This window comes from Orcinus orca, chromosome X, assembly GCF_937001465.1.
Source record: "Orcinus orca chromosome X, mOrcOrc1.1, whole genome shotgun sequence".
Lineage (NCBI taxonomy): Eukaryota > Metazoa > Chordata > Mammalia > Artiodactyla > Delphinidae > Orcinus > Orcinus orca.
In genome coordinates this window covers 9,499,351-10,652,783 of record NC_064580.1, presented here as the reverse complement: position 1 = coordinate 10,652,783, position 1,153,433 = coordinate 9,499,351, and the positions used below count along the sequence as shown (strand labels likewise).

The 1,153,433-nt window shown below is 42.3% G+C and overlaps 5 protein-coding genes, 1 long non-coding RNA gene and 1 pseudogene across 17 annotated transcripts; 1 reads left to right on the top strand and 6 right to left on the bottom strand.

Moving 5' to 3' along the window:
- Positions 1 to 45,943: 45,943 nt before the first annotated feature.
- On the bottom strand, positions 45,944 to 58,316 carry LOC125963161 (uncharacterized). Its single transcript, XR_007474990.1, has 3 exons — positions 51,095 to 58,316; positions 50,299 to 50,486; positions 45,944 to 46,414 (listed from the first exon to the last, which is right to left on the bottom strand). It is a non-coding gene; the product is annotated as an uncharacterized LOC125963161 (long non-coding RNA).
- A 310,370-nt stretch (positions 58,317 to 368,686) lies between these two features.
- Positions 368,687 to 370,628, bottom strand: TMSB4X (thymosin beta 4 X-linked). The gene is made up of 3 exons (XM_049705262.1): positions 370,610 to 370,628; positions 369,568 to 369,681; positions 368,687 to 369,127 (listed from the first exon to the last, which is right to left on the bottom strand). The coding sequence occupies exons 1-3, from the start codon at positions 370,614 to 370,616 to the stop codon at positions 369,093 to 369,095; spliced, it is 156 nt and encodes a 51-aa protein (XP_049561219.1). The 5' UTR covers positions 370,617 to 370,628; the 3' UTR covers positions 368,687 to 369,092.
- On the bottom strand, positions 369,084 to 467,748 carry TLR7 (toll like receptor 7). Of its 5 annotated transcripts, none has more exons than XM_049705256.1 (6): positions 467,631 to 467,748; positions 435,330 to 442,121; positions 433,666 to 433,889; positions 418,747 to 418,925; positions 369,568 to 369,681; positions 369,084 to 369,252 (listed from the first exon to the last, which is right to left on the bottom strand). In XM_049705256.1, the coding sequence occupies exons 1-2, from the start codon at positions 467,643 to 467,645 to the stop codon at positions 438,972 to 438,974; spliced, it is 3,165 nt and encodes a 1,054-aa protein (XP_049561213.1). In that variant the 5' UTR covers positions 467,646 to 467,748; the 3' UTR covers positions 369,084 to 369,252; positions 369,568 to 369,681; positions 418,747 to 418,925; positions 433,666 to 433,889; positions 435,330 to 438,971. The 5 variants fall into 5 exon arrangements, with proteins under 5 accessions (XP_049561213.1, XP_049561212.1, XP_049561215.1 ...); XM_049705255.1 differs by having other exon boundaries at positions 433,666 to 435,437; positions 436,443 to 442,121; XM_049705258.1 differs by lacking the exon at positions 467,631 to 467,748 and adding exons at positions 457,451 to 457,551; positions 457,912 to 457,944 and having other exon boundaries at positions 433,666 to 442,121.
- On the bottom strand, positions 399,222 to 416,374 carry TLR8 (toll like receptor 8). The gene is made up of 2 exons (XM_004284915.4): positions 416,237 to 416,374; positions 399,222 to 405,791 (listed from the first exon to the last, which is right to left on the bottom strand). The coding sequence occupies exon 2, from the start codon at positions 405,783 to 405,785 to the stop codon at positions 402,678 to 402,680; it is 3,108 nt and encodes a 1,035-aa protein (XP_004284963.1). The 5' UTR covers positions 405,786 to 405,791; positions 416,237 to 416,374; the 3' UTR covers positions 399,222 to 402,677.
- Positions 467,749 to 474,448: 6,700 nt separating the features above from the next.
- On the bottom strand, positions 474,449 to 501,869 carry PRPS2 (phosphoribosyl pyrophosphate synthetase 2). 5 transcript variants are annotated; one of them, XM_033415087.2, is made up of 9 exons: positions 500,503 to 500,994; positions 499,859 to 499,939; positions 499,327 to 499,427; positions 496,011 to 496,194; positions 488,232 to 488,330; positions 487,100 to 487,224; positions 479,811 to 479,984; positions 478,729 to 478,888; positions 474,449 to 477,051 (listed from the first exon to the last, which is right to left on the bottom strand). In XM_033415087.2, the coding sequence occupies exons 4-9, from the start codon at positions 496,113 to 496,115 to the stop codon at positions 476,959 to 476,961; spliced, it is 756 nt and encodes a 251-aa protein (XP_033270978.1). In that variant the 5' UTR covers positions 496,116 to 496,194; positions 499,327 to 499,427; positions 499,859 to 499,939; positions 500,503 to 500,994; the 3' UTR covers positions 474,449 to 476,958. The 5 variants fall into 5 exon arrangements, with proteins under 5 accessions (XP_033270978.1, XP_049561216.1, XP_049561217.1 ...); XM_049705259.1 differs by adding an exon at positions 501,608 to 501,736 and having other exon boundaries at positions 499,327 to 501,000; XM_049705260.1 differs by having other exon boundaries at positions 499,327 to 499,939; positions 500,503 to 501,000.
- A 51,192-nt stretch (positions 501,870 to 553,061) lies between these two features.
- On the bottom strand, positions 553,062 to 1,095,141 carry FRMPD4 (FERM and PDZ domain containing 4). Of its 4 annotated transcripts, none has more exons than XM_033415080.2 (17): positions 1,094,809 to 1,095,141; positions 735,803 to 735,919; positions 653,314 to 653,474; positions 648,718 to 648,820; positions 602,718 to 602,763; positions 593,939 to 594,043; positions 591,298 to 591,405; positions 586,050 to 586,181; positions 580,899 to 581,018; positions 574,824 to 574,960; positions 571,378 to 571,504; positions 568,828 to 568,917; positions 567,943 to 568,125; positions 565,742 to 565,880; positions 560,220 to 561,287; positions 558,566 to 559,855; positions 553,062 to 556,944 (listed from the first exon to the last, which is right to left on the bottom strand). In XM_033415080.2, exons 1-17 carry the CDS (start codon positions 1,094,838 to 1,094,840, stop codon positions 555,620 to 555,622), a joined length of 5,283 nt encoding a protein of 1,760 aa, XP_033270971.1. In that variant the 5' UTR covers positions 1,094,841 to 1,095,141; the 3' UTR covers positions 553,062 to 555,619. The 4 variants fall into 4 exon arrangements, with proteins under 4 accessions (XP_033270971.1, XP_049560868.1, XP_049560866.1 ...); XM_049704911.1 differs by lacking the exon at positions 1,094,809 to 1,095,141 and adding an exon at positions 1,093,619 to 1,093,963 and having other exon boundaries at positions 553,062 to 556,949; XM_049704909.1 differs by lacking the exon at positions 1,094,809 to 1,095,141 and adding an exon at positions 1,093,619 to 1,093,927.
- A 33,005-nt stretch (positions 1,095,142 to 1,128,146) lies between these two features.
- Positions 1,128,147 to 1,128,234, top strand: LOC117198445 (uncharacterized; annotated as a pseudogene).
- Positions 1,128,235 to 1,153,433: the final 25,199 nt, after the last annotated feature.

Here is a 1,153,433-nt window from a genome sequence, read left to right as displayed (position 1 = left end):
AGGTGATATCATATGATATTTGTCTTTGTCTTCATTGAAAGATTATCATATTACTTCACTTAATATGATAATCTCTAGGTCCATGCAGGTTGCTGCAAATGGCATTATTTCACTCTTTTTTGTGGCTAATATTCCATTATATATATATATATACACACACACACACATATACACACTGCATCTTCTTTATCCTTTCATCGATTGACTAAACTATAATTTTAACATTTATAAAAATACTGATTCTTAACACTGCATGGAATGCCTGAAGAGCATATCTTATAGAATGCTGAAGAATTTAAAGGAGAAATGTCTTTAAAATTTGCAGACTGATCTTTATTAGAACATCGTGTGGAAAGAATAGTGGTGAACAAGGCACACTAGTTGTTATTAACACATTTCTAATTAGGAACCAATGTGATGAACCCCACTTAGAAATACACACTGCATTTGCCCATGTTTACTAAATTCTTGTGTCTGGTTTCCCAGGTAATTCAACAAGAGGATGACAAAGTAAGATGAGAAAGTAAGAATCCTAGGGAGACTTGAGATGTTTTAGAAACCACCGAAAGGATTTGCATAAAATGTGGGAGGCTATCAGGTTTTAAAGGTAGGTGGCAATATAGTGGGAAGAGCATGGCTGGGCCCAGTCGTGGAGGAACTAGAGAGCTAGAAAGAGGGAATGAAGAAAGGAATGAAATCACAGGAAAGAGCAGATGTCCAGTTACTGGGACTGGAATAAGGCAGCAAAGCAAAGCAGAGTCTCTGTACTCTAACTAGGGACTTGATTTTTTCAGAAGATGGAGTAATGCTGCATGTACACATGGATGCCGATGATTCTAAGTTAGCTTTGGGGAGGCTATGAACAGCTAATATTTGTGTGTGTTTTTCACCTCACTAACCACGTGGAGTAGGCACTGTCTGCCTATTTTATAAATGAGGACGAGGCCACGGACTTACAGAAGTTCACAGCTTTAAACGTCACTCTGACTGAGACTGCCTGTTGCCTAGCTAATATTCATTCTTCTCTCCCTTCATCAAAGAGTCCTGATATTTTTCAGGGCAGCAACTCCACTAAAAGAGTGTATTTCTCAGCGAGGTGTGGCCATATGACTGAGTTCTGGCCAATCTGAAAGCTGTTGGGCAGCACTTTCGGAAAGATTCCTTAAAAATGAACGGCCTTTATTACATTGAGGTAAGTTCCCTCTATGCCTACTTTCTGGAGAGTTTTTATCATAAATGGGTGTTGAATTTTTTCAAAAGCTTTTTCTGCATCTACTGAGATTATTATATGGTTTTTATCCTTCAAAGTATTAATATGGTGTATCACATTGATTGATTTGTGTATATTGAAGAATCCTTGCATTCCTGGGATAAACCCCACTTGATCATGGTGTATGATCCGTTTAACGTGCTGTTGGATTCTGTTTGCTAGTATTCTGTTGAGGTTTTTTGCATCTATGTTCATCAGTGATATTGGCCTGTAGTTTTCTTTCTTTGTGACATCTTTTTCTGGTTTTGGTATCGGGGTGATGGTGGCCTCGTTGAATGAGTTTGGGAGTGTTCCTCCCTCTCTTATATTTTGGAAGAGTTTGAGAAGGATGGGTGTTAGCTCTTCTCTAAATGTTTGATAGAGTTCGCTTCTGAAGCCATCTGGTCCTGGGCTTTTGTTTGTTGGAAGATTTTTCATCACAGTCTCAATTTCAGTGCTTGTGATTGGTCTGTTTATATTTTCTATTTCTTCCTGGTTCAGTCTCGGAAGGTTGTGCTTTTCTAAGGGTTTGTCCATTTCTTCCAGGTTGTCCATTTTATTGGCATATAGTTGCTTGTAGTAATCTCTCATGATCCTTTGTATTTCTGCAGTGTCACTTGTTACTGCTCCTTTTTCATTTCTAATTCTGTTGATTTGAGTCTTCTCCCTTTTTTTCTTGATGAGTCTGGCTAATGGTTTATCAATTTTATCTTCTCAAAGAACCAGCTTTTAGTTTTATTGATCTTTGTGATTTTTCCTTCATTTCTTTTTACTTCTGATCTGATCTTTTTTTTCGGTACGCGGGCCTCTCACTGTTGTGGCCTCTCCCGTTGCGGAGCACAGGCTCCGGACACGCAGGCTCAGCGGCCATGGCTCACGGGCCTAGCCGCTCTGCGGCATGTGGGATCCTCCCGGACCGGGGCACGAACCCGTGTCCCCTGCATCGGCAGGCGGACTCTCAACCACTGCGCCACCAGGGAAGCCCCTGATCTGATTTTTATGATTTCTTTCCTTCTGCTAACTTTGGGGTTTTTTTGTTCTTCTTTCTCTAATTGCTTTATGTGTATGGTTAGATTATTTGAGATGTTTCTTGTTTCTTGAGGTAGGATTGTATTGCTATAAACTTCCCTCTTAGAACTGCTTTTGCTGCATCCCATAGGTTTCTGTTTGTCGGGCTGTCATTGTTACTTTTTTCTAGGTATTTTTTGATTTCCTCTTTGATTTCTTCAGTTAGCACTTGGTTATTAAGTAATGTATTGTTTAGCCTCCATGTGTTTGTATTTTTTACCATTTTTTTCCTGTAACTGATATCTAGTCTCATAGTGCTGTGGTCGGAAAAGATACTTCATATGATTTCAATTTTCTTAAATTTACCAAGGCTTGATTTGTGACCCAAGATATGATCTATCCTGGAGAAGGTTCCATGAGCAGTTGAGAAGAAAGTGTATTCTGTTGTTTTTGGATGGAATGTCCTATAGATACCAATTAAGTCCATCTTGTTTAATGTATCATTTAAAGCTTGTGCTTCCTTATTTATTTTCATTTTGGTTGATCTGTCCATTGATAAAAGTGGGGCATTAAAGTCCCCTACTATTACTGTGTTACTATCAATTCCCCTTTTATGGCTGTTAGCATTTGCCTTATGTATTGAGGTGCTTCTATGTTGGGTGCATAAATATTTACAACTGTTATATCTTCTTCTTGGATTGATCCCTTGATCATTATGTAGTGTCCTTCTTTGTCTCTGGTAATAGTCTTTATTTTATAGTCTATTTTGTCTGATATGAGAATTGCCACTCCAGCTTTCTTGTGATTTCCATTTGCATGGAATATCTTCTTCCATCCCCTCACTTTCAGTCTGTATGTGTCCCTAGGTCTGAAGTGGGTCTCTTGTAGACAGCATATATAAGTGTCCATCAACAGATAAATGGATAAAAAAGATGTGGCACGTATATACAATGGAATATTACTCAGCCATAAAAAGAAATGAAATTGAGTTATTTGTAGTGAGGTGGATGGACCTAGAGTCTGTCATACAGAGTGAAGTCAGTCAGAAAGAGAAAAACAAATACCGTATGCTAACACATATATATGGAGTCTAAAAAAAAAAAGGTTCTGAAGAACCTAGGGGCAGGACAGGAATAAAGACACAGACGTAGAGGATGGACTTGAGGACACGGGGAGGGGGAAGGGTAAGCTGGGACGAAGTGAGAGAGTGGCATGGACATATATACACTACCAAATGTAGAATAGATAGCTAGTGGGAAGGAGCCACATAGCACAGGGAAATCAGCTCAGTGCTTTGTGACCACCTAGAGGGGTAGGATAGGGAGGGTGGGAGGGAGATGCAACAGGGAGGGGATATGGGGATATAAGTATACGTATAGCTGATTCACTCTGTTATACAGCAGAAACTAACACAACATTGTAAAGCAATTATATTCCAATAAAGATGTTTAAAAAATCAAATCAGGGGTTTTCCCTGGTGGCGCAGTGGTTGGGAGTCGGCCTGCCAATGCAGGGAATGCGGGTTCATGCCCCGGTCCGGGAGGATCCCACGTGCCACGGATTGGCTGGGCCCGTGAGCCATGGCCGCTAAGCCTGCGCATCCGGAGCCTGTGCTCCGCGGCGGGAAAGGCCGCAGCGGTGAGAGGCCAGCGTACCGCAAAAAAAAAAAATCAAATCAAATCACAATACATTTAAGAGCAACAACAAAAAAACTACTATGTATAAAATAAATAAGCAGCAAGGATATATTGTACAGCAGGTGGAAATATAGTCACTACTTTGTAATAACTTTAAATGGAGTTTAATCTATAAAAATACTAAATCACTATGTTGTTCACCTGAAACTAATATAATATTTTAAATCAACTACACTTCAATTAAAAGAATGATTGACATTAAAACAAAACAATGGGATGTGTCTCTTTTTGCCTTCCTCCCTTTACCTTCCTGTTTCCCGTAATGTGGATGTGATGGCTGCAGCTGGAGCAGGCATCTTGTGACAGTGAGGATAAAAGCCATATATGTATGAGAATACTGAAGCAGAGAGGACTCTGATTGCCCAGTGACTTTTTTTTTTTTTTTTTTTGCGGTACGCAGGCCTCTCACTGTTGCGGCTTCTCCCGTTGCGGAGCACAGGCTTCGGACGCGCAGGCTCAGCGGCCATGGCTCACGGGCCCAGCCGCTCCGCGGCATGTGGGATCTTCCCGGACCGGGGCACGAACCCGTGTCCCCTGCATCGGCAGGCGGACTCTCAACCACTGCGCCACCTGGGAAGCCCTGCCCCGTTATCTTCTTAAGCCACCATACCAGCCTGGACTGCCTACCTCTGGACTTGTCAATATGAGAAGATAAACCCGGGGTACTATCTTAAATCAACTGCCTTAATTGTAACCGACAGTCACATAGCTAGGACTTCCAGAGCTAGAACTGTGAAGTATTCAAGACATCTGACTTGTTCTTTGCACTCTAGACAGTCAGCAAGGCAGGTCTTCTAAAGACAGTATTTAAACAGGGTAATAATCAAGATTTAACACCACTCAAATAGTTTCTTAAATACTTTTTGGGGAGCAATAGAAGCTACTGGTCTTATAAAAGTTCTGTGGTAGAAAATTGTTTCATATTTCAGTTCTTGGTTTGGAGGTTTAAAAACGTTCAGACTTTCTCTTCTCTGCTTGAACACTGAAATAATATCTTCTTATCTGCTTGTGAGTCTTGTCAGAATTTTGGTCAGGTGGCCTGGATTATGTGAAACAGAAGACTACAGGCGACCAGTACGGTCTCCTCACCCAGCTGACTAACACATGGCTCATAGCATTCCAGTAAAAGTGGAGCCATCCTGGCCCCCAAAACCTGACCCTGAGTCATTTCCGGCAAGCCTGAGAGCCCACTGTTGCCGGGTGCATCTGTAAAGCGTTCATGCTAATCCATTCTAGAATAAATATTGAATCATCCATGCCTGTAGTACCTGTGGTCTCTGAACTCTACTTGTAGAATGGGCTTGTGGGTATCAAGTTCGTGGGCTTGAGACCCTGCCATGATGGCATCTTGCTTCTTTCCGTGGCCTTGTTTAATCCTTTGTTACCTTTTCTGTATCACAGGGAGGGCATTCACTTACACTATCTTGGATAATAAAAAGGTTCTTGAACAGTGAACCTGAGTCACAAGGCACAAACCAATGGTCACCTCTTCCCTTCACAACGGGAAATTCTTGACCCTTCTAGATTATCTCCAACATGAATGAAGGAGGCTAATAAGAACAGTCTCAATAATCTTAGGTGATGTGCTGTCTGCTTTTCTCTTTTTATGAGACTGTTTACTCCTTCCGTCATGTCTTTACAAGCCACATTCATATCTGCGTCATTAAGCCTTTAACTTGATTCAACACACATCCAGGAATAATTCAGTGAGTGTTTCAATTTACAGTTTTGCAAGACTGTTTCTTCCTATATAGCCATAGCCATAATTAACCATCCTTTCCTATTAATCTGTACGAATAATATTGAATACATTGTAGTTCATGGGACATAATAAGGATCATGCAAGTTTCTGCCTATTTATTTATTTTTTGTCTCCAAGGTCTACATAAAAGGAAAGGCTTTTATTTTCTGACGTCCCCTTTAAGAATTCCGTCCTCTTTTTCTGCAGCTTTAACTCTGTATCCATTACCATCTTTGTTTCATACAATAGCTGTTCTCACAGATACTTACAATTTTTTCACAAGGTAAAATCAGAGTTTCCTGCAAGGCGTAAAGGTGAAAGAGTGTATAAGCAGGCACTTCTGGTCATGAATAAGTTACTTGCTTCCTTGAAAATTCCAACTATCTTTTGTGTACGTGTTTTGAATTGCAGTTATGGAGATGGATGGAGATACCAAATTCACTGGAGAAGGAAACCAAGGGTTGGATTTAGTCTCACCAAGATTTCTGTCACAGGCTCTTAAATTTGAGCACTTCCCTCACCAGGTAGAGAGGCTACTTTAGCTTCTTAAATAATCATTTTCACCAGACAGACATAATGTACCATGAATTTCACTATTTTAATAAGCTAGTTAGTATGCAGCTTGTTTTTTTTCTTTTTTTACAAGTTTAGAAAAGAAACCATTCACCACCTTACTTTTATCAAAATAATTGGATTGAAAATCAAATGAAACTTTTTGAGCCAATCAGTTATAACAACTGCCGTATGATCTACGAAATATGAGCGGGCTATTGAAAAATAAGCTCTTTGGTTGATGAACCGTATATTGTGCTGGCTGTTTCTAAAGGCTGCTGTTTTGAAAAGAAATCTATTGCTGAAAGAAGTACACTGAAATGGGGAACAAATTGTGCATCGGAAGGCACTAGAATTATGAATGTCAGTCTGCAACGGAAAACGTATAATTTAGAAACATGCTTATTGGGAGGGCAGACAAAGCATGAAGTCATAGGAAGGAAGGAAGGGGAGAGATGGAGAGAATCATTTACAAAGAGCCTCTGAATACGATGTTCAACAACACTGAGGTTTTTCAAAAATCAATTTTACTGCCAGAGAGGATGTGGAGAAAAGGGAAGCCTCCTACACTGTTGGTGGGAATGTAAACTGGTGCAGCCACTATGGAAAACAGCATGGAGGTTCCTTAAAAAACTGAAAATAGAACTACCATATGATCCGGCAATCCCACTCCTGGGGATATATCCAGACAAAACTCTAATTCAAAAACACACATTCACCCCTATGTTCATAGCAGCACTATTTACAATAGCCAAGACATGGAAACAACCTAAATATCCATCGACAGATGAATGGATAAAGAAGATGTGGTACATATATACCATGGAATATTACTCAGCCATGAAAAAGAATGAGGTAATGCCAATTGCAGCAACAAGGATGGACCTAGAGATGATCATACTAAGTGAAGTACGTCAGACAGAGAAAGACAGATATCATATGATATCACTTATACGTGGAATCTAAAATACAACACAAGTGTACATATCTATGAAACAGAAAGACTCACAGACATAGGGAACAGACTTGTAGTTGCCACAGCGGAGGGGGAGTAGGGAGAGGGAAGGATTGCGAGTTTGGTATTAGCAGATGCAAACTATTATATAGAGAATGGATAAACAACAAGGTTCTACTGTAGAGCACAGGGAACTATATTCAATATCCTGTAATAAACCATAATGGAAAAGAAAAGAAAATTAAAAGTATGTCCACAAATTCTTTGAAACTTCCCTTCAAAAGGTGGAGACTAATTCCCCTCCCCTTGAGTATAGGCTAAACTTAATGGCTCACTTCTCAATAATAGAATATGGCAGAAGTGACCCTGTGTGACTTCTGAGACTAGATGGTGTCAGCATGGTGGCTTCCTCCTTCCTCTCACTCTCATGGCTTAGCTGCCAAGCCATCAGGACACTCAAGCAGTCCTATAGAGAGTCCACTGGTGAGGACCTGAGGCCTCCTGCCCACCACCTTTTGAGTACACCATCTTGGAAGTGGATCTACCAGCCCCAGTTCAGCCTTCAGATGACGGCAACCCCATGAGAGACCCTGAGACAGAACCACCTGGATTCCTGACCCCTAGAAACTGTGAGCTAATAAATGTTTATTATTTCGAGCCACAACATTTCTGGGTAATTTGTTACAAGGCAATAGCTAACTAAGGCAAGCCCTCAGAGTGTCATTATTTGGGACCAGTCACCATATTTCAGGGTCTGGGGAGTTGTCTCCTCTCATCCTCTTATCCAACAGCAATATAAGGCTTCACACAAGAAAAGGCACTGAAGAGACCTCCCTGGACTCCTGGTATTGGTGGGTATCACATATGACTCTTTACTTCTTCTTTGCTGAGTTGAAAGGGTTTTTGCTGAAGCAATTTTCCATTTGGGGGAGGAACACCACTCGGCTAGTGTGTATTCTAGTGGCAGAAAGTCCTTTAGGAAATTCATAAACCCAGAATCCCCAACTCACTTAATAAAGGATTGCATTGAATCCTGCAACAATCCTGTGATGTAGGTACTAGTTGCCTGACCTCAAAGTCAAGGGAGTTGAAATGTTATGCTTTAGGGATGTACACAAATTTGGGGGAATACTAGAAAGTCTTGCAGGTTTTCCTCATAAATATCCAATGACTTCTGCATTGTAGAAAAGACAAAGCAAGGCATTAAGAAGGGAACAGATAGAAGGCACTGAGCGCAGGGAGACAGGTACTCTCCTGGCTCTCGAATGAGACCCTCTCAAGGATTACTTCATGAAAGGCTGTTTGAAGGCCTAATCAACTTGACATGGTCCTCAACACCCAATTCCCTTGAGGCCTTGGAAACCCAGCCAGCTTGTGCCTAAACAATGGGCCTCCACATGACTACTTTCCTTTGAACTTCTGCCTCCTTTGAAGGAAGCAGCCGAGGGTCTTGCAGGGCTTAAGGGGCTGATCCCTATGTTCTCAAAGACACTGCGAGCTGGGGAATGGAAAGGGCTGTTTGGAACTTTATGTTGTGTCACGGCTTTGACAATCACCAACTGGGGAAGTTACATGACACGGTTGGACCTGATATGGGATATAACAGACACCCCATACCTGCTGGTCTGTTCTTAGTACTACAGCAAAGGGCATTTACTGCTCTGGCCAGGCTTCAAAAAGCAAAGCACCAGTGGTCTGAAGCCAAAGAGATCCTTGTCCCTCCCTTAGTCTTGGTGCTACTAACAGGGTGTGTCCCTTCACTTTCAACGTCGGTCTCTTTATCTGCAAATGTAGGTAAACTGTTTGCTCAGATCTTTTCTGGCTCCAACAACTTAGGATTCCACGATTCCTCTAGAAAGTTGTAAGAGGCCCTAATCCATGAAGTGAACTGACCCACATTGTTTTCCTTGGGTATTTCCACAAGTTAAGCGTTCTCCTTGGTAAACAGCTACAGTTTTTCTCGATTAGCATTGGGTTTGTGAATACAAACTCTTCAGCTGTGAAAGATGGAATACACTTGGTTTGCCTTTGCTCTGCCTGGAAACAACCAGAGAAAATGATGGAAGGCTGTTTATAAATCATTCCCTTTTGGTTAATGTTGTGGAAGATCTTGGAGTTATTTTACTTTACTTATTTGGGTAATGCATATGTTATTTCTTTTTTTTTAATTGAAGTATAGTTGATTTACAATGTTTTAGTGTCATTTAAAAAATATATACAAGTACTTATTTGAGGAAAATGTGACAATTCTGAGTAGGGCATTTCTCAAATAATTTCTCTTTGAAAACAGACTGAGCAGTAACAGAGTATTGGAAAAAGGAATATTTTATTTGTGTCTCATTATTAATTTAATGAGGAGTCAATACAGGTACAGGGAATATTTTACTTTTTAATTTCTTCTCTGGTGTGTTTCCTCAAAGTGACAAAAAATAAAAGACCATTTACAGTGAGCAAATATGGCTTTGCCCCACAAATTCCTAATGTATGTCTTAATTTTAGTTTAACATAGTCATACTAAAAATGACAGACACAATGAGCTAGGCTTCTGTGGTGATTTAAAATGCACAATGCATGCAGCAACACGGATGGACCTAGAGATTATCATACTAAGTGAAGTAAGCCAGAGAGAGAAAGACAAATACCATATGATATCACTTACATGTGGAATCCAAAAAAAAAGAAAGATACAAATGAACTTATTAACAAAACAGAAAGAGACACACAGACATAGAAAACAAACTTATGGTTACCAAAGGGGAAGGGGTGTGGGATAAATTAGGAGGATGGAGTTAACATAAACACACTACTATATATAAAATAGGTAACAAGGACCTACTGTATAGCACAGGGAACTATACTCAGTATTTTGTAGTAATCTATAAGGGAAAAGAATCTGAAAAAGAATATATATATATACATATATATGTGTGTGTGTGTATATACATATATAAATAACTCAATCACTGTACTATACATATATACGTGTGTGTGTGTGTATATATATATGTATAACTGAATCACTGTACTACACACCTGAAACTAACACAACATTGTAGCGATAAATCAACTGTACTTCAATTAAAAATAAATGCACAATGCATATGATCCAGCAATCCCACTTCTGGGCATATATCTGGAAAAGACGAAAACTTTAATTCTAAAAGATACACACGCCCCAATGTTCATAGCAGCACTATTTACAATAGCCGAGACATGAAAGCAACCTAAATGTCCATCAACAGATGAATGGACAAAGAAGATGTGGTATATATATACAATATTACTCAGCCATGAAAAAGAATGAAATAATGGAAAAGAACCTGAAAAAGGATATATATATTTATACATATAGATATAAAACTGAATCACTTTGCTGTACACCTGTATTTTAAATTAACTAATCGACTATACTTCAACAAAAAAAGAATCTCACTCCTCCTTAGAACTTTAACATGGGGTAGCAGAAAGGGTCAATTTTTAAATCCTTGGTTCTACTGTTTACTATCTATGTGAACTTGGGCAAATCCCTTCCCACTGTGACTGTGAATTTCTTCATCTGTAAAATGGAAAATACTTAGAATTTGTGTAAGGATACCTGAAAATGGATGTAAAGCACATGCTAAGAGTTCAATAAACGACATTGCTAAAAATTATTTTTAAAATGCACAATGCTTTCCAATAGAATTTTCTGCAACGATAGAAATGTTCTGTATCTGTGCCATCCAATACAGTAGTCCCTCACCGTGTGAAATGTAGCTAGTGTGCCCAAAGAACTGACCTTTCATTTAGTTTTAATTAGTACACATTTACATTTAGATAGCTCCACATGGCAAGGGACCGCTGGACTGGACAGTGCTGGTCTGAAGCCCTGATATGTCACTGCTACTTTGACATGTTTCTCACTTACAGTTTTGAAAGCATATACCCTAGTCAGACTGACTAGGTCCGGATCCCTGCTTTCCCCTTTGCTAGCTGTGTGACACTGGCCAAGACACTTAACCTTTCTGAGCAACATAACAGTAACCGCTGCACCTGCAAGGGGGGTGGAGTGGGTGGATGAGCCTAGCTCATTCCTGTTCATTCCTACATCTTGATTGTGTGAAAGGTCATATGATGTCACAGGGGAGAGCAGGGCACCTGGTCTGTAAGGTTATCACCCCAGAAGTTCTGTGATTGTTTCTGTTTAATCTCTGCTCCCTGGGGCTATGGGTGATCCCTTGCAATGGAGGCAGCAGGAAGGAGGGAGTCTCAGCTCTTCGACCCAAGGGGGCTGGAGTAGCAGCTGTCCTCCAAGGGCAGGGCTGGCAGCCCACCACCAGGAACAGTTCAAGGCATTGGACCTTTTGAAGCCAGGGCTGGCTCATCAGTCCATGCTCCCAGGCTCTTGCACTTCTACCTTCTGAGTGTGCCTGGCTTGGGTTAGGATAACAAGGCATTACCAAGATAAATAAGGCCTACACTCTTGTCCACCCCTCAGTTACAGCATCTCATTTAATCCTCGCGTCATGATTTTCACCCCCAGTTGGTCGATGTCGAATCTCAAGTTCACCGAGGTTGAACTGCCAAAGTCTCACTGTTACCAACAGGCTGGGATCAAGCCAGGATCTTCCTAGCTCTGTGTACTTCCCCAGCCCTCAGGCGCACATTCAGATGCCGATTTCTGCCCCCAGCCCAGAGTCTATTTGCACTTTTTGTCAGCACTCTGGTGGATCCTCCTTTTTTGATTCGACTTCAGATCATGCTTTGAGAAACATGACCAAAACTCCCCTCTTTCTGAAAAGAACTCCATAGTGGAGTTCCCTAAAATCAGAGGTTCTCAGCTAGAGGTGACTTTGCCCCTAGGGGACACGTGGCAATGTCTGGAGACATTTCTGGTTGTCACAAGTTGGGGGGAGGCTGCTCCTGGCATCCGGTGGGTAGAGGCCAGGGACGCTGCTAAACATCCTCCAGGGCACAGGACAGTTCCTCATCACCACCCCAACACACCCCAGGAATTATCCAGCCCAAGTTGTCAACAGTTGTGGGGCTGAGAAAGTTTGCCTTAAATAAAGCAAAGCTGGGACCTCCAATATCCCTGGGAAAGGAATCCACAGCCCGAAATGCAAAATGAAAAAAATAACAAATTTCACTCTTGATTCGGCTTCAAGCAGCCCAGGTTCCAGTGATTTACAGAAATTTAAGGCAATAATTCTCAACTTTCTCAGACCCGGTGGGCCTTTTTTGTAACATATATTTTGTAACTGTTCCTTTTCTATCCTGAAATGAAATTCAGAGATAATAAAGCTAATTATACAAATAATTTAAAAATATCAATATAATGTTATCATTATAATGTATCAGGGAGAAATAAAAAGATAATCTATAATGAAATAAAATGCATTTTGATTTGTATAAAAGCTGCACTAGTAGATAAAGTCCTCAGATGCCTGTGCCTATTAGTAGGATCACCAAAAATGCAACTGCTATACGTGCCCATAGATACAAGTGTGCACGACAGAAGATGGGTGGTGTCACGATTTTCCAGAACAGCAAACGGCTTGTGCTAAAGTTCCATCTCAAAGAAAACACAATCTTCCGATTTACGTGGCAATTTACTTCCAGAAGAACTCAACGTTCATTAAAACTGGCCTAAAAATGCTTTTTGTTTATTTGTAAAATGACGTAATGTCTGTCTTCAGATAATCCTGAGTGGGTTTTCACACACATGAATGTGTCCTTCTAGCAGGACCCGGGAGGATCCTTCGTTGTCCTGGGCTTTATGAGCAGCAAATGATGCCTAAAATCCCCAACTGCGGCTCATCAGTGTCTAAGGCAACTTCTCCTACCTCCCTACCGGTGGGAACACCAAAAACACACAGCGAAATTCCCCAAATTCCCCTTAGGGGTGTACCTTCTCTGCAAAACCACTAATTTAAGGGATTTTAGAGAGTCGTTCTAATTATAAACCATTTTTGCCTTATATGCTGATTTTAATACTTAACCTCATCTCTGAGCCCTGCCTTTCCTCCCTCAAGGATGAATCCCCATGTATATGGAAAGCTGAATAGAGTTAGTACCTTAAAAATCACCCAAATGTACCCTCAACGCTGGTCATCTCTGCCGTGAAAGATCAGGATGGTGAATCTTTGCAACACCCCACTCTGTTGGGATGAAAGTGGTCCTTTTTTTCTCTCTGTACTAAATCTAATGATTTCGGCACAGAATCATATCATTTAATGGACAGAAAGCCATGCTGGAAAATATTATTTTGGTAGCTGCTATGAGAACTGATGAACCATGCCAACTTTTAAGTAGTCTGGATGTTTCTCAGTATTCACAATGGCTCAAATTATGGGAATCTTCCTGTTTGGCTTACTGTCTCCACCTTCATCCTTACTGCGCAAAGCCCTCGGGATCTCCAATAGTGGGCTCCACACCCTGCCTTCCTGGGGGCCGGGGGCAGCACAGAGATCTCCACCATATGCCATATGCCTGTGACCTGGTCGCCCAGTGACTGAAACACTCATAACCAGCAGGCTTTTTCAGAGAAAGGAGGAGCTGGCTTCCACAGATGCCAGTTTCTCTTCTCCCTCACACTTTTGGCCTCTCATATTTATCAATATCTTTCCATTCTTCAGGCAGAGAGAGTAATGTCTGGCTGCTTTGCGATGCTGATAAATGTTTATGACGTTTATCAACTGCCATGGTGTAAATACCCCAAGTTGTCCGATATCAAAGCACAAAGTAGGGATCACTGAACGTGGAGTTGGGAGAGATGCCCAGTAGCACACCACTGTATGGTATTTCCACTAGTCAGATATAATAGACATAAGTAACATCAAGAACACAGGTAATGGTAACATTTTGAAATGATTTTAGATTTGCAGAAAAGTTGCACAGATAGTACAGAGAGGTCCCACGTATTTTTCACCCAGCTTCCCCTAATATAACATCTTCTACAGTTAAAATACCATAGTCCACTTATCAAAACTAAGACATTACTGTTGGTACCAACACATATCCTTTGGTGACAGGAAGGTGATGTGTTATGCCTAGCACAAAGACAAATGTGCACGTTGCCTAGCGCATGTAATATACACCATACCTTGTGATGAGACACCGTGACTCACTGTGCTGAGCTTTATTTCCCTGAAAAAAATTAAAAAAGGAAGAGTTTGGTCAGAATCTGACTTTGCCTGTAGGATTCCATTGGTCTGATGAATGGCATCTGTACTGGGTCTGTCAGGGCAAAAAAGAAGTTGAAAAACCTTTGAGAATGGGCAGTCATACAAGAGTTGTAAGTAGGAAAATAATATGAACAGATTTGCGTTTTTAAAAGATTATTCTGGAAGCTAATGGAAAGAATGCATTGAAGCAAAGAGGCCAGCTAGAAGAAACAATTGTAACAGCCCATGTAGGACTCAATGAAGGTCGGAATTAAGACAATTGAAATGTGGATGGAGAAGCGAAGATGGTTTCAAGAGATGCTAAGAAGACAGAATCTCCAAGACTCGATAACTGATTGACAATATAAGTGGGCACCTGGAGTTCAGTTTCTGACTTGAAGAGAATGCTGGAGAGGGGACATGTGTCAAGTTCAGCTTCCGGTAGGTTGTTGGAAGTGCTTATGGGCACACTAAGAAGCATAAGTGGATCAAATCTATCCTCAGAAACATTACCCACCCCCCCCGACCCCCGACATGTTGGACTCTGGGATCAGTTTGTTGGGTTGAATTTCCTACGTTAAAGTTCCTTATCTTTCCCTCTGTAACGTAACTTAGAGAGGAAGCAGAGAACAAAGGCAGAGGGGAACAAGGTTCTTTAAAAGCCCAATTTCTCTCCTTTTCTACTCCCTTTTAACCTGAGAAGGAAAAAGAATAAAGAAGGGGTGGGAAGGGCCTATATGTCTTCCTCCTACTCTTTCCATACAGGACACAAGACAGGGCTGGGCAGTGTTTCCATCCCTCCTGGAATTCCAAGATGGACACTGGGAAGGGCCTCCATGTTGGCCTGAACTTGCTTGGAACGCTGTGTCACTTGGGTGTAACCTGACACATGATGTCATCGTCAGCCATCTGGAGTCATCAGCTCCAGCTGTTGGACCCTCTGCTCTGTGTCGGGGTTCAAGCCTCCCTATCTGTTCCTGGGGCCTCCCCACTTTTCTCTGCTTGAGCCTCCACCTACACCAGCTGGCTCCTTCTCGGTGTTACAGATCACTTTTCTCTGATCAGTGTCTCAGTCCCAATATGTGCTGAACACTTTAAACTGCCCCATCACTTTCACTGCCTTAGGCATTTCTAGAGATTGATTTATTTGACATATGTATATGTATGTGCATGTATGTAATGACCACAATGCACACGTGTACAGAACTTCATTCTTTTTAACTTTCACACACAACAATCCAGGCTCAGAAGGAGCATTTTCTTCAATACTCCTGAACTTGGGGTGGATTCTCTACAATGGCTGTGGGTAAAAAAATGCCAGGGCCTCTGACATGTTGAGGATCATCTCCAAAACCCTTCTCCACCACACTTAGGAGTACTTGGAAACCACAAAAATTAAAATTTACAGCCCCAAGGGTCTATTCTATATCCTGCTGCTCTGGCCAAGCAGCTTCATTTTTGGCTCTGAGAATCTCGTCTGTAATTACAGTACTCAAGTTCAAACAATGTGGGGATTTTCAGGAGTGGTTGAGAAAGGCCGGCAGCTCACAGACTCTGCCCGGCAGCTGTCGCCCCGAGCCAGGAACTATTCTCACCAGCAAACCACAGGTTGAGCTTCTGAATAATGTCTTTCACCACACCTGCGATCAAAGTCATCTTCATGGGTGAAAGGGCGGAATTGACACAAATACTTCACTTCCTTGAGGGAATATTTTAAAGCAATAGTACTTTTCATTTATTATTTTATGTCTAATCATTTAGCACTGTTTTTTTTTTTCCAATGATGATGAAAGTAGTTCCCTTTAAGACGATATCTAAAATAGTCTACTTTGTATCCCTTGGCAATCTTTATGCTTCATGCAGTTGCTAAAATATCACTTCTGTTGCAGGGATTCTCAAACAGGGGTGATTCTGCACCTCGCCCCACCCCAGGGGAGGGCGCTCCTGGCATCCTGTGGGTGGAGGCCAGGGAAGCTGCTCAGCAGCCTGGAGTGCTCAGTTAGCCTCCCCTGAACCAACAGCAAAGAACTGCCTGGCCCAAATGACAATAGTGCCCAGGCCGAGAAGCCCAGCTCTACTGGATTATACATTAATTATACCACTGCCATACGGAGGAGTACATCTGATGAAGACCTGCTCCTTGAAAAGGAGCACCTAAGAGTGTAGAATTTCAGGTGTCAGGCCATCCTCCTTACAGAATGTTTTGAGCTGGGTGAAGGCTCACCCCAGAAGCCCAAAACTGTACCTTTATCTTGGCTAAATTCTGGTTGCCAGCAAGAATTTAGGGGCTGGCATAAGGTGATGGGATTGTCTGTTCTACCAGACGATTTCAATTTAATTTTGGTGGGGGTCTGGGGCCTGAGGCCTTCCTCTTCCTCTGCAGTGTTTTTCCCAAGACTAAGGATTTTCTTAGCCTATAGTCCCCGGTACAGCTTAATCATACTCCTTAAGAAGCAAACAGAATTGTAAAAAAAACTAATAAACAGAAACCTTGATTAAATAGAGTCAGGACACCAGAAGGGGTGCTTTCATGCCATTTGATGACAGCAGAGTCCAACAGGAAGAAGAAAGACTCCTCTTCTTTCCTGGCAAGGGCTCAGCCAAAGAAGAGCCATGGACCCTGTTTACTATAACCCTTTCCCCTCTATAAAAGTGTTCTTCCCTTGACAGGCGGAGACTTGCCTGTGGCTTGCCGAGGTTGCAGACCCTGAATTGCAATTCTCTGCTGATCCCAAATAAACACATCTTTCCTGGAGAAATATCCGGCAGTCTATTTATTTCAGGTCAGCAAGATCCAGAAAGCAAATGCAAGATCTTTTAAGATTGATTTCTCTGGTCTAAAAAAATAATAGTGGTACCAGCTGGGCTTGGGAGGAACTCGTGACCTTGTGAAGGTCTTCACAGGTCAGCTTGCCTTCTTTTCATTCTAAGCCATGAAACTTCTAGAAAGCCAGTCTCATCCACAAAGTTCCATTTACTTTAATCCGCAGAGCCAATGTTCAAGGGAGGGTTTTTGTTGTTGTAAGCTCCCATTCTCATTAAAAAAAAATGATCAGTGTATATTCTCTTAAAAACTAAGAGAACAGTAACCTCAAAACCCACCTTCTGCGGTCAGCATTTCCAGACTACAGCATTATAGAGTGATGACGACGTTTCAGTTTTTGCCTTTCATTCCCATATATCATGCTGCTCCTACTGGTGGAATAGACAGGGCCAGGCCCTCTTTGGTGGACATGGGATTCTTTGCAAGGAAACGTTCAAGAAAAGAATGAGATGATGTTTCTCTCTGGCCAGTTTCTAGTATAGTTTCTAGTTCTCAGTAAGAAATAGACTGTTAAAGATGCTAATATTTTTAGGTTGGATGATGGTATTATGGTTATGTTTTTTAAAATGATCTTTATTTTTAGAGATAAATTCTTAACTATTTATGGATTAAAACAGTATAATGTCTGGAAAGTGCTTCAAAATAATTCAGGGGAAAGGGCATGGATGAAATAAAGTTCGCCATGAGTGGATAATTGTTTTAAACTGGTGATGAATACATGAAGGTGTATGTATGCTAATTGAAATGGTCCAGTGCAGTTGGAGCAATTGATGACCAAGAAGAGAGAAGAAACAGTCTAAGAAGCAAACATTCAAGACATAATGGACTACAATGAGGTATCACCTCACACCAGTCAGAATGGCCACCATCAAAAATCTACAAACAATAAATGCTGGAGAGGATGTGGAGGAAAGGGAACCCTCTTGCACTGTTGGTGGGAATCTAAATTGATACAGCCACTATGGAGAACAGTATGGAGGTTCCTCAAAAAACTAACAATTGAGCTACATATGACCCAGCAATCCCACTCCTGGGCATATATCCAGAGAAAACATACTGTGAAAAGATACATGTACCCCAGTGCTCATTGCAGCACTATTTACAATAGCCAAGACATGGAAGCAACCTAAATGCCCATCAACGAATGAATGGATAAAGAAGATTCCACTATATATATATATATATATATATATATATATATATATATATATAGTGGAATATTACACAGCCATAAAAAGAACGAAATAATGCCATTTGCAGCAATATGGATGGACCTAGAAATTATCATACTAAGTGAAGTAAGTCAAATATATGATATCACTTATATGTGGAATCTAAAAAAATGATACAAATGAACTTATTTACAAAAGAGAAAAAGACTCACAGACTCAGAAAACAAGCTTATGGTTACCAAAGTGGAAAGAGGGGGGAGGGATAAATTAGGAGGTTAGGATTAACATACACACACTACTATATATAAAATAGATAACTAATAAGTACCTACTGTATAGCACACGGAACTCTACTCAATTCTCTCTAACAACCTATATGGGAAAAGAATCTGAAAAAGAATACATATGTGTATATGTATAACTGAATCACTTTGCTGTACACCTGAAACTAACACAACGTTGTAAATCAACTATACTCCAATATAAAATAAAAATTAAATTAAAAAAAAGACATGATGGGACAGGAGGTAGATTTCAGAGACTAGAGTCTCTCAAGTCATCACTATAAATTCAGCCTGAATCTTGAGCATACTGAAAACATCTCCCTCCACCCTGGTCATTTTGCCAGATGTGGAGATATTTAGAAGATGAGGAAAGATGTTTCTAAGCCATATTAATTTATACTTTGGCTAGATTTTTCTCTTGATGTACTTAACATATTGGGAGCCACACTGAACAAATTTTGCTCTTTTAAATGTCAAGGGTTTATTGAAATTGTGAACCAATTTGCATTTCTAAAATCTTGACCTTGTAAGGCTGATATCTGGGCTAGTATGGTCAGTGATTTTATGATAACATTTTGGTTGATGTCACTTTCTTACTCCCCCTCAAAATAACGAGTTGCATGGAACCGTAATGTTTCTTCCGGCATGAGGTCACAAGCGGGGGAAGCTTTCAAGCTGCTATCACTTTTTCCAAATAATCTCACTCATTCTGACTCCTAATTAATCTACAGTATTATGTAGCAACCAAATAAATAATCTCCTAAAGAAAGCATCCTCGCCTCGGCTATTCCACAAAACTCTGCTGACTCATTTGGCGTTGGACTAGAATTTTTCAGGCACATAATGCCAAAGAAGCCACACTTTCCCTGAGCCACTCCCCTGCCTCCCTGCCCCTACCAAACAGGGGAAGCTCACGAGAAGCTTTGCTTTGGGTTTTCAGTATCCTGGTGAGTGAGGGGGTTTAACATGGCTTTCGGAACCACTTCTAAAAAATATATTCTACCAGTTAAAGACTCCTTTGCTAAGTTTGTTTTTTCCACCATCACCCGCCCCCGGAATTCCTTTAAATGTGTATCAGATAACCTTTTATGCTCAGGTCCTGGGCTCACAAGGACTGGATAACGGCCACCTCGGTTGCCCCTTCATCGCTGGGTGTTTCTTTTAGAGAATCTATTTAGATGATCTAACTCACCAGCAAGGGCTGATATGGAGGCTACCCAGTTGGGTAAAAGCGTGATTGGAAATAAGAGTCCCAGCATCCAACAATAATAGATACAACAGTGGTAGCAACAACACTACGATATTCCAAAACTACACATCCACCCCAAGAATACAAATAATAACAGTAAGATGGAATTCGATTTGCAGGAGAACCCTTCTGATGAAATCTTGCTAACTTGAAATTCGAATGCAAATGAGTCCAACTTAATTCAGTTGCAAGTGATATCTTCTATTATTTTTATTCTAGATATGATGGTTTTCATAATTCAAAAAGAGTCATGTATCAAAATGTTCATTGCAGCTCTATTTACAATAGCCAGGAGATGGAAGCAACCTAAGTGTCCATCATCAGATGAACGGATAAAGAAGATGTGGCACATACATAAAACAGAATATTACTCAGCCATAAAACAAAACGAAATTGAGTTATTTGTAGTGAGGTGGATGGACCTAGAGTCTGTCATACGGAGTGAAGTTAAGTCAGAAAGAGAAAGACAAATACCGTATGCTAACACATATATATGGAATCTAAGAAAAAAAAAAATGTCCTGAAGAACCTAGGGGTAAGATGGGAATAAAGATACAGACCTGCTAGAGAATGGACTTGAGGACACGGGGAGGGGGAAGGGTAAGCTGTGACAAAGTTAGAGAGTGGCATGGACATATATACACTACCAAACGTAACATAGATAGCTAGTGGGAAGCAGCCACATAGCACAGGGAGATCAGCTCGGTGCTTTGTGACCACCTAGAGGGGTGGGATAGGGAGGGTGGGAGGGAGACGCAAGAGGGCGGAGATATGGGGATATATGTATTTGTATAGCTGATTCACTTTGTTATAAAGCAGAAACTAACACACCATTGTAAAGCAATTATATTCCAATAAAGATGTTAAAAAAAAAAACTAACACACCATTGTAAAGCAATTACACTCCAATAAAGATGTAAAAAAAAAAAGTGTCTGATCTAGATATGACGGTTTTAACTGATATGAGGTCAGGTATTTGAGCCTGGCCTCACTTGTGCTTATACTTTCATAGTTGATTGCCTAATGTATTCAAATCTACCCGAGGTTGGTGTGGCCTACAAGTGGCTGCTCATTTAAAATCATGCATAGTAGAGTACACTGAAGTCAGTCTTCAGCTTATTGCCTATGGCATTTCCCTGTTTGCTTGATGGGAAATTCCAGCCTTCAGAAGACATGTCTTTCAAGGGTTCGGTGGTAGAGATTTACTTTGGTTTCCTAGCTCCATTTCCAGGAACTCTATCAATCAACTCCATTCAATCAACAGAGGGCACATAGAATAAGCAAAAGGAGCCCAGGGAATAGGGTAGCCTGACTAGTTTGAAACCTGTTTTTATCTGAGTGAATCACTTCAATTCTCTTGGCCTCAGTTTCTTCATCTGTAAAATGAGGGTTTAGAATGCTTAGTCTTTTTTTTTTTTTTTACTTTTTGAAAACTTTAAAAATCTTGAAGGTTACTTTCCATTTACAGTTATTACAAAATATTGGCTATATTCCCTGTGTTGTACAATACATCCTTGAGCCTATCTTACCCCCAGTAGTTTGTACCTCCCACCCTATCTTGCTGGCCCCCCACCCCACTGGTAACCACTAGTTTGTTCTCTATATCTGTGAGCCTACTTCTTTTTTGTTATTAGATTTCTTAGTCTTTAATTACTCTTTTTCCATTCTGATGGTCTATTTACTGAGGACTGTTTACTAGGTACAGTCCCTATAGGAAATGTAAAATTTTCTGAAACCTAACACCCACCTTCAGAATGCTTCAAATCTCAATGGGAAAAATTTTTCAACTAAAAAATACAGATATTATATGCCACGTCATGTGGTAGTGATACGCAGATTACAAATGCTCGGACTTGAAGGGACCTTCATTTTGGTTGCTGTTTGGTAGGAAATGTGTGCAGAGGAAGATAATGAGGACTTGTCCCAAGTGCTGGTTCTAACTGAAATGGATTCATTCCCAGTACTGGGGTTGGAAGACAAACATAAGAGTAAGGGGCTCTACAATCTAAAAGCTCCCAAAAGGGATACTACTATATATGACTAGCAAAGCAATGCAATATGGTCCAAAGCCCAAGGGGCCTTATAAACTCTGAGGGATATCTGTTAAATTAAGTTGCATGGATGAGGAAAAGCTTCCCAAAGAGGTAACAACTGAGATAGGCCTGGACTGTTGGAAGGAAGCCATTCCAACGAAAATCAACATGGTAACAGTTCCATGTTTCCCATACATGGCTGTGTGGAACTCAGGAATCTACAGTTAAAAAAAAATATGATTCTGATGTTCAGCCAGATTTAAGATCCAATGCATTAATAGTCATATCTCCATGGAAGCACTGTGTTCAGATCAGGAACCTTCAGTTCAAAAGAGAGCTGGAGAGAGTTCAGAGAAAAGCAAGCAAAGCCATTAAAAGTTTGGATGGTGGAATTCTAGAAAAAATGATAAATGAAATAAAGAATGTTGAGGGGGAAATAAGACTTCAAATATGCAAATCACTATTCTATGGGTGGTAGCTGACACTTGTTCTCTGGGTGCATCCAGAAAGAGAAAGTTGGAGTGAGCAAAACTGGGAGCAGTTGGGATTTAAAACAGGCTGCAGGCAAAGTCCTGACAAGACCAGTGACATGCTGGTATCCATGTAGACTTTTTTAAGGTATAATTTGCATTGATTTTAAAGGACAGGACTTAGAGAAGGCAAAATATTATTGCTTCATATATATTCAGATTACTCAGGGCTAACCCCTTATCTACATCTACCAAGGAACCACAAACAAGGGTACATTTGCAAATTTTAGATTCACATGTGCCTGGTGATCGTAGACACTTTGCATGTGCTTGGAGGATGGAGAATACATAGGGAGAGATCTTTTTTGTCCCTATAAGTGTTGGAGGACAGAAAAAACTGCATTGAGTTTTAAAAAATTCTCAAGCTTTCCAGCAGTTGGCCATGATGGAGGTCCACTGCCATTGGTCCACCAAGTGGAGACAGCCTAGAATCAGAACACAGAATATTAGGTCTGGAAGGGAGCCTGTCCAGGGCTTCTCCAAGAGTAGTTGAGAAACAAGCAGAGTGGGGATGTCCTGAGTCTTCTTCTAAAAAAAGAAGGAATTCTGTGGTTTTATAAATTTATATAATCCTGAGTTAAAAAGTTAAACAGATTCACTTATTGCAGGGATTCCCAGAGGCTTCATTCTTACAGAAGGGCATAGTAACAAGCATTGTTGTATCTCATCAGATCATTTCTCTATGAAATACACTTTGAGACAAAGGGAATCATCTGGACCAGCTCCTTCCTCTATCCTTAAACAATAGCATCTGAAGTTCAGAGAGGTAAAGAGAGTTACCTGACGTTATATACAGGCAATAATAGATTGAAGAGTAGAAGCAAGTCTCCCAACTTTTTGGAGAGTGCCCTTTTCAGGACCCCATTCTGCGATAGCTATACACCCACGTTAGCCAAATAGTCACCAGGTCCAATGTACATTTGGGACAACCCAGTGTGTACAGTTGGTATACACCCAGTGGAGCAATGTTGAGAACCCAAAAGCCAAAGGGATCAACTGCTAAGCTCACAATGCCATGAGGACATGATGTGATACTGACCAATAAAAAAGTTGTGGCTGGAACTGACCTTGTACAGGGGAGAAAACTTTGCCACCCCAAACTGTGTCTCTTTGGCATGACGATTAATTTAGGCTGATTCTTTTTAAGAAACAGAAGACTCAGGAAGTTTTCTTTTTACTTCCCTCTTAGCTGCTTAAAGACTTTAGATAAAGGGCCTGTGCCCAGAATAGAGCAGTCGCCAGAAATATCTTCAAAGAATATGGGGCTAGGTGTAGTTGGGGTACTGGACAGGCCCAGAGATCAGAGTCCACTCTGTGTCCCATTGTCTCTGCAGGACCCAGCAAACATTTGTTTACCAAACACGTGCTTTTCCATCTCCATGTCAATTGCCTTCCTCCCCTTTGAAGTCCCAAACTTCTGCCCCAACATCCTCTTTTGTCTTTAGCTGAAGATGCTGTTTAAGGTGAGGGCTTTGGCCATTTTGGCGAGTAACTCAGTTTTCCTGGGTCTCTCCCATGTATACATGTTATTAAACTTTTGATTTTCTCCTGTTAATCCGTCTCATGTCAATTTAATTCTTAGACCAGCTGGAAGAACTAGAAGGGTACAACATTTCTTCCTCCCTGACATTTATAACCATTATATTTGTAGATTGTCTCGGGTCAGCGTTTTAACATACCCTGTATTATACCGCAACACAAAGTTCTGTACAAAGGTCTCGATTTTTTTTATAGAGACTTCCTTTCTGAATGCTATTCTAGGATTTGGACATGTGGTTTATGTGTTTATACACATTTATCTCAAGCTACCTAGAGGGTAGCAAAGAGAACGGTTTGCAGAGGGGTGTTGGGAGTAAACTGCCTGATGACGCCACCCATTAGGTGGTTTCTGATAAAGTGATTCCTTATGATAGTGAGATATATACACATATACCTATGCCACTTATACCCAAGAATAGAAAGTATTAATCTATGTATCTGAGTAGCAGCCACATATCACTATTTAAGTATAAATTCCTTATTATAATCTTTATTTTGGACCATTTTATACAAAATGGAATGAATTTACTTTTGAACAAAATATCCAGAGTAGTAAAAAGAAGTGAAACCAAATAATTGCTGTTTTCTAAAAATAAGTATTTAAGAGATGTTTAGAGTCTCTGTTTTGGATGGAGTTTTTCAAAGCCTGCTGTATTGGTGCCTGTTGGTAGAAGCTGACTCTTGCTGTCTATTGCTTGTGTGCAGAGGCAGAATATTCTGCGGGTGTATTTTAGCCGTTTTTATGCTGAGATGAATAGGCTATTTGAAGTGAAGGGAGGACTGGTAGTTCCTGTTGAAATAAAAGGATCACAAGTCCGTTCACGCCAAACTGTGAACACAGTTAGACAATGCACTGAAGGCAATTTTTATTTGGTAATTACTGTCGTTCAGAAGCTTTGCCAATGCTGACTGAAAAGCTCCCAGAACCAAACAGTGAAAGGATACAGTCCCCTCATTAGCCTAAACTGCATTTGAATTATTCCTGCCTTTTGTGACATTCTGGTTTTCTTTTTAAACAAAGGATTAATGTGCTTTTTAATTTGTGTATTTAAAATCAAGGGTGATGGGAGAGGATCTTTATCTCCTATCTTTCTAATCTTGACTAAAGGGAGCCTTTGGAATGAGACCAACAGACTTTCTCCTTTGAGAGCTTTGCATTTATGGCTGTTTCCTGAAAGGGCAAGAGTCACCAAGTAAGTCAAATGGCTACAAAATCTCCTGAAGATGGGAGGAATGAATAAGCGTACTGAAACATCTTTCCACTAAAAGCGAGTACACACAATGCCCATATTAGCAAATACTCTTTCTTTGGGGGCATCTTGAATCTCTGTTATATGATCATCAACATAGAGATATTTGGCTCTTATAAGCCATTCCCTTAGTCCTTCAGGATGTCAATGCTGAGAGAGAGAGAGAAAGAGAAAGAGAAAGAGAGACAGAGACAGAGACAGACTAGGAATGACTATATGACTATTATGGTCACTCAAGACTTCCATGCAAGGTTGTAGGTAAAATAAAGTCTTCTCTATCTTGTTTAAAGATCCATTATTCAATTCAAAGAACATTTATGGATAGAGGGAGGAGACAAGATGGCGGAGTAGAAGGACTTGAGCTCACCTCCTCTCATGAAAACACCAAAATCACAACTAACTGCTGAACGACTGTCGACAAAAAAGACTGGAACCTACCAAAAAAGATATGCTACAACCAAAGAAGTCACAACAAGATGGTAGAAGGGGCATGTTCACGATATAATCAAATCCCATACTCACCGAGTGGGCAACCCACAAACTGGAAATAATTATATCACAGAGATTCTCCCACAGGAGTGAGAGTTCTGAACCCCCCTTAAGGCTCCCCAGCCTGGGGGTCTGGCATTGGGAGGAGGAGCCCCCAGAGCATTTGGCTTTGAAGGTCAGTGGGGCTCGAGTGCAGGAGCTCCACAGGACTGGGGGAAAGAGGGACTCCACTCTTGCAGGGCATGCACAAGTTTTCACATGCACTGGGACACAGGGCAAAGCAGTGACTCCCATAGGAGAATAAGCCAGAACTACCTGCGGGTCTTTGAAGGTCTCCTGGGGAGGCGGGGGTTGGCTGTGGCTCACCGTGGGGGAAAGGACACTGGTGGCAGAGGCCCCAGGGAAAACTCATTGGTGTGAGCTCTCCTGGAGGTCGCCATTTTGGCACCGAGACCTGGCCCCACCCAGCAGCCTACAGGCTCCAGTGCTGGGATGCCTCAGGCCAAGCAACCAACAGGGTGGGAACACAGCCCCACCCATCAGCAGACAGCCCCTCCAAACACACCCCTTGACACGGCCCTGCCCAACAAAGGAACAAGACCCAGCTCCAACGACCAGTGCACAGGCACCAGTCCCTCTCACCAGGAAACCTGCACAAGCCCCTGGACCAACCTTACCCACCAGGAGGCAGACACCAGAAGCAAGAGAAACTACAAACCTGAAGCCTGAGAAACGACCAGAAACACAGAAAGTTAGACAGAATGAGACGGCAGAGGAATATGTCCCAGATGAAGGAACAAGATAAAATCCGAGAAGAACAATTAAGTGAAATGGAGATAGGCAATCTGCCTGAAAAAGAATTCAGAATAATGATAGTAAAGATGATACAAGATCTCGGAAAAAGAATGGAAGCACAGACAGAGAAGATACAAGAAATGTTCAACAGCTAGAAGATTTAATGAACAGAGATGAACAATACAATAACTGAAATGAAAAATACACTAGAAGGAATCAATAGCAGAATAACTGAGGCAGAAGGACGAATAAGTGACCTGGAAGACAGACTGGTGGAAATCACTGCTGCAGAACAAAGAAAAAAGAATGAAAAGAAATGAGGACAGTCTAAGAGACCTCTGAGACAACATTAAACACACCAACAATCACATCACAGGGGTCCCAGAAGGAGAAGAAAAAGGGCCTGAGAAAATATTTGAAGAGATAATAGCCAAAAACTTCCCTAACATGGGAAAGGAAACATTCAAGTCCAGGAAGTGCAGAGAGTCCCATACAGGATAAACTGAAGGAGGGACATGCCAAGACACATATTAATCAAACTGACAAAAATTAAAGACAAAGAGAAAATATTAAAAGCAACAAGGGAAAAGCAACAAATAACATACAAGGGAATCCCCATAAGGTTATCAGCTGATTTTTCAGCAGAAACTCTGCAGGCCAGAGTGATGAAAGGGAAAAACGTACAACTAAGAATACTCTACCCAGCAAGGCTCTCATTCAGATTCAATGGAAAAATCAAAAGCTCTATAGACAAGCAAATGCTAAGAGAATCCAGCACCATCAAACCAGCTTTACAATAAATGCTAAAAGAACTTCTCTAGGTGGAAAAGAAAAGTCCACAACTAGAAACAAGAAAATTATGAATGGGAAAGCTCACCAGTAAAGCCAAACATACAATAAAACTAGGAAATCATCCACACACAAATAAGATATCAAACCCAGCAATCATGAGAATACAGAGGCAGGATATTGGAAATGCATTTGAAATTAAGAGACCAGCAACTGCTATATCAAAACCTCATGGTAACCCAAACCAAAAATCTACAACAGATACACATACACAAAAGAAAAAGGAAGCCAAACACAACACTAAAGAGAAGAGAACAAAAGAGGAAGGGAAGAAAAAAGACCTACAAAAACAAATCCTAGGACGTCCCTGGTGGCACAGTGGTTAAGAATCCACCTGCCAATGCAGGGGACACGGGTTCAAGCCCTGCTCCAGGAAGATCCCACAACTACTGAGCCTGTGCTCTAGAGCCCATGAGCCACAACTACAGAGCCTGCGTGCCGTAACTACTGAAGCCTGTGTGCCTAGAGCCCATGCTCCACAACAAGAGAAGCCACTGCAATCAGGAGCCTGAGCACCGCAACAAAGAGTAGCCCCCTTCCGCTGCAACTAGAGAAAGCCCACGCTCAGCAACGAAGACCCCACGCAGCCAAAAATAAATAAATATATAAAGAAATTTATTAAAAAAACAATCAACAAAATGGCAATAAGAACATACATATCGATAATTACCTTAAATGTAGATGGATTAAATGCCCCAACCAAAAGACATAGATTGGCTGAATGGATACAAAAACAAAACGCGTCAATAAAAAATAATAAAAACAAAACAAAACCCGTATATATGCTGTCTATAAGAGACCCATTTCAGATCTAGGGACACATACAGACTGAAAGTGAGGGGACGGAAAAGGTACAAAGGGGAAAGGTAGGGGGGAGGGATAAATTAGGAGGTGGGGATTAGCATATACACACTACTATATACAAAACAATCAACAAGGACCTACTGTATAACACAGGGAACTCTACTCAACACTCTGTAATAACCTATATGGGAAAAGAATCTGAAAAAGAATGGATATATATATATATATATATGTATAACTGATTCACTTTGCTGTACACCTGAAACGAACTCAACATTACAAATCAACTATACTCCAATGTAAAATAAAAATTAAATTAAAAAATGAAAACAAAAAAACCCAGCAACAACAAAGAACACTTATGGAACACATTGCATGTGCTCAAAGTTACTTCCGGATTGTCTTTCTAACACTGCCAATAATCTAACTGGGTGACATGCTGCTTATTATGTGGTTCTCTTTGGCCTGGAACTAGTGGAAGATGAAGATATTACGTGAAAAGACATTCAATTCAACTACTGTTAATTGATACCGACTTTATGGTAGTTATTGGAGGTAGAAGATGAATAAGTCACAGCCCCTCCATTAAGAAGGCTGATAATTAAACAGTATCAGTGGTGCTTGTGTCCAAATATTTATTATTCAAATATTCACAGATTGTTCAGGGAAGCAAAAGTCAATGTAACATTTAAAAATATACTAAGGAACTGACTACTTAGTAAAATTTGTCCCCAGCCAAGCATTCCTCTTTGACACTAAGACATATCCCTGCCTACTGTGTCAGCGTCTTTGGTAACATCGACCAAAAAAATGCAGAAGGCTGCAAGTAAGAGTTTATTTGGGGTCTTAAGAATTGCAATTTGGGAGACACAGATTTGGGTAAAGCCAAAAGTGTTCTGGGTAAGCAAGAATCAGGAGCTTATCAAGGTGAAAGACACAAGGCTGTACTCTGACACAAGAAATATTTGTACTGAAGGGATAGACTGTCATAAGTTATTTTAGGGTAAGGGCCCAATAAGTGTCTTGAGTTTCTGGAACATTGTCCAGATGTTGTGGATGGCTGTGTTAAGACAATGAGTGGTCAAAAGGTCAGATTCCATCCGGGCTGAGATGTACATAAGTCATACTTCCTCAGTGGTCTCCTGGCTCCATTTCAGAGAGCTCTCTTAGCAATACTGACTCCATTTTTATTTTCCTTTCACACTCGTGAGTATTTGAAGATGAAGATCTTAAATGAAAAGCCATTAAATTCAGCTAATGTTAATTGGTGCCTACTTTATGCCAGTCATTGGCGGTACAAGATAAGTCACATCCTCTCCATTAAAGAGTTCTTAATCTAGTGAAGGAGGCTGGTAAATAACTGTGTCATTGAACGTAGGTATTGTAAAATCTAACAAAGTAATGCAAATAGTTTTTAACTGAAGTCACACAGCTTGCTAACATGAAGGATTTCACAAAGCTGATGATCAGGAGAATGGCTCAAATGGTTGGCAAAGCCAAGATAAGCATCTGCTGGAGTTAACACTGGAAGAAGCGAAAATGAACAAGGATGGAATACTGTCCAGGATGAGAGTTATTCAGAGCAGCTGTCTTGTGTCCATTTCTCACTCTGAAGCAGCAATCCCATCCTCCCCTCCAAATGAAGGCTAACGGAAGGCGGCACCCCAAAATGTGCCTCTTTGGCATAAAGAATATTTTGAGCTGATTATTTTTGAGAAAAAGCAGACACGAAAGAAACTCTAAAAAGAGTAGAACTTACTCTTTTGTAAGGGAAATTTACATTTATAAAGGAAATCTCCGCTTGTGAGGGTGTCTCCCTCTGTATCAGGAAGAGAAATTCTTATCAATGGAGAAGGCAACCTTATCCCTGTTTACCGCGCTGAAGACAATATTTAAGGTGGTTATGGCTTAGACCATGTTTACTCAGTTTCCCTGGGTCTCTCCTATGTATATAGGAGGTACACATGTTATGAAACTTCTCTTTGTCTTTCTCTTGTTAATCTGTCTTTTATTACACGGGGTAGGAGTCTCAGTCAAGAACCTAGAAGGGTACAGGGAAAATTATTTTTCCTCCCCTACAATGTCAGAGTATGGGGTTTGAAAAAAAAAAAGATTTGAATATCAAGGGCTTTAGCGAGGTCTCTGTGGGAAACTGAGGAAACCTTCAAATGTTTTTATAAGATGACATTTGCGACTGTGCCTGAAAGCCAACTGTGAAGAGAGGGCCACACAAAACCATCATACAGTTTTTCCAGAACAATTATGGCCGAAGACAAATCAACATGTGTCATTGTTGTTCATTTTAAGAATATATGGCAATTGTATTGACTCTTTAATATGTGAGAGTGTATAAAATTATTTTCCTTTTTTTTTAAGAGTAAATTTTTTTTTTCAGAATGAAATTATGGTCCAATCTTTTTTTCCAGTACTTACTAATGACAATTGGTTCCTATTTTAGGTGGATTTTTTTAAAATGGCCTTTTTCAGATACATATTATCCTTGGATAACGAAGCCTTCCAATATTTATGAAACAATATGATAAGCATGTATAGAGAGATAAGCATAGACAGAAATGGGAGAAGGGCTGAAACTGAAGGATTCTACTTTTGAAATATACCGTAGGCAGGCACATTTCCTATGGATATTTTATTTCAATACTCTTTTGAGTTAGATGCTCTCAGGGTTCAGCCTGTAGGAGTATGATAATGATGATGATGAATATGATAGGATGATGATGAATAAATGATAATAATGATGATTGGTTTCTGAATTAGAGATAAACACCCAGCTCGTGTTGGTTGTCCAAGATGCTGGAAGCCCAGATTTGCTTCCTGCCTCTGCCATCTGACCTGATCCCTTGCTCTAAGGCTGACAACCCCGTGATTCACATTATCCTAGGTCACCTCCATATGTGCCCGATCATTCAGGGTCTTGAGGAATGCAGGTTCCTAAGCCATTTCTCTCTTGTTGGGAGAACTGACAAACCAGGGAAAGAGTGGAGTGTTTGCTGGTAATTCTAGGAAGCCTTCTCCAGGGGCAAAAGCATTTGTATTCATTCCAATTCCTGTCCTCCACCTTTTAAAAGCCTTGATTCTGAGTGACAGAAATCTAAGATCTAAAAGAGGATGACTTTGGTGATAATGTTGGTTTGGACAATCACTTAAAGTGCTGGTGTCCCATTCCTCACAGTAAATTGGAGATGGATGAATAAAATGGTCTTGGATTCCAGTGACCAGGAGCAGAGCAGATGCTCCTTTACATGTGTCCTATCACACTTACTTAGAGCTCAGAGTTGGGAAAACTGACCCAGTGATGTTACATTGCTCTTCTGCAAGCTTTTACCTCTCCCATCTTACTCCTTCTTTACTTTCCTGCTGGTGACTCTAGATGTTCTATTCCGACTGCTACAAGGCTGTTGAAGATGGATGGTTTTAAGACACATTCATCCTGTGACACAAATACTTCTGGCTTCCATTGGGACCAGTCATAGTACAGACTCATATTGCAAAACAACCAAAACTAACATTTTAAAAAGCATGGAAGCATAACTGATTCACTTTGTTATAAAGCAGAAACTAACATACCATTGTAAAGCAATTATACTCCAATGAAGATGTTTAAAAAAAAAAGCATGAAAAACATATATCTTTATAGAAGTCTCTCAGCCTAAGGGCATTATGATTCAGAGCACACAGCCAAATTTCTAAAGATCACCAGAGACGTCCACCTCTGCAGTGCCACTCGTACAGGGTGACAGCTTCAGCTCCACCTCCGACCCCCACTCTCCACCCTCAAAACCTTTTAAACTCTTACCTGAAGCTCCCTGGCTCGTCTCTGCCTCACAGCCTTTTCCTTTCAGGATTGTTTCTTCCTAAAAACAGCTCCTGCTTCTGCAGCATAAACCTGCCTGGCCTTTCCTTCTTCCTGACCTCCATCTTGCCGCTCCAGGCCAAGGAAAACAGGCACAGCTGTGAAGGCTCATTTGCCTTTGTCGTACCTTAATATTTATGTCCTCTGAATATTTTGTCTCTGTCAGAATCCCCTTAATGGAATTCTGCCATTACCTTGAGCAAAAATCCCTCTAAAATGGCTTTTCACATGATACTCAATGTCCTTCTGAAGTTTCTCTTCAAAGCGGCTCTGCAGACGTTTTCTGTAAAGGACCAAGTAGTAAATACGTTTGTCATTGCAGGTTTTAAGGCCTCTGTTGCACGTACTCAACTCTGCCATCGTGGCAGGAAAGCAGCCACAGGGGCTATATACATGAAGGGTGGCTATGTTCCCAAAAAATCTTTATTTGTAAAAACAGCCTGGCGAGCTCCGCTCTAAACACTGCTTCTCAACTGTAGCTGTGCATCACAATCACCTGGGGAGCTTTTTAAACTCTTGGCACTCTGGCCACACCCCAGACCAATTAAATTACGATCTCTGGGGGCGGGACCCCAGCGTCAGTATTTTAAAATTCCTCAGGTGAGCCCAATTGTTACCGAGTCCAAGCTCGCTCGGCTCCCAGCAAGACAGGCCAATAAATCGGAGACGAGGTGTTGATGCAAGGAAGACGACTTTATTCGGAAAGCCGGCAGACCGAGAAGATGGCAGACTAGTCTCTGAAAAACCATCTTATCGGGGTCTGGATGCCAGTTTGTTTTATAGCACACAGAGCGGGAGGAGATGAGGAAGTAGAGTAAAAATGCCATAAGTTTTGAGAATATCACCTGGAACGGCCAGCCTCGGGGAGGGGATGTGTTAATTTCTTCTTGCCTGTAGCCATTCACAGGTGGACAGGGTCTGGATGTTTCCCTGAACAAAGGCACTTTGGTTGAACTTTCAGGCAGAAGGGAAGAGTTCCCCGAGGCAGGCCACTATGTCCAGACAGTATCCTTTTAGTGAACAAAAGCAGCGGAAAGCAAAGGTTAAAGTAAAAGAAACAGATCCAACATGTAGGCAGATTTGGCTCTTCCCTGTTACACAATGTGCAGCCAAGGTTGAAAACATCTGTTCTAAAATCTCTCATCAGTCCTGTATCCCACCTGGAGGATCGCATAGATATTAACCACCCCTGCCCCGACGATGGCCACGTGGGGTCTCCTGTGAGTAGCCTCACTGCTTGACCCTATGTTAGAGTTATTGAAATTCCTTGAACAAGAATAGGTGGGGCATTTTTGGGTTTTTTGGATAAGCTAAATTTAACTATTCACTCTTTTCTAAACTGAGAAATATCAATGCATTCAACTGACACTTCTTGGTTCTACAGGCTACATTTAAAACTGCGATTTTAACAGAATTGTCTCTCTCGAGTGAGATTAAAAAGAACTTGGTGTTTTCTGCCACTAAATCAGAAATTCACGCCCGAGTCCACAGCTGTGCTTCTTTTCAAATCTTCCAGAGCACGTCTGAGCTGGCCCCAGTGGAGGACTGGATTAGGCTAATACTCCCCTATTTTCATTAGAAGCCAGGTTCAAGCAGATGAAAATGCTGTTTAAGTCATTCTGAAAGTTCACTTGTCCACGACCATTTTACTTGAAGTACAACACTTTCTAGAGACAAACGCTTCGTGGATAGGACTTCATAGTACCTGATGTATTGCTTCCCTGCCGTCATTGAGGAAAGCCTTGCAGCTGGCCATCGCCCAGGAGACAGATCAGCTGCTTTCCCCTTCCTCGGAAGCCTTGGACTGTCATGAACTTTCAGTGTATTCGGAATATTGACCTAACAAGAAGGCACTTCCGTCCGATTTTAGAGCTAGTAAAAACACTTGGTCCAGTATGGAGCTAGGATTATGAGGGTTAGGGGAGAATAAATGCCTGTGCACGTCCCTTTCCCCTCCTCTTACTTCGTGGAACACATGTTGGCTCATAGACTTTGGGCTGAGTCCCTGCAAAGCCCGCTCATGGCCTCACATACGATTAGCTCACGGCACACGCCCTCCTTGGTCCCACTGGGTTGACTCCAAAAACGCTATATGAGTTATTAATGCAGGCTCAAGTGCGGCTAAGGATCCTTGCAAGAAAAAAGGGCAAATTCAAGGTCTTTTGGCGTCTCAAGAGACTTTCTGGAAAATTTCTCATAAGGGCAATGACTCAAGGTGGTCCTCTCCAAATTTTCAGTTCTTTCCACGGCAGCTCTGGGAGGAACTTAAGAACAGTGACCTATTTGGAAGGTTGGCAGGGTCTCAGAGATATGTCGGCAAAGGAATTCATATTATCTTGAGAAAATATTGTTGGTGCACATAAAAAAGGTGGAGGGGATCTGATGGAGATTGGGGAGTGAAATAAAGCCCCCTGACTTGTGAGCGTTCCACTCCCCACCTCCACACCCGCCCCTGCCCTTGGCACTGCTATCGAGTCCTTTGGATTCCCAACTTGAGTCATCTTGTGTAGACTTAGAATCGGACTGGGCATTTTACAATGACTAGCTCTGACTTGAATGAAGAACTGTAATGCGAGTAGGAAAAAGTATGCTGCAGAGGGTAACAGGTGCCATTAGTATCTTTGCACAGAATTTTCTAGAAGACCCACTTTCTGTTCTTTGTTTAGTCAAGGCCTTCTTGTGGCTTGTGGGAGGGCAGAAGTGTCTAGACACATGGCCACATCCAGAGAGAAGCAGCCCCAGTCTGTTATTGCCTCCCCAGAACCCAGCATAAGACAGATTCTTTCTGGCCCTGACCAAGTTCCTTGCTCAGTGCCCGGGGATGCTGAGGCCAGATCCAGAGCGTTAGATGTGTTGGCACAGGATGGCCTGTCTTCACAAGGAGCTTACCAGCTGCCTAGAGAATCCACACAAAACATGAATGACGTCATTTAATAAGCACCACCATTACTGGACGAATAACAAAACTAGGAGGCAGGATCCCATTAAAATCAGAAAGAGAACAAGGAGTTCTCCACCATTGTATCAGTTAATACAATTCTAGTACACATATAGGAACATTATTATTGAAAATGAGAAAACAAAAAGTATTATTTGGAGATGATATAATTGCCTATCGAGAAACCCCAAGATAATTAAAAACTGGTTATCTTTATGGATGTTTAGTAAAATGGCTGGTTAAAGATACGTGTATTAAAGTAACAAGCTTTCCCGCCCTCCCCAAAGTAACAAAAAAATATTGAATACGTGAGGTTTTGCCCCACCTCAAAATATCCAGATATAACCTTAATGTTAAAAATGAATATATAAGGAACGTTGCAAAATTTACTGAGAGTTCAAAGAAAAAAATATGTAAAATCATAAAAGTAAATGAATATATACCCCCATATAATCAGGTGAGAAGAATGAATATTATAGAAGCATGTTTTGTCCAAGTTAGCTTATTGATTTAACACAATTCCAAGAGTAATTACTTGAGCTGCACTGCTAGACATTAAAGCATAATATAAACTAAAAAAAATTATGTCAGTGGATCCTGGTTCAATACTACCTTTAGAAGAAGATGCATTATTTTATTGCTCTACTTTTTGTGTGTACGTACACACACACACACACACACACACACACACACACACACACACACACATTTTAAAAAACCTGTAGAAATGGAAACATCATGACCCTAGCATGAAAATGGATATATTCATCAATGGAAACAAAGCAAATGTAGAGAAAGAATCCTGATATATATGGGAAGATAACATATAATAAAGGAAGCATCACAAACCAGTGGTCAAGAGATAATTCATCAAAGAGTGAAAAATAATTGACTGGAGGAAAAGTGTTAGATGTCACATCATACAAAGAACAAAATGCAAATGCTTTTAACAATTGCAAACAATAGTGAGAAGTGTTGATAGTTGACTGAAGTGGGGAAGGACCTTTAAAGTATAAGTCAGAGAGAGAAGTAAAAAGGAATAAGATTATTATAGAATAAGGAAATAGGATTATTTCCTTAATAAAATAAGAAAAGGAATAAAATTATTATATTTGACTATATAAAAGATATAATTTATTTATGTCAAAAGATTATGGCTTTATAATATATGTCTATAATCTCAAGTACGGTTTTTCCCAGCACTGAATGAATATTTTAACTTTTAGAATTCAATTAATGTTTTACATCATAAGATTAGAGCATAAAAACTATATTTTTCTCAATTAATAAAAGAATTCCACAGAAGTAATTGTGATAAAAGCTTCTAGCAGACCAGGAATAGAAGAGAATTTCCTTTACCTGACAAGATATATCTGTTATCAACCTTTTTAGCAGGTATCATACTTCATCAGAAACTTTGGAATCATTCCCATTTACATCAGGATTGAAAGAATAAACTCATTGGTCAATTTTGCATTGGAGGTTCTAGATAAGCAAAGAAATAAGAGGTCTAAGAATATTTTAAAAGGAGATAAAACAGTCCTTATTTATAAACAATATGATTATCTCCATAGAAAATTCAAGAGAATTTCCAAAAATCTTTTAGACTGATAACAAAGTTTGGCAATGTGCTGGGTACAAAACCAACATACTAACATTTTTTGCATTCTTACACATAGTAATAACCACTTAGAAAATGTTTTCAAACAGTGTTCTCATTTTTCATAGCTACAAAAAGTATGTTTCATAGTTACAATACCTAAGAATAAATTTATACAAGATATGCAAAACCTTTTATGGGGAAAATTACAAAACAGTACTGAAGAGTGTAAAATTTGATCTGAATATATGCAGAGATATAGCGGGTTCATGAAGAAAATACAAGATTAGGAAGACGACACTTGTCCCCATATTAATCTATAAATGCCATGGAATTAAAATTAAAATCCCAACAGAGTTTTCTATAGAAGTTGACAAGCTGACCCTAGCATTTGTATAGGAGAGAAAGGAGACCATAATAGGATTCTCCAGAGAAACAAAGCAATGGGACACAAAAGAAGATTTATCATGTGGAATCGGGAACTGGCTCATGCAATCATGGAGGCTGAGAAGTCACGTGATCTTCTGTCTGCAAGCTGGAGGCCCAGAAGCGCTGATGGTTTAATTCCAGTCCTGGGAACTAGGGGAACCGATGGCATAAATCCCAGTCCAAGGGCAGGAGAAGACCGAAGTCTTGACTCAAACACGCAGGCAGGAAGGAAAAAAATCCTCCCTTCCTTTGCTTTTTTGTTCTATTTAGGCCCTCAGTAGACTAGATGATGACTGTCCACATTGGGGAGAGCAATCTACTTTATTGAGTTCACCAATTCAAATGCTGATCTTATCCAGAAACACCCTCATGGACATACCCAGGAATAATGTTTAATCTGGGCACCCCATGGCCCAGTCAAGTTGACACATAAAATTAACCATCACAAAAGCCAAGACACAGCCAGAGAGCTTGCTCTACCAGATACCAAGACTTATTAATTAACTACTTATTAATCGTAATGTAGACAGCATGCTATTTGAGTTGGACAAAATAGGCCCCAGGCACATACAGAGACTTGATGCTAGACAGAGAGGACCCTACAAATCAGGATGGAATGTATGAACTAGTCAAGAAATGAGTCTGGGAAAATTAATTATCCTTCTGGGAAGAAAATTAAGTCACTATCTTACACCTTGCAAAGACAAATTCCAGGCAGATTAAATATCTAAATGTACAAAAGAAACCACAAAAACACCTGGAAGAGAATAAAGGAAAATCTCTGTATGACCCTGAATAAATCTTGAGGATTCCATAGACAAGCACAAGAAAAAAAAACCCTTAATTAAGGAAAAGGTAGCCAAATATAACTACACTAAAATTATAAACTTAAATACAATGAAAAACCATCTTAAACAAAATTTAAAAGACAAGTCATAGGAAGAAGATATTGAGTGCATATAATCGGCAAATGTTAGTATCTAAAATATGTAAAAATATTTTTATAATTCAGCAAGAAAAAGACAAATGCCCCCCAATGGGCAAAATATATCAAGAAGCAAATTCACAGAGGAGGAAATCTGAATATCAAATAAATCAAAAGTTGCTCTATCTCTTTAGCTATGAGGAAAATGCTATCTCATAGCCAACAGATTGGCAAAGTGAAGAAAAAGGAGGTTTCATATACATTGTTGGTGTAGATGTTACTTGATAAATCAGGATGGAGAAGAATTTCTCACTCCACCTTTGCGGATCTGTAACCTCGAAAAGGTCTCTGACCTGTGCATGAGGAAGCACACATCAGATTGTTCTTTGCAGCACTGTTTATGATGGTGAAAAATGGAAATAGCTTAAGTGTTCATCAGCAGAAGAACAGGCAAGTACATTGTACTATATTCAGTAACAGAATATTATAGAGCAGTTCAAAAGAGGGAACTAGAACAAGGGTAAAACTCATCAAAACAATGAAAGAACGGGCGAGCTGCTGAATAACATCCCATACGATGCCACTTTCAAAACTATGGTCTTATTATGGATACATGCACATATGGTAATAGTATAAAATATGCAGAAGCTTGATACCAGATGGGGTAATCACTACAGAAAGAAAGGGAATACATCAAAAGGTGGAAACGGAGAACGTCAAAATGTGAACATCTGATAGACCCGAGTGTTGAGCATGTGGCTGGATGTCTGTTATACCACTCTCCAGATTAATATACGTTTGAAGCATTTTATAACAAAATGGGGAAATTGTTGCCTGTACTTTATAAATTTCTTCCTGCTTGTAGAAAGTTTATGGTAAGAATCTTATTTCCCCTAAAACATTTGCCATCACCTTTGCTCCAAAACAACAGCTATTACTTGACTTCTTATTCTATGACCTGTACAACTGATAGTTTCTCAATTTTATATACAGTAAAAATAAAAACATCTTTAGAAAACTTTACTATTCTTATTTACCACGATATAAATTCTAAGCTAAAAACTGTGTCTTTGCTGTGCAAACACAATTTCAAATATGTGTGCCTTTCCCTTTCCAGCCCTCAGCTCTACAAATTGTAGCTTCTAAGTCTGTCCTGCATAGAAATTCCACGGCCACCAGTTCATGTGGCCCTCCAAACACCATGGCAACATAAGTGTTTAGGAAGCTCTGGAGTTGTCCTTATCCATCAATGGCCAGAATTACAACTGGAGAATTATGCGCTCAACAGTCTATGGAACAAAACTAATTCCTTCTATTCCGTGTATGTTGTGTGAGCATAAAACATCTTGGACATAGTTAATGCGTAGCTTCCATCTGGCATTTTTCATATTATGTAAAATTGTTATGTCAGCAACAGATGGTAGAGCTAAGTGTTAGGAGATCTTACTTATGCCCAACTATCAGGTTTGCAAATCTGAACATTAAACAGTTCACAGGTCTGTGGAAATGCACGAGGTGCTAGATTTTCTCCTGTTGCACTGTCTTGCAAAATATTAGTTTCTTGTCTGTTTCTCCTTCCCTCCTTCCTAACAATCCTTGATTTTCTTTTGATATCCTCATCTGAGCTCCTGAGCTGACTCCTCCACTATTAGTTCAGCAAGTCCTTGGCACATGTTTTTGGTAAATTGAAGGACTTACAAGCTTGTACGAGTGAAGTGTTCATATCTCTGTCTCTCACCTGATGTGACCAAAGAAGATGCTAGACATGATTTCTTCCAGCAGCCATTTAGTCACCATGAGGAAACCTCAGATTTAGGATGAAGCTGGTGTTGAGGACAGTGGAAAGGAGACTCAGAGAAAGCGTGAGTCTTCAACAATATCAAGTTGTCAATTACCTATCACCTGCCCAACCTCTGGACATGGTTTTGGTCAGATGAAATATTCTCTTGTTCAAGTCTGTGTGAGTTGGGGTTTCTTTTACTTACTTAGAGCCCAAAGCACCTTGATAAAAGATGGAGAAACTTTAATATTCATTCATTTAGAAGGCTCTTGCTATAAAATTCATGAAATACAGTTGATCCTTGAACAAAGCAGGGGTTAAGGGCATCAATCCTCTACACAGTTTAAAATACACACATAACTTATAGTTTGCCCTCCATATGCACAGTTCCTCTGTATTTGCCATTCCGTATCTGAGAATTCACCCAACTGCTCACAGATCGTGCAGTACTGTAGTATTTAGTATTGAAAAACATCTAGGGAATTCTCTGGCGGTCCAGTGGTTAAGACTTGGTGCTTTCACTGCCCTGGGCCCGGGTTCGATCCCTGGTCAGGGAACTAAGATCCCACAAGCCGTGAGGCGTGGCCAAAAAAAAAAAGAAAAAAAACTCTGTGTGTAAGTAGACTCACAGGGTTCAAACCCATGTTGTTCAAGGGTTAACTGTACAAAGAAACGGAACCGTAGACCTGGATCAAGAGCATTTAACTTCCTGTTTCCCCACTTGGACGCTACTGTGTTCACTGTCATTCATTTGCAAAGCCGGAGCTCTGAAATCCAGCCTAGGACAGAAGGCTGGATTTACAGGTCTTACAATTGTTTAGCACTTCACAGCTCTTAAAATACTCCCATATATATGATCACCTCATCAACCATGTGAACACAGCTATGTAGGCATTTTTTAAAAGTAGAAGTTCAGGGGAGCTCAGTGAAATTATCAAGGGCAAACAAGTTAGAAACACATCTAAATTCAGGACCACTGAATTTTCTGCTGAGTCTTAATGACTCTTCAAATATTACATATAAATAAGACTTTGTGGAAGAAAAAACCCTATCAATACTTAATTATGTGATAAGTGTTTTGGAAATTGTAATGGTCAGGATGGGATAGGTTATGCTGCAGTAATAAATGCCCCCAAATGTTAGTCGCTTACAACAGCAAAGGATTATTTCTCATTGTTGGGAACAGTTGGGTTGGTCAACACCTCTGCTCCATGGGGTCCTCACTCCAGGCCCCAGGCTGATGGAACTATCTCTATCTGAATCATGGCTGGTCATCATGGCAGAGAAAAAGATGCATAGCAAATCACATGCTGGCTCTAGAACCTCTGCCTGTAAGTCACACGAGGTGGGTCCACTCTCATTTCATTGGCCAAAGTAACTTATACAACCAAATGTGACATTAATGGGGTAGAGAAGGATGATCCTTCCCTGGAGAGTGCTAGTGACTATGAACACAGAAGACTTTCCATATTTCCAATGAACTTCTTTTCTAATTCTGTGTCCCTAGACCCAATAACATACAGACTTAAGAATGAACATTTCACAGGGCTGTGATGTCACTCAGGGTTGGATGTAACTCATGATTGATGTAGGAAAATGTTTCTCAAAGTGCATCCTCAAGAACACTAGTTGTGTGAGACATTGCTAAAGAATGGCTTGCATGGTCTTACGATTTGGGAAAACACTATATACCAAATTCTCCATTATAACTTGGCAATTGATGGTAGTATGTTCAAGTCTCTGAGAAGTCTTGCAAAATGCTGGACTTTGTTTAATCTCAAACCTTCCAAATCTATTTCATCATGGAGCTTTTAATTTTTCTTAACTTTGTTTTGTGTAATACCTATTGACATCCCATAGCACTATGTTCCCTGGCTACACTTTGGGCTAGCTTGCTACAGTAAAACTGGGCTTGTGGTCAGGTCCAGGGTTTTAGCTCCACCTCTTTCACCAAATAGCCATGTGAACTTGGCACACCATTCATAATTCTTTAATTTCCACATTTGTTAAATGGAAATAACATTTCCTGTGAGCCTCTAGTTAGATCATTAATGTGAAGACTCCTTGAATGATATAGTGTTTTACACATGCCAGGAACCAGCCTTGGACAAATATTTCAAGAAGATCTGTCTCTCCTCTTTGCACTGCCCATGAAGCCATGTCTTCGAGCCTGTGTCAGAATGGAGATAAACCATCAAACGGGCTTGATGTGAGCTGTAGCTCATATGCTTATTTTTACAGCTCAGCTGTAAGCATCAAGCCCTCCTCTCCCTGATGGCTCCCAGATATGAACCATATATAAGATAGTATCTGGGAACATGCCTTGTAAAGTGTGAAGTACGATACAGATTCCTTAATTTATGAATGAGACGTTTTCCCTTTATTATGTATTAGTTCTTTTCAAGATTTTGTTAAACGGTAAGTTGCCTTTCAAATGCTACATTTATTTCTGAATTCAGTAAAGAGTCCTCTTTGGACATTTTGAGAATACACATATACATACAAGCACATTTTCATTCATTCATTCATTCATTCTTGCAGCAAGCAGATATTGAGGGTGTATATTTATATATGTGTATACATATACACACACACATACACATATATGTACACACATACATATACCTAATTTTATCTTCCCCTAAATTTGAAGTGGATTATAAATGCAAGGTGCAACAAAAGATAAATAATTTGATGAAAAGGGTGAGAAAAACTTAACTAGGGGTGGAAGAAATAAAATGAGTCCAGAAGCAATCCGGCTCCACCCCCCCATAGATTCCATAAGGTCCTGCCCTGATGTTTTAGCCATTGGACACAAGCTAGACTTGGAGCTATCAATGCCAATACAAAGACTAAAACACAATCCACTGCAGATTTCCATCAAGAAAAGCTGGGAATGCAAATGATGATTTGCTATGTTCCAAGTTTTAACTGTTGACAGCTAATTTAAATTCGTTTAAAAACTGTGCACTGAACAAAGTATTTGTGAAAGCTGAAATCTAACGCATGGGTCTCAAGTTTACAATCTCAAGTGCCTGGGTTGGGGGAGGGTGGCTTTCACACGGGGAGAGTCACGGATGCCGATGCCGGGGCCCACTCTATCAAATGGATGCAGCACTGAATCTGGAGGAGGGGGAGTGCTATGATCTGAATTGCATCCCCCTTGAATTCATACATTGAAGCCCTAATTCCCTATGTAATTGTATTTGGAGATGGGGCTTTAGGAGGTAATTTAGGTTAAAGGAGGTCATAAGGGTGGAGTCCTAATCCAATAGGATTGGTGGCTTTATAAGAGGGCGACCATCTCTCTCCCTGCGCATGCACTGAAGGAAGGCCCTGTGAGGACACCGTCTATAAGCCGGAAGAATGCTCTCACCAGAACCTGACCCTGTTGGCATTCTGATCTAGGACTGCCAGGTTCCAGAACTGTGAGGAAATCAAGTCCTCATGTTTGAGCCAGGCAGCCTGTGGTATCTTGTCATGGCAGCCGGGCAGACCAACACCGGGAGCTTAGTCTGCTTTGCTGGCCCCTGTGAGGGATGAGCTCCTGAGTCCCTCAAGGCAGCCCCCGCAATGGCTCATTCATCTCTTCAGGATTCTGGAGACATGCTTGGCAGGAAATGAAGAGGAGAGAAAAAGACTTGGGGAGAGTCTTCTATTTGCAGGCTGGGCTCCCAGAGGAAGTGACACAGGCCAGCCAAGATGAGCAGCAATAAATTCCTGGATTTGGGAAGACATGCGACAGGAGGCTCCTGTCCCCAACACAGCTGCTGCTCGAGGTGTATTTCGTAGTTGGTATAAACTTTAAGAACCTTCCTAGCCTGCTTTGTGGTTTAATAGCATTTGATAGCCCAATTACCAGTCATACCCTCCTCAGGGTTTTAGACAAGCAAAGGAGATTTTGTAAGAGAGCAGAGTTAAAGCCAGAGAGAAAAGCAAAAGCCGTGGTGTCATTGCTCATGGGGAGGCTGCCTTTCTCTTCTATTTGCATCTCCCCAAGCGGGTACCAAGGGAAGCCTCCAAATGCCCGCTCCAAAAGGGAGCAGCTCTTTTTGTGAGTAATGTCACCTTAAGCTACCAGGGGAGCATAATACATTATCTCATCAATTTGTGCATCTGGGACTAAGTCCTTTATAAGAGTGATGGAAAAGTTACTTTCAGATGAGTTCCACTGAGGATATAATTAGTATTTGATGATAAATGAAAATTAGTCCATGCAAAATACAGATACCATTCAGAAGCCTTCCAATACATCTTCACGTTATATGACTGTGCTTTTCAGACTGAAATAAACTGACCCCAACCTACATTTCCAAGGTCTTCTGCTTCTTCTTTTCTCCATTCACGTTTGGTTACAGACACCTGGCTCTTCAAATATACCCGTGAATACTACCAGATATGTTCCTGGAAGGCAGCTTGTCATCAGATTTCAAGCAGGATTCTAAATCTAGGTTTGCAGATGCAAAGCCCAGCTATGACCATTACTCCGTGACTTTGGCCAAGTTATTTAACATCTTTGCACCTTAATTTCTTTTATCTGCAAGGTGGGGATGACATTAATAGTACTTACCTCCCAGGGAGGCTGTGAGGAGAAAATGAGTTAATATTTGTAAAACTTTTGCAACATTGCCTAGGAGATGGTAAGTTTTATGTGCTTAGTAAATAAAATGCCTCTTTGCCTTATACGTGCTTTTCCTGCTGCCCAGATGCTTATCCTCCACTTTGTCAGACCCCACCCTACTCCTATGACTTTTTTAACAGCTTTACTGAGGTGTGACTGACATGCAATAAACCACGCATACTTAAACTTTTGACATACGCAAATTCATACTTACCAAAGGGGAAAGGTGGTAAGGGGGAGGGATAAATTGAGAGTTCGGGACTGACATATACACACTACTGTATTTAAAATAGATAACCAACAAGGACCTAGTGTAGAGCACAGGAATAACCTAAATGGGAAAAGAATTTGAAAAAGGATAGTATATGTGTGTGTATAACTGAACCACTTTGCTGTACACCTGAAAGTAACACAACAGTGTAAATCAACTATACTCCAATATAAAATAAAAAAAAATTTTTTTTAAGTTTTGACATGTATACATTCATGACCACATTACCCCAATCAAGATAATAAACATATCCACCCCCCCAAAGGTTTCTCATGCCCCTTATAATTCCTTTCTTCCCTCCCTGTCCCGTCCTCTCCCACACCTGTTAGTCTGCTTCCTGTCACTATAGATTTGTTTGAATCATCTAGAGTTTTATAACAATGCAATCATAACATAGAGCCTTTGGTGTCTGGCTCTTTTCACTCAGCATGTTTCTGAGGTTCCTCCACGTTGCAGCCCCTATCAGTAGTTAGCTCTTTCTTATTGCTGAGTAGTCGTGCACTGTATGGATACGCTATGATTTCTTTATTGGCCACCTGTTGACAGACACTGCGGCTTTGTCTCTTTGTAACAATTGTTTTCCTAGTACCTTGAACACTGCCTGGCACATAGTAAGTACTCAATAAATAATTTTATACAAATGAATGGAAGAATGTCCTTCTGATGTGCTTCAACTTGTCCTTGAAGCTCATTAATGCTGCCATGAATATAATGCAACCATTACAAACTATGTTTTCAAAGAATATTTGATATATATAAGAATGCAGATTGGGACTTCCCTGGTGGCACAGTGGTTAAGGATCCACCTGCCAATGTAGGGCACACAGGTTCGAGCCCTGGTCCGGGAAGATCCCACATGCCACGGAGCAACTAAGCCCGTGTGCCACAACTACTGAGCCTGTGCTCTAGAGCCCGTGAGCCACAGCTACTGAGCCCGTGTGCCACAACTACTGAAGCTTGCATGCCTAGAGCCCATGCTCCACAACGAGAGAAGCCATAGCAATGAGAAGCCTGCACACCACAACAAAGAGGAGCCCCTGCTCGCCGCAACTAGAGGAAGCCCGCGTGCAGCAACGAAGACCCAATGCAGCCAAAAATATAAATAAATAAGAATGCAGATTGATGATGATAGTAGGTTAGGTCATAAAAGGCAAAGCCCCAGAGTGTATAAAGGCATAGTATGCAAGGAGAAGGACTCTAATATAAAAAATATCAACAGATGTAATCTCTTTGACTTTCCTTTTAATACTTGCCATATTTTCCAAAATTTTGACAATGAAAATAGATAAACCTTCTTTCAAAACTGGAATTAAAAATGGAATTTTATTATTTTTAAGAATAATCTGGGGCTTCCCTGGTGGCGCAGTGGTTGAGAGTCCGCCTGCTGATGCAGGGGACACGGGTTCGTGCCCCGGTCTGGGAAGATCCCACATGCCCGGAGCGGCTGGGCCCGTGAGCCATGGCCGCTGAGCCTGCGCATCCGGAGCCTGTGCTCCGCAACAGGAGAGGCCACAGCAGTGAGAGGTCTGCGTACCGCAAAAAAGAATAATCTGCTTAATTGTTACTTCCTCCATGAAGTCTTTACCATCTCCCTCAGGCAGCATCAATTACTCCTTCTGTTGGCAACATGATATGTATCAGTCAGCTCTTGCCAAAGTAATACTGCCTAAGAAATCACCCAAATCTCAATGATGTACAACTACAAGCCTTTATTGCTCACTTTTGGATCTGCAGGGTGGCTAGGTGAGGGGTACAGTGCTTTGCTTCAGGCAGGGTTTGACTGGGCGTCTGATCTTCTCCTGATATGGCTTCTCCTAGAAGAGATGAGAGCAAACACATGATGCCTCTCAAAGCTGAGGCTCACAACTGGCTCATAGTCCTTTATACCCACATTCCATGGCCCAAACAAGACACATGCCAAGGTCACGTCAATGGGGCAGAATGAGCCCTCCCATGGAGATTGGTGGGGGTAGGAGGCTACATACTTGCTGAACAATAATTTAATCTACCACATGAGAGAAGAAAAAACACGGTTTGGGGGTCTTTAAAACTTGGCTTTGGAAGCTGGCTGGACCACTTCAGGGCCAAGTGCTTTGGGGCAATTTATTTAAGCCCTGTTTCCCCTTTTGTTAACTGGAGATTATAAAATGCTTGGAAGAGGGGTTGTGACCTTTGAACACGATAGCTGTGTGGTGACCATGGACATGCACCAGCCAGAGCTCCTTCTAGAGAATCTGCTGCTGGGAGCCTAAGTGTTTCACAGCCTCAGCTCTGGATCCTCCCGTGGGTTTGCACTGAGGCTGTGCTTCCCCTAGGCTGCAAGCGGGCGACAATGAAGCACAGCAGAGACACCCTTTCAGGCCCACTGCTGGGGGACAAGAGACTCCTCTGACGGGAGATGAGCTTGAAGATGACCCATTGATATGGCCCAAGACTTCATAGACTGCACCTCAGTCTCCCCAGCGCGCCTGCTCCCTTCCCTGCCTCCTCTCACCGGCATCAGACCTGTACCGCAGCCGGAAGACCCCCCTGGCCTGCTACTCTTTCCTCCACTCCGTCCTGCACGGGGGTTTCCCCAATATGCCTCTAGCACTCTTAACTGATCATTTCCTCTTGGCTTCCGCTCCGTGGAGGACCTCGACTGACACAGACTATCAAGTACCTAGAAAACGGCCTAAGAAAAACTATGAACTCAATATATCTTTTTTTTTTTTTTTTTTTGCGGTACGCAGGCCTCTCACTGTTGAGGCCTCTCCCGTTGCGGAGCACAGGCCCCGGACGCGCAGGCTCAGCGGCCATGACTCACGGGCCCAGCCGCTCCGCAGCATGTGGGATCCTCCTGGACCGGGGCACGAACCCGTGTCCCCTGCATTGGCAGGTGGGCTCTCAACCACTGCACCACCAGGGAAGCCCAATATATCCTGTTTTTCAAAAAAAATTTTTAACATCTTTATTGGAGTATAATTGCTTTACAACGGTGTGTTAGTTTCTGCTTTATAACAAACTAGATCAGCTATACATATACACATATCCCCATATCTCCTCCCTCTTGCATCTTCCTCCCACCCTCCCTAACTCACCCCTCTAGGTGGTCACAAAGCACAGAGCTGATCTCCCTGTGCTATGAGGCTGCTTCCCACTAGCTACCTATTTTACATTTGGTAGTATATATAAGTCCACGCCACTCTCTCATCTCGTTCCAGCTTACCCTTCCCCCTCCCCATGTCCTCAAGTCCATTCTCTACATCTGCGTCTTTATTCCTGTCCTGCCCATAGGTTCCTCAGAACCTTTTTTTTTCTTAGATTCCATATATATGTGCTAACACACGGTATTTGTTTTTCTCTTTCTGACTTACTTCACTCTGTATGACAGACTCTAGGTCCATCCACCTCACTACAAACAACTCAATTTTGTTTCTTTTTATGGCTGAGTAATATGCCATTGTATATATGTGCCACATCTTCTTTATCCATTCATCTGTTGATGGACACTTAGGTTGCTTCCATGTCCTGGCTATTGTAAATAGAGCTGCAATGAACATTGTGGTACATGACTCTTTTTGGATTATAGTTTTCTCAGGGTATATGCCCAGTAGTGGGATTGCTGGGTCCTATGGTAGTTCTATTTTTAGTTTTTTAAGGAACCTCCATACTGTTCTCCATAGTGGCTGTATCAATTTACATTCCCACCAACAGTGCAAGAGGGTTCCCTTTTCTCCACACCCTCTCCAGCATTTATCGTTTGTAGGTTTTTTGATGATGGCCATTCTGACAGGTGTGAGGTGATACCTCATTGTAGTTTTGACTTGCATTTCTCTAATGATTAGTGATGTTGAACATCCTTTCCTGTGTTTGTTGGCAATCTGTATATCTCCTTTGGAGAAATGGCTATTTAGGTCTTCTGCCCATTTTTGGATTGGGTTGTTTGTTTTTTAGATATTGAGCTGCATGAGCTGCTTGTAAATTTTGGAGATTAACCCTTTGTCAGGTGCTTCATTTGCAAATATTTTCTCCCATTCTGAGGGCTGTCTTTTCATCTTGTTTATGGTTGCCTTTGCTGTGCAAAAGCTTTGAAGTTTCATTAGGTCCCATTTGTTTGTTTTTATTTCCATTTCTCTAGGAGGTGGGTCAAAAAGAATCTTGCTGTGATTTATGTCATAGAGTATTCTGCCTATGCTTTCCTCTAAGACTTTGACAGTGTCTGGACTTACATTTAGGTTTTTAATCCATTTGGAGTTTATTTTTGTGTATGGTGTTAGGGAGTGTTCTAATTTCATTCTTTTACATGTAGCTGTCTGGTTTGCCCAGCACCAATTGCTGAAGAGGCTGTCTTTTCTCCATTGTATATTCTTGCCTCCTTTATCAAAAATAAGGGGACGATATGTGTGTGGGCTTACCTCTGGGCTTTCTATCCTGTTCCATTGATCTATATTTCTGTTTTTGTGCCAGTACCATACTGTCTTGATTACTGTAGCTTTGTAGTACAGTATGAAGTCTGGGAGCCTAATTCCTCCAGCTCCGTTTTTCTTTCTCAAGATTGCTTTGGCTATTCGGGGTCTTTTGTGTTTCCATACAAATTGTGAAATTTTTTGTTCTAGTTCTGTGAAAAATGCCTTTAGTAGTTTGATAGGGATTGCACTGAATATGTAGATTGCTTTGGGTAGTAGAGTCATTTTCACAATGTTGATTCTTCCAATCCAAGAACATGGTATATCTCTCCATCTGTTTGTATCATCTTTAATTTATGTCATCAGTGTCTTATAGTTTTATTCATACAGGTCTTTTGTCTCCCTAGGTAGGTTTATTCCTAGGTATTTTATTCTTTTTGTTGCAATGGTAAATGGGACTGTTTCCTTAATTCTCTCTCAGATTTTTCATCATTAGTGTATAGGGATTCAAGAGATTTCTGGGGCTTCCCTGTTGGCGCAGTGGTTGAGAGTCTGCCTGCCGATGCAGGGGACGTGGGTTCGTGCCCCGGTCTGGGAAGATCCACATGCCGTGGAGCTGCTGGGCCCGTGAGCCATGGCTGCTGAACCTGCGCATCCAGAGCCTGCGCATCCGGAGCCTGTGCTCCGCAACGGGAGAGGCCACAACAGTGAGAGGCCCGCACACCGCAAAAAAAAAAAAAAGAGAGAGAGATTTCTGTGCATTAATTTTGTATCCTGCTACTTGACCAAATTCATTGATTAGCTCTAGTAGTTTTCTGGTGGCATCGTTAGGATTCTCTATGTATAGTATCATGTCATCTGCAAACAGTGACAGTTTTACTTCTTCGTTTCCAATTTTAATTCTTTTTCTTCTCTGATTGCCATGCCTAGGACTTCCGAAACTATGTTGAATAATAGTGGTGAGAGTGGACATCCTTTGTCTCATTCCTGATCTTAGAGGAAATGCTTTCAGTTTTTCACCATTGAGAATAAAGTTTGCTGTGGGTTTGTCATATATGGCCTTTATTATGTTGAGGTAGGTTCCCTCTATGCCCACTTTCTGGAGAGATTTTACCATAAAAGCATCTCCTCTTGAGTAAACGTCTGCAAAAATACCAATCAAGAGATGATGGCCCAACTAATAATAAGATTCAATTCTGCATTTTGCTAGTGTCCAGTTAAGAGATGATGTGAGTAAGGCCCACCATCACCTCTTCATTTGATATTATAAAGACTGGTGATAAATAATGAATTAGAAATACATGTATTACCTGAATCCCCAGGAAAATTCCATCAAATTTATGAGGCCCAGGCTTCCCTGGTGGCGCAGTGGTTGAGAGTCTGCCTGCCGATGCAGGGGACACGGGTTTGTGCCCCGGTCTGGGAAGATCCCACATGCCGCAGAGTGGCTGGGCCCGTGAGCCATGGCTGCTGAGCCTGCGCGTCTGGAGCCTGTGCTCTGCAACGGGAGAGGCCACAACAGTGAGAGGCCCGCGTACCCCCCCCCCCCAAAAAAAAAATGAGGCCCATCAAATCTACCCAGAAACTTGTAAGAGTTCAATGTCAACACCCTAGTTAGAGACACAATCCTGTCTTTGACAAGATAACCGCACAAAGCCATCGTAAACAAAAAAGTGATGAACAAAATGAAAACCGACCTGGATACCTACATATCCTTCTGTCATTACTAAGGAAAAACACACGTTATATTTAATCTCTAAAATCATAAGGGCTAATGCTTACTAGCATTGGTTGGGACAACATTTCTTACCTGAACACCTGCAAAAAAGGATGGCAACACAACAGTTAGGAACAATATCCACACTTCCCTAGATATCTGAAGATCAGATCATCTGTTGTGTGCAAAAGGCCCACCTTATCACTTATCTGGATGCAAGCCATGTCCCTTTAATATCATTATGAGGTTCATCATGACCTCTCAACAGGAAACTGGAAAACACATTGTGACAAATGTGTCTATGGACCCACCTTTACTACCTGGACCCTGAAGATAACCCTGTCACCACCCCCTGTCACCACCACTTTTGCAGGATTCATCAAATCTACCTGGAATCTTGCAGTAACTCCAAGGTCTAGGCCATTGCTAGGCACAGCATTACCTCTTGGATGCTCACCTGCAAGAGAAAACCACGATTACTACTGTGACACGCAGCTATATGAGAATTACCTGGATATCTGCAAGTCTCTCAACAATTACACAAACATAAATTTTTTATAAAATATAAAACAGGAGGATAACATGGTTTCCAGAATTGGTGAGACACTATCAATTCTTACCTGAAAACCTAACCCCCAAAATGCCCTGGCAAAACAGGAACAAATATCACTTACTTAAGCATATGAAGACTGGACGGTCTCTGATGGGGTGAAAGTGCCTATCATCACTTACCTGGATAACAGAAATGTCTCTGAAAACAACCATTGTCATGTTCACCACAATCTCTTGACATGAACCTGAAAAAGGTATTATGATATATGTGTAAAAGGACACAACTTGTTCTAACATGACACCTGCAAAGAACGTTCACTACTTTCATCATTATGAGAACATCAGCTCTAACTGAATACTGGCAGTAAGCCAAGTTAGGAATATTCTCAGGTAAGCTGACATTTCTTAAGGGAACACAGGCAAAATTTCCATGGTCACTACCATGGCTGCGGCCATCATGCTAATTACATGGTTATGTGAAATTACTCAACATTCACAGAGAAAGACAAAAAGTTTCTTTAAAATATAATAAATGAAAACTCCTGGTTTCTAGAACTGGTAAGGGATCCATCATTTCCTATCTGAACGCCTGCAAGGAAATCATGGTAACAAGCGTGAGGGATATCATCATCACTTACCTGGCTACCTGGAGATCAGAAAGCCTGTGCTGTGGTTGAGGCCCATACCGTCACTTACCTGCATCCCAGCCATGTCCCCCATCCACGACCAATGTTAGTTCATTGTGATCTCTTGAAGGAAATCTGAAAGACATGTTTTGAAACATTTGTTAGGGGCACAGTTTTTTCTACCAGGACACCTGCAAATAATCTTGGTCACTTAATCGTTAGGAGATATATCAACTTTACCTGGATACTTACAGTAATCCAAGGTCAACGCCAAGGTTGGAAAACTGTCATTTCTTGACTGGACACCTGTACAAATCCTATGGGTAGTACTGTGGTGGGGAAAATCATGATAAACACCTGTATACCTGTAACCCTTGAGCATTCCTAGTGTTAAACATAAATTTTCCCTAACATATAAAAAGTGAAAACTCATAGTCTCTAGATTTGCTAAAGACTACCTGTTCATTTCTTACCTGAACACCTGCAACAAAGTCACGGTGACAAGCAGCACTGACACCCTTCATCACTTACCTACATACAGGAAGACTGGATGGTTTAGGCCCACGCCATCACTTATCTCAACACCAGCGATGTCCCGCCATCAACTGCCATAGAGAGGCTTGCGGCCTGATCTCTTGACAAGCCCTGAAAAACACAGTGTGAAAAATGTGCTTGGTACAGTGTCTCGTTCTACCTGTGCACCTGCAAATTCCCTCATCATCTGTATCACTTTGGGACCATTCAACATTACTTGGATACTTGGAGAACTCTGAGGTCAAACCCTAGTAACACACACCTTCCTCCCATGAACAGCTACTTGCAAATATCCCATGGTTAATGACGCAGTTAGAACAATATGACAAACTACCTGGATGCTTGCAATCTGTCTACCACTACAAGTGAGAAATACACGTTATCTCTGTACAAGAATACAGTAAAAATTACCACTTGCTAGTATTACTAGGGACAAATTAATTTAGCTTATACTTGCCAAAAAACAAGGTAAATATCAGATAATTACATAGATATCTGAAAATAAGCAGCCCTCTAATAAGTTCATGTCACATCTCATACCTATGTACCACCAAAGACCTGAACAGAATACCTGCAAAAAAAAAAATAGGGGAGCACAAGTATTAGGGACACCATCATCACTTACTCATATGTGTGAAGATCACATGATCGGCTGTGGTTTAGGCCCAAATTATCACTTACCTCAATACCTGCTATGTGCCTTGTTACCTGCTGTTGATAGATTCACTGTGATGTCTTTACATGAAGCTGAAAAAATTGTGTAAATTGTGTTTGGTATACATCTTATTCCACTGGGACACCCGCAAATTCCTTGTTCAATTCTATCATATCAAGACACATCAGCCTTCCATGGATAACTGGATATCCGAGATTAAACGTTAATAAGAGATACTTTCCTCTCTTGAAGGGAGGCCGGGAAAAATCCCAGGGTGAATAACTACCACTGATGGGCAGTATGAGAAACCACCTGGACATCCACTGATCCATCTAGCACTCTGTGTATATAAAACCCATAACCCCAGACTTCCCTGGTGGCACAGTGGTTGAGAGTCCGCCTGCCGATGCAGGGGACATGGGTTTGTGCCCCGGTCCGGGAGGATCCCACATGCCGCAGAGCGGCTGGGCCCGTGAGCCATGGTTCTGAGCCTGTGCGTCCAGAGCCTGTGCTCCGCAACGGGAGAGGCCACAACAGTGAGAGGCCCGCGTACCGCAAAAAAAAAAAAAAAAACCCATAACCCCTAAACAAGAATACAGTCAAATATCCTGCTTACTGGTATTGTTGGGGTGAATTTAATTTCTGAACTGCATACGTGCCAAAGCCACACTTAAAGTACAGTCTTGAAAGCACCACCATTCACACATATGAAAATAAGAAGCTTTCTAATGAGCTAAAGTCACATAACCTAATACCTGCATATTAGGAAAGGACTTAAGAGAACACTTGCAAAACGACAGGGTAACACTGTGTTAGGGAAATCATATTCATTTACCCAGATATCTGAAGATCACATGGCCTGTCGCCTGCAAAAGGCCCACACTATCACTTACTTGGATAAAAGCCATGTCCCTTTAATGATCATTAAGAAGTTCACCATGATCCCTACACAGGAACCTGGAAAACACATTGTGACAAATGTGCCTATGGACACAAGTTTATTTACTACCTGGACCCTGAAGATAACCCTGTCATGACCATCACTGCAGGACTCAGCAAATCTACTTGGAATCTTGCTATACTCCAAGGCCTAGGCCACTGTTACACAGACCATTATCTCCTGCATTTACACCTGCATGGAACCTTGGTTAGTACTTGTAGCTCTATGAGGATTACATGGATATCTGTCACTCAACAATCAGATGGTTAAATATCAAGTTTTCTAAAATATAAAACTATAGGATAACATGGTTGCTAGATTTGTAAGGTGTCTACAATTTCTTACCTGAATACCTGCAAAAAAAGTCATGATAACAAGAAGCGTGAAGACACATCAGCATTACCTAGATATGTGAATGTTGATCGTCTGTGTTGTGGTTTATACCCACATCATCCCTTACCTCCACAGCAACACGCTGCAACGTTCACTACCACTGATGCACTTACTGTGATGTGTTATCCTGAATCTGCAAAACAAATTGCAGTAAATGTATTTGGTACACATGTCATTCTACCTCTACACCCCCAGACTCCCTTGGTCACTTCTGGTATGATTTTGGTACCCATCAACACTACCTGGACACTTGCCTGCAGACACTGGGGTCAAACCCCAGGAAGAGACGCCTTCTTCTCAGAAGGGCTCCCTGCAATAATCCCTGAGCTAGTAATGCTGTGATGCCAACATGATAAATTACAAGAATCCCTGCACATGCATCTTTCAGCAGTAGTTAAGTACATGTTACCTCTAAAGAAGAACATAAAAATCTTACGAGTATTATTAGGGACATATTAACTTCGCAACCACATATATGACAAAAACTAGGTAAATTTAAGAGTCTCAAAAACATTAATTTTGTAAATACTGATATTGGGAATGTCTCTGAGTTATTGTCACGTCATCTCATACCTGTTCACCATCAAAGACCTTAACAGGATCCCTGCAGAAAACCATGGTAACACTGTGTGAAGGGACCGCATGCTCACTTACCTAGGTGTCTGAGGTCAAATGACCTGTACTGGGGTAAAATCCACTTTATCAAATACCTGTCAACTAGCAAGGTCCCATTCATGAGCACTGTTACGTCCACTGTGGTTTCAGAACTGCTGGAACATGTAAAATCATACATGTCAAGTGTGTTTAAGGACTGAAGGACAACACTTATTTGACACGAAAAAGAAAAAACCCAAAGAAAACAACAAAACCAAACAAATAAATGCAAGAAAAAACAGCACCAGCAAATAATCTTAGTCACTTACATCATTCAGGGAACCATCAACCCTATCTGAACCTTTCAGAACTTCAATGTCAACATCAGTGCTAGAGACATATTTCTCTGAGCACCTGAAGGAATCTCATGGTCAATACTGTGAATCCAAACCAGGATAACTTAGCTGCCACCTGCAGATGCCTCTGTCACAACTGAGGTTAAGCACACATTATATGTACACTCTAAAAAAAGTGGCTAATGCTACTATCACTGATTGGGAAACATAATTTCTTAATTGCATACCTGCATAAAAACACAGGAACAGAAAAACTAGGAACACCATCCACACTTTCCCACATATCTGAAGATCAGATGGTTTGAAGTGGGCTAAAGGCCCACGTCATCACTTACCTCAATACAATCAAGGCATGTTATCGATCATTATGATCTCTACCAGGATGTCTTTGCAGGAACCTGAAAATCACACTGTAAAATATGTCTATGGACACGCCTTTTCTACTAGGACCCTACAGATAACCTCATTCACTGCCTTCCGTGCAGGACCTGCCATCAGCTCTCCCTGGGTTCATGCAGTCCTCCAAGGTCTATGCCACTGTTAGAAACTCCATCCTCTTTTCCCTGCTCACCTGCAGAAACGCCACGGTCACTACCGTGCCACACGCTCGGTCATCATTGCGTTCATACCCGGGAATCGCTCAACACTCACAGGGTTCAAATTAAATTCTCAAAAATATAAAACAGTAGGATAATATGACTGCTAGGATTGATAAAACACTATTATTTCTTACCTGAAGACCTGAAATGAATCACATGAGAAAACAAGTTTAGCCAATCAACACCGCTTACCTAGAGATGTGAACGCAGGATGCTCTGATGTGGCGAAGGTGCACATCATCACTTACCTGGACACCAGAAAGGACCCCCTATAACAACCGTTCACTTCATCTTGATCTCTTGATGGGAACCTGAAAAACACATGTTACAGGTTCAAAAGGACAGAACTCGTAGCAGGACACCTTCAAACGACCTTAGACATTTCCTTCACCATGAGAATATCAACTCTGCCTGAATACTTGTAGTACGCCAAGGTCGAGGGCATTGTCAAATATGACAGCATTTCATCATGGGGCACCTGCAAAGTCTCATGGTTACGAGCATCATGACAATCACCCGAATATGGCAAGTGCTCATCACTCACATGGCTCATTAAAAATTTTCTCTAAAGTAAGATAAATGAAAACTCATGGTTTCTAGAATTGGTAAGAACAATCATTTCCTACCTGAATACCTGCAAAGAAAAATGGTAACAGCAATTGTTAGGGAAACTATCATAACTTACCCAGCTATGTAAATATCAAATGACCTGTGCTCTGGTTTACTCCATATCTGGTTTAGTCCATATCGTCACCTACCTGTATACAAGCAACATCCACCATTAATGAGCATTGTTAGTTTAATCATGATCTCTTCACGCAAACCTAGAAAGATAATATGAAATGCCTGTTAAAGGACACAACGTTTTCTACCACGACACCCACAAATAATGGTGGTCACTTCATCATTAGGAGACACATCCATCTACCCGCATACTTGCAGCAATCCAAGGTCAACACCAACATCAGATAAAATGTCCTTCTTTGACTGGACACCTGTACAAATCCTATGACTAGTACTGTGATGGGGAACGCCATGATAAATACCTGTATTCACATAATACCTCAGCATTCACACGGGTAAAAGTGAACATTTCCAAAAACAGAACAAATGAAAACGCATGATATCTAGAAGAGGTAAAGACTATCATTCCCTACCTCAATACCTTCAAAAATCATGGTAACAAGACATACGAAGACACAGCATTACTTACTTAGGTATATGAAGGTCAGATGGAATGTGCTGTGGTGTAGCCCCACACCAGCACCTATCTCCATACCAGCAATGACCCACAATAACTACCATTAATAGGCTCACCCAGGATGTCTTGACATGAATCTGAAAAACACAGTGTGGAATATGTTTGGGGCACATAAATCATCCTACCTCTAAAGCTGTAAATTTCCTTGGTCACTTGTACCATTGTGGTACCCATCCACACTACCTGGCTAGTCGCAGGAGTTCAAGGTCAATTCCTGAGAAGAAACACCATCTTCTCATGAAGGGATACCTGAAAAAATTCCCAAGGTCAGTAACTCAATGATGGCAATATGATAAATTACCTGGATCACCTGCATATCTGTTCATCACTACAAGTATTAAATACATGTCATCTCTAAACAGAATACAAAAAAATCTCATTTGTACTAATATAATAAGGGTCAAATTAATTTCTTAACTACACACATGCCAACAACAAGGTAAATATAAGAGTCTCAAAAATTAATTACATAGATATCTAAAAATCAGAATGTCTTTAATGAGTTAACATCACAACATCTCATACTTGTATACTAGTAAAGACCTTGACAGGATACTGCAAACAAACATGGTAACACAAATGTTTGGGACACCATACTTACTTACCTTCATATTGAAGATCAGATGGTCTTCATTGTAGTAGGATCCACTTTATCCCTTACCTGGTTGAAAGCAAGGTTCTGTTAGCAACCACTGTTAGGTTCACAGGGATCTCGTGACAGGAACCTGAAAAACACATTCAACAAATGTGTTTAAAGATACCATTTGTGGGACTTCCCGGGTGGGGCAGTGGTTAGGAATCAACATGCCAATGCAGGGGGACACGGGTTCGAGCCCTGGTCCGGGAAGATCTCGCAAGCCACAGAACAACTAAGCCCGTGCGCCACAACTACTAAGCCTCCGCTCTAGAGCCCAAGAGCCACAACTACTGAAGCCCACGTGCCTAGAGCCCGTGCTCCACACAAGAAAAGCCACCACAATGAGAAGCCTGATCAACACAACGAAGAGTAGACCCCACTTGCCGCAACTAGACAAAGCCCACATGCAGCAACAAAGACCCAACGCAGCCAAAATTAAATAACTGAATTAATTTTAAAAAAAAAGGATACAATTTGTTCTACCAGGACACCTGCACCTAACCTGGTTTACTTCCATTACTATGGAACACATCAACTCTACCTGGGTACGTGCGTTCATTGAGGTCAACACCAACATCAGGTGAGACTTTCACTTCTTAACCGGACACGTGCAAAAAACCGATGGTTACTACTGTGGTGGCAACTCCATAACACTTACAAGGTATGATCAACCTACAACACTCACAGGGTTAAATATAAGTAGCCTCTAAAACGTAAAAAATGTAAACTCATGGTTACTACAATTAGTAAGAAATTTTAGCATTTCTTACCTCAATACCTGCAACAAAATCACGATAACAAGAAGTGTTAGGAACGCCATCAACACTTAACTATGTACATGAAAACCACATGGTCTGATCTTCATGTACGTAGGTATATGAAAACTGAAAGCTCATGGTTTCAAGAATTGGAAAGGAATCTGCCCTCACCTGAATACCTGCAAAGAAATCATGGTAACAAGTGTCAGGCTCACAGTCATAACTTGCCTACGTATGCGCAGGTCAGATGGCCTGTGCTGTGGGTGAGGCCTACGTCGCCACATGACTGCCCCCCAACAGTGTCACCCGTTGACACTAACCCGAGGTTCAGAGGGATGTCTGGACAGGAACCTGGAAAAGACATGAGATGTGGCCTTGCTACCAGGACACCTTGGTTATGTTATCATTATAAGACACATCAAAACTACCTGGATACTTGCAGTACTCCAAGGTCAACACCAAGGTTGGAAAGCCCTAGTTTCTTGACTGGACACCTGTAAAAACTCTACGGGAAGTAGTGTGGTGGGAAAACCATAATAAATATCTGCATATGTCCAATCCCTCGACACTTAAGAGAGTGAAATTTTCTCTAAAACATAAAAAGTGAAAACTATTGTTTTCCAGATTGGCAAGGACACTATTATTTCTAACCCTGATCCCTGAAAAAGAAACCATGGTAACAGGAAGTGTTAGGCCACATCCTTACTTACTCAGATATCTGGAGGTCAGAAGGCCTGTGCTGTGCTTTACGCTCACAGCATCACTGACCTGGACACCAGCAAGGTCCCACGTGCAAATCCATCTATCACTACTGTGTTAAATACATATCTTCGCTAAAGAAGACTACTAAAAATCTCATTCCCACTAGTATTATTAGGGACACATTAAATTCCTAACTGATCACATGCCAAAAACAAAGTCAATATGAGACACTGAAATCAGGAATTATGTAGATGTCTGAATATAAGAACGTGTTGAATCAGTGAATATCACATGATCTCATATTGGCATAACAAGCAAAGAACTTAACAAGATACTTGCAAAAAAAAAGACATAAAAAAATATTAGGGACAGCATCCTCACTTACCTAGATATTGAGGTTCACACGGTCTGCACTGTGGTAAGACGCACTTTAACACTTACCTGGTTAAGTGTTACGCTAGTAACCATTAGGTTCACCCTGTTCTCCTAACAGGAACCTGATGAAATACACGCAACAAATGTGTTCAAGACACAACTTGTTCTACCAGGATGCCTGCACCTAACCTTGTTCACCTCTATTTTTAAGGAACACATCAACCCTACCTGGATCCTTGCATCCACTCAAGGTCAACACTGTTGTCAGGAGAGACCAGTGGTACCTACCTGGATACCTGCAAAAATCTCATGCATATGACAGCGGAGACACGTCACAACAACTACCTGGATATGAACGACTCCTCAATACTTAGACGATTAAACAAATTTTAACTAAAATACAGAAAGTGTAAACTCGTGTTTACTAGAATTAGTAAGGACTCTTAGCAGTTCTTACCCGAACACCTGCAACAAAATCACGCTAACGAGAAGCGTTAGGAACGCCATCATCACTTACCTACGTACATGAAGAACAGATGGTCTGTGATGTGCTTTTGGCCCACATCATCACTTACCTAGCTACCAGCAACGTCCCATGTTATCTACCACTGGAGCTCACCATCATGTCCTGACAGGAGCCTGAAAACACATTTAGCGAATGTGTGTGATATCCCTATCATTCTAGGGTACACCTTCAGATACCCTTGCTCAGTTGCATACTTTTGAGACTCATCACCATTACCTGGAAACTTGCAGAAGTCTAGGACTAAACCCTAGTAAGAGATGCCTTCTTCTCTTGAAGAGGTATTTCAAATTGCATGCTCACTACTGCGGTGATGAACAATAGGATAAATTACCTGGACACCTGCATATCCTCTTATCAGCAGGAGGGTATAACATGGTATTTTGGAACGTGAATATAGTAAAACATCATGTTCACTAGTGTTGTTAGGGACAGATTAATATCTTTATGGCGTACAAGCCAAAGATAAAGCTAATATAGTAAGTTAAAATATAAAGAGCCTTCAAAGTATCATTGATTACATACATATCTGAAAATAAGAAGGTCTAACGAATTAATGTGACATCTCGTACCTTTACACTAGCAAACACCGTAACAGGATATCTGCAGGGAAAAAATATGGCAACACTGTGTTCAGGGTTTGGGACATCATCCTCACTTATGTAGACATCTGAAGACAGTTGGTCTGTACTCTGCTGTAAGGTCCTCAGCATCACTCACCTGGTTACTCGCAGGGTCCCATTAACGACCATCACTAGGTTCACTGCAACGTCACCACTAATATAACATGAAAAAACACACTTGACAAGGGAGTTTAGGGCAAAAAAATCGCTTTACCTAAAAAAAAAAAAAAAAAGACTACGTGTAACTAATTCTGATTATTTGCATCATTAGGGGAATCATCAACACTATGTGGGTCCTGGAGGCGCTTCAAGGTTAACACCACTGCTGGGCACATGATCATCTCTTGTCTGAGGACCTGTAAAATTTCATGGTCAACATGGTGGTGTGGAACAGCAGGATAACTTACCTGGATACCTGCATATCCCTCCATCACGGCTAAGGTGAAACATACATTATACCTAAACTCTAAACTGATTAGTAGCATTGGTTGGGACAATATCATTTCTTAACTGACCTCTTTAAGAAAAAACATAGTACCAGAAAAGTTAGAAAACCATCCACACTTAACCTACCTGTCAGATGGGCAGATTATTTGAAGGGTCCTAAAGATCTACATCGTTCCATACCCAGATAAAAGCAAAGTCCCGTCATTGCACATTATGAGGTTTATCATGGTTTCTTGACAGAAACCTGAAAAACAAATTGTGACAAATGTGTCTACAGAGTATCTTTTCTCCCAGGACACTTCAAATAACCTTGCCCACTTCCATCACTGCAGGACCCATCAACTCTACTTGAAATCTTGTACTACTGCAGGATCTATGCCACTGTGAGACACCGTCACGTTTTGACTACTTACCTGCAAAAATACTAGGGTAACTTGTGTGACCTACAACTCCATTTTTATTACATGAATACCCATGGACTGCTCAACACTCACATGCTTAAACACAAATTTCCTCTTAAATATGAAAAAGTCAAATGTTTGCTAGCATTGGTAAAAAACACTATTATCATTTCGACCTGAATATCTGAAAAGAAACCACATGGTAAAACAAGTTCAAGCAATCAACATCAATTAACTAGATACATGAAGACCGGCGGGTGTCATGTAGCGAAGCTGCACCTCATGACATACCTGGATACCAGAAATGTCCCCCCTTAATGACCACTGTCAGGTTCACTGAGGTCACTTGACAGGAACCTGAAAAATACATTATGATGTACGTGTAAAAGGATGCAATTATTCTTCCAGGACACCTGCGGGAACCTTGGTCACTGCATCATTATGAGACCTTCAACTGTATCTGAATTCTTGCAGTATTCCAAGGTCTAGACCACTTCCAGGTAAGACCGTGTTTCTTTATGGGACACCTGCAAAATTTCCACGGTTACTGCTGTGGTTGAGGACATAATGTTAATTCCCTGGATATCGCAATCCCTCAACACTCACAGGGTTCAACAAAAATGTTCTCTAAGTTATAAAAGGTGAAAACTAATGGTTTTTAGAATCAGTAAGGACTCTATGATTTTCTTCCTGAATACCAGCTAAGAGGTTGCTGTGACAACAACCCTGAGAGATGCCATCATCCTTTAGCTGGCTATCTGGAGATCAGATGGCCTGTGCCGTGATTTAGGCCCACATCATCACTTACCTGCACCCTTACAGTGTCCCCATTAACATCAATGCTAGGTTCAAAGGGATGCCTTGACAGGAACCTGAAAAAGACATTCGGAAAGCTGTGTTAAAGGACACAACTTTTTCTACCAGGATATCTGCAAATATCCTTATGGAGTACACCAACCCTGCCTGCATGCTTTCATTCATGAAAGATCAGTACTGATGTCAAATAAAATCATCACTACTTCACTGGATACCTGCAAAAACTCTGTGGGTACTACTGGGGCTGGGGACACCATGATAAATACCTAGATATGTGTCATCCTTCAACACGCACAGGGTTAAATACAAACTTTTTCTAATATAAAAGTGAAAACATGTTTTCTAGAATTGGTAAAGCTCTATCATTTCTTACCTGAATACCTGCGTGAAAGAAAGAAATCATGTTAATCTGAGTGTGAGAACACATCATCACTTACCAAGATGTAGGAAGGCCAGATGGCCTGTGCTGTGGTTTAGGCCCAGGCCATCACTTACCTCGATACCAGCGATGTCACATGTTAACTACCACTGAGAAGCCCACCTAGTTATCTTGACATGTATCTGAAAAACACATCACGCAAAATGTGTTCGGTACACATCTCATTCTACCTGTGCACCTGCAAATTCCATTGATCAATTATATCATTTACGGATGCATAAACATTATCTGCGTAACTGCAGAAACCTGAGGTCAAACCGTAGTAAGAGAACCTTCCTCTTTTGAAGGGATACCTGCAAAAATCCCATGGTCAGTATTCTGGGTATGGAAAATACAACAAATTACCTGGAAACCATCACAACAGTGTAAAAAAATGATCTCTGAACAAGAATACAGAGTAATTTCTCATGCTGACTAATACTATTAGGGACAAACTCATTTCTGAAGTACTACATGCCAAAACAAGGTTAATTTAAGAATCTTCAAAATATCATTAATTACCTACAGATCTGAAAATAAGAAGGTATCTAATGAATTAACGTCACATCGTCTCCTACCTGTACACGAGGCATAGAACTTAACGGGAAACCTATAAAAAAGCATGGTACACTATGTTAGAGACACCATTCTCATTCGCCTAGATATCTGAAAATCTAATCATCTGTATTGGGGTAAGACTTACTTTATCACATACCTGGTTACTAGCAAGGTCCCACTGACAACTCTTATTTCGATCATTATGATGTCACAAGGAGTGCTAGAAACTTGAGAAATGCATTCCACAGTTGTGTAAAGGACATGCTTGTTTATATGCAAAATCAGTAGCCTTGCAAATAATCTTGGTCACTTCCATCATTAGGGGAAGCATATACACTACCTGGATTTTGGAAGAACTTTAAGGTCAACACCACTGTTGGGCGCACTATCATCTCTTCTATGAGTACCTGTAGAAACCTCATGCTTAATATTTCAACAGTAGAATAAGTTACCTGGACCTGCACTACCCTCTATCACTATTTAAACATGCGTTATATTAAACACACGTTATATCAAAATTCTAATAAAAAAGGCACATACTTACTAGCACTGGTTGAGACAAGGTCATTTCTTAACTGAATACCTGCTAAAAAAAAAAAACCCAAAACGAAACCATGGTAATAGAACAGTTAGGAACACCATCCACACTAGCCTACGTATGTGACGATCAGACTGTTTGAGGCAGCGAAAGGCCCACGTCATCACTTACCTGGATACAAGCCAAGTCCCATTAATGGTCATTTCGAGACTCACCATGACTTCTTGACAAGAATGTAAACAACGCTTTGAGACAAATATGTCTATGGACACACCTTTTCTTCTAGGACACTGCAAATCACCTTGCTCACTGCCATCACTGCAGGCCCCATCAGTTTTCCCTGGATTCATGCCGTACGCCAAGGTCTATACCAAAGTTAGACACACCGTCATCAATTCCCAGCTCACTTGCAAAAACACCGTGCCACACAATTCCATCATCATGACGTGGATACCCACAACCTGCTCAACACTCCCACAACTAAACGGAAATTTTCTCTAAAATGGCAAATAGTAGCATATCATGATTGCTATAATTGGTAAAATACTATCATTTCTTACCTGATTCCTCGGAAGAAAAACACACATGGTAAGTAACTGACCTAGGTATGTGAAGAGCACATGGTCTGACATGGTGAAGGTGCACATCATTACACATCATGACTTACCTGGATACCAGAAATGTCCCCAGAGAATGACCATTGTAAGCTTCATCCCTTGACAGGAACCTGGAAAGCACATTCTGATATATGTGTAAAAGGACACAACTTGCTCTAGCAGGACACCTGCAAACAACCTTGGTCATTTCCATCATTATGAAATCAACTCTACCTCAATACTTCCAGGACACTCGGAGGCCAAGGACACTGTCAGGCAATAACGCTTCTTTACAGGATACCTGCAAAATTTCCGTGGTCACTACTGTGGTTGGGATACCATGATAAATACCTGATATGTGGAATCCCTCATGACTCACAGAGTTCAAGGTTTGCTCTAAAAAATGAAAACTGAAAGCTAATGGTTTCAAGAATTGGAAAGGAATCTGTCCTTACCTGAATATCTGCAAAGCAGTCATGGTAACAAGTGTCAGGCTCACAGTCATCACTTACCTACGTATGCGCAGGTCAGGTGGCCTGTGCTGTGGGTGAGGCCCACGTCGTCACATACCTGCCCCCCAACAGTGTCCCCCGTTAACACCAGTGCTAGGTTCAGAGTGATGCCTGGACAGGAACCTGGAAAAGACATGAGATGTGGCCTTGCTACCAGGACACCTTGGTTATGTTATCATTATAAGACACATCAACTCTACCTGGATACTTGCAGTACTCCAAGGTCAACACCAAGGTTGGAAAGCCACAGTTTCTTGGCAGGACATCTGAAAAACCCTAGGGGAAGTAGTGTGGTGGGAAAACCATAATAAATATCTGCATATGTGCAGTCCCTTGACACTTAAGAGTGTTAAACTTTTTCTAAAATATAAAAAGTGAAAACTATTGTTTTCTAGATCGGCAAGGACACTATTATTTCTTACCCTGATCCCTGAAAAAAAAAACCATGGTAACAGGAAGTGTTAGGCCACATCCTTACTCAGATATCTGGAGATCAGAAGGCCTGTGCTGTGCTTTACGCTCACATCATCACTTACCTGGACAACATCAAGGTCCCATGTGCAAATCCATCTATCACTACTGTCTTAAATACATATTATCGCTAAAGAAGTCTACTAAAAATCTCACTCCCACTAGTATTTGTAGGGACACATTAAAGTCCTAACTGATCACATGCCAAAAACAAAGTCAATATGAGACACTGAAATCAGGAATTATGTAGATGTCTGAATATAAGAACGTGTTGAATCAGTGAATATCACATGATCTCATATTGGCATAACAAGCAAGGATCTTAACATGATACCTGCAACAAAAAAAAAAGACATTAACACAAATGTTAGGGACAGCATCCTCACTTACCTAGATATTGAGGTTCACACGGTCTGCACTGTGGTAAGACGCACTTTAACACTTACCTGGTTAAGTGTTACGCTAGTAACCATTAGGTTCACCCTGTTCTCCTAACAGGAACCTGATGAAATACACGCAACAAATGTGTTCAAGACACAACTTGTTCTACCAGGATGCCTGCACCTAACCTTGTTCACCTCTATTTTTAAGGAACACATCAACCCTACCTGGATCCTTGCATCCACTCAAGGTCAACACTGTTGTCAGGAGAGACCAGTGGTACCTACCTGGATACCTGCAAAAATCTCATGCATATGACAGCGGAGACACGTCACAACAACTACCTGGATATGAACGACTCCTCAATACTTAGACGATTAAACAAATTTTAACTAAAATACAGAAAGTGTAAACTCGTGTTTACTAGAATTAGTAAGGACTCTTAGCAGTTCTTACCCGAACACCTGCAACAAAATCACGCTAACGAGAAGCGTTAGGAACGCCATCATCACTTACCTACGTACATGAAGAACAGATGGTCTGTGATGTGCTTTTGGCCCACATCATCACTTACCTAGCTACCAGCAACGTCCCATGTTATCTACCACTGGTAGCTCACCATCATGTCCTGACAGGAGCCTGAAAACACATTTAGAGAATGTGTGTGATATCCCTATTATTCTAGGGTAAACCTTCAGATTTCCTCAGTCAACTGTATCATTTTGTATCCCATCAACGTTACCTGTGTACTTGCAGAACTGCAAGGTCACACCCTAGAAAGAGACTCCTTCCTCTCCTGAAGGGATAACTGCAAAAATACCAGAGTCAATAAAGCAGTGGTCGACTATATGACAGATCACCTGGATACATATATGTTGCTGGATCATTCCAAGTGTTAAATACACACTAGTTCCAAATAAATAATAAAATCTTATTCTTAGTAATATTACTGGGAACATGTTAATTTCTGAACTGCATACATGCCAAAAACAAGGTAAATTTTTTTTTTTTTTTTGCGGTACGCGGGCCTCTCACTGTTGTGGCCTCTCCGGTTGCGGAGCACAGGCTCCGGACACGCAGGCTCAGCGGCCATGGCTCACGGGCCCAGCTGCTCCGCGGCATATGGGATCTTCCCGAACCGGGGCACGAACTCGTGTCCCCTGCATCGGCAGGCGGACTCTCAACCACTGCGCCACCAGGGAAGCCCACAAGGTAAATTTAAGAGCCTTGAAAACATTAATTATGTAGAGATCTGAATATAAGAAAGTCTCTAATAAGTGAATGCCACGTCATCTCGTATCTGTATACTAGCAAAGACCTTAACAGGATACCTGCAAAAAAAAAACCAAAAACAAAACAAAAGTATGGTATCACAAGTGTTAGGACACCAACAACACTTACCTGGATATTGAAAATTAGATAGTCTACATTGTGGTTAGACCTACTTTTCAGTTACTTGGTTATGAGCAAGCTTCCATTAACAACCATTCTTAGGTTCACTGTGTTCTCTTCACAGGAACTTGAAAAAACACATGGATAAAATGTGTTTAAGGACCCAACTTGTTCTACCAGTACACCTGCACATCACCCTGTTCACTACTATTATTACCTAAGACATCACCTCTACCTGTATACTAGCATTAAATCAAGGTTAATACCACTGTCATGAGAGACCATCATTTCTTGACTGGACACCTGCAAAAATCCTATCCTTACCAGTGTGGTGAGAAACTCCAATTACCAACACGATCAATCCCTGAACACTTACACTGGTAAACATAACTTTTCTGTAAAATATGAAAGTATGAACACATGGTTACTAGAATTGGTAAGAACTCTATCATTTCTTACCTGAATATCTGCAAAGAAATCATTCTAACAAGAAGTGTCAGAGACACTTCCTATCACTTACCTAAATATATGTAGATCACATGATCTATGCTGTTGTTTAGGCCCAAATCATCACTTACCTCCATAACTGCTATGTGCCTTGTTAACTACCATTGAAAAACCTGACAAACGTGTTGTGGGAAATGTTCATTACATGTCCTGTTCTACCTGTACACCGACAACATTCCCTTGGTCAGTTGTATCATTTTGTAGCTCATCAGTGTTAGCTGGGTAACTGCAGAACTCCAAGGTTCAACCCTAGTAAGAGGTACCTTCTTTTTTTGAAGGGATACCTGTAGAAATTCTATGGTCAATATCGTTGTGATGGACAATGTCATAAATTACTTGGATACTTGCATATATATTATCACGAGTACAAAAAACATTATTTCTAAATAAGAATACAGTTAATGCTCTTGCTTACTAGTGTTGTTCAGGAAGAATTAATTTCTTAACTGTATACATGCCAAAAGCAAGGTTATTTTAAGAATCATGGGAACATCATTAATTACCTAGATGTGTGGAAACAACTAAAGTCTCTAATGAGTTAATATCCCATAATATCATACGTCCTTACTAGCAAAGACCTTAATGAGATACCGGCAATAAACATGATAACACATGTGTTAGGGACATCATCCTCACTTACTAGATATTGAAGATCAGACAGTCTGCATTGTAGTAAGACCCACTGTATCACTCACCTGGTTACTAGCAATGTCCTGGTAATGACCACCGTTAGATTCACCATGATTCCTTGACTGGAATCTCAAAAAAATACACATGACAAATACATTTAAGGAAACAACTTGCTCTACAATGACACCTGCAAATAATCTTGGTCACTTTCATCAATGAGGGAACCATCAACCTGGCAGTACTTCAAGGCCAATAACGTTCTTAGAGACACCATCACCTCTCTGCAGGGCACATGTAAAAATCTCCCGATCAGTACTGTGGTATGGAACTGTAGGGTCCCTTACCTGCATATACCTCTAGCACTACCTAGGTTCAACATACATTATATTTAAATTCTTATCCTGTAAGGTCTAATGCTTACTAGATTTGGTTGAGACAGTGTCACTTCTTACCTGAATATCTTAATAAAAAAACATGGTGCACAAATGTTAGACACACCATCCTCACTTACCAAGAAATCTGAAGATCAGATATTTGAAGGCGGCTTAAAGACATATCATCACTTACCTGGATATAAGCAAAGTCTCTGTTAACAATCACTTATGAAGTCACCATGGTTTCTTGATTGGACCCTGAAAAATATATTGCGACAAATGTGTCCAGGGAAACACATTTTCACCTGGATACCTTAAATGACCTTCCTCATCCATCACTGTAGGACCTATCGACCTACCTGATATTTGCAGTAGTCCAATTTCTACACCACTGTTAGAGACGCCGTCAACTCTTCACTGCACACCTGCAAATATCCCATGGTTACTACTGTGACATCATCCGCATTTACCTAAATCTGAAGATCACATGATCTGTAAGGTGCTTAAGGCTCACATCATCACTTACTGGGATTCATGCAAAGTCTCTTGATGATGATGATGAGGTTCACTATGATCTCTTGACTGGAACCTGAAAAACACATAGTGACAAATGTTTTACCTACAGACACACATTTCCCACAAGAATTCCTGCAAATAACCTTCTTCACTTCCACCACTGCAGGACCCATCAACTAGATTTTTGCAGTATTCAAGGTCTAGCCATATTTAGAGACACCATCATCTCTTGACTTTACATCTACAAAACCCCATGGTTACTATTATGAAGCAGAATTCCAGGATAGTTACCTGAGTAAATGCAGATTACTCAATACTCGCAGGGTTAAACATACATTTTCTGTAAAATATAAAACAGCAGGATAAAAAAAAAAAAAAAAACAGCAGGATAACACGGTCACTAGAACTGGCAAAACATTATCATTTCTTACCTGACTACCTGCTAAGAACTCACACGTAAAACCCATGTAAGTGATCCAACATCATTTACACAGATATATGAAGATCAGATGGTCTCTCATATGAAGATCATCACTTACCTAGATATCAGAAATGTCCCCCTGTTAATGACCACTGTTTAATTTATCATGGTATCTTGATAGGAACCTGACAACCACCTTGTGAAATATATGTTAAAGGACACAACTTTTTTTTACCAGAACATATGCAAACAACCATGGTGACTCCATCATTATAGAGCATATCAAGTCTATCTAGACACTTGGATTAATTCAAGGTCAATACCATTATCAGATAACATCATAATTTCTTACAAAAACCCTATAAAAACCCCATGATTACTACCTGGGGGCGGGGATGGGGAAGACCATGATAATTACCTGAATACGTACAATCCCTCAGCACTCACAGAGCTAAACATAATTTTTCTCTAAAATGTAAGATGTGGAAACCAATGGTTATAAGAATTGGTTAGGAATCTATCATTTATTACTTGAATACCTGTAAAAATCATGGTAACAAGAAGTGTTAGGGATATATCACCTCTTACCTATATATATGAAGACCAGATGGTCTGTGCTGTGGTTTAGGACGAAATCATCACTTACCTTGATATCCCATGTTCACTATCATTGATAAGCTCACCATGACATCTTGACATGAATCTGAAAAACACATCGTGAAAAATATGTTTGGTACACATCTTATTCTGCCTGAACACCTGCAAATTTCCTTTGTCACTTATACGATTTTAGGACCCATGAATGTTACCTGGATACTTGCAGAAGTCCAGAGTCAAACCTTAGAAAAAGACATCATCCTTTCTTGGGTGGATGCCTGCAAAAATCCCATGGTCGAGGACTTCCCTGGTGGTCCAGTGGTTAAGACCCCATGTTTCCACTGCAGTGGGTATGGGTTCGATCCCTGGTCGGGGAACTAAGATCCTGCATGCTGCATGGCGCGGCCAAAAATAAATAAATAAATAAATAAATCCCATGGTCAACTAGGTGTGATGGAGAATAAGATAAATTACTTGGATGCCTGCAAACCTATCACTACGAATGTTAAATACACATTAGTTCTAAACAAGAAGATAGTAAAATCTCATGCTTACTAGTGTTGTTATGAACCAATTAACTTCTTAACAGCATACATGCCAAATAAGAGGTTAATAAAAGAGATTCTATAACATCATTAATTTCTAGATATCTGAAATAAAGAAGGTCTCCCATGGGTTAATGTAACATAATTCCGTATTTGTATACTAGCAAAGACGGTAATGAGATACCAGCAAAAAAATATGGTAACACAAGTGTTAGGGACACTATCCTCACTTACCTAGATATTTGAGGATCAGATTTGAGGTCTGTATTGTGGTAAGACCCACATTATCTTTACCTGATTAAGAGCAAAATCCCACTGATGTCCACTGAGCGCTTAACTGTGACCTCTTGACTGGTACCTAAAAAAATGTAACAAATGTGTTCAAGGACACAACCTCTTCTACCAGGGTATGTGTAAATAACCTTGGTTATTTCTATCATTATGGGACGCATCAACTAGACATGGATACTTCCAGTATTCCAAGGTTAATACCATTGTCACGAGGCCATCATTTGGTGAATGTACACCTACAAAATCCCCACGTTACCTCTGTGTTGTGGAACACCATGATTGTTACCTGAATACATGCTCACTCAGCACTCTAATGGTTAAATATAAATTTTCTCTAAAATATAAAAAATGAAAACTCATGGTTTCTAGAATGGTAAGGACTCTACATTTTCATACCTCAATAGCATGCAATAAAATTATCTTAAGTATTATTGATACCATCATCACTTACCTATCTATCTGAAGATCAGATGGTCTGGGCTGTTGTTTAGGCCCTCATTATCATATACCTTGATACCAGCCATGTCTCACATTAAGTACCAATTACAGGCTACCCCCGATCATGGTTACTAGAATTGGTGAGGACTGTATTGTTCTAAATGGAATAGCTGTACCAAATACACGGTCAGAAAGTGTTAGGGACGCCATCACCACTTACCTACATTTCTGAAGGTCAGATGGCCTGTGCTCTGGTTTAGGCCCACATCATCACTTACCTGGACATTAGCAGTGTCCCCATTAATGAGCACTGTTAGGTTTACCATTATGTCTTGACAGGAGCCTGAAAAACATATTATGAAATACGTGTCAAAGGACACAATTTATTCTACCAGGGTACCTGGAAATAACCTTGTTTACTTCTATTATTATGGGACACATCAACTCTACCTGCATATTAGCAGCATTCCAAGGTCAGCATCATTTTGGGGGTAAGACCATCATTTCCTAACTGTATACCTGCAAAAATCCCATGGTTACTACTGTAGGAAGGAACACCATAATTACCTGTAGACTTGTAATCTCTGGACACTTGGAAGGTAAAACAAATTTTCTCTCAAAATATAAAATGTAAACACTCATGGGCTCTAGAATTGGTAAGGACTCTATCATTTCTTACTTAAATAGCTATAATAAAAACATGTTAAGTGTTAGGGACACTATTGTCACTTACTTAGATATCTGAAAATCAGATGGCCTGTGCTATGGTTTAGGCCTACATCATCACTTACCTGGACACCAGCAAAATCCCTGTCAATGAACACGGTAAAGTTCATCATGCTTTCCTGACTGAAACCTGACAAACACATTGTTAAAAATGTTTCTACTTATACATCTTTTTTCTCCTGGATACTTGTATTCCACTGTTTGCACCTTTGTTAGTAACAATATCCTTTGTTGACTGGACACTTGTAAAAAACCTAGTAAACGGTAAGGGCTAATTCTTAGTACTGTTTATGAGAGCACTAACTTTTCTTACCTGATATCTGCAAAAACAAAGCAAAACATGGTGACACAGATGTTCGGGACACCATCATCATTTACCTAGATTTCTGAAGGTCAGAAGGGCTATAGTGTGGTAAGACTCACATAGTCACTTACTGCATCCAGCAAAGTCTCATTAACCACCATTGTTAGGGTCACTGTGATCCCCTGGCTGGAACCTAAAAAAAACACACTGTGACAGATGTAGTTAAGGACGTAACTTTTCCTAGCAGGACACTGGCAAAGAACTTTTGTCACTTCCAACTTTATGGGCACATCAATGCTACCTGAACACTGGCAGAACTTCAAGGTTAACACTGTTGTTACAGGTACCATCATCTCTTGACCTTGTACCTGTAAAAATCTCATGGTCAACACTGTGATGGAGAACGTTATGCATACTTACCTGGATACCTTCAAATCTCTCATTCATTCCTAAAGTTAAACACACATTATCTCTAAACTAGAAAAGCGGCTAAACTAGATCTCACAGTTATCAGTGTTTGTAAGCCCCGTATCATTCTTTTACCTGAATATTTGCAAAAAACATGGTACTAACACGTGTTGGGGACACCATCATTGCTTACCTAGACTTCTGAAAATCAGATGGTCTATATAATGTTTAAGGTCCACGTCATCACTTGCCTGGATTCCATGATCTTCACCATTATCTCATGATTTGGAGCCTACAAAAACACATGATGGCAACTATGATTAGGGGTACGTCTCCTACATGGACCTCAAAAAATCCTATGATCACTACTATCATTAGGGGAATCATGATCTCAACCTGGATCCTTTAGTTCTAAGGTCAACATTGTAGGTAGAGACACCATCATCTCTTGACTGGGACCTGAAAAAAATACATGGTGGCAACCCTGGTTAGGAAAACATGTTCTTCCATCTGGGCCTCTGCTAATTCCATCTGTCAATTCCATTATGGCAACCACCAACTCTACCTGGATATCTAGAGAATTCTAAGGTCAACACCGTAGTTTTGGACACCATCTGCTATTCACTGGATACCTCAAAAATCCCATGGTCACTACTACAGTGAGGGCGCTGTGATATATTATCTGGATACTTGCAAGTATCTTTGTCACTACTAAGTTTTAAGACAAAATCAGCCCTGAACTAGAAAACAGTAAAATCTGATGGTTGCTATTTTTGTTAGGGACATTAAAATTTCTTACCTGGATACCTACAAAAACACATGGTTATGATAAGAGTTTGGGACAGCATCATCACTCTTCTAGATATCTGAAAATCATACGTTCTCTAATGTGTTTAAGGCCCACATCATCTTTTACCTGGATATTAGCAAAGTCTCACATTTACTCCATTAGGTTCACCATCATCTACTGATTGGAACCTGAAAAATTCCATGGTCTGTACTGTGGTGAGTGACACCATGATAACTTATCTGGACAGTTACAAAATACTATGAAGACCACTTGGTTAAAGCCCACATTCTTTCCTTGTCATCTATTAAATCCCATGGTTACTACTGTGGTAAATTTCAACTTCATTTCTTTACTGGAACCTGCAAAAAATCATGGTGACAATCTTAGAGATATATCATCTCTTACCAGGACGCCTGAAAATCCCATGGTCATTGCCATGATTTAAGTCACCATCATTACTTAATGGATACTGAAGGGTAGCAGAGTATGCAACCACAAAATAGGCTTCCTTGGCTCAAGGATTATTTTGAGCTTGTTATTTTGAGAAACTGAAGACATAGAAGCTCTGAAAGCAGGGTAGAAGTTACCCTTTTGTAAGGGAAATTTACATTAGAAAGGGGGCTTGCACCAGAAAGAGAGCTATTACTGGAGATCACTTTTTCACCTGAGAGACTTATCTTCATGGCAGGGCAAACTTTGTTTACCATCTATTTCTTCTTCTCGGCTTCCTGTAAATTGCCTTCCTCCCCTTGGAAACCCCAGACCCCTGTCTCTTCCCTTAGCTCAGGATGGTAGGTATATAAGCCTCAGTTGCCTGGCTGCCTTTTCATATATCTTTGTGGGGCTCCCATATGTACATATGTGCATATGTAATTAAAATCATTTGTTTTTCCCCTGTTAATCTGTCTTTTATTACAGGAGGGTTTCAGCCAAGAACCTAGAACACTAGAGGGAAAATGTGTTTCCTTCCCCTACAATACCTTCATAGTCCCATATTCACTCTAGGTTTACCATCAGTTCTTGACTAGATACTTGCAAAATACCTTGGTTACCATAGTGGTTTACGACACATCATCTTTACCTGGATAAATACAGAAGCCTGTAGTCTTTATTACGTTTAGAAAAACATATCTTACACGGAGACCTACCAATTATCCAGATAAATGCCATTGTTAGGGACACATCATCTCTAACCTGGGTAACTATAAAGTATCTTGGTACTACCATTGTCAGTTATACATCATGTCTTACCTGGACACCTTCAACCCATGGTCATCACATTTTTAGGGACACCAGCATCTCTAACCTGAATACTTACAAAATCCCTTGTTCAGTACTGAGGTTAGGATCACTAACATGTCTTGACTGCATATACCTGCAAAATCCCATCATCAATTTCATGGTTAAGGACGCCATCATCTCTTCACTAACCCCCTGAAAAATCCCATGGTTGCTTTTGTGGTTAGGTTCACCATCATACCGGGACTACCACAAAACACCATGTTCACTAATGTGGTAAGGGACACGATCAGCTTCTACCTGCCTACATGAGAAATCCCGATTTCAGTACTGTATTCATAGTTAAGGCCACTAGTGTCTCTTAACTGGATATCTACAAAATACCATGGTCACTCCCATGGTTAAATCGATCATAATTTTGTAGGAACATGTTCCTAGGTAGGAACATCCTCATTTCCCACCTTGATATTTACAAAGTCCCATGGATATAAACATAGTCAGGGTCTCTGCTGTCTTTTTACTCTCCATCTACAAAATCCCATGGCACTAACATAGTTAAGGATACCACCATTTCTTCCCAGGATTCCTTCAAAATACTATGGTCACTACAATGGTGACAGCCACTGTCATCTCTTACCTGAACCTCTGCCAAGTCCGATGGTCACTGAATCTCTTGACTAGATATTCAAGGCTCTTCACGTCTGACTCTGCCTGCCTCACCAGCCTCAGCCCGTCATCCCCTCTCATCCTTTATGTGAACGTTCTAAACCGTTGAATTTCCCTGGTTACGGGCAGTAGAATGCTCAAGCCAGCCCTTACCATCTAACAGGAGCTGATAATTGCCATCTCTTGGCAACTCAGCGTTCAGCGGCCTTGAAATAGGCCATGGTGGAGTATTTACACCACAGAAACTGGCAGACGCTACACATCAGGCCCTTTCTTCTAGGCATTCACCAGGATGTACTGATGAATAAAGTAATAAATGAACAGACGGAGGCACTACTTAATATGACAACTCAATCTTGCTTTCTCATGAATCTGATGTGACTTTTGTGGATGAAGGAATGTGTCAGTTTATTCTACATATGCCTCAAAATTTATTATTTTTCCAAATTTGTATACTTAATGAAAAAAATGGATAAACACTTACATTACAAATTACTTAGTTTATACTAATGTTGAACTTAGTTTATACAACATTAATGTATATTAATGTTGATCAGGGACTTACAGGATTTCAATATGTCCAAAGTTGACAGATTTGCAAAAACAAAAACAAAAAACCCAATAGTTAAATATTATTAGACCTAGCCAAAAAATTATATATATATATATATATATATATATATATAGTCACCCCATTTACCAGAGCAAATCTTTTACTTCCCTTACCACATAAATTTCTTATTGGGCTTTTCATGACAATCTAGATTTCTATCAGTAACCATATTTGAATTTCATAAAGTTCTTAGTCACCTTTCCTTTGAAAATCAAGTAAAAAGTCAAGAGGGAGAAGCAGCAATCCACAACCCCTCGTTTTAGGTCCACAGTGTGGGAACAATTTTATGGTGATTCTTGGGGGAAAGAAGCTCCACATGATGGCTGCAGTTTTGACGGCTGTGTCCTTCAGATTGCCCAGAGGCTAAAAGAAGCAGAATGCAATTAGTAAAGGCTCCACTTCTCATGTTGAGGTTGGTTTCAGCTTCAAACTTCTTTATTTCTCCTTGCACCCTCACTTTTCTTCAACCCTTCCTGATAACAGAAAACTGATAAGTTAAATGAACCACGGAGATGATAAACACTATGTAAAACTGATAGACCACCAGGCAATTTTCCTTTTATAAAGAAAACCTTCTATTTCTTAATGATTATTCTTAGCTACTAGCCATTTCTACTCAACAAGATCAGCCATCACCCGTGAGAAACAATACTGGTGACAAATTAATGCAGCAACCGGGGCACGAAGGGTCCCTGAGACCACCGTTCTGTCTACTAAACCTACATCCCACCTACTTCACTCTTTCCTTTTTCAAAGTGAAAAAGATGATCTTCTTTGCTAGTACTGTAATGATCTTGTTACATGCACGGGTTGAATTCATATGGAATTATTTCCTGCCTTGTAGGAAATTAAATGTGCTTTAAAATTATAATGTGCTACCAACTGGGTTTTTATGTTCAAAACTCCTGGGGTCAGATTCATGTGGGGCTCTCCCTTTATTTTATTTTTTTTTTTTTATTTTTTTTTTTTCTCCCTTTATATTTTGACACTAGGAGAGAAAATGCTTTACAGTCAGATCTATTACCAGTATGAAAGAGCAACTGAAGAACTTGCCTCTCTGTGTTTATCAGCATCTACTGGGCAACAAGAGACAGCTGAGCCCTGCTGTAGGCAGAACAGAGGGCAAAGTCTGGCATTTGGGCTTCCAGCTATGGCACTTCCTGACTCAGCAAGGACCCTTGTCTTTCCAGCCTTGCACCCTCTCAGGCCATGACTGAGATGACTTCCAAAGTTAATTCTGTATTTTATATATCTCATGTCTTGACTATTATCTCTGAATACAATCACAATACTATATAGCTGTTATTATACACATGATATATATTATATCATACATATTAGTATAAATCCTAATAATAACTTTATTTTATGTAAGCTTGGAACTCCAGGGGTTGATACTAAAATTACTATTACTTAAATTACTATTTTGGTTCTTAAGGTGCTAAGAACAATGATAACATGTATGGGGGGATTCCCCACACCAGCTGGGTGTCCCACAAATTTAATTCAATTCTGACCCTAACTACCAGGAGAGAGCATCAGATCCCACAGGTTAGGGATTCAGTCTCACAACACTGTTCCCCACCACCACTTCAGATGCCAATTGCAAGTCCAGACTGTTCTCTGTACTTCTGACTGACGGCCTATAAATCAGAGGTTCCCACAACCCCCTCCTTGTGTTTGATTAATTTGCTGGAATGGCTCACAGAACTCAGAAAAACATTTTACTTATTAGACCATTGGTTTATTATAAAAGAATATAACTCAGGAACAACCAAATTGGATGAGAGGCAGAGGGCAAGGTATGGGGAAGTGGCACAGAACTCCAAAGCCCTCTCCGAGCGCCCCACTCTCCCAGCACCTCTACAGGTTCACCAACCCAGAAGCCCCCCAAATCCCATCCTTCTGGGTTTCTATGGACGCTTCATTATACAAGCATAATTGACTGACTCACTGGCCACTGGTGGTTGATTCACCCTCCAGCCCCTCTCCCCTCTCCCTTCCCCGGAAATCAGGGGGTGGGACTGAAAGTTCCAACCCCCTAATCAAGGTTGGTTCCCCTGGCAACCGGCCCCCCTCCCTAGGAGCTTTCCAAAAGTCACCTCAAGAACACAAACCCGGTTGTGGTGGAAAGGGCCTGTTTTGAATAACAATACACCCATTTCACCTTTATGGCTCTGAAGGGATTTCAGGAACTGAGGACAGGAGACCAGATATTATAACAAAAGACGCTCTCTTTTACTCTTTTCACTCAGGAAATTCCAAGGGTTTGGGGAAGCTGTAAGCCAGAAACCATGAATGAAGACCAAATCTATATAAATCTCATAAATCACAATACCAGAGTACTTTTTTAAAAATCAAGAGAAACCAAATAGATACACAAACAGAACAGGTTGCCACTTCTAAGCATACTATTTATCTTAAAAATGAAACTCTATTTATGAATTCTGATTACTTAACTTCATTATCCTCTCCCTTTTTTTTAAGCAGACACCAAACAATTAGATGTTCTGGGCCCAGTAAAAAATATCAACATCACTGTACATGGATTTGTATATCATTTAACAGATATTTATAAAACCCAGCATTGTTAGTGTCAAATGACAAAACTAAATTTAGTAATGAATTTGATGCCCTTTATTCAAGGGAAAACAATCCATGGAGTAGGGGTACAGTGCCTCACAAGCAGCAGACTGCTCTTCTTGAGGGATTATGGGCAAGAAAGAGTTTTAGAGAATATTGGAAGAGGCAACGTGCAAACAGCACACAGCTGGCTAGGAGGCTGTGGATTTCCTTACAAGACAGGCAAATCCTATTGTTACCGAATCCAAGCTCGCTCTGCTCACCGCACGACAGGTCAATGAATCGGACACGGACACGAGGTGCTGATGCAAGGAAGACGGCAGAGTCTCCGAAAAACCATCGTATCGGGGTCTGGATGCGGGTTTCTTTTATGGAATCAGAGAGGGAGAGGCAGTGAGGAAGTAAAGTAAAAGGGCCATCAGTCTTGCATTCTCCTGGAATGACAAGCCTCAGAGGGGATCTGTTAGTTTCTTGTAGCCATTCACAGGCAGCAGGGTCAGATTATCTCCCAGAGAGCTGAACAGCAGAGGGGCAGGGTTCCCTGAGGCAGACCATTATGTATGATTATAATAACAAAAGCAACGAAAAGCAAGGGCTAAAGTCAAAGAAACAGATCCAACATGGAGTCCCATTTAGCTCTTCCCTGTTACACTATTTTCTAGGGTAAGGTGAGCAACCTAAAGCTGAGTTGGAGGGCTGTGACTGGTGTGTGTCAGGTTCCCTTGAGGGGTATTTCTCCTAAGTGCAGGCTGACTTAGGTTTAGAATTGTGATGTGGGCCGTGCCGCTGGCGGGGCCTCCATTTTATGGGCTCCGATATACGCATTGACCTTATCATTAGATGTAACAGAAAGTCAAAGATGTGGTAGTATTTCTTTTTTGTTGTAGAAGTTCGGTGTTCGGTGCTATTCAAGAGAACAAAGTACTCTTTTCTGTTTTTTTCTTTTTTCGGTACCCGGGCCTCTCACTGTTGCAGCCTCTCCCGGTGCGGAGCACAGGCTCCGGACGGACAGGCTCAGCGGCCATGGCTCACGGGCCCAGCTGCTCCGCGGCATGTGGTAATCTTCCCGGACCGGGGCAAGAACCCGTGTCCCCTGCATCGGCAGGCGGACTCTCAACCACTGCGCCACCAGGGAAGCCCTCTTTTCTGTTTTTGTTTTTGTTTTGTTTTGTACAGAAAATTGTCACACATCAAAGAGAATGGTTAAACATGAAATAGTCATATGATGAAGTGTTACACAACCATAAAAACATACTTTAGTTGGCACAATACTGTAAATCAACTATACTTCAATAAAAAACCAAAAATCAAAGAAAAACATACTTTAGAAAATATTGGCTAACCTACAAAAATGCCCATGAAATAATATTGTACGGAAAGGAAAAGATATGCAATATACATATTATAAACTCAATCATATTTAAAATGCATTATACAGGCAAGAAATAAGGTACGAAGTAATACACTAAACAGTTCACTCTGAGAGTGGAATAATGAGCGATTTTTATGTTCCTCTGTAGACATTTTGTAGCTTATAAATTTCTGTTTGAGTTATTAACAGGAAGGGGAAGAAACTCCTCATGGTATCACTCTGTTCTCTTCTTGACTGCTTTCTTCGATGAGAACAAGGTTAGACTTATGAGGATTAAGCAGGAGACCATCTCTAAACAGCATCTGCAGCTCAGGAGCTCAAAGATGCTGGTTCTCCTCCCTCCACCAAGGCTGCTTCCACAATTTTATCTGTAGCTCTAATTTGGAGTTACTTTGTGTTATTAATCTTTACTTGTATAACCTGCATGCTAAGCAGACTGTAATTTTTGCAAGACCTAGTAGACCTCCAGTAAGAAAATGATGCTATAAATCACTGACCTGTAGGCTTTGCAGAGCAGGATTTTAAGACTTACTTCCTGGGCCTTACGAAAAAATAATCCAAAGAGAAGCATTATTGTTATAAGATAAAAATCAGTACAGAGATCAGAAGAACGAGATCATCACGATTTCGGTTTAGCGAAGGAGATAGGCCATGGTGGTTAATTTCTTAGGTTACATCAGAGTTTCTACACCTCAGCACTATTAATACTTTGGACCAGAGAATGTGTGGATAATTCCTTGTTGTGGGAAACTTTCCTGTGCACTGTAGGATGTTTAACAGCATCCTCGACCCACAATCACCCCTCCCCAGTTGTGACAACCAGAAATGTCTCCAGACATTATCAAATGTCCCCTTGGGGATGAAACTGCCCCCAGTTGAGAACCATTGGATTATAGGAAGAAGAAAAATCAAAAGCACGATGTTCTTTTATTTTCTCGAAATCTTCTGACCAACAAGACTGCTAATGGAAGTCTACAGACAAGTCATAACAAAACAGATTTAATTTAGAAAGAGGTAGCTGTGGATTTAACCACTTGAACAAAAAGTTGTAATTCTTTTCTTTAGTCCACTGCCTGTTCATCCTAATAAGAGTGCCTTATCAAGCAGTAGGTCTCTTGGGCTGAAACCTACCAATGTGTTTCAGGTTCAAGGGAAAAGAGCTGGAAACTCATAAGGTGGAGCAACGGTCTGCTTGTAACTCAGAGAAAGTATATTCTGGAGCAACTTTACTTAAGAATTAACTGCAATGCACAGAACTTGCTAGAAACCCATTCTGCCACTGAAAAGGCCACTGGGATTTGATACAGTGGAAGTGAAGTCTGGTTCAAACCACAAAACCAAATATCACTAAAAGATCTTGCTTTTGAAAAGTACATTTAATTTGACCAATCGTTCAGCAAAATATTGTGCTTGTAGAATGCAATTTTAGCTGTAAAGTTGGTTGCCCATTTTAGGGGGCCTCCCACACTTTTGTGGGTTTTAACTCCACGTGTACTACCAGGAGTGACTATCATATGGGAGAAGTATCTCCCCTGCTTTGGGTAGGGGGAAGGAAAAGCAACCATTTAAAAATAAGCCCAGGGACTTCCCTGGTGGTCCAGTGGTTAAGACTCCATGCTTCCAATGCAGGGGGCCCGGGTTTGATCCCTGGTCAGGGAACTAGATCCCACATGCCGCAACTAAAGATCCCGCAGGCTGCAACAAAGACCTGGCACAGCCAAATAAATAAATAAATATTATAAAAAACAAAACAAAACTACTAGAGCCTTATCTGACAAACGAGAAGGGCAATTAGACAACTGCAGTCCTTTTTAGCCTTCCTGCTTCACAAAATATGAAGGTGGTAAAAGGGTAAGAAGTGCTTCTGAAGGTCACAGCTCAATGAGTCTGGCCCACTAAAAAAACTGAGATTTAATTATAAGATAATAGAGTGCTCTCCCTCCTTAATATCTTAGCACCACATTGGCAGGACTCCAGGATAATAACACTGATTTCAACCGAGAGACCTATAAGATACAGACTCTATTTAAGACGGTGTTCTTAAGGAAACCTAAAGATAATACAGAAACAGAAAATAAATAAATAAAAAGAAACTAGAGAAAGCCAATGGCATATACAGCTATAGTAAACATTAAATAGAGCCCAGCTCCTATCCAGATTTACATAAAATTTCGCACTAAAAGGCTGATTACCTTAGTTCCTATTACCAGATACACCATGACCACTTTTAACAAAAAATTAGGAGGTATGTTAAAGGGCAAGAAAAAAATACATTCTGAAGACATAAAGCAAACATTGGTACCAGATTCAGATATGACACAGATTTCTGGAACTATCAGATAAAAACTTTAAAATAACTATGATTAGTGTATTAAGGGCTCTGTGGTGTAATAAGGAATTTATCTTTGTCCCTGGTTCCTGGCAAAGAGCTCCAAAAACCCTCGGAATTTCCTGAGTGATAGGAATGTCTCGCTATGCTGCTGAGGCAACTCATGGTAGGCCCTTTGTTAGCTTCAGGATGGGAGCTGATCACTAGGAAAGACCAACCATTTGATAAGAAGGCTGGAACTCTGGGCCAGTCTGACCTCCAGAAAGGGGAAGGGAGCTGGAGACTGAGCTCAATCATGTGACCATCATTTCTTCAATCATGCCTATGTAATGGTACCCCATATAAAAACTCTGGACACTTAAGATCCACAAAGTTTCCTGGTTGGTGAACACACTGATGTGCTGGGAGGGTGATATACCCTGACTAACAGGAGAGGGCATGGAAGCTCTGCATCCAGGGCCTTTCTAGACCTTGTCTTTTGTGTGTCCTGTATAATAAAATGTACTTGTAAGTGTAGCAGTTTCAGTGAATTCAGTGAGTTATTCTAAAGAATTATTAAAACTGAAGGGGTTGTGAGAAACCCTCAAATTTATACCCTGTTGGTGAGAAGCACAGGGAGTCTGGGGACTCCACTTGTGGCTGGTGTCTGGACTAAGGGCAGTCTTGTGGAAGATCGAGCTCTTAAATTGTGAGATCTGATGCTAATTCAGGTAGTTAACCCCAGAACTGAAGTGCAGTATCCCAAGTGATGCTGAATCAGAACAGGATGTAATGGGGAAAGTACAATGGGCAAGAACAGATGGTAATGTAATATAAGCATAGAGATGGAAACTAAGAAAGAATCAAAAAGACAGGCTAAAAGTCAAAAACACTGTGAGAGGAATGAAGAATGCCTTGGAGGGCTCATCAGTAAGTTGGAAACGGCTGAGGAAAGGCACGATGAGCTTGATGATACTTCAATAGAAACTTCCTAAGTTGAAAGGCAAAGTGAAAAAAAGGATGGCAAAACAGAACACAATATCCAAGAACTGTGGGACAATTACAAAAGGTATAACATACACATAACAACATAATAGGAATACCAGAAGGAAAAGAAAAAGAAAAAAAACCCAGAAGAAATACGTGAAGTAATAATAGCTCAGAATTTTCCAAAATTAATGATACACACCAAAGCACAGATCCAGAAGCTCAGAAACACCAAGCATAGTGAAAAAAAAAAAAATACACACACACACACACACACACACACACACACACACACACACATTCTCTCTCCCTCTTTCCCTCTCTCTCTCTATGTGTATCATATTCAAACTGCCAAAAAAAAAAACAAAGAGAAAATCTTTAAAGAAATCAAAGGAAGGGGGAGAACCTTACCTATACAGGAGCAAGGAAAAGAATTACTTCGGACTGTTCATCAGAAACCATGCAAACAAGAAGAGAATGCAGTGAAATATTTAAAGCTGTTGAAAGAAAAAAAAATGTTCAAAATTCTTTATCCAGCAAAATTATCCTTCTAAAATGAAGGAGAAAAAAAGACTTTCTCAGACAAAAACTGAAGGAATTCGTTGCCAATAGATCTGCCTTGCAAGAAATGTTCAAATAGGGGCTTCCCTGGTGGCATAGTGGTTAAGAATCCACCTGCCAGTGCAGGGGACATAGGTTCAAGCCCTGGTCCGGGAAGATCCCACATGCTGCAGAGCAACTAAGCCCGTGCGCCACAACTACTGAGCCTGCGCTCCAGAGCCCACGAGCCACAACTACTGAGCCCGTGTGCCACAACTACTGAAGCCCACACACCTAGAGCCTGTGCTCCACAACAAGAGAAGCCACTGCAATGAGAAGCCCGCGCACCGCAACGAAGAGTAGCCCCCGCTCACCGCAACTAGAGAAAAACCCGCATGCAGCAACAAAGACCCAACGCAGCCAAAAATACATTAAAAAAAAAAAAGAAAGAAAGTTTAAAAAAAAAAAGAAATGTTCAAATAGGTTCTTCAGAAAGAAGGAAAACGATATAGGTCAGAATCTCAGTTCTGACTTGAAAGCAAGAAGAGTGTTAGAGAGGATTAAATGAAGGTAAAATAAAATCTTTTTTTTTCTTATTTTTAATTGATCTAATAGATAACTGTTCAAAGTAACAATAACAGTAACAATGTATTGGGTATTATAGCTTATGGATGAGTGAAATGAATGACAGCAATGGTATAAGGGACAGAAAGAAGGAACTGGAAATACTCTGTTATAAGGTACCTTAGCTACCTGCAAAAAAGTATAGTGTTATTTGAAAGTGCACTTAAATTAGTTGTAAACATATATCTCAAACTCTAGGGCAAGTACTAAAAACATTTTTTTAAGGAAGTATAATTGATATGCTAACAGAAGAGGAAAAATGGATTTATATAAAATGGTCAGTTAAAAGCAGAGAAGATAGAATAAAAGAGAGGAAGATAAAAAAGAATCAAAGAACAAGTTCAATGAGTAGAAAATAGTTATAAACATAGAGATATTAATCCAATTGTATCAACAATTACTTTAAATGTGAATGATCTAAGTACACCAATTAAAAGGCCGGGACTGTCAAGGTACATTAAAAAAAATAAGAACCCAAGATATGTTTTCTATTATATTTAAAGAAGCTCCTTTTAAATATAAAGACACTGACAGATTAAAAGTCAAGGAATAAAGAGAAATATACCATGCTAACACTAATCCAAAGGAAGCTGGAGTAGCAGTATCAGTTGCAGCAATATCAAAGTAGCAACATCAAAGCAAACTTCAGAAAATTTTCTGGGATATAGAAGGGCATTACATAATGATAAAAGGGTCAGTTCTTCAAGAAGACATAATAATCTTTATTATGTCTGCACCTAACAACAGAGCATCAAAATGTGTGAGGCAAAACTGATAGAACTGCAAGGAGAAATAGACAAATCCATTATTATAGTTGGAGATTTCAACACTGTTCTATCAGTAACTGACAGACCCAGCAGGCAGAAAATCATTAAGGACATAGTTGAACTGAAGAGCACCACAAATTAATTGGATCTAATTGACATTTATAGAATACTTCATCCAACAAAGCAGAATATAAATTCTTCTCAAGCTCCCATGGAACATTAGCCAAGATAGGCCACATTCTGGGCCATAAAACACACCTTAACAAATTAAAAAGAATAGAAATCATACAATGCCTGCTCTCGGATCACAGTGGAACTAAACTAGGAATTAATTATGGAATGATAACTAGAAAAATCCCAAAATATTTGGAGATTAAACATACACTTCTAAATAATACATGAGTCAAAGAATTATCAAGAGAAATTTTAAGATATTTTGAACTAAATGAAGATACAACTTATCAAAATATGTAGGATGCAGCAAAAGCAGTGCTCAGAAAAATTTATAGCATTGAATGCATATATTAGAAAGGAAGAAAGATTTAGAATCTGTAATCCAAGCTTCCACTTAAGGAAACTAGAGAAAGAAGAGCAATATAAACTTAAAGCAAGCAGAAGACAAGAAATAGTAAAAATTACAACAGAAATCAATGATATTGAAAACAGGAGAACAACTGAAAAAAATTAACAAAACCAGAAAGTGGTTCTTTGAAAAGATGAATAAAATTGATAAACCTCCCTAGCCAGGCTAATCAAGACAAAAAGCGAGAAGAAACAAATTAGTAATAAAAGACATGAAAGAGGAGCCATTGTTACTGATCTCGTGGACATTAAGAGGACAATGAAGGAATATTATAAACAACTTTACGCCCACAAATTTGATAACTCAGATGAAATGGACCAATTCCTTGAAAGAAACAATCTATCGAAATTCACATAAGGAGGAATAGATACTTTAATTGCCAAAAACTGGAAGCAAACAAGATACCTTTCAGTAGGTGAATGGGTAAACACAATTTAGCACAACTATACAACGTAATATAATTCTTTCATTAAAAAATGAGCTATCAAGCCATAACAAGACATGGAGGAGCCTTAAGTGTATACTGCTAAGTGAAAAAAGCCAATCTGAAAAGGCTATACATTGGGGGGACCAAAAGATTTGTTCGTTTTTTTCCGTAAGATGGCTCTAGTAGCACTTAATTGTCTTTAACTTCATTCAAAACAATTTTGTTAAGATTGTATGTGACAACTGTCATATCAGCGCGCATTTAAAAAAAGACTTATCAAAATTGGTGAATTTTTGTGTAGCCATTTTAATATTCAAGATTAAAAAAAAGCAACATTTTTGGCATATTATACTTTATTATTTCAAGAAAGGTAAAAACGCAACAGAAACGCACCAAAAGATTTGTGCAGTGTATATATAGAGAAGGTGCTGTGGCTGACCGAACGTGTCACAAGTGTTTTGCAAAGTTTCGTGCTGGAGATTTCTCACTGGACGATGCTCCACTGTCCGGTAGACCACATGAAGCTGACAGCAATCAAATCGAAACAATAATTGAGAACAATCAACATTATACCACGCGGGAGATAGCTGACATACTCAAAATATCCAAATCAAGTGTTGAAAATCATTTGCACCAGTTTGGTTATGTTCATCGCTTTGATGTTTGGGTTCCACATAAGTGAAAAAAAACCTTCTTGACCATATTTCTGCATGCGATTCTCTGTTGAAATGTAATGAAAATGTTCTGTTTTTAAAACAAATTGTGACGGGCGATGAAAAGTGGATACTGCACAACAATGTGGAATGGAAGAGATCGTGGGGCAAGCGAAATGAACCACCGCCAACCACACCAAAGGCCGGTCTTCATCCAAAGATGGTGATGTTGTGTATATGGTGGGATTGGAAGGGAGTCCTCTATTATGAGATCCTTCCGGAAGACCAAACGATTAATTCCAACCAGTACTGTTCCCAATTAGACCAACTGAAAGCGGCACAAGACGAAAAGCATCCAGAATTAGTCAACAGAAAACACATACTCTTCCATCAGGATAAGCCAAGACCACATGTTTCTTTGATGACCAGGCAAAAACTGTTACAGCTTGGTTGGGAAGTTCTGATTCATCCGCCGTATTCACCAGACACTGCACCTTCGGATTTCCATTTATTTCGGTCTTTGCAAAATTCTCTTAATGGAAAAAATTTCAATCCCCTGGAAGACTGTAAAAGGCACCTGGAACAGTTCTTTGTTCAAAAAGATAAAAAGCTTTGGGAAGATGGAATTATGAAGTTGCCTGAAAAATGGCAGAAGGTAGCGGAACAGAAGGGTGAATACGTTGTTCAATAAAGTTCTTGGTGAAAATGAAAAATATGTCTTTTGTTTTTACTTAAAAAACTGAAGGCACTTTTTGGCCCACCCAATACTATATGATTCCAACTCTGACATTCTGGAAAAGGCAAAATTATAGTCAGTCAAAGGATCAATGGTTGTCAGGGGATCAGACTGGGGGTGGGGATGGAAGGGGAAGTGTTAGCATGGGGAAATTTTAGGGTTCGTAGGATTCATAGGACTTAACGGATATTTGTGAAAATGCTATGTAGGCTGTAAATGTAAGACATCCTATGGACACATCCATAGAAAGGTGTTGCAGCAGATATTTGGGGGGCTCTGCCCATACCCTCCCAGCACTCAGACTTCTAGCACATGCCAACAGCACCCATTTACAGGTATTTACATCTGAGGGCTTCTGCTTGACCCCAGAGTGGGAAGGTCAGAAGTGACGGAAAGCTCTCATCCCTGGGAGCAGCCCTCAGTCCAATAACAGTTGGGAGTCAGAGGCAAAATAACCCACGTCTTGCTTCTCAGTAGGGAGAGATGTGTTTACGCTGATTCTCAAAATGCCCCAGCAGGAATTTAGCCTCCATTGCCCTCAACTGTTAACTGCTCTATAATGTGCCATTTATCAGCTTCCTGCCCTTCCCTGTCACTTCTTCTACGCATGCTTCCAGGGGTCACCTCCCAAATAGGATCCTTGTCTCAGAATTGGTTTCTGGGGTAACACAAACTAAAGTAGTTGCCAAAGTAAAGGCTTTCATGGAAGCCTTTTTAATACATTTCCATAGTGAACACAGTCAAGACTAAGATTGATGGTGGTAGAAGTTGTGAATATGAAATGAGAAGATAGATGTAAGAGTACTGGTAAAAGATAAGGCACTCCACAAATACAAGGTGAGAGCATTAGTACTATGGTTGTCATTAGAGTCTGAGCCGGGAAACTGTGCTATAAAACCCTCCCACCAAAAAAAACAAAAACAAAAACAAAAACCCTCCCACCTCATGGCAACCTATGATGGTGGAGGCTAGCAGCAGTATGAATAACACAAAACAGTAGATGATTGAAAAATTAATAACACACAGCTTCAAAGAACATTATGTGAAATTTAAGCCGTAGTTTTCATATTTTATTATGAATTTTTTCCAAAAATAAAGTTTGTAGAGCAACACGATATCCATATATGCACTAGCTGGAATAGAAAAGATAAGATTTTGCAGTATTTGTTTTCAATCTCTTTTTAAAAATAAGCAAAACATTATAGATACAGTCGAATTTTCTTTTTAGTCCTAGCCTGTCCTAATTGCCTCTTTCTTTTCCCATTGACAACCATTCTCACTAAATTGGTGTGTACTCTTCGTATCCGTGGTGTAGGGGAGCAGAATTTGACACCCTGAAATATGTCTGTGGCATATTCATTGTTTTAAGCTGGTTATTTGCTGAGAAACAGCTGACACTGGAAGGGCACTGAAAGCCCAGTAGGAGCTGCCCTTTGGTAGAAACATCTACATCTGTAAGGGAAATCTCCATTTGTAAGGGTGTCTCCCTGGCTGTACTTGGAAGGGGAGGATGACCGAGCCTCTAAGAAACTCTTATCAAAGGAGAAGGCAGGGACTTAAGTCTCCATCACAATCATCCTTGTTTACTTGGGTTTTGCTGCTAACTTCGCGAAACTGACTGCCCACGCTCAACATTCTCCTTTGTCTTTAGCTGAGGCTGGTATTTAAGGTAGGGCTTTGGCCATTTTGGCGAGTTACTCAGTTTTCCTGTGTCTCTCCCATGTATACGTGTTATTAAATTTTTGTCTGATTTTCTCCTGTTAATCTGTCTCATGTCAATTTAATTCTTAGACCAGCCAGAAGAACCTAGAAGGGTAGAGGAAAGTTTCTTTCTCGTGACAGTGGTTTTTATGCTTTTACTCCATATGCATGTTTCTATAAGCAATGCATATTGTAAGGCTTTGTGATTTTATGATTTACATAAATAGTATCGCGCTGTGCAAAGCATTCTGCAACGTTCTGTATTCACCCCACACTATTACCTACACCCATCCATACAGATACATACTGGTTAACTACATTTACTTATCTTTGGAAAGATCCTCCCTTCACTCTGTAAGGAACCATTGTGGGATACTTCTAATAAAATAGACCAGTGGTTCTCAACTGGGAGTGATTCTGGCACCCCACTCCCTCCCCCGTGAAATTCCGCGATGTCTGGAGATATTTTAGGTTGTCATGCGTGGAGGTGGGGTGCTACTGAGCCAGGGACGCTGCTAAACATCCTGCAATGCACAGGATAGTCCCCACAGCAAAGAATTATCCGGTCTAAGCTGACAACAGTGCTGAGGCTGACAAACCCTGATGTAGGTGAAAGCCAAGATTGCTACATTCTTGAAGAATTTCTGGATATGGGGGAAAAAAACCCAAATTCGGACCTTTCAAGCTGAGACAGCACATGTTCTGCTTGCTGAATCATCAGAACTGTCTCTCTATTGCATTGAAGTATTTGCTTCTTGAATGTGGATTTTAGACTGTTTTATGGCTAAAAATTATTGCTTATATTGGGGAGTTGTGTGCATGTGCATGTGTATTATGTGTGTGTCTATATACTATGTTGAAGGTGGGGAAGCGGGCCCACAGACTTGATCTCTAGCACTCATGCTGATAGAAAAACATAACAAGGAACGGAACTAGATTTGATTTAATGAGAACTAACTGTAAGCAGATAGGGTAGGGGGTCCCTGGAGAAAGAGAAGCAGGCATGGCTTTCTTGACATAAGAGAAGCCATTTTCGGCCTAAGCCATTTTGTGATCCAACCCTGGCCGCAGTGCTTGCCCTTGAACAGGTCTTAGTAATTAATGATCTTAAGGGAAAAAAGAAGGCAGGAACAAAGCACTGTTAGTAGGCAAGAGAAGTAACAATAGTAAAGATAATAAATCAGCTGTAAAGACTCCCAATTCTGTTTCAGTGGCAAAGATTAGCCTGAAGCAGTTTCTTGAGCTGTTCTGCAGAATTCAACCCCCCTTCTAGGGCTCAACCACCAGATCACCTGAAGAATAATGATGTTGACCTTTTCTGACCCTTGTGACTTCAATACACCAAAGCCTGGACTCTGTCAACCTTTGCCCCAATTCTATGCTGAATTCTGCTCTGCTCAAGCCCCTTCATGAATATGCATGTACCCTTAGCTTAAAACTTCCCCAGTTTTGCTGTTTGGGGAGACACTGCTTTGGGAAAGATCCCCGCTGTTCTCCTTACTTGCTGCAAGTAACAAATCCTTCCTTCTCCCACTCGTTGGCTTAGTTATATCTTTTGGCTTGACAACCACCAAGAGGCAAACCCAAAACCATCGTTTAAGGTCCCATACATGGTGTTAAAAGAAACAAAATTTTAAATGGTAGAATCATGACTCTCATACAGATACAAAAATGAACTTGTGTTAAAGATCTTATTCAACACATTAACAAGAATGCTAAGGTTTTACAGACAGTTCAAACAGTCCAAAGAACAGACACACTTGTTCTGATATTTTGATTTATAATAAGAAATATATAATTGGTCTTCATCCATTTCTGGCACAGAGCTCCTATAACCCTTGGAATTCCCAAAGTGATAAGAGCTTACAAAGGTGTCCTGATATTCATAACTAATCCCTTTCAACCACACCTAAGTTTATGTTAATGTGGTCCATTCTGGAAAGCACCTATAGATTGGGGCTAGCTGTCAGGGGAACCAACCATGTGACTGGATGGTTGTACTTTCAGTCCCACCCCACTGACTTCCAGGGAGGGGAGAGGGGCTAGAGGCTGAATTGATTCCTAATGGCCAATGATTTAATCGATCATGACTATGTAATGAAGCCTCCATAAAAACCCAAAAGGACAGGGTTTAGAGAGCTTCCGGGTTGGTGAACATGTGGCAACTCAGGCAGAAGGGTACACCTGGAGAGGGCATGGAAGCTCTGTACCCTTTGCCCTATGCATCCTAGTAAGTAAAATGTTTCTCTGAGGTCTGTGAGCCACTCTAGCAAATTAATGGAATCCAAGGAGTGGGTCTATGGAACCTCTGATCTATAGCCAGTCCACCAGAAGTACAGGTGACAACCTGAACTTGCAATTGGTGTCTAAAATGGGGTAGGGGGCAATCTTACAGAACTTAGCCCTTAACTTGGGGGATCTGATGCTACCTCTCAGTAAAGAGTGTTCAGAATTGAGTTGAATTGTAGGACATCCAGCTGGTGTCAGAAAATTGCTCGGTGCTATGTGGGAACCCTCTCCCTCCTCCCCCTGCCACCAGACACACATCAGAATTAGAATTGTTAGTTGGTGATCAGAAGTGCAATCAGTGCAGGATGTTACTTAGAGAAGAGAAATAGTGAAATAAATATGCAAATTGAGATAAAACTGTCTTCTTCCACAGAAGGAGAGAGAAGTCAACTGAGGCTCTACTCCTCTGCTGGACAGGGTATAATTTGATGTCTACAAACAACAAGTATTTTGCATTGATCAGTTGTCAATTTACAGAGTAGTAAGATAGCTTTCTTAGAACTGGATGACCCAGAGAGGTGTCCTGTACTCTAGAAAATCCAGTTTCCCACTGAAGCACAAATGTTTCCCCACAATGAGGCTAATTTTAAGACTGTATAAACCAGGCTTTGGAAAATATACTGCCCTACTATTACGATTATCTTATTTAAGCTATGAAGCCCAGATACCCAGGCCAATCCTTAGGGCAGTATAGGATTTCCACCAGCTACCTTCCATCCTCCTACCATCACCACCTGTCTGCCAAAGGGTATTGGTATTCCCCTTGTCAATCATTCTAAGAAGAGAAAAATTCCAGGGCAGGAAAATAAAGCCAGGCTAGGGCTTGAGAAAGTGGGGAGGATTTCTTCTTTCTCTAAACTGGGGGGATAATGGGACTTGAATTCCAAGGTAGGGCAATACCTAGAGTTGCCTGTTTCCTTTTGAGCTGCCTGCTTGCCACGTGAGGGACTGCTGAGAATTACGCAGAGGTTCGGTTGGGTTTAGGCTTGTCATCTCTGAAGATATCTACTTCTCCTGGATGTTGTAAGTTATTCTGTTTTCAGTTTCCTTTTTTCAGAGCCTTCAAGACATAGTCTTTTTTTTAAAAGCACAATTTCATCACAATTTAGACAGGGGGGATTTGGAGGAGGACTAACCTTGCTTTGAGACCAAAATAGGGATGGATCAATAGGGGTCACCAAGGGAGAACAGTGGTACCCAGCAGCATTACTGTCCAGAAGAAAGATAAAGCAGCAGGGATGAAAGATGGTGGCCAGTTCTGGTTATTTATGAGGCATTACCCTTGGGGACCTCAGAAATCGTTGGGGAAACAGTTTGAACAGTGCCTGTTTCCATCAGTTTTGCTGATGCGAGCTCATGACACAGCAGTCTGGGTTTGAGATAGTAATAAGTGTGACAATATTGTTGTGGCAGACTGATAAAGCCTGAGACTTGGGTTAACAGTTGTTAGAACATTTTATAAAATCATGAAATATTGGAAATAACAATGATAAAGATGATGCGATAAAAAGATGCCCTTCTTTAGATGTAAAATTTGAGTGCTAATTTGGTTTGGAAAAGGTAAGCACAGCACCAATATTTAACAGCAATGAGACTGAATCTACTGTGAGAAAAATTCAAGAGCACGGTGATTCAGTTCCCCAGAGGGCTTAATCACCTACAAATCTGAATTAGTAAACTTACGACACCTTACTCAGAATTCATCACATAAGCCAATTACAGGAAGCGCCTGCAACATATTCAGATACAAATATTTTCATGTTTGGCTCTGTAATCTTAAATCTGAGATCATAAGAATTCACTTTCTTGACTAATGTATTTAACAAGAATTAGTAATATCCTAAGCCCAAATTTTATACTGCCCAGACTAAACGTCAGGGACTGGTAGATGTGTCATCAGCCTTCGAATGAAATTTGCACCAGAGAGGCAGTGTGCCTGGTGGAAAGGTCTCAAATTTCGGCCCTGCCACTTCCTAGCTGCAAAATCTTGAACAACTTGAATCTCACTGGGTTTTCATTTAATCATTTGTAAAATGAGGGCTCTGACCAGATGATTCCTAAGGCTTCATCTAGCTCCAAAACTCTATGAGTCTATAAAGCAATCACTGCCCTCTTCCAGTTTTGCATATGGCAGCATAACACACATATAACAACATGGAAGGGGAAGAGACAAGAAGTAGAATGGTACCTCTTACTTTTTCCTTTCTAAATTACTGACTAAACAACAAGGCCTTTTCTTCTGAATGGTTTCTGAGATGTCTTCAAATTTTTCCTTTTGTTCTCTTTATACCCATAGCTCCTTCACACAAAGAGTAGAACAACTAAATATATTAAAAATTAAAATAATAATGAGGAAACCATTTGCATCTATTAAGACTATTTAAAATCAAAAGGAAAGTCGAATCTCACATGCTGGCCAAGCTGTAGGAAAACAGTAACACATATACATTCCTGATGTTGTTACCGGTAAAATCCTTTCTGAAGACATTTTGATACACATATCAAGTATCATAACATATTTTGACTCAGTAAACCCCCATTCTGAATATATGTTATAGAATTATTATATTTCTCCAATTCTAAGACTATCAATTTTAAGATGCAACATCTTTAATACTAACTTTCTGAAGAGAAAGAATATTGCCACCTTATACCAAAATGTACCCTGATATATAATAAAGGAAGAAAAATGTGTATCTTCGAATTGAGGAAATATGTAAATTCAAAAGGAGAAAAATCCATATGTATTAAGACATTTACAGCAGAGTTATTAATAATTTTAAAAAACCAGCATTTGCATCCAATAATAAGGAAATGATTAAATAAAGTATATATATATTATATATAAATACAATGGAATGTAACATGGTTATCAAAAAATTTATGATAAAAGTGAAAATCAATGGAAAGTGTTTCTAAAATAATGTTACATAACGCATAAAATTTATAAATGTATAATATATATATAGTTTGATGAACTTAGAAGCAATATATCCATATGGATAAAAGTTTGAAAGAACTCCAAACAAATGCAAATCATTATGTTGTTGAGATATTGGAATTATGTACATTTTTAAAATGTCCTTCATATATTTTTAAAACACTTTAATCACAAATAGAGGTTTTACAAACATTCCCATCTTAATAGTCATTCTCTTCCCTATTTTTCCTTGGGTCCAGTTTTCTCCCCTCCTTGGCAGAGTGGGTCATTTAGATATTTAGCTGGGCAGCCAGGAAGAAGCCATGTTGTGATTTTTGGTAATGACATGTAATGTGTTTACACAACCACTTCCATTTTGTTTCATGAGTAAAGAGTATAATTATGTAGCCACTGAGGGCCAGAGCCAATCAAGCAATCACTGGTCTGTACCCAAGAATCCTGCCTTCACTTTCCAGGAAGGGGAGGGGCTGGTGAGAATGCAGCACCCTGGTCACTGGTAACAAACCTCAGCATCTCTGCTGGTATTTCTCTTTCCTCACCTGGTGCTGCACCTTGGCCAGAATTCTAATCTCCGTCTAAAAATTAATTGGAATTTCCTGTTTAGAATAATAAGAGCCCTGAAGAATTTATGTCTTGTTACATTAGAGCATGGAATAAATCTATATGGGTACATCAATCAGTGAGTTTACATATGTGATCTGCCTATGAAAACTCAAACTATGAACATCCAAGACTTAAGCAGGCACAATATCTATGTTTTAGGGCCAAGAGGCCCCTCTCATTTTCTCTACTTTTTCCATCTCTTGCTCCGTAAGCCCACCCAAACTGGCTTTGACTCCAACCACTGCATGGAAATGTCTCTCGCCAGAATATTAATAACCTCCTGATTCTACATTAAAAATAAAAAAACTATTATTAAACATTTTATTTTGAAATGATTTCAAGTGTACAGAAGATGTGCAAAAATAACACAAAGCTCCAGTACACACCCTTTACCCAGCTTCACCAGTTAACGTTTAACTACACTTGCTTTCTCTCTCTCCCTCTTGTGTGTGTATATAGCCGTTTCCCCAGTGACACTTCAGTATTTCCTAAGAACAATGCCATCCTGTAACGTAACCAACAGTGCAATTCTCAAATTTAGAAAATTTAATGGTGATACACAGTACTATTATCTAGTAGGTACTTCTAATTCAAACTTTCCTAAGTCTCAATAATTTTTCAACTGAACCAAATTATTCTTATCAATAGATTTTTTAAAAGAAACAAAACGGGTTAAAATTTGAACTTTTAAAAACATGTGCAGTGGGCTTCCCTAGTGGCGCAGTGGTTAAGAATCCGCCTGCCAATGCAGGGAACACGGGTTCAAGCCCTGGGCTGGGAAGATTCCACACGCTGCGGAGCAACTGAGCCCGTGCGCCACAACTACTGAGGCCCTGGTGCCTAGAGCCCGTGCTCCACAACGAGAGAAGCCACCGCAATGAGAAGCCCGCGCACCGCAATGAAGACCCAATATAGCCAAAAATATATATATATATTTGCAGTGCTTTTAGACCATATTTACAATAATTATACTGACTTCCCAATTTAATTGACTTTTACACTCACCATCAGGACTTCTACCATGCAGTTTTACTTCAAAAGTCTTCATTTTGATTAATCTTTCAGTCATTTACAGTACACACGTGAGTGAATTTTTTCAGAGAGGGTTGAATCTTCAGAGCCCGTATATAAATGAGAATTATTTCTGTGGCTTTCACCCATGACTTGATATATTATTGAGTCACAAACAGCCTCCCCTTTCAAAATATTATATATGCTGTCTTGTGTATCCTGTTACTCTGACACGCAGGAGAAGCCAGATTTTGTATTTTGTGGATAATCTTTTTTTCTGAAAAACGATGACATTCTTCATCTTTGAAATTTAAAACGTTAGCTCTTCACATCCAGGTACTGAACAATTTTCGTCGATTTTGTGTTGACTGTGGTAGGGACTTCTCATATGAAGATGAAACATTTTTCTTCGGCTCAAGAAAACTGTATTCTCTTCTCCAAATATTGCTTTTCTTCTATTGGTTCTCGAATTTTCTTTTAGACACTGGATCTCTAGTCTCTGGGTCTCGTATCTGTTTTTCTTAGGCTGCTACCTAAGATTGGTCTTAAGAAAAATGTGTTTATATTTTGAATTTGAATCTTCCAAATACAGTTCATCTCCTGGTCAAAGCTGGAGTGCCCCATTAGCAGTCAATAATGAGAACAGCAGCTATCTTTCCCTCCCTTTCTGTGCAAGTCACAGCGGGCGGTAAAGTTTTTGAGGTTCTTTATTTTGTAAAACTGGGTGCTGGGCGGGGAGGTGGGGGTGCTGACCAAATTTCTTTGGAAATGGAACTTTTGGTTGCTTTTTTTTTTTTCTCGGTACGCGGGCCTCTCACTGCCGTGGCTTCTCCCGTTGCGGAGCACAGGCTCCGGACGCGCAGGCTCAGCGGCCATGGCTCACGGGCCCAGCCGCTCCGCGGCACGTGGGATCTTCCCGGACCGGGGTACAAACCCGTGTCCCCTGCACCGGCAGGCGGACTCTCAACCACTGCGCCACCAGGGAAGCCCCCAGTAATGTTTTTTAATAGCAGTTCCCCTCTCTCCCAATCCAAGACCCTATCCAGGATCACACATTGTATTTTATTGTCATCTCTCTTTAGTTACCTTTAATCTGGAAGAGTTCCTTACCTTTTTTGGTCATTTGTGGCATTGACATGGTTGAAGAATACAGGGCAGTTGTTTGTAACATAATGGGGGCTGTCTGATATTTTCTCATGATTAGGATCAGGTTATGGATTTCTGGCAGAAGAATTTCTTAAGTAATGCGGCATCCTTATCAGTGTATGGTATCGGGAGACATTTTGGTGTTGACTCATCATTCGGTTAAGGTGGTGACTTCCTGGTTTCTCCACTGTAAAAGTATCTTTTTCTCATTTGCAATTAATATGAACTATTAATAAGGAGACACTTTGAGACTGTAAACTACAGTGTACTTTTAGTTTCTGTGCCACCTGGACACTCCACAGTTACTTTTATCACATGTCCAGAACCAACCTCTTTAGCTACACCTCTGCTTTGCTCTCCTTTCTAAATTTCCTTTTAGCTTTTGGTATCATCGTCCACCTAGATACCGCAGCTGGGAATCTCAGGCATCTTTAACTTCTTCTCCCGTACACCCAAACAGCTAACAAATAAAATACTGATTTCTGTCTCAGAAACCTCTCCCAAATCAAGTGCCTCCTCTACTTCAATATTTCAACAGCCTCCTAATTGGCCTCTGTGCTTCCAGGGTTATCTCTGTTCTAGGCCATCCTCCGTGCTATGCCTAGAATTATTTCCCCTAAACCTAACACGATCAGGTCACTCACTGCTCTGCTTAAAATCTATCATCTATGATTATCTATTTGTTGGCCTCCCTTTTACACAGAAAATAAATGTTCAAGATTTATAGACTATCATCCAAGGCCCTATAACTTGGCCCCCAGTCTGCCTCTCCAGTCTCCTATTTTGGTACTCCCCAGTTTCCCCCTGAAGTCTAGCCCAAACGAACTCGTCATTCCCCAGATATTTCAGGTTCATTAAGAATCTTACGCCTTGTCCCTGTTGTTCTCTCAACTTGAGATGCCCTTCCTTGGTCTACTCCTATCACACTCTCACTCCTCCTTTCTAGACCTCTATCAGATATAATCTTGTATGTGAAGATTTTCCTGTCTTTTTCCTCATGAGAATTAGTCCCCCTCTGCCCAGACCTATAAGCTCCTCAGTTATCAAGACTGTTTCACATTCAGTCTTGTGCCCCAAGCACCTAGACAATTCATAGTCAGTATTTAATAAATGTCTCACTGAGTAAACAAAAGAAGAGTGAAGCAGACAGCAAGCCTAAACACTTATCTGAAGGAATGTGACACTGAATATAAAGCTTTGCATATAACTTGTGAAAGTTAGATATATTTGTGTCCCAGAAACAATAAGGTACTGTATCAAGCCTCAACTGCATGACAGTTTCCATTTCCACATGTACTGAGGTATGCTGAGAAAATTTCGAGCAGAGCCCAGATTGTATCCTAGTTGTAAAATAGAAATGCTGTCATTGCAACTGACTGCGTCACGTCTTGGGGGCCTGAGAAAGTTACAATTCCAAAATTGCTTAATACTCTGCATTTAGTTATTAGAATAACCTCTGCCGTTCCTAAAACATTAATTAGAATAATGCATTTCAGTTGAGGGGGTCTTTTTTTTTTTAACCTTCCGTGTTCACGAAAAAGGAAGGATGTTATCATTAACAAAGTTCTTATCAGAGATTTATTTCTACAAGCATTTTTCAGGTGACATTAACGCGCCAGTGTGGAGTATTTTATACATAGTAAACAATGAAAATATAATACCGTTATTGGAGGAAAATAGCAATTTAGTTTTAAAAGTACAGTATAAATCTTCATGAGTTAATGTAAAACTATGCTATAACATATAAGTCCAAAGCCTCGGTGGCTTAAAAAAATAGAAATTTCTTTCTTTCTCATGTAAGGTCCAAGAAAGGTATTCCTGATAGGTGGGTGACATTTCTCCAAGTGGGGATTCTGGTACCCAGGCTGTATCCATCAGGTAGCTCTGCCATTTTCAACATATGGCCTCCAAGGTCATGAGACAGTGGGAAAGAGTATGGAGGACGGTGCTTAGAGAGTTTTAATGGGCCAGGCCTGGAATTCACCCGCATTACTTCTGTCTGCATTTCATTGGCCGGGATGCAGTCACATGGCCACACCTAACTGCAAGGGCAGCTGGGAAATGTGGGTGCCCAGGAGGAAGAGGAGAGGGGTTTGTTCAACAGCTAGCTAGTCTATGCCAAGAAGGTCTGGTCTTCTGTGTGTAGCTTAATCAACTCCTGAAGGCCTAGTCAGTGAAAAGCTACAGTCATAATTATGAACCCACACTGCAAGACTTAACTGTCGAAAGAAAAACCTTGGGCTTCCCTGGTGGCGCAGTGGTTGAGAGTCCGCCTGCCAATGCAGGGGACACGGGTTCGTGCCCTGGTCCGGGAAGATCCCACATGCCGCGGAGTGGCTGGGCCGGTGAGCCATGGCCGCTGGGCCTGCGTGTCTGGAGCCTGTGCTCCGCAGTGGGAGAGGCCACAACAGTGAGAGGCCCACGTACCACAAAAAAAAAAAAAAAGAAAAAAAAAGAAAAACCTTATTGAATTCATGCATGGCACTTACTAGAGCATGAAACCAAGGGATGAAAACAGAATGATTTTTTAAAGTTCATCCTGAGTTGGATAAAAATTAAATTAAATAAAAACATACTTGTTTATTGAGACTTGTAGCTAACTCAAATTTTGCTGTCAGTCTAACATGGAGAGCTGTCTCTTTAATTCATGCCTGAAAAGCCTGCAGGGTTGATCTGTACCTTGGATACTAAGAAATGCTATGGCATAAATAAATGTTGCCACTTAATGCTTGACAAAGGCAGCCTGCCCAAAGAAAGTCACTCAGGTGGAGGCAAAAAACGTGATTGTGACTGAATGACTCAGCTTGTGTGGTGGTGAATCACAACCCCAAGGAAAGAAGGGCCTGTGTAGGAGCGGAGTTGTGTGATTAAGCTAAGAAGTAGCTGGCTAGCCCTGGAACAATCTGAAGGCTTTTTGAGTAAACGTAGAGCCAGTGTTCTGAGGAAAAAAAGAAGGGTCTAGAAAAGCAGGCCTTATATAGCGGTAGCCAAATGGAGTGAGAAAAGGTGGAACAGAACTGGGTCTTTTTTGCCTGTGTGTCGTGCGGAGCATAGCCATTGAATTTCTAAAGCTGCAACCACCTCTCTGTTTATGATGAATGAAGTCAGGAAATCTCATGGGCTGTACATTAATGAGAGGAAGCATTTGGAAAGTCATCTTATTTCCTCTTCTAGTGTCATCTCCAGATGCCTTTGTGTGAGGCAAGTTAATACGGCAGCCTTTCCGGGAAGAGGGAGCCATAATACCAGCGGCCATTACTGAGCAGACAGCGTGGACCAGGGACTCTACTAGGTAATACCCCCTTTCTCCACTGCAGATGATGATTGTTTTTGAAGGGAATTTGCTAATTTTACTTATTTTTATATTTTTTTCTGATTGTGCTAAATGAATAACATACATTGAACCCCATTAAAAATTAGCAATTTTGCAGGGATAGTCTCCTTCCTTCTCTGAAAGTGATGGGAGGTGGTTTGAAAAAGATTTGGATTAAGCAGTTTTTGCTATTCCCTGGAGTTATATTCTAAAGAATTCAGCAGTGACAAACACATTTTGAAGAATGTTACTGCCCAGGCTCTATGTATTTATTGATTTTGGACTAGGCACTAAGTTTATAAGAGTAATTTGCATGGTCACTGCTTGCCTGGAGTCTTCATTTTGGGGAGGAAAAAAAAGTGGTCCTCACTTTTTTTGGAATCACTAGGGGAGTTTTTAAAAATGCTGATGCCTGTGTCTCATCTTTAGAGATTCTGATGTAATGAACTCAGGATGTGCAGGTCTCTCTCCTGCTGAGACCCCTTGCAGATGGACATGTGCGAAGTGTCTGGAGCACAGGGCAGCAGGATTCATTGGCTGGGGGGGTGATAGGACGTGACAGCTTTGAGCTAAGATTTGAAGGATGAATAGGAGTTTCCCAGGCACACAAATCAGGTAAGTTATTTTGAGAAAAGTTACGTGTGAAGGTCCAAAGAGAGGAGAGAGCGTGACATTTTGAGGGTGTTGCTCTTAATGAGTATTGCTGGCAGGTAACATGTGATGGGGAAGGGTCGAGGGAGATGAGTCAGAAGGCAAATCACAGAGACTTCCCTGGTGCTCCAGTGGCTAAGACTCCTGACTCCCAATGCAGGGGGCCCGGGTTCGATCCCTGGTCAGGGAACTAGATCCCACATGCCGCAACGAAGAGCCTGCATGCTGCAACTAAAGATCCCGCACACAGCAAGGAAGGTCCCACATGCCGCAACTAAGACCCGGCGCAGCCAAATAAATAAATAAATATTTTTTAAAAAACGTAAGGTAAATCACAGATGCTGTGAGTCCAGGCTAATAAGGTTAAGTTTTATTTCATAGGCAGTGGAGAGCTATTCTTCAAAAGCCCTTGAGCAGCAGCTTTTGAGCAAGATGAGATCTGAGAAAATGGGGAGACCGTTGGTCGAAATAATCCAATCCCCTGCAGGCTTTTATACCATGTTTCATTCTCAAATGAAGGAGAGAAAGTCCTTTAAAAACTGTGTCTTGTACAGAAATGAAGGACAGTAGAGTGAGTTTGTTTCTGTATTAGTTAAGTTCATCCAGTTTCAAATGTGCCAATTATATGGGCACAAGTCTCATGAGATCCCAGAGATCTGTGGGATACATGGAGTGTAGGCTTAAAATACAACAGGTGGAGGAAGTAGTAGAAAACTTCTTGTCTGTTCTTTGATAAAACTGTTTAAATGCCTGCTCTGGAGTCATGAACTTCTCAAGGGAACACTAAAAGGCTTTTTAATCCTTAGCCCCAAGTGGGGACCATTTTAAAGGGTTTGAAGGTCATCCTATGCCTTTGCTGGCTGGCTAGGGTGGACATTCAGATCCACAAGTTGTAAGGACCTGACTTTGATGATTACCCAAAAAACCCATTATAAATGATTCATGTAGCTCCTGCTTCAAATGTAGAGGCAGAAGAATGAAGAGAACAATTAAGGATGGTTTTACCTCTAAGGAGGAGTCATGTACTGTCACTGTCTCTTTCACAGAGGCAGAAGAATGGAGAATGCATTTAAGGATGGCCTTGCCTCTAAATTGGAGTCATCCATTGTCATGGTCACTCTCAAGCTGAAGAGTGAAGAAAATGACAGCCATAGCATTTGCTAAAGAAGGGCAAAGAAAATTATCACACAATTCATCTATCTTCTCTCTCGGCTGCCATGTGAGGCCCTTTTCCAGTCCAGCAAATAGATTTGTTATGTATCATGCAGGCAGTACAGTGAATTTAATCAATCAGAATAAGACTTTTTTCTGTCCCTCTAACATCTTTAAAAATAATGAATAAATTACTCTTCTGATTTTTCTCCCTAAGCCTAGAGTTGTAAAATTGAAGTCAGTATAAGAAAAAGAATCACATTTAAATGGGGGTGGGAAGATTAGAACATGAGAGGAAATTTGCCATTGCCTAGAGATCAGTCCTGGTTCACCCTCTGACATCGCCTTCAGTGACAGGACATGGGCGTGGACTCCTCCAGCATAGCAAATGGAATTCTGCATTTGCCTGTTTTTCAAAGGCAATTCCTGTCTGCTGGAGACCAGCCTCTCCCATGGGACTATAAATCCATACTCAACTGCAGTACAAGCTAGTTCTAAATCTTACGCTTGTTATTTGCCAGAGTTTTCAAATATTTGGAAATACGACATTCACAAAGAGGATTTTTCCTTCCTCCAACCTTAAGGTAAACTCTTATTCCTGATCGTAAATTTCTTTCAGAATGTTCAGATCCTGGAATAATCCAATTTGTGGGGTGTGTTTGTGTGTGTATTTGAAGGAGGTTGAATCGGTGGAGGAAAATGAACTGGGGCTGGGGATGGGATTATCCACATGAAATTTTCAATCTCAAGAATGTTCCACAGGGAATAGAGAAGCTCATTGGTGCTCTCTTGAGCAGGGTAGACAGTCTTTCCTAACCTAGCCTTCAGAATACTTCAGAATTTTCACAAGGCACCTGGGAATCTTCATGCGATGGACGGATGACATAAAAGCCAAACTGGTATACCGAGACACCATCCCGCCCTTTCTTTAGCATGGAGGGCATAAATGAGATTTTCCTCCCATGGTCTGACAAACATGTTATCCTTAGCAGATTGTATTCCTTCCACCTGCCTGCTCCTGTGGGCTTTTATCTCTGAACTTCCTGAAAATATGTCATTTTCATTTGTTTACAGAAATAAGACCTTTTACTCTTGCTTTTCCAGGATTAAATATCTAATCTATTGGTTAGTTTTGCCAGCAAACAGTGAAACAGGAAGCAGGTATTGGGGTCTAGGAAAGATCACATGGTCTGTAAACTAGACCCCCAGATCCTCCAGGTGGCTCTGCAGCCCCAAGTGTGACAGGACGACGGCTCTTATTTATATATTTATACCACACCGTTTAAAACACACACACACACACACAAGATGGCTTAGAATATAAACACACATAAAACTGGGTTCATGCACCAGCCGTAGAAAACTAAAATTGTGAAAAGGCAGAAAGCCTGATAAGCAAGCCACAAAGGTTAATACAGTTACTGTCAATAAACGGAAAATTTAACGTGGGCAAAAATGTAACCAAGGCAGTCACATATAACCCTTCTGAGTTTACAGAGTTGGTTTCTCTTAATGCCAAAATCTAAACCCTTTATTCAGGAGACCTTGAACTACACATTACACAAGGATTTAAACCATTTTATTAAGAAATCAAGAATGTTAGGGTCAAATGGCTAGTAAGCGCAAATACAGGTCAACAGTTGGAGACTGTTAACCTGGGATTTGCAAATCCCAAGTCTGTGTGGAGAATGCATGGGACCTGTGGGCTTGGATGGAAGAGAACTGTATCCTTACCTTCATCAACTTTTTTTTATTATTATTTTTTTAACTTAATTTTTTTATATACCAGGTTCTTATTATCTATTTTATACATATTCGTGTATCCATGTCAATCCCAATCTCCCAATTCATCCCACCACCACCACCACCCCACCCACTTTCCCCCCGTGGTGTCCATACGTTTTTTCTCTACATCTGTGTCTCTATCTCTGCCTTGCAAACCGGTTCATCTGTACTACTTTTCTAGATCCCACATATATGCGTTAATATACGATATTTGTTTTTCTCTTTCTGACTTACTTCACTCTGTATGACAGTCCCTAGGTCCATCCGCATCTCTACAAATGACCCAATTTCGTTCCTTTTTATGGCTGAGTAATATTCCATTGTATATTTGTACCACATCCTCTTTATCCATTCATCTGTCGATGGACATTTAGGTTGCTTCCATGACCTGGCTATTGTAAATAGTGCTGCACTGAACACTGGGGTGCATGTGTCTTTTTGAATTATGGTTTTCTCTGGGCATATGCCCAGTAGTGGGATTGCTGGATCATATGGTAATTCTATTTTTAGTTTTTTAAGGAACCTCCATACTGTTCTCCATAGTGGCTGTATCAATTTACATTCCCACCAACAGTGCAAGAGGTTTCCCTTTTCTCCACACCCTCTCCAACATTTGTTGTTTGTAGATTTTCTGATGGTGCCCATTCTAACCAGTGTGAGGTGATACCTCACTGTAGTTTTGATTTGCATTTCTCTAATAATTAGTGATGTTGAGCAGCTTTTCATGTGCCTCTTGGCCATCTGTATGTCTTCTTTGGAAAAATGTCTATTTAGGGCTTCTGCCCATTTTTGGATTTGGTTGCTTGTTTTTTTAATATTGAGCTGCATGAGCTGTTTATACATTTTGGAGATTAACCTTCTGTCCACTGATTCGTTTGCAAATATTTTCTCCCACTCTGAGGGCTGTTGTTTCGTCTTGTTTATGGTTTCCTTTGCTGTGCAAAAGCTTTGAAGTTTCCTTAGGGCCTGTTTGTTTATTTTTGTTTTTATTTCCATTACTCTAGGAGGTGGGTCAAAAAAGATCTTGCTGTGATTTATGTCAAAGAGTATTCTTCGTATGTTTTCCTCTAAGAGTTTTATAGTGTCCAGTCTTACATTTAGGTCTTTAATCCATTTTGAGTTTATTTTTGTGTATGGTGTTAGGGAGTGTTCTAATTCCATTCTTTTACATATAGCTGTCCAGTTTTCCCAGCACCACTTATTGAAGAGACTGTCTTTTCCCCATTGTATATCCTTGCCTCCTTTGACATAGATTAGTTGACCACAGGTGTGTGGGTCAATCTCTGGCCTTCCTTTCCTGTTCCATTGATCTATATTTTTGTTTTTGTACCAGTACCGTATTGTCTTGATTACTATAGCTTTGTAGTATAGTCTGAAGTCAGGGAGTCTGATTCCTCCAGCTCCATTTTTTCCCCTCAAGATTGCTTTGGCTATGCAGGGTCTTTTGTGTCTCCATACAAATTTTAAGATTTTTTGTTCTAGTTTTGTAAAAAATGCCATTGGTAATTTGATAGGGATTGCACTGAATCTGTAGATTGCTTTGGCTATTATAGTGATTTTCACAACATTGATTCTTCCAATCCAAAAACATGGTATATCTCTCCATCTGTTTGTGTCATCTTTGATTTCTTTCATCAGTGTCTTACAGTTTTCTGAGTACATGTCTTTTACCTCCTTAGGTAGGTTTATTCCTAGGTATTTTATTCTTTTTGTTGCAATGGTGAATGGGACTGTTTCCTTAATTTCTCTTTCTGATCCTTTGTTGTTAGTGTATAGGAGTGCAAGAGATTTCTGTGCATTAATTTTGTATCCTGCAACGTTACCAAATTCATTGTTTAATCTACTAGTTTTCTGGTAGCATCCTTAGGATTACCTATGTATAGTATCATGTCATCTGCAAACAGTGACAGTTTTATTTCTTCTTTTCCAATTTGAATTCCTTTTATTTCTTCTTCTTCTCTGACTGCCATGTCTAGGACTTCCAAAACGATGTTGAATAATAGTGGTGAGAGTGGACATCCTTGTCTTGTTCCTGATATTAGAGGAAATGCTTTCAGTTTTTCACCATTGAGAATGATGTTTGCTGTGCGTTTGTAGTATAAGGCCTTTATTATGTTGAGGTAGGTTCCCTCTATGCCCACTTTCTGGAGAGTTTTTATCATGTCAAAAGCTCTTTCTGCATCTACTGAGATGATCATATGGTTTTTATTCTTCAATTTGTTAATATGGTGTACCACAATGATTGATTTACGTATACTGAAGAATCCTTGCATCCCTGGGATAAATCCCACTTGATCATGGTGTATGATCCTTTTAATGTGTTGTTGGATTCTGTTTGCTAGTAGTTTGTTAAGAATTTTTGCATCTATATTCATCAGTGATATTGGCCTGTAGTTTTCTTTTTTTGTAGTATCTTTGTCTGGTTTTGGGATCAGGGTGATGGTGGCCTCATAGAATGAGTTAGGGAGTGCTCCTTCCTCTGCAATTTTTTGGAAGAGTTTGAGAAGGATGGGTGTTAGCTCTTCTCTAAATGTTTGGTAGAATTCGCCTGTGAAGCCATCTGGTCCTGGACTTCAGTTTGTGGGAAGATTTTTAATCACAGTTTCAATTTCATTACTTGTGATTGGTTTGTTCATATTTTCTATTTCTTCCTGGTTCAGTCTTGGAAGGTTATACTTTTCTATTGTCCATTTCTTCCAGGTTGTCCATTTTATTGGCATAGAGTTGCTTGTAGTAGTCTCTTAGGATGCCTTGTATTTCTGCAGTGTCTGTTGTAACTTCTCCTTTTTCATTTCTAATTTTATTGATTTGAGTCCTCTCCCTCTTTTTCTTGATGAGTCTGGCTAAAGATTTATCAATTTTGTTTATCTTCCCAAAGAACCAGCTTTTAGTTTTATTGATCTTAGCTATTGTTTTCTTTGTTTCTATTTCATTTATTTCTGCTCTGCTCTTTATGATTTCTTTCATTCTACTAACTTTGGGTTTTGTTTGTTCTTCTTTCTCTAGTTCGTTTAGGTGTGAGGTTAGATTGTTTATCTGAGATTTTTCTTGTTTCTTCAGGTAGGATTGTATTGCTATAAACTTCCCTCTTAGAACTGCTTTTGCTCCATCCCATAGGTTTTGGATCATTGTGCTTTCGTTGTTATTCGTCTCTAGGTATTCTTTGATTTCCTCTTTGATTTCTTCAGTGATCTCTTGGTTATTTAGTAACATATTGTTTAGCCTCCATGTGTTTCTGCTTTTTATGTCTTTTTTCCCTGTAATTTATTTCTAATCTCATACTGCTGTGGTCAGAAATGATGGTTGATATGATCTCAATTTTCTTAAATTTACTGAGGCTTGATTTGTGACTCCAGATGTGACCTACCCTGGAGAAATATCCGTGTGCACTTAAGAAGAAAATATTATCTGCTGTTTTCGGATGGAAGGTCTTATAAATATCAATTAAATCTATCTGGTCTGCTGTGTCATTTAAAGCTTGTGTTTCCTTATTAATTTTCTGTCTGGATGATCTGTCCATTGGTGTGAGGTGTTAAACTCCCCCCCCCCACTATTATTGTGTTACTGTCGATTTCCTCCTTTATAGCTGTTAGTATTTGCCTTATGTATTGAGGTGCTCCTATGTTGGGTGCATATATGATTGTTATATCTTCTTCTTGGACTGATCCCTTGATCATTATGTAGTGTCCTTCCTTGTCTCTTGTAACATTCTTTATTTTAAAGTCTGTTTTATCTGATATGAGTATTGCTACTACAGATTTCTTTTCATTTCCATTTGCATGGAGTATCTTTTTCCATCCCCTCACTTTCAGTCTGTATGTGTCCCTAGGTCTGAAGTGGGTCTCTTGTAGATAGCATATATACGGGTCTTGTTTTTGTATCCATTCAATGAGCCTGTGTCTTTTAGTTGGAGCATTTAATCCATTCACATTAAACGTAATTATCTATATGTATGTTCCTATTACCATTTTCTTAGTTGTTTTGGGTTTGTTTTTGGAGGTCCTTTTCTTCTCTTGTGTTTCCCACTTAGAGAAGTTCCTTTAGCATTTGTTGTAGAGCTGGTTTGGTGGTGCTGAATTCTCTTACCTTTCGCTTGTCTGTAAATCTTTTGATTTCTGTGTTGAATCTGAATGAGATCCTTGCCGGGTAGAGTAATTTTGGTTGTAGCTTCTTCCCTTTCATCACTTTAAATATATCGTACCACTCCCTTCTGGCTTGTAGAGTTTCTGCTGAGAAATCAGTGTTAACCTTATGGGAGTTCCCTTGTATGTTACTTGTCATTTTTCCCTTGTTGCTTTTAATAATTTTCCTTTGTCTTTAGTTTTTGTCAATTTGATTACTATGTGTCTCAGCATGTTTCTCCTTGGGTTTATCCTGCCTGGGACTCTCTGTGATTCCTGGACTTGGGTGGCTATCTCCTTTCCCATGTTAGGGGCCTTTTCCACTATAATCTCTTCAAATATTTTCTTGGGTCCTTTCTCTCTATATTCTCCTTCTGGGATGCCTATAATATGAATGTTGGTGCATTTAATGTTGTCCCAGAGGTCTCTTAGACTGTCTTCATTTTTTTTCATTCTTTTTTCTTTATTCTGTTCTGCAGCAGTGAATTCCACCATTCCCTCTTCCAGGTCACTTATCCGTTCTTCTGCCTCAGTTATTCTGCTATTGATTCCTTCTAGTGTATTTTTCATTTCAGTTATTGCATTGTTCATCTCTGTTTGTTTGTTCTTTAATTCTTCTAGGTGTTTGTTCTTTAATTCTTCTAGATCTTTTTAAACATTTCTTGCGTCTTCTCCATCTTTGCCTCCATTCTTTTTCAGAGGTCCTGGATCATCTTCACTGTCATTATTCTGAATTCTTTTTCTGGAAGGTTGCCTAGCTCCACTTCATTTACTTGTTTTTCTGGGGTTTTATCGTGTTCCTTCATCTGGTACATAGCCCTCTGCCTTTTCATTTTGTCTGTCTTTCTGTGAATGTGGTTTTCTTTCCAGGCTGCAGAACTGTAGTTCTTCTTGCCTCTGCTGTCTGCCCTCTGGTGGATGAGGCTATCTAAGAGGCTTGTGCAAGCTTCCTGATGGGAGGGACTGGTGGTGGGTAGAGCTGGGTGTTGCTCTGGTGGGCAGAGCTCAGTAAAACTTTAATCCGTTTGTTTGCTGATGGGTGGGGCTGAGTTCCCTCCCTGTTGGTTGTTTGGCCTGCGGCAACCCAGCACTGAAGACTACAGGCTCTTTGGTGCAGCTAATGGCAGACTCTGGAAGGGTTCACGCCAAGGTGTACTTCCCAGAACTTCTACTGCCAGTGTCCTTGTCCCTGCGGTGAGCCACAGCCACCCCCCACCCCTGCAGGATACCCTCCAACACTAGCAGGTAGGTCTGGTTCAGTCTCCTGTGGGGTCACTGCTCCTTCCCCTGGGTCGTGATGGGCACACTACTTTGTGTGTGCCCTCCAAGAGTGGAGTCTCTGTTTCCCCCAGACCTGCTGAAGTCATGCAATGAAATCCTGCTAGCCTTCAAAATCTGATTCTCTGGGAATTCCTCCTCCCATTGCCAGACCCCCAGGTTGGGAAACCTGACACGGGGCTTAGGACCTTCACTCCAGGAGGTGGAGTTCTGTGGTACAACTGTTCTCCACTTTGTGAGCCACCCACCTAGCGGTTATGGGATTTGATTTTATTGTGATTGCGCCCCTCCTACTGTCTCATTAGGTCTTCTCCTTTGTCTCTGGATGTGGGGTATCTTTTTTGGTGAGTTCCAGTGTCTTCCTATCGATGATCGTTCAGCAGTTAGTTGTGATTCCGGTGCTCTCACAAGAGGGACTGAGCGCACATCCTTCTACTCCGCAATCTTGAACCAATCTCATCAACTTCTAACTGATATTTCTGAGCACTTTCTTCCACTGTGCATGAAGCCAGCACAGAGTTTTACCATTAGCCGTAACTTTGCCATCAACAGAAATCACAGATATTTTGTTATCATGATAGAATTGTTGCAGATATCTCAAAATTTCATTCATTCTCCTTGCTACTTTGAAATTACAGTTACATTAGATCTCAGGCAGGTCTTGTCTGTGCTGTTTTAGTTAAGAAGCACGTATGTTGCTATACTGAGATATTTGCTAACTGAATTTTAGTGTAAGTGGTTTTTCCAAGCCCCTGCGTTTTCTTTATGCATTGAAATAGTTATTCTAAGAAGGGTCCTATGGGCTTCATCAGACCACCAGTGGGCTCTGTAGCACAGTAAAAGATCAGACTCCTGCTCCAAGGAGGTAAGAGACAAACCTAACATGATCCAGAACTTTCTGATGATCTAACTTGATGTAAGTATAGGCTCAGAAAACCTAGAAGGGAGATAAGATAGCATGTTTCTTAAATTGCACACCTCTTTCTGCTCAAAAATCCTATGATTCTGAATATCTGCTAAAATTATAAAGAGTAAACAGTGAGTGAAATTCAAGGGGCCCTATAATTGTATCCTCTTTGTTGAGTGACTAAAGATTGAACATTTTACTTTGCATGTATGAGCATAGCCTTTGCCATCTTTATCTAAAATCATTTCCTTCTGAATTAAGACCTCAGAGGGCAGCCAATCAGCTGAATTTTGGGAAAGTGGCCCCAAGAGTGGGCCAGATCCTGATATTATCTCTTGTAGTCGTATATATCATATGCCACCTTGGGCTGCCTACTGCATCTGATCCTCTCAAGCATCCCTCAGCTCCACTCTGGGGCCCATTTGGAGGGCTGGGCTGTACCAGCACTCCTGTGTACATGGCCTTCGTCCTGTCCCACCTCCTAAGATGGCTCCGTTCCAACATCTGCTGGAGCCAGACTTCTAATACTTCACTCTCTTATTGTCGAGCATTTTTCCCACATCAAACAGTCTTTGCCTCTTAAAGAATTGTAATTCTGCCTCTATCTTGCTTAAGGATCCAGGAAATATTTAAGCACTGTTGAAAAATCAAAGTATGACAGACATAAGGAAAAATGTACAAGCTATGTATGTAGAAGCTGGACGAGATTTTATAGAATGAATATACCTGTGAAAATAGCATCTGGATGGAGAAACAGAACATTACTATGCCCAGAGGCTCTCTGGCGACCCCTTCCTGTCCCCATTTCTCCCACCCCACCAAGGGTAACCACAGGGCTGGCTTCCGACTGCACAGTTTAGTTTTGCCTGGTTTTTCCTACTTTAGAGACATAAAATCCTAAGTACTGTATTTGTGTCTGGCTTTTTTCGCTCAACACTGTGTTTGTGAGATTCAAGTTTCTGGAAAATTTTAAACTCAAAAGTTCAGTTCTTGTTTATCCCTCTTGAGGGTTAGTATGGGGAGAAGAACAAAAACATTTCTTTTAGAAAAGCTGACTTTCAGGGGACCTAGGAATCCAGCCCTCGTAGTTTAGATAGCACTGTTTTTCTATTTGCTCTGTGTTTTCTTTTTCTTAGAAATCAAGCTCTGGTTCTAATTCTGTTTCCTGTCAAGAGTTAGGGTTGAATACAACAAAGCTATGGGCGCCTTGCAGAGAAATCGTGTCTGAACTCTTGAAAGCAATGATACTTAGAAGTTAGGCTTTACTGCCATTCAGAGCCACCAGAACATCATATCTTCACATTTAAAGTATACCGGGGTGTGTTAAATATATTACTTGTTTAAAATTCTTTTTCATTGCTGCTTTTCTGTGTCACTTGCTGTACAATGTTAGATGAGCAGAGTCACCACGGTACAGTGGGAAGAATGCTGAACACGGCCCAAAGACAAACATTTCGTTCTGAACACAGGCCCACGCAGCTGCCTCGCACCAGTTCTCTGTGCCTCAGTTGCCCTGTCCCTCAGGCTTGCTTTGAAGATCAGAATGAGATGATGTATTGATACAAGAAAGGCTTCACAAACTGTGCTGTCCCACAGTTGCTGTCCCCACATCACCCCTCTCCTTCCACGCTTGCTTGGCGTATTCACAGGAGACTATACTCCTCTGTCTGCTTCCCGCTTCTTCTCCATGACCTTCTCTCTGCTCGATTGCCCATTTTCCTTTCCTACCTATCCTTCAAAGCCCGGCTCAAAGTCTAACATTTTCATGACGTCTCTGCCTTACGTGTGCCCACTCCTTTCTCTCTCTTTGGACTCCTTTTGTCCTCGTGGTTCATGTCATACTCTTTTGCTTGATGGTCCCTGTTTGTTTGTTTGTTTTTCCCCTCAAGTAGGTTACAAATTCCATGGAAAAAATGGTGTCTTTCTTTGCGGGGTGGGGTAGTCCACCATCTTAAAAAGGACATGGTAGGCATTTCATGCATAATGTTGATTTGCTTGGGAGTTTTTTAAACAGAAGGGACAAAAATCAGTGGTGTGCTGGTAGAAGTCCTGATCGTTTGCTGATTCCCTTGGTGTAAATACTTCCATCGTGGCTGATTTCAGGTTACCAATATGATGTCAATTAACTCACAAAATTCCTGAATATTTTAACAGTTAGTTCTTATGGGCCAGCGTGAGCTGGCTCTGGTACCTCACTAGACAAAATGTTATAAATAAGAAGTCCTTTTTAGGTGCTTTCACTGCCGAGGGCCCGGGTTCAATCCCTGGTCGGGGAACTAAGATCCCACAAGCCGCATGGCATGACCAAAAAAAGAAGTCTCCTTTAGAAAAGAAAATGTATTTTATACTTTCATCCTTCTGTCCCCGAGCACCCAGTACAATGCTAGAAAATAACAAATACTTAATAAACGTTTGTTGGCTTAAAAAAAAAGTAGTCCTTTTAAAATAAACATTATAACCTTCTTCCTGATTCATAAGAAAATACGATACTTGACTGTGGAAAAGTCATTCTGTTATTTCCTAATCTCCCAAAAGAAGGTTGGATGTGAGCATTTTTCAAGAAATAGATTCATGTGGACAGATGCTAGAAGCCAGTGCCTAATTTTTCTGAAGCATCTTGCTCTGTCTGTCAAGTATGGCAAACACCATAAAGTGATTCATCTGTATCATGTGTGACATGATGTCACCTTAGTTAAAAATACTACTCTTCTAACCAGAGCTGTGCTGCAATTTTAATTTTAAATATGAAGAATGTTCCTGCAGTGGAAACTTTATTTCCAACCTGTTGAAGCTTTGGGTAGAAGGCGCTTAATCAGTGAGGTGCATGAGAATGGTCTTGAAGCTGTAGGACATTGGTCGGAGCTTGAGGGTGATGTGGGAGGGCGGTCAGGGCACCAGGGAGATTTCCAAAAGTGAAGCGTGCCATAAAGCAACCAAAGATCCTATATATCCCTTGAATGTTTTGAGAGATTATGTACTAAACTCTCAACAATATGCTTAAAATCTTACAGGAATCATCTGGCTGGCAGAAAAACACATTCTCTTAAATAACCATATGAAGTTCATTTTAAAATAATTATGCCTATGCAGAGAAAGCAAGCTGGTTGAGCGAGGTCAGAAGAAGCTTCTCAAAAGCCTCAAATAAGATTCATCTAAGATGTAATAAATTGGGACTTTTTAACCTAGCCTCAATAGCCAGGTCTTTGGAGGCTTACTATCTCTAGGTCACAAAGAAAGAGCAGGGTGAAATGCACACAAGCATCTGTACAAAGGCCATATTAAGAAATAGATGAACTATGCAAGTTCTAGCTGAGTCCTGATCCTTTGTTTTCTAACCAAGGCAGAACTAGGAACTGACCTACATACCAACCATTTATTTTCTTTAGTTTCCTGAATTAAAAGTGAGCTCGCTGTACAAAAGTGGCTAGTTTCCACAGGAGGGAAAAATCAGGGGAATGATACAAGTGGCTTGCGTGCAAAGGACCTCTGGAACCAATGAAAAGCAATTCTCTGGGACTGCAGAACTCAAAATAAATAAAGTATGTGGGTACTTTTGCTGGAAATCACAAGGGTTTGAGATGTTGAAGTCCTAACAGTTATTTCAGAATGTGACCTTATTTAGAAATAGGATCACTGCAGATGTAATTAGCTAAGATGAGGTCATACTCAAAAATCTTCAACAAAATACTGGCAAACCCAATTCAACAGCACATTAAAGGATTATACACCATGACCAAGTGGGATTTATTCCTGGAATGTAAGAGTGGTTCAACATATGAAAATCAATGTAAGTATAACACGTTAATAGAATGAAGGACCAAAGGGGAAAAAAAAAACCCACATGACCATCTCAAATGATGCAGAAAAAGCATTTGACAAGATCCAACACCCTTTCATGATGAAAACAACATACTAGGAATAGAAAGAAACTACCTCCACATAATAAAGCCCATATATGAAAATCCCACTGCTAACATCATACTCATTGGTGAAAGGCTGAAAGCTTTTCCTCTAAGATCACAAACAAGATAAGAAAACGTGCTCTCACCACTTCTTTTTCTTTTTACTTTAAATTTATTTATTTATTTATTTTTGGCTGCATTGGGTCTTCATTGCTGCATGCGGGCTTTCTCTAGTTGCGGCGTGTAGGGACTACTCTTCCTTGCGGTGCACAGGCTTCTCATTGCAGTGGCTTCTCTTGCTGTGGAGCACGGGCTCTAGGCGCGCAGGCTTCAGTAGTTGTGGCACGAGGTCTCAGTAGTTGTGGCTCACGGGCTCTAGAGCATAGGCTCAGTAGTTGTGGCGCACGGGCCTAGTTGCTCCGCGGCATGTGGGGTCTTCCCGGACCAGGGCTCGAACCCGTGTCCCCTGCTTTGGCAGACGGATTCTTAACCACTGCGCCACCAGGGGTGTGCCACAACTACTGAGCCTGCTCTCTAGAGTCCGCGAGCCACAACTACTGAGCCTGCGTGCCACAACTACTGAAGCCTGTGCGCCTAGAGCCCGTGCTCCACAGCAAGAGAAGCCACTGCAATGAGAAGCCTGCGCACTGCAATGAAGAGTAGCCCTGGCTCGCCACAGCTAGAGAAAGCCCGTGCACAGCAACGAAGACCCAATGCAGCCAATAAATAAATACATAAATAAATAAATTTAAGAAAAAAGGTTTAAAAACAAACAAACAAAAAACCCAAATAGTATTGGAAGTCCCAGCCAGAGCAGTCAGGTAAGAAAAAGAAATGCAAGGCATCCAAATTGGAAAGGAAAAAGTAAAATGATCTCTGTTTGCCGATGACATGATCTTATATGAGAAAACTCCAAAGATTCCATGCCAAATAATATTAGAATAAATGATTTAGCAAAGTTGCAGGATACAAAATCAACACACTAAAGTCAGTTGTGTTTCTATACACTGACAGTGAACAATCTGAAAAGGAAATTGAGGAAAAAATTCCATAGAAAATGGCATCAAAAATAATAAAATATTTACGAATAAACTTAACCAAGGAGGTGAAAGGCTTTTACCACTGAAAACTAGAAGACATTGCTGAAAGAAATTAAAGACACAAATAAATGGAAAGACATTCTGTGTTCATGGGCTGAAAGACTTAATATTGTTCAGATGTCAATACTGTCCAAAGTGATCTACAAAGTCAATGTAAGCCCTAACAAAATCTCAAGGGCACTTCTTGCACAAATAGAAAAATTCATCTCAGACTTCATGTGGAATTTCAAGGGACTCAGACTAGCCAAAACAATCTTGAAAAAGAAGCGTAAAGTTGGAAGTCTCAAACTTTCTGATTTCAAAATGTATTTTAAAGCCATAGTAATCAAAACAGTGTGGTACTAGCATAAAGACTGATGTATAAGCCAATGGAATAGAATAGAGAGTCCATAAATAAACCCTCATATATACAGTCAAATGATTTTTGACATGAGTGCCAAGACCAATTGATGAGGAAAGGACAGTCTCTTCAACTAATGGTATTGGGAAAACTGGATATGCATATCCAAAAAATGAAGCCGAACCCTTATCTTACACCATATACAAAAGTTAACTCAAAGTAGAAATCAAAACTACAATGAGGTATCACCTCACACCAGTCAGAATGGCCATCATCAAAAAATCTACAAACAATAAATGCTGGAGAGGGTGTGGAGAAAAGGGAACCCTCTTGCACTGTTGGTGGGAATGTAAATTGATACAGCCACTATGGAGAACAGTATGGAGGTTCCTTAAAAAACTAAAAACAGAACTACCATACGACCCAGCAATCCCACTACTGGGCATATACCCTGAGAAAACCATAATTCAAAAAGAGTCATGTACCACAATGTTCATTGCAGCTCTATTTACAATAGCCAGGACATGGAAGCAACCTAAGTGTCCATCGACAGATAAATGGATAAAGAAGATGTGGCACATATATACAATGGAATATTACTCAGCCATAAGAAGTAATGAAATTGAGTTATTTATAGTGAGGTGGATGGACCTAGAGTCTGTCATACAGAGTGAAGTAAGTCAGAAAGAGAAAAACAAATCCCATATGCTAACACATATATATGGTTTCTAAATAAAAAAAAAAAATAGTTCTGAAGAATCTAAGGGCAGGACAGGAATAAAGACGGAGACGTAGAGAATGGACTTGAGGACATGGGGAGGGAGAAGGGTAAGCTGGGATGAAGTGAGAGAGTGGCAAGGACATATATACACTACCAAATGTAAAATAGATAGCTAGTGGGAAGCAGCCGCATAGCACAGGGAGATCAGCTCAGTGCTTTGTGACCACCTAGAGGGGTGGGATACGGAGGGTGGGAGGGAGACGCAAGAGGGAGGAGATATGGGGATGTATTTATATGTATAACTGATTCACTTTGTTATAAAGCAGAAACTAACACACCATTGTAAAGCAATTATACTCCAATAAAGATGTTAAAAAAAAAAAAACTACAAAGAGGTACCACCTCACACTGAAAACAGTATGGAGGTTCCTCAAAAAACTAAAAATAGAGTTACCATATGATCCAGCAATCCCACTCCTGGGCATATACCCAGACAAAACTATAATTTGAAAAGATACACGCACCCCTGTTTTCATAGCAGCACTATTTATAATAGCCAAGACATGGAAACAACCTAAATTCTGATCAACAGATGAATGGATAAAGAAGATGTGGTACATATATACAATGGAATATGACTCAGCCATAAAAAAGAATGAAATAATGCCATTTGCAGCAACATGGATGGATCTAGAGATTATTAAGCAAAGTAAGTCAGAAATAGAACGACAAATACCATATGATATCACTTATAGGTGGAATCTAAAATACAACACAAATGAACAAATCTATGAAACAGAAACAGACTTCCAGACATAGAGAACAGACTTGTGGTTGCCAAGGGGGAGAGAGGGTAGGGGAGGGAGGGATTGGGAGTTTGGGGTTAGCAGATGCAAGCTATTATATATAGGATGGATAAACACAAGGTCCTACTGTAGAGCCCAGGGAACTATATTCAATATCCTGTGATAAACCATAATGGAAAGGAATATGAAGAAGAATATATATATGTATAGCTGAATCACTTTGCTGTACAGCAGAAATTAAATGCAACTTCATAAATCAGTTATACTTCAATAAAATTCTAAAAAATTAAGTCAAAATAGATTAAAGACCTAAACTTAAGACTTAAAACTATGAAATTCTCAGAAGAAAACAGAGGGAAGAGCTTCAGGACTTCATATTTGACAATGATTTCTTGGACATGACACCAAAAGTACAGCAAACAAAAACAATAATACACAAATGGAACTATATCCAACTTAAAAACTTCTGTGCATTAAAGGACACAGTCAACAGAGTGAAAAGGCAATCTATGGAGTGGGAGAAAATATTTGCAAATCATATATCTGATAAGGAATAAACATCTAAAATATATAAAGAACTCCTACAACTCGACAACAACAAAAAACTGAAATAACACGATTAAAAAATGGTCAAAGGACTTGAAGAGACATTTCTCCGAAGAAGACAAATGGTCAACAAGCATAGGAAAAGATGCTCCACATCACTAATCATTAGAGAAACGCAAATCAAAAACACAATGAGATACCACCTCATACCCATTATGATGGCTAATGTAAACAAACAAACCAACCAGAAAATAACAAGTATTGGCAAGGATGTGGAGTAACTGGAACCCTTGTGCACTGTTGATGGGACTGTAAAATGGTGCAGCCACTATGGAAAAGAATGTGACAATTCCTCAAAAAATTAAATATAGGACTAGCATATGAGCCAGTAATCTCAGTTCTGGGTATATATATTCAAAAGAATTGAAAGCAGGGTCTCAGAGATTGCTTGCTTCTGAGGGAAGCAAACTGCTATATTCTGAGTAGGCCCATGGGAGACCTGAAGCTTCTGGCCAAAAGTCCACGAGGAGTTGAGGCATGCCAATAACTACCTGGGTGAGCCTGTAAACCAATCTTCCAGCCCCAGGGAAATCTTCAGATGACTGCAGCCCTGGTCAACAGCTTGACTGCAACCTCAGGCAAGTCTGTGAGCCACCACCCAGCTAAGGTGCTCTTGAATTCCTGATCCACAGAAATGGTGGAATAATAAATGTTTGCTGGTTTAAACTAAGATTTTGGGTAGTTTGTTACGTAGCAATAGAAAACCAGCAGATAACTCTAACATTCTGAATGGAATTCAGGACATTCAAACATAACTACAGAGAACATTCAAACATAACTACAGAGAACATTCAAACATAACTACAGAGAACCACCCCTGCTTTTCAGCTCTAGCTGCTGTTTTACATTTATGGGGAAAAGAAGGAGTTCATTGTTTAAAGTGCTTTTTAAACGTACATAAGCATGGCTGTTTTTTATAGTGGTGAGGATGACATACATAGTCAAATATCAGAACTAGAACACACAGAGGATTATATGCAATCACTTCAGAATGTGACCATTGGTACACGAGGGATCAAAATAATGTAAAGTATTTTGAATAATTGAAAAATGTTGACCTCATATACCCTAGCGGTATTTTCATTTCATATTCGAGCTATTCAGATTATATGCTGCATTCACTGGCATCGCATGCTCCAGATCACAGAACATCGCCTCCCCTCATGATTGGGAAAATTCGATTCGATATTTCACTGCAATTACAATTTTCAGGAATGACAGGTGCTGAATAATTATGAGAAAATTGCTTTAATACTCTTCCATAAAATGTACATGTTCCCAAACCTGGCCCTTGTTGAGACTGTAAGCCCCATGCTTGAAGATGTGTAGACACATGTTAAAGATCAAAAAAAATCTAAATGTATTTTATAAGATTTCCTTTGAATACTTTGGCTGCTTTACAGCGTCAGGCAGAGGGAAATGAGAGTTCTGTGAATCATCTAGTCAACCAATTTTTTTTTGTTTTATTTGTCCCAAATTGTCATTTTAAAAAACATGGAATGTATGGCTCCTCCCTAAGATGAAAGGTTGGAATAGATGCTAGATAATTTTTAAGGTCCATTTTATCTGTCAGAATGTAAGTGTATCTAAGAAGTGACTTGTGGGGCTAAAACGAGGAATCTTAGGGCTAGTCTAGGAGCCCTCTGACCAGCTAGTGTATGGCCCTCTGGGGAGGGGTCAGCTCTCTCTGAGTAGTCAGAATGGAAAGCAGACAGACCCGAAGTAAGATACAAGTTATCCTGATAAGGATGGAATCAATGATAGGAATGTCCTAGAGTCTAGGCTCTTTGTTGGGGTTCCACAGCAGGGAGGCTGGTTTTTCTGAGCAAAGATCAAAGGGAACCCTTGGGCAGAACCCTTGGTGTGTGGCCAATCCATGCAGGAGTCACAAAGCAGCAATAGAAATGTGTGTGTGTGTGTGTGTGTGTGTGTGTGTGTATGTGTGTGTGTCTGCACATGCATAGGAGGGCCTTTAGGGGCCACTTTATATAAGCACACAGATCTCAATGAGGGGACAGTAAACCCTGGACAAGTTGGAAGGGATGTTTCCAGGCTCCCTTGTACTGATATGTGGCATGCTTGAGGAATCATAACAGAGAAATGCCTGTCAAGATGCAGCTGAAAAAAAAAAAAAAAAAAAGATGTAGCTGAGACCATTGTAAAGCAATTATACCCCAATAAAGATGTTAAAAAAAAAAAAAAAAAAAGATGCAGCTGAGAAAGGAGGAAACACACCAGTTATTTTAGCAGAGATAATTTAATATAGGGACTCGGGGAAAAAGGACTGAGAAGAGAAGGAGGCAAGACTGAGGTAACACAGAGGTAGTCACTGCTACTCGGAAGCAAGGCCCACTCCTAGGCCTGCAGGAACAAATGGAAGAAAGTGACATTATCAGAACCTAAAGTCTATGAGCAGAGGCTTGCAGAGCTGGGACCAAGGCCTGCGGGGAGGCAGCTACCAGTTGGCTGGGGCTAATACCTTTAAAGAGGTGGAGAATAATACTGGAAATTGGAACCAGTTGTTACTGGAAGCAACTGCTGCCGTGGCAAGGCAGCGTGGCTGGGATGACACTGACAGGACCAGCAAGCAAAGAGGAAGAATTCCTGGCCTGGCCTCCATCTAGCACCCCTTCCTGGCAGAGCCCAACAGGGAGACAGACGGCAAACGGGCAGTGACGTTTGCAGAGTTCCAGCCCCAGCATCAGCGCGCAGAGTCTAGAAGGGAGGGCTCGAGACAGTACAAAAAAGAGGGGGCTGTGGTCCTAAGTGAACCTAGGAGGAAAGAACAGCAGGATTGGCACTGCTAACAGAGAGTAGCAGGAAGCCATGGAATAGACCCTCATGGGAAAAACATGTAAGCCATGGATTGGACCCCTGGGGGCTGCAGAAGGCACGGGGGCCAGGGACAGTAGGGCCATTTGGTTCAGGCCTCAAGTTTGGGTTTGGACGGGGCTCAATTTCAGCCACTGTTCAGTGAAAAATTTTGTGAGAGAGCAGGGTAAGGCTTCATCCATTTACCTAGGCCATTAAGAAAAAGAAATTGCTGCATTTAGGTTTAGCTCAGAAAATAATTCAGAAAAATTTAACTTGCATACATCCAGTGGTGTTGGAATTTAGGTGTTAAAATGCTGTGAAAAATGATTAAGAGTTTCCTGACTTGTCACTAGATGAAATCGGAAGTTGATGTCTACTTGTATTCTGGATTTGAGTGAATGGGGTTGGGTGAGTAGGAACTAATAGAACCTCGGACACATGTATTACACCTGTATTTGTATTTGTGTGGTCGTACATATTCACATACACTGGGAGAGAGTTGGTGAAGCAACACTTTAATGCTTCCTTAAAATTTCACTGTGTGAACCATCCGCGGCCGTGCTCTGTGCGCTCAAGTGGCCCCTGATCCTTCTCTCCTTATCTATGATCACTTGGACCATTGTGAACTTTCCTAGTTGGAGGTCCTAAGGCCCCTCCCCACTCCCCTTATAGCAAAGGAAAGTTTGTTTCCACTTAGGCAAAGACACTCATTGCTGGGTTTCCTGTAGAACCAAAACATCAAGCCACCACCTAAATGGGGCTTCCCTCTCTCCCCTTGATTTTATACCACGGAAGGGGAAGGAAGATCTGCTTAGAGAAATGCGTGATTATTTTCCAGCCTCACTGAGTCTGCTGAAATAGATTCTAAAGAGAACTACCTGCAGCCACAGCTTCAGAGGAAACAAGAGCTTTTGATGCCAAGCTGACCTGAAGCTCAGAAAAAAAGATGCTTTTATGTCCCAGAGAGGATGAGTCATAAAGACACAACCATAGTTCCGAACGTAGGATTAGAACTGGAATAAATTGATAACCAAAGAGTATTGCAAAATGTTCTAAATTATATCTTTATATCCTCGATTTTGTTTTACGCCACGGCATCCTCTTTCAAGCTGTCATATCTGCTTTTTAATATTCATGTTTTAACAGGGGCTCCTGTTTTTATAAAGTACAACCGGAAAACCATGTGGTCATAACAAAGCTCCCCTGGTGACAGTATACCTAATTTCAGGGCACGTTCCTAAGAGAAAACAGCCTTTTGAGCTTTGAGCTTGCAGTTTCAAGATTCAAGTGAATGATAGTAATGCACATAACAAAAGCATGTTGAGAAACTTTTTTCCTCTTTTATTCCTGGCCCTTTCCAAAGCAGTCCCTACTACTAATCTTTCTATTCATAGTTGGACTCATGGCTAGTTTCACGCTTCGTGTCCTCTTCAGAAAAACCCAGGAAGTAATTCTAAACTCTGTCATTTCTGAGTAATAAGATTGGGCTGTGTTTCATCATAATGTCCAGCATTGATCACATCCAGAGAATGTATAAACTTGTACTACAGAACGAGGGACACGTCTGTGAGTAAGCGGTTTCTCATCTTCGGTCTGTTGCACTGGGACTGTTAACGGAAAGGTGGATTTAGGCTCCACGGAGCTTAATCCAAAAAAAGACTACAAAATATTCTCTCGCAATTTTCCCTTTAAAGTTTTCCAACTGCGGTCCTTTGCCGGTTGTTTATATGTTAAAGCTCCTAAAAGTATTTCCATTTCAGGCTTTTTACCTTTCAATTTGATCTTAGATTTCCCTTGAGAGAAACCTAGCCAAGAGTTCTAGATGCAGTTCCCGGGACTCTGGCCTTCCGTGCTAAAACCAGGCACGTGCCAGACAAGTGCCAGGCAAACCAGGACAAGTTGCTCACCCTGTGGACGGATGGCTGTGTCCCCAGTAGGCTTCTTCGTTGCCCAGATTCAATCTCTCCATGTAACAACGTGTACCAATAGCTTCTAGCAGGTTTGGGGGATTGTTATTGTTATGTAAAAACAAGCAATTTTGTTTTTATGCAAATATACATCTTAATTGTTTAAGGCAGAGGTCAGCAAATCCTGCCCTTCACCTGTTTTTCACATTTTTAAATGATTTTAAAAAAATGATGCAACAAAGATTTTCTGTAGCCTGCTTCTCAAAGCCTAAAACATTTATCAATACTGTTTGCTCCTTTACAGAAAAATTTGCTGATCTCCAGTTTACGATGTATTTAGTTATAGAAATATAGCCCAAACAGTAGGCCCATTTTTTGATATGATGAAATCTGTGTCTTACTTATAAACTGCCAAAAATTCCTTTATAAATTCTACATTATTTTGCCATAGAAGGCTTTATAAATTTATGAAAAATATAAAATGTTAAAATTGTTTAATTTTTTTCTAAATTCCTAGTTATCGCCCATAGTTGCTTTTTTCTCTAAATTGAACGAAACACTAGAAGTCACATAATCAAACCCCTTCATTGTGTAGGTGAGTAAACCAAGGCTAGAGAGAATGATGGGGCTTCACAGAGCTCACTCACAGCTGGTTGGGGAAAGAGCCAGAACTAAGAATACCCCCTGCACTCCAGCATTCCTTGCAGTATATACCATGTCGCTGTTCTCAGTTCCCCCAGAGAGATCTCACTCATCAGTCAGGATGGCAGTTTAAAAATGAATCACTGCAAAATCATTACACACCAGTGTATTCTCCTGGACAATTCCCACCCCCCCACCCCCATTAGACTAAGACAGAGAAATGTCCCTACTGTCTCTATGGGGCAGTATTTTCCCAATTTACCCGCCGATTCGGTTGCCTGTGGCAGTCTGTGCTTTAGACCAGGCTTTCCAGCCAGCCTTCTTGCCATGGCAACATGTTAGAATCGCCTGACATGTGTGCGTGTTTGTGTGTATGTGTGTGTTGTCTGTTTTGGTTTTGTTTTAATACCATCCTCGGATATTCTGATTCAACCAGTCTGAGCGGAGCCTAAGAAATGAGTATACCTTTAAGGTTCAAATTGATTCTAATATGAACCACTGTGTTGGAATATATGACAACACTATGTTTTACAGAAAGTAAAACTATTTTCACACATGGTGAAATATCTTCACCAGAGAGCATAACTCTGATTTTGGAAGTATCCCAGGCATGACTGATCCCTAAACAAGAGAGTAATTTTAATTAAGAACTTTAAAGGAAAAAGCTGCATATTTTGCAGACTATAACATAAGATAACTGAAGATGGATGAGGGCAACTCAATTTGGTCTCTATTTTATGCTCCTCTTTATAAAGTCCATTATAATCATCTGCAGTTTTTTTTTCTAGCATCTAAAAACCATTGTACCCCACGAAGAAGGCAGTTATCTAAATTGTATACCAATGGATATCATAACCAGTGACAACAGTCTTCAGAATCTTATTCTGGAGTGGCTTGGTCAACATGGAGCTACTTGGAAGGAACAACTGGCATCTCAGGAAAACAATATATGTTTTTCTTTACATCTGTACCTATTTATATATGCATATGTACATGTATATATAGGATTACAAACATTCTGATTTGTAAATATTGAACTGAAAATATTTTGATCCAGGAAAACATGATATTAAATAACACAAACCTACTACAGCATGTGATCTTAAATGTAAACTTGATTTTATATGTGTATATGTTTGAACAATGTATATTATACCCCAATGTGTCATTTTCTAAGAGGTTACAAATATCTCCAAGTGAGGAGAAAGAATTCTTCAAATTTTATGCCATTTGGAGTATATTTAAGACTCAGCTGAGCGTGAAGTAAAAGACATGCTGTTGGCTGTAAGAAAGTCAGATTACTGTGTGCAGGAAAATGTTCACCCCTCTGTGCTACAATTTTCTAAAATTTTACACCCACTGCTTAGATCAGATCTTTCGATGATGCAGTCAAAGATGAGAAATTATAATTTGGGCCCTACTTCTTTGTCAAAAACTGTTCAATGTTCTTAATTAATAGAGCAAGCACGGGGATATAAACTTCTCGAGGTGTCCATTTCTCAACAGCAATTTATCTTGATAAGAATTTGTAAATTATATTCATAAAAAAGGCTAAAGAGCAGTTTCTCAGCCTTGGCGCTATTGACATTTTGAGCCAAATAATTCTTTGTTCTGGGGAGGCTGTGCCGTGTTGCAGGATATTTACAGCATCCCTGGCCTCGACCCACTAGATGCCAGCAGCACACACACCCCTTGGTTGTGACAACCACAAATGTCTGCAGATACTGCCCAGTGTCCAGTGGGCAGTATCCCCCCTGGTTGAGAATCCTGCTATAGAACACAGAACACTGGCGTCAACCTGCAGAGAAGGGAAAGCACTTAGGACAACAAAGATGTGAAGTTACTTCTCCGATGAGCGTCTTTTGTCCCTTTCAGTGTAAAATAATAAGACAGCTGATTCCTGAGAGGTCTTGAGCTTCATGATGATATTAGGAACAGGCAACTGACTCTCCTAATTCTCATCAACTTATGTTTCCAATAAGGCTTTCAAGTCTGAAAAAAAGTGTCAAATCCCTTCCAGTCCTGATTGAAGTTAAAGCTGCAACTCTGTCCTCATTTTAGCTAGAGAGAGCTTTTGACTGGCGTGTGGCTTTTCCTTGTGTCCTGGTCCAGGCCCTGTGCCTTTGGACGGGGGGTGAGCAGGCTTGAGTCCAGATCAGGTTGAGGGGGTGTGGGGAGAAGACGCCAGTCACCCAAGAAAAGATGTTAACATCTGTCCGTCACTGTAGGCCTGGCCCGCTGATCATTTTTTCTGCTTCTGTAAGCACCAATGAGGTCATGCCGCTGAGCTGTGTCCTCTGTCGCCTGCAGCCTTCCCCACCACTGTGCCACCTCTGATATGCTAATGCAGAAACCCAGGGTTTTGTGGGCTGAAAAGGCTTTCAGGCCCAGTCAGTGGGTCACCAGTCCCATCTTCTATACAGCAGCTCAGCCTGCGCCAAGAGAGGCTCCTCTTTCCAGGGTCCTTCCTCACACCTTTTCTGTGAGTGTGTGCGTGTGCTTAAGAAGGGCAATTAACCATCTGGACGCTAGAGAAATGGATAGATTATATATAAATTTATTTATTTATTATTTTTGGGTGTGTTGGGTCTTCGTTGCCGCACGCGGGCTTTTTCTAGTTGTGGCGAGTGAGGGCTACTCTGTTGTGGTGTGCGGGCTTCTCATTGCGGTGGTTTCTCTTGTTGTGGAGCACAGGCTCTAGGCGTGCGGGCTTCAGTAGTTGTGACGCACGGGCTTAGCTGCTCCGCGGCAGGTGGGATCTTCCCAAACCAGGGCTCAAACCCATGTCCCCTGCATTGGTAGGCAGATTCTTAACCACTGCGCCACCAGGGAAGCCCTGGATAGATTATAAAACAGAAGGGACGGGCACCTTGAAAACTGCCAGGTGGCGCGTGATCGTCCAGTCCACTCCAGGAAGAAGCCATAAATCAATGGCCTGAATATTCAAATGACCCAATGGTACCGGTTTGTATGGAAACTTGGATGAAAGAAATCTATGCAAGTTCTGACTCCATAATGCCTGGTTCTTCATGGAAATCTACCCGTGATTGCCAAGGTTTAAAAATACCTTATGTAGGTGTTCAGAATCATAAGGTCATAGAATTATGAAATGTTAACTGGCGGAGCATCTTCTTTTTCCTTTCTCGCTTGGCACACTTATTTGCTTATTACTAAGTCTTCAATATTTATTCACTGGATTAAAATCAACAGATGTAAAAGGAATCTTGTAAGGATTCTTTTTCTAGAACTGTCTCTACTTTCTAGAATTATTTAATGATTACGGTGTCTTTATTCAGGCCACACCAAAGGTTTCTTTTTTTATCCAAATAAATTCATACTTAGAAACATTTCCCCACTTTTCATTCCAAATTCTAAAAGTTGCCACTAATACTGTTTACCATTGCAAAGAAATGCTGTTGTTCTCCATTAAAGTCTGGACTGCCTGCTGCCCAAGGTTTATTTATAGGCCATGAAGATGCAAAGAAGAACAACACATAGTTTCTGACCTCAGGAAAAACACGGTGACATTGAAGAGACAGTATGTAATACAACGTGGTAAATGCATTATGAAACAGTGCGCGTGGTGCTGAGGGATCACAAAAGGGGGGTAAAACCAGCCGGCGGGAGTCAAGGAAGGCTTCCTAGAGGAGGTGGGTGATCTGAGCACCAGCTCTGCGCTGCACATTATGTTCTGAGCGGAAGTGCAAGCTACAACCCTGGCTTTGGTAATGCAGACAAACTACCCTTTAGAAAGAGTCAAGAATATGCCGAGGAAGAAACACTGTGTAGCTGTAATGCTAAGCCGGTCCTTTCCCTTTTTTTCTCTATTTAAATGTTCTTTCTCTTGAGATATTTCTGTTTAACTGACATAAGAGATGAAATCCATATGGGAGAACAATACATTTCCTCCGTATTTTCTTCCTTATTCTTTGTGACTATCAGCCCATCAGATAGAACCTTTAAATGAATTTATCTTTGATCCCAGTAAAGAGCCCTCTAGTCACCAGATATGCTCATTCTCCTCCACAAATAAAAGGCAGATGTTCTTACCCCAAGGAGAAGCCATTGATTTCATGGACGTGTGGGTTGTTGGAATTCCGTGGTGTGAAATGTGTCTAATCACGTTACTTCATTCATTAGCTAGTTGATGAATTGTTTCACATGAAGTGGCAGTGCCCACACTGTGCCAGCCTCTGGTGATGCAAAGAGGAATAAAGCCACTCCTTGACCTTGAGGAGCTCTGAGTTAGGCACAGGAGACACACATGGAAACAGCCATTTGTGATCAAAAGTGGCAAGTATGTGAGAGACAGGTAATCACTGTTGTAGGGCAACAGGGAATGAAGCAGTTGTTTGGGATCCAGAGGGCTGGAGTGGGAAGGGGGGTTGGAGGGACGTTTGAACTGAACCCAAGGATCAAGTATGAGTTTTCCAAGTGAAGAAGTTAGAGAAAGGACATTCATGGCAAAGAAGACAACATGGGCAAAGGTTTGGATGTAGAGGAGTGCAGTGGTCTCTCCTATGAAGTGATGAGCTGTATGTACAAAGGAGGCTGAGCGGGAAGAGGGGTTCGGCAGAGACAGCTGGGCTTGGAGAGTGAAGCACCTCCAGCTAACGGGGTAAACAGCTTTCTGCAATGATGAAAATGTCTCTATCTGCAACCGAGCGGGACCCTTGGGGCCTTCCCGGGACAGACCCCTCCCGATATCCTGTGCTTTAGCTCCTCTCGGAAGTACCTAGATAACAGTACCTGATGCACATTTCCTGAGTTGTTTTACAGATGTGTAAACCCCCCACCAAACGGAAGATGTTAGCTGCTTGATGCCCATGAGCACAAGCCCCATGCCTCCTGGAGCCTAAGGATGGATAATATTAACCACTGTGACACTGCCCTGTTCCCTCACCATCAATCAGAGAACTGTGCACGAGCTGATCACACACCCTGGGACTCCCCTCCCTCACCTGGCCTCTAAAAATCCTTTGCTGAAACCCTTCAGGGAGTTCAGGCTTTTTGAGCACCAGCTGTCCCGGACTCCTTGCAATAAATGCTGCACTTGCCTTCACCGCACCTTGGTGTCAGTAGATTGACTTTACTGTGCACAGGTGAGCAGACCTGAGTTTGGTGCGATAACATACCTGCATTAAAATCGTGTAGCCGCTAGCCATATGTGACTACTGAGCAACTGAAACGTGGCTAGTATGACTGAGGAACCGATTTTTTACTTTTATTTAATTTAAATGAATTTCAGTTTAAATTTAATAACGCACATGTGACAAGTGACTAGTGATGGCCGTAGCAGGGTGCCTAAAGGTAGAAAGTTATCCTGGGAGTAGCACGGACAGGAGGGGTGGAGGCGGCCTACGGGGGAAATGACCCAAGTAGAGAGAGAATAATTCATCTGCTTTTTCAAAATTAGATCTTTAACATCATATAAATTATTTTGACCATGGATTTGTGTATTCAGATATCGCCGATAAATAATATATGGCCAAGTTAGTCAGGATGCCTGCAATGGAGAGGCAAGCCATTTCAGTGTAGAGCTGCGGAACACAGCACTAATCCCACCGTCTCAGAGTTACCAGTGAACTACGTTCTGCAGCCGAGGCCTCGACTGTGCTTCTCTGTAGTGCTTGAAGCGGGGCAGCAATACCTGGAGACATTTTTGGTTGTCACCACTGGGGGGGGCGCTACCGGCATCTAGTGGATAGAGGCCAGCGGTGCTGCTCAACTTCCCGCAATGCACAGGACAGCCCCCATGGCAAAGAGTGACTCGGCCTGAAATAACACCAGCGCCGAGGTGATAAATCCGGGTCTAGGACAGTGGTTCTCAACCCTCAATGTCCATTAGAGTCGCTGGGAAACATTTACAAAATCTCGTTGCCCTGGGCCTTCCCCAGGCCAACTAAATCTGAAACTCTGAGGATGGGGCCCAGCCCAGGCATCGTGCCTCGTAAAAAGTTCTCCACCCTAACCTGCCCCCCGCCCCATGTGACTCCATTCTGTGTCTCTCATGGAGTCTTCTGCCAAAACTCTGCCCCCCTCTTCGCCCTGTGCCCTGCCTCCTGGCTTAGTCTATTTCTCACTGGGGCTCCTAAAACCTGCCGGACAAAGATAAGGTTTGCGCTTTGCCTATCAAGTGACCGGGGATTACAGAGGGCCTCTCTGGTCAGCCACGCCATACAGTGTTTCCTACCCACCAGGGGAAACCCAAGTTAAAAATGGTTAACAGGAAAGCTAGTTGAGGGAGATAATCAGCAACTATTAGTCCTTTGGCGGCTGTATTCGTATTACATGGGATTACTCAGTAGCAGGAAAGGCCCGCCTTCTGTCAAGTCTGTTTAGACTAATGAAGCAGAACAGTTGTTTTTGCATCTTTTTAAAGTGGAAAAAACACACATTCTGCAGTTGCCCTTGTTAATTTGTTGAAATGTCGTTTGAAAAGATATTTCGACAGAAGAAAAAACATTTCATAGTTTTGCTGAGAGATCAAAACACATTGCCTACATCATCCTTCAATTGTCTGGAGACACAAAAGGGAAACTTCTTATCCTGGTTCCACTTAAAGCTAACAGCTTGGGGGAAAAAAATCAGAGGCCTTTATTGTCTGCAAATTCTCTGGGCAGCCATGTACAGCCCGGCAGTGCAAGGCTTTCATCGGCTCTCCCCCGGGACCTTTGGAAATACAAGTCCTCAGCGCACATGGCTTTGGTTCTTAGCTGTTTTATTCCTTACTAGGGGTCTGACTTGCTCAAGGTTATGTAAACCCGAAGCACCCAGTTATGCTTGCTTACTTGGTAGCAGCACACAGGCTCTCAGCCCAGCTTCTCTTTGCTGCATCTGTCTGTCCAGATGGAGGCGGTAGCTGGTCCTCCCCCGGGGCAGCTGAATGAAGGTGTTCATTAACGCGGAGGAGGTGGCTGTCAGCTCCAGAACTTTCCTGTGGAGCTGGAGACAGCGTCCCTGACGTTTTCATCTTAAATACCGTGATACTTTAGGCCAGGGTTTCTCAGCCTCCTCAGTACTGACATTTGGGACTGGACTCTCTCGGCGTCGGTGGGCTGTCCTGTGCATTGCAATATATTTAGCAGCGTCCCTGGTCTCCACCTACTAGATGCCAGTACTGCCCCTCAGTGGTGACAACCAACAATGTCTCCAAACACTGCCAATTTGGGGGGAGCAGGGAGAAATCGCCCCAGTTCAGAGCCTCTATTGCCCACCTCCCAGCTTCTAGCCAATAATTCCACCAGGGAACTACTGGAAGACTTCGAGCGTGTGCACCAAGGAGGGAGAGGGTGCGTGATGCGATCTGATTGCTGCCGTGAGAGGGTCCTCGGCTGCTGTGTGGGAAGTGGGGAGAAAAGAAAGAAGAGATTCTACAGCAGCTAAGTCCACAAGAGGGGATGATGGCCTAGATAGGAATTTTAGCAGTGGGGGTGAGAGGGAAGGATGGATTCGAGAAATGTTGGGACAGAAAGCCCCCAGGACCAGTGGATGGACTGGAAAGGGGGTGTGTGGGAAAGATCAGCCCCCAAATGGCTCTTGGGTTGTTGGCCTCAGTGCCCTGAACTGAGACGTAGGACTTTGGAGGAGAAATTGGTGGAACAGAGGGAGAGATGGGAGAGGGTGGGTCAGGACTCCTGCTCTGAGCATGTTGGTTTTGCGATCCCTCCCGATAGACAGTCCCGCAGAGATGCGGAGGAGGCCACCGTGTCTCAGTCTCAGAACTCGGGGGCAAGAAGCTGGGTTTGGTCAGAATAGAGATAGTATTTGAGGCTCGCGGGAAGCAAGTGTAGGTAGAAAAGAACTGAGGACTTATTACTCTTGGCAGCTCTGTAATTTCAAGTTGTTTTCAACCCTCCCTCCCACAAGAGATTAGAGGAAGCAAACTAGAAGCGGGAAGAGGCTCGTGGGGCCTTAGAGTGGCCAGATTTAGCCAGAAGCCCAGTTACATTTGACTTTCAGATAAACAAGGAATCATTTCTAGCCAAGTATGTTTGGGACACACACATCTCATCTGGCAACCCTAAACAGATGCCAGCACACCAGGCAAAGATGGCCGAGTTTAAAGGCTATGAGGTGTGCTCCTGCGACAGAGCAAACAGAACAATGCTTGATACCTTCTTTAGAGAAGCAGCTTCAGAATCATCTGGGATGCTAACAGAAATGCACAATCTCAGGCCCTGCCCAGACCTACTGAAGTCACAATCTACATTTTAATTAAGCCCTGGGCGACTGGCATGCTCATTAGAGTTTGAGAAACCGTGTACTATGCTAGATAGAAAATGGCCCCAGAAACTCCCAACATGGAGCGGTGTTAAAGACGTGTAGGAGTATGGTATGCATGGCAACATAGGACTGTTATCACCATTACATCTTCCTTTGTATAATGCTTGAGTAACTGAAGCGTCTTTACATACACCAGTTTAATTATAACCAGGAAGGCTCTACTCTGTCATATTACAGTTATATCGGAACCCTTCATACCCAGAGGGGTCTGGGCTTCCCTAACCCTGCCGCTTAGCCCAAGGCTGTGGGTCCCTCGCCAGGGTCCGACACAGTCATGCCAGAATTCAATAGGCAACAGTGGTTCGCCGCACACTTGCTACTCTTCCCATTTCTGTAAGTTTTCTCTATGGAACGCTGCTTTAGCAGCACCCCTGCAAATTCATTAGCTGTGTGTCCCGCAGGACCGCCGCAAAAATAGCTCCTTGTCACTCAACAGCCACCGTGTAAAATAGAGACCATTCTCCCTTCTAGGATGATAAAACTGAGGCATTGAGAAGTTACCTCATTAATTTTCCCTTTGAACGCAAACAGGGGATTCAACACAGAGAGCCAAGTCACAGAGAAAAAAACCGCAATTCCCTCTGTGCAGAGGGGAAAAGTTAGGCTAATACTTGAGTGGCTGACTGGGAAAATGAACTGGGTTAATCTGATCATCTCCTCAACACAACCAGTAAGTGGCAAAACCGGAACTCCACCCTAGCTGTGGTCCCTGGAGAGGTCCTGCCATGCCCCTAGATCAGTGAGTCCTACCCTGGGCCACGAGGTGCAATCCTGGGGGAGCTCTTAATCCCATTGCGGCGCCACATCCCAGACCAGTCCTCAGAGCCCCTGGAGGGTGACTCAAGGACTGTGAAGCACTCCGCTGTATATTTTACCCAGCCTTCTCCCCCAGCCTGAGGCCACACGTCCGCCTTCCTTCCTCAGATCTGCGCTCAACATAAATTAACCAGCTGGGCCAGAGAACGACGGCTATATGACCATTTCACGTTTACGTCCTAATCATGCAATTTCACATGAAACAATGAGACCAGCTTTTCCCTGAACAGCCAAATCCCACCCCCACGCCCACCCCCTTTTCAAAAGGCAAGACAGGAGCTTGAGTTACTCTTTCTAGAAGGACCTCTGGCCAGCACTTGCTGTTCCCAGGCAGCTGTCAAAATCCCACACGTGAGCTTCTATGTGAAATTTGTCTGTCTGCAAAAACGCTGGAGGGGGCATGCAATCTGGTTTCGCCTTCACTTGTAGTAAGTTTGTGCTAGAAATAAACTCCCGTGTTTTATCTGACAAGCGGAGGCAGAAAGGAGGCCCTGGAGAAGAGGGGTCATTAATAAAGGCCACACTCGGCCTGCGTGCACCAGGTCAGGGGAGTTACATAGTGAACTACAGAACTTCAGTGCCCGGCAGAAAACGAGCACTGCCCCGACCTCCCGGGTCACTGTGCCCACCTCCCGAGACCCAGTCTGCGTGGCCCAGCGCAGCTACGCAGGACGGCCCGGCTCCAGGGCCATCGTGTGTTGATTGCTCTCACCTTGTGCTGTGCGGCTGTTCAATCTTCTGAATATTAGCCCTGGGTCGAATGTATGCTTAGGGGTCAAATGACCGGGGTTTCATCTTGCTCCACCATTTACATACCTTGTCACGAGGTCTTAGGCTCCGTACCTGCAAAACATGAAGTTTTAAAGAAACTGTAATGTATGCATGTGGCTGATTCACTCTGCTATACAGCGGAAACTCACACAACATTGTAAAGCAATTATACTCCAATATAAATAAATAAATAAATAAATAAATAAATAAATAAACAAACTGGAGTACAGGATCAGTTACCAAAAGGCAGTAACTGCACCACATTCCACTTTCCTTTAATTAAAAACAAGAGTGAAGGGCTTCCCTGGTGGCGCAGTGGTTGAGAGTCCCCCTGCCGAGGCAGGGGACACGGGTTCATGCCCCAGTCCGGGAAGATCCCATGTGCCACGGAGCGGCTAGGACCGTGAGCCACGGCCACTGAGCCTGCGCGTCCGGAGGCTGTGCTCCGCAACGGGAGAGGCCACAACAGTGAGAGGCCCGCGTACCACAAAAAAAAAAAAAAAAAAAAAAAAAAAAAAAAAAGACATTCCTGTGGATTTAAGCAGCAAAGTGTTTCAAGATCACTGCTCTTTGCCAGTTTATTCCCAAACATCACCACCACACAGAAAATCAGAGAAATCCAGGCTAGAACTGTATATAAGAGGTAACAACTCCACCAAAATGCTTAAAATGACTACTATTTTCTGGGATAAAAAAAGCTTTACACGGTGCCTTTATAAGACTACAGTGAAAAACCTCAGAGTGAAAAAGGGCATCATTCAATAAAATATCGTATCTTACGTTGGGCAAAGACATTTTTAGGCTGGGAAAGCTTTCATGGTGTGAGAACACAAAGAAAATTTTGATTCCCTTTGGCTTTATGCATCGAACATTGTTTTAAGCATAATTCAATTTCATCTGACTTATTAAATCAGTGAATACATACCCACTTCTACCATATATATTGTTTATATGGAGTAAGGCAGTTTATGGTCCCAGACTCCCTCCATCGAAGGCCAAAATTTTCCTCCGCCTGCTGATCCAGTGGCTCTTTACAGAGGAACCTTTGTGTCCATGTTGCCTTACTAGGTACGTTACTTCCCTTGATTTCCTCTCTGGGATGTAGTAATCTGGTCTGGTTTTCTTCCCCCAGATATTTTTCTAGTAAAACAGGCTATTTAAGGCCTCCTCCTGGGTCTGCCTCATTTTACAGCAGTGGTTCTCAGCGGGAGTGATTTTGTCCCCTGGGGATATGTGCCAATATTTGGAGACATTTTTGGTTGCTACAATTTGGCAGGAGAGTGCTATTGGCATCTAGAGGGTCGAGGCTAGGGATGCTACTAAACGTTTTACAATGTCACAGGACAGCTCCCCACGTCAAAGAGCTATCTAGCCCCAGATCTCAGTGGTGCCAAGGTTGAGAAACTCTGAGCTAGGGTCAGCGATTACTTCTTTTCCCACCCAGGGGGAATTTAACATCTCTTGTTCGGTAGGGAAGTTAATAAAACCTCAAGTTAACCTGGGTGCTGACCTTGCTCTTACTTCTCCCTGATTCTAATGGCTGGGGTTCCTGTACTCAACTCTCTATCTTGGTATCCCAGGGATCTCACACCTTGGATACCAGGTATCTTGCTCCGGGGTGGTTCCTGCATGCCCAAACCTTACCCGAGATACCAACTGAGAACCTAAGCTCTGAGATGTCAGATCAGGATCGTGCCGCTGATTCATAGGCAGTGTGAGCTCAAGCTGATATCCTTTCTGCCCTTTCTAGCCACGCTCCTCGTCACCACCTGCTGGCTCCTGCATACCACCCAGCTCTTTCTGGACTCACTGCCAGTCCATCTTCCGGCCCACCATTCCCGACCCACCCCCATGCTCCTGCTATTTGCTCTACTTTCTCATGGCTCCTGTCTGGGGTCTACCAGATGTTCCATAGCACCACTTTCTGAACTTCCCTGCATACAGTTAAGTGTGGTCTGGTCCAAACTTCTGTTTTTTCCCCGCCTGGAAGTCTAGTTTCTAAGACCTCGCTTCTCCTATTCTGGTCCTTCCTATTGCCTGATAACCTCTTGTTCTCACCTGTGAGATAGATCCAGCTGTATGTTGTTATGCCAGAACAACAAATAACATCACAGAAAATAAATTCATTAAATGGATGACGACTGGTTTTATGTAGATAAAAATGACAGCCAGGAGAGCCTTTTGGATGAATTTCTCAATTTTCCAGAATTTTTTGATCGGGTTTTTTGTTTGTTTTTTGAGCTACAGTGTAGGGGATCAGAATATGCCACCTCAAAAATATGCCACTTTGGCTTAAGACTTATTTTGAGCTGAAGAAAACTGAGAAACAGCCGATACGAAAAAAAGCTTTCTGCCCTCCCCACCATTTGCCTAAAAGTGGGACATAAAATTCTACTTGTAAAGGTGTCTCCCTCTCTCATACCAGGAAGAGAAGGACAAATCTTAGATTCTTAATCACTGGAGACGACTCTAGACCCTTATCAGCCCAGACTCAGCAATGAGAGTAATCTACATAACAAACTTTACTAAATAACTGTTATCGTCCATTAATTTTCCCCTCTATATTTACTTTCCCATAGTTTGCCACTCCTAAAAGCCTAAACCCCTTTTCTTTTTGCCTTGTTCCTTTTCTACATATTTACTGTTCTGGGTTTTTTGTTTGTTTGTTTGTTTGTTTTGCAGTACGCGGGCCTCTCACTGCTACGGCCTCTCCCGTTGCGGAGCACAGGCTCCGGACATGCAGGCTCAGCGGCCATGGCCCACGGGCCCAGTCGCTCCGCTGCATGTGGGATCTTCCCGGACCGGGGCATGAACCCGTGTCCCCTGCATCGGCAGGCGGACTCTCAACCACCGCGCCACCAGGGAAGCCTACTGTTCTGTTAAGATGCTATATAACCCCGAAGTCCTAACCACGCCACTGAGTTACTCATCACTGAGTTTCTCCCACGTTTATGCAATGTGCTTGTGCTAATAAATTTTTTTCTCTTGTTAATCTGTCTTTTGTCAGTTTAATTTCCAGGGCCCCAACTGCAGAACCTAGAAGGGTAGAGGAAAAGGTTTTTTTCTCTACCCTACAATAGACACAACTGACAAGTTGGCTCTGATATGTTTAGGAAGGCTTCTTAAGAGCCCATTTTGAAGTTCACTATCTCAGTCAAAAAGAAGAGAGGAGGGTTATCAAAAAGCAAGAAGGGAGACTAGGAGAAATGATGACTACATGCAGTGTCTTCGATGGGATCCTGGAACAGAAAAAGGACATTAGTGGAGAAACTGGTGAAACCCAAATAAAGTCTGGGGTTTCGTTAAGTATAATGCACCAGTGTCAGTTTCTTCATTTTGACAAATATGCCACGGTCATGAAGATGTTAACCCTGGGGAAACTGGGTGAGGGGTTAAAAACTAAACACAAAGGGGAAATTCGGGGAATTTTTATGCTCTGAAAAAAACCTTTCAAAAAGGTGTCAGGACATAGTTTACGTTTTGTTTCGAAAAGGATGTGACTCCAAGACCACTTTCGTTTCCTCCCCTGTCCAGATTCCATCTCTTAGGTCAAGACTGTGAGGCAAGCATTTTCTACGAGAACCACATACTCGGTCCCCACATCCTTCCTAACTCAGAGTGGTTTGAAACAGATGTTTCCAGGCAACCATTTTGGGACATGATCCACTTCCAGGCTGAGAAGCACACACACCTTCATGTGCATTTGTTAATGTCTTCCAAATACATCACTTTCTATTGTAGTAACAGTGTTCCATCACAAACATATGAAGTCCTGGCTTCAGTGGCCTCACAGAAGGATGCACTGTTATCGGAAAGGGTTGGCCAAACCCCTAGATGAAGATGTGAATTTCACTTCGTGGCATTTTCAGTGTGCGTGAATCCACGTAATCAAATACCCCCGTCTTCAAACATGATTTTTCCTTTCATTCTGGATGGCTACTGCTAGGAAGTTTACCACTGCAGGGGCAGGTACAGATGCATTTGGCAAACTCATTATAGAGCAACTATAATGAAACCCTCCCCTTTGCGAACACCAGATTGTCAAACAATGTGTTGAACATGCTGTCTCCTCACTGTGACATTTTCCTGCAGCTAGGGAGAGACCAAGCATAATTTTTCAGGGAGTAAACTTTCCAGCAAGTAAATAAGTACCGAGGGGCTTCCCTGGTGGCACAGTGGTTGAGAATCTGCCTGCCAATGCAGGGGACACGGATTCGATCCCTGGTCTGGGAGGATCCCACATGCCGCAGAGCAACTAAGCCCGTGGGCCACTACTACTGAGCCTGCGCTCTAGAGCCCACGAGCCACAACTACTGAGCCCGTGTGCCACAACTACTGAAGCCCGCATGCCTGGAGCCCGTGCTCTGCAACAAGAGAAGCCACCGCAATGAGAAGCCCGCGCACCGCAACGAAGATTAGCCCCTGCTCACCGCAACTAGAGAGAAGCCCGCGCGCATCAACAAAGACCCAAGGCAGCCAAATAAATAAAAATTTAAAAAAAGAATATCCACAACTATCTGAAAAAGCTATTAATATACTCTTCCCATTTCCAACTACATATCTGTGTGAAACTGGGTTTTTTCCATATTTTTCAACCAAAACAGTGTTTCACAATGTATTGAATATAAAAGCAAATATGAGAATCAGCTGATTCTATTGAGGCAGACATTAAAGAGATTGCGAAGATGTATGACAATGCCCTTCTTCTTAATAAGTTTTTTATTTTAGAAAACAGTTATTTTCATAAAAATGTGTTAACACATAATGCGTTTGTTATTGTTTTTTGTTGTTGTTGTTGTTTTGCGGCACACGGGCCTCTCACTGTTGTGGCCTCTCCTGTCGCAGAGCACAGGCTCTGGACGCGCAGGCTCAGCGGCCATGGCTCACGGGCCCAGCTGCTCCGCGGCACGTGGGATCTTCCCGGACCGGGGCACAAACCCGTGTCCCCTGCATCGGCAGGCGGACTCTCAACCACTGCGCCACCAGGGAAGCCCTGTTATTGTTATTTTAAATGACAATTACCATGTCCAAATGCCTATTTCCCAGTATGCATGACATATAAGTGAGGAAAAAGTCAAAGGGTAAATGTCAATAGAAGGACAACTCTGATTTATTTGAACGATTTACTTACTAATAATTTACTAATCACAAATTAAAACACATTTTCAATCTTGAAAAAGAAGTAATCTGACAAGACTGGATCATGGATGGACTGCTCTTTGTTACATCATCCTCTATATTTTCTATGCTTGAAATATTTCATGATAAAATAAAAGAAGCAAACTACATTGGTAATTGGGGAAATCGAGTGATATTCAAAGTGGGAACCAAAGGGTGAAGACTCCCAAACAATACAATTTTAATAAAATTTATTCTTTACCCACGTGCTTTCATAATTTTTCCCAAACCCGTAATGGAATGGACTTTTCTCTGGAAGCCAGGCCTCTCCTCCTCCCTGCCGGTTTTGTCTTTCCCCTGTCTACATTTACTCAGGGGAGGACAGCAGAGACCCCGAGATGTCCAGTCCCCACCACCCTGCCTGGGGGGGTCCTCCAGGGCATTCATGACAGAGCTGCCTCAAGTCTTCAGCTACGCCACCTAGCACACACACTCACAGCCCTAGCGATTATTTTTACTGAAGGATTGACTGCTAACAAAAGCCTGCTCGGTTCAGGGGCAAAGATCTGGTTTCCTGGTAGTGCCGGCAGAAAGACAGCAGCGCCAGAGCATACACCCTCTACTGCGGACGTTTCAGCTTCTGAGAACTTCCACCTGCTCCCCTCCACAGAAGTGGTCAAAGACATTTGTATTTTGTGCTTGGTGAAGATGATGACAGAGCTGATAAAAATGCAACTCCGACACTTTCAGCTCTTAAGCCTATCACTGTCCCAAATATTTTCTTAGGGAGTTTGTTCTATTATACATGCAGGGCTTTATTTTAGGTAAAGTTAACGTATAACGAAACACACAGATCCTCAACGTACCATTCCATAAGTCTTGACAAATGAGCAGCGCACCACCTAACCCAAACCCCTGTGAAATAGGTCATTACTTTCACTCCAGAAAGTTCCCCCTTGCCCCTTCCTTCCCAGCTCCAAATCACTACCCTCTCCTCCTTAGAGGCAATTGCTGCTTTTCCCATCTTGTTGAGTTTTGCAGTGTATCTGGGAATTGGGGAGGGAGGAAGCAAACTTCTGAGAGTCCTTATTCATTAGACGAGCTGTGGGTTTATCCTAAGGGGCTCTGCCCAGTCTCGAACTGGAGGCCAAATTCTCACAAGTGGGCTTTTGATCAAGGCCTAACTGAAATCCATTTTCCCCCAAGTTGCTTCTGTTTCCATGGACATAACCCTGGCACTATATCCAGGAGATGTCAGTGCTTAAGGGCCAGAGAGGAAAATATACAGCTAAGTAAGGAAATCAAGACTCAAAGCTTAAAACCTAGCTCTTTTTTGAAACTTATCGTTTTTATGTCTATGTTTTATAACAAGAGGCTACAGACAGGGGATCTAAATTTTAAGCCTATCGCCAACCTGGACCAGCTACGACCTTGGATAAATTGCTTCCCATCCCTGAACTTCTTCCAGCTATAAAGTGAACATCGCTCTATTGATTTCCACTATGATGGGTAGCATAAATCTTGCAGCCACAGAATTGGGGCAATGGCTTGTTTATGTGCATACTCCAGCCTTCCTCAGCTTCAAGGAAAGAAAAAGGGGTCCTGGTCCATGATGTCAAATGAAAGCAAACTCCTTCAATCATAGTACAAGAAGTACTGAAGAGCATGTTCAATGACAAAACTACCCTTGAACTTAAGGGCCACTTCACGGGGGATGACAGAGTTCCCAGAATTGTTTTCATTATCAAATAAATCTGGTTATTTTATATTTCCTGCCAGACTACCTTTCAGATGTCATTAGTCAGACATGGAAAAAAGCAGTGCTGCCTTCCCAACTCTGCTGAAGTCACTTCTGTATTCTGTTCATTAGAATGCTCAGGAAGGATTCATTTTTATTTGGTTTACAAAATAAAATAGCTACAAATGGTAATGATTCCCAAACAGTACTTTGTTCCCAAAGAATCACACACCAGAACCCTGAGGGGGCTGACTTCTGTGGTGGGAACTCAGCTGGGCCCTTTTTTCTAACAGAAACCAGTTCTGCCTGGGAGGGAGCCATTCTCCTTGGCAGCCCGGGAACGAAAGCCTCCGTTCTCTCCCTGTCGGAACCTGTATCCCCTGTGTGCCCTTTGCTTCCATCCCCTCTTCCCTACTCCTCTCCAGCCCTACTTGAATCCTCGTAGAACCTCAATGTGAATATCCAAAATAAAAAAGGGCAATCAAAAAGTCAAATAAGGGCTTCCCTGGTGGCGCAGTGGTTAAGAGTCCGCCTGCCGATGCAGGGGATGCGTGTTCGTGCCCCGGTCCGGGAGGATCCCACATGCCGTGGAGCGTCTGGGCCCGTGAGCCGTGGCCACTGAGCCTGTGCGTCCGGAGCCTGTGCTCCGCAACGGGAGAGGCCACAACAGTGAGAGGCCCGTGTACCGCAAAAAAAAAAAAAAAAGTCAATTAAGCAAAAAGGTATAGAAATCCTTTCTCTCCTCTCAGGCCATATCTGTTTCTGGGTGAACTCCAGACTAGGAGACAAAAAGGCACGTGAACGCATATTTTATGCTTTTGGTGCCTCCCAGTATTGTGCAAACCTGCAGGGGTTCGTGGAGAGTGTCCCGGCCTGAGATGGGGAATCAAACCCTCAGTGCACGGCTGCAACTGGAGAGTAGGAACGCTGAAGAGAGATTTAGGGGTTCGAGCTTCCAGTGCCTGATCTGGGGCTAGTAACCCCCATTCCCTGAGCTTCAGTATCCTCGGCTGGAACTGGGAAATGAGGACCCGCGTGCTTACAGAACTCATCTTAGACTTTAACACGCATAATTCTTACCTGAGGGTCTTGTGAAAACGCAGATTCTAATACACAGGGCCCTGCATCTCTCCCAAGCTCGCAGGCTACCGGTCTGCAGAGCACACTTTGAAGGGTATGTTCTCTGGTCAGGCGTGTGGGAGGTGCTTGGCTTTAAAAAAAATCTCTTAAAAAAAATAATCTCTTGAAATCCTCCCAAAGTGCAATGAAGTTGGTGTTACTCCACTTAACATGGAAAGAAACTTGGGCTCAGAGAAGTCAGGAGGACGGCCGGCGTCACGCAGCTGGTGAGCCTCAGAGCTGAAAGCTGAACCCAGAAGTATCTGGCTCCCCAGCAAATGAGGAGCATGAATTAGAGCGGTGCTTCTCAGAGCGGGCTCCTCAATCCATTAGCAACATCACCTGGGAACCTGCCGGAAATGTAAATTCTTGGGCCCCAGCTCAGACCTACTCAATCAGAATTAGATCACTGCTTCTCAGACTTTACTGTGTACACGAATCCCTGGGGATCCTGTTAAAAGGCAGATTCTGATTCTGCAAGTCCAGGGAATGGCATGAAATCATGCGTTTTCCGCACGCTCCCAGGCTCTGCTGATTCTGCGGGGCCCAGGACCACATTTTAAGCAGCAAGGAAGTGGATGATCTTTCCCTCCAGCGGGAATAATGTTGTCTGTGGGTTTTATACTTCACATGCAGATGGGGCCTGGAGAAAGAAGCACAGAGTATATTCCTGAATTGAACTGCAGAACCGGCTCCAACCAGAAAGCTTTGGATTCAGTCTAAAAATTCAAACACCAAAGTAAAACTCCAAAGACAAGATGAGCAGTTCCTTCAAACAGGAAATTCCTCTGCTGCCTTCAGCACTGCCCTCAGAGAATGGACATCTCTCTCTTGCAAAGAGCCTGTTCCCTGGGATTCACAGCCTTGCTCCATCTTTTCTCTGGCTGGCTGGGGGAGGGGACACGCTACCAGTCCATCTTTGTGAAAACAGCACATCCAACCAGCCAGTTGACTCTTACGGAAGAATACCCGGGCCCCAAAGAGCATGCACTTTCCTGGCGTTCCAAGTTCAGGTTCAGTAGAGAGGAGTAATGGTCAATCTCGCAGTTTGTCACTTGAGTGATACCCAGCTCTGCTGACACGTATGCTTGGCTTGGTGTGACCCGGCTTGACTTGTCCTCAGCGCGCCACGAACTCCACCTCACCGGAATCGGTGTGACACTTTCCCCCAGGAAAGGCCTTTCTCCATCACTGGGATGAGGTGCCTTATTCCATCCACCTCAGCTGAGCCTCTAATCCTTCCCCAGCTAACACTGGATTTTCCTTCTGAACTTACCGCGTCTCTCAACACTGTTTCCTTTGTAACCCCAAGCCACAGACTTTGCAAAACCAGATCCATCAAATAATAAAAACCTGCTTTTACTACGACCTCCCTCTTTGGGACATTCATCACTTCTTAACTTGAATACCTTGAATGTTCTCTTTGCTCTTATGGCTGGCTGCCCATTGACTTGTGTCTACTGATGATTCTGGGAGGTCACAGGGAAGGGGAGAAATCATTTTATATTGGGTTGGCCAAAAGGTTCGTTCGGTTAGTGAATACGTTGTTCAATACAGTTCTTGGTGAAGATGAAAAATGGCTACTTTTATTTAAAACCGAACGAACTTTTTGGCCAACCCAATATTTGTGTACATTTTCTATTGTGGAAACATGGCTAATCAGATGTGCTCGCCTGCCAGGGAGGGCATCAGCGGGGGACAGTTAGTAGGTGACACTCTCAGCAGCTGCGCAGTGAGTGCCCCATTCCCAAGGCCTGTGCCATACTGATGGATCCTATCGCTGCCTCTGCCTCTATTTCTTTGAACTTTAGAATACACTGTGAGGCTAGGACATACTTCTCTTTATTTATTTAAAGAATTAAGTCCAGGGACTTCCCTGGTGGTCCAGTGGTAAAAAAAAATCCACCTTCCAATGCAGGGGACGCGGGTTTGAGTCCTGATAGGGGAAGTAAGAGCCCATGTGCCACAGGGCAACTAAGCCCACGCGCGCTCTAGAGCCCGCGGGCCACAACTAGAGAGAAGCCTGCGCATCACAAGGAAGAGCCCACATGCCGCAACAAAAAACAGATCCCGTGTGCCACAACTAAGACCCAATGCAGCCAAAAAGAAAAAAAAAAGAAAAAGAAGTCCAGACCCTTTATTTATTTATTTATTTTGGCCACGCGGCATGTGGCATCTTAGTTCCCCAACCAGGGATCGAACCCACACCCCTTGCAGTGGAAGCTCAGAGGCTTAACCACTGGACCGCCAGGGAAGTCCCAATACTCTTCTTTATTTTTGCATCCATACCTAGCACAGAATCTGGTATGGGGAAGAGTCACACTTTTTTTTTTTTTTTTTTTTGCGGTACGCGGGCCTCTCACTGTTGTGGCCTCTCCCGTTGCGGAGCACAGGCTCCGGACGCGCAGGCTCAGCGGCCATGGCTCACGGGCCCAGCCGCTCCGCGGCATGTGGGATCTTCCCGGACTGGGGCACGAACCCGTGTCCCCTGCATCGGCAGGCGGACTCTCAACCACTGCGCCACCAGGGAAGCCCCACACATTTTTATTGAATAAATTTTTAAAACTTGAAAAATATTCTATAACTTCTTACTACTATTGGATGCTGCCTTCATTTCCTTATTTTCCCTTAGCCACCAAAACATGTTGATGTTTCATTTCTAAGACGCTGTAAAATGGAAAGCATTCAAAGCTTGTATGTTATTTCAAGAAATATCTCTACAACCATACCCTTAATCTTGATTAATTTTTATCACTTGCTCTGCATCTAAAACAGTCCTGTCCAGTGGAACTTTGGGCTGTGATGCAAATGTTCTAATAGACACAGTGCAGCGTGGGCCTCAGTCTGCTGTGACTTGGCATCACGGCTGGGTGCCCTGCTACCAAGAGCACAGTCCCTGGTTTAATAGACTGAGTAGGAATGCAGAACCTCTTTAATCAGGAACTTGACTGATGTGATTCCTCAAGAGGAAAGTCAGATTCTACTTGTCTAGGTATAGGGCAATTTTCTTTGACTACACTGCAGATCCATATATAGTAGTTTGTACAGTAAGTCCCCTACGAGCGAGCAAGTTCCGTTCTGAGAGCGCATTCGTTAAGTCCAATTTGTTCTAAGCCCAACAAAGTTAGCCTAGGTACCCAACTAACACAATCAGCTATATAGTACTGTACTGTAATAGGTTTATAATACATTGGCATCTTTTAAAGTTCACAACTTGCAACTTGGAAGTTTATATGTAGGGGACTTTACTGTATCTGTTAATCCCAAACTCCTAATTCATCCCTCCCTGTCTCTCAAGCTGTATTCTAACAAGATTGCCCAGTTGATTGGAATGGCCTTTCCATGAAAAAAGAATAATAATAAAGCAAGGATGTTGTAACCAGCGAAGTCTCTCCAACATTGAAAAAGCAGATTTAAAGTTCTTCACAGATTCTTAATAATATATTCTAGTCTTGGCAATGAATATTATCATAATATTAATATTGGAAAAAACTGTTAGATTTGCAACTAAGAAATGTTTGCAAAAATTCATACCAGGTCAGCAAGGTACTCTCCAACACGGCGTTTCTGTGGCCTACTTCCATTTGTTATGATATTTCCGGTTATATAATCTTTCCCTAGAGAAAGAGGAGTAAGGTTGTGAATTAGTGTCAGGTAAATGGATGTGGGTCTTTCCCTTGATATGAACACTTCATGCAAAATTCTTTCCAGGAGGCATCCTTGGGAGTTCCTGAATTAGGTTACTGTATTGAAAGTTTTATTTTAAATCAGTTTTAATGTTCCATATTTAACTATAAGCTGCAGCCTTATCTCCATTATCTGAACACCAGCAATTCTGATAATGAGAACAGTGTGTCTCATCAAAGTGCAAAATGCTACTAGCTGCTCTAAGAAGAGGGGAGGGGCAACCAGTCTTGAATCAAGAAGTCCCCAACGTTACCGTATGCATTAAACACAGAGTAGCACGTGAATTTCAACATTTACCTATTTCTTGTGGAATTGGAGCAAAAATGCCACCCTCCATTTGAAATCTCCCCACATTCTCACAGGCTGATTCTGCTTAAACCAGGGAGCAAGTGATGCACGTGAGCTCCACAGAGGACCGCTGAGAGCAACCCCTCTCTCCTCTTTGAAAGAGAGTCTGATGGTTTGCAGTGTACTAACTCCGTTTGATGGTGAATTGCTATTTCAGTCACAGAAGCTGGTTTTCAATCTCAAAGGGGGAGAATATGTCTTTATGATTTTTTCGGCTCAAATCAGTGTTTCATGTTGGACTGCTACATGAAACCATGGAAAAAATGAACTTGGAAAAATATGAAAAATGTATGCTTCATGCTCCTAGTACATTTCACTGCCAGATTTTACGGTGATATACAGTGATGGTTGCCATAACAACAGAGCAATCCAGGAACCACAATTATGCATATAAAGAAACTGACAGTGAGGGAGAGCTGGTCTGGTCAGAAATAACTGGCTTGTTCCTAGCCGTCTAGTTATTTCACCTTGTACATCAATTATCTAGATCTGGACTCTTAAAATTGCTGCTCATCTACCTAAACTTCAGGTTCTGAGCTTTTTCTCGTGATTATTCCTAGAATATTTGCGCAGAAGAAGATCAACAAAGTGGGTATGTGTCAGGCTCCTTGATTTCAATGGCTTAAGAAATCGACATAATTGATGAGACAGCGTCGAAGCAAACCACATAATTAAGGAAAGGGGGAACCTATGTAATTTTGAATTAAATGTCACGAAAGACATGTATCTAAATGATAAGAGGATTGCTTTGGAATAAAATATGACACACATGGTCCACTGTAAGAAATATTACCCTGTCTTTCAACAAAATGGCTGATGGCATTTAGTATGTTAGCACATCAGTGTGAGAACCTAGCTTATTTATTACTCTAAATGATTAGCAATAAAAATACATATTCACAGCCAGCTTACGGTAGGCACTGAGTCAAATCTAAACCATGGCACCACCATTTTCTTAAGAGGTTTTCAAACCAACAGGATGGTTTTTAAAAATTTTTTATTAAAGTATAGTTGATTTACAATGTTGTGTTAGTTACTGGTGTATAACAAGGTGATTCAGGAATATATATATATTCGGGAATATATATATATATATTCTTCCTTGTTGTTTTTCTATTTTGTATAGACTAGTGTGTATCTCTTAACCCCAAACTGCTAATTTATCCCTCCCTCCCCCCACTTTCCCCTTTGATAACCATAAGTTTGTTTTCTATGTGTGGTATAAATATACAATGGAATACTACTCAGCCATAAAAAAGAATGAAATAATACCATTTGCAGCAACATGGATGGACGTAGAGATTACCATACTAAGTGAAGTACGTCATACAGAGAAAGACAACTACCGTATGATATCACTTGTATGTGAAATCTAAAAAAAGATACAAATGAACTTATTTAGAAAACAGAAGTAGATTCATAGATTCAAATCAACAGTTTTGAGAAAGACAGTGGAGTGCTTTTTCTAGTAAAGTTTCTAACTTTTCAAACCTATTAGTGAAAATGCTGCCTTCCACACACATGCAATGATTACACATTTTAGGCATTATGCAGCAGCTCTAACTTGAAGGCTGAAAAAGAAAAAGCTGTTGGTGAAAATTCACCTCTCTAATAATAGCAAGCATTTATGAGGGACAACTCTGTGAGGATTCTGGGTTTTCCTCACCATTATATACCTACCGTGTAGTTCAGACCCTGTCTTATGGTAGGCACTACATGGTCAAGATAAACAACCTTTCAAGATAGTTTTCCAGCAGTAGAGTTCTGTGATAAGCTGTGTTATTTATCTATTGCTGCGTAACAAATTACCCCAAAACTTGTTGGCTCAAAGCAATAAGCATTTATCATCTCACAGTTTCTGTGGGTTAGGAATTTGGAAGCAGCTTAGCTGGGTGATTCTGGTTCAGGGTCCCTTATGAGGTTGTAGTTAGGACACCAGCAGGGCTGCACTCATCAGAAAGCTTGACTGGGGCTGGTAGATGTGCTTCCAAGATGGCGCATTCACGTGGCTGTTGGCAGGAGTCCTCTGTGCCTTGCCATGTGGGCCTCTCCATAGAGCTGCTTGAGTGTCCCCACAACATGGCAACTGGCTTCACTGAGAATGAGTGATTAAAGAAAGAGAGCAAGGAGGAGACCACAATGCCTTTTTATGACCTAGTCTTAGAAGTCACACACCATCACTTTAGTCACGTTCTATTTGTTAGAAGTGAGTCACCAGGTACAGCCCACACTCAAGCGGAGAGGAATTAGACTCCACCTTGTAAAGGACGCAATACCAAAGAATTTATGGACATATTTTTCAAGCAACCACATAAGCAAACTTTGGATTTCAGAAAGTAGTGGAGCTCTGGAAATCCAAGATCATAGAAAAACACAATTCAATTTAATTTACCAAAGGAGCTAAAAACGTGCCCACATTCAACCTGCCTACACTCTGATGAGTAATGTTAGGAAAGATTGCATCATTCAAAGACTTTGCGTCCTGGTAATATTACAATATATCTGAATAATGTTGCGTTGCCTATTCAAATAATATTGTGTCTCTAAAGTATAATTATAGAAGTGTAACATTTTTCTAAAAGGATCAGGCTCACAATCAGTACCATTATTCATAGGGACTCAAGAAAAAGACAAATACTTAAAACAGAAAAAGAATGTAAGGATAACTGATTAATATCTATAAATATCTCCCTTGCTCTTACCAGGTCTTCAGACAAATGGTGTTATTTTACCTGCAGTTGTCATCTTCTTGCATTCTTAAGCTTACAGCACCCCCAGCCCCTGTTGTGTATTTTTCCAATCATGAAAAGCACCTTATTTAACCTTTGAAATAATCCAAAGCCAGATGTAAGAGGAAAGAAACTGGATCTTTGAAACAATCAAGCTAATTATATTGTTCCCTAATAAGAAGATGAAAAAACAATCATAGAGCTTAAAAATTACCCCAAAACACAAGACAAAGAGCTACCGGTGGAATCAGCTACTCCTATTCTGGGCCCAAACCCTATATCTCTTTTTGTTTTTAACAATGGTTTTTAAACTCACTGTTATTAGAGAAAAATACACATTATTATAGAAAACCGGGAAATATAGAAAAATAGAAAGAAGAAAACAATCACCTCCCAGAATCAGCCACTTTAATGATTGGTATATTTCCTTTACTTTTTTTTTTTTTTTTTTTTCTTTTTGCGGTACGCGGGCCTCTCACTGCCGTGGCCTCTCCCGTTGCAGAGCACAGGCTCCGGACGCGCAGGCTCAGCGGCCATGGCTCACAGGCCCAGCCGCTCCACGGCATATGGGATCTTCCCGGACCGGGGCACGAACCCATGTCCCCTGCATTGGCAGGCGGACTCTCAACCACTGTGCCACCAGGGAAGCCCCATAACTGTTTTTGATGGCTGCATAATGGTCCAAGGTATTCATAGCCTTAACCTCTCCCTCTTATTGGATGATTGGCGTATGACAACAACAACAATAACAGCAAACGTTATTTACTAAGCTTGCGTGGGGGGGGGGGGGTGCGCACGCGTGTGTGTGCCAGGCTCTAAGTGCTTTAATTCTTACAACTCTGGAAGGTAGAGGTTTTTGGTTTTGCTGTGTTTTATTTTACAAATGGGGAAATCAAGTCACAGGTTAAAAATGGTCAGTGTGGAAGACTGGATTATTGTCGTTAACTCTTCCCTCCCTCTGCTCTGTGACCTAGCATTGCAATAGTAGAGACGGAGCCTGCATCCCCGTGCCTTGACTTTGAGCTTAGCCAATGGAAAGACTGCAAACTTAATTGGAGCTTGAAAGCTTTAAGGGTACCTGAGTGGTGGGGCTTGACCTCTGAGGCTCCTGTGATTCACCATGAGAAAAATGTGCCTCAGTAGCTGCTGGTCCAAGGAGAATGAAGAAATACATGGAGCAGACCGAAAACCAGCCTGCAGCCTGGAACCAAGCCCTCCTAACCTCAGGGGAATCCAACCAAGCCAGAGCTGACCCACAGACCTGTGCATGAAGAAAACAGATGTTTACTGCTGCAGGCTCCTGAGAATTGGGGGGTTGTTATGTGGCAATAACTAACACTATCAGTAATAACACATCCTTAGTCTGGAGTCCACAAATATCTGTAGTAAGCAGTCTTCATGAATATTCATTTTACCAACAAGCTTTTCATAAGAATTGTGCAATTATTAGAATTCCAAAACTAGTCTTCACTGCGGTATTTATAAGCAACATGAATCAAATTGGAAAAGTTAATTTTGCATGGTTGAAGGTGGTAAGAAAGCAAATCACTCATATCTATCACAAAATACATACAAGAGAGGACATTTTAATTCAGTTATACAAAAATTTAAAATCTAAAGCAGGTGACTTGGGAAGAAAACAAGAAGGAAATAACTTTGCCTTAGGCTTACCTTTTGCCTAGAGCCTACCTAGTTTCTTACTCCTAGATTTAGGATTTTTGATTACGACTGGTTGAGAAGGGGTTAAGCACGGGGCTAGAGCCAGTCCCAGCTGATGTTAAAGTAGTGCAGAATAAAAGACAGCAAGACACAAGGTAAACAGAGGCTGAAGAAGAAAGAAAGGAGAGGCTCCTAGCAAGCCTCTCATATCATTCATTAACACTAGGATTTTATCCTTTGGCTATTATAGAAGTTGATTTTAATCAGGTTTAGTTATCCCAATTTCCAAAGCATTGTCCATGTTTCCATCATATTGAGTCTTTTATAATATTTCAAAATGGATCTAATGTGAAATCCCACTGTTTGTGCAGCCATAACTAAAAACACCCTGACTCCATAGAATTGAAATTATTTTTAGAATGCTAAAAATTCCCCTGGTGCAAGAGATAAGGATGATCATGATATTTTGAAAAGGAAGTGTTTGGTTGGGTTATGTGTAAAAGAAAGACAGACAGACAGACACACACACACGGATCAGAAAGAATTCATCAAGAACCAGGAGGACACAGGTTTATTTTTTCCCAGTATGAATCCACACAAAGAGTCATTATTCTTGCGATGCATCAACTAATGTCAGTAGAGTCTTTATTAAGATTTTTCAGGCCACTGATGAAAGATACAGAAATGATACATTTAGATTCATTTTATAAAGCTTTCTAGATGAGATTTAAAAAAGCTAATCTTATTCAAACTAGCAAGCATTGTTATTCAGAAGAATAAACCCTTTGCAAACAACTTTCTGGTAGCTTCTTTTTTTTTTTTTTTTTTTTTTTTTTTTTTGTGGTACGCGGGCCTCTCACTGTTGCGGCCTCTCCCGTTGCGGAGCACAGGCTCCGGACGCGCAGGCTCAGCGGCCATGGCTCACGGGCCCAGCCGCTCCGCGGCACGTGGGATCCTCCCAGACCGGGGCACGAACCCGTGTCTCTTGCATCGGCAGGCGGACTCTCTACCACTGCGCCACCAGGGAAGCCCCTGGTGGCTTCTTTTACACTTTATTTGAACTCTTGTTTTTATAACTAGCGGAAACTTTTATTACCGTGGTATCGTAGAAGTAAGTTTATTTCCTTTAAAGTCTCCTGTATTCCTGGCAAAGCATTAGCTTTATTGAAGTTGTCAGATAAAAATTCTTTGCCAGCTTGAAAAGTCAAACTCTTGTTTCATTTGGGAAAAAAATAACTCTTTGCTAAAAAATTTCTTTCTGTTTGTAACAGATAGCTTTAAACTATGGTTCTAGCATAGCTGTTGCAATTGGAAATGTTGGAGCAATGAGTGAAAGAGACATGCCATGTATGAGTGTGGACAAGAAAATATGAGTATGCAAAAACATAGGTGGATTCAGTCACAGAGCTAGAGAAAGTGCTAGTACAGTGCATCATCCGGTTACCTACTCTTGCCTCCTGAGGCAAGGAAGCTTAAGGGCCCCATGGCCTACGTGGCCCCTTCCAAGGCAATGTGTTCACATGGTGGTGTGTTTTCGTAAAATTTGCAAAAGTAATATATTTCTCCCACAACTAGTTAAGACCACTGTCACTTTCCACTATGACTTCCCTTTCTTGTATCGGGTGGCACTAGAGACGGCCATGGCATTTTTGAAATCTGACTAAGGTGGAGCTGAAGAGGGAGAGTTTGATTTCAGTGGCATATATCTGTATCTCATATTTAAGTTATTACTAGCCATCCTGATGTAGGAATGGCTTTCAAGACTACTTCTACCATCTACTGGGATGACTCCCTTGAAATTATGACAGTGAGGGCCACAGGCAAAAAATATTAATGCGTGCTGTCACACCTAGAAGCACCAGAAGTATGGAGTAGTGGAGGAGAAAGAAGGCTTGAAATACAGAAAGCCGGAAGGTACTCTGTGGAACCCTAACCTTCCAGTCCTGAGACACGCAGAACTATAAGTAGAGGATTTAGTTCTCAATAACCCTAAGTCACAATGGAAGTTCTTTCCCATCAGGAAGAGACTGACAGCCCAGTGTACATAATTATAAAGGCATTATATCATATGAAATATGTTTCATGTGCTATATATTTTCAAATATATGAAATACATTTTAATAGGCTATAGATGTATTTCATTATAAATATAAATTTCATATATATCATTTCACTGTATAATTAAACATACATAAGAAATATATGTGATATATATGAACTCAGTAGAAATATATCATACATAGGATATAGATTTGAAATCAAGAGAAATTATACTGATAGGGAGAAATAAGTTATAACTGAAAGATTCTTTGAGATAATAACAAAATCAATAATACACGAAGAGGTAGAAATAAACTTTGAATAGAAGTGATGTGCAGACTCTTGGATTGTTTGCTAATCCAGTTAATGAAAAGAAGTAAATCATGTAAGCACGTTTGAAGAAAATTAAATTTCTTGCCAATTTGACAAGAAATACTAATACTGACAGTGATTAACACAAAAATCATAATATAGCGGTAAATAAGGACATCAGTGACAAATTGCTAAATGAGTGTCATTAGTTCAAAGAATGTTTCAGATTAGTCACTGTGTAAAGAAACTTGAAATGCCCTGTATCTGAGAGCTTATACATGAAAGAAATGTGATAGGTTTTCCAAACTTGAAAACAGATTCTAAAAATTTACAGGACAGCTTTGGCAGTGAATGTCATTTCAACTTGAAAATGAATTAGGAAGCTGAAAATCAATTTCTAAACTGTCGATTTTTAAAAAATTTAATCAATCATGCTAGATAGAGGAAAGACTTGCAATTTCCGCTACAGAAAAGAATTACAAAATCATAGTCATTTGAAGAGTTGATTAAAGAAAATACAGCTAAAATATGTAAGAAAAAAATTATAGAGCTGTGTCAGGGAGTTAATTAAGATATGTCATTTTTCTAGATTTTGTGATGCTTTTGGTATTTGCTAACTTTTTAATGTTTGTAATTTTTCTCATTCTAAATACATATTTGAATTTTTGTACCTAATTTTGAACTTGTAGTGTTTTTTTCTTAAAAGGAGACCCCCAAAATCATATAGGTTTCCTGCCCATCTAACAGGCATAAGTAGGCACAAGTGTACACCTGTGCATGAACACACACACACACACACACACACACACACACACAGGCTAACATCATTACTGCTATGCCCCCATATTCTTGGTGACAGGTTTTGCTACCCACTGCAGACATTAGACCTCTGGGATATCACCCGACCCCAAGGGAGTTCTGGTTCACTGAGCCCTCAAAACAGGACGGGAGAAAACCTAAGAAGCTATTGCCACTAGAGAGACCACTGTGAACAAGGTTGGATTTGGCCCAAAGTATCTCTAGGAAGACTCGTTTTCAATCATGGGCACCTCAGGAGTTCCGAGCTCTTTCTGCAGTGTCTGGGGGAGTTAAGTTTGCTCAGATCTCGAGGCCACCCTGGAGGCTGTAGAATCCCCAATGGATCGGCTAACAAACTTCCCCCCCCCGGCATCTTCTGGGCCTTGGAGGGCAGCCCAAGTGCCACAAGTCCCCTGAAAACCTGCAGGCCGCCAGCTCTGAGATCATCTCACACTGGAGAATGGGTAGCTGCTCAGTCCCTGGGGACCATCAGTGGTGGGGAACCTTCACTGGTTCTCAGGGGATTTGTTAATGCTTGCTTTGCAACAAGTTGGCATAAATCCCAGGTAATCCAAGGGCTAGCTTCTGAGGTTGTCTTGTACATGAAATGCAACGCCAGGGAGTAAAAGAGCTCTGCAACCACTTGCTATTTGGCGATGCACCATGCAGCGCATGAGAGCAGGGAGTTATCCTAGGAAGGGGAGATGGTGAGCAGGGCAGTAAACACGCAGGCAGGGGCACTGGTGACTGAGCAAAGTTGAAGGCACAGGGGAGGCACGGCACCCGTGGATGTCGCCCGTTCTGTGAAGGGACGTGCGATTCAGACCTCAGCGCTCTCTCCCCACCTACACAGGCCGGCCCAGTTTCAACCCCAAGTCAACCTTGACACCAATCTCGCCTCCTTCATTAGTTATGAAATCCAATCAAACATGGATAAGTTACAGTTTTGCTGAAAACTGGGGGTAACGAGAAGCCTACAACACACTGAATTCTTTGCAAACATGCTGTAGGGACATGCTTTCCTTCAAATGTCTTCTTCCCACCCCACCTTTTCCTGACTCCGGCCCCAAGCAGCCTCCGTCCCCTTGCTCCCCCGTCTCCCTTCTCTAATATGAAATCTCATCACCAGCTTAACACTCAGGCCTGAGGACTTCCTCCTCCCCAGTGGACTGATAAAGTCTTTTCAACGAACGTCTCCGTTAAGACAGGTCTCTCTCTCTACAGAGGAATTCTGGTCTCCGCTGCTAAAACGATAACTTGTTTCTCCATATGGCTACCCAGATAAAATAGGAAAGAATACTGTTGCTTGACCACAGATGTAATGACTGATGGTGTCCTGCCTGAGCAACATATATCATTATGACTCTCTGAATGGGATTTTGACTTTCGTAAATCAATTTCAAACTTCAAATTTAGTATTTTCTCCACACAGGCCCATTAAAGGAAATTCAGAAAATGCAGGCAAGTTGCAAGAAAAGAAAACTGAATCAGCATCAGTCCACCTCTCGTATGACTCATCGTTCACATTTTTGTGAATTTTCTCCCAGATTTTATATCCACTGAACTGAGGTTTTGGTTTCTTTGTTTTTCTAACATAGTTTTAACCACACTGCATATACATGCCTACATACTGCTTTGTAAATGTCGATCCTAAATATTTTCCACATTATCACATAGACCTCACAAATATCACTTAAATGTTTGCATGACAGACCCTCAAGTACATAGTCCATGCTATAGAGAACTTCGTTGGCTCTCTATAGCTACTGTAACAAATCACCATAAACTTAACAGCTTACAATAACACACGTTTATTATCTGACAATTCCGGAGGTCGGAAGTCCAGCCTGGATCTCACTGGGCTAAATCCAGTCGCGGGCAGGGCTGCATTCCCTTCTGGAGGCTCTAGGGGAGAATGTTCCCTTGCTTTTTCTAGCTTCTAGAGGCCGCCTGCATTCCTCAGCTGAGACCCCTTCCTTCATTTTCAAAGCCAGCAACACTGTATCTGTCACTTTGCTCCTCTACTACTTTTAAGGTCCCTTGTGATTACAGCGAGCCCACTCAGTAATCTCCCTGATTAGCAATCTTAATTCTATCTGCAACCTCAATCCCCCTTTGCCGGGTAGGTGACATATTCACAGGTTCCAGGAATTAGACATCTTTGGGGGGCCATTATACTCCCTACCATACTTATCCATTTCTCATTCTTGGACTTTCAGGTTGTTTCTCATTTTTCGCTATGATATATAACATTGTAATAAATGTCATCATTCGATCTACTTTTCCCTTGTTAGGTCAACCAATCTTTTCCAGCTACAGAAGGGAGAAACTGTAGAGAGTAGAGATGTTGGGAGCAGGTATATGGGATGCTTCTGGCATTGAAGAAGTGTGATTCAGCAAAAATAATACTGGGATTCTAGTCTATAGCCCACCAGCATTGACTAGCTGAGCAATTTTAGGCAAGTCACATAACGCATCTGAAAAATTTCCCTGTCTGCAAAATGGGAAAATGACACTTATCCAGGCATTACCACAGGGTCAAATGAGATGATGTAAACGGTGGAGCCACTGCATTACTGGTGTTCATGGTGGTGATGACCATGATTTTGATAATAATCAATGTAATAATTAAAAGTAGATGCAATAACATGGCATTATTATTTTTAACATGTTTACTAATAAGACACCTGGGCCCTCAAATCGTTTATCTTATCTAGATGGAGAAGGAAAAGTCAGAAAAATAATTTTGGTAAGAATCGAGTTGAGAAAGCACACTGTGTTTTGAAGTTTTAATTACTATTTCAAAGGACGCTTCACCTCCTCCCTGATTCCCTGCAGTGCTCCTAGGGTCCATGCAGCTCTGCCATTGCACCAGGGCAGGCTTTCACTCTACAGTCTTGGCACTTGCTATTTCACCTTCCAAGAATGCTCTCCCCCCAGCACCTACTTGGCTCCCATCTCCTTCTTCAGTTCTTTGCTCAAACATCGCTGCCAACACCACCTCCATGGACCAAACTCAATAAAACTGCACTACCACCATGACCCCTGCCATTCTCTATCCTCTTCCTTTCTTTCCTTTTTTTCCCCCAGTATCACTACTAGAATGTACGTTTCAGGAGGGCAGGGATTTACATCTACTTCATTTCCTGCCTTGTGTCCAGCGCCTAGAATGGTGTCCAGTATATATTCTGGACTCAATACTTTCATTAAATGATTGAACAGATTTTAACGCAGTCCGAGCATTTGATCCACTGGGTTGTGAAAAAGAATTTACCAAAGGACTCTCTTTAGTAGTAATTTTCCCCATTAAGGCGTTCTCTTCACACTATGATTTGGACAACAATGGGCCCAGGCTGGGGGGAGAGGGGGAGGGGAAGCAAGCAAACACAACAGAGCATATACACTTAGGAAGTCTATGTTGAATAAACCAATGTCTAAGAGGACTGTTTCCCTGACTCTGATTTGAAAAAGTGAAGTATAAACAGAGAGCCATGTTGTGTAGGTGGCTGTGTTTGGAGCAGGACTTTTGCATAAAGATTAACCCAGGTGAATGCGTCACTCAGGCCTGAAAAGCTGTCCCGTGGCCTTTGATTTGGAGCTGTTGTCATCGTGAAGCGACAACTTGGTTTAATGTTGAAAAGCAGAAATGAAAAGAAATGGTATTTGGTCTGTTAGTTGAGTGGAAATCAATTGAGACGCAGGACGGGCTGAACATCGGCAAAGCTTTTCACACACCCGCAGCCGGAAAAGTCTGGGTTGGGGAGAGATCAAGACCCCGCTGAGCACATTCACTCTACTCCTCTGCATGAACTTTTCATGAACTGATTTTCATTGTCCTTTACCCACAGGCAAATGGACTGCCGCCACCACCACACCCCATTCAAACGTGCTGTTACTTTACACTTGTGCATTCGTAACTCTTTTCTAATTTTATTCCCCCTGCTCAGAAAAACAGAACAGCTGCTAGTCCCAGCTTCCTGGCTGTTCTCTCAGCCTCCCCTTCCTTCCTGTCCTTCTCCTGCAGGCCTATGTTATTTCTCTTAAAGCAAGTTTTCAAAACATCAGGATAGATAAAGATCTGAGGGCCATAATTCTTGTATACTCCTTAAGGACTTTTTTTTTTTTTTTGTCTTGGATCCTGTATCCCAAACAATGAAACCGTGCCAAGAATTTATTTCAAAACTAAAGCCAAGATGTATCCCTGTGCAACTAGCAGCAGATAAACAGCTTTCAGCTTAATCCTAACAAGAACGGGCAAATGGACACTGATACTTGGTTTAGTATTTCACTAACATAATCCCTTTCCCATGCAGTGATACTCTTCTGTGACTTATTTGTGTGTGTGTGTGTGTGTGTAGATTTATTTATTCTCCTGGGACATGAGGCTTTTACGACTTTTAGAAAATCCATGTGAATGTTCAAGTGAAAGAAATCATATGTCATGCTTATCTTCGGTGAAAGCACCTGTGCACTGAATGATTTTCACTAACAAAGGTGATCTCCTTCAACCAAAATGGTAAGACAACCTCCAGGAAAATGGGGATGGAACTTATTCACTCGAATCTTACATACTGACTCAGTAATGACCGAGCTTCAGTACTGGAGTTAAGAGCAGACACAAAGGGTCAACCTGAGTTCAGTGGCAGCTCAGGACATCCATTTGGGGCCTGGGTAAATCACTGATGGGGAGAAGTTGGCCAGTTCCAAGAGAGTTCTGGAACTAAGTATGAATCTGTGTGTTGGGCAGTTTATGTGGAGAACAGAATATGGAGCTGGGAATTAGGATCACAACTGTTCAGTTGGAAGATTCTAGATGTGAAGCTCCTTCAGCAGATCCACACCAAGGTTGCTCTTGGGACAATCCATGGGACAGCTAGCTAATTCAGTTTGGGGAAAGAATTAAAAAGCCTCACAACTCCAGATAGCTGGAAAATGGGTTTGATTCCCTTCTGAATGTTTAAATTAGCTCAAAGGGAGAATGAGTGAAGGTGAATGATTCCAAGAAATACCAGGAATTCACCAGCAAAAGGGACTTTGGCAAATGAGGGCCATAAGTTACTGATGAATTACCAGAAATACTAGAAAGTTTATGTGGACAACCAAGGAAATAACATTTCTTAATTCAGGGCCTACATCTCTCCCCAGGTTCCTGGCATGTGGGCAAAGCTGTGATGGCTGAATAGGGGTGGTTTCGGCAGTAAAGGATTCACAGGAAGTAAAAACTGTCCACATAAATTCTGAGAGGAAGAACTGAGTTGAGCAGCTTTCTAGTCAGTATAGGCCAGAGAGGGACCCAGGAATCCTGAAAACTCTAAAGAATAAGATACAATGAATCAGGGCCATAAAGTAGATGAGGAATTACCCTTCTCTTCTCGAGTTAGCCTGACTCCTGTTGGCTTCTCATTAAGAAGCAGCAAATCTTAGTTAGTAGCATTTTCCAGAAGATGGACATTTTTTTCCATTGAACACTTTGATGTTATCCAAAAGTCCCTAGGAAAGCAAGATGATATACAATCATGAGCTTTATATGAAAGATTTCAGAAAGTCCAGTAAAAATGTTTCCAGATCTCAAAGCTTTCGATAACATTCCAGTTTTACCTCAGATCTACAGGGCTGTAACTTTTATGTATAGAAAAAGTTACAGGAGTTGCCCAATGATTGGCAATTTTTAAAAGGCTTCATTCACTTGGCTTCCTTTTATTTTAAAATTTATTTATTTATTTATTTATTTTTGGCTGCATTGGGTTTTCTTTGCTGCGCGTGGGCTTTCTCTAGTTGTGGCGAGCGGGGGCTACTCTTCTTGCGGTGCGCGGGCTTCTCATTGCAGTGGCCTCTCTTGTTGCGGAGCATGGGCTCTAGGCGCATGGGCTTCAGTAGTTGCGGCACGCGGGCTCAGTAGTTGCGGCTCACGGGCTCTAGAGCGCAGGCTCTGTAGTTGTGGCGCGAGGGCTTAGTTGCTCCGCGGCATGTGGGATCTCCCAAGACCAGGGCTCGAACCCGTGTCCCCTGCTCTGGCAGACGGATTCTTAACCACTGCACCACCTGGGAAGCCCTCACTTGGCTTCTTTTATCGTAAGAAAACTTAGTTTGAATTTACTCAGGCTGTGCATAGGATGGTGCTAAAATGGAAACAGGAGAGAAAAGCTCTAGGGATGTCCCCAGATCTGCCAAGGGGCAAGCCCACCAGTGGCAGGAGTTGTTAACAAAAAGAACAGGGAACTCTGCTCAATATTCTGTAATAACCTAAATGGGAAAAGACTTTGAAAAGAATAGGTACATGTATATGTGTAACTGAATCACTTTGCTGTACACCCAAAACTAACACAAGGTTGTAAACCAACTATACTCCAACAGAAAATAAAAATTAAAAAAAAAGAACCCTTGTTGATCCATAAGGCTGACCCAGTTCTAGGGCTTCAGACATCTTGTTGGCATGAAGATCATTTGCAGCAATTAGCATGGGTGCTGTTGACTGGGTTTCCTCCAGTTGGCCCTTTTGGCCACCAAACCAGGGAGCTTCCTCCAATTGCTCAAACTCCTTCAGTTTCATGGCTGGCTTGAAGGATCCTGATACAATGGAAGGTTTGGGTTCTTTTCATATCCTCCTTCACTCCTATCCTGTGATTGTGCTGTCATTTGAGGAAGTTGGAAGTGGCAGAGTTAGGGAACTGGTCTCAAGACGGATTTCAAATTGTGGCCCCAAACCCACATGGGACCCCAATACAAATAATTTTAAAAACAAACTAAACAATTCTAGTGAATTCTTACCCGTGTCTTGCAGCACCTGCCCCAGGTAAGCAAGAGCTTCTGTCTTGTCTCTTCCCGCAGATGTCTGTCTGTCCTTCCATTCTGGGTTAGTTCTTTGCCCTGTGACCTCACTGTCTTATGAATTCATGGAAAGTTTGAACTTGCAGTTTGGCTTTTTGCTATTTTAAGAGTAGGAGCCATACTCTTTCTAGCCCTGTGTATCTCCAAGAAGCAAATGGAGGTCCCTTCCACGGAACCTACCAAAATATAATTGTTTGTCCATGGGTCTCTGTCTCTGGACGGCCAAGTCATGGAGGGCCCAGCTGTGGCTTCTCCTCCGGATCCACAGGTCTGGCCTAGGACCAGGCACAGAGTAGCTGCTCAGTGAAAATGCCTGCTACTCTCTGCTGCATTTTCATTTTAAGTAATCCTCTTCTCCCTCGCCTTCCAGCAGTAGCACCTGGGAGCTTGTTAGATATGCAAATTTTCTGGCCCTACCCCAGCTACCGAACCTGAAGTTCTGGGGAGGGGATCTTGCAATCTGTCTTAACAAGCCCCCCGGGTGATCTACTTTAGAACCACGGCCTTAGAGAAATAAGAGATATGCAACTGCTTCTTTCTGACCCTTTCAGGACAATTGCTATGGCTTTTGCTGAGCAACAAAGCAGCTGAGTACGTGAGGAACCGGCCCTAAGGGAGGTTTCCAGCTGCAGCCCTGATTTCTCACCCTGGGACACACTGCAGACTCTCATACTCAGCTGCTCTGCACTTGCCCATTGGGTTTCCCAAACCTTGAGTCAGTAACCTCAATTTCAACTTTGGCTGTACATTGGAATCACCTGGGGAGCTCTCAAAAAAAAAAATTCAGACCAATTAAATCAGAATCTCCAGGGGTGCGGCTCCTTCCTGTTCTTGTTGTTGTTTTAAGCTCCCCGGGTAATCCCCTGCAGCGAAAATCTAGTAGGGAATCAGTGCTGTGGCCTTGGCTTGGTAGTGATTTCTTTATAAGATAAACTTAACCCCAGTGTTGATTTTTTTGGAGTAAGACGGTTCTCCTCTCTGAGCACCCTCCACCCCAAATCACACTGCACTATCCACATGTGACAATGAGGCCAGCAAGAATGGGAGTGTTAGTTCTGGGCACACAGACTGCCTACTATTTGGGGTCCAGTCCTGGGTGCACCAGACAACACCCCTTAGCAGAGAGGGTCGTGCAACATTGTGTCTTTGGGTTTCAAGAGCAAAGAAAATACACATGCTCTGTAATTCCTCGTTACCCTGGATTTGGTGTCCCAGAGAGACAAAAAGGTTCTGACAAGTAAGGTGTTTAACTGGAGAATGCGTTTTCACTTCGAATAAATGTCCAGCATTCTGGCTGTGCCAGCCAGCCTTGAGGCAGGTGAAATAGGTCACTGTTTCTGCTAAACTCTTCCGTGCAGAAGCAGCTCTACCATCCAAGAGCAGACTTGCAAACCTTTGCAGAAGCTGTGACCCATGAGCAAGCTCTCCGCCCCCTGCTCCCTGGTGGTGCCCAGTGGGTGCGCCCAAAGAGACACGTGACCAGGGTCAGGACTGATGTAGCGCGGGGCTGAGACCCTAAGTACTCCACCCTTCCTGTAACAGCCTCTGTGCCCTGCCCTGCTCCGGTGTCACGACCAAAACTCCCCTCTCCTGCCTCTGTGGTTGGCAGGACTGCGGCCTTATCTCCCCCGGCCCCATGTAGCACCGTCATCTGTGCATTCTCATCTCCCACCATCATCTGGTCCTCTGAAGATGGACCATCCAGTGCCCCAGCCAGACCTGTCAACTGGTTCCATCACACCTGTGCAGTCTTACCTCCCGTGGACTCACGTAGCTCTATCATCTGGTCATGAAAGCCATTTTCCACCTCCTCCTCCTTTGGACTTGGACTCCCTTGGACTTGGACTCTTTCACCCATGGCTTCCTCTTGATGCTTCCTCTGATAATCACAAGCAGAATTGATTGTACTCTTGATGGTTCCAATAGTGCTGTATACATATATCTGTTCTAGCACTTTTCTCATTTTTATCATGATTGTTTATAATCCCTTCTCCCTCAATAGACTATATGCTCTTGGCAGTCTATTTCTTACTCCTAAAAATATATAGATCCAGGGACTTCCCTGGTGGCACAGTGGTTAAGAATCCGTGCACCCAATGCAGGGGGCCTGGGTTCGATCCCTGGTCAGGGAGCTAGATCCCACATGCAGGCCACAACTAAGAGTTCGCATGCGACAACTAAGGAACCAGCAAGCTGCAACTAAGGAGCCCACAAACCACAAGTAAGGAGCCCACTGGCCACAACTATGGAACCCGCCAGCTGCAACTCAGACCTGGCGCAACCAAATAAATTTAAAAAAAAAGAATACATTGAAAATAGCAAATTCAGATAAAACAAGTTAAAATTTAAAAAGTATATATATATATATACATCCAGAACCTCAAAATACCTGACAACAGTAAGTGCCTAATTAATACTTGTTGGCTCTGCCCAATGGGAACAGAATGTGAGCCACAAATGCAGGCCACATATGGAATTTGAAATGTCTAGTGGCCACATTTTTCAAAAAAGTAAAAAGAAACTGGTGCGGTTAATTTTTTCTTGGATTGGCATCATTTTATTATATTTTCTTTTTCAGTGTTTTTTTAAATTGACGTATAGTTGATTTACAATGCTTCAGGTGTACAGCAGTGATTCAGTTATACATATACCTGTCTCTTCTTTTTCAGATTCTTTTCCATTATAGGTTATTACAAGATATTGAATATAGTTCCTTGTGCTATATAGTAGGTCCTTGTTGTTGATCTATTTTATATAGAAGTTAATGTTAATAATACATTTTATATAACCCAATATATGCAAAATATTATCATTTCAACATATAATCAATGTAAAAAGTATTGAGGTATTTGATGTTCTTTGTTTATTTTGCATGAGGTTTTTGGAATGTGGGATGAAGTTTACACTTCCTGCACATCTCATTTGGACTGGCCACATTTCAAATGCTCAATAAGGCTCGTGGCTACCACAGTGGACGGCACGGTCTAGAAGCTGAAGTAGTACACTGGAAGTTGAAGGTCAACCTTTCTTCTAGGCCTCCTGGCCAGTGAGAGAAGCCAGGTCTCCCCTGAAAGTCTCAGAGACCTGTGAGAAGGGAGGGCGCATCAGAGGAAAAGACAGCCACCAACCCCGGCAAGGACCTAGGGGGCCCCCAGGGCACAGCAGCCCGGACTGGGAGAGGGGACAGGTGTGGGCCAGGGCAGGGGCGCCTCAGAACCAGAAGGGGCAGAGCAGCGATTCCAGGGTTCAAGACAAATGCAACAAAGCGAGCTGTTCCAACGAACAGACCCACTTGATGCTAACTTGCTCCCACTCACTTTCATTTTGTGTGTTACGGGGTCAGAACTGACAGGTATGGCAGATAAAGGAACAGACCATTTATGAGAGGCCATTAATCTTAGCCTCACGGCAGGGCTAAAGGAGAAGGCAGACAAGTTCCTCCTCTTCAATAAATCCACCATTTACAAATCCAATGAGAAGCAGTAAGTGAAGGAAGGTCTTCCTGCGGTAGAACAAGTAATTTTGAGTGTCAGAGGCAGCACGAGAGCCAGAGGAGGTAAGGCCAGCGCCAAAGCTTTTGGGTGGAGCAAGACTGTTTAGCTCTTTGAAGATGGAATGTTCTGGAAAATGCAAGGGGAAGGGCTGAGCTAATACCTGCAAAAGGGAGCAGCAATTTTTCAGGGAGATTTTCTCTATCTATTGCAAAATAACCAGCAGTAAAGCCATTTAAGGAAAATACTGTACATTTAGTTTCTTTATATTCCTCTCTGGGCTTCTTTCCTGACAAATAGCACTGGTATATAGGAGGAGGGGGGAGCCAGAGAAAGCCAGGGCAAGCAGACTGTTTTCTAGCCTGTCACTGGCTCAGCAAGCAGCCAGTGTCTGGCGAACGCATCTGTGATCTGGGGACTGACCACAGGGGTGGGGAGACCCCTGCTCAGGAAACCTTTTTCGGGTGAAAGGGGGAAGGCAGTATTATTTAGCCCTCTACCGCTGTAATAGTAAAACCCTGACCTGCTCGATTCCTCAGCTCTGCTTTCTAGATTTATTTTGGGACAGATAGATAAATTCTTAGACTAAGGCAAAACGAAATATATACAGATTGACCACTTGGGCTGTTTTCATTATTTAAGAAAATTCATCCAAAATTACAACGGCGCTTTTCCAGGCCCTGGAAGATCCTTTTGCATTTCTGCAAAACAACTGCAAAATAGCTTTGTTAAAGAGCTATCAAAATATGGAATGACTCTGGGTATTTTTAGCAAAGGAGACATTTTAAAATAAGATTTTCACTTAATTTATGTTCTCACTCAGTCACCTTCATGTTTCAAACCAAAACAAAATGAAAAATCCTCCATAAGGTTTGAGATCTTAATGATTTAGATCAACGCTATCAGTCTATACCTTCTCAGTAGTTATTTTTTTGATAGATTCAACACTTCAGAGCTGGTTAAATATGAAACAGCACATAAAATAGTGGACCGTAGTGCAAACAGCAGCCTGAATGCCAATACTATATTGAAGAGACAAACATGCCTTATAATATGTTCAAAAAATGAAATACCTTTTAAATTAGGAAAAGCCACTTAAATACATGCTAGGTGATTGAAAACACATAGTTAATGATAAGGAACTTTGTTAAATGCAAAGCCAGAAAACAAGCAGACTGACTGACCTAGTAGGATTAATGATGACTTTTAAAATAAAAACATGAAAATACCTTTCCCCTTTTTTGAGTGGGGAAAACAAAAAGACTCCTTTGTATGAAACACCCAACGTCAGAACTATACCCAGCGCCCCAGCTGTTCAAATACTTTACTGCCAACAAATTTCACAAGCAAGTATGCTCCCCTTCCTGGAGGCTAAGGTTTCTCCTGGGTTTGATATTAGAACTTGCTGGGTATCTAGACCTTTCCAGATTGTTATGAAATAACTACTACTCCAACTTGTGTCTTTGAGGCTGACATCGAGACTTGAATCAGTCTGCTTTATTATTCCCTTATCAGTTTGGAAAAGCCTACATTGCGCTCTGGGAAATGGTGGTGGGAAGTGGTGGACCGGTCCCACGGACACACCCCTGTCCTCGGGGGCTGCTTTCATTGTGTGCAGGTTACTGTTGTAACCCCCAGGCCTCCCACCAGTGCTTTACCAGGTAGGTTGGAGGCCACAAATGTAATTTACATGTTCAGATTCCTCTTTTAAGGAACTGTTGTGGAAAAGCTTTTCCATGACTATGGTTCCTGAAGGGAAGTTAACAGTGTAGGTTGGGAGAAAAAGAAAACAAAAAAACCCGAACTCTGGGGCTTCCCTGGTGGCGCAGTGCTTGAGAGTCCGCCTGCTGATGCAGGGGACACGGGTTCGTGGCCCGGTCTGGGAAGATCCCACATGCCGCGGAGCGGCTGGGCCCATGAGCCATGGCCGCTGAGCCTGCGCGTCCGGAGCCTGTGCTCCGTAACGGGAGAGGCCACAGCAATAAGAGGCCCGCGTACGGAGTTGGGGGGGGGGGATCGAACTCTGCAAGGGGGAAACCTATGAAAGGATTAGAATAGCTGTGCTAATCTGACAAACCTAGATCTCTCATTCACCACATCTGCCACGACTGGCCTTCTATGCTGAATTTTCTGAACTCTTTTCAAAGTGTAAGTTCCAAACAGTTGAAAACATGGCTCATGTCAAAGATTTTAGCCAATTACATTAATGATGGAATCAATGAGACGGTAAAGATATTTCAAGGAGACTTGGAGGAGCTATGTACTTACAGGCATTAAAGAAGAAGAATGTTCGAATGAGATTACTAGGTTAGATATGAAACCGCTCAATGCCCTCCAGGACAATAAAACTCTAATCTTTAGGGTTATCTTTCCCACCCATCAGGAATGATTAGCATCTCAACCAGGCAACATATACATGTTAACGTGTAACTTCCCATAGTCTGGGATCTTATTTAATAAAGAGTAAAGAGCAAGCAAGCAAAGGTAACCTCCCACAGCCTTGTAGGTAGTCCTGGGGTGGGCTTGTTAAGCAGCTCAGTGTTAATGACATTGAAGGGAGAGCCTGAACACTCCTGGCCTTATTTCCAAGATTTAGATCATTTTTCTTAACACTTTACTTATTATCCCTTTCCCGCTCTATTGTGATTCATAATCAAGATGGTAGGAAGAATATGCTAGCAAACAGACTTCAGAACGTGCAAGTTTTCCGTACGCCCCAGAAACGTGAAGAATGCAGATGGGTGCATTTTGCGGCTGAGGGTAGGTGGCGTTGGGCAAGGAGACAGGCAAAACTGAACAACCGAAGTAAGTGCCTTTCTCAAAAAACTAACTATAACTGTAGGCTTAATGTGCCCTATCAGAAACTGATACTCTGGTTTGGAAGCAGCTTGTTAACCGTATTTTGACTTTAAATAGCACACTTTGCTAATGGAGAATGCACATGCACTTTTCTTTCATAGAAAAGAGCCTCTTAGTTAATCCCATGTTAATTATACAATGCTATAAATGTGAATTTTCAGTGGGCCAGGGATCAATTGGCAGGAAACTGACACCAAAGTGAAAAGTTGAGCTGGGGTGGGGAGAGGGGGAGCTGCTGGGAAGAAAGGAGGGGAGTGAGTCACAGGTCGTGACCTCCCAGAAAAAGAGGTGATCTTGAACACTTAGAACTGAAGCTGAAGAAGGCTTCTAGAAGTGGAGGAGCCCCTGCCGTGGAGACAGGAGGCCTGAGGAGCAGCCAGTTCAGGGAGAGGAGAGCTGTCCAGAGTCCCAGGGCAGCCCGGATACCAAGCTGGGTTTCGAAAACTAGCAGGAAAAGTGTCTAAAAAGCAGGGACATCATCAGAGGGCCTGGGCGATGGGAACAGTCCATCCTTGCCTAGGAGTACTATTCCACTGAAATTATTTAGAATTGCTGGTGCATGGTGATAATAAAAAGCAGACTGACTCTTGGCTTTATTACTGTGTGGACCTCAATGAAGACCACCCAAAAGAGAACAGACGAAGGCTCTTTATTCAGAGCAAGGGAGTCGGCCACCATCGCTTACAGAGATTCAAAGACAGGCAGAGGAGTGGGAAAGCTTTACAGTGGAAAATAAGGAAGGCTCCAGGTATACCCTGATGGGAGCTTGGTGACATGGGGAAACCGGAGGAGAATGATAAGAAGTGGGGCAGCTTATGTGATTGGTTTGGGGAGCATACTTGGCTTTCTCTGGTCGGTCCTGAGTTGGAAGTCAGGGCAAAAAAACAGAGAAATTGGCATTCATTGACCAAGAAGTCCTGATGTTCTGCGATGATGGCTGTAGAGGTTATGGTTTGGCTTCCTGAGCTGGTTGCTGCAGAAGTCGTGGATCAAAATTCTTTTGTTACATATGGTCTGGCCACTGTCCATTTATATATTCAGTCTCTCAATTGTTTGTGAACATTCTACTTATCCCTTTATTGCCTGCACCCTAGTAGATGACTCTGTTGGCAGGCCCTGCCTATAAAGATATATGGCTGCAGTTGTACTAAAGTTGAACTGAATAGGGATTGATGTAAAAAAAGAGAAATCAGATTTACCTGGTAGCCATGGGCAGGACATGCTAGCCAGGAAGAGGCTCAATGATGGAACAATACTGACTTGGGTTTTGGTGATGCACAAACTGAGCCAAGATATTCCTGGCTTGACCACAGTCTCTTGCACTCTTGACTTGTAATTCCCAGTAATTCTCAAACCTGACTGCACACGACTACCACAGTCACAATCAATCAAATGAGAACCTTTGAACATGGACCCCAGGTAACAGAAATTTTTTAAAACCCCCCAGGTGATTACAATGTACAGGAAGTTTAAGAATGAGTGCCCTAGCAGCCCTTGCTACTCAAAGTGTGGTCCCCCAACCACGAGTAACATCTGCATCACATGGGAGCTCATCAGAGCTGCAGATTCCCAGGCTGCACCCTCCATCTACTGAGTCAGAATCTGCATTGTAACTAAGCTCCAGGTAATTAGCACGCACATGAAAAGTTCCAGAAGCATTGCTAAACTGTTGGCTCAGTGTGGCCTCTCTATGGGGAGAAACACTAGGATTATTTCCCATTTTGCTGCCCAGGGAAGACATGCCTTCTCCCCTCCCCCACCTCTTCATCTAATTGCAAACAATGCTAGAGGTGGAAGCACAGACCTTATTTTAGAAAAACTGAAAAATGTGTCACCAGCGCTAGAGTTTTTGACATTAAAATGCATGGTTTGCTAGTAGACAGTGTAATTGCTTATCAAAATTCCCAGAAACTTAAGGGGAAAAAAAGACCAAAAGCAGAAGCCTCTAAAAAACTAATTTTGTCTTTTCCCAGGAAAATCTTTTCTGTTGATGAGTCAAAGAATATTCTATTAGGCTAGCCAAACTCTTGAAGTCTGCCCAAATAAACCAGTGTCCACAAAAAGACCTCTGATTTTTTCATGTTTTAAATGTATGTTTTTGGGAGAAAGGATTTAGAGTCAGATTAAGTAAGAATAATGAAATATTTGTATCTGTCTTCCTGTGTGTGGAAGAGCTAACATCCAGATATTCTTATTTTGGATGTGAGGAAATGAGGTTAAAATTTACTGACAAAGATCTTAAACTAAATCAGAGAAGTCATGGTTATTTCTCTAGAACTTTACAAAAAAACAGAGGATAAGACTATAAACTCTACTTTTAATAAAGAAGTTAAATTGTGAGGGTATGGAGTAAGGAAATAACACCAAACACAAACTCATATCCACAGGAAGAAATGAAGAGAACCAAAAAATGGTAAATAAGAAGGTTAATATAACAAACTATAAATATATACTTGCTTTCCTTTTTTCTCTCACCTTTTAAAAAAGATTATATAAAGCAATAATTATAACAAACTGCTTTTTGGTTTCCAAGGTATATGGACATAATATGTATAGCAGTAATAGCACAAAAGAGGGGCACGGAATGGAACTATATAGGAATAAAGTTTTTATATCTTACTGGAATTAAGTTAGTACATAAGAAGTGGATTATGATAAATTAAGATGTATTTTGTAAGCCTGGGAGCCATTAATGACTTAAAGTAAGCCATTAAGAAAAAAACTAAAATAAAAAAATTTTAAATATCATTAAAGAAATGAAAACAATACACTAGAAAGTATCCACTTACTACAATAAAATGTAGTAAAGAAGGAAGAGAGAAACAAGATACCTGAGACACATGGAAAACAAACAAAACAAAATGGCAGATATAAATCCAACCATATCAATAATAACTACAAATATAAATGGATTAGGCAATACAATCCAAAGGCAGTGACTGTCAGACAGATAAAGAAAACAAGATCCAACTGTATGCTGTCCATAGGAGACACACTTTAGATTCAAATTTTGAAGGTATGCTAATGTTTAAGGATGGGAGTGGGTGTTGGGGGTGGGTACGTTTAATCTACTATGTGTTAGGCACTGAAGTACAGTGACTTTTTGCCTTAGCTATAGCTCTTTTGTTATGGAAGACCCTAGCCCTCTAATATGAGGACAACTTCAGTTCCTCCAATGAGCATCCTAGAAGATTCAAACACCCTCCTCTCCTAATCAGTTCAAAGAGGAGAGAAAAAAGATGAGGCTAAAAACTATCAAATTATAATTTTCAAAAAGGTAAAAACAGGGCTTCCCTGGTGGCACAGTGGTTGAGAGTCCGCCTGCCGATGCAGGGGACACGGGTTCGTGCCCCGGTCCGGGAAGATCCCACATGCCGCGAAGCGGCTGGGCCCGTGAGCCATGGCCACTGAGCCTGCGCGTCCGGAGCCTGTGCTCCACAACGGGAGAGGCCGCAACAGTGAGAGGCCTGCGTACCGCAAAAAAAAAAAAAAAAAAAAGAGTGGTTGTAGCAGATTTTCCAGAAAGCAGCCACAGCAATATTTCTCATCCTTTCCAGAATTTTGCCATTCCCCTACTAAAAGAAGGACTCGATATACACGCTACTATATATAAAATAGGTAAACAACAAGGACCTACTGTAGAGCACAGGGAACTCTACTCAATACATTGTAATAACCTATAATGGAAAATAATTTGAAAAAGAATGTATATATGTGTATGTACAACAATCACTTTGCTGTATACTTGAAACTAACATAACATTGTAAATTAACTATACTTCAATAAAAAATAAATTAATTAAAAAGAAGGATCGATTTCCTTTCTTTGGGAAGGACTGTGAGACAACCCGAAGGAAAGAATGTAGCAGAAGTGGCCTCCAAGGGTCGGTCATAAAGGGCAATATAGCCTTTGCTGAGCTCATCCTTACCTCGGGAGGCTCAGCCTTGGCTCTCAGCCACCACGTTGGCCATATGGAGAGATAACATGGAGGTGTTCCATCCATAGTCCCAGCTGTCTTTGTCTTTTGGTCTAACAGCTAGCATTAACTTCCACACATATGAGTGAGCAAACGTTTGGATGATTCCAGCCCACAGCCTTTCAGCAGCCCCAGCTGATGCCAGGTGCAACAGAAACCAGATATCCTGTCAAGCGGTGCCCAAAGCTCTTATCTGTGAGTGAAATAAATGTGGATGTTGTCTTATGCCACCAAGATTGGAGATGGCTTGATACATGGCACTAGGTAACTGAAACACGACTATAATCTCATTCCACAGTTAGGACAATTAGGTGAAAGGAAAACTCGATTAGAAAAATAATAAGCCAAAGAATGAGAAGAGTGTAGAGGGAACCAAAGCTTTATTAGGTTCTGAAATACGAGGGTTTTGTTGCTACTATTTTTGCCTAAGCTTTCTGGCAAAAAAGGAATATAGTTTAAGGCAGTGCTTATCAGTCTTGAATGTGCTCACAAATCACCTGAGAGTCTTGTTAGGATGCAGATTCTACACTTTGCTGTATCCCTGAAACTAACACAATATTGTAAATCAACTATACCTCAGTTTAAAAAAAAATGCAGATTCTGATTCAACAGGTCTGGTGGGAGCCCAAGATTCTTTATTTCTAACAAATTCCCACGTGATGTCAAAACTCCTGTTCCCGGGACCACACCTTGAAAATTCAGTAGGTGAGGCATCTTTGACGTTTCTGCAACACATACAAATGAGCTTCATAAACTGCTTCTTAAAAGGGTCCTTCGTTGTATAATAAACGCATAAGGGAGAAGGAAATTTACTAAGCGATCCATGCAGGGTACAAGCAATGAAGGTCAAATACAAAGCTTGCTAGGATTGCCTTGGTCCAGGGGTAGGTTTTAGAATATCTGAGGTTGGATTTCATTTCTTTTAAGCAATCCTCCAACAATACTATTTCTTGTAAATGTACTTTTGATAAGGTTCGCAGAGCAGATTGTTTAAGGTTAATATCCCTGATGTGAACACAGCGCCAGACATTTTCTGTTGCCGATTAAAGGACGATCCATATGTTTCAACCATCAAAAAGAGGGTAGAGGGCTTCCCTGGTGGCGCAGTGGTTGAGAGTCCGCCTGCCGTTGCAGGGGGCGCGGGTTTGTGCCCCGGTCCGGGAAGATCCCACATGCCGCGGAGCGGCTGGGCCCGTGAGCCATGGCCGCTGAGCCTGCGCGTCCGGAGCCTGTGCTCCGCAACGGGAGAGGCCACAGCAGTGAGAGGCCCGCGTACCGCAAAAAAAAAATAAAAAAAGAGGGTAGAGTTTAGGTCACCTTATGAAATGGAAAAATGCCAACTCAAAACAGGTATTTGGATGAATGTCCACACAGCCATCACGTGGGGAAGACAAATCAAGAACATATCGCGGAAAGGGTCAATATCTCCCTCAGCAAACCGCTCTGGACTATTCTAACCCACAGATAAATGAATGGCCAAAACCTCAAATGTGGGCCACTCAGCACTCAGAGGAACCCCACAAAGTAAGTGTTATCTGCTCTGTTAGGGGATATTTTATACTGAGCTTGACCTTCAAGGTTATAAAAATATAGGCTTTGCCTGACCAGTCAGTATAGCTTAGCCCTTCACCTCTCTCCATTCATAGAGGCAAGGGCTGAGAAAGGAGCAAAAGAAGGTACAAATGACCGAATGCTTTTCTTCACACATTTCACTAAAAGTGTTTGGGTTCTAACAACTGTCAATTATAGACAGAAATTCCTAAAGCCTGCCTGTTCCTCATGGAGAATACTGAATTGAGAAACTGAGGCTTCTACTCCAAAGGAGGAAATAGGTAAAGAATGAAAAAGGGTTATCTAATGAATGAGGTTGGATCCATAATTTGGGGAGAAATAGAATTTAGGTTTCTAAAAACAGAATGGACTATGGTCTGGGCCCAACCAGATGGCAAATACCTAGAATGTAGCCTGGATACAGCACTTCCTGATGGAATTTATATGACAGTAGCTCTAAATCCACACCTAGCTTATAGATAATTCAAAAATTGAAAAGGATGGGGAATCCAGTTGGGGTAAAGTGGTTGAAGAGAGAGGAAACCATCAGAAGGAAGCAGACCATGACCAACATTTTTGGTACAAGCAGAATTAGCTTCTTAGCATTGAAAAGAGTTTTCTCTGTCATTATTTTAAACTCAGTGCTTCAGAAAACCATGACAAATGTTTAGCATAATGAAATAATGGTTTTACTATCAAAATGAGAGACTGTCCATGTTTAGGCAATGAAAGAAAATATAGTTTATAAGTTTAATCTAAGGATCAAAGTGATCTCTAAAGGAATGGGCAGCTTCACCAAATAACGAGATATCTCTTTCTGGAAGAATCCAAGGCTGCATGGACATTTGCTGGAGAGAACGTGCTTGCATTGGGTAGGAATAGGAGCTACATGACATGCAAGGTATAGGTGGAGTCTAAGTTTCTAGGGATTCCCTGTCATCTTCAGTCTGCCACTTGGCATCTGTTTATACCCCAAGAGGAGAATTTTCATACTGAAGTAAATATATTAGGTGGAGCCCTCTGAACCTGGAGCAGAAAAGGCCCCAAAGATCATTTTGTCCATTCTCCTTGTTTTACAGTTGAGGAGACCAGGTTCAGTTTTATTCCCGATGACGCAGTCACATACTGTAGTTATGTAGTTATGTAGTTTTGTGGTGGCAAAGCTGAGATTAAGAGCTTAAATTTCAGTATTTCCAGTCCGTGTGTGTGTGCGTGTGTGGTTTTAGGCAATAAACGTATCTAACTGACATTATGTTTTCCACATCACAGTCAACCCTCACAACTCTAAACTTTATTGGTGAGCTTTTGTTGAATGTGGTTCTACTGAGACCCTATTAAGAGACACTTAACTTTAGGAAAAATTTCAAAGATCCACAAAAGTAGAGAATTCAGGTACCCTACACCCAGATTCAACAATTCTCAAATCTTGCCACATTTGCTTTATATGTCCTTTATATGTCCCTTTTAATCTTTGCTGAAGTATTTTAGACGAATCCTAAATGCTGTATCTTATTACCTCTAAATATTTCCATACTCATCTCTAGAAAATAGACCTTTTCTTACATAGAACCACAGTGCCATTCATGCTGAACCAAATGAATACCCAAGACCTAGTCTACAGTCGAATTTTCCCCAATTGGCTTAGAAATCTCAACTTCACCCCCTCAGCAAAAAAATAAAAACCAAACCAAGAAAAGAAGGTAATTATTAACTCTAGAAATAACCATTATAGAAAGGAAATGAAATCATATCTATGAATAATATTTACATAGCCATATAAATACTAAATACTGATGGATAAAAAAATTATCATGTAATTACATTAGGAGGATGAGGAAGGAACAGAGAATATCCTTATTCGGAAATGAAGAGATAATACCTAAAACTGAATATTTAAGAAATAGCAAAATAATCAGGGTTTTGTTTTGTTTTGTTATTCTTGTTTTGTTGGCGACGTGGAATTAAAATACCAGAAGAAACAGCTGAAAGATTTGAAAATGGCTGCCGCTGGGAAGACAGACTATGCAGGACGAGTGAGGACAGAGGAGTAATATTTTTTAATGAAGTAGAGTTGATTTACAATATTGTGTTAGTTTCAGGGGAACAGCAAAGTGATTCACATAGAGATGTATATTCTTTTTTTCATTCTACTCCATTATAGGTTATTACAAGATATTGAATATAGTTCCCTGTGCTATACAGTAAATCCTTGTTGCTTATCTGTTTTATGTATAGTAGTTTGTATCTGTTAATCCCATACTCCTCATTTATCCTCCCTACTCCCTTTCTCCTTTGGTAACCATAAATTTGTTTTCTGTGTCTGTGAGTCTGTTTCTGTTTTGTATATAGATTCATTTGTATTTTTTAGATTCCACATAGAAGGGATATCATATAATATTTTTCTTTGCCTGACTTACTTCACTTAGTAGGTCCATTCGTGTTGCTGCACATGGCAATATTTCATTCTTTTTTGTGGCTGAGTAATATTCCATTGTACACATATACGTATATATATATATACACACACACACACTCATCACACCTTCTTAAGCTAGTTGTGTGTTGATGAGTGCGTGGGTTCATTTTATGTCTTGGCTATTGTAAATAGTGCTGCTATGAACTTTGGGGTACACGTATCTTTTCGGATTAGAGTTTTCGTCTTTGCAGATACATGCCCAGGAGTGGGATTGCTGGATCATATGGTCACTCTGTTTTTAGTTTTTTAAGGAACCTCCAAACTGTCCTCCATAGTGGCTGTACCGATTTACATTCCCACCAACAGTGTAAGAGGATTCCCTTTTCTCCACACCCTAGGAGAGATGTTTTTAATTGGGTTCCCTTTTCTTCACACCCTAGGAGTCACGTTTTTAACTAACTATTCATGTGTAGCTTTGTGCATATGTAACTTTGACAAAAACAAAAGTAGCATATCTGTGTCTGCCACTGATTGGTCCCCTCAGATCACTGCTAGAAGGCAACTCTTCTCTCAATATATCCAAACACAAAATATCAGCCATCGGTCTGGACTGGTTGTACTGTGGTTCTGGGGCACATCAGCCATCCTAGACTCTACCTCCACCATCATATTGCATCTTGGGGACTGCCTTTGCATCCCTCCTGTGTAGAGTCAGTGGTTTCTAAAGCCTCAAACTTCCTCTTTCTTGGTTTAGTACCTCATTTCGGTGGAGCCCCTCCCCTAGTAACTTTCAAAGAAAAAAAGAGGGGATGAAAAGTTCAAAATCTTTCAGGTCTAAATATATCATTCTTATCCTCACACTTGATTGCCTGACTGTAGGGTAGAACATAGCCAAGGATTCCCATGCAGGATTTTAAAGCTACAACTCCCTGAGTCTTTCAGGTTGCTATTGAGAAGACTGATGTCTTGTTTATTCTCTGTGCCATTATATGATCTATTGCATAATTTTGTTTGTGTGGAAATGTTGAGGATCTTCTCTTTACCCGTGGTGTTCTAAAATTTCCTATTGATATGCATTGGTTTGGGTTGATTTTCTTTCACTATGCTGCTCACTTAGGGGAGCCTTTTCAATCTGAAGGCCCATGTTCTTCAGTTCTGGGAGAAATTTTCTAATATTTTCTTTAAGATTTCTTCCCTTATATTTTCTCTGTCCTTTGTTTCTGGGATGGCTGTTGTTTACATGCTGATCTCCTGGCCTGCTGGTCTGATTTTCTTTTTTTATCTGTTCTCTCCTCCGTTCCATCTCTTTACGTTTTTATTCTACTTACTGAAAGATTTCCTCAATTGTATTTTCCAGAATTCTACTATTATTTTAAATTTGTTTTTATGCTTTTAACTTCTAAGCATTTAGTGAATGTTTCTTTTTTGTAGTGTTCTGTTCTTGCTTCGTGGGTACAATATGTTCTCTTCTACCTTTGAGAATATTAATTATAGCTTTGTTATTATTTTTATTTTCTGCTTCCTGCACTGTCTCTGTTCTTCCAAATTCCTTGCTTGTTTTGGTCTCTGCCTTTTCTGTTGCTAGCTTCCCTCAAACACCTGATGACCTTTGCCCGCCGGCTCATATTTAAGAATGAGGCAGATTGGAAGATCCATGTGTGAATAAGTTTTTTTGTTCTTGGCAGACTTGAATACAGGCTGCTCAGTTTGAGCCACTCAATGGTGGGATCCCTGGCTCTCAGTTTCTTTAGGTATTTTTCTTGGGCTGATCAGTGATTCCTGAGAAGAAATCTTTGATTTCTTGCCTGGGGTATATAAGACTGCCCACAGAGCTCTGGGCTCAAAGTAGGGAAGGGAGTTGGGCATGTCACTGTTAACTGCATAGATGTTCACTTAACCTTTTCCCCTTTATAAATGAATGAATGAATGAATGAATGAATGAATGAATGTATGTATTCATTCATTCATTCATTCCAATTCTTTTCTCAGCTCTGTTTGAAATCTCAAGTTCAAAGTCCCCCTGCTTCTTACCCACAGTCTTCTGCCATGATGGGGAGGGATTCTGGATCCTAACTCCTTCCTTATGAGTCCTGCTCTCTTAAGCCCCACTGCATCTTCACTTGTGGAGGTAGCTGGTAACCCAGGTCCTGCGCCTGGCTGGGGTTGCACACAGCAATCGTGTTCTACCACCGCTAGCTCAGGTTTCAGTTTTCAGGTGTTTTAGGGCAGTTTCTACTCATATAACCACTGTCCACCTTCTAAAATGTAATTTCCTGCCATCTCTCATCCCATTGTCTTTCTTACATGTTTTCACCTTTAAAAAATAGTCTTCTAATTTCCATTTTAGTAGGATTTCGTGAGGAGTAGAGGTAACTGCGAGTGTTCAATTTACTGTGTTTAACCAGAAGGCCAGTATATCTATTGAGTTTATATTTTTATTTCCTAATTTTTACTGTGTGTCTGGGGGGTGGCTGGTGTGCGCATTTGTATCTGTTAATTGCAGTTGTCTCCGTATCTGTTACTAGCCGTTTACACTTTGGTGGGAAAATGACATGGTTTATTCACATTCTACTTCCTACACTTTCTACTGTTTTAATATTTTGTTTTGTATTGTTTAATAAACATGTATTATTTTTATAATCTGAAAAAAAAATTTATTTTGAAAAAGACATTAGTTCATCAGTGACATTTACTTCCTGTGGTTATTCAGAAAAAAAAAAACAAACAAAACAGAAAAGAAAAGAATACAGGTAGGAGAAATAAAATGAAATCTTCAGAATGTCAGCAATGGAATTTAAAGTGTCATGAAACAGAAAGACAGTGGTGTCTTTTGTTAGTATTTTGTTCCTTTTACTAGATGAGATTCTGTATATGAATTCATTAACAATTCATTGACATTTGATTAAGTGCCAGGCACCCAGCTACATCCTAACATTACAAAGCCATAAGAAACCCAGTCCAGCAGAGGAGAGAGACATATAGACCAATGATTGCATTAGAGACTTATGAGTGCCAGAGTACAGACACGAACAAAGCTTTGCTGATGCAGAGACACAAAATATTAGTTCTTCTGGGGTAAGAGCGGGTGGGGGATGGGTTAAGAAAGTCTTCACAAAATGACATTTGAAGTCAATCTTTTTACCAAGTTCCCCTTGCCATCTAGTGGCTTCTGCTAATATGTCGGAAATAACCAAACAGGTTTGTTTGTTTTTCTTATTTCTGGGTTTCTCTTTTTTTCGCATTTTTAAATTTAGAAAAATGGAAACATATGTATTTTTAAAGCATACAACCAGGGCTTCCCTGGTGGCACAGTGGTTAAGAATCCGCCTGCCAATGCAGGGGACACAGGTTCGAGTCCTGGTCCGGGACGATCCCACAGGCCGCAGAGCACCTAAGCCCGTGCGCCACAACTACTGAGCCTATGCTCTAGAGCCGCAAGCCACAACTACTGAGCCCACGTGCTACAACTACTGAAGCCCGTGCGCCTAGAGCCCGTGCTCCACAACAAGAGAAGCCACCACAATGAGAAGCCCGTGCACCGCAACAAAGAGTAGTCCCCGCTCGCTGCAACTAGAGAAAGCCCGCGCGCAGCAACGAAGACCCAACGCAGCTAAAAATAAATAAATAAATGAAATAAATAAATTTTAAAAAAAGCATACCACCAAACAGAGTAATGAGAGTTATTTTAGGGAAAGATTTACTTCTCCATTCTGACTAGAAAATCTACTATTCACCCACCAGGAGTTCAAATTATTATCAATAGGAAAGAGGAGGGATATTCGATATTAAACAAAACACTTTCATTTTACATATTAGGCAACTAGGGTAACAAACAGAAAGATAGCAGGTACATTGTTTATGGCTTTGGGGAACAAAGCCAGTTTGATTTGCCAGTTTGGCCATAATAATATTGAACATTTATGTTACTTCTTCTAAGGTTTAGCATCGCCAGAATTTACTGGTAAATTCAATGTTCTGAGGAGGAAATACATTTGCACAATACAAAACCAAGAATGTATGATTGTCATGCAGGGGAAAGCTCCCTGGCATTCCTGCCTGCCACATCCCAGTTCCTACCACCCCTGGGGTAAATACTGTTCTTTCATATGCCTTTTTCCCCCCAGAATTTCCACCAAAAAAACAAACCAAAACACTGAATGTTGATCCTTATTTCCCAGTTTTTATGCAAGAGTTGCTTCTGACAAACACTAAAGTTTGGCCCAACAATATTAATAGCATCTAGAGTTTAAATTAACAGCAGTCTTTTAGTTAAACTTTAAAGACTGAACACCAACATTTATCTCTGATCCTCCCACAAACCCATTAAAATGATAACAAAAGATAAAAACACTAAAACTTCACAAAGATACCGAGAACGGGAACAGTGAAACCAGGCAGCATGAGATACCCTGATAGCTTTTATTATTTGTTCACTATTATTTGTTCCCTGCCTGTACTTGCTCCGCTTTCCTAAAGATAGAAATACTTCTCCATCCCGTGTACTCTGGACACGGCCATTTGACTTGCTTTGGCCAAAGTACCGTAAGCAAATAATACAGAAGACGTGTCTGAGCAGAGCTTTCGTGCCCTTCTGTAGTTCAGTTCTCTTCTGTCTTTCGCTGGGAGAACTAAATTCCCCAGATGGTGTCTGCTCTTAAGCTTGAATCCCAGATTTCAAAAACACACAGAGCCAAGCCCAGCAGAGCTAGCAGAGAAACAGCCCCTCCCGGGACTTAGACCAAAACAAAAAACAAAAAAAACCCAAGAACAAAAAAAGTAAGCCATTGAGATTTGGTGGGTGTCTGTGGCTACAACAACAGCTCACTAATGCAGATGCCAACATTTTTGGGAAGTCGAATAATGAATTATGGAGTGGTACCAGGAGAAAGCAAATATCTCACAGATCTATAAATACAAATATCTATAGACATGTATCTATAGATACTAAATAATAAATGTATTGATACTAATATCTAGAGAGCTACCAATATTAAATCTAACTCAACAGAAAATCACTCCACACCCCACAGTGAAAGTCAACTGTCATTGAGCCCCACCTCTGCTCACAAAGCTAATTTTATTTGCCATGCTTTAGCCTTAAATCTGAACACACAGCCAAGGAAAGCCTGCAACATGAAAGACAGAAACTGAAACACACACAAATGAAGGAACTTGTAGGAGACAAAGATGAATCAGGAAGAAGAAAAAGCTTAAAGAAACTAAAATTAATTTTCTCGGAACCATAAGCGACAGTAAACGTGAAACAAGATTATACATGAAACAAGATTAGGATGTGTTAAAAGGAACAGAAGAATGTTCCTATAGCCCAAATGACAAAATTCAGTAAAAGGTATAGATGATAAAGTCCAGGCTATCTCCCAGCCATACTGTCCTAATGAACCACCTCATGGAAAACCACTGACATTATCCATAGCTTCATGAAGTTATGCAACTAAATGGCCCAAAGGAGAAGAAAACACAAACAAATGGAAGATGTGAGAGGATAAGAAATAATCTGTCTAGCAGGTCCACTGTCTAATAAATAGAACTTCCAGAAATAGAGAACAGGGAAAGCAGAGAAGGAAAATCATAAAATATGAATATATTCGAAAACAGTAGGCTCTCCAGATGAAAACTCACTGAGAGCAAAATAAATAAATAAATGCAGTAAAAATAAATAAGAAACATGAGTGACATCCAGGCATTGTGAATTTTCATACCACCAGGAATTTTTTTTTAAAGTATGAAAGCTTCCTGGTAGGAGGTATGGATGTGGGTGGGCAACATACAAAGGATTAGGAGTTGGATTGACCTTGCTCTTCTTAATAAAGACAAAGGATGCTAGAGGTTGAAGGAGCTATGTCTTAAAATGTTAAATGAAAACTCTATACCCAGCCGAAGTACAGGCAAACAGTTTCAGACAGAAAAATGCTAAAAAATGTACCTTCCATATATTCTTTCTCAGAAAAACACTGGTGGATATGCTCCACCAAAATAAAATAAACAAGCCAACAAAAACGGTGAAGGAAGGAAGGGAGGAAGGAAGGAAGAAAAATATAGCATACTGGTTATATTTTGCTATGCAATAAATCACCCAAATATGTAGTGGCATAAAAAAATTTATGATGTGGTCAGGAATTCAAGAAGGACCCAGCAAGGATGGCTGTTTTCCATGATATCTAAGGTCTCAGGTGGGATGACTCAGATGGCTGGGAGTAACTCAGATAACTGGATTTGAGGCTCATTAACAGCTTAATCATATTTCTATTACTTTGCGGTAAACAATTAAAAACACCCCATACTACCCAAACCAGATGGGAATTTAAATAGGGTTTAAGGACAACTAGTCCTTAAATTGATAAATCCTTGTGGATGTTGACAGAAAATGCCTTAGTTATTCTCAATTTGTTGCTCCCCATCTCGAATTACTTATTCTAGAAGAAGGCCTGATAGACGCACCTCCCAAACCAGGCTCCTTATCTGCCACCCTGCACCCACCATACCCGAATGCTCTCCTCCCATCCTATTTCCAATCTTCTTGTGGAACTGGCACCACGACTACCCAGGTGTCCAACCTGAAAGCTTAAAGTACTGTTAGACACCTTCCTCTTCCCCTTTTCAATGGAATAACCAAATCCTGCCAGAATTATTGCTTCAATTAGCCCCATTCTCTCCAAGCTCTCCCTTCAGCGTCTTGTCCTCTGCCCCTTGCACTACTGTAATAGTCATGCACTGGTCAACTAGCCCCCAGGCTTCTGTAACCCCAAGTCCATTTTCCACATGACGGACGGAGTTAGCTTCCTATAACCTAACGTCGACTGTATGACTTCTCATTTAAATCATGTACTCAAAAAGCGTAAACTAAGGCTAACAAGTTGCCGTACAAATCAAATTTCCTAGCATTTTTACAAGTAGCAGCACAATAGAGGCAACGCAGCTTAGAAACCTGAAATCTGAATCTTGGTTTTGATTCCTGCCCTCAACACTCTCTAGCCTGGGTGCTGGGCACTACGTTATCTGTGCTATAGTTTCCTCACCTGTAACAACAATAACAACAAAAATACTGATTATAAGGATTCAATGAGATACAAAGGAAAACATCTAGAATTGCATTTTCCAAGAAGGAAGCATTTGAGAAATGCTAGATGGTATTACTGTTAATATTATTATTGTATAAAGATCTCTTATCATAGACACTCTGTAATGTGCCAGTCACTGTGCCAAATCTTATTCAGCTTTAATTCCGTTATATAACCGCAAAGCTCCCAGCACATATTAGAGATAAAGCACATATTTTAAAATTAAAATATCTATTGTTTCAGTCTCTGAAACCAAACAATATTAAATGCAAATGTCACAAATTCTACAGAAGTTAAAAGAAAATATTACAGTTCATGCTTCTCAGATTCCTACAATCCCACCTAAAGCCCTAAAATGAATTTTCCAGAACATGCTGGATAACATATATTTTTTCCTAGTCTAAGTAAGTAGCCTTCTTTGATCTGGGTTTAAAAATGAACTAGATCCAAATGCCGCTAAAACTTTCAGTCTCCTGTTTTCACATTCTTTAGAGCCAAAGCTTATTATTTCCTGACGTTTTTAGTAGCTGGGATATACATCATCTACTTTAGCCTAAAGAGTACAGTAGAGTTGAAAAGGAATCATAAAGTACTGCAGAGGAATTTTGTTAAGCAATTGGTAGATAAAAAGATAAAACAGCAAAGGGAGAGATCTTATTAGCTAAGTGATTAACATATCAAAACAGCTGTTTTCTCAGGGCTCGGAGATAAGGTTTGGATTTGGGCCAGCAGCTCTTTACGATTTAAATTAGGTTTGTCAAGTGGTTTCCGACTCTTCCAACAGGGCCCTGAAGCTCACCTGGAGGCACCCGAGTGCAGGCCACCATTTCAAAGAGGTTTTTACTTGGGTCATTTGCACCCGTATTGATGAAAACCAAATGGCAGCAGCGGGCCTTGGATTCCTTTGACTGAATCTAAAGGAAAGTGAAGCAGTGGGTTGGTCATTGTGTCATCTGCAGCAAGTCAAAGTCTCCAAAAGGCTCAGAGAAGGGTTTCAGTCCAGGGGATTCAATCTTAGATGTGGGCTGGACTTCAGTTGAGAGGGATTTCTTAAGAACTCCATGTGGCTGAGATATGACAGAATTGCTGGGAAAGGCAGTTGGAAACTTCCAGGGGTTTGTGTCTGTCATTGTCAATCAGCCAGTTTAACAAATTGCATTTATTATTACATCGCTGTTGTTGTTGTTTACTGATTATAAGAAAACACGGGAATTTGTAAAATACAGAGAAGAGAAAGAAAAGTAAAATTGCCTGCCACCCAGAGATCTACTACAACCAATATTTTGGCTTATTTTCTTCCTTCCTTCCTCCCTCTCTTTCCTTTTTCTCTCCTTCCCTCCTTCCTTCCTTCCTTCACATCCACCCATCCATCCATCATCCACATGGCTCTTTTTATCCATCTATTTATCTATCTCTTTATATAGTTACATATAGTTCTATATCTCTGTAGTTTGTTACATAAGTTTTGCATTGTCACTGATTTTCAGATGTTTTGACTCTTATCCTCTAATTTGCAACCTTTCATCTGGGGGATCTTCTGGCTTTGCTAGGCAGAGTGCCCCTTGGGAATTTGTGGCCGTTTATTCTCTGTTAAAAATTCCTTGCAATCAAGAATTTGGTGTTTTTCTTAGTGTAACTAAAACAAAAACAGAAGATCACCCAGAACCAGAGGAGTTTGCGCTAGATATTTTTTTAGGTTTCTGCCCACAGAATTATTGCCATGTCCCACAGCCTGGCCTCTGCTCACTCTTGTCACATCCATCCAGACACGGGCCTCTGGTGGCTCCTTGGTCTCTAGAGACTGTCTCTTAGGGCAGGATTGGAAATGTCTCTGCCAAGATGCCCACAGAAGCACCTTGAAGGGTAATTTATAATTAGTAACAACAAATAATGGTGGTTAACATCTTGATAGGTGTTATAATTTTTTTTTTACAAATTTTTTTTCCATTTGTGAACACAGCACATAGATGGTTTGCATTGTGAATCAAGGTGCCTTGAGTTCTATTCCAAATTTGGTCTCAACCATTGCCTTTCACTAGCACTTGAATTCTCTGGGCCTCAGTTTCCCTACCTATGAAAGGGAAGGGGAGGCAGTGGACGCTTAGGGGACCAGACGCTCGCTGAGATCATTCCCAGATCAGCAGTTACACTGTACTCTGAAGATTTTGATGGCCCTGTATTGGCTGGGCATTGAGGCATTCTTTCCATCAACCACCAGTCAACAGTGAACCTGCCACGGGCGCACACGCAGAAGGAACCTGGGGGTCGGCGGGTGGACGGAGAATCCAGGGTCTGTTTTCCCCAAGCAAAGTTGTAAAGTCTGGTTATGTTGGTCCTCTGTATCTCTCCTCGTCCCTTGGGTGAGGTAAGCTAGGCAAGTAGAGGGGTGTGTGTGTGTGTGTGTGTGTGTGTGTGTGTGTGTAGACAGATATGAAGGATAATTTATTACACACATACCTCATGGGACACTGGCACTGGTCGGTACTTCGTGAATAACCCCAGAAACAAACATAAGATGGAGCAATGGCTGGAAAGAGCAGACGCCACTGAATGGGCCCACGAAGGCCTCGTACAAGAGCTGCGGTGTTTGCTCCCACAGGCCAGAAGCCATGAAAACAATGTGTTTCCTGCTTTCAAGGGCACACAGGTTAGTCCTCGTGGCTCCAGGCCTGGCATTCAGCCACAGCTGTCACCCTGCCACGTACTCAGGGGTGGGAGGGGAAGGCAGCTCCTGGGAATGGCTTCCTGTCCCCGCAAAACAATTTCACCCCCAACCCTCATGGAGGTGGGCTCCTCCAAACTCCCTTGTTATTGACACAGCCAGCCTGCTGTGATGCATTCAGCAAATACTGGGCACTCGAAGGCTTTTGTGCTTCTTGTTTAACAACGACTGAGAGTTGATTCCCTACTTCTACAGGACTTACAAAACAATGTGGAAAGAACAAATCCAAGGCCACTTGGCAAGCAGGTGGGGGTCAAGCCCCGCATACTTTAGCACACACCCTGGCCCGGTTGGAGCCACAGTGCCAGGATTGCTAGCCCACCCCCTATTCTTACACTACTCCCTGTCTGCCCCTTTGCAAGTGCCTGAAATTTCCAGAGTTGAGAGTCATTCTTTATATGTATGTATTGGGGCGTCCCCTAATTAAGATTCAAATCTTAGGGCAGGAATAGCACTTTGGGCTTTTATCAAACATTTACCTTAGTGGAATATTCCTCCTCATACCCCTCTCTGAGAGAATTAGCTAAAGCCAGGCGTTCCTGGAATGAGGCAGGAATGACACACCTCGCCAGGCTGTCAGAAAAGGAGGGAAAAGACTGGTGGGGGGGGAGGGGAGGGGAGGGGAGGGGAGGGGGCGGGATTTGCGGAAGACAAACTTCTCCTTATGGTTGGTCCCGCTTTCAGCTGACTAGCCAGCCCAGGTTGCGACTTTATTCGTTCATCTTCTTGGGAGTGTGTTTGAAATACTAAGCAATAAAGAGTCTGGGGGTTGACCTGTTTAATTAAGTGGAGGTTTACGCAAACTTATTTACCTGCTGTCTTCACTGATTCTTCTGCCTCCCTCCATTCCCTAAACAGAAGTAGCCCCAGGGACTCACCGGCTCCCTTCTTCCTCTACCCTCTTCCTCCATTTGGGAAAATCTCACTTTTTCAGCTTTAAGTATCACAATCAGTAGCCTGCACCTCCCAAATGTCTCTCTAACCCAAGGGTCGGCAAACATTTTCTGCGAAGAGCCAGAGAGAGTATTTTAGGCTTCTCGGGGCGTCCATCTCTGTTGAAACCCCATCTTCACAGCATGAAAGCAGCCAGAGACAACATGTAGGTGAATGGGGATGGCTGTGCTCCAATAAAACTTTATTTATGAACACTGAAATTTGAATTGCATGTAATTTTCACTTGTCACATATCTTTTCCCCCAACCACTTAAATATGTAAAACCTATTCATGGGCCTTACAAAAGGCAGACTGCGATCCACTGTGATCTGGATTTGGCCTGAGGGTGGGAGTTAGTTAACCTCTCCCCAAATTCCACTCCTCCCGCTGTCCAAAACACCCTCAGCCTTGACATTTATAATATGAAAATCACCCTGTCCTTTATCCACCCCACACAATAACTGCTCTTCCTAACTTCCTTATTTCTCTGAGGATGCCAGAATTTTCCAGGGACCCAGGCTGGAACTCTGAGGGTCACCATAGTTCCCGTATGTCATCTCTTATGCAAAACCAGCGTCCCAATCCAATGGGTGACCCAAACGCACCGCTTGTAGCATCTTGCCTTCTCTCCTGTGCAAGATGTCCTGTGCATCCAAACTACTGATACTTCTCCTAGAGCAAGACTTTCATCATCGAATTCCCTTCAGTGTCTCTACCTTTTCCCGCACACATTGAGCCAGCCTGCGGGACCCTCTGCTTGTCTACATGCAGTTTCCCCTCTGCTGGAGTTTCCTAGTTTCCTCCCTTGCTATTTCCCTACAAGGATCCTCTGTGCGAACCAAAAATGACCAGACTTCAGCAGGTGAAATCAACATGCAGGGGGAGGGGGATTCCTACCGCTGTGCCTTTACTCCTGGTCTCCTCCTCTCTCCCCCCACCCGAGCTCCTTTCCCTAAACCCATGGACCTAACAAAAGCCACACGACAAGATACCACTTCACACACACTAGGGTGGCGAGCACAGAAAGGCTGACAATAAGTAGCCTTGGCGAGAATGTGGGAAAACTGGAACTCTCATATAGGGCTGCTGGGATGTAAAACAGTGCAGTCACTTAGGAAAATAACCTGGCAGTTCCTCAAAAGGTTAAACATATAGTTATCGTATCACCCAGCAATTCCACACCCAAGAGAAATGAAAACATAGGTCCACACATTACAGCAGAAACTAACACAACACTGTAAATCAACTCTATTCCGATAAAAATTAATTAAAAAAAAAACATAGGTCCACCCAAAAACCTGTCCACGAATGTTCATAGCGGCATTATTCATAGTAGCTAAAAAGTAGAAACAACCCAAAGGACCACTAACTCATGAATGGATAAACAGGAAAGGTCACATATTGTATAATTCCATTCATACGAAATGCTCGGAATAGGCAAATTTATAGAGCTAGAAGGTAGATTAGTGGTTGCCTAGGACTGGGGTGGGATTGAAGGAATGGAGAAGGTAACGGGTCACTGCTAATGGGTATAGGGTTTCTTTTAGGATTGATGAAAATGTTCTAAAATTGATGGTAGTGATTGCTGCACAACCCTGTGAGTACACGAAAACCCACTGAACTATACACTTTTAAATGGGTGAACCATATGGTATGTGAATTATATCTCCATAAAGGTGTTTTTTTTTAAAAAAAGGCTCGGGCTTCCCTGGTGGCGCAGTGGTTGAGAGTCTGCCTGCCAATGCCGGGGACACGGGTTCGTGCCCTGGTCCGGGAAGATCCCACATGCCGCGGAGCGGCTGGGCCCGTGAGCCATGGCCGCTGAGCCAGCGTGTCCTGAGCCTGTGCTCCGCAACAGGAGAGGCCACAACAGTGAGAGGCCTGCGTACTGCAAAAAAAAAAAGGCTCATGACCAAAGCAGATCACTGTAATCTGTTAAAGATTATCTTCATTTTGTAGCTACATTATCATCTGTTCCACTCATTTGATATTATACACTATCTTATGATTTTTTTCTGCTTACGTTTTAATTTCCCAACTACTTTGAAATTCTCATACTTTTGCATATCAATGCCTGTGTCTGTTGATTTAATTCAGAAGAGAATTCCAAGTAGTTAAAATAACTTAAATCGAACCAGAGCTGGAGATGATAGCTTATAGAGTATGGGATAGCACACAGAGTATGTGTCAAACACAACTCACAAGGACCATACTGATATGAAATGATGAAGTGGGGAAGAAAACAATCTTCGCTTTCACTCGTGAATTGACGTGTCTTGCTTTTACTATTGTGCATGCCTTGGACATGGTTAACTGGGCACGGGCTGTCTCTCTGATCCACTGCAGAGTGCCTGGAAATTAGGATATTTAGTTATGCTTACGTTGCAGTTTCCCCATTCATAAAGCCAAAGTATGATGGAATTATATATATTTTGTAAGTTACTAATTCACGACTACTATGAACCTACCATGTGCATAGTGTTGGATCCAAAGACTAAGCAAATTCAGTAAGTAATAAATGACCATAGCCGTCAGCTTTCTATATACTAAGCATGAGGTACTCTAAACCCTGTTTGCTAACAATTTGTTTTTTCCAAAAGGTTTATATTTGGGACATGGTTTCTGGGAATATATCAATTAGTAAAACATTAAAGTGTGTATCATAGGTCTATATTCAACATACACTGACTAGGTCAGCAAGAAGTTAAGGATATGGGAAAAAATAGAATCCTATTTGTGTATAGCATTCTCTAGAGAGTATACATGATCCATTCCATAAATTATATCCAAGGAAATGCTCTCAACACAAGGGTTAAGGTACCTTAGTAGTATTCAAGGGTCCCAAAAGAACCTTCTATCTTAGGATACTACTCAGAGTAAAGATGCAGCAATCTAGTAAATTATAAGTTTTAATATGAGGGAAGTATTTTAGGGAAGGTCAGAAATCATTTGCCTCTCAAGTATCTTGAACTGAATCATCTAATTCTCAGCAAGTGAAAATGCAAAGTCAAAGCTGTAGGTGTAGCAGAACCCCTGGAAGACCAGCTTCCCACAGATTGTCTTACAGCCTCATTTTCAAGATTCCTCAAATCCTTGAGGACCACCCAGGGCCTGGGCAAGCTTGCCAAAGCTAGAGTTCCTACCCAGAGGTGTGGGGTCTGGGTAGTTAGTAGTTAGTAGAAAACTTAGTTAGTAGAAAACTTAGTTAGTAGAAAACTTCATCTACTTGTGTGGAATGTCCTTTCTATGTATCTGCCCTGGGAACCCATTAATGGTGGTGACCAAGGATTCAGGAATTGGAATCTTCACTAATCACAGTGGCTTTACCTTAAAGACTGAATGAGTTTCCTACGGCTACTGTAATGAATTACCACAAACTTAGTGGCCTAAAATAGCACACATTTGTTCTCTTCCGATTCTGGAGGTCCAAAGCCGGACTTGGCCCTCACTGGGCTAAAATCAAGGTGTCAGCAAGGATGGTCTCCTCTGGAGGTCTAGAGGAGGCTCCATCTCCTTGCCTTCTCGAGTTTCTAGAGGCCACCGGCATTCCTTGGCTCATGGCCCCTTCTTCGTTCTTCAAACCATCACATCTTCCAATCTCTCTCTGCCTCCCTTTTATAAGAAGCCTTTGATTACAATGAGCCCACGAGGGTAATCCAGGACAATCTCCCCACCTCAAGATCCTTAATTTAAGCAATCTGCAAAAGCCCTTTTGTCATGTGAAGTGACATATTCACAGGGTGCAGGGATTAAGACATGGACGTCTTTGGGGGCCATTATCCAACCACAGAAACACAACAAAAAGGAGGCCTCCTTGAAATATTAGCATCACCATCGTCACTGCCTCTAAACACCTACAATAGTCTGGGCATGGGCAGTCAGCACTCTACACCCACCGTTTCGTGTTGTTCTTAAGCAACACTGGAGTTGAGCACTGGTTCACCCATTTCACACATGCTAACACTGAAGCTCTGGGAGGCTTAATGACTTGTCGTCAAGAGTCCCACAGCCGTGAGTCCCGTCACCTCTTACTGCAAAGGCTGTGATTTCAAATGCTATCAGAGAATTCTGGTTGGCCTCTCACGGTCACTACAACCATTTCCTTCAGGGGTGGTGGGAACACCTCGTTCTCATCATCCCACCTTCTGCTGTTCAGTCTGATGCAGCCCCCAGGTCTCGTTGCCAACCCAGTGCCCAACAAAGACCTAGACGGGTAAGGGTGACACAGCATCTAGCCCACCTGTCTGCCTCATTGTGGAAGGGGCTCAGTCCTTCAACATTTGTTTAGTGTCCTCTATGCACTAGTCATGGTACCAGGTCCTGGCGGTTCAATTTTATCACAAACCATTCTGTACAGGCATAACTCGTCTTATTGTACTTTGCACTTTTTTTTTATTGCTTTATCACACTTCGCAGACATTGCATTTTTTTTTAAATTGAAGGTATGGGACAACCCTGCATTGGGCAAGTCTATTGGCACCATTTTTCCAACAGTATTTGCCCACTTTGTGTCTGTGTTACATGTTGGGAATTTTCACACTATTTCACACTTTTTCATTATGATTATATTTGTTCTGGTGATCTGTGATCTTTGATGTCACTATTGCAAAAAGATTACGACTCTCTGAAGGCTGAGATTGATGTTATTTTTTAATTAAGGTATATACACTCTATTTGAGATGTAATACTATTGCCACTTAATAGACCACAGTATTGTATAAACATAACTTTTATATGGACTGGGAAACCATAAAAATTGTGTGACTTGCTTGATTGTGATATTTACTTTACTGCAGTGATCTGGAACCGAACCCACAATATCTGAGACATGTGCCTGTATATTGCTGATGCCACACCTACAGCACTTACAGTTTTAATAGTACAACTTGTCTTGTACTTTATGATTTAAAACAAGTAGTTATCATTGACTCTAATTACGGGTATATTTAAAATGCCCAAGAAGACGAGATATAGATACTTAAGATTTAGTCATTGTCTTTTCCCTACCAAGCCAATATTCTTTGACTTTTACTTAGTTCACTAATTTTACGTAATTATAAGTAAAGGTTCTTCCTTATTTCCAAAGGGGAAACTGGGGCACAGAATGGTTATTTGGTCCATAAGCAGGAAGAAAAATAACCCAGGGGGATCCCAGTCTAAGGCAGCCACTTGTAGAGACGGTGAGCCAGCCCTGAGAAGGGTCCAGATTGGATAAACCATGTCTGCAAAGGATGGCTTGCCCGGGACTGTGACAGGCCACTCGAATTTGCCTGCCTGGTTTATTTGGACTATGCCTAAAAATCCTCAGAATACCCCAGAAAAGCCCAACTCATCCCTTTTTTTTTTTTTTTTTGGTTTGCCCACACATCACAACTTGAGGGATCTTAGTTCCCCGACCAGGGATTGAACCCAGGCCCACGGCAGTGAAAGCACCGAGTCTTAACCACTGGACCACCAGGGAAGTCTCCATCCCTGTTCTGAGACTGGGCATATAAGGTTGCTGGGGCCAGAGAGTGTTTTGTTTTGTTTTTTTAAGATTGATTGATTGATTGATTTGATTTATTTATTTTTGGCTGCCTCAGGTCTTAGTTTCGGCATGCGGGATCTTCGTTGAGGCATGCGGGATCTTTCGTTGTGGTGCATGGGCTTCTCTCTAGTTGCGGCGTGTGGGTTTCCTCTTCTCTAGTTGAGGCGTGCGAGCTCAGTAGTTGTGGAGCACGGGCTTAGTTGCCCCACAGCATGTGGGATCTTAGTTCCCTGACCAGGGATTGAGCCTGCGTCGAACCCTACATTGGAAGGTAGATTCTTTACCACTGGACCACCAGGGAAGTCCCCAGAGAGTATTTTTTAAAGATGGAAGAGACTTGAGCATCTCTCTATGTTAAGGGGGGTAGAGGAAGCAATTAAAGATAGAAACGAAACAAGAGCCACAAACTAGAAACAACCCATCCACCAGGAAAATGGATAAACAAAAAGTAGTGCATCCATACAACAAAATACAACCCAGTAATCAAAAGGCACCACCGACTGCTACACGCAACAATGTGGATGAATCGCAAAATCATTATCCTGAGTGAAAATGGCCGGACACCAAAGAGTATGTGCTGCCTGATCCCATTTACATGAAATTCTAGAAAATGCAAACTAACTTAGAGGGACAGAAGGTAGATCAGTGGATGCCTAAGGTCAGAAGCAGGAATGAAGAGCAGAGAGGTACAAGGGAAGTTTGGGAGGTAATAGAGATATTTTGTATCTTGTTTGTGGAGGTGATTTCATGATATCAAAACTCAACAAGTTGTACACTTTAAATGGATGCCATTTACTGTGTATAAGTTATACTTCAATAAAACTGATTTACAAAGAGACAGGGAGGTTCCTTGGGGTCCTGTGGACTGGAAGGGGAACCCCTCTTCCACAGAGAAGTAAGGGAAAGAGGCCAAGGCAGAGATTGTTCCAGGTCCATCCATAGATGGGGAAAGAAGAGGGTGGTTAGCCACCGTTTATTTGTCCGAAAGCTTCTGCAAAAGCTCCCTGCATTCCTCTCCCCAGCAAAGAGCCTCCTTTGAATATGCGCATTCATGTCAATCACCGTGAGGTCAATTCAAACCTGAAGAGGGAGACTCCTACGGCCACATCTTAGCCTGCCCCGTGTGCTATCCAGGTAGAAGATTTGCAAGGTCTAACTTTAGACCTCTAAATTCAGCCCACCTTCAGTTTGGCATTCCCATCACATGGAGCCCCTGGGAGCCGCAGCACGAACTGGCTAATGTGTTCCTAGTGGCGTTTTCTTTGATTTCTTCCTGTGCTGCTTTAATCACTGGCAGCTCCAGAAGCCAGAGAAGGTGGGTGTAAAGGCTTAATCAGAAAGCTTGGGGCTGGGAGGGGAGCCTGAAAGATAGGGATCTGTAAGTGCCTCCCTGGTTATCAACTCTCTCATTGAACCACTTACTGGAGTCTATCTGACAGCATTTTGCAATACTGAAGACAGAGCCACAGCAATCAGACTATAAAGAGAAGCACAGGCTTCTGGAAAAGGGCTCCAAGTCTCTGAAGAGATATTAGCTTTTGGCGGTTTCCATTTCTTTTTGTGCTTGTTTCCTTTCGGTAGCTACTGGAGATAGACTGTGTTTTCTCTACACACCACTAGGCAAGGGCCAAATTAGGCAAATTTTGATTTTCCATATAGCTGGGGGCATGGGCCTAAGGCTGGAATGCTTCAGTGAGGAGAAATACTCGATTGCAATTGTTTTTCTCAGTCGTTGAATAATATCATCCTCATGCACTTGAAAAGAACGTGTATTCCCGTTTCTCTGGATGTACTGTCCCAGTATAAACCATAATGGAAAAGAAAATTAAAATGAACGTATATAGTATGTGTATAGTTGAGTCACTTTGCTGTACAGCAGAAATTAGCACAACATTGTAAATCAAGTATACTTCAATTAAAAAAATAAAATTCAAAAAAAAATATCATCCTCAGAACACGTTTTCTTAGTTGCTATCTAATATCTGGTGTCTTCTGATATTAACAATAATCTTTTTATCCTACTGGAAAATAACAGGAAGTGGTGATTAAGTAGAGAAACCAAAAAGTCCTTCCCCTCGACACTGCGCTAAACTGAAAGTCCCTCACAGGCACAAGTTTCTCACGTAGTTGGAAAGCCAGGCAGGGTCTCCACCCCTGGGTTACAGGAGATGAGTTGGGTCGTGCAGCTTCTCCACTGTAGCCATTTGGGCTTTTACAAAAGAGTAATGATGTGAGACCCCCAAAGAGGACCCAAAAAATGTGACAATGCCTGGGAGGATAAGCATGGCATGAAGTTGCCATTTGGGACTCACCGCTGTGGTGAAATGGAGCCTATTGTCTCTCACCACCCACCAAAGCACATGCCTGCCCTCCATGTAAAAGTGAACAGGCTCCCAAGCAGATTGAAAATAGACACTCAAAAAACACTTGTTTTGTTTTTCAGTTCATACAGCGTTATTCACAATAGCTGAAAGGTGGAAACCACGTGAGTGTCCATCAATGGATGAAGGGATAAACAAACCGTGGCCTAGCCACACAATGGGATGTGATTCTGCCATAACAGGGAATGAAGTACTGACACGCTACAACAGGCACGACCCTCAAGACTTAAAGCTAAAGGACAGAAGCCCGACACAAAAGGTCACATATTGTACGATTCCATTTGTATGAAATGTCTAGACTAGGCAAGTCCACAGAGACAGAAAGCAGATTGATGGTTGCCAGAGGCTGCAGGTAAAGAGAAATTGGGAGTGCCTGCTAAATGGGTATGGGGTTCTGTGACGAAAAGGATGAAACTACTTCTGGAACTAGATAGAAGTGGTGGTTGCACAACATTGGGAATGTATAAAATGCCACTGAATTGTACACTTTTGAGTGGTCAGTTTTTTGTTATGTGAATTTTACCTCAGATTAAAAAATTCCCAAGTCAAAAGAGATTGTCATGACGTCACATAAAAACCTTTTTAATGTGAATAATGCACTCAACAGTGAAATACCAAAGAAAAAGTTACTATTAAAAAATAATACTGGCAGGCAGATGTATTCAATTCAGTTAATACTAAGTGAGCCTTCTATGCCTCAACTAGAGGAGGAAAGACATGGAAATAAAGCACACCAGGCTGTGACGGGGATGGGAACAGGGGGACCGAAGTAGGGGTAGATGGGAGGGGAAGTAGGGGTAGTCGGGCGAGCTACTTTGCCCAAAGGGCTACCAGCACGATGAGGGAAAGACGCTGACAGCATGCCTTGCACCTGGAGGCCACACCCTGCCTCATCTGGAATCTCATGGAAAAGGGAATTAGTAAGGCAAGGAGCTCAAAGGCTCAACAAAGAGTACATGTTTACGGAGTTTAGAGGTGGAAAAGCTGTCCTAGGCCAACTCCACACAGGCTGAAGGTGGGCACAGAGTAAGCACGAGTTCTAACTGAGAATCAGGAGTCAGGGCTTCTCGTCCCTGATTGGGTCACTGCATGACTATGAACTTGGTCAAGCCATCTAACTTTCTGGGTCTTGGTATTCTTTGCTAAGCGCTTCCCAGACTGAGCTGACATCACCCATGTCTGTGGAACATTTAAAACATAAAAACATCCTTAGGGTTGGAGAAAAGGCCCCCTACAGATTAACCAGTTCCCCTCACAGAGAACCAGTGGTTCTCAGCCTTGAATCCCCTGGGGCTTGTTAATACTCAGATTGCTGGTCTCCATTTCCAGAGTTTCTGATCCAATGGGTCTGGGGTGGAGACGTGAAAATGTGCAGGTCTAACAGGCTCCTGGTGGGGCCGATACCTCACCACACTTTGGAAACCACTGAGATAAACTAAACTAGCTGTTACCAACCCTGGCTGGTCATTAGAATCACCCGGAGAATGTTTTAATAAAAAAATACCAGGGCCTCACTCCATATGTAGTGAGCCAGGGATCCTGCAGAGTCTAGACCCTTCTGTCCAGCTCTAGATCCCGTGCTGCTTCTGAGGGGTGGGCCTGGGGCTGGGCTCTTACGGTGAGTGGGATTCAGAAGGTGGGACAAGAGAGAGAGTCATTCTCACTTGAGCCAGAATGAGCAGGAAAAAAGCTCCAGGTCAGGAATCATGGAACCATGACCCAACCCAGCTTAGACCCATCACTGCATATATTTAGCACCTTAAGAAGTGAGGGAGGGAGATACAATAGGAAAAGAAAAGTGCCTTTTGCACAGAGACACTTGGGAAAGGCCTGAGGAAACTTCACACAATGTTCCAGACACTCAGTGCTGGTCTGCCAATATTTATTCCTGCATGCTTTTTATTTTTCCCAGAACTAAGTCTAAATAACAATAACAGCTTTCACATAAAAATACTGTAGCATAAATTCTAAGGAATGAAATCCAATTTACTGACGTCTTAACATAAAGCACGTCCTGAGAGGCCGTTTCATGGAGTACCTGGGAGAATGATTGTTCACTGCGTATTTCGTTGGTGAAAGGGAGGGAAGGAGGCTTTCTGTTTCCCTGGTTATTACTTCCTAACTCAGACATCTCACAGTGCAAGTGCCGACCTGCATCTCTGACCTTGCTTAGAGCAACTCCTGCTGATTATTCAGATATTTGACCTGGACTTGCCAGTTCAACCTTAAATCATCTGCTAGAACAAAAACAATAGGCAAGAAGGTCCTGTTGCTTGAGAATAAAACAGGATATGTTTGCTGGCAGGCAGGCACGTAAAACATGGGTGTCAAGTGGTAAACTTCTACGACGTGTCATTTAAAAATTCTCACGAGTTAACTTGGACCAAATGACAACCCCCCTTCTTGCCCCCAACCTTGCAATAGGACTAAACCACCCAGATTGTCTTCTATACAAATGTGAGTGGTGTGATAATAGAGCTAATGGCCTGGCTTGGGGGAATTCTCCCCGGTAACTACCATGTTTCATAAAAGTGCTCTTCCAGAAAAGTGTACATTCCTTGAAGTCACGCCATTATAAACTTTAGCTCCCCATGGCACTCAGCACAAGGCAGAACACAGCACATTCACAATTTACTTCTCTTTTTCACTCAAAGGAGTACACAACAGAGTCCTTGGATGGTCGAATCGGTTTACTCACTAATGAGAAGGTGCTGCCTTAAATCTACATCTTTAATAGTTCCATGGCAACCATGTTCTAGATCACCACGTCACCCCTGGATTTTCCTTGTGACCCTGACTCTCTCTCATCTTAATCCACTTTACTCTACAGCCATAGAATACAGCCATTCTACGCCTCATGAACCGAGGCAGTTGGGGGAGTGGAACGAGGGCTGCCCAGGAGTCAGATATGGGTTTGAGTCTCGGCTCAGTGTTGGGTAGCTGGGTGACCCCAGCCCTACCAGTTAAGCTCTTCCAGTCTCCGTTTCTTTATCTGAGAAATGTACGTAACAATATCCAACTGAGCCATGTCTCATCTCTCCAACTTGACTGTTAGCAACATAAAAGCAAAGACAGGGTCACCTGTCCCTTTGGTCTGCTCCATGTTACCTGCTGAGCACCCCAATAAGCTAATACTTGCAGAACTAGTGTTTGGAGGAAGAAAGGGGAGAAGGAAGAAATGAAGAAATGAGTCTAGGGTTCAGGAGGAAAGGAAAACTCAGAATGATTTTTTCCCATTTTCTTCTAGTCTGTGTTTTCTTGGCCTAAGGACAGAGGATTGCAGCAATGTTTGTGAATGTCAGCAGGGAGGGTGATGTCTGTGCAAGCCTGCGGACCTCAAGAGAAGCTCAGAGATTTTGGAAATCCATCAGCCTGATGGCCAGCGAGGGAGGCTGCTAGCTGCACAGCCTTACAGTGTCCGTCTTTGAATGCAAAAAGGAGTGCTTGCTGGCGAACGATGTTTGCTAGGTATTAACAAGTCCTCAGCAGAATGTGATGTGCTAACATATCAGATATGATTGTTGTGTTTGTCATCGGCCCCTGTGAGGGAATTATGGGAAGACTTCTCTTAAATGCCAGAGACCAGACCATTTTCCTGCCTTCCCCGGTAGATAGGTCCCACGTGAAAGTTACTACGGGAAACACTCCCTACTGAACCAGGAGTCATGTCCGTAGCCTGGAAGGTTCCAGCAGCAATGCTATTATGCTCAGGGACATGGCCCTCTGGGATTTCATCCAAGCTGGAGAAAGACAGCCTGGGGGCTGGGGTGGGGAAGAACATTTTATAAGCAAGACTAAAAGAACTGGGTGTTGATTCATTTACATTGCTGGAAAAAAATCCCAACAAGGTTATGACTTAGTCAGATGAGCAAAACCAACTACCTTTTAAGCTCCAATATGCTCAGGAATAATTGTGTTACGTCTATAGAGAATTCATTTTCAAGTCATTTCTTGGGGCCAGTGTGCATGAAAAGCAGGCTGTCATTGTGGTGCAGGTAACATGAGAAGTACCAAGGACGTTGGAAAGAGCACCATTTTGTGTCAAAATGAATGTTTAACCGGCAGACTGATGACACACGTACAGGAATCACAGAGCACGTTGGTGACCAGAAGTTTCAGGTAACTCTTTGGACTGAGAAATCGCTGCGGAACAAAACTATGGTAATAAGTGGGAGAAAGATCAAGTAAATGTCTTCAGTGGATTTTCTAGAAGCAGAATTTATGACTGGGATTTAGGTCATGGGAATTATGGAAGTACTGCTCTCAGAAGAAAAGGGGCGAGGGAAGCGAAAAGAGAGGAGGGCAAGGGTTCCACCTCAGCTCGGCGCCAGGCTGATCCCACGGGGAGCTCTGGCACAGGAAGGGCATCACCTAGTGGCACCTGGAGGCAAGGGGCCCGCTTTTGGGATTCCGCCTGGCTGCGGGCTTCACAGGGGTAGGCAGGTACATAATCTCCCAGACAAGGCACCTCCCTTTGGCCAGGAGCAATTTTCTGGAGGAGGGTCAGCTGGGGGCACGCAGCAGCTGGCAGAGGATGCGCAAGCCCAACGAAGGGGATGTGAGTGGGCCACTCGACTCTAGTCGTTTACCCAAAGCCACATCCTGGCTAGCGGCACGGTCAAGACTAAAACGCGTCTCTCAGCCTTGCCACGGACTCATCAGGTCCATTTTTTATAATGGCAATACCTACCGCTACACCACCCTTTATAAAGCATTTTCAGATCTATGATCTCATATCATGACCACCATAATCCTGGGAGACAGACAAGGGCAGACATCCGTGTGCCCTTGACATGGAGGCTAAGAAAGTGATCTGGCCCAAGGCCACATACCTGGAAGTAACAGAGTTGAGACTAAACCTTATTCCGAGGGTACCACCTCTTTTACGGGTCAGAAGAGGTATAGTAAGAGGTAAGGCACCATTTAGCCCTTTATGTCTACTGACCACAGGGTTGCTGTCATCGATTTGGTTTTGTCCTATGCCCCTTGTATGAGGACCTCCATTTGAGCAGTGGCTTACTCAAGGAATATGTAAGTTCCTTGTCATGCATCGCCAGCCCTGGTGTGGGGTTTCTGGTTTCTATTTGTAACTTTTGATACCAACCCTTAGTAATAAGAGAAAAATAGTCTATTTTTATAAAATGACTCAGATGTGTCAGGAAGCATTTATAAAGCTTGGAATGTTTTAATACTTTCCTGATCTGTATGCAGTAAGGCATCTGAATGCAATAGCTAATATGAAATTCCTCCTCATTGTGGGGTTTAAATTGTGCTTTATACTTTCCTTGCATTTCTATTTAATCTCAGTCGATCCTCACGTGAGCTGAATTTGTGATCACTTCCTCCGCTGTTGGCAGATTTATGGGGAGCTCTCTCGGCTTTTCATCTTACTTTCCTCCTCCATTCCCTAAGCCTCAGAACTTTTCTAATTATCTAATGGTGCCCTACACTGGCATCTGGATATCCAGAGCCTGCTCCAAACTCTCCCGTGGAATGTTCCTATCTTTGATGAGGTCACCTGCACAAGGACACCGTGGAGTTTTACAGAGGGAAGACATTGGTTCCAGACCACGGTCCATCTCACACTGACCTTATGAGCTTGTAGCAAAAAAGAGCATGGGTGTTTACAACTGTGCATATCCTTTAACCTAGCAATTGTTACTTCTTACATCTATTCTAGCGAAATAATTATAGATATGCCCAAAGCTTGGATTATAAGCGTGTTTACTCGCGCAATTTTTACAAGAAAAAAAAAGATTGTTCAGGGACTCCTAAGTCTCCAATAAAAGAGGAATGGTAATATAAAATCTATTAGATCCAGAGGATAAAATAAGACTCATCTCTCAAACTGTGTATCAGAATCCCCGAGAGGGCTTGTTAGATCAAACACAAATTGCTGTGCATCACCCCCAGAGGTGCCGATCAAGGAAATCTAGGATGGGGTCTGGGATTTTGCATCTTTACCAAGTTCCAAGGTGATGTTGACACTGCTGGTCCAGAGACCACATTTTGGGAACCACTGCTGTACAGGAACGTGCCGTGGTATGTAGTCTCTATTAGTCTGCAAAGGCAAGTTATGTGACAAAAAGCGCTTTAAACCTATTTTGGTAAATCAATCCAATACTTTAAAAGTTGAAAGGCGGTTAACTCTGAGTTACATTTGAGTGGTAGGATGGATTGCGGCGCGCGGGTGGGGCAGTATCTCCCCACTTCCTCATTTTTCGCACTGACTCAGAACTCATAGACCTGGGCTCAAATCCCTCTCCAGCTGTCATCTGCTGCGTATGATACTGAGCAAATTAGCTAACCCAAAACAGCCCCAACTTCCTCACCCAGAAACAGACAGCAGCACTACTTACTTCGAAGAGATATTTTAGCTATTAAGGGAAATAATGTAACACTCATGTGTACACTCATTTAACAAATATCTGTGCAATTCCTACTGTGCCCTGAGCACCGCACTGGGGAAAGAAGGTGAAATGACGAAGAAGACTTAGTATCTTGACTTCATTCGCCCACTCCCCTTCATCTCTTCCCCTGTGCAGAGATACTTCGGTGAAAGCACATCTCAAAATAATCCCAAGTTTCCAAACCTCTGATGTATGGGGTCTCGATGTTTTTTCCATTTCCATTTGCTGCATGAAGTGAGTCAAGCTGCACTCACATGAGACCCGTCCCGGACCTGTAGGCGTGGCCCTGTCTCAACCTGGGTGAAGGGTTCCTGCTGCTTTACGGAGGGCCTGGAAGAATTAACACGTCCAAACCCCCGCAGGCAAAGTGAGTCTGGATCCTTATCAAGCTCCTCCGAGCACAGCCTCGGAGGGAGAAAAGTGCCCTCCAAGAGAAACATGCTTAAGAACCCAGACGTAAAGGTTCCTCGTTCCATCAGTGAAGGCGAGCAGGCAGAATTCTTGCTATGACCCAACACTAAACAAGGGTTTGAGATCCTGGGGCCATGTTGTCTAAAACCCACACAGCGCAAGGCCGCACAGACCTCCAGGGTTGGGATTCACCCCAGAGATATTCTGCTAATAGAGAGGCTTGGACCTGTGGTTCTGAAGAAACTGGCTTGCCCTGTGCCCAGCGGGAGAGGCCCCAAGGAAACTGTTTACGGCCACAGAGCCTGGCCTTCCTGGCCTCCCTCTTGGCCAAACTGCTGGCCTTATCTCTTGATAGCTCAGTATGTTTACTCAACCTGCACTGCACCTGGAGGTGCTGCGGGCGGTGGGTGTGTCTTAGTGCCCTCACTCCAACCTCTGGGCCTCCAACTATTAAAAGAAAAACAGGAGGGGGAGGAAGCTGGATCAAACCTTTGGAATGACAAACCCCATAAAACTCAAGAGGAAAAAAAAAGGGAAATAATTACTCTATTTTAGAAGACCATTTTTTCCCAGGTATCTTAGGCTTTATGTTTCCTGGCATATTTCTTAAACTTCCAGAATAAAGTTGTAAAAATGCTCACCAAATGTCACCACGGAAGGAAGGAAACACAAGTCACAAGACAGGGGTCAATAAAATCCAAGGTGGATATAAGTTCTACAGCATTTCCATTTAAGGGACTATTAATATCTAAGTGAAAACTACAGCACAAAAGGAACCTCCATCATGCAATTTTATGAAAGCCAGAATCTACTCTGCAAGTCCTCTAGAAAACAATGAAAAAGATAACCAATCTAAGAATCCTTTTTTAAAAAAATTTTGAGATATAATTCACATACCACAAAATTTACTTTTTTTTTTTTTTTTTTTTTGCGGTACGCGGGCCTTTCACTGTTGTGGCGTCTCCCGTTGCAGAGCACAGGCTCCGGACGCGCAGGCTCAGAGGCCATGGCTCACGGGCCCAGCCGCTCCGCGGCATGTGGGATCTTCCCGGACCGGGGCACGAACCCGTGTCCCCTTCATCGGCAGGCGGACTCTCAACCAGTGCGCCACCAGGGAAGCCCCAATTTACTTTTTTAAAGTATAAAATTCAGTGGTTTTTGGCATGTTTACAAAGTTGTACCACCATCACCACTTTCTAATACCAGAACATTTTCATCACCCCAAAAAGACACTCGTACTTCTTAGCAGTCACTTCCCATCCCCTCCCCCCCAGCCCCCCAGCCCCCCAGCGCCTGGCAATGACTGATCTGTTTTCTGTCTCCATGCCCTTGCCTCTTCTGGACGATTCAAGTAAGTGGAATCATGCAATATGTATTCTTTTGTGACTAGTTTCCTTCACTTAGCGTAATGTTTTCAAAGTTCATCCACGTTGTAGTATTTCACGTCCATATCGTTATTTGACGCCTTTTCATGGCTGACAATAGTCCACTGTATGGACATACTACATTTTATTTATTCAGGATGAGATAAGCCACAGGTGGCTTTTTAATCTGCATTTCCTGATGATTCACCTGCCTGGGTGGTCAGTGGTGTTTACAATGTAATGTAAAAAAGTTATTATATTGCGGGAGATATTAGGAATTTGGGATTAACAGATACACACTACTATATATAAAACAGATAAATAACAAGGACCTACTGTATAGCACGGGGAACTATATTCAATATCTTGTAATAACCTATAATGGAAAAGAATCTGAAAAAGAATAGATATGTCTATATCTATCTATCTACCTATCTATTCAACTGCATTGCTTTGCTGTATACCTGAAACATTGTAAATCAACTATACTTCAATAAAAAAATAAATAAAAGTAAATTAAAAAAATTTTTTTTAATATATAAAGAGGTATGTTTAAACAATACAGCCTGCTTTGGGCCAGGCCTCCAGGTACCCACCTAGTTATCTAGTAAGTGTCCGTTTAATCACCTCTATACTAAACACACCGTTTAATCTATCATACTACTCTGTATGATACAGGAACAGCTGAAAGAATGTCCTTGATAGAAGGCATGTGATGCGCTGTATCTATGAAGCTCTTTATTTTCAAACTCAGCAAATTGCTGAACTGGGAGGTAAACAGCCAACTTTCAAGTGCAAAATGTCACTCAACGTATATTCAGATGTTGAGATATTCGGGGAATTGAATGTTAAATGTCCTAGTAGAACCAGAGAAGATATACAGATGGCAGATAAGCATATGAACAGATGTTCCACACCATATGTCATCAGGGAAATGCAGATTAAAACAACGAGATACCACCACGCACCTATTAGAATGGCCACAATCTGGAACACTGATACCACCAAATGCTGGTGAGGATGGGGAGCAACGGGAACTCTCATTCATTGCTGGTGGGAAAGCAAAATGGTTCAGCCACTTTGGAAGACAGTCTAGCAGCTTCTCACAAAACTAAACATAGTTTTACCATACAACCCAGCAATTGTGCTGCTTGGTATTTACCCAAAAGAATTTGAATACTTATGTCTACACAAAACCCTGCACACAGATGTTTATAGCAGGTTCGTCCATAGTTACCAAAATTTGGAAGCAACCAAGTGTTCTTCAGTAGGTGAATGTCTAAACTGTGATACATCTGGACAATGGAATATTATTCAGCACCACAAAGAAACGAGCCATCAAGCCATGAAAAGACATGGAGGGTACTTAAATGCCTATTATTAAGTGAAAGAAGCCATTCTGAAAAGGCTACAAACTTGAAGATTCCAACTACATGATGTTCTGAAAAAGGCAAAGGTATGGAGACAGTCAAAAGGTCAGTGGTTGCCAGGGTTTGGGAAGGGGGTGGTGTTGGTTAGGAAATGATGAATAGGTGGAGCACAGTGGATTTTCAGGGCAGTGAGGCCACTCTGTATGATACTGTAATGGTGGATACATGCCATTATACATTTGTCCAGACCCACAGAATGGCCAAAACCAAGAGTCAACCCTAATGTAACAGATGGACTCTGGGTGACAATGTGTCAGTGCTGTTTCATCAACTGTAACCAGTGTAGCACTCTGGAGGGGGATGTTGACAGTGGAGGAGGGTGTACATGTGGGGAGACAGGGGGTGTATGGGAGATCTCTGTACCTTCCCCTCAGTTTTGCTCTGAACCTACAAGTGCTCAAAAAATAACATCTATTTAGAAAAAAATTCTAGCAGAATCCTTGGCACTGAGCATGCCCTTGTGAATACTTGCTGATAAGCAGGCCATTTTTCCTCCAACACTTTGGTCTCCTCCCAGCAAGACCTTTAACTCTAAAATACTGTGTCCACGTGTGAGGAGTCTGAGGGTTTCGGGACCACTAGTTTTAGTCCAGCGCGCTGGGTTCAAGTTCTCATTTGCCATACACCTGTTTGGGACTCAGTTTCCTCACCTGAGAATTGCAGAGTTGCCTTAGGCTATCTCTAAGGTCTGTGAGCTGGGTAGGGTCTAGACAAAAGTCAGTGTATAACGCTGGCTTCCATGACCTTTACCGATCTCTCTCCACCAAAGGGATATTTCAAACCCAGTAACCACATTTTTCAAATCAAAATGCAAGGTTTATTATCCAACAAAGGATTTTTTTATGTTTGAGGAGTTGTCTGAGCTCCCTGCTTCCATGTGTGTTCGATACAGAAAAATTGGAATGTTTAGAAATACATAAATAAGTAAAATTTCTCATCTTTTCACTCAGAGTAATCACGAAGATATTTTTCTCCTGGCCTTTTGGAAATTATCTATTTCCAAGTCTACCTTCTAACCTAGACTGTGAATACCACGTGTTTTCTCTTATCTTCCCAAAGCCTGGAACTTAGTAGCTATCCATTAATTTTTTTTTTTTTTTTTTTTTTTTTTTGGCCACGTTGCACAGCTTGTGGGATCTTAGTTCCCCAACCAGGGATTGAACCTGGGCCCACGGCAGTGAAAGTGACAAGTCCTAACCACTGGACCACCAGGGAATCCCCACATTAAATTTTTGACTTAATGACTCAATTAAGTTTGCATGGCAAAATATTTTAAATTCCATGCCATTTCTATAATTTATGGAAATAACAGGGAAAACTGATTGAAAACAGTTGCTCCATGTCAAGGACCAACCTTCGTTTGGGGCACCAATTAAAAGCTTAATTTTGAAGAGTTGGCCATTGAAGATCATTTTTATAAAGATTTTTTGGGGAGAGAGGGGCAGAGGGAGGGTTACAGAGGCCACTCTATAAGGAAAGCCAAGGCCCCAGAATTCAGGGCCTCTGTACTTTAACAGAGAAGGTGGCATTAGTTGCGTAATCAAACTTCAATCTCCTGCAGACACAGCTCTTTTTTCTTTTTGAAAAAGACTTGAATTTTTTAAAGCAGTTTTAGGTTCACAACGAAATTGAGAGGAAGTACAAAGATTTCCCATCTACTCCCCCCTCCCCTACACAGGCATGGCCTCCCCTATAATCAACATTACTCACCGGCGTGGTACATTTGTAACCACTGATAAACCCACACTGACACATCGTCATCGCTCAAAGTCCGCAGTTTACCTTAGAGACTCAACTCTGACTGTTTCACGTACGTGGCATTGCTTCGTGTTGTGTTCAGTTGCAAATAATCGAAAACCCAACTTGAGTGGCTTAAACCTAGAAGAATTCATTTTCTCATATAACAGGAAGTTTGGAGCTTAGCAGTTGTCAATATTCAGATCAAAGAGTCCCCGCTCACTCACCACCATCCCAGCTGGGGCCGCGTCCCTGCAGTTCTCTTGGCCTTTCCCTCACTTTCCAGGTTCCAAGCATTACTTGTGCATTCAAGGCAGGAGGAAAATGGGGAGAGAAGAGGGAAGGGCCACACTGGCCAGCTCAGTCTCTTTTCATCACAGAAGCAAAAGCTTTCCAGAGTTTACTCCTGTCCCAAGAAGACTTCTTAGGTCTCTCTGCCTGAATCAGGTCACATGGCTATTCATAGTTATAACAGGGTCTGGGGAACAGAGCAGGGCATACTGCTACTTCAAACACAGGTGAGGTTATATCAGCCCGGAACAGGGGGATGGATGGATATTGGCATGCAAGTAATGGTACTTGTCATATACACTCCTAACAACCAATGGCTGTGTGGCTCCTTCCAGGATTTGAATGACCGGATGTGTATAAGGCACCCACTTCAGTTAGCATCCAGTGTAGGGTAGCTTTCATAATAGTGATAACTACATTTGATTATAACAAGCCGTTTTAACACACAGTTTTTGTTCATCGTTCAACAATTCTGCAGAGTAGGTACATTAAGTCTTCTCATCCCCACTGTAGATGAGAAAACCGAGACAGAGCGGTGACAGCTACATGGCAGACACAGAATTGGAATCGAACTCTTGTGCCTCCAAAGCTTGTGTCAAGAACTGCAGTTCTGGGGCTTCCCTGGTGGCGCAGTGGTTGAGAGTCCGCCTGCCGATGCAGGGGACGTGGGTTCGTGCCCCGGTCCGGGAGGATCCCACATGCCGCGGAGCGGCTGGGCCCGTGAGCCATGGCCACTGAGCCTGTGCGTCCGGAGCCTGTGCTCCGCAGCGGGAGAGGCCACAGCAGTGGGGGGCCCGTGTACCGCAAAAAAAAAAAAAAAAAAAAAACACACAAAAAAAAGAACTGCAGTTCTGTGCCTGCCTGCTTAGTCAGCACTGCGTGTTGAACCTTTGCTAAGGTCACAGGACTTCAAATACACAGAAATGAATGGGGTCAACTCGAGTTGGGAGCCTGGGGAAGGCAGAGTCTGTCTGTGGTTTCCTCTGCCTGAGATGGCCTGTGGCCTTTTGGTTTTGTTCATTGCAACATTCCAAAGGACTTTCTGACTGCCACCCTGGGCTAGCAAAATGTTGACTGAGGAGCTGTGGCCAGTCACACCCCTCAAAACCTCAGATTACGATAGGATATTAACACACAGTGCCCTGCAGATTGCTGGTCTACAATCTAGCGAGCTGCTGGGCGAAGAGGGAGCCACCTCTGCCTTGGGTACGTGGCCCAAGCTTGCTGTTAGAAAGACAAACCCTTGGAGATCTCTTATTTGAAATACTGGGGTTTTCCTTTGGTTGCCGAAGCTTTTCATGACATAGGGCTTTTGGGGAATTATGAGGGGATTTCAGACACCAAGACACATAAAATCCCCTTCAACTGGACTTTAGGCAGAAAGCCTTACGTGTGGCCCTGTGAAGAATATTTATACAACGCTTGGAAATAAGCAAAAGGATGACAGCAAGTCCTTTCAAAGTCATACTGAGCCAAGAGTATTGAATTCCCTCTGGAAATGCATCTTTGTTTGACTTACTATTTACCATCGATTAGGACCAGACTCTACCAAGTTAGATATTAACACGTGGAGTGATAAGTTACAAATGATTTTTGTCCAGTAGAGTTGCAAATGATTTCTCTTTGCGAAAAAAGATAACCTCAAAGGTTACAGTTGTATTGCCTTGTACGACATAAAGCAGTTTTGTATTTATCTTTGCAATCATATTTTAACATTCTTTTTTCCACTGACTATATAGCCATCCGTCTCTCCCATACGCCATTTCCTCATTAGTGAATTTAATATGGCTTTGATACATGTTCTCCATATATTTGTATAAAGATCCTATTTCTAGCTTTTGGACGCTTGCGTTGGCAGTGCCTCGACAATTCTTATGGAGAGAAGCAACTGTAGTATAAGGAATTTAGCAATGTGAAGATTATAAAGTGCGAGGAGGAAAATCCCACTGGGAGTATATATGCTATTTGACTTTATCCTTGCCTACAGCTGTCCATAAACACTGTGTAGAAGCTACTCCTCACAGCGTGTTGGTACTGGATTCCAGAACAAAATCAAAATAAACAAAACAATGCATAATGAGAAAGCCCTATGCAAACACATGGAGGAACAGAGAAATTACAATTTTAGAAATGAAATGGAATCTGCTGGTGGCGGCCACCCAGAGAGCACCCTTCTTGCTTCTGAAATCTGTCTCTCTACAGGTACTTGCTTTCTTTCCAAGCCCAGAGCCTATTTTCAAGGCCATGTGCGTTGGATGGAATTTCTTGTGCAAAGAAAAACAAACTGCCTCAAGTATATTTTACCCTAATCTCCACAGTAATCACTGCAAAGATCCAGAAGCCAGTGCCTTCTCGAACGGATACCAACCTCACACAGCCTTTACTTGTTCCATTTGAGGCCTCTGGTCCACCAACAGGGACTCGCTGACATCCAGGTTCTAGAAACAATTGCTTGCAATCTAGTGATAAAAGATTACAAGTGTATTTCTGTCCTCATTTTAACATCTTGGTAGTGCAGCTGAGGGAGTATGGGCAGAGAGAGGAGTATCTGAGAAATAAACAAATATGTCCTGCTATTTATGGTACGCGTAAATGTGCGTGTGTATATGTGTGTAAAAGAGGGCTCCTGTTTGAGGCTACCCTTCAGTTTTGGCATTTCTCCTGAAACTTAAACAGAGACTGTGCTTTGTTGATAAATTTGTTACAAAAATAGTAAACACCTAGACCACATGATTGCATGAGTTCCTGCAGTCTGACCACACGTTCCCACTAAGGCAGTTTCATGTGGGGAGGTTGGGAGTATCCAAACAATCGGTTTAACCCCAACAGTAATATTCCACCGAGAAAAACGCCTAACCCCTGAGATTCCCAGGATATTTTCCGTCAAATTGGTCACAGGAAAGGGCTCTGGGATAATCCATGTCAGAGTTCTGTTATGCAGGCTGTATGCAACTTACAAATGCCTGTAAATAGTAAGCCCACGTGATAACATTGTCGTTTATGTCTGCAATCCACTGACTGTCTCTGTCACATTCTAGACTCTCAAACATTTTGCCTCTCACTCAACGAAAAACACTACGAACTATATATATAAGCACATTTCTTTAAACAATTGGTGTTGCTTAGTACAGGGCCTTCATCTCTCTCACTAAAAAAAAATTTATGTATTATGTTATATCCCTACATGTTAACTGGTAGGAAGTCACATATATGGCAGAGAAGCTTTGATTGTGTCTGTTCTAAGGCAATGGATTCGTTGTCTTCTCCCTGATATTCTCAGATCACTGTCCCACCAATGTAGCAACTTTATTTTAAAAACATACTATAAAAATGTTTTAAATACATAAATTTGAAAAATAAAAAAACAACAACAAAAGAAATTACTACACTGTTGGGGGGAATGTAAATTGGTACAACCACTATGGAGAACAGTATGGAGGTTCCTTAAAAAACTAAAAATAGAGCTACCATATGCAATCCCACTCCCGGTCATATATCCGGAGAAAACCATAATTCGAAAAGATACGTGCACCCCAGTGTTCACTGCACCACTATTAACAACAGCCAGGACATGGAAGCAACCTAAGTGTCCACTGACAGAGAAATGGATAAAGAAGATGTGGTACATATATACAATGGAATATTACTCAGCCGTAAAAAAGAATGAAATAATGCCATTTGCAGCAACATGGATGGACCTAGAGATGATCAAACTAAGTGAAGTAAGTCAGACAGAGAAAGACAAATATCACATGATATCACTTATATGCAGAATCTAAAGAAAAGAGATACAAATGAATTTATTTACAAAACAGAAACAGATTCACAGGCTTAGAAAACAAACTTATGGTTACCAAAGGGGAAAGGTGGGGGGAAGGGATAAATGAGGAGGTTGGAATTGACATATACACACTACTATATATAAAATAGATAACCAACAAGGACCTACTGTATAGCACCAGGAACTCTACTCAACACTCTGTAATAACCTATATGGGAAAAGAATCTGAAAAAGAATGGATATATGTATATGTATACCTGAATGGCTTTGCTGTACACCTGAAACTAACACAACGTTGTAAATCAACTGTACTCCAATATAAAATAGAAATTAAATTTAAAAAATTTTAATAAATAAAATAAAAATAAAAAACAAAAAAAGAAATTTAAAATTAAAGATAAATTAAAATTTTTTTTAATTAAAAAAAGGATGTTAGATTGACCTGACATTACTCCTTCCAGAGGGCCATCACTTGATGCTGATGACTGGTTTTTCTATTAAGAGCTCAGAAATCAAACGTGCGATAATTATGTTAGGCTCTCATCCATTGGTTAATGGTATTCAGAATCCAAATTCCGACCTTCAGTTTTCTGGTGCTTACTCCCTTCTGAGTCCTCAGTGGTGAGTTAGAGGGCTCAGGCTAAGTTTTCTCAGTTCCTTAAGATACCTCTTGTACCAATAAGGAGATTCAAAAATCTTTACAAATACTATCATTCATAAATTTTGGCAATACCTGGAAAATCAAGCCACTTTCAAGTATGTTATATGATTCTCATCAAAACTTTAACTCTCTTGTCTGCCTCGTAAGGTAATATTCCCATATATCCCTGTTGAATGCTTCCTTCTCTTGTCTAGAGACATAAGACTTTGCTTGTTTCTACGGCTTTTTTATTGAAATAACCATGTTAGTTCTTTTGTTTGCCTTTCTGATCTAGAACATAATCATTGTGCTCTCTATTTTCTTCTTTTTGGACAATATTCTCTGAAACAGTTAATGGGCAGGATGAGATGGCCATGTGACTTGTTACACATTCCCCCAAGGCACAGTAAACTGAAAAATGAAAATCTAGTTTTGAAATGGCTTTTGAGTATCTTTTTCTTAAAATGGGAGAATCGATTATATAATCATCTCTGGCACAACGTCTGACTCCTTTTGCAATATCATTCTTTATATGACTCAATGAAGAAAAATAATGGTCGACATCCTTTTTCCACAGCTATTTCCCATGCAGAATGAAGTCACCAAGGACTATTAGACCAAAACGCTCCAGGTTTTTTGGAGAACTTTCCATTCACCAAAATCTCCTAGCAGCCTTCCCCGCCCCCCTGCTTTTTTTTCTAGCACTGTAAGATGCAAGGGTAAAAACAAAACAAAATATACTATGTTATTACCTCTTCTACTCTAATCGAATTTGTACTTCAATGAACTCTTCAAGTTTCCTTTAAATTTTCCAAAGAAATTTCAGAGCTTAACACTTCTTTCAAAACCCTGGACCAAAATTCCCTGGTAAGTTTTTTCCCATACAAAAGGCTTACATGCTTTTCTGTCCATTTGGTTTCTTAGACTCCATATTTCTTATGACACTTGCTTTCTCTTCGTAATGCTTTGGATCTATACAGACCCATGGAGGGATTCTTTCATAATGAAACTTGCACACAGCGTAGCTCTTGTGTTCCATTTTCTGAAATGACCAGAGATGCTGGTTGCATTCAGGGTTGTGTGCTGGCCCCTCGTCTTCTCCTTGAGCTGGCTCATCCCAATATTGTAACCTCCATGAGGGTAGGGACTGCTTCTCTCTTGCTTCTGCTGTATCTCTAATTCCTAGCCCAGTACCTAATATATAGCAGTGCTCAACCTGCGTTTGTTGAGATAATGAATTAGTCCCTTCCCCTAAAGATCACGTATAGAGGGGGGTGGGATAAATTGGGAGATTGGGACTGACATATATACACTACTATGTATAAAATAGATAACTAATGAGAACCTACTGTATAGCACAGGGAACTCTACTCAATGCTCTGTGGTAACCTAAATGTGGGAAGGAAATCTAAAAAAGAGGGGATATATGTATACGTATAGCTGATTCACTTTGCTGTACAGCAGAAACTGACACAACACTGTAAAGCAACTATACTCCAATAAAAATTAAAAAAAAAAAAAAGATCACGTATAGAGTATGAGCCACTAACTTCTTTAAAGGATCTCAAGAGCAGCTAAACTTTGCTGGGCCAGGGTCTAGAGACACGGATCTGGAGATTTTTGGGTGTCCTAAATCCCTCTGGATATGCAATGAAAGCCATGGACATTCTGCTCAGGGAAGGTTTAAATGCCCACGTGCAAAGGGTCAGCTGATGATTCAGAGAATGACCGATTCCCTAAGTCCCATTCATGGGCTCTACCTTAAGAGCTTCTTGTCTCAACTGTCCATGAATGATTATCTGTGATGAGACAATGCCCGGGATGGAGGGCCCAGAAAGGGGGCTTCCCGAGTGGTGGGAACGTGGGGAGCTGAAACAAAGACTTAGAGGTCACTGGCGGCCAGTGGAGGCCATGGGCAGACTGTGAAGAGCTGGGGTCAAGGAGAAAGCTGAAGAAGCTCTATTGAGGAAGAAAAAGTGGGGCAATAAGACTTACTCAGCACAGAGACATTCCCGCAAACATACACTGTAAGCAGGATTCTTGGGGTGCCCTTGAGTTGAGATGTGGTGTTTAAGAAAAGGAAACTGAGATCTGGAGTCACCAGCCCTAGACCTTCTGTGCAGAGTGGGAAGGAGAAAGAATTAGCAGGATAAAGGAAAATCTAACTCAAGTTGTCACACTTTCATTGAACACCTACATTGTTTTGACCAGGCTCGGAGCTAAGGACAAAGCAAGGACACTTTATCACAGAGTTCACATGGCTGCCTGTCCTGTACACCACAATTCCCTCATATAAGAGCAGTGGTACGCCACCAGGAGCAGTTTCATCCCCCAGGGGACATCGGGCAATGTCTGAAGACAATTTTGGTTGTCATAGCTGAAGGAGGGGGACATACTTCTGGCACCTAGTGGGTAGAGACCAAGGATGCTGCTGGACATCCTACATGAGACAGGGCAGCGCCCACCACGAAGGACGATCCAGCCCAAGATGTCAACAGTGCCGAGGATGAAGAGCCCTGCTGTCGGGTAAAGGCTCTGTACATGCTTGTCTGCTCCTTCCTGTTTTTTGTTTGTTTGTTTGTTTGTTTGCGGTACGCGGGCCTCTCACTGTTGTGGCCTCTCCTGTTGCGGAGCACAGGCTCCGGACACGCAGTCTCAGCGGCCATGGCTCATGGGCCCAGCCGCTCCGCGGCATGCGGGATCTTCCCGGACCGGGGCACGAACCCGTGTCCCCTGCATCGGCAGGCGGACTCTCAACCACTGCGCCACCAGGGAAGCCCCGGTGCTTTCTGTTTTGCCTAACACATAGGGGAATGAGGGTCGTTACCACGAGAAAAACAAACGGGGAAAATTTGCGATTCCCTGGGCACAGTCTTCAGAGGAGGAATTCCACCGGCTCCCCTGTGTTGTGGGAGCAGAAAGTTACCCCAGGCGCAATGAAACAGTTCTGGGAGCTCTGTGTTTGGGGTAAATTTCATCAGAAGTTGCACTCAGGGAATACCAGCACATTTAAAATTAGCCTAAGCCAAACATCATCGGAGCAAAAGGGTAACTGTGGTGCAACAGTCACCATGGAACTCATCCTGAGCTAATCCGAAATAGCTTCTGCACGTGTATGTCCCCACCTCCCCCTCCACCCAGCAGTGCAGCTACTTGGGAAATACTGGGATGCTCGGCCATGTTATTCCTCTGCGTGGGCAGGAATTTGAAGGGCCTGGAGTTCTGAAATACCGTGGCCCATAAGCCCAAACTGCTTATCTATATTTGAAGATGACTGTGCTTCCATTTCAATCAACTTTCTTCAAAGCATTGAGTCACTGAAAGCAAGAAAGATGTGCTAGCTGCATGTACCTCCTCTGTTTCCAATTTTATGAACTGGCAATGAAACAGACAATGAAGAGGTTGGCCCTTAAAACACTGCCAATTTTGCTCACTTAGAGTTCTTGCCCTTTTTTTCTTTCCTCCGGAACACTCTGCTTTTATTGTTAGAACACCCAGGGAGGTCCGTGATCCTGCAGGGTGCTGTGACACGGCTGGAATTCTTGGGAGCATGGTCCCCTAGCCAGGGAAGCTCTGGGAGATGGTCGGGGCCTGGGAAGCACAGGTGTCAGACAGAGATCTGAAAGTTTGTGTGGAGCGCTTCAGCGGGGTCCCAGCTGCTGCCTTCACCCTGGCTCTCCCTTCTCCTCTTCTGACAAAGCCTTTATGTCCCAATGTCCCTGTCAAATGTGCAACAGGACACAAGCAGATTATCTGAAGTGGAGCTAACCAACGCTCCTCCCAGCCATCAGATGTACCGTCCACCAGGTCTGCGGGCATCCCTCCACGTTCTGCAAGCCGGTGCCCCTCCGTCCCATCACCCCACCTCCTGTAGGAGCACAGGGCACTGGCAGTGGTTTTGAGGCAATGTGATTTTAATGGTGTACAACAGCTGGTCCAAAAGTGATGATTATTCTGATGTTTTTTACTGATCCTCTCACCAAATAACCTTTTGGTGGAAATAAATTAATTTTACGAGGTCACAAAAAGATGTCCTGGTTAATAAATTTACTCTGCACCTGCAATTAGGTGATGGTTTACAGAAGCCTTAAAAGAAGAATCCCAGGCCAAAGAGCCCGTGTATCTTGTGTGAAGTTAGTGCTATGGAGAGGGGAGAACTAAACAAATGAGGCGCTTGGAGAAAATGAATTTCTTAACTTCAGAGAAATTCCTACAGCTAAGGCTGCCGAGGTTAATGGGCATGTGGATGGCGACAATGGAAGGGAATCTGATAGATAATTATGCCTGATGGGAAAAGAAATATGCAAAAGAAAAATAAGCTTAGAATATCTAACGGAAGAACAGAATAGCCGTACATACTCAAAAGGCACACGTGGGTTGCTGAAGATGCATGTTACAAAGATAAATGCTGCATTGAAAACAGTTTGAGCTATGCATGGAATTATCCCTCCATGAAAAAAACCCCACTACATTCTTGAAGCTACACGTACAAACCAAAGTGCTAAAGAGCCTCAGCATGAGCCCTTATTATCATCATTATTACCAGAATAAAAGTACGTAGTTTAGGATGTTTCACTGAAATGAATCGTTCAGAATATAATCCTTTGCAGAAAATTATAGCTTATGTTTGCAAACTCTTGCTACGACTATGGTCAGCCTTTGGAGCTAAAAGAAATAAATACAAGATGAGGGGCAACTAAAGGAATTTAAACAAATAGGGAAATTCAGCTACTTGAAGCTGACACAGGAAGTTGATGGTTTCACATTCACAAACTACACAGCCCTAGGAAATGAGGATGTATTACATACTGAAAGCTAACGGGGGGGGGGGGGGGGGGGGGGGGACACGACATTTGCAGACCACTTAGAACAGTTCCCAGGGCACAGCTTTGGTTTCCTTTAAAGCTGCTGTCATAAGCGCAGGAAATCTGGAAGCCTTTTCTACATCTAAGTTTTATCATTACAATATATGAGAATGTGGCCTTTGGCTGGACTCACAGAACTCTCACATAGAGGTCGGCAAACTAGGTATGGCCCGTGAGCCAAAGCCTGCCCACTGCCTGTTTTTGTTCAGCCTGAGAGCTGAGAATGCTTTTTACATTTTTTAATGGTGAAAAGTCAAAAGGACAATAATATTTTGTGACACATGAAAATTAATTGAAATCCGAACTTCAGTGTCCATAAATAAAGTCTATTTGGAATACAGCCCTGCCCAACAGTTTACATATTGTTCCCAGCTGCTTTTGAGCTACAAAGCAGAGTTGAGTCCTTTCCACAGAGACCCTTATGGCCTGCAAAGCCAAGAACATTTACTACCTGGCCCTTTACAGAAAACATTTGCCGACCGCTCCTCTAATATGTAAAGATCAGCTTAATCTGAAAGTAAAAGTACCAAGAAAACCAATATGGAGAAAAAAGAGGAGAGGAAAAATGCCTCGTTCATGAGTTGATTTTCATAAGCTGCACTTGAACCTCTCCTGCACATCTGTACCTGCTCTCATGACACCCTGGCCACCTCCAATTAAAGAGGGCACCCTCCCTGCAAACCTTATCATTCTTTCTGTTGTGTGATCTGTGTAAAGCTCAGGTGTGGTCTGAAATTTCATGCGAAACTTGGAATTAGTTCTTATTTCAGCTGGTTGAGGTTACCTAGGTTATACAACAAAGCAAAAATAGCTGAAATATCTGTGTAAATGAAAAACAAAGGTATGCAGAGAGGGAGCAATCAGTTTTCAGAAGAAAGAGAAAAGTTCTTTTGGATGGCGTTCCCCATTGGGAATGAGCTCCCTGGTGTTAAATGAAGGGGGAGGAATGGAGGGACTTTTGTGGGTCCCAGCGGGACTTCTCAACAGCCAACAGAGTAGAAAATTCTATTGTTGATTGTGGGCTGTGGCAAAGTTTAGGGTTGCCTGTTTGTACTGATACCGTGAAGGTCAATGGGTATTTTGGTAACAAATTCCCATGCAACTTCACAGTGGTGAGAGAATGGTAACTTTGGGGATTATCCCCATGACATGTTTTGTGATTCTTTTGCACACTTTTTTTTTTCTCGAATTCAGATGAAAATGAGCATCAAGGCGTCAAAAATGCCAGAGGATGATGCAACCAGTTATAGACTTTCGCTCTTCCAACTGGGGTCCACGGGCCAGCAGCATCAGAATCTTTTGCGAGTTCTTGGAAATGCCGAATCTCAGTCCTCCCCCTCCCAGATCTGCTGAATCAGAGTCTGCATTTGAACAGCATTCACAGATCATCTGAACATACAGTAATATTCGAGAAGCACTAACCAAAGGAAATTCAGGAGACTCAGGGTCTTAGAGATACAGTTCTGGGTTCAAATGGCACTAATTCACTGATGGCCTTGAGCAAACTCCTCACCATCTCGTTGCCTTGGTAGTCATCTCTCCCAAGTGGGCCTAAAATCACCTTCCCCCAATTTTTGAACAATCCCCTCACTATCCCATGAGATCATGAACATGAACCTGCTTGAAAGAGTATTAAGTACTCTATGGTTACGAGATCTTGTTAATGGCGAACATCTACAGACCTCAACCATGTGTCCTGCTCTGTGCTGACGTCTGAAGATGGGGCTTTCAGTTCAGTCTCACATAAACTATCTGATGAGAATAGTCCTATCAATTTCACCTTATACATACAGAAACTGAGCCATAGGGAAATTCAGTGCTTCACCCAGGGTTGCACATCTCGTCCATCCCGGAAGTGGAGTTTGAGCCCCTAGGCTATGTTCTTACGCCTGAACTACACTGCCTCTAAAATACAATACCGAACAGTGGGAACAGAAAATTATTATCACAGAGGACAGTTTAAGAACCACTGCACAGTGAGAACAAAGGCATAACATGTTTTAAACTCTTTCTGTTTTTTAATCTATGAAAAGGGGAGAAAACTTTAAAAAGAGAACTTCCCTGGAGATTAATGGCGCGAGGTCTCCGAGCACCCAAACCAGCTTGAATGTGTTATCAAAAATGGTGGCCAGCTGGTCTCTGTGACTTTGCTTCTAGTAGGTAAGTGTGAACCCGATGACTGGTACACGCAAGACGCAAGGAGATGCCCCAGGATATCCACTGAGATTCACTGTATCTCATACTTACAAAAATAAGTAGTTGGAATCACAGCTGAAGGAAGATGAAATTTTAAGCATAGAAAGTTATAGAGCTCATCCTAATCTTACAATTTAGTTCTAAAATGTTGGAGGTATAAAGGTATTTTGTACATTTTGCAGGATCTACTCTGATCCCTTTGGCAACAGAAACTTAAAGCTTCCAGATAGTTCTAAACAAACGTAATTTGGAGACTTCTTAAAAATTCCCCTAGTTCTTGGATTTGACCTTAATGTCTTGCTTGTTTTGTGCTGAGGACTATTCTAAGAGCTTTTCAAATATTAACTCAAGTATTAACCCTCTCAACAACTCTTTTTGTTAAGTGATACTACTAATTCTACATTATGATTTAGATGAATTGGATTATTATTTAGCTGAGCAGGCACAGATAGGCTAAGTGATGCTCCTAAGATCACACAGACAGTATCTTGTAGAACTGGATTTCAAACGGAAGCAGTGGGTCCACACTCTCTACTCTTTATTATTACCCTAGAGAGCCTGCAAGTAAAGCTACCTTGCAGGGATCTTTTGGTTTTTTGACTTTGACTTTAATATGATCACAAAATGTATTTTTAAAGGAGGATCTGAAGGCTGCATTGGTAAAACATTGGTGTTTTCTTCTTAAAAAAATAAAGGGCAGCTGTAATAGCTTTGGAGAGCCCGTGTGATGAAGGACCATGTGGATGAAATCACTGCACCCACATTTTTAGTCTTACTGCATGGCAGCAGTTCTCAGTGTTGGGGGAAGGCGGGACATCTCATCCCCACCCGCCAGGGGGATGCTGGGCAGACAAAATTTCTGGAGACAGTTTTGATTGCCACGACTTGGGTTGCTACCAGCATCTAGTGAGTTAGAGGTAAGGGCTGCTGCTATACATCCTACAGTGCACAGGACAGCACCTACCGCAAAGGATGAGCTGACCCCAAATGTCACTAGCGCTGAAGTTGACAAACCCTGCTCTGTGGGAATAAGGGTAGATGGCATTTACTGGGCACTAGTTAAGAATATGCACAAAGACCACAGACCAGAGGAGAGGGTGTCAGATGTTAGACGTGACAGACAAGCGGACAAATAGTTACAAAACCAGGAGGAACATGCTGGAATGAAAACTGTGCAAGGTGCTTAAAGGTACACGTGAGGGACAACTGCCAACAGCCTTCAGAGTGACGCCAGGCCTGAGTCTTAGAGACTGCGGGGGGGCAGGTTCACCGCAGATAAGAACCTCCAGGGCAGAGATTTGTAGCAACATGGTTGGACTTAGAGATGGTCAGACTCAGTGAAGTAAGTCAGACAAGGACAAATACCATGATATCACTCACATGTGGATTCCAAAAACCTGATACAAATGAACTTATTTACAAAATAGAAACAGACTCACAGACTTAGAAAACAAACTTATGGCTACCAAAGGGGAAAGAGGGGGAGGGATAAATTAGGAGTTTGGAATTAACATATATACACTACTATATATAAAATAGATAAACAACAAAGACCTACTATGTAGCAAAGGGAAGTATATTCAATACCTTGTGATAACGTATAATGGTAAATAACATGAAAAAGTATATATATATATATATATTTTATATATATATATAAACAGAATCACTTTGCTATACCTGAAACTAACACAACATTGTAAATCAACTATACTTCAATTTAAAAAAAAAAAGAACCTGTAGGGCAGAGAAAGGGCAGCATGGGGCTTGGGTTTCGTTTGTTTGTTTGTTTGTTTGTTTTTTTGCTAAGCCTAGACACCCAGTTTTAGCTCTGGCATGGCCCATTGCCTGCTTTCTGTCTTGACCTCTAAGGTATTCCCTTTCTTACCCTTAAGGAGATCAGTGGAAACTTTTGGAAAACCTGATTGCACGCTGAGCCGGACTGGGAGCTCATCAATGCAGAAAAGCTCTCTGCTGAGTAGAAAGCACAGCAGAATGTGATCACAAGTAAATGAGCCATTAGACATGTTCAGCCCTAGATTAGGATGCAGAGTATTCTGATTGCAAAAAGTGGTGGAGATGTAAAAGCTCTGATTTATCCAAGACCATTAAAAGTTTTAAGGGAGGGCTTCCCTGGTGGCGCAGTGGTTGAGAGTCCACCCGCCGACGCAGGGGACACGGGTTCGTGCCCCGGTCCGGGAAGATCCCACATGCCGCGGAGCGGCTGGGCCCGTGAGCCATGGCCGCTGAGCCTGCGCGTCCGGAGCCTGCGCTCCGCAACGGGAGAGGCCACAACAGTGAGAGGCCCGCGTACCGCAAAAAAAAAAAAAAAAAGTTTTAAGGGAGCAAAATATAGCATCAAGGTAAGGAGCTAAAGGGTAATAACAAGAGAAGCTTCTCCAATCTTCCAAGTCAGCTTTAGGAGAGCAAATGCATGAAAAGATTACGAAATCTTCTGATGCTAACCATTCTCCATTACTCAATTTGTTCTTCACCCTGCAAAGCGAAGAGGTTCAGCCCAAGGGGTTGAGAGGCTAGCTAGCGTGTGGAAGCCGGACAGGCACGTGGCTGACCCGCCTGAGTGTTACTGTGGTGACGTGTTTTGGTCGTTGTTGTAAATACAGTGACCTCCTCAGCAGACGTTTACATTTTTTGGCGGAAGTCTTGGGTTCCAAGTTATCTCTGAATCCTCAGTCTCGGCAGACATAGAGGAGACGTAATTTGCCACATGGGGCTCCCTCGAACCAAGGTGACCTTCGGAATCTTCCTTCCCGAAGTTTAAAGCCAGAGCTAGCACTGTGCTGGGGTGTATATCTGTGGGGAACGTGGGAGTTTGTTCTGATCAAAGTGAATTTGTCATTTTAGTGAAAGCGTGGGCTCCCCTGGGTTTAGGTGCTCTTGTGCGATGGGGATGGAGAGGTTTGGCGAAGAGGCTGGGAGAGAAGCATCACCCACTCTTCACTTGCCCCCTCACTGCTGGGAGTTTTGGTCAAGGTCACTTGTTTTTCATTTGCACAAAGCAGCGGGTACAAATAGATTGCTGATGAATCAGCTTCTCACTGAAGCAGCATTTCTCCGTGGAAAACAGCTTCCTTCTTCTTTGGGGGCAAGGAGCACGTCAAAACCATGTGCTTGAAGGCCTTTCTGCTTTTTCCTGCGATTAGTTCTGGATCTCAGAGAACCATGGTGGGCTGCTAAGACCCACGGGGCCGCTGCAAATAATGTATCCTGCAGTTTCACAAAGCTACGGGGATTGATTCAGAAGGTTACATGATGTCAACTCCAAATTATATTCTGTCTACTTTTCATTTAGGGAAAGTTTCTTTCCAAGTATGAGTGAAAGGCTTTTAAATGACACCCTCTTATTCCCAGAGATCTTTTAAAGTTCTTGGATTTGCTGGAAGTGAGGCAACACAAATACCAACCCAATAAACATGTTGGGAATTCTCTAAAAATCTGCCAACGAACTGTTTTCCCCGCTGGAAGAGAAGGTCATGACTACAGAACAATCTGAACTCCCCATGCACCCCAGCCTTCCAGGCCCAGGCTTGCCTTTAATGTCTAAATAAAAGAGCTCAGGGCTCCGTGGCGCATCCCATAGGAAGCCTGGCGCCCACCCTAAAATTTCAGAGCATCGCATGGGTCACTCGCCTCCTTGCTCCCAACTCCAGCCCCAGCCTCAGGCCCCGTGGGTCTTCCTCAGCCTATTCAACACATCCTTTTTAGGCTTCTTGACACCCTTGAAGTGGGCAGCCACCATCCTCTTCATCCTAGCTCCTTGTTTTCTCTGAGTGATAGAGTTCCCAAATTCTCAACTTGTGGGAAAGGAGAGGGATGATTTAAGTTGTTCTTACACAGTTCTACCTCCTTTTGTTTCAGCCCTTCCACATCAGACCAGTTTTCCCATGAGAGAGGCATCTATCTGGGTGGTACCTTTAACCTCATGAAGTTCTGGGCCAAAATTTTGAAATTACAGGTCTTCTTTAAAGGCTTTATCTGTTTCCTGTTCCTGGATCACATCCTTAGAGAAAGGAGAATCCACCAAAAAATATCCTCCTACCTCCTTTCAGATGAACCCCCAGGGCTCAGCGACTAGTCACTCAAACAAGGAAATTAAAGGTTTGTGCGGTAATCAGTCAAACCCAAGAGAATGCAGGTTTCCAAAGGATCAGATTTCAGTCTATTTAAATTTGTGTCCCCAGCACCTGGAACATGACTGGCCCATACTTGTGGTCAAAAAATATATCGAGTGACTGACTGAAAAAATGAAATAGTGGCCAATGAATAGATTTAAAATTCATCTGTCTGCTGATAATGAATTGAGCTATGAGTGTGTGCCAGGAACTGAGACAGGCAGTGTAGAGTTTTCCAAAATACAACAGTCCTGACACTTGCACCTGATGAGCTCTAGTTGAAAAAGGAAGATAAGACACATACACAATTGCTTTAGTCAAAGAGAGACCTTGGAGGTTGTAGTACAGAAGGCTAGACAAGAAATAATGGCAGATCGCTTTGGAGCAGATGGGGAGAAACTCTTAGGTCAGGCCAGCAACCTGTGGAGTAAATGGAATCCTCTCACTACAGAGGGATTTCCTTTAGGTTATAAAAAAAAATAATAATAATAATCCCTTTAAAGCCATCTTTTGCTACGTCATTAGCATTTGTACAAATGGCTGTATCCTTTGATTGACAGGTTCTGTGGATATTCGACGGATATCGACATTTTAACTATTGTTTTCCACCTTGGAGCTTAAAAATAAGCTGCACTCTAGTCCACCAAACACCTTTTCCCAAAGCAAAAGACAAAGAGACAAGTTCACGAGAAAGTGAAAATGTCTGTAGCAAGTCTAAGCTTCCACTCCAAGCGATCATAACCGTCCCTCTCTCCTTAAAGAAAGGAAATCGTTCTGGTTCACCGGGTGACAACATGGATGCTCCCCCTTTATTGACGTATTAAGCTAACATTAACCAGCAAAGCATAATCATTTGCAAAAGACAGACACTGACTGGCGCCGCTGGATGACGTGGGTCAGTCTGACCCTCCGGGGGTCCAGAAGGCCCCTGGGAATGGGCAGAATGGTGGGCTTTGAAGCACACAGCTTCCTTCCTGTGAGGTTGTACTCCAAGCTTCAGATGCAGCCCCGCTTTCATCTCTCAAGGAGGGTGACGGGGGAGGGCTGGGGAAGCATCCTCAGGAAAGTACCAGCAAGTAAAGGGGCAGAACTCTTAAGACTGGAGTTAGATGTAAGGACACCCAGCAAGCCCTTGCGGTACCTGAGTGGGAGAAACCTGGCCCCCTCGTACACGTGGCTGCAAACCTGGACGAGCCAGTTCTCCCCACAACGTATGGAGAGTTTTCTAAATAGAACTTAATTCCTTTATATGTGATTAGAGTAGAAGGTCTTTTAGAGATATTAAAAAAAAAAATACAGGTGCGCATTATGAAGAAAGTAAAAATCAGCTACAAATTAAACCCCCATTGTAAGCTCTGCTAATTTTTTTAGTGTCTTTTCCTCCAATTTATGCCTGAGTGTGATTTTTTTTTTCTTTTTCCACAGTTCAGACCATTTTGTAGGTACTGCTTCTTCTCCTTTTCTGCCCTCATTGAGTCCCACCCGATCTCTATTTGCGGAGTCTGATGACATGTGAAGAAAGAAGCAGATGGTAAACCAGGGAGACAAGCTGGTGTTGGTGGATGGAATTCAGGGGTGACCAGTGCTGGCATCTCAGAGCCCCCCAGGAGAGCCCAACTGCAGGGCACACAAACCAACGAATTTTTGTTTCAAGAACCGAGCAGTTTCAACCACAAACACTCACCATCCAGGTCCCGGTCTCTCCTCCGCCAGCTTCCTGCTCCGGGTTGCTTTGGTAGAAGTCAGCTCACTGCCAGGTCCTTCTCCCCTGAATGTCAAGTACAATTCAGAGTTAGACCTTTCCAGCAGCCTCAGAGATGTGCTTGGAAGAATGGATCAAGACGCACTTAGCATATTTATAACTTCTCAGACTTCCCACAAGGAACACGTGTAAATATTTTCAGAAGTGGTGGAGATGTAAGAAAATTTATTGTCAAAGATCTTGAACTCACTCTTCTAACTTGGTTCCCATCTTATAGTTTAGAATTAATGGAAAACACGGGGTATCAACCAAATCTACTCAAACAGACCCATGCATAAACAAATCCTTCTTATGTTTGATAACTGAAAATGCTTCATCAAAATGTAATAAATGTTAAAAATGCTTAGTCCCTAAGAGCTTCAAATGGCTCCAAAAGTCCATCTCCCCGCCTCTTTTTGGCCAGTTGGATATTTATTAAGCATTGCCTTATTGAGAGTAGATTTGAAGACATTGGCTCCTGTAGGGTTTTTTGCCCTATATAATGCAGCCATTGCAAGGGAGATGACGGCATATATAATGATTTATTATGAGAAAATATTTTTTTGAAAGATTACTTCGTTGGGGCACAGTGCGGATGGAACAAAGCTGCAAGAACATAGAAGTGAGCCATCAGGACATTTTTGTAAATAATGGAGTTATCACAGTTGAGTGCCTATCATTTTCCAGGCAATGTTCTTAGTTTTAACTCATTTAATCACCATAATACTATAAGATAGATCTTATTAGTATATGCAATTTAAAGATGATGAAACTGAGGCACAAAGAAGGTTAAAGAACTTAGCCAGAGTCACAAGTTGAAAGAGACAGGACCCAAAACCAAGTAATCCGGTTCTATAATCTCTGCTCCTAACCACTATGCTATACTTACTGGACTATACAAGATCTTGAAAAGGTCTGTCTGCTTCCTTTATCCAATAAAAACTCAGGAAACATCTATTAAACACTTACTGTGTGCCAAGCTTTATACCGGACCCTTTGAACACAATGGTCAATATAATGAGATACCTGTCCTCGAGGAGCGCATTCCAGTGGGGAAGACAGATAAGTAAAAGAGCAATTCTAGTATCACTTTACCTTCCAACAGAATCAAGTTCAAGCAATTCCAGGCAGATCAGAATCAACACCATTCGGAAAACTTGAGGAATAGGTTACCCATGCAAAGATACAGGTGGGCCTGCAGAGGGTGTACCTGACTACCAGCCCATCTTGAATGAAAGAGCCCAGAAGGCCCACTAGGTCAGCGCTTGCTGGGTCTTTTCTGCTGCAGGAAAGATTGTGTGAAAACAGCCCTGCACCATGGAGGTTAAGAGAGTGGAGGATAAATGTTTTACAGAATCTCCCTCCCACAAAACTCTACAAAATTATGGACCGTAGGTGAGCCTGCCCCTGCTATTTCTACCTAAAGCTTTTTTATTTTTTTTAACTCAGGCAATGAACTGTAAAGGGGAATCAGGGTTGTAGACAGATGTGATAGGAAACATATAAGAAACTCCTTATAAGAAACTAAAAATATGTTCTATTTCTCACCATCACCAAATACTTCCCTCCACTCCTCTTTCCCTATAAAAGCGAGTCCTTCTGCTTTTGGTATGCAACTTGGCTCCTGAAACAGGCTGCACCCCAAATGGCTGCCTGATGCCAAGTTGCCATCTATGAGGTCTCCTTGAAATACGCTACATAATTCCAGAATTGCCTCACAGCTAATCTGGTTTGTTGGAAGGCCTCTGGACAGGACTGCTCGGCTGATCGTTCATCCTGGAAGACCTGTCTCCTAGGATATCTCCCATACCCACTTGTAGTAAATACAGAGGTGGCCAGCTCTTCACTCTTAGTCTTTTGTAGATTGTTTTAACTAAGGAAAGTTTGGGAAAACGGTGCACTTGGTAAGATTTCTTTCAACAGGTCATAATTGAGCAATTGCTAAAGGTCATTGAGAGCCAGCAGGTGGAGCAGATAAGGAGGCCCTATCAGCTTTTCGGCCAGTTGTGACTTCCACCCTGAATTTAAAACCTGTTTACTCTTAGGAAAAATCCAGGCCCTCCTCTCTCTGCTTCTACTGGAAAGGGCAGGGCAGGTTTAGGCTTATCAGTCACACATTTATTTTTCCTTGAGCCCATGAAGGCTGATAGCTCTTGCAGCCAAAACGTGATGGAAAGGCTTAGCAGCCTATTGCCAAAGTATCCTGTTTTCTTCAAAGCTCATCTCTTGAGACTGGATTCCAAGCATGGGGGGCATTGCTCAGTTCTTGAAGGTCTAAGAACAGAAACATCCCCACTTTTTCTTGGAGAGCAGAGGGAATGTGTTTGCAGTTTGTCCTTATTTGGGCTCAGTTTCCTGCAAAGGCTTTTTTGAGTCCGTTTCTCAGGCCAACAATAGCCGACACAGCAAATTCATGTGCGGAAACTCTGTCTGGCTTTGGTCTGTTGTCTGTGTTTTTAAATATAATTGAGCTACTTTATCACCATTCTACTTAGTAGCCACCCACGTTTGGAATGCCTCCACCTGGAGTGACACTCATGCCTTTTTTATTCCCATTTTAGAATTTGTTTAAGACTTTAGAATTTGTTGTTTAGGGTACAAGATGGATAGAAGATGGAAAATATCAATTCTTTTTTTTAATTTTTAATGACATTTCTTGCTTTCTAATTTCACAAGCAATACATATTCATGGCAGACAACTAGAAATACATAAAAGCATAAAGTAAAGCATAACAATCAGCCACAATCCCCACCCTCCAGAGATAACTACCACTGGCATTTTGACGCATTCCCTCCCTGTGTCTACATATTTTTTTAAATTGAAATATAATTGACCTACAACACTACGTTAGTTCCAGGTGCATAACAGAGGGTTCCAATATTTATATACACTACAAAATAATCACCATGATAAGCCTAGTTACCGTCTGTCACCATACAAAGATATTACAGTGTAATTGACTATATTCCCCATGCTGTATTCTTCATCCCTCTGCCTCATTCATTTTGCAAATGGAAGCTTGCGGCTCTTAATCTCCCTCACCTATTTCTCTCCTCCCCCCACCCTCCTCTTCTCCGGCAACCACCCGAGAAACTAGCAGTTCTTGATAAGGCCATCTACATAATATATGAGGCGAGTACAAAATGAAAATTCGAGGCCTCCTGTTCCAAAATTATCAAGATTGTTGAGACAGAGAATGCAGAGCATTAAACCAAGCCCGGGGTCCTTCTGTGTGCAGGACCCTGCTTGACTGAACAGGTCCCATGCCCACGAAGCCAGCCCCAATTCTGAATTATTCACAGGCAATCTGAAGGCTATCCAGGCTCTGTGTTTTCCCTCATCCACTTCCCTGCTTGCTGGCTTCGGACAAATCTCTGGCCCTTCAGAAACTGCTACGTTAAACTGTGGACCGGGAAAATAAATGACATAAAATGAAATTTATTCATTTGGCTAAAGGCATTTTGTAGGGGACAGGTAGAGATACTTCTCCATTGCCTGATTATTTCACTTGTCCTTACTGTGAAATAGTGTGATAGAATGGGAGAACGGTAAAACCACCCAAACGAAATGCAGATCCTCAAAGTTTAAATATAGGATTACCATATGACCCTGTAATTCCACACCGAGGTATATGCCCAGAAGAATTGAAAACAGGGGCTCCAACAGTTACTTAAACAGCAATGTTCAGAGCAGCGCTGTTCACAGTAGTTAAACGTGAAGACAACCCAAATGTCCATCAATCGATGAACGGATAATTTGCGGTTTATGTATACAATGGAATATTATTCCACCATAAAAAGGAATAAAGTACTGATACATGGCACAACATGGATGAACCTCAAAAAGCCAGTCATAGAAGGTCATATATTGTATGATTCTATTTATATGAAATGTCCAGAACAGGCAAATGCACAGAGACAGCAAGCAGACTGCTGGTTGCCAGGGGCCGGGAGTATGGAGGAATGGGGAGTAAGTACCCATGTGTATGAGGTTTCCCTTTGGGGTGACGAAACGTTTTGGAACTAGATGGATGTGTTGGGTGCACAACACTGTGGATGTACTAAATGCCACTGAATTGCTCCCTTTTAAATTTTATGTGAATGTTACCTCAATTTCTCATTCTAACATAGTAAGCCAGGTGAGCAATCCTGCTCCGTGAACGTGTGAAGCTGGAAAAAGGCCCAGAGCTTCAAAGCTATCGTCCCCAGCGATCCCGTCATGACATCTGAAGTCATGACCATTAGAATCACTTCAGAAAGAACCTGCTTCACTGCAAACACGTTACGAGGGGAGTGTGACACATCTGTACCCTGATGTACACTGACCTATTTCACTGTTGGTGACTTTTTAGGCCATCTCGAAGGGCTCTTCTGGGATGCAAGAAGAGGGTTCAGGGAGTAAAGTCCAAGCGTTGAAAGTTGGGGGCCTTGGCTTCCCAGTCTCTGCTTGGTTACCGTGGGAGCATCACCGCGATCCTCTAGGTCCTGGTGTGCTCACCAGCAAAAGGAGGGAGCTGGCATGAATGTTCCCTAAGGTTCTTTAGGACTGCTGACTGTGTGCATCAGATTGGAGCACAGAAGGGCGCTGCGGAGGCCCAACGGTGACGGAAGGAACCAGAATGAAGTAAAAAGAGGGTAGGAAGGCTTAAGAGGTTTCTGCCTGGGGCCCATAAGAAAACAGGGGATTGGAAAAGACAAGAGAATCAGAGGCCTAAAGGCAAACTTAGCTTATTTCATGACTTGGTCTATGGAGAAGAGACTAATTATCCAAGTTCTAGAAAGCACTATTTATGATAAGATATATAAGGCATGAGGTAAGAAGATGAAGTAATGAGATCTAATATATAAGCCATCCATCACCATCTAGGAATTTTTTATTGGTATTACAGAAATTCTAAGATGAAAAGGCAAGCAGGTCAGGCATGGGTAGAGGAGGCCCTTGCCACTCAGCATCAACATCACCTGGGAGGTTATGAGAAATTCAGAATCCCAGGCCTCACCTCAGACCTACTGAATCAGACTCTGCACTCTGACAAGACCTCCGGGTAACAGTAGTGCACACTGAAGTTTGAGAAGCACCGTCTTTGACCATATTTCTGGAGACATTATCTCACTGCATCCTTATTTGCTCTCCTACACTCAGCCCTCTGCATCCCCATTCAAAATCTTTCCCAGTGGAAAAGAACCTGATATTTTAGTGACCAGAGAGAGCCTGAAATGAAATATGTGCACTGGGGGAGTCTGTGCTTTCTGGGCCATGGTAGTCGATCACTGTAAATGGGGATCAGCTGCTCCAGTTTTGAGCCAGTGGGCTCTCTTGGGCCATTTAGCTGCTCACAGCAAGCCTTCAGAATCTAATAAAGCTTCTAGAACATGGGTCAGCACATTTTTCCTGTAAAGGTCCAGTTAGTCAATGTTTGTGGCCTTGTGGGGACACCGTATGTCTCTGTCACTGCTATTCAACTCTGCCTTATAGCTTGAAAGCAGTCATAGACAACATGTAAACTATCACTCCTGCTGTGTTACAGTATAAAAGTTGTGGACACTGAAATTGGAATTTTATATAATTTTCATATGTCATGAAATAACCATCTTCTGATTTTTTTCTTTTAATCATTACAAAAATGTACAAACCATTCTCAGCTCACAGGCCATAAAAACACAGACAGTGGGCTGGATTTGGGGCCATGAGCTAGAGTCTGCTGACGCCTGTACGACAAGGAAGGTACTCAGCCTGGGGAGAAATTATAGGGAGAAGAAGGATAGCGTATTTCCTACTCAAAGTTTGGAGTGGAAAATGAGGGGGAGAGAAGCACGGACGTGTAGAATTTAACTCTTCGTTTAGGTTTTGGACTGTGATGGGGGAACACTGCAAATCCCCATTGTTTGTGGGCTCTGATACAGATAAGCCAAAGAGAACTTATCACCCAACAGCACTGTGGAACGCTTTGGAAAGTTCACACAGAGCCACTAAAGAGTTTCTGTAAACAAGTGAGAAGATTATAGAAGTGAGCAAAACGTAATACCCTGAATTCTTTCTTTTCTGAGGATGTGATATAACTTGAACTCATCTAAAGTAGACTTTATATTTCATCATCTATTAAAATTCTGTGGCTAAAGAGGTTGACCACAAGTCAATGATACTCTGGGTGCCAAGCCACTCACTGCAAGAACTTCTAAGTCCTGTTGACATGAAATAGAAGCCAGAACCACTGTGATTCTATTTTTCCTTAATTAACTTTTTTTTTCATTTTAACATCTTTATTGGAGTATAATTGCTTTACAATGGTATGTTAGCTTCAGCTTCACAACAAAATGAATCAGTTATATATATACATATGTTCCCATATCTCTTCCCGCTTGCGTCTCCCTCCCTCCCACCCTCCCTATCCCACCCCTCCAGGCGGTCACAAAGCACCGAGCTGATCTCTCTGTGCTATGCGGCTGCTTCCCACTAGCTATCTACCTTACGTTTGGTAGTGTATATATGTCCATGCCTCTTTATCGCTTTGTCACCGTTTACCCTTCCCCCTCCCCATAGCCTCAAGTCCATTCTCTAGTAAGTCTGTGTCTTTATTCCTGTTTCACCCCTAGGTTTTTCATAACATTTTTTTTTTCTTAAATTCCATATATATGTGTTAGCATACGGTATTTGTCTTCCTTTTTCTGACTTACTTCACTCTGTATGACAGACTCTAGGTCTATCCACCTCATTACAAATAGCTCAATTTCGTCTCTTTTTATGGCTGAGTAATATTCCATTGTATATATGTGCCACATCTTCTTTATCCATTCATCCGATGATGGACACTCAGGTTGTTTCCATCTCCGGGCTATTGTAAATAGAGCTGCAATGAACATTTTGGTACATGACTCTTTTTGAATTATGGTTTTCTCAGGGTATATGCCCAGTAGTGGGATTGCTGGGTCATATGGTAGTTCTATTTGTAGTTTTTTAAGGAACCTCCATACTGTTCTCCACAGTGGCTGTATCAATTTACATTCCCACCAACAGTGTAAGACGGTTCCCTTTTCTCCACACCCTCTCCAGCATTTATTGTTTCTAGATTTTTTGATGATGGCCATTCTGACTGGTGTGAGATTATATCTCATTGTAGTTTTGATTTGCATTTCTCTAATGATTAATGATGTTGAGCATTCTTTCATGTGTTTGTTGGCAGTCTGTATATCTTCTTTGGAGAAATGTCTATTTAGGTCTTCTGCCCATTTTTGGATTGGGTTGTTTGTTTTTTTGTTATTAAACTGCATGAGCTGCTTATAAATTTTGGAGATCAATCCTTTGTCAGTTGCTTCATTTGCAAATATTTTCTCCCATTCTGAGGGTTGTCTTTTCGTCTTGTTTATGGTTTCCTTTGCTGTGCAAAAGATTTTAAGTTTCATTAGGTCCCATTTGTTTATTTTTGTTTTTATTTCCATTTCTCTAGGAGGTGGGTCAAAAAGGATCTTGCTGTGATTTATGTCATAGAGTGTTCTGCCTATGTTTTCCTCTAAGAGTTTGATAGTTTCTGGCCTTACATTTAGGTCTTTAATCCATTTTGAGCTTATTTTTGTGTATGGTGTTAGGGAGTGATCTAATCTCATACTTTTACATGTACCTGTCCAGTTCTCCCAGCACCACTTATTGAAGAGGCTGTCCTTTCTCCACTGTACATTCCTGCCTCCTTTATCAAAGATAAGGTGACCATATGTGCATGGGTTTATCTCTGGGCTTTCTATCCTGTTCCATTGATCTATATTTCTGTTTTTGTGCCAGTACCATACTGTCTTGATTACTGTAGCTTTGTAGTATAAACCGAAGTCAGGAAGCCTGATTCCTCCAGCTCCGTTTTTCGTTCTCAAGATTGCTTTGGCTATTCGGGGTCTTTTGTGTTTCCATATAAATTGTGAAATTTTTTGTTCTAGTTCTGTGAAAAATGCCAGTGGTAGTTTGATAAGGATTGCATTGAATCTGTAGATTGCTTTGGGTAGTAGAGTCATTTTCACAATGTTGATTCTTCCAATCCAAGAACATGGTATATCTCTCCATCTATTTGTATCATCTTTAATTTCTTTCATCAGTGTCTTATAATTTTCTGCATACAGGTCTTTTGTCTCCTTAGGTAGGTTTATTCCTAGATATTTTATTCTTTTTGTTGCAATGGTAAATTGGAGTGTTTTCTTGATTTCACTTTCAGATTTTTCATCCTTAGTGTATAGAAATGCCAGAGATTTCTGTGCATTAATTTTGTATCCTGCTACTTTACCAAATTCATTGATTAGCTCTAGTAGTTTTCTGGTAGCATCTTTAGGATTCTCTATGTATAGTATCATGTCATCTGCAAAGAGTGACAGCTTTACTTCTTCTTTTCCGATTTGGATTCCTTTTATTTCCTTTTCTTCTCTGATTGCTGTGGCTAAAACTTCCAAAACTATGTTGAATAAGAGTGGTGAGAGTGGGCAACCTTGTCTTGTTCCTGATCTTAGTGGAAATGCTTTCAGTTTTTCACCATTGAGGACGATGTTGGCTGTGGGTTTGTCATGTATGGCCTTTATTATGTTGAGGAAAGTTCCCTCTATGCCTACTTTCTGCAGGGTTTTCATCATAAATGGGTGTTGAATTTTGTCAAAAGCTTTCTCTGCATCTATTGAGATGATCATATGGTTTTTCTGCTTCAATTTGTTAATATGGTGTATCACGTTGATTGATTTGCATATATTGAAGAATCCTTGCATTCCTGGAATAAACCCCACTTGATCATGGTGTATGATCCGTTTAATGTGCTGTTGGATTCTGTTTGCTAGTATTTTGTTGAGGATTTTTGCATCTATGTTCATCAGTGATATTGGCCTGTAGTTTTCTTTCTTTGTGACGTCCTTGTCTGGTTTTGGTATCAGGGTGATGGTGGCCTCATAGAATGAGTTGGGGAGTGTTCCTCCCTCGGCTATATTTTGGAAGAGTTTGAGAAGGATAGGTGATAGCTCTTCTCTAAATGTTTGACAGAATTCGCCTGTGAAGCCATCCGGTCCTGGGCTTTTGCTTGTTAGAAGATTTTTAATCACAGTTTCAATTTCAGTGCTTGTGATTGGTCTGTTCATATTTTCTATTTCTTCCTGATTCAGTCTTGGCAGGTTGTGCCTTTCTAAGAATTTGTCCATTTCTTCCAGGTTGTCCATTTTATTGGCATAGAGTTGCTTGTAGTAATCTCTCATGATCTTTTGTATTTCTGCAGTGTCAGTTGTTACTTCTCCTTTTTCATTTCTAATTCTATTGATTTCAGTCTTCTCCCTTTTTTTCTTGATGAGTCTGGCTAATGGTTTATCAATTTTGTTTATCCTTTCAAAGAACCAGCTTTTAGTTTTATTGATCTTTGCTATCGTTTCCTTCATTTCTTTTTCATTTATTTCTGATCTGATTTTTATGATTTCTTTCCTTCTGCTAGCTTTGGGGTTTTTTTGTTCTTCTTTCTCTAATTGCTTGAGGTGCAAGGTTAGGTTGTTTATTCGAGATGTTTCCTGTTTCTTAAGGTAGGATTGTATTGCTATAAACTTCCCTCTTAGAACTGCTTTTGCTGCATCCCATAGATTTTGAGTCGTTGTGTCTCCATTGTCATTTGTTTCTAGGTATTTTTTGATTTCCTCTTTGATTTCTTCAGTGATCACTTCATTATTAAGTAGTGTACTGTTTAGCCTCCATGTGTTTGTATTTTTTACAGATCTTTTCCTGTAATTGATATCTAGTCTCATAGCATTGTGGTCGGAAAAGATACTTGATACAATTTCAATTTTCTTAAATTTACCAAGGCTTGATTGGTGACCCAAGATATGATCTATCCTGGAGAATGTTCCATGAGCACTTGAGAAAAATGTGTATTCTGTTGTTTTTGGATGGAATGTCCTATAAATATCAATTAAGTCCATCTTGTTTAATGTATCATTTAAAGCTTGTGTTTCCTTATTTATTTTCATTTTGGATGATCTGTCCATTGGTGAAAGTGGGGTGTTAAAGTCCCCTACTATGATTGTGTTACTGTCGATTTCCCCTTTTATGGCTGTTAGCATTTGCCTTATATATTGAGGTGCTTCTATGTTGGGTGCATAAATATTTACAATTGTTATATCTTCTTCTTGGATCAATCCCTTGATCATTATGTAGTGTCCTTCTTTGTTTCTTCTAATAGTCTTTATTTTAAAGTCTATTTTGTCTGATATGAGAATTGCTACTCCAGCTTTCTTTTGGTTTCCATTTGCATGAAATACCTTTTTCCATCCCCCTTACTCTCAGTCTGTATGTGTCTCTAGGTCTGAAGTGGGTCTCTTGTAGACAGCAAATATATGCGTCTTGTTTTTGTATCCATTCAACCAATCTGTGTCTTTTGGTGGGAGCATTTAGTCCATTTACATTTAAGGTAATTATCGATATGTATGTTCCCATTCCCATTTTCTTAATTGTTTTGGGTTCGTTATTGTAGGTCTTTTCCTTCTTTTGTGTTTCTTGCCTAGAGAAGTTCCTTTAGCAGTTGTTGTAGAGCTGGTTTGGTGGTGCTGAACTCTCTCAGCTTTTGCTTGTCTGTAAAGGTTTTAATTTCTCCATCATATCTGAATGAGATCCTTGCTGGGTAGAGTAATCTTGGTTGCAGGTTTTTCTCCTTCAACACTTTCAATATGTCCTGCCACTCCCTTCTGGCTTGCAGAGTTTCTGCTGAAAGATCAGCTGTTAACCTTATGGGGATTCCCTTGTGTGTTGTTTGTTTTTCCCTTGCTGCTTTTAATATGCTTTCTTTGCATTTAATTTTTGACAGTTTGATTAATATGTGTCTTGGTGTATTTTTCCTTGGATTTATCCTGTATGGGACCCTCTGTGCTTCCCGGACTTGATTAACTATTTCCTTTCCCATATTAGGGAAGTTTTCAACTATAATCTCTTCAAATATTTTCTCAGTCCCTTTCTTTTTCTCCTCTTCTTCTGGAACCCCTATAATTCGAATGTTGGTGCGTTTAATGTTGTCCCAGAGGTCTCTGAGACTGTCCTCAGTTCTTTTCATTCTTTTTTCTTTATTCTGCTCTGCAGTAGTTATTTCCACTATTTTATCTTCCAGGTCACTTATCCGTTCTTCTGCCTCAGTTATTCTGCTATTGAGCCCATCTAGAGTATTTTTCATTTCATTTATTGTGTTGTTCATCATTGTTTGTTTCATCTTCAGTTCTTCTAGGTCCTTGTTAACTGTTTCTTGCATTTTGTCTATTCTATTTCCAAGATTTTGGATCATCTTTACTATAATTATTCTGAATTCTTTTTCAGGTAGACTGCCTATTTCCTCTTCATTTGTTAGGTCTGGTGGGTTTTTATCTTGCTCCTTCATCTGCTGTGTGTTTTTCTGTCTTTTCATTTTGCTTATCTTACTGTGTTTGGGGTCTCCTTTTTGCAGGCTGAAGGTTTGTAGTTCCTGTTGTTTTTAGTGTCTGTCCCCAGTGGCTAAGGTTGGTTCAGTGGGTTGTGTGGGCTTCCTGGTGGAGGGTACTAGTGCCTGTGTTCTGGTGGATGAGGCTGGATCTTGTCTTTCTGGTGGGCAGGTCCACGTCTGGTGGTGTGTTTTGGGGTGTCTGTAGACTTATTATGATTTTGGGCAGCCTCTCTGCTAATGGGTGGGGTTGTGTTCCTGTCTTGCTAGTTGTTTGGCATAGGATGTCCAGCACTGTAGCTTGCTGGTCGTTGCGTGAAGCTGGGTGTTGGCATTGAGATGGAGATCTCTGGGAGATTTTCGCCGTTTGATATTATATGCAGCTGGGAGGCCTCTTGTGGACCAGTGTCCTGAAGTTGGCTCTCCCACCTCAGAGGCACAGCACTAACGCCTGGCTGCAGCACCAAGAGCCTTTCTTCCACACGGCTCCTTAATTTGGGATGATTCGTTGTCTATTCATGTATTCCACAGATGCAGGGTACATCAAGTTGATTGTGGAGCTTTAATCAGCAGCTTCTGAGGCTGCTGGGAGAGATTTCCCTTTCTCTTCTTTGTTCTCACAGCTCCCAGGGGCTCAGCTTTGGATTTGGCCCCGCCTGTGCGTGTAGGTCGCCGGAGGGCGTCTGTTCTTTGCTCAGACAGGACGGGGTTAAAGGAGCCGCTGATTCGGAGGCTCTGGCTCACTCAGGCGGGGGGGGGGGGGGGGGGGGGGGGGGATCAGGGAGTGCAGGGTGGGCCTGCAGCGGCAGAGGCCAGCGTGACGTTTCCAGCCTGAGGCGCGCCGTGCATTCTCCCGGGGGAGTTGTCCCTGGATCCCGGGACCCTGGCAGTGGCGGGCTGCACAGGCTCCCCGGAAGGGGGGTGTGGATAGTGACCTGTGTTCGCACACAGGCTTCTTGGTGGCGGCAGCAGCGGCCTTAGCGTCTCCTGCCCGTCTCTGGGGTCCGCGCCTTTAGCCGCGGCTCGCGCCCTTCTCTGGAGCTCCTTTAAGCAGCGCTCTTAATCCCCTCTCCTGGCGCACCAGGAAATAAAGAGGGAAGAAAAAGTCTCCTGCCTCTTCGGCAGGTCCAGACTTTTCCCCGGACTCCCTCCCGGCTAGCCGCGGCGCACTAGCCCCCTGCAGGCTGTGTTCACGCCGCCAACCCCAGTCCTCTCCCTGCGCTCCGACCGAAGCCGGAGCCTCAGCTCCCAGCCCCGCCCGCCCCGGCGGGTGAGCAGACAAGCCTCTCGGCTGGTGAGTGCCGGTCGGCCCTGACCCTCTGCGCTGGAATCTCCCCGCTTTGCCGTCCGCACCCCTGTTGCTGTGCTCTCCTTCGCGGCACCGAAGCTCCCCCACTCTGCCACCCGCAGTCTCCGCCCGCGAAGGGGCTTCCTAGTGTGTGGACACTTTTCCTCCTTCACAGCTCCCTCCCGCTGGTGCAGGACCCGTCCCTATCCTTTTGTCTCTGTTTTTTTCTTTTGCCCTAACCAGGTACGTGGGGGGTTTCTTGCCTTTTGGGAGGTCTGAGGTCTTCTGCCAGAGTTCAGTAGGTGCTCTGTAGGAGTTGTTCCACGTGTAGATGTATTTCTGGTGTATTCTTGGGGAGGAAGGTGATCTCCGCGTCTTACTCTTCCGCCATCTTCCCGGAAGTCCTCTTCCAGTTTTCTGATTGCCAGTTATTTAATATTCTGGTCAAAGACAATGGAAGCACTATTAAAGTATGGCATTTTGACTGCCATTGGAAAGGTCAGGTTTCAAACAGCAGTGCACTAGTTGTGCTCCGATTAACTTCTTGATGTGCACTTCACTACAACCTGGTGCTAACTTTGTGAGCTTGTAAATAAGTTTCCAGGAACTTAAACTCTTTGTGTTTAAAAGATATTCAGAACACTCTTCATTTTCCACTGGAATTTTTTAAAAAAGAACTAAAGTAGCTTGTTATTAGGGTTACTTGTGGTATAAGAAATCCATAGACATAAGAAGAGACACCGGGAATTCCCTGGCAGTCCAGTGGTTAAGACTCAGAGCTTTCACTGCTGAGGACCTGGGTTTGATACCTGGTTGGGGAACTAAGATCCCACAAGCCGTGTGGTATGGCCAAAATAAATAAATAAATAAAATCAAAACTAAGAAATAAAATTTTTTTAAAAAAGAAGTGATACCATCTCTGAAATCGACCATCAAGAAAAGGAGTCCAACGGTGCTTTGTGACAGCCTGGAGGGGTGGGACAGGGAGGGTGGGAGGGAGGGAGACGCAAGAGGGAAGACATATGGGAACATATGTATATGTATAACTGATTCACTTTGTTATAAAGCAGAAACTAACACACCATTGTAAAGCAATTATACCCCAATAAAGATGTTAAAAAAAAAGAAAAAAGAAAAGGAGTCCAAGAACAAAAAATTTCACAATTCATATGGAAACTCAAAAGACCCCAAATAACCAAAGCAATCCTGAGTAATCAAAACGTCAGGTAGCAGGCTCCCTGACTTCACACTATACTACAAAGCTATAGTAATCAAGACAGAATGGTACTGGCACAAAAACAGAAATATAGATCAATGGAACAGGACAGAAAGCCAGAGATAAACCCATGCATGTATGGTCACCTTATCTTTGATAAAGGGGGCAAGAATATACAATGGAGAAAAGACAGCCTCTTCAATAAGTGGTGCTGGGAAAACTGGACAGCTACATGTAAAAGAATGAAATTAGAACACTCCCTAACACCGTATACAAAAATAAACTCCAAATGGATTAAAGACCTAAATATAAGGCCAGACACTATAAAACTCCTAGAGGAAAACATAGGCAGAACACTCTTTGACATAAATTGCAGCAAGATCTTTTTTGACCCACTTCCTAGAGTAATGTAAATAAAAACAAAAATAAACAAATGGGACCTAATGAAACTTAAAAGCTTTTGCACAATAAAGGAAACCATAAACAAAATAAAAAGACAACCCACAGAATGGGAGAAAATATTTGCTAATGAAGCGACCGACAAGGGATTAATCTCCAAGATATACAAACAGCTCATGTAGCTCTATGTCAAAAAACCAAACAACCCAATCAAAAAATGGGCAGAAGATCTAAATAGACATTTCTCCAAAGAAGACATACAGTTGGCCAAAAATCACATGAAAAGATGCTCAGCATCACTAATTATCAGAGAAATGCAAATCAAAATGACAATGAGGTATTACCTCACACCGGTCAGAATGGCCATCATCAAAAAGTCTACAGACGGGGCTTCCCTGGTGGCGCAGTGGTTGAGAGTCCGCCTGCTGATGCAGGGGACACGGGTTCGTGCCCCAGTCTGGGAAGATCCCACATGCCGCGGAGCGGCTGCGCCCGTGAGCCATGGCCACTGAGCCTGCGCGTCCGGAGCCTGTGCTCTGCAGCGGGAGAGGCCGCCAGGGTGAGAGGCCCGCATACCGCAAAAAAAAAAAAAAAAAAAAAAAGTCTACAGACAACAAACGCTGGAGAGGGTGTGGAGAAAAGGGAGCCCTCCTACACTGTTGGTGGGAATGTAAATTGGTGTAGCCACTGTGGAGAACAGTATGGAGGTTTCTTAAAAAACTAAAAATAGAACTACCATATGATCCAGCAAGCCCACTCCTGGGCATATACCTGGAGAAAACTCTAATTCAAAAAGATACATGCACCCCTATGTTCATTGCAGCACTATTTACAATAGTCAAGACATGGAAGCAACCTAAATGTCCACTGACAGCAGAATGGATAAAGAAGATGTGGTACATATGTACAATGGAATATTACTCAGCCATAAAAAAGAACAAAATATGCCAGTTGCAGCAACATGGATGGACCTAGAGATGATCATACTAAGTGAAGTAAGTCAGACAAAGACAAATATCATATGATATCACTCATATGTGGAATCTAATTTTTTAAAAAATTATATAAATGAACTTATTTACAAAACAGAAACAGACTCACAGATTTCAAAAACAAACTTATGGTTACCAGAGGGGAAACCGGGGGCGGGGGGGGAGGGATAAATTAGGAGCTTGGGATTAACATGTACACACTACTATATATGGAACAGATAACCAACAAGGACCTACTGTAATATATAGCACAGGGAACTCTACTCAATATTCTGTAATAACCTGTATGGGAAAATAATCTGAAAAAGAATGAATATATGTGTATGTATAACTGAATCACTTTGCTGTACACCTGAAACTAACACAACATTGTAAATCAACTATACTCCAATAAAATTTTTTAAATTAAATTAAATGTTATAAAAAAAAAAAGAGGGCTTCCCTGGTGGCGCGGTGGTTGGGGGTCCGCCTGCCGATGCGGGGGACACGGGTTCGTGCCCCGGTCTGGGAGGATCCCGCATGCCGTGGAGTGGCTGGGCCCGTGAGCCATGGCCGCTGAGCCTGCGCGTCCGGGGCCTGTGCTCCACAGCGGGAGAGGCCACAGCAGTGAGAGGCCCGCGTAACCCAAAAAAAAAAAAAAAAAAGAAAGAAAAGGAGTCCAAAATTTGATGGAAGTGAAGGAATTGGCTCCTCTTACCTGGCTCTGGAACTTTCTCAGATAACTTGTTTCAGAATGCAAATCATAGGGTACACTTTTATCCCAAGACTCTACCAGCTTTAAGGCCAATTAAGATTTGGGCAACTTTCTCCTATTAACTAAGACTTTTTTTTTTCCTCCCAATTATGTGAATGTTTGGAGTCTAAATTGACGGAATATATAGAAAGTGATTTTTACAAGAGAGATCAGGAGTTTGCAATATTCAAATTCTTTGATATCATTATTCTCTTTTTTGAATCTATTCTCTGGAAAACATCTAAACTATAGGGAAAGAAAATATAAGCCCAGGGACTTCCCTGGTGGCGCAGTGGTTAAGAATCTGCCTGCCAATGCCAGGGACATGGGTTTGAGCCCTGGTCCAGGAAGATCCCACATGCTGCGGAGCAACTAAGCCTGTGTGCCACAACTACTGAGCCTGTGTTCTAGAGCCCACATGCCACAACTACTGAAGCCCGCACACCTAGATCCTGTGCTCTGCAACAAGAGAAGCCACCACAATGACAAGCCCTCGCACTGCAACGAAGAGTAGCCCCGGCTCACTGCAACTAGAGAAAGCCCGTGTGCAGCAAAAAAGACCCAATGCAGCCAAATAAATAAATACATTTGTTTAAAAAAAAAGAAAGAAAATGTAAGCCCAAATATGTTTATCACAGCACTACCACATATTAGTACAACACTGTAAGTGATCTCAATTTACAACAAAAGGAAATGATTGAAGTAAATTAGAATATGATCATATCATGGACTATTATTCAGTCATTAAAATGTTTAGCAAGTAATTATTTCAGTTTGTGAGGTGACCCCTTGAGGTACTAAAACTTGAATATATATCTTCTAAATTATCAGATGGAAAACTCACATGTTCATATATTTTAAAATTAGGAAAAATAACTTAAGGGAACAGAATTAAGACCAAACATACAGGGAAATTTATAACAATAGAGATAAATGAAACATATTTTTTTTAAAAAGCAACTCCCAGATTGAATAATAAAGAAAAAAACCAACTTTGAACTCTGTGATATTTATAGGAGATGCATTTAAACCAAAGTGACTCTGAAAGTGAAAGATAAATAAATTGAGGGAAGGAAGGAAGGAAGGAGGGAAGGAAGGAAGGAAGGAAATAAGGAAGGAAGGAAGGAAGGGAAGGAGGAAGGAAGGGACTCATGATATTATAGTCACAATGTTGTACAACCATCGCCACTATCCATTTCCAGAACTTGCTCATCATCCTAAATAGAAACTCTGTACCCATTAAACAATAATTCCCCATCCTTCCCTCTCCTCAGCCCCAGGCAACCATGATTCTACTTCCTGTCTTTATGAATTTGCCTATTCTAGGAACTGTAGGGAATCCTACAGTATTTGTCCTTTGTGTCTGGGTTATTTCACTTGACATAATGTTATCAGTGTTCATCTATGTTATAGCATATATAAGAATTCCATCCATTTTTTATGGCTGAATACTATTCCACTGTATGAAGAGACCACATTTTGTTCATCCTTTCACCTGTTGATGGACACTTGACTTGTTTCCACCTTTGGGCTCTTCTGAATAATGCTGCTATGAACACTGGTGTGCAAATATCTGTTTGATTTTCTGTTGTCAGTTCTTTAGGGTATGTATCTAGGAGCGGAATTCCTAGATCATATGATCATTCTATAAAGTGAATGTAGTTTTAATCTTAGTGGAAAGTAGGGCCTTCTAGACAAGACATAAAATCCAGAAGCCATAAAGGAAATTATAGATATAACTACATAAAAAATATAAACTTCTTTATTTCAGAAAATCTCATTTCTAAAGCCAAAAGGCCGAGGAAAATATTGCAACACATATGATAGTGAGCTCACGCAAATCAATAAGAACAAGATAGATAATCCAATAGAAAACAGGTAAACAGGAAGTTTCTGGAGAGGAGGGGAAGGGAGGGGAAGAAAACAAATAACCAGTGAACTTCTGAAAAGACACTCTCACTTATAATTTAATAATTATAAAAGCAAAACAACAACGAGATACCATTTTTAAGCTATGGTAAAGTTAGTTAACATTTTACAACACCCAGTAGTGGTAAGGATGTTGGGATAAGTATATACATGGGTATATACGTTTTGGTAGACATGTACATTTTTTCAACATTTTTGGAGAACAATTTGGTGACATCTGTCACAGTTTATATGGCACATAATTTTTGTCCCAGCAGAGAGGGAGATACATACATAAGAGAAAGTTTACTGCAGCATTGCTTGTAATGCTAAAATGGTGAAAAGGTTTATCATTACAAGACTAAATCAGTTGCGACACAGCCAAACAATGGAATGCATTCAAAGATAATGGGAATTAAGTTACGAAGAATTCAGGCTCTGTCATCTTCTCTGCACCACCCCCAACCAAGGATTCTTTTCACCAGGTTTTAATATATTTGAAGCTCCCTAGAATGGTGCTTGTGCATGCGTGCGTGCGTGTGTGTGTACCAGAATCTTCTACTGTAATTATTTTCAACTGCTGCTCCTATTTTGTTTCTTGTTTTGCTAATGTCACTGCCAGGAGCCTTAAAGGGAAGTTTCTTCCCCATGATGCTGCCATCTGCCAAAGAGAACCTGGGTTTTCCGGAAGTTTCATGGGCCTTGCACTCTCAAGAAACTAGGAATGAATGCACAAAAACCTGGGCATCTTTGGGACCCTGGCATATGCCACCCCTGAGATCGACCTTTACCACTGCCTGGGTCCTGAGTTGATGTCCCAGGATGTAAGCACATCCTTAGCTGTCTTTCCGCACAGCTGTGCTCCCTGTTGCCTGAGATCTCTTGCCCTCCCTGAGGCCAGGAAAGCCCGTCTCTTCTCATTTGGGAGTGTGCATCTCAGAATCTCTGAAATTCAATCATTACTCCCAATAACTTGTTCACAGTTTCAAACAAGAGGCCAAAAGGATTCTGCGTTCAACATGCAGCTAAGCTTTGGCCCACCACATCATGACCTTTGCTAGATATGCTTGGACTCGCTCCCTCTATTAAATGCAATTAAACCAAATCTGTGTTTGATATTAATATTCTCCTGAACAGTGATAAAAGAGTGTAATCTTTACTTGTGTCCGATAGCCGTTAATTCCTAGAAGCAACAGAATGCGGTCTGGGTAAAACGTCAAAAGCTTACATTATTATTTACATGATAATGCACTCCTTTTGTAGTATTAGTGAATACGTATTTTGCTGGCCTCATTTTCCGAGCATGCATAATAAATCCAAAGAAAAAAACTGTGTGCTAATTTTAACTTTAAAATTTTAAGTTAGTGATGTCTATCTGGTTTTATTAGCTATAATAGCAATCTATTTCTGCCCTAAGAGTTCAAGAAGAGAACACTATTTAAAATACAAGTTGGATTACATAACTGCTGGGTTTTGCAACCTTCAAAGATTTCCCATTGTCCTTTGAACATAATCCCAAAGTGCCTGTAATTACCAGTGTCGACTGCCAGACCTCTCACCCTCCACTCTCTCGGAGATCCCTTCGGCCTCTTGGACACTCAGTCCTCCAGGTCTTCTCTCATCCCTGGACCACACACGGCCTTTCATGCCTGAGGGGCTGTGTTTCTGTTCTCTCCACTCCATCACTTTTCTTTTCCCTGCTTTTATTGAGGTATCATTGACATCTAACATTGTGTTAGTTTAAGGTGTCCAATGGGCTGATTTGATACACGTATATATTGTGAAATGATTACCACAATAGGGTTAGCCAACAGCTCCATCACCTAATTACCATTTTTTTTTTTTTGGTGGTGAGAAATTTAAGATCTACTCTCTTAGCAAATTTCAAGTGTATGCGTATACAGTATTGATAACTATACTCACCATGCTGTACATGAGATCCTCAGTACTTATTCATCTCATAACTGGAAGTCTGTATGCTTTGACCACCAGCCCCTGGTAACCACCATTCCACTCTCTGTTTCTATGAGTTCAGCTTTTTGGGATTCCACATATAAGTGGGATCACACGGTATCTGTCTTTCTCTGACTTATTTCACTTAGCATAGTGCCTTCCATTAAGATATAATTCACAAACCATATAATCCATCGTTTTGAAGTGTACAGCTCTGTGGTTGTCAGTATACTCACAGCAGGGTGCGACCATCACAGCCATCAATTATGGAACATTTTTATCTCCCCAAAAGGAAGCTCCACACCAATTAGTAATCCCTCCTCACTCCTCCATAGCCCTAGCTCCTGGTAACCCCTCCTCACTCCTCCATAGCCCTAGCTCCTGGTAACCCCTCCTCACTCCTCCATAGCCCTAGCTCCTGGTAACCCCTCCTCACTCCTCCATAGCCCTAGCTCCTGGTAACCCCTAATCTACTCTCTGTCTTTATGGGTTTACCTATTCTGGACATTTCATATAAATGAAATCACAATACACGGCCTGTGGTGACAGCGTTCTTTCACTCAGCATCATGTTTTCAAGGTTCATCCATGCCCAGCCGTGGATGCTGTATGTATCAGTACTTCATTGCTTTTTTTTTTTTTTTTTTGCAGTACGCGGGCCTCTCACTGTTGTGGCCTCTCCCGTTGCGGAGCACAGGCTCCAGACGTGCAGGCTCAGCGGCCATGGCTCACGGGCCCAGCCGCTCTGCGGCATGTGGGATCCTCCCGGACCGGGGCACGAACCCGTGTCCCCTGCATCGGCAGGCGGACTCTCAACCACTGCTCCACCAGGGAAGCCCGTCATTGCTTTTTATGGCTGAAAAATCTTCCACTGTATGAACAGACCACATTTTGTTTATTTATCCATTGATGGCTATCTGGGCTGTTTCCATTTCTTGGCTATTATCAATAATGCTGCTATGAACATTTGTTTACAAGGTTTGTTTGTTGATTCCAGCCACCTTCATGAGAGGGAATATCTCATTGTGGTTTTGATTTGCATTTCCCTAATACCTAATCATGTTGAGCATCTTTTCCTGTGGATATTCACCATCTGAATAGCTTCTTTGGAGAAAGGTCTATGGGGAGTCTCATTACTCTTTATTACGAATGTATTTATCTACCTATTCACTTGTTTACTAGCGACCTCCCCACTTCACCTCCCTCTGTCAGTTGTGTAACTTAATATGCAGACATAAGTAAAGAAAACCCTGTGTCCACAGTGAGCCAGTAATGCCTGTGACCCTGGCAGAGAAGCGCACGCCTAGCTCCCTCAGATCCCCTCCCTCTTTCCGGCCCTGCCTGCCCCCCATCTGCTGATCTAATGTGAGTCATCCTTTGCTCGCATCCCGACACACCCAGTCCCAAATGAATACTCACTTCTTGTCTTAAAGCTGCTACTCTAATTGCTGAAGACCCCTCTCTCTCTCTCTTTGCAGTAGGTTAAAGTTCAGCCTGCAGAATATTAATTCTGTATTTTGATCCCCAGGGCTAGTCTCTTCTCCTAAGGCAGTTACTATTTTCTCCTACATAGATCTAAGGACACAGGGGGAGTCCATCTCTCCCGCAGCACAGCAAATATGCCTCCCCCCTCCCTGGAGTAACCAGGCTGATTTTATAGACTTCCCTCATTTTTACTATGAGAGTGAACACCTTCTAACCTGATCTTACCCCAAGGAATGTCTGCCTAGTACTTTCTTACTGAACAGTCATCCATTATCAGTGCTCCCCACTCTACCTTCACCACCTGTCTCGTGAGGAAACAGAGGTTTAAATTGATCTGCACTGTTTAAAACAATGAAATATCCAGTATCCTGTGATAAACCATAATGGAAAAGAATATGAAAAAGAATATATATATGTATAACTGAATCACTGTGCCGTACAGCAGAAATTAACACATTGTAAATCAACTACTTCAATAAAAAATTTTTTAAAAGAATGACAAATATTATAAATAACCTAAGTAACTCAAGGGAATGAGGTGAGAGGCAATATGGCCGGGTGTTACGAACTTGGACTCGAAAGCCAGACCATCTGGGGTTGAACCCCAGATACCAAGTTAATGAACGTCTTCTTAACTCAGTTTCCCGGTCTGTAAAACAAGAGTACTCATAGGACCTACCTCACAGAGATGGTGTTATAGTGCTTAGAACAGAGCCAAGCACATAGGAAGCATTCCGTGTTAGTTGTTAATATTTACAAGTCTACCGTGGAATACAGTTTGACCATTTAAATGGATGATGAAGATGCATATTTACTGGCGCGCAAGAAGCTTTACAGTATAGCACTAACTCAAAGCAGATGTCAGGACAGCAGCCATTTGGAATATGCATATATCATACATGTGTGGGGCCACGTTAGAATATATACCGAGGCTAACGGTAGTTTTTACTGAGTAGTAGAATTTTAATTGATTTTATTTACTGATCGGTCTTTTCCATATGTTCTCATTTTCGACATTAATTATGTATAACTTGAATAATGTTTCAGAATAAAAAAAAGAATTCTCTGCTTACCTCATTGAATCCTGTGGCTTCCTGGTTTCAGGTCCTCTTTGTATGCGAGGTACATAAACAATTCTATTGTTAGGATTGTTTTGTTGGCTAGCCCTGCGGGGGATGGATTATATTTAGAGAGAGCGGTTAACCACTTTGGCTTTAGTCTTCTTACATATTTATGTTTCCATAAGTTATCTCCTCCCGTGAAAGCTTAAGGAGGCACAGTTCAGCTCAAGCAAGCAGTAAAATCCACACTTTTTGCCTCCGGGTTCCAGGCTTTTTCCTACTCCACCATCTTTAATTAAAGATCATTGATCACTTGTGTTTGCTAGAGCACAGGTGCCCTAATTACCCTAGAAGATTCGTTAACTAGTTGTGATTTAAAGAAACATCCCACCACAGTATTGAAACAACAGGCCTTTAAAATGATTTCAGCTGAGAGGTACCAACAAGTTTGAACAATAACATTTGATTAAGACAGAAAGGTCAGCCCCAATTGGTTTCTGTCTGTAGCTAAAACTTACATCACGCTGGTTGTAATTTTGCAACGTCAGAATAGTTTGTCCAATTCAGGAAAAACCTCAGACCGACTGATTGTTTGGTATTATACAGTCCAAACATCTGGATGCCTGGATTCTATGAAGCTGGCTGTTTTGTTGCTACTGTCTGTGTTTCCTTTCCTGTAAAGAATGGTAATGATGCAAACCCCAGCATCCTCCATGGATTTGTTTGAATAAGTTCTGCCTTTGTCCAAAAAAAAATGTTTATTGTAAAACCAAAGACATTCCACACGTCCCTGGTGAAAAGTTCCACACGTCCCTGGTGAAAAGTTCAGGGTGACTTCCGGTAAGTCCAGAGGGTCTGAAAATCATGGACTGGAATCTACCACAGCACCACTGCTGGCAGCCCAGGACTTGACGTAAGGAGAAAATGTTAGTATTCAGGATCAAGGTGAAAAATTTATTGACATTTATTAATGTGCAATAATTTACTTGTTTATCAGCCACCTTTTCCCTCCAGTGTCTATTCAAATGAAGTATCACGCCTGAAAGGCACTTTTTTTTTTTTTTTTTTTTGCGGTACGCGGGCCTCTCACTGTTGTGGCCTTTCCCGTTGCGGAGCACAGGCTCCGGACGCGCAGGCTCAGCGGCCATGGCTCACGGGCCCAGCCGCTCTGCGGCATGTGGGATCTTCCTGGACCGGGGTACGAACTCGTGTCCCCTGCATCGGCAGGCAGACTCTCAACCACTGCGCCACCAGGGAAGCCCTTGAAAGGCACTTTTAAAAGATGTCTTCCCAAATGAAGACATGCCTATAATAGCAGAGAGCAAAGGATGAAGCAATGGGCAAATGTTCAGTAAAAATGTCCTAATATTCCTGCATTCTTGGTGTTTCTTCTCCTTTTCGTCGAGCTGTGTGGTAACGTCTCCCTCTTCTGACTTACCCCACGCGATTTTGTGTAGTGTGGACGTAGACTTTGCATTGTGACCACAGTAGACACCACACATGGTCAGTGGCCTTAGAGTTTCAAGGTTTCTCCAAATGTCATCCCGAAGCCGCCTCTATCAGGATAATCTGGCTGCTTGTTGAATACTGCAACAAGCTGCACCTCACCTCACACTTACTGAATAAACATTTCTAGGAGCAGAGCTTGGAAATCTGCATGTTCATCAAACTTTCCAGATTATTCTATGCACACTATAGTTACAGACTGAAGTGTCCACTGTTTAGGCCAATATTCTTCTTTCAGGAGACTGACGTTAACCCACAGCCAGAGTCCTATGAATTAGACCAAAGCCAGTGGCACCTCCTAGCTCCCTGCCTTGCTGTCCAAGATGCTGGAGGGATTAAGAGTGGGGCAAGAAACAACCCTAGTCACTGAAAATGTGAGTGTCCAATAGGACCCCAGTAAGAAAAATGAAAAGTCAAGACAAGATTGGGAGAAAATATTTACACATCATCTGTCTGATAAAGGACTCACATCCAGAAATATCTAAAGAACTCTCACATTCCAGTAAGAAAAACAAAACAGACAACTCAGTATAAAAAGAACCAAAAGATTTGATCACACACTTCACTAAAGAGACGCAGATCGCAAATGAGCACAGGAAGAGATGTTCAACATCATTAGTCATCAGGGAAATGTGAACTAAACCCACAAGGAGATGCCACTACAAACCCATAAAAGTGTCTGCGATTTTTTCTAAAAACTGACTAAAAACTATACTGCCAAGGATGTGAAGCAATTGGGAATCATACGTCACCAGTGGGAATAAAATGGTACTGCCACTTTAGAAGACTGGCAGTTTCCTTTAGGTTGAACACGCACTTAGCATACAACTCAGCATTCCCACTTCTAGGATTTACTCATGCAATGGACTGAATGTTGCTGTCCTCTCAAAATTCATGTGTCAAAATCTTAACCCCCAATGGGACAGCATTTGGAATTGGGGCTTTGGGAGGTGATTGGGTCATGAGGATGGAGCTGTCATGAATAGGATTTGTGCCCTTAAAAGAGGGCTCTCTGGCCCACCCTCTTTTTTTGAATATGAACTTCAGTTCAGGTGATTTTTTTGATCCAGAAAACACCTATCTACACAGCAGGAGAGCAATGGAAAAATAAATGTATAACAACGACAACAAAATAAGAAAAAAAAGAAGATATTGAATCACTCCCATTGTTTTAATTTCCTAGTGTCAAATACGCAGCCTGGGTGATTGACATTTCTTACTTGCTGACTCGGTCTGACTGGTGCCACAAAGACATGGCCAATTTTTTCCCCATAAACGGGAAGAAAGGGGCAAAGGACAGTATGAGGATTTTAGGGAAACCAAGGAAATTATGAGATACAGATGAAGTAGATTAGATCCCAGAAGTGGCATCTCAGATTCTGAAAGAAAGAACCAAGGAACATATAATTGCACCAAGCTGCCATTCGAGGAAGAATAAGATGCACCTCATGGTTAAAGATAAAAGTTTTAAATAGCAAGAAGGATGGGATGAAGTTAATCTGAAAACAGTTAAACCTGGTGCATCATTAGAAAAATTGGTGAAACACCTACTTGGGTGAAAGGAATTTGACTCATCATGAATAATGGCTGTTGTAAACTACACCTCGTGGAAAGACAAGTTTGGACATTCCTCTTCTTTCCTTCGGCATCGCAGCCTTCATTCTCTAGTGTCATGACAAAACTACAGGGTCTTAAAATAGTTTCCCCTTCTCTAGTCACTTTTTTTTTCTTTTTTTTTTTCTAGTCACTTTTGCAAAGCTGCTTCAGGTTTCTAGAATTCAATGGCACTCAAGTGGGGAGCAGCTGACGCTCAGGAATGCACTTCTGAAGAAAGGTGGCAGCTGGGAAAGCAGGGCAGCTCTCTTTGTGCCCAGGGATCAGGAGAGCTGTGAATCTGGCAGGGGAAGAAGATGTCTTCAAATACTCAGAACAGACACCACAGAAGGATCTGATTGCCCTTGGTCTACAGATGCCACATACTCCTCGCTGCCTGCAGCTGCCATTTCAATCAGGGCTTCATTACAGAGCAAATTTTCCTCTTAAAGTATTTTCTTTCATAGGAATCCTGTCTGTATGAGCACTGTGTTCAACCCCAATGCCAGGGAAGACCAGCTGTAAAGATACAGGTTGGTGTGAGTGAGTAGAACATGACATGAGGATGTTTTAAGTGGCTGGGCATTTGTTCTAATTTTCATGCTTCCTGACTCCCCAACCTTCTCTACCACTGATCCAATTAGCCACGCACGAAGCACTATATTTCTTTAAGAAATTACTATAATGGATGGAATTGGGAAAATAAGTATAGAAAGATTGTTGCTACTTCTCTAAAAATTTGTTTTCTTATATCTAAATCACAACTAGCGATGCTAATTTCTATAAAGTTAACCAGCCACCTTCCCTGTGGCCCAGCAGTTTTCTTCCTAGGTACATAACCACGAGAGATGGAAACACAGGGCCGAAAATACAACGCTCGTAGCAGCTTTATTCCCAATAGGTCCAAAGTGGAAAGCGTTCAAACGCTCATCAACAGAAGAATGGCTAAACAAATTGTGGCATACCCTTACAGTGGAATAATACACAGTTTTTGGAAAAAAAGAAAAAAACTACCGATACACGCAACCACACAGATAAATCTCAAAAACATTATGTGGAGAGAAAAAAGCCAGACGCCAGAGTATGTTCTGTATGAGTTCAGTTATATGACGTTCAAGAGTAAGCAAACCTAGTTCATGAGGGTCACTGCGGTGTGAGGACGGTGGGGAAACAAGGGAACTTGTTTCTGGGGTGATTGGAAAGATTCTATATCTTGATCCAGGAAGTGGTTACCAGGAGGTATACATAGGTAAATAATCAAGCTGTACACTTAAGATGCATGCATTTTACTGTATGTAAATTATACCCCAGTTGAAAAACAAAGGACCATCAGGTGTCCATGTCCAGTTGCTGCAGGCCTGACAGAACGTGCGGGGATTTCTTACTTATAAGCATCAGACTTGGCTTTGTGCTGCTTGACCACCAGGCAATAAAGAGAACAAAGTAACATTTCTCATAGTTATAGGACGGAGGAGGCACACATTCACCATGGGTTGAGCACCACGTGCTTGGTACTGTGCTGGGGGCCTTGGGAGGCTTAACAATCAATCCAACAGCGTTCCTGCCTCCTGGGAGCTTACAGTCTAGTGTAGAACATACCGCATGTACACTGACAGGAAATCAAGGTAGAAAGTGACAGGTGGCTCCAGCTACGGTGGAACCAGGCACTGAGATGAGCAGGTGGTTTGCCCAGCAGTCACCGGGAATTGTTGCCTGACAGAGGCAGAGGGAAGGTAGGCTCCATGTTTCCACAGGCAAGGGTGATTCAGAGGGAGCGTGGTGCAAAGAAAATGGACATCCTGTCCTCAAATTCTACCCCATAAAGGCTGTGGCTTTGTCTGTGTTGTAAGAGTTTGTCCCTCGGCCTCAACCGATCAACATGGGGGCTCAAGGAGTGGTAGGGTATTTTAGTTTCCTAGGGCTGCTGTAACAAATTACCATAAACTTGGTGGCTTAAAACGAGAGATTTATTTGCATGGTTCTGGAGGCCAGAAGTTTCTAATCCGTATCACTGGGCCAAAATCAAGGTGTGGCAGGGTCACTCTCCCCTTGGAGGCTCTAAGGGAGAATCTATTCTCTGCCTTTTCCAGCTTCTGGTTACTGCTCTCATTCCTTGGCTGGTGGCCCCATAGCTCCACTTTCTACCTCTTTTATCACATTACCTTCTCCACTGTGCATGTGTCATACCTCCCTCTGCCTCCCGCTTATAAGGATACTCCCAGTGGCATGCAGGGCCCACACAGATAATGCAGGATCGTCTCCCCGTTTCAAGATCCTTACCTTAATCACATCTGCAAAGACCATTCTTTTTCTTCATATAAGGTAACATTTACAGGCTCCAGGGATTACGACCTGGTCTTTGGGGGTCATTATTCAGCCTACTACATAGGGCCAGCCCATACCTTGGTCCTGACCCCTGTAAACAGAGGCCAACACTGACCTCTCGCTGTCAGGAAGAAAGATGCAGTGAATTAAAACCCGTAGGCATAGTTCCACCTTTTCTCTGTCCCGCCTTCTGCCTAGCTGTAGGCGCTGCTGGCTTCCTGGTTGCAGACTGTCGCTTTGAAGAAGCCCCAGACAGAGCTTCCTCAGAGCCGCAGGTGGGGTTTCTCACCACAGCACTAGTGACACGTGGCGCTGCATCATTCTTTGTGGTGGGGCCGGGGGCCGCCGTGTGCACGGCAGGGTGTTGGGCTGCCTCCCTGGCCACCACCCACTAGATGCCAGGAGCGCCCTCTCTCCAGCTGCGACAACCAAAAATGTCTCCAGACATTGCCAAATGTCCCCTGGGGGCCCAAACTGCCCTGGCTGAGCACCGCTGCTCTGCACGGAGGACATGGGGCCTCTCTGTGGTCTCAGGGGAGGCTGGGTTGCATAGCCATCTCCCTCCTGTTTCTCAAGGTCTCCTCAGTTTTGAAGACACAGCCGACCGTGTACCGGGTCTCTGCTGTAGCCCACACGTCTTTAGTCTCACTGAGGAAGGAGGACCTTCTAGAGCTGGGTTTCCTGAGACTGGGGCCCTGAGTGAGGGGCTCAGCTGCTGGATTGCAGGCTCCTCTCTGACCAGACAGTTCTGGATGCGATCTCCTAGGGGGTCACTGGGAACTTTCCCATCCTCAGGCCTGAGACAAGCCAAACAACCTCACAACTTTCTTTCCATAGGGTCCTGAGAGTCGGAGACAGTCGATGTCTTAGAGATTGGAGTTCCTGGCGCCATTGTGTACTACTTAAGGCCTCTCTGTTCTTGCCTGTAAACATAGGAAAACACATCTCAATGGAGTGAGGGGCTTGGGCATCTGACTGCTGGGGCGGCTTCTTAGGTCCACTACTTCTAAGCTCGGGCCCCTTGGAAAGTTATGTAACTCCCTGCGTCAGTAACTTCATCTGTAAAACGTGGATAAGAATAGGATTTCCTTTGTGGGATCATGGTGAGAATGAAACGGACGGTGCATCTAAAGCAGCTGATAAATATTCACTGGAAAAATGTAGAATGAAGTTTATCGTATTTGTGTCGTCTCTCTCTACAAGATTTGATGATCCTTTTTAAGCACCCCTTAAGGAGAAACTTTAAAGGATGCATTTATTTCCCAGAGGCTCTGAGGAACGGGTCTCCTACACATCATAGATAAAATGCAGTAAAGCCTGTGCCATGCCTTCACCATCCCCATAGCCTCCTGAGCCACCCCTGGTTATTTACTTAAACAAAACTAGTTTCTGTTTTCTATGTATTTTCAGGTAAATGCTAACAAGCCAGAAGCTGCAATTGAAGCTTTAAAACAAACAAACAAAATGCCCCAAAGGCATTAAGATAAGACGTCTTTCATAACTGGGAGAAAGACACATACTTCTCAAAGCCTTGCTTTTCAAGTACATATATTATCAATCTAGTTGAATGAGGTAAGATAACTACCAAATATGGGCAGGACATACTGCGAAACCTCACTTGTGATTGGCTCTTCACGTTGCCCCCAAAAGAGAACATTGTGTTTTCAATGGTGGTCCCAGGAAATCTTGAAATCAACCGAATGGTGTTTCAAACTTGACCGTCATTATTTCAACCAGAGCCCCAGGCCCACCACTATTGGCTGCTGGAAGAGCCAAGCCCTGAATAGGGGCTGACATTTCCAACCCCTGTTTGACAGAACTTAATTAGCGAAGAAGCCACACCCCAGTGTCGGAGACATTTGAGTCTCAAGAGCTTTCGATCCCAGCATTGGATTGAATTTCACTTTCCTTTCTTGCCACACTGCCAGTTTGTCCTGCTGTAAGCCGACCAGCTTAAACACTCTGCAAAGGCAGCTACAGTTCAGAGGATTTTCAGAGCCCCATCAAAAGGCCGGTGCTTGTAAAAGGATGTGGACGGGGTAGCTTCAGCTGGCCCCTCTCAGCGATGGCCTGACACGATAAAATGCTTTGCAGCTTGAATTGCCGCCAAGTGTTTTAAAACTCTGGCGTTTGTTCCAGGCCTTGTGTAATTCTTTGTTATCGGCAACACAGGCACTCTCTTTGCTCTTGTGATCAGATCACGAGTCTCTTGCACAATCACCCCAGGAACTCTGGAAGGATGAAAGCTATTAACCCCAGCCTCGTTCTGTAAGCAACCCAAGGCCTCCTTAGATAGCTACACTGTGGGCTGGGGCTCCCTATCAATCATTTGCACACACTGTCAGTCCTCTCTCCCAAACCTTTGATAAGCACCAATTCAACCACAAGTATCCCTTGGGAAGGCGATGGATATTATTATCCCCAGGCGAAAAGCAAACAATGACGCTGTCAGTTCCGGCCAGAAGCAGAAGAGGGCCAGGATCAGTTCACCTCGAGCTGCCCACTGCACAGTGCCCACTGACTGAGTGACCTCAAAGGTCAGCTTATACATTCGCTTCCCTCTGTGCAAGAGCTAATCACTTACGCAGGCGCCCTCCCCTTACTGAAACCTCAAACCCTCCTTGGCTACCCTGTCACGAACCCTGACTTGAATAAAGAAGTGTGGGTTTGGAGGACCTAAGGGAACTTTTGGATGAGGTATATGTCTTTTTCATGTTCAAGTTGAGGGCATTTTGTGCTGGTCACTTTGGGAAAGGTCAGTCATTCTGCCAACACAGTCCTGGAGGGGTCATTTCCTTCTAGAGCAACCTTGGGAAGCACCCTCAGCTGCACCTCTGGTCAGTTTTCCTCCTGGATGTTGAAATTCCTGATAGGGAGCTGGTCTGTGCTTTTCATTCTCGCTTGAGACACTGCACAGGCACTATTAGTCCTCAGTACCAAGGATCCTTTCATAATCAAGAGCAAGAAAACCTTATGTGACTGTAAACTGGTATAGCCATTTTGGAGGGCAGCCTGACAATGGGCATCGACAGCCTCAAAAGTATTTACACCTTTTGATCTTGAAGTTTTTACTTCCAGGGTCCTACGTTTGGCCAATATTCAGAGATACAGTCTAAAGTCTACGAAAAGAGATGTCCAGTACAGTGTTTTTTATCCTGGAGAAAAATTGTAGACCTTTGAAGCGTCCCTCAGTAGTAATTTTCAAATATATATGGCATGTTCTTACAGTGAACATAGCCATTAATAAACCACGTTGTAGGAGAATGGGGGTAATGTAGCTAAATTACCACATAACATGAAGAAAGATGGGAAACAAAATTGAATATCCAGAATGACCTAGGTTTGTAAAAAAAAAAAGGGACACGTGTTTATGGAAATATGCAGAGGTAGAGAAAAACACTACAAGGAAATACATCACAATATTAACAGCGGCTTCAGCTTGGCTGGGGAGGAATTAGGAAAAGAATATCCTTAGTTAATTAATTAATAACATGAAAATGAGAGAAAAGCAAGGTACTAATAGGCCAGTGGACATGATGGAGGTCCTGAGGCCATGTGTACTCTCCACTCCGCTGCTTAGAACAGGGTTACCCTGATTCCATAGAACCTCTGCAGGGGGAGGGGGGAGGCCCTCCTTTCACACTCAGATATGGAGACTGAAAGCTCACCCAGGCCTGTGGAGAAGGAGGTAGCTGCTCTTGCATGTGAACTGAGGGGCAGTGGGCTGTGAGCATCCTCCCAGCTGACTGAGAAAATGCAGGAGTTCCAAGCTGACTAGCAGAGAGGGCTAAGAAACAAGGCCAGGGCAGCTGGTATCCGGCTGAGACAGTCTTCTGTTTCCTTGAGTTCACACAGGCGAAGAGGAAGCCTTCATCGACCGCAGAGCACAGTGAAGCAAACTCTGTGCAGAGCGCAAGGAGGGGCCCCAGAGAACCCCGATTTGGGGACCTGTAGCCATGGCTACAGTGCTCTCTTATCTTCAGGAAACTGCTCACCCTGAGCTCAGAACTTTGACACCACTGGTCACTGGTCGCCAGATGCTTGTCCTTAATGGCACTGAATACGTGTCCATTGTCGTTTACAAGAAGAGAAGTCTCTGCCATTCCTTGGGGAATATGCTGAGCTGACTTGGGAGGTCTGATGAGAACGTTACACAAAGCCATGCTCTCCTCCGTGCTCTCTGATTAGTCTTTGGTGGGTACCGGACTCAGCAGGAGAAGCTGCCAACCTTCTGGCCTCACAAACCAACCTGCCCATGCCAGTCCCATCGACTCCATCTTGGACAACTATCTCACCATCGGTCAGTCATGTTCCCTTATCTCAGCCCCATGCTTCCTTGGAGGTCCCCCTGCCAAAGTGCACTGCTTTTAGCCCCAGAGATGTCCCAACTCCTCCCTAAGGCCTCGATGGACCGGCTCCGCTGGATCTACAATCTCCTCTCTATTGTCCTGTGTTATCTGTGTGCTGATGGGGAGACTGACTGATGGAAAGTATTCACAAATATCTTAAAATACAAAGTACAAGTTCTTCTTTCTCCTTGCTTGGAAACAGCACACAGGCAATGCAACTTGTACTCTACTGTGCAACCCTACTCAGGAGCCACATGAAACACGAAGCTTCTGGGGTGGGGTGGGGGTTCCTGCAAGCATGTGAGAGATAGTCGTGGTTTGAGGGCAACAGTCAGGTAGATCTGGCAGCCGGAAACGTTCACACCAGACACCCTTTCTGGCTTCTGTCTAACTCTAGTGTTAAGTTAGACACTGTCCTTTTGCTACTTGGACAAAAGTCATTTTATTTCTCACACTGTATTTATTTTTTCTGATTGCAGCCATGAAAAGGACGGCAAACTGGATCCAGCTGAGGAGAGGCCTGGGTCTGGGGCCTTTTCCCAGCTGCTCTTAAAGAATTCCTCAGATTGAGTCATTTTTCCTTGAGCCACAATCCCTCAAAAACTTCTAAAGAGACCACTTAGAGAAGGAAGAGCCCCACTCTACTAAGGCAGCTGAGTGAGCCCTCCTGGGAAATGAAGCTAAAAGAGAATACCTTTTAGCCGCCTGCTCTTAGGAATCTGGTCTTAATGCCAATCGTTGTTATTTATCACTACTGAAGACGTATTAATGGTGAGCCTGAGAGGCCCGAAGATGATCAGACTCCTAGGAACCACATGTTCAGATCCCAGTGGCATTTGGTCAGGTTTTCCCCTTCCGAGGAAGATGAAGTCCATAATTTAGGAGACAGGCTCACAAGCTTTGCAAGCAGGTTACACTTCCATTATGAAGAAAAAAACCAACCAAACAAAAAAACCCCTCTTGCACCACTGATTTCAAATACAACCACACTGCAAGACTGCAAGATGATGGACCTTGCACAAGGGTACCGAAGATAGAGGGGAGCTTTTGTAAATATTTATATATTTCTCCACTGAGGGTTTTTGTTTATTCCTAAACTTTAGACAGAGTTAGCAAAGGGAACAGCTGGTGCACAAAATCTCAAATGGAGGATGGTTTCTCTCCCTCCCCTTCTGATTTCTCCATTCCTCACTCTAAAAGTCACACACTTTGATAAACAACCCAAGAGACATTTGTAAATTGATAATGCTCAGCTTTTAACAATTCCCCTGAACAGCCAATGCTCTACTGTCTAGTTAACAGTCGAGGTGGTGGCCTGTCTTCTTAAAAGTCACTAATGGTTTCCTAAACCCACATTCCCGTCCTCCTATTAACATTCTTTCTTGCTCAACTGTTGCTAAGATGAAAATAAACAAACAAATGAATGAATACATCAAATGGGATGTGGGTTTGGGATTCAGTGCCTTTTGCCCTCATGTCTGATCCAAATTCAAGCCCCAAAACGAAGGAAAAGGCAAGACAAAGTCCTGAGTAAAAGAGAGACTGTAAAACTATTCCTGAAAGCAGCTGCAGAAGGAGTAACCTAGATAGCCACGTGTTCTGGGTGGGAGGGTGTGGGCCGGGGAGTGAAACTGATGGAGAAACAAACCAACCCCGCCCTCCCCGGGGGTCCTGCAGGCCCCCCCACAGCCCAGGTGGGTTGCCTCACTCCCTACAGGCTGACTTCCGGTGAGAGACTTCCTGTCGAGGAAAAAACCCGTGGTGGTTTCTGAGTTCTTGCCCTGTGTATTCTGTTTTCAGCTTTCAAGAGCCTGTCATAGAGAAGGCACTACACACTGAAACACTACTCTATTTTGCATACAGATTTGCTTGGAAAATTCTAAATTTATTAACAGTCAGACTGATATTAAGATAGACATATTACTGTCTGAGCAGGGTCTGCAAGGCCTACTTGGACCTAGAAGTAGACTACAGTTAGATAAACGCCCAATCCCAACCATTTCAGAATAACAAATAGGTTTAGATGCTGGAGGAATAATCAGTTCTCCATCACAGATGTCCCGGTTTCATTTATCTGGTGAAGGAAAGAAGGTCTTAATTATTTACAATCTTTCTATAGCAGATACTGATTCCTTTCTCTGTTGGATTAAAGCACAAGTCCAAGAGTTGATGAGCTGTCACTTGACTGCTTCTAAATTGGTAAAAATAACTAAATAGAGACTTTTGGTGGTATGGTGAAAATCTCAAGGTTAGGCTGTACTAAACTATTTTTGTCCTATTGTTTCTTTAGTTTAACCGTGACCTTGGAGGTCATAACCTGTGTTTTACAGAAGAGAAAACGGAAGACCAAGGTCACACAGATAAATGGTGACCCCAATTGTCTTAAAAGCCCCAATCTCCCAATTACTGCGCTTTGCACAAAACTCTCCAAACCATGGGCAGGACTTTCTGTATTCACATTCTCAAAGGATCGTGGACTTCATATTTCAATAACAGTCATTCAGTTTCCTAGCTAGGAAGAACAACCCACATAGCCAAGTGTTCTGGGTGGGAGGGTGTAGGCCGGGAGTGAAACTGGCAGAGAAACAAACAAGCCCCGCTTTCCCCGGGGTCCTGCAGGGCCCACCCCCCCCAGCCCAGGTGGCTTGCTTCGCTCCCTGCAGGCAGACTTCCGGACAGAGACTTCCTGTCGAGGAAAAAACCCATAGTGGTTTCCCTCTTCTGGCCAACAAATTAGAAGAACCAAGGGTTCAGGCCGACTGAAGCAGGCAGTGCTTTGTTGGCCTTGCATGTATATATATGTCACTTATTGCCCTGCATCTAAAAACAGTTTTAGCATAAATTTCAGCCTTTCTCCTTAAACTGGGGAGAATGATCAAACAAGCTAGATTTCTTTTTAAAAAATCTTTTTAATGTTTCACCCTCACTTGCCATTTCAACAAATTTAGCCAAGAGATGCTAATGCAGTTATACATGTTTATTATTCCAGTGGTTTCGATAATTTTATTGGGAACATAATAGCCTCTAGAGAATGGCAGAAATTGCAGCGAGACGTATTTAAGGAGATTGCTTACAGAGTTGTTTTTTCAAAAAGGTCAGGTTTACATTTATTCAATGATTTTCTGTGGGGTGGGAAAGAGGAAGGAGGAAACATTACTAACTAGGTCGCTTGGTTTTTTGTTTTATCAGACTGTTGTCCTGGTTGATTCCACCAACTGAGGGATGTTTCAAACGGGTTTATATTTAGGATGTGGGTTGGGATGGGGGTTTCTCAGCCTTGGAACTAGTGACATTTTGAGTCAGGTCATTATTCGTTACGGGGCTGCCCTGTGTTTGACAAAATGTTTAGCAGCATCCCTGGCCTCTGTCTATTAGATGACAGTAGTAATGCCCACCTTCACGTGTTATGACAACCGAAAATGTTTCCAGATATTGCCAAAGGTGCCCCTGCCGATTTGCCCCTGGTTGAGAACTACTGAGTTGGGCAAGTTTTGGAGTCTCCCAGGCGGCTTTTGCCGTACATCATAAGAGCTCTAAGAGGAATTGGCTTCTCTGGATATTTTTTGCTTGGTTTATGCTCCAAGGGCATATGAAAAATTCTAAGTGACGCTGTCTGCCTCACAGCATCACTAATCCTCCATCCAACTCTCCCTGTGAAAACAGACGCCCGCTATTATTTGAGGAGAGGTTTCAGTTAATCAAGGAACGCGTTCCTATCAACTTGCTTTACATCAAATAAAGAGAAGTCATTTTTCTTTCACCATCAGGCACGTTTCTGCTCTTGGTTACAAGATGTGGGTATGCATGTGGTTTTTAGCTCCTGCGTCTTTGCTGGTCTCTGAACCGGCCAGTTCTGCCTCAGAAATGCAGCGTTTCCTACGTGGCTCTGGTCAGAGCCCTCTGCAGTACAGGAGTCGCTAATATTGGGTCATGCTATTTTTGCATTCTCTGAAATTACAACATTCACAAAAAATCCCACCTCCCCTCTGCTTTTTGAGCTTTTTTTTTTTTTTTCCCCTCAAATGGAATCCATATGGGTGGTGTGTCCAAGTCAGTGCCAGGACAATGGAATGTGGATTGGTGAAGCATTCCCCTAAGCCCAATGAGAGTATGGTAACTGATGGGGAGAAATCCTCCCGTGTCCAAAGCTGAAACTTTGTGTTCAAGAGCTCTCCTACCAGAATTCCGCACTAAGTCTTATCTACCTGACACATTCTGGTACTCGGATCCTCAATTTTGTTATGCTTGAGATAAACAGATGCACACAAAAATATGTTTTGGCTTCAATGTCAGTATTGAGAGAAGGAGAGGTAGGATTTCTTGTTTGTTTTTGCATCACACAGCAGCAATACCAGCCACTATACAGATCTAAATTAATAGAGACGTCCCAGCTGTAAAATGTAATCGCTGGAAGCTCACGGTGCTATTTTCTAATCATAGATCTCCTTGTGCAAGGCCTGTGTGCACGAGTCTGCGACCTGGCTTTCCAAAAGCAACTTCCTGCTCAGGGACAAAAATATTTCAGGCAGAGATCTATTTCTAAATTCTTGTCCTTTCTTTTCTCTCTCTTCCTTTTTTTTTTTTTTTTCCTCAAACTTTCACTCCCCTTGTGACAAATCCAGTTGTCTGACTGGAAATGCTAATATGCGTGTTCTTTGGACCTCCCACAATCACCCAGGCCTGGCACAAATGTGATAAATAAATGCAAACACAAAGAGGTTTTATATTCTCCCCTGTCCCTCCCCCACATATAAGCTGTAACAACCCCAACTGGCCCTGAGAAAGGGGATAATGCTATTTGTTGAAAAATGCTATTTGTTAACTTTACCCAGTAGAAAATGTCTTCCAGTTCTACCACTTTCTATAGTTAATAACTTTTAATCCAAAGGACCTCCTTCAGGTTCAAAACTCAAGTGGCTTGTGACAAAAGAGAGAAGAGACTAGAGGGAAAGAGGAGTTTCTGGAAGTTTTCACTTCAACCGAAATTCTTTTATGCCTTCATGAAGTATAAATACTGGCAGAGAAGAAAAAGCCATAAGGGCGCTTTACCATTAGAAAATGCTTCATTTTCTGTGGATGTTTCCTTCAGAATCCACCTAACTGAATCTGTTTGAACATGTAATTCTTTTTTATTTTTTCGGTACGCGGGCCTCTCACTGTTGTGGCCTCTCCTGTTGCGGAGCACAGGCTCTGGATGTGCAGGCTCAGCGGCCATGGCTCACGGGCCCAGCCGCCCCGTGGCATGTGGGATCCTCCCGGACCACGGCTCGAACCTGTGTCCCCCGCATCGGCAGGCAGACTCTCAACCACTGCGCCACCAGGGAAGCCCTGAACATGTAATTCTTTGTTATTTGATTCTGTGGACCTTTTTTGAAAAATCAACACAAAGTGGGCCCAGAATGCAGAAGCAGGCGAAAATCCTTAGTGGAGCTACATTCCAATGGCGGGGGGGAAGAAGGAGAGAAAGAGAACAAAAGCCACAAACGGAATCAACCAGTCAGAGTCCATAGTTTGTTCGAAGGTAATAAGTGGAGCAGAATAAAGGGAAGGGCACTTGGTGCTGGTGTAACTGGAAACAGGATGGTCAGGACAGGCCTCCTTGAGACATCTGAGCAGAGACATGAAGGGGGTGAGGGAGGGAGCGCCGTGGGTGCTGGGGAGAAGCGCCGTCCAGGCAGAGGGAACAGCCAGCGCCAAGGCTGGGAGGGTGGCAGATGGCTGACACAGAGACGCAGCGTGCACTGAGGCCAGCACACCCAGTAAGGGAGTAGGGGCAGCGGGGGGGGGGGGGGATGAGACCAGGGGGCAGCAGATCCTGCAGGCCTTGGCAGACCACTGTAAAGACTTGGCCTCTGCTCTCAAGGAAATAAGGGGCCATTGCAGGTTTTAATTAACAGTTCTTTCTTTTTTCCTCACTGAGGTGAAATTCACGTAAGAGAAAGTGACCCACTCAGTGGCATTTAGTACATTCAAAATGTTGTTCTCACCTCACCTCTATCTAGTTCCAGAACGTCTTCATCATCTCAAATGGAAACCCCCTCCGCATTAGCAGTCATTCCCCACTTCATGCTCCCCTTCAGCCCCTAGCAACCACCAATCTATATTATTATCTCTATGGACGTGCCTCTTCTGGGTGTTTTACATAAATGGAATCGTACAGTACGTGGTCTTTAGTGACCGGCTTCTTTCACCTGGCATGACATTTTGGAGGTTCATCCATATTGTAGTATATGTCAGTACTTCCTCCCTTTTTATGGCTGAGTAATATTCCATTGTACAGGGAGACCACAATTTGTTCAGCCACCCATCAGCTAATAGACATTTGGGCCATTTCCACCTTTTGGCTATTGTGAGTACGCTGCTATAAACATTGTAGGTTGTTAAGTAACAAAGGGACATGATCTCACTTCCATTTTATACAATACATGCAAGGCTATTTTATTCGTAAATTCGATGTTAAATGGTAAAAGTAAATAAGTGAATGAGTGTTTCTCCCACCGTATTCATTAGATCCATCCTTCTGCCATGTGCTACCGACTGCTTGGCTTCTTAAAATGTCATCTAATCCCTCCAGAACCATATTTTTAAAAATAATTTTTCCCTACCATTGGCAATTAAAGGCCGATTGACTGTTAAATACAAGAATCCTCTCATTATCCAAAGAATTAATGTTTTCCAAAATTGACAGGAATTTTTAAGAAGGACAAACAATGATGATGAAAAATGAAAATTCTCCAGCCGAAAGGGAAAATCATTCTTGCTTGAAAATAAAAATGAACCAAATGCATCATGGTGTCTGGAAATGGATCCTGAAACGGGGAAAAAAAGGACAGCCTTGGTGTCCCTGAGCTCCTGAGGGCAAGGCAGTGCCTGACTCAGAGGAAGTCTTCATCAGTCGGGCTCACCTTCCCTCCTCCACCAAATAGTTCACGTGTCTATGACCCGCCAGACATTGCTAGGTGGCAGAGAGCAAAGAACAATGACACATTTTCCCCCTCTGTCACAAAGCAGCTGTGAAAACACAATGGGGCCCAGAGGCAAGTACCTGGAGCCCCGGGAAGCCAAGCCCCAGGCATCAAGTCTCTTCCCGAGTTTAGAACGCGCTTCCGGCTCCCTGGCTCTCCATCTGCCAACCTGTTTTGAGTCACAGAAATCATTCTGATAAGGAAAATGAACGGTGTTCCGGTGACACCATCTTCCCCTGTGTGTGCGCCTTGGTGTGGCTGGGAAGGCAGTGGTGGGCTCGGCTGATCTCTGAAGTAAAAGCCCAAATTGGAAGCTCTTTCCTTTTCCAGCAGGGAGCCTCCCCCAGATTCCGCCCCGTGAGGGCTGTGAAGAAGCCGAGGCTGCGGCACTTACTGCGCGCCCAGCGGCGCCTCTCCATCACCCCCAGAGAAGCAGCGTGTGCCTGTGTGATTCCCAGAACAGGTTGGGCCAGGGACGAGAGGGATAGTGGGGGGGCAGAGAGAGAGAGAACGCCCCCCACGTTTTTAGCCAGGCACAGTCAGGTTAAAAGCATCCAGCCTTGAGGAGGAAAGAACACCCCTAAACACAATTTCCAGCCTCTGCACCGTCTTGGCTGGGGGGAGGGGGGAGGGGAGAGGGAGGGGGGAGGCGGGAGAAACAGGCCAACGTGAAGTTTAGGGCATCCCTGGCTTCTGACTCCGTCCACATAACCTCTGATGGAAAAAGTGACTCTCAGAGGAATTGGAAATCATCCAGAGCTTGCTTCAGGGGTCCCCTCCCTAATTTCCCCAATTTGAAAGGGGAAGGGCTGCTTAAGAAAGGATTCTTTTCTAAGGATGTGTTGAAAGTTTGCAAAATATAGCAGTCTGCGCCATCCTATATTCTGGGGTCCCCTGTACCACGCCCAGGCCACTTGTTGGGGGAAACACGGCGCTGAGAAGTCCAAATGCATTGACCCCACTGACAAATAAAGACTCCGGTTTTCTCTTGCCTCCCATCCTTGGCCCCTGCCGTGTCCTGTGCCTGGAACAGTGTCACCTACCCACACTCCATCCTGGCTTCCAGCAGCCCAGCCAGTGTTGGCCGGCAAGTCTCAGCTCTTAAATCAGTTCCTCTTCCCTGTTCCCCCCATCCACAAACAAACAAAGCCTGCTAATTAGATTAGGCGCCCATTCTGAGCCCCCTGCATTTGCCTTTCTCGGAAACTTGATCACAGTCTGTTCTAGTGTTATAGCTCCGCCAGTGACATGGTACCTGGCAAGAAGTGGGCAGGTAGTCAATAAATGTTTTTTTGAATGAATGGATGAATGAAGTTATAAACAGTAAGTATCTTAGTGGGCACAATACATATCCCCTTACAAAACACAGAGCTATATAGATGATAGATAGGTCGAGTTAAATAGACCTCTGATTGGAGTTCATGATCTCCCTCAGAACAAGTATTTAAAGTTTTCATTTTACCAGCAGGCCTCACACCTGTAAATGATTTGCCCAAGTCACAAGTGATAAAGTCAAGTTCTAATTCATGGGGATAATATTCTGTATATTACTATATGTATATTTATAATTTTCAGGTTCATTTTACTTGAAATAAATATTATGCTGCTAGCCTTGGAATTAATAACATTAATCCTATGGAGAATATATATTGAATATAAAAAAACAGAATTGTAAAGTTAGAAGAAGCTTGCATGCTCATCTGGGCCAACTCCATCATTTTACAAATGAGGGAATAGAAGGCCAAAGAGATTAAGAGACTTGTCCAAAGTCACAGAGCTGCTAGACAAGAGGTGGGAATGGAATCTAGACTTTTCAGATGCTAAATTCAGTACTTTTCCTACCATACAACAAAGACGATTGGTTATGAACAAATTCTTTGAACACAGCGTATTTATACTTGGGCCTGCTGTGTTTATAAAACCACACATACCCAGACCTCCCAGAATGATTCCTGTTGCAGAACTCCTATGCCAGTTTCAGAGCGCAGGGTCCAGTGTGGTGACAGAGTTAAGAGTTAGCTCTGAGGTCAGATTACCTGGGTTCAAATTCTAGCTGTGTGACCTCTGACAAATCACTTAGCCTCTCTGTGCTTATTTATCACCTGTAAAATGAATATAATGTTTCTCATCAGAGAGGGTTGCTGTGAAGATTAAATTATTTACTACATGTAAAGTGATTAGGAGAGTGCCTGACTCATACTAAGTGCTAGTAAATGTCAGCTTAAATCATCTTGGTTTAGAAGACAGCTCACTGCATATACATGGAGTCACCGGTAGTTCACCTGAGCTGAGGAGAGTAGTGATGGGAAACGGTCATGAGAAGGCGTTCTGGGTGCTGATATAATCTTTCCTGATCTGGTAACTGGTTCCATGTTTATGTACAGTATGTAAAAATCTATCAAGTTGATCCCATATGATTACCAAGAACTGTGAATGGTCTGATTTGCCTCTACTTGCAAGTTGACAAGGTGGCCTGCAGATTCTGATTCTGCATTTAGATCTGGGGTGAGGCCCGAGCCTCTGTATCTCTGAGAGACTCCCAGGAGATGTGGGTATTTCAGCTCATGGAAGACCACACCTTGAGTCATGAGGGGCTGGGAAACTCTCTTTTTCAGGAACTTCTCACAAGACTGGATTCCACCAAACATGCTGTAGCTCTGCTATTGTGTCCTATCTAATATGGGTGGGGGGAACCCACATAAAATTCTCAAAAGCAACCTCTCAATGATTTGTAATTCGGGTCACTCGAAGCTGAATAAATGTAAAATGTAAAAATACTAGAATTCCTAGGAAGGCCTAACATGACAGAAGTATTTCCTACATTGTAGGTAAAAATCATGAATGAGGGCTGAAGAGCAATGAAATGCTAATTTTGCCATAAATGATAACCAACAAACACTAAAACCAAGTGAATGTGATTTTGAGAAATAGATGAGACCTAAGCTAATGAAGGCCTGAACTGACAGAGGCTAAGCTGCTGGTGGAAGATTTCCTGAGCTTCAAATGAAATGGGGAACTTGAGCCACCCTAATCCGAACTGGGCATTCCCCATAGATTAGCTCCATGGACAGAAAGCTGTTTCTGGCTTTCACACAGCCCTGGGCAACAGGGCATCATCAGCAGTGGAGCAGAAAGGACTCAGCTGCACTTCCTCCCATGCTTATCTTCCTTAAGAATCCAATTTCAACCTTGGCTACACTTTAGAATCAATGGAGAAGCTTTGAAAATACTCTTGATTGCCCGGGCTCTTCCAGACCAGTAGACTAGGAATCCCTTGGGGCAGGGCCCACGCATCAGTAGTTGTAAAAATCCCCCCAGTGATGCTGATGGGAACTGTTACCCTTAAGGCTCTGACAGACCTCGGTGAAGGAAGTGAAAGGCATCGCAGAGTGCAGACAGAGCATAAATCACCCAAGTACACACACTTTCCCCTCTTTCACACCTCTGATTCTGCTACTAAGAACCACCAGGTTTTGAGAATAGAGACCAACAGAAGCATGGTTCATTTCCTCCTAGAAATCACCACGTCTCATCTCTCTAGAGCTCATGTTAGCACCAATGTTCTCATTTTTAGGGAATCTGAGCACAAAATTCCCTATCGGGGACTTTGCAGGATACTTGACTGGGGTGAAATTAATGATAGCTCATATTTCTGACAACTTGAGGATGACATTATCTCCATTATTATGAATGATACAGGAATTCTGCAGGATCATATGCTGTTCAGTGAAGATGTCTGGGTTTGGGTCACAGCTTTCTGTATTTACCAGCTGTGTGACCAATTTGAGCAAGTTACTTCACCCCACGAATCCTAATTTGTTCACACATAGGACTCTGTAAAGTTCATAGAGTCGTGAGGAACATGAATAGAAGGAAGTTCGTGAAAAGGACTGTTCACAGTGTCCAGGGCCTAGTAAGCCCTCCATAAATGCCAGCTATTTTTATAAGTTGATTTGTTCTCATTCAAATGCATGAGTCATAGACTGGTGCTGGTGTGTGGATTATTTATTACTCTCCTTAATTAGATATGTAAATTGAGAGTAGATGTTGAGAAACTTTTATACTAATTTGGCAGAGAAATTATATGTCTATTAAATCTAATAATGAAACTCTTAGGCTTGCATTTTGTATGTCCTTTTATTGAATGTTTGTAAATCATTTTTATTTCACTTTAGGAAAGTATTGCTCTGTGGGCTGGTATTTTGTATGTCTTTTGATTTAATTTTTCTAGTCATTCATTTTTATTTCATTTTATGAAAGTATTTTTCCGTAGATAGACTGGAGATTAAAACACTTGTTCTTCACAGAGAGTTTGAGAATAATTGGTTTAAAAATACATTTATAAATACTGTGTCATAGAAATTAATGGAAAACCCACTGCATTTGTTTTCTATACTGTATAACAAACTATCACATCTTTACTGGCTCAAAATAACACCCACTTATTAGCTCACAGTTTTCTTGGGTCAGGAACCTGGGCTCAGCATGACTAGGCTCTCGGCTTAGGGTCTCACAAGGCTGCAATAAAGGTGACAGCTGGCCTTCAGTCAGAGTGTGGTTCCTTGAAGCTATAGGACTGGGATCGCTGTTTTCCTCCTAGTTGTCGGCCAGGGGCTGCTCTCAGCCCCTAGAGGTTGCCCACAGTTCCTCGCCACATGGCCTTCTCACAGACCCTCTCCCAACATGGCAGCTTACTTCTTCAAGACCAGCAAGGGAGAGTCTCTCACTTCAGTCCCCTAACACAGAATCTCAGGCAATGTAATCAAGAGAGTGCCATCCCCATATATCCGGAAAAGATGAAAACCCTAATTTGAAAAGACACACGCACCCCAACGTTCACAGCAGCACTATTTACAATAGCCAGGACATGAAAGCAGCCTAAATGGCCATCAACAGATGAGTGGATAAAGAAGATATGGTACACATATACAATGGAATACTACTCAGGCATAAAGAAGAATGAAATAATGCCATTTGCAGCAACATGGATGGACCTAGAGATGATCACACTAAGTGAAGTAAGTCAGATGGAAAAAGACAAATATCATGTGATAGCACTTACATGTGGAATCTAAAAAAATGATACAAATGAACTGTTTACAAAACAGAAATAGACCCAGAGACATAGAAAACAAACTTACGGTTATCAAACGGTAAAGGGGGGGAGGGATAAATTAGGAGTTTGGGATTAACATATGCACACTACCATATATAAAATAGATAAACAATAAGGATTTACTATATAGCACACAGCACAGGGAACAATATTCAATATCTTGTAATAACCTATAATGGAAAAGAATAAAAAAAACACAAGATAGGTATATACGTATAACCGAATCACTTTGCTGTACACCTGACACTAACACAATATTGTAAATCAACTACATGCCAAGTAAAAAAAAGAGAGTGAGTGCCATCCCATCACCTTTACCATATTTTATTGGCTGGAAGCGGATCACAGTTTTCCCTGGCACTCAAGGGGAGAGGATTATATAAGAATATCACTCATTGGAGGTCACCTTAGGGTGTGTCCACTGCACCCATCTACAGATCATCCTATTTTAATGGGTTGAGGCTTCCAACAGTAAGCCACCAATTACCATATATATATATATATATATATATATATATATATATATATATATATATATATGGCAGCAAGAAGCGTGTATCCATTTACAAGGAATAGATTAAACAAATAGTAGAGAAGTTGGATAATTTGATACTCAAATAACATTAGACATAAATAAACCAATCTAAGACCTAGTCCTGCCAACCTGCATGGCACGATTTTCAAATACTACATAAAAAAAGAAATGTTACTTTTGATTTCCACCTTTTATAATGCTGATGCCTCTGAAAAGAAATTGGCATGTACGGCACATTTTTCTGCAATTATTTTCTGATGAGTATGGAGTTCAACGTAATTGTCCTTGAAATGGGGTATTTAAGAATGTGAAAGCTAATGACCATGTTAATAATGGTGATTCCCAATAAAGATCTACTTATCCTCATACACTCCCTGAAATATAATGCTGTAGCTGGGGAAATTACTTTAAAAATCTTTTAGTCTCGGCTAATTTTTATAGACTAAGGGTTAATTGAGGGGGACTTTTTTTGAAAAGCCCACTTCCCTATCTGAATCTACTTGAAAAATCCAGAAAGGGCCTGCGCTGCTATTTGTTCACAGCAGGACTGATGTGCTCGTGGAATTATTTTCCTTCGGGAGAAGTCCAAGTTTGACAGAACAACAGCGGGGAGAGCCCGTTTGTATACCTACGAAAGGTACCTCGCAACTTCAAGAACTTTGGGGATGGGCTCGTATATAAACACACAATGAGCGGATGAGAAACACATCCCTCCAAAGGAGAGCGAGCCATCAATAATGGAGCACAGCTAAAAACATCGGATGGGTGGTTGTGCAACAGAAGTGATTGGGTCAGTAACAGCTCCTTCTGAATTTTAAAGATTTTTAATAGTGGAAGAGGATATGGGGCCAGGGGTGGAGGGGCTGATACGGAAACAAGTAGAGATTATTTTAGGGGACGTCTGTTTGAGCCATATAATATTGATTGGAAGACTCCCAACTCTGCCTTCAGCAGAGAGAAGGTTGATCTATTTACAGAATAGCTGTGCATCGCCAAAGCTTGGTTTCAATACATTACTCCCAAATACCTCCCTCCTGACTTTTGGAAATACATCTTTTTACTGAGACACTTTGCCAGAAGTTATCCCACTGGAGCGCTTCACGATCTCACCTCTAACGGGGTAATGGAGAGACTGTCTTTTACACTCTTGTGGGAAAGTTTTGAAAGCCCCCATTCTGCTTAACTGTGTGAGATCCCTAGGCTGAGGGGGTGTTAGTTTGGGGGAGATGAAAAAGAATAATGAGCAGCCGCAGAGCTCAGGGAGATGTCTTGGGAAGGGCATTGCTGAGATGCTTAAGAACAGCAAATAGTGTCCAGGAGCTGAGAGAGGCACCAAGGAAGGCATCAAAGAACGCACCCCAGCTCTTCCATTCTTGCTCTAGTTCTTAGAGTCCCTGAGGAGAAACACTGTAGGGCTTTAAAGTTACCAGCTGATTAAACTCACAAAAAGCTGAATTCAACTCTGTAGAGTAGTGCTCTCCATTGGAAATATAACGTGAGCCACAAAAGCGAACCATATATATAATTAAAATTTTCCAGGAGCCACTTTTTTTTTTTTTTTTTTTTCCCGTTACACGGGCCTCTCACTGCTGTGGCCTCTCCCATTGTGAAGCACAGGCTCCGGACGCGCAGGCTCAGCGGCCATGGCTCGTGGGCCCAGCCGCTCCACGGCATGTGGGATCCTCCCGGACCGGGGCACGAACCTGCGTCCCCTGCATCGGCAGGCAGACTCTCAACCACTGCGCCACCAGGGAAGCCCCAGGAGCCACATTTTTTAAAAGTATAAAGAAACAGGTGACATTAATACACTACATTTTCTTTAACTCAATATATCTAAAATATTATCATTTCAACATGAAATCAACATAAAAATTACTAGACGTTTTATATTCTTTTTTGCACTAAATCTTCAGTTAGGTATGTATGTTACACTTACGGAATATCTGAACTTGGATTTGACACATTTCAGTTTCTTAATAGCCACATGTGTATACTGTATAGAAAACGGCAGCTATAGACAATGGTTCTAACAGATCTCCGGCTCGATACAGCATGTTTAAGACCACACATTGGCAAGGTTGCTGAACATCTAAAACACTAGAGAGTAAATCTGGAACATTCTTCATGGTCTTTCATGGAAGAAAACAATCAAGTAATTTATTCAGGAAGAAAATTGCCAGGACTTCCCTGGTGGTCCAGTGGTAAAGAAACCGCCTTCCAATGTAGAGGACACGTGTTCAATCCCTGGTTGGGGAACTAACATCCCACGTGCTGCAGGGCAACTCAGCCCATGTGCCACAACTACTGAGCCTGCGCACCTCATCTAGAGAGAGAAAGTCCGCACACCACAAGGAAAGATCCCGCATGTTGCAGTGAAGATCCCACATGCCACAACTAAGACCTGACGCAGCCAAGAATAAAATAAATTTTTTAAAAAAGAAGAAAATTGCCTACAAATAAATTAACTATCTTTAACATATGAGGTACATCTGTGCATGCTTATATAAAATAGTTTCTGGGCGCTTACCCTAGAAATACCATATTAATTATGGACATATATGTACACACACACAATGTTCAGATGTCCTGAATTTCACAAACCATAACTGATTTTGGAAAACTGAAGCAATAATCTTTGTCATAGCTTCAGTGTACTAAGGTGACAATTTTTTTTTCCTTTTGGACAGTTTTGCTTTATGCGTTCAGACAGAGGTGACAATTATTAATGTCCCCATTCTACAAGTGCGTAAGTTGGTACTATTCTCTCAGGGACACATATGGTTTTTGGCTTCTGCTATGGACTGAATTATGTTCCCCCAAAATTCATATGTTGAAGTCCTAACTCCCAATGTGACTGTATTTGGAGATAGGGCTTTTAGGAAGAAATTAAGGTTAAATGAGGTCTAAAGGATGGGGCCCTAATCCAGTAGCATTGGTAGCCTTATAAGGAGAAGAAGAGAGATCTCTCCCATCCCCCCCCAAATTTGAGGAGAGTGAGAAGGGATCTCACCAGGAACCAAACTGACTGGCACCTTGATGTTGGACCTCCCATCCTCTAGAACCGCGAGAAAACACATTTCTGCTTTTTAAGTTGAAACAAGTATTTGTTATGGTAGCTTAAACAGACTAATATAGCTTCTACTTCTTTTTGAGTCAGAATTCAGCACCAGAAGTGGATCTTAACAGTGGACATCTATAGATAAACTGTACATCCATCACTAGAATTACTCTGCACAAGCTGTCTGTGAATTACTCAATTCCAAGTTGTAAAGCTGACTCATCATCAGGAAACTGAAGCCTGCAAAGGCAACTGCATCTTCCAGAAAAGAAGGTCTCCCTGCCTCTCCCGGATGATATTCCCTTTTGCATTTCTTCTGAAACCATCAGCCTCATTCAAAAGTCATTTGGTTGTAGGGAACCAAAGTCTCTCAAAGTGGTTTAAAAGTAAACGAAGAATTTATTAGAAACAAATGTTCAAGTATTTCATGGAACACAGAGGGCTGCACACAAGGGTTAGAACTAGAATACCAACTGACTCTGGGAAGACTCCCTGTGGGCTGCAGTGTCTCCTTTTTCTCTTCTCTCCCTGTGCCTGCTTCTTCCTTCTTTGTCTCTAAAACTGACTTTCTCTTTCTGTTTGTACAGTGTCCAAATGTGGCTACCCTAGTCACAAACATCGACCAGAATCACTTTGTCCCAATTCTACCTTCTTAGGAGGGGGGATCTGATTGGCCCAGATGATAATACTTCCCCACAATCAAATATAGTTATTAAACACAGTCATAGCATTTCGACAAAATGAGAAAATTCATACTCTACAATGTGAAGTGAAAAGTGCTAAAACCAATTGTATTCATTGTGTGAGTGTGACTCTACTAAAAACGCTTTGAAAAAAGATACTACGAAAACATTCTAAGATATAAAGGGGTTATTGCTTGTTGCCTAAAAACAAACTCAGCAAAATTTAGTGTCATACAGCAATAATTATTTATTATTTCTCATGATTCTGCGGGTAGGCTGGTCTTGGGTGGTTTTCCGTTCCATGTGACATCAGCTGAGGTCACAAATTCAACTGCACTGAACTGGTGGCTAGGCTAGGCTAGGCTGGAAGGTCCGAGAAGGCTTTCCTCACATGTCAGACACCTTGGCCCTCCTCTGTGTGGCCTTTCCACGTTACTAGCTTGGGCTTCCTCACAGCATGGAGTCTCTACATAGTCAGACTGTTTACATGGCAGCTAGTTTCCAGAGGGAAAGTGAAAGTTGCTAGGCCTCTTGCAGTCTGAGCACAGCAGTACCTTTTTAGACTTCTGGTGCTCAGAGTGATGCAGGACATCAGCCCAGATTCCAGGGGAGATAGACCCCACCTCCTGAAAGGCAGAAGAGCATGTGCATACACAGAGAGAAGGAACTGATGGCAGACATCTTGGGAGACCACCAGAGAGGGATCAGAATCTTGGTGTTTGCCATTATAAGTGAGGGCATATTTTCCAGCTTCATTTTGTTTTTCTGTACTTACAAATTCTTCAATAAGCACCGTTTTAATAATAATAGTAGTAGGTTTTCAATGGTGTTAAGTTCGTAATAATAATTTATTAACTGGTGCCACGTTGAATGTCGGCAATAAATAGATCAAGGGGAAGATGTTTCCACGCATTTGAAGACATGACACTTGCTGGGAAATAATGTCTACAAGAAATTCTTGGCTTTGCCTCTCTCCAGAGTAATAAAAACTAGCCACAATGGCAGCTGAAACACAAGAGGAAAAATGTATTTCTTGCTGTCACCTAAAAATAAATCCCTGCCTTAAGTACTCTGATTCCTGGTCATGTAGCTTCTCTTGTGTTTGTACGAGGACTATGGCCTACATCCTTGAGAATAAATAGAGACTCACCCGCCCAGTGGCTGTGAGCATCTTTTACATGAGACCTTGCTCTGATACAACCAGTCTGACAGCCAGTCCGGAGCCAAAAGGCTCCCAAATGTGATGTCTGTTGGCTGCGGCTCAGCAAAAGCAGTTTCATCTCCTCTAAAAGATCTGAGTATTCATTCCCTGCCCTGAGCCTGCATCAGTATTACTGACCGTCCAATTGTTCTGGAACTCACAGGGGGCGAGATCAGATGAGCTCCTTTCATCCAAGGAGCTGCGACTTCTATACACAGGTGACACTGTGCCCTCTCTCGCCTTCCCAGCTTTGTCTTCCACCAGCGCCTTTTCCACAGACTCTCCAACCACATCTATCACTTCACTCTTTCTCCAGGAGATGCACCTACCCAGGCTCCGACTTATCCAAATCACAGGATTGCCCTTCCTTCCCGGCTGCCTCCAGACCAGGTCCAATCCCCTCTCTCCAGGAACTTTCCCTCGACCTTCAGGTCAAATTTTTCTCCTCCATCCCCATGTTCCCTAGCACTTTGCTCTGCAACTCTGCCCTCAACGCTGGAAATGGGAAGAGGACAAAATTCTAAATCCCTGCTCTTGGAGAGCGCTCAGTCAGGGGTAGAGAGATGTGATGTAATATGGTGATGGTCACCATGGAGCTCTATTTGGGGAGCTATGAGCCCAGAAGACGGGGGCACTTGGTCCAGCCTGGGCCTCCAGAAAGCTGCCTGAAGGAAAAAAGCATGCTGGGAAGAGGGCACAGCAAGAACACAGGCACAGAGGCAGGAAAGCACACGGACTGGTTTTATGGTCTGTGCCAGGTTAGAGGAGGATGCATCGTTGCTCACCTCTGCAGCATGAAGGCCTCCCAGACAGCAGAGGCTCATCTTTGTGACTCAACACATGCCAGGGCTCACGCAGAAAGGAAGTGACCTACAGTCCCAACTATACCCAGGGGGAGCCCTGGGGATGGCTGAAACCCAAGGTACCGTGTGCCTTACTCTCTCAATCTCTTCCAAGGGAACAGCGGAGTTTCCCAGAGGCTCCACGGTGTATGTCAACAGACTGAACGCAGAGCTGATGATGAGCGAACGCAGCATCTGCTGTGAAGTCAGTGATGAAAGAGATTTGCAACAATGTAAAACATGGCCACTCTTCTCATTACATGCTTTTGTGTTTAGGAAAATAGAGCTGATTTTTTAAAAATAAGAACACGTCATGTTAACACACAATGAGCTTATTCTTATATTTAAATATATTAATAAATAAATATTTTTAAATTTCTCAGGTTTAATTTCTACTATGGTCAATTTGGAGAGATTTGGCCCACATAAAGAGAGGCTCTTTGAGGTCCTTGATAAATTATAAGGGTACAAAGGGGGGCTGGGACCAAAACTTGGGGAATTGCTAGTATGGTCAGCCCTGGAGCCAGATTCCTTTGGTTCCAATCCTGGCTCCTCTAATGGCTAGCTGTGTGACCTTGGATTAGGTTCCAAACTTCTCTGTGCCTGTTTCTCCATCTGTAAAGTTGAAATAACAGTAACAATGCCGCTGCAAGGATTAAAGGGTTCATCAGGGAAAGTGCTTTGGAAAGGTGCACGGTGCCTGGTCAGTGTTCAGGAAGCGTTAGAAAACATTAATGTGCACTTGCAGAAGCACTAGTGGGCCCTGGGCACCGTGCTAGCCTCCAGTGACATAAAGATGACTAATTCAAGGTCAGCGTCCTCAAGGGACCCACAGCAGGGAGAAAGAGCCCAATGAAACAGATCACATGTGTACAGACTTGGCCAGGACCTTCATAAAAGGAATTGAAACATCTTGCTTCAGCAAGAGATGCTGCTGAGACAAATCCCTCACTGAGTCCAGAATGTTCTGAACTGACATATTTGTCAAGAACGTTTACAAAGCTGAGATTTAATGAAAGAAGGGCTGCCTGTGAGTCTGGTTACCAGGGACACTCCTTTTATGACTTGCTTTAGCAACTTATTTCATAAATAGCAAACATCTGCTGTGTTCTTGGCACTCTGCTAGGATTGAGGGTCATCAAGATGATTAAGATACACCTCTTGCTTTGCAGGAACTCCCAGAACTGACAGGAACACAACCTGACCATTATTATGCACCACAGAAAGTACATGAAAAGAGGCGGTGAAGACACTTCACCTCTCTGATCCCCGTCCTTCACCTAACGGATGAGAACAGCACTGCATAACAGAAGTTCCTTCCTGATCTAAGACCCCAGTCCTCCATTCAACCGTTATCGATCATCTCAGAAACCACGTTTGGAGTTTGAGGGTCATTTGTCAACATCATTAATTTCGAGAGAGCTGTGTTCCATGAGCAATAATATTCCCAGTTTATCAATGGAGCGATTGGGACCTGGGCAGGTTAGAATGTTGTCCAAGGTGAGTCTACATGTTTCCTCCTTTGTACATTTCCCCTCCTTGTACGTTTCCCGCCTTGTATATTTTCTGTGACAAAAATCAAAGGGAGGGGCTGGGAACCCGGGGCCTTCCCGCGGGAAGTTGGAGGCAGGCTCCGGGCAGGAGAACCAGGACTGAGGAAAGACGAGGTCCGCTGCTCCGGATGGATTATGCCCGCATCTGCCCATGGAAGGAACTGGCTGATGAAGACATTGGCGTAGTGGGCGAGGGCAGGAGCTGGAGATACACCAGAAATACATCTACGCGTGGAACAACTCCTACGGAGCACCTACTGAACGCTGGCAGAAGACCTCAGACCTCCCAAAGGCAAGGAACCCCCCACGTACCTGGTTAGGGCAAAAGAAAAAACTAAACAGAGACAAAAGGATAGGGACGGGTCCTGCACCAGCGGGAGAGAGCTGTGAAGGAGGAAAAGTGTCCACACACTAGGAAGCCCCTTCGCGGGTGGAGACTTCGGGAGGCGGAGTGGGGGAGCTTGGGAGCCGCGGAGGAGAGCACAGCAACAGGGGTGCGGAGGGCAAAGCGGACAGATTCCAGCGCAGAGGATCGGGCCGACCGGCACTCACCAGCCGAGAGGCTTGTCTGCTCGCCCGCTGGGGCGGGCGGGACTGGGAGCTGAGGCTCCGGCTTTTGTCGGAGCGCCGGAAGAGGACTGAGGTTGGCTGCGTAAACACAGCCTGCAGGGCGTTGGTGCGCCGCGGCTGGCCGGGAGAGAGTCCGGGGAGGGGTCTGGACCTGCCGAAGAGGCAAGAGACTTTTACGTCCCTCTTTGTTTCCTGGTGCACGAGGAGAGGGTATTAAGAACACTGCTTGAGAGAGCTCCAGGGACGGGCGCGAGCCGCGGCTAAAAGTGCGGAGCCCAGAGACGGGCATGAGACGCTAAGGCCGCTGCTGCCGCCGCCAGGAGGCCTGTGTGCGAACACAGGTCACTAGCCACACGCCCTTCCGGGGAGCCTGTGCAGCCCACCACTGCCAGAGTCCCGGGATCCAGGGACGGCTCCCCCGGGAGAACTCACGGCGCGCCTCAGGCTGCAACGTCACGCCGGCCTCTGCCGCTGCAGGCCCGCCCCGCACTCTGTGACCCTCCCTACCCCCCGGCCTGGGTGAGCCAGAGCCTCCGAATCAGCGGCTCCTTTAACCCCGTCCTGTCTGAGCAAAGAACAGACGCCCTCCGGCGACCTACACGCACAGGCGGGGCCAAATCCAAAGGTGAGCCCCTGGGAACTGTGAGAACAAAGAAGAGAAAGGGAAATCTCTCCCAGCAGCCTCAGAAGCAGCGGATTAAAGCTCCACAATCAACTTGATATACCCTGCATCTGTGGAATACCTGAATAGACAACGAATAATCCCAAATTAAGGAGCCCTGTGGATGAAAGGCGCTTGGTGCTGCAGCCAGGAGTCAGTGCTGTGCCTCTGAGGTGGGAGAGCCAACTTCAGGACACTGGTCCACAAGAGGCCTCCCAGCTGCACATAATATCAAACAGCAAAAATCTCCGAGAGATCTCCATCTCAACGCCAGCACCCAGCTTCACTCAACGACCAGCAAGCTACAGTGCTGGACATCCTATGCCAAACAACTAGCAAGACAGGAACACAACCCCACCCATTAGCAGAGAGGCTGCCCAAAATCATAATAAGTCTACAGACACCCCAAAACACACCACCAGACGTGGACCTGCCCACCAGAAAGACAAGATCCAGCCTCATCCACCAGAACACAGGCACTAGTACCCTCCACCAGGAAGCCTACACAACCCACTGAACCAACCTTAGCCACTGGGGACAGACACAAAAAACAACAGGAACTACGAACCTTCAGCCTGCAAAAAAGGAGACCCCAAACACAGTAAGATAAGCAAAATGAAAAGACAGAAAAACACACAGCAGATGAAGGAGCAAGATAAAAACCCACCAGACCTAACAAATGAAGAGGAAATAGGCAGTCTACCTGAAAAAGAATTCAGAATAATTATAGTAAGGTTGATCCGAAATCTTGGAGATAGAATGGACAATAGAATGGACAAATTGCAAGAATCAGTTAACAAGGACCTAGAAGAACTAAAGATGAAACAAGCAACGATGAACAACACAATAAATGAAATTAAAAGTACTCTAGATGGGATCAATAGCAGAATAACTGAGGCAGAAGAACGGATAAGTGACCTGGAAGATAAAATAGTGGAAATAACTACTGCAGAGCAGAATAAAGAAAAAAGAATGAAAAGAACTGAGGACAGTCTCAGAGACCTCTGGGACAACATTAAACGCACCAACATTCGAATTATAGGGGTTCCAGAAGAAGAAGAGAAAAAGAAAGGGACTGAGAAAATATTTGAAGAGATTATAGTTGAAAACTTCCCTAATATGGGAAAGGAAATAGTTAATCAAGTCCAGGAAGCACAGAGAGTCCCATACAGGATAAATCCAAGGAGAAATACGCCAAGACACATATTAATCAAACTGTCAAAAATTAAATACAAAGAAAACCTATTAAAAGCAGCAAGGGAAAAACAACAAATAACACACAAGGGAATCCCCATAAGGTTAACAGCTGATCTTTCAGCAGAAACTCTGCAAGCCAGAAGGGAGTGGCAGGACATATTGAAAGTGTTGAAGGAGAAAAACCTGCAACCAAGATTACTCTACCCAGCAAGGATCTCATTCAGATATGATGGAGAAATTAAAACCTTTACAGACAAGCAAAAGCTGAGAGAGTTCAGCACCACCAAACCAGCTCTACAACAACTGCTAAAGGAACTTCTCTAGGCAAGAAACACAAAAGAAGGAAAGGACCTACAATAACAAACCCAAAACAATTAAGAAAATGGGAATAGGAACACACATATCGATAATTACCTTAAATGTAAATGGACTAAATGCTCCCACCAAAAGACACAGATTGGCTGAATGGATACAAAAACAAGACGCATATATTTGCTGTCTACAAGAGACCCACTTCAGACCTAGAGACACATACAGACTGAAAGTAAGGGGATGGAAAAAGGTATTTCATGCAAATGGAAACCAAAAGAAAGCTGGAGTAGCAATTCTCATATCAGACAAAATAGACTTTAAAACAAAGACTATTAGAAGAGACAAAGAAGGACACTACATAATGATCAAGGGATCGATCCAAGAGGAAGATATAACAATTGTAAATATTTATGCACCCAACATAGGTGCACCTCAATACATAAGGCAAATACTGACAACCATAAAAGGGGAAATCGACAGTAACACATTCATAGTAGGGGACTTTAACACCCCACTATCACCAATGGACAGATCATCCAAAATGAAAATAAATAAGGAAACACAAGCTTTAAATGATACATTAAACAAGATGGAGTTAATTGATATTTATAGGACATTCCATCCAAAAACAACAGAATACACATTTTTCTCAAGTGCTCATGGAACATTCTCCAGGATAGATCATATCTTGGGTCACCAATCAAGCCTTGGTAAATTTAAGAAAATTGAAATTGTATCAAGTATCTTTTCTGACCACAACGCCATGAGACTAGATATCAATTACAGGAAAAGATCTGTAAAAAATACAAACACATGGAGGCTAAACAATACACTACTTAATAATGAAGTGATCAAAAAAAAAATAATGAAGTGATCACTGAAGAAATCAAAGAGGAAATCAAAAAATACCTAGAAACAAATGACAATGGAGACACAACGACCCAAAACCTGTGGGATGCAGCAAAAGCAGTTCTAAGGGGGAAATTTATAGCAATACAAGCCCACCTTAAGAAGCAGGAAACATCTCGAATAAACAACCTAACCTTGCACCTCAAGCAATTAGAGAAAGAAGAACAAAAAAACCCCAAAGCTAGCAGAAGGAAAGAAATAATAAAAATCAGATCAGAAATAAATGAAAAAGAAATGAAGGAAACAATAGCAAAGATCAATAAAACTAAAAGCTGGTTCTTTGAGAAGATAAACAAAATAGATAAACCACTAGCCAGACTGATCAAGAAAAAAAGGGAGAAGACTCAAATCAATAGAATTAGAAATGAAAAAGGAGAGGTAACAACTGACACTGCAGAAATAAAAGAGATCATGAGAGATTACTACAAGCAACTCTATGCCAATAAAATGGACAATCTGGAAGAAATGGACAAATTCTTAGAAAGGCACAACCTGCCAAGACTGAATCAGGAAGAAATAGAAAATATGAACAGACCAATCACAAGCACTGAAATTGAAACTGTGATTAAAAATCTTCCAACAAAGAAAAGCCCAGGACCAGATGGCTTCACAGGCGAATTCTATCAAACATTTAGAGAAGAGCTATCACCTATCCTTCTCAAACTCTTCCAAAATATAGCAGAGGGAGGAACACTCCCAAACTCCTTCTACGAGGCCACCATCACCTTGATACCAAAACCAGACAAGGATGTCACAAAGAAAGAAAACTACAGGCCAATATCACTGATGAACATAGATGCAAAAATCCTCAACAAAATACTAGCAAACAGAATCCAACAGCACATTAAAATGATCATACACCATGATCAAGTGGGGTTTATTCCAGGAATGCAAGGATTCTTCAATATACGCAAATCTATCAATGTGATAAACCATATTAACAAATTGAAGGAGAAAAACCATATGATCATCTCAATAGATGCAGAGAAAGCTTTTGACAAAATTCAACACCCATTTATGATAAAAACCCTGCAGAAAGTAGGCATAGAGGGAACTTTCCTCAACATAATAAAGGCCATATATGACAAGCCCACAGCAAACATCATCCTCAATGGTGAAAAACTGAAAGCATTTCCACTAAGATCAGGAACAAGACAAGGTTGCCCACTCTCACCACTCTTATTCAACATAGTTTTGGAAGTTTTAGCCACAGCAATCAGAGAAGAAAAGGAAATAAAAGGAATCCAAATCGGAAAAGAAGAAGTAAAGCTGTCACTGTTTGCAGATGACATGATCCTATACATAGAGAACCCTAAAGATGCTACCAGAAAACTACTAGAGCTAATCAATGAATTTGGTAAAGTGGCAGGATACAAAATTAATGCACAGAAATCTCTGGCATTCCTATATACTAATGATGAAAAATCTGAAAGTGAAATCAAGAAAACACTCCCATTTACCATTGCAACAAAAAGAATAAAATATCTAGGAATAAACCTACCTAAGGAGACAAAAGATCTGTATGCAGAAAATTATAAGACACTGATGAAAGAAAGATGATACAAATAGATGGAGAGATATACCATGTTCTTGGATTGGAAGAATCAACATTGTGAAAATGACTCTACTACCCAAAGCAATCTATAGATTCAATGCAATCCCTATCAAACTACCACTGGCATTTTTCACAAAACTAGAACAAAAAATTTCACAATTTGTATGGAAACACAAAAGACCCCGAATAGCCAAAGCACTCTTGAGAACGAAAGAAGGAACTGGAGGAATCAGGCTCCCTGACTTCAGACTATACTACAAAGCTACAGTTATCAAGACGGTATGGTACTGGCACAAAAACAGAAAGATAGATCAATGGAACAGGATAGAAAGCCCAGAGATAAACCCACGCACATATGGTCACCTTATCTTTGACAAAGGAGGCAGAAATGTACAGTGGAGAAAGGACAGCCTATTCAATAAGTGGTGCTGGGAAAACTGGACAGCTACATGTAAAAGTATGAGATTAGATCACTCCCTAACACCATACACAAAAATAAGCTCAAAATGGCTTAAAGACCTAAATGTAAGGCCAGAAACTATCAAACTCTTAGAGGAAAACATAGGCAGAACACTCTATGACATAAATCACAGCAAGGTCCTTTTTGACCCACCTCCTAGAGAAATGGAAATAAAAACAAAAGTAAACAAATGGGACCTAATGAAACTTAAAAGCTTTTGCGCAGCAAAGGAAACCATAAAGAAGACCAAAAGACAACCCTCCGAATGGGAGAAAATATTTGCAAATGAAGCAACTGACAAAGGATTAATCTCCAAAATTTATAAGCAGCTCATGCAGCTTAATAACAGAAAAACAAACAACCCAATCCAAAAATGGGCAGAAGACCTAAATAGACATTTCTCCAAAGAAGATATACAGATTGCCAACAAACACATGAAACAATGCTCAACATCATTAATCATTAGAGAAATGCAAATCAAAACTACAATGAGATATCATCTCACACTGGTCAGAATGGCCATCATCAAAAAATCTACAAACAATAAATGCTGGAGAGGGTGTGGAGAAAAGGGAACCCTCTTACACTGTTGGTGGGAATGTAAATTGATACAGCCACTGTGGAGAACAGTATGGAGGTTCCTTAAAAAGCTACAAATAGAACTACCATATGACCCAGCAATCCCACTACTGGGCATATACCCTGAGAAAACCATAATTCAAAAAGAGTCATGTACCAAAATGTTCATTGCAGCTCTATTTACAATAGCCCAGAGATGGAAACAACCTAAGTGTCCATCATCGGATGAATGGATAAAGAAGATGTGGCACATATATACAATGGAATATTACTCAGCCATAAAAAGAGACGAAATTGAGCTATTTGTAATGAGGTGGATAGACCTAGAGTCTGTCATACAGAGTGAAGTAAGTCAGAAAGAGAGAGACAAATACCGTATGCTAACACATATATATGGACTTTAAGAAAAAAAAATGTCATGAAAAACCTAGGGGTGAAACATGAATAAAGACACAGACTTACTAGAGAATGGACTTGAGACTATGGGGAGGGGGAAGGGTAAACGGTGACAAAGCGATAAAGAGGCATGGACATATATACACTACCAAACGTAAGGTAGATAGCTAGTGGGAAGCAGCCGCATAGCACAGGGAGATCAGCTCGGTGCTTTGTGACCGCCTGGAGGGGTGGGATAGGGAGGGTGGGAGGGAGGGAGACGCAAGCGGGAAGAGATATGGGAATATATGTATATATATAACTGATTCATTTTGTTGTGAAGCTGAAACTAACATACCATTGTAAAGCAATTATACTCCAATAAAGATGTTAAAAAAAAAAAAAAATCAAAGGGAGGCACTCCTCGATCTAACACAATGTTATTGTCTTACTTATTTAGTTCATTTCCTCAGATAACCACAAACACTCAGTTTTTTCTTTTAACATAACGTGATATATAAGGGTTACACAATTAGGCATAATACTATTCAATTTTATTTTAGAATTTGGACTGTTAACCTCCTGTATTTTGTAATGGTACTATTGGTAATGTCTGAAATTAGCTAATATTTACAGAAGGACGCCAGAACTTGATTTTATTTCTTCCCTGGATGCAGAGAAACACCAGAGCTGTCACTTATTCTTGTATGGAGAACACTGATTCTAATCATTTGAGTATTGTATTTCCAGCTTAAATGTCCGTACACTCATAGGAAGCATTTTGCTAATGTAATGCTTTGGTAACCAGCCAAGGCTAAATGAAATTTAGGACAATCAAATGGAAGAGAGGCTCAATAGCAGTTCTTAGGCTGTCATTTTTTTTTTTAAATGAAACAAAATGTATAAATTTGGGGAGATCTGTTTGGGACCTAGTCCCAGCCCCTGGATCATTACTGACTCAATTCCATGACCTGTATAAGGCCTCCTTATTCCTATTTCTCCATCACTAAGTAGGCAACGTTATATGTGATCACCAATGGCCCACCTTTTTTTTAAGTACTGGAAGATTCTTAAGGTAAAGTCTTCAAGTTGGGAGTACTCAATTTTTACAAGTATCATTGTATTCCCACCTAACATACATCATAATCATGGAATGATGAGCCCCACATAACCAAATTTTCCAGAATTCTAAAGTCTGTCAATTTTGCCTCTTGCCAAAGTACCCGTGTCTGCTTACTCCCCTTGTTCTTGCAAGTCGCTTTTAATCAGCAGCTTGCCATTTCCAGAGGCTTAAGCAATCTGATAATCCATCTTCTTGGAATTATGCATGACACAAGAGCAATGAGGTCTGAGTCAGGGCCAAGCCCCATTCAGCTTGAAGGATACACAGGCTATTTTACCGTAATGAGTGGAATCTCAGGGTCAGACAGTGTCCACAGGTAGATAATCAAAGTGCCAGTCTCACCACATCCCTATCAGTAAATCATCGGTTTCATTCTGTCAGTCTTTATTGACCCAAGAGCATGGTTTCACACAGTCAGACTCACAAGGCTGTCTCTCTACCAGCTCAGGCTAGCAGACCTTTTCAACTTTTCCTTGGATGACTCATCCTGTTTACATTTTCTGTCTGAGGCTCAAGATAGAAACTCTGAACTTTAGATAAAAGCTGTTTTCTCTCCTTCTCACCACAAAGCTCATATCAAGAGACTACCTTCCTAGGAAAGCAAACTTGATGATACATGTCTGGGAAGGGAGCTCCCTGGGTGGATAAGACAGAAGATAAGAATGCCGAGGAATGTGCTAGGGGGGAGGTGGGCAGACTCTGGGTTGAAGGTATAAGGCCACAGTTCCCAAACATCAGTACTCTCAGAATCCCTGGGGACGTTTGGTAGAAATACAGTTTCCTGAACCCCACTCAGAAATTCAAATTCGGAAGATCTGGGGTTCAGCCAGGAAAGAGCAATTTGAATTCATACTCTGGGGGTTTTTCTGATGGGAGAGGTCTGAGGACGACCCTGGGAATGGAGTGCAGAGAGCAAGCAAACAAAATCAGACAATGCTTGGGTCACCCTTGGAAGGAGGTGAGGAGTCCTCGTTCTGACTTGGAGCAGTATTTAGACAAAAGCCGGAAAAATTTGCTGGCTGAAAAGAGAAACATCAAAGGCAGAATAAAGAGCACGCAAATATGGAGTATTAGAATTTCTTGTAACCTCATTTAATAATAAAATTTTGGCAACAAAGATAGCTACTAGATTCACTCCCAGATTTGAAATGACACCAGAAAGGGTCTGCATGCCATCTGAGAAATGGTGTTTAAACACACACACACACACACACACACACACAAGTATCTCAAAGGGACAAAGTTTTTGTGAGTCTTTAATACATGAAGAGCACAAATAGCACCCGAATGGATAGTTTGATATGGGGCACATTCAATTTAGCACAATTACTTTAAGTCAGGAGGTTCTTAGCTCAGAAATCATTTTTAGACAGCATATTGGGGACCCCTCACCCATCTCCCAGCATCCCTGGCCTCCGTCTTATAAATCTCAGTCCCTCCAGGAGCCCCATAACCCAGATTCCCCCTTACTTACTTCACCTCATCCAGATTCCCATCCCCTGAGAACTGCTCTGCTGTCAGGGAAACAGAATTTAGTAAACATCCACCCGCACTACATGCTAACCCTCCCCAAAATGGGAAAAGCAAGAAATTTGTCAATCCAAAGGAATGACCCTTAATGATCACTGCATTTTATGGAAGGGGTCTTTTCTCCCAGACTCTCAAATTGTCTGGCCTAGATGACATTTGCTCTGTCTGGCCAGAAAAGGCTAGTTCTAGCTGAAAGTCACCATCGCCTATTTCAACGCTGTGCCAGGCACCATTCTAAACCCTTTAGTGTACTAACTCATGTAATCCTTACAACAATTCTAAGAGATGAGCACAATTATTGTCCTGGATTTACAGATGAGGAAACGGAGGTGTAGTGGGGTTCAGTAACCTGCCTTACTAAGGTTAGCATGCCTCCAAAGGGGTGGAATTACATCTCTTAGCTCCACCTTCTACTGTCTTCAAGATTGGAAGTAGCCCTGGACTCTACTAAATCAGTTATAACTGCATTTTTTTCTCTGCAGGTGAGAATTATGAATTGCCAGTTTCTCTAGACATCACTGATTATTTCCCTTAAATATGAAAAAGAATCACTTTGATATTCTACTGCTCGCCTGCCCAAACTCATCTCTACCACCTGCCCTACATTGTCATCCCCAAAGGACTCCTTGAAGGCTCCTGCTCTGTTCTGCATCACCCCAATTCTCAGCCTCAAAATAAGGGTTCTGGAAGCTGCTGTGCCTGGTCTCAAGCAAAGTTCCAGTTACGTTTCCCAGGCTAAAAAAAATGTCTCAGGCCTAATGGTAATTATGCATTATTAATTGGATCCCTGCTGATACTCCTCTATTTCCAGCCAGGCTAAACCTTCCCCTGCCTCTTTCTCACTTGGTATGGCCATGCCTGTAAGACTTATTAATAAGGGAAACCTGTCTCTAAGCAACAGCCCTGAAGGCGGCAGGGCTGAGACAGTTGCACTGATGCAGACGGCCTACATGAGGAGTGTGCTGGCCACCGGGAGGACAGAAGTCTTCCACGAGTCATGGAGCTCCAGGCTTCAATTTGGCAGGATGACCAGGGAACACACAGTCATGGTGGCCCGACGCTGGCAAGGCTGGTTAAGGAGCTCAGAGTAACCATTGAAAACACAGTTATGTCTCCAGAATGGTCAACACCAGTTAGTCAAGAGTGTGAGTGATATTCTACCTCCTCTATCTTCAGCTCTTAATATTCTCTCCAAAGCAAGACACTCTGCAGGCTAATGGATTTTAAATTGATGACACTGATGTCTCAAAACAATGTTTTTGTGTGCTTTTCTTTTAGAGAATTTCTAACATACAAAAGAGTAGTCGTCAAAATAATACAGTGAAGCCCCAGAACTCATCACTCAGCCCAAACCACCATCAGCCCTTGGCCAATCCTACCGCATCCACGGCCACATCCTCCACCACCCCCTACCAGACATTCTAGTATTATATCCAAAAATATTTCGGTATGTATCTCTAAAATAGTGGCTCTCAGTTGGGGGTGAAGTTGCCTTTCCCCCTACCCTGGGGACATTTGGCAATGTCTGGAGACATGTTTGGTTGTCACAACTGGGAAAGGGGTCCCACTGGCATCTAGTGGGCGGAGGCCAGGGATGCCACTAAACATCCTACGATGCACAGGACAGCCTCTCCCCTCCCCGAACAAAGAATAATCCCCAAATGTCAGTAGTGCTCAGCTTCAGAAATCCTATTCTAAAAGATAAAAACTTTTTAAAAAGCCTAAACACAATGCCGTTTTCACACCTGAAAATAATAATTACTAATATGTTTTAATAAAGCATGGGGCGCCCAGAACAAGAATTGAGCCTTTCATGCTTATGGTTTTTATTGCAAAAAGATCTCCAGGAGATGTATATGAAGGTCTTAAAGTAGCTTACAATGAACTCATGGGGCGTCAACGAACTCATCTACCCACAAGCTACTCCAAGAATATCAATTATGGTTCTCATTTTCAGATAAAGTGAGTAAAAGGAGGCGTGCTACTCTATAATGTTGCTTCAAGTCCCCTCCTCTGTCAGCCCCCACTTCTGTTCATGGACTTTTGAAAATTCATGGAAGAGTACAGTTGAATTAAAAATCAGAAATTATCTGGCCCAACATTTAGCCTTTCAGATGAGACCCAGAGAGCTTCTCTACTTTCCCAAAAAACACACAGCTGGTTGCATGTAAGTTTTTACAGAATTCACTGAAATATTTTTATTCCATTTCAGCTTTTTTCACAAAAGTTCCTAGAAGAAATGTGCAAGATATAAAATATAGGAAATAATTTGCTATTTGCACATTTCTGGAATACCAAAAATTAAAAATAATACAAATATGGCTATTTTATTCCACTCAAAATGCAGGGTCTTATTTCCGTTTAGGGCAATGGGTAATGTATGCATAAGGACCCTGGATTGGGCAGGAGGGACCCATCTGGCTGGATGAATGATTTGAGCTGGTGAGCAGTGCTTTGATGGGCAGGAAAAAGTGGGATCAATGAGGGTCCTGCAATATAGGGACAAAAGCCTAGTCTTCATTGCAGTGACTAAAATGGAGCTCTTGAATGTTGCTGAGTTCGCAAGTGGGAATGGCAGGTTAGTGTTTGGATAGGGAGAGGGTTTTAAAAAAAACAGGTATGCCAAAAAAAGTAAACATGGGGAGGAATTATTCCTACTACATAGAGGCTAGTTAATTAAATGCCACCCTACATGGAACCTACATTCAGAAAACCACAAGCACTAGGTGACGAGGAAGCATCATTGCTATTGCTGGGAATCATTAAGAATAATAACAACATACGCCAAGGGATGGAGGTTAGACAAGGTTATAAGGAGCTAACCTGCTGCTTTTAAAGAGGCACCAATAAAGAGAATCATAAATCCTTATAATGTCATTCCAGAAACAGAACTGGAAAACTCACAGTGATCAATTCTCATTACTTGTTTATTTGGCTATGGGACTTTGAACTCTCTATTGAGGGACAGTTCCCCATTGTGTGGGTCTTGGTAGATTTCCCAAGCAGAAAGGCAAAGGGTGTCAGATAATTCCCTCTCCCAGAGTCCTCTGTGACTGGCACTTGAGCACGTGACCTAGGCTCAGCCAATCAGAAAGTCCCACCTAGGACTTTGAGTCTTGAGGGAGGCGCGCATGAGATGATTCTTGGTGGCAGCGGTGAAGTCGGGAGCCTAAAGGTGCGGGGAGGTCCAGGAGTAGTGGAGTCAGCAGTGAGGCCCTAACCAGAGCACAGCATGACCTTGGCCTTGGCCATCAGGCCCACTGTTGGTTGCTGTTTATTTTCTGTACCTGATCTCTCATTTTCTGGTGATTATAATGAACTACCCATGTCCTTCATCAATTCCTTTTTTGCTTGAGTTATCCAGAGTTGAATTCGATATTTTATAAACAACAGTTCTTACATCCTGTGTCATTGCAGAAAGACCATCCAATGGACATTTAGAATGGCCTGAGTCCTGAGGAATAATCAATAATTTAGGGCAGGGCTTCCCTGGTGGCGCAGTGCTTGAGAGTCCACCTGCCGATGCAGGGGTCACGGGTTCGTGCCCCGGTCTGGGAAGATCCCACATGCCGCGGAGCGGCTGGGCCCGTGAGCCATGGCCGCTGAGCCTGTGCGTCCGGAGCCTGTGCTCCGCAACGGGAGAGGCCACGGCAGTGAGAGGCCCGCATACCGCAAGAAACAAAAATAATAATAATAATAATTTAGGGCAAAGGCTTGCCTGAGTATTTGTAATACTAGTAACAAGACTTATTCTTCCATATCTACATGCCAAATAAGCAAATTCACGATAGTTTTTGAGATAGCAATCGTTAGCATTTATCTTGTCTCCTCTACGTTCCTGAAATCACCAAGCCCCATCTTCACAATGAAAGTTCAGTGTGTCTGTGAAGAGCTTCCCATAATCAAAGATGGGGATAATAAAATCCAGTAGAATTACAACATGTCGTTCGCCAGCGAGTGCTATAAACACAAAATGGCTGTGAATCAGCTCACACACTGTAGAAGAGCAAAGGCTCTATTCTAAACGATTCCAGGGACACCTCCCCTGATACAGGTACCTTCCCTTCCTAAATATCAGCATTGGCTTTCATGCCAGTGTGAAACATGCAACAGATCACTAGATTTAAAAATACACGCCAGTTGATCCCGTTTTTTTTATGTCAAGGATTTGCACAACTAAACAATAATATAAAAATACCACATGTTTATACCAGCAAAGGAAAAAACAACATAAATAGCCACCAGGAGGGAAATGATGAAAAAATGCTATCTCCATACAATGGAATAGTGTGCAACCATGAAATAAAGCAAATATGCATGTAATCATACATGAGAACACCCAAGGTTCAGCATTAGCTTAAATAAAAGGCAAGTGCAGATGTGCAGTGTGATGCTATTTATTTGAAAACAGAGAAATATCAGATGGTATGCTTCCATTCACAAGGTTGTTGAGGAGGAAACTAACTGATGTCATTTACATATAAATTCAGTAAAAAAAAAAAAAAATCTATATGCTTATATAAGGCAGTGTTAATATCCCTCTGAGGAATGGGACTAAAAGCGGGTGAACTGTCATTTCTTTACACTAAGTCCATATTATTTTTAGAATTAAAAAAAAAAAAAAGATCCCAAATGCCATGATTGTACTGAATAGAAAACACTGATGCAAGGCTGTGGCCTATTCAAGAAACTCTACCAAATGCATAATTATTATGCATAGGTAGTCTGATGAATGGATTATACTGATTTAGAGCAATACTGACTTGAAGTACACTGTAATTCTGATTATTTATGTAATTATTACTCATAATTAGTGTGATGAATGGATTATGCTGATTTAGAGCAATACTGATTTGAAGTACACTGTAATTCTGATTTTATGGGACTAAGCTAGAAACTCTTGGTTTTTATGATTTTTTTTAACATCTGTATTAGAGTATAATTGCTTCACAATGGTGTGTTAGTTTCTGCTGTATAACAGAGTGAACAAGCTATATGTATATGTGCATATCCCCTCCCTCTTGTGTCTCCCTCCCACCCTCCCTATCCCACCCCTCTAGGTGGTCACAAAGCACCGAGCTGATCTCCCTGTGCTATGCGGCTGCTTCCCACTAGCTATCTATTTTACAGCTGGTAGTGTATATATGTCCATGCCACTCTCTCACTTTGTCCCAGCTTACCCTTCCCCCTCCCCGTGTCCTCAAGTCCATTCTCTACGTCTGCGGCTTTACTCCCGCCCTACCCCTAAGTTCTTCAGAACCATTTTTTTTTTTTAGATTCCATATGTATGTGTTAGCACACGGTATTTGTTTTTCTCTTTCTGACTTACTTCACTATGCATGACAGACTCCAGGTCTATCCACCTCACCACAAATAACTCAACTTCATTTCATTTTATGGCTGAGTAATACTCCATTGTATATATGTGCCACATCTTCTTTATCCCTCCATTTGTCGATGGACACTTAGGTTGCTTCCATGTCCTAGCTATTGTAAATACTGCTGCAATGAACATTGGGGTACATGACTCCTTCTGAACTATGGTTTTCTCAGGGAACATGCCCGGCAGTGGGACTGCTGGGTCGCATGGCAGTTCCATTTCTAGTTTTCTAAGGAACCTCCACACTGTTCCCCACAGTGGCTGCACCAATCCACACTCCCACCAACAGTGCAAGAGCCCCCCAACCCCGCCAACACCCTCTCTCCAGGATTCACCACCTGCAGACCTTTTGATGATGGCCACTCTGATCACTGTGAGGTGACACCCCACTGCAGCCTTGATCTGCACCTCTCCAACGACCAGCGATGCTGAACATCCCTTCAGGCGTTTGTTGGCAATCTGTGTATCCTCTATGGAGAAATGTCCATCCAGGTCTTCCGCCCATCCCTGGATTGGGTCGTCCGTTCCTTCAACATTGAGCTGCATGAGCTGCCCGTACATTCTGGGGACTAAATCATCTGTCAGCTGCTTCGCCCGCAAATATATTCTCCCATTCTGAGGGTGGTCTTTTTCTCTTGTTTATGGTTTCTTTTGCTGTGCAAAAGCTTTTAAGTTTCATTAGGTCCCACTGGTTTTTGTTTTTATTTCCATTACTCTAGGAGGTGGGTCAAAAAGGATCTTGCTGTGATTTATGTCATAGAGTGTTCTGCCTATGTTTTCCTCTAAGTGTTTGATAGTGTCTGGCCTTACATTTAGGTCTTTAATCCATTTTATTTTTGTGTATGGTGTTAGGGAGTGTTCTAATTTCATTCGTTTACATGTAGCTGTCCAGTTTTCCCAGCACCACTTATTGAAGAGGCTATCTTTTCTCCACTGTATATTCTTGCCTCCTTTATCAAAGATAAGGTGACCATATATGCATGGGCTTATCTCTGGGCTTTCTATCCTGTTCCATTGATCTATGTTTCTGTTTTTGTGGCAGTACCATACTGTCTTGATTACTGTAGCTTTGTAGTAGAGTCTGAAGTCAGGGAGCCTCATTCCTCCAGCTCCATTTTTCGTTCTCAAGATTGCTTTGGCTATTCGGGGTCTTTTGTGTTTCCATACAAATTGTGAAATTTTTTGTTCTAGTTCTGTGAAAAATGCCAGTGGTAGTTTGATAGGGATTGCATTGAATCTGTAGATTGCTTTGGGTAGTAGAGTCATTTTCACACTGTTGATTCTTCCAATCCAAGAACATGGTATATCTCTCCATCTATTTGTATCATCTTTAATTTCTTTCATCAGTGTCTTATAGTTTTCTGCATACAGGTCTTTTGTCTCCTTAGGTAGGTTTATTCCTAGGCATTTTATTCTTTTTGTTGCAATAGTAAATGGGAGTGTTTCCTTAATTTCACTTTCAGATTTTTCATCATTAGTGTACAGGAATGCAAGAGATTTCTGTGCATTCATTTTGTATCCTGCTACTTTACCAAATTCATTGATTAGCTCTAGTAGTTTTCTGGTAGCATCTTTAGGATTCTCTATGTATAGTATCATGTCATCTGCAAACAATGACAGTTTTACTTCTTTTCCGATTTGTATTCCTTTTTTTTTTTTTTTTTTTTGCGATACGTGGGCCTCTCACTGTTGTGGCCTTTCCCGTTGCGGAGCACAGGCTCCGGACGCGCAGGCTCAGCGGCCATGGCTCACAGGCCCAGACGCTCCACGGCATGTGGGATCTTCCCAGATCGGGGCACGAACCCATGTCCCCTACATCGGCAGGCGGACTCTCAACCACTGCGCCACCAGGGAAGCCCTGTATTCCTTTTATTTCTTTTTCTTCTCTGATTGCTGTGGCTAAAACTTCCAAACCTATGTTAAATAATAGAGTTAGAAGTGGGCAACCTTGTCTTCTTCCTGCTTGTAGTGGAAATGGTTTCAGTTTTTCACCATTGAGAATGATGTTCGCTGTGGGTTTCTCATATATGGCCTTTATTATGTGGAGGTAAGTGCCCTCTATGCCTACTTTCTGGAGAGTATTTATCATAAATAAAAGGTGTTGAATTTTGTTCAAAAGCTTTTTCTTCATCTATTGAGAGGATCATATGTTTTTATCCTTCAATTTGTTAATACGGTGTATCATGTTGATTGATTTGCGTATATTGAAGAATCCTTGCATTCCTGGGATAAACCCCACTTGATCATGGTGTATGATCCTTTTAATGTGCTGTTGGATTCTGTTTGCTAGTATTTTGTTGAGGATTTTTGCATCTATGTTCATCAGTGATATTGGCCTGACAGTTTTCTTTTTTTGTGACATCTTTGTCTGGTTTTGGTATCAGGGTGATGATGGTGGCCTTGTAGAATGAGTTTGGGAGGGTTCCTCCCTCTGCTATATTTTGGAAGAGTTTGAGAAGGATAGGTGATAGCTCTTCTCTAAATGTTTGACAGAATTCGCCTGTGAAGCCATCTGGTCCTGGGCTTTGGTGTGCTGGAAGATTTTTAATCACAGTTTCAATTTCAGTGTTTGTGATTGGTCTGTTTATATTTTCTATTTCTTCCTGGTTCAGTCTCAGAAGGTTGCATTTTTCTACGAATTTGTCCATTTCTTCCAGGTTGTCCATTTTATTGGCATAAAGTTGCTTGTAGTAATCTCTCATGATCCTTTGTATTTCTGCAGTGTCAGTTGTTACTTCTCCTTTTTCATTTCTAATTCTGTTGATTTGAGTCTTCTCCCTTTTTTTCTTGATGAGTCTGGCTAATGGTCTATCAATTTTGTTTATCTTCTCAAAGAACCAGCTTTTAGTTTTATTGATCTTTATGATTGTTTTCTTCATTTCTTTTCATTTATTTCTGCTCTGATCTTTGTGATTTCTTTCCTTCTGCTAACTTTGGGCTTTTTTTGTTCTTCTTTCTCTAATTGCTTTAGGTGTAAGGTTAGGTTGTTTGAGATTTTTCTTGTTTCTTGAGGTAGGACTGTATTGCTATAAACTTCCCTCTTAGAACTGCCTTTGCTGCATTCCATAGGTTTTGGGTCGTTGTGTTTTCATTATCATTTGTTTCTAGGTATTTTTTGATTTCCTCTTTGGTTTCTTCAGTGATCTCTTGGTTGTTTAGCAGCGTATTGTTTAGCCTCCATGTGTTTGTATTTTTTAGTTTTTTTTTTTCTGTAATTGATATCTAGTCTCATAGCATTGTGGTTGGAAAAGATACTCGATATGATTTCAATTTTCTTAAATTTTCCAAGGCTTGATTTATGACCCAAGATATGATCTATCCTGGAGAATGTTCCATGAGCACTTGAGAAGAATGTGTTTTCTGTTGTTTTTGGATGGAATGTCCTATAAATATGAATTAAGTCCATCTGGTCTAATGTAGGTCTTTTCCTTCTCTGTGTTTCCTGCCTAGAGAAGTTCTTTTAGCATTTGTTGTAAAGCTGGTTTGGTGGTGCTGAATTCTCTTAGCTTTTGCTTGTCTGTAAAGGTTTTAACTTCTCTGTCAAATCTGAATGAGATCCTTGCTGGGTAGAGTAATCTTGGTTGTAGGTTTTCCCCTTTCATCACTTTAAATATGTCCTGCCACTCCCTTCTGGCTTGCAGAGTTTCTGCTGAAAGATCAGCTGTTAACCTTATGGAGATTCCCTTGTATGTTATTTTTGCTTTTCCCTTGCTGCTTTTAATATTTTTTCTTTGTATTTAATTTTTGATAGTTTGATTAATGTATCTTGGCATGTTTCTCCTTGGATTTATCCTGTATGGGACTCTCTGCACTTCCTGGACTTGATTGACTACTTCCTTTCCCACATTAGGGAATTTTTCAACTATAATCTCTTCAAATATTTTCTCAGTCCCTTTCTTTTTCTCTTCTTCTTCTGAGACCCCTATAATTCGAATGTTGGTGCATTTAATGTTGTCCCAGAGGTCTCTAAGATTGTCCTCAATTCTTTTCATTCTTTTTTCTTTATTCTGCTCTGCAGTAGTTATTTCCACTATTTTATCTTCCAGGTCACTTATCCATTCTTCTGCCTCAGTTATTCTGCTATTGAGTTCTTCTAGAGAATTTTTAATTTCATTTATTGTGCTGTTCATCATTGTTTGTTTGCTCTTTAGTTCTTCTAGGTCCTTGTTAAACATTTCTTGTATTTTCTCCATTCTATTTCCAAGATTTTGGATCATCTTTACTATCATTACTTTAAATTCTTTTTCAGGTAGACTGCCTATTTCCTCTTCATTTGTTTGGTCTGGTGGGTTTTTATCTTGCTCCTTCATCTGCTGTGTATTTCTCTGTCTTCTCATTTTGCTTAACTTACTGTGTTTGGGGTCTCCTCTTTGTAGGCTGCAGGTTTGTAGTTCCCGTTGTTTTTGGTGTCAGCCCCCAGTGGGTGAGGTTGGTTCAGTGGGTTGTGTATGCTTCCTGGTGGAGGGGACTGGTGCCTGTGTTCTGGTGGATGAGGCTGGATCTGGTCTTTCTGGTGGGCAGGACTGTGTCCAGTGGTGTGTTTTGGGGTGTCTGTGAACTTAGTATGACTTTAGGCAGCCTCTCTGCTAATGGGTGGGGTTGTGCTCCTGTCTTACTAGTTGTTTGGCATGGAGTGTCCAGCACTGGAGCTTGCTGGTCGTTGAGTGGAGCTGGGTCTTAGCATTGGGATGGAGATCTCTGGGAGAGCTCTCGCTGATTGATATTACGTGGGGCTGAGAGGTCTCTGGTGGTCCAATGTCCTGAACTTGGCTCTCCCACCTCAGAGTCTCAGGCCTGACACCCGGCCGGAGCACCAAGACCCTGTCAGCCACACGGCTCAGAAGAAAAGGGAGGGAAAAAAAAGAGAGAAAGAAAAATAAAATGAAATAAAGTTATTAAAATAAAAAATTAAAAAATATATTAAAAAAAATTTTAAGTAATAAGAAATAAAAAGAAGAGAGCAACAAAACCAATTAAAAAAATCCACCAATGATAACAAGCGCTAAAAACTATACTGAGATAAACATAAAAATCAGAAACTAGTCAGTCGCATACAGCAAACCCCAAGTCTGCAGTTGCCCGCAAAGTCCACTGCCTCAATTTTGGGATGATTCGTTGTCTATTCAGGTATTCCACAGATGCAGGGGACATCGAGATGACTGTGGAGATTTAATCCGAGGCTCCTGAGGCTGCATGGAGGAATCTCCCTTTGTCTTCTTTGTTCACACAGCTCCTGGGGTTCAGCTTTGGATTTGGCCACTCCTCTACGTGTATGTCACCCTCTGGTGTCTGTTCTTCACCCAGACAGAAGGGGGTTAAAGTAGCAACTAATTAGGGGGTTCTGGCTCACTCAGGCTAGGGAGAGGGAGGGGTATGGAATGCGGGGCAAGCCTGCGGTGGCCGAGGCCAGAGTGACGTTGCAACAGCCTGAGGCGCACTGTGTGTTCCCCTGGGGAAGTTGTCCCTCCCTGGATCACGGGACCTTGGCATTGGTGGGCTGCACAGGCTCCCGGGAGGGGAGGTGTGGATAGTGACCTGTGCTTGCACACAGGATTCTTGGTGGCTGCAGCAGCAGCCTTAGCATTTTATGCCCATCTCTGGTGTCCGTGCTCATCTTTGAAGCTCATTTAGGCGGTGTTCTGAATCTCCTCTCCTAGCGCACCCCAAAACAATGGTCTCTTGACTCTTAGGCAGTTCCAGATTTTTTCCTGGACTCCCTCCCGGTTAGCTGTGGTGCACTAGCCCCCTTCAGGCTGTGTTCACGCAGCCAACCCCAGTCCTCTCCCTGGGATCTGAACTCTGAAGCCTGAGCCTCAGCTCCCAGCCACCACCTGCCCTAGCGGGTGAGCAGACAAGCCTCTTGGGCTGGTGAGTGCTGGTCGGCACTGATCCTCTGTGCAGAAATCTCTCCACTTTGCCCTCTGCACCCCTGTTGCTGTGCTCTCCTCCGCGGCTCTGAAGCCTCCCCCCCTGCCCCGTCTCCGCCAGTGAAGGGGCTTCCTACTGTGTGGAAACTTTTCCTCCTTCACAGCTCCCTCCCAGAGGTGCAGGTCCCGTCCCTATTCTTTTGTCTCTGTTTTGTTTTTGTGGTTTTTTTTGCGGTACGCGGGCCTCTCACCACTGTGGCCTCTCCCGTTACGGAGCACACGCTCCGGACGCGCAGACTCAGCGGTCATGGCTCACGGGTCCAGCTGCTCTGCGGCATGTGGGATCCCCCCGGACCAGGGCACGAACCCGTGTCCCCTGCTTCGGCAGGCGGACTCTCAACCACTGCACCACCAGGGAAGCCCTTGTCTCTGTTTTTTCTTTTGCCCTACCCAGTTATGTGGGGAGTTTCTTGCCTTTTGGGAAGTCTGAGGTCTTCTGCTAGCGTTCAGTAGGTGTTCTGTAGGAGTTGTTCCACATGTAGATGTATTTTTTATGTATTTGTGGGGAGGAAGGTGATCTCCGCGTCTTACTTCTCTGCCATCTTGAAGGTCCTCTCTACCAAAGGTCCTCACATACCAAAGGGGAAAGGTTGGGGGGAGGGATAAATTAGGAATTTGGGATTAACATATACACACTAGTATATATAAAACAGATAATCAACAAGGATCTACTGTATAGCACAGTGAACTCTACTCAATATTCTGTAATAACCTATATGGGAAAATAATCCAAAAAAGAATGGATATATGTACATATGTATAACTGAATCACTTTGCTGTACACCTGAAACTAACACAACATTGTAAATCAACTATACTCTAATATAAAATAAAAATTAAATTAATAAAGATTATCCCAGTAATTGCTATGGTGAATGCTAATGGCCAAAGATTATCTCTGCGTCACAGCTCCTTTTGCATTCATGAACTCATATAGGTTCAAAGTTCAAGTGTGTTGATGAATCCTGACTCACCTGAAATTTGAACACAGCACACTGGTGATTCAGAGACGGTTCAATACTAAACACTGATTAAGTCTAAATGACTAATGATCAATTATTTTAAATCATAAAGAGGACAGCAAATGTCTATGAATAAAGCGCTTTTAGAAAACCATTTCTGGGATGGCCTTAGGTAAATACAGACAAATTTTCTTAACTAAAATGTCACTGGGGGCCGATAAATGATTACTTATATTCCGGTTGATGGATATTTAGCAAGGAACGAGGAGGCAGAGCACCATGACTCTGGCAGTCATTCTATTTCAGCTCAAGCTCAATGACTTTCAGATAGGAGGTCACTTCATTGCAATACGGGGGTTGCATGCCTTTACCCTAGAGCGAGATGGCTAGAGCGCTCTGTCCTCCCCTTGAGGCGACCTATGTGACATCACAGACCCTGGATCTTGTTTCTGAGGTGCATGGATCTTGATCGTCAACCTAGACTGGGATGACCAGGCCCAAGAAAACACTCCTCTCATAGGAGACTTGAGAGTGACAAATTACAGAAGTGTCATGTAGCCTGGAAAAAGTCATCTTGGTTTGGAGACAATACTGCTTCAGATACTCTACAGATATTTGTCCATGTCTATGGATATTTGTTCATGCCTCCTGCATTTAATTCAGACAATGCGGTCACCATATCCAAAATGGTGCCCAAGGGAAACCTTCAAGGCACTGGATCCAGGCCTAAAGCCCCTACTTCCCAAAGAGACTCTAGAACCTCTTAACCTTCTTCGAGTCTGATTTTCATTTGCGGTGGTCACAGGTCCAACCATTCAAGTCTATCATGGTCCCATGGATCTGAACCCAAAGCTCAGGACACTGGGAAAATTTCATCGTTTCTTTAGCAGTTTGAGTTGACATAAAGTAATCTTGGGGGCTCCTCTGGTCAGCGAGTCTTCCAATCCTTCCATGGCTGCCCTGCGCACATTCTGTACTGAAAGATGTCATCAAAAATCTACCGTGTCCCTCTGGGTTGGTATAGCAGCCTCACCCCAGAAAAAAAAAAAATGTCCCTCTTAGACATTACTTGGAAGAATTTTCAACCATGCCAAAGCTGAAGCTGTGAGTGTAGATGGCAATGACATGCTAGGTAGCCTGGGAGCGTGGCTTTGGCCTTGGAGCCTCCGTGACAGGGCCTACATGGGTCCAGTACCATAATTTTAAAATAGTGTGGGGGATGTGTGGGGATGAGCAGGGAGGAAGATGATGGGAGTAGATTACAGCTCCAGGAAGAGGCACCTTTTCGTGTTCAAATGGGGTGAATGGGAGGAATTGTGATGCCAAGATATGTAAATATTGATTGAAAAATCAGTATAAATATCTTTCCTTTTTCAAAATTATTGTTCCACCATCTTTGTGTATAGCCAGTTGCAAGCTCAAAAAATCCGAGTGTCTCAAATCGTTTCTAATTTCTCTATAATCGGTTGCTTGGATCAACAAAGAGGAAATTGGGAAATTTAATTTTCAGCAGGAAACTTAATGCATAACAAAAGAATAGTGGGGGTGGGGAGCAGACAGAGGAACACAATGGTGTGGGTGCGTTGACCCATCAAACAATTATGCAAACAAAGGCCCTTGGAGCTGGTCTGACTCTGGCAAACAGCCATTGTTGTCTTTGAAACCCTCAGTGACATTGTTGAAATCATCTTCAGAAACAGGAAACGGTGTGATACTGATTTTCGGGCAACCTCATCCTTTCTTGTGAACTGGCAACCTGGCTGTGAGCTGTTAACTCTGATTCACACTAAATGATGGAGGCAGAAACAAAAGTATTTCCTTTTCACTTTAATCTCCACGTTTTCAGAAACAGCTCTGAAGCTAAGTCACTTCTGCTCATTAATGTACCCAAGAAACATTTCTGAAATGAGGCCCGTACAGAGGCCAGACATGGCTTTAGCTCTAGTTTCCATCTGTCGCTAGAATGGGGAGGAAAATCTGCCTCAGTGAGAGAGGAAATTCAGTGGATGATGAGGGCTGTACTAGGTAATCAATCATTCCAGGAGGCATTTCTGCTTTGTCAGAACAAGGCAGCAGATGGGTGTAGAAATATAATGGAGTGTCTGTTTCTTCATCTTTACATCAAGGAAGTTGACCTAGAACAGGGGTTGACAAACTTTCTGTAAAGGGCCTGATGGTAAACGTTTTCAGTTTTGCTGGCCAGATGGCCTGTCGCAACTACTCCACTCTGTCCTTGTACCACAAAAGCAGCCACAGACAATAAACAAATGGGCACGGCTGTGTTCCAATAAAACTTTATTTACAAACATAGGTGGCAGCAGGCTGGAGTTGGTCTCTGAGCCATAGCTTGCTGACCGCTGATCTAGATGATTATATTGATACTTCATTCTCTCTGTTAAAATGTACTTTTGAGAGACAGAAGTTAAAACACCAGCATGCTCTCTTCCTTCCTGGCACTGGCTTCTTTTCCAAACTGCCCTGGCCCTAGAGGGAGGAACTCTCTTTCCCTCTCTTTCTCGGTATCATCTATCCACTGCAATCTGACTACTCCCTACACAGTCCTTCAGAAACTACAAAGCAAAGACCTCTGGTGACCTCCGGATGGTCAAAGCTGTGGGTGCCCATCCAAGTCTCAACCTCCTTGACCTCTATGAGTTCTTTGAATTGCCTGACCTCTCTATAACTCTTAGAACTCAGTCCTCTCTAGAACTCTGGACCCAGCTCTCTGGCTTGTCCTCCCACCTCTGGCTGCTGCGTCATGGTCTGTAGTGCTGCTTCCTTTTCCTCCATCTCTGCCAGGGTCAGCCTTAGCCATTTTCCAGTGCATTCTCCCTGACATCTATCAACCATCTCCTCTCTCATGGTATTTGAGATCTCTTAGATAACTGCACCTTCATCTACCCCCATCCCTGAGCTGAGAATCATGGAGTCATCTTTGACCCCTCACCTTTGACCTGCAAGCTGGTATATTCCCACTTCATATATTGCCTCTCCCCTCCCCCACTCCGAGTCAGTCCATGGATGTAAATGTCCTCAGATGGCAATCACCCTCCACTGAAAGACCCAGATAGTTATTCAGACAATCGAATGAAACTCTCTGAAAAACGGAAATTAGAAGCTAGTGAGAAAAACAACTTTTTACTTGAAAAGAGTAGAGTATTGGAGTGTAGGGAGTTGTAGGACAACTTTCATGGGCTGTAGGCACGTGGCCCTTCACGAACTCTTTCCTCAACAACAAAAAATATTAAAAATTATATTTTATAACTACGTTGGTATGAAGGCAAGTACAGTCCAGGCTGGATTATATTAATTTTTTTCCTTCTGATTTTTAGAAGAAACTGAAATAATTTTGTGGGCCCTCAGCTCCGTGCCTAATGGAAAAATCGCTCCTGGGGATGTTTGTCAGATGTTCATAAAAGCACAAAAGTTCTTTTAAGAAAACCTAATCATGTCAGATATTTACTGTTTTAAACTGTTTATCCTGCTTTTAAAGAAAAATGTAATGAATGTCTGCCAACAGGAAATGTTAATATGAATATCGGGATTATATTCATTCACATCATATAATATTTGGTGACACTGAGATACTGATATCAGGATGAGAAAATCATTTTTTTAATATATTAAAATAATTTATGAATGATAGAAGTAAATCAGCATTCTGATGATGCTGTAAGTCATTTCTTTTTTTTCCAGCTTTATAACTGACAAATAAAAATTGTGTATATTAAGGAATACAATATGATGTTTTGATATACATATACATTGTGAAATGACTGCCACGTCAAGCTAAGTAATATTTCCATCACATCACAGTTACTACTGTGGGTTTTTTCTTTGTTTTTTTGTGTTGAAAACAATTGAGATCTACTCAGCAAGTCATAAGTATACAGATCATATACAGTATGGTCACCAAGCTGTACATTAGATCCTCAGAACTCATTCATCCTACGTAACTGAAACCTTGTACCCTTTGACCAACATCTCCTCCTTTCTCCTAACACCCATCCCCTGGCAGCCACCATTCTACTCTCTGCTTCTATAAGTTTAACTTTCTTAGATTCCATATATAAGTGAGATCATGCAGTATTTATCTTTCTGTGTCTGGCTTATCTCACTTAACATTATGTCCTCTAGTTGCATCCATGTTGTCTCAAATGGCACAATTTCCTTCTTTTTTAAGGAAGAATATATATATGAATATAAGAATATATTCTTATATATATTTATATATATATAATTATATATTATTCTATATATAATATAAGAATATATATATTCATATATATATATATAGATAGATATATATATAGATATATAGATATATAGATATCACATTTTGGTCATCCATTCGTCCATCAATGGACATTTAGATTGTTTCCATTTCTCGGCTATTCTGAATTGTGCTGCAATGAACATGCGGTGCAGATATCTCTTCCAGAGCCTTATTTCATTTCCTTTGGCTAAACAGCCAGAAATGGGATTGCTGGATCATATGTTAGTTCTATGTTTAATTTTTTGAGGAATCTCTAGACTGTTTCCATAATGGATGCACCAACTTACATTCCCACCAACAATACTAAGGGTTCCCTGAGAAAATAAATATTGATATGCTTTATTCATGCTTTAATAATAAAATGAAAGCCAGCTATCACCTCTTTCTGCAACCACTAGAGAAGGCATCGATCTCAAACAAAAACTCTGGCTATTCCATTCTATACATCACTTGAATTTGTTGCGTCTGTTTCATTCAAGTACTTCACTGTTTCATCCAGCCAACACTTATTAAGCGTAAACCTTATGCCAGGAATTGTGCTAGGTCCGGCAATACAGCCGTAACTACTGTATCTTCTATTTTAACTGTGACATTTAACACTGTATTAATAGACCTCTCATCAGATTATTCAGAAGTTGCCATTAGCACAGTCACCTCAAATGTCCATAATAATAAAGATAAGAAGTGGCTCTGAAAATGCAAAAGTGATTTGGACTTTGCCCTAAAAGGCATTTTTTTGGATTCCTGGTGGGATGGAGGAGGTGGGATTACGAGGAAGGGGCATCAGTGCCTTGCTAGCGATTAGGCTTACATGGCACCTGAATTCCATTCCGCAAGAGCAGGGAAGATGAAGAATGTTTTAGGCCCGAGCTTCTCAAACAAAGGGGTTTTTGAAACACGGGAGATTATTCATTTTATACTAAGACAACACAGACCTACTGGGGAGCGGAGGCAACTTGTTGTCTTTAAAACGTGGAGCTCACACCCTTCATTAAATGTGTGACGTGTGGAATGAATTGAGTTTCTGCATTTAGAACCTCTGGCTCCCAGGAGAAGCAGATGGCCCTGGGAGGAAGGGCCTGGCACAAAGGGCACACGCGTCACATGTCAGCTCTCTCATTCGTTGGAGACAATCCCACCTGTAACACCAACAGTTGACTCAGACATACTTTGGAACGAACAGCTGCGCAGTTGTCTGTCTTATGTGGGGCAGGGGCACGGCGTGCGCGGAGGAATAACGGCGAAGAAATGAGTCTAAGATGCCTGAGCTGGACGCAGGTTACCACAGACCAGGGTGGCTCCATCTCAGCCCTAGTGGCATCTGGGCCGGGTCATCCTTTGAGAGGGACGGTCCTATGCACTGTAGGATGTTTAGCAGCATCCCTGGGCTCTACCCACTAGATGCCCTCACTCCCAGATGTGACACCAAAAAAAGCCTCCAGACACTGACATCTGTCCCCGGAGGGCAAAATCGGCCCCAGTTGGGAACCACTGCCCTGGTGACCTGTTAGACCGTCCCGAGAATCAAATGACAGAGAGTAAGTGAAACTATCTGGTAGCCCCAAAAGCCCCAACCCAGGGGTTCTCGGTGCAGCCGGCCCATTTCTGTCCCTGGGGAGATTTTAACGTCCTGAGGCCCAGGAAACATGCCAGCTCAGTTAATCAGAAACTCAGCAGGTAGGACGGAGGCAGCAGCGTGATTTGGCATTCCCCCAGTGATTCCGGGGGCCAGCGATGGGGGGACCCCTTGCTCTAAGCAGACGTGTCATTCTCAGGACTGGGTGGGTTAACTGCCATTTGATGGGAAAGCCTGGGCCTGCGCCCCTATATGAATACACAGCACTCATCCACCTACAGACAAAGGCAGCATTTGCTGATGGCCCACGATGGGCCAGCCGTGCACTGAGTGCTGGAGAAGCAAAGTTGACCAAGACTGTTCTTGCCCTCCAGGGAATTCTAATCTACTAGCTGGAGACACTCCTGAAAAGCCCACTGAGAAGGGCCCTGACAGAGTTTGCACAAAGGAGCACACAGAAGAGGGGCATCAGTCGGGGAGGGGTGCCAGGGAGAGGAGGCTTTCTGAAAGAGATGAATGCAGACATTATCCTTAAACAGTCAGAGCCTGAAATGTGCCGTGGCATTTCCAGTAAAAACTTTTGCCAAGGTGGGGAGACATAAATTAGGAGTTTGAGATTAACAGATACAGACTACTATAAATAAAATAAACAAGAACCTACTTATAGCACAGGGAACTGTAAATTTAGTATCTTGTAATAACCTATAATGGAAAAGAATCCGAAAAAGAACACACACACACACACACACCATATTGACTCAGTTATACGTATATATGTATAACTGAACCAATTTGCTGTATGCCTGAAACTAACACAGCACTGTAAATCAACTATACTTCAATAAAAAGTTGTTTGCTTTCGGGGGGGGGGGGAAGAGAGAGACTTGGTAAAAACAAACAAAAAAAACCCCACAACTTTTGCCAAGAGCCTAAGAATTGGAGAAAATGCGTAAATTTAAATGAACATGAAACACTCAAGCACCTAGAGGACTCCTGGGAGTGAAACCTCCATCTCCTGCACTACCAGCCCCGTATGATAAATCAGCAATGTTTGCTTGGCCATCAGAGCTTAAATCACTAATTCAGGCTACAGAGCATGGATGTTCCCAGCCTTTAGCCCCATAGGCACATCTAAGACTTCTAGATGTTCTCAAAATGAGCGGTAGGTTTTGTCTAACATTTCTTATTAAAAATTTCAAACATAATACCAGGTGGAAAGAATTCTATAGGGAACACCCATGTTCCCACCACCCAGATTCCACCATTGACATTTTGCTATACTTGCTTATCCATCCACCCGTCTTTCCCCTTGTCCGTCTACTAATCCAAGTTGTACATTTTTTTAAGTTCATTCTCAATGAGTGTGATAAAAGAGTGAACATTTTAAAAAGCCATTCCTAATTTGTTAACCAGCATTATTATTATTTGTTGGCCAAGTCACATAACCATGTGGAGACCGATGTTGGGTGTGGGAGGAGTCAGGCCTTGAGTTGTTAGAAACCAAGTCACTAAATTACTGTACTTATTCTAATAATTCTTGAGAGATAGCCTTTAAATTTGCTTAAACATTTCCTGTGGTCTTTGCAGATAACCTGTAGTGGAAAAAAAAATTGAAGTGACCATGTGCGTCCTAAACACTTTGGTTACTTCACAAAATGTATGTGAAAAATGCATTTGCAAGTGTTTTAGCTTCCTTAAGCCAGCGTTGCCTCAAATACACTTCCTCCCTTTACAAAGGCTTAAAGATTTTCCTATTGAGTTGTTTCTTTCTGAGAAACAGCTCACAAATACTCCAGCTGAGAAAAGAGATAAATTGCCCCATCTGAGAAATGAGAAGAATTTCTTCAAGGTTTTCTAGCTTGGACACTTGGAGTTCTTAAAAAAAGGCTTTGTGCCTGTCAAACACTGCAGAATCCTTTTTTTGGTTGTTTCTAGGCGGTTGTGCCGGAGAAGTAGCTCTGTAATCCTCATTTGTCTCCACCTGACATCTCATCCTGCTTTGTGGCAGAGAATTCTTCCTTGATGTGACATTCCTTTAAAGAAGAAATGAGCTGGCATTGAATTCTTAGCTGAATACCGCTTGTTGGTGTGTGTGTGTTTTTCTGATTACAGAACAGGCCTGGAATACCATTTTCAGCCAAACTCCTTGATGAGGCATTTGCAAATTGTATTTCTCCATATGGGCTATAAAATAGTAAGAATGGTTGCACAAAGCAATCAGCAAGATTTTTCTTCTTTCTTAACTGTTCCACATCTGTAGCTTGAAACAGAGAGAAACCTGAGGCCATTATGGCTTAAAATTGTCCAAGATGTCTCAATGGCTAATTGGGGTGTCAAGTGGATGGTGGGGAAATGGGACGAGCTGGTGGGGTTTAGTGTCAGTAGGCTGGGATTCCCTTCGGGTTACTGAGAACTCCCGGATATAAAGGTAGGCTGACTTGAAGGGGGAAGATGGTTTCCAACCCTGCAATGGAAATGATCTCGTCGAGACAAATCTTGACACAAAAGTGTAGAGGTTGAGTTTCAGGTTGGGGCAGAACTTCCCAGGGTGCCTGTGCTTAGGGCTGGAACCTATGTTGCCATGGGAGTGGCGCTTTTCTGGGATGAGCAAGGGAGTCCGAGTGCTAGGAGTGAACAGTGACAAAGGAGGCACAGGCGCAGTCTTGGGGACCGGCGTGGAGATGGGGAAAGAGCCGTAGACATGATTGATCGTTCCTGATCTCTGGGGCTAGGGACTCTCACATTTCCGAGCCCATCATTTTAGGCAGAACAGACACTTTGCCCAATGGAGTACAAAAGGCCTGGATAGATTCAAATCTATCCTTAGCATTGCTGGTCCAGAAGGTGGAAAAGGATTTTGAGAGTTTCTTAGCAGAAGAAATGGGTTTACGTCTACAGCTGAGGGGCCTCAGGTTGGTTGCTTCTTCCTGCATGACATGAGATGGTGGGGGGCACCCTCAGCCACCAGAGCCCTGTGGCTGTGCTCTCTGGGCTCCAGTGAAGGTGCAGGCAGAGGATCAGCACAGGTTGGGGAAGGGCTCCTCAGTGGAAGAGCAGGTGAAGGAGACGTGCCCAGGAGACAGGCAGGGCGAAAGGTGAGCTCTGGGTGCCCCTGTTGTGGTTTCCTGTTCTTTGTTTCCTCCTGAAGCAATGCAGTTCATATCATGGTAAACTCATCACCAGGCTGAAGCAAACCCGGGTTGCAAACAGACAGAGAGCACGTCTCCTAGAACATTCTGCCTGCTCCAAGCTGCTGCAAGCCATTGGCTGGGCAACTCTTCAGCTTCGCAGATTCACTGGAGAATCATGTCATGCCCGAGTGAGTGACCGAAGTAGGAGAGGACAAAATGAAGCACCCTGAGTCTGTGGCAGGTCCTCCAACCTGGTACTCAAGCCCGCCCAAGATTTGTGAATTATCTCTAGAACTAGAGAATTTCTAAAAGCAGAGAATTAATATATCCTTATAGATACCTTAAAGCAACCAGGCCTCAAACCAAGTGATTATTTTCATTCATCCCACTGTCATGCTGAACACCCTTCATAATCTTTTGACCCCTCTTTTCATGAACTTGAATGTCCAGAAATTGTTGCCTAAGACATCCCTGGAACATATCTTGATCCTGTGTTTATTTACTTATTTATTTAATATTTATTTATTTGGCTGCGCCAGGTCTTAATTGCAGCGTGCGGGATCTTCGTTGTGGCATGTGGGATCTTTTAGTTGTGGCATGTGGTACCTAGTTCCCTGACCAGGGATTGAACCCGATCCCCCTGCATTGGGAGCGCAGAGCCTTAACCACTGGACCACCAGAGAAGTCCCGATCCTGTGTTTAAAGAAGCCATCTAACATGCAAAAACGCCCACAGAGCAAAGTGGAGATGAGAAAGGCTAAAGCAGCAGAAAAGAGAAAACAAATGAACAACTCTTAAAAGAGACTGGAGAGCTATTGAATAGGTGTCATCAAATACACAGCAATTTCCAAAAGGGAAATTCAGAAGTTGCTGAACCCATCTGCTCAGCTATTGCAGTACTGGCTGGGAGTGGAGGTCGGTTCAGAGTGCTGGGGAATAAAAAGATTCAGCCCCCAGAAAGCCAAGACTTATAGCTGATAAAAACCAAAACTGGGGCTTCCCTGGTGGCTCAGTAGTTAAGAATATGCCTGCCAATGCAGGGGACACGGGTTTGAGCCCTGGTCCGGGAAGATCCCACATGCCGCAGAGCAACTAAGCCGTGCGCCACAGCTACTGAGCCTGTGCTCTAGAGCCCGTGAGCCACAGCTACTGAGCCTGCGTGCCCCACCTACTGAAGCCCATGTGCCTAGAGCCCGTGCTCCGCAACGAGAAGCCACCGCAATGAGAAGCCCGCGCAGCACAACGAAGAGTAGCCCCCACTCACCTCAACTAGAGAAAGCCCGTGTGCAGCAACGAAGACCCAACACAGCCAAAAATAAATTAAAAAAAAAAACAAAAATCTGTAGGAAGGATCAAAATTAATTGATCCTGACCAGCAAGCCTATGCTCTCAAAGGAGAAATTTGCGATCTTGAATTTAATATCATTTTAACCACCAGAGCCAAATTCATCAAGAATGTTCGGAAGGGGGACTTCCCTGTTGGTGCAGTGGCTAAGACTCCATGCTCCCAATGCAGGGGGCCCAGGTTCGATCCCTGGTCAGGGAACTGGATCCCACATGCATGCTGCAACTAAGAGTTCGCATGCCACAACTAAGGAGCCTGCGTGCCGCAACTGGGGAGCCCACGTGCCACAACTAAGGAGCTGGTGAGCCACAACGAAGGAACCCTCAAGCCATAACCAAGGAGCCCGCCTGCCACAAATGAGACCCAGCGCAACCAAAATAAATAAATACTTTTTAAAAAAGTGTTCATAAGGAACAAAACAAAATTTTATGTTGATCTTCCTAAAGAATGTTATCAAAGAACATTTTCTGTTACCATTCCAAGTTAAAAAGCTTTATTGTCTCTGTTCTCTTCTTGTTTCCTAACTCCTCTTACACACATTGTTTGTATTGCATGTTTCCGTGTTTACTATGGATGTTAAGGAGACTACCATTCATTCTATCACCTTGTTTGAGAAATGGTTCTCAGTAACAAATCCTTGAGGTTTAGAAAGCAGCTATGGTTAGGTTAAGAGCTCTCCGTCCCCCCTGATTTCAGCCTGCGCTGCTTTTCCAATTTACTGGGATGTCTTTCCTTTGTAAATCAGGATGCTTTTCCCTCTGGTGATTACTGGGGCTGACTGGTTTTGCTCTGCACTTCCCTGGAGGACCCTGTCTTTTCTTTGGCTAACCTTCTGTTGCCCTTCCTTATTTGTAGATCACTGAGGGAGACAGGTTTCCTTTGAATGTCATTAACACTTTGTAATTGGCCAGGAAGCGAACAAGAATACCAAATGTCCCTTTCCCATCATGGGGCCAGCCCTGTTTTGTTTTTCTATCCTGAACCCCAAGCAGGGAGTGGCCCGGATATAACGGCCCCTCTAGGCGAAGACTGATTAATATCATGCGAAAGTGAAATGTGCACGGTGCTCTAGCAGCTCTTGACCTGTCCGGCTCAGGACTCAGCAAGCTTATCTTTCGAAAACCACAAAAGGACTGTGGATTCACTATAGTGACAGCAATGCTACTGAGAGGCAAAACGCAGGAACACCCAGGCTCTGAGTCAAACAGACTCAGGCTCCAGGGGAGGCCTGGGTGACGTACACTTCTTTTTTTTTAAGTCAGGTGGTGAGGTATAACTTACATATGGTAAAACTCACCAAGGCCTCGTATTTGGAATCGCACTTTCCTATAATCCTTGGAGGAAACTGCACCACATTCAGAGTCAGGAAGCATGGACCCTGTTCCCATTCCCCCCCGCCCCCCACCAATGTCACTTAATAGCTCTCACCTCTGTGTGGCTTCTTTTGTAACATATGAGTTGAGCTAGGTGCTGGTAAGGGCCCCTCTAGATTTTAAGAAGTCCATAGTTTTATGTTTTAAAGTCTTCCCCAAAGATCTTTAAGAATCGCGTGAGTGAAGTTTGCTGTTGAAAGAACGAAGCTTCTAGAGCTCAAAGTTTCATTTTTACAGTTGCTGCTGGGAGACTTCCTAAGCGTGTTGGCGCAGAGTTCCCACCCCCTGCTTTGAAACTAACCTGCAGCCCTACTCCCCACCTTAGTCACCCCAGTCCTGCAGTCCGCAGAGGTGGTGGGAACAGGAAGTCAAGTTTCTCAGAAAGTTCAGGTTGCCTTGGATGGGTGCCAGATGGCGCTGGAATCAAAGCGCTGCAGGGAGACATAGAAGGTTCTCCTCCTCTGGTTACAGAAACGCTCTCCTTACATTCCTCCCTTAAACCTTCCTGAGCTTAAATGCGAAAACCTTTCTGCAGCTGGGGAAAGAGCCCAGCATTCTTTGGTTATGGATTTGGGGCCCTGTTCTACCCATTTCCGAGCGAGACATTCTGGCTTGGCTGAACTTTGTTTGCTCTGCCTTGTCTCTCCTCCCCCCAAACCGAATAAACGAAGCACACACATTCCCGGGTCCAGACTTACAGCCGGAACTGAAATGGGACATTTACTAACATAGCGTGACCAACTTTGAGTTTTTGGAGAGTGTTCCCCCCATTTAAAATGCTCTGGCTTGATTCCCACAGTTGGGGAAGGAGACAACGGCGAGCCCCGTCTCTCCTCTCTCCTCCAGGTGGACACAAAAGCTGCATACCTGCGAGCAGTTGCAATGCAGAAATCACATTCTCTGACTCCTGGCCATTTAAGGCAGCCTTAGTTTTGTTTGGTTTGGTTTGGTTTGGTTTTTGAGTCCTATTGGAAAGCTGATTTCCATGGAAGCTTGTGAGACTGACGGAGAAAATCACACCAAAGTCTACATTCCGTGCAGTTTACGGAAACCGGTCCCAATCTGTGCTGCATCGTTAGGATGGTGTCTGATGACATTTTACCTTGTTCTATTATTTCCAATTTGCACATGTTAACTTCTAACATACTATAAAAGTTTTAATTGTGCTTATAAAAAAGGAAAATAAGAATCAAAATGAGCACGAGAATCAATAACTCCTCAGTAAAGCTGAAAAATGCCAAATGTCCATCTCCTCTCATTAGAATATAAGGGCGTGAGAGCTGGATTCATGTCTGTTTCCTTTATTTCTGTATCACCAGTGCCTAGAACAGTGCCTGAGACCTAGTGTTGAACTGATTAAACAAGGAGGCCCTTAGATGGAGGTGGCTTTAATGCCCTGGTGGCCTACATAAGCAAAACAAAATCTCAGCCTGTAAAGGCCTCAAGGTTACCAAGTTGAAACCTAAGGACGACCAATCCCAAACAGCCATCTAGGCCTGAAGCTACAACCAATCAATCATTTCCTTATTTTGCTTCTGCCTTCTCACTATAAAAGTCTCTCCCTAAGCTGCTGTCAGTGGAGAGCTCCTGACCACTTCTGTTTTGGTGCTGCCCCATCAAATCAACTTTTGCTCAGTTAAACTCAGTTTATCTCAGTTTATCTTTTAACACTAGTAAAGGCTCAGTCGATCTTTGCTGAATGATTGAATACGTGAATGAATTAATAACCTCTCATAGAATCTTCTGGAAGAGATTTTTTTCCAGCAAATCCTTAAATAATACAAGTATTTATTGAGTCTGTGAGGTGAATCAAACAAACAAAAAAATAATATAAAGAAACAGAGTAAGAATGTGTCCACTGACTTATCTATCCAGGGAAGTAACAACTAAGTTTCGAAAAATAAACTATATGAAATACCGCTCAGGAACAAAGAGAAATGAAATACTGACACTTGAAACATCATGGCTTTCAAAATAATTATGCTGAGTAAAACAGGCTGGGTCTAAAAGAGTATCTACTGTATGATTTAATGTATATAAAATTAGTCTATAAAATACAATTGATAGTAACAGAAGACAGGTCAGTGGTTGCCTGGATCCTGAGAGTGGAGGGGCAGGGATTACAGACAGGTATCAGGAAATACTTAGGGATGATGGCCATGTTCAGCATCTTGACTGCGGAGATGGTTTTACAGGTGTGTGTATAAATCAAAACTCATCATACTGCACATTTTAAATACATGCAGTTTACTTTATGTCCATTACTCCTCAATAAAGCTGGAAATGCAAAAAGAGTACATTCTAATGTACCAAAATCAAGAACTACCCACTGAGTAAGTAACCCAACAGAATTAATCCAATAGGCACTCAATGAACCGGTGTAAACGAAGTACCTTTATGCTTGTCGTGATACATCTGAGGTGTCTATTTCAGAAGCAAAGGTGCCATAACTATGATCCATAGACCTTTTGCTTTATAACCTGCCTCTCCATCTCCACCTCGAACAGAAGAACTGCCTTGCATTTTAATACCCATTCAACAAGTATCTGTTGTACTGTTTTGTTTATGAATTCATTTTCAATTTCCTCTGATCTGTTTTGAACTCGTGGCCTGTCTTCCAAGCTGTTAGGTACCCATCTTCACAGCCATCCGCCTCTCCAGAAAGCTTACCTTAACATCTAGTGATTTTAAAATCTAGGGTTTTCTCTTCCAACCTCCAAATCATTGATAAAACTATGCAGAACACCAGGAAGATGAGGAAGAATTTCCCAGGTTGTTTACTAAGAAAGCAATCTCTGTCACTGAAATCGCGCAGCTTCGCCCCCAAGCTGGAGTCTCACGAGAAGAGGCTTCATCTAAAAAGAAGGTCTGTTTCCAACTGGCTCTCCCTTGTTTTGCACTCAATCAATAAACTTGCGTCAGCTCAGGGAGAAGGGATGTGGTGTAAGTAGGAATAACTACTTAAAGTGAAAAGAAACAGGAGATGTTGATCTTTGCTTGACACAAACCTCTATCACTTTTCTGCTCAGCATTCTTTCTTGCTAGGCTTCCCCACTTTTCCAGATGGTGCAGTCAGTTGCGTCTGGGCCGTTCCCATATGCATTGTGGTTTACTAGTTCATGTTCACGCCCTGGTCATCTCATGACCTGGCATACCAGGGAGCTGTTTTCTCTTTCAGACACTCTTGGGTCACATTTTCATCGCCCGCGACATCCTCACTTTTAAAAAATTCTATGTGAAATCATCTTTCCCCAGTGGGGTTAGTTAAGGGGTGACTGCTAAAGAGACAACAAATGTTCTAGAGTCCCGGGTCCTGGGTTTGAGTTCTGACCTTGTAACCTTTGACACTTCAGGATTGCTGATGACTCTCAGAGCCTCCGTTTCTTTATCTGTAAAATGAGGCCATAATACTAACCTGCATTGTATTAAAGTACAAGGATTTTACTGCTACCAACCCATGTTTTATTAAAACAGCAGGAATGAATTCTGCCCAACACTGAGTAAAGGCTGACTAATGGGTTCCTTTCCCTCTCACTGGTGGTGTGAATTCAGCCATTTGCCTTCAGGAAAATCCTGGGTTCATCAGCAGTTTGTTTTTGTTTGGTTTCTTGGGGTTTCCCCCACTTCTTTCCACTTGGACAGTTACTAAGCCTAAGGGGGTCTTGGTTGGAGAGACAGATAAATCTCAGATGCTAATGGCTTTTACTGCTACTGATCTAATTACACAAAAGCCTCTGGGGCCTGCCAGGCGCTTCATTACTTGTGTTATATCTAAGACAGTGGGGAAGTCTGGTGGTTTCCTTGAAAATACCCAAGTTCAGAGATTTAGATCACGGGTTTTCTGCAACTTTCCTATAGGGAATCAAATGTGTCCAAGTGACTGAAGTTCTTGCATTCAAGTCCGCTTTTGCCTCGCTCTAATCACTTACTAGTAGCCTAACTAGTGCTTTACGGCTGTGGTCCAGATTCAATTGCTTTGCGGATAAAATGGTTTCTCATATGTATTTTTAAAATGTATTTTTTAATTGAAGTAGAGTTGAATTACAATGTTGTATTACTCCTGTACAGCAAAGTGACTCAGTTATACATATACATACCTTTTGTTTTCATATTCTTTTCCATTATGGTTTATCACAGGATGTTGAATATTGTTCCCTGCGCTATACAGTAGGACCTTGCTGTTTATCCAGTCTCTGCATAATAGCTTACATCTGCTAATCCCAACCTCCCACTCCATCCCTCCCCCACCCTCCCTCCTCCTTGGCAACCACCAGTCTATTCGCTATGTTCCTATATGTATTCTTACATCAAAATCAATCTCTCTCTGTCTCTTTCTCTGTCTTTTTTTTTTAATAAAATGGCCCACATTCATGATCTGCAGAAGATGGCAAAGGTGACTCTTTTGACCTGCTGTACTATATAATCTGTGCACCTTTCCACTATTAAAAAAGAAGATTCTTGAAAAGACCAAAGAGAGAGGTTGGAACCAACTCCCTTTCCTGCCAACCCAGGCTCTCTCCTAACTGTGGCCAGTCAAGACCCTTATTTGGCGCCCAGACCCACTCCCAGCACCCGTGGTTTCACGTCAATAAGGTTTTCTTTTTACACACACAGAATTTTAAATTATTTTTGCAATCTAATCAAACCTTCATAAACAACCATCCATGTACAAGTTCTGAAAGTTTTCTTTGGCAGCGGAAGTATACTCAACCACTTTATATTTGCAAACGCCCACCAGTGGACACAAGAGCTGAGCTCGGAGAGATGGGAAGGAATGGAAAACTCATTAGCTGCCTATTGAATTCAAAGGAAAACAAGCATTTCCCCCAGATGCACAGGCTGAGGAGTGCTATTCCTTTTCATGTGTCAGCACCCAAGGCTCTTGCTTATTCTAAGACTGGAAACACACGGGGTATCCTCCTATTCTCCTCTGGAGGGGAGGAAAAGAGAACAGGTGGGATGAAATGTGGGAGAGGAAAAAGGAAGGACGCCCACAGTGCACTAGAAGGGACCTGCTACATCCCTTGAAGATAAGGTCCCACATTGAGAATGGTGAGTGTGAAGCTGGGAATCTGCTGACTTGGTAAACAGCTGACTCATACCCCCGAATTGAATAGATTTGATATTTGCTTTTGTCTAGTTGCCCAGCACTGTTCAGTGAACCATGGAGACCCAAGGGCCATTATCAGTCACTTCCTGTCACCCCACCATCTTCACACCCTCTCTCCATATGGATCCCACAGGCCCATCCTTTATCAGTGATAGGGTGAGAAAGCTGTTTGACAGAAGTACTCCAGACTCCCCTTTCCTCTGATTTTCCGCAATTCCAACATCTCAGATGGGTTGTGGCATGGGGCCAGGGAACACAGCATGGATGAGCCCGCAGAGCAATCCGGAAGGAGAAGAGAGAGGGGTTCTTGGGGAAAGAGGAAAATCCTGCCTGGGCAGGCTGAGCTCTGTCTACACAACAAAGCGATTGGCCAGAAAGGGAAAGATGCGTTCAGTTAAAAGCCTGTTACTCCCAATGTACACAGCAGCACTACTCACTACAGCCAAGACGTGGAAGCCACCTAAGTGGCCATCGACAGATGAATGGATGAAGAGGTGGTACATATACAACGGAATACTACTCAGCCATAAAAAACATAACAATGCCATTTGCAGCAACACGGATGGACCTAGAGATAATCATGCTAAGTGAAGTAAGTCAGACAGAGAAAGACAAATGTTATATCATATCACGTATATGTGGAATCTAAAAAAAAAAAAAAAGATACAAATGAACTTACTTACAAAACAGAAATAGACCCACAGACATAGAAAACAAACTTATGGTTACCAAAGGGGAAAGGGGTAGGGAGGGATAAATTCAGAGTTTGAGATTAACAGATGCACACTACTATATATAAAATAGATAAACAACAAGGACCTACTGTATAGCATAGGGAGCTATACTCAGTATTTTGTAATAACGTATATGGGAAAAGAATCTGAAAAAGTGTGTGTGTGTGTGTGTGTGTGTGTGTATACATATATATATATATATACACACACACACATATACATACACACATATATCTGAATCACTGTGCTGTACACCTGAAACTAACACAACATTGTAAATCAACTCTACTCCAATAAAACACAGCAACCAAAAAAACCTGTTACTGTGTTTATTTGACACCAAATCCCTGATTTGACTGGCTTCCATTCCCTTCTATGGAGCAGTTTTTGACTCAATCGATCCATTGTGGTTTTGCTGTAGAAACAGCTTCATAGCAGAATTTGTGTAGGTAGTCAGGTCGTGGAAATCTGATCCCCAAACCATTACGGAATCATGAGATGAGAAGAACAAGAGCTGCAACAGTTTATCGAAGGTCTAAAGCAAAACTGGAAAGAATCAACACTGAAAATCGGAGCCTTAACTGGCACCCAAGTCTTAACTGGCACCCGAGTCTCTTTATCCTGATCCTACTCAGGTTAAAACGCAGGTTGACCTCACAACCTGAGAATCCCTGGGAATCAGTCCTGTTCCAAGGAATTTTCCATTTCAGGTAAACAAGCTGTTGTTCAGGGAGGGGTGAGGGTGCTGTTTCCTTTCAAGTTACTCTTATCTTTTATCAAGGCCAAGGGCAGAGCAGTGGTGACTGTAAAGCAGAGCAAACACAAGAGCGTGCTATCAGAACATGTTCTCACCCAGCAGGCCAGGCCTGCGGTATCTGTGGTCCTCAATCCCCACCCTCCCTTGCTAACCCATCACCTCTACCTGCTCCCAGCTTGTCTCCCAACGTAGACATCCAGCCCAAGGCCTCTTTCCCAAACTTATTAGAAGGATGGTATCTCAAAAATGATCCTAATCATTATACTGTAATATTCTTATTACGAAGCATCAGATCACCCCACTCCCTGCTGTTGGCCATCCACTGCCCGAGAATCAGACGGCGCCAAGACAAGGCCCATGGGCTTCTTCCCCATTGTTCGCACCCCATGCCCACCCAGCTGTCCACATAGGTCTTCTCTCCTTCCCTGCAGTGCAGTGAGCAGTTGCTTGCCCTCCTCCCACTTCCAGGGCCTTTGCACTTGCTGCCCTTCAGTCTGGGACACTTTGGCCCCCCAGTTATCTCATGGCTGGCTCACTCCAGTCATCTTGTCCCAGCACAAGCTTTCCTTCTCGAAGCAGGGCTTTCCCAGACTACTCAAAACAAATCTACCGCTCCTCTAATTCCTTCCTTCTCCATCTATTTATCACATTCATTGATATTATCTTCATTCCATGGTTGACCTGCTAATTGTCTGTCTGAGAATTTATTCTCCTAAGGGCAGAGATCTCGCCTGGCTTTTTCAAGCTATATTTATTGAATGAATAAATAGCAACTCACACAGGCCAGCCGTCTCCCACTGACTCCCGACCCAGGATTCAACTTAGAGGTTTTCCATTTCTAGAAACTTCCAAACCCCCCCCCCCGCCACCGTTTCCACACACACACACATCTCTCACACCACCTCACCCTGCCCCATCATCCCACTCTCTAGGAGTCCTGGATATACCTAGCTTCGCACTTAGCACAAGGAATTGCAGTCTCTCTCCCAAATTCCTCGAGCTTCCTTTGAATGTCTGATGCATATGTGAATCTCTGGCATATGCTAGGCCCACATGCTCAATAAACACTTGTCAGATGTATAAATAAACTAATGAATTAATCAAAGGGGCTTATGAGCACAGCTGAGGGCTTATTTTTATGTAGGGTTTTACTGGGAATCGGCAAACATTTTCCGGGAAGGCCTAGACGGTGAATATTTGAGGGTTTGCTGTCCGTACAACGTCTGCTGCAGCTACTGCTCTCTGCCCTTGCAGCAGGAAAGCAGCCACGGGCACCATGGAAACGAATGAGCAGGGCTGTGTTTCCAGAAAGCTTCATTTACAAAAACAGATGGTGGGTTGGATTTGGCACCTACCTGGTTGAGACCCTTAAATGTATTGCCTTGCTTAGCCCTAAAACACCTTGAGGTACATATTAGAATTCTTTCCCCCTTGGAGAGGAAGAAATTGACACTCAGAAGGGTTGAGTAACTTGCTCCAAGTGGTAGAGCTGACCTGTCCTCTCCAAAGCCTATACAAAAAGACCCAAGGAATAATCTAGAAAGAAGGAGGTGCTCATCATCTGGAGAAGACTGAGGAATCAAAGATGATCAGCAAACTGCTATTTTTCTTTTTTTTTAAAACATCTTTATTGGAGTACAATTGCTTTACAATGTTGTGTTACTGCTGTATAACAAAGTGAGTCAGCTCTACATATACATATATCCCCGTATCTCCTCCCTCTTGCGTCTCCCTCCCTCCCACCCTCCCTATCCCACCCCTCCAGGCGGTCACACAGCACCGAGCTGATTTCCCTGTGCTATGCGGCTGCTTCCCACTAGCTATCTACCTTACATTTGTTAGTGTATATACGTCCATGCCTCTCTCTCACTTTGTCACAGCTTACCCTTCCCCCTCCCCGTGTCCTCAAGTCCATTCTCTATGTCTGCGTCTTTATTCCTGTCTTACCTCTAGGGTTTTTTTTTTTCCTTAGATTTCATATATATGTGTTAGCACACGGTATTTGTTTTTCTCTTTCTGACTCACTTCACTCTGTATGACAGACTCTAGGTCCATCCACCTCACTACAAATAACTCAGTTTCGTTTCTTTTCATGGCTGAGTAATATTCCATTGTATATATGTGCCACATCTTCTTTATCCATTCATCTGTTGATGGACACTTAGGTTGCTTCCATGTCCTGGCTATTGTAAACACTGCTGCAATGAACATTGTGGTACATGACTCTTTCTGAATTACGGTTTTCTCAGGGTATATGCCCAGTAGTGGGATTGCTGGGTCGTATGGTAGCTCTATTTTTAGTTTTTTAAGGAACCTCCATACTGTTCTCCATAGTGGCTGTTATCAATTTACATTCTCACCAACAGTGCAAAAGGGTTCCTTTTTCTCCACACCCTCTCCAGCATTTATTGTTTGTAGATTTTTTGATGATGGCCTTTCTGACTGGTGTGCGGTGATACCTCATTGTAATTTTGATTTGCATTTCTCTAATGATTAGTGATATTAAGCATCCTTTTATGTGTTTGTTGGCAATCTGTATGTCTTCTTTGGAGAAATGTCTATTTAGGTCTTCTGCCCATTTTTGGATTGGGTTGTTTGTTTTATCGATATTGAGTTGCATGAGCTACTTGTATATTTTGGAGGTTAATCCTTTTTCAGTTGCTTCATTTGCAAATATTTTCTCCCATTCTCAAAGTGCTTTATTAAGAACACTTAGGGTCAACAAGAAAGTTTAAAATGAAAGATTCTTTGTTGTTGTTTTGTGTGTTTTTTTGATATTTGGATATGTGGAACATTCAAATGATTTGAAGGAAAAAAACATTTCCAACATGATGTAGATTTGGAGAGAGTCTTAGGCTCTTGCCTGGCACAAAATGCTAAGATGTCCTGAGCCGTCTGTGCCTGGAAGCCTGGAGGGACTGGGGGTTCAGGGGAAGGCAGTGGCCAGCGTGTACTGAGACCCTGCCCTGCACACTTAGTCTCACCTGATTCTCAACATTCCCCCACATTCACATCAGCGATGACCCTTCATTAACAAGAAAAGGGGAACAGTGCAGACCTCTCTGTGGACCACAGCAACCTGCCTGTGGGAGCATATTAATTTGGATGTGCCAGAGAAAGTGACTGGATTTGACTTTAAAGAGAGTTCCCTCGTGATTCTTTTCTGCCTTTATTTCGGCATCCTGTAAAAATTATGAGACATAAAAATAAAAAACATGAAAAGTCTCTTAATCTTAAAGCATAAAGAAGCTAAGGCAAGTTTGGATTTATACATTCAATTGGGTATAACTTGAGAGTCTTCTCCCTTGGAACACGGAAATAAACACTGTCTATCTAAGCCAGGGCATGCAATGGTAACAATTCCATAGGGTCTACTTTGACATTGGTTTCTATCTGTTGACTAGAAGGAAGGAAGGGAGGGAAAGAGAAAGAACTTGGCTCTGCTATCCATGGCTCTGTGGCCTCAGGCAAGTTACTTGACCTTTCTGTGCTTCAGTTTCCTCTTTGTAAAATGGATACAATGATTCTTAGACTTCAAAAGGCTTTTATGAAGATTAAACAGAACCTGTAATCCAAGATGTCATTCTTATGAGCCGCAGTTCTCCTGGTCATTACAATCAGTTGATGAGAGGAACTGTGAAATCATAAAATCGTTAGAGCTACAATGGACCTCAGATTCTAACTCCTCTTTTTAAAAATAAGGCAACTGGGGCCAGAACACATTCGTGACTCATAGCATTTATACACAAAGCTGAACTATCTTTACACAGACCAAACCCTTTAGGAGGTTTAAAAAAATGTTTTCAACTCTGTATTGAAACGGCTGTACTTTTAATTCAGTAACATAATATGCTTCGCATGCGTAACTTTTTACAGATAGCTTCTCCACACATCTTTCCAGTAAAATGGTATGCATTTGAGTGAAAAGACCAGTTGGTGTTTTACAGTTTCTTATAGAGCATTCCAGCTTGTTCCTAGACCAAGCCGGAGGGATTAAAAATGATCCCTTGGAAAAATCTCATCCAACTGATTATTGCTGTGTGATTATAAGTTTGTACAATCTTTTTGAAGTTGTTTTTCTTCCCCCTCCTCAATATCTATTAAATAAAAAATGAGTAAACTTTCTGAACGAGCGATTTCACTCCAGAAAATATATCCTACAGAATTTCTTGCATAAGTGCACATAATCCAGTACAAGGATGTTTACTGTAGCCTTATCAGCTTTCCATAACATTAAAATATCCTTCAGAAAAAAAAAATATATCCTTCAGACACCGCATTTGAAAATGATGGCCCCTCTCCCATTTTGTTATGCTATCATTGATCTGAGGGCCTTTGCTTGGGTGTTCAGGTTATTTCAAACTTTCTCTTGTTACAGTTGGATACTACAAATATCCTTGTGGGGAATCTTCGTGCAGAACAGCTTCTCTGAAGAGAGAAAGATGGTGAGGAGATGAATATCTTATGCTAGAACACACACCACATCATTCAGAGAATGAAAGAGACAGCACCATTGGTGAGTTAATTAAAACCCACTGCCCACTGCATGGTGTCCTCTGATAACAGAGAGGGTAGCCCTGGGGCATAGAAAGCCACTCCTGACGAAGAAAGGAATAGTCCCAGGACTGGCTGGGAGTTCCTCCAGCTGCTGATCTTCCAGAGGCTGATTCTGTGGTGATTCATGGAGAGCAAATGTGCCCCCTGGTTCTGATTTTTAAACTACCCAGGGATGAGCACATAACGGAGATTTTACTGTGCAGAAAACCTCCTATGTGCTTTATCCAGGGTACAGGAGGAGGAAACAGAGAGGGGAGATCGCCTGGTGGTAACTGTCACACAACATCCCAACTGAAGGACTGTTAAGAGGCGAGTGGAAGTGAGGATGACAAATCAAATGAAGCCTCTCTTTCCGCCTTGTAAACCAGTTCATGTTCCTCAGAATTGAATCTACGAGTCGACCTCGGTAATGGCATTGCTGGGAACTGAACCACGTGTAGCAAAATAAATGTAAAATTCATTTTAGAACAGAGCCATCCATTGTAATCACTGACGTCATAGTGTAAGTTATTTTTAGGGGGAAACCAGAAATAGATGGATCATTTTTACCTACACCGTATCAACTACACTCTCACCGGGCCATTAAGAGCTATGTCAGCCCTGAGAGCCCCACTGGGGGAAACGAATACAGGTTATTGGAAGACCAAAGTGTGTGGAAAAAGTCAAAGTAATTATTGACAATATAGAGTAGGTAGGTAAGTCAACTTTACTGAGTCAATTCATTCACTGAAGAGAGAGAGTTTATACTAATGTCTCTGTACCAGTTTAGAGGTAAAATAGAGAAAGGCAAAGAAAGAACTTTTAAACTCAATGTCATTCTGTATGTCAGTCTTAAAAATAACAAAATTTTCAACAGAAATGATACGGTACTCCAGTTTTTAGCACAGAGGAATTATGGTGGGTGGCTTTAAGATAGTGAGCTTCTCATTCCTTTTCTTTTTTTGTTTGGCCGTCATGGAAGTCTGTGTTTGTGGGGCAATTCTGAGTGGATTTGCTCCAAGGATTTGTGTCTGACTTCTCAGCCCAATATTCTTCCAAGTAGCAGAAGCAGAGACGGAGGGGTGACTTTACTGAATGTGAATTAAGCAAAAGCACATTTCTTAAAATGAGATTCCATCGGAAAGACATTTATTGGAGATGGACTCCAAGCACTGGGTAAGGCATCAGGTGGCATATTTTCATTCTGTTCAAATGAATCTTTGAATTTGAAAGCCTACCTCAAGCCTTATCATCTTGGAAAGCATGCCATGAATGACTTTTTGACCCACCCAGGGAGGCTAGAGGGAGACGAAAATATGAGTGAAAGCTGTCGTCCAATGGTCTGAGACGGCTCAGAGAGGAGTGAGTTATACAGAACACGAAGCATACTTTCTGAGCAAGCAATGCTTCCTTCACTTGACTCTGAGACAGCTACTTCATTTTTCCGTATCTGAGTTTCCTCATTAAAATGGAAGACAAAAATTCCTGCCTGAAGTATGGCTGTGTGTGTGGCCAGTGTCGGCTCCATGATGGCTGCCCAATAAGGAGGACCTACTTCTTTCTGCTCTGTCCCTCTGTGCCTCTTCAGGCCCAGCTCCCAGCAGCCCCCAGATGGCTTTATTCCTGTCCGTGTAGCCCCAAAAGCTCTCCTCAGTACTGTCAATGGAAAACTTGGGGGGAGCGGCTCAGTGTGAATACAACTCGATGGCTCATCAGATCACTCTGATAAGGGGTCAGAGTGGTGGAAACTGTCCTCCTGATTATTTTGCATAGGAGACAGGTTGGTTAAATAAAAAATGATACATTCAGGATGCTATATATTTTCTAACACACGACCATGCATACAGCCGTTTGTCAGACTCTGTGGAATATGTACCAAAGTGAAATATGGTGGAAACCAGACCAAAAAAAACAGAATTATGCGGTAACAATGGGATATAATTTGGGCCCCAAAATGGAAGGAGAAAGATGGTGGACTGAGGGCAGAGAACGGCATTTACTCTTTCCTGGTGTTTTAACATAACACTGTAAGGATTCACCCAACCAGCTCTCTTTATTTTAAATCCCATAAAAGACACTAATGTTATTAATACAGTAATAATAATGATAATAGCTAAATGCATTCAGTCCTCTCTGTGTGCCAGGCAACATCCTAGATGCTCTGCCTGCATGACCTCGTTAACGCTCTCTCAACAACACTTTGAGACTGCCCTTATCATTCCCATTCTAGAGATGAGGAAACTGAGCCTCGGAGAAATAAACTCACTTAACTCCGCACAGCCAGGAAGCAGGATCACGGCCACTGGGGCCCAAATCTGATGCCAAATCCAGCTCTCTTTTCCCTGTACCACATCACACCAGAGAAAGGAGATGCACAGGGTTTTGGAACTGATAGGTGTTTGCCATTGAGTCCAACTTTCTCTCTCTAAAGGGATAGGAGGAAATAATATTTCTGATTATATCGTGAGTGTGCCCCTCCTACCATCTCTCGTTGTGGTTTCTTCTTTATGTCTTTAGTGGTAGATGTTTTCTGGTAGGTTCCAGTCTTTTTTTGTCAATGGTTGTTCAGCAGTTACCTGTGATTTTGTTTTATCAATGGTTTTTCAGCAGTTAGTTGTGCTCGTGAGAGGAGATGAGCTCAAGGTCCCTTCTATTCTGCCATCTTGCTTGGATGAGGAAATAATATTTCTGAGCTGAGATGGAAAGTGGGACCTGACTTAGCTGGTGAAAGGCTATGAATGGCGGTGGAGAGCCATTCCAAGAAGGCCTGGCTGTGGTTTTCCCCCTTGAAACTGGTGACAACGGCAGAACAATAGTCCCAAAGTATCTGGAATCTGTCAAAGACCAGTCAATATAAATGATGTGACAAGAGTGATATTTAATTCTACCATGAGCGTGCATCAGAGAGAAGGTCCCGAAGGTTTAAATTCCAGTCTGTGAAAAGGCAAGTATAATGTGCAATTAATTGAGGCAATAGAGGGAACTTTCCCTCAACAAATGGACCTCTTACGTCTTCAGCATGAACTTCCTCCAGAAGTAATTGAGACATGGGAAGATGCTGTGCTAGTTGCCCCTGGCTGGGCCCTGCACCCCATCATACCAGAGGAGGATCCTGCCTTCCTTACATTTCCGAGACAAGATGCCCAAAGGTGAAACTGTCCTACATTTCCCTGCAAAAAGAACTCGGTAGCCACGTTCCCTGGAGTCTACAGAGGACGCAACATGGTATAGTTTGCTGGCCTCCAAAGCCTGCCCCCAATTCTGCAAGCCTCCAAACCTGAGGTTAAAGGGAACAAAGCAGGTCTGTTCTCTTTTTGCCTTTTCTTACTTCCTTATCCACTGAATCCCAGCGTGAAAAACGAGCCTACGGTTTCCTTTCCAGTGTTGTCAGTGGGCAGAATGCTAAGGACAGGGCTTTGTGATGGAGCCAAAGTCTGGGGGAAGAGTCCAGAATGCCACCTGCTGTGATGAAAAGAGCCAGAGGTCACAATAGTCAGGGGCCACTCGAGATTGGTGCACTTTGCAGGGAGGGGAAAAGAGCCCACCGCTTACAGACGTTTGCAATGGAAGAGAATAAGCCACCGCATCGCTGAATCAATGCAAGTGTCAAGAAGGACTTCTCATAAAGATTCTCAACATTTTCAAGGATCTGAACTTTGAAAGATATCCTTGGGAATACAAGGCGTACATCTGATGCCTGCCCTGGAGCACTTAGATTCCAAAAGAGAAATAAGAAACCAAATCCTGAAGTTTATAGAGGAAAGAAGCTAGCAGGGCAGACTTCGATTGCGAGGAGAGTGGTCCCCTCAGTATTTTGTACTGCCCGCTGTTAAGGGAGTTGAAAACCTGGGATTTTGTCCATAGTCCGTATCTTCCAAGTACGGAGGTAGAAATTGCCAACCATGCAATTTTTTTGGTCCAGATTTTTTTTTATTATTATTTAACATCTTTATTGGAGTATAATGGCTTTACAATGTTGTATTAGTTTCTGCTGTATAACAAAGTGAATCAGCTATACATATACATATATCCCCATATCTCCTCCCTCTTGCGTCTCCCTCCCACCCCCTCATCCCATCCCTCTAGGTGGTCACAAAGCACCGAGCTGATCCCCCTGTGCTATGCGGCTGCTTCCCACTAGCTATCTATTTTACAGCTGGTAGTGTATATATGTCCATGCCACTCTCTCACTTCGTCCCAGCTTACCCTTCTCCCTCCCCGTGTCCTCAACTCCATTCTCTACGTCTGCGTCTTTATTCCTGTCCTGCCCTTAGGTTCTTCAGAACCTTTTTTTTTTTTTTTGCAATACGCGGGCCTCTCACTGTTGTGGCCTCTCCCTTTGCGGAGCACAGGCTCCGGACGCGCAGGCTCAGCGGCCATGGCTCACGGGCCCAGCCGCTCCGCGGCATGTGGGATCTTCCCGGACCGGGGCATGAACCCGTGTCCCCTGCATCGGCAGGCGGACTCTCAACCAATGCGCCACCAGGGAAGCCCTGTCAAAAGCTTTTTCTGCATCTATTGAGAGTATCATATGGTTTTTATCCTTCAATTTGTTAATATGGTGTATCACATTGATTGATTTGCATCTATTGAAGAATCCTTGCATTCCTGGGATAAACGCCACTTGATCAGGGTGTACTATCCTTTTAATGTGCTGCTGGATTCTGTTTGCTAGTATTTTGTTGAGGATTTTTGCATCTATGTTCATCAGTGATATTGGCCTGTAGTTTTCTTGTGACGTCTTTGTCTGGTTTTGGTATCAGGGTGATGGTGGCCTTGTAGAATGAGTTTGGGAGGGTTCCTCCCTCTGCTATATTTTGGAAGAGTTTGAGAAGGAGAGGTGTAAGCTCTTCTCTAAATGTTTGACAGAATTCGCGCCTGTGAAGCCATCTGGTCCTGGGCTTTTGTTTGTTGGAAGATTTTTCATCACAGTCTCAATTTCAGTGCTTGTGACTGGTCTGTTTATATTTTCTATTTCTTCCTGGTTCAGTCTCGGAAGGTTGTGCTCTTCTAAGAATTTGTCCATTTCTTCCAGGTTGTCCATTTTATTGGCATAGAGTTGCTTGTAGTAATCTCTCATGATCTTTTGTATTTCTGCAGTGTCAGTTGTTACTTCTCCTTTTTCATTTCTAATTCTGTTGATTTGAGTCTTCTCCCTTTTTTTCTTGATGAGTCTGGCTAATGGTTTATCAATTTTGTTTTTCTTCTCAAAGAACCAGTTTTTAGTTTTATTGATCTTTGCGATCATTTCCTTCACTTGTTTTTCATTTATTTCCGATCTGATCTTTATGATTTCTTTCCTTCTGCTAACTTTGGGGATTTTTTGTTCTTCTTTCTCTAATTGCTTTAGGTGTAGGTTAGGTTGTTTATTTGAGATGTTCCTTGTTTCTTGAGGTACGATTGTATTGCTATAAACTTCCCTCAGAACTGCTTTTGCTGCATCCCATAGGTTTTGGGTTGTCATGTTTTCACTGTCATTTGTTTCTAGGTATTTTTTGATTTCCTCTTTGATTTCTTCAGTGATCTCTTGGTTATTTAGTAATGTATTGTTTAGCCTCCATGTATTTGTATTTTTTACAGCTTTTCTTTTTCTGTAATTGATATCTAGTCTCATAGCGCTGTGGTTGGAAAAGACAATTGATATGATTTCAATTTTCTTAAATTTACCAAGGCTTGATTTGTGACCCAAGATACAATCTATCCTGGAGAATGTTCCATGAGCACTTGAGAAGAATGTGTGTTCTGTTGTTTTTGGATGGAGTGTCCTATAAATATGTTAAGTCCATCTTGTTTAATGTGTCATTTAAAGCTTTTGTTTCCTTATTTATTTTCATTTTGGATGATCTGTCCATTGGTGAAAGTGGGGTGTTAAAGTCCCCTACTATGACTGTGTTACTGTCGATTTCCCCTTTATGACTGTTAGCATTTGCCTTATGTATTGAGGTGCTCCTATGTTGGGTGCATACATATTTACAATTGTTATATTTTCTTCTTGGATTGATCCCTTGATCATTACGTAGTGTCCTTCTTTGTCTCTTCTAATAGTCTTTATTTTAAAGTCGATTTTATCTGATATGAGAATTGCTACTCCAGCTTTCTTTTGATTTCCATTTGCATGGAATATCTTTTTCCATCCCCTCACTTTCAGTCTGTATGTGTCCCTAGGTCTGAAGTGGGTCTGTTGAAGACGGCATTGTTTTTGTATCCGTTCAGTGAGCCTGTGTCTTTTGGTTGGAGCATTTAATCCATTCACGTGTAAGGTAGTTATCAATATGTATGTTCCTATTACCATTTTCTTGATTGTTTTGGGTTTGTTATTGTAGGTCTTTTCTTTGTCTTGTGTTTCCTGACTAGAGAAGTTCCTTTAGCATTTGCTGTAAAGCTGGTTTGGTGGTGCTGAATTCTCTCAGCTTTTGCTTGTCTGTAAAGGTTTTAATTTCTCCATCGAATCTGAATGAGATCCTTGCTGGGTAGAGTAATCTTGGTTGTAGGTTTTTCCCTTTCATCACTTGAAGTATGTCCTGCCACTCCCTTCTGGCTTGCAGAGTTTCTGCTGAGATATCAGCTGTAAACCTTATGGGGATTCCCTTGTATGTTATTTGTTGCTTTTCCCTTGCACTTTTAGTATTTTTTCTTTGTATTTAATTTTTGATAGTTTGATTCATACGTGTCTTGGCATGTTTCTCCTTGGATTTATCCTGTATGGGACTCTCTGCACTTCCTGGACTTGATTGACTATTTCCTTTCCCACATTAGGGAAGTTTTCAACTACAATCTCTTCAAATCTTTTCTCAGTCCCTTTGTTTTTCTCTTCTTCTTCTGGGACCCCTATAATTCGAAGGTTGGTGTGTTTAATATTGTCCCAGAGGTCTCTGAGAGTGTCCTCAATTCTTCTTTTTTCTTTAAAAAGACTATCCTCTTTTCATTCTTTTTTCTTTATTCTGCTCTGCAGTAGTTATTTCCACTATTTTATCTTCTAGGTCATTTATCCGTTCTTCTGCCTCAGTTATTCTGCTATTGAGTCCTTCTAGAGAATTTTTAATTTCATTTATTGTGCTGTCTGTCATTGTTTGTTTGCTCTTTAGCTCTTCTAGGTCCTTGTTAAACATTTCTTGTATTTTCTCCATTCTATTTCCAAGATTTTGGATCATCTTTACTATCATTACTCTGAATTCTTTTTCAGGCGGACTGCCTATTTCCTCTTCATTTGTTTGGTCTGGTGGGTTTTTCCTTTGCTCCTTCATCTGCTGTGTATTTCTCTGTTCTCTCATTTTGGTTAACTTACTGTGTTTGGGGTCTCCTTTTCGCAGGCTATAGGTTTGTAGTTCCCGTTGTTTTTGGTGTCTGCCCCCAGTGGCTAAGGTTGGTTCAGTGGGTTGTGTAGCCTTCCTGGTGGAGGGGACCAGTGCCTGTGTTCTCGTGGTTGAGGCTGGATCTTGTCCTTCTGGCGGGCAGGACCGCGTCCGGTGGTGTGTTTTGGGTGTCAGTGAACTTAGTATGATTTTAGGCAGCCTCTCTGCTAATGGGTGGGGTTGTGCTCCTGTCTTACTAGTTGTTTGGCATGGAGTGTCCAGCACTGGAGCTTGCTAGTCGTTGACTGGAGCTGGGTGTTCGCATTGAGATGGAGATCTCTGGGAGAGCTTTCGCCATTTGATATTACGTGGAGCCGGGAGGTCTCTGGTGGACCAGTGTCCTGAACTTGGCTCTCCCACCTCAGAGGCACAGGCCTGACACCCGGCTGGAGCACCAAGACCCTGTCAGCCACACGGCTCCTGTTGTGAGAGGATCCACATTTCATCTGGAAAGGACATAAATCTGGCCATCTCACTTCAGGCCTAGCCCATCCGCCTTTTTTCCCTTTGTGCTTAGTCTGTTTCACTTGCTCATAGCAGGCCCCGTGCATAGGCCTTGCCCCCAGCCCTTCAGACCAGAGTTCCTCGTGAAACGGCTGAGGTGACACATCAGCTTGGGACGTGCGCTGAAGCTCTGTGGTCTAGATTTTTAAATGTATAACGTGAGCAAGACATCTGATGTCCCTTCAAATATTTTTGTTTGAAAAAGCCTTTTGACTTTTAGTTGTGTCAGCTCAAAGGAGGGAGAGTTCAAAGGGAAAGAGAGGAACTCTCAGTAGAACTGAAGGGCAGAGGTATGGATATGAGGGGGGAAAAATGTCTGAGTTCAGGAAAGCAGATGGGCCAGTCCTGGAGACCAGGGTGGCTGGTGCAGAAGCTTCCTGAAGGATGATCGTGGGGAAGCAGACTGAAAAAGATGCTGGGTGGAGACTGTGCAGAGCCTTGAACACAGATACAAATGGTACTGCGTGTCATGGTGATGTGCGCCGCTTCCAAGGCTTCCAGTGCTTTCCTTCCCTGTAGTAACTTACTGTTTTCGTACCTTTTATTCTGCCATCGTGAATATATATCCATATTGTCTAAGCAAAATAGTTTCCACTGGTTAAGCAGTTTATAGCACCAGGCACCGTTCTACTGGCCTCATATACTGCCTTCCTTAATTTTTACAATGACCACATGGCATACATTGTACTACTCCTCTCATTCAAGATGAGAAAACTGAGGCACAGAGATGTGAATTAATTTAGTCAAGGTCACACAGCTAGTAAGTGGTCCAACCCGAATTTGACACCACACTGTGTGATGACACAGCCCCACCTCTAACCTCTAACCTGAAAGATCCTTTTGCTGAAAAAAGTCTAGATTTTGGAGTATTCACCCAATGAGATATCCAGGAAGTCTCTGTGGTTTGTCACTGCATTTTGCATGTGCAAACCTAACCACAGTAGCCCTCATCCTCAGAAGGATACAATACAGGCAGGTGAAAATGTCTCCCATCAGGCTTGAAATATTGTTTCCCAATTCCTTGGCTGACCTGCCAAGCAAATCTGCAAAAATGATTTTCATGGCGTTTGCGACAGAGTTATATGATAAGAAAGACATAAACTTAATTCCTTCTTTCACGGACCACACTGGCTTTTGTAGCTCCTGGCTGTGTAGTGACAGCTCATAACATGCCACAGGGCCGCCCCGCTGGGTGCTTATCCCTTTCAGCCCTTTGAATCCCCAGACAAGCAAAGAGCATTCGTAAGAACACAGGAGATGCTGCATATTCGATCATAGTATATATAAAAGATATTTCTGCAATTAAAATAAAAGCTTGATCGTGTCTGCAACAGCCAGTGCAAGTGTCCCATTCTTTTCCCTACATCTGTGTCACTGCACTGTAGAGGTCATTCACTTGTGTAATGTGGAAGAACCAAGAGTGCTGCTTCCGCATTGTCCCACAAGGTACTGCAGCCTCCCAGCTGTTATGAAACAGCGTTAGCGTCACAACAGGAAGTACAGTCCATGGCCAGTAAATAAAGCCCTTCCTTCCCTTTTAGCAGGCCTCAGAACTTCCTCATCCTCAGTTCCAAATCCTTTTACAGATGTTGACTTAGGAGTTTAGATTTTCCTCTCCCTTTCTGAGCTCCTTTAGGGGTCCAACAGTATGAATCAGGCTTCTGTCATTTACCCCTCCCTTCTTTTAGGTTATAAGTAAGCAAAGGGACAAGCAATATTATCTGCATTGTTCCCACGGAAAGCTTGACATCATAGAGAAAAAGCCCACTTGACCGTACCCATCTTTCTTCTGTAAATATTTTGAGTAGGACTTTATCAACACCACCTTGCCCTTGAGTTGGAATTTCCCTTTTAATTTACCCCTGGCACTCCCTGTTCAAAATCAAGCCAGGGAAGCTGAAGCAGGCTTCCCTGTATTTTGTATATAAATCTCTGCAAACATAATAGAAAGTGTAAAAAGAGCTCTGTAAATAGCTGTTCAAGCTCACAATTCATGCCAGGCAAACGGGGGAAAAATACTAATGTGTCGGTGATTATACACGAGAAGAAGGAAAGAGGTTCCTGAAAAAGCGTTCAGCTAATAAACATTTCTTTCTTATATCCAAGAATGTGCCATTGTTCCAGAATTTCTATATAGGTGCATTCGATTTCTATCGCTGCTGTAACAGATGACCACAAACTTAGTGGCTTAAAATAACACAAATTTTTCATCACACAGTTCTATAGATCAGAAGTCTGGCAGGGATCTCACTGGGCTAAGATCAAGGTGTTGGCCACGTTATGCTACATTCTGGAGGCTCTCCGTGAGAACCCACTTCCTTGCCTCTTCCACCTTCTAAAGCTGCCTGAGTTCCTTCGCTCACGACCCCCTTCCTCCGTCTTCAAAGCTGACCCTGCCAGGCCAAGTCCTTTTCATGCTGCCACCTCTCTGGTTCTCTCTTCCATAGTCACATCTTCCTTCTTCACTTTTGAGGACCCTTGTGATTACATCAGGCACCCCCAAGCACTCCAGGATCATCAGGTCATTTCTAAGTTCATCTGATAAGCAATCTTAATTCCACCTGCAGCCTAAATTCCCCTTTGCCTTGTCACGTAACATGTTCACAGGTTCCAGGGTTTAGAACATGGACATCTTTGCAGAGCCATCACTTTCTCTACCACAACAGGCAATATATATTGTTTTATATGTTTTTTTCTTAGTAGCATAACGTTAGTTCTCTTTTCACTGAGCCAAGACCCCCATATTTCTAGCAATTCAAAAGCAGGAAAAGTGTTCTTTTAAGATACATGAAGTAGTGAAAACAATAGCCGCTCGATTACTCATTGTATCAGGTAATATAGTTACTGCACATTCATCTGCTTTCTGAATTCTTAGTAGAGCCCCGTAAAATAGACAGTGCACATGAGAATGTTCTCATGTGTGGTTGAAAAAAGTCTGAGCTTCAGAAAGATTCAGGTTCACTCAGCTAGTGAAGTCACACTGGCTTCCAATCAGCCGTGAAAGGCACACTTTACCCTGCCTCCTCAGCCTCCAGGGCCTCACCCAGGGAGGCCTGCCCTACACGCCCCCCCCCCCCCCCGCCGGACCTCCACTCCGGAGCCTCGACTTTCTCTCCTCTTTAAGTTAAGCCCACCTGCCTAGTGAGTCCTGGTGCTAAATAGCTGGAATGCTGACAGCCCTCCCAGTCTTGCCTGGCCCTCGGCATCAGCCCTACACGACTCCCAGCTCCACTACTAAAGTCCGGAATTGCTCGTGGCCTGTGCAAGTTGAGAATTTTTGTGGAAGACCCGACTACCAGAGCGTTGATGTACATCTTGGCCTCTCCACATCAAGAAAGCAAATTCTCATGAGAGAACAGAAGTTAAGCTTTGAATATGGAAAGCAGAACTTGGGAACACTTTGGTTGAACCCGACCTGAAATCCCGTAGGTTTTCAACACTGCAATTTCTTCTGACATCAGTGGACACCCTGCTTTTGGAGACAGAGCACTGCTTTCAACAGTGTCGGGTCTCTCTCCCTGAGACACCCCAGGATCATCTCTGGGGACCAAACTGAGGCCGTGTGTCAGTCAGCCAGCCCCGCTTCCCTGCAGTCATTTGGTTTCAATGGAGGAAATGGGTCCTCGCCCCACTAGTCAAACCTCTGCCTGGATAAGAGTCAGCAGAGAAGAGGGGAGATGATTCCCACCAACAAAACGAATAACCAACACTGAAAGTGAATGATTTTCTATCTGGGTGCTGACATGGTACAGGTTTTGGGGTGTTTTCTTGTGCTTTCAGCCTGGGGAAAAAGGCACTTTTTTTGTGAGTTCTTTGCTATAAAATCAAATAGTTCAACCAGCTACCATGTAGCTAAAGAAAAGAAAGATTGGTGGAGTTTCTTCCTAATGAGCCCTGCTTGAAATCATACACACACACACACACACACACACACACACACACACACACACACACATTCTCCCAGTATTAGGGTACTTCGTTTCATTGTTTTTGGAGACCAGGACATTGGCAATATAGATGCTTAGAACCAGGCAATGATTAGCTCAGCACCCCGCAGTATTTTCTCTTTCCTATTGAAGTCAAATTGGGCAGAGCCCTGTTTATCACCTTCCCAGACCCCCCTCCCAGCCCACTCGCTAGCTAGGCATGACTTCTGACGTTCCCGGGCGCATAGTACATTTATCCTCACCGATACCTCTGCTCTGCAACACAGAGGCTCTGTTTGCAAAGCACACTGGTTGTGAGCATCCCATGGTGGTATGTGAACATCAGCCTCGACAGCTAGACAGCGACTGCCTGAGGACATTTCATCTCTGCCTCTCAGAATCCAGCCAGGGTCCTGCACAGAACGGGTGCTCAGGGAGGCTGGTGAAAAGATCAGCTACATTTGTGCAAGTGGAGGTTTGCTAGAAAAAAGCTACCAAATGCAATATTATACCCTGGATTGACTCCTGGGATAGAAAAAGCACATTAATGGGAAAGCTGATGAAACCCAAATAAAGTCTGGTGTTTAGTTAATAGCATTGCCCCAATATCAGTTTGTTTTGACAAACAGTTGGAAATGTCAAATGTTAACATTAGGGGAAGCTGGGTGAGGGGTATATGGGAACTCTCTGTACTATCTTTGCAACTTTTCTGCAAATTTAATCCCAGAGCAAAAAGTTTACTCAAACAAAAACAAGTATGCTCACTGGCTTTAAGGGTATGGCGACATTGTAAGATCAGTGGTACAATAAGAAAAATGGACTGAACTTTTCCCGCCCCCCCCCCCCAACGTCACCCCCCTCCTGGGGCCTGGCTCACTGGGTAGAGGTATAGAATGGCCCTATCAGTGGGTGTCCGCTCAATATGCCACATCTGGAAATGTGGACAATTCAAAGTACAAAAGATTTAGCCATTCAAAGTGATGGTGAGAAGGGCCATTGGAACTAAAAGGGTTTTTTTTCCTTGGACTTCCCAGAATCTCCCTCTGGAAACAGTTGGCATTTGCCAAGCCGAGATCACAGTCTCACGCAGAAAAGCCAGGCCTGCGATAGCTGGGTTGCCTCACAGCCTCATCCTTGAGACACTGCAATGGACTGAAATTTGGTGACAGAGAAAAGGGCGTTTGCCTTCACTATTCCCTTCCCCAAGGCTGGGAGGCTGTCACAGACTGGACCTGATATTGACCAGGAAACTAGCCTTTGTTTCCCTGGGTGGCTTATCCAGCTGGTAGAAAACATTCTAGTAACTGATAAGAGAAGTGCACCTCTACTTGCCACCCCTTTAGCTCAACTTCAAACAAAAGAGACCAGTGAAAATTCCCAGAATGAAGTCCAACCTTCCGGGCCATTTCCTGGGGACTCAGAGCATTCCACTTGTCCTTCCTGAGAGTGTCAGGGAGAGTCCAACTGTCCTCTGGGGAACGATCATCATCCCAGTGAAACCAGTCTTAACTATAGAAGGAGTAAGACAGCCTCCAAGATTTTGGCAAACGCCGAGAAATCCAAAGTCAGCTATCTGTCACCCACTCGTCACCCCATCCTCACATCCTCCGCCAGATCTTACTGAGCACAGACTAAATGGCCCAAAGTCTCAGGCTGAGATGACGCCCCACGGAGCTGTGAAACCCTAGGCGCGCCAGAACTGCTTTTGCCTCCCCAAGAATAATGGGAACTGTTTAGCCTTTGCCCACTTAGAGATGTGAATTCAATTTTTTCTTATCATGACTGTTACACCATTTTCCTCTGAGAAGCAACTGAGCTCGCAATTGGGGGCTTAGTTCTCCCTAGCTCAGCCAGGTCACGGTGGGGGGACGGGGGCTGGCCTTTCCCTCCTGAGCTGCCCTCTGGGGCCCCAGAACATGCGTTCATACGCGCAGGGCCAGCCCAGGTGGTGGACAAAAGACTTGCCGTGGTGGGTAGCAAGTAGGTGCAAATGTAAAGAGCCACAGAAGGCGGGTTTTGCAAGAATCCTGCTCTCGCACTATTGACGACAGCCAGGACACAGAAGCAACCTAAGCGTCCACCGACAGATGAATAGATAAAGAAGATGTGGCACATATATACAATGGAATATTACTCAGCCATAAAAAGGAACGAAATGAACTTATCTGTAGTGAGGTGGATGGACCTAGAGTCTGTCATACAGAGTGAAGTAAGTCAGAAAGAGAAAGACAAATACCGTATGCTAACACATATATATGGAATCTAAAAAAAAAAAAAAAAAAAGGTTCCAATGAACCTAGAAGCAGGACAGGAATAAAGACGCAGACGTAGAGAATGGACTTGAGGACGCGGGGAGGGGGAAGGGTAAGCTGTGACAAAGTGAGAGAGCGGCATGGACATATATACACTACCAGCTGTAAAATAGATAGCTAGTGGGAAGCAGCCGCATAGCACAGGGAGATCAGCTCGGTGCTTTGTGACCACCTAGAGGGGTGGGATAGGGAGGGTGGGAGGGAGACACAAGCGGGAGGGGATATGGGGATGTATGTATATGTAGAGCTGATTCACTTTGTTGTACAGCAGAAACTAACACGACATTATAAAGCAATTATACTCCAATAAAGATGTTTAAAAAAATTTTTTTTAATTAAAAAAATAAAGAATCCTGCTCTCTACAGACTGTTTCTGCCACCTTTCCCAAACCAAGTCCCGGTTCACGCTTGCGCCTTCCTTCAGGATGGCTCAATCAAAGGATCTTAACAGTGGATAGCGGCAGCTCCTCACAGAGGAAAAGCTCCAGCATGGGGCAGGCTTCTTCCTATTATTATTTCCCAGCCAAGGATGCAAGCTTTCATTTGCAGACGCAGACCGAGTCACCCTTGCACCCGAGATTAGCACGCAGGAGTCTCAGCTTGCAGTCTGGCGGGGAGACGCTTCCTATATTATTTATGCAACGGTAACCCTTACTCACTTCCCTCCCCGAGTTTCAGACACACGCACCCCTTTTTCTCTTGGCATAAACTGTGTGGCCTTGGTTGGCTCTTCCATCAAGAGACTTTACCATGTGGCCCCGGCAGCGGGCTGAGCTAACCCCGAGTCTGAAACATCTGTTTTTTGCCCAGATAATTACGTGCCTAACACTGTAATTCAGGCTTCGCACTCGTGTTTCATAACGTTTTCTTTTTTTAAGCTGGATTCTTCCAAAGGAGGGGAGTAGGGCAATAGGGAAGGGAAGAAAGGAAATGCCAGCTTTGACTCTGAGGTTTCTCTTGCAGTTGTGCTGAGCAAAGTGGAGCAGAGGCGCCTAGACCCTCGCTACTCAAGTGTGGTCCATGGACCAGTAATATGAGCGTCACCGGACTGCTTGTTGGAAACGCAGAATCTCGGTCCCCAGCTAGACATCTTGAATCGGAACCTGCATTTTCACAAGATTCCCAGCTGACTCTCGTGCGCATTAAAGTAGGAAGTGTCCTGAGTGCTTAAGGACCACAGAGTTGATGAGGTCAACTCTAGACCACTCCGAAGTCACCAACTGGTAAATTAACCCTTTCTACATCTTAGGTACCATTACTGCTGGCACAAGTTGGTACAGGAATAGTGTTGAACAATTTATTTTGTACTCGTAAGAAAATCAATACAAACTGATCGCAAAGGGAAGAAATGATAGACTTCAAAATCGGATGGCAGCAGCTCATTTCCAACTGGGGGCAAGCTGAGGATGGAGGCAAAAGGGAAGAGCATTGGTCTTGGGTCAGGAGAGTTGGTTCTTATTCCCAGGGGGCATAGTCAGCTGGGGGCCCTTGGGCCATCTCTCAGTGCCCCCGTTTCTTCATCTGTGCAGAGGAAGAATGGTGACTAGACTTAATGATTCTTACAATCATAATGTGTCTAATAAAATAGCACGGATCCCCACGCTCCCATTCTCTCTCCATCTCCTTCACATTATTTTACTTTTCTCCAAAGCATTTATCAACATGCCTGGCATATTATATATTCCTTTTTTTTCGGCGGGGGGCGCGGTCAGTGTCTCCTTGCTAGAATGCAAGCTCCCTTGGGGCAGGAACTCTGTATTTTAGTCGCTGTTTAACTCCAAAAGTTGGAAAAGCCCCAAGCATACAGCAAGCTGTAGGAATCAACCTTTCCCATCTCTAACGCACCAAGAAGAATCATGAATATTTGTTATTAAATGGTTCCCCAAACTTTCTAAGCCCAAGAGAAAAACCAACATTACTTTCAGTTCTTATTTCATGATTCTCTAGCTACATCTCTTCATTCATTTCTGCACACCATCACATTATGTTACTTTCTGCATAAGGTCTGACTTCCCTTGAACTCTTACTCACAAATCTGTATGTCATGTTTTCTTTAGGTACCTTTGCAAAACTGACGATGTTTTAAAACTTCGTTGAACACACCAGTCAGAATGGCCATCATCAAAAAGTCTACAAATAATAAATGCTGGAGAGGGTGTAGAGAAAAGGGAACCCTCCTACACTGTTGGTGGGAATGTAAATTGGTGCAGCCACTATAGAAAACAGTATGGAGGTTCCTTAAAAAACTAAAAATAGGGCTTCCCTGGTGGCGCAGTGGTTGAGAGTCCGCCTGCTGATGCAAGGGACACGGGTTCATGCCCCGGTCTGGGAAGATCCCACATGCCGCGGAGTGGCTAGGCCCGTGAGCCATGGCCACTGAGCCTGCGCATCCGGAACCTGTGCTCTGCAATGCGAGAGGCCACAACAGTGAGAGGCCCACGTACCGAAAAAAAAAAAACTAAAAATAGAGTTACTGCTATGATCCAGCAATCCCACTCCTGGCCATATATCAGAAGAAAACCATAATTCAAAAGGATAGGGGAGGCGGAGTGGGGGAGCTTGGGATACGCGGAAGAGAGCACAGCAACAGGGGTGCGGAGGGCAAAGCGGAGAGATTCCAGCGCAGAGGATCGGGCCGACCGGCACTCACCAGCCGAGAGGCTTGTCTGCTCGCCCGCCGGGGCGGGCGGGACTGGGAGCTGAGGCTCCGGCTTTTGTCGGAGCGCCGGGAGAGGACTGAGGTTGGCGGCGTGAACACAGCCTGCAGGGCGTTAGTGCACCGCGGCTAGCCGGGAGAGAGTCCGGGAAAAGTCTGGACCTGCCGAAGAGGCAAGAGACTTTTGCGTCCCTCTTTGTTTCCTGGTGCACGAGGAGAGGGGATTAAGAACGCTGCTTGAGAGAGCTCCAGGGACGGGCGCGAGCCGTGGCTAAAAGTGCGGAGCCCAGAGACAGACATGAGACGCTAAGGCCGCTGCTGCCGCCACCAGGAAGCCTGTGTGCGAACACAGGTCACTAGCCACACGCCCTTCCGGGGAGCCTGTGCAGCCCGCCACTGCCAGGGTCCCGGGATCCAGGGACAACTCCCCCGGGAGAACGCACGGCGTGCCTCAGGCTGCAATGTCACGCCGGCCTCTGCCGCTGCAGGCCCGCCCCACACTCCGTGACCCTCCCTACCCCGCGGCCTGAGTGAGCCAGAGCCTCCGAATCAGCGGCTCCTTTAACCCCGTCCTGTCTGAGCAAAGAACAGACGCCCTCCGGCGACCTACATGCACAGGCGGGGCCAAATCCAAAGCTGAGCCCCTGGGAACTGTGAGAACAAAGAAGAGAAAGGGAAATCTCTCCCAGCAGCCTCAGAAGCAGCGGATTAAAGCTCCACAATCAATTTGATATACCCTGCATCTGTGGAATACCTGAATAGACAACGAATCATCCCAAATTAAGGAGCCCTGTGGATGAAAGGCTCTTGGTGCTGCAGCCAGGAGTCAGTGCTGTGCCTCTGAGGTGGGAGAGCCAACTTCAGGACACTGGTCCACAAGAGGCCTCCCAGCTGCACATAATATCAAACAGCAAAAATCTCCGAGAGATCTCCATCTCAACGCCAGCACCCAGCTTCACTCAACGACCAGCAAGCTACAGTGCTGGACATCCTATGCCAAACAACTAGCAAGACAGGAACACAACCCCACCCATTAGCAGAGAGGCTGCCCAAAATCATAATAAGTCTACAGACACCCCAAAACACACCACCAGACGTGCACCTGCCCACCAGAAAGACAAGATCCAGCCTCATCCACCAGAACACAGGCACTAGTACCCTCCACCAGGAAGCCTACACAACCCACTGAACCAACCTTAGCCACTGGGGACAGACACAAAAAACAACAGGAACTACGAACCTTCAGCCTGCAAAAAAGGAGACCCCAAACACAGTAAGATAAGCAAAATCAAAAGACAGAAAAACACACAGCAGATGAAGGAGCAAGATAAAAACCCACCAGACCTAACAAATGAAGAGGAAATAGGCAGTCTACCTGAAAAAGAATTCAGAATAATTATAGTAAGGTTGATCCGAAATCTTGGAGATAGAATGGACAATAGAATGGACAAAATGCAAGAATCAGTTAACAAGGACCTAGAAGAACTAAAGATGAAACAAGCAATGATGAACAACACAATAAATGAAATTAAAAGTACTCTAGATGGGATCAATAGCAGAATAACTGAGGCAGAAGAACGGATAAGTGACCTGGAAGATAAAATAGTGGAAATAACTACTGCAGAGCAAAATAAAGAAAAAAGAATGAAAAGAATTGAGGACAGTCTCAGAGACCTCTGGGACAACATTAAACGCACCAACATTCGAATTATAGGGGTTCCAGAAGAAGAAGAGAAAAAGAAAGGGACTGAGAAAATATTTGAAGAGATTATAGTTGAAAACTTCCCTAATATGGGAAAGGAAATAGTTAATCAAGTCCAGGAAGCACAGAGAGTCCCATACAGGATAAATCCAAGGAGAAATACGCCAAGACACATATTAATCAAACTGTCAAAAATTAAATACAAAGAAAACCTATTAAAAGCAGCAAGGGAAAAACAACAAATAACACACAAGGGAATCCCCATAAGGTTAACAGCTGATCTTTCAGCAGAAACTCTGCAAGCCAGAAGGGAGTGGCAGGACATATTGAAAGTGATGAAGGAGAAAAACCTGCAACCAAGATTACTCTACCCAGCAAGGATCTCATTCAGATTTGATGGAGAAATTAAAACCTTTACAGACAAGCAAAAGCTGAGAGAGTTCAGCACCACCAAACCAGCTCTACAACAACTGCTAAAGGAACTTCTCTAGGCAAGAAACACAAAAGAAGGAAAAGACCTACAATAACGAACCCAAAACAATTAAGAAAATGGGAATAGGAACACACATATCGATAATTACCTTAAATGTAAATGGACTAAATGCTCCCACCAAAAGACACAGATTGGCTGAATGGATACAAAAACAAGACCCATATATTTGCTGTCTACAAGAGACCCATTTCAGACCTAGAGACACATACAGACTGAAAGTAAGGGGATGGAAAAAGGTATTTCATGCAAATGGAAACCAAAAGAAAGCTGGAGTAGCAATTCTCATATCAGACAAAATAGACTTTAAAATAAAGACTATTAGAAGAGACAAAGAAGGACACTACATAATGATCAAGGGATCGATCCAAGAGGAAGATATAACAATTGTAAATATTTATGCACCCAACATAGGTGCACCTCAATACATAAGGCAAATACTGACAACCATAAAAGGGGAAATCGACAGTAACACATTCATAGTAGGGGACTTTAACACCCCACTTTCACCAATGGACAGATCATCCAAAATGAAAATAAATAAGGAAACACAAGCTTTAAATGATACATTAAACGAGATGGAGTTAATTGATATTTATAGGACATTCCATCCAAAAACAACAGAATACACATTTTTCTCAAGTGCTCATGGAACATTCTCCAGGATAGATCATATCTTGGGTCACCAATCAAGCCTTGGTAAATTTAAGAAAATTGAAATTGTATCAAGTATCTTTTCCGACCACAACGCTATGAGACTCGATATCAATTACAGGAGAAGATCTGTAAAAAATACAAACACATGGAGGCTAAACAATACACTACTTAATAACGAAGTGATCACTGAAGAAATCAAAGAGGAAATCAAAAAATAGCTAGAAGCAAATGACAATGGAGACACGACAACTCAAAATCTATGGGATGCAGCAAAAGCAGTTCTAAGAGGGAAGTTTATAGCAATACAATCTTACCTTAAGAAACAGGAAACATCTCGAATAAACAACCTAACCTTGCACCTAAGGCAATTAGAGAAAGAAGAACAAAAAAACCCCCAAAGTTAGCAGGAGGAAAGAAATCATAAAAATCAGATCAGAAATAAATGAAAAAGAAATGAAGGAAACGATAGCAAAGATCAATAAAACTAAAAGCTGGTTCTTTGAAAGGATAAACAAAATTGATAAACCATTAGCCAGACTCATCAAGAAAAAAAGGGAGAAGACTCAAATCAATAGAATTAGAAATGAAAAAGGAGAAGTAACAACTGACACTGCAGAAATACAAAAGATCATGAGAGATTACTACAAGCAACTCTATGCCAATAAAATGGACAACCTGGAAGAAATGGACAAATTCTTAGAAAGGCACAACCTGCCAAGACTGACTCAGGAAGAAATAGAAAATATGAACAGACCAATTACAAGCTATAACAACCCTCAAGGAAGACTCCACAGCCTGGCTCTGAATTAACAGTTACTCTGGGGGAGGGAGACGCAAGAGGGAGAGGATATATGGGGATGTATGTATACATATAGCTGATTCACTTTGTTATACAGCAGAAACTAACACACCATTGTAAAGCAGTTATACTCCAATAAAGATGTTTAAAAAAAAAAAAAAAAAAACATAAGAAACCTAAATCGTGAATAAATCTGGGGGTGGATTAGCAAAAAAAAAAAAAAAAAAAAAGGATACTGAGTAGAGTTCCCTGTGCTATGCAGTAAGTCCTTGTAAAAAGAAAAAAAAAAAACAAAAGGATACATGCACCCCTATGTTCACTGCAGCACTATTTACAATAGCCAAGACATGGAAGCAACCTAAATGTCCATTGACAGATGAATGGATAAATATGTGGTACATATACACAATGGAATATTACTCAGCCATAAAAAAGAATGAAATAATGCCATTCGCAGCAACATGGTTAGACCTAGAGATGATCATACTGAGTGAAGTAAGTCAGACAAAGACAAATATGATATCGCTTATATGTGGAATCTAAAAAAATGATGCAAAGGAACTTATATACAAAACAGAAAGAGACCCACAGATGTAGAAAACAAAATTATGGTTACCAAAGGGGAAGGGGGGGAGGGGTAAATCAGGAGTTTGGGATTAACATATACACACTACTACATACAAAAGACATAAACAACAAGGACTTCTGTATAGCACAGGGAACTCTACTCAATATTTTGTAATAACCTATAAGACAAAAGAATCTGAAAAAGAATATACATATGTGTATATCTATATATCTATATAGATATGTATTTAAAACTGAATCACTTTGTTGTACACCTGAAACTAACACAACATTGTAAATCACACTTCAACACTGTAAATCACTTCATTGTAAATCACACTTCAAATAAAAAAAAAAACTGTTGAATACATCATATCCGCTCTCCTTATTCATCGCTCACAGAAAAAGAGGTCTTCTCCTTGGGGTCCAGTATTTCAACAGGAAAACTAATTTTCCCTTCCCACGAAAAATCCAATGAAAGCTTAGAAAGGCACTCATGGGCAGATCAGTAACATCTTTCAAAAAGCCAGTTACAAACACACCAGGCCTACAAGATATTGTCTTTTATAGACTCTTCATTTTTCTAGGATGCAAAAATATCAGAGGACTAGCTTGAGATGAATGGTGACTACTATGGAAAGTCAGGAATGGCTAAAAGAGGAAAAATTCCCCTGTAGTAGTGTCATATGTTTTCCTCATTAGTTCTTCCTGTTTAAACCCTTAGCATTCCTCTCCATCTTCTCTTCACACTCCCAAGCACATTTCAGACCTCCCTCATTCCCTGATCGGTTTTTGTATTTCATTTATGGGCTGGTGCGACAAAATCCTGTGGAAAATCATGCAATCACTTGCCTAGAACACATTTGTCGGTCTGGACTCAAATGAATTTAAAAGTTGCCAAACATACTATTTGCAGGCCGTGTACTCACACCCCTTAATGACAGGGATCTCTGCCTTGGTCGGAATCTGTAGGAAGCAATGGTGATGCACCATCGTCCACCATTCTTGGTCCCAGCATTGTCACACTGCCCAACCCAAGTGTTACTCATCCCACAGAGCTACCTGGAAGATGCTATTGCGTGTAACATCAGTCCCGACAGTTTTCCCTTTTAGCGCTGTTTTTTTAAAATTTGTTTATTTTGTTTTGTGTTTTCAAATCTTGAGGCCCAGAACTCATCCTGATACAGGCAGATGTGGCAGCATTAGAAGTAGGTAGGTTGTAAATGTCCACCAACAGGTGAATGGATAAAGAAGATGTGGTACATATATACAATAGAATATTACTCAGCCATAAAAAAGAATGAAATAATGCCATTTGCAGCAACATGGGTGGACCTAGAGATGATCATACTAAGTAAAGTAAGGCAGACAAAGACAAATATCATATGATATTGCTTATATGTGGAATCTAAAATAAAATGATACAAATGAACTTATATACAAAACAGAAACAGACCCACAGACATAGAGAACAAACTTATAGTTACCAAAGGAGAAAGGTGGGAAGGGGTAAATTAGGAGTTTGGGATTAACAGGTACACACTACTATATATAAAATAGGTAACCAACAAGGACCTACTGTATAGCACAGGGAACTACACTCAATATTTTATAATAACCTATAAGGGAAAAGAATCTGAAAGAGAACATATATATGTACATATGTATAATTGAATCACTTTGCTGTACACTTGAAACTAACACAACACTGTAAATCATCTACAATTCAATTTTTAAAAAAAGGTACAAAAAGAAAGGGAATATGACAAAGCAAAAAAAAAAAATAGAAGTAGGTAGGTTTGCCAAGAGCCTACGTGGATACACAGGCCACCATGTTCTATTTCTCTTTGTTCAACAATGCCTCCGCTTATTCTTATTTTTTCTCTTCTGGCTTTGAGCAATGATGTGTTTTGTTCCAAAAGAGAACCACCAAAGAAAGGAGTTGTGCATTGCTCATCCAACCTCAGGGTGCTCTTTTTGTAGGATTCTTCTGCCCACTCACTGTTTCATATGCGAAAGCATTTAAATTCAAAACTCACTAAGTCAGAACTGAAACTATGTGGGTTTCAGGTCTCCTTTTCCATTTGCCCTTCTTTAAAAACCAGGGAGTCCTACAGGGAGATGTGCGTGTGTGCCAGGAAGGGTGAGCGAGAAGGCTGTGGGGTGCTGTGCTGGAACCCATGATGCTGTGGCTCGCCTATGCATCACAGACCTTTAGAGGTGGAAAGACCCTGATCCAATTCCATTGTTCTACAAATGAGAAACTCAAAGCCAGAGAGAGGGACCCGCCCAAAGTCACATGGCGAATTAGAAGCCAAGAGCAGACCCATACATCTTGGCTGCAGTTGGGTGCCCTAATCTAGATCTATTTGGCCTCCTGTTCCCCAACAAGATCAGAGAACCATGCAATTAAAAAAAAACCTTGAAGCCAATGGCAAGTCCCCACACACTACTTAATATGAAAGAGCATCTCTACCTATTTTTAAAGAAGGCAACATGAACCAGAATCTAGACCTAGTGAAGAGTTCTTAGTAGTCCTTATACAGAGAGATCTGTGTGACTCCCAACCCATTCTATGCAACCACAGTTCAGGTGACTTACGTTCAACATCAAGGAACTAGAAAAGTGAAGTACTGAGGAGCCTTGGGAGCTGAGTTAACTGGGACATTTTCTTGGTAGAGGTAAGGTTCTGGGGTCATTGCTAATTAGATGAAGAAGTCCCTAGAAACCATCCCATGAGGAAGGCCTCGGTGACTCTAGTGGGTCGGGATTTTCCAAACAAGTTCATACCAGCCACATGTTAAGAGCCAAATAACAGTCACAAAGGAATCCAAAGGGGAGCTTCTGTGCTGAGAATGGATGGGGCCTTTTCAACAATTTTTAGGATAACTTGTTGACAAGATGACTGTAAAAACTGTGATGAAAAGACATTAGAAACAAACGATTTTCAAGCGAGACTAAAGAACAGGTGGAAAAAGTGGTTAATGGGGCCTTTTTTTTTTTTTTTTCACATGACTATTCCAGCAGCCCACGGGTCAGGCCTGGACCCTTTATCCATCCAGCCAAGGAGCCCTGATGGTCCTTTCAGGAAGGAATAGGTCTCTGCAACCTTTATGCTCATAAAAAAACTGAAAGACTGCAACAGTAAGAAAAGAAAGCCAAACAAGCTTCAAAGGCCAAAGTCTGCAAAGATGGAAACTGTTAATTCACGAACATTTGGTCAGATTCTTACTAGATGGAGGTCAGAGGTCCTTTACTTTGTACTAAAACATAAAATTAGTTGCAGCAACCAGAGATGTGTTTGAAGGGTCAGTGCAGTGACTCTTCCCAGGCAGAAGTTGATCAAGAGGATGAACCAAGCAATGCATGAACAGCTGGTCTCTGCCTGTGAGAGGAAAAGACGGCTTAATTCCCATCCCCTGAAATGAGATGCTGAGAAGCAATTAGAAAACAAGGCGGGGAAGCATCCAAATGGCTAAGTGAAAACAAGCAGAGATTCTCTACGAGGGGTCTCAGATTCCTGCAGGCTCACAGTTATAACAGGGACTGAGAGATTCAATATCAAATATGTATTTTCCCACTCAAAAGAATGCAATGCCCTAGCTAGAAGATTCTTTTTAAATAAGTTTCAAAATTGTAAAAATAATCATAGTATCTTACGGCAGGCCACAAAAATTTGAGGATACCAAAAAGGGGTCGCTTTTTAAAAAAAGTACAGAACTGCTGATAGAGCAATATAAATGGAAAACAGAAATTAAATATATCAATATAAATGAAAAATATATATGGACAAGGAGAAATCAAGGGATTGTCATAGAGGAGAATGAGGATGAAAGTCCCGGAAAAGGAGAATTTGAATGCTTCAGCTAATTTCTTTGTGGTCCCCCCCAACCCAAAGGTAGAGGGTTCTATTGGTTTTATAAGGACGGTTTGGTTAGCAGAATGTGTGAATAAGGCTAAGGTTTGGAGGAAGAATCATCGAAGTCTCTGAAAAGGGCTTTTGTTTCCAACCCAAAGGGAAAAAAATCTGAAACTTTTTTACAGTACTAAACGATTTATTCATATACTGCATATATACGCACAATGACAAGAGAGAAAAATCTTTGCAACTTTGGGGCCTTAATTTTCCGGTTCTGAAATGACCTAAACATTGTCATATTCATTCCAGAGACAAAAAAGTACAGTTTAATGAAATGAATCGTTACATTTCTGAAACGTTTAGCTTAAAGGCCATAGAAATGCAAATGATGAACAGGAAGTCAGGGCTGCCAAACCACTGAGGTAGCTGAAGGCAGATTTTCTCACTACATCTCCAGACACATGGAAAAAAGGAAAAGGAAGGCTCTAGAGATGCACGGTCTAGTAAACTTCTCAATGTAATCTCAGGAGTACAAACAGTACTACGGACCCAGGAACTCGTGATTCAAATCTAACGTTATCCAAAATAGAAGAATTCGAAGGACAGATTAGTTAGATTAGAAAAATAAGCAGAGATTCTCTACTCTGGGTCTCAGATTCCTGCAGACTCACAGTTATAAAAGGGACTTATCCCTGTTATGGGAGGGAGAAGATTCCTGAGTTCAACAAACACCAACCCCACCATCTCTGGTTGTGTGGGACACAAAGGTGAATAAAATGCACCTTCTCCCTCAGAGCTCACACCTGGCTTACATTTTTAAATCTTTAAGGTTTATTAATAAAGGAAAAAAGAAAAAGAAAACCTTCAAAATCAGGGAGAGGAAATCTGAAAGCATTTTCTATTTTCTCGTGCTATGCTAGTTTTTTCCCCCAGCTTTATTAAGACGTAAAAGCTAGATTTTTAAAAAGTCACTCTATTTTATGTTGTCTTTAAAAAAAAAAAAAATCGCACGCTGGTATGAATACAAGAGAGAATTCTAAAAACGTAGGTTTGTGTATTTAACCTCATATTCTATTAAAGAGCTAAAACAAATGGATTTCAATCAGTGATATTGGAGCTGAAGGCTTGAAGTTCATTATCAGCCTGTCTGGAAATGATTTGCTTGCTCTCTGGGGTTCCTGATTTTTATTTGCATGTGTTTCTGCCCAGCGGCTGAAAGGTCGGCAAGAGGAAACACTGTTGCAGGGCCCCAGTCCGTCTCATTCTTGAGAAACAGCTGAGCTGGCTCCTGGGACAGGCTCATGCTTCTAGAATACTGTGGGCTTGTCAAGCCAGTCATCATAGCCACAACAGCACTGCCATTTCAAACACCAGATTCAATGTCATTTTTTTTTTGTTTTTATTCCATAGCCAAAGAACAGACAGCAAACACAGACACTTTTTGCCTGCTATTTTCAAGCCTTTCTTAGCAAGTCTTGGAAGAATGTATGAGCAGGCGTTCCTGCTCTGTCTGAAAAAAAAACACACCAAAAAACAGCAGTGCAGAAGAGTGCAAAAGGTTTCACTTCCTTTTTAATCTTTACTGAGCAGAAAAGAACAGCTTGAAAATGGTGTCTCTGGGGAAGAGAGAGTCACTTCCTGGCGGCCTTTGTCAACAGAGACCCTGCCACGTGACCCATCTTCACACAGTATAGAGAAGCACGGTTTATTATATCTTTCATGGAAACACCCAATTAAGTCATGTGGAGTGTTGACTTAGCATCCTTTCCCGAACATTCCAGGGACTCTGACAGCCAAATGGTGCAGCCTTGGGTAAAATGTACCTCTCTGTAAGGTTTTCAAATGTGCTCTAAGGAGTCCACCCACGGGCCAGCTGCTTAAATGGTTCCAAGAGTCCAGAAATATAAGACTAAAATTGCATCAGTACCACGTGGATTATTCCTCTTAACAATAATGCTGCAGGTGGTACAAGTTACATATCTATATCTATATCTACATTTGGTCATTAAGAAAAATGCCACAAATGTCTAGAAGGAAAAGAAGACACTCATAAAATAGTAGTCATCAAATTTGAGAAGCTAATAACACAAGATACTCACTCTCAGATTTTCTTAGTATAATTTGCAATACCCATTGGCAATATGAACCCCTAGTCACATCCACCGCTTCTCTGCTTTTGATAAATGCCATGGCTTCCTAGTTTTTAAAGAGAGAAATCCTAGGTGTAATGCTGAGCTTCAGATAATAATAATAAAGGTGTTTTATCCTGTTTTGTCACTGACTAAAAAGAAAGTGAGATGAGCTGAATGGGAAAAAATACAGCTGGAGATCACTGAATGAAAAACTCACGCTGGAGGAAACATGTGGGCGAAACTGAACACTTGGTTCAGAGGTGAAAACTGCATCTGACTGGCTGCTTGCAATTTCGCCTTCCAGATGGCAGTTGGACCGGTTGTTTTTCCCTCCAAGAGACAAGGAAGAGATTGACAGAAAGCTGGCTTACTCCTACTAGACGCCTTTGGTTTGGCTGTTGGTAAACTGGAAATCGAGTTAACCACATCTGCTGAATGACCAGTCAATTCAACCTCACTCTTGTTCTCTTGTAGAATTCGGCAACCCGCTGAATGGTTTTGACCAGCTTTGCCAGAAGATGAGTTAGGCGTATGGGAGTCAAAACAACTTTGAACGATGCTTGTCACAAGATTTCTAGTCCCTGGGATAGGACTGCAAATCTCTTATGGCCCGAGTCCCTCTGTGTTTCCTTTGTGTGTCTTTCAGTGTCTTACCCATAACAGGCGCTTCCTAAGTGTGTGCTGAATGAATGAAATCTGCTCATGTCCCACCCATCCCACCCCTCCAAATACATACATATAAATAAGCAAATAAATCAAAAGGATAAACAATGAGTCCATGGAAAGCCCAGACACTTTGTGTCCACATAGACTTCCACACTGTCAAACACCTGGATGCTTGGAAACATCTGGATGGTTGCCTCCATTATTCTATGTTCCTCCAGTGATTTAATGATAAAAATAGATTATATACAGAGATAGATTCTGAAGTAAGACAAGAAATGATCTACCAATCCTATAGTCCTTTTGTTCCTACGGTCTAAAATAATTCCTATTTTATGAAAAATTTAGCAAGATCTGGATCTGCTACTTAGGATGGTTTGCTAGTACTTGACAATGAGACTCAGAATGTTGCTGTATGTTGATGTCATTTCCCTCCCTCTCTCCCCCCTCTCTTTTCTATAAAATTTTAGAATAGTTAGCTCTTCGGTTCACTCTGATAGGAGCTCCGAGGATCCCAAAGCACCAGGCATGTCCGAGAATTCCAGGATGGCTGAGTTACTGGACCTACAGCACAGCCCCGGCTCCCAGGAATTTTCCTTTCCCAGGCTCCCCAGGCACCACCCACAGCCATACCAGCCACTCTGCAGAGCGTTCCTCAGCCAGCAGGCCCTCTCCCTGTTACCAGACCAGAAGCCATTCTGGAGAATAAGAAGCCAATATAAGGAGAAGACAAAAGCCCGCAGTGTGTGATTTCTGTCTGCCCATTGTTGTAAGCACGAGGTAACGTGGGGTTGTGGATTTTCCACAGATCAGCAAGTCTGTAATCAAGGGAATCTCTTTGTCTTTACTTCCAAGGACACAAGCAAATTGAGAGTGGTGTTTTTCTGGGGGGTCACCTTGTTTGGGGGGGTTTGTTTTTGTTTTCTCTCTCCTTCCCTTCAGAGAGGAAGGGCTTAACACAGGCCTTTAGCTTGTGACTAGGAGGTAGGTGAGAATTATCACTCAGTACAGAAACTACAGGTCCTGGGTTAGATATTTGTATTTCTCCATTTGCTACACAATACTTTATCAAGATCTTTGGCAAACGTTCTTACACTCTGACTTTCTCTATTGGTTTCATATTAACAGACCTTACCTTAGATCGGGGAAGAACGCAGGGGCCACGTCGACAGATCAAATGTTTGTCAGGTTCAAATAGTTCTGTGGGTAACAATAAAGAGAAAAAAATAATTTGGTTAAGCAGTGATTTGACTTTAAAAAGAAGATAATCACATCCATTAATCCACAGACAATTATTAAGCGTGTACTTTTGTCCAGATTTAAATTCAAGCAACATTTATTCGGTGCAGACGCTTTCACAGACGTATCTCACTTTGTGTTCAAGCACCATTTACTGAACTAGCTTGCTCTCAGTAAGCCCTTTCTACTATAAAACCAGGATTAATTTGCATTCCTAATTCCTTCCTCTTGTCTTGCTTTCTTGAAGATCCTGTGATGCACGTTCTGGCAATGTCCAATATCATTTTTCCGTTGGATGAATAGAACGTCTGTATGTATAAAAATGAATGAAAATATCTGACACCTGTTCACCACTTGCTATTTGCCAGTCACAGTTCCAGACCCTTTGTAAGTATTATCTTATTGAATTCTGGCACCAGCCTGAAGTGGTAGATGCTGGAACGCTAAAATGATGCTACAATGGTCTCCAGTTTACAGTTGAGAGCACGGAGGCATGGAGAAGTTAAATTACTTGTACATTCACACAGCTAGTTAGTGGAAGAGGTAAGATTCAAAGCTGGCTCCCTCCGACTCTTGGAGTCATGCGTCCCTTGCCTGGTGTGAGAGCCAAAATTCTAACATGGTATCTATGATCTCAGCCCCCTGGTGTTACACCACGATTAGGTTATGTTATATGACAAAGGCAATGGATGTCACTCCCTTGATTGTGTGACATCATATGACAAGGCAGAAGGGAATTTGCAAATGTAATTGAGGTCCCAAATCAGTGAACTCTAAGTAATCAAAAGAGTGATTATCCTGGGTGGGTCTGACTTAATCAGTTGGGCATCCTCTAAAAGAGGGCTTAGGCCTTCTCTGAGTCAGACTCTTTCCTGATGACCTTGAAGAAGAAATCCACCATGGGTTTTATAGCTTCAAGGAAAAGAATTCTGCCCCCAAACTACTTGAACTTGGAAGGGGACACGAGCTTCCAGATGAGACCACAGCCCCAGCCGACACCCTGCCTGCACCTCTGTGATAGCCTGAGCCAAAGATCTAGCTACACCATTCCCAGACTCCTAATGGATAAAAACTGTGAGGTGATAAATATGTTGCTTTAAGCCATTAAATCTGTGGTAATTTGTTATACAACAGAAGAAAATTAAGCAAAAAACAAGTATGTGAACTATCTGATGACACAAATAAAACTATCAATAAAAAGTCTGGGGCTTCCCTGGCAGTCCAGTGGTTCAGACTCCACACTTCCACTGCAGGGGGCACAGGTTCAATCCCTGGTGGGGGAGCTAAGATCCCCCATGCCACGTGGCAAGGCCCCACCCACCAAAAAAAGTTTGATACCCTATAAGGGAAAAGAATCTAAAAAGAATATATATATACACATATATGTATAACTGAATCACTTTGCTGTACACCTGAAACACAATATTGTAAATCAACTATATTTCAATAAAAAATTTTTTACAAAGTTTGATCGCACAAATATGTAAAGAATGTATTATGTATTTATAAATTATATACACGAGATTACCCCCAAATAAAACATTAGATAGCCACATACACACACAAACCAGAAATTACAAAGTATAACCATTGTTCTTAGCCACGTCTGTCCTCCACCACTGACAAGGTTGTAACAAGTACTGAAATTCTAACCTTCGTTATCCCCTCACAAATGGACTAAAACCTGCCCAAAATAAAAGGAAGAGGCAGGCTTTTGAGAATCTGACTATAGCACTTCTAGGGGGCCATTCACAGAAGGACATAGACTCAGCCTTTTTATGGGCCCCCCCCCCCAAAGTATGTGTGCTTTGAGACCCTAAACATTCAAAGGTCATCGTGATCACTGCCTACACCGACCAAAGTCAGAGCTACGTGACCCTCATCCAGCAATCAATCAGCAAGGGTTTGTGATGGCCTAGGGCTGCATGGCTCTGCTTTCGGGAAGGGAAGCATGCTACTCCAGAAAAAGCGCATTTTGGCAATAGATAAAATACGCCCTGGATCCTTGGGCTCTATCATTCAAACATTCCCACTATGCAAAATTTAGATTTTTGATTTTTGTTTTCTACTTTCACCTCCAAATTTTAATTTCCCCCACTTATGCAAGATGCTTCGCTAGAAATTACATCACATGAGAAGTTTGGTTTACATCCCAGGCTAGTTCATTGCAGTGATTTTGCTATGTCTACCCACTTCATGCTGGGCCTCAGTTCTCTTTCCAAAAATAGCTTTGTCTGGAAGAGGAAGCAGCAAACGTTTTCTGAAATGGGCCACACAGTAAATATTTTCTGTTTTGCAGGCCATATAGTCTCTGTCAGAGCTCCCCAACTCTGCCACTGAACATGAAAGCCATAAGCAAGCTGCAAATGAATGAGGGCGCCAATCAAACTTGATTTATGAACACTGAAATGTGAAGTTCATATAATTTTTACACGCCAAGAAATAGTATTCTTCTTTTGATTTGTTTTCCAGTCCTTTACAAATACAAATGCCAGCCTTAGCATTCAGGCTGTAGAAAAACTGGTAGCTGGCCATATCTGGCCCTCGGGCCAGAGTTTGCTGACTCTGGTATGCAGAGAGATATTATCAGAGTTAATGAATTAATCGTTATAGAAGATTTTTCTCTTTTTGAAATGAAAATTTTCTGGATGAAAAATCAGCAGTATATAGACGTGTATTAAATTAGCAAAGATGTCCTTATAGTGGTCAGGTTTACAAATCATGCCACATCTTCAAAGGGGAGGCTGATTTTACTTTTGCTAAGGGAACTTGTTGTGCATTTCATTCATTCAAGAAACTCAGTCAACCGGGACGTACCTTGTGGTTCTCACAACTAAAGACCCAGGTAGTAGGTTAAAATTACCATGGAGTCCTTTGCACTATTTGACATACACACATCAGCATGTATGAAAAATAAACCATGTGATGGCAGAAGCCTTAAATGTGATTGGTGGCAATCAGCCGAGATAATCAAACCGGAAGTGACTCAACCAAATCCAGATCTCTGCCACCTTCAGATAACCATGGACAAAATTCAACTGTCCAAGTTTTCCTATGTCCTCGTTCATCACATTGAGATATACACTTTTGTTCTCAGATACAGCTGACTGTAGTGCCATGCTGGCATTATGTTACAAAACAAACAGGTATAACTTTAAAGATATAAAAGACTGGACTAGAGAGTTTGCATATTCTTAGAGAAAGCATCTCTTTAGCCAATGGGAAACATGGAGAGTGGCAATCCCATTTTCCAGAGTTCAAACTTTTAGGCACCGAATTACTATATATACATAATTTTGCCTTTTTACAAACCTCGAAAGAAAGAAGGAAGGAAAAACATGAATCATTTTTCTAGAACTAGATAGAAAACTATTCTCATGATTTTGTGTTGTCCTGTTTGCATATCAGAGTTTTGCTGGATTACACCAATTTTATGCCACTGTATCCTCTACAGTGTAATGTGTTGATGGATAATGAAAAACCAGGAGTATCCACTTGGACGGTCTGGCAAAACTCAGTTTAGAGTAAATATAAGCTCTATGGAGATATCTACCATGAGGAGTGTTCTTTTTTCTCTTTATTTAAATTCTTCCCTATGGCCTCCAAGGGCCAACTCTGTTCCGGGATCCAGGTTCCCCTCACCCTGACTCCACGCAGGACCTGGGATTCTCTCCCGTGCCCGCCTGAGATCACGCCCCTTATACCCCCTCCCCAGCCTCTCTGAGACCCCGCCCCTTACTCCCCCTCTCCAGCGTCTCTGAGACCCGGATGTCAGGAAGTGCTGCATGTGCTCACCACGCCCTATGGCCTCCAAGGGCCAACTCTGTTCTGGCGCCTAGTTTTCCCTCAGTCCTCCCTCCGTGCTCTCACCCTGACTCCACACAGGACCTGGGATTCTCTCCCGTGCCCGCCTGAGATCCCGCCCCTTATACCCCCTCCCCAGCCTCTCTGAGACCCCGCCCCGTGCTCCCCCTCCCCAACGTCTCTGTGACCCGGATATCAGGAAATGCTGCACGTGCTCATCCCGCCCTATGGCCGCCCAGGGCCAACTCTGTTCTGGGGTCCAGGCTCCCCTCAGTCCTCCCTCAGGGCCCTCACCTTGAGTCCACGCAAGACCTGGCATTCTCTCCCGGGCCCACCAGACACCCCGTCCCTTATACGTCCTCCCAAGCCTCTCTGAGACCCCGCCCCGTACTCCCCCTCCCCAGCGTCTCTGAGACCCGGATGTCAGGAAGTGCTGCACGTGTTCATCCTGCCCTATGGTCTCCAAGGGCCAACTCTGTTCTGGGATCCAGGTTCCCCTCAATCCTCGCTCAGTGCTCTCACCTTGACTCCAAGCAAGACCTGGATTCTCTCCTGTGCTCGCCTGAGACCCCCGAGGAGTGTTCTTTTTAAAGCTCATTGTTTGTTTTAATCCAATGGAAAAAAAAAAAGAAAAACTGAGGAATAAGATCTATAAAGAAAAAGCACAAATATTAAGAGTGGCAAATGGAAAAGGGCAGTCAGGGGATGAACTGAAAGCCAAGTTCAACTTTCAGGTTGTCCTGGCAAAACTGTCATTAAAGTGAAGGATTAAGGCCCACCTGAGCACAATATCTTAAACTCAGTAAGTCTTAATGAAAAATCTACTAGTATATGTCCTTACAGTGCTTTCAAATACAGTTTTCTGTTTATATGACTACAGATACACACATGTGAAAAATACAGAAAAGTACAAAGAAGAATATACAATTAAAAACCGAATCCACCACCTATTACTAATGCCTTCTGTTTTTAAGGAGGGCTACTATTTTCATTATTGCAACAAAAATTTCAAACTTTTTGAACTATAACAGTCAAATAAAATTAATAACCCAACATCTAACTATAGAACTATGGAAACTCTAATCTAGAAAAATCATGACATGACCAAGACCACCCAGATTCTCATATGTCCAATCAGGATAAGAAATTAGTATTCTCTAACTTATAGCCTAGTTCTTAAAGGGCAAAATCTTTCAGGCAGTAATCCCTAGCAAGAACCAAAATTTGTCCTCAGCCCTGGAAGAGCTGTGATTTACAAAATACCAGCTTCTTTGTAAGATGAGACCTTGATGCCGAAAAGAATTAGTGTTCCTTAGGTTTTGTAGCTCTCTAATTAAAGAGGAGTTTTAGACTTACCCCCCCAGAGGTTTTAATATTGTTACTTTAATTTATAGCTGTTCTTTAATTTTAATAGTCAAATGAAAGTTTTAATTATAGTCAAGCAGGTCTTCATATGGAAAGATGGCACTGCTGACTCACCTTCCAGAGACCACGTGTTTTCAGTTATTTTCTGGGGGTGGAGGTAACGACACTGAATATTTTACCCATCCTGGTTCAAACAGCATACATTTGTCCAAGATCTCTCTAGACAAAGCTAGGACCGAGACCACATCTACAGAAATACACAGAATTAAGCTGCCATGTCAAATCAAGAGCCTTGATTTTAGCTGCTTTATACACCAAGCAGCCTGTCATAAGCTGTTACAAACAGAACACTTCATTATGTTAACAGATGGTCTGTGTACTAACAAGATATGAGGAGTACTGAAATGTTAAAAACAAATCTAGGGCTTCCCTGGTGGCGCAGTGGTTAAGAATCTGCCTGCCAAGGCAGGGGACAAGGGTTCGAGCCCAGGACGATCCCACATGCCACGCAGAAACTAAGCCCGTGCGCCACAACTACTGAGCCTGTGCTTTAGAGCCCACGAACCACAACTACTGAGCCCACGTGCCGCATCTACCGAAGCCCCGCGCTCTAGAGCCCGTGCTCAGCAAGAAGAGAAGCCACCGCAATGAGAGAAGCCCGCGCACCGCAATGAAGAGTAGCCCCCACTCGCCACAACTAGAGAAAGCCCGTGCGCAGCAACGAAGACCCAACACAGCCAAAAATAATAAATTAAAATAAATAAATATTTTAAAAATCTAAAAAAAAAAAACTAGGTCGAATACTTGGTAGCCAATTAAAAGATGTTATCTTTTGTTGTTTTTGTTCACTTTCTTTCAATAAACTTTATATTGTTTGTCACAACTAAGAAACTAACAAGGCTACGTTACTGTTAACTAAAGCAAGACTTCATTCCAATTTCACCTGTTTTTCCATTCAATGTCCTCTTTCTGTTTGAGAATTCAATCCAGGATTCCACATTGCGTTTAATCATCAAGTCTTCTTAGTCTCCTCTGGGCTGACAGTTTCTGCATCTTTCCATATTTTTTCATGAACTTGACAATTTCCAGTAGTGTCAGCCAGGAATTTTATACAATGTCCCTTCATTTGGGTTTGCGTGATGTTTTTCTCATTAGACTGAGGTTATGTTATGCATTTTGGGAAAGTGCCAAAGTTCCCTTCTCTTCATAACATGTCAGCAGGTACCTGATATCTACATGACATCACTGAGGATGTTACCCTCCATCACTTGGTTAAGGTGCTGTCTGCCAGGTTTCTCCACTATAATATTGCTGTTTTTCCCTTCCCTGTCCATACTCTATTCTTTGGAAGGAGTCACTAAATCTAGCCCAGTGTGGGTGGGAGCTGGGGAGGGATTAATCTTGCCCTCTTGCAATTCAGTTTTTTTTTTTTTTTTGCGGTACGTGGGCCTCTCACTGTTGTGGCCCCTCCCGTTGCGGAGCACAGGCTCCGGACGCGCAGGCCCAGCGGCCATGGCTTACGGGCCCAGCCGCTCCGCGGCATGTGGGATCCTCCCAGACGGGGGCACGAACCCGCGTCCCCTGCATCGGCAGGCGGACTCTTAACCACTGCGCCACCAGGGAAGCCCAATCTTGCCCTCTTGGATGGAGAGTATCTAGATACATCACTTGGAATTATTCTGTGAGGAAGATGTGTCTCTTCTCCCCTACGATGTTATTATCTCTTCATGCCCAAAGCATGGTGACCAGGCAAATTTTCATTCAGAGAAAACTTCTTTTGAAACTCAACAGTTCATTAGAGAGCCATTATGATGAAAATCAATTATTGCCAGACACTGAATGCTCTGTTTTTAGGAAAATTTCACCTCGCCATCTAGGAGAAATGAGACATTTCACTGTCTAATTAACAGTGAACTTGAGGTGGAATAAGAAACAAAAGAGTAGGGAAAAAAGGAGTGAAGAGGGTGGAAAGGAAAAGAAAAAGGGTCAGGCCAGCTGAAGTGCCCACCCACTGGTATAATGAGTTATTCCCTGCCACGTATGCCCACTCAGCGGGAGGGAATTCCTCAGGTCACTAGCTGTTCAGGTCAACTTACCTAGAGACAGGTTTTTGCCTGGTTATTAGTCCACTAATCAACAGCCATTACGCCTTATGCATTTGATGCAAATGTATGCATCTCTGACTTGTAACAAAAACGGTTTTACTTGGGTGTCAGTCTACCCAGTCTACCACTATGGATAAACTCTACCTGAAATGATTAAGTGGTTTAAATAATTATAATCAACTACACGTATTATCATGGATGCACAAGTTTAGCTTTGTTCACCAAGCCCTTTCATTGACTGGGAAAATGTTTTCTGATATATGACAGGTCAACATCTTGGTTCTCTTGTCTAGATTCCTTTTATTTCCTCTTTCTCATTTTGTTGTTTTTGCTGTTCTCCCTTTCTTATGTATTTTTCCAGGGGATTTTACAGATTTCTTAATAGATTTTTCACCAGAGCTTTACTATCCTGGGGAACCTCTCTGCAAATCCTGTTTTCTTTTACCCCTTTGTACCCCCATAGAAGACATGGGTTACTTGCCTTTAGAACTCTGCTGACTTTTGGCACCTGCAGAGTTACACACACACACCCAGCCTCCACCCCCCTCCCCCGTGTGGGAAGTGGTTCTAGACTTCCCTTTTAAACTAGCAGGTGCCGTGGTCAGAGGAAATCCTGTCATCTGGTGAGGGAAAGACTAGTGACTTGGCTGCATCCCACCTGGTGAACCATCTGGCTGAAAAGGCAACAAATCAGTCTCTGGGAGGATGCCTGGTTTTGTCCCTTTAAAGCATCCCTACGTGGCCCACGTTATAGGATCCAAGGAGCCACAACACCCAACGTTTATGGTCAGCAATGTGATAATTATGAAGACTTTGATTCTATTAGATCAGAATACATCTCCATCCTCCCAACATGGAAAGTGGCAAAGAAGTTGATTGACTATTCACAGTCAGGGCCAAGTAAGTAGCGAGAGAAACAAACAAGGAGACAGAGCAAGGTAGAGGATGCAGAGATAAGCTGCTGCCAGTGGATGATGCTCGCAATTGAAAACAATGTTTTAATTAATGAACAAGTTGTGGATCTAGATGCCAAAGTACAGGAAGTGCAGACCACATGATGAGCTGCACCATTCAGTAAACAAATCCAGACTGTGAGAAACTTTACAAGTCAAATACCCCAGGTACTTCAACAAAAAGAAACTGTAAGGAAAGGGAAGCACCAGAGGGGGGATCTGCAGATGAAAAGACACAAGTTTTAAAAAATGACTCAGACTCCATTTGCGTTAAGTTAGAGTATAGCACCTAGGGGTGCACACCCAAATGATAAAACCATAAGAAAATGAAAGCAAATTATTAGTATAAATGTACAGAAGGGGTTCATTTGGGGGTGCTGAGACTGGAATGGAGCCCAGGTAGGCTCCTGGGGTAGGTGGCCAAGTTCTATTTCTTGACCTGAGTTTCCATTAGAAGAGTTGGATGTTTGCCTCATAATAACGCATTAAACTCAATGTTTGTGGGTTTTTGTAGTTTCCTTTTTTCAATTTTACAATAAAAGGTTAAAATGTCTCTAGTTACCAGTAATTATAACTTGGGAGGTTGCACATTTAAAAATCCCTATCTCTGCCTTCTCTTGAATAATTGGAAGACTTGGCAACACTGGATCCGTGTTTCCTTATGGTTAAGTGGCTTGAGCTAAGAAGGGGCTGCTTCCTCTCTCGACAGAGCTTGACCTCTCCAGTTATTTATGTGACCTGTGCTGGGCACCTGTAAACACATGAATCTGTGACCCCTGCGGTGGGGAAAACTAGCTCTTTCCTACACCTTTCACTGGCAAGATTCCTATACGTTGTACATAAATTCAATAGAAAACGATTCAACTCACATTTCTCAAGCACGTACTCCACAGAGCTCCACGCCAGGATCTCTTCTGTCCCTCTCCAGCCCAGGAGCCTCCAATCTGGGGGAGGGAAATCGAGATTTAGGTAATTACCCTACTCCAGAGAGGGGTAGACTCTAAGTCTTCATAGAAAGTAACAGCAGAATGCAGTGGGGATTGCAGGAAGACAGAATCAAGGTGAGCGAGGATCTAGGGAGACTTCTTGGAGGATGTGAAAGGACTTGGGCCTTGGAAGGTAACTGAGATGAGGCTGGGGCATGGAGGGAAGAAAGAGTCTGATGGAAGGGAAAGTCTGAACCCAAGGACACGGCTGGAGGTTGTAGAGCAATGTTTGGATTAGATTCCCAGTGCTGGTGAGTGATGGATGTGACTGGTGAGTCACAAGATACAGCTGACTTGTCAAGTTACTTGAATGATAATGATGCCATTGACCAAGTGGGGAGGACAAGTTCTGTAGACAGGATGACTTTAAGCGATGATCACGTGGAGATGTCTAGCCAGATGGAGCCCGAGAGAGAGTCAGATGGAATCCAAAGGAATCCTAGAGTCATCAGGTTAAAGAAACTTACTACGTAAAGCCATGGGGAAAGGAAGAGCATAGACAAGGAAGAATGCAGACGAGGAAGAGTGTAAGCTCAAGGTTGGCTCATTGCACAAACCAATATTTAAGGGATAGTAGAAGAAGTACAGCCAGAGAAAAAAATGAGTGAAGAGAAGCAGGAGAATTTAGGACCAGGGGAGACACTGGAATGACCATCCAAATAGTGACAGGTGGATGAGAGATGAAATTTTCCAGGATGAGGGAGGACAGACCTTGTCTACTTGGCCATTTAGATTAAAAAAAAAGGGAAAGGCTATTTGGACATCCATGAGAAGTAGCCATTTATTTTTCCTAACTAAGCAATGTCATTTATTCTCATGCCGATTTTCTTTAAATTTAAAAATAACTGTGTTGACAGGTTTGTTGCATCTTTACATTTCCTAAGTTGATATTTTTGATTAATTTCAATGAAGCATCTTCTACATTCTATGTCAATAGAGGTGTAAAGTCCTCAAGAAGAGTTGAGAAGAGATGACCAGTAGCCATCATTTTCTTTTTTTTTAATTGAAGTATAGTTGATTTACAATGTTGTATATGCCATCATTTTATATTTCCACCATAAAGATGGTACCTGTAACATAATCAACCTCGAGAGCATAGATTGTAGTAAAATGTAGTAAAATAATTAGGCAGTGATGAGCTATGACCTTTACTTTTAATATAATTTATTTTGTTGTACGTTTATATCATTTAATTTTTAATAGTGGCTGTGTTTAGCAAGCAGCTCTCAAGTTTCTAAAAAAATTTTAACATCTGGAATGGCTCACAAAAAACTGGTAACTAGCTACCTTGGGAACATGGGCTGGAGGTTCGGAGAACTTTTTCATTCACTCTATTCTATACTGTGTGATTTATTTTAAATAAACAGATGTGTATTACTGTATAATAATTTTTAAAGTTTAAGAATACCATATTAAATACCAGTTGTGTAACGAGAGGAGAGTTAAAAATATATATTTGCTTTCACGTATACGTTGGAGGCTAAGCAAGAAACTAGAAAAGAGAGCAAGGGAAATCTGTTGAAAGGGAATATACTTCTCATATTGTTTTAATATTTGAACCAGATAAATGTGTTCTCTGTTCAAACAATTTTAATAATTAAAAATACTTTTAGCAGTGGGGGAGGGATGGATTGGGAGTTTGGGATTAGCAGATGCAAACTATTACATAGAGAATGGATAAACAACAAGGACGAACTGTATAGCACAGAGAACTGTATTCAATATCCTGTGATAAACCATAATGGAAAAGAATAAGAAACAGAATGTATACATATGCATAACTGACTTACTTTGCTGTACAGTAGAAATTAACACAACATTGTAAATCAACTATACTTCAATGAAATAAATTTTAAAAATAAAAACTACAAATAAAAATACTTTTAAAAGGTCAACCTCGGGCTTCCCTGGTGGCACAGTGGTTAAGAGTCCGCCTGCCCATGCAGGGGATGTGGGTTCATGCTCCGGTCCGGGAAGATCCCGCATGCCGCGGACCGGCTGGGCCCGTGAGCCATGGCCGCTGAGCCTGCGCGTCCGGAGCCTGTGCTCCGCAACGCGAGAGGCCACAACAGTGAGAGGCCCGCGTACTGGAAAAAAAAAAAAAAAAAAAAGTCAACTTCTATCCCCCATGTCCCCCAAATGGGAGAAAATTTGTACTGTTTATGATTACATACTGGAGACTCTGCCTCTCCTGAGGACATGCTCCCACTGAAAGCAGAGACTTTTTCCTGGTTTCCATGACAAATATGTGGCCAGGGCATCTTGAAAATGAACCTGGGAGTGACTCACTGTCCAGATAGGCAGCTGCATCAACACCGGCCTCACGACTCAGATAGGTAGGGTGCCACAGCTATAAGCAATCAGCAGTATTCAGGTGAAGACATTTTTTCCAGGTAGAAAGTGGAAGAGGGCCAGACATTCTTGAAGCTCTATCCATCCATTATTCCTCTCATACTAGTGTTGGAAATGAGTGTTTGACTAATCAACAGGTGATGTTTGTTCAAGGACTGCTGAAAGGCAGGCACCTGACCGAATTCAAAGCCCAAATTCTGAAGCCACTTCCTGGTTCTCAAAGAGCAGAAACTTCTTCCCGCGGCGCAGAAGCAGAAGTGCTGAAGGCCGCGCCCAATGATTCCAGCGGTGCACAGTTTTCCTTTATCACACCAACGTCTGTTGTCCATCAGGAGCCCGAAAAGCATCTGCCTCTCCCGTCCTTCTACAAGCCCTTGCTGGAGCCACTAATGACGAGCAATTTCTCTTCCAATCATGGGAACTCCATGAGATGTGCGGTTGATCAAAATTAATGTTAAAGATCTAGTTTGAATTGAATGGGAATGCGATTTACACATATGCCTCTGTATTCTTTTGGAAAAGCACAGCCGTGACACATGAGAGTGTTGATTGCAAACAAGCCCTAAGATGACTCTTAAAGATGAAATGACAGCACAGGCCTCCATCAGCCGTATCTTTTTTTTTTAAGATTATTTTACTTTTTAAAATTTATTTATTTTTGGCCGCTCCTGCGGCATGTGGGATTTTAGTTCCCCGACCAGGGATTAAATCCACATCCTCTGCATTGGAATCGCGGAGTCCCAGCCACTGGACCGCCAGGGAAGTCCAGCCATATCTTTTTTTTTTTTTTTTTTTAATTTTTATTTTAAGGAGTTCCCTGATGGTGTAGTGGTTAGGATTCGGTGCTTTCACTGCAGAGGCCCGGGTTCAATCCCTGGTCGGGGAACTGAGATTCCACAAGCCGTGCGGTGCAACCCCCAAAGAATTTTCTAAAATACCATATTGGAGTATAGTTGATTTACATGCATCAGCCGTATGTTGACAGGGCCTTTGAAAAGATTCCCTATAACATGACATCTCTACAATGTTGAGTCTCGTCAAGCAGAACAAGCCCACAGGCCTACATAAATGAGTTGCTTTTATTTTCCATATTGTTGGCATATAAGTTTCGAAATGGCATTCATTGGTTTAGACGTCTAAGGTGGAACACATAAAAATCATGTTCACGTTAGAAGGAATGACAGAGTAAGAGATTTGCCTTTTTGCTGACATCATAGATAGCACGGGTTCGGACAAGCATCACCCATAAATGCTGAAACCACGTGGTAAAAGTTTGATGAGATACAGGAGACCTGAGTCTCAAAGTATCTCCCCACAGGTTATTAATGACAAAGGGAAAACGCTAGTTTCCCAGCAGAGAAAGCTGGTGGCAACCCTGGGAACAAGCGGTCCCTCGTCACCATCAGCGATGGCACAACTGGACGTCACGTGCCTCTCCTGTGAAACACCGAGGACACGACATCCCTCACCGGGCGCTCCTACCAAAATGATCGGATTCTACCCGTGAAAAAACAGGAGGCAAACCCAACTGAGAGAAAGTTGACAAACCAGCTGGTCTGTATTCTTCCGAAATGTGAGAGACAAAGAACAGCTGAAGGATGGTTTCAGATTAAAGAGGCACAAGAACTAAATGCCTCTCGTGAGCCTGCACTGGATCCCGGTGAGGAGGAAAAAAAAGGCTGGCAAAGACATTAACGGAGCAACTGGCAAAATTCAAATCTGGGCTTCAGCTTCGATGATAATAGCAGTACACTGGATGGTCCATTTCCTGAATTCAGTCTTGGTACTGTGGTTCTGTAGGAGAACGTCCTTATTATAAAAGCCACCATGTATTGAACACCTTTAACGTACGAGGTGCACGTATTTCTTTCAGCCCTCAGGAGAAGCCCACACGTTGGGACCATTCCCCTTCCCCACTTTGCAGAGGAGAAAAGAGAAGCTCAGAGCAGTTATGAAGCATATGCAAGGCTGCACAGCTAATAGGGAGCTGACCAGGAACAAGAGACAAGTCCAGTGGTGATGGCATGGAAGACTGTATCTTGTGTCTATTAGCACCTGGGAGGCTGGACAAAGGAATGGAAAACAGAGGCTCTTGGAGGAGTGTCAGAACTGGGGTGTACAGGGCGACTTGGGAAGGGCCTGGGGAGGTGAGAATTTTAAATCAATGCCAAGTGATTGACGAGTAGTGGGGGCTAGACTGAGAAAAGGCAGGAAACGAGGCCATGAGGAGGCAGGAGGCTGGGGGATGGATGTCTTGATAAATGTGCCTCTGACTCACACTGAGAAAACATCTTACATCACAGGCTGGTTAAACACACATACACACTCTCACATAAATAACTGAAACAAAGTTTGATTAAACAGTAACCTACCTTTACCATGCAGGACAGCCTGGTCCTTCCCGTTCTGTTGCTCTTTAGTGATTTGTTTTGGCTTGTTCATTTTTTTTGCTTTGCTTTGTTTTCCATGCTGGCAAGAATCAACTAAACTGATTTCCTGAAACTGGAAGGGGACAGGGTGGCTGTGGTTTGAAAACCAGGCTCTAGGGTGTGGCCCAAGCTTGAGGGGGCGCTGGATTGGGGGAGTCAAGGTTAGAATGGCAGTCAGCTCTCTAGTTTGGAGACCACCCTTTCGCCTTTCTTTCCTCAGCTAAGCCTAAGCCCCTCACAGCTCTGTTTGCCTGGTCCTGTGATCCAAAGCCTTAACCACGCCTGCACCCTAATGAAGCCCTAATTGGAAACACCTGTAGTACCAAGCATGGCAGCAAGGCCCCAAGTCACAACTGGCCTTGGTCAAGCCAAATACCTGAGAAATTCTAAACATACATAGACATCAACATACATAGGCGTCAGCTTCCAGGAGAAGAGGAAAGAAAATACATCATAGCTGTTTCAAGGGGATACGGTCAAAAGCGTTGCTTTCCTTGGGGCAGGCAGTCCTTAATGTCTGGGTTAGCGTCAATTGACCTCACCTCTTTCCGATCTGAATAATTAATTCTTTGCTACTTGGGTTGAGGACCTAAACAGATGGACTTTTTCGTATCCATCTCTCCTGACGGGAAACTTCATAACCTATTTCAGAAAAGCAGGCCTGAGTAGATGAAGGTTCAAAACATTAGTTGCCAATATGTTTGTTCTTGGTACATATATGTATTCACGCATCTCTGTGATAACATGGGGCTTTTAAAGAGAAAGTCAGTGGAATCTTTGAGGAATACTTTAGGCATATCTGTTTGGCTTCAAGAATTTATGTTTGGATATAAGAACTCACGGTGCTTTTGTCTTCCTAGCTGAAGTTAAACAATAATTTTTGAAATGATAACGTCAGGGTTACATATTACAATCCTTTCTTCAAATAACCCAGTTTATATTCTTTTTACTTTGTTGTTTTCTTTTTAATTTTCATGACTGGCCTCTCCAATTACTTCTACTACTATATTTACTTATTTTCCCAGATGGTATTTTGCATTTGCCTGGTGGACATTTCCAATTACTGTACCAGAACAATTGTTTTATCCTATGACCACCTGTGTTCCTCACCTCTGTCATCATAGTAAACATACAACCAATCCCAAACCTTTGATGTTCCTTCCATTCCATTCCCCTTGGTCCCCACTCACTCACAGCTCCTAGAAGTTTCTTCTTAGGACTCCTTATATCATGGAGTAGGTTTCTGATAAATATGAAAAAACTGCAATTATCCTCTCTCCTCCCACAAACCCACTTCTTCAGTAAAATGTCTCTGCCCACAGAGCTGATCACCAGTTTACCACTTCAACCATTGTGGTGTAACTAGATCTATGGGTCATGATTCTTAGTGGGTTAGATGGTGGCCCCCCAAGAGCTCTATCCCCGTCAAATCCCTGGAACTTGTGAATATTGACTTACTTGGAAAAGGAGTTTTTGCATATTTAAGGATCTTGTGATGAAACCATCCTGGATTGCCTGAGTGGGCCCTAAATCCAATGGCAAGTGTCCTTAGAAGAGAAAAGAAGAGGAAAAGACACGGAGAAACTCATACATGATTGAAGACTAGCTTTTTTTTTTTTTTTTTTTTGCGGTACGCGGGCCTCTCACTGTTGTGGCCTCTCCCGTTGCGGAGCACAGGCTCTGGACGCGCAGGCTCAGTGGCCATGGCTCACGGGCCCAGCCGCTCCGCGGCATGTGGGATCTTCCCAGACCGGGACACGAACCCGTGTCCCCTGCATCGGCAGGCGGACTCTCAACCACTGCGCCACCAGGGAAGCCCTGAAGACTAGCTTTTAAAGTACAAACTCTAGGATAAGGCACTGCAAACCTCAGAGATCCCACCAAAAAAAAAAAAAAAAAAAAGTCATTTTAACCATTTCAAATATATTAACCCTCTGTCCACACCAGTATAAAAATTGGAAGCAAATCAACATGAAAAGTGTTTCCAATATGGAGGTGTGACAGCCTGTCTTGTTGAAATGTAGACCAATGAAAGTCTGATTTATTACCTTCTCATACTCAGTTAATGTCACATGGATAATCTGCTTTGTCGATGACAAGTATGGGTAGCCACTTCTTTGCCCTACCCTCCAGGTAGCTTCATTCCGAACAGGAAGAATCTACAAACTGTCGTAAGTGCGCTAAGGGATTTTACTTCTGATAGCTCCTAGTTGCCAAAGAGCAGTTAATAAACTCCTTAGCCAAGCAGGAGGGCCCTTTACAATCTGCTTGCTGTGGATGTCCCAGCCCAAAGTATTACCTGGCAAACATGGAGCTCGGTGAATTTTTTGGGTAAACGAACCGATCTATGGCTCATGCTGTATGTGGCTGTTCGCTCACACGGGTCTGCCTCTCCCATCAGGCCCGGCTCTGATTCCAATTCCTGTCCCCAGCAGCTAGGAAAGAGCTGGGTACACAGGAGATGCTCAATACATGTTTGCTGAATAAATAATGATTTTTTTCCACCCTCCATGCAAGCCATGACATTTGGTTGAAATAAATGGATGACAGTCGATATATATAATATTATGTATATATAAATAGTATATATATTTAATTTTACGAAATATTTTTGTTTCTAGATTGGGAAAACACTATCACAAGGTCTCTGTGTAGCCAAAGGGTATCCAAAGGGTATCAGCCACTTACAGAGCTCAGTATGGTAATGAGGAAAGGCATAATTTCCTGTGGCTTGACAATAATGGGACAGGAATAGCTCCAACTGCTTTGAATAGATCATGAACGTAACCTGTCCCTCTCTGTTGAGGCTCAAAGCTCTGGAGTCCTACTAAACAGAAGTGACCCAGCCGTCCGTCAGCCAGGTGCTAGGCTTACAGATATCCTCACGTGGTCGCCATTTTGCTACATTCTCTGCGGATTTCAAAATTTGAATGACTGTTTTTGCCTCTGACAATCTTAGTCAAATTGGAGAAGGAAGGTTGACAGAGGAAGGGTAAGGATTTAGCAATAAGAAATGTTTCTCTGGACAGACATAAGAAACAAACTATGGTTACCAAAGGAGAAAGCTGGGGGGAAGGGAGGGGATAAATTAGGAGTCTGGGATGAACAGATGCACACTACTATATATAAAATAGATAACCAACAAGAACCTACTGTATAGCACAGGGAATTCTACTCAATATTTTGTAATAATCTATAAGGGAAAAGAATCTGAAAAAGAATAGATATATATGTATATATAACTGAATCGCTTTGCTGTACACCTGAAACCAACACAACATTGTAAATCAACTATACTTCAATAAAATAAAGTTCAAAAAAAAAAGAGAAGTGTTTCTCTGGAAATCCAGCATCTCAATGATAAAATCCTAGAAAAAGATAGATTTTAAAATAATACCCAGGCAGTCCATTCCTAAGTCTTGGGCATTCCTCATAAAGGACTGTCAAAAGATAAGAGGCAGGAGTTATTATGCCCAATCTTTCTATGCTGATAAAATTTTTGATTGTGGTGCAAAGAATCAGGTGGTTTCCATCAAATGTCACTCACCATTGAGTTTTCGAAGAGATTTGAATGGAATCATTATAGAGACATTTGGAAAAAAGTCCACACCAAAGCAGAGCAGAGATCTTCGCACTCATTTGAAAATACAAAGCCCTTAGGTTTGACATTCACCCTAAAAATGGAAAAGAATAACTTCTTAGCATTTTCCACTCAAGTTTAGATGAAAAGGGCATCTTAAGCCAAGGGAAGACACGCAAGGGCAGGGACTACACTTTTTTTTTTTTTTCGGTACTTGGGCCTCTCACCGCTGCGGCCTCTCCCGCTGCGGAGCACAGGCTCCGGACGCACAGGCCCAGCGGCCACGGCTCAGACCCAGCCGCTCCGCGGCATGTGGGATCTTCCCGGACCGGGGCACGAACCCGTGTCCCCTGCATCGGCAGGTGGACTCTCAACCACTGCGCCACCAGGGAAGCCCAGGGACTACATTTTATTTACCACTCTCTCTGTGGCAAATAAAATACCTGGCATGTACTGGGCAGGCAATAAACACCCGTGGAGTGAACGAATGACCCAGTGCTCTGGCTTATTAATATGTAGTTGACTGTAAGCGTTGATTCAAAATCAACACATCAAGGATGGTGGCAAATTAGCATTCAAAGCTCTTTAAATATATCTGTAAAAGAATTCTTAAATTTCACAAATGGAGATTCCATATCACCTGTGAATTTCCTTTTACTATATTTAGGTGGATATTAGCAATAAGTATGGAGAAGAATGTCCCTGTATAGTCTCCTTGATTAAAATATATATATATATATTTTAAAAATTGTGCTATCACGATATTCACATACTCAAAAGTATGTTCAAAAACATGTTAAATGAGGTCCCCATCAATTAAGAGGGGAAGAGAGTCTGTTGAAGCTCTAGTATTGGTCCACTACTATGCAAGGCATACTATTGGATGTAGAAGAAAAAATACACAAATGTGGGGCTTCCCTGGTGGCGCAGTGGTTGAGAGTCCGCCTGCCGATGCAGGGGACACGGGTTCGTGCCCCGGTCCGGGAAGATCCCACATGCCACAGAGTGGCTAGGCTCGTGAGCCATGGTAAATATAGGTCTTAGAAACGTATCTTCTTCTTAGCTTATTTCATGGCACATCTGTGTCTTAAATTTCTAATTTAGGCCCTTCTCCTTACGTGCAAATAAAATATAGTTGAACTTCAAATTGATGTTTCATTCTCTTAGATTGGTGTGTAAGCCACTCTCAAAAAGTGTGAAGCGCTTTCAATGCTATGAAACAGTGTTTTCAGTTGGCATTATTGAACTAAAAAAAGGCTCAAGATTTTTCTTTTTCTTTTTTTGGCCATAATGTTGTTTCTAAAACGTGCTGCTCTTTCTAGTAAGCACAAAATTGGCCCCATATGTTTAGAAAGAATAGAAAATTATTTCATTTTGTGTCTTGAGGTGTTAAGATGCTTCTTTAGGGAAATAAAGAGATCTTCCCGGTATATTTCAAGGAGATATTATCTAACTCACAGGACTGTGGGAGGGGATGCAATGATTATCAGGGGTGGAAGAGACCCTGCACTGGGGAGGGTTTGTTAAGACTTCGTATGCCTCCCCCCAGCTCCCCCATATACACAATCCTCAGAGATACAGCCCCAAAGCTATGCTGCTCTCCTGGAAGAATAAAGTAGCTTGAAAATTCCATCCATCGGAAGACTGAAAAGTGTGGCTGTGATGGTTGAGGAATTTGTGAGGTTTAGAAATGAAAAGACTGTCCCAAACAAGCCTCTTTTACTTCCTCTCTTTTTGCTTTATTCTTCCTGCTCAATTCAAAGTTTGCTTAAGTCCCAGCCCAGACCGGACTGTATGACCTTCGGCTTGAACATAAGCTCCCTTGGCCTGTTTCCTCCTGGGGGTTTGCAGGGGAAGAGGGTCGAAGATGCGGTGGCTAGGGTCTCCTGCAATTGGAAGGATCCCTCATTCTAACGGTGACCCTCAGGTCCCCTTCGTGCTTGTGAAAAACATTGTCCACTCGAAACTCCTCAATAGCAGAGGTATAAATCCCCATACTGATTCATAAATACTCCAGCCATCTGGGAAGACCCTCTCTTGGGAAGAAAAAAGAACTCTCTTCCCCCATCAAAAAAAAAAAAAGCAGCCTCTCCTCCCCACTCCCACCCTGCATCCGTGTCCAGGTGCAGCAGCGAGGTGTATACAACGTGATACATGCAGAAGCTTGTCAATTTCCCCATACCACACACCAAGCGCCAATCCTTACCAGATTTTTCATTTTCTTTCTTTTTTGGGGGGGGGGCTACGTTTGAGCTTTGTCCTCCCAGGAGAAAGGTCTTCTCTCCCATCACTTGATTTCATGATTCACCCCTTTCCCCTTAACGCTCACTTTTATTTAAAAACTGAGGAACAGTCGAGTTGTGTGCATTCCTTACAATCTGATTTCATCTCTGCATTGTTTGAAAAATGCACAGAGCAAACAGCTACGTGGGCTTGGTTTATCTGTGTGCCATGGACATTTTCATTTTGCCCACACCCTTCCTTACAGGCAGGAGAAAATGCAGGGCTGGAGGGCCAGGCTCCACCTTGAGAAGGCTCCCAGACCTCTGTGTGCTCACTGCTCTTTTCTCGATGAATCCAGCAGGCAGAGGCCTCTCAGGTTTGGCAGTTGCCTGCACACATCCCCTTTCCTTGCAATGCAGTCTTCTAGGTGATGGTCTGGTTGATTGTCTAAACCACAGATAAATGGTTTCCTGTGCATTTCTCAAAATAAGTGTGGAGCCAAGGAGATGAAATCAACCGGCTTAATAATCATAAGCAATTTGCCCTCCACCCTCTCCTTAAAATTGGATATTTTTGCAAGTCAGTTGTGGGGGCGGGGGGCGTGACAGCAGACAAGTTTAACATTTGCATTGTAAATCTTAGCTAGCTTTGCTGAGCTATTAGATCAACTGTCACTAAATGCTTTTTCCACTTAGTAAAATTAACTTATTCTTGAAAAATTTGCACCCTTCCTTATATAAGGGAAGAATCCATTAAAGACATTTGTTAAGACATCACTTTTCCTTTAAAAACTTGGTACTCTTATTTCCCTCTTTCTGCACATTAAACGCCCCCCAAAACAAGGGCTTGGCTTTTACCCACCACTTAAAATAGGCATTTCAAATGATTGAGAAGTTATCAAGGACTCAACGAAGGTAAGGCCTGCCTGTAGGTGAGCCAATTAAATCCTATCAGATTTAAACAGCACAAATTCCATTCTTGTCCGGCTGGTGTCCTTTAAATCCGAAGACAGTTTTCAGTATCCAAGTTGAGAATTAAGTCATATTCATTAACCGTTAAGTGCACTTATAAAAGCCATCTTAAATATTGAATTTGAACCAGCCGTTAGACAAAGAGGAAGCACATATCTTCAATCCTTTTATAAAGCAGCTGTTAAAAATGTCATTTTCTCCTTATCTGACAGGACTGATAATTGTCTAACTCAAGTTTGACACCTGAAAGTGTGCTGTGACTTACCACCACCTTCATTTTCTTGATCAGATACAATAAATTCAGTGTCGGCTTAACAAATAACAGACCCTTCAACAGTTAAGCACTGCAAATGTTTCTATCAAAGTTCGCGTTCAACGCTAGATACTAGGAATTCAATGACCCTAAGAAAATGATCTAATTACCTAGTGTAGACGAGCTATTTCACATACCTGGATGAAACCCATTTCTGTGTCGTTTTGCCCAAATGACCAGGTGTTTGTCATCTATCGCTCCCCAGGGCACCCACTTGACCCTTTTGCAAAGGTTTCATCTGAATGAGCCGCTCCTTTCAGAGACCATACCGTCACACCAGCCAGGTTTTAAAACTTTTTATTTGCATATTAAAAAAATTGTGCATTCCAATAATTAAAATCATTTGAACAACAACAAAAAAAATGGCACTGATTAAACTGCATTTTACAGCCCGCAGGACACCCTGGACCAGCTTGCTCTTTACTCTAGATTTCACTGTCGTCCCACCCAGCCTCCTTCACCAACATGCAAGTTCTTTTCCTTCCCTGCCAGCCAGACAGGCGGATGGGAAGCAGGCGCGGCCTTCGTTGTCAGTAGTTCTCCATTCTTTGATGTGAAAAAGGGCAGCACAGTCATTTAAACTTGATCCAACCTCTTTGCATCTTACAAAGTTAAACAGCTAAAAGAAGTAAAATAAGAAGGCAATGCTCGTGGAATGTACAGTGCATATTGGCGGCGCACGCCTCATTACGACTCGCCTGCTTGCTTCTCCTGTTCAATCGCTGCGACCGGAAAAGAAAAAGACAAAAAAAAAAGATGGAGGGGGCTGGAGATGCGAATTCAGTATAGCCGAGCATAGGATTTCAGTACTTTCGTTTAAAGACATCTCTCCTCATCAGACAAATTTCTACAAGCACAAATAGGCATTCCACCATAAAATATTTATGTGATATACATTTGAACAGAGAAAAGGATAAAAGCATTTGCATATTAATATGGTATATTAAACGCTCAATGATTAGATTATTAAAGCCCCGCGTTTGTTGGCTGCAAGGCAATTTTCAATTAACCTTTCCATGCCGCGTGAATCACAAAACTGTCAGCTCCTCCCCCGCACTTCGTGCACCCACCCCAATTCTCCCAGCCCCTCCCATCCTCTCCGACCCACCCCGCCACTCCCGCTCGGCCTTTTCTAAAGAAGGGGGGTGGGAGGGAGGCTTACTTTCTTGTGAAGGCAGTGGATTTTTCTCTTTCGTTTCTGTTTTCTTCAGTTTCGACTTATCGAATTTCTCAATCTCAGCCATATCGGGTTTGTCAGACATGGCTGCAGAGGAAGCTGCAGGTACAAAGCCAAGAGCGAGATTGAGGGCGGGCCACCTACCCTCGTCTCTCCCGACTCAGAAACGCGCCTCTGCCCTCCTGTCTCCTGCCGGAAAACCCACTTTGCCACCTTCCGCTTTCATTCAGGGCTAAAGATCATCCTCTTTCTACAGGAGAAAGAGAGAGCCCCCCCTCCCCGCCTTTAGTATTTCAAAACGCGGAGGGTCAAATTGGGAAGATCGCCCACACAAGGAGGCCGAATCTTTCAAAACAGTGAAATTAACCACTGTGGGTTTGTTACTTGCAGTGTTTCAACATTAGAGAAAAGTGAAACCATTTCAAGCTTAAGGGGAATAAAATCGACTTAGAGTTCTTAAAATGAAGCCAAGGCTGCACAAAATGTTTCCGTTTTCTATACGTGGCCTGTTCCCCAAAGATGCGAGCCGTCCTGCTTTCTTCTCTGCTCACAAAGGCGGCAGCTGCTGCCGGGCGCCACCGACCACCGCCCTACCCGCTTCCTTCCTTTCGCTCAACAATGGAGCCAGCCGCACACAAAGCTGTCCCCACACCCTCTAGATCAACGCTGATCTGCATTTAGGAGCGACTCCGCAGCTCTGCACACATCCCCCTGCAAGAAGGGCGTTTTAAACATTTCATAATACAGCCCAGCCGTCTTAAACCTAAACAGATACAGCCCACGAAGCCATCGGAGGCGAGAGAAAAAATGTGACTGTGAAGCTCCGGGCCTTGGTGGGTGTGAGCCGGAACAAAGGATCTTTCTGTTCCTGATTCATCATCGCCTAAGAAGCGATGCAGAATGCTTTTCTTTGGGCGGGGGGGAGGAAAGAAAAAAAAAAATGTTCCCTTCGAAGCTGCCATAGCAAAACGCGAAATTTTTAAATATTTAAAAAACAAAAAAATCACCGAGTTCCCGACCCCGTTACCCAGCATCTGGAAGGGTCCAGCACCCCCAAGCTCCCCAGGGGCCGCCTTTCCCAGGAGGACCACTCTTGCTCGGCTTCACGGATGCGGGCGCGGGGCGGGAAGGGGAGCAAAGGGCAGGAGGCAGGGGCCCCCGGGCTCACCGGAGCGAGTTACGAGCGAACGAGGTCCGACCTGCGCAGTGGTCGCCGCCGAGTGCCGGGCAGGGCCCGGCGGGCGCCGCTATATGCGCGCTCCTATGTAAATGAGGTGACGTCACCGCCGGCGCGCTTAACTCCTTCGCGCCGCGTCTCCGGAACGGCGTCCGGGGCCTGCCTGGCGTTGGGGGCCCACACCCTGTGTCCACCCACGCACCTAACCGCATCGAGGGCGGAAAAATAAAACGCGCAAAGCCCACCCTGCAACACTTCCTTCATAGTACATTCCCCCAGCCCCTTATGTCTGTTCTGTCATCATGGATTTTTGCAGCAGCCGCGCAAACCTGTTCTTGGGGACCGGAGCGTGATAACTAAGGGCCTGGGTGGTACCTAGGGGGGACTGGCATTCCTTTACTGCGAAGCTGCCTTTGTCCGTTGCAGACATCCCCAAGCCAGGGTGCGGTGTCCCTCGCCCCAGGGCCTCGCCCACTGCAGCGGTGCGATTCCCGTGATTTCAGCTTTCAGGCCAGTGGAAGCCCTACGCCCCACCCCGGCCTTCTTTGTCTTCTCGCTGGCATTCTCCTAGACTTGGGTGGGAAGTAAAGCACCCTTAAGTGATTAAAAAAAAAAGTTTTCTCACTGTAACATGCATATTTTTTAAAATGCTGTAAGTTTGGTTAGCACCCAAATCAAATAACCGGAATATTTGCGGGTTGGCGGTGAATTTACCGGGAGTTTATAGAGTACATCGCCTGCCTCTTAGGAAAATAAGTCAAGTTCAAGCTCTGCTATTGACTTGCTGCCGGACAAGGAAGAAGTTCTTTTACTTTCCTGTTCCTGATTTTCCTAAATTACAAAAGTGATTGCCAAGGAGGCCCAGGTGGAAGGCCAGAGACTGCACTCCCATTATCTCTAAAATCTGAAGATTCAATTTAAAAATCGAACTCCGTATTTTGAAAGGCGTCTTTCGAGCAGGATTCCATTTTGAAGTGCGTTTCTGAGTTACATCCGGAAATATGGGAGCTCTAGGTAGAGAGGAGTTTTCAAAATGGCACCTGACTCTGAATACTAGGGACCCCTCCCCTTGGGCTGAAATCAGTTACAAATACCATGGGGGGAGGAGAGGGGAGCTGCACATGGCCTGTGAAGGGAAAAGGAGCCAGGCTGTGAGAGTTTTCACATAAAGCAGTATGCACAAAACTCCTTCCCCCTCCCTGCGTCCTCAGAAAATGTTTCCAGAAACCCCTTGCTAATCTTGTTTATGGCCGAGGCTTTTGTCTCACTGGGGGTTGGAGTCAATTGTTATATAGACCCATGAAAGCCACTGCAGGAGCACCTCCGACTTCCCCATTTCTGCGTCCACTAGACTTCCTTCTTCCTGGGGAAGGAGGGGTACAGGGTGGGCAGGGGCAGGTGACCGTCTGGTTCCCCAGTTCACACTCTGCTGGGTCGCTGTCATTCTGCTCCCGAATGAGGGCACTGGACTTTTTCATGCAGGCACAGTATGTCATCTCTCTGGTTACACGTTCCCCTGACCCTCCCCTAGTTGACTGGCCCAAGAGTCCACTTCATCGTGGAAACTCAGGAAGGAGCGTGCAGGGTGGATTTTTGGCCCTTTGCAGCCGTCAGGTGCTTCGTGCCGACACCATTTCTGTTGGGTTCTGGGAGTCCATTTCCCCTCACCCAGCTGCTGTCAAGAATCACTTCTCTCCTCCCCGAGTGTCCGGATGACACAGGTACGACACTAAGGCTCCCTGCTTCTCCCCAAGGCCTTCTCCTCAGGCCTTGCAGCGCAATGTCTCCGAAGGCAGTGGCGGAGTAGAAATTTGTAAACCCTGGACCATTTTTCTAGTTAGGCAACAAGCAGCCTTCCTTCTGCCTGTCTCTTTAGAAATGGACAGAGAGGAAGGGAAAGAGAAGGAAGCAACTCCCTGAAAGGAAGAGTGGCTGCCATGTTAGGCTTGACTTGTGGACTTTCCGGGGGTTCTAGGAAGAATGGAACGGGCAGCGGGAGGCAGATGGCAGCAAATGCGAACTCAAGGAATATTCCCGAGAGTTGTGTGACCCTGGCCTGTGAATTAATTTTTCTGTGTATTTTCTCATCTGTGAAATGGGATCATTCAGTACTTAACCTTCCACGGTTGCTGGGAGGCTGAAATGCTTCAGACAGTGTGTGACAGTGTTGTTACTGTTTTGCTTTGTATTATTATTTAGGATGGAGGGTTGAGGAAGAAATCCTCAGTGTTTGGAATTAATTGCACATTTTAGATGTTTTTCTATTAGTTCTTTCTCTTTTAAAGTACCAGTTTACTGAGATTTTCATGAGCTCTTTTGCTAATTTTTCAGCCAATAAAATTTCAGTCAGGCATTGTAATAGCAGCTTTATGTTTGTTTTCGCCTTTCATGACCAGGGCCTTTCCATGAGGAGAGGTTTACAGATACGGAAACTGAGGCTTAGAGATCCAGCATTGGGATAACTCAGCGAGTAGCCACTCTGTACTATTGACGCTGAGAAAATTCTTCACCTCCGGGGCGGCCCTGGGTCTGCACCTGAGACTCACCAGGAAGAGCGGGAGGCAGGCTGCCTTGTGTCTCACAATGCCTGGTACATAGTAGTTGCTCAGTTAGCAGTGAAGGATGGCATGGAACTGACTGGCTTCAGTGAGGAAGGTCCTTGCACCTGGCTCAGCCCCACTCTGCACCTGTGACTCTAGCCACCTTGCTTTCTTCTCTTCAGTCCTTCCAGTATTGATGCTTCAGACGTCAGAGATAATTCCTGCCTCCTGGAAGCTACTGTCTATAATGGGTTAGCACGTGCTGGGTCACCAGTTCTCAATCCCAAGAAAAGACAGAGGCTTGGAGGGACAAAAGAACGGCGGCGTGTGCCCGGGGCTCAGGACTCTCCAGCGAAAGCTGACTAGACAGCCCACCTGAGCCAGGCCCTGTCTTCTTCTCCTCGGGAGGCCACAGACCCCGTGAAAACCGTGCCAAGAGAGCCTGCGCTGGAAGGTGGCCACGTCGAAGCCTGGGCCCAGTGGAACCAGGAAGCGGTGTCAGGGCACACTGTGTTTTATGTTGCTTTCCAGGGCGGGCCGGGGACAGATTTGTAGCTATTTCCAAAGCTGGGGAAACAGCCCTTGAAATCTGAGTTCAGGAAAATTCATCCTATTATTTTTAACCTATTACATTTTACGCAAGGCACTGGCCAGAGAAGAGGAGGGGCAACGGGGACTAAGCAAGGCTCCCGACTCTTTGCTTTCTCAGGCCCAGGTCCCTTTGTCCACTTTTCAGGGCCTCCTTCCATCTGCCCCCACCTGCCTCAAGCCACTTTCCCGTGACCCTGCAAGCTCCATCTGTTCATCTAAATCTCCTTAAAGACCCAGCCCGAGTCCAGCCTTGATGACAGGGAGGTGATATTTAGTGGCCTAGCTGTACGTCAGACCCTCTGTTGAAGCCCTTTGTGTACAACATCTGATTCAGTTCTCACCCTGTGTAGTGGCTGCAAATATCCCCATTTTACTGCTGAAGAAACTGAGGCTCAGAGAATTGAAGCAACTTGCTCAACATCTATCTACCAAGTCTACGTGCTCTCACGGAGGCCCGTCTCCACTAGGATTCCCAGCTCGGCGGGGGTCCACGTTGTATTCCATGCAATGGAACGGAAGGCTCCCTCAGCTAGGGGGCTAAAGAGGAGGGGGCAGTACCAGGAGAGCAGGGAGGGTCAAAGAACAATCTCGAAAATGTCGGACCCTGGGCTGCTCAACTTTCCTGTCCACTTTGTTGATCTGATGGAATCTTAGAGCCAAGGGGAACTTACAGGGGATCTCATTCAACCCGGTTCCCTTCTGTGGCTTGAATTCACCTCTACGACATCCCCTCAAGTGGTTCCTCAGCCCCCTCACAGCAATGGCAACAAAAAGAAGGCAGAGAACCTTTGAGTACATGCAGGGGGCGAGGAGTAGCTTCCTTTAGCCTGGGGCTTGCATTGAGTGAAAGAAACTGACAGAGGAAATAATGTGGAGAGGCAGGCAGGGGCCAGATAACAATAACAACAATAACAATAATAACAACAAGAACCACCACAACAAAAGCAACCGCGCAGCAGTCATGACCATAATAATAGCAAACATTTCTTGAGGGCTTACCATAAAGGGGGGAGCTTTCCATGTGTAATCTCCCCAAATCCTTGCAGGCATCTCTGACAGAGGCACCCGAAGGCCCCCCATTTTGCAGGTGAGGGAGTCTTGGAGAATCAGATAACTTACCCCAAACCACACAGTGAAAGCCTGAGGCAGTGTCTGAACCCGGACTGGCCGGCCTAGAAGCTGCCTCATTTAAACACTACAGTTTTCTAGAATCCTACCCTAAGGCCTTTAGACTTTCGTTCTGTAGGCCACATCAGGGTAAAGTTATATATTCCATCTCAAGAAACCATCCAAGGTTTCCATCATTAAAACTTTTAAGCGTAGATATCATAGTAATAGATCGTATCGGTTAAAAATTTGCCTGCTCCAATTTTCAAATGATTTCATTACAGACACCCAATCTGCCCTTTGCCTGCTCCTACATAGCCTGGCACGCTCGCAATAAAGGGGATTCTTTATCTTGAACAGTGGCGTTTTCACACAGCTTTTCACTACTTTAATATTTTTCCCAGCAGTCATTCATATTACAACGGTTAAAACAAAATTAGTAGGTCAAACAACGTATCGGAAGGGGGGGGCACTGACAGCCTCCTGTGTTAAAAATGAAACTATTTATTCTGTTGTGAAGCAGAACTATCATTAGCAAGTAATAAGTGTTCATATGTTGTAATGTGCTTCTTCGCTGGGCGTCAAAGCTTTTCTGTAGCATATAGTTCCCAGGTCGTCAGCAGAAGGTGGTTAATGGCTTTGTGGGGAGAAAAATGAACCTCAGGTGGGCAATGGACAAGTGGCCCAAATTTGGGGGGACACCTCACATGGGCTGACACCTTCGTGGCTGACCCTGACCATTTCCCCTCCCCGAGGCTGGTTTCTTGGGCCTGTGACCCGTGTTGTCGCACAAGGCCCCACCCTCACAGAGGCCCTGTGCTTAGCTTAATGCTCTGCTGCTGCCATCTTGAAATTCTTCATAATTCTGAACAAAGGGCCCCACGTTTTCATTTTGCCCTGTGTCCCCAAGTTATGAAGCCAGTCCTGCCCCTTTCATTCTCATTCCCTCTGTGCCCCCAGTGCCCCTGGCTCTTCCTAGGACCCAGGAATGGGTCCATCGACTCATCCGTCTCTTCCTCTGCCTAGCACGCCCTCTCTCGTCATTCCCACCCAGCTGCCCAAGAGTGGAAAGTTTGAGCGTGTGCACGGGACAGTTCAGCCTCTCCACCGTGTGCTAAGCTTCAATCTGAGCCTAGTTGTCCTTGAAGCTGGTGACCCGGGGAGGTCACCACCTTTTCCTAGGACCTGTGCTGGGTGCACATACCAGGTCTCTTCCCTTCCTTTCTGCCACGTTATTTTTTCCTGTCTGACGGATGCCTGCAGTAATCAGCTTACTTGCGCATCAGAACTGACTGGCACATACCAAGGCCAATGAAGGAGCAAGCCTTTACCAGCACATTCACCCACTTCCCCAATTCTCTCTGATGCCCACCCTCCCTGGAGCCTTCCCAGGGAAAGAATCCCATAGACATAATTTCCATCAAAGCAAGAAGAAGAGGAGGATGTCATCTTTTCACACAAAGGCCCAACATGGGGCAAATGAAAGCACCAGGAAAAAGAGAGTTGAGTTCTAGGCTTATACTGTGCAATTTATAGCCAGGAATGAATTGTCCGAGTTGGTCAAGATGATATGGACAACTGGGATTCACAGACACTAAAATGACCAAATCTCACTTTAGCAAATAGATTTAACTAAAGACGTAAAAGCTGATCATATTCTTCACAAAGTTAAACACTGAATATCCATACGACCCAGCAATTCCACTCCTAGGTGTATGCCCAACAGCATCGAAAGCATGTACTCAAATACTTGTACTCTTGTTCATAGCAGCACTATTCCAATACCCCAAAAGTGAGAATGATCCAAATGTCCCTCAATGGATGAATGGATAAATGAAATGTGGTCTAACCATATGATGGAATATTATTTAGCCATCAAAAGGAATGAAGCGCTGATGCATGCTGCCACGTGGAAGGACCCTGAAAACCTGCTAAGTAAAGAAGTCAGATACGAAAAACCACATATTCTGGATTCCATTCATGTGAATCATCTAGAATAGGCAAATTCCATAGAGACAGAAAGGAGATTAGAGGCTGCCAAGGAATTGGGGAGGGAGGAAAAGGGCGTGATGACTTAATAGGTCCAAAGTTTCTTTTACGGTGATGAAAATGTTTGGGAACTAGTTAGAGGTGGTGATTACACCCGACTGTGAATGTACTAAACGCCACTGAATCGTTCACATTAAAATGGTTAATTTTATGTTATATGAATTTTAACTCAATTTTTTAAATGAAAAAAAAAAGGAAAAGAAAAGAAAAGTGAATCATAGTCCTGTTTCCTCACAACCCAGGGTCTGGTTATGAGGAAATGGGAGGCGAGTCAGGGAGGAGTGAGCTTTGGGGTTCTTAACTCTTTTTGTGCCAGGGCGATCTGAGGAAGCCTCTAGACCCTTTCTCAGAATTACATAAATGCAGAAAATAAAAAACCTGGGATCACGAATGAAAGCAATTCTATTTCCATACAGTTACCAAAAGAGTTGTAAACATTGTGATGCAGTAATATACATGCTTCCTTATGCATTAAATAGCACAATCTACGAGGAGGTCTCATACCCAGCATAAATTCAAAATAGTGATGAGTGTGCAGTGTAAAACATGAACAGATATGAAAATATCTGTGATTTCTGTTGTTGATGCAGTGACAGGAACTGCTAATAACAGAGGTTCCTTGCTGTCACGGACTGAGCGTTTGTCTGAATGAAGGCGGGTGTCTACAAGCCAGGAAGTGGGCCCTCACCAGACACTGAATCTGCCTGCACCTTGGTCTTGGACTCCCCAGCTTCCAAAACTGTGAGAAATAAATGTCTGCTGTTGAAGCCACCCAATCTATGGTGCTTTGTTACAGCAGCCCGTGCTGACTAAGAGATGTGCCTACGTGCATACGTGAAGGAAACGCTTACACTCAGGTAGAGGTTAATGAAAATAAAAGATGTAATTTTTGTCTAAGTACATGGATTCTCTCCAAAGACCACTTGAATGACTGTGGACCCCAGTCTATCTCAAAGAGAGGTCTCTTGAACTACAGGAAGTCACCAACAGGGTTTCTGAGAGAGAATGGAAGAGATGGTATGGCTGCCAATAAACCGGATAAGCCACTGAAGAACTCTGCTTTGGAAATTTAATTGACTATTTCCCCCTGCCCACTCTCTGCATGGCCTAAATTCCACAGTCGAGAGCAGCAGGTTACCTAAAAAGGTTTAGGCACCAGCTCAGGGGAACCAGCAAATTGGACAACAGTTGGGAAAAAAATTAATTTAAATTAAAAAGACCAGCTTACAGCTTACAGGTGTCACCTTACATTCCGGGCTTCAGTAATTCTTCTGTAATACATCTCACATGTATCTGGTGTTTCTCAACTTTATCAAGGCATTTTCTCATTTTGGTTGTCATTTTACCCTTCAAGCATCCTTATGCAGATAAAGGGGCTAGGTGCTGGTATCAGTCTTTCGCAGAGGATGAAACTCAGCACAGAGAGGTTTAGTGACCTGCCCAAGGGTATTCAGCTGGTCAGCAGAGCCAAGACCACCAACCCAAACTCCTTACTTGCAACTGTGGGCCCCTAGTCCTTTAGGCATGATTTTAGGTGCCAGAGCTCAGATAACGCATACTTCAGGAGAAAGATTCTAGATCTAGGATTAGAAGGAGGCAAATTCAGTCACGTATGAAACTCAGTCATCTAAGGGCAGTATTTTAACTAACTGTAGGATGACTGATTGGTAATGGAATTGTTCCCAACGCGAAGCAAACGAAAGCACACTGGCTTTTGTTGCGGTGGTGTGTTTTGTTTGTTCGTTTTTGTCCTCCAAGAATCATTTCTCAGATTTGAACCTCCATGTGCGTGCTTGGCTTCCAAAGACCTAAAATGCCTCATTCATGAAAATGGCTTGCCCGACATATTTACACACACGCTCTCCCCCACTTATTTTTACTACTTATGGTCCTTGGCACAAAGAGTAAGCATACATTTGGACTTCAGTCTATTTTTCTATCTACATCCAGACAGGGACATAATTTTAGTTTGGGCCAGGAGGAGGTATTTTAACGTCTGAATTTTCTATTTTGTACTCTACGGCTATGTTTGCAGAAATGCCTTACTTTTTTAGCTAAAATACTTAATCTGGTTTTGCATAAGAAAGAATGCACTGGCCTTGGTCCCCCGTTCCTGGGAGGGAGCCTCTAAACTTTTGGAATTTCCCAAGTGTTTGGAGTGTCTTTGTTATTCCTGATGGGCCCCTTGGACCACACCTGATTGTTTATGATAACAAGGTGACTTACAGAAAAGCTGCAAAAACACAATGAAGATTCATCAATTGGTAATATTTTGCCACATTTGCTTTATCATTCTCTGACTCTCGCACTCTTTATCTATCTATCTATCATCTATCTTCTAAACGCTTTGCAAATCTGACAACTTTTACCTCCAAATAGTTGGTGCACATTTACTAAGAGCAAGAACCTTTTCCAGCATAGCCACTGCACAGTTATCCGTGTCAAGAAATTTCACATTGCTCCAACACTGCTATCTTAGCTACGGACCTAATTCACATTTTGCCTATTAGCCTGATAATATCCCTATAACAATTTTTCTTTTTCTGATTCAGGTTTCAGTCCAGGAGCATGTATCACATGGAGTTGTCATGTCCCATTAGCGTCTTTTCATTTAGAATTTCCTCAGCCTCTCTCGGTGTTCAATGACACGAATATTTTTGAAGACGACAAGCCAGTTGTTTTGTGGAATTTCCCTTGAATTAGGTTTGTCTGATGTTTCCTCGTGATTAGACTGGGGCTTTGCCTTTTTGGCAGGAATACTACACAAGGGATGCTGTGACCTTCTCGGTGTCTCGCATCAGGAGGCACGTGGTCTTGGTTTGTTCCATTGTTGGGGATGTTAACTTTGATCATTTGACTAAGGTGTTCTCTGGCAGGTTCCTCCACAGTGAAGCCATTATGCTTTGAGATGTGCTTTTGATTGTATCTCTGTTCCTTACATGGTGTGGCTCTTTCAGCGGTCTTTGAAAAGAACCCTTAGCTCAGTAATACAACAAAGTGGGTGGCTTACAAACAACAGATATTCCTTACAGTTCTGCAGGCTGGATGTTGAGATCAGAGTGCCAGCATGGTCGGGTGAAGGCCCTCTTCGGGGCCACAGACTTCTCATTGTATCCTCACATGGCAGAAGGGCTAGGGAGCTCTGTGGGGTCTCTTTTATAAGGGCACTAATCCCATTTGTGAAGGCCCCACCTCCTGATACCATCACATTCAGGGGTAGGATTTCAACACATGAATTTTGGAGAGAACACAAACATTCAGACCATAGCAGTCACTCACGGTGGGATGAATTGTAACCTCAAAGCAGGTGAATTACTCTCCCCACTGTGCACAAACCCAGGTGAGATTCTGTACAGCACTGAAGGACATGGAGAAACCATGTCAGCGCCATCCCCGCTTACAAGTAACTTAGCTGTCACTTGAGCAATACCATAGTATTCAGAGTGTACCCCGTTTCCCAAGGAGAAGAGTTAAAAAGATAAAACATGGCAAATATATTTTCACGAAGTAGATCCATGAGGGTCTTTCCTTATTAGACGCTAGGGAATGGGGTAATGGAGGCTGCTCACTCAACCTGCTTGCTGAACCTCTCAGGATATAATTCTGTCTCAAAGGGCAGACCAGAAAGTTGGGGGATTCCCTTCCACCAGTGCCCTACGCAGTGTTTAGAGTCTCAGAGGGTCTTCAAGTAGCCTGGCATCTTAGGTGTTTGTGAATCATCTATTAGTTGAGGGGAATTTACTCTCCACCTGTCCTGCTGGGGGACGTGGGCTGAGCCACTGGAGGGATTCGTGGCTGACAGTAACAATAACGAGGCTCATCCGTGGAGGGCTTGCCAGAGCCAGACGCTTCTGCATTCCACTAACGACCTGGTTGGGTAGGTAGAGTGAACATCTGTTTTACAGAGGAAGAAACCAAGGCTCAGAGATGTAACATGCCCAAGGTTGCTCAGCGAGGGAGACCAACCATTTAATGTGACAGTTTAAGTTTTCTTTTTCAGCATTTGATTTGCATTTTCCACCCTCAAGCAGGGGTGGTGAGTAAGGAGAAGGTGAGATTTCAGATACCGCAAAAATTGTTAATTGGCCTTTGACTAGGTCAGTCGAAATCGGTTTTTTATTTTGGGGGGTGTTTTTTATTCTTTTTTTGCTTTGATGGGAAACACACTAACATCTGTAGCACTACATACTCTGTATTGCTCTGTTGGATCCTCTCAATAACCCCATGAACTTGGTCTAAGGATGGATGCTCATTTTACAGATGTAAAAACCGAGGCTGTAGAGTTTGGCAAGTGGCTCGTCTGGTTCCAGAGTCTGCTCTCTAAGCCCCTCTCACTGAGCCAAAACTGATGTAGGGAGAGATTCCCCCCCACCACAGGAGGCTTTCAGATGCGAATCGAACAAGGAACCCTAGTCTGTCCCTTTCAGACTGACAATCTGAGAAGGTTGGATGATGCCTCAGGTTGGTCAGAATGCAGGGGAAGGAGAGCGAAAGCAGCTCTCACAGGCCCTGGTGGGAAGTATAAATCCAACTTTTCAGGGGTACCAGTGGCTCTCCAAGCATTTCCAGCGTGATCCAGCGATTCCACTGTTAGAATTGTTTTCAACCGCCGTATTTGGACACAAAGATATCTACGTCTGCATCCACATACATACATATATATATATATATAATACATACCTAAGTATATATTAATTAGATCAGTTAAATGTAGGATAGAATACCCAAACAATGGAAAATGATGCAGCCATTAGAAAAAGATTGGGGCAGGTTTATTCACGATGCCATGGAAGGATGTCCAAACTATACTCTTAAGCGGAAAAAAGAGAACCTTAGAAAGAGTGTATGGTCTCCTCTGTGCAATAAAAAAGTCAGGGGTATTGAGACAATTTCCAGAAGGGAGTTTTAAGAACTATGAATAGAGGTTACCTCTGGGGAAGGGAAATGGACAATCCTCTATTATTTACGTTTTTCCCAGAAGCATGTACTACTTTTATATTTTAAAATATTTTAAATATCATTTTATGTTTTACTTTCATCTTTTATATATTTAAAAAAACATTACTTATGTTGATGGTGGGGAAGGCTATGTACGTGGGGGGCAGGGGGCATATGGGAAACCTCCATACCTTTCACCCAGTTATGCTGTGAACCTAAAACTGCTCTCAAAAGTAAAGTCTACTAAAAAATATAAAATAAAAAACTATATATTATTTTATCCTTTCCTGCCAAAAAACTTCATAAAACCAACACAAAGGGAGTTGAGTATGCATTTGAAAGAAATCGAATGTGACCTTGGACTTGGGGTTTCTTCAGTAAGAAAACACCTTTGAAAGGAAGTGAAACAGGCAGTCAGGACTGAGTAGGGGCACTTCCTGCTTATGTGCACTTGAAGGAACTTGTGTTGTTTTTTTTTTGCGGTACGCGGGCCTCTCACTGTTGTGGCCTCTCCCGTTGTGGAGCACAGGCTCCGGACGCGCAGGCTCAGCGGCCATGGCTCACGGGCCCAGCCGCTCTGCGGCATGTGGGATCTTCCCGGACTGGGGCACGAACCCGTGTCCCCTGCATCGGCAGGCGGACTCTCGACCACTGCGCCACCAGGGAAGCCCGGAACTTGTGTTCTTAAAGGGGCAGGAGGACAGTTATTGTCAAGACTATGGCTCTTATAATCCGAAATCAAATTGGCTGTAGACAGGTCTCCAGCAGACCTCCGTTCTAGAAGGCAACTCAAGTACAGTTTAGTCAGCCAGCCCACCGCAGGCCCAGTTCAGAGCCATCCTTCATGAGAGCAGCTGTGCCTTGGAGGCTTTCCCATAAAATGTGAGCAAAACATTGCATTTTGGTGAACTGAACTATATATTAAGTGAGGTTGGGAAGCTGCTCCTGGAATCATATAATGATGTATGTGTGTGTCTGAATATCTACGGATTGGATATTCATTTTTAGATGTTGCCGTTATTTTGCATCTGCTAGCTCATTCTTGCCTCCTGACAGCCCAGTGAGGGTGTCATAAGGAAGCTGGCATCCCATTTAGAAGGGAAGAAATGGGACACGTGGTAAGTGACATGCCCAAGGTCTCTGGGTGTGTAGCAAGGCCAGAAGCGGGTCCCAAGCCTAGAAGGTTGGCTTCTGGTCTGGCGCCCCTGCAGGGGAGGAGCCGTGGTTTCCTGGGGTTTCCTCATCCATCTGTCCGTTTATGTGCAAGTAACTTTCCACTGACTTCTCCTGTGCCTACCTCGAGGGTTAAGTGCCCATGGAGCACTGCGGTGGGAGTTCTGACCAGGGAGGCATCCACATGAGTAGTGGATGGGGGAAGCCTGGAAAAACAGGTGAGGCTGGCAGGGATGGGAGTGGCATCTTGCCACCTCTCTCCGCCTTGAATCCATGCCCCGAATCCATGCCCGTAATCCCCAGTGACTCCCACTTGGCTACATTGTGGGCTTCAGATCCTGGGAGACAAAAAAGAGTGGCACAGAGGAGGTGGGGCGTGGGAGATGGAATGGAGCATCTTCACAGCCCCTGTTCCTTCTCACGTCTGCCAACTGCCGCTTTCCCCTGCGAATTATAGGACAATCGCCTCCCAGGAAGCTGAGCAGAGAGGCTGCACACACCCGCCCTGCAATCACCATCATTACTGACATTATTGACATGATTCTGGTGCCCTGGTGAAGACTGTGTAGCTGGGCCGTGCTCGTTTCCCGGAGAGTTCCTTGTGCAGGCTTAAAGGAAGGCTGTCTTCTCCCTCTTCCCACCGTTTCCCATCACACCCCAGCAGAGATGCTAGGTTTAGCTGGTAGAAAAGCAGAATGTCGCAAGATTGGAATTTCAGATAAATAACAAATAGCTTTTGAGTATAAGTTATCCCATGCAATAGCTGAGACATTTATATTTAAAAACGATTAGTTATTTATCTGAAAGTCCAGTTTAACTGGGCATCCTAGAGTTGATCTGGCAATCGTACCTTGAGGGGGGAAACTTAGACCCATTCACAGGTTGATCCCTACTTCAGTTGTCTGTCCATCCAGATGCACCCAAACACAGACAGACAGACAGACAGACAGACAGAGACACACACACACACACACAGAGAACAGAACTTAGTAAGTTTCAGGCCTCAGTTCTCCCTCTAGGGCTTCCTGCCAGCCCTGCCCCCCTGGGTCCTCTGAACGAGGAGAGAGGGGGAGGGGAAGGAAGAGAAGGGCGGGGGAGGGAAGAGGAGGGGTAGCTGAGAGCTCAGACAGCCGAGCAGATGGGAGCCGCCCGCAGGATAAACAGGCCTGCGAGGCTTGGAGCCGATCCACCAATCACGCCCGTGTTCAGACCCGGAGAGCCTGTGTGTCAAGACAAACGAGCCAAAAGACTTCCCCACGCTCCCTGAGGCCTGGATAGGCCTGGCTGGATCTGTGCAGTTAGCCAAGGCTCCTCCCCCGCAGAGGCTGGCTTCTGCCCGGGCTTCTGGTGGCCACACAAAGGCGGGATTCAGAACCAGCAGGTGGGGAGACGCGGCTCCTGGGCACACAGAAAGTTTCAGTACTCTCGCCCCTCTGTGCCTTCCTGGTCTCACTGGGCAGAGAATGACTGGGAGTCCACCAAGGGCCAGGCAATGTGCTAATGGGACAAGAGGACGCCTGCCCTTGCATTCTCTCTTTCTAATCGACTCGATCGATGTTTAATTTACATCAAATGAAATGCACTCATGTTAAGTTACCGTCCATGAATGTGGACGACCATGTATGCCAGAGTCACCATCTTCTTGGTCGAGATACAAAATATTTCCATCACCCTAGACAGTTCCTTGTCTCTCAGCCATTTTAGAGACTTGGCCTTAAATGGTGCCCTACTGGGGGAAGCTCTGACTTCCTGAAGCAGGATACAGTCCTCACACCCCCTGCCCCGGAAAGTCTTCTGTTGTGACAGTTGTTCCCCTCGCTGCCATTTGTTTGTTCCCTGTCAGGCTGGGTCTCCTCGGTGGGCCTAGGTTTCATTTCTCTTTGTATCTCCAGCACACAGACACATCAGCCCTGAAGGAATAATGCTTGCTGAATGCTTCCTGGGGCAGAGAAGTCCAGCCCTGCAAGCGGGGAGTTATTGTCATTAACGCGGAGAGCTCGAGAAACAAAGCAAGCTGCAGCCACATTAAGCCCTCAGCCACTGCAGCCGCCCTGACTGTGCACCCTGAGGGGATTCAGGATGGAGAAAAGCAGGACATTGGCCCTCGATAGCTAAGGTATATATCAAAGGAATGATCTCAATGAGCCCAGATTCTTGCATCTTCCCATATAAAGAAAACTGCTAAATTCGTTAACCTGAGACATCCGGTTTTCTTTAACAGTGATCTTTTAATGTTCTGACTACCTGGTATTTTTGCAAAAACTCCTATATATCCTGGCTCCCCCTCCTACCTCTTTGGAGCCGTCCCTCAGAGCTTTCTGAGAGGTTGTCTCCTGGGTTCAAGTCCGCAGTTTGTGTGCCGAATAAAACATAATTCTCAACTTTTAGGTTGTGCTTTTTCTTTCTTTTTTTCAGTCGACAAGGCTATGTTGGAGGACCAGCCCACAAGTCCTTCTCTCCAGGCCTCCAAGGCAGGCGGAAGGCTTAACCCAACCTCATGACCATAGTGTCAGCTGATGGTCCCTTCATTCCCACTGGCGACAGAGAAGTAATAATAAAGATAATATGATAACTTATATAGATGCTTCTGATCTTCTATGTCATTCAGGATCATCATAGAAAATCTGGAGACTATGATGATAACTGACATTTATGGCCTGCTCACCAGGCATGCCAGGGACCCGTCTAAGCACTGCTCATTTAATCTTCAGAACAAGGTGATATGGTAGGAATGAGGTAAGAACTAGTATTGTTATCCCCCTTTACAGAGGGAACCAGCTTACCTAACTTGTCCAAAGTCCCATCGCTAGTAAGTGGGAGTTGGGATTTGAACCCAGGCAGTCGGGCTTGAGGTGGGTCGCTCCTCGGGCCCCTACCCAGTGTAAAAGAAGAATCTGGGAGAGAGTTGGAAGAGGATTTCTTTTTTTCTTTTTCTGGTTTTCTTTTATTCTAATTGCATAGTTTGTTTCCTCTGAAATTTACAATTACGGTTATATAATTATATGCAAGGAACACAATCAAAGAACTGATAATGCCTCTGAAAACTGGACTGGAATATTTGGGGGAAAATCCAAACTGAGAAATGACTGAATGTATGGCCAGTGACAGCTGGTCTTTTTAGGAAGTGAAATCAATTTTTGTCTTCTCAAAAATTTCTTCTTCCTGAAGAAATGTATCCTGTTTGCTACATGCTCAAAAGCAACGTTGGTGTAGGTGACGACACCCACCCCAAGACACCCCAGAAAGGCCAGGTCATCGGGCATCAGAAGCTTTTCCTTTTCCCCCCATATCCAGATTGTAACCCAAACTCGTCATTTTGACTTACCTCAAAATTGTCCATTTCTCCCCATTTCCCTGCCTCTGCTCCAGGAGCCCCTCATCATTGTGCCCCTGGAGTGTCATCAGAACAGCCTCTTCTAGGGTGTGCTCTTGCCCCGGCCTTCCCTGCTCCACACTGCCCCCTAGGATTAGTTCCCTGACCTGTGTCCACATCACCTCCTGCTTCTAAGCCTTCCAGCACTTCCTATCACCAGCAGGCTAGAGGGCAAGGGCCTCTCTGGCTGGCCTGCAGAGCATCACGTTTGGAACGTGTACTATCTACCAGCACGCTTCTGCTTCCTCCAAGTCACCAAAGCTGTAGCCACAAGGGTTTATCATCCCTTATGTGTATTCCTCTCCATGCCTCTACTTCCAGACCACTGTGCATACTGTTCCTGCTGCTAAGAATGCATGAGTCTCACTTCCAACCTCACGACAACCTGAGGAGACAGCCATTGTAGCACAGATGTTAAGAGAGAAGGCTCTGGAGTCAGACTGCCCAGGGTCACATAGGAGCCTGGCGCTTAGAAGGGCCCTGTGCTTGGTCTAACGTTCTGCTGCCACCATCTTGAAATTCTTAGCCACTTTGAAGAAAGGCACTGGGCTCACAGATTATGTAATGGTCCTGACTCTGACACTGACAAGCTGTGTAACTATAAAATAAAGATAACAGTAAAGGGCTTAGAATAGGGTGCATGACACTGGGAGTGATCAATAAATAAGACACATCGTTATCCCCCTCACACACGAGGAAACAGGCTCAGTGAGTTCATCAGCACCGCAAGGCTGTCACGTGATAGAAAGTGACATAATTCACTTTCACTTCTCTGTGACTGTGAACTTTCCTATGTAGCCCTGGCTCTTCTCAGCACGTGATCACATCTGCTCTCAGTGTATTAACTATGTGACAGTAGTCAAGGCCCGTCCATACCTCTTCTACTCCTTTTTCTAAAGCCTTGAAAGTTAGCTGAGCACAGAACTGGTAGTTCTCACATTTGATAAATGAGGACAGAGTAAATAAGTGACTGGCCTAAAAGCTCAAATCCAATTACCAGCTTTGCTGAAATAAAGATGGTGGCATCAGAGTCTGGGGCTCCTGGCACCCACTCATCAGGTTGTCTTGAGCCAGAACCCTGTTCCCTCTGCAAAGAGGCTAACAAACACACGATGGCCTGGGGGGAACGGCTAATTACGGGGCCAATGGGAAGACATGTAGCCTTGATCTTTCCTGCAGCTCCCAGACTGCACTGCAGGAAGTGGGGTAGGTAGCTCCAGATGCTACCAAGAGATGCTTTTAATTGTCCTGTAGCTGTGACAGCTCAGCACCATGATTTCTGGTGATGCTGAGGTGCAGTACTATTGCTAATGTCAGCATTCATTCACACATTCATACGTTCTGAATCTAGTTATTATGTTCTGGTCTCGGGGAAGGTACCACGCTGGCAGAAAGTGACACAAAAGTGAGGAGAAAACTATCTTGCCTTTAGGGATTAGAGAAAAGGCTGACAGGGATGCCAAGAATTACAACCATATGGTAAACACTAAAAGCCAGGTATTATGGGAACTCAGGGGTGAAAGCAAAGGCCTACAAAGGGCAAGGGAAAAAAGACTCCCTCAGGAGGTGGAACGTGAGCTGTGACTTGAGGGGTGACGAGGCCTAATTGCCAGTCCACTGTATTCCTTTCCTATGGCTGCTGTAACAAATGACCACAAACTTAGCAGCTTAAACAACACAAATGTATCGTCTTACAGCTCTGGAGATCAGAAGTCCCTCACAGGCCTCACGGGGCCAAAATCAAGGTGCTGGAGGGCTGTGTCCCGTTCTGGAGGCTCTAGGGAAGAAGCTGCTTTCTCGCCTTTTGCAGCTTCTAGAAGCCGTCCACATTCCTTGGCTTGTGGCCCCTTCCTCCATCTTCAAAAACAGCAACATTGCATCTCTTTGACTCTTCCCCTGTAGCTACATTTCCTCTGGTTCTGCCTCCCTCTTCCCCTTGTGAGGACCCTTGGGATTACATGGGCCCCACCTGGATAATTCAGGACCCTCTCCCTGTTTTCAGGTCAGCTGACTAGCAACCTTCGTTCCAGCTGCAACTAAATTCCCTTCTGCCATGTGACCTTCATATTCATAGGTCCCAGACAGTAGGATGCAAACATCTTTGGGGGCCATGATTCTGCTTACTGCCCCCATTTTATAGATTACTTACTGTGTGGCCTTGAGCAGTTTGTTCTAGACTCTCTGAGCCTGAGGCTTCTCATCTGTAAAACGTAGAAATAACACCTGCCCTGCCCATCTCACAATGTTGCCCTGAGAATTTAATGAGATAGTGTATGTGAAAGAGCTTTAAAAAGAGTAAAGCCCTATGTTGGCATATATATTCCTACGGGGGGATGGGATGACAAGGATGTAACCTCTTGTGAGCATATGCTACATTCTAGGCAGGTTCTACAAGATGGTTTATCCAAGATGGTCCACATCTCTTCCCAGTTCCACATTCAGTGACGTCACACTGGTATCTTGAAATCAGCCACGGTGGGAGCATTGACACTACGGAAATTGGCAAACACTACAAATCGGGGGGCTTCCCATGCCCCGAACCAGTTGTTAAACTTTCCCAGCACATAACAGCTTTATCCCATTTATTTAAGACAAACCATCCGACATGGTTATGATTGCCTTAGAGTACAGATGAGCAAGGTGAAGCCCGAAGCCAGTGATAAACCTGCGTAAGATCACGCTCATGGCGAGAGGCGGGTGAGGCCACCTTGTCACGTGCTCCAAGGCTCCAGTCCCTCCACCACACCCCACGACCATGCTACACCCCACCCCCCCACCAACTCTGCCTGCCCTTGAGAGGTCAGTTAGTCTAACTGCCCAAGAGAATCATGGGACTTAACAGCATGTTTAAAAATATAACCATCGGGCTTCCCTGGTGGTGCAGTGGTTAAGAATCCACCTGCCAATGCAGGGGACACGGGTCTGAGCCCTGGTCCGGGAAGATTCCACATGCCGCGGAGCAACTAGGCCCGTGCGCCACAACGACTGAGCCTGTGCTCTAGAGAGCCCGTGAGCCACAACTACTGAAGTCCACGTGCCACAACTACTGAAGCCCGTGCGCCTAGAGCCCATGCTCCGCAACAAGAGAAGCCACCGCAGTGAGAAGCCCGCGCACCGCAACGAACAGCAGCCCCCGCTCGCCACTAGAGAAAGCCCGCGCGCGGCAACGAAGACCCAACGCAGCCAAAAATGAATAAATTTATTTTTTAAAAATGTAACCATTGGGCTTCCCTGGTGGCGCAGTGGTTGAGAGTCCGCCTGCCGATGCAGGGGACACGGGTTCGTGCCCCGGTCCGGGAGGATCCCACATGCCGCGGAGCGGCTGTGCCCGTGAGCCATGGCCGCTGAACCTGCGCGTCCGGAGCCTGTGTTCCGCAACGGGAGAGGCCACAGCAGTGAGAGGCCCACGTAACGCAAAAAAAAAAAAAAAAAAAAAATGTAACCATCAATCTAAGGTGGTAGGCTTCACCGTCCAATGCGAAGGTTCAAAGGGACGTGATGCAAAAAAACTGCCAGATCACTCAAAAGCCGAAGTGCAGCATGGCTTCCTCTTAGGCAACGTGGAAGTATGTGAAGGTCAGCAAATACAACCCCTTCATTCACAGATGGATAAAGTAAATAACAGGCTGGTATTCTTTGGGAGCAGTGAATGGAGGCGATTTGAGAGAGAAAAAAACTGACTTTGCTTTATGCTCCATTTAAATCAGGTTCCCATTTCTCTGACCCTGTGCTAACTGTTCCTTCCTAAGGTTGGGGTTTTATTTGAAACTTGCTTAAGGCAGGAGGAATCTAGCTCGTGGGCGTGGGGATTTACTTAACACAGGAGCAAAGGCTCCCATCTAACAATGGTTCCCAGTCTTGGTTGAGCACTAGAATCACCCGGGATCTTTGAAAACTCCAACTACCCAGGTTGCATTCAGACCAGTTAATCAGAAGCTCTGGGGTGGGAAACTCCCAGCTGATCCCCACGTGCAGCCCAGGAGAGACCCACTGCAGCCCAGTTTATTTTCCTCACTTCCACTTTACATTTCTGTTTCTGGGGTTTCCTGCTGTTTATAAAGTGTCTGTTTGAGAAAAGCTTAGCATCCAGTTACAGTTGGAGGCCCTGGCTGGGCAGGAGGTGAAAGGCCTCAGAACATTTTCTAGAACATGTTTCAGGGAATAAAGAAGCCCCACACTTAGAAAACCAGTTCTCCCAGCCTCGTGTAACTTCACCAGGAGCCAATAAAAAACTGGCACTTGAGTTTACTGGTTCCCGTCTAGATTGATTAAACCTAGAAATTGCTGGACAAACCATGTACGGTTTTATGAGAGAGAGCCCATTCTCTGATGTGCACTGATCCAGACTTTTATCAGCTCTCTTAGTCTCAACACATTTGCTCTGAGGCTGTGGTAGTACTGGTTGGAGGAGGATTTGAGTCCTCAGGCAGGTGAGAAGCTAGATCTCAGAGTAAACAATAAGGGTTTCCACACCCTGAGATCCTTGTGAAGCGAAAACCAAAGCTTTAGGCAGACCGCGGCTGCCACCTGTCGGCGGCGATGGGTGTTGACTGCTGTGGCAGAGTGAGTCGCACGCCCCCAGGTGGAGGTCAGTCCCAGCTGGACCCCGCTCACGCTGTCGCTCCACATTCACCAGCAATGCTGCAGGCAGAAAGGACTCTTCCTTAAACGTATCAGACGGGGTAATGCGAATAGGGAGACACACGCATCTAGTAGTTTACATTATCTTTGGACCACGTTCACTTGCCACTTAAATGAGCCTTCCTTTTGTAATGTTTCATGTTCTGTGATCAGAAAATCGTGATCATGTGTCCAGATTAGGGCCTAACTTGAAACTTCTGGCCACTGGAGGCTGGGAAGGTATGCAAAGCCATCCTGATGAGTTGAAGGGGCAGGGAGACCAGAAAAAGCCAACCTGTCACAGTAGCTGTTTGCTCAAACTATATCCCTTCAACATTGTTCAAAGGGATGTCATTAGAAATGCATTTGTTTGGTTTTAAGATACTGCCCTCCGTTAACAAACCATGGAAATCTCTGGAAAGGTTAACGTGTGCATCATTTATATAACAAACATATTCATCGGATTACTTTCCAGAATTTCACTCCGCATGTTTTAAACAACCGCTCTAAGGCCTTCTCACTATTTATAGAATTGTCAGCATTTCTGGGTTTACCGTATGTGGAACTATGGAGGGCTCCACTGCTTCAGTGAAAATGGCAGCCACTGAGGCAGGGCTGGAAGAGAAGTAATGGAATATCAAGAAGTATCGAGAAGGCTGAGTCGCACATAAAGTGAATGTGTCACTTTCTCCACCAAACCAGCCACTTTTAGGCCATGTGCATCATTTATACAATAAACATATTTATCAGTTCACTTTCCAGAATTTTATTCCACATTTATTAAACAAATGCTCTAAACTGTGCTTGGCACTTGGGAGGATACAGGTGTGAGCACATTGTGGTATAAATGTGGAATAAACTCTCTCCTGTTTTTTCCAAGTTTAATGACAAAAGTGGGCAACTTTTTATAATCCGTAGCCAATGGATAGAGACTTGGACTCTAAGAATTTAGTAAGTTTTCTTCTTGATAGGTGTAGCATATAAACTGTGGGAGGGGGCGCTACTGGCATGTAGAGGGTAGAGGCCAGGGATGCTGCTAAACATCCTACAGTGTACAGGACACCCCTCCCCCAACAAAGAATAATCTAGTCCAAAATGCCAGCAGTGCCAAGGCTGAGAAGCCCTGCCCTAAAGGCTCCCACCATCACCCAAAGTCAACAAGTCAAAACTGAAAACCAGTTCTCCCCAAAGTGGCCTGATTTTACAACTGATTCCTCATTCTCCTCCCAAATCTGTCAGCCTAAACCCTGGAAACCTTCCTGGGCTTCACTCCATAAATCCATTTAGTCTCCAAGGTGTGCGGATTTTTGCCTTAGAACCTGTTTCTGACTCATGTCTTCCCATTCTCCTGAATCTAGTCAAGTATCACTCTGCAGTATCATTTGTCCAGGATCATCTCTACTGGATTTGTACTCCTGGAGTTCAGGAATCCTGTACTTGCATCTTTCAGACCTCTGTGTCCAGTACCATGCCCAGTGGGTGGAACATTTAGGGAGAAATATATAGAAATATATAAGGAGAAAGATTTCTGGATCAATGAAAACAAATTTCTAACAATTAAAGAAAAATGTATACATAAAAGTTAAATGCTTTTTTTTTTTTTTTTTTTGCGGTACGCGCGGGCCTCTTACTGTTGTGGCCTCTCCCGTTGCGGAGCACAGGCTCCGGACGCGCAGGCTCAGCGGCCATGGCTCACGGGCCCAGGTGCTCCACGGCATTTGGGATCCTCCCGGACCGGGGCACGAACCCGCGTCCCCTGCATCGGCAGGCGGACTCTCAACCACTGTGCCACCAGGGAAGCCCCAGACATAAATTTTAAACTTTCTTTGGGAAGCTCCACTCAATCATCGTTGTTACGTGCTCCTTATCTCTTAACTTGCTTATTATATACATGTCAAACAATAAGTTCTAGAGATCATAGGTAATATGTGGGTTATTACAGCCTGTGAAGCAGTTTATTTTCTGCTCCTTCCCTCAAATGCCTCTGAACTGTGGCTTTTCCCACTCACCCCATCCTTCCTGTTCTTTCTCTTCCCCCCCCCCACCACTGAACACAGCTAATACCTGTTCACCTTTAGCTACCTTTTAGCCTATGTGCTGAACCAGGAGAAGGAATTCCCTCTAAGGAAATCTTCAGGATTTTGTCTTTTTTGTGTTTTTTTCATGAGGTGACGCCTTTCAGTGGCCCTGCCATTATAAAATGGAGAGTATGAAAAAACATGTAAACAGAAACAGAGAAATTGCTGTGTCATGCTCTCATTTTCCTCACAATTTCCTTGTTTTAAATTTTATTCACTAAATTTCTTAATATCTACTAAGCAGTCAATGATGACCATCTTTATGTATAGATACTTCTCCACATATACTATATGTATACATTTTACATACGTGTACACATTTCATATTGGTTTCCAATGTAAGCAATATTGCTAGAGTGTCCAACCTTGGTTAGATCTGGTTGGCTGATTCAAAGGTGGAAATTCTTCCAAGATTAGAGACTAACTGCTTTAGTCATTCCCACTGGATCTGACATCTTTGAAAGCACAATATTCCTTAATAAGTCCCTAGAGAGCTCGTTAAGCCGCAGCAAAGTTTAGCCCAATCAATGGCAGTATCATGTCTGTTTTCAGTTCATGTCAAGTACTAAAATTATCCTTTGCATGGCCAATGATGCTTTAGAAATGAATATTAACCGCTTTATCCTATACCAAAGAAGATTCTATCATTTTTACAGTTTCATTATTTATTACTTCTGAATTATAATCTGCTTTGTTGTCACTTCTCTCTTTAGAAGCCATAATGTCCCCTCTGGAGACCCGGTAGGGCCAGTTCAAGGAGGCAATCAGCTGGATATAAAGGCCTCAAGGCACGTGGCCTAGACTATTATTTTGGGGGCTTTTAGAACAGAACAATCCATGGCAGAATAGCGACTGTCGCCGTGTACCCGGGAACATTTCCAGGGGCTCACTATGTTGGATGACTCTCTAGCAGGCCTTCAAATCCCTCTTGGAGATGGAAATGCCTGTTAGGAATACTCTGATAGCCAAGCCGTTCCCAAAGCTATTTGACCTCAGGAGAATTTCTGGTGGAGAACACACTCACTGTTATTATGTATCTGTTTGTGGATCATCACATGATCTCTATACTGTTGCACTCAACTGACTTCTTCGTCTATGCTGCACTTGCTCTGAATCACAGCCCAACAGTCAGAGAAGAATGCAAATGATTCTTGCCTGGGCGCAGAACCTCATGGACTCGGCATCACGGCATCCAAGATGGTTGGCGCTATATAGGACCCAACTGACAACCAGCATGCTTGCTACTGGGAGTGGGAAAGGGGGAAATGGAGGGTTAAGAAGCTCCCCACCACCACAGGCACTGCAGTGTGATATATGACAGTGTGACCTCCTGCTTATACCACATCTGTCCTGGCATGCAGCTGGAGAAGTCTATCTGAACCTTCATTCATGCATTCATTCATTCACTTGAAAAGTATTTACTGAGAAGTTTATTGTGTATCAAGCATGGTAATGAACACTGGGGACAGAACGATGGATCAAAAGACACCTTCCCTCGTCCCTGGAAGCCACAGTCTAATGGAAGACCCATGTGTTAATAGCACTCTATCCATTTCTCTATCATCTACACAATAAAACTAGTGATCAATGCTAAGATGATAGTATAAGGGAGATTTAGAGGTTAGGGAATAGCCTCTGTAAGTGATATCTAACCTCTCCCTGTAGGATGAAGAGGAATTAGGTAAGTGAAGCCTGGAGGAAGAGGTGCCTCAGGGCAATAGCATGAGTGGAGGCCCTGACGCAAGAGGGTTTGGTGCGTTCTCAGCGTGAACCAAGGCCTGTGATGGGGACGCTTAGAGAGGAGGCTGGTGGGGCAGGAGAATGGGAGGTTATGGAGAGTGTTGTGTGCCTTGTTTAGGAATTAAGATTTTAAAGTTAATTCAGTACTCACACCTTTTACACGAATCACTGGCTACTACTGAATTGCAGGGACCAGAGTGGATACCAGGAAGCCAATGAGAGATGCTCGTAGCTTGGATAAGGCATGTTGATGATGGAGATGAAGACGGAGGACAGATGGGAGACAAATTTAAGAGGTGAAGTCAAGACTGCTAGATGAATGGTTGGGTGTGGGGGTGAGATGCAGGAGTCGACAGTGAGCCTCGGGTTTCTGGCTTGGGCACCTGCATGTGAGCTTTTCCTGCAAATCCAGACATCGCTCTTGGTCATCTCTGAGCTTCTGGTGTCATCATTACTGAGATAACTAGAGACTTATCCCTAAAATAGTCCAGGTAGAATGTCAAAGGAGAGGAAGACTGGGAAGGTAAGACAGAGGGGTCTTTTTTCTCTACTAGAAGTGCGTTTCTCACTAGAAATTAAAAGGCTCAAAAAATAAACAGCTTCCCAATGGCAATATTCTACTATCATAAGTGGGGTTTTTGTTTTTCTGTTCGAACCTCTAGTCTCTTCCCTTTGCACACTGAAGGGACATTTATAAAGACCATTTTCCATTTTGAGTCTTTGGCAGAGGAAGTCCTGAGATGCCTCCTGCAGGTTCAAAACACAGTTATCCCTTCCCTTGTTCCCCTAAGACTACAGTGTGATTGCTGAGTAAGACATGGGGCTTTACCAATTTCCCCATTCCCTGAAAGCACTCAAGGGCAGAAAGGAAGAGAACACAATTGTGCAAACTTCTTCTGTACTCACGGGAAATAATGGATACTATTATGGTTTTAAGTTCAAGGATAATGACGGTGGAAACCTGGCCATATCAGTATAATAGCTCTATTAATAGCTGAGAGGGAAATTGCCTTTATTCTTCCAATATTCATAAATGACTTTCCCTTTCACAAGGGCATTTTCAACTTTTGTGGAGTTCTGAGTGATTTCTAAAGAAGAAAAGCCATGGTTGTTGTTATGAGTTGAACTGTGTCCCCCCACCCCCAATTTTATGTTGAAGTCCTTCCAAACTCCCAGTACCTCGGAATGTGACCTCGTGGGGCTTCCCTGGTGCCGCAGTGGTTGAGAATCCGCCTGCCAATGCAGGGCACACGGGTTCGAGCCCTGGTCCGGGAAGATCCCACATGCCGCGGAGCCACTAAGCCCGTGCGCCACAACTACTGAGTCTGCGCTCTAGAGCCTGCGTGCCACAACGACTGAGCCCACGTGCTGCAATTACCAAAGCCCGTGTGCCTAGAGCCCGTGCTCTGCAACAAGAGAAACCACCACAGGCTTCCCTGGTGGCACAGTGGTTAAGAATCCGCCTGCCAATGCAACGGACACGGGTTTGAGTCCTGGTCCGGGAAGATCCCACATGCCGCGGAGCAACTAAGTCCATGCGCCACAACTACTGAGCCTGCGCTCTAGAGCCTGCAAGCTACAACTACTGAAGCCCGCGCGCCTAGAACCCGTGCTCCGCAATAAGAGAAGCGACTGCGATGAGAAGCCCGTGCACTGCAGTGAAGAGTAGCTCCCGCTCGCCGCAACTAGAGAAAGCCCGCGCGCAGCAACGAAGACCCAACGCAGCCAAAAATAAATAAATTTAAAAAAAAGAATGAGACCTCGTTTGGCAATAGGGCTGTTGCAGATCACATTAGTTAAAATGAAGCCATGCTGGAGTAGGCGTGGACCCTTAATCCAACATGACTGGCGTCCTTATAAGAAGAGAAGTGACACATAGAGGGAAGGCAGCCATGTAACAATGGAGGCAGAGATTGAAGTGATGCGTCTACAGCCAAGAAACGCCAAGGACTGCCAGCAAATACCAGGAGCTAGAAGAGGCAAGGAAGGATCCTCCCCTACACGTTTCAGAGGGATCACTGCCTGGTAGACACCTTGATTTCAGACTTCTAGCCTCTGGAACTGTGAGACAATAAACTTGTTTTTAAGCCACCCAGTTTGTGGTACTTTGTGATGGTGACCCTAGGAAACTAATACAGTTGTAATGTTAGAAAATAACGTAGAGATCATGTAGTCCATTCTGCAAATGAGGAATCATGCTCAAAAGGTGGAGTGATTTGCTATGACCAGACCTGGGCATTTTACAGAGGCCAACAGAGATCAGTGCCAAAGAGGGATTTGGCAAATCTTAACCAGCTCCAAGAAAAAAGCAGAGGACCAAAGTGAGCTGATAGAGAGGACTTCAAGAGTGAAGAGTAGAAATGCCAGGAGCTTCAGACATGGTGGGGCGATGCTAGAAAAGCCACCCAAAAAAGGGCAAAGAAGAGAAATAAGGCTGTCAGTAGATCCACAGAGTTGTACAACCATCACTATAATGACTTTTAGAACATTTGCCTCGCTCCAACAAGAAATCCTGTTACCATTTGCAGTCACTTCCCATCTTTTTACAATGCCCCAGCCCCCAGGGAACCACTTATTGCTGTCTCTATGGACTTGCCTATTCTAGACATTTCCTATAAATGGCATCATACAGTATGTGGTCTCTTGTGACAGGCTTCTTTCACTGAGCATCAGGTTTCCAAGGCACATCCATGTTGTAGTGTGTGTCAGTACTTCCTTCCTTTCTAAGGCTGAATAATATTCCGTTGTATGGCTATATCCCATTTTATTTATCCATTGGTTAGCTGATAGATTTTGGCCATTTTGGAACCAACACGTTTAAGTTGTTCAAAAAGCATTTGTCCATTAAGTAGAAATTGTGAATTGAAGAAGATAGATGAGATAAAAGGTGAGATATCCCAGGCCCGATACTTTTGTATTCTCACCACCAAAAATGATAATAGGGGAGGATGGAGCCTTGAAAAAGATAGAAGAGGTTTGGAATGTGTGAGGCCTATTCTATCTCAATAGAAGGGGTCTGCGGACCTAATTATAGCTAAAGTGTTAATGCTCTAACTCTTGGCTCCTTTAGGATGTAGCAATGAGCATTGTGTGGAGGGTTTCCAGTACTGTGGTAGGACCAGCTGGAGCATGGAGGCCTGGCAGACCTCCCAGAGAGTCCTTCACACACACAGATGTTGACTGCTGGAACACAGCTGCTCCTTCCCACAGCCCTCTCTTCCTTCCCCTCTTTCACCCCGAGGAAACATGCTCACCTGAAGCCCGGACTTGGAGAGGGGAGAGCAGGCCAGTCACCATTGGTCCAACGACTCCGCACAAGTGTGCTCTGACACAGTGACATCTGGTGCACACAGGAGGTGCTCCCTCAATTTTTGTTGCATGAACAGTGTAAAATATTTGAGTAGGAACCAGCTGCATCAAAAGAATGGAGACTGCCCTCTGAGACGGAGTCTCCACGTGGCAGGAAACGGTACTGAGAGTGCAGAGAATGCACCCCAGGGTGCGACTCAGCATCAGTCTGCAGACCACTTTATCACTGCACTAAACTTAGTCTATAAAGATAGGTATACGTGAACACGAAGATATAAGTATTTTAGAATTATTTGTAATACCAAAAGATTGGAAGCAATCTAAATGTTCAGCAATAAAGGATGGGGAAAATACCTTCTGATACATTCGTATAAGTCAGTACCATGCAGCCGTTAGAAAGAAAAATATACACTGAGAAATTTTAAGTGAAAAGAGCAAAATGTAGAAGAGTAGTATAGTCTGCTCCTTTATAGTAAAAGAGCAATTAAAGGCTTAGATATGCAAACTGAAAGCTTCTAGAAGTTGTGGCAGAGACTGCTAGCTATCTCCCAAATCCCTTCTCTTGCTTCCACAGTTATATTTGAAATATATATATTTCCCAGCATACCTTGCAGTTATGTGGCGTCAAATAGGTCCTCACTAATGGAAGGGGAGCAGATGTTTGCTGCTGTTGAGTCTAGGCCTTAAGACACTGGTCTGAGTATTCTTCCTTGTTATTTTTCCCCCTGCCTACAGTGGGAACCCACCCTCACTGGTGACCCTGCCTGGACGATGGAGGTGATGCCAATTCCCTGGGGGACAGCAGAGCAACAAGAGAAAGGAACATGGGATCTTGAATGGCCATGTAGAGCAGAGCTGCCCTGCCAACCCAAACTATTCTCATTGGAACTGTTATGGGTGTCTCAGTCCGTCCAGGGTGCTATCACAAAATACCAGAGATCAGGTGGCTTATAAACAACAAACATTTATTTCTCAAAATTCTGGAGGCTGGGAAGTCCAAGATCATGGCACTGGCAGATTCAGTGTCTGGTGAGAGCACGCTTCCTAGGTAGCTATCTTTTTGCTGTACCGTCACATGGTGGAAGGGGCAAGGGAGGGTTCTTGGACCACTTTTATAAGGGCACTAATCACATTCATGACGGATCTGCTCTCATGACCTAATCGCCTCCCAAAGGTCCAACCTCCTAACACCATCACCTTGGGGGTTAGGTTTCAACATGTGAATTTTGGGAGGACACAAACATTCAGGCCATAGCGTATGGGATAAAGAAATAAACTTCAGTATTGTTGGATCTCTTGGTTACAGCAACTGAGCCTTTACACTTATAATACAAAAGGATACATAAGAACTATTTTTTTTTTTTCGCGGTACGCGGGCCTCTCACTGAGTGCCCTCTCCCGTTGCGGAGCACAGGCTCCGGACGCGCAGGCTCAGCGGCCATGGCTCTCGGGCCCAGCCGCTCTGCGGCATGTGGGATCTTCCCGGACCGGGGCACGAACCCGTGTCCCCTGCATCGGCAGGCGGACTCTCAATCACTGTGCCACCAGGGAAGCCCTACATAAGAACTTTTAACAGTGATTGGCTCTAGGAAGCGAAGTTGTGTTGGGAGGGAGACTGAAATTTAATCATACATCCCTTTGTAAAATTTGAATTTTTAAAAGCTTGTATATGGGTATTATCATATATTCATTTAAAAATAACAGAAAACAAAACAATGCTTTCTCTTTAACAAATTAGAGGTCTGGGAGACACCGCTTCGGCAAAGATCCCCGGTGCTCTCCTTACTTGCTGCAAGTGATAATCCTTCCTTCTCCCGCAAAACATAACAAAACCAACCAACCAACCAACAAAATTACAGTTCTGATTTTTCCATAATGGTATCTTAAATGAGGAATGAATGAGTTTCAAGAACAAATGTTTTTATTAACCATTGATTTCACTACCTTCACTTTATGAAGATGTTTGCTAAGGAAAAGGTAAAATTGTTTGTGACTTTCATTAACTTGTCATTCTGTCAACAGGACACTGCCAAAGTATGTGAGCTTAACATAGACCTGTAATCACTACCACTGAAAACATGTACATTTTTATTTTACCAAAACAATCAAAGAACACAGGAATGAGCTTCTACCAGACAACAAGTTAATGTGGCATCCACAGGAACGAGCTGTAACTGCACCCCACCATGAATGGTCCTGCTTTTAGATATTTGTCTTCATGCCTCAACAAATGCAAGCATAAATACCTTTCTATTAACATCATGGGCACAGAACAGGGTTCAACGTGACAAAGCTAAAATCGTCCTTGACTGATTTCCACTTTGTCCATGTTACACTAAGACACATCATTTCGTTCAGTTCCTTAGAAACTCATATTTAAAGGTAACTCATGCTGCAAGATTAATTAAGAGACTGTACTTAAGGTAGTAAGGTGCACTGGAGATTTTTCTTCTTTTCATTCTAAAGGGACTTTACTTTCTTACGCTCGAATAATTTCCAGTTATTTTCAGTTCAAGTTCATAAGGTACCTCTTCAAGATTCATACTACACTGGATAGAAGATGCTATGGACAGATGCAGAGGAACCAAGGGGTAGCAGAGGTGGTAGGGAATGCCAACATTGTTACATGTGGCAGAACTGCATAAAGGGTACCGACAGGTAGGCATTCTGACATTACGTCTTCTGAGTAGGAACTAAAGATAGAATTTCTCTGTTAATAATTATCTTAATGTACAAACTTTATGAAAACTGTTCTCCCTTTGATTTCTACCAAAGCTTTTTCTTCCTAAGTATTCTCCAAAAACCCAGTGTTGATGGTATTTTATTTTATTTTTTAATCCCCCGGGCTTTTATTTATTTTTTAAATTATAGTTGATTTGCAATGTTGTGTTAATTTCTGCTGTACAGCAAAGTGACAGTTATATATACATTCTTTTTTAGTATTCTTTTCCATTATGGTTTATCCCAGGACACTGAATATAGTTCTCTGTGCTGTACAGTAGGACCTTGTTGTCCATCTATTCTATATGGAATAGTTTGCATCTACTAACCCCAAACTCCCAGTCCCTCCCCTTCCCCCTTGGCAACCAAGTCTGTTCTCTGTCCATGAGTCTGTTTCTGCTTCGTAGATAGGTTCCTTTGTGTCATATTTTAGATTCCACATATAAGTGATACCATATGGTATTTATCTTTCTCTTTCTGACTTACTTCACGTAGTATGATAATCTCCAGGTGCGTCCATGTTGCTGCAAATGGTGTTATTTCGTTCTTTTTTTATGGCTGAGTAGTATTCCACTGTATATATGTACTACATCTTCTTTATCCATTCATCTGTCAATGGACATTTAGGTAACTTATTTTATATTATAGATCTGTTTCCCTACTGTGTATTTATTATATGCTCATGATGTGAAATGAAGCACTTTAATCATTAATATCATGATTTACAGCAATAGCAATTGACAGATACTCCAAATGCTTCTAATTTAGCTACACACTTTTATAAAATGGTTAAGAAGTAAAAAAAACAAAAGCAAAACACTTTAAATACCATCCATCTTAGCCTTTAAATGGCATCTAAACCTTAGAAGTGAAATATTATAGCCAGTATTTATAAAAGTAATTGTAAAAGAAGGACTAATGCAAACACAGCGTAATATAACCACATGGCCATGGATATATGATAAATCTAAATAGCAACTTAACATCAGAAGTATCATAGTTGCAAAAGTTCTGAGATATTGAAATGAAGGTATAGTAGGCCAACTGCTAAGATGGCCACAATGGTCCCCTCTCCTGGCATTCACCATTTATGACCAAGATGGCAGGCTGAGCAAGGCTATCACAACCGCCCATCTCGGTCATGGACCACTTTTCCAGGACTGAGGTGATCACTCCCATGGAGCTGGCAGGGCCGGTGATTTAACTCTAACAAGCAGACTATGGCCAAGGTGATGGGTTATCACTTCCCTGATTAGACTACAAAGATGGCGACTTCCACGGTGTCAGCAATCTCTCTCTCTTGTTGGCTTTGATGAAGCAAGCTGCCACAGCAAGGAGTCCACATGGCCGGGAACTGAGGGCAGCCTTGGGCCAACAGCCCAGGAAGAACTCAACCCTGAAAACCACCACATGAGTGTGAGCTCAGAAGTGGACGCTAACCCTAGCAGATGCCTGTGGCCCTGGCTGACACGGCGATTACAGCCTTTGAGAGGCCCTGAGCAGAGGACCCAGCGATAAGCCACGCCTGGACTCCTGATCCAGAGACTATGATATAACAAATTGTATCATTTTAAGCCATTAAGTTTGGGGGTAATTTGTTACACACCAAGTGATAGCTAAGACAGAAGGGTCACTGCTGTGCATTCTTAGTATGTTGGTGAACCCAGACTTAACATCAGTTAGTACTGCTTAATGGAATCGACATACAAATTGTTATACCGTGAATCATTTGCAGTTAAGACGACATTTTTCAGACTCTGCCAAAACAAGCCTTCCGCCTTGGGGTTGTCGGGCCACTGGAGGATGGAGCTCTTGCAGATCCTCTGCCGCAGCCTCAAATACTGCGAATGCTGCAACACTGGCTCCAGCAGAATAAAGACAATCACATCCATATTCTCATCGATTAGCCTCTGCAAGGCCAAGTAGAAAGCTGTTTTAAAGTTCCAGTTTTTGGCATACTTTTTGGTTAGAACAAATATTGTTTTCCTGCTTTGGTTGATGCTCTGCATGAGGTTGTCGATGATGGCGAGTCCCGGGTCCCAATCCCTTTCCTCTAAACAGAGGAGCACATTTTTGTCCTCACTCTCTTCCAGGTGGAAGCGCAGCTCATTGATCACCCAGTCCGTGACAGAGGCATCTTTGGTGTCATAAGAAACATAAGCATCGTAGAAAGTCTGGGATGTGGAAAGAGACCTGTAGCCTTTTACCTTAGCTAAGCACACATGATAGAGAAACCAAGCATCCCAGTAAAACCAATGATGAGCCAGGGCAGCCAGCATAACTGAGATGGTGACAAAAAAGGTGAAGAAACAGAATATTGCCGCAATGGTATCTGAAACACAAGTTGTGAGCTCTAGACTCACAATACTCTTGCCTTGTTGATCCCCAGGACTGGCGCAAATGACATCTGTCAATCTGGGAATTGTGACGTTCAGATTCCCATCCATCCATTCTCGAAAATCTCCGATGTCACAGGTACAGTCAAAAGGGTTTCTACCTAGTTCCAAAATGGCTAACTTGATGGCGGTCTTAGTTTCAAACGTGGATTTGTTGATCATCTTGAGCTGGTTGGCACTTAAATCGAGGTGTGTCAGACTGCTGGCTTCGGAAAGAAAGCCGGACGGCAGGTGGGAAATCCTGTTTTGACCCAGGAGCAGTGTCTCAAGAGAAGATGTGAATTTCGATAGGCTGTCAGTTACAAAGAACAGCTCGTTCCCACTTAAGTCAAGCAAGCAGAGATGAGGAAACTGCTGCAGTAATGACCAGTTAAAGAAATTTAACCTATTATCATTTATATATAGTTCGGTGAGACTCCGGGGCAAGTTAAGGAAGGCTTCATCGGGGATACGCTGAAGGTTATTAGAGGCTAAATGAAGCCGTGTCAGATTGCTGAGATATTTAAAAATTTGCCAGTACCTGACATCTTGAGCATTCCACAAAAGGTCAAGGCGGTTTCCACTGAAAACTAATTCTTCCAGGGACATGCTTTTCAGGTATGGTTCTGTTAAAGTAAAAATACTATTGTAGCTCAAGTTTAAAACTTTCAGCTGAGTTAAATTTTGAATAAATCCTAGACGGTGTGTTACCCCTGCTATTCGGAAGTAGTGCGCATTGTAGCTCAGATCTAGAACTTCTAACAATGGCAATTCGCTGAAAGCAGCGTCATCGTCAAAGTCTAGTCTGTTGTTTGTCAAGTCCAAATACTTGATACCACGCAAAAGTGAAAACTCAGTTCCATTTAACGCTTGACCGTTGCCATTTGAAGACAGATTTAAACAGGAAATGTTCCTAAAACCTTCAAATTGCTTTATCCCAATAAAGAAAATACTGTTCAAGCTTAAATCTAAGGCTTTGCCGTAATTGGAACATTGTGGCTTTATCAAAGGATTGGTGTCATGATAAAAATTCGAATGTGGGTCAAACTCAGTAACTGCTGACCGTGGCTTAAGGATATGCCTTTGGAAAGAGGAGCCATTTGCATTTTGTTGCTCGGTATCACTGACCAAGGGTGATATTCTGTTTTCGGACAAGTAAATGATTTTCAGGTTGGAGAACGACTGGAAAACGGTAAAATCAATTTGCTTAATAAAATTAACGCCCAAGTTGATAGCCATTAAATTTGAGAGGTTCCTCAGGGGCTGGAAATCTTCGTTTCTAAGTTCCTGGAACACATAACCTCTTAAATGCAATATCTGGAGAGATGTAAGCTTTGAAAATTTTTGAGAAATATTAATGTACTGTGGATATTTTTTCAGCTCGTAGTTGTAAGATAAGTCAAGTATTTCTAAGGAGGGCAGTTTTGCCAAAAATTCCCCAGAGGCTATTTCGTCCATTAAATAGTTGAATTCGAGATGCAGCACCTTTAGATGATGCATGTTGTCAAACCAGGTCGCAGGAACCTTCCGGAGCGAAGTGCTAGAGAGGTTTAGGTAGCGAAGTTGGGTCAGGGTTTGAAAAGCAAGAGGATGTATCTGAATTGAAGCACCTCCTTTGCAAGGTATGCAGGGAAATGGCGCGTTAAAACATCTCGGGCAGTTCCCACTTAAATCTAGTACTTTTAAATTTCTCAGTCCCTTGAAGTCTTCTTGACTGATGTTTTTGATCTTGGTGTTGCTAAGATAGAGCTCTGTTAGGGAGCTTGGCAGTTTGGGTGGCACGTGGAAAAGGGGATTAAAAGATAATGACAGCACCTTCAACTTGGTAAGGTTTTCAAAGGTTCCATCTTCTACGGCAAAGGTTTCATTACAAGCAAAGTAACAGTTCCAGCCCAAATAGAGACTTTCCAGATTCCTAAGTCCAGAAGTGTTCTTTTTCGTTAACACAGTTATTCTATTTTGAATTAGACTAAGTTCTTTCAAAGATTTTGGCAAACCAGCCGGTACTTCTTGTAACTGGTTGTCTTCAAGCAGTAACTCCCTTAGGTTTTTTAGGTTGAGAAATGCCCCGTCTGTAATAGTCATACCATTCTTTACAGCAGGATTTTCATTCTGGGGCCACAGCTTGACGTTATGGTTTAGATCGATCTTAGTCAGATTTTGCAGCCCTTGAAATGATTCATTTGTTATGCGTCTGATGAAATTACCAGATAGGTCTAGTTCTGTCACACTTTTGTCCACTGTTTGGGGTACCTCATGTAATCGACGATTGTTACATTCTGCAATAACGGAGCCATTTCGTTTTGTCTCATCGCAAGGATAGCTTCTAGAATAATTTGCTTCAGCGAAGAACTCACAGGAATCAGAGATTAGCAGGAAAAGGCAGGTCAGAAGCAAAAAGTGAAGAGTCATGTTTTCCTAAAGAAAATCAAAGTGGAGTCACAATATGAGAGGGGCAATATTTGCCGGGCATTTCATGATGAAATTCACAGTGCTTCAACCATACTTGGCCTGAGTTTTGAAGTGGGAGTTCTCTTAACTGTTAAATACACTGCATTAAATTAGGTTCCAAACGATTTTAGTTTTTGACCGTGTTCAGCTTCATGGTGCTCAAAGAAGTGAAAGATGAAGCTATCTGAGATGTGATGACAAGAAAACCTGAAAAGCTTTTGCAGAAGCACTCATCAAGATGCCTCACCACCATAACGGGCCTGATGCTGGACGCTGGCTATGGTTCACGCCAGATCTATAGCACAGCAAGCTATACATCTGTCGCTTCGACCTATTAGCATAACTCGATGAAACTTTGGCCAGTCCCAAGGAGAGTCCAGATCCGGAGATGACCTTTTACCTACACAGCATATATTTTATTGGTACTTCTCACAATTTTTCTATACCTCTATGATGGTATGTATCAAATTCTCTTATGTCCTAGCATGAAAGTGGACATTTTCTGTCGATAATAATAGCAAACAAAGTGTCACGTTTTACGCCAAACGTAAACATTTTCTCACCCATGTTTATGTTCCCAGTAACAAACGGGACAGGTTCTATTATTATCCACATTTTGTAAGTGAAGAAACAAACTCAGAGACTTAACTAACTTTCAGAAGGATAACACACTGTAGAGGGGAGACGAGTCCATCTGATTCCAACATGGCATTTTTAATCACTAACCATCATGCTATACAATCTCATTTTGAAATCTTTATGCCAGAACAGTTCCTCAAATGTAGACAGCACTCAAAAAATGTTTTCTAAGGAGGCTACTATTTATATGTCCCTTATCATACAAACATTGGCATGAATAGCTGTTCTTCTGCTTTTGTAAACTTCTGTGGGGAAGACATGACGTTTTCTATTTTTATGCATCCTTTGTAACATTTAGTAGAGTGCCTCACTTTCTGCGACTCTTTCAGGGGCTGAATATATTATTTTGGTAATTATACGAAGCAATGAACAGATTAATGTGATTGGTATGATCAAGGGTTATAGTCAAAAAAACTCAAAATCTTATTTCGCTGGGTGTGGAGACCAATCTTTACTAAACTATTTTTCACTAAAGCCCAACTCACGTCCTTATTGTGAGTTAAACCAAGTACGTGCTTTCTTTTTAAATTCTCCTGGAATTCAGGGTTAGTGAACTAACAGTCACTGCCATACCCTTCCTATATTAGAAAAGATTTTTACATGGATGTTGAGTATTCTGAGGATCAATAATTACTGCCATTTGTAACAGCTAAGGAAAAGCCAGCTCCTTATGAGATGAAAACTAAAGTGGAACAGAACTTCCAGACATTTTCAGTCTCTCGTAGTTATCTCCAACTACAGCACCATCAAGGTGCCGCTGCTTAATGTTTAACTTTTACTAAAAGAAAGCCCTGCTTTACCTGGTGTGATAGGCAGAATTTTAAGATGATTCCTATGACTTTTGCCCCTTGGTATTACTCCTGTAATTATGTTACATTATGCGACAAAAAGGAGATTATCTAGATGGCCCTAATCTAATCATATATGCCTTTAAAAGCAGAGAGTTTTTTCTGGTTAGTAGCAGAAGAAGAGTCAGAGAGATGGGAAGCAGGAGAAGAATTGGACACATAACTGCAGACTTAAAGATGGAGGGGGTGGGCCCCTGACAAGGAATGCAGGCAGCGTGTAGAAGCTGACAGTGGCTCCCTGTTGACAGTTAGTAAGGAAATGGGGGCCCTGATCTTACAACCACAAAGAACTAAAGCTGACTGACAGCCCAAATGAATTTGGAAATGGATCCTCAGCCAGAGCCTTGAGATAAGAGTCCAGCTGGCCAACACCTTGATTTTAGCCTTATGAGACCTAAAGCAGAGATCCCAGGCAAGCCTAACCCACAGAAATTTAAGCTAATAAATGTGTATTGTTTGAAGTGTTTCAGTTTGGGGTTATTTGTTACACAGCAATAGAAGACTAATACATCTAGGTGGGCTTCCCTGGTGGTGCAGTGGTTAAGAATCCGCCTGCCGATGCAGGGGACATGGCTTCAATCCCTGGTCCGGGAAGATCCCACATGCCGCGGAGCAACTGAGCCTGTGAGCCGCAACTACTGAGCCTGTGCTCTAGAGCACCAGAGCACCCGTGCTCTGCAACAAGAGAAGCCACCGCAATGAGAAGTCCGCGCACCACAACAAAAAGTAGCCCCCGCTCACTGCAATTAGAGAAAGCCTGCGCGCAGCAACGAAGGCCCAACACAGCCAAAAAAAAATTAATTAATTAAAAAAAAACACTTTAAAAAAAAAAGAGAACTAATACATCTAGAAGATGTGTGTTAAAAGATGATTCACAGGGATTCCCTGGTGGCGCAGCGGTTGAGAGTCTGCCTGACGATACAGGGGATGCGGGTTCGTGCCCCGGTCCGGGAAGATCCCACATGCCGCGGAGCGGCTGGGCCGGTGAGCTATGGCCGCTGAGCCTGCGCGTCCGGAGCCTGTGCTCCGTAACGGGAGAGGCCACGACAGTGAGAGGCCCGCATACCGCAAAAAAAAAAAAAAAAAAAAAAAAGATGATTCACAGCTTGAAAATATGCAGCTTTTGCAGATGCCACTCCAGGTCTCAAAGTTCTACATCTCCACTGGGAGACACAGGTGGGCCAAGGAGGTAACGAAGCTCGGGGATGCGAGGAACTTTGGCAAGTAACCCAGGCAATATTATGTTTGCTCAGCACCTAAGCAGATCTAAGACTATGTGACTTCCAAGTGTGAACATTTTGGAAGTTACTTCCTGACTCTTCCTTGTACTCTCCTAGCTAGTGGGTGGCCTTGGGGGGGGTCTATCTGATGACACGCACAGCTTATTAGTTAGCTCTACAGTCTAGTGGGTTAAACAGACGTGAGTGAAACACAAGATTACGAGATTTCAACGGTGACACAAAGAAGTAAGTGACACTAGAAGAGCCTAAAAAGAGGAGGATTTGACCTCTTCACGGAGGCTGGGAAAGGTTTCCCTGAGGAAGTGGAACTTGAACTGTGATTTTAAGGTTGATTTGGCATGTATAAAACAGAAAGAGGTCAAAAGAATGTCCCAGCGTATGCAAAGGCCCTGCGTGTATTCCTTTGATTTTCCCGTGCTGTGCCTTCAGAGGAGCCCTGGACAGGAATCAAGAGGGGCATGGTGTGGGCCTGAGACAAAGCACACCAGGTTTCAAGTCCTCAAAGTCGACTGAAACCTGCAGAGAACTGCTTGCAACAGTAGGACTCAGAATAAGAAGCGGGGCTAAGAGGATTGGAATGGCACGGGAGAGATGACAAACAGAGATGTTGCAGAGGTCCTCAGCATCTCCATGTCACTACAGTCAATGGACATTTTTCAGTCCTCGTCTGAACGAGCACGTGAATGTAAGGGACTGAAAGAAAGTCAGGGATGTTAAGAAAAGATGAGAGTGGATTTTGATCTTGATCTGAGGAGCAATGCAAGCCTTTGAAGGTGGTACCATGCTCATTATTCTACAGTCATCACTGGCAAGAGGGCACAGACCTTCAGGAGCAAGGTGATGGTAGCGTGAACCAAGTTGGTGGCAATGGAGATAAAGAGAAATGGATTCAAGAGATACTTAGGAAGTAACACTGAGAAACATGGCAATAGATTATAATGGGGAGGTTGGATTATGAGGGAGAGGGAAGAATTCACGGTGACTTCCAGGTTTCTGGTCTGTGCAACTAGATGAATGAGAGAGAGAGTGCCATTCACTGAGGGAAAAGATCATTTGGAGCTGGGGAAGCGGGGAGTGAATAGTATTAATTAAATTTGACATGCTGAACTTGAGCTGAGTTTGTGATCTTCCAGTGGAGACATCCAGTAGGCAGTTACATATGTGCATCTCCGACTCAGAGGAGAGTTCTGGTACAGGGATGAATTTGGGAGTCATGACAAGTACAGCCATGAGTGTGAATGAGATCATCCAGGGCAGTGTAAGCCATAAAGGATCTTCCACATTTCAGTTCTACAACAACAATTTTAGCACCTGTTTTTCTAGTACTTTTATGATTTCATTTTCTTCTATTGAAATATCTTATCCCACTGAAATTGTTTTGGCATAAAATGTGAGGTGGGGACCCACATTATTTTTTTCTAAATGGAGACCTGGTTGCCCCACCATCATTTATTGAATAATCTTTTGCTCACCAATCTGATTGCTCCCTTTATCATATGCTAACTTTCCTATGTATTTCGATCTATTTCTAGACTCTTACTCAATTTCGCCAATCTCTTCATCATTCACATGCTGGTACCACATGTCTTAATAATTACAGTTTTTAGGTATGCTGGCATCTGACAGGGCAAGTCCTGTTCATCATTCTTCTTTTGTGAATGGATCACTCCTATCTTACCTTCTAACAGGTTCTCACGGGTGTACACTAAAACTGTAGATTTCTATATATTAATTTTATACCAAATCGCTATACTAAATTCTCTGATTATTTGGAATAGTTGCCTCTCCATGTGATTTTCTTGGCTAAGCAATTAAACCGTCTACAAATAATGATGATCTTATCACCCTTTATGCAATCTAATTTATTTTTATTGTCTAATTGCATTGCCTAGTTACTCCAGAATCATGAAAAAATAATAGAGCAGAGATCAAAAAAAAAAAAAAAAGCAAAGACTGACCAGTTAAACCACACACAGATGTAAATTCTGCCTCACAAAAAGCACAGTAAGCAATGCCAAAAGTGAAATAAAGTAGGAGAAAGTATTTGCAGTTCATATCACAGATAAGGGGGTGATATGTTTGATATGTAAAGACTTTTTAAGCATAACTGAAAAGACAAATTATTCAATAAAAAATGAACAAAAACATATTAACAGACAGTTCACAGAAAGGAAACACAAATGGCTCTTAAAGGAAAATATACTCAACTTCACTCAAAAAATTACAGAGATACCATTTTTCACTGATTCTACTGTGTAGGTGAGGCCACCTCTAAGATGGAGAGAAATCTGTAATATCTATCAAAATTGGAGAGATATACTTAGATTCAGCAATTTTAATTCTAGAAGCAGATTGTAAGAGAGACCCTCACATGTACAAATGCCTATATACAAGGATGTTCCATGCAGGGCTGTTAGCAATAGCAAAAGACTGGAAATAATCTAAATGCCTATGAGTAGTGGTCTTGTTAAATAAACCAGGATGTTATATTCATACAATGGAATACTATGCAGCAATTAAAAAGGAAAAGGTAGCTCTATATTCACTTATTCATTCATTCAAAAATATTTATTAAGCATGTACTTTATTTTGGGGACTGTTTTTTTTGTTTTTGTTTTTTTACGGTACGCGGGCCTCTCACTGTTGTGGCCTCTCCCGTTGCGGAGCACAGGCTCCGGACGCGCAGGCTCAGCGGCCATGGCTCACGGGCCCAGCCGCTCCATGGCATGTGGGATCTTCCCGGACCGGGGCACGAACCCGCGTACCCTGCATCGGCAGGCGGACTCTCAACCACTGTGCCACCAGGGAAGCCCCTTGGGGACTGTTTTCAAGCTGGGAATATAGCAATGAACAAAACAGATGAAATTACCTGCCCCTTCGGAGGTTACATTACAAGATGTTAGATGGTGGAAAGTACTAGGGAGCAAAATAAGGATGGGAAAGGGGATGGTCACGTAGACTGCCCCTCAGTTGGGATATGTCTGACGTCTTTGTCGTGATTAGACTGGGGTAATGGGTTTGGCGGAGGACAACCTGAGAGGTCAAGTGCCACTCTACACGTGAACGTGATCTTATTTGGAAATAGGGTGTTTGCAGATGGAATCAAGTTAAGATGAGGTCATACCAGACTAGGATGGGCCCTAATTCAATGACTGATGTCCTTATAAGAAGAGGGAAGTGTGGACACAGACACACTTCGGAAAGACCATGGGAAGATAGAGCAGAGATTGGAAGGATGCAGTTACAGGCCAAGTAACGTCAAGGCCTGCCGGCCACCCCCAGAAGCTGGGAGAAAGGCATGGCCCAGATTTTCCCTCTCAGCCTCCAAGAAGGAACCCACCTTGTTGACAACACCTGGATTTCAGACTTCCGGCCTCCAGAATTGGGAGAGGATAAATTTCTGTTGTTTTGAATCACCAGATTGGTGGTACTCTGCAACAGCAGCCCCAGGAAACAGATGGGAAAAGCAGAGAGCAGGGGAGTAAGTGCTGACCGGTGGAACCCACTGCTGAGACAAGTTCAAGCTGCCAGAAAAAGCCCTTTGGTCAGGCCAGTGAGCTCAGTGCATAGCACACCCTGCTAAGGATGACTGGGTCTACACGGTCTCAGTCTTTCGCTGGGTGCTGCCTTGGAACACACAGAAAAAAAAAATCAAGACCCATTTCTTTAAAGAAAGCATATGGGGCTGCCCTGGTGGCGCAGTGGTTGAGAATCTGCCCACTAATGCAGGGGACACGGGTTCGAGCCCTGGTCTGGGAAGATCCCACATGCCGCGGAGCAACTAGGCCCGTGAGCCACAACTACTCAGCCTGCGCGTCTGGAGCCTGTGCTCTACAACAAGAGAGGCCGCGACAGTGAGAGACCCGCGCACCGCAATGAAGAGTGGGCCCCCGCTCGCCGCAACTAGAGAAAGCCCTTGCACAGAAACGAAGACACAACACAGCCAAAAATTAATTAATTAATTAAAGTACCCTTAATTTTAAAAAAAAAAAGAAAGCATATGAATCACACGCAAAAATGAAATTTGTGGGCTTCCCTGGTGGCACAGTGGTTGAGAGTCCACCTGCCGATGCAGGGGACACAGGTTCGTGCACTGGTCTGGGAAGATCCCACATGCCGTGGAGCGGCTGGGCCTGTGAGCCATGGCCGCTGAGCCTGCGCGTCCGGAGCCTGTGCTCCGCAACGGGAGAGGCCACAACAGTGAGAGGCCCGCATACCGCAAAAAAAAAAAAAAAAAAAGAAATTTGCTTCACTTCCTGCACCCTGCCGAATATAGCATTGCATGCTACTGAGGAAGTAATTTCACAACCGTTTTTCTGGTTTCCACGGCAAATCAGATCTTTGGTTGGGTCCATGGTATACGATAAGCCCATCCTCTCCTTTGGGCTCTGAGGGAACCAAACGGCACAACGAAAACAACCTATCTCAGTCCCCACCTACATCTTCCTTTTCACCTTGGGCCCCAGTGGACACCAAAAACATAACTGTGAAAGGCCAGTGCAGTTTCAGGAACAGCTCAATAAAGCCTGCCTTAGCTGAGTGCACCCTGGGAGTCAGAGTGAGCCCAGGAGCCACGCTCAGAGCCCAGCCCATGGGGCGAGAGCTGTAGGCAGGGCAGAGACCACAAGTGCAGGGTGCAAAGGCAGCAAACCCCACCATGCGAGGCTAAAATAAACCCTGCAGGTTTTACCATAACACAATCTAGGGTGAAGGTGGTGTGTGAGGCATCTACAGCTGCCTTCCTGGAACAGACAGCTTTTTATCTTTTCACACCCCTTTCCTAGCCTGCAAGCAGCGATGTTGCAAAGCTGCCCCCTCCCTCCTCCCTCTTCGAAAGCTTCCTTTGCTAAGAGGTGATTTGCCTCAGACCATCTCCCCAGTTGCACCCCTTCCTCAGAATAGAGCCTGCTGATGCCCCCCTGACATGAAAGGATCAAGGGCACCTACTGATTATAAAATGTGATGAATCCGCCCAACTGAATGACTTAGCTGTTTGAGCATGACGCAGGACTCCACCAGAACTAAATGTTTGCCAAACTGGAAATATTTCTAATTTTTCATGGGTTCTGATGTGTTTGCAGTTGATATACTGATATTATGTATATTGATATATTGATATTATTGATATTGATATATTGATATTATGAAAGTAAATTAATAAAGAAATGGCTGGGCACACAGAATTTGTCACCTTACATGAAATTTACAGTTAATAATAGATACTTGACTTGATCCATTCCACGTTTGATGGATTCACTAACAGCTTTGGAAGACAAAAGAAACCACTACCACATTAAATGCACGTATCGATTTCATACACATAAAAATATGAAAAATTATGCTGTTTGAATTCCAGGAAATACGGTAGCGTGTGTTTGTTGAGTGCTTTATCATGAAGCAAACACTGGGAGCACAAGTCATGCATTTTCTTGTCTGAGCTTCATAAAAATCAGTGAGGTGGGTGCTATCATAAGCCCCCATTTTACAGACATGGAACCTGAGGCTCAGAGGCTCATCTACCCAAGGTCACTTAGATGGTAGGTGGCAGACCGGAAAATTGAGCCTAGAGGTACCCACGTAGTTAACAAATTGGTACCAAGTGGCTGGTTGGCAGTGATCTGGTTTCAATTTTTGGCAGAAACACCAAAGCCATACCTGGAACCTTCTGGAATTAAATGCTGGGGGTATTACCCACCTTGCCTTTCCACTGATCAGTCTAACAGAGAGCACTTCCAGGTGCTCTGTAATTCCACAGAACAACTGGAAATCCACTGATTCTAGACATATTCACCAGCTAGTGGCTCTTCGTAACCACTTGAAGAGTCAACACAGCCTGTATTGTTAATGCCGATCCAGAACCATGGGTTATGCGTTTAAATGTACTGTGTCTGCATAGCCCTGAATAGTTCTAAATTGGGGATAATACTTTAAAAAATAACAAATCCCTCAACTCCATTTAGTAACTCAGTTGAACTCAAATGGTACTTCACTGGAATGACATCCCCCTCAGTAGACCCCAGAGGTGATGCTGAGACACACAAATAATATCCAACTGAGTTTCCAAGCCTGACCCTGGGTCATGACGTCCTCCCCTGTGAGACATACCCTGATACTGTCAGTCTGGGTTTCCATAGGACTGCCTTCTCTCTCATCAACCCCCGTGCAGTTTGCAGGACTATTACATGAAAGAATGAGAAGCAGAATGAAGAATGGACTTGATCAAGTGCCCTCGCCCTGATCCACTGCCTCGGCTTTTCAGATAAGGCATACAAGGAACTTTGATTTTGCTTTCTGGAATCAAGCTAAGGGGCTAATGAATAAGCTTTGGGTCTTCCTGGAGGCCTTGTCAGCCCCTAAAAAAGTCTGTGCTCCTTAAGGAAAGGACCAAAAGAGCTGTTCAGATGCTGCCCGAAGACAGTGGCCCTCAACTTCAGCTGCCCATTGAGATACCTGGAAAGTTGAAAAGCTACGAATGCCACAGCCCACTCCAGAGATGCTGATTCCATTAGTCTGTGGTTCAGCCTGGACAGCGGGATTTTTTAAAGCTCACTCTATGATTCTAGTATACAGTCAAGGCTAAGAACCTCTCCCCGAGGCCAGGAGTCGGCTAGGTCCTTGTCTTCCACCCTCCACCAATGACGGGGGTGGGGGGGCATTTTCCCAGTTTAGTTTTATTTTATCTTATTTCCACTTTCTTATAATACAATTATATTGGCTATCACAGCAGTTTACAAATATCAAGTCAAAATTGGATACGTTCAAATGCAATTCCATCTATGTCATTGGCCCTGCTGGCCTAATTCCTTATGAGCCCTTGCAGTCATTTTGTAAAGCATCAATTTCAGGGTAGACTTAATTTACTTTCAAGGTCTATAATGTGCATCACTGGATACAAAAAATGAACTTCAAGAGCTTATATATACATTAAATACTGGTAAAAAAAAAATAACTCCAAGAACTTCAATAAGCACTAAATGAGCGTGGAAAAAAAGATACTAAGGTAAATGTGGGATGGGAGTCTCTTGAAATCAGTCTTTGCAATGGCTCTTAAATCTCATTCAATTTTCTAGAAAACATACCATTTTTAAAAAATTGTAAAGGTTTTCAATCTGACAGTTCCTGACGGTAACAAATGCTGACCACCTGCTATGTCTAAACACTATAGAATATGATTACGGAAATAGTAACATCTTTACTTAAAAACTTTGAACAAGAAAAGTAGCAATTATGAATACACATTAAGCTCCTGGTAGCAGATGAAGTTTGGGCTTTGCCCAGGCACTAGCAAGCGGCCCGGAGTGAGCCAAGAGAGGCTGTCCTTTTCTGTGCAAAGAGCAAAGGACAAACACCTCCCCACCTGCTTTACCCCCAGCCCTTTCACTCTAGATGAGAATACCATTTCTGGCAGGACCAGAAAGTCATACCCCAGTTCAATTCCTAACTTGGAATTTGCTTCTTTTCCTCTTGAAAATGATAAGACCACTGCAGCATCTGATTTTTGAAATTTCCTGCACACTGGACCACTCTGTCTACATTTAGAGTTGCCCCAAGACTTCGCCTTTTTATATTGATTTGCCCATCCATCACTTTCTTTGGTCACATCATTTGCCACCAAACCCTATTTCGGGGTCAGAAATCCTCTATTTTCTTGGAAAGCTTTGTTAAAAGAATAGAAGGAGCTTACCACTCTTCTGGGGTCGTCCTTCCTAATAGCTCATTCTAGAACCTGCAGCGCTGCGGAGTGGTACCCGCTGTGCTACAGGCGCACATGGACAGAAACTAACCAACTTCCTAAAACTGGCCGCTTTACCATCAGCAGAACCTCGCCTGTGGTTTGCAAAAGCTTATGTGGGAAGAAGGGAACTTGTGATTTCGTAACTGTTGCCAAATCATTTATTGACTATGCTGTAAAATTTCAAAACTGAAATGGGGGCGTGTAGGAAAAAGTCATTTATAAAATGATTTAAATATAACCCGAGCCAGATCGATCCGGTGCATTTTTGTTAGTTTGGGTTTATCTGTGTGTACGTGAGGGCGGGTGAGGGGTGGCTAAAAGGATCCTCAGCAAAATGTTAAGAGCAGTGAGCTCTGGGAAGCAGGACTGGGGGGAAATGAGGGAGAAATGGGGAAATTTTTCCTTTTCCTTAAAAAATTTTAGTGTCTTTTCTTCAACTTTGCCACAAATGTGTACTTGATTTAGGATTGCACAAACTCATTTTTTCTCATAGAATTCATGGATGTAGTTAAATAACATCTGCACCGCTTCGTCTTTGTTCCACACATTTCCGGGACAGCACATGGTGAGGTGGGCATGGGTCCCTCACCAGGCAGTGGCCACAGAGTGCACATCTCCCTCCTGGGTGTCCCTGCACCTCAGCCAGTACCCGGCACGTATTATAAGCTCAATAAATGTCCACTGAATGAGTGAGTGAATGGATGAGCAGAAGCATGAGGCAGGAAAATTTAATTTCCTGATTTGCTCTGATAAGTGAATTGGATTTTAAGCTCTCACAGAGAAGGCCCTGGAAGGTTTAGCCACAAGCAGGAGTCAGCAAACTCCAGCGTGTGGGCCAAATCTGCCCAGGGAGCAGAGAATGATTTTCACAGATGAACATTTGCCATCGATCTGATGAGACAGAACACTAACTGTAAACTCCAATGAGGCAAAAAGTTAGCATCCCCCCACCAAAGAATCCCATTCTTCTCATTATTAGACCTATATTACAAAAAAACTGCATTTGATGATTATATTTTAAATGTTATCAATGAAATAATTGTGTAATGTGCTTTTCTCTTATTCTATAAGTACCTACATAATGCCCTCAATTGGCCTCTTGGCCTGCAAAGCCTAAAATGTTTACTTTACAGAAAATATTTGCTGACCCGTGGCCAAAAGAATAGTCTAGAATGGGATATAATGTGCTTCATATTGCTTTCCTCTCCTTGAACCGGAGGAAACCACATTGGGGACAGGGTGGTAGGGACTGACATTTCTCTCTTCTCTCTCTCTCTCTCTCTCTCTCTCTCTCTCTCTCTCTCTCTCTCTCTCTCTCTCTCTCACACACACACACACACACACACACACACACACACACACACACACACACACACACACACACACACACACACACACACACACACTTATCATTTTTCCCTCAGGCCCTTGGTCTGCCTCTCTTGCATAACCTCTGTAAGACAATGTACGGGCTTTGGAAACCCTCTAACCACTGGTCCCTCAGGTGATTCAAGGCGTGACACATGGTGTGGGAAGGGATTCCTATGATGTCAGAGAACACGGCCCGTGGCTTCGTGGGCTCACCAAAAACCTGGGTAATAGTCACCTCAAAGACCTCATCTGGCCGCCACGCAGCCTCTTGCTTTCTCTTGAAACATTTGCTTGGAAATAAAGTTTAAGAAAGTAAGTCAAAATGACCACCAATATTGGAGTAGTGGAAAGCGATCAGCGTTTCTAGAAAAGCCAGACACACAGGGCCTGGCCTTCAGGCCACAGAATGTCGGCCAATCGTAGACCAGGCAGCTGGGATCACATAAAGCATGGCGCACACTTGGGTTATACTTGCCAACAGTCCAGTGCCCATGCCAGGCAAACAAGAAAAACGAGCTACTTAATTAAAATCAAATGAGCCATCACAGGTTTTTCCACAAAGCCAGTAACCATAAAAGATGAAAATGAAAATGGAATTGACACAAGGTCAGGACAGTCACAGCAAACCAGAAGTTTAGCCCACGTGGAAAGCAGTCCGAGGATCCGGCCCTCTGCCCAAGCCCAGAAACTGGCTATCAGGGGCCCAGTCTGCTCTCCCGGCCCTGCCCTGTGAGGGCACAGGGCTCCGGGCAGCTCTTCCCTGGTTCTTCCCTTTGCCATCCACGCTGACTCAAATCTTTATTTCGAAATGGAGATGATCGGTCATCAAGTGCTTCCACCTAGCAAGCCTACCAGACAGCACGCACTTCCCGGATGCACAAACCACCCTCTGGGGTGCTTGAGCCTCTCTGAGCCTCAGTTTTCTCAGCTCTCAAATGGGGAGAAGAATAACAGTATCTTTCTCTTACGGTGGCTTTAAGGATTAAATCATGCTTGCGGAACCCTTAGAACGTCCCTAACAGAGTGAACACTCAACTAGCAGAGCTAGGATTAATGTTACTACTCTCATTGTCATGGACTTCACTCACCTCTAGGCTGTTTCCCGCAGTAGGCCGGGAGGGCCACTCAAGGCGCTGGCTGTGACCCTTTCCTCTGGCGTCAATGAGCACCAGTGTACTCGTAGGGCCGCAGATGGCTTCAACCCATCAAGGCTGCAGTGAAATCCCGCGTGTGGACATACCGTGAAACCCTGGACATGGCTCAAGACCTAGGACAACATCAGGTGTTGGGAATCAGTTGTTTGTCCAAAATAATCAACATGAAATACAAAAAAGGCTAAAGCGGAAGGGGTGTTGTAAAAGAAACATTTCTCAAGCAAAGGATTTGGATGAAGAAATACACAAAAGGATTCCTCTACACAAGGCCAGATCTGATATGAGCCTGTTCTGGTTTTAAACTGAGGTGTAGAGCTCCTGAGGGGACAGCAAGCTGCCTTTTCCGATCAGTGCAGACACAGGTGACATGGGCCGCAGGAAGCAGGTATCGTCGGTCTCCTGGTTCTCCTGCTCTGGTTCGCTAAATCCTGAGCCCCGTAACCCACTTGCCCTGACTTACTCCTACCCCACTGCGTGCATCCCCACTGCAGAAGTTCTTGTCCATCTGTACTATCATTTCTCGTTTCAAACAAAAGCTTAAAGTGCTAGTCTATAGAATGCCTCAGTACCCATTAGAAAATGGCAGCCTTCTGCACGCAAAAGTTTGCTGAAAGCACTCTTCCTGTGGGCTGATGCATCCTCAAATCAGGGCACAGAGCTACATAAGAGGAGGTAGGGCTGGATTCCAGGCTCACTTGGTCATATGGCCAACTACCCTTGAGCAGTGGACAACCTGTGCAACTGTACATGGTGGCCCAGCTAAACCAAACTGAAACTCATTTCATCATGATGAATGGGACCATATCCTTTCAATAGCATCCCTGACTACCCAGAAACAGGGACAAGGCAAGGTCCCTGCAGTCCTCTGCAAATTCCCTTCTTGAGTCACTCACAGGTTGCAGACCAGTTATCTGAAAACCTCGGTCTTTCCATCAGTTGAAACATCTTCCTGTGTTTCCTGACATCAGTGTCCCCCAGATGATGGGCCAAGACATCAAAAAAACCCAGAGCACTCTACAGGTGGAAGGGCCCCTTATTTCATGGATGAGGGAACCAAAGCCAAAGGTCAGGAGTGCAATGGTGCTGGAGAGGACTCTTGGAATTCTCACTGCTCCATTTCTGCTTTTGTGTTCTTTCTCCCTTCGTGAACGCCCTAAGTGAAGAGTCCAGCAGTATCAAGTACTCCATCAATATTTTGAGAAGAGGATGAGGGTGGGTTTTCTGGTCACATCAACCTTTTGTTCTTACTCCCCACCTCTTTTGTTAAAATCTCATCATTATCATCAAGTTTCTCTTTCCAGTGACAGATTGTGTATACACCAATATTAATTCTTGCTGCTCCAGGTCTGCCAAAGCACATTTAGGTCTTGACAGATGTCCCTAGATCAAAAGGGATGAGTGAAGCAGAAAAGCCCCCACTCGAGACACAAACATCCTCCTCCCTAATGAAAACTGAATAAAGTATGGTGTTTAATTGATAATAATGTATCAATATTGGTCTGTTAATTGTGACAAATGTACCATAATCATATAAGATGCTAATGATAGGAGAAACTAGGCGTGGGGTACACAGAAACTCTGCGTACTGTCTTTGCAACTTTTCTGTAAATGTAAAACTATCCTAAAATTTAAAAGTTTATTTAAATATTAAAAATAAGTGACTATGTAAACTGAGTAAGGTTAAGATTCTCTCCATATGTGTCTATATATACAAATATATGTAAAATAAAATGTGAACTTTCTTGCTCAAAACAAGAAGAGGAAAGACAAAGCTGTTTTCAGAGGATCAAAAGCAGAAGGTGTGGACACTCATGATGTGTCCAGAAAGCAATGAACACAACGAAGTGGGCCATCGTGGTCCTTATCTCAGTCCTGGTTACTTGCACAGGGCCTGGCATACAGTAGGGACTCAATAAAAATTCCTTGTTGAGTGAAGGTGATGGAAGTAGAGCTATCAAAGAAGCCAGATAAAGAGCAGTCCAAGGAGAGGCAAACCTGGACCAAACAGTACTGGGAAAAACAGAGAGAAGAGGATGGTTCTTCTAGAATGCAGCTTTTAACACCTCAGCCACTGCCCTCCACCCTACCTGCTTACAAAAGCTCTCCAGAGGATTTCCCATTGCCTTCAATATAAGGTCTAACTTGCTTAGGATCACCAACGGGACCCTTTCTGATGAGCTCTGTCTCCCTTCCCAGCTCTTCAAGAGCCAAGCCCCCCTCTGACCCAGCACTCGTGTTTCAGACACGCTTGCACTTCCCCTTCCAGGTCCTGCTCATGCACCCCTCTGGGCGCACGCTCACACTGCTCCATCTCACCAACTCTGAGACGCGTGTCTGAATCAGTCCCACTCACGGCTGGGGTGGACCTCCTGCTCTGTGCTCCCAAAGGGCCAAGCCATCCTCTGCTTCCCTCTTTCAAGGCTCTTATCATTTATTAATTGACTAGCCCGTGCCCCACTCTGGATGGGGGCTCCCTAAGGTCAGGCATTTTATCATTTTATCCTTGAGCACCCACCTCAGTGGCTGGGGGATAGTAGAAGCTAAGCTCAGTGTTTTGGGAATAAAGGGAGGGAGGGATGAAGAGACAACGGAGGGTGGGAGGGGAAGAAAGGATGTGTTTCGTAGCCATGGCTGACCCTTAAGCAGAGCTTACTATGTGCCAGGGATTTTTCCTTGATTAATTTCTTTACCTCTCCCAGGAACCCTGTGATGGAGGGACTATTATTCCCAATTTATTCCCAATTTTCATACGAAGAAACTGAAGCACAAAGAGGTTAAAAAAGTCATGTTTCTGGAGGAATCAGGCGCCCTGACTTCAGACTATACTACAAAGCTACAGTAATCAAGACAGTATGGTACTGGCACAAAAACAGAAGGAGAGATCAATGGAACAGGATAGAAAGCCCAGAGATAAACCCACACACATATGGTCACCTTATCTTTGAAAAAGGAGGCAGGAATGTACAGTGGAGAAAGAACAGCCTCTTCAATAAGTGGTGCTGGGAAAACTGGACAGCTACATGTAAAAGTATGAGATTAGATCACTCCCTAACACCATATACAAAAATAAGCTCAAAATGGATTAAAGACCTAAATGTAAGGCCAGAAACTATCAAACTCTTAGAGGAAAACATAGGCAGAACACTCTATGACATAAATCACAGCAAGATCCTTTTTGACCCACCTCCTAGAGAAATGGAAATAAAAACAAAAATAAAGTAATGGGACCTAATGAAACTTCAAAGCTTTGGCACAGCAAAGGAAACCATAAACAAGACCAAAAGACAACCCTCAGAATGGGAGAAAATATTTACAAATGAAGCAACTGACAAAGGATTAATCTCCAAAATTTACAAGCAGCTCATGCAGCTCAATAACAAAAAAACAAACAACCCAATCCAAAAATGGGCAGAAGACCTAAATAGACATTTCTCCAAAGAAGATATACACACTGCCAACAAACACATGAAAGAATGCTCAACATCATTAATCATTAGAGAAATGCAAATCAAAACTACAATGAGATATCATCTCACACCAGTCAGAATGGCCATCATCAAAAAATCTAGAAACAATAAATGCTGGAGAGGGTGTGGAGAAAAGGGAACACTCCTGCACTGCCGGTGGGAATGTGAATTGGTACAGCCACTATGGAGAACAGTATGGAGGTTCCTTAAAAAACTACAAATAGAACTACCATATGACCCAGCAATCCCACTATTGGGCATATACCCTGAGAAAACCATAATTCAAAAAGAGTCATGTACCAAAATGTTCATTGCAGCTCTATTTACGATAGCCCGGAGATGGAGACAACCTAAGTGCCCATCATCGGATGAATGGATAAAGAAGATGTGGCACATATACACAATGGAATATTACTCAGCCATAAAAAGAAACGAAATTGAGCTATTTGTAATGAGGTGGATAGACCTAGAGTCTGTCATACAGAGTGAAGTAAGTCAGAAAGAGAAAGACAAATACCGTATGCTAACACATATATATGGAATTTAAGAAAAAAAATGTCATGAAGAACCTAGAGGTAAGGCAGGAATAAAGACACAGACCTACTGGAGAACGGACTTGAGGACACGAGGAGGGGGAAGGGTAAGCTGTGACAGGGCGAGAGAGTGGCATGGACATATATACACTACCAAACGTAAGGTGGATAGCTAGTGGGAAGCAGCCGCATAGCACAGGGAGATCAGCTCGGTGCTTTGTGACCGCCTGGAGGGGTGGGATAGGGAGGGTGGGAGGGAGGGAGACGCAAGCGGGAAGAGATATGGGAACATATGTATATGTATGACTGATTCACTTTGTTATAAAGCAGAAACTAACACACCATTGTAAAGCAATTATACCCCAATAAAGATGTTAAAAAAGAAAAAAGTCACGTTCCTCTGGCTCCAGAACTGTGCTCTTAACCACTATCCAATATTCTAACTATGCACAGGATCGCAGGGACTTATAAAAAGTCACCTAATCTGGCAAAGAGAAGATTATTGGTGACACTCAAGAAAGCAGTTTTGAGTGTGGTAGAATCCAAAGCTGGGTTCTAAGGGGCTGAACAGTAGCGGAGGATGAGACCAAACATGATCACCTCCCAGCACCAACCCCAGCACACCAGATGAACTTTCCAGAAGGACTGCACTGATGACCATTATCTCGGCTCCAACTCCATCGTAAGCATGGACCCATGAGCCAGGAAGCAGGTTTCTCTGCAGTCTTAATCCAATCTTTCCCAATGGTCCCTCTCAATAGCTGTGGACCTCAGTCCTGCTCTTCAGTTGACGTGACCGCCCTTCACTCCTTGAGAAGGGCCTATGCCTTTCCCAACTCTGCAGCCTCTTGCTGCGCCTGTAGAGGTCTGTCTTTGCCCCACCTCACCCCAGCGCTGTGAATCACAGGCGCTTGCATTCTGTGATGGGCGGGTGCCTCTCGGCCGTAAGCATTTGGGACACAGCTGTCAGTGTCCTGCCCATCTCAACTGGCACCCACGTGGCCAGGCCCACCCAGCAGATGTGCGCTCTCCGTATTCAGTCCCCAGGCCCCTCCCTGCCTCGTGGCATTTCGTCTCCTCTGTGCCAGGCACCCACCTAAGGCACTACCCATGTACATTTCCCATTGTGTTTTGGTGGTTATTAAAATCTCCACTTTTAGAGAAGGAAGCATGCTTGCAAAGGTTCAGTAATTCGCCCAAATGAACCGAAAGCTCTGTAGAACTTGTCACATTCTGCCCTGGATTATATTTTGGTAGGTCCATCTTACATTCTCTATCAGACCGTAAACCTTTTGAACCCAAGTGCTCTTTTTTTTCGGCCACGCCGCAAGGCTTGTGGGATCTTAGTTCCCCAACCAGGGATTGAACCCGTGCCCTTGGCAGTGAAAGCACAGAGTCCAAACCACTGGACTGCCACAGAATTCCCCCAGGGGCTGTTTTATTTGTCCAGCTTGGCCCTGTATACTTATCGGTTGACAAATGTTGGTGAAAATGAATGGGGAGCACAGAGGATTATATTAGTAGAATTAAGGGACGTTTATTATATGTAAATCTTTTCTGATTATAATATTATCAACATTACATAGTTCTAAACATTCAAATTCAGGAATGTACAACATAGATGAAAGCCCTCCAAATTCCACTCCTCAAAGATAATGACTATTAACAGTTTGGTCTGTGTTCTTCAAGATTTTTCCTACGTATGTACTGACATATCATCACAAACAATTCTTTTACAAAAATGGGATCATATGATATACACTGCTCTTTACCACTTTTTTTCACCTAGCACTATTTTAGATACATAGATCTGTCTTATTATTTTTGTTTTGTTTTGTACCTAATAGTTATGTTATATACATTGTATGGACATAACATTTTATTTAATGACTCTCCTACTGACTGACACTTGGGTGTCCTAAATTTTTTTTATTGAAGTATAGTTGACTTACAATATTGTGTTAGTTTCAGGTGATTTACTTATAATAGCCAAGACATGAAAGCAATCCAAGTGCCCATCAACAGATGACTGGCTTAAGAAGATGTGGTATAGGGACTTCCCTGGCGGTCCAGCGGTTAAGACTCCGCGCTTCCACTGTAGGGGGCATGGATTCGATCTCTGGTCAGGGAACTAAGATCCCGCGCATGGTGTGGCAAAAAGAAAAAGATGTGGTGTGTGTATACACACACACACACACACACACACACACACACGCTGGAATATTACTTAGCCATAAAAAAGAAAGAAATATTGTCTCCTGAATGTCACAACAAACATCTTTGGAGGGAAAATAATTTTAGAAGAACCACGTTCTGGTGAGGAGAAGCACCAGCAGGATGGAAGAGAGTGATTATGCCACAGATGGAGCACATCTGATGAAGCAAGTAGGCAAAAGGGCGTGAACCAGGAGCGGGGGTGGGTGGACTTGTAACTTAGGAAGGGGAAGAGGAAGGGACACCTAAGGGAGGGCCACCGCTCCTTGCAAACAGGATAGGCTGTTTGGGGAAAGAATCTTGGTTTTGTGAGCTGGTGCGGAGGACAGTTACATACAACATATTTTGATGTTGAGGGGAGGGGATTTGAAGAAGTGCACGTCAATGGGTCTCCAGTTTCTTTGTCATTGATATAGGAGGTGAGGTTGGGTACTGGGGGGGAGCGCGGCTGGTAGGGGGGGCGGGTATCAATACTAGAGGTGAGAACATGCGAAAAGATTTGGGGGACAGCCACTTAATTCACATAGATGAGGGCACTCTGAAAGCACGAGAACATTCTCTTAGGTTTGAGGCCCCGGGCTGGGTATGGAGAGGAAGACTCCAGAAGGTCTTAAATGGATTCCTCACAATCCCCAGGACCCCTTCTTCCCTCTCCGCACACCAACTTGTCTTTCTTTCCTCTTTCCTTCAAATCCTCTTTTCCCAATCTTCAACTCTCTCAACGTGGGGCTTTTAGAGTTGGAGGAAACCATTTCTGTTTCTCCCTTTCTGGATCTACCACCTCCAAGGGACTTCAGAACCGCCTTCAGGGTCAGAAATTACTTCTGGAAGACCCAGCCCATGGCAAAGGAGTTAATAACCATCCTGCCACCAGGTGGCGCACCCTACCCAGTATTTCCCTTCCTGAACAGGCAGAGGAGTACTTTTTGTGTGATATACATGGGATAAATTGAGTATAAAATTTTACACTGCTGCAAAGGTTAATAAACTACACATGTATAGGGGCTTCCCTGGTGACGCAGTGGTTGGGAGTCCGCCTGCCGATGCTCGGGAGGATCCCACATGCCGCAGAGCGGCTGGTCCCGTGAGCCATGGCCGCTGAGCCTGCGCATCCGGAGCCTGTGCTCCGCAACGGGAGAGGCCACAACAGTGAGAGGCCCGCGTAACGAAAAAAAAAAAAAAAAAAAAAAAAAAAATTTACACATGTATAAAGGTCTTATTCTTCGTTTGGGGGCCGTTTCAGGTTAAGGCAATCCAAGCTTCCAAATAAAAACAAATTTTATTCACAATATGCCCTATGGGTCTCAAAGGTTTAAGATGCAAGAAAAGCAAAACCATGAAGCTTTTGCTCCCCCATTTGGCAATAGATAGAAAATTTTAACTAAGTAATGAGCTAGAGAAGTGTCAATTTCATAAGTTATGAAAGATGTGAAATAAAGCTCAGACTTCCCTGTATCTATTCTAAATCCACTTACTGAGTTAGATTTTGAGAAAACAAAACAAAACCAGATTACAAAAGAAATATTGCCAGGTGGAAAATGTTCCAAGAGTAGAACAGGTATCCGGTGTGAATCTCAGTCTACCAAATGCGAGGTACACAAAGACAGCTTCATTTTCCGTGATTCGAGTTCGTTTCTGTCCCTGAGCTTTCATCCTACCTGACTCTTCCGAAGGTTAACTCAGACCCTTGCCTCCCAGGAATTGTACAGTTTCCGGCTCTCCTGTAGTGACACACGGGGGTGTGTCTTCATCTTCCACATGAAGTTGGCAGGTCCCCTCTTTTCTCTGAATCAACAGGCCTCCCCAGCCCTCCCATTCCCTTCCCTCTTGGCTTCTCTCTCCAAAAAAAGGTGGAGAAGCAACCTCGCCTTTTGCCATTCCTGGAGACCCAGATGTCCCTGAGTAGCTTTACCTCCACAAACCCCTCATGATCCCCTAAGACTATTAGGCTTTTAGAAGACAAAACCCCAAGAACTCACTTACCCCGCACATGTCCCCCGAGGCAATGGGCACAGAGCTTAAGGTCAGCGTGAACGGGAATGAAGGAAAAGGAAAGAAAACAGACGACAATCTCAAAGATGACTGAACCTCCCAGTGCGATCTTACCCCCTAGGGCACGGTTTTGCATCTAGATCACGTGCATTGGGATCATCTAGCTCTTATTTAAAATGCAAATGTCAGGACTCAAGAAACTCAGGAGCTCGAGCGCAGAGCCAATGAAGTTTGAGGACCACTCAGTAGCATCAGCAGCCCCCGGGCCCAGCTTGTTAGAGATGCAAATTCTCAGGCTCCAACTTCAGACCTACCGAATCAGAAACTGATGTGAGACCCAGCAATCAGAGGTTTAACAAGCCCCTCAGGTGACTCTGATGCACGCTCAACTCTGAGAACCGGTTGCCTGCATATTGGAATCACCTGCAAGATTTCAAATCCAAACGCCCAGGCTCTCCCCCAGACCAGTTAAATCAGAAGCTTTATCGGTGGGGCCCAGGCATGGGGATTTTTGAAGAACCTCAGGTAATTTCAACGACAGCCAAGGTTAAGAACCACCGTAGCAAGTGGGGAAACAGATCTGAATCACCAGGACTGTCTCACAATAAATATCTCCTCCCTTCTGGGATAGCATGGTATTGTCCCCAGCCTGAGACACTCTGCAGTTGTAGCCCTTGTTATTGATGGGACAGGGTCGTCTTACACCTGTGTGTTTGCATGGATTAAATCCTTAAATATAGGACTTAAACCCGTAAAACTCCTTGAGGAAAACATAGCAAAAAACCTCCTTGACACTGGTCAGTGTTTTTTTGGATATGACACCAGAAGCACAAGCAACAAAAGCAAAGATCAGCAAGTGGGACTACATCAAACTAAAGAGTTTCCGCACAGCAAAGAAAAACGTCGGCAAAATGAAAAGGCAATCTATGAAACAGGAGAAAATACTCGCAAACCATCCATCTGATTAGGGGTTAATATCCAAAATACATAAGGAACTCATACAACTCGATAGCAAAAAGCAAACAGTCAACTTAAAAATGGACAGAGGATCTGAATAGACGTTTTTCCAAAGAAGACATACAAATCGCCAATAGGTACATGAAAGGGTGCTGGGCATCAGTAGTCATCAGGGAAACACAAATCAAAACCACAATGAGATAACCCCTCACACCAGCTAGAATGGCCGTTATCAAAAAAACAAGAAATAGCAAGTGTTGGCGAGGATGTAGACAAAAAGGAACCCTTGTGCACTGTTGGTGAGAATGGACATTGGTGCAGCCACTATGGAAAACAGTACGGAGGTTCCTCAAAAAATTAAAAATACAGTTACCATATGATCCAGTAATTCCAGTTTTGGGTATTTATCCGAAGAAAACGAAAACACTAATTTGAAAAGATATCTGCACCCCCGTGTTCACTGAAGCATTGTTCACTCTAGTCAAGATATGGAAAAAACCTAAGTGTCCACTGATGGATGAATGGATAAAGAAAATGTGATATATATATATATATATATATATATATAAAATTCAGCCATAAAAATGAAGCAAATTCTACCATTTGGAACAACATGGATGAACGTGTAGGGCATTATGCTAAGTGAAATAAGTCGGACAGAGAAAGACAAACACTGTACGGTGTCTTTATAGGTGGAATCTAAAATAGTCAGACTCAGAATCAGGGAGTAGAATGGGGTGAGGGTGGCACTAAGGCAAACGGGAAGATGTCAGTCAAAGGGTACAAACTGTCAGTTATAAGATGAGTAAGCGCTGAGGATCAAATACACAGCATGATGATTACAGTTAATAAAACTGTATTTCACACTTGAAATTTGCTGAGTAGATGTTAAGTGTTCTTACCACACACTGCCAAAACTGGTAACTATTTCAGGTGATGGATGTGTGGTAATCATTTCACAATATATACATATATCAAACCATCACATTGTACACCTTCAATATATACAATTTTTATTTGCCAATTATGTCTCAATAAAATTGGGGAAAAAAGAAAAAGAAAACCGCCCGTCTAGAGTAATACACGTCAACAGCACGTCCACTGATAGAAACACAATTAGTAAAAATATTAAGATTCTGTTTACACCAAACTATACTAAATAGTCTTCTCTTATGAAAGCCAATTAGTTGCAAACACATGTTCATTTGTTCATGGGCACTAACCACCTGCATGAAAGTATAAAGTAACGGCTGTACTTGAGACTTTAATAAAATGAAATTCTGAAGCCATCAAGTACCTTGAAAACAGGAGTGCAACCAGAGTTCTGATTTATGAGTTTGGAAATTGCACTTTCCTGTTTAAATATGTGACATGTTCAACCATATGTGGTTCCTTTAAATCTATTTCTAGACACTAAGTATATTTAAGGCAGTCACATGTAGCAAACCGGTTGTAGATACAATTGCACAGCATCTTGTTTCCTCTCCTTCACTACTAAACTAGCTTAAAGACTTACCTAAGTCTCTGTTAGCAGACTTTAATGTGTGTGTAGGAATCGCCTGGGGACCTGGGGCTCTTGTTCAAACGTACGTAGATTCTGATTCATGAGGTTTCGGGTGGGACCTGAGACTCTGTATTTCTAACAAGCTTCCCGAGGGTCACTTCCATTTCTCTCAATTAAATGGGCACTTTGCAGTCCTCATCTTCATCTCCGTGGCATGTGACACCATCCTCATCATCCTTGCTTCCTTGATTTCTTAGACACTGCTCTCCTCGTTTTTCTTCTATCTCTGTCTCCTCCTTTTCATTGTCCTTTTCAGGCTCATCTTCTGCCAGCTGCGAACAATTAGAATTCTTCAAAGCTCAATCCCCCTCATCTTTCCATTTACTCCATACCTTGCCCTTAGCTCAGTGGTTCTCAACTGAGGGGAGGTGTATCTTGTCCCCCAAGGGACGTCTGGCAGAGTATTTGTAGTTTTCACAACTCCAGGGGAGGGGAGGGAAGGGGCGATGCTCGTGGCGCCTAGTGGGTAGAGGCTGGGGATGCTAAATACCCTACAATGCACAGGACAGCTCTCCCCTCAAAAGCTCCCCCCCCACACACAGACACCTCATCCCAATAAAGAATGCTTTGTCAGTAGCGCTGAGGTTAATAAGGGCAGTGCTTCTTAAACTGTAAAATGCCTGGCAAACACCTGGGTCTGTTGCTGAAATTCAGATTCTGATTTATCAGGTACAAAGTGGGGCTTTTCTAAGGAACTCCCAGGAGGCGCTGACGATGTTGGTCCAGGGACCACTGTTTGAATAGCAAGTCCCTAGACTACATCATTTCTGCACAAGGTGTCCGTCACTGTCATTACTGCAGGAGACTTGAACTACGCATCTCTAGCTCAGCTCTCTTTCTTAGCTCCATAGACTGTGGCCAACTACTGACTCAGCATCTCCAGTTTGGGTATTGGAAAGCTCCCCAAATCAATATTACTAAGCCACACTTGTGATGTCCTACCTCCAAATACGGTCCTCTTCCAATGCTGTCTTGTCCAGTTAACTCATTTTTTACATCTCAGCTCGGTGGCTTCCCTTAGACAGCCTGCCCCTTCTGTTCCCCAACCGGACTCAGTTCTCTGATGTGTAACATGAGAATTACATAATCTTCTAGAACATTCCTCCTTTCCTTCAAAGCACTTGAATCCCCCTCAACACGACTATCTGATTGATGAGTTTCTGAATAAGCTCTGGGGAAACAGGGAATATTTCTATTTTTGCTCACCAGGGTCTCCTCAGCCCCTAGCACCATGCCTGGTCCATGGTGTGCACACAATAGTATTTATTGACTGCCTGAATAAAATGAATGAATGAATGAGTGAATGAATGAATGAGTACAACTGACAGCTTCTAAATACTACATCAATATAATGCAGAATACAAATTCTAAGTAACTACATCCTACACTATCTCATAAATGCTGAAATTATGGAACCCAATCAATAATATAGAGTCTTAGAAATGATACCTCTAGCGCCCCTGAAGGTAAGGACTCTCTACCTCCTGTAAGGATGAGAAACCTGTAAGTTTTGGTCTTAGGCTTTTAAAAGAAGAGTCTTCTTCATTTCATGAATCCAAGCATGGCCTGACGTTTTACAGACTAATTTATTAGTATAGTTCATTTAATTGAGATTTTACTCATTTATCATTGATTCAGAATGGCACTTTGGAAGGAGTTTTCTCTTCTCTTTACATTGTGACATCAACTCCTGAAATGGGGAAGGATGGTGACTAGAACTTCTTTCCTTTTACCCCTTCCTACGCTTCTCATGGGAGACAGAACGACTTGTCGGATTGGCGACAGTGGGGAAATGGTCACTGCGCCTGTTTGTTCCAGTCTCCTCCTGGCTCTTGTTCTCTAGGGGCAGCCCGAGCAGAGCAGAGCACACCCCCTCCTTGTTTCTACCGCCCTGAGGCAGGGCGCCCTCGCTCTGGGTTGAAAGCTTGTATTCCTTCTTCTTTTCTATCTGTAGCTGGGCGGAGCAACTCAATGGAGCCAGAGGGGTTGGAGAGTTATAAGACGACAAACGCAAGCTATTGGCATCAAATTTAGCAAATGCTGGGTCTTAACCCCCACCTGACGTCGGCGTGTATTGCTCAGCTGGAGAGAGGTATAAGTAACCAGGCTTCCCGCAGACCCCAACAACTCTGAAAACTTCCCTTTCTAAATGGAATCCTAAATTTCCAAGTGAACTTCACCAAGGCTGGACTTGGTGCAACTTTGGTGTCCAGCGCCGCTTAGGGAGAGATCAACCCTGCCCATCACATTCTCGGAAGAAAGCACTTTATACTTTTGTATATAAACCTCGGTATGGTCTCTCTCAACAGAGCTTCCTAAAAGAAGTTTTATGAAAACAGGCTATATCAGGAAAAATGTAAACTCACGTGTGACAATGGAGAAAACCAATTATACCTAGAGTCAGTGGGAATATCAGGAGAAGGTGGGGAGGGGTAAGAACGGGAAGAACTCAATTCTGATTCTTGGAGGTAAAGAAGCGTCACAGGGTCCTATGCAAATGAACATGGCACTCCTTCGTACTTCTGGCTTTTCTTCTTCTTCTTGCAGGATCATAGGAAAAAGCAGAACTAGGGAAATATGGGAACTTGGATCAAGAAAAAGGGACTTTCCTCCGATAAGTTTTAAGCAGGAAGTGGTCAGCGTTCTCATGGTAGAAAGATTATGGAAAATGAAAAAATTATATTTAATAAAAAGCCTACAGAAATGAACTCTGGGTATCTGAGACATTTCTGGAAAGTCTGATGGACTTAAATTCAAAGAAAATGAGAGGAGACCAAATAGTGATTGAGAATACGTAATGCATGGAAGAGCTAACGAAGGAAGTATCACCCTTTAAATTAAAAAAATTTTAATATACGATTATAATACATGAAATGTTGAGCATAAACTTTATACACAGCAGAAATGGCTAGTAGAAGAAAATTCCCAGATACTGTATGCTAAAAGAAAAAGATTAGAAATATTCACTGTATGAGGAATGTTCTATATATGTATAATAGCAAGTGAGCATTCCATCATCTGTGACTTGCTTAATGTTGCCTGTGGGAAGCGGGCATGAAGCCCCCAAGCATCATGTCCACCCAGAGACAGTTTTCATGAACTCACAGTTCAGTGGGATGAAAAAGACGGCGAATCCTCAAACTATTAAATTACAGCAGGCTTTAAAGATGCCATTTATGGGCCGGGGTGGGGATGAGGGGGTGGTGGAGGAGAACAGTTAGTAGTTAGATTATTCAGAAATAGACAGGGAGAGAGTGCTCAGTGAGTGAGACTGGAATCGAGAGAGCGACAGAGGGCACTAGAGAGATGCTAAGAGGGTGTCACTGCTACAAAAACCACGGTTTAACATGGGGGTCATGCTGTATGAAAAGAGGAAATGTGTCATACGGAAAAGAAGGCCGCTCACCCGGTTAACGCAGGTTTTTCATCTATGCCTGCACGTGCAAAGGGCAATGCACGGCCAGCCCCATCTTGAGACACCAAATCAAAGCAGTGGAAATAAGTGGTCAAAACAAAGATTTGATAGTCTGTGGTCTCCAATATTTTTGACATTGCCGTCTCATCAATAAACAACATTGAACACACAGCCCTCCCTATTTCTGTATCAATACACTGGCTATATGATAAAATAGCCACAGACACACTTTCTAAAAGATGATTATATCTATTCTTATATTTTCTTCCCACACCCCACTTTGGAGACCTAGCCAAGGGTCTCAGTAGCAGACCGGCAACACCCATGAGGTTCCATTAGGTGGCACTCTGCACCGTATAGGTAGAACCACAGTCAGTGTCCAATTCAGTCAGATACTAGGAAAATTACAGTCAAGACATCCTTTAAATCATGAACACAAGCAGCAGCTCTACTGGTCAGGACTTACGGGACTGCGCATCAGTTGTCCACCTGCCTCTGTCTCTACCCAAATCTGCTCAGTGTGCTTGCCCAAACTGTCTGCACATTTCAGCCCTGGACAGAACTGCCAATCCTGTACGGTTCGATTATATCCCTCCTGAAAACAAGTGCCTAATGGGAAGCAATTTGAGCTGAAGTGCAGCTCCATTTCCAAGCAGTGGGTTAAGAGTGCTGAGGGTTATACACAGAAGGAGAAAGAGAAATTGAGCATACCTGGGGGTTCGGGCTTTCTTTGCTGAAGTGATCCCTGAGTTAACAGTCCCTGGTATCCCAAAGGAAGATGTGGCCCTTCCCAAACGGGGCTCTGCAGAGCAGCTGCTTCAGAAGCACTTGGGCTAGTTTCAGAAATGCAGAGTCCTGGGTCCCAGAGATCAGGACCTCTGGTGTGGAGGCCTGCAACCACATGGTTTCCAAGCTCCTTTGGTGATTCTGATTCCCTGTAAAATTGGAGAAACAGCTGACCTGGCTGGACAGAGCTGGGTCAGTTCGGGGCAGGGCCATCTACTGCCCCTGTGACCTTGGCAGTTGACTTAACATGTCTGACCCCACGTTCATCTCTGAGTTAACCCATCCTCTTTGACACGGGGCTCTTAATACCAGCCTCATAGAGCTGAGGTGAAGATTTAACAGAATAAATGAAGCCTTGAACTTGGCTTTGCTGCTATTTTAATAAATATGATTCCTTCCCTCCTCTTCCTCCTGCAGCCCCCACTCGATAACACTGTCCCGGTACCAGTGACTTCACCCTCCGCCCTTCATCCTAAGATCCTCCTTGCTCTCTCCTCACCCTGTCATCCCCTTGGGGGCCTGTCCTCAAGAGTAGGAGCCAAATTGGTGATTATTTTAAAACTCATTCTTCTGATTCAGCTTCCTTCGAAAGGCAACTAAATGGTGGGAAATGAGGACCTAGGGCAGTGAGATGGGCACTGTAAACCATTTTATTTAATGCATATCACCTGCTTACAAGGTCCTGCTTGGCGGGCCTCCTCTTGGACCTGGCGCAGGAGTGTTACCCACTGTTCCAGGGTGACTGCAGGACAACAGGCTAGTTCTAACTGCCCAAACAGCCCCCCGACCCCTGCTCTTCTTAGCAGCTTGGTCCCCCTGGACAATGGGCCTCAGATATGGGTTCATGGAGATGTTCCTACAAACTTCTATGGCTCAAGACGTAAGCTCAGGAAATTCACTATTCTGAAAGCCTCTGGAATCTCTGACCCGCTACATCTCCTTGGCCAGTGAGAAGTGAAGTAGTCATGTGTATCATACAAGACAAAGATGGTGCCCTAGTTGGCTGTCTCTGTCTGGCCTTTGCTTCAGGGGTGTCACCAGCCAGAAGGACGCTGAGAACCATTTTCTGTGTGTGGAAGCATCTGCCCGCCTCACCCTGACCACTGGCGGGCTCTAGGGATGTGTGAAAACTGCCACGAGGCCACGGGGGCTTCCTGTTATCCTCCAGAACCTAACAGACTCTCTCTGGAGGGTGCTTGTTGTGAGACACTGGGACTCAAACCTCCTCAGTCAGTTTGTCTGGGCTCTTCCAAAACAATTAATATAAATGACGAAGAGGGAGAAGAGATATATACATGAAGAAATACAATCATTGAAATGTCATGGCAAACACGTTAGAAATTAATTACAACCCAGCAGTAGGGTCATCTTGAGGCAGAGCACCAGATCTTACTCAGTTTCTTAACCCACATGCTTGAAAGTTGGGATAAGCTGAAAGAATATGAGTTTGAATGTGACAGAGAGTCCGGCCAGTGTCACCCAGGGAAGGTTTCACCATGCCAATTACAGAAGCTCGTGCTCACTGAAGCAGGTGGGGATTTACTCTGTATGTGTGGGAAAGAGACCAGTTTTAAACCAAAAGTACACACCAAACCACTGCTTCCGAACAGAAGAATCCACCTGCAACAACAGCTCTTTCTGTTCATTCTTGTGTAGGACACGAGGCTTGCCGTGGGTGCCTAAAGCCGAAAAGGAAACTGAGAGGGAGGGGAAGGCAAAAGAAGAGAGATGGAAAAACATATAAAACCCCAAACAGTGTGACACTGCCCTGTTGTCATCTCAGTGTCACCAGCATGGATGGCCCGTGTCACCAGGCCTTCTTCCACACAATCTCATCACAAGTTTGGGACTTTCTCCTCTCTTTGTAACCCTTCCCCTTCACTAGGTTGGTTGGTTGGTTGGTTGGTTGGTTGGTGCCTCTCGTGTTCTCCTTCATTACATTAACTCAGTGACAGGGATTCACTTTCAGTCCTCGTGTTCTCCAGAGAACATCTTTTGAGTCGCCCTCAATCACGTTCTTTGGTCATTTCCCTCCCACACTGATATTTGTACTTCAGAAGATACAAAGAATTCCCAGTGCTTCTTAGGCTCAAGGGCTCGAGCTTCCAGCAGAGGTGACTGGTGGCATGTCCCACTACTAACTGCTCCTGAGGCCTGGTATCCCAAGGCTCTAAGGAGGGATGAGCTTCCACACCAGGCCAGTAAATCTGTCCCATAACCAGTGTTCTCTGCCCACTTGAGGGCGTGCAGGAGAGGTACAGGACAAATCAAACCTTATCCCCACCCCCGTTTTAAAACTGGGGCATAAATACCTCACAGGAGATGCAACCTGGTTCTCTCTGGTTAGGATGAGAAGGAGGAAGTAAATAAAAAGCATGTTTTATGGGGGTGGAGGGGGACAGGTTCCTGAAAAAGAAGAGTGTGCATCCTTGCTGTCCCCATTACAGTTTCCTTGGAGACTGGGGAACAAGACGCCCAGGTTGTTAAGTCACCACTGCCCCCCTCATATACTCTGTATTCCCTGACTACATTTAAGAGACCAGCTGGACCTAAGACCATTCAGACAGATAGAGCTGGAAGTAGATGTGAGGATGGGGCCAAGAGACCCTGAGTCAGCAGCGGGGCTATGGTTAGACTCATCTTCTCTCCGTTCTATGGGCTGCAAACACTTGCTTTGCCTTATTCTCAGCCTTAACACTTACCTGCCTAATGCTTCCCTTGGCTTGGATCCTAACAGATGCCCAAGTCTTGCTGAGGTACAGCCTCTATCCGAGGAGGAAGGACACACCCTGGCCAGGTTCAGGGTTGAAAGAGGTTGGGAACCCCTTGATGGTAGAGTGGGATTTATGGAGAATCAGGAGTCCCTTCTAGAGCAGCGCCAACCAGAAGCGGGTCAGCTGAGAGCAGGACACTCAGAGCTTGGCAGGAGAACTAGCCATCATGCGCTCCTGGTGGCCTGAGTTGGTGGCTTTTGATCTGTGCCATCTATGAATGGCTCCAATAGAACAAGACTCCACAGAAGACTGTCAGGAGGTTCAAAGAGTGACTTGTCGAGATTACAAAGGAATTAAAATGAAAACCATCTGTTGAAGTGCTTTTGGTCATTTCTTACAACAAACCACTGTACACAATCTCATGTTGAAATACGTTGTGGTTTCTGAGTTGCATTGTTCTCAGTTTCCCTTCCTCTTGATCCATTTCAGATATTTAAGTTGTCTTCAAGTGCTTCATGAATCACCAAAATAGCTTAAACCTTATGTGTGTGTGTGTGTTTTTTGGCTGCACCTCGTGGCATGCGGGATCTTAGTTCCCCGACCAGGGATCGAACCCGTGCCCCCTGCAGTGGAAGCACAGAGTCTTAACCACTGGATCGCCAGGGAGGTCCCTGTATTTATGTGTTTTAATAGAAGAAAGTTTATCATGCCAAAGCCAATTTTTATGATGCTATCTTTGTTTTCACCGAAGAAGGCATCTATGAAGTACAATCAAGTTTATAGAGGTTGTCAGATCATTGGCTCTATTCAATCCAGAGATTAATTTGGGAATTTGTGACTCTTATTAATTGATTATGTGTCCTTTGGAAATAATTTATATACTGTGTATGGATAGCCATCCTTAAAGTAAAACCTTTGGCTTTTCCACATACGAGGAAAATACAGTATCTCCCAGCTCATACTCTCAGATGTGAACCCTTACACACTATCTTCCAAAGGGCACAGACACCTCTGTAGATAACTTCTTTCACAAAATAAAAGCAAACTGGTCACGTTTCAAACTTTGAACTCATGCAGATTTATACCCACTTGGAAGGTGTGTCTTCAGAACATCTTGGTCCTTTCTGTTCTTTTTCTGAGTAGTGAAGCCGAAGCTCAAGACTGAGGCTTTCTCAGTGTTAAGGTCGAAAAACCTCTGTTCCTCCCCCGACCCCCAAATTTAAAGGAATCCATGCAGTTGTCATCCCTGCCTGATAATTCTAAATAAATACACGCTCTTGGGGTCCTTCTTCAGAGTTTACCACCAAAATCGTCTAATGTTGATGGATCAAGTTTTCAGATGATTATAAATATACAGTATTAGTTAACAAAGCAGTTTGAAAGATCATTGGATGAGGCAATTTTTCTTTGGATACAGTACTTTTCAATGCAGATGAAAATATTTGTCTTAGCTTGGTTGCTATAACAAAACATCACAAACTGGGTGGCTTAAAGAACAAACATTTATTTCTCACAGGTCTGAAGGACGGAAGTCTGAGATCAGAGTGCCAACACGATCTGGTTCTGGTGAGAGTCCTCTTGTGGCTTGCAGACTGCCCACTTCTCTTTGTATCCTCAGTCCTCTGGCTGCTTCTTCTAAGGCAGTAATCCCATCATGAGGGCTCCACTCTCGTGATCTAATCACCTCTCAAAAACCCCGCCTCCTAATACCATCATATTGGGGGTTAGGATTTCAACATATGAATTTGGGGGTGGGCACAAACATTTAGTCCACAGCAATATTTAAGCAGGTAAATTATCATCAAAGGTGAAGAGCATCATTTTGCATAAAGGCAGAGCACTTTATTTTTCTCCCATTTGTAAGGAGACTATGTCCATCAATGGCAAAGATGTTTCTATTTCCCCATAGAACCCAATAACAGGCCCAGGGGAAACGAGCGAGGAGCACTTGAGCAGCAACCACCTGTTGGGTGCCAACACTCAGTCTGCACAGAAGGGGGTGCTAGATTACACTCAAGCAATTGGTTGAGGAGTTAACTGTTTTTGTTTTTGGTTTATTCCCACTAATTAACTCTGGTGCATTTTAATGTCATATAGGTAGACCCTGAGCATTTTTTTTTTTACCCTATTTCCACACATACCAGTACTTCTTAAGGGTAGAAATGCAGTTCTTCTCAATTTAGTGACTGTGTGTTTACGTAATAATCACAATTCCAGGAGAATCAAAGTGCCATGTCCTCTACTTGCCACCCTTCTCCCAACAGTATTTTATACAGGAGCAGAAGGCAGAGACTCAACTGCAAATGGAGACAGAGAGAGCTAAGAAAGATGACTTGACGCTTATATAAATCCCAATTTTCCAGTTCCTCTGTCATCTATCGGTGACTCCTCTCCAATATGGGCAATCTCAGGGCTTGGAAAAGTTTAAAACACTCTTTTGGTGGGACACGGATGAGCCAATCTAGGCAGCCGAGCCTCTCCTTGGTAAGTTAGGCAGTCACATTTTGCAAAGAAGGGCTAGGCTGTCTCTTTGAACACCTGACTGTAGGTCACGTGATTGTCTGTGGCCAGGGCGTTTTTCAGACACTGCCAGAAGTATGGATGAGCCTGTGGGTTTGTTGGCCACTCAAGGACAGAACTCCCACAGAGCCTCTTCCGGAGCTGGAGAAACTTGGACTTCTGAAGGGGCTTCTCAAGGAATATCAAGATAATTACGTCCACTTTTTCATCCATGAGCCTCTGATGGGACAAGTAAAATGCTATCTTAAAATTCTCAGTCTTTGCATACTTGTCTGTCATGACAAACACTGTCTTTTTGCTAAGCTGTATGCTCTGGTAAAGATTTTCCAGAACAGGCTGCCCTGGTAACCAGTCCCTTTCCTCGAGACATAAATTAAAACATTTCTCTCTTGGGTCTTCCAATTTGGCCACCAGCTCATCCAAAACCCACTCTGTCACTGCTGGGTCTTTAGTGTCATACACAATAAAAGCATCGTAGCAAGAATTTGGTGATATCAGACGTCGATAGCCCTTTATTTTGGCCTTACAGAAATGGTAACTATACCACACATCCCAGAAATAGAGATGGTTTGCTGTTGTGATCATCATCAGAAAGAGAGCTGCCGATATGGAAAGTGAGAACAGGACGAAGTTAGTCAGATCTAACTCACAGGTATATAGATCCAGAGACACTACACTCTGGCCCTTGTGTGCTCCTGGTCCCATACAAGTCACATCTGTGGCCAAGTAAGGAATCGTCACCTCTGTATGGTTAACCCACCAGACAAACCACACAGCATCACAGTTGCACAGAAACCGATTGTGATGCAAAAACAGAATGTTCAGGTTGTTGAGGACGTTTTCTGGAAAACTAGTCTTTTGGATAACCTGGATTTTATTCGAGCTCAGGTCCAGATTCCGTAACTGGAAAGCATCTTGTAGAAAATACTTTGTCAGGTGCCTGATTTGATTGTTCTTAAGTATGAGTTTCTTGAGGCTGTGGGAACAGTTGGATAATCTCTCAGGGACAGTCTTCAGTTGGTTGTAGCTGAGGTCCAACGTTTCTAGATTGCTCAGGTACTGGAGTCTTCCCCAGTTGAAAGACGTGAGCCCATTTTTGGCCAAGGAGAGAGTCTTCAGATTTGGAGGCATACCATCAAAAACTCCACTAGGTAAGAAACGCAGGGAATTTTCAGAGATGTCTAATTCCTCTAAGCTCAGCAGATTCTTAAAGAGTTTTAAGTATCTATTATCACCATCTCTCCATAAAATATCCAAATGATTGCCTCTGAATTCCAGAATTTTAAGAGATTCGCTCTCCATGGTCCTGCTGGTGGAGGTAGCGATGTCATTGTTGTTCATCATCAGTTTCTTCAGAACCTTTAGGTTCTTGGTGAAGTTTAGCATGTGAGTTATTCCTTCTGATTGAAAATAATGGCTGTTACTACTTATATCTAGGACTTCCAGGTTGCGTAGCTCCTCAAATGCCGTTGAGTAGAGTAAATCAAGCCGATTGTTAGAGAAGTCCAAATATTTCAACTCCACTAAAGGCTGAAATTCACTACCATTAAGCGTCTGGCTAATGCTATTTCCCGATAAGTTTAGGCATTTGAGGAAAGAAAGATGCTGAAACTCAGAAGACTTGATAAAAAATATATTATTTCCACTTAGGTCCAAGGTCGGCCCATACTTGTAACAATCTTCATTAAGAGACAAGAGAGAAGGAGGCTCTTTGCTTTTGGACCTGCAACTCCTTGCAAATTCATCATACCTGAAATAATGTAATGCTTCAAGGACGTGGGGCCCATGACCTTCTACAGAAGTTCTCATGTTAGAGCAGAAGCCATCTTCACTTGAATCTCCTGAAGGTGATATTTTATTCACTGAGAGATCTATGAATTTCAATGTTTTAAATTGGTTAAATATGCTGAGGTCAGCGATTTTTATAAAGTTAGTGCCAAGATCAAGAACTTCAAGATTGGAAAGATTATGTAATGGGGAGAGGTATGAACTTCTCAGCTCTTTAAAGACATAGCCTTTGATCCGCAAAACTTTCAAGTTTTTCAGTGAAGAAAATGCATCTGACAGATTCATAAATGCACGATAGACCTGAAGTTCATAATTGAAAGACAGATCCAATTGGACAAGGTTGTGGAGAAGATGCAAAAATTTGGCATCCCCAATTTCTTTGGCCAAGAAGTTTTGGGAAAGATCTAGTTCTTTAAGTTTGTTAACGTTTTTAAACCATCTTTGGGGCACATGCTGAAGAGAGTTACTGTGTAGACGTAAAATTTGTAATTCTGTCAATGCATCAAAAGCATTTAGGTCGATATGTAGGGGAGAATTATTTTCACAGGGTGTACAAGGAAACGGAGCATTATAACAACGAGGGCAATTTCCACTTAGGTCAAGAACTTGCAGTCGATTGAGGTTATTAAAATCATCTTCTTGGATCTTCGCAATGATGTTGTTATAAAGATAGAGTTCAGTTAAAGTAGGTGGCAAAATAGTGGGGACAGCTGAGATATTGTTATCTTTTAGGGAGAGCAATTTTAAATTTGTCATATTTAGAAAAGCATCTTTTTCAATGGAAAACGAAACATTACAAGGATTGCGATAGTAACAGTTTTGGCCCAGGTAGAGTATTTCGAGGTTGGCCAGTTCTGTTAGGTTCTCTTTCATGATCGAAAAGATGTTGTTGGCCTCAAGGCTCAGCAGCTGTAAGCTGGGAGGAAGATCCTGAGGTATTTCTAGAAGCTGGTTTCCATCCAGGTAAAGAGATTTTAAATAAGTGAGTTTACTAAAGCTGCTGGGTTCAATCTGCAGCCTTCTGGTGCATACATTGTCTTTTGGCCCCGGTCGAACAGGTACACAGTTGCATCTGAAATCGATCTCTACCAGGTGGTCCAGCCGGTAGAAGGACGCTGGAGAGATACCCGCTATATGGTTAATGGTGAGGGTGAGGTTGGTGGCATTGGTGGGAATGTCTCCAGGAATTTCTGTCAAATGCTTGTCTGTGCAGTCCACGATCACATGGGCGTTTGGAGCATCCAGAGTGACATCACAGGGCAGAGTTTTAGGAAACCATCTAGCCCCAAGGAGTTCGGAAATTAGGATCATGTTAAAAAGGATGAGAAATTGTCTCTTCGAGGTCCACATTAGAAACACCTGAAAGTATAAGAAAGAACAAATGGCCCTTCTAAAATACACCAAGAATCAGAATTTAAAATTCCCGTTTGCTGCCTCTCTTTTGCTACATTTGAAACTAAATAGTCCGGGTTGATGGTTCTCACCGGTCTAAACAGCACCCCGACCTCCACCCCATGACTGTAGTTGTCAATTACTGAGGTTCATAAAAAACTTAGTTACATATTTAGCTTTTAGCATCTTAGCTTTTCAGTATTATAGCTTTTAAGTTGGGAGAAGCAGCGTTTTCCTATTCACTGTTATTTAGAATGCTGCAATGGAAGAGCCATCAGTTAGCTGCCGAAGTCTGAAATTTGAGAGGGGTGTGCGGGGGTGAAGGAATGTTAAAATGCAGCTACATCTGGAAAGAAAAACTTTAGTGCAGTTAATGTTTGTTTGTTAAGCCTGGTCTGGCACACATTAGAAGAGTCCTTCACAATACTCGAGCCTCTTAATATTCTAAGGAGGGAAACAAAGGTGATCCATTACCCCCATTTTACAGATTAAGACACAGCTCAGCGATATTAACTGATTTGTCCAAGGTCGCACAACTCCCGCCATTTTGGCACTACTATCTATAAGCCGGGCTTTCCTCTTGGGCTGTTTTTGGAAATCATCTCCGAGATGATTTGGGGATGAACGTTTTCCCTACACATTGGGTTTATATTACACAAATTTGGAAAGGGGAGGGTAGAGAGTCAGGGCACTGCCTGGGTGACCCCCAATGGATCAAACAGGATACTCATGGGAAGGAAAAGGGAGGGGCTGTTAATAATTTATGCCAAGACTACAGGCATAAACTAAGACTCCCTCAGGCCAACTGAGACATGTGGGAACCTACTCTTAATGGCGATTCTTGGGCATCCAGGTTTAGCATGAGAGACACTTGCACCCTGGGAAGAAAGACCTTAAAAGGGAACATGGGACACACTTGAAGAGCTTTACTAACCATCATATTAACTCGAGCTTGCCCTGCGTAGGGTGGTTTAACCACAGGCTTGCTCTCCAGTTTCAGGACTTGTAGCAGTATTTTCCTCCAGAACACTGGTTTTCATTTAACCGGTGTTTATCCATGGAATGATCCAGCCTGTGTCTCTACAGCAGACTTCCAGCTCCATTAATGCTTCTGTCCTCCCAATTGACTGAATCAACCAGTCATACTGATATCTAATAAACCAAGTGTCTACTTCCCTTAATTCCTCCAATGGAGGGTAAATAAGCAAAATTTCCCCTCAATTTTCTTTTTTTTTTCCGGTACACGGGCCTCTCACTGTTGTGGCCCCTCCCGTTGTGGAGCACAGGCTCGGGACGCGCAGGCTCAGCGGCCATGGCTCACGGGCCCAGCCGCTCCGCGGCATGTGGGATCTTCCTGGACCAGGGCACGAACCCGTGTCCCCTGCTTCGGCAGGCGGACTCTCAACCACTGCGCCACCAGGGAAGCCCGAGCCCTAACTTTTGATCACGGTGTCCAAAGCCTTCCATAATTTGGCTCCATCTCCTTGTCTAGGTTGACCTCATACAACTCCCCTACCAGCTTCTCTAATCACTGAGCCCAAGACCAGCTTGCAGTTCCCTGACCTGCAAGCCCCTCCACCTGGAGTCCTCTTCCCTACCATTGCCACCCACCAGAATTCTGGTTATCTTTTAAGGCTGTACTTCTCAATCTGGAGCAGTCAGATCCCTGGGAAGATGTGGCAAAGGCCGGGAGTATGGGAAGCCCTTAGCTAAATAGTGTATCTTCCTTGGGCATCAATCTTACTCAAAGATTCAGGAAAAGCATCCACCACTCAGGGAAGAGGGATTAAGTCAAGATGCGGGGGAAGGGCTTTAGAAGAGGGAAAGGGGATAAGTACAGTGAGCTATTTGTATGGTCCCTGATAACAGGATCCCAGACCCTGAACCCATCCTCAGCTATGCTTCTGTCGGAAGACATGATGGGTTCATGAATCCCACTATCAAAAGGCAATAAGTAATGCTGCTAAGAGTGATATTAAGGACCAGGGAGGTCCAGGCAGGGACCAAATGGATAAATGACAAAGACAAATCATGAACCAGGTGCCCTCTTCCGATCCCATTCCCAGGAGCTGGGTCCAGCAAACCACTGACCTTAACACACTGGAGACCATGACTGTGACATTCGCAGCCTCTATACATGGACATATTATAAATTACAACGAATGCAAAATTAATCAGAAAGTCTTTTTCTCCCTTATTTCTGAACTTTTTCTCGCACCTGTCCACTTTTCTCCTTGTCTGCTACCCCAACCCTACTCCACTTTGCCATGAGGTCTCACCCGGTACTACACACTGGCCTCCGACCTGCTCTCCCTTGCCCCCTTCCTCCTCCACAATTCATCCATCAAGAGCATCAGAGCAGTCTTTATAAACACGAATCAGATCAACTACAATGATTTCTTATTACATTTTGAATGAAGTCCAAAGTCTTCACCATTGTTTATATCGTGCATGTTCTGACTCCAGCCTATCACTCTGACCTTGAACCACCTTTCCCCTTCTTGGACCACACACCAGACATCCGGCCTGTTTTCTGTTCTGCACTTGAGCCAGTCTTGGCACTTGCTGTTCCGTCTTCCCGAAGTTATCTTTCTCCTCCTCTTCCCACAGCCAGGTCATTCTCATCCCTTGGCTGTCTGCTTAAATGACACATCCTCAGAGAGGCCGTCTCTAGGCAACTTTTCTAAATACCCTCCCATGTAAGAATAGTGATAAAGGCAGGAACAGTAGGTAACTTAGGTAGCATTTACCATATGCTGGGCAACGGTTTCAGTGCTTTACATATATGAACTCATTTAATCCTCATAATAACTGCATGAGGTCTTCGACCCCTTATCCACAGCCTTTGGACCTAGATGTGTTTTGGAACTCAGAATTTTTCGGATCGTAGAAGGTAATATGGTGCATGTACCTCGTATTATGTAATACTCCAACTGGAGTCTGGGGCAGCATCTCATAATCAAACACACAAAAATTTGTGCAGTGAAGCACAGGACTGTCCACTCTAAGTGGGATTTTAAAAAAGGAAGAACAACAACTACTACTACTACTACATAATTCGGTTCAGGTCAAGATGCACTTCCAAATGAGTTCAGATCAAGTCGTGTTTGCCATCAACTGAATTAGGACAAAGCTTTCAGTTAGGGGATTTTGGAATTGTAGACCTCTATTATCATTTCCATTTTACAGATGAGTCAACTGAGGCACAGAGAGGTATATGTACTCTGCACTAGACTACTCTGCTTTATTTCTTTCATAGCCTTAAGCACCATCAGAAATTATCTTGTTGATCGTTTATGTGCTTCTGGTTTACGTGCTTACTTGTTTTACATCTATTCTGCATGAAAACGTAAGCTTCAAGGGAGCAGGGTCTTGTGTGTCTTCATAAAAGACAATGTCTGGCACTTAATGCTGCATTATGTTTGCTAAATACATGAATGAAAGAATGAATGCATACATGAATGAATAGTGAAACAGCAAAATAGTTAAAAGAAATTTCTCCTTGGAGTAGGTTCCTTCAGACTACACCCCCAGCCTCCTCAGGGGTCACATTCTCCCTCTTCTATTTGCCCTGGGGTTCCTTGGGGGGAAAGGTTTAGGAAGCTCTGCTTTTATAATGCCCAGTTCAAACCTATCTTCTTCAAGAAGCTTTCTGGGATCAACCCAGACAGAAGCAGTTGCCTTCTCCTCTCATCTCCTACTTCACTGATTACATGTTGAGCTTGTGAAAAGAACTCCAGATGGAGGTTAGACGAACTGGGTCCTGCCCTGCCTTCATAGTTCATTCTCTGTGTACCCTTCAGAGGTGGGCACTGTGCTCAGGAGGAGATCCCCTACAAGAGGATGATGGACACAGAAATAACAATATGGGATACCAAGGACCCAGACAACCTTCCTAGATCAAGACAATGGGCTTGGACTAGGAAATTCCCCAACAGTTCTTTAGCTTGAAACTGTACCAAGTATCTGGTGAGAAAGAATTTATTTAAAAAAAATCAGAATTCTACTGACTCATTCATTCTTTCATTTGACGAATATTGATTGGATACCTACTAGGAGCAGCAGATATAGAATCTCTGTCCTTAAAGAGCTCAAAGCCTAGTGGAGGAGGGAAAAAATATACAGATTTAAAATAGAATGTGGGGGACTTCCCTGGTGGCACAGTGGTTAAGAATCCACCTGCCAGTGCAGGGGACACGGGTTCAAGCCCTGGTCCGGGAAGCTCCCACATGCCACGGAGCAACTAAGCCAGACACCACAGCTACTGAGCCTGCGCTCTAGAGCCCGCAAGTCACAACTACGGAGCCCACTTGCCTAGAGCCCGTGCTCCGCAACAAGAGAAGCCACCGCGATGAGAAGCCCGTGCACCACAACGAAGAGTAGCCCCTGCTCACTGCAACTAGAGAAAGCTCACACGGAGCAACAAAGACCCAATGCAGCCAAAAATTAAAAAATAAATGAAAAATAAAATAAAATAGAATGTGGAACACCATTAGTTCTTTCCAGATGAGATGCTGCCACTTGCATATGTGTAGATTAACTGTATGTTGTTCTTATTCCAGGAGTATTTCCTGATACTCCCAATTCCTTTTATTATTCTCAGAGGCTCCAGAGATTGTTCTATATCTATATATTTTTCCCCTTTCTTTCATCTCATAGTGATAGAATCTCCATTTAGAGTTGGGCATATGCCACTCTGAAAAAAGATTATATTTCTCAGACTCCCTTGCAGCTATGACCATATGACTATGTTAAAGCCAATGTGATGGGAGAGGAAGTGAGATGTGTAATTTCTGGGACATGTCCTTAAACAGTGAGACTCTTCCCCTTCCTCCTGTCTACTTCCATCCGGCTTCTTGTAATATGGATATTGTAGCCACCATCTCGGAATGATGCAAATGAGGAAAATGTGCTAGGGTTGGTGAAGCAACAAGGTAGATGATCCAGAGTATGTAGATCCTTGCATGACCTCATAGAGCAGAGTGGAAACAAAAGCTCTGAACTGCTGACTTCTAGGAGTTTATGAGAAATCACAAGATTGTTATGCTCAGCCAGTGTTAATGGAATTTCTATTGCATGACTGCAAACCTAATTTTAGTGGCGTAGAATTTAGAATGACACAAATGTACATATCTATGAAACAGAAACAGACTCACAGATACAGAGAACAGACTTGTGGTTGGCAAGGGGGGTAGGGGAGAGATGGACTGGGAGTTTGGGATTAGCAGATGCAGACTAATATATATAGGATGGATAAACAACAAGGTCCTACTGTTGAACATGGGGAACTGTATTCAGTATCCTGTAATACACCATAATGGAAAAGAATATGATAAAGAACATACACATTAATGTATAACTGAGTCACTGTGCTGTACAGCAGAAATTAAGACAACATTGTAAATCAACTATACTTCAATAAAATTAATTTAAAAAGAAAGAAAGAAAGACTCAGGTATTGGAAACTAAAAAACTAGTGACCCATGTTACGCTGTCACAAAAACACTTGATACTACTGTCACCTATGCTACCTTGGAAGGCAGAATACCTGCCAACTGTGACTTTTGTTTTCCCGGTCTTATTGAAATATAATTGACATATAGCATTGTATTAGTTTTAGGTGTACAACATAATGATTTAATACATGTATATATCGTGAAATGATCACCAGTTAGTTACCGTGCATCACTGCACATAGTTACAATTTTTTTCTTGTGATGAGAACTCTTAAGATCTACTGTCTTAGCAACTTTTAAATATGCAGTATAATATTATTAACTATAGTCACCACGCTGTACATGACATGCCCAGAATGCCAACTGCAACTTTACTCTTAGGGGAAATGGTTTGACAATATTCATAATGATGGCATGTGTTGATGACTTCTTCTTGTTCTAGGCAATCTTATGAGAGAAATGACCTATAGGGCTGAAGTTAGCCTAGCAGGAATGGGAGGCTAACTTTAGCTCCAGTTCTGCAAGCAGGGATAGAAGGAAATATAGCTTTGCTAAGTGAGGTTTTCTCTGCCTGCAGCCTAAACTCTAAAAATGATTAAGACTTCCTTAATTTGGGGCCTTGTGGGGTTGAAAAAGCCAACTGCCTTACCCCAAACAACAGCAGATGTCACAGATACAGCTTGAAGAGGAAGTAAGTGTATGCTCTCATGCATTTTTCGAGCACTTTCCATTAAGCATTTTCTAGCAGACAGTGAACGCCAGTCCAGGGCCCAAAAAATCTGATTAAGAGTGTTGCCTTCCTCTTGACTCAGACAGCCTCTGGGAAGTTGATTAAATTCAGAGACAAGAACGCTGAGAGAATACAGAATCTTTAGACTTAAATGGTCTAAAGCTGCTCTGGCCAATGTGATAGCCACCAGTCACATGCGGTTGTTTACATTTAAATGAATTAAAATTAAGTGCAATTTTGAAATTCAGTTCCTCAGTCACACTAACCATATTTCAAGGGCTCAAAGTCACATCAGGCTCATGGCTACCGTATTTGAGCATGCAGATACGGGAACATTTTCCATCATTGTAGAAAGTTCTATTAGACAGTGCTGGTCAGGGCCAGGGCTTGGCAAACTTCTTCTGTAAAGGGCCAGACAGCCAATATTATAGACCAAATTGAGGCTGTTATGTGGCTACTTAAATAACTATTTAGAACATAACGAATTAAGGTGGTCAGAACCATTCTTACCTCACAAAATCAGGTGGTGGGACAGATTTGGTCCAGAGCTCATAGTTTTCAGGCCCCTGGTCTAGACAAAACCTTCCACTTGCACATGGAATTAGCTCTAAGATCCAGGCGACTCAGATACAGAGCTGGCCCTCAGCCATCCTGCTAGCTTACCTTTCCAGGGGTCTTGGTATCAACTCACCCATCGCCCCCTCTAGGTGCTAAACACTCTGAGGTTCACGGACTTGTCTTTACTTGTGATGATGATGCCTGCCACCTCCTGAGCACAAGATAAGTATCTGCTGAGTAAATCAAGGCTTTGAACATTCTTCAAATCCCATGGAAGGCTCAATGATCATAAATAGCAAAGTCTTTCCAAAGATCAGGTTTTTGACAAGGGGACGAGGAGAGACCAGGAGGGTTGGGGGCCTCTAAAAGAAGGGCTGAAATGGGAAAAGAGCCACAGAGGACAAAGGGGATGCAGTCAGAGGGAGGCTGTGGGAAGCAGACCCACAGAAGAGCTCTAGGCAATCTGCTATCTCAGAAGTTCTGGCCCCTTGAGCCCGAAACCCTAGTGAGAGCACAGAGCTCATTTGTCTCTCCTGGGAACAGGCACAGCCAGGATGGGACTGTCCCTGTCTTATACTCAGTCGTTGAGTCCCAGCCCAAATGGCCCTTGGAACGCTGTATGCAAGGCAAGCCTTCTCTCGGCTCTCTGCGCAGGCTGCCTGGAACTCACAGATGGACCCTGATCAAGCAGGTGAGGAAGAAACCTGAGTCAATGAACAAAGCCTTTCTAAATTTGTTATTTACAGAGAAATAATACCTTTGAGGCTTAAGAACGAAAAGATATTCTTGAGAAGATGATTTTAAAATGTGAAATATTCCTTTATTCCCATGGAAATTTCTCCTTTCAAACCATGGGCAACTACCTGCTTCAGACTGAAGCTAGGACCTTCGCTTCAACTAATGCTATTTTCAAATGTAAGCGTTCGTTCAGCATAACGCCAGGCTTCTTTTTTTTCATTTCATACAAATAATCCACGTTATTTTGTTTTTTTTTGCTTTTTTGGCAGTGATTGCCCCAAACATAAGTCTTTCAGGAATTTGATTTGTAAAATAGCATAATACACCATAATAGGCCCGGCTTTAGTCATGAATCATAGCTAATTACACATGCAAATACACTGGGTAAATTTGGATGCTCAATTTGTGAGCTAATTGTGGTAAAAATGGGAATGTTTGATTCTGTATGCACAGGTGTTCTGTTCTCTCAATAATCTCCTCCATGCAAGGCACTACGTGAGATGCAGGAGGGGAATGATGATGAGTTAGACACCATTCCTGCCCAATTAGGAACCAAATTCCTCCACCGCTGCGTCTCAGAAGCCGTGTATATTCCCAAGCAGAGAACTCTCTGCTTTCAGGGAAATCCACGGCAGGGGAGAAAGAAGAGTTTGTGGGATGGGGTCTAGTCAGGCCTAAAGGTAAGGCTGCCTGCCCACCCTTCAAACAGAAGCTTGAATACACAACCCTCTGAAGAGGCGACACGTGTCCCATTAGATGCCTCATTTTTGTGGCAGGACTGTATTCAGAAGTGTATTCTCCTGATGTGAGATCCATTTTAGATTCCTGCTAGAATGCCTACGGTTGTAGAGCTATGACTCCTAATAGGAAAACACATGGACTTAGATGAGTCTAACTTTGTGCTTTGCTGACTGTTTTTAGCTTCAAGACTTTGCAAGCTCCTGACATGGATGCAATCTGAGGACATAGAAGGACAGATGGCAGGAGGGAGGAAATGAGTTTCAGTGGTTTGAGTTTTGCAACAAGTTAGAGGAAGACCAGGATTAGTCTGCCTTCTCATGTTTATGTATTCTGGGGCTTAGCTCCTGTGAACTCAAAGTCAGATCAGGAGTCAGCCTAGAGATTATCATACTAAGTGAAGTAAGACAAATATCATATGATATATGTAGAATCTAAAAAAATTATACAAATGAACTTATTTACAAAATAGAAAGAGACTCACAGACATAGGAAACGAACTTATGGTTTGTTTGGGAAAGGGGGGAGGGATAAATTGGGAGCAGCGGATTAACAGATGCACACTACTATATATAAAATAGATAAACAACAAGGACCTACCGCAGAGCACAGGGAACACTACTCAATATTCTGTGATAACCTACAATGGAATAGAATGAAAAAAGAATATAGATACACACACACATATGTATGTATGTATAACCGAATCACTTTACTGTATACCTGAAACTAACACAATATTGTAAATCAACTATACTTCAATAAAAAATAAATAAAAATTAAACTTAAAGAAAGTCAACTGCTCTGATGAACATCTACTGACTGAATTCTCCTAAACCTTGATTTTCTCATCTACACACTATGGGGACTGAGCTAACTGACCTCAGTGCTCCTTCCTAGACCCCCAGAACCTCAGGCTGCTGTTCTTTCACAACGGTCTAAGCAGGGCTTCACTGGTGGCACAGTGGTTAAGAATCCACCTGCCTATTGGAAAAAGTGCTGCAATGAACACTGTGGTGCTTGTCTCTTTCTGAATTATGGTTTTCTCAGGGTATATGCCCAGTAGTGGGGTTGCTGGGTCATATGGTAGTTCTATTTTTAGTTTTTTAAGGAACCTCCATACTGGTCTCCATAATGGCTGTATCAATTTACATTCCCACCAACAGTGCAAGAGGGTTCCCTTTTCTCCACACCGTCTCCAGCATTTATTGTTTCTAGATTTTTTGATGATGGCCTTTCTGACCGTTGTCAGGTGATAGCTCACTGTAGTTTCGATGTGTATTTCCCTAATAATTAGTGATGTTGAGCATCTTTTCATGAGTTTGTTGGCCATCTGTATATCTTCATATATACACTACCAAATGTAAAATAGATAGCTAGTGGAAAACAGCTGCATAGCACAGGGAGATCAGCTTGGTGCTTTGTAACCACCTAGAGGGGTGGGATAGGGAGGGTGGGAGGGTGACGCAAGAGGGAGGGGATATGGGGATATACGTATGCATATAGCTGATTCACTTTGTTATACAGCAGAAACTAACAGAACATTGTAAAGCAATCATACTCCAATAAAGATGTTTAAAAAAAAAAAGGCAAAAAAAGAATCCGCCTGTCAACACAGGGGACACGGGTTCGAGCCCTGGGCCGGGGAGATCCTTCATGCCGTGGAGCAACTAAGCCCGTGCGCCACAACTACTGAGCCTGCGCTCTAGAGCCTGCGAGGCACAACTACTGAGCCCAGGTGCCACAACTACTGAAGCCCGCGCGCCTAGAGCCCGTGCTCCGCAACAAGAGAAGCCACCGCAATGAGAAGCCCGCGCACAGCAACAAAGAGTAGCCCCTGCTCGTCGCAACTAGAGAAAGCCTGTGCGCAGCAACGAAGACCCAACGCAGCCAAAAATAAATAAAATAAATCAATTTAAAAAACAAAGAGGGAGGGGCCCCAGGCCCACGCTGAGGATGCCTACAGGGCCTAGTCGGCCATCCCAACAAGGAGCGGCAGGCCGATCCATGGCAAGGTTTTCAGCCGAAGAGTGCTACGGTCTGACTTCATGTTAGAAGGATCATGCTGGTTGCTGTGTTGAAAGAGACAACGAGGGGAAGGGTGGAAGCGTGGAGACCAGGCAAGAGGCTATTACGGTAATTCAAGCAAAAGCCCCAGCTGGCAGGGGTGGAGGTGGTGAGAACTTGCCAGATACTGGATAGATTCTGAAGGTGAAGCCAAAGCAAATATGACTTCCAAGTTCTTGGAAGCATGTGAGGGGAGGAGCTGCCGGCAGCAAACATTTCTGGGAACGAAGATACCGGTGGTAGTTCCCGGGGCCAAGAGGGTCAAGAGGATATATTTGAGGATGGCAAGCATAACAGCATGTTGTAATGCTGGTGAGAGTGCGGAAAAAACTTCCCCAAACCCCCATCGTAAACAATAATGCCGAAGAAGATGCAGGAGAGACAGGGGAGGAAAGCAGGGAGGTGACCCAGCGCACTAGCGGGGAGACTGGCTTTGGCAGGGATTATAAAAATTCCATCCTTAGTTTAAGAGTCTGCAAATTGGTTCACCTATCTCCCATCCTCCTTTGAACCTGGGCAGGCTTTTTTCCGTATCTGGAGGAGAGCAGCCGAAGAAGCGATGTTGCAGGACTTGCCAGGCTGGGACAGAAAAGGTGGGAGTGTTTTCACCTCACCAAGCACTCCTTCTCTCGTGATCTCTTTGTCTCTCTCTCCACTTGAACTGGAGCTCTGAGCCACCAGCCTTGGAAGAAGCCCGGGGACAGCACAGCTTCCATATTGGAGAGACCACGTGGAGCCAGTGGCAGCCCGCAGCTGTGGAGTCTCCCCATCCAGGCACCAGAACTGTGCGGGGGTGAGTCCAGCCCCAGACACCGACTGCAAGTGGCGGACACACCCAGCGCCACAGACGCCTCAGTGAACCCAGTCAACCCGTGGGCCCGCCACATATAACACTCCAGGACAGTGGTGGTATCAAGCCAGTGGGTTTTGGGGGGATCTGCTACACGATGCTGGGTAACTGGACAGGAGGTCAGGCAGGACGGGTGGGTGCAGAAGCTCTAGGCGGGCACACAAGCAGAGGGGAGCCAGTGGGCCATCTCTCCCAATTGCTCTTCCAATTCTCTGATGCAGTCGGGGAAGCAGGAAGCTGGGTTATCAGCTAAGAGTGAGCAGCCGGCACGAGGCGCTGGGGGTAGGAGAGGGGAAGGTGGAGAGAGCCCTCCAGGAAGACGAAGTTGGGTGTGATTACCTGGTGGCAGGTAGAACCTCTCACCTTTCTGTATTGCATCGGTATTCCCCTTCTGGTCTTTATTATATAATTTTGCACGGCTATGATCTGGTTAGATTTAATGACTTGCAGCAAAATTCTTCTCCATCCTCCGCTCATCTACCCAGTAGCCAGTCTGAAGGCCAACATACCTGCGGGCTACTATGAGCCAGACTTCAGGGGACAACAGCTAGGTGCCCTCAGCTACCCCTCCCATTTATTTTTAAGATCACAGAGCAGAAAAAAAGCCACGTTGCCTGAGTTGAAAAGGAAGTGCTGGAATATGCATTTCTGGTGGAGGGAGTCACTGAAACCAAGCTATGGAAGCAAAGGATGTCATGGCGCGGGGGGGATCCCGTAAATGGATGGGCTGCGTTGAACCAGAGGTGATGGCCAACTGGAGAATCAGGAGAAAGAAACCTGGAAGAGGCAAGGAGTGGGGAGCAATTGTGGGAAACCCCTGAATTTGAATTCACTAACCTTTTGTCACGTTGCCATGACACTGAATTGTTTGAAAACCAGATGTGCACTGTATGTATCACCCTAGGGGCTAAGGGAGGGGCAGAGAATAAGGGAAGTTATGTGCTATTGTTTTATAGGCCAGCCTCCACTGGGAATTTCCCTAAAAGACTTAGGACCAAATATCCCCTTTTTGCAAATTCTGAAATATTCCTAATTATAGGCTAACCTCTGTAAAATGTAATTACCATGGACATCAAAGTTTCATTATATAACAACCAAAAAATTAAGTACAAGGATATAACCCACTTACTTAAATAAAGAGACTTTGTATCATTTCCCTTCTACCATTTTAGCCCAACAGACCTAGCTTTCAAAATAAAAGAGTAAAATGATATAAAGTTGTCTTACATAAATTAGGAACTCAACAGCTACTACGCATCACAACAGGCACCCAAGACCGTAAGATATTAAATCTTACTTGACATTATACCCTATCCCCCTTTTCACATAAAGCACAACTGGCACATTTTTTTGTAATGGGCCAGTCACAACTACTCAGATTTGTCCCTGCAGCGCAAAAGCAGTTATAGACAATATGTAAACAAATACACTAACAATAAAGCTATTGTGGGCACGAAAAATTGACTTTAATATAACTTTTATGGGCCACAAAACAGTATCTTCCTTCGACTTTCTCAATCATTTAAAGAGATAAAAAAAATTCTTAGTTTGTGGGCTATACAAAAACAGGTGGCAGGCTGGATATGACCCACGGCCATCATTTGCTATCCCAGGCCTAAACTTTGGTGGGCTTCAGAGATATCAATGATCTATTCGTGGGGTGCAAAGACACTGGTTGGTTCATCTGTAATGACTGTTTTTAATTTCAACACCATCTTCCCGACTTTTAAACCATCAATTTTGAATAATTTAGTAAACGAATTCCTTATTATCTCTCTGGCGATAAAGAAATTTGCCTCAGTTAACTACTGTTACTTTGGCATGTTCCCTCTAACACTCATCTCCCTATTCCTGCATCTATTTCACACAGTGAGAAGCAGTTCAGTACTAGCGGGGGCTTCGTCAGTGGAAAGGTTTGATTGTAAATCCTTATTCTGCCACCTAAGCGCTCTCTGACTTTGGTGAATCACTTTCCCTCCTGAGCCTCTGATTTCTCAACTGTCAAATGGTTAGAACGCAGGGCTCTCTTGCGAAACTATTAAGAAAAATAGGTAACCCATTTACTCAGGCAAACCGTCATCACAGATTAACCAACGTTTAGTAAGTGTCTAGTACGTGCATTAAAAACATCAGGAATATACGATACTTAATTTCTAGCTTGCTTTTTCCATTTACCATTATATCATGAGTATTTTCTTACGTCATTCACTATTCTTTTAAGAAATATGATTTGATGGTTACATAACATTCCACTTAATGGGTGGACCACAATTAATTAACCCCTTCCCAACACTGGACGTGAGATATTCCCTTTGCCATGCTGCATAGACTATCTTTGCAAATTGTTTGTGACATCCCTGATTGTTTCTTTAAGAGTTTCTAGAAGTGGAGTTTCCATATCAAAGGGTCTGACCTATAAGTATTCATAAGATTGAATAATTTTCCTATGCTTTTTGGTCTTTTCTATTTCTTCTTTTAAAAGTTGTTTTCATCTTTCCTTATAAAAGATATCCCAATTTTTTTTCAGGAGTAAATTATCATAATTGAAGCCCACGGTGACTGACTGTGTCCCGGGTGGAAGTGTGTGCCGGGCCAGCTTGGTCGAGGTAGAGCAGAGGGGTCTCGCTACCAGAGTCGAGCTGCCCAGCCAAGATCACAAGCTCTTAACCCTCTTGAAGCCCCAGCTCCCTCATCTGTGCCTCACAAGGCTGCTTGGAGGGTGAAATCGACACAGAGACATCCAGCCCTTAGCATGATGCTCAGTTTGTAGTAAGGGGTCAATAAATGTGAGCTCTGTTTATTACAATCAACCCTACCATGCCATCCCTCAAGGGGCAAAGGCAGATGCGGGCATGGGTTGGCCTAAAAATAGACATCTGCGTTTCTAGGAAATGAAACTTTAAGCGGTTGCTTCTTTTGTAACATAGTGCCCTGTGGTTAACTCTTCATTAGACCTTAGACACGAAATGAGCCCAGGCGCCAACATTCAGATCTAGAAGTCAGAGTGGGTTCCTGGTGCAGGCACCCCATTGTGTCTAATTGGGGTGACAAAATAATTTCAAGAAAAGGTCACTGATGTCTTTTTGTGAAGAACTTTAGGCATACCTAATACCGCACAGCACTTGCAAAGGATCTGAACATATGTTTTGTTATCTGAGCCCCTACAACGGCCCTGCAAGGCAACTGGAGAGGTACAGCCATGCTCATTTTATAGCCAAAAAACGTTGAGCTTCAGAGGGCTGAGGTGATACGCCCAAGGTCCCCCAGCTAGTGACTGGGAGAGCCAGCACTGACAGACTCTCTCCTCGACTAAACTTTAGTCAGCCTTCTCTAAGTCACTAGGCCTTGATTTGGGGGCTTTTGTGTCCATGTGGCCAGTTTTAGCAAGAATCCTGTTAGGTCAGTTTAGCCAGAATCCCTGACCACGCTATCTGATCATCCCTGCTATCTGATCAAGTCTCTCATCCCTACCATCCCCCAGGTGATGATATCCCATCTCCCTGGCCTGCTTTCAGCAAGAACCCCGTCAGGTCGGTCCAGCCAGAACACCCCCTAACCCTGATGTTTCCTCTTAGTAATTTTCCAACCACTGACCCTCACTCTGTTCCTGGCCTATAAATCCCCACGTGTCTCTGCTGTATGTGGAACTGAGCCCAATCCTGTACTAAGGTCCCATTTCCCCGACTGCTTTACGTCCGGTCCGCTCCTGCTTTTCTGTGACCGTACGCGAGCCCAGGCTCCTGTATTCCTACTCCTGCCCGTCTGCCCCTGCTGCCACACACACATACTCGTTCAGACGCCACCAAACGCTAGAAAAAGCAGAAAGGCACTTCAGTGATTTCTACAGTTTTCAAGCTGAAAAGGTGAGGTGAAAAAAGTTAGACCCACAGAAGCTATTTCCCCAATTCAAACGTCCACTCCTCCTCAGGGTGGGATGCAGCGACTCCTGTCGGAAGTTGCACACAGCACGTATTGATTAATCTGAAATTGCAAAATACCCCCATGATCAATCTTGATTGTGAGAGATCATGGAAGAGGTGTTCCTCAGCAAGTAACCGAAGTACAGATACTTAAACACACTCTCTTGCCGGCCGGTTTCAGTTCTTCCCACAAAAAAATGACAGATAACACTTTTTAGGGATCTCTTAGCTGTCCTTACCATTTCTAGTCTTCTTCCAAAATGAAACAGAGAGGTCGGGTTGAAGAGAGCAGAGCATGAGAGGTGTCAAGATCAGCCTGAGATGGACCCAATAGCATCAACTAAGGTAAAGAGAAAACACCAAACTTTACATTTCAGAGACAGCAAAGTACTGAAGCTTCAAAGCGTGCTGAGAACATGGCTCTAAGACATGCTGCTGAAAACACCTATTAATAGCATTTACTTCCTGAAAGTTATCTAGACTAGGGACGCACTCCAGAAAACCATTTCTAACATTATTAAAAAATCTACTTTATCTTCGAAGATATGACATTTGAGACTACAAAAACTCATTAGATTCTAAAAGAAATTTTTCTTTTGCATGTGATTTGGGTTCCCTCTCCTCCCCTCCCCTCTCTCTGAGAATGGCTCATAGGTCTAGTTATTTAAATGATCTGAGTTTGTCCCAGTGCTGAAAATACCTTTCTCGGCTGCATGGAGTGATTCGAGGTCTGGAGTCTTCTGAAGTGAAGAGATAGGCTGCAGGAAACCTAGAGTCACAGAGACTCCAGGCTGCCAGCCGTGGAGCTTCCAAGTGCAAAGACAAGGTTAGGGGTTGGGGGGAGGAGCGTGAGTATTTAAGCTATCTCAGACATGAGGTCCGCAGAAGCAGCAGCTTCCTCTTATTTCTACCACCACAATCGGGGCAATGTCATGTCTACATCCAAGCAACCTGGTTGATCGATCTCCTTTTTTCTAGGAGTTTCTCCATCTCAGCACTACTGCCATTTTTGGTGAGATAATTCTTTGTGGCATTGTAAGATGTTTAGCAGCATCCCTGACTTGAACCCGCTAGATGCCAGTAGCACTGCCCCTTGACAATCACAGACATTGCAAAATATCCCCCGGGGCGCAAAAGTGCCCCAGATTGAGGACCACTGTTCTACAAGTATCTTAGAGACACGCCTAAATTTCCCTCATTCTGTCTTAGGCCCAGCTGAAAGGGACTCTGGTTTCTAAGCAGTGGCAGAGCTTCCAGTTGTTTCCCTCACTTCAATGAAACGAGGGCAGCTGCACTTGCAGTCCAGGGTCATGTAAAACCTGCTTCTCAAAGTGGGGTTCCCAGGAGAATCGCTCCCTTTTGAACTGATTATTGGTGCCTTTTGGAGGTAGAGTCAAAATATCAGTAGTTATGTTTAAAGGTCTTTAGTCCGCCCAGTTGCCCTGGAGAGAATTTGAAAACTGCCAAGTATGGCACAAGAAAAACAGCTGACAGCCATCAGGGTTAATCTACTGAATTGAAAAGTCAATAGTGCCCCAGATCAGCTGAAAAACTATTAGATACAATAATAAGTCATCTTTATTGAGAGTTTATTATGAACCAGACACTTTTAACTGCCTAATATGTACGATCTCATTAAATACTAAAAAAATGAAGTAAATATCTTATTATCCTTCTTTTGTTTAAACAAATAATAGAATTAATGCAGAAAAGATACTGGACTTTCCCCAGGTCACATACCATGTAAGTGATAGTCACACAAGCAAAAATCAAATGCCCTCTTAGCAAACCACTTTGCCACACAATCAATATGTAAACATCAATAGCTTTCTCACATATAAACAATAACTAATCCAGATGGATAATAGGAGAGATTCCACGCAAAACAGCAACAAAAATATGAAATACTTGGGAAGAAAACTGACATGAAACACTTGCGAACAAAGCAGGTGATAGACGGGCAGGGGACAACGATGCCTTACCTAGCAGGCTGCTTGCTATGCATTTGCCCCTCAAATCCACGCTCCATGCCTTCCCACCCCGCTCTGTGTCCCGAGAGGCTGAGCTGTACAAACTTCATCACTAGCTGGCAGATTTCCGGATGGGTTTGCCCAATGGGGAAAAGGTCAGAGTATTTACCCCTGGGCTCCCTCCCTCTCCAATGCTGTGGGATGGCTGCCACCCTGCAATGATGCTCTGGTCAGGTGATGCTCCCCCCTCATGGCCACTCTTCCTGAATTCCACTAATTGTTCCTTCGCCTTGCCACTTGAAGCCTGTGACTGTGAAGACTCAACCCGTGAAACGCCACACCATTGTTGGGGATTTCCCTAAATCCTGTCCACACTGTTATGAATAGTCACTTTGCTAAACTCATCAATTTCTGACTCAGAGTGTGCCACTTGTTTTCTCTCAGGACCCTTGAAGATGCAAAGAAGATGTAAACAGATGAAGAGAAATAGATGGTTATTAGGGCTAGAGGTCACACCTGGGTATTTTTCATTTATAACAAAGATTACGGTTATGTTATCCATAAATGTCATCTCCTCTGGACAGTAAAGGGTACATGACCAGATATCTCTCATAAAAATGAGGTATTGGATCTGACTGGGTTAAGACCCCTGGTAAGAATAGTCAGGTAACTTCTGAATGAAAAAGTAACAAAGGGAGGATTCCTCTTCTCGATCTATAAACGCATCATAAATGCTGCATTGCCTACAATGGCATAGTGCCAGTACATCAGTGAAAAGGAGGAGATAGCAAAGTTAAGTAAAAGCACACATGGGAGGGACTTCCCTGGTGGTGCAGTGGTTAAGAATCTGCCTGCCAATGCAGGGGACATGGGTTCGAGCCCCGGTCCGAGAAGATCCCACATGCCGCGGATCAACTAAGCCCATGCGCCGCAACTACTGAGCCTGCGCTCTAGAGCTTGGGAGCCACAACTACTGAAGCCCGAGCACCTAGAGCCCATGCGCCACAACTACTGAGCCCACGTGCCACAACTACTGAAGCCCACATGCCTAGAGCCCGTGCTCCACAACAAGAGAAGTCACTGCAATGAGAAGCCCACACACCGCAACCAAGAGTAGCCCCTGCTCGCCGCAACTAGAGAGACAGCCTGCGCGCAGCAACAAAGACCCAACACATCCAAAAATAAAAATAAATTAATTTTAAAAAAAAGCACATATGGGACATTAAATTCACATCAATGGCAAAAGGAATTATTAAGATAAAGTTGGGCAACTGGCTTAAAGCTTAGAAAAAAATTAAGCTGTAGTCTTACCTTGTTTCTTACATCAAAATTAACTTCATATGGCTCAAAAATTTAAATGTAAGACATTGAACATTAAAAGTACTGGAAGAAACCCAGATAAATATTTTTATAATCTTGAAGTGGGAAAGTCATTCTAAGTATGACAACAACAACAAACGAAGACCAACAGCAACGACCCCAGAGTCTGAAAGAAAACATCAAAAAATTTGACTACATAAAAATAAATCTGCTTACTCATCTATAAAGTGAGGGATGAGGGTGTGTGACCAGTAAAGGCACATCCAGGTTTTATATGGTAAGATCCCGAGGGAATATACTATTATGCTTTCTTGTATTGTTATTTATCTTTGATTCTATCTGCTAGGTCCCTAATGATATTGCAGACCCCTTGAGTTAAGGATGCATTGTCCCCAGCATCTCCTTCAGAGTTGGTATTTAAAAATCATTCTTCATGATGATAAAAATGAAAGTGATTATGAAAATAAGAATAATTTGATCACTTAGGTCAGTTTTGAGAAGAAGAGCTAGTCGTGGCCCCCGTGAGCTACCCGCATCTGGGTGACGTCGTGGGCCCAGGCCCCCCCGGGTTAGTTAGCTCAAGAGAAATGACTGGATGAAGAGGATAGAGTGCTTCTATTCATCTTGTGAGGACAGGCCTCTCATTGGCTGGGTTACCTCATACTACGTTTTCTAAGTCTCACCGCATTTCTTTTTTCCTTTTAGATGGAAATAAAGAAGATTGAAAGGGCCCTTGGTGGAATTAAACGTTGAAGGACTCCTAAGATTAAGTTTCTGAAATTAAAAGGAAGTCCAGGCTTAAGTGGCATCCAGAGTGGTGGGTGAACAAGTATACAGCTGGGTACAGAAACCCCAGGTTTGAGCCCCATTGCTGCCATCTGACTCTGACATAGACATCAAAGGGGTTGAATGGAAACTTAGCATCATACATACTCTCCTAAAGCTGTTGGGAACCTCAATAAAGCCCTTAAATAAATTGCTCTAGTCCAGTTAATGCTGTGTTCCCAGCATGGGGAAGTATAACATCTTAATGTTTCTCTATTTGGGCGAGCATGCGAATGCAAACAGGACCCCAGTGCTTCCCCAATTTCTGTTGGCTGTTCCCACTCCTGCATGCTGAAAGTCAGGGTTGGCTTGAGGAAAAGGAGAGAGAACTTTAATGACTAGCATCATACTATTTTTATAACAAGGTTAAAATGTTAACCCTTTCAGTTAGATACAACCATGAACGCTTTTCAAATAAAAATCTTTACTAGAAATTTTCAAATTAACACAACATTGTAAAGCAACGATAAAACTAATAAAGCTCCAATAAAAACTAATAATAAAAAAAGAAATTTGCAGATACCATGAGCCTGCTCTTTGTAAAGGACACGTAGAAATAGAACACAGCTTCCATAGCTCCTTCGTATATAGTATATTTTTAGCATTGTAAAGCCCCAGTGTCATAATTAACCTTGTCTTTTGTTTCATTCCCCCCTCCTTTTTAAAAAATTTTTATTTTATTTTTTTAACATCTTTATTACCCCCCTCCTTTAAACTGAAATGTGAAGCATTTCTCTGCTTAGTCCTGTAAGTTTCATTTTACCTTGAAATGAAAGTGTTCTGAAAAAGTCCTTGACAGGATATGCAAATTCATATTAAAAAAACCCTTCTTTCGTGTTGAGGGCTGGTCCCACATAAATATTAGAGTGTACCAGATGAGTCCAAAGGATCAAATGCTTTGAAAAAAGGCCCTGATGCAAATAATGGAGTGGATGACTTAGTTAAAAAGAGAAAAGGTTATTTATGGAGGTAATGGTCGCTAAGCAGCTCTGCCTCTTGCCTTGGAAAATCAGAAGCAGTTTTGCCAGGTGGGCATTACAGATAATCCCTCTTGCCATTTGGTTTTCGTAGACTCATAAGTGGATTCATTAGTACTGAGGTATAGTGGCAAGAACACTTGCTTGGGATATGAGAGACATGGCTTTGTAATAAAAATGTGACCTCACACCCGTACATTCCTTCATGTTTATCACGCCATTGAGTTAGAAGCACCATCACTCTCAGAGCCTAAGAATAAAACACCTGTGAGGTGTCTATTGTTTTTTTATTTATTTATTTATCTACCTATTTATTTATTTATTTCTGCATTGGGTCTTCACTGCTGCACGTGGGCTTTCTCCAGCTGTGGCGAGCAGGGGCTACTCTTCACTGGTGCGCAAGCTTCTCATTGTGGTGGCTTCTCTTGTTGCGGAGCACGGGCTCTTGGCGCGCGGGCTTCAGTAGTTGTGGCACGTGGGCTCAGTAGCTGTGGCTCGCAGGCTCTAGAGCGCAGGCTCAGTAGTTGTGGTGCACAGGCTTAGTTACTCCGTGGCATGTGGGATCTTCCTGGACCAGGGATCGAACCTGCGTCCCCTGCAATGGCAGGCGGATTATTAACCACCGCGCCACCAGGGAAGTCCCGAGGTAGCTATTGTTAAAACCTGGTTTGCCCCCGAGGAAGCTGATACTTCAAGAAGTCATATATCTAATATGCAAAACCGGGTTGCAATTCATGCTTTTTTTGACTGCACTGCCCATGTTCTTTCTGAAAGTCATCTAATCAGCCAGGACCTCAGCAATTCAACCAGATAATAACAAAAAGTCCTTTTTGAACTTATATTTGACGTAACCGTTCATATTAAAAGCTATCATGTTTCAATGATTTATTGCTGTGTAACAAAGCACTCCAAAATGCATCGGCTTAAAACAGCAACCGTTATATTTGTTCACCGTTCTGTCATTTGGCCGGGGCTCTGCTGGGCTGTTCTGTTTGTCGCGTTTGGGGTTTTCCACGAGACTGCAGTCAGATGGCTTTGTTCGCCTGTCTGGTGCCGCAGTGGGGATGGTGGGGAGGCTGTGACTTCTTGCTCTTTTTCTTTCCATGTGGCTAGAGCGGGCTTCTTTTCAAGGTGATTAGATCCTAAGAGTGAGCATTTCAATATAGATAAGCCCCAGTGTGCAAGCACTACTAAGCCTCGTTTGCATCATCCTTGCTAATGTCCTACTTATTGGCCAAGCCCAGAGTCAATAAGGAAAGGCACTCCAGAAGAACATGAATATTGGGAAGCACGGTTCATTCAGAACCACCAAAGTGATGGTCTACCACTTGTGATATATACAAGAGAAAGGTAAAGGGATATATATTTAAGGCAAAAACTGCTGTTTCAGATTCTTTGAAGGATACTGGATTCAAAACATTTTACTTTAGAATACTATGCAGCCTCTAAAAGTCATGTATTACAATACTGAATGAGAGAGGGCAGACAGCAGAAGAAGAACTACAATCCTGCAGCCTGTGGAACAAAAAACACATTCACAGAAAGACAGACAAGATGAAAAGGCAGAGGGCTATGTACCAGATGAAGGAACAAGATAAAACCCCAGAAAAACAACTAAATGAAATGGAGATAAGCAACCTTCCAGAAAAAGAATTCAGAATAATGATAGTGAAGATGATCCAGGACCTCGGAAAAAGAATGGAGGCAAAGATCGGGAAGATGCCAGAACTGTTTCAAAAAGACCTAGAAGAATTAAAGAACAAACAGAGATGAAAAATACAATAACTGAAATGAAAACTACACTAGAAGGAATCAATAGCAGAATAACTGAGGTCGAAGAACGGATAAGTGACCTGGAAGACAGAACGGTGGAATTCACTGCTGCGGAACAGAATAAACAAAAAAGAATGAAAAGAAATGAAGACAGCCTAAGAGACCTTTGGGACAACATTAAACACAACAACATTTTCATTATAGGGGTCCCAGAAGGAGAAGAGAGAGAGAAAGGACCTGAGAAAATATTTGAAGAGACCACAGTCGAAAACTTCCCTAACATGGGAAAGGAAATAGCCACTCAAGTCCAGGAAGTGCAGAGAGTCCCAGACAGGATAAACCCAAGGAGAAACACGCCAAGACACATAGTAATCAAATTGGCAAAAATTAAAGACAAAGAAAAATTATTGAAAGCAGCAAGGGAAAAACGACAAATAACATACAAGGGAACTCCCGTAAGGTTAACAGCTGGTTTCTCAGCAGAAACTCTGCAAGCCAGAAGGGAGTGGCATGATATACTTAAAGTGATGAAAGGGAAGAACCTACAACCAAGATTACTCTACTTGGCAAGGATCTCATTCAGATTCGACGGAGAAATCAAAAGCTTTACAGACAAGCAAAAGCTAAGAGAATTCAGCACCACCAAACCAGCTCTACAACAAATGCTAAAGGAACTTCTCTAAGTGGGAAACACAAGAGAAGAAAAGAACCTACAAAAACAAACCCAAAACAATTAAGAAAATGGTAACAGGAACATACATATCGATAATTACTTCAAACGTGAATGGATTAAATGCTCCAACCAAAAGACATAACCTCGCTGAATGGATACAAAAACAAGACCCAACAGAGCCAAAAATAAATAAATAAATAAAAATAAGCTATCAAGTTAGATGTGAGATAAATAAAAAGGGGAAAATATCTGCAGAGTCTGTACTCAGATTGCTGTGCATATGTTTTTAAGTTCTCACTCCAATTAAAATTTTAAAAAATGTCTATTTAGGTCTTCTGCCCATTTTTGGATTGGGTTGTTTTTTTGTTATTGAGCTGCATGTAAATTTTGGAAATTAATCCTTTGTCATTTGCTTCATTTGCAAATATTTTCTCCCATTCTGAGGGTTGTCTTTTGGTCTTGTTTATGGTTTCCTTTGCTGTGCAAAAGCTTTGAAGTTTCATTAGGTCCCATTTGTTTATTTTTGTTTTTATTTCCATTTCTCGAGGAGGTGGGTCAAAAAGGATCTTGCTGTGAATTATGTCATAGAGTGTCCTGCCTATGTTTTCCTCTAAGAGTTTGATAGTTTCTGGCCTTACATTTAGGTCTTTAATCCATTTTGAGCTTATTTTTGTGTATGGTGTTGATTCACTTTGTTATAAGGCAGAAACTAACACACCATTGTAAAGCAATTATACCCCAATAAAGATGTTAAAAAAAAAAGATAGATTCCTTACAAGCAAATTAAAAAATTTTTTTAAAAAAAGATAAATAATTGCTAATGCAATGGGTTTAAAAAAAGATAAATAATTGCTAATGCTCCTGGGTCGGGGACAAAGGACTTTAGCACTCGTGGCACAGCAGGTACCTGTTCCCTTTGTCCCCCCAATGCCACGGAGTGGCTCTGGGTGGATGCTATGCACGAAGTGGGTTTGCATCACAGCTGAGGAACCCCGAGTTTAGAGAACCCAAACATTTGTAATGGGTTGCAAGCAAAGCTCACTGAATTTTGCCCAGAGGGAGGCACTGTTATTATTAGACCAGACAGCAATCAAACCTGCCACCTGCCCCAGAAAGGGACGCTATCTCTGTCTTACAAAACTATCTACTATCTTCTGCTTGCTATATAAACATCCTTGAAAAGATTATCCAGAACCAAGGCTCTCAATGTCTCTGCTCATGAGATGTACAGAACTGCAAGAGACCCGTGGAGAACTGTCTCCCCAAATAAGTCCATTTATATAATTCAAGTTAAAATACAATATTTAAGTCACATACAGATCCTTTTTTAATAAGAGTCCCTGGGTGTGGAGAGAAGGGAACCCTCCTACACTGTTGGTGGGAATGTAAATTGGTGCAGCCACTATGCAAAACAGCATGGAGGTTCCTTAAAAAACTAACAATAGAACTACCATATGATCCAGCAATCCCACTCCTGGGCATGTATCTGAAGAAAACCATACTTTGAAAAGATACATGCACCCCAATGCTCATAGCATCACTGCTCACAATAGCCAAGACATGGAAGCAGCCTAAATGCCATCAACAGATGAATGGATAAGGAAGATGTGGTGCATATATACAGTGGAATACTACCCAGCCGTAAATAAAAGAATGAAATAATGTCATTTGCAGCAACAAGGATGGATCTAGAGATTATCATACTAAGTGAAGTAAGTCAGAGAAAGACAAATATCATATGACATCAACTATATGTGGAATCTAAAAAAATGATACAAATGAACTTACAAAACAGAAACGGGGGGGCTTCCCTGGTGGTGCAGTGGTTCAGAGTCCGCCTGCCGATGCGGGGGACACGGGTTCGTGCCCCGGTCCGGGAAGATCCCACATGCCGCACAGCGGCTGGGCTCGTGAGCCATGGCTGCTGAGCCTGTGTGTCCAGAGCCTGTGCTCCGCAACGGTAGAGGCCACAGCGGTGAGAGGCCCACGTACCGCAAAACAAAAACAAAAACAAAAACAAAACAAAACAAGAAACAGCAACGGAGTCACAGACACAGAAAACAAACTTATAGGTACCAAAGGGGAAGTGGGGGGAGGGATAAATTAGGAGTTTGGGTTTAACAGATACACACTACTATATATAAAATAGATAACCAAGGTCCTACTGTATAGCAGAGGGAACTGTAATAAATATCTTGTAATAAACTATAATAGAAAAGAATTTGAAAAAGAACATATATATATACACACACATCTATAAAACTGAACCATTTTGCTGTACACCAGAAACTAACACAACATTGTAAATCAACTACACTTCAATAAAAAAAAAAAGACTCCTTGATTTAACTGCTTTTTGTTGCTGTTGTTTAACTGACCAATGGTGCTGAAAAATACGGTGTTAAATAAAACTGCTTCTATTACTTTTCTCTTGGTTCAAGCTCCCCTCCTAAAAACACTTTTTTAAAGGAGATTCCCATATTAATAAAATCATTGGAAATTCCTTAGATATTAAGGAGTGTGTGCTGAACCCATTATTACAAATGATTAAGTACTGTTAATTTTAACATTTTTTTGGTAATAACTCTATTTTCACCAATGGAATCTTATACTTTGTGTTTCTAGAAAATAAACATTGTCTTTTTCTGTCCATAAAACCAAAGCATTAGAAACAACTCAAATATTCCAAGCTACTAAGTGCCTGGCAATCACAGTTTTGGGGTAAGTGAAAACAAATATCAGAAATTTCTAATCTAGGTACATTTGAATCTTCAGATAAACTGAAAGCTGCTATTCTCTCCAAATGTCTGCAGAGTAGGCATAAGTTTTCAGCTGAGTACAAGAATTATAATTAAGTGTAATTAAATTGATTGTAACTTACTAGAGTCAGAACCATCTTCCTGAAGAAGGAAAGGATCGTCCCCTACGGGATGGTTCAAGCTTAGCTGCACAGTAGTATCAAGTCATCGAGGGTCTTTAATAATCCTGATACTTGGATGCTCCGCAGGCCAATTAAGTCAGAATCTCTGGGGGCAAGGCCTAGGCATCAATTTCATTTTCTTTAACTGAGGTGTAATTGACATATAGATTATTAGTTTCAGGTGTACAACATAATGATTCAATACTTGTATATATTGCCAAATGATCACCACTATAAGTCTAGTTAACATCCATCACCACACAGTTATACATTTTTTTAAATTAATTTCATTTTCAGCAATATTTTAAAAAGCTCCTTAGGTGGCCCCATATGCAACCAAGTTTACCAACTACTAAACTAGAGGACTTAGCCTTACAGTGTAGTTCTCAAACTTCAGTGTATCAAACCCCGTGCCTGCCACACCCCCACACCCAGAGTTTCTGATTCAATAGGTCTGGGGTGGGGCCCGAGAATTCGCATTTCTCCTGAGTTCCCTGGCAATGCCACTAGTCCAGGACCACACTTTGAGAACCACTGCCCTACAAAATTACCGTCACCTTAAAAACACCCATGACTCAGGGTTGTTATTTTAAATCTCCCCACGTTAGCATGACTATGAAAAAGGACCAGGCAAATGCCGTGAGTGCAACGAAAGACCTTTTTTTGGAAGAAGGAAAGCGAACAACCAAATCTGCAGAAGCAAGCATTCCAGGTTGATGGAAGTTACCGCACCATATTTTATGCCTTCTCTCACTGCCCTGAGGCTTAATGATAAACTCCTTCACCCTCGTGAGATACCGATCAGAATGTTGGAGGAAACACCTGGGCTACAGGAAACACCTCCAGCAGCAGAAACAAGAGGCCCGTTTACCAGCCACAGCGTTTCTTCTGAGGAACAGTGTGACCTTAACTGAGCCGGTCACTTCGTCTCTTTGGGCCTTAGTTTCCTCATCTGTAAAATGAGTCTCAAATGTTCCATCTAACTCCGAAATCTTATCAATTCCACGACATTTGACAAGAGAGGTGAGTTGCTCTACGGTTTGACCACGTTAGACTCTGGCCACCTTATGAGAGTTCAATCACGGAAGGGCCAGGATACCCACCACCTGCAAGGCGCACGGGAATCTCTGCTCTCTGGATGTCACCGTTGAAGTCAGACTAAAATTCAGTCACCTCTTTAAAGATTACCTTAATCAGTTTCTTGCTTCAAACAAAAACGTGTCAGGCATATGGATGGATCATAAAATAAGTGGCTTTCGTGTCAGGCATATTTCTTTTTTTGACCAGAACAACTCAGTTTGATAGCTAACAAGCCAAAAGAATAATAGATTCCACAAACTTGTGTGGCCTTGTCTTTTCCCATCCCAACCCTATTTTTTATATATAGGGTGATGTCTCCCATTTCCTTCTTGAGGGGCCTCTATTCTTCCCAAAGTCAGAATTATGCTTTTCAAACATATATCCCCCTTTTTATTTCACACAGATGATAATATGCTGCACATACTTCTTTGCTGTGTTTTTTAAAAAGCGTGTTCCGCCTTAGCAACGGTTCCCCAGCTGTGCAGTAGGGATCTCACCCCAATTCATGGCAGACGTAGGGATCGGTGTTTGAAGCCCTGCATCAAAAGGATAATGCAATTATTTTGGTGTAAAATTTCATGTCGTAGCAAACACTGGTGTTTACGTTTTTAAAGTGACTTATTGCCATTGTCTTATCCACTTCGTTCTAAAATGCTTTTCTACTTGAGAGTGGACCAGGGGCCAGGGGCCAGGATGGATCTCCTCTGGAATTCTGACCTGAACGTCAGGAAGAGGATTAAGGAAGAAGATCCTGGTTAAAATAAATCAGTGGTTCTCAACCGGGGGCGATTTTTGCCCCCAGGGAATATTTGGCAGTATCTGGAGACATTTTTTGGGTTGTCACAAATGTGTGTGTCTTGGCCCCATGACAAAGAATTATCTAGTGCAAAATGCCAATAGTGCTGAGCTTGAGAAACCCTGAAATAAATTATCCTGATATACACACTATTACATATAAAATAATAAGGACCTAATGTATAGCACAGGGAACTCTTCTCAGTACTCTGTAATGGCCTATATGGGAAAAGAATCAAAAAGAGTGGATCTATGTATTTGTATAACTGAGTCACTTTGCTGTACACCTGAAACTAACACAACATTGTAAATCAACTATAATCCAATAAAAATTTTTAATAAATAATAAATAAATATGTGCAATTCCCCTCCCTGAGGGGAGGTGTCTGACCCCAGGGGAAAGCTGCCGCCCCTTCCTTCATCCAGCTTCCCTCCCCCAAGCCCATTCTGAACTGCTTCCGTCAGGGACTTTGAAACGTTTACTGAAGATAAAATTGGCTCTGAGGAAAATATGTAATAAACTTAAGAAGCTAATAATCATAGGAAAAAAATGATTAACAGCAGAAGCACACCAGAAATGGCTATGAAATCAATAGAGTATCTTAAACAGGCTTTTAAGCTGGAATAGATGTAGTCATGCACCTTTTAAACAAGCGCTCCTTTGTTCTATTTACATTTTAATGCTGAGTGTGACTGTCTTGGTAGACTTGACATCAATGATGCTGACTGTAGGTTTTTTTTTTTTGCAATACCGAAAGAGAAATACACCAACAAAAATACTTTAAAAACCCCCAAAAAACAAAACAACAAAAACCCCGCACTGTTGCCCTTGCTCCGAATGAATGATCACGTCTGCAAGGGCAGGGCGATCATCCTCCCATGTTGCCTACATCACATGCTTGTGTATAAAACAGTCCGTGTAAACTCTAGTGGCTTAATACATGTAAGCCTTGGTCACGTATTTATCTGGTATTTACCTCAGAGCCCCATCCTAACACAACGGTCTGCTCGTAACTGCTCCATCAGGAACGAATGGGTGAGTGAGTGTGAGACCCCCTCCTTCACTTTGCCTGTGGAAGAAATCATCAAGGCAGCCCAGAAGACTACAGATACAAATCTTCCATTTGACATCTGTCTGAACCAAAATGTTCTTAAGAGTCAAAAGGCAGAGGAGCAAGAGGTATTTCTCAGATGAATTATAGTTCCTAAAACTTGCACACATAAAACAAAACACCTCCAAATGACAAGGCTCAAGACTGCATTTACGGTTGCACCAGTGCAAGTCAGTAAGAAATTACTGACTCATCAAAAACCAGCCTTCTTCTGCCAGCTGGGGTTCCTCCATGTGCTCTTTTATTTTTTTTAATCTTTTAAAAATTTATTTATTTATTTTTGGCTGCGTTGGGTCTTCGTTGCTGCATGTAGGCTTTCTTTAGTTGCGTCGAGCGTAGGCCACTCCGCCACGGTACGTGGGCTTCTCATTGTGGTGACTTCTCTTGTTGCGGAGCACGGGCTCTAGGCACGTGGGCTTCAGTAGTTGTGGCACATGGGCTCAGTAGCTGTGGCTCGCAGGATCTAGAGCGCAGGCTCAGTAGATGTGGCACACGGGCTTAGCTGCTCCACGGCATGTGGGACCTTCCCGGACCAGGGCTCGAACTTGTGTCCCCTGCATTGGCAGGCGGATTCTTAACCACTGCGGCACCAGGGGAGCCCTTTTATTCATAGGACACTGTTCATGAATTGTGTCTTCATTGAAGTGTTGCTCTTTGAAGGCTATGAAAGCCGTCAGTGGGGAAATGAACGCACAGTTACTGCCGAGAGGGGTCTGTCCCTTTCAATACTCTAGGAGGCTGCTCTGCAGCCCTGGTCCTAAAAACAGGATATTGAGGCTTCAGGAAATTTCGGGTCCTTCCTTGGTTCTTTAGACGAGAATACTGTCAGTGGCACTTCCTGAGTTCATTCTATAGCAAACACACTAAAATGTGCCTCCAAACAATTCCTCTGATGATTTGACAAAGTGACACAAGTTCGGTCTAGGTCCTCACAATTTTTCTGTAACTCATGTTCAGTCTTAGCTTCGAGGCAAGAAGATAGTAGATTTAACACTCTCTGCATAGGGAAAATCAGAGAATCATGCATCCTCAGACACAGAAGGTCAAGTACTCACAGACGTTAAGAGTCCCTCAAAGCACAGAAGGGTGACGTCCATCAGCAAATATTTAGGGCACTCTGCCTTCTGCCTGGACTGTTCCCCGGGGTCTCTAAAGTCCACTTATGGCTTTAAAGGCAGCTCTGCTCAAGGACTGGCAGTCAAGCCAGGTCTTGAATGCGTTTCCTAAAGGTGTCCCCCCATTTTCCTCTTTTATCTGTGACTACGGCCTTCAGCTTCTACAGTTAATTGACGATGGATTTTTTTAAAACTGCGATGCCACAGCTCGTTGGCACATTGTTGGGCTTGTCATATAGCTTCCTTTGTGTTGCAACTGGCACAAGATCAGAGCCACACTTGTGAGATTCCTTAGCCAAGGTGGCGCTGGGGATCCAGAACTATCCACATTAGAAGAAAGAGAATTAGAGTGACCGAGCACCCTGGCGTGCCCAGGACTGCAGGCTTTCCTGGGATGCAAGACTTCCAGAGGTAGCACTGAGAAAGTCCCCTGCAAGCCCAAACAAGTTGTTCACCTGATGGAGAAGGAACCATCTTTGCCACATTAGGACCACAGCCTTCAGTTAGTAGTAGTCCAACTATATCTAGCATAGAGGTCATGGCCTGTTAAAACTGCTGGGGACTTTAGCAATCATCTACCCCCTCTTTTTCACAAAGATGCTCAGACTCAGAGTGGTATAGACATTTCCCCCAGGTCACACAGCTTGCTGGTAGCATATCAGGAACCAGACCCTAGATCGCCACAGTCCCAATTTCGGGCACTTTCCACACTGCATTACATTTTTTGCTTTGCCAGTCTCTTTCTATTGCTCTTGCAGAATGAGTTCAGCTGGGTTTTCTTCTGACCACAGGACTTAGCCGTTAGAACAGTGAAAACTGCTGTTTATATTGGGCACTGCTTTTTTTTAATGTTGGGATAGTGAATGGAATCAGGTTGCTGTAAACAGCCTCAATTGGTCACCATCTCCATTACCACACGTCATCCATTCCTGTCATTTCTACAGCCCAGCAAAGTGCCTTCAACATGCAACCATTTGTCATCACCAAATGCTACCCTTGGTGGAGACGGTCACGTGCCAGGACAATGTACCCCTGCGTGGGTGGATCGCGTTTGTGACTAGCTCAGAGGCACATGGATTAGCATCTAAAAGTGCACGAAAATCTTGCTTCTTCATACTTAGATTCTTTCAAAGGGAAGAAATAAGATGCCTGTTCTAAAAACTGAGGTTAATGTACACAACAATCGGTTCTAAGCTCTTTACAGATATCATCTCATTTACTCATCACATCCTCTGAGAGAGGTACTATTATCCCATTTCACATACAAGGAAACTGAGGCACAGAGGGGGTAAGCAACTAGCCCAAAGAGGTTTTGTTGTTGTCGTTGTCTTAACTCTAGTAAGTGGTGGAGTCTGTTTCTGAGCATCACGCTCTTTCAGGAGAGAAAACAAGAGCTCAGAGGTGACAGTAGATCAAACCAATCCAGAATGTGGACTTGGAAAGCAAGGGAAAAGGTGGAGGGCTGTGTTCCCGGGGTGCAGGAGATAAACCAATTAGGTGAAGATCTGCAGTGAAAAGGAGCGACTCTGTCAACTTCTGCATGCAATGTACACAAAGGATAAGGCAGTACGTTTCAGCCCGAGTTCCATCTTCATTGGCTATCCTCACTCTAACATAGTAAGTACCAGACACCCTGTGCTGTCCTGCTTCAGTCCATGCTGGAGTACAGCCAGTGGTTCTGGAAAATTCTGCCGTGAAGTACCATCGGTAACAGCAGTCCCTTCACAAAGCCCTTTCTCACCTCCCCAGCCTCATTCGACCCTCTGAACCTCTTAGTGTTGCATCTTCCCCTTGGACGCTTAGCCTGTCCAGCCACTAGGTCAGCTGGTGGGTTGGATAGGACCTGCCATATGAAATCAAACACTTCCGAGGAGGTGTGTGTGACAGGATTAATGAGGTGAAACTGTAACGCTGGTGACGTGATTTTGGTGTTTCCATCTCTCCATTTTCTTCCTCCCTTCTATTACATTTTATCCTGTTTTGTCTTAAAACTGTGATCTTCTCCAGTGGACTTGGTTTTAGTTCTTTATATTTCACTGGGACTTTTTAAGACAAAGTGTTGTCACTCTCAGCATTACCCACACTTTAAAGCTGAGCTTTCCTGGGAGAACCATAATTAGAAGTTTACTTTGTCCAGGACTTCCCTGGCAGTCCAGTGGTTAAGACCCTGCACTTCCACTGCAGGGGGCGCGGGTGTGATCCCTGGTCGGGGAACTAAGATCCCACATGCTACACGCAGGGTGTGGCCAAAAAGAATTTTTTTTACTTCGTCTCCACGAGAGTAACTTAAAGCATCACAGAATAGGTGACAGTTCCTGGTGCTTCTGAAATCAAAGCATGTGAAAAACTTCTATGGGGCCTACATTTAAGTTTGGTCCATTCTAACCTATGGGTATTGAACACGACTACTCTGATGTATAAACACACAGTGCAATCTTCAATTTTATAGGAAACATCTAGCATTCTTACGTGGCCCAGATATTATGCTTTGGGGCAAGGAGAATGCTCATCAGTTCTTCGGAAACACCTGCAAAACGGAGAAGAGCTGACTTCAGTGAACTTCTGGCTTTTCTGTAACTTTATATGCTGGGCTACAGCCATGATGCGGCAAACAAGGTACCCATCAGAACACATCACTCCATCAAAACATATTACTCCACAATGACGATACAAAGTATGAAAGAAAGAAGGAGCATGATTTTATTGAAATGTTTTTAGTACAGTGTTGGAAGATCTTCGAATCCTATATTCTAAACCAATACAAGCACTGCAAATGACATAGTTCCTCAATCTATTTGACATCATATCTACCAAAGGAAAGTTATACTACGAACCTCTTTAAGTTGGTTAATGTAACTTAACTTGGAAACTGAGCAACTTTGGTATATTCATATTTCTCTGGCTCCCCTTTTTGGTTAGATGTACGCCAAGTCAACTGCCATGCAGCAGAGTCAGACAGGAGCAATATATTTGGTGGTTTCACTGAAATGTTTCCGCATAAGCAGCAAGGGACGCACAAGTTCTGGGATTACGCTGCTCTCAAGGCTGTCTTCATCATCTTTTTCGAACTGGACCATCAAATAGTTAAGGGCTACATCGCCGCCGTGCAGGGCTACCTCTAGTCTATTTAGTTGACAGATGTACCAGAAGTACTTTAAAATACAAAAGTGGAGATAAATAACCATAGAAACAATCAGTTCTTAATTCAGAGAATGACAATACCGATTTTTATCTCTTTATCTGAAGATCATTATTTTAAAAGTAGCTCTATGTGTTAGACTCTTAAATCTTAGATGAAATGACTACCTTTAAATCAACTGGTTTTAGTCATTGTCATCATGTCCACACTGGGATGCGAAGCTGTCTACCTGCGTGCGTTCATAACTACATTTTCATTTCTCTATGCATAGAAATTTCAAGAAATACAGATATCACTCATTTGTCCAAAATAAAAATTACATACATCTAAATAGGCTCTTCACATATCTCAAATCAACTCTTGTCTAGATAACGTCCATCATATTGAATAGCTGACCTTAACCAGGCTACACTAGGATTTTTTCTCAAAAGCCCTCTTAAGGTACAGCAAAATGCTAGTCTCTGCGATGACTAAGATGATACTTTTAAACTTTGATTCACCCTCTGCTGTACTGAAGTCTGAAACCTTAAAGACTGTTATTCAGGTTTGTTAACAACTTAAACAGATTTCATTTTTCCACCCACAGAATTTAGATCAGAGACTTTCTTCTCTCCAAGTTTTGAGATTCAGCAGAAGGAGATTGTTATTTATTATTCCTGGGCTTTGTCTGTGCAGGCACATTTTCTTCTTTGGGGGCGGAAGCGCTCAGTTGGTTGTCCACCAACGCGCACTTAGGAAAATTCAGAGTTGATGCTTGCCGCCTGCCACCGGAGATGGGCGCGCCTCACTCAGCAGCCGTCAAAAGCCACCTGTGGATAAAGCTATCTCCCCTCCACCATCACTCCTGGGCCACCATTTGAACATTAACTTCATGGAGCAACTAATGTTTCCTTATTTGTCCTTTTTTTTCTAGGCCTTTCTCACCCACACTTTTCAGGTAACTGCTTTAGTTACAATAATCTGTTGCCTAGAAGGCTTGATACTTGTGAGTACAAAAGGCAAAAGACCATGAGATCAACACTAAGGAAATAATATTTAAATATGTATTTGGAGGCACCCACAAATAATTCATCTTTTTCTCATGTTAAAAGCAAAACAGAGATCAGACTAGTAAATGTGAGGGGACTTAGCGAAGAAGTCTTTGTTGTGACGGAAATCCACAACATGAAACTCTTGGAAAAAAAGCAAAGTAAAAGCTAGAGCTAAAAACAGGACATTAAAAAAAACAAGATGGCAGGACATGAGGTGCATCTGGGATGGACACAGCATGAATGTGACAGTGTACTTGCAGACTACCTCAAAACAGTTTCTCTGTCAGCTCTATTGCTGAACATAATTTTGGAATTTTAGAACAAGGTATTTCAGATAAGTGACAGTTACGATTTTTAGAAGTGGCAATAAAAAAATACTGAACTACATTGCCTCTGATATGTCTAATGTTTACCAGAATTAAACGTGTCAGTGGCCATCTTCAGCTACATAAAATTTGGTCCAAATTAAGCATAATAACCAAAATGGTTTCTTGGAAACCTGATCACTAAAACAAATACTCAAAATTCAGGGTATTAAAAATTCTCTAAGGTTGACTTAGAAGCAAAAGGCTAATTCTCTACAGGGTTTCACCCAAATGTCCACAGGCATTATCATTTTATATTTACACAGAGGCTTTAATCTGAGCTGACCTTTGGTAACCCTGAAATACATAAACTGTGAACTTCCACAATGGAATTATAAACTTGAAAGTTGTGGCCTCAAAGCACTGACAGAACAAAGGAAAAAAAGGTCACCTATCAGAACAAATCACGATAACAGAAACATTTCTCATTTAAGACTGTTCACTTAAAGATCAAATAACCACTGCCCTCCCCACCAAACTGAAAATAAATGGTCGGGAGCTTTAAGAGGGGGAAAACCAGTGGCCCTCGGAGTATACAAAGATCTGATGCTTTTGCATTAATATAACTACTTAGTCCTAAAGCTAATAATCAGACAAATGCACGCAAGTCAGAAGCCAGAGCAGGCTTGCTTCCACACCTCACATCCTGGATTTACAGTGGGACGTGGCTGAACAGGTAAGACACAGATTCACCGTTGTGGGTCCTTCGAATCGCCTCGGCCAGGATCATCGAAATGTCAATAACCTAAACACCAATGAAAAGACAGAAAAGAGGAGAAGAAAGTGGGACATCTCAGTGATGTTTAATTGGAAACTTAGAAGCCAGAAAGCCTAGAAACGCTTTCTCCAGCACGTAAGATGTGCTACTATCGAACCTCCCCACAGCCATTTCTTCTGAGAGGACTGACAGTTTTGGGTCTGTCTTCAAATTACAATCCTGTACGGGATCCTGGAAGTGAGATTTTTCAGTGCAGATACTTCAAAGGCTTTTCAGGGCCGCTGTTAACCAGAGACATCCTTTACTTTCAGTGTTTGTTGTTTTAAAATTAATTTTACTCAATCATCATGTGGAAGGTTTTTCTCTCTCTTGGTTTCTGAAAACACAGAAACTGTAACGTCTGACAGCACAGCTGTAATCATCTAACTCCGGGGTCAGCATGAGAACAGCCATAGACAATACATAAATGAATGGGCATGGCTGTGTTTCAGTAAAACTTTATTTACAAAAAGAGATGGCGGGCTGGATTGGGCCCGGGGGCCTTAATTTGCTGACTCTCAACTACTGAGAATCAGACATGAAAATCTAAGGCATAGCTATTCTGACCATTTTCTAATGAACCTCCTGGTGCCGAATGAACTGTGTTGCTCTCCGATGGATGAGAAATCAAGAAGCAGATCACTGATCCATCTTCATGCTCTAATGATGGGCATGGAGGCGTCCAGCAATGAAAGGACTTGCCAAGGTTCACCAAGACACAGAGGCAAAACGAGGACTCAAACCCCTTCAACTTATTTCAGGCCAGCTGGTGTAAAGTGATCACTGCCAACTCTCTGGGGGCCTCCCAAGTCAGGAGGGATAGAAGGAGTAAAGCTAAGAGACCCCTGGCACAGCCAAGCTGCTTCTCTGTTTTCCTCCCCATTTAAAAAACCTGTGGCAAAATACATGTACCACAAAAGATGCCATTTTAACCATTTTTAAGTATAGAACTTACTGGCATTAACTACATTCCCAGTGGTGTGTAACCATTTCCCAAACTTTTTCATCGTCCCAAACGGAAACCCTGCACCATTAAACACCCCGCTCCTGGTAACCACCACTCTACTTCCCCTTTCTATGAATCTGACTACTCTAGAGCCCTCAGCTAAGTGGAATCTAGTTTACGTATCACACAATATTTGTCCTTTTGTGACTGGTTTCTTTCACTTAGCATACCGCTTTCAAGGTTCATCCATGTTGTTGCAAGTATCAAAATCTCCTTCCTTTTTAAGGCTGAGGAATATTTCATCGTATGAAGAGGCCACACTTGGGTTAACCATTCAACTGTCGGTGGACATTTGGTCATTTCCACCTTTTGGCTACCGTGAATAAGGCCTGCTGTGAATGTTCGTGCATAAGGTTTCGTTTGAACAGCCATTTTCAGATTTGGAGGAATAACCCTAGAGGTGGACCAGGGGGGTCATGTGGTAACTCTGTTTAGCTTTACCACAGCCTGTTTCTTAATGTTCTTTACTTTGGCTTTATTCACTTACTATTTATAACTTTGACCTCTGCTGGCCCCAGCCTTTCCCAGACATCTAACATGTATCATACCTTCCCATTACGGGAAGCTACAACCTCTACTGACATCTGCTTAGCAAGTGGTCACACACACAAGATGCGAGTTGCCTCCCTGCTTGGCTCTGCCTGCAGTGTAGCCAGTACCTGAATCTTGGAGCAGTGTTTCATTTTGTCCTCTTGGGGAATAGTGTTTGTCACAACAACAGCCTCAAAGGCGGCATTATTTATTCTGGAAATAGCTGGCCCAGAGAAGATCCCATGGGTAAGGATAGCATAAACTTTGGTGGCTCCGGCCGAGAGTAGCCTATAAAATAAAAGAGAAAAAAACTAAGTGCACACAAATATTCTTGAAGCATTCTCCCCTCAGTGTGAATTTAAAAGCAATAGTGTGTTCCATAAAGGAAAACAGGGAACCAATTTCACTCACATTTATCAGTCTAAAACAGGATCTTTTAAGGTATGTGCTGGCCAAACACTTTACATTCCCTTAAATCAGGGATTATCAGCCTTGACGTTGGGCCCGGATAATTCTTTGCTGTGCAGCACATCCGTGGCCTCTACCCAACAGCAACACCCGTCCCCTCAGTTGTCACAACCAAAAATGTCTCCAGATATTGTCAAATGTCTCCCAGGGAACAAAACTGCCCAGGTTTAAAAGAGTAAAGCCAAAATGTCACCATGTTGCCATACAATCAATACACAAAACTGAGGTATTATACACTCTTTGTTTCGTTCTGTCTCTGAAACCGGCTGTGCATTCTACCCTCCCAGCACATCTCAAGTCAGACGGGCCACAGTCCACGCGTTCTGCAGCCGTGCATGGCTGGGTGGTGGCTCCCACGCGGAACAGCCCAGCTCTAAGTCCCTGGAAGCCAACGCTGAGAAGGCTGGAGTGAAGGCAAGCCAAGGAAGCGAGGGCCTGAAGAGGCCGAAAGACTGTCTTTTTCCTCCTGTGCTCAGTTTCAGGAGAAGCACCTTCCCTGAACTTCTTTAAAAATACACTGAAAGTTCAACCTTGAAAATGAAAACCAGGCCATAAAGGACCACAGTTTTTTCCCTACCGAGAAAAAAAAATAGGCCTAGAATTGACTTTGGTCTGAAAAACTACTACTAAGCTATCAGTAATAATTAGGAAAAGTGAGCCGAGTTTTTTAACAGCTGACATTCTTCCTTTCTTAATGAGACGCCCTGACACTCTCCTCAGGGGTCCCAAACCACACGCATACTTGTCCGCAGCATGGCAGATGGTGCCACATGTGTCGGCCATGTCATCCACAAGGATGGCCACGCGGTCCTTCACATCGCCCACCAGCACCATCCGGTCCACTTCATTTGCCTTCTTCCTCTCCTTGTGAATCAAGGCAAATTCCACATTCAACCTGTCTGCGATTGACGTGACCCTGCTCAAAGACACAGACAGACACGGACTTAGAGAACAAGCTTATGGTTAGCAGGGGGAAGGTGGCAGGGAGGATAGATTGGGAGTTTGGGAGTGACATGTACACACTGCTATATTTAAAACAGATAACCAACAAGGACCTACTGTATAGCACAGGGAACTCTGTTCAATATGCTGTAACAACCTAGATGGGAGAAGAATTTGAAAAAAGAATAGATACACGTATATGTATAACTGAATCACTTCGCTGTATACCTGAAACTAACACAACACTGTTAACCAACTATACTCCAATATAAAATTAAAAGTTAAAAAATATAGATAGGGAAAAAAATTAGACTAATTCTGAAAACGTATTCCCAAAATTATATTAAAAAACTCTAGATTCATTACAAAAAAAAAAAGACACAGACAGATACATCAAACACTGTCAATACAAAAAAACTTGTGTTCTTCACAGCTGTATTTTAGGACTGTCGTGACCAGCCATACTCCAGATAATGCAAGAATCAGGCCTCCCTTGCAAAGCCAGGCCTGGTCTGGGATATGTATTAAGCGACGCAAGGGGAGAAACATGCTAGGATGTGGCCTTGCATTTGTGGCAGCTGGGGAAGAAAGTCAGGGCGCCTTGACCATGGGCTAAAACTCCTGGCTAAGCAGCTGACACTCAACAGGTTAGTGTTCATGGGTACCTTTATTTATTTATTTATTTTTTTGCGGTACGTGGCCTCTCACTGCTGTGGCCTCTCCCGTTGCGGAGCACAGGCTCCGGACGCGCAGGCCCATCGGCCATGGCTCACGGGCCCAGCTGCTCCGCGGCATGTGGGATCTTCCCGGACCGGGGCACGAACCCGTGTCCCCTGTATCGGCAGGCGGACTCTCAACCACTGTGCCACCAGGGAAGCCCTTGTGGGTACCTTTTAAAGTCAGGGGCACAACTAAAAGCAAGTTATTTAGAAAATACTAACTGCTCAGCGTAGGGAGCAGCCAGTGGGGACAAAGTCCGGGTGAGCGCAGCCATGTAATCTGTACGCTTAGGACAACGGGCTTCACGGGACACGAGGCCTCCGGACACGGTAATCACAGTGCAGGCCTCTGCACAACTAGGGCAAATGCTCAAAAGTCATCAGCTCTGAAAGGCCTGAACTGGCAAAAGGAGGAGAAGGTGGCAGGCCAGGCTTGCTAGTGAGCCTGGAACATTCCAGATTTTTCCTGTGAAGAATAGACTTCAATGATGAAACAGTGCAAAATAACACCATAGACATAAGGTGACATGAAGATTTTCCCGTTTCACTTTTTGAAATGAGGGTCACTCCTGATGCAATTCAGCTGAAAAACTTTTTATCGAGGGACCAAAACATACACACTCACACACCCTAATTTAGTATGCAGCGACTGGAGGATGCAACCTCTGGACGCTTTTTAAGTCGTGGTCCCATTCACTGCGTCCTCCTCAGCTGGTAACCATGAGTGGCGCCCCATGCGTGCTCTGATCAAGCCGAGTGTGGCCAAGGCGCTGAGAGGAACCCACTCTCTGGGGCCAAGAGCGCAGCATGAAGGGGACTGTGTACCACAGGTTACACCTGCTTGTTTCTGAGAACATTCAACAAGTATTTTTTTAAATTGTGGCATATATATAACTAAATAGAGTTTGAATGCTGACCAAGATTTTGCCCCATAATCGCCCTAAAACATATACTACTATCTATATGCCAATTTCATAAAAGATAAGCCATTTAAACTCCCATTAAGGAAAGCTAGTTTCTCAGAACGCAAGACAGGTTTTCCCAAGAAAGACTCTTGAACACCTTATGTACGTGCGTATACATTAAAATTCTGTTTATTTGTAAGGACCAGGAAGATCTCAGTGCGGTGGGGAAGCGCCACCACTGGGGCTGAAGTTTGAAGCAACTCAAGTCCAAGCATAACCTGCGTTCTGCCATGTGATCCGCTCTCCTAAGCCTGTGCACAAACACACCAGCAGGGGCGCGGAGGCCTGCGTGGGAAAGAAGCTCAGGTTTTGGGGGGTTGGGGACAGGCGTGGAACATGAGTGGGGGAGCTCCAGCCACTGCAGGTACCCAATGGTAACATCAGAAGCAGAGAATAAAGGAAAATATCCCTGCAAAAAGCCCCCTGGGTTGCGAGAACATTCTTATTTCTCCACAGGTTCCAACTCTTCTTTTCCTGGTGTATAACTGAGACTTAATACCTATTCCTAACATACGATGCTGAGACAGTGTATCATATAGAAATCTTGGGTGGAAAAAGCTAGGACAAAAATAATACACAGTTTGATTTCCATTTCTTCTGGATACACTATTACATTCTCTTTAAAAGAAAAGAGAAAAAAGTCAAATCTGAATTATTTAGTTTCACCAACTTCCCAGACCAGTTTTACGTTAATACTGACTATCTCAACAGTGGTGTGTTTCCTAAGGTTTATTTTTTTCTACCCACAAGTGACCTCTTGTGGCGATATTAAGTTTTGTGGGGATACTAACTTGTACCTGGAACAAATCAAGCCTCAAAGTTTTTTCTATGACAACAAGTTCCAATTTGTCAGATAGATATCTATTTTTCTTGGTGAAATACGACTTCTTGCATCAAACAAAGAAGCCACAGATAATGTCAACTGTACGTATCATGCGTTACCTGCGAGGCTATTTTGTCGGTTGGGGAACAGCTTACTCCAGGATATGAGGATGACAAGAATGTGTAGCAAAAACTGGTGAGGAATGGAGGTGACAAAAAACCGGAAATGCATGCCCCTAAAAAGCCTGCCTCTCCCGGCAGAGGGGGAGCAGGGGTGATCGGAGCGGAACTACTCTGAAGGGGATCTGAACAAAAACAGCATCTTGCTACTGGCCATTTCCTCTGGCTAGCTGACTCTGCATTTTTTGAGCAGGAGTTGGTAAGTAGATGGGGGAGCCTGGTATATAATAAAAGATGGTATTTCAAATCAATGTGAGAAAAATTGATTACTGAATAGTTCTGGGGACAATTCAGATAGCTGGGGACAGGGGGAGTTGGATTCTTAATTCACTCTTTATTCCAAAACAAATTTCAGATGGAAGAAAAATCAAAACACTAAAAAGGAAAAAAGCAACCCTTAAAACATATGAAATCACGGGAGAAGAAAAATGTTAAGGGTGATCCTTCCTAAACCCAGAAGCCATAATGTGAAACAGAGATAAATGTGAGGACATAAGCATGTTTTAAACGTCTTGCAGAGAAGAAAAACACAAAAAGGGAAGAAGTGAAAAACTTGGGGACTTACTTGCTACACACGAGAAGAAAAGATGTCATTTCCTGTCTGCACAGAACTCCTAACAAGCCAGAGGAAGAGGCCTCCAGCTGACAGAACATGCAAAAGGTATGAACAAAATATGAACGTGCTAGAAGGAGCGCTCAACCTTATGCACGCAACTGCAATTTACAGGAGGAGATGCCATGTATCACTCAGCCGATCTGTAAAGTAAAAGAAGTCCGATCATCTGCTGTGTAAGCAAGCCTGTGTACAAAGTCACTGGCATCCATACTTGGGAATGTCAACTGGTCTATCTTCTTCTTCTTTTTTTTTTTTTTTTTGGTACGCGGGCCTCTCACTGTTGTGGCGTCTCCCATTGCGGAGCACAGGCTCCGGATGCGCAGGCTCAGCGGCCACGGCTCACAGGCCTAGCGGCTCCGCGACATGTGAGATCTTCCCGGACCGGGGCACGAACCCATGTCCTCTGCATCGGCAGGTGGACTCTCAACCACTGCGCCACCAGGGAAGCCCTATCTTCTTTTTTTTAAATTGAAGTATACTTGATTTACAATGTTGTGTTAGCTTCTGGTGTACAGCAAAGTGATTCAGTTATACATATATATATATTTATATACTCTTTTTCAGACTTTTTTCCATTATGGTTTATTACAAGACACTGAATATAGTTTCCTCTGCTATACAGCAGATCCTTGTTATTTATCTATTTTATATATAGTAGTTTTATCTGCTAATCCCAATGGTCTTCTTTCTTTTTTTTTATATGTGAATTTTGAGTTCATATATTTTTTAAATTAATTAATTTATTCATTTATTTAATTTTTGGCTGCACTGGGTCTTCACTGCTGCACGCGGGCCTTCTCTAGCTGCAGCAAGTGGGGGCCACTCCCCGCCGCGGTGCGCAGGCTTCTCATTGCAGTGGCCTCTCCTACTGCAGAGCACAGGCTCTAGGTGCACGGGCTTCAGCAGTTGTGGCACACGGGCCCAGTTGCTCCACAGCATGTGGGATCCTCCCGGACCAGGGCTCGAACCCATGTCCCCTGCATTGGCAGGCGGACTCCCAACCACTGCGCCACCAGCGAAGCCTATCTTCTTTCAAAGACCAAATTTTGACCCTGTCCATCAAAACCTAAATAGCTCATGCCCCTGGACTTGGCAACAGCAGTTCTAAGAACGCATCCTACTTGTACAAGTATATGAAATGTGAAAGTGAGTGTCGTGCTGCAGGAATGTGCCTAAGAACATAAACAACAGCACCTACTAAAGAGGAACGTGAGACTGGTTAAAGGAATCACTACATCCGCACCCAAGGGCCTATCACCCAGCTGCGAAAACCAAGAAAGCAGACCTACTGCACAGCTGGCGGAACACGCTTTGAAAAAAAAAACAGCAAAGAAGTATGTGCAGCGTAACATCATCTGTGTGAAATAAAAAGGGGGGGTATATGTTTGAAAAGCATAATTCTGACTTTGGGAAGAATAGAGGTCCCTCAAGAAGGAAATGGGAGACATCACCCTATACATAAAAAATAGGGTTGGGGGCTTCCCTGGTGGTGCAGTGGTTGAGAGTCCGCCTGCCGATGCAGGGGACACGGGTTCGTGCCCCGGTCTGGGAGGATCCCACATGCCACAGAGCCTGAGCGTCCAGAGCCTGTGCTCCACAACGGGAGAGGCCACAACAGTGAGAGGCCTGCGTACCACCAAAAAAAAAAAAAAAAAAAAAAGGGTTGGGATGGAAAAACACAAGGCCACAGAAGTTTGTGGAATCTATTATTCTTTTGGCCTGTTAGCTATCAAACTAAGTTGTTCTGGTCAAAAAAAGAAATATGCCTGACATGAAAGCCACTTATTTTATGATCCATCCATATGAACCGCCCAGGGAGACAATTCCCTAGACACAATGGAGATTAGTGGTGGCCACAGGCTGGAGGGAGAGGGAGTGGGGAGTGACTGCAAATGTTCTGGAATTAGACAGTGGTGACAGATGCCTAACTCTGAATACACAAAACCCACTGACCTGCGCACTTTGAATGGGTGAATTGGAGGTATGTGAATTACATCTCAATAAAGCTGTTACTAAAAACAAGTTACGCCTTATGCTCCCTCTCAACCCACTTGCTCACCTCTAACCTTCGAGCAGGCCAGTGCATTCGCCTGCAGATGCCACTGTGTGACTTCAGTAAGTTTCTAAGTAACTGCAAGCATCTCCAAGAGAAATTACTCCAAAACGTTGCTCTCATTCCCCTGTTGCCTTAAGCAGACAACACTCTGGGTTGCTTGCACCCGAAGGGGAGCTTTTAAGTTCGATTCTAGGTCCTTAGCTTGGCCGTGGAAGGGATGAGGGATGGGCATTTGCATTTTAAAGTTGTCCCCAAGCTTGATGGTCACCACTCTCTCGTGGCAGGTTTACTAGCGTGCACAGACTTACGAGCTTCCTTGCTTTCTCACAGGACTGGTGGACGGAGCTCTCTTTCACCTCTCCCTCCCTGACGGAGGCCCCTGCCCGGGCATTAAAACTTCATTCCGCTCTTCTCCCCGCCAGAGAGCAGCTGCACAGTTCTACAAGGTGACTCTGACTCACTGAGTCTCGGAGCACAGTAAAGCACTCTGCATCAGCGTTCCCTCATCTTCACCCCGATCCTCAACTGTCTGTACTGATTGCTCTTTAATTCCTTGAGTCTCTGTAAAGCCCTCTGGATTTGCTTCTCAGTACGATTATTTATGCCATTCAGTGCACCTGCGCTCTGATGCTTTTAGTGCCATGTCAATTTCCGTCCAGCATCCTCCTTTTACAGCCCAGTAACTGTCCTGTTGAGCCCACGGGGCTGGCTGCCCGCCGCCCTGTTATCTGCAGGCGCTGGCTCTCGGTGGGCTGCGCCCCCTCGGCTTCCTAACTGGGATAGTCAGGCACAATGAGGTGGTCTTCAGCGGGGAGTGCTTACTGAACAGCTGGGCTTGTGGAATTCTCCCTCGGCCGTGGCTCTGTGGCCTGGGGTCAATTTTCCCAGCATCGGGAAAGACTGGCTTTCCTCCCCAGGCTGCAGGGAGGGGTCTCCCTGCCATCTCCCTTCTGTCTGGAGGCCCCCATGAGGGCATTATAGCCTCTCCCAAGCCACCCGCCTCTTCCTGGATCTGACACCCATACCCCAGGCCACCCCGAGCACGGCTGTCAGCCTTCTTTATTTCTGGGCCACAGACATCTCCCTTTCTTTCCGGCTGCTCTGCGGACACGCATTTTAAAATTGTTCTATCTTGGCTTCCATTTCTAAATGTTTGTAGTAAGAAGAACTAGCTTGGTCAATCGTGTTGTTAAGTAAAAGCCTTATTTTCCAATTAGGCTCATTGCTTTTATAATCAGAAATGAAAACTTAAAAAACTCAAAACGGGGCTTCCCTGGTGGCGCAGTGGTTGAGAGTCCGCCTGCTGATGCAGGGGACACGGGTTCGTGCCCCGGTCCGGGAAGAGCCCACATGCCGCGGAGCGGCTGGGCCCGTGAGCCATGGCCGCTGAGCCTGCGCGTCCGGAGCCTGTGCTCCGCAACGGGAGAGGCCACAGCAGTGAGAGGCCCGCGTACTGCCAAAAAAAAAAACCAAAAAAAACCTCAAAACATTCTTTGCTGAAACCAAACGTCTGTGTGTATTTTTTTTTTCTTTCATGAATGATGAAATGTTAAAGATGACAGCTCTCTGCTCTGGAGGTGAAGCCTGTTGGCTACTTACTTGCTTATTTGCAAAATAAACTGTTCAGTAATTGAAGACATGCTTCCTTATCTAACACATACGGAAAGGAAAAAGCAGTCGGCAAACACACAAATCTAAATCTGCCTCATGCCGCCTGGGCCTGTGCAGTACCTTTTGGCGCCCCCGGCGTCAGGTGAAACAATGATGCAGTTTCTCCACTCGGTGATGTTCTCCCGAATCCACTGCAGGACCGCGGGCTCCGCGTACAAGTTATCCACGGGGATATCAAAGAACCCCTAAGGGGAGAAGCGGGTGTCACGTTATTGCAGGGTTTTTAAAAAGATCTCTTTCATGAGATAAAACTTGAATTTTTTATTCAAAAGAAGCCTTTTCAACTGACTCCCCTTTTTTTCTTTTTTTTTTTAAATTGAAGTATAGTTGACTGACAAGGTTGTGTTACTTTCAGGTGTCCAGCAAAGTGATTCAGCTATTTTTTTATATATATATATATATATATATATGCATGTATTCTTTTTCAGATCCTTATCCATTATACAAGATACTGAATATAGTTCCCTGTGCTATATAGTAGGACCTTGTTGTTTACCTAATTTATATATAGTAGTGTGTATCTGTTCATCCCAAGCTCCTAATTTATCTCCCCCCCACCTTTACCCTTTGGTAACCGTTTTTCTATGTCTGTGCAGACGCCCTTTTCTTAATTCAAACAGAATTAAATCAAAAGACAGATATGTTCCAGAAGCAGATTTCAGTTCAATACGGGGACATGGTCTGTTATTTTACGATCAGCTCTATCCTAAGGAATAGGAGAATGGTTTCGTAGATCAATGGGTGAGAGATTTGCTGTTTCTTAAACACCTTATTATAAGCCAAATAAGTCAACATTCACTATATCACAGAGTATGCATAGTGTAATTTGGCCTGTTTACCAGATTACGGAACTAAGTTATGAAGAGTTTTAAAAAACCTACATTACGACTCTCCCATTCTAATTATTTTCCAGAAGTGGAGATGGAATTATAGAGTTTACTACCAAGAAGCCATTCCTGCTCCTCCAAAAGTGAGTAGAGGGAAGGTGGTGCTGGATACAGGCGATATCAACATTAAATATATTTCTAAGTTCAGTAAAAAAGATGAAAATCCAACAGTTGCCATATACAAACTTAAAAACACATGTAGTGTTACCTCCTTCAAAAATTATTTAACTTAACAGGGCGTTAGGATTTAACCACTTGCACTAAGGCCCCACCATAACCAAGGACAACAAAGAGAATTCTGGAACCTGGATCTGAGAGGCATGCAGGTCCATGGTGATGATGTGATCCGCCCCAGCGACCGAGAGCATATTGGCCACGAGTTTCGCCGAAATCGGAGCACGACTCTAAAATATAAAGGCACGGATTTTATAACAGGGGAGAGATGGAGACCTCCAGGTTTCTCCCACTAAGATTTATAGAAGAAAGAGGAATCACAGATGCTTTATTACACTTGAAGAAAATTAACATTAATGATTCAAAATTAATACTTCAATAATTTAAACTTAGTAATTTAAATGATTTCATTATTAATAAAGAAATTTATAGCTTATAATAGCAAAAGATACTCATCCCGTTTTATTCACCAAATATTAATTATTTACATCTACTACTGTGAGACAGTGTGCCTGACACTGGGTATAGAAAACAAATGTCAAAGAAGCAAATAATTAAACATAAATACATGTAACATCACAATTTATATAATTCCAATTGTGACAACTGTGCAGAATAATAGGTCCCGGGAGAGAGACAGACAGACAGACAAGAGCATGAAGGACATCAAGTTAAAAGACACTGGTTGTCAGAGGCCCCTCTGAGGAAAGTGCTTTTTAAGGCGAGGCCAGCAGAAGCGGGAGACCAGTGTGGCAGCAAGAGCAGCCCATGTGACGTTATGGAGGCTGAGATCATATCCAGGGACGGAACGAATCCTAGCGTGGCTACAGGCAGTGGTCCAGGACAGAATGTGAGGGCATGCCGGGAGAGAGGCAGGGGCGCATCCTGCAGAGCCCTGAAGGCCAAGGCCAGCCCTAAAGACAAGTTTCTGCACTACAGCTGGGAGCGAAGGCTGTTACAAATTCGACAAAAACCATATCCAAGAAAGAACACCTTAAGGTGATGGATAATTTGATATTCAGAGAAACACACGCAGCGTGACACCGTATCCTCTCTGAAGGTACCCAACTTCTCCATAGCTTTAGGTTCCACACCATCAATGACGGACAGTAACTCTGTCCACGTCAAAACAATCCAAGGGATTATAGAGGCATGATTAGACCTAGGGAAAGAGTTCAGCATTTTGCTGTAAACAGTGTTATTTCTATACACCACAAAAAAGGAAATGTAAGCTTAATAGAAGATTTCATTCAAACTTACAATGTCACATGTCAATTATATCTCAAAGCTGAAAACAAAAAAGATTTCATTCAAAATAGTAACAAATGATCTCTGTTAAATACACACACACACACACACACACACAGTATATTCATGTAAAAACACACAGGAATTATATCACAATGTGAACAGATTATTTTTATTTTCTCTAATAACACCATTCTTTTATAAAAAAGAAACCTATTACTTGATGATAATACACACACACACACACACACACACACACTTTTTTCACACACAAAGAATGAGAGGTAACAGCCCAAATGTTACCAGTAGATGTTTCTAGAAAGTGAGATTATGGGGAAACAGTTTTCTAATTTTTAAAAAATTGTTCAACCTGCTCAACTAAGTCACGTTTTCATCGTGTTAGCTCCCCTGCTCTGGTCCACGTTGCCTTTGGGATAAAAAGCCCTCCCGCCAGCGCGGCTCTAGCTACTAAGACCTGGTCTGCCCCACCGCCATCCCTGCGCCTCCAGGAGGGGTCCTCCCTGCAGTGGGGACTGGGCCCGCTCTCTCCCTCTTCCAGAGAACACTCTAAGCCTTGCCATCTACACCTGCACACCCACCTTACCCTTATTCCACCCCCATCTCTGCAGACCCAATGTGTTTGATCCTCCAGATCTGGTTCCAATCTCCAAACTTTAAGGTACTCCGAGAAATCTAGAGAGAAATGATCTGTCCCTTCTAAAGGGACACAGCATTTGGTCCCCACCATATGGGACCACCTTATGCCGCCTGCTTAAAGATTGACATCAGAAGATATTTTATGTAGGATGCATAATTCACAACTAGACTATGCGTCCCTCAAGGGCAAAGAATTGGTTTTGGAGATTTCCACATCACCTGCAGTCCCGGCTCTGTATCTTGCACATGACAGTTCTTCGATAAATATTTAATAACAGGATCTCTGTAACAACAAGTTTCCGAGGCTTAGTCATTCACCTCACTAACTATGAGAATTATTGACTCTAACAAAATTCCAAGATAATTAAAAAGAACAGATCGATAGCTGGGAATCTGACTCACAATGCTCATCAATTTGGGGCTCTTTCTCTAAGCTGATAACCTACGAGAAGAGTCCTCTGCTCTCCATAGCGTTCTCTCCATGGCGTTGAGCATTTCTTACTTCTGAGAGCCAAAGCACAGGGGTAATTTTTAAATTCATACTTTCTGATCTCCTTCTTCAAACTCTGTTTTCAAATTTGGTTTTTGGACCATCTTTCGCAATTTGCCTCAACCCCCAACTGCATCTTGCAGGAAAAATGATCCACAAGTTTCAACTGACTTTATAGCCAAGACAGAGAAAAATTTGTAAGACATTTCAACAAAGGTAGTCAAGGTACAGCAACCGAAAATAAAACGTTCGACTCCCCTAATGAAAAACGGATAAAGGTCAAATATTTTGTGAGCCAGACCAACCTCGACAAAGACTCTCCAGAGTCCAGATTTTATTTAATGTATCGGCTGCTGCCCCGCTAAAAAGTGTAAACTTCGCAGGCTTTAAAAATTGACGAGATTGTAGAAATTTGTGTCAGCACAACTGTCCTCAATTTTTCCAGTTAAGAAATCAAAAGAAACTATTTGATCATTGAAAATAGAACATAACCTTGAAAATTTGGGGGGGAAAAAAAGCTCCAAGTCTTCTACCCCCTCAAAAGTAATTATTTCCAGCTGTGCCCACATCATACGGTTTTTAGCAGGGAAGGAAACTAGCAATTATTGACCACCCACTATAGCAGAGGTCAGGGGACTGGTGCCCATGGGCCAAGACAGCCCATGCTCTGTTTCTTCACAGCCTGTGAGCTAAGAATGGTTTTTAGGTTTTAAAGTGGTTGAAGACCAATCAAAAGCAGTACTTTGAAAAAAAAAAAAAAAAAAAAAGCAGTACTTTGTGACATTTGAAAAGTATGTGAAATTCATATTTCAATGTCCATAAATAAAGTTTTATTGGAACACGGCCATACCCCTTCGTTTACATATTAAATATGGCTGTTTTCACACCAAATGGTGAAGTGGAGCGATTTCAACAGAGTCCCAGTGGGACACAAAGCCTCAACAATCTGACACCTAGTTCTTTTGGGAAAGAGTCTGCCCACGTGTGTGCCAAGCACTTTATAAATAGTACCAAATACCATCCTTAACTTCCAGAGGAGGAAACTAAAGACACAACGGAACAAGAGTAAGTAATGGCACTAAAGGTCAAACCCAAGCCCACTTGGCTCCAAAGTCTTACCCCAAAACTCAGACCACTCTGCACCACACTTTTTACAATGAATACTATATTGTCATCTTTTTTCCATGTTAGTATTACATTGTGCTGACGTGTCACCATGAAACCTTTCCTTCACTGTCAGAACTTGTCCCTGGTTTCTTGCACATACAAATAAAAGCAAAAATAAAATTTAACAGATGTGCAGCCTTGCTTAAAAACAAGCAGTGAGGTTAAAAATAATGAAACAAGCTTTAAATCTGGTTAAAAGGCTCTAGCTTTTTCTGCGCTTCTTTGCAGGTAACTCTAAATAGATCGACTGCGCAGAATTCCATTGTGTCTTAGATGCCATAGACAGTACAGTCCTATGGGAAGGAAAGGACAAGTCTGTGGGGCTCCCCAGGGCTCCTCCAGTGGCTGAGGAGGAGAATTTCTTTCTGAGCCCATAGAACAAGTGTGGCCGACGACTTCCCATCACATTCGAACACTACGTGGCCTTTAGCCTACCTAAGTGAAGCCAAAAGCGGGGAGAAGTGTTTTCCCCCATCACCCTGGGTTTCCTCATCACTAGCCCTGGCTGGTACATGAATTACATATAGGCTCAGGCCATTTCTCTAAGGTGCTTACTAAATCCTTTGTTACCCTCATTTCAAAAGTTTCCTGATACAAAGCCAGCCCAGTTGGTCTAGGGAAAGAAATGAGTAGTTAGAAAAGTTATTAGCAGCAATTTAAAAAGTCCAAAAGCACACCTCAAATGATAGACAAAATTAAAGATTTCCCTTTCGAGCAGCATGGTGAGAGAAACAGTCTCTCTCCTTACTGCAACACGAGTCAGCTTGACTAGAGATAGGTCAGAAATGATGGTGCCAGAACAATCGACATGTCCTGGCCGCCTCCGAGGTCAGTCCCAAAGAGCCAGGCTCTACAAAGGGTGGTCAAGAGTCAGACTCACCTGGGACAGCTGGGTGAACACTTGTTTCCTGGCATCATTATTCACAGAATCCCCTTTCAAGCCCTCAAGTAGCCTGACTTACATGATAAATGATGTAATAATGACACTATCTCAAAGCTTGAACTGTCCCTAAATACCCACTTATTCACACATCAGTGACCTATCAAGGCCCCCTGGAGTGGGCTGAATGGTGGCCCCAAAGATATCAGGTCCTAACCCCTGGAGCCTGTGTGACTGTTACTTTATTTCGAAAGAGGCCCTTTGCAGATGTGGTTTTACTAAGGATTCTGAGATGGGGAGATTATCCCAGAGGGCCCTGGATGCTACGGTATGTATCCTTAAAGAGGGAGATCCGACAGAGGCAAGAGAAGCCACGTGAAGATGGAAGCGGAGGTCAGAGGGATACGGCCTCAAGCCAGGCAACGTGGCAGCTGCCAGCAGCTGGAAGAGGCCAGGAAGGATCCTTCCCTAGAGCCTCCAGACGGAGCATGGCCCTGCCGCACCTTGATTTTCAACTTCTGGCCTCCACAACTATGAGAGAATCCATTTCTGTTGTTTGAAGCCACCCAGCTTATAGTAATTTACTACAGCAGCAATTGGAAACTAACACAGCCCTCTGTGATTCCTTTTTTGCTACGAGCTTTCTCCAACAATACGGCGCACCATTTCTGAACTCCAGATTCCCTCTGCTGCTACTGGTGCCATCTCTCAACTGCTATCATGGCCTTGCTTCTGTGCTGCTGACGGTGACCACATCTTATCTCTTCCATCAGCGGTTAAGTTCAGAAAGTCGTGGAACTGTCTGATTGGAGTAAAAACGAAAAGCAGCTACCATATTGTTTCCAAGAAACACACTTACAGCAAAGCGACTAAGGAACAGTGAAAGGAAGGAAAGAAACTGGTACTCAAAATGGCCCCCAAAAGAAAACCCATCTTGGGCTTCCCTGGTGGCGCACTGGTTGAGAGTCCGCCTGCCAATGCAGGGGACACGGGTTCGTGCCCCGGTCCGGGAAGATCCCACATGCCGCGGAGCGGCTGGACCCGTGAGCCATGGCCGCTGAGCCTGCGTGTCTGGAGCCTGTGCTCCGCAACGAGAGAGGCCACAACGGTGAGAGGCCCGCGTACCGCAAAAAAAAAAAAAAAAAAAAAAAAAAAAGAAAACCCATTTCAATGTCCAACAATAGGAACATGGATCAAGAGACAGTTGAACAACACGGTTCCAGGGAACAGTTAAGCCCACTGGGGCTGCAAGAGCTCTGGAGGGCTCTTCATCAGCGTGGTGACAGAGGGCAATCCTGGCAAGTAGAGGCCAGAGGCCAGGAGTGCCGTCACATCCCCTGTGTGGGGGGCAGGACACCAGCCATGCAGACCATGCTGGTTTCTCTATGCGACAAAGACTTCATTATGATTAAACATAAGAAACAAAGTTTGAAAATACAATATTGGAACAAGAGGTAACTGCCAATCAAATACTTGCAAACAAAAAATGCAGGCGTCTCAATATTTGTATCAGTTAAAAAGAAAGTTAGGGTTTTAAAAAAAAAAAAGAAAAAAACAAAAACCAAACAAAAAAACCCAAAAAACAAGTTAGGGTTCCAAATCGTTACACAGTGGGAAAGGGCCAAGTAATAATAAAAGGAGGAATTTACCAAAGAAGAAGCAATGTATCAAATATCTTCATGCCAAGTGCAAAAGCTACTAGAAAAAAAAGGAAAATCTGATGACAAATGACAGAATACAGAATTTACTAAACCCCCTGTTACATGGAAGAGAAATGGTAGCCGGATATGAGCTTCTCTATGCCACAGACAAGAACCAAGATGCTGAACAAGCCCATAGAAACACCCAGATGGGAGGAAGAGCTACGACAACAGACTACACTGATGCGACAAAAGAAATAAATTGAAACACACATAGAACTTGCAAATCAAGTTTAGAATAAAAGCAGCTCCATAAATGACAAGTGGGACGTCACATGCTTCACAGGAGCAGGTGGGACCTCAGGTCTGGGCTGCTCACAAGCTAAAGGCAAGTCACAAAGTGACAGACACACACACAGCCCCCCCAACACACACCCCAACATTTCACGGCATGTGGCAATTATCTGAAATTCACATTTCAATGTCCATAAATATATGTTTTATGGATTTATGTTATATGGAACTGAAAGGATTCCCGCGGAACCGACCATCTATTCATAAAATACAAGGCGGACAACAGCTGAAGAGTTGCTCCCCATAGAGGCCTGAATGGTATCCCCAAAACTCACGTCAACCCAGAACCTCAGACTGTGACTTCATGTGGAAATCGGGTCTTTGCAGATGTAACTAAGGTGAAGACCCAGATGAGCTCATTCTGGATTAGGGCAGGCCCTAAATCCAGTAACTGTCCTTTTATAAAAGACAAAAGGACACACAGAGACACAGGAAGGCAGCCATGTGAAGACAGGCAGAGATGGACATGATGCTACCAGAAGCCAAGGAATGCCAGGAGCCAGCAGAAACAGGAAGAGGCAAAGAAGGCTCCGCCAGAGTCTTCAGAGGGACTGCAGCCGGCTGGCAGCGTGACCTCTGACATCTGGCCTCCAGGACTGCAAGAGAGTACATTTCTGGCATTCTAAGTAAGCCTCCCAGTTTGTGGTCATTTGTTTTCGCAGGCCCAGCAAAGTAATACATTCCCCTTTCAAGTTCCCCTCTAACTCCAACTTCTCTGATTTTTCTTGAAGGCAGAGGCCGTATCTTCAGTTTTTCTAGAAACTCACAAAGCCTCCTACAGTGCTAGTGTTACAAAAAGAAAAATTCAACAATATTAACTTCATTCCTCTTGCAAGGTTAAAAAGAGATAACGGTATAAATTAAACTTGGTATCTTGAGATAACTGTAGACTCATATGCAGCTGTAAGAAACAATGCTGAGATGGTGCAACGTTGCCTCAGGTTCTCACGGTAACATATTGCAAAAGTAAGGTAGGATATCACAACTGGGATCCCGACATGGATACAATCCAGTGGTCTGCTCAGGACTTCCCCCAGTGTTTTATACTCACTGTGTGTGTGTGTGTGTGTGTGTGTGTGTGTGTGTGTGTGTGTGTGTGTGTGTGTGTGTGTGTGTGTGTGTGTGTGTGTGTGTGTGTGTGTGTGTGTGTGTGTGTTAGTTCTATTCACCACCACAAAGGTACACAATAATTTCATCCACTTTCATTACATGTAAAGTATAATAATTTTATATTATAGCAATGGTATTTTCATACCTGCAAAAATACACTTTCTCTGTTTCTATATGTACAAATATTAACGTGATGGCTGGTCCAAAGACAAACCTTTGGTAGAGCCAACCAGAGAAGGCATATTTACTCCATCCTGACAGGAGAGAGCAGGCATTTCCCAGGGATTCAGAGGTACAAAGTGAGAAAATCAACGTAGCCGTTAAGGCAGAGCAGGTTCCTCCAACAGGAGCCCCGCCCCCATACCTTGTCCTTTTTGTCTTGGCGGGCGTAGGGGAAGCACGGGATCACGGCGGTCACCCTGGAGGATGACGCGATCTTGCAGGCGTTGATCATGATGAGGAGTTCCATCAGGTTGTCGTTGATTTCTCCGCAGCCACTCTGGATGATGTACACATCTTCTCCCCTCACACTTTCGCCAATCTCGACGCTAGGGGAAGGAACATGCCACCCATTAATAGGAAAGCATCCCTGTGACCACCCCCAGGGTTGTGATTCCCTAGGACTTGGCAGGCAGTGGTCCTCGAGGGTATGACTTCTTCCACTGAGAGGAGACAGAACAAAATCAGCAAAGGGAAAAGTCACACGGGCAAGGTCTGGGGAGACCAGGCACAAGCTTCCAAGAGTCCTTACCCTCGTGGAGTCACAGAGGACGTGTGAATTCCCCCGGCAACGAGCTGTGACAACACACGTGAAGCACTGTCTCCCGGGGAAGCTCATTAGAGACGCAGTGCCTGGGGTTTTACGGGGGGCCAGGGACTCGGTGTTAACCACGTGGTTTACACCGTTCAGCAGTGAGCTATTCCCACAGGGAATGGCGGGAAACCTCACGAAAGCTAAGCTCCCAGAAGCCAGCCAAGGGCCACCTTGCAAAGGGACCTTTTCCATATATGAGGGGATCCCATATGCTCTTCAGAAATTGTCTCAGGCCTGTTACATTAACTCTTTTTGGCTCAATACTGTATTTTAGTTTTTCACTTTCGTTAACGTTACACATAACACATTGCTTAAAAAACTCCAATCCGTTCTGTAAGGCTTAAAACAAATAAACAGCGCAGAGGCAGCCAATTTCAACTCTTGACATGGTCTTTAGATATTTATTTTCAAAGTCCCTCCCTTACGTTTGTATTGCTTCATCTGGATTTTTTTTTTTTTTGGCGGTACGCGGGCCTCTCACTGTTGTGGCCTCTCCCGTTGCGGAGCACAGGCTCCGGACGCGCAGGCTCAGCGGCCATGGCTCACGGGCCCAGCCGCCCCGCGGCATGTGGGATCTTCCCGGACCGGCGCACGAACGCGTGTCCCCTGCATCGGCAGGAGGACTCTCAACCACTGCGCCACCAGGGAAGCCCGTTCATCTGGATTTTTCATCCTAGGCATCACGTGTTGACCCCTATCTCCTCCCCAACCCGTCGCCCGCACCCGTGTGCAGCCTTCCCATCTCATCTTGCCATCTTCCTCACATCGATCAGCATTTTCCAACTAAATCTGAGAGCTACAATTTTAACTGCGTCAGTGCCATTCAGAGCTGAGTCATTCAGTAAACTGAAAACCAAGTTCGTATTGCCCTTCTATGCACAACTTTTGGGGGTCTGTTTACCCTGGAGGAAATTATCCAACCTCTTCAACTACTAAGTTTTCCGAGTACTGCATACAAATGGCAGCCTCAACACTTGGCTAACAAACTAAATCCCACAATGTCAACGTCAAAGGCCTCGAGCGTGATCTCCATTCCTCGGCCTGCCCGAGTGCTCTCCCTGAGCTGCCTTCTCTTTCCAGCTGTGCACAGCTGTCTCCTGGGGATTGCTTCCACCCCTTTCCTGCCCTCGAGTTCCCACTTTCTGTACCCTTTCTTGGTGCACTTCCTTGTTTTACTGATGGGCATCCTCCAGTAGCTTCTTGAGAAAGCAAATAGGAGCTAAAGTCTTTGAAAATTGCCTACCAGGAAGCTTCTGTATTTCAGGTACAGGATTCTCGGGGTTCAACAAGAGAACGAGTCAGCACAACACTGGCATACATACACAGTTACCTGTATCCCGTCTCTTGCAATCAGAAACCCATTATACCCAATGGTATTGTTTTATTAAAAGAGCTAATTATTTCTTAAGAAAATGTAAACACAAATGGCATTTCGAATACCATATAGCAGTCTATCTGAATCAACAGAAGCTTCTACTCAACTTTAAACAGAATAATTAGAAGACAAAAATGCCATTTTTCAAGTTGACAGGATCTGAAAATGAGTTTTGATAACAGTGGGTCTTAACCTCGCACGTGCTCTGCCATGGATGGAAAGAGTACGATGCCAACCTCGGGATGAGCATGTGACAGACCAAATTCTACATACTCCCTCCGATCCGAGTACTAAAGAGCTACGTGTAATTCCTTCGTGAACATCACATCAACTGCGAGGTGAAGTCAATCTGGAAATCACAGTATCATAAAGCTCAGGGGTCAATAATAGCCCGTGAGCTGAGAATGGGGTGGGCAGAATAATGGCCTCCCAAAGACGTCTATGTCCTAATCCCCAGAACCTTTGAATATATATGTTCGTTTATAGGGCAAAGGGGAAGCAAGGTGGCAGATGGAATTAAGGCTACTAGTCAGGTGACCGTAAAACAGGGAGATTACCCTTGATTATTGTAGTTGGCCCAGTGTGATTACAAGGGTCCTTAAAAATGGAAGAGGGAGAGAAAAGAGGTCAGAGAAAGAGATGTGAGGACTGACGTAGGGTCAGAGACGTGCTATGTGGCTGGTCCCGAAGATGGAAGAACGGGCCAAGAGCCAAGCAAAGTAGGCAGCCCCTGAGAGCTGGGAAAGCAGGTAATGGATTCTCCCCTAGAGCCTCCAGAAAGCAACACTGACCCATGATGCACTTCTAACCTACAGAACTGTAAGACCTAACAGCAGCAGAGCCACCATGGGTCCACGAAGGCTAAAATGTTGTCTGCCCCTTACAGAAAAGGTTTGCCAGCAACTGCTGGTGTTATGACTGTTTAATCCCCGAATTTCAGCTTCTCTGGCCTAGTTTTTCTAAGGAACCTCAATCCCCATATGACTAGCAGTCCAGGGGAAGACAGAAAATACATACAATCACCATGGCAACTTTTCCCCAAAGCTATTCCTGCTTCTACTCATAAAGATGGTTGCGACTGATCTTTACTCTAGGTCTTTTAAAAACTGTGGCCAGGAGGCAGCGTCCACTGCTCTTTACTGACCCTGAAATAAGAAGGCTGATGAGTTTATCTGAGCCACCAACGAATGGGTGTGGTAATTAAAAGACGGGCCACAGACTAACACTTTTCCCATCAAGAAGTGCAGTCTATGGCCTCTTCCCCGGATCTGGGAGGACTCCGTGCTTGACAACACAGTGCGACAGAAGTGACGATGCACTGACTTTGGGGCCCAGGACTTAATAGACTGGGAGCTGCCACTTCCTGTGTTTTGGAATCCTTGTGCTTGGACCTCAGTTTCCACGCTCTAATAAGGAAGCTCCAGCAGCCCTGTGGGGAGAGATGCTGAGGTTCCTAACCAAGCTCTCAGGCCAAAGCTAGTGCCAACTTACCAGCCATGTGAGTGAGCCAGCTTAGAAGTGGACCCTCCAGCCCCTCCACCACACAGGATAGAAACAAGCCTTCCTTGCTGAGCCCTGTCCAAACTGCAGGTCTGAGAATCAAATAAACAATTAGTTTCAAGCCGTTGAGCTCTGGGGTGACTTGTTACACAACAGATAACCAGAACTTTGGGTCTCAGGATCCAGCTAGCTGCTCTGGGCATGTTCACTGACCAACATAATGGGTTACAATAGACTTTCAGACACCATCATCAGTGCTGTCCTAGGACATCACTGTGCTCCTTCAGTGGTCAATTGTAAAGCTGGAGCCAATGTCTCCCTGCAGACCTTAAATAATTTAGAGATGAGAAGGTAAAATCATGAGGCTCTGTGTCCAATTAGTGTTTTTAAAATGGGTAATGGGAGGAGTTGAGGACCAGGCGCCACACCAGATTTCTCGTCTTGGTTCAGGGAGAGGTTCAGGAAGGGGCCCCTGGACATGAATTGTATCAATTATCTCTTCCTTTGCCCTTCTGCTTCTCACCTCTAGGACCCCACGGTAAAAACCGGATCACTAGTGCAGTATCTGATACAGTCCTCCTTATAAAAGAATCAACCTCTGGGCCTAGACAGTTCATGGGAAAGAGAAAAGTCAGGAAGTTAACCTTTTATAGTCTAGATATTAAAAACATAAAATGTAACTATATAGCAATTCCCAGACTTCAGGCTGAGTGGTTTCTCACACCTCATGATTTCTAATTATCGAGTGGTAGTTATAAAATACTCAAAACCAAATAAAAATTTTTCCTTGACTTATATGACACTGCCGCCAGGAGACAAACTATCATCCCATTCTTCTGAAAGCTACTGCAACTTGAACAGGACTGCCAGATATTGTGGCATTCAAACATAAATACACTATCCTTCTCCAGAGCCCTGGACTTCCTCTGAGACCTCTGGATAAAACTCTGCCAAGTGGAATTCTTTAGCTGAAGGACTCGTGCAGTAACACCACCTGATACTCATTCACAAATGTTTCTTCACTTATATTATCATCAGGGTTATGCAGTGGTGATTTCCCACCTGGAATAAGGGTTTCCCATATCCTAACAAGCTGAAAACAGCAACCTCCACCTTCTCTCCATGTAATAATAATAACCCCTCGGTATTTAAGCAATCTTTGCCCACCTCAAGGGCATCAAGATTCTCCTCCGATGTTTTCTCCTAGAAATTTCTAGTTCTAGGTTTTACATTTAGGCCTGCGATCCATTTCAAGTTCATTTTTGAAATGGTGGGAAGTATGGATGGACTTTTTTGGGGTTCTTTTTGCAGCTGCCAACAATTGTTCCAGCACCGCTTGTTGGAAATGTTGCCTGAACTGAATCTTTGCCAAAGATATCAAAACGATCGGTAACTTAAAAAAAAAAAAGAAGATCAGTAAGTGAGTACAGTGGAAGATATTTAAGTGGGGGGAGAAATGGGACCAACTTGTAATTAGTCAAGAGCTGCGTGGACTCAGGAAAGTGGAAAAAAAAGGAGCTGCTGGTCCGGCTTCAGAGGGGGCCACCAGCCTGACTTCACTGGACAGAGGCGACCGCTTCCTGTGGACCTGAGACATGGGCAGCAGTTACATTCAAGCCATGGCCTTGCTGCGGGACACAGCAGAGTCGCAGGAAGACGAAGAAGCTGAAAAGAAAAAGTCCATCATCTCTGAAGCAGAAAAGTTAGCACAGGGGATCCCAGCACGTGGGCCCTGGAGTTCTCAGGTTCTTTAAACCCTTTGCAGGACCACAGCCTCTGGAGAACTCAGAAGTCTGCACTCTGGCAGCTCAGGACTGTCACCTGGGAGCTTTTAAAAAGCCGACCCCGCAGCCCTCGGACCGGAATCTCTGGGGCAGGGCGGGTAAGAGGCACTTTCAACGGCCCCAGGCGAATCCAGCGCGCAGCCAGGGCTGGGGACGTGGGCGGGACGTTCCCTCGCGCGCACGGGGTTTGGGATCGGCCAGGCAGGAACGCGCTCGCCCCGGGCCGTCCCTCCCCGCGTGCCCCGCGGTTCCCGCCAGCTGCGCCTACCTCCTCCCGTGCCCTGTGACCGCCCGGAGGTCGCTCTTCCGGGCTGGGGCCGCCCTCTTCGGCTTCTCCCGGACGCCGCGGCGGTGGCGCGGAGGCCGCGTAGTGGCCGTCCCGCCCCGGAAGGCGGAGCGGGCAGCCGCGGAGGGGGTCCCAGGTAAGCGCCGGCGCCGGCCCGGCACCGCAGCCGCGCGCCCAGCGCCCTCCCCGGCCCGGCCCCCACCTGGTCTCCTGGTTGCTGAACTTCTTGGTGACCACCTTGCCCAGCTCCAGGCCCAGCCGGTCGGCCACGCGCTGAGACAGGTCCTGGTGTGAGCTGCCGCTGAAGAGCACGATGTTGGGCATGGTCAGGCGCGGGGCTCCAAGCGGCGCGGGGCGGCGGTAACACGGAACCCTGTGGCGAGAGCTGGAAAGCGCGACTGGCAGACACCGGCAGGAGCGGAGCTAAGAGGAGCTGGAGGGGGCGGAGCTGGAGGGGCGGAGCTGGGAGAGGGGAGCGGGAGGGACGGGACTGGGGGAGGAGGAGCTGGAGGCGGTGGAGCTGAGGGAGGAGGAGCTGCGGGGTGGGAAGAGTGGGAAAGCGCAGCCGCGGGTCCCGGAGGCGGAGCTGGAGGGGCAGAGCTGAGGGAGGAGGAGCTGCGGGGTGGGAAGAGCAGGAAGACGCAGCCGCGGGCCGGGTAGGAGGAGCTGGAGGAGCTGAGCTGAGGGAGGAGGCGCTGCGGGGTGGGAAGAGCGGGAAGACGCAGCCGCGGGCCGGGTAGGAGGAGCTGGAGGGGCTGAGCTGAGGGAGGAGGCGCTGCGGGGTGGGAAGAGCGGGAGGACGCAGCCGCGGGCCGGGTAGGAGGAGCTGGAGGGGCGGAGCTGAGGGAGGAGGCGCTGCGGGGTGGGAAGAGCAGGAAGACGCAGCCGCGGGCCGGGTAGGAGGAGCTGGAGGGGCGGAGCTGAGGGAGGAGGAGCTGGAGGCGGAGGTGGAGTGGGAAAGTGCCGCAACAGGCCCCGGAGGAGGAGCTGCAGGAGGCGGAACTGGGGGAGCGGGGCGGGGGAGGAGGAGCTGGAAGGGAAAGGGAGGAAGGGGGGCGGGAGGGGAATGGGTGTTGGAGAGGATGGGGGCGGGAGGAGTAGCTGGAGGAGCGAGAGAGGGAGGGGGGAGGATTGGAGGAAGAGCCCGAGGGTGCTGCGAGGCGGGTGCTGCGAGGCGTGGGCTGCTACACACCGAGGGCTGCTACACACCGAGGGCTGTAGGATGAGAAACCCTGGCGGGCCTGGCTCCGTGGGAGAGCTCCAGGCCCTAATCCTGACCTTTCTGTCCTGCTTCGCGGGGGAGAGTCAATGAACCAGGTTAACTGGGCACAGAGGGAGGGTGAGGGAGGGGCGATGAAGGTGCCTCGCAACCAGGAGCGACCCCCATCCTGGAATACCCCCAAACCCACTGCAGATCACTGGTGCAGATCACAAGGGTCTGCAAGCTGGCCTGCAGGCCAGATCCACATGCTGCCTGTTTGTACGAGAGAGCTAAGCATTATTTTACACTTGAACATTTGTGTATGTATGTGATAATAGCTACAATACCATTGAACCCCAATTAAGAGACACATTATCCCCTTCAGAAAGGAAGTCCTTTCCTCTCATTAGTGGGTGTGTACTGCAAAAAATTGTACTCTATTATTACAGTTTGAATTTCATCAATAAAAACATTGTGAATTTTTTTCTCTCTTGTTATATAAGTACCTACATAATATCCTCTCCATTTTGCCTCTTGGCCCTCACAGCCTAAATTATTTACCATCCAGTCCTTAGTCAAAGAAAAGAACTGTCCAGGGTTCTTGAAAAATTCACAGCGCCAGTGACCATCTGAGTCCTGACCCCAGGTGGAGGGGGCAAGGTTGCTCTCGATGTGATGTGCGATCGAACAAAGGCCCCTCCAGATTCCTCATTTTTAGGTGGATGTGGTGGTCCTCGTGCCAGCTTTCACAACCTCCTGCCTGTCGCTTTCTCAAAGGCCTGACCCCAGGAACGCAGTCCGCCCCGGTGGCCCCCAGCCGAAGCCCTCCACGTCCCTGGAGGCCCCGCCTTCCCTTCCCTCCCTGCAGACAGGAGCAAAAAGCCTTTCTCAAGAAGCAAATACACTCCCAAACCAACCTCTGGGCACAAACCAAATGTTGGGGAAGGGAATGTGTTCCATGGGCTTGGAGGGCTCGCACGTTGATGATGCTGGTCACAGTTTAACGTTCCTCAATGAAAACAGATTAAACAGGTTGGATAAATGGCTGGGTTTTACCTAATGTTGCCAAGAATTGGCTCTCCATCAACAAGGCCACTCGCAGGTGGGTTGTAGCCTACTCTAATCTGACTTCATATTTTGGGGATTTGGGGGATTGTTGGGATTATTCATATCATTGGAATTTTTCATCTGGGTCCATGTACTTTGCAAATCAGACTGCCTAGCACATCACGTGTTTCTTTTAAACTCCTGCATCTGCCTGCTTACCAAAAAACTGTCCAAAGCGTTAGTTATGGCAGCACCTCTGCCCCATTTTCATTCCGCCGGGAGATGTGTATGTGCTCTATTAATTTGGGGGGGGGAACCCCTTCTTGCAGTGCCTTCTTATATGTATTCTATGGATAATTACCATAGCAATGAGATTTATACTCATACTCAAACATGTTTAAAATTTTTATTGAATGAGTCTGCCAATGTAATTATTTTAAATTCTCCTAATAAAATTTACTAGCAACAGTATTACTATAATTTTTATGTCCTTAAAATTTCTCTCATAGACAAAATATATACACATTCTTCTCAGAGGGAAAGTGGCTTCTTGTTGGCATGGTGGGGCTGCAGTTCTTTGATAACAAAACGGACGGACTCTATAAAACAGTAGACGTTAAAGCCCCTGTCCTCCAAGTCTGTTTATGGTCGGGCACTTGGAAGCTATGATTGAATTGTCACAAACCATGACTTCAATACTACCAGGGAGAAGCAATATCTGGGTTGGGGCAACTAATAAAATGGTTGTTGGTACAACACTTTGATGAGTTACTATGCTTAAATGCTGAGGGTAAACAGGGGAAATGTCCCACTGGGATGGATGAGAGTCATCTAAAATCACCATGAGCAGCAGACTGTCCAGAAAGCTGCTCTTTATTTAAGCGTGAACACTTTCTCTCCTAAGCCCCTTTATCCTTGATCCACAGCATCCAGGTTGTGGGGACCTTGGTCTAGAGCGGGCCTCTCAGCCTTGGCACTACTGACATTTGGGCTGGGTAATTCTTTGTTGTGGGCCCTGTCCTGTTCCTTGTAGGATGTTTAGCAGCATTCCTGGCCTCTACCAGTAGCACCTCCCCACCTGTTGTGACAACCAAAAGTGTCTCCAGACATTGCTAAATGTCCCCTAAGGAGTAAAATCACCCCAGGTTAAGAACCACTTGTCTGAACAAACCACTGTCCCTTTCTTCCTCCATATGAGCCTTTCCTTGGAGCTGCTTGGGCTTCCTCACAGCATGGCTGCAGGGTTCCAAGAAAGAGGGTTCTAAGAAGATAAGCCTCAATGAGCAAGAGCTCATCCAGCCTCTGCTTTTATCCTGTTTGCTAATGTCCCATTGGCCAAAGCAAGTCACATGGCCAAGACCAGCGTCAAAGTGGTATGGGACAACATAAAGGCATGAATATTAGGTCCACCAGTCCACCAGCTGTCTACCCCAGTGCACTGACTTCTTGGACAGAACGTGGAGTTGAGGAAGCCCCCAAGAAAATGGAACACACGTTCAAAGACTCAAGACCCAGAGGATGAAAAGAACATCTACTACGTGTACGTAAAATCTTAGACCATGAACATATTATAAAATATTCATTACTTTAAGATAAAATGTTAGTGGAGAAAATTAAAATGATAAGATATTTCCATTGTTGACTTCTGTCTTCATTGACTCATGGATAGGGCTGAAATGGGAAAGCACTCATTTGAGTTTGTGAACAGTTTCACATCTTGTATTCCCCGCATCACTTAGCCAGGTTCTTTCTGTGTAGTGAGAGCTCTAAATATTTTCTGAATGAATTTATTTTCAACTATCCTAGGGCTGAGAAATGGAAGAAATGGCCCGAAGTCACATGGCTAGTAAAAGGCAATAAGGGGATTAGAATGCAGACCTTCTAGCTCAGCCCTTTGTTCTCTGGAACAGTGCTGTCCAAAAGAAATGTAATACAAGCCATGTATGTAATTTACATGTTTAGTAGCCATATTTAAAAAGAGTAAAAAGAAACCACTGAAGTTATCTTAACAATACACTTTAACCTAATATATCCCCAAACATTATTACTCCTACTTGTAATGAATATTAAAATTATTCATTAGATATTTTCCAGTTTTTTCATACCAAGTGTTTGAAGTATGACGTATACTTTACACCTACAGCGCATCTCAGTTTAGATTTACCATAGTTCAAGTGTTCAACATCCGCATGTGACTGGTAGTTGCCATATTAGAGTGAGAAGCTCTAGAACACTGGTTCCTAAGAGCAATGCCAAGACACCCTGATGCATCCATTCTATCAGGTGTTTTTATTAGGAGTCTGACACTTTACAGCTAATTATAAAATGCTAATGTTTATAAATAATTTAAGTTAAAGTGGATGCAAGTTTATTCTTCAAGTAGTGGCATTTTCACTCATAATCAAGTATTTTTCCGATTTTTATTTCTATATCTTTTACTTTCTATTATTTAAAGAAAAATATTTTTTAAACAGAGAGGAGAGTAAAATGAACACCCATAAACCGATCACCTAGATTTGGCAGCTGTCACAATTTTGCTATATTTGCTTCATCTGTTTTTTTCTGAAGTGTTCTAAATTACAATCATCGTATATTCAACTCAAAATTATTTAGTCTGCTGGGCTTCCCTGGTGGCGCAGTGGTTGAGAGTCCGCCTGCCGATGCAGGGGACACGGGTTCATGCTCCGGTCCGGGAAGGTCCCACATGCCACGGAGTGGCTGGGCCCGTGAGCCATGGCCGCTGAGCCTGCGCGTCCGGGGCCTGTGCTCCGCGACGGGAGAGGCCACAGCAGTGAGAGGCCCGCGTAGCGCAAAAAAATTAGTCTGCATCTATAAAAAGATATGGATATCACATAATGTATAAAAATTAACTCAAAATGGATCAAAACCCTAAATGTAAAAGCTAAAACTATAAAATTCTCACAAGAAAACAGGTATAAATCTTCATGGCCTTGGATTAGGCAATGATTTCTTTATTATGACACCAAAAGCACAAGCAACAGCAGCAACAAAAATAGATAAGCTGGACATCAAAATTAAAAACTTTTGTGCTTCGAAGGATACCATCAAGAAAATGAAAAGGCAACCCAAAGCATGGGAGAAAATGTTTGCAAGTCATATATCTGATGAAGGACTTGTATCTAGAATGTATAAACGTGCCCACAACTCAATAAAAAGACAAATAATTCAAAAACGGGCAAAGGAACCCGCACATGGACATTTACAGCATCTTTATTCATAGCTGCCAGAACGTGGAAGCAACCAAGATGTCCTTCAGTAGGTGAATGGATACATAAACTGTGCTGCACCCAGACAGTGGAATATTATTCAGTGATACAAAGAAATGAGCTCTCAAGCCATGAAAAGACACAAAGGAACCTCAAATGTGCATTACTAATTAAAAGAGACGGAAAAGGCTACATAGTATATGATTCCAACTGTATGATATTCTGGAAAAGGCAAAACTACGGAGACAGTAAAATGATCACTGGTTGCCAGGGGTTAGGGGGAGGGAGGGATGAATAGGTAGAGCACAGAGGATTTTTTGGGCAGTGAAACTATTCTGTATGATACTATAATGGTAGATACATGTCTATACGTTTGTCCAAACCCACAGAGTGAACCCTAATGTAAATTATTGACTTAGGTTGATGATGATGCGTCACTGTTGGTTCATCAATTGGAACAAATGTAGTACTCTGGTACAGAATGTTGATAGTTGAAGAGGCTATGCGTATGTGGAGGTATGCAGGAATTCCCTGTACTTGCCACTTGATTTTACTGTGAACCCAAAACCGCTCTAAAAAAGTCAAGTCCATTAAAAGAATGAAAAAAAAAGTAGGCCAAGGATCTGAATACATATTTTTCCAAAGAAAATATACAAATGGCTAATAAATACATGAAAAGATGATCAGCAAATGAAAACCATACTGATTCCACTTCACACCCATTAGGTTGGCTATAGTCAAGAAGACAGATAATGACAAGTGTTGGTGGGAATGTGGAGAAGCTGGAACCCTCGTATACTGCTGGTAGGCATGTAAAATGGTGCAGCTTCTTTGGAAAACAATCTGGCAGTTCGTCAGTTAAACACAGAACTACCACCTGACCCAGCGATTCTACTCCTAAGTATATAGCCAAAAGAATTGAAAACAAGTACTCAGAGACATAGTTTACATGAGTGTTTACAGCAGCACTATTCCCAATAGCCAAAAGATGAAAACAACCCAGATGTCTATCAACTGAGGAGTGGATAAACAAAACGTGATCGTTCCATACAGTGGGATATTATTCAACCATAAAAAGGAATGAAGTTCTGATACGTGCTGTGACATGGATGAACCTCGAAAACAGTATACGCTAAGTGAAAGAAGCCAAACACAAAGGACCACATATTGCACGATTCCGTGTCCAGAATACGCAAATCCATAGACAAGTAAATTAAGGGTTACCTAGGGCTGGGGGATGGGAGGATGGAGGGTCTAGGGGGTGACGGCTAAGGCGTGTGGGGTTTCTTTGGGGGTAATGAAAATGTTCTAAAATTGACTATGGAGATGGGTGCACAACTCTGTGAATATACTAAAAGCCATGGAATTTTATACTTTACATGAATAAACTGAATAGCATGTGAATTACATCTCAATAAGAGATATTTTAAAAGATAAGGACATTTCTTTATGACTCCAATACCATGATCACATCTAATATATTATGTCAGGTTGTCCTGCTACTAGGGATATTGAGGATACTATTGATTTAAGGTGGTGATGGTCTGATTCCTTCATTGTAAGGCTCTTTTCTACCCTTGCAAATGCTGATTTTCTAATTCTATCATCCTTTCCTGTCTACAAATATTCACTGGAATTCTCCAGTAAAGAAGAGCATCCCTTCATCTCCTACAGCTATACGTGGTTACCCTAAAATATAGTTTGTACTAGAAAATCAAGACAAAAGTTTCGTTTTCTTCCTTTTAATGACCAGTTTTCAGAGTACGGAGTTTGGTATAAATGCTATCTCCCACTGAAAGGAACCAGGGTCCTTGGAGATCTAGCAGGTCCAAGGTCTGGGGCAGGGGATGGACAACATGAGCCAAGACACCCTGCGTCAGCTCGTTCCAAGACAGGGACGAGTGTGTCTACAGGATCAGGGAGCAGGCTTAACGTGGTTACATCTTATCAAAAGTGGGACAGCGTGAACAGCAAAATTCATGGACTGATAATGGCCTGAAATGTACAAAATATCTAAAAAACAACAAGTTCATAACAATAGGCAATGAAATGAAAACCAGAAGTCAACTTCACGTGGACCCAATGAAGATGAATATTAAACTAATTCCCTTCCGTGAAAATTGGTCATTAAAGAGTTCGCTTTCTTGAGAGGCAAGGTGAAGGTGGAATTAGCCGATTTCTCGGGTAATTACATATAATCTGAGGCTGCCCAGGGGAATTTCCTTTTCACGTGGGTTGGATCAGTCACTTGGGTTGGAAATTAGATCAAAGATAAAGACTCTGGTGCCCTCAGTGAATCTAAGAGAGCTGGATACGGCATACATAATTCAAGCAGAAGAGTCCAGCAAGTTAAGCAGCACAGGAATACCCAACCAGGGCAAAGATGGAAACGTGAGGAAGTTAATTGAGCTTCATTTTAGTGTGAGCCAAACAGAGAAGTGAAGGGTCTAAAGTAAGGACCAGAAAAGCAACTTGCTGCAAACGCTTTCTAGAATAAGGTAGCCACTGAGAGAAGGAATAATAACGTCACATGTGCATGTAACACTTGCTACACTGCAGGCCTTCACATCAACCCTGTGAGGCTGGTCTTATGACTCTCATCGCCATTTCACAGGTAAAGAAACTGGGAAACAGAGCAGTTAGGTAACTTGCTCAAAGTCACACATCTATGTAGTGGAGCCAGGCAGCTTTTACTACTGCACCCACTGCCTCTTACATCATTCCACCATGTAAGTGGGAGCAACTGAAGAAGGCTTTCCATTTTAGATCAATGTGATGTATAAAAAGGGTACTTCTTCCTTATGATAATATTTCTCGCTTCTAAAATATCACAGTAACACAATCTTGATAAAGATTATCCCTCCCACCCAACGTTTCTTGGGATGTTGTTGGAATGCCTCGGCCTCTCTTGTCTTCTTTGATCTTTCTACAAGCTCTCTTTGCCAACAGCCAGGCCCATGACCTGGTAAATCCTGATGATTTACATGCTCACATCTCCAGCTCAGACCTCTCTCCTGAGGGCTAGGCTTGAACAGCCAACTCTATAATGGGTGGGCAAACCAAGGCCAAATTCTGTTCACAGCCTGTTTCATTAAGAAAGTTTTACACACTCACATACAGATGAAAATTTTCATTGACATGTTGTCTATGGCTGCTGTGCCACAAGGACAGAGTTGAGGAGTTGTGGCAGAGATCATGTGGCTTTAAGGCCTAAATATTTACTATTTGGTCCTTTACAGAAAAAAATGGGCCTCTTCAATGAGAAGCCTTCTTCTCCCCCCAGTCCAGCCTGCCCAGCTTTATTGAGGTATAATTGGCATATACCTTGTGTAAGCTTAGAGTGTACGATGTGTTGATTTGATACACTTATATATCACAGAATGATCACCACCATAGTGTCGGCTAACACCTTCAGCACATAATTACGATTTCCTTCTTGTGGTGAGAACAACTAAGATCCACTTTCTTAGCAATTTTCAAAAATATAATACAGTATTATTAGCTATAATCACCATGCTGCACATTAGATGCCCAGAGCTTATTAATCTTACAGCTGAAAGCATGTTCCTGTGGCCAATAGCTTCCCCTTTCCCCCACCCCCCAGCCCTTGATTCTGATCTTCCCATTACTTTTCCTGTGCCGAGGCTGTTAGTTCTGTGTGCAAAGTCTCAACCTCAAGTCCGTTCACTTCTGTCCATCTCCATGGCCACCAGTCAGCCCCGGCCTTGGCCTCCTGCGTGATATTTGGTCCCAAGATCTTTGCCTCTCCAGTTCCTTTCCACGCAACAATCAGAATGATTTTTTTTTAATCAAAGCTAATTATATCACGTCACTCCCCTGCTTACAACCTGTCAATGGCTTCTCATTGTGCTTGGAATTTGGCCCTGCTTAACCCTCGAACTTCATGTGCCCTCACTGAACTTCAGCTTCTCTTGTCTCCTTCCTACAACACAAACAGCCCTCCTGGCCACAGGACCTTTGCATATGTGCCTTCCTCTCTCAGGAAGCTCTTTCCACTGACTCCTCCATCACAGGCTTGGCTCCTTTGATCTCCTGGCCTCAGTTTATAAGTGTCACTTCTTTAATCTCCCCACAAACCACAATTCTCTTTCCTCTCCACTTTTTCTTTACCTCCTTGCTCCTTGCGTTGGCTGCCTTCATAGCATTTACCTTAATCTGTAATTATCATCTTGCTGCTTTTAGCTGCATATTACCTATTGACTAGACTGTAAGTAACACAGTCAGGGATTGGGTCAGTCTCGGTCACAGATTTATCTTCAGAGTCTAGCACAGGGGTTGGCCAGATGGTAAATACTCTCAGCTTTATGACCATAGGGTCTCTGTTACAACTACTCAAGTCTGCAGTTGTAGCACAAAAGCAGCCACACGTGTAAATAAATGCACGTGGCTGTGTTTCAATAAAACTTCATTTATAGACACTGCAATTTAACTGTGTCATGAAATATTATTTTTTCCCCTCCATACTTAAAAATGTAAAAACCATTCTTAGCTCAAAGGCTGTACAGAAACGGGGGCAGGTTAGATCTGGCCCCCAGGCTATAAGGAGTTGGACAATCCTTCATCTAGCACATGGCTTGCCAGAGTCTCATCATTTTTGTTTCTCTTTTTTGGGGGAATAAAGAAGACAGGCAGGGAAGAACTTAAAAATCAGAAATATTCTCCAACCAATACTCCTTAAATTTGTGTGTGGAGAGAGCAAACACATGGTTAAATGAAAATGTGATTATTTTGCAATTGACATGATCAACATAGACAGCAACCAAAAGTCCCTTCATCATCTGGCATCCTCCTAAAGATCCGTTTCTCTTTATGCTGTGCAGACAGAGCCACTCTCATAAACACTGCAGCGATAAAATAGGAATTAGTATCAAGTGCCCCCTAGAAACTTCTTAGAGCCATGAGGAATAACTCAACAAAACATGTTTTTCTGGACACACACACACACACACAAACACACCCTTAATCTTTCCAGTTCGATCACTGACTTTTTGTCCCTCTGGATTCTGAATTGCCCCATCCTTTTCTTCTCTTTCCCCAGAATGTTGAGACACTTTTCCTTGGAGGAATTGGTAGTGAAAGCAAAACTAGCACCCAATTTAATGGTGCATCTGCTCTTAGCTGTGGTTGTTTTATTCTTGGCCTCGCTCTGTAGACCACCATCCTCTTTTCCTGCCATCATCCACGCCATTAGGGCTGTGATGTAACGCGATTTCTCTTTATGCTCCCATATTACAGATCTCTTTTTCCTCAGGCTCAGAGGAGTCATTTAAAAATATACAAACTGTTTACGCCACCTAATTAATTTAGCAAAGGTACTGGGGAAATGTTGAAAACAGTGTTTTCTTTGTATTCATTTTAAAAGTGTTTATTTTTTAAAACAGATAAAATGAATACCTTTGGAAATCTTTTTCTCCAAAATAAAATTCTAAAGTATGTCAACGAGTTCAGCATGTACTTTCTGAGGGTTTATCATATATAAGAATGTGATCTACAAGCACAGCTTTTGTAGTGGAATAACTGAGGACATGGAAAGGAGATGTGACCCATGAGCCTCCCCCCCCCAGCAAACTGGGGGCTGGCGAATAAGCCAGAACTGCAAACAGTCCTGATTGCTTTGAGCGCCCCCCCCCCCGCCCCGCCCCAGCAAACCGGGGGCCTGCGAAGAAGAATTGAGTGCTTTGGGCACTGATCCATGAGATGTCCTCAGTATAATCAGAGTGGTGGGAACACAAGGAAATGTCCTTGTGCTACTTCAGTATAATCAGAATAATGGTGGGAACTTTGTGCTGCTTTTGCGCTCAAGGACGAAGCACGGCAGGTTCTCAAGAAAGCCAATTATTGCTTGTATAATTAATAAAAACATAGGTTGCTGCTTTGGCATTTCTGGAATGTTAAGAAAACAAGTCTTAAAGTGTAAACCTAGATAATGCTTTAATAAAAGCTACCACAGCAGGACAGACGGCGCTGTTTTGCCTGAGCGAGCGGCAGCCCTCTACTGCTGTGCTTCCGCACAATTCATCTCGTGTGATGAGCTTACTTTCGGCCCTGTCATAAGATAAACTACAACAGCTTTTTAACAAAAAAAAAATGTTCATTTCCCTGAATATCAACGTATGATAACTACCTATCTATCAGTTCTCAGAAGCGTGATATGATTTTCCTGATCTTTTAAAAGAGGAATAATGTGACCTTATTCAGGCTTGAGAAAGCTTCAGCTCAAGTGTCTTTGGGGAAAAAGCCACTCTTAGTCAATTATTAAACTCCATTGGCACTCCTTCAAGGTTACACTATCATAGCAAGAGAAAGGCTGCAGCAAGCCACGATCAGGAATTTTAGTTCCAACACACTCCTCTGGAATATTTAGACCCTTAAATTGCAGGTGCTTTAAATTAAGTTAATAAAATACATTTAATAAACACCCATCTTGTGTGAAACACAAAGCATCAAGTATAAATCCTATCAGTTTAATATAGAAAAAGTAAGGCAGCCAAGGTTAGTGGTGGGCAAGGATTTGAACTCCCTGTTTTCTGTGTATAAGTATGATTTTTTTTTTTAAACATTGAAACACAGAAGATAATTGCTCACTCTTCGATATTGGATCGGGTGAGATGTCCTCTGGGAACCAGTGGGATGCTAAATATCTGATGACAGGCCACTGGTGAAATGAATGTATTTTATGACTACAACGGGAATAAAATTAATATAAAAATCATACGTAAATAAAATTATAAGTATGTTCCCTTTTAGTCTCTAAATAAACTAAGCTGTATCATCCAAGACTGCTTACCAAGTAATCTAAGGGGTACCACACTGCTCCTTAATTTTCTAATACTTTCCAAATCATTCCTGATTTTTAGAAATTGTCCACATGACCTTTTGTTTGATGCAGCCATGACCAGCTAAACGATGTCCCTGTCTGAGCTGTGATTTGACACAAGGAACCACATCTAATTCATCCAATGATGTCCCCCTTATACAGATGTCACTAGGGCCCCAATGGCAGCTCTTGGATTTGTTGCAGCCTAGGGGCCACCAGGCTAGGTACTCCAGATCTGAGCTGGCTCAGCCTGTGGGTACCAGAGCTTTCTACATGGCGTGGACCACGAGAACTATGGTTCTTCAGACATGGGGCCACCAACGCCCCCTGTTCCAGCCTGCTGGGCACCGTACACTGGCACTGACCCCTCGCCTGCCAGAGAGCCGTACTGTCTGGTGATTTCGTACCTAATCAGCAGAGAATGTATGTTAATAGCAACCATATTATTCTCAGTGCTTAATTCACTTTCAACTTTTGATGAACCAATAGCAAATTAATAAGAACATTTTCCAGCCACTATTTCTAGCTGGGATAGTAACATATTTAATATCTCTATTAATTTACCAAGTCACGCAGCCTCCCCAGTGATTGGTTGTCATGACATTCAATGACATGGCAAAACCTGGTACTAAGTTTATATTAGAATGCACGTTATTAATTATTCTTACTAGTCATAGCAGCTGCTATCTTGCTGTTTACCAATAAGTAGAGAAATACAACAATTTCAGGTTGAAACATGAAATGACTGATACTGAACCATTTATGACCTACAAGAACAGCTGTTTCATGTGATTCCACCTGGGAGTTCTAACAACTTGAAGGCCAGTACTGTAGAATACACTCCCTGATAAATATGCTTTTCTCGTGGCCAGTGGTTCTCAATCAGGGACGCATTTGCCCCCTAGGGAACATGTGACAATGTCTGGAGACATTTCTGTTTGTCTCATCTTGGGAGCTAATGCTAGTGAGCAGAGACCAGGGACTCAGCTAAACATCTTACAATGCACAAGACAGCCCACCACAAAGAAGTATCCAGACCAAAATGCCGAGATCGCTGAGGCTGACAAATCCTGATCCAGGAGGATTTGTAGACTAGATGGCCATGTATGTGTGCGTAGCTGTGTCTTACAGCTATAGCTCTTTCCTCTTCTTCTGGCCCTTTATCTGTGTTTAATCTTTACTAGTACACACCTTCTGTTTGATTAACTTGGTGAAGAAAAATCCATTGAAATTCAGAAGGTAGGAAACTGGTAAACCAGAGATCAATACAGAAGCCTTCCTGTGATGATAAAACAATCTTAGGGCTTCCCTGGTGGCGCAGTGGTTGAGAGTCCGTCTGCGGATGCAGGGGACACGAGTTCGTGCCCCGGTCCGGGAGGATCCCACATGCCGCGGAGCGGCTAGGCCCGTGAGCCATGGCCACTGAGCCTACGCGTCCGGAGCCTGTGCTCCGGCAATGGGAGAGGCCGCAACAGTGAGAGGCCCGTGTACTGCAAAAAAAAAAAAAAAAAAAAATCTTAAGAGAAATTAAATGAGTGATGCCACTGTCTGCTGTGCCAACACGGAATTCAGGTCTATACCAGTATGCTCTCATTTTCTTCCAAACTTGTCACCTACAAGAGGCCCTAACAGACCCTCTGATCTACCGACATTGGTTTACCTAATTGTCTTAAGATATCATGTTCTTTCTGGAATTTTTGCTTTCATCCTCCCTACACCTGAACTCAGTTGTATATTAGACCTTATTTCTCACTTGTGCCACTTACTACAGTAATGTTCATGGACAACTTGTTCAATGTGCGTTTTATGAAGTGGTTGATTAGACATATTTCACACATGTTCTTTTACATACAGTTGACTCTTCAACCAGTATGGGTTTGAACTGTGCGGGTCCACTTATAAGCAGATTTTTTTCAATAGTAAGTACCAGAGTAAGGGGTTGATTGAATCATGGACAGAAATGAATCTCAGATCTGGAGGTCTAAATGGCCAGCTATAAGTTATACAGATTTACCACTGCGAGAAAGGTCTGGCCACTAACCCCTGTGCGTTGTTCAACGGTCAACTGTAGTTTATTTTTAAATAAACTGTGTTGTGGAATCATTTTAGATATACAGAAAAGTTGATGAGCTAGCATATAGAGTTCCTACAAACCCTTCACTGAGTCTCCGCTCACGTTCAAATCTCACAAACCAGGGGCCACTTGTTAAAACTAAGAAATTAACAGCGCTTCAATGCTACTAACTAAACTCCATATCTGATTTGATTTCACTACTTTACCATTATGTTTTTGGTTATTTTCTTCTGTTCCAGGATCTGATCCAGGACATCACATTGCATTTAGCGTAGTTTTTCTCCTTTTCTTTTCTTTTCAATTGAAGTATAGTTGATTTACAATGTTGTGTTAGTTTCAGGTGTACAGCAAAGTGATTCGGTTATACACACACACACACACACACACATATATATGTTCTTTTTCAGATTCTTTTCCATTATAGGGTATTACAAAATATTGGGTAGAGTTCCCTGTGCTTTACAGCAGGTAGTTTTTTTTCTTTAATATTTCTTATAGAGAAGAGTTTCTGAAAGAATAGCAATTGCCTCAATTTCTCTTTCAAGGCAAAATGCAACCTGGAAGAAAACTTCATGCTCTAGGCCACAGTTAGGAAACCGGTGTCCTGCGGTTCTGTTTTCTTTGGTCATCGTAGCGATGTCTCTGCATTGTTGCCTTTCACCTGAACAAGTTGCTGACTTTTAAAATAGAGGAGATTTCATCTAAAAGCCAGATCTTTGACTTCACTTGAAAAATCAGAAGATCTGGCAGCAATGGCCCTGCTTTTGTGTTGAGCCACAGTTGTTTGTCCCCAAGTCGAGGCTGTCCCCTTTTGGGGGGCAGCAATCTCCTCTCTGCCACGTCCCAGCAGGCTTTATTTTATCCCCACGGAGGCCGAATGTCGGCTGCCACTTTTCGTCTCTTTGTGCCTGTTTGTCATTCCGCCCAGCCCCAGTCACACATTTCCTTTGCTGTCTTGGCCCTTGCAGGCGGCTGATTGAGCTTGTCTACCTCTAAGCCTTAGGACCCATGTAAATTAGAGGGCAAATAGCTGCCTGGCTCCAATTATCCTGGGTCTGCAGCTCAGGACGAGCCTGCATTTGGAGAAATTTAATTATCCTCGTAGACAGTGAAAGTGCTTTCACTGTTGAAGAAAAAAAACCCCAAAGAGCATATCGAGTAGGTCTGCATCAACGTTGCCTTAAGATGGAGGCTGTTCTTAAGCAGGGGATTCTGCACCAGCCTCAGCAGAGCCTGGCAGTCAGGCCTGAGATGGGGGAACGGAGACCCAGACTGCACTCCTTATGGCAAAAGACCGGCGCCCTGCCCGGTACTTTTAGAGGATTAAATAACATTCCAATTTTAAAATGAATAATGCAGCCCTAAGAAAACAGGTAGCAGTGGCATTGCCTAATTTTAGATTTTTGTTTCAGATACTGTTGGTGGGTAATTCTCCTTTCCCTTTGAATTGTATGCATATATAGCTTGAGGTTTGCAATTTTAGTTTAATTCCCCAAATAATCCTTATTTTAGAAATATGTTTATATTTTCAATTTCTTCCAGAGAAAGGCCTTCTTATTGTATCATCATTGTTTTGGTAATAATTTTCCATTTTTATTGTGCCTTTTCTGTATAATTTGGAAAACCTAAAATATGGAAAGTATATTGGTCTCATGGAAAACCATGTTGAAGGGAAGGAACTAGAACTTACTATTTTAGTATGACTTCCAGTGAACTTGTTTTTCTAACAGTAAAGGAAATTCACAAATATTTCACTTCTTGGTTTTAGTGATATGTCTACTAAGATCATATATTGTTAATTTTTAAATGTGGGGGAAGAAACTCCAAAGAAATAGCTGCTTACTGTCTTGAATGAAAGATTACTGTATGCAAATCAGACCTTTAACTGTCTTAATAAACTAGTGTTTGACTACAGTTACAAAGACAGAAAAATTCTGAAAAATACTGGGGAGACTTCTGAAGAGAGAAACAAGGTTTTCCCTAGAAGTTTTCCTTACCACGGCTCCCATACTTTTTCATAAAGGAGAACAATTTGAATTGTGCCTGTTATTTTGAATGATGAAGAATAAAATCGCCAGTCACAAACTGTTCTCCAACTATCTTCTGGAAACAAAATTATAAAACTATACTTACCATATTTGGCTTTAACGTATATTAAGCCCATATTACGCATTCTCCAAGCACTGTGCTAAGCGTTTGCATTCATTATCTCAACTAATCCTCACAAGGGCAGAAGAACTGTGAGTTACTATCCCTATTTTACACATGCATAAACTGCAGGGCAGAGAGGGTAGGTCAGGTGATGGACAGCTGGCAAGCGACAGAGCTGGGATTTGAACTCACGTGTCTCCACTCTCCCGAGCCTGTCCAGTGAACTACTGCACACACCATCCCTGCCCACTGCTATGGCTTTATGTTCCGTGCTTCCTACCTGTTAAGAAAAAGGAGCACAAAAGCATTTTTGTGTCCCCAGCCCTAGTCACCCCTGCCATTTCCATGAGCAGGAAGCTGGGTTCAGGGGTCCCCTGGCCTCCGGGTTCCCTGGCGCCTGCCTCCTGACCAGATCTCAAAGGCTCAGAGCTGGAAATACAGTAAATGCATATTTCCAATTCATATGCTTGTTTAGTCTATCCCCCTTCCTAAAGGGATCTGGGGCAGCACAGAAAGATGAAAACTGAACATACTAATACAAGATTAAAAACAGCAAGTGGATTTGGAAGAACTACGTTAGAAAGCCAATAGCAAAGAGAACATTTGAAACCCAAAACAGCTCAGAACTTCCGGGTGGGCAAAGGAAGCCAAGAAGGCAAAGTAGTGTATGTGACTCCCCCGAGGAACGCTGGCGGGATGAGGGCCGATCCCCAGCCTCAGGATTCTGAAAGAAGCGTTTTGACATTTACTAAAGATCTGGTTGTAGGAAGAAGTGAAAGGACCACCTGGCTAGAAGCTGGAAAAGCTCAGCTGCCCTGTTCTTAATCCATCAATTTTACGAGCTGTTATACACGAGGACGGACAATCCAAGGCAGCAAGACAGGTTCCTTCCCTTCTCTCCCAGGAATTGCCGGGTGATCCCCAGCTGAAGGAGGCTTATGCTCACACATAAACATACTTCAAAGGTCATTTGAAACACAAAACTGATAATATATTTGCGAAGAGATCAAACATGTATTTGAAAATAAGGAGAATCAGTCTTTGCACAGAAAAATAAAGGCGAGAATGACGCTGAAGGTTGAGAAAGGGTCAGTGTGGATGCTCAGGGGAATAAACAAGATCTTTCCATTAGCTGAGTTGTTCATGTTAAGAGTACAGGCATGAAGTTCTTTTGAATATGGATGAGCTGAAACAAGCTTTTTTTTAAAAAAAGAAATGTCCTCAGAGAAAGTATTTTTAAAAAGAAAGCAAGAGGGCTTCCCTGGTGGCACAGTGGTTGAGAGTCCACCTGCCAATGCAGGGGACACGGGCTCGAGCCCTGGCCTGGGAAGATCCCACATGCCGCGGAGCAGCTGGGCCCATGAGCCGCAACTACTGAGCCTGAGTTCTAGAGCCTGTGAGCCACAACTACTGAGCCCACGTGCCACAACTACTGAAGCCCCTGCACCTGGAGTCCATGCTCCGCAGCGGGAGAGGCCACCACAGTGAGGGGCCCGGGTGCAGCAGCGATGGGTGGCCCCCAGCTCGCCACAGCTAGAGAGAGCCCGCACACAGCAACGAAGACCCAATGCAGCCAAAAATAAATAAATTTATTTTTAAAAAAAGAAAAATACATATTTTTCTACATTCAATTTTCTTAAAATGAAGACCATTGAAATGCGTGGCTCTGGCTCTGTGAGTGGAGCCCTCTGCCCTTTCCACTCACACATCCAAGATCCCACTCAGACCCTCACACTCTCAGTCGTCACAGTGCTACGTCTGCTAGCAACTTGTGCTGCGTCAAGGAAACAAGAGGCTCCTATACGGAAACTTGGAGCAGCCGAGGAGATGGCTGTGCTTACTGCACACGGATTAGAGGAGATAATCTATGCCGAGCGCTCTTGCAAACAGGGAAGTGTCATACTCACATAAGACACCATTGCATGGAATTACAGGCTAAGTACCCGCAGCTAGTGGTCCCTATGGGTGCCTGCACATGGGAACCCCTGGGGGAATTTCAAAAATTCTGATGCCTGGGTCCCTCCCAGAGATGGAGATTTCCTTGGTCTGGGATGTAGCCTGGGCTTTGGAATTTTTTAAAGACCCCCAGGTGATGTTAATGTGCAGGCAAGCAGGGAAGAAGAACAGGTTTAAAAAAAAAAAAAAAAAAAAAGAACAGGTTTGCTCTGCAAACTTAGCTTCCAGCCACACCCGAGCTCCCACCACGTGGCTTGACAAGTGTCAGAACCCACTGCCACAGTCCATTTCTCCCCCTTTCTCCATGCAAAGCTGTCACTGGTCCCTTTTGCATGGATGACTATGACAACAATGATGAAGGTACCAGAATAACTCAGGATGCTTCCCTGCCTGAGGATTTCTGAGGGGATACACCCCTACTGGATCACAACACACTGGACAAGGAGCTTAGCCATCAATTGTTCTGATGTCTGTTTTCCTTCCTTTCCTTGCATGTGCCATGTACCACCTTGAAACTTTTGGTTGAACTACATTTCATGTTTGCATCAAATATTTTTGACCATCTGCTCTGCATAAGTCACTTAAAACTCACATTTCAACAATCAGATCACAAATAACGGCATGTTCAAGGGAGAAGATGTGCTATTACTTTGGCCACTAGATGGCAAGAACCTTAAGCCCAAAGCCCACAGTAAATCAGAGCATTGTTACTACAGAAACAAATCAATGGCCCCTAGGGGAGGACGGGACAGGCTTAGGTGGTGTTTTAAGGGAAATGCAGTTTATCTTTGATGCCTCTAGACTCCCCTTTCCCCCGTATGTCTGGGGGGCTCTGCTCCCATGAGGTACAGCCGGACCCCACCTGGGTGCGTGCCTCCCCGTCCGCTCCTTCTGCTGGGAGCTCCATCTCTCCTGGTGATCAGAACGGCACAGTGCGCAAACTAAACGGTGGACCACGGGGATTACGCCAATCCCAGGCCAATGTATGCAAGACCAAGGAAAGGGAGTTTTTACCTTTTCCCAATCCGTAGTTTCTTTCAGGCAACGATGCGACTGGTAGAACGAGGATGGAAACGTGGGTATGCTGCTGACCCATCAGTGGAGGGAACCACAGGCCTGTACGACCCGAGGCAATCAGGTGCGCTGGCTGGGGCCAAGGTGCCGCTTTAGCTGGGATTGGGATTGTCTCCGGGTCTGAACTGTGGTAGGTATGTAAGATAAAGGGATTTCCACCCATCATCCTAGACTTTTCCTTGTCAGTTCTCGCAGGTGAATATGGCTTTTTCTGCTTCCGTTTCTGTAGCCTCAGCTCAGGTAGGCCCTCTCCCTAAGCCTGACCCCTTGCGGAGACTACGTCCTTTTTATGCCTCAACTAAAATCCCCGCCCCCTAATTTTCAGCCCCCAAGTTATAAATTGGAGCCGCTCTTCTCTAGCAATGACTCAAAGTGGTTTTGATACAGTTCGGTGGGACAAAAGAGGCCTGTAGGACACCCATCTGACTCGTTCCCACTTTCAATGGAGAAAAGACATAAGTGATAACAAGCGAATGTTGCTTTATAAGCATTTTTGGCTATAAACCTCCTCTTTAGTCATAGGAACGGTGAAAACCACCAAAATCTACCTAATCCTTCCCGGGGCCCTGGCCAGACCACATATGAAAAGGTGTTTGGAAGTTGGAAAAAAACCAGTTTGAGCATGTTATTTGAAAATGCATATAAAATATTGTTTTAAAATAAGTTCATCAGAGGTTTCCTGTTTTTTTTCAGATACCTGTAAATCTCCCAGTGGCCTTTGCTGTGAGGTGCGGGCACGTGGCTGAGTTCTAGCCAGTGGAACTTGAGCCGAAGCGACAGTGAACCTCAAATACTCCTCCACGGCCTTCGTCACGTCCTGCTGGCTGGAATGATGATGATAGAGCATGCTGGGAAGCCAAGTGTTGAAGATGGGGGAGCTGCCGTCAGCCTGGGTCCCTGAAAGCCCCCCTGTTCCTTCTCCCCACTAACCCCGTACACTGCACCCACCTCAACTCCTATCCCTTCAAGTGTTCTGTGAATCAGAAACTTCTCTGAGTGGGAGTCATTACATTTTGCATCTACTTGTTACAGCAATTTAGCTTATAACAAAGCACGTGGATGACTATATCTCAACTAAAAACAAATTGACAAGAGTTGGGGGAAAAAGCAAGTGGATGATTCCTATTTGGAATCTCAAGCTTAGGCACCTTAAACCTCGCTCAGGGAAAATGATAGGTCTCTCATCAGCATATATATACTTGGGTGGACAAAGTAACTGACAAGCTAGAGTAACACTTTACAACGGAAAGCAAAGAAAAGCACATTCAGGGCAACACTGATTGTGTGCTCAGATCAATATTCTTCCTGAAAAGTTTGGGAATTTCAGCTCTGTGCAAGCTGTACGGTTCACAGCTTTCATTGTAGAATGCTAAATTAGAACTCTTGGTGAACCCTAGTCACATGCTAATTTTAATTCATGAATACCTTACTTTAGTAACTTTTTATGACTTACTTAGATGGAGAGCCACTTGAATACAGCCATAGATTAGAGGGAGATAGCAGCCTGGCGGTGGGTATGGATTGAGAGGAGAATCAGTGACCTGGAGAATTCTCCTAGATTTCCCACTACCCCGGACCCCGGATGAACTGTTTCGCCTCCCAGAAGCTAAGTCTTCTCACTTGGAAACCAACGCAGTTCCAAGTACTGTAATCTCTTCCAGCACGAACGTGTTACGATTCTCCAGTCATTCATCTTTTGGTTTTGCTTTTTTTTTCAACTGAGTTTTACTTTTTATCAGTTAAACACTGATGGTTTAAAACAGGGGTTGGCAAATTTTTCTGTAAAGGCCAAGATAGGGCATATTTAAGGCTCTGCGGGCCACAGGAACTAACCCAGCTACTTAACTCTGCCCCTGTGGTGCGGAAGCGGCCAGAGAAAATAGGTGCCAATAAAACTTTGTTTGTAAGAATAGGCAGCTGGCTCGCCGGCCATAATTGCTGACCCCTGGTTTAAAGGGCCAAATACTCTCCTGCCAGGGCCCACAGTGCTTATCTGTGCAGTTGCCTACACTGCACGCCCCTGTGCTCCCCAACCCCCCCCCTCCTGCAGCTTCAGTGTTTCTTCCCCAGATACAGCCACTTTCAACCCTTCCTTTTTTCTCCCTAATTAACCTCTGTATCTCTCAATAATACGGATACAGAGCGAGCTCTGCCCAGGAAGCTCGTGCTGGTTCAATAAGCCGTCCGAGTGATTTACTTAAAGCTTGAGACTCCCCGGCTCCAGAGGATTTGCTTGGTTATTTCCAGTATATGTAAAATATTGTTTAAAAATACATTTGCTTTTCTCTTAAGCCCAGTCTTCCTGTCACTAGCCCCACCTTTATCACTAGTTCTAGAATTTTCCTGGAACCACATCCTCTTTCTTTCTTTTGAACTCGCTCCCTCGTTTGGGGGGAGACTTTCTTCCTCTAGCTTCCTGAGAAATGGGGCCTGGGAAATATATTTTTTGTGGTTCTACAAGTCTGAAAATGTCTTGAGCGTACATTCACACTTAAATTCAAACTTGGCTGGATGTAGAATTCTTGACTGGAAATCGTTTTCTGTCATTTTAAAGGCTCTGTTTGATATACTCCTAGCTTCCATTGTTTTAGTCAAGAAGTTTTTGTATGAGGTTCTTTCTTTCTTCACTTTCCCTCTCTGGAAGCTTCTGTGAGTTTTTCTTTGATCCTAGCATGGGTCATAGCGTGGTTTTTTCCACCACTGTACCAGTCCCTCAGTGCATCCTTTCATTTATGGCCTTCAATTCTGGAGCAGTTGCTTTTTTAAAAATCATTCACTGATTCATTCATTCATTAATTTATTGCTGCCTTGGGTCTTCGTTGCTGCACGCAGGCTTTCTCTAGTTGCAGCGAGCGGGGACTACTCTTCATTGTGGTGCACGGGCTTCTCATTGCGGTGACTTCTCTTGCTGCGGAGCACGGGCTCTAGGCGCGCGGGCTCAGTAGCTGTGGCACACGGGCTCAGTAGTTGTGGCTCGCAGGCTCTAGAGCGCAGGCTCAGTAGCTGTGGCGCACGGCCTTAGTTGCTCCATGGCATGTGGGATCTTCCCGGACCAGGGCTCGAACCCATGTCCCCTGCATTGGCAGGCGGATTCTTAACCACTGCGCCACCAGGGAAGCCCTGGAGCATTTTCTTAAATTAATTCTATAATGATTTCCTTCCCTCCATTTTTTCTGCTTTCTCTTTCTGGAACTTCTCTCATTCTCTTTCTGGAACTTCTCTCTCATACAGTAATGTCTCCTGGAGACATACTTTTTATATCTTTTTATTTTCCATTTCTTTATCTTTTTGCTCTACTCTCTGAGAGCTTTCTTCAATGTTTTCCTCTACTGAGTTTTTCATTTCTGTGTTTATATTTCATTTCTGTGTTTCCTCTACCGAGTTTTTCATTTCTGTGTTTACATTAGGTTGAACTGTATGAAATTGCCAAAGTTTGGATGACTTTCCATCTTTAACAACGGCAATTTCATGTGCTGCAGACTGATATTTGAAATTTCCAAAACATGCTCTTGTTTCATGATTGCATCCCTTCATTTTGACAGTGTCCACTTCTCATTTCATGGATGTAATATCTCCTCTTATCTCTCTAAGGCTCTATGAATGGTAGATTTGTTGGTATGTTTTTATCTTCCTGTGTCATCTTTCTCCCCAGTTACTTTTTTTCTTTCTAATTGTTTTGTTCTCTAATTTTCACATTAGAAGTTTTCCTTCACTGATAATAATATCAAATAATAAAATCAAACATCTTTAGAGCACTTACTATAGTAAGTGCAAAAACTCTTTTAAGTGCTTTAAGAATATTAACTCAATCTTAACAACCGTCCCAAGCTGTTGGAGATGAGGAAACAGGTTCAGCTATCTAAACTGTCTGCTAATATTTAAGACAAGGCACCAAAGAGAAGAAAATTAGCTCTGTGCAGTGAGTGGGGCTTGTCAACCATGGGTGTCATTGAGAGTGATGGGGCCACCTGTGGTGAGGAGAATAATGGCCTCCACAGGTATCCTTGCCCTAATCTCCAGAACCCCCAAGAATATATTACTTTACATAGCAAAGGGGGACTTTGCACATGCAATTAAGTTAAGGATTTTGAGATGGAGATAGTCTCCTGGATTACCCAGGTGGGCCTGATGTATTCATAAGGGTCCTTACAGGTGAAGGAGGCAACCAGGAAAGCCAGAGTCAGGGGAGATGTGACGACGGAAGCAGAGGTTGGGGTGTTGCAGGTCCATGAACCAAGGAGCGCAGGCAACATGAATCATTATGTCGTACATCTTAAACCAATATCAATATAATGTTATACCTGTCAATTATATCTCAGTAAGAATGAAAAAAAACCAGACCTATTCTTTGCTTAAGGGGGGTTTGGAATGGAACAGTGCTTCATTTTAATAGACCATGTTTAACTGGAAATCCCAGTCATTGAATTGATTTTTGTGTGTTTCAGCAGAGACCAAAGGAAATTAATGTGAAAATCTGAGTTTTCAAAACATACACAGCGTCCTTTGAAAATAAGTCAAATTAGCTATAGTATTCCATTTTAAGCTTTCTCAAAAAAATATTAAAATTTTAAAGTTAGTAAAAAGTCTGTATTTGAATATATATATATATTTTTGGCCCACTTAGCATTTATTGCTTTTGGCTCCACCGCGCAACCTGTGGGATCTTAGTTCCCCGACCAGGGATTGAACCCGGGCCCCGGCAGTGAGAGCACTGAGTCCTAACCACAGGACTGCCAGAGTTAACATTTCAGACCAAGTCTTTCTGATGCGGGAGCCCAGAGCCATCAAGCTGCACAATACCCAGAGGCTCTATTTGCACAAAATAATAGAATTCCGTATGACTGCTGCTCGTTGGAGTTGTGCAGCGTCCCAGAACTGCGAGGCTCCCCCTTCCCCAAACTCCTTGTGTCTCTTTTTTTCCTTCTAGTTTTATTGAGACATAAGTCATATAATTATACCGAGATATGACTGACATACAGCACTGTATAAATGTAAGGTGTACAGCATAATGACTTGACATACGTACATCATGAAGTGATTATCACAGTAAGTTTAGTGAACATCCGTCATCTCATATATGTACAAAATTATAGAAATAGAAAAATTATTTTTCCTTGTGATGAGAACGCTCTCTTAACAACTTTCAAATATATCAATCAGCAGGGTTAATTATATTTATCATGTTGTACAGTATCTTCCTTATTCCTTATTATGTATCTTATAACTGAAAGTTTGTATATTTTCGCCACCTTCATCCAGTTTCCCCTCCCCCTAACCCGTCTGTGGTAACCAAAACTCCGACTTCTTTCTCTATAGCATGTTTGTTTGTTTGTTGTCAGAGTATAAGTCACCCACAGAGTTATTTCTTGGTGCACAACATAGTGATTTGATATCTCTATGCATTTCAAAATGATCACCATAAGCAACTTAAGATCTGTCACCATACAAAGATATTATGTAGTTATTGACTATATTCCCCACACTGTATCTTTCATACCCCTGACTCATTTATTTTGCAACCGAAAGTTTATATTTCTTAATCGACCTCACCTATATCTTTCCTTCACCCTCCCCCCCAACCCCTCAGGTGATGACATGTTCATTCTCTGTATCTATAACTCTTTCTGTTTTGTTATATTTGTTCATTTGTTTTGTTTTTTAGATTTCACATATAAGTGAAATCATACAGTATTTGTCTTTTTCCGTCTGATTTATTTCACTTAGCATAACCTCTAGGTTCATCCATGTTGTCACAAAGGGCAAGATTATATTCTTTTTTATGGCTGAGTAATATTCCATTATATATGCGTATAGATATAGATGGATAGATAGATCAGAATTCCTTTATCCATTCATCTATTGATGGGCACTGAGGTTGCTTCCATATCTTGGCTATTATAAATAATGCTGCAATATATCTTTTCGGGGTGCATGTATCTTTTCGAATTAGTGTTTTCATTTTCTTTGGATAAATCCCCAGGAGTGGATTTTCTGGATCATACTGGTTACATTTTTAATTTTTGGAGGAATCTCCATACTGTTTTCCATAGTGGCTGCACCAATTTACATTTCCACCAACAGTGCACGAGAGTTCCCTTTTCTCCACCTCCTGGTCAACACTTGGTTATTTACTGTCTTTTTGATAATGGCCATTCTAACAGGTGTGAGATGATATCTCATTGTGGTTGAAGGTGTTTCTTTGAAGTCTACATAGCAAATGACAGATTCATGGTCATGATCTGGAGAACATATGGCAAAAAAGCATTGTGAGGCCCCATTTAAACGACCAATTCATTTAGCCCATGCGAGTGCATTTTGCACTTAATTTATTCTCACAAGTTCATCAAGATGATGTGCTTCATAAAGCTACAATATCCACAGAGGCGACACTGAGGTTCTTATGTGGACTAAGCCATAGAAGGCAACAGATGTTTCGAATGATCTCCAGCCCAAATAGCATCCCTTCCATGCTGTTTGACAGCAACTTTAAGGCCTTATATATCTTTCAAAAAGATCCCAAGCTCTTGGCTGAGAAAAATGACTACTCCTTCACAAATGGGCCCCCTATTTCCCACACTTTTCATAAAGGGAACTGCTATTCCATGTAGCTGGAAATAAAGCCTGACTCTTAATCTTTCTCAGATGGACGTAGATGCTATAAACCCCTCTTTCTCTCTTAAATCTCACATCTAAAGCCTGTAACAAACAGAAAACCGTATTTTAGAAGCCTTCAAGCATGGGCCCTGGACCAGCAGTATCAGTATCACCTGGGAACTTGTTAGAGATGCAAATTCTTCGCCACCCCCCACCCCCAGGCCTAGCGAATCCAAACCCTTGCGGCTGGGGCCCATCATTCTAACTCCTCAGGGATCGTGTTGCACACTCCAGTTGGAAAAGTCCTGTCTTAGAGGACTGCAGGGTAAACTGACAGCTACTTTAGCACCTGGCACAGTGTTTGACATACTGAAGATAGATACTCAATAAATTTTTCAGAGAAGGAACCTAAGACTCACTTAAGACATACAATATTGGAGGAGACAGCCTAACAGGGCATAGTACAGCCTTAATACTTCTAAAGGATCAACAAAAGAATCTGAACATATATATATATATATATATATATATATATATATATATATATATAAAAAACTGAATCACTTTGCTGTACACCTGATACTAACACAACACTGTAAATCAACTATATTTCAATTAAATAAACCCCAAAACCTAACATAAGCCGAGATTTGCCTTTCCGGCTCCACCACCCAGAAGCTTAGAGCTGCGCGCGAATTCGGACTCCTCTTGTCCCCCTCCCATGGGGCCCTTTATTTTCCAGTGACCCCACTGTGCCTTTGGCTTGATCATGTGAGCAGCCTGAGAATCTTGGGAAACAGGCCAGGTATAGATTTGAGATAAGAAGGTGCGTGAAGGGCCACAGGCAGCCCCGAGGCCAGGGTCAACATGCAGAAGCGAGGCTGGAAAAGTGACCTTTGATCACTCTGGCTCGCCATGAACACGAGAAAAAAGCAATATGCGGGGGCTGTTATCAGCTTGCACCTGACAGCAGGTCAGCTTGGGCAGGGCTCCAGAGCATCCGGTGTCATGGGGGTGCCAAGTGGAGCTGTGGGAATGGCAAACATGAACTTCTGGAAGGCCTAGATGAGCTCCTCTCTTTGATCAGCTGGACAGCTTGGGGGACTGGGGAGCTCAGTGAGGCCTGTCCCTCCCAGTGGGGGTGCACCTGGGCTCCTTCTGTGGCCGGAACACTCATGGATCCTTTATATCCTGCAGCTACACTGAAGGAATTACTGGGATCCTTCCAGCAATTGTATCCTTGTCCTGTTGGGACAACCAAGCAGTAATTTACAACAAAAATGACTGACAGGTGGTGGTTTTAAAACGTGCCTGGAGGAGAGGGTGTGGAGAAAAGGGAGCCCTCCTACACTGTTGGTGAGAATATAAGTTGCACAGCCACTATGGAGAATAGTCCGGAGATTCCTTAAAAAACTAAACATAGAGCTACCATGTGATCCTGCCATCCTACTCCTGGGTATATATCTGCAGACAACTCTAATTCAAAAAGATACACGCACCCCAATGTTCACTGCAGCACTATTCACAATAGCCAGAACATGGAATCAACCTAAGTGTCCACTGACAGATGAATGGATAAACAAGATGTGGTACATGTATACAATGGAATATTACTCAGCCATAAAAAAGAATGCAATAATGACATTTGCAGCAACAGGGATGGACCTAGAGATTATCGTACTAATGGAAGTGAGTCAGATAGAGAAAGACAAATATCATATGATATCACTTATATGTGGAACCTAAAATATGACACAAATGAACATACCTATGAAACAGAAACAGGCTCACAGACATAGAGAACAGACTTGCGGTTGCCAAGGCGGAGGAGGGGGGAGGGAAGGATTGGGAGCTTGGCATTAGCAGGTGCAAACTATTATATATGGAATGGATAAACAACAAGGTTTCTGTACAAGGAACTATATTCAATATCCTGTGATAAACCATAATGGAAAAGAATATAACGAAGAATGTATATATATGTATAACTGAATCACTTTCCTGTGCAGTAGAAATTAACACAACATTGTAAATCAACCATACTTCAATTAATAAAAAAAGCCCGCATATTCTTGCGAATGTATTCATTTTACTTCACCTTAAAACAATAACGAACTCCCTCGTTCGAGAACATCAGAATCACAACTACCTGCTGAACCATCATCGACAGGAAGACACTGGAACTCACCGAAAAAGACACCCCACATGCAAAGACAAAGGAGAAGCTGCAATGAGACGGTAGGAGGGGTGCAATCACAATAAAATCAAATCCCATAACTGCTGGGTGGGTGACTCACAAACTGGAGAACACTTATACCACAGAAGTCCACCCACTGTAGTGAAGGTTCTGAGCCACACGGCAGGCTTCCCAACCTGGGGGTCTGGCAACGGGAGGAGGAATTCCTAGAGAATCAGACTTTGAAGGCTAGCGGGATTTGATTGCAGGACTTCGGCAGGACAGGGGGAAACAGAGACTCCACTCTTGGAGGGCACACACAACGTAGTGTGTGCATCGGGACCCAGGGGAAGGAGCAGTGACCCCGGGGGAGACTGAACCAGACCTACCTGCTAGTGTTGGAGGGTCTCCTGCAGAGGTGGGGGGGCAGCTGTGGCCCACCAAGGGGCAAGGACACTCACTGGCAGCAGACGTTCTGGGGAGTACTCCTTGGTGTGAGCCCTCCCAGTTTCCGCCATTAGCCCCACCAAAGAGCCCTGGTAGGCTCCAGTGTTGGGTCACCTCAGGCCAAACAACCAACAGGGAGGGAACCCAGCCCCACCCATCAGCAGACAAGCAGATTAAAGTTTTACTGAGCTCTGCCCACCAGTGCAACAGCCAGCTCTACCCACCACCAGTCCCTCCCATCAGGAAACTTCCACAAGCCTCTTAGATAGCCTCATCCACCAGAGGGCAGACAGCAGAAGCAAGAAGAACTACAATCCTGCAGCCTGTGGAACAAAAAACACATTCACAGAAAGACAGACAAGATGAAAAGGCAGAGGGCTATGTACCAGATGAAGGAACAAGATAAAACCCCAGAAAAACAACTAAATGAACTGGAGATAGGCAATCCGCCAGAAAAAGAATTCAGAATAATGATAGTGAAGATGATCCAGGACCTCGGAAAAACAATGGAGGCAAAGATCGAGAAGATGCAAGAAATGTTTAACAAAGACCTAGAAGAATTAAAGAACAAACAAACAGAGATGAACAATACAATAACTGAAATGAAAAATACGCTAGAAGGAATCAATAGCAGAATAACTGAGGCAGAAGAACGGATAAGTGACCTGGAAGACAGAATGGTGGAATTCGCTGCTGTGGAATAGAATAAAGAAAAAAGAATGAAAAGAAATGAAGACAGCCTAAGAGACCTCTGGGACAACATTAAACGCAACAACATCCGCATTATAGGGGTCCCAGAAGGAGAAGAGAGAGAGAAAGGACCTGAGAAAATATTTGAAGAGATTATGGTCGAAAACTTCCCTAACATGGGAAACGAAATAGCCACCTAAGTCCAGGAAGCACAGCGAGTCCCATACAGGATAAACCCAAGGAGAAACACGCTGAGACACACAGTAATCAAATTGGCAAAAATTAAAGACAAAGAAAAATTATTGAAAGCAGCAAGGGAAAAATGACAAATAACATACAAGGGAACTCCCATAAGGTTAACAGCTGGTTTCTCAGCAGAAACTCTACAAGCCAGAAGGGAGTGGCATGATATACTTAAAGTGATGAAAGGGAAGAACCTACAACCAAGATTACTCTACCCGGCAAGGATCTCATTCAGATTCGATGGAGAAATCAAAAGCTTTACAGACAAGCAAAAGCTAAGAGAATTCAGCACCACCAAACCAGCTCTACAACAAATGCTAAAGGAACTTCTCTAAGTGGGAAACACAAGAGAAGAAAAGGACCTACAAAAACAAACCCAAAACAATTAAGAAAATGGGAATAGGAACATACATCACGATAATTACCTTAAACATAAATGGATTAAATGCTCCAACCAAAAGATACAGGCTTGCTGAATGGATACAAAAACAAGACCCATCTATATGCTGTCTACAGGAGGCCCACTTCAGACCTAGGGACACATACAGACTGAAAGTGAGGGGATGGAAAAAGATATTCCATGAAAATGGAAATCAGAAGAAAGCTGGAGTAGCAATACTCATATCAGATAAAATAGACTTTCAAATAAAGAATGTTACAAGAGACAAGGAAGGACACTACGTAATGATCAAGGGATCAATCCAAGAAGATATAACAATTATAAATATATATGCACCCAACATAGGAGCACCTCAATACATAAGGCAGCTGCTAACAGCTCTAAAAGAGGAAATCGACAGTAACACAGTAATAGCGGGGGACTTTAACACCTCACTTACACCAATAAACAGATCATCCAAACAGAAAATTAATAAGGAAACACAAGCTTTAAATGACACAATAGACCAGACATATTTAATTGATATTTATAGGACATTCCATCCAAAACCAGCAGATTACACTTTCTTCTCAAGTGCGCAAGGAACACTGTCCAGGATAGATCACATCTTGGGTCACAAATCAAGCCTCAGTAAATTTAAGAAAATTGAAATCATGTCAAGCATTTTTCTGACCACAATGCTATGAGATTAGAAATCAATTACAGGGGGACTTCCCTGGTGGCGCACTCGTTGAGAATCCGCCTGCCAACGCAGGGGACATGTTCGAGCCCTGGTCCGGGAAGACTCCACATGCCACAGAGCAGCTTGACCTGTGCACCACAACTGCTGAGCCTGTGCTCCGGAGCCCACGAGACACAACTCCTGAGCCCGGGTGCTACCAAAAAAAAAGAAAGAAATTACAGGGAAAAGAACGTAAAAAACACAAACACATGGAGGCTAAACAATATGTTACTAAATAACCAAGAGATCACTGAAGAAATCAAAAAATACCTAGAGAAAAATGACAATGAAAACACGACGATCCAAAACCTATGGGCTGCAGCAAAAGTGGTTCTAAGAGGGAAGTTTATAGCTATACAATCCTACCTCAAGAAACAAGAAAAATCTCAAATAAACAATCTAACCTTACACCTAAAGGAACTAGAGAAAGAAGAACAAACAAAACCCAAAGTTAGCAGAAGGAAAGAAATCATAAAGATCAGAGCAGAAATAAATGAAACAGAAACAAAGAAAACAATAACAAAGATCAATAAAACTAAAAGCTGGTTCTTTGAGAAGATAAACAAAATTGATAAACCATTAGCAAGACTCATCAAGAAAAAGAGGGAGAGGACTCAAATCAATAAAATTAGAAATGAAAAAGGAGAAGTTACAACAGACAGCACAGAAATACAAAGCATCCTAAGAGACTACTACAAGCAACTCTATGCCAATAAAATGGACAACCTGGCAGAATTGGACAAATTCTTAGAAAGGTATAACCTTCCAAGATTGAGCCAGGAAGAAATGGAAAATATGAACAGACCAATCACAAGTAATGAAATTGAAACTGTGATTAAAAATCTTCCAACAAACAAAAGTCCAGGACCAGATGGCTTCACAGGTGAATTCTATCAAACATATAGAGAAGAGCTAACACCCATCCTTCTCAAACTCTTCAAAAAATTGCAGAGGAAGGAACACTCCCAAACTCATTCTATGAGGCCACCATCACCCTGATACCAAAACCAGACAAAGATACTACAAAAAAAGAAAATTACAGACCAATATCACTGATGAATATAGATGCAAAATTCCTCAACAAAATGCTAGCAAACAGAATCCAACAACACATTAAAGGGATCATACACCATGATCAAGTGGGATTTATCCCAGGGATGCAAGGATTCTTCAATATACGCAAATCAATCAATGTGATACACCATATTAACAAATTGAAGAAGAAAAACCATATGATCATCTCAACAGATGCAGAAAAAGCTTTTGACAAAATTCAACACCATTTCTGATAAAAACTCTCCAGAAAGTGGGTATAGAGGGAATCTACTTCAACATAATAAAGGCCATATATGACAAACCCACAGCAAACATCATTCTCAATGGTGAAAAACTGAAAGCATTTCCTTTATGATCAGGAAGAAGACAAGGATGTCCACTCTCACTGCTATTATTCAACATAGTTTTGGAAGTCCTAGCCACGGCAATCAAAGAAGAAAAAGAAATAAAAGGAATACAAATTGGAAAAGAAGAAGTAAAGCTGTCACTGTTTGCAGATGACATGATACTATACATAGAGAATCCTAAAGATGCCACCAGAAAACTACTAGAGCTATTCAATGAATCTGGTAAAGTTGCAGGATACAAAATCAATGCACAGAAATCTCTTGCATTCCTATACCCTAATGATCAAAAATCTAAAAGAGAAATTAAGGAAACACTCCCATTTACCATTGCAACAAAAAGAATAAAAAACCTAGGAATAAACCTACCTAGGGAGACAAAAGACCTGTATGCAGAAAACTATGAGACACTCATGAAAGAAATTAAAGATGATACCAACAGATGGAGAGACATACCATGTTCTCTGATTGGAAGAATCAATACTGTGAAAATGACTATACTACCCAAAGCAATCTACAGATTCAATGCAATCCCTATCAAATTACCAATGGCATTTTTTACAGAACCAGAACAAAAAATCTTAAAATTTGTATGGAGACACAAAAGACCCCGTGTAGCCAAATCAGTGTTGAAGGAAAAAAACGGAGCTGGAGGAATCAGACTCCCTGACTTCAGACTATACTACAAAGCTACAGTAATCAAGACAATATTGTACTGGCACAAAAACAGAGACGTAGATCAATGGAACAGGATAGAAAGCCCAGAGATAAACCCAGGCACCTATGGTCAACTAATCTATGACAAAGGAGGCAAGGATATACAATGGAGAAAGCACAGGCTCTTCAATAAGTGGTGCTGGGAAAACTGGACAGCTACATGTAAAAGAATGAAATTAGAACACTCCCTAACACCATACACAAAAATAAGCTCAAAATGTCTTAGAGACCTAAATGTAAGACCAGACACTGTAAAACTCTTAGAGGAAAACATAGGAAGAACACTCTTTGACATAAATCACAGCAAGATCTTTTTTGACCCACCTCCTAGAGTAATTGGAAATAAAAACAAAAATAAACAAATGGGACCTAATGAAACTTAAAAGCTTTTGCATAGCAAAGAAAACCATAAACAAGATGAAAAGACAACTCTCAGAATGGGAGAAAATATTTGCAAATGAATCATTGGACAAAGGATTAATCTCCAAAATATATAAACAGCTCATGCAGCTCAATATTAAAAAAGCAAACAACCCAATCCATAAATGGGCAGAAGACCTAAATAGACATTTCTCCAAAGAAGACATACAGGTGGCCAAGAAGCACATGAAAAGCTGCTCAACATCACTAATTATTAGAGAAATGCAAATCAAAACTACAATGAGGTATCACCTCACACCAGTTAGAATGGGCATCATGAGAAAATCTACAAACAACAAATGCTGAAGAGGGTGTGGAGAAAAGGGAACCCTCTTGCACTGCTGGTAGGAATGTAAATTGATACAGCCACTATGGAGAACAGTATGGAGGTCCCCTAAAAATCTAAAAATAGAATTATCATATGACCCAGCAATCCCACTACTGGGCATATACCCAGAGAAAACCGTAATTCAAAAATACACATGTACCCCAATGTTCATTGCAACACTATTTACAATAGCCAGGTCATGGAAGCAACCCAAATGCCCACAGAGAGACGAATGGATAAAGAAGATGTGGTACGTATATACAACAGAATATTACTCAGCCATAAAAAGGAACGAAATTGGGTCATTTGTAGAGACATGGATGAATCCAGAGGCTATCCTACAGAGTGAAGTAAGTCAGAAAGAGAAAAACAAATATCATATATTAATGCATATATGTGGAACCTAGAAAATGGTACAGATGAACTGGTTTGCAGGGCGGAAATAGAGACACAGATGTAGAGAACAAACGTATAGACACCAAGTGGGGAAAGCAGCGGGGGCGGTGGTGGTGGTGGTGGTGGTGGTGGTGGGATGAATTGCGAGATTGGGATTGACGTGGATACACTGACGTGTATAAAATGGATGACTAATAAGGATAAATAAATAAATAAAGAAACATTAAAAAAAACCAAAACCAAAATAAATTAGTCAGAGGCATAAAATGTACAGCATGGAAAATATAGTCAATTATACTCTCATATTTTTGCATGTGACAGATGGTAACTAGAGTATAGTGGTGATCATTTTGTAATATATAGAGGTACTAAATCAGTATATTGTGCACCAGGAATTAATATAGTGTTACAGGTCAATTATACTTCAAAGACAAACAAACAAACAAACTCATAGAAAAAGTGATTAGATTTGTGGTTACCAGAGGCATGGACCAGGGGGAAGGAGAATTAGTGGAAGGTGGTCAAAGGGTGCAAACTTTCAGTTATAAAATAAGTAAGTACTAAGTACGTAATATATAACATGATTAATATAATTAACATTGCTTTATGTTGTATATGACATTTGTTAAGAGAGTAAATCCTAAAGGTTTCACCACACAGAAAAAAACTTTTCCTTTTTTTAATTTTTGTATCTACAGGAGATGATAGATATTCACTTAACTTACTGTGGTCATCATTTCACGATGTACTTAAGTCAATCGTTATGCTTTATGCCTTAAACTTATACAGCGCTGTATGTCAATTATATCTCAATAAAACTGCAAAAAACCCCAGTAACGGCTAATGCTTATTAGGGCTTATTATAGGTCAGACAGTCTCCTAAAGACATCTATGAACTCATGTATTTCTTATGAAAACTATATGATAGCAGCTGTTTTATCCCCATCTTACAGATAAGAAAACTGAGGCGCATAAACATTAGGTGACTCACCTGAAGTCAAGGCTGGGATGCGACAGAGCTAGGAAAAAGGGAAATACGGATTTTTTATTCTATTAACCGGAAAAGTGTTTCTAACTGAAAAATAACTTCTAAAATCTACAAAATAAACACCTAAGTACACAAAGATTTCTTTTATTAATGAAAACTTTTACAGTAATAAAAGACCCGGTTTATCTATAAAAGCAAGGCCCTACAGGAAAACTTTCCTTAAAAAAGCCTGTGATAAAGAGCAGCAGTAAAAATACTTACCTGCAAAAATAATTCTACGTAACATTAAATCTGAAAATTAAAAAAAAAATCATTTATAGCTCAGCAGCCTAGCCAGGGATTTGTCCCTGGAGAGTCATATTAAGCATTGAGTTATGCTTCTCTGTTCCCAGCGCTACCTGGTAGGGTATTCTATTCTAATGATAATTCAAAGCAGCTAAAATTAGAGAATTAGCAGAAAGCCAGGGCCTAAAGGGCTATTTGGAGCCCAGGGTTTATTACTTTTATTCATTCAATAATAAACATTTAATGAGTATCTGCTCTTTGCCAGGGGTATCTCTGGTTGCTTGAGAATAACTATAACTCATCTCTGCCCTCAAGGAACTGAGAGTCTTAATGCAATAAAGACATACCATTGCAACGCATGAGTAAAAGACAAAGGTCGAGTGAGATGGGAGGTCAGACTTGCCTGGGTGGGGATCCGGAAGGTCAGAAAGCTGGGCCTACTTCATCTGAGTTGCGAAGTTCAGGCAGAGAAATTGAGGCTTGAAGAGGTTCAGAAATGACCCAAGGAGGGCTCCCCTGGTGGCGCAGTGGTTGGGAGTCCGCCTGCCGATGCAGGGGACACGGGTTCGTGCCTCGGTCCGGGAAGATCCCACATGCCGCGGAGTGGCTGGGCCCGTGAGCCATGGCCGCTGAGCCTGCGCGTCCGGAGCCTGTGCTCCGGAACGGGAGAGACCACAACAGTGAGAGGCCCGCGTACCGAAAAAAAAATAAAATAAAATGACCCAAGGGGATGTAAATCACAGCTTCAAGACGCAGAATTGGAAGCCAGGTCTTCGTACGCCTGATCCAATGCTCCTTCCTCCTTACCCACGTGAGGACGAATTTCAAATATAATGGGCTACCAACTCACTCTCATGTGGCGGATGGTTCCAGGGTGCTGCGGTGTGATCCTCTCGTATCACCTGGGAGAACGTTTGGACTCTGGCAATCATGAGGCAATTGGTCATTGATTATGATGGTTTCAAGGTGACTCTTAGAGCAATGGTTGCCAAAGTGTGGACCCCAGACTAGCGATGTCAGCCCCACTTGGGAACTTGGTAGAAATGCAAATTTCCTAACCCACCCCAGACCTGCTGAATCAAGAACACGGGGGGGGGGGGGGGGGGGGGTGGGTCCTACAGGTGATACTGATGGAGCTAAAGTTAGAGACCCACCATCTTAGAGAAGTTTAGGAACACTTACTTTCACATTTGTTTGCTTGTTGATCAGTTGTCCAAATGTTGTAGCTATATTTCATGCATTTGGTTAGTAGGGAGTACTAGAGTCTTGCTGCTTGCATGGCTGGTGGGTGAAAAACATCACACTAGCTGGGAGCTTGTTAGAACTGGAGCATCTCAGCCTGCCCCAGACCTCCTAAATCAGGATCTGTATTTAAAAAATGCCCAGGTGATTCATATGCATGTTGAAGTTGGAGAGGTGCTGGGCTAGATAACATCCATTTCCAAAGTTCAGGTTGTATAATTCTGTGAGTTTTAATGTGGTCACAAATCAGATTGTATTAAAAGTTTTTTTTAAAAAAATACAACTTTCCCCCTGCCCCCTGGAACTGTTTCATCGCTGTGGTAATACCAAAAAAAAAAAAAAAAGCCCTTGGCATTTCAGTTCATTTTTTAAAAAGACATTTATTTGGTGTTTGCTGTGTGCCACGTATTCTTCTAAGCACCAGGAATAAAAATGTGAATAAGATGCAGGTACTTCACTAAGCAGAACAGATTGAAAAACAAAACAAAAAACTAATACCGTGTGCGTAAGGCAGTAAGAGAAGCATTAACAAGACACAGGGAGCTCAGAAAAGGAAGTGTTGCTCTTGAGTAGGGTTGGAGGTGCAATCACGGAGGGCTGCCTGGGGAGGTGACCTCTGAGGTGTGGCTGGAAAAACAAGTAGGACTTCATTAGTCGGACAAAGCAGAGGAAAGACTTCAAGATGGAGAGCTATTTTCCTTGGAAAAGGTCACTTAAAACTGTAATTACAAATTCAAGAAGTATTTATCAAAAATCAATCATTGTTATACTTTTAATTTGTACCTATTCCTGGGTTGCCTCAGGCACTTATGACCACTGCTCTGTCTTCTGCTCTATATTCTCAAAGGCAGATAAAAATGTCTTCCTGGATTTAGTTATTCTTTCCATTATGCTTTTTCATTTAAGATACGTTCAAGTGTGATTAAGTGATATTTTTACATGATTAAGTGTCATAATTATAATGTCTTATTTCACATCCATTTGCCTTTAACAGTATGAATATTGTATAATAGAAAAATAATTCTAAAATATAGAGTAATCCTTTACTTATAACATGAATGGGTGACATATACAGGCTAGGTTTCAAAAATAAATTATTTTTTCCATTCAAACTGCAATTTACTCCCAGGAATGTAATTCTTATTTAATGAACCTGAAAATAAAATGGTACTTTCACCCCATCACACACTAGAGAATGCAATTTACATATATTGCTCAATTTCCCCTGACCACATCAGCTGGGTGGTTATAAAAGGGATCAACTTAATGGAAATTAACCATGGCTTGGCTGCTCTTATGCCCACCTAGTAATGTAAGATTTTTCTTTCCTGTTAATGTCTCATCCACTTTTTCCTGGGAGTTCCTGATGGTACCTCATGGAAGTTCACCAACAGGTCTGCCCAGAATGTGTGACATCTGTCACGTCCTTCTGCCTCAGTTTGGCCTTGTTGTGATCTGCTCCCTATGAGCTGGTGGAGGGCACCTCTGCCTTTGCCCATGCCACATCACCACAATAGAACCTGTGTCATGGCCAAGGGTGTTCCCCCTGAGGAGTCCCAAGTGGACCAGGGGCACAATGTGTATAACTTTGATGTGATACAAATCACCGTCCCCAGTCTGTCCACCCTTTGTCATTCTATGCCTCAAAATATGCTGCTTGTTCCACAGGGTCTGATCAGAGATTTGATGCTGAGGAAATTGTCTACACCCATGGAGAAAAATAAAAGTGGATTCCTACTTCCCTTCATATTAAAAAAAAAGTAGATTTCAGGTGGATTAAAAACTAAATATGGAGGGGAGAGATAAATTGGGAGTTTGGGATTAACAGATACATGCTACCGTATATAAAATAGATAAACAACAAGGACCTACTGTATGGCACAGGGAACTATATTCAATATCTTGCAATAACCTACAATGGAAAAGAATCTGAAAAAGAATATATATATATAATATAGATATATATCACTGAATCACTTTGCTGTACCCTGAAACTAACACAACATTGTAAATCAACTATACTTCAATTTAAAAAATAAATAAATAAAATAAAAGTATATGTTAGCAAATGTAAAAAAAAACACTAAATATGAATGGTGAAACTACAAAGCAAATAGAAGAGAATGTGGGAGGATACATTTCTCGTAAGAATTGAGGAAGGACTTTTAAAGAAAACCCTCAAGGTATACATCATAAGATTAAAGATTGGTGGGCTTGGTTATTTCCATACTAAGCTTTTCTGTTTTTCAAGGAAACTATGGACGAAGATTACAAATGATGGATTGGGAGAAGATATTTGCAATGTCCCAGACCAATGAGGGCTTAACATCTAAATGCATAAGAAACATCTGCAAATCAACATTAAAAAAAACCCCAAAATACTCGATTGAAAATTGGGCAAAAAACATGAAAAGGAAATTAAAGGAAAAAGAACCCAAATGGTCAACAACGCTATGAAGAGACGCTCAAACTCTAGAAATCAGAGAATGCAAATTAAAACAATAAAGATAAATCCACAAAAAAGGCCAAGTCAGAAAGTTGGACAATGCACATTGTTGATGGGGTACATGAATCAATGTCTTGTGGGTGTGTAGACAGGTACCACCATTTTGGTTACATTAAGTATACACATACCTTATGATCCAGTATTTTTGTGTCTCTCTGTATGGGTGTGTGTTGCTGTTGTTGTTACATAGGAGGATGTATGATGATATTCATCTCAGCTTTGTTTGTAGGAGAAAGCCGAAGGTCATTAGGTGTCCACCCCTGGCGAAATGGACAAGTAAAGGTGGTGGATGTACGCTGTGGAATACTTTACAGCAATAAGAAACCAGGGGGGCCTCCCTGGTGGCGCCGTGGTTAAGAATCCACCTGCCAATGCAGGGGACACGGGTTCGAGCCCTGGTCTGGGAAGATCCTACATGCCACAGAGCAACTAAGCCCGCGAGCCACAACTAATGAGCCTGCGTGCTGCAACTACTGAAGCCCGTGTGCCTAGAGCCCGTGCTCCGCAACAAGAGAAGACGCCGTAATGAGAAGACTGCGCACCACAACGAAGAGTAGCCCCTGCTCTCCTCAACTAGAGAAAGCCTGCTCGCAGCAACGAAGACCCAGTGCAGCCAAAAATAAATAAAGAAAAGAAAGAAACCAGGATCTGACCAAAGAGTACACATAGCAACATGGGAGAGATCTTTCAATAATAATAATAATAATAAAGATCAAGATAATAATTAGAATAAGATCTATAGTACAGTACCATTTTTATTAAGTCATGATACATGCAAACAAAACAACACTACATTTTTCTTTGAACTTACCAGAAGACGTGTTATTCAGACGATGGGCCTCCTGAATTGATCATTTAATTTCTTTCATTCCCTTCCTTCCCCCTCCCCTTCCCTCTCTCACCTCTTGGTCTGATTTATCCAGGTTGTGTGTGTAACTGTCAGTAAGCACCCACGACCAACATTTTTCTACACTGTAGTCATGCTGTCATGAAGAGGAACAGAACAACTTATAGAAGGTTTAACATGAGCCTAGTTACTCAAGAGTGCCTCTGGGTCCTTTGGTTTGGTTAGTGTTGGGGAATATATAATTTATTGCAGAGAGAGCAATCAATCTCTCTTTGATCTCTATCTCTCGCATTTCTATCTCTATCTCTCATCTCTATCTCTGTATCTCTCTGCTTATCTCTCTCTCCCTAAGAAACCAGCCAGCCTGCTTTGGTAGCCTGCTTAGAAGGAAAGCTCAGATACTCAGGAGCCGAGCAGAACTGGAGAAAGCAGATGCGGAGCATCTTAGACAGCCTGCTGCTAGATTGCTTATCTTGCTCTTGCAATCGCCATGGATCGTTGGGCCTGCCTAGGAGGGAATCAATATCTAGCAAAGTTGAGGAATACCTATGCATTTCTCAAATTCCACGCTTGAGCATACCTCCTGGGAAAAATCACAACATGTATGCACAAAGAGACAGGTGCAAGAATGTTCATTGCAGCAGTGTTTCTAATAGCAAAAAATCATCAACAACCTAAATGTCCATTAACAGCCGTATCTAAATTCTAATATGCAATAGATGACTGTAAAGCAATGAGGGTAAATGAATGAAAGCTCTCTCTCTAAAAGGCAAAGATCTTGCGAAACTGATGTTGAATAACGAAATCAAAGGGTGGAAGGGTATGTACGGTATGATACCATTTACATAAAGTTTAAAAGCATGTCAAACAATATTACACATTTTTAAGGACATGTAATCATGTGGTAAATATATGAAGCACTGCACGGGACAGACGGATACAAAAGCAAAATCAGGCTTGATGATATCTGAGAAGGGAGAGAGACACGTGGGACTGGGGAAGGTTACTTGGAGTATTCCAACTGTCTCTGATGTTTATTTCTTTACAACAAAGATCCAAAGCCATATGGTAAGTTGCTAGGATCTGACAAATCTGGGTGGCAGGTACATAGGAACTGACTGCAGAACATTCTAGATAATAATGTATGCTTCAGGCGTGTCATACAAAAATCACAATACAAATCGATGTTTGCTAAAGTAGAGAAACGAAATTACCCACACGTGTAGTCGTGTACATGTAGATCACGGCCGGGTCATGTACTATTCACCCATGACCTCCACATTGTAACCAAATCAGAAAAATGTCAAACCAGCGCTCTGCAGTGCATTATAAAGAAGTTCATGAAGACAACGTAGCTGATATCTCTGAACAAATATCTGTGAATGGTTTGCTCTGTTCACTGAACACTAGATAATGGCTAGAGAGAAAACCGAGAGGAAAATCAGAAATAATAGAAGGGAAACAATCTAGAATTGAAGAAAGGTGTGAACTCTCAGCAGGAAAAGATGCACTAAATTCCAAGCAGAATGAATGAAAGAAAATTCCAGACCTAGACACAACCTTGTGAAATTCACACTGCAAGTAAACAGAAGAAATGGATCTGCAAGGCGATGGGGGATATGCTAAAGGAACGAGAAGAACGTTTAGCAAACTGACTTAAAAAGACAGTGGGGCAATGACATCAATCCAAGGGATGTCATTTTGAACCTGGAATCCCACATGCAGCCAAATGATCAGTTAAGCAAAAGGGCAAAGTAAAGGTATTTTCAGACACGCAAGATTCGGAAAGGTTACATTCCATGTAATCTTTACGGGAAAATTCCTCTAGGCAATACTGGATACAGGAAACTGTGGAGTCCATTCTAAGAAAGCTGGGAAGGGAAGTCCTAGGATGGTATTTAATCAGATAAAAACAGGTTTATGCTAGAAAAGGAAGTCAAATGGCTCTGGCAGGGGGCATGCCTCCAGGAAGAGCTTATTCCATGGAACAGATAACACGATTGAGATGCCAGACCCTGTTAAGGCTTTGGTGGAAGCACATGGGACAGATTAAACATGGCTGCAGACTCTTTGTCACTCCTCCAACTGAGAGGTGTAGTCTAATTCTCTTCTCGATTCTGGTCTGGTCTGGTGACTCAGTTGACCAATAGAAAGTTACTGAGTGACATTCCAGACAAGGTCATAAGAACTGAAGCTTCTGCCCGGTTCTCTTGGGACCCTTGCTCTTGAGATGCTTCAGCCTGGAAGCCAACCGCCATGTAAGAGGTGCTGCTGCTATCTTGAGATTGCTATGCTGTGAGAAGCCCCAGCCTCATGGAGTGGTCCCATGAAGACTCTGTTTGACAGCCTCCAATGAGCTCCCAGCCAGTTGCTAGCCGCATAAGAAGTCATCTTGAAGCCCTGTCAAGCCTCAGGGGACTCTGGCCTCAGTCACCACCTGAATGCAACTGCATGAGAGATTGCAAGTGAGAATCACCCAGCTGAGCCTATCCCCAGACCCAGGAGAGATGCTAATAGTTCTTTAAGCTCCTACATTTTGGGGTGTTTTTTTAACACAGTGCTAGATATTCAGAACAGCACATTTTCATTTTATCAGTAAGAAACAAGGAAAACCTATAGAAACTTCAGGGTATTTTAACAACCTAGAAAGTAAATACAGAGGAACCTAAATATGACATGATTTTGAAAAATCAATGCTATTTAAGGAAAGACAGTCTATTTTATTTTGATGCTTTGAACATTCTTTCAAATGACTTGGGAGCCACGATATTGAGTGTGGCTAAAAGGAATCCTCTTAGCACAATAATCATCACAATACAAACGCTGATTACTGGCTTGCAAATTGCAGATCCAACCTAAAATGACTTCATTTTAATGACAGAAATGAAAATGTTACCAACCTGGACTGGGAGGAAACAGTAAGACACACTTGCCCTTTTAAGAAGGAGGGACCAGCTTTAGTTAAAGGGACTCTGTGAAGGAATCACACTGAACTTCTGTTAGGCATATCTATGAATATTCTGGTTGCTATAGAACTTCTCCAGGTTGAGTGCAATTCAAATTGTGTTCTGTCTACTTTCTCTTGTCTTATGAAACTTCTTCCCTTGATGTCTCCTGATGCTGAAAAGCCAATCTCGTGAGAGCTCTCTTAAATATGTATGCAGCTCTAGTCATCTCTTTTGGAAATATTAATCATAGCCTCTCTGTATTTCAATATTTAAACACATTTGAAGTCATTTCAGATTCAGTCACAGGACAAGGTTTAGTGCAGAAAAGAGTCGTGCTTCTTAAATTCTATCTGTTGGTAATCATTTAATACAGTGATTTTCAACCTTGAACGCGCATTAAAATTATCTGGCGGCTTGTTCCATCAGATTGGTGGGCTGCCCGCAGAGCGGGCGCCAGCAGGTCTGTGTGCAGCACAGGAATCTGCAGCTCTAAGTTTCCAGTGGGTGATGCCACCTGCTGCTGCTGCTTCAGGGGCCGCACTTTGAGAACCACCGATTTAAGGTTAATGAATTCACAGTTCTTCCTTCCTCCCACGTATAGGGTTCTCTGTTTCACCTTCTAGAAGAGCTCTGGATAACATCATGGTTTCTGCAAAAGCAGTTGACTATGCTGTTTTTCCAGGCTGCAGTGGTTGACAAAATATTGATCCCTAAACACTGCAGCAAACATTGCTTTTCATAACAGTGTGAATGATGTCAATGTGATGGTACTGATGGCCTAAGATAGGAGGAAGGAGTGCAGAAGTGGGGAGGTGGAAAGAAAGATCGGCTGTGGGAATAATTAGCTCCATTCCACGTCGATAAGGAATCAACAGAGACTGTCTAAAGATGACTGAACAAGAAGCAGAGATGTAACTATAATATTTAAAGTTAACTAGATAATGAAGAATAGACACAATAATAATATCCCTGTTAGACATTGGTTAGGGGCGAAGAAGGAAAGGTGAGGGGTAACATAAATAAGTGAATTCCTTATCTTTCAAGAGGTGATTGGTAGAAATTGTCCAAAGTCGGTAAGTCACCCACGTGGCATGGCAAAAAAAAAAACAACAGTTGGTAAGTCAACAAATTATATTATTTAGAATTAAGGAGAAAACCACTAGAAGAACTAAAAATAGAAACTGGTGAAATGGGTTGTCTCTTGGAACTGGGACCAAGGGGGCAGAGTTTGTGATAGGAAATGCCTGCTTTTTCTCCCTAAGTTCTTTGGTGGAATTCAAGCTTTTAAAAAAATAATGCTGTATTTATTTGATTAAAAACAATCAAGCTATCTACTTGGCCAAAAACTGATGAACAAAATTGCAATTCCTGAGTTCAAACCTTGATTCTGACTAACATCCATGATTTGGGGCAAGCTATATTTGGAGTCTCTAGCCTCAGTTTTCTTTCTTAAAAAACGTATGACACCTCGAGAGGTACAAACCATTAGGTATAAAATAAGCTACAAGATATATTGTACCACATGGGGAATGTAGCAAAAAAAAAAGAAAAAGAAAAAAGGGATTATAATAGTAATTTCTCAGAGGTTGTTCTTGGAAATAGATGCAATAATTATGCATGCAAGTCATTTGGCATAGTACCTGGCACATTTGCCTGATTAAATATTAGCTGTTGTTATTATTAATGTCATTGTAATCGTACCGGTAACAGATTGGAATCAAATTTTCAGTAGTAAGGGACAGAGGCAGACTGGAAGCAGAAAAGACAAATCTGGTCCACGCATGTATTTCTGGGTTATGTGACACTACATTTATTTACATCACAGGCACGTGCACAGGTGTGTGTGTGTGTGTGCCTTGTCACAGCTTTCTCAGAAATCCAGGGAGTATGACGGAGTACTTCAGTATAGTCTGATTCAACAATATAGCTTTACATAGCTTTGGAAAATAAAGGGAGAGAATAAAGGGTCACAGAATCTAGAAAGAAATGAGCCCCGCTCCATATTCATCTCTGCTGAAGGCCACATGGAGAAAACAGCATCCTTTCAGGGTACTCTGGCCAGGAGTTCCAAGTGGTCATGGAGGGCAGCTGAACTTCAGTGTGCAAGCTCCACTTCTAGATGAGTAACTTAGGAGCAAGTGACCTGGAGCCATTCATCCCCCTTCCCATAAATACTTGAGAAAGCCATGGTTATGTTGGTTAAAGTTCAGCATCTTTTACAGTTCGTCTGCCAGTTTAATTGTTCAATGTAACCTGACCTCAAAGTCATATTTGACTGTAAAATGAGCGCAACGAAAAAAGTCATATTGCCAAAGAAAGTTTACCTATGGACTTACCACTGATGCACAGGTCAGTACATCATAATTATCGGAGTTTCCAGCCCCAGAGAAATCTGGCATATTAACATGGAAACATACCTAGAGAATGGGCCAGGGTCAGGACAGAGAAGGCCAAAGGCTGTCCACGTGGCCTTGATGACTTATGTCAGAGCTCCGGGTCCTGAAAGCCTTTCAAGTTTGTATTTCAAGTGACTACAATATTTCTTCTGTTCAGAGGAATACGTGATCTGTTGAGTTTGTAGCTGAAGGAAAAGCCTTGGACGGCATGGCTGACAGACCCCAAGGTGGTCCCCATGATTCCTGCCCCTTGCTGTTCATGCCCCATAAGGCCCTCTCCTCTTGAGTGTGGGCAAGACCTGGGACCTGCTTCTAACCAATAGAATATGGTAACGGTGAAGTAATTTTGGAGATGTACTTAAGGTCCCCAATCAATTAATTCTGAGTGGATCAAATGGGACTTTCCCCTGGGGGGACCTGACTTAACCCTGAGGTCAGAGATTCACTTTGCAGGCTTGATAAAATAAGCAGCCATACTGGAGCTGACCCTGTGCCATGGAACTGTGGGCAGGCCCTCTGACGTCAGGGCAGCCTCTGGTCTCCAGCCAGCAAAACAAGAAAATGAATTATTCTAACAATCTGAATGAGCTTGGAAACAGTCACCACTAGCCAAGCCTTCAGATGAGGATGCAGCCCAGTCACAACCTTGTTTGCAACCTTTTGAGAGCCTGGGCAGAGGACCAGTTAAGCTGTGCCCCTGAGCTCCAGAAACTGTGAGATAATAAGTATGTGTTATTGTAAGCTGCTAAGTTTGTGTTAATTTGTTACACAGCAATAGGAAACTAATACAGAAGGGTGGAGTGGGAGTGTCAGGGGAGATAAAGGCAGGAAATAATGGAGATTAAATTTAAATTGGCTTTCATCATACTCTGAGCTCACATCTTCCTTTATTCCTTTCTACTCTGTATATAGTTTAGACCTTAGAATGGATTGGGCCATATCTGAGTGGCCTCGGGATGAGGCTTCGAACCCAACCAAGAAGGAAGTTGGGCCCAAGAACTGGTGGAAAGATGGGGAAAAGCAGAGGGAAGTTCCAGCTCTGGACTGAGGGCTGCAGTGGCATCAGAGTGTGTTTTCAGGAGGGACATATTTTAGGGAACAGAATGCACATGCTGATTGTTAGGTCAGTATCTGACGCAACGCTTCCCGTACGCCAGTGCCTATGTTAATCATCACCAACTAATGTGTAGTCAAAATTTGCAGCAGACTTTCAGATCTTGGGGAAGAAATGGTCATCCATGCAAATCACACATCATCTAAGGCATCCAAAGGCTAAGAACAGGTGTTGTTTGAGTCTCTGTGGGTGTTGGCATTGTTCAGGGGCACTCAGGTGTCTTTTTACTTAGGGCTTACCTGGGGTTGAGGAAGGGATTTGGGTCAGAACTCGTGGTCTAACGAGGGATAGTCTTCATCTGCTACTGTTTCCATGACATACACCATTTACATGTCTGTAGCAGGGCCTGTGTGAAATGGGTGTCATGTGTACTAACTGACCAGAGTTAGCTCCTTCCCCCCAAATCTAGACAAATCTTCCTCAGCAGCCTACCAGTTTCCCTCCTAGAATTTGCTGCAATCTGTCTTTATTCTGTTTATTTTTCACCCTTTTGTCTGCTTGCCTACTAGAGCTTCATTGCCCATCAGGGCAGCCACTAGCCACAGATGGGGGTTTAAATTTAAATTCATTAAACTGTATAAAGTTAAAAGTTCACTTGCCACATTAAAAGTACTCAATAGCCACATATGGTTATTTGCTACCATATTGTACACCAACGATTTAGAAAATTTCCATTATTGCAGAAAGTTCTACTGGGCAGCACTGAATGCTACCCGTTTAGCCATTTTTTTTTTTTTTTTTTTTTTGCGGTATGCGGGCCTCTCACTGTTGTGGCCTCTCCCGTTGTGGAGCACAGGCTCCGGACGCGCAGGCTCAGTGGCCATGGCTCACGGGCCCAGCCGCTCCGCGGCATGTGGGATCTTCCCGGACCGGGGCACGAACCCGTGTCCCCTGCATTGGCAGGCGGATGCTCAACCACTGCACCACCAGGGAAGCCCCCGTTTAGCCCTTTTCACCATGGGCTTCAAACCCTTTAAACACCTGAGTTCAGGCAGTCCTCACTCTGCATGGGTCTGATATACGTGAATCTCCATTAACACTGTTTAGCTAAACACCACTCCCCCAATGACATGGTTTAAACTTCGATTGCCATGGTATGTTAACTGTGAATAACTGCATAAAGTACAAATTTTGCTACTAGCTTTTTTTTCTTTTTTTTGGTAACCTCTTTATTGCAGTATAATTGCTTTACAATGGTGTGTTAGTTTCTGCTTTAGAGCAAAGTGGCTACTAGCTCTTTAATCCAAAAATCACTTTATAAGTAAAAGGTGTGCATGATGATCAGTGACCAATCATATCACTTCTTTCAAAGTCTGCCAATGATTGGTCACTGAGCACCTGCTATTCAGTTCATGCACAGACAGCAAAGCACATCGTCGTGCCTCCTCTCTTTATCCCGAGCGACAAAGCCATATAACGTTTTATAAAAAATGGATGATTGAAAGAGGGAACTGGCCAATAAGGACGAGAGCGTAACAAAGAAATAAAAAGTTGTTACTCTGGAAGTGAAATTAAAATCAAATGTAAACGGAGTAATAGAAGAAGTAGGTGACTGTGCGAATGTTATCACTGCCCTCATTTGAGATTGTAGATATACAGGCCGGAGGGATGCAGTGAAGGCGAACTTAGTGGCATAAATAAGGGGAGTGTTTGTGATGAAAAGGATGAAGCTGTCCCCGAGGAAGTGACACCAGGAAAAAAACACTCACATTAAGGAACTCTTAGAGATACTGCACAACACTGAAAGCCCCAATGATAAAACATTGGAAGCCGATCCACATTTAGAAAGGAGTATGAAAATTTGCCAAAGCATAGAATAGATGCTCATTGCATACTGTAAGTTACATGCAGAAAAGGCAAGCACTGTTCAAACTACTCTTTATGAGGTTTTACAAAATGACCCATTTTAATTCTCAAAGTTTCCAATGTTTTAAATTACTGTGTACAGGTACTAAATAAATAGGCATTTTACTATATTTTTCATATCCCTATACATTTATAAATGATAGTAAGAGAATGATATTTTGACAAAAATCTTTGTAAGTCACAGAACAATTGTAATTTTTTCTGATTATTAAGATCACTTTACACATTTTGGGCTTGCATGGTCATCTTTACAGTCCTGCACCACCATGCAAAGTGAAGACCGCCTATACTTACTTCGAACCCCTCCTTTCTTAAGGAATAACAAAGGATTATCCATTCTAGAATGGGCACTCCCTTTTTGGCAGGGACCATGTCAGTCATATTCATCACTGTACCCTGCCTCTAGCACCTGGCACAGCGTTTGCCCAGATTAGGACGTTGTTAAGAGCTATTTGAACGAATGAATGGACTCATCCTGGGAGGGGGTGACAGAAAGAAGTCATAAGTCATTTAGTCAAAGGGCAAGATGTGCAAAGGGTACTAATTCAAAAGGAAAACAGAAGAACTATTACTTGGTTGGAGGTTACCAAGAAGGCTCAGCTTCCTGAATCCTACCTATATCTACTGCGAAGCTAATTCTGCCTAACGTTGCACATGATGGTAGTGCAAACGGCATTCTGGACCAGAATTTTGGTTTAGACTATAGAGGGGAACATGAGGGGAATTCCCTGGTGGTCCAGTGGTTAGGACTCTGCGCTTTCACTGCCGAGGGCCCGGGTTCAGTCCCTGGTTGGGGAACTAAGATCCCTCAAGCCTTGTGGCACGGCCCCCCCCCAAAAAAAATATATATATATTTATTTAATATATATATATTTTTATTTTAATGCTTCAAAATTAATGTGTAACATAAAATTGAGATGCAATTATAAATATGGTGGAAAGATTCCGGAAAGTTCACCCAAAGGCAGCAGGTTAATTTCAAGTTGAACGGTGAAATAAGCTACTTGTGATAATTGGTTATCTATTTCCCTCAGCTAAGCAGGATTTAATTAATTCCATTATTTTCTGCAGCAGAAACAGGTGATAAAGACATGGATTGTTCTTCCATGGATTTCCTATGTACAGGCTTCGAAATTTATTTATTTTTTAAATTAAGATGAATGGATAAAGAAGATGTGGCACGTATATACAATGGAATATTACTCAGCCATAAAAAGAAGTGAAATTGAGTTACTTGTAGTGAGGTGGATGGACCTAGAGTCTGTCATACAGAGCGAAGTAAGTCAGAAAGAGCAAAACAAATACCGTATGCTAACACATATATATGGAGTCTAAGAAAATAAAAAAGTTTCTGAAGAACCTAGGGTCAGGACAGGAATAAAGACGCAGATGTAGAGAATGGACTTGAGGACACGGGGAGGGGGAAGGGTAAGCTGGGATGAAGTGAGAGAGTGGCATGGACTTATATACACTACCAAATGTAAAGTAGACAGCTAGTGGGAAGCAGCCGCATAGCACAGGGAGATCAGCTCGGTGCTTCGTGGCCACCTAGAGGGGTGGGATAGGGAGGGTGGGAGGGAGATGCAAAGTGGAGGAGATATGGGGATATATGTATATGTATAGCTGATTCACTTTGTTATACAGCAGAAACTAACACACCATTGTAACGCAATTATACTCCAATAAAGATGTGAAAAAAATAAAATAAAAATGAAAAAATTTTAATACAGTTCTAAAGGTTACTTTCCAATTTTTGAAATGAAAAAGTGAGAGGGGTAGGCTAAGGAATAGGTAGAATAAAAAGTGTCCAACTGAGTGATGTTCAAGTTGTTATGAATAAAAATTCAGTTCAAAAGGTAAGACTCCAACTCTTTGATCTTTCAAAGCTGAGAAGCTATTTCTGTAATCTGACTTGAAAGTTTTATCATAGTTTTTGGACTGCCAGAGGGGAAACTTGCACTGAAATCCATAAAACCAAACTGAAAACTATTCTCACAGACAGATACACACACCTATCTACTCAAACACCTGTCCGGCACCTCTATACACCCAAACACACACACGCACACGCACACACACCCCAAATCAACCACTTTCACGGCAGAGATAAAATCAGGTTAGAGGAGAAAGAACGTAATAATATCCATGTATTTTGATCCCTGTGAAGATTCCTCAATATTTGCAAGAGGTAAGGAATCACGTGAACGCAGCTAATTTGCTTTTTTCTCAATTTCAAAAACAGTTAACACAATTATGAACGGTGATAATCAGTCCAAGAGAACAAACTTTTCCATTGCCAAATGGAGAGTAATCCAGGAGGAATAAATTAGTGTGACATCTTGAGTAGCTCAGAAATAACATTCAGAGAACAACTGACATTTAGAAATATATAAAAGAGGAACAGAAATGAAAATTGTCTTTCCTAAGACGAATTATAATGAAAGATGAAATTCATAGCAAAAGGAATCAATCTACTGTAATGTTGCTGTAGCTGGTCATTTCAATATTGTCAGTTTTTTTTTTTCTGAAACATAATTTCTTTTGTGATCAGACTAATACCAGCTGGGCTGAGGGGTCTGTGTTAATTTTAATGTCTAAGGCAACTGCATTAGTTGCTGGATTTTACTAGAAGCCTAATACTGTGGCGGTGGTTCATCTGACCCTTCTGTCTTTCCGTGTCAATCAGATCCCTCCAGCCAATCCACTTACACAAACTATGGTGGAACTGAGACTCAGGAGAAGGGCAAATGTGTTCAGACTAACTCTCTGAGTCAAAAGTGAAACTCCTAAACACGTACAATAATGATAACAATAGCACAGATATAGAAAAAGTTGAAAGCAGATGGCCCAAATTGTTGACAATGACTGTCTTTGGGGGTTGGGTTTATAGGAATTTTCACTTTCTTCATCATTTATTTCTGTAACATATTTATTTGGTAATATTAGGGAATTATTAATTTTAAAAAGTGTGAAAGTGGCATTATGATTATGTTTAAAAATTCTTATCTATAGGAAGTGCTTACCGAAATATTCATGGATTAAGTGCTATGATGTCTGGGATTTGCTTCTACATACAGTTTGGAAGGAGGTGCCTAGAAACAGAGAAAAGATTGGGCATGAATGGGTGTGTGATGAGTACATATTGATTCATTATATGATCGTGCCTATCTTTATACATGTTTGAAAGTTTTATAATAAAGGATGAATAAAAATGATAGGCGGTACACCTGGAAAAATAGGCTGGGGACTAAATGTAAAAGACCTCAGGGACAAGGAAGTTTCACTCTCTGCTTCAGTGGTCTCCGAACTTTAGTGAGTGCAACCCTACCTGCGACAATATTATTGCACACATGCATCAGGCATATGCTTATTAATTAATTGATTTATTTAAAATGATGTACATATACCACTGTACTCTTATGCCATTATAAAACATACACAAACATAAAAAAGGCTAGATAAAAATAAACACAAGTAGCATTCTAATACATTCTTCCTACACTCTAGTGGGCCTGGACCCCACTTAGGAGCAGCACATTTAGCGATTGGGGGGCTCTTGAGGTTCTCTAAGTAGTAAAGAGTTTGTTTATAAGAAACAGAAATTTACTGGAGCACCCAAAGGTAATGGGAGATTGGTTAGAAAGACCCAGAGCTATTTCACTGAGGCCTCCCGAAGAACTGAAATGGACTGGGATGGTGTTCTAACTGGACATGTGATCGAACAAGGATCATCACTTCCTTGTATATTTCTTTTATACATATGCAATACACTTATGTATTCTGCACAGAGTCAGGATACGATATGCGTATAAAACAAACAGCCCCTACATATTACCTTGGGCAATATATTTAACGCAATGCTTATGATGATAATAATATCTAACACTGAGTACTTACTCTTTGCCAGGTATTGCAGTAAGAACTTTATATACATAATTTTACTTAAAACTCGTGACAATCCTATGGAAATAGATCTTATTATTGACTTCCATATTACTAGAAGGAACTTGAGACTGAGGAAAATTGACTAGCTTTCCCAAGATGAAAGGGCTAGAAAATGGCACAGTCCAAATTTAAATGAAGAAGTTTCTGACCCCAAACCACATGTCCTTAACTACGAAACTATATTGCCTCCATAGGGAATTAATGATAGTGTCCAAACCATAAGATCGTCGTGATGATTAAATGAGATAAGATATATGATATGTTTAGCACAACGTCTGACATAGAACACAATCCTATATTAATATGTATTTGCGTATACAGAACATTTACCAAAAATTTCCACAGTAAACATCATTAATATTTCTCACTATCAAACACCAATATTTATAACTGTAATCAAATAATGTTTTATTATTTAAACATTATAATAACACGTCTAAACTCCTTTTGTTTGCTACCACCTATAAATATGTGTGGCTTTTGTTATTGAGTCTCTACGGAACAACTGACGAGAGAGACAGCAACTGGGGACTGTGTTATGCCTACAGAAATGGAAATATTTGCACTGGGCACACCCCTGTCATATTCTAAGAAGCCACCTACGTAAATAGGAGTGTGTGTAGCTTGAGCACTAAAAGAGCCACGAAGTACATATGTACATATCAACTTTATTTTACAATTGCAGACTTTGCATCCTTTTGCTTTGACCCAAAGATACATTTTTAGAGAGACGATGGTTCTAAAAACTTCTTTGCATTCCGTCAGGTTCACTTGAAGCGGTCAAGTTTACCACTCTTTTTTTTTCCCCCTCAGCTTTCACATTTCTATCAGCCAATCCAGATTAGAACATTTCAAAAATCCTTTTATTATTTATTTAAGTATGGCTTCCATATTAGAGTAACTATCTTTCCCCGATTTTCTGGAACATCCCAGATTTGAAATTTTGTCCCAGTGTTAGGTTGTCATTGCAAATTTGGTTGGAAGCATTGGCTCCCGTAGAGGTGATGCACGAAGCTCTTTGCTTTACGTTACTGGACCTGCATTTACTTGTGAGGATCATTAAATGTTCCTTTTTATAATTTTGCAAATACTTTACTAAATGTTCTGTCACCCTGAAGGGAATTCTAGAGAGATGGTGTCTTTGGTTTGTATATTTTGACACTGAGTCAAAGCAGATCTCTCTTTTCATCAAACAATTTAATTTTGGTATTATTAACTCCTTTCCTTGTGTGCAATTAGATAGTCCCTAAGTAGGTATTACCCGGGAACCTGTCCATCATTCCCCCTGTTCTTCTATTTGGGAAGTATTTTAATTCTAGAAACATCATGAAGAGCATTTGTGTTGACACAATAGAATCCACTCCCACCCCATTTCTAGCCCAAATGGCGTAAGCCAAAATGAAATATGTAGGATTCCTGGAAAAAAGCATCAGATAACCAAACACTGTGAGCAAAAAATTAATTTATTATATATATTCTCTAATAATTCATAATAGCTTTTTGAATTTTAAATGTCTTTTTGCTATTTCCAATGCTTAAAAATCATAGTTTTAAAACATAAGTACTGTTTTATATACATTGTGATTTTTCTTTTCTTTTTTACTTCTAAATATGAATGATATGGTCTCCAAGTACCCACTTGGAAGGAAAGGGGATAGGATTCATTGTTTTGCTCCAACACAGCAGAATTTAACGTTTCACATCACATACCTGGAGTTTCGACTATATGAAAAATAGCCAAATATCACCACTTCCTTGTATATTTCTTCTACATGTGTATATATGTATAATAGAAACAGAATACATCTGGATTAGTACATTTCAACTTTTCATCAATGTGACTTTTATCTCCTATTTCATATAAAATAACAAAATATACAGAGAGAAGAAAGGAGACATCTGTTCATCGTACACATAAAGTAAATAAAAGTTCATGTATGGCTTTGCAAAGGTAGATTATGACGTGACTTTCATACTTTATTTATTTAAAAGCATCTTGAGAGAACGTGTTAGTGTGCTTACGAGAGCGGCCATGGTGGTTGAATGTCGCATTGAGAGTCCAACATTGGGATCCCCAGTGGTCTTTCCAGTGGCTGCCTCGGCAGCTTTCAGGAGACAGATGTAGTTTATGACCACTTCATCGATCTTCGCTACAATTTCCTGCCGCTGTGTTTCTGAGTTCACAACTTTAACTAATCGCATGCAGGCTTCTGTTAGGCAACAGAGCACTTGAAAGCTGGAAGTCATAGCTAGGAGCATCTCCTCTGGACTTTTCTCGGCCATTGCCATTTTCCTGCAGGCACTCCCCAACTGTCTGGACTCAATGGATAACAGCTGCTTGTACTGAGAAAGTGTTAGGTCATACGCTTCAAGGCGTGACTCCCCTTTCTTCCCCTTGGTTTCCCTGACAAGGCAGAGCAGCTCATTGGCATCATTTTGGGCTGCGAGGAACCCATCGGGCATTGCATATGTGCTCTCCTTAAGGGCATTTATCCTTGCAATCCGGGCATCAAAAGTCAGGTTGCTGAAGTCCACATCATCTGGGCCACTCAAGTCTTCGGCCCAGACCTTCAGAACTGAACCTCTGGACAGCTCCCCTCCTTGCTCCTGAATTCCGACAGCCAGGGGTGGGCTGCTTGGGTCTGGCGTGGCTTGAGTCATCTGTGGTCGAAAGAGGCAAGAGACGTGGTGATCGACCTCTCTCTGCTCTTCGTCCTCATCACCATCTTCATCCTGCCCTCCGTTCAGGAAGCAGTAGCTGAAAGGTCCCCGGCATCTCCAATTGCTGCCTTCCAGCTTCCGCAAGGGCAATGTCCTATACAGCTTTGAGTTTTTGTGAGCCGCTGGGGACCTTTTGTGAACTTTCCCCTCAGAGCTAAAGTGCATCGAGCTTTGGGAAAAACTTTTGGTGAGCTTCTTCCCTAGGGGGAGTTCTGCGTGCCTTTCTGAACTGGCCTCCTGTGCTTCTGTGATACCTGGACACTTTAAGCTGACTGCACCTTTGCTTCTCTCCCGGAAGGTCTCCAAACTTACAGATCCCGAGAGGATACTGCTGCTACGTCTCAGAGCCCTCTGGCTGGGGGGTGTCCTGAGGCTCCCCCCTCGCAGATCCAGTGGCCACCAGCTCACAGCCTCTCCGTAGGCCTGGTTTGCTTGGGAGAAATCAGTAGGGTCTTGATTTGGAATTGGCACCTTTGATTCCGAGTGAATGTTTGATGGTAGCAGGGTGGGATCAGCTTTAGGATGTTGAGGCCAAGCTGAAGGCATGCCTCCTCGTCTCTCCTTCCCAGGCTCTGTCAAAGCTACACTAGGGGTAGTAGGAAAACAGAGAGAATCATTAAGCACCTCATGGGTGGTCATTTTTACTAAATCTCTATGCGATGTCTGTCATCTCCCAAGGATGTACTCGAGAAGAACTACCATCTGCCAGGGTCGACCTGCTTTCCAAAGACGGCCTCCTGAAATCTTTTAATAGATTTCAATTTTAGTATATTTTAAGAAATACTAGAGTCTCTTATTCCTGAAACGATTGATTCATTTGGCATTGTCTAGAAATCCCAAATATTTTGAGGGAGACAGTGGAATTTTGTGAATTGCCTTGTTCCCGATATTTATCTATTAAAGCTTAGACACATAATGAGCAAACACACGTCTTACATACAGATTATTCAACTGTGTTTACGACATTTAAGCTCCATTTCAAGGAGTCAGGTTAATCCTGGCATCGGTTACCTTCCTAAAAAGAAGTGGCCTAATTTAATTAATGCAAATTAGGTATCTTCGCCTTTTAAAGAGGACCCCGTGAGGTTCGCCTGGTACAGGGTTTGAAGTTGAGACACTGGGAAAGTCCCAGAAAAGTTGTCATGTGGGGACAATGGCCTCCACCTCACAGAATTTTTGTGAGAAGCAAGAGGAATAGGTTAGGTGAAAGCTCTTTGTAAACTGCAAAGTGGCCTTTAATGAGTTTAGAGGTACAGATGCTAGTTGGGAGATGAGTTTGGTAACATTCATAGATGGGTTTCCCAAGGCAGGTGAAGCCAGTGGTGAGTTTTGAGAAAGGAGATAATCTTAAAACGGCGGGAATGGAAATTAACCAATATAAGGTCTCACTAACATCTATTGACCTACATGGAAAAGACACTGCTGAGGATATAATTTGAAATTGCAAAGTATGAAATAGTGTCTGCTTTTGCCACAGGATGGCCGGCCAAGCGGATCTCGGAGACGGATAGGTGCCCACTGGGTGGCAGAATGGTGAAGGCGGGCACAGAAGGTGGCTGTGTTCGTGTTTCTACCTGGCGTCTATATTTTATTATTTGGGGGAGAATAAAGCAGCTGATCGTGCATCCCCCCCAAACCTTTTAGACACTGCGGTAGGCCAGATACTTCAGAGTCCTCGTCTAGGAGAGTCTTACAGAGTAGGGAGGGCTCTGGAAGTACTGCTGAGAGGCAAAGGATCATCCCCAATCTCTCCCGCCTCCCAGATCCCCTGCTCTATTTTCCTTCCTTGCCTCTCAAAAAGGAAATGGCAAAATGAGAAATTCGACGTCTTGAGAAGGAAATCAAACTTTTGCGATTCTAGGCAATACGATCTTATAACTAAAAGTTGCACTGGGCGCTGCTAAAAGTCTACATTTAGAATTTAGGGAAAGAATGTTTGCTCCATCAAATTCTAAAAGCAAGACAGAGCAGGAAGCTAAAGGCCAGAAATGCCATTTCCACTACTGTCCAGACCTAGAAGTGCCAGTATTTATTCAACACTGGGGGAACAATGATTTGACACTTAACCTGGTCACAGTTCTGCAGCCTTTTTAAAAAACCCTTTTCCTTTTCCTCCAGACTTTCTATTTTTAGGTTTGTCGTAAATTTGGTTTACGTGCTCCTGGCGGGTAACGCAGAGCGCTAAATCCGTCATTGCTGTACCTGTGGTTTCCTTAATCTTGGGGAGTCGATGACATCCGTCTCTCAAAGTGCCAAACAGGGGTTCGGCGTTAATGGCCGTGTGCAGGGCAGGCACTGTCATCCGTGGACACATCCCTTCTGTCTGTGGGTGTAATTCCTTAAAGGCGGCTCCGTGGCTGGGAAGCCCGGTGGCTCTCTCCTCGGAAGGAAGGTAACTCACGCCTTTCCCGGCAGCCTCAGGAATCAGGTGCTTCCCCATGGAGGGGCAGAGCGGGGACTCCACCGGAGTGGCACAAGTGCTGCTACTGCTACCCGTGCCACAGCCTGCGTCCACCGAGGAGCCTTGAGAGCTCTGCAGAGAAAAATGGCCCTCGCTCTGCAACGACGACATCCGCTTGGCCAAGTGGTAGTCACAAAGGCGGCCCACGCTCTCCTCCGCCTCGGGGAGCTTGGAAGGATGGTCACAGGTGGACGGGTCAGCATCGTCCGGGTTACCTAAGTCTTTGGCTGAAGACACACAGGTCACCTCTGTTAAGAAGTGGTCCCGCTGGCCAAGTCCTGAAACCTCAACGGCTTCTCCATCAGGAGCCCCATCATCCTTCCCTTCGGTCTCTGTGGTTCCCACAGCCAAAGCTCTGGGAAAGGTTATCCCTGTTGCTGCTTCCAACCCACTTTTTTCAGCCATAGGCCCCTCAGTGGCCACATACCATCTCTGGCTGTCCTTGCGAAAGGCAGTTCTCTCCAGGTTAAAAGTGCTCAGGTGTTGACTGTCCCTTGAAGACACACTAGCAAATTGACCTTTGGCGTCCTCCTCCACGTCTGCCGTTTTGGTCCCCTGCTGTTTTTTCCCTGGCATGCTCCCATTAAGGGATGCTTTCCCCTCCCCGTCGGCCGGCTGGCTTTTCCTTTTGCTGGTGCAGGAATATGCCATCGGCCCAATGTGCAGTTTGCCAAAATAGTCAGTGACTGACTTAGTCTCCATGGTTTCGGGCTCCATCTCCACGTGGCCCGAGTGAAGGATCTGCTTGGAAGGCACAACTTTGGGTGGGAGGTCGCTCACTGGACGGGGAGTGAGGGCGTGGGAGGCCTTCGGAGGCAAGGCCCCAGGTGGGCTTTTGGAGGTGGGGAACTCTGTCTGCTCTTCCGCAAGGGGGTGGTAGCCTTCGTGAGTGGCCAAGAACATGCGGGAGAGGTTTTCTGACTGCTTCTGGGCCGTGGCCAGTTCAGAACTCTCCGTCATTTCCGAAGAGTTAGTTTCATTGCCCGAGTCTGACGAGGACTCGGGACTATAAGCCCGCAAGATGGCTACACCTGCAGGCCGTAAAAAACAAGAGCCGGTTAATGGATGCATCACAGGCACTAGGAGACATGTAAGAAAATGGGGCTCATTATTATTAAAAAAAAAAAAAGCCAACTTTTTCCCTTTTCAGTAAGGACTCTGAGTTTATTGCACAGTTGTTCCGGAAATGGGGGGAAAAAAACGTGCCACGTGTTTTAAAAAAAGAACAACCAAGGACACCACACACACAAAAACCCCACGATGGTAGTTTCAGCACGTTTAGGAAACGGGACATGCGTGACATGAAGGACACATGACAGGACTCCAAGGGCGGATGGCTTGCAAGGATGAAATGATATGGCTATCAGTGAATAAATGTAACAATCGTGAAAGAACCTGAATTGTCACTGGTCTGCTGATCTTCTGACACGGACAGAGCTTCTAGAGTGTCCAGCGTGGAAACGACGGCGCTATCCAGGCCCTTCTCACACTTGCCCTCGGCGCTGGTGGGCACAGTGTCGATAAGGGACACGGGGATCTCGTCGTTCTGCAGGGTGCCGCCTGCCTCCTTGTCCCCCAGGAAGGGAGCGGCCTGGCCGTGACAGTCCTCCTCGTCGGAACTATCTCTGAAGCCAGGTGGAGGCGCGGCGATAGCCATGTTCAAGGAACGCAGCAGGAAGTCGTCCTCGTTGTCGTCCCCTTCGGGCGGGGGCAGGGACGTGAGGTCAATGATGTCATCGCTTGACCCAGACAGGTTGAGGATGGCCGGCTGGTTCATGTCTCCCACCACGAGGTCCTCCTCGCAGCTCACGTCATCCTCGTCCTCCGCGTCGTCGGCGTTCTCCGCGTAACAGATGTCGTGCAAGAGGGGCTCCTCTATGCCCTGGGCAGCCTCGAAGTTCTTCACATCGCCTATGTTTGCATACACAGAATTGGCCACGAACTGGATGCCCTCTGCGTCTGGAGTGAGATCCAGGCTCTTCGTGTCATTGGCACCGCTGATGTAGAGATTCCTCTGCTTCTCCAGCAGTTCTGGACTCTGGTCCAGCAGTCTTTCATAGCCGAGAGTCGGGGGAGTGATACCATCATCCAAGGCGAGATCTCCAAAAATAAAGGACACTTTAGCTCCTCTTGGAGGCTCCTGTGCTTTCTTTAGAGCTTCTGGTCCTGAGAGAGTCAACAGGGACCGCTGAGCTAGACTTCTGTAGTCTGCCTTGCACGGAGCATCTCCCGGCTGGGTCAGCTGCTGGCTGAGTTCGTCTGAGTTATAGGTGTTGTCCATGTACAAGTGCCGGTGGTGGTCTTTTGGACACAAGGTGCCGTCTGGAATCTCAACTGCCTTCTGCTTTGCATCTATATATGTTATCTGTGCTTCTTGCTCCCCTTCGTCAATGAATGTGGTCACTTGGGGTACACAGTTCCAATCTGGGCCAAGGAGGTTATGCTTTCCTTTATTTTCAGTTCCTAAAGAGAAAGAGTCATGCAAAGACACATTACTGTGCTGTCTGGTTTCTGGGGGGCCTTGTCTCTGTTTCTTAACTTAATGGCTTGTAGCACCACTTTTGTGAATACGGTTGTTATTCAGCTTTCCAAATACGGTAGTGGTCGATTTAGGCTTCAGGTGCAAGGATTTCTTGGTGAGGAGAATTGATATTGCAGAAAATAGAATTGCTATTTGATAAAACAGAATACCATCCGAGAGTAGGGAACTACAGCTTACTTCCATCTGATCTCTGATTCTAGCATTAAAAGGCCTCATTTATGTCTATAAATGTGAATATACAACATGCCTTTAAAAATCCTTAAAGGCGATAGTCCAATAGGCTGTTATTCCAGAAAACGGATTGCCCTTTTCTTTGTAAAGTGAGAGCTAACATTTCCCGCTTTGTATAGGGAGATGTTGGACTTTTCCCTCATTGAGTTAAGAGAAGGTCAAGGATCCTCATACTTCTACCACGTATTTTAGGAAATACTGTAACGATAAGGTAATAATAAATATATACATATAATGTATATTAATAAAAACTATAATACTACATATTGCAATGGTGGCACCAAAACTTCTCTCTTTAGCCTTCTCCTGTCCTTGTGGGTGTGCGTATTTTTTACACATAAATGCCAGTACGCGTGCCTGTAAGCACACACGCACACAGGTAGGACGTACAAGGTGGAGCATTCGCAGGTAATGCACCCTCTCTGCTATTTCTACGCATAGTTAATAGTTTGATGAATTTCCATTTCTACTTGTATCGTGAAAACTCCTGAAGATTTGTTTGTTGTTCTTCAAAACTGCAAAACTCTAATTTAAATCTCATTGTTTTGTTTGATCTTCAAGAGTCTTCCAATAGAGAACTCGGCTGTGGAGATTTTGCTCTGATATTTACCAAGACAGGGCAGCGAGTCATTGTGTCAATATTGCTTTGTCAATTCCAGAGGTGACATTTTGAGGAAATGTTAGGGTCACAAATTGTCCCATTTGTTTCCTCAAATTGCCCTCTGGCCCAAGTTTGAATAATACTGAAATCAGATATACAAGAGATATGGGAAAAAAAATCAGTTTTACTGAAGAGGTTTTGGCTCTCTCCCAAATATACGATGGACTCAATGCTGCACAATGTTCCGAGTCATTTTATTCAATACATATATTTTTATGAAGAGCAGGTAAAGATGAAATTTTGAAGACACTGAGTTACACACCAGCCATACTTACGTGCTACCTTATAATAAATACACCTGTCGGGGTTCAGCACTGTTTTATTAACAATGACATGGATTATGACTGGCTCTGTGTGAGTGAGTGAGTGAGTGAGTGAGTGTGTGTGTGTGTGAGTGTGTGTGTGTGTGTGTGTGTGAGGAGTGTCGATTGTTGGGAGGAGGGACAGTGGTTCAGCAAAGTTGTGAGACAGCTCTGGGTTTAAACCAGGGCTTGGCAAATTTTCTCTGTAAAGGGAGGGCCAGATAGTAACCATTTTAGGTTTTGTGGGCCAACAGCTCAGTTGAGCAGCTACTCAACTCTGCTGTTGTAACACGAAAGGAGCCATAGATGACACATAAGCAAGTGGATGTGGTGACTTGAATGGTGACCCCCCCGCAAAAGCTAAGAATGTGACTTTATTTGGAAAGAGTCTTTGCAGATATAATTAAGGATCTTGAGATGAGATCCCCCCGAATTATCTGTGTAGGGCCCTAAATTCCAATGGAAAGTGCCCTTATAAGAGAAAAGCACAGGGAGATTTGGGCCACACAGAGGAGGAGGGAAGACCGTGGGAAGACAGAGGCAGAGACTAGAGTCATGCAGCTACAAGGAATGCTGATGGCCACTACAGCAACAGGAAGAGCCAAAGAAAGACTCTCCCTGGAACCTCTGGAGGGGGCATGGCCCTGCCAATGCCTCGATTTTGGACCTCTAGCCCCCCAAACTGTGAGAGAACAAGTTTCTGTTATGTTGTCCCCAAGATTGTGATACTTTGTTACGGCTGCCCCAGGAACCTAATATGATGTACAAGTTTCAATGAAACTTTACTCACAAGAACAAGATTTGATCCATGGGCCACACTTTGCCCACCCCTGGTTTAGACCAACAAGAAATCTGAACAGGTGAGCAGGCTAAAGGCGAAGTTAATAGACTTTCCTAAGGCTCAGAGATGCTTAGCTGTGTGGGTGCAGGGGTTTTGAAAGTACTTGAAGGGTTAATTTTCAAGATAGTGAAGAAGAAATAGGGGCTTACTGTTCCTGGTTAGAGATCTTGACGAAGGCCTTTGATCAATTTGAGACAAGAAGAAAATACATACTCACTCTTGGCTTCCTTCCAGGAGGGTGTACTGATTTGGCTCCTGGAATGATTTTGGAAACACAGAAGGATGTCTCCTTCTAGGGATGAGCTGGCCTCAACAGACTTTGCTCTGTATAGTTTTTGAGTCTCAGGAGATCTCTGGGGAATTTCTGAGGAGAAGGGAGCCCTTTCAGCCATGAGAGGATGCTAAGTCCCGAGCTGCAGCTCTGCTTGGGTCAACCAGTTGCTTTTTTGGAGTGTGCCATCTCTCGCACTTGTCCTCCCTTATTAAACACACACACGCACACACGCACTCCTGCTTGCGTGTGCTATTTGGAACATGTGCCCTCACCCTCCTTCTCACTGTCGAACCGAGAGAAATTACCGAGAGGTTGAAGTTCCAGTCTCTCTCCACAGTAATATAATACTTTTTGGAACTGAGTTTTTGCCTCTTGCAACTTTATTCAACATCACATTGTGAGTCACTATATATAAAGCGGACAGAACTGAGGCCCCTCGGCTCTGGAGCCATTTGTAGAATGGTAGGTTTGGCTTCCTTCTTGCACCCGTACAATCTTAACAGTCCATGGAGAAAAGGTTTGATTTTCACAAGAAACTTTACGGTTTTAAGATTTAAGATTTTCCAGTGTGAAAGGATTGTGTTAAATTGTGGGACTGCTCTTCAGAATGTCAAGCGTCAGCGTTCAGTTGCTCTAAATCTCCTCGCTCAATGAAAACATGTGGTCGTAAAAATATTTACCACCTCCTTTTTGAACCTACTTATTTTTAATCATTTGTGTCTCTTAGAAGCAACAGACACTTCGAGGTGGGGTGGGATGAAATCTAGCCGCAAGTCCCAGCTGCCGTCCAGCACACCTTGCTCACCTCTCTTTCTCTCTGGTTTTCCTTTACCCTTTGACGGCAACTGTTTCCACTTAACCAACCGTCACAATAAACTGCATGCCAGTCTGTCTGTGTGTGTGCCTAGCTACATATTACTATATATCCATGGAATAATTTCTGTTTTCTGCTAAGTTTAAAACTAGGGGATCTTCCTCCCCTTCTTTTTCCTTTCCCCCTTTTCTCTCAGTAACAGTGACAACAAAATTTGTTCTTAAGAATTTCCCTTTCTTTTAAAAGAAACCCTAATTATGGAGCCCCTGATTATACTTTTTCATGGGTCAGTAGCTCTGGCTTGAATGGTAGGGTCTGTCCATCAGCCATATTTCCTGAGGGTCCACTACAGATGGAGGAAAAAGTTCAAACACTGAAGAAAAAGGTTCTAGAACATGCAAACTATTATATATAGAATGGATAAACAACAAGGTCTTACTGTATAGAACAGGGAACTATATTCTATATCCTGTGATAAACCATCATGGAAAAGATTATGAAAAGAATGGATATCTGTGTATGACTGAATCACTCTGCTGTGCAGCAGAAATTAACACACGGTAAATCAACTATATTTCCATAAAATAAATTTCCAAAAAAAAAAGTTCTAAAATAAATAAAAACCATCCACCCTCAAAGGAACTATCAGTTCAACAGCTGCAGCCCCGCTTATCCTCACTTTGGAGCTATTTCTCCCTGTCAAGCCGCTGAGATGAATTATTTGATCTTTGCCATTTTGATGCTTCTGCTAAAAAGCTAAAAAGCTAAAGGGCTTCCAGGGTCCCTTCTAGAGCCCGAAGTCCAAGGGCCGGGCGATTCTCAAGTCTCCCTGTTGTAAGGCTCCCAGAATCCTGGCACCTTAACGAGGGACCAGCCCTAAAGCTGGGGGCTCACAGCCCCTACTGGGCATTCCATCCTTAGTTCTCTGGGCCCTGACTCACCTCTAGAAGAATGAGGCAGTAAAAACTTAGCCGTATAGGCTGAGGCCTACACCCTTCACAATAATTAAATCACTGCTTTGGAAGCATGCACCCAACATTGCCAAGTGATGTGTAAAATATGATGGAAAAATCAACATCTTCATCAAAAAAATCTAGACCAAATCAGAAGTAATTGGAGGGTTTTGTGTTAAATTTGGACACTAGATGTTTTTATGTGTATAGTTTTAACTTTTCAAGAAATATCCTTATTATTGTTGTCTGGTGGTGTGGGGAAGGGAGGTCGGTGCCTCGTGAGTTTAGGAAGAGAATACCTGTATCCTGGGTCCCTGCGTTTTTCTTGTTGGCCATGTTAAATATCGACCTCCTGGAATCCACAAGCAGCCGGTAGTATCCAGCCGTTAAGCAGGCCAGGTTCATGGCATCGGAAGATTCCATCAAGAGCGTGATGGGCTACACAAAAGAGAATGTTTTGGTTAAAACCATTCCTCCTTAATAACCTCCCTCAAGGGACGACTACGTTTGTGCTTATGGAATGTGAACAAACGAAGTTTTGGAGCAACTGTTTCACTGAAGAAACGCAAATGGGGGAAAGGTCAGGTATATAACAGAGAGCCTGACTGAAAAACGTTCAGGTGACAACATTTTGAAAGGCTAGACATTTGGAACCTTTCCCAAGTCATAATGGATTAAAAAAAAAAAGATTGGCTTTGTTCCAAATAGTTAATATTTTTAAAAGTCATAGTTAAGGAGTCAGTTACTAGTTGTAAACCCGCCATCTGAAAAAAAATCACAGGAAGATTAAGTTTGGGTTCGTGGTGAAAATTCGTGTTGAAGCAAAGCAAAAATCAAGTGGAAATTACTGCTAAGACTGAATGAAAAGTGTCAAAGAGATCCAGGAAAATGACGCTTCTAAAAGAAACTGTAAATTCAGAGGAGGGCAAAACAGACATGGGAGTTGAGAAAAGGCCCTGCCAGAACTTTCTGGAAACTATGAGGTTACCATATAACTGGACGTGGATCTTGGGCATACAGGGAAGCAATTATCCTCGTTGAGTAAGGAAGGGTGGACTTGCTGGTGTGTTCTTGTTGAAAGAGAGAGAAAGTGAGAGGGAAATAAGGGAGCAACGAACAAGCAGGCACCCGGAGAGGCACAGAAACAGCGAGATGACAGGCCTCTTGCTTTCACTGCCACGGGTAGCACCCTGGCCTTGGCTGGTGAAACCTAATTTCCACCCAAGGCCCCTATACTACTTGATGTGCTGCCTTTTCCTTCCATTTCAACTGTCGTCTCCCTCCAAGCCACCCCACAATTTTTTTCAGTAGGCAGGAAACCACCCATAGGGTCTTGTCACCCATTTCTGTTGGAGACAGATTATCCCTGTTATCAGGTCTGTGATGACTGCACCCGATATACCCTTTCTTCCACCTGTTTTCCATGACAGGCTATTGTTCTCAGCATCCTCGGTTATGGACCGGGACAGGCACGCCAAGTCTCCTCTTGGACTTTCTTTGCCATGAAGTCAAGGGCGACGCCCTGGATTCAGCCCACGGAACGCCATGGGCCACGGCCAGCGCGCCTGAGCTGCACGCTCGCCCTTTCACGCTCATCTTTTCCTGCTGCACAGCACACTGAGGCTTCCCTTTGGCTGTGCAGAAGCCCTTTCCCACGTTCTCCTTTACTCTCAAATCTGCCCCTCCCACGCCCTGGTGGGCATGAGGCTGGGAGCGGGTTAGGGGTAGGGGGAGTTCTCAGAGCACTCGTCCTGGGTCACCCTGTTTCCTTTGTGGACTCACTGTCTCTCTTTGGATCCAGTGCCTTTTCTCTCTAGAAACATCAGATACATTAACGCTGCCAAAATCCAATGACTCATCTATTACATACTGGGACAAGGAGGTGGGGACAGGGGACCTGGATTACATCCTGTCAACTTCTGTTTGGGGAGGAAATGTCTGCCCTCTGAGGACAATCTCAGATAGTTGTTTCAAATGAAATGGCCGTGATATTAAAGGGGCCAGATGTTCAGCCAGCACTAATTGCTATAGCATGAAAAGACAGATTGACTAAAATACTCAGTTTTTCCAAAAGAATAAGCACATATGGATGCAACCTAACAAAAGGGAAAGGGGGTTCTGAACAAAGTTGGGAAAAATCTCCCTGACTCTATACAAGAGCCACAGATTCTAGAGAGTAAGTAGGGAGACGTGTCCCCTACTCTCCATGTATGGTTCATGCACTCTGGAGCCGGAAGGGACTTTAGAAATGAACTCACTTGCTTTCTCACGTAGAGATGAAGAAATGGAGCCCAGAGAAAGAGAGTGACTCGTCCCCCAACCACAGAGCTGTCTAGTGAGGACTCGAGCCCTCACACCTGAGTTGGGTGGACTTTTTCTGCACCCGTGGCGCCTTCCATGCGCTGCACATGTTGACATTTTGCCTCTTTATAAATATCTGCAGCACTATCAGGAAGCAAGGCCACGTTCAAGGCCACGTGTCAGTGTCTGAAAGACTTACCTTCACGTCCAGCACATGGAGCTCCACCCTCACCAAGTTCTCCTCTTCAGTAAACATCTCAATCCTATTGACGTGGCTGAAGTCAGCTAAAAGAGCCACTAGATTGGTTTTGGTGTTTATCACGTGGCTTATGCCGTAGCGGGGCCCCACCAGGAGGGTCACTTCTGAGCGCTTTTCTGCCTGCTGAGAAAGAGACGTTGACAAAATATTAAAACTACTAGACCTCTGGGAATTCCTTGGAGGTCCAGTGGTTAGGACTCCACACTTTCACTGCCCGGGGCCCCGGGTTCAATCCCTGGTCAGGGAACTAAGATCCCGCAAGTCACGTAGTACTGCGTCCAATAAATAAATTAATTAATTAAATTAAATAAAAATACTAGACCTCTGAAGCACCAGGCAAAGCTGAACCTGAGAGTCTGTTTTCATAAGATTACATTTTCTTTAGAAAGTATTCCTGGGTTACATTGTACTAAATCATCCAATTAGAAGAACCAGATATATGATTGCAGCGAGGCTCTGATAAAATTATGAATAATGTAGAAAGTAAATGTTATCATAGCACATATATTCATTATCATGAGAAGCTTGTAGAAATGAGGATTTTTTAAAATCATTCTGGCCCAGTGATTTAAAAGGAGGCCATTGTGCGAGCGCATTCTCTCGGCTCTCCACATTTCTTTTTCTAGGGCATTCTGCAGTGGCATTATCTAGCTTAACATTTCTTCTGATATTTTCACACTGGGGTGCAGTCAATTAGAAATAAGGGCTGGAAAAGATTCACAGCTGATTTGCTTTTGTCATCAGACAGCTCATTCAAGACAGCCTAGACAGTGACATTTTGCAGGCCTCTGTGGCTTCCATGAAAAAGCAAGGAAAAGAAATTACCACTAATGTTGCCTTGAACACACGGCCCCCATACAGTCGAAGGTCACTGAGGAACTTGAGATAATGGACCTTGGCTTGAAGTGCGGAGAGCTGAGGAGAGAAAAGAAACCTCAGGTGTTCACTCCATCCGGCGTGATTGTGTTCCGGCTGGACACCAGCCGAAAACAAGGGCAAACGAGAAGGATGCTTCTACTGCCAACAGATGGGGTGTGACAAGGGCTCTTCATGAGGAATGAAAGTAAACTGCTCTGTATTTGGTTTCCTGATCAAGGGCCGCAACAGAACATCTAGATTTAAATCTTTTCGTTTTTGGGGAAAAATATGGATTTGCTGGGCCAGAGCACTCAACAAGTCAGAATGAGATGATAGAATTCTCCACTGCAATGGGTGCGTGCAGAGTTTGTGGGAGCTGTTTTGAATACACACCTGCAATCCATAGAAAGCCTTTTAAATGGGCTCTTCACTCCCATCTTGTTTCTTCCAGTCTTTGCAAGTTTTCAGGGAAAGTGAACTTTCTGAGCACCAATCATTGTGGAAATGTTTGAACTCACTATCTAGGTCAATTCCAAGAAATGACTCTAAGAATTCAATTTCAAGAATCCATTGATTCAATTCTAAGAATCTATTGAGTTTCATGAATGACTGACAAATGAAATTTTATCCAGGTAAAATTGATCTTTATAAAGACTTAAAAATGCAGATTCCCATATCCTAAAAAAGTACTTGATTGAAAAAAGTCCACGTTTCAATCTAAAATATGATACAAAACTACTACACATGAAATAGATAAACAACAAGGTCCTACTGTATAGCACAGGGAACTGTACTCAATATCTTATAATAAACCATAATGGAAAAGAATCTGAAAAAGAATATATACATATATATATACACACACACACGCACATATATATGTATAACTGAATCACTTTGCTGTACACCTGAAACACTTTAAATCGACTATACTTCAAAAAAAATTTTTTTAATTAAAAAAAATGAAAGAAAGAAAAAAAGTCCACATTTCATACCAAATGTGCCAGGAAAGTTTGTTAGAGGTGAAATTTTCCAACGAGGTGTAGAACATCAAGTAGCAAGGACTGTAAAACTCTGTTTTCAATTGCAGATAACTTGCCAACTCATTTGTCAACCGTACCTCAATGTGCTATCCTTTATATAATTGTAGTTTAGAACCAATCATCCAGCCGACTTCTTTCAAAAATCCAAAGCACTTTGCAAATTGATTTGAAATCAAACCACTCACTCTTAACTAGAAAAAAAATGACCGTTATAGAAGGACAGTGATAGATAGACTGATCTTAGAGCAGTTATCCAAATTATTACAAAACCAGTGGGCCAGGCTTGGAAGAAAATCACACCAAGTCAATTAAAAGAAAGTAGCTTTGGGCAAGTCAGAACTGATACTTAGAACATCTTGACCCATGACATCCTGCTATATTTCCATAAGCTAAATGCTTACAGAAACTGGGAAGTAAGTCAAAGGTGGCTGATAGTGTGTGTCAAAGTTGATCACACGTTTAAAAAAGTCATTGGGGGTGAGGAGGGAGCAGAAATAAGTATGTGTCAGCCAGTAAAAAGGACTTAAAATCAGATACTAAAAGACCAAAGAACTAGCCACACAAATGATTTGTATTAGAGTCACACACATTTCTATGGCTGGTATCACTGAGAAACTGTTCTTGGGTTGTCAGACTGTCTCCAATTTTATAGGTCCTGGATTTTAAGGCTCCTTCTCTTTCTGGTTCCTGAAACCCTGTGCTTTTATTACCAATAAACATAACTCTCTATTCTGACCAACAGTATATTTTAAAGTGTCCTTTGTATCTCTTTTACTTGATTAAAAAAAAGGAGAATTTAACACTAATGATGGTGAATGACAGAACTAAGTTTATCTTCTAAAAGTAAGAGTTAATTCAGTGGTTGTCAGTTGGGGGTGATTTTGGCAAAATCCAGAGACATTTTTGTTTGTCACGATTGAGGGGGTGGGCGCTACTGACATCTCATGGGTAGAGGACAGCGACGCTGCTAAACATCACACAATGCACAGGACAGCCCTTCTTCTCCAACGAAGAATGATCTGGTCCCCAATGTCAATAGAGCCAAGGTAGAGAAACCTTGGTTTAATTCATGTGGCGTCTAGTCTGCAGGAACCCTTACTGGCTGCTGTGCACTTAAGCTGGTCTGAGTGGTAAGCAAAAATATGATGAAAATATTTTGCAATTCTATCCTCTAATCCCAAGGTCTCAGAGGCTTTGCAAGGTTCTCCTACATGCTCACGTGAACGCACACACAATCCGTACAATAAGGAGTCTGTAGCTTACAAGGAATAAATAGGCCTCCATTAGAATACTGATCTTTCATTTAGTCTTAGAAACATGTTAATAGTTAAAAAAAAGAAGGTTATATAGTGTTACATCCTCTGCAAATCTGGTGCTAAGTATTTTATTCACGGGCTAATTTTAAACATTTTAAAAAATGTATGCAAGCCTCACTTTTTAAAATCCATTTTCTATTAAGATGCAAATGTGATACCTTTTTACCGGGTGGTACCAAGTTTTGATTTGCTTTGACAAGGTGTGAAAGTGCTTTCTTTATGTTCTTCTCTTTCATGCTTTGCAGCACAGCAGAGGGAAGAAAAGTCTCTAATCCCCATTCTTTTCTGCAATAAAGAGCATATCTTTAATTTCACATTCTTGTGATGATTAGATATCTAAGACAAAATGGCACTCTGATGTTTGTTGGAACAAATGAACTCTTGGTAAGGCAGGGAATGGAGACAAGTCCCCAGTTACGGAAGCAACTTTTAATTTATATTCAGGAAACATACTATTTGATCATTAATCCATATGTTTGCATTTTAAAAGAAATATATTCTTCACTCTCCAGAGAGAAGGCTAATGAGGCATTTGGTACCAATGGAAATTGAACAGACACTTTATCCAACCCACCTCTGAGTCTCTTAGAGTTCATTCACGTATCTGAGTTTGTACTTCCAACACCAATTTCTCTCCATCCCTTTGTTTATTCCCATTGTCACCTCTCCCTGTCTGCCCATGCTCTTTCTGTCTTCTCTTAGAAGGATAAATGTAACTCCTTCATGTTCCCAAACTATTCTTTCCTCCCCATCTCCCTCATCAATGGTGTTCTCCAGAAACACACAATTCTCTTTTCTCCCACCCAGATAGTATCTATCTAACTCCTTCCGTCAACATTTCTTGCTGAGGAGGGGAGGGGGTTGCTGGTATGGAGACAGGGTAGGGTTCAGGACCCTTAAGTATGTCTGGTACTGACAAAGAGATGCAAACATCACTCATAGGTGTGGATATACAAGGAAAAAAAACAACAAATGGGCCTGGGTTAGTATATTCTTGCCAAGAGCCCATGTTCCCAACAGTGACTACAACCCTATCCTAGGAAGGTTCCATATTTTGAATTCTAGGAAATTTATCCTGATTGGTCATGTGCCCAACCAGAATCTTCTAAATTATGTGAAGACTTTCGAGAAGGTTCTGGTTATTTCTCCGGCTCCAGATCCTCTCTAAAGAAGGGTAGGAAGACAGCTTTCCCCCACTTGACCATTCACACCCTTTTCACTAGTTAAGATGGTGTTTCTTTGTGATCACTGCTTTCTTCCTTCTCCTTCTCCTCAACTTGTACTTACTATTTTTACCCATCATTTGGCACTCCTTATGGGGTACCCTGTAATTCTACTTGTATCATTATTTTACATCATTACTTTTCATTCTATGTCTTGTCTTTATAATCAGATCACAAATTCTTCAAAGGTTAAGATTATAATTTACAATATTTTCTTTTCTCTCAGTATAAAGACAGTAAGTCCCCTACATAGGAACCTTCAAGTTGCAAACTTTCAAAGATGCAAACATGCGTTCACATCAACGTCGGGCGTGAGTGAAATGGCAGCTGGCCCTCCGTGTCCTACTGCTGACGATCCTTCAGCTCTACCATCTCCCACCTCCTCTCCCTCCTGCAGTCAGTAACTCTTCTTGCCTGTTCACTAGATGCCAGCCGCAAAAGTATGCCAGCTGTTGTACTGGACTGCTGTACTTTTCAAGGTACTGTACTGTAAGATTAAAAATGTTTTCTTTATTTTTGTGTTTGTTTGTTTTTTATGTATTGTTTGTGTGAAAAGTATTATAAGCCTATTATAATACAGTATTATATAGCCGATTGTGTTAGTTGGGTACCTAGCCTAACTTTGTTGGACTTAGGAACAAACTGGACTTAGCAATGCGCTCTCGGAACGGAACTCGTTTGTACGTAGGGGAATTACTGTATCACATAAAATGTTCAATGAACGTTTGTTGGGTGAATGAATGAATTAATGAGAACATTAATTAATCATCATAGACTCTGCAAGATTCTTAGGCAAGCTAGTTATCTCTGGAAGTTTTTGATTGTACCACACTCAACCTGGTAAAATGTGGGTACAGAAAGTAGGAACAGAAATGCATTTCGGTTGTCTGAAAATCATCTCAAGTTGTGCAGGCCAACTTTTCAAGTGGGATCCAGTTTCATCTGTTCCTAAGATCCTCAGAAAGGGGAATGGATGAGGGTGTGAATGGATCCACTCAAGCGCGAGACCTCTTTGTGAGCCGAATCTCTCTCGGGCTCCAGTCCTGGCATGTGTGGCAAGAGAGAAAGAGACAAACCATCTGCAAAAAGGAGTGCACTGAGATTGGAAGGCCTGGGCTTCTCAAACTGCACACAAGGATCTGTCCCTAGGCAGTGACAGGAGAACGGAGAGTGGAAAGATCAGGGGCACTGGGGGTCAGCAACCTGGAGCTCTCATCTTCCCAAACGCAGGCTTGCAAACCCATCGAGAAGAAACCATTTCACTCCGTGGGGGACGACCTGGCGCTGGGGAACCCAGAAAGGCTTTACAGGCAGCCCACGGGAAGCTTCTCTGGGATGTGGAGTTTTAATCAGCCATATGCCACTTGGAGGTGGAGACAGAGCAGACGCTAAGGCCTGTAGTGTTACGTGGAGATGAGGCTTCAGCCCCACCATAAACTTGGAAACATGAGTATTTCTTTTTTCTTAGCATTAGAGCTGCCAGGATTAAGAAAATGGTGGCTGCTTTAGGCTGTTGGATCACCTTCCAACAGGAAGCATACAGACTGGGAGACAGAGGGTTCTCTTTTAAAGGATGACTCTTATATAAGCTCGTCAACTGAAGGCAACATAAACCGCTTTTTTCTAACAAGAGGGGATCTTTTCTGGCTAAAGAGGTAGTATACTGCTGTTGTAAATGCCATATTCAGCAAGAGAAGGCATTTATTTTCCAAACAGCATTTGATTCATGAAACAAAGTTTGTGTGGCATCCTTTCCCACGCTGTCGCAGTTCTTTATTACAACTACCATCCTTCCTGATTAGGACTCAAAGAATTACTTTGTATACTGCATTTTGATCATCTAAAAGTAATCTCTGGTTATGCACACCATTTTCTAAACACAGGTCTTCAAATGATCACACAACCTATAGCACGATGTGGAGTCCCACCGCCTGTGTTCGAATCCTACCCCCTCTAGTTAATAGCCAGTGTGACTCAGGCAAGTTATTTAACCGTCTGTGCCTCGGCTTGCTCATCTGTCAAACGGAGCTACACTCCTACTGACTTCATAGGGAGGTTTTGGGAATCAAACAGCTTAATGTCTGAAGAGTGCTGAGACCAAAGCTTGCTTTAGAACCAAGTTCATTTAGGAATTTAAAAATGTATGCTTCATTTTAAATGTGACCCTCAATTTAACCACAATTCTCTAAAGGTGGACTAGGTAAGAAATGGTGTCTTCCACCGAACATGAACAGAGTATTCATATATTTTGCCTCTGGTTAACACATGCTCTGCCACAAACAACATCAATTTTGGAAATAGACATACACATCAAAAATACCCTTGGGCATTAAGGAGGCAACATCTTTGTCTCCGAAATGGCTCCGAGAGTCAACACTTACTCAATGTACTTGAGGGAGATTTTCTGCGTCTGCTTGGTGGTCACGGTTGCGATGTACATTTGCAACGCCGCCAGCCGCAGGGCGATGTCATATTTCAGCTCCGGCCCAAACCGCTCCTGAACGACGTCGTTACAACTCTGAAAAGAGACCAGCAGAGGGCGCAGCTTGTCAAAGGATGCACTGCGTTGCCTTAGAGGGACAGGTGACAGGCGTTTCCCCACTGCCCCACCTTCACTTCCAAGGCAAGGAGCCAAATGTGGAAACATTTTCACCGCTGCTTGGAACGAGTCAGTATTTAAGCGCACGCACAAACACAGAGACCACACAAACATTCAACATCATCACGAGCGAGCTGCTATTTAAATATTTAGCTTCTTGTAAAAATAATGAGAAATTTAGGAATGGAATTTCCAAACACAGGTGCCACGACTGAACACGTGAAGCCCTAGTAGCATGATGTGGCTTCTGTAGCTAGGCTGCCGGGATTGGAATCCTGGGTTCCAATTCTCTTTTTCCACTTTAAGAGGAAAGAATCCTCTTTCCCTACTTTCACCGTGTGACCTTGGGCAAGGCCCTTAATTGTTCTGTGCCTCCGTTTCCTCTTCTTTAAGTTGGGGATAATACTTCCCATTCGCAGGGTTGTGACAAGGATTAAGTGAGTTAACAAGCCCTCAGAATTCCATCCGGTAAATTGGAAGCACTCATACATGTTTAGAGCTGTCATCATCAATGTCACCCTCTTGCCATCATCCAGAGCGGTTTCGGGGAGGTAGAATGAGCAAGGTGATGGAGAGCAGCAGCTCTGGACCTACACCTGCCTCGGGGTCCTGGCTTTACCAATGGCTACCTCTGTGCATAAACTTCAAGCAGTTTACTTCGCTCTTGCAGCCTCAGTTTACTCATCTGTGCAATGGGGATTCATACCAACGACCTGGCCGGAGTGGAGAGGGTGGTGAGGATGAGCTGAGATGCACGCTTTGCCACAGCGCCTTGGCGCACTCAGTGGAGGGTGGCTCTTGAAATCGTCAGTCCGTTCCAGTGGTGACTGCCCCCACTGAGACTTTGAGGGAGTCTCTCGGCTTTAGTTTGTTCACATGTAAAAGGGTGACACCTACCTCACAGGGTTTGGGGTGAGCATCAGATTGAAGAGGGGCTGAGAGGGTACTGTAACGTGTCAAGCCCTCCAGGACCACAAGTGAAGGGTCTGAGGGCGCCATTCTCACTCCTGCACGGAGCAAACACTGAGCCAAACGTTGATGGGAAGCACGGTGCTGCTTAAGTATATTCTGCATGTGTGTTTACTTATTTTCGTTATTGGAAACTAGGTTCTTGGGCTAGAAAATATATTTAGCCTCTTTCTCCCTTCTTTATTCTTTGCCTTGTCCTCAAAAGATTTCAAATGAAAAACCGTATCAGGATTTGTTTGGCTCCTTTCTGAGATAAGTACCTTTACGACCACTTCATGTATTGATTCTACTAAATGGGAACATGTACCCCATACGGTTTCTGCATACAGTATTTGCCCTTCAGATACATCCCCCTGGGACCCTACCTGCCTGCTCTGGGTGCCTGCCTCTCAGCCCATCCCTCACCCCCAAGAGTGAAGCCACATTCCCTTCCCTCCGTCCTTCACATGGTTTTCCACCTTCGTTTTTCCTTAAAATCCTACATCTATCTGGATTGCACTGTACTCCTGTTGGAAGTGGGTCTGATTAGAGGCAGGAGACAGGGTGGCTCTGAGGGAAGCTGCCATTTTGTTTTGCTAGTCTTGGGTTTACCAGTTATTTCCAAGAGCCCAGGGTTGTCCACAATGGGGTACCGGGGGTTTGAGGGTCCAGATAGGGTCATTTTATAGTCTTGTGAGGGATGAGGGTGGGCAAGTCTCTTGGCAAAGTGCCAGGCCATAACACGCACTCGAAGAACCAGTTTTTCGATAAACCATTTTGACAGATCACTTTCTTGTAGGACTGCTATTGCATGACAGATTTGAAACAGGATTTTAGCGTAGAATTTAGAGACAAAAGCTCCAAGTTGGATCCTAGGCTCTGTCAACTGCCAATCAAATGACCTTGGATGTGACACTTCATCTCTCTTGAGTCTCAGTTTTCTTATCTGAAAAAAGAATGGGCTAACAACAGCGAACTCTCAAGATTGCTAGCATACCTGCAAGGATGTTTCATAAAATGGAATGTGCTTTATAAAGGTGACTCATCACTATCTCTTGTCCTCAGAGTTGTGACTGCCGTTGGTTTTTCCCACTCCTGCTATACCCTGTATTTAACCAGACTTCTGAGTGGATTCTTTTGTCAAGGTGATTAGTCACTTAATTACATTATATAATTAGTTCAGACTGATCCCGGAGAACTAGTGTGATGTCTGACTTATATATATTTTTGGTACAGATTATGCATTTATTACTCTCAAGTACATTATTTAAAATATACTTATACACACAAATGGCGGTCATTGTTTTGCTAAACAGAGGTCTCAACAGACTCCGCTTTAGACCTACAAAAATTCATTTATAATGAATATGTGAGATATTAAAAAGGAAACCAGTACTGCTAAAGTGTTTGAAAACATTTTGTAGCCGTATCATCCTGTTTACCAATTGGTTTACCCATCGTTGTTTTAATAGACAGTGGACAGCTAAATGTCAGCACAGCTTATTATAATTATGAAACAGAACAGTCTGGATTATTAGGGTTTACTGTTATTATATATGCTGAAATCTGTAAAATACTTCATGGTCCATTAATGGCTAGGAGATTCTTATATATTATCACTATCGAAACCTCTGTGGTCATTGTCATGGCTTGTCAATGGCCACTGCCCTCATTAAGAGCCCACTAGGCAGAATTGATTTTTGTCTGTGTAACGTGATAGACATTGTTTCTGTTTCCTCTCTTGTTCTCCAGGCTAATTTTATTGCATCTTTTTAGTACCTTAAAATCAACACTCGGACACAGCACCATTCGCAGGCCCACTGACATACGCTACACAGATATGTAATTTTAGACCTACTGCACGTTCTGTGATACAAGGCATTTTGAGACAGAGGGTCTGAGTCCAAGAAATTTTCATTTCCTATTCTCAGTGGAGGATATATGAGATGATGGTAGGTTAATTTTGGCCGCTATCGCCCGCCGTAACATGGCTCCCCCCCAGTGCTGGCTACTCCTTGAAGGGATAGCTAATCCCCCACCTGTGCAACACCCAAGCGGGGAAAGCAGAAATGTCTTCGGTCTTCAGCTAGTCCCAGGGCAAGAGCCCCGGACAGGCTTTCCTGTTCTCGGGACAGTCCCACAGGTAGAAAAGATGTGTCTTTTGAATAAGAAAGGTTTCCATGAACTGCATTAGATTTGAGCAAACACCTTAAGCGCTTAGCACTACTCCCGGGCTACTTAAAAGGTCTCTCCTCCCCAAGACAAACGCAACCGGGCTCTTCTTTTAGAAATGCAATGGAATTGTGATGTTGCAAACAGAAGCCAAGTAAATGGCTTTAAAGCATCATCTTGTTAATGGGATGAGTATATAATTATAGAGAATGACAACTGAATGCATCTCGCGCTCTACAGCCACACGCTGATCGGCACCTGTAACTACTTATTTGCAACTAACAAGCTAAAAACATAGCACGTGACATGAGTTGCCGTGGCAGAGCCCCGGGTTGGTTCTCAGAAGGAATATGGGAAGATGCAGTAACAGATCAGCTGAGAATCAAGCTGTCCCGTGCAGTCAGGTCTGGGTTACCTGGCCCCTGGGGGAACAGGGGATATTGTAACCCAGATAACCAAAGTTTAACATTTAAGTTCATTGTTCTGGGTAGAAAACGGAGTGAAGTGTAGTGCACATTTCTTTATTTGATAAACAGGGTATATGGGCACGATTTGCCTTTTTCGGATGACTCCGGGTTATCTTCATAAACACTAATTATCCTTCTGAGTTGTAAATACCACAGTCTCCTCCAAAGACCACTGAAGTGGGGAACATTTAACAGGCCTTTCCCTGAGTGCCCCCATCTGCTGGAATGTTCTAGTATGTTCTGCTTCTTTCTCCTCCCACTTAATTTCTGTTCTCCACGGCTTATTGCCGTTTAATTTATGTTACTGTTCCTAATCTCTGACATCTATCTTGTCTACATCTCTCTGCCATCTTCTGTTTTCTTTTCACACCCAACTTTTTAAAGATTACAAAGGCTTTGAAATATACAAGAAAATACTGAGAATAGTAAAACAAATACCAGTCAGTATATCAACTACCCAGAGTTAACAAATGTTTCTTCTATTTTTCTTTTTCCCACGTTCTTTGCTTTTTATTTCTTACTTAGGGCTCCAGCAACCTTTGGCTTATACAGATATCCCCCAGCCAAAGAGAGCATTTTTTTGGCCTTACTCTTGCGTTTTCTCCTTTCTTTGTGGGGGAAGGTTACATTAAGGTTTACAACCTCTTTGAGTAATTCTAATGTAGATGCTTAAGCATTAGGTAAGTGGGCTCTTACTGTTTGATGTGATTATATTGGGAATTTAAGTAAGAGTAATGGGAAGCAGTTATAGAGAAATATAGGAACATCGCCTAAATATCAAGCAGATAAATTCCCTTATCCCTGGGATAAACAGCAAAGCGTCTCATTTCTGGAAGTCTTGCTTTTTGAAAATTATATCCCAGAATCAGATATAGACAGTCTGCAAAAAGATATATCTTCTTAAAGTTTTACTGCCTTGAAATGAATAATTCCATTACAATGAATATCACGGTATTTCAGAACAATCTAAGCACCAAATAAATGAATAAACAAAATAAGTAAATAAAGAAGAAGGGAAAACTCTTTCTTACAGGAGAATGCCAGCAAATAACTGAAGAAGAAATAACAGAATTAGACAAATCATCATTTTCAACCATCGCAATAATATTTGGGCAAGAATCATCAACGAATACTAAAATGAACAGGTAAAAGGATAATGAGAGTTGCAAAGTGACTTTCCACAAATTACTTATTAACTATAAAAGGAAAAGTGGTAACTTCTGGAGAACATCAATTAGTATGAATGTTGACAAGAGTCAGTGTGAACCTTACCATGAAGGGGACAAAACGACATCACATGCCTCCTGATACGATGCACTAAGGAGGGCATGGAGTCATTCATGTTGTTGTTCTGCCCCCAATGCAGAGCCTCAATCTGATCATGAGAAAACCCCAGAGAAACCCAAATCGAGAGGTTTCTACAAAATAACTGATCAGCACTCCGCAAAACTGTCAAGGTCGTGAAAGTCAAAGAAAGGCTGAGGCATGCTCCAGACTGAAGAAGACTAAAGTAACATGCCAACTAAATGCAAAATGAGATCCGGGAGTGGATCCTATCCTAGAAAAAATTGATATAAAGGACCTTTTTGGGACAATGGGCAAAATTTGGACACAGACTGTAGATCCAATAATGGAAATGGATCAGTGTTAAATTTCCCGATTTGGTTAATTGTATAATGATTATATTAGAAAATGTTCTCATTACTAGAAAATGTACTGACATATTTCGGGGTAAATGAGCATGGTTTTGGTACCTGACATTCATATGGTTTAGGAAAAAAATCGTGTGTGATGGGGGAAGGGGAGGACGTGTGCACACACTAAAGATAGGGTAAATGTAGTGAAATGGTAACAACTGGTGAATCTGGGTAAAGGATATCAAAGAGCTCATTTACTACTCTTGCATCTTTTTCATAAGGCTGAAATTATTTCAAAATCAAAAGTGAAAATTTAAAAAGCACCATGGAACCTCACTCAATATTTTGTAATCACCTATAGGGGAAGAGAATCTGAAGAATATATATATATATATATATATATAAAAATAACATAACTGAATTGCTGTGCTGTACACCTGAAACTAACATGATATTGTAAATCAGCTATACTACAATAAGAAAAAAGCACCATGGAATTCTTTTATAATACATTGAGCTTGGGCTGAGGGACGAAGAGAGAGAAGATCCCAAACTAAAGAATTCAGGGGGGAAAACCCCACAGTTAATTCATCCCACAATGTTAATATGAAACATGCCCTGGTTCTCACATACCTGAACATACAGATACTCGAAAGCAACTGGATCTCGCCTTAAAAGGTCAATTGGATCCTTTGGGACGAAGCTAATTCGGAAAAGACATCTCATCTTATGCGAGCTGGGCCTCTGGGTCACCTAGAAGAGCAGACCAATGACAAGAATCCTTCAGTGCCGGCAGAAAGGGCTGAGGGGCAGAAGCAAAGGCAGCTTTCTTTGGACACTGAGGAAGGAAGCGGTTGAGGTTCTTTTAGTATTTGTCATACATACTCATTCCCTGAACACTGCACATACCTGTGACCTAGGTCACGTTCCCCCAAAGCAGTCCCTGAAATGCGGGACTTCAATAAGGAACTGCTCCCAGGAGAGGCCAGTGAGGGAGTGGGGGAAGCAGGTCAGACAGGAGAGGAACCTGCTCAGGTCAGCCCAGCAGGGGTGGCTACAGGCTGTCCTGAGGGAGACTCTGGTGGGAAACTTACACCACGGAGCCTCTGGGATCACAGGTAAATCATTGCTTTCGGGCTGTCCCAGGGGGCTGTGACTTTCCAGGTATGGACAGGATGGGCGCCAGCAGTCTGAGGGAAGTCCTCTGAAGAAGATCTGCAGATGCTGGCTGTCGTGACAGTCACACACTCAAGCAAGGCTGGGGGTAGGGGGCGCAGAAGGGGACCCGGGGATAGGAGCACAGAGACTGGTCACTACAGTTTATTACTGTGTAACACTGCTGTGGGTTTTTTCCTCAATTAGACTCCAGAAGGATGGTAGCAATGAAAGCATGACAGTGGCAACTTGGATGACATCCAACTGGAACGCAGGAGGACAGAAATTTTGGCCCGTTCACTAAATTTGGAGTCCTCAGGTTTCCAAACTACCCAAACTTCTGCTATTATGATTTGTCCAAATTGTTCAAAGGGGCTTAGAATACACCACGTGTCCTTCAGGGTTAAGGACCATGGATCATTCTGAGTCGCTTTCCTTTTCCCCAGCACAGTATGTGCCAACTACTAGGTCTTAGTTTCTTAATTCTTTTTGCAACAAAGGGGAATCAATCAATGAACGGTAGGTGCTTCATACACAGCTGAATGAATGAAAGACACTGGACTTCAAGAAAGAAGGTAAAAGAAAAAAAGTAAAAAAAATAACAAACAAAAAAAGATTGAAAAAAGAAGGTAAAAGCTTCTTCAATTTCCCTTAAAGAGGTCAGTGCGATGAAACTAAAACCATGCAGCAGGAACCCACACAGTTGTTCTACTTGTAGTTTTGTGCACTTGGATGTTCTTTTTTTTTTTTTTTTTTGTGGTATGCGGGCCTCTCACTGTTGTGGCCTCTCCCGTTGCGGAGCGCAGGCTCCGGACACGCAGGCTCAGCGGCCATGGCTCACGGGCCCAGCCGCTCCGCGGCATGTGGGATCTTCCCAGACCGGGGCACGAACCCGTGTCGCCTGCATCAGCAGGCGGACTCTCAACCGCTGTGCCACCAGGGAAGCCCCTCGATGTACTTTTTAATGCGCTTGCATGCAGTTTCATGTACTTGTAACTACTTTTATGCAGGGGACAAACCTGGCAAAATAAAAATGTTCGTGAACTGCAATTTAAAAGTTCAAAATAGGGAGCTGCCTGGTGGCCTAGTGGTTAGGATCCTGGGCTCTCACTGCTGTGGCCCAGGTTCAATCCCTGGTCAGGGAACTGAGATCCCACAAGCCACGCAGTGCAGTCAAAAAAAAAAAAAAAATCGAAATAAAATAGTAATAGCTTTACTGAGTTATCGGAGTGCGCATGCACACACACATTCTGAGAGTTTACATTGCTAACTTTGTTATATAGAAGAATTTCAAGGGGAAAACACATCCCACGTTTAAAGGTACACTGGGCATCCTGAGAAGCAGTACACTGAACCAGCTTCCTGTCTGTGGGCAGGATTGCAAAGCTGAGTGAAGTCAGGAGCCCATGGGATCCGGGCTGCTCATCACTGGCTGATGGTAAAGCAAACCAGGAAGAAGGATGCGTGGGACTCTAAGAGACCTGGGCTGCTGGCAGGGCTGCTGATGAGTGTCACAGTGACATAATGGTGTTCTGTCAGAAGGTCCTGTCTGATGTCAGAAAGTCAGAGATCATCTTATCTCCGGCTCCTTTAATTACAGGTTAGAATCTGTCCTGAATTTTCCATAAGCCTCCTTGAGTTTATTTTTATCATTAGTAGGTTACACTAGTTTTGGGAAATAAATGAATGTAATGCAAAAACATGCTTTAGACTCATTAGAAATGGCAGTCCAGGAGAATAACAGTCTCTAAAACAAGCAAAAAAACAATTTCTTGGAAACTTTAAGTAGTATGTAATAACAACGTTACTTTCTAGACAGAAGTTTAGTGTCAAACTGCCAGAAATTCAGGTAGAGTCGCTTAAAAGTTCCTTGGCAGTTTTCATCACAGTTAAATGTTTTAAAATAATTTTTGTTATTGGACAAATTCCTTATACTTACTCCCCAGTTCTATCATGCCTATAAATATTTCATGGGTCAAATTTTTCATATGTATTGAATTCAAAGGCATATAGCTGGTTTGTTTCAGGATAAACAATCAGTTTTCTAGAGACAATACTTGAGTTTTAGCACTTTGCTTTTCGTTCTGATTAAAGACAAAACAAAGCCTCTTCTAGAAAGATAAGGGAAGAAGCATTGTTAGAGGCTTTTTGTTTCCTTCTAAGTTTTTTGTTTTGTTTTGTTTTTTGGGTTTTTTTTTTTGGCGGAGCCGCCCCGGTTCCCTGACCAGGGATTGAAGCCGGGCCACTGCAGTGAAAGTGCTGAGTCCTAACCACTGGACTGCCAGGGAATCCCTCTAATTTTTTTTTTTAAGGCATCATTACATTTATTTTTGGCCCTTTATGAGTCCTACCACACCAGGCCCCCGTCCCCCCGCCTCAACCAGCCCCACGCATTCCCACGCGTGGCCTGGACCCGAGGGACTACAACTCCCGGCAGGCTTTGCAGCAGGAGCCTGTAGCCAGGGTCTCCTGGGAAAAGAATTGCAGGTGGGCTTCACCAGCACGCTAATTAAAAAGGCCAGTAGGGGAGAGTAAATTAAGCTCTGAGTAGGAGATACTGGAGGAGGTAAAGCAAAAAGACCTGGGGATTATTCTTGGCCCTTAGGGAAAAGGAATTTTGACCTTGCTGCCCGCGGAGTAGGAGGGTGGCCAGCGCCAAAAGTCCTGATGGAAGAGAAAGCCGGGGGTTGAAACTCCTCCTCTAATGTTTTAAAAGAAGTCTAAAAATTGGAAATCAATCCGGAATGAGAAGGTATGGTTACCTAGCATCAGAAGAGACTTTGAAAGAATCTCTGTCCAGCTAAATCAGCATGAAGCTTTCCCATAAAGGCTGGGTGGTAGGTAGAAGTTCAGGGGGAAAGTAGAAATAGAAATATCAAAAAGTTGTGGGTGGTTTCCTTAGACTCATAGTAACTGGCTGTCTGCCCACATCCCCTTGGCATTTACTGCTCCAAGCTGAAGGCTATTTACTGCAAACACCTGTGACCATCTGCCAGCACAGGGCAAACCAGCAGAGCCAGGGAGCAGTTGGCCTTAGGAGAAGCCCACCCCCAACCATGGACAGGATGTTAGCGTACGAAGCCCCAGCCCCCTCGCCCTTGGGTGGGATACCTCTGAGGCACGTTCTCTGCTGGTTCCCTGTGTCCCCAGCAGGATTGCGCTCCAGCTGCCCACAGTGGAAACTGGCTTGATTACACACTCTTTATTGGCGTCCCCATTTTCCCATTTCCCCTCCCATTCCTCTGCCAGTATTTCCTGATATCGCCTCCCAAATAAACCACTGACATCCAAATCCTTGTCTCAAGGTTGGCTTCTGGAGGAACTCGGAGCCAAACACTGACCTTTCACATGTGGGATTCTGTGTATCAGGGGCTGTTCCCCTATAACAAAGAATAAACAACTCATCTGTTTCCAAGCGTGTTTTGGCACAGGTTAACATAATAAACAATTAGATGTGATTTAAAATATCAATAGGTAGGGCTTCCCTGGTGGCGCAGTGGTTGAGAGTCTGCCTGCCGATGCAGGGGAAACGGGTTCGTGCCCCGGTCCGGGAAGGTCCCACATGCCGCGGAGCGGCTGGGCTCGTGAGCCATGGCCGCTGAGCCTACGCATCCGGAGCCTGTGCTCTGCAACGGGAGAGGCCGCAGCAGTGAGAGGCCCACGTATCGCAAAAAAAAAAAAAAAAAAAAAAAAATCAATAGGCAGATTTAAACGTGATAAAAATAAAAGGTCAAGTTTAGAGATACGAAATGAACACAAATGATAACTTCGTAACGAATTCATTGCATCGAGTTTTACTACATTGAGAGAGTCAGGGATATCTGCGGGACCTGACGTGTAGCTTTTAATTGTGCGACAACCAAAAGGCAATTGAGCGTGATGACACTTTCTGCTACTCCATCCGTCTGGGGGTGACCTGACTCCCTGCCTCTCCTCCTGGTGTCCCCTCACGCCCCCCTCCATAAGCTCCCCTCTTCAGTGAACTCTCCTACATAAGAGGAATTTGTTGAAATCCCTTATACATCCAACAAAGACCCTGCTTGTGTGGAATCACAAGGAAAGTCAGGGTGCTGTGCTGAATTCAGCAGCCAAGCAACCCGCTTGTCTCCCCAGAGAACAGATGGGGGTGGCATCTTGGTGACCAGGAGCTGGGACACATTGGTGGGTCACATATTTACAGTGGGCACGATGGGGCAGGGATTTCAGGCTTCCAAAAACAGTCTGAGGTAGGTACCCGGAACTTAAAAGAACGAAATATGATTTTGGCTTAATTTAAATAATTGCAGAAAGCATTTCCTTTTAATAGTTTCTAGAGATCAATTATCAAAACAGGTGAACAAGTCATGACCATAACATAAAATATAGTTCTGCAGAGCCATATCCCCAATGAGTCACTGCTGAGTCTTTGACAATTCTGTTTGTGAGATCAACTGACAGTCTATGAAAAATTGACAAAAGGGAAACATCACCTTGAGGTGTAAAATCCGTTATGAATGCCGGCGCTTCCTATAGTGGGGCTGCCCAGGGCTGTGGGGAAGGTATTTAAAGGATTCAAGGACAGGGGAGCGCTGGGCAGGGCAGCCTCTGCTGTCAGGGGCAGCACGGGCACTGGGGGCATAATTCACACACCTGAGTTAGGGTCTCCTGTTCATGAAGCAAGAGCAGCTTCGTTCCGGCTCCTTCCATCCTCTGCTCCAGCATGAGGGAGAAGTGCTCGATGCCTTTGATGGAGAGTTTCTCTTGAAGGGTTAGGATGACATCCTTACAGAGGAAACAGACAAGATGCGATCAAAATCAAGGCAGCCGTATTGTAGATTCCACATATAAATGAACTTATATACAAAACAGAAATGGACCCACAGACATTGAAAACAAACTCACGGTTATCAAAAGGGAAAGAGGGGAGGGATAAATTAAGAGTTTGGGATTAACATACACACACCACTATGTATAAAATAACCAACAAGGACCTACTGTACAGCACAGGGAACTATACTCAATATTTTGTAATAACCTATAAGGGAAAAGAGTCTGAATATATATGTAACCGAATCACTTTATAGAGCCTAGCAACAGATTGTGCAGTGTAGTTGGCTCAGTTCCCCTCCTTCTAAATGGGGTGGCAATTAAACCACCTCTGAAAGTGGTCTACATGCCTGCATGCCAAATCCAGTCCACCACCTGTTTTTGTAAAATAAGTTTTACTGGAACCCAGTCTCGCTCATCTGTTTATGTATTGGCTGCTTTCGTGCTCTGCATGGGGAGACCTGAACTTGGTGGCAGGGGAGGCTGTGTGGCCTGTGATGCCTAAATTATTATATTTGCTATCTGGCCCTTTACAGAAAAAGTTTGCCGACCCCTAGCCTACCCCTCTGTAAGAGCACGTGGTAGTCGTGAGGAACGTGGGCTCTGGAAAGAGTCTGGCTTCTGCCCTGAGTCTACTTCGTATTAGCTGGCAGCTTAAGGCAAGTCACTTAACTTCTAGGCACCTTAGTGTCCCTGTCAACCGGGGATAATAATAATACCTGCCTCAGAATAGATACCAGGACTAAATGAGTTCATACATAGACAGCATTTATTACAGCACTGCTTGGCATACAGTTAGGGCACCATATTGATAACAGAAATTTTCACATAATGAGATATGGGGAAGTCATTCTGGCTTATGCATGAGTTAACTTGAATTTTTTTTTTTTTTTTTTGGCTGCACCAGGTCTTAGTTGTGGCAAAAGGGCTCATAGTTGTGGCATGCATGTAGGATCTACTTCCCCGACCAGGGATGGAACCCGGGCCCCCTGCATTGGGAGCCCGGAGTCTTACCCACTGCACCAACAGGGAAGCCCCAAGTTAACTTGAATTTTATGCTAATTTGAACAGTCCATTTGTGGCCTATCAAACATTGTACATCTGCCTTAATTATTTTTTTATTTTTTTAATTTATTTATTTATTTATTTATTTTTGGCTGTGTTGGGCCTTTGTTTCTGTGCGAGGGCTTTCTCTAGCTGCGGCGAGCGAGGGCCACTCTTCATTGCGGTGTGCGGGCCTCTTACTGTCGTGGCCTCTCTTGTTGCGGGGCACAGGCTCCAGACGCGCAGGCTCAGTAGTTGTGGCTCACGGGCCCAGCCGCTCCGCGGCATGTGGGATCTTCCCAGACCAGGGCTCGAACCCGTGTCCCCTGCATTGGCAGGCAGATTCTCAACTACTGCGCCACCAGGGAAGCCCTGCCTTAATTATTAAAGAAAAGGGCACACTGACCACAAGTCAAGAATGTCCACGTTAAAAATAAAGATTAAATGGCTCCCTTCCTGTGATACCAATGCTGGTCCTGTTTCGATGATAAGACTCCCTTCCCAGGTGCCAAGGTCATACTGACTCGCTGTGTACGTGCTGCTCTAGTTTTTTTGAAATCCTCAAGAAATGTACTCCTGACTTGTTTAATGTTCTTTTTTTCTGACAAGATATAAAACTGTGCTTGAAAACCATGCTTTTCTGGAGCAGTTTCTCAGAGTAATCTGGGAAGCTGGCTTCCGGTCTATAGTCCTCAGTTTGGCTGAAATAAAACTCTTTTCTAGTCTTATTATTGATTGTTTATTGATTATTTTTGTTGACAATGATGATATACATATATCAGCTTTTATTTTAAGTCTCCGGGGAAGGTAGAATGAGCAAGCTTTGTCAGCAATCCTTCACAGGATTAAACATTTATGATCAGAAAGGTGTTCTATACACAAGCACAAGTGGACTGCAATGTAAATAAATGTCCTCAACCATTACTTTTTTCATGTACTTGAAAACTAGTAAGTGATCTCTCTTCAAAGATAACTAATATTCAGATGCTAAAATCCCACAGAGCAACACTTGGCAATTTCTGGAGACAGTTTTGGTTGTCACAACGGGGCTGGGGACGCTACTGGCGTCAAGGAATTTTCTGGTCCAAAGGATCGACAATGTCAAGGGAGAGAAACCCGGCCATACACAGAAGTTTTTTTTTTAATTGCTCTTTCTGGGGTTTTGATTCTTCCCCGTGGACCATTTTCAATTTCCTTTGGCTCCTTTAAAACAAAGATCCCCATACCTACCCACCACCAAAAAAAATCATTCAACAGAAATTCCGTGACTATACTGAATTTCATAAAAATATTCTGTTTCACAATTTTTGCTCAAGACCCAGAAAAGAGAAAAGAAAACCAGCCTCTGTGTGGCAACACATATTTTATAAAACATTCTCCTGAATCACCAGGGAGGACATGTGCCAGCAATAGTGTTTTCCTATTGTGCCTCTGTAAGCAAGAATTTTGGCAATTTTTATTAAACAGCATCATATCCCTTTCATACCTATACTATTTCCAGTTTACGCCTCCCAGTCTGCATCTCTGGTGATAATGAGGCTGTGAGGCACAAGCTAAGATAGCTTTAATTTCATGTGGACGCTTTGCATTGCTCCCCATCTTGTCATTGTCATCTGCCATCCTCAGGGAAATCAAACTTAGTCTGGGGTGGGTTCCTATAATAAAGAGGCCAGAGGGAATTAACAACAGGGCTCTCTTTTAAATTTAGATTTATTTCTGTTAAGAAATGCATTCAAGTCTTTACCTATATCTTCAGATGGGTAAGGGCTCCAATGGCAAGGAGCTTTTCTGACCAGTTGGTACCACAGAACAAGCCACAGTACCAGAGGGAGTTGAAACAATGTAGCTCTTTTGGGTTAGGTCAGGGGTCTTCAAACTAGAGCCTGGCCCCTTCGTTTGGAATCTGCCCAAGGCCATTCATTCACATATTATCTGTACAGTAAAGGATGAGTCTTGCCTGAAGAAAGGTTTGCCTCTTTGCCCCTGGCTCTTGGGAGGTAACCTCTAAGCCCTTGGAGTATCCTGCCTGATAGAGGTGTCTTTGTTCACTGAGGGGGGGGGCGTGGGGTGTCTTGGGCTACACTGGATAGTCTATGCTAACGATGGGATTCATGGTGGGGACCATGGACCATGTGGTATCAGCTCACCTCTGGAGGGGCAGGGTGCTAAGGTCAGCCACACAGGTGGGCAGCTGTGTCTAAGTGGACAACCCCCAATAAAAATTCTGGACACCAAGGCTTGGGCGAACTTCCCTGGTTGGCAGTACCCTGTGCACACTGTCACACACCAGTGCTAGGAGAAATAAGCACTGTCGGCATGACTCCCCAGGGGGACGATGACTGGGGGCTCTCTGCCTGTAACTGCGAGGATACCAATGTGCTGCGTTCTGTGAGTGCTTCGAGTGAATTATTAAAGCTCAGGGTGGTCTTAAGGACCTCCTGAACCCACCTGCCTCTGGCTGCTTTCATGAGACAATAACTGAGTTGAGTAGTTGCAACAGAGAGCAAATGGCCCACAAAGCATAAAATATTTACTCTACAGGCCTTTCCAGGAAAACTTTGCTGACCACTAAGTTAGTTGATCAATACTTGGAGTAACATCTCCCTATAAATTGATTTTGAGTAGGAATAAAGGAAAAGGGCTTTTTCAGTCATCACCACTTAAAATTAGCAGTCTTGTACAAAGGAAGTTAATATTTCATCTGGAATGATTTAAGGATAATTTAAATGGTCCCTCATCAATCTAATATTGTCTGCTCTATTACCTGCTAAATCACGACCTATTTCAAGCAATTCAGAACAAGCTGCTTGTGGTATCGTGGCAATAAGAATGCACAGCGAGATGGTCTTGGCGGAAATAATTCCACTCATAAGGCCTATGCTGATTAATTTTTAAAAAATGAGAATTAGGGCTTCCCTGGTGGCGCAGTGGTTGAGAGTCCGCCTGCCGATGCAGGGGACATGGGTTCGTGCCCCGGTCTGGGAAGATCCCACGTGCTGTGGAGCGGCTGGGCCTGTGAGCCGTGGCCTCTGAGCCTGCGTGTCCGGAGCCTGTGCTCCACAACGGGAGAGGCCGCAACGGTGAGAGGCCCGCGTACCGCAAAAAAAAAAAAAAAAAAAAAAAAGAGAATTAGAGGTTGACTATTGGTAGGCGTTTTTTAATACAAAGTTGATATTCTCTTGATACATTATTGTACAGATCATCACTAGGTACCCTTTTTTTTTTTTAACCTCAATAAAACCCTTTTTATTGTGCCATTTGAAGAAAGCCTATTTTAGGCTGATAGAACATTAGGGGGTAATCAATTTCTGAACACACCTTTGCCCAATAAAATAGAGAATATGCACTTTTCTTCCCCAGGAAGGAAACATGGGGGTAAAGAACTCATACGCTTTGTTATACCAGGTGAGAACTCATTAGGTAGAACTCACCTGTGGCTCTGAAATAACAGGATTGCTTTGTGACTCTTCCTTTTCTCCCCTCTCCTAAAAGTACACCTCATTTCTGCCTTTTTAATGCATCATTTCCATGAAATTGGTTACAGCAATTGAAAGTAAATGTTATCTTTACATTATTCTATCCCTTGTTTTTTGCTGGACACCAAAGTAGCAGATACTCAATTAACATCTAACATCTTAATCATCTCCGTGGATAGCAAGGCTGAGAAATCATGCTGGCTTTGGGCAGGGTGCCAAGCCTTCTTGGTGACAGTCACACTATTTTAATTAATTTTCAGCTGTATTAAAATGACTAGCCCTAGTATCTCATGACTGATAGCATATTATATTGTTTTGCAACACACACACACACACACACACACACACGCAGAGCAGAACCTTGTTAGTTTAAATTTTTTGTTTGGGTTTGTGTTTAAGTATTCACACACTACCTTATTTGGAAACAACCAAAAAAATCTCAGAAATAAACAGATAGTTCTGAATGAAGGTATAGCCGCACAAGAGTCACAGTGGGACTTCCACGCCGTACCTGGCAGTGTCCAGGTACACGGTTCAGCGGGTCCTCTTACCTTTATGGAGGTGGTGCAGTCAAAGCGAAACGATTTGGTCTGCCCATTTTCCAGATAGACTTTCAGGACGTTTGGCATAAAAAGAAGTGAATTATCCTTAACAGTTTCCTATTTAACAAAAAAAAAAAAAAAAAAGAGGAGGGGGTGTAAGTCAGTTGAATTAGGATTCTGCCCTTTGTAGAAGCAGCACATATCTGCAATTTATTCTAATCACAGCATAAGACAATAAAAAATCAAACTCCCTAAGGCCAACCAAAGTATCCCTTTGGTGATATCTGAGTTCAGCTGTTCATAGCAAAATTCTTCTCTTCTAGCTACAAATAACTCAGCTGAATCAACTAAAAGAACTTTTCCCGTCAGAAGATCGATCAGATGAGTTTTTTTTTTTAATTTAAATCAAGGTTTCCCACTAGAAAACGCAATGACAGAAATAACACCTTTGTAATTAGACCACAATGTTTGGGACCACAAGGCCAGACTTTAGCAGAGCAGCATGTCTTAAACAGAAAGAAGACCAGCAATGACGATGTTTCACATGATGCCTGTTGGCAGGGGTCATGATGGCGAATCACAAGCATTAACAAGCTTCAAGTTTAAAGTAATTTTGTGAAATGATTTTTAACCCATTTAGAGATGTTCCTCAAACTCCAAGGGGATATATGAGGAACGGGTTAGTGTGTTAAAAGAATAAAACACTGTCTGTAACAAACAGATAACTTAAAAATAAGTCAAAAAGAGATGTTTGAAGCGCAACCAAAAGTAAACAAAAGACACACATTCCTTTGAATTTTCTCTTCAACTGGAAGTGGGGAGAGACGAAAGGGGGAGCAGGAAGGCAAGTTGGGTGAGTTCCACGAACACGTGGTTGGTCATGAAGCCACAGGAGTGGAGGGGAAGTCAGCAATTATGAAAGCGTTAAGTCCCTTGTTTTACAGATGAGGAAACTGAGAGGAGATGGCCAGAGATTTGCTACCGTCCTACAGTTGGTCCATGAGAATTCAGTCCCTAAGTATGTCCGAAACAGTCTCACGCCTTTCGCTTCCTGTTTCTTTCTCTGACTCCCCTCCCCTCCTCTCTACTCCTGAGGGCTTCACACACGACTTTCCTGCTGCCCAATTCACTGAGTTAGTGCAGCTCCAAGTCCAGAAGGAAGGCCACACAACGACTCAGAAAAGCAAGAGGAGACCGGAAAGGAAGCCGGTCACAAAGGCTGAGGGCCAGACAGCAGACCGAATGTCCCTGCCACGCTCAGGCCTGTGGTGAGGCCGCGAATGCTGCAGGAGATGATCGACCCCCAGAGCTGTCCCCACACACCAGCTGCTTTTTATCCAGGGACAAGGGGAAGCTGCCACAGCAGCTCCTGGAATCATATTCTCTCTAAAGATGCATAAACTGATTGCCCAATCTCATGCTCAGAAGCTTGAGAAAAGATGAGGTAAGTTTCCCACGACCCTCTGTGTCATAGTCATTCTTCTGGGACTGGAACTAACAGCCTTAAACTGGGACAGTCTTGTTCTGAAATGATAATTATGGTAACTCTGCATCCAGAGCAATGGGGATTCACCGAGAGGAACAGAAGAGACCGTGGTGTGAAAGGGGGCAGAGGGGATGGGGTGGGACATGGCCACTGGGAGGACAAGGCCACAGCTAAAATGTACATGGGGCAGCACAGCCTTCGGCCCCATCCCACAAACATCACAACAGTTTGGTAGACTGGCCAGTTAAGCCCCTGGATTCCGAGTGGGGCAGATGCAGGTCAGCAAGTTTTGGCCAGAAGACACTTGGCACCATGAGTGCCTTGCCCGGGATACACACGCCTCTATCTGCAAATTCAAATCCAGGACCACCCAGGGAAGAGTCTGTGGCCCTTAGCAAGTATATCATGGATGAGATTTTTATCCCTTTGAGTTTATTTAAACAACAAAACCTCGACAACAAAAGGTGGCATTTCAAAGGTCCAAAAAATATGAGCACCCTGGACGGTAGCTTGCTAACAACCAAAAATACTAGGCTATATATTTGGGGGGAAAATTGAAAATAAGCATCCTATCAATGTTTGCATCATTCATTTTGAAGATCAATTATGTGCCTGACTAATCATGATTCCTATCAAGACCTATTGATGGAGGTGTGGGCAGTATTTCTTCACTCCTGATTGCATATAGGAAACTTTTCCCATCATTTTAACTTCTTTCCATTTTGATTAGTTGAAAGAACAGAGACATTTTATTTTGGATAAGGAAAACCTCAGGGGAAACCCTTCTCAAAATATAGAATGGGCTGTTATACGGAAGAATGCGTAGTTGGCAGAATGGGGAGAAATAGGTGCAAGTTTCAAAGAGGCATATTCTACTCAACATGAGGCAATGTCAAGTGATCTCAAATCAAACGAACTCCTTTGTAAAGTAGTGAAGTCTCTAACTCTGGACTACTATGTCTTCTGGGTTTGTAAGAAGGAATACAGCTGGCACAGCCTGGCGATCTCTCAAGCCGTCTACAATCCTGAGATTCGACACCCCTGTGAAATCCAACAACCAATTCTGAACTGATCATTCCAGCGGGGTGACTGGCTCTGCTTAGTGCAAAGCCCCTACACCTCAAGGCCTCTCTTTGAGTCACCAGCGGGTGTCTGTCAACTCACCGACACTTGGCCGTTGATGATGACCTCCTCGGAGAATCGCACTTTGACTGGATTGGACTTTAACCTTGCCTTTTTTGCAGCACTAATAAATGCTGATTTGGGAGACTAGAAAATAAGAAAACATTTGATCTGATTATTGGTAATGTAAGGCCAACCTTGTAAGAATTGTTTCCTATCTTTATCCTCCCAGATATTTAACATTTTTGCTAAAAAGTGTTTGGTGCATGCCCAATTCAAGGACTAGATACAAATTATGGATGCAGTTGGAACCCTGTTGTGTTCATCAAGCAATAAGTTTGATTTAGCCACCAGACCAGAACTATAGACAGCATGTTCCATGTTCTTACTGAGCACATTTCCAAGGACCTTTTAAAATGACAGTTGTGGAAGTACATAAATCCTGCTTCCAATACGGAGCTTTGAGTACCATGCAGAAGGTTAGGTGGTAGCCAAATCTCATGTTGGGTTTATGACAAGTTGCTCATTAGTTATGTATTTTAACAAGGTGGAGAAGAGCCACTGATAGTTCTAAAATGATTGATAATCCTACTGTTACTCACATTAATGGTGTATGGGCACGTGAGCAGGTAAGGGGACACACACGCACACGTGCAAAAGCTCCCACGCTTTATGAGCCCAAAACTTGAGTTTCAGCCTCTTACTGGTAACCTGTGATCCTATAACCTTACTTAGAAGTGAAAGGTAGAGAGGAGACCTTGACTTAGAAGTGAAAGTCAACTGAATCACTTTGCTGCACAGCAGTAATTAACCCAACCTTGTAAATCGACTATACTTCAATAAAATAAATAAATAAATAAATAAGAAATAATATCAAAAAAAAAGGTCGACTTCATGTTCTGCCTCATCTTCTAGGCCCTCTGTACTGTCTTTCATTGGAAAGAGGGGCTGAGGGATTCAGTTGGTCTCCCTCAGAAATGGGAAGGACAATGATAAAACCTGCTTAGAGGCTGTGATCTTGGTCAACTGCCTTCATCTGAGAATCAGCCTCGCTGCACTGTTTTAACAAAGCCTGTGAGGGGAAGGGAACTCATGTGGTAGGTGAGCTCCCTACCATGTTGCAGGCACCATCTGTTTATTTTGAAAAAGAAATGCATTCTCTATGGAACCTAATACAGAGGTAAATATTTAGCTTGAATCATACAACTGCAATTTTATAGATTAAAATGGTCAAATATTGGAAATGGCACACGGTTCAGCCTAACGTTTTTCATACTATACAGTTCTAAGAGATTGAGGCTGTTGTGTAAAGAATTCTAGTAATTGACTCTAAAGTCAACACAGAGGTTCATCCTCCTGTGTATTGCATTAATCTCAAAGCACAGAAGCCAGTTAGGGTGTCCCATACTTTGAATTTCAAGTAAAATGAAAGCAATAAAAGGATTCCCATCTTTGTCAAATACAAGTATACTGGAGATCAATTTAAAAACAATATGATGGAATGGATAAGTTAAATGTGGTCTAGCCGTACAATGGAAGACTATTCAGCCACAAAAGGAAAGAAGTTCTGATACACGCTACAACATGGATGAACCTCGAAAACATCATGATAAGTGAAAGAAACCAGACACAAAAGGCCACACATTGTATGATTCGATTCCACTTCTACGAAATGTGCAGAATAGGAAAATTCTGTCTCTATGGAATAGAGACAGAAAGCAGATTAGTGGTTGCCAGGGGCTGGGGACGGCAGTGAGGAGAATGTGGAGTGACTAATGCGTATGGGGTTTCCTTTTGGGGTGATGAAAATGTCCTGGAACTTGATAGTGGCAATGGTTGCATAAGATTCTGAATGTACTTAATGCCACAGAACTGTACACTTAAAAACGGTAAAAAAAAAAAAAAAAAAAAAAACGGTTAAAATGGTAGATTTACGTTATGTGTTATAATAAAACAATCATTGTTGGAAAAACACATGATAAAACATGTGGATGTGTATTCCTGGGTGGAGTTCTGCCTTAATGCTCAGAAAATCCTGTTATTTCAAAAGCTCCCCTGTGTCTTAAGGGCAGCATAGACGGATGCTTTGGCCTCCAGAGTTTCAATTCTTCCACTTATGCAAGATGTTCTGAGAGAACGGCTGCCCTTTAAAAACAAAATGAAACAAAAATCCAGACAAACTCTGAATGGCTCCTCAAAAGAATAGCTTTGAACATGCTCAACGTGACTTTTAAAAGTCCTACTGCAAAGCTGAAGTCATGGGACAGGGATGTTCTCTTCAGTACCGTAATTACAGGCCAAGCTTAGTCATGATGAATGAACAAATCATACAGTAGGGAGTTCATCTGCTTTTGATATGTCATTTTTTAGCTGAAGGGAAAACATTATTCTCCCGTAATGATTTTAAGCAGGGGATATTTACGTTGGCACAATGCGTTTAGCTCAAGTGAAGCGGCTGTAATAAAGCTACCCAGAACAGACACTGCTAATTAGATGAGATATTTGAATGCAGTAACGCCCCACTTCCCCAGCATTGTTTGGGAATGATGTATTTCACATGTGTTCAGTGTGCCAGATACTGAGGTTCATTCCTCTATGCATCTGAATTTTTAAATGTGGTATTTTACCTTATTTTTCTAAAATGTTACATAATTCCTTGCCTCAATAAAAAATATATTTAACAGAATGTAGTTTCTATGCATCTCATTTGATGTATAATCTTAGAATGCAGTGATGTTTCTATGGAAGTACAGAGGGTTATTTGCCCCTAAAGTGGTCCCATAGAGCAGAACTGGTCAAGCTGGGGATGCTTGTCTCTTCTGCCTGTAGCTATTGCATGCCCGCTTCTTGGAGCCTCATTCCTGAATTTATTTCCCATGCCCTAATGACAAACCTGGTAATCTAGGAAAACCAGAAAGAATATTAGATAGCCAAGGTAGTTAAGTAAATATTATTTTATACATATTTTGAAGTCAACAGACCTGGGATAAGAATCTAAGAATCCATACAAGTTGCATTTTTCTTGTTCTGGATTTGTGACTATTTCATATAATGGACATACATTTTAAAAATTACTTTTTGATGATAAAAACATTAGCTCTACAAGTCTGAAGTTTACTGAATTAGAATCAGTAAAGTAATGGCTTCTTCCACTGGCTGGAGTTACCTCTGGTACATGGGGTATGCAAACCAGTCATGACTGCAGTTTTGACTCAGATCTCTCTTTGTTGCTAAAAAATGTACAATGTGCACCACCCAAAAACCTGATACGTTAATTCCTGGCAACCTGCCGACCAATAGGTGCTGATCACAAGCACTTCATATCCTGTGGTGGAAATGACAAATAATTACTATTTCAAATAATCAGATTTTCCGGCTGTTAATTAATTTTAAGATTAAAAGGCCTCTAATCAACCCCTGCACCTCTTTCCAAATTTGCTGTTGCTAAGATGGCCACGATAGATGGCTGACATGCTCCTGATGCTCTTAGAAGTCATTAGAACTTAGTTTGAAACAAAACTACAGACATAAGATAAATTTCTCAGGGTATATGCTACCATACGACCCAGCAATCCCATTACTGGACATATACCCTGAGAAAACCATAATTCAAAAACAGTCATGTACCAAAATGTTCATTGCAGCTCTATTTACAATAGCCAGGACATGGAAGCAACCTAAGTGTCCATCAACAGATGAATGGATAAAGAAGATGTGGCACATACACTCAATGGAGTATTACTCAGCCATAAAAAGAAACGAAATTGTTATTTGTAGTGAGGTGGATGGACCTAGAGTCTGTCATACAGAGTGAAGTAAGTCAGGAAGAGAAAAACAAATACTGCATGCTAACACATATATATGGAATCTTAAAAAAAAAAAAAATGGTCATGAAGAACGTAGGGGCAAGATGGGAATAAAGACGCAGACCTACTAGAGAATGGACTTGAGGACACGGGGAGGGGGAAGGTTAAGCTGGGACAAAGTGAGAGAGTGGCATGGACATATATACACTACCAAACGTAAAATAGAGAGCTAGTGGGAAGCAGCCGCATGGCACAGGGAGATCAGCTGGGTGCTTTGTGACCACCTAGAGGGGTGGGATAGGGAGGGTGGGAGGGAGGGAGATGCAAGAGGGAAGAGATATGGGGAAATATGTATATTGTATAACTGATTCACTTTGTTATAAAGCAGAAACGAACACACCATTGTAAAGCAATTACACTCTAATAAAGATGTTAAAAAAAAGAGAGAAATTTCTGAAGCTAAGTGTAAGGTCTTGAATTTGCCAACCCTGTAGCTCTAAAGGACATTTATATAGTAGGCACTGAGTACATACTTAGTGAGGACTAACTAGCCCACAGTTATCACCGGATGACTTAGTTTGGACTTCCCCCAAAGCAGACCCTAAGACCAGGATTCACAAGCAGGTAGCTGATTTGGGAGATGCTCCCAGGGAGCATGGGTAGGTGAGCAGGGGAAGGGAGACAGGGCAGGTGAGGAAGCCAATGAAGCATTCATTGTTAAGTCAGGCACCACTGTGAGCAACTGGCGTTTAACCCTGCTGGGAATGTCTGGAAAACAAGGCAGGCTGTATGCCTCAGAGTTACACTGACTGAGGAGAGAGGGAGCTGGGGTATTTATCCACCAGCTCCTGTCAATCAGTGATGAAGTGGCTGCTCTTCTGAGAGTGAGAATTCCTAGTGGAGTGCTCAAAGAGCACTTCTGGTCCGCTCCATGAGCATGGCCCTGTGGCCAGAAATAACCCACAGGCAAGGAATCACTGGTGCTCTCAGTTGGAAATTGGGCCGGCATGCTCAGCATGACACATGCCAAGGGGATATGTTCTGGGTTCTGACAATATCTACTATGCTGGAGCTTCCATGAGGAGGTGTGTAGCCTCCCTCAGGTATGTGGAACACAGTGAAAGGTAGGCAGGAAGTGAGAGGCAGGCAAGCAGGTCTCTCAAGTTTTTGGCCTAGAAGAAACCTGAGGGAAGGTGAATCATGGTAGCTCAGGGATGCCAGAACTGAGAGTGACTTAGCCCAAGTCCCACTGACTTGGGGTTGTATGAGGAGATGTTACAGAGACTCTTTAAATACTCTCTGTCTCAGGTAATGTTGGACTGGAAAGCTCTGAAAGTTCTAGACTTGGGAACTATGGAAAGGAAAGAGGGGAGCAGTTGGCCAAGAAAGATCTGGAATAAAAATGGTAACAGTAGGGCTTCCCTGGTGGCGCGGTGGTTGAGAGTCCGCCTGCCAATGCGGGGGACGCGGGTTCGTGCCCCGGTCCGGGAAGATCCCACATGCCGCGGAGCGGCTGGGCTCGTGAGCCATGGCCGCTGAGCCTGCACGTCCAGAGCCTGTGCTCCACAACGGGAGAGGCCACAACAGTGAGAGGCCCGCGTACCGCAAAAAAAAAAAAAAAAAAAAAAAAAAAAAGGTAACAGCATAAGGGAAGATGGTGTGTCAGAAAAAAACAAATAAAATCCACGAGTAACCCAAAAATTCCTCTTCTAAAATTCAATCCTGAGGAAAAGCTATTAAATACAGATAAAGATTTATACACAAAGATGTTCTCTGCAGAATTATTTATAATAGAAACACATTAGAGACAGTGGGCTTAATGATGGGTGTTGATTAAGGAAATCTTGGTTCAATGTAATGTTTTACAGCCATGTATATAATGCTTATATAGAATCCTTGATGACACGGGAAAATGCTTGATATACTAAGTAAAAGATGCAGAATAAAAGTGTACATGTCATATGATCTCAACGCTGACAAGGCATTAGAACAAAAAGACTGGAAAGAAATAGGCCAAAATGTTTACACTGGTTGTCTCTGAGGATAAGTATTGCCAACACATATTTTTCTGCTTCTGTATTTCCTTCTGCACTTCCACAATTTTCCTCTAAGAAATAAAGTAAAAATGGTGGAGAGAGAGTCCTCCATAATACTTAAAATAAGAAGGCAAAAACCGGTTAAGAATTATTTCTTATCAAAGAATTTTGGGAATCCTAAGACTTTTCTCCCAAGCTCCCTTGACCTGGGCCTCACTGGAGATTGATTTCTGTGGCTGGGTCATGTTGGGGTGCCCTGGGGACACGTGGAGTATGGCAAAAAGCTGTAAACATCGGCTCTCTGTCTTGACCAGATCTTATTATGCAGAAGAAACACAACATAAAAAAATGCTGACCAGTAAGCTGCAAAGAAGTTAAAATGCTGAATGCTATTGTCTGTAATAAAAGTAGAATTTATAGACTTTCTTTTGGTCTGGTGGGTCCTCTGTTTCTGTATGTCCATTCTGGTTGCCAAGAGAATGTTCATCAAATACATAAAACCTTTAAAAAAAGCCATTTGCTTGTAGGAAAATCCAAACACAAAAATATAAGTAAAACTTCACAGTCTCTTTTCCCATGTGCACCCCTCTCTCCATTTAATGTATCTATTTAAGTAACTTTGGGGTTTCAACTCTTATAATTCAGAGGAGGAAGAGGTCACTTTGGACTGGATCAAGAAGGGAAGACTTTAGGTGTGGGACACTGGTTCCCAAGTGGGGGTGATTTTGGTCCCCAGGGAACATTTGACAGTGCCTGGAGACATTTTGGTTGTCACCACTTGGGATAGGATGCTACCGGCATCTAGTGGTAGAGGACAGGGATGCTGCTAAACACACCTCCCAACAGAGAATTCTCCAGCCCAACAGTGCTGATGTTGAGAAACTCTGGGGTTGCATTCAGAATTTGTGCTGAGACTTGAAAGGTGAGAAGGATTTGGTGAGCTGAGGAGGTGGCGGGTGGAGTATGTGATGGGCATTTCAGGAAGGCGGGCTGGTCAAAGTTGAGAATTCATCTACGATGACTGGTTGGGAGAGTGACTCTGGGGAACAGAGGTGCAACCGTTGGCCATAAGAACAAGCAACACTCCTGAACGTTGACTTTCAATATAGCACAACAGCAGGAGTCAGCTGAACTCCTAGAAAATTCCAGGTTGTCTGTTAAGAGGAAGTTCCATGATTCACGGATAGTAATGAGTATTCATATGAATAACAAGTCATGCAGACTCAAATGGCAAAAAAAGCAAGCAAAGCAACAAGACAAAACCCTTAACTTAAATGCAAAACTCCTCTAAGTTTACTGTTTGGGGGTAACATGCGACCCCACATTGGAAAAATACCCTGGTTTGGAGTAAAATGGTTCTGATCTTGCATTACTAATAGGTTATAAAGTAGGAAGAGAGAATTCAGGAAAGACAATGCAAGCTTGTAGTTCCGACAGGAATTTATAGTTGGTCCATCACTTGCGTATGTTAGACATTCACATTGGCTTTACCCAAATGCATCTGTTCATTGCAAAGAAATGAAGAAGTGTGCATAGATTTGAAGGAGGTGCGAGTGACAACTGGGTTAAATGAAACAATCTAAAAACAGATGAGCGGTACTTCATATGGAAAGAATCGCCAGGTCACGAGGTGGTGAAGCAGGAAGGCCCTTGGACGGGATGCCACCTGACCTTCTCCTTACACGGATGAGGAAATTGGGGTCCAGAGCAGGTGTGGGAATCGCCTTTTATACTGTTGGGAACTAGATCTCAAGTCTTGCTTCTTTTACCTCCTGCTGTCTCCTTAGATTTCAAATCCAAATGTGTGTGTGTGCGTGTGTAGCTGTGTCAAAGAGTTGGGACTAAAAGTAACATTCAATATTAAACCGTGCTTTTAACATATGTAGTAATGACCCTACATCGCATAACTTGTGGTCTTGGTTAGTTCAATTTGTGATCTTATCACAAACTCGAATACATATTTTTTTCCTGCCTAAAATGACTAGCCCATAGTGCTTAGAAGGAAAATTCCAGGACAGGGGAGATGAAGAGTTTGGTCAGAAGATGGAGACCGGCAAACGCCAGAGCCTCTGAATTGATGTAGAAATCTCTATGGGGAGGAAAATAAAAGCCTAAGTAGGTTGGAATCTCTGCCGCTCCATGTGAAGGCCACACAAGATATTGACAGTAAACGTTTGGGGAAAAATCTGAAGGAATTTGCCTCGGTATTTTTTAGTTCACTGACCATGTATGAAATTCACAAGCAATGGCAAATCTATAGAAATAAATGAATAGTAAATTAGTGGCTGCTTGGGACTGAGGCTAGGAAAAGGGATTCATTGTAAATGTAAATGAGGAATCCAGTTGGGGTGATGGACGTGTTCTCAAACTGGATGGTGGTGATGGCTGCGTACCTCAGTAGACTTTATAAAGATCATGGAATTGTACACTTGAAATGGGTGAATTTTACGATATGTGAATTACACCATGATAAAGTTGTTTTTAAAAGAATCATGGGAACTGAAAGCAGTACGATTTTAATCACTCCCCACCTTCCTGACAAGGCCGCTGAAACGTCCAATGTCTCCACCAAATTATTTAAATGGGGGTAAGAGAAACAACCATGCTTCAACTTCCTACAATTAGATATTCCCTTTAGACTTGTGATGCTTAAGCTGGAAACTTAAGAATCACAAGGAAATTCTTGAGTTTTGTGTCATTTCTAGATGTGAGAGGCACAAGGGACTGAAAAGTTGATTTTCAAGTTATTTAGGAAATGCACCACTTTCTTTTCTGTCCAATGAAGGATCTGCTGTCATGGAGTACAAAATACAAATAACCAAGATTTTGGAACTGGTCCTGTGAATGCATGTTATTTCTCTCTGCTGTTAGTCACTGGAGTGGAGTGGGAGGGGGAGACTGGAAGTGCGAGATGGTGTGTGAAAGTCTATTGTAACCCGTATCTTTTTATAGATGCACTTTTACTCACAGGACACTTACAGGGTAAGGCTGAATGACAGCGAGGAGTATCGATTCTTTGCAGCTTCTGTAAGAGAGAAAACAAAATATTTATGATATGCGCAGAGCCTGGACTCTATCGGTGACGGTGCTCTTTTAAAACAAAATGTGTGATGTTGGCGAATGTTCCTTGGGCTCCCAGGGCAGAGAATCAAAGGGCTCACAAGTGGGCTTTCAGACCACAGAGAAAACTGGAATCAAATGTTCAGCCAGTGGAAAGCTTCCTATTCGGTTTATATTGGGTGATATTATCTGCGACACCAAACAGCAGAGCCCTAAAATAAAACTCGCTGAGGGAAGATTGGATTTTAAAAGCATCAACTCAGTCTCTCAAAATGGATTCTCCCCTTCCGATTTTCCTTTAGCCGCTTAAAATGTCTGTGTAATTTTCTGGAAGGGGATAGAGTTTTAAAAATTCTATCAATTCATTGAATGTCAGTATCTTCTTAGCATCATGAAAGAAAAATGTCACTGTAGGCTTCTTATGTAAAAACAGTATCCCAGTAAATGTGACTTCCCATACCATGTGGCTTTCTAAGGCTGCAGTAACAATGCCTACGACCTTGGGCCGATAAACATTTCAGATGGGCGCTCACTGGGAAATATTGTTCACCATAGGGAACACTGTGTGGCCAAAAGCAGAACAATGTAATATAATGGTTTATTTAATTTCCCCCAAGTAACCCAAACCTTTCAAATAACTCAAACCCTTGGGGGAAGACCATATTATGGGTTATAATGGTTTTTCTTCCTTCCTTCCTTTGTTCCTTTTTTATCCTGAGTAGGAGAAAGGTCACTTGCCATTTTCTTGAGGTGGAGCTGACTTTTTTGACTGTAGGAGGTAATTAATTACCTGCTTTTGTGATTTCCTGCCCAAATGACTAAAGCGAAGGGGATCTGTGGCAGTGCTGTTCTCTTGGAGAAGCCACGACAAATTGCATTTCTAGCATTAAGTGCTCTACAGCCCCTTACTATAAGCCCATTGCCTGGGGAGCACGATGTGACTTGCCCCAGCGGCGGTAGCGGTGGCCCCTGACGGAAGGAGTCGGTCGGGGCAGCGACGAAGAGAAATCAATGGAGAGGAGAAAGAGGACTAGAATTCAAGAACTGGAGGAAGAATCGAATCAGAACTGATGGCGATGGTGGGGAGGGCCTGTCTGATCCCATCAATTCTTAGTTGCCAAGGGCTGGCGGAAAGCCCCAATAATCGGAGTGGCAGACAGTGTTCCCGTTAGAAGGACTAATAGAGCAACAGTGTAATCAAATGAGAATTCCCAGTGGCTGGGATGAATGATCTTGCTTTGCTGGTGGCCACGGAGCCCCGTGTAGCAGTTCTGGGGAGCAATCTGGCACCCCTAGGCAAACTTCAGCGTCACGAGCACTATGACCCGGCCACTCCACTCTGGTTTATATCACAAAGAAATTCTGCCACTAGCCTTTAAGGGAATGCGGGTGAGGATGTTCCCTGCCGTGGAATGCATGGAAGTGAAGCACTGGAGGCAAGGCGGGTGCCAGCACTAGGAGGGTGGGCACGTGAATGTACGGATGGAGTGTCGTGGAAGGATGCGGCAGGAGGAATCAGAGTGTGGCAGCCGTGGTGTGGGCCTGTTTGTCCTGCCTGGCCTGCTCTACTCAAGTCTGCCCCCAGAGCCCTCAGCAGCAGGCAATGGGCCCAGAACTCATCGTCAGGGCACAGCTGATTGGACCCGAGTGTTGGAATGAGGCCATCAAATGTCCTCTCTCCAGAATCAGAACTAAGAGACACAGACAAAGAGAGTTGGGAGCCGAGTCACATTCATGACTGAACAAGAAAGAGTAAAGGTTACAGATGCCAGGGGTCCCCTGAGCAGGCCTGGTTCCCACCATTCCTGAGGGCTGGTTGCTCACCATTTTACATCAGTAAAACAGCTAATGTAAAATACCTCAGTATGATACGTATCATCAGTTCTGGGAATGGGCTTTTACCTCTCTTTTCTCTCATCTACAAGTACTTAATTATTACTTGCCAGACAAGGAGAATTAATGCCATAATGCTTTGGGTCCCTTAGGATTCCAATCCTAGAGGGGAAAAAAGATAGAAGCTACATGTGTTCATATGTTACAGGGTGCTACGATGATGGGGCAGATTCAGCTGAGGCCTCATGCCAATCGCCCCCACATGCCAAAACAGGGTGCTGCACACTTTCAAAGGAGGTATTAAAAACCACAGTTTGGGACTCTTATTCATCTTGGGGTCTTAATCATGACGTAATTTTTAAAAATGGTAACAGGGAGAGGCCTGAGGAAGCAGCACATGCCCAAAGAGCAGAGGCTATATTTGCAAAATTATTACCCTTCCACTGAGACAGGCCTTAAGTGTGCAATTCCTGTGGATGATATCTGGAAGACACGGTAGAAGTGGTGCCCTGGGGTCATTTAATAAAGGCATTGCTCAACTGAGCTTCTTCCAGGGGCAGGAGGGCCTTAGTAGAGAGATGTAGAAGCTAAGGAGTGCTGGACATAGCCCGCCGTTGGGTACCATCTGACTCAAGGGAACTGCAGTTGGAACAACTCAACAGAGAAGTCTTCCAGAAATCTACAAATGTGTCCACAAGTCAACCTACACGATCTTCCATGGACAGAGGAAACCAATGTCGGATTACCTTGGTGACAACTGAGTGAGAACGTTCCTGCTTTTTACCTCACTGTCGTGGCCTCATTTCAACGTGGAAGGAGCCAAAGCTAGGGAAAAATGTTGGGGAATGCCCCTTAACCCAGTGCAGGCTTCCCAGGCCGGATATAGGGGCAAGGGAGAAATTCTGTGGAGTTGGCGGTTTTGACTATTACATGACAATTGAACATTTTAATTACAGATTACAGGTTGTTGTGATTACAAGTGTCCAAGTGACTGGAGAAATTTTCTGAACCTGCTCAATACATTTGCAGACCTGCCTGAGATTTTAATGAAGACCTGGCCCTGGAGAGCTCTTCTGAACGGGCAATGGGGGAAAAGAACAGTTGCTTTACGATTCCATCCTCTGAGACCTACTTGCTACACTTATCCCCAATTTCTCTTTACTTAAACTGACATGAATAGATCACATTATTTGAGTCCAAACGATCCTTGACTAAGACAGTCCGAGCTTAGAACCTGAAGAAGAAACAGTAAAAAGGTAAATGCAAGAATGAGGGGTATGAGGTGGTAGGATGGATGTGCCCACAAGGCTGTGGAAAAAATGCTCATTTTCCCTACAGCAATGCTCAATGGCACCATATTTATTTATTCATTTCTGGAAAAAGAAGAAAATACTCACAGCTCCAGTGCAGTCTGTTAGGAGCAGACAAGCCCCGGGAGGTGGACTCATTATTCATCTTAGATGCTAACAAAATAAGCATAGACTGCATTAGCTTCCTACTGTTGCTGTAATAAATTACCACAACTTAGTGGCTTAAAACAGCACAGATTTGTTATCTTACAAGTCTGGTGGTCAAAAGTCTGAAACGGGCCTCTCTAGGCTAAAATCAAGGTGTCAATAGGGCTGCATTCATTCTGGAACCCTTTCCAGATTCTGAAGACTTCCTGTATTCCTTGGTTCATGGCTCCTTCCTCCATCTTCAAAACCCAGGCAAAGTAGCATCTTCAAATTTCTCCCTGACTCTCCTGCCTTCCTCTTTCACCTATATGGGCCCTTGTGATTACACTGAGTCCACCTGGACAATCCAGGAAAATTGCTCCATCCTTAACTGAATCACACCTGCAAAGTTACAGGCTCTGGGGATTAGGATGTGGACGTCTTTAGGGGATCATTACTCTGTCCTATCACAGAAGCTAGCTTCTTTAGTTATCTAGTGCTGCATAACAAATTACCATAAACTTAGCAGCTTAAAACAACACACATTTCTTATCCCACACTTTCTATGAAGCAGACAGATGAGTATGATTTAACTTGGTCATCTTTTTCAAGTTCTCTGATGAGACCACAATCAAGTGTTGCCCAGGGCTGAGGTCTCATCTGAAAGCTCAGCTGGGAAGGATCCATTTCCTGTGGTTTTTGGCAGGATTAAATTCCTTTTGGGATTGCTGGACCAAGAGCCTCAGTTCCTTGCTGGCAGGTGGCTAGAGGTCATCCTCAGTTCCTTGCCACATGTGCCTCCTCAACATGGCAACTTGCTTCAAAAAACCATCAAAGGAGAGGGACTCCTTTGGCAAGATGGAAGGTATAATCTTAGGTAACACAATCATAATCATGGAAGTGATATTCCATCACCTTTGCCATATTCTGTTGGTTAGAAGCAAGTCACAGGTCCCACCCATATTAAAAGAGAAGGAAATACACAAAGTTATGAACAGCAGGAGGCAGGGACCATCCATGGGGCCATCTTAGATTCTGTCTGCCACACCAACAAAGAAAGATTCACAGCCAATTAACCTACAAGTATCTCAAAAGTAGTGTCCACCCATGACTTCACCTTACACAGAACTTTTTTCTGTCAAGAATGTCAGGAAGAAGTATTGAACAGTACACCTTGTTAATTTGAAAATGGGAACCATTTTTCAAAATACGTCTATTATATTTACAGCATTTAAATTCTTTGTGTCTATAGTAATTCCCTGTAACTTGCCTGAAACATAACCTATATTGATTTTAATTTTACCACTTAAGGAGTAAATGAAGTTATCTGAAGTGAAATAATACATTCCAATATGTTATTTAACATTAGGACTGGGGATATGCTTTTCTTCCGTTTTCTCTCGCCTATAATTATTTAATTATAACCTGCCAGACGAGAACAATTAACTCCATAATGTTTTGGATTCCTTAGAATTCCTAACCCTAAGATCCTAGGAGGAAAAAAAGAAGACCTAAGCCATTTACAAACAGCCTCAGCAGGAAGATTAGACTTCAGAACGGAACATGGCACATTCAAGTCATCAGATAACTTCTTTTTATGAAGGCTGAAAACAGCTAGGGACTTGAAAAAAAATCCAGTTGGAAGCACATTTAGAGAAGTATTATTTCATAATAAATGCCAAGTGAATTTTCTACTTCTAAAGAGTAATTTCAAATTAGAGTGCCAATATTTTTTAAATGGTTGAATTTGAGAAAAACATCATTTTAATCCCTGTATCACAGTGCTGACCTGCAGAGGAAGATACAGTCTAACCTACACTAAACCACTCCTATCAAATTTGCCTTTAATTCCTCTCTCTTCATTCATTTAACAAAAAGTCTTTTATTTTTTGATGGTAAGTCCCCTGAAACATGTTTGGGACACCCAGCATCAGGGCTCGCGGGGCATTCTTCGCCACCACATCCCATTTTAAAATTTCATTGGATGGGATTCTGTTGTAGCAAATGAATAACCTCAGATTCTAACGAGGCTTTCAGTATTAAAATCCCTTTCAACAGTGAAGCTAAAGTTGGTGTTTGCTTTCTTTTAGAGCAGGATAGCTTGGCACCTTTCTTAAACTGATTTTCCCACTTCATATTTACATGATCTTTTTTTTAAAAAATAAATTTATTTATTTTTAGCTGCATTGGGTCTTCGTTGCTGCGTGTGGGCTTTCTCTAGTTGCGGCTAGTGGGGGCTACTCCTCGTTGCGGTGCGCGGGCTTCTCATTGCGGTGGCTTCTCTTGTTGAGAAGCACGGGCTTCAGTAGTTGTGGCACGTGGGCTCAGTATTTGTGGCACGCAGGCTCTAGAGCGCAGGCTCAGTACTTGTGGCACACAGGCCTAGCTGCTCCGCAGCACGTGGGATCTTCCCGGATGAGGGCTCGAATCCATGTCTCCTGCATTGGCAGGCAGATTCTTAACCACTGCGCCATCAGGGGAGCCCTTTACATGATCTTAATATTGCAATACATAATCACATTGGCATGCGCTATTGTATACTTCCCTTCTAGACCGACTAAACAGATTCCCCTGACTAACTCAGAGATCAATATGAATTTACGTTGTGAAGAGCAATGAGATCTCCTTAGAGACTGGGAAAACAGAACAAAATGAAGCATAAACAAAAAACCACTAAAATAAAAAGAATATATTTTATGTCAAAATTCAAGAGTCTTGCTTTAAAAAAAGTCCAAACAAGTTAACGAAACGATTTTAAACTTCACAAGTAGAAGGAATCAATTCATGAAGGCTGAAAGGTTAGGCTTTTAAAAGGCAAAATAAAGAGGTAATTTAGGGCGATATATGAAAGAATTTTGTGAACTGTAAAATGACATCCTAACATAACTCGAAAGACTGATGTGTGGTATTTTTATTTGGAAAGAAAGGTGGTAAGGCACAGTGAAAGGGTGTTTGAACTCCCACTTCTAAGGCAAATGCGTGCACACATAAGGGTCTTTCTTCTACCTGAACTTCAGAGTTCTTCAAAGAGATTAGAAGAATATTCTTTTCTGAAAGCTAGTGCATTTCAGCCCTTAAACTCTGCTGGTGGACAGCCACTGTTTATGTAAACAAGAACAGATTAACAGCATTTATCCAATGACTCTTTGCTCGGAAGAACCTTTCTTCAATCGTAAGGTATTATGAAGCCATTGGGACGCCTTCTATTTTCTCTTCCTACCTGAACCTGGAGATGTGAAAAGAACACAGAGATTTCTGGTGCCTAGCCATAATATAAAGTCAGCCTAGCCAATTGCTGGCAAAGCTGGAGGAAAGAATGTTGCCCCTCCTTTTTAGAAAAGTCACCACAGGACTACTTGAAATGGAGGTTTAATACAGTTGACCTTTCCACTGTTCTAAACAGAGACTGCAATTATCCACTGTATCGATTCCTAACAGGTACTGAAGCCATTAGCCGGAAAGAATGGAAACAGCTAACAAACAATCAAGCATGCAAACAAGGCCAACACATTAAGGCTAAGTGTGATCTGCCATGGACTTTATGAAACATTAGCACTCTCCCCATTGTTGCTGAACCTTGCTTTGCTTCCATAACTGCAAAGAAGAGGAACAGGGTTATTTGTCATTTTTCACTTAGGTTCAAGGGATGCTGAGAAAGAAAATGGGCATAACGAAGCCACCATAGTCATCAGGGCAAAAGACAGAGGAGGTGAATCAAAGAATTCACTTGTCCAGGAGCACTGGCTTGCCTTCTACCTATTGGACAGACAAGGTCTCTCCCACTACCATTTTCCCCTTGATTGAGGGGTGATACTGCTGATGCAATTATATGCTGCCTGTAAGAGATGAACTTCAGCTTGAAGGACACACATAGGCTCAAAGTAAAGGAAGGGAAAATGATATTCCATGCAAATAGAAACCAAAAGAGAGCAGGGTAGGTATACTCATACCAGACAAAACAGACTTTAAGGCCAAAATGGTAACAAGAAACAAAGAAGGTTACTATAATGATAAAAGGGTCAATTCATTAAGAAGATATAATAATCATAAATATATATGCACCTAATATCAGAGCACCTAAATATGTTAAGCAAATACTAACAGATCTGAAGTGAGACAAGTTTGGTAGCCAAAGAGAAAATGATGAGAATTTAAGGAAAGGAGAATTTATGACTTACTAAGTAATACGTTAAAGAGTTCACCCTGAACAACTGTATGATCATGTGGTTCATCTTTTCCCATCTGTGATACACAGGCTCCAAAGATGGTCCTCAATGAATTATACCTGTGGTACTCACATCTTTGTGTAGTCTTCTCCTGCTGAATCTGGACTAGTTCTGTGACTTACTTTTGACAAACAGAATATTGTAGAAGTGACACTGCATGACTTCCAGGCCTTGGTTGGAAGAAATCTAGAAGCCTTGCAGTGCCCACATGGGTATCTTGGAACATTCACTCTGCAAGAAGCCACCTGCCATTTAAGTCCAACAACCCTGTGACCACCATGTTGTGAGGAAGCTGGCCCTGTGGAGAAGCAGCATGGGGAGAGGGAGACTCGCCTGGCCAGCTGCAGTGGGGTCAGCTGTCTAAGTCCTGGTAACAACACACGCGTGAAAAAGCCACCTTGGATATCCAGTCCAAATAAGCCTTTATGCCGCTCCAGCTCCAGCTGTCATTGAACTGCAGCCACATGAGCGAAAGCAGTGAGAACCATGTGAATGAGTCCAGTCAACCCACAGCATCGTGAGATAAGAAACTATTTTTGTTAAGCCATGACATTTGTTGGGTGGCAGTAGAAAACTGGAACATCCTCTGTCCGTAAAGAGTCTGAAAATTATGTTTTTTAAAAACAGGCAATCAAAGGAGTCAAATGGTTTTGAAATTGAACATGTCTCCCTTAACGAGGAAGGGAAAGTATCCAACCTTATGATTCCCCAGGATACTGGAATGGATACCCACACTTAAAAAAAATACCTGTCATACAGACATGTGGAAGTGTGGGAAAGGACGCTCTAACTGCCAGAGGTGGGGCTAGCACAGTTGTAACATTAATTATGGGCTTTTGGAGATTGGGGTGGCGGGGAAAAGAACTACAAACTTAAGGGAGAGGAAAAGACCTAAAGACCTGCTCAGAGTCTTGGACCAAAAATGCTTCACTACAAAGAAGAATTTTAAGAGCACAATTGGCGGTGCCTTGTGGGGTATGTATTTGAACTTTGTAGAGGAAGGATTAAAGCACATTGTAATTTTAGGTGTAGAATTAAATAGCTTACATACAATCAATGACTTGAATATAAACCTAGGGAGAGACCAAAATTCTTTGAAAAGTCTAATGCACATTTTACTGAATGCATTTAAGGCTTAGGCTGTGGTTTTCTTTGTGAAGAATATTAAGCTATTCGGTTAAAATCCATATAAATGATGCAGTGATTATCAAAATTAACATTTTAATGAAAGTGTCTCATTTCAAGCCCTTTATTTTATTGTATTTTTTAAACCTTTGTAGTAAAATTTCAGGTTAGGCACTCTGATTTAGAAACTGCTACTAAGAGAGTTTTATTGGCATATAATATTTGGTTTTGGTTTGACCTAAATTTTTTGTCCATTTAATTCATTTTTTGCTGAATGAATATTGCCTTTGGCCTTTGAATTACTTACTCTTTAACTAATGGATGAAACTGGTACTTATATTTAAGATTCATAAAGGGCAGCAGGAACTCTTGAGATAAAAACTAAATTATTTTATAGACCTGTGTGACACTAAACAGCTCTTGCCTCATACATTCCTTCAGTAAGTATTTATTGAGTATCTAGCAGGTGAAAGGCATTTGGGATACAGCAGTGATTTTCAATGGGGAATGATTTTGCCCCTAGGGGATATTTAGCAATGTCTGGAGACATTTTTGTCACAATTGGAGGGTGGCTGTTACTGGCATCTAGTGGGTAGAGGGCAGGGATGCTGCTAAATATCCTACAACGCACAGGACAGACCCCCAAAACATGGTCTGCGCAAATGTCAGTAATGCTGAGACTGAGAAACCCTGGGCTACGTAAGACGTAATACCCCCTGCCCCCAAGGATAACCACTATCCTGGCTTCTAACACCATAGGATAGCTTGATCCCCATTGGGAACTTATATTAATATAATCACATAGCGTAAACTATTTATTTTCCTTTCTTCTTTTACTCAGCGTTGTGTCTGAGATACATCCAAGTCGTCATGTGCCACTGTGTGAATGTACCACAATTTCCTTATCCATTTTACCACTGATGGACATTTGGGTGATTTTCAATTGGAGGCTGTAAAGAATTGCACTGCCATTAACATCAGTCTTGTATGTGTCTTTTGGTGAATATACGTGTGCATTACTGTTTGGCATATTCCTAGGAGTGGAACTGCCGGGTCATAGGGTATGCATGTGTTCAGGCCAACACCCTGTTTTATGTGGCTACATCATTCCCTCCAGATCTCGTGATATCTGTATCTCTTTAATTCTATTGGTTCTAATAGTCTTCCTTTACCTTATTCTTTCACTCTTTCTCAGCGTCTGACTGAGCTCCTTCTATTCTGCCGGCTATTGGAACAAGCTGCAATCCATGAATACATGCTGTCATCTACACACATACTCTTGAGGGCATGTGGAGAAAGTGCCAGTATGACTGAAAGCCATCACTTTGAATAAGCGATCAATTTATGTCTCACAAAGGAGGGTTTGGAGAAGAATGTCTTAAAGTTACTTAAGAAGTAGTTAAAGCTTTGTCAGCTGAGTGAGGGGTGCAAGAAGGCACAAGCATGCAACCTGCAACAGGCCCAGGCTAAATAGTACAAACTCTATTAAAAGTATTGGGAGTCCCAAAGTCCTGGTGAGAGGTTGGTAACAGCTCACCATGACGTCTTTGGAAAGGACAGGGTTAATCTACATCCTCTCATTCATTTCTGGCTGCTTGACTTGCTTCCAGTATGAAAGCATTCTTCCCATCCTATTTCTGCCTGTCTATATCTTCAGGGATGTGTTATTTGAAGAGTCCAATACCAAAATTTCCAAAAGCATTCTAGTTGGCTCAGAACATCTGAAGAACTCTCTAAACCAATGGCTATTTACATTTAAATTCACTAAATAAAATTAAATTAAATTAAAATCCAATTCTTCTGTTACACGAGCCACATTTTAAGTGCTCAATCGCCCCAATTACAGGCTATCATATTCCATCACTGCAGAATTATCTGTTGGACAATGCTCTTCTAGATGCTTATCTAGAGATATTTCCCCAAGGACTACCAAGATGATCCTCCTCCAAAATTTTAGCATGCTGCCTACCTTATTCTAAAGGAAGGGGGCAGTTTGGCCAGCTGGATCCGATTGTTGGAAGGCAAACAGACAGAAATGGTGTCCAGGGATAAGAAATTACGTTGTACAAACCTTGCAGCAGCCCAGTCTCTTGAAAACAATTTTTTCTAGTTTATCCCTCAAATTAAGAAATACTATATTTTTCTAAAATAATATGGTTTCTAAAGATTGTAAGTAATACTGTTTCAGTATTTCCCCAAATGTATTCACTGTGCCCAAGTGCATAGAAAACTGGCAAAAACTTTGAATAACACCAACAATCATAAAATAAGAACTAAATTAAGAGCTAATATGTCCTAAATGATTACCACACGCCAAACATTGTACTACTTATGTTACTTGTGTTCCCTAATTCAAGCTTCCCAATAACCCAGTAAAGAAGGTGTTGTCATGTCCATTTTAGAGATGAGAAAACTGAGGTTCAGAAAGATCACTTAAAAGGTCCCAGTTCACACACTCAGTAACTGGCAGAACCAGAACATAGATTCTAAATCCAATGTCCTTAATTGTTAAGTTGTTCTGTGGAAATTTTGATACGGATCTACAAGCACAGAACTTAGAAGGCACCGGAGTGGCATTTCGGCAGCCCTGGTAATGCTTCTAAGGGTGATGAGTATTATTAGTACTTATAAGAAGCTTCTATTTCTCATATGATTTGGGGCAAATCGCATCACCCCACTGGGCTTCACTTCTTTCATCTGGAAGAGGAGGGAGCTTGGACTAAAGTAGTGGTTTTCAAACTGTGCTCCATGCAATCCTTCTGAGACAGGGACACGTGTCAGTGGGAAGAGCTCTGGATACTCCTGTGCCTTCTCAACCGGAAATCCTCCACTGCTTTATGTATGGGGACTGTGGGTTAGGTTTCTGTTGAAGAAAGGGTTCTACTGCTAAAAGCAATAGGAAAACCAGTGGATAAAATGATTGCTACTGCTTCATCAAATTCCAATAAGCCTTAGTTTGCAATTCTAAATCCAATTTTGAGTTCCATGAAGGCGTCCAGCATCCTCGTCTAACTTAGAGAACAAAGGTTTATTGGATTTTGTTGCTTTTCTATTCTTCACGTTTTAAGAATGACAATAATATTGTTTGCAATTTTATATTGCAAATGTAGAGCAATTCAGTAATAATCACAACACCCTAGGAGCTAGGTAATACTATTATCCTCATTTTGCTGATAAGGAAATGAGGCTCAGAAAGGTTACAGCACTTTTAATAAAGTCACATGGCTGGAAAGTGGTAGCATTTACTTCCCTGACCCTAGACTTTGGGCTTGGCCAATGCCTGGCTTTGGCCAATAGAAGGAGGTACAGAGTGCCAGGTCAGAGCCTACACTTTTAGAGGCCTTGCGTGTTCCTGCTTGCCCACGCATGCTCTCCATTGCCATGTGCATGCCATACCCAAGCTAGCCCCCGGTGCAAAGAGGATGAGAGACTTGCGGTGTAGTCCTGAACTGATCCTGCCTCCCCAACCAGTTTTCAGATGCATGAGAAAGAAATGCTTATTTCCAGACACAAAGGACAAATATTATATGATTCCACTTTTATGAAATACCTGGAATAGGCAGTTTCATACTGGCAGAAAGTAGATTGAGGAGACCAGGGGCTAAGAGTAGGGAGGAATGGAGAGTTTTTGCCTAACGGGTCCAGAGTTTCTGTGTGGGGTGATGAAAGTTTTGGAAGTGAGTAGTAGTGATGGTTACACAACGCTGTGAGAATAATGAATACCTTTGAATTGTACACTTAAAAGTGGTTAATGTGGCAAATTTTACATTATATATATTTTACCACGATAAAAAAATAGGAATGTTTGTTGTTATAAGACATTGAGATCTTGTGGTTATTTGTTATGAAGCAATAGCTGACTGATATAGCCTCTGTCTAATAGTATGACAGCTATTATGTAGAGAGAACAATAAGAGTTTGATGGGACAATGAATATGAGTAAGAGAAGAAAGAGGGGGAAAATATCAGACTCAACATCTGGTTTGCTAAATGAAATCTCTCCATGTTAAAAATAAATTGGGGGCTGGGCCATGGAAGGAACAGACTGTTGGGAAAATTACAAGAGACCATTTACCAGTGCATTATGCCATCTTGGGGTCATTGCCATGGAGGCGCTGCTGTCATGGGTTATGTAAGATGATCAGAGGAATTCGGGAAGCTGGAAACACTTTGAAAACATTAAAAAATTTGAAGCCAACACAAATTTGGAGGCTGCAAGCTTGGAAGAGACTAGAAAGAGACAGGTAGTATCATCTGCCAAGTTGAAGCTGTTAGAAAGTGTACTTCATATCCCGAGACAATTCTTGAAAAAAAAATCACATTCTTATGCAATTCAAGTCAATTTGCCTTGAGAGCTGCTTTCCATTTCCCTCTTAGTTCCGAAGATATTTATGTTTGATTCTGCTCTCTTTCAGCGCTGACTCCACCTTCTGCTCACCAGTTCTGCGGTGCTCGCTCAATACAAGAATTTAATATATTTTTAAATGATAAAATTAAACAAAGGGCCAGAGACTGTGATGGAATACGTGGCACAATCATAAATGGGAGGTGGCAGTTGAAACCTTTTTTATACATAGGCTGAGGGGGCATGAGATTGTTCAAAAAATGAGGTGGTAGCCAAAAGTCTCAGCAGCAAATGATGTGATTGCAAAATGGAAATAATAATAATAATCATAACGGTAATAATCATAATAGGCCTGTTCAGAGGACTGTTGTGAGGACAAATTATAGATGGGGGAACTGCTTTTAGTATCTTGGAAGAAAGGTGTTATGCAAATTCCAGTTCTTTTTCTTTTAACTGCTTTTCCTTAAAGACTGCCAAAAAAAAGAAAAAAAAAAAAAAGATCCTAGTGGGTGGATGAGAACAGGGATTGAGGGAGGAAAGGGAGAGAAAATAATTTAAAGAAGCAAGTGACAGAAGTACTACTTGGCCATCGCTTTGGCTTTAATAATCTTCATCCACCTAGTCGCACAGCTATGTAGGAGGTGGGGTGATTGCGATATTCTTTCCCCCCCTCTTGCTCCTGGCCAGGAAGTATCTAGATTTTACGTCCATTTTTCTAAGAGCATCTTCTCTATCTTGTTGAAATGGCTGTTGCCTGCACTTCCATCATTGTGCCCTGTGTTTTTAGCACTGACTGAGAATATTCCCCACAGGGAACTATAAATGCCGGGTCCCAAGGGCAGACACGGATACTGGGTGCTCGAGGACAGTTAGTGTGCAAAGGCCAGTATGTGCAACTGTTGTTTGAAACTGAGCATTTCAGAAGGCAAGGCTGAAGAGCAGCTTGTTGCAATCAACGGCGAGAGAAGTTAAATTCCTATCTCGGACTCCATGGGGATGGCTGACTTTGCCATGTGAGATGGTAACGAGAAGCTTATGTTTTTTTCACGACAACCAAGGCATGAACTGTTTTTCAAATTAATTCATTCAGGGACTTCCCTGGTGGCGCAGTGGTTATCCGCCTGCCAGTGCAGGGGACACGGGTTTGAGCCCTGGTCCGGGAAGATCCCACATGCCGCGGAGCAACTAAGCCAGTGCGCCACAACTACTGAGCCTGCGCTCTAGAGCCCGTGAGCCACAACTACTGTAGCCCGTGCACCTAGAGCCCGAGCTCCGCAACAAAGAGAAGCCACCGTGATGAGAAGCCCGCACAGCGCAACGAAGAGTAGCCCCCGCTCGCCGCAACTAGAGTCAGCCCGCGTATAGCAACGAAGACCCAACGCAGCCAAAAAAAAAAAAATAAAATTTAAACATTCATTCAATAATAACCTATAATGCAAGAATCTGAAAAAGATTATATATACACACATATACATATTTATATATATGTAACTGAATCACTTTGCTGTACACCTGAAACTAACACAACATTGTAAACGAACTATACTTCAATTTAAAAAATGGTCTTAAAAAAGGTAAAAAAATAAATTCATTCAATAACCGTATTTGGGGAAAATGACTTTTTAATCAAGAAACAGAATGCCTCGAGATGGCGGCGGCAGGGGAAGCAGCGTGAGGAGTCGGACGAGCGCCGAGGCTCACTGAAACGGGCCGCCATGGCCCTCCGCAACCCGCAGATGAATAAAGTGAGACTCAAGAGGTTGTGGGACTTCCCTGATGGCGCACTGGTTAAGAATCCGCCTGCCAATACAGGGGACACAGGTTTGAGCCCTGGTCCAGGAAGATCCCACATGCCGCGGAGCAACTAAGCCCGTGCACAACTGCTGAGCCTGCGCTCTAGAGCCCGCGAGCCACAACTACTGAGCCTGCGTGCCACAACTGAAGCCCGTGCACCTAGAGCCCGTGCTCCACAACAAGAGAAGCCACCACAATGAGAAGCCCGCGCACCGCACGGAAGAGTAGTCCCCGCTCGCCACAACTAGAGAAAGCCCGCGTGCAGCAACAAAGACCCAATGCATCCAAAAATAAATGAATCGATAAATAAATTTTAAAAAAAGTTTAAAAAAAGAGGTTGTGATGTGAAGTCGCATGGCTCTTAAATGAGCTATCAGGGACTTAAGAGCAGGTCTTTGGACTTCTATCCTTTGCCTTTCCTACTTGGCCAAACTGATAAAGGCCTGATGTTTCACAGTGTGACTTCCCCATGGTAGTTCCTCAGTGAAGGTTCATGGAACGGCCAAATGAATGAAATAAAGGTTTACATGTTTAAAGATAAAAAAAAAAAAAAAAAAGAAATAGAATGCCTCTTGTTTCCTTTCTCCTTGGTCTATTTGGAAGCAATCTTCAACCATCTTACTGAGGTATTATGTTGATCACACCATTTCCCTTCTCAAAATTTCCAATAGCATCTCAGATTCAAATAAGATTCCCAATCTTCTTCTCCCAGTAGGGGATACTCCACTTATATTTCAGTTTTAAAGACCACTGGACTTCGTTAAACAAATGCTTGACAATGCCCTACTATGCTTCAAAGACTGTTCTAGGCTATATGGATACACCAGTGAACAAAGAAAAGAATCCCTGCCTGTCTGGGACTGTCACTCTATGGAAGCACCTGGGACTCAGGCATTTTAGTAGAGGATGCCCTAGCTGGCTGGGAGTGGCCTGGGCAAGCCCCTTCCACCTCTTGCCACCTGTATTCTCATCCAGAAGATGCAGAAACTGGACCGGACCTCAAATGACATGGGTTTCTCCTAGAGCCTCAAAGCTGCTTACCCATCCAGTGGATGACTCCCCTATATTAATCAAGCTGTTTTGTTCAATGTCATTCACCTAACACTTCCTGCACCCTCTTCTTCCACAACAAATGATACCCCAGCCTCTTTCTTCAGGACACTCTCCAGGAATCACTCCTTTCAAGTCTTCCCAGATTACCCCATCTGTTTCCAGGCCTACTGATGTCTATGGTAACCTTTCAACATCCACGGACAGCTCTGCAGGGGCAGGAGGAAGGAAAGACTCTGCTTTTCCTTAAAGAAAAGAGGGGACAGAAAAGAAAATTGGGAAAGGGGAGAAATAGCTTGCTTGGCTACCTGGAGTCACATGGCTTGGACTGCTTTTATCAGAAGGTTTCAACATGCATGGTCAGGATCTACATGGGGACAACCAGTGATCATTTATTTCACACCTACTGTATGCTAGGAACTGTGTAAAGCACTTCACACCCAATATTTCTCATGTACTCCTTCAGGTATGTTAGGGATTCGGTGTTATTGTTCTCATTTAGAGATGAAGATACAGAGGCTCTGGAAATTAAAATACTTTGAGCCCAGGAGCCAGAAATAAAAAAAAAATCCTAATTTATCAAAGCACATCTACTCCTGCTGCAGGAGGAGGGTCTTTGCTAGAGACACAGCGGCAGGCTCCACACTGGGCAGACCAGTCACAAGTGGCAGGATGAAGTAGGATGAGGGATGAAAGATGCCTTGACCCACACGTCTTCGCAAACGCTGCTGCCTGCTGTTGTTATTAAACCATGATTGTTATTATGAGTAATTCCTATCTCCAGAGCCCTGAGGGAGAACATTCCAGAAGATACAGAGGAGAGTCTAGCCCAGTGACGGAGTCGGCTCATTTCACTGCTGTGTAAAGCACTGCTCCCTGCCTCCCCGCCCCGTGCACGTTGCATGTTCTCGGAGCTTCTGTCTGAGCTCATCATCCCTGAGGATCCGAGAATAACTCCTGCAGGAGCAGATAGGATGCTCTAAACTGCTGTCAGCCATGAGTCTGGGTAGCCTGAGAGTGTGACGCTTTACAAAGCAGCTTTCTAAAGCAGGATCTTGACACCTGTCTAGGTCGGCAGCCTCCCAGGATGGATTTCAGTCTCCCGGGTCTGACGATCGCTCTCTCTCAGGCCTTGTCAAGTCGCGTAACACTGTCTGTTGCCTGGGTGTGCGTCCTCATCAGTATGGTTCACGTGGGAGACGATAAGGGAACATCGGAAACCATCTGAATTCAAGTCATCAGAGCTATGTCAGCTCCCATTTATTATTTATCACCGACTGCACCAGGCCTCTGCTGGGCTGCTTGACCCTCATCCTCTCTAATCTTTAAAAGCACTCTGCAAGGTAGGTTTCACTATTTCCACTTTACATGTGAGAAAACAGGCTCTCTTCAAAGAGGTTAAGCATCTTGTCCAAGGCCACACAGCTCATTCGAGGTACAGCCAGGAATCCAACCCAGGCCACCTGCGCCAATGTTCTTTCCCTTTGTCCTTGGTGAAGTCATTATCAGTAATCAGAGCGCCCACATCCCAAAGTTTTGCCTTTCTCTGTTGGCTCATTTGAGCTGCCCACTAAAGATACATGCTGTGTTCGTCTTGACAGGCTGCAGAGCATGTTCCCATATTATGTCTTTTAATCTCCATAATGCCACTGACAGGTAAGTATCACTTCCTCCATTTGGTAATTGACTAAACTGTGGTGCAGAGAGGCTAAGCAATTTGACCACCGTACCCAGCAGGGCAGGATTTGACAGCTGTAAAGCAGAGCTTCTGTCGACGTCCTGGAAACACAGAATGGGGAAAGAGCAACTCCAGCTTGTGGGAAATAGGAGGACAAATGGTGGAGAGCCACAGGGAAGGCAGCTTTGGAGCTCAATCTGGATGGATGGGTAAGAGCTTGACAAGGAAAGGGGTTCCCAAGAGCACTGAAGGTGCAAACAGTTCTACAGGTGGGAATGCTTTGGGTCTGGTTAGGGAAGAGTGTATTTCTAAGCGTAACTAGCACACAAGATGGGTGGGTGGTTCTTGAGAGAGAGAGGAGGTGAAAAGGCAGGCTGGGGAGAGCTGAGCAAGACCCTGTTGATGCAAAGAATCCTAGAGAGAACCACTCTTCAGTAGGGGAGTCATTACAGAGGGACAGGATGCCGTCAAATGGGAACAGCCGGCGGAAAGTATCCTGTGCATAGGAAACCAACGGGAATTACACATGAAAATTTAAATGTATGAGCGCAGTTTGTGTTTTTAGTGTGTGTCTTACCAGCAAAGAAAGCTCTAAAATGCCTGTTGCTACTATTAGAATTTAGGAAACCCATTCATTTTTTCAGAAGGAAGCCAGACACGGAATAAAGGTTTTCAAAACCGAGCAGCCAAATCGGGATCTCATTCATCCATTTATTCATTCATTCACTTTTCTTTTCATTCAAACATTTAGGTACCTGGGACCATGCTAGGCTATAGGGAAATGAAGAACATAACAGGTTCCTTGTCCTCAAGAAGCCCACAATCTAGACTGAAAGATTAATATCATTGCAATGAAGGTGTCATGTAGAAGCATATATGGGTACATGGCGGCATGAAGGGGGAGGCGGTCAACCCTTCCCAGGGAAGAATTTGCAAACTAGGAGATGCTTCAACTGGTCTTGAGGGATGGAGGAGTTTATCAGGTGGATAAGGAAATGAAGGAACTTTCGGGCCGCGGGAATAACAAGTCCAAAGAAAACAATGTAGGAGAGAAAACCGTGCACTTGGGGGCTGCTGGAAGTCTGGTAAGGCCACAGCAGAGGACAGGCAGGGCATGAGGCTGACCAGGAGTGTGGGCCCCATCACAGAGGGTCTTGAATCTATGTAAGCAGTGTGTACTTGGTCTCAGATGGCTGTGACCCTGAGGTGGCTGCTTTAAGTTGGGGACTGATAGAAGCAGTTTTATTTTGAAAGGTTCCCCCAGCCAACAGTGCAGGCAAATGTCAGGGGTGTCGGGGAGAAGGTGACTCAGTGATAAAGTCATTGTCCTATCCCAGGTAAGGCAGGATGATGGCTTAAACTAAAGATGTGGCGATGGAGCCGAAGAGGAAGGGAGATATAAAAACGATTTGAAGGAAACCTGTGTCCAGAGGCCTCTCCTTCTGGATGATGTCTACGAATGAAAAGGTAAAAGGCACAGATGGAATTAGTGAAATGGAAACTACAAATGAGGTTGTTCTGGTGCCAGAAGTAGCTGGGGCTCCCAGGTGTTCCTAGCAGTTAGCGATCACAGCCACTACCTCCCAACCCACATGTATCAGAACTGGAACTCTGCAGAGCTCTGCTGGGATTGAACTTGTACTTGAATATCAATAATCAGGCTGTGGTACCGTGGAGAACAGTACGGAGATTCCTCAAAAAACTAAAAATAGAGTTGCCATATGATCCTGCAATCCCACTCCCGGGCATATATCCAGAGACAGCTCTAATTCAAAAAGATACATGCACCCCCATGTTCATAGCAGCACTATTTACAATAGCCAGGTCATGGAAGCAACCTAAATGTCCATTGAAAGATAAATGATAAAGAAGATGTTGTATACATACACAATGGAATACTACTCAGCCACAAAAAAGAACGAAATAGTGCCATTTGCAGCAACATGGATGGACCTAGAGATGATCATACTAAGTGAAGTAAGTCAGACAGAGAAAGACAAATACCATATGATATCAATTATACGTGGAATCTAAAAAAATGATATAAGCGAACTTATTTACAAAAGAGAAATAGACTCACAGACTTAGAAAACAAACTTATGGCTACCAAAGGGGAAAGCGGGGGCAGGGAGTGGTCAATTAAGAGTTTGGGATTAACGGATACGCACTACTATATATAAAATAGGTAAACAACAAGGACCTACTGTATAGCACAGGGAACTATATTCAATATCTTGTAATAACCTATAATGGAAAAGAATACATATGTGTGTGTGTGCAACTGAATCACTTTGCTGTACACCTGAAACTAACACAGCATTGGAAATCAACTCTACTTCAATAAAAAAAAAAGTCAACCAAGGAAGGATTAGAAAAAAATAAGAAGGCAATGGTGAGGGCTCTGAACTCTTGTTCCAACTGATAACTTTTACATGCATGTTAGGGGAGGGGGGAAAGTATAAAACAGAGAAATGTTATTTCTAACCCTGGCAAGGAATAGAGATGATGCCATTAAAGAAGCTGTAATTCAAAGATGGCACGTACAGAGACAGCTTGTAAACAGCTACAGGACAAAATGTACCTTCTTACCAGGAGGAAAAATCAGGTTAAGGAAGAATAGGTACATAGCTCAAACACAGCTACCTGAAGACAACACCCCAAATCTGACGAAACCTAGCAGTGCCCTAATCCTCTGAGAGCTGACAGATTTTCAGTCGACCACGATCATATTTTCATTGATGGGAAGAGGTTGTGGGACTTCTATTAAATTTTTGAAGTGTGCCTTCCATGCTTGAATTTACCCTCAACCTAGGAAAACAATTTAATCAATGGCTATAATTTCTCCATGGCAAGGCTTAGAGAAATCCCGTTTTCCTGTCTATTGGGAAATACTGCTTTGAATGTGAACTTGGACCGCACTAACCTTGCAACTGAATTCTGAGACCTTTCTACTTTGTATTCATAGGGTTTATAGGGTGCACTTGGGCTGACTATATGAAGAAAGTGTTTCACTCACAAAAGCTCTCCAATTACTACACGAAGAATCATATAAAGGTAACTTTTCAAAAGCAGATATCCATTGGGGTTAAGAACAAAGGAAAAAACAAGCAAAGAGAAGTAGTGGGTGGAATCATTTCCTTGCTATAGAACCTAAGAGCATAGCTTAGGTTATTTCCCTCCACATGTCCCCAAATAATAACAGATTAGAGTTTTTGTAGTATCATTGTCTTTTCTTCTTTCTACTTTCAAGGCTATGAAGAACAGAGAAGGTATAGGTTGGTGATCTCCATTTTTAGTCATCCCATATTTTCCATTCCTGCCACCAAATGGAAGCGTAACTTCATGTCCAGAACCAGAGTGAATTAAAAAGGATGCAAATGAAAAATATATGCAACAATCTTTTTAAAATATGAACAAATTTTTGTCTCTTAAACTAAGTTTTTTTTTCTTCTTGAGTTTCATTAATGTCCAAGGGGAATCAATATTCAACTAGGCAAAATAGTAAAAAAGTCCCATAGGGTGGTGAGGGGATAAGAAAAGGTGAATATAAAATTGAGTTAAAGAGCGAGAGTTTCCAAAATTACTTGATGCCTAATACAAAAATACTATGCATAGAAAAACAATATGAAACAAAATACAGCAAGGTCTGAATGGATCATAATATGTTGGAAACAATGGTAAGGGATTAGCAGGAAATATAAACTAGGTAGGAGACTATTACTATGTGAATATTATTTTGATAATATTATAAAGCCTTGTTTTTCATATTTGATGAACAGTAGCAACATTAAAATTACCACGAGACATGATTATATAAACACACGTTAGGATTTCTTTTAAAAAATGCATTTTCGGGGACCTCCCTGGTGGTCCAGTGGTTAAGAATCCACCTTCCAATGCAGGGGACGCGGGTTCGATCCCTGGTCGGGGAACTAAGATCCCACATAATGGGGGCACCTAAGCCCGTGCGCCACAACTGGAGAGAAGCCGCAACTACTGGGCCCATGTGCTCTAGAGCCCGTGCGCCACAACTAGAGAAGCCCACGCGCTGCAGCAAAGACGCGGTGCAGCCCACCCCTGCACCAAAAAAAGCATTTTCTTTGCCCAGATGAGACCTTAATGGCTCCTTTTAAACTCATATAATAGGGCTTCCCTGGTGACGCAGTGGTTAAGAATCCGCCTGCCAGTGCAGGGGACACGGGTTCGAGCCCTGGTCTGGGAAGATCCCACATGCCACGGAGCAACTAAGCCCGTGTGCCACAACTACTGAGCCTGCGCTCTAGAACCCATGAGCCACAACCACTGAGCCCGCGTGCCACAACCACTGAGCCCGCGTGCCACAACCACTGAGCCCACGTGCCACAACCACTGAGCCCGTGTGCCACAACTACTGAAGCCCGCGTTCCTAGAGCCCGTGCTCCGCAACAAGAGGAGCCGCCGCAATGAGAAGTCCACGCACCGCAATGAAGAGTAGCCCCATCTCGCCACAACTAGAGAAAGCCCACGCAGCAACGAAGACCCAATGCAGCCAAAAATAAATAAATAAAATAAATAAATTTATTTTTTTAAAAAAACCTCATATAATATGTCTTTAAACATACGCCCTATAGCGCTGTTAGGAGAAGTGTGAACAGAATAGCTGAAGTAGTCAATTTCCATAGTTAGTAACTCACCCTTTACATGCTTTGCTCTTATTCACGTGTAGTTTCTCCGTGTAGATGAACTGCTGTTTATTTAAAGAAAGGGAAATAAGAGCCCTCCATGTAGATCGCAGAAAATGATTAAAAAGGAATGGTACAGGGAGGGTGGGAGGGAGGAAGATGCAAGAGGGAAGAGATATGGGAACATATGTATATGTATAACTGATTCACTTTGTTATAAAGCAGAAACTAACACACCATTGTAAAGCAATTATACCTCAATAAAGATGTTAAAAAAAAAAAAAAAAAAGGAATGGTACTTCGAGCTTCAGTTTGAAATGTGGCTAGCTGGGTCACCGTTCACCTTCCAAGTTGTGCCAGACCCTAACCTGGGCCGGGTCTGCTGCTTGAGGAGACTTGGGTCGGGGGTGGCTGCGGCTTAAGATTCCATTCTGGGGCTTCCCTGGTGGCACAGTGGTTAAGAAACCGCCTGCCAATGCAGGGGACACGGGTTTGAGCCCTGCTCCAGGAAGATCCCACATGCCACGGAGCAACTAAGCCCGGGCACCACAACTACTGAGCCTGCGCTCTAGAGCCCGTGAGCCACAACTACTAAGCCCGCATGTCACAACTACTGAGCCCGCGTGCCACAACTACTGAGCCCACGTGCCACAACTACTGAAGCCCGCACGCTTAGAGCCCATGCTCCGCAACAAGAGAAGCCACCGCAACGAGAAGCCTGCGCACCGCAACGAAGAGTAGCCTCCACTCCCTGCAACTAGGGAAAGCACACGCACAGCAACGAAGACCCGATGCAGCCAATAAATAAATAAATAAACAAAATAAATTTATTAAAAAAAAAAAGATTGCATTCTGCCTGAGTGGAGTAGCGAGGGCACCAGGGGAAGCCCCTTGCTGCCCTCTCAGCTACCTAGATGTGCAGATGAGCCAGGTGTGGGAGGTCTCGTTCAAGCCTGGGCCCCTCAGAGCACTGCCGTCCTGTCTATGGCTAAGTGCAGTTCTAGAATCTCCTGATTTTGAATCAGGACCTGAGAAATGTTGGTGAGTGGGTCCCCCGTGGATACCTGAGACAAAATAAATGTTAGGGTGACAGCAAGAGCCCCACAACTATTTTGAATCCTATACTGTATGTCCCCAGCACTGCTCTCTGTATAGTGTATGTAGATACACATTTAATTCACATCTGAAAGATTTTAATCAGTGGCCTGAGACAGTTTTCTCATAAGATGAAGCTCAAAATTAGCTCATTTTATGCATAATACTAATTAAATATAAACTTTGTCAAATATAAGGAACCAGGCTACACAATCGCAGGCATATCTTCCTAAAACAGATCATTTTGACCTTTTCTTGTGGCCTGATTACACAACTGCCTGATTACACATGTTGGTGTGAAAAGATTTATTGTCGGTGGTTTTGTGTGAAAGGCACTAATTCAATTGAGAGTTAAACCCATGTGATGATTACTATGGGAGGCCACATTGTTTATCCTGACAGCATGATGACATGGTCTTCAGCACAGAGTCCATGACTTAGTAACAGAGAACTCTGAGCCACTTAAGCTTATCTACTCACTGAAATTATTTCCGCCAACTCCAGTTGGCTCATCTCACTGACTGACACCATCACTGACCCAGAGCAAAAGTTTGAAATTTTAGAGGACTTATACTCTATGCCTCACTGTCCCTCAATCTCCACGTCAAATACACTGCCGAGCCCTAGTGACCCTTCCTGTATGACGCACTTTGCTCTACACCCAGGATGACTCTGGACCAGTCATCTGGCTGTTACTTCTCACCTGGTCTTTTCCAAGAACTTCTAATGGCTTCTCTGTTTCCATCCTTGTCTCCCTTATTCCATTCTCCGTGAAGTGCAGCCAGAGTGATACTTTAAAATGCAAGTTGGATGATTTGACTCAACTGTTTAAAACTTGCCAATGGTTTCCTCTTTTTCCTAGAATAAAATCCAGACTTCTTTTCACGGTCTAGATCAAGGGTCAGCATACCTTTTTTTGGAAAGGGCCAGATAGTCAACGGTTTAAGCTTTGTGGGCCAGGTGGTCTCTTGTTACTACGCCCCCCTGCAGTTGTAGCACAGAAGTAACCACAAACAATATGTAAATGCACATGTGTGGCTATGTTCCAATAAAACTTGCTTTACAAAAACAGGCAAGGGTCCAGATTTACTTACTTACTTACTTACTTACTTACAGGGAAGTAAGTCAAAAAAAGACAAATACCATATGATACCACTGATATGTGGAATCTAAAATATGACACAAATGGGGCTTCCCTGGTGGCGCAGTGGTTGAGAGTCTGCCTCCCAATGCAGGGGACACAGGTTCGTGCCCCGGTCCGGGAAGATCCCACACGCCGCGGAGCGGTTGGGCCCGTGAGCCATGGCCGCTGAGCCTGCGCGTCTGGAGCCTGTGCTCCGCAGCGGGAGAGGCCACAACAGTGAGAGGCCCGCGTACCGCAAAAAAAACAAAAACAGAAACAAACAAACAAAAAATAAATAAATAAAATAAAATAAAATAAAATATGACACAAATGAACTGATTTACGAAACAGACTCACAGACTTAGAAACAAACTTATGGTTACCTAAGGGGAAAGTGGGGGAGGGATAAATTAGAAGTTTGGGATTAGCAGATACACACTACTATATATAAAATAAATAAACAACAAGGACCTACTGTATAGCACAGGGTACTCTAGTCAATACTCTGTAATAACCTGTAAGGGAAAAGAATCTGAAAAAGGATATATAGATATAGATATAGATATAGATATAGATATATATAAACTGAATCACTTTGCTGTACACCAGAAACTAACACAACATTGTAAATCAACTACACTTCAATAAAAAATTAACAAACAAGCAAACAAAAACAGCAAACAGGCCAGATGTGGCCCGTGGGCCACAATTTGCCAACTCTTACTCTAGAAGACCCTCCATCACCCACCCAGTTCCTGTCTCTCTCTCTCGTCTTTTCACACCACTTTTCCCTCTGTGGGCCAAGGACAGCCAGGATGTTCTTATTTCTCTTCTCCAAACACTCTAAGCTCTTTCCCTCCTTCCACTCTTTGCCTGGTTGACTTTTCCCAACCTCTCAGTCACAACTTAAATGTCACAGCCTCATTGAGGATTTCCCTGAGTCTCCTATTCCTATGCCATCATTCTCCCTTACAGTGTCCTGTTCTTTTCCTTCACGGCACATGACATCATTTGTAATTATCTATGTGTTTGTTTGTTTCACCTCTTACTGTCCATCTTCCTCACTAGACCATGTGCTTTGAGGAGGGAAGGGACCAGCTTGCCACTCCATAACCAGCACCTACTGCCAGGCCTAGCACACAGCGGGTGCCTAATAAATACTTACTGAATGAATACATTTCATGTCTCTGAGTCTTAGTTTCCTCACCTCTAAAATGGCAGTGACAGTACTTGCCTTAGAGGATTGCTGTGTTGATTAAATATGTGAAGCACCCAAGGAAGTGCCTGGACTCACACATTTCCCTTGCATTTGGTTCTCTTTTACACAGATACACTTTTAAAGATTAGAAAAGCATGGTTTTCTTTCTATAGCAGATATTTTTATAGTTAAATTCATTCACTCACGTCTTTATTCTAGAGATAATTGTCAGTGAATGTGGAATGTTGGGCTAGAAATGAATGCTGGAGTAGGTACAGGCGGTCTCCGATATTTGATTTGATGTGTTTCCAGAGAACACAACAGAACTTGAACTTCTTAGGCACCTTTGTCTGCTTAAGGTGTCCTTGGGAACTCTAGGATGTGTTGATGGAAGCAGCAGGAATAAATCAAGTGCAAGGAGAGTGAAAGCCCCAGAGGCAATCAGTATACAGAGCACACATGCGGATCCCAAGGGCTTTCACTCCCAACATCCAGCACCTGGACTGGACTCTTTGTTCAAGAAATACCCTCAGGCTACTGAGTAGTCATTGCCCGAGAGCATGGAGGGAGTGTGGTGAGCTAGAAGTACCTGGGAATTTACATTTCCCAATGGGCAGTCCCTAAACAGTGACTTGTCCTGTGGTAGAGTAGAGTTACAAATGTTCTATCTGTCTGCCTCTGATGGGACAACTATTAGGTGTGACCTAGGCACTGCCCAGAACTCCCTTGTGGAATGAGCCAAAGTTACCTGCCTGGGACTCTGCCTGATGTGGCAACTTTGTTGGGCTTCCTTTTCTTCCAGGTCTTACTTTCCCACGCCCCTATTTTTCCTGGGAACTCTTCCCTTTAGGTCACTTGCACATGATTCTCATCTCAGGGTCAGCTTCTGTGAGCCCAACCTAAGACAGTGAACAAGTGCTTAATGATGAAAACCTGGTACTTTCTCTATAAATTGTCATTTCAATCCCATGTCTTAGTGGTGAAACTTTGGGTGAACTTTTTGTGGAAGGTATACATAGACAAGTCCGGCTTACTTGAAAAGTTTAGATGAATGCCATCCAACAATTTCCGAACCAGAAAGAGCAGGAGAAGAAAGCTCAAAGTATGGAGCTTGCAAGTAAATCAGAAACAGACCAGATTAAAAGCAAAATCTCCATGGCAAGGTCATGCTGGGAACATCTGCTCTCCATCAAAACATACTGAAATAACCATCATTAATAAGGATCATTCTTTCAAAAGAATGACTGGAAATGTTCCTTTAAACTGAAGAAATGCCAATCTGCATTAGTCTTACATAAAGATTTCTCTGAGCAAAGAGGTAATTACAGCCTGACAGATGCCTAAAATAGCCTTGATTCTGTGTTTCTTTTTCAATCCAGAGGTGGGCAGATACCGCCCTGGTGCCTCTCTGAATTATAGCTTGTAAAACTTAGCAGAAAAAAATGAGATCTATTGCATTGCAATGTTGACGCTACACAAGCCTTGTAATACCTTCTCCTGCTGTCTCCTCTCCTCCCTATCCTTTAAGCAAATGAAAAGTCTAAGTTTTCTTCTCCAGTGGTAATGGTTAGAATCCCTTCCTGTGTTGAAAACGGTGCTACACGGTTTCTGCGTGGTCTGGTACAACGGTTCTCAATCGGTTCACTTGGCATCCATGTTCGACCCTGGGCTCTGCTAGTTACTGGCTCTGGGAAAATACTACATTCCTTGAGCCTCTATAGCCTCAGAGCATCAAGAAAACCTTTCCTGTTAGTCCACCGTTTTGTGAAGGTGAACGGCACCCTTACTCATATATATTAATCATGGAAGAACATAACAGCATGAAAATAAGACTGGCAGAAGCAATGCCTTCAGTGGGTCAAATATTTCCCACACTACTTTAAGATACTTTATTTTGCAGGAAGTCAATTTTTTAAATCTAGGCTTTGATGTCCACAAGTGTAACATTCTCAACATCTGAACTTCATATAGCAAATCACAAATGTATCATAAAAAGTGGTCTGCTATTCACTTCCAAGAGAAAAAAAATAAACGTTCTATTTTCAACAGAGCAGCTATGTTGTATTTTTCCATAATATATGATTATTTTCTCTTTATTAAAAAGAGAGCAGGATTTTACCTGAGCCTGGGAGAATTACTCTCTGTTTATATTTGTCTGCTAGGTCTGCTAGAGAATTACTCAAACGAAAGTATTATATGACCATAAGAGATACTGAATGTTTACATGTACTTTTCTAAAATTAAAACTTTTTGATAAAATTTGTAGCCACTGGAGGATTATGTCAAGTTGCTAAAATAGATTTTGAACATCCTTGAGTTCTCCCATAGTAAGAGAGAAAGCAATGAAGATGGCAAAGCCGAACCCAGCGACAATAACCCCAGCAAAACTAGGTGGGGAGACATCTCTCTGAGCGCCAAATAGGAGCTGGTGGAGATAAACCACCAAGGCATCTCTGTGGGAGACCATGGAGGGAAGGGAAAGGGGCGCTGATGCCTCGGAAACCAGAAATACCCCGGAGTGCCTACAGGTCCTCACAAGAAGTTGGAGATCCACACCAGGGGGAATGTGCTGCAGACACCCCTCACGAACAGAGTGACAGCCACCAAGGCAGAGCAGCGAGGCACAAGCACATAGTTCCCTGTATAACTGCCACTCTGATCCTGTAAGAGCGAGAGGTAGCATCCACATTGGCTCTATTCTGATAAGGCGGATGTAGCACATCGATCCACAACAAATGGGGGGAGAAATTAGAAAGTTTATGAAGAGCAGAGGTAGGTCTTATAGGCATTATCATGAATTATGAGTATAACGATATTAGTTCAAATCAAATGTCCAGGGAGAGAGCAAAAAGGCAAAGAGGTTACTTAGCTAATCTCAATAATGTTCATAGTAAGGGAGCAATAGACAATAGCCAGAAAATTTAAAAGGTGAGTAGGTGGTGGTGATGGGGAACTAGGCTATTATACAAAGGCATTAGTCTAATGACAGCCATTAGAACAAAAATATACATCTTCCTAATTACTCTGTGTGTGTGTGTGTGTGTGTGTGTGTGTGTGTGTAAAAACATGATGATATGATGTAGCAATTGGCAGGAGACAGAGCTAAGTGAAAAAAGCAAAGTGAATAAAAGTGTGTCTAGTTTACTACCGTCTCTAAGAATGGAGATAGATTCGAGTATGTGCTCATATTAAACATTGCAAAATAAAATTTAAAAATAAGTGTTACATATGTGGAAGGAAACAGGGAGAAGGGAACGGAGACAGAATTTACACGTACTTCTTTGAATATACATTTTGTAGATTTAACTTGGGAATCATGCAAATACACATAATTATAAAACAAAGTTAAAGAAAATCCCTAAAAATTGTTTGTTAAGTGAAATAAAGAGCCTGTGTATCCAGTTGGTGTCATGGTTATAGTCATACATAATTTTCAAACAAAATCAAACAAAAGAGCCATTCCTAACAATTCTAAGTAAAACGAAATAATTGTACCCGTGAATCCAGTTAGAGGAAGAATGACACAGACAGGAACTATCTCAAATGATTTTAAAACAGTATTTTGAACATCCATTTGGGATACGCCATAAAGACAAACAGAACTGCAATAAAAATATCTTAAAATGTGTTCGGTAATCAGGTTATTTGTAGTAGTGCTGTCATTCTGAGGCTGGTGTGTGGAGAAATTATGATGAGAATTGGGACACACAGTTTGAGAAAAAGGAGACAAAGATTTAAGACAGATGAGGTTACATAAAAACCTTTTGTTCTGAATTTGAATCAGACATACTGGTATGAGCTCATGATGTATTTTATCTTGGAAAAGTGTAAACAAACGTCTTCGTTCTGTCAATGAGCACACTAGCACTCAGATTACTAAATATAATTTCCCACTAGAAGGAGTCATGGCTCTTTGGAGAAATGACAGATTTCAGATGTGGAGCAACAAACACACAAGCAGGACCTTGAGTATCCTGTCTTATTAGAAAGTCAAAACACTAAAAGAGACTATTAGGGTCCTATTGAGAGGACTCAGTAGCACTCTGGAATAGGCTCTCACCAAAGAGGAGACAAACTGAGCTTCAAGAAGAAGATCAATGGATTTAAATAATAAAATATACTTAAATCTATGAGTTCACAATGATACTTAAAAAACAAACAAACAGGGCTTCCCTGGTGGCGCAGAGGCTGGGAGTCCGCCTGCTGATGCAGGGGACGCGGGTTCGAGCCCCGGCCCGGGAAGATCCCACATGCCGCGGAGCGGCTGGGCCCGTGAGCCATGGCCACTGAGCCTGCGCGTCCGGAGCCTGTGCTCCGCAACGGGAGAGGCCACAACAGTGAGAGGTCCGCGTACCGCAAAAAAAAAAACAAAAAACAAAAAACAACAACCTGGTTTTTGGGAGTACCAATGAAACAACTAACTGTTTTGAAAACTGGTTTTGAAGAGTGGTAAATAACGGGACAGAATCAACTGGTTGTCCTGCCTTTCATATGAACTATTCCTCAGGATAGCCAAACACTTTCTCTTTAGAGTTATTCAGCTTATAATTGAAGAAGAAATGATGGAATTAGAGTATCACCTTTTTGTAGTCTTTCATGAATTGACAGATCTCGGCAAAGATTATCAACGGTTGCTTACATCACAGAAAGAGATACAATCAGACACCATGCACCTCTAGAGGATGAAAATACACAGCATCGGGACAAAGTGGGAGAGTGGCATGGACATATATACACTACCAAATGTAAAATAGATAGCTATTGGGAAGCAGCCGCATAGCACAGGGAGATCAGCTCGGTGCTTTGTGACCACCTAGAGGGGTGGGATAGGGAGGGTGGGAGGGAGGGAGACGAAAGAGGGAAAAGATATGGGGATATATGTATATGTGTAACTGATTCACTTTGTTATAAAGCAGAAACTAACACACCATTGTAAAGCAATTATACTCCAATAAAGATGTTAAAAAAAAAAAAGAAGATACACAGCATCCTCCGTAATACAGCAGATCAGACTCTTATAGGAAACATCGGAGGACAGATCATGTGACGTGACACTCAGGGACACAGTCAGCAAAATTCAGCCTCTGGGAATCTCTACAGGGCAAAAAATTTGTTTCTTTAAATATACATAAATTATTTTGAAAGACAATAAAAAGAGATGGAAGGAAAAACTACAGGTTAAAAGAGTCTTAAAAGACATACTGACAAATCATAGAATATGGACTTTATATGGCTCTTGATGCAAATATACTGCAATAAGAAATTATTTTATGAGACCATGGAAGATATGAGTACTGACTGGATATTTGATTCAGAAAATACTGTTAATTTGTAAGGTATGATAATGCTATCGCGGGATTTTATTTTTTATGAAGAATGCTATTCCTTAGAGACACATATTGCATTATTATAGATGAAATGATGCAATGTCTGCAATTTGCTTCAATGTCATCCAAGGGTGGGCAAGTGTCTTGGGTATGGATGATTGGCCGTGAAGCTGGGTGATGGGAACATGGGTTCACTATGCTATTCTCTACACTTAGGATCCTGTTCAAAATTTTCCACAATAAAATGTGTCCAAAACAACTTGCAGCCACGAGTGACTAGCTGTAGTGGCAGTTGTTTCCATTGTTTTAGTAACAGCCACCAGATTTCCTTTGCAGAACCAACCTCCCCGCTCTTAGATACTGATAATCCAGGTAGGGCTGATCCCATCTCCACTGCATGACCTGGACCTAGCCCCTCTCCGCCAACGCCCCCCAGCCAACGCACAGTCCACTCCCTGAGTGCCAATCTCTCGTTTATGGCTGGAGTGTCACCATACCTGGCCAGCGAAAGTCCCGTCTGGGAAGTGTGGGTGGATTTAGTAGGAAATGGTGGTCTTTCACCCACTTGGGTTGTTAGGCTAGTGGCATGCAAGTCTAGAGCTGTGGTTCAGCCTTACCACTACTGGGAGAGAGCGCTCCAGAGAAAGAAGCCAGGGCAGGAAGTGGGCGGAACCAAGAGATGGAGGGCGAAGGATTCCCAATTCCCTTGTGCCTGATCACCTGCACCCCACATCCTTCTGAGTCCCACCAGCCAGCAGATTCCCTTTTTTTGTTTAAGCCAGTTTGAATTACATTTCACTTCTACCTGAAAGGCTCTTATTAATCACAGCTATGCTACTTCTAGGACATACTGTATACTTGAGGGCCTAAGGAGAGGGACTTCACGGGGAAGGAAAACAAATTACAGGGGAAGGCTACTTTTAAGGCCCTCCCACATATTTTACTGCTTTGCCAAATAATGGAAACTGGTACCTCACAGTGGTTAAGAAACATAATACACACAGGAAATTAAAGGGTGAGAAATGTGCGTTTTGTTTTTTTTAAATCTTCGCACTTTTGGAAGCTTTCTCCAAACGTGGTATTTTTTTATTATAAATCCCCAAAGAGGTTTCCTTTGTTATTGTGTTTAGCTATTCAGTTTTAAAATTACCAAGCTCTAAGTTACCCAAATACCCTGAAGTGCTCTATCAGAAAGAACATTCCAAATGTTATTTCCGGAATTCAGAGTGAACTGATGTGGTTGATTGGGTTGAATGAAGAACAGTCTGTTCCACCTCTAATATCCTTCATTTAACATTAAATATAAATGAAAACACCCTGGGGTAGGGTTTTGGAGCGTGTGATGAAAACTCAGCTCCGACATGCTACTTGTAAAACTCCAAGAATGCTCAGCTCACAAAGCAATCCCATTTATTAGACACAGAGATGTAGACTCTTTTGTGCATAAAAATATAAATAAAACAGCAGCAAGGAGCTAAAAGGGAAAGAAGGATGTTTAACAGTGATAAGTTCTCACATGGGGGAAAAATTAACAAACCTTTTGTTTTCAAGGTCCTTTATTATTTGACCTAGAATCGGTAACAAATTTCACCTTGGTTGTTTAGGCTGGAGATTCTCAGAATACAAAAAAGCAAAGATGTTGAAATAAAAGTGAAATCCTATTTGGAATCATAACACATTACAATTGCTTCTGTCTAAATGACAAGATCTACAGTTTGGGGGTACTTTTTTGTCTAACCATATATATCACATGGAGAAAATGAGTCTATATTTTATCTTTTCAGGTGTTATCAAATGGCTTCTTGACTGCTTTTTAATGTCTACTACATGGTGGTATATAATTTGGCACACTTAATAAAGACTGATTTAAAACACATAGAATACTAATAATAAGCAAAGGTGTTGAAATTAAGGCCAATTTGAGAGACATGAGCTCATATGTTTGCATGTGGAATTGAAAAGTATTTCAGAGTGGACAAATGGCACTAAAGAAAGTCCCCATTTTCCTTGCTTCTGCATTTTATCCAACATTAAAACAGAAGACTAGGTAGTTTACACTAGTTGTAAGAAACATCCCATTTCTTTCTATTTCTAAATAATGTACTTTTACTCTGAACCCCTGCCCAGTTGGCTGGTGGGAAACATTCTCAGTTTTGTCTTGGGAGAGTTCCCCTCTTGCGTGGGTCATGCAAGGGTCCTGGGGGTGTTATTCAGCTCTCACTATTCAGGAAAGATCCTCTGGCGGCTGAATCCACACATCCACTGCAGATTGGCCTGCTCAGTGTCTAAGGGTCCCTTAGACAACAAGCGGCAACAGGGAGTGGACATTGGGCTGACTTCCTGGCTTCATCAAGTATTGCTCAACTGACCTTGACCAAATTACAGAACTTTCTAGTAGAGTACAGAGCCTTGCATTCAGTTAGCACTTGTCTGATCCTGTTTCCTTAACCATAAATTGAGTCCAATGACCCCCAGTCAGAGATGTGCCAGGATTTGTGTCTGTGGCCCAGAAAAGGGCTTAGCAAATGGTGGCTGCTTCCCTTTTCCTTTTTTTTTTTTTTTTTTAAATTTCAGTTCAAGTGCCTGTTTCAGCAGCTTCTGTTTGCATGAAAAAACAAGGTGGCAAAAGAGTGTCAAGGGAGTACAAAATCTATCTCTTACTTGTTCAAAGAATCCTTTTCTGCCTCAGATTTGTAAGCCAGTACATTTTAATAGATCCTATTTGTAACTAAAATCCACTGTCCTACCATTTTATTTATGAACATGGGGGTCTCTGCTACCACACCAGCTGGGTTCCCAGCAGGGAGAGGGGTGGATCTTGATAATTGCTACCTCCCTGGTCCCTGCTCCCTGCTCTGTTGCTTGGGAACAGGGACAGGACTTGCCTCATTACCTCTCTCCTCTCTTCTCAATCATCTCATGGATATTCTGCCATCTTGGAACCTTCCACCCACTGGAACCATTCACCTGCAGGAATTTGAAAATTGCACCCTCTTGAGAAGAAGGTAAGATGTGCTGACTACTGATCACAGTACGCTTAGGCTGGAAGCATTTCATATCAATCACCTGCAGTGGTCCTCAGTGGGGTAGGGGCGCCGCCAGTGACTGGGGACTACCGCCAGGATTCAGAGGATAAGAGGCTGCAGAGGTTAAATGCCCTGCCATTCAAAGACAGAGAGAGCTGTACAATGAAAAATGGTCTCAGATGGGACGCCAATGGTTCCCCACCCCCACCTTCTGAGGGGTGAGGACTCTCAAGCTGTTACACGCTCATATTGACAGAGCTGCTTGGGAGATGCCTGGTGTAGAACCATGATCTTCTCGCTCCCAGGTGCAGGTCTATTTTGCACTACCACACTCTCTGCATCTTAAGGACAAGAAGGGGGCACAGTGATAGTACACAGCACGGATGCTGATTCAGTTACAAAAGGAGAAGGATGTTTATCTTCAAGTTCATACGTAAATGATCACATAGGGCATAAATATAACCCTTAGAACCCCATACAGAAGGGCAGCAAACACTTTTCCCAGAGGAAAGACAAGTTATTGAGTTTAACGTAAAACTAGAGATCATCTTAAGTGTGGACATAAATGTGATTCTGGTTATGTTCGGTATATGACGTGACACTCGATTAAGACATGGGGGGCAGGTTTATTCCAAAAGGAGAATTTAAACCACTTACCAAATACCTTCTTTCAAATCTGTGAATGGAGACTAAGGTGATGTGAGGAGACTGAGAACAGTGAAGTCAGTAGAAGTGAGGCAGACAGAGATGATACAGTAAATGCTACTGATGGAGTGATGGAGATGTTTGGAACATATGATGTGTCAAGGCTAAAATCAACACAGTACGCAAAAGCATGAGACAAGCAATGGACCTGCTTCTGGCTTGAAATGTGTGTAGGTAGATTCACCCATGTGGCTGCCTTCTTGCCATAGGAAGGGGAGCACAAGTGCTGTACCCCATTCTGGGCCTGACCTGAAGAAATCTTCCAAGGTCCTTCCAGCCTCTTCCCCTTCTGCATTTTTTTTTTTTAACATCTTTATTGGAGTATAATTGCTTTACAATGGTGTGTTAGTTTCTGCTTTATAACAAAGTGAATCAGTCATACATAAACATATGTTCCCATATGTCTTCCCTCTTGTGTCTCCCTCCCTCCCACCCTCCCCCCTTCTGCACTTTGACGGGGACAAACCAGGAGCTAGGTGTTGAAGATGGCAAAGTCGCAAAAGGGAGAGGGTCTGAGTTAGGCCCCCAGATTACCCCCTTAAGGAGAGCTATCCAGCAATCAGGAGTACGCATTCCATCAGGAATTTATATGATTGACGAATAAATTCCTAGCGTGACTGAACCTTTGTATGGCTTTGTATTTGTTACAGCACCTAGTGCTACCTTAATCCTGGTGCCTGTCATTAAGAAACACACAGACTGGGACTTCCCTAGTGGCGCAGTGGTTAAGAATCCACCTGCCAATGTAGGGGACACGGGTTCGAGCCCCGGTCCAGGAAGATCCCACATGCCGCAGAGCAACTAAGCCCGCGAGCCACAGCTACTGAGCCCATGTGCCACAATTACGGAATCCCACGCACCTAGAGCCCATGCTCCACAACAAGAGAAGCCACCACAATGAGAAGCCCTGCACCACAACAAAGAGTAGCCCCTGCTCGCCACAACTAGTGAAAACCTGCGCGCAGCAATGAAGACCCAATGCAGCCAAACATAAATAAATAAATTTATATATATAAAAAAACCCACACAGACTTGTGACAAAGACAAGTTTACATATAACGGTAACACTGTGTGGTACAGATTATAATAAAAATAAAAATATATGTACAGGGGAATTCCCTGGTGGTCCAGTGGTTAGGACTCTGCGCTTTCACTGCTGAGGGTCTGGGTTCAATCCCTGGTCGGGGAACTAACATCCCAAAGCTGTGTGGTGCAGCCCCCCCCAAAACACACACACACAAACACACACACACACACACACACACACACACACACACACACACACACCCCTCAGTGCATCAAGACATGGGAGTAATTAACTACTTTGGGGGGTGATTAGGGAGGATCAGGAAAAGCATCACAGCAGTCTTTGATGTTTATCTATTTGTTTGTCTCATTATTTTTTTCCCTTCTCTCTACCATCCAAAAAGGATTTTAGGTGCCTAGGAAGTTCATATCATTTGCTTTATCTTTATTATTATTGCTGGCAAAAAAAAAAAAAAAAAATGTCCAGCACCCTCTGCTTTATTTCTCTGCCTCTATGTCCTCTTATCTTCAGATCAAGTCTCTTTCAGTTTCACTGGCTTAAGTCAGGGGTTGGCAAACAACAGCCTATGGGCTAAATCCGGCCCACACTCGTTTCTGTAAATAAAGTTTTATCGGAACACAGCCATGCCTGTTTGTTTGCATATTATTTATGGCTGCTTATATGCCACAATGGCAGAGTTGAATTGTGACAGAGACCATGACCTGCAAAGCCTAAAATATTTACTATCTGGTCTTTTCCAGAAGAAGTTTGCTGACCCCTGATTTAGGTCATTCCTAACCTAATGTCAGCCTCAGGAGGGCACACGCCAATAGCCCTGCATATTTCCACACCCCCTGCGCCCATCTGACATGATACTCTTGTTCCCACCACAACACACTGCACACTTCATCCCACTGCTGCACACCTGTGTGGTCCCAAGTCAAGTTCACTGCCAATCACTGCTGGGTTCTAGCACCCCCGGGATGAGCCCTGGATGCCCTTGCAAACCCTGAGTTTCAGGGCTTTTGATTGTTTCCCAAGTTATCTTTAACCTAAAAGATGAGATTTCTACCCAGGATCCTCTCTGGTTTTGGTTGACTTCCGGGTTTGTGCTCCAATCTCCCAGGAGCAGCAATGACGGCATCTGACACACAGAGACCAGCTGGTGACAAGTCACAAAGCACGCCCCTGTACATTACCTCCTTCGACCCTTAGACAAAGACTTAGAAGTGCAAATTCTAAGTGATGATGCTGATGGTGACCTGGACAAAGACAACAGTAACTCAAATTTACGAAGAGTTCCTCATGTGCTCTTACCCTGCTAAGAGCTCTACTCACTGTGGTTTACTGAACTCTCACAGCAATGCTATGAGGTAGGTCTTCATTTTATAGGTCAAGAAACTGAGGGATATAGAAGTTAAGTCGTTGCCCAAGGTCACACACAGTTAATCTAATGCAGAGGCAGGACTTGAATTCAGATTCTTCTGATCTCTACACCATATGTCTTCTCAATGCGTAGCAGGACAATATTTTGAAATATTCACCGCTGTTCACCTCCAGGCCCATTTCTTTGCTCTGTTTGGTCAGCTCTATTTCTTTGACCATTTGACCAGACCACAAAACACTCATCACTGCAGGACAGGGGTGTTACAGAAGAAAGTAGAGAAATACATAGGTTCCAGGAGCTCAGGGCTAGGAAGGATATTCAATAAATGAGAGTGAAGCTCCCTCCTCTCCAGAACGGGGACTAGTGAGAGGCTGGGGGGGATGGAGAGAGTCTTGGGGCGAGCAGAAGAGCACCAACTTGTGGGTGCCTGGGAAAGGACAGGAGTGCTCCCCCTCTTTTGAGAAGCTGATCCTCTGGGAAAAGTCACTTAGGAACCTCCACAAAGCCTTGTGGGATTAAAGAACACAACGACGGTGTCTTCTTTCCTAGTCAGAACCCGGAAGGTGACAAGATCCTGGAGGGAATTAGCCCTGGAATTATTCAGTGTCCCAGTATGGCTCAGGAGGGGCAAGTGCACCCAAGATGACAGAGACATGGCTTCGGAAGGGTTGACAGCAGTGGACAAGGAATGACACAGTAGATTCCCTGCCTACGTGAGTGATCAAAGGTGGACCAGATGGGCACAAAGATATCTCAGCGAATTCTAGTGAGATGGACGACGTGGCCAAACAGGGGACACACTTCACCTCTCCCAGTGCCTCCTCCCATTACACCCCCTCCCCCCAAATGTAGACTCAGCACCATGGAAAATGGGATGAATTGACCATATACTAGGATAAGGATTTGAAATAAAATCTGGATTATTACAGATAACAGATAAATAACAATACACTTCTTGCACATCTGAGTATATGGCCTGAGATTCTTACCAACCACACCCTCCACTGTGCTGCCTGTAAAAACAGGATCTGGGGGCTTCCCTGGTGGTGCAGTGGTTAAGAATCCGCCTGCCAGTGCAGGGGACACGGGTTCGATCCCTGGTCCGGGAAGTTCCCACATGCCGCGGAGCAACTAAATCCATGCGCCACAACTACTGAGCCTGCGCTCTAGAGGCTGCGAGCCACAACTACTGAGCCCGAGTGCTGCAACTACTGAAGCCTGCGTGCCTAGAGCCCATGCTCCACAACAAGAGAAGCCACCACAATGAGAAGCCCGCGCACTGCAAGGAAGAGTAGCCCTCGCTCGCCGCAACTAGAGAAAGCCCACACGCAGCAACGAAGACCCAACGCATCCAAAAATAAATACATAAATAATTAAAAAACAAAACAAACAAACAGAAAAACAGGATCTGGCTTTGAGTACCTGAGACCCTCTACTAAAATCTCTAGGGAATGAGGCTTATACCTTGATCCCAAGCATGTTCTGATCACAGGCTCACCAAGATATTTTTTTTTTCTTTTCAGCTACTTATACAAAGGGCATGGAAGACTTTATAAATTTGTAGTTCTAAAGGAACACGGCGTAAGGCCAATAATTATCTTCCTCCATTTTTTTTCTTAATACAAGTAAGGTACTTGTTAAGTTAATACAAGGTAAGACATGCGGTAGTGTCAACCATATGAGATAACTGAAAACATGCCCTAGTTTAAATTTTTTTCTGCTTCTTCCATCTCCAACATTTATTTTCCATACATGAGTCACATAAAAGTATCTACAGTAATGGAGAGATTTAATGAGAGAGTGGGAGATGGTTATGAAAATCTAAGGGACATTAAAATAATCTGGGTGAAGTCATTTTTCTCATTCATTTTCATCATTATATGTCATTATAACCTTTATGAACTATGGACTCAAATCCTTTTTTCTACACTATCCACATTAGAACGTTTTCCCACATTTTCCATCTTCTAGAATCGCCGACTTCTTTCTCCCCAGGATCTGTAATTTCCAATTGTCAGAAAATGTGTATGCTGCAAGTCTGTATTAGGTGAGACCACAATCTGTAGTGTCAGCATACCAAGGGGCTGTTCCTTTGTGTTTCCACTGAAAGTACTTGCTGGTTTTACTATAATAAGGCTTTATTATATCATATATCATCATGCATATTTTATGTGCAAGATGCTCCGTAGATGTTTTTGCTTTGTTTTTTTTACTACGCAGCACCGTGAGGCATCTAAGCCCAGCTGAAATTATACAGGAAGGTGACCTTCCGAATATATTCTTCTGCAGACACAGTGCTCCTGGAACATGATCTGATTTGACTTTCCATTATCATTCTGATGAGGAGGGACTGACAAAAAGACAGATCTCATTGTTAGATGGGTCCCTTCTAAATGGCTTATTTCACTATTAAGCTTGCCAGGCTCCCGCTGACCTCAACGAGCAGGTACTCCTGAGTGCTTTCTACTAAAATCAAGGCAAACGTTTGGCCAACCTGGAATAGGAGACAGGCTATTTTTGTCTAATCCAAAATTGGAGTGGAGCTGTCTATGGGGTGAAGGCACTAAGACCCAGGTTCTGGAGCTCATTTCCAGCTCTGTTCTTTGCTGGGCCCACCAAGTAAGGACTTGATATGCCAGATAGCCAGCTTGGTCCCAGTAAGTTGTATTGGCTTTCTTCAACTCCCACTGTGTGCCCCCCTCCAGGCCCTGAGCAAGTGCCCAGGTTGAGCAACTCCTTCAACCTCTCTAAGCCTCAGTTTACACTCTGTTATGTGAGTACAATTAACAGTACTTGCTCGCTCTTGTGAGGACTACACATGATGGTCGGGTTAAGAGCATTCACTCAGGAGCCAGACTGGGTTTCCCGCCACCTCTTACTAGCCATGGGATCTTGGGAACATCCCTTACCCTCCCTGTGCCTCAATTTTCCCATCTTTAAATTAGAGTAAATGGGTAAGCATTGTACCCATTCACCATTGTGAGGATCGAATGAGTTTTAATACACAGAAAGTACTCAGGACAGGGCATGGTAAGCATATACCACATAAGTATAGCTGGTCTTAACACTAAGGAAAAGTGTTTAGCAGAAGGTTTAGCATATAACAAGGACTTAAGACATGTTAAATCTCATCATCATTATTAGTTGGGATAATAACAATTATTATTATATTTATGTTACTTTATACTATATTATATATTATAATAATATATATTTTTAAGTGTCAAAAAGTTACCCTTAACAGTTACACACAAAGCTTTGATCTTGATTGTAGAAGTGAGTTGGCTCATTGCTTTTGTAGGGACGTAAGTGTTCCAGGAAAATACAAGTCCTCCCGAATAATCTTCCTGGTCTTAAAATGAATATTTCACATTGGTTGGCATGTGTTTATGTATATCAGTTACTTAGGTAAAAGGAATGTTACTAAAAACTAGTGTTCTTATCCTCTGTGAATTTAAGTAGTGATTAGTAATTTATCATCTATTTTTATTTCTTATAGTTACTTTCTTATCGGAGGAACCCTACTGCTCCCAAGAAAAGCTCTCCAATTCCAGGTTATTAGTAGAGAAGGGGTGAGAGATGCGGGCAACCTTGTGTAGATGGGGCCATAGCTATAGCACTGCTCATTAATTAGATCACCTGGAATAGTCAGCTTAGGTGATGAGAGAAGACAGATGGAGGAATAGTTAGCTGCCCCATTTCAGAGGAGGGGAGAAGGCGGAACTAGTTTCCAGTTCAAGCCTTGGGCCTTCTTATTATGGGGTGGGCAGCCCTCAGCTTCTACTGCTACAATGGAAAGGGAGCCAGTATTTCCAGAGTCAGCTGCTAGGGCTCTGAAACTGGGGTTGGCCTCGGGGGGCGGGGGGGTGTCAAGGAACGTTCTGATATTACACGCAAGACTATGTAGACATGTGGAGTTTTCTGGGTGGAGGTATATAAGTCCATGGTGTTTATCAGATTCTCAGGTGGCTCCCGAATCCCGAGACTAGCACCTCCCACCTAACGTGAGCCAGATTTCTGCTGTTGCCTTGATGAGGTGATTGAGGGACGGCGGGAGGAAGTTTTGAGACTGTGGTCCAGGACGGCATCTGGGCAATGGATATTTCCGTGTCTGCCAGCTGGAAAGGGAGTGTCCTTCAGGAGGGTCTGGGGCTCCCAGAGACAAGGGGAAGATCTATTTTACGACCCTCTCTCCATGCATAAACCTGCCCTTCCACACTGGGCCAGTGGCTACCCTTTACCACATCACTACATCCCTGCGTGTCCTTGTCCACCCCTACCAAACATTCCCACCCAACACCACCCGCCCCCCAAATATGGTGCAATTAACTAGAAGTCTCCTCCTTGAGGGCAGGAATCATGTTTTAGGTATTTATACATTCCCAGCACTCTACATGACATTTGCTACTTGGTAATACTCACTAATTGTGAGCACTGTAAATTAATTAAATAAATAAATTTAAAAATGAATTTAATTAGATTGGCTAGCCTCGGGGGATGGAGCATGAATCATAATGTCCATGAGCAATTATACGCTATAGTTTTTAAAAATAAAATTTTGGAGACTGTTTTAAGTTAACTTGTCTAGTGAAAAGCCAAGGGAAATTATCCCTGGATACTTCTAAAGAAGAAAGATATGGTAATTTGCAAAGGGCATGAATTCTTCAAAGATTTCACTCCTCCACCACTACAAAGTATGAGTTAGAGTTAAAAATTTAGAAAACTATGAAATGAACAGAACTCATCTAATTTCAGTGCAGCAATTATAGCTCTTTTTGAGGATACATGAAAAAACCCAAATGTGGTTACTATAGCAGTAAATTGGTCTCCAAGAAACTCTTTCATTTTCTCAAGAAAAAAAAAATTTACAATAGAGCAGCCGAATGATAAGAAAAATAATCCACAAAGAAACACAAATGTATCTGGAACCAAAAAATGATCCATGAGCAGATGTGGCAATGGGAAAAAAAAGAACAAAATAAGACCAAACCACGTAGGCAAGTAAACGGATGCCAATTTTTAAAGAGAGGATTTGATAGTGTTATTAAAATGATGAGTGTTTTCCCAAATTCCCTCAGTGCCTAAGAAAATGAGACATTTTTTCAAACTGGAAGGGACTTTATCTTGTGTAAGATACAGATGTTAATATCAGCTGAGAAGCCTAATAAAAAAGAGATTATTTTACAAGAGCTGAATTTTCAGGTTGGTATACATACGGCAGATAGATGACTAAACTGATGGGAAGGCACAGGAAAATTTTCTAATGGATTAACTTTTTCATTATTGAGAAGAAATACATTATTTCAAAATTCTGGTTCAATGAATTTGAAGGTATCTGCTCTTCAACACAATAACTCCACACCAGCTGCATTTCACCTGTGTGAATTGCACTGTATCACTGGACTTAGATTTATTTGGTTAAATAAAGCACCCTGTTACTTTTATAAAGTTAAATTTATTGCCTTGAGATTAAAAGGGAGTAAGTTTTAGGATGGCGTGTTCACCACCTCAGTAGCATCTGGGCCGATGTGTTTTTATCACCAGCAAAATCCTTTCAAATCTGACAATTCCCTCAAGTGGCCAATGGGGGACTTGTCCGTCTTGAGAGGTCCCACCTGAACAGGTGTCACGTAAGCTCCCTGAAGGCTTTGGCTCACCTGTCCCCATGGATGGGGTGCCTAGGTTGGTGGCCTGCATCTATAGTATGTGCCGGAGAACGTGTGATAAACCGGTGAATAAAATGAATGTTTTTCTGAGGGATGGATTCATTAGCTGACATTCAAACTCACAGAACAGCTGCAGGAGGGCTTGGGGAAAACCATCTAAATCGGTCATTTCCGAAGAGCGCTCTTCAGAGCACACTTGCTCTCAACACATCGTTAGTGGGCACCTCCTATGGGCCTGGCATTGGGCCAGGCTGTGGGGACATGGCAGAGGACAACACAGACAAGGTCTCTGCTCTCACGGAACTCGGGATCCAGGTCACCTGATTCTACAACATCAAGCATCATTCCTGATTCAAACTGTGTCCTTGTCACCTAGCAGTGAGACACCAGCCAAGGGACACTCAGACCACATTCTAAAGTCAACTGCAAACAAATGGCATTCGCCAGAACTTTCTAAGAGGAGGTCCAAAGTGATGAGCTACTGCCAGCCACCTCCTCCTCTCCCCCTCTCCTTCTGGAAAGGGTTGGGGAGAACCATGGAGCTGTGAGAAGGCCGCAAGGCCACGAGAGTTCACGTCGTCCCCTCTGGGATGAGGTCAAGTGGACATCTTGAAGAATAGCCGGTCTGGCTGGTGCCGTACCCAAGAGGTCTTGTAGGAAAGCTAGTGCCAAGAGGGTACTCTCCTCTCCTGCTACCAAAGAACCCACAGATGAGCCTCACAGAAGAGCCAGCACGTAGGTACTGGGGACGTGAAGGGAGGCGACAGCCAATGCTAATCAGAGAAGCCACAGTTCACCCAGAGAGGGCTCAGCTCTCTCTCCCCAACTCCGGGGATGGGGAGGGGACGGGTTGTGACAAGGGCAAGAGAGTTTTCTGTACTTGCTTAAAAAGCATGCATGATTTCCACGCCAACCCATTTCAAACACAACCCCGTCATCAAGTATGTGGGAATCTTGTTTTAATCACAACCCCATCCGGAGAGAAATTCTCTGTGTATATGATTTGGGGTTTTAATCTAAATCTGACTTAACCAAAGAAAATGTGATTGGTTACCTTAATATTTCCTAAAGCAGGGTATAGCATACCTTTTCAGGCAAGGCCAGAGAGTCAACATTTCTGTCTCTGCGGGCCCCAGCTCTCTGCTGCGAGTACGCAGCTCTGCTACGGCAGGGAGAAGGCCTTCTTAGATCATATGTAAATGAACAGGTGTGGCTGGATTCCAAGAAAATTTTATTTATGGGCTCTGAAATTTGAATTTTATATGATTTCTCTGTGTCACAAAATATTCTCTTATTTTTGGCCCAACTCTTTAAAAATTGCAAAAACCATTCTTAGCTGCTGGGCTGTCCGAAACAGGTGGCAGGCAGTCTGGATTTGGACCACAAGCTGTTGTCTGCTCTCCCTTCTTTTAATTGGTTCATCTATCCAACAAATCTTCATTGAGCTCCATTACATAAAAAGTCCGATAGAGACTTCTGTTTACAGAGATGCCATTTTCTTCCACAATGCGTTAAACCAGAAGGGAAAATCTCTTTTGGAAAAAAAATCTTTCTAAATGCCCTGGAAGGATGGCTAGGACATGATCACATGCTTAGATGGCTTTTTCTCCATTTCTGTCCTGCAGCCAGCAATTCAGTCACGGCAAACACAAACAGAGATAGTTTATTTCTTCTGTCATCCTCTGAGCACAGAAATCAATAGGACTGATCACAGAAGCGTGTGCCTAGGGGACAACACGATGACCGTGCAACCTGTCGTCAGCCCCAGCATGGCGCTCCAGGATGCAAGCCCACATAAGGCTCAGAGCCCGCCCCCGCACGAGGTGTGTTCCCACTGACACCCACACACATCTCAAGAGAGAAGTGGTTCCAGTGGGTCACACTGCAGCTCCCTCCCAAGGGCACAAAATGCGGCATCGCTCCTGACCCTTGTCTTCCTGGTCCCCAGGAAGAATGGCGGTGAGTGCCCCCGGGTGCCCAACACGAGGCGCAGGGCCCGCTCCCATGTAGGAACTTCCTTTAGAGATTTGGACGCCCCAATGAGGACAGGCACTTTGCCAGCCAGCTGCGAGGGCTCCACTCTCTGGAGCCTACACTAAAGTAGGGTGACCAGGCCCACCATCTGGGGGCAGAGGGCCGTCTCAGGATGTGGGCCCTTCCCTGCTAAAACTGGGACGGTCGGTTACCCTAGAAGTAGGCCTTCTCTATTTCTATTTCTCTGTCTTCTCACCCTTGTCCCAGTTCTTCCCAGGAGGTGTGACCATCCAGCACTTCAGTGTAAAGCAGAAGCTGAACTAGGCTTGGGAAAGCAACTTTCTCCAGAAAACCCCAGAAATACTCTACTTTTTGCCTTTCTCAGGGTACAGAGGTACCTTTTGTTATGAGAGAGCATAAATGTTCGAAGATCCCCTTCTCGGTGTGAAGTGTTCTGAGAGCCTTAACTTCTGATTCCATCTCGCCTCAAAAGATCCATTTATAAAAGACAGATGCCACGCAAGCCAGTCAGTATCCCCCAGTGCCCGCAGCATGAGGGGGTCCACGCATCCAACAGACACAGCTTCATCGGGAAAACTTCTAAAGACCCCTTTTGTCCTAAATTCACCATGGGAGTATAACTCTGGTGGGCTTCGAAGAAGATTCTTGACCAATATTTTAACATCACATAAAATACATTTCTGGCGCCCCCGTAAGAATATCACATAACAAATGATGTACATCTACACTGAAACTAAACCAATAAACCAAGCACATTTTCAAAACTGTCCTACTTTTGACCTAATGATCCTTTTTCCTTTGTTGAAGATTTCAAAATTCAGTAATGAATCAGTCAAGCATGAAAAATCGGTGAACTGTATGTTTGTGTATCCATGGGATTATGTTTAGAAAAGTACTGCATGCTGATCTCCTTGATTATGGAATATCAACGTGTTAGTAATTTTGGAAGGAAACCAAAATGCAGCCCTTGGATGGAGCAATGGAAATAGGACTGTTTCATTCAGCCTATGTACCCCGAATGTTAACAGAGTGGGCAAGTACGTGTCTCTGCTTACTTAGCCTGGTTTTTTACATTAGAGGGCAGTGCCAACAGCATTTTCAAGATGAACGTGTCAGCTGGTGTTTCTGCCCCGAAGTGGCCCATGGGAAGCGCTTCCTCCGTGGGGTGAGGTCTCAGAGCTGCACAGCCACCGGACGGGGCCCCAGTGAGTGAGTCGCCTACCTGACCAGGTCGATGACCCGTTCCCTCGGCGCGGCACTAACCGGCTCATCGTTGATCATTACAATCTGATCTCCCGGGATCAGCTTGCCTTCAGAGGGGCCACCTGGAGACAAATGAGAGTGAAGAGCAGGTGAGAAGACAGACCACTGGTCATCCATCCATCTGTAGCCTCCTCTCCCTGTCATGATTCCTTGTGAGCAATGGGTGCTCTCAGCAAAAACAAAACCCACCCAGAGAATGGGTGTTCTCTCCATCGTCCTTCTCCACACTAGACAGAACCGGGAAGGGGCAAGCTTTGCAGAAGCTCCTGGGGCCCAGGCTGCACCCTGGCCAATGACATCAGAAGCTCCGGAGGTAGGACTCAGGTATCAACATTCCTCTCAAACTTCTCAGGTAAGGCTGAGACTGGCAATGCTTCCCATACTGTAACAGGCTTATGAATCAATCACCTGGGACCCTGTTGCCCTGCAGACCGATTCTGTAGGTGAGGAGGGGTGCGGGGTGACATAATGTATGTCTCACAAGATCCCAGGGGCTGCTGAGGCTGCCAGCCAGCTGACCACACCCTGAGTATCGGGACCCTTAGAAGAAGGTATTCCCCCGACAGGTAGCCAGTCAGTTGACCCCCGGCAGCCAGAGTTGCGACCACCTGAGCACACCTGGATTTGAACACAGTTGCATTTACTTACTCTGTACAACCAGGGAAATGGCACTCTGTGGTGGCCCGTAAGGCAGCTGAACACGAGGGTGCTAGGAAGGACTTGTAGGATTGGGTCTTGACTTACATGCTTGGGGAGGAGGGTTCAAAAAAGTGGGGCTTTGCTCTCAGCAAGCGGGGGTAATTCTATCATGAGCATTTTAATAATTCTTGCCTAAAAGGTGGGAGGAAGGAAGCTGGCATTGGTAAAGAAGCAGCAGTCCCCTGTGTCAGCTAGGAGATGAGGGCGTTTGGTCATTTCTGTGGTTTGGACTGTGCTGGGATGTTTGTGGCGGGGCTCACGTGTGACCACAGAGGACTCATGTTTTTGTCTTGATCCGTCACAGCCTCTTCCAAATGTTTTTCCAAGGAGGAGGTAGAGAACGAATATTTGTTGAGCATTTATTGTGTACCAGGCAACAGGCTAAGTGTTCTAACTAGTAACCTCTCTAAATGCTATAATCCTTTGCATATAATGACATACCTGAGGCTCACAAAGGGGAAAGAATTGCCTGGAAGGGTTGAACTGGATGTCAGCTTAGGTCTGTGGACACTTCCAAGTTCAAGGTGGCCAACATCTCTTTTGAACTTGCTCCTATAACTCAAAAACTGGTCACTGCCAGGTCTCCTGACACATAAAGACACAGCTGCATGAAGCACACATCTGTATTAAATAAGACCTAAAAACAAATGCTTCGATAATATGGATTATCTTCACGTGTCTAATGGAATTACTCCCCAATACTGATCTGGTGCTATATGGTACTGGGATTTTAATTTTATTTCCAGAGGTCTATCTGGATACTAGGCACAGCTGAAATGTTATCTTTCAAATATTATCACTTTTACTTCATTTAGTAATTGAAGCGAACACTTCACAGCCAGAATATGGAACTCATATTCATTTCAAGATGAGGGAACTCTAAACACCTTCAGTGTTTGCACACATAAGGAATTCTGACAATCACCTGAGGGAGTTTTGATGACGATTGGATTACATATGAGCAATGACTCAAATTCAGTCAAAGAAATGGTTAGACGTCAGATGCTGGTCAAATACAGAAAAAAGTCTGAACTGTTTGGAGAGTGATGTTAACTAGTCCTCTGATGAGAAAACCATGTGCAGATGAACAGGGTTTCGTCTTACATTTGACCTATGCTTCTGATCAAATGGAAATACTCTCGTTTGAGCAAGAATTATGGGAGGAAGCAATACACAGTTCCTTCCAGAACATGAAACAGGGGCACACTTCAGAGAACGCTCATGCCCTTTACTCTGAAAGCTGGCTTGTCTACTATAGAAAAATCTGGTCTTACCATTGGAATCACTTATCATTGGAATCACTCAGTAGAGTCATTTTATGATAGACACAGTTTATGTGACCAGCATTTTCACTCATAAACATGACTGAAAACAGTGCTCTTTGACCTTAGTTTGCACTTTTTCTATTCTTCTCAAAATTGTCGAACAGTAGGTGAGAGAGTCTGACTCTGAGGAAAGTTGAGGGCAAGGAAGGGAAAAGGATGAAGGAATAATAAGGCGATAAATACAAGAAAGCGAAAAACCAGACCCAAATCTCCAGTTGGCTCTGGGGAGGACATACACTTTGGAGAATCCCATAACCAGAGATGTTAAAGTGTCCCACTGTTACAAAACTGCACGCTAAATGGGACACCATTTAGGAAAAAAATATGTGTATGCACACATATACATATATATACATGTAATACATTATATGTATATGAGATACATACTATATGCAAATGTATGCACAAAACTGTCTACTATATATATGCTCTCTCTATATATGTTAATAATGGTTAACTCTCAGTAGTAGAAACTCAGGTGATTTTTTTAAAAAACTCTATACTGTCTACATTGTTTCCTTTTTTCAGGAAAGCATATGGATTATTTCATTATTATAAAAAACAACAAATCTCTTTTATTTTTGAGAATAAAATTCTCAGTTGCATTGAGTTCAACAACTATGATCTATAGCTAATGAAATAAAAAGCTCAGCAGACAAAGTAAGAAGTTGTGTGGTGAGGCAGCGGTAGGAGTGAACAGGGAACTTACGCTTTCCTGCACAAGCCTAAAGGCGTTGACTGTATTTGCAGTGCTTGCCCTCGGGCAGAGTGTGTCAAAATGAGGAAAAATGGAATCAACTTTAATAATCTATACTAGCTCACTAGTTGGCTTTCATTTCCCTTAACTGACAGACTCAACTGACCAAATATTTTAGAGTTTAATAATAATAATAATAATAAACATTCCTGGACTAAGTATGTACCTGGCACCCTTCCAATGCATTTCATTCCCTCCCTTAGCCCTAGAAGGTAGACACTATGATCCTCATTATCCAAAGGATATAGAGAAGTTACATCAAACTGAAATGTAGGGGACTTATCACGGAAGCTAAAAAAAACCTAATAAGGAGCAGAGGCAGGATTCAAGTCCATCAAACCCAGGGGGTCTGACGCCATAGTCTGCGCTCTTGACTACAGCGTTTTACTTTTGAACTCTGTTACTGATTTGCAAAATCCCGGAGAAAGACAGCATAGAAGATACTTTCCTTTTGTCTGAAAAGAAATCCAGTACAAGTCCATTAAAATAAGTATATAAATACATATAATAAATAAACATTAGAGCACTGTTTCTGGAAGGCAAAGGGGCCCACATCAGGCAATGGCATCATAGTCCACTACATTCAGCTGCGCTGATGGTGGAACATCTATATACTGAGAATGACTGAGAACAAGTACGTTAATTATCTGACCGTATGGTAGAATTTAAGAGATGTGCCACACACTGTATCAGGCAGCATTTACTGTATAACAAGACACCCCCAAAACCCAGTAGGGTTTCCTCTCATGCTTATGGGTCTTTCGAATGACTGTGGATTGGCTGATCAAGGGCAGGCTGGGCTGGGCAGCTGTGCTGTACACTGAAGGTCAGCCTGTACTTAGCTCTAGGCTGCAGGCTGGTTGCCCCACGTGTTCATTTTGGGGCTCGGGCTGTGAAGGGGTAATAGCCACTTCAGGGAAACTCCTCTTATGGCCGTGGCAGAAACCCAAGAAACGAGCTCAACTCCACAAGCATATTACAAAAGCCTTTGCTTATGTCATCTTTGCTAACATGCCATTGGCCAAAGTCAGTCACCTGGTCCAGCCCAACAGCAATGGGGTGGCGAAATACATTCTGCCTCTAGTGGAAAGGGAGGGGAGCACATCTCTGTAAAAGAATCCAACCACCCCAATGATCTAAATCAGGGGTTTCCAACCCCCGGGCTGCAGACTGGTACCGGTCGGCGGCCTGTTAGGAACCGGGCCACACAGTAGGAGCTGAGTGGCGGGCTAGCGAGTGGAGCTTCATCTGCCGCTCCCCACTGCTCCCCATCGCTTGCATTACCGCCTGAAGCATGGCTTACATGACTGCCTGAACCATGCCCCCGCCCCGTCCGTGGAAAAACGGCCTTCCAGGAAACCAGTCCCTGGTGCCAAAAAGGTTGGGGACCGCTGATCTAAATCCTAGAGAAACTTAAACACAACCTTCTGCTTTTTCACTAAGGAGTTTGTCGGGAGCTTACTGAAAACAGCACCGTGCCTGCCTCTTAACGTGTGCATTCAGACATTAAGAAGTGGGTCATTTCCATGGTTACAAATGATGGATCAGTGTTTTCCTAAGTCTGGCGATATGATGGATTAGGAAGTTTAAAACCTCGTTTGCAGAGCCATTTCTGTCCCTCTGGTGGTCTGGCTCTATCCAGGTGATGGGAAAACTCAATTAGACTCCACAGCCTGAAACAGAGCAGTATGAAGCTTGTGAAATGGAACAGTGGTCATGCTGGTAGGGGGTGGTGGATGGTCCCAGAGACCGAGCCTTGGGGCTGCGTGCTTACCTGGTGTTACTGAGCGGACGACCACTGGCTTTTCACTCCCTGCCACGAAACCAAACCCCAGCACAGGGTCCCTCCTCATCTCCACCCTCCGAGGAGCCGGAGGGATGATCTGGCAGCTCTCCAACCGAGGGTCGTCAAATGGGATTGCCTGTGTCATGTGACTGTGGGAAAAGCACATAGGAGAGAAACTCGGCATCAGTGTACGTGTTTGGCAATGGCCCGGCGACCGCATCCTCTCTAGTTGTAAAACCTTCTCTTCTCTGTTTGGTAGAGAGTGGGGAAGATGTGGGGAGGCCCACTGTCATGCTTCTCACATGGCTGCCTTCTTCCTTGAAAACTCTAGGCCCACTTTCGCTTGAGGTCTTTGTACTGGCTGTTCCCCCAACCTGAAATGCTTGTCCTGCAGATGTGTGTATGGCCCACCCTCACCTCTCTCAAGTCTTTGCTCAAATGTGAGCTTCTGAAAGAGGACTATCCTGGCCACATGCTTTAAAATCGCAGCCTTGCCTCCCCACAGCCAGATCCCTTCACCCTCTTCTACTTTTTCCCCCCCCCCATAGAACTAATCACTTGCTAACGAGCTGTGGAACCTACTTATTTTGATGCGTATTTTCATTGTTCTGCTCTCCATACTAGGAGGTAAGCTCTGTGATGGCAAGGAATTTTGTTTCATTCACTGATTTATCCCAGGTGCCTAGAACAGTGCCTGGCACGTAGTGGATTCTCAATAAATAATTGAATTAAATAGAGAAAAAGATATTTCTTTGTGGAAAACTATCAAATTATAACTGATGTGCTGAGAAAGAACCTCAGAGGGTTCTGGACATTTAGTGGGTAACGCATACGGCTTTTGGCTCCAGTGAAATTGAAGTGATGGGGATCGTTTTGGTGGCAACAGGTTATCCTGGTGTCAAATACAGTCCCCGTTTCCAAAGAAGTTGAAGAACTAACTCTTGGCATTTCTGTTCCAGAGAGACTTTCAAATGATTTAAATGAATCTTTTTGTTAACACTTAAACATCGGACGTCTTATCGATAATCCAAACTTGAAAAATGTACAGCATTCAAAAATTTTCAAAATGCTTCCACGAATAGCTCATTTGATCCACAAAACAACCTTGAGAATGAAGGAGCGGAGCAGGTATTATTATCTGCATTTTGCCAAGGAGGAAACTGAGATCAAAACAGTGGCTTATTGTTACTCAGGGCCCATGGTTGGTATGCCAGAGAGTTGGGTTGAAAACCAACTTCGGTGACTCTTAATGAAGTCTTCACTCATGCACATCATCCAGGCAGACTTCTTTGGGGGAACAGTTATTAGTTTGAACACTAGAAATCTCCTTAAATATGTAAGCCAAGATTATTTCAATGACACGGGCTTAATTCAATTTTTTTCCCACTAATCTTCTTCAATAAGTAAAAGAAGATCATTTAAAAATACCTTGAAAGATGCTACTCCATATGCCATCTGGACAACATATTGTTCAAATGTAATGAAGAAGGACAGAGAAGGAGGAATCCTATTGTCCTCCAGTGTAATGAGTAAGAGTTAAGAAAAATCATTGAAAACCCGCTAAATCTGTCCTTTTGGCATATATCGCTGGATAGGAAAATAAAAGTTTAAAATCCCTTTGAAACAGAAAGGAAGGAAATGTCTTTTAGATTTAGCAGTTTGTGATCTGGAACACTAGGAAAAAGAGAAGTGTTAGTTGCTAAGGAACCCGTTGTGTGCCACGTGCTGACACTCATCTGTTACCTTATTTCATCTTCACAGCCGCTGAGATAGACGGAGTTTGACCCCGCCCACCTCCTCTTTGTAAATGCCCAGAGAGGAAGAATAACTGGGCCAAGGTCAAACGCTTCTCAGGTGTAAGCCAGGTGCGATTCACACCAGGTCTTCTGATTCTCTGTCACGTGCTTGACCAGCTACATAATTTGCAAGGACAGTACAAAATGAGAATGCAGGGGCCCTCCTTCCAACATGATTAAGAACTTCAAGACGGCAGAAGGTGAAACCCAGCCCAGGGCCTTCTGTGACTGCATGGGTCACAAGCCCATGAAGCTGGCCTTGGTAGGGTGCTATCCCCAGTGTCTCACCACCATTCTAGAAACCTCCAGGTTCAGAGTGGTGGTGCTATAGGGCCAAAGGGGCAGGGGCTGTCTTCTGTGAAATTGTAGACGTTTGTCTGGACCCAGAGAGTAGACATGGCTACCATGGTGGCGCACGCACTTGGGACGAAGGGAGGTGGGCAGACCTCAGGTGGGCAGAAGGTCACATGGAGAGGCCTGGCAGTCTGAAGGAAAGAATTCAAAACCCTGATTAAACCAGCAGAACCTATGTAGGGTGAGCCCCAGCGTCCAGGGTAGGAGCTGCAGATGGGGCCCTGGGCGGGAGGGACTGAGACACAGGGAACAGGTGGGGAAGTCAGGGCTGGGAACTAGGACACCAGGAGGACCTCTCATACTCCTACAGCGGGCCCTGCTGGGCAGAACTTGACCTTCCACATTGATTTCTCACAGGCCTAAAACAGGCCCGGCTGTGTATGCCTGAGAGAGAGTGGGGCTACCTGGGGGGTCGTGGACACTGCTCTGTTCTCTTGTCTCCTCTGTAAGACAGCTCCATCTCAGAGTGTAACAGAGAAGAACAAACTGACTCCATGTTGGATCTATTCCTTCAGCTCTAACCCTTGTGCTCTGTTGTCTGTGCTTAGTCATGCTGCCTCTGCACCTTTGTAAAAGAATGCTGCCTACAGCCTGAAATATACAGGATAGCCCATTCTCAAGGCTCTGACCTTTAAAGGTACAACACTTTCCCATTTATATACAGATTAAAAGTTGCAGAACAGAAGACAACAAATGCCTTGTTGGAGGTTTATAGGAACATTGTGACCAGACCAATATAAGAACAAAGGATTCTCACACCAAGAAGTTTGCAATAACCAGACGCACCCCCTCCGCCCTTCGTACAAAAGAATTCTAACTCGAGTAAGATAGTTCTTTGGGACAGTAGTCCACCATCTCCTCGGTCTGCTGGCTTTCCAGATAAAGTCGCTATTCCTTGCCCCAACAACTCCTCTCTTGATCTACTGGCCTGTCGTGCGGTGAGCAGTGCGAGCTTGGACTCGGTAACAAGAGTGTGCTGTACTCTAGCTACATTTGGAAATGAGTCTCTCCTTTTATTCCCCAGAGGGAACAAAGGAAAAAAGGGAGGGGAAATCCACATTTTTTTGGCCCTGAGCTCTGAGTTTGCACCAGAATCCACAGAAGGCATTCTGAATGATGAAGGTTGTAGAGGTGACGTGACTTGCTAATGGTAGTAGGAACTGCATTACAGAGAATCAAACTCTGGCTGGCATAACTCTCAATTCCACCTGTAGAGCCGGACTAGGGAAGATGAGTCCCCATGCTGCTGCCAGTACTGTGAAAAGCTTCTAGTAGTGGTTCCCAAACTTTACTGCATATTAGAATCACCTGGAGAGCTTTAAAAAGCCCTAATGCCCAGGTTTCATCCCAGACCAATCACATGAGACTATCTAGGGGTGGAAGCCAGGATCAATTTTTTTTAAATTAATTTATTTACTTTAGGCTGCATTGGGTCTTCGTTGCTGCGTGCGGGCTTTCTCTAGTTGTGACAAGCCAGGGCTTCTCACTGTGGTGGCTTCTCTTGTTGCAGAGCATAGGCTCTAGGAGTGAGGGCTTCAGTAGTTGTGTCACGCGGGCTTCTGTAGTTGTGGCTCGTGGGCTCTAGAGCACAGGCTCAGTAGTTGTGGCGCACGGGCTTAGATGCTCCGCGGCATGTGGGATCTTCCTGGACCAGGGCTCAAACCCGTGTCCCCTGCATTGGTAGGCGGATTCTTAACCACTGCGCCACCAGGGAGGCCCCTGGATCAATTTTTTAAAAAGACTTCCCAGGTGATTCCAAAGTGCAGCAGTGTTTGGGGATCATTCACCTGCCCAGGGAAGGGTGTGTTCTAGTGCCTTCTGGACAATAGGAAAAGGGGACTTGACTGATGTCCCTGACTACCTCCCCTAGCATCCATTGCAAATGTAAGTTAAAATATTCAAAGCGTCTCTAGATAGATTATCCTCTTTCCACTACATGATAAAGTAATGGTCTCCAATTTTTAATTCATCATTCACTTAATGAGTATTACAATATTATTTTATTAATACCTGATATTTATTAAACACTAACTTCATGCTAAGCCTTTTCTGAGATGCTTTCCATATGTTAGTTCATTTAATTCTCCATAACAACTCTATAATGCATTCATTTATTCATTTAGTCAACAAATGTTTATTGAATCCCCACTGGCTTCTCAGTTCTGGGGGTACAACAGGAACGAAAGCAGAATAAAAAAATAAAATATTCACTCCAGTGTGCAGACACAGGGAATAACCTAATAAATTGGTAAAACATATGGCATATCAGGTCATTTTAAGTACTAAGGAGAAATACAATGCAGGGAGGAAGGCTGGAGAGCTGCCAGGCGAGGGTACTGTGAGATCATGCTAGGGGTCAGGAAATGTCTGGGGGGGAGGGGCATTTCGGCAGTGCAAAGGTCCTGTGGTGAGCTATGCCTGTGAGATCATGCCTAAGGGACGGCCGGGCAGCTGGTGGTGGGGGGAGGGTGGAGACAGTGAGGGGAGTGGTAAAGAAGTGATGATGGGCTGAAGATGACACAGGCTCTTAGAAGGACTTTGTGTTTTGTTGTGAGTGAAACAGGAAGCTGTTTGAAGGTTCTGAGTGGAGAAGTGATGTGATAGCTGCCATACTGAGAACAGACAGGAGGGAGCACGGGTAAGCAGGGACGGCATTTCAGGGCCCGCTGCATCAATCCTGACAAAATATCATGGTGGCTTGGACCAGGGTGAGGGCAGATATGGCAAGAAATCATTGGGCTTTTAACATATTTGGAAGCCACTCTGACAGAGCAGGGGTAGGACTCCTACTCTGGAACCTTCTTCCTGCACACACAGGACGGTCCCAGGGAGATGGACCTTTAAGCACATTATCTAATGCAAGTCCCATGTCTCGATGGATCCAAATCGCAGGAGACATTTTCTCTGGAGCTAATGCTTCACAGTTTGTACAGGAAACACACAAATGCCCAGGTATGGGGCCAACACGAGAACTGGTGTGGTAGTCTGGAATGAGACTGTGGAGCCAGACTCTCTGGGTTCGAATCCTGGTCCCACCACTTCCCAGCAGTGTGATGTGGACAAATAACTTCATCATCCTGCACCTCAGTTTCCTCATCTGCAAAGTGGTGATAATAATGGAAACAACCTCATAAGATCATTGTGAAAATTAAATGAATGAATAAAATGTCAAGCAGGTAGCAAACTCTCTGGCATATAAGAAGCACTCAAAAAGCATTAGCTGTTATTTTCATCTCTTGAGGGCAATGAACAGAAAGGCATATGTTTCAGACATTATGAACCCATTCAACCTTAAAATATGAAGACAAACTCAACGTTTCAATTGCCTATAGCCCACTCTCGGTGAGATGCCTCACAAATCCCAGGTAAGCTCTGAGACTTCAATCTGAAGAATCACGTCAAATTCAATGACACAGGAAACGCAAATATATATTGATACGCAAGAGGCAAAACAGTACCAGAATACAGAAGAATAAAATCTAGGCTTCTCTAGCGACTGAATCACGGGTAGTAAGTTTTCCTCCGCCATGTTTCAAAGACTAGTAAGTGACCTTGGAGTCTAGGGCTGGGGAATGAGTCCGGGTCATGGGGCAAGTGAGAAGCACTAAATCCCTTTTAGGGAGTGAGACCCAGGAGCAGGCCCCTTCACCTCAGGTGCTGCCGTCCTCTGTGTCAACAGAGAATCTGCCCTTGGTCCATATCACTTTCCCACCCCAACAAGGTTTGAGACTTACAAGCACGTGCGTATGATGTGTTCGCTGCCTGTTCTAGTATTTTCTTTTTCATTTATGGTTTTTTAAGTCTTTTTGTTTTGCTTGCACTTTGAGGATAACCTTCCAATGGCATTATCATATTCTTGCTAAACAGGTTATATTTTCAGAATACATTATCTAAAAATAATCAATCCCTGTCTCTTTTCCAGTAAGAAAGGATCCACATTAAAATGTTCCCCCATGAAACATCATTCTGTTCTTTGTGTTAGGCAAGTACCTTTTGGCTCTCTCCTTGCAATATTTTTGATAAACATTTGAGTACTTTTATAATGAGCTGAAAAAGCAACATTTTTTTACCTGCTGAACATGCTTCAGTGAATTCTGATGCTGAGCCTTGAAGAATACAGCTGATGAGCTACACAAACTTTCAGCCCCTGCCCCAACCTTCTCCAACAAACACACATAGATCGGCCAGAAATCTCTGACCTAAAAATCCAGAGTGCATTAATTGAGATGGAAGATGTGTCCATTGAGATCGAATGAGCAATCTTGCTATTTCTGAAAGATTCATTTCAAAAGGAATGATGGGAATCCTGCTGCCTAACTCCCCACGACAAAAAGAAAGGGCTTTCTTTGAACTCTGGGAGGCTTTCTTCCTCAGCAGAAATAAAAGACTGATACATCCAATGTATCACAAAGAATTACTTTGACTAGTAAAATGTGTCCTGTAAGAAAACGTAAAGTAATTTCAGTTTACCATGCACTCATTAGAGCCAGTGAGGTCCTTTTTTGGAATATGTGCTGAGTAGAAAGATTCTGGAAGGAAGAACCAAATTTAGAAGCCATTCCCTTTGGTGTAGAGTTAAAGAATCTAGGAAGATGGTAGCAGGTGGGACCCCTGGGTAGTTAAGACTGGAATGAAAAGGAGTATAAATAAACATACATGCCTCAGTTCTGCTGGAGAAGGTCATTGTTGGTGTGACCTTTCAGGGATGGGCAGCTGTGATTCCATGAGAGCATTAAGCATCAATATATAATATTCTCATCTTGGTAGCCCTGGTGTGGGTCGCAGACTGAGTTATCTTCATTTGCTCCCCAGGATGTGATTTGCCACTGGACGCCACACTGCTTTTCAGTGCCTTCCCACTGGACACAGTACGTACTTCTCCACCCCTTGACTCTGCTAACATCTCGTTGCCCAAAGCATGTGACATGGCTGAGGCCAGATGTGACAAGCAAAACACACTTGTTTAGCTGGGCACGAGCTCTTGCTTTTCTCTTGTCACCATGAGAAGACCTTCCCAAGGCAGCTGCCACCCTTTCAGCTTGGGCTCTGGAACGGACACATGTAGAACAGACCAGAGCCGGCAACTCAGTGAGGAGCCAAGTGGAGCAGAGCTGTCCAGCACCTCAACCTAGATGAGCCAGCTGAACGATGGGTAACAAATGATTGTTGCATGACACTGAATTTGGGGGATGTTTGTTATGCACCAAAAGCTCACTCATACAATCTGTAATTAGTGTTTTCAGTAGTACTTAAAAACCCTGAAATGCCACATCCCCAAAGGATTCTCTCTACCACCGCTATTCTCTACACCATTTATGGCTAAATGTGCTACATTTTACAAAAACACTATCGACACTTCCAGAGGAAACTTCTCCCCTTATTATCCCAGTTGACATGGCAGCCACAGGCACCTCATGATCTATTCTTCATGACTTTCTCATATCTCTGAACTGGACTTAGGTAGTCGTGGCTCTCAAGCCAACAATTCACAAGCCCTGTTGTGGCCTGTGAGGGGGCTTAATAAGGCTCTGGACTTCCCTGGTGGCACAGTGGTTAAGAATCCACCTGCCAACGCAGGGGACATGGGTTTGAGCCCTGGGCCGAGAAGATCCCACATGCCGCAGAGCAACTAAGCCCGTGCGCCACAACTACTGAGCCTGCGCTCTAGAGCCCACGAACCACAACTACTGAGCCCGCGTGCCACAACTACTGAAGCCCGCGTGCCTAGAGCCTGTGCTCCGCAACAAGAGAAGCCACGGCAATGAGAAGCCCCCGCACCGCAACGAAGAGTAGCCCGTGCTCGCAGCAGCTAGAGAAAGCCCATGCACAGCAACGAAGACCCAACGCAGCCAAAAATAAATAAATTTATTTAAAAAGAAAGAAAGAAAGAAAGACAGACTCTGAGCAAAAGTGCTGCGCAAGGCAAACTGGAGTTCCCCAGAATAAGAATGTAAGTAGGAAGGAAAAGAAAGCAGAAGTGTGAATCACTGAGCTTGATAGGTCACAACTGACAGGGACTATGAGGTAGATTAGAAACCCCGAGATCGGTTTCAAGCAAGTCAAAATTACGATGATGTGTGCGGCAAAATAACATATTGAAAAGAATTTTTGCTTTGTTCTCATTGAGTTTCTTCCTCTCCCAGGTCTAGTAAGGTAGGCTTCGTTCAGTCCCTTGCCTCAGGGAAGATGCATTTACCAGGGCCCAGAGAAAAAGCTGATGGCAGAAAGCCTCTCTCCTGACTTGTTTCGTGAAACTCTGAGCAACTTGGCTTAGGAGTCAAGGGCAGAGGACCCCTGTGAGGTGGCAGCAAGTTCAGGAGAGAGAGCTTGGTGGTAAGTCTAGCAAAGCACCAAGATGCATAGGCTGAGCCTAAAGAAATGGCAAAGTCAGTGAACTTCAGGGGACCATGCAGGCTCAGACGCCGGTATCTTCGGACTGAAAAACACAAAGGCCTGTTTGAATTTCTGTTCTGCAGATATTCCGGGGACTTCTGAATATTCGACATGATTATATTCCAATTGCCAAACAGCAGAAATGTAATACGATGACACTCACACACGAGTTTAAGGGTAGGATTTACATTGGCTCTGTGAGAAAACAGAAACTATGAGTAAACGGCGTCTTTGAAGGAAAGGAGAAAGGGTAGTTGGAAGAGAAGAGATGCCACCTGGAGAGAAATCATACTGTGGAGTGACGTCACGCAAGGAGATCCAGGAAGTCCTGCTAATGAGGGTCCTGAAGCTTCTCTGAATCTGGAACTACCTCCTAGAGCTGCTTCCCATGAGGCTAGGAGGCTCAGCCACGCGGCATTTGCATCCTCATATGTCCATGAGATTCCATCTCTCTTAGGATCTACAGTATGTATTTTTATACTCAACTCCCCCCTTCCCCCTCCCCGCTCCTTTTTTTTTTTTTTAACAAATCCCAGCAAGCCTCTGTCCTTTAGGATCAAAAGAGCCCAACCAAATCCCACCACTGAAGATGAGTTAAATTTAATATAAACATAGATAACTGGACATGATGTGTTTCCAGGTCACACAACACAGTGAGTCTCAGGCTTTTTGCCTTCGTGAATATGCAGATTATGGGTTCAGAGGAACTTGACCTTCACTAATCAATTCCACAGGCCACTGTCAGTCAATTTCCACAACATGTCAGGAGCATTTAAAGATTAAGAACTGTTTAGTCAAGCTTGGAAACATACATAGTACTTAAAAAGCCAAGATAATCCAGAATGCTTAAACTTAGAAACTGCAAAATGTTTGGAGGAATCTTGTTAGAGAATTTTAGGAGGACTTGAAAGAACTGGAATTTTTCCTTAATGGGTAGACTAAATATGAAAATTTTCAGTTCTTTTCAAATTAATATATAGATTTAATGCCATCTAATAAAGATATACCAACAGTCCTTTTAAAGAATCCAACAAAGAGAATTCTAAATTTTATATGATAATATAAAAGAACACTCTGAACAAGAACAACACTCTGGTTGTCGAGCCCTACAAGATACTGAGATACCGGGACAAACATAGAAAAGTATAAAATGATGGAGTAGCAGCTGTGACTACAACAAAACAAGGTTCCACGGTAAATTTAGAGATGAATGACCGCTTGAAAGAATTCAATGCAAGCTTTGGCACCAAAGAAAGTGAAGTGCTTTAGCATGTCAACAACACGGCTGCTTTTGAAACAAAACCATTAAAGTACATTAGAGTGACTATGAAAATCTTTTGTCCTACACAGGGGTTGTTGGCTACCTGGTAACAATGAACTAAAAGTGTCGTCTCTTCAGAGTAAAGGAGATATTACAATAATGAATGAGAAAGTAACTTATTTTGTAAAAGAAACTTGGATTGTGGTAAGAATATTGGGAAACAGATGTTTGGAAATGATTCTACCATTCTGTGCTTGTTTTACTGAAAATTATGCAAATCTTTATCTATCAAAACAGCAGCCTTTGAAAACTTGAAAGTGAATTTTTCTAACCTGTTTTAAAAAACCTGCAAATAAAGCATTTCAGCGAACTGTGGACTCATTCGTTAAATATGATAAATGGCAACATCTTCCATTTGGTTTGTGAGAACAGTTGAAGGACATCAAGGAATATGGAAACTCTCCAGCTGAATTTCAACAAAATCCCTTGCATGGATGGAATTGAAAAACAGTATTTCCTGATCTAATAAGCAAGTTGGTGAATCACTTTGTCCATTTGCCTCTTCATATGTTTCTGCAGTTCCCTTTTTCTCCAACGACGATGACTGAAACCAAGTAAAGAAATAAGATGAACTTGCAACCAGACCTTCAAGATTTATCCATGAAGTGGTAAACCAAGATGCTCAAAAATAAATCAGCACCCTCAATAACTCTGCTGTCATTTAAAATATCATAATTGTTAATGCAGCAGTGATAGCAAAACTGTTTACAAGTGATTAAAATGTATATTTCACCTTCAACTCATTTTAACACCTATTCTTTACAGCCACATATGTTTTATATATATACAGTATGAATAAATGAATATATATTAAGGGGGCACGTGTTTAAAACTTTTTTACTAATAGGCATACAAAAGCACCAAATGTGGACATTTCTGTTCTGTATGATCTATGGGGCTCCTGACTCATGGTGTGGGCCCAAGGATGCTTTATATACTCAAACATGATGGACAGAGTTGCTGATATCACAAAGCTCAACACAACTCTTGAAAAGTCCAGCTTTCACATTCAGAAATATTCAGTGGCATTTTCAGAAACCTAAAAGTGAAGTTAGCGTGCTGCTTATGGGAAATGGTGCCTTTCCATCCTGCTTATCTGATCCTACCCCAGCCACCAAGATGAGACAGTGGCCCCAGGTTTGAGTGACTAAGGGACACACAAATTGATGGTTCTTACATGTGCTCTTGCTTTGGGCTCCACTAGATTGAACCCTCTGGGGTTTGGAAATCCAACCACCACAAATCTAAGATTTCATGGATACCTGTTGCTTACAGAGCATAAAGTACTGCATGGCTGGGCAGACTTTTTCTTCTTGATTGATTACCCTTTTTTTTTTTTTGGACCTATAGGAAAATATATTTTTGAACAAAAGACTTGATAACGATGAGCAAAGCCTTTCTCAAACATGTTAAAATCATCACTTTAGGTCTGAGAGTTTTTCTCCATCAAATTGGATTCTACGCATATTTTAGTGCAGTACTTGGAGGGGGGAGGGGTGAAGACAAAGGAGGTGTCCTCCCCATCCCAAGGGGCTGTTGTATATCCCTGTGACCTACGCATATTCTTTGAAAATTTATATTATAATTTTATACTTAGAAAGTGAAAACAATCCCATGGTTCTTATAAATTCAAACTGTAAGAGTGTGTGTCACAGAAACCGTGATGTAAGATAATATTTTAAAACATGAATTGATCTTTATAAAAGAGGTATTTTTAGAGAGACGATTAGGCGCACTTTATAAATTTCATGATCTTCTAATCTTTACACAAAAGATTTCAAAAAGTGATTAAGTGGTAAGGGCTCACTTTGACGACTAAGAACTTCTGATGGAAGTTAAATGGCATTGGTAAGGAAATCACAGTATCAAAGGTTTAAGATAACAGTCCTGTGTTAATTAAAAACTTGTGATCTCTTAATCTTTTCTTCATTAAAATAATTATTCCTACCCCCTACCTAGAGTATTTAGTTTTCTTAGACACAAAACTACATAACTGGGCTTCCCTGGTGGCGCAGTGGTTGAGAGTCCACCTGCCGATGCAGGGGACACGGGTTCGTGCCCCGGTCTGGGAGGATCCCACATGCCGCGGAGCGGCTGGGCCCGTGAGCCATGGCCGCTGAGCCTGCGCGTCCGGAGCCTGTGCTCCGCAACGGGAGAGGCCACAACAGTGAGAGGCCCGCGTACCGCAAGAACAAAAAACAAACAAAAAAAACTACATAACTGCCCAAGGTTACACATCTTTTCTGTTTTGGGTTGGTTTTGTTTGCTTATGTTTCCCTTGTTCTAAGCCCCATAACAAGAGAACTGAACCTCACTTCCGCACCCCCTAGATCCACGCCTGGCTCCTTTTCTACGTGTCCTGTGCGCTGGGAGCTTTGATCCTGTGGGTGGCAACATGTGGGCCCGCTGCCCTCTGGCTTCCATTGGGTTCAACCAATGGGAGGTGCTGGCAGGGGAATGTGAGGTGCGGAGGAGAAAGAGATCAGAGTATTTCATCCCCCTCCTCCGTCCTTGGTTTGGTGCAGGTCTGAAGTGACTTCACCCACTCTGATTACTGTTGCAGTCACATCAGGCCCCTTGCACGGCTCCAAGGCTCAGCATGCTCCACGCCAGGCCCCTTGAGCCTAGTGGTGCTAACGGGTCCCAGCTGCTGCTAGGCCCTGGGTGCCTTCATGGGACTTGTTGGTTTCCTTGTCTGAGCCCACACTCATCCATTTCCTGCCAGAGCCAGGTACCGTGCCTCTCTCTTCCATGAAGCAACCTTCTAAGTCCCAGGAAACAAACCCTGCCCCTTGGACGGCACAGATGGAGTCTCCTTGAGCTGGCCTCCAGCGAAAAATATAATTCTAGCTTCTTTTCTGATTCTTAGCCAAGACATAATAAATACGTCTGCTTTGAGAGCAGCATTGAGATCAATTATCCAACTAATATTTATTTATAATGCATCAACCATACTTAAATTTACACCAATGGTTCTCAAAAACAAACAAAAACAACAAAAACCCTCCCCAAAATACCTATGAAAAAAACATTTCTTTCCGAATTAAACATATTTTCCACATATAAACCTTTAAAGACAGTGAAGACTTTGAATTCATGTACTGACCACTGTGGAATCCATTTCTATTTGCCTAATTTAAATGAGATGCGAACTCTTTTTATCTTAATTGAGGCATGCTTTCTTTGTCTCTCTGTCAAAGTATTCTTAGTAAACTTTTATCTTTGGTTGACATTACATACAGTCAAATTTGCAAGAAGAGAATATCACTGAATTTGAGAGCTGGATGAGATCTTGGCTAATGCTTTTATGTTTTAGAAGAGTTGATATGCTCATTTGAAGATTTCGTGTACCATTTTCTTTCAAGTTGGCAGAAATTGAGTTTTCAAATTCAGTCAAAATCAGTCCCTTTTGTTATTTATGGTGGATCAAATGTATCGACCATTTATTCAACAACTATTTAATAAAAGCTTTCTATCTGCCTGGTGCCCAGGATGTGGCTATGTTTTAGATCAACAAGCTTATATTATAGTTCAGGTATCGGCAAACAATAGCCCATGAGCCAAATGTGATCTCTGCCTGCTTTTGTAAATAAAGTTTTATTGGAACACAGCCACACCCATTTATTTATGCACTGCAGCTGTTTCCATGCTATAATGACAGAGTTCAGTACTTACGACAGAGACTGGCCCACAAAGTCTAAAATATTTACTATCTGGTCCTTTTCAGAAAAAAATTGTTAACCCCTCTTCTAATGGAAGGACTGATACAATAAAAATCAAATAAACATGAACTATTTCACATATTGTCACGGGCTGGTAGTTTTTATGAAGAAAAATACAGCAGGATAGAGAGTAAAAGAGGGAGTGGATTGTTTTAACAAGATGGGAGAGGAGGCCTCTCTAAGGAGGCTATTTTTGAGATCTGAATTAAGTGAGAAACTAAGCTGGGGGGATACCTATGAGAAAAACATCCCAGGCAGAATAAACAGATGTATAACGACTTGAGAGAGGAGTCTCTAGGCCATTGTTTTAATCACGCACTCGTTCCTTTATTCAAGGAAGCTTTAGTGAGCATCAGTTTACTGTGAAGTTCTCCTTGGTTCTATGCCTTCAGAGAAATCCCCTACCCTCAAAGAAACTCCAAACCCCTAAGAGGCGCCAGATATATAAACATCTGAGTATAACAGATTGCTAGAGGCAAACGTGATGGAAGGGTTCACCCCATACTGTTAGGGTACAAACCGTGGGGGTCATCAGTCTAACCCAAGGGCAGTGAATGGGGACCAGGAAAGACTTCACACACAAGATGCCTATGACGTGAGTCTAGAGATGTGAAGCGGTAACTACCAAAGGGAAGGGAGTTATACTCCAGTCCAAGGGAAGAGTAAGCAAAGCCATAGAGGCATAAAAGAAACTGGTGTTGGGACAACTGTAAGTGTTGCTTGTTGGGTAATGGGGCAGAGTGTTTAGGAGAGAGCACAGTATCGAGGAGAAAGGAGGTTAGAGAGGAAAACTACTAGCCGAGTTGGAATGCTGTCCAATATCAGCCATACACCCTTTATGTACACAAGAGCACATCCTTCCTGGAAAGGTCAGAGGCTCTAAAATCTATCACACGATTAGGATCTAGTATGCAATGAGTTGAGGGAATAAAAATCCTGAAATTCTCTCCATATTCTAGAAGACGAAGAGTAGGATATCTTAGAGAATAAGGTAAACATAGTCCTTAAATATTAACTTGAACCCACATATTATTAATTTTATTTATGAATCAGACTATTATTCATTTTGAAGGTTATAGTTCAAAGGACCACAGAGTTTAAATCAGAACCCAGACTGATAAATTTTTCCAGTCATGCTTTCAGTTTTAGCAAATGAGATACAATAAATCAAGGATCTATTAGGGCTTGTATAAATTAACATCCAAAATAGATTCCACTAATTCATGATCAAATGTATCCTTCAAGGACTCAGTAATATTTGTCAATACCACCACTGAAAACCATTTCAACTAGTCTTTCATCCAGTTCATCTACTCAGAGAGATTTCTGTCTGTGTCAGATGATGAATTTAGCGCCTGCAAGATGCTTATTGACTGTGCCTTGTGAATCTAATTGTAGGATCTAAAAGGGCAAAACGTTTGTCAGTTTCCTTAAAGCTGCAAAATCCCTACAGCTAGGCTGGTAATCAATTACACTAATTGAGTTCAATTCAATGTGTTTAAGAGATGACTTTTATGTTAATGACACTCTAATGTGTCAGAGGCAATAACAGTCAAGTCACATCCTTGGGTTGACTGAGATGCTGAGCAGAGCCTGTAGCTCTCAATCTCGCCTCTCACCATCAACTCTAGATATGCATTATTTCCAAGAACACTCAACCTTAGATTGAGATTTACTGCTGATTAAAAATTTAAAAGACTGGTAATCTAGGCAGGTAGCCACATAATAAACATTCGGAATCATATGCTCTGTTTGGCAATAATCAATATGAACAGTGTGAGATCTGGGTGAGTGTAAGTTAATGGGAACTGAATTCGAGAGAAGGCTATAGAGTACTTCAAATACCACTAGGGAAATTTCTGGAGAATTCATTGGTACAACCACATTAGAAAACAATTTAGCAGTAAGCCCAAGCTTTTTTATTCTCAACCCTGACTTTGGAGCTATTGGGTATGACCCAGGCGCATGGATCTTCAGATCATGTCAGTGGTCCTTCCATGACATTTGTTAGGTAGTCCTGTGGTTTCAAGAGAGCACTCCAGCTAGACTAGAAGTGCTGGTGAGCAAGTTCAACCTCAGGGAAAAGCGCTGGGAGGAAACCAGAGTATTTCATTGCTCAGACCCCATTCAAGCAGGGAAGCCCTTCCATTTCAGTAGGTGGAAGACAACAGTCACTGAGAGTAGAATGATCATTATCTTCCAAGATAATCAATTTCCCACCACCTGTCTCCATTTGGAAACAAAAACATTAAAGTTAAAATAATTAAAGAAAGTGTAACAATGTTCTGATATTTTCCATGATATCTACTTTGATGGTATTTACTTAAAAATATTTTAGTTTTTGGACCCAACTTAGATGATAACCTAAATCATACTTTAAAATCTAATATTACACAGGAATCTGTGTTTTTAAAAGGCACTCCAGGTGATTCTGGTGCACGGCTTAGGATTACACTTTGAAAAGCCCTGGCCTGGGGCTTCCCTGGTGGCGCAGTGGTTGAGAACCCGCCTGCCAATGCAGGGGACAAGGGTTTGAGCCCTGGTCTGGAAGATCCCACATGCTGCAGAGCAGCTAAGCCCATGCGCCACAACTACTGAGCCTGTGCTCTAGAGCCCGTGAGCCACAACTACTGAGCCCGTGTGCCACAACTACTGAAGCCTGTGCACCTAGAGCCTGTGCTCCAAAACAAGAGAAGCCACCGCAATGAGAAGCCTGTGCACCGCAATGAAGAGGAGCCCCCGCTCGCCGCAACTAGAGAAAGCCCACGTGCAGCAACAAAGACCCAATGCAACCAAAAAAAATAAATAAAAATTAATTTAAAAATAAATAAATAAATGAAAAGCCCTGGCTTAGTGGGAGACATCCAGGAAGAGAGCTCAAGAGATGAAACAGCCAGCCAACCTCCATATATCTTGTACCTTGCAGCTCCCCACTCACTGGTGGGAATGCTGGCCTCTGTTATATTATCTTGATTCCCAGTGACTTTCTTGAGAATCTGAGTTCCCAGATGGAGAAGCATTTACGGGAGGCAATAGCAATTCTTGATGACAAACAGTTTGATGACTTGAATAGACATTTGCCATTATGTGGGTATGAATCCAGACCTCTGTCAAGGACTGGAAAACATACAGGTTAGAGGCATATGTTTTAAAACTCTTCTGTTGCACTGTTGATAACTGATGTACTAACATCTTGTGGACAAAGGAAACAGCTCTTCATCGCTTTATTTTAATTTCCTGTGTTGTTCCCACACAGACTGGAGCTGCTGGGACTTGGGAACATTCCTACCTGAACAACTGGAGTCCAAGCCAAGTTCACTTTATAGGCCTTTCACTGTGGCCATTTGCCTTTGCCTTTTGTCTCACTAAGAGAACTTCTGGGAAAATTTTACTTCATTTTATGTTGTTAGATTCATTGGAATAAGCTCAAAATATCTCAGGCTTTCAGAGGCCATGCATGCTTAATGGCATACTGAAATTTTTAAAGAGCTCAATTATTTTCCAGAATAATTCATATGTGTCAGCAGTATCCATTTTACCAGATGCAGATTTCTTATGATCATAAGTGATGTTTAACAAAATATGGAACAAAGGCATTTTCAATGACACATATTTAGCAATTTTATGCATGCCTAATTGTCACAATAGTATCCATTTAATTCAATTTAACTGAAAACTACTTTCAACCTTTATTAATGTGACACTTATTCTCTGAGCCACACAAGCCATAGGAGAAAGAAATCAAAGACCCAGGATAAAACTCTGGGAGATTGTGCCCCAATCCCTCTCTGCTTTTAAAAAAGGGCATTAAAACTTTATGCTCTTCTCTATTCCTTGCAAGTGGTTTCCATTCTCTTCAATAATTTACATTTATTTATCTAACTTTTAAGTCATATTTTTAAAATCAGGCACCGTGCTAGGCCCTGAAGAAGAGAACCAGTACCATTACAGCAGCAGGCGCTGCTAACATGCACTGAGCTTGCCAAACACCGTTCTCGATTATATATATGTATTAGCACATTTATTTTCACAGCAAACCTACTAGATATGCAGTATTCTTATCAATCACAGTTGAGGACACTGAGGAACAGAGCAGTAACATTTAAGCTATGAAAGTACTAGAAGAAAATACTAAAGAACACATTTAGAGTTGGGGTAGGAAGGGCATTTCTAAGTAAAAATGTGAAATCTAGGAGCTACAGAGGAAAAGACAAACAGGTTCAACTACATTGTAATTTAAAAAGGTAAAAACATAAGCAAATTTATAAGACAATGCACTGGAAGAAAACATTTGCAACATATAGGACAGAAAAATATATAATATACTTAATAGAAAAAGAGCTTGTACAATTCAAAAAGAAAAGATAATAACCTAATTTTAAAAATTGGTGAAGTATATGAACAGGCACATAGATAAAAATAATGTAAATAGCCAATAAGGTTCTGAAAGACACTCATTATCACCAATAAATGCAAAGTAATATACCACTTTTTCCCCCCTGAAGTAAACTGTAAGGTGGTACAACCTGTTTCTGAAGGGCCATCATAAGGTTTCAAAATTTAAATGCATATAACATGTGTCTTAGCAATCTCATTTCTAGGCCTGTATCCTATACGGTAACTGGGTAGAGCTATGTGCCCAAGGATATGCACTACAGCACTTTACTGGGGAGAAAAAATAGAAAGAAACATGAGAATAAAGGAGTTCTCTTGGAAACTGAATATGTAATTTTATAGTCAATTCAATAGAAAGCTTGAAGGATGAATTTTTTTAAAAAATCTTACAGAAAATTGAACAAAATGTTGGAAATAGAAGAGAGAAGAAAAAAATTACAGATGATCAGTTCAGAAGATCCAATATACGAATGATAAGAATTTCGAAAATAGGTGTTAACTCTTCTCTAAATGCTAAAAAAAAAAAAAAAGAAATTCCAAAATAGAAAGGACAAATGGGAGAAAGGAATTATCGAATAAATGAATCTGAATAGTTCATTTAGCCTGAGAGCCCTTAGCCTGACAAAAGCACCTTCACACCTGGATGCATCACAATGAAATTTTAATATACCAAGGATAAAAATATTCTCTTTAGAGCCACAGACAGAAAAGGCACATTGAGGATAATGGGATGAGAGCCAGATCATTATCTGACTGCAGGGCTGGAGGCGTGAAGGCAATGGAACTTGACTTAAATCTTCCGTGGGAAAATCATTTTCAACCTAGATTTCTATGTCAAGTGAGAAGGCAAAATAAAGATATTTCCAGACATGCTAAGATTTAGGAAGTTTACTTCCCACACATCTTTTCTAAGCAAGTTATCTGAAGATGTGCTCCAACAAAATCGAGAGAGAGACATGGGATCAAGGAAACCATGGCTGCTACATGGGATAAGACAGAAGAGAAGTCACAGAATGACGTTCTGTAATGGCCTAGGAAGTCACCAATCCAGATTAGAGCACGAGGAGAAACTGAGGAAGGAGTTGAATGGGAAAGAAGGTGGTTTCAGAGATTTGACTCTACTCTTGAGAAGGACAAAGTATTTAAGGCAGGACATGCAAGGGGGGAAATGAAAAAAAGTCAGAGACTGCTAGAAAAACAAAAAATTGTCAAATAGTTGCAATATAACCAGCAATAATTAGCTAAACAATGAATAATATTTTCTTAGTAATAAAAATTGAAACTCTTCATTGAGTTTTTTTAAAAATTTATTTATTTATTATTTATTTTTGGCTGCATTGGGTCTTTGTTGCTGTGCGTGGGCTTTCTCTAGTTGCTACTTTGTGCTGCGATGCACGGGCTTCTCATTGCGGTGGCTTCTCTTGTTGTGGAGCACGGGTGCTAGGTGCGCGGGCTTCAGTAGCTGTGGCTCGCGGGCTCAGTAGTTGTGGCTCGCGGGCTCTAGAGTGCAGGCTCAGTAGTTGTGGCGCAAGGGCTTAGTTGCTCTGCGGCATGTGGGATCTTCCCGGACCAGGGCTCGAACCCGTGTCCCCTGTGTTGGCAGGTGGATTCTTAACCACTGCGCCACCACAGAAGCCCTAAAACTCTTCACTGAGTTTTAAAATTTAGAATCAACCTATAGATAAGGCCCAAAAGACTCATTAATGGTTACAGGACAATTGTAAATGTTTCCAACCTTTGTATTATTAAAGACAAAATATGGAAGACAAAAGGGAGGGCTAGGAGGAGTAAGCAGGAAGAGTGCATGGATTCTATTTTCATCTACTAAATGAAAATTACTAGCATCAGAACATGCTGTTTTCAGTAGAAGGAAAAAGAAATAAAAGTATAATCAATCACTTAAAATCAGTGGTAGAACTACACTGGAAAAAGAGGTGTGTGAGGAGGTGGGGGACAGTGTGACCTAGCTCTTCTCTGGCAGAGTAAGCAACAGCAGATAAGGTCTAAAGTTGGTAATCCTACAAATACCAGTACAAGCATATTATTTAGATCAGGAGTTGGCAGATTTTTTTCTGTAAAGCCCCAGAGAGTAAATATTTTAGATTTCGCAGGTCATACAGTCTCTGTCACAACTACTCAACTCTGCCACTGGAGCACAAAAACAGCCATGGACAAATGTATAAAGAATGCGTATGACTGTGTTTCAATAAGACTTTATTTATAAAAACTGGCGGAGGGTCAGCTTTGGCCTACGGGCCATAGTTTGCTGGGCCTAGATCTAGATATACATGGGAAATCACCACATTTACAAATACAGTAGAGCATAATTTTCCAAACTATCATTAGGGACATCTTAAAGATGAACACTTCCTTCATTTAGCACCTAGAAGGAATCCTCTCTCTTGATTCTCAAAGTCATGTCAAAAGCACAAATGCTCCAGTAAGATTAAACAATGGTAGCCTTTCCCCAATCCTTAGGACAGGAAAGGTCAATGAATGAAATGTACTTAAAATTGAAGCTTTAAGCCAGTATCTCTCCAGGTAAATCACTGATAAGTGCCTCCTTCTGGCAATTTTAGAATCGAATACTGCTCAGTTCTAAACCCCTGGAAGGCTGTGTAATATCTCTTCATTTTCAGTCTCTGCCACAGTAGAGAGCACAGAGTTGGTGTGCAAAGAATACTCGGAAAATACAAATATAATGTAGCCCAACATAGCTGTTCAGTTATTTTAAGTCTCATGTACCAATATTTCATGGGGTTTCACAAAGAACTCCAGAGATGTCATGCCCCATTTGAAATTTTAGAACCATGGTTTTAGTTTTAAACTTGTTATAGTCAACTTGGCTTTATCTAGTTAGAAGAATAGAGAAGCTATCCATCAAGATTATGAATTAAGGTTAGAAATTTTTGCAAGGCTCCTTTCAGGCTTTAGAATTTCATGATGAATAACAGGTCTTTTCATACAGGTATGTGAAAAGCTATTAAAAACGTTTAAAAAGCTGTTAAAAATATTTTTAAGACAAAACTCTAAATGTAATTGTTGATAATTGGCACTTTTGAAAGTTTGTGAGCACTGTCTATGACCATGGAAGAGGCAATCATACTAAAGTTTCCTGTTATTCTTCAAGACATTGCCTTCTCTCCTGAAATTAAAAAAAAATCCTATGGGAATTTAAACTGTCGGAAATGAATTGCTTGTTTGTATAACGCCCACAAACACCAGATCAAAGTTAAAGCAAAGAAATAAACCTCTATGGTTTCAGTTCACATAAAGCCCGGTCTACACACTGGAGCATAATCATATTTCATCATTTAATTATAGATCGTTTCACATGATAATTATGCAAAGTAGACTTTCATTATGTCTCAAATTGAGCCCTGAAAACTGTGGGTTTGGTAGAAATATCTGGAGATCATTCTACCTCTCCTTTTCTGAAAAGTGTTGCCTTTGAAATGTTAACGCCTATCAGTATTCTTTTATGAGCATTATAAAATCATGCACATTTAAGAAGCAAATTAAGCATGAAAAGGCCATGACTCACTTTTGATAGCCATGTCTCGGAAAGGGTTTCATGGGGTAAAATTGCACAAAAATGGAGCTCGAGTAGGCAAAGGGTTTGAGCACTTGTTCTCAGCTCATATCGAATTTAGGGGTTTATAGATAATAATAATATAATTGCCAATACTTTTTACCTTACCTATGCTGCGTGAAAAGATAAATATTTTCTGTGTGTGACTATTACTGCAAAGTGGAATGCAACTCTTTCTGTATTCAAGTTCAGATATATTAAAATCTGAGATTGTTCACACCTGTGTGCCTGGGTTTCTGTCCCCACAGCGTTTTCCTGGAATTCTGAGAATTTGGGAAGGAGCTGCTGAGTGGATGGTGGCTTGATCTCTGGAAAGATAACTGCGCTGCCCAATTTCACAAATATTATCATTAGACAACAAAAGGTTCAAATGAAATACCCAGCTGATGTTGGAGAATTTACTCGCTGTGCGGGGAGAACTCCCACACAGTGGAACGGGTTGCAGAATCTTAGTTGAATGTACATTATGAATGTACTAAATGTCACTAGTGGTAAATTTTAGGTTATGCGTATTTTACGACAATAAAAAAAATGCATTGAAATATTTCCTTTTGAGGGACTAATTTTCTCCCTGAATCTCCCTTCTGGGCTCCTATGGGGCTTTGCCTGGGAGGAAGGATAATATTAAAAAGAAATGACAGCTCCCTTGCAAAGTACAAGCATTAAACTTCCTGAACCATTATGCACACGATTTTTCCCAAGGAAGGGAGTGGGAGAAGAAGGAGGGAGTAGGGTGTCTGTGAAGGAAGAATCTGGAAGAAAAGACGATATGATGAGTGCGACCTGGCAGTGGAAGGTTTTGCAATAATGTCTGGGCAGGTTCCTGGTCTGATAAATCACGTTTGTGATTCCGAGCAGCAGACTCCTTGCTGTGGAATTAGCTTTTCGTCCTTGTACTTCTTTGTATCATTGAGACAACAAGTGACAGCTAAAGTCTATGTCTCCAAGTTCTGGTTAATAGTTTCAATAGCTCAATTAAAAAAGATCGGCCACTGATCCAGATCAAACTTGCAGGCACCACCCAGCACTGATGAACGTTCAACTCTGCAGTAAATACTAAGGGCATGGTAAGAGACCAAGATGCAAATGTCAGATCCCAACGATGTCACTTTAGGTGAGGAACCATAGGAAACTATCTCCTTGGCATCGGATCCATACTTCCCGGGTTAAATGACAGCAAAGACCAAGCTTTAAGAGAGGTTGAGACTGAAAGATGACTGCCTGAAACCAGCTGGTTGGCAGAGGTTCTAAGTGACTGGGCTTAGCTTCCAAGTGGATTTTTAGCTCTTTGAATATCTGGCCAAAGCTGGTTCTCCAGTATTTCGTCACCTCTTGGCTCCGGCAACCTAGAAGAGGAGGACGGTCACAGCCTGCAGTGTGAGGGGGCTTGATGGGTTGAAAACTGATTTCTGTCTACAAAATCCATGAAATTTAAAAAATGAAATCTCAAAAGCATCGTTATATAAGGATGAAGACGGAGAGCTAAACATCGGCTGCCAGGTGGAACAGAGCATGCCCAATCCAGTCCCCGACGCACGATCACTGCGCCCGGGCCCCGCTGGGGGACCGCAAGGATTTGCAGGCAAGGTCAGAAAGAGGTCGCTCCTGAAGCTGGAACTACTCGAAACAACACATAATAGATCTGCTGAAGTAACGCTCCTTAGTAGATGGCTCTGAAATGTATCCCTGAGGAGACTAGATTCTGCAGTCTAATCCAATTAAGAAAACTAAGATGGTTCTCAAGGGCTATCAACTACTCAACTGCACTGTAACAAGGATGAGACAATTTTTGTATTACCGTAAAAGGGTGGAAGGGTGGTCTGAAGGGTGTTTAAATAAAGCAGGATGGAAAAAACAGATTTTGAGACTTCATTCAGCATTGTCAAAGAGATGGCAATATTTTATCTATTATAGAGTTAGATATATTTTTTCACTAAAGTAAGGTTTTATGTGTTAGAGCGAGGGATAGTTCATCAGGCATTTCTATACATTAGATAAAATATTTCCATGACTACCCAATTTATTTTATTTTACTTGAGTCAATACTCTTCAAGCAGTTTTTCTCCCCCTATGACTTCAGTTTTCCTGGTACCTGGATGGAAGCTGGGGCTATTCATTCCTTGAAAGGTGGAATTCATTGTGAATGAATAAATAACATCTGATTTGACATCCTAATTCTTTTGTGCAGCAAGGTGACACACGTATACATAGACACATGGCCATATACATCATGAATTCTCCGTAGGGGTGATATCACTTCCAAGAGGGTAAAAACTGGTTCTTGGGGGGAAAAGGCACAAAAATCTTACTCTTTTTATATATAAAGCACCAATATACATGTAGTATATAAACTTATATAAAGTGTCCATGGTATTAAAATTTCATTGAGGGGCAATTAGGGAAAAAATTTTTAAAAGGCTCCCTTCAGTGGGGGAGATAATAGAAAAAAAAAATCAAGAAACAGTGATACAAACATACACACTCTCTATATGTATGTATGTATGTATGTATTTCTGAATTTCTGAATACATACTAGGTATAAACATATTTACAATTATACGATCAACTGATAGATACATAGAGATTTTATATCTATAACTATTTTTGTATCAGTTTGGGATTTTGTGTGATTCTGTCAGTTCAATATGATGATCATCTCAAAATGCTTCCCTGGTGGCGCAGTGGTTGAGAGTCCGCCTGCCGATGCAGGGGACACGGGTTCGTGCCCCGGTCCGGGAAGATCCCACATGCCGCGGAGCGGCTGGGCCCGTGAGCCACGGCCACTGAGCCTGCGCTCCACGACGGGAGAGGCCACAACAGTGAGAGGCCCGTGTAATGCAAAAAAAAAAAAAAAAAAAAAAAAGCCATGCCCCAACTTAGATCTGCTAATTACCCACTTCACGCAGTGGATAAAACCACACAAGACGAGTCACTAAGGCACATCCTGGGCGGATCTCAACGCAATCTCATCTCATCAGCAATGCCAGAGAGTGGGCAGCCCTCACTCCCATCGAAGCAGCGCTCCTATGTGGTACTGGGTTTAAATGACTAATGACTCCCTCTTCCTCACCCATCCTAGTGCCTCAGCTTTGGTGAAATTTGATGGCTTCAGGCTCTCCATACTCTCTCATCTCTCTGTCCACACAGCCCTCGAGTGGAACGTCTCTTCCACCATCTTCATCTGAAATAAACTCCCACAGACCACCAACACCCATCTCAAACGGAGCCTCTTCCCCAAAGCCTTCCTAAGCCTCACTCTAAAAAGAATGCCTCCCCACTCCGCAAGCCCCCCTCACTTTGTTTCTACTTCTCCCACTGCACTTAGCATATTTTGCTCACATGACAGCTGTCTGAATAAAGGTCTTCTCTCCTCTACTGAAGTGTAGGCCTCTCTGGAAGAGAAGGTTGTTTTTTGGTAATTTATTTCAGAAATCCAGAGCACCTACCACAATGCCTGGAATGAATAAACTGTTGTGGATTAAAACCAAACTGTCATCTCTCCCCAGTAACTAATAAACACTCTACTGAGCACCACTAAGTATGAGGCTTTTGCTTCTGTGGGAATAGAAGGATGACGACTGAGATGTGGTTCTTTTCTTCAAGGGGTTTAGAGTTCAGTAGGTGTCTTAAGACAAGGCTAAGCATTGACGATTTCACAAGAATCGGAGGCTTAAAGTGACAGCTATCATGGAATTCAGGCCATCCTTGGTCCCTCAGAGACCTCTGGCCAGTCCAGGTGACAGACACAGCTCATTAAACTGGCCTCAGAGTGAATGCCCGCTCCTACACATTTTCTTACTACAGACAGAAAGTGGCTACAAAGTGGTGAATTCTCCAAAGTAAAAGGTCTTAGTTTCCTTTTCAGTTTCCAAACAATGTGCTGAAGCTGATTTCTAAACTTTCAGACCCAACACCCAAAGCAGTGGGTTGGAGAGAGCCAGGGTATGGAAAGAGCTCCATCACAGGGTCCCATGGACACCATGGAGAAGGCGCCCTCCAATCACTTCATCCTATAACTCTGACAACGGATTTGTTTTTCTTGCTTGACTTTGCTAAGGAAGAGAGCCTGAGGGTGCCACCGAAGTGCAGGAAGGGACTGACAGGTTTCTAGTTTCACAGATTTAGCCTGCAGGACTTAAGCAGCTGAGGATGTGGTGTGGTATAAACAGAGATTCCCCTGGACAGACGGACCGCCTCCTGTCACCTTGCAGACCAACACATGTATCAGGAATCTGCATTAATGGGGGGCTCTGTCCAGAGCAAGAATCTTGTTTTGCTTTTCTTCCTCAACTTAAGAATGATTAATTAGATGTCTGGATTGACTCTCCTTCCTTATTTTGATTGCATTAAGAAAAAACTCCATCCAAGTTGAAGTCAAAGCACTTATTTTCACTCTGAACTTGGCGGTGAGTGAGAAGGTAAATGTTTTACTTTTAGAAAGAAAGAGCATTGGTGACTGGAAGTTAGGGGTTTGGGGTGGGTCTATTGCCATCCATTAAATGAGATTTGGGAACATATCTGGGGTCAGTTTTCCCCAGAATTGGACACGAGGCTGGGTCTGTAAGCATAGATGTGCACTGTTTAGTTTCCTACTGCTGCCGTGACAAACTGCCGTTAAGTTTAGTGGCTTAAAGTCACACATGCTTGTTATTTTATAGTTCTGGAGGTCAGAAGTCTGAAATGCATCTCACTGGGCTAAAATCAAAGGGTCTTCAGTGCTGGTTCCTTTCTGAAGGCTAGGGGACAATCTGTTCCCTTGTCTTTTCCAGCTTCTAGAAGCTGCCTGCATTCCTTGGCTTGTGGCCTCCTTCCATCTTCAAAGGCGAAAATGGCTGGTCAAGTCGTCTTCACATTGTGTCACTCTGACGCTAACCCTTCTGCTTCCCTCTTGCACGTTTAAGGAGTCTTGTGATTACACTGGACGTACCTGGGTGACCCAGCCTATTCTCGTGTCTCCAGGTCAGCTCATCAGCACCCTCAATTCTATCTGCAACCTGAATTCCCCTTTCTCATTTCATGTAACATATTTACATTTTCTGGGGGATTAGATTAGGGCAGGGACTTCTTTGGACAGCTAATCTAATGAATGTTCCTGGGGGGAAGGGGTTACTTGCTGTCAACAGATCCCCAAGGGGGAAGTTAAGAACCACTGGATTCGATGTTAAAAGGTTTCTTGAAACTCTAACATAGTTTGATTCTACGAATGTTATTGACATGCTCCAAGGTAAACGATTTAAGCTCATCTACCTGGGCCTCAACTTTATCCGGACTGAGTAATAAAGAGGGGCACAGAGAGATGAGCTATGGTTCTGAAAAAATAGGTCTTTACTTAGAAAAATTAATTGCTTTTTTTTGGCCCATCAAGAGAAAGTGTCTTGGATGGTTTTTATAACTGACTCAACAAAGGAGGATAACGAGGATAGCTGACCTGCCAGATTCATGGAAGACTGAGAGGCAGTCCTGATGAACCAGTACGCTTTCAGCATTCAAATAATCATGCACATTAATTAGGTTCTCGATGAAGGGCACCACTGGAGGGACCCCCTTGATATGTCATTTCCAGCAGGGAACGATGGATCTGGTCGGGAGGAGAGCCAGACAGCTGAGCTCTTGTGAAATCAGAGCTTCTCTTTATAATTCTTATGAGTTATCAGAAGGTGAATGTTGATACAAAAGCTGTCAGGAAGGGAGACTTGTCTTGATAGATTTTCCTGTTTAATGAGTACCCTCAGGAGATAGAAGGGTGTCAGAAGGGAAACCTAATTTTTAATGTGGCATTTTATTGGGTTGAAGATGTTAATGAATCCCAGCTCTGAGACTTCTAGCTACCTTTCAATGTGTATTTAAAATGCTCCTCCGTGCTGTAGGTTTCTTTGAGTTTAGCCTGATCTTTCCACGTCCCAGCGCACCCAACAGAATATTCTCATCTCTACTACAGCACTTCTTAAACTCTTGGTCTCAGGACCCCTTTACATGCTTCAGAATTATTGGCAACCTCAAAAAGCTTTTGTTTAGATGGGTTAATGTCAATTCATGTTGACCATGTTGGAAATAAAAACTGAGAAATTAAAAAACTACCTATTAATTCAATAAAAGAATAATAATATACCCATTATATTGTAACATAAACACATTTATAAAATATAACTATATTTTCCCAAACAAGAAAAATTCATGAGGAGAGTGGTATTGCTTTTCATTTTCACAAATCTCTTTAATGCCTGGCGTACAGAAGATGGCTGGATTCTCATATCTGCTTCTGCATTCAATCTCTTGGGAGATCACACATCCAGAAAATGCCTCGGTATCCTTGTGACAGGATGAGACTGAAAAGGGCTACTAATGTCTTAGTATTATTACAAAAATAGTTTTGATATCACGCACTCCATGATGGGCCTTCGGCACTCCCTGGGGTCCCCACTTTGAGGACCGCTGCTCGAATACATTTTTCATCAGGGGGTTAGTACTAGATGGTCCCTTGATAAATGACAAATAAACTAATGGGCTGCAGAGAATGTGTGCTGGGGCTGAAGCCAGAGAAAAAGTGAAGCTTTATTCTATGATTCCAAAATATTAGCACTTTAAGTGAATTTAGTCTTTAAAATATATAGTAAGAGGCAGCAACAGTTTGGGGGCTCTGGTCTCCCAGGGAGTCTCTGGCTGTTCTGCCTTCTCTCTCCACGATTCCTTCTACATGGGTCTGGTCTCCTTCTTATCCTTCATTTTGTTCTGAGAGTTTTCAAGCTAGAAGAGTTTTTAAGCAGCCATTAACTAGTGACCTAGGAATAAAAGCCAATTTCCTTTTTAGGTCCCTTTTAATAAGTAAAACAGGGAGAGCACTATTATGCTTTAAAGGTACAAAGTCAAAGCACTTCGTCAGTGTCCGCCTTGAGAATTTCCTGGCCTTGCCGTTCAACTGTATTAAGCAACTAATTTCAAATGCCTTATTTTGTTCCACCTTGAATATCAGATGCTGCTGGGAGTCAAATTTTGAACAACTTTTAATATTTCATGTAGAAAATGAATTGTTAGCTACTCACTGTTAGGAAGCTTGAACACAATGGTTCTCAAAGGGAGTAATTTTGCTCCCTAGGAGACCTTTGGCAAGGTCTGGAGACATGTCTGGTTGTCACACTGGGGGTGGGGAATGCTACCGGCATCTAGTGGGTAGAGGCCACAGATGCTGCTGGACAGAGCCCATGACAGAAACATCTGGCCTCAGGTGTCAATAGTGTCGCAGCTGGGACTTCCCTGGTGGTCCAGTGGTAAGGAATCCGCCTTCCAATGCAGGGGATGTGGATTCGATCCCTGGTTGGGGAACTAAGATCCCACATGCCGCGGGGCAACTAAGCCTGCGCGCCACAACTACTGAGCCTTCGCGCCTCAACTAGAGAGCCGCGTGTTGCAAAACTACAGAGCCCACGTGCTCTGGCGTCTACGTGCCACAACTAGAGAGAGAAAACCCGCACGCCACAACTAGAGAGAAGCCCATGCACCGCAACTACAGAGAAGCTCACACACCTCAATGAAAGATCCCGCGTACCGCAATTGAGACCCGACGCAGCCATAAATAAATAAATAAATAAAATATTAAAAAAAAAAAAATAGTGTCGCAGCTGAAAACCCCTGCTCTAAAGAATGACATTAATTTTCAGATCTTAGAATGTGGGCATGTCTTTTTCTAAAGGCAGCATCTATTCTAAATGGGATCCTAATCACTTCTCCTTCAATCATATCTCTTAAGGAGTTTTTAGAACCCTAACATGATTATCTTAATGTGTTTATAATAAGATTCGAAAATGGTTGAGGGAATTATACGCTCAGTTTAACATGTCACTTGAAAAGAGGGACTCACCATTATCTGGGAGGCCATGGGTTAACCAAGCTTGAAAAAAGTAAAGGTAAACCGCACAGAGTGTTTCCTTGTTGTTGCAAAAGTCACCAGAGGTTTTAAAAATCTAGACCAAACTGTAGGCATGCAATGGGCAATATCAATTGATAATTCCCTCAACCATTTTCAAATGCAATGCCTGGCACTTGGGGACCAGGGACTCCTTTCTTTAGGGAGCCCTTTGAGCAGGAGTAAATGAGGAACACACTTGGAGAAACCCTGTCTTTTTAAGGCAAAGCACGTCACTTCAGGATTTTATATATGTCAAGTGAAAAATCCAATAAATCATATCGATTTTTTCTTGCTATTTTCTTCAATTTATAAAATATCCCCTTTGTTGAAAAGAAATAGAAATAGAATCACGATTATTTTATACCAATGTTCACTGCTGACCACACAAAATAACTCTTTTTGCAACAAATTAAAGCTTCGGTGACCTCATGATGAACAGACCATAGCTTTAGAGCTTCAAAATTTTCCATCGAGTGAACAACAGTAATTAGGCAATCCCTTTTCAAAGTCCTCCAAATCTAGGAATACGTATCAAATCATATAACTATACACACAATTGTTCAGATGGTGATGAGTCAGGAATAGAAGCTTCCGCTGGAAAGGTAAGAAAGAGAAGGCCATGGGTCTCTAATGGAGTGCTCCAGAAAAGCCGGAACATGGCCTGATTACGGGCGATTACAAAGTGGAATTAAAATTTATCAGCTATAATTACGGCACAGAATTGCTGTTCTGAGCTACAGTCTCCAATCACTAAGACACAGTTCATCACAATAGGAAGCCTGAAATGGCTCTTAGGAGGAAGGAGAAACAGTCAGAAAAGGAGAGAAGAAAACCCACCCTTGTTTCGTTCCCATTAAGCCATTGTCAAGTTCAATTTCATGTAAATGCACACTTAAAAAAACTACACACAGTCCATATTTCACTTAATGTGCTAAAGGTTCAAAAATTTAAAAAAACCGTTGCCATAGCAACACCTATCGGCAACTAGCATAAATATGTTTTCTATGCAAGGGTTTTATTGTTGTGATCATGTGTAGTTTTCATTTAATTTTTTCACAGAGCACTGCCTGGCTGAAGACTGAATTATTCATTGTGGGAGAAGAGAGCTCAATAGTTCAATACATTAAGGTCAGGCTTAACGGCTGGGTAGAGAATCTTGTACTCAAAGTTGAGGTTTGGATGTGTAATTACTTAGAGACATGGAAAACACAAATGGTGCTTATTTTTATTTACTGAGATAACAGTACTTCTATGTTTTGTACTGTGGTTCTGGGGAGAAAAAGCTGAAAGTAGGAACCTGTTTAATCTGTAAAGCTCAGAGAGAGAGAGAGAGAGAGAGAGAGAGAGAGAGAGAGAGAGAGAGAGAGAGGAGTTGTACCTTTTCAAAGAGATTACCAAAGGGACGCTGCCCTAAGGGGCTGGTGGGAAGGGTGTGTGTGTGTGTGGGATTTGTATGGGAGAGGCCCTGATCTAAAATCTTAGGGCAAGTGGCTTCACCTACAGGCAACGCTTGGGAAATTTACACGTACCCAAATGAAATAACAATGTAAAAGTGCTTGGCCAACTACAAAGTGCTATTCAATTTTTAAAGTGATACAAAATATAAACATGAATTAAGAGTATAAGGCAAACACTCAAACAGAGGGTAACTAAAGCAATTTAAACTTACTGTTTTTTAAAAGATACCTGGTTTTAACCTAAGGCAGCCTGGAGAGCGGGGGCAAAACCACAGAACTACATAGGAGTTGTTGGATTTAGATGAGGAAAGGATGTGGGGAAGGGAGAGAGATTATTTTATGCCATTTAGTAGTAGGGATTCTTTTGGTATTGAGCCTTAATCTATTTGATTGTTATCCACAATAGTTATTGCTAGCTTAAGGCTTATAAAGCATGCTGAGTCTCTTAGGTAAATGAAGCATGCTGGAAAATTATTCGAACTACAGAACTAAAAGTTAAAAGACTTTGAGATGCAAGGAATTACCAATATCATATAGTACCTTTCTGTAACGATTTATCATTCTAGTTGCTATACACTGATGTGCTTATCTTCAACTTTTCCTACTGCTAATATTTTCTTCCTAAACAAAAATAAAGTGTGTGTGCAGATTCAAGGCTATTTTTTCAAAAGCACTATGTCCTGGTGGTCTCTGGGGGGCAGCAAAGAGGCCTCTCAATTTTGTGGCTGTCATGGCTAGATTTTTAGACAATCCTTCTAGCAATGTTGATAACTTTTTTTCTTTTTTTTGCTTTACGCGGGCCTCTCACTGCTGTGGCCTCTCCCGCTGCAGAGCACAGGCTCCGGCCGCTCGCAGCATGCGGGATCCTCCTGGACCGGGGCACGAACCCGTGTCCCCTGCATCGGCAGGCAGACTCCCAACCACTGCGCCACCAGGGAAGCCCTGATAACTTTTAAAATATACATAATTAGGTCATTCTTGAAACAGTCAAGAGTAGGCAGATATTATTATAAACTGAGACTATCCATGTAACATTACTGGTTAAAAATGTCGCATGTCTCACAAGCCACAGAGGAAAAAAAGTCCAGTGTCTTCTGTGTAGCAAAGTAGGCCCTTCAGAACTGTCCCAAAGGGGCCACCAATCCTAGCACAGGGAACACCTAAGCCCTGTCACGGTGAAACCTTGCAGAACCCTGTGGGGCTCCTGGGCAAGGAAGCCTTACAAACAGTTGCTGATCAGGGAAGGCAGGAGATGCAGAGACAAGGGAGGAGCAGTCTGGACACAATAGTGCAGCCTCGGGGCAGGTCCTGGCTCCACCTCAAGGGATGCACAGAACAATATCTTTAAGCTCTTCTACAGAACTAAAACCCAACGAACTAAAACTTCCAACAAATGGAAGATGTTAGCATTCTTCATTCCAGAGAGAAGGGCATGGTTTGATAGCCTCAAGAAGCTCATCAAGAGACCACCTGAGGCCAGACTAAAGGAGTGCAGCCCCTGCACACACCCTGATCCTTATGAACAACCCTGCCCTTGAACCACTGCTATAAAACTTCTCACCGAATCCTCCCGGGTTGGGACACACAGTTTTTCAGGGTAGGAGCCCGCTGTGTCCCCCTTTGCCTGGCAAAGCAATAAAGCTATTCTTTTCCACTTAACGTCTTCAGGGTAGGGTTTCCTCTACTCTGGAAAATCCTACTGGATTTTTTAATCCTACGACCTAGCACACAGTAGCCCCTAAATGTTTAAAGAATGGATGAATGCACGTGTGCATGAATGAATGGTTAAAGAGAGCTAGGATTTTGAGGTATTATTTTCTCAGAAAAAACAATTCTGTCACAGAAACATCACAAGGGGACATAGGTATTTCCCTTCAGATAAAACCCTTATCTTATCTTAAACCCAAATGGCTCTGGGACAGCCAGTAGTGGAGGGCTCCTGGTTAGTATTGTGCAAATCTATTGCCCTTGAAGGCATCAGTAGTATAAGCCCACCTTCCTCAGAAATCCAGAAACGTAAGAACACAGTGATTTACTGTGATAGCTCAGACAATGGAAATCCGTGGCAGTTCAGAATATAGCTGTGCATGATGGAAACCAGCTGAGGGAAGAGGAAAAAAAAAAGTACTTCCTTTTAAAACCAGGACAAAGAAGGAAATGGATAATGGCTTACCTATCTTTGCGGGAAGAATATACTGAAACAGAATGAAGAAAACCGGCATTAATTCCTATTTCCCATCACTGATCTTTGGGTTATAGCCAAGATAAGAATAGAGTATGCTTATACTGCAAGTGTGAAAAGAAAGGGGGCTTTCTCATCACTCAGAGCTGAGTTGTGAGGGCCAGTCTGGTGTGTGAGATCTTGGGGAAACTATTTTTTGCTACTTTCTAAATGATCCCCAAACACTCCTCAAACAAAAGTGCTGCCCAAAGAATCATAATTCCTAAATCCAAAGAACAGTGGGCAGTTACTGATGCCATCTGCTATGTAAAAATCCCACCCTCCACCTCAAGAGGAAGGTGAAAGAAAAACTCTGGATATATAATTTCTTACCCATTTTAATCTCCAAGTTTTAGAAATTCAAGGCAGTTCATTTTAGTGCTCCATTTTTGTTTGATTTCTTTAAGTTAAATGGGAAAATATTTATTTTCCCGTCATTTCATTCCTGTCAGCTTGATGAAAATAATCGTACACTAGAAAATCCATATATTTAAATTTATATATATATAAATTTATATTATATATTTGTATTTGCTTGTGCTATTGTAAAGTGAACTCTTTTGTAAGAACAATGCAAGCATATTAAGTATTCAGGAGGCAGTCACGGTGGCAATGTAAGCAGATAGGCTAGGGGTCCCCCAGGGAAAGAGAAGCAGGCATGGCGTTCTTGACATAAGAGAAGTCATTTTTGGCCTAAGCCATTTTGTGATCTAAGCCTGGCCACAATGCTTGTCCTTGAACAGGTCTAATGAATGGTCTTAAGAAAACAAAAGAATGCAGGAATGAACGCTGCTGTTACCAGGCAAGAGAAGTAACAACAGCAAAGATAATACATCAGCTGGAAAGACTCCCAGTTCTGTTTCAATGGTAAAGATTAGCCTGAAGCACTTTATTGACAGGGTTTTGCAGAATTCAACCCCCCTTCTAGGGCTCCACCGCCAGATCACCTAAGAAATGATGATGTTGACCTTTTCTGACCCTTGTGACTTCAATCAACTAAAGCTTGGACTCTGTCAACCTTTGCCCCAATTCTATGCTGAATTCCCCTCTGCTCAAGCCCCTTCATGAATATGCATGTACCCTTAGCTTAAAACTTGCCTAATTTTGCTGTCTGGGGAGACACAGCTTTGGGAAAGATCCCTGGTGTTCTCCTTACTTGCTGCAAGTAATAAACGCTTCCTTCTTCTGATCTTTGGCTTGGTTGAATCTTTTGGCTTGATAACCCACCAAGAGGCGAACTCAGTTTTCGGGTAATAGTAAGATTAGAAATCACAAACAGAAAACAAAATGCATGGTATCAAGAATTTTCAAATTGTTTGGGAGGCCTGAGTCATCCCTAGGGTTTGCTGGAGGTTGGGGGTGGTCTAGGACCAGCAAAGACTCAAACCTGGAGCCAGTGACAAATCTTTTCCTGCTTTTGCCACATTCCATTCCCTTCCCTTTTCAAGGGCCCACTGTATTCATATTACCCCTTACTGGATGATAACTGAGTTCTGTAGCGTAAGACACTGGGTCGTGCTACAGAAGACACAGTTTTCAGTCCCTGCCTTCTAGGTGGTCCAGAGCTCCTCCTCTGTCGATGGCTCTATATTTGGAACTGTTTCCGAGGGCCCTGCGGTTCATACACCCTCACTGCCTCCAACTGCTCAGTGCTCTGCCCGTGGAATGACTGATATGATGAAGGAAACTGTTTCAGAATTAATGGGGCAAAGCTTCACTTCATTCTTTTAATACATTTTTAATTTTGGAAATGTTTTAGATTTGTAGAAAAGTCACAAAGATAACAGAGTTTCTGTTTACCACTCACCCAATTTTCCTGAAGTAAAAACCCAACAACGGTACGTACGCATGAACTAAACCCTAGATCGAATTTGGATTTCATCAGTTTTTCCATTAACGTCCTCTTTCTGGTCAGGATGCATTTCAGTTGTCATGTCTCTTTAGTCTCCTCTCATCTGTGACAGTTTCCCAATCTGTCCTTATTTTTCATGACCTTGACAGCTGCGAGGAGTACTGGGTGGGTATTTGATAGAATGTCTCTCAAACTGGGCTCGTCTGACATGTTCCTCATGATGAGACTAGGTTATAGATTTGGGGAAAGAACGTCACTGAGGCGATGTGCCTCTCTTATTCCATTATATCAGCAGTACCTGCTCTCAAAATAACTTATCACTGGTGATGTTAACCTTGATCACCTGGCCAAGGTGGTGCTTGCCAACTTTCTCCGCTGGAAAGTTATTATTATTTTTTACCCTTTCACATACTCTATTCTTTGAGCTGACACTCAAGGAAGAGGGCGTGGCCGCTAAGCTCTCCCTCCTGGAATTCTTCTGTAAGGAAGGTTTGCCTCCTCCTCTCTCATTAATTTATTTATTAAATAAATAAATGGACTAATGTCTAGTCGAGATTTACATTGGGTTGTAAACAGTACTATGTGACTGGATAAACGGCAAGGTCCTACTGTATAGCACAGGGAACTATAGTCAATATCCTGATATATCCAATAATGGAAAAGAATATGAAAAATAATATATATATGTATAACTGAGTCAGTTTGCTGTCCAGCAGAAATTAACACAACATTGTAAGTCAACTCTACATCAGTAAAGTTAAAACAAAGAAACCCCACCCCCCAAAAACACAAAACCCAATACCATGTGATGATTTTGTTGCTCAAAGTTTCCAGGTTTGGCCAATGGGTGCTCTTCTAGGTTGGCTTCTGTGTCCCTCTGACTTGTCCTTTTTTTTTTCCTCTTTTAACATTTTCTTACTTTCTAGCACTACAAGATTCTGTAGGCTTTACTTTCCCATTCTGATCCCCAAACCAGCCATTTCTCCAAGGAGCCCTGCTTCCTTTTATTGGAAAATGGGATACTCAGTATAAGAGGGGCCTTAATAGGAGTCATGTGCCTTAACCTGAAAGTTGATCTTACTTACTGATTCCAAGTACAATGACATTGAATATAAAACTCACTTACTATATTCCATAAGTACCTACTTAGTGAAACTGAATACTAAATTGTGCAACTGCAGGTTCTGAGACAAGCCTGTTGGGGAAAAATTTTGTACTTATATAGCATGAATACTTAGAACTAAACAGTGTCTGCACACAGTAACATCTGGCTGAAGAATTCCTTTTTGTCAGATGGAATAAACTCTACCAGCCCATGTTCCATCATTTGTCATTGTGTTACCATAAAATAGAAATCTGAGCCATTTAGATTTCAAAAAATTATCATCCAATTAATGTCCGGTTTTGTAAATGTTTGAAGCAGCACACTTATTCGAATCTGGGAGTAAATCCCATGTAGGGCAAGTGTGATACTCAGACAACACAGTATCATCCAACAAGCATCTTGAAGATACCTCCGTATTACAACTCAGATCTTAACCACATCTAACGTTACTTAAAAATGCAGTTTGCAGCAGTGGTTCACAACACCATTGTCGGGACACGATGCGGTCAGAATTACTGGGGAAGTATTCCAGACCAGACAGCATTTAGGAGAAAGCCAAGTTCCCCGAGATTTCCACTGGACAGCTAAATTTGTGTGTCAACAAATAATGCTCCATGAATATTTTCATGTTTCCCCATGGTCAGCACTGGCACCTGGGTTAAAGGATGACAGAATAGCAACCTTCAAGACCGAGGCCTTGGGAGTGATAAAGTCTTGTGTCTCCGTGGAGCCCTGTATTTACATTCCAGGGTGCTGAGGATTGGACAGATGTGGCAGAAGGTCCTATATAAGCTCTGGGTTTCATAATTGTGGAGTTCCTCTCCTGTGATGCAAAGCCCAGATATACAGGTAGGCACATCTGGCTTGCACTGGTTTGCCCTGGAAAGAAGTGAGGCTTTGGGAAAAGCTTCTCTGTGAGCAGTCTGTCTCTGATCCAGAGGTCTGGGGTGTGCGTGTGTGTGTGTGTGTGTGTGTGTGTACACTTACATACATGCAACTATAACAGGCTGATCTGTTAGACTGAGAGAAACATTTCAGACCTCTCACAAGTTCAGACTCAACCCTGAGCACCAAGACTCCAAGGAAACCAGGGCTATGTTTCCATAAGCACCCACTGGTTTGGTGATACCTGTTATTTTTGGCTGTTATCTCCCTGATTTGCCTGTGCCCATACTATGAACATAGTTAAAATATTTTGGATATCACCCCTGATGAGAAACACCAAACATACTAAGCTCCAAGGTTTCACCTGGGAAATGTCTTTTCCTTATTGCATGAAAAGAGAAAAGAGATCAAGATTTACTTCTGCCCAGACAAGCCTCACGACAGCTTTTAGTCAAATCTGTTCTTTCAATGGGTCTTTGCTCCGGGTCTCAGCATGCAAGGGCAGTTCATGGGGCATGTGTTTATGTGAATTTTCAACTCAACTTCCTGTGTTTCATTTTGTTTCCTCTTTCAACTAACACCATCTGAAAAGAATGAAGGATTTAATCATAACACTTTGTACTTCTTTTGCACATTTTTTCCTCCCAAGGAGTTAGAATGACTTCACACTGAGTTCCTCAGAGATCAAGAAAGAAGTCTCTGAGGTAGTTAGACTGCAAGTATTTTCATAATTGTCCAGATGAAGAAAACGGGGCCAGAGATATGTTTGCCTATGGCCAGTATCAGAAACCAATAATATGGGTCAATTTCCTGGATATCACAATGGAGAAAATTCAGACGGGTTCACTGTATCATTTGAGTTAGTAAAAAGAACCGTAAGAAAATAATATTTTCAAGTTACAGAAAGATTTATATTCCAACCAGCCCACTCTGCCCCCATACACAGGTTCATCTAAGCAGGAGGTAGGTTTTTAAGCCTAAATCACATATATTAAATTAATGGAAAATGAAGTGGAGTCCCGTGAGCAACTTCGTTTCGCTTACCTAAAGAGACTGAACTGGATATTTGATAAATGAATGTGGGACTGGGATCTGTAGACGTGACTTGGTTGACGTCGATCAGAGAAAAAAATACCTCCCCAGTTTCTACATACCTACTACACCTGGGGAGGTCTACTCACCCTCTGGCTTGACGGCTACTTAACATCTAATTGTCATAGAGTCAACGAGAGCTTTTAGTGTGAGAGCCCTTCACAGCCCTGTGGCATTATGTCCTGATTTTTCTTTTCAAATATGATGTGCCACTTAGCAAGTCCTCCTAGTCTCCCCTTACTTTTGGTCTGTGCTACGGATCACCCCAATGTTCATCTTTCAAACACCACTTCCTCAGGTTCAAAACATGTGCTGCAAGGGAATGCTGTGAGAACCATCAAAGGGCCACTTTCTGCTCAAAGATTTTGAGGTTCACCAGGCTTAACCTCAAACCAACCCAGTGCCTCCAGCCTTAGTGGTGAGCGGGTGAACCTATACAGCAATATGCAAAATCCTACGTATGCATAGTCTAGGGGCAGGTTCAGTATTGTCATCAGATTCTCCAAAAGGGGATCAGACCCAAATTAATAACTTGTGGTCTAAGGCAATGTTCTCCAACCTTAATTTCATTATCATCCCTAAGGAGACTTTTAGACCTTTTTTCCTAATAGAACCCCCCATACGCCAAGAAATTTCAACATCAAAGATTTACCATATAGATGTTTATGTACTATAGTTATATATAAGCTTCATACATAAAGAGTAAAACAAAGCTTGTCCCCTAGGAAGCAATTTTTGCCCACTTACGGGTGACATCAGCGTCCACTGAAAGTACATGGTCTACAAGGTCCCAAGCAAATTCCCTTGGCCTTGTCCCACTGCCTGCAGGTTCCGCTCACTCCAGCTCTAATCCTACCCAAGCTGGTAGTTTATCAGGGACACTGCCCAATATTCTGGCCTCAAAGTCACCGCCACAACCATAAACTCCAGCAATTCTATGAAGTTGATAGCAGATTCTTTCACTCACTGTTCCTCAAGGTATCTCAAGGCATTTCTATCTCAGCAGCTGATTCATAGCATCGTCAGCTTTGGCATGGTAGTTTTTCCCCCTTGGAACTCTCCTTTTCTTCCATGACACACTTCAGGCAAATATAAACTAGTAGCACGGCATAATTTTTAGGAGTTCATTCTTTGGAGTAGATGGTGGGTTTGCTTAGACCCCACCGTGATGAGATATATGATTTTGAGCAATGGCGATAACGATAATGTTTATGCAGTAAATAGCTATTGATTTTGCCAGGGACATTTCTCCTTCTCAGTTTTCTTTTGAGGAGCCATTCACCTCACCCCCCAGCCCATGTCCATACTGAGGTGACCCCAATAACCTGGCTCCTGTGGAGGCGTAGGACTTAGGTCTGGCCAGTGATCACATTCCATCAGGACTGGCTACCTACTTTGTGGGATGCAGTGAAAAATGAAAATGCAGGACCCCTTGTTCAAAAATTATTAAGAATTTCAAAGTGACGGCAGCAGAGGATTAAAACAAGCACGGGAGCCTTCTACGTGCAGGGTCCTGTGACGCTGCGCAGATCACACACCCATGAAGCTGGCCCTACATCTCATACCTCCAGCCACAGTGAATGGTTCAGGAACAGACACACAAGCAATAGAGATGACTGTTAGACCTATACTTTGTGTGGGAGGGACTACTAGGAAAGAGAAGCACTCTTGCTACCAGTCCAAAAGCTTGTAAGAGGTGAGCCTGAGCCTGACGGTGGCCAAGAGAATCTGCCTGAAAATGAAGCCAGCCCAGCGGAAAATAGGCCTATAAGAAAGAGCAAGAAATAACTGAATTTTGAGAGCATAACATGTTGGAGTCCTTGGATGCAGCTCTACCCCTGAATACAAGCCAACAAAGCCTTCTTTGTGTTCAAACCAGTTGGAGTTGGGAGTTTCTGTCACTTGCAACCAGAAGAGTCTTGACTAACAAAATTATGTTTCAGGGCTGTTGGGAGGATGGGCCCTGGAACAGATAAATATTAACTATTATAATCATAATGATCTTTTCTTCAAACTCCTATAACACTTTGCCACTCTTCTGCACTTGGTATTCATCACACACTGCTTTATGTTGCTAATTTATGTTAGGGATAACTAGATTTTAAGCATTTTGAGAACAAAGGCTATTTTTATTATTTTCTTTTTAGAAATTAAAAACTTTCAAAATTTATTTATTTTTGGCTGACTTGGGTCTTCGTTGCTGCGCGTGGGCTTTCTCTAGTTGCGGCGAGCAGGGGCTACTCTTCATTGTGGTGCGTGGGCTTCTCATTGCAGTGGCTTCTCTTGTTGTGGAGCACGGGCTGTAGGCGCACGGGCTCAGCAGTTGTGGCTCCTGGGCTCTAGAGCGCAGGCTCAGTAGTTGTGGCGCACGGGCTTAGGTGCTCCGCGGCATGTGGGATCTTCACGGACCAGGACTCGAAACCGTGTCCCCTGCATTGGCAGGCAGATTCTTAACCACTGCGCCACCAGGGAAGTCCCCAAAGCTTATTTAAAAATATATTTCACAAGACCTAGAATAGTACATGATTCTGTCAAAAATATCATGTGAACTGATTGCTCATTTAGCACCCTGCAAGAAAATTAAATAAAGATAAATGTGTTTACAATATATAACTTTACAGAGGCAGAAAATTCTCTGAGCTGAAATACAAGATTTTTGAAGTTTGTAATTTATTATGACTTGTAGCTAAAAAACTTTTCTAGGGATATACATCCAAGGGGAACATGGGATTCAATGGGAAAATATGTTTTAACTGACTGATGTATTTTTAAAAAATTGTTTCAATTGTGAATGATATATTGAATTTTTCAGTCTTCAACTCATTGAAAAAGTAGAAATATTTAAAGAGATTTTTAGATATTCATACTTGCTGACTTCCTCAAGGCCCGTGAAAAGTAGGTGAGCAATATTCACAATTTCCATTTGACTGAGAAATTAATTTTAAAGCTGTTTCAAAAGATGAGGGAAGATGCAAACACTAGGGAGAACACCTACTCTCAGATGCTAAGAAGTGGCAAATATATATATACACACCAATTATTGTTCAGACACATGGCATGCCCGGTTTATAAAGATGCAACAATAATCTATTGAGACTCACTGGACATAATCAACATTTGCAGCTAACGAAACAATTTATTTAGCTCCAAATTTTTATTCTATTTTCCTGTTTTGCTAGTAGTAATTTCCAGACGGTATACCATTGCTCTTTTGCATTTTTAAAGAAATTGTGAACTATTTACTTTTTTTTCTTAGAATTGAGTCATTATGGAGTCAAATTGCTATAAAGCCTTGTCAATAACCGTCTTTTGACACAACAGTGCAAATCAACTACACTTCAAGAAAAAAATAAAAAGTACCCTCCTTTGAGGTCCCTCAGGTGACTCTGTTTCTGTTTTTTGTTTTTTCGGGGGGTCCCTTCTAAATTCTCTCTTTCTGATTTCCTTTTCCCTCCATCAATTAAGGCTATTCATTTTTGCAAACCTCTGGGTTTGCAACTCTGTGGTTTTGGTATTTCTAAGAGAAATGAACTTCAGATAAGAAAACAGACATATATATTTGAATATAGGTTTTGACAAGGGGAAAAATATTAATTATGGAATCATAGACTTCTATATTCAAAGGGGAGCAGTTCCCAATTGTGTGTATACAGTCTGAAATTTTACCATGAGAGTTAAATCGATATTTTCTTCAGTAGATTTTGAAAAAAGTATCATGAATTATTACTAAATAAATTCTGTCATTTCTTAAACTCAATAAATTTGAATGCACTCTGTAATCGCAAAGCATTTTGCAAAAGAAAACTCTTCTTTTTTTTTCTCAAGTAAATACTGGATTTTTCCTGGACTGAAACACGGAGGGCGTATTGAAAACAGAGTAGACATTTTTATTCTTCAGAGAACAAAACCTAATTTTGTAGACATCAACTTTCTCTTCCCTAAATTTACAATTTAAAATAATTGCTCAAATGTAACAGGGAAGAGCTAAATGGGACTCCATGTTCGATCTGCTTCATTGACTTTAACCTTTGCTTTTCTGTTGCTTTTGTTATTATAATCATACATAATGGCCTGCCTCAGGGAACCCTGCCCCTGAATGTTAAACCAAGTGCCTTTGTATATCCGGACCCTGTCCACCTGTGGATGGCTGCAAGAAGGAAGAAATTAACACATCCCCTCCCGGAGGCTGGCCATTCCTGGGGATATTTGCAAAATTTATGGACTTTTTACTTTACTTCCTTATCTCCTTCCCCTCTCTGGGCTACAAAAGAAACTGGCATCCAAACCCTGATAAGATGGTTTTACATGAAGACTTCCACATAGTGTACAATTATGCCCTAACTAAAAAGTTCTTTCACTGCTTTCCCAAATCTCCCATTTTCTTGTTAACTTTTCCCAATTAAATAATCCTTTCTATAATAATTCTTTCCCTTCCTCCAATAGTTCTCTTTTGCTTTTGTTTTCTCAGAAGCACTACGGATTTGCTAGAAGGTATGTTTATTAATGAGCCAATTAACCAATAAAAGATTTGTCAACCTAAATGTGGCAGAGTACAGGATGTGGAGCCCAAATAACCCTTCTGTGCTTAAGAATTACCTTGGGTAGTGGATAGGCCATTTTGGGCAGTTTCAAAATTGGAAATTCTAACATTTAACTGATTCCTCCTTGTTCAAATATGGATGTCAGTATAAAATTCAAGCATAAGACCTATAAAATAGTACGGTGCCCTGAACTTGGCCTTTTTATTCTTGGAGGCTATTTTAATGTTTTCCTTCTATGAATAAATAAGTCATTTAGTCACTAAGGCTGCTATTTACTGAAAGACACTGCTCTTGCTCGGCCTTCTTATGTTTAAGAACAAACAGTTCCGGGCTTTTTGTCTGGTATCTCCTTTTTTTTGTTTTGTGGTGCGCGGGCCTCTCACTGCTGTGGCCTCTCCCGTTGCGGAGCACAGGCTCCGGACGCGCAGGCCCAGCGGCCATGGCTCACGCGCCCAGCCGCTCCGCGGCATGTGGGATCTTCCCGGACCGGGGCACGAACCTGCGTCCCCTGCATCGGCAGGCGGACTCTCAACCACTGCGCCACCAGGGAAGCCCTCTGCTATCTCCTTTTTAAAATAAAATGACTTTTAAAAAAAGTTGGTATCTATTGTGCTATAATAGACATCATTTAGCAAATACAGTTTATATTTTAAAGACAGAGCACTTTTCCTGAAGATATGTCTTAAATGAAAAGCACACAATATCTGGTTTTCACTGTAACCTTACAGTTGCAGAGACAGGTAATATGCACTGTTAGTGTCTTGTTTACAAAACGACAACTTCAGTCATCTAGATGTCTCTAGGTCATTCTTTTCTTGTTCCTTTTTTATCAATGACTTGTTTGGCAGGACCCTATTCTTTTTCAATTCCACATAATGTACCTTCAACTTTTTATAAGGGGAAAGCATATGACAGCTTTGCATGAGCAATCAACCTTGTGAATATCAAATGAAAGACATACAGGTTCATTACATCCCATAAAGGGCTGTACAAATGGTGGCCGTTATTATCACGCACGAATGGTTTTAGTTGGTGACTTTGGGGAAGAATGTGTAAAGCTTGATGTACTGTTCATCTCTAATTGCAAGAGACTGGAATTTTGGAATCCTTCAGACTTATAATCAAATCTTGTGTTTACCATATACTAACCATATGACTTCAACTGACTTCATCTCTGAGTCCTGCTGTCTCATTCCTTAAAAAAAAAGGGGGGGGGAGGGCGCAAATGATGCCTAACCCAGAAGATGCTGTTAAAATTAGATGAGTTCACTCTGTGTTATAGAACTGGATCTACAGAAGACTTAACTTTACTGTCTTCTCCTTCCAAGTCTAGCCTGCTAAACAGGTAAAATCCCTGGTTCGTGAGATAGGTGTTAAATTTTTCTTTTTTTGACGTGGACCATTTTTAAAGTCTTTATTGAATTTGTTACAATATTGCTTCTGTTTTTTATGTTTTGGCTTTTTTGGCCGTGAGGCATGTGGGATCTTAGCTCACCGACCAGGGATTGAACCCGTACCCCTGCATTGGAAAGTGAAGTCTTAACCGCTGGACCACCAAGGAAGTCCCTAGAAGGCGTTAAATTAATGAAACAAGGAGGCCATTAGACGGAAGTGGCTCTAATGAGGTAGAGGCCAATGTAGGCAAAGCAAAATCTAAGCCTGTAAAGGCCTCAAGTTTACAAAATCAAAACCTAAGGACAACCAGTCACAAACAGCCACCTAGTCTTTAAGCTCCAGCCAATCAATGATTTCCTTGCTTTGCTTTTGGATGTTCTCTGTGTAAGTTTTTACCCTGGCTCCTGTCTGTGGCACGCTCCTAGGAACTTCTGATCTGGCGTTGCCCGATTCGAACTGAGTTTTGCTCAGACGGACTCTTAAAAATTTTAATACGCCTCAGTCTAACTTTTAACAAAGGGGAGCAGAATATGCCACCCCAAAATATGCTTCTTTGGCATAAGGATTATTTTGAGAGACAGCAGACAAAGAAAAGCTCTGAAAGCAGAGCAGAAGTTACTCTTTTGTAAGAGACATTTACCTTTAAAAGGGAAATCTCCACTTGTAAGGTTGCCCGCCTCTCTGTACCAGGATGTGGAGGGTGACTGTAAATCACAACCTGAACCAGAAGGCTAGGACTTCAATCTGCATAACAATCTTACCCTTGTTTACTGTGCTTTTCCTGGTCACTGCCCACAACTGGCCTTCCCCCATCCTAAACTTCTTTTTTTTTGGTCTTTATCTTTAGATGGCATGGAAGGTGATGGCTTGGGCTACTTGGGGAGTTTTACTCAGTTTTCCTGGGTATTTCCCAGGTATACAGGAGATATACATATTACTAAACTTGTTTTTCTCCTGTAAATGTCTTTTATCACAGGGGGTCTCAGCCAAGGACCTGGAGGGTACAGGCAAAATGATGTTTCCTCCCCTACGAGAGGAATGCCTCTGAATCTATCAGTTTGTCTGAAGCCACACACAATATGTTTTTCCAATATATTTCAATTTGACTTTTAAGAAAGGAGTGATATATATTTTACTGAAGTTATATATTCAATCTCAAAAAATATATAATATTATAATGAAGTCTCCTGACAGTCATAATACCATAAAGCCGGATTTAAACCAGAAAGTAAAAGCAGCTCTTTTGCCCCTTTCCTGTTTGCCCATTTCTGTTCCCCTTTAACCTTGAAAGAACCTAACTATAGGAAAGAAATCACTAGGCAATTTAAACTCCTAACTTACGTTCTCCTGAATGCACACCATGCCTTGCCATTTCTTTTCATAGATTAAAGGAAGTAAGAATGAAGAATTAAGTAGTTAAAGAATGATTAGGTCTCTACCCACAACAGTCCCCTTAGCAATCCTGCTGGCAGATCACGCAGGCAAGTTAACATCTGAAGAAAGCGTCAGCCAGTCTGTGCGCACTGGAGAATGATGCAGAACCCAACCTCCTGCCTTGATGATTCACTGAGATTCTTTCCCCCTTTTTCCTTTTAAAAACTGTCCTGGCTGAGCAGAATCTTAGAAATTGGTCTCGGGACATGAGTCTACCTTCTCCCCAGATTGCCGGCTTTTCTGATTAAAGCAATTTTCCTTTCTATTGACACTTGCCTCTCGATTTATTGGCTTTTGAGTGATGAGTAGTTGAACCTGAATTCCGTAACAGAGGGAGGAAAAAGGAGCTTTTTAGTTGTGTGGACTGATAAACACAGTAGAAAAGACCCAAAGGGCCCCAAATCCACTCTGACCTCTATGACTCACCAGTTATATGGGAGTTGAAGATGGAGGTGAAGGCTCATTGACAGGATGAGAAGATCATCTGTTCTTATCCCAAATCAAGAGCGATAAGTTACAACTTTTAAAAGAAAGAGGAAAAGTAATAAGAAGAGGGAAGAGGCTGGTGGATATTTTGGATGGAGCTCTGGCCCTGCGAGAAAACAGCCCACACTGAGACGAAGCTGAGCATCCCTGCCAGGGAGTGGGGCGGGTGTGACTCACAGCCACCCAGAGCGGGGGCCTCCTGACTTTCTTGATTGCCACCCTCAAGAACACAAGAAGAAATACATTTTCTTTTCTGACCTAGTATGCATGTATACATATATATTTATTTACAGTGAAACAAAAGCTTTCCAAAACAATACTGATACTAGGAACAATGTACTCTTTTTTTTTTCTATTTTAATCTAAGTCATATTTTTAAAGGCCTGTTGTGACTTAATGAATTGATTTCATGAGTCACAAACAGGTCATGGCTACCTTCTGAAAAAAATAATGACTGGGGCTTCCCTGGTGGCGCAGTGGTTGAGAATCTGCCTGCTAATGCAGGGGACACGGGTTCGAGCCCTGGTCTGGGAAGATCCCACATGCCGCGGAGCAACTAAGCCCGTGAGCCACAACTACTGGGCCTGCGCGTCTGGAGCCTGTGCTCTGCAACAAGAGGGGCCGCAACAGTGAGAGGCCCACGCACCGCGATGAAGAGTGGCCCCCGCTTGCCACAACTAGAGAAAGCCCTCGCACAGAAACGAAGACCCAACACAGCAAAAATAAATTAATAAATTAATAAACTCCTACCCCCAACATCTTCTTAAAAAAAAAAAAAAAAAAAAGACCCAGACAGCCTTTGGAAATCTTCCACAGATATGGTATTTTAGCAATGATGCTAGATAATGTCTGTATATGACAAAAGTCTGTATAAAACACTATATTACACATAGATTTTCCTCTGCCATATTTTTGATATGAAAATAAACACAAATTAAAGCATAATATTAAATATACATACATGTACATATAAATAATGTTTTTCTCTTACAAGGAATGCATTCTTTATAGCGGAATTGACTCCTTGCCAAATTCTGAAATCTGCTTATATGTCTCTTAATATGTCTTTTGATTTACAAATATACAAATGTAAGCACATACTCACAATAAAGAAAGAAACCCAAAGACAACTACTTCTGTTTTTTTGCCGCCCTGAGATATAAAGTTACGAAGCAAGGCTCTGCCTTCTGTGGCTCAGATTTTCCCATATCAAACCCCTGAACCCAGAGCTTCTGGGGTCAGGTCACTATTTCTGGAATCCCCTCAATATGTCATCATGGTAAAGAATATGCTTTAGAGACTGTTGGAAAGCTACAGTCAGAAACATTTTTCAAAGGCACTGATGTTTGTAAACGTCCTGTTAAGGGAAATAACATGGTGTGTTTGCATGTGTCCTTCTAGAATGCTGACATAGAATAGATACAAAGTAGGTGTGTGGCAGCAAGACTTCAGCTTTGTAGAACTAGAATGACTTGATCTTTAATAATCATTAAAAAAAGATATCTACCATAATGTTGATTTTTTTCAAAAATCGTTTTAAAAAAACAAGAAAAAAGTATAACTATGTAGGTTTATATACTTGCTATAAGTGCATCATAAATTAGGTACTAAACTTTCTGGAAGCAAATGCTGAGGGAAATCTAGCTATGTACATAACTCACGTTGTCCATAAGATGAACTCAGACCATTTATGAGACGAGCAGCTACTCTGAACACTTAAATTACACAGAAGTTTCTCCCGAAATGCTTCTTCATGAGGAGGCTGGGCAAGATTAGAGACACAACTAAGACTCCAGTTTTAATGGAGCTGGTCTTTTATACGATCTAGCAGGACCAGGGCCTGTACAGACAAATGCCAACTACAGCTTTGGAGGGTTAGGGTGCGGACCTGGGTAAGTGGCAGGGGGTTGAAGGCTAGTGTTGAGGGGAAGGGACCGGAGGAGAGGCAAAACGTGGTGTCTACACTACATGGAGTATGTTGCTGCAGTTAAAAGCAGTGGACTAGATATACCTTTGAATATAGATGGATCTCACAAAGTTAGGGTTGCACGGTACTATTTCTAGTAGCATGAGACAAGAGACAACCCAAATGTACAGCAGTATTCTCTGTAGCTGCAAAATGGAGTGAGGATTGTGCCTATAGATCTCTAGAAAGTGATCTCCAGAATATATTGTGAAGTGAAAAACAGGGTGGAGCAAAGCAACCTTTGTACACTTCTATGTATTTTCATATAAACATACGAATACATATGCCCGCTTAGGTTTAAAAACAATGGGAGGATAGAATAAAAAGTAGGAAAAAAAATAAAGTAAAATATGACGTATGAGGAAGAGGCTAAACAAGGTGGAGAGAACAGGGAGAAAGTTTCATCATCTCTGTATACATCTTATTTTGTAGATAGCACTTTGGAACCAGGTAAACATTTTAAATAGTTATAGAACAAGATTACACTTAAAAAGGAATTTTTATAAATAAAAGCATAATGAAACAAAGGAATCTGTGAATTGAGTTGGTGGCATATGTGCAAAGAAAGGAAACATTTCAAGTAAATTTAAAGCACAGAAATTTGACTAAACATTTCTAGTGTTTTCCTAGGACAGAATAAAATGAAATATGTATATATATACATATATTCACATAAATACATATGTATATGAGATATAGGTGTACCATATATATATATCCATATATTGATATAATATAAAAGGGAATATATTAATATATTAGAATATATGTACTATATTCATATATACTTCAGCTTTCAAAGAGAGAATATAAACACACAGATGTATACAGATATATATTTGTATCAGGACGGAGACTTATATGGATCAAAAATGATTAATGTTCTATGAGATGAGGAATATTATTAAATCAATCCTCAGCACCCAAAGTCCCAAAGGAAAAGAAGTGCTGTGTACATACAGAGAACAATTGTTTTTGCTACATCGTTTGCCTTAGAAAATGAATGCTCTTTAATAAATGAGTTGGAAAACTGCTTTCAAATTTGAAGCTGCTAACACGGTACTATGTGTCTTGCACTTGACATGCTATTCTGAAATATTCAATAGTACACCTCAGTGAACGCAAAATAAATCATTCCCCTCTTTTCTGGGGAAAGATATCAGATATAACGCTCTTCTTCATTTTTTTAAATATTCATGAGACTTTTATTCTTCAGAGAAGATGCTAAAATCTTTCAGTCCAGGAATTTTTTTTAACACTTTGGCTTGGTTATTTCCAATACCTAACATAGAACTCTACTCTAGAACTTACTGTTTATTATTATTTACTTACTGTTTACTAATTAACAGAACTTACTGTTTATTAATTTTATAGGTTTTAATTATGGTTTGAAAAACGCATGAATCTGAAGGCTCTACTACACGCCAGCCACTGTCCAATATGTAGTTATAGCTTGTTACTTTCCTGTTAGAAAAGCATTTCTCCAAGGTCCAAAGTGCTCTATTTAAGAAAGACATAAATTAAATCTTTTGATTCTCACTAAAATTGCCCTATCACATATGTAAATATTTAAGCTATGATAACAAAAAAAAATCATAGCTCCTCAGGTTAGGAGATATAAACCTCACTAATTTTATGTGTGAGATGCAGTGGTGTCCCCTGTAAATGGACTACATCTAGAGGTGTTTTATAGTAAATAATATATCAAGGACATTACTTCTAAAATAAAGGCATGGGTTCTGTGGTTCAAAGAATTTGGAAAATGATGGGCTGAAAAGCATGAAAATGCTTTCTTCACTCAGAATATATCATGCTAATGAGCATTGTGATTCTCAAAAACAACAAAAAAGGCAAAAAGTAAGGCAGAGTTTTCCAAACTTGTCTTCCTTGGAATCATTTCCTTTCACAGTTTTTTGTTGGACTAGTGTTCAGTAAAACATTTAGGATAATGCTGGTCTGTTGGTGCCTGGATACTGCCAACGACAGGTAATTAGATTCAGCAGCATGATGCCCAGTAAATCTTTTTGTAGCTCCGATTCAGAACTTCCATTTTCTGAACCAGATGCAGAAGTTGGCAAATTTAGAGTAAAGAATAAATCCATTTATGAAGATACACTCTGGGCTTTTGTATTAGAGACCTTGTACAAAATACACACTCATTTTAAGAATTAATCAAGAAAAGGCACATTAATATCAGCGATAGAAGATAAAGGAAAAGTATCTACAATTTGAGTAATCTAATTTTATGGGAAATTAAAAACACTTAATATTGATATAAGAAGTAGAGAATTTTTGAATGTGCATATTGTAGGAATCAGATTTGTGAAATAAATCACAATTTTTCTTCTCAAAAACTTGGAATTAGGCTCGGTTGTTAGTACTTCTGAGTTGACCAAGGGGAGGAAAGCTCTGGGGGGACCATATGCCATCCCCCCAACCCATGATGGAATCCTTTGTCGTACTGGCTAGAAGTGATGGCTTTTCTATCTAATAATCTGGGAAATCTTATGTGTGTGGACATCTTCAGAAGAAAGCTTATTTTGCTGGTGACAGCATTCTCCCAACGCTGCACAGAAGATCTCTGAGGACACAGAAGAGAACAGGAAGTTTTTCAAAGAAGTACAAGTGCTGCAAAAAAATCAACCTGGGACTCTGAAGGAACCAAAGTGTGCTTCAGGAACATTTACTCTTGTGGGAACTGTCCATGGTTCTGAGCAGTCTCCTTGAAAAATCATGATGAAGGGTCAAGCCCCCTAGCTGTCTAGGCCTTATTTGCCTTTTTTTTTTTTTTTCAAACCAGCCTTCCCCAAACCATGCCTGGCCTGACACAATTAAAGCATACACCTTCTGCCTGGCCCAAACAGACAAGACCTAAGCTTGTCTACCATGCCTTCAATTGTTGACTGCCATGCTCTAGACTAGTTGCCTAGCTCCTTACTAGTTACCAGCATATTATTTCTCATTCAAGCAGGCCACAGAGAGGTGGAGAAAAAGCTGACAGGGATGTCATGAATTAGTGACAACCTGTAATGAGAACCAAGAGACAGGAGTGGGTAGAATTCTGTCTGATCACCATATGAGATATAAGAATGAGATATAATGCCAGACTCTACCATTTAGCAGCTACATGACTTTGAACAAGTAAGCTCTTCTGAGCCTCAGATTTCAGAAAGTGTTAAACCACCAGGTTGCAATGATTGACTGGAGTAAGGTGTGAAAGCATAATGCAGAAAGCTAGATTTGTACACTAGAAAAAGAAGGCCCTCTTTGTAATCATTTTAAAGGTTATAAAGCCCCCTTTCCATTTAAACTCATTTTTCCGCCATCTTACAATGCCCAGATATCAATGAGATCCCTTCATCTTTAGGTACAATTTAGTAAAGCGATACCTTGCAGACACCTTGCATTTCAATAACAGTAATGTAGTAGGGCAGTATAACCCATGGGGCAAACTTTCACTTGAGGATATACACATTGAGAAGTAATTAGTGACACAACAAACAGAATTTTAAGTCTGTATTTTCCCCTATTTTAGAATTCAAAAATATATGGAAAATAAAGATGCTGAGAAATATATGAAGATCATAATTATGGGTCTTATTTTTAAGTACTCAACAGTGATTTACACCCAGAAGTCATTAAAATGGACATAATGCAGTCAGAACCTCTGATCCTGGAATCTTTCATTAAAGGTCTATTTATTTTTTGACAAATTAACCTATCCTGTGCCAACTTACTTAATTTTTAAAGTTGGCTTTTGTTATCGCAAAAACTGTACTTGATCATTGCAGAGAAGGTAGAAAATATAGATTTTTTTAAAAAATCACTCATTTTCCTACAGCCAAATTAAAATTTGTTAGAGTATTTTCCCATTATTTTCTATGTTTAAACATTTTATATAAATTAGTGGGATCATACTTCCTAATGTCATAAATATTTTGTCATAAAATTTAAAATTCTTTATAAGAATAATTTCAATGGTTGAAAACCAGCTTGTAACAGGTCTACCACACAATTTAATGTTTACTATAAAGTTAGGTATTAAGTTTGCTTTCAGTTTTCTCTATTATTAAAAATATTCCAATAATTTAGTTTTATACATAAATCATTTTTACATTCTTGACTATACCGAGAGGATATATCCCTTGAAGTAGTACTACTGGGCCAAAGGGAATGAATTATTTTTTCTTTTAGTTGTAATGTTTTATATATTTTATTCATATAGTATCAAAACAATAATTTTAGGCCACAAAGTTTTCAAAACCCTTGATAATCGGCTTACACTATGTAAGTGACTTGAACCATTTATTTGATTAGCACTATAAAAAAGTTTACCTGGGAAGAGGGGGAGCCCAGCAGAGAGTGGCAATACACAAAGCTCAGGCATTTAGTGCTATTTCATTGAGACATTTTTGGTTGAGGCAAGTTACATCTGACATGAAATCTTAGTGTGTTACATTTCAGAGAGCTTGCTGAACAGAGGTGAAGGGGGCAGTCAACATGGCCTCAGGTTGGAAGGTAGCAATCACTGCTGATTCTCCACGCAGGGTCCCTGGGCATTCACCCTACAGACCTAAAACTTTCTGCCAGAGGGCTTTTATTTTGGAAACAGGGGCACCTTGGCCTGAGAACAGTACAAAAAGGTGTCAAAGTGTTAACGCTCCCTGGGAGTCATCCTTCAATCAATGACAAAAGCCCTGCATGCCTGCCCCTTGGTCGGATAACTGTGAGGTTTGTTCTACCCTGGCTCCAGAGGCCTCCAGTGGGAATGAGCACAGGAGTCATGTATTTGATAGTGCACCTTCAGCTAGTTCCTTTCCCTCTTTGTGTGTGTGTGTGTGTGTGTGTGTGTGTGTGTGTGTGTGTGTGTGTGTGTGTGTGTGTATGTGTGTGACAGGGTAGGTCTCTTTGGAAATGTATCAATTGAGTAAACATTTGAAGAACACAACGGAATGAGCCTCATTTATTTATTGATTTATTCTCCTGCCCATCAGCATTTGGGTGGTCCCCAAGTTTTTGCTATGGGAACACTGCTCTGAATATTTTTGTGCAATCTCCTAGTACACCTGTGCAAGAGCCTCTCACCTGTACATACCTCTTCTGCTAGATGTCAAACTCCTCGATTGTAGAGAAGCGATCCCTACAGGCTGGGGAGGAACACTCTGGTTAGGAAGGGGTCCCAAGTGTCCCTTGCCGTTGATACCTTCAGCCCCTCCAGGCTGCTGGATTCCGAGCCCCTCCAGTGCCCCAGGAAGATGCTGTTGGTCTATCTGGAGCCCTCATCACTGACATGTCTGTGTGACACTGACATGTCACAATACCTTGCCATTCTGGCCTCCACGTGTACACGTGTACACAAGCAAAGCCTCCAGGACAAAGCCTTTGATAGAGCCCTGACCTAGCTGGCTGCTGGGGGCTTATAAGCACACGCTGTCACAGGGGTCCTGAAGTTGGAGACTGGGCTGTCTGGCATCCTCTGAATGGGAGAACCTTGACTTTGCAGCAGGCACCCCAGAGTTATAGCACCAGCCCCAGCACTGGGAGCAAGACGAAATCTGTTTTTCCAAATGCCAACATTTACTGAGCATTTACAATAAGATAGGCATTGGACCTGACAGCTTTTCGCACACTAAAGCGGAGATCAGCCAACTTCCTGAAAAGGGCCAGATTGTAAGCATTTTAAGCTTTGCGGAACATAGGGTCACCACCACTCAACTCTGTCATCCTGGCCCCAAAGCAGCTATAGACAATAAGCACACAAACAGGTGTGGCTGTGTTCCCATAAGACCTTATTTATAGACGCTGGAATTTAAATTTCTTATCAAAATATGTGACAAAATATTCTTCTTCATTCCCTCCCAAACCCTTTAAAAATGGTGAAACCATTCTTAGCTTGCACACCTACAGTAACAGATGGTGGGATGTCATTTGTAGGCCCCTGCACTGCAGCGATCCAGAGCACGGCTTCTGCAATCAGACGACCTGGGTTTGAATTAGTTCTGCCATTTGCAAGCTGTATGACCTTGGGCAAGCCACTTAACATCACTGGGGAAGTATCACTACTTTGGAGGATTGCTGTGAGGGTGACTTGATCAATGAAGGATACGAAATAAACATTTAATAAATATTAACTTTTTTAATATTTATTTTTGGCTGTGTTGGGCCTTTGTTGCTGAGCGCGGGCTTTCTCTAGTTGCAGTGAGCGGGGGCTACTCTTCGCTGTGGTGTGTGGGCTTCTCATTGCGGTGGCTTCTCTTGTTGCAGAGCATGGGCTTTAGGCACGCGGGCTTCAGTAGCTGTGGTGCGTGGGCTCAGTAGTTGTGGCTCACAGGCTCTAGAGCTCAGGCTCAGTAGTTGTGGCACACAGGCTCAGTAGTTGTGGCACAAGGCTCAGTAGTTGTGGCTCACAGGCTCTAGAGCACAGGCTCAGTAGTTGTGGTTCACCGGCTTAGTTGCTCCGTGGCATGTGGGATCTTCCCGGGCTCGAACCTGTGGTCCCCTGCATTGGCAGGCAGACTCTTAACCACTGTGCCACCAGGGAAGCCCCTGTTTGGTTTTTTTTTTTTAGTTGAAGAATATGAACTGTTTTTAATCATTGGTCTTGCCATATTTACATGTAAACTCCACCACGATCATACAAGTCAGGTACCAGTGTTTTAGTGGAGGACGTGGCCAGCGGCAGGTCAAGGTTCAGCTGGACCCAGCTCCACAGCGTTTGCTGGGTGGACCCATCTGCCACTTCTCCCCCCTGGAGTAGCAGAGTTGAAATTAATGGATCATAATATACTGTTGCATGGGAAAAACAGGGGGAAAAAAAATCCCTGTATTCCCAACTGCAGCTAAATTATATGGTAACCAAATACTTTTTGTGGGCTAGCCTGGAATTTTGCCATCACTTTTAACATTATTTCTATGGCGAAGTACATTCCATATTCCACCTTCTGCCTTACAAACCAATAACTGGGAAACATTCTAGCCATAAGAACAGAGTACAGTAGAGCTGCCTTGTGAGCTATTGAGAGAACAGGAATAAAGACAGTTGGGAAGAAATAAAACTCTCACAATTTGGGATACAATATATTTCAGTAAATGATGACTATGATACAACTAAACTTCATTAGGAAACGATATGCCAAAATTTGGACAGCTCTTTCATTATCACTCACTCTCCTCGCACTCCTCCCCCCCACTCCTCCCCACTGCTCCTCCCTCCTCCCCGGCAGGGCAACTCATGCCACACAGTTTCCAAGGGAGTTAGGCCCGTTTGAATTAATCTTGGAAATCTTGGGGGTTTATCCTTTTTCAACGTTGTTCACTGCGACTGCCCTAGGGCACCCACCATCCAGGAAGGCTTTGAAGTATCTTATACTTCGGTCCTGATGACAGGAAAACAGAAATGAGAAAAAGCACTTATTCTGCAGCTGATCCAGGGGGAATGGCTGAGTTTGAAGGAGCTGGGGAGAACACCTCTTGAATCAACAAAAGTCTGTGATTCTGTGTGCTAATACAAGAGCCTTACAACTTGTAGTGACAGGCCAGACAGGTAGGTAGAGAATTCAATCGGATCAGATTTCAATAACCAAGAACAGGTTGTGTCCTGAGAATATGAAAGAAGCAATATTTTACCAAGTTCAAAAATGTTAAAATTACACAGAAAGGGTATTTATACTTCCATAGAGGCAAAACTATGCAAAATCCAGTCATGTGATGAATGATGGCGGGGTGGGGGTGGGGGCGGCGGTGGTTGCAGTGTTTCTGAAGAAAGGACTAGTTATCTTGTATAATTCAACTGCAGGGAGCTGGGCTACCTGACTGCACCCTAGCAACCAGCAGCAGCTCGCCATACAGCGCTGCGACAACCCGTTAAAGTTCCTGAGAAGGACTTGGTGAGTTCCTGGCTGATACTGCTGGTGGTTCAAAATCTCCAGCATGCTGAGAAGGCCACCCCCAGATTTCAGGGGATAAAATGACAGTGAGTGTGAGGAAAATCACCTTGGATGTCTATTCCAAGTTTCAACACCCCAGTTAGAATCTCTGGTCAAAAGTCATCTCAGTAATTGACACTGCATTTGACTTCCGGAGTGCCTGAGCATCTTTCAACCCTGAGAGGCTTTAGAATTGAGAGCAGAAATAACTGAGAGATTCGAAACCACCATATTATCACTATTTCTTGGTTAAGGCATCTGGACAAATGTAGTACTGTCTGTCTTGTAATAGTTAAGACAATTTGGCTTATTAAGAAGATAGTTGTGACTCCCAGCTAAAGTATACAATTGAATGACTGGTTTAGCTTTTTAATTTTAGGTTGAAATCTAAATAAATTTATATGCATATTCAAAAAATTTAAAAAACACCTCTGTTTCACCATATTGATAAGTTTAGTTTATTAGCTTTGTAAGATTTATTTTGAACCCAGGAAGGTTTTGTTAATAAATTCAGATAATGCATGCATTTAAAGATTAAATAGAATATATATATAATTAATATACAAAAATATATATAATTGTATATGTAAAATTAAATTCTTTAACTTATTGAAGATACTTAAATACTGAAGTGAATAAATTGGACCAATATTGTTTAAAGGCTACTAAAAACTGATTGCTCAAATACGCTATACTCTACTTAGAAACTCAACTCAAAAGCCAGAGGGAAATTAGTTTGCAGTTTAAACTGTAAAGCATTGAATGATAATTATTTATACAAAACAACCCCCTAAAGAGTCTTTTCTGGAAATAAAAGATGCCCTTAGAGGCAGAAAGACCTTATATCGATAAGTGAAAGGGGACAACAATCCTACTAGGTGGCTCACCCTGGACCAGGCAATGAGCTGAATCTTCACACTTTGTGTCTCTTATCCTCACAGGTATACTCTGAGTCAGGATTCAACAACAGTTTTCTGTGAAAGGCCAGAGAGTAAATATTTTGGGCATTGTGGGCTGTATGGCCATGTTGTAACCAAAGTCTGGCCATTATACAGCGAAAGCAGACATGGACAATGTGTAAACAAACGGGCATGGCTGTGTTGCAAGATAACTGTTACTGCCAAAAAGAGGCTACAGGCTGGACTGGGCCCTTGGGCCACAGTTTGCTGACTCCTGCTGTAGGTAAAGGACAATTTTACCCATCTTGCAGATGAGAAAACTAATTTCAACTTGCTATGGTCTGAATGTCTGTGTTCCGCAAATTTCATATGCTGAAATCCTAACCCCCAAGGTGATGGTATTAGGAGACAGGGCCTTTGGGAGGCAATTAGGTCAGGAAGGTATTACCCTCGTGATTGGGATTAGTGCTCTTATAAAAGAGACCCCAGAGAGCTGACTCCTTCCTTCTACTATGTGAGGACACAGTGAGAAGGTGCTGTGTATGAACCAGAAAATAGGTCCTGACCAGACACCGAATCTGCCAGTACCTTGACTGTGGACTTCCCAGTCTCCAGCTCTGTGAGATTATACATTTCGGTTGTTCCAGCCGCCAAATCTCTGGTACTTTTCATAGAAGCCCAAATGTAGTAAGACAAAGAAAAGGTAAATGATCTGGCCGAAGTCCTATAAGCATTAAGGGTGGAACAGGCACGTGAACCTTGCCCGATTCCATGATGTCATGTTGCCTTGGGGTGTCAGGTAGTTGACTTCAGTTTCCTGGTCTACAAACCAAAAGGTCTCAGTTCCGATCACCTTTACTACCTCTTCCTCATACTGGAATTTTTAAACACGTTTTTTTGCCATGGACCCTTTTGACAGTCTAGCAAGGCTATGGGATCCCTTCTAAGAACAAAGTTTGTAAATACATAAAATACACAAAATTACAAAGGAAATTAATTATACTAAAATATGGCCGTCAAAAATATATTTTAAAAATGGCTGTAGCAGGCTTCTCAGTCTCAGCACTACTGAAATTTTGAACTGGAGAATTCTTTCGTGGGGGAGGGGACTGTCCTGTGCACTGTAGGACGTTTAGCAGGTCCCCTCCCAGCTGCGACAACCAAAAGTGTCTCCATATATTGTCAAATGTGCCCTGTGGGGCAAGATCTTCCCTTACAGACAACTACTGCCCTATTAATAGATGTGTTACTTCGTTAGCAGGTTCAATGAGAAGATATAGTGGAGGGTCTAAGAAGCACCCAAACTGTGAAGCAGTGGTGAGCATCATGACATTTTGATATTTACAAAAACTCTAATGTGACATCAGATATATTTGTGGTTTCTATTGGTGACCAAGTCGCAGGCACTGCAAATACTACTCTAGCCTGTTTATATTCCTGACTGAAGAAAATGCTCACTGACAGTCGGAGGTCAATGAAAGTGAAAACGCAATTCCACCCCTTGCCATCCCCAGCCCCTCGCCCCAGTGAAGGTTCATGGAGTGTGTGAATTCTGGCCACAGAGTTCTTGGAGATCCATGAACCTCATGTTGGGAACCTGTCTTCTAGTTGAGACATATAATGAAGATACGACACTAATAAGTCAGCCTGTATGTACATAATTAATTTTAACAGATGATAGAGATCATTTAATTTAATGTGCTATATTACAGTAAACGTTGACTCAGGTAGGGTAAGCGGTTTCCTCAAGGTGAGGCAGTTGCTTAGCAGAAGGCTTGGGATTGGACTGCCTTGTTTCTAGCTAAGCCATCATCCCCCAGTGACCCACGCGGACTGCTTTTCTCATTTGTTTTTGTTACATACATTGCCGACCTCCCACACTGCCAATTATCAGACCTGAAATTCCTACTCAAAAATTGGACTTGATCCCTGACCTGTGAACCTTAATTGATTGTGGATGTTTGAAGACCTTAAGGAACAAGAGACTAAAGGTTAAATCTGAGGATGTAAATAAAGCATTAGGCTAAGAAACGTGAGGGGCCGCAGAAGGGTGTGGTGAGAAGGTCAGCTTTGATGGCTTCATCAGGGATCTGGAGGAAGGGAAGGACAGCAGGCTGGCCTCTCCTCACATATTACTATTGAGTCGGAGGAGTTGGAAGCATTATGGAAGGGGAAAGGTAATAAGAAGTCACCCAGGGATGCCACGAACAAGGGCAGGAGGTAAATGAAATTCTGGATTGATATAGGTGGCTGACAAGGTGACTGTGTCAACAACAGAGGTATCAGCCAAGTCACCGATATTGAATGGCACCTGAAGAGCCCTGCCATTCAAAGTGTGGTCCATGGGTCAGCAGCAGCAGAATTGCCTGGAACCTCATTAGAAATAGAGACTCTCAAGCCCCAGCCCAGGCCTCAACCAGAATCCACATTTTAACTAGATCTCCAGGTGGTCCGCTTTAAAGTTTGAGAAGCACTGCTTCAGAAAATCTGAAGTCCAAGAAACCTGAGAATTGTCAAGAAGTATGATTGTACCATTGATAGAAAGTTAAAGGTAAGGGTAATGTAAGATCTGAAAAGAAGTTACTTTTTGATTTGAGTTTCTGGGAACATTTTCTTAATATTCCCATATCCCTTACTACAATTGAAGGGATGCTAAATGGCTTCAAAAGCCAGACTAGTAGTTGCTTTGCACAATGTCTTAGGATAAAGCGCTGAGAAATCTAACAGGTTTCCAAAATGTTGATATGACTTGCACAAAGAGTTTTGTTCTCTAAAGAAACTATTCTTTCCTAAAATTTTAACGTTAAAGCAGGTGGAACAACAAACTGCCGACGAAAACCATCAAAGCCATGGATATCATTAAAAAAACCCGAGTGGGGGGCTTCCCTGGTGGCACGGTGGTTGGGAGTCCGCCTGCTGTTGCAGGGGACACGGGTTCGTGCCCCGGTCCGGGAGGATCCCGCATGCCGCGGAGCGGCTGGGCCCGTGAGCCATGGCCGCTGAGCCTGCGCGTCCGGAACCTGTGCTCTGCAACAGGAGAGGCCACAACAGTGACAGGCCCACGTCCCGCGCAAAAAAAAAAAAAAAAAAAAAACCCGAGTGAATTTTCTACTTGCCTTCCTCTTTGTACTGTCACCTTAGCCATCTGAGGGTCTTATGACTTCCTTCTACCCATTCTCTCCTCTGTCCCAAACTGACTTCTATCCTGCATTCCCTTGCATGTTTAACAACACCATCCACATATCCAATCACTCATCCACCTATCCACCCACACCCACGCATCCACCCACCATCCTTCCATCCATCCATCCATCCATCCATCCGTCCACTCACTCGTCAATCCATTAAGGGCCAACCATCAAGTATCTGGCACCATTAAAATATTGAGATTCTAAAGGTAAATAAGACATTGTCCCTCTATTAAGAGGCTTTTATTCTCCTGAGACAGAAATTACAGAGAAATCCTTGGCTCTCCCACAGCCCTCCCTCATTTCTCAGAGCTTACCTGGCTCTGATAATCCTGTCAATTCTACCCCGAAAACATCTTCCGATTTTGAACTTTCCATCACCATGGCCTTCTTTTCCCTATATCTTATTTTACATAATTATCAACTCTCCTTGAAATGTTATCTTAGCCTCTATCTAGTATCTCCAGCCAATTCTCTACCTGCTTCCACAGTTCCTTTCTAAGGCATGTATTTCACCACATTACTGTACTAATCAGAGATCTTCAGGGGCTCTCTAATTCCCAAATGGCAGAGCCCAAGCTCTGTGGTATAGCATTCAAATTCCTTTTCCTAATATGACTCCAATTCATTTTTCTAGACTCATTTCCTCCCACAACAATTCCCCATCCCTGACCACATCTCCAACATTCCAGCCACAGTTCCTGGAATATATCACACAGCATCACATCCCCATGCTTTTCATTACGCTGTGTTTTACACTTGGAAAGCCACTCCTACTTACTTCTTAAGATTCAACTCAAATGTCACCTTTTCCGGGAATTAAGTTGGGGAAAAAGAACTTTCTCTGAGTGTCAGAGAAAGTTCCAGAGAATAAGTGACATTATGTTTATTTTTAACTGTGAGAGAAAGTGGCATTCCCATTGGGGGCTCCATCATGAACAAAGACATCCCTCTTTTCCATATTCTCATTGGGTTTTGAATCTGACTCTACTATAAGGTTTTCTATGTCAAATTAGAGTTAAAGGTTGATGTACTCATGTTCCCAAGCTCATTGTGAGCACCTTAAAGACAAGGGCCACTTATCAACACAGTTGCACTCTACTGAAAACATCATAACTGATAAATGTTTGATGAAGAAAATAATTATGAATCCAGCTTCTAAGATGGCCCCCAATGATCCCTGTCTCCTGATATTAGCTGCCTTGAGTAATCTCCCTTTGGGCAACTTGCTTGTAACTGATAGAATATGGCAATGTTGAGGAGATATCACTTTTGTGATTAGCTTGTAAAAAGTATGGTTTCCATCTTGCTAGCAGACTGTCTCTATGGACTTCTTGGATTGCCTGTTTTGATGAAGTGAGCAGCTCTGCTAGGGAGGCCCACATGGCAAGGAACTGAGGATAGTCTCAGGCAAACAGCCAATGAGGAACCGAAACCTTCAGTCCATCAAACCTGGAGGAGCTGAATCCTGCCAATAACCACTGAATGAGCTTGGAAGTGCATCCTTCCCCAGTCTAACTTTCAAATGAGACCCCTAGCCCCAGCCAACCCTTTGACTGCAGCCTTTTGAGAGATTCTGGGGCAGAGGACCTACCTTAGTCATGTTTAAATTCCTGACCCACAGAAATTGTGAGATAAGAAATGTGTGTTGTTTTAAACCGCTAAGTTTTGGGGTAATTTGTTATTGTAGCAATAGATAACTAATACAGTGAGCTGGGTGGGTTGATAAATAATAATGACTCAAGAATACTTATGAAGGGCTTCCCTGGTGGCGCAGTGATTAAGAATCCACCTGCCAGTGCAGGGGACATGGGTTCAAGCCCCGGTCCGGGAAGATCCCACATGCCACGGAGCAATTAAGCCCGTGCGCCACAACTACTGAGTCTGCACTCTAGAACCCACGAGCCACAACTACTGAAGCCTGTGCATCTAGAGCCTGTGCTCCGCAACAAGAGAAGCCACCGCAGTGAGAAGACCGGGCACCGTGACGAAGAGTAGCCCCGCTTGCCACAATTAGAGAAAGCCCGCGTGCAGCAACAAAGACCCAATGCAGTCAAAAATAAAATAAATAAAATAAATAAAATAAATAAATTTAAAAAAAAAAGAAAGAATAATTACGGATGATCCTGGATGCTCGGTTAAAAGTGAGTATGAAAAAGAGTCTTTTTAAGGTGAGATTTAGTTAAGGACTCCTAATGCTGGCTTCTTATACATAATGCATCCATGCTATAAAGCATAATCCCTTGGAACAAAGGTCAGGATACTTCAAAGAGGAATCTTCCAGTTAGAAACACTTGCTATCTTTCTTCTCACCTTGGTTAAGTGTTTCTAATAGGAGGAGCCCAGTGCAGTCTGGGTCAGGTCATGGAGACTTTGCAATCACATCAGAAGTGAAAGAAGCCACCAGAAGATTTATTACTGTGAGGCAGATGAGACAGCTTAGCTCTGTCTGCTACTTCCTCCTGGAGGCTCTGTCCTCTCTCTGATATCCTCCTGCACTGCTCTTAGATATAATTGCTGTGATTATTTTGCCTCAACTAGATTATGTGTCTGGGACACACTAGATGTTTAGTAAACATTAGGTGAATGAATAAATAAGTAAATAGATGAACAAATTTAAGCTCCTTGAAACCAGCGCCACATTTCATATTTTTTCCTACTTCTCGAGGTACCTAGCACATCATTTGGCATATGGTAATTGCCTAATAAATTCCTTTTGACTGATAGGTTGATGGGTAACAACGAAAAGTTGTTAAATGCCACAAGTTATAACATGAGAAAACATTTCGATTTCCCCACTAAGACAAAGAGATTTCTTATGCTTTAAAATTTCTTTGGAATGAAAATTTGAGAAGCCTCGTCTAACACCTTAGGAAAAATCCCAACCATGGCATCTCAGCTCTGTAAGGAAGTTGACCAGTAGAACAAATAAATATAGCAAAGCACTGTGGTGATACATTCTAGACAGTTTGGAACTAATCTTTGCGTAGTGTATTGACCCAATGAAGGTTAGGCTTTCATCTACATCTGACTGTCCTACAGGAGATAGTTAAAATGGGAGAAGGCTATTTTTCTTGAGTGGAAGAGTTCTCAGAAATGCAAGGGAAAATCAACCAACTAACTACAAACAAAAAAACACCCAGATTCCAAGGGCATGGTGTTTTTCTTGTACTTCACAAAGAAGGAAGGCAAAAAACAAACTGTAACCCAGATCTCTGATGTTGGGTAAGGGCCAGTTAATATTGCAAGCCCTAAGCACAAGGATTAACAAGGATCATTTACAGTAACAGAAGTAGTACCATTAAGATAAACATTAACAAAGGAAGAAATGAAGCTAAATACAAGGTGACATAAGTGGAAATACCTCTAGTGAGTTCTCTAGGCGAGGACTCAACCAGAGAGGTGCCACTAGCATGTCATTTTCCAGCAAGTGAAAAATCACGAACAGCTTTAATAAAGCACCATGAGGTATCCGGGACCACTGTAGTTATTCAACGGATATTAATCCCTCAAGAGATGTACCAATTATGAGTTTACAATTTAAAAGGCAAAATAATCAACTGAGGCCAGTCTTTTCTTCAGGGTTTGCTTGACTATTTCTTTCCAGCTTTCCAAAATTTGATCTTGGTTATATGATAACCCATGAAGCTGACTGTATGTAGCAGATGAAGACAGACTGTAGATCAGAAAAACCATTCTTCCATATTCTTTTTTTTTTTTTTTTGCAGTACGCGGGCCTCTCACTGTTGTGGCCTCTCCCGTTGCGGAGCACAGGCTCCGGATGCGCAGGCTCAGCGGCCATGGCTCACGGGCCCAGCCGCTCCGCGGCATGTGGGATCTTCCTGGACCGGGGTACGAACTCGTGTCCCCTGCATCGGCAGGCGGACTCCCAACCACTGCGCCACCAGGGAAGCCCTCTTCCATGTTTTTTGACATCTAATTCTAGGACTGAATCTCAGGAGCTGCACTAACAACCTAACGTGTTGTGAAAGATGAAGAATTTAAGAAGTACCACCTGTGAGTAATTCTTCTTAACGTGTGCGCTGACGCACAAGGCAGCAATATTATTTTGAAGCATAAGAAATCTTTTTGGCTCAGTAGAAAATTAGACTGCTTTCTCATATGATAACCTCTTCTGGAAATTTAAAACCTTTCTATTGTCACCCATAGATGATCTCTCTTGAAAACACAAGGTGCTTCACTGGTTACAATTTCCACAATGTTGTCAAAGGCACTTCTAAGGCTCATTTGACCTCCATACGGCTGCTGCTCACGCAGGAGGAAGATACAGAGAGTTGTGTTATGAAGGTTGGCACTGGAGGGCCAGGGAAAAGGGTCCAGAGAGAGACATCTGAGGAGTGCGAGTGACATTAGGGTTATGCTCAAGTCCTTTCGAAATGGACTTCTCCGAGTCAGCAGTTTCTGCACACCTCACCTCAACAGCTAACACTGCCACTTGCCCCAAGGGGCTCTTTGTGAACCAAGAGGCAAACTTGGGATTGTATGAAGAATCATACACCAGGATAGGATCTCAGTATAGGCTCCTGTCACTCATTCTGGCTGCTCTAGATTTCAGGAGCAAACATTAAGATCGAAGGTGCTCAAAATTACAATTCAGGGCACATGACTGCTAACGTTAGATCCAGCTCTCGCTGTTGGGAGACTGACACAGACAAACTACACTTTGATGAACTGGTCACACAGAGGGAGGTGACCCGGCAGGGTAGCCTGCAGAGGGCTATATGCTTGTGGGAATTGCTATTCAGGGCTGCTTCTGCGACAAGGCACCTCAAAGGCCCCAGAACATTAAACCATCTCCTCTGTAGCACTCTCAGACAGAAAAACATGTACTACAAAATGTTTCAGGAAATAAATAAGGGATGTTTTATCCAGAATATATAAAGAACTCTTACAAATTATTAAGAAGATAAATGATGCCATTTAAAAATGAGCAAAAGATTTGAATAGATATTTCTCCACACAAGATAGATACATGGTCAATAAGCATATGGAAAGACCCTCAATATCATTAGCCATTAGGGGAGTGCAATTAAAGACAGATAATCACTAGTATTGATGAGGGTGTGGAGAAACTGGAACACATACGTTGCTGGTGGGAATGTAAAATGGAAAACAGTTGGCAATTTCTTTAAAAGTTAAACACAGAGTTACCATATGATCCAGTAATGCCACCCCTGGGTATCTACCCAGGAGAAATAAAATCATATGTTCACACAGAAAGATTTTCACAGGAGTGTTCAAGCAATGGAAATAACCCAAATGTCGACCATCTGATGAACTGATAAATAAAATGTGATATATCCATACAATGAAATGGGATACAACCATAAAAGGAGTGAACTACTGATACATGCTACAATATAGATGAAACTTGAAAACATTATGCTAAGTAAAAGAATCCAGCTGCAAGAGGCCGTATATTATATGATTTCACTTAGATGATGTGTCCAGAAAAAGCAAATCCATAGAGACAGAAAGCAGATTAGTAGACACCCAGGGCTGGGGGGTGAGAACAGGAAGCGACTGCAAATGGGCACAAAATTATGCTGGGAGTGACAAAAATGTTCTAGAAAAAGATACTGGTGACAGTTACACAACTGTGAATTTACTAAAAGGCACTGAATTATACACTCAAAACAAGTGACTTTCATGGTGTGTAAGTTACACCTCAAAAAAGTAGAATAAAAACATCTTTTATAGTTGTATATATCCATGCTCACTATACTCCCTGATCTTCTTTATTTCCTCCCTGATTCACTGGCTGTCTAGGAACATGTTGTCCAATTTCCACACATTTGTGAATTTTCCCATTTTTCTACTGCTACTGATTTCATACCAATGTGGTTGGAAGAGACATTTGATGTGTTTTCAGTCTTCCCAAATTTGTCAAGACCTGTTCCACATGACCTATCCTAGAGAATGCTCCATGTGTGCCCGAGAAGAACACGCACTCTGATGCTGCTGGATGACACGCTCTGAGCGTGGCTGCTAGGTCCACGTGGCTCACGGTGTTAGTTGAGTCTGTCGTTTTCCCCAGTGATCCTGTCTGGATGATCCGTTCACTGATGAAGGTGGGGCATTGCTGTCCATTTCTCCTCTCAGCTCTGTTCATTTTATGTGTCAACTTGACGAGTGTAAGGGATGGTCACATAGTTGGTAAAACATTATTTCTGCGTGTGTCTGTGGAGGCGTTTCCAGAAGATATAAGCATTTGAATTGGCAGACCCAGTAAAATCAATCACCTTCACCAATGAATGTGGGCAACATTCAATCCATTGAGGGTCTGAATAGAACAAACAGGAAGAGACGGGGTGAATTTGCTCCTTCTGCTTGACAGGGAATATCCATTTCTTCTCCTGTCCTTGGACAGCCTCCATAATTCTGTGAGCCAATTCCTCGTAATAAATCTCTTCTTACATATATCTCTATATACCCTATTGGTTCTGTTTCTCTGTAGAACCCCGACTAATACACCGCCACACCTAGAACTGTGTACATTTCAAAGTGACAGGTATGAGGGATGGAAAATACACATCTGTTTCCACGCACCAGTCCCGCTGATGAAATTCAACTTGAAGTCTGCTTAGAGAGCTTGCTTCCTAACTTGTTCTCCTCCTCCTTCTCTTCCTAATAACTATAATAATAATAATAAATAAAATAATTAACACTTAAGTACTTCCTGTTCTTAGCACTTTACATGAATAAGTCATTGAACCCTTCTTCAATTCAATGGAGTAGGTGCTACTCTTATGTTCATTTTACAGATGAGTAGAAGAAGGCACAAACGGTTAGGCATCTTGCCCTCCATAATGTGTCTGGGGAATGACACAGAAGATTCAACTCTAGGCAGTGTAGATCCAGAGCTCACACTCTTAACCACCTGGCTTTCCTGTACCTTAGTTTTTATTCTACAGGTAATAAAAACCCTCCATTATAACATTATTTGGAGGACACTTTCCTGTAAATGCACCCATATAGAACACAACAATCAAGTGTTAGAAGGGATATGGGTAATCTTAACCAAAAGAGTGTTTGAGCATCTCAAGGAGGTATCACACAACCTGAGCACTAAAACTTAGGTTCGTATGTTTCATGAGAGAACATGAGGCCCTTGCTTAGAGTTGATTAACTTTTATCTCAGTAAACTGGTTTCCTGGTCATGAGCAGATTATAAAGTATGAATTAAAAGGGAATGAGGAAGTAAGATATTTGGGGAAGGGGCTGCTATTATTAGAAGGCAGATTTAAAGCTCTAAGTGAGCAGTTTGCCATGTGGTAGTCCTCCAATTTAGAAAACAAAAGAAAGGAAAAGAAACAAAACAACAACAAGACCCCAGACAGAAAACAAACAAACAGCAAAGGCAAAATGGACCCGCTCAGAAGGAGGACCAAAGGGAACCCTCCCTTCTGAAACTTGAGTGTGGCTCGAGAGCATAAAAGGAGGGAATCGTACATTTGGAAATCCTTCCATTAAACCAATGGCTACAATAAAATTCTAGAGTTTATAATTTTAGCCTGCCAGTATTAGAATAATTTAGTTTTGTGAAGAATTAGACAAATGAGCCCTGAATTTGATATATGCATTAGTGTCAATGCAGGTGAATTCCCCTGGTCCCTCATAGCCCTCTCTCCTAAATGGTCCTTGGACCATGTTTGGAAGTTCCACCTGGGGAACAATTATTCGAATGCACTGCCACCCAATCAGGTCTTTTATCAAAAACCACTTCAGACCCAGGCCAGTGCAAATGGCTGTGTGTGGGACCTGGTGAAAGCGCCGAATGGGGGTTGAAACTTAGCTGCCTCACAGAGCTCCGAGACCCTTGAAACCCAGCACAAAGATGCCACTGGCTGGGACACAGCAGCCCAAAGCGGGTACCATTTGTAATTCACACAAGAGCTGCACAGGCTATATGAGGCTCAGACGTTTTTTTTAGAAGTAGACAGATCACAAGCAAACAATGAACACATTTTAAAAGTTATTATATGTGCTAAAGGTATTTGGACTATAATTCAAAGGCTGCCAAAATACATTTGAACAAATCATTCCATTGTTGCGCATTTTAGTTATAAAACAGATCACTGCCTTCCTACAGCCCCGTGCTATTCCCATGCATTTTACTTTCTCCCAAGCCTGTTTTCTTTTCATCTTCCTCCAGAGATCCAGTCAACCCCTCCTCTCCTTGTAGGAATTTAAAAGCTTCCTTTACTTTATCCTCCCTTTGCTCCTTTATTGTTCAGTTCTATTTCCCATCTCTCTTTCCCCAGGGTCACCCTCTGACCCTGGAGATCTTCAAACCCACATTTTTAATACTTACTTCAATCATTTACATAATAGCACTCTGACCAATGACTGGAAAATAAAGCCTTTAAGAAATATATCATCCTGGAGACAGTTCTAGTCTAATAAATATTTAACCTAGAAAAAAAGAGACAGAGCTAAAGGTGAATAAAAATAGGAAAATAATTGCTTAGCAACATGACGGAGTTTTAGACCCTCTACAAATTGTACTGCAGATGTGAAGGCATCTTTAATTTCTAATAATGGTGGAGGGAAAGAGTAATTATCTTGAATATTTAACAGTATACTGTCCTGTATGTCCCAAGTATTCTATGGCAAGCAAGGTATTATGACCACTAGGACCCACGGAAAAAGAAAAAGAGACTGCATGGCTTTCCAAATGCCTTTTTGCAAGACAGGTTGAGGATTTTGAGCCGAGGGTCATCTCATTACAGGTATTACAGAAAAGAGGAGTGAAGGTGACCCAGGTAAAGTTATGAAGAAAAATCATCACTGAGCTAAGAGAGATTATTTTGAACCAGATCTGCAAACTACAGCCTGTGGGCCAAATCCTACCAGCCTCTGTGAGCTAAGATGATTTCATGCCTTGGGGCCAAAAAACCAAAACACAAAACAGAAGCAATATTGTAACAAATTCAATAAAGACTTTAAAAAAGGTCCACATAAAAAAAAAAAATCAACATAAGTATAATATTTTGTGATACATGAAAATTACATGAAATTCAAGTTTCAGTGTCTGCAAAGTTTTATTGGAACACAGCCATGCTCATTCATTTAAAGTCTACGGCTGCTTGGTAAGTCGCTAAACCACTCTGAGCTAATGGCATCAACCTCACAGAGTGGACGAATAAACCTCCTTTATTCACTCATTCCACATGTGTCAACTGAGCACCTACTCCATTTGGGTCCTGGGCTAGATGCTGGGAATACATCAGAGAACAAGACAGATGCTTTCCTTACTGTCATGAAATCTGCCACCCAACTGGGGACCCGGACAATAAACTAATAAATACACACACACACACACACACACACATAAAACAAAAAATAAAGTCATGGGCTTCCCTGGTGGCGCAGTGGTTGAGAGTCCGCCTGCCGATGCAGGGGACACGGGTTCGTGCCCCGGTCCGGGAAGATCCCACATGCCATGGAGCGGCTGGGCCCGTGAGCCATGGCCGCTAAGCCTGCGCATCCGGAGCCTGTTCTCCGCAACGGGAGAGGCCACAGCAGTGAGAGGCCCGCGTACCGCAAAAAAAAAAAAAAAAAAAAAAGGTCTATGTCTGCTTTTATGCCATGATGCCAGAGTTCAATTGTTGCAGTGGAAGCCGTATGACCCATCAAGTCTGAGCTATCTCCTATATGGCCCCTTTACAAAAAAACTTTGCTGATCCCCAGTCCTGTTGGGAAACCATCTCTCTCCCAAGTGGTCCAGGTAGGAATGAAAATGATTCAACTCACACTTTGGGGGTAGGCTCTGTTTGGTGTAAGCCAATCAGCACCTCCCATGACCCCTGGCCATTATGATTGGTTCAGGTGTGGCTGTGTGGCCTCCAGTCGGTTCAGTGAGAACCCAGGGGCTGAATCTGAGAATGCTGGGACACAGCTTCTCTCTCTTCTGGATGGTGAGTGTGAGGATGGGAAGGGCTGCAGCCATGAAGAACGAAACTTGAGGAGGAAGGCAGAACAGAGGGAGCCCAGAGAGATGGAGCAGAGCTCTGATGACTTGGAGACGCTCTTTAAACCTCTTTTGAAGCTGGCCCTGGCATTCTGGGTATTTATAAAATGGTGGTAAAAAACACATATAATTTACCATCTTAACCATTTTAAAGTCTACATTTCACTAGTGTTTTGTATGCTTACATTGCTGTGAAACAAGTCTCTAGGACCTTTTAACCCTGCAAAACTAAAACTTAATACTTATTAAAAAACAACTCTCCTTTGTCCCCTCCCCCAAGACCTTGGTACCCACCATTCTACTTCCTGTATCTATGAATTTGACTACTCTGCATACCTCATATAAATGGAATCATACAGTATCTACCCTTCTGTGAGTGGCTCACTTCACATAGAGTAATTTTCTCAAGGTTCATCCATGTTGTAGCATGTCACAGGACTACCATCCTTTTTAAGGCTGCCTAGTATTCCATTGTATTTAGTTACCATATTTTGTCTATCCATCTACCTGTCAATGCACATTTGGGTTGTTTCCATCTCTTGCCTATTGTGAATACTGCTGCTATGAACATGGGTGGGCAAATAGCTCTCTGAGACTCTACTTTCAATTCTTTTGGATATATATCCAGACATGGGATTGGTGGATCATATGGTAGTTCTATGTTTACCTTTTGGAGGAACCATCATGCTGTTCTCCACAGTGGTTGTATCATTTTACAATACTGCCAGAAATGCATAAAGATTCCCTTTTCTCCACAGTCTATGAGGCCACCATTTTTTGCGAGTAGGCATCCTAATTATCTCATAGTGGTTTTGATTTGCATTTCCTTGATGATTAGTAATGTGGAACATCTTTTAATATGCTTGTTGGCCATTTGTATATCATCTTTCAAGAAATGTGTACTCAAGTCCTTTGCCCATTTAAAAAATTTAGTTATTTGATTTTTTGTTGTTGTTGAGTTGCAGGAATTCTCTATAGAATGAGCTGGGAATTGTTACCTCCTCTTTAATTTTCTGGAAGGCTTTGAGGAGGGTTAATTCTTTATATGTTTGGTAGCACTCTCCAGTAAAGCCATTTAGTCCTGGGCTTTTCATTTTGGAGAGGTTTCTCATTACTGATTCAATCTCCTTACTAGTTATTGCTCTGTTTAGATTTTCCTATTTCTTCACGATTCAGTCTTGGTAAGTTTGTATGTTTTTAGGAATTAATCTACTTCTTCTGGGTTATCCAATTGTATAATCCTTTCTGTTTGTCACATTGATTATAATATCATCATGTCTCCTTAGGCTATGACAGTTTTACCACTAGTTTTTAGGTACATAAACCCAAAAGATATTCTTTTTATTGTTTAAGATAAATTGGTTAAGAATTTTGTTTCTTGTAACTCACAAGATTCCCAGCTGACACAGTTTTCTAGTATAGATCATTTTATAATGAGAAAAGTGAGGCCCATAGTGTCCAAATGATTACCCAGCATCACACAGCTAGTACTAAGAGCTAGAATCCTAGCCCAAGTGGTTTTACTCTTTAATTTCTGTGCTTTATGATTCTGTGCCACCTGTTGCTGGGAAACACTGCACTCAAACTACCCCAGAAAGGTACCTTCATTATATGCTGAATTTTGGAGCTCTTATAAACAGCCACACTAAGATATGGACCATTGACAAGGCCTCGATGAACTTTATAATAAGACCAAATTTTGGTAGTGAAATTTCTATATCAATAAGTTAAAGAGAAATAATTTTCACTCACTGACTTGTATATCAGCATCTTTCCTAACAATGTACTGAATATATAATGCTTTAGGAAAAGGTCTATTCATCCATCCAATAATGCATCCATCCACCTACTCATACATACACACATCTAAATATTTATTGAACAAACATTTATTGACCACCTGCTATTGCCCAGACAATACTCTGGGCAGTGCAAAGCAACCCCTGTTGACCTCTTTTATCTCCTGTAGTGGAATAGTCATGCGTCCCCAGCAATTTTTGGATTCAAACCAAATGGTATCAACATATTTAAGTTCATGAATCCCTTTTTATTTTTTGTGGGTTCTACGTAGAAATATAGGCTTGAATATGTGAGAAATTGAAGTTTGAATGTTGAGCTGAAAAAGAACCAGCTAAGGAGACATGAGAAGGAATCCTCAGTGAGTTTGGAACAAAGGAAGGGGGATGGTGTCATGGAAGCCAAGAGAACCGCCTAGAACAGAACAAAAATAAACTGGGGACCTTTATATGGGAGCTTTATAAAATTCCAAAAAGATAACGAGTAGAATTTCTTTAAAACATTATGGACAATTAACGTTTTGAAAGTACAATGGGGCTCTTTCTCCGTAGACCATTAGTATGAGCAAGTTGCTATGTAATTTTCACCTCCCTAATAATTATTTGTACTTGCATTCAGCATTCCATTGTGACTGGGCTTCATAATGCTGTCATTTCCTGTCCCTCCATCTTCCTCCCACGAAGGTGTTGGCTGAAGGTGGGGGGCAGGGAATCGTGATACGCACATAATAAAAGTTCTACTTTTCTCAAGGATTTTAACAATGCTATTCCTAGAATGCCTTTTAGAGGTAGGTCACGAATGTCAGAGCTGTACAAGAACTCTCACTGACAACAGATACATCATAGAGCTTTCTGGCAACAACTAGGGAAAAAATGGGGCTCTGGAGTCCTTTTTTAACTCCCTGCATGACTCAGAGTGCAACCTCAGAAAAGGTTTCTTTTCTAATTTCTTTCATATATGAAATAAGTGGCAGCTCTCCATTCCACGGGAGGGTTTTGAAAATTTATTAATTATTGAATTAAAAACATGAGAATGGGGTCAAACGCATGATGCTCTAGAGAAAGGTTTGGCAAACTATTACAGCCCACGAGCCAAATCCAGCCCTCAGGCAATTTTTGTAAATAAAGTTTTATTCGAACACAACCATGTCCATTTGTTTACACATTTCCTGTGGCTTCTTTCTCAATACAGTGGCAGAGCTGCACTGTGTTGATTTGCAAGAGAACCCACTCGGCCTCCAAAGCCTAAAATAATTTGCTGTTCGACCTTTTATAGAAAAGGTTTGCTGACCTGGCCCAGAGAAGTAAGGGCTGGGGGTAGGGGAGGAGGGGAAGTGTATATCTTAGAGTGACAAAAGCCATCCTTGACAGGGCATGGAGATTGCTTTCGGGGGAGCCAACAGCTAGAGGCAAACTTTCCTCTTTGCTAGACCTTTACTGAGAAAGCCACATGAGAAATGTTTTTTAAAAACCTCAAGAGGTGAGGTTGGGAGGTGAAGGCCGAAGGCTAATTAGTTTTTAACAGATGTAGCCCTCTTAGAAACATGAATGATCAAGGAAATCCTGCCATATACTCTCTTAGTCGTGTTACCGCCCTGTACTGGTCATCCACTGACACTCAAAGTGATGACACAGAAGGCAAGGGAAAGATAGAGGCACACGTAATTCCCTTTCCTTTCAGTTATTCTCATCCATCAGCAAGCCACAGGTAGGGAGATTTGGTAGAGTGTGCTCATATCAAGAAGTAAAACAGGACTTTCCTGCTGGTGCTGTGGTTAAGAATCCACCTGCCAATGCAGGGGACACGGGTTCGAGCCCTGGTCTGGGAAGATCCCACACGCCGCGGAGCAACTAAGCCCGTGTGCCACAACTACTGAAGCCTGAGCGCCCAGAGCCCGTGCTCTGCAGCAAGAGAAGCCACCGCAAAGAGAAGCCCGCGCACCACAATGAAGAGTAGCCCCCGGCTTGTCGCAACTAGATGAAGCCTGCGCGCAGCAACGAAGACCCAACGCAAAATAAATAAAGAAATAAATTTATTTTAAAAAAAAAAGAAGTAAAACAAAAACTACCGAGTTAGTTTTGTGCAACATTTCTACTTTTCTGTTCAGAATGAAATATATATACATGTGTAACCTACGAAACACAATTGTGTGATTTCGGCAATTCCTCATATGAGTTACATGCTCTTATATTTGCATGTAAAACCCACGTTGCACAATACATAAATGATTGGTAACATTCATGTTAATAATTGAAAAATTTAGTTTTTCATTACTTAGAATGGCATTCAATAGCATATAAAAGACTATGACATGTTGACAGAGAGACAAGAAGAAAGGGAAAATCCTTACATTTTAGTACCTTTATGAGCACTTTTATTCTGCTTTTTGAACAAGGGGCCTGCATTTTCATTCTGGAATGGGTACCAAAAATTCAGTAGCTGGCCCTGCATAATTAGCCGTATCCTTTAATATCCAACAGATTTGAGAGTCTCTCCCGGCCTTCCACATTGGAACTGCTATCACCAAACCTGTGTTCCGGCAACGACTGAGTGGCGCACCCTGTGACACAGCTATGGGACACGGCTACTCTTGACTCGTGCTCATCTGAGCGTCCACTGCCACAAAAAGTACCACCATCCCTCATCCTTGCAATTGAAGAGACTCTTCCCTAGAAAGTGGCTATTGATAGCAAGGTTTTACTCCAGCTTTGCAAGGAAATAGAGGACAGGGCTTGGGAGGGAACTGCTGTCTCCTACCCTCTGGTGGAGCACAGTAAGGCACTCTGTCACCAGCCTTCTGCCACTCCTCTTAGGTAGCAGCGCAGACAGTAATGAAAGGACACCTGCCGCAAAGGTGATGCCTTTTCCTCTTCAGTTCAGCCCATTTACTTGGCAGTAATACCCACAGGCCCCACTTGGCATTTGGGACAGGCCAGAATTTCCTGCCTGTGTCCCAGCCTTAGGTGATCATATCAAAATTGCTCTCTGCAAGGGCTGGCTCAATCCAGAAAGAAGACATGCAAAGGCCACTCAAAGGAACCAAGGGGTGGTAGGCAGCCCCAAGCTAGTATTTTAATTACAGGCTGTGATGGAAACCTGGTCATCCAGGTGCTTCTCATTTTCACAGGCCGGCTGTTCCTGTGATTCCAAATGGACTCTGTGACCCACCTCATGTACATCCCCAGGGGCTACATAAAAGCTCAGGAGAAGACAGAACCCACCCCGTCCAGCAGCTAACCTGCTGTCTATAGCTCCGCCTGAATGTGCATGTCCCAAATCTGCTGGAATCAAGTGGCCCAAGGAACTTCAGATAATTACAATCCCTTCAGATACCTTGGCCTGCTGGACAAATACGCCAAGTGTATCAGGGAGTTGTCCTAGAATTATGGCCAGATTAAGTCCACCAGCAAAGTTTCAAAAGCAAATGTGCAGGGAAAATGAAACCACCACCAATAAGGGAGAAGTCTCCTAAGCACAGTTCTGTGTGCCATATGCTAAGTTAGATCTGGAAGGATGGTGTCATTTCAGAGCTCTCCTGTTAAAAGCCCTTCCATCAGCTCTGCAAACTTACCTTCCAGCTGGGAGCAGTGATTATTAACTCAGCGGAGAGGTGCTTTGTCAGATTTGAAAGAAAACAAATCTGCTTCAATGAAGGGAATAAACAGCCCCTAATGTTCAGCCTGGGAAGCTTCTGCGTTGACATGACATAATTACCTTCCATTTCATGTAATGATACTATCACATTTACTTTGTTCCTCCAATTCCAAAATTATAATATACCTCCCTCCCTTGACCGGGTGCTTGGGATCCGAAGGAACTCATTTACCTAAATGGCATTTGCTCTTGCAATGAGGCAATTATTTGCATTTTATGCAGAATTCACTGTGTGCACTTGGAAGTGAAACATTTTATCTGAGAATTCTTCATCAAAAACACCAAAAATGAGGCAGACTACCTCTTCTCTAATATAATGCTAGTTCTTAACTCTTTGGGTATTTAAAACCACACAAAATAACAAAGCAACCCACCTCAAATAGATCTCTCCTATTGCCTTTATTGTCACAACTGTTGATTTCTACAAGGATGCTCTGCGTTCTATTACCAGAAACAAAGGGTAACAATTTGAGTAACCTCTCAGATTCGTTTGTCCTTTGTTGAATGTGAGTTAAAAATGTAAGCTTGATAAAGCAGGAAACTGACATCTGCTTCAAATATGAAATTAACCCAGGGGTTAGGTGGTACAACCACAATACCCACATCCAACTTTATAACTTAACTCTTCTTGACTTTTTTAAAAATTTTTACAGAAGGAAAAGTTCAAGGGCACTCATCACAGAATTACTGATTACTGGACTCATCCACAGAATAACAGTAAGACTCTCTTATGAAACCTTGGGGTAAAAATCAAGAAAAAAGTAGCAAAGACTAGGCCCTAGAACTACCAAACAATACCTGAAAATAATCAACTGCTTCTTTCATCTTTGGACATTTCAGTTGGACTAGATAAAGCCTGGAGGGAATACTTAGAGGCTCACACTTTAGGATGACGTAAGGTTTTGTCATTTGTAATTTTCGTGATGACAGAATCCTGTCACGTTGACTTGACTGTCTTCTGGTTAATAAAAAGGCACATACAGTGCTTGTATTTCTTCAGATTATTCTTTTCTGGAGATAGATGAGCCAAAAACACATTTCACATTGGCCACTGAACTGACGGGCAGATAGCAATGGCTAAACATCTCCCAAAACAAAGTGGAAGTTTCCACATCTCATTACTAATCCCCAATATTCAGGTTTCAGAACTGAACTCTTCTGCATTAAGAAGATAGTGACTTGGTTCAACTGCCCCCCGTGGGAACTGCTGGTAGAATAAGAGAACAGTGCGTCTTGTCCAATACGCTCGCAGGACTACATTTGTGGACTTACAGGGTGAAAGTAGCCAGAAAACCAGCAGGCCAAAAAAGACAAAAACCAAAAAAGCCTCTTCATTTTCGAGCTTGACAAACGAGGACATGTGGTTGGGAAATGACCCTCCAGCCTCCGCTCCCACTATCCACCCCCATCCCTTTCCCCAGACTCCAACGTGGCTCATCTTAATCATGTATTTTGCCAGCTAGTGTTTTGATATTTATTTTGCTCACGTTTAAATTTTTCTTCAATCTACAAAAACCGAATTTCCAGATTTACGAAGCACATTATTTTTGCATTAACTCTACCCACCTCCACAGTTAAGTAAGCATGTATTACTCCACCGAACTCAAAAACGGAAAATAAGGAACTCACGGCACTCCCTATTCTCTGACTACGAAACATACTATGTGTCTATAAAGAGCTTAAAAAAGACATCGCTTGGTTGAGAATAATGGTTAGTAGTGGTAGTGTGCGGCCCGTGGCAACGGCCTGCATCCTCACACCCACTCCCAAAGGATAGGATTGTTTCCTCCTTGGGGCCTTCCCCTGTATCTACAGCATATTGTATTATTTCATATATCACTTCCACCACACTCTAAGATCCTGCAAGGTAAGACTGTATCTTGCTCATTTTGGTAACTTCATCACTTAGCAGTGCTCAGTAAATGTTGGGGGGAACACACGTTAGGTGTAACCAAGGAGTGCTTTTGCGCATGACCAGACAACCAGGCTGCCCAGGCCATTTCTAAGGATGCGGAGGAGGGGAGGGTATGGCAGACACAGGTGGAGATGAGCAGAGCTGAGCATACATTGATTGGGCTGGGGAATCCTAGGGGTGGTGATCAAAGCTTCCGTAACAGAGCCAAAAGAACCGAGGCCTTTGAGTCTGACGGTGTGGTGCAAACATGGGTCTGACTACCCATGAGGACATGGAGATACCAGCCTCTGTGAACCTCAGCTTCTTCTTCAAGAAGGAGATTCCTCTATGTGCTTTATCTACCTCACAGGACAGTTGTCAAGATTAAATGCAAGCTTACGTCTTGCAAGAATTTTCTAAACGTTGGTAGCGTGATATATAGTTACCTTATGTTATCTAAATCAGAACACTCTGAGAGCAAAGGGAGATGCCACCAGTAATTATGTGAGAACAACACCCCTAAACCAGGACCCTCCTGGGCAAAGCTGGTTGTACGGTCACTGGTCTGTCCATCCATCTCTATCTATATTCTATATCCATTGATATCTATATCTACAACTCTGTATATTTATAGCCATCTATATCTGTATCATTATCTCTGTAATTATACTCCATAACTTTATCTACATCTGTATCTCTTCTCATATCTACAACTATATCTATATCCACCTCCATCTATTATTTATTGATGCTATTATTATAAGAACCATCTCAGAGTACCTCACTTTCTCTATTTCTCTTAATTTCTCTGGCCGTCCATTGCTCCCTCTATTAGCCATTTCTCACCAGGACGCTCTCTTTCCCGAGACTCTTCTCTTGGTAGTTTCTCTCTTCCCATCTGCTTCTCTCCCTTCCCTTCTTCTGCTCTCTTAACTGGTAATAATAAGGACCAAGAAATTTTTATTTTGTATCTGTCATGTTTCTTACACAATGTTCTTTGCTCCTCAAAAAACTGTAATTTGTATTTCTCTAAGAATACCAACAAAACTTGTCCTTTCTTAACGGAGAATCCAGTGTATTTGAACGAGAAGTAGTTTGCGACTTGGTACATGTGTGTAAACTTTGGGAAAGCCTTTTGATTAGTCTGAGATTCAGTTTTAGCATCTAGAAAATGGGGTAATTATTCCGCATTAATGCAAAAAAAGTGCTTCAGAGCAGCCACAGTAGCTGTTCATTAGAATCAGCTGAGGAGTTTCTGAAACTCTATTCCTAGGCTCTATCCCAGATCCAGTGCTATGGACCGAATGTTTGTGTTCCCCCAAATTCTTATGTTAAAACCCTAATCCCCAATGTGACGGTATTAGGAGATGGGGCCTTTTGGGAGGTAATTAGGTCATGAGAGTGGAGCCCTGATAACGAGATTAGTATTTTTATAAGAAGAGACACAGAGAGGTGATTTCTCTTCTCCTATCCTCTCTCTATGTGAGGATAAAGCAAGAAGGCAGCTCTCTCCAAGCCAGGAAGAGGGCCCTCACCAAGAAGCCGACCACGCTAGCACCGTGATCTTGGACTTCACATCCTCCAGATCTGTGAGAAATAAATTTCTGTGTTTAAGCCACCAGTCTCTGGTATTTTATTATAGCAGCCCAAATGGACTGAGACACCCAGGCATCACGATATTTTACTGCTCCTTGGGCTATTCCAATGTGTAGCCAAGGTTGAGAATCACTAGTCTGCAGACTATACAAAATCATACAAATGTACATTATCATGTGTATAATGGCATTTAAAAAATTTTTAACCCTATGGATTAGTAACTCAATAGAAGACAGATTATCCAGCCCTACTCTAAATAACTGGGGATAGGAAAGGAAAGATGAAATTTGAACACACTTTGAACTACCCTGGGTCATATTCTGAAAGATTCATAACAATAGAATTATCTCATTATCAACTCCGACACTCTAACTTTGAACAGGGGAACCCTGGTTCCTCCCATAGCTTTGTCCATCACTTAAAAGTAGCTGTACCTCCATCAGAAAGAATTGTCTGATGTGAGTTATCATTTAGCTCTTAAGACAAGATAAAAAAAGAAGACATCTCTTTCAAAGAGAAAATGTAAGAGTGGGAAATTAAATGCAAAGATGCTAATTACCAACCACAGATTAGTTTCCAAATTGTTCTTTTAACTTCTAAAACTAATGAGTAGAGATATACTCCATACCGCAAACCAGGCTCCCTGGAAACTTTGGTAATTAGAGTATCTCTTTGTAACAGACATCGCTCAATAGGTAAGAGAAAAAATCAGAATGATTCTCATTATTTATAAAACTCATTAGTGACAAAGAAACAACAAGCACTTGTACCAGAAGTACCATTCTTGACATCTTAAAACAGTGTCTCTGACAGGACTGTGGAAATTTACTTTTCAAGTAAAAAAGCTCCACGGATTTAAAAAAGTGACACCAGTGACTTTGGTTTTAAAACTTGCTGTTTAGTAATCAATGCAGGTTTCTCTATGAAGTTGCTGATCTGCTCTTTCATGTTGCAACAGCTGGCATCCGGCCAGTGTAAATGTTAAATTGACACCTGGGCTGGCCCTTAAAAATGCCAATGACATTGATGGAAATGCATACCTGTAGAGCTAGCTGGGGATCCCAGAATCTCTAAACAATAGGCCATAGTTTGGGTTTCTGGCTATTGATCAAATGGCTTGGAATACACAGGAACCTCAATCCAACCAGGGACAAGGAAAAATCCATCTTAATCAGAGAAGACTGAGCTGTACCTTCCTAAATTCATAATCCATGTCTTTTAAAACTACATTTCTTTGGCAGAAATTTTTATTGTTTTGAGTTAAAGCATCTAGGCCACCTCAACTGTGCCAATTACGTAAATTCATAACCATGTTACAAAACAGATGGCACAATATAATATCAAATAATATCATCTTTCTACCATTATGAGGGACTTAGGCAAACTATTAAAATTAATGAATCAGGGCTTCCCTGGTGGCACAGTGGTTAAGAATCTGCCTGCCAATGCAAGGGACACGGGTTCGAGCCCTGGCCCGGGAAGATCTCACATGCCGTGGAGCAACTAAGCCCGTGCCCCACAACTACTGAGCCTGCTCTCTAGAGCCCGCAAGCCACAACTACTGAGCCCACGTGCCACAACTACTGAAGCCTGCACGCCTAGAGCCCGTGCTCTGCAACAAGAGAAGCCACCACAATGAGAAGCCCACGCACCGCAGTGAAGAGTAGTCCCTGCTCACCGCAACTAGAGAAAGCCCGCACACAGTAACGAAGACCCAACGCAGCCAAAAATAAATAAATTAATTAAAAATAACAATAATAAAGTAAAATTAACGAATCAGAATCTAGGATGTAAACAAACCGTTGGCCTTTCTTCGTGTCTTTGAGCTTTCTGAGAGATTCCGTCCCCACTGCCAAGATTTCCACCATAATTTCTCTATGAGCACATCCTCAGGAAAGCCTTGAAGAGCCAGAGGGTCACTTCACACAGGCTCCCTGGAGTGGATCAGATTCAAGGTCAACTTTAATCTTTTCAGGATGGACCCAGGAAACAAGCCCCTCAGCCACCAACCGTACTCTTAAGAGAGGTCCTCTCCCCTCTGCAAATCTAGGAATGGGAGAGATCTGGGCTGCAGAGACTAGGAAACCACTGACAACACTCACGTGAGTTTTTCCCTAGCTACTTTCCAACAGCCCTAATTTAGAGGTGCTGGGCTGTCCAAAAGACCAAATGCTCAAAAATCAATCTTGGCAGATACTTCTATTTTTATAAAAATGATCCCCTACATCACATAGATCCTATATTTGCTAATCAGTCCATAGTCAGCCTGGTTGGAACAAAGAATCAAGCCTGTGGTATTGAAAGATTTTTCCCCCCTTGGCCTCCAACCTCTGCTCACTTGTATCAGGGTAGGCCAACCATGCTTCCTGATTTCAAATCTGTTTCACTAACTTCTCATAATTAAGAATATTTCACTTTGGAGAAGCAAACAGTGTGAACTCTTGCTGTTTTGAGAGGTGCAATATAAGCACTTTTTTCATACAACTGCAAAAAACCAGAGCACTGCAACCTCTGTGAAAAAGACTTTGGTCATTTTCGAAAAAAGTAAACATCAAAGTACCGTATGACCCAGCAATTCCACTGCCAGGTATATACCCAAAAGAATTAAAAGCAGGGATGCAAACAGATACTTGTATACCAACGTTCACAGCAGCATTATTCACAAGAGCAAAAAGGTGGAAACAACTCAAATGTCCCCTGACAGATAAATGGATTAAAAAAAGTAATCTATCCACACAATGAAATATTATTCAGCCTTAAAAGGAATGAAATTCATAGATGTTCTACAACATGGATGAACCTTGAGGACATTATGCTAAGTAAAATAAGCCAGATAAAAAAGTACAAATACTGTATGATTTCACTTATATGAGGTACCAGGTGCTGGAGGGAGGGGGAGTGGGAAACTCTTGTTTAATAGAGACAGAGTTTCTGTTGCATAAGATGAAAAAGGTCTGGAAGATGAAAGTGGTGAGAGTTACAAAACATTGTGAATGTACTTAATGTCACTGAATTGTACACCTAAAGGCAGTTAAGATGGTACATAAAATTTACCATTATGTTACATACAATAGAACCATTATATATATAACATAAATAACATAACCGTTATGTAATATATATTTTACCACAATTAAAAAAAAAAGAGCACCACAAAAAATCCAAAACCTCAGCCAATGTTAGTGGGACCAATTTATAGTACAACCTGTAAAGCACATAATCCTTTCAGCTGATTTTTCTAGTTGCAGATGAGCCAGTAACATTCCTGTCTTAACCATTTCTACAAGGCTTTCCAAATGACCCTCCTCCATGTCAAACTTTAGTTACTAGCCTCGGACAATCAGTACAACTGGCCCAGGATTCAACAACATACATGTTTGCTCTGGCCCAGGAGTACCTGATACCCTGGGAATTCTGAGCCTAAGATGGCGCGTGTCCAAGAACAAAGCAACCTCATGTCACAAGATATGGAAGGCCCAGGGGATCACCTGCTTGAGTCATGGCCTCCAAGTGCCTAGGAGTCCTCAGTTTAAGTATGCTAATTCTCCTGAGCCAAGGGTCAAAACAGAGACATCCCCAAAGCCAAAGATTAAACTATTTATGCCGAGTGTTCAACCTACTTGATGAAGCAGTCTCGTCCATCCCGGTTTGCCGTCATCTCCCATCCATAGGGCGGCACCTGGTTCAAGCCCCAGGTTCCCGAGGGAGGTGGCCAGCCTGAAGACTTTGTCCTGTGGCTGGAAAAAAGAAAAGCAAGGCATCATTACACCTGACTCCGGAACACTTCTTCTGAGACAAACCCCAGAAGGGGCACAGGACTTGCTCGTCTCCGTTACGGGCTGTGTCCTCAGCTGACAAAATGAACGATTAGAAAGTTTTTGTGTCAGGTGGCACGCTCAGTATCTTTCTTTATAGTATCCTGCAAGCTGTTCCCAGCTGCCCTGTGAGCTAAGTATACTCATCTCGTTTTACAGATGAGGAGACGATGAATGGCTCACAAAGCTTAGGTAACTTTCCTGAGGACACACAAGCCAATTCTGAACAAACGTTTAGCACACTTTCCACGACACTAGGCATTCCTGGGACCAGACATTAGGACGGTTTGGCATATAAACAGATATCACACCACAATACAAATGCACAAATGAAAATAGATTCCTGTTTTTATGGATCTTAAACAAATAACCCCAAGCCTCAGTTTTCTGGACTCCTGTGACCAAAATACAAAATTTCCACTCATATTAACCATACTCCAGTCAAGGTGACTGGTCATAAAACCTTAGACAAACTCTCCATTTATGTGGCAATGAAAATCCACACATTAACTTTTACAGTTTCTAGTCCACACCTGAAATGTGACTCGTCAGCAACATGAAAGGGTAGGTTACGGAGAATTTTCTAGAAGCCTTTCCAAGAACAAGAGGAAAAAGGGAGTGACTTCACGTGACAAGCAGCTGAGATGGGCAGTGTTGCACAGTGACAATTCCCATCCAGAGGCCTAAGCCCAGTTTCTGGAACATTGCTGAATCATGGCCGCTCCTCTGCTGCCTGGGACCTGCAGAAATTCCACTGTTCTCTCATGAACATCAAAGACTCCTTCAAAGCTCAACCGTGGGAAGGAAATACATGCTGTCATTTTAGGATCAACCAACATCCTTCGTCATTTGTCCTTTGGCTCCAGGTGAAGTTCCCCACTCTGGATGGCCTGTTAGATGTTCTAGGTGGTTCCAAATTGCAGACAGGAACCAAGGTGTATATGTGTGTGTTCGGGGAGCAGTGAGGACACTTCCAGGGCCTCACAGTCAGCATCTCAATAGTGAACCTGGGAGCCCTTAGAAAGAGGCGCCCCACCCCCTGCACCAGGCATAAGACACACAGCTTGTACAACTGTCCATGGCAGCCCTCCTGCAGCAAACATCCAAATCAGGGGTGTCAACCTGTCTGTGAGGAGGGGAGGCTTTGAACTTCCCAGGATGCAGGGCATTCCACCCCCGACCTCCACCCTCACCCAACTCACACAGCTGACCATGAACCGATGCTTCTCCTCAACGGAAACCAGCCCCACTTCCTGTAAGTTTTCTGGAGAGGAACTAGTTTGCAGAATTTTAATGACCTTCGTTGCCTCTCTTTAACTTCCTTTCAGTTTTCCCACACCCTTCAGAAAGCGTGGGGAGCAAAAGAGTTCACAAATTTAACACAGGTCCCGCCAACTTAGAGGCCCACCACAGGGCTAATTCCCACCCGTGGACTATTACATGAACAGACATGCCAAGTTTTTGTTCCTCTTCTCTACACCCAAGCCAGCAGTGGCAGTTTCCCCTGGTGGTGTTTGAAGAGCGAGCTGCTTGCCTGCAGTGAGAGCCCATGGCTTGGTCCCCCTGAGGTTCTACCAAAAGCCCGCCAATTTCTCCACAGCAGCAGAGGATGCATTCGGACCAAGCCCTTCGAGGTATGAACACAGTGTATACTGTTGTTAAAAAGTTTTGCAAAAGCAAAAGCAAAGCTACAGTAAGAGATGACGCACAGAACATTCCTGTAAGTGAAAGGAGGCCTATATAGAGAATGCAACAATTTATTCCGGATTACTAAATTACGTCCAGTATCAGAATGTTCATCTTTCCCAGAGGGGGCGAACTTATTAAAAACAAATAAACTGTCTTCTTTTCTTTTCTCTTTTCTTTCCTTTCATTCTCTTTTTTCCCCCTGAAGTCTAAATCACTAAAAGAAAGAGGCTGGCTTCCTAATATAATTTACATGTAAAATACAGGGTTATAATAATGAGCAAGAGGGAGCCTGAATTTTATTATAAACTACATTCTGTCCCGTAAGGTGTGTTCAGGAAATAGTAAAAAAAAAAACCCAATAGTTCAGCGAGATGTTTTCAAATAAAGCCTTTTGTCATAAAACACCAAATACAGTGCTAATACTGGAAAAAACACTCATTGAGTTAATTAGGGGCAAGGGACATCAACTGATATAAAACAAATCATTGAATAATTAGAATCAGACACGACTACATGTTTACCTGTTAATGTGTTGACATAAAATACATGGGTCGGAATGACATTCATAGAACTTAGCAAATTAAAATTAAAAGCAAATTAAAGTGCCAGTAGGAAAAAAAAACCCCAAAAACCTCTTTTCTAAGTATCTGACCATATATCCTCAAATCAACGACGAAGGTCAAAATTAAGGAGGGGTTTGGCTCCTATGTCTCTGTGGTGTGGTTACTGGGAAGTCCACCCCAATATACAACCTTGGAAGCAGGCAGTTGCTCTCCACTGGGAAGATGCTCCGGGAACCTCCTTTCCTGGTTCCCATCTCTGTGGCTGCACCAAACTGTCTACCACTCCCAATTGCCCCCCACCCCAGTGCAACGGAAAGACAGTTTTTTCCTACCAGGAGTGCAAAGACCTGGCCCCTGGAGAGCAGCGGCAGGGCCAGTGCACATAAATGTGGAGTCTTCTGGGCCTTTTGCTTTAGAGCCGCCTCAGATGCAGAGATTATCCTCAGGATGGACCAGGTGCTGCTATGAAAATACAGTCCTGTGCAGGACTCCTCACTTCTGGCTGTAACACTGACCCTGTGTCCCAGTGTGAGACGCATGCCCTTTATTTCCCCCCATTTCAGAAAGAGTCCACTCTGAGTTCCTGGGCATCCTTCCCAGGGGCTGAGGCCTCTTCAGATTTCTCCTCTTTGAATGAGGTCTTACCTTTCTTGTCCAAAGACCTATTAGCCTCAAAGGTTCTCTTGACTCCCTCTGTGGAGGCTAAAGACTGTCCTGTAAATAGGAACCCTGCAGCTCTGCTCAGCTGCCGGCATGCAGGTTGGCCCCATGGAGATTATCTGAAAGGACCCCTCTAGCCTAGGGTTTGCCAGATTTAGCAACTACAAACACGGGACACCCAGTTAAATGTGAATTTCACACAAATATCAATTTTTTAGCATCAGTGTATCTCATATAATACTGAGGAATACTTACACTAAACAAATTATTCATCATTTATCTTAAATTCAAATTTAACGGGGTATCCTGTATTTTATCTACAAACCCTACTCCAGACCCTCAAATAAACGAGCACCCAGATTCTCTGGGAGTATCAAAGAGGCTAAAGTATCATAGCCTAGAGTCTTTCTGATTTGCCTTTACCTTAGTAGCAGGACTGAATACTGCTACCAATGAGTCTAAAATGTGAAAAGTACCCTCAGCTACTTGACTAGATTCAAAACAGACAACAACCTCCTAATATGCGTCTGGGGGTGCATGAGGATTACAAGTGGTCAAAAGCCATCATTTTCTGTATCTCCCAAATTGAGCTGACAAGAACCCATCTTGCAGTTTTTGTTAACGATTACCAGGCTCTAGAAATTATGATTCAGCAGGTCTGAATTACAACCAGGAATCCATGAGTGAGTGTGTGTGCGTGTGTGTGTGAGTGTGTGCGTGTGTGTGTTGAAACAAGTAATCCCGATGACTCTTACCTTAAAGTAGGGTTGCTAAATTCAGCAAAAAGCAAAACAAAATATAGAATGCACACTTAAATTGAATTTCAAATAATTTTTAGTATAAGTACATCCCATGCAACATTTGGGACATAGTTATACTAAAAAATAATTATTTGCTATTTATCAAAAATTCAAATTGAACCAGGCATCCTATATTTTACCTGGCAAGCATGAGGTCTGGGAAATACTAGTCCTTGCTACTCCAAGTTTGGGCTGAAGTCCAGCGGCACGGGTTTCTCCTGGGTGTCTGTGTGCAATGTAAAATCCGCATTCAGTAAACAGCCCTAGGGGGTTCACATACCCACTAAAGTCTGCTAAGTGCTGCCTAATCAGCAAAGCCTGTGAGCCTCACCACACACTGCAACCACATGGGGGAACTTGTAAACGACAGATGCCTGGGACCAAGGCCACGCCATTCGAGTCAGAACATGTGCGGATGAGGCCAGGCCTCAGGGATTTATAGCCCGACACGGCTGCTACTGCCCAGTCATTCTACCATTGCTTTTCGCTCACAAGACGTAGGAGAGGCAGCCTGTGGCGGTCAAGAGCACGCAAGCTGGAGCAGGAGGTTTGCCAGGCGTGGTCTGTGGACCAGTGGCGGCATCACCCATGAACCTGTTAGAAACGCAAATTCTTGGGCCCCATCCAAGACCTACTAAACCTGAAATTCTGGGGATGCGGCTGACTCAGCAATCTGGGTTTAACCAGCCTCCAGGCTACGCCGGTGCCCACTTGAGTTTGAGAACCACCGAGTTACAATCAGACTCTCTTCAATTCAGGCATTTATTTTTCATAATCTCGAGTGCGTTACTCAACCTCTCTAAACCCCTCAGTCCAGCTCCTCCTCTGTAAAATGGTGGTAATAGGACCGCATCTTGGGGTGACAAAATGCATTTTGTAAAGATTTCAGTATGCTGCCCGCCACATAGTATTATAGTATGTGCTATAAATTCTCTGCTAAGTAAATCTCTACCTAACCCTCAAGAGAATATAAGACTTGGGGTGGTTACACAAGTATAAATGGCTTCATCCATTCTCAAAACAGCAGAAGGGTGAAAGGCTCAGTCATCTACTTTTTTCCAGTCTGGCAAGAGCAGGGTAGGAAGGGGCTGAAGCAAACAGTTACACCTTCCTGTAAGTTAAGAAGTGGATGAGTTCAGCAGAAGTAGAAGCAAATATCAGAAATTCGTTTTGTTTTTTAACCAGGAATCATGTGTGTGTGTGTATCCATGGTGCCGAGGGTCAATTTCCACTTGTCTCAGGCCAGGCTTTGAGATTCCTTGCAGCTCTCATGTTCTGTGACTTCAACCTGAGATCATGGCTGTGTGAACCACTTTCAAAGGCTTAGCTCAGCCTTAAAAATAGCGACCTACATTGGCAGGGCTATTTAAGTCATCCCAGAAACTCCCAACAACTGCCTGAACTGGTTTGCAACTTTGTGTTATATTTGCAACAGATTGAAACTGTCCTGGACAAAAAAGATCTTTATATTTCATAAGAAGTGAGAGCAGCTATGAAGGGCACAGGCAAAGGTACAGAACTATTTATGCTGAGACCATTCGAGGAAGCAACCCATGGTCACTGCCTGCGTGCATGCCTCTAAATCCTGGGCCAAATCTTGATGGCAAATCTTCTCTGGGAGAAGCAGTTTATTAGAAACCACCCGCGGGCCGCTAGAAACACGCCTCAGTAACAGATAAAGGGATGCTGTAGGGGAGAAGGAATGTGAGGTCCGGTTCCCAACTCCCAAGTCAGACAGACTCAAATTCTGCCACTTACTAGCTTTGTGACTCTGGACTCTCAATTCTCTGGGTCTTATTTTCTTCACATGTAAAACAGAATTGGTCTCACTCAATGATTCCCTCCCGAGACACGTGGCAACATCTGGAGACACTTTTGGTCGTCATAACCAGGGGAAGCGGTACTCCTGGTATCTAGTGGGTAGAGGCCGAGGATGCCACTAAACATCCTGCAATGCACAGGATGGCCCCATCACAAATGACAAATGTGCCCCTGCTTAGCTCACAGAGTTGTCGTCAAGAATAAACCAAGTGATGAATGTACAGTTCTTAGCACGGTTCTTGTAGGTGCTCAATACACTTTAGTGGGGGAAAAAAAGCCTTCTCAATGTTTCCACTTAAAGCCTAATTACGATAAGTAGAATGCATCTTTACATCGGAGAGAATCCATCTTTACATCAGAATTCACAGTCACTTAATAGCTTCACGGCTTTGGGTGAATTACTTGGCCTTTCTGGGTTTTGGTTTTGCATGTGAAATGGAAATAATAACATCCACCTCATGGTGATGTTATGCAGAGATGAGATACGTACAGCCCTGCAGTGCTTGACTCATTTAGAATAGTCTCATCAAATGGTATGTTGTGTTGTAAGTGGCAGTCATAATAGTAATGGAAATAACTTTTGTATTTGACCAAATAGTTTAAACAGCACTTCTATATACACTATTTCTTTAGATATTCACAAGCCTGTCTCAGCATGTAACAAAATGCCTGATAAAGCATTAGTGTTTCCATTATAAAGAGGAAGAAACCGAGGCGCAGAGAGAAGGTATAACTTGCTCAGCGTTTGGTGAAGTTACCAGCTTTTCTTCACTGGGGGAAATAGGCACCGCGATCTTGTTGGGAGACAAACACCGTGTTTCACATAGAATGTACGAGGGATGGAAATGGGCAGAGAAGGGCAGAGGCCACCCAAACTCATCTGATGCAAAGGGTATCCAGGACTGAACCCCGAGGCTTCCTGATTCAAATTCCCTGTAAATCACACTGTATCATAATTAAGTGTAACTTCAACTCATGGGCTTCCTCATATACCTGGTAATACTTAGGACCAGTAGCCAGGATGAAGCTGTGTCCTCTGAACTTGGTGTTCAGAAATGAATTTTCAGGTCCGTTTCATGTATGAGAAAACCTAAGCCACAGTTATTCAGTTATTCATCCCCGATATCGAATGACCCTATACAAATTCAGTAAAATAAAACGTGACCCAGAATTTGATTATCCTTATCTCTTTGGACTCACAAAGATGATTTTCAGAATAACCCAAGTTATAGAGTGCTAAATATGGTATTACAAGACTTAAAGCACTTCCTCATTTATTTTGCTCTAAATGGTGGCAGGGTTACGGTACCCGAAAACCTACAGAATTCAGAACTTCACACAGCATGCAAGCAGATGACCTTCAAGGTTGACGTGCAATGTGGGTTGAGGTAAAGGAAGCAGAGGGAGTGAGAAAAATGAACAAAAGATGATTCTGGATGAATTTTAAAAACTCCAAATTTGGTGGCAGCCTTGTTCCTTTGGTGACCAGCCTGGTGGGCCCCACTGGGGCTGGAGGGGTTCCTGCTCTTCAAGGTTTCTTGTCCCCATGGATCAGTGAGGAACAGACTGACATCCGCCCACCCCCCCAGCCTTTTGGTTCCAGTTAATCATGCCGTTGAGACACAGACACCTTCTGAATTAGGTGTATTCTCTCCCGTCTCAGAACTAAACCTCTTCATGCGATCAGGCGTTACTACAGTACTAACAGCATCGCAATCTTATACAAGAGGTAACAGCTTTCCATCCTATAGCCCATTATTAGCAGCTCCTAGGGCAAGTGCACGTGAAGAAAGCAATGTTGATAGGGTGAAAATAACATCAAGGCCTTGCACACACAGAAGACAGAATCATCCCGCCAACTACCGTGAAGATTTCACTTCTGTTTTGACACGGAGGACAGGAAAATACAGTAAAGGGGGAAAAGCAGGCAATTCAAAACTGATTTACATATTAATACTAAGCCTCATAAAAGCAGAAACTTAAAAATATATTCATTACAAAATCATTTTAGTCAAGCAGAAATGTATTATTAATCAGGAGTTTAACTACAGTAAAAACATTTGGATGTATATTTTCATTACCAAATTTAAACATTTTTCTGATTATTTTCATCTGCTTGGTTGCATAATTTACCAACCCACACAATAAAACTAATTGTGCGATTATATATCCATGGTTTTCACTGCAAACCTCTCACCAGCCTGCTGAATTACTTGTTTCCCAATTGCGTATGTGGGAGAATTACCAGGAGAATTAAATTTAAGCTAACTGGTTCTCCTTCCCCAAATTTGCACATACACACTTGAGCCTCACTCTGTAAACAAGCCGGTGACGCGCTCAAGACATCCTAAGACTCTGAGGCCACATATATAGCCGACCGTGAATCTGGGAGGACAATTATAATTAGCCCTGTACTGTACAGGAGAAAATAGATGCAGACAGGCCGGGCTGGCCAAGGATGCCCTGAGGGGTGTTACAGAGCTAACTGTGGGAACAGTCAGCCAATGGTCTGGAGCCCCTCTCACTGGAACGCTGGACTATGTGCTCACGAGCCTGTAGGTGTGGCTCCCGGGTAAGCACGTGATGCCAGGTGCAGATGCTACACTCGGTGCACCCCCGTGAGGCCAGGACCACGTATCCTCCATCTTTCTATCTCTGTTACTCAGACTAGTGTCAGCACACAGGAGATGTTCAATGGAAACTGCACTCATAAAGGAATCCAAGGTACATGATGGTCCTGGCCTAGAATCTTAGGCATTAAAACCAGAGCTCCCCGGCACTTCCCTGGCGGTCCAGTGGTTAAGACCCCGCACTTCCAATGTAGGGGGCACGGGTTCAATCCCTGGTCGGGGAACTAAGATCCCATGCATGCCGCGCAGCGTGGCAAACAAAACAAAACCAAACCAAAAACAAACGCCACCATAGCTCCCTGCCTACAACGCATATAACAAATGCCGGTTGAGCACCTAATCAACGCATATAACAAATGCTGGTTGAGCACCTAATCAACGCATATAACAAATGCTGGTTGAGCACCTTGTATGTACCACGTGCTGTTCTAGGTGCTCGTAATACATCACGTCAACACAGAAAATAAACACCCTCAATCATCTGGCCCAGATCTTCTTTTCCAGCCGAGCAACCTACTAATTTTGCTAAGAATATGCTGCTACTTTTAAACTAACTCACCTATATTCCCTGAACACGCGTGTTTCCCATGTTCATATCTCCATGTCTTCGTTCATGCTATTCCCTCTGGTTAAAACGTTCTCCTTCCCCCACTCCAACTCCCTGACCTCTCCATATCTATCCAAAAATGATGAATCTTCCAAAACGCATATCAAATGCTACCACTGCAGAAAGCAGTCCCTGAATCCCCTGCCCTAAAATCATTATCTTGTTTCCCTATGCTTGTGGGAAGCGACTGTTTGCACTACTGAGGTAGCGTCTACCTTGTATAATTACCGATAACTGTGGGGATACATGTCTTCCTAGATTGTAAGCTCTTGAGCGTTAATACCACTTTACAAAATTCTACCTACTGCACATAGTTGGTGCTCAATAAACACTTATTTGTTAATACAGTCATTGCAACTTGAACTCTTCTAATTAGCCTTGCCACCTTCAATTGGAATTCTCTCTTGCCAATTGTGATTCTCTTACCCAACTGTGATTTCCTTAGGACAGGGGCGAGTCTCCTTCATGTTTAGAACCCTGGAATCCACATTTGGCAATGGTAGGTGTGCAACATATACTGTTTGTTAACTGACGTGTCCTGTTATACTTGGTTTCCTGAGGGCTATGAAGTAGTACAGAAATAGGAATTTTATCATTGCTTTCGATGGGGCACATACATGCATGGAAGCAGTAATATAACTTCTGCATGTCACCTATTGTTGAATGGCTAGGAGGAATCTATGTCTCTGCATGATGAAAATGTACAGACGTGGGACTCACGGGATTTGCCTCTGAATTCAGCCATGACCAACAAGCCCACACTCGACGTAATTGGATCCAAAACAACAGTCCCTTTTTACATCAGAACTGAGGGCAGGATTTGGCACACGGAAACTGTTTTATAATAGCATTTGTTTGAACAGACGAATGAATGAATGAACAGCAGTCAAACTCTGGAGCATCCTCCAAAAGGAGCCATATGACAGTGACTAGGCAGGTCCAGGATTTCAACAGACAGGACCCTGCAGCCCAGAAGGCAACGCCGAGATAGGAACTTGCTGCCTCGGCATTCCTGAAAGCCTCCTGCTTTTGTGAAGACAAAATTGCAATTCGGAGGCCCCAGATCAAAATCAAAGGCCTTAAATCTAAACCTCACTAACGCCAAATGTTTAAGCCTTCATCAGTGTCCTTGATAGAAGGTCGTTTTCATTTCTCTAGTTCAAGGTTTCCGTAGCTGGAAACGGCTCTTCACCGATGACAAGCTCCCAATCGTTACCAGGATTATGTGCTCCCCCGACTTCTCATTCTGTAAAATCTCAGTCACAGAAAAGTTGAGGGCAACAGTCATCCTTGTGCTCATCACCTAGAGCAAAGGTCCGCAACAAGGGGCGATTTTGCCCCCCAGTGGACATTTGGCAGTGACGGGAGACATTTTTGGTTGTCGCAACTGGGGGTGGTGGTGTGCTACTGGCATCTAGTGGGTAGAGGCCAGGGATGCCACTAAATATCCCACAGTGCACAGGACGGCCCTGCAACAATGATTTAGCCCCAGATGTCAAGAATGTGGAGGTGGAGAAACTATGCCCTAGGTTTATCAATTATTCGTATTTTTCAACATTTGGTTTTATCCCCTCTCCCTTCACTCCTTTGTCCACTCCCTCTGTCTCCGTTTACATATGTGAAATGTTTACTTGAACCAATAGACATCAGGACATTTCACCCCCAAATTCTGCAGCAACTCTCTCTTAAGAAAAAGGATACTCCCCTTTAAAACCATAATACCATATTGCACTCAAATTTAATATTGATACAATATTATCTAATATATAGTCCATATTCAAATTTCCCCAATTATCCTAATACTTTTCCTTCATAGATTTTTTTGGGGATTTGATTTGGTATCCAATCAAGCTTTACCCTGTGCATTCAGTTATCCTGTCTCTTTATTCAATCATGTTTTAAAGGTGCAACATTATCATAAATTTAAGACTCGAGAAACGATGATGCAAACTTTTGCTTCAAAATCCATCGATAATGGCCACTGTTTATAAATCACACCATAGAGCCTCTTCAAATGTGACTCCAGGAGTTCACACAGGGTCTGGCAATGGTACTTGTGCACCAGATACTATGTGTAGCTTGAGCTGACACACAAATCCCTAGAATCTTTCATCCAAGGGCCATAATTGTAGGCAGCTGGGACTGGGCCCCAAAGACTCCTAGGATTTTTCAAAGGGCAGAGTTCAAGATGGGAACATAAATTAATAACTTAGCAGCAACCTGAAGAAAGAACAAAAAGGGTCCTAGAATTGATGATGAGGAAACGAGCCAGTCACAGATGAGAGGCTCCCACTCTCTGGTTGTTAGGGCAGGATGGGCAAGGGGGAGCCGGCACGGGCACACAGCAGGCATCGCAACGAGGGTTTTGACATCAAAGAACATTCTACCCCAGCTAAAAAGCCCCTCACAGATGTCTTGATGTGCCAGGATCCTGGGCACAGCCAGACTAGGTTGTTCACCTTTGCTAGAGAACGCCAGACCAGAAGGGATCTGAGCTGGCAAAGGAATCTCTTGAAAAAACAGGACAGTTGCGTTGAGCTAATTACTGGAGGGAAGATTGGCCCATCCGGATGAAGAGAGGATTCCGAGTGGACACAAAGGGCATTGTACAGCCAAGCCTCTACAAAGAGAGACTTGTGAGGTCAATCAACAAACATTCACTGAGCATGGACTCCTCTCTGCAAGGTTCTGGGGTCGGCCTTGCGTATGATGTCACAACCCTAGAGTACAGTTCTTACTCTCTGCGCTATAATGTAGTCTGAGCACTCTTTTTCTTTTCCAAGCACCAGGTGCCCTCATGACGGTACATTCACTCATTCAATCAATCATTCAAAACATGTTTTTGAGGACTTTTGTGCCAGTCCTGGTGCAGAGCTAGAGCTGTGACAAGCAGATAGGAGTTGGTAACATTGATGAGGAAGGCTGGCCTCGTGGCTCACCCTACCTAGGCGTGGTCTGGACACTGGGCTTTGCCCCGAGCTTTCACTGAAACTCCTCAGGTAGGAGTCCCACGTTGGGAAATTCAGGCATCAGGAAACAGGGAAGTCTTCCTTACACCTCTCTATTTAGCCCACATGGACAACAATTTCAGCCATACTGACCATTAAATACATGTCCTCCTTCACCTCGGGCCCAGTCTTTCGCTCTGAGCTGTAATATGGAACCCGAACACACCCTCAGGACCCAGCAAATGCAGCATGTCATAGAACTGAACAGTGATTATATGAGTAATGAAACCCAGCATTGGCTGCACCTACCAAACGGCCTAATCTAATTTTCAAATGTGTTGTGAAAACGCTTTTGCAAACACATCATTTTGAGAGGCAGCATTCATGTTCATATTTGACTTATTTTACAGATGACTCATGACCTAACACTGCTACTCACCAAGCTCAGAGAAGTCCAACTGGCTTCCCAGGGAACATCCTCATGAACCGTATATGAACAATTCAAATACTTTCGGAGTTAGCTCTCCATTTGAAAATTATATTTGCACTGTCTGCTGGGGACATGCACATATATTCTGATCATTTTTAAATTTTTAGGGATTAACATATAAAGTATGTACTTATATGGACTGTAGTTTTCTTAATCTTCTTAGACTTGCTTAATGACTTTAGAATCCTATGTTAAAAGTGTACCTAAGAGCTATCTCTCATTCCATTAAGTTTTCTTTTTCATTCTGAGTAAGATAATTAAATATTACTTAAAAATTATCCTCAATTAGGTACCAGCAGAAATAAAAGGAAACAGATTATAAAAGTGAAGAGAGAGAAGAAGAAAGTGCATTGACTATATATGTACCCTTTGGGAACTAAAAGTGAAAAAGAATACAGAAGAACACTGGCCTGGAAGGCATGAGAATAAGTTCTAAGTCTACCATTTATAGCAGGGGTCAGCAAACATTTCCTATAAAGAATCGATAGTAAATATTTTCAGCTTCAAGCGTCGTGTGGTCTCTGCAGTATTTACTCAACTCTGCCGCTGGATCTTTAGTAGCCACGGACAACGTGTAAACTAACGGGCACAGCTGTGCTCCAAAAAAACGTTATGCACCCGCCGCCCACCAAAATTTGTATTTGGCTCATTGGCCACAGTTGCTGACCCCTGATTTACAGTGGCACCTTGGAAAAGTCATTTATATTTCTGTCCCTCGAGAGTCTGATCTGTAGCATGAAGGCGCTGGACTAGATGATTTCTGAGGTCCCTTCAAGCTCCAAAATGTTCACCTCCATCAGCTAAACAGGTCCCTTTCTAAAAGGCCATAATCTTTAACAGGATAGAAAGAAACCCAGATACACAAATTCCGCAAAATTCCTATTTTTCACAGCATTTGATCCAAAGGTAGAACATTATAGTTCAATCCATCACATAGCTGAGTATTTATGGGGAGTTTTAAACCTGTGAACCATTGATCTTGTCTTATAAATAGGGCCACTATCTGATGAGTGGTGTTTCAAATATGTAATATGTAGGCAGTCTAAAATTGTAAAGAAAAACTTGCTATAGCGGCTGCTTTCCAAAATTCAAATCAAGATTTTGGGGGGCTTGTAGAAAGAGTATCATGAGCTGATTTTTCTTAGGGTTTTCAAATGTGATGCTATAAGAGGGTTTTATTATCAAGATGTACGATGCCTAATAATATCTACCACTGTTTTAGCCTTATTCACATTTTTAAACCACCAAAGGTCATTCATTTTCCAAGCAAAAATGTGTCTATTTTCCATTGAAAATACGCTCGAGTTTGGTTTGCTATTTCAGTGCCTGCTGGAGACTTCTTCCTTTACTGCTGATTTATAATCCTTAAAGAACAGATGTTTAGACTGCACCTGCTGACACCCTTAACACGGGAAGCCAGAGAGTTACAGCACACTCTGGCACACCTAAGCATGCTGGAATGCGAAAATGTGTTGTCTGGCTCCCTTCCCCAGAGCTAGACTGCATGTGTGATATTTTTAATGGGTTATTTATAATATCAACAAGACACATCGTCTTAGTGTGCTTTTTTTTGCCATGTCGCACAGCTTGTGGGATCTTAGTTCCCCAACCAGGGATGGAACCCGGGCCCTTGCCAGTGAAAGTGCAGAGTCCTAACCACTGGACCGCCAAGGAATTCCCTAGTATGCTTTCTTTTTCTCTAATTCTAGGAAGATTTCTGGTGGCTTTTCATTTAGCGCTATTTCATACAGAGACGCATGGCTTTGTTCCCGCATTTACATGACCATCGCCTCGCCCTGTCACAAGTCTGAACGCATCATGCAGTTTCATGGCTTCTCTTCATTTTCCTCAGTGATTAATACAGAAGCAACAAATTTGTGTACATGATGCAAACTGCAGAAATTTAAATTTTTAAAATACTCCCTGCCCAGATATCAAAGGGGAATTATTTCCCTAGATTTCTCAATATCTACACATTTTCAAGGGCATCCAAAATGTATAAGGGTGGAGAACACAAGAAACCTCATAGAGGACATGAACAGATACACTTGAAAAGATCTATCTGCCACTCGGCACCACCCTACTACTGTTTTTTTGGTCTTGAAACAACTGGGAAGATCCGAAGGAGAAAACATATTCTAAATGGTGCCGAGTAACACTACTAGGGTTGCTTAGTTTCTGTCCATCTTCCCCAGCTTCCATTTGGAGTTCATTCATATTTTTCATTTCCTCTGCTCCAAAGGTAGGCATGTTATCACTGAAGACAGAGAAAGATCCAGAAATTCCTTGCCTAACTCAAATAATGGCCACATGTAAGCTCTGCTACATTTTTATGTCCAAACACAATCATTTTATAAAGTAGGACAAAACCCATCATGTATTTCCCAAGATGTGTCATAGAGAAGCAATGAGCTGAAAATACTGGGAAGACAGTAAGCGCTCAGTATTTCTACATCTTGGAGTAATTACTTCCACAACAAGGAAGACATTTATTTACAAAGCATGCAGACTGGCAAGTGGGAAAGATCTATATTGTAACCATGTCGGACATGCTAAGTTTTTATTAGACAAGTCTTAAAAATCTGTTCCTCTGACAATGATAATAAATACTACAACTGTTACTATTTCCAGGAAAGAGATTTTAGCAACTAAATGATACATCTATTAGAACAGTGCTGAAAAGCCTTTTATGATGAAAAGTGCCTCTTACAAAACAGCTTCTCCAACTTTAAGGTGCACACGAATTAGCTGAGCATTTTGTTACGCTTCGGGTTCAGATTCAGCAAGGCTAGGGTGGGGCTCAAGAGTCTATATTTCTAAAGAGCTCCCAGGTAGTACTGATGCTGCTGGTCCCAGGAGCACACTTTGAGTAGTGAGCCTTAGCATGTTTTAGAAACAGGAAGTAAACTATTTCTGTTGGAGGTTTCAACTTGGGGCTCCTAGATGGATAGCAGTTGACAGGTGTCTGTGACGCCATTGAGGTCAGTCTGGCAGGGATTTACCAGGATGGACGTCAGAACCTACTCCTTATCTGACACTGACCTCGGGAGACCCAGATCAAGGCAAAAGAGTCCATGCGGACTGGTCTGAATGAGGAAAATATAACAAAGTATGTCCCCTGAACAAACGTAGCACCTCACATTCAAGGTCATCTCCATTAAATGGAGCTGTAACTCCTTTCCTTTCAAAATGAGCAGAGAGCGTCCCTTACGATCTGGAATCAAAGGGCTCCCTTCTCTTGGCGGTATCCTGGGGTCAGTGTCTATCTTAGAAACCATATCAGCAGCCACAACTCCAGACAAGGTACACAAGCCATGGCTTGGCCCTAATCTTTGCCTGAGATATTGATTCTTTAGCAGAGCAGAGTTTGAAAGCTCTGGGAAACTTTCCTCGAAGCCTCTACCCTACTTCCCTCCAAAAGGATTTATTGAGCACATATTGTGTCTTAGAACTCACCTAAACTTTGTAAGAACACAAAACGATCACTTGGTCATGGTTCTCCAGGAACATGTACAAAAGCTGATGATAGGAAACGTATCCATAAAATAATTTGAAAGCAACCAAGAACAAACTAGATTGAAAACAGGTATCCCTAGGGAAATCGTATCCATCCTGTTAGAACCGTTTCCTCTGCTGCCTCCTTCCCAAAGGAGGCTGGACTCACAGCCAGCGGTGCTGTCTCCTCCCTCTATTCCCCACATCAGTGGTCAGCAAACCACAGCTCATGGGCTCGGCCCACTGCCTGTTTTGTAATTGAAATTTTAGTGGAACATGGCCATGCCCATTGATTGAAGTAATGTCTATGGCTGCTTTGGTGTGAAAATGGCAGAGTTGAATAATTTGACAGAGACTATGTGGCCTGCAAATTCTAAAATATTTGCTATCTGGATCTTTACAGAAAAAGCGTGCCAACCTCTGCTCCAGAGTAATGAGCACCTTCCGGACATCACTTCTACTGCTCCTATATTACAGTGCACTCTAGATGGGGGATGGGAGCGTGGGGAGGCTGGGAGGGCAGTGAGAGAGAGAGAAAGAGAGAGAGATCTCCAGGGTCTCTCTGGAGACCCTACTTGTACGAAGAGTAGTACAAGTCCAGTTGACGTCATTCATTTTATGGCATAAGTGACCCTGTATCCTACAGATATACAGTTCTCTCACAGGTTCCAAACTTCCTTATATCCGAGTAAGTCATGGACCACCAGCATAGGATTTGCCTAAACTTGGAGCTCAATGAACAGAGTTGAATGAAACTCAACTCTGGAGTTTTTCTAGGGCACAATTGAAGCTGTGGTATTTAGGACAGTGAAATTACCGAGAGCAATAAGCAAACATCATCTGATTATACCTGTAACGAAATTAGCAGAAACCAAATGGTCCTTTTGGCAGCAAAACGAAAAGTGGCTCTTACAGCCATTTTGTGTGACGGGGATTTTTTTTTTTTTTTTTTTTTTTTGTGTGGTACGCGGGCCTCTCACCATGTGTCCTCGCCCGTTGCGGAGCACAGGCTCCGGACACGCAGGCTCAGCGGCCACAGCGCACGGGCCCAGCCGCTCCGCGGCAAGTGGGATCTTCCCGGACCGGGGCACGAACCCGTGTCCCCTGCATCGGCAGGCGGACTCTCAACCACTGCGCCACCAGGGAAGCCCCTTGACGGGGATTTTACAAGAGGCTCCATAATGAATTGCAGCCATAAAATACATGATATTAGCACTACCAATCCTTGGTGAATCTTTACTTCCAAGCCATAGCAGAGATAAGAGCACAGTCCGTGCCCTTTCCAATGCAAACAACCCAGAAACACAGCCATTGGCACGCAGGTTTATGGGTGGCCTGTGTATTTCTCCTTCTGCCCCAGCAGCCCCACTCATCTGGTATTTTACAGTCTTAGCTGGGCTCCAAGGACCCAGCAGGAAGAGGCAGTAATTGCCTTTTGTAAGCAATTAACTTCTTTCTTTCTTTTAAAATTTCATCCTTTAGGTTCATCAATTTTTAAGAATGGAATAAAAATATACACCTTCTGTCATTGCCTCTGGAAAGGAGATTAAGTCAAATCCTTTCCAAACTGTCATATTCGTCCACCGTAAGTTCTGATGCTCAGCATTACATTCATTTACTATCATTCTACTGGCACAACAAATTCCATACTTTTGCAATTGTGAGTCCATACCACTCCTACTAGTTGCTAAGATCATGGCAGAAAGGAGTTTCCAAGATGCTGGTGAGTCATTGGCCCTTTCAAATAAATGTATTTAATTTTTATGGGTATAGCATGCTATTTACTTTCCTCTCACTAAAAAAAAAAAAAAAAAAAATCAAAAAATTGTACTTTTGCCCAAAACCAGATTCTGTATCAGAAGTTTATATGTAAATTTAGAGGATTAAAAAAAAAAAACTTAGAAACAATTTGGGTGAAAAAGACTAATAAGTGTGATTAAATTCAGTATACTTGACTTAGGCATGGACCACAAAACTACACGGTAAAAACTGTGCATTTCAGTGAATGTTCTTTCCTAAAAATTTAAAATTTACACAATTCCCCTAAAGCACAGGGGAATTGACCTTCATTTCATGAAAGATTAGAATATAAATATTCCAATAAAGGCTCTGGTATCTTACATCCAAATGCCATTCCAGCATGACAAGGAGCCGTACTTTGTTTATGGAAGATAGTGAGGTGTGAAGGAAACATACAGGCTGAATTGGTGTGCCTAAACTTGTGATGGTTCTAATAATGAACTTTATTGTGTCTGCTCCTCTGTGTTGAATGACAAAAACTGAGAACTCCAACTCAGTGGAACCTATACTCCATGTGGGGTACAAGGCATTGACTCTAGCCATCCTTTAAAATGCTGGTTAAATTCTCACCTCCTTCTGGAAGCTTCTGCACTCTAGTCCAGTCCACAGTGAGGTCTCTGAATTCCTTACCATCTCACACCTCCACTTGGTTGTCCACAGGCAACTCAAACTCAGCACATCCAAAACTGAACTCATGTTCATTCTCTCCAACCTACTCCTGTGCCTAACTTCTGAGTCCCTATACATGGCAACCCTTGTACTCCAAGAGAGGCTGCAATGAATTCCACACATTTCCTGAAAGATATCTGCCTTCTCTTATCTTGGAGGGTTTAAGATTTCTGGCCCCTGAAGCCTAGAAGCCTTCTCCAGCTCTCCATTCATTCTCCCAGCTGACTTATTATCCTTCTGGCTTAATGGTTCATCCTCCGAGAAACACTCTATCAATCTGCTCTGTCCAATACGGTAGATACTCACCACATATAGCTATTGAACACTGGAAATGTGGCGAGTCTGAACTGAGGTGTGCTGTAAGTGTAAAATACACATCAGTTTTCGAACACTTAATAGGAGAAATATATAAAATGTTTCATTAATAATTTTAAAAAATTGATTACATATTGAAATGATACTACTTTGGATATATTGGGTTAAGCAGAATATACTATTAAATTTCACAATTTCTTTTTATTTTTAAAATATGGCTAGCAGGCGAACTAAAATAACATATGTAGCTCGCATTATAGTTTTTTGTTGGACTGCTCCAGACCCTTGGGACAGGATCAGGTGCTCCTCCCAGATTTCTTTATACCCCCCATTCTTTTTGTTAATTTGCCTGGTGACTTGTCTATATGTTCTGGGCTCTGTTGGCTGCCCAAAGCATGAAATTTGTGGTCTTGTTCAGTATTATACCCATAACTGATGTCCAGTAGGTACTCACATGTTTGCTGAACAAGCACAAGAACTACACTAAGAATCAAGAGACCAGAGCTGCAGTCCCTGGGCCATGGTTAGTGTGGGAATTAAACCAGGTCCCTACTGGCCCTTCTAGATTCACTGACTGCAAATATCTAGCATGGATATTTAAATCAGGCACAGATGCGGAACCTCTCTCCCGGGAGGGGAGAGGCTCAGGGCAAGGCCTAGGGGTGTAGGTGGGAGGGTGAGGGGAGCAGAAGAGCTAGCTACAGTGGGGCTGGCAAGGTCCCTAAAGCAGCTGGGCAAATTCACCACACGCCACACCACTGGGAAGCTCCCAAAGAAGCCAGCATTCAGGAATGGCTGTTTCCAGAGACACCCTCTTTTCTCTCTCACCTCCAGATAGTAAGGAGTAAGCAAGCAACACTGCCCCCAAAGTACTGGGTATTGCTACCTGAGTTGACCATCTAACTCCATAACAGTGTCTCAGGACCCCCAAGTCACCTGTTCTGTGATCTCAAGATGCTTCTTATAGAAAAACAGAAACTTAATTTATACCCACAACAAAAAAGTGCATAAGTGATCAACTGCTCAGTTTATTTAATGAAAACATCCACATCAAAACATGTTTTGTTCATAGGCTTTAAAAAAACATTTAACTGCAAACCCAGTTGTCGAATTCATCATCACTTGCAAGTTCAAAGTCTAAGTTAGCTTCATGCTGTGATACATGTTTCTGATGTGAACTCCTGAAGTCATTAAGATCATAGGCTTTATTCACAGAAAGGATGCCAGCCATCAATCATGACACACAAGACAACCTAACACAGGCCACTCTCATTTTAGTGAAAAGAAGGAGCGAGCTGAAAGTAGCTTTGTCTAGAGCACACAGGAATGAGTTGAAAAGGAAGAGGAACTGCATACAAGAACACGCCACAACTACTGAAGCCCACGGGCCTAGAGCCTGGGCTCCGCAACAGTAGAAGCCACCGCGATGAGACGCCCGCACACCGCAATGAAGAGTAGCCCCCGATCGCCACAACTAGAGAAAACCCATGTGCAGCAATGGGTTTTTTTTAAAAAAAGGTTCTTCAGGGTTCTTCTTAAAAAAGAAAAAGAAACATAATAAACTTCTTTAGTGGGCTGCAAAATCCATAATCACTATTTATATTCTATTTATGCCATTATATTGCATGTGTATTACTCTCCCATTGATATCCAATATCTTACGGCTAAAAACTCTTTTCTGGGAGATACAGTCAAAAATGCAAAGGCATATTGGGAATTTTGCTTTTCCATTTTCATTTCTTTTTTCTTTTCTTTAAATGTAGCCTGCCTAAAGCTCCTATTCTGGAACCTCTCCAATCAGCCCTGGAGAATTTGCCATTCTAACTCTCAGAGGGTTTTGTTGTGTTTTTCTTCTCACCCACGGCCTGCCTTCCTCTGAGTCTGGGATTTTAGCCCTGTGTCCTTGAAGCCAATCTCTGTTTATATAATTGTTCTAATTTCTTTCTTGCAATTACTTTTCTTTCTTCTTTTTCTTCTTTTTTTTTAAAATCTTACCCTTTGCTCCATTTCTTTTTCATCTCTTGCCCTAAGAAATTTCTCTTTCTGGCAGGCTCCTCTTGTTCCCTTTGGCAGGATTTCATAGAGGCACAAATAGTCATGATGAGGAAAATGTGCACTTGCAAAGGGGGCCTCACCCAAAGAGATAAAGCCACTCTGCAGATATAATCTCATCAATCTACCCTAAACTCTGCAAGGAGGAACTCATTTCCTAGTAGAGACATGAGAGGGTAAAACAGCTGTATCCTGAGCCTTAAAGAACAAGGAACACCAGACCACCCAAAGCAACCTACAAATTCAACGCAAGCCTGACCAAAATTACAATGGCTTTTTTCATAGAACTATAGTTCTATTTAGAAAACTAGCTCTAAAGTTTGTATGGAACCACAAAAGACCCTGAATAGCCAAAGAAATCTTGAGAAAGAACAGAGCTGAAGGTATCACACTCCCTAATTTCAAACTGCACTACAAAGTTATGGTACTCAAAACAGTATGGTAGTGGTATAGAAACAAACACATCAGTGGAACAGAATTGAGAGCACAGAAATGAACCTACACACATATAGACAATTAATTTACAACAAAGGAGCCAAGAATATACAATGGAGAAAGAACAGTTTCTTCAATAAATGGTGCTGGGAAAACTGGACACCCACATGCAAAAGAATGAATCTAGACCACTATCTTACACCATACACAAAAATCAACTCAAAATGGATTATAGACTTGAATGTAAGACCTGAAACCATAAAAACCCTAGAAGAAAACATTACCTCCTTGACATCAGCGTTAGCAATGCTTTTGTGGATCTTACTCCAAAGGCAAGGGAAACAAAGGCAAAAATAAACAAATAGGACCACATCAAACTAAAAAGCTTCCGCAAAGCGAAGGAAATGAAAAGGCAACCTACTAAATGGGAGAAGAAATTTGCAAATCATGTGTGTGATAAGAGGCTAATATCTAAAATATACAAGGAACTCATACAACTCAACAACAAACAAACAAACAACCAGATTAAAAAATGAGCAGAGGGGGCTTCCCTGGTGGCGCAGTGGTTGAGAGTCCGCCTGCTGATGCAGGGGAAACGCGTTCGTGCCCCGGTCCGGGAAGATCCCACATGCCGCGGCACGGCTGGGCCCATGAGCCATGGCCGCTGAGCCTGCACGTCTGGAGCCTGTGCTCCGCAACGGGAGAGGCCACAACAGTGAGAGGCCCATGTACCACAAAAAAAAAAAAAAAAAAAAAAAATTGAGCAGAGGATCTGAAGAGACATTTTCCCAAAGACATACAGATGGCCAACAGGCACATGAAAAGATGTTCAACACCACTAATTATTAGCAAAATGCAATTTAAAGCCACAATGAGATATCACCTGACACCTGTCAGAACGGCTATTATCAAAAAGATAAGGAGGGCTTCCCTGGTGGCGCAGTGGTTGAGAGTCCGCCTGCCGATGCAGGGGACACGGGTTCGTGCCCCGGTCCGGGAAGATCCCACATGCCGCGGAGCGGCTGGGCCCGTGAGCCATGGCTGCTGAGCCTGCGCGTCTGGAGGCTGTGCTCCCCAACGGGAGAGGCCGCAACGGTGAGAGGCCACAAAAAAAAAAAGATAAGGAATAACAAGTGTTACCAAGAATGTGGAGAAAAGGGAACCCTTGTGCACTGTTGGTGGAAGAATTTTTATATTTAATGATCTAACCCTATAAGGTTGTTCCTATACCCATTTCACAAATGAGGAAACTGCTAGATATGTTGCCCAAAGTAATCTAGCTACTAACTGGACAGAGCCAGCATTTCAAGGTAGGTTTGTCTAATTCATATCCTGGGTCTACAATTTTTTTCTTTTAAACTGTTTCTTTCTTGACACACTAAAGAAAAGGATTAGCACCTCCCCCTGCTCCCTCGCCCCCTTCACCCAGCCTGTCCCCCTGCAAGCACCTGACCTTGGAAGGCTCCCTCCATGGGAATTGAGAGCTTCGCCTACTGGAGACCTTCTTCCTGTGAGCAGGAAATGCCCGCCAAGGGACACGCCATGCACACCATTTTGTTTGAAACTTGAAATGCATGTTCCCAAGAGGCACGATCTGCCAGTACATTCTCTCTGGGCCAGGTGTTGCCAAGGGCACATGGGAAGCCTAGAGCCTGGGGACATTTTCCTGTGCCACCTGTCCCTACCCTGCCACAGGCTGTTGAGTGCTTCAATTTTTCAGGAGGTTCCCTAGGGCAGGAACTTTTTTAGCATTCTACTGGGAATGCAAATGTGTAGTTCTTTAGGTTTCTGCTTGGAGACAGGAAAAACAAAACAAAGAAAACACTACAAGTCCCCCAAGACCCTTTTTGGCCCCTTTAATCTGTAAACAAGGCCCCTTATATGCACACACGTGACTTCATATAAAGAAGATTAACCACTGTGCCGCTATAAATAAGAGATGGCCAATAATTATTAACAATGCAGTAAAAAGGGAAGTGTGTAAATATGAAAAGTTTTCATATAATCTTTAAGAGAGAAGGAGAAAGAAGAAATTTTGCTTCCCTACTGATCTAATTATCTCATCATCCAGCCTCCTCTGGAATTATCTACAAGGGCAGTATTCCCTGAAAGATGTAATAGCTCAATAATTAGTTACGGGCAGGTTATCTGCAAGAAAGAACTGCAGAAAATTAAGTCCTTTTAAACACACGTCTTCGGCCAGCATTCTAAGCCTGGGTGTTCATAACACTGCCAAAGGGAGCCCAGGCTCGGTATTTTAGTGGACGTTGTAACCCAGTGGATGAAACCAATCCCAGCACACAACTGCTATTTTCTAGTTTACAAATGAGGACTCTGAGATATGACCAAAAGTAAGAAATATGCCATACTTTCGAGATCTACGTTCTGAAGCAGCATCACCACCATTTTCTAATTACCCCTTGCTGATGAGGGGAAACACGTTAAAGTGGCAACTTTAATGAGGTATTTTCATATTAAAAGTGTGCTCTGACACCTTATAAATTTTATGGTTCAAGCCCCTTATTTTACCCATTACCAAGGGCTGAAATACAGGACCGTTCTTCTGCTGGGCATGTTTTAGGCGTGATCGGAGTGACGGTGCCAGCCCACTTTGGTTACCATATGTGGCGAATTCTATGTAGCAGGAGTTGGGTTGGATGAGATTGGGGCAACATTCTAGGGTTGCCTCCTTAATTATTTTGTTTTAACCTGAAAATACTTTACAAACTCTGTTTATTCTATAACCATGAAAGCAAAAGCAAAAAGTTTTGTGGCTAAGTAATCAAATAATCATAACGTTGAACAGGAATATCCACACCCATTGGACTATTACACCTGTGGGCGGGAGCACTGAATAAATATCTGCTGGCAGAGGACTGCATCACTGACTCATTGATTGCTAATGATGAGCTGTGCTTCTAAATAACCCCACTGTGTCTAACACATGGTCCCTAATCACAAGGAGCTTTCAGTAATCAGAATTTGCCTCTGTATTCAGCAAGGCAGCCGGCAACAACTCAGTTGAAGAGACTGATGCCTGCCCAGCGGGTCTTCCTACACCCCCAGAGAGGAGAGGCTTACAAACCATTTATGGCTAAAGCAGCAGCTTCTTCAGCTCTATGAAGGAAGACCCCAGGAGAAGCCTGTGCCTGGCTTTGCTCTGTGACTTGAGCTCTCAGGCTCCACGCTGGCCTCATAACAGATATTTTACATGCAGCAACTCTTCTTTTAAGAGCACCTCCAAGTTATCACGATTAGGTTTGGGGAAAAAAGTTGAGTGATGGTCTTAAGAATTTTGAGTTGTACAAACTTAGCTTTCACACTGGTTTCCACGTTCTCTTTTGCACTTCTGAGTGTGGCGAAAAGTGGAAGAGAATAAAAGTTCACATAAAATTTTTCAAAACTCTTAACAATACCCTAGAGCAGCGGTTCTTAACTAGGGATGGTTTTGCTTGTCCCTACCTCCACTCCCATCCGAGGGACATCTGGCAATTTCTGGAGACATTTTTGGTTGTCACAAGTGTGCGCGGGGTGCTGCCATTGGCACCTAGTGGGTAGAGAGGCCAGAGATGCTGCTAAACATCCTACAGTGCACAGGACAGCCCCCAACACAAAGAACGATCCAGCCACCCGTGGCAAGTGTGCCAAGACCGAGAAGCCCTGCTCTAAAGAGAGGGCACAGAAAAGTAGACAGAGGGGAGTTGGGAGTCCAAGAGACTGGAGGTTGAGTCTGGGCTCTGTCTTTGGCATGTAATTGAGCTTCAGTTTCTTGTTGCAAAGTGAAAAGTCCCTTCTCCTTTCGTTGTGGTTGAATTAAATGAGATGAACAACGCCAAGTACAGAGATAGGTGTTCTTCCCTTACTTTCAGGGTAAACCACCTTGGTAGTCAATGAAACCACAGCAATGTGTCCTCAACTATGTGCATTGCCATCTCCAACCTCCCAGGGTTCCAGTGATAGCAAATAAGGGGTGAGCACGATTCCCCTGAATAAAAGTCCAACAGCGAGCACCACAAACACACCCTCCTCCGACCTCCTTGCTCCCTGGCCTATATACCGGCCAAGCGAATCTGCTGCTCATGTGTGCTTTGGACTTTGCTTCAATTCTCATCTGTGTTTAGGAACCGCCAAATCCAATTTGCCCTTTCCCCTACCATTCCAAACCCTGCTTGCATCACCCCTCCTTTACGGAGTCTTTTTCGATCAGCCCTGATATCCAGTCACCTAACTTTATGACAGAACCCATCTTGTGTGCTTTACTAAAGTTCTTTAAAATTGTATTAGTTTCACCTCAGATATCCTTGGAGAGTATGTGTTTCTCATAGTATTTATCCTTGCTCCATTAGTTATAAACTCCTTAAAAGCAGGCTTTGTGTTTCTTAATTCTTGAGCGTCTTTCCTTAAGATGGCATGTGATTTGTGACAGAGAGAGGCTTCTGCTCAGGCACTGACAAGGCTGCTTCTGCTAAGCTCTTTTCATAGTCAGGAAGGTCGGATTCACTCGGGTCCCGAAATATCTTTCTACCCACAGAAACATGGAAAGAAAAGTTGAGGAGAATGTTTGTGAGGGTCCACATGCTGAGTTAATTGGGAGATTGGCAGCTTCTTTAATGGAACGCACAGGGGAGAACAGTTTCTATGAGGAAAACATGAACAAGAGGAGGAGGCCTTGAACTAGGGTCTTTGAAAGTATCTAGCAGAACACATTAGATGTTCAATAAATATTTGTTGCTTAAATGGTTGGATGGATGAACACACACGAGAGGGGTAACCAATGAAGGTCTTAGAAGCCTAAAGCTAGGTTTCTGAATTTGTTCTCCGTAGTAACAGAGAGCTATGGAAACATTCTGATGAGGAAGAAGACCTATCTAATGTGACAGACGTAAAAGAGACATTTAACATCTTCAGGGAGGAATATCTGAGCGATAGACCTTATTAACTCAGCTTCATCATCTCATACTAGGTCTCAGGAAAATATAATGGTACTTTCCTAAAGAAATTTTGGAGAAAATTTTCTATCTCATTGGTTTTACTATATTTTAAATAAACACAAATTATTATAACAAAACTACGATTAAAGTGACATGTTTACGTTCATTCACGGATATAATTAATTCATGTTTAACATGTGTGAGCCTGGGACTTCCCTGGTGGCGCAGTGGTTGAGAGTCTGCCTGCCAATGCAGGGGACGTGGGTTCAAGCCCTGGTCTGGGGGGATCCCACGTGCCGTGGAGTGGCTGGGCCCGTGTGCCACGGCTGCTGAGCCTGCGCTCTAGAGCCCGCGAGCCACAACTACTGAGGCCCGCATGCCTAGAGCCTGTGTTCCGGGACAGGAGAGGCCACCGCAATGGGAGGCCTGTGCACTGCGGCGAGGAGCGGCCCCCGCTCACTGCAACAGCAGAGGGCCGGCACGCAGCAGTGAGGACCCAACGCAGCCAAAAAATTAAATAGATAAATAAATAAATAACATGTGTGAGCCTAGTCACAAAGACCTCAGGCCCTTCTATCCTTTTTGCTGGAAGAAAAACATCATAGTTATTGTAGTCAGTCAACAATATTAATGAATAATTCATTTTTTTCTCTATGTAACTGCAGTTGAATGGATGGGGTACTACCGAGGTAAAAATTGGGTCTTAAGCACTCCTGAACATGGGCCCATTAATGGTTGAAACTGCACGTATTTACTATTAAAAAAAGGCATACTGATCACTAGTTAGATGGTTATCACATAGGGGTAAACAAATAAAGAATATATAGATGTTACTACGATTTCCAATTATGTTTAAACAGAAAGACACAGAGAATGCTACCTACTCAAAGATATTGATTTTTACTAGTCATTACACAGCTCAGAAGGGAGGGCTTTAGTCTTACTGGTTTTAACTGTGGCTCCATTGTGACTGGAGCTTTACTGGATTTCACAGTAATGGCATCTTTGTAGCTAGAGTAAAACTATAGTACCGATATTTGTAATACTGGCATCCTGGATCACAGATTCCTCTTTAAAAAGTGTTTCATCTGCCCCTAACCATGAGACCCAGGAGGGTAAATCAGCATTTCCATTTCAGAGATGTTGAACTGACTGGTCCCATGTTAAATGGCTGATAGTTTTTGTCTCAAAGTGCAGCAGAGTTCCCAATATTCCATGTCAACTATCTGAGAGAATGGACTCCCAATAATAGGTAAGACATTTTTGGATATTTTTACCTAATGGATGACTTCATATTTCTCTGCTTAGGGTATCCAATTATAAGGCAACTATGGATAATGTATTTGAAATAACTTCAAAGATTTTTTTTCTTCTCCTCCTTAGCTTATTTTAAGGTTGCCTTTGACATACTCATCACCTTGCTTCATCTTGAATGTTTGCCAGTGCTTAACTTCAAGAAGGTAATTGTAAAAGCCAGTCTACCTCAACCTGAAAAATCATGACCTCTAGGAATAAGATTTTTTTCCTGGAGAGATAGTTTGCCAAGAAAAATTTTTTTAAAAAAGCAAGAAAGGAAAGGAAGGATTGAAGAAGGGAAAAATAAATCTATGTTAATTCCAAATATCCAAACTATTAAAGCTGTACTTTCTTTCTTTTTCTAAAATATTTATTTATTTATTTATTTATGGCTGCGTTGAGTCTTTGTTGCTGCGCACGAGCTTTCCCTAGTAGTGGCGAGCGGGGGCTACTCTTCGTTGCAGCGTGCGGGCTTTTCATTGCGGTGGCTTCTCTTGTTGTGGAGCACCGGCTCTAGGCGTGTGGGCTTCAGTAGTTGTGGCACATGGGCTCAGTAGTTGTGGCTCGCGGGCTCTAGAGCGCAGGCTCAGTAGTTGTGACGCACGGGATTAGTTGCTCCGCAGCATGTGGGATCTTCCTGGACCAGGGCTCGAACCGTGTCTCCTGCACTGGCAGGCGGATTCTTAACCAATGCACCACCAGGGAAGCACCTTAAGCTGTACTTTCTTATTTCTTGGAGATCAGCAAAATTTTAGGTCTGGAACACTGTACCCAATTGTCCAGGTCATTCTAAGCGAATGACACAACTCAATTTAATTTTAAAGTAGAAAAAAACATGCTTTTTAAAAATCCTTTTCAAAATTAACATTTTCTTAAGGAATCAAGGCACTGCTTCCCCACCCCGCCAATTTTGGTTGCAGTCTATCATCAGGGTGCCTCAAATATTAAAGGACTTAGATTTGATCATGCTCACTTTCTATGTTCCCTATACAGGCAGTGTGAAAGCAGCAGGGTCAAACACATATTTATAATGCACCTTTCCTTGTAAGATCAACGAGGGCTCTTAGGACATTTCCTCCTCTATGAACGTCTGTCCATAAATTTCTATACTCCTATCATGGGAGTGAAAGAGCAGATGTCTGCCTGGTCCAGGGTATTAAGGTGACTCATGCTTGGGATCCCATGGTAAGAGGGTGACAATAGGACTTCACTTGGGCCCCACTTAGGGCACATCTGTCACCTGTCAACCTCAAGTCATGCATGTGCCACAGAAGATGAGCAGTTTCTGAAAGTTAAATAACTTCACCGAAAGGAACAGTTCCCTTTCTGCAAGAACTTCCATCACGCTGATTCTACATAGAGCCAGAGCACAGACACACAATAAGCTCTGAGCGTCAGGCGACTTAATCCTCCTTTCAGCACAGGCATAATGATGGCAGCATCATCTTACAAGATGACACCTTCCTACCAGCTCCTTTGTTACGTCTCCATTTTATGCGATCTTGATGTTAGTTTTTCCTGCCTCTGTATGCTACCTCTTTTGTGTTCTGTTCAAAAATACTTCCTTTTTAAAAGTATAATTTGTTCTAGTGCTTTGATACCACCTCAAGTAGATATAGCTGGAGCCAAACCACTTATTTATTCCTGACAAAAACAATTTACACACATTTGCTGAAAATGAAAGGAGGCAAATGCTTCTTCAATTCACTCAGTCCACTGAGATTAAATTCATACACATCCGCAAAGGCAAACATGATGTGTGGATGTAACTCTAGTAAACGGAATTTCTGACTAGTTCACCAAAATTCACTCATTCTTACGAATTCACTGATTCACATCTCCACTCATTTATTTTGACCATTCAATTTCAGATGTGATTGTCATTACACAAATGGACCTTTTCATAAAGAAATGGGAAGAGTACATCAGTGCTTTTTAGTACCTTAGTGCAAAAGTAAATAGAAATTGTATCATGCAACTGTGATGAAAACAAGGGACTCATCTGTCCTAATTTTGATTTTGGCTTTTTTCTTTTGTTTGTTTCTTTGTTTTTTGGTAGCTCGGATTTAGTGTCAGTTTAAACCATTCACTTGGTATAAAATCAGATCCCTCCATTAGACACTACCCATGGAAAGGACCTTATGTAGAATAAGCATGCATGTTTTCCTTCCCCGTTGTTTGCATTAAATTGGAATACATTCACTTAATGTTGCATGAAAACCTGTGAGGTGTCACCTTACAACATAGTAGTGCTAGACTTTTGGCTGAAACTCAACACACCGTCTCCATTTCTCAAAAGTAAACAGATAATTTTTCCTGATGGCTCATAAACTACAATTTTATTTTAATCTATTTTGAAAAGTCAGACTGGGTCCATGTGAGCTGTGGACCAGCTACTTCTCGTGTGAGAATGAAGCCCTAACATTTGGACAATTTCCCAGCACGGAGCCTGGTCCAACAGGAAAAAGCAGTTAAAATGTCAATCAGAGTGGTCTGCTGCTAAAATGTGAAGGAACAATTGTTAGGAGATAAACACTTTTTTTAGGAGACACCACATAAAGCTATACAAAATGTGAGTTTCATTCGTTGAGGCCTTCAGCCTGAGATGAAATGCAGTCTTCAGCCGTAAAGGGATACCATGTTGGAAATCTGATTAACAAGCTATATTGCACAGCACAAGTTGGCCAGGGACAATGGACCGCGTGTTGGAGGTAAAACTCTCGTAGATACTTGAACTGGCCAAGGTCTGTGGGTACTGCTTTCTCTTTACCTCCCAGAACATAGCGATGGTAAGACTACAAGTCTGCACACTGATATTTCCAACTGCCTTAGGGCTGCATCATGAATATTTCTGAGTGAGCAAGCAATCGAGCATGCATCCCTGTAGCAGGCGCACGTAAAAGTTTCCATAGCAACACACACACATAGATGCACACACATAATTCTCCCCATTTTTGGAGACAAATACAGGAAGAGAGAGAAGATGGAACTAACTAGAACCCTCCAGAAATGAGGTGGTTCAAATACATCCACACTTCTAAAAAACATTTCGATGCTCCTTAAATGGACCCTACCTTCCCCCAAATGCCGACTGAGTCATCTCTTGCTCAACTCCAGCCATTCTTTCCTACCTATTCCTTTAGGAAGAAGGCAACAGCTCTGCACATTGATCTGGCCCTCACGGTCCACCCCCCTAAGCATGGTCCTCAGGCACTCGCAAAAGTCTGGGTTCGCTGCGTCCCTCGCTAACAGGGGTTCTTGCTCTTTTCTTGCTTCCTTCCCCTGTGATGTGAAGACTGCAGGGATTCAGAAATGCAAGTTCTTTTGACTCTCGTGAAGTTCTAAAGAAACCAACTGTTTTCAGAGATCACAGAAGAGGGGTGGAAGAACAGATCACAGGAAGAAAACTTTTGGGAAAGATGGAAATTAAAAAGAAGAATTGGAAGATCTCAGTTAGCCCTGCTGAGTGAAGACCAGGGCTGCATTTGGAGAGACAAAAGAGGTTCTAATCACACGCTGTAGAAGTATGATCCTTATCATTTTTTTCATTTTTCATTGTTTAGTCTCACAGGCATTTCTGAGAACACAAACCCAAAAGCCTTATTCTCAGGGGAAAAAAGGGTTCTATTCTCACTCCTAATTCTCCACTTGTATGAATGAGATTTGTATTGATAAATCCCCAAATATTCAGCCTGGATGTAGGCTTTTACCATTCTTGCCTCCCTGACATCCACCTCTTCTAACTGGGACCACCATCTCTTTCAGGAATAAAAAGTCAAAAAGTCCCACAGGGCTTCCCTGGTGGCACAGTGGTTGAGAGTCCGCCTGCCGATGCAGGGGACATGGGTTCGTGCCCCGGTCCGGGAAGATCCCTCATGCCGCGGAGCGGCTGGGCCCGTGAGCCATGGCCGCTGAGCCTGCGCGTCCGGAGCCTGTGCTCCGCAACGGGAGAGGCCACAACAGTGAGACCGCGTACCGCAAAAAAAACCACAAAGTCCCACAGAAAATCTAATTTCAAAATGTTTTATAGATTCCTAAAACCTTTTAGGAAGAAAATGCAACTGTCTACTGGCCTTTCTCCAGGGAAAGCACGAGGGCAGGGAAGCTGATGGCTCAACCCAGGCATGGGACCCAGGGTTTCCATCTAACAGCAAAAGATATCCATACTCTGTATGCTTTTTCTCATTTCAAATAGATGTGGCAGGAATGATTTATTGTCAGAAGTTGTTCCTTACACTAAATATTTCTTTCTTTATTTTGGCTTGCTCTCAACAGTTACACAACCCGCCATAATCACGTATTCTAGGCACTGCATTTATTACTCAGTCTATCCCTTCATTTAAGCTTAAAGCTCACAACTCTGCCAAGCAAATGCTTATTAAAACTTAGGTCTTCAAATATCAGAAGTACAGCATCAAAGATGATTCAAGTGAACTTAGAAAACCTAACTGAAATCCAACAGAACATTTGTTTTGAGGCACAGAGGGCATTGAAAAGCTGTGTGTTGGGACATTCATTTTAGGGTTTGGGAAGGCTTCTTTCTCGAATGTTTTACAATAAAATCCAACCACCCCTCTGTTTTCTGTCACCAAGACTTTCAGCCCTTAGTACAGCTGAGCTGGGAGCCATGTGGCCATCAGGACACGAACCCCCAAGCAAAATACAATCAGGGACCATTTCCCTACATCCTTCCCTTCAATCATCAATTCTAAGAGTAGAAATGCTTCCAAGCTTGGAATTATATATTTTTTCCAAATCAACCACGTTTTGCTACTCCTCTGCTCATCCATTAGAGTTGGTGGATGAACGAAAGCTGGAAAACCTTAGAAAGGCAGAAAGAAAGTTAGAGTATGTGACAGAGTGCTTCTAACCCTAGATTCCTTAGGTTCTGTCTTCTGTTTTTTTCAGAGGCAATCACTTAAAAGAAATGCTGTCCATATAGACTCAAAATACTTACTACTGGGAAATAGACAGTACACTTAATGACGTAAGTGGTTATGACTTACAGTTGAGGATGTGGTGAAGAGATCATTGGCGGGAGACTCTCATCTGGGGTGATGTTAGAGAAGGGAGCTCCATTTCCTGAATTTCATCTTCACTTTTCGTTTTGGGCCCATTGCTTTGCAATGACAACCTCTATTTTTGGTCCCGGTACAGCACTGTGGCCCCAACGCACCCGTCATTCTTTTTTTTTTTTTAATTATTAATTTTATTAAATCTTAAGTACACATCTTTTTTTTCTTGGCTGCGTTGGGTCTTTGTTGCTGCGTGCGGGCTTTCTTTAGTTGCGGCGAGCGGGGGCTACTCTTTGTTGCGGTGCGCGGGCTTCTCATTACGGTGGCTTCTTCTGTTGCGGAGCACAGGCTCTAGGCATGCGGACTTCAGTAGTTGCAGCACGCGGGCTCAGGAGTTGTGGCTCACGGGCTCTAGAGCGCAGGCTCAGTAGTTGTGGCACACGGGCTTAGTTGCTCTGTGGCATGTGGGATCTTCCCGGACCAGGGCTCGAACCTGTGTCCCCTACACTGGCAGGTGGATTCTTAACCACTGCGCCACCAGGGAAGCCCACACCTGTCATTCTCATACAACTCAATTCTAAAATGTCTCTTAATTAGATTACGGAATAGTTACAGTTTTGTACATAATTACTGATCAGGAACATCTAAAGTAACATCAAATGGCAAATGGTTCTCTCAGGAGACATTCAGCTCCGTGGAGCTTGCCCTTGCTGTCAGGTTACAGACATTACTTACAAGACATTGGCTGGAGGGGGGCCCCTGTGAGCTCTGTCCCTTTGTGTCTACTGGGGGTTCCTACTGGGTTAAATTCTCTGTCGACTGTTGGGGCACAGTTGTACACATGTACACACACACATACACACCCCTAACTTTTGAAATTGAAATGTCTGGGATATACAGAACTTTCTGGATGACGGGAAAGGGACAATAGCGAAGCTTTCTTGTTGATCAAAGGAAAACAAATATTAGCGGGTGAGAAAAAGCTAATCCTTGCGGGGTACCAGCACTGTAGCAGCTGCTTTTGATACGTCCTCGTTGGCCAACATGTGCTTGTGGTGTAGTTATAGGGGGAGTTCGATGTCCACCAGTGGTCTCTCTTCAAGGGTCCTGGTTGAGTGGTCTCCCAGTTTTCTGTATCAGAGATTTCTTTGAAGTTGCTTAGATGCAGTCCAGGTGCTGCAGGGGCAAACCCTTCACCTATAGGAAGGGGTCAGTGAATAAATATTCCAGCTTCCATCCATCAGGACAAGGCGGGGCTAAGTTCTACACCAGGCGTAAGCACGCTCTGTCAGTACTGAGCTAGACATTGTTAGGTACTTTTAGCTCTTTTAGGCTGTGTGGTCTCTGTCACGAATACTCAACTCTGCCCTTGTAGCACAAAAGCAGCCATAGCTAATAAGTAAACAAATAAGTGGGGCTGCGTGCCCATAAGACTTTATTTACAAAAACAGGCCAGGTCTGGCCCACAGGATATAATTTGTTGACCTCTGTTCTACATGAAGTTTTAGAAATTCACCAGTGTGTCTGAGCCCCATATGCCCACACTGCAAACCTAATGCTCTGTTTTGCTTGCTTTTCTCATTCTTCCCACTTCCTCCAAACACCTCCCAAATAAACGACCTGCCCTCACATCCTTATCTGATGTAGCAGGCCCAGGCACCGCTCGACGTCTTTTGACAACAGTCACGAAGGAAGCACGCGTGATAAAATGTGATTGTTGTACAGTGGCTGCGGTGCCTGGGCAGAAACGGGCGCTTACTGGACGATGCAATAAAGATAAGGCAGCAAGTTCAGGGCGTGTGTTTACTCTAGTATTGGAATAAATTGTATCATCTTCATATTCCGTGTCTCATCATCATCATTTATTTAATGATGGCAAAGGAACACATTTGGCTCATGAAGGGCTACAGACTAGGAAGTAGAGCGCTACCAGGTAAATAAGTGCTGGCGAAAGAGTCCTCGAGCTGACTGCAGGCCGTGTGCTTGTCAAGCAGTCCTTCCAGAAAACTCTGCGAAGAGCTGGTCTATACACACTCTCAGGATTTAGTGAGCAGTAACGAGAGGGGGCTGAAAACAAGGAAGTCAGGAAACGGCAGCCTCAGGAGGCCTCTTAATGGTTTGTCTGATCTTTTTCTCAGTTCATCAAATTCTTAGAGAGAATTCATTTTTTTTTGCCTGTTGATTATGGATGGAGGTGCTTTGGGGTTTGGCACTACCTAACCTCTTTTGGTTTACAATAATAGCAACAGAGAAAATACACTACTCTTCCCTGAGAACTGTTAGATATGATCTCAACTTCAATTTGATTTTCTAATAGACGTACACTTAAGTAAAATGTTTCACTCACTGAAACCCAGATATGACTGAGTGCACTGAGAAAACTCCACTTTAAGAGAGTGCCTTTGTCTATTTAGGTTTATTGAATGATAGGAATATGGAAAGTGGGCAAATATTTGACTATGTTCCTGAACGGCATTAAAGGATCTGTAACTGTAGCAAGTTGGTCATGATGAGTTTAATCCTATGGTCAAATATAAGGATCTCAACCAGAGCAGGGTCCATAAATTCTCTAAAGGTTCAGTATTTCAGTTTCTGCATGAAACAACAAAAAAAATATGATATCCGTTCTCATCGCTTCTTCTCTATGAAAACAACCACCTGGTTCAAATTTCATGGCTGATAGGGCTGTATTGCTTTGAATTTACTTCTAATTCTTCTAATGTTTCTTTCTTGCATTTATTCATTCATTCTTAAACAGGTTATCTATTATCTACAAAATATGGGGAAGTGGTTTGGAACATTGTATTCCTTATCCTTCTCTATGGGCAGACTTATCTCCTTGCCCCAGTGGAGTCAGGCTTGGACAAATGACTTGCTCTGGTCAATGAAATATAAGTAGAAGTGACAAAACACTTCCTAGTAAAACTGTGTAACCATCATCAGGTGGTTCTACCTTCCTTCTGTTTTCTTTTAGCTGATTCCCAAAATGAAGGTAGCATGGTAGAAAGCCAGAGATGATCCACAATGTCTTGCATGTGAGTGAGAAACAATCTTAGTTTTTATAAGTCAATGAGACTTTGGGTTTTTTTTGTTACCATGGCATAATTTCACAAAAGATGACAGTTACAGGGTTTCAAAGATGAAAGAGACATGTATCTTATATACAAAATGGTTTAGTAAAAGTTATACAATAAAGAGATCTGTTGTATGCGGTGAGAGTTAAGGGCACAAGTTTTGGAGTCAGACAGCCCAGGTTGGAAATATACCTCTCCCATACAAGTTGGGCTAACTTTCACGAGTTATTTCACCTCTCGCAGCCTCAGAAATGCAGTTCTTAATTTGCTGGGTTGTATGAGGAATGGCTGAGATAATATACCACATGTACAGCACAAGACACAATAGTTTGCACAGGGGAAGTGCTCCGTCCAAGTTATGAACCATTCAAAGCTATTTAAGGGAACCCATCATGGTCTTGTGTCCTTTCATGAGATAAATTTTACCGCTTATTACTTCCAGTAAACGACCTTGTAGTAAGTGTTAATCAAATAATAAGACAATGTGTAGAATGTTACAGAGTTTATAAATATTTTTCACTTCACAAACTTCTCCTGTGGCCTTGCATCAACGCAGTGAGATCGGTAGGCTAATGATACTTCACTGAAAAGACAGGGGAATTGTGGCTTCTTGAAGTTTGGTCCAATAGGCAGAGCTGACAGGAAAACCTGACATCTTAACTCCAAATCCTATGCTTTCTTTCATCTCACTGAATCTTACTGTCTCTGAAAAAGGAGGTCTTGCATTATACTGGATGGATCAAGTCAGAGTGAGGGATAAGAATGTATCCCCCATAATCAGCAGCAAAGCTCAACATCTAAGTTCTATTAGAAACCCTCACTGATGCGTCTAGAAAATAACTCCTCATGTGGGCTTGCTTCTCTCTTTTTTTGTTGTAAACCTATGTTGGCAGAACTGGTCTTGATAATCAAAAGGTCATTTTCCTTTGCAAAATCTCCCTCCAGCCATTCTTTGACATTTAATTTGCTGTAGTCCCTGATCATGTGATTATTCTTAATTACAATGTGGAATCTTACAGTATTGTGGAGTTCATCCAGAAATCTCATTGTTTTCAATACACACATGACTTTTAGAAGAGATTAGAGCAAGAAATGTCTTCTTAAGCATAGAAAATAGGAACTTTTTTTTGGCATGCAGATGTTTTTCTCTAAAAATATATTATCCTAACCCTCCAAGGTCTTACTGGATTCTGAAAAATCAAAGCTTACAGATACATCACTGAAATCGTAGAGACAAGAGAAGCTTGTTGATGGATTCACGGCTGTAAACACAACTTGTCTAGAATGTTAGTATTCACACAGAAACGTACGCATCTAAAACCGAACTTTTATTGGGTTGGCCAAGAAGTTCCTTCAGGTTTTTTTAATATTAATTATTTATTTTTATTTATCTATTTTGGCTGTGCTAGGTCTTAGTTGTGGCATGCGGGATCTTCGTTGCGGCATGCATGCGGGATCTAGTTCCCAACCAGGTATCGAATCTGGGCCCCCTGCATTGGGGGCACAGTCTTACCCACTGGAAAACCAGAGAAGTCCCTCCTTTGGTTTTTAAATAAATATAAAAGATACGTTTTTCATTTTCACCAAGAACTTTACAGAACAACGTATTCACCGTTTTGTTCCACTACCTTCTGCCATTTTTCAGGCAACTTCATAATTCCATCTTCCCAAAACATTTTATCTTTTTGAGCAAAGAACTATTCCAGGTGCCTTTTACAGTCTTCCAGGGAATTGAAATTTTTTCCATTAAGAGAATTTTGTAAAGACCGAAATAAATGGAAGTCCGAAGGTGCAATGTTTGGTGAATACGGCAGATGAATCAGATCTTCCCAGCCGAGCTGTAACAGTTTTTTGCCTGGTCATCAAAGAAACATGCGGTCTTGCGTTATCCTGATGGAAAATTATGCATTTTCTGTTGACTAATTCCAGATGCTTTTCGTCGAGTGCCACTTTCAGCTGGTCTAAGTGGGAACAGTACTTGTTGGAATTAATCGTTTGGTTTTCCGGAAGGAGCTCATAATAGAGGACAACCTTCCAATCCCACCATACACACAACATCACCTTCTTCGGATGAAGACCCACCTTTGGTGTGGTTGGCGGTGGTTCATTTCGCTTGCCCCACCATCTCTTCCGTTCCACATTGTTGTACAGTATCCACTTTTCATTGCTTATCACAATTTGTTTTTAAAACGGAACATTTTCATTATGTTGAAGTAGAGAATCGCATGCGGAAATATGGTCAAGGTTTTTTTCGCTTAACTTATGTGGAACCCAGACATCAAAGCGATGAACATAACCAAGCTGGTTCAAATGATTTTCAAAGCTTGATTTGGATATTTTGAGTATGTTGGCTATCTCCTGCGTGGTATAACGTTGATTGTTCTCATTTAATGTCTCAATTTGATTGCTACCAGCTTCAACTGGTCTACCTGACCGTGGAGCATTATCCAGCGAGAAATCTCCAGCACAAAACTTTGCAAAACACTTTGGACACGTTCTGTCAGTCATAGCAGCTTCTCTATACACTGCACAAATCTTTTTTTTGTGTGTGTGTTTCAGTTGCATTTTAACCTTCCTTGAAATAATACAGCATAATATGCCAAAAATGTTGCTTTCTTTCTTCCCTCTTCAATATTAAAATGGCTACACAGAAATTCACCAATTTTGATAAGTCTTTTTTTAAATGCACGCTGATATGACAGCTGTCACAATACAATCTAAAAAAATTGTTTCGAATGAACTTAAAGACAACTAAGTGCTACTGGAGCCATCTTACAGAAGAAACTGCACAACCCTTTTGGCCCACCCAATAGCTAAGCCAATACTAATATATATTTTGAACTTAAGATTTAATGAATTACTGTACTTTTGCTTTTTTGAAAAAAACTTTCCTGAACAAGTACAAATTGGTTCACAACCAAAGCATTCCTATGCCATATTTATTTCAGCTGTATTTTCGAAGTAGAATATGCATCAATAAAAATCCTTCATGATAATACTGAGGAATAAACTTTGAACAGTAATTTAATGGTTTAGTATGTCAATATGTTGGCCTGAGGAACTGTGCAACATTCAAGTGGAAGTCAGAGGTTCACTGTTGGACAATAAAACCATAATCCACACGGATCGGTGAAGCGCTTGTTCTATATGACGAACCACAATTCTGCTGAATTTGCAGACGCTGTTATCCCTAAGCTTCAAAAGTAACAACGTAATCAAAAAATGGGCAGAAGACCTACATAGACATTTCTCTAAAGAAGACATACAGATGGCCATCAGGCACATGAAAAAATACTCCACATCGCTAACTAGTAGAGAAATGCAAATCAAAACTATGAGATTTCACCTCACACCAGTCAGAATGGCCATCAACAAAAACTCTACAAACAATAAAAGCTAGAGAGGTTGTGGAGAAAAGGGAGCCCTCCTAAACTGTCAGTGGGAATGTAAATTGGTCCAGCCACTATGGAGGAACATATGGAGGTTCCTTAAACTAAAATTAGAGCTATCATATGATCCAGCAATCCCACTCCTGGGCATGTATGTGGAGAAAACCATGGTTTGAAAGGATATATGCACCCCTATGTTCACTGTAGCGCTGTTTACAACAGCCAAGAGATGGAAGGAACCTAAACGTCCATCGACAGATAAATGGATAAAGAAGATGTGGTACATATATATAATGTAATATTACACAGCCATTAAAAAGAATGAAATAATGCCATTTTCAGCAACGTGGATGGCCCTGGAGATTATCATATTAAGTGAAGTAAGTCAGAGGGAGAAAGACAAATATCATATGATATGGCTTATATGCAGAATCTTAAAAAATGATACAAATGAACTTATTTACAAAACAGAAACAGACTCACAGACTTAGAAAACAAACTTATGGTTACCAAAGGGGGAAGGTGGCAGGAAGGGATAAATTGGGAGTTTGAGACTGACATATACACACTACTATACGTAAAATAGGTAACTGACAAGGACCCACAGTATAGTACAGGGAACTCTACTCAATTTCTGTAATAACCTAAATGGGAAAAGAATTTGAAAAAGAATAGATATGTGTATATGTATAACTGAATGACTTTGCTGTACAACTGAAACTAACACAACATTATAAATCAACTATAGTCCAATATAAAATAAAAATTTTTTTAAAGTAGTGTACAAAACATTAGAAAAAACAAAACGAAACAAACCAAAAAAAAAACATCTTGTGTTCTCACCATACACACACACACACACACACGCCCATAGGTAACCATGTGAGGTGGTGGATATGTTAAGTAGCTTGATTGTAGTAATGATTCCACAATGTATACATGTATCGAACCATCACATTGCACATGTTAAATATATACAATTTTTAACGGTCAATTATACCTAAATAAAGCTGGAAAAATTTTAAAAACAGAAAAAAAAAGAACTAATTCTGAGGCCCTATTGTTACCTGTTTGCTTCCACCAACAAAATCAATGAATACTTCCTCAGAATTACTACGGAAGATGTTGCTGCTTTTAAGAAGACATCACAAGGGGCATTTTTTTCTCATTAAATACCTTAAGTAAATTATTAACTTCAAAAGTAAACAAAAACAAATCCAAAACCAAACCAAACCAAACCAAAACAAAAAACAACCTTGCCATTCTATCATGAACACAGACCTTCTATTGCTACTTTGTTTTACAAGTATATCTCCTTCTTAAGAAATAGAACATCTTACTGGTTTGGACGTTTGCCAAGGCCTAATTCTCTCCATTATTTGCTTAGTTTGTTCTACCCACTGTAGGGAGTTTTCAAAAAAAGCATGGGAGGTAAACACAAGATCTTATAATGGGCAAGAAAACTCAACATCACCATTGACCTGTTTCTCTATGACTCGACTCGAAGCAACGACAAATACGTGTTTGGGTTTTTTTAAAGAAAATGAGAGGCACATTATACAATTACATTTTTTGAACATTCTACTCCACTTTCTGTAGTCCAAATCAAAAGCAGTGGGCTTCCCTGGTGGCGCAGTGGTTGAGAGTCCGCCTGCCGATGCAGGGGACACGGGTTCGTGCCCTGGTCCGGGAAGATCCCACATGCCGCGGAGCGGCCGGGCCCGTGAGCCATGGCCGCTGACCCTGCGCGTCCGGAGCCTGTGCTCCGCAACGGGAGAGGCCACAACAGTGAGAGGCCCGCATACCGCAAAAAAACAAAAACAAAAGCAAACAAAAAGCAGCGACAATTACGTCCTTACTGGGCTGGAAGCCAAGCCTTGCCACTCAGAGCTCCAGGATCGCAGCCATCAAGCATTCATCACGTCTGACCAGACAGTCTGGGCAACTCGCAAGGCAGTTTTGAGGTGGTAATTCACCAAACTACAGGAAGCCCTCACAGCAGTGCGTTTCTAGAACTCTCAATTTTAGCCTCATCAGTGGTAATTTACAAGTGATTTAATGGTGCTGAATCATGGGCCTGCTTCAACATTTATGAGTAGACATAAAAAGTTATGACAATTTCACAGTAGAAAATGAATATTAATATTAAAAATAGGCTTGACTTTTAACTGATATTCTATTTCTGAGATTTTTTTTTTTCTTTTTTGGGGCATACTTCCTTAAAAGCCAGGCATGAGGGAGAGAGATGAGAATGGCAGACACAGAACAGTTCAGGGCACTGACGACGAAGACCAGTGCCCTGTTGGGAAATGGGTGTTTTCCACTTAAAACAGCTGTTTCTGCCAATTACGGCAAAGTTTCTTAATCACTTGTCCTTTTTCTCTTCATCTAATAGTTAAAAAAAAAAATATGTCAAGAGGGATGGGATAGGGAGGGTGGGAGGTAGACCCAAGAGGGAGGGGATATGGGGATATATGTATACATATAGCTGATTCACTTTGTTATACAGCAGCAACTAACAATACTGTAAAGCAATTATACTCCAATAAAGTTGTTAAAAAAAATTGTCAAGATAGTACTTATGGCCATGAATATGTTGCAGATATTGAACAAAAGTTATCTCACAAATCATAATGCAGTGCATGACAAAGTAGATATACATCTAACTCCATCTGTATATCATGTTAAAGTTATATAAAATTATTCTTGAAAAAGGTGTTAAAATTGCCACTCACTGAGGAACAATAATTTAAATGGGAGGTTTAAAGTCAGAAATAAGCTATTTGTATTTGTTCTGTAAAGATAAAGACCTTCTCTGGTTTAGGGTCATCTTTTCAGATACAGAAGTCCTTGTTGGTCTTGGTTTTGCAATTTGGGTGCTGGCTTTGCTTGACCTAATTATCTCTGTAGACAAGGTAAGAGGACTCAGCAGAGAAGAGAACACTTTACTGAGTGAATTATGTGACATCAGTTTGACAGAGTTCACATAGTGTCTCATGATATAATGGTTGGAGGACGGTAGAGGCTAGTGAGAAAAGAGAAGAAAAATAATGTCTTGACAAAAAATTTCAAGGATGGTATGGGAAATGGATCCAGAAAAAATAAGACATTAACTAGTAAAGGCCAAACACTGAAAAAAAAAGGGAGAAGTTACTCAATTATGGCAAGAGTTGTTATTCAGATAAGAATGGAAAAGAGGAAAATAAATTCCTACACACACACACACACACACACACACACACACACACACACACACACACCACTGAGGGTATTTATAGTGGGAAGCTACAAGGAATACAGAAACTGAAAAAAGGATTTTACAACGTAAACTAAGAACTGACTGTGAGAACGGTCTGAAACTTTAGAGAGAAATACAAATATATTACATATTTAAATACACATTTTCCTGGTTTTTGTCCTGTGAGCATATTTTTATATACACGGTAATAGGTCATCAGTCAAAATGTACAATACTTGCCTTCAAGGCCACACCCTGTGAAAATCCCCTTTGCCTCCTTTCACAATTCATCAGGTGGAAAAATTGTCTCATGGAAAGATAAAATGAGGGAACCAAGGAAAGATCGAAGGAGGTTCTTAAACCATTTACAAACACAATCTGAAAAAGTGGGAAGTGCCATTAGTTATTTATTTTTTGAGGGGCGGAGGTTCTACTGTTCTCAACACTATGAAGGAAAGGTGGCAAAACTCCTAGTCTCTCTGGATCAGGGTGGACTAACGACTCTGACACTCAATTACAATATGGGGGCGGAGTTCCTCTCCAACAAGCAATCCTCTGGACACCAGCTGGGTGTTCTACAATTCAACTCAATTCTGACACTATCTACCCAAAGACAGCATTAGATCCCACAGTTTAAGAGCTCCACCCCACCAGCCTGCTCATCCTATCCCCATTTCAGACGCCAGACAGAAGTCCAGGTTGACACCTGGGCTTCTGATGGACTAGCTGGAGATTGGAAGTTCCAATGACCCTGCCTTTAGGTTTAACTAATTTGTTAGAGTGGCTTACAGAACTCAGAGAAACATTTTACTTACCAAATCACCAGTTCGTTATAAAAGGATATAACTCAGGAACAGACAGACGGAAGAGGTGCGAAGGGCAAGGCCTGGGGAAAGGGCACGGAGCTTCATTGCTCTCCTGAGCGCCCCACTCTCAGAGCAACTGCATGTGTTCACCAACCTGGAAGCCCTCTGAACCCTGTCTGTTAGGGTTTTTGTGGAGGCTTCATTGATCACAAGCATGATTGATCACCTCATTCTCATTGGCCATTAGCAATCGATTCAACCTCCAGCCCCTCGCCTCTCCCTGGTGGAGGGGCTGGAGGTGGGACTGAAACTTCCAACCCTCTAATCACAGGTCAGTTCCCCTGGCATCCAGCCCCCAGCCCTAGGAACCTCACCTACATTCACCTTATGAACTTAACGAGACATCTTTAGCACTCTCATCCTCAAGGGTTTTAGGAGCTCCCTGCCAGAAACTGGGACTAAGACCAAATCTGTCTTTCTTATTATCCATCACAACATCATAGTAGGTTTTACTGAAAAGAGTAAATTTGAGCAAAGGCTTGAAGAGCAGGAAAGAGCAGAAGCCATTCAGGCCCAGTGGAGCAGCCAGGGCACAGATCCTAAGGCAGAGGCCTGCTTGGCAAGTTCAAGGTTAGTGTGTCTGAAATGAACTGAGCAGTAGCTGATGTGACAGGCCAGCTTCTGCAGGGCCCTGTCGATTATTCAATGTAAGGACTTTATCTTTGCTGCAAGTGAGGTGGGGAGCCACTGGCTGAATGTGCTCTTTGGATTTTACACCTCTCCTTTACTTGGATAAATTTCACAGCAAACCAAACCAAAAGCAGATAAACCAAAAATCCAGAAGGCAGATATTTTCATTGATTTTGTGGTAATTATTCGGGGCAAAGAAAGCCTCCCTCAAACATCCTATCTCGATTTCACGGAGTGTTACTTATTTGGGGGAAAGCACAGCAGATTCTGCTAGCTGCTCCCCAACTGCTACCTTCTCTTTGACCTCAGTAAACCAATCCCGCTTTCATGCAGTGTCCGTGTGTGCAGCTAGAAGACTACCTTTCCAGTTGTAGAACTTGGTGAGGCCGTGTGGTTCAGTTTGGGTTAATGGGATTGCAGTGAAAGAATTGAGTGGGACTTTATGAAACCTGCTTAAAGCTGGGAGATGCATCCCTTTGGCACTTCTTTACTCCTTTCTCCATCCTCCTTTTCCTACTCTCTGGAATGCAGAGGTCAATGCTGTGGGTTCAGAGGCCATCTCAGAACATAAAGTGACCAAGAGATTGGAAACACTTCAATACAATGGCAGAATGAAAAGTAGAAGGGGCAGAGGGACCTTTGGTGACTGCAGCGTCTATTCAAGCCTTTTCTCCCAAACTTCAGACTTCTTTTACAGGAGATGTAAACTTCTATGTTTTAAAACTACTATCTTACAATTATTAATATTATGATTGTGATCATTTTCTATTACATGTAATGGAACCTAACCTTAACAGAGAGAGTTAGGGTGTTTTAGTCATAGGTCTTTTCCTCCAACAGCTTTCTAAATATATATATATATATTTTTTACATCTTTATTGGAGTATAATTGCTTTACAATGGTGTGTTCGTTTCTGCTTTATAACAAAGTGAATCAGTTATACATATACATATGTCCCCATATCTCTTCCCTCTTGCGTCTCCCTCCCTCCCACCCTCCCTATCCCACCCCTCTAGGTGGTCACAAAGCACCGAGCTGATCTCCCTGTGCTATGCGGCTGCTTCCCACTAGCTATCTATTTTACGTTTGGTAGTATATATATGTCCATGCCACTCTCTCACTTTGTCCCAGCTAACCCTTCCCCCTCCCTGTGTCCTCAAGTCCATTCTCTAGTAGGTCTGCATCTTTATTCCCATCTTGCCCCTAGGTTCTTCATGACCATTTTTTTTTTAGATTCCATATATATGTGTTAGCATACGGTATTTGTTTTTTTCTTTCTGACTTACTTCACTCTGTATGACAGGCTCTAGGCCCATCCACCTCACTACAAATAACTCAATTTCGTTTCATTTTATGGCTGAGTAATATTCCCTTGTATATATGTGCCACATCTTCTTCTTCTTCTTCTTTTTTTTTTTTTTTGCTGTACGTGGGCCTCTCACTGTTGTGGCCTCTCCCGTTGCGGAGCACAGGCTCCGGACGCGCAGGCTCAGCGGCCATGGCTCACGGGCCCAGCCGCTCCGCGGCACGTGGGATCCTCCCGGACTGGGGCATGAACCCGTGTCCCCTGCATCGGCAGGCGGACTCTCAACCACTGCGCCACCAGGGAAGCCCCACATCTTCTTTATTCATTCATCTGTTGATGGACACTTAGGTTGCTTCCATGTCCTGGCTGTTGTAAATAGAGCTGCAATGAACATTTTGGTACATGACTCTTTGTGAATTATGGTTTTCTCAGGGTATATGCCCAGTAGTGGGATTGCTGGGTCATATGGTAGTTCTATTTTTAGTTTTATAAGGAACCTCCATACTGTTCTCCATAGTGGCTGTATCAATTTACATTCCCACCAACAGTGCAAGAGGGTTCCCTTTTAAAACATCACTCTTTGGCTTTTAAATAATACATCCCTCTCCCCTCCCCCTAAATACGCACCATGCCAACTACAAATTGGCACTCACCATCTACCTCTACAAGGAGTAAATCAAGAGCCCCTGCAGCTGCTGACCTTCAATACCCCCTGAAAGGAGTTTCTGGTGGAAATCAGGAATGAGGCATTCTTCGCTCTGGGAAAAACTGGCAGAACCAGTCTTCAGACAGTCAGATATTTTCAGGAGAAGATTTTATGGGCCCAATTCTTGCATTTCCTTGTATCTAGAAAAGCACTAAAATCCTTCACGATGATGTCTGCTCCTTGGGACGAGCAGTAACCTGCACGAGACTCGCAGCAACCTTCGGCAAAAAATATGTGCTTCATTGCACGTACTCCCCCTTCACCAAAACCCATATGTACTGACCTTCCCCCTAGCTCTTTGGAGTAGTTGCTCAGAGCTGTCTGAAATGCTGTCTTCCGGGCTATAGTCCTCATTGTGCCCCAAATGAAACTTAACTCACAACTCTCACATTGCACTGTTTTTTTCAGTCCACAACCACAAATTTAGAAAATCTCTTCACAGGGAAAAAGAGAGTCAGTTCAAACAAACAGCACTGCTTATAATTAAGGACATCTCGAGTAGTGGACCATGGAAGTAGGGTCCAAGACAAAGACTGGAGACTAATTAGCTGAAAGGACCATAGAAAGAGTGGTCCTCTCTATCTGCTGTACAGGATGCCTGCAGGATGGCTATAAAGATGGCTGGCTGAAATGAATGCACTAAGCAGAATCAGAAATTCCAACTGGAGGGACTTCCCTGGTGGTCCAGTGGTTAAGACTTCACCTTCCAATGCAGGGGGTGTGGGTTCGATCCCTGGTCAGGGAGACACGATCTCACATGCCTTACAGCCAAAAAACCGAAACATAAAACTGAAGCAATAGTGTAACAAATTCAGGAAAGACTTTAAAAGTGGTCCACATCAAAATCCTTTAAAAAAAAATCCAATTGGAGAAAAACACTATGTATTTCACCAAGTTAAGGGAGAATTACACAACGTAACATTCTTCTCATTTTCCTCCTCTTAAGACATATGCAAATGGGTTCAAGTTTTAGAATAACAGTAAATATATTATTGTGACAAGGATTAACTATGATGTAATATAAAGGACAAACTTATCTTCAGTTCACCCATGACACAAAGTAGGTACTTAATAAATGTTCATTTGAGATTTCACCATTGTAGCCCCAATTCATGTCATCTGTGTCCCTTTTATTTCATTCGTCAAAACAGATCAAATAAAATCTCCTGGTATTTTCACAGGGCTGTGAGAATCAGAGCGAATAATAGGTATGGAAGCCCTCTAAATAAACGAAAAGCTTTTTTAATAGTAGTAGCATGATTTGTGTCAGTGCTATATTTTGCTGCATTAAGACAAATATTAATGTTCATTCTCCAGGTCTAGCCATTCTGATACTACGATTTCAACTACTAAGAAATGACAACATTATCTTTTATTTTGAAGGCACTTAGCTTCCAAAATAATGTCAGGTATATTACCATCTGAGATACAACAAGATTGAAATGTCGAGCAGCAAACTGGTTACTGTCACTGAACACTTAAGGGCAGCGAGGATCAAAGAGTTGGAGCAACTTGTCCAGTTCCCCAGCTGGGAAGTGAGGATGGAAGTTTTAGATGTGATTCTTCTGATGGCAAAATCCTGTATTAGTTTAATCCCATGGTCTTTCTCTCCAAACGATTTTCTCAGAGAGGAGATGGATGGCCCACAATCAGTTTGGCTAAAAGAGCTTCTGAATTTCAAATAGCTAGGTCCACCCAGGGATCTCTGCATGTCTGAATAGTTCAGCCAGGTATGAAACAGTCAGAGAATTAATTCCTTTAAGTCTTATAGTCAGGGTGCCTGGCCAACAGAGACACAGCTTTCTGAAGCAAAGGTGGGATGTCCAAGCAGAGGGGAGGCTGACTCTAAACGGATTCACCATGGAGGGGTCAGTGGGGTGCATACTGGACCAGTAGAACTACTCAATGGGAAAAGGCTGCTGCAAGATCAGATCTGGCTTCCCACACTCATTTTAATTTATTATTTTTTAAAATTTATTTTATTTTTGGCTGCGTTGGGTCTTTCCTGCTGCACGCAGGCTTTTTCTAGTTGCGGCGAGGGGGGCTACTCTGTTACAGCGCATGAGATTCTCATTGCGGTGGCTTCTCTTGTTGCAGAACATGGGCTCTAGGCTCACGGGCTTCACTAGCTGTGGTGCGCGGGCTCAGCAGTTGTGGCTCGCGGGCTCTAGAGCGCAGGCTCAGTAGTTGTGGCGCACGGGCCTAGTTGCTCCGTGGCACGTGGGATCTTCCCGGACCAGGGCTCAAACCAATGTCCCCTGCATTGGCAGGTGGATTCTTAACTACTGCGCCACCAGGGAAGCCCCTTCCCACACTCATTTTAAAAGGAGATGTTTAATCTTCAACGCATCACTTAACTTGAAATCAAACACATAAATGTTGAGCACACAAAATAGAAGCACCTTCACTTCACTACGCGCAACCTATGATCCCTGTATTTCCATGAAGACAGCAATGATTGCTATTAGTCTTTCTTGCATGAAAAACAAGCAAACCCATTTGTCTGGATAATTGAATATCTCCTAGGCATATGCCAGGAATATTATTTTCTTTCCAGCCAAAGATTTCTTAGCTCAGTCAATGGCATAAATAATAAAATTCTTAAGGACCAAAACTGTACTTCTTGGTTGAATTTGCCTATGTCCATATTGCACATTTTAGCAATGTTTATTTTTTTAAAAGGAGCTCATTTTATTTATTGAAATGTCTCTCAGCTAAAAATTAGGTAGTATTTTTTTTCCTTGTTTTCATGCAAATCCTGAGATCTTCTCATTGGCCAACAACATGAATTCCAAAGAATAAATTTCTGTTCTTCTCAGCTCTAAATGTACTTACACTTAAAACAGAGAACAAAGTTCTCAGCAATGCACAGATCATTTCATTTATCAGGGGCAGTTACTGTCAATTAAGATATTTTAAGAGAAGTCAGTTTTATTTGGAAACAACAAGACGTTTCCACTTTGATTAACGGAGTACACAAATACCCCATCATTCCCTAGACATGCACCGTCATGGATTTAGTGGATTCTAAAGAAATTCAAGCAATATTTGCTGCATGCAGTTAATTGTCATTCTATAAACACCACCTTTGTAAAACAAGGGCAGTTACCATCCATGACACCTAAGTACAAATGATGTTTCCCAGAAAAGGTGAAAGTAGAATTCTTGTTGAAAGGAAAGTTGTACAATGTGAAAGCAGACATTTGATGGCTATATTGCATTTAGTTTGATGAAATAAAATAGAAAAGAAACAGTGAAAATTAAGGGAACTCAGCGGACGGATGACGCTTATTTCTGTAGGTTGTTTTGATAACTGCAAATATGCAGTAGCCCCACATGTCACGCACTGTCTTTGTTCCTCACCCAATATTTGACCAGGAAACTGCGCAGACTACAATTCACATATTACCCCGCATGTTAGTTAACAGAACAGGGCCTTGGATCCATGACGGAATTAGGCTGTAAATGTTAGCTAATTGCTCGAGACCCAGAGAAATATGAAAAGTGTAAGAAGCATTACCTCATCACACTGGAAAACACCATAAAACCCTGATACATTGGTTCCATCTGAACTTGGTTTCCCCCTTAACTCAGAAAAGTTGCAGGAGGGGACATGCTGCAACATTAAACAGACTCACAGACATGGAGAACAGACTTGTGGTTGCCCAGGGGGAGGTGGGTGGAGGAGGGATGGATTGGGAGTTGGGATGAGCAGATGCAAGCTATTATATACAGGATGGATAAACAACAAGGTCCTACTGTAGAGCACACAGAACTATAGTCACTATCCCGTGATAAACCATAATGGAAAAGAATATGAAAAAGAATGTATATACCTATGTATAACTGAGTCACTTTGCTGTACAGCAGAAATGAACACAACATTGTAAATCAACTATACTTCAATAAAATAAATGTTTAAAAAATAAAAATATAGAACTGGGGTGTTCATTTAGTAATTTTAAACCAAAGGAGCCTAGTCCAGAGACTTCCTCAGATCTAGTCTTTGGCTGTTTCCCCAGTGTCATAGGCCCCAAGGGACCAGGCTGGCTTGGTGGCATTTCTCTGTTGGAGCGCTAGGGTCACGTTAGGAAGGAAAACTTCACAGGGCAGGACTGCCCATGCGGCTCAGCACACTTAGTATTCCTGCCCTCTCTCCACCAAACACCACTAGTGCTCGCTGACATGGTGGCAGCCACATCACGCCCACAGACACTTCCGAATGTCCCGAAATGGGGCAGAACCGCCCCTGGGGAAGAACCACCTGAGCGCCTTCTTAATACCTACCATTGTGAGGTTCAGAAGCCAAAACGAAGGGCTTAGGGAGCCGGGACCCACTCTCTCCTATCAGTTTTAGCCTTGTTAATTATTTTCTTCCCACGCGAGGAATATCTATTCCCTATTCCAGGCACTCAATTCCAGATTCCCCCAAAATGTGCACCATGGACAATGTTTTGCAGCATTTCAATATTTTCAACATTGCACGTTGCTACCGATTAGTGAAATGCAAAATCCCTACAGTGGGTGGTGGCTAGCATTCAAAAAATAGAATAAAATAGCAAATAGAGTTCATCACACATACTAACGACAAATACCGTTTTGTTCAGTTTCGGTTGTTTTATAAAGATACAATGAAATGTATTGTAAAAGGTATTTCTGACTGTGAGTCTTGATCAAAAAGGACTAAAGCTACTGGTCTAGATAACCATCTCCTTTCTTATCTTATGATTTATCTCTCTCTCACACTCTCATCCTTGAGCTCACAGACCCAAGTCACATTAGCAGTAAGAAGCCCAATCCATTGAAGAAGGCTTGTGATAAAGCATTTTCATTTTTTCAAACGACATGCCATCAAACACAAGAACACATGAGATCGGTACATGCTTACCCTATGTGTTACAGTTTGAAAATCCTTTAAGCAAACCCTACGTATACTGCTAGAAAAGAGAACGGGAAATGCTCTGCCAGTCATCAAACACTTATAGATACATGCCATAGAATTTCTGGAGCTGTTGTCAAGACTAGAGATTGTATGTAAATGATGCTGGAAGGTATCTGACACATCACAGGCATTCAACCAATGATGTGATTGTTATTCGCATATGTAGATTTGCATATCTTTTCTTTATTTCTGCCCTTGGAACTTTTTTTCGACTGGAGTTTACCCATTATTTTTGTTTGTTCTTACGTATTTTTTAAATCCCTCAAGTAGAGCAGGAGATAATCTCTAGGGTATCAAATGTCCTACATCAGCATTCTCAAACCCTAGCGTGCATTACAATCACCTGGAGGGCTTGTTACAACACATTTTCTGATTCAATAGATCTGGAGAGGGCCCCCCAATTTCTCACTGCCACCAGGTTCCCAGGTGATGCCGATGATGCCCCCCCAGGGGCCACCCTTAGGGAACTACTGCTCTACATGGACTTTCATGATAGCTAATGCAGTGGCCATTGCAACAGGACCAGCCAACCACATGTCATGCACCAGGAAAGCACTGGAAACAGCCGACCCAGCTTTGAAGACATGGATAAACAGAAGCTCCTGAAGGATAGAAAATAGGGACCCTACTGTCATAACTTGCCTGAATCAAACTCAGGTCAGAACATTGCTCCTAAAATGAGTGAAATGTTCACTGGAGAGAGGGGAACAGGATTAAAGCCCTGTCCTCGACTCCCAAGAACTGCACTGTCTAGTAGGAAAACAAAAACTAACACTGTATCTCCGTTTTTGGACTAAGTAGCAAAGGTCAGTCTCTTCTCATCGCCGTAAGAAAATGTCCTCACAGCCGGTGTTAATGGTCCTCTCCGTGCAGAGTTTACCACCCCCTTTATTCCCACGTGTCAACATGAACACAGGCTCACCAAAATTAATGAAGGGCATAATTCTGCTTTTGCTTGGGCAAGAAATTTCTGTTCGGAACCTTCTCATTTTCCCTGTCCTTAGGAAACCTCAGTTTTAGGAAAGAGACCAGCTTATTCCTGACAGGTTATTTCCCCCCCACCTTTCTTCGCTTCACAAATAACCCCCAAGTATGCCCACAGGTTAATGAAAATCCTGTGTCTCTGAAATTAGGGGATGGACAGAATAATCTAGAGGGAGTTAAGGTGTACTCTGTGCCATGCTGTTGAGATATGAGGGCATCAAAACCACCAGGCAGAGAGGAAATTAGAACTTGAAAAATCAGAGGTTGCCAAGCGGAGTTAGAAGTACCAATTTTTAGCACATGGAGAAATGATGCAAATGATATTGAAGTCAAAGTTCTTCAAAGAAAGCTCATTCACCATATGGCTGGGACACACTTATCTGGGAGACCAAACTATGAATGTGAATGGGTTCAGTCAGTAGCTCTGGGTTTGCTCTTTCCCTCAAAAAGCAAAAACATCTGCATTCCACGTTTACTTTGGAGGCACAACCGATAGTGCAAGAAAGGGACAAATAAGCTGGCCCGGAGAAGCATCAAAACCCAATTGATCAGGCTTTCACTGGCCTCCACTTCTATTAAGCTCCCTCAAAAGCTGGGGTTATTTGAGCCTCCGGATGTAACCTTCTTATAGAAACCCCACAAAATCCAGAAGTAATAAAATCATACAATTTGTGGTCTTTTGCAATTAGTGGACATTTTCACGCGGAAGCCTTGCCTGACTTCAAACTTAATACTATATCAAAACCTCAACGCATCATGTTCCCATCTCACCCCGTCTTCCCATTTCCTTACGGCATCATCATTCTCTGTTAGGTGGATAAAACTTGCAGTCGTCTTTGACTACCTTCCGCACACTTATACAACGATTCACCATAATGTATCTCCTGTTCCTTTATGGGGTCTTTCACACCCCATCCTTTCCAGGCCCACTACTACAGTAACAATGACAATAATACAAACTATAACCGTTAACGTGGAAGCTCATTACACTGTACTGGGAAACATGCCAACTGTCCACATTCTTACAGCAAAGGTGCTAAGGAGCTTTGTGTTCCCAAACAATTTTGATGAGAAATGCTACCTACGGGTCAGTCTCAACATCTGTGGTTCCACTAAAATAATCATCTTCTTAGACAGAAATTCTTAGAGGGAGGGTCTTACCAATGAAAGGCATGTCATCATCACTGCGACAGCCTTAGCACCTGGGAGCTGACAGAACTAGTTCTCCATTGAGTTGAGAGACCTTGTTCTACAGTTTATTCCTACAGAGTTCATTCTTTTCCACACACTCAGTTCTCAAAAATAAGTCTCCCGTGTGCCTTGCCAAAGACTCTTTTCCTCCTCCCCTAGCTTCTCAGTTTGCTCCTTTTCGCCTCCAAATAACGCGCAAGGCAGGGGCAACATGCCCTGCCCCATCAGCCTACCATTTTGCATCCTGGGAGTCTCCTGCTCGAGGGACGGGGAGCGAGTATGATGCTGGAGGTATTATGTGAAGGAAAGAGAACGGGCAAAAAGCAAACTAGCAAACAAGATAAACGATGATTCCAATAGACATGTTCTTTCTTAGTTGTGTGTTTTGTGTACTTACCTATTTTTAATTTTAATATTTAGAGTTTTATAGGCCAAGCAGAGTATATAGCCTCCTGGGGAGACTTCCTCTAAATTACAGGGTTTTTTAATGTGCAATTTGGGTTTAAGGCCATTCAACTTCTCTGGACGATTTTTCAAACAAAGCCATGTAGCACTTCATGGACTTCCAAATTACGCCCTATAGTTCCCCACGAGGTGCCCTTCAAAGGTTGGCCAGCGTATGTTTATAGTTGTCTCCAGCTGGGCTTTCGAAACCACGGTGAGGAGGAGGCTGTTCTGAAGGGGCTGTGTTCTCTCTGGATTCAAGGAAAGCTCTTTTTTTTTTCTTTTTAAACAGATACTCGCAAATAAAATGGACAGGAGACCTTACCCAACGTCCTAAATGAGTCGCAGGATCTAGAAAGGAACTATTAGAACTATTAAGAGAATTATAACACAACTTTTGGGGGAGTAGGGTCCTCAATCTCTTTGGATTCTATTAGGGACTGAATGCTTTTCCCCCCTTCCTCCCCACTCCAATTCATAGGTTGAAATCCTAAAGTGATGGTATTGGTGGGAGGGTGGGGCCTTTGGGAGGTGATTTAAGTCATGAAGGTGGAGCCCTCATGAATGGGATGAGTGCCCTTATAAAAGAGACTCCAGAGAGCTCTCCCGCTTTCTTCCATGGGAGGACACAGAGAGAAGATGGCTATCTATGAACCGGGAAGGGGATTCTCACCAGGCACCAAATCTGCCTTCCAGCCTCCGGAACTGTGAGAAATCAATTTCTGTTGGTTACAAGCCACCCAGTCTGTGGTATTCTGCCGTGACAGCCAAATGGATTACGTTTCTTAGGTAAGAGCCTTGTGCCCCATTGCCCTTCAATCTGTTTGTTGTTATTGACCGTTCAGAGCACTGTGTAGTTTGGACAGCACTGGGGTGGGCGCTGCGGGAGCTCTTCCCAGGTTCCCTTACCTCCCTTCCTTGCGGCTTCTGTTGGCTCCTCCCCTCTGCCCTCCCTCCACCCATGTGCTTTCCTATTCAATGATCTGCAGCTACAGATCTTCCATGAGGGGCTGGCTATCCTAGGGCTCTCGGATCTGCTTTGCCTAGTACCGCAGAGAGCCAGAAGTACCCCTTAACCAATAACTGAGAGGTACAGGGAAGGTCGAGGCCCAGCTTCACCATCACTGGTTGAGACCCATCTGCACTGTTCCTCACACTCCAGAGCCGCCCGCAGGATCAGGCTGGAGTCCCCTGCAGGACAGGGCCTGCAATTGCCCAGCTGCCTGTCTTTCTCCTCCCCTCCTGTGGCCCCTCTCCAGACTCTCAGAGCCAACTCTGGGCACAATTCCTTAATAGGTCATCAGAATACAAATCCTCAGGTCAGGATCACTTCAGTATAGGTTATATCTCTGTAGGGTTGCAAATAAAATATAGGACACCTAGTTAAATTTGAATTTCAGATTCTGGGGGCAGGGGTGTAAATTAAGCATTTGGGATTAATGTATACACACTCCTATATATAAAATACACAGCCAACAAGGACCTACCGTATAGCACAAGGAACTCTATTCAGTATTTTGTAATAACCTACAAGGGAAAAGAATCTGAAAAAATAGATTTTATATATATATATATATATATATATATACACACACACACACACACACACACACACACATATATAACTGAATCACTGTGCTGTACACCTGAAACTAACACATTATAAATCAACCATACTTCATTTTTAAAAAAAAGAAAAAAATGAATTTCAGATACACAACAGATTATTTAGTATAAATATGTCATGTGTAATACTTGGGACATACATACTAAATAATCATCTGAACTAAAAATATAACTGGCAACTTTATTTTTATTTTATAAATCTGGCAACATTATCTACTGGACCCTCAAAGCAACCCATTGAGATCATTCTTTCCATTTTAGAGATGAAAAAGCTAAAGTTTGGTGAAGTCTAGTGACTTTTCAAAGGTCATACAGGAGTTGGCAGTTTTCTGACTCACACGTGGGAACTTTTTACTATTTTGGTTTTTTTTTTTTTTTCAGTCTCATTCTCTTAGAGCTCTGCACTTTTCAACCTCCCTGTTGGAAAAGCAAAGTTACCAAAATAATTCAAAGGAAGGTTCCGATGGCCAAAGACCATATGGTGTGCTGAACCAACTCAAAATATGACATACTAACCAATGATGCCTTACTGGGGAAATGGGAATTGTTCACCGTGGAAACATCTCATCTGCTGACAGGTAACCTTCTCCCGACCCTCATACAGTATAAGTGACCCACTTTCTTTGCCTTTGAATAAGGTAGGATATAATTTCAAGGGCTACAAAAGAGAAGAAAATGAAATCAGCTCTGTACTTCATTAGCTCAGAACATAAAAAGAAAACAGTTCTACTAACACCATGGCTCTTGCTGAGATTATACATGTCTGTTTCTGTGGGAAGCAGTACAGAGTGGAGGTTGGGAAGCTCTGGCTCTGAGTTCCATGACACATGGGTCCAAGCCCCATGACTTCCCAGCTAGATGGCTTTAAGCCTTGTTAACTTTCAAGAACTGTGAAAGGTCTGAGATTTTGCTCTATTTTCAAGCTACCATGCTAGTCTGCTACAGTGTCATGTTTGCTTGGCAAAGACATGAGACTCCTGGGTCGGAGAAAAAAGAATTTATTACTTACAGCAACCAGAGTATCAGCATTTGTGCCAGTTCTAGAGCTTCAATCCCCACTGACACAAAGAGGGTCAGGTGACATCTGTACACACTGGGTTACACGACAGGGATCCTGAATTTAGGGAACCCGAAGCTTTCCTAGTGGACGGTAAAGCCTGCCTGCACTTTGTCCTGGAGGGAGCGATTATCTTTATTACACTGGACAATAAGCAAACCTGCATTTGCTCTGGATGGAGTCACTGTGACTGCCATCCAAGTTTGGTCACTATACAAACATCTTTGTAAAGATAGTTGGGAGAAAGGTAGTCAGTGTCTTTGCTCTCAAGACAATGTGGAAAGGTGAGACACTCAGGGAGAATCGTCTCCCACCACTCAGTCATGGTTTCCTCATCTATAAACTAGAAAAAACTGTTTCTAGTTCATAGAGTTCCTCTTCACCTTCTGTTTAGAAAAATTCCTTTCTGCTGACTATTTCTGTTTCTTGCCTCCTCCACAATGGTTGTATAATTCCATGTGGCTAAAAGCAGCTGTGGAAGTAGAAAGTGCCTTGAGGGTGGCCGCAGGATCCCAGATTTTGTCACCCACTCATTAAGCAAATATGTATTGAGCACCTACCACCTAACAAGGTTCCGTGTGACATGCTGGATTAAGCCCCGACTGTCTGGCATAATCTAACTTCTCTTATTTGAGAGATATCCTACATCTCTGAAGATTTTTCTCTCTGAAAAAAACAAGAGCTATACTTTCTCCATATTGTTACTAGGAATGATGAGATAACAAATGAGAAACTACTTTTAAAATTAAAAAGTGACGTATATGTTTACTTTTCCCCCAACATTCTTTTCAGCAAGAGCCTGGCATATAACCTTCTGAAATTAGTATTGCCCAAATTTTGTTAATTGACCAGCATAATTTATAATGACCAATGAGGTAGAACAATCTTATAACCACCACCAAACTGCACAAAGGATGACAGAGAAACTAAGGTCATTTCATTGATAGTCTGCTCTTCCATTTCTAATTTCACAAACTCTTCGTGCACAGCGTCGGCATCACCTGACTTTTCGCAGCTTTACTGAAACAGCAGGAATCGCTGACTTCATAAGGTCATCTGAAAATCTGTGCATTGCTTTGCTGATACTCTCAGTTGTTAAAAAATATAGTTGGATATAATCCAAAGAGTTTTTAATTCTTTTTAGGGCTAGTAAATTACAAAATAATAAGTCCCTAAAGACCAGAGACAGCACTGATTTATCTATTCCTCTCCCTTATTTTTTGGTTTGGGTAAAAGATGGATGGAAATATCCACACATTGTTTTTCAACAGTAAATTTTTGATCCTTGATTCTGAACAGAACTCATGGAACAAAATTCTCTTCTATTTTGAAATTACAGGTAACCAAGGGACTTTGAATGCATAACATGACTGGTTTCTCAGTGAACCCTCAGAGAAGACTGAAGCTTATAAACTCTCAGGAAAGATTCACTTGAGTCTTCAGATACTTCATAGCAAAACCGCATAAAATCAAGTGTAATGGGAGCAACATGAAAGGAAAAGAGACAAAAACAGATTACCCACGAGATACAGAAGGAGAGAGACCAGTATCAGATTCCTCATCACAGCAGTAAATCCCAGAAGACAATGGAGTAAGATCTTTGAAGGGGGCTAAGTAAAACCGAGATAGCTCTGAGGGGGAAAAATCTAGAACCCCAAAACAGCATTCAAGGGTAAGAATTAAACAAAGACATTTTCGGACACATCAGAACTCAGAAAGTTTGCCACTGATTGACCACAAATGGGGGTGGGGAGGTGAGTTAGGACTGATGCCAGTATAACTGAAACAAATAAAAGAAGCGTGAAAGACACAAGCTGAAGAATGAATAAAAGAAAATAAATTGCTAAGTACTATATAGAAAAAGTATGTGTGCTTGTGTGTGTATGTGTAAAAATAGGTTGAAATAAAAATTCTAGAATCCATGGAATACTAGCTTGAGAGTTGGGTGTACATCCTAGTCTGGGAAGATGTAGGGAAGCTAAAGTATCTTGTTTGGGACGGCAAATAATGATTAACTTTTGCTAGAAAAATATAAAGTGTGCTTGCTTGTCAATTATAAAAAAGATAGGCAAAAAATAATAAAGATGGAATTCAGAGCTTCCGAACAGTAAAAAAAAAAAGGAACAAAATTCAATCAACCCAGCAGAAATGAGAAAACAAAAAACATAAAAAGAAAAAGGATACAAGAAATAAGTCCAAATATTTTAACAGCCCTAATAAATATGAATTAGTTAAACTCACCTACTAAAAGACATTCAGATTTAAAAAAAAAATCGTCTATGCATTAGGACAAAATAATTCTTTCTTAATTTTAAAAATCTGATCTCCTACCCTCTATAATGAATCACCACAATGTGATACAAACAGAAATAAAGACTTCAAGTCCCAAATATGTAAAAACTAAAATATTTGTCTAAATAATTCATGGTTAGTGCAGAAAGAAAAAAATATTATACAATATTTAGAACTGAACTGTAATGAAAAGCCTAGTCCATACCAAAATTAGTGGGATGAGCTAAAGCAGTACTTAAATGTTTTAATTATTTTAAAAAAGAGAAAGGAGCTAAACATAAATTAAGTGATCAACTCACAAAACTAGAAAATGCCAAATGAAGCAAGAGGAAGAAAATGAAAGATAAAAAGAGAAGTTAAAATGGAAAAAACCCCAACCAAACAAACCCCTACAGGGTTGTTCAATGAAGATAATGATGGTTCTATGAAAGTTTAATGAAATAAATGAACCTCTAGAGATAAGGAAAAAAGAGAAGGCAAAAGTAATAATATTAAAAATTAAGGGCATAACTATAGATGCTATAGTGATTTCAGAAATCATAAAGAGAAAACCATACACAGTTTTAAGCCAATAAATTCAAAACCTAGGAAATAAATCTCTACAAAGAAATGAATAACTGGAAGCTTCAACAGACCAGTGAATATAAAAACAATTCAACCAGCGGTCCAAGTTCCCACAGAACACCCACCAGGTCTCGTGATTTTACTGGAGACTTTAAACTTCTACTCAAATGATTCCTATCTTACAGTAACTGTTTTATATTGTTTCAAAAGATGTCCAGGCTGCCAACTTGACTCTAAAGGCTAGCATAACTATGAAACCAAAATCAAAGAAAAGTAACTTAAGAAAAAAAGACCGAACTTATTTACGAATTCAGACATAAAAATAATCCTAATCAAGGCAGAAAGAGCACTTACTGTAATTTAACACCAAATCATAATTAAATTTATAGCGAACTAGGAAAGAAGGAAAATTCCTAAGGCAATAAAAGGGTACCTACTAAAAATGTACAGAAAATAACCTACTTAGCAGTTACGTTTAAGATGTCTTCCAGGGAAAATCCAGAAGTAGGTAAAAATAACTGCGGTCAGCATAAATTCAACACATATGCAACACTGTACTAGGGATTACAGCAAACAATGTGATTTTAAAAATTGGTAAAAGGTTTTAGGATTATAAAATAAGGGCCAATATTTTCATTATTTGATGATAATGTACTAGTTAAGATAATAATTAGAATTTATATGAGAATTCAGCACGTGGCTAATGACAAGATTAACATACAAGATCCCAAACGCCACATTCTAACCAGTTCAAATATGTAAATAGAAAAATAGATTCCCTTTTCAATAGTATGAAAAACTATTAAATACCTTGGCATGAATCTAATAAAAAATGTATGTTATGAAGGGCTTCCCTGGTGGTGCAGTGGTTAAGAATCCATCTGCCAATGCAGGGGACAAGGGTTTCAGCCCTGGTCTGGGAAGATCCCACATGCCACGGAGCAACTAAGCCCGTGCGCCACAACTACTGAATCTGTACTCTAGAGCCCGTGAGCCACAACTACTGAGCCTGTACTCTAGAGCCCGAGAGCCACAACTACTGAAGCCCGCACGCCTAGAGCACGTGCTCCACAACAAGAGAAGCCACCACAATAAGCCCGCGCACCGCAACGAAGAGTAGCCCCCGTGTGCCGCAACTAGAGAGAGCCTGCACGTAGCAACGAAGACCCAACGCAGCCAAAAATAAATAATAATAAATATTTTTAAAAATCTTATCTATAAAAAAATGTATGTTATGAAGAAAGCATTCATGAGGAACCATATATGAAGATAACGTAAAATGTTAACAGAAATAAAAGGAACTTAGCAGCATACTATGTTCAAGGATGAGGACAATCACATCTGTGAAAGGGACAATTCTTCTCAGTTAATTTTACTCAAATCCCAACCAAAATCTGAAAAAGACTTTTGCTGACACTTGGGCTAAAATAAATTAAAATTATCATGGGCTAGTAAATACACAAGAATAGCAATGGTGGTTTTTAAAAAGTGAACTTTGTATATAAAATTCCACATCAGTACCACAATGAAAGCATGAATGCCTGGACCTTGAGGCTTTCCCCAACATTCATGCTGTCCCTCCTCCACTGAGTAGCTGCCCTGTGCTTTGGGGATTCACCCAGCACCAGGAGTGGCCCTGATTGGTCTAGACCTGTCAAGTCCCGCATGTGGTTTCATAAGTCAGGCCTCAACAAATCACGGTATGGCCAACCGAGGCTGGTTCAGCAAAAGTTATATGACTTAATTCAGGCCCAGGAGACTGGAGAGGAAATTTCCTGGGTGCTTCTAGAAGCACTTTGCTACCTACAGAGTTAAAGGCAGGGACGTGTTCTCTTCCTCTGATATTTTCTAGCAGGGACATATGGACAGAACTGAGCCACCATCTTGATAGCAGAGTGAGATGAGGCCTATGTTGAGAGGAGAGCAGAGAAGATTATCACAGGGAAACAGAATCACAACCACTGGGTTAAGCCAACCCTAAGACCCTTGAAAACAATTTCTGAAATTTGTAACTTGACAAAATTATTCTCCTGGATACAATCCGAATTAAGTATTCATCGCAGGGTGTCCCTAAACAGCAATTTCTCATGAAACCTTTAAAACACAATACAATTTATATAAATTAAAGCACATGCATTGGAGGAACACACCCAAGTATAGAAGAAGTGAAGTAATACCAGTGTAGAGAAGGGCCTGGAGAGCAGAGGTCTACCATGAACCTCAGAGCTTCGCTACAGGTCAGGCCCTTCAACTACTGACCTACATTATTTCTCTCCTCCACATCTGAAGCTTCTCTGCTCCTTGAACACACTCTACATTTTGTCACCTCCAAGCTTTCAATAAATTTATACTATTCTATCGACTGGGAAGACCTCCACCCTCTCTTCTCTCCACCTGTCAAGTCATCCTCATCTTGAAAACCCCGCTGAGATTTTACCTGGTTTCCCTGATTTCCCCAGGCTACCCATCTCTTTCCTTTCTCCTCCTCCAGGTTGACATCACAAAGTTGGCAATTGAAGATGTACTGCCAGGTGGTCTCTTCTGCTGTTGCTGAGACCTTTTATTTCTGCTTAACTTTTCAAATATTTGTCTTCTTTCCAAATAGATTTTAAGGTATTTGGGGACAGGAAGTAAGTCATACCTTTATGGTCCCTTGCATTTTGACATAGTAAGCCATCAGAAAATATTGTTCATTGAATTGGATTTTTGCGATCATGCTTTTTGAACCATCTGCATTCTGACCAGATTTTTCTTGCTGTTTAATATCTTCAGCCCCGATTCCACTCATGGCTACCTTTAACTTGCCTTCAAATTGTAAAATCTGCTTACTCCCCTTGGGTCAGGTAACTCAAAAGATGCAGCTGTGAATTTTGGCCAACCCCTGGAGAGCATTATCTCCCCAGCAGCAAGAGGCCGATTCACTCTCCATGTTTTCAGATCCTAGGAAATCATCTGTACCCCAGGCACTGTTATGTCCGTGGAGGCGAGGAGATGACAAACTCTAGGCTGTCTTTATAGCTTAACCCTATTCGTCTCCTTTCCATGTCAGCAGAAACGGATTGCTTTTTGCTCTGTACTGTTCTATTCTGCCCATAACTTCGTTTACGAAAACAAGCTCCAACATAATAAACCCATTCCTCGTTCCTAAAACCTTACCTAGCTGCTCAACGCTGGTTTTAATACCAACAACTATCAGAGCTCCAAAGCTAACCCACGAAACTTTAAAAGACTATTTAGGATACCAAAGTATATTAATAACTCAGCTATTTACCTTGAAATCTCCCTTTTTGAAATATTGTTTACACCACCCTCTGTGGCTACTTCTCACATCACAAAGCAGAAAAATGCAGTTCATATTCTGTATGTAAAACTGTAGCTACCAGTAGTTAGGAATTAACTTAAACCAGAGCTTAAAAAGACTAAGAGCTAGATTTAAGAAACCCTACTTAATCACAACATACTCATCAACAACCAAGCCATTCAAAGTGTGATCAAATGATTTACAAGACTACTTTAAAGATTCGTTCACAAAACCTCTCTATTGCACATTAAAATGTGCTTTACTGAGTATGCAGATATTTGCTTATATTTTTATCAAAGGTTCACAAACTTTCTATTTTAAGGAGCAAAAAAGGAATGAGCATGAGGCCTCATATTTCAAAAAGAAAAAACAAGCTCTTATTTAGAGAGAAAATTTTCATTAGAAACATTAAAAATTGTGTCTCCTTTCATTTACACTAGATAGAATTCCTTTCTACCTCCATTTTACCCAATTCTTCCCTGCCTCTCTACTATTCATACAACCTATTGCTCTAAAACAGTGGTTCTCAGCTGGGAGCTATTCCACTGTCCCGGCCCTGCCCCGCACCCTGGCATTTATCAATATCTGGAGGCAATTTTGATTGTCAGGATGGGAAGAAGAGGCTGCTAACTGGCATCTATTGGGTAAAGGCTAAAGATGTCACTAAACATTTTACAATGCATAGGACAGCCCCCTCACCACCACCCTCACCACACACACACACACACACACACACACACACACACACACAAAGAGCTATCCAGTCCAAATGTCAATAGTGCCGAGGTTGACAAACCCTACCTGACACCTAAGAATAAAGAAAAGCCCACTTAATATAAAGCACTGAAGTTTCAATATATGTTCAAGACTAAGTATATAAACAGGAGAAGATATTAAAATGGAAAGATCGATGCATTTGTCTATACGAAAATTATAAGTATCATAATACCCTTTGTATCATAATACCCTTAAATGACATGTGACAAATGGAGATAATCTGTTTGTAACAAATGTTGGCAATACTGAATTGATTCCACCAAATACAAAGAGTGCTTACAAATCAATACAAAAAAAGACTAACCCCCCCCAAATAAAAAGGATGAGGAAATGAACAGTTGATTCACAAAACAAAGAAATACAAATAGCTGATAAACATATTACGACAAGTCAATCTCAATAGGAATCTAATAGCTATGAGTGTTTTTCATTTAGCACACTGGAAAACCCTATAAAGATGATATTACTTAATGCTGGCTAGGGAATCATAAATGAGATAGATGGTACGAGATCAAGTAGATACAATTTTTCTACATAGCAATCTGCCAGTAGGTCTCAAGAACTTTAAAAATGTGCGAAGCCTTTCACTCTGAAGTATCATTTCAAAGAACCTATTATGAAAGAATATTCAAAGATATGGTAAAGACTTCTAATAATTGATATTTATAATAAATAATTGAAAACAATCAATATGTCCAAAAAAGTCAGCTGATGAAATTATGCTACTACTTATAATAACGTAAGGGAACAAGAGATGTTAGATGGGAACAAGAAAAAGGAAGATGTAAGATGGTATCCAGGAAAGGCTACTTGAATTAATATCTTTATCTTATGAAGTCCATATACTATGAAGAAATACTGTTTGTGAAACAAGAAGCAAAGGATTAAGCATATTATTTAAAGTTCCAAAGATAACCAATAGAGGAATCAAGGATGGGCCTCTAACTATGTTGGGAAGAAGAGAATTTTAGAAAAGAGGGACCAGCATTTATGAAGACGAAGGAATGAAACGGTGGCACAATGGAGGAACTGAAGTAAGTTCCACATGACCAAAGCTTGGAATAAAAAAGAGGATATTATGAGAAAAAAAACCACAACAGAGGTCATGCAATTTTCTAGGGTGGACATCAGGGAAGTTTATATTGACATTGATTTCAAAAGCTCCTTTGTTTTAGGAAATGCAAACATTCGACAAACATCTGTTTGATGTCAACTACATTTTAGGCACCAAGGAGCTGCAGCAGTGAACAAAACAGGCAAAATACCAGTTTTCCTCCAGTTTATGTTTTGGTTTGTGGAAAGGAAGATGGAAAAATAAACCAGTACATATATGGTATGTAGTAAGCAGCCTTCTAGGATGACTCCTGATTTCTACCTCTGCAGAATAACAATCCATGTCTTTTTGCAATCTACAAACCCTGAGTGTGGACTGGACTTAGTGACTTGCTTCTAACAGCAGACTTCGACAAAAGTGATGGAATTCCACTTCTGAGATTCCATTTTAGAAGACTGTGGCTTCCATCTTCTTGGAACTCTCTCACTGTATCTTGCTTGCTCACTTTGATGACACCAGTGGCCATGTGTTGGGCTGTCCTACGCAGAGGCTGACACAGCAAGGAACTGAAGGCAGCCTCTGGCCTACAGCCAGAGGAACTGAGGCTGTCAGTCCAGCAACCTCTAGGAATTGATTCTGCCACCAGCCATGTGAACGATCTTGGAAGCAGAACCTGCTCCAATTTAACCTTGAGAGACTATGGCCCTGCCAACACCTTGACTGCTGCCTTATGAGAGACCCTGAGCCCGGGAGCCAAGCCAAGCTGGGCCCAGACTTGTGACCCACAGAAATCTTGCAGTAATAAATGTTTGTTGTTTTAAGTAGCTACATTTCAGGGTAATTTGTAACACAACGGTGGACTTCTCTGGTGGTCCAGTGGGTAAGACTCCACGCTCCCAATGCAGGGGGCCAGGGTTCGATCCCTGGTTGGGGAACTAGATCCCACATGCACATCGGAACTAAGAGCTCGCATGTCGCAACTAAAAAGATCCCACGTGCCGCAACTAAAAAGATCCCACGTGCCGCAACTAAAAGATCCTGCGTGCCACAACTAAGACCTGGCACAGCCAAATAAATAAATAAATATTTTAAAAAACCCAAGCAGTGGACAACTAAGACGATGTTTTGGATGTGAAGTACTGTGGATAAGATAAGGATAAGGAGTTCAGCGGTTGCTGGCCTGGGAGTGGGGCTTCTATTCTATAAAGAGTGGTCAGCGGAGGGTTCGCTGAGAAGCAGACAATTGCGGGTAGGACTGAAGACAGCGTGGGTAGAGGCTACGCTCGTATCTGAAGGAAGTGCTTTCCAAGAAGAGGGAACAGTAAGTGCAGAGGCCTGAGCCAGACACAAGCTTGAAATGGGCAGTTCTGCCACCAGTTGGTCTAGGACAAATCTGGAGCCCAAGTCACGGAGGGCAGGGAGGGGCCTCGCAGCTCTGCTCTGCCTGGTTCTCCCTGTGAGTGGACCATGGGCCTGGCTTGTCTCATTGAGCTCGAGGTAAACAGTCTCCCCCTGGCAGAACTGGCATCCTCAAGAAAGTGAAAGTGTCACACCAGATAAGGCACAAAAGACATATTCTAAAGGTATTGGTTTTTTGCGTTTAAAATGATCTGATAGGGACGTGGGTAAGAAAAATCGCTTCCTACCAGGAAACAAACTTAGCAGGTAAGGCAAAATTAGTGTACAGTCAAAATGATCAACCGGGTAGTTTATTATAGATGATTTTGGGTATCACAACCATGTACAGTCATTGTTAAATACACTAAAACCTAAGAACCACTGAGTAAGGAAAAAAGGGTGTCTGTACTCCAAAGTCAGGGCAGGCCTTTTGAGATAACCACCAAGTCCCAAGGACAACGGAAATAAATGGAAAATTCTCAACTGTTCCGATTTACCTATTCGATTTACTCTGTTCTGTTTTAGTTAAATATTAATGCAACCTGAAGGCACGTTAGTTTCATGAGATATGTGTAAAACATTGGGCACTGCGCCTCACCTCGCATATAGTAGGTAGTCAATAAATGTTTCATGGGTTTGAATCTAAACCTTGCTTGAACAGACTCACATTCATATTGTTATTCAAAAAGTTGTTGAGAAGAACAAGACCACCTTCCTCCTCTCATGCCATCAGATGTCATACTCACGTCCTTTGACACTGGTCTCAGGAGCCATTATCTATTCGTATGGGATGCATTGTATTTGGCTTGTAATCTATGTCTTTTTCCCTCCCAGACTCCTTGGAGCAGAGAACATACTTATATATGTATTTCTAAAGCCCTCCAATTGCTTGGCACATAATAGGATTTCATTAAATAGCTGCATAAATGAATGAATAAATTGATTGAAGATATGTTCCTAAAAGCCAAAACTGAGGGTCATGTCTCTCTTAAATATGTTTAAGATGCAATTTGATTTGTAGCTCAAGGATAAGACTGAATTTCTCTTTGCAATTTGGATAGAAATACTCCTCTGAACCCTGAGTGTTACGGAAATATTTTTCTAGGAATGTAAATAGCAGCAGTCAAGTGCTGCAGAGAATGGTTTCCGTCTAAAAAAGCCTTCAGTAACGTCATCTGTTCCTAAAGAGGAAGAGATGTTTGAAAATAACACTTAACAAATTTAAAGATGAAAATAAAGACTGAGGGTAAATGAACTGGCCCTAAAATAAAAATGTGAAACTCAAAAGGGTAATTCATTAATCAGAAAGAGGGTACAGAAACAACTGTCCACCTTGTCATTCAGAATATCAATTTCCAGCTGCTGGTGAAGCTGGCCTTGGCATGAGAAGAAGAGGCAAAACCAGGAATTAAGATAAGCATTGTCCTTGTCTTTTAGAGGGCTATCATCCAAATTAAAAAAATCATCCATCCATTCACTGAACATATATTAATTGAGCACCCACTATAAGCAAAGAACTCTGCTGTCATTGAGGATTCAGAGGTAAATAAATAAGATGATGTCTTTTCCTCCAGACTTTCCCATCTGGTTTGGGAGACTGGTGTGTAAAAAATAAACAATGGGATTAAAGAGAAGGCAGGGCTAACTGCCAAGAGTTAGCGAGCTCAAAGCATGAAACTTGGAAGATGTACATATTTTCCTGAAAGTCACATTCAGTACAAGTTTTCATCGAGCTGTCAAAGTGCAAGTGTTGAGATTTGTGAATGTCTTGATATGGAAAGAATACAGAATTAATTACCATAGAATTATGGGAAATGAGGCTGTAAGAAGAACAACCCTTGGCTTTGTTGCATTTCATTCTACTCCACTAATTTACCCCATGAGGCAGGTACAAGACAACTATTATCAACTGAGAGTCACAGTACAGAAAAGGGCATCAGAGTCATACTTTCAAGATGGCACAGGAAAGACATTACACCCTGTACTTTTGAAAATTAGTTAAAAACAATACTAAGAAACAGAGCACAACCTCCATCAACTTTGGAGCATCTATACTCCAAATTACAGAAATCAAGTGGAGGAAAGCCAAATGCACTTAGCAGAGAAGAAAAAGGTTGAAGCTAGGTGCTTTGGTTGAGGAGGTGGGGTGCTAATGGTAGAAGCAAGCATTTAAGCTCATCAGAGCCCCCATTTACAATGGAAGGAAGGGTGAGCCAGCAGTCTGGAAAGAGGGTACTTGGTTGGCATCAGTAGAAAGTTCTTTTTTAAGCTGGCTTGCAGTCCCCACTGAGTGTAGCCAAATGACAATTCTTCCTCAACCAGTGGAGAAGCCAGGAGGTTTTCCCATAGAAGAAACAGAAACTGAAACAGGATTTAATTTATAACTAAATCCTCAGAGAGCTGACAGAAGATATGATAGCCATGTACTCTTTCTTAGGAAAGTACTGGAGGATGTGCTCCATCAAAATGAGAGAGTAAACCTATGCAGAAAGAACATGGGATTCAGGAGAAACAGAGGTCCCAGCATCAGAGAAGGAAATGAAGAAAATTATTAGGATGATGACAAAATGAGAGCTACCTTAAAATAAGCACTTCAGTGTAGACCTAAAGAAAAGCTGCCCAAGATTGACAGAGCTGTGAGGAATACTCAGGAAAACAATAGAAACTGACCTGCTGGACTCTGGGGGAAATTGTGTTGAAAGGTGTTTTAAGGAATTATAGGGGTTGTATAAAGACTTTTCCAGATGGTCAACAAACAAACAAGCAAAACACTAAAGCAATCATTAAAACAAATCAATTATTCAAGAAAGGAAATATAATCATAATGTGAAACCTAGGCTAGCAAGGAATGATATTTACACCATCAACATAATAAAAAACACTCTAAAAAATCACTCTATATGGATTTAACAAAAAGTTAAAATGTGATTAAAATCTGTCATAATAAAAAGTCCACAGATGTCTAAAATTAGACACATAAAAAATTAGCAATTTATGATTATTTTTAAAAATATATTTCTAAATAAGAGAAGAAATAAGCCAAATTAAATGTATTTGGCTCCAGCAAGCAGGCAAGGCAGGGGAAAGGAGGTAACAGACTTTGGTTTTTATGTCATAAGCTTTTTAGCACCATCAAGCTTTTAAAATGATTTGTAAGTAAAATTGTGGTTAAAAGTAGAATCAATAGCATCTTTTTCCAGACAAAGACTCACATAAACCCCTCTTTCTGGCCAGTGCAACCTCCACTGGTGATTAGAGACGGCACCTGGATACAGAGTGGTTTCAGAACTGGAGGTTGGCAAGCCCTTGGCAATATCCCAGGAGACTAGCACCATCACTCTGCCTGCCCCCTTGGAGCCCCAAGGAGACCAACCGGCTTCTTGAATCCGTTTACTCTTGCACGGTTGTGTTCTACTCCAGGCTTTTCTCCATCCCTAGATTTTCATCATCACTCATCTACTCATCTTGTACCGTTAGCTTGAAGTGACTGCACAGCACTGGTCTCCTTGTGTACAAACTGGCCCGGGTCTTGATTTCAGCCAGCAAAATTCTGATTGGGTGATTGTTTGTTCGCTTTTACCAGACAGATAGAAAGATGAGGATAGAACTGGGAGAGAAAAAGGGCTCATTATGAATATGAAATTTTGTATTAAGGAGATACAATATTCTTATGCAATGATAAATTACTAGAAGTGACCTTTCAGCAACCAATTAATTGTCCTTTTCATCAAAACAAAATTAAGTTCTAAGGTGTTTACATATCAGTGATTTCAATGTATCCACATCATGAGAGCTAATGTTTATATTATGCTTATAATGTGCCAGACATTGTCGTAAGCATTTTACATACATTAATTTAACTAATCCTCACCTTCCCATCTACAATATAAGGACTGGTATTATACCCATTTTCAGAGAGATTAGACACAGAGGAGTTCTGTAACTTGCCTGAGATCACATAGCTAGTGACAGCCAGGATTCTAATCCAGGCAAAACACACTGAACTCTATAGCTAGGAACCCCAAGGAGGAGAGATGGGATTGAAGACATTTGATTTCCAAGACTGAACTGTATGCCAGAAGAGCAGGATCTGAGAGATGGTTTCAGAGCAGGTGAAACGAGCAGTCAGGCTGACATGAGTGCTCTACACGAGCGACCACCAATCCGTCATTATGGAAGGGCCATCACCCCTTTTATTTTTCTTACTTTCTGGTATTTTTGTTTCTTTTTGTTTTGCTTGGGGTGGGCTGCGGTCAGTTTACTTTTCTCCAGTGCTTTCTCCTAAGGCAAATTAAAGGCAGAGAAAGGAGGGTGGCCCACAGACGTCCTTCTTAGGGTAAGCAGCTCTGATGACAAAGAAAAAAAGCCCTAACACGAGAAACAAGGCTGTCCAGACTGACTCCAATTAGGTCACGGATTTCAGGACTCAGACTTCTCTTTGTATAAGCTCTTTCCCTTTGCCATGGCTAATCAATGGTCAACTGGCAATACCTGTCTCTAAGGTGAAGGGCTGGTCGCAACTATCTCTCAGGCCCACTCAGCCCAGGGTCAAAGCTTCTGGAACCACTGGCAGGGTGGTAGGCCATCTTATCCACAGCACTCAGGATCAACGTGACTCAAGAGGAGTTATCTTGTTTCTATAATGTATTCCTCCCAATGCCACATGAGAATACTCTGACAGAAAACCTAACTCCACATTCCTTCCAGACACAGGGACTAATCCCTCCAGCCTGGGGACCACAGTCTTTCTCCAGAGATAGTTATTGCCAAAATGTGTTTTTAAATAAATGTGCTCAAATGACAGAGTCGTGAGGTATTTATGATTTGAAAAATAACTTGCTATAATTTTTAATGACTTACTATATACAGAAAATCACTTGCTGTTGAGAACATCAAAAATTACCCATTACAAAATGTCAAATCTTCAAAAAAAAAAATCAAATTTCATTGACCAAGAGTATATACATAATTCTCACGACTCTAATGAAGTTACACGACTAGCACCCTCACACATCAAAATAAAATAAAGTCCAATGGAACTTGAGAGTAAAACAACCACACCAAGGGGGCAAGACTGTATCCAGGAACATTAGACCAGGATTTCTCACCCTTGTCACTCTTGACATTTGGGGCTGGACAATTCTTTCCTGTGGGGAGTTGCACTATACACAGTATAAAGTGTTTAGCAATGTCCCTGACCTTGACCCACAGGACGCCAGAACTCCCCATCCACCCACCTTCAGCTGGGACACTGCCAAGCCTCCCCTTGGGGGCAAAACTTACCCTGGTGGCGAACCATTGCTGGAGACATAAAGAATGTATCAGCTGTTATCAGGAAATTCTTAAATACCAATTCTAATTTTATAGAACAAATTTACTCTATAATGTGATGATGACAGATTCATTCAGCGGTGAACAGGAAATAGGGCTTAGGTGGACCAGCGCTCTGAGAAAACCTAAGATAGAGTGCCTATTTACATGTAATTTTTACTTGTTTTGCTTTTTTTTCCACTGAAGGTGACAAGAAGGAACAGGAAATATGACTTCGGTTGACTGACAATTTCTTATAACTTTCAAAATTGCTCTGACAAGTTGATAGAAGAACATCGTGGAATACAAAGCAAAAAAGATTCAGCAGGAGGAAGGTGGCGTTTCTTTGAGGAATGTGGTCTGTCTAAACAAATAAAGGCATAAAGAAACCCAACTAAGCATAAATACAAGCTCAGTAGATCCGTCTGTCTAGCAAAGAAGGCAAGATTCTAGCTGATTTCTCTTTATTCTGTCTTCCTGAATCATGGCAGAACAAGTGCCTAATTAGCCACAAAGGGAGGATCTCATTAAAGCGGGCTCGGAATTTTCTTTTAAAGAGAGACTTAACGTAATCAGCCTATAAAAACATCCTTTGGCATCTTAGTCAGCTGGGGCTGCTGTAACAAAATACCATAGACTGAGGGACTTAAACAACAGACAATTACTTCTCATAGTTCTAAAGGCTGGAAGTCCAAGATTAAGTTGTTGGCAGACTTGGTTCGCCTTAAGAAGCCTCTTCCTGGCTTCCAGACGGCCACTTTCTCACTGTGTGAGTTTGAGAAGTTTGAGAAGCACTGCTCTAGAGAGTCCAACTTTATCATTTAAGACTACATTGTACAGACTCTTTTGTGGTAACAATGAGAAACATTTTCTTGAAAATATTCTTTTTAGAGCTTCTTGGAAAATACGAAAAAAAATCTTTTAAAATGAACTCCTGATATTCCAGGAAGAGCAGATTGTATACAAAAAGCAACAACAGGCAACAAGATAAATAGAACTGGTATAACGACTGTTAAGCCTTCACTGTAAATGTTCTTCAAAGGAAGATATTTCTGGCTGGATATTTCACACTGGGCAGAACTCTATGGAAAAGAAATGACAAGGACCATACCTCAAACTCAAAGTAAAACTGCTCTCTGACCCGTTACTGTACCCAGGGTGGACACTGTCCCTCATTTTTTCATGGTGATGCATTTCAAATCTTCCACACAAACATTCAAAATGCTATGTTAGCATTAACAAGTAATTAACACGTAATTAATAAGTAATTAAAAACCTGAGTGGGCTTGCATTCTTCCTTTCCTTTCCTCCCCCCCTCTCTCCCTTCCTTCCTTCCGCCTACTGACAAGCCTATGTGGTCTGGGAATTTGTGATTTGAGACTATTGCGACAGAAGCTGAAAGCAGCTCTTTGCCCCTTTCCTGTTTGCCCATTTCTGTTCCCCTCTAACCTTGAAAGAACCTAATTATAGGAACGAGATCACTAGGCAATTTAACCTAACTCCTGACTTATGTACTCCTGAATGCACACCATGTCTAACCTGTTGATTCCTTTCCTAGATTAAAAGAAGTCAGAATGAAGAACTAAGTAAATGACTAGCCCTCTACCCCCGTAACACCCATAGCAATCCTGCTGGCAGATCACGCGGGCAAGAGAACATCTGAAGAGTCAGCCAGCCTGCGCGCAATGGAGAATGAAGCAGAATCCAACCTCCTGCCTTGATGATTCACTAAGGCTCACCTCTCCCTCGGCCACCCCGCTCCACCTTTTTCCCTTTAAAAACTGTCCTAACTGAGCAGAATCTTAGAAGCTGATCTCAGTACGTGAGTCCACCTTCTCCCCAGATTGCTGGCTTTTCTGAATAAAGCAACTTTCCCTTCTACTGACACTTGCCTCTCAAATTACTGGCTTTTGAGTGGTGAGCAGTGGAACCTGAGTTCAGTAAGAAAGCTTCGTCGGGCCTCGTTAGCTGTCCTCACACACCAACACCATGGGTTGAGATTTCTCTTATTTGAAAATAATGAGTGAAAGTTCAACGCACAACGTTAGAGAGCATCAATAATTAGTAGGCAGTTAGCTCTGCAAATGAAAAACAATGTCATGTAACTAGAAGGCAATTGTAAAAATCTTTTATAAAGTATAATAAAAATAAAGCGAGTCACACTGAATTGCAGAGAAAGACATTTCAGTTATATTGATGGGATTCTTTTCCCTCTGCAGCCTTTTTTTCCCCCTACTCAGGCCACAATAATACAGTAACAGGAAATATATGAAAAAGGTGGAAAATTAGAAGCTTAAAGCCCAGAATCCCTGTGGTGGCAGGCAAAAACATAATTAAGGAAAAACACTCATTTAAGTTTCCCTTCCCTTCAAAACCTAATCTCATATTAGTTTTAAAACCTTAGGGAGGAACAAAAATTTGGGGTCACCTTTGGAACAATGTTAGATGACTGCTAACTGGACCCTGTGACCTGAGTTAGAATGAATTATGTGCCAACAGATTTTAGGAGGAGGAATTTTCAAAAAGGTGTTATGCTCTCCCAAAGCCCAAAAATAATCCTTTCACATAAGAACGCCAGGAACACTAGCTTATTGCCTCTAAACTTGCTTTTAGAAATCTACTGAGTTTCCACCGGCAGGATATGAAACCCTCAGTTGTCAAGAAAACCCTTTTCCCTCAAAACCTCAGTTCACTTTGAACAAATGCAATAAACACAGTCTACCGCCCTTCCTTCCCCCTCCTGTAAGCATCAGCTCTAACAAAAAAGACACATCTTTCCCATTTCTGGACCTATTCTGCCTTTTTAAAGGTGCAAGCATAAAGAAACCCCCACCCCACCCCCAAAAAAAAGAGAAAGAAAAACTTGTCAAAGCGGTTGGTCAAGTATCTGGTCAGTTAACGACCTTCATCAATAACCAGTCAAACCAAATAGCAAGAGTGCTACTTTCAGAGTGAGATTGGCAAAACTACGTCCCACTTTCATGAAAATGTATCTCCTTATTTGTCTCTCAGTTAGCTATATATTCCACTTCTTACAAAAACGCAAGAACTCTTCCTAGCTCACTCTGAAATCATGGGGAATCTTTCTTGATCTTTTTGAATCTCGCTCTCATAGTTCACAAAGCCATTATTTACTGAGGGCCTCCTGTGTGCCAGGCACTGAGCCACTTACTTTATTTGCTTTATCTCATTTATTTCTTCAAACAGTTCTGGAAAAGAGGTAGTATTTTTCCCCCTTTTCAGGTTTGAGGGATTGAGGGAAGGGAAGAGAATTAGAAGAAAAGGCTCCCTACTCAGGTTTTATACCCCAATTGCCAAAAAGCCTGAGATCTATCCCTGCCAGTGTCTTTCTAGAAGACAGCCGATAAGTATTTGTTGAACTGAACTGACTTGTAGACCAGGGTCTCCTTTAGCCAGATAACGACCCGTGTCCTTTGAGTGAAATGCACCACATGACAGAAACAGAACCCAGTAGTCAAATGCCCTTTTCTTTTCAAAAGAAGCAAACCTCAAAGCCATAATCATTTATAAATTCCCTGATCAATCACCTTAAATGATAACACTGGGAAGGAGATGCCTACAAACACAACCTTGATTTCAAGGACTCAGAAACATTAGACCTTAACTTCCTAAGTGTTAATGATTTTCAGGAGGTGAAGGTCTGATGAGCTGTCCACAGCAGTGGGAAGCAGAATGGAAGTGGGGAGAAAGTAAAGGGAGGAAGAACAAATAGCAAGAAGCTGTGTGAAGCAGGAACCCAGATCCTCAGGCTACACGGATCCCATTAGTCTCCGTATGTGGTTTACCAGAAATTCCACATTGTATCGAAGGATAGGAAAAAAACCCTTTTACTTCCGTTGCAAATATTTTAGTTTCTGAGAAACACAAAGTTATCATGGGAGCCTTTTCCCTCATACTGCCTAATGTACCAGATAATATTTGATTAGAACTCGTATCCTATGATAAATTCTGTGGTTTTATTTTTTCACTTAGGTGACAAAACAGTTAAGTAAAAGGACCATTTTTACAGTTAGGGTTTTTATAATTAAAGATCGCTTTTGGAAAGAAAAAAAACAACGGAATTATTTTTGATGACACACTCTTCATAGGATAATGTTTTTATCAGAACTCCATTCCCCATATTCCACCCTTCTTATATTTTGATAGAAGTTTTTAACCTGGTCAACATATTGCCAACTCTCACTGTTACCCCACCACAAAGGTGTTCTTTCTTATGTGTTTCTTGCGGGTGGTAGACGAAATGATACCCAGGTCGTAGGAAAACTATGAAGGCTGTATTTTGTAAGCAATGAAATCACTGCTTTTCTGTGCTCAAGCCACCCTGTGGTTGCTTGACAAAGTTAAAATCAGTGAAATCTCTCTGTCTTAAAAGAAAAAGGTAAGTTTAAAAATATGAACTTCCGTATTCAACAAAGCGTTACCACGAGATTCTGGGGAGGGAGGGAGCTAGCAGATCCTACGAGGATTTGTGGCAAGTAAGAAAGACAAGGCTGCTGTCCTCCCGAAGATCACGCCAAACAGGCAGTTACATGTGTGGATCGACAAATGCCACCACAGAGCACACATGGGCTATGGAAGCTCAGACGCGGGGCAGGAGGTGGGTGAGATGGGGGCAGGTAGTTCGGAAAGGATTCCCTGGGGAAGGGGAGTCTCATCTGGAAAATTAGCAACCAGTGCCAGTTAGCCAGCATGGCCTGTGCTTGAGGTGGGAAGATGCAGATGGGGAGGGGGCAGGGATGAAGGCCCAGCATGAAAGGTCAGTACACGAGGGGCTGCAGCCAAGAGAGCATGACCCCATGGAAGCTCTGGTGGCTGACACAAGATGGTCAGGAGGTGATGAGAGATGAAGCAGATAAGGTGAGTGGGGGCCAGGTGATCGAGGACCTTGAAGACATAATAAAATGATGAGATTTGCACCTTGGAAGGCAGCATTGTGGAGACCAGATGAGTCATCCAGAGAAGAGACAATGGAACTTGGGTGGGGCAGTGTTAGAAGTCAGAGAAGAAGGGATTACTGTGAGAATTTAGGAGGTGAGTGACACGGGGCTTGGAGATTGCCTGGATATATCATGAAGGACACCAAGGTCTGAAGAAAAAGGAAAGAATCGTTTCCAGACTTCTGGCTTGAACAGCTAGAGAGAAGATGGGCTGGGCCAAGGGGATACAGCTGAAGGAGCAGGTGACCAGCTAAGTTCAGTCCAGGATGCATTAAATTGTGGATGCTGGTGGAATATCCAAGTACAGGTGTCCAAACAAGCTGTTCAATACTCAGGTCCAAAGCTTGGGGTCAGGGGAGATCTGGGCTGAAGACAAAGCCTTCATTAACCTAGAGGTGGCGAATGAAGACAAAGAAGCAGTGAGATCACCCAGGGAGGGTGGGAGGAGGCGAGGTCCCTGAGGGACACTGAACTTCAAGGGTGGGCAGAGGAAAAAAGGCCCGTGAAGGAGATGGAGGAGAAGGAACCGTGGGACTGGGAATGGTGCTCCTCTCTCGACTTCCCTAAGGCAACAGAGAAGCACTTCCAGGAGAATGGTCAACAACAGTGTGGTAGGATTTCCAGAAGCCTAGTAAGGACTTTCCCATTGAATCTGGTGACTTTGGAACAAACAGGTTCAGTGGACTGATGAGGGCAGAAGCCAAATTTGATTGGATGGAGGAGTGGAAGGGAGGTGAAGAAGTACATTCAGGAAGTGTAGACCAGCACTTCGCAAACTTTTTGGCCCGAGGACTCCTTTATACTCTCAAACATTATTGAGGACCTTCAAAAACTTTGGTTTATGTTGGCTATATCTGTCAATATCTAATGTGTTGTAAATTACAACTGAGAAATTATCAATATATTTATTAATTCAAGAATAATAACTTTATTATATATATAACATATTCTTATAAAACATAATTGTATTTTCCAGAAGAATGTGGTGAGAAGAATAGCGTCTTTTTACATTTTTGCAGGTAGATCTCTTTAATATACACTTTACTAGGTGACACTGGGTCTCTCCTATCTGCTCTTGGATGCAATACAAGAGTGTGCCGTTGCCAGAGACAGGAAAAGGAATGTCTTTTCCACTGTAACAAGGGCAAGCAGGTGGTGCTGGGCATAGATATGAGTAAATTAATAGGTTTGGAGGCAGGAGGTTGAGAGACTTTTCATCCAGTAGGTTCTACTTCCCTGCAAAATCGGATCCTGAGGCAGGAGGCGGGAGGGATCAGAAATTTTAAAAGCATAGGGAATATCTGAGCAGAAATAATCAAGTCATCCTTTTTTAATTAAGAAATCCAAGGAATGAAGTCTCCTCTGATAAATACACATGAAATATCATGAAAGGTATCTGTGGTATTAGAAAAACTGTGAGGCCTTCTGGAAAACTGAAATCCACACCAAAAGGTTTCAGAAGGAATAACAGGAGAAATGCAACATCTTTGGCCTTTCTAGAGAAAAGTCAAAGAAGTGGTGGCTATTTTCAACTATTTGGAAGCCAGGAGTAATGGTATTATTGGAGGATGCAGCAGGAGACTAACATGATTATGTCTGGTTCAAGAGCAGTGTTCTCCGCATATCTCAACCTTGTCACATGGAAACAAATACTGTTTACAAAGAGAAACACTGATGGATGCCTGAGTCGTCAGCTGGCGCTGGAATAGCCCACAGTCACCCAGCCTTTGCTCTTCCCTGTGTCAGCCAGAAGTCCACAAGCTTTCTCCACGGCGACGATAAGGGCGCCTGAAAACAACCTCTCAACCTCCCTGAAGTGTCTATGAACTGTGCAACGTGTTACTCCAGCAGAGGCTCTTAACCTTTTCCATGCCATGAGCCCCTCTGACAGCCTAATGAAGCCTGTGGACTCCTTCTCAGAGCAACGTTTTTAAAGCCATAAAGCAAAACACATAGAAGAACAAAGGAAACCAATTACACTGCAATATAGCTATCAACTTATTTTAAAAACCAAATTTCTAATATACAAATATGTGTGCTTCTTAGTTAATGCATGAAATAGAAAGATCTAGCACCATTTTGAAGTCCTACTACTGTTACATATGTCCACGATGGTGGCGACTACTGGCAATAGTTTACAGGCTAATGGGAAGGCAGACCTATAAAGAAATCAGTTGAATAGGTTGAAGAAACATTAAATATTAGAGTACGCAGTCATACTATGGGATACAGAGGAGGGTCTCTTAGCATAGAAACAGCTTCCTGGAGGAGATGTTATCTGAGCTGAGGCTTCAAGACGTGAAGATGTTACCCATACCTACAAATTAAGAAAAAATTTTCAGTTAAGTAGGCATAGTCTCTGGATGACTAAGGAAAGAGATTATGCAAAAATGGCAAAAGTTTTTCTGAAAAACCATTTTCTGGTGTTCCTAAAACAAAGGATTTAATGTATGATGTTAGCAATCTACTTTATAAAGTAGCTAAAGGAGAACTCCAACATAACAAGAATATAGAGAAAATATCTCTCATTTTAAACAAGCCAGATAACGTTTTATTTCTTCTTTGCCCACAAGGGAGACAAACCAACTTTTATCATCTGTTCCATCTCCAAAGGGGCAAAAAGGGTAAACAGAAGAGAGCCATAAGACACCAATTAAAATATCTTCTGACCATACAGATCCTTTTTTGAAAATCAGAACTCAGAATTGAGTCCCATGAAAAAAAGGCAGAAAGAGACAGAAAAGGAGAAAGAGAGAAGGGAAGGGTAGGGGAGGGGAGGGAAAGGAGAGAGGGAGAAAGACATTCGGAACAGAATAGATGCTCAGTAAATGTTATCACCTCCTGATAGCCTGCTCTTGGCATTTCAGCATTCTACAGAAGATAGACTAGTTCTTTCCCTTTAAAATTATTTTAAATTATTAAAACTATTTAAAATCCAAAGGTCTATAAGTTTCCTTATATTTTTATGAAGACCTATAGATAATCAGCAAACTTCCTGAAAGCTCAGCCTCTGAGGGCAATTGTGAATAATGCTAACATACCATGATGATGAAACAGTCAGTAAACAGGAATGTTAGAAAACATCCTGCAAAAAGTGAAAGACCAAACTATTTTCAGGAGATAATGACCAACATTCCTCTAAATCCTGACCATTGTAAAACAGCAGGTTTTGCTACCTGAGCAACAAACCAGGAAGACTTTGAATACATCCACACACAACAGTAGGTGTTAGAATCAAACACAATGTAGGAAAAAGTTAATCTCAAATACTGAATAATATTTATAATCATAATATGTAAATGGGAGCTGGATGCTAGTCATAAAAGTTTAGTAATGGTAGGAGCCTTAGTAATCAACCTTATCTCCCTTATAATTGTAGTCAAAACTAAAAACAGGAAATAGAAAATCCTAAAGTCACATTTCACCTAGTTCATAATTTTTCTCCTTAATAGCCCAGCTAGTTGATTTTATTTAGTTCCCAAAGAGAAAATCTTGAGCTACTATTGTCTGGTAGCCAATTACTCCCTCTGAGGCCACCATACATATCATATCACTCCTTTTGCCTAAATTCCAGCATTGGTAGTGTCTGCTGAGTGGGGGAGATTAAGTGCAAAACTGTCTTGTTAAAATATCACCTGAAAATATCATAAAAAGTATCATTCAGGTTAAATTAAAAAATCGAGCTGGGAGGGGTCAAAGGGGTGTTAGAGGAATTCTGGTACAAAATCCTTTAATCAGATTTTCTCCAAATACATTAATTTAATCAGATTGTTCTGTTCACACTGAGAACTAAAGAAATGAGAGTTTTCAATTGGGGAGGAGAGAATGGATGGAGAAGGTGAAGGTTGCAGGGCTCAGAGCTATCTCTATGAAACTGACATATATCATCCAGCAATATTACTTATCCAGAGCAACTCTGGCCATCCCTAAATGCTCAGTAGGGCTGTACTTGCACTGAAGATTCCCTTATTCTCAGGATTCATGTCTGTCCACAATAATGCCAATGGGAGTCACACCACCTGAGCATCAGTCTGCTGTTTAAATAGAACATAGGTAAACCCAAGGTCAGATGTGTCATCTGGAACGGCTTATGTGGAAAACTGGGGATGACCAATGCATTCAGAATGCTTTTCCCCGTCCCTCAACACCCTCCTTACCTTTGGAGTGCTCACCACCTAAATAAAGTGACTAGTAGCACCCTGATATTTAGACAATTTCCTTCATGATGTCATCTAAGGCACCACCAGAAGGACTGTGCAATCCCACTCTTCCAGAGAAGACAAACTCTACCACTTAGCACAGAGGCTTTCAATACAATCTGCTACCCATGTATGGAAACAGAACCATGAAGTCAGGTAGACCTGTGTTTGAAGAACTCGAAAGTCTCTCTAGTCTTTTCACCAATTGGGAAAATGACTTCATCTCTGTGGTTTGGGGAAAGATGTAGTGATATGTAAAGCAACACCACAAAGATCAGAAGAGTGAGTTCTCAACACATGTTAGGTCTTCTCCCTGTACTGAAATTTCTCCTCCATTATTTTTGGGTTCCCGCTTCCCTAAAGACCCACCCTGTGATGAAGGTTTTCATGGCCTCTACATACTGACGGCTCTCCAACACCTGACATAAACAGAACCTTAGGTTCCAGAATTCCCAAGTCCTCTGTTTATCAGGAAAATATAAATATATATCCCATGGATTTCCATGCTGACATATTTTCAGGATGACATCATTATTAAATTGAGAGGGATCAAGGAACAAAACAAATGAATCGTTTGAAGCTAAGAAACATTTTCACTTCATAAAAGGCTTTTTAAATAATTCACATAAGTCTTTGTCACAAATAAAATTGAGTTGCACGCTGAATCAGTGATATACCTTTTGGCTGGTAATCTGCCAAAAGTAGACAACTGAAAACTCGAGAACAGTCAGATGAAAGTTACATCAATAGGAATCTGTTAATAGATCACGGTGTGTTGTTTGGGTAGGACTAGTGAGGAACTCTCTGATTTACCGAGTGGGGACATTAAGGTGGAAGGTAAAAGCAACACATATTAAATTATGACTGTTTTTGAAACAAGTCTTTGTGGCCATAACTTCTTAATTTCTTTTCACTTCGCCAAGATATATGCATATAAAACTACTGAAACCCTTATTTATAGTCACACAGACCAATGTTGGTTTAACAGAGAAAGTCACCATCTCACAAACAGTAAATCCATAGCCCTGTAGGCTTTAATGAAAAGACATTTATCATCCAGACACTAAATGAATTTGAAGGAAATAGAAGACAAAAATATCACCTTTTAGATTGCTGATGATTCTGGAGCGCTGTGGCTGGGAGAGCTGAACGTCCCCCCAAATAAAACCAGATTTAAAAAAACAACCCTCCAAGTGGTTTAATTAGTGGGCACACCAGGTCCTCAAAAATAAGAGACTGTACATTTAAAAGCTGGCATGCAATGTTCCAGGAGCCAAGTCATAACTGCAATAGTCTGTATAACACACTCCCCACATTTGACGAGACATTTTTGTTTTGGAAAAGTAACTAAATCTACAGACGACTAGGTAACCTTTTCTCTATCAGATCAGAGTCTCCACTTGATATGAAAAATCTGTACACTCCTTTGCTTAGCTCATGTGGCTTTTATGTGGTGTAGCTAGAGTGTGAGCTCTGAAACCAGACTCACTATGTAGGTTGGAACCCCACCTCTGCTACTTCCTTTACTTTTCTGTTTCAATTTCCTTGTCTATAAAATAAATATAGTAATAGCATCTAGCTCATAGGGCTGCTACTAGTACTTGTCTTAGCTTGGGTTTACCCAGGAGCTGACCGCAAGGGAAAGATTCTAGTGTGGGGGTGTGGAAACTATATAGGGAGGAGAAAGCAGCCAATAAAGAATGTATTATCCAGCCACCACAGTGGAGTGGAGCTTAATCCTGCCAGGAAGCTCTGGGAATGGTGTAAAACTCACATCTCTGAAACAACCCATATGAGGGGCAAGGGAGCTGGGGTCTTTATACACCAACACTTGTCAGTTATTTTTTAAGTGCTCCCAGACAAAAGTACAGTGGCAAAAACAATTCCAGAAAAATTCCTCAGCCACAAGGATGTAGATACTGGCTGCTGGAAGTCCTCTAGTGCACAATGATATGGGCGGGGCTGAATGAATTAATCTACATAAAGTGCGGAGAGCAGTGCACAGCACATGGAAAGAGTTAAGTAAGTGTTATTTACTATTACTATCAGTACTATTACTATGCATGGAGGCATCAGCCAATGCCACCCATGGTTATGTCAACAGCCTGTTACCAGGATACTTGTTGATGCACCCAGCAGAGTAGCTATTCCATAACATTTGATGATCATCATTATGATGATACAGACTCAACCAAAAAGGCTAAGAATGAGAAATCAGGGATTATTTGCATTTGCATGCTACTTTCCTATGAGATGAAGTGCAAACCAACGACAACCCTAAACACAAATCCCTCTTCCAGGAACCGCTGAGTCTTTACCCTCATAAAATCCACCGCCTCTCCCTTGGCTGCCGTTATTAGGCATGACCTGAGAATCTTACAACAGGTTGTAGCTGAGTTTATTGAATCTGAATGTTATAGAAATGCCTAACCCAGAACTGATGCCCACCAGAACATGGCTTACAAGTTTCCCAAAGGAGAGAAGCAAACTCTAAAACTTTCCTCTTCTCAAGCTGCTGCATTTGTGAAATTCTTCATGGACTCAAAGAGGGAGCATCAGACAACAAATCAGCTGGAAGCAGCAATCACTTATCGAGGCCACAGAAACCAGATGACATCGAATCCATGTATGGAGCATCTGTTGTGTGGAAGCTAATTCAGACAGCTGGCAGTGGGGTGGGAGAAGTGACTAAGATGTGGAAGACAGATCTGCCTCAAGGGACCTGGAGACTCGTTAGGGAGGAGTGGCTTAGCCACATTACATACCAATTATTACAGACCTGTGCTTACTTTTGAATCACATATAATGACAAGAACAAAGTGTTAGGATTTGTCACAAAGCATAGCACGTTGAATTGTCATATGATTGGAATTAGGCTGAAGTGGGATGTGAATCACGTTGCGTGGGAATTGAGCCTTTCAAAAGGATGTGGTGAAAGAGACCCTTAGCTGATTACTCAGCATCCATTCTCTCCTTCTTCCCCGATATGAACAGCCCAACTTGCTCCCAGGAAACAAACCTGCCCAGGTAAAAGACCATAGTTCCTAGCCAGCCTCTCTTCAAGTTAGGGGTGTCCGAGGAGTTGCAGATCCTTTGCCTTCTTGGCCTTTTTGACTTCCTCCCTTTCTGATGAACTTACAGCTCATCTTGGCCCCTCTAGGGGCCTTGACAATGGAAGCCATGTGCTAAGGATGCAGTGGCAAACAGGCAAAGGAGCTCAGGTCTCTGATGGTCTATGGAGCCACCGTACTGAATCTTGAGTACCTACCTCTGGAATCATCTTATGCAAGATGCACATTTCTATACTTTAACATCTTTAAAATTGGGATGAGACTTACAACTGATGGTGTTTTAAACTGCTACCAAGCAATAGTTATTTGCTTGAAGATGTGTGGACAATATACTCATTGCTATTTATAAATAGGGCTTCAACTGAATTATGTCTAGTGTTGATACCACTCATGTTAAGCTTAAGTCGCATTTAAAATGTCTTCCAAAAGATTATACTATGATTCAATAGTGAAATGGAAAGTTACTGGTACACAGAAAGGCATGGACAGAGCGGCAAACAATGAATTTGATATTAGAAAAGCAACTATTAATTATTGAAGAAATGAACACATGTTCACATTTTCTAGCAAAGTGACAAATGCTTTCAGTACAAGCAAATACCTACACAAGTAGACAAAGCTGTGTTCTAGCGTGCTACTAAGATACATAGAAAACTATTGCCTATACCAGGCCAAGCAAGGAAAACTCATGGATCAAAATGCGCAGAGTGGGTGTTAGGAATTTGGAAGAAAATCCCAGAGACGAAAGTGAGGATTCCTAAGAAATGCCGCATCACCAACACTATTGATGTCACAATACAATGTTGTATGAACAAGTGTGGGCATCAGTGATTCTGAGTCAGAAAAAGGCATTCAGAAGGAGCTATGAATGTTATAGGTTCAGGAATGTCCTAACCAATTTATTTAGCTTATATATTTCTCTTTATGTATGCTCAAGAGTGATACATGATGAAACTCTAAGCCTAGAAGAGCCAAGGAGACAGAGAGGACCACTCAGAGACCATTTCTGTAAGTCAGTAGTAAGATGAAAAGGGCCTGATAAAGGTAATAAGGAAAGAAAGGCAACTACTGAAACCTTTACATTTAAAGTGGTATTTGCTAGAGGTAACTGCCTCGGCGAAATTACAAGCTAAATAGCCTTTACCAAGAGTTGGGGGTTAAGGAAAGAATTGTTTCTTTCACCAGGGTTAAAAGTAAGAGCATTTTAGGGGGTTGTGGGCAGGATCAATTTCGAGGGACCTGAAATTGACATTTTAGCTGCTATTCACAGCTAGCAGCTTTTTCTTTCATTACACTTTTATAACTCCATCATAAAAGGGGCAAAGGCAGAACTGTAAGTTTCCGGTGTAAAGTGGTTACATCTGGAAAACCAAGTTTGCTGCACACCAAGGAGCCTTATGTGGCAATTAAAAAAGAAAACAGATTAGAAGTACACAGAGCAACATGGATGGATCTTAAAATCCCAGGGCTCAGAAGAAACACACACAACGATACATAACACTCGATAAAACTTATGCACATTGAAATGAATGTATAGAAAACAATAATACTCATTTGTGAAAACAAATGCATATAAAAAGATCCACACTAAACTTAGCAGAATAATCACCTCAGTATGTAAATAGGAGGGGCATAAGGGAAAAGAAAATGAACAAGTTATTCATCCAGCCAGTGATGATAATAAATGGGTCAGAAACTGAAAAATAATGAACTCAATCTGATGTCCCCTCCCATGAAAAAAGTTTCAGCATAAATTGGAATTTTAAATAAGCTTCAATAAATAGACACTTTAAAGCCCTGTTATTCTAAAATTCAGGACAGAAGAGGGGTACTACTCACTTATTGTACAACTATTACATATTTAAGAAAAAAAGAGATAAATGGTTAGTGAACACCAAGGAACTTAATAAGTACCTTTTAGACTTAATAAAAATGTCCCACTATTCAAAGGTGATACTAATCTGCACGCTTCCCCGCAAAAAAACTAACTGAAATATCATTATATTGAGTGATTTTAGCTAAATGTGGTTTTCATTTCATGGAACGATTCCTTTAGTAAAATTGAAAAACATCAAACAATTTAATTGAATTTATTTTTAAGTCTTTACTATTTGACCATTAAAATATTCTTCTGTGTTTCATTAACGTTTGTTTACCTAAATTTCATTTCTTTGGCTAATTTATTTTTAGCATGTTAAATACTGGGGTAACCTCACAGAGGTAAATTTTGGAAATGTGATCTGCATTTCCTATTTGCTTGCGTCACTCTGGTCTAATTTCAACTTGAGAACCCCCTCAGAGTTCTGCTGTCTTCAATAAACGTAAAGATTCATATACAGCTCATTTGCACAAAACTCAATATCTAAAGTAGGGGTGTGGGGTACACAAAGAGAAATAGTCTAGCAAACGGAAAAAGCACATCTCTGTTGGCTGGGAAAAAATGAAAATTGCATCAACACAACAAATACCCATCTACTTCATTATCTACCAGGGTTTCTCAACCTTGGCCGTACTGATGTTGGAGGTTGGAGGGCTGTCCTGTGCACTGATGGATGTTTATCAGCGTCCTTGGCCTCTACCCACTGGATGCCAGTAGCAACCCACCCTCCGACAATGTGAAGAGGACAAAATCACCGGTTGAGAAGCACTGCTCTACAGGAATAAAAGCGACAACTGAAATCCACTGGAGAGCAAGGACCGTGACTTACTGGTTTTACCAGTGTTCAGGAAAGGTTCACTGATGATAAGTGGCTGAGAATCCACTGTGTGCCTTGTACCATGGGGAATACTTCTTTATGTTGTCTCATTACGAAGGTGTTTAATAACAACAAAAACAGCAACAACTAGCTATCAATAACTTATTGCTGCCTCTTGCCCTTTCTTCTAGTAAGGGCCCCCTAATCTTTTGCCTAGGAGACAAACTCTTTCCCCATCAGTCACAAAGAGGGGAAGGCTTGCCCATCAAGGTGTCGCACTCACTCCTAGCCAAGGAGTGGATAATCTCTCTCTCACTGATGCAAAAGAAAGATAGAAAAAAGGCAGAGGTCATTCATCTTCGTGAAGAATCCTTGAAAAGCCACCTCGTTGCTCCTTCTCAGACCTAGTAAGCTGCCCTTGTTTTTGTCCTTTCTGACACTTATCTTCTTTGAATTCTTTGAGCGCCTTCATCTCTTTGCCATGATGTCCTATTTTGGCTAAATTAGTCAGTTTGGATTTTTTGGTGATTTGCCATCCAAGGATCCCAAATGGTCAACAACCATTTACTGCGCTGAAGTATGGACCGGGCACTATGTTCACGCTGTGTCACATGCTTTCTCACTCACACACACAGTAGCTAGTAATCAATCCAGTGCCCAGCCTGTGATAGGCCCTCTTCTTGTTACAGGAAACGAAAGTGAGGTCGTGGGGTACACATTCTCCATTCAGGCGGCCAGAGCATCATCTGGAGAGCTTTTTCAAAACGCAGGTGCTTAGGGCTCGCCCCCAGGGATTTTGATTCAATTGGTCATCACAATTTTTTCAACAAAGTGCTATTAAAAATGTACTATGGGGCTTCCCTGGTGGCACAGTGGTTGAGAATCTGCCTGCTAATGCAGGGGACACGGGTTCGAGCCCTGGTCTGGGAGGATCCCACATGCCGTGGAGCAACTAGGCCCGTGAGCCACAACTACTGAGCCTGCGCCTCTGGAGCCTGTGCTCCGCAACAAGAGAGGCTGCGATAGTGAGAGGCCTGCGCACTGCGATGAAGAGTGGTCCCCGCTTGCCACAACTAGAGAAAGCCCTCACACAGAAACGAAGGCCCAACACAGCAAAAATAAATAAATAAATAAACTCCTACCCCCAACATCTTTAAAAAAAAAAAAAAATGTACTATGTACAAAGCAGTGCCCTTGGGTACTCAATTTGAAATCAGGAGTAGAAAAATAAGAGGAATTATATTTTTAGTTAAAAGAAAACTGAAAATTAGATGTGATATCGTGATCATTTTTTAAAAGCTCCGAGGGGACACCCATATGTAGCCAGGGTTGAGCCCCACTATTCTAGAGTACAGATTGGCCAACTATGACCTGGGCATGCCAAATTCGCTCTACTGCCTGCATTTACAAATACAGTTTTATTGGAATGCAGCCACATCCATTCATTTACGTACCGCCTGTAGCTACTTTGGTCCTAGAGCAAAAGTATAGTAGCTGTAACAGAGACTGTACAGTCTGCAAAGCCAAAAATACGTATTTTGTGGCCCTTTATAGAAAAAGTCTGCTGACATGAGAATTTTCTTGTTTAATCCTCATAACAGCTCCATGAGTGAAAATAATAATAACTAATGCATATTGAGCAATTACGTGCCAGGAGTTATGTACACTGCCTTAAGCAAAATTACTTCATTTACTGCCCTCAACAATTACCCTAATAGGGAGGTACTATTGGAATGCTCATTCTAGAGGTAGGGAAACTGATGCGAGGTGAAGTAACTTTCCCATATCTACATAGCTCATAGTTGGTGGAGCTAGTACTGGAATTCACGTCCTTTGCCTCTGGAGCTCAAGCTCTGTGGTAAACTGCATGCTTCTCTGTATAATACAATTAAAGTACTGACAGCATATTTGGTCACATTCAAGCTATGGTAGTATAAAAAATTTATAAAAAGAAAACTTAATTAAATAGATTTGGGAGATCAGAAGAGGGAAGTCTCTCTTCCTTCATGGCAAGAGCTCAGTCAATGAGAGACTGTCATGACTCAGCCAGTGGAAAGCCATGGCCTCTTTGTTTACTCCAGCCTCCCAACTTCCTTTCCTCTCTATAAAACAGTTCTCCCTCTCCATTTTTGCAGGGGACTTACACAGGGCTCGCCAGGGTTGCAGAACTGCGATTCTTTGCTCATCCGGAATAAACTGATTTTTGCTGGAGAAATAACAGGCTGTCTAATGGTTTCATGTCAACAGTAGGCAGAATATAGGCTCCCAAAGATGCCCACGTCCTAACCACTGAGCCTGTAAATATGTTACTTCATATGGCAAAAGGAACTTTGCAGGTGAAATTAAGGATTTTGAGATGGGAAAATAATCCTCGATTATCCAGATGGGTCCAATGAAATCACAAGATCCTAATAAGTGAACGAGAAAGCAGGAGAGGCAGAGGCAGAGAAGGAGATGTGTTGAGGGAAGCAGAGGTCAGCGTGATTTGGGGCCACAAGGCAAGGAATGTGGGTAGCCTCTAGGAACTGGGAAAGACAAGGAAATGGATTCTCCCCTACGGGCAGCAGAAAGAACCAGCCCTGCTAACACTGCGATTTTAGCTCAGTGAAATCCACTTTGGATTTCTAACCTCCAGCATGGTAAAATGATCAATTTGAGTAGTTTCAAGCCAGTAAGTGTGTGGGAATTTGTTATAGCAGCCATAGGAAACATACACAGGCCATATTTTACTTACTTGGGCCACACATTCGTAGACACACAAAGGCAGCAACATAGGGAGTTATTCTAATTCAAGCTAATGGCTGAAGCTTCAGGGAACAAAATAATGCAATTACATGAGGTTTCAGGTGAGAAATAGCCTCTGGGCTAAGTAACTACCTGGAAACAGCAAGAGAAAGAACTCTGCACTGACTGCCCATATTGACTGCACTGCGTTTAGCATGTCTTCCCTGAAGGCAGATACTAAACTACCCAGCTATGCAGGGGAGAGAGATCTAGAGAGACCTAGAGAGCTGTATTACCCCAAAGGCAAGAGAGGATTTTAATGTTTTTTTTAAAGTAAGAGCAGGCCTTCCTGTAATCTGAATTGTTTTTTCCCTCTAGTATCAAAAAGCCAATTTTTAGATTTCCATATGTTAATGACACCACCCCCTACTCTGGTAAAAGATATCACTGTGACTTCAGAGATTATTAAAAATATGACCTATGGGGATGATTATATAAGTACTCCTTGAAATACCAATCACAAGTTTTCCTGAAAAGCTGTGTGTGTCTGAGTACATTAGCATGATCTAGGGTTTCTCAGCCTTGGTGCTACTGATATTTAGGACCAGGTAATTCTTTGCTGGGGGGACTGCCCTGTGTATTATACAATGTTTAGGAGCCTCTCTGGCCCCTCCCCACTAGATGCCAGTACCACCCCCTCCCTCAACCGTGACAAAATGTCTCCGGACATTGCCAAATGTCCTCTGAGGAGCCAAACTGTCCCTGGTTGAGAACCGCTAGCATGATCAAAGACAAACCTTACTTTGTACTTCCATCATGCTGTTATGAATTTCTACCCTCCCCGTCACCCCGCCCTGCCCATCAAAAGTAAATAAATGAAAGAATCAGTGGCATTTGGGAAATGATGCTGAGAGAATGGATTCTGGGCAAGCATATGAAACTGCCCCATTGTCTCTACAGTGTTCCTCAGATTGTTATCTCACTTCTTTTTTTTTTCCTCAGAGTTTTATTTGCAGCTCCTAAAAAAGCTGAAATGTCAGTAAATATAATTTAATTATTCATTTTTCTTTAGTCACTGATATAGTAATTCCTAAAGAGTAAGATAACGACAACATGCAAATAAACAAAGGTTCCTGGGCACAGGTATTAATTGTTCATTACACTCCCGATTTCACATTAATGAGGAGGGGCAGGACTTTGCAGCAAACTGACTAGAGATTATTAGTGCCTTTGTGCCAATCAAAAATTGTTCAAAATTCAAGGATGGCTCCAATGGCACTCTCTAAGGAAACTTTTCTGATGCCCTCCTCCATCGCTCTTTCTATGGGCTCCCCCTTGTTCTTTTACAACATTTATTTTCCTCTGTCTTTTATTAGATTTAGTTGTTCACATGCCCATCTACCTCACCTTGGAAACTCCTTATCTCTAGTGGGGATAAATCCCTTTAAAACAGTGGTTCTCAGTGGTAGCTGCACAGCAATACCATTTGGAGAGCTGTTAAAAATACCAATGCAGCAAGAGTAACTCTCATTGATTGCTGGTGAGAATGCAAAATAGTACACCACTCTGCAAAACAGGATGTCGGTTTCTTACAAAACTAATCATATGCTTACCATATGATCCAGTTCCTGGGTATTCACCCAGAGGTGTTGAAAACTTAGTCCATACAAATACCTACATGGGGTGTTTATAGCAGCGTTATTCATAATTGCTAGAACTTGGAAGCAACCAAGATGTCCTTCAGAAGGTGAATGGATACAACAGTGGTACATCCAGACAACGGAATATTATTCAGCACTACAAGAAATTAGCTATCAAGCCATGAAAGGACATGGAAGAACCTTAAATGCATGTTACTAAGTGAAAGAAGTCAATCTGAAAAGGCTACATACTACATGATTCCAACTATATGACATTCTGGAAAAGGCAAAACTATGCAGACAGATGAGCAGTTGCCAGAGGCTGGGGGGATGAAGGAGGGATGAAACAGTGGATTTTTAGGGCACTGAAACTACTCTATATGATACTATAATGGTAGATACATGTCATTATACGTTTGTCCAAACCCGGAGAATGTACAACACAAAGAGTGAACTGGAATGTTGTCATGTAAACAGTGGACTGTGGACTGTTACGATGCGTCAATGCAGGTTCATCAATAGTAAGAAATGTAGCCTTCTGGTGGGGATGTTGACAGCGGGGGAGGCCATGCATGTGTAGGGGCAGGGGGCGTATGGGAGATCTCTGTACCTTCCCCTTAATCTTGCTGTGAAGCTTAAACTGCTCTTTAAAAATGAAGTCTTAGGGCTTCCCTGGTGGCACAGTGGTTGAGAGTCCGCCTGCCGATGCAGGGGACACGGGTTCGTGCCCCGGTCCGGGAAGAGCCCACATGCCGCGGAGCGGCTGGGCCCGTGAGCCATGGCCGCTGAGCCTGCGCGTCCGGAGCCTGTGCTCCGCCACGGGAGAGGCCACAACAGTGAGAGGCCCGCGTACCACACACACACAAAAAAATAATAATAAAAAAAATTAAGTCTTAATAAATAACAAACAAACAGAACAAAACCAATGCCAGGGCCCTACCTCCAAAGATGATGATTTAATTGCTTTGGGGTAGGACCAGAGAATCAGTATTTTTAAAGACTCCCCAAGCGATGCAAAACACGGGTTGAGCACCACTTGGGCATACTGCAGGAGTCAGGCCAAATCCAGCAGCTGCCCACCTTTGTGAATAAGGTTTTACTGGAACACAGACACATTCGCTTGTTGACGTATTCTCTGTAGCTGTTTTCATGATACAACAGCAGAGCTGAATAGTTGCATCAGGGACTGTCTGGTTGGCAAAGTCGAAATTCTTTTCTATCTCATTCTTTATAGAAACAGTTTTGGAACCCTGATGCAAACTACTGATGCTAACAGAGGAATAGATTTTTAATAAAAATTATATCACCCCCACAGATTATTGGCTGGTTGTAAGAAGAAACACACAGACTACAACAGAAGGACCAAGCTTTCATCACCTGTATCCAGTGGTAAAACAAAGAGAAATTACATTAACCCAGACATAAGATGTAACACCAACATCACACTTGATGGAAACTTTCCCAGAAGTTTGATTTGATTTGGACTTTACTTAGACCTTTGATTGTAACCTCCAATAACAAATTATAGGTGATAAAACAAAGCAATTAGACAATCCAGAAGTTGAGATATTCCACAGGACCTGACTCCTTCAACAAGTCATTGGCATTAAAGAAAAGGCAGGCAGCTGGTCCAGAATAAAAGAGATTCTAGAAATGTGGGCCATCTTTGAATCCTGGTTTGGACAGTTATCTTGGGGACGATTGGGAAAGTTTGAATTTGGAGTGGGTATCACATGATTTGAAGGCACTGTTAATCCACATAGGTGAGAGAATGCTGTTGTGTATGTGTAATAAAATATATTTCTCAAAATTGCAGGCTGAAGTATTTATGGTATATAATCATGATTTCTGCAATTTGTTTTTAAATACTTCCTCCAAATACGATGCAGATATGGCAAAACTATAATGATTGCTAAATCTACATGACAGGTTGATGGGATGGGCATATAGGTGTCCTTATACTATTCTCTGTGCCTTTTTATGTTTCAAAATGTTCATGATGGGGCTTCCCTGGTGGCACAGTGGTTGAGAGTCCACCTGCTGATGCAGGGGACACGGGTTCGTGCCCCGGTCCGGGAGGATCCCGCATACCGCGGAGCAGCTGGGCCCATGAGCCATGGCCGCTGAGCCTGTGCGTCCGGAGCCTGTGCTCTGCAGCGGGAGAGGCCTCGGCAGTGAGAGGCCCACGTACCGAAAAAAACAAAAAATGTTCATAATGAACAATCTAAAAAAGGTCACACTTGGTCACACCACCAACACAAACAATGTTAGGCTGAGGTCAGAGGCTAGTGAATGCTTCCTGGGTCACTAACGCTGAACTCACAAGAGAAAGCTCCAAGGGGGCCAGGTTATGAGGCAGCAGAGGGGAACACGTATCAAGACAGGAACAGGAGGAAGCTTGAAGCTCCCAGAAGGTCAAGGTCAAGGCCAAGGAATGGCCAGGGGAGAGCAGAAAGGATCCATTCAGCAGGACAGCGGTGCGGTCGTACTGGTGGCAAATTCCTGGGAACCTGTGTTACTCATGGATTCAGTGTGTGTTTACTGAGTGCGGGGCCTTTTTGAGGAGCAGAGGAGGGAAGAGCAGGTGACGAACAAGCAAACCAATAAACGAGAATGGCTGTGGTGTGGAAAGCCATCAGGAAACCAAAGGAGGGCATTTTCCAGCAGCCCTGAGTAACGACGTCTGACGGAAGAAGCATTTGGAGAAGAGGGGACAGAAGCTCAATGACGCTGAGGCAGGAATAAACTTGATGTGACGCAAAATAAAGAGGCCCGGGCGCCAGAAGGGGAAGTGGGTGGGGAGAGCGGTCCCAAAGGAGGCAGGAAAGGTAGGCAGGGGCCACATGAGGGCAGCCATGGAGGCTGAGCTGAGGACTTGAGAGTGGCTTCCCAGGGCGGAGGGAAGGCCCTGGCGCATTACAAGCCCCAGGGGCAGGCCTGTGATCCAAGATGTGTTTTTGAAAGACCTGGCCCATAAAAAATGGGCTGAAAGGGGGAAGAGTTGAAGCACGAAGAGCCATAGAGAAGCAGCTGAAGTCATCCAAGTGAATGAGGATGGTGGACCTTGGTTACCAGTGGTATAGATTAAATCAAAGGGGCCGATTCCAGAATCTTGTTAACAGATAGGACGCGGGGACAGAGGCAAGGAGGACAGGGGAAGCAAGGATGACTCCTTGAGGCTTGGCCTGAGTGTCTGCCGTGGTGCAATTTAGGGTCATGGGGAAGTCCTCTGGATCTCACAAGCAGGGTGCTTTGTTTCTGCAACATGTGAAGCTCACTCCGACCTCAGGGTCTTTGGACTTCTATCCCGTCTTTGGGGAACATTTCTTCCCTCAGTTCTTATTAGTCAGGTCTCATCGGAGATGCCATTTTCACAGAGAATTCTGTCCTACCCACTCTGTCAATGCTCTTGGGACAGGGCAGGGGAGGAGAGTGTGGAGAAACAGCCTGCTTTGTTAGAGAGAGCCAGGCTTCCAAAGAAGGACTTGAGAGGTGGCATTGGGCCCTTCTGGCCAAAGGTGGGCATCACGTTGGCAAAATGCTGGTTGTACTCAGCCCGGCCAGCCTCCTCTTCCTCTTCCTCTTCCTGTTCCTCTTCTTCCTCCTCTTGGCCACCTGGGAAGTCTGACCTCTCATTTCCCTGGAACAGGCCAGGGAGTCAGGGACTTTGCCTGCACGCAGCCGGCTGCTTGCAGGATGGACAGGGCCTTCAGCCCGCACCGGCCCAGGGGAGCCTCAGCCTCACCCTGCAGGACCCTGCCTGCCTGAAGCACGGCCTGACCTTCCAGTACAAACTGGGCATCTGTGGTCACCTCCCCACTTGCTCTTAGGCAACTTGAGCACAATAAGCTTTGACTTATTCACGTCTATCTCCCACAGCATCTAGCACAATATTCTGTAAATAAATAAACAAGCCCCGCTCTGCACTACCTTGCAAATAGACTAATTTGTGGAATGGAAGAATCTAAACATTGGAGCCACCAGCCCTCAGATTTATTATGGTATCACATAAGTCATTACGGTATCTAAGAAATATCCATATGATAATATATCTAGAGGCCAACTGACTGCATAAAAGCAATATTCTTTAATCATCCTCTGTCACAATTTAACTAACATATCCAACTTATGTTAGATATTTACTCGTCTTTTCTTGTTTCTACATTTATCTCTGGCACATTTGGTCCTTCTAAAGACGAGGAGAGTGCTGGGGGATAAGAATAACAAGGAAAATCTGGAACATGATGAAGAGCAGAAATGGAGAGCAACGGAAGCCAAAAGCCCTTAGAAGCAAATGTCCTCAGACTGTCCTCACTCAACCTGCCACCAGCCATGGAAATAAGCAGACTTGGCATAACAATTTGACTCGCATAGATGGAGAATTACATTCTCCACCGAGGGAGAAAGAGAGAGAGAGAGAGATTGCTTTTCAAGTCTCATCAAGACAGAAGGATATAAGATCAATGGACAAATTAATTTAAACTATATTCAAGTTGTCCATTTTCTCTAGGAAAAACAAATACATGAACATGGAACTTGAACAGTATATTTCCTTCTAATGACAGATTTTCTTCAGCTGCGATCTGGTTTAAGCTAAGGCACATGCAATTTAATTATATTCTTCTAACAAAATATGAGAATTAACCCTTTCTATGAGACTTGCTAAAAATGGAATTATGAGATTTTTAGTTTCAGAGTTCTGTGTGCATATGTTTCTGTTGTTTTTTTTTTAAAGGATCCCCTTCTTTTTTAAAAAATAAATTTATTTATTTTATTAATTTATTTTTGGCTGTGTTGGGTCTTTGTTGCTGCATGAGGGCTTTCTCTAGCTGCCACGAGCGGGGGCTTCTCTTGTTGTGGAGCATGGGCTCTAGGTGCGCAGACTTCAGTAGTTGCAGCACACAGGCTTCAGTAGTTGTGGCGCACAGGCTTAGTTGCTCCGCAGCATGTGGGATCTTCCCGGACCAGGGCACGAACCCATGTCCCCTGCATTGGCAGGTGGATTCTTAACCACTGCGCCACTAGGGAAGCCCACGTATGTTTCTTTTTTTTTTTAAATAAATTTATTTATTTATTTTTGGCTGCGTTGGGTCTTTGTTGCTGTGTGTGGGCTTTCTCTAGTTGTGGCGAGCAGGGGCTACTCTTCGTTGCGGTGCACAGGCTTCTCGTTGCGGTGGCTTCTCTTTGCTGCGGAGCAGGGGATCTAGGTGCACGGGCTCAGTAGTTGTGGCACGTGGGCTCAGTAGTTGTGGCTCGCAGGCTCGGTAGTTGTGGCACACCGGCTTAGTTGCTCCGCGGCATGTGGGATCTTCCCGGACCAGGGCTCGAACCTGTGTCCCTTGCATTAGCAGGCGGATTCTTAACCACTGCGCCACCAGGGAAGTCCCGCGTGTGTTTCTTTTAATTGTTGATCATGACATTAGTTCCAAGTGTTCTCTTCAAATCAGTATCATCACAAAATCTCTCATGACCTTAAACTATCAAAACAGAAACAGTAACAAAACAAACTCTATTTAAACAAAATCAAACTCTTTTGTGATCTTGATACTTGGCCTGAACTTGTTGAAGAACCAAACTAGAAATCAAATTTAAAGGGCATAAAAGTCATATAAGTTAAAGTGGCAGTTTGGCATCCATCCTGGGTCGAAAGGGCACTAATAATCTCAAGATTAGGGGTAGAAAATTCAAGAAAGGAATGCTATCAAAATCATATTTTATAATCGCAATGACAGTTAACGTCCTTTTCCTTTAAATCAAATGAACTTGATTCACATATGTCATAGTGCTTGCTACATTCAAACATGTAGTGACATCCAAGGGAGGGGAACTCATTAGAATTAATACTCCTCCAATAATTTTAGGGTTTGCACTCTGCCAGTTGGTGTCATCTCTCTGCTTTAGGCAGATTTCCCAAAAGGATACAGTGGTTGCCCACTTTCTAATGAAAAAGCCATTCTGGTAAATTAAATATGACAAATACGAAGAAGCAGATGGTTCAACTTACTTTCTAAAAATGTCATTGAAGGTTAGTGTTACTAATTATTATACATGGACTCATTTCACCTCAATATTGGGGGCACTCCCATGCAGCCCTCTCAAGAAAATGAGTTTATTAACCAATGGAATATGGACAGTATGCCTGCATCACTTTCCTCATGTGAGGAATCAGAGGCAACTGTAAATATTTACAGTGAGTTCCCTCCAAGGCTATTTTGCTAGAGCACACCCTCCAGATGAGGGCTTGAGAAAGTGGTGTGGGCCAGCATTATGAAATGTAAGGAACACCCCAGAGAGCATGCGGTTAGGCACTGATGCAAAGTCAAAGCGGAATGAATGCTGCAGCATAAATATTTGGCAGAAAGCTTCAGTGTCCATACTGTTTTCACATTTTGTGGCCTTGAGAAATTTGAAAGATGCCCTTATATTTCAAAAAAATATATCGTATATCTACAACTGTCTGCAGCTCTATCTCCCCACCCATACCCCACATCCATACCTTCATTTACATATATACCCACATCTACATAGAACCTACTGAGTCCTGGGAACCATTCTAAGTACCAAACACATACCAGTGAAGCAGGTAGACAGTATGGCAGTTTCTCAAAAAACTATAAAAGGAAGCACCATGTGACCCAGCAATTTCACTCCCAATATTTACACCCCAGTGTTTATAGAAGCATTATTTACAATTGCCAAGATATGGAAGCAACCTAAGTGTCCATCAACAGATGAATGAATTGGAGGTGGTGGGGGTGGGATGAACTGGGAGATTGGGAATGACATATATATACTAAAATGTATGAAGTAGATAACTAATAAGAACCTGCTGTATAAAAAAATAAAATTCAAAAAAAAGATGAATGAATAAAGAAGACGTGACACACACACACACACACACACACACACACACACACAATGGAATACTACTCAGCCATAAAAAAGAATGTAATTTTGCTATCTGCAACAACATAGATGGGCTTGGAGCATTATTCTGCTAAGTGAAATAAGTCAGAGAAGGACAAATACTATATGATAACACTTATATGTGGAATCTGAAAAATAATAGAAACTAGACAGTATAACGAAAAGGCCACCAGACTCACAGATATAGAGGACAAGCTAGTGGCTACCAATGGGGAGAGGAGAGAAGAGGAGCAAGACAGGGGTAGAGGATTAAGAGGTGCAAACTACTACGTATCAAATAAATAAGCTATAAAGACATACAGTACAACACAGGGAATACAGCCAATATTTTATAATGACTATTAATGGAGTATAGCCTTTAAAAATTTTTGTGAATCCCCATATTACACACCTGTAACTTAGATAATATTGTACAGCAACTATATCTCAATAAAAAAAGGACTCCAGAGTCTTAAATAAAATCTCTAGGGAAATGTCAAAGAAGAGTAGACAGATGAAAATTGATATATTCCAGGTGATGTGAATGAAACACCTATTAATAACATCCACATAATCATTTAAAACTTATCAAATTCATCCTTTATTAAATGTCTAACTGGAAACAAGTTTGCCCATTAAGTTTGTGAAAACTTTGCTAGTTTATAATTAAAACATAGTTCATATCACCACCTTTGCAGGGAAAAACCCAAACATGTAAGGGGCCAAGTTAATGGCTTTTATATCCACAAAGGAATTCATTCTCCAGCCAGCCCCATGGGAAGGGTTGGGTGAAGGCCTACATGCCTTACAGCCCACAACCTCCCTGTTTCCCAGAGAAGCCTCCTGGGACTAATTAATCTACTGTTATGCTTCTCAACAGAGCTTAACCAATCCTACACTATGCCTCACACTAGCAGTTGGAGGCTATAATTGCTATTGGTCAGTGCCCAACACCTACACCAACAGATGTCTGTTAGTTAAATTTGTCAACACAGCCAGATAAGTAGGGAATTTCATGCTTCAGATGTGGCAAACTGGATCCAGGCTTCTCTGAACCCTGGAAACGCCAACCTACAATATGCTGGAAGCACACGACCCGCCCCAACATTTCAGTCATCTCTGCCTCAGCACTTGCGAAACAGTATAAATTCTGTGCGCAAAGTCCCCAGCCCGAATCTTTATAAAGCTATATTCTGCACTGTGTATCTGCCACACACCAGCATTCTGAGTCAGAACACAAATAAAACCAAACATGGGGGTGAAAACAACAAATGCACTGCAACTCTTCCAGGCTCTTCCAGGTTATACTTGATCAATAAAGCAAAGGACTTTTTGACTGCCATGTCAGAGGAAGGAAAAAGGGAGGAAGACAGGGAGCGAGGGAGGAAGGAGGAAAGGGAGGGAGAGTGAGAGACAGAGGATTACTGCTGACACCCAGTGTCTGTCCACAGTATAATTCTTCAGCTGTGAGCAGGCCAACAAGAAAGCTAAATCGTTCCCTCAGAAAGGTTAGCGAACAGCAATACCTCTTGAAAATATGTATTAGGAACTATATTTTTAATCTGGTTTTGAAATGCAATAAAAGAATACCTAAACGAGAAGGGAAAAGATCATGCAAGGGGAAAAAGGGTTACAGGGTGAACGGCAAAGCAAGCTGTATTTGTCAATGTGGCCTTGAAAAGGAGCCACCATTCTGTCTCATCATCCTCAATACTTACTTCAAATTCCCTCATTTCACCATCTCTCAGGTTCAACATGGAGACTTATGGTACAGTCTCACCCTGAAATTCTAGGATTCCACTGTGATTCTGTCCTCCCTAAACGGTTGTGACTTTTAGTTATGACAGCCATCACTCAGTGATGGCAAAATGGGTAAGTCATGACATTTCCATATCAAAACTATTGCCTATTCTTATTATCACACACATACGGTGAATTCACTTACAGTTTCACAGAATGGATACAGGTTCCCATCTTGTATAAACAGTCAAGTGTGTAAGATTTTGTTTAAAACCTGATTTTTTTTGATCGCACAAAACTATTTATTGCCGAATTGTTTACCATACTGAATACTATAAAAATAGCTTCCATATCTAACAATAAAGGAACTGTCAAATAAATTAAGTTTCATGCTTATAATTTTAAATTGTGCATCCATAAAAATAAGATTGAAGATGGATGATAGTGTTGCCCAGTGGTTCTAGACATAGATTTAGAGCAAAACTGTCTAGGCTCAAACGGAGGTCCAGCTACTTGGTAGCTGTGTGACCTTGGGCAAGTTACATAATCTCTCTGTATTTTATTTATCTATAAAATGAAGACAATGACAATCTAAAATAGGGGTGTTTTGAAATTTACATGAGTTAATATATGTAAAAGACTTAGAAAAGTATCTTTTCACATTAAGGACTATTTTCTTCCTTTCTTTTTTAACATCTTTATTGGACTATAATTGCTTTACAATGGTGTGTTAGTTTCTGCTGTATAACAAAGTGAATCAGCTATAATGTATACATATATCTCCATATCTCTTCCCTCTTGCGTCTCCCTCCCACCCTCCCTATCCCACCCCTCCAGGTGGTCACAAAGCACCGAGATGATCTCCCTGTGCTACGCAGCTGCTTCCCACTAGCTATCTATTTTACGTTTGGTAGTGTATGTATGTCCATGCCACTCTCTCACTTCGTTCCAGCTTACCCTTCCCCCTCCCTGTGTCCTCAAGTCCATTCTCTACATCTGCGTCTTTATTTCTGTCCTGCCCCTGGGTTCTTCAAAACCTTTGATGTTTGAAAATGCGTCTGGTAGATCCATAGGGAAATATTTTATTACCCTGTATTCCCTCAGGGATGAAAATGCTATCCTGACAAATGGATTACTTGCGGAAAATGTATGTGCAAATTTCCAATCTTCTTGGAGACAGACATTAGTCAAAACGCAATGTCATCTTCTGTAATTTTTCTGAAAAGCTAGGTGCTGTTTGTTCTAAATACAACAACAACAAACAAATGCTCTTGCTTTAAAAAGAATAGATCAATGGTTTGGTTATTTTAAAATGGGGCCTCTTCAGTTCAATACCTACTTAATTGCTTTCCAGACCAGAGGGCAAGATAGACCAGGTCTATCTTAATTTAGATTAATCATGTGTCTTTTAAAAAATTACCTCTGTGGGCAAGAAAGCGGAAATACAAATGAACAAAAAGGTGATGAAAAGTGGTCAAAGAATGTTTTCCAGTTTTTTTTCTTTCTTTCTCTTGAGGCAACAGAAAGTAATAAAAAGAGAGAAATAATGTTTGAAAAACACAGATTAATAGGGTTGCCAGATAAAATACAGGACACCAAGTTAAATTTGAATTTCAGACAAACATGCTATCCGTTCTTGATTTTTATTTGTGAAATCTAGCAATTCTAGTAGTGGTCCTTTGTTTCTCCTTAAGAACTAGGGAAATCAAGGCACAGACTGATCTGTGAAGACAGAGTAGATAGTTTCAAACTGAATCTGCGGTCTGCCTTCAGACACTGGCGCATCCTGTTCACATCTTAGCTACGAACTTTTAAGCTTCTTACCTTCAAAAATGAAGTAAATGTACACTGAGTTGGAACCCAAAATAATTATTTTAAATCTTTTACTGTATCTAGACATAATTTAGATTAAATTAAATAGTCTTATCTCCAGGACATGGGAAGCAGAAAGAAAATAATGGAGACACTTAGACCTGAGTTGAAAATTCATAGACGGAGGAAGGAAGTGTGTCTACGACAGCAGCCATTAGTCACATGTGGCTCCTTAAGTTTTGATTAATTAAAATAAAATAAAATAATTAGTTGCTCAGCTCTATTGATTTCAAGCACGCATTAGGCACATGTGCCTGTCAGCACAGATCTCCACCCTCGTAGAAAGCTTCATCAGACGGGGCTGGCCTGGAGTCTTCTAAGACCCTACCTGGTACACAGTTGTGCAGTTCCGGGTCGCTGGGACAGTGATACAGGAAGCAGTGTTCAGGACGCACCAAGCCTCAAGGTAATCCTCCTATCAGCCAGAAGTCCTGTTCCTGAGCTTCTCTGATAGGTGGGGCCCCTGTGCTCCCACTCTACCCTGATGCTCCTTATCCCCGAGGAGGTCATCTGAGGGGTTCAAGCTAGAGATTTTCAGCACGAGGTAGGGTGATGTCAAAGAGGACAGAGCCCTGGTGCAGGAGTCAGAGAACCTGGCTTCCCAGGAAGCTCTCTACCAGTTAGCAAGTCACTTTCCCTATCTGTCCCTCAGTTTCGTCATTTCTAAAATGAGGACCAGATAGTGGATGATTTCTAAAGACTCTTCTGGCTTTCAAATGCTGTGATTCTGAGTAAGCGGCACTGACAGACTAGAGTCCCAGGAAGCGAGAACAAATTTAGATACTAACTAGAAAAGATCCTTTCCTGATTTGCTTCCAGTCATCACAGAACCGGAATGAGTTCTGCAAGGATGGTTCATCATGCCATGGACTCATGTTTCACAGATGTCTATAGCAGTGACAATTTCTGTCCAGGACATCACCCCTGGAGAAGCTCTTTCTCTCTTTCTTGACAATGTCAGGAGTCTGACTGTGCTATTCTCCTCTCCCCATCCCCATTTCGATGACGTGAATAAGGAGGTGGGGTCGACTGGAAGCATGACTCCACTGTAAGGATATCATTCTCTTTTGAGAATTTTCCTTATTAAAGGAATTCAAAACTTTTCTCTTAAAATGCATTCTGTGAGAAGTTTATGATTCTCAGCTTCAGAGGGTCTCACTTCAAGATAAGGGGTTTGGATTGAGCATCTGTTTAGGTCTTCTGTTCCAAAGGACTGACTCTGTGTACTGATATTTCTTTCCATGCTGATCTGGAAACCTCAGAGATCAGTGACCCACAGTATAGTCTTTGAGACATAAGGCGGAATGAAGTTAATAGATGATTTCCATCAACATTCTCTTGATTACATTTTAAAGTACCTCTTGAGCCACTACACTGAAATCTGAAATGTGTGAGAAGGCGACAAAGAGGAGAGGATTTCTAAAAGATATATAAGACTTTGTTCTTGGCCCCTCGAAACTCGATGTAACATGGAGTGACTCACTGCAGATGCAGAAAAAGGCAATGAACACCATAAGCAATAGATTTCAGCCTTGGCTTCATCACTCCTGAGCAATATAGCCGTGAGCAAAGTACTGTGCTTTTGGGAGCACCAATTTCCAGGCTTCTCTGAAATGAGGAGGTCCCAAATGTGACTGCTAAGGACCCAGTCCCATCCACCATTCTGCCATTCTAGGGTGATAGAAAAAAGGACTCGTAAAGTGGACATATTTTGCTGCAGTATCTAGGTATATCAAACATTCTAGAGAACATAAGTAATGCAGATCAAACACTGAGCAAAAATCTACATTCTTGTTAAAAGGTAAAGAATTGACAACAAAAGTGATCACCTCACAAACAAAATCTGGTATACACTGGAGCTTTGGAGAAACCTACACAAAGGTAAAAAGGGATCATGTCCAAGTGGAGAGAAAAACTTCACCTCTGGAATATTTATAAATTACTTAATTCGCATTTCATGGAGCTGTCCTTTCTTTTCTTTTCTCTTCTTCTTCTTCTTTTTTCGTTTTCAGTTCACACTCTCCCTTTCATGCCATTGACAGGTTCTGTCCTCAGAATGAAAAAATAAAACTGCAATGGCCCTGGGTTTTGGTCACCTACCTTTGATTCCCTGCACAACTTTATTCTTCCACTGCAAAGCTGAAGTTTAATATTGTAGCCTGGAAGTTTAATATTGTAGCCTGTAACTTAACTTAAGTTAGCTGCACGAGAAATACTCTAGGAAGACCAGAAACTACAACCATCAGAGCTAGTAAACTGTCAGACTCCATTTTCAACTTGACTTCTACTGCAGTCACAATCTCATTAACTCCTCTGCTGGAGTCAGATGAATCTGGGGTTAAATCATGCTTAGTAGCTGCAGGACAGCAAATGATACATTATTCTTGGTGGTAATCTATAAAATGGGAATGAGACTGCTTATCCTGCAAGACTTCATGAGAAATGAGGAAACATATGTGACGTGTTTAGCAAGGGTCTCTGGTACCATGATTAATTATACAAAATAATAGTATATCCACAATTCAGAGATCCTTCCTTGCTTAAAAAGTAAACTTTTCTATACATTCACTAGAATGTATCTTGCATCTAAATATGTAAAAAGCTTTTGTTAACTGTTTTTATTGAAGCATAACAAATACCATAAAATACATAAATCTCAAGTGTATAGCTCAACGAGTATGTATACCTCTGTGTAGCCAACACTCATGCCAAGATACAGACCATATCCAGCACCCAGAAGGTTCCCTCATACAGCTTCCCAGTCAATATCCAACTGGCCCCCAGAAGGAACCATTATTCTGACTTTACCACCATAGATTAGCTGTGCTTGTTCTTACTCCTCACATAAATAGAATCACGCAGCATACAGACTTTGATCTGGCTTCTTTTGCTCAAGCGTTATGTCTACACAGTTTATTCTTTGCACTGTCGTACAGTAGTTCACGGTTTGCCTATACTACTTTTTGGGGGGTGAGCAGAGATTCCTATACTCCAGAGGTAACATAAAGCTAGCAACAGGAGATTTGTCACAGTGCTAACCAAGGTGACCAACAGGTAGGTAGTTACACCACTGATGGACACAGACACTGGCTATCAGACATACAAGACAAATCTATCAGATGCCTGAGGAAGGAGGGAAGGGGAGAGAAGGGACGGAAAATACTTGATGATCTCAGAGTTTGTTTTATATCACACCATATTGCTCATCCAGCCCGCAGAGACTTGTATTATCAGAAAAAACAGAAGTTTCTGAAATGATATGAGTACATCAATTAGGAACAGTCACATTATTAATATTATTTGTATTACATCTCAAACAAGAGGGATTTCCAGCAAGATGCTGATCCATGATTAATTCATTTTAATTATGTTTTTATTTACCTGATTTAAACTTCTCTCTTCAATCATGACACCTTATTAAAAAGCTATCTGCATAGATATAACTTTCCTTCCACAATCCTCCTGCCTCTGAGTGAGATTCATTTCACTTTTCTAATCAATAAGCCTCATGCTCCTTTGTGCATCTTTTAGCTGGCTGTTTCACGTTATTTAATCTGTCTTAGAATTTCCTAGAGGCTTAGGTTTAGTGCTGTAAAATAGAAATGAACAGCCTTTAAACACCAGGTTTGCCTGAAATGGGATTAACCTAAGTTTAATGTACCCGAGCCCCCAGGGCTGTTTGTGGGATTCAAAACAGTGAAAAATATTTATCAAGGTTTCATCTGCAAATTTTGTTACTAAAATGCTTGCTGATATCATTAGACATTCCTCTCACACCGAGACAAAGGAAAGATGGCTTCCCTATTGTTTTATGATTCTTAACCTGTAATTAAAAGAATAGCATAACCCCATGAACGCATAGTTAAAACTAAATACAGTATAGAAAAATGGCCTTCAATAAAATTAAAAAGCTTTCCTTTATGTCTTGTTTGCCAATAATTGCATGTTTTGATTCATTCCTAGTGTAAGTGCTGAATGTTACGCAAATGTTTTTCTCCTGAAAGGGATAATTAGCACAAAACCCAAAGTGCCCATAATGATCTTTAGGGTAAGCCTCCCCTCATAAGAACAGCTATATCTCTTCATTACAACTTCCTTTTTTGACCATCACCAACTCCATTTAGTACTCTTGATGAAAAGCCTTTGTCCTCTGAGCTGTACCTCTTTCTCTGATGCTCCACTGCGGGCCCCTCTGTAGCCCGTGACATATTAGGTAAACATGCAAAAACGGCAGAGGCATTTTCACGCCAAGATGATGAGTAGGCTACAGTAAAACAAGCAGAGAAGCAGGTAATTCACTCGGGTTCATTTTATTTCCTCAAAGCAAACTGAACAGGTGAAGGGGGTACCTACTGAACAAACCTCAGCCAGCTCAGATAGGGTTAGGTAGACCCCAAAATGCCTTGAGAAGTCCGTCTATCAAACGCAAGCCCCGAGAATTAGAAAAAGTCCCCCCAGATCAATCCATCCACACATGTTCAGCCTTGGCTGCTCATAACTTCCCCTCCATTCATTCGCTGTATGAACCACTTAGTCTATACTTGGGTTCCAACTCTCCCAGGCTTCTCCCCCTCACATATTTTTCATGGAAATGGGCTGTTGCTTTGTACTTCATCATTTGAGAGGGTTAGTTCATTTGGTGGCAATTTCAGCCCTGCTGATCTCATTCCAGATGTTACGAGATTTAACGCTGAAAACCTGGCTTCACTCTGGAGGGATCTGTTTTCAATCATGAGGCAGATACCTGTGTTCTTCATGTGATTTCCTAAGTAAGGTTTGATGCCAGTGAACTTGAAAGTCAAGAAGTTTAATGAAGAGAAGCAAGAGGTGAGTGCCCTCAAAGCTCACCTGAAAGCAAAGGGTCCTTCTTATGTGTGTTTACCTGTGCACTTTCCCAATTTCTAAAAGGACAGTCAATGGAATGGTTTTAAAGGCCTTGGGTTACACGTTAAGAGGAAACTTGGGAGGAACACAAGGCACCATTTTAAACTCCTTGTGACAGCTTTTCCAAACAATACTGCCTCCTTCCCTTTGTAGGTTAAAGTGTGGATTTTTATCTATCATTTGGCTCAATGCCAGTCAAGATTATTCTGAGAAGCGCTCTGGTTCTCTTTCTTTTTCATTGTTGTTAATTACATGCTAATATATTTTCCTTAAAACTCACCAAAGGCTCTTGTGGTAGACATAGTTTTGAAATAAACATTTTTTTTTAAACGCATTCCACTTCCCTGTAAGACCTGCCGTGTAAAGGGCAATGTGGTGTTGGTGTTCTTTCCCATTAGGGCATAGGGCATAGTTTTATTAGAAATTCAAGTCAATTTAAATACTGACCTCATGACAATTACACAAGTAATTGAAGGACTGACTGAGGTCCTTGGTATTACAGACTAAGGTCTATATTCTTAACATCAGGCAGCAGATCAGAAAGTGAGCTGGCCTCTCTACACCAGGCTGTCCCAGGTTGCACTGTATAGACTGAGTGGAAGACATGGAAGTTCTTAGTGCGTTCTTTAAACTAACTAGCCCTATTGCTTCCTCTGATCACACTGAAATTCTGCACAGAACACCGTTCAGGTTATGTCTGATTTCACTGATAAACAATAAGGTATTAGCTGACTTGCCAAGGCAACCTTCTCTGACTTTGAGCCCAGACTTTCTGCTCAAAGTCTTTCAGTACCTATTTCTGCAAGACTGGTCACAGGAAGGACTCTGAAACCTTGGCTTGCGATTGGGAAACCTACCCTGAGAAGCAGGATATACCTATTCAAACTCCTTGCAATAGCTTTTTCAAAAAGACCTGGGGGAGCAGGGAACATGGGCCATTCAAAAGTCTACCTAAAATTCCCCCTGAAACCTAAGCAGTCCGGCCACTTTTCTGTCAATTAAATAGCCTGGAAGAAGTAGTAGAGCATTTTCCAAACTACATTCAGAGGAGCACTGGTGGGTAACAGAAGCGACCTCCTAATGAATAAATTTTCGGGGAGCCATGGATTATAGCTCCCTCTTGGAGAGGTATACCATCCAGGAAAAATTCTGAGATGTCCTTTGGCAAACCTGCTTATTTTTGTTTACCCTTGCATTTTCAAAATTTATCCGACCACGTAACCCTGTTTTCCTGTAACATCCTTTGCAACTAATACTCCAATTCAGGCCACATTCCTCTAGTGAAGAAGAGCTCAGAGTAGACAGTTCCGGTGCCCCTTTCTGTGACTCTCGATAAAGCTCCCGATCTCCGCACTCCCAGTGCATTTCTTTCCAGAATTCAGGGGTTTAGCAGATGGTTACTGAGGTTTTCTCCAGCCCTATCGGTCCATTATTTATACTCTATATTAATGATGGTGGTGCCCAGCATATTAGTGTCAGATTAAATTCTACAGTACGGTAAAGATATCACTTTTCTGTGTTATAGTCAATACTACGTTGGGGTTGTGCCTCGTGGAATCATGGCGACCGGTCTACTGTACCACCTTCTGTGGGGCATATGAAATGGGGACAGCTGAGCATGATGAAAACAGACCAAGAATAACAGTCAGAAACAGCTCTACTCCTGGCTCTACCATTTCCCTGTGAGACCTTAGGCGAGTCATTTACCTCCCTTTGATTGGATGGCTTCGTCTGGAATTTAAGCGGTTGAAGTGAATGACCTCTCAAGGTCCGCATCGGGGCTAATATTCCATGACGCGGGGCCGGTGGCCTTCTTAAGTAAAGACAAGAATTGCGTGGCTGCTGTGTCTCTGCTTTTACAACCTGACACTGACCCTATTGATTATTTCACGTTGAGGCCTTGATTAGAAATGCAGTAATTATGATGCTGTTCCAAAGAGGATACTGGAGCATCTCTTTTGGCATCATTAATATTTATTCATCCATCCATTCAGCGGTCATTTATTAAAAGGCAATATATGCCAGGCGTTATGCTTACCCTCGGGGACACAAGCATGAGGAAGACAAACCACTGCCACCCAGAAGCACAGAGCTTAATGGTAAATATAGACAAACAATACAAATTGTTCTATAACAATGTGATAAGGGTTTTGTTTTGCATCAGGGTTTCTCAGCCTCAGGACGACTGACATTTGCGGCCGGGTGACTCTCTGCTGGGGGCTGTCCTGTACACTGTAGGATGTTTATCAATGTCCCTGGCTTTTATCCACTAGATGCCAGTAGCATCTCTACCCCACCAATGTGACAACAAAAATGTCTCCAGACATTTCCAAGTATACCCTGGGGAGGAGGTGGCAAAATCATCCTAGTTTGAGAACCACTGACTTCAAGATATTCTTTTATTGTTATAGAATTTTCTATCTACGTGCTATGCCCTAGATGAGTCTGACTGTAAAATTTCAAGCGTAGCAACTATGTCCCATTTTTTGGTATAATTCAAGTTTCTAAATATTAATAAGCATGTCCGCAAGTTTAAGGTGCTATCCCATTCACTGAGGGTTTTTTTAAAAATTAGTATGACACAATTCACTGCTCTCAAAGGTTTAAAATCTTGTTCTGGAGCACAGAATACAAGTAACACCAGTCAGGTGGAAAAGTTCCAGAAGGGGTTTCAAACAAATGAGTTAGGAGCAGGTCATTCATCTAACAAACATTTCCTATTATGTGAACGGCACTGTGCTGGGCTCTGGGGAGAAGGCAGTGAGTAAGACAGATCACTGACACCAGGATGGAGCCTCCATTCCAGTGTTTAACAAACAGCGGAAACCAAGAGCGTGTCACGTGGTGAACGGCACCTCTGATGCAGAGAAGGCCAGAGGGAGGGGCGGGGCGCGCAACTTGAAAACCGGATGAGGGCGACTCATTGCCCACACTTCCCAGTAATCAATCCCACGGATGGCCTGACAGAGGACGAGGGCCCATAGCATGTAAACGGCACCAGCACTAAGTTTGGCTTTTGTTAGGTGAACAACGACTGAGGGCTACCCTCTGCTGGGTGGGTCCCCGAGTGTGGTGAGAAAAGCACCCAGCCTCCCTGGGTCACGTCTTCTCAAGGGCATCACCCACACTGGGTTCTCGAGACTCAAGCCTTCAACAGTCCCCTCCGAGCCTTCAACCCCCCCAGCTTCACGTGTCTCTGCGGGGCTGGTTTTTCGGATCTCTGTCCTCTATTTGTGGGTCACCCCCTCTTCCCTACCCCTGCGTAGGTCTCAGCTACTCTACTCAGTACCTGTGATGGCAGGAAAAGAGAGCCCTTTCTCTCTTCCCCGTTTCCGCCAAGTGCCTCTTGTAGTTGCAGTCTTTAAAGCCAACCAGTTAGGAACCTTTATGTTCTGCTCTCTGAAATTTTCTTGCATCACAGCAGCTTTTTCATGGGGGATTCAAAGTGGCCCGTTCCCTGCCAGCCATCGTGCTTCTGTCCTATGAGCACCCGCGTCTGTCTGGATCCTCTGAGCTCCTTCAGCCTCCACCAGATCCTGTCCTTCTCTGAAAGCCTTCAGCACTGGTCCACCCTCCCCAGTGGCTCTGTTTGCAGGCTGCCTCCCTTTCAGCTTGGTTCCCTCACTCATTCAAATTCAGATCCAGCATGTGAGAGCACCACTGGGTGCCAGGCCATGGGCGAAGACCTTCTTACGGCTTATTTTATCTAATCCCCGGCTATAGTTACTCCATTTTGCAGACATTCCTCCTAGGAGCCATCCGCCCAGGCTACATCTGGATTACTGTATCCATAGCGCATTTTCAACCTGAAAATGTTCTTATCTTGTAACTTGGATAAAACTTTTTCCCAAATAAGCACTTAACCGAGTAGAGCAAAGAGTCTCATGAGTGTGTGACAACATCTTTCCAAATTCCTTAATAATTTTCATTCAACTTTGAGCAAGCTTAGCCTGACTAAAAGCTAGAACCCTAAAGGAAATGTATGACTGTCACTTTTATGGTTCCTACGCCAGGGAGAGAAGGCATCTCAACTCTCTCTTCAACAGTTTCTGGGGAGGGTCAAAGTTTTTGAAGTCTAAACACGGAGGAAGTCATATGTGCCAGAGCTTTCCGCATTGGTTGTAAAGACCTCTAGCGACAGTGGCTAATTCTGGGACCACAGTTTTGCAGTGCACAGGTGTGTCCTTCATCGATTGCATTCCAGGTGGTCATCGCAGATGATGGACAGGTCGCGGAATCCCATAACCACACACTGCTGGGATGGGGCCCATGAAATTCAGTTAGAACATGTGCTTCTTGGGCTGAGGACCGCAGGCGGTACACTGAGAGCCGGCTAAGTCCCCAGACCCATCCACGGAGCTCATCTTGGCTTGTTCCCTAGTTATGCATCAGTGTTTTTCTGAATCATCTTGGATAAATTGCTTTACTTCTCTGTCCGCCTGTCATCTCAACTGTAAATTGGAGATAGCATGAGCTCTCTATTTCCCTGTGGTGTTCTGATAATTAGATAATGCCCCCCAAACACTCTGAGTTCTTCACAAAAGGCTGCTCTGTAAATACAAGATATCACAGTTGCTTTGACACATCAGTCTAGGAAATAAATCAAGCACAGACGTTCCTGGCTTCCAGTGCCATGGACTCTGCTTGTCTGCGTTAACGAGCCAGGCCAGGTTGGACCCTCAAAGAAATCATTGCAGCAACTTTCAGTGCCCGTGGGATTTTGGACACCTTTCTTCCACAGACCAGATGTTTGCTATAGTTCAAGCAAAATAGTCCACACAACGAAAACTCAACTGTTCATCCAAATTAGCTGAAACATTCCGGAATATAGGCCCTGCTTATTTTCCCTACCTTCTACTTTTACAGAGCTGCACAGATGCTAACTAAAGGTATTAAGATAATAAAATTTATATTTCAATGGAAAATAAAGGAAAACTAGTTTGAATCCTTGTACGTTATGCCTTTCCAGCTTGCTCTTTTATAACCTCCATACTCGTTAATCATTTCTGAAAATTCAGAACTTACCTTTTATTACATATTTGCTATCTGCTTTGATATTTTACATAAAATATCCCATAGAATTATATGGAATATTTAAAACTTTAAAAACTCACCAGAAAAGTATTCCTTGGAAAAACCTAACTGGTACCTTCAATACAAAATTAAACAGATAAACCAAAAAAGTGGTAAACATACTTCTATAGGTTAAAATTTATGAAGAGTCTGCCATCAATCAAAATTGTTTTTCCTATCGAGGTACCATAGAGTCGACCCCTCTGTCAGCATGGACTCCATTAGAAGCTACTATATATCAATACTTCCGATACCAGTTTTCTCCAACGACTTTGCATCCCCTCCTCTAAATCTTTGCCCCCATTCCCATTCTCTCATCCTCAGATCAGATGCACAGTTTCTGGCACGGGAACAACGATTTACGTGTCATGCCGTGATGAATCCCGGGTAATCACCGGCATTGTTTCTCAAGTGCAGGGCCACTGGGTTACACCTGCTGGAGCATCTCTCTTCTTTATGAGAACCCCATATTTATATGCCAAGTATGCTTTACTCGATTCTAAGTCTTATCAACTCTGCTGCTGATAAACTGCATTGCTCCCAATCTAACCTTTTGAGCCAATGTTCTGGAAGATATGTACACATGTGTGCATACATATATGTGTATATATCAATTAATAATACATATATATAATACATATATATAATGAATATATAATGGGTATACTATATATCACAACTTGTCAGTAGGTGTTTATTTAATTTGAGTGCTAATTGAAACAAATATTCAGTTGTATGGGGTGATAAAAGAGCCCCAAAGATCTAAAGAGCAGCAGATTTATCATAAAATTGCAAGTTACATGAACAGTCTGTTAGAAACAACGGACTCACATTGTCCACATGCCCACATAACTGCATTTCAGTTCCCTGAGGACAAATACAATACCTAATTTAATTAAAAATCTATCCTTCTATTTTTAATGCCGCTTGTGAAAGAGCTCAGAGACCTGGACAAGAGATTTACTAGGCACGAGCTTAAGTTTACAGTTGCAAAATTCATCAATAACTTGCAGAGAACACACATTGCCAAGAGACACTGCTTGCTTCAGAGAGTTTTAACATAAAGCCAACACATGAAACAATGATTTACAAACGACGGCCCTAAATTTCATTAAGCAGATGACATGTTCTAACTTAGAACTTCACCCTCTCGTCAAGATTCTCCCCAAAGGGATGATAGTAATAACTACATACGCTTTCAGAAAGGAACCTAAGGGAAATGTTACATTTCTCAGGCTTTTTGTAACACTAAAAGTCATTTCTTATTAGATTTTGGAAAAACAAACAAACAGAACCACTACTTCAAAACACCAAAAGAATTCTCGAGATTTCCCCAGAAAGAAAACAGAGACAGCAAAGGGTGTACGCCATTGATTTCTGGGGTCAGAGCTTTTCTTTCCATCAGGACTGCCCCTGAGAGCACTCTGCTTCAGGGCCAGAAGTCCCATACTGCTATGAGTGCCTGGGGACGAGAAGAGTCATCGTGTATGAAGCTAACCCCTGGACAGAACTATATTATCGGTCAGCAGCAAGGAGAAATCTCTCCCCTTCTTCTCCTGAACCACTGGCCAAGAAAATCTAAGGAACCTGTCATTCCAAATCAAGTGAAACATAATCCCCCTCCCCCCGTGCCATCTCCCCTCAACCCAGACGTGTCTCCACACAGCACACTCTGCACGCTTTACCTTTAAATTACAGGATTCTGTCAACGGTCCTTCCTACTCTATGCAGCAGGAATGCAAGATGATGCGTGCTCTTCACCCCCAAGTGGCATTTGACTCCACTGCATGCAATCACTCAATGCAGTATGGATGAACGGGCCAAGTTCAGGTTCACTGCCCTACCGTGGCTGTATTCCTCACAGCACATGACCAGGGAGCAGGCGAGCGCTGCTGCTCACTCCCGTGCAAACTAATGGAAAAAGCATGGTGCCAAATGCTCTCCACAGGCGCCCTCCCCTCACCCTTGCTGTGACAGTGTTAAAGCTGCCGCCTTGATAAAGAACAAAAGCAAAAGGCAATGAGAACTGCCTCTCCAGAGGAGCTTTCTCTTCCAGCAAAACATGATCCACGCCATGCTTGGGGACAACAGGTGAAGCCATGTAGGAAGCCTTGAACTTTACGGCTCAGAAGAGCCCGGGCAAAATTGCCTGGGTGCCTGAGTCGCGCAGGCATCGGGCGCCCCAGCGGTGCCTGTTTGCAACTTGCCTTGGGTGTGCATGGGGCCAGCAAATAAACATCCAATAAAAAACAGAGAACACGGCCGACAGCTTAACCTTGCTCCTGCCTTCAGAGATGCCAGACTGTTCTGTTTGCTCAGGACTCTCCTTTTACCAACATTCAATTTGAATGAGCCGGTGCAAACGCACTGCTCACCCGTTCCCAAGAACAGGATGCATTTATGTGAAACACGAGGAGAATGCCTAATGCCCAGGCATCCTCTGCATTCCCAGGAGCTTGTATTACAGGGCTAGCTTACATTTCAGTGCCTGCCTGAACCCCTGCCAGCACCCACTGCACTTCTGCGAGCATCGCAACTTCAGGCCAACATCCCATCAACACACACACACACACACACCTGAAACACTGTGATGCCTCCTGCTAAGAGAAGCACCTTTTGCAAGCTCCCATCTGCCCCCAGTGACACGCTGGGTGATGCCGATGTGGAGCAAACTGACTCTGCCAGGCTTCTCTTTTCTGTTTCAATCAGCAACTTTCAAGACTGGGAAAGATGAGTGCCAGATGCATTGTGGTGTGTCAGCTTCAGGCTGAGAAGTGACTGCTCTTTGGGCCTTTATTAGAAATGAATTCATGAAAACGGGCCGCCGTAGCTTTAATTCACCTTTGATATATAGCATTAAATACAAGCTTAATAACAACCCACAGTCCAAAAAGCGCGTGACGTTATGTAACACAATAAGTATGCCTACCAGGCCACCGCTAAGGTCCCATCTGATTACAATGACCTGCGACCAGCAGTGAGGGAAAGCAGGTCTCTGGGTACATTTCATCTTACATTTTCCCCTCACATGCAGCTCTTAGTTGATTGAGTTCCAACGAAAACATTGTTACAGTGCTTACTTTTCTTCCTTAAAACTGCCCCAACTGTCTAGCACAGTCTGGGAATTAAATTTATGGCCATGTTTCAGACAGAATCTTGGTGTGGCCTGGCAATAACTTTCCTTACCCTTTTCACAGCGTCTGAGTGTGGGTCACATGCATTTGGATGCAGCAGAGAGATTTCTGGGAGACTTCCGTTCAGGGAGTGAGATGACTGAGGCTGTCAGAGACCATACGTGCAGCAAGCACCCCACTGGAAGGAAGTACCTGGGAACATCATCAGAAGTATTTCTTTGGGAAAAGCAGCACGTCATCACCGGGGTCTGAGAAATTCCGCTCTAACCTGGACCCAGGGCTTACATAGATCTCTGGCGACTCACACTAACCAAACTCACAAGAGAATGGGGTATAAGCCAAACTACAATTTCTAAATTATAATTCACCCCGTAAATAATGTATGACAAAGGAAACGTCTTTTACATGACCAGAATTTTCTCATTCACCAACTTAGCTTGACAGAATTCTCCACCTTTTCATCCTGGATTCAGGTACTGAGGGAGTGAGTGGCTTACTCTTACTGTTGTTTTGAATTTCGAGGGCACAGAATGATGTTTTTTAAAAACAGAAAGAAAATTCAAACAAATAAATAAATAAATCTAGTAAAAACCACGCAGGGCAACATTACCTCCTATGAGCTTCTCTCTGAAACCGTGGCCAATTTGTCCTCCATGGACTAAGAAATTGAGTGTAAGAGAGAGAGAGACAGGGAGACAGAGAGAGAGAGAATGCATTGATAGCATGGGAATGAATATAAATTTATGTAAATCTCATCCTAGAAGTCAATGTGAAATTAAAAGCATGGTTACAAGATTTTATAAATGGCTGATAAATCAACAAGTTAAAATGAACCCTAGTAGATTCTTAGACTCAACAACAGACCCAAGTATATAAATTCAATGTCTAATCCTAGCACAGTCATTTGAAGCCATTAGTGTAAGACTGGGAAGCATGAGAGGTGACGGGGAGGAGAAACAGGTGCGTATGTTGGCACTGATGATTAGGAAAGAAATTTTTTAGACAAGCTTTCCATCCAGCTCTCTCAGAAGTTATTTATGATTATGACTGCTCACAGAGAGCCTGGACAGTCGGAGGATGCCTTCCAGTATTTGGGGGAATATGGAAATAGCTGGTAGAAAATGGTGACTATAAATATCAGTTCAAAAATTCCTAATAGAAGATGCTCAGGATGGATGGATTCATTTATCCATTCATTTCTTCAAACAAGCATGTCCAGACTGCCTCCCATGGGCCATGCTCCGTGCTGCCCACTGGGGGACACAGAAATGAATAATAGATCATACTTCCTGACCACATGGGGCTCATGGTCTTGGGACTCAGATGCTTTTCCTCATTTTCCCGAGAAATACTTCTGCCAGTCCTAGAAATGGACAATGCAGGATTCTACAAGAGGGATTTCAGATTCATAAAGGATATCCCTGGGTTTCTAAACAGCTGACCCTGATCTTCCCAAATACCTTGGGAGAGAGAAGCCAAGAAAATACCAAGGATGGTTGGCCCCCGAACTACCAGGGGGAACTACAAGTGACCAGCTGTTTCCCATGAACTTCACCTTCTGGTGTCAACCTGTGGTTTTGTTAGATGGCAAAAGAGGCCTTGCAGGTGTTAACTGTAACTAAAGTTATTCATCAGCTGACATGAAAATGAGGAGATTAGCCTGGATGATGCGAGTGGGCCCAGTGTTCTCACATGAGCCCCTAGAGGCAGGAAAGGCACGTGGCAGGGGAAGTCACAGCTCCACAAAGCCTGAGAAGGACTCAGTGTGTCAGTGCTGGCTTGAAAACGAATGGAGCACATGTCAGGAAAATGGAGACCTCGGCTCTACAACTGCCAGGAACTGAATCCTGCCAGCGAACAGGGAGCTAGGAGGAGCGTCCAGCCTCTAGAAGCTGAGAGTCACAGCCCTGATACCCTGATTTTAGCCTGGAAAGGCCCAAAGAGAGAATCCAGACATGCCCTGCCGGACCTCTGACTTATAAAAATTGTGAGCTAATGAACCGGGGCTGTGGAAGTCACTAAGGTAGTGGTTATCTGTTACACTGCAAGAGATAGTAAACCAGGGATGCCCGTGGCCGAGGTTAGTGATCATCTGTAAACTAACCATCCTGCTTTTCAGACAGTGTCCATTCCTTTGGCTCATCCCTGGGGAGGGTGACCCCCCCCCCCACCAGGGCCACAGATGTCACTAGACGGACATGCCAAGCCTCGAAAGATACTAGGTCAGGATTGGGACACCCAGAGGCTAGGACTGATGGAGCAGAGGGGGAGGCATATTACAAGTAGGTGCCAGACACTGTGCCAGGTCCCGGGGATTCCGAGGCAAGGAAGGCAAGGTCCTTGTCTTCCAGGCTGTTACAACAGAATGGAGGAGACACGGTAACTGACTAGAAGGTAAAGCAGAACTAAGTGAGATGCCAGGAGCAGAGCGTAAAGCCATTCTTTCCATTTGGAGGCGGGATGGGGGGGTCCCTGTGGAGCCATGGGGGTGTGAATACCCAAGCTGGCGGCTGCGTGTGTACCATCCCCCAAGAAAAACTATCAGTTACCAACTATCAAAATATCAACATTTTATGTAAAAACCGGCTCCGATCCTGCACTCGCATACCCTACCTTGCCACCGTCACCCTGGTCTCACCCCCGTGGGATCCTGTCTTCATTTAAGACATTGATATTTTGTTCATCTTGGATGTTTTACAGTCACTTTGATTTTTTGAAATACTGCATGAAGATATTCTTTAGCTCGACTGCGGAATGTCAGGGCACCCTCTCACATTGCGCTCCTCGGGAGACTGCCTCACCTGCCTTGCCCTGGAGTGAAGCAGCACACAGCAGACCGGGCAGTGAGGGACCAGAGGGGCAGGAGTTAGTCCGAGCTCAACATGGATAATACTGGAGTGGATCATCAGAAAAATTGTTTGCACTTTAACTTAGGCTTTCTAATTAGGGGACTAGAGGACATGCTCTCTCACTTCATCCTAGTCTTAAAATTCAGATTCTAAGATTGTATAGATAATTTTGCTTCTTTATGCAAAGGTAGCCTGACTCCAAAAGTTATCAACGCTTCCTAGGATGCATAAAGATGTATAAATGCGCAGTTTTAAGTATGTTCAAAGTATTAATCTACTTTACTGTCAAATCAGAGTGATTTCACTCCAGAAAATCTACAGAGCTCCCATTCTGGACATTGAGCTCACCTATAAAGAAAGGTGAACAGAATTTAAGGCTTTGGTGAAATTCAAGGAGAGCTAAGTCAGAGTTGGAAGTTTTTCTGTATTCTTCCTATAATGAGGTCAAACTACGTCCGCAACTCCATGCAGGTGGTGATGAAGCTTTGCCGGAATCACCAGCTGACCTGTGTGCGGCAGGTTACCAGTGATCACAGACTCTCTGTTCCTCCTTTGAAAGACCGTCGCCTGTGTGGGCTTCAATATCTGTTCCAATAAAACGAACACTGGTGTCCAAAATGGTGCTCAAAGGGAACACTGAGCTTTCCAGTGGCTGACTTCATATTTAATTGGATCATTTTTAGAATGAGGAGGATTCTTTTCCCCTCAAATTCTAAAAATAGCAGGAGACCACACCGTTTGCCTTTGGATTATTGACAGAACAATCTGTCCCATTGGCTTTTGGGCTTTGTTTAGTTGGGAGATGATAATATTATTCTATTGTCAGATTGATGCTGGTTCCTTCTAGCTATGAGTGGGCTTAACACAAAAGGTGTTCTCAGGGCCAATTTAAACCAGCAGGTAGAAATTGTTACACATCTGAATCAAAATACAGAGGAAAAGTATGTGGCACTTGCTTTGATAAACTCCCACCATTTATTATCTGGGACCAAGGTTGTTTTTTTTTGTTTTTGTTTTTTTTTGCGGTACGCGGGCCTCTCACTGTTGTGACCTCTCCCGCTGCGGAGCACAGGCTCCGGACGTGCAGGCTCAGCGGCCGTGGCTCACGGGCCTAGCCGTTCTGCGGCACGTGGGATCTTCCCGGACCGGGGCATGAACCCGTGACCCCTGCATCGGCAGGCGGACTCTCAACCACTGCGCCACCAGGGAAGCCCTGGGACCAAGGTTTTTAAAAGCGAACACTTTGCAGAGTTTAAGCAATCAGCATCTGATTATTACTTAATGACTGAACTCTCTTAAAGGCTCCATAATAATAAAAATGCAAAAAGGCAACAAAATGTCATCTGAGAATTTGAATTTTTAAACACGCAGGTTAAAGCATGGGAAATGTAATAGTCTCTCTGCAACATGAATAATTTCCTTTCCACTAAGCAATCAGTTAGAATTCCAACAGTTCAAGAGAACATACAGAGCAAATTGGGTACGTCAACCTGCCCCGAGAAAACATGCCGTCGCGCATATGGTGATTTTGCACCTGACTTTACAAATCCAGGGCTAATCTATGCAAGGTTTTTGCACTTTGTACCTAACAAAGACCAAAATATGATGAAACTGTCCTGTAACTGTAGAATTATCTGATGATGCAGCAGGAAGAGAGAACTCAGCAGAGCTCTTCCACAAAGTTCTAAAGGACGTCTCAGCTGCATCATGGCACCTCGAGGCCAGGGGTCCATTGGCTCCCAGCCTCTCTCAGAGACCAGTCCCAGAAAGATGGTGTCAGGCCTGGTGGTGCTGCAGGACTGATGTCTTTGTTTCATCAGATACGGACGTTTCCATCACTCAGAACTCCCTCTCCTTCTGTGATTAAGTGCCTCAAACCCAAGTGGAGGCCAGCTCTGTAAGCATATGACAAAACGGGAAAAGGCCACGCCATCTTCCTAGGAGTCTTTTAGAATTTTATTAACCATTTCCGGGCCCATGTTACAGAAGCTAGAGCAAAAGACAATGGCCTGGCCTAGACAGACTGCTGTGAGAACCCAACACGCCAGGTCCTTGCAGCTTTAGCAAGAATCCAACCCAGCTACTTTGGAACGCAAGGGGATGCTGACGGCAGAGATGGCCACGGGCAGGACAGAATACAAGGAAGACCACCCCAGCACGGACTAGGAGAGGCTGGCGTCACCATGCTTCAGCCAAGGCCTCAAAGGACCTGTACATCTACGTGGTGGCTCTGATCCCAGGCGGTGCACTGCAATCATGTGGGAAGCGTTCAACAGACTCATGTCTGGTTCTACCCCAGGGATTCTGACATTGGTCTAGGCTGGGACCTGGGCATCAGGACTTTTAAAAGATCCTCAGGTGATGCTCACATTCAACCAAGGTTGGGAAGCCCCAAAGTAAGGCAGGCAGGTGGCCGGCAACTTCCAGAAGTTAGCACATGTGAAACATAGGGAGGCTACATGTGACTGAAGTTAACCAGACTGTAGAGACCAGAAATCTGAATCAAGTCAAGAAATTCTGATGGAGCCCCGGCCTGACCTGGGTCAGCACCCAAGATGCTGAGTGGGTGAGTCTTCTCCACAGAGAAGTCGTTTCTGGAAGTCCCTCAGCATTTATCATGGGCCATCGTTCCACATTTGTTCTTATTTCAGATCACTTGATAAAACACAGAATGCCCAGCTAACAGTGAATTTCTGGTAAGCAATAAATAATTTTTAGTAAAGTTATAACTCAAATATCACAAGGGTTAATAATTTTTAGCATAAATATGTTCCAAATATTGCATGAGATAATACTTTTTAGCATAAGTATATGTAAAATATTGCTTGGGCCACACGTGTCCTAAAAGCGATGTGTTGTTTACCTGCAATTCAACCTAACTGTGCATCCTATGTTTTTATTCACTACATCAGGTCACTCTACTCATATTTGGTCTGCATTGTTACCATACGCATATTTATTGATCTCCTGTGCAGCCACCACGCTAAGTATTTAATCTCTTGGCCTCTCGCTCTCCTGTCTCGAGATAGTAAGCATGGGTAAATTGCTGGGGGCAGGGCTAGGTGTGCATGCCCAACTGAACCACTTTCGGTGGGCCTTGCAGCAAATGGTTTAGCGTTCCTGGGCTTCAATTCCCCTCCAGGTAACAGGGCGCTTCTCACGGGATGTAAGGCGAATTAACTATGAGTCTACAATGCACAAAGTCCAGTGCCTGGCTTGTAATAAGATTCCTTAAATGGTTGCAATCATTATTGTCCTGACTTCCTAACAGCTGATTTCAATGAGATCTTTGACATACTCGTATTAAAATGAAGCCAAAAGAAACCCTTAATATAGGAATTTGAGGTTCAGTTCTTTAAGCTATGAGTAAATTAGTATAGAAAATAAAATTTAATTAGGGAAATTTCTCCCCCACTCCCCATGCTTTTTTTTTTCTTTCTTTCTTTCTCTTCCTGTCATTCCACCTGCCTCTCAAACACCGTGGCCCATCATAATTCTCAGACGTGATCATGACCAAATAGTCTGGCTGTGACGTGGCGGGAGCTATGTGGGGTAACTAATTCCTATCTACATGCTATTTGGATGACTTATACAAAGAAGCACAGATACTAAAAAAACCCCACTAAGACAGGTATAAAAAGTACAAAATTCAAGTAGCAAAGGGGATGGGATAGTTTTACAAGAAAATCTAGGCTAAAGATAGCAATGGCAATCTAGTGTAAAACCTAACTACATGCTTCCCAGCAGGCGAGGCAAAAACGGAAACACAATCTATTACTGGGTTTCCTGTCTAATAATAGGAAACATGCTATCAGGTGGGAGAAATTTCCCCCGGCAATAAGATTAATACATCACCTAGCTCTCCAGACAACACAGTAGACTGGGTCTATTTTTATATTTTACTAGAGATACAGAAGCATTCTGGGTTCCAAATATTCCTAAGGATAAAATCCCTGAGCACGAAGCAATCAAGAAACAAATATTAAAAATATGTTTAAGGAAGAAGGTTTGGGTTTTAGCAGTTTTAGAAACGACCAGGCGTCTGGCTGAGGGCAACTTGAAGAATTACAGTAACAGCCCATGGTTCATCAGAACCTTTCTTTATTCTTACCTCATACCTTTGTCTCTAGGACACTTGAAACATTTTGCAAGCATCTTCCAGAATCCTTGCCTTTTGGCGTGACTAGATTTTCATAGCACGTGGGATGGATCCTGAAGAGAGACGTTGCCCTGGGGCTGCACGCAGCTGTCACAGCCCTGCTGCCTATGCAGCTTATTCTACTGCCCCCAGCAAGGGATCCCAGCGCCACATGGCCAAGCCCAAGGACAGCGGGTCGCCGCCTTCCCGGAGAGGACTGACTTGAGCCTCCTTGGAGAAATGACTAGAAAAACTCCCAACCCATGCAGCTTTTGTTTTCTGTTACTTTTCTTCATCTGCTTTCCCATTTCAAAACCTTTGAACGAAGCAACCAATCTGAAGCCAATTCCCTGTGGACATTCTCTTGGTCAATTATGTTAGTTATCGAACAGCATAGATTTTCTCTTTTTAAAAATAGGAACCTTACAGGACTGAAAGAACACTTGCTCAATATTAGAAAATGATTTCAACACGCCAAAGTTGAGGCTGGTCAAAAAGAGGGCCATTAATCTTACAGAGGCGGCAAAAATTATACATAGACACACACATCTATGCCATATATAAAATATATACTATGCATATCTACATATAAGAGAGGAGGGAAATCAGTAGCCTGAATTGATGATTTCCTTTACTAACTGTGACTAAGTCCGAACTCTTTAGCATAGTAACAAGGCCTGTTTGAATATGGCCTCGCCCTCCTTCACTGAGGTACTGTTGTACTACATCAAACTAAATCCAAGATACATTTTATACTTCAGGGACCTTATTTATAACAAAGGTTTCCACTGACTATGAAACTCTCACTATTTTTCTCCAACTATTGAACTCCTATGAATCTCCGAGACCCAGATTAAACAATGCCTCCTCCATGAAGCCTTCCCAGAATGGCCCAGGCATGTAATTAACCACCATGGCATTTTATACAGACCTACGACACTTCTCACACTGGATAACTATGCGTTTGAATCTGCTTCCCATTCTACACTACACGACTCCCATTCTGATTAACATCTTTGTGCCTCCAGTACCAAGACAATACCTAGCCCAAGTAAATATGTATTGAATTGAATTCAAAATCAATTCAGCCAAAAGGAGGGCCTGAGTTAACTAAAAGATACACCCATGCTCGAAAATACCATTTGTTAAACCTGGTTTGGAGACAGACCAGTGTGATTTCAAATACTTGCACGGTTTCATAAATTTTTAAAGAATTCTCCAAATGAAAATAAGTTTGAGCTTCATTTGAAAATGTCCTTACATTGACCAGACTGCCCCTTGAAAAAAGAGGGTATCTCCAAATCAGAGAATGCTAACCCAATAAAATTCTACCAAATTCTATTTTGGGGGGCTACTTTCTAAAGAAAGAGGAGGAGTAGAAGAGAGAGAAAGATGGAGAAGCAGAAAGTATTTAAATTTGGCCCGAATTTATCACATGCTTTTTGTAAATTTGGTGTTAACTTATAGCTTTTATTACATATAATGTTGTTTTTAGATAACAGGTCACATTTAAATGTTTTAAGTCTGCTGACTTGCAAAAACAATAGCAAAGGGCAGAAACTGTACAGCATGTCCCCTGGCTGGGTAGGGATCTGCAAGCCAGCCCTCTAGCCTTCTCCTTCCCTTCTCAGCGGAGCCAGCCTTCACTCTACCGGGAGGACTACGGCGTGAATAATCCACCTTAGCTGCTTTCGCTAACCGCGGTGGTACCTCGCCTTCAGCCTCTTTCTTTCTCGCCTGTAAAGGCAGTTCTTGAACACTCTCATCTCCAGCTACCGGAAATGGTAAAGGCTGAACCACTGGGCTGCAAGGTCAAAGCCGTTAGCACGCCCCACTGAGCCGAGGGCCCATTGGGTCCCATGCCCCTCCCATGAGGCTGTGCGACCATCAGAGTGAGGGCTGTGTCACTCTGGATGGGTGTCATATTCCTGGAGCTGGCATGGAGTCTGGCCCATGGGGACACTGGGTGGGCGCGTTCATATCCAGTGCCCACATCATTGCTGATAAATAGATGCATGAAGATCGCTGGTACTGTGGTTAATTTGTCTTTTTCTCTCTCTCCCAGACAACTGCCACAACCTCCCACCTCGACCCTGGCACTAGTCTCTGAGCACTGCACTCCAGCCTCTGCAAGGCCACCAGGGCTGGGTATCACTGACGTAATCCTGTCCCGTCCTCTGACACCCCTGCTCCATCCCACCAGATGCCCACGGCCCCGCAGGATACATCTCCGGTCCCGGATTACGGTGATGGGGTTCTTCATCGTCCAGTCTCAGCTGTGCCTAAGCTTCCCATGGCTCCCAGGTCGCATGCTAGGTCCACCGAGGCTAAGTTTTGCTCCATCCCTTATAAGGCTGGCCATACGCTTTGCCTTGATTGAAATGTCCTCACCCCTTCTTGGCCCGGCAAATCCCTTTGTGTCCGGCAGACCCAGCCCCAAAGGTACTTGCACTGCTGTTACCCTGAATCCTGGAGCCTAGTTAGTAACATCCTGCCCTAAATTCCTACAACTCTCTATCCCAGTCCCTACAAGGCAAAATACCCGGAAGACCGTTACTTATTTAGTTGTTTGTTGTGAATCTGAGCCTCTGAGGGAAGTACAGAAGCCTGATGTGCGAAGTTAGTGAAAGAATCAATGAGTGAACGAGCAACTGAAAGAACATAGGAATGCCTGAGGGAGGAGAAAATGAAGCAGAGAATAATGTAGTAGAAGATAAGAAGGGGCGAGGGCGAGAGGGACAGGTGGCAATTTTAAGATAAGGTACGAAGATGACTCCTAGCACTGCGCCCCCCACTCCCGGCACCTCTGCCCTTGCCTTCCCCAGGTGGGAGACACAGCTCTCCCCCCTGGAGAGAGGGCCCCATGGGCTCAAGGCAGGTCAGCTGTGAGGGACGGAGGAGAAGGAAGATATGTATACACCACGGAGCTGTGGGAGGATCAAACGAGGTCTGTCCCCAAAGAGACGTGTGCGGATGGAGGACAGCAGGAAGGCGCTAGAACCTGCTAAACAGAGCAGAGGAGCAGCAGAGCAGAAGCCGAGGGCGGTCAAGGCGAGTCCAGTGCCTCTCAGCTGCCTGTTCCTGCAGGCCTGGGCAGGTGCCACAGCCACGGAAGGCACGGGTACAGTACTGTCTTGTCTGCAAAGCCATTCCCCAGCCCATCTCGCCGATCCTTCCAACAGGAGTCTGAACTGCTACGCAGGTTCAGAGCTGCAAGCCCACAGCCAAGAGGCGTCTCTTTCCCAAGGTCCCATAGAATGAGCTGCGCGTCTCTGATTTGAACCTAGGTCTTCAGTCCCAAATGTCGGGCTCCTTTTTACCCCCTTCACTCCCACAAATGACCCTTCACACCGAGAAGTAGAATCAAGATTGCCAGTATCTTTGGATTTCTGCTTCCTTTCTACCCTCTTGAGCTTGGACTGTTTTCACACAGGCAGTGTGCGAACATACAGAATCACAGTAAGGCCCACGCCACAGCACAAACCCTGCTGGATGCAGCAGCCTCTAGTCCAGGACACGCAGACAGGAGAACAGGAGCTGAAAGCCTGCCCCACGTACAGCTACCAAGTCTGGAGGGAGGGAGGGAGGAAGGGGGGAAGGGGGGAAGGAGGGAAGGAGGGAAGGAGGGAAGGAGGGAAGGAGGGAAGGAGGGAAGGAGGGAAGGAGGGAAGGAAGGAATCAGCCAATCAGCAAGCATTTCACTATTTCAGGGAGTCTCCTACCAAGGAAAGCTATGTGAAACTCGCTAAGCCGGTCTCTGCAGCTTTGTGACCGGGACTGCAAGGATCCAAACTGGCTTCTATCGTTTGGAAAAGCCCTTCTAATAACAGCACGTGTGTGTGTCTGTGTGTGTGTGTGTGTGTGTGTCTGTGTGTGTGTGTATTAACCATGTTTCTGACTTCTGTCAACTTGGTGCTTTAACATCTGTCCTACAGGCCATATGCCAGATACTCCTAGTGTGGACAACACAAGAATATGTCCCAGTTACCCTGCCTTAGCCTCTTGCGCCCCTCATCATCTGCATCCCACCTACGGAGAAGTCCTCCTCCTACAGGAAGCACGCTTTGCAAATACAAACCAACCCATCCAGGCCCACACCCCTAACCGCCTCCTTTACCGGGTTCTCACACTCCAGGCCACGGTTCCCCTGCCGTAATCACCCCAGGGCCATCCCCTATACCCCAGAGCCCACTGAAATTATCCAAACTAGTGAACCCTAAACCCACTTGCCAGGCCTCACTGGTCCCTTCCTACAAAAACCACAATAAAGGCTCTTGGGACAGCTCCCCTGCTCCTTCTACCTCCTGACTGACTCTGGTGCTTCCCATGTGGCCCCTGAGGGCACAGTGTGCCCCTCTTCTTAGGAACTGTGAGTAATAAACTATGTTTTCAATGGCAATCATCTCCTGATCTTTTGGCCTTACTGTATCTCAAATTTTCTATTAACATACTATATTTTAGAACTGTGTGTGTATGTTGGCATGGTGTGGGTGGAGGATCTGATTGTCCAGTTTTCTTTAGAGAAAATGCAAGTTTCATTTTTCCCTTGATATGGAAACATGTAAGTTTTCAACATCTCATAGGTTTTAAACATCAATAAGTGAAGCTTCCTCAAGGTTGTAAATAAACTCGCGGCACAGATGTTTGAATGAGATGTAGGAGTCTGCTGACCTCATCCCAAAGTGCTCTCCGTCACCTACCATGCCCTCCTGCTTCTAACCACACGGAGCTAACGCCTGGGGCATCACCTTCCTCTCCATTTGCAAGATGCCACTTTCCAGGCTGTCGTGCTGACAACTTGTCACTGTACCCTCTAAAGAGGCTGTCAAATTCTTCTTTAAAAAACACACACGCCACAACAATGGAATGAACCCCCTCGCAGTGACTCAAACTTCGAGTGTCTGAATTGTTTCATGTGCCAGATGACAGCAGAGGCAGACACCCACAATTGCATTTGGTTGGCACTCCGGCTGTTGGAATGCCACCTACCTGATCAGCTGAGCCCAGTGGTTGAGCTATTAAGACATACAGTCTGAGATGCGGTCCTGCTGATTTCTACGCCCTGGGAGTCCTGCATGTCCCAGGACTCAAAGAGAAATGGAAACATTTAGCTAATTCTTGCCACACTGCCTATGGAAATGTATCATTCCAATGCGGCAAGTATTTTGAAACAATAAAATATTCTGCTAGTAGGAATGTAGTTTACAATTGCAACTTACTATAGTGTAGGATAAAGAAAGTTTCTGGATGATTTTCAGAGACCCAAAGAAGGTTAAGATTGCCCACATGAGCTGGAAGAAAAGCAATGGACAGATTTCTACTAAATACTAATTCAATTGAGTCTCCTTTGCTATCTATACTGGACTGAATTGTGACCCCCAACAACATATGTCCAAGTCCTAACATCCTGTACCTGTGAATGTGACCTTATTTGGAAAAGGGGTCCTTGCAGATATTCTTAAATTAAGGCCCTAGAGATGAGATCATTCCGGATAACTGTCTAGGTCCTAAATTCAAGGACAAGTGTCCTTATCAAAAGAGTTTTTAGAAGACAGACAGGAGAAACCACACAGGAGAAGGCCACGTGAAGACAGAGGCAGAGACTGGAGTCAAGCTGCTATGAACAAAAACATACCTGGAGCCACCAGAAGCTGGATGAGACAAGAAAGGATTCTCCCCTAGAGTCTTCTGAGGGAGTCTGACCCTGACAACACATTGATTTTGGACTTCTGACCTCCAGAACTGTGGCAGAAGACCTTTCCGTTGTTTTAAGCCAACAGTTTGTTACAGCAACTACAGGACACTAATATCCTGTCATATGTACATTCAAAGTCCAAAAGGCACAAATAATAATCAAAAACGTGTCCTTGTCTCAAAACATTTAAAAATCATTGCATTTAACTATTGCGTCTAGCTCTTTCCCTTGCAAGCAGAAAAGGCTAAATGATCAAATCTTATGTGTCAGCAAATAGAAAGACAGGCCCGGTGTCCCTACAAAGCCTGGTGGTTCATCTGCCTGCTCTCTGGCATTAAGGCAAGCCTGCTCCTGTGATTTCTAAATTATCACAGAGAGGTGACGTCAAGATCAGCCTGGAATCTTCCCAGAGTTGGCAAACCCATTATTCCCCTTGACAATTTTCTTTTATTGCTTATGCATTCTACAGAGAAGATCTCCTTAATATTTCAACTGAACTTTCATAGCTCTGGCTGTTTGTAAAAGCCATCTCCTAACCAATACATGAATATTCTTCAAAATGTACCTTACGCATTCAATTCGGAAAAATGCAACATCAGGACTGCACGGTCTGACATCATTCAAGAAAGAGCTGATTTGCATTATTTTGTAAGACAAGGCCATCAAATTCAACTATTCCATTGCATTGGCTTAGTTTTTTCCTAGAAACTCCATCTTCCCACTCTGAGCTGACAAAACAAGAGTAATTTTGAGTGACTTCTGTGATCATTCTCTAAACCTCAGAGCTCCACTGAGGTCTGCAGAGTTCAAAATACTTATTGGTTTCTTCTTATGTGACTTGAGATTTTAGAACAAGAGTCACGGGACTTCCCTGGTGGTCCAGTGGTTAAGACCTTACCTTCCAATGCAGGGGGGGAGGGTTCGATCCCTGGTCAGGGAGCTAAGATCCCACGGGCCTTGCAGCCAATAACCCAAAGCATAAAACAGAAGCAATATTGTAACAAATTTAAGATAGACTTTAAAAATGGTCCACATCAAAAAAAAAAAGAACAAGAGCCACAAAACACAAAAATGCCACACATATCTCTGTTTCCCTCAAATGGTTAGAAAAAGAAATGCACATATAAAGCAGAACTGTTTAACTGTTAGAAAAATAAACTCAATATTGCCTGAGCACAAACTAATTCTTAAATATACTTATTTCTTGAAATAGCTTTCCAAACATGTGGTCACCGTCTCCATTCCGGAGGAACACGTAACATGGACTAAGTATCTGGAAAACAACCAGTTTTTAGTAGTAAAGAAATGTCAGGAATTAGCCAGAGCACTATGAGAATATGGTGCTTGTGGGAGGCTGAAAAGGAATTTCATCAATTGGCCGGCAGGACTACTCTCCACCCCCCCCGCCGCCCCCACTTAGTGAGATGTAATTGACAAATGTGACTACTCTTACTGATGCAGAACACTGGTGACCAATAGTGACTCACACTTGTTCAGAATTAGAAATTGTGTAAGTGACAAAGGAATCATTCCTTTCATCCATTTTTTTCTACATCTTTAGTTTTGATATAGAAAATGAAGCTTAAAGCATGAAGCTTGCCAATGTACACAGATGGACAATAGCCTCCATTGACATCCTCATGTGCCCCAACGAACTCTATGTTTCTTCAGCTCTGATCACTGAGTAGGCCAATCTTTTGCAAAATTTTGCAGTTATTGGAATTTGGTGTCAATGCCCCTTAACCCCAATCAGATCCAGAAGAGAATTACAAGTATCTATTCACACTTGAGGCATAACTGGCTGATACAATTTAATTGGGTACATATCTAAAGTATCCAAGTCCTTTAAGGTTCAGGAACTACTGGTAAGGTTCATACTTCGACTGCTATTTTCTCCACATTCAACCTGATAAGCCTGCCAGAAAAACAAAAATAAACATACTTTAAACAATCAAAGTACATTATTGAAATATAGAAAGGTAGCATTAATTCTAAACTTAAATCTCAGAAGGGGCAGCCTCAGCAGGCTTGATCAAGCCTCTGGCCTGAAAGGTCTATTGCGATCAGCACCAGATGAAGTGGGGACTTCCATGTCGTGTAAGGAACGCTGGGATCTACAGATGCACTACAGTATTACCAACTGCAAACTGCCCCCCGTCCACGCACTGCCCTCTGACACAGGTTCTTTGTAAAAAAACAAACAAAAGGGTAGAAAGATGAGAGTCATGAGCTCTACAAGATTTCTTATTTCCTATCAGATAAACTTGAAAGAAAAACTGACATACTGAAATGGCTGACACAGGAAATACTAATTATATGTAGTATGTCTGTACCCCTTCACACACAACATGCTAAATATTCATAAGAAAAAATTGCTAAGTGGGTAATCTGCCCTGGGTTGCCTTTATCTTATTCATTTTATTCATCTCTATTTTTATAGCTTCTTTAATTTAACAAATTCAAGGTCAAAAATCAACTCTGGACTATTAATAGATCTACCAGCAATCACATTCGCAGCATCATGGAAACATACGTCACATTCTCTCCATCTAGCATTGATGATAGCTTCCAGCATCCAGTACCCTTGCTTAAATTTTTTTTAAAAAGGCAACTATTCCCTCCAGGGCAAGCTTTGTGGCACATTCTACAATGTTGTGGAAGAGAGAGAGAGATAATGTCAATCTGGAAATCCAGTTAAAAGTCATTATTAGGAGGGACACATTTGATGAGGCAAAAATCAAATTATAAAAAATAGAGCAAGCAAGAGATACCTGCATTCTGAACAGTTTTAGTAGATGCTCCCTGACCTGTTCTTACAGACATCCAGCACTGAATTTTTGAAACCATCCCTTTTCTGCTTTGAAAACTGTAATTGAATTCTTTCTCTATGTTTCACAATTTTGTCTCCTTAAATTTAAATTAGTAAAGAATTCTCTCAGATGTTCCCAATGACTGAACTCTAAATTTAATTATCAAAGGAAGGGATTTAGAAAGGATGAGTAAAACCACCTTAAGAACTGAGATTTTGGTGATGGACAGTGTGTGGAGAAAAGAGACCCTCCTACACTGTTGGTGGGAATGTAAGTTCGAGCAGCCACTATGAAAAACAGTATCGAGGTTCCTGAGAAAACTAAAAATAGAATTACTATATGATCTAGCAATACCACTCCTGGGCATATATCTGGACAAAACTATAATTCAGAAAGATACATGCACCCCTATATTCATAGCAGCACTATTCACAATAGCCAAGACATGGAAACAACCTAAATGTCCATCGACAAATGAATGGATAAAGATGTGGTACATATGTACAATGGAATATTACTCAGCCATAAAAAAGAACCAAATAATGCCATTTGCAGCAACATGGATGCAACTACAGATTATCATACTAACTAAAGTAAGTTACACAAAGAAAGACAAATATCATATGATATCACTTATATGTGAAATCTAAAAAAATGATACCAATGAATTTATTTACAAAACAGAAACAGACTCACAAACATAGAAAACAATCTTATGGTTACCAAAGGGGAAGGCAGGGGGAGAGGAATAAATTAGGAGTTTGGATTAACAGATACACACTCCTATATATAAAATAGATAAACAACAAGGACCTACTGTATAGCATAGGGAACTATATTCAATAATCTGGGATAAAACGTAATAGAAAAAAATATTAAAAGGATTGCAGGGCTTCCCTGGTGGCACAGTGGTAGAGAGTCCGCCTGCCGATGCAGGGGACGCGGGTTAGTGCCCCGGTCCGGGAAGATCCCACATGCCGCAGAGCGGCTGGGCCTGTGAGCCATGGCCGCTGAGCCTGCGTGTCCGGAGCCTGTGCTCCGCAACGGGAGAGGCCACAACAGTGAGAGGCCCGCGTACCAAAAAAATAAATAAATAAAGATTGCATATATGTATATAACTGACTTGATTTGCTGTACAGCAGAAATTGACACAACATTGTAAACCGACTATACTTCAATTAAAAAAATAAATTTAAAAAAAGAAATGAGATTTTGTGGTCTTTAGGCAGATTTATAAAGTCCAAGGAAATGACAACTCACAAGGCTAGCAGGACGAGCGCCTTTACTGTGCAATCCTGTAAAATGGAAACACTAAGCCACCAATATGGGAACTACCATATTTCCTCTGTCACCAAATAGCACAGAATAATAAACAACATAAGAGAGTCACTGTTCCAAATGCATAAACCCTTGGATCTTAGCATCCAAGAGCACTGACTTTTACTCATAAGTCATCTTCTCCAGGCAGGAGGCATTTCTGCCGGCCTTGGGGTCTCAACGTATTCCTTGTCTAAACATGGGAGGTGTGGGCACAGGGAGAGGCTTGTGAGAAAAATAAGAAGTTGTGTTGTGTGTAGACTGCATAATTTGGGAAAACACTAGTAAGTTAAAAAAAATAATCACAGCAAGAAAGACAAATATCATATGATATTGCTTATACGTGGAATTTGAAAAAAAAAGATACAAATGAACTTCTTCACAAAACAGAAAAAGACCCACAGACACAGAAAACAAACTTATGGTTACCAAAGGGGAAAGGAAGAGAATAAATTAGGAGGTTAATAAATAGATAAGCAACAAGGACCTACCATATAGCATAGGGAGCTATACTCAATATTTTGTACTAACCAATAAGGAAAACGAATCTGATAAAGAATATATGACCAGGGACTTCCTGGTGGTGCAGTGGTTAAGGATCCGCCTGCCAGTGCAGGGGACACGGGTTCGAGCCCTGGTCCAGGAAGTTCCCACATGCTGCGGACCAACTAAGCTCGTTCACCACAACTACTGAGCCTGCGCTCTAGAGCCCGTGAGCCACAACTCCTGAAGCCCGGGCGCCTAGAGCCCGTGCTCCGCAACAAGAGAAGCCACCGCGATGAGAAGCCCGCGCACTGCAGCAAAGAGTAGCCCCGCTAGCCGCAACTAGAGAAAGCCGGAGAGCAGCAACGAAGACCCCACACAGCCAAAAAAAAAAAAAGAATATATGACCATGCTGTACACCTGAAATTAACATGACATGCTAAATCAACTATACCTCAATTTAAAAAATCACAGCAATATTATCACTTGTAGCCAAAAAAGTGGAAACAACACACATATTCATAAACCGAAGAATGGATCAACAAACTGGTATATCCCTTCAACAGAATACAATTCAGCAATAAAAACAAAGAGGTGATACATGCTGTAGCACGGATGAACCTCAAAAACATCATGCTAAGTGAAAGAAGGCAGTCGCTAAAGACAACATCTTGTGTGACTCTATTTATATGAAGGGTTCAGAAAAGGCAAAATTATAGACACAGAAAGTAGAGTAGTGGTTGCCAGGGGCTGGAGATGGGAATAGGGATTACCTGTAAATGAGCACAAAGGATGTTTGCACAACTCGGTAAATTTATTAAAAAACATTGACTTATACGTAAAGTGGGTGAGCTGCTTTACGCAGAATAAAGAGGTTTGAGAAAAAAAAAAAAAAACCATCAAAGAGCAAGGCTCCAAAGGTTTATGCGAGCCTAACTGTGCCTTTGGAAAGCCTTCTTCCCTGAGACCTGGTCTTTTTGATTCCAGTTTCTCACACCTGGTGCTGGAGCAAATGTTTTCATTCTATGCTCCCAATTCTGTGAGACAGTGACCTGTGGACACCTGGGTAGCTTCCACCTTTTGGCTATTGTGAATAATGCTGCTATGAAGTTGAGTGTGCAAATATCTGCTCTAGTCCCTGCTTTCAATTTTTAGGGATATATACCCAGAAGTGGAACTGCTGGATCATAGGGCAAATTCTGTTTAATTTTTTGAGGAATCATCATACCATGTTCCACAGTGGTTTCATCTCTTTACATTCCCACCAACAACGCATAAGGATTCTAATTTCTCCACATCCTCACCAACTGTTTTCTGGTGTTTTATTTTAGTAACAGGCAATCTAATGGGTATTAAGTGGTATCTAATGAATGTGAAGTGTGGTTTTGATTTGCATTTCCCTAATGTTAGTGATGCCGAACGTCTTTTCATATGCTTATTGGCTATTTGTATACCCTCTTTGGGGAAATGTCTATTCAAGTCCTTGGCTCATGTTTTAATCAGGTTGTTTGGGATTCTGTTGTTGATTTATAAGAGTCTTTATATATTATGGATTTAAATCTCTTTTTTAGGTTATGAAAACTGAATTAATTTTCCTTTAAAATTAAAAGATATTTTAATTGGTTTTACCTTTGAACGTAAAGATAATTAAGAGTCATGAAAATAACAATAAGTAATGTACCTTTTATTTGTATAGCAAATAAGAGTCTATGAAGGTCTAACAGCTTTCAGGTAAGGCAGTTATTCTTGGCTTCATTCTGCTTTAGGATGTGCAAAACGAACAAGTGACTTACTCGATGTCACACAGCACACACATAGCTCATACTCAAATGTAACAACTCTCATGCCAAAAATCTCTCTTCTGTGCCACTTTTTTTATAATGGCTTTGATTTAGCCACCTAATACAGTGAACACACAGAACTAATGTGAGATCGACAAGTTCCTTCCTAATAGAAGGAAACTACAGTCCTATAACAAAAGAAAACTAGAACAGTCAAATAGTTCACCTACCACATTTATCTTGAAAATATGTCTTTCATTAGGGAGGAAGAAAATTCACTAATTTATTCCACTTTCCCCAGGTTCCTAGTATAATAAAGTTTGCCTTTTAACGACCTATTTATTAAAACTTTGCACCAGTTAGCTTCAAGATGGCAAAGGAGTAAGACGTGGAGATCACCCTCCTCCCCACAAATACATGAAAAATACATCTACACGTGGAACAGCTCCTACAGAACACCTACTGAACGCTGGCAGAAGACTTCAGACTTCCCAAAATGCAAGAAACTCCCCACGTACCTAGCCATGTGGCTGACAGAGTCTTGGTGCTCCAGCCAGGTGTCAGGCCTGAGCCTCTGAGGTGGGAGAGCTGAGTTCAGGACATTGATCCACCAGAGACCTCCCGGCCACATGTAATATCAAACAGCGAAAGCTCTCTCAGAGATCTCCATCTCAACACTAAGATCCAGCTCCACTCAACGACCAGCAAGCTATAGTGCTGGACACCCTATGGCAAACAACAAGCAAGACAGGACCACAACCCCACCCATTAGCAGAGAGGCGGCCTAAAATCATAATAAGTTCACAGACATGCCAAAACACACCACCAGACACAGTCCTGCCCACCTGAAAGACAAGATCCAGCCTCATCCACCAGAACACATGAACGAGTCCCCTCCACCAGGAAGCCTACACAACCCACTGAACCAACCTCACCCACTGGGGGCAGACACCAAAAACAACGGGAACTACGAACCTGCAACCTGTGAAAAGGAGACCCCAAACACAGTAAGTTAAGCAAAATGAGAAGACAGAGAAATACGCAGCAGATGAACAAGCAAAGTAAAAACCCACCAGACCAAACAAATGAAGAGGAAATAGGCAGTCTACACCTGAAAACGAATTCAGAGTAATGATAGTAAAGATGATCCAAAATCTTGGAAAGAGAACGGAGAAAATACAAGAAATGTTTCACAAAGACCTAGAAGAAATAAAGAGCAAAGAAACAATGATGAACAACACAATACATGAAATTAAAAATTCTCTAGAAGGAATCAATAGCACAATGACTGAGACAGAAGAACGGATAAGTGACCTGGAAGATAAAATAGTGGAAATAACTACCACAGAGCAGAATAAAGAGAAAAGAATCTAAAGACTTGAGGATAGTCTTAGAGACCACTAGGGCAACATTAAACACACCAACATTCTAATTAAAGGGGTCCCAGAAGAAGAAGAGAAAATGAAAGGGACTGAGAAAATATTTGAAGAGATTATAGTTGAATACTTTCCTAACATGGGAAAGGAAACAGTCAATCAAACCCAGGAAGCACAGAGAGTCCCATACAGGATAAATCCAAGGTGAAATACATCAAGATACATATTGATCAAACTATCAAAAATTAAATACAAAGAAAAAATTAAAAGCAGCAAGGGAAAAGCAACAAATAACATACAAGGGAATCCCCATAAGGTTAACAGCTGATTTTTCAGCAGAAACTCTGCAAGCCAGAAGGGAGTGGTAGGACATATGTGAAGTGATAAAAGAGAAAAAACTACGACCAAGATTACTCTACCCAGCAAGGATCTCATTCAGATTCGACAGAGAAATTAAAACCTTTACAGACAAGCAAAAGCTAAGAGAATTCAGCACCACCAAACCAGCTTTACAACAAATGCTAAGGGAACTTCTCTAGGCAGAAAACACAAGAGAAGGAAAAGACCTACAATAACAAACCCAAAACAATTAGGAAAATGGTAATGGGAACATACATGTCAATAACTACCTTAAATGTAAATGGATTAAATGCTCCAAGCAAAAGACATACACTGGCTGAATGGATATAAAAACAAGACCCATATATATGCTGTATACAAGAAACCCACTTCAGACCTAGGAACACACACAGACTGAAAATGAGGGGATGGAAAAAGATATTCCATGCACATGGAAATCAAAAGAAAGCTGGAGTACCAATTCTCATATCAGAGAAAATAGCCTTTAAAATAAAAACTATTACAAGAGACAAACAAGGACACTACATAATGATCAAGGGATCAATCCAAGAAGATATAACAATTGTAAATATTTATGCGACCAACATAGGAGCACCTCAATACATAAGGCAAATGGTAACAGCCATAAATGGGGAAATCAACAGTAACACAATCATAGTAGGGGACTTTAACACCCCACTTTCACCAATGGACAGATCATCCAAAATGAAGATAAATAAGGAAACACAACCTTTAAATGATACATTAAACAAAATAGACTTAACTGATATTTATAGGACATTCCATCCAAAAACAACAGAATACACTTTCTTCTCAAGTGCTCATAGAACATGCTCCAGGATAGATCATATCTTGGGAAACAAATCAACCCTTGGTAAATTTAAGAAAATTGAAACCGTATCAAGTATCTTTTCTAACCACGATGCTATGAGACTAGATATCAATCACAGGAAAAAAAACTGTAAAAAATACAAACACATGGAGGCTAAACAATACACCACTAAATAACCAAGAGATCACTGAAGAAATAAAAGAGGAAATCAAAAAATACCTAAAAACAAATGACAATGAAAACACAATGACCCAAAACCTATGGGATGCAGCAAAAGCAGTTCTAAGAGGGAAGTTTATAGCAATATAATCCTACCTCAAGAAACAAGAATCATCTCAAATAAACAACCTAACCTTACACCTAAAGCAATTAGAGAAAGAAGAACAAAAAAAACCCAATGGTAGCAGAAGGAAAGAAATCATAAAGATCAGAGCAGAAATAAATAACAAAGAAATGAAGGAAACAGTAGCTAAGATCAATAAAATTAAAAGCTGGTTCTTTGAGAAGATAAACAAAATTGATAAACCACTAGCCAGACTCATCAAGAAAAAAAAGAAGATTCAAATCAATAGAATTAGAAATGAAAGGAGAAGTAACAACTGACACTGCAGAAATACAAAGGATCATGAGAGATTACTACAAGCAACTATATGCCAATAAAATGAACAACCTGGAAGAAATGGACAAATTCTTAGAAAAGCACAACCTCCCAAGACTGAAGCAGGAAGAAATAGAAAATATAAACAGACCAATCACTGTGATTGGTCTGTTTATATTAGATTAAAAATCTTCCAACAAACAAAAGCCCAGGAGCAGTTGGATTCACAGGTGAATTCTATCAAACATTTAGAGAAGAGCTAACACCCATCCTTCTCAAACTCTTCCAAAATACAGCAGAGGGAGGAACACTCCCAAACTCATTCTGTGAAGCCACCATCACCCTGGTACCCAAACCAGACAAAGATGTCACAAAAAAAGCAAACTACAGACCAATATCACAAATGAACATAGATGCAAAAATCCTCAACAAAATTCTAACAAAGAGAATCCTGCAGCACATTAAAGGGATCATACACCATGATCAAGTGGGGTTTATCCCAGGAATGCAAGGATTCTTCAAGACACACAAAGCAATCAATGTGATAAACCATATTAATAAATTGAAGGGAAAAAACCATATGATCATCTCAACAGATGCAGAAAAAGCTTTCGACAAAGTTCAACACCCATTTATGATAAAAACTCTCCAGAAAGTAGGCATAGAGGCAACTTACCTCAACATAATAAAGGCCATATATGACAAACCCACAGCCAACATTGTTCTCAATGGTGAAAAACTGAAACCATTTCCACTAAGATCAGGAATAAGACAAGGTTGCCCACTCTCACCACTATTATCCAACATAGTTTTGGAAGCTTTAGCCACAGCAATCAGAAGAAAAAGAAATGAAAAGGATCCAAATTGGAAAAGAAGAAGTAAAACTGTCACTGTTTGCAGATCACATGATACTATACATAGAGAATCCCAAAGATGCTACCAGAAAACTACTAGAGCTGATCAATGAAATTGGTAAAGTAGTGGGATACAAAATTAATGCACAGAAATCTCTTCCATTCCTATAACTAACGATGAAAAATCTGAAAGAGATATTAAGGAAACACTCCCATTTACCACTGCAACCAAAAGAATAAGATACCTAGGAATAAACCTACCTAAGGAGACAGAAGACCTGTATGCAGAAAACTGCAAGACATTGATGAAAGAATTAAAGATGATACAAACAGATAGATATGCCATGTTCTTGGATTGGAAGAATCAACACTGTAAAAATGACTATACTACCCAAAGCAATCTACAGATTCAATGCAATCCCTATCAAACTACCACTGGTATTTTTCAAAGAACTAGAACAAAAAATTTTACAATTTGTCTGGAAACACAAAAGACCCCGAATAGCCAAAGCAATCTTGAGAAAGAAAAACAGAGCTGGAAGAATCAGGGTCCCAGACTTCAGACTATACTATAAAGCTCCAGGTTTCAAAACAGTATGGTACTGACACAGAAACAGAAATATAGATCAATGGAACAGGATAGAAAGCCCAGAGATAAACCCACACACATATGGTCACCTTATGTTTGATAAAGAAGGCAAGAATATACAATGGAGAAAAGACAGCCTCTTCAATAAGTGGTGCTGGGAAAACAGGACAGCTTCATGTAAAAGAATGAAATTAGAACACTCCCTAGCACCATACACAAAAATAAACTCAAAATGGATTAAAGACCTAAATGTAAGGCCAGATACTATCAAAATCTTAGAGGAAAACATAGGCAGAACACTCTATGACATACATCACAGCAAGATCCTTTTTGACCCACCTCCTAGAGAAATGGAAATAAAATCGAAAATAAACAAATGGGACCTAAGGAAACTTAAAAGCTTTTGCACAGCAAAGGAAACCATAAACAAGACGAAAAGACAACCCTCAGAATGGGAGAAAATATTTGCAAATGAAGCAACCGACAAAGAATTAATCTCCAAAATATACAGGCAGCTCATACAGCTCAATATCAAAAAAAAAAAACCCAATCCAAAAATGGGCAGAAGACCTAAACAGACATTTCTCCAAAGAAGATATACAGATTGCCAACAAACACATGAAAGGATGCTCAACATCACTAATCATTAGACAAATGCAAATCAAAACTACAATGAGGTATCATCTCACACCGGTCAGAATGGCCATCATCAAAAAATCTACATACAATAATTGCTGGAGAGGGTGTGGAGTAAAGGGAACCCTGTTGCACTGTTGGTGGGAATGTAAATTGATACAGCCACTATGGAGGACAGTATGGAGTTTACTTAAGAAACTAAAAGTGGAACTACCATACGACCCAGCAATCCCACTACTGGGCATATATCCTGAGAAAACCATATTTCAAAAAGAGTCATGTACCACAGTGTTCATTGCAGCTCTATTTACAATAGCCAGGACATGGAAGCAACCTAAGTGTTCATCGAGAGATGAATGGATAAAGAAGATTTTGCACATATATACAATGGAATATTACTCAGCCTAAAAACAAAACGAAATTGAGTTATTTGTAGTGAGGTGGATGGACCCAGAGTCTGTCCTACAGAGTGAAGTAAGTCAGAAAGAGAAAAACAAATATCTGTATGTTAACACATATATATGCAATCTAAGAAAAAAAAAAATGGTCCTGAAGAACCTAGGGGCAGGACAGGAATAAAGATGCAGATGTAGAGAATGGACTTGAGGACAGGGGGAGGGGGAAGGGTAAGCTGAGACGAAGTGAGAGAGTAGCATGGACTTATATACACTAACAAATGTAAAACAGATAGCTAGTGGGAAGCAGCCACACAGCACAGGGAGATCAGCTCGGTGCTTTGTGACCACCTAGAGGGGTGGGATAGGGAGGGTGGGAGGGAGGGAGATGCAAGAGGATAGAGATATGAGGATATATGTTTATGTATAGCTGATTCACTTTGTTATACAGCAGAAACTAACACACCACTGTAAAGCAATTATACTCCAATAAAGATGTTAAAAAAAGAAAACGACTTTGCACCTACTTAGGTATCTGTAAAATATGCCTAAAACATATATGGAAGTGCTTGCAGGTGTATTTACAGGAGTGTCTCACTAGTATTGGAACACTGCAGATGCAAACCTTAGTGCAAAACATATCTGTAATGTGCTAATTAGATACTGAATTACCAGGAAAGAAAAATTATTCCATTACTTGTCCTTTAGAGGAAAAATATCATACTACTCATACTATAAGTTTTCAAAATGGCTTTTTCTTTTATATACTTCAAATGCAGGTGTATTATATCAAGGAAAAGCAAAGCTTAGAAGCCCATCACATGTAGAAACTGCACATACTAAAGTAAGATTTGGTAATATTCTCCCCAACCATTTTTAATCTCATGACATTTTAATCCCCGTTCCTTCAGTAGGGAGAGAAAAAAGGCAATGACATCTGACTCTGTTACTTGACACCAGTGGCTAGATTTTACAGTTCTGGTCAGAATTCTTTAGGATCATTTCATGTGATCTTCAGCAGAAGGATTTATATTAGTGATCATACAGCTACTTGAAAACAAGATCACAGTGTGCTACATTTTCTAAAGGCCTCAACTATCAGAAGCAGTATCAGATTTGGGTCTAAAGACCAGGAAAGCTTTTCATTAGGTAGCAAAGGAATACGGTTTTGGCCCAAACCTGAAGCTGAAGATTAACTCTATAGTGTCCGATGATATAAAATCTTTGAATAAAGTAGGAAAGACAGTTGAAACCAAGGAAATGACTTCAGCTTGGTTCAGGCCTTCATGCAGCCATTTTTTCCATCCTTGTCAACATTTGTAGGTTGCCCCTGAGGTCAGCTGAGTCGGAGGCAAAGTATGGACTTGACACAGCATCAAGCTGCTGGTCACTCCCCCACCCCTCAGGGGCAGCCCCTTCAGAGGGGTCTGAAGCCTGGCTGGTAGGTATCCCAGCCCAGCTGTTCTCACGTTTCGTCTTCCATGTGAAAGTGGCTGACCTCCACATGGGAACAAACTGCTTTCTGGGGGGACTCATCAGAGAAGATGGGCTGGATGAGATGAACCTGGGTTAGAAACAACTCTTCCCCAACAAAGCATGCACCTGTTAGGCAAGTGAAAACAATATGGGGATACTTCTGAATTTGTGTTATGTTTTAAGTGGGTTTGAGATACAAAATTAATTAAACATTTTAATAGTTAGTTATTAGAAAAAGCAAAGCTTGCTGGCAATACCGCTTTATAGAAACATGACCTTGGCAAGTTACCTGAACCCCTCTGCGGTTCAGTTCCCTCCTCTGCAACGTGAGGGTAATAATAGCGTATTTGTCTTAGAAGGGACATGAATGTTCAATGAAATCCCGTTGAGACCAGGCCCCAGCACAAAATGAGCACTCCACGAATACTGGCCGCTATCCTCATTAACCAAAAACCACCGCACAACTAATTGCAGCATGCCATTGCTGAGAACTGTTCATCAGTTTGAACGCCCAATCCTCGTCCAAAGGCAAACACCACCACCACCACCAACAACAGCAAACAAACAAGATGCAAGACATCCAAAGCCAGATGCTTCTCCAGGTTTTGTGGGACCTGACGTTTATACAATTTGGGGTGAGATTGCTCTAAGAGCAAGAATACCAAATTACGAATACAAAATTAGGTGTAGAGCCTCATAAAGGGCCTGTGCGAGTGAAGAGCTCTAAAACTTAAGGGTCATTAGCTTCATGGCAAACTTGTCTCTACACAACTGTCTGATGAGCAGCACAAACATTTTGAGCTTCAGCTGGTGAATGCAGCATGACTGGTTTCTAGCCTTCCACAAGGCAGAAGTCACTCTGCTGGGAAGTCTGTCTAGTGGATGAAGAAAAGTGCGAAGCCAAAGTTGTGAAGTGATGAGCTAAGATGGAGCAACCCCACGCAGAGAGAAAAGTGCTTGTGGAATGAAAACAGCCTCTAGAATCAGCCACAGCCATTGTCTCTAAAAGCCACTCTGTGCATTGGTGCCGGCTAGTGGTCAATGGCAGGCACTTCCCTGGAGGCAGCTGCATCTGATATACATCACTGTCTAGGCCCAGTGGGTGCAGGTCAGCACAGCGTCTCCCCTGAGCCCGCACACAGAGGAGCGGGTCTGGTGGACGTCCCTTTTTCAGGTCCTGACTAGCCAGCCAACCCACACTTTCTTCCTGGCCTTGCCAAGGGCTTCAGGCATATGAGCTTCTCTTAGTCTGCCCAGAACAGTCTAGATTTAGAGAACCAGTATCTGGATACTCATTCCATTTTCAATTATGAATGTAATAACAATGGAAACACCAGAACAGAGTGAATACCCAGGCGTGACTACTTGGGTTTATGTTGAACTAGGTAACTAAAATCCCCAATTCAGGACTTCCCTGGCAGTCCTGTGGTTAAGACCCCACACTTCCACTGCAGGGGGCGCAGGTTCAATCCCTGGTCGGGGAACTAAGATTCCACACGCCGCGCGGCGTGGCCAAAACAAAAAACAAAAGCAAAGAACAATTTAACACAGGTATGTCAAGGAAACAACAAAAGTCCATGTTACAGGATGAAAGGAAATTTTTAGGTTGTCATTTTTCATCATTCATATTTTCATTATGTATGTGTGTTTAAAAATTTGCAGGTCAACAAAAATTAGCAACTGTTCTCTTTGACAAAGGATTACGTCTTCTTCTGCATTTACACTCTCCAATTCTGCTGTTAAAATGCCTTCTTTGAGGCACCCTACTCACAATGGGGTACCACTATGAACCCATCAGAATGACTACAATGAAAAAGACACACATTGACAAAGGTTGGGGAGAGATGGAAAAGCAACTCTCATACACTGCTGGTGGGAGTAGAAATTGGTGCAAACACGTTGGAAAACTGGAAGTCAGCATTAAAGCTGAGCATACAAAAAATTCCTTTTGGCCCAACAGTTAAGACTCCTAGAGATGTACTCACATAAATATACAGATACAGTCCCCAAGTGGCAGGAAGTAGAATGTTGACTGACACTGACAATGTAATAGCTCAGAACTGGAAATTACTCAAATGTCCATCAACAACTGAATGGCTAAGTAATTTGTGGTATATTTACTCAATGGAATTTACAGAACTGAAAATGAATGAACACAGCACTACGTGAAGTCAAGTCACAAACATAATGTTGAGTGAAAGAAACTAGATATAAAAGAACACATGCTGTATGACTCCATTACTATAAAGTTTAAAAACAGGCAACACTAACCTGTGTCGTTTGAAGTCAGGATAGACATTAACGCCTGGGCTGGGGAGTGGCCCCAAGGAGGCACGAGGGGCTTCCAGGGGCTAGAACTGTTCTCTTTCTTGTTCTAGGTGCTACTGCACGTGCGTGCTTGCTTTGTGAAAATCCTTTGAGCTGTCCACTTATGACTTGTGCATTTTTCTCTCTGTATGTTATACGTTCACAAAAAGTTTACCTTCGAATGGTCCTTCTTTCTTATAACAATGGAGAATGTCACTATTGTAATCCCTCAATTAAAAGAAAAATGGATGAGACTGTGAGATTCCCAAGGCTGGGAACTGCTTGTCTAGAGGCCTCCGAGAAACTCACGCATAAAGAAGTAGGTTGTATGTAGCTCTATTTTTAAGGGGGACTCATGCCAATAGAGCAATGAAAGAAGTCACCAGAAAAGGGGTTAGAAATAGCAGTAATGTCTACAAATTTCTGGAGTCTCCACACACCGTGCTCTGTGGAAAGAACTGTAGCAAAATCACACATTACAGGCAAACATGTTGACTCCAAATGTTCTTTGTCATTTCTTGCCATCTTCTACTTTTGGCACATCTTGCTCTGTCACGATGTACCGTCTTTTGAAGGGTTTAGTCAAGAGCTTTAAGAACGCTCATTCTGGAAGAACTTTCCATGAACTTTTTCTACTCAGATTTTCCTTGCTCACCTCAGGTTTTCATTTCCTGTCTCTTGACCTGTTTTTAACTTATTACACAGTTAATCTGAAATGTCTGAACTGTTTCAACATACAGTTCTTATCAAGGTAGTTTTAATCAAAAACAGCTTGAAAATTTAATTAAACATGAGACAGTTTATCTCGGCCCACTATTGTAATTCCAAAACAACCTTCCTTTTCCATTAAGATACAGTCACAATGACCAAGGCCGATGTGGGCCTCGATAAACAATTCTCACATATGAATCTGCTGGTTCGTCTTCTGAAACCTGGCAAGAGAAGAGGCCAGAAGTTTTGCACTTAAAGAACGATAACAACCATTAAGGCAAATCTGAAATGTGAAGACTGGAAAAAACAGTCTCTACTCAAAAACAGGTCCAGGATATGAAAATCTAAAATGGGAAATCAAATCCTGTAGAACTAAGGGGATAAGGAACAAAAGAAGAGTCTCCCTCACACTGCATCAACAGTATCTTGCTATATGCTCTGTCTTCCTTGTGTTTTGCTCCTGACAATTTGGATGTACTACAGTCAATTTTTCAGATGTCCTGTGGTTATTACCTTTATAAGTGTATTATATGCTCAAACATCTGTTTCATGCATTACTAATTTCAGACAGGGTCTACTAACGATGGACTTTAAGAGAAATAAATGCACATGTTTCCCCCTAATTCCCTTCATGCTCCACTTGAAATTTTTGATTTGTTACAATGTGCTTGAAGTTCCTTTACTCGTTATCTTTGTACTTTCAAGCAATACTTATGATATAAGCCTTGGTTGCTTAATGTATTCATTTTGGGCAGTGTCTTTTTTACTGCTGGCTATGAAACAAGAGGAAACCCACATCCCTAAACTCCCACACCCTCCTGCTGTGAATTTTTGTTAACTGTGTTAGATAAATTATATTATTAATGATGCATTAGGAAGACGTCCAACATTTGCATTCTCTTCTATAATCCTAATTCCCACAATTGTTTAGACTTTTATACTGAAAAGGACATACTACTCATTTCTGCATCTGTATTAATTCCTGGTTAAAGAAACCTCAAAATCAAGTCTTTGGTTTCCAGAAGAGCTCACAAATGTCACACTCATTTGCATGTTCAAAGATGTCTCTCTTTTGCTTTTGTACATGAGATTCCCTGCTCTCTGTCGACTTCCTGTGCATTGCAGATACAAGGCTACTGCAGGCCTGAGCTTAGGTGTGTAAAATTCTGGAGGCAGCCTTACTGCTGACCTGATCCCTACCCCTTCCAGGTGACTTGCTTTTGATTTCACCAGGACTTAAAGGATTCTTGTTCTCCTTCCCATTTCCAGTACAAACTGCAGGTCTGCATGTGGCTTTAGGGAAGCCCTATATGTCACAAGGTCTGCATGTGTTTATGGCGATTTTATGGGTTTTGATTCTTTATCTTCGGCTGAGACGAGCTGCTGCCGAGCTGACTGCACCCACCGTCTCTCCTCCACCTGGCCTTCTGTACACGTGGCATGTCTGTGTGACTTCTCTTTCAAGGCCACCTCCCCCTTGCACTCTAGCAGGGACAGGATGTACCCCTGCCTGGGTCCTGCTATTTCGCGGACACTCACTGGGCCCTTTCACACCTGTGTCCCCCATTCACGGAGAGCTCCCTTCCTTGAGATGTTGTCTTCTCTCCAGGGGCCCCTCAGTTTAGGCTAAATTTCAGAATTGATTGTGGCAGTTCTCTGTTATGGTTGGTAATTTGGGATTTGTTTATTTGACAGACTTTCATAGCTTACTTCCCTGGTTTCCTCAAAAGAGAGTTTTCTTCTCAGTTCTGAATTCTCTTTTGTTGTTTCTTCCATTAGATGATGGGAGGGGAATGGGGTCAGAACACCCTAACTCTGACATCTTTTAGCAAATTTCTCCAGTATTCCATTTAGAAAATTGTTGGGTTCAGTAAAGTGGGACCCAGACTTAGCCCACGGGCTACTTGTTCTTCAGTTTATGATCAAAGCTTGTTTTCTAAATGCTTTCTGGGGGCGGCCTTCTGGACGGCAAACACTCATTCAAGGGCCGCTTTTCTCTGGGAGAATTTCCTCCCGCACGCACCTACTGGAGAGGGGAGGCCCCGCGCCTGCGTCTTCCGCTCTTACTCCAGGACAGGAGAAGCACTTGGTCCCCCGTCCTCACTCTCCCTTCGGGGATGCTCCAGAATTCCGGGGGAGCTCCGATTCACTGATTCCTCCTTACTTGAGAAATAGAATCACAAGGCATCCTCATTCTCTGCTTCGCTCTCACACATGGAAATAGGACACATAATGGATAGATTTTCCTTCACTTACAGCCTAAGAAATCTCAGAGGTCAACTTGAGTGGATGGAGAGTCCTGACCATCTAAACAGGGTCATCAGCTCATTGAAAGGAACGCTCATCAACGTAAAACCTACAGTTTCATTTTCCATCTTGGTTCATGGTTAAAATAAGTTGCTGCTCACGCAATGGAAAGGTTTCTAAACATTTTAAATGACCATAAAGGAATAGTTTACGTTACCAGCCTAATGAATTTAATCTACTAAAACCTGTCCTTAATACTTCAAGTGTTCCCTCTAAACAACTGTTCATAAATTAGATTACCCCAGCAGCAAACAGTCAAATGTACATATGCTTATGAAATACTGCTTCAAACGAAAATTGACAATATTAATTTAAATTACATAATGATGGCTGGAAAAATTACAGTAACTATGAAATTTCTGTACATATAATACAACAAAACATTTAAATAAATGGAAAAACCCCAAAATAATACTAGCCACATTTCATTATAATATACTTTAAAAATAACTATTTCCACTTGCTTGAACAATTTAAATAATAATAATTTAAATAAATTTATAGCAGCTTGGTTTACAAAGTAAAATATTCAAAATTTTGAAACTTCTATGAAATAATTAGGAATTAAGAATTTAACTTTCTATTACCTACTATATATTTATATTTCTTCCCCAAAATAATCACCTATACTTTCATATGTATAATTAAACTAATCCTGGGGTAAAAATTTTTTACTAATTTCCTAACTTTTTTTTAACTGTAGATTTTAAAAGATGGTAAATACTATCAGAATTCTTATAACAGACATCCATAGAAAAGACTAAACATATAAAATATGAAAGACATATTTTCAGGAGCAGGAATATGAAATTTATCCAGCCTGCATTCCTGGTTCCAAATCCAAAAAAAGCAGCTTTCCCTTGATCAGATTATATGATTAAACAGAATATGCCTCACTAGGCTGAACCATCATATTATCACAGCTATCCCAACTAATTACATGGAAAAAAATCTACAACCACTTTGCGACCCTGAAAAATATTATTTATGTTAACTACTTGTCTCAGAATATTGGATAATAGATCTCATATAATTTCATATCCTATCTATAAATGCCAATTCTAGTAGTATGAATTAATGAAAGGTCTTTTAAAATTTAAGATTACCCTTTTTAAAAAAAGAATATTTTTATTATAGTATTCAGGGAAATAATGACAGCAATCATCAGAATTAATAAAAATTGTGATCTAAAAAAAAAAATTCTCTATACAAATGTAAGAAAAATATCAAAGAATCAGTACCCCCCCCCCTCAACAAATAAAGGGGTAAAACAATAAGGTAGATAGAGAATAAACATGCACCCTCCATTTTTGCCAGAACTAGGAGGCAGACTGCAAAATATTTGTAAGGGGCACTGAAAGCAGCTGACTATCTACAAGAGGTATGCAGTGAAGAATTGCTGTAGAATTAATAATCCACACAGCAATTCTCTGAAGGAGGTATTGTCTTGCCAGTTTTACAGATATGGAAATCTAAGCAAAGGAATTGTATAATTTTGCCAAGGTTTCAGCGGGAATGAGGGGGAGACAGTGAACCCATCAGGCTCAAGCCTTGTCAAGATGCAACAACCCCCAAACATGACAGTTTCAGACTGGGCTCTGACTGTTTGTCCTTTATTTACATAATTCCAACGCAACCAAATATTTTTCTAGCAAAATTTATCTTCCCAAGAAACATGTTCTAATTATTTCACAGTGAACCATAATGATATTTCATTAATGATAACTTTCAATTAACCATCCACTGGCCATCCCCACAACATACCACATCTTTGCTTACTGGTTTGCTTTACCCTAACTGGCTGCACAATTTTGAGTAGTTCAAGTCAACTGCACTAATCTTTATTAAGCAATTATGTTTACAATACACATTAAAAACTTTTTAATGAAATTCTCATGGAAAACGTATTTTAAAGGCAAAATCATATTCTGAAACTTAACAGGAACACTAGAGATGCTTCCTTTTCTGTTTCCATAGATTTCTTGTTCATAAAGTGGCTTAACTAATGCTTTTTACAAATTCAAAGCAAAAAGAAAATTCTTGGGCTCTTTGTCAAGTTTCTAAGCCTTAAGCACATCATACATTGTCATAGTTTAAAGAGGTAGAGAGATTAATAATTTTTATAAGATGTGAGTAGATTTAGTGTTCAATAAAGTACAGAATTAACAGGAGTGAACAAAATTGGCTAAATTAGTGACAAATTAGAGTTTGCTACCATCCCTCCCAGTCTCCCAATATGCCACAAATCACGTATCCATATCATAAAAGGTAGGCTTATCGACTGGGAAACGGGCAGGGAGTAACAAAAATCAGCAACATGAGGAATTACAAAGGTTCCGGAATTCTCCAGGTATTCACCATCACTAACCCAGGTTGACAGCTCATGATGCTCTCGATGGGGAGCCCAGGTCTACCACTAACTGAGCCTGTGTTACTGGGAAAGTTACTCAGCCTCCCTGAATTTGGAGGGAAAATGCTTAGAGGTGCAACACTAACGTCTCAAATAACAAATGTTATTGGGCTATCAACCCATTGTACATGATTTATTGACTGTGGCTCAGTTCTATTTCAATAATTAGCATGATGAAATTAATATCTGCATGAGAGGAACAAAGCATTACAATCCCTCCTCCCCCATCTACTAATGATAATGAACAAGAAGGAAGGTGTGTTGGTTTTGACAAAGACTGCACATGGGGCATGCAAGTGAGGAGAAGAAGAGGTAAGTATAATATCCAAAGGAGTAGGATGTGGGTAAGAGTTTAATGGGGGAAGTTTTGCAGTGAGAGTAATGGGCCCACATTCCACACACACCCATATCCTCCAGACCTTCAGCAGGGACCTCAGTTGCTTTCGCCACGCTTCTTGAGGTTGTGTTTGTGTTTCCTTTGAAGGGCACAGCCTGCTGAGATGAGCCTGAAGGCAAGAGCAGGCAGCCCAGGTAGACACGGGAGATGTGGACTAAGGGCCTTTGGAGCCAAAAACAAAAAGGCACTCACGGAAGACAATTCAAAGGGCATTGCTGAAATTTACCATTTTGGACAATTGCTCCTCCAGCCAACTTTAACTGCACACTACAATTTTGAATTGCAAATTAAATTAAGGCAATGAATGCATTAATGAAACACCAAATAACAAGATCGTAACTTCACTGGCAACATATGATGCCCCATAGAAAAGAAAAGGACTATGGGACATCAAGAATGAATGGAAAACAGGCTTTTAGGTTTTGCGCATGGATTTAGTACAGGAGGTTTCTGTTGAGGTCGTGCTGCTGAAGTGATTTTATCTGGACATAGCAAATGTAGAGAGCAATAAAGAAGTGTCATTAGCGCTCACAGCCTCAAGCTCATGATGAATCGTACACAGATAAAAATGCTGATGTGAGGAGAGGGCAGCGACAGCTTCACCGATCAAAAAAGATATTAACTATAGGACGAGGGCTCTAGAAAATTGGAACATGCTCCTAGTAATCTCATTATCAATCCCGACCGCTTTTAGGGGCAGGGAGGTAGGTTTCCATCAGCCCTCCTCTCCCGTCTAGTCGCCCGCCTTCGCAATTTCAACGCTCGTATCCCTGGTGGTGACTCCTGAGACCATTTGTAGCCCTTCCCTCTTTCCTGAGCTCCAGATCCAGATTACCAACGGACCTGCCGGGCACGGCCAGATGGATGGCCGACTGATACCTCGTGATCAGGAAGGCCAAAATAGAACTAATTCCTCCTGACTCTGCGGTGTTTCCCCCCTTTGTAAACAAGATCACATCACAGAGGCTCATCCCAAGGTCACACAGCAACCAGTAAAGGACAAGATCAGAATCTGAACTCAGAGCTCCAACCTCCACAACCCAACCCTATCTCGTTAGTCTCTCTCACCTCCCAGCCTTCCCGCTGCTACCGTCCTACTAGAACGCTGACCACCTCTCATGTGGAGTAGGGCAGTAACCTCAGCTGGCCTCTCCTTCCCTGCCACGTGTCTTTCTTCTTCTTCTCCTCTTCAGGGATCCTTACTCATGGGTCCTGAGCTCTGACTACATCACTCCACTTACAAATAATATCTACAGCTACACAGTAGTTAAAATCCTGGCCCCTGGAACCACGCTTCCTCAGTTTGAATCCCAGCTCTACCTCTTACTAGCTGTGTGATGGTGGCCGGTTGATCTCTGTATTCTTAGTTTCCCAATCTGTGAAGTGGGAATGGCTATAATGACACACAATCGCATTTTGAGGAACAAACGAATTAATATGTGTGAAGTGGACACATGGTTAATTCTATGTAAATGTCAACTAAGTAAACTGAGTTCGTTTGCTCACTTGGGCCTTCACAGCCATCTACAAGCTGACCCTCACCCCTTTTTAGGCGCATCACTTCATACACAAGCCATTCCTACCAGGTTGAACCTTCACTGCTCCACAAACATCTTTGTACTTCCCTGCCTCTGTTGTTTTCCCAAAGATTTCCTCAGTTTGGAGTAAGCTTCCCAGCCCCACTCCCAGGGTCTAGAGAGCAAGTGTGAACCTGCCAATCGCAGCCAAACTCCAATGTCCTCTCCTCCATCAGGCCTCTCAGCTAGACCTGACCGCAGCCACCAATGACCCCACTGAGGGTGCTAATTCTGGGTCAAGCTGCCTGGATTTGAATTTCCTTCTCTTCCAATAGTTGTGTAACCCTAGGCAAGTCATGTAATCTCCCCATGCCTCAATTTCTTCTTCAAATATACAATGGGGATTAAAACAGCATCTTATTTATAGGGGCTTGAACACCAAATGGGACATATTATACATGTACAGGACAACACCTGACTGAGAAAAACAGTAAGTACTAGTAATTGTCTATAGAAATTGATCTATTTGCTTTCATATGTCTCCCTCTTTTAGATTGTGGAACCCGGGAAGACAAAGGCTATTTTATTGCTTTTACAGTGCCTTGTACTATACCTAGTTCCAAATAGGCACTGTCAAAACCCAAGTCTTTGTTGAATGAGTGATTAGAAGTCAATCCTCCTGTGTTAGTTGCTGGAACACAACAGATCTGCGGGTCAGGTTCATAAATCTGAATTCTACTGTATTCTACTGAATATCAATTCTAAAAAGAGTCAATATTTTCTTAATAAATTATTTTCTTTCCAATTAATGTTTTTTAATTTACCCCAAAGGACTACAAAGAAAGCAATTCTATATGAGCTTCTAGTTGTGATTAATTACGGTGCTTCTGGAATTCTTGAATTTTAATTCCAAGAGCCTTTAAAATATAATTTTAATTCCAAGAGCCTTTAAAATATTTGAAAAAGGACATTTTTTAAAAAGTTACTTGGATCAAGGATTGTTCACTGCCTGTGTTAGGAGATATGAAATAATATAGGACTATGGGGAAGAGTCATAACAATAGTCTACCAGCAAAAGTGTACTAAGAGTACTAAGAGCTCAAGGTTTAGAGTCTGACAGAGTTCAAATCTTGAATCTATCACCTGCCAAAAGGGTGACCTCACGTCACTGAACAGCTCTGTGACTCAGTTTCTTTTTCTTATTTTGTTTTTCTAATACTATTACTTTCATATTTAGAACTTTAATACATTTAAAGTTTATTTTTACATACATTGTGTGACATAGAAATTCAATTGTATCTTTCTTTGGATCAGAGCTAATTTTCTTTACACCAGCAGTCACATAGTCAAATTTTTTTTTAACCTTTATTGGAGTATAATTGCTTTACAATGGTGTGTTAGTTTCTGCTTTATAACAAAGTGAATCAGTTATACATATACATATGTTCCCATGTCTCTTCCCTCTTGTGTCTCCCTCCCTCCCACCCTCCCTATCCCACCCCTCTAGGTGGTCACAAAGCACCGAGCTGATCTCCCTGTGCTATGCGGCTGCTTCCCACTAGCTATCTATTTTACATTTGGTAGTGTATTTATGTCCATGTCACTGTCTCACTTTGTCCCAGCTTACCCTTCCCCCTCCCCGTATCCTCAAGTCCATTCTCTAGCAGGTCTGTGTCTTTATTCCCATCTTGCCCCTAGGTGCTTCATGACCTTTTTTTTTTTTTTTTAGATTCCATATATATGTGTTAGCATATGGTATTTGTTTTTCTCTTTCTGACTTACTTCACTCTCTATGACAGACTCTAGGTCCATCCACCTCACTACAAATAACTCAATTTCGTTTCTTTTTATGGCTGAGTAATATTCCATTGTATATATGTGCCACATCTTCTTTATCCATTCATCTGTCGATGGACACTTAGGTTGCTTCCATGTCCTGGCTATTGTAAATAGAGCTGCAGTGAACATTGTGGTACATGACTTTTTTGAATTATAGCTTTCTCAGGGTATATGCCCAGTAATGGGATTGCTGGCTCGTATGGTAGTTCCACTTTTAGTTTTTTTAAGGAAACTCCATACTGTTCTCCATAGTGGCTGTATCAATTTACATTCCCACGAACAGTGCAAGAGGGTTCCCTTTTCTCCACACCCTCTCCAGCATTTATTGTTTGTAGATTTTTTTGATGATGGCCATTCTGACCGGTGTGAGATGATATCTCATTGTAGTTTTGATTTGCATTTCTCTAATGATTAATGATGTTGAGCATTGTTTCATGTGTTTGTTGGCAATCTGTATATCTTCTTTGGAGAAATGTCTATTTAGGTCTTCTGCCCATTTTTGGATTGGGTTGTCTGGTTTTTTGTTATTGAGCTGCATGAGCTGCTTGTAAATTTTGGAGATAAATCCTTTGTCAGTTGCTTCATTTGCAAATATTTTCTCCCATTCTGAGGGTTGTCTTTTGGTCTTGTTTATAAGGTTTCCTTTGCTGTGCAAAAGCTTTTAAATCACATTAGGTCCCATTTATTTTTTTTTTATTTCCATTTCTCTAGGAGGTGGGTCAAAAAGGATCTTGCTGTGATTTATGTCATAGAGCGTTCTGCCTATGTTTTCCTCTAAGAGTTTTCTAGTGTCTGGCCTTACATTTAGGTCTTTAATCCATTTTGAGTTTATTTTTGTGTATGGTGTTAGGGAGTGTTGTGACTCAGTTTCTTTAACTGTAAGTAAAGACACTAATGCCTGTCTTGTAAAACAGCAGAGTACCTGAAAAGTAACCTACACTCAGTAAGTGGTGTATGTTAATCACAATGACAATGACACAATTGGGAAAACAAATTTGACCTTTCCTTTTGAGTCAGTAATCAAGATGCAAAAGTCCCCATGGCATTAGGGAGCAATCACAGTTTGGGTTCTAGTAGAATCACTAATGCAGTCATAAAGAAAAAAGACCAATGGCTCAGCACAGAGTGATATTCCAGTATGCTTCCCTTCTATGCATCGTTACTTTCTAATCAATATTTTAGATTCACTTCTTAAAACGATGCAATTCTGAGGAATTATTTCATGCCTTGAAGACAAAGGGGAATTGCTTTGGGAGGGAAGACTTCATAAAGGATAGTCCTAGCCAGAGAATTTAAGGCTGAAAGAATCTGAAAACCACGGTCTCCAAGCCCAGTCATCTCACAAATAAATTGACTTGAAAACCAAAACCAAAACACAAGCAAAAAAACCCCTACAAAATTAAACTAAGCTGAGGGCTGGAGTCATGAACTTCATAAAGTGAAGTTTGCAGTTCTCCTGAGGTAAGAGTTCAGTTAAGAGATCCCAGCCCTCAAGCCAGCATGCTGACAACAGCGAGTGCTGGTCAGCTCACCTAATGTGATTTAAATGCCATTACCTTTTAGGGCAGTAACGGGAAAGGACAGGATTGAAGTCACCTCATTGAAACAGATCATTTAGGTAGAATACCAGTTACACAGATGCACATCTTTAAAAAGTACAGCAACTGACTCTAGCAAGGAAGGTTTGGAACCCACTGAAAATCAATGTCGATGTGAAAATCAAAACCCTTAAATGCATAAAATAAGCTTGAAATCAAGAGACAATCAATCATGTGTGCTTCTCAGCCAAAACCTCAAGGTTTTCCAGAGAAACTATAAGAACCAAGATGGTTTTCTGATAACCCTAGTTGGCCAACCCTAGTTGGCCAACCCTAGTTGGCCTAAAGGAAAAATTCGACCTCTTGGCCAGACAGCTTATCAGTTTCCCACAAAAATTTCAATCAACATTCACTGTCCCTAGACTGATTTTCTTCCTCTCCCCTCTGTCATAGAAATCCTTTTTGTCTTCTTTATTCTTTCACAATGGTCTATAGACCACTTTCCTCATAACTAAATGTGCACGCAAATAATTAAGGGTGTTTAAAATGTACTGAGTATTGAAATGCTGTATTCGCTTTCATTGGCAAACATGACATTGACGGGATGGTTAACAGCTCTTACGATACAATCCACATCGCATGGGCTTAACATGGTTGCAATCAGCCTAAGCAATACTTGGCAACCTGAGCACACAGGCCCTGAGCACCAGTGATGGGAAGCCCATTACTGGACAGGACGTGGTGGAGAGCCACGGCCCATCAGGGAGAACAGCTAAGGGAAATTGGAATTGACTCTTAGAACAGGTGGAGGGAAGTCCCATTTCCCACTGAGTAACCTGATTGCTTCCCAAATTTGTTTGCTAAGTTAACCTGCTTAAACTTTTTGCAATGATACTGTAATGTGTCAGCCAGAAGTTGGTCAGGCTATGCTCATCTCTCACGTCATATGTTCCTAGAAATGTGGAGAGAATGAAATATGCCAGAAATTAAGGAGCTTGCACACTGTAGACCTTCACACAGACACAGGTCTCACGTAGGTTAGCAGGATTCGTGGGAATGTCATCAGTGGGGTTAAAGTTGTAAAAAGCAAAGATGACAGAGTAATATAAAATACCGAGGCAAAAAGGCAAGAAGAAAGAAAGAAAGAAACAGAAAACAAACCTCATGCAAACTATGGTCGATACAACAGAAGTCTGGTGTCTATAAATAATGGTGTGAATCTCGTTCAAACATGTAAAAAGTGCCTTGGAACTTTCAAACACCATGATTTAGGGTTCAATAAAATAATCGTTTGTCTAGATTGAAATCATAATTAGTTTTTAAAAAACGCTTAGAAGAGAGCTTCTCTAAAATAAACTAACAATTTCCTGGTCCCAGATGAATGTTCAGCCTTCTCTCTGCCGTTCTCTTGCTTCTCCTGTCTGGATTGTAACCCTGAATTCTTTACAAATAGTCGCTTCCCTGCCCGGCCTCGCACCCACCCTAAGTTCCTTTCTTCCTGCTGCTCCTTCCCCAGAATGCTTTGGCCCCAACTCAACAACTCTGTGACATTTACGGGCCTTTCTACACGCTCTGTTCTCAGGTCGAAATTTCCTTTTTTCTTCTTGCCAACTGCTGACCTCCCTCTTACTCTTCAAGATCCAACATGGAGCAGTGGGCAAGATGGGCTGCAGATTGCAGTGGGCTGAGCTGGAAATCCTGCTCTACTCCTGGGGATGCGTTGGCTCTGCTACAAGCTGCTTCACCTCTGGAAGCCTCTCCTTATTTGTAAAAAGGCAACAACGATGCTACCTGAGAGTCTTAAGCCTTAAATACTGCACCAGGTGCCTGGCAAAAGTCATCAAGGTAGTCTACCTCGCACAGCTGTGTCTTCCCTTCTTCTTTTTTTAATTTATTTATTTTATTTATTTTTCGCTGCATTGGGTCTTCAATGCTGTGTGCAAGCTTCCTCTAGTTGCGGCGAGTGGGGACTTCTCATTGCGGTGGCTTCTCTTGTCGTGGAGCACGGGCTCTAGGTGCGTGGGCTTCAGTAGTTGTGGCACGTGAGCTCAGTAGGGGTGGCTCACGGGCTCTAGGCACGCAGGCTTCAGTAGTTGTGGCGCACAGGCTTAGCTGCTCCACGGCATGTGGGATCTTCCTGGACCAGGACTCAAACCTGCGTCCCCTGCATTGGCAGGGGGATTCTTAACCACTGCGCCACCAGGGAAGCCCTGGGTCTTCCCTTCTAATGCTTCTCTTACTTGGGTAACATTAAGCAACCATGCCTGAGTTTCTAAAATACTGCATATCCATTTCTAACACTTATGAATTTGTAGTTTTTAAAATCAAGTCTGTATCTCCCCATAGTGTGTGAATTCTTCCAGATAAGAGACAGCTTTATTCATCTTTGTATTTGTATTATACGAAACACACTGATCGGTACAGAGTAGGTGTTAAGGTCAGTGCCCACAATGGGCGCTCTATAGACGTTTATTGAGTGAGTGGATAGCTGATTGAATAATACAGGTGCATTTTTTTTTTGGTCACAGGCAAGTTCATACAGATGATATAAGAACCTCCCTTTAAAGCTGCTTTTCACCTTCCTTTTCCAGAGGACTATATGCTGTCCAGGACACATGTCTATGACTAGACACAGTTCTGCACATGAGCATACCTACCTTTTTTTCTTTATGTTTCTAAGTCAAATCAAACCAAATGCTGAGTGAAATTTTCATCAGGAAGGAGGGCCTGACATCGGTAATTAACAGTAAAGCAATAAAACCATACAAAGAACAATTCTCACTAACTGCCTTTTTTGTTTGTTTGGGGTTTTTTGGCCGCGCCCTGTGGCATGTGGGATCTTACTCCCCTGACCAGGGATCGAACCCGTGCTCCCTGCACTGGAAGTGTGGAGTCTTAACCACTGGACCGCCAGGGAAGTTCCCTAACTGCCTTTTTTCTAATGGCCAATTTTCCTCAAGGCTTATTCTACAAAGGCACAGGGGACCTCACGACGCTCTCTGACTGGCCTCTTTGTATCATTAGTTGCCCAGCATCTATGCTCTCATTAGGCTCAAAGGCAGACTTGGTTATCAGACTTGGAAAAGAAGAAGCCCCTGACAGCTTCCTTACATAATCGAGATAGTTCATAACAGTGTAGTTCATTACCTTGAACCCATATCCCAAACAAATTTTGTAAACTGGACACTTAAAAATATCACACAACATACTGCTAGAATATGTGTGCATTCCTTATAAATCCTAACTGCATTTTTCTAGTCAGGTACATACAATTTCTCCCTGGTTTCTCAATTAGCAATTCTAAATAGCCCCATATCCTTGAACAATGGCAGTAAAGATAATTTTTTATCTTACTTTCACAATGAAAAATATATTGAGCTAATAAATAAACGTAACAGAAACGTCTCCTAACGAATACTTGCCTACAAAAAAAATCTTCAATTTTAGCATTAATCATAAACCAAGGAATGCACACTGCAAGATTTAATAATAATAATTTTTGGTTATTTGTGTTTGAATTGCTATGATTGCTCCCTTACTGGTCAAAATGTCTCCGAATTTCCCCCCTTCAGTCTGTTCTGTACAGCCTAACCTCTGAAACTCTGCTTTCTCTGTTACCCGTCGGCCCCCAACACACGCAAGGACGCACCATTGCTCAGCGTTTGGTCTGCTCACGCCCTGCCAGCTCGGCACCCAACCCTACCCCCAAGCCCACCCCCAGACCTGCTATGCTCCCAGGTTCTTTCCGTCCTCCATTTGCTCCCCTGCTCTTCCCCCTCAAAGCTCTGAGCCGTCGACTACAACGCTCACCATTTTGATTCCCCTTTTCCTGTCTATGCAGCCTACGAGAAAGGCCTGATTTTGAAGTTGGACAGTTTTCCTGGGCCAGCTGTGTCACCCTTCAGGCTCAGCATGGGATTAGTTTATTCAGCTAAATCCAAAAGATAGTTGTTCTTAAAAGTCCATAGAGATGTTATGAGGCAAGATCCTTTTGGCCTTTCTTCCCAGATCAGCTTTCCTGTGTGAGATGTGCCCTGCACAGTGTCTGTGGTGCCCACAGATGTGGCTCCAACCATGAATCGGCCATGTGCCAGGCACCACCCTAGGCTCCTATTTAAAAGAAGATGCATCTGTCTCACCCTACTCAGAAAACACCTCCTCATCTCAGTAAGGGGTGTCTAGGACAGCAAAGGAAACATTCAGCTCTCTGAGTCCCATACCTTATGATGTCCAGAGGAGTGACCTAAAGAGAAATAATCCTCCCAGCTCAGGGCTACCAGGTTGGGCTTTGGCAAGGCCATTGCTAATGTGGACTGTCAGGTCTCCACATAGTTATGCCAGCTCTGGACACAGAGAACTTACAAAGCTCTAATAATTGTCCAGTTGACAATGGACAGAGAAACAGATTGTACACGTCTTATGAGTGGCCTCTAAACTTTAAACCTTGCCATGGCCACCTTAGAGAGAGCTAAAACAAGATGTAAAGAAAGCAAGCCTTATTATATCAATCCTCGAACTTGGAGATCATCTCTTAACTGAGATTAAAATGGGCCACTCATCTTGGTCTCCGCCATATTTTTCTCCTTCATGACAAAAGAAAATCTTGATGATGAAGAAATTCATTTCCTCAAACTAGATCACTCATAGGGAAACAATATGATAGGCCAAGATCAAAGGCCTTGCATTTCGAACCTCAACCAGGCAGATTCAGTCACTGAGAACAAATACTAAAGTGAATCCAAATTCCTTTGAAAAGATGCAGTCAGTGCATTTGTGCAAATTAGAGTTACAATTGAGGTGACTGAAAAAAAAATGACCTTGTCAAAGGTGAATGTATTGGAAGCTAATTTCTCTAAGAGGTTAGCCAAGGTCCTCCTTAGGGGTGAGCTTCTCCTTAGTTTGGGAAATACCTTAATAGAACTTGTGATTATGCAAAGCTCAGCTTCAAGGCTCATTCTCTGAAGAGGTTAAGAGAAAGAAGAGGCAAAATCTGCTCTGCGAGAGAAGGTAACAAGTCCACGCATTACTCTCCTAATAGAAACTGAAGTTTGACTGACCTGGAATTTGGAGAAGAGAGTTGGGGAAAGAGATGACCCCAGAAAATGAGGGGAGGCTAGATTCACAGTCTAAGGGGAAAGAGACCCATAATAGATTCTTGGTGATGGGGGAGAGGTGATGTATTATTTTAAAAGAAATTATTAGTGTCCATCAACAGATGAATGCATAAAGAAGATGTGTTATTAAACAATGGAATATTACTCAGCCATAAAAAAGAAAGAAATTTTTCCATTTGCAGCAACATGGATGGACTTGGAGGGCGAAGTAAGTCAGAGAAAGACAAATAATGTATGATATCACTCATATGTGGAATCTAAAAAATACAACTAGTAAATATAACAATAAAGAAGCAGTCTCGCAGATGTAGAGAACAAACTAGTGGTTACCACTGTGTGGGGGGAGGGGCAATATAGGGGTGGGGAATTGGGAAGTACAAACTATTGGGTATAAGACAGGCTACAAGGATGTACTGTACAACACGGGGAACATAACCAATATTTTGTAATAACTGTAAATGGAGTGTAACCTTTAAAAATTATATAAAAAATAAAAAAGAAATTAAAAAAAAAGAAACTATTAGTGAAAACCAAAAATGCTTCATAAAAAGTCAAGAAGGTAAGGAGGTTGCACAAACTAATACAGATCTCTGAGTCCAAATGCAGTGCCTGCCACACAAAAATGTAAACCCAACAACTCCTTGAGCTGAAGTTACAAGTGAACAGGCCTGGAAGTGTGTGACTTTCAAGAAGTTATTTAACCTCAACTGTATCATCCTTAAGACGGGATACTAATTTTTATAGTGCTATTTAGAGGATTAAGTGAGGTAATAATATGTCAAGGGCTCAAAACAATACCCGGCATTTATATAAACATTCATTTTAGAAAGTAAGTACTAGTCATTGGAGGAGGTGTACTAGAGCCGTCATTGTGTGTCTTTCCCCTGGGCTCCTTGGGAGCAGGTGCTGTATCATCCAACCTCATAGCACAGCTGGCGCATACAGGTGCACAATAAATATTTGCTGAATTGAACTGAAAGAATTAGAACTGTCAGGTAATAACCCCAAGGGCCAAAACACGTCTTCTAGCACCCTACTTATATAAAAATTGGATTATTTATCAATGTATAGAGTTCTGCAAATACCATACCTATTTAAACAGAGCAGGAGAAAGAGGCTTAATAACTTAGACGATGCAGAAACTTGCCTCATTTCCCAAAAGTGTATGCCTTTTTATAAAAAGTACACATTCAGAATGAGGGTACAGGGCATTCAAGTCTTGCCTTTGCACTTGACCGTCAGACCCGCTGCTTTGTCAGTGTGAGGAACACTGCACATCTCAGCCACTGAGGCAGATCCTTGAGGGGGAGATGACTTCCGGCGCCAGAGAGAGAGAGAGAGAGAGAGAGAGAGAAGTCTGGCCCTGACAAGAGGAGGAGCAGGGCAGGAGGAGAGAGAAGGGGTAGGGAGAGGAGAGGACAGAAGGCTTGAGGCAATGCTATTTGCACGCAAATCAAATAACTAGGTTGACACTAGTTAATTCATACTTCTAAACCAGTTTAATGCAGAACTTGTTCTCTCCCTGAAATAAGAAAATAAGATGAAAGATAGAGGATAAAGCTTACTGTCAAACTTACTTTCCAGTGTAAGGGAGATACTAATGATACTTCAGTAACATTTTGCGATTTAAAGGGCAAGAGAGGCAAGGACGCTTTCCAGGATCTCCTGATAAAAGCATATGATCGCACAGGATAGAAAAGGGATCTTTCAAAGGGAAAAGATAATGAAGAACCACAGATTTTGGTTGTACCTTACACACATTGGAAAAGACTACCCATTATCTAAGGACCCAAGGGACACCTGGTTCATCGTCTATAACTGATGCATATATGTTCTCGAAAGTGGACATAATCATGGTTTTCAACCCTAAACTAAAACAATTTGAAGATGACCACAACAATAAAAAGTTACATACCTGAATGTTTCTTCCAGCAAGGTGCCTGCATGCCTTCTATGTAAATTATGTGGACTGTCCCAAAGACTCCCCAGTTTTAATTAAATTTCACCCCCAAACACATTTCAGTCAGATGGCTTGTTAAAGCATAGAAAGGGAGAATCATGATTGTAATCTGTGGTCGAAAAAGTTATGTTTACACATTTACTCTGCTTGACATCACAGACCACACAGGGTCACGAAAGGTAAATCCCAATTTTGCATAAATTATAAGGTATAACTCTACCCATTTGTAGCTGTGATTTTAAATCTGACAAGTGGAAATACACCCAGGTTATATGGCATCCTTTGACACATCTCTTTCTGCTTAACTTGAAGGAATAAGGACTTGTTTTGCTGGCACTGTTACGTCTAAAGCTACCTTTGCTGAGGATCATAATTCCTTTTTCATAAACATAGGCTAATTTCACTTACCTTTTAGCTTGGCCATGCCTCTGTAACTATGAATCCAAAAAAGAAACACGGCCTAGTGGCTGCCTTCTTATAAAAACACTCTAAATTCAACAAATTCTCAATGTGGCGTAGGTAATGAATTATATGTGCTTGCAAAATTTCAAGCACATAATTGCCTGTCCGTAATAATTTTTGAAAATCAGCCCATTTCTAGAGCTCGTGCATATGGCTCATAAAATGTGTCACTTTTTCTATGATTCATAGACTTTATTCCAATTTTAAAGCAAACAGATGTTTATCTTTAAATGGGGTAGAAAATATAATGCTTTAAAAACTTTTGGTACATTTATTATGGTTAAAAATGGCAAACATCTGTAGGATGAGAAAAAATATAGTAAAAGTATACTAGACTGCCTCAGTCCTATGGGAAACCACAAATTAAGGGCTGACAAGTTGCAGGTATTTAAAATGTCTGGCTATGCTGCATTCCAAATAAAATAGGAAGCTTAATCGGGATGATATTTACTCTGTCCATATGTTGCTTTCAGATTGCAAGGGCATCTTGCTTCCTGATGCAGTATTTTAAGAGCAAACCCCTCAAGAAGAAAGAATAAAAAATATAGTGTGCTTATTAGTGGATTTCATTTTTAAATTAGAAATGTTAAATTATGTCGCTAAGCAATTTTAAAATTCTATTTTTAAAGAAAGCCAGAAAAAAAATGGCTTTCAGGATTCTCAATTAACTCCCGAACCCGAGATCCTAAGTTTCAAGATTAGTTGCAATCCAAGTGTGGGTAAAATAAGTAAATTACAATTTATCTATTTGTTTCCTAAAAGAAAATGAATTCCAATATAAATATTATAATGACCTTAAAAGCTCTGCATTTAATCTTATTTCCAGCAAATATTCACATTTCATCTATTTATTGTGTGCCCAATGCGCACGTGTGATGAACTCACTTATTTCTTTAGATTTAATGGGGCTAATGTTTCTATATATTGGCTGCTTTGAAAACCAGGAAAATAAAATTTTAGCATAAAGAATTTAAACTTTTTTTCCCAAAATAAGTTTTATGTTAAATACCAAAATGCCAACCTTTCAGGTCTTTCATATATATATGAAGCAGTGTGACCTTGGACACAGCATCCCAGCTACCTGGGCCTCAGTTTCTTCATATGAAATGAGCGTCATAGGTTGGTCCCATCCATATATATAGATTGTTTCAGAGGTGAAATTAACGTACCCATTTACTCTCCTTGTACATATTCATGGGTGTTTAGAAAGTGACATCCCAAGGAAAGATCTCCAGCATTCCACTGACCACTGGTGAAAATCCACTGTTCACCAATGGTTCATAGGCCACAATGGAGCACCAACAAGTTGACCCTAAAAAGATTATTCTCTGTGACGCTCGGACTTTCAATACCAAGAGTTTCTGAAGCCTCTTCTCAGCAGCGTTTTCTACACTGCAAGCTTTCTTCAGTTCGCCTGCACTCTGAATTATCTAGCTCACTAGATTATCCTCCCAATTATGCACTATCCCCTCAGAATTAAGAATTTTTTAAAAAGTCATTTTTCTAGCTTTTCTACCTACTAGCGGCTAACCTGTATGAACTATGGATAATAAAAGTGTTCTCTTACTTGCGCTTGGGGGCATCAGTTCAATTGAAAGTATTCATGATATAATCATAGGATGGGACCAACCTATGACTTGCCTCATTTCATAAGAAGAAACTGAGGCCCAGGTAGCTGAGGTGCTGTGTCCAAAGTCACACTGCTTGAATTCAGTTCTTGATTCCTAGTTGAATGTGCGTTTAATTAATCACAGTGAATGTATTCTTGAGTGTTTACTAAGTTCCAGGCGCTTGTAGTAACTATTCTGCATGAATCACGCCATGCAATCCTCGCAGCAGCGCTGTGAAAAGCTTTATTATTAACTCCAGTTTACAAATAAAGGACCTGAGGCTGTGTAGATGGAACTGCTTTACAATCAGATGGGGAAAAGCTCTATTTTTAACCCCGAGGATGCTGAATGTCTGCTTTTTGACTCTTGACCAAGATAAGGGCAGTGGGATTTATGATATATATTTTTATGGTTAGAATTCCCCTCTCCCATCAGTTTCTTTACTGATGATTTGCAACTACCCTAACTGCTTTGACAACCCTGGTGGGATTTAGGACCAAGTAAACTGAGGAGTGCCCTGCACTGAAAGCTACCCTGAACGCCCCTCAGGCCAGGGTCCCTCACACAGATCTTGGGATTCAAGACAATGACTCAGCCTGGCCCTGTGTCTCCAGGAAAAGGTCCCTGGAGAGTTGAGTTGTTGGAATGGCTCTCAGACTCCAATGCTTGCCCATATACGCTTTCTCTTGCTGCACCATAAACTTTGCCTTTATAAACAAAAGCCTCATGTGAGGGCTTCCCTGGTGGCGCAGTGGTTGAGAGTCCACCTGCCGATGCAGGGGACACGGGTTCGTGCCCCGGTCCGGGAAGATCCCACATGATGCGGAGCGGCTGGGCCCATGAGCCATGGCCGCTAAGCCTGCGCGTCTAGAGCCTGTGCTCCGCAACGGGAGAGGATACAACAGTGAGAGGCCCGCGTACTGCAAAATAAAAATTTTTTAAAAATGCCTCATGTGAGTATTTTCTGGGTAGTTCATGAATATTTTCAGACATCCAAACCTGGAAAAGCAATACGGAGGCTTATAGAGATGAGGTGCCCACCTAGAGATCACAAAGCTTCTACATGGCTGTGACTAGGATAGAACCTGGCTGAGATCTCATGGCCGCCACTTCCAACTGTGAATGCTATAGCCTTGCGTGAGGACACCCGACAGAAAGAGCAAAGATGTGCTCTCTGGAAAGGTCTGTGCCACAAATGAACTTATCTATGAAAGAGAAATAGACTCGCAGACATAGAGAACTGGCTTCTGGCTGCCAAGGTGGAGGGGGTGATGGGGGAGGGATGGAGTGGGAGGTTGGGGTTAGCGTATGCAAACTAGTATATATAGAATGGCTAAACAACAAGGTCTTACTGTAGAGCACAGTATCTTGTGATAAACCATAATGGAAAAGAATATAGGAAAGAATGTATGTATATGTATAATTGAATCACTTGCTGTACAGCAGAAATTAACACAACATTTGTAAACCAACTATACTTCAATAAATAAAAAATAAGGGTCTGTGCCAGAATAAGGACACCGTTATCTAACTCATCCACCCAAAGGGGATAACATTTTCCAATCCTAGTTACTTTGTTGCTGTGTAACAAATCATCTTAAAATAGAGTGGCTTAAAACAACAACTTATGTATTGCATCTCTTTACTTAGCTCACAACTCTGCAGGTTGGCAATTGGACTGGGCCCAGCTGGGCAGTTCTTCTGGTATCAGCTGAGCTCACTCAAGCATCTGCAGTCAAATTGGGTTGGCTAGGACTGGTGACCTAAGGTGGCCTCAACTGGGACGGCTCTTATCTATCACTTGTGGCCTATCATCTCCCAGCAGTGCAGCCCTGGCTTGTTCTCATGGGAGCTGGGCAGTGCTCTAAGACAAAGAGAAAAGAAGTGTGCAAGGCCTCTTAAGCATACTGGGCTCAGACAGGTGCATCATCACTGCACCTGAATTTCACTGGCCAAAGCAAGGCACAAGCCTACCCCAGATTTAAGGGGAACAGAAATAGGTGTCAACCTATTGATGGGAGGAGCTGAAAAGTCCCAGTACAACCAACATCGACAAAGGCAAAGATGGAGAAACGGAACTAATTTTGTAATCAATCTACAATATTCACAAAGGTGCGGAACGTACAGTAAGAACACTGGTCTAGATGTAACCTTTTTCTCTCCAGAAAATGATGAAATATCCAAATGAAACTGTAAATCAGATCCTCTACATTACTTTCATCTCAGGAGGTAGATCACAGAGTTGATTCTCCAGCTGACCCAGACTTACTCCCTCTGGCAACCTTTATTACAGTCAATTGAATCAACTGCAAATTTGTATACTGCATACAGCATGCAGGAAATAAGCAAATGGAAAATAGAGTTCAAGATTTGAAAACTTAATATTTTAATCATGGCATAATATAAAGTGACTTTCTTATAGGAGTAAATGAATTTGGTTTGATCAGACTGGGAAGATTTTCAGAGGCCACCATTACTCACAAAACTCAGCAAATGCCAGCCCTCTTCCTCACAAAGGACAGTCATAGTACCAGCCGACTTGTGATGAGCCAGTGAGGGCAACCAGCTACAGAAATGAAGTTATTTGGTGATGACTTTTCGAAGTATACCATGGACTACATAATGAAAACTAAGCAATAGCCACATTCTAATTTGAAAGAAGGTTCCTAAACTAGGAAAGTCATTTTGTTTCCCAATCCGCAATATATAGAGGACATTATGAAGGACATTTCACTTCGGAATGCCAGGCAGACAATATATATTTATCTCTCCTCCCACTTGAGATTATTTAAAGTGAATATAGATGAGAAAAAGGACTAAGATCTGGTTCTAACGGAAAGAACAGGAAAGAGGATGGATCGGCAGCTAAGAGAGGGCAAGTGTGCAGAGGATGAAGGGCTGAGGGAGAGGCAGGGCCTGGAAAAGCAGGGTAGGGATGCTGTGGCTTTTACTGTGCTTTCCAAACTTTTCATTTCATGACTCACATGGAAAATAACATTACCTTACTGGATAAACTCAAGGCTAAAGGCCAAAGTCCTGGGCCTTTAGGTGCCCTAAAATCACCAGGCAGGCATTGATTTCTCAGCCTTCCTGTGACTCAGTGGTTCTCAGCCCAGGGCAATTTTGCCCCTCAAAGCACTATTAGCAATGCCTGGCGATATTTTTGACCATCACAACTAAAGGGGGAAGGAAGCGGGGATTATTAGCTCTGAAAGAGGGGAGGCCAGGGATGCCACTCAACACCTTATAATCTGCAGGACTGCCCCCATGACAAAGAACAATCTGTCCTCAAATGCTAATAGTGCCGAGGCTGAGAAGCCCTGTAGTGGTCCATCTGCAGCCCACCACTGAGTCTCAGCACAGAGGCTGGGAAGCTCAGGTACAGTCAGAGGGATCTAGAATGGAGGGGGAAATTGATGTGACTGGAAAAAACGGCAAAGTTTGGGACTCGGAAATGCCAGGTACAGAATTGGGTGGCACAGGCCCTGGACAGAACATACAAGGAATAGTTTAAACATCTCTACGTGAAATAATTCACCCAACCTACTCCCCCTCCGTAGAAGTGCCCAGAGTCATTATTTTTCCAGGACAAGAAACGGGGAGATTTTTTCCCTAAGGAAATGGAATAAACCATCTGAGAAGATCTAGGGCAGAAAGTGGCAGTTGCTGGTGCCCCAGATAAAGGTCTCCATATCCGAGCATTTAGAAGTCCATAGGGAAACAGCTTGCCACTACCCCTCAGCCTAGAAGTAAGCCAGTCAAAATACCTGCTCATTTCAGAGCTTCCTAGGAGCTACTTGTTTCCCCTCTTGGAAGAGCAGCGCAGGCCAGCGCTCCTGCAATGAGACAGAGCACAGGAATCTCCTGGGCATCCTGTTAAAATGTAGACTCTGATTCAGTAGGTCTGATGTGGGACCTGAGATTCTGCCTCTCTAAAGAACTCCAGGGAGCGCTCCTGTTCCTAGTACGCGGGGGTCCTCCTTCTTTGAATAACAAGGGTTTAAAGAGGTTGGCGAACAACTGTTGGGCCAAACCCAGCCCAAAGCCAGTTGTGTAACATGTTTTATTGGACACAGCCATATCTGTTTGTTCACATGTTATCTATGGCTGCTCTGGTGATATAGCAGAGTTCAGTAGTTGGGACAAAGGCCATCAGGCCTGCAGTGCAGCCATTGGAACTGCTACAATTCCAGAGCTGTAATGCCAAACTTTCAATAATATGACCACTTCCCATGAATCCAATTAAGTACCCAAGTAACTCTAATAATGCGTCTGGATCCCAATTCCTGTAAAAGGCCAGGTAGCAAATATTTTTGGCTTTGTGTGCAACATGGCCGCTGCTACCATTCCCTTCTGAGGGAAAACTGCTTATAAGTGAGATTGAATGAATCAGTGCAGACAGCTTTCAATCCCCAAGAATTAGAAAATTCACACTACATCTTCAGTATTCATTCAACAACATTTGATTAAAAAAATAGTATATGAAATAGTATATGAAACTGTTACATAATACATTACAACAAATAGTATTTTTCCAGAATAGAAAAAGGAAAACAGGTTGGATTAATTTAAAATACTTTCCTCAGGCTTTCCTGGTGGCACAGTGGTTAAGAATCCGCCTGCCAGTGCAGGGGACACGGGTTCGAGCCCTGGTCCAGGAAGTTCCCACATGCTGCGGACCAACTAAGCCCGTGCGCCACAACTACTGAGCCTGCACTCTAGAGCCCACGAGCCACAACTACTGAGCCCGCGAGCTACAACTACTGAGCCCGTGCACCACAACTACTGAGCCTGCGCTCTAGAGCCCGCGAACCACAACTACTGAGCCCCTGTGCCACAACTACTGAGCCCGTGCGCCACAACTACTGAGCCCGTGCCCCACAACTATTGAGCCTGTGCTCTAGAGCCTGTGAGCCACAACTACTGTAGCCCGCATGCCTAGAGTCCGTGCTCCGCAACAAGAGAAGCCACCGCGATGAGAAGCCCGCGCACAGCAGCAAAGAGTAGCCCCGCTCACCGCAACTAGAGAAAGCCCGCGCACAGCAACGAAGACCCAACGCAGCCAAAAATAAATATATTAAATAAATTAATTTAAAAAAAAAGTCACTCTTCTAGCATATTTTAACTTGTGTTTTGGGTGAGGGAAACATCATAGAAATAAAAAGCAACCCAATGGAGCTTACATTAAAGCGCTTATAGCTTTAACAAAGCATCAAACAAAACTGTTTCCTGTCCTCACAGAATTTTATTGAATCTGTAGAACTTTCCTTGTCATGAAATGTTATAAGACCATAAAACATCAGCTTGTGCTTGGTAAAAGTATATTATGAAAAAAAGTCCATATCCATTATCTTAATTAGAAAAAATATTAGTAATAGAAATTGCTTTCTAAATGTATTGCGTAAGGAGAAGGCGATTAATTTGCATGCATCAACCTATCTTTTTATGAACATAGACTCAGATCAGTAAAAAGAGAAGTAAAATAATCTGGGAACTTACTATTTGAGAACATAAAGCACTCAATTTATTATTGACAAGCCAAAATAACAAGAAAATTAGGAAAATCTCACTGTGACATGTTTATTTTCAAACTGCTTTTAGTTAAGTGGCAATTTCTCTTCATAATGCACTAAAATTATGCTCAAAATTTTAACTGTTTTCCTTGAGAACAATTAATAAACAAGCAAAATGTGTCATTTTGTCAAGCTCAGGAAATGCCTTTTTCATGTTGTGAGGCACACCTTAAATTAGGGCAGAAGCTATGGTTTGAATGAAGAATTAGGTGAAGAGCAAATTATCACATGCTAATTTACTGGTCCTGGACAGCCTTCAACGACTTGATTAATTTTAGACATAATCTGACAATTAATAAAGGGCGTATTTTAAAGTACGTGTTGGGAAAGAATATGTTATGACTAAATCCAGTTGCTTGGGGAAAGGTTACACAGCTTGAACTACACATTATCAGGTGGCAAAGATAAAGTTAGTGAAAGCGAGGCTCCTGCCCAGCCTCAAAAGTGAAAGATAGATCTTTGTTGTCTCTTCCTGTCTACTTTGGAGAAATGAAGGTAGGATTTTGCCTGGGACAACTTGGAGAGGAAAGCAGCACAGGGCTTTACTCCAAAGGCAAGACATGCAGATTCTTTCTTCTCTTTGTTGGCTCAACCCACCTCTGGCCATTTGCATGCCCATCAGTTATTTCCATCTCTCAAGACATGAGATGATGGAAGCTACACCAGGATTCCAACAAATGCATCCTTCCTCTTCCTTAACCAACTCATCTCTCCCAGAGGCTCAGCCTTGCTCTTAAAGGATCTGAACTCAGATGTATACAGATGGAGTTTACGTAAGCCCAACCCAACACCGTGGGACTCCAGTTGCCCTTGTTGCTAGAAAGGCCTTAAATTGCTTCCATTTAGTTGCAGAGGCCCAGTTCCCAAACCTTAGACTCCTAAAGCAGGGTCAGGTGGGATCTCTCCCTGAGCATATTATTCCCCAAAAGTAACCCCTCTGAAGAGGCAATTAAGACTCTAACGTCTCCTGGGCATATACTTGGACAAAACTATAATTCGAAAAGATACCTGGTACCCCTATGTTCAAAGAAGCATTATTTACAATAGCCAAGACATGGAAACAACCGAAATGTCCATCAACGCACGAATGGATAAAGAAGATGTGGTACATATACACAATGGAATGTTACTCAGCCATAAAAAAAGAATGAAATAATGCCATCTGTAGCAACATGGATGGACCTGCAGATTATCATACTAAGCAAAGTAAGTCAGAAAGAGAAAGACAAATACCCTATGATATCACTTCCATGTGGAATCTAAAATATGACACAAATGAACATATCTATGAAACAAAAGCAGACTCAAAGACATAGAGAACAGACTTGTGATTGCCAAGGAAGGGGTGGAGGGAAGGATTGGGAGTTTGGGATTAGCAGATGCAAACTATTATATATAGGATGGATAAACAACAAGGGCCTACTGTAGAGCACAGGGAACTACAGTCAATATCGTGTGATAAGCCAGAATGGAAAAGAATATGAAGAATATATATGTGTATAACTGGGTCACTTTGCTGTACAGCAGAAATTAACACAACACTGTAAATCAACTATACTTCAATAAAATTTTTTTAAAAAATGACTCCAGCATGAAGAGGAAGCAGTGAGCAAGCCACATGTTGGGTCTGGTTGAGAGGAGGTCAAAGAAGTGACATGAGTCAAGAGCAGCCTCCTCCTCCAGAGGCTGGCTCCACAGCGTCACAGCCTGGCTGCCCCATGCTTTCCAAGGGGGCTCGGGTCTGGTTCTCTCTACCACAGACCTCATCTTGGTAACCATCCTACTATCCATGAGCCACTAAAGGCTGAGTCTTTACTCCTGTTGGTTTGCCAACCTGGACACAGTACTACGAACAGCCCCAAGCCTTGCCAGCTCCAGGCTCCCTCTATCCCCTGGGCACCCTCCCCAACCTGTTACATTTGGTTCTCAGTGCCGGAGTCTGCTGGCTTGAGCACACACTTCTGCCAGAGTTGGCCCAGGTGACAATGGTATTTGCTTCTAGAGCCAAGGCTACTGCTACCTCCTCCGAATCATCCCACTCAGAATGCGGGCACCCAATTCTGCTTAGTATTCTAACCGCCAGGCTGCCCTAAACTTGCTACCGTGGACTAGTGCTCTGGTAAAATACTGACGGTGACTCACAGTTAAAAATAAATATTGCCTAGGAACCCACTTCAGACATGCATATATAAAACATTTTTACCATATTTCATCAAATCTTAGATGCCATTGATTCTGAGACCCACCTTGATTTGAGATGTCAAAACACACAAAGATGTGCAACTTACTATTAACAAAATATGAAAACTAAAGTTTCGTGAAGCAATACTCACGCCACTACATACAAGGCACTCTGATATTTTTCTGGCCTGATTCTGCTGTGATGAACTATACTGACTGATTAACCAGCTGCACGGTCAAAAGTTGTAATTGGAAAATACAGAAGGTCCCTTACAGGCTTACACACAGGTGCAGGCTTCCCATCACACCTCTGTTGAACTCCCAACTCAAATCACTGCCTACAGGGCCCTGAACGACCTGGGTCCTGTACCTCCCAAACTTGCCCCACCACCTTCGTGCCTGCCCACAAGGCCCTGCCAGGCTGTTCTGAAAGTCCCCTGAACACACCGAACACCTTCGCCCACCTCATGCTGTCCTCGCTTGAAATGCCCTTCCTCAGTTACTCCTACTGTTTGCTTGCTTCGTGTAGCATCTCTGACGTGCTCCCAGTCCCGACACCCGTCGGTCACTTTATGTCGCATCACCTCATTTCAATGTGGGGAGATAATTCATGGGTTTCTGCTTGTCTTCTGGGTCAAGGGCACTAAGAGCTTCGTCCACAGATGTTGGGATAGCAAGCATCCTGGGAAGCTAGAGATTGCATAGCCCTGAGTCACAGCCTTGTTTCCTGACCAGGAGAGTAAACAGAGAGCTCCCTCGTCCTCATCTCCCCTGCACTCCGAGACAGTAAAGGATCAGAAAGTCTCCCTCCCTCCCTAGAGAAGACCTGCTTACACTCACTTCAGGCTAGCAGCATGAAGAGAATCTCCCTTGGAAGGGATATAGACAGGCAGGTGTGCTAGCAGTTCTAAGGTGGGATTTTGCTACAATTGGTGTTTCCAAGCTGTGACGCAATTCCACTGTGTGCCCCGCATCTACTAAGGGACCCACTCTGCACATCACCTGCTACAACTCAGAGAGAGGCAAGGGAACCAAGGTGAACTGCCTGATCAATATGGGCTCATTGTTTGCATACAGATGAATTTATGCAAGTGTAGGGACCTCCCTGGTGGCGCAGTAGTTAAGAATCCGCCTGCCAATGCAGGGGACACGGGTTCGAGCCCTGGTCTGGGAAGATCCCACATTCCATGGAGCAACTAAGCCGGTGCACCACAACTACTGAGCCTGCGCTCTAGACCCCGCAAGCCACAACTACTGAAGTCCACGTACCACAACTGAAGCCTGCGCACCTAGAGCCCATGCTCTGCAGCAAGAGAAGCCACCACAGTGAGAAGCCCGCACACCACAACGAAGAGCAGCCCCTGCTTGCCGCAACTAGAGAAAGTCCGCGCATAGCAACAAAAACCCAACGCAGCCAAAAATAAAAATAAATAAATTTATGCAAGTGTAGAAGGCCAGCCTAGCAGCTCCACTGCTGCTTAGGGGCTGCTTAGTGCTTGTTTACAGCATTAACCACATCTGGACTTATCCCATCCTCTGCTTATCACCAGACTCCCCCAACTAGATTGTAAGCCTCATGAGGACAGAGATCAGGTAATACTGCCATAATTAATATAAATGTATGCTTCTATCCACTAAGTTTATGATTTATAAACTGTACAATTCACTCCTTTGTCCAGATATGCCCTGCTATGGAAACTCTTAGACGTATTATAAGTGGTCAACAGGTCTCATTTTATAAAAACGTGTTCTCTAAAACATATGTTGCTTGACACATTTATTACCTCAAAGTCTTGCTTGAGGTAACAAATGCTTATAGTTAAGAGATGCTTATGGAGAGATATACCATGTTCTTGGATTGGAAGAATCAACATTGTGAAAATGACTATACTACCCAAAGCAATCTACAGATTCAATGCAATCCTTATCAAACTACCACTGGCATTTTTCACAGACTAGAACAAAAAATTTCAAAATTTGTATGGAAACACAAAAGACCCCGAATAGCCAAAGCAATCTTGAGAAAGAAAAACGGAGCTGGAGGAATCAGGCTCCCTGACTTCAGACTATACTACAAAGCTAGAGTAATCAAGACAGTGTGGTACTGGCACAGAAACAGAAACATAGATCAATGGAACAGGATAGAAAGCCCAGAGAGAAACCCACACACATATGGTCACCTTATCTTTGATAAAGGAGGCAAGAATATACAATGGAGAAAAGACAGCCTCTTCAATAAGTGGTGCTGGGAAAACTGGACAGCTACATGTAAAAGAATGAAATTAGAACACTCCCAAACACCGTACACAAAAATAAACTCAAAATGGATTAAAGACCTAAATGTAAGGCCAGACACTATCAAACTCTTAGAGGAAAACATAGGCAGAACGCTCTATGACATAAATCACAGCAAGATCCTTTTTGACCCACCTCCTAGAGAAATGGAAATAAAAACAAAAATAAACAAATGGGACCTAAGGAAACTTCAAAGCTTTGCACAGCAAAGGAAACCACAAACAAGATGAAAAGACAACCCTCAGAATGGGAGAAAATATTTGCAAATGAAGCAACTGACAAAGAATTAATCTCCAAAATTTACAAGCAGCTCATGCAGCTCAATATCAATAAAACAAATAACCCAATCCAGAAATGGGCAGAAGCCCTAAATGGACATTTCTCCAAAGAAGATATACAGATTGCCAACAAACACATGAAAGAATGCTCAACATCATTAGAGAAATGCAAATCAAAACTACAATGCGGGGGCTTCCCTGGTGGCGCAGTGGTTGAGAGTCCACCTGCCGATGCCGGGGACGCGGGTTCGTGCCCCGGTCCGGGAGGATCCCACGTGCCGCGGAGCGGCTGGGAGCCTGTGCTCCGCAACGGAAGAGGCCACGGAAGTGAGAGGCCCGCGTATGGCAAAAAAAAAAAAAAAAAAAAAAAAAACTACAATGCGATATCATCTCACACCGGTCAGAATGGCCATCATCAAAAAATCTACAAACAATAAATGCTGGAGAGGGTGTGGAGAAAAGGGAACCCTCTTGCACTGTCAGTGGGAATGTAAATTGATAAAACCACTATGGAGAACAGTATGGAGGTTCCTTAAAAAACTACAAATAGAACTACCATATGACCCAGCAATCCCACTACTGGGCATATATCCTGAGAAAACTATAATTCAAAAAAGAGTCATGTACCACAATGTTCACTGCAGCTATTTACAATAGCCAGGACATGGAAGCAACCTAAGTGTCCATCAACAGATGAATGGATAAAGAAGATGTGGCACATATATACAATGGAATATTACTCAGCCATAAAAAGAAACGAAATTGATTTATTTGTAGTAAGGTAGATGGACCTAGAGTCTGTCATACAGAATGAAGTCAGTCAGAAAGAGAAAAACAAATACCGTATGCTAACACATATATATGGAATGTAAAAAAAAAAATGGTCATGAAGAACCTAGGGGCAAGACAGGAATAAAGACGCAGACCTACTAGAGAATGGACTTGAGGACACGGGGAGGGGGACGGGTGCGCTGGGACAAAGTGAGAGAGTGGTAGTATATATATCGACATATATACAGTGCCAAGTGTAGAACAGATAGCTAGTGGGAAGCAGTCGCATAGCACAGGGAGATCAGCTCGGTGCTTTGTGACCACCTAGAGGGGTGCGATAGGAAGGGTGGGAGGGAGGGAGATGCAAGAGGGAAGAGATATGGGGATATATGTATATGTATAACTGATTCACTTTGTTATAAAGCAGAAACTAACACACCATTGTAAAGCAATTATACTCCAATAAAAATGTTAAAAAAAAAAAGAGATGCAGGGGACACGGGTTCGTGCCCCGGGCCGGGAAGATCCCACGTGCCATGGAGCGGCTGGGCCCGTGAGCCATGGCCGCTGAGCCTGCGCGTCCAGAGCCTGTGCTCCGCAACGGGAGAGGCCACAACAGTGAGAGGCCCGCGTACCGCAAAAAAAAAAAAGAAAAAAAAAAAAAAAGAAAAAAAAATTTTATTCTGCTGCCTTAAAAGGTATATATAGAGAAGTGAATCTTGTTTGATAATTGAGTGTCTCGCTTCCCCCTCAGGGTCACTGCCGTGAATATTAAACATGATTACATTGTACAGAAAGAGATTCTCTGTTGGAATTTAGTCTGGAAATTAAAATTTTTAATAAACTACTAATAAGGGTTTTTTCCATCACTTTATTCTTTCCAGGTACTATTAAGTTGGGTACACTTCTATTTTCCTCGTCTTGCGGCTAATCAAGGTTTTGAAGTACCTCTTTTAAAAGCCTTCTAAATGAAATAAACAGCAGAATCACATGGCAAATCAAACCATTTAGAAAACACACTGCTGGTTATCACCTTACCCTATAAAACACTGGTGGAATTAATTCCTAACTGCTGTGTAGGTTACATTACCTACCTGGGGTCCTGGTTTAATTTTAAAAAGCAAAACGTCTGTTTCTCAATGGATCTAATTGCATTTATGCCATTCCAAGCAAAATATAATAATAAAGTTTGAAGGAGTTTTCCTCAAGGCAGTAACAGTGATCTGGTCCTGTGTTTTACTACAAGCACCTGCTGACAGTGTTTGCATTCTGGGAGGATGGAGATGCAGGCGGCGTTATCACTGCCTTGAGGTGGGGGAAAGCAGTGATGGGAAGGTTCAGCCTGGGGAACCAGGAACCTTGAGATCCAGTTCTCAGTTGCTCCTACCTTGCTTCATGGCCTTGAAGAAGTCCCCTGTCCTCTTTTTTGCCTCATTTCCCTCATTTGGAAAATGAGAACAGTACCTGGCTGTGTGAATTAACTAATCAATCATTTCAAATGGCTAAAAGGGCTTTAGACTCGCAAGCCATTTTATAGGATGTAAACTGCTATCTTCCAAATACTCCACATGTGCAACTCTATTAAGCTAGAAAAAAAACACCAGTGGTTTCGCTTTATAAGTTCCAGAGGCAAATGCTGATAAAGGTTCTATAAACAGTGTTTACAACGACAGCCATGGACGGAACTGCAAAATAACATTATGTGGCAAACATTCAGAAATAGGATTATTACTGAAATAATCCTCAGTTCCTAAACCATGTAGGAAAAGAAAATCCACCATGGCAAAACTTCTAGAACTTCCGATCATCTTCCATTAACATTTGCATAGAAGATAACTACCAGGAGACTTGCCAATAGACTTTCTTTGTTCAGTGATAAAAACAGGCACCAGTGGGCCAAGGAAAGCACTGAAAACAGAGACAACAGAAGCCCTTGGGTTTTACATTTCACCCAAGTCTCTCCAAATGATTGGTTCTCCAATCAAGGCACTTTTGCAGCACCGATCTCATTTCTTCTTGCCATAGCCCTGAGGACATTTAAGGTTTGACTATGGGCTGCTATTCCCAAGCCTGCCATCTTCCTACTACATGTGGGGACAGCTCGCCTCAAGCATTACTTAGCCAGACGTGCAGGCAAGAAGGGTTGCTGTGAAGCTACTTGGGGGCAGCTCCAGCTGCAGAGAAACTCCTTCCCATCAGGAGTGTCCAGCACCAGAAGGCAGTGGTTCTCAAACTTGGCTGCACAGAAGATTCCTGGTGTCCAGGCCCCAATCCATACTAATTACAGCAGAATCCCTAGGGGCGGGTCCAGGCATCAGTATTTGTTAAAACTCTCAACACTAACACAGTGCACAGCCGCATCTGAGAACCAGTGCTGTAAGGCATTCCCAAAGCTATTACTGACTGAAGACAGGGCAGGAGACACCTCTTTTCCATTGTTGCCTTATTGCCTACACCAAGGGTCCACAAACTTTGCCTGTAAAAGGCCAGATAGTAAGTACTTTTGGCTTTGCAGGACCTTCTGTTGAAACCACTCAACTCTGCATTTGCCACACAAAAGCAGCCTTAGATAATATGTAAATGGACACGGGGCCAGATTGGGCACTTGAGCCCTACTCTGCTGACCCCTGACCTAGACGGTGCTCAATTATCTATGTGTCTCATGGTGCTAGTATGTTATATACATCATAAAACACACAAATGAAAATTTTCAATGGACAAAGTAAATGTATGGTTAACTGTGTGTTTGATTATTAATAGTACAGAAGGTGCTCCTGTGGAACCATTCCTGTTAATATTTTTTTACAGAGAGCAATTTGTTTTAATATGCTTAATTAATTTTGAAAATCTTGGTTTCACACACTATGATACAGCAATCTGAAGGTCTGGCTCGAAGTTCACTGCTAAACTGGGATCGGCGGCTCTCAGACTGAAAGAAAAACTTCACAGGGAGATGTTGACCCAAATGTTGACTGGCTGAGTTTTCCAACCCATGAATCTCAGTTTGCAACCCACTCACACCAACCAGGGAATCATTTTTGTTGAACCTGTGACAGTAAATGTCCACCTTCCATGGCAACGATCAGTTGTCCTGGAAACTAATGGGAATGTGTCAATTTTCACATTTTAAATACATGAGTTCAGAGCCCACTAAAACCTTAACTCTGGAAGCTTTTTAAGCAGGTTAGAAAACTCTATTTCCAAGAATTTTAAGCATTCATCTATGGGTGATGATAGGTAACACTCATGTTTTTCAGAGACAATATATTCACTTAAGAATATATAACAATGGAAACACTGACAAACGTCCCTTTGCAAAATGGTCCTGCATTTTAAAACATGTTTCTCTTGAAAAGCAGTTAACTGCTTGCTCAGTGTTTAAATTTTTATTTTGAAATAACAAAGTATGTTTATGTCTCAGAAGGATCTATTAGATAGCATACCATTAACACCCTCTTGTCATATCTGAAAAGAATTTTTGTAACATATAAAGAATATTTTTAATTTTGACAACACCTTTAAGAAGTGTTTTGCAATGAGGTAAGTGTTTCGCCTCTACATACATCAAGATGTTCACATCCAGGTGCCATCTCATTACCAAGGACGGTAAAGAGTCTACTATTTGAAGGTATGCTTTAAATAAGCTAGGCACAGTACTGATGTCCTACAGGATGTCACCGACAACATGTTGCAAAACACTGAGAGCCAAAAAAAAAAGGAGAAAGAAAAAGAAGGAGCAAGAGTACAGGTGACAACCCCTCCACGTTATAAAACTTTCACACTTCCTTCCAGATACATGATCGCACATGAAATGTGCTCACATGCTATACACCAAAATGAGCATTCTGACATCAAGCTGTACATTGTATGGTACAAAAGTTTCATATTTTGTTTAAGATAAAAAGCAAATATCAAGCTCCACACCTGGATCAGCATGGTGCACCTGCCAGTGCTTTGGAGACCAGGGCCCCAGAAGGCAGTGTTAAAGGGCCTGGGAAGGACGGTCAGCACACAGAAAGCGCACCAGCACCCTCTTTTCTACACCACTGGCCAACACTGCACATCAACCAGAAAGCTTCTCAGCCTCTAGGACTCTAAGGCACCCACTACATCAGTCAGTCAGGACAGTGAAAGGAAAGCCAGCTCTCATTTGGCCTCTGCTCTAACAAGGCAGTTTATGCTTTAGGGAAACTTACTTTAACACTTGGTAATTAACCAGATTCATCGCATTCTCACCCCAAATAACTCAGACTTTTCCAGAAAAGACAGTCAAAAGAGACCCCGAAAATTATAATTTTTAAGTCATGTCATTCACCTAAACATTCTTGACAATTTCCCCTATGTTCTTACTAGAACAAAATAGCATGAAGGAAATATGTTTCATATTAGCGACAAGACAGTAAGTCTTTGCCATTTACTTTCAATACAATTTACGCAGTCATCAAAGACCTTAAAATTCAAATGGCTTCTATATTCAGATCTTAAAACGGCAATAGGAAGTTCATTAAATCAGAACTAAACACTCTTCATTGAATATAAATTTCAACGATTTTAGTAACACTGAAAAATGCTAAACCATGCATGCCATTTTCAATGATGATCCCCGTAACTATAAAAGATTTTTACTTCAAAATCAGACAGTGTGATCGCTGCATTCTAGCGGTTATATTCCTGACTTTAAACCGACCTTTGTAATGTAAAAAAGAATGCCATAGAACCCTGGAGGATTTTTACGGTACTCGTAATGCTGAAAGCAAGCACACCACACAGTGGATTTACCTGGATACCCTTGTGAAGGGATGCATTTCAGAAGAGGATCTAAAATAATGAGAAGAAAAGGAAAATGTGAAAAACATCAACAAAACTCATTATGTTTGATAAAAAATCAATAATATAATCAAGTTTTCAATTGAGTTTAATAAAACTTATGGTTATATCAACTTGAAACACTCTATGGTTTAGAATATTTTTAATTTTATCTTTCTCTCCAGAATTTATATCATCCAATTACCACCTAAGATGTTGCTCTTTAAGAAATCTGGAGATGTACACAAATTATAACTATTCACCCATTTTAGGTGGGGCACAGACATGTAATGTTTAGGCCGTATTGCTGTCACTCAGGTTCACCAAGCCTGGCCTTGATATTTGGTTATTGCGGGAGTGGGACTTGAGCGGGTTTGTTTCTTCCTTCCTAGAAAACTTTCCCTCACTACTGTATCAGTTAAGAAAGTGTTTATATAGGAGTCAAACCCCATATATTTCAATGTATATAAAAGCACCACCACCTACCAACTGTGTTACCTTGGGTGAGGTAATTAAATTCTCTGTGCCAAGTTTTCTCCCTTGTAAACAGGAATGATAATGGTACCTACCTCTTTGAATCACTACAAGAATCACATTTTAAAAATTCACCCAGTTTACTAAACCTGATTTGTCATTTAAGGTCTGTGTTTACCTTCAATACCACCCTTGTCCCCTGTCAGCTCCTTTGGCTAAGGAGAGCAGCATTTCACACTCAGCACAATTGATATTTTGGGCCAGACAGTTCTTTGTAGTGGGAGCTGTCCTGTGCAATATAGGATGTTTAGGAGCATCCCTGGTCTCTGTCCACTGCATGCCGATTGTCCTCCCCCCGCCCCCCGCTCCCGTTTTGTGACAACCACAAATGTCCCCAGACATTGCCAAATACTCCCTGAGGGGCAAAAGTACCAACCCACTGAGAACCACTCACAGGCACAAACATTCTTTGGCCAAACCTCGTCTAAGTATCAAGCCCACATGACAACATTTGGTTTGCTGGTACCTAGTTCTCATTCTCATCTGTCCATTGTGAATTCCACCTTAGGCCTTGCTCGGGCCTCTAATGTGGCTTACCTTACTTTACCCTGGAGAATCTGCGTATTTTTAATCCATGCCCTGCCCTTCTTATTCTCGGGACACCTAGAAATCCCCTAATGATCACCAGCTGGTTTTCACAGGTTGCTCATTGCCTCTTGGTCTTTCCTATGTTCCCTCCCACAAATCCACCAAGTTCAAGATATGTGATGATAGTGGTGGGATTCAGAACGCACTACCCAAAATAGGGCACGCTACTCAAAACAGGGCACCTTGGCATATTGGATATCTTAAGCTGAAGGAATCTGAGAAACAGCAGGTGCAAGAAGGACCCTATGACCCCTCTCCCTCTTCCCCTAAGGCAGGTCATAAGACCCTCAAGGGAGAGATGCCCTCCCCATACCCGAGGAAAGAAACATCCTAATGTCCTAAGACCAAGGGTCACTGAGAGGAATATGAACGCAGAGGCCTTGCTAAGTTTCCTCTAGTTGACAACCCACAGTTCACACACTTTTCTCCTACCATGTTTTTCCACGACTTTCCACTCCTCAGCAAACCTAGTACAGTACACCCCCTTATCCACAAGGGATATGATCCAAGAACCCAGTAGATGCCTGAAACCTTGTAGAACACAGAACCTTATACGTACTATGGTTTTCCCTATACATACATACTGATAATAAAGTTTAATTTATAAATTCGGCACAGAAAGAAACTAACAGTAACTAATAATAAAATAGAAAATAACAGTATACTGTAATAAAAGTAATTTGAGGGCTTGCCTGGTGGCGCAGTGGTTGAGAGCCCGCCTGCCGATGCAGGGGACGCACGTTCGTGCCCCGGTCCGGTAAGATCCCACATGCCGTGGAGCGGCTGGGCCCGTGAGCCATGTCCGCTGAGCCTACGCGTCCGGAGCCTGTGCTCCGCAAAGGGAGAGGCCACAGCAGTGAGAGGCCGGCGTACCGCAAAAAAAAAAGTAATTTGAATGTGCTTTCTTTCTCTGTCTCTCAAAATATCACCGTACACGGCATCCCTGGTGGCGCAGTGGTTGAGAGTCCGCCTGCTGAAGCAGGGGACACGGGCTCGTGCCCCGGTCCGGGAAGATCCTACATGCCGCGGAGCGGCTGGGCCCGTGAGCCATGATGGCCGCTGAGCCTGCGCGTGCGGAGCCTGTGCTCCGCAACGCGAGAGGCTACAACAGTGAGAGGCCCGCGTTCCGCAAAAAAAAAAAAAAAAAAAAAAAAAAATCACCATACAAACTGAAGGCCGTTTCCTTCGTAACTAAGCGCTTACGCACTGCGGCTGTTAACTTTGCAGTTTGAGGTGCGACAGCAAAACCAGCACAGATTTCATTTTCCTTCTTCACAATGTCACGGGGAGAAGATGTGTTCTTACCAGAGGTCTGAGCTATCTGAGCATCTGATATTTTTCTTTCCTTATTGAGTCGAGAACTTTCACCTTTTCACTTAAAGGAAGCACTTTAGGGCTTCTCTCTGGCATTTCCGAATCACCAGCATCACTCCTCTGGCACTTTGGGGCCAGAATTAAGTAAAATCAGGGCCTCTTGAACACAGCACTGCGACACTGTGACAGGAGATAACTTCTGCCACTAAGTAACTACTGGGCGGGACTCGCTGGACAAACGGACGATTCATATCCCTGGGGAAACAGAGCTGATATCGCGAGATTTCATCACGCGAGATTTCACCACGCGAGATTTCATCACACTACTCAGAATGGCACGCACTCTAAAACTTATGAATTGTTTATTTCTGGAATTTTCCATTTAATATTTTCCGGCATCGGCTGACCACCGGTAGGTAAAGCCACAGAAAGCAAAACCGATGATAAGCGCTTCCCTGGTGGCGCAGTGGTTGAGAGTCCGCCTGCCATTGCGGGGGACACGGCTTTGTGCCCCCGTCTGGGAGGATCTCACATGCCGCGGAGCGGCTGGGCCTGAGAGCCATGGCCGTCGGGCCTGCGCGTCCGGAGCCTGTGCTCCGCAGCGGGAGAGGCCACAACGGTGAGAGGCCGACATACTGCAAAAAAAAAAAAAACGATGATAAGGGGGAACAACTATTAAAATGCATATGTTTGGGACTTCCCTGGTGGTCCAGTGGTAAAGAATCCGCCTTCTAATGCAGGGGACACGGCTTCAATCCCTGGTCGGGGAACTAAGATCCAGCATGCTTGCTGCGAGGCAACTAAGCCTGCACGCCACAACCAGAGACAGAAAAACCCACACGCCACAACTAAAGAAGCCTGCACGCTGCAACAAAGACCCGAAGCAGCCAAAAAAATTTTTTGAAAAGAAAACATGCATATGTTTAACTGTTTCTTTCAGTCTTCATTTCCTTAGGAAGGCAATCATGACAAGTAAAACTTATATTAAATAAATGTGTGTGCTTTTCTCTTGTTAATCTGTCTTTTGTCAGGCCCATTTTCAGGGCCCCAGCTAGAGAACCTGGGAGGACAGAAGGAGAAAGAATTTCTCCTCCCCTACAGTATGAGCCTGTCACTGAAATGCTGTCATTTAGTTCATATTTGTACACATACTGGCTCAAGTATGTCAATGGATAATTATTACTACGTTCTTTTCAAAACAACAAAATAGAAGGTTAACCCAAAAAACTTTTTATCACAAAACCCCATTTGCTTGCAATATTAAAATGAAATGGGTTTTCCAGATTTCTCTTTGTAAGAACATGAAATTCATTTTAACAGTCTTCAGACAAATTTTCTGGCAAGCAAACTCAAAACATAATCACACAAGACATTAAATAGTATATTAGTCACTCGACACAAGTTAAATTTATAACTGTTAAATTGAGAAAGCCATAATCAGAGAAACTACTGAATATCTAAAGTAGTAACACCGTCTAATAAACATGACATGCAAAATGTTAGCTATAGAAATGGCTGATCCATGGTATTTACTCAATGCCTGCATATTAAGGATAAAGCTTTTTTTTTTCCTTTAAGAATGCACTAATTGTGGTGCATTTGTGTTTCTTTAGGCAACCCAGCAGCTGTGGTTCCAAACATGAGCCTTTGAGAAATACATTTAAATGAATATTTATAAACTTTTCTCTAGCAATTATATTTAGCAATGGTAGCAGATGCCACTGCTTTCACAGTGTTAGCTGTGTCACTAATTAGAGTCCCTCTCTAATCATGCTGTCCCCAGTCACTTGTCTCTTAAGTGGACCAGCACCACATTCAGGATGGAGAGAGACACACAGGCCTAACGAGTATACTACCAAGTTTTTTAAAAAGTCATAAAACATACATAAACCATAAGCACTCAATGTTCATAACCTCAGATTTTCCCAAAGCAACTATAGGCACACTTGAAATTGACATTTTTATGTTCTGAGCATCCAACGGGACATTATCTCGAGTACCGCTGAGTAAATTCTACGTATCCTTCACAGCCTGCTTGGTCGGTGTAGGTTCCACAGACCACCAGGCCACTGCACAGAATCCTCAGCCTCACTCCCAAAACTGATTTAGAAGTTCTGGGAGGAAGAGTCTGGAAATACATATTTTTGGCAAGGTCTCCAGGTGATTCTTAGGTGCCCTAAAGTTTGCAAACCACAGCTTAAGACAATTTAGACCCACCTTCTCCAGGAAGCCTGCTTGATAACTCCAAGCTGGTTTTAATGCCCATCTTTTGTATATCCAAGGCACCCAGAGTTCTCTTATATCACTGCCCTTATTACCTCTGGTGGAATTCATTCAGTTATTTCCTCCCTGTTCACTCTAAACTTCTTGAAGAGAGTATCTCAGATTTATACATTTCTCCATGCCTAACTGATAGAAGGCAATCAATAATTAGTTCACTGAGTAAACACTTTGAGCTTTCTGATACCGAGAGTTAAGTTTTAAGGTCTTGGGTTTTACCTGAATTCCACCAATATTCGACAAATTTGAACCCTACAGGAGCTTTAACATCATTTACATATACAACATTTCATTCTCTGGTCCTTATTTCCATTTTGTAGTTTAATGCATTTACATTTTCACTACACTCATTACATTCAATTTTGGAAAAGCTCCACTTTAACTCTTAAAGACAGAGAAATTTTGAAAAATTTGTGGCGGGGAGGCGGTTAACTCCACTTAGAATGAAAAAATAGAAATTAAAAATAGTGAAAGGGGGACTTCCCTGGTGGCACAGTGGTTAAGAATCCACCAGCCAATGCAGGGGACACAGGTTCGAGCCCTGGTCTGGGAAGATCCCACATGCTGTGGAGCAACTAAGCCCGTGTGCCACAACTACTGAGCCTGCGCTCTAGAGCCCGTGTGCCACAACTACTGCGCCTGCATGCTGCAACTACTGAAGCCCACACGCCTAGAGCCTGTGCTCTGCAACAAGAGAAACTACTGCAATGAGAAGCCTGTGCACCACAACAAAGAGTAGCCCCCGCTCGCCGCAAGTAGAGAAAGCCCGCGTGCAGCAATGAAGACCCAACAGATCCAAAAATAAATAAATAAAATAAATTTATTTTTTAAAAAAATAGTGAAAGGCTCAAGTCAGGAACTAGATTTACACAATGAAAATGAAACTATCCACCCCTCAGGAAATTAAATGGAGTTGGTTATAAAGATGAAAGAAATGGAAGAAAGAACACACAAAACCTTACCCTTTCAAAGAGTTGGGGTTTTTCAACTTCCTGGATATTTTACATTACAAAGAGAAAAAGATCTCTGAAACTTTGATCATGAGTTCTTTGATCATTGAATTCTCAATTCAAAGTTCTGGTAGATATAATCATTCTCTGTTCTCTCTTGCCTTATAGTGACTCAGAGCAAATCCCAACTCCTTGAAAGCTAATCTTTCCACCAGCTTTCAGATCCAATTCCTTGGGAAACGTCCTCATCAATTAGCCACTCTCCTACTATGACCTTCAGCCTTTCTCCTCCACTCCTCCCTTCGAATTGGCCTAAAATGTGCTCCTCTGTACTACTGCAAAGAAACAAGCAAAAACTGTGTGGTTCCGGGGTCAACAAACATTTTCTGCGAAGGGCCAGATTGTAAATATTTTCAAGTTTGTGTGTCATACAGTCTCTGTTCCAACTATTCAACTTTTCTGTAGACAATACGTTAAAAAGAAATGGGCATGGCTACATTCCAATAAAACTATTTACAAAACAGGAAGTGGACTAGACTTGGCCTGCAAGCCATAGTTCAACAACCCCTGCTGTAATCTCCTCAAGGCCCTATCTCATGGCTCCATTTCTTAAACTATAAATCCTGTTATGTTACTACCAGACCCCAGAAGTCCTGATTTCTATTTATTATTTCTGAAATTGTTCTTTCATAGGTCATCAATGACCACCAAACTGCCTGATTGTATTACCTGTTCCAGTCTTCATTTTCTCAAATTTGACTTGCCCCTCCTTCCCCGGATGTCAACAGCTCTACTTTTAAATAGCTCTATTTTTAAATATTACTTCTCAGTCTCCTCTTGGCCCCTCTTCCTCTACCTCATCCAAAAAACAATGATTTTCCAGACTTAGTCTTTCCCTCTTCTTTAGGGACACGTTCTACTGGGTGTCCTCATCCATCCATCACCCATCATTCCCCCAAAGAATCTTCTCTGAAATCCCCTGCCAAGGCTCTGGGCTTCCACTTTTTGTCCTCCTATTGCACCATGGGTGCATATTAAATTATTGCTGTTGGTTTCTTGGCCTGCTATTCCACTTTGTAGTAAAAGCAGGGATGGTATCAGTTTGCAGAGAGAGCCCACCGTAAGAAAATATTCAGTCTCTTAAAAGAGGTAATTTATAATTGCAGGGGGTCTGTGATTAGGATAATGAAATCTAGAATTTCAGGACACTGTCTTCCAAAAAGGGGAAAGAATGGCTAAAGGAAGGTAATCCAGTTTCTAGTAATGAAAAGTTTAATTATTTATGTCAGTTCTCTGTATGAAAACAACCGAAAAAGTGGAAACAAAAAAAAGCATCATCTTAAATCTACAAGGAACAGGAAACTATAAAAAGCAATGGAGGAGATTTGGAAAAGAAACAAATAGAAATTATATAAATAACAATATAAAAACTCAATGGACAGGTTTAACAGAAGACCAGACAGAGCTGACGAAAGAATTAGTGAACTGGAAGATAGATTTGAAGAAATTATCCAGAATGCAGCACAGAGAGACAACATGTTGGTAAACACAAAAGAAAGGGTAAAAGATACAGAGGATCCAGTTAGAGAACCTAACCTACATTTACTATAGAGTATTGAGCAGAAACAATATTCAAAAAAAAAGTCTGAGAATATTTTACTCTGATAAAAGACAATAGTCCACAGTTTTAAGACGTCCCCAAAAATTACTGAAAAGGATAAAATAAATCAAATGCACATCTACAAACGCATATATTCTACAAGATAAACAGTAAAAGAGACTGTCTTCAAAAGAATTATATTTAGACTTAGAGCTGACTTCTCAACAACGATGTAAGTCACAAGACAGAAGAATAATACCCCTAATGAACTGAGAGAAAATAAATGCCAACCTAGAATAATAAACCCAACAAAAATAGCCTTCATGAATAAAAGCAAAATAAATACATTTTTAGACAAATAAAAATAGATTAGCATCAACAAAACCACTCTAAATGAAATTCTATAGCATGTACTTCAACTGGGTAAAAGAGAGAGAGAAGATGCCAGAGGAAATTTCTAAGATGCAGGGAAGAAAGAAAAGCATATAAAGTAGTAAATATTTGGGTAACTAAACAAACACTAACTGCATCAAGTAAAATTCATCTTGTGGGATAAATTAAAATACACAACTACAACAGCATATACATTTATAACTGAGGCAGCAAGCAAATGGAGTTTAAATATTTTTTTATTCTGTGGGAGGAGAATGAAAGTATTAGTTAACTTTGATAGACTTTGATAGCTAACAAGTCATGTTTTATTTTCTACAGTAATCACTGAAAGGAAAGAAACCTGCCAAATCAGCTAGTCCTGAAAATGGATAGCACTGGAGTGTCACACCCATACCCGGCCATCATGGCAGTGGATATACAGAAAGATAGGATCATTAAGGGCCTTACCTTGGTAGGCCCAGATCCTGCCCCTAACAAAAAAAGGAGAAAAAAAGGGCAAGAAAAAATGGACATGGAACATGGAATCATTGAGACAAACAGAAAGCATAGAATAAGATGGTAGATTTAAATCTATGTACATAAATATCTTTTCAAGATAAGTATTTTAATATAAACACATTAAATATATATGAAAGAAATGCTCACATTAAAATAAAATCAGATTAAATATTTTTAAATTCAACTTTATGCTGCTCGTAAGAAACATAAAATTTAAGATAGTAGAAAAAAGTTCAAGGATAAATAAAGCGTAGGAAAATCTAGAGAGGAACATCTACCTACCAACAGAAAGAGAGTGGAAATTTTAAACTAATTATTGATCTTCTTCCCTGCTGGGCAGATAAAGAGTTCTGGTTATATTAGGGTATGTTACCACTGAAGTTGAAAATAGTTACCCATTATGACCAACTTCTTAAATTATGTCAACCTAGCTGTGTTAGCTTGGGGACAGTATTGCTTCTATAAGAAGTAACTCCTTTGCTCCACATGAATGCTATTTTATGCTGGATATACCTCAAGAAAAACTACTGATTTCTTTAATGACAATGATATTTATTCATTGGAGGCAAGGTAAAAAATTGGGCTGGTTTCTACCTTGATGGTTTCTGACTTTTAACATTCTCCCTTCATTTTTACTGAGGGGATTGCCTAGCATTAAGACCAGTAAGGAGTTATGCTGACATTGTTTAGCTCATTAGGCTGAGAGGGCAGTGCTCAGAACACAAATGAGCAGAATCCAATCTATGGAGACCAGTTAGGTTTGCTCCTGCACAAGCACAGATGTCCTTTCTGATCCAATCAGCAACTCTTACACCAAGGGGATCAGCAAGACTGTCAACAGAGCAGAGAAAATCTGGAACACCAGACACAATGCAAGGATGTCCCGCCTGTAGGCTGCTCCAAGGCATCATATAAGGACAGCATGTTTTGTGCACTGGAATAATACTATGGTGGTTTGCTTCTAAAATACTCTCAGATATCAGACTATTATATCTGAATGCCCCATTCCTTAATTCATCCAACAAATATTGATTGTGCACCTATGACAGGAGCTAGGTATACAATGGTTAGCTAAGAAGATGGTCTCTACCATCATGGTGTACACAGCTTAGCAAATGATCAAATCAGCTTAACTTTACAGGCCAATGTCTCACCTCAAAAAACTGATTTAATTACTATTAAGTAGTGACAAAGTTTAAAAAGTTTTAAAGTAATTTGGTGCCACTCTTCTAAAAAAACATTAGGCCTCGAGAATTTCCAGGCCTTATTTTTTTATAGTTTTCCCTCAATGGTTTAAACTTTAATTTCTAAGCAGTGAGAGTGACTTTCTAGGTGTCTCTCAGAGATAACTTCATGTAGATGAAGTTTCCAGAATTCAGTGGCAGCACATAGAGGCAAAACAATATACAGTGGCTCTAACAGAGCTTGGCTCTGAGCATGAAAGGTTCCTGAGAGCAAGGGCTGGCAAACTACGGCCCACAGGCAAAAATCTCACAGCCACCTGGTTTTTGTAAATAAAGTTTGGTTGGAACACAGCCATGCTCATTTGTTTGTATGTTGTCTATGCCATCTGCCATACTATGATGGCAGAGTTGAACAGCTGCAACAGGGATCACATTTCCCGCAAAAGAAAACATGTTTACCATGTGGTCCTTTACAGCACAAGTTTGCTATAGAGGGAATCCAGGAAGGGACCTTCTCAGCCATACATAAAATGCACAGGCAACTGGTGAACAGCCAGGGAAAACGGCCCTTTCAGCAGCTGGTGCATGCCAAGATGGCTCCCTGGACGTCGCTAGGCAGTTATGTAATAAAGACTTTTATTAAAACAAAGCACCTTCATGTAATTAAAGCATCTGAACACTCTTCCTTATCAAATGCCGAAATGGCTGCTGGGCCACCTCCACTGCTTTGGTGAACCTTGATCAGGGTCCCGCTCTGAAGAGCGCACATTTTCCCCAATTGTTTCCTAGACAGCCTGCTGCCTTCCTGTGAAAGCCTGCTCTCTGTCATCCACCCCTGCAGTGTCTGTCGTGGTACTCCATGCTGGTTCGTCAGGAAGCCAAAACTACTGCCAGGACAGTCATTCCTTCAAGAACTCACTGTGTTCAATTCAAATGCACACACCCCAAACACAGGCAGTGGGCCACATGTGGAGGCCAAACCCATTTCTCCAGGGCCCAACTGGACACAAAGAAATAAAAAGACAGGAACGGACAGCACCTATTCATGACCTCTTTCTGAGATCGTAGTAATGAAATCCAAGTATCCTTTGAATGTTAGCTACCAAGCATCAACATTTGTCGGACATAATGACCCTGAAAAGACAAAGCTTCCTATAACTGCAGACTGCAGAATCTTCTGGATACAGAATGGTTTCTTTGTAAGCTTTGCAATGACCGTGGTGAGACTGTATATATTTAACTATCTCAGAGTGAAGAGTTGATCTGTAGGATGGAATCCAAGGTAGATGTTAATGAGATGCAGAGGATCTTGGAATGTTAAGTACCACCAGGGAGTCCTTTTATTTCTGTAGGTGTGAGCAAAGGAATCAGAAGCACGCCAGAATATGCTAGACCTCAGAGCCCAGGTGAATTCTGCCAAGGCTCCCCGTGCAACTGAAAATCAAATGGTCATCCTAACTATATGCGACCCAACACACTATGACCAACCCCCACTTTAGTCACTATAGTAACACACACACACACACACACACACACACACACACACAAGCACAGAACCTTACATTTACCTGCCCTTGAAAACTTCAGAGCCCTCTCTAATTCCTCTCCCTTCTCTGAGTCCTCATCCAATCATTTTCCAAGCCCTGGGCTCCATCAACCTCCTAAATGCTGTCACGTTTAGCCCTCGCTTATTCTCATTGGCCTCTAGTTCAGGCCCTATTCCCTTCCACGAAACTATTACAGTGGCTTTTTTGTTTGTTTCTTTTGTTTACTCCTAGTTTTTTGGGTTTACTTTTTTGGTGTTTTGCTTTGCTTTGGTACAACATACAGGCAGCAAAGAGCACAGATCTTAAGTATGCAGTTTGATGAATTTTCATATATGGCTACACTCACGTATGCAGACTATTTCTGGTAACTTAACCCCCTCGTGCCCCTTCTCAGTCAATGCTCCTCCCAAAGGCAGACACCATTCTGATGACTAACACTATAGACTAGTTTCGCCTGTTTTTGAACTTCACATGAACGGAATCATTCCTGTTGGACTTCTGCTGAGCACTGGGCTGTGAGATTCATCCAGTTGTTGCATGTAGCGACGATGCATTCTTTTTCACTGTGGTGCACTCATCCAGTGGACTACCATGTATTTACCTATATGACAATGTATTTACCTATTTTACTGTGATGGACATTTAAGTTGTTCACAATTCAGGGCTATGATGCACGAAGCCTACGGTGGCCTATTCTTGGTCACTGACGTCCAGTCTCTCCCCATCACTGCTTCTCGCACAAGCCCATAAATTAACATCACATCAACACTCCCATTATATGACTCCACAGCACGTATGTGAGTGCCAATGGCGTCTCATCGGCTTTCTAGACAAAGCTAATCTCCTTTTTCTACCATTCACAGGTCTCTGCTACTGCATTTGATGCATCATCCAGGCTTTATAGCCCATCTTTGCCCCCCATGTTTGTGTTCATTTAGTCAAATTCAATCTCTCCCCACTGCTCAAGCACCCCTACTTACCTTCCCTCTCGGGGCCGTTGTTTCTGCAGTGGCTTGGGTGCTGGATGCCCCTTCCCTACTACGTTCATTTATGCCTGTGGAAAATGTCCACAACCTTCTAGGCTCATATAAAAATGCCAGCTCCTCCAGGAAGCCTTGAAAAAACATCCTATTTCCCATCGTGGAAGCCCATGACATTTGAAGATTCTGCAACTATGCCCGGTGGCATAGTCGTGCTGACCACAGAGACTTCTTCTCCAGGAAGAATCACCTGGAGAACTGGATGGAATGGAAGGCCAACTGCTTTTCTCAATCCGACTGCTGATGCTACTCGTGTCATGTTCCTAAGGGCGTCCCTTTTTTTGGGTTTCTGGAATTCCGTTCAGCAAGTAAACACTCACCTAGATTAATCCTTTAATCGCTTAAGCAGTGGGAGAATTTGGCAAATCAAGAAGAAGTAAATTAGTTGGATGACGTTCAGTTTGGGGTTAATTTTAATAAAACAGGGCTTTAAAAGACATTAATTTTTGTGGGCACAATAAAAGAAAGAAAACAATTAACAAGAAAGGGTCACTAGTTATAGTCAGCCTGTGTTCTCATAATAAATATTCATCCCTTGTTGTTTGCCTAAATACTGATCACTGCGAGGCCCTGTGCTGGGAGATGTGTGGGGTGTAGGGACCACAGACTATAAACCTTTTACCCTCAAGGGTCTCACAGTCCATTGGAGAAAAAACATAGATAAGAATAAAATAATCCACGGAAATACTGTTTCGAGAAAATCTTGGAGGAAAAAGAAAGCACATGAGGAAAGCTTTCTGAGACAAACAAGAAATGAGATCAGTATTTCTGGTTGTGGAAAGAATTTCTGTAAAAAGCTGCTGTCAATTTAGAACCCATGGTGACACATTATTAGCTAACTTCTACTGGGTCAGGCTTAGGGGGATTTTTTGAAGCACAGATTGCGTCTGAAAATTAACGACCAGAATCTCTTGCACAAGTATAAAGTGGAGATCCAGCTGAGGTGGCCATCAGGTTGTTAAGCTCGCATCTAGTCATCCTTGGAGTCTCTTAAAATTGCCCCTAAGATAGTCTTCTCTGCTTTGCATAGTAACCCTGTGCAGAAATTTGCATACCTTCATCTTAAAAGAACTACGGAGAGATTTCAACCATAAAATCACTTAAGTACTTTGCTGCTTCCGACGCTCAGCACATTTATGAAGATCCCACATAGGACTTTAGGCTGTCATCACCACTGCCCTCTGGGGGCAAGCTTCAGATTCCCTCTAATTCTTCCCTGGTCAGTATATCTCTGGGGTCACTTGCCTGTCACCTGAGAAGGCGCTTCACTTCTCTGTCCAATGGTGGAGAAAATTGCAGTGTCATTCAAATATTCTTTCCAGAGTCTTTGCTAACCTGCAGGTTTCGAGTTTGCCTCCCGCCCTGCCTGTGGGCACAGGATAATTGGTAGAAAACTGGGTGGCAGGATCCTGGGGAAAATGTGAAATCTTCACCTATCCCGCTCCCGTCTACCTGCCCGACCCCTCACTAAATAGAGCCACATCTGAGTAAGTTAACTGTGCATATGATGCTACTTCAGTGCATAAAGCCAGAGAAAAATCCTTATAAAAGCTGTTTCCTATGAGGAGTTGTATTCAAGTCAGGATGCGTGAAGAATTTTTCCCATCAATCATGTTTCCTCATTTCTAGTTTCTAATCATCTTTACCCATAATTTTGCAGTGGGCTGTAACTAACTGGTAAAACGGCAGAGTAAGAACTGAACTACACTGTTCGTATTTTATTGATAGTCACCCAATTAATACGGTTCTCTACGGCACATTGTTCTACAGTAGACTGTACCATGCCTTCAACATGAATAATTCATTTCACATGACATGCATCAAGTCAAAATTCAAAATCATGCAACAGGCATCTACATTTTATATGTGGTTATAAAATACAAATTTTCCCAGGGTGGCTTCGGCCTCAAGTGAGTGAATGAGTGATGAGAGGGGCTGCCTTAAAACGGCTCCACTGAGCAGAGGCAGACAGTGGGGCTGCTCTGTCTCCACGATAGTGAACAGTGACAGGCAATTCAACCCCTGTGGCCCCATCACTGACTTATTTTCTTACTTAGAGTTCTTGGGGCCAAAAGGAAAATATAAGCTGTATTATTCCAGGCTTACTATAAAGAAATGGTCCTCATCTACGGGATGAGAGCTGCTCCTCAAGGGACACTAAGCTGTGTCTGGAGGCATTTTTCCTTGTCACAACTTGGGGGGGGTGGGTACCAGCCATCTAGTGGGTAGAGGTCAGGGATGCTTCTAAACATCCTACAATGTATTGGACAGATAACAAAGCTCCCACAACAAAGAGGCAACAGGCCTCAAATGTCAATAGTGCGAAGGTAGAGACCCTATTTTTACCTGGTGTTATCATTTTAATTTTGCAAGGCTTTTAGGTAATGGGCCCCAAATTCTGTCTTCGTTTCCCATGATTAGAATTAGCAACTTAGCACCGAGGACATAGGAGGTATTTGGTACTGACACCTTGGTAAATTGGCATAATTAATTTTATTGTTCACACATATAGATAAATAAGTCACACGTCATGTTCTGAAGAAAACCTAGCTGTAGGTGGAGCAAGTTTTCTCATTACCTGCTTAGGTACCAATGATGGGGTTCAGCCTTTGCTGCTGCTCGGAAGCTGCTTTGTTAGGGGTGCACAGTCTACCTTGAAAGATCTCAACTTGGACACGTCAGCCTCATGGTTGAAAAGAACGCAGACTTTGCCTTCAACCTTTTACACCGCTTGTGCAAGTGAGCTTTTACTTAGACTTGAGTCTTTCCTCTTTCTAAACTCTGTTTTCCTGTCTGGTGGCAACAGCATTTTGGCTGTTGAAAGCTCTATTTTTATGAAGGTTTCCCCCATAGTGCCACCATCAGCCTAACTTAACAATTTACAAATTCCTCTGTTTCTGTTTTTTAATTACTGTTCTTTTTATTTGGGTTATTTCCACTAATCCAACTAATGAAGAGGGAGAAGGTACCAGTTAAAGGTGTAAATGTTTCTTAAAAGATTGTAACTTAAAACACTTAAAGATAATGGTTAAAAGAAGAGTTCAGGGCTTCCCTGGTGGCGCAGTGGTTGAGAGTCCGCCTGCAGATGCAGGGGACACAGGTTCGTGCCCCGGTCCGGGAAGATCCCACATGCCGCGGAGCGGCTGGGCCCGTGAGCCATGGGCGCTGAGCCTGCGCTCCGCAATGGGAGAGGCCACAACAGTGAGAGGCCCACGTACCGCAAAAAAAAAAAAAAAGAGAGAGTTCAATCATATTTATATATATATTCACAGTCATCAAACATACCCTAAGTTCATAATTATCATTTTACTATTTACTCAGATTACTGAATTTAATATTACAATAAGTTCATTTATCTTCTAATTAAGATGGTTAATGAGACAGAATCAAGCAAACCTATGATCTTTATTTCCAACTAAATCTCAATGACATCATTATTATAACTGATTCATTTTGCCTTCCTTCATCTACTTACTTTATCTGACCAGCCTAAAATCAAACTCTCATCTTGCTTTTTTATTTAAGGCTTGTGGGAAAAGATTTTGCTTGAATTTTAGTACAGTTATATACTCAGATTTATCCTCTTTAAAGATTCTTCTTGAATAAACATTTTCCTTTTAACATTGAGTAACAAGATTGAAATTCTTAAGAAAAAGAGTCTCTATGTTGGCAGTACCCTCCTCTTGGGACCAATGAGTTGATTCCAATAAATGCCATTAGGGGAGAAAGGTGGCTCTCCCCTCCTTGTGTCCCCACTGGGGCTGTGGAGCCCCTCTCCTTCCCTAACAGCATCTCATTTAGTACATTACAGTTTGAAACCTTTCGCCAGAATGCACACACAATGTCTCTATCACAGCACATTCCCTTGACCATACTGCACTTGCTTGAACCCTGCACTTGATAAGTGCCAACAGCTGTATATAATAATATGAAGTTATAATTTTTGATGGAAAATTTCAGTTTTTGTAGCTTTGTATGTATTGCATGGTTCCCAAAGGTCCCGCTGGAAAATAAGCATAATTGATTGAAAGTTTTACAAAATTTCTCGAGAATTTGGGGCCTTCCTCAACCCTGTTTTTTAACTAAGATTTTATACTGAATAAGCTCTTCAAATAATAGCCACATTCACTAAGCAAGAACCATCGTGGTAAGCTCAAAAAAGGGTTAGTGGCATCTGGGTACAGGACTCTTCATCTCAGCCTCCTCCAAGTGAGCTAAGGACTAGCCCTTCTTGCACATCTCACTCAGTATTTCTTGACCTCTAACAGGGTGCGAACAACAGAGATTCCTCTTAAGATTTTGTGATTATTAAATGAGATATTGTATGCTATGTGCTTAAATACTGCCTGACACATAGTAGGCAGTCAATAAATAACAACAATAATAAATTATCTATTAACTGCCTAATAAGTCATGCAGCTTGAGGAAAAAATGAAACAAATGCTGGTGAGGAGAATTCATAAGTAAAACAGTAGAGTGAAACTTTCCACGCTGCATCTAAACTATCAAGGCAGTTCAATCTGGGCTAAAGGTGTGGATACGTGTAAGGAAACCAGCCCAGGGCAGAATGATCCCCACACAGCAGCTTCCTGTTACTGTACCACAGGCTACGTGCAGCTGCCAGAACCCAGAGGAGCAGGCAACCTTCTCCTCTAAAGTAGTCATCTTGGGACTGAGATATGGGTTAGTCCTGGACCGTTTCCTTTTTCCTTCTTTCCAGCTGCTTCAATGTAGGTCTCTTGTGTAAAGGCAGGGAGCTTTCCCATAACACAAGAAGTACTTTGCTACATGTGGGAGGAAAAGCCCAGAGATACAAACTACAGATGATAAATACAGATACGCTTCTCCTTATTTAAATTAACATGACAAAGCCTGACTTATTTATCGTATCCTTAAGTATCTACTACTTTACTCCAAGGCCGAAAGGCTCGAATCGAGCTTCTATTATTAACTATCTGACATGGTGTCTGGTCCTCACTAGGGATATTTCACAAGTTAGGTGAATTTGATCTTAAATATATATTCACTGAGCATCTACTGTATGGTCAGCACCATTTTATCCAGAGGGACAAGTGTCCTTGACCAGGATAATGTATAAAACTAACAAATTTCATAACTAAGTACAAGACTATTGTTTTACTTGGAAGAAAGAAATTACAGGTACCATATTGCATCTGGGGAGCATTGGTGAGAGTCTCTGTGGAAGCTGATGTGCAGGTTGAGTCTGCCATGATAGACCACCACGGGAGGAGGAGAAACCAAAGAAACCAAAGGAGAGCCTGTGTGGAGACGGAGAACAGAATGTGTGTGTATGGTTTGGGGATGGCTGCAGCCCGGATGGTGTGGAGGGCTCGTGGGAAGCTGGAGGGAAGGGGTGGACCAGATAAGTGCTTTTAAAGACTCTGCTAAGAAGTTTGATCTTCAGCTGGTGGCCAATGACAGGCTAGTTAAAGTTTTCAAGAATGAGAGACACGCTCAGATGTGCTTGGAGGACCAGCACAGCGCATGGTGTGGGACAGACTGGTGCCAAGATGCCAGCCATAAGCCAGTGGTAATGAGTCAGGGAGGAGGTGGCGGTGCATCAGTGGTGACAGGGGCAGTTGGCCTGGAGAAGTGGGGACAGAAGCAAGAGACCTTTAGGAGGCAGAATCTACAGGGCCTCCTGGCTACTGATTGGAGAAAGTGGACGTGAAGGCAGTCAAGGACCACAGGGATGTCTAGCCCGGGAAAACTGAGCGGAAGGAGACACTGCTACTCTGCTCACGGAATTCAGGAGGGGCGGGAGGGAAGGGAGTGAGCGAGGTCAGCAGGAGGCACGTTAAGGTTGAGAGCCCCACAGGATAGTGAGGAGAACAGAGGCAGCCGACGTGCTCATCTCTTCTGTTCCTTGTGGTCCTGGAATCCACTACTCTGTTCCAAGTCAAAACCTGTCCCAGAGTCCTGTGGGTTAAGACCCTGTGGATCTGATCTTCCACCAGTGGAAACAATAATTGAGGTCCAGAAAGGGTGGCATGAAGTCCATGTCGCCTATTATGGCCAAACTCCCCTTTTCCTGCTTCCCCTTTCATTCATTTGTTCTAGTAATTCTTGTCCCTTCTCCTTCCTGCCTCCAGAGCCTCACTGGCGCCCCCTGGCGGTTAGACGCACTAGGATCTGCCAGTCCGACAGGCACACTGAGCGTCATGAGAGCTGTTCCACCTTACTTGTTCTCCTTCTTGTCATTTACATTGAGGTCATTTCCACATCGAAGTCTTCATTAGCACCCCAGGGCCTATGACAGAAGATCCAAACTGTTTGGCCTCTAAGATCTGAAGCTACACTATCGCCCCCTCCCCACCCTCCTCTGAGCCCTTCTACCAGCCAGTCCTGGCAAGGGGGCCACGTCCTACGTCTATTCTTTATGTATGTATTTACACTATTTCCTTAACTTGAATACTGTGAGCTTTCATTTTTTAACTTTTAGACATCTTTGCTATTGTTCTAGGTCTACCTCAATTACCTCCTTTGAGAAACCTTTCCTTTCTTTTGCTTTTGTTGTAGAGTTTATAATTGACTTGCCAAATCCACTTATTTGTGATTCTTGCCTTATTCTGTGTTCTCATACTATTTTATTCACATTCCTACATGCATCTATTTGTGCCTTACACAACTGAAACTTCCTGGAGGGCATAGATGATAGTTTATTCGTTTTTGCATTTCTCATGGCCCATGAATATTCGATTGTTTAATAAAACTGAAATAACTAATCCTGGGAATTCCCTACTGGTCCAGTAGTTAGGACTCCATGCTTCTACTGCAGGAGGCACGGGTTCGATCCCTGGTTGGGGAACTAAGATCCTGCAAGTTACGTGGTGCGGCCAGAAAAAAACTGATATGACTAGTAATCCTAATCATAACCCAGAGTACTAAGGTTGAGAGTGTTGGGATAGAGAACTGTCTTGAGGTACATTACTTCACTTGTCATTTCTAGCCAGAGAAAAACAACTTTCCAGACCTATCATCAGGAACAATACCTGGTCCGGCAGGCGAGAGGGGTACGGCCATGTAGGCCTATGGGGAGTGGCAGGGGAGTAGCTCTGGTGGGGAAAGCACAAGAGAGCATTGGTTAGGACAGAGCACAGGTGACAAGGCCAGAACTGAGGGACATGGCCCTACAGGAGGGATAGAGCCCAAAGGGCCAATTCTTTTTCTCTTCCACAGTATCTTATCTCTCCCACTAAGCTTTCTTTTCACCTCAATACTCTATTTTCTCCCATGATCCTCAGCTCTTTCCTACAGTTCCCTGTTGCATCCCAAGATCCTCCACTCTATCCCACCACCCTCCATTCTCTCCCATCGATTCCTTCTTTCCTACAATCCCGTTATTTCCCACAATTCCGCATCTCTCCCACAATTCTGTTATCTCCCATAACCCCCCACATCTCCCACAATTCTCCATTCTCTCCCATAATTTACCATCTCAACTACAATCCTGTTCTTTCCAATTCTCTCTTCTCTTCCAGGATTTCCCATGTCCCATAACTCCTATCTCACCCACCACTCTCTCTTCACTCCCACAATTACTCCTTCTTTCACGAAATTACTCATTCTCTCTGCAAATTTACTATTGTATCCCACAATTCTCTCACATTCCTCCATCTCTCCAACAATCCTCCATTCTCTCCCACAATTCTCCATACTCTCCCACAATCTGATCTCCCATAATTCCCTACACTGTACCACAATCCACTTGTCTCCCACAATTCCCTGTATGGTCCCACAATCCCCTGGGTCTCCCACAATCCTCTCATCTCCCACAATTCCCTGAACTGTCCCACAATTCTCCATTCTCTCCCACAATTCACTGCATTGTCCCACAATTCCATTTCTCTCCCACAATCCCCACTTCTTTCCCACAATTCCCTGTGTTGCCCACAGTTCTCCCTTCTCTCCCACAATTCTATTTCTCTCCCATAAGCCTCTGTTGCCTTCCATAATTCTCAGGTTTTTTCACACAATGTCTATTATCCCCAAAGTCTTGGTACTATCTAACAATTCTCTATTCTCTCACATAAGTCACTGTTCTCTCCCAGATATCTCCATTTCTCCCACAATTCCAGTTCTATCCCAGATTTTGCCATTCTCTCCCATAATTCCTTTCTCTCCTAGTACTTTCCTTTCATTCTGACAATTACCCTTTTATAAAATTACCCATTTTCTCTCCAAATTTCCTGTTTTTCCCCACAAGTCTTTCTCTCTCATAATCCTCACTTCTCTCCCAAATACGCCATTTTGTCTCACAATACTCAGTTCTTTCCCACAACTCCCTGTCTCTCCCATGATTCCCTGTCTCTCTCACAATTCCTGTCTTTCCCATAATTCCTTCTCTACCACAATTCCATTCTTTCCCACAATCCTCCATTCTCTCCCACAATTCCTCTTCTCTCCCACAATCCTCCATTCCCTCCCACAATTACTTGTCTCTCCCACAATCTTCTCTCTCATAGTCCTGCACTGTCTCCCACAATTCCCTGTGCTTCCCACAAGCCTCTTGTCTCCCACAATTCTCAGCACTGTGGCACAATTCTGTCCTTTCCCACAATCCTGTTCTCTCCCAGAATCCTTTCCTCCCCCACCATTCGCTGTTCTTCCCCCAGGACCCTATGCCTGCACAATTCCTTATCCTGCTCCACATTTCTCCCACAATTCCCCATCTTTCCACAAATTCTTTGCCACAATTACCTCTCCCTCAGTTCCCCCCTTACTCCCACAATTATGTCTTTAAATATATATTTATCTTACCTGCCTATGAGTTTTCTTAACTTTAAAGTATTTCTTATTACGTGTTTATCATATATATCAGTGTTCATCAAAATGTGTCCCAGCAGCAATGGCCAGTTCACACACTGTGGTCCACCTGCTGGTCACATTTATCAGAGCATTTTCCCAGAGTGCAGCCCTCACTGATCACTACTGGACAATTCACTGAATCCTTTATGCCTTCAATGTCTGATTACTGACTGCTTCAGTGACTGTCCATTTATACACTGGGAACTGAGTGATAGAGGGCAGTGCCACCCATCCAACCTGAGATACACTTGTACTAGAATGTGAAACTAGTATATGATTAAGCACAGTGTTTAACAGAGAAGACATTTTTTCACAGCAAAAATTTCTTGGTAAAAGAATAACGTGTTATTTTCCTTTCTTGGGCATTGTTGAGTGGCTTTGACTCGTTTTGGCCTTCAGCATTAAATGCTACTGTCCTTAAGTTAGTGGCAACTAGTTAATATTAAGGTAAGTGCCTTTCCCTCCCATGTATTTTTGGTGAGAAAATTTAATAAATTCAGGGAAATAATAAATATATGAACACCATTAATGGGCAACCTTTGCTCTAAAGCAATGACTCTTAACCAGGGATGATGATCATGACCCCCCGGGGATATGTGGCAATGTCTGGAAATATTTTTAATTGGCACAGCTGGGAAGGGGACACATTACTGGCATCTAGGGGGTAGAGGTCAGGGATGCTGTTCAACATCCTACAGTAGACAGGACAGTCCCCACAATAATTATCCAGCCCTTAATTCTATTTAAAATGTCAATAGGGCCTGCTCTAAAGGAAAGGGGGTTTCATTATCTATTTATTTATTTATTTTTGGCTGTGTTGGGTCTTTGTTGCTGCATGTGGGCTTACTCTAGTTGCAGCGAGCGGGGGCTACTCTTTGTTGCGGTGTGCGGGCTTCTCATTGCGGTGGCTTCTCTTGTTGCGGAGCACAGGCTCTAGGCAGGCGGGCTTCAATAGTTGTGGCACATGGGCTTAGTTGCTCTGCGGCACGTGGGATCTTCCCGGACCAGGGATCGAACCCGTGTCCCCTGCATTGGCAGGTGGATTCTTATCCATTGTGCCACCAGGGAAGCCCAGGAAGGGGTTTTTAAAGGTTACAATTAACTCAATCTATGTTTATCTAATGTCTACCATATGCCACGTACCACATCAGGTATTGGACTCAGCCAGCCCTCCCTACTAAATGACAAAAATTGCTGTTGATGCAGATGCTAAAGCAAAGTTCCCCACAATCCTCAAAAACTTGGAAATGAGAAATGTTACCATTTGAGAACTAAACTTCAAAATACATAAATAATAAATTAGATCAGAGACATGCAAACACTCCTTATAGCGGCAAAAAGACTCCTAGGCTGAAGAGAAAGAGCTAGAAAAGATGACCACCTACAGAGAAAGAGGGTGGCCATCAGAAAAAAGGTTAGCCATCCAAAGCAGCGATGAAAATAAGATGATGAACAAGGAAAAGACCCAAAAGAGGCAGGTACAGAGAAGGACTAACAAATTCACATTATTTAAGTAACAAATAATTACTATATGCCCAGTAAGTACCTTACAGAGGCTATATCATGGGATCCTCACAAAAATTCTATGTTACTATTTTAAGAAACAGTTCTTTCTGGAAAGGAGACCATAGCAGAATCCATGCACGCACTGGCTAGAAGAGACAGGCTTCCTTCAGACAAACAAAATAACCCTTTCCTGATGGGCATGTCCAGAACTACAAAAACCTGAGGCAATTACACAGTCAACTGATAGCATTCACAACCTTTAGTCTGATTCCAGCCTCACCAAAGTAGCCTTTTGAAAATTTGGTTTCTCCTGTAGATTCCTTGCAAGGGAACAGTGAGCAGGTCAAGGTGACATAAACCTCCACAAACCTCGAGGTGACTCAAGAGTTCTCATTACGCTTTTATAAACTGGAAGCCTGATTATAAGTTAACTTATCACATAGCTCAATTACAGGGAAAGAAAGTATTGCTATGAAAATGAGTATTCCGGTCTGTTTGAGAATTGTATTTCTTTCTCAAGGTAGATTCATACATTGCCATTTCGAAAGAAACTTACATATATGATCTCTGTGTGTTTACATAAAAAAATAAAATATGTAAATTGACACTTCAGTTCTATGAACTTCCTTAATAGGATTCCATCCTTGAGAGGCCAATTTATGCTCAGTAGGACAACAAAATCTGATTCTCAGACTAAGCGTTTGAAGACCAGTTCCTTGATCAGGTCTATCACCTGGCCTTCTGAATTCACTTATTCATCAAACAGGTATTTACCAGGGACTGCACTGAGAAGTGAGGATACAGGAATAACTAGGGTGACATGGTCCTTGCTCTGGTAGAGGTACCCTCCTCTTCAGTTGGGGAGGCCCCAGTTTTACCACTGACCTTTTGCAAAATAAATCAAACACATTTCTAAAAAGATCATATGCCATCTAGTAAAATCCCTGTGACATATGCACATCACATACGGAGTAACATCTTGGTCAAATACATTTTATTTAACTACTACTTACCATGCATAAGAAGAACCTGTGTGTGTGTATGTATGTATGTATGTTTACAGCTATGGGCTTTTGGACACATTTTTCTAAAGTGTTTAATTACTTTTTTACTTTTTATTGAAGTATAGTTGATTTACAATGTTGTGTTAATTTAAGGTGTACAGCAAAGTGATTCAGTTATACATATATATGTTATATTCAGCTTAGATAGATAGATATTTTTCTTTCAGATTCTTTCCCCTTATAGGTTATTACAGGATATTGAGTATGGTTCCCAGTGCTATACAGTAGGTCCTTGTTGTTTATCTATTTTATATATAGTAGTGTGTGTATGTTACTCCCAACCTCCTAATTTATCCCTCCCCCCACCCTCTTTCCCCTTTGGTAACCATAAGTTTGTTTTTGAAGTCTGAAAGTCTGTTTCTATTTTGTAAATAAGTTCATTTGTATCATATTTTAGATTCCACTTAGATCACTTATGATATAAATGATACCATATGATATTTGTCTTTCTCTGTCTGACGTATTTCACTTAGTATGATAATCTCTAGATCCATCCATGTTGCTGCAAATGGCATGATTTAATTCTTTTTTATGGCTGAGTACTAGTCCACTGTATATATGCACCACATCTTCTTTATCCCTTCATCTGTCGATGGGCATTTAGGTTGCTTCCAGGTCCTGGCTACTGATATTCATATACTGTCTCAAATATTTTCTGTGATGAACAAACTTAATTACTTAGATCTCATGGTTCACTGTCTAACTCCTGTTGGGCTTCAGATCCACGGCCCTCATTGGTGTACAGCTTTTGCTGCCATGAAATGCTACAAGCTTTTCAAAAGAACATTTTATTTCATCATGTGGAGCAACAGCCTTCACACCTTATTCTAAGCGACCTCAGAGTTCTGGGAACGCCCTTCAGGGCCACCTGGGCAAACCAGTGGCCTTCCTCAACCCCACCATACCTCCTTGCAACAGAACAATGTGGTAATATCTTCGTTGAAAAACAGATTCTAGGACATGAAGGAAAGAAGAAAGAGAGGAAAGGGATTTGTAAACACTGATACAGAGTGTAAACTTCTGGAGTTCAGAGGACTATGTGTTATGCTGTTTCAGAACCTAATTGCCACCTTAGGCCAGTGAGTCCCCAGTAACTACTCCCTGCCTGGTGAGTCTACTCTTTCTCCAAGCATACTGCATTGCTCCATGGGCCCCTCTACTATTCTTAGTCAGAGATACCTTTGATGAAAATGAAATTTACTGACAAGTACATAAAACGTTTCAACTTCAGGTATAGAGAAAAAGCTAGGTTTGTAAAATAATTCGCATGTTAAGTAATACAATAGCATGCAACTGAAGGACCAAAGTAGAAATATTTAATTTGTAGCATAATCAATACTAAAATATTACATAAGATTATAAAAAACACTGCCACATGCATTCTAAAACCGAAAATACTTAAAAATCACAACAGTTGACTTGCACTAAATTCAAGCAAAATTAGCAAATATTAATTCCAAAGTCTGTGACGTTGGCTTATGCAATAAAAGGCAGTCAATCTTCATTTATTAGTCTTTCTTGCTTTATAACAGTGGCCACCCACTACAACAAGGAAAATTTAACGAAAGGCAATGACCAAATGAAAGGTAGAAAGAATCCAGTGTTTCCGTATCAAAATGGACAGTGACAGCACAAGAGAATTAAGATATAATTCTTTCTTGCTATTTCAAAGAATGGAACAATTTGCCTATTTATTCTCTGCTGTTGGATTTCAAATCATTGCCCTTCTCTAGGCAATAATTTACATTGCATACCAACTGCAACCCTGCAAATGGACTCCACTGAAACACTGAATCTCTTTGCCAGCTCTGATCTATTTCTGCTACATAATTCTTAGTATCCTTTTCCCCAGCCCAGCATCCCACACCACTATATTCTTAATATTGTAAGCTGCTAGCATTAGCCTTCTAGCTGCAAACTCGTGGAAGCACATACTTGAATCAGCTAAAATTAGAGTTGAAATTTTCGTAACAACAGACCACAGTCACTAGGCATGAACAACCTGCTAGGAGAGAACAGTTACAGTTACTATCAAACTTTCATTTTAAAAATCCATATCCCATGTCTCATATAAGAATATTAGGATGTGTATGTGTGTCTGTGTGTATGCTCCCAAATATCAAAATCCATTATATGTGGATTCCTTGAAGAGACTCAACTTTTGGCTCAGTTTTCTCAACTAGACTCCAATACACTAAAATGACTGAGATCATTCAGTATTTTCTCGAGTATATATCAAGAGACTGCACAACCTGGGAAGTGTGGTTTGATTACAATAATGCATATGGAAAAGTTGTTATTTAACTCGGCATATTCAGTTTGAGAAACACTGAATCAGATATGGGAAGACCCTAGTTCAAGTATCATACCTCAACTGTTTTGAGTGTGATCATGAGCACACCAGCTAATGACTCTACATTTGTTCCCTCAATTTCAAACTGGGGATGAAAAGAATTACCTTATATTGTCCTAAATCTAAGTCAAATAATAACCACGCAAGTGCTTTACAGTGGAAAGAAATATACAGGTACAAAACATTTCTTCTACCACCACTTTGTGGGTCAGGCCCTGAATTCATTGCCAAAACATTGTTAAAACAATAACAAAATTGACAACACTGCCGTATGCCACCAACGCCACCAATAATAATAATAATAATAAATAGAACTTATTTGTTATTTACTATGGCCCAGGGAATGGTCTAAGCACTCCATACATATTAAGTGTCACAACAACACTTTTGGGTTGGTACTACCCAATTTACAAAGAAACAAACTGAGAAGGCTAAAGGATAAGTGGCTCAAAGTTGTAAGCTGGCATGTTATTCACTGGGAAGGGAATAATACAGTGAGGGAAACAAATATATGACAGTGTGAGACAGAAAAGCGCCACAATGTAACTGAAGAAGGAGACACTTGATGATTTTGTGTTTTCCAGCCAGAAATATACGAGTGATAATGAGAGTCAGTTTTCAGAAAAAGCCAAGGACAGAAAGGTAGGAAATGGCATGGCCTGGTTACGGAAACGATGAGACTTTCAGTGTGGCTGCAAAGTCACAAAACAGTACAAACAGGAAAAACAGCAAAAGCAGGAAAAACAGTAGAAACAAGTGGGCGAGAGTGTGTCAAGGGTAGAGTAGAAGGCTAGAGGGACCCATTGGAACCAGGGGGCAAAACGTGAGAAGTAAAAAGTAGCCCCGACATCTAGGAGCCAGCAGATACCCACAGCTGGGCCTTGGTGTTCTCCTGTCGACCAGGAACAATTCCACAGAACATCAACATCAGACAAAGCCACTCTGTGACCACAGTGGTTCAAGACAAACACAAGACCACTCTATAATTACGTCTGCATTCAGATGAAACAAGAACACTGTCCAAACCATAGAAATGGCCGAACGTCACTCTAGCTTGGCTCATGTGAGTGACTGCTGCTTCTTTACTAAATAATTTTAGCTTCAATTTATTCTTCCTCCTCATAGATAAGATTCAGAGATCCGATGTGTTAATCCTCTCTATACTCAGAGAATAGCCTCTACTTCTGAAGCATCCCAACCACAGCAAAGTCCTGCTTCTTGAACACTCCCCAAATCACCTGACACTAGTTCCTAAGTAGGAAGCTTCCCTGGTGGTCCAGTGGTAAAGAATCCGCCTTCCAATGCAGGGCACACGGGGTTGATCCCTGGTCGGGGAACTAAGATCCCACATGCCACAGGGCAACTAAGCTGGCGAGCCACAACTACTGAGCTCGCGCACCTCAATGAGAGAGCCCACGTGCTCTGGAGCCCGCGCCCACAACTAGAGGGAGAGAACCCACACGCCACAACTAGGGAGAAGCCCATGCACCGCAACCAAACAGCCTGCACACCTCAACAAAGATCCTGCGTGCTGCAACTAAGACCCGACGCAGATAAAAAAATAAATTAATTAATAAAGAAAGAGAAAAAAAGACTAAGCAGGAAGCAACAACCCCTAGTAGAGAGAATAGAGATAAGACTAAGGCATGAGTACCATTAGGACGAAAGGAAACCAAACTCGAGGCAAAAGTCCAAGGTAGAACTAAGAAGTGACTTGTGCCTGAGCGAGGGAGGGAGAGACTTGGCAATGAGAATGACTGTGATTTCTATTGGGCAAACTGAGCAAACTTTGCTACCACTGAGAGAAGCAATAATAAAAGTTGGCAATTGTAAAGTTGATATTGCTATAAGATATCCATGTAGAAAATGTCATGTATCTACAAGTAAAGATCCGGAGACTGAGGGAGAAGCCAGGGCCAAAGATTCAAGAGTAATTAGCATATAAATGACACTTAAAGCCAGGAGGATTTAAGATCATCCTGGGATGGAATGTACTGTGAGGCCCTGAAGGAAGCCAAGAACAATTCTTGGGGAATCACAAGGTTTGATGGGAATAGAACAGCCAGCAAAGAATGATAAGACGAATCAAAGAAATGTAAGAAAAATTAAGATAAACCAAAGAACTAGAAATCAAAGAGAAAGAAAGATTTGAAAAGTAAAACGGGTATCAAGAAATGTTACAAAGTAGTTCAAGGAAGATGAAGATCAAACACTGGCCTTTGGATTTGACAATTAAAGCCTCCTAGGGGAACTACTGAAAAGAGAGAGAGTAGCAAGGAGTACAGGGAAGATAAACGTCTTCTGGGATTTTTTTTAAACCAAGGGGCAATTTGAGATGCTAATTGACCCTGGTGATATAGCCAGGGAGCAGGAAAGATTATATATGCGAGAAGAGAAGTGATAATTAAAGTCACGAGGTAGAGGAAGGAATCCAGGGCTTTGGAAGGAATGGCATCAAAAAAGGAAGCTCCCTCTTCTTCCAAAAATCAAGCCATAACAAAGTAAGGAGTCCATCCTGAGGTGTTTAGGGAACGTTTTGAATATTACCTCTACTTCTCTGTGAAATATAAGTTCATCTATTTGTATGTATGTGTGTAGTGGGTGGTAGAAATTGGAATGGGGAATATCAAAAAGGATGATATTAAACAGAGCAATATACAGGTACACATACATCTTGCTAGCTCCACCATGTAACTATGTTTTCAAACAACTTGACTGATAGAAATATAGTATATGGGTACTACATAACATTAAGAAAAATCTTGTGCCTGTACTTCTCATTATTGCCTTTTCCAAAAGTGCCATATATGTGAAATGTTTTACTGCTCCTAAAAGGAATACTCGTCAATATGTACAAGTGTCTTTCCTGCTCATTTGAAAAGCAATGACAAAGTGAGATACTACCAGCACGGTACTTACATTATTAGCCACGTTTAAAAGAGTTTAAAATTTCATTCCCACTTAGACGGGAGAAAGTGAGGCTTGGAGAATTTAATCAATGGTTAACACTTGGTGAACTGGCAAAGCCACAAATGAAGCACATGGTTTTTTGATTTCATAACCTGGTCTCTTTCGTCTACGTTTGGGCACCATAAACAACAGAAAGCTATCACCAGAGTCCTCTTCGGAGTGAGGATCAGATTAATTTAGTCAGGCAGTAAATTCTTCATCACCTCTGCTCCTATACAACATGAAGCAAGTATCTGATATCTCTATCTTGCTGATGCGAACACAGAAATCTACTTAATTTCTCTGAGGGAGGAACTGCTTTCTGGTGACTACAACAGGCAACCTCCAGGTCTGGGCCTTTCCCAGGCTGCTGTGGGGGAGAGAACCATGAACTTGGAGGACCATGGCTACTGAAGATGGTTGCCTCTGGATAAAGTTCCTTCTCTGTTTAAAAACAGAATTCCTGTTCTGCCAGTGTCCTTGTCCCCACGGTGAGCCACAGCCACCTCCCCACCTCTGCAGGAGACCCTCCAACACTAGCAGAAACTCCATCTTTCTTTGGATGACTAGTCACCGTCCTTTCCAGGAATGATCCTATAAAAGAGAAAATACTCAAAGAAAAGAAACCAGGAAGTTGGAAATGTAGAGACGATATCTCAGGAAGAATAATAGAAGAGTCCTTGGTCAAAAGCACACCATGTGGTTGGTCAGGTCTTGGTGTTCTGGCCAGGTGTCAGACCTAAGCCTCTCAGGTGGGAGAGCCGAGTTCAGGAAATTGGTCCACCAGACACCTCGGGGCCCCACGTAATATCAATTGGCAAGAGCTGTCCCAGAGATCGCCGTCTCAATGCTAAGACCCAGCTCCACTCAAGGACCAGCAAGCTGCAGTGCTGGACACCCTATGCCAAACAAGTAGCAAGACAGGAACACATCCCACCCATTAGCATAGAGGCTGCCTAAAATCATACTAAGTTCACAGACACCCCAAAACACACCACCGGAAGCGGTCCTGCCCACCAGAAAGACAAGATCCAGCTTCATCCACCAGAACACAAGCACCAGTCCCCTCCACCAGGAAGCCTACAAAATGCACTGAACCAACCTTACCCACTGGGGGCAGACACCAAAAACAACGGGAACTATGAACCCGCAACTGTGAAAAGGAGACCCTCAAACACAGTAAGTTAAGCAAAATGAGAAGACAGAGAAATACGCAGCAGATGAAGGAGCAAGGTAAAGACCCACCAGACCAAACAAATGAAGAGGAAATAGGCAGTCTACCTGAAAAAGAATTCAGAGTAATGATAGTAAAGATGATCCAAAATCTTGTAAATAGAATGGACAAAATACGAGAAACGTTTAACAAGGACCTAGAAGAACTAAAGAGCAAACAAACAATGATGAACAACACAATAAATGAAATTAAAAATTCTCTAGAAGGAATCAATAGCAGAATAACTGAGGCAGAAGAACGGATAAGTGATCTGGAAGATAAAATAGTAGAAATAACTACTGCAGAGCAGAATAAAGAAAAAAGAATGAAAACAATTGAGGACAGTCTCAGAGACCTCTGGGACAACATTAAATACACGAACATTCTAATTATAGGGGTCCCAGAAGAAGAAAGGAAAAAGAAAGGGTCTGAGAAAATATTTGAAGAGATTATAGTTGAAAACTTCCCTAGTAGGGGAAAGGAAAGAGTCAGTCAAGTCCAGGAAGCACAAAGAGCCCCATACAGGCTAAATCCAAAGAGAAACATGCCAAGACACATATTAATCAAACTATCAAAAATTAAGTACAAAGAAAAAACACTAAAAGCAGCAGGGGAAAAGCAACAAATAACACACAAGGGAATACCCATAAGGTTAACAGCTGATCTTTCAGCAGAAACTCTGCAAGCCAGAAGGGTATGGCAGGACATATTTAAGGTGACGAAAGGGAAAAACCTACAACCAAGATTACTCTACCCAGCAAGGATCTCATTCAGATTCGACGGAGAAATTAAAACCTTTACAGACAAGCAAAAGCTAAGAGAATTCAGCACCACCAAACCAGCTTTACAACAAATGCTAAAGGAACTTCTCTAGGCAGGAAACACAAGAGAAAGAAAAGACCTACAATAACAAACCCAAAACAATTAAGAAAATGGTAAGAGTAACATACATATCGATAACTACCTCAAATGTAAATGGATTCAATGCTCCAACCAAAAGACACAGACTGGCTGAATGGATACAAAAACAAGACCCGTATATATGCTGTCTACAAGAGACCCACTTCAGACCTAGGGACACATACAGACTGAAAGTGAGGGGATGGAAAAAGGTATTCCATGCACATGGAAATCAAAAGAAAGCTGGAGTAGCAATTCTCATATCAGAGAAAATAGCCTTTAAAATAAAGACTATTACAAGAGACAAAGAAAGACACTGCATAATGATCAAGGGATCAATCCAAGAAGAAGATATAACAATTGTAAATATTTATGCGACCAACATAGGAGAACCTGAATACATAAGGCAAATACTAACAGCCATAAAAGGGGAAATCGACAGTACCACAATCATAGTAGGGGACTATAACACCCCACTTTCACCAATGGACAGATCATCCAAAATGAAAATAAATAAGGAAACACAAGCTTTAAATGATACATTAAACAAGATGGACTTAATCGATATTTATAGGACATTCCATCCAAAAACAACAGAATACACATTCTTCTCAAGTGCTCATGGAACATTCTCCAGGACAGATCATATCTTGGGTCACAAATCAAGCCTTGGTAAATTTAAGGAAATTGAAATCATATCAAGTATCTTTTCCAACCACGACACTATGAGACTAGATATCAATTACAGGGAAAAAAACTGTAAAAAATACAAACACATGGAGGCTAAACAATACATGACTAAATAACCAAGAGATCACTGAAGAAATCAAAAAGGAAATCAAAAACTACCTCAAAACAAGTGACAATGAAAACATGACAACCCAAAACCTATGGGATGCAGCAAAAGCAGTTCTAAGAGGGAATTTATAGCAATACAATCCTACCTCAAGAAACAAGAAAACTCTCAAATAAACAACCTTACCCTACAATTAGAGAAAGAAGAACAAAAAAACCCCACCAAAGTTAGCAGAAGGAAAGAAATCATAAAAATCAGATCAGAAATAAATGAAAAAGAAATGAAGGAAACAATAGCAAAGATCAATAAAACTAAAAGGTGGTTCTTTGAGAAGATAAACAAAATTGATAAACCATAAGCCAGACTCATCAAGAAAAAAAGGGAGAAGACTCAAATCAATAGAATGAGAAACGAAAAAGGAGACGTAACAGCTGACACTGCAGAAATACAAAGGATCATGAGAGATTACTACTAGCAACTATACTACAAAGCTACAGTAATCAAGACAGTATGGTACTGGCTCAAAAACAGAAATATAGATCAACGGAACAGGATAGAAAGCCCAGAGATAAACCCACGCACATATGGTCACCTTATCTTTGATAAAGGAGGCAAGAATATACAATGGAGAAAGGACAGCCTCTTCAATAAGTTGTACTGGGAAAACTGGACAGCTACATATAAAAGAATGAAATTAGAACACTCCCTAACACCATATGCAAAAATAAACTCAAAATGGATTAAAGACCTAAATGTAAGGCCAGACACTAGAAAACTCTTAGAGGAAAACATAGGCAGAACACTCTGTGACATAAATCACAGCAAGATCCTTTTTGACCCATCTCCTAGAGAAAGGGAAATAAAAACAAAAATAAACAAATGGGACCTAATGAAACTTAAAAGGTTTTTCACAGCAAAGGAAATCATAAACAAGATGAAAAGACAACCCCTCAGAATGGGAGAAATATTTGCAAACCAAGCAACGGACAAAGGATTAATTTCCAAAATATACAAGCAGCTCATACCGCTCAATATGAAAAAAACAAACAGCCCAATCCAAAAATGGGCATAAGACCTAAATAGACATTTCTCCAAAGAAGATATATAGATTGCCAACAAACACATGAAAGGATGCTCAACATCATTAATCATTAGAGAAATGCAAATCAAAACTACAATGAGGTATCACCTCACACTGGTCAGAATGGCCATCATGAAAAAATCTGCAAACAGTAAATGCCGGAGAGGGTGCAGAGAAAAGGGAACCCTCTTGCACTATTGGTAGGAATGTAAATTGATACAGCCACTATGGAGAACAGTATGGAGGTTCCTTAAAAAACTAAAAGTAGAACTACTATATGACCCAACAATCACACTACTGGGCATATACCCTGAGAAAACCATAATTCAAAAAGAGTCATGTACCACAATGTTCACTGCAGCTCTATTTACAACAGCCAGGACATGGGAGCAACCCTAAATGCCTATCAACAGATGAAGGGATAAAGAAGATGTGGTACATCTATACAATGGAATATTACTCAGCCATAAAAGGAAACTAAATTGAGTTATTTGTAATGAGGTGGATGGACCTAGAGTCTGTCATACAGAGTGAAGTAAGTCAGAAAGAGGAAAACAAATATCATATGGAAAAACACATATATATGGAATCTAAAAAAAACAAAACGTTCTGAAGAACCTAGGGGTAGGACAGGAATAAAGACTCAGATGTAGAGAATGGACTTGAGGACATGGGGAGGGGGAACGATAAGCTGGGATGAAGTGAGAGAGTGGCATGGACATATATACACTACCAAACGTAAAACAGACAGCTAGTGGGAAGCAGCCGCATAGCACAGGGAGATCAGCTCGGTGCTCTGTGACCACCTAGAGGGGTGGGATAGGGAGGGTGGGAGGGAGGGAGATGCAAGAGGGAAGAGATATGGGGATATATGTATACGTATAGCTGATTCACTGTGTTATACAGCAGAAACTAACACACCATTGTAAAGCAATTAAGCAATTATACTCCAATAAAGATGTTAAAATTAAACAACAAAAAAAAAAAACGAAAAAAAACCCCCAAAACACAACTGCCCCCATACATATGGCAGTGTTGACTCTGGCCTCCTCACCCTACACTACCCAAATGAATGGTGGGCCTTCCTCACCAGGATCCTGGTGTGCAGATACCTTTGAGACCCCTCCTGGGAAATGCTGTATTTATCTGCGTGTCATGGTGGGTCTGGGCCTAAGGCTCCCACACCTGCAAGAAGGCATTGGACTTGCTCAGTATTAACCTGAGCCTTCTCATGGGCTGAGGATTTTCTTCTGCATCCGCACCAACATTTGAACCCATGCACTGAAGGCTTGGAAGCCATTGTGAGCTGGGTCAGAAATACCCTTCACCTCTAAGTCCTCATCTAAGGAGACTCACCGTACACCCCAAATATTCCAAAACAACAAAAAAGGCAAGACTGGCAAGTACCTAGAGTATTACTTTCCAATAGAAATTCCAGCAAGGATGGAAATGTTCTAGCTGCATTATCCAGTACGATGGTCATTAGCTACGTGTGATTTTAAGCACTGGGATGTGGCTAGTGCAACAGAGGAACTCAATTTTTAATTTTATTTAGTGTTATTAATTAAAATATCATTTCAGTAGCTAGCTACATGTGGGCTACTAACTATTGTATTGGACTACATAGGTCTAGAGATTCGAATACAATGTAAACATAAAAAGATTCAATTCCGGGCTTCCCTGGTGGTGCAGTGGTTGAGAGCCTGTGTGCCGATGCAGGGGACGCGGGTTTGTGCCCCGGTCCGGGAGGGTCCCACGTGCCGCGGAGCGGCTGGGCCCATGAGCCATGGCCTCTGGCCCTGCGCGTCCGGAGCCTGTGCTCCACGGCGGGAGAGGCCACAGCAGTGAGAGGCCCACGTACCGAAAAAAAAAAAAAAAAAAGATTCAATTCCAAGCAATGCCATTTGCAGCAAGATGGATGGACCTAGAAATGATCACACTAAGTGAAGTAAGTCAGACAAAGACAAATACCATACGATATCACTTACATGTGGAATCTAAAATATGACACAAATGAACTTATCTACAAAACAGAAACAGATAATAGACTTAGAAAACAAGCTTATGGTTACCAAAGGGGAAAGGGTGGTGAGGGATACACCACCGAGTTTGGGATTAACAAATACACTACTATATATAAAATAAATACACAACAAGGACCTACTGTATAGCACAGGGAACCATATTCAGTATCTTGTAATATCCTGTAATGGAAAAGAACCTGGAAAAGAATATATACGCATATACTTTTATATACGTATAACTGAATCACTTTGCTGTACACTGAAACTAACACAACATTGTAAATCAACTATATTTCAACTAAAAATAAAATAAAATATATTTTTTAAAAGATTCAATTCCAGTGACATATAGGAGGAGTGCAAGGCAAATAAGAAACAGGTCAGAAACCAATGGCAAAATGCCAAGACTAACATATTTTAAACCCTTTCTGGTAAGGCTGGATTTTGAAAATCAGACCGAAGAAGAGGAAGAAAGGAAGTGAGGCGAGGAGAAGGTAAACAAATGCAAAGAATAGAGACACCATGGGTATGAAGAGGCATGGAAGGGAAGAAAGACCCAGGAAAAAAAAAGAGGAAAAACAATGAGGTATAAACCACTGAGTCTCTCCCACACAATTCAGTTGCTCAGAAAACCATGGAAATAAATGGACAACAATATAAAAATATTCATCATTTTTTTCACTCATGCTAACTCTGTGCTATATCAGCTCCTTTCCCAACACACCTGCAAGGCAGGACCCGTTATTAGCTCTACTATATACACAGCCAGAGAGACACTGTTCTCTTGACCCCAAAGTCAGAAACCAGGCACCATGCCGAACATCCACGTGCCTGTGCCTCAACTAAGTTTCAGAGCCAAATTTGAATATGTGTGAAGAAAAGTGTTTAATAAATAATGAATGATCAATGCACTCGTTTTATGTTTTATTTATTTATTTTGGCTGTGTCGGGTCTTAGTTGTGGCATGCGGGATCTTCACTGAGGCATGCAAGATCTGTTGTTGCAGTGCGCAGGCTCTGCGTCGTGGCACGCAGGCTTCTCTCTAGTTGCAGCGGTACACGGGCTTCTCTCTAGTTGTGGCGTGCAGGTTTTCTCTCTTCAGTTGTGGTGTGCGGGCTCCAGGGCGTGTGGGCTCTGTACTTGTGGCATGTGGGGTCCAGGGCACGCGCACTCTGTAGTTTGTGGCATGTGGGCTCTCTCATTGAGGCGCGTGAGCTCACTAGTTGTGGCGCGCAGGCTTAGTTGCCCCGCGGCATATGGCATCTTAGTTCCCCGACCAGGGATCGAACCTGTGTCCCTTGCATTGGAAGGCGGTTTCTTTACCACTGGACCACCAGGGAAGTTCCAACGCACTCTTTTTAAAAGGAGGAACAAATAGTGTTACTACTCAATTCTGTTAGCGACTAACACTTTTTCCAAGCCAAATGATACAGTATAACATATTCTATCTCGCATCACAGCACATTCATCACCAAGAGAAGGCTGGCCTGGCATGAATTGAAGATGCTATGTCTTGGCAGAGAAAAATTCTAAAGGAATAAGGCAAGAAAATTCAGCCCAAAATTGAAATGATAGGATGAATTTGGAAAGTAAGAAGTATAATTTTTCCAACGCAGTAGAGCTTTCTCATTTCTTCCTTTGGGTACCACCAGGAACTTAAATTGTGTATCTCTATACTATCACAGTCATCTAAGATAGGCGCACCAAAACCCCATCATGATGCTCAAGCACTAGCACCATGAAACAGTTTGGGTGGAGATACTACTCGGGGAACATAGGGAGTGTCTGGCGACAGAGGAGTAAGGGGAAGGGGCAGTCAGGTAACCCGCCTGGCACCCAGGGTACCTTGCAGAAGGAATGTTTTATATAAAACAAAGATTCCCAACTAGGGGCTCCTACTTCAAAGGGAGCCAGTAACCAGAATGAGGGGCAGTTCATGAGTTCATATTGAGGCCCATACTGTATTTCCCCAAAGTTTCAAGAACCAACACTAACATACAACAACACTAACATACACTAACATTGAGGGGCTTTTAAAGGGGTGATATATAACCAGATAAATGTGAAATGCTGAACAAGAACATCTTGAATAGATTTATGGGCTCAAGTACTTATCAGAAACTTTATGTGAGTCTTGTGAGTGTTTCCCACACTAGTTCTCCATAGGTTTTTAAATTCTCTCTGAAAACCTGTTATTACAGCTCCTGGAACTGTAGGGTAACTCAAAACAGTGTCGGGAAATGTGCGGTGGTATAATGAACTGCAAAAGATAGTTCTTGAGCTATCTCGATGAGAAAGGTTACTTATCATCTGTTTCCATTCAAACAGAGATTTCCAGAATTTCTTAAATTTATGTTAAGGAAATATCAAGAACAAGAGTCCCTAATATTATAGTCCACAAATATTATACGTGACCTTATGGGCCTGCCTAGGGCGTTATTCTTTGCTTCTTTGGGCCAGTCTGGGAAATGAATGCGATACCAGCAAAGGGAAAAAGGGAAATCATTCACATAGTTACAGAGGAATTCAATGTCTCTTATATGTTAATTAGTCTCTTAGGCAACTCAAATTCTGAAAACGCAACTGAAACGAAATGTTTACTATAGAAAATGATAGTTCTACTAAAACCTCATTAATTAAGAGCTCACCAATTTAGCATGTGTCATCCGTGGACCTTGTCGGAGCTGAAATTTATCTCTGCATCAGGAAGAGTGTGCTCATCAGTTTAATGGCACAAACGAGATTTTTGAAGACATGCTTAATTTGCCCACGAGAACAAACTGATCTCAAGAACTTGAAAAACACTCACTTAGAAGTAATGACGGAATTGATTGCAAATCATTCCCATCTTTTCATTAAAGCAGGCGCGCCCACTTGGTTCTCTACTTGGCCTCCCTAAACACTGGATTCTCACAGCAACAGATGGAACATTGCAAGGGCAGCGTTGCCACCAGCAGAATCAAGATTTGAAAGTCCAAGCGTTCTTCTCTGTGGGGGTCTGTGACCTAAGATTTTGCTCTTGGGAAACCACAAAGCCAATAGTAGTAAACAAGGTGTGCGTACAGCATAGACCAGCACTGTCTAATGGAACTTTTTACAGCAATGGATATGTTCTATATCTGCAGTGTCCAATAGGGAGCCCCTGGCCACATGTGGCTATTGAAATGTGATCAGCGAAGCTGAGGAACTGAGTTTTTGATTGTGATCAATTTTAATTAGCTAAATTTCAATTTTAATAGCCACCTGCGGCTAATGGCTTCGTACCGAACAGCACCATTATAGACACTGACCTATTTGGAGATTTCTAGACCCGCACTGTAGACTTGTCTTGATGACAGGCATCTATTTGCCTTGTGGTACTTTGGTATAGAGTTTGTGTGGCCAAGCGGTCAAGCTCAGAGCAAGCTGTTGTAGACCCTAAAGGTAACTCAAACAAGGTTGCCCCCCTCTCCTCATAGGTGATTCTAATTTCCTTGGTTTGGCAGATGGCAAATTGATGCTGTGATCACTATATGCGTGTTCTCCTGAGCTCCTCCAAGCCCAGTTCCAGGACAGTTCAAATGCCCATAAGCATTCAAAATAATACAACTGGATTTGCTAAGGTTAGTTTTTGCTTCAGGCTTTGGTGTGAGCTGCCATGTGCCACATGATGCTTCCATTGGGCCCAAGGCACTTTTGACTCTGTACATCCCTTCACCCATAAAAAAATATTAAAAGTTTTATTTTACAACTACACTGGTAGAAAGACACCAATTATATTAATATTATACATTAAACCATTTCATTTCATCTAAAAGTTCAGTTTTTTTCTTCAGTGTTTTAAAGAATGAAAATGACTGCGGTCCTTAGCTCTGTGCCTGCCTGATGGGGAAGCAAGAGCTGGCTTCCTGCCCTGAGCCCCACACCTGGGCTTGCACCTCCAGTTTTTGAAGATCTGTAACTTCCTACGGGCGCTTTGGCAGGCAGCAAGGAACATCTGTGGGTCAGGAGAGGGTGAGGGGCTTCACAAAGGGAGAAATATCAGATACAGTTAGGCCAGGCATAAATTCCAAGTTGGTAAAATCTGAGTTCATTTGTTTTAAAAATACTGAGAATCCCAATTAAAGGCTAGCATAGCGATCCCCTGGGCCTCTAACCCATGATCATATCTGTATCAATAGTCCATTAATACCCGATTCCCAGGTAACAGATACATATTAGTCATACTATAGAATTTGTGGGGACTTCCCTGGTGGCGCAGTGGTCAAGAATCCTCCTGCCAATGCAGGGGACACGGGTTTGAGCCCTGGTCCGGGAAGATCCCACATGCCGCGGAGCAACTAAGCCCGTGTGTCACAACAACCGAGCCTGCGCTCTAGAGCCCACGAACCACAACTACTGAGCCCACGTGCCACAACTACTGAAGCCCATGCACCTAGAGCCTGTGCTCCACAACAAAGAGAAGCCACTGCAATGAGAAGCCCGCGCACCGCAACGAAGAGTAGCCCCCGCTCGCCACAACTAGAGAAAGTCCGCGCGCAGCAATGAAGACCCAACGCAGCCAAAAATAAAATAAAATAAATAGATTTTTAAAAAAGAAAAGAATTCGTGGATAGATAAAGGGTTGGTATAGAGAGAAACTCAGATCAAGATCATGGGCTTTGGAATCTCATTAACTCAGATTCAAATCGTGGGTCTACTGCTAACTCTGTGACCTTAGGAATGTTACTTAACATCTTTGAACCCCAATTTTCTAGTAACCCACTGAAAAAATTAATAGCTACCTCACCAGATTGGGATGGCAATTAAATAAGATAACATCTGCCAAGCACAATGTCTTTCACAAAATAAATCCCATTCCTGGTAATAAAATTAACAAAATAAAAGGCTGCTGGACTGGAAGAGATTTTTTTTTTTTTAAATATTCAACTGGCTTCGAATTCTTAGCTTTGAAAATGTGATTCATGATGATCATGGCAGATTTTGTCTTCTTTGGTGTAGTCCCTTGGTTTGGGAAATGAAATTCCCGAAGAAAGAAAATTGTACTTCACCCTAACTTTTTTTTTTTTTTTTTGCGGTACGCGGGCCTCTCACCGCCGTGGCCTCTCACTGCCGTGGCCTCTCCCGTTGCGGAGCACAGGCTCCGGACGCGCAGGCTCAGTGGCCATGGCTCACGGGCCCAGCCGCTCCGCGGTATATGGGATCTTCCCGGACTGGGCCACGAACCCGCGTCCCCTGCATCGGCAGGCGGACTCCCAACCACTGCGCCACCCGGAAAGCCCCACCCTAACTTTATGTAGAACTTTCTACTGAGAAGAGAAGTTGGCCTCCCATCACCCAGACTTCCCTGCCACCCGGGCTGGACGAAGCAGCATTCACCACGGCTGCCGGCTTTTTGTTTTGCCTTGTTTTGTTTGTTTGCTTTTTCCCTAATAATGCTTGGGGCTTCTTTGTTTGCTTGCTTTCTTCAAAGAATGGAAGACAGAAGCTAGGAAAATACTGGTATGACTTGAGAGAGAGGACCCTCAGGGAACAGCATCAGGGCGTAGCATCCTCTTAGGGAAAGGAGGCAGAAACCGGAAAGCAGATGGACTCATCATCAGAGACACAGCAGCCAATGACAATGAGAGGATGACGATGACAGTGACTCTGGTGATGGCAGTGTCAGCAGCCCCGAAAGTCTGCTATGTGTGTCTCCACTTTGAGGTGGACAGACAGAAACATAGAGATGTGTCTCTTGTCTGAAGTCACAGGTAGTTTAAGTGGGAAAGCTATGACCTGCGGAAAAAAGACCCTAGACAGGGGCTCCAAATGTCCTGGTCAGTAGCATGGTAGGGTTCCCCCTATCAGCAGCCTGATGGATCTGCTCCCCCTACAATGTTGGGGCTTCAAGGTTTGTGAGCAGTCACCATCCCCATGCCTCCTCTGGCTCCGAGGAAGCAAGTCAACTTTTGCCGTGCATTAACTCTCGACTGAACAGTAGGCCATGAATATTTACCAGAAGGGGGAGCCCTGACTGCCAGGGAATGGCACAGGGGTTCTTTCAGGTTCCAGGAGGTGTTCAAGACCAAAGAACTGAAGCCCAAACCCCTCCTTCCCTGACCACTCCTTTTAAGAAATCACCCGCATGTCCACCTCCAAGCCACTTCCGGTTCAATATTTATACTAGAGATGTGTTCCCTTGGACAGCTTTGCTTTTATCTTCTCTTCAACTTCGTTTTCGTATCTTTTTTTTAAAGGAGTTTTACTGAATATGAAGCACTGGTAGCAGAAGCTTAGACTAGAAGCCTGACTATTCAGGTTATTTTTTACTGCAAGGCTGTGTGCTCACGTGTCTGAGATTCAAGGGTAGATGCGTACGTGTGCGCGTGCATGCTAAATCATGAAGCAACAGGGTGCCCCGGGTACGGTATGTTTTACATCTGCAATCTTGTTTCATCTTCCAGACAACCCTATGAGCTAAGTCATGTTGTCATCCCCATTTCATAAATGGGGAAACTGAGGCACAGAGAGCAGTCTGGTTCTGGTCAGAGTCTGTGGTCTTGGTCATCCCACTCTTCTGCAGACTCCCCAGCCTGCACAGAGAAGCATGCCACCTCTGCACCTGGGAAGCTCTTGGAGCAAAGGCTGAGGATGGTTGATTCCCCAGGATGTTGAGATTCAGAGCAGTGAAATCCCTGGGTGTGTTGGACCAGGCATGAGGTGAGCTGGGACCTCATATGGAAGAGAAGAGGGCTGTGAAAAGGAACACATTTGTCAGAGGAGATGCAAGGCAAGAAGTCCCCTGTCTCAGCCCCGAGGGAACTCGCCTCAATTGGCTTAAAGGAACTGTCAGGAATGGCTAACACGAGCCCATCCAAGGTGGTCTTTAAGAAAGAAAGAACCAAGTCAGTCTCTTTGAAAACCTAAAAATCACTGTGATCCCTAAAAGCAGACAGCCTTCTGTGCTTGAAAGAGAGCAGCAAAAGCGCCCAGGCCAGTGGGAAGGTGGCAAATGTTGCACTGCCATGAGCCAGGGTGGCAGCAGGGCGGTGGCTGCACAAGTGATGGTAGACGAGAAGATCGGGTCCACCAGGAAGAATGCTGGACCCATCCCTGGGCACTGCTGCGAAGAGAAGGAATTTGCAGAGCAAAGACTTGGGACTCTGAATGTTATCCTGGGGGCACTCAGAGCCCAAGACCGACGTGTGTGCCATGGCACCAAACACAACTGACTTCTGAGCAATGCTGGCAAGGGCAGATGTCTCAGACTGGGCTCCTCAGAAGCGGACCCCAAGGCAAAGATTTCGGTGAAAACAGTTTATCTGGGAAATAATTCTAGGAAGCTCTGATGGAGAGAGTGGGGAGATGAGACAGGGAAGGGAAGGCAATAAAAGGAATGTTGATAAATAAGTGACTACTGCAGGCAACTGGAGCTCAGTCCTGCTGGGGATCCCTGGGAGACCCTGTAGAGCAAGCCTCAGAGATGGTCCACCTGAGGAAGGAGGGAGCTGGGGTATTTACCCTCCAACTCCTGTCTGTCACGTCAACTCCCCAGCACTTTTCCTGCCCCATGGAAGATCAGAACAGAGACAGCTATCACACAGTGAACCCCAGGTGCTTATAACAGGAAGCCCTCAATGTGTCCAGGCACAGTGAACATCCAGGGGTTTTGTGCAGAGCCCTAAAAACATTTGCTACCCCAAGTCCTCTGGGTGATATAAAAATCAAGGCCTCCTAAAGCCCCCTCATAGCCTCCACTTCAGCTCCAATCAGAGATGAGTGTCTTTCCTTCCTCCGAATTTTCCCTTTTGGATTTAAGCTACAGGCTAGATCCACTGATGAGCTTTTCTGAGATTTTAGAACTAGATTTGGAAATGATGCCTTTGACTCTGTCTTCCTGGCTGCATGTGGACAAAGCTTTTTGGATTGAATGGGCTTAATAAATGAGTGATGGCTAGAATCTGCTTTGCTCCAGTATCAAAACAAATGGGGACGTCAGTTGGGAAAAGAATATATTCAGAGAGCAGGTGGCTGGGAGCATCTATGACCGGCTGTAGCAACTGAAATGGGTGAAACTCAAATAGGGGCTGGAAAAAAACCAATCAATCCCTGGCGTTTCCTGTCAAAAAGCAGGCTTGGTACTTTTTAGGACTTTTTTGTTAACGTTGAACCCTGACCTTTAGGTGGGAAAAAAAATTATTAAGAAAAGGCACTCACCACCTTCCTGGAAGAATGGACTCTTTTGAGACCAGTGAGTCAAGGAAAAGAGTGGCCTTGGACTTGAGATCTATGCAGTGCCCTCACCCAGATTTCTAATTAGAAAACAAAAAGTGAGACCCCACATTTCACAAGGAGGTCTGACTTCGGGGACACTTACTCCGTTATTTCTTGCAATTCCTAATACTAGCTGGATCAGACATAAGTGAGACTAATTAGAATAGGAAATACCATAGTAGAAATTCAGAAACTGTCCTCTTTTAAACCTTAGTCTAAAGCTTGACATCTTTGTTCAATAGCCCCAGGTAGCTATTGAGCTCATATAACAAACGTGGTATGTCCAAATGGAGATGCGCCTTAACTGTACAGTTACAAAGACTGACTTTTAAAAAATGTAAAGTGTATTAATGATACTTTCTTTATTGATGACATGTTGAGATGATCATGCTTTGAGTCTACTGGGTAAGTAAAATATGTTACTAAAGTTAATCTCACCATTTTATAACTTTTTTTAATATGGCTACTAGAAAATTTTTAATTCTTATCTCATTTCTATTGGACAGTGCTACTTTATATAAAAAGGACTTAAAATAGATTTTTTGTCAAATAAATCTCCTATATTTTAGATAACCATCAAACTGTTTTATCTTGCCACTTTCCAGCCCCTTGCTGTAGGAAGGGACAAGGTTTTTGGGATCCAGGTTATAGGGCTGGAGACTGATCCTGACTCATAATGTCTTGGTCGCAAGAAGGGGAAATTGTCCATCTGGAGACCCAAGTTGGCTCCCAAACTCACACTGAAGTCTTGACACATCGCTGCCCCTTCTGGACCCAAGTTGTAAAGTGAGAAGTTGAGCTAAACTGATCTCCAAAATCACCCTAATACTATCAATTAATCTTCCTCAAAGGTCCTTGCCACTCCCGATTCAAAATTCTTCATGGCTTCCCACTACCCACTCAACAAAAAGGAAGATTCCACCTAGCCCTGCTGGCGTTCCACGGTGGGGTCTCCTTTCCCACATTTTCTGCATTACTGTCACAGGAAGCTGGACTCATGCCTTTCCCTCTTCCGTGCTTTGCAGCAAGTCCTCTGCTTGAAATCCCGATTCGTTGCGTCCCCACACCTTCAAATGTCACCCATCAATCAAAAGCACACTGAAATGTTACCTTTGCTGTGAGAGCTCGTATTTCCCCAGCTGGCAGTAAACTTAGCTCTTCTGGGTTTCTTTAACAGCATGTCTCACTGCCTTCTAAGAAAGGAAACGCATCCTATGCTGGGCAGTGGTTATTTATGTGCACGTGTCGTCTCCAGAACCCGCTCATGAAAAGCAGGGCCCATCTTTCTGTCCCAAGTAGAACTAGCACAGTGGCCCACACTGAGGACAGGAGCACCACGGACTGGCCCCATCCTTGCTTCCTTCTTCTACCATCTCTCCAGAAACAAATCCTACTGAAACAATACATGAAACAAAAGGAGGCCCACAGTCAATGGATCGCTTGGCGCTGATGCGAAGGACAAAACCCAATCACACTGTTCCTTTGCTTTATTGTTCTAGCTGCTATCTCTTTTGTACAGAAGTTAAGAATGAGCATGCATTTGTTCAGGGTAAAATGGCCTGGTTTTACTTCAAAGCAGATTGACTGAGAGGCTAATGACGCCTCCGTTTAAGGGCCCTAATTGCAAGGCTCCTTCCGGGGCTCTGGGTGAGGTTCTGGCATTTGTATTCATCATTTTGCATTATTCTTCCCAAAGAGGGCTCCTCATAATGCAACTGCCTCTGGCTCCACAAAACCTGGATCTTTGCCTGATTTTACCTCTCTTTTCATTTTTCATTGGAAAGAGCAGATACCTAAGCCTATTTTTTTCACTCTTACAAAAATAAAATTCTAGAGGCCATTTTGGGGCCCCTAAACCCATGGGAATGTACTGATCCCACATTCTGTGCTCTTCTTAGGTCTCTGCTCTGTACACGAAAGACCCATAACACTCTTTGAGTGAATGAATGAGTCAACAAATGACTAAATGAATGAATATATGAATGAAATCTTGTGATGTCATACAGCTCCATAACAGGGAAGTAGGCACATTTACAAAAATGGCAAAGCAGCCTGGAAATACTACCACCTCTGTGGAGGAAAACAAAGTGACAGTGACAACCCAGTAAAGAAACATTCCAGTCAAGGAGGCAAATTAAATCACAGGCATTTCTGATACCCAGAAATGCAAATGCAGTACAAACAGGAAGTCTTCCCAACGTAATTCCCTGTATAGGAAGCATAAAAGAGACTTCTACGAGAAGTCTCTTTTTCATGAAATGTACGAAGCACACAGACTTTCATGCTCTCAGCAGGACACAAACACTCAAAGAGCAAATCATGAAAAATACCCTTAATAACTAGCACTATATACTCTAGTGCGCGTCTGTTAAAAGACCATCCCCACTAATGACACTGGCACCACAAGCAACCAGAAGCTTCTATAAACTAAGAGGGTACGATCATCTTAGCATATTTACATAAAATATTATTTATGTCATTTTCATTTTTTTATTCATGGAACAATTGGTATTTGGAAAATAAATCTATGTCAACTTTTATGCTTGCAAAATTTCTAGTGTCTCCGAATGTGTCTGATTTGAAAGCCAAATTACCGTAAGTGCTAAAAAAAAAAGTCACACTGTACTTTGGCAGAAAATATAAAATATAAGCAAGTTGAGTAAAATGGACAGCAACCTTCTTTAACAATTTTAGACACTTACTTGTTAATGCTTTCAAAGTATGTTTCTAGAACAAGACCACAAATGGTAGAGGGCAGGAACTGGATTTCCTTTAAAGACTAAATGGGTACGTCAGTAACACTGGCAACTAAAATGACAGTCATTTTCCTTTTATTAAGCTGTGGTTTCACGCAAGAATTGTATTTTCTTTTAAAAATATCTTGTGTATGATATTTATTCTCCACCCTGACTTATTTCTCCACAAGCTAGCTAATCATTACTAGTGAAGAACTGTTACAGATTTCAAATAGTCAAGGGTCAGCCTTTGAACTTTGAGATCAGATGATCTAAAGAGAAGATAGATGCAAACTATTATATATAGGATGGATAAACAACAAGGACCTACTGTATAGCACAGCAAACTATATTCAATATCCTGTGATAAACCATAATGGAAAACAATATGAAAAAGAATGTATGTGTGTGTATAACTTTGCTGTACAGCAGAAATTAAACACAACATTGTAAATCAACTATACTTAAATAAGGGAATTCCCTGATAGTCCAGTGGTTACGACTCGGCGCTTTCACTGCGGTGGCCCAGGTTCAATTTCTGGGTCGGGGAACTAAGATCCCACACGCTGTGCTGCGTGGCCAATAAAACTATACTTAAATAAAAAAAAATTTTTTTTTTTTAAAAGAGAAGATGAATTAATAAAAAGTCCTACAGGGCTTCCCTGGTGGCGCAGTGGTTGAGAGTCCACCTGCCGATGCAGGGGACACGGGCTCGTGCCCTGGTCCGGGAAGATCCCACATGCCGCGGAGCGGCTGGGCCCGTGAGCCGTGGCCGCTGAGCCTGCGCGTCCGGAGCCTGTGCTCCGCAACGGGAGAGGCCACAACAGTGAGAGGCCCGCGTACCGAAAAAAAAGTCCTACAGACTGCCCCTTCTACAAGTCGTCCTAACACTACCACCTTGCTCATTTATTTCATCAGGTGCTGCTCAGACATCAAGAGCCTGTATTCTTTCACTGCTTTAATGATTCCAATCATTCCCGTCATTTATTTGATGCCACGTTCTGCTGTCACTGCTTTCATGATGCCCACCGAAATCCAAATGCCAAGACTGAACTCTATCCTCAACACTCCTCCCAGAAATATCAATATATAACTACGTACCGAGAAGGCCAGGCGGCTGCAAGTTCAAAGTCATGGTTGACAGAGAATATTCCCAAACGCCCAGTCACTGAATAACGATGACGACATTTCTTGAGCGCTTACTGTGAGCCAGGCACTAAAGCGCTTCACGTGTATGATGTCATTTAATGCTTACAAAACTCTACTACTATTTTCCCCACTTGACAGCTGCGTAAACTGAGGCAGAGAAAGGATAGGAAACTTATTTGAAGTCCACAGGTATACGGCAGAACAAGGATATGAATCTGGGCAATCTGGCCCCGGTGTCCCTGTTGTCAACCGCCACAGAGTGCTGCCCCTGGTTATAAGAAAATGTCTACATTAGTGTGGTCCTTGTACCCACAGTGTCAGTAGCGGGGGGTGGGGGGGAGCATGGTAGAAACGCAGAATCCTCCACTCAAAGCATGAGAATCTGCATTTGAAAGAGATCCCCAGGGGAGTCAGATTCTCACAAAGTATGACAAGCACTTGTCTAAGGAACTCATTGATGACAGAAGATGCAGTACAGACTTTTTGATCTCCCTGCAAAATCTCCCACTTTCACCTGAATAAAATGACAAGCCGAAGTCACAAATTTAAGTTGCAAAAGTAAAAAAAAAATCTGGGGTGCCCAGCCCAGCTTTAGGTTAGCTCACCTGGCACAGGTAAGCTGCTAAGAGAAGAGCTCCATAGCGGCTCTTCACACCAGCATGAGAATGGAGACCTGCGTGATGGCGGCTGCTGGCCTACACCTCTCTCCTGGCAGAAAACGTGAGGCACTGGAAACTGCACCAGGCCAAAGTGAGGAACAGTCAAAACTAATCTATGGCACCGCAAGTCAGGACCCTGTCACCTTTGGCAGGAGTGGGGATTGGAAAAAGCACCCTCGATGGCGTGACGATGGCGGTGATAGCGGCTCTGGATGTTGGTCATACTCCAGTTCCTGCTCTGGGTACTCGTCACACAGGTGTGTTCAGTTTCTGAAAATTTACTAGCTGTAGACTTGGGATTTTTGCAGGCATATTTTATGTTGCCAAAAGTTTACATAAAAGAAATCACTATTTCTATAAAATAGTCTCACTAATTAACAGAGAGGGAAAATAATAGTTTTTATAACTGAGTGGTAGGAATTACACAGTATACATGGGAATATAACTACATTTTTCAACAAAAAAGGAGGGTATGCTCTCTTCTTAGGAAAACTATTTACACTCCTTTCCTCTTGGAAGCAGGAAGACCATTCTAGTTGTTTTGATTTTTTTTAAGCATTTTATTTTATACTCACAAGAAATTGCAACAATAATGCAGAGAGATCCCATGTACTCTTCATCCGGTTTCTCCAAATGCGAACTCAATCTTCTCTAACGATAAAATATTGTCAAAACCAGGTGATTCACACTGGCACAATACTGTTAACTCAACTACAGACTCTACTGAGAGTTCACCAATAAGAATATTCTGCCTTTCCATATGATCCAGCAAGCCCACTCCTGGGCATATATCCAGAGAAAACCATAATTCGCAAAGATACATGCATCCCTATATTCACAGAGGCACTATTCACAATAGCCAAGACCTGGAAGCAACCTAAATGTCCATCGACAGATGAATGGCTAAATAAGACATGGTACATATATACAATGGAATATTACTCAGTCATAAAAAAGAATGAAATAATGCCATTTGCAGCAACATGGATGGATCTAGAGATTGTCATACTGAGTGAAGTAAGTCAGACAGAGAAAGACAAATATCTTATGATATCGCTTATTATGGGGAATCTAAAAAATGGTACAAATGAACCTATTTACAAAACTGAAATAGAGTCACAGATGTAGAAAACAAACTTATGGTTACCAAGGGGGAAAGGGGGGGAGGGATAAATTGGGAGATAGACATATACACACTACTGTATATAAAACAGATAACTAATAAGGACCTACTGTATAGCACAGGGAACTCTACTCAGTATTCTGTAATAACCTATATGGGAAAAGAATCTGAAAAAGAATCGATATATGTATAATATGTATAACTGAATCACTCTGCTGTATACCTGAAACTAACACAACATTGTAAATCAACTATACTCCAATATAAAATAAAAATTAAATTAAAAAAAACATTCTGCCTTAGCTGCCAATGTCATACCTTGTGGCCCTCTTCATAGATTTACAAAGGAAACAATGATGTGTAAGTAAATACAATAAAAATACGTTGCTTAATTTTTGACTGTGAGATATTATTCTTTCCATACACATTATATATACATATATATGTGGATATATATACACATATACATATAAATCTATATGTAGATATATACCCATATATATATGTATGTGTACATATCTATAGCTCTGCATGTATATCTGAAATTGAAGAGCAAAACGATCATTAGGTGAATCTGCAAATTAACTTTTCCTGTTCATGACACTGTCACATAACTTGATCAGAATCATTTAGTCCTACCAGTTACCTAACTGCAATATGGGGGCTGCTCTGTATCTTCACCTCTCTTACAATTCCTTAAGTGAAATTAATGCACTGATTTCAGTTTGCCGGAGTTATGAATCAACCAGATGGTCGTAGAGTTTTAAGAGAACAGAAAATTATTTGACACATAGCTCAATTAAGCAATTCATCCAAGGCAAACCAAAGAAGGTATTTTTAAATGCATATTTTGGAAAACGATAATGGCATTTGGCATGCTAACTAATATTCCTCATCAGAATGACATTATGAAGAAATGCTCAGGATAAAAACATCAAACTGATGAAACTGAAGTAAAAAAGAAATTTTACTGGCCCATACCATAGCCAGCAAATGATATTAGCACGAGCACGTGGCTATTTTTGCATCTAGAAGTTCTTTCTGAAGGATCCAGGAATCAGTAATTTCACCAGAGAGAACTTTCTACCAGCCCATTAGAACTTTGGGGACTAAATGTTACCAAACCTACGTACCTGAGTTTTAGGGCTACCTTCTCATTAGTCTCCGTATTTCTCACTCCCCTCATCTACCTAGTCCAAATTCTAGGTTGCGTATGATTCAAATACCTATTTCCTCCTGAAAGTGCATCCCCCTTATCCCAATGGCACAGAGCTGGGTAATTTGAGTCTCCACATTCTGTCTTCAATTCAGAGTTTCTCAGCCTCAACAATAAATTGAAAATAATGTGAAGGAACTAGAAACAGTACCTATCAATGATGTGAGTGGATCCCAGAGATGTCATAAGTTTTTTATTCCAACTTCAAAAAATTTCTGGTCAATCAATATATAGAATAGAGCTACAGCTAGAAGGTTTAAAAGAGGTTCGGAGAAGACTAAGTTTTATCTTATTAATGAAGAAAAACTGAGGGCCTCTGAAGACGTAAGCATTTTTCCACAATGAGCCAAGCTGTCTGGTTTCTAGTCCAGTTACCTTGGGCGGCCATGTTGGCTTCTCCCAAACTCTTAATCGTATGATTCAAAGTTTACATTTTATTGACAGGCTGTAGATTACCTAGTTATGTGATGTAAAGCCATAATCCCAGTCTGCCACACTGGTAAGCAACAGCAGGAAAAAAAAGATGGAAATGGCAACAGAACCAAAAAGAACAGTCAAATTTCACCCTCTGGCGGGTTATGGCCAAACTGCCACTGGAGGGAAAGAACTGCAGATATTTTTTAAAGAAAAGTGAAGAATCTTTAAGACCATTCTCAGTGGGAATGTAAAACTCAAAGTGACGCTGATATCAAAACGCCCTCAGTGTTGTAGTTAGCGCCCCCAAATCAGAAACATAACTCCTTGCAGAAGGCTGTGCGCCCTAAGCAATTAATGATGTGCTACTCTTGTCAGTGAAATGGAAAACAGCTTATGTGAAAGAATCACAGAAAGGCAATTATAGGCACTGTGCCAGAGCCGTAAAATACGACAGAAAGATGATACTTGCCAAGTTTTTCCCAACTACTAGCTCATTTGACCCTCAAAATCATCCTAAGATGCTGAGTCCCTTGTTTTTATAGGTGAAGAAATGAGGGATGAACCCCTAACCATTCATGAGTTCAGAGTAGAGACTGGAACCCAGATTCCCTGCTGTGAAGTCCACTGCTCCTGCCTTTGGGCGTTGGCAATATCTGTACTCCTGAAATGTTCCTGTCCATGGCTATGCCGGAGTCTGCTATCACTCATGGGTATTCCCGTTCTCCCCTGCTTCCTGGGCAAACAGGAAGGCTAGGTTTTCCAGCATTCCTTATACTGGCCATAGCTGTGTCAGGCTGATGCAATGGGAGAAGTGAATGTGCTATTTCCAAGCTTGACCAATTGAAAATCTCCCACTTGAGGTCCTCACTCTTTCTCTCCAATCTCTACAGATCTAGAGGAAGGTTGATCCACCAGATGGAAGGAGCCTGGTTTTCTGAATGACCCGGTGGAGCTGGGCCATCATGATCCAAACTGCATTGGCCAGGGATGTGAATGAGAAATAAAGTTTTATTGTATCAAACCACTGAGATCTGGGGTGTAACTAACTACCACCACTGCTTCTGACAAAAACAACGAGGACAGCAACACATTTGGGGAGGGGAATGCCCCGCAGACTGTCAGGCAAGTTCTGGGGGTTCAGCCTATAGAAGAGAGTTACAGATGTTCCCCATAGAGTCCCAAGGCCAGTCTCCCACTGTGGGGCATGCACTGTCTGTCATAAAGCCCCTTCCACCTCTATTCAAGGATTTCAATTCCCAAGGGCTTTCCTGCTAACGTCCTCTTCAGCGATACTTCTAGTGAAGGCTGGCTTTGATGAAAGGAATGCTAGCTTCTCCTAACATGACTCTGGGAGACCTCCATAATATCCAAGTGAACCCCTCCTCCCAAACATTTTGTAAACATACATGTAAACTAACACAACACGTAACAGCTTATCATCACAGCGCCAAGAGCCAGCAACCCAAAAGTGAACCAATAATTTGTTACTGAATTTATCAGGACTTACACTAATAAACATGCTTCAATATTTCACTTCCAAGCATCCCATCTGTCTTAGAAAAAAGAAGGAGCTATTTAGAGCACCACACATTTTTTATATTATAAAGGGAGGGAAATGGGCTGTCATAATAACCAAGCTTAGTAAAATTACCAGTGCTTGGTATTCTAGAACAAATTGGAGGAAATTACAAGGTGCTTTTAAAGTCATGCTTGCAGTTTTTTGGGTTTTTTTTCCATCTAAATGGATAGAGCTACAGTGTGCAGAAAGAGGGCAAGTGGTTGATTATACAGACATCTAATTTAGTCTCCCAAATCTGCTCTAGGCCACTCTGAACGTACAATCATAGGAGATGCATCTCCCACATTATTTCCTAAGGAAATGATAAAAACACGAAAATATGCATGAACCACACCTATCTTAATTCAAAGTTTTAAATACACTCACAGAAGACTTCTAAGGAGTGAGAACCCATACAAACACAAGACTCTTATTACACTTATTGGGCTTCTTCTTCCTTCTTAGAAGTTGATTAATTTACTATAAAAATCTTCACTGTTGAACTAACAAGCAAACCACAGTATCAGAATTTGTTCTCTACCATAGGTTCTCAGATTGGGCTGTACAGTAAAATCATCTCGAGAGATTTACAAAATCCTGATGCCCAGGTCACACTCCAGACCAATGACATCACAATCTTTGGGAGTGGGAACCAGGTATTTTTAGAGCTCCCCAGGTGATTGCAAAGTGCGGGCAAGGTTGAGAACCATGTACTTTGTCTTTGGTTACTTCTACAGGCTGAAAGCAAAACACTGGTGACCCTTGCTTTTCTATTAATCCAAAGTCAACAAGGGAACTTTTTTTTTCTATCGCAGTATATCAGCATGGTAACGTACAGCATTAGGCCTTCATTTTTCCTCTCCCGAAAACTGGCTTACTTTGCACCTCTGCGCTTTGCCCTGGTCCTATTTAGGAGACTGGGGGAGTAAAACAGCTTATTTTACTAGTAGATTTCACAGGAGATACTAGGCTTATTAATACAAGCCAACTCCATATTTCCCCATCTGAATTTCCCCCATTCAGAATAATTTAAAATAATTGTGTCTTCTGAAAATTAGTAAAAGAATGCTTTCAAATCAATCAACCAGTAGCTTTAGGCATTCTTCAGGAACATACTATGGCATCATCAAATATTTCTTGATTTTCAGAAATTTGTTATGTTAAACAAACTCATTAAAGTTTTGTAGGAAAACAAACATACAGTTGTCTACACTTACATGTCACTTAATTCTAATCAACACCTGTTGTGGAGAGATGTATTTATTAATTATTACATTGTATTTTTAGACATATTCATATAGGGCAGAACGTTATAGAGTGTTTGTGGAAAGCAGCTGCAGTGGGAAGTGCATCAACCCGCCCATCATGAACTGACGACGTGGAGGATGTCTTAAGCCCCCATGATAACACCCAACCCTCTCCTCTCCTCTGAACCCTGGGTTTCTAAATCCAACTTCCTATGCAACATTCCCACTTGCATATCTAATAGGTATCTCACACTTAACTCCTGATCTGCCCGTTAAAAAGCTGTTCTCAGTCTCGGGAAACGGCCATTTTCTCCTTTCAGTTACTCAGGACAAAACCTTAGGAGTCCCCCTGACTCTTCTCGTTCTTTCATTCCACATCCGGAATCCCACCACTTCTCACTTCCATGGCTCCCTCCCTGGCTTTGGCCGGGGCCAACGTCCTCTTGAGCCTAGGCCATTGTGGGAGCTTCCCGAGTCCTTTCCCTGCTGCCAGTTTTGCTCCCTTCTCTAGTCTTGAAACAGAAGCCAGCCTGGGCCTTCATCAAGCCACGTCGCTCGGATGGTAACCCTCTGCTGCCTCTGCATTTCGTTCAAAGCCAAAGCTGGCCCTTCAAAGCCCTACACGTGTGATGTGTATCGCCTCTATCGCCTCTCCTAAGGTCACCAACCACACTGGCTTACCAGGGACTGAGAGGTTTCAGAGGATGTAGGACCTTCAGTGAATGCGGGACAAACGAAGACGAGCTGGTCCCCCTACCTCTCCTGCTCCCAGATGCCTTCCTTGGTGCGCCCCTCACACTGGGTCTTATTAGCTCACTACCTCTATTTATATAACTGACTCTTTTCCTCTCCCACCTATCCGCATCCCATCTCATCATTTCCTTTTTCTCAGAGCCCTTATCATCATCTAACATGCTCTATATTTAGTTATTTAATTGGTTTCGTTTCGTACTCCCTTCACTAAAAGGTAAGCCCGTGAGGGCTGTTTTATTTGCCACTGTATTCCCAGGAATCTAGAATACCACCTAGCACACAGGAGATGCTCAGTAAATATTTTCTGAATGGAATAATTATTTATACTATATAATAAATGGTCCAGGGTATATATATGATTCGAGGTGACAAAATTGTTTCAAGATGATAATAGAGGATCAATATTATTCCTTGGTGAACGTAAGAACTATAATCGATAGGTGATTACCTCATTTCACCCACAACTGGCTTCATAAACAAATTTGTATTACTGCAAGGATACGCTGAGGGAGTCTTTGTTTTCCTTCCAAATAAATATCTCATTTTAAGAGGCAAATCTTAAATTCCCAACAGCTTTTCTTCCTTCCCCAGTCTTATGAATACTGCTTTGATTTCACTTTCTGGATATATTTTGCCATCCAGAGTTTGAGGCTTATAAAATTCAGGGCATACGCTGCTCATCAACCAGTATGCCAAATTCTAGTGTAAAAAAAAATCAACCCCCCCCCCCAAAAAATCAACCCCTTCCACGTCAGTGGGTGACTCATTGCTACCCTTGCCACCCAGGTCCCCCACCTCATGGCTGCTTGGACTTGTCTGCAGTTCTGCGGGGCAGACCATAACCTGATTCACGGTCTCTGCATAACAAAAGAAAGAATGCCAGCAAACCGCGGATCCTACTTGAAGTGGAGACTCAAACAACCAAAGGCTGCCACTACCTACCCCAGCCCTGTCTGAGGCCAGCCAAAGGCACAGCCCCTGCTGGAAGGTGGACATGGAGTCTTGCTAAGCAGTAGCCGTTAAATAGGCAAACGCTTTAAGACACGGCCCTTGTTCCAAATCCCCTCGAAACCTTCCATGGACGGATGACAACATGAAGTCTGGGGGTGCAAGCAGCCAACCCCTTTAACAGTTCTAATTTTAAAGGAAATGTAAAACTGACTTTCCAGGTCGATACATCAGTCTCGTGACCTCAAGTCCATTCAAGAGGGAGAAACTTGCTCTTGGAGAAATAACAAAACAAGGTTCCTAGACCTTCAAAGCTGAGGCCTAGACTTGGGATTGCAGCAATTTAACCAAGATTTAGAGTGTTAGCCCATGAGGTTTCTTGAGCACCCGTTACCCCGATCTCCACAAGATCCACAGGTCCCAATCTGCATGGACCTTCGCCATGACCCACAGCTTTGTCATCTCCGTTCCTTACAGCAGTCTCACAGAGAGGGGACTATTATCTCCCTTTTACAGCTACAGATACAGGCTTGGCCAGAATGACTTACTTCTTCAAACCCTAAGTGGCACAGCCGCAATCTGAAGCCCCATGGTTTATCTGACTACAATACTACCCCTACCATCGCCATCATAATATTGATGACGATAATACTGGTGACAAAGCTAACACTTAGTGCTTACTGTGTGCTAAATACCCTTCTGAGTGTTCACACGTATTAACTCTTTTGATCCTCCTGATTTCCACTCCTATTTACAGATGATTAAACAAACTCAAAGAGGTTAAGTGACTCGTCTAAGGCCACACAGATGGTAAGAGGAAGTTCGTGCTCCAGATGAGGGGCTGGCAAACTTTATCTGTAAAGAGCCAGAAAGAAAATGGTTTAGGCTTTGTGGACCACGTGGTCTAAGGCAGATACTCAACTCTGCCACTGTAGCCCAAGAGCAGTCGCAGACATGACACAGATGAATGGGCACTGTTGTCTTCCAATGAAACTTTATTTTCAAAAACAGGCAGAGGCTGGATTTGGCCTGGGAGTTGGAGTGTGCTGGCTCCCACTCTAAACCCACTATACTAAAGTACTTCTAGAAACAATTGAGAAGTGCAAATAAGGTCATTCATATAAGCAATGATTGATTACTTTTGTGAGTTTTTTTGCCACATGTTTTATTAGGTAAACTAGACAGAAAAATAAGTTATACTGCTATAATTTAAAGCAATAAAAATTTAATATTTCATATTTATGTTACTAATTTCATGATAGAAATATTTTTAACATAGGTATATTGGCCTTGTTCTTTTGAATATGTAAAAAGCCTCAATTTTACCACAAAACAAAAAAGAACTGGAAATGGGGACCGTCTGGGTGTAGAGATGATCTAGAAATGGTAGAGTGTTGATAATTGTTGAAGCCGGATGACATGAGGGGCTGTTTTACTATTGTTTACTTTATGTCTGTTAGAAATTTTCGTAACAGTTAAAAACATGAAAGCCTTACTTACGGTTGAATACAATGTGCACGGCACCCTAAATCCTTGGGGGGGCTAAGTCTGCTTTCTTCCTGACATCTCGCTGGGCTAAGCTGTTTGTACTTTTTTATCACCAAAATTATGTCTGCCAGTCCTCCAGCTTCGGATAGCCTCTTCCCTAAATGTCAAGTCCTGGCGCTGTGCACGCAGGCAGGAAAGATGCACGGATGGCATTTTAAGAGGATAAATGCAAATCACCAGCTTTTGAAGTCAGAGGTTCTAGGAAGCATCGAAACATTGCTTTTTTTTCCCCCCTCAAACCAATAAAACCCAGGAGAATCAGAGAGAATTTAGAGCCTTGTATATTTTGCATTCTATTCATGTCAGCTTTAATGATTCTGAAATGCAATTTTCACAGATTTTTACTAAGTAAGGCATCTTTTTTTCTCCTTTGGGGGATGATGAGCAATCATCTGTAGTCATGTCCAGGCTCAAGATCTCTATCCAGGTGAGCATGTCCTCTGCAAGAAGCTCAGCTCTGCTCAGCAAATGTTACTGACAATTCAGCAATTACTATGCTCCAGAAACTACTATGTCGGGTACTGGGACATGCTACCCTGCCCTCAGGGAAGCTACTCTTGGGAGAGGATCCATAAATAGGGATTTCTGCATACCATTCTAAGTGTAAACAGAGAAAACCACAGGGTGTGAGGAAAGCCCAGAGGAGGGCGATTTGAGCCAACCTAAAGGCATCTTAAGAAGAGATACTTGAGTCAACTTGAAGAATAAGAGGAGGTAGCTACATGGAGGAAAGAGAAAAGGGCATCTAAGGAGAGGCACCGTCTTCAGCAAAGGCACAGAGGAGTGAAGCAGCATGGCATATTGGGAGATCGAGAACAGTTTGTTTTTACTAGAGGGTAAAGTATAGTGCAGAGAGAAAACTACGAGAGAGAGAGAGAGAGAGAGAGAGAGAGAGAGAGAGAGACAGAGAGAGAGACAGAGAGAGAGACAGAGAGAGACAGAGATCACTCGCAGCCTCAGATGCCAGGCTATGGAGCTTGGATTGGTACTTAATTGAGAGTCATTGATGGGTGAACAGGAAACATGCATACAGTTGGCATTTCAGAGAGAACATTTTGGCACCAGAATGGTACTGGAGATAATGGATGTGAAGGAGGTAAGATTAATAAGTGAGATCATCAAGGACTAGTGAAATAAAATCCAGTGAGGAATAATGACACAGAACCAGGCAGTGGATTGTGAGAAGCTGAGGAAGCTAGTTCAAAGTCATACAGAGGAGGTAACATCGGTAAAGAGCCAGGATTGATGGTCACCACTAGCCTTCTGTTTTGGGTGACTGGGTGGCGTCACTTACTGTGACAATATAAAAGGAAAATAATTCTTAGGATGAAATTGGAGACGTACTTTTGCAAGAAGCTGTCTTTTAGGTATCTGGGGCGTATGCAGTTGGAAGTTCAGGTAAGAGAAATGGAGACTTTGATTTTGGAGTCGCCAACATACAGGTGCAGGTAAAGCCACAAAAGGATGAGGTCACCAAAGGAATGCATGTTGACAAAGAAGGACAAAAGGCCAAGGTCACAACCACACACACCCAAATCCAAGATGCTGATATGAGAAGAACCTACAAGAGTAACAAAGAAGACAACGCTCAAAGACACGGAAACTGAGTAGGAAACACTCACTTCTCCTGGGTGTTCTCCTTTCCTCTCACACTAACACCACACTCACAACACTTCTGAGTGCAGGGGGTTTGCCCCCACCGAGCAATTCTCTGTGACACCAGCTGGGTGTGCTACTATCTGGAGACAGCATCATTCCCACAGGTTAAGGGCTCAGTTCCATAGAACTCCTCCCACTTCAAAAGCCAATCCCAAACCCAAACTGTCACCTGTACTTCTGACAGACTGGCTGTAAACAGAAGGTTCCCATGACCCCCACCTTGGGTTCAATTAATTTGTTACAGCGGCTCACAGAACTCAGGAAAACATTTCACTTACTAGATCACCAGTTTATTATAAAAGGATATAACTCAGGAGTGGCCAGATAGAAGAGATGAGTAGGGAAAGATATGGTCAAAGGATGCAGACCTTCCACACCCTCTCCAAGAGTCCCACTCTCCCAGCACCACCACGTGTTCACCAACTTGGAAGCTCCCTGAAACTCTTACTTCTGGGATTTTTATGAACGCTTCATCATGTACATATGATTGATCATTAACTCAATTTCTAGCCCTTCTCTGGAGAATAGGGGGTGGAAATGAAAGTTCCAAGCTTCTAATCATGGCTTAGTCTTTCAGGTGACGAGGCCCCACCCATCCAGGAGCTCACCAAGAGTCACCTCATTAGAACAAAAGACATTCCTATCACTCAGGAAACCCCAAGAGATTTAGGAGCATGGTAGCAGAAACCCAGGGCTGAGTACTATATATATATATATATATATATATATATATATATATATATATATATATATATATATATATATAAAATTATTATTATTATTCCACAGAAACCCAAGGGAGTTAGGTGGGGTCATAGAGATAAAACAAATTGAGCCACAAGGAGAGTGCCATCTGGGAAAAGAGATAATAATCCCTACTTTGCAAAGTTGCTGTGAGAGTCTGAGATAACAGACATCAAGCAGCTGCTCTAGTGCCTGGCATGCAGCAGGAACTCAGCACCCGGTAGCCACCATCGTCCACTTCCTCATGAACATCAAGGCCCTGGAGAAGGTGAGAGGGCCGGGATCAGGAATACAGGTAGAGGGGTAACTTCAATAAATGAAGGGACACCTTATCCTCTGAAACTGGAGGGAAGCACGTATGCAGGTTTTTCTAAGTAGAAAACACCACAAGAGTATAAGCAGTAATTATTGATGTCTGCTATGTCCCCGGCACAGGGCAAGATAATTATAAACGTTTATCCATGGACTCCTTAAAAGGGTTCTTCAAGGTACATAAAGCAGGCATTAGGATTTTCTTTTTCTCAGGTGAAGAAATGACTCAGAGCATTAAGTGATTCTCCAAGATCATACAGTTAATAAACAGCAGAGTCAAGATGGGAACCCAGGTTCGTTTACCAAAAACAATTCCCATGTTCTTTCCAATACACCTGGCAGATTGGAAAGGTCTCTCAGGCAATCTTGTTTACCATGACACTTCTCACGGTCCAATCGGAAAAATAAGAAAAGGGAAAAAAAACAAAGCAAGTGAAAGATTTATACGGACTTCCATGAAGCTGGAAATGGCAAGATAAAATAACAAGAAAAGTCTTTGGCCTCAAGCATCATTAGATGGAAAATGAGTCAAGAATCAAAGCATGACCTTTTTTTGGTGTTTTTTGTTGTTGTTGCTGTTGTTTATTTCTGGTGTTAGAAGAGAGGGGAATGAGTAAATCACATATCTAAAATTTGTAAGATGGTGGGAGAGCAAAAAATAGTAATAAAAATTTTTTAAAAAGAAAAGAAAAAGGAAATACAAGTGCTATAAAACCCAAGACAACATTTTCATTTTCAATTAAGAAGCTGTCCTCATCCAGGCATATGGGCCTTGAGAATTTGCAAGGAAAGGTCATAAAGCCAAATACTGGTGAAACAAAATGACTCGTAAGGTCCAAACAATCATAGCATAAAGAAAAGGAAAATGTTGGCAAGAGACACTACACCAGTAAAACCAAGTAAGAAACATCAACTCTGAAGAATCATTTCAACTAGTATGATAATCAACATTTAAATAAGAGGGCTTCCCTGGTGACGCGGTGGTTAAGAATCTGCCTGCCAATGCAGGGGACACGGGTTCGAGCCCTGGTCAGGGAAGATGCCACATGCCGCGGAGCAACTCAGCCCGTGTGCCACAACTACTGAGCCTGCGTTCTAGAGCTCGTGAGCCACAACTACTGAGCCAGCATGCTGAAACTACTGCAGCCTGAGCACCTAGAGCCCGTGCTCCGCAACAAGAGAAGCCACCGCAATTGAAAAGCCCACGCACCCCAATGAAGAGTAGCCCCCGCTCGCCGCAACTAGAGAAAGCCTGTGCGCAGGAACGAGAAGACCCAACATGGCCAAAAATAAATAAAATATAATACATAAATTTATAAAAAGAAAAATTTAAATAAGAAGCTGGATGGTATTTCTAACACTTGGCAGTAAACATCTTTTCTGGGAAACGTGTTTACAAAGTCACTATACCTTAGTCATTAAATAAATGAGAACACTGAGATAATAATTTGATTTCATCAGTGCTAGTGGAACAAACATTTAGAGGATTAGGAAGAATTGTGAAATAATGTCCAAAGCCAACGTACACTGGTGTACCATAAATGGGTTATAAGTGTGCAGAGATATTTAACTAGAGATTCTTAACCAAATATTTAACCAGAGGAAGTGGCCTAGGACAGTTGGAGCCTCTGGGTCTGTACCTTCTATTACAAATAACCTCACCCATTTACTGGATTCTGCCTTTGTCATGACATGAAAAGGCTGGGAAGCACTGACACACCCACAAATGAGGTGCTACCATCATGAATAGGACATTATGAACAGGACACTTTCATAGGGTCTGCTCTTGACTGTTTCCTGGCCACAGGCCATTGAGATGATCCCAGCTACAGGTTAGTCAAGAATGCCCCGCCATGAGGGTGCAAGGCTTACAGCCGCTCAGTGGGACGACCAGGGTCAAACCCTGGCCCACCTCCCTAGGGGGTGGTTAGCACAGGTCTTGGTTATCTGCTCATGGACCTAACTAGTCTATAGGAAGACCTGGCTAGATTCCTGGGGCAAAGCTTCCAGCTGTGTCTACCTGGTGACATGTAGACCCAATCTATCATCTTATGTTCCACCCTCCTCTAGTGTTTGTGGGAAAGGGGACTGGCTGGGACAGGGACATCTCTGGATGAAACACAAAAGCGTCTGAGATTTGTGTTTCCAACACCCCCATGGAGCTTGTCAGGAACACCCCAGGGTTTGGGGTCAGAAATCCACATAGGCCAACCCCATCAGAAATCTCACACGTATTATATGCCTACATTCCACCCTATGGGGGCCTCCCAGTGGGGTGATGGTCAAGCACAAGTGATTATAACTGGCCACCTGCCCTTGATACTGGCATCCAACCTCTAGATGTAGCCTATGCACCTCACAATGCCAGATTGCTGATCTGGCCCATGGAAGATAGAACTTAGCTTCCAACTTCCAGAATCAAGTACCCAAAACACAAGGAACGCCCAGTACTACTATACATGGCTTGGTCCTGTTTCCAGCCCTCTGCATCTGTCTTCACAAAACAAAGTTAACAATATGGCACCCTGTGCAGCATGGCCACTGTGAGCGACACCAAAGCAAGAGAGGCTTCTGTCCTCCATCGGCAAACCCATTACCTTGATGAATAGGCATGCAGTTACATGGCCAAATTCTCCCTTTAACCGCACTGGAGAATAACACTTCATCTTGAATACCTAATATATTGGAATTTAAGTTTTGAAACTTGTAATAAAAATAAACAGAGATGAAATAATCATGTATTCGTTGACTATTTGAAATACAGCAGTTGACAAATCAAGGCCTGTAATTTGACAGTATTTCTTCCTCAATATCCTGACCATGAAATTGCCCTCTACCCCTTCTCGTACCACCTCCACACAGGGTTCTCCTGGCAATATGGCACAGAAAAGCTGAGCAGAAAACTCTGACAATTCCCCTTTGTCCTTCTACCTTGTGCTTGGAGTGCAGTCACCTACCCCAGACACTCCGCCTTTCATGATCTGTGTGCTGATTATCCAAAATTGTATCCCTGGTGTCAATCTCTTCTCTAAACTGAAGAATCAGTGCTGAATGGAATAAAAGTTACTTAAGATCAAAATTATTGCTACTTCTGCCATATTTTATTTAAAGGAAAAAATTAAGTGCTTTTCTGCTGTCATACCAGGAAGGAAAATGCTGAATCTCAATGGCTCTGGCAGCCATGGGCTGTAGAAGGGTAGGACCTAGATCTCAGAGTAGGGGAAGATATTAATGAGATTTGGGAAAGTTAAGAGTAAGTACCCATACCAAAGGCAGAGTGGGGGAGGGATAAATTAGGAGTTTGGGATTAACATATACACACTACTATACATAAGATAAGATAACCAACAAGGACCTACAGTATAGCACAGGGAACTCTACTCCGTATTCTGTAATAACCTATATGGGAAATGAATCTGAAAAAGAATATATATATATATATATGTATATATATATATATATGAATCACTTTGCTGTACACCTGAAACTAACACAACATTGTAAATCAACTATAGTTCAGTTTTTTTTAAATTGTGAAATAAATAAAAAAGTACCAAGCTAGTGAGGCTATGAAGACATAAAGTACTGTGCTGTACAAAGTGAAGAGAACAGACTCCCAGAAGAGTCTGGAGGAAGGATCCAGAAAACAGTGAAAAAAGTGTCGTGAAGAAGAAAGAAGATGGCTGAACAATCTGGTGGCAAGGCAGTTGAAAGACAACTGATCTAATGTTAACCCCCTCCAATTCCCCGGAACTTCAGTTTTGCTAAATAAATGCCTTGTGCATAGAACTGTTATTGATGCGATCAATAAAACGGGCCTCTGTTCCACACTTGGGACAATAGAGAAGAAGAGAAAGACAGCACATGAGGACAAGAACACAATCAGTCTACTGAACAATTTCAGTGGAGGCAGAAATTCAGCCTGAGATGAGTACAAAACAATTTGCAGGCAGGCCTCCCTACTACCAGGCCTGCCATCAAGAATCCCAGACGCTGGGAGGGCTGTGTGTCTCCCACTGTGTATTGACTAGGGTTCTACATAATTTCATTTGAATCCCAAAGCAAGCTGCCTCAGCTGCCTTGCACTTTATACCAATATCTTCAACTGCCCACCTGACATCTTCACCTGGAAGTCTCACAAATATCCTGTAATCAGTCTCCGAACTAGACGCAGAGTCTTGTCCCCAGGTCAGTCCACTTCCTATCCTGCTAAAAGACAGCGGCCTCTACCCTGGTGCTCATGCTGGCCTCCCCGCTAGCCTTTCACCCCTCACATCCTGTCAGTCATCAAGTCCTGTCGATTCTACCATTTTGTTTCTCTACTTTCAATACCCCTCTTCCTCCAACGCCCAAAGCACTGCAGTAGCCTACAGACCAGCCATTCATATGCCTCCCTTGCCTATGTCCAATCTAATTTGTTCCAACAAATACTGCACCACTATATTTTCTTTTTAAAAAATATATTCCTTCGTGGTGACCCTCCCTTTCTGGAGAAAGGAAAAAGATAAAAAGAAAACTTATTTACATGCTCTCCTGATAATATCCCCTTGTTCCTGGAGTACACTCTTTAGTTCTCATCTCTCAGTAGAATATCTCTTGTATTTTCTTTACTGGAAAATATCTTTTATTTCAACCCATGCTTGAGAAGTAGTTTTTCTGGATACCTAATTATTGGTGTCGAGTCCCTCCCACCCTCACTCCCCTCCTTTGTCTGTCCCTTCCTTCTCTCTCCCTCCCAGCACTGTCAAGATACTATTACATTACGCACACACATTTCCCAATTACTTTAACTAAAAATACGCTTGGAATAATTCTGTCCATTTGAAAAAATATAATCTTCAACTTTATATGAGAAGTAGCATGAATAATTAATACCCATTGCTTTTAGTAGAGGATGATGACATTATGTGCGGTATATCTGACTTTAAGACAGACAGCTTCTTAACTAGACTCACAGAAATCACCAGGGTATAAAATTCATGACACTTTAAAAATATCTTATTAAGAACATTGATTCTGTTTCAATTATAAGGACCACACATGATTATGAAAATTAAAATGAAATATTCATAGAAGTCGGGGAGAGTCAGCTCTTACCCGAAGCTTTCTATAATATCTTTGATAAAGGTGCACACCTCTAGCGATGGACCACTCACTCAACTCACTGTTTACAGCTGAGCTGTAAGAAAGTGCATCCTGGTTAACTCACCAAAGCTCTTCTCCTCCGATTTTTGCCCTACCTTCCAGAAGCCTGGGCAATAATCCTACACCTTCATCCATCCAGATCACAATCCTCCCAGTACATCCCGACATTCCTGCATGTCTTGCTTGTATCTGTACATTGCCTCAAACAAACAAACGAAAAATAGAGACCCCTGACTTATAGGACATTGTTTTGTGTCTTTCCTATTGCAACTCTTCTGTCCTCTGGACGTTCTCAGATAGCTGAAATCTCTCAGACCTGGCGGCCCCAAACCCTCCAGGAAACTCAAATATAATTTGAAGTCCTTTATATATTATTCAAAGTCCTACTTCTAAATAGGTTTCCTGTACTCGACCTTCCCACCTAAACTAGTGAAATGCAGTCCCTTTTGCTGCGTTATACATTAAAGACCGGAGTCACACGTGCGCTCCACACATCGGTCTGACCAGGTGAGATTTCCGGGCTTTGATATATTGAACACACCTGAGCCTTTTCCTCCCAGTACATATGGTTTTCCGTATGTCTGACCTGAATTTCTGTGGGAGTAATTAACACATACATGAATGCAGTCATATGTAGACTTATGCACATGACCTGCAGATTTTCCATGTGACATTTTCAAGTTCACATATTCAATAGCTTCTGAGAACATCATCACCTAAAATCTCTTTCATTTCCTCTAGATACAGTAGAAGAATCAATATCAGAGATTGGAATCATTCAAAATTAAGAAAGACTCTCATTTAATGAAATATTACTGTTTGTGGCATTCAAAGAACTGTTAGAGGACATACTCTTACTGGGTTATCTTACACATCTTTCTTTAATAAAAGACTACTTCTGGTTTTTAAAAATCTCATGGTAATTTTTTTTTTTTTTTTTGCGGTACGCGGGCCTCTCACCATTGTGGCCTCTCCCGTTGCGGAGCACAGGCTCCGGACGCACAGGCTCAGCGGCCATGGCTCACGGGCCCAGCCGCTCCGCGGCATGTGGGATCCTCCCGGACCGGGGCACGAACCCACGTCCCCTGCATCGGCAGGCGGACTCTCAACCACTGCGCCACCAGGGAAGCCCTCATGGTCATTTTTATACTTGGAATTCAACGTGCTCATCGGTTCAAGCAAACATATTCCCAAAATGTCAGACCACTGGATGCCCAGAGACTGTGTGTACCATGGATAAAGCAGTGCCCTGCTAACCTAGAGCCCTCAGTCCTAGTCACAGACCCCGCAAACCATGCAGCCTAACACACAGTCACTTAACTTTCCTGAGCCCATCCCCTTCCCTACGAAATGGGGACCTTGCTCTGTCTCATAAAGCTTCTATGAGTGGTGTTATAGAAAATTATCTAAACATACGGACTCCGTTGAATCTTAGCAGGATTTCCTATAAAGCTAACATTTATTGAGGGTTTATTATGTGCCATGAACAGATGTTCCTGAGCGTTCTTTCTTTCAAGCTTCACAAAACGTCATGAGCTGGGTTCTATCTTTCCTCCACTTTGTAAGGAAAGTGAAGCTCAGAGAGGTGGCCACAACTATGAGGCCACATGGCCACCTGTAACCAGTTGGTGTGGATGTCACTGCTCCTTAGCTCTCCTTTCCTCCCCAAATGTATGTGCCGACCTCTACTCTAGTCTGAGTGCAGGCTCTCCAGAAGCAGACAGTGAGCTGAAGGCGTGCTTGCAAGGGACCATAAAGGCAGTTCTCCCTAGGAACACTTGCTGAGGGGGAGGGGAGGCAGCGCAGGGAAGGAGAGGAAGCCTAGAGGGACAGACTCCCAGGAAATGTCCAGTACAGCGTAGCTTCCGCCTGATTCCCACAGGGGATTCTGAAGTGTGATGCATAACCTCAGGGCTGTCTTGACCTGAGCCAAAGGATTTGGGCTTCGGTGCTCCAGTCCCAGCCTATCACTGCTCAAGAGCTATGTGTTTGCATGTAGGGGGTGGGGATAGGGCCATAGACTTTCAGGTCCTTCCAGCGTTCTATGCAATCAGGCAAAGTAGATTCAAAGTGGGTTCTAGTAATCAAGGGGAATCACCAAGAAAGGGTTAACGGAGGGCACAAAAACAGTACAAAGGATATGAAGGAATCCAGGCCAGACCCTGATGTTGTCTACGCTACCTGCGAACCACAGAGCATTTGCCCGACTTCCCCGTGGACAACACCTGCTCCCTGTTCTTTGGCCAAGTGGGTCTCCTAAGTCTTCGAGGGAACTGGCTGAGACACTGGCTGTGTCTCATTTCTGAACATGAGGCCATTTTACCAAATCGTAAATTCCATTTGTGATGTTTGGCAGTGTTACTCCTTTTCTGGCAGATCGGTGCTCACAGTGAGGCTAGGTTTAAAGAGGGGAAGAACAGAACTCCAGCTGGGTGCTCTGGTGCCTTGGCCAGAAGCAACGGGAGGGGAGACCCTGGGCCTGGCTGGACTCTCCATGAGCAAAGGCCTCTCCTCCTGAAGGGCCAAGAGGAGTAAGGGAACAGAAGGGTGGAGGTCAAGGGGCTCTTGGCCAAGCCAGCTCTAACTGGGGACATCTGACCGGAGGCATCAGCTACACAGCATGTGCTTTCTGGCTTCTCCATCTGCAATTCCACAATCCCCATACAACGGGCACGGCTCCCATCCAACCTCAGCCCTGCTACTTGGGTGGTGGTGGTTGTTGTTGTTGTTTCAAATTAAGACAAAGCACTTTGACCATTGGATAAATTGTCAGTTATGACCCTTTGGTTGAGGATTAAGAGAGCAGAAGCTTATATTTTTTTAGTATTGATCTCTCTTTTTAAAAGCAGTTCTATGCTAAATTTAAAATTTTGACAACATAAGGTCACTAAATTAATTTAAATGAGTTTTCATTTTCACTGTAGTGAAATGTTTAGTTTCTTACCCTAGGGTAGTCAATTGGACTGAAATACAGAAACTATCCACTTAAGAGATTTCTATATTATGCTTTGTTCTATGAAATTAATTCTATAATATGTACCAATCTCCTCAAAGGTATATACCCTTTCATTAGCAGTGAACTTTGCTAAAGAAACATCTAGTCAAACCTGAAATTCTGATTTTATAGTGAAGTATTTGCATATGGTATTCTGAAAAAAATACCTTAAAAATTCATAAGATGTTTTAAACTGCTCATCAGAAGTTCAGATGTGTTTGGTGATCTGCTGTGAAAATAATCATTACCAAATAAAAATATTAAGAAAAACAACCCTAAAACAACCTTTCATTTAGGGATGGCAGAAGACACGGTTAAATGCTCAGTTATGACTTGCTCCACGGACAAGCAGTTTCCAGTTGGTATCACAGTGTGCTCCTGGAAATGAAGTCACCAAGCAAACCTCGCTTGCAGAATAATATCACAGGGGACCTTCAGCACACCAAAAAAAAAAAATCCTTTTTTGCCCTTTGTGCCTACTATACTAAAAAAAAAACTTGCACAAAAGGATATAAGCATATATAGAATAATTAAAACCAACACAAAATAAGCTTAAATATGATACTCCAATAAAAATTATATTCTAAACTAAGTCCTACAAAATGGGCACATTGATGCACAAGGGGCTCTGAGTGTCAATACCCATTACACACATAACTGCAGGATGCAACTTGACGAGCTTGGCGGTTTTTGTCCTAAATCTAACATATCCACTTTAACCAACATTAAATAACTCATTTTCACCTTTTTTGTCTTCTGATAATTTAGAAAAGTTCCTGAGGGAATGACTTGGATGGCTTAAGTCTCTGTAAAAGCTGCCCAAATGGTCCTCTTTCTCTCCCAATATACTTTGGGGTATGAGGCAGATACTTTCAAAGGCATCCCACTTTCCTTAGAGGTCCACCGAACAGAACATAGTCGATAAATGTGTGTTGGGGATGATGCTGGTAGCACTTCTTGCCCTGGAAAACTAGATTAAATAGAAGGCAAACCCCTCTCCCCTCTTCCCTCCATCCAGCTGCTCCAAGGCACCAATGCCCCTCAAGGTCCGCAGGAAACAGGAGCTCATATTTCTTGGGTAATCCTTCCTTTCCCTTCACTGCCAGCCAGACCTGCCCATGCTTCTACAGTCAATCTGTGCTGCCCTACAGCATATGACTGGTGAAGTTAATACCAACTTTTCTCTATGGAACCTAGTCGGACCTGCAACTTTCACAAAAACCAAAGTCCAGGCACCCATGCTTCCCTCTACCTTCTCTGTATTTTCCTAACAAAATTTACTACCACAAGGGACCTACAGTATGCCCCCAAAATACCTTTAATGTTTTTTGTGCCTATTATATTCGAGATTCTGAACAGAAGAATATATTCAAATACATATAACATCATGAAATGACATAAAACAGAGCACATGTAGTCACCAAGATCAAATACATAATGATTCTAAAAAATGCCCACAATCTTTTGTGCATAAAAATACTATGACTACCACAATTCCTATTTGTTTGTTTTCCTAATAAATGTGTATGACTGGGGGAAAAAAAAAGACTAAAAGGGCAGACACCACAGCGTCACCAGTGGTCATGACTGAGCAGTGGAATTACGGGTAATTTGCTTTATTCTTTGTCATTTTACATTGTTTCCAAATTTGCTACAGTATAATTATAAAAACAGTACACCTTAAAAAATAATTTCACAGCTGTTAAGTATAAAATACATGCACATGACCCTTAACAACTTTTCCCAGTATTTAGAAGTTTGCTAACATGTTACAGAAACCCATAACATTTCCTTGGGAAACCAAGAAATCAATTACCAGGTAGTCAGTCGGACCTCTAGAGGGACTATCAAAATACCTCTTGTGAGAATGACTAAGGCAAGAGCATATCATCTCCTGTAAGACAAGTATGAAGAAGAGTCTTGTTCTTGGTTTTGTTTGCGATAAGTGAGGCTTGAAACTGGAAAGAAAGAGATGCCTATATAGAAAATTACTGAGTGTCATCAGGTGGTATTATATTGATACTTTGTAACCCCTGCCCCAACTTCAATAAGCTGAAACTGACATTTAAGTTTCTTGGAATTTCACCTCTTGAATACTCTTTTTTCATTTACAAGGAACAACAAGGTGGTATAAAAGAAGATGACTTTCTAAGCCAGGTGGGAGGTAGAGGAGGAGAAGGAAGAGTATTGTGATCACCTGAGACAACTGGGGATCACCTAGAAAGAGTCTTGACCTTTCAAAATACCTTAAACACCAGGCTAAGATCCAAGAGATGTAAATGGAATGGCATTCCTATTTTTTATACCAAGTTGCCTGACCTTGTTCATATTACATAATCTCCCCGAGTCTCAATTTCCTCTTCCATAATCTTACCTTATTGCTGTAAGTCTCAAAAAAGACCATGTGACAAATAGTAAAGCTACAGACGGTTTCTTATTTTTTACTAATTAGACATTTAGGTTAACAAACCCCTCTTTTAAAATGCAGAGGTGTCTGAGTTCAGCCCATGAGACATTCATGGACGAGTGTGAACCACGTTAAACTGGTGACAAATAACGCCCTTCCTCATGCCTTAGGGGAGAAAGAGCAATGATTTTGGAGCATGGGTACTCCAGAGGGCACTTGGGGATGGGTTAGCGTGGCGCACCCAGAGACTGGAAAGCACTGGAGCAGAAGTCCTCAACCGGAAGAGATTTTGCTCCTCCCCCCACAGGGGACATTTGACAATGTCTGGAGACATTTTAGCTTGTCATAGCTGGGGAGGGGATGCTACTGGCATCAAATGGGCAGAGACCAGGGCTGCTGCTCAACACCCTACAATGCACAGGACCGCCCCACCAAAAAGAGCTATCCTGCCCTAAATGTCAACAGTGCTGAGGTTGAGAATCCCTGCTCTAAAGATAAGAAAGTGGGGAAAAGAAAGCGTGAGGCAAGAAAATTCAAGCCAAATTTCACCAATTCTGCCAATCCCCTTAAGTTTCCAGTTGGCACCAACCACTGGTCCATTAGACCAAAAAACCTGCTCCTAGGAATATTGCCCACACTTCTCATTTTAAATCATAGACTTAGGTTGATACAAATCTGGTTTCTGAATTTTTCATCCCTTTCTTTTTAAATTATAAGAATCCCATCTGTTGGCAGATGTAACGATACTCTATGGCCATCACATTAATGGAAAGTGAGACCTTAATTTTAAGGTGTCCAGGAAAGATTATACTAAAATGTGCTTTAAAAATGCTAAACTGGCTCAGGAATCTCATGCAATATGTATATCTTTTCGTCTGCACTATTTCTTATCAGCAAAAAAAAAAAAAAGAGTAGAAATTATCATAAGAATTATGCAAAGAAAAAATATGGCTTTTTTCCTGTGACTCTAAGTGGTTTAACAGCATTATCAGAGAATGTGAAAACTATATCCTTAAAAGTAACCTCACAATTAGTCTTACTCCAATTTCAAGGAATGAACACCAAAAAGCCCAAGGAAATTAACAGGCTCATCCTGGAATTCACAGTGGTTCCAAAGCAGGTCACTGTACCCTGGACCATCAGTGAAGAAAGGATGCTAAGAGCTGAATAGTTCTGCAAGTACTTCTCTACCACTTTTGCATCTTCTCTGCTAAGAGCACAGAAATGCAACCTTTACATATCAAAAGATGGTGAGAGACTGAAATTCTTCATTTCAGTCAAGCGAATGCATGGTCAGCTTTTAGAAACAGGAGGACACATCACACCTCATTTTGATGCAACATGAACCAAGACTTCAACTTTTAACAGAGCAGCAGTCAGACTGTGAAGCCTTCTTTTCAGAACCCCCATGAGGTCCAGGGTTCAGTAATTCCGAGGAAATGAATCACAAGAAGCAGTGGTGAGCTGTCAAAACATCTGTTTGCAAAGCCCAAGGCGGGATGAACACTACTGGCATCTGTGGCTGGATGAGAAGGGGCGAGAACCTTTTACAGTGCAGGCAACTCTGTGGCAATCCATCCATGGTGACTGTATTTGGACATTCTCTATGGGACCAAGCCAAGGACCTGGGACAAGGAAAGATGAGTACGTGACAGAGGAGAAAAGATTGGCAAAAGAGACTGGGTTGCGTCAATTATCTTTACTGTTCTGGGTGAGCACCCACAGAAAATATCTGGGGCTTGACAAAGCACATGCCGGAATTCTCAACTCTTGGGACCTCTTCTCTTGATAAGAAGTTTATGAGCTGAATGAGCCTCAGGGCAGGCCACAGACACGCTTCTCTTGTGAAGGAAGAATTCCAACCACTGTTTCCCTGCTTTCCTTATCATCTGGCAGCAGAGGTGCTTTAAAAGGATGTCAGGGCCAGATTAAAGGGTGGTTCAGGCAGGCAACCGTCTCCCTCTGCACACAAGTGCCTTTACGTTAAGTGAGGCAAGCATCTTTCGTGCGTGCCCACCCTCAACATTCATGGGCCTGGACAAGAACACGAACGGAGCCCCACATACTAAATGTCTAAATATATAAAGGCTCCGAATCCAGCTAATAAATCTGTTAAATCAAGTAAGCATCTTATCCTCCGAATTTGTGCTCAGGCTACTCAAGAGCCCACGTAGCTCAGCGCTGTCTGCTTTCCCTTTGCAAACAGCCCCGCTTGGCCATCTTTGGTGGGTCCACCCTCAGGGGCCTGGAAGCAGGCTCTGGACTGTTGGTGTGAGGAATTCCAGGCCCCCAGACACGGTCTAGAACAGGAGCTGGGAAATTTTTCCCGTAAAAAGCCAATGTTTTGAGTAAATATTTTAGGCTTTACAGGCCATACTATCTCTGCCCCAGCTACTCAACTCTGCCATTATTACACAGAAACAGTCATAGATAGTATATAAATGGAATTGCATGGCTGTGTTCCAAACCAAACCTTTATTTGCAAACATAGGCGATGGACCAGAGGCCACTGTTTACCGGAACCTGGTCCAGAAGGCAGGAGGGTATGGGCTCAAGAGTACACATCCCCTTGGTCCCTGAAATTCCCCGAACCATGGGAAGAGGCATGCCTGGAGAACCAAAGTGGGCCTTCTAGAACTGTCCAACACAGGAGCCACCAGCCATACACGGCAACTGAGCACTTGAAATGTGGTGGATGGTCCAGATCGAGACATGCTATATGTGCAAAACACATGATTTCAAATACTCAGTACCGAAAAAATGCAAAATACCTCTATTATTAATTTTATACTGATTAGACCTTGAAATGACATTTGGGATAGAGGGGGTAAAATAAAATGTTATTAAAATTAATTCTACCTGGTTTTTGTACCTTTTTAAATGTTGCTACAAGAAAATTTCTGTTTACATATGTGGCTACCACTTGTGGATGGCAATATAGTTCTACTAGACAGGGCTGCTCTAGGGTGTGGGGTCCCTGCTTTCTTGCTGGTCTAAAGACTGCACTGCTGCCGTGGCCAGAGGGAGAAAGCACAGCTAGACTAGATTCCAGCCCACTCTCATTCCCCCTGCTCGGCCCTCAAAATGTGTAACCATACACGGGGGCTCAGACTGAACATCCCTCCAATAAGTCAGAAGGAGGGCGCCAGTTAGCTGAGCTGCCCACAGTGAACTCCTTCTGTGATAGGGAAAAACAAATCTGACTCCATATTAGATCTGTTTATTTTACTTTAACCTTTGTGTTCTGTTGCTTTTGCTTTGAGTTAAGAATGCTGCCTATAGCCTGACATATACAGGATAGCCCATTCTCAAGGCTCTGACCTTTAAGGATGTAACCCTTTTCCATTCATAAAGAGACAAAAAGTTGCAGCACAGAGACTAACATTTGTCTAGTCAGAGATTTACAAGAGCATCCTTGTGACCTCACCTACCTGGACAGCTGCAAGAACAAAGGATTCCGACACCAAGAAGTTTACCACATCCTACCATACCCCTCCCTCAAGTTGCCTTTAAAAATGCTTTGCTGAAACCTTTCGCGGAGTTCGGGGTTTGAAAGGGGATAAGGCCCTCGTTCTCGTTGCAAGGCCCTACAATAGACCTTTCTCTGCTCCAAACTCCAACGTTTCGGTATTGTTTGGCCTCACTGTGCATCGGGCACACGAACTTGCGTTCGGTTAACACTTCCTTAACTGGCAAAAGGAAAATTTCTTCCACTGCCTGAAGAGAAGAGAGACCTCAAGTGGAAAAAGAGGAAATCCTCCTCGCATCCACTAAATAGTGGAGTGAGTTGTCTGAAGAGGCATATATCAACACTTGTTTCTTGGGGCCTTGATGGGAGGTGGAACTGCCCCTCCCCCAGCCATGAGATTAAGCAAGGGTCACTTACTGAGCAGGGTGCAAGACTCCAACTGACAGCCAGCCTACCCAATCACATGCAGCTTCTGGGTACACTTCCTTTCTTGGAAGAATGAATGCAGAGTGCAAAAAAAAAAAAAAGAAAAAGAACAGAACAGGTTCAACCGTTTCTGCCTGCCGCTCACTCTGCATTAGGAATGTGGGTCCAGGATGACTGCACAGCTACTGGAATCAATGCTTCTCTTGCTTCACTTTCCTGTGCAGTCTTAGAGAAAAGCTTCCATCAAAATAACCACGGTGTGCTTCCTCAATTTGAAGAACCTTTGGATGCTATATAGTGACAAGAAAATCTCCCATTTTGTGAATAAAAACAGCCTTAAAGTGATGTCCCTGATTCTTCCTTCCAAATACCTGCTATAACAAGACATTTATACTCCAAATTCACTAACTAAATCGAAAACCTGCCATAATTAATTTGCACACAAATCTATTAATGCATTCATCAAATGTCAACTAATTCGGTCATTTTTGTTGTATACACTATATGTTCTGCAGAAATCCACTGTGGATTGTTACAGAGTACTTTAGTGATATTTGGGGGAAATTTTTTGGAGTTTTTGGATGAGTTGGGAATGCATTATATTCCCTTTTTAAAATAAAATAATATAGACTCCTTTTATCTAAAGTCACCATCCAGCATGCTTCTCAGAACAGGTAGGTTTGGAAAGGATGCAATGAATTAAAGTACAGGTTTCATGAGCAGAGACAACTAATAAGATCATTTATTTTATTAGAAGTGTATAGTTATTTGGAGAATGGTGAGTTGGCTATGTGGGCAGGTACATTTAATCTTCTTAATTACAAGCTGAAAAACAGTAATTCCTTACTCAGCCATAGAAAAGAATGCCATTTGCAGCAACATGGATGGACCTCGAGATTATCATACTAAGCGAAGTAAGTCAGAAAGACAAGTATCATATGATATCACTTATACGTGGAATCTAAAATATGACACAAATGAACCCATCTACAAAACAGAAACAGACTCAGACATAGAGAACAGACTTGTGGTTGTCAAGGGGTGGGGAGGGATGGAGTGGGAGGCTGGGGTTAGCAGATGTAAGCTATTATATATAGAATGGATAAACAACAAGGTCCTACTGAATAGCACAGGGAACTATATTCCATATCCTGGGATAAACCATAATGGAAGAGAGTATTAAAAGGAATGTATATATGTATAAGTGAATCACTTTGCTGTACAGCAGAAATTAACACAGCATTGTAAATCAACTATACTTCAATTTAAAAAAATAGTAATTCCTTTAAAATACAGATCTGTTTACATTGAACTTCAGTGACGATCCCTGTGACAGGTAACAGCCTTAACGTAGATGTTGCACCTACTGAAAGGTTAGAGGAAATGAAGTCTGCGAGAGGAGGCCATTGAATGCTGGGTAAATCCTGGCGATTTCTTTTTCTGCTTTCTCTCTATCTGCTGGGCCCCAAGGAGCAATTCAGAGTCCACCTCAAGATGTCTTACACTCACCACTGTAGCAGCACCAGTCAAGGGTCAGGCTCCCTATGATGGCAGTAGAGAAACAGCTCTACGCAAAAGTTAGAAGTGGGTTTTCAACCATAATTCAGAAAGACACATGCATCCCAATGTTCATCGCAGCACTATTTACAATAGCCAGGTCATGGAAGCAACCTAAATGCCCATCGACAGACGAATGGATAAAGAAGATGTGGCACATATATACAACGGAATATTACTCAGCCATAAAAACGAAGGAAATTGGGTCATTTGTAGAGACATGGATGAACCTAGAGACTGTCATACAGAGTGAAGTCAGCCAGAAAGAGAAAAACAAATATCGTATATTAACGCATATATGTGGAATCTAGAAAAATGGTAGAGATGAACCGGTTTGCAGGGCAGAAATAGAGACTCAGATGTAGAGAACAAACGTATGGACACCAAGGGGGGAAAACCGCGGGGGGGTGGGGGCGGAGGGTGGCGACGGGATGAATTGGGAGATTGGGATTGATATATATACACTAATATGCATAAAATAGATAACTAATATGAACCTGCTGTATAAAAAAATTAATAAAATAAAATTTAAAAAAATTATACCTCAATAAAGCTGAAAAATGAGAAAAAAAAAAGTGTGTTTTCACTTCAAAATCTCAGATACCGGGGTTTGGCAGCAACACGTTGACATGTGTAAGTTACAAAGCTGTAAATGACAAACAAGGTACATTTGCCGATTCTGTGTGGGACAGAAGCTGCCCTGGCACCTCCATGGTGGTGCTTTTAGGGGTCCACAGTCACGCCTGGAATAAGGATGACAGAATTATGGTGGGCAGTGGGTGGCCTGGGTTAGAGTTGTGCACTGGATTCACATGAGGACCTTTAAAAATAAAAAAAAACCCAGCCTGGGGCCCATCGTCCGCAATTCCAGTGTAACTGGCCTGGGGTACAGCCTGGGCACTAGAGTTATTTTAAAGCTCTCCAGGTGGCTCTGATGGCAGCGCTGCAGGGATACTATCCAAGGAAGAAGAGGCAATGAATCGTGAACGTCATGACAACCTCTTGATGCGTGGCCAGGCTCCCGACAGGACACAAGTCTGCCCAAAGAGAAGGGGCAGGGAACTCGGTCACTAGGCTCGGATACCTAGGGGCTTCACTTTGGTCATAACTGGAGTATTGGGAAGGTTCCAAGGTCACTCAGCCTAGAAAAGTCATCTAGCTCAGGGTTTCTCAACCTTGGCACCAGACCTCACAATTTTAGGCCAGATCACTCCTTGCGGTGGGTGCTATCCTGTGCACTGTAGGAGGTTTAGGGGCATCCCTGGCCTCTACCCACTAGATGCCAGTCATACACCCCAAAATGCCTCTGGGACCAAAATTACCCTCAGTTGAGAACCAATGAATGTGATGGAAGCTATATACTGCATAGGTTCACTTAGTTTCACCCACCAGACACCTCAGAGCCCATCACTCAAGTGGGCAGGAGTCAGAAAAGGGAGGCCGTGTCCGAAACTGTCAGGACTTGTTCAGGAATATATGTTCAGGAATATACGGAGTGCTCTACGGAACTCAGGCCCTGTTTGGGGATCTGGGATGAGGTGTTTGCAAGAGGCTGAAAGGCCTGCAGTAGCATGTATGGACGGAAGGAACCCCAGGCTGGAATGGCCTAAAACATAAAGCACACAAAGGAAGTAAAGGTTAAATTTGACACGCCCAGTGGCCCGTCTCTAGGCAGCGCTGAGGTGCTCGGGCAAACGCTCCTCCCCCTCCAATACCCGTGCAGTTGTGACTAAGGTTCCCCAAGAACTCTCACGACCCAGTGCTGATGGCTCCGAAGTGACCCACTTGGACAACATTTGAGTCAGTCCTGCTCCAACTCGACTCCAAAACACATAAACCTCCTGAATGTAGTAAGTCAAACACCAATTCTTTACATGGCCTTTGGTGTACTGATAAATGTCTGAAATTTCTCTTACTGCCAGCTTTTTAAAAGTTATTTGTGATGTCAGAGAATTCCCAGGAACCCAAAGAAAATCAAGGCTCCTATTGGGTTTTATTATGAAAGTCCTCCCTGTAGAAATATTAAAATCTCTGATTGCTGTATTTATGTTATTTAAATCTTTTTTCTGTCTTTAAAGAAAAATCTGGCTGATCACAATCTTTGGATTTATAGGAGCTCCTACTCTCACATGAAATTTATACTCCAATGAAACACTACCCTTTGAGAAGGTGCCCATTTGACAATAACTCACAAACACTGGCAAGTGCAATCAGACCAAAAAGAAAGACGACAGGATCCAGAAAAATAAAACAATGCTTTGATCACGATTTCAAACACCTATTGCATGACTAGTTCAGTAAATACGCAAATGAGCCTGTCAAACCCAACTCAGTTATTGGACACCCCTGCTGTTTTCAGCATATTGCTCATCTTGATCTAAAAAACAACAAATCTAAAAACAAAAACCAAACAACCTGTCTTTCATTTTGTGACTATGCACATTGAGAAAAAAAAGTGTGATGAGCTGAAATAATGACAGCGTGGGGAGGGGGAATAAAAGAGCTCATGCATTTACAGATCTTGAAATCATGTGAACACAAGAGTTGAGGCCACGGCTCAAGGGTGAGTCTACAAAAGTACATTTCTCGTACAAAATGGCAGACATTGTCTGTTGTCCACCAGTATCTGTGCTCTCCCGTCCACAGCGCTTCACTGGACTGCATTGACCAGCCTCCCTTGCAGGTATCAGGGACACATTTTTGCGTTCTGGCCAACAGTGTGGGCAGAGCCACGTGTCAGCCTTGCCCTGAAACCTCTCCCGAGATCCCCCAGGTTCCCTCTCTCTTCCCTGGCCATGAGGTACCATGACACCCTAAAAGACAGCCAAGACCCTAGACCAGGGGGTTGGCAAATGTTTCCCTGTAAAGGGCAGATAGAAACTATTTAGACTTTGCAGGCCACACGGGCTCTGTCACAACTCTCAACCCTGCCCTTGAAGTAGAAAGACAGCCATAGACAATAAACAAATGGGCATGGCTGTGTGCCAGCTAAGCTCTGGATGGTGGACGCAGAAATTTAGATGGCATATAATTTTCATGTGTCACCAAGTATTATTCTTCGTGTTATTTTCAAGCCATTTAAACATTGGAAAAATGTAAAAACCATGCTTAGCCTCCTACACTGAAAAATCTGGGTCCCTGTATGACTGTGTGGGGCAGAAACTCTTCCCCCCGTCCACCCCTCTCCGCCCCCCCACACTGGACAATATGACATGAGTAAGAAATTAATTGTATCGTGTTAAGTCTGAGTTTGTTACAGCAGTTGGAATACTCTAATAATAAGTATTTGCATAATCTTGACCACCACAGAAAGAACCGATATCAGACAAACTGTTTCAGACATGAAAAAAGGGTTTCCTTGGAGAAACACGAATCCTCCCATCTGGGTCCTTCTGCCAAGCTTCAGCATCCAGATTTCCCTGAAGTTAAAGACTTATTTACAATTTTTAAGCAAGGAGTTTTTTTCTCCTCCCCTCATACTTTTTAACATTTGTCAAGGATAATCTGATGGGATAATTCCCAAGTGTTTTTGAGACAAATCCTGCCACTGATCAATTTCTAAATGACGGATACCTAAGAACAGAAGTGGTACTTGTCTTAAAGAAAGAGGTACAATTTCATTCTGGGCAAACGGTGTCGATTCCAACTTAATGTGATGAACTGATAGCACATAATAATTCATATACAATGACAAATACAAATAAGTCATCTTCTTACATGCAGATGGAACCACAGAGACCAATTCCCGTAATTCAGAAAACACTGTTCCTAAAGCATTACTATTCCACCATCTAAGGAATACTCCAAACAGATACTCTAATTAGGCCCCTAACTTTACAGATTTAAAAATTGCGTTTAAAGACTGTAAATGTATATAGAAAGGATTAGTTAATAAAAATATTTATAGTCAGATTATTAGACTCTATTATCTGACAGCATACATGTAAATTTTTTCAAGAATTGTTTTTGAAAATTTTAATGACTTTTCTATTATATTGAATATTTAAATAGGCAAACTTTTAATTAATTAATTAATTTATTTATTTTTTGGCTGCACTGGGTCTTCGTTGCTGTGCACGGGCTTTCTCTAGTTGTGGCGAGCGAGGGCTGCTCTTTGTTGCGGTGTGCGGGTTCTAGGCACATGGGCTTCAGTAATTGTGGCACACGGGCTTAGTAGTTGTGGCTTGCAGGCTCTAGAGCGCAGACTCAGTAGTTGTGGCACACGGGCTTAGTTGCTCCGCAGCATGTGGGATCTTCCCAGACCAGGGCTTGAACCCGTGTCCCCTGCACTGGCAGGCAGATTCTTAACCACTGCGCCACCAGGGAAGCCCTAAACTTTTTATATTTGGGATGTAAAGAGATAGGAAACTAAGTTTAGGATGATAAAGTACAAATATACCATGATTGAATAATGATTACACTTTTAAATAACATTTATAGATAATAATGACACAATCATTTTTAGAAAAATTTTATCAACAGTTTATAGCAGACTATAGATCACTTTTGTAAAGGCCTAATCTTGTATTGCCAAGAGTGGCAAGCCTTTTTTTTCCTTTTCTCTTTCTTTCTTTCTTTTTTGGTAAAGGGCCAGATAGTATAGTAAATATTTTTGGCTTTATGGGCCAATGTATCTCTGTGGCAACTATTCACCTCTGCCGTTGCAGTGGGAAAGCAGCCACAGGCAATGTGTAAATGAGTGCCTGTGGCCATGTGCCAATAAAACTTTATTTACAAAAGCAGGCCCCTGCCCTGGCTCTAGTCTGTCAATTTCCGTAGTACTGTTTCCCAGCGGCAACCTAAGAATATATAAAGAAAAAGCTGCCTCACATCTTAAATCACTGGTATTTAGGAGTCAATATAATAGGAATATAATATATAATAATAATATTACATAACAATTAGGACTATAATATGTAGTCCTAATAAAATAATTAGGAAAGATATACTTTAGTTTCCTTACCAGTTTCCAGATATTTGGGGTCAAGCTCTTATTCTTCTCCAAAAATGGACTTTCAAAGAGATTTTAAAAAACAAAATATGGGGATTTTTTTCCTTCTTGATTTTAATTTTAAGACTAAATAATGGCTGGACTCAACTATCAATTTACATACAGGAAATACAGAAAACATGGAAGCCCATTAAGCCTACCACGGAATTAAAACCAGCCAAACCCAGACTTGAGTAGAAATTCTACAGGATAAATGACCCAGTTTCTTCAAAAAACACATAATAAAAGGGAGAGAGTGTGCGATAAGGGGGAAACCTACAGATTAAAAGAAACGTAAGAGACACACCAGTCACCTGCTGTGTGTAGACCTTATTTGGATTCTAATTCAGACGTACAAATTACCAAAAATATATATATATATATACTGAGAAAATTGGAAATTTGAACACTAAATGCATAGTTGATATTAAACAATTATTGTTAATATTTAGATATAATTAAAAAAACAGGAGAATTGTTGAGAATGAATTAGATCTGGGTAAATAAATCTTTTGGAGCAAACATCAAGGAGAAAGGGTAGTAGAAAACATTGCAATGAAAAACTTTCCAGAAATCCCCAGGGTTAATACCTAAATATAGCCTCTCTTTCTAAATTTATGGTCAAGTATGAAAGTCACATAATACATAGATAAATAAACTATGTTGGCACCAAGAACTGAAGGAGAATTTAATTGGCAATATTTTAATAAACATTCCTTCCCATGAATATGGAAGATATTTGTTCAAATTCTAAGAGTACTACTAAAACAGTCCAAGTCTGATTGCCAACATGAAATATGGTATGAAATGATCCTTTTCTGGCAGACGTTTCATTCACGATCAGGATGAACGGAGCATGTCTGAACTTGCTAAATCATCTATTTTCTGATACTAGTTGCAAAACAAATATAAAAAAAGAACATTTGCTATAAAACTTAGATGTATACACTGTAAAAATGATACAAATATGTATTTCTTAGCTGTAAAGACAAACTTTCAAAAATAATTTTATTCTATCAAACACAGTGTGTTATTACCAGAAGAAATACTATGCATAAGAAATGTCCTGCTATATACTAATTTCAGGATATAAATTTAAACCTTTGTTCTTTTTTTGTGTAGATCAAGGTTTCTCAACCTCGGCACTATTGACATTTGGGGCCGGATAACTCTCTGTGGTGGGGCCGTCCTGCGCACTGTAGGATGTTTAGCGGCATCCCCGGCCTTTACCTTTCTAGATACCAGTACCAACACCCTCGCCAGCTGTGACAGCCTCAAAATGTCTCCAGAAATGGTCAAGTGTCCCCTGGGGTCAAAATCAGCCCCAGTTGAGCATGATGAGTGTAGATCAATTCATGTCTTAATATCCATCAACACTGAAATATGCTAGGACATGTAGGCTTACAGAAACCAAAGCTATCTCCTATGTCATGAATATGACAATGTATACAGAAGCTTGTTGTCAAGCGTTCTTTCTGATCAGATTCTTGGACGTATTTAATTTGAGGATTATTTCAGGCTCCAGCAGTACCAGTCAGTAGAAACCAAAAGTCCCTCAAGTACGTGGATTCCTCTTTGCCAAATATTCCAATCATTTATAGAGAAACACGTGACAGCAGGACAAGGGCAGAGCACCTCATACGCATTTTGGAAAAAAAATCTTCATAAACAGTCCAAGAAAGTGACTGGAAATGTTCCATTTTTTTTTTCCTTTTTTTTCTTTTTTTTAAAATTTTTTGCCCAGGATTCATGATTTAAATTTAAAGTACTTAATTTTTTTCATTGGAAATTTTTCATTACAATTGTTTCATAGAAAAATACAGAAGACATATTTGTGAGGGGTTTTTTTTGGCCTAATTTCCAAATGTAGAAATTACTTTTAAATTATTGCCTCCTCTTTCATTTCTACCTATGTTTTTTTTTTAAAAAAAAAACTTAGTTTTTCTTCTTAAGTTCACTGTAACATTTTTGTATCATGATTATAAACGTATATACATATTTAGGTTGTGGATACATGGTTGTGCGTTGTATCACTCTTTAAACTTTAATGATATTTTTAAGGAATCTTTACTAAATATTTAAATAAAATAATTTTTGAAAAATATGTACACATTTACTGAGTGATTCTCTGATGCCATAATTTTTCTCCTTATTTGTCTCTTTCTGATAAAAAGCTACATTCTTTTTATGACTCTGCATTTCAACTACATTTCAAATATGTGTTGAGAAATGGGCTCCAGATAAAATATAATACTAGCTAAAAAGTACAACATTGAATAGTAGATATAAAATACTATACTGAAATCTAAGTACTGCTCTTTAATTTACACTTACTTTCATAATCACTGATAATTAATCTTCTAAAGCATGTTAATCATCCTAATTACATCATTAGTTATACATGTCAAAAAGCCTAATTTTTCATCTTTCTGATATTGAGAAAGCATGAATTTTGACACCTAAAAAATATTTTAGTTATATGATGGTCAATCAAAAATCAAGTTGCGCTGCAAGAAGAAATAAAATTACCCCAAATCTTCAATAACGCTGGCCCTTTTATTGCTTTGATCATACACAGAATATGGAAGGCCTCTCTTCCTACACGAAAGGCCAGGGGAAAGAGAACTACCATTAACTACAATTAAACTTAGGTTTGTAAAAGGAGAGAACATTTTATTCTCTGCTTGCTTTACCCCATTTGTCCTTGAGTTCAGCACACAACACGCTCAAGGCCATTACCACCCATATCTTCCTGCACAAAGAAGTGATGTGTGGCGCCTGCACCCTTGGGCTCTCAATGGTTGCTACTGTTGAGCTCACTGCATTTCAGCCTCTGATGCTGCACCCCCTTCCCAGCCCCTGCTGCAGGCCAGCACAGCATTTGCAGACTGGATGGCAATATGAGGGTGTTAAAGGAACCCATGAAAAACCCACCCTATGCGTTCGTAAGCCTGTGCTTAGCGAACAGTCAGCACATAGGATGATACTGAGTGAACGAATCATAAACAAAGATCAAAATCAGATACCACTGAGGGCAAGTGTTCTACTGATGACAGTTCAAAAATAGAGATGAATTCTCAAGAGTTTGATTAAAACTAAATTTAGAAACTGTTTTTCTCTCAGTGTCTATCTGCTCCCCAGCAGTGTCCAATCCCTTAACAAGTCATTAGCATGTTTTCTTTTTTCCCAACTTCGCAATTCATAACACTGCTACCCCATCACTTTGTCTGGTTTTCTAACACCCAATCTCACTGCTCCTAAAGTGCTAAATATATATCAATTGCATTTTAAATGAAAGTTAATTCATTTTAATTTTGTTTTTGATATTTCTTAACACCCCGGAGATGGCGGCTACATTCCAGGAGGCTGCAAAGCAGAGGTGCCAGAAAGCGCAGTAGGAGAAAACCCAAGAGCACTGGCTCAGTACCATGGCCTCTCAGGGGTCTTTCTGCTCCTGTGCTCAAGTCAGAGTAAACACCCAAGGACCTGCTGCATACGTTGTCTTCAGTACTCCCTCATTTCTCACCTTCAGGATTTACTCTGCCTCATTTTGTAATTAACCTGAACGTCAGAGGTTGTGATGAAAGTTTTATATTGTAAAATGTCAACAGAGCAATCTCTCCTTAGCACAGCACTCACAAGCTGTCGTTCTTACCACACACACACACACACACACACACACACTCTCACTCATTTCAGGCCTAGTGCTAAAAGGAAGCCCCCTGCCTAGCTTCATTGGCCAGTCTACCAGCCCATCCTTACTCACTCACGTTGATTCTTTTGCTGAACCCCGGGCCATTCACAAACTGAAAGAATGGAAGCAAACCACATGCAGCCAACTAAGAAATGAATTTCCCAGTGGATTATGGAGAAGGAAAAGGCAGAAGATATCCCCTTGGACGAGGCCACTTCATTCAACAAATATTGGGACAGTCGCTACGTACAAAGACTGTTGTAAGCCCTATGGAAATACAAAACGAATAAAGCACAAGTCCTGCCTTCAAGAAGTTTCCCTGCCTTGTTTACATGGCCCACGGTTGTCTGCCTCCATTTCCAAATCTACCTCTGATCCCCATTCTGCTCCGCCCAGCTCCAGCCAATGATGGCCTCCCATGGGGGCTCCAGTGAGACCACCCTGCTTACAGCTGCACGCCACCAACTGCACCTGAACTTGCCCTTCGGCAGCTTCACTGTTTACTCTGACTAATCACCCTGAGCTTTGTACCTCTGAGTCCTGAACCACCATCGGTTTAAGTAACAGCTTTTGAAAGAATGAAAGAGAATAAAGGTCTCTTGATGGGGCATGGTTAGGACTAGGGTTATAAAAATGAAGACCAAATCAAAGAGTTCGAAGCAGTTCTTGATTCACACTGAGCTCTCCAAATATTCAGGTTGTCAGAAAAAATACGGGACACCCAGTTAAATCTGAATTTCCGATAAACAATGAAATTTAGTAAATATATCCCAAATACTGCATGGCACACACCCCTACTAAAAAACATACTCATTGTTTAACTGAAATTTAAATTTAACCGGGTCTCTTTTATTCTTATTTGTTAAGTCTGGCAACCCCACATATATATCATTTTGAGATTCCTTATCACACTTTTGAATTATAAATAGCCCCTAGGAGGGTCACAGCCTTCTCAATTATTTTGAACAGTCCTTACCCAGCATTAATGGTCTCAGAAAACTGGATTTGTAAACAGAGAACAAGAGTGCAGAGTAGGAGAAGTTAGAGCTTGAAGCATTTATATTGTTCGTATTTGGGTAAGGCTACATAGAATTTAGGATTATAAAACACAGTCGGAAAGTAAAAATGGGCCACAAAAAGAAAAGGAGGGCTTCCCCGGTGGCGCAGTGGTTGAGAGTCCGCCTGCCGATTCAGGGGACACGGGTTCGTGCCCCGGTCCGGGAAGATCCCACATGCCGCGGAGCGGCTGGGCCCGTGAGCCATGGCCGCTGAGCCTGCGCGTCCGGAGCACACGTGAGAGGCCACATCAGTGAGAGGCCCGCGTACCGCAAAAAAAAAAAAAAGAAAAGGAGAGACGGTAAACAATGGGGGATTTTGATGGGGTTCCTGGTGGTAGCTGAAGTCCTGTTGAATATTAATTCTGGGTTCATGTGGACTCCCACAGCATGAGTTATTATATCACTTCTTTCTGAAGGAAACCGCTACTTAACCTCACATAGTATTTGAAAGGCCTGTGCACTTACTTATACTCCCTACTATACCATTAGCTCCCTAAAGGCAAGGAATGTCTTTCTTATCTGTTCTTGCGTGCCAGAGCCTAGCTCATCCCTGATTACATGGTGGGTAAACATAAATATTTGCTCCTTCTTTCGGTTGACTGAGTTGGTATGTCCAAATTTAATTGAAAGGCTGTACAACTCAGCATAATCTAGTTCACACATCGTTCCAACATTGTTCCCTCTCTGTCGCAATCCCACCTGACACTGGTGTTTGCCAAACTAACTTCTCTGGGTAAGACCAGTATGTTCCATTGGGTACCAAATAAAGCATCAGGGAGAAGAAGGAGAGAGAAGCAGAAAGAAGACAAAACATGGCAGATCTTTTACTCCCATGTGGACTTTTCCAATGGGTTCCCCTCCCTCACTTCTGTCTCTCCTTCTTTGACTTAGGCCAGAATCTTATGGGCAACCATGCACCCCTGTTTGTTGAGTCAGTTCTGGCTTATGTCTGTTGTCCCAGAATAATTATTAATAGCTCCCCCTTCACTCTCAGAAGTGCCCTGGTTTGAATGGTCATCACACTCACCGAACACTCAAGAACTCATTTTAAATAGGGAGGTGGTACGGAAATACCCAGCAGAGCACACAAATGTTTGTCCTCAGAATGGCCATGATAAAACCATTCACCCCAGATAATCAGTGCTTCTTTTCCGCTCTACTCAAGAACTAGAAACTAGAATAACAGACTCATACAGTGGGAAGTACTGGGGCTTTTAATCTCATTTGTTGGTTCCCAATCATGGTGGAAAGACCAGCTACACATAAGAATCACCTAGGCTCCAGGAGGTCGCAAAAATACAGAGAATCACAGTACTCTCCCCAGCTAAGAGTACCTTATCTAGCATATCTGGGTAGAGCCAAGAAATCTGTGTTTTTAATAAATTTACCCAAGTGAGTCTTCCGTTCCAGTGAGTATCTGGCAAGTACTGATCTGATCTAATCAACTGAACTCTGGTTGTAAGGAACCAGATTTTTTTTTTTTGAAAAGCTAATTCATATATTTCTCAGTTTTTATCAATTGAAAAGAGATAAATTCTGGAGCTTAAATGATTAAATTACCAAAGAAATAACCCTCTGTAGCAAATAATACAATATATTGTTACAATATTTTTTTTCAAATTTAAGACCAAAGAAAAAGAAATAATAATTCAAATTTTACTCTCAAGAAAGTCAATTTTTAAAAAACAACATTCAGGGCTTCCCTGGTGGCGCAGTGGTTGAGAGCCCGCCTGCCGATGCAGAGGACACGGGTTCGTGACCCGGTCTGGGAAGATCCCAGATGCCGCAGAGCGGCTGGGCCCATGAGTCACGGCCGCTGAGCCTGCGCGTCCGGAGCCTGTGCTCTGCAACGGGAGAGGCCACAACAGTGAGAGGCCCTCGTACCGAAAAAAAAAAAAAAAAAAAATTCATTGGTTATCATTAGGTTAAATAAATATTATATGCATATTGTGTGAAGTTTGCACTACACAATTATTTCGAAGAAAAAAATTTTAATTTTCATCAAAATTAATATTTTGGTGACATTCTCAGATATTAGATTTTTACCTCTATTTTATTTTTGGTTCATTTATGGCTACATTTTTTTAAAAACTTGAGTCTATTCTTACTCCCTCCCCCCGCCCCACCAAACATACAGAACTTAAAAGGGACTAGACTTTGAGAAGGTGAGCCACATGGGGGCCTTGTGTGTAAGCCTGAGCCCACCAGGCTGTTAGGAAACACACCACTGGAGGAATAGCCAAGCCATGTGCTGCTAACTGCTTTACAAGCAATGCAGCATTTAATCCTTTACACTGAGGAGGCAGACGCTACATTAATCAACTTGCTCAAAGTTCGACATCCAAAGGAAATGCTCAGATCTAGATTCAAGCTGACATCAGAGCCTGAAAATACCCACTCTATTCTCTATATACAAAATATTTATTTGAATTAGAAATATTTTTAATGGTGCGTTGTAGTTAGGCCCAGAAAAAAACGAAAAACAAACATACAGGGAAGGTGAAAGGGTCGAGAAAATTTGTTAATTCAGAAGTTCTAAGTAGACTAGAAATCACTAGAAATTACACTTAAATGACAGGATGCAAATAGGAAAGAAAACTCATTGCTTCATGTCTTGAGTTCATCCATTCACTACGCAGGACCGTCCCTGAGGCAGGCCAGGCCCTTTGAAAACATAATCTCCTATCAGCCAACATCACCATACTTGTTAGTCCTCATTATTAAGACTTTCGGGTCCCCCAAATCTTGATTCACAAAGGTTCGATTTGCTGTGTACAATACCATGGGTGGCTGGGAGGATGGCTAGATCCGATTTCCAAGACTTGTTGATTTGGCTCAAAAACAAAATGGGAGAACCTGCCCCCTGCTTACGTGTCCAAAGATAGTCTAAATAATTTTGGTCTCAGTTTGCCGGTGTTCAGCCCCTTATACACTTTATGGACATGACGGCTGGCACAGTCATTTTTGGAGACTTGAAAATCAGGAGGATAACAGCAGTGGCAAGGATCACTTCCCCATGACCCACTTCTCAAGTGATGACAATGTGGTGACTATGAGAGGAAAACAGCTGGTCCAATTCATCTGCAGACATAATTTAATCCTCCTGAACTGCAGTAGTTAGGGAGAAAAAGGACTTGGATGATAAATCTTCATTGGAAGGCAAAAGACACATTTAAGGGGAGTCAAGAGAATCGAATTTAGTAGAAAGATCTAGAAAAATGAGGACTAAAGGATGTTATTGAATTTTGCAGAATGGTGTCTTGTTAACCTTCAAGAGAGGTGTTAGAGTAAAACAGCAGGATATAGGGTCAATGCTAAGAATTGAGAATGGAGTGAAGAGGAGAGAAACAGAAGCAGCTGGCAGAGACAACATGCTTCAGGATTTTGATATGGAACTGAAACAGAGAACAACATTGGTAGCTCAAGGGAGGAACAAATCAGAACCAAGACCTTTTCAGGATGGGTGAGATCAATGTAGGACTGAATCCTGGGAGAAAGGCCAATAGACAGGGAGAGAGGAAACATGAAGTTGAGGACCAGGGCAATGGAAAGGAAGATAAAACCATTCAACTAAAAATGAGGGGGACTTCCCTGGTGGTCCATTGGTTAAGACTCTGTGCTTCCACTGCAGGGGCCACGGGTTCAATCCCTGATGGGAGAACTAATATCCTGCAGGCCATGCAGCGTGGCCATTTAAAAAAAAAAAAAAAAAAACGAGGGACAAAAGAAATGTGTACGGAAAGGGGATCAGGGGAGACCCACATGGAGCTTAGCCAAGGGGTTCCATGGGAAGGATTTTAAATGTGAAGGGAAGGAATGAAGGGCAAAAAATGAACGCATCAAGGGCATGTATTATATTCCAGGAACTATACTGAATCCTTCATAGTTGGCATTTCATTTAATACACCTAACATCCTATGATATAAGTATGTTCCTCTTTGTGAAAGAGGAAACTGAGAGTCATAGATACTAAGTAAAATGACATGGTGGACCCAGGATTAAAACACAAACCTTCCTTATCTTTGTGACTTGAACACCTGATAAAACAGAAAAAGGAAAAGAGATGTTACTGGGGGAAGAAATTTTGTCCACATTACCATTTTAGCCACTGCGAAATTAATCACAATATCCAATGTGATTATGTGATAATTCCTGCCAGGATAACGCCTACCAATTCCACCAACTTGGTCTTATCTCACGTCTTGTTTTTTAAGAGATAACTACAAAAGGAGCAGATGTCACATTTAAAATTTGATACATGATTTGTGCAAAGAAGAGATAAAAAACTAATTTATATTCCATGTATCATAGTGAAAAACACCCAATAAAATTTCCAACTGATTCAGCCTTCTAAACATGAAAACCAAGACTATTCTCCAAGTCTTAACTGAGTTCTTGATATTCTACCTGGCAACCAAGACAAAATAATAAAGACCGCACATGGACCCAAGAAAAGACATTCTTGCCCAGCGGTCACCAACCTTGTGTCCCACACCATCAAGAAATTCACAAACGGCTGTTTGTAAGCCAGTTTTAATATTCCCTAAATCTGTTGAAAAATGGGAATCTGCTCTCAATAAGGCTGCTCAAGTTCTATGAAATGCCAAGCACATTTGCCTTTCACCAGAATCATATCAACTCAATGTGGTAAATGCAGTGCTTATTAAAGCCTTGGATTAACTACTAATGTCAGTATCAGAAATTCTAGGTCATGTCTGGTGGGCTAGACCTTCTTACTAGATGAATACAATGCAGTGCCAGGACTAAAAGATTTCGAGTTTGTAACTGACCTTAGATACAAGCAGCAAGTGAAACAACGGGTTTCACTGGAAAGCTCTTCAAGAATCTGAAAGTTTTCTTTACTATCTGTTAGTATTTCAATTGTGACTGTGATGTCATAACATCACCATAAAACATTTTCTGCAATGTGCTCTCCCGAACATTAGTTCCATGAGACTTTCATGAATGTTATACAAATATAGGATTCTGTGGATCAGGTAAGTTTAGCAAAGGTTGGTTTAAACAAATTTCAAGAGCATCCCAAAGTGCAGGACAACTGAGTCTTTAATATGTTACTGTGAACTATAAACCCCCCAAGGAGGGGTACTGATATACGGCATTTTCAGAATGTATTTGACCAAAGGTTTTCTCTTTTGTAGGGTATGTGAAGGAGCATTTTGCGGTTCCCCAAAATATACTTTAGGAGCACTGAAATGGGCAATTGATAATTACATGTCACTGAGAAAACCTGGATCAGAAACAGAGAATGAGTGGGCATGGGTAAATCAGTTTGATCGCTTCTCACGACTTCATCATTACTGTTTATTTTTTCTTAACAAATTTCCAGTTCTACACAAACACCCTTACACACTATAGAAAGAGTATTTTAAATCAGGAGGAGCAGAAGCCATTCTCAATCTAACCCATGTTCTGTTGGGTCTTGCCCTCCCCAACTACTGGGGAGCCCACAGTTCCTTATAGAGCTGCCTCCAATTACTTCTAGGAGCCCTCGACGTGTGCCTAGAGGCTCCTGAATAATTCCTGTTAGCCTCCACGCAGTACCTACCGTGTATCCCTCAAGAGAGACCTGCACTTCCGTGTAGAGGTCCCTCCTTGGTGTCCCCAGGAGTCATAAAGGAGCTGCTTCCCACCGATGAACCACCAGGCCCCTCCAACACCACCACCAGGTACCACCACGTCCAGAATCACGAGACCAGTGCCACCAAGTACCTACCTGCACACACTGTCCTTGAGATGCCATATGTCTCCAAAATGCCATAGCTACTCTCTCTCCCTTTCTGTTACATTTTGTCACATAGGACATCAAAGTGATGTTTCTTTGCATCCTTCCCTATGTTCCAATACAAACACAGCTTTCAGCTTTCACTGTCAGAGGGCAATTCTCTCCATGGATCTCCTCCATTTCTATACAACCTTCCAGCAGAGGCCCTGACTGCCTTTTTGGGGGATGAATTTTTCAAAGATGTTTGTAGAGGGAACTGATTTCTAAAATATAGTGCCCCCTCCCTCCCAAGCAGAGGGCAGCCTGAGATACCACCACCCTTTGGAACAAAGGGTACATACGACTACTGCCCATTGTAAGAGATACAGGTTCTCTGAGCTCAGGGTTCCTTTCTTGTAATGGAAACCACTGCATGCCTGGGTCCACCTAGTCCTGCTTATGTTGCCCTGGGGAAACTGGGGCTCAGGGACCTGACACAAATGCTGACGCCCTGCGGGTACTGCTTTGCAGTGAATAATAAACCGCCTTTTGTCTCTGACACAGGTATGGTATCATCCGCCAGCATCCATGAAACTGGCAGGCTACCTTGTTAGTTTGCAAGTAAGGAAAAAAGATCTCAGACCCCTCACAGATCTTGACATTTATATTTAGAAACCTGTTGTCTGGAATTAAGATCTAAACAAGATTATGGAACTCAACTAGAAAAAAATCCAAGACTGAGACTTTGACATTGAACCAAGTTTGTCTTTAGGCTGAATCGTCCCCAAGCCCGCCAAAGTCATAAGTTTCCTATGATTTAAAAACAAAAAAGAAAAAAGAAAAACAAGAAAAACACAACAAAAGGCTGAAACTTTCTGCATTCTTGTGCCAGGCACTGATTCTTTCATTTAACGCTCGTGACAACCATGGGAGGGAGTTTCCATCATTACAACCCAGGCAGGCTGATGCCATAGGTGATGCCACCACCACCCCACATGGACTGAACCCCAGAGTACACATCACTTAGGACCGAGCAGATTTGGTCTTCATGTGTTATTGCTCTCACTCACTTAATTGTACTATCCCTCACCATTCACACCTGTAAAGGGGAACTTGTTTGTGAAACGCTACCACTTGCTACAAAACTCCTTCCAGGGAGGAGTGAGGTTCTTCCTGGTCCAAACGTCTTCAGGTCACACAACTCAGAGACCTCCACCCATGGAAGTGTCGTTAGCTCTGTATAAAAGCAGCAGAGCTGCAGTCACTAAGCTCCATCTCATGTAAACTATTATATACAGAATGGATAAACAACCAGGTCCTACTGTACGGCACAGGGAACTATATTCAATATCCTGTGGTAAACCATAATGGCAAAGAATATGAAAAAGAATGGATATATATGTATAACCGCGTCACTTTGCTATACAGCAAAGTGTATTTGTGTATTTGCTATACACAATATTGTAAATTAACTATACATACTCCAATCAAATAGATTAAAAAAAAAACCAAAGCTCCATCTCAGGTGTCTATTTTTTGTTGTTGTTCCATTTTCAGTTAAGCTATGGAAATCAAAAGGGCAGAAAACACTTTTCATGGATGCCTGAATGACATTAGGTTCTTAGAGTACTCAGAGCCCTTAGAGAAAGGTGCTGATTAAGTATCAGCTTCACTCTGTTATGTGAATTGCCATCAGGATGGCCACCTATCTTTTGTTAAAAAACTTTGGGCCAATTTATGATGAATGGTGAAACAGTTCTGCCCTCATCTTATTTGCTATAACCACTCTTTCTATTTCCTCTTCCCTCAGGTACATTAGTGCTCACTTATACACACAACCTTGCTGTTAATAAAAAAGAATTATGTCCAAGTAAGATTTTATTCCTTCCATCAGATGTTTACTTAAGGAGGCTTTATTGCATAAAGTACTACCCTTACTGGGCGCACAAGCAGACTTATCTTTTTAAACTCATTTCCCATCTTTCCATACTTTAAATCTTAGTCTGTCATGGGGATTTCATTTAGTGCAGGAATTGTGACTTAGCGTACTGTTTGTTTCATATATAGGATCCTGAAGAAAGGAGAAGTGTTAGACTATCACCGTTAGATGCCTAGAAACTGGCACAGCTGCTTCTCAAGAGGCAGAGAAAGAATGGTTTATTTAAAGATTATCTTTGGTACAAAAGGGCCTGTACGAATTGGACATTTCCTAACTGGTACAAATGTGGAAAACAAAGAGGTGACACATATTAAAATCCATAAAGAAAAGTTATGTTCTTTTCCCCAGTAAATCCCAGTAACATTATTCACAGATGTTCATTCTAGGAAAATAATTCAAAGTCAGGAAAATAAAACCTATCTGAACAGAGAAGCCCACTGAAAAACCAGACTTAAGAGCACAAAATCAGAGCCATACTAAGTGTGTCACAAAAGACACATGCAGCCCCCTCCCTACCAAGAGACTTCTGGATAAACATCGTTAGGAAACACAAGAAAGGAAACAACACTGCTGTCAGGATGGTAGGAGAACAGGATATAATTCTGGTCTTAATTCTCTATCACTACAAAACTGCTTTAGCAGCAAAATTTATTATAAAAAAGGAAATATCTTACCTGAAATTCTTCTTTCTACCTTTCTAAATTATATTCATTTAAAACACCCAAGTTAAGTTCCACTTTTACCACACACCTTTGATCTTTACTTCTTTGAAACCACATCAACTTCCAAACCAGTAGCTCTCAACTAGGAGTAATTTTGACCCCCCTCCCCTGGCAACATTTGGCAATATCCGGAGACAGTTTTGGTTGTCACGACACAGGGCATGCTACTATATAGAAGCTGGGGATGGTGCTCAACATCCTACAATACATAGGACAGCTACAGCCTGCCACAACCAGGAATGATCCAAAATGTCAAGAGTGCCAAGGTTGATAAACCCTGTATTAAACCATACAATTATGTAACGTTTTTAAATATTTTGCAAAATAAGTAAACGAGAATGAGCAAAAGATCCGAAAAGACACTTAAACAAAGAAGATGCATGAAAGACAAATAAGCATATGAAAGGACGCTTAGCATCATTAGTCATCAGGGAAATGCAAACTAAACCACAATGAAATACCACTTCATAACCACTAGAATGGCTATGATCAAAAAGACAGATAATGACCAAGTGTTGTCAAGGATATGGAGAAACTGGAACTCTCCTACACAAATGGAAGAAGTATGTAAAACGGTCTAGTCATTTGGGGAAAATAGTTTGTCAGTTTCTTAAAACAACAGACACACAATTCCTATATAACTCAGCAATTCCACTTCTGGTTATTTACCCAAGAGAAATAAAAGCATGTCTACACAAAGACTTCTATGCACATATACACAGCAACTTCATAATAATCACTAGAAACAATCCACATGTCCAATACCTGGTGAACAGATAAACAAAAGATGGTACATCCCTACAATGGAATACTACTAAGCAATGAAAGGGAAAAAGCCACTTATGTGTGAAACAGCATAGTTGAATATCAAGTGTTTAACATATAAGCTTAAGTGTTTCACAAAAATTAGAACAACTACCTCAAATGTCAAAGAGCTATAGTAAGAAAGTTAAGTGGAGAAATACTATTGTGATCTAAAGAAAGACACACTTAGTGCACACCTGGACATTCTTCAGGAGCCCAGAACCCACAGGGATTAATGCTCATTCCCATGAAACTGATATGGTGTTCAGGGCATGTTTGAAAAACGAATTGTTCTTAGAAATTCACATTCTTTCTGTCTTGCTCTAAATTACCAGCCATCCACAACTCCATATAATAGTATTCAAGTAATCATTAATACACAGTTGTTTAGGAATGAATTTACTTTCTAAAGAAATTTTTTTTTTTTTTTTTTTTGCGGTACGCGGACCTCTCACTGTTGTGGCCTCTCCCATTGCGGAGCACAGGCGCGCAAGCTCAGCGGCCATGGCTCACGGGCCCAAGCCGCTCCGCGGCATGTGGGATCTTCCCGGACCGGGGCACGAACCTGTGTCCCCTGCATCGGCAGGCAGACTCCCAACAACTGCGCCACCAGGGAAGCCCTCTAAAGAAAATTAAACAAAACATAAAGGAGGAAAAATAATTAAGTTAAAAAGTATGCAAATTTTTATTTAATCTGCCACAGCCATAGAAAGGCATAGCAAGTATAATTATTTGGACCATTAGATTATATTTTAGGTTGTAAAATTAACTGTAACAGAGAAAATATTAGATGTTAACCACACTGATTTGCTTCCTGGGAACAAAGGAAGACTACATTTCCCAGTATCCCTTGCAGTGAGGGTGGGGTCCATCTGTCAGTGTCTTGGCCAATGGAACGTAGCGGGAAGAGATATAAGCTACTTCTAAACCGGAAATCAAACCCCTGCATGTTTGCTACCCTTACTGGGAATGCGGATGGGTAAAGACTGGGAAAGGACACAAAATTTTCTTCTACGTCCTGTTTCTTGATCTGGGTGCTGGTTACAAGAGTGTGACCAGTTGTAAAAATGCACTGAGCTGCACACTCATGATTATGCCTGTCTCTGTTATACTTCAGTAATAAGTTTATTGAGCATGATTTTACCTCCCTATTCCTCTTCGGTTTTTTTGTTTTGTCTGCATCGGGTCTTAGCTGTGGCAGGTGGGATCTTCGCTGCGGCATGTGGGATCTTTTGTTGCAGTGAGTTTGCGGCACACAGGCTCTCTAGTTGAGGCACGCAAGCTCAGTAGTTGTGGTGCGCGGGCTTAGTTGCCCGACCAGGGATCAAACACGCATCCTCTGCATTGGAAGGCGGATTCTTTGCCACTGGACAACCAGGGAAGTGCCCCCTGTTCCTCCTCTATGGCCACTTCTATTCCTACTTCTATGACCACATGTTCTGATGGCAGACTTGGGAGATAGAAGCAGTCCCTATAGAATGCCACGAATGGGGTTGGTTTGTTACTGCAGCATAGCCTAATAGGCTAACGTCATCCACTACACAATAGTTTGCCTCAATAGAGGGTATGATACCAAGGAAATACAAATAGTACTTGTACTAGTATCCTTCGAGATCCAACTATCAAAGTTTTAAGACAGTATTTTTTAAATTATGGTGCATGAACCATTATATCAGAAGCACCTGGGATGCTTGATTAAAATACAGATATTCCACACCAGAATTTCCAGGAAGGATAAATGGGAAACTGAATTTTTTAAATGAGTTCCCTAGGTGATTCTTATGCATATAAGAATTTGAGAACTATTATTATAGCGTGATGACAAAAGTCACAATAGCTGTTAAATACTAAACTCTTATTTTAATACCCGTAGGTGAGGGTATTAACACAAAGGTTTACCCTTTGTCTCAGTGGATTAAGCATGGGAGTCTGCTCCTCATTAGAGAATCATAGAGAAAAGCTCTCGACTGAGCACAGGAGAGCTAGATTCTAATTGTAGTTCTACTGTAATTCAATGTACGACCCAAGGAGAGTCATCCAAATTATTGTGGTTCCTCATCTGCAAAACCTGAAGAGTTGGCCTAGAATCTATGGTTTCAAAACAAAAATGTAAAACTAGTAAAAACTGGTTTAGTAAAAACTAAAAACTCATCATAAAGCAAATCTTATGTGTAAGGCAGTACCTAGAAAACAAAGGGATGGCTGTTCTGGTTGGAAGGAGAGAGGGAGATACACTGACCCACCCAGGCCTCCAACTGCCCCAGCCCCTGGGGTGCCTCATAGAACTCACAGAACCATCCACCCTAGAGCAGAGTTTAAAAACTGATCTAGTTCATCTCTTAGATTCCTTATACATTCTTGAAATTTTGACAGTCATGATTATCATCTGCAAAAGCCTTTAATTAAAGTCAATTCTACCATTTTGTTATTTTTAGAGCTGACTTATTTCCTCTACTCCCATTTGGGGAAGAGGGTGGGTTATGCTAGAACTAGAGAAAAATAAATTCAACCGAAATCTATTAACCCTGATTATGGCCTCTATGAACTAGCACAACTAAATCCTCAGACAATTTTGCATTCTTTGGCTAGAAAGATCTCTACTCTTCTTTGAGTACAGTTCACCCCGATTTTGCATGGCAGTTCAGAGATGACAGCCTCTCCTGTCCATCACCCAGGGCCTGTGTGGAAAGTCCGATAACCAGTCTGCAGGTCTCTGCACTGATATTCTGCTATTACAGTCAGGGAGTTTCAGTACTGCAACCATTTTTGAAAGTCACTGTAAATCTTTTCACAAATTTCTTTGAACCAAATATCATTGCACATTAACAGGATGTTAATCTTAATTGCCTTTCCTAAAGAGTTCATCTCATAGATTTATAAGTTCTTGTCTTGACCTCATTAGTTCCCATTCTTTTGAGATATTTTTAAAAAATCAAGGATGTTCATGAACACTTACGACTAAAATCCTTTGTTAGAGAGTTTATTTCTCAGGTCCAATCAGACAAGGACCAAAATGAAGAGGTACCTTGGTTTCTCCTGACACTTTTATATTGACTAAACACACAATACAGTGTAAAGTTAAATATAATCCTACTAAAATTTGTCATGTGATTCACTATTATTTGATATCTCCATAGGAAAAAAAATCAATAAATTAGTTTAAATGGCAAGATACGCTTTGGGTCAGCAAACATTTTCTGTAGAAGTCCAGAGAGTAAATATTTCTCTTTGCAGACCAGCTACTCAATTCTTTCACTCTCCCGCAACGGGAGAGGCCACAACAGTGAGAGGCCCGCGTACCGCAAAAAAAAAACAAACAAAGTAAAGTTTCTTCTCTATTACCCACTATTACTGACTGGCTTGGGTTGAAGACCAGCAAGAGGTACTCCCGATCTACTTTTCTAACTTTCTTTTTACATTTCCCTTTCTTTTGAGAAATCTCAAAGCAGCCCTGCAGAAGTTTACTTTACAGAGACAATGACAAATTACACCTGGCAAAGAAGTTAGCCCAAAAATAAAGAATCAGTGGCAGAACCAGGGATGAAATAAAGACATCAACTCCACCACCCACAATTTTTAACTTTTTTTTTTTTTTTTTTTTGCGGTACGCGGGCCTCTCACTGCTGTGGCCTGTCCCATTGCAGAGCACACGCTCCGGACGCGCAGGCTCAGCGGCCATGGCTCACGGGCCCAGCCGCTCCGCGGCACGTGGGATCTTCCCGGACCCGGGCACGAACCCGTGTCCCCTGCATCGGCAGGCGGACTCTCAACCACTGCGCCATCAGGGAAGCCCCACAATTTTAAAAATACTGTCCACTGACGTTTTTTTAGTTGTGTGTGAAACACTTATACATTCAGCTTCAAGACAAGTCCCCTGGTCCCCCCTAGACACATATATTTCACATGTCAGAGAATGCCACTTGCACCCATTTCACAAAGAATTTCTGCACACCCCAGAAAGGGGTAATGAAGATTTTCAATCTAGGGCAGAGCAGAGGCCTTGCTTAGACACAGGGAGGAAAGGCAGCACTCCCAGGTTGTAAGGTTTGATTCCAAGTCAGAAAAACAAACGCACGCATTTATTATAACACACATAAAAGGAGCAGAGCTAGAGGCTGGGAGTAACCCTCAGGGCTTAGGTTAAGAATTTGATGTTATTTGGGTTCTGGGGCCCAATTTCACAGTGTAGGGAAGGGAGTGTCCCCACACCAACGAGCAATTCTGAAACCAGCTGGATGTCCTACAACTCGGTACTGACACCATCTACCCAGAGACAGCATCAGATTCCACAGGTTAAGGGCTCAGTCCCACAAGACTGCCCTCCACCCGCCACCACAGGACTGGCACCCTCTTCAGAGGCCAGTTGCAAGCCCAGGCTGTTATCTGTGCTTCCAACCAATGGGCTATAAATTAGAGATTCCTATCAGCCCCTCCTTGGGTTCAATCCATTTGCTAGAGCGGCTCCTAGAACTGAGAAACATTTTACTTACTAGACCACTGGTTGATTATAAAAGGATGTAAGTCAGCAGCAGGCAGATGGAAGAGGTGCAGAGGGCAGGTACGCGGAGAGGGTGTCCACCTTCCATGCCCGCTGCAGGAGCCACTCTCCTAGCACCTCCGCGTGTTCACCAACCTGGAAGCTCTTGGAACCCCGTCCTTTTGGGTTTTCAAGGAGGCTTCACCCACAAGCATGACTGATTAACTCATTGGCCACTGGTGACTGATTCGCCCTTGAGCCCCACTCCCCTCCCCGGAAATCAGGGGGTGGGACTGAAAGTTCCAACCCCCTAATCAAGGTTGGTTCCCCTGGCAACCATCCCCCCTCCTTAGGAGCTTTCCAAAAGTCACCTCATTAACACAAACCCAGTTGTGGTGGAAAGGGCTTGTTTTGAATAACAAGACACCCATTTCACCTTTATGGCTCTGAAGGGATTTCAGGAACTGAGGACAAGAGATCAAATATTATAACAAAAGACGCTCTCGTTGCTCCTATCCTCAGGAAATTCCAAGGCTTTAAGAAGCTGTGAGCCAGGAGTCCTGTATAAAGACCAAATATATGAGAAATACGTTTTGGTCATCTGAGTGACCAAATATATATTTCTTATAAATCACAATATCTCAGATGTTTTCTACTAAGAGGATGGTTAACAGTGAAATGAATGTGACTACCAGATACAAAGACGAGCAGAGATTCAGAAATGAGGTAGCATGTGGCACAGTATTTGTGAGCCCAGGACGCTCAGTGTGTTCCCAGTTAGGGTCCTGGAACATAGTAAGATGTCTAGTGTTAAAGACGGGTGGATGACGGTGGTAGATTTCATATTCCAGACATGGTCACAGCAATATAGATTCCACCTCACACACACTTCTTACACTTTGACATTGGCTCCCTTCCACCGAGAGGTGAGGCTTCTAGCCACTCTGTTTGAACCTGGGCCTCTCTTTGTGGCTGCCTTGACAAACGGAATACAGTAGAAGTGACACTGCACGGCTTCCAAAGCTAGTCAGAAGAGGTGCGACAGACAGCTTCATTCCCACCCGCTTGGGACACACGAATTGGATGACTGGATGCCTGAAGCTGCCATGCTGGAGAGATCCTGCTGCTCCGCCCCGCCCCGCCCCCCCCATTAAATCTTCTGTGTCCTCATACCAGACATCCTGGAAAAGAAATGCTCTGCCCCATTGGAATTCCTGACCCACAGAATCTATGAACATGATAAATGGTCGTATTGCACCACTAAGATCTGAAGTCATTGGCTACACAGCCACAGTAACAAGCAGTTGGATATAAAAACTGTATTCAAGCAAGGGTCAGTAAACGTTCTTTAAAGGGCTAGACAGTAAATGTCTGAGACTTTACAGGCCACGTGGTCCCGGTTATAACTTCTCAACTCGGCCTGGGTGCCAAGAAAGCACCCAGGCAAGATGTAAATGAATGGGTGTGAGTGTATTCCAATAAAATATTATTTACAAAATCACGTGGTGGGTGGGGATGGTGGGGGGAGGGCAGATCTGATCCGCGGGATATAGTTTGCTGACCCCTATTCCAGGCAAAGGAAGAAACCTGATGTTAGGCCCAGAGGCAGCAATGTGGCTGTTTATTCTAGAGATAACATAACCTACTGTGGAGGCCAAAGAAGGTACTCAGAGAGCGGGACGGCTTGGTACCGTGGCATATGGCCCGTGGATCCAGATGACTTCTGGGCAAGCCTCTTAACCGCTCTGGGCCTCAGTTTCCTCATCTCATCTTGAAGTGGGGAGACTAATATTGTATCTACCTCTTAGGTCGCTGTGATGGTTAGCTGACATGTACAGGCCTTGGAGGCCTGGCACAGAAGAAGTACTATTTAAACACCTGCTGCTATTTCTACAGTAGTTAACTAGGGGAGAAACTATAGAAAGAGAGAGAAGGAGACAAATGTGAGAAATAAGGCAGAAGAAGGGACCCTGCGATGAGCTGGACAAGGGGCAGGAAGGAGCCGAGGTGTGTCTGGGAGACCCTTAGCACTAGAAAGAGGCTAACACAGCCAAGTGGGACGGGAAGATGGCGGGATCGGAGACAGGCGGGGGCTGCCTTTTAGGTTTCATTTAACAACTGTCTTAGAAGTTTGTTCCTGATTAGAAATGCAATTCATGAAAACCTTGCATCATAAAGCAAACATAACTACGCTGAGAAAAATCTCATGCAGTCTCACTACTCAGAAGTAACCAACTCTATTTTCCTGAACCATACAAAACTGCCATTTTTTCAGGTCGAAAAAGGTTGACTCTCAGCCATTTTATGTTGTTAGATTTCCCTTCTGACAGTTTACACACACACACACACACATATACACATAAATATATTGAGAGGGAAAATAATATTTTACCTGTAATTGTTAATTTACGCCTAATAACAAATTAAATAATATTTTACAATAATTACCATATGTAAAGGAATGATAGAAATAGAAATACAGGGGACTTCGCAGGCAGTCCAGTGGTTAAGACTCCGTGCTTCCACTGCACGGGGCACGGGTTTGATCCCTGGTCCGGGAACTAGAATCCCACCTGCCGCGCAGTGTGGCCAAAAAAAATAAATACATATAACAAAATTATGTGTCACAGATTCGTATATTTATCATTTTTTTTTACTTACACATTATCTCTTGAGTATTTTCTCATGAAATTAATGTTGCTTTCATAAGAAAGCCTTTTAAAGGATGCTTACCATTCCACCTACTCATTACTGCCCGAGATGTGCATTGCCGTATACATCCCAATGGCATCCAAGTAAAGACGCAGCGATCAGTTCACGAGAAACATCGAGAGTTTAGGAGGAACATCTACTCTGACATGATGCTCTACTTAAAAGGTGACAGAAGAATTCTGTGACATTTGTGCTACAGAGCCCTGTTTTTCCAAAAGGACTGTTTGCCCTGAGGTCTTGTTTGACGCTTTGCTTGGATTTCTTACAAACGAACAATAAATTTTGTATCGTGTCTTTAGCCATGATTCATCGGTAAGTAGTTAAGCTGATCTACAACCGGGTATAAATCATAACAAATAAAAAAATATGTATAAATCGAGTTCCTTTGACAAACTAAGTTCCAACTTTTCCCTACTCTGGAACTCAGGATCTCGTAAAGCGAAGTGACACAAGATTTTAAAACGAAAATTTTATGTTTACTCGATGGCAAGAGAATATCTTACTGCATTCAGCGTGAACTTCTTAGGCAAGCTTACCTGGCTATTTTAAAGGCCAATAATGACGAGTAAGCTACATCAAAAATGCTAGTCACCAAGAAAAAAATACACGCAGAGAAAAACTTCAACCACTCATACTGCTAAAGGGCTTTTATTTTTAATTAACTTCTAACTTGATGATAAAGAACTTAATAAATCATTAAGTTCATATAACATGACAACATAGGAAAATTGAAATGTATCATAATGTTCCCTTAAATTTCAACATGCCAAAATAAAATAGCTACAGATTCTCAATAAATATTTCTAACTTCAATTTTGACTCAATTGAAAAGAGACGTGGCCCAAGGTAAGTCAAATAAATGTACCAAGAGAAATGTACTCTTCAATATGTACCTGAGTAAGACAGATAATAGAGGAAACAAATAACTGAGGACCGACACTTAAGTCATTTCCAGTTTCCTAAATAAGATGAGAAGTCACCTTCGAATATGGGTAAGTCATACATTTTTATCCTTTCTCATTTTACAGAGAATGTAAAGCATCCTAAGATTGCAGCTAAAAAGCAATACGTGAAAGCTTCTCTAAATATGTAAAGCCCACACTCTGAAAACTGAGATGCAAGCCATTTTTCAAGGTATTCACTAGGTCAATATTCATCCAACAAGAAATTCAACTGAAAAATATCTTTCAGACGAAAATGATTAAATGCCCATCTGTCATTTGGAACTTATAGCAAACTCGAGCCACTCACATAAAGCACTCTCAGGAGGTCAGTGCCTCTTTTGAGGAAAGTATGTCCCAGCTTCTTTATGACAATATTTTCCATAAATTCTAGATGCTTTCCACCCATCCTTCAACCTTTACGTGTGAAGAGACGAATTTAATCTGGTAAAATGCATTTATATCTTATTTTTAAGGCCAGCAATGAGAAGTGTTTCCAAAAGTACGGCCTTATTCTTGTTTTCAAAAGCATGAAGGAGAAGAGAATTGACTTTTATTAAGCCTTTGCAATATGCCAGGTACTTCATCCTAAAGGGGACCATATCAGGACAGAATGGAGACTTGGGGGTGGATTCCATTCTGGAAATGAGATTGGCCAACACAAGCCAGAGCTCTAGAACCCGAGAAGTCTGAGCAAGCTATCAAAACTGAGGCTCAGAAACACAGGAACGAAGAAACGCAGCTGCAACCATGTCTGTACTGGGGTTGCCCGGAAGAAGGTAGCAAAGGAGGCTTGATCCAGAGCCTCAGTCCTGTCGTCCTTCGGGCCTCAGGTCACAATTTACAATAGGAGGAACCAAGGATCCTTATGCCTTCTTCGGAGAAACCAGCCAAACAACCAAATACACAAAGCAAGGCACCAAAAAATGTCATTGGGCTTTCTAACAAACTGTGAAGAGAATTTAAAAATCCAATGAAATAGCATTAGAATTCCTTTAGACCTGGCTGAGGTGCAAGATTTCATCCTGAAAATGAGGAAAAGACGAAAGCAACTAGCAATGACTAAAGAATTAGTTCACTTTAAGGACAACCATAAGGTGGTTATGAATTTTTGACTCACTAACCTGAGCTCCCCTGAGTTATGAAACCTGTCCCCTTGGAAAGTGGAATCGTTAAGAAATTGATCTGGCTTCAGGTTATAGTGACTTAAACAAGACACAAAGGTATTTTTCTCTCACATAAAAGTCTAGCCTGTATATCAACCAGGCTCCGTGAAGTTGCTGGGAGTGTCCTGGCATCCCGAGTGCCAGGCAGCCCAGCCTCTTTCCATCGTGATGCTCTGCCATCCCCACGGTGCTGGCCTTGACCACACCAAGACGGTGCCCCACTAGGTCTACATTCCATTCCAAGGGAAAGAGGACAAAAATTAGTCTAATGGCTGCCTAGTTATGGGGAAATGTGCCCGCTAAAGAAATTGAAGAATTTTTAAATTATAGAACAGGGGTCAACAAACTACAGCTCACAGACCAAAGTCAGCCCACTGACTGCTCATGGCCAAGGAGATAAGAATGGTCTTTACATTTTTTTTAAAGTTGTTTTAAAAATAAACAAAAGAGAAATAATGAGACAGAGACTGTTTGTGGCTCTCAAAGCTTAAAATATTAACTATCTGGTCTCTTACAAAAAAAGTTTGCCAATGTCTGTTATAGAGGAAGGAACAATGGATACGGGGAGGAACTGGAAGTTTCTGCCTCAGCAGTTAATGTCTTTTCAACAATGAGAATACTTATAATTAAGTAAACAATTGAAATCACACAAGTTCATAGAATTAGTATCTTTTAGTAAATTCTATGAACAATCTACGTTTGTTATTTAAGTGATTTAAGAAACATTAGTCTTGCCACTTTTAAGCTGGAAGGAATAAGAAAATTGTGTTTGTAAACACAATTAGAACGTTTCACAGGCTTGTTTGCTTTGTAAGTTTAATTTACTACATTTATAAGAGTACTTGTTTTTTTTGGCCACACCGCGCATCTTGTGGAATCCTAGTTCCCCGACCAGGGCTCAAACCCGGGCCCGTGGCAGTTGAAAGCACCGAGTTCTAACCACTGGCCCACCAGGGAATTCCTTATATGTACTTTCAAATCCTTAGAAAGCTTTTGATTATTTGCATATCCAGTTGTCCTATCAGTCACTGGAAAACATTTCAAAGGAAAATATAATATATTAAATGCATAATTGTAGTGTGACATATTTAAGACAATTTAATTAACTACCTTCAAAAATGGGTCTAATCATTTAAATAAGTATCCTTTGTTTGATTTGAGTTAATGAAATACTATTCAAAGAAAACGTGAAGGTGACTGTCCTTATTTTACTAGATTTAGAAACAGAAGGACATGGAAGCAACCTAAGTGTCCATCGACAGATGAATGGATAAAGAAGATGTGGCACATGTATACAATGGAATATTACTCAGCCATAAAAAGAAACGAAACTGAGTTACTTGTAGTGAGGTGGATGGACCTAGAGTCTGTCATACAGAGCGAAGTAAGTCAGAAAGAGAAAAACAAATACCGTATGCTAACATACATATATGGAATCTAAAAAAAAAAAAAATGGTTCTGATGAACCTAGGGGCAGGACAGGAATAAAGATGCAGACGTAGAGAATGGACTTGAGGACACGGGGAGGGGAAAGGGTAAGCTGGGACAAAGTGAGAGAGTGGCATGGACATATATACTCTACCAAATGTAAAATAGATAGCTAGTGGGAAGCAGCCACATAGCACAGGGAGATCAGCTCGGTGCTATCCCACCCTAGAGGAGTGGGATAGGGAGGGTGGGAGGGAGACGCAAGAGGGAGGGGATATGGGGATATATGTATACATATAGCTGATTCACTTTGTGATACGGCAGAAATTAACACAACATTGTAAAGCAACTATACTCCAATAAAGATGTGTAAAAAAATAGAACAATATGATTTATTCACTGAACTTCAAAACACAAGAACTGGGATTTTTGCAAGTGTAACTCTAATCAACTGAATATGAAATTAAAAGCAAAGTTACTATACATAGTCTTTCCTATATGCAGAGGCTTCCCTTGAACATCAGAGAGCTCAGGGGCTGGTAAAACAGATCTATAAGCCAAGTGGAGCAAAAGGGCGCAGAGGATTTGGCACCTAAAGCAGGGAGGGCAGGAGACATCCCATGTAGAGAAGATGCAGACTGCTTGCCCAATCTTCAGGTCCACCATTTCTGCCAGAGCTCCTCATGGAAAACTCGGGTAGAGCCAGAGGCTCAAGCAACCAGCACTCGTCGTCCTGGTGGATTCAGTCCTGTTAATGAGAACCACAGAACTGCCAGCCAGCCCAAGCCTGTCAGGTTACATGGAGCCGATCTCTTGCAGGTCCTTGCGGAGATGGTAAAATAAATGCCACAGCCGTGAAACAATCACTCACTGAAATCAAACCCTGTTTTATTTTAACAAAAGTACCTTTCAGAGAGATTCTATTTCATTTTGTCACTTTGAAATTATATCTGTGGAATTTTTTTTTAAATGCCTAGTTTTGACATTTGAAAACCCTTATATTTCTGAAAGTCTAACATTTCAGTGTTTGATATTTTAAAATACAACTTACCATTGAATGCTGTCTCTTTAAATTTGGCGAATGTTCAGGCTGTCACTTTCTCTCATACATCTAAATTCAAACTGCAGGTCGTCTGGTTTTATTTAACCCTCTTTGGAGCCTGTGTGTGTTGGTGTGTGTGTACGAGGGGAGGGTTCCAACACTGACACATGGTGACCGCCTGCAGAGCTTCCAGAACATCAGGCTGTGCTCATTCGGAGCACCGCCAAGCTCTTTGTAAATGTGTGTTAAGAAGCTACACTCCCTTGCCTTTTAGGAAAGATGAGGACATCCTTGTCTACCCTTTCTGCCTGGCCAGCCCCTCCAGAAAGCCCTTCTCACAGGTCCATACCCCACACTCCCAATCAGATTATTGGCACATATTTAAATGGGGGTTATTTCAGGCTCCAGCGGTACCAGTCGGTGGAAACCAAAGTCCCTCAAATATGTGGATTTCTCTTTGCCAAATATTCCAATCATTTACAGAGAAACCCGGGGACAGCGTGAAGGCAGGTTCCCAGGGTACCCTCTGCTGCCCTCAGTAGCTCACTGTTCACACTTCATGTCATTGGTGACCTCTCAAGACCAATGAGAGTCAGCTCAGGGGCTAACCCTCTCACTGTGCTATATCCCCAGTGCCCAGCAGGGAACCCGGCACCAGGGAGGAGTTCAAGAAACTTCTCCAGGAGGAAGAGAGGAAATTTACAAGGAACATTTACAGAAGGAAGAGAGGAGAGGAGGGAGGGAGGCGGCACTGAGGAACCAGTGGCTTGAAATGTCAGGGCACTCCACCACAGGGGCAAGGACACAGCACTCATGTGGCCTCTAACCAGTTCACACTGGTCTGTGCTAGCCCGTGCCAGCTGGTGGTCATTCAAGCTGGCTTCTGCTGGTTCAAGCTACTTTTGCTGAACTGCACTCTCTCCCCTTCGAACTCAACTAATTTTTCGCCTTCATACTTGCTTCTATCACTTAGCTTACATTTTATCTTATGGTTTTGTGCATTTATTTAGGAACCGTTTTCAATCCTTTCTTGAATAAGGTGGGCCTTAAATACTTTCAATCTTTTCTCGAATAAGTGGGCCTTCAATACACGGATATGCTCAAAGTCACAGGGCAATAAGTATTCACAAGGCACTACCACAGAAGGAAAACCAAGCACCTGTCACTTAAGTGAACTCTCTGAAAACAAGGCAGCGGCTTTCGTATCTCACAATAGCAACATGTGATACTGAAAAGATTCATCTCGTTTCTTATAAGTGAAATGATCCTAAGAAATGACCAAATGAATATCCCTCTACACTGACTTCTCTCGTCAATTATTAAAAGTTAGGAGCAATGAGGAAATGGAAGAGATTCACCATTGTCAATAACTGAAAAGGACTATTAGTGGGGATTCTTTATCCTTTCTGGAACGAGGACACAACGGATAATCATCTGAAAGTTAGGAACCCTCTTCCCAGAAAAGAACCAATGTGTACAGATAGACACATTTTTGCAAACACTTTCAAGGGACTCACAGACCCACCCACTGCCACCCATCAGGTCCAACCACTACACTGACGCCCATCACACTACAGCAGGGTTTTCAAGTGGTAATCTATAGATTTGGGTTAAGTGAGAAAGTATCCAATATTTCGCAGTGGAAGAAGGAAAATGAGATCTATGCGGTGGATATATAAATAGATGAGGCTGTAAAATGTCTACAGTCCTTGCTTACAGAGGATTTCCGTTTTTCTTCTTATTTTGGTTTCCTAAACTAATTTTCGGCTCTGTAAAATTATTTCTTTTAAAAAGTGAAGATAGTACATGGTATTGGTTTTTCATTTGCTATTTCAAATATCCAACACAGAACTGCCAAAAAAATTAATCTCAAGAAATACACTTTTTAATACATTATTATTCTGTAAAATAAAAAAAAGGCACGGGGATGTCTGCTCTTAGTTTTCTAAAACTCCAGATTAAAAGCCCTATACTACATCATAGATATTTAAGGAAATATTTTATGACTAGAAATAATTTATATGTTCATTCAAGATACATTGGATTGATTCACAAGAGGGCTAAAAGAAAAATACTTTAGCAACTAAACCAATTTAAAAAGTCGAAAGCCTATTAGAGTTTAATTGTGTTGGGTCTTGTGATCCCTAATCTCACAAACAGTTTTTAAATTCAATAATTAAAATCAACAAATTAAATCTTACTGAAAGCCAACTTACTTCAGTTAGCTGATTCTAAATAGGCAAACCACCCTACCAGAATGATTCATAATCGTTGTAGTTCCTTCCAAGTATTTTGTAATTTTGCCAAATATTTCCTAAATAGAAGTTTTCCATAATTTTACTCTTTACATTTTAAATATAGGTATAGTAAATGCAACAGATAATTGTATTTAATTGAGTAGAGTGGCTTAAATGAAATAATTTGTTCAACTGTATTTAAAAATTACTTAGACACATTATTACTTTAATTTACTGTAAACTTTTATTATAGCATGGTAAGGTATAATCTGCCTGTTTTTATATGATTTAAAGGAGGAAATCTGAATTTATGAATTTAAAGGTATTTACCTTTTTAAATATAATTAATAACCAGTTATGCATAAACAATTTTATTTGGCATAAAGGCACTGAAAAGGATACCAAAATGAATAGGATACCAAAGATATAATTTTGATTTTTCTGTTCTAGGATTTCTATTTGGTTATTTTTGTAGAGTTTCCTTCACTCTCCTGAAATCCTTCATCATTTTACACATTACACCCATCTTTTCCTACAAAATTTTAAACACATTGCAGTAAGTGTTATATTTTAAAGTCTTCACCTGCTAATTCTAACACCTGGGTGACATGTGAATCTTCAGCTATTGATTATTTTCCTTCTTGATTATGGGTTACATTTTCTTGCCTCTTACATGTCCAGTAATTTGTAATTATATACTGAAATTATTTATTTATTTATTTAGCCATGCTGCACAGCTTGCAGGATCTCAGTTCCCTGACCAGGGATTGGACCTGGGCCACAGCAGTGAAAGCCCAGAATCCTAATCACTAGGCCACCAGGGAACTCCCGATACTGACATTATTTATGATATGTTCTATACAGTCCGGATTCTGTTATCTTCCTCTGAAGAGCACTGGCTTTTGTTGTAGCAGGCAATTATATGAGTAGAGAATCACTTCAATTCTGTGGATGCCTGGTTTTTCAGTCTTCTTAGGATGCATCTATTTCAGTTTGGTCCTTATTTCAAGGGCACAGTCCTCATTCCTGGGATATAGTCCTTACTCCTAAAGCATGTCTACTCTGGGGTTCCAATGAAAACCACAAAGTGTTTACCAAACTCTATCACTTCACAGGATTTACACTCCAGTCTTCGTTTTCCCAGCACAGGCAGCTGGTAAAATCTCTCTTCAGGTCTTTAACTACCCAACTACTGCTTTCTGTCATGTTCCTTGGAGTCACACCTGCACACGTAGAGTGTAGGAGTCAACTGGGGATGTGTACGTAGATTTGGGGGTCCCCCATCTCCAAGATTCCTTCTCAATTTCTAGGTGTTTCGGCAGCCCTGAACTCTAACCTCTGAGTCCTCCACTTAATTAGAATGCCACTTTCTGCTTGAGCTCTACCCCTGTGTGCCACATGAGCTGGGAAGCAGGCTCGGCAGAAAAGCCAGTCAAGTGTGAATGTGCTCCTCTTCTTGGAAGGGTCCCATCTCCTGTAGTTTCTGCTTGTTTTGTTGTTCTCCAAACAGCTTTCCAAAAATTGTTTATACAGTTTATAATTTTGAATTTATAATTGTTATCAGCAAAATGGTTAGCCAATGATGGTTAGTATAGTACCAGCTACACTGTCAGCCCTGGAACAAGAACCTCGGATATTGACTTTTGACTAACTGTTGCTAATTTTTAATTAAAGAGGTCTTTCTTTTTTCTAATTCACAGTCTTCGTTAAAATATTGAGAAATTTCTAACTATAGCAAAGAGCTTTGGGACAGGGTTTCCCTGGTGGTGCAGCGGTTAAGAATCCACGTGCCAATGCAGGGGACACAGGTTCGAGCCCTGGTCCAGGAAGATTCCACATGACGCTGAGCAAATAAGCCCGTGCACCACAACTACTGAGCCCGCGTGCCACAACTACTGAACCTGTGCTCTAGAGCCCGTGCTCCACAACAAGAGAAGCCACCACAATGAGAAGCCCATGCACCACAATGAAGAGTAGCCCCTGCTCGCCGCAACTAGAGAAAGCCCACGTGCAACGAAGACCCAACACAGCCAAAAATAAATAAATATTTTTTAAAAGGGGGGCTTTGGGGCTTAATATTCAGGTTTTAAAACAGAATATTAATGAACAATAGTGAGGCATTTGTTTAATGCCAAAAACAGAAAGCCGGAATTGCCTTCTCTTTGCATATGGCATTATAGGTTTTGGCAGTTTTACAAGGTATATCTCCCATTCATGTAGATCTAGCATCAAAAGAATGGAAACTCTGGGACACTGTTATTTTTCTAGCAAGAAATGATGTTACAATAGAGGTGTTGGGCACAGCCATTTTGCCCTAGGAACTCTGGTCTGCAGTGCTGGGGGCAAGACCTCTGCATGGGGCACCCTGTGAGCAAATGAAACTAGACGAAGCACAAAGGAAAAGAAAAAAGCTTGCGGGATCTTGACTTGCAAGCCCAGGGTCGGGCGGAAGCTCCTGCGGTGGGTGCTCTGAGTCTAAACCACTGGACTAACAGAGAACCTCAGACCCCAGGGAATACTCATCAGAGTGAGGCCTCACAGAATCCCTCATCTCAGCACCAACACCCAGCTCTACCCAACAGCCTACAAACTCCAGTGTTGGAAGCCTCAGGCCAAACAACCACTAAAACAGGAACACAATCCCACTCATAAAACAAAACAAAACAACAAAAGAAGAGATGACTAAAAAATATGTCACATATGAAGGAGCAAGGTAAAAACCTACAAGACCAAATACATAAAGAGGAAATAGGCAATCCACCTGGAAAAGAATTCAGAGTAATGATGGTAAAGATGATCCAGAGTCTCGGAAATAGAATGGAAGCATGGATTGAGAAAATACAAGAAATGATTAACAAAGATCTAGAAGAACTAAAAAACAAACAGAGATCAACAACACAATAACGGAAGTGAAAAATACACTAGAAGGAATCAGTAACAGAATAATTGAGGCAGAAGAACGAATAAGTGAGCTGGAAGACAACATGGTGGAAATAATTGCTGAGGAGCAGAATAAAGAAAAAAGAATGAAAAGAATTGAAGACAATCTCAGAGACCCCTGGGACAACACTAAATGCACCAACATTCGAATTATAGGGGTCCCAGAAGAAGAAGAGAAAAAGAAAGGGCCTGAGAAAATATTTGAAGAGATTATACCAGAAAACTTCCCTAACATGGGAAAGGAAATAGTCACCCAAGTCCAGGAAGCACAGAGAGTCCCATACAGGATAAACCCTAGGAAAAACACACCAAGACACATATTAATCAAACTAACAAAAATGTAATTCAAAGAAAAAATACTAAAAGCAGCAAGGGGAAAAAAAATAACATACAAAGGAATCCCCACAAGGTTATCAGCTGATTTTTCAGTGGAAACTCTGCAGGCCGGAAGGGAGTGGCAGGATATACTTAGAGTGATGAAAGAGAAAAACCTACAACCAAGATTACGCTACCCGGCAAGGATCTCATTCAGATTTGATGGAGAAGTCAAAAGCTTTTCAGACAAGCAAAAGCTAAGAGAATTCAGCACCACCAGACCAGCTATACAACAAATGCTAAAGAAACTTCTCTAAGGGGGAAACACAAGAGAAGAAAAAAACCCACAAAAAGAAACCCAAAACAACTAACAAAATGGTAATAGGAACGTACATAGCGATAATAACCTTGAATGTAAATGGATTAAATGTCCCAACCAAAAGACACAGACTGGCTGAATGGATACAAAAGCAACACCCATATATATGCTGTCTACAAGAGACCCACTTCAGACTGAAAGTGAGGGGATGGAAAAAAATATTCCATGCAAATGGAAATCAAAAGAAAGCTGGAGTAGCAATACTTGTATCAGATAAAATAGACTTTAAAATAAAGGCTGTTACAAGAGATAAGGAGGGACACTACATAATGATCAAAGGATCAATCCAAGAACAATATATAATTATAAGTGTTTATGCACCCAACACAGGAGCACCTCAATACATAAGGCAAATGCTAACAACCATGAAAGGAGAAATCGATAGTAACACAATAATAGTAGGGGACATTAACACCCCACTTACACCAATGGACAGATCATCCAAACAGAAGATAAATAAGGAAACACAAGCTTTAAATGACACAATAGGGCAGATAGATCTAATTGATATTTATAAAACATTCCACGCAAAAGTGGCAGAATACACTTTCTTCTCAAGTGCGCATGGAACATACTCCAGGATAAATCACATCTTGGGTCACAAATCGAGCCTCGGAAAATTTAAGAAAATTGAAATTGTATCAAGCATCTTTTCTGACCACAGCAATATGAGATTGGAAATCAATTACAGGAAAAAACACTGTAAAAATACATGGAGGCTAAACAGTGCGCTACTAGATAACCAAGAGATCACTGAAGAAATCAAAGAAGAAATTAAAAAATACATAGGAACAGACAACAACGAAAACACGATGACCCAAAACCCATGGTACGCAAAAAAAGCAGTTCTAAGAGGTAAGTTTATAGCAATTCAATCTCACCTCAAGAAACAAGAAAAATCTCAAATAAACAATCTAACCCTACACTTAAAACAACTAGAGAGGGGCTTCCCTGGTGGCGCAGTGGTTGAGAGTCTGCCTGCCGATGCAGGGGACATGGGTTTGTGCCCCAGTCTGGGAAGATCCCACATGCCGCGGAGCGGCTGGGCCCGTGAGCCATGGCCGCTGAGCCTGCGCGTCCAGAGCCTGTGCTCAGCAACGGGAGAGGCCACAACAGTGAGAGGCCCACGTACCGCAAACAAACAAACAAACAAACAAAAAGCAACTAGAGAAACAAGAACAAAGAAAACCCAAAGTCAGTAGAAGGAAAGAAATCATAAAGATCAGAGCAGAAATAAATGAAATAGAAATGAAGCAAACAATAGCAAAGATCAATAAAACTAAAAGCTGATTCTTTGAGAAGATAAACAAAATTGATAAACCCTTAGCCAGATTCACCAAGAAAAAAAGGGAGAAGACGCAAATCAATAAAATTAGAAACGAAAAAGGAGAAATCACAACTGACACTGAAGAAATACAAAGGATTATAAGACACTACTACAAACAACTATATGCCAATAAAATAGACAACCACGAAGAAATGGACAAATTCTTGGAAAGGTACAATTTTCCAAGACTGAACCAGGAAGAATTAGAAAATATAAACAGACCTATCAAAAGTAATGAAATTGAAACCATAATTTAAAATCTTCCAACAAACAAAAGTCCAGGACCAGATGGCTTCACAGGCGAATTCTGTCAAACATTTAGAGAAGAGCTAACACTGATCCTTCACAAACTCTTCCAAAAGATTGCAGAGCGAGAAACACTCCCAAATTCATTCTACGAAGTTACCATCACCCTGACACCAAACCAGAAAAAGATATCACAAAAAAAGAAAATTATAGACCAATATCACTGATGAACACAGATGCAAAAATCCTGAACAAAATACTAGCAAACAGGATCCAACAGCACACTGAAAGGATCATACACCATTATAGGGTGAGATTTATCCCAGGGAAGTAAGGATTCTTCAATATACGCAAATCAATCAATGTGATACACCACATTAACAAATTAAGGAATAAAAATCATATGATCATCTCAATAGATGCAGAAAAAGCTTTTGACAAAATTCAACCCCCATTTATGATAAAAACTCTCCAGGAAATGGGCATAGAGGGAACCTACATCAACATAATAAAGGTCATATATGACAAACCTACAGCAAGCATCATACTCAATGGTGAAAAACTGAAAGCATATCCACTAGGATAAGGAACAAGACAAGGATGTCCACTCTCACCACTATTATTCAACATAGTTTTCGAAGTCCTAGCCACAGCAATCAGAAAAGAAAAGGAAATAAAAGGAATACAGATTGGAAAAGAAGTAAAACTGTCACTATTTGCTGATGACATGATACTATACATAGAAAATCCTCAGGATGCCACCAGAAAACTACTAGAACTAATCAATGAATTTGATAAGGTTGCAGGACACAAAATTAATGCACAGAAATCTCTGGCATTCCGATACACCAATAACAAAAAATCAGAAAGAGAAACTAAGGAAACACTCCCATTTACCACTGCAACAAAAAGAATAAAATACCTAGGAATGAACCTGCCTAAGGAGGTTTAAGACTTGTACTCAGAAAACTATAAAACACTGATGAAAGAAATCAAAGATGACATAAACAGATGGAGAAATATACCATGTTCTTGGATTGGAAGAATCAATATTGTGAAAATGACTATACTACCCAAAGCCATCTACAGATTCAATGCAATCCCTATCAAAATACCAATGGCATTCTTCACAGAATTAGAACAAAAAATCTTACACAAACAATTCGTATGGAAACACAAAAGACCCCAAATAACCAAAGCAATCTTGAGAAAGAAAAACGGAGTTGAAGGAATCAGGCTCCCTGATTTTAAACTATACCACAAAGCTACAGTAATCAAGACAGTATGGTACTGGCAGAAAAACAGAAATATAGATCAATGGTACAGGATAGAAAGCCCAGAGATAAACCCACGCACATATGGTCACCTTATCTTTGATAAAGGAGGCAAGAATATACAATGGAGAAAGGACAGCCTCTTCAATAAGTTGTATTGGGAAAACTGGACAGCTACAAGTAAAAGAATGAAATTAGAACACTCCCTAACACCATACACAAAAATAAACTCAAAATGGATTAAAGACTTAAATGTAAGGCCAGACACTATAAAACTCTTAGAGAAAAACATAGGCAGAACACTCTATGACATAAATCACAGCAAGATCCTTTTTGACCCACCTCCTCGAGAAATGGGAATAAAAACAAAAACAAACAAATGGGACCTAATGAAACTTCAAAGCTTTTGCACAGCAAAGGAAACCATAAACAAGATGAAAAGACAACTCTCAGAATGGGAGAAAATATTTGCAAATGAAGCAACAGACAAAGGATTAATCTCCAAAATATACAAACAGCTCACGGAGCTCAATATCAAAAAAACAAACAGGGCTTCCCTGGTGGCGCAGTGGTTGAGAGTCCGCCTGCCGATGCAGGGGACACGGGTTCATGCCCCGGTCCGGGAAGATCCCACATGCCGCGGAGCAGCTGGGCCCGTGAGCCATGGCCGTTGAGTCTGCGTGTCCGGAGCCTGTGCTCCGCAACGGGAGAGGCCACAACAGTGAGAGGCCCGCGTACCACAAAAAAAAAAAAAAAAAACAATCCAGTTAAAAAAATTGGTGGAAGACCTAAATAGACATTTCACCAAGGAAGATATACAGATGGCCAAGAGGCACATGAAAAGATGCTCAACATCACTAATTATTAGAGAAATGCAAATCAAAACTACAAAGAGGTATCACCTCACACCAGTCAGAATGGCCATTATCAAAAAAGCTAGAAACAATAAATGCTGGAAAGGGTGTGGTGCAAAGGGAATCCTCCTACGCTGTTGGTGGGAATGTAAATTGATACAGCCACTATGGAGAATAGTATGGAGGTTCCTTAAAAAACTAAAAATAGAACTACCATATGGCCCAGAAATCCCACTACTGGGCATATACTCTGAGAAAACCATAATTCAAAAAGAGACATGCACCACAATGTTCATTTCAGTACTATTTACAATAGCCAGGACAGGGAAGCAACCTAAATGTCCATCGGCAGATGAATGGATAAAGAAGATGTGGCACATATATACAAGGGAATATTACTCAGCCATAAAAAGAAACGAAATTGACCTATTTGTAGTGAGGTGGATGGACCTAGAGTCTGTCATACAGAGTGAAGTAAGTCAGAAAGAGGAAAACAAATACCATATGCTAACACATATATATGGAATCTAAAAAAATAAAAAAAGGTTCTGATGGACCTAGTGGCAAGACAGGAATAAAGACACAGACATAGAGAACGGACTTGAGGACACGGGGTGCAGAAAGGGTAAGCTGGAATGAAGTGAGAGCGGCATGGACATATACCCACTACCAAATGTAAAATAGTTGGCCGGTGGGAAGCAGCAGCATAGCACAGGGAGATCCACCAGGTGCTTTGCGATGACCTAGAGGGGTGGGATAGGGAGGATGGGAGGGAGGCTCAAGAGGGAGGGGATATGGGGACATGTGTATGCATACGGCTGATTCACTTTGTTGTGCAACAGAAAGTAACATGGTATTGTGAAGCAATTATACTCCAATAAAGATTTATTAAAAAAAAAAAGAAATGATGTTACAGTAAAGGTACAGTAAAGGAAGATGTAGAAAGTTTTAAAAACAAGAAATGAAAACTAATTGAGAAGGGATAATTCCAAGGGCCTATTTATGGTGAAGGGAACAGTCTCCCTGTTTGATAGCACATAAGACACCACTATATAACCAAACTCATTATAATAATCATAACAATATTTTTATCAGTCAAAAGTTCAAATTGTGAACAACAGAAACAGAATGTGGATAACAAGCTCAAAAGGGACTAATGAAAGGAAAGGTGGTTGTTCATGAAGGCTGTTCGCGGAGCTCGTGAGAATCAGGGCTGGAGGCAATGCCGCCAGGGCCAACATTAGAAGTCACATTACAGACCAGCACACAAAAAATACCACCACCGCCACTGAGGACACGCACGGGAATTCGCAGGGTGGATACCACCAACGTGGACTTGAGCTGCCTCTGCTAGAACTGCAGCAATTGAGACCTCTTATGACCAGCTACAGTGGCTACGGCCGACCTGACACATCAGCAGATGGATTCTGTGTGGCCCTTCCTTCTCCAAACCACGAGCGACTGATTCAAGGACAGATTTTGGTGTGTCTGATGGGCCACATGCCCCACTGCCAGCTGCAAGGAAGGCTGGAAAGGTGGGTCTGTGGCATCTCATGACTTGGGAGAGTCCGCATATGCAGGAAGGCAATTTTGATACCAGGAGGTGACCCTCTCCCAAAGGAAAGAATAAAAGTCCTTTACAATATACTTGAATCATCGAAGAAAGAATATGGAAACAACGTTTATTAAGTACCCACCCAGTACTAGGCCTTTTAGCTTAGCCCTTTTAAAGCACATTATCTCATTTAATTTAGTTTAATTTAATCACCACAGTGATCTTTAAGGCAGGTATGATTTCTTTCCATTTGTAAGGATAGATTCTGAGGCTCAGAAAGATCATGCAGTGATAAAGACCAGATTTGTCACCAGGTTTACCTTGGTTCAAAGTCATATGTTCTTGAAGAATGCAGAAAGCATACTTATTACAAAGTTATGCACCAAATGCTTCCCGCTGTATTTTACACACACTGCTGTCTCGGAGTCCACAGCCCTTCTCTGAACTTCCTTACGTACAAGTCGCAATTCCCTGTTGGCCTCTAAAGCCCGTGCAGGGTGAGACAGCAACGTCTTCTCTCAATCTATAATTAGCCTGCACGGTGCCTGAGCACACAAGAGAAGCTCAATCCTTACTTGCCGAATAAATTGCACAAATCTTGAAAATTCATTTCTGCGGTGAAAGGTGGAATACTGAGGTAGACAGAACTACCCTGTGAAGTTGCATGGTTTAGCAGCTGCCCTGTAGCAAGTTACGGAGGAAACAGTACAATGCACTAGTTTAATACAGAAGGAGAGAGGATGCCTTTAAGGAAATAAACACCCCAAGTATGAGTCATCTTGAGCTTTTGGCATTCTAAGTCAGCTGCGCAGTACCCGCCTGAGAATACAGACGAAGAATTAAACTATTTTTCTTACTTCATACGGTCTGCCGTCTTTTCAAGCTACTCATTTCTTCTGAATTCCAATCCCCTCGCCAAAAGCCCTACCTTGGCAATTTTTTTTTTCAGATAAAAATAAAAATCCTGTTAACTTGAAGGGAAATTGTACTATATAAATTTCTTACATAGAAAGAAAATCTTAACTCACAATTCAAAATTTATTACTATAATTTTTACACAATGTTCATTCCTTAAGAGGCAGGAGATTTAGGTTAAATAGAGAAAAGGCTTTCATAACTGGGTAGCTAATAGCTGGAACAGGTTGTGAAATGTTCCTCTCTGGAAATCTTTGAAAATTGGATAGATGCTCATCTATCTTGGATGACTGAGCCTGCTTGGGTGCACAGGAACAGGCTTCGCGGGCTTCCAAAGTCCTTCCAGCCTGGATTGCCATCACCTTCATCATCAAAGAGGCTTCCTTTAGCATCGAATTACCTTCATCATCAAAGAGGCTTCCTTTAGCATCGAATTAGCCCTGCTTTGGTGTCCACGCTGGCTGAAGAGTACTGCAGGGACCTTGTTTGTACCCTCTTAGAATTTCGTCTTTAGTAACCCAGAGAAGTGACTCTTCCAGCATTAAGCAAATGAACAAAATCAATACAACTAGCCCAATTCACAAACGGGGCAATTTACAACCTGTACAAATTCAGGGCAAGTACCCTGAGCATGAGGGATCACACATATATAAATAAGTGGGGTGGGATTTGGGGAGTAGAACAGATTTCTGTGGCATCAGCTTTTCTCCAGCTGATGTAGAAAAGATGAGAACATTTAAAATGTCAAGACACAGACCATTTGGCAAAGGGCAGGGGTGAGGGGGAGAGTGCTAAAGGGAAGAGAAGAGAATGGGCCTTCTAGACATGTGAGGAGACTCTGAGACCCTGCAGAGGACCAGGGGCAAACTGCAGACGGGCTGTTTCCAGACTGGGAGGAAGAGGCTTTGAAAGAGAGGGGATCTCAGAATGGAACAAAACCAAAGAGCCGTGAAACAGGAGGGCATGCATGCCAACACCCTGGTTCTGAATTGGGCGGCCAGGGAGCCCTTTCGGCAGGAGACCTCAGAGGACACTGAAAGGGGTAAGGCGGTGGACAGTCAGACAACACCGGTGGCAGCAGCGTTGAAGATTACCTGAGGTTAGAAAAGGGTCACAAATAATAAAGATGTACCTCACCTCTTCCCTCTAACCACATACAGTACAAGAGGAGGGTTTCTCAGCTGTGGCATTAGTGACTTGGGGGCTGCATCATCCTTTGCTGTGGGGCTGCCCTGTGCCCTGCAGGACGTTTAGCAGCATCCTTGGCCTCAACCCACTAGATGCCAGTACCATGCCCCCACTCCAGCTGTGAAGACCAAAAATGTCTCTGGATATTACCCAATGTCCCCTAGGGAGATGGGGGGATAAAATTGCCCTGCTGAAAGTCACTAGTAACAGACAATCGAGAAGACTTTAACCATTCAACCAGAATGAATCCATCTCTCATTTACTTCCTTGTATAAAAACAAAAGAATATCAACCAAATGTCATTTCACACACAAAGAAAAAGCCCAACTGGATTAAAATCCTCAAAAGGATTTTAGATTTCCACCTAAAATTTATTTGTATCTCTGAGGACCCCTCAGGAAACAGTTTTGAGTCCTTGTCCCAACTAAATGTCAAATAAATGGATTCACTTCTTTTAATTAAATCTTTGATCTTGTGAAAGTGCAAATAGTCCTGGGAGAAAAGACATTTAAAGCTATCACTCATCCTTAGTACATTGGTGTAAATGAATAGATTATCAGAACCTTTCAGAGAAGCAAGTACTTTTGTTCTTGTTTTGACGGAAAGGAGTTAAGATGAGTAAGCAGGACATCATCTCCTGTATTTAGTTCTGCCCCTGCCCTTCAACACTCTCTCCAGGGTCACGGGGACTGAAAGCCTGGAGACTACATTTCTCAGCATCCCTTAACAGCAAGGCTCCCGTCTACATCCTGCCACTGAAAGTCATTCACAGAGACCTGGTAGGAGAAGACAGAGAAGACATTATTCACTGGTGGCAGTGGGAGTCAGATGTGTGGGCATCAACAGATGATATATGCAGAGTTTTGTTGGGGGCTTCCAAGCAGCTTCTTAAAAATGATCCCATTAAGTGCCAAAGGCTGCTAAGATATCAGGTAGTGGTTTCTTGCTTTCCCTGCACCTCCTAAGTTCTTGATAGTACGAAGGTTTCCCTGACCTTCACTACCTAATTCCTCTAACAGTGTGTGAGCAGATCATTCTCTATATTCAATCCCTTCCCGATCGATATACCTAGAATGGTTTCTGCTTACCTTACTCAATCTTAGCTAATACATGGATAAACCCATAAGAGAAAAGCACCAAATGCCAGGGAGTGAGAGACACTAAGAAAGAAAGGGAAACATCGCCATGAGGTAGGGGACACTGTGTTAGTTCCCTAGGGCTGCCATAACAAATTACCAAAATTTGGGTGGCATAAAACAATGGAAATTTGTTCTCTCACAGTCTGGAAGCTAGAAGTCTGAAATCAAGGTGTCGGGAGGGCCATGCTCCCTCTGACGGCTCTAGGGAAGAATCCTAGATTAATAGTCCTCCTTGCCTCCTCCTGTCTTCCGGTGGAGGCCGCCAATCCTTGGCATTCCTTGCCTTGCAGCTGCATTACTTCAATCTCTGTCTCCACTGTTACACGGCGTTCTTCCCTCTGTGTATCTGTGTGTGTGTCTTCACATGTCCTTCTTACACCAGTCATTGGATTAGGCCTCCACTAATTCTATAGGACCTCACCTTAGCTTTACTACATCTGCAAAGACCCTAGTTCCAAATAGGGTCACAATCACAGGTAGCAGAACATAAAGTTTAGAGGGACATTATTCCACCCAGTACAGACATCAAAGACCAAATGTGCCTCTTGTTTCTTCTCTCCCAAGGCCAGTCCTGCCTTAAGGGCTGCTGCCCTGACCAGATGTAGTGTTGTTCTTAGAACTAAACCTCCAAATCAAATGTGAACACTGGCCCCCCCAACCCCAATGTTTCTTACAGGTGAAGTTACTCCTTCTGAAGGCAGGATGCTTACATAGTCACACACATGGCTACTCCAGAAAGGTGACACACAGCTTGATATAAATAAGCATTGTTCAGTTCATTCAGTCAACAAAAACATTTTGGCACCAACATGCCCATAGCTCTGAGGTAAACCTAAGAAGAGCAAGAGACTATTTAATTACTGCTGTGATCTTAATCATTTTCATACAACAGGTGACGAATATAACCTTCTAGGGTTATCCAACATGTTCCACGGGCACTGTCAGTAAGACACACACTGTATTGTACCTGTGGGCCAACTTCTCTGCAAATCTCTCATCAGTCAGGGTGAGGATTAGAAGAAAAACCTGGCACCCAAAAGGAGCCGCAGTTTGGCAGGCTGTAAGGAAATGAGGATTATAGCCAGAAGCACAATGGCATGAGAGGGGAAAAAAAAACACCCAGAGCAGAGAAAGACAAAAAAATCTCTAAGCAATGATCAATACCTAGGCAAATATTATGGAATAATGTAAGCCATCAGCGCATTTATTATCTCTTTACGACTGTAAAACTGGGGAGAGAAACAGCTCTGTTTAATTTTCAAATCAGTTCTATAAATAAATAAGCACATTAACCCGAGGGGGGTTGCATGAACTTGGAAACATCTATTCGTTAATAACTGTCATCTTCCCTTCTGACACGCCACGCTGAGCCTCTGGCCTCCTCCCCTCTTCCACCAGAGGTTGCTTGGTACTAAACAGGGCTTTTTCCTGACTCAACTTACAAAGGCACAGAAAACAGTAGCAACTGCGGGCCACTTTATTGAGTGAAAAACCAAAAGCACCTCTGATGTGCCAATGCACCTTGATTTCACCACATCTCTTGTAAATGAGGCTATTTTAGGCCTGAAAACAAAGCAATCAATTAGAGGACCAACCAGAAATGGCAGGTTAGCCAGGGGATTGTTGGCCACCCGACATTCTCTGGTCCCCCTCTCCTCCTATTATCTTAATCACAGTACCCTTGCTTTTGTTGCTGTTCTTGAAGGATTTACTAAAAAACATGAGAGGATGCTTTGTAATTGTTTTTCAATAATGAAGTGGGTTTTTTTCTGGTTATAAAAAATATTACATGCTCATTTAGAAATGCTGTGAAAATACAGAAAAATAGGAAAAAAATACAAAAATAATAACACAAAATTGCACCATCCACAGATAATTAATTGTTTTTCTGTTCCCATTCCAGACTTTAATATACACATACATGTAGGGAAAATGCGTTTTAAGGGAAAATTATGCATTGCTTAGGCTCTGAACCGTAGAACACACCTTTCCAAGTTCAACGATTCTGATTGTATGGTGGCTCTGCACCTTTCATTGCCTTTGAACTGTTTTGCAACTCCATCAGTTGTAGATAACTGATAGCAATGCAAAATAATACTTGTCTATAGAGAAGTAAATAAATTCTGTAAGGTGGCGGTGCAACTGACCACGTTCCCTGTTGAAGAAGCCACTTCTACTGCGGATTCATTTTAATATTCCTGATCTATACACGTTTGTTCTTTGGATTCTCCTTTAAACCCTTCTACCATCTTACCAGTCCCCTCATTGATAATGACTTAAATAAGACCTTTAACATGTGTTCATTTTATATCTGTATGAGACTCATGATTTTACTTTGCTTTGAAAATTGCACTTTAACACACACATTATTTATTATTTTGCAATAATGTGATCGCACCATAACTACTTCTTTGTAGGCTGCTTTATTCTTTTAGCAATACATCATACAGTACAGCAAGGGTACTGTGATTAAGATAATAGGAGGAGAGGGGGACCAGAGAATGTCGGGTGGCCAACAATCCCCTGGCTAACCTGCCATTTCAATATGATGTATTGCTAAAAGAATTATTAATATAAATTAATTTTATAATTATTAATATAAATTTATTATTTATATTATTAATATTATTAATATTATAAAATTAAGATTATTAATATAAATTTGTACCGAATGCATATTATTCCACCTGCAGGCATGTTCCACATTGAAGGCTATTTAGGTCATTTCTAGTATTTGCTATGGTCAACAATACCACAATGAACATCCTTGAAAAAAATTACACACCTGTCCAATTAATTCTTTGGGCAGCTTTCTAGAAGCAGAATTGCGGGGTCGAAATGCCTGCACATCTAAATACAGAAACCTATTGTTGGCAGGCTGTACACAACTGCACTCCTTTGAACACAAGAGAGGAGCCATTTCTAGTAGGGTAGCAAGCCTAACAGCCTAGGACGCCAGCAAGGTAACAGGGATGTGTTACTCAGACCTCCTGTAAGACCACAGAGCACTAATCTCTGATGGGAACTGAACAGTACTCACTGCTCAGTGCTTGCTCCCAAACTCTCAACACCCAAAGCATTCAAAGAAACACACACACACACACACACACACACACACACACATTTTCCTAAAGTTTACATTGTCTACTTTATCAAGTAAAGAAATGTTAGAGAGAACTTTGGCCTGGCGTTAGCTAGCTTAAATTAAAAGCTCACTCTGTGAGATGCCTTGCTTCTCATAATTGACAGAAAAAGTTACCCAGCAAGCTGTATTCCTTGACAATCAAATAAGGACTCAGGGGGAGGGGAGAGGAGGCACAGCCATTATGTTAAACAAACCCCCCCAAACCTGCATCTGTATTAATATCTTCAATCAATACAAAGTATCTAGAAACAATCTAAAAAAATCATTTAGACATAGGAACCAACTTTTTAAAATGCTGTACCTTATTTTTTTTTATTTTTTTTGCGGTACACGGGCCTCTCACTGCTGTGGCCTCTCCCGTTGCGGAGCACAGGCTCCGGATGCGCAGGCTCAGCGGCCATGGCTCACGGACCCAGCCACTCCGCGGCATGTGGGATCTTCCCAGACCAGGGCACGAACCCGTGTCCCCTGAATTGGCAGGTGGACTCTCAACCACGGTGCCACCAGGGAAGCCCTGTACCTTATATTTATAAAACTCAAGAGAGTTCAAGTTATCACTCTGGCAACCTTATCCCCTGGTCCTTTATAATTTTTTTCTGGTGAAATATATATATATATATATATATATTTTTTTTTTTTTTTTTTTTTCCTGGCTGTGCTGTGTGGCATGTAGGATTCCCCAACCAGGGATGGAACCTGTGTCCCCTGCATTGGAAGTGCAGAGTCTTAAACCTTGGACCACCAGGGAAGTCCCATCCGGTGAAATATTTGTATGCAAGTATTTCAAAGCAATCGTTAAAAAAAAAAAACAATCTTTTTTTCCCTTTAAATGAGTCACAGCAATTTTAATCTTCAAAGGTTCTTTTAATTTTATGACCACAGAGACACAAAGCCCTGAGAAGTCTGCAGAGCCTAATAGGGATTACATTTGAATGTCTCTTAGTCAAAGAAATGCAAAACCAATCACACTGTGAAGGAAGCTAGATATCTCCGTGGGAGAGGAAGTCATCTGCGAGCAGATGGAAGAACTAAGTAAAATGCCCCTTGAACTCAAATGTGGTCTCCGCATAGCAACTGAGGTACTACCTGGGAGCTTGTGAGAAATGCAGAATCGCAGGCCCACCCAAACCTACTGAATCAAATCCTTCATCTCAGCAAGACCCCCAGGTAACTCGAATGCACATTAAAGATGGAGAAGCACTGGTCCAGAAACAGGGATATTGACAGCGATTGGTATATTTCTCACCAGCGTCACAAGTAGGAGTACCGACCAGGCCCATGCCTCCCTGGCGGAATCAGAAACTCGGTGAATGGTGACGGAAGTCCCATCTTGCCTTGGTGAGAATGCTTTTTTTCCCTACTGGATGTCTTTTAACCCCAGAAAAGTTTAGAATCAAGTACAGAAATGATGGAATAAATCAATCCCACGGTATTATTTTTGTATTATGTTTACAGTTAATCTGTACATATTTGATATTATAAGCACTCTATTTTATTTAAGAGAATTTGGCACAGAGAATATCCAGTAAGTTAGCCTTGGAATTCTAATTTAAAATGTGTACGTGAGAAACTGGTTTAGATTTGGGATTATATGTTAAAAGACAGTTTGTAAATGAGGCGGGAATGTTTAAGAGAACCAAACACTTGTATCTGTAAGTTTAAAACATTAGCTTTATAAGAGTAATTTAAATACTTGGCAACTTAAATACTTTGTTACACAATTGAAGGACTTTAAAAGAAATACAGAAATGCCATTCTAAATGTTTAAGGGAACTGAATTCATTAAGTCCTCATAAAAGTGTGAAGTTTTGCTAGATTTAAAAATTTTTTTAAATAAGGAAGAAACAGGATTTTGAACAGATAACTTGAATACACTAGATATCAAGTTAGTCCAAAACTTGCCCTTAAATAAAGTTTTCTGCATACAAAAGTCACCGTCAGCACACACAAGAAAATCATATTTACAGCCAGATAGTAGGGCAAGGTCTTTGGGAGAATCTAGAAGAGCCACCATCACGCTGACCCTTGTTTGTGCCTTATTTCAGCTTCCAGTCAACCTATGTGCCTGCTTCTCTTTTCCACGTTTTCCCAACTTCCCTGTTTCTATTCAGCAAGCAATCAATGGAAACCTAGCCCAAGACCAACAGCAAGCATATTTCTGGGGGTTTCAGAGGTCTCATTGCTAGTCCTATGACAACAGCAGTCATCTCGTACATTTTATTAGTATTTTACAGTTTGTAAATGAGTCTCTGCCTCATTGGGTCAGTATAACGCCGTTTCATGGGTGAGGAAATGAAGTTTAAAGCATCATGACTAAGCTCATGTTGGGGTCACCCCTGGACTTCCAGCACATTTCTTTTGCTGTTTTCCAAGACCCATCTGTGCAAAGTATTACAGACATGCTCCCCACAATCAGAGAAAACCCCAATAGTAATTTTTAATTTAAAAAATACATAATGAAGTATATGCTTTTGAAAAGAGGGGATACATGTGAAACATACATGCTAACCTTTGTTAAACCATAATATGGGAGAAACTGAAAGCAGCTCTTTTCCCCTTTCCTGTTTGCCCATTTCTGTTCCCCTGTAACCTTGAAAGAGCCTAATTATAGGGATGAGATCACTAGGCAATTTTTTTTTTTTTTTTTTTTTCTGCACTGCACAGCTTCTGGGATCTTAGTTCCTCAACCAGGGATTGAACCCGGGACCTCGGCAGTGAAAGCGCAGAGTCCTAACCACTGGACCGCTAGAGAATTCCCCTAGGCGATTTAAACTAACTCCTGACTTAGGCTCTTCTGAATGTACATCATGCCTTGCCTAACCTGTTGATTCTTTTCCTAGAGTAAAAGAAGTAAGAAGGAAGAATTAAGTAGTTAAAGAAAGACTAACTCCCTACCCCGAGAAAACCCCCTTAGCAATCCTGCAGGCAGATCACAAAGGCAAGATAACATCTGAAGAGAGAGTCAGCCAGTCTGCACGCAATGAAGAATGATGTGGAACCCAACCTCCTGCCTCAATGATTCACTGACATTCTCCCCCCACCCTCTTTCCCTTTAAAAACTGTCCTGGCTGAGCAGAATCTTTGGAGTTGGTCTCAGGACATGAGTCCACCTTCTCCCTACATTTCTGGCTTTTCTGATTAAAGCAACTTTCCTTTCTCCTGACACTTGCCTTTTGAATTACTGGCTTTTGAGCGGCGAGCAGCCAAACCTGAGTTTGGTAACAAAACTAGTGTTACATTAATTAAATAAGGAGACCATTATATGGAGGTGGCTCTAATGCCCTGGTGGCCTATGTAAGCAAACCAAAAAAAGTCTAAGCCTGTAAAGGCCTCTGGGTTAGGAAATCAATACCTAAGGGCGACCAATCACAAACAGCCAACTAGGTGCGATGCTACAGCCAGTCAATCATTTCCTTTCTTTGCCTCTGCACCTTCTCTATATAATTCTTTCCCCTGGCTTCTGTCTGTGGAGGGATCCTAACCACATCTGGTTTGGCATTGCCCGACTTAAATTGATTTTTGCTCAAAAAACTCTTAAAATTTTTAATATGCCTCAATTTACCTTTTAACACTAGACGATTCCAGTCCATAACAGTCCAGAACTTCTACTGGCCCAGATGTGGTGGATAAACAGCCATATCCTCTTATCTCCTGTTTTCATCCCGATATCATTACTGTGACCTTCTGCCCTAAAGATAAACTCTTCCTGGTGATAACCATTTATTCCATCCTAACCCGGAAGATGAATGCAGTGGCAGTAGAGATTGGGGCAATACAGGACAGCTCTGTGTGAACCACCAACCCACCACGACCATTCTCATTCTGGGAGGTGTTTATGATCATTGTCGTACAACTGACTTGGAAGTTGGAAATTATATAAAACAGTATTTAGTAGTTATCTTGGAGAGTCTAGAAATGAGGTCATCCTAAGATTACTGTGGCCAGGCTGCCAGAATTCTGTTCAGAAAATGAGAATTTTATCATCTATAAATTATACCCACAGTTAAATGATAATCTAATTAAGTATCCAACTTTTAATTTACACACAGAACTAAAATCCCACTTTCCGTTGATGCATTCATTAATGTTTTCAGAACATTCCCAGAATGTTTCCAGAGATATTCTTTGGGCTTCCCTTCACGCAACCTGTCGTTCAGGTGCCATAGAAACATGAGTAGAGGCTAGGACTTCTGACCTCAAGGAGCTGATGATCTGACGTATTTATTCAAACAAACATACATTTATAGATGATCACATGACAGATACTACAAGAGCACTTAAAAAGTATACATCTCTGCAGGAAGGGGTTACTCTCTCAGGCCTAGCTGCTATCTTGAGAAAGATATCTTGCAGGGCTGGCCCTTAGCTGGCTTCTGGGAAGTCAGCTTCTGAGAAGTTCCCTACATTAGCAGGTTGCTTTCCCACCTGGAGCACAAAACACCTGGTTCCAGGGAATTCTGAATTTCAGCAATTGTGGCTGGTCCTTGCGATGATGTGACCAAACGTCAGTAAAAACCCTGGGCCCTGAGTCTCAGACAGGCTTGCTTAGGCAGAAACGCTGTAAGCGAGTGGCTGTGTTTCTGCACTGGGGCAGGGAGCGCTCTATGTGGCCTCATTCGGGGACCACAGGGGACGCCCGCGCATGGATTCCTCCAGACTCAGCCTGTGCCTGTTTACCTCACTGATCCAAATGTGGAATCTTGCTCTTAGCTGTAATAAGTAAATAAATAAATGAAACCAAAACCGGGGCTGTATGCTGAGTCCGGATGAGTCCTTCTAGAAAACTGCCAAATGAGTGGGTGTTTTTTCAGACCCCAAAACAATCCCATTATTTCAACAGTCTACCATTTGGCTTGGTATTTATACATCAGTGCCCTTCCAGACAACTGGTCACTGAATTTGAGTTGGGGGGAGTAAAATAAAATTTTGAAATAGATGACATAAATTACTTTGCCAAGTTCTTTCTAACTTTGCCTCATCTACCTGTGTCATTGGCGTTTTTAAAAACCAGAAAATCTATACCGTATTTAACACACACCCACATATGTAACATACACATATATGTTGTCATGTCTTTGATTTCAAAGTGTCAGTTGAACATCAAATGACATAAACAGAAAGGACAGAATGAAGCCAAGGGCAACATGGCTTCTCTTAACCTTTCAGCCACAATCTTTCATTCCAGTTGTTTGGCAAATTAACTGATCTTGAATAAAAGGGGCAAGCCGGCACTGGGAACTTTCATTTCGGGTTGGCATTGTTTTCAATAATTATATGCAAGGCTTGCTATCAGCACTACCCAAGTGTTGTGCTAGGAATAGAAAAGTGTGAAAAGAAACAGTCCTCCCTCTGCAAAAGATCCATCCGATTTTACCAGCATGCCTTTCCCCTCGTTAGCTCAGCTGCCATAGAGAATCTAAAATCCTGGGTCTTCAAGACGGAATTAGAAAATGTCACAATCATTTTCATAACATTTTCTTAAATACTAACCTAAATCATACAGAGATATCCAATTTTATATAACAGTAAACACTAACAGTCCCCAAATTTCTTTCTCTACCCCCAACACCTGTAACTTGCACACTTGATAATGGGGAAACACTCCCCAATTTTTTAAGCCCCTCAGTGATTAACCTGTAGAATCTTATACCTCACCTCTCTTAACTGCTTTATATAACTGGAACAAAACAGTGATATACGTATGGGTCCATAAGTCAATTTTCACTCATATCCTAAAGACAATGAGGTCATATTTTAAAGGCCCCTAATCAGGAATCCACACTTCAGAGGCAGGCAAGGCAAACACTTCAAATGTGTTATCTAAATCTGCACTAGTGGGTTTGTTCATTAGCATAAGAGGTGTTAGAAATCATTTTTCGTTGAAGAAACGGGTGGTTTTCCAGAAATGTGGTAGCTAGGAAAACTACATAGGCCCTATTGCCCTTGCACGAGGAAAGAATAAGAATTGAGCCAAACCAGCAGCTGAACACCCAAGAGTAAATCCTCTGAATTCTGCCACAGCATCTGGTCTTGAGCCCTCACCCTCACCCTAACCCACTGCCCACTTGACAGAAGACTCTGTGCCCAGTCCAGCTAGACACCTGATACCATCTCTGTTTCCAAGACAGCTCTTCAGGCCAGTCCTGCCCAGGGACTCCACTGATCTCACAAGAATAGGTACTAGGTCTGTTCTGTTTTCTTTTTCATTTTTTTTTCTTTCTTTTTGCCAGCTCACTAATTAATATCCATCCAAACTCTGATCTGAGGCTTGCTTTCATGTTTGTTTACATTAGAACAGAACACCCACTAGCCAGGTCATGGAAAAAAGACATATAGATCTCCCTTACCTCTATTTCTCAGACTTTTACCAAAGAGACAATTTTTTAAACTATCCAATTGGCATAAATTCCCTCACAACTACTTTCACCTTATTTCACACTGACCCGGGGCCCTATTTTCTCCAAAAGACATATATGTCTGTTTCAATAACTGAATGTACAGCACCTAGATATTTTGGGTATTAAAGGAATGTTTGATAATATTTTGGAGGAAAAGTAGGAGTTACCAACAATTTAAGAAGACCATCAAGCCATATTCAGAAAATGACAAAGCTTTCAAAGTTAATAGATTTCTTTTAGAAGCTTATTAGGTGTTGCATATAAGGCAGGCAGGTAGCACAAAAAAAACCATCTAACAATCCTGAGATGGACAAATAGATATAGAAACATGAGAACTGATTTGGAACCAGGCAGCAAAAGTTCCCACTTCTCATATTTGACATGGCTCTCCACCTCCAGCCGGCTCTTGTTCTTATTTCATACCATTTTTGCCAATGCCTTAAAAGGAAGTTGCACACTGTAGTTTTTTTTTTAATCTGGAACACCCACTACATTTTTTCCAAGATAAAATGGTCTGAGCTATCTATCCATTTAAAAAAAAAAGTCAGATAAACACATACTGCTTTCTGGTGTCTTTTACACCTTCCACTAAGTTCTTCCTTTGCTGCTCAGGTGGGCCTCCTTCTAGAACAGAGGTTCTTAAAATGTGGTCCCTAGATCAGCAGCATCAGAACCGGGTAAACTTGTTAAAAATGCCAACTCTCAGCCCCAACCCCAGACCTAATGAATCAGAGGCTCTGGAAGTGGGCCCTGGTAATCTGAAAAGGAAAAGCCCTCCAGGTGATTCTAATAAACACTAAAGTTTGGAATCACTGTTCAACATTTGGCACACACCTAGTTAAACTTGGAAACACTGACTACAGATGTACCCAAGCTGTCATCTTTAGAGGGAGAGGAAGCAGATGGCAAAGAGGTTCATCCTTCTGTCGTGCGTGACTGGCAAGGTGAAGAAGTGATCATGCAAAGTTCACAAAATCCTTCTTACCACCGCATGAGACCTCACTCCTATATCAATGCGGCTGCCATCTTTGCGCATGCTCTCCAGTTACCAGCCTCCCTTCTACAGCTTGCTACGGGCAAAGTTTCAAAACACCCGTTGGTGACTAAAGAATACCACCTCTTCTCTATACTACTAAGGAAATAACAAAAGCAAGCTAATTAAATCATCACAGATGTCCATGTCCCATGGTATTCAGTGGCATGGAGGCTGGTCACAGCAGTGCTACTACAGGGCTCTGAGCCCCAGTTTGAGGAATGTGCCCAGAAAGTTTGGTTGTGTTTCAAAATGTGACAAAGTTGCTTCAACCAGCAGAGAAGAGACAGCTCATTGAAACCAAACTCAAAGCAGAATAGCGCCTTAAGGGGAAGGCTCTCTAGAAAGAAAAGAATTTTCGTAAGAATTTTTTGGCTTAATAAATTTTTTAATAGACTTTATTTTCTAGAGCAGTTTTCAGTTAACAGCAAAACTGAACAGAAGGTACAGAGAGTTCCCATATGAATGGGTGTTGGGTTTTGTTAGATGCTTTTTGGGGCATCTATTGAAATAAAAAAGATTTTTCTTTTTTAGCCTGTTGATGTGATGGATTGCATTAATTTTCAAATGTTGAACCAGCCTTGCTTACCTGGGAGAAATTCCACTTGGTCATGGTGTATAATTCTTTTTATACACTGTTGGATTCAATTTGCTAATATTTTGTTGAGGATTTTTGCATCTATGTTCATGAGAGATAATTGATCTCTAGTGTTTTTTTTTGTAATGTCTTCGGTTTTGGTATTAGGGGAATGCTGGCCTCATAGAATGAATTAAGAAGTATTCCTTCTGCTGCTACTTTCTGGAGGAGATTGTAGAGAATTGGTATAATTTCTTCCGTAAATGTTCAGGATTCTTCCTTAAGGATTCGCCAGTGAACTCATCTGGGCCTGCTGTTTCCTGTTCTGGAAGGTTATTAATTATTGATTTGATGTCTTTAATACTTATAGGCCTATTCACATTGTCTTGTTTCTTCTTGTGTGAGATTTGGCAGTGTGTCCTTCAAGAAATTGGTCCATTTCATCTAGGTTGTCAAATCTGTGAGCACAGAATTTCTCATATTTCTTTATTATCCTTTTAATGTGCATGGGATCTGTAGTGATGCGCCCTCTTTCATTTCTAATATTAGTAATTTGTGTCTTCTCTCTTTTTTACTTAGCATCACTAGAGGCTTATTACTTTTATTGATGTTTTCAAAGAAACAGCTTTTGGTTTTGTTGTGGAAGCAAAAATAAATTTAATCCGGTTCTACTCAAAAGCAGCTCGTACTTCTTTAGGGAAGACTGACTTGGAAACAACTAAACTATAATGCAATATGGTTGATAATGTAAAACATTTATGAAGGGCTATTGTAAAATATATGGGAGTGGGGAGGAGTCAGGGAAGGCCCCTCAAAAAACAAAGTGACACTGGAATCTAGTTGAGAAGGATCTGCGCGAATGGGATGGACGAACAAGTGTATTCAAGGTGGAAGGACCTAGGTATACTTCTCTTTTACTCTCAGGTGGTCAGTGTCTTCTAAAACAGTCCCTTCAAAAATCATATTTACTTACATCATTACCACCTTTTCCACTCTGATATTTTCTTTCAACAACTAGAGGAGAGAAAACTATGCTGCATTGCCACATATGGGCAAGATAAATTCAGGTTTTCTAGATGCCCTCCAAATACTCTTCATGTATTTGGAAGAGTATTTGGAAGTATTTGGTGTAGCTCGCTATGCCCTCTGCTGTAAACGGACTTCGAGGAGATACAAAGGGAAGGTTACAGGGAAAATATGAAGATGTGTCAACACATTAGTGGATATACTCTTCTCCCAAAAGTTGAAGAAAAAATATTGTGCAATGGTGCAAGTGGACAGAGAGCGAGGAAATCACATTAAAAGGACAGTCACGGGGCTTCCTTGGTGGCGCAGTGGTTAAGAATCCACCTGCCAATGAAGGGGACACAAGTTCGAGGCCTGGTCTGGGAAGATCCCACATGCCGCGGAGCAGCTAAGCCCGTGCGCCACAACTACTGAGCCTGCGCTCTAGAGCCTGCGTGCCACGACTACTGAAGCCTGTGTGCCTAGAGCCCGTGCTCCGCAACAAGAGAAGCCACTGCAATGAGAGGCATGTGCACCACAACGGAGAGTAGCCCCTGCTCACCCCAACTAGAGAAAGCCCACGCACAGCAACAAAGACCCAATGCAGCCAAAAATAAATAAATTAGATTAATTAATTAAGAAAAAAAAGACAGTCATAACATAGTTTTCTTTCCTTTCCAGAATTCACTCTATGAATGAAAGCATTATTATTTCTTTTCTTCCTAATGAAATTATCTGTTTATCATCACGCCACAGGCTAAAGACATATTTGAGCCTCGGCTTTATTTACTACTTTGTTGTTAGGAAATCACTATTACCTATTTTGAAGAGCAAAGGTATCAAAACATATTAATTCTGTCACCATCAAAAATGATTTGTCCTCTTTTTGTGATACTATTGTATAATTACATGACATATAATAAGTAAAACAGTAAGAAACAGCAGCAACAGGCACTTTGGGAGATTCCATTAAAAACTTAAATAATTATATGGAGCCATTTGGGGTTTTTTTGTTGTTGTTGTTTTTTTTTGCGCTACGCGGGCCTCTCACTGTTGTGGCCTCTCCCGTTGCGGAGCACAGGCTCGGGACGCGCAGGCTCAGCGGCCACGGCTCATGGGCCCAGCCGCTCCGCGGTATATGGGATCTTCCCGGACCGGGCCACGAACCAGTGTCCCCTGTGTCGGCAGGCGGACTCTCAACCACTGCGCCACCAGGGAAGCCCGAGCCATTTGTTTTTAACTAAGTTATCCCAGTCACTCTCAAGTACTATGAAAGTAAGAGAGGAAGAAGGAAGAAGGACCCATCTCTGCTTTCTTATTCGATAAGTGCGTTGCGCTTCATGACACACAAGCATTCTAGGTTAGTAGCAGGAAGGAATCTAACTGATAAGTTTTATGGTCAGGGTGTTGTGTGGGGCTGGTGAGATTTTGAAAAGGTATTTTACATGAAGCAGAGAGTTGAAATGCCTTGGGGTGGAGGCAATTCAAGGAACTGTATGCAAACAATAAAAGACATGAAAAGTGCAGATTACTCGCCTTTAAAATTATTTATGATGTGAGGCCCTGTAACTGTACCTGTGGATTTCCTTTATAATCACTTAATCATCTTTCATATGTGAAATAATCGGCAGTCAAAAACATCATGTCCAAGGCTGCAGATCATCTGTCATTCTTTTTAATCAGACTGGACTTGACAGCCACGCTTTCTTATTAGAAGGAATTTTATGACCCCGGGTAATGGAATTCAAAAACTACCAAAATGTAATGATTTCTGGTGAATAGGCAATAAAGTCATAGTAGTGATATTTGATGAATGGAGCTCCTGGGAATACATCGAGTTCCTTAAACTATCACAGCCATTAGCACTCCATTTTCCCCCCTTGTTTCTTATGTGAGGCCAGAAGTGCTTACATTTGCAATGACATTTTAAAAATGACTCAGTGAACAGTTTGCCCCTTGTAGATGTCTTCTACTCCAGCAATTGTGAGAATGAGTAAGTCAAGGGAAAAAGAAAGGATGGAGAGGGGAAGCTGGGTGATTCTGGCTGTACAGGACTATTGGAAGAGTCGGCCCTGGCTTCAGGTCGACTGGTGGGAGAGAAAACCTTGGCCTCATCTTGTTCCACTCATTTCAATGAGATTAACTCACAGGTGCTCTGTGTACCCAGGCCAGAACACCAGCCCCAGAATTCTGGTTAGGTGGGTGTGGGCTGGGGGCTGGGCCCCCAGAACTCTATAAAATCTCCACAGGTGAGCTCTTTGCTCAGCATGGTGGTCCATAACCGCTTCCATGGTGACTACGCATGCACGCACGCACACCCTTTATCTAAGACATGAACGAATCCTGTTAAGTAGGAGCTGAGTTGGGTGTTGCTTCACCTGTTTGGCCATGAAATACTCTTATGCAATGCAGACCTTAGTTTTGGCCTGAGCACTTGCTGGGGTAAATGTGCAACGTTGGTGCATGCTCAGGGTCGTGGAAGGAAAATGCATCGGCAGAACTCACTGTAATTCTTTATAGCTCTGGGTGATGCCTCTTATTGCAGTTTGTTTCAAGGCTGAGCGTGTAGTGGGGGTATTTATCCCTTTCAGTATGTGAGTGGACACCACTAGAGACATAGACTTGAACTTTGAAATCAAGCTCCATGCAATGTAGGTATGTCCAGGAATTCACAGGAAGCTCAGTGCAGTCTCTATATATCTAGGGAGGTAAAAATTTCTCAGAAGTCTTCCCTCAAATGTGTACTTCTTTGGTGTTCAGGATTTTTATTCCTGTTCCCTAAAGCTGTGGTATATTTTAAATCAGAGTAGTTCTGTTCGCAAAGATGGGAAAGTAGCTTGGGACTTTAAAAATCCAACTGTGGGGGCTTCCCTGGTGGCGCAGTGGTTGAGAGTCCGCCTGTCGATGCAGGGGACACGGGTTCGTGCCCCGGTCCGGGAAGATCCCACATGCCGCGGAGCGGCTGGGCCCACGAGCCATGGCCGGTGAGCCTGCGCGTCCAGAGCCTGTGCTCCGCAACGGGAGAGGCCACAACAACAGTGAGAGGCCTGCGTACCGCAAAAAAATAAAAATAAATAAGTAAATAAACAAATAAATCCAACTGTGTTGCCGACTACTTTGCTAGTGAATACAAACATAAATATGTATTGTTTCCCCCTTTCATCCATGTTCTTTACCCAGGTGGTATGCTCCATTTTCAATATGCAATCCTAGTAAAGAACAATTTAAAATTATCGGAAATTCATTCCCTTCTGATTTTCAGGGAATTTAAAGAGAACATTTCCTTGATTTGTCCCAGGAGACCTGCCATTTCAGAGAAAACACTGCAAGACTTAATGAGCTAAACACAGGCACCTCAGCTCAACTTTAATTTCTAACTTAGTTTGGGGAAGTCAATTTCGAAAAGCTCCAAGATATTTTCAAGGCTTCTATTTATATTCTGAAGAACACGAGACTGGTACGCATGTCTTAAAAAGCCATGGACTGCGAATGCCTATCAGTGGGAAGACCTGTTAAAGTTCCCTCCGTGGAAGATAGCAGGAGGGGATCAAGCCCTTACACTCTACAATTTATATTAAGAATCTTCATGACCAATCAAAGCTAAGCACAAACCTATAAACTAGAAAAGTCCAGGTATTTGGGGGAAAAATTCTTTGATGTAATTATTAGACCAGATTTCAATCTCTAGGTGAAAGATCAGAAAATTGAGTCTTCCTTAAAATAGCTTTTCTTTTTCCGAAAGCTTTAGGACTTCTTTCTTCTAGTGAGGACTTGTTTCAGATAGGGAAAAGAAAGCAAAAGAGACCATCCTCTTGGACTTACCATTAATGTAAATTTATGCTTCATGGATTTGGGTAGGATGAGCCCTGCAGGTTAAGGACAGATTTTCGGTGGAAGTCAACCAGTGTAAATATATATACTAATATATGCTTGGCTAAGCATGTTAGTAATTGATAACGTGTTTAAATTAAGAGGAAGTCAAGGCATTCCCTTCTCACTTCTGCTCTAACATCCTAGTTGAATGACCCAGAAAAACACACCATGTGAATCTCAGCAGGTGTGGGAGACCTCGGGAAACAAGCACTTCTGTTATTTTTCTGGTGTGGGCTTAGACATAGATAGCAACAATGGCATTCCTACAGATGAGAAAAAGGAAGCTCAGAGAGGTATACTGGCCCAAGGAAACATGGCTCATGAGTGGCAGGACCAGGCATCCAACCCCAGAAGCCTCTCTCCAGAGATCTCGTGGGGTTTTGTTTTTTGTTCTTTAAAGATATTTATTTATTTATGGCTGCGTCGGGTCTTAGTTGCAGCGCGGGCTCTTCATTGCAGCACGCGGGCTTCTCTCTAGTTGTGACACGTGGGTTTTCTCTCTCTAGTTGTTGCGCGCAGGCTCCAGGGCGCGTGGGCTTCTGTAGTTGTGGCACGCGGGCTTAGTTGCCCTGCGGCATGTGGGATCTTAGTTCCCGGACCAGGGATCGAACCTGCATCCCCTGCATTGGAAGGCGGATTCTTTACCGCTGGACCACCAGGGAAGTCCCCAGAGATCTTGTGTTTACCTTCTACCTCTGTATGGCCAACTTCAGAAAAGTGTTCTCTGTCAGCTGCATGGAACCATGACAGAGCCGGATCGTAATTAATTGTCCCCTGCCTCCCCTGATAAACTGACTGTAATAAAATGGTTAATTCAGATCCCCCAGAGTGTCAAATTTGACAGGAAAAATAAGGTCAGATCTCACTGGATTGGAATGAGTATCCTGGCTGAACTGATTCGTGTGGGTACTCAACCCATTACAACTACAGCTCTCCAGGGGCCTGGCGCTCCCTGATTCTCTTCTACTTTCCAGGCATTAGACTCATGATTTCACCCAGAAAGTCAAGTTTTGAGCAGAGCTTATTAAACAATATGCTGCTTCAGCAGAAGGACTGGCCAAGACAGAAAGTGATCACTCACACACACACACGCACACACACACACAGAGATACATGCTTCCCCTCCTAAATAAACGAACAAAGGTTTGGATGAAACTTAGGCTTGAGAAATAAAATGAAGTTCCAGGGGAAAATCATCACTGAATTAAAATAATTTCCAGGCGGGGCAATAAGTGTTGGATCTCAGAGTCCTGACAGTTTTTAAGTAGCTCATGCTAAGAATACAAACGCTATACTGAATATACATGAGACAGGAAAAATCTTGCCTGCATACCTGAGAAAACCGAATTTTAAAATTTAGAAAACCCTTTAGAGTGAAAGGAATCTGTTTACTTATGGACAAGATCTCTGGATTAAGACTCTTTCTTACTTTGAGTCACTTCTTCATTATCGCTCAGAGAATCTGTTTGCTAAACACAGTAGGTGTTTATTACTGGACTACCCTGCATCTATTCTGCCTTGATGAGGTTCCTCTACCCTGTTTTTCATTTTGGAGCTATCACTTTCTCTCTTGGTCCTTATGGTTTGAGTAGACCTGACTCTACTCTCAGGCACGTCACCCAGGCCTGGCCAAAGGGAGTGCCACCATGTATTTGGATTCAGAGATGAAAAAAAGTTTATTAGAAATTATCTGGTACCATTTGCTGGTGTCACCAGGGGAGAGGAACGCTCTTTTCCAGCTATAAAATACAAGTCTTGAGCTGCCAGTGAGGAAAGGCTGCCTGAAAATGAAACTAACCCAGAGAAAAAGAGAGCTGAGAGGCAGAGATAGACCATAACCTGAAGACAGGGCTGGCTTCACGGGCATGCAACTTACGAAGTTCACAGGGCCACACACTTGGAAGGGCCCTACCCTTGGTTTAAGGCTATGCTGTCACCATTTTGAGATTCTTAATAATTTTTGAACGAGGGGTGCTGCATTTTCATTTTGCATTAGGTCCCACCAATTATGTAGCCAGTCTCACCTGAAGACTTTGGTAAGACCTCTGGATCCAGCGATGTCTGAAGTCAGACCTATCCTGGGACCTTTCAGCTGTATGAGCCAAGAGATGCTCTTGTTTTATACAAATGAGTTTGGGTTGAGACTTCTCTACATACAATTTAGTTCTAATCTGATAATATAACAGCAATTTAGATGATAACCTTTCCAACCTTCCACTCAATTCTAGAACAAACTCTTCAACCAGCTCATAGATAATTATCCATCTTTTTTCTAAAACCCTTCAGTTGTGGGAAACTACTTTGTAAAGTAGCCCATTTTGAAACAACTATAATATTCTTAAAGTTTGCTTTTATTAATTTGTACTTATTAGTTCTATTTCTAATCTCTAGAATTATTCAGATAAATAGTACCTCCTGCCACATGGCAGGATGTCAAATACTTGAAGACAGCTATAATCACATCCCCCAATAATTCACCACTGTTAAGTCAGACCCCAGTTTCTTCCATTCTCCTTTTATGCAGTTTCCAAACCCTTGAACATCTCGTGTAATATCCAGATTGTCACCATCGAGATCGAATGCAAACTCCTACTGTGAACTGCAATGGAATTCTTCCTTTCCTGACCTTGGATGGAACATGTCTATTAACACAGGCTAAAACGACATCACCTAAGGCAACTGGCTCAAACTGACCAAGGGCAGGAGTCAGCAAAATACGGTGACAAAAACCCAGCCCACTACTGTTCTGGTAAATTAAATTGTACTGGAACATAGCCACGCTCAATTTTTTACATACTGTCTAAGGCTGCTTTCATATTACAATCAGAGTTGAAAGTGGCTGGCCTGCAAAGTCAAAAATATTTATTATCTGGCTTTATAGACAACAAGTATGTCAAACCCTGATTTAAACCAACAGTATAAGCATTTACATTTATCCTTGTTAGATTTTATTTCATTAGTTTGGGCCCTTCATTCTAGTTTGGTAAGATTTTCTTTAACTCCATCAATATGTAACCTATATCTAAACTTTTAAATTCACAGACAAAAAGTCTCAAGCAAAATCGTACTGTATTCCCTATCCGTAGTCTCTTTCTAAAATCTATGCTAATTGATTTGTAGTAACTGCAATGGGTATTTTAGATAACAAAGGAAATTACCCTTCACCCTTAATTTCAATCCACAGCATGGAGATCTAACACTGGCATTACCAGTTTTATTCTTAATTGTACAAGAAATATAGGAGCAGGGCTACCCACTGCTGTTCCACGTTGATGGAAATGTTCTACACGTCTGCACTGTCCAAGACGATAATCACTGGCCACGTGTAGCTACTGAGGACTGGAAATATGACTAGTTCCACTAAGGACCTCCATTTTTAACGTCACATAACTCAAAGAATTGAAAATTAAATATAAATATGCACATGTGGCTAGTGGCTACTATATTGGAAAGGACAGCCTTAGTGAGTTAAGAACACTAAGAAACAGGAAAGTTCCATGCTCGTTTTCTTGCTCAGGGCTCTTCCAGGGCTCTCATATATATAACTGCCTCGAGAAAATTCGCTCATTTCTCCGATATCCAATACCAACAGATGACTGGCAGGCTGAAGCCCATCTTGTTCATGATAGTTAATGGCAAATTAGGGCTTTGAACCCAGCTCATGTTTGAAAGAATAATGGAAAAGAAACAAATATACCATAAAAAAAGGGCTAGGTTAGCAAGACAGCAAGCAAACTACAACACTACAGAAGCTACTTAGGAATTCATTAAGTTTTCATTTTACTACAAATTCTTTATTGAACATAATAAATCCCTGGGTGGGCACTGAACTTTGTGGTTATAGGACTGGGAAAGAAAGCCAATTTGTTGACCTGATGCACATAGAATCACTTCAGGAAGTGAGCTTGGATTCTTCACTCCTTGGGGAGTTCTCCCACCCAACATTTCGGGGCATCTCTTTCATGCATGAGAATTGCCATTACTGCATGTGGAACATATGGAAAACTGCCCCTGTTCCACAGAGGAGTCTGATGTGCAGTCAGGATTTACAATAGTATCAATAAACACTGATAATTTCCAAATGTCTGCCTTCCATCCAGATTACTCTCTTGAGATTCAGAAGCATCTATGCAACTGTGGTAGATTACAAAATATGGCCATGGATTCTTCCCGTGCCGTGTGTTTGCAAGGTGCCTTTGTTGCTCTTCCCTTTCAGAGGATGAGTCAAGGGACTTCCTTGGCGGTGCAGTGGTAAAGAATCCACCTTCCAATGCACGGGACGCGGGTTCGATCCCTGGTCGGGGAACTAAGATCCCACATGCCAAGGGGCAACTAAGCCCACGTGCCACAACTATTGAGCTCACACGCCTCAATGAGAGAGCCCGCGTGCCGCAAACTACACAGCCCACGCGTTCTAGAGCCTGCGCCCCGCAGCTAAAGAGAAGCCCGAGCAGACCACTCACCTTAATGAAAAGGTCCCACGCGCCTCAACAAAGTTCCCGTGTGCCGCAACTGAGACCTGACGCAGCCAAGACAAATATGGAAAATAAACAAATAAAATAAAAAATAAATATTATAATTAATTAATTTTTTTTAAAAAAGAGGATGAGTCAGTTTCCCAATCCCTCAAACATGGGCTGGTCTTGGAAATTGCTTGGCCAAAAGACTGTGGCTGAAATGACATTATGCATCTTCCAAAGCCAGACCTAAAAGGGCCTTGCTTCTGCCTCCGCAGACTTGGAATGCTGCCCTGAAACCATGAAAGAAGCCAGCCTAGTGTCCTGCAGGATCAGAGACCATGCGGAGAAGAACCAAGGTGCCCCAGCCAACAGCCAAGAGCCCTGCCAAACAGGTACGTGAGGCTCTCTTGGACCTTCCAGTCTAGCTGCTGTCCTGGATGGATGCAGCCATATGAGTGAGCTCAAGCAAAATCAGCAGTGGAACTATTCAGAAAACCCACTGAATTGTGAGAAATAATAAATTGTTATTTGAAGCCATTAAGTTTTAGGATGGTTTGTCACGCAACAGTAGATAACGGAAATTCCAACTCTCTCCAGGACATCTCCATGTGCACGTCTCGGAAGCACATCAAATTTACAAGTCCATAAGTCAATGCATCCCCAGCCCCTTCCAGGTCCTACAAGCCTTCCTTGATCTCCCACCCCCAGCTTGGTGAGGTGCTCTTGTAAATGCTTCTCCAGCTGGGACAGGGTATTACAAACTCCTGTACCTTCTCCTAGCTCTCAGAGCATGCACCATATTTGTTTTAGACCCTGTATTCCCAGCTCCTAGAATAGGATTTGGCACATATTAGGTGCTTAATAAGTATTTGTTAAATGCCAAAAGAACAAATCATGCATCTAGAAACCTCAGCTATCTAGAAACACAGAAACATAAAAATAATTGGTGGGGCGGGAGTGGGAGTCAGTAAGGCAAGACACACCCGAGCACAACTCAGGAATTTACTCAAAGCCCAGGGTATCTCATATTATACACATTTATAACAAACCTAGTAATCGTATCATGTAGGTTATAGCAGCAATGACCTGAATGCCGGGCAAGGAGGCATAAACAGATTAATTGAAAAAAATCACTCACAGTAGGCAAATTGAAAGGTAACAAAAGTGACAATTCAGAAGGAGAAAGGAGATAAATGAAGTTAACTCCAACGAACAGACAGGAGAGCGGGAAAAGTATAGCACTCTGACCTATTTGGTGTCTCTTCTCACTCAAAGTCCTCACCTAAGCCACCCTAAACATCTCAACCACCAGAAGAAGTGAGGGCCAGGAGGGCAGGGAGTTTTGTCTCCTTTGTTCTGCGCTGCCCCGGCTCCTAGCCCATCATCAGTATTCAGTGAACATTTGTGGATTGAACGAACAACCTTCAATCACCAAAGACAACCCAGAACAGACTGATGTCTAAAGTGAGAATGATCTGAGTCATCGGGAAAAGATTAAAATATATTCATTACACCAAGTTTAAGAACACAGGGCAGGAGGTAACATATTGGAAAAAGTTCTACTAAAATTGCTTTTCAAAGTTTGGACAAATATAAGCGGTAACCTTCATTCATCTGAAAAATGTATGAACACGGACGGCCAGATACGTGAGTTAGAACGTGTCTATTTTTCCTTGCATATTGAGAGCTCGAACTGTCTCTTGCATTTTTCTGTATTTTCTACTATGCCTAGCAAACCAGGTATAAACAATAAAACTGTAATTAGTATCTTAAACCTTTTATTATGGAAAATTTCACACATACATAAAAGTAGAGAATAAGTTAATGCATTTCCATATGACTATTACCCTGCTTCAATATCATCCACTCTTGGTCAACCTTGTTTCATGAAAATCACATCTACCTTCCCTCCTCCACACTATACAAACATTTTGGAATGAATAATTGGTTTAAGATCCAGTTAATTACTATCACCTATAATCTAGTAGGTGAAATTTCTAGATTTATTTGTATTTAACGGATACTAATTAATGGCATCTTTCATCAGTGATGATTTCATCTAAGTATATGAAGAATAACCCACTCATGATAGCTTTTTTATTTTTATTCATCCATAGAAAACCAAATGTCATACTAAAATAAATTATTCATTTTAATCAATTTTTTATTTGTTGCTCTCATTAAGCCATTTTTCTTCCCGAGGATCTGAGAAATGGCATCTTTCAAACATGGCAAGCCAACTAAAAGAAAATCACCTTATGGTTTACATTTTCCCAGGTACTAGATTTTTCAAAATGTCACATTTCTATTTCCTGTGCCTTTTACGGATTATATATCCCAATTGTAGTTTATTCTAACGTTCAGAACACAAAACATTGCTGTTTTGCTTAAGTTCAGATACCACATTAATTAAAGGTTTAGAATATCTGAATCCAATTTTAAAACAAATGTAACACCAATCATTGCCCTGAAATACACTTGCATAGTGACAAGACAACTCATCTTGTCTCAAACATAATATTTTATGATCTAAAATTTTGGTTTAAATTATTGAATGTAAACTAAATTGGACTTTAATTATACAGATTTTAACATGACATTTAGTCCTATACTCACACAAAGAAAATTTGGGGAAATGCACAGAATTCTTACAAAACTTTTTTCTTTATTTGAAAAACAGTGACTTCCCTACAGAACCTGCTATGTCACAGCGTAGAAGAGATTAAAACAAAGGAGTGGGAAGTATTCTGCCCATGGCTAAGTGAGAGGAATTACATTCACTAAAAATTTACTTCACAGGTACTCTACTGAAGTGGCTCTCAAACTTTGCTCCACGTGGAAATCACCTGGGGTGCTTCTAAAAAATCCTGATGCCCAGGTCACAACCTGGACCAAATGATCTGGATCTCTGGAGATGGGACCAATATGTGCTGAAGCCAGCTTGGCTCCCAGCAGCTCCTAAGAGCCAATAGTGCACATGTCTTCCCAACTCTGTGTTTAGTGACACTTACGGTAGTCGCCGGGAATTGGCAATGGTGGGAATATTTACACCACAGAAATGGGAAGACACTATAAATCAGAGCTTTTTATCTTCCAGGGAGTCAACTGTTCACCATTTACCAGAATATCACTGGAGTGGAGGCATGGGGGGTGCACAAGTATCAGAATTTTTTAAAGCTCCCCAGATGGTTTCAATGTGCAGCCAAGTTTGAGAACCAGTGGTCTAGACCTGGTGTTTGCTAAACTTGAAGGGTCATCAGAATCACTTGCAGGACTTGTCAAAACACTGGCTGCACTTCTGATTCAGTGGATCTGGGCTAGAGCTCCAGAAGCTGCATTTCTAACAGGTGAGGCTGATGAAACCTGTCCAGGGACCACATTTTGAGAACCACTGGTCCGGGGCATCTAATGAACGTGAACCAACTAACAAGTGCAATGATTAGTCTTAGAAATTGAGAGAAGGCAAAATCAGCCCAGATAGATCACTGCTCACAATAAAAGCTGGGGAGCAACACCTAAACACTAGAAATCTCTCTTTATCCAATGCCTTTCATGTCCTGCCCGTTCCTTATCACTTGCCCCCATTCTCCAGGGATATTCATTCATTCATTCCTACCACCATCTTTTATTGAGTCTATATTATATGTCTGGTAGAATAGGAGGTTAGAAATAAAAGATCAAGGAGACAAGGTCCAGGCTAGAAGCTTACCTCCCGGTTGGGAACACAATCACCTAGATATTCAATCAAAGCAAGGCCTGGTAATTGTGCCATAAAGGTGTATACAGCTTGCTTCAAAAGCTCAAAATAAGATAGGGACCAGGGGGTCTGCCCAGAAGTGCTACTAGTTGACATACATGTTTACAAGATAACTAAGAGTCAGGTTAAGTGGACCAGAGGAAGGAAGGAGATGAACCACTGCAGGCAAAGAGAACAGCTGCTTTAAGGGCAGGACAGCACAAAACAACATACTGATGCCAATGGGTCTCCATATCAGGTGGGCATCGGAATCACTTGGGGAACTTGGTAAATATACGAAGGCTCAGGCCATCTTTGGGGGCCTCTGTGTCCTTTACTGGCTCTCTCCACGTGAGCTGGAGGACCACTGACTCAGAGAATCATGGCCAGAAGTGATGTGCCAGAGTAGCACCAAGGGTCCCTGAGGGAAGGAAGAGCTGGATTTGAGAGGAGGCCAGGGCCACCCTGCAAAGAGTGATATGAAATTTTGTTTAAAAAAAAATGAGGGGGGGCTTCCCTGGCGGCGCAGTGGTTGAGAATCTGCCTGCCGATGCAGGGGACACGGGTTCGAGCCCCGGTCTGGGAGGATCCCACATGCCACGGAGCAACTAGGCCCGTGAGCCACAACTACTAAGCCTGCGCGTCTGGAGCCTGTGCTCCGCAACGAGAGGCTGCGACAGTGAGAGGCCCGCGTACCGCGATGAAGAGTGGCCCCCGCTTGCCACAACTAGAGAAAGCCCTCGCATAGAAACAAAGACCCAACACAGCAAAAATTAATTAATTAATTAATTAACTAAAAAAAAATGAGGTATTGTTTACATCTTCTCCTGGCCATTTGGGCATCCACTACCCCCGAGGAGAGTCAAAAAAGCTTTGGTTTTCCAAAGCAGGGGCCAACAAACTGCAGTCCCCTGGCATATGGGGCCCACCACACGCTTTTGTACCATGCAGGAGGTGAGAATAGTTTTTACATTTTTAAATGGTTGGAAAAAATAAAAGAATAATATTTTGTGACACATGAAAGTTATATGAAATTCCAATTTCAGTGTCCATGCAACAGTTTTACCGGCACAGCCCAAGTCATTCATTTATGAATTGTCTGCGGCTGCTGTCACGTGACAACGGCAGAGCTGTGTAGTTGCAACAGAGACTATGTGGTCAGCAAAGCTGGCCTTTACAGAAAGGCTTACTGACCCTCCTTCTAAAGGCTAAGCCTGTGAAGGTCTAGAGCTGGAGAAGCGACTAAAGGACGAGGAAGAAGAGAGCGACCCAGACCAGGAAGAGTGAGAGTCCCCCAACTGGTGGCTTCCACATACAATGGAGCCCTGGAGACGCAGACCTGGTCTCAGCCCCAGAGGTAGTAGGTGTCTTCTGGGACCATCTGGACAATGGCTTAGTGAGAGGCCACCAAGATCTGTGGCCCTCTGTGTTGCAGGGGCGGTGCAGAGGCCAAGCTTAACAGGAGGAAGAGATGCCGTCAGCAAAGGCACCCACTTTCAAACGCCAACATAGGCCCCGAGCATCGCAGTTGCAGTCATGATGAAATGAAGACCAGAGGCCCCACTTTAATGGTCCTGGCCTCCTTAATCCCTGGAATTCTAAATAACCCTAAAGGTAGGAGCAGGGACCCTCTCCCCCCGCACACTCCTCCTGTCAGGTGGGTGGTGGCTAAGCCAGGTGGAATTTGATTTAGGAAAAGACAGAAATGGGGCATTTCCTGATACCCCTTAGTTCACAACATTCTGTTCGTACTTCAGATGCCCTTCTCTTCGTTTGGCTCTCCTTGAATTTGAATACCAAAGCCATTTTTCTTTCTGGGTCCACCGACATACAGCCAGAGGGGAAAGCTGGTGATCCCTGGAGCAAGACGCCTAAACGCACCCGTGGCCTCTGTCTCAGCACAGCACCCCACTGTGGCTGGTTGCAAGGAGGCTGTGCCGTGCTCCAAATATATCTGCTGGAGAACAGCCCAGATTTAATTTACTACTATACTCTGGGTGCGGGATCTCTTAATATCTTCCAGTTACCTGCCTCATACAACCATAGCTATTTTAAGCAGAAATCACTTAAGGCTTCCTCATCATAGAAAACCTTCCCTTTTCCAGAAACTTATGGTCAGAGAAAAAGTCACAGAGACCTTGAGCCTGGGTTCAGCCCAAAGTTTGGATTTTATATCTTTGCAACCAGGAGCTGCAGCCGTTTGAGGTTCTTCTGGGTAGAAAGGGAATATACGCTTTGAGCAGAGGATTACTTTAATTGGCAAAAGCTGTTTGAATGGACCATTTAGTTTTGCAGATGTAAAGTGGGGACTATAATTAGTGAAGGAAAGGTCTGAAATGCTACAACTGCAATAGTGGCAAATAAAAAAGTGGCTGTAGGAAGAGTCGCACCCCTGCAGATAGGTTTGCCTTAAAGAACGGTTTCTTATCAGTGGTGGGTTTGGCTCTCCTTTATCCACAGCTTCTAGATTCAACTTTTAGAGGCCATCTGTATTCCCGGCCCACGGCCCTTTCAAACCCAGCCCCGTGGGTCTCTCTCACCTTCCGTCTCTTACTCTCCTTTTTCCAGCTCCTACTCATTCTTCTCTTGCTTTCATGCTCCAAGTGTGGTCCTCAGAGCAGCGGCAGCAGCGTTTTCGGGGAACTCCTTTGAGATGACAGATTCCCAGGCCCCACCCCAGACCCAACCAATCGGAACCCTTGAGAGTGGGCCCGGCAATCTGCATGGTAACAAGCCCTCCAAGGTGACTCTGATGCGCACACAGGTGAAGGTCTTGCTGAAGCAGTTTCCAAGGGCAGAGCAGGAGCGAAGGTACGGGAGATGTGAACTTCACTTGGCTCTAGAGAAGAGGCCTTAACAAAGGAACTGGAGCCTGCTGGTTCAGCATCAACCCAGACAATTCTACAGACATCCTGAGCTTCGGTTAAGACCAGACTAACACCCAGCGTCAACCATCAGACAATGATGACCTGATAGGGCACTACCGTCTATGCCAGCAGGAATTCAAGGGAAGAGAGTGGCACTAGATGACCAAAGGGCATGGCCAGCGCATGTCTGTGTTGGGGGTGACTGGAGGGTAACTGGCAATGGGGACTCATGGTACGACCAGGAGCCAAGCAGAGAGTGAAGCCCTAGGGCCAGCCTTTTGAGCCCTGAGCCAGGTTGGGTTTCGCTCTCGTTAGGCCCTTCTTTCATCCCCAAGTCTCTGCTAACTGTTGATATGACCTTCATCATTTCCCCAAGTTCATGAACCCAAGAAGCCTCTGGGTTACCCTTCAGTCGTGGTGGCCAGGTGCTGGGAGCTCCACGCTCATCAGCTTTACGGAGAACAGTTCAACCAGGTTTTGGCCCCTGAGTCTACAACAGGTTTCGCTTGGTTTTGTTGGGCTCTGAAAATTGACTCTGGAACCACCGCAAGCCTGCAAACCTGCCTTTTATCTCCAGTATCTTGCCAAGTTGTAAGGTTGCTCTTCACTTGAGCAGGTTCGAAGCACACACACCAAGCTCTCCTCTAAAGGACAAACGATTTCTCTGCTGTGTTTTTGCTGTGGGAAATGGCCTTGGCTCTTTCAAAGGCCTCCGGGAGCCCACCAAAGCAGAGGAAAATCGAAAGCTTGATTTCTCATTTTGAAAGCTGCTTATATAACCATATCTGGCATTAAAGAAAAAAAGAGAACTTGCAGCCCAAACTGGGACGTACATCAGCAGAAAGGCCCCGAGGTCAGCCTGTGGTCCTTACGTGGCACATTTCCAGGCCAGCTGCTCTTGCTAGCACCCCCCTCCCCTCCCTGTTGGCTTGAATCATTTGCTTTTCTGTTTGCAGGGTCTCAACCACAAGAAGAGTTCTAGAAATGAGCAGCCCTTCCTCCACTGTACTTGGGGTTACATAGTATGACCCCAACTGCCAGGGAAATGGGGTTTCTAGACCCCAAATGTTGGGGTGCCCTGAGAGCCAGAAGAAAAGACCCTCAGATGCTTCCTAACCACCACTCGCTGCGGGAAACTTCTCTGCAGTGCAACCGCAGCAGCTAGAAATCTGAGACCAAGTGGAAACACTTGCTCATTAGGCCCAACTCTTTTGAATCACACCAGTGAATGGAAAGCCATGCAAAGAATGATCTCACCTGTTAACCCAACAAGGGGTTTCTAGACATTCACAGGACACCGAAGTTACGCACAGGACAGAGGAGAGGGGATAAACTGTAAAGTTCCCCGTCGGATCCTGTGGCTGCTGAGGCGGGAGCTGGATTTAGGCTCCAGGGCCGAGCTGCCCGAGCCCAGGGAGCAGAGCGCCCCTGTCAGCACCGAGCACCCCTGCCATCAATCTGAATTAATGTGGCCCCTGGAACAGTGGGGAGGCTTAAAATCCAGAGACTCATGAAGACCGTTTCTGTGCAGTTTCACACTGAGCCTTGGTAAGAAGTCTACTTAGCTTGATAAAGTAAAGCAAAGAATGAGCAGAACATTTCAAGTTACAAAAGACCTGCAGAAGCACGGGACTGCATCCTCCTTCTCTCCCATCAATTAACCAGAAACTGAGCCATTCCCCACCTGCTGGGAAACAAACAAGCTAACACATTTCATGAATTCTCAGAAGCACAGGCCTTTCACATTTTCAAGTCTCCAGGTTCATCTTATAATGAATGGCATTTTGGAATTCCTGCCTTCCCAGGAAGCACAATTGGTTGATTATTCTCAGGGTCATGACTGGACAGTCACAATTCGTCCCGTTTCAGCCAAAATCTATGTAAATTCCATTTGAGGAAGTAAAGAGGAGACTTCATGGTCGCTGAAAAAAATTTCTGTTGAAAATTTCTGGGAACATCAAGAAAGGGTCTTGCATCAAAGCACGCAGAATGCGTTTAAACAGCTAGAAAGAAAATCCTAGGGGCAATAATGAAGTACTCATTCAAGAGATGCTGCATCACCAGTGCTATCCACAGCACCAAGGAAAATATTTTGTGGAAAATCATGGACATCAATTACTGCCTTGAAAAGTGATTCATACGGGTCAAGCTTTATGTTTTATATGTACAAAAGTTTAAGGAATACCTTAACTAACTTGTTTGCTTATATTTCACTTTTTTGTATGCACCAGAGTATTATATGATTAAAATCCAAGCTTAAGTCTCAAAGTTAGCTCAAGAAATATAAAAGTCTAAGGGTTTGCCAAACTTTTTCTGTAAAGGGCCAGACAGTAAACATTTTCGGCTTTGTGGGCCATTCAGTCCACTACTGCAACTACTCAACTCTGCCACTGTGGCAAAAAGGCAGCCACAGACAACACGTAAATGAATGGGTGTGGCTTTGTGCCAATAAAACATTATTTATAAAAACAGGCACTGGGCCAGATTTGGCCTACAGGCCAATTGGCCAGCCTATGATCAAAGTGATAAAACATGTCTTCCTTTCATGGTGGACACATATAAAGATGTCTAGCAACTGATGAACTCTTAGATGCCATGAAATTTGATATATATGCCAATGATACCAACTATTGCTCAGTCGAGGAAAAAACCCAACACCTTTGTTTCCCACCACCTCTTTCTTTCCTATTCAGGGGATCATACATATAAAGTGCTTCCCCTTTCTTCTGGATTTCATTAATCATCACTTACCTAAGCAATCTTCTGACATCCATATTCCTAGCCTCTTTCTTTATTACTTTCTCTTCTAACCTTCTTGTCTATTGGCATTAGAAAGCTACCTCCACATGAGTCAAAATGCAAGGCTCATCATGAATAATAAGTTTAATAGCTGTATTAGGGATGTACTTTGTCAAAGAAAATGAAAGAAACACTCTGAAGTGAAATAAGGTAATAACGAACCAACCTCTTTACCTTCTAAAATTCTCAGTAGGGTACAAAATAACTTTCAGAAAGTTACATCTCCTTACTCTCTAATAAAATCTATTCCCCCTGCTTCAACATGAACATTTAAAAAGCTTTCTCAATTTTACTCTTGTACTGTTTTGTCTCTGATGGCATCCCAACAAGGTTGGGCACCATTCATGTAAGTTGCATGCACATGGCATTCTGATCACACCGCGGGTGAGAGAATTGTTTTCAGTCTAGCTTTGAATCTCTATGACCAGGAGAAGCTATCTGCCACACAAAACAATCCGAAAGTATCAGTGGCTTGATTCAGCCGAAGTTAGTTTTCACCATCCCAGTCTAGGAAATTATAAAGGGGTGGGGGAGGTGTGTCGGTGTGTTTTGCTCTACACAGTTGTTCAGGGTTCCAGGCTTCTTCCCTCTGTGGGCTCTGACTCCTCTAAAACCTTACACCAGGATTTCTCAATATTGGCAGTGCTGACTTTCTGGGCCAGATCACTCTTGGCTGTAGGGATATTGTATCCCTACAACAGGGATACTGTAGGCAGTATGCCTGGCCTCTGCCCACTAGATACCAGTAGCACCCTCCACCCCATTGTGACAAACAAAAATGATGTCTCCAGATACTGCCAAATGCCCCCACACTGAGAACCAGTGACTTATTAAAAAATGTTATTATCACTCATTAGAGATTATGTGCTCTATTTATTCCTGGGAGACTAATTTATTTACTTTAAAAGTTCTTTTTAATATTAAATCAAGTTATCTTTGTTTATGTAGTACACATGGAACATGATTCCAATAGCTGCTGGACACAAGGTGCTTCAGCTGGGAAGTCCATTATATCATCTTCCCATAAAAAGCAAGTGCCAGGGCTTCCCGGCTGGCGCAGCGGTTAAGAATCCGCCTGCCAATGCAGGGGACACAGGTTTGAGCCCTGGTCCAGGAAGATCCCACATGCCGCGGAGCAACTAAGCCCGTGTGCCACACCTACTGAAGCCCGTATGCCTAGAGCCCATGATCCACAAGAGAAGCCACCACAATGAGAAGCCCATGCACCACAACGAAGAGTAGCCCCTGCTCGCCGCAACTAGAGAAAGCTCGCGCGCAGCGCCGAAGCCCCAACACAGGCAAAAATAATAAATTAATTAATTAAAAAAAAAGGCAAGTGCCCTGTCCCCCTGCCTTGAATTATTTCACAAGCATTTCAGAACCATTCCATTGGCCACAGGGTCAACTGCCATCCATGAGTCACATAAGAAGTCTTTAAAAGCCTGAGTAAAATGGGTTCCCTTGGGAGTTTTTCCAGACCTCAGTAGGTACCCTTCATATTAATTCCCTCTCCCGTTAAAAATCCACCATCCCACCAGCTTCACTCCAATGGAAGGCAACAGTCTATGGACAAAACCACTTGCGCAAGTGAAACCAAATCCCATGAGATTGTAAGAATGACTCTTACAAGCCAAATGGTGGGTCCCCTAATAGTTGCTTACATTATCCTAATTCCCTCGAAACAGTATTACCTCTCATTCTGCTGATGCAAAGCTGCTAAAAAGTAATCGAAGGCAGGCTGTGTCTTTTGGATGTACCCATCAACATTTAGTGGTTGCTTAGGAAAGAGTAGTGTAATTACAACTGACAGTGTTTTCTCTACAACTGGCACACGCTGGAGCCCTTGAAGCCATTTTTTGGAAAGTGCTATCTTAGAGGAAAAAGGAAGAGTGCGTTGGCAAACGTAAACACAGCCTGGCACTGCACTAAAACCCTCACGGCTACAATTTGCCTAGGTCAGGAGACTTAGACTGAAGGCTGCTATCAAAATCAAACATTGAAACCACAAGGTCTAAAGCACCACTTTTTTTCCCCAAAAAGGACGCTGGAAGCAATAAACCCAATTGTGAAAAAGTATGACAATCAAGAATGATCAAATAGTGGGCACATAAGTGAAAGCAGTAATAATATAAAGCCCTAAGAGTGGTAAACATGGGAAGAAGCACTACTCCACAGAAGGAGAAGGCATAATTGGAAAAGTTCATCCTGCCCAAAGTCCTGGGAAAATCTCACCAACACACATCATTAGATCCTAGATATCTCTGTTGCAGGCCACCCACATACCAGGGAGGTCAAAGTCACTAACTGGAACCCAATGGCTCCATTTATCATCTGGAAAGCATCTTCTAACAACAATCTATTTCATTTCACCAGTGCACCAAAATACGCCCTCTCTTCTCTCCTTCCTCCTCCTTTCATGATGTGACCTGAGGAGGAGGCATCAAAAGATGTTACTAGTGAGAAATTCACAATAAGAAGAAGGAAAATTCTTACTACACATGATGAATCTGGACATTTCAGTAGCGGAGAAATTCACTGAGGTGAATTCTGTAGCTGGATAAGGCCTATGGCTCATTGTAACATTTGAAGTTAGAGGGAAAAGAAATCTATCAAATTTCACCATTTTGCGACATAAGCAGATTGTGTGCTGGGTCAAGATGGAATCTCCCTGACCTGAAAATGCCACGTTCACCACAGGGAAGGGGACATACCACCTGCTAAGGATGGAAGCGGAGGAGTCTTCCCAGGTTTGCCTGGGACTAAATCCCAGATGCTGCTGTCAGGGTGTCTGTGGTGGGCAGTGAATCCCAAAGCATATGTCATCACCACTGTGACTCACTGTTACACAGACTAATTTTCCCTGGCACTTGTGGTCCTTAGTTTCAAGGGCACTAATTGTAAATGTCATTGAAAATGATAAACAGGAAGCAAGTCACTAAAAAAAAAAAAAAATGCATCTGCTTATAGAACTGTCTGAATTCGATTTACTCTTGCACTGTGAGTGGGGAATCTGGTCTTCAAACTTACTTGCCTCATATAACCACATCTGTTCTAAGGAGAAGGTGCTGCAGTAATTTCAAAGCCACTGTTCCTATAAGGCTCTTTATCTTGTTCTTAGACACTACCAGCACCTTTCACTGGGGCTTGCTATGGTGTTACCCAAAATGGACCAACACAACTCCACCTAATTAATTCTGAGTTCTACATTGTTCCAAACTGGATAAACATTGTTAAATATGAGAAACCTGTTCCCACTTTAGAGTTAATTATACATGCCACTGAGAATTCTAAATCAGACCCTCCAACAATTATTCCAGGAGGAAAATAACTAGTTTTACCTGCAATTTCAGATTACCTCCACAATGCAGACTTTTTTATATTCTCTGACATCTCATGACAGCTACTGTTCTTCTGAGTAGACTGTATCCATTTATTTCAGAAACAAAATGTACAAAAGCAGTAGAGGTTCAAAAGAAAGAAGGGAATATGTAATGGGATGGTTATCTAGACAGAAAGTTACTCGTGATTTTTGGAAAGCCTAATTGCTCTATTCCCTTTGGTAGTGATGATAAAAATCATACTGCATTAAAAGAGAGGGAAGAAACCACTTTCAATAATACCCACATGGTTGGAAGTCAGACTATTACCTCTGGAAATATATAAAATACGAAGAATAGGAATATTCTCTTTGCTATAAGATGGTATTATTATTTTAAAAGGCACCTCCATGTGATCACAGGAGGCAAACGGTGACAGCACATCAAAGTGGCATTAATTTCTGCCATATACAAAGGAGTTACAAATGGGGACTCTGAAGTGATGGTCAGATACTGAGTCTGCTTCTTCCTTGGATAAGTTAGTTACTGATCGTCTCTGATCCTCAGTGTTCTCCTCTGCAAAGTGGGACTAACAATAGAAGCTATCTCACTAGGTTCTTCTGAAGCTCAAATAACAGAGCTATTGCTGAGAAAATGCTTATCAAAGTGCCTGGGACAAAGTGAGCCCTCAATACATTTGAGGTAGTTGTGGGAGTAGAATCAGCAGTGGCGGCAGTAGTAGTCATGATAGCAGTAGTAGCAGTAGTAGTATAGGGGGTAGTTAGGAATAATATTACTCATAGGTTTTGGAAGTGGTAAAATAATTACTAATATAAATAGTAAGACGTGTTATTTGTAAAATTGCAGAACTAAGTAATATTAACATTACTGCTAATATTATTAGTAACCATATCAGTAATGCTCTTATTAATACTAATATTAACATTTCTAATAACAGCATTGGTGGTTGGCAATACAAAGAGCATAGCTATTACCAGTACTCATAATTATACTAATATTCTAGGCCCTGAAAATCACTGCAGTCAATAAAAATAATGCAATATAAAACTGGTCTATTTTGTACCAGAAATTATCATTTACTTGGGACACAGGGGTATTCCAAACAGCGTGATATCCTTCTGCCTTCCTTTCAAAGAAGATAATTGTATCTTGGAGCAGTATTAGGAAAAAAGAGAGTCATCCTCATGTAGATAAAAGGAAATAAAAGCTACAGAGGAATCATTAAAGTAGGGGTTATTTATGACTTGTGCTGATTACCAATAAGGAGGAAAGGTTGCTCTGAAAAGAATACAGAGAAACACACCTGAAACAGAAAGAAACGAGCGTATTACTCTAGCAACAAGAGTTTCCAAATTACAGTCAAATCTTGATTACCTAGAAGCAAGTGACCTGCTTTGAGAATGATGGTGGTCAAAAACATATGCAAAAATATCCACGTATAAGAAGGTGTATATACCAACACATGCTAAAGGAACTTCCCTAGGCAGGAAACACAGGAGAAGGAAAAGACCTGCAATAACAAACCCCAAATGATTAAGAAAACGGTAACAGGAACATACATATCGATAATTACCTTAAATGTAAATGGATTAAATGCTCCAACCAAAAGACACAGACTGGCTGAATGGATACAAAAACAAGACACTTATATATGCTGTCTACAAGAGACCCACTTCAGACCTAGAGACACATACAGACCGAAAGTAAGGGGATGGAAAAAGATATTCCATGCACATGGAAATCAAAAGAAAGCTGGAATAGCAATACTCATATCAGATAAAATAGACTTTAAAATAAAGACTATTACAAGAGACAAAGAAGGACACTATATAATGATCAAGGGATCAATCCAAGAAGAAGATAAAACAATTGTAAATATTTATGCACCCAACATAGGAGCACCTCAATACATAAGGCAAATGCTAACAGCCGTAAAAGGGGAAATCGACAGTACCACAATCATAGTAGGGGACGTTAACGCCCCACTTTCACCAATGGACAGATCATCCAAACTGAAAATAAATAAGGAAACACAAGCTTTAAGTGATACATTAAAGAAGATGGACTTAATTGATATTTATAGAATATTCCATCCAAAACCAACAGAATTCACTTTCTTCTCAAGTGTTCACGGAACGTTCTCCAGGATAGATCATATCTTGGGTCACAAATCAAGCCTTGGTAAATTTAAGAAAATTGAAATTGTATCAAGTATCTTTTCCGACCACAGCGCTATGAGACTAGATATCAATTACAGGAAAAAAATCTGTAAAAAATACAAACACTAGGAGGCTAAACAATACACGACTAAATAACCAAGAGATCACTGAAGAAATCAAAGAGGAAATCAGAAAATACCTAGAAACAAATGACAATGAAAACACAACGACCCAAAACCTATAGGATGCAGCAAAAGTAGTTCTAAGAGGGAAGTTTACAGCAATACAACCCTACCTCAAGAAACAAGAAACATCTCAAATAAACCACCTAACCTTACACCTAAAGCAATTAGAGAAAGAAGAACAAAAAGAATGCATAGTAGCAGAATGAAAGAAATCATAAAGATAAGATCAGAAATAAATGAAGAAGAAATGAAGGAAACGATAGCAAAGATCAATAAAACTAAAAGCTGGCTCTTTGAGAAGATAAACAAAAGTGATAAACCATTAGCTACACTCATCAAGAAAAAAAGGGAGAAGACTCAAATCAATACATTTAGAAATGAAAAAGGGGAAGTAACAACTGATACTGCAGAAATACAAAGGATCATGAGAGATTGCTACAAGCAAGTCTATGCCAATAAAATGGACAACCTGGAAGAAATGGACAAATTCTAAGAAAAGCACACCCTCCTGAGACTGAACCAGGAAGAAATACAAAATGTAAACAGACCAATCACAAGTACTGAAATTGAGACTGTGATTAAAAATCTTCCAACAAACAAAAGCCCAGGATGAGATGGCTTCACAGGCGAATTCTATCAAACATTTAGAGAAGAGCTAACACCTATCCTTCTCAAACTCTTCCAAAATATAGCAGAGGGAGGAACACTCCCAAACTCATTCTACGAGGCCACCATCACCCTGATACCAGAACCAGACAAGGATGTCACAAAGAAAGAAAACTACAGGCCAATATCACTGATGAACATAGATGCCAAAATCCTCAACAAAATACTAGCAAACAGAATCCAATAGCATATTAAAAGGATCATATACCATGATCAAGTGGGGTTTATCCCAGGAATGCAAGGATTCTTCAATATATGCAAATCAATCAATGTGATGCATCATATTAAGAAACTGAAGGATAAAAACCATATGATCATCTCAATAGATGCAGAAAAAGCTTTTGACAAAATTCAACACCCATTTTTGATAAAAACTCTCCAGAAAGTAGGCATAGAGGGAACTTACCTCAACATAATAAAGGCCATATATGACAAACCCACAGCCAACATCATTCTCAAAGGTGAAAACCTGAAACCATTTCCTCTAAGATCAGGAACAAGACAAGGTTGTCCACTCTCACCACTATTATTCAACATAGTTTTGGAAGTTTTAGCCACAGCCATCAGAGACGAAAAAGAAATAAAAGGACTCCAAATCAGAAAAGAAGAAGTAAAGCTGTCACTGTTTGCAGATGACATGATACTATACATAGAGAATCCTAAAGATGCTACCAGAAAACTACTAGGAGTAATCAATGAATTTGGTAAAGTAGCAGGATACAAAATTAATGCACAGAAATCTCTGGCATCCCTATACACTAATGATGAAAAATCTGAAAGAGAAATTAAGGAAACACTCCCCTTTACCATTGCAACAAAAAGAATAAGATACCTAGGAATAAACCTACCTAAGGAGACAAAAGACCTGTATGCAAAAAACTGTAAGACACTGATGAAAGAAATTAAAGATAATACAAACAGAGAGATATACAGACAGAGAGATATGGATTCGAAGAATCAACACTGTGAAAATGATGACACTACCCAAAGCAATCTACAGATTCAATGCAATCCCTATCAAACTACCACTGGCATTTTTCACAGAACTAGAACAAAAAATTCCACAATTTGTATGGAAACACAAAAGACCCTGAATAGTCAAAGCAATCTTGAGAAAGAAAAACGGAGCTGGAGGAATCAGGCTCCCTGACTTCAGACTATACTACAAAGCTACAGTAATCAAGACAGTATGGTACTGGCACAAAAACAGAAATATAGATCAATGGAACAGGATAGAAAGCCCAGAGATAAACCCACGCACATATGGTCACCTTATCTTTGATAAAGGAGGCAAGAATATACAATGGAGAAAGGACAGCCTCTTCAATAAGTTGTACTGGGAAAACTGGACAGCTACATGTAAAAGAATGAAATTAGAACACTCCCTAACACCATACACAAAAAAAAACTCAAAATGGATTAAAGTCCTAAATGTAAGGCCAGACACTATAAAACTCTTAGAGGAAAACATAGGCAGGACACTCTGTGACATAAATCACAGCAAGATCCTTTTTGACCCACCTCCTAGAGAAATGGAAATGAAAACAAAAATGAACAAATGGGACCAAATGAAACTTAAAAGCTTTTGCACAGCAAAGGAAACCATGAACAAGATGAAAAGACAACCCTCAGAATGGGAGAAAATATTTGCAAATGAAGCAACTGACAAAGGATTAACCTCCAAAATTTACAAGCAGCTCATGCAGCTCAATATCAAAAGAAACAAACAACCCAATCAACAAATGGGCAGAAGACCTAAACAGACATTTCTCCGAAGAAGATATACAAATTGCCAACAAGAAATGCAAATCAGAACTACAATGAGGTATTACTTCACACCAGTCAGAATGGCCATCATGAAAAAATGTACAAACAATAAATGCTGGAGAGGGTGTGGAGAAAAGGGAACCCTCTTGCACTGTTGGTGGGAATGTAAATTGATGCAGCCACTATGGAGAACAGTATGGAGGTTCCTTAAAAGACTAAAAATAGAACTACCACATGACCCAGCAATCCCACTACTGGGCATATACCCTGAGAAAACCATAATTCAAAAAGAGTCATGTACCACAATGTTCACTGCAGCTCTATTTACAATAGCCAGGACATGGAAGAAACCTAAGGGTCCATCCACAGATGAATGGATAAAGAAGATGTGGCACATATATACAATGGAATATTACTCAGCCATAGAAAGAAACGAAATTGAGTTATTTGTAGTGAAGTGGATGGACCTAGAGTCTATCATACAGAGTGAAGTAAGTCAGAAAGAGAAAAACAAATACTGTAGGCTAACACATATATATGGAATTTTAAAAAAAATGGTTCTGAAGAACCTAGGGGCAGGACAGGAATAAAGACACAGACGGAGAGAATGGACTTCAGGACACGGGGAGGGGGAAGGGTAAGCTGGGATGAAGTGAGAGAGAGGCATGGACATATATACACTACCAAATGTAAAATAGACAGCTAGTGGGAAGCAGCCGCATAGCACAGGGAGATCAGCTCGGTGCTTTGTGACCACCTAGAGGGGTGGGATAGGGAGGGTGGGAGGGTGGGAGGGAGATGCAAAGGGAGGGGATATGGGGATATATGTATACGTATAGCTGATTCACTGTATTATACAGCAGAAACTAACACACCAGTGTAAAGCAATTATACTCCAAAAGATATTTAAAAAGAAAAAAAGAAGGTATGTACTAATCGGAACTTTATTACCAAGAAGAGAGGACACTTTGCATGTCCCTGTAACTACCTGTACTATCCTGGTACAGTCAGTTCTGCAATCTCACACTCACACTCACTTTGTAAATGTAAATTTGTGTCAACGGGATTGATACATTAGGGAACTATTTCCCTATGTATGCAAATTTCCCATTTGCTGATGCACAATTTCATCAAGGGGAAGGACGATGAATTCAGAAAACTGCATCCAGCTGAACAAAGCCACACAGGATCTACAAAATGTGTGCGAACATACCCCCCCCCCCAAGGTCTACCGCTCCCTCAGTTCATAGGTCCTCACCTGCTGGTGCAACCTCCCCCCTGATTTCAGATCGCCTTCCTCCACCCCTTTGCAGTAACACCCAAGCTGCAACCCTGCCTATGGCCACATCCACAGGCCAACTTCAGGGCTTTTCAAGGGGAAGTGACATAAGTACTGTAGTATTTATGTATTTCCTAACCACTTAACTTGTGTAAAACTGTGCTAGCATTTTTACGAGGTTCTTTTTTTTTTTTTTTTTTTACTGTGTCACTGACGACGTTTTTTAATACTTTAAGTGCCATACTCTTCACCCATTTTCCCCAAAAGCCTGGCAGGTTCTTATTACACGACTTCGCAATCGTGCTGTAATTTCAAGAACACATGTCGCACTATAGCAGAACTGACTACATCCATCATCCACATCTTCCTCAGCCTCAGAGAGATACGTTACTACCAAATGTCTACAACAGAATATAGAGCACGGAGACACACTGTGGTGGCCCAGGGCAACTGTCGAGGGGAACTGTAGCAGTCCCTAGATCAAGATTTCTGTCACCCCTGGGATGAGGACAAAGTACTGAGAAGACAGGGAGCTCTCAGTTAAGTATGAAGGGGTAAGAACAGTGAGAATGCTCTTGCAATTTCAGAAGTGACTCTGTGGCAGAGACTGGCCAGCTGATCACCAAACCTGTTTCTCCTCTTCATGAGACCCATGACACTACAATTCCCAGTGTCTCACGTGGTTAGATCAGCCTCAGAATGTGTTCTGACCTACAGATGAGAGCAGAGGGGTTGCGTGTGCCTTCTTGTCTGCTCCGCCTTCCTTTCAAAATCAGCCTGCTTTACGCACACAAACATGATGTCTTGGAAGCTACATACTGAAGATCACACTGGAGATGACAGATCCACAGATGGAAGGAAATTTAGGTCCCTATATCACCACTTGTGTAATAGGGAAGAACAAATCTGACTCCATATTAGATCTGTTTCTTTTACTTTAACCTTTATATTCTGTTGCTTTGAGTTAAGAATGTTGCCTATAGCCTGAAATATACAAAATAGCCCATTCTCAAGGCTCTGACCTTAAAGGGTATAACACTTTTCCATTCCTATGGAGATAAAATGTTGCAGAGCGAAGAATAACATCTGTCTCGGAGATTTACAGCAACATGGTGACCTGACCTACGTGGACAGCTGCAAGAACAAAGGATTCCAGCACCAAGAAGTCTGCCACATCCGACCATGCTGCCCCCCTCAGATGGCCTTTAAAATGCTTTGCTGAAACCCTTCAGGGAGTTGGAGGTTTTGAGGGCATGAGCCACCCGTCTCCTTGCACGGCCCTGCAATAAACCTTTCTCTGCTCCAAACTCCGACGTTTCAGTTTGCTTGGCCTCACTGTGCGTTGCGCGCAGGAACTTGCGTTCGGTAACACTTGGAGACCTTATGAGAGCAAGACATAAAGGACTGTGGTATTAGAGACATCACACAAGTTGGAGTTATTTTGTCACAGTAGCTTTACCTTAACTTATTAAATCCAGATAGGCTGGCCAACCTGTCCTGCTCCAGCTTAAATGTTATAGGGTTAATGCAGGAGCACTTAATGCAGAGCAGGGGTGTTTAAGAAGTGTGTGCCTTGGATGGACAACAAAGTCCCACTGCAGAGCACAGGGAACTATATTCAATGTCCTGGGATAAACCATCATGGAAAAGAATATAAAAAAGAATGTATATATATATGTAACTGAGTCACTTTGCTTCACAGCAGAAAGTAACACAACACTGTAAATCAACTATACCTCAATTTAAAAAAATAAATTAAAAAAAAAGAAGTCATGCCTTTTCTACACAACAGCTTCTCTGCTGCTTAGGGGTTAGATAATGGTGAATAAGACCCTCTCTCCTTTCAAGGAATTTACAGTCTAGCAAGAGGAGAGAGAAACATGGGTGACCATAAAAGATAGTTACAGAGGCAGCAATTCTACTCCAAGCAATATACACAACAGAAATCTGTCATCAGATCATCCTAAGAAGGCACAAGAATGATCAGGACAGCTCTGATCAATGTAAAAACTGGAAATTCCCCAAATAGCCATCAACAGCAGAATGGATACATCAATTGGGGGTCTTCATGTAATGGGATACTCTACAGCAAGGATACAGCAGACGACCTCTGCACACGAATAGCCAGACACATTCATATGATACCGTTTATACTACGTTCAAAGACAGGCCAAATGAACTGGTGGTGATAGAGGTCAGGATAGTGACTAACTTCAGGAAAAGGACCCAAAGAGGGTCACTGGACTTCAAGTCATATCCTAGCTCTTGAACTGGGTGGTTGTTACATGGGTGTACGCAGTTTGTGAAAATTCACTAAGTATACACACTTATGATTTAATTGTACACGACTATTATGCTTCAATAAACAGTTAACAAAATCACAAGTGTTACTGATGTCAGGACAGCAGTGTGGAGAACGTACCTCAGAGACTCGAAGATTCAATGTGTCCGCAGAGTGAACTGCACTCATTTAGGCAAGTGAGAAACAAGGATTTTTTTCTGGTGGGATGTTTACAACTATTAGGAACCTCTACGTACTTCCTCATCTTGCAGTCCAGTCCGATAACCTCCGATTCAAACAGCAAATCTTTTTTAATTTACTATCTAAGTACACCCTCAAGCCTTAGGCGTCCTCAGGAGTCACATTTACACAGATACTAAAAAGAGTACAAGCAGAATTACAGGGGAAATGGATTTCTCCACTAATGAGAACATCAATGTTTTTTCAATAAATCTCTCCCTATCTACCCTCCGTCCTTTTCTCCCTCCCCCTCCTCATTTTTGCCCTCTCACTCTCTATCTACACATGCACATACATATGTACATACACATAGGGGAGAATCTACAAGATTCTAATGCAGTCACACCGCTTGACTCACTGAGGCAAGCATTGGCTGTGGGGTTCAACAGGCTCAGGCCACTCCCATTGCAAAAGAAGATTCTTTGCCCATCAGGTCCTGTTGTGGAATCAATGCATGGCCATTTCCAGGGCTCACCATTTCTGTGTTGGTTGATGTGTATTACTTAAAGCCCTGTCAGGACAGAAACCATCTTAGACTAGATGAAGGAAGAACAAAATATTGGCTTGTATAAGTAAACCCACCAAGGTATACTAGCCCCTGGCATGGCCGAATTCAGAGCTCAGATGCCACCAGAGTCCTTTCTCCCAGCCTCTCACTAGATGCTGACTCAGGCTCTTGGCCAGAGGTCCTCTGGGACTGGCACGTATGGCTACAGGGAGCTCTGGGATTACATTCTTAAAGGTTGTCCCCATCGAGGAACAAAGCCCTTCCTTGCCAGCTCAATTCCAAAAACGGTGGGCGAGAGCTCTCATTGGCTCAGCCTGGGTCACAAGGGCTGACAAGCAGCAGCCGTGCCTGGATATTGTGGTTGGCGTGGGGAAAGGGAAGTTCCCAAAGGAAGAGAAGTGACGTTCCAAGAAGAGGGAAGAGTCTCAGGAGGTGGAAAATCACACATCCACAGCCCTAGTATTTTTCAAACATGGACTGCAACTTATTTGGGGGAGGGGGTCATGAAACTAATCAGTGGGCTGCAATCAGCAGAATTTAAAAAGGAAAAAGGGTAAAATAGAACAGAAACAGACTGTATCCAACTCAATATTACTTAGTGAAACTTCTGTTTTAATTATGTGTGTGTGGTATATGTGTGTACTAGGTAACAATGGAAAACAAATTTCTTACAGTCGGTTTTGGTTTAAAAAAATCAGAGTAGTTCAATACTCTAGGCAATCATCAAACATCAGATCTGTTTAACGTGTATGCATGTACACCTACCTACTCATGGAAATACTTAGTATATATTTCATACTTACCCCCGTGTCTTCATTTAATGTGATTACGGCTATAGATAATACAAAAAAAGTTTAGCTGAGACATTTTTTTTTTTAACATCTTTTTTTTTTTTTTTTTTGCGGTACGCGGGCCTCTCCCTGTTGTGGCCTCTCCCGTTGCGGAGCACAGGCTCCGACGCGCAGGCTAGTGGCCATGGCTCACGGGCCCAGCCACTCCCCGGCATGTGGGATCTTCCCAGACCGGGGCACGAACCCGTGTCCCCTACATCGGCAGGCGGACTCTCAACCACTGCGCCACCAGGGAAGCCCTAACATCTTTATTGGAGTATAATTGCTTTACAATGGTGTGTTAGTTTCTGCTTTATAACAAAGTGAATCAGTTATACATATACATATGTTCCCATATCTCTTCCCTCTTGCATCTCCCTCCCTCCCACCTGAGACACTTTTATTATGAACTATTACACATTATCCAATCAATGAGAAATTAACAATAAGAAATTCACAACTGTAAAATTCTTTTTAATGATACCCAAACAAAAGTGCCTAATAAATTAATTGGTTTTATCATAAACACCAAGAAAAATTACTTTCAATTTACTTAATTGTTTATAATTATCTTTACAAACTTACTTTCAATCACACTATTAATACATTCTTCTTGGAAATAATGTGTTCATTACAGAACAGCATGAAAGAAAAGACCTTTTCAGTTTGTGTAAACTCGAATCCTGTCGTATAAGGAACACAGGGAAGCACACACCCCACTCACGGAAAACTCCGGCCCTGTGAGCTGTTCCTCATGAGGGCAACCACCGTCATCAGCCGATGAGTCAGTGGGTAATTACTAGTTATCCATGTAACCACCCCTTTCTGGAGATCAATTTAGCAAATCCTCTCTGTTCTCCAGAGCTGGCCTAACCAACAGTCATTTCCTCTCCTTCTTTCCTCCCAGAGTCTCAGTTTTGCAGAGGCATCAGATGGCTCTGTGCTGGGCTGGGGGTGGGATGGGGGTAGTGGGAGCTGAGGTCCTCTCCCACACTAGAAACTGGCTCTTAATTCAGAGAAGCCACTGCTATTTTGAGTGAGACAACTCTTCATTATACAGAACTGTTTTGCTCATGTTAGGATGTTTGGTAGCCCTGGTCCCTTCCTGCTATATGCCCATAGGACCCCTGCCCCTAACACCATAAACAGTTGGAACCCTCATGACCATTGCCCAACAGCTGCCCCCGCCCCGGTTGAGAACCACTGGTCAGAGAACCAGGGGTCAGCAAACGTTCTCCATAAAGGGCCACTTGTTAAATATTTTAAGCTTTGTGGGCCATATGGTTTCTGTTGCAACTACTCAACTCAGTCACTGTAGTACAAACGCAGCCATAAATTCTACGTAAATGAATGGGTATGGCTGTGTTCTAATAAAACTTTATTTACATAAACAGGTAGCAGACTGTATTTGGTCCACAGATCATAGTTTGCCAATGTCTGCGAGTCTAAACCAGCCACGGTGATTCCCTTCACCAGGAAGATTTAAGAAAGACATGAGACACCATGATAATTCTGGACAATGCAAGATCAAGGAACTCTGCTATGAGGTTTTGGGGAAAGTTTTCCACATTCTCAAATAAGGGAGGCATGGAAGAAACATATCCTGCTCCCTTCTCACCTCTGGCCTTTTTTTGTGTGAAGATATGATAGCTGGAGCTATTGCAGTCACTTTGCAACCACAGGAGGTACAGTCTATATGCTGAGATGGCACATGAGAAAAACAACAAAACCCAGAGCCCTGGAATCCAGTTAACAAACCCTAAAACGGCCCTACCTCTGAATTTCTTATGTGAGAGAATAAATTGGCCTCCTCTTTAAGCTATGTTAGTTGTGTTTTCTATTGCTTGCTGATGACAGCATCTTAACGAACACACTTTGAATTTGATCATAAAGCAGCAAGGGTCATATATTTCTACTGGAATATGAGTATAGTGTCCACATTGACACTTGTTAGCTACCTCCAAAATTCAAGTGTTTATTCTGGAAACAGTAGCCTTGTTGCTGTTCTCCAAGTGCAACTCTGAATAAAAGAGAAAATACTGGAGAAGAACTACATGTTGATTGCTTCCTCAACTTCTTTTCCCTTCTTTCTCCATGCTCCTAGAACCCTAATTCTGAGCATTAGGATCTCTGGGAAGGTGAGCCAGAAATGAACATCTCATTGCCCTTAGCTAGATGTGGCCATGTGATCCATTCTAGTCAGGGAGACTCTAAGGGAAGATCCTCAGCTTCTGCAAAAGACGTTCCTCCATTATTTAAAAAAAAAAAAAAAAAAAAAGCCACACACGGAAAATGCTCACAGTACTCCAGCCACGCCCTGTTTCCTGACTCTGAAGCCAGTCATATGATGATGTGATGCCTGGAGCTGTGGCAACCACTTTACACCATAAGGTAATAAGCACAAAGCTGGTGAATCACAAAGAAGGACAGAGTTTGAGTCAATGGAGCCCAATCCAGGAACCAACTTCCTCTAGGAATATATTGTTTAAGCCAGAGTTAACCAAGCTTTCCTTTACTTGTAGCTAAAATATCCTAACCAATAAACTCATAATAAGAAAGCATTAAAAGGATGACATTTTTTAACCTTAAAACATAGAAGCTATTTAGGTTATACATGAAGTACTAAAAATAGATGTCCCTAAATAAGCTACCCATGGTGTAGTGGAGTTTTGATATCCACCTCCTAGGAAGTAGACATGGTAGGATAACCCTGTAGGGCTGGCCCAGGGGAGCCACATCCTCTTCTGTTTCTTCTTCCTCTAAGCAAGCCTACTTTTCCAGTGTGGTTTCTACACTTCCCTTCAAAGCATCCACCCATCATAGTAAAGCAACCAGTGGACAAAGGGGAAAGAGTTTATCACCCTTTTGCTTTGAATCCTTTACTACGTAGCATGTAGGGGTTATTACATCTTCTTTGTGGGAAAGAAAGCAAGCACGGCAGGAGTATATAAACATTTACAACACAATTCCTATTCAATTTGTTTAAAATCTATTTGGGAAGAGAAAATACTGTTCACAGTAGGAACATTTATACAGAGAATCATCTGTAAGTGCAAAGTGATATTATCTAATTTCTCCTTTATGCAGAATTTCAAAAAAAGCCCGGAAAGATAAAAATATTTATATATCTAAATCTGTATCTACATATTCATTTGTGATTGTCTTTCCATCAAGAGCTACTTTTAATGATATTTGATGACATAGGACAGGAGTCAGCAAACTTTCTATAGAGGGGCACCTGTTTTCAGCTTTGTGAGTCATCTGGTCTCTGTAGCAATGACTCAACTCTCCCACCATATCGAGAAAGCAGCCATAGACAACACATAATGGGTGTGGCTGTGTGCCAATAAAACTTTATTTATGGACACAAATTTGAATTTCATATAATTTTCACGTGTCATGAAATATTATTCTTCTTTTGATTTGGGGAACCATTTAAAAATGTAAAAACCATTTTTGGCTTTATACAAACACAGGCTGCAAGGGTTGGACTTGGCCCATAGGCTGCAGTATGCCAACCCCTGATCCCTGACCTAGGACACAGAAAAAATTTAAAATGACTTCTAGGTCAGCATTAAAACTGAGTTATGCCCAGTATAGTTTTATGCATGTATCTTCTTGTGTTTAGATGATCTTTTAAAAATGTTACCACATATACCTATAATGGCCAGACTCTGATTAAACATATCACTATATTCCAGAGAAATGGAAGTTTATGGAGTTATACATGACCACATCAGTACCAGAGTGACATAAACGAAAGGAGTAAACAGTAGAGAGGCACCAGGCACTTTATTGCCGCCTACGCGTGTTTCATCAACTTAGTTAAATAGCACTCTATTCTTCAGCCTGTCAACATGATCTCAACCGGAAAGCCAAATTATGAACTAATGGCATCATAATCAAATTACAGTCCTAATGGAAACATCCATCAATATATCCCCAGAACATGGTTCTCCAAAAACACCAAGTTGTCCTCTTTGGTGAACAGAAGATAGTCAGAGAATACAATTTTTAGGATTGCTGTCAAAATGTAATAAAATTTAAGGTTAAAAAACTTATACTATTCTTTGTTGGGTGGTGGGAGCCAAACGAAAAATATTTTTTCTGTTTATATTCCTATCAGAGAAAGACCTATCTAGATATTAAAAACTGAAGGAATTTTGCGTCAGAGTACTCAATTCTATACAAAAAAAAGCAAGAGATCATTTTTATAATGATATGATTTTTCCAGTTTTATCTTAATTTGCTAACAAAAATTGCTATTAAAATTTTATGTATCTGAAATTTCTGTTACACCTTGTTGATATATATCCTTAATATAGTAAACCATCTCTTATGCTTCATTCATCGTAAACAGAGAAAACTAATTACAGGTTAAAACTGTTTGAGTCAGCAATTTAACTTTTCATCCAGGGCAGATTTTTCAACATTTTATCACATTTTGGGAGATCATGTTTACCTAATTTTTGTTCTTTTGTCTCAGTAAACTTTCTCCCCCCACCAGCTCCCCCAATCTAATAACACTTTTATTAGTTTCTTATGTATCCTTTCAGTATTTTTTAATGTAAATACAACTGTACTGTTGTGTAATTTTCTATGTTCACTTAATAAATACTTCCTGGAGATGGTTCTATACAACTGCATAGAGTGTTCCCTTGTTCTTTATTTTTTATAGCTGCATAGCGTTTCACGCTATCTTAATCTATGTTCTTATAGATGCATTTCTTAGAATTTGCTTATTCTATGGTAAAATTATGGAAGTTTAGAAATAAATTAAATTTAGAGGGAATATCACGTAATTTCCCCATTATACAAATGTGAAGAAACAGAGATCTGACTTGCTGGAAATCTACTGAAGTTCCTACCACCATTAATCAAGCCTTCCATCCCCAAATGCCTCAAATTTTCTCATTAGGTTAACTTCTATGACAAATGCTGCTTGTCAACTTTAATACCTTTGAGGAACCAGAATGCCCACAATTTTAGCATAAAATTTAAATATCATTTTAATGGCATCTCAAATTACCTTGTGACTTTTATGAGTTTTGAAATACTCAGTATGCTATTATTATCATAAAAAGTATGCTCAAGAAATCCAAAGACTTCACTGTAAAGATATTCATTACATTATTATCCAAAGCAAAACACTGGAAAGGATCTAAATTTTAATTAAATAGGAAGTCATTCAGTAAACTGTAGTATATATGGCTGTTTATTTCATATTTATAAAAACATTTTAATGATATAAGAATATAATATTTTTAAAAATTTAAGTATAGAATTGTGTATACAGGATATTAACTATGTAAAATAGATGGAAAGGTTAAAGAAAATAGACAACAGTGATTATATCTGGCTGGTATAATTTCAAATATTTATATATATATATTTTTTTCCTTTATATATTCTATATTCTCAAAAACTTTTTACAATAAAGTTATCTTCTATAATCAGAAAAATCATGTTAAAATCCTATTGATATTATTTGGACTCTTGGATTTATGTGGGTACCCTATCTCACTTTTTCGAAATTCAAATTTGTTAATAATATAATCCTAGGGCTCAAAAATCAAAAGAAAATAAAAATATAATGTGTGGATGGGGACATGGGAACCCACCCGTGTCTCCTATCTACCCGGTCCCTCTCACCCATAATCCCCTGTAGCCCTACTTTACAGAGTTAAATACTGTTCTTAGTTTTTTGTGTATCCTTCTGGTCATTCTTATGCAAACACAGTAAATATATACATTAAATTCCCCTGCCTTTTTATACAGCTTTGTACCTTACTATTTTCACGTAACAATAAATATATGAGAGATCTTTGGATGTCACTGCATATAGAGCCAGTCCTGTTCTTTTTCCCCACAGCCATACTGCATTTCATGTTAATTTTTCAGCCAACTTCTCATCATTCAGTATATTTGAAAAGAGCAATATAAAACCTAACCCTAGGTCAAATATGTGCACTTCAACAAGACAATGCCTTTCCTTCAGTATAGTGACGATTCCACTTGCTAGTTCTTTATTTCCTTTTCCAAATACACTGTATGCAAGATACCCTGATCACATTTTGTTTTGTTTTTTTTAACTGAAGTATAGTTGATTTACAATGTCCTGTTAGTTTCAGGTGTAAAGCACAGTGATTCAGTTATATATATATACATATATATATATATATATACACATATATATATATATGTATATATATATTCTTTTTCAGGTTCTTTTCCCTTATAGCTTATTACAAAACACTGACTATAGTTCCCTGTGCCATACGGTAGGTACAGTAGGTCTTTGTCATGGATTCTTTACTATCACATTTAAGTACCTAAAACTCTCATTATCAAATCTTTAAGTATGTTACAAATATTGTGTACAATTCTTCCCTAGCAGTAGAGAAACAATGTGTATAACTGGACAAGACTAGGATATTCAGGACTAGAAGAAAGGGAAAGAAAACAAATGTGAGACTGTTGAGGATCCAGGCTCAGATGGAGGGCTGGGTCCCAACCTGCAGGGTTAGGCAGTGGTTCACTGCCAAGTGTCCAACAGGCACAATGAATGAGCATTGACATCAGATCCTAAAAATCAGGAGCAGTCCGATCTGCTGAATGAAGTACAGAAGCAGGCATATCTGTGATAATCAATACTTGACTTCATGAGGAATACAGCATGCTTTCACTCTGATTCATTCATAATTCACCAAATACTTTCTCAATATGTACTCTGAACCAAGAAGTTTAGTAAAAGCCCCCTTTGGGGCTTCCCTGGTGGCGCAGTGCTTGAGAGTCCACCTGCCGATGCAGGGGACGCGGGTTCGTGCCCCGGTCCGGGAAGATCCCACATGCCGCAGAGCGCTTGGGCCCGTGAGCCATGGCCGCTGAGCCTGCGCGTCCGGAGCCTGTGCTCCGCAATGGGAGAGGCCACAACAGTGAGAGGCCCGTGTACCGCAAAAAATAAATAAATAAAAGCCCCCTTTAGGGGGCTTGCCCTCAAAGAGCTCATAAAAGAGATACAGTGGCAAACTGGACTCAATTGTAATATCATATGTACCAGTCAACTACTGCCATGATAATGCTGCATAACAAACCTCCCCAAAACTCAGTGTCATCCAATAATACGTACCTGTTTTCATGATCACAGGTTTTCAGGATGATGCTGTGCCATGAATCTAGCTTCTGGAACCAGCAGGCCAACCCAGGCAGTTCTTCATACAGTAATGTTATAAGCAGAAAAGAAATGCACACTGCCTCTTAAGGCCTTCTACCCAAGCTGATGCTCTGACTCCTGCCTGTGTTCTATTGGCCAAAGTAAGTCACAAGCCCAACAGCAATAGGTCAGGGAAGGACACTCCACCTCTAACAGGAGGAACTGTAATGTCACATAGAAAAGGCTTGGATTCAGGGAAGGTTTAAGAATTGGGAACAAAAGTGCAATCTACCACAGTGAATAAATGCTATGATAAAGTTAGGGCACATGATGCCTAGCAGAGACTCGGTACACAGCTAGACTAAATTTCCTAGACACTCTCACTTTTAGATATGCCCAGGGTTCCAGTTAATGAAGTGTGGGTAGAAAGATGTACTTCAATTCCAGGCATGGTCCTTCAAAACCTCCCATCCAGTCTTCTCCCATTTCTCTCCCCTCATCTGTCAGCTGAACCTTGGTGGGCAGGGCACCCTTGAATCGCATACTGAAGAGGAGAGAGCCTCCATCTTCTGGGAGCTCTGAGTGTGTGCAGCAGAGCTCCCTCAATCCATCAGGAAGCCCTATTAGGGGCTCCAAGTGATCAAGAAATAAACCACTTATTCTCAAATTGAGGGGTTAATCTGCTAAAGCAGTTAGATTATTTTAACTAACAAAAGATGCTAATCAAGCCATTTAACCCAGGATTGGGGAGTTGGAAAGGCTACATGGAACAAGCATAGATTACAAACTTAAAGAGAAAAGACAAATGGTCGTTTTCTAGGTAAAAAGGGGGCAAGGTAAAGATTGTTCCAGACAAAATGACGAGTATATTTAAAGGCTCAGAGGTGTGACACCATTTAGGACTCCTAAAAAAGTTCAATATAGTTAGAGGTAGGGGGTGTATGTGTGTGTGCACCTGTGTGTTTGGGGGTTGAAAAGGAAGTTAATTAAGGCTAGGGCAAAATGACAACTTTCCAAAAATAAGACACCCAAAGGAAACGGGGGGCCAACCCCAAAAGGGCGGAGATAAAGACTGTGGATTTTCCCCTAGGGGCATTAAGGAGCAAAGAGATAGAGAGGATCAGATCTGCACTTTAGAAAGCTTCTAAATTCACCTCCAAGTCGTATAGTAAGTGCTAACAACAGGTAAAGACCCCAGAGTGGGCGGGCAGGGCTGGCTGGGTGCGGGGTGTCTCCCCAGGCACAACTCCCTTTCCACCTCCTAGCAAAGCAGGCAGACACCCAGGGTACGGCTCTAGCCACAAAGGGGAACTTGAGTCCTGGGCAGAGAGCTCAAGGAAGAAGAGTAAAATGCTCCTGTCAAAGGCCGAGAGCAAATATTGTAGGTCTTGTAAGCCGCGTGGTCTCTGTCATTACCATTCAACTCTGCCAAAAGCAGCCACAGACAACACGGAAGCAAATGAGCATGGCTGTGTTCCAATAAAACCTTATTTACAAAAACTGGCAGGAAATGAGTAAATGAAAATAGAAGTAAACATATCAGGTGGACTAGAGCGTGCCAACCTGTGCCCTAGGCCACAGAGGGAGGCCACAGAGGGAGGCAATGCCCTGAGCCCTGAGCCATAATGCAGGTGGACAAAACTAATCCCAGACTTCACCCTCTGTGTCCCTGAGACTGCCCCTGCCCCTGCCTTGACCCTAAGACTGGTGATGGGACTGTGATTTTCCTAAGAGACGAGCACTCTGCACTCCAGTTAGAGGGCCGTTGTAAACTCACCATGGTTAGATGTATGAGCCAATGTAAAACAGTCTAGAGTTGGCCAGATGGCTTCATGCTCTCCACTACAGCAATCTTCCACCAGTTAAATAATCGTGCCAGTTAAATATATAAATATGCTCCTTCCTACATTCGGTGGGTGAATTTTAAGATTAATTTGAAAAACTCTGGACTATTGTGTTCTTTAAGGCTCATCTTTGTGAGATAATTATCATGTCCTTATCTTCAGTTAAGCAAATCTCACACAATCTTTGAAACATGTGAAAACAACCAAAATAAACATTAAAACCCTATAGCAATTTGGAATTGTAGGGAAATTGCTTTTCCTTTGCTTTTCGTTTTCAAACTTGAGATACATTTCTTTCATAAAAATAACAGTATTTTCCTATCATTCAAAAAGGACTTCGTAAAATAAAAACTTACTGACACCTATAAAAACTCATTGTAGCATCATACTAATTTTGCTTGTTGAGCTTATAGCAGTAAAACACAGAGTTCTTAGAAGTCCAAGTTGATGACTTTTAAACCATTAATCATAGAAAACAAAAAAACTGCTTCAAATGTCAAAACAAAAATAGTTGATTCTCTGAGAGCTAGTCTAAGAGAAGGCCATTTATTTTTAACTTGTACACTCCTTTCCACTCCTGAGTTACTGACCCTGATCACTGTTCGGCTCAACAAGTTACGATAATTCATTTGTAATAAGTATTAGAATGGGTTGCACATGACTTTACTTACTTATTACTTAGTATAGAGTATTCATTGTATGCCAAATTCTGTAACCATACTTGAAAATGCATTTCTAAAACAAAAGTGCAGGAGGAAACCCTCTCATCTCTTTGCCAGGAAAAAATGGCAATGTTAACTTTGTTATCTAAAACTAAGGCTTAGGTTTCTTCAAGATACTTTTCACAGCTTAAGTACATAATGACCTAAATTGTTCAGAAGCAAGGTTGCATACTTTGGGTATGCCTTTGCTATAAAGAACTAAAGGCATATAAGTGATCTCATACGATATTTGTCTTTCTCTTTCTGACTGACTTATTAGCTCAGTATGATAATCTCTAGGTCCATCCATGTAGGTGCAAATGGCATTATTTCAGGAGTGGGGGCCGGGGAGGGATGGATTGGGAGTTTGGGACTGGCCAATGCAAAGTATTATATATACAATGGATAAACAACCAAGTCCTACTGTAGAGCACAGGGAACTATATTCAATATCCTGTAATAAACCATAATGGAATAGAAAAAAATTTGAAAATTACAAAAAAAGAACTAAAGGCAGCCTAGCTTTTCATTACAATGCTCTCAATCAAATCATAAGAAAGTCGGGTTAAACTCAACTGCAAATTAATACAGCCTACCTCAAGTCCTCTGTCTACAAGTAAATCCACTTATCTAGTTTTCTTTCCATGTGGAAAAAGATTAATGAAAGTCATGAACAATTAGGAGCGGGTGGCTCAAGTGTACGGTAAGGAAATACCAGGCCTTCTCCTGTGGACTTATCAGCTCTCCGCGCACGTCGGTTGAGGCCATACAAGTACCGTTGCCCATTCTTTTTCCATCCATGTCAAACTAGAAGGTGAAAGGCTTATGGAAGGCAAGTATCACTCTAACAAGTATCTCTCCAGCCCAAAGACAGTGGGTCAACTTAGTGACCAAAGAATAAGCATACAAAGTTGTCCCCAGTGCAACGAATACCACTAGGGCAATTATGTGCACTTCTGACGGTCAGTGTCCCTACAGTTAAGTAAGTAATTTGAGATCAGAAGTTTAATAAAGATAAGGGCTACATTAACGGTGAATGTACACTGGTGAATGCACGTATTTAATATGCTAAATTTAATAAGTGTTGACAAAGTTTCTCTCCTTAAAACAAACTCTAGCCAGGCTCCTCTGAGCTCTCCCTCAACTATGCCTCAACCTTGGCCTTTAAAGACCGGGACAAACAGTAACTTAGTTTCTTACAGCGCAAGGCTACATCCCTACAATGACTCCAACTCCCCTGAAAGTGCCTGTTGGAGAAAATTCAAGGCTACCAAAGAAGTGACTATTCCAGTCCACACCTGAAGATGGGGCCCCTGTCTCCCAGTCTCTGTGGGACGGCAGGAGTCTAACTTCGGTAACAGCCAGTTAACAAAGCTAGATGGGTTTCACATGGACCAGCCCCCTTCTTGCTTTTTGTAATTTTTCAGTTCCTTGCCTGTACTGAGCCCCAGCGCTCTCCCTCCCTATTCCCTCATTCTTCCTTTAAAATGCCCAGTCGCCTGTGTACAATTGGAAGTCATGTTCACACCAGCCTCTTTTCCCTATTGTAATAGTATATTACAATAGTATATTAGTATATTACTTAGTATATTACTAAGGTAATAATACTCACCACTTTAGTATCTGGCTTTGCTGATCTTTGACACTGTGTATTTGCTTATGCTTCTGCCCACACACACGTGCTGATAATATAAAGAAGAGAAAATAGGCAAAGGCACTGTTTCACCCAGGAGTCAGCAAACTGTTTCTGTAAAGGGCCAGATAGTAAATATTTCAGGCTTTGCCGGCCATAAGGTCTCTGGAGCACCTATTCAACTTCGCCGTTGTAGGGAATTCCCTGGCGGTCCAGTGTTTAGGACTCAGCGCTTTCACTGCCGTGACCCGGGTTCAATCGCTGGGGGAGCTAAGATCCTGCAGACTGAGCAGCGTGGCCAAAACAAACAAACAAAAAACTGTTGTAGAGCAAATGCAGCCGTAGACAACCAGCAAATTCATGAACACAGATAGTTGTGTTCCAATAAAACTTTATTTATGGACACTGACATTTTAATTCCATATTATTCTTATTTTGGTTTTTTTAAACCATTTAAAAATTTAAAAGAAAATTTAAAACCATTCCTAGTTCACAGGCTATATGAAAACACTCAGCAAGCCAGATCTGGCCCACAGGCCATAGTTTGCCAATCCATGGTTTAAGGTATTAATAATTTTCTTTCCTTGCTATGACTAGCTTTCAAAGTTCAAGATTATTTGATGGTAAGAGTGGGAGATTTAAGGACTGTATTTCTCAACAAACTAAAAAATGCTCCTTATTTTTCTCATTGAGCAAAATATGAAATTAGTGGGTTTAAGTCCATTCCTTAAAGATAAATTTCTAGTTCACCAATAATGGATATTCTCTCATAGTTAAACATCCATGCAAACTCCAAATGGAATAATAAAGTTGAAGTCTGTGTGTGTATGTAATTATTAGAGAAATGCAAATCAAAACAACAATGAGATATCACCTCACACCCATCAGAATGGCTGTCATCAAAAAGTCTACAAATAACAAATGTTGGCAACGACGTGGAGAAAAGGGAACCCTCCTACACTGTTGGTGGGAATGTAAATTGGTGCAGCCACTATGGAAAACACTATGGAGGTTCCGTCAAAAATTAAAAATAGAACTACCACATGATCCAGCAATTCCATTGCTGGATATATATCTGCAAAAAAAACTGATAACACTAACTCAAAAAGATACATGCTCCCCAATGTTCATAGCAGCACTATTTACAATAGCCAAGATATGGAAGCGACCCAAGTGTCTATCAACAGATGAATGGATAGAGAAAGAAGATGTGGTATACATATACGATGGAATATTACTCAGCCATAAAAAAGAATGAAATTCTGCCATTTGCAGCAAAGTTCATGGACCTAGAGAATATTATGCTAAGTCAGACATAGAAAGACAAACACTGTATGATATCATTTATATGTGGAATCTAAAAAATTAAAACAAATGAATGTATAAAGCAAAACAGAAAAAGACCCACAGATATAGAAAACAAACTAGTGGTTACCAGTGGAGAGAGGGAAGGGGCAGCAGGATAGGTATAGGGGATTAAGAGATACAAACTACTATGTATAAAATAGGCAACAAAGATATATTGTATAGCACAGGGAGTTATAGCCATCATCTTGTAATAACTTTTAATGGAGTATAATCTGTAAAAATACTGAAACACGATGCTGTACACCTGAAACTAATATAACATTGTAAATCAACTATACTTCAGTAATAGAGGGAGAAAGTCAGAGAGAGAGAACGAACAGGTGGCAAGTTCATAAGCAGAAAGTGAGAATTTCCAGGTCATGCTTTTAAATTACAAGTAAGTTTCACTTCATCTGACAATCTATATCAAATTCTGATAGCAAGAAGGTAAATTCACTTGTCCCAAAGAGAAAGAGAGTGATGCTTGAAATGGTACATAGCCTGAACTAGACATCTTCCCCAGTACAGCTAACGACTAGACTTTCACAGCTGCAAACTAGCAACCCCCGGGAAAGTAGAGTTAAATATTCCTAAAACAGGAATCTAGTTCTGTTATGAAACTGTTCATCATTTCACCTCATGACAGCCACGAAAATCAGGAGAACTCAGAAAGGACTCAGACGATGAGCAAGTAGCATTTTTAATAAAATTCAAATCCAGAGTCTTTGGGAGTTTTTCGTTGCTAGCCTCCAGTCACTATTATCAGCAACATTAATGCAATTACTTGGGTAAAAAGGGAGATGGGAAAAATCTGATCTTTGCATTGCTTCTTTAACTTCCTTTTTTCCCTAGGAAATATTTAATTCTGAATGAGGTAAAGGTAAAAAAAAGTTTAGTAGTCTCTAAAAAGGTTTTACATAAAATCTGAGGAAACTATATATATATATATGTATATATATTTTTTTCTTCCTCAAATGTATACTTGGAACAAAATTAGCACACTGTATTATTTGTCACTGCTATATACCACAAAACCCATACAACTGTTAAGACAATGTAAAATAAAGCAGCCCCCAAATTTACCTAATACTATGAGAAATAATCTTCACATTAATAATTCGGACCAAATCATTATCTCAAAGTGTGGCATTTTGCTTAAAGAAATCTTCATTTTTTCAATCCATGAACGCACTGCTCAGTTTAATAGCACCCCTATGAGTTTGGGGTCTCAAATTTCTTCCCTCAGGCAAAGGGGGCATAATCATATGTTTTTCTACTGAACTGCATTCTTCTATAAACATTTCAAAGAGTGCATCTGCTTTACAGATGAAACAGTCGATACAAAGAACAGTAACAATAAAAATATATGCCTATTTTGTAATGCTCTCATCTACAAGGATGGAAAATCATATATAACTGTTACCAAGGAAACAGTGAAGTAAAATTGCATGTATCAAGCAGTTTAATAACCAGAAAATTAAAAGAACAAGGAAAAAATCATCTCCAGATAGAACCATGACACATTGTGCCACCCACAATGGATGCGATCAAGGGTCACAACTCAAAAAGATGATGTAAAGGGTCCCAACCTGCCAGCTATTCCAATGCTTGGCAGGCTTTTTTTTTTTTCTTTTCTTTTTTTAAATGATGGTTATAAGATGTAACTGGATTCTTGAGGGGCAATTTGAATTCCGACTTTTCACATAATTAAAAGAGCATAGATTCTGGTAACAAGTGGTTAAATGTAGGTCCTTTGAAAGTCAAAACATGCTGTTTATTTATTCCAGTGTGGATTAATTTTCTCTTGGAATTCTCTGTAATTACCACTTTCTTTACTCACCGGTGGGACAGTTAGCAAATATCAGACAGCAAATGCTTTCTGAATTAACATTTAGAAACTCGAGTTCAACTCGCTTAGGAGCCAAAGGCAAGGCTAAGGCCTGGGATAACGTGTGCGTTCACCTCTAAACCAGGAGAATTTTAAGCACTCAAGTAACCACGCTGATCAAAGCTAAATCCTTTAGGAAGATTATCCATTCTGAAATCAGGAAAATCCTGCAGTGTTAGCACTTTTATACTTCACCTTTGAGAAAAGAACTTGATTTCTGTAACGGTGTTTAAAACACACACACAAGACTTTATTCCTTCAAGAGCAGAAACAAGCAGCTGCAAACATGTGTTTCTGCATGCTGATGACCCTCCAAAGGTGTTTCTATCTCAGCTTGGGGACAATCGTTGAGCTCACACTGAGAAACAAGAAGAATTCTTAAGGAAGGGAGATTTCTTAATCGGCACATAAGCTCAGAACATGTGCAGCTTCTCTCTTTAGAATAAACACTCTATTTGGATCACATTAAGGATAGAAAGTGAAATTCACACTCATTTACTAAATTTTAACCTCTCTTTAAAATAAGATACTAATCCCTCACAGCCTGGCTTGGGTTTGCAACAACTCAGATTTGTGAATATCACGAGGGCATCCTAGAATTGTAAAAGAGCATAAAACATCTTTTCACTGATACACAGCACTGTCTTCTCCCAAGCTCCAAAGTTTAAGGACGAAATCTAGGCTCTAGATGTTTTGTTAATCTTAACGTTTTTAGCATTTGAGGCAACCGACATCTATCTTGGTTACTTTGAACTATACTATATTGGTTGAACCTCTCTTTCCCTTGGGCAAGCTCTCTGTCCATCCGCAACTGCTAAACTATTGCTCACAGCCGTTTCCCATCCATGGTTCATGATTTGACAGCTGTTTATAATCCAGCCATAGGCAGCAGTGTGCAGGAAGTTAATAGAAAAGAGGTGTGAAGCCACAGCCCTCAATGATATAGATGTGAAATCAAACAATTTGCCACACTACAGTCATCCACCGCCCAACTTACTAGTCTTCTGATGCAGGGCAATACCTCTTGGTGGGTGGACATACTTACCCATCAACTGTATACCTCACGTCTTCCAAGACTAAGTTACGCTGGGGCCCTCTCCCTGGGAAATCTGCTTGTAACGTTAAGACACACCCGTGTGAGTAGAGAAGAAAGGTGGAGATGGGCAAGAAGAACAAATAAAGACCTGTGGATGTTGGAGACAGGCCCATCTGAATGGCAACATCCAAAATCAATGTTTCTGAAATGGCCCAAACGTAATTTAGCAAAGTCAACATACATTTCTGACTTGGGCTATCTGACACTACTCACTCTTGCCTCATGCAATCAACACGTCCCACCCTAACACTAATTATTCTCTCACGACTGCAAGCAAGTCTAAAGTGTGCCCTGAAGACCTCTGCGGTCTCCCTCCTAAGGTCGGTCTCCCTCCTAAGGTCGGTCTCCCTCCTAAGGTCGAGGTAGTAGCTGCTGTCAAGAGCTCAGGGGGAAGAAAGCCAGTGCTTCCAGGGACTTGGGCAGAGAAGATGGGGCATGTCTTCTAAGACTTCTCACACCTGGCTCTTGCCACTGAATGCCACGCTGCAAGAAGCATGGACCTACTTCCTGGGGCTGCTTAAGTCTTTGGAAGCTAAGCAGGGCAGGAGACCTAGGAGGAATGCTCTGACCAGGTAAAACCTAGGCACCCAAAGAGTGGAAATGTTCCTCCTTTATCAGCACTGCCCGACAAATCTGCCTGAATTGATGATTTTTCTTCCGTTTCAACAACATGGCCACTTGGAAGCAAATGTCGAAATCTCTCCAGGCTTAGAACTACATAGTCACCCAAAGAAAGGCTAAAGGTCTTTCTCTTCTGTCTCCATGACTTCAGCATCTAGGTCACTGCTGGGAACACCTGACAGGTTACCTGGGTCAACCTCCAAGCTGACTTTTTGGGGGTGTGGAGGCCCAATTTAGGGGTGGGGGCAGGGGGTCGCTTTTGGTCACTGCCGCTTGGAAAGCAGGAACCCAAGCTCTAAGCACTTCGGGCTTTTCCTAGCAGGAGCGATTACAACCATCTTCTTAGCCCTGAATTATACATGTGACCCCAAGCGCCACTGGGGCTTTTCCTAAGGGAAAACAAACTCGTGAATACTGCTCTGTGCGTGAGGGCGTGTGTATCTGTGTGTGTGGTCTACAGCCGTGGCTACACAAGCCCCACCAGCCAGTGAGAGAGAAGTTGAACGCGGCAGCCCCTGGCCACCTCGCTTCAGTCCTAGCTTAAGCCCAGCTGCTCTCTCCGTCTTTGGCGTCTCCCCGAGGCTCCCGAAAAATAAAGCACCAAGTTGCCCGCGGCGGGGGCCCCTGGGTGCACGTGAACCGGCGCGGCCCCTACCTCGAGAGCTTTGCAATCTTCACAAAGCTGAAGACATCCATGCAGGCAGCCGGGGACCCCGAGCGCGGCGGCTCCGTCGCCCCTTGTCACGCCAGCAGCAGCGGCAGCCTCGGCAACCGCATGGCCGGCCGGGACCTCAGCGCGCCCCGGGGCTCGAGTGGCGGCGACAGCGGGTGGCGGCGGCGGCCCCGGAGAGCCCGCACCTGGAGGCGGCGGCTGCTACCCCCCTCCGGCCGCGGGCTGCGTGTGCATCCCCGGACAGGACCATTGATGGGCGCCGGTGTCGGGAAAACTCAATGGAGAGGGGGCCGGGCCGGGGGCGAGGGGCGGGGGCGGGGAGCGCGGCCCGGGGACGGCCGGGCGCCCGGGGCAGGCGAGGCCCGGACGCTGGGCGCTGCTTCTGCTCCCCGCGTGCCGAAGAGCGCAGACTGAGCCGAGAGGCGGCGGGCGAGCCCGGCACACGCGCGCGCACCCCTCCCGGCACTGCAGCTGCCTCCCTGCCTCCTTCCCCGAGCCGAGTCCCTTCTCCTCTCCCCACCCCCAACCCGCGGGGGCGGGGGGGGGCTCTCCTGTCACCCGCTGCGTGTGCCTCCGGATCCGAAAGATCTGATCTAACCGTCTCGGACACACCGGGGCCGTGAACGCTGCCCCCTCCCTCCCCAAACCTAGCGAGAGCCGGGCCACCGCAGATTGCCCAATGCCTCGGCGTGTTCCATAAACAAAACTAGCGATCGGGAAGGAGCGGGGATGGTCGAGGCTGGATCTTTATTGAAGGGGAAGGGGAGGAGGACGCCCAGCGCGGCGGGCTGGATTTGGAGAGCGCACAGTTCCCACTGCTTCCCCCGAACCTCTGGAGCGAGACGTGACAGCTGGGCTGGCTGGGAAGGTGTGTCTTTGGACAGCAGCACCAGGAGGGAGTCGGAGAAATAAGAAAATAAGAACCGGAGGCATTGGGGGTGGGGGGGGAGGGCATAACACACAGCTGCTTCTCACTAGACGGGCATGAGGGTCCCAGGAGCCAGCAGCGTGGAGACTAATAGGAATGGGTTCCGAATCTAAAGGAAGAGGAAGAGACGAGAACGGGGGTCTGGCAGGCAGAGCAGCCGCTTTCTCAAATTCAGCGGTGGGTGAAGATGGAAAAAACCTTACTCAAAAGACAAAAACCAAAACACAAAAATATAAACACATACCTTAGGCAGAGTAAACTCCAAGTTGCAGCCATTTAGAACTCCTAGCCTTCTCTTTTACGTAATTATCTGGGATAATCGCCCCTCTTCATTAACTCAGTTTTATCTCCCGGGAGGTTCTGGCTTCCTCGGGCCCCTTTTTCTTGTCTTTCTCTTGGAGACTCAAGGCCTCTTCTCCAAAATCCTTTAAAATTTCTTCCCAGACTATATGAAGGTCAGATGTCTGCACAAAGTGTGTTCTCCCACCCAGAGGCGTTCACCTGATGGGAGGGCCACCGCAAAGAAAAGATGCCACCCCCGAAATGTTGGAGGATCTGGCCAGCCCGCTTCTAGCTCTCCAAGGGGATTAGAGAAAACAAAATAGGTTTAAAGTTCCCAGACTTCTGCTCCTATCCTGGTCTGTCGCTGTATTTAAAGTCTTCAGTATTCAAGCCTAGTACTTCCAGTTTTTTTTTTAAAGGCATGTCTTTCAAAAATTAAACATAAAATCAGTAGCAATCTGAAAAATCTAAATGACTTGAAACTCAGGCACAAAATTCCATTATTTTAAAAATAAATAGAATCAATTTTCCTTTAGCTTCTTATAGATAGACTGGTTTAATTTCATGAACGGGGTACTACTCATGATCAGAGGAGGCAAGAAGGGCCTTGGCTTTTGAACCCCCTATTGTTTGTGTAAAATAATTATACTTTGGGTCTGCACTGTGCTTGGGAATTTTGAAAGCGCTTTTGCATCTGAGTCTCATAGCAACCTCGTCATATAAGTAAGGCAGCATATTTAAAAAAGAGAAATCTTTTATTTTTACGCCACAATCTATTCTCAATGTACTACCGATGAGTTTTAAACGTGGGTCAGATAAGGTTAGTTGTCTGATCCGAACTCTGCAACAGCTCTCCATTGTCCTTGGAGCTAAAGCTGCACTCCTCCAATGCCCAGTGAGGCCCTAGATGCCTGGCCCTTGATCTCTCTGACCCCATCTATTACTCCCCACTTCCGCCAGCCCCACTGCCCTTACTAAGCTCCAGCAACACTGGCCTCATTGCGTTCTTCAAACTCTGCAGGTACCCTCCCACCTCCCACCTTTGGCTCTTCACAGTGGTTGTCCCCTTGGCCTGGAATGCTCTTCTGTCAGATATCTGCATGGCCAGCTCCTCCACCCTGTCAAGTCTTTGTACAAACATCACTTCCGAAAAGCCACCTCTGAAAAGCCTCTTCAGAACTGCAAGACCCACCACACCCTGAGATTCTGAGGCTTCATTAACTGTTTTTTTCCCTTGTTTCCATAGCACTTATCACCCACTAGTATATTATATAATTTATTTTTAGGTCTGTTGCTTCTTGTCTGATTCTTTTGCTGGAATAAAAGCTCCACAAGGGCAGGGATCTTTTTTGGTTTTGGTTTTTGGTGGGTTTTTTTCACTGATGGATCCCAAATGCCTAGAACAGTTCCCTGGATGTAGAAGGACTTTAATAGATATTTGTTGAATGAATGAATTTTATGCTCATTAGATTCACAGCCAAAACAATGCTGGCCAAGCATCCCCAGCGGGTACTGCTGCTTCTCTGACCTCACTGCTGATGTTCGTCCATCTCCCACTACTCCTCCATCCCCAGCATCCTTCATCCCCCTTTGGATTGCTAATGATAACAATGAAGGCCCTCATATTCTCCAGTTAGTTTTCCCCTTCAGCCTATCTATCTCTCCCCAGGAGAGTGGCCACCAAAACCTTCCCTCATCTCTGAGTCAACATCTGGCAGCAAAGACCAGCTCTTGATCGGGAAAGGGAAGTAAAGCAATGCTTTTGGAGAATGTGTTTTGAAAAAGTGCTCCACTCTGACAACAGAACACTTGGGATGCCCTTTTAGAAAAGATAACCCTATTAATCAAGAATTATTCCAGATACCAAATAGCTATTTATTCAACAGTGAAAGTGACAGGAAATAGGCATTGTGTTTACTTGTAGAGAGACAGCCTTCCTTCGAGACATCTGGTCTACCTGGAACAGCTTGTTGGGCTTTCAATCTGTGCTAATTTGCACGCTACAGTTATGAATGGTGCAGAAGCCGACTCTCCACAGCCTAATTGCCACCAGGGGGAAACAACTGGCTTCTCCAGGTCTTTATCCTCCTCTGGTACGTTAATTATCTAGAATGTTTTCTAATGGATTGATATATTTTTTAAAGTGAAGAGATTCTCCCCATCCTCCTGTGTTTTTCATTGACATAAAAATGGAAGAATCTGCTCCTTTGAAACAACCAGTTTCACAGCCAGTTTATACCTTTAAGCTCTCTTGGCAGAGAGACAAAGATTTGAGTAGCTGGTCTCCAGGCCCTGTTCCCTCTCTGTGCCAGGTGTGTGCAGCAGAGGTTGGGATAGGTTTCTTTGTCTAGCATGAAATGGATCTGCCTAAAACAAAGAAAAACCAGTGAGTGGCATTTGAGTACATATGTGATTTTCTGAGGTTTTATTTTCGGCCTGGAGACTCTCTAAGGGCCCTTATAAATCTTATAGATATTCACCCATTGGAAGCTGTACTACCAGCCCTGAGAATCTGTTTAATTTGCTTTACTTGTCTCCAAGTGACATTCGGTCATTTCCGAAAACAAAACACTTTCAAACACTGTTGACTGTATTCACAAATAAGAGACCTAAGGGCATCAGGTCCACAGCAAGTCATTTAACTTCTCTGAGACTCAGTTTCCCCACCTGTAAAATGGAAATCATAATGTATTCCTACCTTACCTAGAATGAGCCCTTGAGGTTGAATACCAATTCAGAGTTGAGTACACGTGAATTGAGGCACATGGTTATTAACTCCGGAAGGATTTCCACAACTGTCTTGAGCCTTGTAAAAAGGTTCAGCCCCTAAGATCATTACTTTGAAGGTGAAAACATTTGCTTTGATTGCTTTGATTGATCAGAGGTGGTGTTTTGCCTAAAAATCAATCTCATTGCTGCCTGGTCAGTCACCAAAGCCCTAAGCAGTAGTATCTTTTCTGCTCTGAGGGCTTCTCAGGGAAAAGAGGAAGGAATTTCTTCATTACTGTTAAGACCTTATCTCAGGCTAGTGTCAGGAATCTGCTATTGGGCCAGATGTTCCATACAGGATGGCAGCTGAGGATTCTTTTGCTGCAAATTACAGTAGAGAGAGCCCCATGCATTTCTCAGTTGGACTGTAGCATCTTGGCCATATGGTCACAGTCTCAAAAACAGGAGTAGGTAAAAGCAAGGTATCCACTAATTCAATAATTATTTAAGGAATTTCTCCTATGAACTAGGCAGTGTTCTAGGCACTGGGGAATACAGCAGGCAACAAAACAATTTCTGCTCTCATTGCCTTTACATTTTAATAGAGAAGACAGATGATAAACAGCAAAATAAGAAAAAAACATAAGAAAAATAGCAGATGGTGATGTGCAGAGAATTAAAGTCATTTTGATTGAAAGGGAGTGACTAGATGACTAAGATCCAATGGTCAAGGAAGATCTCTCTTAAGGAGGTGCCCATCAAGAGATGAATGGATAAAGAACACGTAGTATATAAATATAATGGAATATTGCTCAGCCATAAAAAAGGATGAAATAATGCCATTTGCAAGAACATGGATGGACCTCCAGGATATTATGCTTAGTGAAACAAGTCAGACACAGACACTCTATGTTATTACTTATATGTGGAATCTAAAAAATAACACAAACAAATGTATATAGCAAAACAGAAACAGACTCACAGATACAGAAAACAAACTAGAGGGACGGGGAGGGGCAAGATACGGGTATGGGATTAAGAGATAAAAATTACTATGTATAAAATAAATAACAAGGACGTATTGTATAACACAAGGAAATATAGCCATTATTTTGTAGTAACTTTAAATGGAGTATAACCTATAAAAATATTGAATCATTATGTTGTACACCTGAAACTAATATAATATTGTAAATCAACTATACTTCAATAAGAAAAGAAATACCCTACCCTCCAGACTCCTTTCTCCATAGAATTTCACACCATAGGATAATTTAAATTTGTTTTTAATTTCCTATTTCCCCTACCAGAATATGAGCTCCCTAAAGGGGAAAGAGGGATCAACAAATATTGTTGATTGAATGAAAGGATGATTGATAGAATAAATTACAGTCCATAGAGGTGAAGTGAATTGCTTAGAGTCACACACATACTCAGCAGCTGAGTGAGGATCAGAACCCAGTGTTCCTTGCACTACATCACCTAATGCCTCTCACATCTGAACTAGCACATAATGGAGAGCAGACTGTCAGGGAGAGAAAGGGCAACTAGGAGGAAGAGGGAATGCTTCCGGAAGGTGGTGATACCCAGTCTTAGAAGGTATTGAAATTTGGTTACCCTAAAGGTAGGGATGGGGTACAGAAGGCTTTCATGGTGACAGGCACAGCATAATAAAACAGTCAGGGGCATGGAGGTGTTGTATGTGCAGGAAATGTGGGCAGTTTGGTGTTGCTTGGTTCTACAGTGAGAAGAAGGGAGTAAAGAGAGATGAACCTTGAAAGGCAGGTAGGGGCCAGGTCATGGACTGTACCTTATAGTCAGTGGGCTTCCAATTTTAACCACAAAATGTTTCTATCTAAAAGCAATTATTTCCAAGAATCTCAATGCAAAAAGCAAATACAGAGTGGGATCTCCTTGTTTGAAGTGGGAACATAGACGCCCCAGCTCAGATAGCATCCCCTTTGCCTTCTTCCACCCCTCCAACTAAGGTGCCCCATGGGCTCCATATGAACCCAGTTTGAGAACCATGGTTCCAGTGATGGGGAGTTATAGACTGGCTTGAAGCAGGGTATGATCTGGTCAGACGGATATTTGAAATAGATCCTTTTGGAGGCTTTGGGAAGAAGAATGAACATAAGAAGGCCAGTTCGGAAAATACAGAGGGAGTTTATGGCAGAAGGTGAAGGGATAGAGAATAACTGTGCTGGGGATAAAATCAGCAGGACTACGTATTTGATTATTTGGGGCAGTAGGAAGGGAGGGGTGTCAAGGAACTTTCCCAAGTGTCTAACTTAGATGCCTGGGCCAATGGAAATGCACCTGAGACAGAGATGCCCAAGTAGCAGTTTTGTTGGAAAAGAACGCGAATTCACTTTGTGATGTGTTCAATCTGAATGGACTATAAAACACCCAGGTGATGTCCATAGGATGTCAGATGTACACACCTGAACCCAAAGGGCAGTTGTGACAGGTCAATGAGGCACCAAATATGATAAACTTAGTACAGATGTTAAATTCCCCTTCTCCGGGGGATGTTGGGTGTAAATAATTGAGCAATGGATGTTCTCAGAGATGGAGCTGGCAGCTAAAAACAAAGGGATTCTTGAGAAATTAGGTTAAAAAACTAATAAGAGAAGTAAAGGAAGGATTGCTTATTTTTATTTTCTTTCTTCTTTCCTTTCTTTCTTCCTTTCTTTATTTTTTACTTTTTACCTTGCATGTCTTAGTATTCTACAGAGGTGGGCAATGGGACTAGAGGTTAAAAGGCAAGACAAGCTGGTTTTAAAGTTTATTATTTTTATTACTATTAAATAAGATGATGAATCATGCTGTACATTTGTAAGTTTTCACTTTTCTAAATTCTTTTGTTCTCGATTAGTTCTTGAAATAACCCTGTAAGTTAGACAAGAAAGTTATTACTACCCCATTTGAGTGATGACAAAAGGTAAGACCAGAAAAGTTAAGTGATGACAATAATTTCTACAAAGTATGAGTATTATTGTGAGAAACGCTGGTTCCTAGGGGTAAGTCTAGCAACAGAAGGGTAACTTTTGCATAAAGGTTTGTGGAATAAAAGTCTCTCAAGGTCCACCAACATAATTCAATTTTATCTCTCATATTTGAGTACCTTAAAGGAGATTCAAAAATTAAAGATGCCGGGACTCCTCTGGTGGCACAGTGGTTAAGAATGCACCTGCTGGGGCTTCCCTGGTGGCGCGGTGGTTGAGAGTCCGCCTGCCAATGCAGGGGACACGGGTTCGTGCCCCGGTCCGGGAAGATTCCACATGCCACGGAGCGGCTGGGCCCGTGAGCCATGGCCGCTGAGCCTGTGCGTCCGGAGCCTGTGCTCTACAACGGGAGAGGCCACAACAGTGAGAGGCCCGCGTACAGCAAAAAAAAAAAAAAAAAAAAAGAATGCACCTGCCAATGCAACGGACACGGGTTTGATCCCTGGCCGGCGAAGATCCCACATGCTGCAGAGCAACTAAGCCCGTGTGCCACAGCTACTGAGCCTGCGTTCCAGAGCCCGCGAGCCACAACTACTGAGCCCATGCACCACAACTACTGAAGCCCATGCAGCTAGAGCCCATGCTCCGCAACAAGAGAAGCCACCGCAATGAGAAGCCCATGCACGCAGCAACAAAAACCCAATGCAGCCAAAAAAAAAAAAAAAATTAAAGATGTCTCATAGGGCATTAGAAAGAGCAACAGACAAGGCACTAGGATTTCTCGGTTCTAGTCCCATATCTGTAAATAGAAGTAACCCTTGAGATATTACTTAACTTTTCTTAGTGTTGACTTCCTCATCTGTAAGCTTTATGATTAAAATATGTTTGTATATTCCCATTCCCTTCCCCATTTCGTGCAATGCAGGTATACAAGTGCATCTTCCTAAAGACCAAGAGATATACCATGTTTTGAGATCCCATCTACTTTGCCAATTCTGTTATCAAGAAGGCTAGGTTTTACAGGAACAAATTCAAGACCAGAGACTTTTACCAGTCAATTGTAAATCTATGAAATAGAAAATTATTAGCTCATTCTCCTATAAGCTGAACTTTATTCAACGTTAAGAACCACATTTGCTACATGTACCTCCAGTAGGCCTTATTAGGTCACCTAATTTCCTTTATATCTTTATCCCCGCCCTCTCTCACCCATTTTGCTCAGGCATATACCAAGAGTCTGTCAAACTAGGAAGGATTATAATTACTGCTTTCCCACCGAATCTCCCCCTGTCTGATAAGGTATGGAAAGAAAAGGGGGAGGAGGTCATTTAAAAGATTCTATTAGTGTATAATTTTCATAATATGAATTCTTACTGTGATGTACCCTGTAACAATATTTTGAATTCCTATGCAACTTCGTATAAAAAGAAAACCACAAAGGCTCATATCTGTCAGAGACATATTTTAGTATTTCAGATTCATTTAAAACCTCTCAGATCTGGACTCACTTTTATGCTGCCTTTCTAACATAATGTTCCTGCATCTTATCCCCTGACTAGACAAAAACTAATCAAATCACTTTGAATAACAGCACTTCTGCTTGATGGATAAATCGCTCTAGTTCTGAAGGCTATTATGAGGGAGAACTTTAAGGAAGATGTATGTACAAAAATGGCTGTGTTGAGACCGGTTATTTCAGGTTTTAGAAATCTCATTCATGTATTATTTTATTTATTCATTCATTCAATTAATATTTATTGAACAGCTACCATATGCCATCTACTATATACTAGGCACTATAGAGAGGAAATCAAGATGAACAAGACTTGATTTCTGCATCAAGGGCTGTAGCAGACACTGTTGCCTACTCAACAGGCCTACAACATGCCTACTCTCTCTCTTTTCAGTGGAAATGAAGTCCCTTTTCAAGGGCACGTGAGTATCCACCTCCAATCCAGTACCTCCCCCACAGGCAAACACTGTTTCCTGTCTCCAAATAAGGTCATCAAGCCTTGAGCTGTGGCTATCATCTTGCAACTATGAGACAACAAGCATGAAAATAGAAAGTCAAGATACTGAAGACAGTGGGGTAGAAACTGGACGATATTGTTGAGTTGTAGACCCAACCTTGACTGCTGGCCTTCAAATTTCTTATTTTATGAAATAAATAAATCTCTTTTTTGCTTAAACCCATGATAATCGTGTATTCTGTTACATGCACCTGAACACCTGACTAACTGATACAGGAGGTTAACACTGGTTGTGGGAGGATAGAGTAAAATAATTTCTCAAATAACTATAATGTAAGAGATATAATAAGGCAATTATATAAAAAACTAGAGTATAAGATTGATAATCATTATGATATCCCTCATTGGTATAATGCCTTCCGATTTAGAAAAGATTTCTTTATATACCATCTCAGGGTTTACAACAATCCTATGAGGCAAGGACTATTACCTCCAATTTGAAAATAATAATACAGAGGTTCTAAGAGGTTAAGTCCTTTGCCAGAGATCACATACCAGCAAAGTGGAAGCAGCAGCCCTCAAACAGATGCATCCTAATTTCCAATGTACTGAGCTTTCAACTATACCAGGGCTACTTCAACCAGCACAATGGCCAGGGGCCTGAGGAAACGCCACAAGAGGTGGAGAGAAGAGGGTAGGAGGGGGGGGAACAATGTTGAGAGAAAGGAAACATATTGGGAGGGGAAACAAGAGAAGCCCCTGGAAGAAGGGACACCTTTTAAGCTGGGCCTTGAAGGATGGGTGGGAATTCAGAAAAAGATCAGAGGAAAGAGCATTCTAGAAAAAGAGAATATCATAAAGATGAAAATAGGAAGATGCAAGTTACACTGAACAAGGACTTCAATTGGAGTATAAGCCCTGAGTTACAGAGGAACGAAAGGTATAAGGGACATAAGAATTCTGAAACCAGGCTTTAAATTTCATGCCAAGGACTCCATGCTGGTAGGAAATGGGGCTCCATTAGCAACTCTAGAAGAGAGACTGTGGAGGCAGTTACAATAGGAAATTGAGCTTTATCAATAGAGGTCTGGGTAGATGAAGGAGGGGAGCCCAGAGTACAGAAACCAGGAAGAGGGTATCTGCAGCAGTCGGTCCAGATAAGAGAGCATGTGATGCCCCAAACTAGCGCATCCAAAACAGAAGAGACAGGATGGAGTTGGGATGGTGACCAGACTTGTCTACTGAGTTCAGGAGATGGTATAAAAGGGAGGAACCAAATGAGACTTCAAAGAATTCAACAGAAGCAAGTTTAGGGGAATGACAGAAATGATTGGTCCACTTGCTCCTTCACATCCTAGGAAGAATGTTTTAATTTAATTAAGTCAAACTCCTCTCCAGAACCATTCAAAGGGCTCTTTTTTTTTTTTAACATCTTTATTGGAGTATAATTGCTTTACAATGTTGTGTTAGTTTCTGCTGTATAACAAAGTGAATCAGCTATATGTATACATCTACCCCCATATCCCCTCCCTCTTGCATCTCTCTCCCACCCTCCCTTTCCTACCCCTCTAGGTGGTCACAAAGCACGGAGCTAATCTCAGCTAGTGGGAAAGCTATCTATATTACATTTGGTAGTGTATATATATATCAATGCCACTCTCTCACTTTGTCCCAGCTTACCCTTCCCCCTCCCCAGGTCCTCAAGTCCATTCTCTACATCTGCGTGTTTATTCCTGTCCTGCCCCTAGGTTCATCAGAGCCTTTTTTTTTTTTTAGATTCTATATATATGTGTTAGCATACGGTATTTGTTTTTCTCTTTCTGACTTACTTCACTCTGTATGACAGACTCTAGGTCCATCCACCTCACTACAAATTACTCAACTTTGGTTTTTTTTAGGGCTGAGTAATATTCCATTGTATATATGTGCCACATCTTCTTTATCCATTCATCTGTCAGTGGACACTTGGGTTGCTTCCATGTCCTGGCTATTGTAAATAGAGCAGCAATGAACATTTTGGTGCATGACTCTTTTTGAATTATGGTTTTCTCAGGGTATATGCCCAGTAGTGGAATTGCTCGGTTGTATTGTAGTTTTATTTTTAGTTTTTTAAGGAACCTCCATACTGTTCTCCATAGTGGCTGTATCAATTTACATTCCCACCAACAGTGCAAGAAGGTTCCCGTTTCTCCACAACCTCTCCACATTTATTGTTTGTAGAATTTTTGATGATGGCCATTCTGACTGGTGTGAGGTGATACCTCATTGTAGTTTTGATTTGCATTTCTCTAATGGTTAGTGATGTTGAGCATCCTGTCATGTGTTTGTTGACAATCTGTATGTCTTCTTTGGAGAAATGTCTGTTTAGGTCTTCTGTCCATTTTTGAATTGGGTTGTTTGGTTTTTTTTGATATTGAGCTGCATGAGCTGCTTGTATATTTTGGAGATTAATCCTGTGTCATTTGCTTCGTTTGCAAATATTTTCTCCCATTCTGAGGGTTGTCTTTTCATCTTGTTTATGGTTTCCTTTGCTGTGCAAAAGCTTTTAAGTTTCATTAGGTCCCATTTGTTTATTTTTGTTTTTATTTCCATTTCTCGAGGAGGTGGGCCAAAAAGGATCTTGCTGTGATTTATGTCATAGAGCGTTCTGCCTATGTTTTCCTCTAAGAGTTTGATAGTGTCTGGCCTACATTTAGGGCTTTAATCCATTTTGAGTTTATTTTTGTGTATGGTGTTAGGGAGTGTTCTAATTTCATTCTCTTACATGTAGCTGTCCAGTTTTCCCAGCACCACTTATTGAAGAGGCTGTCTTTTCTCCACTGTATATTCTTGCCTCCTTTATCAAAGATAAGGTGACCATATGTGCATGGGTTTCAGAGGGCTCATTTTTGAGCCATCGGTCCAGTGTGCATATGTGATGTGGGACCTCTCTCATTGTTCCTGGAGTCACCACCAAAATTCCGGATCCATCCTAAGCTATGTGCCTGACTTTGTGAGATGCTAAAATCCACCTCTCACACACTATCCTTCACAGCAGGAGGATGAAGGGAGATCCACGATCCCTTTCGTTCTGAGGCACTAGCTTTGTCTCCGATCAAGAAATGTAATCTCCTCTCTATGGCTTTTTGTTGTTATTATTATTGTGTTATTCATTCTGGCTTTCTGTGGAATGCTCGCCATCAATTGGCACAGATGTCCTTCTCTCTGGTTCTTCCTGTGTCCTGCTGTGTCACTGGCTAATGACAAACTGTGGCTAACTTGTCAGCTCCCTAACTACAGGACAGTCTAATTACAGACATGTTACACTTGCAAGGTATTATTACTGTGGCCCTGTCTGCCATCACCCAGAAGTAATCTAGTAAAATGTCATCACAATTGTTAGGGGACTGGTATGTGGAATGAGTAAATTCTCCCATGAATCATTAGCCTTGGGAATGCCCTTGGACTCTGGGGTGGGGACAGGAGCATGGGAAATAGAGAAAGGTCACTGAACTGGATTCTTTACGGCTGTTCCGTGTGGCAAGGCAGAGTTTTCTATGCCCCTCACCCTATTCAATACTTGTCCTCCTCACCCTAAGATGACTTTTGTTTTTGTTTGCTTAAACCTAATGGCATTTGAACTCTTGTTATAAGGGACTATCAGTGTTAGCAAGTGGAAAGTTTTTCTTATGATCATTTCACTCTGAAGAGACTGAAGGATGTAAAGCTGCATCTGTGGAGGACTTCACCCTGTCTGGAAGGATGCATTGGATCCCTTCCAGAACAGAGTTGGGAAAGACAGACTTGATCCACTTGACCCCAAGGTGCTTGCCAGGGAGGCTCTAGAAGGGACCGGGGTGGAAAATTAAAAGAAGGGTGGCCAGGGAGGGAAAACTCTCAATTGCCTATCAGAGGCTGACTGTCAAGATGGAAAGATTACTCCATAAGAAAAGCAATCTTGGGCACCGTCCTTTGGGATTTCTGTATATTTGAGATTAGCCAATAATGAGATTACTTTCTTTCTGGTAATCCCCCAGAAAGCCTTCCAGATATGGTTTCCTTCCAGTGTTGTAAAACCTAAGGGGTATCTTCCTAACTCCAGATGCATATCTCAGGATTATGAAGCTCCAGGAGAATCTTCCAGAAAATTAATACAACCTATGCTGGCTCATAAACAAAAGTTATTGACATACCAGAGGTACTGACACAGTGGAGAAGAGCTTTGGATGCTCAGTATGGACTTCTTTGAAAAGCTGACATAGCTTTTATAAAGCCTCCGAGGCCCCAGGTATGCTCTCAAGATCACCGATGCATCATTCACTCAACGATTTAAGAACCCAGCCAGGCTGCACGACTCCTCCTACAGGTCATTATACCTCAACAGAAATGAGGGGAAAAAGGTTCCCAGCTGACCTGCAGGCTGGAAAACATACTGTGCAAGGCAGAAATTAACTGAGCAGTGGGCCTTGGCAGTAGAGAACATTTACTGATTCATTGATTCACTCATTCTTTCATTCAACAAATATTTATTGAGCATTTACTACATGGAAGGCTTTGGGCAAGATGCTGTGGCTACATCTGTGAGCCAAACAGATGCCGCTTCTAGCACTTTTACACTCCAGGGGGCACTTCACTTCGGATTTCCACCACCACCACCACCCTCCTCCACATTATATCAAGCATGTTAAAATGCACACTCTTAAACAGACACTGTTGCCATACAATTCTTGAAAAACAAATTTCAACAATCACTTTTAAAATCATATAAAAAATACTTAGGAATAAACCTGACCAAGGAGGTGAAAGACTTATATGCTGAGAACTATAAAACATTGATAAAGGAAACTATAGATAATTCAAGGAAATGGCAAGATATCCCGTGCTCTTGGATTGGAAGAATTAATATTGTTAAAATGGCCATACTACCCAAAGCAATCTACTGATTTAATGTGATCCCTATCAAATTACTCATGTTTTCTTAGGTCAGCCTACCAAGGCAATAGAAATAAAAGCAAAAGTAAACAAATGGGACCTAATCAAACTTATAAGCTTTTGCACAACAAAGGAAATCATAAACAAAATGAAAAGACAACCTACAGACTGGGAGAAAATATTTGCAAACAATGATACCAACAAGGGCTTAATTTCCAAAATACACAAACAGCTCATACAACTCAATAACAAAAAAACAACCCAATCAAAACAGGCAGAAGACCTAAATAGACATTTCTAGAAATAAGACATACAGGGCTTCCCTGGTGGCACAGTGGTTGAGAATCCGCCTGCCAATGCAGGGGACACGGGTTCGAGCCATGGCCTGAGAGGATCCCATATGCCGCGGAGCAACTAAGCCCGTGCACCACAACTACTGAGCCTGCGCTCTAGAGCCCGCGAGACACAACTACTGAAGCCTGCACACCTAGAGCCCCTGCTCTGCAACAAGAGAAGCCACTGCAATGAGAAGCCCACGCACCACAATGAAGAGTAGCTCCCACTCGCCGCAACCAGAGAAAGCCTGTGCACAGCAACAAAGACCCAACACAGCCAAAAATAAAAATAAATAAATTTATTTTAAAAAAAAGAAGACATACGGATGGCCAATAGGCACATGAAAAGATGCTCAACATCGCTAATTATCAGAGAAATGCCAATCAAAACTACAGTGAGTTATCACCTCACACCAGTCAGAATGGCCAGCATTAAAAAGTCTACAAATAACAAATGCTGGAGAGGGTGTGGAGAAAAGGGAACCCTCTACACTGTTGGTGGGATTGTAAATTGGTGCAGACACTAAGGAAAACAGTATGGAGGTTCCTTAAAAAGCTAAAGATAGAGTGGCCATACGAACCAGCAATCCCACTGCTGGGCATATACCCAGAGAAAGAATTAGCCCCCCCGCCAACTGTCAGTAATGTCAAGGTTTACTAACCCTGCTAATAGAATAATTGTATAGACTAAATAACCATGTATGTTGAGAAACTCTGTCAGAACCAGAAGCTGGAACTCCAGGACAACATGCCGTCGTTCAAGGAATAATCTATTGTTCTTTCTTTTCTACTAAGGGCAGGCAATGATGAGAAATGCTATCATGCATGGGACAAATAGAAGGAACCAGAAAGAGGAACATTTAGAGAAAATCAAGCTATGACTTAATCATGTTCTCTGGGTACATTCCAGTAAGACAGGTGGAAACCTGGGTTGAAATGTAATGACTAAAGGGGCAGGAATCCTTAGCCAACATAAAGGCAGGCCATTCTTGTATAGTTGTACAGGACATATACTGCACAGTCTTAGAGGGCATCATTCATATTTTATTAATTATATATTTGTATATTTGCTCTAAAAATTTTCTCAAACATAGCACTGAAGTGTCTTAGGAAAATAAGGTCTTTTATAATTTTCACTAAGATATTATATGGGCTGCTTAGTGTTAGCTATCATATTACAGTTTTTTGATAGTTAATCTCAGGCCCATATATACTTATGTCTGAGGACATGGGCCCTGGAGGCCTTAAAGAAAAGGACCTTCCACGTCAGGGATATCAAATTATTGGTAGACCTTCTAAAGTATCAGTTGACCTGTGAGCTCAGACTCTGGCAATATTCCTGGAATCTCCTCATTATTACTTAATATCAAACTCTTCAGAGTGCTCATGGGATTGTTTGCTCAACTCTTCCCCTTTTCCTTCTGGGAAGCTAGACCATATTTCACAGCATCCCTTGCCATTGGGTGTAGCCATATGAGTGATTTAAGGCCATGAAATATGGGTGGAAGTGCTGGCTTGGCCTATAAAACCCTCCTATGTACAGTTTTCCACTCTCCCCATGGACTGTCTAAAGACAGAGAACTCCAAGGGCCTACAGAAGGATGGAGCCGCAAGAGGGAAAGATCCTGGATCTCTGAGTGTCCATGTGGAACTCTCACCAACCCACTTTGCACTGGAACACAAAGGAGCTTTTATATTAATCTTTTGTAAATTTTAGGTTGGTTGTTACAACAGTCAGCTGACCCTTCCCAGTACATTGGAAGAGGAAACTGTAGTCATCAAGTCTATAGGGAGAGTGATACAATACAGCGTTTAATGCCTCAGAACCTGGGTCCAAAGGACCTGTGTGTTGAATCTGACTTTTGCTACTTTCTACTTGTGAGACCTTAACCAAATTTACTTAATACCTAACTCCCAAGTGTGTTGTGAGATTTAATACATGTCAGTTGGCTAGCCCAATGTCTCACCCGTCATGAGCATCAGTAACGGCTATTCTGAGGCTGATACTGGAACACTCTGATTATGCATATGCTGAAAGAAGCTAATGATACAAGACCAGGCTTTGTCACCAAGTTCAGATCTTCTCCAGGACCCTTCCTTCAGCATAAAATGCCATCAATCTCTGACCTAGATATGAGTAACTTTGGAGAATCCCTAAAGCACAAGAATGGAGTATGTTAGGAGGCCTGGGTATGATGGTGTTGCCTAGAGAACCACATACACAGCTCAGTTTCAGCTTGCATCAGTTTGAGAGGGGTCCCAAATATCTATACTCACTGAGGGATTCTCCTGAGAGCCACACCACCCACCATAAGACCATGGGAGAAAGAGGGAAAGTTGGAACATGCACAGATCACCTTATGCAAAGTCACTTTGCCAAGGTGAAGTGTGGTCCTCCAATCATTTTGTTTCAGGACTCCTATTGTACTTCTAAAAATAATGAATGACCTCAGAATCCTTTTTTTTTTTTTTTTTTTGACCACGCCAAGGGCCATGTGGGATCTTAGTTCCCCTACCAGGGATTGAACCTGCACTTCCTGCACTGGAAGTTCGGAAGTCTTAACCACTGGACCGCCAGGGAAGTCCCTCAAAAATATTTTGTTTGTGTGAAAAATATCTACTGATATTTACTGTTAGAAATCAAAACTGAAAAATATTTAAATATTTATTCTTTTAAAATAAGAACAATAAGCCCATTACATGTTAACACAAATAACATTTTAAATGAAAAATAACTGTATTTCCAAAAGAAAAAAATTAATAAGAAGAGTAGGACTGTTTTATATTTTTGAAAATCTCTTTAAGATCTGGCTTAAAGAAGCCAGCTGGATTCTCATATCTGCTTCTGCAGTCAATCTGTTAAGATATCACACACCATGTAGCCTCCAGAAAACTCCACCAGGCGTTCATGAGAGAATGAGATTGAAAAAAGCAAATAAAATCTTAGTATTATTATAAAAGTAATTTTGACCTTGCAGCCCCCTGAATGAGTTTTGGGGACCCTCAGGACCCCAAACTACATTTCACGTAGAAGTGCTAGCCCATGCCTCAGTGCCCAGGGCTTGTTCATTTCTCAGTGGTTCTCAGTAGTGGGCGGTAGGACTTGTGACCTGAAATGCCTATGTTTTCTTTTAAGTAATCATACATTATTGTACCCTGAAGTATATGAGGTATACACATTATCTTCATTTGAAGAAGAAGTTAAGGCACAAAGAGTTTATTTGTTCTTCCAAGGTCATACAGTGAAACTCCCTGGAATCCCAATCTTGAGTTTTCTTCTACCCAATCAAAATTCTTACTTGGTCCTGACACTACACTGAAATGTCTACTTAATTCACTGTTGGGTTGATAAATACAGATAATCTGAGTATAGTACAGCTTCCACCGGTGACCCTAGCTCTTGTCTAATTCTACCTTGAGGCTATACTTAGCATTTTCTATGCATCCTAACAGAGATCCAACTCGATAAGTCAATAACAGAGACAGGTATTTTGTGACGATTTTATGGAGAAGTCTTGAGGGAGAGAGGTGGGTAAGATGACTCACACCGCACACTACTTACAGGAAAGTCTGTTAATTTCTCTAACTGAAATTTGTCTCTAACTGAAATTTCCGCCATTGTTTCCCCATTTCCGGTCACTTCATCTCTCCTTTCTTCTCTCACCTAGTCAATCAGAATCTCGCTTCATTATGAAGGAAAATTTAGCTTTCACCCTTAGTTCATAATTCCCACTCTACAAAAGAAAACTCAGTGATTGGTGACTATTGCTGCTCCTTTGAATGCCTCTTAGCACAATTCATTTGGCCACATCTGGAATAATTCATTAAGAAAAATATGATGACAAAACTTTTTTACTTCTGTCTTTCATTTTTACTCAGTATCATAAAACTAACCTCAGGCTCATAGGGCTTGAGGCAATCTCAACAAAGTCCTCTAATTTATACTCCTGTGAGTATGATACCACATTCTGCTCCTATAGATACATTTATACATCTTATATATAGAGTCCATGAATTTCTCCAAATGCAGCACTGCAGTTTAAAAGGTTGAGTTTACGCTGTCATTAAAATCTATATTCTGTTGCATATTATATCAAGGCAATAGAGGTAAACTCAATATATCTCTGTTTCACCTTCATATGTTTGGGGAAATTCTCACGTCATTACTGTCTTCTCTTCTCCAGGTTAAATAAGCCTATCATCTTCCTTAATTTGAACCTCACATGTTATTTTATTTCTTTTTTTTCATTTCCTTAGCTTTCCATAGACCCCCCTCGAATTCTTCCATATGCTCTTTTAAATTTACAGGCCAAAATTGCACCCAGCCTCTAATAAGGTTGATTTTTGTTTGTTCGTTTGTTTGTTTTTTTGGCGGTACGCGGGCCCCTCACTGCCGTGGCCTCTCCCGTTGCGGAGCACAGGCTCCGGACACGCAGGCTCAGCGGCCATGGCTCACAGGCCCAGCCGCTCCGCGGCATGTGGGATCCTCCCGGACCGAGGCACGAACCCGTGTCCCGTACATCGGCAGGCGGACTCTCAACCACTGCGCCACCAGGGAAGCTCCAAGGTTGATTTTTAACCATGTAATGTACAATATATATGATTGTAAGAATTAATTCAGAATTTTTCATCATTTCCTATTGATGACATCAGTAACATGTTAATTTTAGGATTAAATTAACAATTCCTCTTCCATATCATAGTGAACTAGCTACTAAAATTAGAAGAAGGCAAAGAAACAGGCCTAGGGTGTTAAATTATTCTATTTTTTAAATTATTCAACGACAACGCTCAAATACATATACAACACTGAACTTTTTATAGTGGAAGCTTTGGGACCTATGTGTGGCTCACTCAAGACCCCCTTGAAAGAACAAGACCAAGTGTTTATTTTTATAATATGTGCCCCCAATCCCACAGTGCTGTGGAGCAAGGATGAACACTTGGCCTAAGGTCAACCATCATTATCAAACCAAAAATTAACCAAATCCTTTCCCTTGAGAATTCTTGTGGTTGTTAATAGACAAAGAGTTAAAGAGAGAGAGAGAGCTTTCAATCCCAGCGTCTTTCCTTCTTCTGTCCTCAGGGAGCTTGGCCACTTTCTAATTCCTATGTCTGAGGGATTGCACAGTATAAATGTACTACAACTCCCTTCTTCCCGTGAGCTAGCTGGAGATTTCTAACTCTTGGAACCCAACGATTCCTAGCCAAGACCATCTTCGCCATCCAGTGACTTAGGTATGGGACGCATGCTCCAAATCTGGCGCAGCCCTGGACATCCAAGCCAACCCTGCCCCACCTCTGCTCCTCAGTGGCAGATGTTCTCACTGAGTACCCCAGACACACAAGAGGCCTTTCTGATTCCTATGACAACGCCGGTGCCCCAACACTGACTTGGAAATGGTTTTGCTCGTTACTAGGTTTGTTAACAGCCAGCAGTGACCTGCTGTGGACCTTTATATTTCTTAAAAATAAAAATTATTCAGCAGTTTGGTATTAAAGAAGGGAAAAGAAAGTGGGGTAAGAATACTTCTTGTCTTCTTTGCTGTCCGCTTAAGTGCATACTTAACAGGTTAATTAATGGTTCTTGATGAAGAGAGTTCCAGTGGATAATTCCACTTACTAGTATGTAGACAAGGCAATAATGGAATGTAAGAATTAAAACTAGGGGCTTCCCTGATGGCACAGTGGTTGAGAGTCCGCCTGCCAATGCAGGGGACACGGGTTCGTGCCCCGGTCCGGGAAGATCCCACATGACGCGGAGCGGCTGGGCCCGTGAGCCATGGCCGCTGAGCCTGCGTGTCCAGAGCCTGTGCTCTGCAACGGGAGAGGCCACAACAGTGAGAGGCCTGCGTACCGCAAAAAAAAAAAAAAGAATTAAAATTAGGAAAGAGTGAGTATATAAGTCAAAGAGAGTCAAGCAGGCTTTTGGAAGGAGGTAGATTTTGAAGTGCTACTAAGGGGTTTTAGAAATCAATAATAATTAAGAAAAAAATTGAACACTCTGTAATTCACTGTTTGCTTATTTTCCTTAACCACGCTATGTGGGTTATATTGAGAATTAAAGTATTTTAAACATAAAAAAAGAATTACCCAGATGAAATGTGATGTGGGGAACAGGAAAAGGGTATATCGGGAGAAAAAGAAGCAGTGCATACAGCTTAACATGTTCAGGAAGCAAAATGGGTGAACATGGGTATTGGGAGTACCATTTCATAAGATCTGATCAGGAAATTTTTTAAGTCAGTAATATAGGTTGCAGCGAGGGAGGGGTGGTAGGTGCAGCACAAGCAAAAGAGTATGTACAGAAGAGCACCACCTCTGTCTGGTGGAGTGAAGGAAGCATGCTGGATGGAGAATATGGGGCCAAAGCATGGGGCCCTTGAGCGCCAGGCTCATGAGTTTGACTTCACCTCAACGCCAGTTGGTACGATATTGGTAAGTGGAATGATAACGTGTCCTTCCATTTGGGGGAAAAATTGATCTGGGTTCAGTATCATTTAAGGAGAGAGAGTGAAAGAGGTAAGAGGCAGCGCGAGGAAAGGACTGCAGGAATGTGGACTGAGATGATAAAGTCCTAGATGAGGATGGTGCGCATGGAAATGTAAGGAAAGGATAGACTCTAAGAGACGCTGTAAATAAAGACTGATGTGCGTGGTGACTGATTTGGTATAGGGAAAAACGAAAATGGAGAAATTTCAAAGGTTAGTCATCCAATTAATTATTCAACAAATATATACAGCAATAAATACATACTCTCTGATGCTGTTAGAGCAGAGAAGGGTCTTATTTGTTATCAGCCAAAACGGAATCTAGTTATCTCAGGCACAAAAGGAGTGGATCATAATGCCAGGGGCTCACAGCATCAGTGAGAGCTCAGAGGGTCAGGCTTAGAATGATGGCAGATCCAAAACTGCCCTGTAGCAGTCTTTCTAACCCGAGTTGCATGAGAAAATTAAGTTCTACTACCCTACAGCATGCGTTACACGGAGTGACTTAACTCCTCTCTTATGCACCTAAAATGGCACTAGTTATAAGCCATCTTTGGCAGAATTGACAAATCTGTCACTCAAATCATTTTCAGTTTCTGTGGCTCAAATGAGGTACTGTAATTGAGAAAGGCTGGCTGGGGGCTGAGCAGAAGGCACCTCAAGATGGTCCTGGCCACACACTATTCACTGCCTCTGTTCCCATACTATTGCTTCATTTGCTCAAGATTTAAAATCCCAGGAGCATGGGGAGAGTTCAAGCACCTGGGAAGGCTTTTTTAAAAAATGCTTTAAAATGGATCTTGAAAAAAATATAGGTGAGGGCTTGCAAGTCCAGCAAAAAAAAGATCATTGTGTGCAAAGACAGAAGGTTGAAAGGGCTCGGTTGGCATGTTAGGGAAATGACGACAAGGGCAATGGGGCGGGGATGTGAGACTGGGGGCTGAAGGCAGAAGACGAGGTGGGAAATGCAAACAGGCCTCGAAGTCTAACAAAGAGTGTAGACTTTATCTTCTAGGCCCTGAAAAATTACTGAAGTTAGTAAAGTCTGAGTGACAACATCAGACTTGTCACAATAGGAATACTGATGAGGTATAAGTTATAAGAAGGAAAGAGTAAGCAAACTACTATATATATGTCAGCAGCAGTGGGCTATTCATCCATGAGCCTAGGTACATAAATCAAGACTCAAGAATGTTTAAGTGACTAGTGTAGACCAGCACAGCTTGCAAGAGTGGGCAAGAGTGAGGGCTGAAATGGCCAGGGAGCAAGGACACTATCCAGGAATGAAATGAAATCGTCCAGGTGATAAATGATAAGGTTTTGCAACAAGGGAGTGGGAGTGTCAGTGGGGAGAAGACATCGTAGGAACAGGCTAAGGGAAGGGTCATGAGTTAATCTCAGACCTACAGAACGATTGGGTTATGTACAACATAAAGGCACAGTCTGAAGTAAGTGAGGAATAGAGCAAAGACGTCAGCATCGGCGGATACTCAGAGTTAGGGGATGTAGCAAGGAAAGGATCCAACAGAGCGACGGGGCAAAAAGAGAATGTCAAGGGTGCAACACTGTGGGGGGCGGGGTGACACTGGAGGAAAGGGACACTTAAGAAAGAGAAAGTAATCTCAAAGACCAGAAATAACCATCCCAAGGAGATACATCTCATCTCTTTTCCCCCAAATCTCTCAGATTCCAGTCTCATTAAAACAAAACAAAACAAAACCACTTCTTCAGTTCTTGTTCATATGACAGAATAACCTCATCTCCTTGCTTCTTTGTGCTAGCTTCCTTCCATCAAAGTTATTTACTCTCTGGGGTATTTATTCCTTTTTTTAATTAATTAATTTATGGCTGCGTTGGGTCTTCGTTGCTGCGCACAGACTTTCTCTAGTTGCGGTGAGCGGGGGCTACTCTTCGTTGCGGTGTGCGGGCTTCTCATTGTGGTGGCTTCTCTTGTTGCAGAGCACGGGCTCTAGGCTCAGTAGTGGTGGCACACGGGCTTAGCTGCTCCACGACATGTGGGATCTTCCCGGACCAGGGATCGAACCCGTGTCCCCTGCACTGGCAGGATTCTTAACCACTGAGCCACCAGGGAATTCCTGGGGTATTTATTCTGACAGCACTAAAAGTATACTAGAGATAATTAGTTATGACCATATTGCTTGGCCTGATCTACTACCTTTAGGAATCTATCCCAAGGAATCACTTTAAAATGTATTCAAGACTGGTTATAGCCCTAGTGCCCATAGTGTAAACAAACAAAGCAGAGTAAAAACAGAAAAGATACCCAACAAGTGAGCATAGCTCGGACATGGTTCCCCGTACTACGCTCTAACATTGTACAGCATTGTGGATCCAGTAGATACATAGAAAAATTTACATGAATTAAGGGAAAAGAAAAAAACGCTGGAAGTACCAGAACAAGAGTTGGAAAGAGGTCATAGAATCCTACAGAAAAATAAGATTACATTTTAAAGTTAGTTTGTATTTCTATTTTCTATTAACATAGTTATTTGTGTTTATTTTAAAGATGGCTAAATGGTGAATAAATATAAAATATAAAACAGTTGTTTCTGGCATATTAGTACAATGAGAACAGAAATATCATTTGTTGGATTAAATTGCCACAGGCAATATAGTTAAACGTCATTGAGTAAATAAGGATCTTGTACAATGTACTTAATAGGGTTCAGACACACTATCCTAAAATACAGCGCCTTGGCAGATTGAATATTTTAAGCTGAAGGAATTTGAGCAAACTCTGGCAGAAGCAGGAAGGTCACTATGACCTCCTCCCCCTGAAACAGGTCATAAGACCCTCCTGTGAGAGGTCCCCTCCCCAGACTCCAAGGAGAGGAACGCCCCGATCTCCAAAACGCCAAGAATCTGAACAAACAGGCCTTACTGAGTTCCCCCACTTTACTACAATTACCTCGTCCTCCTTAATCTATCATATTCCTCCACGACTCGACTGTCCACTCTTCATCAAACCTATCATCCAAATACACAGGTCTAACTGTTTCTTTGGGTCTTCATTTCCTTATGAAGGCTCCTGTGTCATGTAAAACTTAGGTCAAATAAATTTGTATGATTTTCTCCTGTTCATTTGTCTTTTTCAGTTTACTTTTCAGGCCCAGCCAGGGACACTAAGAGGGTTAAGGAAAACTTCTTCCTCCCCTGCGTATATTCTTATGATCACAAAGTCAAAACGCCCTGGTGAAAGAATATTTCGATTTAAAAAAGAGGAGATTAAAATATGAATGAGTACTTAAAGATTAAAAATATCATTTTCTAAGCTTTTAAGGAAAGTAATATAGGGCTATATTATTTACATAGAAACAGCAAAGAATAAGAACAACTCTGGAAGCGAGAGAGTTTATTCATTTATTGTGAAATAGGAATCCGTGAGAATTATAACAAAACATTCTCTAGAACAGCAGAAGCATACAATTGTTTTTAAAAAAACCTTTGAGCCTATTTCCTACCCCCGAACACATACAGAAAAAAATATTCACAGAAACAGTGAACAAGGGAAAACAGTTCAAATTTAAGAAAGGCAAACATGATTAAAAATTTTTTTAAATAAATAGAAAGGCAAAGATGAATATTCTGAAAAACAAGAAGAGCGACAATTGAGAGGAAAGAAGAAAAATGGATAACAGGAAGAAAAATATTGCAGAAAGGCTCTGTAGCATATAACTCGCTATAGGAAGCAAGATTTTTTTTTTTTTTTTTTGCAGTACGCGGGCCTCTCACTGCTGTGGCCTCTCCCGTTGCGGAGCACAGGCTCCGGACGCACAGGCTCAGCAGCCATGGCTCACGAGCCCAGCCGCTCCGCGACACGTGGGATCTTCCCCGACCGGGGCACGAACCCGTGTCCCCTGCATCGGCAGGAGGACTCTCAACCACTGCGCCACCAGGGAAGCCCGGAAGCAAGATATTTTAAAGGTGAACTTGAGGGAGAACAAGAGTATGTGAAAGAGAATTCCCAGTTGGTAGCATAACAAAAGTGAAAAAAAAAGTTTTAAAAAGGTACAAAGAGATTAAAGGACAGGAAAATATTGAAGTCATTTAAAGTTTTATGTATAATTTAATGTTCTCTGTACAATTTTTTCAGATTTCCAAAAATGCTTTCTAATTCCAAATATCTCTATAAAAGGTTCTTAAATTGCTCCTGTATCTCATTATCTTTAAGACAGTACTTTTCAAGACTCTTGGTTGCAAATAACAGTATGCCAACTCAGACCAGCCTAAACCAAAAAGGAGTGAATTTGCTCATTGTGGTAGGTCCCCAAAGATGTCTATGTCCTAATCCCCAGAATCTGAAAATATGCCTCCTTACCAGGCAAAGGGGACTTTTGCTGATGTGCTTATGTTAAGGATTTTGAGATGGGGTGATTATCTTAGATTACTTGATAACCTAAGTGCGTCCAAGGTAATCACAAGGGGCCTTATAAGGGAAAAGAGGGAGGAGAGTCAGAGTCAGAGAAAGATGTGATGGCAGAAGCAGAGGTCAGAGTGATGAGGAACCATGAACCAAGGAAGGCAGGCAGGCCCTAGAAGGTGGAAAAGGCAGAGACATTTTAGACTTCTGACTTGCAAATTACAAGTTAATAAATATGTGTTGTTTGAAGCTACTACATTCCGGATAATTTGTTACAGCAGCAATAGGAAAATAAGACACTCATGTAACTAAGAAGTTGCAGGAGTATAACTAACTTTCAGCCCATTTTAATCCAATGATTCAGCTAATGTTGAGAACCTGTCTATTACAGTAAGTTCTAAGCAATGCTTTCCTCTGCGCTGTCTCATTTTCAGGCAGTTCCTCCTCACATCATAGAAAAGAAGACCACTGGTAGTTCAAGGCTCTCCTTATCCTTAATGAATGAGGATCCCTTGAGCTACACTGTGTGGTGGCCCTGCTTAAAACTAGCAACCTCAGAAGAAAAGCAAGAGTACCCTGCCTCAACTCCAGAAGAGCCCAGGGGCAGGTATCTGACTGGCTTGGTACAGGTCACAACTTTTTCTTGAACCAGTTATAGCTAGGGGTTTTCTCTGGACATACATGCACCCCAATGTTCATTGTAGCACTATTTATACAATAGCCAAGACATGGAAGCAACCTAAGTGTCCATCAACAGGTGAATGGATAAAGATGTGGTACATATATACAATGGAATACTACTCAGCCATAAAAAAGAATAAAATAATGCCATCTGCAGCAACATGGATGGACCTAGAGATTATCATACCGAGTGAAGTAAGTCAGACAGAGAAAGACAAATATCATATGATATTGTTTATATGTGGAATCTAAAAAAATTGTACAAACGAACTTATTTACAAAACAGAAATAGAGTCACAGATGTAGAAAACAAACTTATGGTTACCAAGGGGGAAAGGGGGGGAGGGATAAATTGGGAGATTGAGATTGACATATACACACTAATATATATTAAATAGATAGCTAATAAGAACTACTGTATAGCACAGGGAACTCTACTCAATACTCTGTAATGACTTACATGGGAAAAGAACCTAAAAGAGTATATACATGTATATGTATAACTGATTCACTTAGCTGTACAGCAGAAACTAACACAATATTGTAAATCAACTATACTCCAATAAAAATTAATTTAAAAAAAGACATTTCCTAAGAAACATTATATTTGAGATAAAACAATAAATTGATAAATGTGGGTTAAAGGCAGCAAAGGTATAGTGAAGTAGGTGGCGAACTTGAAGTCAAGAGTCCAGAATTTAAATTTTATCTTCATCACAAAACATTGAGGCCACCTTGAGAAACCTCTTAATTCTAATGACTGTGTTTCTTCAGCCATAAAATGGAAATATAACCAAAGTGTCCTCTCCAACCCCATCCTAAAAAATTCTATATTAATAAATGAATTTGGCAACTCAGTAGTAAGAAGGACAATTATTATGTTAATAACAGGTAAAACAATTGCAAAATGCAATGTCTAAGTGGCATTGTTTTCAACCCAAGGTGGGGTTGATCCTCTAAGGACATGGTCACTGTTCAAAGGGGGCTTGAGAGGCCAGGGTGTAAAAATTCCAAAGAGTTGATGGTTGGTTGGTAGAATCTGATGGCAGCTCATCAGGACTCTGATGAGTGGGTCTCCTCCTTCATTTATTGACCTGTTATAATCATGTCCTCCCTTCCTGCTCTGAAGAGCCTCGTTGTGCCCAAGGCCAAGTGGTGGGGGTGGAATCCAAGAAGGTGAAGCAACCCCTCAGGGTGTAGCTCTCAGAGAAGTGTCTGAGAAAACACTTAAAATATGTTCACACTTTCCAAGATGTCTTAAAATCTCGGGTGAAAGGAACCAACTCTGGTGTGCATATGGGAGTGGGAAAGGATTTTGATTTACTTTAAAGACTTAGGGGGTAGCATGAAGGTGATCTACTATCAGTAGTACTCTGATCAGGGTACCGCATCCCACGTGCTCCTAGCGCTCAGGAGGAGCTCACTAAATACACACTGAATGAATGAACTGGCTTCAAAGTGTTGCCCTTCATCACTTGCTGAATACAAATTTAACTTTAAGGCTATATAGAAAAGGCAAAACTCTTCTTTTTCTTTCTGGTTCTGTATATTTACTATCATCAAGCATCTGATATTTGCTTCTTTTAGATATTACTTTTGTGTTATGAGTCTGAAGTCAGGGGTTAAGTGAAAGATTAAGGGAGTTGTACACAGAGATGATTCTGTTATTACTAAAACCACAAATAAATACACAATACACACACACACACACACGGAGGGTATTCAAGTTAATGCAAATTCTCAAAGTCTAATATAATGTAGATTGGAATGCAGCCAGCAAAAATGGCATTTTCTAGCTTAACGGAGAGATTAATAAATCAGAACCATGAATTATATATGAAGTCTCAGCCAGGGTCTCGGTTATTTTTAGCACAGGAGAGTAACATGATGCTGCAGGTATGGTCTGTGCCAACACCATAACTGGGTAGCAAGTACCAAACAAAGAAGGGCTGCGATGTTTCGATCAACAGAAGTAGAGACAAAAGCTCAGCATCCTCCACAGGAGAGAGACAGCTTTTCTCCCGTGCAAAACCCAATGGCGAACATGATGGAAGGAGTCACCAGAGTGAGGAGGGGCTTCGCCAGCGTATGACAACCGATGCAGATAACTGACACTGTCTTAAGTGCCTCTGCTTATCAAGTGATAAAGGTAATTCGCAACTGGGATTTTAACTTCCCCTACGCTAAAAAAGGCCGCCATCTGAAACAAAAATGAAGGGGGATAATTAGCACCAGACAAAGCTATATCACATATGCAGGCTTAAAAAGGAGTCCACAGACTCGAGTTCAAATCCCTGGTCTCTGTTGTCTTGGACAAGTAATTCAAGCTCTAGAAGCCTTCATTTACTTGTCTGTAAAATGAGAACAGTACGTCTACATTCTAAGGTTTGGGGAGGATTCGATGAAATGACACATGTAAAGTATTTAGCATGGTGTCTAATATATAGTAAGTGCTCAGGAGTTAATAATTCTCAGAGATATGTCTGACAGTCACAAAGATAAGTGCATGTGTGTGCCTCTGCATTAACTTTTAACATCATTAAGAAATCTGACTTATTTATGTATGCATATATAAAACTTAAGGGATATTGGCTAAAAGGTTTTAGCAAATGTGTCGCATAATGAAACAAGTCCAAGCCCCACAGATACTGAATAGTTTGGGAGCACCTAGCATGACAATCACATAAGAAAGTTTGCTATTCAATGAAGAGAGAAGACAACTCTGAAAAGAGTAAACCTATAATATATTATGTCACCACCTCTCCCCTGGCCTTCAGTGGCGTGGGTACTAGACCCAGACAGGGGTCCTGCCCACTAATAACCATAATTAAGCCTTAGTGTTAAGAAGGAAATCACAAATAAACCAAGCTCCGAGAGACCTACTAAGGGAAGAGATTAAGAACATTTTTCTACTGGAAGAATATTTATCAAATATTCACCAAAATGTAAAACTCTAGTTATCTCTGGGTAGTAGAATATAGATGATTCTTATTTTTCAACATTTTTTTTTGGTTTGTAGATAATTTATAAATTTTCTAATATATTTATGTTTACTTATGCATTAAGAACCAGAAGATACTTAAGTATAGTATCTTCTTATTTTATCTAATGGATGGGAGAGGCAGGGGCCTGCAAGCTATGGTCTGACTGTCCCGATTCTGTAAATACAGTTGTGCTATAACCCAGCCACAGCCCTCTGTGTACTGCTCACAGCTGCTTTGGCATCACCATAGACAAGGTAAGTAGGAGCATCAGAGACCTCAAGGCCCACAAAGCCTAACATATTTACTACTTGGCCCTTTACAGACAGTTTGCTGAACCCAGAGTGAGTCAGCGTGAAGGAAATTCTCAAGCATGGCCTGCCCACTATGGAATACTTATTACAAGTGGGCCCCTCCCGACCTGTGATGCTTTGGACAAGTCATGAAACTCCTAAGTTGCCTTATTTGTAGAAATAAATAAATAAACATGAACCTTTATTGAGTGCCTCACATATTAACTAATTCAGTCCGCATGACAGCCCCAAAACACAGATTCTGTTATCATTATATATATCAGCCAATCGCATTTGCAAACAGACCTCTCCCCTACAGACTGATAGGTTAAACGTGCTCGGATGCTAAGGAAAACCTTAAGTTGAGAACTAAGAAAAGTAAGTTAATTTCAAGACCCACATTTACATGTTTCAGAAGAGAAGTGAAGACACAGGACAAGGCAAGGGCCGGCCCCATGGTGGCTCTGCCGCGGTCAGTTCAGCTTGACGTGGGGATGGCCTCTGTCAGTCAGACTTCAGAAAAGACCCAGATCAGTTCCCGTGTATCCATACAACAGAGTGGAATGTAGTCGTTAAGAACAACATTTCTGAACACTATAGTAAACCCACATTGTTCCCTCACACACACACACACAGACTGGAAAATTAAGGACTACAGTTTCTAAAGTATTTATCTGGGTAGTGGAATAATGGGGTGATTTTCCCCTTTTTCCCTTCCTTGCCTCTTTTCTTCCTTTCCTTTCTTTCTTTTGGTGATATATACTGTCCAAGTTTTTTATAATTAACATTTATTACCTTTGAAATCAGAAAACAAGTTACACTTGGAAAAGAAAAACCCTGACGCACTAGAACAGATCAATATAAGCAACCCGCACGTCCTAAAGAGTTAGAACCTCACCTTAGGAGAAACGTTTCAAGGGCTATGCAATTTTTATCAGGGACAAAATGAAGGCTTTGAAGGATGAGATGACTCATCAAATACTCTGAAGAGCAACCATGTAGAGGAGAGATGAGACTTTATTCCGGGCAGTTTCAGAGAGAAGAAACTAGGACCAATAGATAGAAAAGGAAAAGGAGGTTCACTGAACTTCAGTAGAGGAGGAAATACTTTCCATGATGACTGTGTCCTAAAGAGCTTGCTAGGGCTCCCCCTCTGTGGAGGCACACCCCCAGATGACTATATATAGAAACACACCACCAGGGAACTTCCCTGGCGCTTCCAATGCAGGGGGCGTGGGTTCGATCCCTGGTCGGGGAACTAAGATCCCACATGCCATGCAGCATGGCCAAAAATGGAAAAAAAAAAAAAAAGATTAAAAAAAAACACACCCCCAGATGCTGGATGACCATCTATAGAAGCAATCCAGATGCTGGATGACCATACACGAAAACACGCTCCCAGATGCCAATGACCGTACATGGAAATATACAAACAGATGCCAATGAACAAACAAAAAAGGAACACACCTGATGCTGAATGCCCTTCCTGCCCGCAACCCTTCCTAAGAAGTGACCATGAAGTTGGCTTTCTATCCTTAAAAATACTCCTCAGTGCTGGGAGATATGTCCTAAAATAATAAGCCATAAAGCCAGTAGCGTGTCTTTAGGGATGGCAGTGTTTCATGAATATGAAGAATGCCTTGGAATCAACAGCACTGGCGACAGTTAGCTGCAGTAGAGTTGCATGGTAATACTCAGCTGCTGCTTTCAACCACCTGCTTTATGGCTTCACAGATGCAGGGGATACTCATTACCCTCCCTCACAAAATGCTCTCAATTAAGAAAGAAGGAGGGGAGCTTCAAAGTGGAAGGAAGGAAACACAAGATTAAAGAGGAGAGATGAGGGATGATCAAGTATGGAGAACAAGGAAGACAGCAACAAATTAATACAAATATGAGTGTTTAGAGAACAACTGAGAGCAAACATTAAAAATTAATTTACATTCTGGCCTTTGAGGTTTATTCACCTGCTTAAACAGTCAGCTACTTTCTTAGATGCTTCAAAAACTGTCCTGAAAAAAGTCTTACAGGTTGTTTAAATAGGAAAGAGAAAAACGAAAGCAGCTGTGAGATTGATATTTTTATCACCAATTCTCCTAGTTAGCTCTATGACCTGGAGGAAGGTACTCACTCTCTGAAACTCCACTTTTTCATATACAAAATGAGAATCATACCTACCTAGACTGTTGTAAGAATTAAATATCTTCTTACATGTAGGGACACACTCATTAGATGTTGAATAAATCCTAGCTTTAGTATTATTATTGTTGTTAAAAACAACTTACTTGATCTAGAAAGGAACAAGTTATTTGGTCCAAAAGGAATTTGGTCTAGAAAGGAATAATATTTTCCAAGATTCTATATGAGATAAGATTTACATATAGTAACTCTATTTAAGTCCATCAAATCTTTGAGAGTTGTGGTTGACAAACTTTCTCTGTGAAGGGCCAAACAGTCAATATTTTAGGTTTTGCAGACCTACAGTCTGTGGAAACTACTCAACTCTGCCTCGGTAGCTCAAAAGCAACTGTAGATGATATGCAAACGAACGGGCATGGCCGCGTCCCAATAAAGCTTTATTTACAAAAGCAAGCCAGATATGGCTAGTGGGCACTAGTCAGTCTGCCTCTAAGCTAGCTAGTACTCCCAAATTACAAATAGAAAAACTGTTGCTCGAAGTGCTCAGGCAACTTGTCCTGGGTCACTCAGCTCCTAAGTGGCAGGCCTGGGATCTGAATCTAGGACCATCTGCCCCAGAGCCCCTGTTCTTTCCTCCATGCTTAATCGTGTTTCGCATGGTACCTTTGTAGTCACTTCAAAGCAGGATTTATAGTTCAGAGGAGAAATTCTGCACAACTAAACACACAATTGCTCCGTAACACAAACCATGCCCAAATAACTCAAGTAGAACATATCAAGATTCCTGTCCTCATGCACATTATAAAACGTACAGTCTCAAAAGGGTTTGCTGGTATTATTTCAGTGAGAAGCTGGTCTTGGTAAAATCAAGTGAAGAATTACTACATGAATGTCAAAAAATAATTTTAATGTGAATTTTCTGGAAAACACTAGTAAACATTTTCCTGTTTGGGCTTTGATAACCCAGAGATTTACCCCAAACATCCAATGCACTGTCACAGAGAAAGGAACTGAATGACTGATTCTTCACAGAACAAGAAATGGGAATAAGAAAATATCCATTCTTCCAATTACTTATGCTAAACATTCATTTCCTTTAAAGATGGGCCACAACGGGACTTCCCTGGCAGTCCAGTGGCTGGGACTTCACCTTCCAGTGCAGGGGGTACAGGTTCAATCCCTGGTCGGGGAGCTAAGATCCCACATGCCTCGTGGCCAAAAAACCAAAACATAAAACAGAAGCGATATTGTAACAAATTCAATAAAGACTTTAAAAATGGGCCACATGAAAAAAAATCTTAAAAAAAAATAAAGATGGGCCACAGGCATTTACAAAGTACTTAAAGTCAGTTTTCAATTGGGTCGCAAAGAGAAGGAATGGAGAAAGAGAGAAGAGCAGAAGCAACTGGAGATCTTTATCACAAATATATAGCCCAGCCATCACCCCCACCACCCCAAGATTTAGGACCCCATGCGTGGAGTCAGGGAATAATGTGGCATCTGCTCGTAGGAAGCAAAATAAGGGGAAACAAACATTTCAAGTGATTATAATTATCCCACCTTCAGGAGCACTTGTTAAAGCAGAGATTCTCCACTTTAGCACCACTGGTCCTTTGAACTGGATAAATCTTTGTTGAGGCAGCTGCCTGTGCATTGTAGGATGTACAGTAACAGCCCTGGCCTCTACCCACTAGATGTCAGTAACATCCTTCCCCCAGTTGTGACAATAAAAAATGTCTCCAGACATTGCCAACTGTTTCCTTAGGGGGCAAAGTCACCCTCACTGAAAAGTACTGGGTTAAAACATAAACCATCTGATGCTGGCTTTATCTTAACATTCAGTCAAGGAAAAAAAAAAAACAGGAGAGGATAAGTCCACGTGAGATCTAGTCAGAGCACCTTTCTTCTACTTTAAGGACCATGAGCCCACTCATAGCCTCACCTTTTTATTGAAGCGTAGCCATTATTTTGTAGCTTCAAACTCATCACAAACTCATATGCACTAACTCAAATGCACTAACATGCTTGCTTGCTTTTTTTTTTTTTTGCGGTACGCGGGCCTCTCACTGTTGTGGCCTCTCCCGTTGCGGAGCACAGGCTCCGGACGCGCAGGCTCAGCAGCCATGGCTCACGGGCCCAGCCGCTCTGCGGCATGTGGGATCCTTCCGGACCGCGGCACGAACCCGTGTCCCCTGCATCGGCAGGCGGACTCTCGACCACCGCGCCACCAGGGAAGCCCTAACATGCTTTCTTGACATGTTTTTTATAGTACCAAATATCATTTGTCATTCACTGTAACAGGTTTGACATCAGTATTAATACCCTATGAATCGACATTTTTTCCCTGATATTTTTTTCTTTTTCATTCTGTTTTTAACACATTTTAACTGATCTTGGAATTTCCAATAACAATCTTTCAAAATTTTTATCACCTCCAGCCTTCCCTAACTGAAATTCAGTTATCTGAAATATGTAATAAAAAGTAATCAGTGTTCGAGTGGCATTGATATATATACATTACCGAATGTAAAATAGATAGCTAGTGGGAAGCAGCCGCATAGCACAGGGAGATCAGCTCCGTGCTTTGTGACCACCTAAAGAGGTGGGATAGGGAGGGTGGGAGGGAGACGCAAGAGGGAGGGGATATGGGGATATATGTATACGTATAGCTGATTCACTTTGTTATACAGCAGAAACTAACACAACATTGTAAAGCAGTTATACTCCAATAAAGATGTTTAAAAAAGATGTAATCAGTGCTCAAATAAATGTCATTCTAGTGTCAATGAAAACAGTACCTCGGTCTAGACAATAACAAACGTTAGACAAGATGTAGAGAAATTGGAAGTGTCACACATCGCTGGTGAGATGGTAAAATGGTGCAGCTACCTTGGAAAATAGGTTGGGAATTTCTTTAAAGTTTAACATAATTTATCATAAGACCCAGCAATTCTACTCTTAGGTATCTACCCAAGAAGAATGAAAACGTATGCTCACACAAAGACTTGTAGCCCAATAACAGCATTATTCATAACAGCCAAAAAATGAACACAACTGGAATGTTCATTAACTGGTGAATGGATGAACACACTGTGGTATTTTTTTCATACAATGGAATACTATTCAGCAATAAAAAGAAGTATTGATACATGCTACAGTGTGGATAAACCTTGAAAACATTATGCTATATGAAAGAAGCCAGACACAAAAGACCACATACTGTGCTCACTTCAGCAGCACACATACTATTAATAAAATGTGGGGCTTCCCTGGTGGCGCAGTGGTTGAGAGTCCGCCTGCCGATGCAGGGGACACGGGTTCGTGCCCCGGTCCGGGAAGATCCCACATGCCGCGGAGTGGCTGGGCCCGTGAGCCATGGCTGCTGAGCCTGCGCGTCCCGCAATGGGAGAGGCCACAACAGTGAGATGCCCGCGTACAGGAAAAAAAAACAAAAAACAACAACAACAAAAATTTGAAACAATACAGAGAAGATTAGCATGGCCCCTGCGCAAGGATGACATGCAAATTCATGAAGCATTCCGTATTTTTTCGGGACAATGGCAATAATATTGTAATATATAAATGTATCAAAATAACACATTGTACATCTTAAATTTACACAATGTTACACGTCAAATGTATTTAATTTAAAAAAGACCACATACTGCATTATTCCATTTTATAAAATGTCCACAACAGGCAAATGATAGAGATAGAAAGTAGATTAGCTAGGGCCAGGGGTGTATGTGAGTGTTGGGTTGGGGAGTAACTCTAGTAAGTATTGAGTTTCTTCTGGGGGTGATGAAAATGTTCTAAAATTAGGGCATGGTGACGGTTGCACAATTCTGTAAATAAACTAAAAACCATTGAATTGTACACTTTAAATGGGTCAATTTTATGGTATATATATAATTTATATCTCATTAAAGCTGTCAAAACTATACATTGCATAGTTCTAGATGAAACCTTTCATGAATGGAAATTGAGGTTCACCTACCAGGCTAGAAATTTGGTTGGTAAGCTTTCACTGTTCTTCTTTTTATCAGACCTGAAAATGCAGGTCTGAAGAATAAGAAATTTGTCCATACCTCTATGATCCCTTCCATTCCAACATTCTCTGCATCCTCAAAATTAATGAGACTGAGAGAGAGAGATGATATCAAGTTTTACAGGTTATGATTCCATTGCTGCTATGACATATAATGGAATCACAGATCAATTTACTCATTCATATATGTGCATATCAATTAGAAGGCAATCCTTCATTTTAGTAGATTAGGTGGTAGCTACTCTCTGGATGATTCAGAAGCATTTAAAGTCTTCACACCTCAAAGAGTTCCCCTTTCTGTTCTGTCCCCAACTCCCTTAGCTATTTTGGCCTAGGCTTTGATTCTAATGGTTCTGTCAAATACACACTACACAAGGCTTCCCTGGTGGCGCAGTGGTGGAGAGTCTGCCTGCCGATGCAGGGGACATGGGTTCGTGCCGCGGTCCGGGAGTATCCCACATGCCGCGGAGCGGCTGGGTCCGTGAGCCATGGCCGCTGAGCCTGCGCGTCCGGAGCCTGTGCTCCGCCACGGGAGAGGCCACAGCAGTGAGAGGCCCGCGTACCGCAAAAAAAGAAAAAAAAGAAACACTACACAAAGTGTTTGATTAATGGATTTTGATCAAGATGGAGGGGAGATTCCAGTGGCTTGCCACAGAACCACATTGTTACCAACATCACTGAAGACACTGACTCCTCATTCAATTTGTTAGTTACTCAAGGATAGGAGGGGCAGAATATTACATAATAGAGTGAAGATTAAAAAGTATCTCAGTAAGCTGGAACAAAGTGCTGAAACAAACAAAATCAAATTAAATAAGAATAGATATATTGTAAAAGTTCAATAAATCCATTTCACATGAACAGAATGAAGCTTCATAATCACTCATTTAAAAGAAGTTGGTGGGATGTAAATTGGTGCAGCCACTGTGGAAAACAGTATGGAGGTTCCTCAAAAAACTGAAAATAGAACTACCACATGATTCAGCAATTCCACTGCTGAGTATATATCCAAAGAAAATGAAAACGTTAATTTGAAAAGATACATGGACCCCAATGTTCAAAGCAGCATTATTTACAATAGCCAAGATATGGAAGCAACCTAAGCATGCATCAACACATGAATGAATAAAGAAGATGTGGCGATATATATACACAATGGAATACTACTATGCCACAAAAATGAATGAAATTTTGCCGTATGCAGTGACACAGATGGACTTGGATGGTATTATACTAAGTGAAATAAGTCAGAAAGAGAAAGACAAATACTGTCTGATATCACTTATATGTGGAATCTGAAAAACAAAACAAACTAGTGACTATAACAAAAAAGAAACAGACTTAAAAATATAGAGAACAAACTAGCGGTTACCAGTGGGGGAAGGGCAAGATAGGGGTAGGGGATTAAGAAATACAGACTACTGGGAATTCTCTGGCAGTCCATCCAGTGGTTAGGGCTTGACACTTTCCCTGCCGTGGGCCCAGGTTCAATCCCTGGTCAGGGAACTAAGATCCTGTAACCCATGCAGCGTGGCCAAAAGAAAAAAAAAGAGAGAGAGAGAGATACAAGCTACTATGTATATTAAAAAAACAAGTTACAAGGATATACTGTACAGCCTTCCCGCGTGTGGCCAAAAGAAAAAAAAAAAAAGAGAGAGAGAGAGAGAGAGATACAAACTGCTATGTATAAAATAAATAAGTTACAAGGATATATTATTGTATAGCACAGGGAGTAGAGCCAATATTTTATAATAACTATAAATAGAGTAAAACCTTTAAAAATTGTGCATCACTATGTTGTACACCTGAAACTTACATAATTTTGTAAATCAACTATAACTCAGTAAAATAGATGTTGGTGGGTTTTATGTGCCAACAATTTCCATGTGAATGGGATATATGATTTATTTATAAGAAGAATATTACGGTCATGGGCAGCAGTAACAGAAGTGTAGAATCCAGTTGACCTTTGGAGTACTGCATACAATACTGAAGGTAACATTTTAAGAGGTATATTACAGAGTAGTCATTCAACAACCGTCAACAAATAACTGAGGCAGCAGCATCAGACACCATGCTTGGGACAGGGAATATAGGAAAACACAAGAAACCAAGGTCCTTGTCCTTGTGAAGCTTGTAAGCTATCAGGAAGGCAGGCCTTGATTCAGTCATTATGAGCACGGTGAGTATTACAGAGGGAGAGGGCAGGGCTCATGAGAGCAGGTAAGGGCAGGCCTAGCCTACATGTCCTTCCACAGGAACATAACCTGGAATGGTGAGGGGTCGGGAAACAGTAAGGCATAGTTGAGAGGTGTAGGGATAGATAATCTAGACAAGAGAGAATTGATGGGGTGTGAGTGAAGTGCAGTTACGTGGATGAAGAATCAACCAGAGGGAAGAATTAGGATCAATAGGGAAAGATTACAAGAAGAAGACTTTCTGTGTGGATAACTTCCTCAGACAACAGAGGAGGTGACAATACAGTACTGCAGTGAGCTTGCCAACACAAAAAGTATTCAAGCTGATGACCTTGTGTTGGACTAGATCAGGGGTCAGCATTTTCTGTAAAGGGCCACAGAGTAAACATTGTAGGCTTTTCGGTCTACACAGTCTCTGTGGCAACTACTTAACTCTGCCACGCATAAAGAGGGTCACAGATAACGTGTAAATAAATGAATGTGGCTGTCTTCCAATAAAACTGCATTTATGGATCCTGAAATTTGAATTTCATATAATCTTCACATGTCATGAAATATTCTTCTTTTGATTTTTTTCCAACATTTTTAGCTTGTGGGCTGAGGAAATACAGGCAGTGGGCCAGATTCAGCCCACGAGTTGTAGTTTGCCCATCCCTGGACAAGATGATGTTGGAGTTTGCTTCCAGTTCTGAGACTCTGAGGTTGAGTAAAACCTGACAGACATGGCATGTCTTTTTAAACTCATCATCCTTTTCCAATAATTATAACTATAGGTAACACTAATTAAGACCGAAGCATAGAGAATGTTTCACCGCAACAAACTGGCAAACTGGGATTTGAACCCAGACAGCCTGGCCCCAGAATCATTTTTCTGTATATTCTTTCAGCTGATCTATGCAACAGACCTAGAAGGCAAGCACTCTGGTCTTGCCTGTGCTCTAAGTGGGAAAATAATAAGCACAGAATTGTTAGGTGACCTACGCACACTCACAAGGGGATAAAGCGCCAGGAGCAGAGTTCAGTCTGACACTCGGCACGTCCAGCCCCACCCCGGCTATGGAGTTGGTTTAACAGACGAGCTGGCTTCAGCCACAGGTAAGGTCAAAATGGGCAGCTCACTGACTGGCACGTCTGAGAAATGGTGGTGGGCACAGCGTTGAGCCTCCGGAACTGGGGATACTGGGTGAACGTGGAAAGGCAGGAAGACTGAATACAAAGGGAATCTAGAAAAGCAAGGCAACTGTGCTGTCCCAAAATTGGGCCTAGGGGAGAGCCCTGCTTCAACTTCTCTTCTGTAAAATGAGGGATAATATAATATTCACCAGTCTCACCCAAGGGTGTTGAGTAAATTAATTAATGCCAATACACGGCTTGAGGTGTTTAGATGGGAACAAAAAAGTCAACAACAGGGCAGTTGATTTGCATTTATTGTTGCATGTATTAAATTGTCACTCTCCTGGTCTTTGGGAGGCTTTATGAGAAACCAGCAGTATATTAATTATTCTCAGAACTATTCCTATCACCCTCAGAAAACCAAGTCTAAATGCCAGGAGGCGGTGGCGACTGCGAAGGTTTGGAGAGCCAAAGAAGTTCAATCTTTGAAGTCTCTTTACTACTTCCGTCAGCCTATAGCGCTATCACAGGAATGATGCGATCAATTTCAGCCTCCGGGTTGCCTTTTCTCTAAGACACTGGAGGATAAACTCCCTGCGTTTAGGAGTTCTGGTCACACAAAGGTAGTTTACTGCCTTCTAGAAGGTACCATGTTGTAGAAAGGAGAGGACTGGCCAGATGAGGCAGGAGAGCTGGCTGGGCTGAGGCCCCAGCATAGAATTTAGGTAGGACACTGATTTCTGGTTCCCTAGTCCAGGAGGCCTTCTCTGATTTCCAGGCTGAGTTGGGTGTCTCTTCTCCGTACCTCAAGAGTACCAAGCACACCTCTATTATACTACATATGCCCTTTCAAAATTGTCGATTTGCTCATCTGGTAGACTTTTTTTGTCAAGGTTTTGTCTGCAACCACTGCAAAGCTGAGGAGATTGTGGGCTCCCAGTAAACATTCAAGAACAATGAACTGTCCTTCGTTTGCTTACCAGGAAAATGGGAGAACAGGATAAGAGGGTTGTTAATGTCTCTTCTGGTCTTGAGATCTGGATGAAGATCACCGTTCGAACTCCCAAACAGACTCTCATACAGGTGGTTATTCTGTGGCTTGGGGGAAAATGGGGGAGAGAATCTCAAAGGAGAAAGGCATTGATATAACTAAATCCTTCTCTTCCTATGGAATGGACATTCCGTTCTCAACTCAGCACCCAGAAGGATCCATTTTCAAAGAATGAAGCTCTCTTTTTTTTTTCTTAAAGATCTTTTTGATGTGGACCATTTTTAAAGTCTTTATTGAATTTGTTACAATATTGCCTCTGTTTTATGGCCACAAGGCATGTGGGATCTTAGCTTCCTGACCAGGGATTGAACTCACACCCCCTGCATTGGAAGGCGAAGTCCCAACCACTGGACCACCAGGGAAGCCCCAAAGAATGAAGCTCTTATCATTCCTCTGCTCATTACCCTCCAAATGATTCCCCATCTTGCCCAGAGTGAAAGCCACAATCCTAATGTCCATGGACAGGTGAATGGATAAAGACGATGTGGTACATATATACAATGGAATACTACTCAGCCGTAAAAAGAATGAAATAATGCCACTTGCAGCAACATGGATGGACCTGGAGATGATCATACTAAGTGATGTAGGTCAGCCAGAGAAAGACAAATACCATATGATATCACTTATATGTGGAATCTAAAAATAAAAGCAAAGATACAAATGAACTTATCTACAAAACAGAAACAGACTCACAGACTTCGAAAACAAACTTATGGTTACTAAAGTGGGGAGGAGGGTGAGGGAAAAATAGGGAGTTTGGGATTAACAGATACAAACTACTATATACAAAGTAGATAAACAACAAGGTCCGACTGTATAGCACAGGGAACTATATTCAGTATCCTGTGATAAACTATAATGGAAAATAACCAGCCAGCATTCTTCCTATGACCTATAGACAGTGCACTGGCTGGTGTCTTCCTCACTCAGCTCTCTGTTGTCTCTCCCTGGCTCACTCCATTCCAGCCTCCTTACTGCTCCTCCGATTAACCACGTACTGTTCATCCTCAGGGCCTGAACCCTTGTGGTTCCCTCCTCCTGGAACTTTTCCTCCTAGACATCCCAATGGCTTGCTCTCTCACCTTCTTCAAATTTGCCAAAATTCACCTTCACAGGCGGACTTACTCTGACCACCTTACTGGCAATCCGTAGTCTCCCAGCACTCCCCATCCCCTTTGCTGACTTATTTTTCTCCATAATGCTTGTTACCTTTCTTATACTATAAAAGTTACTTTTACTTTATAGGCTCTTTGAGTCGGTGCTTTTGTCCGTCCTGATCAGTGCTGTGGCCCAGGACCTAGAAGGCTGCCAGGTGTGTAGTATGGGACTCAATGAATGTTTGCTGGATGAATGGACACAACTAAGGCAGCACAACGGGATGGGAGTGCGGCTCATGAGCCTCAAGCCCCGCTGCGTTTCCTGTTTGGCCTTTGGGCTGTTGCTCTAACCTCATGTTTACGGCCTCCTCCAGAGCTCATATTTGCTCTGCTCTTCTGCTCTTTTTCCCTTTTCAACCTGTGTCCATGGGCTACTCCCTTTCAGGTCAGCGGGAGCTCCATCCCAAGGCAAATTAAGCAGGAGGTAAAGCGATGGAAAGGGAAAATGCCTGCATGTGCTACTGGAAGGCAAAAAGCTATTATCAACAGGGAAGGCATGGGGTTGGCCACTGACCTTATTTCCTGATGTGGAAAAAGGAGGCAAACGTCAATTTTTCAATCCCAGACTCTCATAAAAGCTATTTCTGAGCTAATGATGGTTAGAAAAGAAACTTCACAAATAAAACTTGAAGACACAAATCTAGCACTCTTTTCTAGGCACAGCTGGTATTCCTGGAGGCTGTCCAAACCTTGAAGTCCTATGTCCAATGATATAATTCATTATAAGAACAAGGAAGAGGCAGGGAGGTAGAATGGAAAGATTCAGGCTTTGGATATAGGCATTTGTATTTCTTCATAGGAAGAAACAAAATCATAATACCTATTTTATGAATTTATTTTCAAATGAAACAGGGTATTTTAAGAGTGGCATATTATATGTACAATTATCCAATCCATAACGGGTGCTCAAGAGATGTCGGCCACAGCCACTGCCGTCAGCACCGTCGCTATTTGGAAGGGTTGATCTATCGAGGGGGCAGTAAGAGAGAGGAGTACCATCATGCTGAGAGAAACAGAGAAGAGGGGACATTCTACAGGGTGAAACCTGAATCTGATTCAACTAGCTGACGGTTTCTCAAACTTGGCACAGTTGACGTTCAGGACCACATAATTCTTTACTGTGGGGGGCTACCTACGCATTGTCAGACGTTTAACATTATCCATGGCCTGTATACACTAGATACATAGCAACCCCCGAGCTGTGATCAACAAAAATGTCTCTAGACGTTGCCAAATATCCCTGGGGAGGCACAATCACCCCAGGTGCAGAACCACTGATGTCTGACCAGGAAATAGCAGTAAAAAGCAGATTTGACTTAAAACGTTTGCAAACATACCCTTCTATATCTTTGTGCTGTTCATCATTGTAGTTTACAGCAGAAGTTGGCAAATCATGTTCGGCAGGTCAAATCCACCCCTTGATTTTGTAAATAAGTTTTGTCAAAACATAGACATGTTCATCATTTACGTATTATCTAAGGCTGCTTTCACTCTACAAAGGCTAAGTTGAGTAGTTGTGGCAAAGGTCGTACGGCCTGCCAAGCCTAAAACATTTACTATCTGACCTTTTGCAGACAAAGCTGTCGACCCTTGGTTTATAGCACAGACTCTGGAGTCAGGCTGCTTGTTTCTAAATCCCAGTTCAGCTACTTATGACCAGCACGTTTTGCAGCAAGGTCCTTGAAGCTCCTGGTGCTTCACCTTCCTAATCTGTCAGTGGGGCTGATAATAATGGTGCCAAACTCCCCGGGTTGTTGTGAGGATTAAATGAATAAAGACATGGGATGCGCTCAGAACAGTTCTGCGAATGTTGTAGGCGCTCAATACGTGTTTGCCATCATAATACTCTTCTAGGGGAAACAAAGAAAACATGGTGATCTTACCTTTTAAGGGACTGATTTATATATCTATAAAATCTTCCCAGAAAAGAATAAAATCTCTCACATCTCAATAAACTTATTAGTCTCTCTCCTTCAATCATCTCTCACTAATATTTGATGAGCTAATTCCAATGAAAGGAGAGAATAAAAGGCCTTTGAAAAACATGAGTTTAAAGTATCTGATGGAAAACCCAGGAGGAGAAATACAAATTTGTAGCGAAACTGATAATGGCTTTATGTACTTTCTGGCCACTTCAGAGTAAGAGAGGCTATGCTTTCTTTTTTCATTGTCTCCTTCCTTGTCTTATTTTTTATTTTTTTTTTTTTTGCGGTACGCGGACCTCTCACCGCTGCGGCCTCTTCCGCTGCGGAGCACAGGCTCCGGATGCGCAGGCCCAGCGGCCATGGCTCACGGGCCCAGCCGCCCGGCGGCATGTGGGATCCTCCCGGACCGGGGCACGAACCCTCGTCCCCTGCATCGGCAGGCGGACTCTCAACCACTGCGCCACCAGGGAAGCCCCCTTGTCTTATTTTTAAACTCCTATAAAGGAAGGCTTTCAGGTAATAACACACATTCATGTGGGCCTGGATGTGTATATATCCCCATCACAAATCCCCCACCATAAGTAGAGCTGGAGCCTCATTGTACAGGAGCAAATGAAATTCTTGCCTGCCCTCTAGCATTTGCTAGGGTTGTTTCAGCTTCTCAAACTGCTGTTTATTCTCCAGGTGTCAGCATAGGTGCTGCTTTTCTCCTCATGCCCCTTGGCATGCTCTCTGGACTACTTCAAATTCCAGAAGGGCTCAGAGGACTTCACGTCTCAACCAGGCTTTTCATCCCACACCTACTGCGACTGTTACTCAACTCCTGCTCATGGGGCTGCCTTGTTTGCCAACCAAACGTTAAATGCCTTGTGGCAATGACCTTGTATTTCTCATGTGCATCTCCTGTTGCACTATGCTTAGAGGGGGAGCTCGTAGTAGGCACCAAACTCACTAATTAATTAAAAATTATATTGGGTACAATGCATATATTCAATAAAGGACTCACATAATTAAACCATGTATCCACACAACCCTATGAGGTAGAAAGTACTATGAAACCAACTTAAAGGTAAGGAAATTGAGGGTTACAAAGATTAAGCAACTTGTCCAAGGTCACATTTCTAATAAGTGGTAGAGGCAGGATTTGAACTCATGCAGTCTCTCTCCAGAGCATGTACTTTTAGCCACTACATTACGCTGCAATTAGAATAACTGTTCAATGCAAAAAAAGAAATAAGGACTCATATAAATAGATAGAGATATATAGATATATAGATATAATTCTACAAATCACTGAAGAAGCCAACAACATCATGGTTAAATGGGTGAAAGACTTAAACAGATACCCCACAAGAGCTTATCCAAATGGCCAACAAACATATGAGAAGATACTCGACTACATGAGTTATCAGGGAAATGTACATTAAAACCTTGTGCTGCTATCACGACACACCCACCAGAATGTCTAAAATGAAAAAGATGGAGAGAAAGGAGTAGAGCAACTGGAACTCTCACACACACCTGATGGGAACACAGATTGATACAACTGTTTTGTAAAACTGTTTAGGAGTATCTACAAAATCTCAACAAAAGCACATCCCATGACTCAACTATTCCACTCCTCGGTTTATTTCCCACAGAAATGCATACACAGTTTCATTAAAAAGTAAGTACAAGAATACTCATAGTAACACCATTCATAATAGCCAAAGGGTGGAAACCACCTAAATGCTGATGCGTAGTAGAATGAATAAAGAAATACCTATATTCTTCTAATGGAATATGATGATACAGCAAAGAAGAGGAACAACATGTAATACTCTCATCAATACAGATGGATTCCACAATGTTGAGTGAAGGAAGTCAGACAGAAAAGGGTACTGAGCATCTGATCTAGTTTAATACAGCACAGGGCTTCCCTTGGTGCAGTGGTTGAGAATCCGCCTGCCGATGCAGGGGACGCGGGTTTGTGCCCCGGTCCGGGAAGGTCCCACATGCCGCGGAGCGGCTGGGCCCGTGAGCCATGGCCGATGGGCCTGCGCGTCCGGAGCCTGTGCTCTGCAATGGGAGAGGCCACAACAGTGAGAGGCCCGCGTACCGCAAAAAAAAAACAAAACAAAAAAACCAAAAACAAACAAACAAAAAATACAGCACAAAACCTAGTGAAACAAACCTATGCTGTTAGAAGTTAAGAAATTGGTAATTCTTGGAGAAGGGAATATGAGTGGATCTTCTCAGAAGACTGCTAATATTCTTTTCTTTTAACCTGAGTGCTGGTGAATGTGTTCAATTTGTGAAAACTCCTTGAGCTATGCAATTAAAATACGTACCCTCTTCAAAATGTAGACTATTCTTCCACATGAAGTTAAAATTATTTTGCTTGATTTAAAGAGGAGTAAATTACCAATATTCTCCTTTATTTCCAGGTACTGCTTTTTGTTCCGTACATAGTATTTAGATAACAAAAGTCACCATTCCCTGGAGAGGGCAACCCAGAATGGAAGAACCACTTTTCTGCTCACACTATCACAAAGCCTTTCATTCTCTAGCATCAGTTCACCATCTCCAGTCTTTTGCTAAACACAGTAGAGCATGTCATTCTTTTCACAGAGCTCAGCACTTGAGAATTGGAAGGAACTTCATTTCACGAGCAAGAAAACAGATGCTTAAGAGTCGAGCTGTTGGTCCGACACCATGCAGCGAATTCACATTTGAGGCGGGAGTGTGGTCCCAGAACCCCTGCCCCCCAGCTGCCCTCCTGTCTCCTCTCTTGGCTAGGAATTAGCAAATCTCCGGGAAAGGGCCATAGTTGACACTCTCCTGGGGCAGCTGACCATCCTTGGAGCACAAAAAATGATGTCTGCCTGCAGCAAAGGCACCAAGAGTTCACCATCCACACACCTTTCCATGAAAACTTGACAGAAATCTAATAGGAGAGGACACATTTCTTAATTTTCTTTGCAGCCAACTGTTTCTTTCAGACTATATGTATGTGCTAATTTCTGTAGCTGAACAGAAGAATCATAACCTAGTACTTGGTTAGTAATTATGTGGTACATTGTGCTATAGGATTGTTAACATGCTTTGGGGGAAAGAAAGAGAAAAATCTTACAAGTAGCAATTTTTTGCCTTGTCATTTTGAAGGCAATATAAAAATCTATATTTTGTATTTAAGGAAAACATGTTTAAATTAATGATGTGGGTATTTTTTGTTTCTCCTTGAACAAGGCTTTTGTATCTCTTCCCTGCTTAGTGCATACTGATGCCAGAAGGAGGTGAAGCTACAGAAGAGGCCAAAGTATTACATAACCCAGCCTGGGTAAACAAACCCGTCTACCTGCGAGGCCTCCCGAGAATCTCGAAGCTGACCCTGGGTGATATCAACAATAGCAAGGGATTCTAAGAGGAAAGTGCTGAGGGCATAAACTTGTGAAAAAAAAAAAAAAGAAATTACAATTTCATAATCAAATTTTGTGACTTATATGCTTTAATTTTCCTTTAAGAAACATTCCTCACACTCATTGTATGTAAATATAATAAAATGTTTTTTCTAAAAAAAAAAAAAAGACAAGCTGCAGAGCAGGAGAGAACTGAGCTGAGTTATGAAAGAGGGGAAGTTGGCTTGGACAGCCTGTTGTGCCATGTTCTGAACTTCTCTCCTCTCTTTGATTTTCTCCTAGCTTCTTGGCCCCTACCCCTGAACCCCACCTCCCATCCTTAGGCCCTTGGTGCTTCTGGGGGACACATCCTAAGGTGACCCCCAAAGAGTCACACCTTTGCACAATCCCCTCCCCTTGAGCACAAGTAGGACTTATGATTTGCTTCTAACCAATAGAATATGGCAAAGACTGTGAGACGTCACTCCCTTAAGTTACGTTAAATGGCAAAGGTGATGGAATATTAGGTAAGACTCCAGCTTAGTGGGTTGGAGTGAGAGACTCTCCCCTGCTGACCTCGAAGAAGTAAGCTGCCATGTTGTGAGAGGGCCTCATGACAAGGAATGTAGGCAGCCTCTGGGAGTGAGAGTGGCCCCAGCTGACAGCCAGCAAGAAATTTGGGGACCTCAGTTCTACAGTACCAAGAAACAATTCTGCCAACAACTAGGTGAGTTTGGAAGAGGATCCCAGCAAAGTAAGGCAGCCCAGCTAACACAATGATTGCAGCCTTGTGAGACAATGTGCAGAGGACCCAGCTCAGCCACATCTGGACTCCAGATCCACAGAAACTGTGAGATACTACATGTGTATTGTTTTAAGCCACTAAGTTTGTGGTAATTTGTTACACAGCAACAGAAAACAAATACACTTTAACAGGAGGAAAGCTGGAAAATTCACAAATACGTTGAGATTAAAAAAACACACTCCAGAACAACCAATGGGTCAAACAAGAAATCAAAAGAAAAATCAAGAAATATCTTGAAACAGATGAAAATGGAAATACAACATATTGAAACCTATGGGGTGCTGCAAAAGTTCTAAGATGGAAGTTTATAGGGGTAAATGCCTACATTAAGAAAAAATATCAAATAAACAACCTACTTTTATACCTCAAGGAACTAGAAAAAGAACAAACTAGGTCCAAAGGTAGCAGAAGGAATAAAATAACAAAGATCAGAGCAGAAATAAATGATATAGAGGCCAGAAAAACAGTAGTAGAATCAACGAAACTAAGAGCTGTTTTTTTTTTAAGGTAAACAAAATTGAAAAACCTTTAGCTAGTCTAACTCAGAAAAAAAAAGAGGAATCAAGATCAGAAATTAAAAAGGAGACATTATAACTGACACCACAAAAATACAAAGGATCATGAGAGACTACTAATGAACAATTATATGTCAACAAACTGGATAACCTAGAAGAAATAGATAAATTCCTAGAAGCATACAGCCTACCAAGACTAAATCATGAAGCAATAGAAAATTTGAACAGACCAATACCTAGTAAGGAAATTCAATCAGTAATAAAAAAAACCTCCCAACACAGAAAAGCCCAAGACCACATGATTTCACCGGTGAATTCTACCAAACATTTAAAGAAGAATTAAGGCCAATCCTTCACAAACTCTTCCAAAAAACTAAAGAGGAGGGAACACTCCCAAACTTATTTAACAAGGCTAACATATGCCCTGACACCAAAGCCAGATAAAGACACTACAAGAAAAAAAAAATTACAGACAAATATCCCTGATGAATATAAATGCAAAAATTCTCAACAAAATATTAGCAAACTGAACTCAATAGGACATTAAAAGGATCATATACCATGATCAAGTGGGATTTATCCCTGGGATACAAGGATGGTTGAACATATTCAAATCAATAAAAGTTATACACCACATTAATAAAATGAAAGATAAAAATCATATGATTATCTCAATAGAAGCAGAAAAAGAATCTGATAAAATTCAACATCTTTCATAATAAAAACTCTCAACAGATTGGATATAGAAAGCACATAGGCCAACATAATACAGGCCAAATATGACAAGCTCACAGCTAACATCATATTCAATGATGAAAGGTTGAAAGCTTTCCCTCTAACACCAGGAATAGGACAAGGGTGCCCACTCTCAACACTCCTATTCAACACAGTACTGGAAGTCCTTGCCAGAACAATCAGGAAAGAAAAAGAAATAAAGACATACAAATAGTAAAAGAAGGAGTAAAATTATGTTTGTTTGCAGATGGTATGATCTTATATACAGAAAATCCTAAAGATTCCACAAAAAAACTGCTAGAACTAATCAATGAATTCAGTAAAGTTGCAGGATACAAAAATCAACATACAGAAAACAGTTGCATTTCCATACACTAACAACAAAACATGTGAAAAAGAAATAAAGAAAACAATCCCATTCACAACAGCATCAAAAACAATAAAATACTTAAGAATAAATTTAACCAAGGAGATGAAAGAGCTACACACTGAAAACTCCAATGAAAGAAGTTGAAGAAGATACAAATAACTGGAAACATATCCCAAGTTCATGGGTCAGAAGAATTAATAATGTTAAAATGCCCATACTGCCCAAAGTCATCTATAGATTCAATGCAATCCATATAAAAATTCCACAAAAATTTTTCACAGAAATAGAAAAAAACAACCCTAAAATTTGTATAGAGCCACAAAACACCCCTGAATAGTGAAAGCAATCTTGAGAAAGAAGAACAAAGATGGAGGCACCACACTTCCTGATTTCAAAACTATACTACAAAGTTATAGTAATCAAAACAGTATGGTATTGTCATAAAAATAGACACATAGACCAATGGAACAGAATTCAGAGCCCATAAATAAACCTTTGCATACATGGTTAACTAATACTTGACAAGGGGGCCAAGAATACTGAATGGGGAAAGGAGAGTCTCTTCAAATATATGGTACTGTGAAAACTGGATAATCACATGCAGAAGAATGAAATTGGACCCCTACCTTACAGCACTAACAAAAATTAACTTTAAATGGATTAAGGACTTAAACATGAGACCTGAAACTACAAAATTCCTAGAAAAAAAGCATAGGAGAAAAACTCCTTGACATTTATCTTTGGTAGCAATTTCCTAGATATGACACCAAAAGCACAAGCAACAAAAGCAAAAATAAATAGGTGGGACTACATCAATAAATAAGTGGTACTAAAAAGTTCTGCACAGCAAAAGAGACAATCAACAAAATGAAAAGGCAATCTATGCAATGGGAGAAAGATTTGCAAATCATATATCTGATAAGGGGTTAATAACCAAAATATAAAAACAACTCACACAACTCAATAGCAAAAAACAAACAGATCATTTTAAAACTCGGCAAAGGACCTGAATAGACATTTGTCCAAGGAAGATGTATAAACGGCCAACAGGTACATGAAAAGGTGCTTGACATCACTAATCACGAGGGAAATGCATATCAAAACCACAATAAGACATGACCTCCCATCTGTTAGAATGACTTATCAAAAAGACAAGAGATAACAAGTATTGGCAAGGATGTGGAGAAAAGGGAATCCTGTGCACTGTTGGTGGGAATGTAAATTGGTGCAGTCACTATGGAGAACAGTATGGAGGTTCCCTAAAAAATTAAAAATAGAACTACCATATGATCCAGCAATCCCACTTCTGGAGATATATATATATATATATATATCTCCAAAGAGAATGAAAACAGGATCTCGAAGAGATATTTGCACACCCATATTCAATGAAGCATTATTCACAATAGCCAATGTATGGAAACAATCTAAGTATCCATCAACAACAGATGAATGGATAAAGAAGATGTGGAGATATATATGTATACACACATACAAATAGGCATACCTCAGAGATATTGCAGGTTTGGTTCCAGACCACAGTAATAAAGCAAATATCACAATAAAGGGAGTCACATGAATGTTTTTGTTTCCCAATGCATATAAAAGTTGTTTTTATGCTATATTGTAGTCTGTTAAGTGTGCAATAGCATTATGTCTTTAAAAGTGTACATATCTTAATTAAAAATACTTTATTGCTAATAGCCAAGATATGGAAGCAACCTAAATGTCCATCAACAGATGGGTAAAGAAGATGTGGTACATATATCTATAATGGAATACTACTCAGCTGTAAAAAAGAATGAAATAATGCCATTTGCAGCAACATGGATGGACCTAGATATTATCATACTAAGTGAAGAAAGTCAGAAAGAGAAAGACAAATGCCATATGATATCACTTATATGTGGAATCTAAAATACGACACAAATGAAACAGAAACAGACTCACAGACACAGAAAACAGACTTGTGGTTATCAAGGGGGAGGCAGGTAGGGGAGGGATGGATTGGGAGTTTGGGATTAGCAGATGCAAACTATCATATACAGAATGGATAGGGAATTCCCTGGCAGTCCAGTGGTTAGGACTCGGTGCTGTCACTGCTGTGGCCTGGGTTCAATCCCTGGTCACAGAACAAAGATCCTACAAGCCATGCGATGCGTCCCAAAAAAAAAAAAAAAAAAAAAAGAATGGATAAACAACAAGGTCCTACTGTATAGCACGGGGAACTATATTCAATATCGTGCAATAAACCATAATGGAAAAGAATATGAAAAAGAATATATATACATATAACTGACTCACTTGGTTGTACATCAGAAACTAACACAACATTGTAAATCAACTATACTTCGACTAAAAATAAATTTAAAAAGAAAGACAAAGAATACTTTATTGCTAATAAAAATGCCAAAAAAATTACAATAGTAACATCAAAAATCACTGATCCCAGATCACCATTACAAATATAATAATAATGAAAAAGTTTGAACTATTGTGAGAATTACCAAAATATGACATAGACACACAAAGTGAGCAAATGCTGTTGGAAAAATGGTGCCAAGAGACTTTCTCAATGCAGGGTTGCCACAAACCTTCAGTTTGTAAAAAACACAATATGTGCAAAGCACAATAAAGCAAAGTGTAAGAAAACAAGGTATGCCTGCATAATGGAATATTTTCCAGCCATGAGAGAGAAGGAATCCTGCCATTTGCAACAAATAGGATGAAACTTGAAGGCATTACGTTAAGTGAAATAAGTCAGACAGAAGAAGACAAATACTGCATGATCTCACTTATACGGGGAATCTAAAAATGCCGAAATCAGAGAAACAGAGAGTAGAGAGGTGGTTACCAGGGGCTGCAAGTTGGGAGAAATGGAGAGATATTGGTAAAAGGGCACAAACTTTTAGTTATAAGATCAGCAAGTTCTGGGGATCTAATGTGCAGAATGGGGATTTAGCTAATAAACACTGTATTATATACTTGAGAGTTGCTGAAATAGTTGATCTTCAATTTTCTCAATACTTTTTTGTTGAAATGGTGATTATGTGATGGGATGGAGGTGTGAGCTACTGTTATAGTGGTAATCATTTTTGCAATATATTAATGTATCAACACATTGCACATGTTAAACTTATACAATGTTATATGTCAGTTACATGTCAATAAAGCTGGAGAAAAAAGAAAACAAATACAGTGCTTTCAGGATTACCCTGAATTTTCAAGGCCCCCCAAGTCACATCCCACCCAGACCTCCCTATCTTTGCCCTATCTTTGAAAGAGGCTCTCCTATCACCCTCTTTCCTCAAACATCCAAACTATCTTATTTCTCCAGGGCCTTAAAAAGAATTGCTTGTTAATCTCTCATAGATTATTAATTAGACATTAATGACCTGTCATCTATCCACTCTAGAGATAAAAACTTTTTAATAGGAAACCTCAGAATTTTTCCAGATGTGCTCTCTGAGTTATTAACTGCTATAGAACAAAACAAAACGGCAAAAAACAGTTCTGTGGTCAAATGTATTTGGGAAATGCTGAGCAAAGCAAAGTTAAGCAAGTTCCCTCACTCACAAGAGGAAGACAAGCATATGGCATTTCTATAACTTATTTAACTACAGAGACATTTCCTCCTTCACTTTTTAGTGTGTGTGCTTTTGTGTGCGTGCGGAATTTCACAGGATCCCAACCCAGAGAGCAGACACACACACACACACATACACACACACAAATGATGAGAAGATACAAATAGAAAGTCTATAAATGATAGTAGTTATATCAGAAGTTATTCTACAATAATGTGTTTAAGGGTGTTTTCTTTTCTTCTCTATAATTTTTTATTGTTTGTAAGTAATTTTTAAAAGATAAAAAAATTAGGGATAATAGCTAACATGTAACCATCTCAAACCAGAAATTCTTTTTACAAAATTAAGGGGTGATTATTCATAAAACAATCAGATCAATTAATTTTTTTCAGTATTCAAAATATGCCCACTGGGGAATTCCCTGGCGGTCCAGTGGTTAGGACTCGGTGCTTTCACTGCCAGGGGCCAGGGTTCGATCCCTGGTTGGGGAACTAACATCCCACAAGCCTCACGTTGCGGCCAAATGAAATCCCAAAAAGCAAAAACAAAAAACAAAAGATGTCCACTGGTTTCTTTGAAAGATGAACCTCCTCATACATTTAAACTATGTTTCAACCTTTAAAAATCGAAATACACATGTTTAGGGCAATAACTGCTGTATGGTATACACACAAGAAGATTTCATTTAATTGAGCTCTCTGAAGCTACATTTACTTGGTAAAATTTCCCATCTGGTGGTATATCTGCTATTATGGGACATTAGTAAACACCATTAACAGAGTTAATTATTTAATTGAGATTAGTATCTCATGATTTCTTTAATCCTCAGCACTGAGTTTTAAATATACTGGGTGGAGACCATAAGCATTTTATCCATGCTGTTTTTAATTGTCTATTCTTCCATTATTTGTGATCCCCTGATGATATCCAAATATCAACAGTTTCCCCCAACTTTCTTCTGACTCTACCCAAATTCAAGATGTCATATGTGAGTTTGTCTTAAGGCTTTTACGTTGCCAATCTCCATGTTCTCCTATCGAATCTGTATGCCACTGAGTTCTCCACACACAAGGGGATCTCATGCTGAAGCCATTGGTCTTTCCAGAGCTTCCAACCAGTGTGGCTTCTCTCTTCTAGAAGTTTCCTATGCCAGAAGAAGATTCATTTAAGTACCTATACCATTCTGCTTTCATTCACAGTGGAGGGGCAAGAAAATTAAAAACCCATTGTGTATTTGTTTTTCTGACATGTCAGAAATTGTTCATTATTTTAGACAGTGAACCACCAAAATCTCTAGCTCTCTTTTGATGATCAAAAATAAGACTCAATATTAACATCAGAAATTCCCCATCACTCCTTCAGAGCACTGTAATTATGTGAAATTTTCATATATTTACTCACTGTGAAATATAAGCCTTTTGCAAAAGAAGGGCGCTTCAGAACGCACACACACAAAGCCACATATAAATACAATTAGATGTTCTCAAAGAAACAACATATTATCATTCCATGTGGTTAAAATCTCATTCTGCTTTAACAGTTAATTAGTTTCCTCTAGAAAATGACTTGTGTTTGATTACTGGAAGAAACAAATAAAAAATATCATGAGTCGGGCTACATCATGTAATTTCAAAAGTATAACTCACCTGCTGTCAGAATAATGTCACAGTGAGAGGGAAGAATATTTATGGCAGCTCCCTCCTTGCATCATAAATTTCACAGGAACGAGGAAATTTGTCTCATACACAGTGGAGAATACTGATGAAATTTTTGAAGGTAGGCTCTGTCAATTCTAGTGACGTTAGGGGATTTCAAATGTAATAAAAACTGAAAAGCACAACTCCTAGAAGAGTCCACAGTCATATTTTTCTCCCTCCCCATTAGAATCTAAGATTATACTGAAAGAATTAAGTAAAAGAAACTGGCATTCTAAAAGCAGCAATCCAAGTGACATCAGGCGTGGGAAAGGTTTGGGGCAGCTTTGCTCTTCCTTCTCAGCCTGTTACTTAATCTGTGAGCCTCCTTCCTCTCTGTTAAGTACTTAGAAGTAGATAAGACAATGGTCAAATTCACAGCTGAGAAAGAAGCCCTAGAAAAGAGAAATCACAAGTAGTGACAAGTTCACTACTCAGAGAACCACGACCACGACTGAAGACTGCCTGACCAAGACCACTCTGCTTGTATTAAACTGTAAGTCCTCCTACAGTATAGCTTCTGGGAAAAATCTTAAAAAAAGAAAGCTTTCATTATCCTAGAGGGAAGGAAAATGTCAGCATTAACCTTAACTGAGTTACGACACACAGGTGATATCTGCAAGCAAAATAAAAATAAATGCAACAAAGGAATGCTTATTCTCATCCTCTGTGGTCTTAGTGTGTGAGGGAACCAAGCAGCAGGCCCTAGTAGGCCACAACAACTTCACCTTTTGGTCATGTGCAAGTCCACTCTGTCTAAGGTGGTTTAGCTCATGAAAAGAACTAGTATGAGAAAACCAGGAAGGATTTGCCGTGATAAAGTTTCCTGTGGGTAGCTTTAAATAAGCAGCCATTTAAATGGGAGGCAAGGCAAGCAAATGGGTAAATAATTCACAGGAGTTGAGTCTGACACATTTTCAGAAGGTAATAAAACACAATATATATGCCTTTATAAAGAAATAATTCAGCTTTGCATTGTTTTAGCTGGGTTGCTCAAGAAATCTGTGAGGATACTGCCTTGACCTTGTACAATTACCTAGAAAAACAGCTGTAATCACTACTGAAAGGGAAGTGCTCATAAATTCCCTTTGAATCATAATTCCCAAATAATCACACCATAAATAATTTCTAGAATTCTAGATGCTTCCTCTTATTTTATTTTTCTCTTAGCAATAACTGTCTTCTATTCCTTCTTCAGGGTCTGATAGATTCTGGTGTTTTCAGCATAGACTGTGCTTTTATTTTTTGCTTCCAAGTTTTTGAAGTTCTACTGAGAGCTTTGTGCCCAACTGACATCTTCTCACAGACATCCACGGGTTAGTTTCTCTACTCTTTTTCTTAAAATCTGACAGGAGAAAAAAACCTTCTCTAGCGGAGGAACGTAAGCCAGAAACAATAGCACTCCCTGGTGGACATCTACGGTGATACCACCTAAAAAGAAACATGGAGCACTTTTCCTCCAGACTCTCTCAAAAAGGAATGGTTAGGAGGACCATATATATTATCGTCCAATTCGGAATGCTTTTGAGAGTAAGTGGAGGTTTTAAAGATAATGACACCTGAGGGGCTTCCCTTCCCTGGTGGTGCAGTGGTCAAGAATCCGCCTGCCAATGCTGGGGACACAGGTTCGAGCCCTGGTCTGGGAAGATCCCACATGCCGTGGAGCAACTAAGCCCGTGCGCCACAACTACTGAGCCTGCGCTCTAGAGTCTGTGAGCCACAACTACTGAGCCCACACGCCCCAACTACTGAAGCTCTCACGCCTAGAGCCCGTGCTCCGCAACAAAAGAAGCCACGGCAATGAGAAGCCCGCGCACCCCAACGAAGAGTGGCCCCTGCTCGCAGAAACGAAGAGAAAGCCCACATGCAGCAACAAAGACCCAATGCAGCCAAAACTAAAAATAAATATAATAAATAAATTTTTAAAAATAAAAAAATAAAGATAATGACACCTGAAAAACAGATGTAAACCAGGACTGTTCTGGGCAAACAGGGATGTATGGCCATTCTAAATATTAAAGTTTGAATGAGTGAATTTGTCCCTTGGGTAGCTGAGGCGAAGCAAGAAAGAGAATTTGCTAACTTCTGGAGGGGAGGGAAAAGAGAGCCATGGTTGGTAAATAATATTATCGTCCTCTCCTCATTGGGGAAGATGTCCTCATTCTAGCTGCACTCAGAGAATAAAGTACGTTACTGATTGAAAAGACATGGCGCCTGATCTCTAAGAGTTTCCAGAAGTCATTGGTTCAGTAACAATTTAAGACGTAAGAGCTTAATTTCTATATAAATGAGTTAATGACCCAAAAGGCACATTAAGGTATAATAGCTCTTTGATTTTACTCTGTATTTAACTCTGGAATGTAAAGAGAGATTCATGATTCCAGCCAACTTATATTGTAGCAATGGATTATTAACAGGCCTTCCCTATGTTAAGAAGTTGGTTGTGAAGTATATTTCAAGTAACACTGCCAATAGCAGAATGACCTGAAGAGGTGGGTTCAAGACAGCAGATACTTACAAAATAAATGAAATCATCAAGTAGATGATTCTAGAACTGGCAGGACTTAGTACTACCTCAGCTTGAATGAAAAATATTACATAACAAAACAAAATAAATGGAAATAATCTTTCATGAGTGTCAATAATTTAGATTTATGGGGTCATCTGTACAAATTGCAATTTCTAATGGATTGCCAAACATGCATCTGAGGACTTTTATTTCCAGTTGTGTACATTTTATTATCATTTGAAGGGCTAGAAAACTGGAGTCTTAAAGTGCAAAAATGGGGACATAAACGTTTGGCAAATGGATCGTGTGCAGAGATTCAATTAGCAAACTATCTTTCACAAGAGTTTTTATTACTGTTTAATTATGTAAGTTGTGAAATTTCATTCTTTCTTCAGTCAAGAGAAATATCCCGAGACTGTAAATGGTAAATACAGATATTTCAACTGCCAGGTGTGCTGTTGAGGAGGAAGTGTTCAATGGATGCAGCATTTCTATGATTACAATACCCATATTTTACAGAGGTGTGAAAATACAACTTATTTTACAGATAAAGTGACCCGGGCATAGAGAAGTTAGTTCAAACTAGGACTGGAACCCTTTAGAACCTATTAGGCTGCCTGAAGCAGAACTCTGAATTTCCCACTGCCTTATATCATTAGTTGTATGCAGCTGGATAGACTCACATCTGTATTCATACCAATTTCATCCTAATTACGTTTCCATGAAATTACACTGCATGGATTTTATTGCAATCAGGAGATGCCCACTGACTCCTTAATGGAAACCTGGGGAAAGACCCAGTTTAGTGGATCTCAGCTGGGGTTGGTTATGCTCCCTCCCAACAAGGGACACTTGGCATTATCTGAAGACATTTTCAGTTCACACAACCTGGGGCTGGGGGTGGGGGTAAGCGGGTGCCACTGGCATATAGTGATAAGAGGCCAGGGATGCTGCCAAACACCCAACAATGCACAGAACAGTCTCCAACAGTAGAGAATTATCTCGCCTCAAATGTCAACAGTGTTACAGTTGAGAAGTCCTGCCCTAGACATTAGCAATGTATTTTGAAGTGATTTCCTAGAATGGAACCCACCATTTGATAACTCACCCAACCCAATTTATGTTGACGCCTATGGGCTGTAAAATCAGATACCTTTACAATTCGTTTCCTGATTGCGGGAATGTACTGCATCTGGAGCTTGGTGCTCTCTATTCAAAGGGTGGCAGGACCTTTAGAATGTGTTTCTGGAAAAGGAAGGGAGGGAGGAAATTCTGAGGGGTCCAGCTAAGAAGAAATGGCAAGCCTCTCATTCTTCATAGCCTAAGGTGAACTCCAGTGAGTCACATCCTTGTAAAATCCCATCCTCTTGAGTGTGACTGGGACCTGTGTGACTTGCTTTTGCAGTTTTTGGGGGTTTTTAAAAAATAAATTTATTTATTTTAGTTATTTTATCTTTGGATGCTTTGGGTCTTCGTTGCTGCGCACGGGCTTTCTCTAGTTGTGGTGAGCGGGGCTACTCTTCGTTGCGGTGCGCGGGCTTCTCATTGCGGTGGCTCCTCTTGTTGCGGAGCACGGGCTCTAGGTGCACAGGCTCAGTAGTTGTGGCGCATGGGCTTAGTTGCTCCGCGGCATGTAGGATCTTCCCAGACTAGGGCTCAAACCTGCGTCCCCTGCATTGGCAGGCGGATTCTTAACCACTGCACCACATGCGAAGCCCCCTGTGACTTGCTTCTAATTAATAGAATATGGAAAAGCTAATGGGATGTTATTCTCATGATTATGCTACATTATATAAGACTGTCTTAGAAGATTGGAGTAAGACATTATCCTGCTGGCCTTGGAGAATTAAGCTGCCATGTTGTGAACTGTCTGTGAAGTGGGTCATGCATCTAGGAACTGTGGGAGGCTTCTAGGATGTGAGGATAGCCTCCAGTGGACAGCCAGTAAGCAGCCAGGAACCTCAGTCCTACAACCTCAAGGAGATAATCTGCCAACAACCTGAGGGAGCTTGGGAGAGGATCTTGCCCCAGTTGAGCTTCAGATGACACTGCAGCTCTGGCTGAGCCCAGAAATGCAGGCTTGTGAGGCCCTGAGCAGAGGACCTAGTTAAGCTGTGCCTGAACATGACCCACAGAAACAGTGAGATGATAATGTGTGTTGTTTTAAGGTGCTCGAATTGTGGTAATATGTTATGCAGCACCAGGATGAACTCACCGTGGTGCTGAAGAACAAGTATGGCGCCTTATGTTACTCTTCTTTATTGATCTGACTTCCTAACAAAGAAAGAGAGAGAGTCTGGGGGTGATGCTTGGGATTAGGATCACTATAAAATGGCATCTAAAGGCCAATTGGTAGCAGTGGATCAAAGGGAGCTACATACAGAAAATTCCACACTGTTTCACCAAACAAAATTATGGAAAGCCTCCAGATTTCACCTTCACTCATTTTCTCTCCAAAGTGACCAGATCACCCACCCCTAAGTGGGTACAAACATGAGATGCTTTTCTGTGAGAAACAACCACACAGTGGCCTGGCAGAGGAACGCTTGATGGAGTATTACCAGGTGGGGAGGGAGGTTTCAAGGAGATGAAATTCTCCATTTCTAGATGCAAAACGCCACACCCCATCCTCCCACCATTAGAGGGACCGAACATAGATTAACAAGCAGCAGCCCCCAGTCCTCCATCAAGGGTTCCAAGATGAAGAGTCAAACAGAGTTCAGGTAAAAGTCGAAGTGAATCAAGGAAGCTCTGTCAGCGACACTTACCAGGGAAACAAGGGGACGGATGCAAGCAGAACTGTCCCAATTCAAAGCGCGCATGCACACACACACACACACACACACACACACACACAAACAAAGCAAATGTGGGATCTAAACAAAAGTGCTTGTAATGGAAGGAATACATTTTGGATGGAGAAAGCAAATGATGTGAATAATCAGGGGAAGATTTATTCAGGTAAACAAAAGAAAATTTGAAGCAACTCAAACTGATGAAAATGAAAGAAAACATGACTCTGTAAAATCTTAAGAAAAAAAATCAATAAAAAACAAAACAGAATGAGAAGAAAAGGGTGCTGGCAGAGCTAAGGAAATAAATTAAGAAGAAAAATGACACACTGTGACTAAAAGAGAGCTAGAGGAAGGAGTAGCGATTGGAATGTTTACTGAGATAACATAAATGAGGTGATATGAATCTATCTAAGGCTGGAGCAGTGCGGATGGAGAAGCATGAACACAGATTTAGGGGAGAGAGAAAGGGTGCAGAAAAAAGGTCTATTCAGTAAGCAGGGAGCTTACTGAACACAGAGCCATTTTGAGGAATTTGAGCAAGGAGTTTCTATATGCAAGGGCAGTGACAGTCAAGTGCTAAGTGCTAAGGAAAGGTCATCAATGAGTAGACCAAGTGGGGAAAAACTTTCTCTCTACAAAGGAAGAAAAACCAGAGGACCTTCCATTGTGGTGCCTTGAGGGTCCTTGATCTCTGTGGGCTGCCAAGGCGAAATCTGAACTTTGCAGATCAAAATGAGAATAGCAGGGGCCTATTTGATCATCTGTAGCTTTCAACTAGGACTCTTAAGCTACTAAGAGGAGTTCTTTCCCAACCACCCTTCCTTCTGACAAACGGACTTTGATTTGAGGGTAAATTTTAGAGTCTT

Excerpts from the sequence above, each read along its gene's own strand:
- TLR8 (XM_004284915.4), bottom strand. The coding sequence starts at position 405,785 with ATGACTCTTCACTTTTTGCTTCTGACCTGCCTTTTCCTGCTAATCTCT.
- FRMPD4 (XM_049704909.1), bottom strand. The coding sequence starts at position 1,093,659 with ATGGATGTCTTCAGCTTTGTGAAGATTGCAAAGCTCTCGAG. Across the intron at positions 594,044-602,717 it reads CTGTCATTCAGCCTTACCCT|TCTCCCAAATCAGCATTTAT; the intron begins GTAAGTGTCCTG and ends CTTATTTTCTAG. Across the intron at positions 571,505-574,823 it reads ATCTCCCTCAAGTACATTGA|AAAAGAATGGGGATTAGAGA; the intron begins GTAAGTGTTGAC and ends TCTTTATTGCAG.
- PRPS2 (XM_049705259.1), bottom strand. The coding sequence starts at position 499,538 with ATGCCCAGAGCAGCTAGCTGGATCCTGAGACCCAAAGTTCTGGTTATC. Across the intron at positions 487,225-488,231 it reads TGCATGCCTCTCAGATCCAG|GGGTTCTTTGATATCCCCGT; the intron begins GTTCCAGAATTC and ends TTCTCCCCTTAG. Across the intron at positions 478,889-479,810 it reads ATCTGCCATGCTGCGGACAA|GCTACTCTCGGCCGGAGCCA; the intron begins GTATGCGTGTGG and ends TTTATTTTATAG.
- TMSB4X (XM_049705262.1), bottom strand. Across the intron at positions 369,128-369,567 it reads TCCACTGCCTTCACAAGAAA|CGATTGAACAGGAGAAGCAA; the intron begins GTAAGCCTCCCT and ends TTCCGGTCGCAG.